At 44.3% G+C, this 1,153,433-nt stretch overlaps 1 protein-coding gene, 1 non-coding gene and 1 pseudogene across 4 annotated transcripts; all 3 read left to right on the top strand.

The window, feature by feature from the left end:
- Nucleotides 1–12,837: 12,837 nt before the first annotated feature.
- On the top strand, nucleotides 12,838–12,912 carry Trnat-ugu (transfer RNA threonine (anticodon UGU)). The gene has a single exon. It is a non-coding gene; the product is annotated as a tRNA-Thr (tRNA).
- Nucleotides 12,913–254,770: 241,858 nt separating this feature from the next.
- LOC126094458 (semaphorin-2A-like) lies at nucleotides 254,771–1,071,396 on the top strand. Of its 3 annotated transcripts, XM_049908840.1 has the most exons (15): nucleotides 254,771–254,805; nucleotides 475,038–475,144; nucleotides 812,832–812,919; nucleotides 836,283–836,334; nucleotides 862,492–862,554; nucleotides 878,170–878,277; nucleotides 905,748–906,018; nucleotides 919,837–920,067; nucleotides 942,288–942,524; nucleotides 956,963–957,136; nucleotides 988,484–988,611; nucleotides 1,025,173–1,025,324; nucleotides 1,040,196–1,040,396; nucleotides 1,060,382–1,060,628; nucleotides 1,070,302–1,071,396. In XM_049908840.1, the coding sequence occupies exons 2-15, from the start codon at nucleotides 475,054–475,056 to the stop codon at nucleotides 1,070,377–1,070,379; spliced, it is 2,121 nt and encodes a 706-aa protein (XP_049764797.1). In that variant the 5' UTR covers nucleotides 254,771–254,805; nucleotides 475,038–475,053; the 3' UTR covers nucleotides 1,070,380–1,071,396. The 3 variants fall into 3 exon arrangements, with proteins under 3 accessions (XP_049764797.1, XP_049764796.1, XP_049764795.1); XM_049908839.1 differs by lacking the exons at nucleotides 254,771–254,805; nucleotides 475,038–475,144 and adding an exon at nucleotides 708,982–709,340; XM_049908838.1 differs by lacking the exons at nucleotides 254,771–254,805; nucleotides 475,038–475,144 and adding an exon at nucleotides 708,982–709,340 and having other exon boundaries at nucleotides 812,811–812,919.
- Nucleotides 1,071,397–1,117,614: 46,218 nt separating this feature from the next.
- Nucleotides 1,117,615–1,117,732, top strand: LOC126095808 (5S ribosomal RNA; annotated as a pseudogene).
- The last annotated feature ends 35,701 nt before the right edge of the window (nucleotides 1,117,733–1,153,433 follow it).

Below are 1,153,433 nucleotides of genomic sequence, written 5' to 3'. Positions count from 1 at the left end.
CCTATTAGAGCCTTGACACTGCACCGTCATTGAAACATAGAACAGCATCTAGCACACCTGTTATCAATGTCTTTAGTCCTACCAGAACAGTTTTTGGTACCCGTTCCCATATACAATTGTTGAAACTTTCATCTGGATTTTGAGCCCTACCATGTAAACATTTTTCTAATAATGTGTCACTAAGATCCCTATGTATAGATTTTATAACTTCCATTAAAGCAAATGACAAAGAATGTTTATGGCAGTAGGTCTCAGCTTGACCACCGCCCTCTGGTGGCCACTCCATGAATCACTGCCAGGTGGGCAGAGTGCATGACGTGGGTTGTCATCTGTGGAGGATCTATGAAAGAAGGTAGCCCATTGTGCCTTCTTCATTCCTACAAGGTGATTTTTGTCTCATGGCTTGTCCTAATACTGCAACCTGTCTATTTCTTCGTCTGAAAGCCGACCACGTCCATTTGTTTCGTTTTTACGACTTTTTGCTCCCTTAAGTTGGCTAACCTGCGAAAGCTTTCCAGAGAGTTTAGTCATTGTCTGCTGTTGTTTTGGCGCGAATGAGAACAAAACTTGACCGTGTGCCACTGGGACGCAGTGGCGCGTGCAGCCAGTTTTAAATTCCTCAAATTTTGGTACTTTCTGTGGTCCGTTTTCCGGGAATGAAACTTCGTCTCGTTCAAAAAACCACAGAAAATTTTTTAAGAGAAAAATTAAAGAAATAGATTTTTTCGCAGTTACTCACGTACAAGTCCCCTTAAAGGAGGTGTGTAGCATCAGATATCTACGCACGGGCCTCGTAGTTCCTGTGAATTACGGACCGTTGGTTAGTGGGCGCAGAGCTGGCAGCCAATGGCGTCCCACATGTCCAACAACATCGACGAGAGACACAGGGTGGAGTTTAGAATGCAGCGGAACTTACGGACAGGCTGAAGATTTTCTGGATGCTCAGTTGTAAAAGCACTGGTCGGTTCTATCAAGTGTGCTGTCTCGAGACGATGTCGTGCAGGTAGTTTTAATGATCTAGGAGGTACCGATATCAGTCGTTATTTTCTAAGCATCATCCCTAAGGTGTCCAGAATTCTGACACGAAGGTTGCTGTTAATATGAACATCAACGTCAGCACCGTGTAAATGAGGCGCCGATGAAACTGTTGGCTGCGGCGCGAGCTGAAGCCCGCGGAACAAGTAATGTAAGACACGGCACGGCGCGAGTGAAAATTTATCGCGCGCTACGCCCATGTAAATTAAACAATCTGTATCTGTCATCGGCGCTCCGCCGACGGACCGGGGGCCCCGGGGAAGGGCGCCGGCCTGCGCCGGGCCGTAATTACAGTAATCGGCGGCGCGTCCTCGCAGTTACCGACACCTACGAAACAGCCGGGCGTCGCCCACGCGCTGCGGGACCCACCGTGGGCGTAGCCGCGTCCGCGCCGTGGGCTGGCCGTACCAACCGCGTCCCGCTCGCGAACGGTTCCTTTCTCACGTGTGGAGCACCAGCCACTGCGCCTTCCGAGTTGGCAACACTGCCTTCCTCTCAAATCTGACCACCTTTGTTCTGCCTGGAAATTTATAACGACATTCTCAAACAATACATGTGTCAAACGGAAGTCAGTAGACAGCCAAAAGAAGCAGAGTTACGAAGGTGAGTCAAATGAAAACCTTAAATTTGTAATAACAAATCGAAATTTCGCGCCGTTATCCAGTAACTTGGTAAGCGCGCTACAAACAGCGTGCAGAATGGCCTGTAGGTGGCAGCATAGTGCAGATGCACATATACCGTCGCAGTATCAGTATAAAGATGGCCGCCCCACGTGCGACTTGCACCAGGGAAGAATGAGCCGTGGTAAAAATTTTGCTGTTTTGAAGAGCGCGCCGCAGCGCGTTGTGTGAAGCAGTCGACCTCCGTTTCTGGCGGTGGCGCCGCTGTGGCAATCGCAGCTTTCGTGTCTCCCTCTGCTGGGAAAGGGGAAAAGTTGCTTGTTCACGTGGATGTAAGGGGCGCTATGCGCTCGGCAGGGAGATGAGTCAGTAAGTCGACGCGAGTCTAGTCAGTTGGTCAGCCGGCTCAGTGTGGGGCAGTCAGTGTCTGTCTGTCGTTTGGATCAAGCTTTAAGCCAGAAAATGAGAGTCTTGCCACTCCGCCAGTAACAGAACTCAGCTAGTGGTCGCCCGGTCGGGGCTGAGTTTCTGTATCTGAGTCTGCGCGTTAGGCCGCCAGTCTGCTCGAGTTGCTCGGGCTCCGGTCATTGATGGTTGGATCGGTCGGCTGGTCGCTCGCGCACTGAGACACGAGATGACTTGTCCGCCTTGAGCGTCGGCGCAAGTGAGGTCCCCACGTGAGTCCAGTGGGCAGCGCTCTATAGAAAGGGGTAGTGGCTTCGCGATTCACAAGAGAGCAACAGGAGCGGAACCACGACATCGGGCAGGCCGGGGCGAGCTGCGACGCCGTGCGACGGGAGATCGGTCGGCGCGCCTTCCTGCGTCCGTTGAAGCGGCTGGCGGCGGACGGTTCGGAAGACCAATTTGGGGGGTGCTGCGTCAGGTTTCTTAGAACTTAAGTGATTGGTGATTTCTTGTTTCATTTACTTGTTAAATTCTTCTTGTTTTCTTGGTCACCAGCCGCTTTGTTTTGGGGTCGTCCCACCATTCTTCTCCGTTTGCCCATCCGCTGGAAGGTGGTTATTGTGAATTGGGTTGCCTGTTTTTTTTTTTTTTGTGGAATTGGGGAGGTTTAGACCAATCTGCGGTACGGGTTGTTTAGTAAGCCCCCCCTGGCAATCTGCCATATGTTATTATCTGCCTCTGCCATGTTTGTCTGATTCGGTGTTAACGAATTTATAGAATTAAGGTAAGGGCCGAATTCCTGAAATATGTTTTCATCTTGCCTATCATCTTGCGAGGCGGTATATGTGTAATGTAGAGCATGTTGTACACTTTATGTAAGTCTGAATTTCATGGGTTTTATTTAAATAGTCATTTTTATGAAGTTGCCACCCTTCCCCCGTAAAAGCCCTTTTAAAAACAGATTGCACTTTTGGTGGAAAATAAGTTCTTAGTGTGAGTGTTTGTACTATTTCCATCCCTCTTACGGGGTGCATAGTTAATGTGTTTGTGTGAATTGTTAAAAATTTTAGTTTAAAGTAATCTGGTGTGTTGCAGATTTGCACCAGTGTACTCTTTCAGAGGTTGTTGTGAGCGGTCGTGACTACGGCCGTGTTGAAAGGGAGCTGAAACTTCTCAGCCCGAAGGCTCCTACTGTAACACAAAATTTTTTTTTATCCTCCCTCTGAATAATGGTAACTTGATATTTCGAGGGTGCTTTTTCTGTTTATAATTTTAAAACATTTTTGAAACGCTTTAGGAATAAAATTCACATTTGTTAAATTGTAACTTGATATTTCGAGGGTGCTTTTCTGCTTACAAATTTTAAATCTGTTTTTGAAAAGTCTTTGTGAATAAAATTTCCATTCGTTGAAATTTAATTTGTTTCCATCAGTTACTCCTTCGCAACTACTTCCACGCTCACATCGTGTGTTAACGTTCCTGATGATTCGCTAGTAAATAAAGTAAATTCTTTAAGAAAAGATTTTGAAAGTAACTTTTCACGGTTCAAAGAACAGCGTTCTGTTATTCGATTCTTGCGTAGTGGAGGTGTGAAACCTATTCAAACTCATCGACGAATGAAGGTTCAGTACGGTGATGCATGTTTGTCACAGCAGCAAGCCTACGAATGGAGTAGTAAGGTCGCAAATGGTGTGACTTCAGTGGAAGATGCTCCTCGTCCAGGTCAGGCACAACGAGTTGTGACTCCACAGAACACTGCAGCTGTTGAAGCCATAGTGAAGGAAAACCGCCGAGTGACACTGAATGACATTACAGCATGTTTACAGATTAGTCATGGGCCAGCACTCCACACTCTGCACGATGTGCTCCAATTCCACAAAGTGCCTGTTAGATGGGTGCCACGGCAGCTGGCTCCTGAAATGAGAGAACGACTTGCTGATACTTGTGAAGAACTTCTTCGGCGCTTTTAACGAGAAGGTGATGGCTTCATTGCAAGAATCGTTACTGCGGACGAAACCTGAGTTCACTTCCACGAACCGGAAACGAAGAGAGCGAGCAAGGGATGGCGCCATTCCTAATCACCAACAGAACCATCAGCAGGGAAGCCTATGCTGACTCTCTTTTGGGACGAAAAAGGCGTCATTTTGGTGAGTTACATACCTAGAGGGACCACTGTCACCAGTGAATCATACACAGATCTCCTAAAAAATCATCTGCGGCCTGCAATCAAATCAAAGTGACGTGGATTGCTGTCAGCAGGTGTCCTTTTGCAACATGAAAATACAAGGCCCCACACTGCCCGTACAACAGTTGCAACAATCACAGACATGCATTTTGAGTGTCTTCCTCACCTACCATACTCACCAGACCTTGCCCCAAGTGATTTCCATTGTTTGGACCACTCAAAGACGCAGTGGGAGGAAAGAAGTTCCGTTCTGATGAACAGGTACGCCAAGCGGTGCATGAGTTGTTGCGCGGAATATCAATAGAATTTTTTTCTAAAGGAATTTATGCACTTTGTAAGCGCTGGAGGACTTGCATTGAGCGTGGGGGAGATTATGTTGAAAAGTGATACAGCTTTGTACCACTTCTGCAGAATAAATAATATTTTAAAAAAATATTTTAAGCTTTTCATTTGAGTCGCCCTCGTAGAAACTTGATTTCCACGTTTTCAATATTATATCTGCGCGTACTGACGAAAGTACGATCATACAGTATACTAAACGAAATTTGTGACTGGATTATTTCCTGGTGGGACGATACAGCAAATTGTGCGAATGCAGAGTGTGGCGGCTACCTTTTTTAAAAAGGAGGTTCGAATTAGATTAAATGTTATTCAACCCTGAGCGCTAAATTCGGTAATAATTTAGTGCTTACAGTTCTTATCGGTTGAACCACCGCTATAAGGTGGTCCAAAATGAAGTCCCCTGGAAAGTTTAAGTAACAAGCATAAGAATTATAACTGTGGCCCTAGATACGACATACACTCCTGGAAATTGAAATAAGAACACCGTGAATTCATTGTCCCAGGAAGGGGAAACTTTATTGACACATTCCTGGGGTCAGATACATCACATGATCACACTGACAGAACCACAGGCACATAGACACAGGCAACAGAGCATGCACAATGTCGGCACTAGTACAGTGTATATCCACCTTTCGCAGCAATGCAGGCTGCTATTCTCCCATGGAGACGATCGTAGAGATGCTGGATGTAGTCCTGTGGAACGGCTTGCCATGCCATTTCCACCTGGCGCCTCAGTTGGACCAGCGTTCGTGCTGGACGTGCAGACCGCGTGAGACGACGCTTCATCCAGTCCCAAACATGCTCAATGGGGGACAGATCCGGAGATCTTGCTGGCCAGGGTAGTTGACTTACACCTTCTAGAGCACGTTGGGTGGCACGGGATACATGCGGACGTGCATTGTCCTGTTGGAACAGCAAGTTCCCTTGCCGGTCTAGGAATGGTAGAACGATGGGTTCGATGACGGTTTGGATGTACCGTGCAGTATTCAGTGTCCCCTCGACGATCACCAGTGGTGTACGGCCAGTGTAGGAGATCGCTCCCCACACCATGATGCCGGGTGTTGGCCCTGTGTGCCTCGGTCGTATGCAGTCCTGATTGTGGCGCTCACCTGCACGGCGCCAAACACGCATACGACCATCATTGGCACCAAGGCAGAAGCGACTCTCATCGCTGAAGACGACACGTCTCCATTCGTCCCTCCATTCACGCCTGTCGCGACACCACTGGAGGCGGGCTGCACGATGTTGGGGCATGAGCGGAAGACGGCCTAACGGTGTGCGGGACCGTAGCCCAGCTTCATGGAGACGGTTGCGAATGGTCCTCGCCGATACCCCAGGAGCAACAGTGTCCCTAATTTGCTGGCAAGTGGCGGTGCGGTCCCCTACGGCACTGCGTAGGATCCTACGGTCTTGGCGTGCATCCGTGCGTCGCTGCGGTCCGGTCCCAGGTCGACGGGCACGTGCACCTTCCGCCGACCACTGGCGACAACATCGATGTACTGTGGAGATCTCACGCCCCACGTGTTGAGCAATTCGGCGGTACGTCCACCCGGCCTCCCGCATGCCCACTATACGCCCTCGCTCAAAGTCCGTCAACTGCACATACGGTTCACGTCCACGCTGTCGCGGCATGCTACCAGTGTTAAAGACTGCGATGGAGCTCCGTATGCCACAGCAAACTGGCTGACACTGACGGCGGCGATGCACAAATGCTGCGCAGCTAGCGCCATTCGACGGCCAACACCGCGGTTCCTGGTGTGTCCGCTGTGCCGTGCGTGTGATCATTGCTTGTACAGCCCTCTCGCAGTGTCCGGAGCAAGTATGGTGGGTCTGACACACCGGTGTCAATGTGTTCTTTTTTCCATTTCCAGGAGTGTATGATTGCAATGAAAAAGTTCCACAGTGAAGCAAGTGAACGTCAGAGACCAAAACTTTGTCTCAGCTTCAAGCAGCGACTTAATAACTGCAAATTGTGCAAAACTACCGAAAATAAATAACCACACTTTCATATGAATTCCCTCTGTAAATTAAAACATTGGTCATTTACCTTTTGCGGGTTGTTTGATCCTACTTCTTAGTCTTTCAGCATAATGCCGCACGTTGTGGCTTTAGATTATTATAATCAAATGTAATTTTTGGTCACTCTGTGTAAAACTATTTTACTGTGTTTTATGTAAGGTAAGACTCTTCTCTCCGTTACAGGACTGGATATAAAGTAATATTCACTATTGAGCGGGCAATCGTCTTGTAAATTGGCAGGTTACTGTATTTTTGGAGCGGGAGCTGCCGCTGTTTATGATTTTGAGTTCTAGTGAAGACGAGTAACGTTTTAGGGACTGGACATAAATTATGTGTAGTGCATAAGAGTATAACTACTGTCCGTAGCTCATGCAACTGCAGCGTCTTCTGCAGGAGATGTCACGAACTGACTTATAGTATGCTATTTGGTGTTATTTGATCCACTGGAGACCAGTGAGTGGTCTTAGCAAAAGAAATTTAGGCACTGAGTGTTTTTTGAGCCAATATTAAGCTAATGAAATAAAAAGAGTTCATCATTTAGTCAGTAATCATTTCATCTTCGACGAACGTCGCTGTCAGTGGCATCTAGGGCTTACCTTGTAAACCACTGGTGTCTCTGCACACCATCTCTCTAATGTCTGTCCTGTGTGGTATATTTACCGTTAATGAGTCGGCCTTAGTGCCGCTTTCATCATCACTGCAGAGGTAGACTTTTTACATAGGTTTACGTCTGTATTGTCACATTTACGATAAGGTGTGTAGCCAGTAAGACAACTTGTACGACTAAATAACCATGACAATTTTGTATACCTCATATGCATATTAGTGTAGTATAATTTTACCGCGAAGATGGGTCTCGTTTTTACAAAATTATCATGTCAACTGAAACTTTTTTGCAGGCTGGTCTCAAAATGGACACAGGTGTCCGAAACTAGTCATCATCAAGAAATGAAAAAAAAAGATACTTCTCAATGCAATCTACGACGGAGCTATAATTATTTATTTCCGTTAGTTACTAAACTAAAAACACAGTATGTTCGAATAATATTACAGGCACTACGCCTCATAGAAATAAAGATCTAACAGTGTTCGAAAAATATTAGTGATAATTTCGGTAGCTCTGGCGGAGTTGTAAATCACTCAGTCCAGAACGAATAGAATGGGCCGACTGATTAGTATAATGACCAAATCTCTTCACTGTCTCGCGACCGAGGCCGCTTGTGAACGTTGTACCGCCTAGGTCATTGCTCCGTCCCTTCGCCGCATTACATGTAAGTTTCCCGGTTATTGAATTCCCCGGAACGCGAATCTGGGTGGTGACTCGCACGTTCTTTCCAGACTACAAGACAAAATTTCTTCAAAATTATTAACAAACTGATTTTTTTTCCGCTTGGTGCTGTCCTTCTCTCAGTCAGTAATAGTTTGATATGCATTAGTGCAGCTTCACATTTGAAATTAATGTATAGTGGGAAATGGAAAAAAACCGTATGAAACTGGATCGTTACTACAGTCATCGACAAAATTAGAAGCAACTTTAGGACTGGGTTGAAGATTTCTTGGCAGATAGGACGCACTGTGTTACTTTAGATGAGGAGTCACTGACAGAACTAGAATTAACTTCAGAGAGTTTTGGCTACCTTACTACTCTAGTGATTTATTAGTGGCCTGGCAAACAATAGTAACCTCCAACTATTTGAAGATGCTGCGCTTATTATAATGATAAACAACGTGGAAAAAGCTGCACAAATATCGCGTCAGAATTTAGTAAGATAACGAAGTGGTTCATAAATTTCTTGAAAATCACAGAAATGGAAAATTGTGCAGTTCACAGAACACGGAAAAGTAGTACCCTATGACTACGATATCGGTGAGTCACAACTGGAATCAGTCGACTCATACGAAGATGGGAAACACAAAGCATCACAGGATCGTATGACTCAGAGGTGAACGTCACGGAAAAGCCGAGAAACTTGAATCGGCTGACGCCAACGATCCTAAGCAAGCCTACTCGCAAGGTTTCGTGAACCAATAATAACAGAAGAATTTAGAAATAATCTTGAGACGCTTATGTGTCGCTCTCGTGAGGAACGAAGTCAATATTAGACTGATAACAACGGGTACTTCTTCCCGTGCGCCCTCCGCAGATGGAAGGGGAAGAAGCCATAACACCGAGTACAATGCTACCCACCCTCTGTTATAAACTTTATAGTCATAGGCAGAGTATCCAGAATGAAATTTTCACTCTGCAGCGCAGTGTGCGCTGATATGAAACTTCCTGGCAGATTAAAACTGTGTGGTGGACCGAGACTCGACCACGAGACCTCTGCCTTTCGCGAGCACACTCTGCTCCAGAGTGAAAATTCTATTCTGGAAACATCCCCCAGTCCGTGGCTAAGCCATGTCCCCACAATATCCTTTCTTCCAGGGGTGCTAGTTCTGCAAGGTTCGCAGGAGAGCTGTGAAATTTGGAAGGTAGGAGACGAGGTGCTGGCAGAAGTAAAGCTGTCGTGACGACTCATAAGTCGTGCTTGGGTAGCTCCGTCGGCAGAGCACTTACTTGCCCGCGAAAAGCAAAGGTCCCGAGTTCGAGTCTCGGTCCGGCACGCCTTTTTAATCTGCCAGAAAGTTTCATATGCAGAGTATGTATGTAGATGTAGCTAGATAAGTATCCGATTGCGATATTAAGAAAATAGTAATGTAGGTTAATTCTTACAAAGAAGAAGGCAACAACCAACCGCTATTAATACTGCTATTTATTTAGGTAAATAGCGCCATAACCGGTTTCGAACTGGCAAGTTCATCATCAGACGGCTTTTCACATAATTTGCAAGATACACTTTACATAATCGTCAGTTTTCGATTTTTATTCTTGCGCTGTGGCGAAATATTCTTGGTGTGTTGGTGCCCTACGGTAGAGAACAGTGTTAGAAGTGCCCTCTGTGAACATAAGCAACCTCCAAACGATGAATAAATATGTGGGGTTAAGTGGTTATGGTACTTACGTCGAAAATTCCGCGTGACTTTGTTGCTAAGTTGCAGAATTGTATTCTTGAAATATTCCAGAATATATCCAGCACTTACGTAATTTGTACATCACCATATTGTGCAAAGGACCACACACACACACACACACACACACACACACACACACACACACAAACACACACACACACACACACAAAATGGTGATGTACAAATTACTGACGATTATGTAAAGCGTATCTTGTAGATCATGTGAACAGCCGTCTGATGATGAACTTGCCAGTTCGAAACCGGTTACGGCGCTATTTACCCTAATAAATAGCAGTATTAATAGTGGCTAGTTGCTGTCTTTTTCTTTGTAAGAATTAACGTACATTTATTGCAGACAGCCACAGTCTCACTATGTCAGTTTTAGACAAAATAGATTTAACAAAATATTCATACTGTGCTTTGATGCTCTTAGATATTAGCCGATAAATACTCGTCGGAGGTCAAATGGAACCTCGTAATAAGCTAGTGATGCTAACCACACCACTCACTTTGATGGCCAGCGGGAGTGGCCGAGCGGTTCTAGGCGCTTCAGTCTGGAACCGCGCGACCGCTACGGTCGCAGGTTCGAATCCTGCCTCGGGCATGGATGTGTGTGATGTCCTTAGGTTAGTTAGGTTTAAGTAGTTCTAAGTTGTAGGGGACTGATGACCTCAGATGTTAAGTCCCATAATGCTGAGATCCATTTGAACCATTTTGAACTACCCAGTGAAACTTCTGCAGCGTAGTCGGAACAGCCTCGGCAACATGATGGTGCGTAAACCCTTACAGTATGCTAGAAACGTAAATTACTGTAAATTGCGTTCTATATCATAGCCATCAACCTTTAAATAGTTACTACCTTGAATTCATTTTGCAACCATTAACACGCTGCCTTTCCATGGCTTATCTCTTACAACATTGCCACTAGTAACACTTTTTACGAATTTACGTTTCGTACACGTATTATTAGGGTTTACGCAGCTACCTATCAGCTCAGCTACCGTGATACTTGTTTAGTTATTGCTGACGAGCATGCGCAATGCCTGCACTCTCCATGTCGCTACCTGGCGCTTCCGCAACTGTGTCGCGACACTTTACACCTTTAGTACACAATCCCTTGAGCGCGCTTGCATCTGGCTTCGTGATGCGTAGTTTTGTGCCGATTGAGCTGTGTAGGTACGGGATGATTTTCATTCCGGTTAATTACTTAATGTCAGGTGCTTGCTAAGCCTTAAAATAGATTTCTTGGCGGTTAACAACGATTACAGATTGAAAAACTAGGTTTTCACAAGTATGTTTTTAATCCATTTTAGCAAGTGAGGGGCGTCAGCTGCTCAATTTTTAGTGTTCCGTACATGATCATACGCGGTCTTTACTTTTGATCACCTTTCCGGCACATGAGGAGGCCGCTAGCCTATCCTATACTGTTATTTATTAGTGTTTCACCTACCTGTTAGTCACTTATTAGGAATTTATCTTTATTAGTTTCCTCTTTTCTAAGTATCACAGGAGCGTTCTCTGTGATTTTGTTTCTGACGTCCGCTACTTAGCGAAAATTTGCTGATTACAAACTTGGGTCATTTCATCCTTCTTTCTTACATCTGAACATGACTTGATTGTGTATTCTCATGCCCCCTATGCGTTTTAATTTTTATTATTTTTCTTGTTACCTTAGATGGATCTTTGTCTACCAGTTTGTACAGATTCCACTTGACAATGTACTTAAACCTGCGAAACTGATCGTGCCTATAAATAAAAGACTTATATCTAAATAAGTCTTATCTTTTCAAAATGCCCCTCCGCTGTAGTCGAGCGGTTATAGGTGCTTCAGTCCGGAACCACGTGACTGTTACGGTCGCAGGTTCAAATCCTGCCTCGGGCATGGATGTGTGTGATGTCCTTATAGTTAGGTTTAAGTAGTTCTAAGTTCTAGGGGACTTATGACCGTAGATGTTAAGCCCCATAGTGCTCAGAGCCATTTCAACGATTACTTTTTTTTTTTTCAAAATGATAAATCCAGGCTGTGGCTGCACCGAGTTCAAAGTCTGCTTCTTCTGACAACGTTCGACACAAGTGGTTCCTAATAAAATTGCTTGCCCATGGAGTATCGTCTCAGTTCTGCGACTGGTTTCGTGGTTTTCTGTGAGAAACAGTTACAATTCGCAGTAATTGTCTAGGAAATCTTCTAATGAAATATATCTGAAGTTCCCCAAGGAAACGTTATAGGCCCTCTGTTTTTCTCAATCTACATAAACAATTTAGGATACTATCTGAGCAGACCTCTTTAAATTGTTTGCAGCGGATACTGTCGTTTGCCGCCTAGTAAAGTCATCAGAAAATCTCAACGAATTTCAAAATAATTTAGACGACATACCTGTACGGTGCGAAAAGTGGCAGTTGACACTAACCGAAAGAAAGTGTGTGCTCTTCGAAATGAGTATAAAAACAATACGTTAAATTTCGGTTACACGATAAATCACACATATTTAAATTTTGTCAACTAGGGACTACTATTACGTTCAGAGAATGGCATCTCGTTTTGTATTATCGTGAAATACAGGAGAGACTGATACGGATATGGTGAGCTGGAGTGGCATCATTAAAACAGAGGCATATTCCGATACGGCGAGATCTATTCACGAAACTACAATGACCATCTATTTCTTTACTACTTCCTAGAGAGGGAAAATTATGAACGTATTAATGTAATGATAATTAAACGGACACCCTTGCTGCAAACAGGCGTTGATGTACTTCATTGGGGGCATGTTGAAAATGTGTGCCCCGGCCGGGACTCGAATCCGGGATCTCCTGCTTACATGATAGACGCTCTATCCATCTAAGCCACCGAGGGAACAGAGGATTACGCGCCTGCAGGGACTTATCCCTTGCACGCTCCCCGTGAGATCCGCATTCCCATAATGTCCACAGCACTGCATTCGTAGTGCGCCTTAATAGGTAACTGTTCATTCGGAAACAGATACTACCGTCATATATAGTTAAAATATGGCTTCCCGGCCATTGACCTTCTTGTGCGAAAGCACACACTATGCCCGAACTCGTACGGGACTTGCTAGATTAATGTGCCACGAGTAATGAGTATGATGGGCAAACATCACTTAGGCGCACTTCGAATGTAGTGGTGTGGACATGTTGGGAATGCGATTCTCACGGGGAGCGTGCAAGTGATAAGTCCCTGCAGGTGCTATCCTCTGTGCCGTCGGTGGCTCAGATGGATAGAGCGTCTGCCATGTGAGCAGGAGATCCCGGGTTCGAGTCCCGGTCGGGGCACACATTTTCAACATGTCCCCAATAAAGTACATCAACGCCTGTTTGCAGCTAGGGTGTCCATTCAATTATCATTTCATTTCTAGCAAAGCTGCATGGTCATCAACGGTAACTGTTCTGTCGGGAACAGATACTACCGTCATATATAGAATTAATGTAAGAGCAATCCGAGCTCGTACGGAAATACACTCCTGGAAATTGAAATAAGAACACCGTGAATTCATTGTCCCCGGAAGGGGAAACTTTATTGACACATTCCTGGGGTCAGATACATCACATGATCACACTGACAGAACCACAGGCACATAGACACAGGCAACAGAGCATGCACAATGTCGGCACTAGTACAGTGTATATCCACCTTTCGCAGCAATGCAGGCTGCTATTCTCCCATGGAGACGATCGTAGAGATGCTGGATGTAGTCCTGTGGAACGGCTTGCCATGCCATTTCCACCTGGCGCCTCAGTTGGACCAGCGTTCGTGCTGGACGTGCAGACCGCGTGAGACGACGCTTCATCCAGTCCCAAACATGCTCAATGGGGGACAGATCCGGAGATCTTGCTGGCCAGGGTAGTTGACTTACACCTTCTAGAGCACGTTGGGTGGCACGGGATACATGCGGACGTGCATTGTCCTGTTGGAACAGCAAGTTCCCTTGCCGGTCTACGAATGGTAGAACGATGGGTTCGATGGCGGTTTGGATGTACCGTGCAGTATTCAGTGTCCCCTCGACGATCACCAGTGGTGTACGGCCAGTGTAGGAGATCGCTCCCCACACCATGATGCCGGGTGTTGGCCCTGTGTGCCTCGGTCGTATGCAGTCCTGATTGTGGCGCTCACCTGCACGGCGCCAAACACGCATACGACCATCATTGGCACCAAGGCAGAAGCGACTCTCATCGCTGAAGACGACACGTCTCCATTCGTCCCTCCATTCACGCCTGTCGCGACACCACTGGAGGCGGGCTGCACGATGTTGGGGCGTGAGCGGAAGACGGCCTAACGGTGTGCGGGACCGTAGCCCAGCTTCATGGAGACGGTTGCGAATGGTCCTCGCCGATACCCCAGGAGCAACAGTGTCCCTAATTTGCTGGCAAGTGGCGGTGCGGTCCCCTACGGCACTGCGTAGGATCCTACGGTCTTGGCGTGCATCCGTGCGTCGCTGCGGTCCGGTCCCAGGTCGACGGGCACGTGCACCTTCCGCCGACCACTGGCGACAACATCGATGTACTGTGGAGACCTCACGCCCCACGTGTTGAGCAATTCGGCGGTACGTCCACCCGGCCTCCCGCATGCCCACTATACGCCCTCGCTCAAAGTCCGTCAACTGCACACACGGTTCACGTCCACGCTGTCGCGGCATGCTACCAGTGTTAAAGACTGCGATGGAGCTCCGTATGCCACGGCAAACTGGCTGACACTGACGGCGGCGCTGCACAAATGCTGCGCAGCTAGCGCCATTCGACGGCCAACACCGCGGTTCCTGGTGTGTCCGCTGTGCCGTGCGTGTGATCATTGCTTGTACAGCCCTCTCGCAGTGTCCGGAGCAAGTATGGTGGGTCTGACACACCGGTGTCAATGTGTTCTTTTTTCCATTTCCAGGAGTGTATTTGGGTGTTCATTTTTGCCACATGCTGCTCGAGAGCAGAACGGTTGAGTCTGAAAATGGTTCAGACGTCGTGTATTCTGTTGATTCCGACAGACATAGTGAGAAATTATCGTCGTCATAAAATATGAGAAATCAACAAGCTCATAGGTAAAGATTTTGGTGTCACTTTTTCCCATGTGTTTTACAAGACTGGAACGGACGAGAAATAGTCCGAAAGTGGTTCTGTGAAACTTTTGCCTAGCACTTACAGACTATTCACGTGGGTGTACGCAATAGACTTCCCAGGTCTTTGCAAGTAGTTTCTGGACTGCGAGTTCTGGAGGGTCGGTACCGTGTAACCGAGAATCCCATCAAGCGCCGGTGAACGAGCCTCCCTGTCTGCGAAACGCGCTCCTCCAGTCGGCCGTGCAGCGCCGATACCCGCGGCCGGCAGCTTCCGCCCCCACTGCCCCCGCCCCTGGCCCACTCCGCCCCCACCGGCGCCTCCTCGCCTTTTGTGCGCCGGCCGTACGGCCGCCCTATCAGTCCCGGGTCGTAATCAGAAGCCGCCGCGGCTTTCAGACGCAGCGTCAGAGAGGCCGCTTCTGCAAAGCCTCGGCCGGCCGCGGACGGCGGCCGCTGCAGAGAGCGAGAGCGTGCTCCGTTACTACGGCCGGCCACCAACTGGATAACTCCCTCCCCCCGAATGGCGCCGCCCGCCGCAATTAAGCCCTGGCTCTCGTCCTACAGAGAGGAGCCGCTGGAACGAAGCGCCGTAGAGCGTAGGGTCTTCAGAAAGTGTCTTCCGAATTATTCGCCATTAAAATTACAACGTCATGAAGGCGGCATGCAAAAGACGTCAAAATTTACATGGATATGCAAGTACACTACTGGCCATTCAAATTGCTACACCATGATGCAATACAGATAATAAACGGGTATTCATTGGACAAATACATTACACTAGAACTGACATGTAATTACATTTTCACGTAATTTGGGTGAATAGATACTGAGAAATCAGTAACCAGAACAACCACCTCTGGCCGTAATAACAGCCTTGATACGCCTGGGCACTGAGTCAAACAGAGCTTGGATGGCGTGTACAGGTACAGCTGCCCATGCAGCTTCAACACCATACCACAGTTCATCAAGAGTAGTGACCGGCTTATTGTGACGAACCAGTTTCTCGGCCACCATTGACCACCCGTTTTCAGTTGGTGAGAGACCTGGAGAATGTGCTGGCCAGGGCAGCAGTCGAACATTTTCTGTATCCAGAAAGGTCCGTATAGGACCTGCAACATGCGGTCGTGCATTATCCTGCTGAAATGTAGGGTTTCGCAGGGATCGAAAGAAGGGTAGGACCACGCGTCGTAACACATCTGAAATGTAACGTCCACTGTTCAAAGTGCCGTCAAGGCGAACAAGAGGTGACCGAGACGTGTCACCAATGGCACCCCATACCATCACGCCGGATAATATTATAGCATGGCGATGACCAATACACGCTTCCAGTGTGCGTTCACCGCGATGTCGCCAAACACGGATGCGACCATCACGATGCCGTAAACACTAGCTGGATTCATCCGAAAAAATGACGTTTTGCCATTCGTGCACCCAGGCTCGTCGTCGAGTACACCGTCGCAGGTGCTCCTGTCTGTGATGCGTCAAGGATAACCGCAGCCATGGTCTCCGAGCTGATAGTCCATGCTGCTGCAAACGTCGTCGAACTGTTCGTGAAGATGGTTGTTGTCTTGTAAACGTCCACAGCTGTTGACTCAGGGATCGAGACGTGGCTGCACGATACGTTACAGCCTTGCGGATAAGATGCCTGTCATCTCGACTGCTAGTGATACGAGGCCGTTGGGATCCAGCACGGCGTTCCGTATTACCCTCCACAACCCACCGATTCCATATTCCGCTAACAGTCATTGGATCTCGACCAACGCGAGCAGCAATGTCGCGATACGATAAACCGCAATCGCGATAGACTACAATCCGGCCTTTATCAAAGTCGGGAACGTGATGGTACGCATTTCTCCTCCTTACACGAGGCATCACAACAACGTTACACCAGGCAGCGCCGGTCAACTGCTGTTTGCGTATGAGAAATTAGTTGGAATCTTTCCTCATGTCAGCACGTTGTAGGTGTCGCCACCGGCCAAACCTTGTGTGAATGCTCTGAAAAGCTAGTCATTTGCATGTCTCAGTATCTTCTTCCTGTCGGTTAAAATGCGCGTCTGTAGCACGTCATCTTCGTGGTGTAACAATTTTAATGGCCAGTAGTGTATTATCATCTCAGCGAAACGCACTAATAACGAAACTGCTGACCTCGAACGCTCAGAACGGCACGAAAATTTGCTTATAACACCAATCGCTCATTCCAAAAACAGCTGTATTAGCAGTTCGCATGAAAAACTGTGCGTCATACCACAAGAGTCATTTGAATGCTCACGTGTTCAAGGTCTAGGAGAGTAAGTTTGGTGACATCCAGAAACAAAATATCGTTATAACAGGACAATAAACACACATACATTGTGGTTATAATTAAATTTTCACTACTTCAGCCAGTGTACACGGAAAACTATTGATCGTAAGGGTGTACCCAACTTTATAGGAATACTGTGCGCTACAGGATTTTCGTTTCAGTAGTGCTAGTGTTACGCCTTGACGTTAGGCTCCAGTATTGGTACGTCAACGTAGAGTTGCAACACAAGCATTAGTGTTCATTACAGTTGCAGACAGTCAACATCGTTGTAGACGAGGTGAGTAATGCTTTACTCGTAAATCTGTTTTATCAAAACACCGGCCGCTGTGACCGAGCGGTTCCAGGCGCTTCAGCCCGTAACCCCGCTGCTGCTACGGTTGCAGGTTCGAATCCTGCCTCGGGCATGGATGTGCGTGATGTCCTTAGGTTAGTTTGGTTTAAGTAGTTCTAAGTCTAGGGGACTAGCATCTACCAGAGGACGATCTTGCCACTGTCGATTGGCGCTAGCAGAGAACAGCTACGTTTTGCTACGACTGTTTCTAGAATGTGCGGTTTATACTCTCAGGACATTTTTGGTGCGGTTCTGAGCGTTCGAAGTCACCCACTTCCCTTGGCAATAGGTAGGAGTAACGCCACCTATGAGGGGTCTTCGAAAACAAAGATACGAAACAACGCTGTGGGTGTAATTGAAGTCTTTATTCAGAAGTCATCATCAGAGGCCTGAGCACAACTATCCCACTGTTTCACGAGCCGAAAGGATTCCCTGTTCCCAGAATCCCTATGGGTGTGACGGGAGCCAATCCTCCACTGTGTCCTCCAACTCGTTGTCCGAACTGAAGCTCTTCGCTTTGAGACGTTTTTTTAGTGGAGTAAACACATGAAAATCGCAGTGCTACGTTTCCGGCTATACGGCGGATGTTCAAACTGCTCCTACTTGAACATGGCCATTACGTTCTATGTGACCTTGAAGATGTGTGGACCGCGCGCTACTGTGGGGCAACATCACCCTCTCCGCGAGCAGAACAGGCCATTTACTGTTGGTGGACTTGCTTAGGCCACGGAGTGTTCCACAGTACGCGTCACTGCTAACGGTTTCTTCGTGCTCCAGGAATTCGATGAGTATCGGACGTCGCACGACGAAAAAAAACGTTGAGCATCATCTTGCTAGCTTTGAATTTCTTAGGCGGAGGTAACGACACCGAATTCTCGACCATATATATTTCACTACTTTAACCCAAAGCGCCATGTGCAAGTTTCGTCCGGCTTGATTTTCGATGACGTTTGGTTCCTTTTCTTTACTATACCCCTTACACCTTACGTGTATAGGGAAATATTACGCAGGGGGTTTTCTCAGTCACAAGTGATTGTTTCTCAGATTGTGTTAGAAGGAGAAACATCTACCAGTACTTGACGCAATGTCACGGAGTGTTAGGGTTTGAGACAGCATGATATTGCGGGAATCAGTGTTCGGTGTGATTATGAATATGGGTTCAGAAAGCCCATACTTAACATATTAACAGGATGCGAACAGTCCCACGCGACCAGTGTCCGAGAGAACAAACACTGTTCGCTGTACAGGATGTTCGAAAATGTCATGTACCTTGAGGAGTGAGCTAATGCCCAGCAACACCAGTATCCACACGAACAATGCGACAACGTTTGGATCATTAAGGACTGCCACCACGGCGACAATTGTTGCAGCTTCCGGGCCCTCCAGCCGGATGTTCGATCCTCCCTCGGGCGTGTGTGTGTGTTGTTCTTAGCATAAGTTACTTTAAGTTAGTTTAAGTAGTTTGTACGTCTAGGGACCGATGACCTCAGCAATTCGGTCCCTTAGAAATTCACACACCTTTGAACATTTTTCAGCTTCACTTGATGCGGCAGCACATAAAGCCCGTAGACGGCGGTGTGGTCACCTCAACAAAAAAGTGGCACCATACTGTCGTTTCATACGAGTCCCGCGTCTGTGTTCACCCTCACAATGGACACATCCGTGTTTGGAGGTTCCGAGGAGAACGAATGTTGCCTTTTCTTTTTCTCTCATCGTCATCTGGGCCCAGAACCCTATCTTTGAGGTTATCTCTCAACAACACGCTAGATCGGATGTTACCCGTGCTGTCCTGGAGTACGTCAGTGGGAAGGCCTTAGATGGTTGCCTTGGCCGGCACATTCATCAACTTTCTGACCAACTGAAAATGTCTGGCCATGTGTCTCCCAGAGAGTGGCACGTCATCACTCCAGTTCACTACTATAGATGAATTCTGTCTTAAAGCTGAAGCAGCATGAATTGATGGACCCGTATCCTCATGCAAGCTAAGTACGACTCGATGTCCAGCCGGCTTAAAGCCATAGTTACTGCCAGAGCTGGTGGGTGAGCTGTGAACTCAATCCACACTCTGTATACCCACAAAAGAAATCATATATTCTTCCTACAAATACGGGGTGTAACGGGTGTCAGAGCAGATATTTTTATGTACCGTAGCTTAATGTGTATGCACATCAGTGTGCTGGTTGTTTCTTTCTCTGCTTCGAACGGTCTTCGGAGAAACACGTCACATAATTTACTACCAGATTTTTCGTGCACGGTCGTAACTGCACCTCTGAGAAGACTACACCTCTCAGCAGAGGCTATCTGCTTTGCGCCCCACATCTACACTACAACACCTGACCTGCAGCCCAGGGGAAAATAGGCATTAATGGTTTGCTAATGTCACGTGTACTTGGAGGTACTAATAACTTAAATAAATACTACTCTTAACAGCTCTTAACAGCTATAATTACTACTCAGAAAATGAAGTAAATACTCGGCGTAAAGTTTTTCAGTACAATGACCTCAGTCACCAGTAAAGAGGCGTGAGAAGAAAGATTCCTTAATGCCTCTGCGCTTGCTGCAATTACCCTTTGTCTTCACCACCCCGTCGAGAGCGATACCTATAACACAGCAATTTCTGAGATTCCTTACTTAATACGTCTATGAAATTTAGCACGCAGGCTTTGGCTGGATAACTGGCACCTGTCTTCAAGCGACTACTCATTCATGTGTTTCAGCGTTTCCGTAACGTTCTCTAGTGAGTCAGACCAGCCTTTGGTCACTATCTTTACATACATTCAGTATCTACACCTGCGTGTACAAATGTACTTCGCAAGCGACCGTGGAGGTTGCTCTGTACCACTGCTGGTCGTTTCCATTCCTGTTCCATTAAAGTGGCCTGCATGTTCTCCTGACAGGAACCCTGTCGAACATGCGTGGGATAGACTGAAAAGGGCTGTTTATGGACGACGTGACTCACTAACCTCTCTGAGGGATCTACCCCGAATCGCCGTTGAGGAGTGGAACAATCTGGTCCAACAGTGCCTTGATGAACCTGTGTATAGTATGCCACGAGGAATACAGGCATGCATCACTGCAGAGCGAGGGAAAAACGACTATCTATATGTCTCTCTACAAGCCCCGATTTCTCGTATCTTATCTTCGTGGTCCTTACGCGAAATGTGCGCAGGCAGCAGTAGAATCGTTTCTACAGTCCACTTCAAATACCGGTTTTCTAAATCTGGTCCCAGATGTTGTATCAAAGACACAGTCCCTTGGACTGTTTAGAGATGTCACTAAACCCTCCAAAAGATGTAAACAACCACGCATAAGCAGCGCCTATTAGACGTAGGGGTCCGACAGCCGATCAGTTCCAGCCATTCCAACAGTAAGGAGCTACACGGCTCGTGTTGTCTGTAGTTCAACCATGCCTAGACGGTCAATACCGCGGTTCGATCGCGTCCGCATTGTTACTTTGTGCCAGGAAGGACTCTCAACAAGGGAAGTGTCCAGGCGTCTCGAAGTGAACCAAAGCAATATTGTTCGGATATGGAGGAGATTTAGAGAGCTCGGAGGAAGGCTGACAGCAACGTCAACATGTTGAATACTGCTTTTCGTGCAGCCATAGAACGTCGTGCTACGGCTGCATGATGCGTAACTTCACTGCCGACTTCTATGGCGGGGTCGATCTTTACAACCGCGAAACCATTCAGTGCGGTACAGTTGGGCCCAACATCATACCGAATGGACCGCGCAGGATTGACATCACGTTCTCTTCACCATGAGTGTCGCATATGCCTTCAACCAGACAATTGTCAGAGACGTGTTTGAAGGCAACCCGGTCAGTCTGAACGCCTTAGACACACTGACCAGCGAGTGCAACAAGATGGAGGTTCCCTGCTATTTTGGAGTGGCGTTATGTGGGGACGACGTACGCCGCTGGTGGTCATGGAAGGCGCAGTAACGGCTGTACGTTATGTGAATGCCATCCTCCGACCGATAGTGCACCCATATCGGCAGCATATTGGCGAGGCATTCGTCTTTATGGACGACAATTCACGCCCCCAATGTGCACATCTTTTGAATGACTTTCTTCAAAATAACGACATCGCTCGACTAGAGTGGCCAGCATGTTCTCCTGACAGTAACCCTGTCAACCATGCCTGGCATAGACTGAAAAGGGCTGTTTATGGACGACGTGACTCACTAACCTCTCTGAGGGATCCACCCCGAATCGCCGTTGAGGAGTGGAACAATCTGGTCCAACAGTGCCTTGATGAACCTGTGTATAGTATGCCACGAGGAATACAGGCATGCATCACTGCAAGAGGACTTGCTACTGGGTATTAGAGGTACCGGTGTGTACAGAAATCTGGACTACCACATCTGAAGGTCTCGCTGTATGGTAGTACAACATTCAATGTGTGGTCTTCGTTAGCAATAGAAAGAGCGGAAATTATGTTTATGTTTATCTCTAATCCAGTTTTTTGTACTGGTTCCGGAACTCTGAGAACCGACGTGATGCAAAACTTTTTTTGGTGTTCGTATATACAGAAAATAATAGAGGTCGTAACACCCTTCCTTGTGGCACTCCTGTAGATGTCCTTGTCTGTGACGAACGCTCGCCGAAGACAACGTACTAGTTTCCGTCACTAAAGAAGTCTTCGAGCTGCTCACACATCTGGGAGCTTATTCCATATGCACGTACCTCCGTTAACAGTCTGCAGTGGGGTACTGTATCAAATGCTTTTCGAAAATTTAGAAATGTTATTTTCTACCTGTTGCCCTTCATCCCTCGTTCGCAATAATTATGTGAGAAAAGAGTAAGCTGAGTTTCGCACGAGCGATGCATTCTAAAACCGTGCTGATTCGAAGATCCCCTGTTCTACTTCAGATAGGAGCCACACACTGAAGCTGTATTCTACGACAGATCACACTAGTGTTTTGTGAGGAGTCTCTTTCTCCCTTTTGTGGACTGGGTGCATTTTCCCACTATCCTACTAATGAAGTGAAGTGTGCCACCTGCTTTAGAACTTATTTGCTCGTTCTATTTCATAGCGCTGCAGTTACTACGTCTAGTAATTTTTGTGTACTGACTGATTCCAATAACATTATGACTCATTGATGTTCTTGCCACAGAATGTCGCCTTTCTGCGTGTGTCAGAGTGCTCGATTTTACATTTCTGAACGTTGCTAACTATTCTACCGCTTAAAATCTTATCAAAGTCTTATTGAATATTCCATTATCTTTCAGTTTCAGAAAATACTCCATTACAGAGAACTGCACCTGCTGTAAATAGTCTGAGGTTATCGTTAATATTATCTGCAAGGTCTTTAATATTCAGTATGATCCCAACACACTTTCCTGTGACTCATCTGAAGTTACTTCGAGTCATGAGATGATTTTCCTTATAAGATAGCGTACTGCGTCCTCGCTGCCAATAAATCCGTACTCTAGCCAAACATTTTTTTGATATCCCTTATTATCATACTCAATATGCCTTGATTTATTTATTTTTTATTTATTTATTTATTGTTCCGTGGGACCAAATTAAGGAGATGTCTCCATGGTCATGGAACGAGTCATTACATGAAATTATAACACGATTTTAGAAACAAATAAAATGAAATATAAAAAAAACATATTCAGGTGACAAGTCGTAAGTTTAAATAAAGAAAATCAACAATGTAACACTGGAATTTGCTTAATTTTTTTGCTCTTCCATGAGCTCCTCGACAGAATAGAAGGAGTGAGCCATGAGGAAACTCTTCCGTTTAGACTTAAAAGCATTTGGGCTACTGCTAAGATTTTTGAGTTCTTGTGGTAGCTTATTGAAAATGGATGCAGCAGAATGGAGCACTCCTTTCTGCACAAGAGTCAAGGAAGTGCATTCCACATGCAGATTTGATTTCTGTCTAGTATTAACTGAGTGAAAGCTGCTAACTCTTGGGAATAAGCTAATATTGCTAACAACAAACGACATTAAAGAAAATATATACTGTGAGGGCAATGTCAGAATTCCCAGACTATTGAATAGGGGTCGACAAGAGGTTCTCGAACTTACACCACCTATAGCTCGAACAGCCCGTTTTTGAGCCAAAAATACCCTTTTTGAATCAGAATTACCCCAAAAAAATAATACCATGCGACATAAGCGTATGAAAATATGCGAAGTAGACTACTTTTCATGTTGAAGTGTCACTTATTTCAGATACTGTTCTAATGGTAAATAAATCAGCATTTAGTTTCTGAACAAGATCCTGGACATGGGCTTTCCACAACAGCTTACTATCTATCCGAACGCCTAGGAACCTGAACTGTTCCGTCTCGCTTACAATATGCCCATTCTGTCTGATCAAAATATCGGTTCTTGTTGAATTGTGAGTTAGAAACTGTAAAAACTGAGTCTTACTGTGATTTAGCATCAAATTATTTTCCACAAGCCACGAACTTATTTCATGAACTACATTATTTGATACTGTTTCAGTATTACACACAAGATCTTTCACTATCAAGCTGGTGTCATCAGCAAGCAGAAATATTTTTGAATCACCTGTAATATTAGAAGGCATATCATTTATATAAATAAGAAACAGCAGTGGCCCCAGCACCGACCCTTGGGAAATGCCCCATTGGGACTGAACATCACTACCACTCTCAATATTGCGGAGAATTACCTTCTGCTTTCTGTTCTTAAAGTAAGAGGCGAACCAATTGTAAGCTACTCTCCTTACTCCATAATGGTCCAGCTTCTGCAGTAATATTTTGTGGTCAACGCAGTCAAAAGCCTTCGTTAAATCAAAGAAAACACCTAGCGTTCGCAACCTTTTATTTAATCCGTCCAAAACCTCACAGAGAAAAGAGAATATAGCATTTTCAGTTGTTAAACCATTTCTAAAACCAAACTGAACATTTGACAGCAAATTATGTGAATTTAAATGCTCCAGTAATCTTGCATATACAACCTTCTCGATAATTTTAGCAAACACCGATGGCATAGAAATAGGTCTAAAATTGTCAACATTATCAATGTCTCCTTTTTTATAAAGTGGCTTCACTACCGAGTACTTTAATCGGTCAGGAAAGCGACCACTCCTAAAGGAAAAGTTACAGATGTGGCTAAGTACTGGACTAACATACATAGAACAGTACTTCAGTATTCTGCTAGATATCCCGTCATATCCATGAGAGTTCTTGGTCTTTAGTGATTTAATTATTAACTCAATCTCCCTCTTGTCAGTATCATGGAGGAGCATTTCAGATAACAGTCTCGGAACACTTTTCTCTAAGAGCGCTATATGATTCCCGGTTGGGACTAGGTTTCTATTTAGTTCTCCTGCTATATTCAGAAAGTGATTATTAAATACTGTACATATATGCGACTTATCTGTAACACGGACATTCCCACTACGCACTGATTCTATATCCTCGACCTCTCGCTGCAGACCAGCCATTTCCTTTACGACTGACCATATGGTTTTAATTTTACCCTATTCTATCTGCATACCACATACTTTTTGCCTTCCTAATAACATTTTTAAGCACCTTACAATACTGTTTGTAATGGGTTGGATTACTGAGTCACCTGATGGCTTTCACGGTGTCAAGGTAGCAAAGATCACATTGAGTTTCGCAAGATCTATGTTTACTTATTAATATGGAGCAGGTCATTCTTTTTTCATCCAACTGATGCAGGAGATATGATGCATTAGAAAAGTTACAAGACAGTTACGTTTGTAACAATAAATTTTATTCTTTTTACACATAAAGGTTGTTACCTCAAACTAGTTCCATTCGGGATTTACATAGCGATGCAGGCGTTGCTTCCAGTCTCGAAGCATTTCTGTAAGGCTTCGGCTAGAATGTCTCTTAGTTAATCACTTACGCTCTTCCTGGAGCAGTGGCCAATACCCGTCACAGTGGTGGGAAAGGCCTGATAATATGCCTCTAGATGTGGACAGCTATCGTCTTATCAGCCCCACCAACGTTCTGTGCAAATTGCTCGAACGTATGGTGAGCCGGCGGGTGCTTTGGCTTCCTGAGTCTGGCTCTGTCCCAGGCCAGGTTTCGAGAAGGGCACTCCACCTGGAGTCTGCCATTCTATCGACGTTTTCCAAGCGACAGCATCTTATTGCCGTCCTTTTTGACCTGATGAAGGCCTATGATACCACTCGGTGACACCACACCCTCGTTACTCTGTAAGAGTGCGGTCTCTGGGGACCGCCCCCATTTTTTTATACGGACCTTGTTTTCGCTCCATACTTTCAGAATTGGCGGCGCTGCTTCTCACAGTGGGCCCCATATCCAAGAGAATGAGGTTCCACAGGGCTCTATCATGAGTGTCTCACTCTTTTTAATTTCCGTTAATGGTCTTGCACAGGCAGTGGGTTCTTCAATATCTCCCCTCATATAAGATGACGATTTTTGTATTTCCTTCTTCTGCTCCACTTCTATTGGTGTGGCTGAACGCCAGCTGCATGGCACCGTTCTAAAGGGGCAGTCATAGGCCCTCAATCACGGATTTCAGTATTCGGCTGCCAAGACGTAAGTCATGCACTTCTGTCGTTGTCGTACTGTCCACCCCCATCTGGAACTTTAGCTCGATGACCAACTACTTAATGTAGTGGACACTTACCGATTTTAGGGGCTGGTCTTCGACGCCCGCTGAACTTGGCTCCCCATCTTCGTCAGCTTAATATTATTCGGTGCCTGAGCCTCACTGACTGGCGTGCTGATCGCCCTAGACCGCTGCACCTGCACAAAGCCCTCGTGCTGTCCCATCTGGACTACGGGGGCCTTGTGTACAGTTCAGTATTTCCCTCTGCGTTGCGACAGCTGGCCCCAATACACCACTGCGGAATTCCACTTGCGACGGGAGCTTTCTGAACGAGCCCTGTGAACAGCCTCTCATTGAAAGCAGGCGTTCCTCTATTGCGGCTCGGGTGGCAACTACTGCTTGCGAATTATACCGCCCACATTCATTGTTCGCCTCACCATCCAAATTACCGTCTCCTTTTACTTCACAACGCGATCCGTCTCACGGAATGGCGGCCCAGAACAGGATTTCCAATTGCAGTCCGTGTCCGGTTGCTTCTTACTGAACTCGACACTTTTCCTCTACCACCTTTACTGCGGGTTTACTTACTTACACCTCCAAGGGCATGCTACGGCCACAGCTTCGTCTGGACCTATCACAAGGCCCAAAAGGCTCACTTACACCTGAGGCTGTCCGCTGGCGATTTTTCTCGATTCTCGGCGAGTTTCAGTGCTCAGAAAAGGTCTGTACCAATGGCTCGATGATCGATCGATGACCACGTTGGCTTCACTTACGTTCTCGCTGGCCATACTGAACGGCGCTCCTTGCCAGACGAGACGGCCGGTATGACCGAGCGGTTCTAGGCGCTTCAGTCTGGAACCGCGCGACCGCTACGGTCGCAGGTTCGAATCCTGCCTCGGGCATGGATGTGTGTGATGTCCTTAGGTTAGTTAGATTTAAGTACTTCTAAGTTCTAGGGGTCTGATGACCTCAGATGTTAAGTCCCATAGTGCTAAGAGCCATTTGAACCATGGTGTATTCTGAGCGAAGCAGTGGGAGAGACAGAGTGTGTGCAGGGAGAGGATCAGTTCACAGTGTTTGTATACACGAAGGCTAAAATACCACACATCTACACTAGTGAAGAGTACGCAGGTATGTTGTATGTTCCCATTTTCTAAGTTCCCATTTTCATTCTGAAGATATAGTTCAACCACTTGCAGCCACGTCTGCAGGAACTGTCTTCATGACGGGCTTTGCAAATGCTACTTGCAACTGTTATCACAGTGTATCGTGTTGTTCTCCGTCGGAAACATGTAATAAACAGAAAAATAAAACAACTTTTTGCTGTTTGCAGATGTCAAACCGTAGATTGTGTAGCAGACCTAAAGCTACTAATATAAATTTCCGATAGCTTTATTTGAGGTATGTAAATAAATGCTTACAACTAGTTCGTTTCCAAGTGTAGTAGAAAACTAGAATCTTTACATATATCGTAAATAAACAAATTACAATGCCACAACTCATCGATGTATGTATGGATATGGTGTCTGTTCTTTCGGACATGTCCGAAAGATCAGACACCATATCCTTATTAGTATATAGTTCTGGCGATACCGGCCATGACTTTCTTCTTCTGTGCGGAAGCACACATATTCCGCGAACTCTTACGGGACTTGGAAGAATTTCCACGAGTAATAAGTGTGTTGGGGTGGGACACTACGAATGTAGTGTGTGGACATACAAGGTGAGAATGTGAGTCTCGCGGGAGGCGTGCGCGAGATAGTCGCTGCAGTCGCATTATCATCTGTGGCCTCGGTGCCTCAGATGGATAGAGCGTCTGCCATGTAAGCAGGAGATCCCGGGCTCGAGTCCCGGTCGGGGCACACATTTTCACCTGTCCCCGTTGATCTACATCAACGCCCGTGCGCAGCTGACGGTATTAAGATAATTCTAATTTCACTGATACATACGTCATCTCTGCGCAGTATGCAAACCAGTGTAAAATATTTGCCAGTAATTGTTCATTTTACAAATGTAAATATTTTGTATCGAAAGTTTCTTTAAAGGTCAGCATGTGCTAACGATTTTGCACAAGGAAACTAAACAAATAAACCACTGAAGGCGGTGTAAAAAGTGCTAAAACATGAAACTTCCTGACAGATTAAAACTGTGTGCCGGACCGAGACTCGGACTCGGGACCTTTGCCTTTCGCGGGCAAGGTACTGGCGGAATTAAAGCGGTGAGGACGGGGCGTGAGTCGTGCTTGGGTGGCGCAGTTCGTAGAGCACTTGCCCGCGAAAGGCAAAGGTCCCGAGTTCGAGTCTCGGTCAGGCACACAATTTTAATCTGCCAGGAAGTTTCATATCAGCGGACACTCCGCTGTAGAGTGAAAATTTCATTATGCTGAAACATGTCTGGATGAAAAGAAAACTACGAGGGTTGTTTTTCAAGTAAGGGCCGTTCGCGCGAATAGTCCCGTAGTTCGCGCGGACGCCGCAACAAGCCACCGTGCCACTTGCCGGCATCCTTCCCGTTCACACTGATGCAAGTTGCAGTTCTGTAGCTGACGTGTACGCATCGCTGTGCTGCTTTATAATGTTTACGATTATTGAATCGCCCGCCGCGTGTGAGATACGGTCAGTGATACGTTTTTTGACCGCGAGAAGCCTATCAGCTGCAGAAATTCATCGTCAGTTAACAGAAGTTTATGGCTTGAATGCAATGAGTGAAGGTAAAGTGCGTCAATGGGTTAGAGAGTTTAAAAATGGCCGTCAAAACGTCCATGACGAAGAACGCTCAGGCCGGCCCTCTGTGATCACTGATGATTTGGTGGCTGCAGTCGAAACAAAGATTCGTGAGGACAAAAGATTCACAATTTCCACTCTTTCTTTGGAATTTTCACAAGTTTCAAGATCCGTTTTGTATAAAATTGTGTCTGAAAACCTAAACTTTAAGAAACTGTGTTCTCGGTGGGTACCCAGACTCCTCACAGAGGACCACAAAGGGAAGAGATTTGCCACTTCATTGGACTTTTTGATTCGTTACGAGGAAGAAGGGGATGACATGTTGAGTCAAATTGTCACTGGAGATGAAACATGGGTATGCCATATCACTCCCGAAAGCAAGCGACAATCGATGGAATGGCGACACACAACCTCACCCGTCAAGGTCAAAGCCAAACAGACGCTGTCAAAGCGCAAGATTATGGCAACTGTGTTCTGGGACCGGCGCGGTGTTTTGCTAGTGGACTTTATGCCACGAGGAACGACAATCAACTCAGATGCCTGCTGTGCAACTCTAAAGAAGCACCGCAGAGCAATTCAAAACAAAAGGCGTGGCATGCTGACAAAAGGAGTTTTGCTCCTGCACGATAACGCACCTCACACCTCTCAAAAGACTCGGGATTTGATTGATTCTTTTGGCTGGGAAGTTTTGGACCATGCTCCATACAGCCCCGACCTTGCTCCTAGCGATTTTCACCTTTTCCGGTGCCTCAAACACCATCTTGGCGGACAGCGCTTCAATGACGACGATGAAGTGAAAGCGGCCGTGAACTCTTGGCTGTTGGAGCAGGCGGCCGAATTCTTTGAAGAGGGAATTAAAAACTTAGTTGTACGGTATGACAAGTGCCTTAATAAACAAGGCAACTATGTAGAAAAATAGGTAAAAGTGTGTTGAATCAGAAAATAAAAGTTTTTTTTACAAAAGTATTTGTATCTTTTTTTAAAAATAAAAACGGCCCTTACTTAAAAAACAACCCTCGTAGATGTGTGTTTTGCACAAGACGAAATTCCTCTCCAGCGTATGTGACGTGGCACAAGCTCCACGGCCCATGTGAGCCAGCAACGCACGCTACCGTCGTGGACGTTAGCCGGCAAGCGAGACGGCCACTTTGACGTTCTCGGTTACCGCGGCCTCGTAGGGAAGGAAGAAACCCCTTTGGCCAGGGGAGCGGCCTTGAGAATCCCGGGGACGCCCCTTGCCTCCTCGCGCTGCGCCGCGCCTCGCCGGTAATCGACTTACTGGAGGGGAAAGCCGGCCGATTGTGATCCGGCGCGCAGCCTGCACTGACGGACAGGCGGCTAGGCACCGTCTTTTGTCGGCCACGCCAGCAGCGCCGCTTTCGTGCCTCGCTGTAGCCCATTCGGCTGCCTGGCGGGGGATGCGCTCTCTGACCGTACCGTAGCTGCCAGCTGCCGTCTGGCGGAGACTGTCGGGCATTTTTCATATAAAATAGCAAACGGCCATTTATTTATTTTTATTTTGCGTATGGCAATACAGCGACAATATTTTATATGTTGTTGTTGTTGTGGTCTACCAACCGATCCCTTCTTCTGGTCAAGTTGTGCCACAAACTTCTCTTCTCCCCAATCCTATTCAATACTTCGTCATTAGTTATGTGATCTACCCATCTAATCTTCAGCTGTAGCACCACATTTCGAAAGCTTCTATTCTCTTCTTGTCCAAACTATTTACCGTCCATGTTTCACTTCCATACATGGCTACACTCCATACAAATACTTTCAGAAATGACTTCCTGACACTTATATCTATACTCGATGTTAACAAATTTCTCTTCTTCAGAAACGCTTTCCTTGCCATTGCCAGTCTACATTTTATATCCTCTCTACTTCGACCATCATCAGTTATTTTGCTCCCCAAATAGCAAAACTCCTTTACTACTTTAAGTGTCTCATTTCCTAATCTAACACCCTCAACATCACCCGACTTAATTCGACTACATTCCATTATTCTCGTTTTGTTTTTGTTGATGTTCATCTTATATCCTCCCTTCAAGACACCATCCATTCCGTTCAACTGCTCTTCCAAGTCCTTTGCTGTCTCTGACAGAATTACAATGTCATCAGCGAACCTCAAAGTTTTTATTTCTTCTCCATGGATTTTAATACCTACTCCGAATTTTTCTTTTGTTTCCTTTACTGCTTGCTCAATATACAGATTGAATAACATTGGGGAGAGGCTACAACCCTGTCTTACTCCCTTCCCAACCACTGCTTCCCTTTCATGTCCCTCGACTCTTATAACTGCCATCTGGTTTCTGTACAAATTGTAAATAGCCTTTCGCTCCCTGTATTTTACCCCTCTCACCTTTAGAATTTGAAAGAGAGTATTCCACTCAACATTTTCAAAAGCTTTCTCTAAGTCTACAAATGCTAGAAACGTAGGTTTGCCTTTCCTTAATCTTTCTTCTAAGATAAGTCGTAAGATCAGTATTGCCTCACGTGTTCCAGTATTTCTACGGAATCCAAACTGATCTTCCCCAAGATCGGCTTCTACTAGTTTTTCCATTCGTCTGTAAAGAATTCGTGTTAGTATTTTGCAGCTGTGGCTTATTAAACTGATTGTTCGGTAATTTTCACATCTGTCAACACCTGCTTTCTTTGGGATTGGAATTATTATATTCTTCTTGAAGTCTGAGGGTATTTCGCCTGTTTCATACATCTTGCTCACCAGATGGTAGAGTCTTGTCAGGACTGGCTCTCCCAAGGCCGTCAGTAGTTCCAATGGAATGTTGTCTACTCCGGGGGCCTTGTTTCGACTCAGGTCTTTCAGTGCTCTGTCAAACTCTTCACGCAGTATCGTGTCTCCCATTTCATCTTCATCTACATCCTCTTCCATTTCCATAATATTGTCCCCAAGTGCATCGCCCTTGTATAGACCTTCTATATACTCCTTCCACCTTTCCGCTTTCCCTTCTTTGCTTAGAACTGGGTTTCCATCTGAGCTCTTGATGTTCATGCAAGTGGTTCTCTTATCTCCAAAGGTCTCTTTAAATTTCCTGTGGGCAGTATCTATCTTACCCCTAGTGATACTCGCTTCTACATCCTTACATTTGTCCTCTAGCCATCCCTGCTTAGACATTTTGCACTTCCTGTCGATCTCATTTTTGAGACGTTTGTATTCCTTTTTGGCTGCTTCATTTACTGCATTTTTATATTTTCTCCTTTCATCAATTACATTCAATATTTCTTCTGTTACCCAAGGGTTTCTACTAGCCCTCGTATTTTTACCTACTTGATCCTCTGCTGCCTTCACTACTTCATCCCTCAAAGCTACCCATTCTTCTTCTACTGTATTTCTTTCCCCCATTCCTGTCAATTGTTCCCTTATGCTCTCCCTGAAACTCTGTATAACTTCTGGTTCTTTCAGTTTATCCAGGTCCCATTTCCTTAAGTTCCCACCTTTTTGCAGTTTCTTCAGTTTTAATCTACAGGTCATAACCAATATATTGTGGTCAGAGTCCACATCTGCCCCTGGAAATGTCTTACAATTTAAAACCTGGTTCCTAAATCTCTGTCTTACCATTACATAATCTATCTGATACCTTTTAGTGTCTCCAGGGTTCTTCCATGTATACAACCTTCTATCATGATTCTTAAACCAAGTGTTAGCTATGATCAAGTTGTGCTCTGTGCAAAATTCTACCAGGCGGCTTCCTCTTTCATTTCTTAGCCCCAATCCATATTCACCTACTACGTTTCCTTCTCTCCCTTTTCCTACACTCGAATTCCAGTCACCAATGACTATTAAATTTTCGTCTCCCTTCACTGTCTGAATAATTTCTTTTATTTCATCATACATTTCTTCAATTTCTTCGTCATCTGCAGAGCTAGTTGGCATATAAACTTGTACTACTGTAGTAGGTGTGGGCTTCGTATCTATCTTGGCCACAATAATGCGTTCACTATGCTGCTTGTAGTAGCTTACCCGCATTCCTATTTTCCTATTCATTATTAAAGCTACTCCTGCATTACCCCTATTTGACTTTGTGTTTATAACCCTGTAGTCACCTGACCAGAAGTCTTGTTCCTCCTGCCACCGAACTTCACTAATTCCCACTATATCTAACTTTAACCTATCCATTTCCCTTTTTAAATTTTCTAACCTACCTGCCCGATTAAGGGATCTGACATTCCATGTTCCGATCCGTAGAACGCCAGTTTTCTTTCTGCTGATAACAACATCCTCTTGAGTAGTCCCCGCCCGGAGATCCGAATGGGGGACTATTTTACCTCCGGAATATTTTACCCAAGAGGACGCCATCATCATTTAATCATACAGTAAAGCTGCATGCCCTCGGGAAAAATTACGGCCGTAGTTTCCCCTTGCTTTCAGCCGTTCGCAGTACCAGCACAGCAAGGCGGTTTTGGTTATTGTTACAAGGCCAGATCAGTCAATCATCCAGACTGTTGCCCTTGCAACTACTGAAAAGGCTGCTGCCCCTCTTCAGGAACCACACGTTTGTCTGGCCTCTCAACAGATACCCTTCCGTTGTGGTTGTACCTACGGTACGGCTATCTGTATCGCTGAGGCACGCAAGTCTCCCCACCAACGGCAAGGTCCATGGTTCATGGGGGGGATATTTTATACAAGCACAACAATATGTAAACGATATGTATACAACAAAACAATGTGTAAATAGTACATGTGTAAAAAATAAGCAATAGCACAAGAGGATAAAGTACAATTACTCAAGACAAAATAACTACACGTTAAAAGCTTGGCAAGCCTGACTACAAACTCATTCATATATTTAAAGCTCAATATCTAGATTGCACAGCCAATCCAAAGCAGAGGGTTTCACATATATAACCTCAGAGACAGGTCCGGCGTATCTTCTTAAGGGGCATTCCTCAATAATATGGCGGACGATCTGTTCTGGTGCTCCACAGTCACAGGCTGGTGAGTCGCATAGACCCCACTTGAACTTACACCCATTGCATCTTGCATGGCCCGTTCTGATACGGTTTAATTTAGTCCAGGTACATCTCTTCAGGTCAAAGCCCGGTAATTCCAGAGTAGGATCTTGGGTACCTTGTTTAATTCCAAAAGTGCTGTTATTGCTCCTTGATGTCAGATTGATGTTCTTGTGTATTAACCCATACAGGCTTCCGTGACTTCAACCGGGTCGATGGTGTTTCCTTCAAAACATCATGGATTGGTAGATTCTGACCAATTTCTTGCTGATGCTTCTTGCCTTCTCCATTGTGGAGGTTGGATATTGCTTAGAGTATGCAGCCAAGGGACTGGGGTGGATTTAATAGTACCCGTTATTATCCTCATACACTCGTTCAACTGCACGTCGATTTTCTTAGTATGAGTGCTCGAATGCCAGACAGCAGAGCAATATTCGGCAACAGGATATACCAGGGCTATTGCGGCAGTACGTAAGGTGGATGCTTCCGCTCCCCAAGTCGAGCCAGCCAGTTTTCTCAGGATGTTGTAGCGACTCTTTAGCTTTTGGCTTACGTTTTCCAGATGTTTTTTCTAAGTCAGGGAGCAGTCTATTGTTATGCCGAGGTATTTGGGGTTGAAGTTGTGTTTGACTCTTTGTTCACAGAAGTTAACATTCAGTTCCTGGTCGGCCATGTTATTGAAACTTCCTGGCAGATTAAAACTGTGTGCCCGACCGAGACTCGAACTCGGCACCTTTGTCTTTCGCGGGCAAGTGCTCTACCAACTGAGCTACCGAAGCACGACTCACGCCCGGTACTCACAGCTTTACTTCTGCCAGTACCTCGTCTCCTTTACAGGAGAGCTTCTGTAAAGTTTGGAAGGTAGGAGACGAGGTACTGGCAGAAGTAAAGCTGTGAGTACCGGGCGTGAGTCGTGCTTCGGTAGCTCAGTTGGTAGAGCACTTGCCCGCGAAAGGCAAAGGTGCCGAGTTCGAGTCTCGGTCGGGCACACAGTTTTAATCTGCCAGGAAGTTTCATATCAGCGCACACTCCGCTGCAGAGTGAAAATCTCATTCTGGCCATTTTATTGTTCAAATGGAAAGCACACACCACAGTCTTGGTTGGATTAGGGATTAGTCGCCATTTTTTGTATTAGGAATTCAGTGACTCCAGATCTTCTGTGAGTACGTTCGCTCCTTCCCCAAGTGTTTTAGTTTGTACAACTAGTGCCAAATCATCGGCGTAGCAAAATTTCCTGCTGACTGTATTTGGCAAGTCACTAATATACAAATTAAAAAGGGATGGAGCCAACACAGATCCTTGAGGAAGGCCATTTTTTATTTTATACGTTCTGCTGGTGTTGTGTCCAATGCTCACTTTGAAAGACCTGTTCGTCGGCATGTTGTTCATTAAGGTTGCCAGTTTTAAACTAGGTATGAGTCTCTTGAACTTAAGCATAAGACCCTGGAGCCACACAGTGTCGTATGCTGACGACAGATCCACAAAAGCTACACTTGACATCATCCTGTTCTGGAATCCGCTTTCTATACATGATGTTAAGGCTAAAACGTGTTCATAAACAGCTGCGCTTGTTTCTGAAACCTGCCTGATATGGCGGGGTTATTCCATCCACGATGTCCTGAATTCTATTAAGTATTAAGCGTTCCAACAAAGCATACACTCAAGAGGGTGATGGGGCGGTAGCTAGTTGGATCTTCTGGTAGCTTTCCAGGTTTAAGGATTGCTAGCGTGTGGGCTATTTCCAATTGCGGTGGGACTATTCCAGTGTTTAAAATGTTGGTGTAAAAGTTTCTTAGCCACACTTTTCCATTACGTCCGAGGTGTTTTATAAATTCTGGGAATATACCGTCCAATCCCGGCCATTATGGTGTAAGACATCTTCTAGTGTTGGTGCGCCTAAAAAATGAGAGAAGTATAAACTTGCTAAGCATGAATGGCTAGATAACAAACGTAAGGCCGTCGGCACACGGACCGTGCATCCGAACGTTGAGCGTCCAGCGTGCCGAGTTTCTGACGTCATAGCGTGGAATAGCACGTTCGGGAGTCTTTGCGAACGTGCAGAACAATACCTGGCATGTCAGATATTCTGAGCGTGCGTCTGAGCGTTGACCAATGAGATGGCACAACGCCACCTACGTCACACGCACGCCGTCTCCCTTCAGTACAGAGTTATGAGGCGCCATATTGGCATTCATTTCAAGCCTATATGTATATATGCCGTTTCTGAGCACCAGCAAATTGAGGATCACTGGAAAACCTGTTGTTAGTTGTGTGATTCGTCCCAATAACATAATGAGAAACATCATATTCGTGGCAAAAGAATTATTGCAGCTTGAGTATTATGAGAGTAGGCTATTTGAAGGCAGCGACACACTGATGATCCACCCAAAACGCATTGTTCTTCGTACAATTTGTTATAATTAAATTTCAATTAGTAACATAATTATCTACGATTAACGTTTTAAGCAAGGCGTAAGACAACATGATTAAGTACATGGAGCATGTCGTTGCTTTAGCGTAATGAGTAGCGTCTCTGTCCAATAATAAGTTATTGTTGAGGCGATGATTCGCGTCGTAACCCTTCCAAATTGTTTTCCTAACATTCGAGTTTTTATTATGTTCTGATTCTTTATTATTAGTTTAATATTATTATATGCTGTAATATTTTTTTTTTTTTTTTTTTTTTTTTTTTTTTTTTTTTTTTTTTTTTTGAAGGGTGACTTTGTTCGATTTGCTTAATCTACAGGGCAGCTTGCGCTACTTGTATAAAGATATTTTGCTCCTTTTTCTTTTACGCTTCGTAATTCACATGTTGCGAAGATTCTGCTACTGGATAGGAACAGAGATCAAGTAAGACTGACCTTGGCGTTTTACTAAAATACAGGAATGATAAAATAATGTTTATATTACGCGGAGAAGCATTCCAAATTTGTACCGCACTATTTGGAATGGAACTTTTATAAGCCTGTGTCCTTATTGATTGGACATGGTACTTTCCTTTTCGTGGACGATGGAGGAAATGTGCGTTTTAATAGAGCTAACGTGGGAATTTTACGTGCACCCGTTAAGTAAACAATGTGATTTACGAACTAGAAACATCCCTCAAACTGCCGCTGGAGTGCGTTGCGATCGCGTATACCACGTTGGGGCCCACATACCGCATGCACAAGTCGCATCGTTCCTGAGCGTTCAGGAACACGTTGAACTTGGCACGCTCAACGTTAACGTTTGACAGCACTGTCCGTGTGCCGATAGCTTAAGGCTGTACAAGGATGCATAGCTGGGAGCAAGGTACACCTCTAGAAAAAAAAGTGCATCTCTCTAGAGGTTTCTTCACTCAAGATTCATTGTTACAAAAGTGCGTATGCAGTATATGAAATGACCACATTTACAGGTCAGTAGCACAAGCGGTTGTGAGCTATCAGGTATCGACCCATGCTGGAACACCCACATTAGTACATAGGTACCCTCTATGAGCCGCAATGCAGGCGACGTCTCTGGCATCCAGTCGATCGTACAGATTGGATACTTTATGCCACGTCTGGTAGAAATATTCATGTAATTCTGTAAGACTTGCTGGTTGACGAGTAGCACGAGTCACTTCTCGTCCCATCATATCCTGCAAGTACTCGACTGGAGACAAGTCCAGAGATCCTGATGGTCAGGGAAGTTCCTGTACGTCTTGCAGAGCACGTTGAGTTTCGTGGGCAGCGTGTGGGTGAGCGTTATCTTGTTGGAACAACAAATCACCTTCATGTTGCAAGAACGGGGGTAACAACATTCAGAGTGCTGGTCAGCGTCCACCCCAGAAACACCAATAGTTGACGAGAGTTGTAGTTCATCTCACCCCATGCCATAAGGTCTGGGGTGGGGCCACTGAGTCTTGGATGACTCCACTCTACGACACTGCGATCACCAGGTCTACGCGTGCGTCGTACACACAAACGACAGTCAGTTGCATGCAGGCAGAATCTGATTTCGTCGCTGAGGACGACAGCGCGTCATTCCATCTTCCAAGTGATCCTCTGACGGTACCAGTCAAGCCGTGCATGTCGAGGCTATGATGCGAGTGGAAGATGAGCTACAGGTGTGCGTGCCCTTAGTCGCACTGCTAATGACGCGCCTGCATAATAGTTCGTGTCGACACGTCTGGACTCACAAGCCGTGTTATCTGTGCCGAGGTAGCTGTATGGTGGGCCACTGCTGCCCTTACAACACGACGACCCTGACGGCCGCCTGTGCTGCGTAAACGTCCAGAATCTCGTCTACGGGTGCCACAATTTGACCCCATTCAAACTCACTCAGTTAGCTCTAGGAAGCATGAGTGCATCTCCGTGGCATGGTTACCTACTCACTTCGCATGTCTGCAACAAATTGTGTCTTCAGGCTGTGAGTATTCCCTGTTAAAGGGTAGATACAGATGGCGCTCTTACGATGTGCATTCGGGTTCTAAGGCCTCCGATTTTTTTTCTAATTAACTACTCACCCGAAATCGATGAAACTGGCGTTACTTCTCGACGTAATCGCCCTGCAGACGTACACATTTTTCACAACGCTGACGCCATGATTCCATGGCAGCGGCGAAGGCTTCTTTAGGAGTCTGTTTTGACCACTGGAAAATCGCTGAGGCAATAGCAGCACGGCTGGTGAATGTACGGCCACGGAGAGTGTCTTTCATTGTTGGAAAAAGCCAAAAGTCACTAGGAGCCAGGTCAGGTGACTAGGGAGCATGAGGAATCACTTCAAAGTTGTTATCACGAAGAAACTGTTGCGCAACGTTAGCTCGATGTGCGGTTGCGTTGTCTTGGTGAAACAGCACACGCGCAGCCCTTCCCGGACGTTTTTGTTGCAGTGCAGGAAGGAATTTGTTCTTCAAAACATTTTCGTAGGATGCACCTGTTACCGTAGTGCCCTTTCGAACGCAATGGGTAAGGATTACGCCCTCGCTGTCCCAGAACATGGACACCATCATTTTTTCAGCACTGGCGGTTACCAGAAATTTTTTTGGTGGCGAAGAATCTGTGTGCTTCCATTGAGCTGACTGGCGCTTTGTTTCTGGATTGAAAAATGGTATCCACGTCTCATCCATTGTCACAACCGACGGAAAGAAAGTCCCATTCATGCTGTCGTTGCGCGTCAACATTGCTTGGCAACATACCACACAGGCAACCATGTGGTCGTCCGTCAGCATTCGTGGCACCCACCTGGATGACACTTTTCGCATTTTCAGGTCGTCATGCAGGATTGTGTGCACAGAACCCACAGAAATGCCAACTCTGGAGGCGATCTGTTCAACAGTCATTCGGCGATCCCCCAAAACAATTCTCTCCACTTTCTCGATCATGTCGTCAGACCGGCTTGTGCGAGCCCGAGGTTGTTTCGGTTTGTTGTCACACGATGTTCTGCCTTCATTAAACGGCCGCACCCACGAACGCACTTTCGACACATCCATAACTCCATCACCACATGTCTCCTTCAACTGTCGATAATTTCAATTGGTTTCACACCACGCAAATTCAGAAAACGAATGATTGCACGCTGTTCAAGTAAGGAAAACGTCGCCATTTTAAGTATTTAAAACAGTTCTCATTCTCGCCACTGGCGGTAAAATTCCATCTGCCATACGGTGCTGCCATCTCTGGGACGTATTGACAATGAGCGCGGCCTCATTTTAAACAATGCGCATGTTTCTATCTCTTTCCAGTCTGGAGAAAAAAAATCGGAGGCCTTAGAACTTGAATGCACCGCGTATAGCTATGCCATGTTGGTGGACGACGTTGAAACAATTATCACAAACACTACCATTTCTCAGGTGGAATATGCCGTCAACGGATCTAAATCGCTTTTTCCAGGTGTGCTATTTCTTTTTTCCGGCAGTGTAGATGCCCCATTACAAAGCAGCACTAAGCAAAAAAGGGAAATCGAACGAGCGAAAGAGTACACAGGATGCTCCATGACCAGTAGTCAATATTCAGCGATGTGACAGTATCGATCATTTGAAGCTAAAAGATTTATAGGGACACATACCTTGTTCCGAACAGGATCTGAGACAGAATACCTTTAACGTACATTTGTTTTTGGGTTAGTGGTGCGTACCGACGTGCCTTAAACACTTAACCTTTCTGGCGTTTTATTCTAGCACAACCTACCTCGTTACTGTCAATTTCTTTGCTCGAGATGCTGGCGTTAAACTACCCTGCTAAACTCGCAGTTGTTCATGGTGTATTGCTAGCCGCGGTGGCCGATCGGTTCTAGGCGCTTCAGTCCGGAACCGCGCGACTGCTACGGTCGCAGGTCCGAATCCTGCCTCGGGCGTGGATGTGTGTGATGTCCTTAGGCTAGTTATATTTAAGTAGTTCTAAGTTCTAGGAGACTGATGACCTCAGATGTTAAGTCCCATAGTGCTAAGAGCCATTTGAACCATGGTGTATTCTGAGCGAAGCAGTGGGAGATACAGAGTGTGTGCAGGGAGAGGATCAGTTCAGTGTTTGTACACACGAAGCCTAAAATACCACACATCTACACTAGTGAAGAGTACGCAGGTATGTTGTATGTTCCCATTTTCTAAGTTCCCATTTTCATTCTGAAGATATAGTTCAACCACCTGAGCAGGAATAGCAACACATTGTTGAAATGGTGCAGAGTAGTCTTTCTACAAACACACGAAGACTTTCTACTCGTATCAGTGTCCCTCAAACACATGTATGCAGAACATTACATGTTCAAAACTTGTACTCATTTCACATAAAACGTGTTCACAATCTTCACATTGGTGACAGTGTCACACAACTTGAATAGTGTCACTGTTTAAATGACGATCGTCATTTGCTCCCAGTAATACAATTCACTGATGAAGCCACTTTCACACAGAATGGAATCAACAACACACATAATAATCATCGATGATCGCAGGCAAATCCAACAAATCATGAGACTAATATGTGTGGAAAGTGGCGCTTCACTGTAGTCGCTATGGCCCCGTCGGGCTGAAACCTTATAGCGTTTAGACACCAAGTCCATGAAGCTGTGAAATGTAGGAACTGTACAACCTCAACATTCTGCACACTGCCTCAGTATGCACCTGCACTGGCACACGTTCCATACTGTGCTGAACGCCATACTATATGGGACGATCAGATGCCATACATGTCGTGAGCAGGTCTATATCTTAGTAATGTAACAAGTTGGAAATGTCGGCCTACTATTTGCCGTGGGCCACCCTGAAAAAGGACTATATAAAGGTAATGAACTTGAAGACGACATTGTAGACAGGGAAGAGGAAGTGGTTGAAAATGAGATGGGAGAAACGATACTGCGAGAAAAACTTGATAGATCATCGAAAAATCTAAGTCGAAACTGAGCCCTCGGAGTAGACGACACTTCCTCAAGCTATTGAGACAATGGCGAGTACATGACATGGCAAAACTACTCTTCATACTATGTAAGACGTAGGAGACAGGCAAAACACGCTCAGACTCCAAGAAGAAAGTAGAAATTCCAGTTCCAAAGAACTGTAATTGCTAACAAGTATGAATATTACTGCACTATATGTTTAGTATTTGATTGCTGCAAAGTGCTGATACGAGTTACTTATAGAACAATGGTTGAACTGGTACAAGCCAACCTCGACTAAGATCGATTCGGATTCTGCAGAAATATACAAACAGAAGACAGTACTGGCTCTACGACTTAGCTTAACCGAGACATAGAAGAAAGCAAACCTTGTTTCTGGCATTTGTAGATTTAGAGACAGCTTTTGACAATGTTGACTGCAGTATATTCTTTGAAATTCTGAAGGTAGCGTCAAATACGAATGCAGTGGGAGTTGGATCATCGAGAATGGACGGTGAATTAATGGAAGTGTATCGCCCGGTTGGAGGACTCACGTTACATAAGATCGACAGTCGTGTCGAGATATGCCGTCGTCCAGGCGAAAATCTGTTTCAAACAAGCAGCACCCCACGGACGCAAGGCGGTGTGGGCAGTATTATGCTATGGGGAACATTCATCTTGCCTTCCATGGAAACTGTGGTAGTAATCGGAGACACTGCGACAGATATGGACTACGTGAAATGGTTCAAATGGCTCTGAGCACTATGGGATTTAACGGCTATGGTCATCAGTCCCCTAGAACTTAGAACTACTTAAACCTAACTAACCTAAGGACAGCACACAACACCCAGCCAGGACTACGTGAACGCTGTTGCATGTACGCCCCTTCACGACTGATGTTTTGGCCGACGGCGATGTCATGTCCCAGCAGAATAACTCTCCACGTCACTACTGTGGTTTCAGGTACATATCAGTGATCTCAGCTTAGCATCTGGGACACCGTATTCGCCTTATCTCAACCAGGTAGAACACATCTGGGACAGTATCGGGTGGAAACTTAGTGAATACAAACCACAGCACAGTAATGTACGGGAAATGCGTAGCCTGTGCGTAGCATCTGGGGCACTGTGTCTCCCGAAACCTACCAGTCAGCTGCGTAATCCGTGCTACACGAAATCACTGCTGTACTGAGTTCGAAAAGTGGGCCAGCATGCTATTAGGGAGCTTGTCATAATATTTCGCCTCATCAGTGTAAAAAGCGTGAAGTTTGATACATCAGGTATTCAGGTCTAAATGGCAATAACATCCAAAAACGAAAAGCTGAGTTGCCTGTTCATGTGTGGTACCAGCTGCATACTATTTCCCCTTCTCATATAGTGGCATTCAAAACGTCTCTTCTTGAAGGTCACTCATCATGTAAATTCAGTTTCATTGTAATGAAACCTACTCATTGCGGGTGTTCTGTAAGACCAGTCGCTTACGACGATAGATAGTACAGTCGCTAATACCGAAAGCGGAGCTTTTCGTTCCTACTGGTTGCAAAGCAAGCGTGATGTGAAGGGGTCGCGCAGATGCAGTGCTCCCGGAGTAAGGAACAGTAATTGAGTAATAAATGTTGAGTAGAAGAGTTAATTAGCATTATTAACAGCATTATAAGGGGGAAGAGGGAGAAGTGTTTCTTAAGAGTAAAATTTTAATATCGTACGAGTTACGAGTCTCAGCAATTATCTAGCAGCGAACGATTAAGAGAGAAATTAAATATTGATTACAGTGACTATTACATATTTAAAGTATTATCACTGTGCAGCAGAAAGCCATTACGGCGAAGCACCGATCGCTCAAGTGCACGTAATTACGTGCAGAATGTGTAGGTGGCGTGTCGATAGTCGATAAACTTATCGTACCTGGCTGCACGTTCTCTTTAAGCCGGCCGCGGTAGCCGTGCGGTTGTAGGCGCTGCAGTCCGGATCTGCGGGACTGTTACGGTCGCAGGTTCGAATCCTGCCTCGGGCATGGATGTGTGTGATGTCCTTAGTTAGGTTTAAGTAGTTCTAAGTTCTAGGGGACTGATGACCTAAGATGTTAAGTCCCATAGTGCTCAGAGCCATTTGAACCATTTTGAACCGTTCTCTTTATCAGAAAAGAATATGTACTTCCTGTTTGCTGTAGACACACTCTGCTGTTGTAGGTACAACATGTGCATCCCAATGTACGGCTGAAAAGGTGCCGAACCTGGAAAGATACTCGATATATAAAGTACACGGGATAGTATGATTCTTGTGTCACAAGCTGCGACATGGTCGCGAATTAAACAGTGGCCCGAATATAAAATTTCCTTCATTTCACGTCTATGGTTACAATTTTTTTTTTTTTTTTGTCACCAGACTATCGGTTTCGGTCTATAATGACCATCTTCAGATCTGTTTTATAAAAGCATGTCCTAATATACTGAAGCCATAGTGGCATCGTTAAATGCTAAATGCAAACTCAGCACCAGCATCGTCAAACATATACAAATAGTAGTATATACAAGAGTCATCTTTGTTTTTAACAGCAGCGCTGCTGACAAGATGATTCCCTTATATACTATTATTTACATGTATTTGACAATGCTGGCGCTGATTTTGCGTTTTTATATATTCAGGCATGTTTTTATAAAACAGATCTGAAGATTGTCATTATAGACCGAAACCGGTAGTCTGATTTAAAAAAAATTTGTGACCATAGACTTGAATTAAGAAAAATTTATACGATTCTTATGGAAAAAGAATCACCGTGAAATTCTGACGATGTATAGACCCAATGTGCACTCCTGGAAATGGAAAAAAGAACACATTGACACCGGTGTGTCAGACCCACCATACTTGCTCCGGACACTGCGAGAGGGCTGTACAAGCAATGATCACACGCACGGCACAGCGGACACACCACGAACCGCGGTGTTGGCCGTCGAATGGCGCTAGCTGCGCAGCATTTGTGCACCGCCGCCGTCAGTGTCAGCCAGTTTGCCGTGGCATACGGAGCTCCATCGCAGTCTTTAACACTGGTAGCATGCCGCGACAGCGTGGACGTGAACCGTATGTGCAGTTGACGGACTTTGAGCGAGGGCGTATAGTGGGCATGCGGGAGGCCGGGTGGACGTACCGCCGAATTGCTCAACACGTGGGGCGTGAGGTCTCCACAGTACATCGATATTGTCGCCAGTGGTCGGCGGAAGGTGCACGTGCCCGTCGACCTGGGACCGGATCGCAGCGACGCACGGATGCACGCCAAGACCGTAGGATCCTACGCAGTGCCGTAGGGGACCGCACCGCCACTTGCCAGCAAATTAGGGACACTGTTGCTCCTGGGGTATCGGCGAGGACCATTCGCAACCGTCTCCATGAAGCTGGGCTACGGTCCCGCACACCGTTAGGCCGTCTTCCGCTCACGCCCCAACATCGTGCAGCCCGCCTCCAGTGGTGTCGCGACAGGCGTGAATGGAGGGACGAATGGAGACGTGTCGTCTTCAGCGATGAGAGTCGCTTCTGCCTTGGTGCCAATGATGGTCGTATGCGTGTTTGGCGCCGTGCAGGTGAGCGCCACAATCAGGACTGCATACGACCGAGGCACACAGGGCCAACACCCGGCGTCATGGTGTGGGGAGCGATCTTCTACACTGGCTGTACACCACTGGTGATCGTTGAGGGGACACTGAATAGTGCACGGTACATCCAAACCGTCATCGAACCCATCGTTCTACCATTCCTAGACCGGCAAGGGAACTTGCTGTTCCAACAGGACAATGCACGTCCGCATGTATCCCGTGCCACCCAACGTACTCTAGAAGGTGTAAGTCAACTACCCTGGTCAGCAAGATCTCCGGATCTGTCCCCCATTGAGCACTGGCCGTACACCACTGGTGATCGTCGAGGGGACACTGAATAGTGCACGGTACATCCAAACCGTCATCGAACCCATCGTTCTACCATTCCTAGACCGGCAAGGGAACTTGCTGTTCCAACAGGACAATGCACGTCCGCATGTATCCCGTGCCACCCAACGTGCTCTAGAAGGTGTAAGTCAACTACCCTGGCCAGCAAGAGCTCCGGATCTGTCCCCCACTGAGCATGTTTGGGACTGGATGAAGCGTCGTCTCACGCGGTCTGCACGTCCACCACGAACGCTGGTCCAACTGAGGCGCCAGGTGGAAATGGCATGGCAAGCCGTTCCACAGGACTACATCCAGAATCTCTACGATCGTCTCCATGGGAGAATAGCAGCCTGCATTGCTGCGAAAGGTGGATATACACTGTACTAGTGCCGACATTGTGCATGCTCTGTTGCCTGTGTCTATGTGCCTGTGGTTCTGTCAGTGTGATCATGTGATGTATCTGACCCCAGGAATGTGTCAATAAAGTTTCCCCTTCCTGGGACAATGAATTCACGGTGTTCTTATTTCAATTTCCAGGAGTGTAATATCGCGGTCAGCCATAGTGATGTGCTGCCAGCAATTTGACCAAGGCAGCACACACGGGGACGACTCCATACAGTCCAGATATGCCATCTTAAACGGTTTCCATCGTTTTTGAAGACTGAAAGAACGTCTGCGAAGAAAGAGATTTTCCAACGATGAGGACGTGAGCACAGCGGTTCACGAATGGCACGCTCACCAAGGAACTCAACGATTGGTACAATGTTCCGACTTTTTTCACGGAGACTTGGTGACTACGTTGAAAAATCGTGTGACGTATCTGTGTCGCTCTGACAGTAGTACTCAGTAAAAGTTAGCTGGCATAATATAATAGTGTGTAACTTACTTTCTGAAGTCCCTTCGCAGTTTGATATCAGAATATACCAAACATCGTATCAAATTATAAACAGCCGACCAGTTGCAATGGATAAAGAAATCTTTACCTAGGTTACAACAAATTTAAATTTGTCTTCTTCAGAAGATGGCAATTTTACGTTAGTATGGACTGATGTATCATCGTCGTTTTTACAAATATCTGCATAGATCCATTTGTCCAAATTAAAATATAGCCCTGAAAATAGGGTTTGTCATGTAAATGTAAATTAGTACATGGATGTTGCAGGTAAAGATTTCTTTATCCATTGCAACTGGTCGGCTGTTTATAATTTTATTACGTGGAACCGTTGCTGTTGTGCAGCTATGTTTAAAATAGTGAAACATCGTATCATTTATATTGGGTCTCACCGATATAGTAAAGACAGTTTCATGTTGAGATGGATATTCATTACAGTGTAAATTGCAGTGTATAGAGAGGAAGACAGGAATGGACACTAGTATGGTCGTATTTCTGTACCCATGTGCGTTTCAGGAGTATCAGCTCCAGAGCACACATTCCCAATAAGCATCCACCGCGTTTCCTTTCCTAAACTCTAGAAGCTTACTTCTTGATCACCTTACACTCATCTTCCTGTGGGGCTTTGACAATATGAAAAACAAATGTAAATCTTGGACTCTCTTCACATTCAGAACATAACCAGCAGCTGTTGCAGGAATGCTGTATTGGATTGGTTACATCATGATCTCTGTTGCGAATACCAGTAAATTTTCTTTATGGATTGGGATGGTGAATAGCGAAATTGATTACGAGTTAACGAAAAGTTATGATATTTTCTGGACGCTCTCGTTCCTTGCTATTCGGGGCTTGTGCACACAAATCAGGTTTCAAGTATTGCGTGTAACAAGGAAGGTAATCTAACAGTTCACAGTCAACTGTGTGTGGTGAAATGTCTGATGGCCGAAATATTGCGCCCTCTGGAGGCTGTGAACACGCAGTGAACAGGCGGACTACTCGATCGATCAACGTCCTGCAAGAGGAAAACCCTTGTCTCTATTGGTCGAATTGTCTGCCAACCCAATTCCATTGGCCTCCTTTACGTACATCATATGTACTGCCAACCATCAGGGTGTCGCCAAATTCCCTTCCGTGTCCCTTTTAAAAAATATTCCGCTACCGCCTATTTTTCACGCTGTTGTAGACATCGTGTGACGGCGATGTTCGCGCACCTTTCCTGAACTTTGCGAATCGACGGTGTAAGCCTTTCCAAGCTAACAAGGAATTTTGTATATGCCGGGCTTGCTAAGTCCCATATCATCCTTGACAGAGCCGAGAAGTCCCCTAATCTTGTCAGGTGGGTGGAAAACAACTTAAAATTCTTCCAAACGATATGTCCCCAGCGTGAGGAATAAAGGACACGGTTCTCTGCTTCTCATCGTGCACCTCCGGGGATGATCCAGACTCTATGGACAGACAAAACTGCCTCTCGGAGCATCGACTTTCCTTAAACAGCCGCCAAGCGTGCAGGTTCCTGTGTTAGACTAGCCGTGTCGGAAATAGCATACGCTCTGTGGACCTGAGTCCAGTGGCATAAAGTTTAATTTAGTGTCTCTCTCGTATTCTAGGATATGGAACATAGATAATAAACATTTTCTCTACCTAACATTGCAGCATACTGGCTATTTTCATAGATGGATTTTTAATTTTTAAGTCTTTATCCAGTTCCTTTTTCTTGTCAGTGTTTTCCATATGTTCCTATATTCGCCAATTCTGCGGAGAACATCCTTATTCCTTATCCTATCAGTTCACCTGATATTCAATATTCTTCTGTAACACCATATCCCAAACGCTTCAATTCTCTTTTGTTCTGGTTCTCCCACTGTCCATATTTCACTAGCATGAGAGCTGTGTTCCAAACTTACATTCTCAGAAATTTATTTCTAAAATTAAGACCTACATTTGATACTCGTAGACTTCTCTCCACCAGAGATTTTGCGTGTGTTAGCTTGCTTTTTATATCCTTCTTGCATTGTCTTTTATGGGTTAATTAGTTTCCGAGGTAGGAGAATTCCCTAACTTCGTCTACTTTGTGACCATTAAGTTTGATGTTAAGTTTCTCGCTGTTTTCATTTCTGGTTCTTCTCACTACTTTTCCGGTTTAGTAGTCATTATGAAGTTCATTTGAGGTGAACAGGTGCCTCTGTGGATGGTGTGGTAGCACCAAAAAACGATTGTGACGCCAATACAAAGCAACACTGAAGGGCCAAAAAGACTGGTACGCCTGGCACCGCGCAGGGACCCCGGGAGCAAGCAGAAGTCCCTCAACACGACGTGGCATGATCTCGACTAATGTCTGAAGTAGCCCTCCAGGTTACCCGTGAGGTCTAACGTACTGCTTTAAGGGTGGGAAGGCGTGCCGGACCCCGGCACGAATCCGCACGGCGGATTAGTGTCGAGGTCCGGTGTGCCGGCCAGTCTGTGGATGGTTTTTAATGCGGTATTCCATCTGCCTTACCGAATGCGGGCTGGTTCCCTTTATTCCGCCTCAGTTACACTATGTCTGCGATTGCTGCGCAAACACTTTCTCCACGTACACACACACACACACACACACACACACACACACACACACACACCATTACTCTACATGCGGGTTACACTTGTCTGGTGTGAGACGTTCCCGAGGGGAGGGGGGGGGAGGGGTTCCAATGGGGTCCGAACCGCACAACAACCCTGGTTCGGTGTGGGGTGGCGGTGGGGTGAGTGGACTTCTGTAGCCTGTCGTGGAGTTATGTCCCACGGCCACTACGGTGGGGACGAAGCCTCTCCGTCGTTTCTAGGTCCCCAGTTCAACACAATACAAACAATTTCTGAAGTAGTGCTGGAGGGAATTAACACCATGGATCCTGCAGGGCTGTCAATAAATCCGTAAGAGTACGATGGGGTAGAGATCTCTTCTGAACAGCACGTTGCAAGGCATCCCAGATATGCTCAATATTGTTCATGTTTGAAGCGTTTGGTGACCAGCGGAAGTGTTTAAACTCAGAGGAGTGCGCCTGGAGCCACTCTGTAACAATTCTGGACTTGTGGGGTGTCGCATTATCCTGCTGGAATCGCCCAAGTCAATCGGAATACACAATGCGCATGAATGGATGCACGTGATCAGACAGGATGCTTACGTACATGTCACCTGTCAGAGTCGTATCTAGACGTATGAGGGGTCCCACATCTCTTCAACTGCACATGCTCCACACCATTACAGAGCCTCGACCAGCTGAACAGTCCCCTGCTGACATGCAGGTTCATGAGGTTGTCTGAATACCTGTACACGTCCATCCGCTCGATACAATTTGAAACGAGACTCGCCCGACCAGGCAACAAGTTTCCAGTCATCAGCAGTCTAATGTCGGTGTTGATGGATCCAGGCGAGGTGTAAATCTTTGTTTCGTGCGGTCATCAAGAGTATACCTTCGGTTCCGATATCCTGATCAATGATGTTTCGTTGAATGGTTCGCACACTGACTCTTGTTGATGGCCCAGCATTAAAATCTGCAGCAATTTCCGAAAGGGTTGTATTTGTGCCATGTTGATCGATTCTCTTCAGTCGTCGTTGGTACCGTTCTTGCAGGAACTTTTTCTGGCCGCAGTGATGTCGGAGATTTGATGTTTTACCGGATTCCTAATATTCACGGTACATTCGTGAAATGGTCGTACGGGAGAATCCCCACTTCATCGCTACCTCGGAGACGCTGTGTTCTATTGCTCGTGCGCCAACTATTATACCGCGTTCAAACTCTTTTAAATCTTGATAACCTGTCATAGTAGTAGCCATAACCGATCTAACAACTGCGCCAGACAGTTGTTGTCTTGTATACGCGTCGCCGACCGCAGCGCCGTCTTCTGCTTGTTTACACATCTCTGTATTTGAATATGCATGCCTACACCAGTTTCTTTGGCGCTTCAGCGTAGCCGGCCGGAGAGGCCGAGCGATTCTAGGAGCTACAGTCTGGAACCGCGCGACCACTACGGTCGCAGGATCGAATCCTGCCTCGGGCATGGATGTGTGTGATGTCCTTAGGTTAGTTAGGTTTAAGTAGGTCTAAATTCCAGGGGACTGATGACCTCAGAAGTCCTATAGTGCTCAGAGCCATTTGAACCATTTTTTGAGCTTCAACGTATATTCCACGTACAAACTTGAATAGTCGTTCGCTTGCCATTTCGCCAATACTTTTAAAAATTCCCGTGGAATGTTATCTATCCGTTCTGCCGTATGTGATCTTAGGTCTTTAACATAACTCTATTCTGTCTCTAGTATTGGAACATGCATGCGTTCCGTATCGAATTCAATTTCTTCTTCTGTCAAGACACTAGGCATGTCCTCCCACTCATAGAAGCTTTCTACATACTCCTTCCACCTATCTGCTCTCTACTCTGGGTAGCAGTGGAATTCCCATTGCACTACTAATATTAACAGTCTTGCTTTTTTGCTGTTTTGAGCTTTCTATATGCTGAGCCCGTCATTCCGATGGTCATTTCTTTTTTGATTTCTTCACAGTTTTCTTGCGGCCGTTTCACCTTCGCTGCCTTGCACTTTCTGTTTGTTTCAGTCTTAAGTGACTTATATTGCTGTATTCCAGTCTTTCCCTGAACTTCCTTATTTCGTTGATCAGTTAATTTCTTCTGTTACCCAGGGTATGTGCGGAGTCACTTTCCTTGTACTTATGTTTCTCTCTCCTACACCTGTGATCGCCCTTTCAGAGATGTCCGCTCGTCGTCAACTGAACTGGCTACCTGGTATTCCTTATCGCACTATCCAGTCTACTTGAAAATTTTATACATGCAAGCCAACCACATACACATACTATTAATTCAGAAATTCATCTTTAGTGTAAACGGAGATGTCAAACAGAAATGGTTACAGTTTGTTGTTGAAACTTTCGTTTTCTACCAGCACCATTAATTCTCATGGGGAAGATCAAATGTTTCTGTGACTGCATAATTTGGGGCTTTCTGAGAAGAATTTATGTTGTGTTATGTAGTGGAAGCTATTTTTATTACTTTTGTTATACACTGACGGAAAATATCGCAACGCCAAGAAATAATTAATGTGGAGTAATGAAGTTTCAGGAATACGTTTGTCTAGGTAAATTTAAATGATTAACATTGCAAGATCACAGGTTAAAGTAACACGAGATAATCCATTACAAATGTGAAATTCTGGCACATTAATGACCGGTGTCATCGTCGGTGTTGTCGACCGATGATGTCCCATATGTGCTAGATTGGGGGCAGATCTTGTGGTCGGGAAGGCCCAGGCAACATGTCGACACTCTGTTGATCATGTTGGATTGCAACAGCTGTTATGTGTGCGAGCGTTATCCTGTTGGAAAACACCCCCTGGAATGCTGTCAGTGAGCGGCAGCATAACAGATCGAGTCACCATATCGAGGTAGGCGATATGTAGGATAACTACGAAAGCCTTCTTGCTGTCGTTCGAAATCACACCCCGCACCATAATTCCAGGTGTAAGTGCAGTGTGTCTAACACGCAGACAAGTTGGTTGTAGGCCCTCAACTGGCCTGACCCATACACGGCCATCACTGGCACCGATACAGAACCAGATTACATCAAAAAACACAACAGACCTCCACCCTGCTCTCCACTGAGCTCTCAAATGATACAACTAAAGTCTCAGACGGCGGTGGGTCATGAAGAGCACACTACAGGGCACCTGGCCTCGGAGCTCTGAAGTAACCGGTTTGTTAACAGTTCATTGTGCTTCTCAAATTGCTACTGCAGATGCAGTAGCATGTGACAGAACCATACGCCGTACCCGATGGTCTTTCCTCTCAGTAACGCCAAATGTCCGTCTGGAGCCCGGTCATCTTGCGACCACACATTCTCGTGGTCAAAGCCGCAAGTAGTCCTGTACAGTGGCTGCTTTCCCGCCAAGTGTTACGGCAGTGTCGCAGAAGAAACATCCAGGTTCTCGTAGCGCTATTGGTTCAAATGGCTCTGAGCACTATGGGACTTAACTTCTGAGGCCATCAGTCCACTAGAACTTAGAACTATTAAACCTAACTAAGCTAAGGACATCACACACATCCATGCCCGACGCAGGATTCGAACCTGCGACCGTGGCGATCGAGCGGTCTAGACTGTAGCGCCTAGAACCGCTCGGCCGTCCCGGCCGGCCGTAGCGCTATTACACGACCTCGTTCAAACTCAGTGAGGTGTTGGCAATGGCGTCTTTGTCGACTTAGAGACATTCTTGACTAACATCAAATCACCTCGTCTAGTCTCAAAGATAGTTAACGCCCACAAGCGTGGCAGCGTGTATTTATAACAAACCTGATTTGGATTCCCATGGTCGCGCTATTAGCGCCATTCTTATGTGACTGGAGCGAAATTTGAGTGTACATCGTCTTTCAGATGTAGAAAGAGCCTGCCAACTTTCGTTTATGTCGCACAATTGAGTTTGATGTTGAGATTTTTTCCGCCAGTGTATTTGCGACTGTTACTATATAATTAGAAATTTTACAACGCTCTTCATAAGAGAATAAATCTCTTGTTAGTATGCCTAATTTTTTAAATAGCTGCCTATATGAAGATCGAGGATGGACACAAGATTTTGTACTTACAGCACGTTCCTGTACGACGAATAATTTGTATCTATGTGTGGAACTGCCTCATAAAATTATTTCATGTAGCATCAGAGATTGGCAATATGCAAAGTAAGTTAATTTTCGAACGCTTTCATCACCAAAATCAGCAATTACACGTTGAGCAAATGTTGGTGAATTCAGCGTTAGATGATCGGTAATATGTTTATTCCAAATTCTGGTCCGCAGCTCGTGGTCTCTTGGTCGCCTTCTCGCTTCCCGAGCACGATGTCCCGGGTTCGATTCCCGATGGGGTCAAGGATTTTCACCTGCCTCGATATGACTGGGTGTTTGTGTTGTCGACATCATTTCATCATCATTCATGAAAGTGGTGAGATTGGGCTGAGCAAATGTTGGGAATTTGTACGGGCGCTGATAACCGTGCAGTTGAGCGCCTTACAAATCAATCATCATCATCATCATCATCCAAATTCTGATCAACATAAAAACCAAGGTATTTTGAACAATCAGTTTTACATATTTCGTCTAAACCACGATATATTGTGGTAGATGACGATATACACTGAAAGCCAAAACATTATGACCACAGTCCACCGTGACTTAGAATGCTGCTTGGTGGCGTTGCGGAGCAGACACGGACGGGGAATAACTCTAGCGAAGATATGGGCTGCAAATGGGGGAATACATTGAGATAAGCGACTTTGACAAAGGAAGATTATTATTACGCACATCGTGAGGACGAGTTTCTCGAAAAGGACGAAGCTGGTCGAATGTCCATATGCTACTGTGCTGAGCATTTACTGAGAGAAGAAGATGGACTTTTTTTTTCACTAGCTGCTTATACTTTATGACCCAGCGTCTAATTTCTTATGGTGGGTCGTATGTTGCCACTTAGCCGCTGTGACTGGGTCCGGAGTGACTGAAAGTAACACCACCCCGGCTCCCGTCCCCACTCACACCGTTGCCCGTGTCCCGCCACGTGGAGGCGGGCTCTATTTGTTTACATCCATTTGATATCTGCTTTTTTTGTGTGCAGCATTAGAAAAACTTATAACTAATACAAAATCAAGTAAGATACTAATAAACAAAACGAAATTAAATATTTAGAAAGAAGGAAGGGAGAGAACTTAATAGAGGATAGGTATAATATTGCCCGTCACCTGGTTGTGGGCGGCGGCCCGGGTCTTGGAATGACCCTCAAGACGCTGGCCGTCGCTCACCATGCCTTTAACATCTACCAACCTAAAAACTAACTTAACTAGAAGAGATTAGAGTACGTTAAAGCTAGAAACTAAGACTAAGACCTCCATGTCCAGCCTGCTAAACTATTTACGATATACAATAGAGACGTAACTGATTTTGTGCTTGGCTCAAAGTTGCTAATGAAAGGGTACTTGTGGTAAAAGTAATAAGGTAATGACGCTAACGGTTTGTGTTAAGCCTACAAGGCTCCTAGTAGAGCACATCAGGTGCAAGCATCTCCCGGCCCCGCCGACAACACGACCTGAACGGTGGTTTTCCCCGATCTACCATAGGTATCCGTCGGGTTGGGCTCAAAAGAGAGGGACCACAATTAAGATCCTTCCATCCAGGACGTGCGCCGCCTCTTACCAGGGGGCGTAGGTCCCTTGAAGAGGTGCTTAACTTTAAGCTTCAGATCAGAAGTAATTAGTGTAGTGGAGGTTGAGGTATAGGCTGTGTAGGTTGGTTGTACAAACAATTCACGCTGAGCCAATGAGACTTAAATGATACGTGGTGTGGCAGTTAGCACCTTCCGGCCCCGCCAGCAACACAGCCTGAACGGTAGTTTTGCCCGATCTACCATAGGTATCCGTCGGGTTGGGCTCAAAAGAGAGGGACCAGAATTAAGATCCTTCCATCCAGACTGCGCTGCCTCTTAACGGAAGGCGTAGGTCCCTTGAAGAGGTACCCAGCTTTAAGTTCTTATTAGACATATGCTGTTAACTATTTAGATATAAGGTGCAATCTGTTTTTAGGATTGTGTGTGACTTGTGCACCTCTTGTCGGTTGTTCCACTCTGTTCTTTGAATTTGACTTGGTTGACACTATGGATCATCCGCGCTGGACGCTTCAATATCTGTGTTGGTGCCCTGGTCTGTATCTGTTTCTTCTTCATCACTCGTGGTGCTAATCATATCTGTGTCCCCCTGGGCATCGTGACGTCTGTTTGGACCGACTTGCCTTCGGTAGGGTCTGTTGCGCAAGTATTCTATTTGTTGGATCTTCGAGATTTCGTCCATTAGTTTGTTGAGTTCAGTCCACCTTTCCGGGTCGCGTATTATGGCATATAGTTCGTTCTGTGTGTTCAGGCTATTTATGTGTACTGTGTGTTTTATGTTCGTGCGTTGTCCGCAGAAGAAGACAGTATGTTCAGGGGAACCTTCTTCCCCGCATGTGCATCTATTAGTCTGCTGCAGACTCACGCGGTACAGGTGCTTGGGATAAGGGCCATGTCCTGTGATGAAATGTACCATACCGCGGTTGGGATCAATATGTTTTAGTTTTAGTCTTTCCCGGATGTCAGGGAAGAAGTTGTATACACGGCGGCCCTTACCGCTGTTGGCCCACTCGCTCTGCCAGGTATCCACTCGCCATGCTCTGAGTTGGCGTGTTGTCTCGATCGGTACACCAGTGATCTGCCGAACAAAAAAGATGGACTGTGAAAATACCACTACGCGCTGGATGGTTGGACGTCCACGCCTCTTCACAGAACGTGGGGTTCGGAGGCATGTCTGTTCTGTTAAGCGGGACAGATGGTGATCTGTGGCATTTCTGCCGAAAGTGCACAATACTGGCGCACGCACAAGTCTTTCGGAGCATGATGTTCAGCGTACGTTGTTGAGCATGGAGCTCCGCAGCAGACTACCCCTGCGTGTTCACATTTCTGCCCCACTAGGTCGATGGTCGTCTCAATAAACGACGTCATGGAGGTGAACGGCGGCTCGAAACGTGCAGCGCGCCACGGATCTGGCTAGCGGGAGCAGAAGTGCGCTGTAGGAGACATTCTCTTGCGCTTGCATTGGACCTGTGGTAGTAATCAACGACACACTGACAGCTGCGAACCACCTGCATCCCTTCGCGGTTGATGTCTTCCGCGACGGCGCTGTAATCTTTCAGCAATATAATTGTCCATGCCCATCTAGGTCGCTGTCGGGCGCTTTCGGCTTGTACGGAAATCAGAGGCCCGTTATTTAAGCGAATTACATGAATGCGTGGACATCTCATGCCACATATCTCCACAAACCTACCAACAAACTGTTGGATCCCTGATTGCAGTATCAGTGATGTACGAGGGCTGTTCAGAAAGTAAGCTCCGATTGATCGCGAAATGGAAACGACTATGATAATCCGATAAAGCTTTGCACAGATGTGTTGGGCAGTGTCTCTAGTATGACCCTAGATAGCATCACGTCACTCCTCTCATTTCTGAGCTCACAATGATCGCGTAAAGTTGTCTGGAGAATAGTGTCTCCCGCCAAGTACGAGGACCTGGTGAGAAATTTCGCCTGAAGCTATACAGCCAACATTACATAACTGTCGTGCAGTTTCTTCTACAAGGCAATATTCTCAGCCGCATTCTGAAGGGGCAATGAAGATGCTCCTGCATCGTTTTCAATTGGAAATGTTTGACTACCTACAATACAGCCCGTAATTGACTCCCCCTGCGTTTCATTTCTGCTCACATGAACCGCTGGATATGAATAGAACATTTTGGCACATAAAAAGGAGCTGTAGGCCAGCGTAGAGAATTGGCGGAAAGCACTGGCGGCTGTCTTTTATGATGAGGGTATTGGAAAGTTGGTACAACGCTACGACAAATGTCTTAGTCAGAACGGCAACTACGTAGAGAAGTAGCTGGATGGTGTAGCTAACTGTTAAAAATAAAACATTTCTAATTTTCACTGTGGTTCCCATTTCGCGATCAATCGGAGCTTACTTTCTGAACAGCCCTCGTATATTGGTCCAAAGACCGACAATCAAGTAATTAAGCATGTGGTCATAATGTTTTCTCTCATCAGTGCTACACAAAATTGAATGAACTGTGGGTTCTTTCCAAGTGGTAGACCATTTCATTCATACTTCCGAAAAATTGCTCCATATTTTGTTGTAGCTCTGTTGGCTTGACTACGAGGCTTGCCTCATCAGAAAACAGCACCATTTATCCTGTATCACTGCAAGACTGAAGCTCATTTACAAACAAGAACAGGGGTGGTCCCAGAACTGAATCTTCCGGAACACCCACTGTTGGAGGTAGAACTTCAAATGGTTCAAATGGGTCTGAGCACTATGGGACTTAACATCTGAGGTCATCAGTCCCCTAGAACGTACAACTACTTAAACCTAACTAACCTAAGGACATCACACACATCCATGCCCGAGGCAGGATTAGAACCTGTGACGTAGCAGTCGAGCGGTTCCAGACTGAAGCGCCTAGAACCGCTCGGCCACCGCAGCCGGCGGAGGTAGAACTCTTAGATACCAAGCTACAAATACATGCTAGCAAAAGAGCAGCTGACTTCCGTAGAAACACACCCAGCACTGAAGAAACGGCTTCAAAGAATAATCACATTCGATCCAAATAAAGCACGGTGTTAGTTAAGGCCGAAGATGGAAAAAAAATTGGATTTTTCCGAGGTATTCGTCGTGTTATTCGGCACTGGTTAAATCGGATTTCGTAATCTCTCCTGATCAAAATCTTGCTCCATATTTTGTTGTAGCTCTGTTGGCTTGACTATGAGGCTTGCCTCATCAATAAACAGCACCATTTATCCTGTATCACTGCAAGACTGAAGCTCATTTATAAACAAGAACAGGGGTGGTCCCAGAACTGAATCTTCCGGAACACCCACTGTTGGAGGTAGAACTTCAAATGGTTCAAATGGCTCTGAGCACTATGGGTGAGGTCATCAGTCCCCTAGAACGTACAACTACTTAAACCTAACTAACCTAAGGACATCACACACATCCATGCCCGAGGCAGGATTAGAACCTGCGACCGTAGCAGTCGAGCGGTTCCAGACTGCAGCTGACTTCCGTAGAAACACACCCAGCGCTGAAGAAACGGCTTCAAAGAATAATCACATTCGATCCAAATAAAGCACGGTGTTAGTTAAGGCCGAAGATGGAAAAAAAAATTGGATTTTTCCGAGGTATTCGTCGTGTTATTCGGCACTGGTTAAATCGGATTTCGTAATCTCTCCTGATCAAAATCTTGCCCGTGCCATCGAACGTACGTCTCATGGACGTAAATCGGGGTCCCTTCGCCAGCATTCTGAATTCTAATAGCAGCCCGTGGGCGGAGGCTCATGCAGCAAGAACTTTTAAGATCGGAGCTCTTAAAACAGCGTAAGCACTCGGCCCGAACAGAACGACGTAAAAAAAAGAGAAATTATGTTGAATTAAAAGCGCTCGCTGGAGCAAGGCGGCGTGCTTTCATTTTCTCTCCGACCCCTCTCCAGTCCGGAGGCACTCGCACATAATGAGATGTAATAAATGTAAATTTTTAAGAATCCTTCGAAAGTTTCAAATGGACGCATCACGAGATAGACTGCCTCACTGATTCACGGAATTCAATTTGGAAATGTAAGTTGAAATATCATTACTGGAGAGAGACTCAATACGCTTCTTTCTCGAAGTTTGTGAAAGAATGCCGGCATTGGAAGGTGAACTCTGACGGAAAGTTTGAGAGAGAATTCTCAGTGAAAAAGAGAGACGGAGGGGAGCAAAAAAAAGCTTCGCAAGGAAATGGCAAAAGTGAGTTGTGTCGGGGCGGGGCAGCTGTCATTGGAGGAGCCGTCAATTTGTTAGCTGCAGCTGATGTGTAATTATAGGTAGGGGGCCTTCGGAGCGACGCAAAAACTGCGCCGTATTAAAGGAGATCTGAAGTTAATTAACTTGAAACCTTCTGAAAACAGGCGGCGCTTCTCAGAAGGCAATGAGAAGTATCTTTAGCTGCAGCAGTTCTTAGGCATTGGCAGCGGTGATTCATGGACAAAACCGCAAGACACTATTAATCACAGGCACGACAGCGCCGATGGCTCACTCACTTAATGGGCGGCAGTAGAACCAGAGGAAACGGGGAGGATGCCCGAATCGCCGTTTCTCTTGGTTTCTTTGCTTTTCAACAGCCAGGCAGCGGAGAACTTCGGATTCTTTCTGCTTCATACGTTGTAGCTTGTAGCAAGCTTTAGAACATCATACAAGTTAGAAGTGAGTTGTTACGTGTGACATCAAAAAAGCTTCAGTAATGAAAGAGTGTACTCAACATGTAAATTAACAAACTGAACACCGAGGGAGACGCATGTTTCTGATAAAATTCTTCAGTGCAGTAAATTCATCATCCAGAATATTACGAACACCTGTGACGTCTTACACAGTCAAAGACGGTACTGAAACGCACTACACCTGAAGGACGTAGATGATATCAGTTTCCTACATAAGAGTTAATCGATTCTTAGATATTAAGAAGAAGTGATTAGCGATCTCCCAGCTGGCCAGCTGTAGCGTCCGAGGGTTGGTTAACGGGAATGACATCTGGCTCAGAGGCGACTGTGTTCATTGTTATGCTTCTCGAAACATTCGAAGATGAATGTGGGACGGCCGGCCGGAGTGGTCGAGCGGTTCTAGGCGCTACAGTCTGGAACCGCGTGACCTCTACGGTCGCAGGTTCGAATCCTCCCTCGGGCATGGATGTGTGTGATGTCCTTAGGTTAGTTAGGTTTCAGCATTTATAAGTTCTAGGGGACTGATGACTGCAGCAGTTAAGTCCCATGGTTCTCAGAGCCATTTCAACCAATGTGGGACGTTCTTTCATAGAGATCACGAGAACAAAATGAGCGAGATCGGGGAGAAATGTAGACATTCATTTTCTTTTCGCCCAGTATGGTATTTAAATAGTACAGGAAAACGGCAGTGTTGGTACAACGTATCTACATACATACTTCACAAGCTAATGCGCAGTGCATTGCGGAGAGTACCTTGTATTCCTTTTCATGTTCCACTCGCAAATGGAGAGAGGGATCTACGCTGAATCGCCGTTGAGGAGTGGGAAAATCTGTACCATCAGTGCTTTCATGAACTTATGGATAGTATGTCATGACGATTACAGGCATGCATCAATGCAAGAGGGCGTGTTACTGGGTATTAGAGGTACCGGTGTGTACAGCAATCTGGACCATCACCTCTGAAGGTCTCGCTGTATGGTGGTACAACTCGCAATGTGTGGATTTCATGAGCAGTAAAAAGAGCGGAATAGATGTTTATGTTGATCTCTATTCCAGTTTCCTGTACAGGTTCCCGAACCGAGGTGATGCAAAACTTTTTTTGATGTGTGTATATAATGCTTCAGATGATGAGTGTGAATGACATGAAGAAGACGCGTACTGCATTATCACTAACTGACAGAACTTGAAAGAGGCCTGATTGTGGATTTCTCTTTCGCTGGATAATCGAATCTTGCAATATTCTAATATGTGGGGCATTGTGATTTGACAGCAGATCGATGTTGGACAGCACTGGAATGTGACATACTCATCAGTAGGCCAGTGGACAACGTTTGACGACTACAAAGGAGGATCGTCGAATTGTGCACCAACCGCAACTTAAGATCTGCACGCCTGCACCTTATATCAGACCACAAGTCATGAAATCCCTGCAGCATTCTCTGTCGTCCTGTACGACTGCCGTTAACACCAAAACACAAACATGTCTGTCACTGACAGAGCGAGTGTGAGACAAGATCGGATGTCAGCTTCGTCCCAGTGTTGTTGTTGTTCTTGTTGTTGTTGTTGTCTTCAGTCCAATGACTGGTTTGATGCAGTTCTCCATGCTACTCTGCTCTGTGCAAGCTTCTTCATCTCCAAGTAACTACTGCAACCTACATCCTTCTGAATCTGCTTAGGATATTCATCCCTTTGTCTCCCTCTACGACTTTTGCACTCGGTGCTTCTCTCCAGTACTAAATTAGTGATCCCTTGATGCCTCAGAACGTGTCCTACCACCCGATCCTTTATTCTACTAGACTTTGTGCCACAAATCCCTCTTCTCCCCAATTCTATTCAGTACCTCCTCATTAGTTATGTAACTAGTATTAGTATTAGTAGTAGTAGTAGTAGCTTTATTCATCCGTAGATCTCTTTTTACAAGGAAATGAGACATGGCAAAGTATTTACAAGTTTAGACCAATTTAAAAAATGGTTCAAATGGCTCTGAGCACCATGAGACTTAACATCTCAGGTCATCAGTCCCTTAGATCTTAGAACTACTTAAACCTAACTAATCTAAGGACATCACACACATCCATCCCCGTGGCAGGATTCGAACCTGCGACCGTAGCGGTCGCCCGGTTCCAGACTGAAGCGCCTAGAACCACTCGACCACAGACCAATTTAAAATAAACTATTCGTATACATATATATTTACAGACTTCTAGTTAGAGGCAATGATTAGATTTACCTCTCAGCCACTGTACACACTGTAAGCAATTGTTTCATAACACTTCACTCACTACACGCACAAACACATACTGGTGATCTCTGGGTCATTTTCTGTACAACTTCCCATTTACTATCCTGAAAAACTGATTCAGCATCACTCTACAATGAGTGAGACGTTACGCTCAGAAATAGGAAGAGGTGTTAGTTTTGTGCAGTGCATAGCTTGGGGGTAAGTTTTCTGGAAAAGGAAAAAAGAAGGGAAAAAAATACTGTGAAGGTGTTATATGGAATGTTCGATGTTTTATAATTATTATTATTATTCATTCGTATAACATTTTTTTACAAATTCCCCAAGCTGTTTTATGTAAGTAATCCTTCAATGCATAAAGTGTATTGCATAACAGGTACTTTTTAGCTGGCTTTTAAGATAAGTGTATTTTTGCAGTTTCTTTTATCTCTTTTGGTAATTAATTGTACAGTTTTATTCCTTGGTAGAAAATGCTGTTTTGAGTTTTATGTTTATTTTTTCTTGGCAAATGTAAGTTGAGTCTAGTCCCATGGTCATGGACAGAACTGTTTGGACAGTAATTACCAATGGTATTTTTGATGTTTACAACTGACTGGTAAATGTATTCACACGGAGCAGTTTAGATCCCCAGTGTTTTGAACAGTTCTTCATAATGAGCCCGACTACCATTTTTGGTTACGATTATTACGGCTCTTTTCTGTAGTTTGAATATTATGTTCATATTTCGTGCATTTGTTCCCCAAAAAAGAATTCCATAGCTAAGAATTGAGTGTACATATGAATAGTATGTAGCTAAAAGACACTGCATGTTACACACTGATGATAGGATTCTGAAGGCATAATATGCTGATGACATTCTGTTTGCAAGTACCTTTGTGTTTTCACACCACTTCAACTGAAAATCAATATTCATTTCTAGAAATTTTGCATTTGTTACACAGTTTACAGACGTGCCATCTACATTTAATTTAACATTGCCAATGACTATAATATTGCTGTCATCAGCGAAGAGAATTTTTTCACCATGAGTAACACTACTGGGAAAGTCAAATGGTCAGGAATAGTATTGCCCTAATATGCTACCTTGCGGAATCCCTATATTAATGTATTTTGGTTCTGAAAAGTGTTTTACTAAATGTTTGAATCTATTTGAAGTATGTGTTATCTCTACTCGTTGTACGCTGTCTCCTAGGTATGATCGAAACCAGTTATTAGCTACCCCTCTTATTCCCAATGCTTCTAATTTATTTAATAGAATCTTGTGGGTCAATTGTATCAAAGGCCTTAGAAAGATCCAAAAATATGCCTCATTATGGTCAAGAACATCAAGCTTTCTTGCTGTAACTTCTTTGTAATACATGAAAAATACTCATTTCCATAGTTTGCTAAGTGTTGCGGATCATTTATTACGTTATCCCCATCCCTTAGCAGTACGTTCTTTTGCGTTTCTATGCCTCTCAGCGATTCCTTTTTTATAATATCCCAAACTGCTACTAATTCTGCTGTAGCACATTTCGAAAGCTTCTATTCTCTTCTTGTCTAAACTATATACCGTCCTTCCTTCACTACACTCCATACAAATACTTTCAGAAACGACTTCCCGACTCTTAAATCTATACTCGATGTTAACAAATTTCTCTTCATCAGAAACGCTTTCCTTGCCATTGCCAGTCTACATTTTATATCCTCTCTACTTCGACAATCATCAGTTATTCTGCTCCCCAAATGGCAAAACGCGTCTACTACTTTAAGTGTCTCATTTCCTAATCTACTTCCCTCAGCATCACCTGATGAAATTCGACTGCATTCCATTATCCTCGTTTTGGTTTTGTTGATAATCATCTTACATCCTCCTTTAAAGACACTGTCCTTTCCGTTCAACTGCTCCTCCAGGTCCGTTAATGCCTCTCAGAGAATTACAATGTCATTAGCAAACCTCAAAGTTTTTATTTCTTCTCCATGGATTTTAATTCCTACTCCAAGTTTTTCCTTTTCTTCCTTTACTGCTTGATCAATATACAGTTTGAATAACATAGGATATGCTACAACCCTGTCTCACTCCCTTCTTAACCACTGCTTCCTTTTCATGCCTCTCGACTCATAACTGCCCTCTGTTTCCTGTACAAATTGTAAATAGCCTTTCGCTCCCTGTATTTGACCCCTGTCACTTTCAGAATTTGAAAGCGAGTGGAGTATTCCAGTCAACATTGTCAAAAGCTTTCTCTAAGTCTAAAAATGCTAGAAACGTAGGTTTGCCTTTCGTTAATCTGTCTTCTAAGATAACTCGAAGGGTCAGTATTGCTTCACGTGTTCCAACATTTCTACGGAATCCAAACTTCCCCAAGGTCGGCTTCCACCAGTTTTCCATTCGTCTGAAAAGAATTCGTATTAGTATTTTGCAGCCGTGACTTATTAAACTGATAGTTCGGTAATTTTCACACCTGTTAATACTTGCTTTCTTTGGGATTTTAATTATTATATTCTTCTTGAAGTCTGAGGGTATTTCGCCTGTCTCACACATCTTGCTCACCATAAGATAGAGTTTTGTCACGGCTGGCTCTCCCACGGCTATCAATAGTTCTAATGGAATGTTTTCTACTCCCGGGGCATTATTTCGACTTTGGTCTTTCAGTGATCTGTAAAAGTCTTCAAACAGTATCGTATCTCCCATTTCATCTTCATCTACATCCTCTTCCATTTCCATAATATTGCCCTAAAGTACATCGCCCTTGTATAGACCCTCTGTATGTTCCCTCCACCTTTCTGCTTTCCCTTCTTTGCTTAGAACTGATTTCCCATCTGAGCTCTCGATATTCATACAAGTGGTTCTCTTTTCTCCAAATGCCTCTTTAATTTTCGTATAGACAGTATCTATCTTACCCCTAGTGATATATGCCTCTACATCCTTACATTTGTACATGCTCAGCCATTTTGCACTTCCTCTCGATCTTATTTTGGAGACGTTTGTATTCCTTTTCGCCTGCTTCATTTACTGAATTTTTATATTTTTCCCTTTCATCAATTAAATTCAATATTTCTTCTGTTACCCAAGGATTTCTACTAGCCCTCGTCTTTTTACCTAATTGATCCTCTGTTGCCTTCACTATTTCATCTCTCAAAGCTAGCCGTTCTTCTTCTGCTGTATTTCTTTCCCCCGTTCTTGTCGGTCGTTCCCTAATGCTCTCTCTGAAACTCTCTACAACCTCTGGTTCTTTCAGTCTATCCAGTCCCCATCTCCTTAAATTCCCATCTTTTTGCAGTTTCTTCATTTTTAATCTACAGATCACAACCAACAGATTGTGGTCAGAGTCCATATCTGCCCTTGGATAAATCTTACAATTTAAAACCTGTTTCCTAAATCTCATTTATTTTCGTAAATATTAAAAAAGTTAATAATGTCGTTAACATTAATTTATTTAAAACTGCAGAATAACTGCTTCCCACGGTCAGCTTGGAAACAGTTCCTTTGATATTTTACTGAGCGTAAAAAGAAATGAAGCTTACTTTCGAAATAATTCCACTCAGAAAAGTTATCGTACTTTGAGAAAAATAAATGACTGCAGGTTCTTATGAATGTAATATGCAAATAGTAATTACACACGAAATGGCTTTTGAAATAATCCCAAATCAAACTTTAGTTTCTGTGTTTAATTTCGTCAATTTTTATGAAAGAAATCTACTTTTTCTTTTTATCCAAACTGAAGGAGGCTTTCCAAATAACATAGTCGTAATAACGGAGTTTACTTTTTATGGTTTAATGAACACTAAGCCTACACACATATATATATCTCACATTTAGTGTTCCGGCGTATCGACAAGCGCCGGCACGAAGACGAAGATCGCAAGAGCAAATAAGGCGGTGAGACGACGCCACTCATCAGCCTGCTGACAAACACCGGACCACGACAGGAGCGCCCTCTAGTGGAAGAGAATATAAGCGCCGCTCCTGCCAGCCCCGGCCACACAGTATTCGCACAGTACTACCAGAGCACTACGATAGCAGTGACGTGTGCTACATATCAACTGCTTACATAGACCTTTTCAACAGCAAAGGACTTTGATTGTTAGCATGTCGCTCATCGCTTGCGACACCGTTGTAAATTCAAAGTTAAGTGTTGTAAATCTTCTTATTTGTAATAAAAACTATTAATGTGATTTGTTTGAATTGTTGTATGGCACTCCGAGAACGCAGCATTCTTTAAGCACTCTATACGAGACGATTGGGCAGGACCCCACGTTTAGTAATACATCTCAGCGGAAGCTGTCAAGGAAAACCTAATTCCCAAAAAGACCTAATCGTAAGAGAACGAAAGTGCAAAAGAGAAGCTAAAGAACAAGACGACTTTTCACACTCGTACGTGTCCTTTTATAACATGCCAACACTATCATCTGTGTGTACTTTTTATTTGAGTACTACACTCCTGGAAATGGAAAAAAGAACACATTGACACCGGTGTGTCAGACCCACCATACTTGCTCCGGACACTGCGAGAGGCCTGTACAAGTAATGATCACACGCACGGCACAGCGGACAAACCAGGAACCGCGGTGTTGGCCGTCGAATGGCGCTAGCTGCGCAGCATTTGTGCACCGCCGCCGTCAGTGTCAGCCAGTTTGCCGTGGCATACGGAGTTCCATCGCAGTCTTTAACACTGGTAGCATGCCGCGACAGCGTGGACGTGAACCGTATGTGCAGTTGACGGACTTTGAGCGAGGGCGTATAGTGGGCATGCGGGAGGCCGGGTGGACGTACCGCCGAATTGCTCAACACGTGGGGCGTGAGGTCTCCAAAGTACATCGATGTTGTCGCCAGTGGTCGGCGGAAGGTGCACGTGCCCGTCGACCTGGGACCGGACCGCAGCGACGCACGGATGCACGCCAAGACCGTAGGATCCTACGCAGTGCCGTAGGGGACCGCACCGCCACTTCCCAGCAAATTAGGGACACTGTTGCTCCTGGGGTATCGGCGAGGCCCATTCGCAACCGTTCCATGGAGCTGGGCTACGGTCCCGCACACCGTTAGGCCCAACATCGTGCAGCTCGCCTCCAGTGGTGTCGCGACAGGCGTGAATGGAGGGACGAATGGAGACGTGTCGTCTTCAGCGATGAGAGTCGCTTCTGCCTTGGTGCCAATGATGGTCGTATGCGTGTTTGGCGCCGTGCAGGTGAGTGCCACAATCAGGACTGCATACTACCGAGGCACACAGGGCCAACACCCAGCATCATGGTGTGGGGAGCGATCTCCTTCACTGGCCGTACACTACTGGTGATCGTCGAGGGGACACTGAATAGTGCACGGTACATCCAAACCGTCATCGAACCCATCGTTCTACCATTCCTAGACCGGCAAGGGAACTTGCTGTTCCAACAGGACAATGCACGTCCGCATGCATCCCGTGCCACCCAACGTGCTCTAGAAGGTGTAAGTCAACTACCCTGGCCAGCAAGATCTCCGGATCTGTCCCCCATTGAGCATGTTTGGGACTGGATGAAGCGTCGTCTCACGCGGTCTGCACGTCCAGCACGAACGCTGGTCCAACTGAGGCGCCAGGTGGAAATGGCATGGCAAGCCGTTCCACAGGACTACGTCCAGCATCTCTACGATCGTCTCCATGGGAGAATAGCAGCCTGCATTGCTGCGAAAGGTGGATATACACTGTACTAGTGCCGACATTGTGCATGCTCTGTTGCCTGTGTCTATGTGCCTGTGGTTCTGTCAGTGTGATCATGTGATGTATCTGACCCCAGGAATGTGTCAATAAAGTTTCCCCTTCCTGGGACAATGAATTCACGGTGTTCTTATTTCAATTTCCAGGAGTGTAGTTACGCTGCATTATGTATATGTTTTAATCACTAAAGTTACGTATTATTTCAAATAAGCGTACTAGACGCTGTCATTGAGCAATAATTTTTCGAGATGTGGGGAAAATTTAAGTCCAGCTGTGACGCCGCACTCGTACTATCAAATTCTTTGTAAATTTGACTCGATTTTGTAATCAGTGACACAACACCAACCTGTGCGGTTTCGTTTCTTCCTCTCCTTCTGGGTGTTAAATATTTCTTATCAGGCAGTGTATTTTGCCTCATCAGTGTGCGAGTGTATCCTGCCTACCACGTAGAACAGGTTTGTGATACGTATGTCTTCCCAAGGTACTCATTAACTGCAAGGGAATGATATCTACTCCATGTCCCTTGTTTCGACATAGTTCTTGCCGTACTTTGTCCAATTTTCCCATAATATCGTATCCACCATCTGATCTTCATCTATTTTCCTTCAAGGACATAATAAATTTAGATTAACCAGTCACTGTGCTATGAGTATTATTTTTATTCGAAATATAGGCCGGTTTAGCTAAACAAGCATCAAGAGGTTATCTATAATAAAACGTCTTATGAATTTTGGTATATTTGTTGTATTACATATGAGTTACTTATGGGTAATACGATTTCAAGTCCTGACTTCCACGCAGTATAGTTATTTCTGGTAACGCCTGTTTATTTACTTCTTATATTCTTTCGTTGTTGTTCTAGTGTTGCGTGTTACTGTATGTTCTGAAACTTCATTAACAATGGGCCAGAAATAAAGGTAATTTCGAGTTGAAATTTCCTGACAGCAGTTATGTAGATGATCAGCTGATCTGTGTGGTTACATTAGCTTATTAACAGTTCTGTCAGCGATGTTACTGGTCTATACTGAATGGATATCTGTGGTGTTGTGTTACTTAAATCTTCTCTTCGGTCGTATCATGGTTTATCCAGGATCGTGCTAGATAATGTCAATGAAGTTCTATATGAAGTGTTTATATTTTAGGTCAGTTTGCTCGTTGAGGTTTAACTGCGGATAATTTCTTGTTTGCAAATATAGCTCGATTTCTTACAGTATATTCATTATAGGTCGTTTCGTGTTAAGTGTAAAATATTTGTAGCAATTTCCTATCGGTCTGTTGTGTGGTAATCTTTTTTAATGTGGTGTAAAAATGTGGATGGGTTGTTGACTCTTAGTCTAACATGCATTCGATGTCGAGTGGCGAAGTTCCTACCTGTCTGTCCAATGTTGAGTTTTTCGCAGTGTTTGCAGCGAATTTTGTATACACATGGGTTTGGGTATATTAGTGGTTTCCAGTTACATGACTCTATTTTTGTTTTTATATTATTTCGTGTTTGGTAAGATAAACGTATGTTGATGTTTTGCAGTAGTGCATTAATTTTGTTGGATATACTTCTCAGGTATGCGGCATATATATGTACAGTGTGAAAATTAATAATACCGGCAAACTGCAGGGACGAATATCTGACTGGTAATGGAGAAAAAATGGTCCTATGAGCATGCGACCAGTAATGCATCGTAGACAAGTTAGATGGCGCTGACGAATGGAAGTTCCTCTGCCTGTGTACCGTGTGATCCTTGTGTCTTTCAGGCTGTGCGATGGACGCAGTGCACTATAAGCAGCAGAATGGCCTGGTCTTCATGTCGGGTAACAGCTGAGATGGTGTCCGAGTGTGCCCGAGCAGACGGAAACAGTCGAGAGGCAGGTATACCAAAATATGTACCCTCACCGACACCAACCGCATCACACAACATTTGAAGCCCCTTTTGGGCGTTTATATGATCATGGGTGCTTTCAGACAGATGAAAGTGTAGAGAAATGGCTTGAAATGTTGTGTGGTGTGGTTCGTGTCTGTGGGAGTACTTGTTTTGGTGCTGCTTGTCAACCGTTTCCATTTGCTTGGCCGTACACAGACACCATCTCGGCTTCTTCCCTAATGAATACAGAACCATTCTGGTGCTTACAGTACGCTGCGCCCGTCACACACTCTGCAACACACAAGGATCACACGGCACGTGGTTACAGGAACTTTCTTTCGTCAGCGCTATCTACCATATCAACAGTACATCACTGGTCACATGTTCATAGGACCGTTTTTCCTCGATTCGCAGTCAGGGATCTGTCCCTGCAGTTTCTCTGTTTTATTAATGTTCACCTGGTGTACGTAGTTTTCTATTCTACTGGTGTATTTCCGTTCAGTGTTATCGTCAAATAATCACAGAATTATATAACAAATATACAAAAAGCTCCCTACCTACTGTACGTAAAGAAATAACTGGTTATACAAACTTTAATATCTTCTTGAAAGACATTAATTGGGCAAAAGACCCAGAGGGTTACAAATTACTTCCGGTTCCTTTACCATACCACATCGAGTATGAGAGGAGTGTTTACGCATAACATGCGTTTGAATTGCTGGTTCGCATTGTGAGATAAGTTCTAACGAGCTCGTTGAAGACTCGTCATTGGAATTTGTTCGAACTCCACGGTAGTTAATACACTACTGGCCTTTAAAATTGCTACACCAAGAAGAAATGTAGATGATAAACGGGTATTCATTTGACAAATATATTATACTAGAACTGACTTGTGATTACATTTTCACGCAATTTGGGTGCATAGATCCTGAGAAATCAGTACCCAGAAATACCACCTCTGGCCCTAATAACGGAATTGAGACGCCTGGGCATTGAGTCAGAGAGAGCTTGCATGGCGTGTACAGGTACAGCTGCCCATGCAGCTGCAACACGATAACACAGTTCATCAAGAGTAGTCACTGGCGTATTGTGACGAGACAGTTGCTCGGCCACCATTGACCAGACAATTTCAATTGGTGATTGATCTGGAGAATGTCCTGCCCAGGGCAGCAGTCGAACATTTTCTGTATCCAGAAAGGCCCGTACAGGACCTGCAACATGCGGTCGTGCATTATGCTGCTGAAATTAAGGGTTTAGCAGGGATCGAATGAAGGGTAGAGCCACGTGTCGTAACACATCTGAAATGTAAAGTCCACTGTTCAAAGTGCCGTCATTGCGAACAAGAGGTGACCGAGACGTGTAACCAATGGCACCCCATACCATCACGGCGGGTGATACGACAGTATGGCGATGACGAATACAGGCTTCCAATGTGCGTTCACCGCGATGTCGCCATCATGATGCTGTAAACAGAACCTAGATTCATCTGAAATAATAAGGTTTTGCCATTCGTGCACTCAGGTTCATCGTTGAGTACACCATCGCAGGCGCTCCTGTCTGTGATGCAGCGTCAAGGATAACCGCAGCCATGGTCTCCGAGCTGATAGTCCATGCTGCTGCAAACGTCGAACTGTTCGTGCCGATGGTTGTTGTCTTGCAAACGTCCCCATCTGTTGACTCACGGATCGAGACGTGACTGCACGATCCGTTACAGCCATGCGGATAAGATGCCTGTCATCTCGACTGCTAGTGATACGAGGCCGTTGGGATCCAGCACGGCGTTCCGTATTACCCTCCTGAACCAACCGATTCCATATTCTGCTAACAGTCATTGGATCTCGACCAACGCGAGCAGCAATGTCGCGACATGATAAACCGAAATCGCGATAGGCTACAATCCGACCTTTATCAAAGTCGGAAACGTGATGGTACGTATTTCTCCTCCTTACACGAGGCATTACAACAACGTTTCACCAGGCAATGCCTGTCAACTACTGTTTGTGTATGAGAAATCGGTTGGAAAGTTTCCTCACGTCAGCACTTTGTAGGTGCCGCCACCGGCGCCAGCCTTGTGTGGATGCTCTGAAAAGCTAATCACTTGCATAATACAGCATCTTCTTCCTGTCGGTGAAATTTCGCGTCTGTAGCACGTCATCTTCGTGGTGTAGCAATTTTAATGGCCACTAGTGTACAAAAAGTAAAGTGTTCCAAGTAACAGTAAATTACGGCGAGGCTTCGACCTGTTGCCGTGAGAGTACGAGCCTGTGCTCCCGCTGCCACGGTAGGTTTCGCCCGAGCCAGACGGTCGGACCGCTGGGGGAGATTAAGCACGTGTAGCGGGCAGGGAGCTACACGCAGGTCGCCCCGAGTACAGCTGACGGAGCAGCCACGCAGATAGCGGGCGTCCACCGCAGACGCTGCTGGGCGTGGGCGTCGCCTCTGCAGAAGGTCGCGGCCGCGGGGCGACGATATTTCACGGCCGACAACAGCCGCAATTACAGCCGACACCGCGCCGGCCGGCCGGGACCCTCAGTGGCGTCATACACGCCGGACGCGATAGCATCTGCCGCCGCCGCCCAGACCCGCTTCCAGAGCACCGCCCCGCGCGTGTATCGGCTATTTGTTCCGACATTGTATACGAGGGAGGTGGGCTGCCCCGAGGGCGGTGGGCGTGGCCGCCAGATGCTAAATCTGGCACCCCTGGCCGCAAAATGGCGAGTAAGAAACTCGTCGGATCCTTACGTCAAGGACGAGCTACCACCGCGCTGAAAATCCTGCAACAATTCAACACTGAAATATTTAAAGGTGCGTTTCCACGGCGGCGTGACAAGGTTGTGTTTCGGTGGATTACGACCGAGCCCACGAGAAAGACAGGCCGCCGTGCGTGCGTCCGTAGACGTGAACTCGTTTCGCCGCTCAGATCAGCAGACGGACTACGTTTCTACACCAGTTAACTCGTAATTGCGTATTCACAGGGTGTTTCAAAAATGACCGGTATATTTGGTACGGCAATAAAAACTAAACGAGCAGCGATAGAAATACACCGTTTGTTGCAATATGTTTGGGACAACAGTACATTTTCAGGCAGACAAACTTTCGAAATTACAGTAGTTACAATTTTCAACAACAGATGGCGCTGCGGTGTGGGAAACTCTATAGTACGATATTTTCCACATATCCACCATGCGTAGCAATAATATGGCGTAGTCTCTGAATGAAATTACCCGAAACCTTTGACAACGTGTCTGGCGGAATGGCTTCACATGCAGATGAGATGTACTGCTTCAGCCGTTCAATTGTTTCTGGATTCTGGCGGTACACCTGGTCTTTCAAGTGTCCCCACAGAAAGAAGTCACAGGGGTTCATGTCTGGCGAATAGGGAGGCCAATCCACGCCGCCTCCTGTATGTTTCGGATAGTCCAAAGCAATCACACGATCATCGAAATATTCATTCAGGAAATTAAAGACGTCGGTCGTGCGATGTGGCCGGGCACCGTCTTGCATAAACCATGAGGTGTTCGCAGTGTCGTCTAAGGCAGTTTGTACCGCCACAAATTCACGAAGAATGTCCAGATAGCATGATGCAGTAATCGTTTCGGATCTGAAAAATGGGCCAATGATTCCTTTGGAAGAAATGGCGGCCCAGACCAGTACTTTTTGAGGATGCAGGGACGATGGGACTGCAACATGGAGCTTTTCGGTTCCCCATATGCGCCAGTTCTGTTTATTGACGAAGCCGTCCAGGTAAAAATAAGCTTCGTCCGTAAACCAAATGCAGCCCATATGCATATCGCCGTCATCAATCCTGTGCACTATATCGTTAGCGAATGTCTCTCGTGCAGCAATGGTAGCGGCGCTGCGGGGTTGCCGCGTTTGAATTTTGTATGGATAGAGGTGTAAACTCAGGCGCATGAGACGATACGTGGACGTTGGCGTCATTTGGACCGCAGCTGCAACAAGGCGAACGGAAACCCGAGGCCGCTGTCGGATCACCTGCTGCACTAGCTGCGCATTGCCCTCTGTGGTTGCCGTACGCGGTCGCCCGACCTTTCCAGCACGTTCATCCGTCACGTTCCCAGTCCGTTGAAATTTTTCAAACAGATCCTTTATTGTATCGCTTTTCGGTCCTTTGGTTACATCAAACCTCCGTTGAAAACTTCGTCTTGTTGCAACAACACTGTGTTCTAGGCGGTGGAATTTCAACACCAGAAAAATCCTCTGTTCGAAGGAATAAACCATGTTGTCTACAGCACACTTGCACGTTGTGAACAGCACACGCTTACAGCAGAAAGACGACGTACAGAATGGCGCACCCACAGACTGCGTTGTCTTCTATATCTTTCACATCACTTGCAGCGCCATCTGTTGTTGAAAATTGTAACTACTGTAATTTCAAAAGTTTGTCCGCCTGAAAATGTACTGTTGTCCCAAGCATATTGCAACAAACGGTGTATTTCTATCGCTGCTCGTTTAGTTTTTATTGCCGTTTCAAATATACCGGTCATTTTTGAAACACCCTGTATCTTTTATGAAATGAGTACTGTTTAGCGGGAGAGCCTAAGTAATGTAAGTAGGTCGCTGTACCATTTAATATACAACATGCACGAGAGCCAAAAAGAAATAATAAGAGTGGAAGAACGAGAACGAAGTGCTCGGATTAAAAAGGGTATTATACAGGGATGTAGTCTTTCACCCCTACCGTTCAATCTGTCCATCGAAGAAACAATGACGGAAATAAAACAAAGGTCCAAGCGTGGAATTAAAATTCAAGGTGAAAGGATATCAGTGATAAGATTCGCTGATGCTGTTGTTATCCTTAGTGAAGGTGAAGAAGAATTATAGGATGTGCTGAATGCAATGAACCGTCTAATGACAGAAAGTGGATTCAGACTAAATCGAAGAAGGACAAACGCAATGAGAAGTAGCAGAAATGAGAACAGTTAGAAATTTAACATCAGGACTGATGGTCACGACGTAGATGAAGTTAAAGTATTCTGCTATCTAAGCAGCAAAATTGCCAATGACGCACGGAGCAAGGACATCAAAGCAAACTAGTACTGGCGAAAAGGGCATTCCTGGTCAAGGGAAATTTCCTAGTATCAAACATCGACCTTAGTGTGAGGACGAAATTGCTGAGAATGTAAGTTTAGAGCACAGCGCTCTTTGGTAGTGAAACGTGGAAGGTGGCAAAACCAGAATGGATCTAAGTATTTGAGATGTGCTGCTACAGAAGATTGGTTCAAATGGCTCTGAGCACTATGAGACTTATCATCAATGGTCATCAGTCCCCTAGAACTTAGAACTACTTAAACCTAACTAACCTAAGGACATCACACAACACCCAGTCATCACGAGGCAGAGAAAATCCCTGACCCCGCTGGGAATCGAACCCGGGAACCCGGGTGTGGGAACCGAGAACGCTACCGCACGACCACGAGCTGCGGACTACAGAAGATTGTGGACAGTTGGATGGAGTGATAAGGTAAGGAATGAGGAAGTTCTGAGCAGAGTCGCGGAAGAAACCGCTGACAAGAAGACGGGACAGGATGATTTGACATCTGTTAAGACATCAGGGAATAACTTCCATGGTAGTAGAGGGAACTGTATAGGATAGAAATTGTAGGGAAAGGTAGAGATTGCGATATATCCAGCAAATAATGCAGGACGTAGGCTGCAAGTGCTACTCTGAGACGAATAGTTTGGCACAGGAGAGGAATTCGTGGCCGGTCACATCAAACCAGTTAAGAGACTGATGACAAAAAAAAAAAAAAAAAAAAATCTAGAGCATAGATCTTAAATTACCGCATGCTGCGAAGTTGTGCCTTGTTGTATTATTAGTAATCGGAAACACTGCATAATAAAAGATTCCAGAAGAGAATATAATTCTCAAAATGGGTCTGAGCACTATGGGACTTAACGGCTGAGGTCATCAGTCCCCTAGAACTTAGAACTACTTAAACCTAACTAACCTAAGGACATCACACACATCCATGGCCGAGGCAGGATCGAACCTGCGACTGTAGCGATCGCGCGGTTCCAGACTGTAGCGCCTAGAACCGCTCGGCCACCACGACCGGCGAATATAATTCTGGTTTGCAAGTAAACAGCCAGTTATTTGTTAACAGGCGTAGAAACGCATTTCATGTGCTGAGCTGAACTAGCGAGCAAGCACAGACTTGGCTTCAGGCGTACGCGGCGGCCTGTCTTTGCCGTGGTCCTCGAGTACGTACCACGTGAATTACTACGTCTAAAGAATACCCTTCTGGCTGGTCACGTGAACGCTACAATATGGAGGACGTAACTTTTCATTCTGTAGCGGCACACAATTTTAATCTTCCGGGAAGTTTCACATCACCGAACACTCTGCTGCAGAGTGAAAATTTCATTCGAGCAACATCCCCCAGGCTGTGGCAAAGCCATGTCTCCGCAACATCCTTTCTTCAAGGAGTGCCAGTTCTGTAAGTTCCCCAGGAGAGCTTCTGTGAAGTTTGGAAGGTAGGAGACGTACTGGCAGAAGTAAAGCTGTGGGACGGGCTGTGAGTCGTGCTTTAAGTGCTCAGTTGGCGGCCCTTCCCGCCGGAAGTTCGAATCCTCCCTCGGGCATGGATTGTGTGTTCTTCTTACAAGGGAACCTCCCCATCGCACCCCCCTCAGATTTAGTTATAAGTTGGCACAGTGGATAGGCCTTGAAAAACTGAACACAGATCAATCGAGACAACAGGAAGAAGTTGTGTGGAACTATGAAAAAAAATAAGCAAAATATACCAACTGAGTAGTCCATGCGCAAGATGGGCAACATCAAGGACATTATCAGCTCAGGAGCGCCGTGGTCCCGTGGTTAGCGTGAGCAGATGCTGAACGAGAGGTCCGTGGTTCAAGTCTTTCCACGAGTGAAAAGTTTTATTTTTTATTTTCAGACAATTATTATCTGTCCGTCCGTCCGATGCAAAGTAACTGCGCCGTAGTATGGGTTCGGAAAATATTCATTGACCTTGTTATTGAAGTCGCGAGCTATATTTGCTGGATTCATATTGCCCACGGAATACGTCTCACGTATTTAATGCAGTCTCGTCGAAAGTAGCGAACAGTCAACTGCCAGCCAAGGAGCCTCGTTAGCAGGAATACTCTCTCCTTCGTGCGCTGTAGTCGACTGACGTCGAGCGTTTCGATGTTTGTTTAGGTGTAGCGTCCCCATACTACGGCGCTGTTACCTCGCATCAGACGGACGGACGGACAGATAATAATTGTCTGAAAATAAAAAATAAAACTTTTCGCTCGAGGGAAGACTTGAACCAACGACCCCTCGTTCCGCAGCTGCTCACGCTATCCACGGGACCACGGCGCACCTGAGCTCACGCGCTCCTTGATGTTGCCTATCTTGCGCATGGACTACTCAGTTTGTATATTTTGCTTATTTTTTCCATAGTTCCACACAACTTCTTCCTGTTGTCTCGTTTGATCTGTGTTCAGTTTTTCAAGGCCTATCCACTGTGCCAACTTATAACTAAATCTGAGGGGGGTGCGATGGGGAGGTTCCCTTGTTAGCGTAAGTTACTTTAAGTAGAGTGTAAGTCTAGGGACCGATGACTTCAGCAATTTGGTCCCTTAGGAATTGAGACACATTTGAAAAGTTGAACATTTAGCCGGCACGGTAGCTCAGCGTGTTCGGTCAGAGGGTTAGCTGCCCTCTGTAATAAAAAAATTAATGGATCAACGATTAACTTGAACAAGCATCGTGGGACGTCCGCCCCGAACAAATTCGGCGATCAACAACGAACTATGACATCAACAAAAAGAAAAAAAAGTTGGTAGAGCACTTGTCCGCGAAAGGCAAAAGTTCAGAGTTGGGGTCTCGGTCCGGCATACAGTTTTAATCTACCAGGAAGTTCCATTCCAATATCGATTCTGGAAATACGGTTCTAGCTGGCACATTTCCTCCTCCACGATCGATTTTCGTAGAACTGTAATCGTACAGCCGTTTTTGAAACGTGCTTGGTATTGTCAGGTTACGCCATGTTTTTAAAACATTTCGGCAAATTTGATCGGAGCAAGTTTTTGTGTAGTAAAGGAGAAGTGGAAATATTACACTGAGTATGAAGTTGACCTCCGATATTTTACTGAAGAGAAACACCCACTCTGCTGACTGAACAGGCCGGCCGGTGTGGTCGTGCGGTTCTAGGGGCTTCAGTCTGGAACCGCGTGATCGCTACGGTCGCAGGTTCGAATCCTGCCTCGGGCATGGATGTGTGTGATGTCCTTAGGTTAGTTAGATTTAAGTAGTTCTAAGTTCTAGGGGACTGATGACCACAGATGTTAAGTCCCATAGTGCTCAGAGCCATTTGAACCATTTGACTGAATAAGAAAAAGGAACAGTTGACTTCCAGAGGCTGTTTATGTAAGACAGCTGTCGATTTCCGAAATTCGTGTTTCGTCGCCTGGAAGTTGTCTCATGTAAACTCAGCAAATCAAGTAGTATGACTTAATGCAAGCGAGTGGGATGACGCGTCAAATCAATCCTGTTTGATTTTCAATCGCCAGATTGCTCCGCCATATCATAAGCGGTTCGGATGCTAGAATTGCGAGGGACTTAAACACTACTGTTTCTGTAATTGTAGATAGGTGAACCATTGATCCAGATTCTTTTTTAACAGGAAATAAAATTCGCAGGCTCTTCACAGACTCTTATGAGTCAAAAAGACATAAAGTGATTTTTGTATTTTTCATTTTATTTATTTATTTTTTCTTATTGACTGCCTCATATCAGTATCTAATTCGTAAAGCAGTGACGAAACATTTTCCGTAAGGTAATCAACTTGGTTTCCAGACTCTCGTAGCAATTTCTTGAACTCGTATACGTTCCGTCTACTGAGTTTCATGTCAGCCAGATGACGAGAGGACTTTAAAAAGTAAGTCACACATCATCATGGCAGACCAAATACACTCCTGGAAATTGAAATAAGAACACCGTGAATTCATTGTCCCAAGAAGGGGAAACTTTATTGACACATTCCTGGGGTCAGATACATCACATGATCACACTGACAGAACCACAGGCACATAGACACAGGCAACAGAGCATGCACAATGTCGGCACTAGTACAGTGTATATCCACCTTTTGCAGCAATGCAGGCTGCTATTCTCCCATGGAGACGATCGTAGAGATGCTGGATGTAGTCCTGTGGAACGGCTTGCCATGCCATTTCCACCTGGCGCCTCAGTTGGACCAGCGTTCGAGCTGGACGTGCAGACCGCGTGAGACGACGCTTCATCCAGTCCCAAACATGCTCAATGGGGGACAGATCCGGAGATCTTGCTGGCCAGGGTAGTTGACTTACACCTTCTAGAGCACGTTGGGTGGCACGGGATACATGCGGACGTGCATTGTCCTGTTGGAACAGCAAGTTCCTTTGCCGGTCTAGGAATGGTAGAACGATGGGTTCGATGACGGTTTGGATGTACCGTGCACTATTCAGTGTCCCCTCGACGTTCACCAGTGGTGTACGGCCAGTGTAGGAGATCGCTCCCCACACCATGATGCCGGGTGTTGGCCCTGTGTGCCTCGGTCGTATGCAGTCCTGATTGTGGCGCTCACCTGCACGGCGCCAAACACGCATACGACCATCATTGCCACCAAGGCAGAAGCGACTCTCATCGCTGAAGACGACACGTCTCCATTCGTCCCTCCATTCACGCCTGTCGCGACACCACTGGAGGCGGGCTGCACGATGTTGGGGCGTGAGCGGAAGACGGCCTAACGGTGTGCGGGACCGTAGCCCAGCTTCATGGAGACGGTTGCGAATGGTCCTCGCCGATACCCCAGGAGCAACAGTGTCCCTAATTTGCTGGGAAGTGGCGGTGCGGTCCCCTACGGCACTGTGTAGGATCCTACGGTCTTGGCGTGCATCCGTGCGTCGCTGCGGTCCGGTCCCAGGTCGACGGGCACGTACACCTTCCGCCGACCATTGGCGACAACATCGATGTACTGTGGAGACCTCACGCCCCACGTGTTGAGCAATTCGGCGGTACGTCCACCCGGCCTCCCGCATGCCCACTATACGCCCTCGCTCAAAGTCCGTCAACTGCACATACGGTTCACGTCCACGCTGTCGCGGCATGCTACCAGTGTTAAAGACTGCGATGGAGCTCCGTATGCCACGGCAAACTGGCTGACACTGACGGCGGCGGTGCACAAATGCTGCGCAGCTAGCGCCATTCGACGGCCAACACCGCGGTTCCTGGTGTGTCAGCTGTGCCGTGCGTGTGATCACTGCTTGTACAGCCCTCTCGCAGTGTCCGGAGCAAGTATGGTGGGTCTGACACACCGGTGTCAATGTGTTCTTTTTTCCATTTCCAGGAGTGTAGATTTTATTAAATGTTACATTACACTTGAAAGTGACACAGATACACGGCACTGTTTTTCAGTGTAGTCATAAGTCTCTCTAAGCAACGGTCGAAAGGTTCTGCCAATCATTCAGTTCCTCGAAAACAGAAATCTGCTTCTTAGCCAGGGAGCCATTCGAGAACTGCGTGAAAGTTCTCTGCGTCGGAAAATTTGCGACTGCTGCCAATCAGTTCCTTGACTGCCTGGACAATATTATCAGTGGTCGACGTCGAGGGCCTTCCTTCCTGATCAGCATTACTCGTGTCTGGCGGCCTGTGCGGTCAAATTGTTGGAACCTTTTCACTACGGCTGCAGTCAACATTGCATTTGCTCCATATACCGCAACACTTTCATTATAAATGTATGTTGAGTTTAGATATTTTTTCCACAAGAATTGTATTGTGTTGCGCACTTCAGCTTAAGAAGTTGGTTTCCAGCTGCCACTCCATTCCACTCCGACCTTGTGTTGACCCTTTATTCGTACCTTAGCAGAGTTGTGTCTTCGGGAAAACCAGAACACGTACTCTCTTCTGACAATGCGCCACTCTTGTCGAACAACGGTCTCAGCTTGGGACGAGACTGGTAACTCACTTTTGAAATCCTCTCGTATATGATTCTGATATCTTACTTCGAATATATTGCCTAACCCATAACCTTTTATTTGGTTCCGCCAGTTGTTTCGTCTTCACTAAAAGAGCAGCAGAAAGTGAACGACAACAGTATTACTTTCAATAAGAAGGTCCTTCATGGTCAGCTTTCCGTGATCAACTGAGGTGCGTCTTCGTGGCTACGTCATTTCTTCTCAACTTCCCCCGGATCACGATTGGTGGGGTGACACCTGCAGGTGCTCGAAAGCTAGAACGAAAGTGTGGCACTGTCTCGCACCCACGCCCGGTGGGAATGTAGCTTAAGGAAGTTCTACACGCGTGGGGAAAATTCAAGAAGTTTTACTCTTCTTTTTTCTTACGCCCTCGGGGATCCCGTAGCGACAGGCGAAGAACCACTTGCAGCCGCAGCCAGAGTCCCCACTCACACACAGCAATGAGCGAAGCGCGACACAGATTCCGCGACGAACTCTGCAACGACGCGGTCTCTGAGTGCGTCTTACAGAAATAATGATAACTCACCATGCGGTAATTTCTTCTTCTGCAGTCCGGTCCACACGACGTCCCCATTAAATGATGGCTCCCTAAGCACTATGGGACTTAACATCTGAGGCCATCAGAACCACTTAAACCTAACTAACCTAAGGACATCACACACATCCATGCCCGAGGTTTAATTCGAACCTGCGACCGTAGCAGCAGCGCGGTTCCGGACTGAAGCGCCTAGAACCGCTCGGCCACGGCGGGCACAACAATAATAATAGTAATACACTGAAGAGCCAAAGAAACTGGTACACCTGCCCAGTATCGTGTAGGGGCCCAGCGAGCACGCAAAAAGCCACAACACAACGTGGCATGGACTCGACTAATGTCTGAAGTAGTGCTGGAGGGAACTGACGCCATGAATCCTGCAGCGCTGTCCATAAATCCGCAAGAGTACAAGGTCGGGTGGTGATCTCTTCTGAACGGCACATTGCAAAGGCATTGCAGGTATGCTCAATCATGTTCATGTCTGAGGAGTTTGGTGGCCAGCGGAAGTGTTTAAACCCACAAGAAGGTTCCTGGAGCCACTCTTTAGCAATTCTGGACGTGTGAGGTGTCGCATTGTTCTGCTGGAATTGCCCAAGTACGTCGGAATCCACAATGGACATGAACGGATGCTGGTCATCAGGCAGGAAGCTTACTTACGTGTCACCTGTCAGCGTCGTATCCGGACGTATCAGGGCCCCCATATCACACGTTCCACACCATTGCAGAGCCTTCACCAGCTTTAAAAGCCCCCGCTGGCATGCAGGGTGCATGCATTCATGAGGTTCTCTCTATACCCGTACACGTCCATCCGCTCGATACAATTTGAAAAGAGACTCACCGACCAGGCAACATGTTTCCAGCCATCAACTGTCCAATGTCGGAGTTGACGGGCCCAAGCGAGGCGGAAAGCTTTGTGTCCTGCAGTCAAGGGTACACGAGTGGGCCTTCGGCTCCGAAGATCATATCGACGATGTTTCGTTGGATGGTTCACACGCTGACACTTGTTGACGGCCCAGCATAGAAATCTGCAGCAATTTGCGGAAAGGTGGCCCTTTTGTCACGTTGAACGATTCTCTTCAGTCGTCGTTGGTCTCGTTCTTCCACGATGTTTTTCTTGTCGCAGCGACGACGGAGATTTGATGTTTTACCGAATCCCTGATATTCACGGTACACTCGTGAAATGGTCGTACTGGAAAATCCCCACGTCATGGCCACCTTGGAGATTCGGTGTCCCATTGCCCGTGAGCCGATTACAACACCACGTTGTAACTCACTTAAATCCTAACAACTTATACCACTGTAGCAGCAGTAACCGATATAACTGCGCCAGAGACTTGTCTTATACAGGCGTCTTCTACCTGTTTACAAATGGTTCAAATGGCTCTCAGCACTATGGGACTTAACATCTACGGTCATCAGTCTCCTAGAACTTAGAACCTAACTAACCTAAGGATATCACACAACACCCAGTCGTCACGAGGCAGAGAAAATCACTGACCCCGCCGGGAATCGAACCCGGGAACCCGGGCGCGGGAAGCGAGAACGCTACCGCACGACCACGAGATGCGGGCTAGCTGTTTACATACCTGCGTATTTGTATACGCATGCCTATACCGGTTTCTTTGGCGCTTCTGTGTAATAACATGCACAACTTAACGGCTAAGGGAAAACAATGTTTTTGTTGAATTTTGTTGTTTTGTACATAATTAAGTACAGTTTAGTGCAAGAACGAAATAATGTGTAAGCTTTTGCTATTCTCCTTTCGCATTTTTTCCGAAGTGGCAGTTTTCGTGCTTTCTTATTTTTTCAGACAAATGTACAAATCCATAACACCTCTATTAGTCCACGAATTAACTTCAGGGCCGAAAATCAGACATTCTTATTTTGCAGATCCTCAACAACTTACGCTAGTTGTAAACTTCTTCGTTAAATGTTCTCGATTATTTCGTAACTTTCTCAATCAGTGATTCTGGTCTGGGTGGCCATATTTCCTACCTGACTAAATTTTCCTGGTAATTTACTTTTCTATTAGCATTTAAAATAGATTGAACAGAGTTCATGTTGACTCTACACACGAAAGCCGTTTCCCGTACAGTAAACAACCAACTCCAAAGAGGAACTGCCGTTTGTGGAAATGATTAAATTCAAATAGTAATTACCAACATGGTCACTTGACTAGAATACAAATGAGGCGCTAGGAATCATAAGGGCCTAAAGCACACCGTCATCGACCCCACATTTAAGTGACTGTCAGAGAAACCAGTCAGACAGGTTTTCGCGAATGTTCATATGTACAATGGGGGTCTACAGCAGAGATAAACCTGACTCATCATAATATCAGACGTAAGAATAAATGCTACATCCTCACAATTGTGCTTTAGGCCCTTATGGTTCTCAGCGCCTCAAACGAATTACTGTATGATAAAATTCAAAACTTAATATTCATAACTCATTCAGAAGCCCACAAAATAGGTTTTTCTATCGCTATAACTGTAACATATACTGACGTCCGATCTAATTCTACTATATAGTGAATGAACTGGCGTATTTGAGGAGTGTGCTACGGTCTAATGGGATTGATACCAAACGAACGGAGATAAACGTCTGCTGTAGTGTGCTACAACTTGGTGGCATTGACGTAAACTTGAAGTTGAATGATAAAGGCTAGCTCTGCACGCCATGAATCATGCACATTGTTTATCAAATCCGTATGTATTTGATCCATAAGGCAATGACGTCACGCCAGTTGCACCTGCGGAAAAGCTCCTTAAAACGTACACAACTGTAGATCAGTTTGCGAACCTGATACCAAGATTCTTGAAAAGAAGTAATATGTAGTGCGGTAGACTTAGTGCTGTATATTTCAGATTACTGCATCTGTGTTTCGTTTAAAAGCATTCAAGGGAAAAAAAAAACAAATAAATCTGCAAGGTCTCAAAAGTTAGGGTGTTCACACGCTCTTGTGCTCTTACTTAGCAGACGCCACTGGATGTTCTTCTGGTGGAAAAGGTGTAATAGAACCTGTTATGGCGTTAAGTCCAGCGCCTGCCCGCCAGTCGGAAACGAGAGGGCATTGAGGGCTGTGAAGAGGACGTCAGCCAATTGCACGCTGACCCTCCTCTCTCCAAGATGACAACGCTACGGCAGCTGCCTCTGTGCGAAGAGGACATAAACGCCGCACCGATTGGTCGTGTCCCAGTTCTACAGCAGCATCAAACTTAGGCACTTGAAGACCAGCGAATTAGGAATTGTATACACAGAAGAATATTTTTTATTTTGTCTGTTGCCCTTTGCTTGCGACAAATCTGTTTACCACAAAGGTAAGTATTGTCATGCACTTTTAGTAATAAAACTCATTAATACGATTTGCTTGGATTGTTGTCTAGCGACCCGAGAAGCACGTTTCCTAGACACCCCATCTTTGACAACTAGGCACGATATAACAGAACAAGTAGCATTATACGTATGCAACGGAAGCAACACCTGTTTTTCAGTATCAGCTTAACAGAAAGACATTGAAAGGTAGTTTGCTAGTTATAACTTCGATGTATTGACACTTGTTTGATACAAAAACACTGCCAGGGCCATTTTAATCTTACCTTGTAGTTTCAGCACTCACACACAATCACAGTCACTCGTAAGAGCCAACTTATGATGATTAACCCAACCCACCACAAAATAGAATTACCAAACGGATTTTCTATGACAGATTGCTCGCTCAAATATTGCACGATTTGACCACTACGAATGGTCGGTTTGCAGTCAGTCTTGTCTAACAAGCCATGGAGATTTTGGTTATCCAAAACACGCAGTTCACATACTAAATCAGAACATGACGCGTTCGTCTTTTTCACATGTTCGCATACATTTTGCGGCACTTCACGGTCGAGTTTCAACTATTACCTAAAATTTTCACATCTATTCAGAGCTGCTTATACCGACGTCCAAACATGAACATGGCTGAGGTCAGAACAGTCCTCGGGCTTCACAAAGCAAATCTCTTTGTTCACAGTACACACGCGAATGTACTCTCGAAGAGGTCATCTCCTGTAGAGCACTGTATTGATCATTGTTTGATGAATGGTGTACCTACATCTGGTCGCACACCCGTGGTTTCACTATCCTGCAACAACTCTCCACAGGTGCTCACTATAGCAGCACGCGAACACCCTACCAGCTTTGCAGAGACGCTCGTTTGCACCCGCCGGGACGTAACAATTTGTCCTTGTTCAAATTAGGTTGTGTTAATGGATTTCCCCACTTAATCGTCCGTAGGTCGCTAGAATGATTCTCCGTTCCACCCTGCTTCCATGTATATTTTCCTCCCCGCAGCACGTTCACGCAACGACTCCAGGTGACATTCCATTTCGCGGTGGGCTGTAGTCAAAAGGCTTTGGCTCGTCATTGTAGTTCAGTACAATTTTCCAGTGGGCTGGTAAGTCCATTGTCCGCTCCTGAACGAAAAAACGAGGAAGTTTACGGTGAAATAGCCCGTCGATGACGAAATCGTTAGAGACTTAGTAGAAGCGCCAATAGGGGAGAAAATCGTCCGTATCATTTTTCAAAGGAATCTCCCCAGCATTCGTCACAAGAGATTTAGGGAGAACACAGAAAACGTTGATGGCAGGATCAGGCTTTGACCACCATCCTCCCACCTGAAAGTTCAGTGTTTTCATCACTGAGAACCTTCACTTGATCCGTGGTCGACGAATTGAACCTGCGTTATTACACCTGGACTATGTGACATCTAGGAACGTCGATGGGGCGGAACTGAATCGACGTCTTTAAAATCTGATGACCAGATTCCAAGATTTTTCTAGGCTTTAACTACTACCTTGAGTTAATAAGTCATGCGCCAACCGAATTAACAGTGCTCTTTCCCCCCAGATGTTCTTCCATTTTGCCGAAAAGATGGAAATCGCATGGTGCAAGTTCTGGACTCCCGTTCTGCGTCCCCCACGTCTTTGCGGTCGTAGTCAGGCTGTTGACACCATTACCGGACGGGACATTGTATTTGGTACATACACAATTTCGAAGACGGCAAGAGCTGACAAGTGCGAGAATTATCGCACAATCAGCTTAACAGCTCATGCATCGAAGCTGCTTACAAGAATAATATGCAGAAGAATGGTAAAGAAAATTGAGAATGCGCTAGGTGACGATCAGTTTGGCTTTCGGAAAAGTAAAGAGACGAGAGAGGCAATTCTGACGTTACGGCTAATAATGGAAGCAAGGCTAAAGAAAAATCAAGACACTTTCATAGGATTTGTCGACCTGGAAAAAGCGTTCGACAATATAAAATGGTGCAAGCTGTTCGAGATTCTGAAAAAAGTAGGGGTAAGCTATAGGGAGAGACGGGTCATATACAATATGTACAACAACCAAGAGGGAATAATAAGAGTGGACGATCAAGAACGAAGTGCTCGTATTAAGAAGGGTGTAAGACAAGGCTGTAGCCTTTCGCCCCTACTCTTCAGTCTGTACATCGAGGAAGCAATGATGGAAATAGAAGAAAGGTTCAGGAGTGGAATTAAAATACAAGGTGAAAGGACATGAATGATACGATTCGCTGATTACATTGCTATCCTGAGTGAAAGTGAAGAAGAATTAAATGATCTGCTGAACGGAATGAACAGTCTAATGAGTACACAGTATGGTTTGAAAGTAAATCGGAGAAAGACGAAGGTAATGAGAAGTAGTAGAAATGAGAACAGCGAGAAACTTAACATCAGGATTGATGGTCACGAAGTTAGTGAAATTAAGGAATTCTGCTACCTAGGCAGTAAAATAACCAATGACGGACGGAGCAAGGAGGACATCAAAAGCAGACTCGCTATGGCAAAAAAGGCATTTCTGGCCAAGAGAAGTCTACTAATATCAAATACCGGCCTTAATTTGAGGAAGAAATTTCTGAGGATGTACGTCTGGAGTACGGCATTGTATGGTAGTAAAACATGGACTGTGGGAAAACCGGAACAGAAGAGAATCGAAGCATTTGAGATGTGGTGCTATAGACGATGTTGAAAATTAGGTGGACTGATAAGGTAAGGAATGAGGAGGTTCTACGCAGAATCGGAGAGGAAAGGAATATGTGGAAAACACTGATAAGGAGAAGGGACAGGATGATAGGACATCTGCTAAGACATGAGGGAATGACTTCCATGGTACTAGAGGAAGCTGTAGAGGGCAAAAACTGTAGAGGAAGACAGAGATTGGAATACGTCAAGCAAATAATTGAGGACGTAGGTTGCAAGTGCTACTCTGAGATGAAGAGGTTAGCACAGGAAAGGAATTTGTGGCGGGCCGCATCAAACCAATCAGTAGACTGATGACCCAAAAAAAAAAAAAAACACCTTCAGAATTTCACGGTAAACCTGCAATTCAGACCTTTTGCCCGCAAAAATCATACGTCAGAAAAACTTCTGCTTTGGAGTGCATTCCCATTTGCTACGTAATTTCACTAGCACATTGTGATACTTCTGTTAGCCATACCGGAGGTTTGTACAGAAAACTCAGAACACGTACTCTCTGCTGTCAATGCGCCCACTCTCGTTAGACAATGGTGTTAGAGCGGGATGATATGTAGAACTCACTTTGTGAAGCGGTTAGGGCCAGGGGATTCGGTCGCGTGGAATCGTAGTTGGCTCTAATGACTTGTCGAGGTTTCTCTCCTTTGGTTATTGTTATGAAGTAACGTTTAATTACAATTTCACCAGTAGATATTACAGGAGAAGAAGAGGATCTAGCAGTCGTTGGTATTTTACTGCAAGAAACTGATCATCAGAAAACGCTGGTGGCTGACTTGTCTTTTAAAAAACAGGGAACAGTGTGGCGAAACAAAATGAATGTCTGAACCTAAAGCTGCAGTGGCATATAACTTTTCCGAATGAAAGCTACAAATTTAGAATCGTTATTGAATCGTATAGGCCCTAAAATATCCAACGGTGACACCTCTTTTAGGCATCACTCAGCACCACTCACAGTTCTGTTCGTTTCTGTTTATCGATCATGGCGAAGAAATTTAATGAAGACTCAGTTTTTTATATTTCCATCCTGCACATAACTTTTTAACGGGTCACTTATTTCCCTATAAGAGTAATCTTTCCAGTTTGCTTTTATAACCGCAGATCGTAGGGTCTGTAATATTTCCTTGTGTGTGACTTGCTTTTACTGACGGGGACAGAAAAATTGTTCATTCTTTAGCGAGAGAAAAATAATGTAACAATTTTTTAAATCAGATACACCTGCAATTTGAGGATGATTCGCAATGGAATCGTCAGTCATAGCATTAGAAAAAGAGGTATGAACGGCTTATTTTCTAGTTCCAAACTTTATGATTATGGTTAGTTTCACGATCTAGGAAGAAAAAATACCTGTCTCGCTTTAGTTCGGTACGCAGGAGGAGGAAGGCTCCTCTGATGAGCTGACCTGGTGAAAACTCTTATTCCTTTTATAAATTTCATTTACTTCACACCTATGATCGCAAATTTTTATCTTGTCAGACTACCGGTTTCAGTCTATAACGACCATCTTCAGATCTGTTTTTTAAGAACATGTCCTGAAGATTGTCATTATAGACCAAATTGTTCAATACTCGACCATATCGCAGCTTGTGAAACTATACCTTTTATATACTGACCGTAAAAGTTAAGGACAGCAAGCTCTTGAAAAGGGTAAGAATTATACTCGCTTAATTTGTACGTACCGCGCAAGCTGCCATTTTGACATAGTCCTAGCCAGCAAGGAATTAATCTGTTTTCACTTGAGTGCTTTTGCAGCCTCGAAGAACAGTTACAATCCTTCACCTTCTCTACAGTAAAAGGCGTACAGCACAATAATAACTGTGTATACCAATTTATTTACTTGGGTGTTATTATTAAATAACGAACGGACGTGGTTACATCTGCCAAGCTCTGTTCAACACCAAAGGAGCAAAAATACCAGAATGTGACGAAACAAGGTCAACCTTAACATAGTTACTGTTTTTCTGCAGAGATCATAATGTTGTATCTAGCATCGAAACCTTCAAGTCCCATCAACATTACCGCTCATGATGAAACTTCTGCTTTAATGTTGTATCCGTATTCTACAGCTACACCTACATCCATACTCCGCAAGCCACTTGACTGTGTGTGGCGGAGGGTACTTTGAGTACCTCTATCGGTTCTCCTTTTTATTCCAGTCTCGTATTGTTCGTGGAAAGAAAGATTGTCCGTATGCCTCTGTATGGGTTCTAATCTCTCTGACTTTATCCTCCTGGTCCTTCGCGAGATATACGTAGCAGGGAGGAATATACTGCTTGACTCCTCGGTGAAGGTATGTTCTCGAAACTTAAACAAAAGCCCGTACCGAGCCACTGAGCGTCTCTCCTGCAGAGTCTTCCACTGGAGTTCATCTATCATCTCCGTAACGCTTTCACAGTTACTAAATGATCCTGTAACGAAGCGCGCTGCTCTCCGTTGGATTTTCTCTGGCACGGATCCCACACCGGTGAGCCGTATTCAAGCAGTGGGCGAAAAAGTGTACTGTAACCTACTTCCTTTATTTTCGGACTGCATTTCCTTAGGATTCTTCCAATGAATTTCAGTCTGGCATCTGCTTTACTGACGATTAATTTTATATGGTCATTCCATTTTAAATCACTCCTAATGCGTATTCCCAGATAATTTACGGAATTAACTGCTTCCAGATGCTGACCTGCTATATTGTAGCTAAATGGTGAAGGATCTTTCTTTCTATGTCTTCGCAGCAAATTACACTTGTCTACATTGAGATTCAATTGCCATTACCTGCACCATGCGTCAATTCGCTGCAGATCCTCCTGCATTTCAGCACAATTTTTCATTGTTACAAACTCTCGATATACTACAGCATCATCCGCAACAAGCCTCAGTGAACTTCCGACGTTATCCACAAGGTCATTTATGTATATTGTGAATAGCAACGGTCCCACGACACTCCCCTGCGGCACACCCGAAATCACTCTTACTTCGTAAGACTTCTCTCCATTGAGAATAACATGCTGCGTTCTCTTATCTAGGAACTCTTCAGTCCATTCACTCCTAATGCCTAATACCAGATAATTTAAGGAATTAACTGCTTCCAGTTGCTGACCTGCTATATTGTAGCTAAATGATAAAGGATCTTTCTTTCTGTATATTCGCAGCACATTACACTTGTATACACTCCTGGAAATTGAAATAAGAACACCGTGAATTCATTGTCCCAGGAAGGGGAAACTTTATTGACACATTCCTGGGGTCAGATACATCACATGATCACACTGACAGAACCACAGGCACATAGACACAGGCAACAGAGCATGCACAATGTCGGCACTAGTACAGTGTATATCCACCTTTCGCAGCAATGCAGGCTGCTATTCTCCCATGGAGACGATCGTAGAGATGCTGGATGTAGTCCTGTGGAACGGCTTGCCATGCCATTTCCACCTGGCGCCTCAGTTGGACCAGCGTTCGTGCTGGACGTGCAGACCGCGTGAGACGACGCTTCATCCAGTCCCAAACATGCTCAATGGGGGACAGATCCGGAGATCTTTCTGGCCAGGGTAGTTGACTTACACCTTCTAGAGCACGTTGGGTGGCACGGGATACATGCGGATGTGCATTGTCCTGTTGGAACAGCAAGTTCCCTTGCCGGTCTAGGAATGGTAGAACGATGGGTCCGATGACGGTTTGGATGTACCGTGCACTATTCAGTGTCCCCTCGACGATCACCAGTGGTGTACGGCCAGTGTAGGAGATCGCTCCCCACACCATGATGCCGGGTGTTGGCCCTGTGTGCCTCGGTCGTATGCAGTCCTGATTGTGGCGCTCACCTGCACGGAGCCAAACACGCATATGACCATCATTGGCACCAAGGCAGAAGCGACTCTCATCGCTGAAGACGACACGTCTCCATTCGTCCCTCCATTCACGCCTGTCGCGACACCACTGGAGGCGGGCTGCACGATGTTGGGGCGTGAGCGAAAGACGGCCTAACGGTGTGCGGGACCGTAGCCCAGCTTCATGGAGACGGTTGCGAATGGTCCTCGCCGATACCCCAGGAGCAACAGTGTCCCTAATTTGCTGGGAAGTGGCGGTGCGGTCCCCTACGGCACTGCGTAGGATCCTACGGTCTTGGCGTGCATCCGTGCGTCGCTGCGGTCCGGTCCCAGGTCGACGGGCACGTGCACCTTCCGCCTACCACTGGCGACAACATCGATGTACTGTGGAGACCTCACGCCCCACGTGTTGAGCAATTCGGCGGTACGTCCACCCGGCCTCCCGCATGCCCACTATACGCCCTCGCTCAAAGTCCGTCAACTGCACATACGGTTCACGTCCACGCTGTCGCGGCATGCTACCAGTGTTAAACACTGCGATGGAGCTCCGTATGCCACGGCAAACTGGCTGACACTGACGGCGGCGGTGCACAAATGCTGCGCAGCTAGCGCCATTCGACGGCCAACACCGCGGTTCCTGGTGTGTCCGCTGTGCCGTGCGTGTGATCATTGCTTGTACAGCCCTCTCGCAGTGTCCGGAGCAAGTATGGTGGGTCTGACACACCGGTGTCAATGTGCTCTTTTTTCCATTTCCAGGAGTGTACATTGAGATTCAATTGCCATTCCCTGCACCATGCGGCAATTCGTTGCAGATCCTCCTGCATTTCAGTAAAAATTTCCATTGTTACAACCTCTCGATATACTACAGCATCATAGTCCATATGCTCTTACTTTGTTCTTTAAACGACTGTGGGGAACTGTACCGAACGCCTTGCGAAAGTCAAGAAGCACGGCATCTACCTGGAAACCCGTATCTACCGCCCTCTGAGTCTCGTGGACGAATAACGCGAGCTGGGTTTCACACGATCGTCTTTTTCGAAACCCATGCTGATTCCTACAGAGTAGATTTCTAGTATCCAGAAATGTCACTATACTCGAACATAATACCTGTTCCAAAATTATGCAACTGATCGACGTTAGAGATATAGGTCTATAGTTCTGCACATCTGTTCGACGTCCCTTCATGAAAACGGGGATGACCTGTGCCCTTTTCCAATCTTTTGGAACGCTACGCTCTTCTAGAGACTTACGGTACACCGCTGCAAGAAGGGGGGGCAAGTTCCTTCGCGTACTCTGTGTAAAATCGAACTGGTACACCATCAGGTCCAGTGGCCACCCTATACTTCAGTATTTTTGAATACAAAAAATACGCGCCCGTGCAGCAGACAAAGGAAAACGCTATGGAGCCAAAGGATATTCGTCCCGGCGTTCACGTTGGGAGAGGGGTCCCAAGGCGAACCAACCGCCAACGCTGTGATGTTACCGCCGGCAGACTGCACCGCAACCAGAGCCAATTGCTTCCTTGTATCCGATTTGTTGCCTGTAGACACCAGGCAACGGCGTGGGATAGGCACAATGAGCACACTCCCGATACCGAAAAGACTTCTGCATCCCTGTCTGCACATAGTGCATCACGCAGTCTCCTTCTTAGTTAAACTCAACTATACCGTAGGAGAATCGGACCGCGTTATTGAACCGGGAATTTACTTTCAAAATGTTTTCCTAAAGAATTTGCTTAAACTGACACACAATATTTTTAGCGCAACGCAGTCTGACCTTCAAAAATCCCTACAAAAGAATGGCCCTGACTAACATTAACCTATACGTTTCACAAATCACTTACCTCACAAAAATCTTGGTTACTCGAACTACTGCAATACAGCGAGCGCCACTACTGCCAGCTAAATAAAAGATTCAAACTACGGAAGGCACTGATAGGCATAGTTAGCAAATGAAAGATTTTTATAGAGAACAAACAATGTATTTACCTTAATAGTCATCAAAAGTCATAATATATATATATATAGCAGTTCATGACATCCAGTCTTACAAATTTCAAAATTCCGCCATTTCTCTCCCCACATCCACCACTCCTGGCGGCTCACCTCCAACTGCGCAGCGCTACGCGCTGTTAACAGCCAACTGCCCAACACTACAATAGCAGACAACAATGCAAACTAATCACAGACTGCACACAGCACAGCCAGTGATTTTCATACAGAGCGCTACGAGGCGTTACCAATATAAAAACCTAAACAGCCTACTTACATTATTTACTAGCGATTCATCAAGAACATTAACACATTTAATCACACTAAATGAGCGTGGAAGTAGTTGCCTGGGAGTAACTGATGATAATGAAATGGCCTTTAACAAATGGGAATATTATACATAAAAGCCTTTTCATAAACAGATTTAAAATTTATAAGCTGAAAAGCACCCTAGAAATATCAAGTTAGAATTTTATTTATAGGCAGAAAGAACAATATAGACAGTGTGAGCCTTCGGGCTGAGAAGCTTGCCGCTCCCTTTCAACACGCACGTAGTCACGACCGCTCACACCAAACTCTGAAAGACTACACTGGTGCAAATCTGCAACACACACGAGTACTTTAAACTAAAAAATTTTTAACCACTCACCCAAACACGTAAACTATGCATCCCGTAAGAGGAATGGAAATGGTACAACACTCACACTAAGAAATTATTTGCCACAGAAAGTGCAATTTGTTTTTAAAAGGACTCTTACGGTGGAAGGGTGGCAACTTTATAAAAATGACTATTTAAATAATACCCATGAAATTCAGACTTACATAAAATGTACAACATGCTCCACATTACACATATATCGCCTCACAAGATGATAGGCAAGATAAAAACATATTTCAGGAATTCGGCCTTTACACCTTAATTCTATAAATTCGTTGACACCGAATCAGACAAACATGACAGAGGTAGCTATTAGCGTATGGCAGATTGACAGGGGGTTTACTGAACAACCCGAACCGCAGATTGCTCTAATCCTCCCCAACTCCACGAGGGAAAACCGGACCACCTTCCCGCGGGTGGACAAACGGAGAAGAATGGTGGGACGACCCCAAAACAAAGCGGTTGGTGACCTCACCAAGAAAACAAATAGAATTTAACAAGTAAATGAAACAACATCTCTCCAATAACTAAAGTTCTAATGAACTGCGATTTCTGGTGGCGAAGACCTGGCTCAGCAGCCCCAACGCTCTCCCGAACCGTCCGCTGCCAGCCGCTTCAACGGACGCAGGAAGGCGTGCCGATCTCCCTTCTCACGGCGTCGCAGCTCGCCCCGGCCAGCCCGATGTCGTGGTTTCACTCCTGTTGCTCTCGTGTCGACCGCGAAGCCACTACCCCTTGCTATACGGCGCGGCCCACTGGACTCACGTGGCGACCTCACATGCGCCGACGCTCAAGGCGGACAAGTCATCTCGTGTCTCAGTGCGCGAGCGACCAACCGACCGATCCAACCGCCAATGACCGTCGCCCGAGCAACTCGAGCAGACTGGCGGCCTAACGCGCAGACTCAGATGCAGGAACTCAGCCCCGACCGGGCGACCACTAGCTGAGTTCTGTTACTGGCGGAGTGGCAAGACTCTCATTTTCTGGCTTAAAGATTGATCCAAACGACAGACATACTGGCACTCCGACGACAGACAAACACTAACTGCCGCACAAATGCGAACGAGAGACAGACCAGCAAATGGTGACGCGAGATTGACCCAGACTCACTCCGACTGACCCACTGCCGAGTGTTTTTTTTTTCTTTATTGAATTTCGATTCCCCCCGAAGGGGGCGGGCTGGCAGCGGCTTAATACGCTGCTCTGCAGCCTGCAGACTCTTTAAAACGTAAGAAAGAAGATAAGAAACAATAAAAGCAGACGATAAAACGGTGACGGAAATTGTAAAAATGGCGGAAAATTGTGGAAAGTTAAAACAAAAACCAAAGGGTTGGCAAAGCTAATAAAATACACAGAAAGCAGACAAGGAACATAGTAGACAGACAATTAAAAAAAATACATTGCGACAATCTGGTTTCTGTTCGCAAGAGATATAAAAATCATACGCAGTAACAGTATCGTGGCCGTTCGCAACACTTCAGAGAATACACACAACACTGAACACTCACTGTAACACACTGCACTAAAATGTCGGCACAAAGATAACACACCATAGCCGAGGGCAGATGGGGGGGGGCAGATGGGGGGGGGGAAAACAAGGAGGGAGGAGAGGAAAAACGAAAAGGGGGGAGAACCAAAGGAGGGAGAGGACTCCTAAGGGGGGGGGGAAGGGCAGGGCAGACGCCAGAGTGAATGGGAAAGGGCACAGGAGAGAAATGGAAAAGGACTCAGGGAAGAGAAGGCGGCAGAGAGAGAGAGGGTAGGTGGGGAAAAAGAAGATGGAAGGGAGGAGAGGGAGCCCAGGAAAAGGACAAAGGAGGGGGGTGGGGATCCGAGTTGATAGGAGGGATAAATGAAAGGATAGAGGGCATCATTTGGGAGGGGGAGTTGATGGAAGCCACCTTGGGAAAGGAGATGGAAGGTAGGGGAGACACAACAGTGAAGACGTGGCAGGGGGTGGGGATGGGAGAGGAGAGGAGCAACCAGGGGGTGAGGGGGATCAAGGCGGCGAGAGGGGGATCAAGGCGGTGGGAGGTGTAGATTATGCAGATATGTTCGAGGAACAGGAGCAGATGGGGGAAAGGAATGAGGTCATAGAGGATCCACGTGGGGGACGGGAGGCGTATATGGAAGGCAAGGCGGAGTGCATGACGCTCAAAGATCTGGAGGGACTTACAGAATTTTTTTTTTTTTTTTTTTTTTTTTTGAGGGGAGTAGATACCCAGGCGGGACTGACATAACAGAGGATGGGACGGATTAAAGATCTGTAGGTGTGGAGGATGCAACCCCCATGTCCGACCAGAGAGGAGTTGGAGGAGTCGGAGGCGGTTGTGGGCTTTGGATTGGATGGAGGGGAGATGAGGGATCCAAGTGAGGTGATGGTCAATGGTGGACCAAGGTAGGTGAGGGTGGGGGTGAGGCGGACATGACGAGCGCAGACGGTAAGGGAGAAATCCAGGAGCCGGAAGGAGTGAGTGGTACGACGGTACGACGGTCTTGAAAGGATTGATTTTCAGGAGCCACTGGTTACACCATGCGGTAAAAAGGTCAAGGTGATTCTGGAGAAGGCGTTGGGACCGTTGGAGGGTAGGACACTGCCGAGCTGATAGCGCCCCTTAAATGCACGTGAACAGGCAACCTTTCCGCTTTCCCACCAGAGGGAGACACCAAAAGTTGCGATTGCCTCAGTGGCGCCACCGCCAGAAACGGAGATCGACTGCTTTACACAACGTGCTGCGGCGCGCTCTTCAAAACAGCAATTTTTTTTTACCACGGCTCAGTCATGCTTCCCGCGACGCTCTCGCACACCCCGCGGCGGGAACCTAACCTTCAGACTCCGGTTTCGGACGCAGCGAGGCCACTCAGAGGCCGCGCGGGTCAGCAGCAGTATTGCTCGGCGGGTAGAGTAGCGGTGCCTAGAGGGACGGGGCGCCGAGCCGAGACGCCAACGGCGGCGGTGCTGGGAGGCTCGGTGGCTCGGCACGGCACATTTGTCACCGCGGCCGGCCAGCAACAAGTTACGCCGGAGCTGGCCGCGGGGGCGGACACCGCGAAGCTGCTGCTGCTGCTGCGCAAAAACAGCGCCCGCCTGCCGCTGCTGTCTGCCGGCCGTCGCCGCAAACAAACCGCCGGCGTGAATCACTTTATCTGGCGCGCCATCTCGGGCTGCCGACACACACGACTACCCTCCACCTCCCCGGCGCCCGCGCCGCCTTCTGCCCCCGTATCGTAACAATCCACCGCGTTGCTCACCCTCTATTGGCAGTTACGGCACTGTGGGAGTATCGTTTCCTCCCCCCTCTACTAACCAGAGATTTATAAGAACTGCTTCCATCCAACCATCTTCCCCCTCAGCCCTGGAAACGGTTTTCGGCTGTGCCTCCGGCGTTATGGGCGCGTCGAATCAGAAATCGGGAATACGCTCAGCAGTGTTGGGAAAATTGAATCTGGACCGTAACGATCGAGCGAGGTGGCACACTGGTTTAGACGCAAACATAGGCGTCTGCAAGGTAGGGATGACGGAGCGGGGAGAGTGGGCAGTGGCCTTTTTCTGGACTCTGGGGTACACCCTTCTTATTCGTTACATAATTAACGCACATTTTTAGGTATGACCGTCTCTGATCGTACTGCACCGTAGTTCTAGCATTGTGAGTGCAATGTGTAACTTTGTTTCTCAAATCAATGCCAATATAATGAACACTAATGGCCATTAAAATTGCTGCCAGCCGTAGTGGCCGAGCGGTTCTAGGTGCTGCAGTCTGGAACCGGCAACCGCTACGGTCGCAGATTCGAATCCTGCCTCGGGCATGGATGTGTATGATGTCCTTAGGTTAGTTAGGTTTAAGTAGTTCTAAGTTCTAGAGGACTGATGACATCAGCAGGTAAGTCCCATAGTGCTTATAGCCATCTGATCCATTACAATTCCTACACCACGAAGATGACGTGATACAGACGCAAAATTTAACCGACATGAAGAACATGCTGTGATATGCAAATGATTAGCTTTTCAGAGCATTGACACAAGGTTGGCGCCGGTGGCGACACCTATAGCGTGCTGACATGAGGAAAGTTTCCTACCCATTTCTCATACACAAACAGCAGTTGACCGTCGTTCCCTGGTGAAACGTTGTTGTGATGCCTCGTGTAAGGAGGAGAAATGCGTACCATCACGTTTCCGCTTTTGATAAAAGTCGGTTTGTAGCATATCACGATTGCGGTTTATCGTATCACGACATTGCTGCTCGCGTTGGTCGAGATCCAGTGACTGTTAGCAGAATATGGAATCGGTGGGTTCAGGTGGGTAATACGGAACGCCGTGCTGGATCCCAACGGCCTCGTATCACTAGCATCTTATCCGCATGGCTGTAACAGATGGTGCAGCCGCGTCTCGATCCCTGAGTCAACAGATGGGGACGTTTGCAAGACAACAACCATCTGGACGAACAGTTCGACGACGTTTGCAGCAGCATGGACTATCAGCTCGGAGACCATGGCTGCGGTTACCCTTGGCGCTGCATCACAGACAGGAGCGCCTGCGATGGTGTAATCAACGACGAACCTGGGTGCACGAATGGCAAAACGTCATTTTTTCGGATGAATCCAGGTTCTGTTTACAGCATCATGATGGTCGCATCCGTGTTTGGCGACATCGCGGTGAAGGCACATTGGAAGCGTATATTCGTCATCGCCATACTGGCGTATCACCCGGCGTGATTGTATGGGGTGCCATTGGTTACACGTCTCGGTCACCTCTTGTTCGAACATTATGAATTGCTTCGAAGAGAACGGTCTGTTGACACGCAGGCAACACAGATTTAGAAAACATTGTTCTTGTAAAACACAACTAACTCCGAGCGCACAAAAACTGCTGACTGCTAGTTATATTTCAGATGTGTTACGACCCGTGGCTCTACCCTTCATTCGATCCCTGCGAAACCCTACATTTCAGCAGGATAATGCACGACCGCATGTTGCAGGTCATATACTGGCCTTTCTGGATACAGAAAATGTTCTACTGCTGCCCTGCCAGCACATTCTCCAGATCTCTCACCAACTGAAAACGTCTGTCAATGGTGGCCGAGCAACTGGCTCGTCACAATACGTCAGTCACTACTCTTGATGAACTGTGGCATCGTATTGAAGCTGCATGGGCATTTGTACCTGTACACGCCATCCAAACTATGACTCAATGCCCAGGCGTATCTAGGCCGTTATTACGGCCAGAGGTGGTTGTTCTGGGTACTGATTTCTCAGGATTTGTGCACCCAAATTGCGTGAAAATGTTATCACATGTCAGTTCTAGTGTAATATATTTGTGCAATGAATACCCGTTTATGATCTGCATTTCTTCTTGGTGTAATAATTTTAATGGTCAGTAGTGTATGTTTGAAAACTGACAATTCCAACGTGGTAACGCGCGGACTGAAGCACCTGTTTCCAGCGCGAGACAAGAATGGCTGCAACTGAATCACAATCATGGATACGGTTTGACTATGATGACTAAGGCCCGTCACGGTTTCCTAATATCACGTTTTGTTTTACTGTCGCAGAGCGATTGTACTTGACTCTGGAAAGCATGGTTTTGCAAAACCTTTGGTGCGTTCTATGGACCAAAATGTATCAGCCGAAAAGAGAGAGTACCATTTTCTGCGCAAGAAGAGAGGGATAAAATGAGAAACTTCAAGGTAATAAAAGTTCTACGTTCCATGAATTGATGCCTTCTCTAACTCCACGGTGTGCAGCACAGCTCAAGACATAGTCCAGTCTCCAGGGCTGCTCAGTAATGTGTCGAACAGAGAAGACGAAGTCCATCTCAGTTCAATCGTAGGATCCTAAAGAGGCAATTTAAGGATGTTTTGGGAAGTTTCCCACAATTATCCCTTCCAGTGCTGGCCCAAATTAAAGTTCAACAAAACAAAACAAAAAATTTAGCTCTGGCGACAGATTTCCTTAAACGTTAATTATGTCTGTCAACTACGGAGAATAGAATGCATGAAAATAACTCAGTAAATGCATTAACATGATGTGAGGTCTTCTAAGTAAATGAAGTGTTATAGGTAGCATCGGGGGCAGATTCGGAATCCGACCTCAATTTGTTGGTCATGAACAGTGAATTAAAACTAAATAAATTGAAAAATGATAGGAAATTAAGGAGATGGGACTTGGATAAACTGAAAGAACCAGAGGTTGTTGAGAGTACCAGAGGGAGCATAAAGTAATGATTGACTGCAAAACCGGAAAGGAATACAGCAAAAGGTAGATGGGCAGGTTTGAGAGATGAAATAACGAAGGCAGCAGAGAAGCAAATAGGTAAAAAAGACAAGACTTAATAGAAATCCTTGGATAACAGAAGAGATATTAAATTAAATTGTCGAAAGGATAGAATTTAAAAAATGTACCAAGTAAAATAGGCGAAATAGAATACAAACGACTAAAAAATGAGATTGACAGAAGTGCAAAATGGCTAAGAAGAAAGGACAAATGTAAGAATTTAGAAGCATATTTCACTAGGGGAAGGGTAGATACCACCTACAGGGAAATTAAAGATATCATTTGAGGAAAGAGAAACAGCTGTATGAATATCAAGAGCTCAGATGGAAAACCAGTCCTAAGCAAAGAAGGGAAACCTAAAAGTGGAAGTAGTATGTAGATGGTGTCTACGAGGGAGATGAACTTGAAGGCAGTATTATAGAAATGGAAGAGGACGTAGATGAGGATCAGATGAGAGGTATGGTATTGCGAACTGAAAAACCTAAATCCAAACAAGGCCCTGGGGATAGATGACATTCCATCGGAACTACTGATAGCCTTGGGAAAGCCAGCCATGACAAACCCTGCAAAGCTAATAATATTCCTACACGTATCTGCAGATCAAGTAGCAAATTATATGTTACTACAATTCTCATGATTCTAAATATAAATAAATGATGTACTGTCTTACCTATACAGAACTCACACAAAAAAATCTATCTTTGACATGAAACATCTTTATAATTAATGTAACAGTTTTCGCTCTAAAACTCACAAAATCAATGTCTCTCTGTACTAATGTCAAAGGCGTTTCTGTTGAATAAGTGAATGTATGTTCTTTTTCCTAACATGGGACATCTTTATAATATTACGATATATCATAGCATCTTTGACACTCATATGTTTGTAACCACATTGTATCCATCAAAACATTTGGTGCATGTTAGAAATCCATTCAGTAACTAATATAAAGTGTTCAGTGAGAAAAATTTACGTGCGCAAAGATAAGAACGCAGTGGGAATGTATTCACATCTAGAATGAAATTTTCACTCTACAGCGGAGTGTGCGCTGATATGAAACTTCCTGGCAGATTAAAACTGTGTGCCGGACCGTCACTCGAACTCGGAACCTTTGCCTTTCACGGGCAAGTGCTCTACCAACTGAGCTACCCAAGCACGACTCACGCCCCCTCCTCACAGCTTTATTTCCGCCAGTGCCTCATCTCCTACCTTCCAAACTTCACAGAAGCTCTCCTGCGAACCTTGCAGAACTAGCACTCCTGGAAGAACGGATATTGCGGAGCAGAGTGTGCTCCCGAAAGGTAAAGGTCCCGAGTTCAAGTCTCGGTCCGGCACACAGTTGTAACCTGCCAAGAAGTTTCATATCAGCGCACACTTCGTGCAGAGTGAAAATCTCATTCTAGAAACAACCTCCAGCCTGTGGCTAAGCCATGTCTGCGCAATATCCTTTCTTCCAGGAGTGCTAGTTCTGCAAGGTTCGCAGAAGAGCTTCTGTGATGTTTGGAAGGTAGGAGACGAGGTACTGGCGGAATTAAAGCGGGGAGGACGGGGCGTGAGTCGTGCTTGGGTAGCTCTTTTGGTAGAGCGCTTGCCCGCGAAAGGCAAAGTGCCCGAGTTCGAGTCTCGGTCCGGCACACAGTTTCAATCTGCCAGGAAGTTTTCTTATTCACATCTGTTGGACAAAAACTATGAAAATAAACACTCCAGATCGACATTTCACGTAAGCCATATCCAATGATCATCTGTTACGTGCTTATAATCTGTGGCGTGCTTATAATTATGTATTATTATATTTTAGGACAATTACTCCGTAAAAACCGCACCACATCAAAACCGTCTGAAGATGAATCGTAATGATTCGAAACCGGTAACGGTACCCTTTGAGTAAAGGAACTGAAAATAAATTTGTGGCTGGTTGCAGTGTTAATACCATCAACATTCGTCTTCAAATAAGTCACGGTCTCCAACCATGTCATCATATGACAAAATTGCACGACAAAACTCCTTCGTATGAATGAGTGGTGTCTGTTCTTTCGGGAGATCAGATACCACTAATTCATACAATTCATACGGCTAGCTGAGGCAATGGAACAGCCTTCTTCAGTGCGGGTGCTCAAATCAACTGATACCCTGTGGGAATCTCAGAGTAGCGAACGTGGAGCCCAAGGGCAGGGACTGTGGATAGGAGGCGCTCGGTACGAATGCGGATCGGCAGTGAGGCGTTCGGAGATAGGCCGCGCAGTTGTGGTAACGCTGTATCCCGGATGCATAGTAAGCAGGAGCTCCCGGGTTCGAATCCAGTCCGGTACAAATTTTCACTCATCGCCGCTCATTCCGCGTAATGTACCGCTGCAGCTGACAGCCGTGTTCCCCTTCAATTCACATAAAACTTTTTCATCTGGTGTGCAAGATATATGAGTCAGGCGAAATACCCTCACACTTCGAGAGCAGTGTGTAACTCCGATTCCAAAGACAACAGGTGCTGACAGGTGTGAACATTACCAAACTATCAGTTTAATAAGTTATGGATGCAGAATACTAACAGAAATCTTAGCAGAAGAATGGAAAAACTGATAGGATACAAACTCGGAGAGGAACAGTTTAGATTCTGGAGAAATGTAGGAACACGCGAGACTAACTGGCCCTACAACTTATCTTAGAACATGGTTATGAAAAGGTAAGCCCATGTTTATAACATTTTTAGACTTAGAGAAGTCCCGGCGGAGGTTCGAGTCCTCCCTCAGACATGGGTGTGTGTGTTTGTCCTTAGGATAATTTAGGTTAAGTAGTGTGTAAGCTTAGGGGCTGATGACCTTAGCAGTTAAGTCCCATAAGATTTCACACACATTTGAACATTTTTTTTTCTTACTTAGAAGGGGGAGGTTACCACGAGAAAAAGACTGAATAATCTACGAAAGGATAACGTTCTACGAGTCGGGGCGTGGAATGTCAGAAGCTTGAACGTGGTAGGGAAACTAGAAAATCTGAAAAGGGAAATGCAAAGGCTCAATCTAGATATAGTAGGGGTCAGTGAAGTGAAGTGGAAGGAAGACAAGGATTTCTGGTCAGATGAGTATCGGGTAATATCAACAGCAGCAGAAAATGGTACAACAGGTGTAGGATTCGTTATGAATAGGAAGGTAGGGCAGAGGGTGTGTTACTATGAACTGAAGATGGATAGAGAAAGTGTATGAGGATATTGAAAGGGTAATGCACTATGTAAAGGGAGACGAAAATCTAATAGTCATGGGCGACTGGAATGCAGCTGTAGGGGAAGGAGTAGAAGAAAAGGTTACAGGAGAATATGGGCTTGGGACAAGGAATGAAAGAGGAGAAAGACTAATTGAGATATGTAACAAGTTTCAGCTAGTAATAGCGAATATCCTGTTCAAGAATCACAAGAGGAGGAGGTATACTTGGAAAAGGCCGGGAGATACGGGAAGATTTCAATTAGATTACATCATGGTCAGACAGAGATTCCGAAATCAGATACTGGATTGTAAGGCGTACCCAGGAGCAGATATAGACTCAGATCACAATATAATAGTGATGAAGAGTAGGCTGAAGTTCAAGACATTAGTCAGGAAGAATCAATACGCAAAGAAGTGGGATACGGAAGTACTAAGGAATGACGAGATACGTTTGAAGTTCTCTAACGCTATAGATACAGCAATAAGGAATAGCGCAGTAGGCAGTACAGTTGAAGAGGAATGGACATCTCTAAAAAGGGCCATCACAGAAGTTGGGAAGGAAAACATAGGTACAACGAAGGTAGCTGCGAAGAAACCATGGGTAACAGAAGAAATACTTCAGTTGATTGATGAAAGGAGAAAGTACAAACATGTTCCGGGAAAATCAGGAATACAGAAATACAAGTCGCTGAGGAATGAAATAAATAGGAAGTGCAGGGAAGCTAATACGAAATGGCTGCAGGAAAAATGTGAAGACATCGAAAAAGATATGATTATCGGAAGGACAGACTCAGCATACAGGAAAGTCAAAACAACCTTTGGTGACATTAAAAGCAACGGTGGTAACATTAAGAGTGCAACGGGAATTCCACTGTTAAATGCAGAGGAGAGAGCAGATAGGTGGAAAAAATACATTGAAAGCTTCTATGAGGGTGAAGATTTGTCTGATGTGATAGAAGAAGAAACAGGAGTCGATTTAGAAGAGATAGGGGATCCAGTATTAGAATCGGAATTTAAAAGAGCTTTGGAGGACTTACGGTTAAATAAGGCAGAAGGGACAGATAACATTCCATCAGAATTTCTAAAATTATTGGGGGAAGTGGCAACAAAACGACTATTCACGTTGGTGTGTAGAATATATGAGTCTGGCGATATACCATCTGACTTTCGGAAAAGCATCATCCACACAACTCCGAAGACGGCAAGAGCTGACAAGTGCGAGAATTATCGCACAATCAGCTTAAGAGCTCATGCATCGAAGCTGCTTACAAGAATAATATACAGAAGAATGGAAAAAAATTGAGAATGCGCTAGGTGACGATCAGTTTGGCTTTAGGAAAAGTAAAGGGACGAGAGAGGCAATTCTGACGTTACGGCTAATAATGGAAGCAAGGCTAAAAAAAAATCAAGACACTTTCATAGGATTTGTCGACCTGGAAAAAGCGTTCGACAATATAAAATGGTGCAAGCTGTTCGAGATTCTGAAAAAAGTAGGGGTAAGCTATAGAGACGGTTCATATACAATATGTACAACAACCAAAAGGGAATAATAAGAGTGGACGATCAAGAACGAAGTGCTCGTATTAAGAAGGGTGTAAGACAAGGCTGTAGCCTTTCGCCCCTACTCTTCAATCTGTACATCGAGGAAGCAATGATGGAAATAAAAGAATGATTCAGGAGTGGAATTAAAATACAAGGTGAAAGGATATCAATGATACGATTCGCTGATGACATTGCTATCCTGAGTGAAAGTGAAGAAGAATTAAATGATCTGCTGCACGGAATGAACAGTCTAATGACTACACAGTATGGTTTGAGAGTAAATCGGAGAAAGGCGAAGGTAATGAGAGGTAGTAGAAATGAGAACAGCGAGAAACTTAACATCAGGATTGATGGTCACGAAGTCAGTAAAATAACCAGTGACGGACGGAGCAAGGAGGACATCAAAAGCAGACTCGCTGTGGCAGAAAAGGCATTTCTGGCCAAGAGAAGTCTACTAATATCAAATACCGGCCTTAATTTCAGGAAGAAATTTCTGAGGATGTACGTCTGGAGTACAGCATTGTATGGTAGTGAAACATGGACTGTGGGAAAACCGGAACAGAAGAGAATCGAAGCATTTGAGATGTGGTGCTATAGACGAATGTTGAAAATTAGGTGGACCGATAAGGTAAGGAATGAGGAGGTTCTACACAGAATCGGAGAGGAAAGGAATATGTGGAAAGCACTGATAAGGAGAAGGGACAGGATGATAGGACATCTGCTAAGACATTAGGGAATGACTTCCATGGTACTAGAGGGAGCTGTAGAGGGCAAAAACTGTAGAGGAAGACAGAGATTGGAATACGTCAAGCAAATAATTGAGGACGTAGGTTGCAAGTGCTACTCTGAGATGAAGAGGTTAGCACAGGAAAGGAATTCGTGGCGGGCCGCATCAAACCAGTCAGTAGACTGAGGACCAAAAAACTTAGAGAATGCTTTGCACAATGAATTCTGAAGATATCAGGGCTATAATACAGGGAGCGAAAGCCTACTTACAACTTGAACAGACACCAGACGGTGTTTGTGAGAGCTGAGGGCCATGAAAGGGAAGCAGCGGTTGAGAAGGGAGTGAGATAGGGTTTAACCTATCCCCGACATGCAGTAAATGTAACCAAAGAAAAATTCGGAATAGGGTATAAAGTTTATGGAGAAGAAATTAAAACTTTTAGGTTTGCCGAGACGTTGTAATTCTGTCAGAGACAGGAAAAGGACTTGGAAGAGCAGTTGAACGAAATGGAAAGTGTGTTGAAAGGAGGATATAAGATGAACATCACCAAAACCAAAACAAGGATAATGGAAGGCCGTCGAATTAAATCGCATGATGCTGAGGCAATTAGATTAGAAAACGAGACACTTAAAGTAGAAGATGAGTTTTGCTATTTGGATATCAAAATAACTTATGATGGCCGAAGTAAAGAGGATATAAAATGTAGACTGTAAATGGCGAGCAAAACGTTTCAAAGGAAGAGGAATTTGTTGGCATCGAATAAGAGGTGCGACAATAATGATACTGATTTTCTTTGCAAGATGTGACAACTCTGCACGCTCGCGTAGGCACAATGTCTTTGACCTTGGTCTATAAGCTGCTTCTAGTCCAAGCGGCACATCGATGCAACTGCTCAGTCGTGAGTTGTGCTGTAATATGTTAACACGTGTTTGTGTCTCTCGTCACGGAAATGGAACCGCATAATACTGGGCAACGGTATTCCATTTCTTTTGGCGTTAAATTGTGTGAAAACGCGACGACAACTTGCGGTAAGCTTCAGAAGGCTTTTGGAGAGGAGGTTATGCCAAGAACTCAAGTTTTTCGTTGGCATAAAATGTTTAGTGAAGGCAGAACGAATGTTGAAGATGAAGACCGCAGTGGACGACCATCAACCTCACTGTCGGATGTCAACATGGCCAGGGTGCGTGAACTCGTACGATCTGATCGAAGATTATCCGTGAAAATGACTGCAGAGGATCTGAATATCAATTAAGACTTCGTAAAACAGTTCTTCGTGTCCGTGCCAACATGACTGATAATTGGATTCTGCATCACGATAATGCACCATCCCATACTGCTCTGTCAGTACAGCAATTTTTTAATCTCCAAACAAATTTCAGTACTACCACAGCCACCTTATTCACCAGATATCGCTCCGTGCGGCTTTTTTCTATTTCCAAGAGTCAAAACGGCGGTCAAGGGACACCATTTTCAAACACAAAATGTCCAAAAAGCTGTGACAAGGGTCTTGGAGGATATTACAGAAGAGTAGTTCCAGAAATGTTACCATCAATGGCAGAAGAGCTGGAAAAAGTGTGTGCAGTCAGAAGGGAACTACTTTGAAGGAGACAACACTAAACTGGACTAAAACGGTAGGCAACAGTTTTTTTCACATCAGTCTCATTAGTCGCACCTTGTATATATGTAAATGTTACGTTTTCTGTAAGTATTTGTACAGGGTGCAGACATGTATGGAAGTTAAACATGGACGATAAGCAATTTAGACAAGAAGAGAATAGAAGCTTCTGAAATGTGGTAATATAGAAGAATGCTCAAGATTATATGGGTAGATCATGTAACTAATGAAGAGGTACGGAACATAACTAGAGAGAACAGAAATTCATAGGACACATCCTGAGACATCAACGGATCAACCACTTTTATACTGGAGGGAAATCTGCTGTTAGAAACTGTAGAGGGAGACCAAGAGACGAGGACAGTAAGCATATTCACAATGATGTACATTGTAGTAGTTGTTCGGAGATAAAAAGGCTTGCACACGGTAGAGTAGCATGGGGAGCTGCAACGTAACAGTCTCGGACTAAAGACTACCACAACACCAGCAAATAACCGTTTATATCCAATCTCCCCACTTTGAAGCATATTAATCAGCGACATTTCTGCTCCTTGTTTTTGTTGATAATCAACAGTATTCCCTCGACATTTTAGACATTTTTTGGTACAGACTTCTGATTTTCAGACTTACAGTAATATTATTGGTATGCGAACAAAAAATTTTTTACGAAATTCTAGAAATTTATTTTATAACTTGTTGCATAAGCTGGATGCAGTAATACAGTGGATGTAATTTCATGTCGTTAAATCGAAAAGGTGGAATCTACATTCGTATTGGTAATACAAGAAGTTGTACTTTCTTTACGTCAATGATACATGTGTACCTTTTAGGTATCAAAATGAACTACCTTCAAAAAATATTCAGCTGAAATTATCAATGGCTTAACATTTAATACATTTAGTATACTTAGTCTCAAATTTAGTACTTAAACTGACCGATTCAGTTGTACTAAATACGGAAGTTTTGTGACCTTTCCCCTTCTTGGATACATTCCTCAGAGCGCCCATGGACACAGGACTCGTATTTGGGAGAAGTTGGCTCTGGCTCTGAGAACTATGGGACTCAACTGCTGAGGTCATTAGTCCCCTAGAACTTAGAACTAGTTAAACCTAACTAACCTATGGACATCACAAACATCCATGCCCGAGGCAGGATTCGAACCTGCGACCGTAGCGGTCTTGCGGTTTCAGACTGCAGTGCCTTTAACCGCACGGCCACTTCGGCCGGCTGGAGAAGTAGGGTTCAGATCCCAGTATGGCCATTCTGATTCATGTTTTGCGAGATCTCTCTAAATCGCTTGAGGGGAATCCCGAAAAGCACTTTGTGGATCGAGGGGTGCCTTACATGCATACAGTATCGTGACGAATAAAAGCCGCAGCTGGTTCCCATCGGTATACTTGACCATCACGAAAGCTTCGACTTTAGTGCTTGTTCCTTATTCGGAAACGTAGCAGCATTCTCATCAGCATAGGTTTCACCGGCGTAATAGTTCTTGGTAGCCTCTTGGGTTTGCTGCCGGATCCCTGAATCAACAATTACGGGAAAACTATATCGCTAGAGTTCGGAAATTGATGCGTCTATAAGAGACAACAACGTACGCGTCTACGACTGTTAGTGTTTCAGACATATATTTTTACCGTGTTGTGTTCCATTAGTTTACACGAGAATATGATCAACAAACTGTGGAATTCAGTGCAGTCATACAAATTTGAGAGTCACATTATTCATTACTAGCGACCAGCCTAGCCTTCGCGCGGATAGCACTAAATATCAATGGCAGTTCGACCTGTCTGGCGTAACAGTAATAAATTATGTATACAAACCTTCCTCTTGAATCAGTCTGTCTGGTAGTGAATCATGTCTCAAAATCCCTACAGTAGTTCCTGAGACTAGCCTTCACATACAGACAGAAAAATGCGGACGGTTACTTTATTTTATGTGTGTAAATCCGAAGAGTAAATTTACTACAGAAGCTGATAGGATGATATGGGCAAATCTAATGTGCAGCACATGTCCACATTGGAGAAGAAGTAGCAAATTCCCGTTTCAACAAGGAAATGATTCACAGGACCAAATGCAGGAAATTACTCTGAAGTTGAAGTTTTTGCTATTTTCTCTGTGGACACCATCAGCAGATTCTATCATCGAAGGCTTCAGTATGTGCTACCTGTCTAATACGCTGCAAAGCGGCGAAGGCGACGTACTTTGGGAGGTGAGTGACAAAAATAATTACCGTTCAAGTAAAATGGTTCAGATGGCTCTGAGCACTATAGGCCTTAACATCTGAGGTCGTCAGTCCCCTAGAACTACTTAAACCTAACTAACTTAAGGACATCACACACATCCATACTGGAGGCAGGATTCGGACCTGCGACCGTAGCGGTCGCGTGGTTCCAGACTGGAGCACCTAGAACCGCTCGGCCACCCCGGACTCCATAATGACCGTTACGAAACAAACAACCCGTAGTGAATTTAACAGTGACATCAGTGCAGACTTTGAAGGCTCGTATGTTCTATGTGTCTACGTTACAACACAAAAACGTACACTGATAATGTAAAACATTATGACCATTGCCCACCGCGATGGTGGATACCACCTTGTGGCGTTGCGTGTACGTGACGGGGTAACAAAAATACAGGGTTATTACAAATGATTGAAGCGATTTCACAGCTCTACAATAACTTTATTATTTGAGATATTTTCACAATGCTTTGCACACACATACAAAAACTCAAAAAGTTTTTTTAGGCATTCACAAATGTTCGATATGTGCCCCTATAGTGATTCGGCAGACATCAAGCCGATAATCAAGTTCCTCCCACACTCGGCGCATCATGTCCCCATCAATGAGTTCGAAAGCATCGTTGATGCGAGCTCGCTGTTCTGGCACGTTTCTTGGTAGAGGAGGTTTAAACACTGAATCTTTTACATAACCCCACAGAAAGAAATCGCATGGGGTTAAGTCGGGAGAGCACCATCCTGTTGAAAGATGAAGTCGGCGCTGTCGGTCTCCAGTTGTGGCATGAGCCAATTTTCCAGCATGTCCAGATACACGTGTCCTGTAACGTTTTTTTTTTTTTTTGCTGAAGAAAAAGGGGCCGTAAACTTTAAACCGTGAGATTGCACAAAACACGTTAACTTTTCGTGAATTGCGAATTTTCTGCACGAATGCGTGAGGATTCTCTACCGCCCAGATTCGCACATTGTGTCTGTTCACTTCACCATTAAGAAAAAATGGTGCTTCATCACTGAAAACAAGTTTCGCACTGAACGCATCCTCTTCCATGAGCTGTTGCAACCGCGCCGAAAATTCAAAGCGTTTGACTTTGTCATCGGGTGTCAGGGCTTGTAGCAATTGTAAACGGTAAGGCTCATGTTTTATCCTTTTCCGTATGATTTTCCAAACCGTCGGCTGTGGTACGTTTAGCTCCCTGCTTGCTTTATTCGTCGACTTCCGCGGGCTACGCGTTCAACCGTTTCTTCGCTCACTGCAGGCCGACCCGTTGATTTCCCCTTACAGAGGCATCCAGAAGCTTTAAACTGCGCATACCATCGCCGAATGGAGTTAGCAGTTGGTGGATCTTTGTTGAACTTCGTCCTGAAGTGTCGTTGCACTGTTATGACTGACTGACGTGAGTGCATTTCGAGCACGATATCCGCTTTCTCGGCTCCTGTCGCCATTTTGTCTCACTGAGCTCTCGAGAGCTCTGGCGGCAGAAACCTGAAGTGCGGCTTCAGCCGAACAAAACTTTATGAGATTTTCTACGTATCTGTTGTGTGTCGTGACCATATGTCAATGAATGCAGCTACAGTGAATTTATGAAATCGCTTCAATCATTTGTAATAGCCCTGTATATATAAGCGGAGGAGACACTGACGGAGGGTCACGCAAACGAAGATATGGATTGCAAATCGGGCAGCCTATCGAGACAAGCGACTTTGACAAGGGGCAGGGTACTATTACGCAGAGCCTGTGAGCGAGTATCTCGAAAACAGCGAAGCTGGTCGAATGTTCACGTCTGCTGTCGTGAGCATCTATGGAACGAAATAGAAGGACTGTAACACTACCACTAGGCGTTAATGGTTGGACGTCTACGACTCTTCACAGACCGTTGGGTTCGGAGGCATGTCTGCTCTGTAAAGTAGAACAGATTATCTGTGGCATCTCTGCCGAAAGAGCACAACGCTGGTGCACGCACAAGTGTTTCGGAGCTCACCGTTCATCGTACGTTGTTGAACACGGAGATCAGCAGCAGAACTTTCCTACGAGTTCACAGTTACGCTACACTACGTCGATGGTCGTACTCAAAAACGTCGTCATCGAGGTGAACGGCGTCTCGAAACGCCACGGACGCAGGATGATGGGAGCAGTATTATGCTATGGGAGACGTTCTCCTGCGTTTGTACGGGACCTGCGGTAGTGATCGAAAACATGCTGACAGCTGCAAAACACCCCCATCCCTTCATGCTTCATGTGTTCTCCGACGGTGATGTCATAATTGTTCCTGTCTCGGGGCAAGAACCGTGCTACAGTGGTTTGAAGAGCTTTATAGTGAACTGACGTTGCTGTCTCGGCGACGAAATTTGCCCGATATAAATACTATGGAAGCCTTGTGGCTCACTACTGGGTACCATCACCACGTACGCACACCAGTGGCCCGTTGTTTACGCAAATTACATCACTTGTGATTAGACCCTTATGTCGAAAAAATGGCTCTGAGCACTATGGGACTCAACATCTTAGGTCATAAGTCCCCTAGAACTTAGAACTACTTAAACCTAACTAACCTAAGGACATCACACACATCCATGCCCGAGGCAGGATTCGAACCTGCGACCGTAGCAGTCCCGCGGTTCTGGACTGCAGCGCCAGAACCGCTAGACCACCGCGGCCGGCCCTTATGTCGCATACAACCACAAACCTACCAACAAACTGTCGGGTCCCTGACGCACAGAATCAGTGATGTATTTCGTTCCAAAGACGGACAAACAAGCTATTAAACAGCAGGTCATAATGATTTGGCTCATCAGGGTATGATTATGATTGATCATACTGCGTGCAGCTTTTGTAAATGGGGAATGTGACGTACAAGGGTCACTCCAAAATAAATGGACACTATTTTTTTTTAATCCATCTTTTATTCTACAGGGCTATCACAAATGATTGAAACGATTTCGTAAATTCACTGTAGCTCCATTCATTGACATATGGTCACGACACACTACAGATACGTAGAAAAACTCATAAAGTTTTGTTCGGCTGAATCCGCACTTCAGGTTTCTGCCGCCAGAGCGCTCGAGAGGGCAGTGAGACAAAACGGCGACAGGAGCCGAGAAAGGGTACGTCGTGCTTGAAATACACTCACATCAGTCAGTCATAACAGTGCAACGACACTTCAGGACGAAGTTCAACAAAGATCCACCAACTGCTAACTCCATTCGGCGATGGTATGCGCAGTTTAAAGTTTCTGGATGCCTCTGTAAGGGGAAATCAACGGGTCAGCCTGCAGCGAGCGAAGAAACGGTTGAACGCGTGCGGACAAGTTTCACGCGTAGCCCGCGGAAGTCGACGAATAAAGCAAGCAGGGAGCTAAACGTACCGCAGCCGACGGTTTGGAAAATCTTACGGAAAAGGCTAAAGCAGAAGCCTTACCGTTTACAATTGCTACAAGCCCTGACACCCGATGACAAAGTCAAACGCTTTGAATTTTCGGCGCGGTTGCAACAGCTCATGGAAGAGGATGCGTTCAGTGCGAAACTTGTTTTCAGTGATGAAGCAACATTTTTTCTTAATGGTGAAGTGAACAGACACAATGTGCGAATCTGGGCGGTAGAGAATCCTCACGCATTCGTGCAGCAAATTCGCAATTCACCAAAAGTTAACGTGTTTTGTGCAATCTCACGGTTTAAAGTTTACGGCCCCTTTTTCTTCTGCGAAAGAAACGTTACAGGACACGTGTATCTGGACATGCTGGAAAATTGGCGCATGCCAAAACTGGAGACCGACAGCGCCGACTTCATCTTTCAACAGGATGGTGCTCCACCGCACTTCCATCATGATGTTCGGCATTTCTTAAACAGGAGATTGGAAAACCGATGGATCGGTCGTGGTGGAGATCATGATCAGCAATTCATATTATGGCCTCCACGCTCTCCCGACTTAACCCTATGCGATTTCTTTCTGTGGGGTTATGTGAAAGATTCAGTGTTGAAACCTCCTCTACCAAGAAACGTGCCAGAACTGCGAGCTCGCATCAACGATGCTTTCGAACTCTGCTGGGGACATGCTGCGCCGAGTGTGGGAGGAACTTGATTATCGGCTTGATGTCTGACGAATCACTAAAGGGGCACATATCGAACATTTGTGAATGCCTAAAAATGTTTTTGAGTTTTTGTATGTGTGTGCAAAGCATTGTGAAAATATCTCAAATAATAAAGTTATTGTAGAGCTGTGAAATCGCTTCAATCATTTGTAATAACCCTGTACATGTTTGAAAGTTTTACAGTGTGTAGATACATCCTTTAGAAACAATTTTTTCATTTCTCCACATAATTTCAATCCCTCTCAACTGCCTTACGCCATCTTGGAACAAGTGCCTGTATACCGGCACAGTAGAATTCTGGACCAATCTGTTGGAGCCACTGTTAGGCAGCATGCACAAGGGAGTCATAATCTTCAAACCTTGTTCCACGAAGAGAGTCTTTCAGTTTCCCAACGAGAAGATAGTCACATGGAGCCCGGTCAGGACTGTAAGGCCGGTGTTCCAGTGTTGTCCATCCGAGTTTTGTGATCGCTTCCATGGTTGTTTGACTGACATGTGGCCGTGCATTGTCGTGCAACAGCAAAACACCCTGGTTTTTGCCGATGTGGTCGAACACGACTCAGTCGAGCTTGAAGTTTCTTCAGTGTCGTCACATATGCATCAGAATTTATGGTGGTTCCATCTGGCATGATGTCCACAAGCAAGAATCCTTCTGAATCGGAAAACACCGTAGCCATAACTTTTCCAGCAAAGGGTGTGGTTTTGAATTTTTTTTCTTGGGTCAATTTGCATCATGCCACTCCATCGATTGCCTCTTTGTCTCTCGTGAAAAATTATGGAGCCATGTTTCATCACATGTACAATTTTTCCAAAAAATTCGTCTCCACTATTCTCGTACTGTTCCATAAGTTGGCTGCGTACCGTTTTTCTTGTTTCTTTGTGAGCCTCTGTCAACATCCTGGGAACCCACCTGCCACAAACCTTTTTTAACGCCAACACTTTCAGTATTCTGCAAACACTTCCTTCCCCTATCCCAACGTAGCGTGACAATGCGTTCACTGTGATGTGTCTGTCAGCAGTCACCAATTCGTTAATCCTCTGCACACTGTCTGGAGTGTGTGCAGTACGAGAGCTGCCGCTGCGAGGACAATCCTCAATGTTGCCGTGCCCGCTTTCATCACGTAACCTGCTTGCCCACCGACTAACTGTACTGCGATCGACAGCAGCATCTCCATACACCTTCTTCACCCTCTTGTGGATGTTTCCCACTGTCTCGTTTTCACAGCATAGGAATTCTGTGACAGCACGTTGCTTCTGACGGAGGTCAAGTGTAGCAGCCATCTTGAAGACACGCTGTGACGGCGCCACTCAAGGGAACAGGTTGAACTAAGTTTGAAAATAAGCGGGAAGGATGTATCTACACACTGTAGAACTTTCACACATTCAGAATGAAAACTGTATTTTTACAAAGATAGTGTGCATTTCTTTTGGAGTGACCGTCGTAATTTCTTTTGGAGTGACCCTCGTAAATTGCTCTTCACTGAGTTCCTTTTTTTATGCTGCGTCAGAATTAAGGGTGAAGCTTAAACAGATTGAATGACGACAGAAACGTTGTACAAGTACGTCTTGGGCTTGTTCACATTCAAATATAATTACTCATGATTACCACATTAAAAATATGATGGTCATCGAGCACAATATGCATTTGTACGTCGATCCCACAGAAAATCGCTTATGTCTAAGACGTATATACATGCCTCCAGTTAACTAGACAGGCAAACACTTACCGCTACATTAGCTCAGTTTGACAACCGGCGAAGTGGATAGGGAAAAAAAAAAGAAAATGAAAAACACGATTCCATTCATGTATGTGAGAAGACGTGGAAGAATATATCAGCGCATTTAGCCACCTTCGTTCTCTTGCGGCCGTATATCAGACCGTGACTGATTCCTCAATACCGCATGCAATAACTCTGTCGGAGGAAACAATTACTCGGCGCGGAGTGGTCCAGCAGTGGAGGCGCTAGCCTCGCGGAGTCCGACTGCGCCGCTTGCACGTGTAAGCCGTTATAAATCAGAGCCGAAGGCTGGGAAATCTCTTTAGCCGCACTCAGGGGGGAACTTAAAGTAAATCATCGCCGCGTAATGGCTACAAGCCGGTCCGCGGACCGCGCCGCGCCGGAACTCGGCTCTTTTGCCCGCCCGGGGGCGCAACCTGCCAGTGTATAAACACGGCGAGTAATACGTGTCTACAGATATTAATTACTGCCTAACAAGGTGCCCGCGTTGAGTTTTAATTATCGGTTCGCGTCAGTGCGGCGCGATCCGCAGACTCGGCGGGCCCGCGGCGCGCGGCGACTTGACGGCGCACGCCGGACAGCCGGCGCCGAATACCTGCGCCGTAAAGCATGCGCCAGCGCTCGTCCATCGTCGCTAATTAGGGGGCCCCAGTCGGCCGCAGCTGCCATTAGAGGACGCGGGCCCCTCTAGTGGGGCCGCGGGACCGCAGAACAGCTGCCTGCCGAGGCTGAGAAAGCTTACGCGCCTGCCCTTGTGTTCAGAGAGGTTTCTCCAAACGTGGTCCGACCTGAGGAGGTGGTGCGATTGCACCGACAAGTGCCTCGTGCTCATCTATGAAAAGTTAAATCTGTGATCGAGACTCGAATCTGGGTCTCTGGATTTCACGTGCAGTTCGATGGGGAGTCCGCGAGTACTAATTACTGCCTCAAAAAAACAAAGTCAAGCTCCACCCATATAACTCGATGACCATTTTAACCCTTCTTTATACAGGATGATTTTGCTAAATGATGTCAATGATGTCACGACTTCTGCACCACTTGTTAGCAGCAGACACAGTGGCTGCGCCAAAGACTGAGACGGCGTGGAGTTTTACGATTATTTATTCAACTTTCTTTACAATTTCTCCCTCGTCGTCGGTGCCCAGTCCTTGTGGATCCCTCCGCCTGGCTGCTGCTGTGTAGATTCTCCGACAACGCGCGCCGCTGATCGCACTCAGGAGCCTCCGGCCACCAGTGCTCCGCTGAAGCCAGGATGCCCTGTGGTTGAGATGAACTCGTCGCCGCTCGGCGCCCCAGTACGGGCACGCCCACGGAGCCGCGTCGCCGTGAGGTCAGCTGCAGACGCCTGCTGCACCGGCGGCTGGGAAGCCGTCAGTCGCGATGTCCGCGAGGTTCAGTCGTGGACGGGCCACGCGCCGTTGGGCCGGGTTGCCGTGAAGTGCGGGCGTCAGTCCCCGGCGGCACCTGTGACCGAGACCGCGCTGCGGCCGGTCCTGCTGGAAGTTCTCGCTGTAGGCAGTCAGCCGTGGTGCCGGCCGAACTCAGGTCGACCTCCAGAGCTGAAGTTGACATCTGGCGGCGAACAGATGACTCCTGCGAGCTGGAACAGACTTCCGGAATCGTCACCTACGAAGACTGAACATTCGGACACGGACCATGCCCATCGTCAGATCCGAACTGCTTCCTAATGGCTTCTCTCTGTTGCTGCCTGCGCTCTACTATTTATATCCGGCAAGAGGACGTTTTTTACCCTCGGTGATAGCTTTTGTTATTACTCCTGCAGTATATTGCAGCATAACTTAGCGTGCTGGCCTCACTCCTCTTACTCACAAGGGAACCTCCCCATCGCACCCCCCTCAGATTTAGTTATAAGTTGGCACAGTGGATAGGCCTTGAAAAACCGATCACAGATCAATCGAGAAAATAGCAAGAAGTTGTGTGGAACTGTGAAAAAATAAGCAAAGTATACAAACTAAGTAGTCCATGCGCAGGATAAGCAACATAATGGCTAAAGCAAACACAGGAGCGCTGTGGTCCCGTGGTTAGCGTGAGCAGCTGCGGAACGAGAGGTCCTTGGTTCAAGACTTCCCTCGAGTGAAAAGTTAATTTTTTTTATTTTCAGACAATTATCAAAATTCAGGCACTCACACATAATCAAATTCGCTCTCCAATATTCCAGGACATGTTCAGATTTCCTTGGACCTATGCAGGATTTGATGGTCTACACACGGAAAAATTTGAAAACGTTAAAAACATATGTTTTGACAGAGCACGGGGAAAACTGTGCGACTGTGAAACTGTTGCATTCATTTGTTGCAGTTTATGTGACAAACTCTTATGTTTTCATCACTTTTTTGGGAGTGATTATCACATCCACAGGAAATCCTAAATCGGGCAAGGTAGAAGAATCTTTTTACCCATTCGCCAAGTGTACAAGTTAGGTGGGTCGACAACATATTCCTGTCATGTGACGCGCATGCCGTCACCATTGTCGTATAGAATATATCAGACGTGTTTTCCTGTGGAGGAATCAGTTGACCTATGACCTTGCGATCAAATGTTTTCGGTTCCCATTGGAGAGGCACGTCCTGTCGTCTACTAATCGCACGGTTTTGCGGTGCGGTCGCAAAACACAGACACTAAACTTATTACAGTGAACAGAGACGTCAATGAACGAACGGACAGATCATAACTTTAAAAAAAAAAAAAAAAGTAAACTTCTCACTCGAGAGAAGACTTGAACCAAGGACCTCTCGGTCCGCAGATGCTCACACTAACCACGGGACCACGGCGCACCTGCGTTCACACTAGCCATGATGCTGCCTATCTTGCGCATGGACTACTCAGTTTGTATATTTTGCTTATTTTTTCATAGTTCCACACAACTTCTTGCTGTTTTCTCGATTGATCTGTGTTCAGTTTTTCAAGGCCTATCCACTGTGCCAACTTATAACTAAATCTGAGGGCGGTGCGATGGGGAGGTTCCCTCGTCAGCACTCTTTAGGCTTCGCTCGGCACTCGGTCTGTGTGCGTCCTTGCGTCAGTCTATTGGTAGACTGCTGCTGTCAGCAAGGCTATCTGTGCTTGCCTACTTCGGAACGCCTCGGTCGCCGGCGTCCCTCTGTTTTGCCATTCTCCGCCGCGTGAAGCAACGCTTACTACATGTGGCCGCAACAATGAGGAAAACTGCAGGAAACCGAGAACATAAGGAGCAACAAATGTCATGTTGTGTACCGAGCAAGAGGTACGCAACAAACACCATGAAAGGTCGCCACTACACAAGCGCAGCCACTTTCCTGCGGCCTCTCAGTTCCGTGGAGCAGCTTCCGGATGGCGCTCACAAACGTGAGCCTCTTTCTGCTATCGTGCCAAGTCCTTCAGAGCGTCGTATACTTCTGCCAGTAGTCTTGGACAGCCATCAAGGAGAGCGTTATCAACCGCGGACTACACTGCTTCCTCCTCGTACTGGTAGACATCGAAACTATTCCGCCGACGAACACGGAACACAAAGCTGCATGGACACTTACGTAATTCCTAGCCAACTATCAAACAATTCAGTTCAGTTTGTGCAGCTATGTCACTACAGTACCCGCAAGACTACGTTTTGACCTAGACATCGCTATTTACGGAGAATTACGGCCATTAGCCAAGAGTGTCTGTATGATTACTATCATTGTAGTGATAATATCGAAAGTTACCAGGAGAGAGCAAAGTGATTTAGATATCATTGTATCTGGTATGGATATGAAGTGTCAAATATCATTTTGTAACATTCCAGTCAGATTTGTCAAGAGTTATTTCTAAATTCACAAACGCTATAAACGTAGGTTTTCCTTTCTTCAATTTATCTTCTAAGATAAGTCCTAGGATCAAATGTTCAAATGTGTGTGAAATTTTATGGGACTTAACTGCTAAGGTCATCAGTCCCTAAGCTTACACACTACTTAACCTAAATTATCCTAAGGACAAACACACACACCCATGCCCGAGGGAGGACTCGAACCTCCGCTAGGATCTAGGATCCGTATTGTCTCGCGTGTTCCTGTATTTCTCCAGAGCCCAAATTGATCATTCCCGAGGTCGACTGTTACCAGTTTCTCCAGTCTTCTGTACATAATTCTTGACTATTTCTTATAACCAAGAATTATTAAAATGATGTTTCGGTAATATTGACACCTGTCGGCACCTGCCTTCTTTGGAACAGCAATTTCTACATTCTTCTTGAAGTCTGTGAGTATTTCGCCCGCCTTTTACATACACATCGAAAAAAGTTTTGCATCGCCTCGGTTCCGAGGGTTCCTGAATCTGTACAGAAAATTGGAATAGAGATCAACATAAACATCATTTCCGCCCTCCTTATTGCTCATGAAAGCCACACATTGCGTATTGTACTACCATACTACGAGACCTTCAGAGGTGTTGGTTCAGATTACTGTACACACTGGTACCTCTAATACCGAGTACCATGTCCTCTTGCACTGATGCATGCCTGTATACTATCCACAAGATCATCGAGGCACTGTTGGTACAGATTGTCTCACTCCTCAACGGCGATTCGGCGTAGATCCCTCAGAGTGGTTGGTGGGTCACGTCGTCCATAAACAGCCCTTTTCAATCTATCCCCGGTATGTTCGATAAGGTTCATGTCTGGAGAACATGCTGGCCACTCTAGTCTAGTTATCCTGAAGGAAGTCTTTCACAAGATGTGCGCGATAGGGGCGCGAATTATCGTCCATGAAGTCGAATGCCTCACCAATATTCTTCCGATATGGTTGCACTATCGGTCGGAGGATGGCATTCACGTATCGTACAGCCGTTACGGCGCCTTCCATGACCACCAGCGGAGTACGTCGGCCCCCATGATGCCACCTCAAAACAGCAGGAAAGCCCCACCTTGCTGCACTCACTGGACAGTGTGTCTAAAGCGTTCAGCCTGACCGGGTTGCCTCCAAATACGTCTCCAACGATTGTCTGGTTGAAGGCATATGCGACACTCATCGGTGAAGAGAAGGTGATGCCAGTCCTGAGCGGTCCATTTGGCACGTTGCTGGGTCCTTGTGTACCGCGCTGAATGGTATCGTAGTTGCATAGATGGACCTCGCCATGGACGTCGGGATTGAAGTTGCGCATCATGCAGCCCATTGCGCACAGTTTGAATCGTAACACGACGTCTTGTGGCTGCACGAAAAGTATTATTCAGCGTGGTGGCGTTGTTGTTAGGGTTCCTCCGAGCCATAATCTCTAGGTGGCGCTCATTCACTGCAGTAGTAGCTCTTGGGCGGCCTGAACGAAACTTGTCAACGACAGTTCCTATCTCTCTGTATCTCCTTCACGTCCGAACAATATCGCTTTCGTTCGCTCGGAGACGCCTGCACACTTCCCTCGTTGAGATCCCTTCCTGGCACAAAGTAACAATCCGGACGCGATTGAACCGCGGTATTGACCGTCAAGGCATGGTTGAACTACAGACAACACGAGCCGTGTACCTCCTTCCTGGTGGAATGACTGGAACTGATCGGCTGTAGGATCCCCTCCGTCTAATAGGCGCTGCACATGCATGGTTATTTATGTCTTTCGGTGGGTTTAGTGACATCTCTGAACAGTCAAAGGGACTGTGTCTGTGACGCAATATCCACAGTCAAAGTCTTTCTTCAGGGGTTCTGGGTACTTGGGTGATGTAAAACTTTTTTGATGTATTTTGCGCCCCGGATGTGATAGTTTTGTCGTGGTTGGGCCTACGGAATATCTCGAAAATTCTGAATGAATGTCGTCTTCTCCTGTAGCCTTATTCCTACGTAGTTCAGTGTCCCACCAAATTCTTATCGCTGTAATATACGTCCTATCTGATGTTCGCATACCGTCCTCAAGTGTGTTTCCCTTATGTAGACCTTGTGCTTATTCCTGTCACCATTCAGCCTTCCCTTTGTACAGTTAAATGCAGTGCAATGGTGTCACTCGTACGTGCTGTCTCGCCATCAGTACGTCTTGTTCGGCACCACAAAGTCATAATGGAGAGAGTACTATCAGGAATCCCCCAGGATTCGGTATTAGGCCATATACTCTTTTATTATTTGTTAATAATCATCAGTTCTGTCCTGCATTAAACACATCAGGTGTGCTGGTGACCTCTAGTTGAATGTAAGTGCAAAATCAATAAACTTGAATTACAATACAAATTGACGACAGTATAGATGGTTTAACGTCAACCTATCCAAAACCCAAACCGTCATAGTTCGCCATACTAGGTTTAGTATCCAGTAATATCAGGAATTCCTGCCATCTTTTATCCAAAATGAGATAAATATCAACTTTTTTCACTCAGAAAAGCGCCGAAGGATAATAAAGGATGAAAAGTTAAAAATGGATTGAGCACACAGGTGTAGTGTGCAAGGAGGCATCAGCATGTATCATGCCCCACAAAAAAAGAAACTTGTATAAACACTTATACTTCCGACATTTACTGAGTATTATCACCACAGAAGTTGAAGATGGCCTTGTAAGCCGAAAACCGGTTAGCAATTAAAAAAAAGAAAACTTATACTTCCACTTGTTGATCACAGCGATGTTATCCTACAAGATCTTTCGCAGAAAAGCCCACGGCGTGTGGAACTGGTTATGAACACCTGTGCTCGATATCGTCGTAACGTTCGATTCTTTGACCATATTTCACCATCATACGCGCAGCATTTCTGACTGCTTGAAATGGTTCAAATGGCTCTGAGCACTATGGGACTCAACATCTCAGGTCGTAAGTCCCCTATAACTTAGAACTACTTAAACCTAACTAACCTAAGAACATCACACACACCCATGCCCGAGGCAGCATTCGAACCTGCGACCGTAGCAGTCCCGGGGTTCCGGACTGCAGCGCCAGAACCGCACGGCCACCGCCGCCGGCGACTGCTTGAAGCAATTGCAGATATTGCCACACCATTTTGGCTCCTCTAATGTGTTATTAACGTATATTGTCTCTCATATCTCTGTTACTCCAGACTGGGGTTCCTGTTACTGAAAAGGACTTTGAGAAAGTTGATGAGTGATGGGACATAAAGAATTTGGCTCTTGTTTGAATAACGTAACAGAAACATTCGTTACCATCAGAGCAAAATTCTTTATGTCCCAATCTGTCACTCATCCACTTTCTCGAAGTCGTTTTCAATAACCGGAACACGATTCTGGAATAATCTTCCTCATTATACCAGAGAAGTGAATAACACTTCTAGTTTCAAAAGACAGTTAATGACATCTTCTGAATCACCAATAAGTTTAACTTTGTCCTTGTACGCACTCGTTATGCCATTACATCCTTCTTTCCAACCAGATATTCCTCATTTTACAATACTCTTAGCTGGTGCAGTCTACTTAAATTTCTCTCCCTCAGAATTCACTTTATCAAAAACTATCACTTTGGTACAACTATAAATATATCTCGTATCTGCGTATAGCACTATTATTGGGTCTATTATTATTATTATTATTACTATTGTTAACAGCAGTAGTAGTACTGGTAGTACATTATTATTACTTCATGGTTAGTATTATTTATTCTCTTTGTCTGTAGATACAATCAAATCATTTTTTTATTTCTATTAAAGTTATTTTAATACTGTTTGGCATATTGGAATTACTGTTGTTTCTTAGGTAATTATGATGTAAAATTTAAAAAAAAGTATTGGATGTGTGAAACGCTACTCCGACGTGACAGAGGGCTTGAAGGTCCAAATCTGACTAGATTAAGTAAATGGATAAAATAAAACAATATAAGTGTGCGAAAAGTGATGAAAATCGGTTACTAGTGGTCTGTGTGCTTCACCTGTCAGTATTGGGAGTGACGGATTAACGGAACATTGCAAGGGGATTTTGAGTACGAATCATATGTTATGTCCTGAAAACAGAAAATCGTTGTAGAACAACAAATTTAGTTAACCACTACTGCTTCACGCGGCTATCTTAAACTGTGATTACACGTTTTGCAGTTAGCGTACAGTTTCTCTGGTGCCCGTGCACATCGTGCAGTGGAGTTTGTCCGTCGAGAACAGACTGTACCCCAGTGCTAACGAAACTACGGAGCCGAGCAGAGGTGCGGGTGCCTCTGCGTGCAAACATTCTTAATCATAATTAAGCATCTCCGGGAAACAGTGGGCTCCAGATGCAATTACGCCGGGATATTGGATATTCCGTGGCAATCGATGAACGGCGCCGCAGAACGGGTCGGTGCAGGGTGCGGGGGGAGGAGGTGGTGGGGGTTGGAAGGGGCGGCAGTAAAAATTTTTCTCCACCTTCTGTTGGAAGTTCGTTTCTGCGTCGGCCGCAAACAGTGGGCCGTGAATTTCCGGCGTAAATCTGATTTTACGCTCCGATTCTTAAAAGGAAGAAAAAGGGGTCGATCGGCGCGGACAGAAAATACCGCCATAATTAGCTGAGGGCCCGCCTGTATTTAGTGAACATCGCGAATCGAGGCCGGGGGAATTAGCTCTCTCGCCATTAGCGCAACTCGGCGATCAGATTATGGCGTGTGTGAGGCGGCTCGCCGGCTGTATCGGACGCCTCAACACGCCATTCTTACGACCCCATTTTTTTTCTTTTACGCTTGTGCCTCAAATACGTTTATCCGTACCTAACATCGCACTTCATTCCACTCTGCTTATTATGTATACAGCGTATACGTTCGGCACAGCCGCTAATATACTCCAGTTAACGTATTTCGCGTCCACCATTAGTGGTACAGGCGAAAATTTGGCAGACAATTACCGGGTTACGCTGAAGACCAAACTGAGCAGATAGCATCATGAGTGAGCGTGTGTGTGTGTGTGTGTGTGTGTGTGTGTGTGTGTGTGTGTGTAGGAGAGTGGAAGGTACATAGAGAGAGACCTCACAAAGAAAACTGCTAAATACATATTCAAGTCAAAGTTTTTCCCAATGCGAGTCGGTAATCATGACATGATTTTTAAATGGTATCCACAATTCACTTCAGGTGGATGATGCTGACGATTCTTGCCGATGCTAGGTAAGTTCTACGATACTCAGACCCTCGATGTCAACTGCCGTTTCTTCTTTTTTTTTTTTTCTTCCTTAAAATTACTTGTCCAAAAGAAATTAATGTCTATGCATTACAGACGTTCGTAGTTTTTGTAAACTAACAGGAACAGTCTCCTATTGTTGACTTTCTGGTAAAATCTACGAAAATATTTTGAAGCGATCGTGCGCGTTTGTGTGTGTGTGTGTGTGTGTTTACGGCTTACGGGCGCCCATCGGTGGGGTTGCAAGCCTCCTTACGAAAACCAATTGTAACGAATGTGTTAAAAAGGCTAAGAAAAGTTATAAAAAAGATAGGGGAAAGTCCTGCAAAATGACACTCATTCTCTCTCAGTCTCACTCACAGTCACCCGCAAAATCACACCATCTCACATCCTTCACGATTACATAAAATCTGTGAAATGTTCTAAAACTGATCATTCAAACACAAGTAATACAAGAGGGAAGCTAACATAACTACACTGGGAAACGTTACTGGATGATCATTAAAAAAAAAAAAAAAAAGAAAAAAAAAAGAAACACATCATTTGGTCTGCCATCGGAATTGTGTTGGTAAGTCATAATACAAAATCTTACAAACTGCTGCTAAGAGAAAATTGGTATGCGTAGTTGATTAGCTCATAGTAACTGTAAACCTCAATTTTGTCTGTCATAAATTATGACATTGGGAACTCTGGAAATGTGATAATAATTATGTAAACAATAAAGTTACTGCAACAGTTACGTTACCATGCGTAGTACTACGTTACGAGAATTTATTCCCATTTTCATGCACTGTGAGGATTAACATGATTTTCGAATGTGACGTCTCCCAGTGTATTTATTGCCTCTCTGTCCCTCAGGCGTCTCTTCGTGTACACAACATGTCGGGGCTCAGTTCGAAGTGGGACCCGTCACTATAGACCTATTCCAGTCAATGATATTCCAGACCGAAGACGTGTCTGGAGACACCCGACACAGGTGTGGGATACCAACCCTTCCGTCGTCCGTTGTACGGCCCGACAACCATGTATGATCGGGATTTTGACGCCAGCTGTATAGACATTGGCACGGTATCCATTAGGAGGACATCTAACAACGCTGTCAATGTCAGTCCGAATAATTGCTTGCATAATGCCCAGAGGTGAACCAACGCATTAATGACTACCTCATTTCGTGAAGTACTTTCTCTTGAATAAATCATCCAACTTTTTGAAATTGTAATCATTTGTTTGCCTGTACTTATACATCACATCTTCCGAGTCTCGTCCCATTGAGGTAATTCCTTCGTGATGCGTCGATTTGTGTGTGTGTGTGTGTGTTTGTGTGTGTGAGAGAGAGAGAGAGAGAGAGTATTAGAGTCCATTGTTGTTGTTGTGATGTTCAGTCCTGAGCCTGGTTAGATGCAGCTCTCCATGCTACTCTACCCTGTGTAAGCTTCTTCATCTCCTAGTACTTACTGCAACCTACATCCTTCTGAATCTGCTTAATGTATTCAGCCCTTGCTTCCCTCTACGATTTTTACCCTCCACGCTGCCCTCCAATGCTAAATTTGTGATCCCTTGATGCCTCAGAACATGTCTTACCAACCGGTCCCTTCTTCTTGTCAAGTTGTGCCACAAACTCCTGTTCTCCCCCATTCTATTCAATACCTCGTCATTAGTTATGTGATCTACCCATCTAATCTTCAGCATTCTTCTGTAGCACCACATTTCGAAAGCTTCTATTCTCTTCTTGTCCAAACTATTTATTGTCAATGTTTCACTTCCACACATGGCTACACTCCATACAAATACTTTCAGAAACGACTTCCTGACACTTAAATCTATACTCGATGTTAACAAATTTCTCTTCTTCAGGAACGCTGTCCTTGCCATTGCCAGTCTACACTTTATATCCTTCCTACTTCAACCATCATCAGTTATTTTGCTACCCAAATAGCAAAACTCCTTTACTACTTTAAGTGTCTCATTTCCTAATCTAATTCCCTCAGCATCACCTGATTTAATTCGACTACATTCCATTATCCTCGTTTTTTGTTGATGTTCATCTTTATCCTCCTTTCAAGACACTGTCCATTCCGTTCATCTGCTCTTCCATGGCCCGCATGTCGTGGTCGTGCGGTAGCGTTCTCGCTTCCCACGCCCGGGTTCCCGGGTTCGATTCCCGGCGGGGTCAGGGATTTTCTCTGCCTCGTGATGGCTGGGTGTTGTGTGCTGTCCTTAGGTTAGTTAGGTTTAAGTAGTTCTAAGTTCTAGGGGACTTATGACCACAGCAGTTGAGTCCCATAGTGCTCAGAGCCATTTGAACCATTTTGCTCTTCCAGGTCCATTGCTGTCTGTGACAGAATTACAATGTCATCGGTGAACCTCAAAGTTTTTATTTCTTCTCCATGGATTTTAATACCTACTCCGAATTTTTCTTTTGTTTCCTTTACTGCTTGTTCAATATGCAGATTGAATAACATCGGGAGAGTCCATATCTGTCGTTAATAGTTTTCGTCAAACCGCCGCTGAGTGGCACAAAACACAGACAGACACACACACACATACACACACACACACACACACACACACACACACACACATATAATTTCAGTCTCCTCAACAAAATTTGGCATAGCAAATCCAGAGCAACTACACTGCGCAGTACAATTAAGGGGCTATTTTTTACGAAATCACATGAAGTTTGAAATTTGTCTCAAAGGTGCCAATGATCTTCCTCTGTAATTGTGCAAAAGCATGGCACCCTGCGACGTAACACTCGGGCTCGGAGCACTTTCAAAATGTACCTGTGCAGAGACAACCACTCACTGATTCCTGGGCTCCAGGTTGACAGGCAAACCTTTCGACGTCTCGCAGATTCTTCATGCGGTCAGCAGTTGGCCATTTCAGCGCCACTCAAGTGTCGAAAGGGTTGTCTGTCACTTCAGCCACTGGGAATCAGTCTAAATGGTTCAAATGGATCTGAGCACTATGGGACTTAACTTCTGAGGTCATCAGTCCCCTAGAACTTAGAACTACTTAAACCTAACTAACCTAAGGACATCACACACATCCATGCCCGAAGCAGGATTCGAACCTGCGACCGTAGCGGTTTCGCGATTCCAGACTGTAGCGCCTAGAACCGCTCGGCCACCTCGGCCGGCAGGGAATCAGCGAATGGCTGTCTCCGTACAGAGATATTTTTAAAACACTCAACAATGGGGTACTGGTGGCACCGAGGGTGTTTCCGAAATGGATGAAAAGGAGAGTCTTATTGGACTTGTTTTACACACATACACATGACAGTGTCACTCTCTCCGATGATTACGCCACAGGAAGGTGCGAACGAGGAAGACTGAAAAGAGTGAACACCTTTTGCTGTTTCAGATCACGCTCAAATTTCGTCGAATGGTTTTGATAGGCTCCTAGTGGTCCCAACCTGTACATCAGAAGAGCAAACACTGTGGTCGCGCTAAACTACAAAGGGGTGCGATCATATCGTCGGCTTGCGGGCCCACGATGTCCATAAAGAAGGGTTCAATCGTCCGGAGGTGTCAGCAGCGTCAAAGGGTGACAAGAACATTGTCCTGTTGTTCACCTCTCTGCGAACTTTCGTTTTCGACCGCAAAATGCGTAGGAATCAGTGACCCAAGGGGTGGTTTCATTGACGTCCATTATGGCGCCCCCTGAGGCCTTATCGTGTCGATCCTGAGCGGCTGTGTGTCTGCAATGTTTTCCTCGGCGACCCATAAGAAAACCGCGTGATTTCAACGCCGGGTGTCGAGTTTCTGACCTGCATCGCAAAAACATGAAAATAAGGGGAGGGCTGTTTGTAAGGCGGTAACAAACGACCTTCCCATCGTGTCGCACGTCCACGGTGCCGTTTAGTAGAACCGAGGTGAAATTTGCCAGTTTGACATTATGAACCCACCTCACACTTCACAAGAACTTCTGGGCTCTTGTCTTTTTCTTTTTAACCTTCATGCGCTCGCGCTAGAAATAGTCATACTCGCGCTCGCGCGGGTGGTCGGCCGACCGCCCGAGAGTTTTCATCAATCTCTTGAGGTTTTCCGTTTTTAAAGGTCATATTTTCATAAAATATCGACATAGGATATCTCACACAATATTGCAAACACATTTGTAATCAAAATTATTTATTGAACAAAAAAATATACAATGGAATACAAAAAGGAAGCCAAATACCCAAATGAAATATAAAAACATTTTTTTAATTGTAATGTTTTGGGACTATATAATGTAATACTTAAGACTAGAATTATTCACTGTCTTAACTCGTCACAAGAAAAGCTAATTTTGCTTTCAAAAAAGAATTTTTGATTGAAAACGTCACAAACATTTCTGTCAGATGAAAAATGCTGATCAGTCTGTATCCATTTCATTTTCGTTTTGAGGCTGACAACAATTATTGCACGTAACTGTCGTGGTTGAAAAGCGTAGACAGACGTTTCTTCCACATTCACCGCATTCTCGCTTTGTTTTTATATTCTTTTTTGAGCCACACAAATAACATATTCCTCTCCTTGTAGGGGTTGATACAGCTGGATATACTACGTCACTCTCTCTGTAATTTTCCAAAAATACTAACAAATCTTTTGGTAAATGCTTCAATTTAGCTCTTTCTTTCAGGTTTTGGCTCATCAGTTCCAAAGATAAGGCATGTAAGAATTGTGTTCTCGTTTTTTCTTACATATTACCTGTGTGGAATTGAAAAAAGTGTAACGAATTTATTCCTGACACGCCAAGTAAGCGGAAAGATATACATGCAGGCCACCTTTGTGTTTTTCTTGATGTTGACATTCTGGAGCACATGCACTTTCACTAGAGAGTTGGAAGAGTCTATAAAATTGAGGAATTATAGAGGAATTACAAAAAGAAATACTTACATTCCGAAGTAGATGAGTAGAACAAAGTCTCGGAAGCGCTCGCAAGGCGGTAAATTGACCGTGTTTGTAACAGCCGTAAGCGCTTCCGAGGCGGTAAACTGACCGCCGAACGTATTTGAACCTCTCCTGAGAGGCAGAGAGGTGCCACATGGACGAACTTTGAGCAGCATCTGTCGGAAAAAGGTGCAACTAGAGAATACATGTCCCTCCCGCCGTCTCGTTACCTTTGTGGAGTAAGTATGGCGCGAAATTGCAAAAAGGCGGTCACTTCACCGCCCGCGCGAGCGCGAAGATTAATGTGTCAACACCTTGTTGTTTGAAGGGTTGCCTGAGGATTACGTCGAAGGGCCACGCTTCTGGATTATTACAGAGAAATAGACAGCTTTACGCCAAATTTCAGATTTCTTCGTCACAGTGAGAGACAATTACGGGATTTCGTAAAAAAGACGCTTTAATTATGTTGCGGAATGTGCTTCATTAGCTTTCTAGCCTCAGTAAACAATTACTAGTATTATAAGCTTTCTACACTGGAATGAACAAGCTGGTATGGTAATATTAAACGCCACTCAAAGCCATTTCATCAGCACGAAATTACAAATATCATGGAAGAGAGAGGAACAATATGTGATCGTTGCTCCGAGAGCCGATGATGTTAAAGATTGTCACCAGAGATTCGATAGTGCAGCCCCTCTTCGATGCCGACAAAATTCTCCCAGTGAACAACCATTAAATGAAGAGAGAAAATACAGTGTTTGTATTCACAGAAGATGTTGTTGTTGTTGTTGTTGTTGTGGTCTTCAGTCCTGAGACGGGTTTGATGTCAATTCGAGAGTAGGAAAAGGGAGAGAAGGAAACATAATAGGTGAATATGGATTGGGGGTAAGAAATGAAAGAGGAAGCCGTCTGGTAGAATTTTGCACAGAGCATAACTTAATCATAGCTAACACTTGGTTCAAGAATCATAAAACAAGGTTGTATACATGGAAGAATCCTGGAGATACTAGAAAGTATCAGATAGATTATACCAAATGGTAAGATAGAGATTTAGGAACCAGGTTCTAAATTGTAAGACATTTCCAGGGGCAGATGCGGATTCTGACCACAATCTGTTGGTTATGTAGATTAAAACTGAAGAAACTGCAAAAAGGTGGGAATTGAAGGAGATGGGATCTGGATAAACTGACTAAACCAGAGGTTGTACAGAGTTTCAGGGAGAGCATAAGGGAACATTTGACAGGAATGGGGGAAATAAATACAGTAGAAGAAGAATGGGTAGGTGTGAGGGATGAAGTAGTGATGGCAGCAGAAGATCAAGTAGGTAAAAAGACAAGGGCTAGTAGAAATCCTTGTGTAACAGAAGAAATATTGAATTTAATTGGTGAAAGGAGAAAATACAAAAACGCAGTAAATGAAGCAGGCAAAAAGAAATACAAACGTCTCAAAAATGAAATCTACAGGAAGTGCAAAATGGCTAGAGGACAAATGTAGGGATGTAGGGGCTTATCTCACTAGAGGTAAGATAGATATTGCCTACAGGAATATTAAAGAGACCTTTGGAGAAAAGAGAGCCACTTCTATGAATATCAAGAGCTCAGATGGAAACCCAGTTCTAAGCAAAGAAGGGAAAGCAGAAAGGTGGAAGGAGTATATAGAGGGCCTATACAAGGGCGATGTACTTGAGGACAATATTATGGAAATGGAAGAGGATGTAGACCGAGATAAAATGGGAGATATGATACTGCGTGAAGAATTTGACAGAGCAGTGACAGACCTGAGTCGAAACAAGGCCCCGGGAGTAGACAACATTCCATTGGAACTACTGACGGCCTTGGGAGAGCCAGTCCTGACAAAACTCTACCATCTGGTTAGCAAGATATATGAGACAGGCGAAATACCTCCAGAATTCAAGAAGAATATAATAATTCCAATCCCAAATAAAGCAGGTGTTGACAGATGTGAAAATTACCGAACTATCAGTTTAATAAGTCACAGCTGCAAAATACTAACGCGAATTCTTTACAGACGAATGGAAAAACTGGTAGAAGCCGACCACGGGGAAGATCAGTTTGGATTCCGTAGAAATGTTGGAACCCGTGAGGCAACTACAGAAGATACATGTAAGAAATTCAAACATAACAACAACTTGAATAAAATTTGTCGAACATATGTTAGGTCGGCTGTTGTAAAACATGTGTGCTATAAATAAGTTTGTGACACAACAGAAGGAAAGCCTACGGGAGAGATTGTATTCAGGCCGTGCAGAATGATGGAAACTGTGTATGATGCCCTGAGTGCTGACGTTTTTAAGGAGTCACAATGATACTGAAACAGAAGATAATGGGTTATGTAACATTTTCAGGCTGTTATCGTTCCGTTGCACAGGCATTGTTTCCATAATAGGAATTTATTGTCACTGATGTGACAATGGTCCTCGCACACCTCTCAGATGATAATATTCAACACAAGACGGACGATCAAAAGGTGACAATACTATAAAGGAGAACAGGGTTAACTTGAGATGAAGCACACACTCGAAACCACAAGGATATCGGCCGCCTCCATGTTAAGGAACTATGTGGCATTCGCCATAAGTAATTTACAAAAATCAGGGAAAACCTGAAAGTGGATGACCGAACGACGGTTCGGACTGCCGTTTCTTATTAACCTTTACTCATTCTCACGCGCCGACAAAAATATTATTTTACAACACTAGACAAGAGAAGAAACCAAAATTATAAATATGTGTTTATTAACTTCCTTTTTCACTTCTCAGCGAGAAGGGTGTGATATAGAATACCATTAACAAACGTTGGGGATTTACGTTCATTGATATCGAGAATGATTAGGGGAATTTTTATAGTCAGTGGTGACGGAATACTATCTTAGACGAGCGTTCGTATTACAAGGTGTTTCTAAAAGATTCATCCAGTATCATGAGACTACTCTGAGCCGACAAAAGCCTCGGATACCTCCTTATATCGTGTCGGACCTCCTCTACCCGGCGAAGTGTAGCAACCCAACGTAGCATGGATTTCAGAAGTCGATGGAAGTCTTGTGCAGAATCACTGAGCCATACTGCCTCTATGGCCGTCCATAATTGTCAAAATGTAGCCGGTGCAGGGTTTCATGCATGAACTGATCTATCGGTTACGTCCCACGTCGGACGATCTGGGTGGCCAAACCACCCGCTCGATTTGCCCAGAATGTTCTTCAAACCAATCGGGAACACTTGTGGCCCCGTGACATGGGGCACTATCTACCATAAGAACTCCGTCGTTGTCCGGGAACATGAAAGCCACGAATGACGACAACTGGTCCCCAAGCAGCCGAACATAACCATTCCCAGTCAATTATCGTTTCAATTGGATCAGAGGACCCAGTCCAGTCCATGTTAACACAGCCCACACCGTTATGGAGCCACAACCAAGCTCGCAAAGTGCCTCCTTGACAACTAGGACCACGTTTGGCTGTGGCCTGCGTCGCACTCGGACCTTACCATCAATTCTTACCTACTGAAATCGGGAGTCATCTTACCAGGGCACAATATGGTTACAACCCCAGGAGAGACACAGCAGGAGACGTCGTGCTACTAGCAAAGGCACTCGCGCCGGTCGTCCGGTGCCGTAGCCAATTAACACCAAATTTCGCCGCACCGTCCTAACGGATTACGTTCGACGTACGTTCCACATTGATTTCTGCGGTTATTTCAAACAGTGTTGCTTGTCTGTTAGCACTGACAACTCTACGGAAACGTCGCTGCTCTCGGTCGTTAAGTGAAGGCCGTCGGAAATTGCATTGTCGTTGGTGAGAAGTAGTATCTGAAATTTGATTTTCTCGGCACTCTCTTGATACTGTGGATCTCGGAATACTGAATTCTCTATAGATTTCAGAAAAGGAATATCCTGTGCTTTTAGCTCCATGTTTCACTCCGCGCTCAAAGTCTGTTGATTTCCGTACTGCGACCATAATCATGACTGAAACCTTTTCACATGTATCACCTGAGCGGAAACGACAGCTCGGCCAAAGCAGTGCCCTTTTATTGCTTTTGTAAACGATTCTGTCGCCATCTGGAAATGTGGATATCGCTAACCCATTACTTCTCATCTAAATGTACGTCTTCTACGTGAACTTACCTAGCAGCTTAGTGTAAATTTTAAGCTAAACAGCGGAACTCTCAGTGCACCGTTGACCTCCAAAGTCCCGCAGTATCATGATATGTGACTATCTTCTGGTGGTTGTAAAGTTGCTACAACGAAAACTGCGTATGTTCGTCTGTGAAAATGGACACGATAAGCAACATGAGCTATCAGTAAACGGAGTCTAACCTGCATAATACTGTGTGCCTGCTGTATGAATGTCAGTTTCACTGTCTTTTACGCCCTCAAATGGTTCAAATGGTTCTAAGCACTATGAGACTTAACATCTGTGGCCATCAGTCCCTTAGAACTTAGAATTACTTAAACCTAACTAACCTAAGGACATCACACACATCCATGCCCGAGGCAGGATTCGAACCTGCGACCGTAGCGGTCACGCGGTTCCAGTCTGAAGCGCCTAGAACCGCACTGCCACACCGCCCGGCTTTACGCCCTTAACAGATTGTTACTTGAAAAACTTAAAACTAAGATTTGGATGAGCTTTGGGGAGGACATCAACATGGTGGGATTGCAGGAGGTCCCCAGTAACCTTAACGGAATCCACATCTTCGTGGTGCCTTCTATTGCCATCACAAGTCCCACACAAGGTCAAGTGACTGTCCCCCATAGAATAATTGTCCCCCATAGAATAATAGTGCCCTCTCCAGCCAGCGTCTGTGGATGACGTTGCATCCGGGCACGGCCGGTGAGCTGGTGCAACAAGGAACGTGACTCACCCAGAGAGATGACATGTTACAATTAATCTACTGTCCAGTTTCGATGATCCGTCCCACAGCAGTCGTAATTAAGGCTATCTTCAGAATTTCAAGGATTGTATTCCAGTCAACACTGTCAAAAGATACCTCTAAATCTGTAAATGTTACAAATGTAGGTTTGTTTGTCTTCAGTCTATCTGCCAAGCTAAGTCGTAGGGTCAGTGCTGTCTCCCGTGTCTGTTGTATCTCTCTGGAACCCGTAATTGACACTATCATTTGATCAACATCGGAAAACTAAGAGGTCATCTGCTGCAGAACCTCATGTTTAACAATGCGCACCGAACAGTATGCTTCGAAACTTTTGGGTCTGGACTGGCAGTGTACTATGTCGTGAAACCTTCCACAGATACTCGCCTATTCTGCGTTACACAGCGGGCCTACTTCACATTTTCTGACGAGGCGTGGGCGCCCGTCACCTTGTCGCCTGCTTGTGGTTTCATCGTCCTTAACCATTTTTCATAGAAGCTCCCGACAATGATCGTAGCTAGAATGAATTCCCATTCGTCTCTGCCTGTGTTTATGTAGTTGCCTTAAAAAGTCAAGTACCCGCATGTTTTGGCTTATCATCGTGCAGTCTTGTGAAGCCAGATGAATTTTTCTGACACACCTTGCATCTAGTCCAACCTCCGTAGGTAAATGAAGTGATGGTATGGCTTTATTGGCCGTCTGGGGTTGTTCGGCCGCCAGGTGCGCGTCCCTCTATTATAGTGAGAATAACATACACACGCATTTCCGAGCGCGGAGAATCGCCGACCCGGCCGGGAATTGAATCCAGGGCTTGGGGCTTGCGATCTAGAGACAGCTACACTAATTCCTAGACCACGAGCTTCTGACACTCCTGTAGGTCCAACAGAGTTACGCAAAATTTGTTAAGTTTGGACGTGCGAGTTGACGTATCCAGTAGTTAAATAACAAGTAATATCGATACATCTAAGTATCGATCATTATTCGAACAGTATACACATTCATCAACAAAATTTAAATTGTCGTAACACTGATTAATCGATATTTAAAAGAGTATATCGAAAGCGATGTTTTTACTGTCTGTTTTTTTCTTGATTCATAGGTACTACAGTTCTCATCAGGAGATTTCTTGCCCCTTGCAGCTACTACCAATCTTCGCTATCTGACAGTTAATGTCTGACAGTGGGCCTTATTTAAGTTTATATTCAGTACTAGAAATGAGCTCCAGATTTGATCATGAATGTATCTATACTGCATATTAATGAAAGCTTGTTACTTCCGTGTGTCATTTTTAACATTGCAAATGATAGGTACAAGATGCAAAATGAACGCATTTGATGACAGCACTGTAGAGAGTGGTGAAATTATTGCTCCCTGCTCCCAAGTATGAGGCTGAATTTCACTTGTCTTACCCGCTGATTGGCTGTATCAAGAAAATATAGGCGTACTGTAAAAGGTTCACTCGGCACAAAGTCACACACATTAATGCAGCCGGCCGGCGTGGCCGAGCGGTTCTAGGCGCTACAGTGTGGAACCGCGCGACCGCTACGGTCGCAGTTTCGAATCCTACCTCGGGCATGGATGTGTGTGATGTCCTTAGGTTAGTTAGGTTTAAGTAGTTCTAAGTTCTAAGGGACTGATTACCTCAGAGGTTAAGTCCCATAGTGCTCAGAGTCATTTCAACAATTAATGCACTGATATTTAATGGATAATGGATTCTGTTGTCTGAAATGTTTAGTCGTCACTTCACATGTGTTTTGTCGGAAACTGCTTAAAAATACTTAATACGCCAAGCATCTCCTGTTTCGTCCGAAAGAGTGGCTTCGTAAGTAAACTTGTTTGTGCAAGATAATCACTAAAAGAACTGTTTCAAAACGTTTGGAAGATCAAAAGGGCAATTGTAGATCAGCTGTTGCGGAGCATGCTTTCCAGCCAGGGAACCACCATATTCGTTTCGAGGAGATGCAAGTACTAGCGGCCACAAGCGGATATTACGAAAGGCTCTACAGGGAGGCAACCGAAATCGCTAAACACCCTAATAATTTCAATCGAAAGGAGGAGGACGTGAAATTAAACGGTATATGGATGCCGGATGTGTACCACCCGTCCACTACTGGGTGATGGCACGGCGATCGACGGCAGCCGACAGCGGTCAATTGCACTGACGTTTTCAAAACACGTGACGTCACGCCGCGGCGTGGGAGCACGCGAACACGGAATTTAGCGGCAGTCAGTAGCGAGCCAGTGGGTGTGTTGGACCTTCCATCGAGCTACAGACCCCCTTGAAGATGTCTCCCGCAGACGGGGACGAAACGTTGGGACTTGAAACAGAATTCATCAACCGACCACGGCATAACAGCCCGGATAATTACAATGGACATGACATTTCCGGCCGTGAAAGTCTACATTTTAGTATCAGAAGCAGGCTGTCAGTGAAACATATTAAACAAAGAATTCTGTTGTTGCCGACAGCTAATGATTCTTGGTTTCATTAATTGGTTTTTTCTTAATAACTGATTTTATAGTGCGTTATGTGTATTTTATTGGTTACTGTTGAACACAATAAAATATTTGTCAGTTTTTAAATATTTGTTAATCATTTCTTTAACTTTGATCAATTATTTTGCTTTAAATTACTGTTGTTGTTGTGGTCTTCAGTCCTGAGACTGGTTTGATGCAGCTCTCCATGCTACTCTATCCTGTGCAAGCTTCTTCATCTCCCAGTACCTACTGCAAACTACGTCCTTCTGAATCTGCTTAGTGTATTCATCTCTTGGTCTCCCTCTACGATTTTTACCCTCCACGCTGCCCTCCAATACTAAATTGGTGATCCCTCGATGTCTCAGAACATGTCCTACCAACCGATCCCTTCTTCTAGTCAAGTTGTGCCACAAGCTCCTCCTCTCCCCAATTCTATTCAATACCTCCTCATTAGTTATGTGATCCACCCATCTAATCTTCAGCATTCTTCTGTAGCACCACATTTCGAAAGCTTCTATTCTCTTCTTGTCCAAACTATTTATCGTCTATGTCACTTCCATACATGGCTACACTCCATACAAATACTTTCAAAAATGACTTCCTGACACTTAAATCTATACTCGATGTTAACAAATTTCTCTTCTTAAGAAACGCTTGCCTTGCCATTGCCAGTCTACATTTTATATCCTCTCTACTTCGACAGTCATCAGTAATTTTGCTCCTCAAATAGCAAAACTCCTTTACTACTTTAAGTGTCTCATTTCCTAATCTAATTCCCTCAGCATCACCCGACTTAATTCGACTACATTCCATTATCCTCGTTTTGCTTTTGTTGATGTTCATCTTATACCCTCCTTTCAAGACACTGTCCATTCCGTTCAACTGCTCTTCCAAGTCCTTTGCTGTCTCTGACAGAATTACAATGTCATCGGCGAACCTCAAAGTTTTTATATCTTCTCCATGGATTTTAATACCTACTCCGAACTTTTCTTTTGTTTCCTTTATTGCTTGCTCAGTATACAGATTGAATAACATCGGGGATAGGCTACAATCCTGTCTCACTCCCTTCCCAACCACTGCTTCCCTTTCATACCCCTCGACTCTTATAACTGCCATCTGCTTTCTGTACAAATTGTAAATAGCCTTTCGATCTGCCGGCCGCGGTGGTCTTGCGGTTCTAGGCGCTGCAGTCCGGAACCGCGGGACTGCTACGGTCGCAGGTTCGAATCCTGCCTCGGGCATGTATGTGTGTGATGTCCTTAGGTTAGTTAGGTATAAGTAGTTATAAGTTCTAGGGGACTGATGACCTAAGATGTTAAGTCCCATAGTGCTCAGAGCCATTTGAACCATTTGAACCTTTCGATCTCTGTATTTTACCCCTGCCATCTTTAGAATTTGAAAGAGAGTATTCGAATCAACATTGTCAAAAGCTTTCTCTAAGTCTACAAATGCTAGAAACGTAGGTTTGACTTTCCTTAATCTTTCTTCTAAGATAAGTCGTAGGGTCAGTATTGCCTCACGTGTTCCAACATTTCTACGGAATCCAAACTGATCTTCCCCGAAGTCGGCTTCTATCAGTTTTACCATTCGTCTGTAAAGAATTCGCGTTAGTATTTTGCGGCTATGACTTATTAAACTGATAGTTCAGTAATTTTCACATCTGTCGACACCTGCTTTCTTTGGGATTGGGATTATTATATTCTTCTTGAAGTATGAGGGTATTTCGCCTGTCTCATACATCTTGCTCACCAGATGGTAGAGTTTTGTCAGGACTGGCTCTCCCAAGGTTGTCAGTAGTTCTAATGGAATGTTGTCTACTCCCGGGGCCTTGTTTCGACTCAGGTCTTTCAGTGCTCTGTCAAACTCTTCACGAAATATCATATCTCCCATTTCACCTTCATCTACATCCTCTTCCATTTCTATAATATTGTCCTCAAGTACATCGCCCTTGTATAGGCCCTCTATATACTCCTTCCACCTTTCTGCTTTCCCTTCTTTGCTTAGAACTGGGTTTCCATCTGAGCTCTTGATAATCATGCAAGTGGTTCTCCAAAGGTCTTTTTAATTTTCCTGTAGGCAGTATCTATCTTACCCCTAGTGAGATAAGCCTCTAAATCCTTACATTTGTCCTCTAGCCATCCCTGCTTAGCCATTTTGCACTTCCTGTCGATATCATTAAATTACTGTACGTATTGAAAATATTGACCGATATGTCGAGGTAATGATATTTTTGTCTATAATAACATAATATTTCATATATATCGTTGCAATATGTTTGCATATTTTCAAAAATTTCCATCCCCAGTATCCAGCGCACAAATTTCGCACCGCATGAGCTCCCTCCGTATCGTAGCCGCAGGGTGAAAAAGCATGCAAGGGTTGCGAGAGCAGAGTGCTGGCTGCTTGGAGCTCTCGTTCCTCGCCCGTCAGGAGTTCTCGACAGCCACTCCCGCAGAGTCCCGGTAACCACCAGATTAGAGCGATGCCCTTGGAGGGCGCGCGCGCCTCTACTGGAGTCGAGGATTCGTTACGCGCCGTGTGGTGGCGGCGGCGGCACTGGCAGCAGGCGTCCTCGAGGTAACGACCTGCCCTGGCTCTGCTGCGAGCCGGCGGCAGTGATTTAGCGCCGGCGGTGGCTTTTAACGAAGCGAGTTAGGCACGCCGGGGCACGACGCCGGCACCTCTGCATGCGGGCCTCGAGGCACTCGGTAGCACTCAGCTAACAAACTGGCTGCGGCTGGTCGCTACCGGGCCCTTTACCGCGTACGCTGCACCGGCGAAATTGGCAAGGATGTGAACTCTGGTTATACGTTGGCAAGGTAGAAGCCGTGGCGTAATCTCCACAGTAACTTGTAAATGGTACGCTTCTCGATTAAGCTCTCCACTGATTGCTGTTGGCCTTTTCATTTCTTTATAATATTCACATTCTATTGCCTCTAATAGATTTTCTAATGCCTTTCGAATTAGCTTCCAGTTAGTAGCGTCTCGATAATTTCTCTTCTTGTATAATCGGCAAAACCTTATTGTGTCCACGTAAATGATGAGAAAGTTTCGATTCACGTTTTTTGAATAGTTATTATGAGTTCAGATTCTCACTGATTTATTTGAAAACATCATCATTCAGCTAGCTTTCTGTCCAATCTAAAACAAATTAAACTCCTAACGGACCTTGGAAGGCCCAACGGTACCGACCGGCCGCCGTGTCCTTCTCGGCCCACAGGCGTCACTGGATACGGATATGGAGGGGCATGTGGTCAGCACACCGCTCTTCCGGCCGTATGTCAGTTTACCAGACCGAGACTTCTCAGTCAAGTAGTTCCTCAGTTTTCTGGGCTGAGTGTACCGCTGTTCAGTCGCTCATCATTAACCTGCTCGAATGTCACGTTTCCATTGTTTTTAACTATTTGGTTGGTGCATAGGTTCGTAGCGTTTGTCCGCAAGTATAACGAAAGCTTTAATCATCAATAATATATCTACATGATGATCTTCTATCCTGTGGTTCCACACACACACATCATTGTAGAGCGTGTCCTGTAGGAACCGCAGTGTCACGGAGCAGCAAATCCGTTCCACGCAAGCCAATCATTCTGCCCCGTTTGAACTTACTCACATGTTAATATTGCTCCCTTTGACGTCGACAAGTCATCTCAGCACATGGTTGCAGGTTTCTGCTTCGTTTGACGGCTCTGCACCAACGGAAGCGTGAAGTAACACTGACCTGTCCAGTCACACAAATCTGCCGCTCTCTGCAACCTTAATGACTTAACGTGATTCCACTGTTCTACACATCCCCCGATTTTGGAGAGGTGCAGGCCATTCCTTGTGCGTGCTCCAATTTTCACGAACAGTATGATACGCAATAACGTTTACGGCACAGCTCAAATACCGCCAAGCCAATACCCCCAAGCACGTTCACGAAGTCTGCTCCCTAACTAGATAGTTCAATCTAACGTTCTGAAGTGTCCAGCCAATAATGCTGTAATTTATCGCCGGCCAGGGTGGCCGAGCGATTCTAGCCGCTACAGTCTGGAACCGCGCGACCGCTATGGGCGCAGGTTCGAATCCTGCCTCGGGCATGGATGTGTGTGATGTCCTTAGGTTAGTTAGGTTTAAGTAGTTCTAAGTTCTAGGGCACTGATGACCTTAGAAGTTAAGTCCCATAGTGCTCAGAGCCATTTGAACCAATTTTTGTAATTTGTCAATTAGTGCACGACAGTTAAGAGGATGATGCACAAAACTAAATTTATTATGTATCATATTCGAGCGACCAGCGATATACCATACCTGATGGGTTTTAGGTATTCCCCTGTTCTAATACAGTTAAGAGAGATGCTTCGAATATATCGAGTGACCCACTTCCGTCCGCAACAGAAACATACCGTAACATACCTGCATCTACTACTGTAGAAAGCTAAAGTGATTTCATCCTACTGTCTGAGTACAAGCTTAGTACAATTACCGACACTACACGTGATACTGGACATACTCATTCACGTTTAAAGGCGTTTCCTCTTATAAGCTACTTACCAAGATGAATGATTTAATCAAACTTCCAGCGAAAATGGTAAGCCTCTTGCATGTGCCCGCGAGTTACATTTAAGTTACGTCCTGCCCAATTTCCAGTACTACGGAGGGGTTTAGTGTGTAACGTCCCGTCGACAACGAGGACATTAGGGACGGAACACCATCTTGAATTACGGAAGGAGGGCGAAGGAAATTGGCTTTGTCCTTTCAAAGGAACCATCCCGGTATTTGCCTGAAGCGATTTAGGAAAATCAGGAAAACCTAAGTCGGGATGGCCGATAGCGGGTTTGAACCATCGTCCTCCCGCATGCGAGCCCAATGTGCTAGCCACTGCGCCTCCTTAGTCCCAGTACTGCGGATGAAAAGTGGTATCAGTATTAAAAGTTTCGCGGAACTGGAGTGTTAATATCTATGTTTCTATTTTCAGAGAAGCGGGCTAGGTGCTGTTTCGATATCACGTTAACGTTGGATAACTACGGACAGCTACCACGTAATTAAATTTACACACTCCGATGCAGCTGTGTTGAGATTTTGTTGACTCTTGTATCTCATTTAACTGATATTCAACTGTGCTGTTTAATACAAGCATTTAATTATTGCGGTTCTGTCGGTACACAAAATGAGTTCGCGTGCTCGGCGGATATGAATCTATTTATGATGCTGCATGTGGTTTAAATGTCAAATATATTGTCGCTGGTGGGTTAATCGTGAAACGTGCGAATAATCTAGGGGTGTAGTAGCGATATGAATACTGTGTCATCCGCATAGTTGACAGACTTATATGACAATAAACCCGAGTTCCAACCTAGCCTGTATAATTATAATTCCAAGGGGACATCAAAAAGTAAGTTACAACTAGTTCTAACGTAGCCCGTTCAATTATAAATACGAGGTGGCTTTTAAAAGTAAGTTACACTTTAATATGGCAGGTCAAGTAAATTTTACTGAATGCTGCACAACTCTTAAGAGACGCATTTACATGATTCTGGTTTTCAACATCGCATCAAAGTCTCAGTAAACAACGGTAGGGACGTTCTAGCAATCGTTCAATTTCCCAACGATATCGATAATCTATGTGTGAACTTCTTTATCATTGGAAAATCTTCCTACTTACTGAAAAGACGGAAATCGTATGGTGCAAGATGAGGAGTGTATGACGTATGCTTACAAAACTCCCATCGAAAACGTTGAAGCGAAGTTTGTGTTGTGAGCGCCATGTGTCTGTTGCACAGATATGCAGCAGAACCATGGCTTTGCTGAATTTTACACGACTGTTGTTACACCACTGGCCATTAAAATTGCTGCACCACGAAGATGACGTGCTACAGACGCGAAATTTAACCGACAGGAAGAAGATGCTGTGATATGCAAATGATTAGCTTTTCAGAGCCTTCACACAAGCTTGGTGCCGTTAGCGACACCTACAACGTGCTGACACGAGGAAAGTTTCCAGCCGACTTCTCAGACACAAACAGCAGTTGACCGGCGTTGCCTGGTGAAACGTTCTTGTGATGCCTCCTGTAAGGTGGAGAAATGCGTACCATCACGTTTTCGACTTTGATAAAGGTCGGATTGTAGCCTATCGCGATTGCGGTTTATCATATCGCGACATTGCTGCTCGCGTTGGTCGAGATCCAATGACTGTTAGCAGAATATGGAATCGGTGGGTTCAGGAGGGTAATACGGAACGTCGTGCTGGATCCCAACGGTCTCGTATCACTAGCAGTCGAGATGACAGGCATCATATCCGCATGGCTGTAACGGATCGTGCAGCCACGTCTCGATCCCTGAGTCAACAGATGGGACGTTTGCAAGACAACAACCATCTGCACAAACAGTTCGACTACGTTTGCAGTAGCATGGACTATCAGCTCGGAGACCATGGCTGCGGTTACCCTTGACGGTGCATCACAGACAGGAGCGCCTGCGATGGTGTACTCAACGACGAAGCTGGGTGCACGAATGGCAAAACGTCATATTTTCGGATGAATCCACGTTCTGCTTACAGCATCTTGGTGGTCGCATCCGTGTTTGGCGACATCGCGGTGAACGCACATTGGAAGCGTATATTCGTCATCGCCATACTGGCGTATCACCCGGCGTGATTGTACGGGGCGCCATTAGATACACGTCTCGATCACCTCTTGTTCGCATTGACGGCACTTTTAACAGTGGACGTTACATTTCAGATGTGTTACGACCCGTGGCTCTACCCTTCATTCGATCCCTGCGAAACCCTACATTTCAGCAGGATAATGCAAGACCGCATGTTGCAGGACCTGTACGTGCATTTCTGCACACAGAAAATCTTCGACTGCTTCCCTGGCCAGCACATTCTCCAGATCTCTCACCAATTGAAAACGTCTGGTCAGTGGTGGCCGAGCAACTGGCTCGTCACAATACGCCAGTCACTACTACTCTTGATGAATTGTGGTATCGTGTTGAAGCAGCATGGGCAGCTGTACCTGTACACGCCGTCCATGTTCTGACTCAATGCCCAGGCGTATCAAGGCCGTTATTACGGCCAGAGGTGGAAGTTCTGGGTACTGATTTCTCAGGATCTATGCACCCAAATTGCTTGAAAACGTAATCACATGTCAGTTCTAGTGTAATATATTTGTCCAATGAATACCCGTTTATCATCTGCATTTTTTCTTGGTGTAGCAATTTTAATGGCTAGTAGTGTATTTATGGCGTTGCGCAGCGATGTCAGTGTTGCACAGTGCTGATCGGCGTTATACGCACTTTGCCACAGCTTCCGTGCACCGGTTTTCTCCGTGGAGGCGAAGAGGTTTGTGTATATTCCATTCAGAGTCTTTTTGTTGCAGGTGTAAAATGATGGACCCGTTGGTTTTTGGTTGGTTGGGGGAAGGAGACCAGACAGCGAGGTCATCGGTCTCATCGGATTAGGGAAAGGACGGGGAAGGAAGTCGGCCGTGCCCTTTGAAAGGAACCATCCCGGCATTTGCCTGGAGCGATTTAGGGAAATCACGGAAAACCTAAATCAGGATGGCCGGACACGGGATTGAACCGTCGTCCTCCCGAATGCGAGTCCAGTGTCTAACCACTGCGCCACCTCGCTCGGTCATGATGATGGACCCGTGTCTCATCGAGCATAATGATACGGCTTAGGAAATTATTGCCTTCCACGGAGTAGCGCTCAATAAAGTGCAGAGAGCCAATACACTTTGCTCTTTTTTGTGTACAGGTTACAGTGATCGTGGAACCGAGCGTGTGTGTGTGTGGTTGCCCATACTGCAGACGATCTCGGACGATGGAATGAGCACTGCCTATGAGCCCCGGATCTACGAACCGCGGCAAAAACTTGATAGTGCCTTGTGTGGCGGAGGGTACCTTCCGTACCTCTATCGGTTCTCCCTTCTATTCCAGTCTCGTATTGTTCGTGGAAAGAAGGATTGTCGGTATGCCTCTGAATGGGCTCTAATCTCTCTGATTTTATCCTCATGGTCTCTTCGCGAGATATACGTAGGAGGGAGCAATATACTGCTTGACTCTTCGGTGAAGGTATGTTCTCGAAACTTCAATAAAATCCCGTACCGAGCTACTGAGCGTCTCTCCTGCAGAGTCTTCCACTGGAGTTTATCTATCATCTCCGTAACGCTTTCGCGATTACTAAATGATCCTGTAACGAAGCGCGCTGCTCTCCGTTGGATCTTCTCTATCTCTTCTATCAACCCTATCTGGTACGGATCCCACACTGCTGAGCAATATTCAAGCAGTGGGCGAACAAGCGTACTGTAACCTACTTCCTTTGTTTTCGGACTGCATTTCCTTAGGATTCTTCCAATGAATCTCAGTCTGGCATCTGCTTTACCGACGATCAACATTATATGATCATTCCATTTTAAATCACTCCTAATGCGTACTCCCAGATAATTTATGGTATTAACTGCTTCCAGTTGCTGACCTGCTATTTTGTAGCTAAATGATAAAGGATCTATCTTTTTGTATATTCGCAGCACATTACACTTGTCTACATTGAGATTCAATTGCCATTCCTTGCACCATGCGTCAATTCGCTGCAGATCCTCCTGCATTTCAGTACAATTTTCCATTGTTACAACCTCTCGGTACACCACAGCATCATCTGCAAAAAGCCTCAGTAAACTTCCGATGTCATCCACCAGGTCATTTATGTATATTGTATTTCTAGGCGCTACAGTCTGGAACCGCGCGACCGCTACGGTCGCAGGTCCGAATCCTGCCTCGGGCATGGATGCGTGTGATGTCCTTAGGTTAGTTCGGTTTAAGTAGTTCTAAGTTCTAGGGGACTGATGACCTCAGAAGTTAAGTCCCATAGTGCTCAGAGCCATTTGAACCATTTTATAATTCTCGAAGTACCAATATCAAATACCTATTAGGCCTACTACAAGTAAAAACTTTTATGTTAGGAAATAGTTTCACATTTCATTCATACATTCCAGTTTCTCAAGCATGACATCGAAAAGTAGTACTACGTAACTTTTATATATATTTGGAATCGGCACATTCTTCCATATAATGTGTGTCATGTCCCCATTTCTTCTCCTTTTTCATTCTAACAAACGATCTTCTCATCACTAATTCTGTAACTATTCCGGTCATGTCAAAACTCTACCAGAATCACCAGTTTAGTTATCCCGCGTTTATTCTCCGATTCGGCATTATTACGTGTTCGTACAACGCGTTTTCTGCGCTATTCCGAGAATAGAACTTACGCGGCTGCTACTTAGGGGTTATACAAGTGGCCCTTAGTAGTGTAGCGTTGTAGCAAAAATTTGTCAAAATTCTTGGATATATCGAAGATTAATATGTAATATTTCTTACCTTTTAGATCTGTTAGTTGTTTATTTCCACTCTGATGGTCTGAATCTATGGATTTCAGTAATAATTATAACAACGCTGTTCATTGGCACACCCAGTCACATAAGCAAACAGCGATTGGCATTCACGCGTTCGGGTTTACTCGGCTGAGCTCGTATAGTCCGGTCCCCTTTTATCTGCGGGAAATTTTTTTTATTTCCAGATCCGACAGGGATCCCTTGGCAGAGACATCACGTACACTGTGCGCGCATTCAACATTTAACTTATTATTCTTTCAGAAATCAATTTAGAACGTGTTCTAAAATGTTCAAAAACCATCAGGGATGCTTTCAAAATCATATGAATAGTCAACAGACTAAAGTGCGCTCGATGTCACGCGGTTTCTGAAACAAGGTTTTTTTTCTCAAGAGTAAGAATGTGGCATCCACTGAAATTGCCGCCCGGAACAGGTACCACGTTACCCGTCAGTTCCCCCCCCCCCCCCCTCTCCCTCCGCCGCCTCCATACCCCTAGATCCGGGCCTGCTGCCTATTGAGATGCGGATCTGCTGAGCTACGACCGCGACAGTTAATCTGCGATTACTGCGAATCAGTTCCTCGATTGCATCGGCATTGTCCCGCTGTGAATCCACATCTACATCTGCACAGATACTCCGCAAGCCACTGTACGGTGTTTGACGTTGGGTATCCTTTACCAATACTAGTAATTTCCTTTGCAGTTCCACTCGCAAACAGAGCAAGGGAAAAACGACTGTCTATATGCCTCCGTATAAGTCCTAATTTCTAGGATCTTATCTTCATTGTCCTTACGTGTAACGTATGTTGGCGGCAGTAAATCGTGTGGCAGCCAGCTTCAATTGCTGGTTCCCTAAATTTTCTGAATAGTGTTTTTCGAAAAGGACGTCGCCTTTGTTTCAGGGATTCCCATTTGAGTTCCTGGAACACCTCCGTAACACTCAAGTTTTGTTAGAACCTACCGGTAACAAATCTAGCAGCCCGCATTACATTTCTCCGATGTCTTTCTTCAATCCGGTCTCGTATGGACCCCAAGCACTCGAACTGTACTCAAGAATACGTCGGATCAGCGTCCTACATGCGGTCTCCTATACAGTTGAACCACTCTTTCTTAAAATTCTCCCAATAAGCCGAAGTCGACCATTCGCCTTCCCTATCACAGCTTTCGCATGCTCCTACCATTTCGTATCACTCATTACCTGCCCGATAGCTCAGTGGTCAGCGTGACGGATTGCCGTCCTACGGGCCCGGGTTCGATTCCCGGCTGGGTCGGAGATTTTCTCCGCTCATGGACTGGGTGTTGCGTTCTCTTCATCATTTCATCCCCATCCGGCACGCAGGTTGCCCAGTGTCGCGTCGAATGTAATAAGAGCTGCACCAAGGCGGCCGGACCTGCCCCGCAAGGGGCCTTCCGGCCAATGACGCCAAACGCTCGTTTCCATCACCCATGTCTGTCCGGGCTTAGTCAAATTGTCGGCAGCACTTAACTACGGCTGAGTGCGACGTTTCATTTCGTCCTTATACCGCCATAATTTCACATTGAATCTGTGTGCAATTTAGATGTTTCACCCACGATAATCGTACTATTTCATGTATTTGTGCTGCGTAGTATCCTTCCATTCACCGCCCTATTTCATTAGTACTAAGAGATGTACCAGTTATTCGCGCTCCCACAGAACTGTGTCTGTAAGATATACAGTACACGTACTCTCCTCTGCAGCAGTCGCGACGCGGGTTACTTTCCAAAGTCCCTGCGTATCATTATTTTTTAGTTATTGCTCCGTATTGATGTAAATCGTATCTGCCGACTCTACTCTCTGAGATCAGTCACGTGTAAATTCTATTTGTCAGTGCTCGACGAGGTCGAGGTTGCTAACGCGTGAGGGTGCTAGACCCTGAAAGAGCGCTTCGAATCCCGGAGTGCTATAATTCTTTACTTACCGCAATCCGTGTTTCAAGGGAAGGAGTGAGGGCAACGTATCGTGCCTGATGTTCGGATTATCCACCAGTCGATGTGGGAAAAGCAGGCGCCAGGTTGAGATTCATAGGAAGAATTCTAAGAAAATGTGACTCATCGACGAAAGAAGTAGCTTACAAAACGCTTGTTCGTCCGATTCTTGAGTATTGCTCATCAGTATGGGACCCTTACCAGGTTGGATTAATAGAAGAGATAGACATGATCCAGCGAAAAGCAGCGCGATTCGTCATGGGGACATTTAGTCAGCGCGAGAGCGTTACGGAGATGCTGAACAAGCTCCAGTGGCGGACACTTCAAGAAAGGCGTTACGCAATACGGAGAGGTTTATTATCGAAATTACGAGAGAGCACATTCCGGGAAGAGATGGGCAACATATTACTACCGCCCACATATATCTCGCGTAATGATCACAACGAAAAGGTCCGAGAAATTAGAGCAAATACGGAGACTTACAAGCAGTCGTTCTTCCCACGCACAATTCGTGAATGGAACAGGGAAGGGGGGATAAGATAGTGGTACAATAAGTACCCTCCGCCACACACCGTAAGGTGGCTCGCGGAGTATAGATGTAGATGTAGATGTGGGTTAAATCTGAAACCGCTGCAGTGTTCGGAGGAGCGACAATGTAGGATGCTACTGCGGCTGGTGATATAGGGGGTGGACAATATAAGAAAACACAGAAATACAACACATCATCATGCCTAATATAGTGGATCAACAATATGGAGATCTGGTGGCTGTGGTGCCCAGGGATAAGCGACAATTCATCCTTCCGCTCACAAAACCAATCACGTTCGAAGCGAGCTGTGTGAACAGAAGTCCCGTGGTCGTGGGACAAAGCTTCACCATCCGGAAACAAACATTGCACGATGGGATGGACCTGATCAGCCATAATGTTCACATGATGCTTGCCAGTAATTCCACGTTGCAGAGTAGCAGATCCATCGAATATCATGATATGACTGGCCAAATTATCACTCTGCCCACGCCGTGTTTCATTCTTGGAACGTCAAATCGACGGAACTTCACTATGAAACGAGATCCATCCAGCCAAATGACTATCGTCCATTGTTTAATAATCCAGGCTTGATGGCTTCAGCACCACATTTTCATGTTACGGAAATTAGCATTACTGATGAGTGGGTTCGTAATTCCTGCTCGCCCTGAATTCCCAGTTTATGGAACTCTCTTCGTGTTTTTTTTTTTTTTTTTTTTTTTTTTTTTTTTTTTTTTTTTTTTTTTTTTTGTGCTGACAGTGTTGGCCAGTGCCACGTTCAGTTCTTCAGTGACTTTTGCAGCTACCGTCCTCCTATTTTCATTACAATCCCCTTCAGTGACCACTTGTCACGATCACTCAACACAAACATTGCCTGCGGTGTAATTTAGCGTATGAAGTTTTCCCCCTTTCCCTGTAGCCGCTGCAAATCTTCGACATGGTGCCTCTTCAGCTCGCTTGGTTATGAAAGCACCCACGACACTGTTGTTGTTGTGGTCTTCAGTCCTGAGAGTGGTTTGATGCAGCTCTCCATGCTACTCTATCCTGTAAAAGCTTCTTCATCTCCAAGTACGTACTGCAGCCTACATCCTTCTTAATCTGCTTAGTGTATTCATCTCTACGATTTTTACCCTCCGCGCTGCCCTCCAATACTAAATTGGTGATCCGTTGATTCCTCAGAACATGTCCTACCAACTGATCCCTTCTTCTAGTCAAGTTGTGCCACAAACTCCTCCCCAATTCTGTTCAATACCTCCTCATTATACATGTGATCTACCCATCTAATATTCAGCATTCTTCTGTAGCACCACATTTCGAAAGCTTCTATTCTCTTCTTGTCTAAATTATTTATCGTCCATGTTTCACTTCCATACATGGCTATACTCCATACGACTTCCTCACACTTAAATCAATACACGATGTTAACAAATTTATCTTCTTCAGAGCTCTTTCTTATCACGACTGACACTTGGGACTTAATGAGAACATTGCACAGGTGCCATTCCTAGTCAGATACAACGGCACAACCTGTAGGCTTGTCTAGCATCTGCCTTTATGTTCGAGCATACAGTTCTTGCAGTGTTTCCATATTTTTCCCAATCCCTGAAACTCCCAGGGAAACAGCTAAAAATTACAGCTCCTAACCACTTTCGGGATCCTTAGTATTAATACTGCATTATTCTCCATAAATTAGTTAAAATGTGGGAACTAATGTATGTGAAAGTATAAAATATCTTACGGAGGATTTCTATGAGCCCCCGACCCTCCGCTTGGCTTCGCGCCTGTAAAAAACATCATGTTGAATCCAAAAGTGCACATCACCGATTTGTCTATTAGTACAAAAATTCTGTTTTCCGTAATCAGGTACGAGTACTTATGCGGAAGTTTATCGTATGTGTCAATACTTTTTCAGACTGTATGACGGCTTCCTGCGCGACGTGTTTGTCTGCTTGCTTGGAATTTCCGGCCGGTGTGGCCGTGCGGTTCTAGGCGCTTCAGTCTGGAACCGCGCGACCGCTACGGTCGCAGGTTAGAATCCTGCCTCGGGCATGGATGTGTGTGATGTCCTTAGGTTAGTTGGCTTTAAGTAGTTCTAAGTTCTAGGGGACTGATGACCACAGATATTAAGTCCCATAGTGCTCAGAGCCATTTTGCTTGGAATTTGGATGTTTCACCAGCGGTGCGTACGCAACGTTGCTGTGTTGCTTTCTATATCGACATTTTTCCGCCCTGTTGACACATTTCATTCGCGGAACACGCTGACATTCTTCTTCGAGATATCAAATTTCGTGACAACGTAACATGCTTGTTCGGTTCTATCGCAGTCTCTCTGAGTCTGCGTACTGCCTTCGTCCCTCTGCAATTTTCAATCTCCGAACTTCACTCCAGTACCACATTGACGTTTCTCTGATGCGTCACGGCGTATCCTATCAACCAGTCATTTCTTTCGATGATTAGACATGTCAAAAACAGTTTTTAAAAGATCTGTTGTCGAGAGAGCTACTTTGGTAATAAAGGAAAAAAAAGTTTTTCATTGAGATATAACGTGAAAGGTCTGATGCTGTTTCTTGTACAGACAACTTTCACCCCCATATGTATGTTTTGTTAGGGGTATAGGTACAGATACTGTGACAATTGGTACCTTAATATCTATCCACTTCAGCGTGATAGTTGTTTTCTCTCTGTATGTAACAGTCTCCCCGCAAACGCAACACATAATTTACTACCAGATATCTTCTGCGTGGTCGTAACTATGCCACGAAGTGGACCACGCCTGTCAGTAAACACAATCCGTTTTGCGTCCACGCCTTCGTCTCCAGTAGCTATAATTATTGGTAAGCAAATAAAGTAAATACTGTTGTAACGTTGTTCAGCGCACTGTCCTCGGTCATCAATAGAAATATCTGCACTTACACTCCTAAGACCCTGCATATACAGGGTGGTCCATTGATCGTGACCGGGCCTAATATCTCACGAAATAAGCGTCAAACGAAAAAACTGAGAACGAAACTCGTCTAGCTTGAAGGGGGAAACCAGATGGCGCTATGGTTGGCCAGCTAGATAGCGCTGCCATAGGTCAAACGGATATCAACTACGTTTTTTAAATAGGAACCCCCATTTTTTATTACATATTCGTGTAGTACATAAAGAAATATGAATGTTTTAGTTGGGCCACTTTTTTCGCTTTGTGATAGTTGGCGCTGTAATAGTCACAAACATATGGCTCACAATTTTAGACAAACAGTTGGTAGCAGGTAGGTTTTTTAAATTAAAATACAGAACGCAGGTACGTTTGAACATTTTATTTCGGTTGTTGCAATGTGATACATGTACCTTTGTGAACTTATCATTTCTAACAACGCATGCTGTTACAACGTGATTACCTGTAAATACAATATTAACGCAATAAATGCTCAAAATTATGTCCGTCAACCTCAATGCATTTGCCAATAGGTGTGACGACATCTCAACAGCGAGTAGTTCGCCTTCCCTAATGTTCGCACATGCATTGACAATGCGCTGACGCATGTTGTCAGGCGTTGTCGGTGTATCACGATAGCAAATATCCTTCAACTTTCCCCACAGAAAGAAATCCGGGGACGTCAGATCCGGTGAACGTGCGGGTCATGGTATGGTGCTTCGACGACCAATACACCTGTCATGAAATATGCTATTCAATACCGCTTCAACCGCACGCGAGCTATGTGCCGGACATCCATCATGTTGGAAGTACATCGCCATTCTGTCATGCAGTGAAACATCTTGTAGTAACATCGATAGAACATTACGTAGGAAAACAGCATACATTGCACCATTTACATTGCCATCGATAAAATGGGGGCCAAGTATCCTTTCTCCCATAATGCCGCACCATGCATTAACGCGCCAAGATCGCTGATGTTCCACTTGTCGCAGCCATCGTGGATTTTCCGTTGCCCAATAGTGCATATTATGCCGGTTTACGCTACCGCTGTTGGTGAATGACGCTTCACCGCTAAATAGAACGCGTGCAAAAAATCTGCCATCGTCCTGTAATTTCTCTTGTCCCCAGTGATAGAACAGTACACGACGTTCAAACTTGTCGCCATGCAATTCCTGGTGCATAGAAATATGGTACGCGTGCAGTCGATGTTGAAGGATTCTCGTGATACCACGTTCTTATACGTTTGTGACTATTAACGTACCATCTACCACAAAGCGAAAAATGTGGTCCAACTAAAGCATTCATATTTCTTTACGTACTACACGAATATGTAATAAGAAATGGGGGTTCCTATTTAAAAAAAAAAAAAGCAGTTGATATCTGTTTGACTTATGGCAGCGCCATCTAGCGGGCCAACCATAGCGCCATCTGGTTTCCCCCTTCAAGCTAGACGAGTTTCGTTCTTTGCACTTTTTTCGTTTGATGCTTATTTCTTGAGATATTTGGCCCGGTCACTATCAATAGACCACCCTGTATAAGATAACTATTCCCATAACTAAAGTTAAGAACAGATTTTTGACATGCTTAGATACGCTATGGAGAAATTCACGGTGCGTGAATTTCAGATTTTTTTACGTTGATTTTCTAGCAGATAGAGACTTCAAAGCGATTTTCTATCGCCGTAGAGAGTGGAGTGCTGTGGTGGCTTCCTGCAGGCAGTACGTGTCGCGATGACGTCCCAACATTGGACACTAAACGTCAGACGCAACTGCTTTAAATCGGACTATAGTGTTGGTACAGCTGCAGGGATAACGCGTGCAACGGAAGCTGTGGCGGACGCGCTGTGCTACTGTTGCACACGATGTGGGCGGCGACTGTACCGCGACCACTGTGCATCGCTCATTTGTTTGCCGCTGCAGCGGTAGCCGGAAGGGGGCCAGATTGCGCTGCCAGCGTCAGAGCCGGAGCGCACGCACACTGACACGGCCGCTCTAGCCGGCGGGCAGGCGTCCTCACGCACGTGCACGCACGGCCACACGCACGACGCTCTGGCAGAGAGAGAGGCCGGCCGGTGACTCATCTGTTGCGAACGGATGTGCAGAATGAAGTGCTGCGGCCGGTCCCGCTCGATATTGCTCGAAATTGCTCATTACTGACGGAGGCGATTCTCTTGTCGGTCCCCTGCGGTTCGGTTTTGCAGCCGCAGCTACCGGTCTGTGGGTGACCTACTGCACATCAGCACAGCTCTCCCACCTGCTAGGTGGTTTTGTCACGAAGCTATTCTGCTTTCCGATACCATTACAATTACGCCTTGAGATAACCGATTTCGACCTTCTCGAACAACCAGACTCAAATCTTTGTGCTAAACTGGAGGAAAGTTCGTCGAGGTAACTGATGGTTTTCATGGACGGTCTTCACATACACTTGCATAATCGTAGGACTACTAGCCTCTTAGCCGTGGCTTCGCCAGTGCACGGGTATGTCTGTATATTGCTCACATCTCCCACTCAACTCTCTGTCCATCTCCTCTCCCCTCCTCTCTGTCCCTCTCTTCCTCCCCTCTCCCTCTCTCTCTCTCTCTCTCTCTCTCTCTCTCTCTCTTGGTTCATCTCTTCCACCACTTCTCTTTATGCATCTCCTCCTCCTCTCTCTCTGTACATCATCTCTTCCCCTTCTCTGTCCATCTCGTCTGCCTCCCTCTGTCCATCTAATCCTCCCCTCTTCCTGAACACCTCCTCCTACCCCACTCTATCTGTCCTCTATCCTCTCCATCTCCCCTCTCTTTGTACATCTCTTCCTCCTCCATCTCTATATGACCATCCCCTCCTCCCTTCTCTCTCGGTCCATATCCTTCTCCCACCTCTCTCTTAGTCCATCTCTTCCTTCACATTTCTATGTGCACCTCCTCCTCTCCTCTCTCTGTTCATCACCTCTTCCCCCTCTCTTTCCATCTCGTCTACCTCCATCTGTCTATCTACTCCTCCCCTCTTCCTGAACACCACCTCCTACCCCACTCTATCTGTCCTTTTCAGCACTCTCCTTCCCCCCCCCTCTCTTTGTGCTTCTCCTCCTCCCCCATCTGTATCTGACCACTTTCTCCTCTCTCCTCTCTTTGTCCATCTTCTTCTCCCCTCACTTTCTCAGTTCATCTCCTCCTCCACATTTCCATATGCACCTCCTCCTCTCACTGCACATCACCTCCACCCTCTCTCTCTGTCCATCTCCTTCTCCCCCTCTCCCTGTGGACCTCTGCCTCCCCTCTATATGTACATCCTCTCCTCTCCCATTTCTATCTGTCCATATGTTCCTACCCCCTCTCTGTCCACCTCCTGCTCTCCTCTCTTTGCATATTTCTTCCCCAATTTATCTGTCCATCTTGCCCCTCTCTCTGTCCAACTGCTATGTCACCTCCACACCAACGGGAGCTAGGTGGTTTTCACTCCCTGCCCCACAGTACTTCTTTCCAGACAATAAGTATGTGTACCAAGTTTAGTTGAAATCGAAGCAGTGGTTTAGGAAAAGATGTGGAACACACACACACACACACACACACACACACACACACACACACACCAAATAGAGACATAGGAAAACTCAGCTTTGAGATCACAAACGCCGTAGATAAAGGCTCTTACGCAGATGCTGCGTGCTGTGCGTTCCTGAAGGCATTCGATTCAGTTCCGCACTGTCATTTATGAATTAAGTACGAGCGTACCGAGTATTCGACCAAATTTGTGACTGAACACAATACTTCACTGCATACAGGAGAGGTAATTTCGGGAGTACCCCAAGGGACTGTTATGAAACCTTTGCTACGTAACATTTATAGTAATGATCTAGTAGATCACTTTCGGAGTGCGTTTATTCGCGGGCGATGCTGTTTTCTACAGGAAAATTGCAACGTCATAAGATTGTAGCGTAATGCAAGAAAACGTGCAGAGGATGGACGATTGATACAGAGAATAGCAATTGACCCTCAGCGTAAAAAAATGCAACGTATTGAGCATACATAGGTGAAGAGATCCAGTATGTGCGATTATGCTATTGGCGACAGATCACTGGGAACAGCAACTACCGTAAAATATCTAAAAGTAACCATCCAGAGTGACCTTAAGTGAAAGACCATGTAAAACAAATAGCAGGAAAAGTGTATGCCAATCCATTGGGAGAATCTCAAGCACCGAAGAAGTGACTTACAAAACACTCATTAAACACTCATTCGACCGATTCTTTGGTATTGTTCAGCAGTCTGAGACCCTCACCAGTTTGAATTGATAGGAGAGAGAAGAAACTACAACAAAGGGTGGTACGTTTCATCACGGGATAGTTTCGTAGGTTAATCAATCGCGGTCATATCCAGATATAAAAATTTATTGATTGGTTTATTTATACGTTTATGTAATCTGCTCTGATTAGGGCGATAACGCCGTCGCTTACATCAGACCATCGTTTCACACATGCAGTAATTTCCTTATATCACAGATGCCTAAGAAATTACAGTTCATAAAACAGTAACCTGTTCTTTCAACTTCACTCCCTCGTTACTGCACCTAACTGATACGGCACTCTATGGTCCTGTACTTAACGCTGTACGAAGCGGTTGAATTCAAAACTCGGGTATAGGTAGCAACGTAAAACCTCTTCTTCGTGTACCCATCTCGTAGTCTTCGCGTTTTATGCCAGACACAAATTGCACTTAAATTTAAGAGACGTGCAGATACATTTAAAATTTATTGCAAATGTGAGTGAAGGCATAACAAGTCAATTTCTTTACCAAACGTTTTAGCACCGCTGCCATTAATAACAGTATTTTTTGTCGCCGCACTGAATCGTACATTAAATTCTAAACGAATTCCTAGCTGAAACTTCTTAAAATGATAAAACCGTGTATCGGACCGGCACTCGAAACCGAAACCTTGTTCTTAACAGCTAAGCTACGCAGCTACGACACACGACCCACCCTCACATCACTTTGGCCAGTACCTCTTCTCTACTTTCCGAACTCCACGAAGCTCTCCCTCCCAGTTCGCTGGACGAGCACTCCTGCAAATATGGATACCGCATAGAATTTGTGTTTACTCTCGGGTGTATAAGTTTTAGTGATTATTGACTGAAAAGGAAACTTTTCCGAAGATGACACCAGTTTGGTTAATTTTGTGCCTTACTGACCTAGTGTGCTCTGTATTAAATTTTCATGTGTCCTCTGCTGGGCAGCGATTAATTCTACAATTACACTGATTTAGAACCATAATGTATTGTAATGATGATTTAAATATTAATTGTATTAGAGCGCTTAGGGCAAACTTTGAGTTTAACTTTATTTTTTCCTTCTTTACAGATCGCCGTACGACATTAATTACATCTCACCCAGGCGGCGTAAGTATGAGTTCTTTTCATGGGAATTTGAATATGCTTGTAGAAGCATAGAGCTGATAGACACTTCGCATTCCCGAGAGCACTTTATACACCACTGTTAAATGGGTCGCTTGAAATGAAGAGATCACCTGTTGTTCAACAAATTATATTTGCCAATCTACAAAATGTGATACAGAATGTCTTTATGCAAAGTATAGCGTCACTTACGTACGTCCTCACGATTTTCCATGACGTTCTGAAGAATGGGCTATGCCTGAAACGAGACAGATATTATCTCTTCAACACCAAGTGACCTGTTCACTTCAAGCGACCCGTTCAGCAGCGATAAAAGAAGTGTTCTCGGTTTTCATTACGCTCACAGGTCTCCTACGCAAGCTGCAGACGACCAGGCGAAAAGTTTCTTACAGATTAGGACACGTGATGATGAAAGTAGACTAGAGGTCATGCAGATATACAGTCATTGTTTCAGCCTTTCATCATTGTATGATTTGGGAACAAACGTAAATGTTAATTTTTTTGTATACAACAGAAAGTGTTTCCTGAAAACAGAAATACAGGGTGACAATTTTGAACTATATGAAAAAAAAGTAAATTAGTTACAAACTACGGCATGCTACACTTTATTCAACATGTACACGTCACTACAGATATTCGGATGTGGGTTATGACATATTCGATATGCCTGCCATTATTGGCGATGATGTGGCCCCGACGAATAGCGAAGTTCTGCATGACACGCTGAAGTGTCGGAACATGGATGCTGTCGATAACCTCCTGAATGACTGTTTTCAGACTCACGAGAACAAGTTGTATGCGTTCAGATCCGGACAATATGGCGGGCAATCGAGGACCATACCAGAGGCCTCTGGGTACCTCAGACCCAGAATGCGGTCCCCAAAGTGCTCCTTAAGAACATCACTCTTCTGCTTCGATGGGGTCGAGTTCCGTCTTGCATGGACCACATCTTGTCGAAAACAGGGTCTCTTAAAATGGGACGAAAAAATCTCCCAAAAACTTCACGTACCGTTCGGTAGTCACTGCGTCATAACAGAATATCGTTGCGATTATTCCCTGACTGGACACTGCACACCACACAGCCACCCGTTGACGGTGAAGAGACATCTCGATCGAGAAATGCAGATTCTCAGTCTCCCCAATGGCGCCAATTTTGCTTATTGACAAACCATCCAAATGAAAGTGGCCTTTGTCGCTAAACCAAACCGTATTAATTCCCACCATGTCCCCAGGACAACCGTGCAGTTTGAACGTCCTAACACAAACCGTTCAGAAGTTATGACATTTTATTTCATATAGTTCGACTATTTCTGCCCTGTATGTTTCTAGTGTAAACTTCTCTCAGGCCGGCCAGCATTGGAAACTCCCGTGGTAGATTTTCCAACTACGTAAGCAATTCCGTTATTTTTACGTTAATTTTATGCAGTAAATTAGGAGTCCAGTGCAACAAGTTGAAACGTCCCCTATGAAAAAATTATGAATGGCTGTCCTGGTAAACTTCTATGTTATTTGATTTTCGAACAGCTGAGCAAAACTGAACGTACTCTCTTTACTTATTCTGATCATCACTAAACTGACACACAATATTTTTAGCGCAACGTAGTCTGACTTTCAATAATCCCCACAAAAGAATGGCCCTGACTAACAATAACCTGTACCTTTCATGAATCACTTACCTCACAAAAATCCTCGTTACTCGAACTACTGCAATACAGCGAGCGCCAAAACTGTTAGCTAAATAAAAGATTCTAACTACTGGAGGCACTAACTACTGATAGTCATAGTTAGCAAATGAAAGATTTTGATAGAAAACAATGTGTTTACCTTCATAGCGTTCAAAAGTTATTATATATATATATATATATATATATATATATATATATATATATATATATATATGACATCATATTAAACAAATTTCCTTTTTCTGACGGACACTCGTCCAGATCGTCCGCTCAAAACTCTGGCATCTCCTTCCCCACATCCACCACTGCTGGTAGCTCACTTCCAACTGCCCAACACTACACAAGCGAATATTCCAACAATTAGTCCAACCAGCCACAGACTGCACACAGCGGAGTCAGCGATTTTCATATAAAGCACTACGTGGCGTTACCAACATAAAAACCTAAACAGCCTACCTACAAAGTTACCCTGTACTGAGAATTACCAGCAGAAATTTAAGTAATTACTAGTGCGTGGAAGGGAAGTGTAATAGAACCATTACATTAATGTTAAACATCAGCGATTATCGGACAGTATCAGTTGAAGTGTGGTACTTTTCAAATACCATCAGAAGATGGTTCGGCTCCTTATGGCTCGTGCCGTATATTTTTCTGGAGCGCCCTTGTCCGAGTCGACGTATTGGTGTTTATTAAGCTGTCTTGGCTTGTCTAGTTTCAGGCATGTGCTGCAACCGGTTCTTCCTGCGTGTTGTGCTCCAAACTCTCAGCTGTTCTCGTGCGTTAACAATAAAGTTTATTGCAGTCAAGTGCTCACATGAATTCTCTGGTCGCTGATTGACGTTGTTAAATAATTTACGTGAGCGCTTGACTGCAATAAACTTTATTGTTCTAAGAAGTGGGTTTGCAGCTGTTCTCTGGCACTAACATGACAAATACAAGGTGTCAATTATTGAATGAAAAAACGTAAATTAATTACAAACTACGGCGTGCACACATTTTATTATTAACATGTAAAAATCACTACAGATATTCGGATTTAGGTTATGACAGGTTCGATAAGCCTGCAACCATTGACGGTGATGTGCCGCAGACCAGTAGTGAAATTCTGCGTGACCCGCTAAAGTGTCGAAACATCGGTGCTGTCGATGACCTCCTGAATGACTGTTTTCGGCTCAGCAATGGCTTTTGGGTTGGTTTATTGATGTACAGCTTATCTTTAATATAGATCCACAAAAAGAAGTCTGAAGTGTTCACATCCGGAGAATATGGCGGCAAATCGAGGCCCATACCAGTGGTCTCTGGATATCCCAGAGCCAGAATGTGGTCCTCAAAGTGCTCCCGCAGAACGTCACACACTCTCCTGCTTCGATGGGGTCGAGTTCCATCTTGTGTTAACCACATCTTGTCGAAATCAGGGTCACTTTGGATAATGGGGATGAAATGTCCGCCCCTTGTAGCTGAGTGGTCAGCGCGACGGCATATCATGCGTAACGGCCCGGGTTCGATTCCCGGCTGGGTCGGAGATTTTCTCCGCTCAGGGACTGAGTGTTGTGTCGTCCTTCTCATCATCATTTGATCCCCATTGACACGCCAGTCACCGAAGTGGCGACAACTCGAAAGACTTGCATCAGGCGAACGGTCTATCCTAGCCACACGCCATTTCCATTTGCGTGGGGATGAAATCATCTTCCAAAATCTGCACGTGCCGCTCGGTAATCACCGTGCCATGAAGAAATATCGCACTGATTATTCCGTGACTGGACACTGCACATCACACAGCCACCCGTTGACGGTGAAGAGACTTCTCGATTGCGATTCTCAGTAACCCAAATGCGGCAATTTTATTGGCAAACCCATCCAAATGAAAGTGGGCTTCATCGCTGAACTTAATCATACTAATTCCCACAATGCCCCGCTGCCAATCGTGCAGTTTGAACGTCGTAACGCAAACCGTTCAGACGTTATGGCCTTTTTATTTTGTATATTTGAATAATTGTCACCCTGAATAAACAAGTTCTCACGTGTCACGACTATCTCTGTGTTCGAACAGTGAGGAAATCGCTATCCATAATTTGTTTCTCTCGGTCAGCCTAGTTTTTCATTCCCGCACAACAATAATAGTACCGTAACTGCTTTGTATAGCGATTCTGGTAAAAAGATGGTATCGGTCAATACAGAACATCCTGAGGTGTCAAGGAATCATCAATTTAGTAATGGAGGGAAGCGTGAAGGATAAAAATTGTGGCGGGAGGCAAAAGTCATATACAGTAGGGAAGTTCAAACACATGTAGGTTACCGCAGTTAGGTAGAGATAGAGACTCGCATAGAATAAACTAGAGTGGGAAGCCTTATTAAAGCGGTCTTCTGTCTGGAAACCAGAACTACAGTATGTTTTATTAGTACGTGCCAGACCAGTATCCAAGTTCTTGATCAGTTGGATATAAAATACGAGGTTCGACTTCAGCGGATCCAAATTGAGGCTAGAGGCAATCCTATCATCAAAACCTCAGCGCATCGAACGGGTGAAAGTGGTTTACTCAATATTTACATCCGGAAATGCGAATAACACTTGTGGTCGCAGATGTGGACACGTTACCTCGTGATAGGGGTCTCACTTCTTTTATCCGCGTGGACTTCGTGATATACACCAACGAAAAGAAAATTCATAGCGTCAAAGCAAAATTAATGCAGAGTAATGAAATTTCAGGAATACATTTATCTAGGTAACATATTTAAGTGATTAACATTACAAGATCACACATTAATGTAAGCGCGAAGAAGGCATTGCAAATGTGAAATCCTGGTACACTACTAACCAGTGTAACGGCCAGAATGTTGCATGGAAGCATGCAAACGTGCATGCATTATGTTGCACAGATACCGGATGTGAGTTTGTGGGATGGAGTTCCATGCGTGGTCGCTCAATACAGGGACAATTAATGCTGGTTTTGCCGATCATCACCCGATGATATTACATATGTGGTCGATTGGAGACAGATCTGGTGATTGAGCAGCCAAGGCAACATGTCGAAACTGTGTAGAGCACGTTGGCTTCAGCAGCGTTATGTGAGCGACCGTTATCCTGTTGGAAAGCTCATCCTCGAATACTGTTCATGAATGGCAGCATAACAGATTGACGTACAGTCAATAACGCGAGATAACCACTAGGGTACTCTTGCTGTCATACGAAATCACACCCTAGACCATAACTCCAGGTGTAGGTCCAGTGTGTCTAGCACACAGACCCGTTGGTTGAGGGTCCTCAACTGGCCTCCTCCTATCCAAGACCCGGCAGTCACTGGCATCGAAGCAGAACCATATTTCATGACAAAGCACAGCAGACCTCCACCCTGCCCTCCAATGAGCTGTCATTGGTACCACTCAAGTCACAAATGGAGATGGTTTGGGACTAGTGCAATACACGTTATAGAGTGTCTGGCTCGGAGCTGTCCCTGAAGTAACAGATTCGTAACAGTTCGTTATGTCATTGTAGTACCAACTGCTGTTGAGATTTGCTGCTGCAGATATACACTACTGGCCAATAAGATTGCTACACCACGAAGATGACGTGCTACAGACGCGAAAGGAATAAGATGCTGTGATATGCATATGATTAGCTTTTCAGAACATTCACACAATGCTGGCGCCGGTGGCGACACCTACAACGTGCTGACGTGAGGAAAGTTTCCAACCGATTTCTCACACACAAACAGCAGTTGACCGGCGTTGCCTGGTGAAACGTTCTTGTGATGCCTCGTGTGAGGAGGAGAAATGCGTACCATCACGTTTCCGACTTTGATAAAGGTCGGATTGTAACATACCGCGATTGCGGTTTATCGTATCGCAACATTGTTGCTCGCGTTGGTCGTGATCCAATGACTGTTAGCAGAATATGGAATTGGTGGGTTCAGAAGGGTAATACGGAACGCCGTGCTGGATCCCAACGGCCTCGTATTACTAGCAGTCGAGATGACAGGCTTCTTATCCTCATGGCTGTTACGGATCGTGCAACCAAGTCTCGATCCCTGAGTCAACAGATGGGGACGTTTGCAAGACAACAACCATCTGCACGAACAGTTTGACGACGTTTGCAGCAGCATGGACTATCAGCTCGGAGACCAAGGCTGCGGTTACCCTTGACGGTGCATCACAGACAGGAGCGCCTGCGATGGTGTACTCTACGACGAACCTGGGTGCACGAATGGCAACACGTCATATTTTCGGATGAATCCACGTTCTGTTTACAGCATCTTGATGGTCGCATCCGTGTTTGGCGACATCGCGGTGAAGGCACATTGGAAGCGTATATTCGTCATCGCCATACTGGCATATCACCCGGCGTGATGGTATGGGGTGCCATTGGTTACACGTCTCGGTCACCTCTTGTTAGCAGTGACGGCACTTTGAACACTGGACGTTACGTTTCAGATGTGTTACGACCCGTGGCTCTACCCTTCATTAGATCGCTGCGAAACCCTACATTTCAGCAGGATAATTCGCAACCGCATGTTGCTGGTTCTGTACGGGCTTTTCTGGATACAGAGAATGTACGACTGCTGCCCTGGCCAGCACTTTCTCCAGATCTCTCACCAATTGAAAACGTCTTGTCAATGGTGGCCGAGCAACTGGCTCGTCACAATACACCAGTCACTACTCTTGATGAACAGTGGTATCGAGTTGAAGCTGCATGGGCAGCCGTCCCTGTACACGCCATCCAAGCTCTGTTTGTCTCAGTGCCCAGGCGTCTCAAGGCCGTTATTACGGCCAGAGATGGTTGTTCTGGGTACTGATTTCTCAGGATGTATGCACCCAAATTGGGTGAAAATGTAATCACATGTCAGTTATAGTATAATATATTTGTCCAATGAATACCCGTCTATTATCTGCATTTCTTCTTAGTATAGCAATTTTAATGGCCAGTAGTGTAGTACAATGCTCCAGAGCTATACGCCGAACGCGATGGTCTTCCCTCTCGGTAGTGCCACGTCGCCGTCAGGAGTCTGGTCTTCTTGCAAGGCTATATTCCTGTCCAGTCTTTCTGCAAAATCGCAGAACATAAAGCTTCTGCAAAAGAATATCAAGCTTCTCGTAGCCCTATTACACGACCTCCTTCCACCTCAATGAGAAATTAATAACAGCGCTTTTTTAAAGGCACTCTTGACTAACATCAGCTCACTACCTCTAATATCAAAGGTAATCACTCTCACAACGGTTACAGCGTGTATTTAAAACAAACTTCGTAGTGGCGCTACTACCGCCACTCTGATGTGACTGACGTGAAATTTGTAGAAGCACGCCTGCCGACTGTCGTTTATGTCGCAAAACTCCTCAACTCCTTGTTGGTGTTGCAATTTTCTTTTCCCATCAGTATATATATATATATATATATATATATATATATATATATATATATATATATATATATATATATACTCCTGGAAATTGAAATAAGAACACCGTGAATTCATTGTCCCAGGAAGGGGAAACTTTATTGACACATTCCTGGGGTCAGATACATCACATGATCACACTGACAGAACCACAGGCACATAGACACAGGCAACAGAGCATGCACAATGTCGGCACTAGTACAGTGTATATCCACCTTTCGCAGCAATGCAGGCTGCTATTCTCCCATGGAGACGATCGTAGAGATGCTGGATGTAGTCCTGTGGAACGGCTTGCCATGCCATTTCCACCTGGCGCCTCAGTTGGACCAGCGTTCGTGCTGGACGTGCAGACCGCGTGAGACGACGCTTCATCCAGGCCCAAACATGCTCAATGGGGGACAGATCCGGAGATCTTGCTGGCCAGGGTAGTTGACTTACACCTTCTAGAGCACGTTGGGTGGCACGGGACACATGCGGACGTGCATTGTCCTGTTGGAACAGCAAGTTCCCTTGCCGGTCTAGGAATGGTAGAACGATGGGTTCGATGACGGTTTGGATGTACCGTGCACTATTCAGTGTCCCCTCGACGATCACCAGTGGTGTACGGCCAGTGTAGGAGATCGCTCCCCACACCATGATGCCGGGTGTTGGCCCTGTGTGCCTCGGTCGTATGCAGTCCTGATTGTGGCGCTCACCTGCACGGCGCCAAACACGCATACGACCATCATTGGCACCAAGGCAGAAGCGACTCTCATCGCTGAAGACGACACGTCTCCATTCGTCCCTCCATTCACGCCTGTCGCGACACCACTGGAGGCGGGCTGCACGATGTTGGGGCGTGAGCGGAAGACGGCCTAACGGTGTGCGGGACCGTAGCCCAGCTTCATGGAGACGGTTGCGAATGGTCCTCGCCGATACCCCAGGAGCAACAGTGTCCCTAATTTGCTGGGAAGTGGCGGTGCGGTCCCCTACGGCACTGCGTAGGATCCTACGGTCTTGGCGTGCATCCGTGCGTCGCTGCGGTCCGGTCCCAGGTCGACGGGCACGTGCACCTTCCGCCGACCACTGGCGACAACATCGATGTACTGTGGAGACCTCACGCCCCACGTGTTGAGCAATTCGGCGGTTCGTCCACCCGGCCTCCCGCATGCCCACTATACGCCCTCGCTCAAAGTCCGTCAACTGCACATACGGTTCACGTCCACGCTGTCGCGGCATGCTACCAGCGTTAAAGACTGCGATGGAGCTCCGTATGCCACGGCAAACTGGCTGACACTGACGGCTGCGGTGCACAAATGCTGCGCAGCTAGCGCCATTCGACGGCCAACACCGCGGTTCCTGGTGTGTCCGCTGTGCCGTGCGTGTGATCATTGCTTGTACAGCCCTCTCGCAGTGTCCGGAGCAAGTATGGTGGGTCTGACACACCGGTGTCAATGTGTTCTTTTTTCCATTTCCAGGAATATATATATATATATATATATATATATATATATATATATATATATATATATAGGGTGTTACAAAAAGGTACGGCCAAACTTTCAGGAAACATTCCTCACACACAAATAAAGAAAAGATGTTATCTGGACATGTGTCCGGAAACGCTTAATTTCCATGTTAGAGCTCATTTTAGTTTCGTCAGTTTGTACTGTACTTCATCGATTCACCGACAGTTGGCCCAATTGAAGGAAGGTAACGTTGACTTCGGTGGTTGAGTTGACATCTGTGAACGTTTGGGCAGGAATTTTAGTTTCGTCAGTTTGTACTGTACTTCCTCGATTCACCGACAGTTGGCCTAATTGAAGGAAGGTAATGTTGACTTCGGTGCTTGAGTTGACATCTGTGAACGTTTGGGCAGGAATTGTTGGTGATGTCTTGATTGGGCCCCATGTTCTTCCACCTACGCTCAATGGAGCACGTTATCATGATTTCATACGGGATACTCTACCTGTGCTACTATAACATGTGCCTTTACAAGTACGACACAACATGTGGTTCATGCACGATGGAGCTCCTTCACATTTCAGTTGAAATGTTCGTACGCTTCTCAAGAACAGATTCGGTGACCGATGGATTGTTAGAGGCGGACCAATTCCATGGCCTCCACGCTCTCCTGACCTGAACCCTCCTGACTTTCATTTATGGGGGCATTTGAAAGCTCTTGTCTACGCAACCCCGGTACCAAATGTAGAGACCCTTCGTGCTCGTATTGTGGACGGCTGTGATACAATACGCCTTTCTCCAGGGCTGCATCAGCGCATCAGGGATTCCATGCGACGGAGTGTGGATGCATGTATCCTTGCTAACGGAGGACATTTCGAACATTTCCTGTAACAAAGTGTTTGAAGTCACGCTGGTACGTTCTGTTGCTGTGTGTTTCCATTCCATGATTAATGTGATTTGAAGAGAAGTAATAAAATGAGCTCTAACATGGAAAGTAAGCGTTTCCGGATACATGTCCACATAACGTATTTTCTTCTTCGTGTGTGACGAATGTTTCCTGAAGGTTTGGCCGTACCTTTTTGTGACACCCTGTATATATATATATATATATATATATATATATATATATATATATATATATATATATAGCAGTAGCTTGCTCGTTCGAGGGTTCGCAACCGTAGTGAGATCAAATATTACTTTTATAAATTTTCGCGGAACGTCACTTGCCGAGTCCCCTGCGCTGTTCCTTTTTTGAGTGTGCAGCGCCCAGTGTTCGTAGAATGGCGGCAGACACGAGGCGGTTTCCCGGTACCGGATGTGGCGCCGACGCCCTCCTCGCATTACACGACTTCTGGGAGGTGCGCACCTGCTGGCTGGTTGGGTGGTGGCGTCGCAGCAACAGGACGCTTCGCTTCGCCGAGGACGAGCTCGACAAAGGAGGAGGCCCGGGACTGCAGTGGAGCGAGGCCGGACACGGAAGTGGCAGAGCTGGCCCGGCGTCGTACACCGAATACACACCATTGTAAGAAAATGAAACGCCTACAGCCGTCCTTATGACGTCATTTATTGTATGGGTGCCAGTTTCGGCGCTTCAGTGCCCTATCTTCAGGCCTTACTCGATGCTGAAGGGGTTAACACCATGCTTCGGCGTCAACTAAGGCCTGAAGATGGCGCATTGAAGAGCCGAAACTGGGAGCCACACAATATGTGACATCATAAGGACAGTTGTAAGCGTTTTGTTTTCTTACAGTAGTGAACGGCCGTAGTCTCCCAGATCTCAAGTCACAAGGATGGGCATATTGAATACATACCATGCCCTTCATGGCATGGGCAGACACTGGCTTCACACTCCATGAACAGACTGAAAAACACATATGTGGCTTGCCGAGAAAATGAGAGTTCTGAGCCTCCGTCTCTCAAAGGAATTTCTTTTTTTCGTAAAAGTTGGTAGCACTGCGTTCAAGGACAAGGTGTTGACAGCAAAACGCACTATCGTTTTTTTTACGCTGCTGAAAACTCCTGTTATAGTACATCGTCGAAGTGAGTGTCTACATTCCGAATACCTCCGGCTGCGAGGTGAGGAGTGTATTTCGGTTTCTTTTTGTAAAGCGAAATGTGCCGTGACATCTTTCTAGAAGTTGTAGCTTACGGAATAGTGACCGATGACATGGTCACCAAAACCGAGTAAATAATTCTTGGCGATACTCGATCGACTTTTGGCCGAGATTGACGCAACGTTTCCAGAAATCAGTAGATCTCTTCTCCATGAAATCATTACTGGCATTCGAAAACTATGTGCGAATTGGGTACCAAGACAGTTCCCAAACAGCTAAAAGCATCAACAGTATCATATTCACCGGAATTTCTTGAGTGTTTCGAACTGGAAGGTTCGTAGCAGATTGTTTTCACAGAAAACACGAAAGCTGTATTCCTGACTTATTGTCTTATGATTATAATACTACTACAGATGCTGAATCTGTAGTAAGAATAAACATGTTTCAAGGTCAGAGAGTGAGAGACAGGACATGCGCAGAGGGGAGAGAGGAAATGGACATAGAGAGCACAGAGGAGATGGACAGACACAGGGACAAGAGGAGATCGAGAGAGAGGGGTGAAGGAAGTGAGAAGCAAAGGAAGTTGGAAGGAGAAAGAGATGGATTACTTGTTCACGTAGTTCTGTAAGAGGTGGTGACTGACAAGTCGCACGAGCCATTTCTTGTCACATCATATCGCACACGTGTTCGACTGGAGACAATTCCCGTGATTGTACTAGCAAGGGAAGTTGCTGCACGTCTTGCAGAATAGGCTGAGTTTCACAGGCCGTATGTGGGTGGGCATTATCCTGTTGGAAAATACATCACCTTCCTATTGCAAGAATGGGTGTTGCATTTAGGAAGAGAAGAGGGTTCATAGAACAGACCCTGAAACAATTTACAGAACTTAGGGTCTTAAAGAACAAAATATGGTACTAAGCTTCGTGGACGCTACGAAGCCATGTAAATCCATCGCCAGAAAAACATTGTAAAGGATCCTTAAGAGGAGAGGACTAGACGGCTTTACATGACAACTAATAAAGGAAATTCTAGCAGACACAAAGGCAGGAGTAAGATTCAGAGCACTGTCGGAAGTTTGAGATCATGACCGGTGCCAAATACGACTCTACAAGGCAACCGTGAAGAATGCGGTACTATATGCGGTTGAGATGATAAAGCTAGGAAGAAATAGTGCAGAACAGTTAGCAAAAGAAAAGAGAAAAATACCGGACATTATTGCGCTTAAAATAGATTGTGGAAGATGGATGAAAAGGCAAAGCTAGAGGAGAACTGTGTCGGAGCATGAAGACAACATCAGGAGAAATCGGAGTGGACGGGCAATATTTGTGGCACACGTGATATGATGAATATGGGAAGATGAGTCACAATTGTCGATCAAGCTGAAATGGAATGAAAACTATAGAAGCAATTACACACCCACCAATAGCCTTAAACAAGAGATCGAAAACAATTAAGGATATTGGTAAAGGGAAGAGTGTCACCACTGGAGCATACAAGAGAAATAGATACTGAAGATCTCGGGAGAAGAACGGCAGAGAAGAAACGAAAGGATGAAGAGGTTGTGGGTGAAGAGGAAACTGCACTCCAAAAAGGTCGGCTACCCGTGGTCGTACACAAGCCATAACGGATAAAAAACAAGATTTACATGGCAAACCCCAACTCGATCGACAATATTTCACAGGTTTTTCATTGATATTTTCTGAGTATGTTGGTGTAAGTCACTCGCTGTCTCCATTACCCGTTAAGCACTAATGGCATTTAGTCTGATTTCTAACCTCCAATCATCTAACTATCTGCATTGAATTCAATACTGTTAGGCTTCGTCTGGGGTTTGTTTTCCCGGCAGGTCTATTTGCACGTTAACATCGATACACAGCAGTATGAATAGGTTTAGAGTTCAAAAATGGTTCAAATGGCTCTGAGCACTATGGGACTTAACATCTATGGTCATCAGTCCCCTAGAACTTAGAACTACTTAAACCTAACCAACCTAAGGACATCACACAACACCCAGTCATCACGAGGCAGAGAAGTTTAGAGTTGAAGTGTTGGCCGTTATACACCTCCTCTAGGGCTTTATCGAATACACTGGTAGAGCAGTACAACGAGGCTGTGATGAGCCGTTTGCGTAGCGACGTCAACGGCTCCACAGAGCTTTTTGCAACTGTACGGAGGAACCCACGAGGAACCGGATCTTTCCATTAGAAATGGAGGATGCCCCAGGTTTTTCACTATTGTGAAAGGGTTTTCATAGAAATTTAGCTAACTGGTGTAGCAACCCAGATAAACCATAATCACATTGACACCTGTTGTGAGCTACTGCAGATTACAGGCCCTGAAACCAAAAGTTTAGAAGATATCCCTAAAAAATTTGCGAAATTTTGTCGGGTTTTTGATTCAGCCAGTACCCTGAAGTGTGAATCATATACATGTTGCAGCAAGCCTTTCATATGGCTTCTTTTGTTTTACTTTCATTTACGTTACTGGCCATTAAAATTGCGACACCACGAAGATGACGGGCTACACGCGCGAAATTTAACCGACAGGAAGACGATGCTGTGATATGCAAATGATTGGCTTTTCAGAGCATTCACACAAGATTGGCGCCGGTGGCGACACCTACAACGTGCTGACATGAGGAAAGTTTCCAACCGATTTCTCTTACACAAACAGCAGTTGACCGGCGTTGCCTGGTGAAACGTTGTGGTGATGCCTCGTGTAAGGAGGAGAAACGCGTACCATCACGTTTCCGAAGTTGATAAAGGTCGGATTGTAGCCTATCGTGCTTGCGGTTTATCGTATCGCGACATTGCTGCTCGCGTTGGTCGAGATCCAATGACTGTTAGCAAAATACTGAATTGGTGGGTTCCGGAGGGTAATACGGAACGCCGTAGTGGATCCCAACGGCCTCGTATAACTAGCAGTCGAGATTACAGGCGTCTTATGCGCATGGCTGTAAGAGATCGTGCAGCCACGTCTCGGTCCCTGAGTCAACAGATGGGGACGTTTTCAAGACAACAACAATCTGCACAAACAGTTCGACGACGTTTGCATCAGCATGAACTATCGGCTTCGAGACCATGGCTGCGGTTACCCTTGACGCTGCATCACAGACGCTGCGATGGTGTACTCAACGACGAAGCTGGGTGCACGAATGGCAAAACGTCATTTTTTCGGATGAATCCAGGCTCTGTTTAGAGCATCATGATGGTCGCATCCATGTTTGGCGGTGAACGGACATTGAAAGCGTGTATTCGTCATCGCCATACTGGCGTATCACCCGGCGTGATGGTATGGTGTGCCATTGGTCACACGTCTCGGTCACCTCTTGTTCGCATTGACGGCACTTTGAACAGTGGACGTTACGTTTCAGATGTGTTACGACCCGTGGCTCTACCCTTCATTAGATCGCTGCGAAACCCTACATTTTAGCAGGATAATGCACGCCCGCATGTTGCAGGTCGTGTACGGGCCTTTCTGGATACAGAAAATGTTCGACTGCTGCCCCGGCCAGCACATTCTCCAGATCTCTCACCAACTGAAAACTTCTGGTCAATGGTGGCCGAGGAATTCGCCCGTCACAATACGGCAGTCACTACTCTTGATGAACTGTGGTATCGTGTTGAAACTGCATGGGCAGCTGTACCTGTACACGCCATCCAAGCTCTGTTTGACTCAATGCCCAGGCGTATCAAGGCCGTTATTACGGCCAGAGGTGGTTGCTCTGGGTACTGATTTCTCAGGATCTGTGCACCCAAATTGCGTGAAAATGTAATCACATGTCAGTTCTCGTATAATATATTTGTCCAATGGACACCCGTTTATCATCTGCATTTCTTCTTGGAGTAGCAATTTTAATGGCCAAGGAAATGAAGAACGAGAGAGAAAAACTAGCGTCAAATAAGCTGTTGATACACTAAGTACAGGTGGAATCACCTAAACCTTGCACCGCAAATACTGCGGACATGGAAGGTGCTATAGATGTGCGGTTTTCGCAGAACGGATCGGTAGACATTGGCTCGTATTGTTAGCCAATAAACAGATCGTAATAATACATAGAAACTGTATTTTCTGTGTATGTACACATTTTTTAAATGGAAAAATGCTTCTTCGTGTTAACATAATGAAACTAAGGTAAATAACAGTGCCTGTGGTGTTTGTTGCAGGATTCTAGTGCGCGGCGTTTACGAGATATCGTATTTTGAAGATATCGTATTTTGAATTGTTTCCTCACTGGCACTTGTTTCTGCCATTCAACGTGCATAGTTGCTAGGTACGATTTTGTTATGTTCGCTTAAGTGTACTTGTGTCTTCCTTGAATGAACATCACGCTGCCATTATCTAGTCTTTGCGCTGGAAATGTGAATCTCTCGTCGAGGCAGTGGCGCGCATTCGTACTTCCATAAAGCCGTGTATAACGTTCTTTGCTAAATTGCCAGACAAAATGTTAAAATAAAGGTCCGAAGATATATACTCAAAATCGTACACTGTTTGTGTACCTGCCTTGCTCAGTGGTATTCGTTTTATGCTAATCATTACTTTATTGATAATATGAAAATTTATCCATTTCAAAATAGATAAATAAATTTAAGACGTAGGACTGGAGGCAAGTGTCACATCTTGTCAACGACATTAGATTTCGAACACGACAGGAATTGCTATAGTCAGTGTATGATGGTCTGTCTCAAATAGTTGCCTAACAAACATTGTGCAGGAAATCGCATGCAGTCGAAATTAGGAGGGCAACACCTCGAAAAAGGCCGTGGCCCACAGCAAGACATCAAGTTACCATGACTCGGGCTTACTTCTTCAAGGTTATCGTGAACATGGAACCGCATGTTTATTTCAACATTCTCGGTCGCGAAGCGTGGCCTTCCCCTCTAGATCTTCATGATGGGTATGCTGTGCACACTCTACATCTATAGACGCTCCGCAAGACCCTGAACGCTGCGTGGCGGAGCGTACGCTGCACCACTACTGTACCTTTCCTGTTGCACATGCAAACAGAGTGAAGGAAAAATCACTTCTATATACCTCCGTATGAGCCCCAATTTCTGTGTCTTATCTTCGTGGTCCTTACGCCCTGTGTATGTTAGCAGCAGTAGACTTGTTCGGCAGCCAGCTTCAAATGCCGGTTCTCTAAATTTCCTCAATAGTTTTTCTCGAAAAGAACGTCGCCTTGCCTCCAGGGATTCCAGTCTGAATTCCCGATGCTTCTCCGTAACATTTACATGTTGTTCGAACCAACCGGTAACAAATCTAGCAGCCCTCCTCTGAACTGCGTCGATGTCTTCCTTCAGTTCGACCTGGTACGGATTCCAAACACTCGAGAAGTACTCAAGAATAGGTCGCATGAGCGTCCTATATCCTGTCCCCTTTACAGGTGAACCACCCTTTCCTAAAGTTCTTCCAGTAAACCGAAGTCGACCATTTGCCTCCCTCAGTACAGTTCTCACATGCTCCTTCCACTCCATGTCGCTTTGCCTCGTTACGCCCAGATATTTAAACGACTTGACTGTGTCAAGCAGGACGATGGTAATATTTATCCGAACATTACAGGATTGTTCTTCCTACCAATCCGCATTGACTTACATTTTACCACATTTAGAGCTAGCTACCATTAATCACACCAACCAGAAATTTTCGCCAAGTCGCCATGTATCTTCCTACAGTCACTCAACTTCGACACCTTACCGTGCACCACGGCATCATTAGCCAACAACCGCAGACTCTGCCCACCCTGTCCGCCAAATCATGTATGTACAGGGTGTTTCAAAAATGACCGGTATATTTGAAACGGCAATAAAAACTAAACGAGCAGCGATAGAAATACACCGTTTGTTTCAATATTCTTGGGACAACAGTACATTTTCAGGCAGACAAACTTTCGAAATTACAGTAGTTACAATTTTCAACAACAGATGGCGCTGCGGTCTGGGAAACTCTATAGTACGATATTTTCCACATATCCACCATGCGTAGCAATAATATGGCGTAGTCTCTGAATGAAATTACCCGAAACCTTTGACAACGTGTCTGGCGGAATGGCTTCACATGCAGATGAAATGTACTGCTTCAGCTGTTCAATTGTTTCTGGATTCTGGCGGTACACCTGGTCTTTCAAGTGTCCCCACAGAAAGAAGTCACAGGGGTTCATGTCTGGCGAATAGGGAGGCCAATCCACGCCGCCTCCTGTATGTTTCGGATAGCCCAAAGCAATCACACGATCATCGAAATATTCATTCAGGAAATTAAAGACGTCGGCCGTGCGATGTGGCCGGGCACCATCTTGCGTAAACCACGAGGTGTTCGCAGTGTCGTCTAAGGCAGTTTGTACCGCCACAAATTCACGAAGAATGTCCAGATAGCGTGATGCAATAATCGTTTCGGATCTGAAAAATGGGCCAATGATTCCTTTGGAAGAAATGGCGGCCCAGACCAGTACTTTTTGAGGATGCAGGGACGATGGGACCGCAACATGGGGCTTTTCGGTTCCCCATATGCGCCAGTTCTGTTTATTGACGAAGCCGTCCAGGTAAAAATAAGCTTCGTCAGTAAACCAAATGCTGCCCACATGCATGTCGCCGTCATCAATCCTGTGCACTATATCGTTAGCGAATGTCTCTCGTGCAGGAATGGTAGCGGCGCTGAGGGGTTGCCGCGTTTGAATTTTGTATGGATAGAGGTGTAAACTCTGGCGCATGAGACGATACGTGGACGTTGGCGTCATTTGGACCGCAGCTGCAACACGGCGAACGGAAACCCGAGGCCGCTGTTGGATCACCTGCTGCACTAGCTGCGCGTTGCCCTCTGTGGTTGCCGTACGCGGTCGCCCTACCTTTCCAGCACGTTCATCTGTCACGTTCCCAGTCCGTTGAAATTTTTCAAACAGATCCTTTATTGTATCGCTTTTCGGTCCTTTGGTTACATTAAACCTCCGTTGAAAACTTCGTCTTGTTGCAACAACACTGTGTTCTAGGCGGTGGAATTCCAACACCAGAAAAATCCTCTGTTCTAAGGAATAAACCATGTTGTCTACAGCACACTTGTACGTTGTGAACAGCACACGCTTACAGCAGAAAGACGACGTACAGAATGGCGCACCCACAGACTGCGTTGTCTTCTATCTCTTTCACATCACTTGCAGCGCCATCTGTTGTTGAAAATTGTAACTACTGTAATTTCGAAAGTTTGTCCGCCTGAAAATGTACTGTTGTCCCAAGCATATTGCAACAAACGGTGTATTTCTATCGCTGCTCGTTTAGTTTTTATTGCCGTTTCAAATATACCGGTCATTTTTGAAACACCCTGTATATGGAGAACAACAGCGATCACGTGACATGTCCCTGGGGCACTGCTGACGATACCCTCTTCTCTGATGAACACACACCAACGAGAAAAACGTACTGGGTTCCATTACTTACGAAGTATTCGAGCCACTCACACATCTGTGAATTATTTCCATATGCTCGTACCTTCGTTAAGAGCCTGCAATGGGGCAACGTGTCAAATGCTTTCCGGAAATCTAGAAATATGGAGTCTGCCTTTTGCCCTTCATCCGTAGTTCGCAATGTACTATGTGAGAAACGGGCAAGCTGTGTTTCGCATGAGCGATGCTTTCTAAAAGCACGCTGCTTCGAGGGCATAAGATTCTCAGTCTCAAGAAAACTTTTGTATATTCGGAGTCTCGTCTTCCAAGGTGAAAAAACAGCTGTTTTCTCAGTGCTGCACACTTGTATTGCACGTTTGGCCAACACTCGGGCACACTATCGCATCTCGACTGACCTGCTGAACACTCATTGTTAATCCGACACATAATATCTTACTATTTGCAATAGGGGGTGAAACATAACAACCTATATCTCATCAATGTCGTCACTCTAAGGAGTCTAATTATCAATGAATGGCTTCAGATGGTTTGGCTTGAATAAAAAATCGTGGATTCTCTTCCAGGTCGAACTGAGGTCATTATGAACACCTCGTATGGTGCTACACAATATTTTTGATGGTTACTTTTGTTTTTCATAGCCTGCTTAAGCATTAAGTTATTTGTTCATAAACTATAATACCATGACTTGTGATATATGTGGATCAATAAAACCACAACAGCCGGCCGGTGTGGGTGTGCGGTTCTAGGCGCATCAGTCTGGAACCGCATAACCGCTACGGTCGCAGGTTCGAATCCTGCCTCGGGCATGGATGTGTGTGATGTCCTTAGGTTAGATAGGTTTAAGTAGTTCTAAGTTCTAGGGGACTGATGGCCACAGATGTTAAGTCCCATAGTGCTCAGAGCCATTTGAACCATTTTTGAAAACCACAACAACAGCTACTACTACCTACTGTTATTATTCTTATTATTATTACTGTCCGATCCTGTCCCTTCCTGTAATATAGTGTGCCTAGGAAGTTGTTTTCTCCGACAGCTAAACAACAGAAGCAGATCTTATTAATGGAGTTTATTACAATAAACTGAATTGACAATATTTAACTTTGAAGCAATTGGCGACATGTAAATAATCAATGTCCTTCGATATGCAATTTCCATGCAAGAAATTAATATAAGGCACAAGTCTCAGCGGCGCTTATATTCCCTTGGGATAGAGGCCGCTACTGTCGTGGTGCGGTCCTAGTCAGCGTACTATTGGCTGACGTCGTCTCAAAACCTCTGCGATTACGTTCCATGCCAACGCGTCGGCGCCTGATGTTAAGCCGGAACGATTATTATTATTTTGGCAGTTATTTACAGGTCTTTGGGACGTTTATCACAACCAGTACCTAAGCCTCTTCAAATTTGTTCGTTGCCTATTCTTCTCAGGTCGATTTTTCCATTCTGCACAAGCTCTTCCTCTTTTTTTGTACGGTGGCTGCCAACATTGTACTTTTTTTCGGTAATCGATTGTCCTCTATGTCATCAAATGCCAATTCCATTTTAAACGCCATTTTTTCACCTCTTGTGGGATATTCGCGAGGCTTTCACTCGCTTCATGATCTCTGTATATGGGATTTTCTCTCGCCTTCAAAGACTTCAACTTCTTCTTAAAACATCCACTCGCATGGCCATTCTTCCATATCCCAGCATTCCGTTCCGTGCAGACTATTGTATTATACACTCCTGGAAATGGAAAAAAGAACACATTGACACCGGTGTGTCAGACCCACCATACTTGCTCCGGACACTGCGAGAGGGCTATACAAGCAATGATCACACGCACGGCACAGCGGACACACCAGGAACCGCGGTGTTGGCCGTCGAATGGCGCTAGCTGCGCAGCATTTGTGCACCGCCGCCGTCAGTGTCAGCCAGTTTGCCGTGGCATACGGAGCTCCATCGCAGTCTTTAACACTGGTAGCATGCCGCGACAGCGTGGACGTGAACCGTATGTGCAGTTGACGGACTTTGAGCGAGGGCGTATAGTGGGCATGCGGGAGGCCGGGTGGACGTACCGCCGAATTGCTCAACACGTGGGGCGTGAGGTCTCCACAGTACATCGATGTTGTCGCCAGTGGTCGGCGGAAGGTGCACGTGCCCGTCGACCTGGGACAGGACCGCAGCGACGCACGGATGCACGCCAAGACCGTAGGATCCTACGCAGTGCCGTAGGGGACCGCACCGCCACTTCCCAGCAAATTAGGGACACTGTTGCTCCTGGGGTATCGGCGAGGACCATTCGCAACCGTCTCCATGAAGCTGGGCTACGGTCCCGCACACCGTTAGGCCGTCTTCCGCTCACGCCCCAACATCGTGCAGCCCGCCTCCAGTGGTGTCGCGACAGGCGTGAATGGAGGGACGAATGGAGACGTGTCGTCTTCAGCGATGAGAGTCGCTTCTGCCTTGGTGCCAATGATGGTCGTATGCGTGTTTGGCGCCGTGCAGGTGAGCGCCACAATCAGGACTGCATACGACCGAGGCACACAGGGCCAACACCCGGCATCATGGTGTGGGGAGCGATCTCCTACACTGGCCGTACACCACTGGTGATCGTCGAGGGGACACTGAATAGTGCACGGTACATCCAAACCGTCATCGAACCCATCGTTCTACCATTCCTAGACCGGCAAGGGAACTTGCTGTTCCAACAGGACAATGCACGTCCGCATGTATCCCGTGCCACCCAACGTGCTCTAGAAGGTGTAAGTCAACTACCCTGGCCAGCAAGATCTCCGGATCTGTCCCCCATTGAGCATGTTTGGGACTGGATGAAGCGTCGTCTCACGCGGTCTGCACGTCCAGCACGAACGCTGGTCCAACTGAGGCGCCAGGTGGAAATGGCATGGCAAGCCGTTCCACAGGACTACATCCAGCATCTCTACGATCGTCTCCATGGGAGAATAGCAGCCTGCATTGCTGCGAAAGGTGGATATACACTGTACTAGTGCCGACATTGTGCATGCTCTGTTGCCTGTGTCTATGTGCGTGTGGTTCTGTCAGTGTGATCATGTGATGTATCTGACCCCAGTAATGTGTCAATAAAGTTTCCCCTTCCTGGGACAATGAATTCACGGTGTTCTTATTTCAATTTCCAGGAGTGTAGATTCGTATAACCTTTCCTGTCTTTCTCTTGATTTTATCCGATAAACGGACGGAATTCAGCTTTTTGATTCTTTAATTAGCTTATGTTGTCCTCTACCTTATTTCTTCTTTACTGAAATCCTGATCTGACATTATAACTCCCAGATATTTATATTCTCGACATGCCTCATTGTTTTTCCGTCTATGATAGTGGCTTGTTGTGTACTTCCTATAGAAAAATGTTCGTTTTGGAAAAATTTATTGTTAGTCTGGACTTCTTATAGAATCTATGATTCTAAGATTTTTATCATCATGCACTCTGTACCATAGTCGTCTTCTACAACTACGACCACTAGCACTACTACTATTATTACTACTACTACTACTACTAATATTAATAATAATATAATTTGTACAGCAAAGCAAAGTGATAATCCTATTCAGATAACAGAAACGACGAAGTTAGGTTAATCATATCTGGGAGCACACGTCTGCTGTTCACTCGTATGTGCAAACTAGCAGTTCCCTTCACTGCAACGAGTTGGAAACCTGCCCACGCGTATGCTTTTGCTCCCTCCACATTTCCGGAGTATCTGTTGCGCTGCCGCCCTTACAATACGTGTTTCTTTCTTGCTCGCCGCGGTCCGCTGCGGAAGTGGTCGGCTCCGGGGAAGCAGCAGGCGGCAGGTGTTCGTCCAGCTACAGTCCAGAGCCCACATCCGGTTACCTGTTCCCGCAGACGCCTCCGCTGTCTGCTGACGGGCCCGTGCTGCCACAAGTTTACCGAAACGGACACCCGTTTCTTAAGAATGAGCACCCAAGTGTTAAAATCTACTCGGGTGATCAGCCGAGTGGTGGCGTCGTATTGTCGCAGCGTTTCGATGAGAAAGACTGCAGTCACATAGAGCATACAATTTTCTGCTAGTTTCTGGGAAGATTGTATTTTTTTATTTATCTTCTTACTGCTTACTTAGCCTGACTAGATAACGGCTTTAATGCCTTCTTTTATATTGTACCGGGAACAACATGCACAAGAAATAATGTGTCACAAAACATTCTCAAGATTCTGTGCATACATTTGGTTCGATCGTGCTCATCAGAGAAGTTAATATGAGAATAATTGCAATTTCCAATGCGAATAATAAAACTTAACAATAACAATAATAATAATAATAATAATAATAATAATGACAATGATAAGGATACAACAATGCTAAAGCACATTATGAATAGTATTGATTACATTAGCACATATGAAGCCATGTTTAGTACTATACTACGGTTGTCATTCAGCGACATGAAATTGTTACTGCAGTTCGTGTATAGGTAATGAATCGCATCACTTCTGGATATTTGCTCTATAGTATCAGAGCTGTCCATTAATTTTTGTGCCCCGTAAGTGTAAGTATTTTACTTTTTATTTCTGAATGCGGTAATGTGACCACAAAAGGAAATGTTAGTATGAGAATCTGCGAGGTGCAATATTTATTCTTGAACATTCAATCCAATAGTTTTGTATTAAAAAACTGTGTTGTGTTCCGTCTTACACGCTTGTTTTCTGGAGCATGCCATTAATGTGTTCCTTCTTACCTGCAACATGGCGACGAGTCCTGATTGAGCGCGTCGCTCTCTTCGTGGTACCGTTTTGTGGGAAAATGATTAAATTAAAGGATAAATCCTTGTAATACTTGCACCTTCATTGCACCCTTGACATTCAATCCCAAATGTGTATTTTCTCACTCTTTTGCACGCTCTCCCACATAATCCGTCATGGCTCCGTCGTCCGACCGTCAGTGACTTCGCCTCCCTTCTGCTGGATGCTTCTACTTGCACTCAGGGGCTGACAGCAACATGTGACTTTCACGTGATCTTCAGAGAAGCGCAATACTCTTCTGAACAGTTCCTGTTCTTTACGGTACTTTTATAATCAGACAGATATATCAAAGAGACACTGAACTCAGGATCGAATTTAGATATCCATTTACATATAAGGAAATTTAATTATATGGGCATTAATAAACTATTTGGTGACATTAGATGACATCTGCGGTCTCCGGAGAATATGGTCAACTTACAGTGTCATAAGAACGGAAGAGGTAATAAAAGAAGAGAAAAGAGAAGACTTACACGGGCGCGACAAAAGATGTTAAGATAGAAGTGGTGGTAGCGAGTGAGAGAGGGGTGGGGGCAGGGGGAGGGATTTGGAAAGAGTGCGTCCTACATGGTTATATGGAAGACGTAACTATTATGATAGAAGGTGGACCATTAACAGTCTTTTGAAGTTTGAAACGGGTTCAATTTCTCTGATCTTTTGAGGGAGATCGTTCGAAGACTGTTTCCTGATACAAAATATAATTTTGAGAAGACTGCTGTGTTATACAATGTAACAGAAAAGATTATACTTTATTGAGAACTGGTATTTCTGCTGTGCTCTTCAGGCGGTAGTGTAAGAGTTGAAGACAAGAGACTAAGGTGATTCGCCTCGACAATTTTTTTATCTGAGTTACGATCCATACGCAGTGGCGGATAGCTTGTAGTTCAAGACTCTGAAGCGGAGCAGCTACCCAAAAGATACACACATCAAAAAAGTTTTGCATCACCTCGGTTCCGAGAGTTCCAGCACCTGCACAGAAAATTGGAATAGAGATCAACATAAAAATCTTTTCTGTCCGTTTTATTGCTCATGAAAACCACACATTGCATGTTGTACAACCATACAGTGAGACATTCAGAGGTAGTGGTCCAGATTGCTGTACACACCGGTACCTCTAATACGCAGTAGTACGTTCTCTTTCATTGATACATACCTGCATTCGTCGTGGCATATTATTCACAAGTTCATCATGCCACTGTTGGTCCAGATTGTCCCACTCCTCGACGGCGATTCGGCCTAGATCCCTCTGAGTGGTTAGTGAGTCACGTAGTCCATAAACAGCCCTTTTCAATCCATCCCAGACATGTTTGATAGGGTTCATGCCAGGAGAACATGTTGGCCACTCCAGTCGAGCGGTATCGTTATCCTGAAGGAAGTTATTCACAAGATGTGCATGCGGGGTGCGAATTGTCGTCCATGAAGGCGACTGTCTCGCCAGTATGCTGCCGATATGGCTGCACTATCGGTCGGAGGATGGCATTCACGTATCATACAGCCGCTTCGGCGCCTTCCATGACCACCAGCGGCGTACGTCGGCCCCACATAATGCCACCCCAAAACACCAGGGAACCTCCACTATGTTGCACTCGCTGTACAGTGTGCCTGAGGCGTTCAGCCTGATCAGGTTACCTCCAAACACATCTCCAACGATTGTCGGTTGAATGCAGATGCAACACACATCGGTGGAGGGAACGTGATGCCAATCCTGAGCAGTCCAATCGGCATGTTGTTGGGCCCATCTGTACCGCGCTGCATAGTGTAGTGGCAGCAAAGATGGACTTGCCATGGACCTCGGGAGTGAAGTTGCGCGTCATGTAGCCTATTGCGCACAGTTTGAGTCGTAACACAACGTCCTGTTGCTGCACGAGAAGCATTATTCAACATGGTGGCGTTGCTGTCAGAGTTCCTCCGAGTCATAATCCGTAGGTAGCGGTCATCCACTGCAGTAGTAGCCCTTGGCCGGCCTGAGCGAGGCTTGTCATCGACAGTTCCTGTCTCTCAGTATCTCCACCATGTCCCATCAAAATCGCTTTTGTTCACTCCCAGACGCCTTGAAACTTCCCTTGTTTAGAGCCCTTCCTGGCATAAAGTAACAATGCGGACGCATTCGAATCGCGGTATTGACAGTCTAGGCATGGTTGAACTACAGACAACACGAGCCGTGTGCCTCCTTCCTGTTGGAATGACTGGACCTGATCGGCTGTCGGACGCCCTCCGTCTAATAGTCGCTGCTCATGCATGGTTGTTTATATCTCTGAACAGCCAAAGGGACTGTGTCTGTGATGATGATGATGTTTGGTTTGCGGGGCGCTCAACTGCGTGGTCATCAGCGCCCGTACAATTACCCAATCTTTGCTCAGTCCAATTTCGCCACTTCCCTGGATGATGATGAAATGATGAGGACAACACAAACACCCAGTCATCTCGAGGCAGGTGAAAATCCCTGACCCCGCCGGGAATCGAACCCGGGACCCCGTGCTCGGGAAGCGAGAACGCTACCGCGAGACCACGAGCGGCGGACAGGACTGTGTCTGTGATACAATATCCAGAGTCAACGTCTATCTTCAGGAGTTCAGGGAACTGGTGTGATGCAGAACTTTTTTTTATGTGTATATATGGTACAAATGGCTCTGAGCACTATGCGACTTAACTTCTGAGGTCATCAGTCGCCTAGAACTTAGAACTAATTAAACCTAACTAACCTAAGGACAATACACACATCCATGCCCGAGGCAGGATTCGAACCTGCGACCGTAGCGGTCACGCGGTTCCAGACTGAAGCGCCTAGAACCGCTCGGCGACACCGGCCGGCGATGTGTGTATATGATAATGTATTTTTCAGTCATGTATAACGAAATTTAAATTATCAAAAGCATTTCCAATATTTTCCATACGGATTGAAATAACGACATTCAACCTTTTTAGAACCACTGATATCGAGTAACGTTTTTCGAACTGATAGCAGCTGGTCCTAAGGCTGCCCCTCGTGATCGTAGTTATAGCAGAGGTTTTGGGAAGTAGCTTTTATGTACTACAGCTCATATGAGTTTGTAGAAGACTAGTAGATCCTAAAGACAATCTCTCACAGGAGAAAATGTTATTGCACGAGGAGCTGGTGACATCCACATTACTTTCCACTTACAGTGGAGAGTAATCAGCAAAGTTACTGAACTTCCATGGTCGAAAAGTCGTCTGCCTTTTCCTCCGTTATGCTTTAAGGCATCATCAGTGGAAGTTTGGTATTAATATTTGGATAATGTTAAAGATACCTTTTGTCTTTCTGGCACTGGCAATTATATCCACTGTAGTAAAGGCATGATCCCCTAGTAAATGTTCCACTGCACTGCGAAATGTGAAAGGAAAAACCTGACACGTCGGAATTTTGCCCCTTGAAGTGGAATGTGACCAATGAGGTACAGTTTCGGTTTTACATCACAAGAAGAGCTTAGGTGACGCCATTTTGTATTAAGTCCTAAGGAGCTGAACTCTAAATATGGTGGTTTATTGTAGCGTACGTTGTATGAACATGAGTAGCTTCGAAGCACCAGTCCCTTGAGGATCTCTCGAAAACGCGGCGTTTTACGTACGATTTGTTCCAATAGAGTGAAAGGGAATTACATATCGATAGTTAAAGGCTTCCTCTGTTTGATGCTTTAGTGTTATAACTCTCGTGCTGTGAAAATATACCGTTGCACGATACGGCACCACGTTCTATTTAAAGTGCGTAGTTTTTGGTACAATTTGTCATAGTTCAATAGTAAATAATGTCATTTGTAGATACAGCCTTTACACTCCGTATAACTTATAATTGAAGTTAAACATCAAATAGTGACATTCCTTTTTAAATTTTATTCACATCTGTCAATCAGCAGCTCTGAAGCACGTTTTAACAATAGAAATAATCACTCAACAGGTACTCGATTTTTTACTAAATTAACTTCTTGAGTCCTTAGTAAAATTTTTTACGTCATACTGTCAAGCAGTTAAATGTAATGTAAAAACATGCGAAGATGTGGTGATCATCATATGTCCCGTAGTTTTTTAATATTTTACTTATGATATGAAGCTTTGTAACTGTTTTGTTCATGTAAGATATTTTAGATATTTAAAAGTATAAAACAAACTGTGTGTGATGTTTAGAGTGTGTTAGCCTCTGCACAAATGGACCATAAGGAAACTGTAAGCACAAATTCTTCTAAATTTCGCCATTAACTTCACAAAACGATCGACAACCAACTAAAAATCGCGTATTTCTTATATACTGCAGTCAAGTCAACGAAATGAAGCAGACTCCCATACATCGACAACATAACATAGAAATGGCATACCAAACACAAAAAACGCACTTGAAAATGAGAATCATTTCCCGAAATGCGTCGTGTGAAAAATAAAATAAAGAAAATCGTGATTGGTATCAGAAGAATAATTAAAAAAAACAATTATGTACAAATTTTAAAGACGTACTCTATCGTCCAGAGTTTGTTTGACGTGTGCTGCCGATGTAAGCTTAACTGTATGATCTTCTGAGAACGGCAATTTAATATGCCAATACTATTCAAAAAGTTACTTAAATAAAAATTCGTGAAGCTGACCACTGATTATTTATATTCTTAAAACAAATAATGACCTTTTTAGTTACAGCCTTTACACAATGTGTATCATATAAATGAGATGCTGCTGCCATGCTCACAACACTACGTATTTTACAGAATCGTAAATTCAACACAAAGGTGTCAGGTTCACCTGTATCAGCTTCCAAATTTGTTTTTACGTTTTCTAAAAGATGAGGGGTCTTTCTTATTAATTTAATAGAAATATTACCTACAATAGGCGATGTTATTTATTACAAATTACATATGTGATACAATTATTGCTCTATAGGCACGTTTCCCAAGTAGCCTGGAATCTAAAAGTGATTGCCAGTCTGAGTCCGAAAGTAAACACGCTGGATGTTTTTGCTACTATGAAACATCTTGTAAAAGATGTTTTGGTATTATGGACTACCACTTTTCTATCTTTTCGGTAAGTAAGTTTTTCAATAATGGTGAACACCTTTGAAAAACTCTCATCTTCCATCATAAGGAAATTATGAAATGAATCTCGGTCTTGAAACTTATATAAAGTACTTCAGGGTGATGATAGTCAAGATAACATCAAGAATATGAATATTATAGATGCGCAAACTGGCATTACACAATACACTTTATATTCAATATAAAAAGGAAAATATTATCGAGATACAGTTGTATCTCACATCGTTGTGGAGCATGTGTAATTTTCCTCTGTCAGTAATATTATTCGCTGTTCAGGCCATTGACGACTCCAGAATCTCTTCGCGATTTTCTCTGCTCGACGATTGGCAACAATGTTGAAGAAACTAAGCTCTAACACAAAATAGACGCACCACCAAGGAGGTACGAAAATTTGGCACAAATTGATATTCATACAGGTGGCTACGAAAAATGCAAAATTGCAAACTTTGGCGGCCAGTGGATGAATGTGTGATGCAGCAGAAAATATTACTGTGCAGCTGGCAAGTATAGTAATCAGGGGACATGTAAATGTGAGTGCACAAGGACTTTGCAAATTTCGTTGCGTGTACTCAGTTGGACGGTAACTATGCTTCGCAAGAGGCCCGTGAACAATATATGCAGCATTTGAGAGAGGACGTGTAGGTGAGCTCAAACAAGCACACGCCCATTGAAGTAACCGGAGAATCGCTCAACGTCTGAATAGGAGTGATGCCACTATTCGACGGTGTAATGAACTTTAAAGATTTAAGCATTTCTGTCGAATAATGCAACAAACATGAAAAAGTAACGTTAGAAAGGAAACCCTACTAAAATACGCAAAGGTAAGATCTGTTGTACGTGTGCGTAGATTGGACCCTAACTCCCGACCGAATGAGATACACTAAACCTTCTGAAATCAGGTTTCTCTGCTACGTAACGAGCTACTTGCTCGTAGTTCATAAGAGAGTATTGACATTAAATAAGGAAGCGACCACAGATGTCATAAAAAATGAAGAAGACAGTTTGATGGACTATTTCCAACAGATGGAAGACAAAAGAATCACAAAATCGCTTTCCACTACGATCAAAGAAGAAAATGAAATATTGATCATTCTTTAAAATATAACGTAAACAATTGTGATGCGTAAAACACACACCCACACACACACCCACCCACCCACCCACCCACACACACACACACACACACACACACACACACACACACCTTCACTCTCAGATACCCGCAGCCCACTGATCGTCCTACCACCACCATCACGGGAGACCACTGTATTATTAGGGTGGTGCAGAAGTTTGTAGCATTTTTGTTGTAATCGTTGGTATTCCGGTTGCCGTGCTTGTATTTGTGAATTTTTATTTTCTGTTAGTAGGTCACTGTTACTATTTGAGTTTACATGTTATCACTGTGTCATTTAGAGACAGTAAGTGGAGCTGTGGACGGTAGAAATTGGAGTGCCAAGTGGAGAAATCGTAACGTTTCCGACATTTTCTTGTATTTGAATTCAATAGATAGGTGATAGCAGCGGAGGCAGCCAGAAACACTTGCGTCATCTATGGGGACAATTCAGATGGGCAGAGCAAGGAAAGAAAATGGTTTTAAGGAGAACCGTTTTGACATTAGTGACTCTACATATTGCTGGAAGACCTTCCGGGTTTGATGAATATCGTTTAAACACATTAATAGACAATGACGTACATCAGTGTACTCCTGAATTGTAAGATGTGATGAACTGTGATCATTCCACCATAGTGCAACATTTGCATGCAATGGCGAAGGTTCAAAAATCGGGTGTGTTGGTATCGCATGCTCGAAGCCAAAAACACAAAAACCAGCGGGTTGGCCTATGTGCATCTCTGCTTGCTCGTCAACGATTGTCACATGAAAAATACCGACAATTTCTATCCTGTACCGTTACTGGTGACGAGAAATGGTGTATTTATGCTAGCATAAGAAAAAGAATGGCATGGAAAGTGTCTTGAAAGGAGGATATAAGACGAACATCAACAAAAGCAAAACGAGGATAATGGAATGTAGTCGAATTAAGTCGGGTGATGCTGAGGGTATCAGATTAGGAAATGAGACACTTAAAGTAGTAAATGAGTTTTGCTATTTGGGGAGCAAAATAACTGATGATGGTCGAAGTAGAGAGGATATAAAATGTAGACTGGCAATGGGAAAGAAAGCGTTTCTGAAGAAGAGAAATTTGTTAACATCGAGTATACATTTAAGTGTCAGGAAGTCGTTTCTGAAAGTATTTGTATGGAGTGTAGTAATGTATGGAAGTGAAACATGGACGATAAATAGTTTACACAAGAAGAGAATAGAAGCTTTCGAAATGTGGTGCTACAGAAGAATGCTGAAGATTAGATGGGTTGATCACATAACTTATGAGGAGGTATTGAATAGAACTGGGGAGAGGAGGAGCTTGTGGCACAACTTGACTAGAAGAAGGAATCGGTTGGTAGGACATGTTCTGAGGCATCGAGGGATCACCAATTTAGTATTGGAGGGCAGCGTGGAGGGTAAAAATCGTAGAGGGAGACCAAGAGATGAATACGCCAAGCAGATTAAGAAGGATGTAGGTTGCAGTAGGTACTGGGAGATGAAGAAGCTTGCACAGGATAGAGTAGCATGGAGAGCTGCATCCAACCAGTCTCAGGACTGAAGACCACAACAACAAGAAAAAGAAAGGAATTGGTGGGTCCGAACAATGCTGCAGTTCCCTGTACAAAGACTTGCACCCAACCACATAAGACAATTTTAATAAATATTTTTGGAACGTAATAGAAACCTTACTAGATTGACAATAAAATATGACAAAATGCTTATAAGGATAAAGTAAGACTTGTTATGCCCATGGCATCCTTCGAAGATGGTAGGTGGAGCACTCTTCTCAGATGCTGTGATGTCAACTGCTGCCAGCAAGTGACGGGCATAGCTTAAATACGAAGATGCTCCGCCTGCCTACCTCTTCCCCCCTCTACCTCTCGTCAACCAATCAGTGTAAACGGGTTCACATAATCGTCAAAACGTAAAAAAAACGAGTACAATAATAACATATAAACAGTTGTGTATAAAATATCTCTTTACAACCATGGAACTACTTAAATATTGTATGAAATATCAATTAAAGCTTTAAAATTACTGCACAGACGATGTATACTCAGTGTGCCCTCTATGGGCTAAGGTGGTACTACCACAATGGTTTCGAAGTCAACGATATTATGAAGATCTTAGTCATTGCAGCATCACATCGATATGTGAGTTGTGACTCGACTACAAGTATACAACTATGCTAGATTCAGTCTGTCCGTCTTATATTAACTTTATTTGGCACTGGAGATATATGTAATAATGGAATGATCAGCTGTAGAGTGGTATGATATTACATACATTTTTTAAAATGTCATAAAACTGATTTATTAAAAATGAAGTCATATAAGATGCCGCAATGCCGAAGACTTTCACAACATCGATGACTTTGAAACCTTTGTGGTAGTACCACCTTAGCCCATACAGGGCACACTGAGTATACATCGTCTGTACAGTTATTTTAAACCTTTAATTTATATTTTAAATAATATTTAAGTAGTTCCAAGGTTTTAAAGAGATATTTTATACATAACTATTTTTATGTTATTACTGTACTTGGTTATTTTTTTACGTTTTGACGATTATGTGAACCCGTTTTACACTGTTCCATAAAAACACAGGAGAACTGCCGGATATCAGTAACCTCCTGCCACGATATTTCGGCGCAGAGTCTTCTGGCCATCTTCCGGTGAATGCCACTGGAGTAGTACTGGCGAGTACGCGCTGAGCTCCGCTATTTAAAGCCTTCTGAGGTGACATTGCGCATGTGCTGCTCAGCGTGTGCGTTCATAACGGCTCCGTGCGCTGCGCCTCGCGCCTTCCACTGTGAAAGCCTGGCGTATCGGTGTCAGGTCGATTTCCATCTTTATGCAGATAACTACGTCGACTACGAAGTTTCTCTATAACAGGATACCAAGCAGAGTTCAGCTGATAACCGCTATCTCGATTGATGAGAGTCTCGTTGTCAGACAATCTTGTTTCCACAGATTCATTGATAATCGAGCTCCAAAAGTTTGATGTATGGGGCAAAATTTTTGTGTCGTTGTAATTCATGGAATGGTCTGTGGAAATACAATGTTCGGCGATTGCGGACTTGGTGGGTTGGAGAAGGCGAGTATGCCGTTGGTGTTCCACAATGTGTTGATGCACAGTTCGTGTTGTTTGCCCTATATATGACTTGCCGCATTCACACGGAATTTTGTAAACACCTGGTTTACGCAGGCCCAGGTCGTCTTTAACGGATCCCACCAGTGATGAAATTTTGGAAGGAGGGCGAAAGATGACTCTCACTTGATACTTTCTCAATATTCTGCCTATCTGTGAAGAAATATTCCCAATAAATGGTAGATAAACAGTCGACCTGAAGGCCTCTTCCTCTTCCTTGTTCCTTCGTTTGTAGGTCTTCATCACTCTGTTCACTTGCCTAGGTGAAAAGCCATTCTTCAAAAATACTTTTTGCAGGTGTTCCAGTTCCGCTTGAAGACTGTCGGCGTCAGAAATAGTATGGGCACGGTGGACCAAGGTTTTGAGAACGCCCATTCTTTGTGCTGGATGGTGGCAACTAGTAGCTTGTAGATACAGGTCTGTATGAGTGGGCTTTCGGTACACCGAGTGACCAAGTGTGCCATCACTCTTCCGTCGCACCAAGACGTCTAAAAATGGTAGACAACCATCTCTCTCCATCTCCATGGTAAATTTTATGTTTTCATGTATGGAGTTCATGTGACATAAAAATTCTTGGAGACGGTCCAGACCATGAGGCCACACTATAAAAGTGTCGTCAACGTACCGCCAAAATACTGTCGGTTTGAAAGTGGCAGTGTCGAGTGCTCTCTCCTCAAAATCTTCCATAAAAAGATTGGCCACCAGGGGAGACAAAGGACTCCCCATGGCGACACCATCAGATTGTTCGTAAAATGCGTTGTTAAATATAAAATATGTAGAGGAGAGAGTGTGCTCAAACAACGCTGTAATGTCTGCACCAAACATATTGCCAATGAGGTCTAGTGAGTCCACCAGAGGCACCCTTGTGAACAGTGAAACCACATCAAAACTGACCAAGAAATCACTACTTTGCAGTTGTAGTGACCGAAGTCGACTGATAAAATCACCAGAATTCTTTATGTGATGTGCACACTTGCCTATCATTGGTTTGAGCAAAGATGCCAAGAATTTTGCTAGGTCGTAGGTGGCTGATTGGTTGACGTGTGGTAGAGGGGGAAGAGGTAGGCAGGCGGAGCATCTTCGTATTTAAGCTATGCCCGTCACTTGCTGGCTCCAGTTAATATCACAGCAGCTGAGAAGAGTGCTCCACCTACCATCTTCGAAGGATGCCATGGGTATAACAAGTCTTATTTTATTCTTATAAGTATTTTGTCGTATTTTATTGTCAATCTAGTAAGGTTTCTATTACTTTGTAAATTAAATTACAGGTCTGATGATGGTCATGTGATATGACCGAAACCGGTCACCTAAGTTCTTATAGTATACGTGGTGTGATCAAGACTAAATTTGAAAACGAAATATTTTTTTTTACATAAGACAATGTCATACATCTGGTGGAACAGTGACGGTGTGGTGTGCTACGAACTGCTTTGCTAAGGTGTAGCCTTCACTGCTGACATTTATTGTCAACAAATGAGACATCTTGCAGAAGCAGTCCAAGAATATCGACCAGGAAGACTGCGTGAAGTGATACTACTGCACGATAAAGCGCGCCCGAATTCTGCTTGATTGACAAAAATAAACACTATAACGGGAGTTGGGTTGGGAAGTCATTCGGCACCCACCTCATTCACCTGATCTTGTGGCCTCAAATTTTCACCTTTTCTACTCACTATCGAACAACCTTTAAGAAACTTCCTTTCCGGATGAAAATGGCACGACGAGTTCTTTGCCTCAAAACCCCAGAATTTCTACAGTCTAACACTTAGTGCAGCGTTGAAAGACTGTTGTAAATAGTGAAGGATGATACATTGTTGATGACTAATGCCTCTGTTATGTTTATGAAACTTATGGACGAACGGTAAGAACCTACACATCAAGCGAATACTTTCACCACAGTCAACGCTTCACGTTGTAATCTCATTAACATTCAACGTTGGTAGCAGTGGAATCTGCCGGAATGTCCCGCATGTGTAGAAAAACTTAGTTGCACACTGTACACCCAAGTGTAAACGTACTGTTACAGTGATAAGTGTAAGGTTTTGCTTATTCGTGGAAGAAAAGGAGACAAGACGGCTATTATGAAAATGTAAACCTTACAGCAAATCGTTAATAACATCCTAAAAATTTCCCTCAAGTTAGCGAGGCAAATGAAATACTGATATATGCAAACGAAATCCACACAGAGCCATCTACAGCTGCAATATATTTTCCGGCCACCGATGCCAAAACAAAACGCGATACCTGTATGGCGTAAATAAACATCGGATAATTCAGTTTCATTTCGGACGAACACACAAATCCAGCGATTTATTAAACAGTAACTGAGTACCAAATTGGTCAGCAACAAATGTTTCCAGTGGAAAATGTATTAAATTCGAAGAACTATAATTTAAACAATTTTGCAGTTATGTTGTCATTCCTATGTTACAGTCATGCTGCCTGTTTCGACTGACTGCAGCAAGAAATAAATTCAGGCCTATGTGAGATATCAGCCTCGAGAAAAGTGGACTCGTGTGTTCTGAGAAGTATTTGGCAGTTTGCACATAGTTCGTTTGTTTGATGCTGCTGTCGTCTCCAAAAATCGTGAGACGCATATCAAAAATTCAAAATGGTTCAAATTGCTCTGAGCACTATGGGACTTAACATCTGAGGTCATCAGTCCCTAGAACTTAGAACTACTTAAACCTAACTAACCCAACGACATCACACACATCCATGCCCGAGGCAGGATTCGAACCTGCGGCCGTAGCGTTCGCGCGGTTCCAGACTGTAGCGCCTAGAACCGCTCTGCCACCTCGGCCGGCGCATATCAAAACGCTTCATTACAATACACTGTTAATTTTCTAATTAGTGGTTTCTTTCGATGACTAGTACAATTCTCATAAGAGGCCCAGAAGAAGTTGCATAATTCTTTGGTATTTAAAGTGGAGTTCGGCTGTTCTGCCAACGCTCATTCTCTGCTTATGCAATGACATTAACTTCTTTGCTTATGCAAAGAAGTTAGTGTCACCTTGATTTTTGTTTTACCGTAGTTGACGAACGCATATTATACGAAGCATCTTAACCCTTTTCTTAACAGAGGTCGACTTCAGAAATCTCGTTTCCCAGCTTGATTGCGCACTCAACTCCAGCTCCGCAGTTAAGTAGTCAGTGATCTGCTTACTGTGCAGAGTACCTGGATTCAATTCCTTGTACTACTTGTACTACCAGGGTTTTTTCCTTATTGGAACGACTGGTGTAGGGTGCACTCAACCACCTCACTGGAAAGGTATCCCCGCGTTGTTTTCTTCTGTTGAGTACAGGTGAGTGTAATGGACGCGTGTAGAGTTCATTGTTGTAGTTGTACTATTGATGACGAAGAGAGGAAAAGCAGAGGCTGAAAACCGGTGCTGGCACGTGGATTACTCTTCACGAATAACACCAAGGAGGCCGCGTCCGCCGCTCGTGGTCTCGCGGTAGCGTTCTCGCTTCCCGAGCACGGGGTCCCGGGTTCGATTCCCGGCGGGGTCAGGGATTTTCGCCTGCCTCGAGATGACTGGGTGTTTGTGTTGTCCTCATCATTTCATCATCATCCAGGAAAGTGGCGAAATTGGACTGAGCAAAGGTTGGGAAATTGTACGGGCGCTGATAACCGCGTTGTTGAGCGCCCCACAAACCAATCATCATCATCATCATCGAGGCCGCCAGACGTGATGTCCTCATCCTACTGAAGGATCACCATCAACAGTGAGCTGCCTATCATAAAGTGCATGATATATTTTCCGTGCCAGTTTCATTTTACGCATATTGTTCACGCCGTCTGCATGTCAGCCGTCTGCCTCCGTAGCGTAGCGGTAGCGTTACCGCCTACCATGCCAAGGGGCCCGGGTTCGATTCCCGTCTGGGTCAGGAGATTTTCTCCGCTCAGGGACTGGGTGTTGTGTTGTCCTCATCGTCATTTCATCCCCATCTCCGGCGCGCAAGTCGCCCAATGTGGCGTCGAATGCATGAACTACTTGCCCTCGGCGGCCGAACTTCCCCGAATGGGGGACTCCCGGCCCACGTTAAAAGAAATCTACTCTGTAAGAATCAGCATTGGTTTCGAAAAAAACGATAATGTGAAACCCAGCTCGCGCTATTCGTCCACGAGACTCAGAGGGACATAGACACGGATTCCTAGGTAAATGCCGTGTTTCTTGACTTCCGCAAGGCGTTCGACACAATTCCCCACAGTCGTTTAATGAAAAAAGTAAGAGCACATGGACTATCAGACCACTTGTGTGATTGGATTGAAGAGTTCCTAGATAACAGAACGCAGCACGTCATTCTCAATGGAGAGAAGTCTTCCGAAGTAAGAGTTATTAAAGGTGTGCCGCAGGGGAGTGTCGTAGGACCGTTGTTATTCACAATATACATAAATGACCTTGTGAATAACATCGGAAGTTCACTGAGGCTTTTTACGGATGATGCTATGGTATATCGAGAGGTTGTGACAATGGAAAATTGTACTGAAATGCAGGAGGATCTGCAGCGAATTGACGCATGGTGCAAGGAATGGCAACTGAATCTTAATGTAGACAAGTGTAATGTGCTGCGAATACATAAAAAGAAAGATCCCTTATCATTTAGCTACAATATAGCAGGTCAGCAGCTGGAAGCAAATTCCATAAATTATCTGGGAGTATGCATTAGGAGTGATTTAAAATGGAATGATCATATAAAGTTGATTGTCGGTAAAGCAGGTGCCAGACTGAGATTCATTGGAAGAATCCTAAGGAAATGCAATACGAAAACAAAGGAAGTAGGTTACAGTACACTTGTTCGCCCACTGCTTGAATACTGCTCAGCAGTGTGGGATCCGTACCAGATAGGGTTGATAGAAGAGATAGAGAAGATCCAGCGGTGAGCAGCGCGCTTCGTTACAGGATCATTTAGTAATCGGGAAAGCGTTACGGAGATGATAGATAATCTCCAGTGGAAGACTCTGCAGGAGAGACGCTCAGTAGCTCGGTACGAGGTTTTGTTGAAGTTTCGAGAACATACCTTCACCGAGGAGTCGAGCAGTATATTGCACCCTCCTACGTATGTTTCGCGAAAAGACCATGAGGTTAAAATCAGAGAGATTAGGGCCGACACAGAGGCATATCGACAATCCTTCTTTCCACGAACAATACGAGACTGGAACAGAAAGGAGAACCGATGGAGATACGATGTAGAACTGAGAAGCTCTGCCGGCACCACGTTTCGAACAGTTATTGCGTAAGCTTGTTTGATATCTACTAGATTGTAAGTACTCGTATATTCAAAAATATGATGGCCTAAGTTTGTTTCCAGATCCTGAAAACGCAGCGGAGAATATGACGACAAAAACTGACTCGGGTGTACGTCTGTTGATCATATTTCGAACTTGTAGAAAAATGTTTCCCAAACTTTGTTCAAAAATGGTTCAAATGGCTCTGAGCACTATGGGACTTAACATCTCAGGTCATCAGTCCCCTAGAACTTAGAACTACTTAAACCTAAATAACCTAAGGACATCACACACATCCATGCCCGAGGCAGGATTCGAACCTGCGACCGTAGCTGTCACGCGCTTCCAGACTGAAGCGCCTAGAACCGCACGACCACACCGCCCAAACTTTGTTCCGCAGAACAATGGTTCTCCGCAGAAAATGAGTAAATGCTCCGCGAAAAACTATTAATAGCATCACGTTTTTTTCCGACATGTAATTTATTTTTTATATTTAGTTATGGTTTCTGTGTCACTCCTTATGATTTAAAATTGAAACAAGCGCAGGATAAAACATTTTGATTCTCAGTGTTCTGTCAGAGGAAAAGTTTGTGAAACCCTGTTATAGACAGTCGTTCTTTCCACGCATCATTTGCAAATGGGGCAGAGGTGGAGGAAAACGATGGTGGTGTCAGGCATACCCTCCATCACAGACCGTAACGTTGCTCATGGAGTATAGATGTAGGAACTGCAGCACGTTTATTCGCCAGCTGACATAATTTTATGCTAAATTTCTTGTTGAAAAAGTTGCAAAACAGGGGCATTACCATTACACTCATAAATAGCCAATAACTTCCCACTCCCGATGCTTCAAAGAATCAACCTCCTATGTATAAAACAGTTTTCCACGCATCTCTGTCTTTCCACGGAATATCTACTGAACTATATGTCTTTCAGTGATATAATTTTGCACGTAAATGCAGTGGCAGGTGTGGATATTGTCTGGAAAATGTGGTGCGCCGGCCGCGGTGACCGAATGGTTCTAGGGCTGCAGTCCGGAACCGCGTGACTACTACGGTGGCAGGTTCGAATCCTACATCGGGCATGGATGTGTGTGATGCCCTTAGGTTTAAGTAGTTCTAAGTTCTAGGGGCCGGATGACCTCAGATGTTAAGTCCCATAGTGCTCAGAGCCATTTGAACCATTAGAGAATGTGGCGCGTATCGAGTTAACAGGAAACAAGAAATAAATTAAAACATAATTCCTAATGCTTAAGTCTTACTGACTACATAGCGAAAATGTAATTAGCGATAAAATTTTATCTTTCAATATTTTGTGGGGGGCGGGGGCTTGACTGACAAACAGTTCCGAGAAGGTTTGAAATTACGCGTAAATTTTCTTGGAAGCCGTTAAGTGCTGTCATTCTCAAACGCGGAATGAATGAATTCTGGGTAATCTGCGCGTCGTGAGTTAAGCTGCCTGATGACATGTACACAGTTTCCGACTCTAAACTTCACTTATTCTTGGAAATCTTTAACGTAAGAGTAGATTAAGATAGCATTTTAAACTTTTGAATTCGGTCAATAATTATATGAAATATTGAAAATCAAATTTAAATAATTCCCGGAAGCCATTAAGAAAGGAAACGAGTTACTTTACCGGTGTGTCTGTTGTATACGCTTATTGATGTACATAAGATATTTGGCAACATGCAAAGTTTACTTAGGTCTCTCCGTAGCGGCAGTGCTATTTGTCATACAAGCGTGCGTTTGTAAATTTGTAACGTCTCTTTCCACAGGCCAGTTGCTTAAAGATCGTACTACTATCAGGAACAATTGGACTTCACGGCACGTTTATCATCGATGACTTTAAAGGCAGAGTAATAGGCTGCTTATACAAGAGATAACCTGAGTTAGAGTAAGTCTGATAGGGCCGAGAATAACGACTATCTCAAAAGTATATTTCGGTGTAGATTCTAGGCCATTTAAAACAGCAGCCGTTTCATTCGGTCATACCATCATCTTCATGTGAAAACTTGCGTACTATAAAGTAACAGTGTAATATGTGTACAGCGTAGAGCACATACAACAAATTGCAATATCCAACATCTGTTTGATTCTACTAGTACGCAAAAGACGAATCAGAACATGTTTTGCAGTTAGCCTTTTGGTAAGCATTGTCTGTGCTCTGCACTAATGACAAGAACTCTCCACCAGAAGACGATGGTCTGAGCCATCGAAACGCATAGTGGTGCAATAAGTAAATGACAGGCGCATAAAACTGTTTCATTTACGTTTGTTACTTTCAGTACTTAATATAACGCCATCCCTTACGGGCGAAGTAATTGTTCTAGACCGTTGCACGACAGGGGTAGACAAAATTTTGGTAGATTTGCTTTCCAAACTGCAGTTACGGAACGATACTGGATACCTTCAAACGCTGGAAGTAATCGTTAACTTTTACTGTAATGCCGCATATTTCCTTCAATGTCTTTGTTACACGCCACTGCACCAGTCGTTTCTCTGGAAATTACCGATCTTCGGTTGTTCAATTTGTCCACTACCTACCACGCGCGTACTTACACCCTTCGGAAACCACCACGGCCTGTCTCTCGCTAGAGTCTGTCCTATGGGTATTTATGGTCAGGTCTGAGGTTGACTTTTAACAGCTGGACGTTATTTATTGCCGATAAACAAAACTGCACCGATGCAGCTGGTGGATCAACAACTGACTTTATGACTGTGTTCTGAGAAAACATATCCGAGAGTTTTGTTTTTTGAAACTTTCAATGGTGATCCGACAGTTTTGAATTCCGGTTTGTCTGAGACTTACTTACATTATTTTTGTCATTTTTCCTTTATCTCGCGCAGGCTAATTTATCATTTTGTTGGCAAATTTCATACTCTCACCACATTTCTATATGACTTAACGGCTTCGGGCCAGCAAAACGATGAATTTCAGCATTTCATATAATTAGTGGCCGAATTTAAAAAAATAAAAATGCTGTAATGATCTGCTCATTAACTGATATAATCTTACGTTGAAGGTTTAACACAATAAGACAACATTAAAGTTAGAAACCGTATATACGTCTTGAGATAGCGTAAGTCCTGAGAGACAATCTCCACTCATTCCAAATTAATAATATAAGTCTAGACCAAATGTGACTTAAATTCAGAGAAATAGTATCGGCAGAAATTGAGAGATTTATACCAAATAAATTAACAAACGACGGAGCTGATCCTCCTTGGTACACAAAACGGGTTAGAACACTGTTGCAGAAACAACGAAACAAACATGCCAAATGTAAACCGAAGCAAAATCCCCAAGATTGGTGATCTTTTATAAAAGCTCGAAATTTAGCGCGGACTTCAATGCGAGATGCCTATAACAGTTTCCACAACGAAACGTTGGCTTGAAACCTGGCAGAAAATCCAAAGAGATTCTGGTCGTACGTGAAGTATGTTAGCGGCAAGAAACAATCAAATCCTTCTCTGCGCGATAGCAATGGAGATACTATCGAAGACAGTGCTGCCAAAGCAGAGTCACTAAACACAGTCTTCCGAAATGCCTTCACAAAAGAAGCCTAAGTAAATATTCCAGAATTCATATCAAGAACAGCTGCCAACATGAGTAACGTAGAAGTAAATATCCTCGGAGTAGTGAAGCAACTTAAATCACTTAATAGAAGCAAGTCCTCTGGCCCAGACTGTATACCAATTAGGTTCCTTTCGGAGTATGCTGATGCATTAGCTCCATACTTACGAATCATATACAAACGTTCGCTCGACGAAAGATGCGTACCCAAAGACTGGAAAGTTGCACAGGTCACACCAATATTCAAGAAAGGTAGTATGAGTAATCCACTAAATTACAGGCCCATATAGTTAACGTCGAAGTGTAGCAGGATTTTAGAACATATATTGTGTTCGAACATTATGAATTACCTCGAAGAAAACTGTCTATTGACACACAGTCAACATGGGTTTAGAAAACATCGTTCCTGTGAAACACAACTAGCTCTTTATTTACATGAAGTGTTGAGTGCTATTGACGAGGGATTTGAGATCGATTCCGTATTTCTGGATTTCCGGAAGGCTTTTGACACTGTACCACACAAGCGGCCCATATTGAAATTGTGTGCTTATGGAATTTGGTCTCAGTTATGTGAATGGATTTGTGATTTCCTGTCAGAGAAGTCACAGTTCATAGTAACTGAAGGAAAGTCATCGAGTAAAACAGAAGTGATTTCTGGCGTTCCCCAAGGTAGTGTTTTAGGCCCTTTGCTGTTCCTTATCTGTATAAACGATTTGGGAGACAATTTGAGCAACCGTCTTCGATTGTTTGCAGATGAAGCTGTCGTTTATCGGCTAATAAAGTCACCAGAAGATCAAAACAAACTGCAAAACGATTTAGAAAAAATATGTGAATGGTGCGAAAAGTGGCAGTTGACCCTAAATAACGAAAAGTGTGAGGTGATCCACATGAGTGCTCGTTAAACGTGTTACACAATAAATCAGTCTAATCTAAAAGCCGTAAATTCAACTAAATACCTAGGTACTACAAATTCCGAACAACTTAAACTGGAACGAACACACAGAAAATGTTATGGGGGAAGGATAACCAAAGACTGCGTTTTATTGGCAGTACACTTAGAAAATGTAACAGACCTACATAGGAGACTGCCTACACTACGCTTGTCCGTCCTCTTTTAGAATACTGCTGCGCGGTGTGGGATCCTTACCAGATAGGACTGACGAAGTACATCGAAAAAGTTCAAAGAAAGGCAGCACGTTTTGTATTATCGCGAAATACGGGAGAGAGTGACACTGAAATGATATAGGATTTGGGCTGGAAATCGTTAAAAGAAAGGCGTTTTTCGTTGCGACTGAATCTTATCACGAAATTCCAATAGCCATCTTTCTCCTTCGAATGCGGACGGCCGCGGTGGTCTAGCGGTTCTGGCGCTGCAGTCCGGAACCGCGGGACTGCTACGGTCGCAGGTTCGAATCCTGCCTCGGGCATGGGTGTGTGTGATGTCCTTAGGTTAGTTAGGTTTAAGTAGTTCTAAGTTCTAGGGGACTTATGACCTAAGATGTTGAGTCCCATAGTGCTCAGAGCCATTTGAACCATTTGAACCTCCTTCGAATGCGAAAATATTTTATTGATACCGACCTACATAGGGAGGAATGATCACCACTATAAAATAAGGGAAATCAGAGCTCGTACGGAAAGATATAGGTGTTCATTCTTTCCGCGCGCTATACGAGATTGGAATAATAGAGAATTGTGAAGGTGGTTCGATGAACCCTCTGCCAGGCACTTACATGTGATTTCCAGAGTATCCATGCAGATGTAGATGTAGAATTGACGGTGTGCAAATCACCTTGACTATATTCGTCAAGTATTTGAGAATAAGATGACGTATCTATGTACAAAAGATTTTACACGTGGTCTCTCAAACATTTTCGAAATTACCTCTTGCTAACACTCCCAACAAAATACCTGAGTACGCATAGGGGTTATCAGCTTCTTGGTTTACCAGCTTTTAATTTGACTTTTTTGTTGGTCTGTGGCTGAACAACCCGAAACTAATAAAACAATATAATTACGGTTTATCGTCTTGAACCATGAAGGTTTTATATGCTTAACACCAAACATTCAACACATTAAGACAGCTGTAAAGGTATCGGGCTTTTGGAGCTGTTTCATACCTGGAAGTTCGATTGTTTAAGGACTCGGTGGGCGAAGAGTTACTGCTTAAGTCACATCAGGCGATAATTAACGCACTGTCTTGCGCCCTTTAATCAAGCAACATAATGGTATGGCAAAAAATTCTTCCATAGCTACAGTTTACTTTTTTGTTTAGTCATAATTACTTTCGAGGCCGTAGCCTCATTATGAAATGCTCGAAGCAAGTGGGAATCCAACCATACTTCTTAGTACAATTTAATATCGTTCATTCGCTGCTGCCACAGGCTAGTGTAAACTGCCCCTGCAGCATTAAGTTAAAAAATAAAAAAAAGGAAAAGATTATGAAATATAAAAGGGTTAAGTAATGAAAACACACACATCCACACACACACACACACACACACGCACACGCTACGAAGAGGATGGAGGGAGAGAGAGAGGGAGAAGAGGGAGAGAGAGAAAGAGGGAAAAGGACGGCGGGGAAAAGGAAGACTAGGACACAAGGAAGGAAAATGTACAAGAGGAAGGGTGAAATGGAGAAAGAGAGGCCGAGCACTGACCGGACGTGTCCGCAGAGAGCCAGCTGACTGACAAAAGAGCGCCTCGTTGTTGATTCGGCGCGCGGCGCGGCCTGATTGCGTTAAAGAGCGAGCTGGCGCGGCCCGGCGGGGCCTCCGTCGCCGTGACACGGCGAGTGCCGGCCACCGGCGGGCCGCTTTAACGCGCGAGTGACACTCCTGTCCTCTCTGCGGGGAACAGCTCTCTCCACGGTGTGGCAAGTAAAGGGCTTACTGGAAAGCCGATACCGAAATATACCTTACATCGATACTACGCGAAGTGAAGTGGGAATAACCGTAATAAAAACACTAATGTTATAAATATTCCACCATAGAGGTGAAGACGTTATTTAGGAAACAAAAATTATTTCTGATCAGTTGGAAACGTTGTGTGTGGTGTCACCGCCAGACACCACACTTGCTAGGTGGTAGCTTTTAAAACGGCCGCGGTCCGCTAGTATACGACGGACCCGCGTGTCGCCACTGTCAGTAATTGCAGACCGAGCGCCACCACACGGCAGGTCTAGAGAGACGTACTAGCACTCGCCCCAGTTGTACAGCCGACTTTGCAAGGAACGGTTCACTGACAACTACGCTCTCATTTGCCGAGACGATAGTTAGCATAGCCTTCAGCTACATTTGCTACGACCTAGCAAGGCGCCATTACCAGTATAGATATTGAGATTCTATTAATGTATCATCAAGAGCGATGTTCTACAAATGTGGATTAAAGTTAAGTATTCCAGAAGCTACGTACTTTTCTTTATAGCATTCATTACGTATCCTGTTTCAGACTTCACACAAGCCTGCGTGAGTTTAAGCGCGTGCCTTTCGGCTTCCTCTCATTGTGTCTAGGCTGTCTTGTCTAGACACAACATTGTGTATCAAACATTGTTATGTTACTGGGAAAATGATGAAGGACTTTTCTGTCTGCATATTGAATTATTTTCTGAGCCACCGACAAATTTCGCAGTGACAGCGACGGTCACTTTATCTTCTGTTGTTGTTCCCGGGCCGGCCGCAGTGGTCGAGCGGTTCTAGGCGCTTCAGTCGGGAACCGCGCGAGCGCTACGGTCGCAGGTTCGAATCCTGCCTCGGGCATGGATGTGTGTTATGTCCTTAGGTTAGTCAGGTTTCAGTAGTTCTAAGTTCTACGGGACTGATGACCTCAAATCTTAAGTCCCATAGTGCTCAGAGCCATTTGAACCATTTTGTTGCTCCCGTGCATGTTGTTGTTGTGGTCTTCAGTCCTGAGACTGGTTTGATGCAGCTCTCCATGCTACTCTATCCTGTGCAAGCTTCTTCATCTCCCAGTACCTACTGCAACCTACATCCTTCTTAATCTGCTTGGTGTGTTCGTCTCTTGGTCTCCCTCTACGACTTTTTCCCTCAACGCTGCCCTCCAATACTAAATTGGTGATCCCTTGATGCCTCATGACATGTCCAACCAACCAGTCCCTTCTTCTTGTCAAGCTGTGCCACAAACTTCTCTTCTCTCCAATCCAATCCCTCCTCATTAGTTATGTGATCTACCCATCTAATCTTCAGCATTCTTCTTTAAAACCAAATTTCGAAAGCTTCTATTCTCTTCTTGTCTAAACTATTTATCGTCCATGTTTCACTTCCACACATGGCTACACTCCATACAAATACTTTCAGAAACGACTTCCTGACACTTAAATCTATACTCGATGTTAACAAATTTCTCTTCTTCAGAATCGCTTTCCTTGCCATTGCCAGTCTACATTTTATATCCTCTCTACTTAGACCATCATCAGTTATTTGGCTCCCCAAATAGCAAAACTCCTTCACTAATTTAAATGTCTCATTTCCTAATCTAATACCCTCAGCACCTCCCAACTTAATTCGACTACATTCCATTATCCTCGTTTTGCTTTTGTTGATGTTCATCTTATATCCTGCCTTCAAGACACTATCCATTCCGTTCAACTGCTCTTCCAAGTCCTTTCTTCTCCATGGATTTTAATTCCTACTCCAAAAATATTTCTTTTGTGTCCTTTACTGCTTGCTCAGTATACAGATTGAATAACATCGTGGAGAGGCTACAACCCTGTCTCATTTCCTTCCCAACCACTGCTTACCTTTCATGCCCCTGCCATTTTGTTTATATACAAATTGTAAATAACCTTTCGCTCCCTGTATTTTACCCCTGCCACCTACAGAATCTGAAAGAGAGTATTCCAGTCAACATTATCAAAAGCTTTCTCTAAGTCTACAAATGCTAGAAACGTAGGTTTGCCTTTCCTTAATCTAGCTTCTAAGATAAGTCGTAGGGTCAGTATTACCTCACGTGTTCCAATATTTCTACGGAATCCAAACTGATCTTCCCCGAGGTCGGCTTCTACCACTTTTTTCCATTCGTCTGTAAAGAATTCGCGTTAGTATTTTGCACCTGTGACTTATTAAACTGACAGTTCGGTAATTTTCACATCTGTCAACACCTGCTTTCTTTGGAATTGGGATTATTATATTCTTCTTGAAGTCTGAGGGTATTTCGCCTGTCTCATACATCTTGCTCACCAGATGGTAGAGTTTTGTATGGACTGGCTCTCCCAAGGCTGTCAGTAGTTCTAATGGAATGTTATCTACTCCTCGTGCCTTGTTTCGACTGAGGTCTTTCAGTGCTCTGTCAAACTCTTCACGCAGTATCATATCTACCATTTCATCTTCATCTACATCCTCTTCCATTTCCATAACACTGTCCTCAAGCACATCGCCCTTGTGTAGACCCTCTATATACTCCTTCCACCTTTCTGCTTTCCCTTCTTTGCTTAGAACTGGGTTTCCATCGGAGCTCTTGATATTCACACAAGTGGTTCTCTTTTCTCCAAGTTCCCGTGCATACTAACTTTTTTTCGAAATAACGATGGATTGATTACGGAGGATTTCATCGGCAGACGTCTATAGGGTGTTTGACTATTATACGTACAAACGAAAGGAGCGACAACGAAACAGGCCAATAATACCAATAAGCTGTGCTCCGGAAACCAGTCATTTCCCCGCAAGCACATTTGTATTCATACAACGCTGTTAATACACTGAAGAGCCAAAGAAACTGATACACCTACCTAATACCATGTCGGGCCCCCGCGAGCACGCAGAAATGTCACAACACGACGTGGCATGGACTCGATTAATGCCTGAAGTAGTGCTGGAGGGAACTGTCACTTTAAACCCTGCGGGGCCGCTCATAAATCCGTAACAGTACAAGGGAGTGGAGACTTCTGAACAGCACGGGCATCCCAGATATGCACAATAATGTTCATCTCTGGGGAATTTGATGACCAGCCAAGTGTTTTAAACTCAGGAGAGTGTTCCTGGAGCCACTTTCTAGTAACTGTGGACGTGTGGGGTGTCGCATTGTCCTGCTTGAATGCCCAATTCCGCCGGAATGCACAATGGACATGAATGAGTGCAGGTGATCAGACAGGTTGCTTACGTACGTGTCATCTGTCAGAGTCGTATCTACACATATCGGGGGTACCATATCACTCCAACTGCGCATCGATGATGTTTCATTGAATGGTTCGCACGCTGACGCTTGTTGATGGCACAGCATTGAAATCTGCAGCAATTTGCGGGAGGGTTGCACTTCTGTCGCGCTGAACGGTTCTCTTCAGTCGTCGTTCGTCCCGTTCTTGCAGGACCTTCTTCTGACCGCAGCGATGTCGCAGATTTGATGTTTTACTGGATTCCTTATGTTCACGGTACACTTGTGAAATGGTCGTACGGGAAAATACCCACTTCATCGCTACGTCGAAGATGATCTGCCCCATCGATCGTGAACCGACTATACCACCACGTTCAAACTCTCTTCAATCTTGATAACCTGCCATTGTAGCAGCAGTAGCCGATCTAACAATTGCGGCAGACACTTGTTGTCTTACATAAGTGTTGCCGAGCGCAGCGCCATATTCTGCCTGTTTACATATCTGTGTATCTGAATACGCATGCCTACACCAGGTTCTTTTCTCTCTCTCTATTTTTTTTTTTTTCGCTTCAGTGTATACAACGCTACGTTTGCTTCGAAATACCACAAGTGACACGTAAAAATAATCTGCTTTCCACTGATTTTATTCTGGATACCTAAGTACTGGTGAATAGGGTTTCGGCAAGTATATAGGTTGTGGCTCACCAATACCCGCAACTTCCGAAACTAACAATTCGGGGACACCTATAGTTCTTTAACTTAAATGTTTGGGAATGTCAGTAACATACTTCTTGCAACCCATATTTTCACCAAAAAGAACGCCCAAAAATTTGAAGTATTGTGCCGTTTTCAAAGATTCCTGGCATACGCTACACTAACTGCTGATATAATTCGTTTGTTGTGCAGAATTGAATATACTGCGTTCTTTTTCTTTTACAAAGGAGTCTAACTGCAGAGAACCTAGTAATTTTTCGAAAAACTTTATTGACTGTTTCGTCCATTATTGTCTATCTAACCAGATTTAACACACTAATCAGCTACAATATTGTGGCTACCGACATACTAGCGATATAAACCAGTAAAGGCGATAGCAGCGTCGCCTGGCGAGGAACGACTGGTAGTCCGACACACGTACGGTGCATGTAGTATCAGTGCGCGCGCTGTCCTTGTGTAGAATGGGGAATCTGCGTTTGACCGAGGGCAGATTGTGATAGCACGGAGGCGTGGCACGAGGATTTTCTTGACACCTGTTCTGCGGTTCCATCACACTCTTGGAAATTTCCACGTGGGCATCCATGGGTCCAGTGAAGTTCGTTTAAGGCACCATGACGGCCAAAGAATGTCGTACACCTGTAGACCGCCCATCATGACGATCATGCTTCCCAACGGGAATGGCATTTTTCAACAAGATAGTGCACGGTGTCACAAGACCAGGAGTGTGATGGACTGGTTCGAGCAACATAATGGCGAGTTCCAATTGATGTGCTGCTCCCCCTCCCCATTAACTCGCTAGAGCCAGATCTGAGCCCGATTGAACACATCTGACATGTGATTGTACGTGGCATCACAACTCGTCGTCCATCCCCCCTCCCCCATCCCCCGAAATCTACGGAAATTGGAAATTTGTGGTAAGTTCCTATGGAACCAAACTGCTGAGGTCATCAGTCCCTTGGGCCGGCCAGTGTGGCAGAGCGGTTCTAGGCGCTTCAGTCTGGAACTGCGCGACCGCTACGGTAGCAGGTTCGAATCCTGCCTCGGGCATGGATGTGTGTGACGTCTTTAGGTTAGTTATGTTTAAGTAGTTCTGTTCTAGGGGACTGATGACCTGAGCTGCTCAGAACCATTTGAACCATCGGTCTCTTGGGTTACACACTACTTAAACTAACTTATGCTTAGCACAACACACACACACCCATGCCCGAGGGAGGACTCGAATCTCCGACGGAGGGAGCCGTGCGAACCGTTACAAGGCGCCTGAGACCGCACGGCTATCCCGTGGGCCGGAATTTACGGGAATTAGGAGACTTGTGGTGCCAACTCCCTCCAGCGACCTACGAAGGCCTCACTACTTCCATGCCACGACGCTTCGCCGCTGTTATCAGTGCCAAAGGTGTACTTACTGGTTATTAGGTGATGGCTGATGAATCTATAACAGTTACAACAACTGCAGAAGGTATCATCTCTCCCCCATGTATAAAAAGTGGAAGGTCAGTGGGACATTAAAGGAATAAGTTGGTCCCAAACTCAAAGTCTTTGAGCCTCCCCTGGCTTTTTAGCACAGTCACTAAAATTTTCTACACCTCGAGCATCTTCTCGGTTATTCATCACTGAAATTTGCAGACTTTTTTTTAATGTGATTCAAATCATTTGTTCGTAACACCGTTGACCGCATGAAATTTTAGCTTCATGATTTACACAGTTTGGATAGGAACAAAAGAAACCGGTGATATCAACAGGATCGTTTGTGAGTACACCTCAATATTTCTTTTCCACTGCAGGTGTATGTTCTTCCCGTCCTCAAATCTGTGAACGACTTCAACCTACTAGTTACCAAGGACATAAATTTCAAGCAAAACAATAATTTCAATTTGGTAACTTTATACACGGTGGGTTCAGAAAAACGTAAACACTCTTTGATAGTCAATATTAATGAAAAAAAATGACATACCGTTACTGTTCTTGCAAGGGAAGGGGGGGGGGGGAAGGTTATTCTATGTGTTCAAAGAGATCCTGATTAGAAGCCAAACAATGCTGATGCCGCTGAACTGTTGACCGAAATGCGGCTCTCAGTGTTGTCGCTGCTTTAACCGAAAAAGGCGCCCCTATGGTTTCTCGTAGCTCGTATAGCGTACCTGGCTTCTGTTGATAAACTTCATTTTTCAAGATTCCCCGCAGGTAGAAGTTAAGAAGTGTAATGTCTGGAGACCGTGGTAGGTACTCAATAACTGCTCTTCGACATAGCCGTCGTCCAGGTAGATTTTCATCCACGTAGGCTGTGACACCTCCGTGGTGGTGTCGTCGGTAAAATCTTTCATTTCCAAGCACCTCTCTGATGACAGGTAAAATCGATGTCTGCAGTATGTGAAAATACACCTCACCAGTTACAGTAATTTCAAAGAAGAATAGGCCAATGAACCCCGCGATGACAGACCACATGACACATTAACAACCAACAGATTAACATGTTTGCCCATGTGAACTTGAGAATTTTCAAAAGCCTAGTAAACTCAACTGTGGCGGTTTACAGTAACGTTCGGTTTGAATTGCGCCTCTTTAGACCAGATAATCATCCCTGCAAACCGTTCATCCCCGTGAAACATGCCTTCAAATCATTCGCAGTACTCCATCCCTCGATCCGGGTCGACCTCGTTCACAATGTGCAGCGATCTTGGAATGTACACTTCACACTTTGCAGCCTTCAGAATTCGTCCAACGCTTCATCGTCGCTTACCCCGCTTTCACGTGCATCCTGCTTCACAGATCGTTGAGCTGACCTAGTGAAATGTTGCAACGCAGAAGTACTGGAAGCTTTTTGAGAGACCAGCTATTTGGTTATGCAAAACATGAGCAGTACCGTCGTCTTCAAATTTATCCCGGATTCCACAAATTGTTGCACGTGTTGGTGGCTGAATTCCATACACATTATGGCATTGCCTTTGTACCTCTATCATGTTTTCGTACTTCCTGTAGCACGTCAATACTCCGTTGCGCAGCTCAAACGACAGTCTTAGTTCATTCATTGCTGCACCGTCGTCTGCTGAGAATACAATGGACTCCGTTATCGCCCAAAATTGCAACAATATGTCATTTTGCTTCAAAGATATTAAATATCAAAGAGTGTCTACATTTTTCTGGGCTTCTCTGTATTTCACCTATAGGGTTCTGCTGCATATGGCAATCGCTTGACGCGGGTGAAGAAATGAAAACTACCTCACGGTTCTTGAGTTATTACTATGGAGCGTAAATTGGTGAGTCGCAACTTGTTCATACATACTGTAGAGAGTGTCAAGAATGAAATTGTGGCCTCGCTGAAAGGCGAAACAAGATTTTTGAGCTATTCAGTATGATCAAAATGGCGTTATAAAATTTAACCCAGCCAATCAAAGATTCTGTCCCTTTCAAATCTTCATTTTCTGAAGATGTCTTTTGAATTCAGTTCCAGTTATATTTCTGTTAATTTTTTTATGTTTTTGGATAAATCGTACATGAAAAAAATAATAGAGTTACAGATAAATAGGTCATACAACAGTGTAATGGAATGTACACGGTGATCCATTTGCCTTAACCACATTCACGTAAACATAACATTGTTAAAACGTAACAAAAAATTTACTTTGACTTGCCAGTACGAGTACCAGCACACAATGCAGGTGGCTGGGATAGCGTTAACCCGTCCACTTGCTGGAGCTGACAGGAAACAACAGCAAACTCGAGGAAAATGCACAGCGGCCATGCAGTCAACCACAGTAAAAGAAATGTAATGATGACAGAGTTTGTCATCAAGGACGGCCTTTACTGTACACAACGTATCATTTATAAGTACTACACTATTGTCACACTTGTACCCGTATTGTAAATAAAACAAACTTAATTTCTGTTACATTGTCCATCGATGAATATAATTTCTGCCTTCTGTTCGTTAGTACTTCCTACTCAAACAAGCCTTCAATAGAAGACGCTTGACTGAATAATCAATGTACATTTTCCTTTCGTTTACTGTCAACTCCAGCAAATGGACAAGTTAGTTTATCGCGGTATCTGAATTGTCTGCTGCTACAGATGAGTCAGTCGGTTTCGTGTTAGTTTTTTAAGAACGTCGTGATTACGTCAACGGTTCAGTGTGGTAAGTATTAGAACAGGTCTCGAGGAGAGGAAATGGATCAAACGAAATTTGCTTGCTTGAAGTTTTATTTTGTTTCTGGACAAAACATTATCTGGAGTTGTCAAGATAAATGGGACACTTTTTGTATACAAAATAAAACTGAATACGCAGGAAAACAATATAGAAAAACACTGTTGACTGTCGACCATAGCTGCACGTCCGTTTTCGAAACGGAGAGGCAGTAACATGTACTCACTTTTGTTACTTAAAATTTATTCTGCAGGTCTTGTGAAAAGTAATAATACACTTTAAGAAGAAAAAGCGGTGTCCCAAGAAAGAATTACCAGAATGGGACAGAGATCGGTAGAAGTGATGTACATGTACGGACAAACAAATTATTACAATTACAGAAACATTGGATGATTTATTCAGGAGAAAAAGCTTCACAAATTGAACAAGTCAATAAGGCATTGATTCACCTCTGTCCCTTACGCAACCAGTTATTCGGCTTCGCATTGATTCATATAGTTATTGAATGTCCTCCTGAGGGATATAGTGCCAAACTCTGTCCACCAGCCGGCCGGTGCGGCCGCTTCAGTCTGGAACCGCGCGACCGCTACGGTCACAGGTTCGACTCCTGCCTCGGGCATGTATGTGTGTGATGTCCTTAGGTTGGTTAGGTTTAAGTAGTTCTAAGTTCTAGGGGACTGATGACCTCAGATGTTAAGTCGCATAGTGCTCAGAGCCATTTGAACCATTTTTTCTGGCCACCAGACGCGTTGGATCGTCCCCCCCCCCCCCCCGCCCTCCCTCACGACACACAAACACACACACCGAACCACTCTTTCAGGGTTATTGTGCGTTTCGGCCACCGGTTGCCTCCTACACCCCCCACCCCCCATGGAACGTCACACACCAGACGAGTGTTCAAAATGGTTCAAATGGCTCTGAGCACTATGGGACTTAACATCTGTGGTCATCAGTCCCCTAGAACTTAGAACTACTTAAACCTAACTAACCTAAGGACATCACACACATCCATGCCCGAGGCAGGATTCGAACCTGCGACCGTAGCAGTCGCGCGGTTCCGGACTGAGCGCCTAGAACCGCTAGACCACCGCGGCCGGCCCAGACGAGTGTAACCCCTATGTTTGCATGGTAGAGTGATGATCGTGTACGCGTACGTGGAGAAGACTTGTTTGTGGAGCAATCGCCGACATAGTGCATCTAAGGCGGAATAAGGAGAACCAGTCCGCATTCGCCGAGGCAGATGGAAAACCGCCTAAAAACCTTCCATAGTCTGGACGTCTCACCGGACCTCCATACGTTCCGCCGGGTGGATTCGTGCCGGGGACCAGTCGCTCCTTCCCAATCCGGAAAACCGTGCGTTACACCGCACGGCTAACCGGGCGTGCTTACCGCCCATAACAATCCGAATGTTGTCAATTGCAGAGAGGTCCGGCGACCTTGCTGTCCAAGGCAGGGATTGACAGTACGATGACAAGCAGTAGAAACTCTCCTTGTGCGAAATTTGCTGAAATGTAAGCTCAGGATGGCTTGCCAAGAAGTGCAACAAAACGAGGCGTAGAATATCGTCGACGTACCGCTGTTCTGATCGTATGACAGCCAAAGAGGTCCTGCTATGAAAAGAAATGGCAGCTCACACCATCACTCCTCATTGTAAGGCTGAATGGTGGGCGAGGGAGAGGTTGATATCCCACAACTGTCCAGGGCGTCTCCAGACATGTCTTCGCTGGTCATCGGGGCTCACCTCACAGTAGGACTCATCACTGAAGACAGTTCTACATCAGTAATTGAGATTCCAGGCCGAAGACATGTCTGGAGACGACCCGGACAGCAGTGAGACAACAACCTGACTGTCGCTCACCATTCGGCCCGACAGCCAGAAGTCATGGTCCGGAGTGGCACTTCGTTTCATGGCAGGACCCGTTTTGTTGTCATCCGCGGCATCCTTAGAGCACAGCGGCACGTTATCTACATCTACATCTACATACAAACTCCGCAATGCACCATACGGTGCGTGGCGGAGGGTACCTCGTACCACAACTAGCATCTTCCCTCCCTGTTCCACTCCCAAACAGAACGAGAGAAAAATGACAGCCTATATGCCTCTGTACGAGCCCTAATCTCTCTTATCTTATCTTTGTGGTCTTCCGGCGAAATAAAAGTTGGCGACAATAAAATTGTACTGCAGTCAGCCTCAAATGCTGGTTCTCTAAATTTCCTCAGTAGCGATTCACGAAAAGAACGCCTCCTTTCTTCTAGAGACTCCCACCCGAGTTCCTGAAGCATTTCCATAACACTCGCGTGATGATCAAACCTACCAGTAACAAATCTAGCAGCCCGCCTCTGAATTGCTTCTATGCCCTCCCTCAATCCAATCTGATAGGGATCCCAAACGCTCGAACAGTACTCAAGAATAGGTCGTATTAGTGTTTTATAAGCGGTCTCCATTACAGATGAACCACATCTTCCCAAAATTCTACCAATGAACCGAAGACGACTATCCGCCTTCCCCACAACTGCCATTACATGCTTGTCCCATTTAATATCGTTCTGCAATTTTACGCCCAAATATTTAATCGACGTGACTGTGTCAAGCGCTGCACTACTAATGGAGTATTCAAACATTACGGGATTCTTTTTCCTATTCATCTGCATTAATTTACGTTTATCTATATTTAGAATTAGCTGCCATTCTTTACACCAATCACAAATCCTGTCCAAGTCATCTTGTATCCACCTACAGTCACTCAACGACGACACCTTCCCGTACACCACAGCATCATCAGCAAACAGCCACGCCTTGCTATCCACCCTACCCAAAAGATCATTTATGTAGATAGAAAACAACAGCGGACCTACGACACTTCCCTGGAGCACTCCAGATGATACCCTCACCTCCGATGAACACTCACCATCGAGGACAACGTACTGGGTTCTAATACTTAAGAAGTCTTCGAGCCACTCACATATTTGGGAACCAATCCCATATACTCGTACCTTAGTTAGGAGTCTGCAGTCGGGCGCCGAGTCAAACGCTTTCCAGAAGTCAAGGAATATGGCATCCGTCTGATACCCTTCATCCATGGTTCGAAAGATATGTGAAAAAAGGGCGAGTTGCGTTTCGCAGGAGCGATGCTTTCTAAAGCCGTGCTGATGCATGAACAGCATCTTCTCTGTCTCAAGGAAATTCATTACATTGGAACTGAGAATAATTTCGAGAACCCTGCAACAAACTGATGTTAAGGATATTGGTCTGTAATTTTGAGGATCCGTCCTTCTACCCTTCTTATATACAGGCGTCACATGCGCTTTTTTCCAGTCGCTCGAGACGTCAACGATATTCTACGCCCAGTTTTGTTTCCCCTCGGAGCAGTCTATGATCGAAGCTGACATTTGAGCAAGATAATGCCCGCTCGCATACCAGAGAGGGTTTCTACTGCTTGTTTTCGTGCTTGTGAAACCATACCTTGCCCTGCAGGGTCGCCGCATCTCTCTCCAACTGAGAACATGGCCCTAAAACCATCTCGTGATTCTGACGATATAACGCGCCAACTGGGCAGAATTTAGCACGATATCCCTAATGACGACATTCAACAACTCTTATCACTGCCAAGCAGAACAACCACTTTCCTAAGAGCTTGTGGTGGAACTGGGCGTTATTGACTTACTCAGTTTCTGAAGTTCTTTCTCTTGAATAAATCATTCAATTCTTTTGAAATTTTGATCATTTATTTATCTGTACATGTATATCACATCTACCGATTTTCTTCCCATTCGGATAATTCCTTCGTGGAGCGTTGTTTCTTTGTCTTTGAGTGTATGTTATAATTTATAATCATAACACTCAACGGAAATACGTACCTGTAAAGTTGCCACTGCTGATCCAGCGCCCACATCATAAAGAAAGGTAGGAAATAATACGTGCTTGATTCGAGTCTAGTCTCGTATGGTGCTTTCGTTCACTGACAGCCTTTCCATATCTAGCATAAATCCCTTGCGTGGACGAATCTGTGCCAAGTGTGGCTGGCTATCCCCGGCGTTAAACGGTTAAAAGTTGAAAACTTCGGGCTTAGGCTGCAATGACAGTGGCAGCGACATCGAAGGATTCCGCCAACGACCAACATGTACGAGGGTCTAATGGCCCTGAGCACTATGAGACTTAACATCTATGGTCATCAATCCCCTAGAAGTTAGAACTACTTAAACCTAACTAACCTAAGGACATCACACAACACCCAGTCATCACGAGGCAGAGAAAATCCCTGACCCCGCCGGGAATCGAACCCGGGAACCCGGGCGCGGGATGCGAGAACGCTACCGCACGACCACGAGCTGCGGACATGTACGAGGGTCACTCCAAAATCCATCTTTCATTCTACATGTTTGAAAGTTTTACAATGTGTAGATACATCCTTTAGGAACAATATTTTCATTTCTCCACGTAATTTCCATCCCTCTCAACTGCCTTACGCCATCTTGGAACCAGTGCCTGTATACCCGCGCGGTAAAATTCTGGACCAACCTGTTGGAGCCACTGTTTGGCAGCGTGCACAACGCAGTCGCCATCTTCAAACCTTGTTCCACGAAGAGACTCTTTCAGTTTCCCAAAGAGATGACAATTACATAAAGCCAGGTCAGAACTGTAAAGCGGATGTTTCAGTGTGTTTTGTGATTGCTTCCATGGTTTTTTGACTGATATGTGGCCGTGCATTGCCGTGTAACAGCAAAACATCCTGCTTTTGCCGATGTGGCGAACACGACTCAGTCGAGCTTGAAGTCTTTTCAGTGTCGTCACGTATGCATCAGAATTTATGCTGGTTCTACTTGGCATGATGTCCACAGGCAAGAGTCCTTCGGAATCGAAAAATACCGTAGCCATAACTTTTCCAGCAGAAGGTGTGGTTTTGAATTTTTTTTTTTCTTGCGTGTATTTGCATGATGCCACTCCACTGATTGCCTCTTCTTGTGGTGAGAAATGATGGAGCCATATTTCATCGCCTGTCACAATTCTTCCAAGAAATTCATCTCCACCATTCTCCTGCTGTTCCAAAAGTTCGCTGCATACCGTTTTTCTTGTTTCTTTGTGAGCCACTGTCAACATCTTGAGAACCCACCTGTCACAAACGTTTTTTAAAGCCAACACTTTCAGTATTCTGCAAACACTTCCTTCCTCTATCCCAACGTAGCGTGACAATTCGTCCACTGTGATGCGTCTGTCAGCAGTCACCAATTCGTTCACACACTGCACATTGTCTGGAGTGTGTGCAGTACGAAGCTTGCCGCTGCGAGGACAATCCTCAATATTGCCGTGCCCGCTTTCATCAAATAAGCTGCTTGCCCACCGACTAACTGTACTGAGATCGTCAGCAGCATCTCCATACACCTTTTTCAACCTGTTGTGGATGTTTCCCACTGTCTCGTTTTCACAGCACAGGAATTCTATGACTTCACGTTGCTTCTGACGAACGTCAAGTGTAGAAGCTATCTTGTAGACAAGCTGTGACGGCGCCTCTCGCGGGAATAGGTTGAACGAAGTTTGAAAACAAGCGGGAAGGATGTATCTACTAGAGTCCTGCATGACCGAGTAAGCGAGCACAAAATACGAGATGGGGCGAGCACACCCTAACTGTATAGGCTGCCCGCACTAGTTCTAGTGACCGAGCATAGAAGCCGTGACCGAATACGTAGCACGCAACTTCAAACACATTACACGTGTCATTATCCGTGTGAGACTGCAGCCAGTACGGGCTTCTAATTTGTGGTGTGTCTCTCTCTCTCTCTCTCTCTGCAATCATGCAGTGCGAGGAAACCAATGCAGTAAGACGTAAGATTGAAATCAATGTTTACACACTGAAAAGACGGGAAGGTCTAAAAAGCCAAGTACGGAGCATATTTTTGGTTGTTGTAAACGAAAACAGTGCGTCTACTGGATACGTATCGTGCATAAACTGCTCCACATTATTGTGTTTCCAATCGGGAACCACTCTTTTAAAGAAACACAGTTGCAAGAAACCCCACAAAGATACAGCTCCTTCAGGAATACCGGCAGTAATAAAAAATAGTATTACAGCAAAGTGTGTCGCAATGTGTGCTAAAGATATGAGACCTTTTAATGCTGTTTGCGGTGAAGGTTTCAGAGAACTAGGCCAAGAATTAATACATCTAGGTGCGCATTATGGAAAAGTTAACGTGGCAGATGTCATGCCACATCCCTCTACTATAAGCAGACATGTCAAAGAACAAGCTGATGCAATACGAAACAGTATAATGCCTTCTGTTATTGCGGAAGTTATTAATAAAATATGTGCTGCGATAGTTGATATGTGGACTGATTCGCATAATCAGGTGCACTATTTGACGCTTACATCTCATTACATTAACACAGATTGGTCTCTTCTGATAACTGTTTTATTTACAACAAAATTCCCGGACGTTAGGAAGACGGGAGTAAATATTATAAAAGAAAGTGCTCTATGAATTTAGCTGTGTAACGTACCCGTTCTTGGAAACATTACTTTTGTATTAAAAGAGAGAGAGAGAGGCGTTGGATTTGTACAGTAAAGTACAGTGCAGCGAGCCGGGGCGAGGCGAGGTGAGACGTCAGCGGTGACCGGTCATGCTCGGTTATCCGCGTGCCCGGAATCCGGATATCAGACATGGGGCGAGTATGTGACCGAGCCGAGTCGTGTGGGGCCGGACACGAGCGGTTCGGTCCCCCCGTCAACAGGCGAGCCGTGACCGGTCAAACATGGAGCGTTGCAGCACTCTAGTATCTACACACTGTAAAACTTTCAAACATGTAAAATGAAAACTGTATTTTTACAAAAATAGTGTGCATTTCTTTTGGAGTGACTCTCGAATCTTATCGAGTATGCAGTAGAACGTTTCTCTCTGTCTCTGCCACTTTCTTTTCGAGTCTGACATAACTCATTCACACGCATCCGGTCTCTGTTCAGTAGTAAAACCTGCAATGCAGTCGTAGCATTTATTCCACTAAAAACTCGGGAATCAGGCCGTACGCACTGTGACCAAGCTGTCGGCCGACGTCATCTGGCGACCTCTGGCTACTACGTCTAGCGGCCGTTGTCGGAGCTACTGTGACCGCAGCCTAATACAGAGCGGCAGAGTCACGGCTCCCTGGTCCGTTCACGTGACAGAACTGGCTCGAGGAGGAGAGACGGCGAGGTTGGCACTGTACGCCGTCGCAGCGTCGGTGCACAGTAGCGGCGGCAGCAGCCCAGGTGGGGCAGAACGCGCCACGCCTATTCTGGACACGTGCCCACCAACTCCGCGTGGACGCCGACTGCAGATGTCTGGCCGGGCGCTAACGAGCTGACGCGTGGCTGACTCAGGAGAGCCGAGACCGCTCCCCACCCCACAACCACGCCTCGCACAGCGGCACACATTGAACCAGGGCCGTGTGGACATTATTCGCTGCGGCCAACAGCGATGTAGGGACTTTAACTGGCGTGCACTGTCACTCGGAATACAGCATTCACCAGCATTCTGCTCATTACTTTCCCACACTCTTTATGACAGCAGCAATATTCACTCCGTGATTTAAGAGCCTTCTCGTTGGTCAAACGTAAACCCAGGAAATGTGACTGGGATACCTATACGGTTCTACACAGAGCACGCGAAGGAAGTTGCTCCTCTTTTACCAGTGGTGTATCAGTAGCCTGCTGGAGAAGCTAAGAGAATAAAATGATTGGAAAACGTATGTACGTCATTTCTGTTTAAAGAAGGGACGTCCACGCAAACACACATGGCTATTGGACTCTGTGGGAACTTGTGACGTCATACTAGTTGCCTTACCCGACTACACCGCGAATGCTCGGCAACATCCGGGCTCAGGAGGGAAATCGGTAACTCAGTGGTTAGAATCCCACTAAAGTCCCTAACGTTGCCGATAACTCATCGAGAGCGTGAGTGTATTCAAATGCGCAGCTACGCAGGGTCAAACTGGTCTAAAATAGTAACCCGCCGGAGATGGTTGCTGCAACTCTTAAGGCCTGTAGTGTCACGTCTGTGACGCACGCTACAGAGCCCGTATATCTCGTTGGTCCCAGGACTATATCACTGACGTCACTCGCCCTAGATTTTCGCAACACATTTCATGCATGTGTGCTCTGAAATTTCTAGAGACAAAAAATATACTCTGCAGGAATCAAGATGGATTCCGCAAGCAACGATCATGTTGCTCTCTGTTTGCTGGAGTACGCCCTAAGCTACTTTTATGTCTGAAGATCTCTCTATAACGAGTGACATGCTGTGTTATAGTTACTGGAAAGTCTCTAATCCGATAATGAATCTGGTCTTATATTCCATACATTAGCATTTTGTTCCTTAGGGGTCATGCATAGGACTGCATAGAACGCCTTTCGAAGTCAAGAAACGCTGCATCAACATTGTCGCCGGTATCTACTGTCTTCTGGGTATCGTGAATGAACCGAGAGACAATTCTCTATGATTAATTGTAAAAACCTGCCTCTCTGTTTATTTACGAGACGCAAAACTGGTGCCCAGGTAGAGGCAATGGTTCTTGACTTTCGGAAGGCGTCCCGTAATGAAGAAAATACGAGTGGAAGGAATACCAGACCAGCTTTATTGGCTTGAAGTGTTTCTAGCAAATATAACACAGACCTCGTAATCTTAATGGCGGATATCTTCAGAAGTAAAAGTAACACACACCATACACCGACGGAATGCTATAATACCATTACTGTTCACATTAGGTGTGATCTACCCACAAACGAGATAGCTTACAGAATCTCGTTCGGGTAATACACTACCGGCCATTAAAATTGCTACACCAAGAAGAAATGCAGATGATAAACGGGTATTCATTGGACAAATATATTATACTAGAACTGACAAGTGATTAAATTTTCACGCAGTTTGGGTGCATAGATACTGACAAATCAGTACCCAGAACAACCACCTCTGGACGTAATACCGGCCTTGATACGCCTGGGCGTTGAGTCAAAAAGAGCTTGGATGGCGTGTGCAGGTACAGCTAACTGCCCATGCAGCTTCAACACGATACAACAGTTCATCAAGAGTTTTGACTGGCGTATTGTGACGAGCCAGTTGCTGGGCCACCATTGACCAGAAGTTTTAAATTGGTGAGAGATCTGGAGAATGTGCTGGCCGGGTCAGAAGTCGAACATTTTCTGTATCCAGAAAGGCTCGTACAGGACCTGCAACATGCAGTCGTGCATTACCCTGCTGAAACGTAGGGTTTCGCGAGGATCGATTGAGGGGTAGAGCCACGGGTCGTAACACATCTGAAATGTAACGTCCACTGTTCAAATTGCCGCCAATGCGAACAAGAGGTGACCGAGACGCGTAACCAATGGCACCCCATACCATCACGCCGGGTGATACGCCAGTATGGCGATGACGAATACACGCTTCCAATGTGCGTTCACCGCGATGTCGCCAACACGGATGGACCATCATGATGCTGTAAACAGAACCTGGATTCATCCGAAAAAATGACGTTTTGCCATTCGTGCACCCAGGTTGGTCGTTGAGTACACTATCGCAGGCGCTCCTGTCTGTGACACAGCGTCAAGGTAACCGCGGCCACGATCTCCGAGCTGATAGTCCATGCTGCTGAAAACGTCGTCGAACTGTTCGTGCAGATGGTTGTTGTCTTGCAAACGTCCCCATCTGTTGACTAGGGGGTCGAGACGTGGCTGCACGATCCGTTAGAGCCATGCGGATAAGATGCCTGTCAGCTCAACCGCTAGTGGTTCGAGGCCGTTGGGATCCAGGACGGCGTTCCGTATTGCCCTCCTGAATCCACCGATTCCATATTCCGCTAACAGTCGTTGGATCTCGACCAGCGTGAGCAGCAATGTCGCGATACGGTAAACCCCAATCGCGATAGGCTACAATCCGACCTTTGCCAACGTCGGAAACATGATGGTATGCATTTCTCCTCCTTACACGAGGCATCACAACAACGTTTCACCAGGCAACACCGGTCAACTGCTGTTTGTGTATGAGAAGTCGGTTGGAAACTTTCCTCATGTCAGCACGTTGTAGGTGTCGCCACCGGCGCCAACTTTGTGTGAATGCTCTGAAAAGCTAAATTTTGCGTCTGTAGCACGTCGTCTTCGTAATGTACCAATTGTAATGACCAGTAGTGTGAATGAAGAACAGAAGATCCACACAAGAGCAGCTCATTTCGCCACAGATTCTTTTCCTGTCTTTTTCTAGTGATAGAGGGACTTCATGGATGCACTGTACAGGTTTATTACAAATGATTTAAGCGATTTCACAGTTCTACAATAACTTTATTATTTGAGATATTTTCACAGTGCTTTGCACACACATACAAAAACTCAAAAAGTTTTTTTAGGCATTCACAAATGTTCGACATGTGCTCCTTTAGTGATTCGGCAGACATCAAGCCGATAATCAAGTTCCTCCCACACTCGGCGCAGCATGTCCCCATCTATGAGTTCGAATGCATCGTTGATGCGAGCTCGCAGTTCTGGCACGTCTTTTGGTAGAGGAGGTTTAAACACTGAATCTTTCACATAACCCCACAGAAAGAAATCGCATGGGGTTACGTCGGGTGAGCGTGGAGGCCATGACATGAATTGCTGATCATGATCTGCACCACGACCAATCCATCGGCTTTCCAATCTCCTGTTTAAGAAATGCCGAACATCATGATGGAAGTGCGGTGGAGCACCATCCTCTTGAAAGATGAATTCGGCGCTGTCGGTCTCCAGTTGTGGCATGAGCCAATTTTCCAGCATGTCCAGATACACGTGTCCTGTAACGTTTTTTTCGCAGAAGAAAAAGGGGCCGTAAACTTTAAACCGTGAGATTGCACAAAATGGAGTTAGCAGCTGGTGGATCTTTGTTGAACTTCGTCCTGAAGTGTCGTTGCACTGTTATGACTGACTGATGTGAGTGCATTTCAAGCACGAAACACGCTTTCTCGGCTCCTGTCGCCATTTCGTCTCACTGCGCTCTCGAGCGCTCTGGCGGCAGAAACTTGAAGTGCGGCTTCAGCCGAACAAAACTTTATGAGTTTTTCTACGTATCTGTAGTGTGTCGTGACCATATGTCAATGAATGGAGCTACAGTGAATTTATGAAATCGCTTCAATCATTTGTAATAGCCCCGTATTTTAGGCCACAGACGTGTGTTCCACTGACAGTATATCAAAACTTATACCATCTTAATGTTTACAGCCTCTGATGAGGTTTAAACCATCAGGTGACGAAACGTTGGTCATAGAAATATGCCGTGGACCACGGCCTAGTGCCCACATAACAAAACTTATCTAGGGTGAAAATACGGCTATAAATGCATTCAGCAGAACGTGGCTACTGCGGGCTAACAGTCTGCCGCTGGTGTCTGCAGAGAGCGCCGAGCGGGCCTGGGAGGCGTGGCGCGACTCATCAGTCAGGCCGGCGACAGCGACTTTTGTTGCTCCGCGAGCGGCGCTAACCTTGTGCATAAAACGCCGATACATCACCCGCCCCCGCGTCTGCCTATCTGGGCGGAGGGAGGCACCCACCCCGATACCTGCCGCCAAGATGTGGCCCAGCACGTGTTAAGTAAGTCTGCCGCACGTAGCCGGCCGACAAAAACGTCTTCGAGAGGTCTCACAGATCTGATAAAAGTAGACCGACGATTTCGCCCTTTCGGTCAAGTTCGGCAGAGCTCCACGTACTGAGAAGTGAACGCTTCGAATTAATGCTTAATAGATTGTGACTTTCAGTATAAAATCGCTTCTCTCCTTTTTCCACTCGAGGAGTGAGAACGTGTTCCAAGTTTCGCAATGATCGATAAGAAGGAACATTTACGCGAACTTTTTCCATTGCTGTCGGTGGTGGAGCCGTGATTGATTGTATTACTTTCACAAAAAAGAAAACGTACCGACTTCAGTCACAAATCTTGATTTTTATCTCAACACACGACGCATTTCGAGCCCTGGGGCCTCATCTTCAAGTGGCTGATCAGTCTACATCTTTTTTTTTTATTTATGTTGCTACTGCTTGTGTTAAGAGTATAAAAGATTACACTAAACCCAAGACAAAACCGAAAAATTACCAACTGTTTCCAGCAGTGGTTACATAATTTTTAAGATGTTATTATTACACATATTTTCATACATATACACACTTTCGTGTCGCAGCACGTTTCTAAATAAAATTCAGGCAAGGCAAAGGATATCCAAGTGTAAAGGTGTTATACTTCTTTTACTTGTTTCGGCTTTCTTTACAAACGTGCTATGTCGACTCATGTCGTACAAAGAAACCTTTTAATGGACGTATGTACTCTTAGCAAGATCAGTAGCAATATAATTTCAAAATGGTTCAAATGGCTCTGAGTACTATGGGACTCAACATCTTAGGTCATAAGTCCCCTAGAACTTAGAACTACTTAAACCTAACTAACCTAAGAACATCACACACACCCATGCCCGAGGCAGGATTCGAACCTGCGACCGTAGCAGTCCCGCGGCAGCAATATAATTCAAAAAGCGATAAATACTTATCAAGTACCTGGAGATAAGGCCCCAGGCCTTGTAATACATCGTGCATTGAAATAAAAATCACGATTTGCGACTGAAAGCGGTTCGTTTTCTTTTTTTTTTTTTTTAACAATTTCGCGAATCAGTCCCACACGTCACAACTAATCATTATTATACACACAACTTTTCATCGCCAGAAAAACTTTAGAGATTTTTCTCTCGAAATACATGTAGGACAGATATGGTGCAACGAGTAGATGATGACCGAGTGAGGTGGCGCAGTGGTTAGTACACTGGACTCGCATTCGGGAGGACGACGGTTCAATCCCGTCTCCGGCCATCCTGATTTAGGTTTTCCGTGATTTCCCTAAATCGCTACAGGCAAATGCCGGGATGGTTCCTTTGAAAGGGCACGGCCGATTTCCTTCCCCATCCTTCCCTACCCCGAGCTTGCGCTCCGTCTCTAATGACCTCGTTGTCGACGGGACGTTAAACACTAATCTCCTCCTCCTCCTCGAGTAGATGATCACTGTGGTTTCTGGCAAGAATTTCGCACTCCCGGAATTTCCAACGTCAGGCTCCGGCGCTCGGGTGCTGTACTTTTTATATTGCGTTTATATCAGCATCAGCATTCCCGGAATCGCTGACATCATGTAACTGTCCTGTGAAGACCAGCCCATCCACCCCCCGCCCCCTACCATTCCTCCTGCCGCAACGTATGTGCGTTGACGTCATCATGCTTTCACCAATAGCGTCGGTCGGAGCCTCGGAGCTTTGTCGTGTCGACCGCCCACCCTTCTAGCAATTTCAGTTTTTACAATTCGATTGTGTGGACGCCATCACTTCTCCACTGTCTGTACTTCACGAATGAAGAGAGTGCTTCCCCATCGCTTTCGAGCAATGTGTCTCCGTTCTAGCTTAGCGCTTTAGAGTTTGTTGGAATAAATCAGTTTTGTCCCTAAAGTATCCGAACGATATGACGGCGCATACACAGCGTTTGCCGTGAAACAGCAGAGTCTGGATGATGTCGCGACGGTGAAATTTAGATGTAATGCCGGTGTTAGTTTAGTGTTCAAAAGTACCTGAATTATTAATCAGTCATTCGCCGTCGTTCTCCATTCGAGGTCTGTGGTCTGTAGGGAGGGAATAAGGCGCTGCAGCAAGGTAGCAAGATGGCGAGGTAAGATACTTTGACAGTATAAAATAATGACGTCGTACTATAGTCTGCAAAACGTTAGCCACGTGGAATCAAATCCGAAAACTGGTAGTATTGGTTGTACAGTACAGAGATTAGCAGAACGCCAAATCTGGTAATGCACATAACATGATAAATTTGTAGGACTCCAGATTTGGAAACTGGTATGATTAAAACGAAAAAAAAAGACTGTACACTTTATCCAGATGAGTGTCTGCGTACCGTGTAAATGCAGCCTTTCTTGCAGAAAAAAGATGTGTACAGTGAATATATCTAGCTGTCCGACGTTAGGTGTAGGTCCTCACCGAACAGCACGCGAGCATGAGCTCATCACTAAGGCACAACATAGTCTGTACCCAAAAATATGTGAACATTTTGAATTATTTATCAATCATGCGCCAATATCCGTAGAGCTCCATTATTCATATGCATCTTGTTTTCCGTTCTAGGTCTATGCTCTGCAGCGAAAGGATTAGGGTGTGGGTATTTGTTATAAGAAATAAATTACTTATTATTAATCCGGTTACATGAGTTTTTGTCATACGCTGTAGTGCGGAACAGAGTTAAAAAAAAGGAGAGGTAAGACAATTTGACAGTATAAATTAAAGACGTAAGAGCATAGTCTGCAAAATGGTGGTAAATATTAACATAATATAGTTTTACGGTACGAAGTGTGTGAATTCTACAAAAATATTTCTCCTCTAGACCATTTGTTTGTGCCTGAACGTAAAAAATGGTACCCGTTTTATTATTATTAACGTCTTTTGTATGTAGCAGCAGAGAACTGGAATTTTGCTGAAACCATTTTACAAATATTGAGAATGTGCAACGCACTTCCATTAAATATTCGGGTGCTGTGAATATGCGTCGGCGACTTCGTACGTTAAGAGTATATGTTTGACATAATACATTAGACCACTCGCGTTTTTGTTGTCGGTACACACATGCATTTGTACCGAGTCGGTATTGTGAAAAGTACTGACTAGATACTTTAGCAAGCCCCAGCTTGTCAGTACGAACATTCTATCTACTGCCACATGTGTAAACCAGGGCCTATGCCGCAATTCAAGTGTTATATTAACGCAGAAGAAACGCATTTTTTTTACCACAGTACCGTCAGGTAATGTTATTTCGTGGGTCCTAGGGAAAAAGAACCAGGCCTCAAATGGAAAAGCATGATTTACAAATAGTGCAGGTACTTCAGAGCACTAAATTAATTATGGGTCTCAGCAGCGTATGATGACGTAGAGGTAAAGCCTCTTCATCCTCGAAGTACAAACAGTGAAGAAATGACGGCACTCACGCAGTCGAATTATAAAAATTACAACTACTTGATGAAAGAGGGACAGACACGTCAATGCTCCGAGACTGCGACACAGTCGGCTAAGAGCACGATGACGTCGATGCATATAGGTGTGAGAACAGTGGTAGCGTTGGCGAATGGTCGACTTCGGTTCATTGGGAGAATTTGTTAAAGGAGACGGCATATACTGTAGAATTCTAGTGGACCCATTTTTGTGTACTGCTCGAGTGTTTCGGATCCATACCAAGTCAGATTAAATAATGGCATCGAAGCAATTCAGAGACCAGAGGCGAACTGCTAAATTTGTTACCAGTAGATTCGAAAGACAGCAACGGCCTTGCCTCAGTGATAAATCCGGTTCCCGTCAGGTCACCGTAGTTAAGCGCTGTCGGACTGGGCTAGCACTTGGATGGGCGACCATCCGGTCTGCCGAGCGTTGTTGGCAAGAGGGGTGCACTCTGCCCTTGTGAGACAAACTGAGGAGCTAATTCATTGAGAAGTAGCGGCTCCAGTCGCGGAAACTGACATATGGCCGGGAGAGCGGTGCGCTGACCACATGCCCCTCCATATCCGCATCCAGTGACGCCTATGGGCTCAGGATGACACGGTGGCTGGTCGGTAACGTTGGACCTTCATGGCCTGTTCGGGAAGAGTTAAGATTCGAACAACACCGAGGTATTATGTAGATGCTCCGAGAACTCAAGTGGGAGTCTCTGCAGGGAAGACAACGTTCTTTTCGAAGAACTCTATTGATAAAATTTAGAGAACCGGCATCTAAACTGACTGCAGAACGATTCTACTGCCGTCAACAAACATTTCGTGTAAGGACCACGAAGATAAGACAGGAGAAATTAGGGCTCATACGGAGGCATATAGTTTGCCATATTTTCCTCACACCATTTGTCAGTAGAACAGAAAAAGGAAATGACTAGTTGTAGTAGTACAGCGTAACCTCCGCCACGCGCCGTACGGTGGTTCGTGGAGTGTGTATGTAGATGTAGACGTAGGTGCAGGTGGCGCCATTGGCCACAGGGCAGTGGGCCAAGAGGAGGGGGTGATCTTCACAGGCAAATATTTGGTTCTATAATACATCCTTGAATTATAACTAAAGTGTGACATTTGAATAATTAAGTACAGCCACAAACATGGTAAATTATTTGAAGTGTAAGTGTAATGTTAACGTTTTCACCGGTGAAAAGGACGAGCTGTTCGTGGCCAAACGAAAGCAACAACTAACACTACTTCACTTGTTCATTAATCTCGTCTCAGAGGCTTTCGTTTAAAACCAACAACTGATTCGATTATTTATTAGCAGGTTATTACCTCAAACAAATGTTGCGCGAAATGCGTAATTGTAGTCCTTGAAAATGGTGCTGTATCTCCGAAACTTAATGAAAGGTTTCCTTCTGAAGAACTCCATCTGTTCTGAACAGGAGTGCCTTGCAGTATTTCAGAACATTGTATTGATGTACTCTTTCAGAATGTTATCGTGTTTAAGTTCTTTAATTCTTTTGTTTTTTGTGCTGACTGGTTTCATACCAAGTGGTTCAAATGGTCTCTCGATATATGAGCAATATAAATAAAGATGTAAACATAATACGTTTGTTTGCGTGCCATCTCCCGCAGCAGCTGTTAACATTTGTTACTACAGGTTATTCGTCTTGAGCTGACTACAACCTAATTAAAAAGAATTAAATCAGACGCGTTCCGTTTCTATTTATAAAGCATCTTCCGTGGTTCTTCCGTAAATTGGATACGTGCGTTTGTACATTTTTGATTGTTTTAGGTTAAAAACAGCGTATTGTTTACAAAGCTGGTCTTCAAGTTACTTGCGGTCTTTCTTTACGTATTCTGTTCCTTCCCTCCTTGCTAGCAGCAGTTGGTGTCGAAAGGCTTCATTTCACATCCGCACTCGGCAGTTTTTGGCATTCTGCAGTATTTCGTGTGCTGCCCTATTTACAATTCCCTTTCTTAAGTTGTTTTTTATTCTGCACTGTCACAGTGTTTATGTCTGTTACTTTGTTTTCGCTCACGTTGTGAGTTTGCCGACCTGTGAGACGATTTTTTTTTGTGTATGTGTGTGTGTACGTGTGTGTGTGTGTGTGTGTGTGTGTGTGTGTGTGTGAGAGAGAGAGAGAGAGAGAGAGAGTGTTCGAGTCCCGGTCCGGCACAAATTTTTACTGTCGTCATTCCATTATACAGCTGACTGATGTATTTCATGACGGCTGTTGTCGTCGCATGGTTCTGAGCACTATGGGACTTAACATCTGAAGTCATCAGTCCCCTAGAACTTAGAACTACTTAAACCTAACTAACCTAAGGACGTCACACTCATCCATGCCCGAGGCAGGATTCGAACCTGCGACCGTAGCGGTCGCCCGGTTCCAGCCTGAAGCGCCTAGAACCGCTCGGCCACAGAGGCCGACAGCACTCTCATGGTCATCCGACGCACCCTTACTGCAAATCTGTACATCAATCTGGTGACTCGACCTGTTGTGCAACAGTTCTTGAACAACATTCCAGTGGGGAGTTTTCCAACAGGATAACGCTCGCCCAGCGTTGTTCTAACCCAACATGCTCTACAGAGAGTCGACATGTTGTCTTGGCGTGATCGATCACCAGATCTGTCTCCAGTAGAGCAAATATGGGGCATCATCAGATGACAGTTCTAGTGTAATTGACAACCATCATTAACCGTCAATATATTGATCGACTAAGTTCAACAGGCATGGAACGTCATCAGCCAAACTGACATCCGGCACCTGTACAACACAACACATGCACGTCTGCATGTTTGCATTCAACTTTCTGGCCGTTACACCGGTTATTAATGTAGACCTACGAGCATTTCACATTTGCAATGGCTTACCTCGCACTTACATTAACCTATGACCTTAAGATGTTAATCTCTTGAATATGTTACCTAGACAAAAGTGTTTTAGATATTTCATTTATCTCTACATTGATTATTGTTTGGTGTTGAGATTTTTCTCCGTCAATATTTACAGAGTGAAGAAAAAATGCCGCATTTGGAGGTTGGTATGCGATTCCTCATTTAATTTCAAGACAACACTTTATCGAGTAAATTCAGATCGGCATTTTTAAAATATATGTGTGAGAACGAAGAGCTGGCAACACTGTCACATCGTGCAGCGCATCGGAGTGTACTGACCAACGTTAAACAACCTACACTATTCTACCAGCTGTTGCAGTTCAGTGAGTAGAGTTCGACGTCTGGCACATTAAATCCACATAAACCGTGGACCCATGGTTCGAATCCTCGTCAAGTTCCTTTTTTTTCTTTTTTAGCCGTCCCTTCCCTAGTTCTCGTCGTTTATAAGCATGACAGCGTATTCTCGCATGACAATAGCCTATCACGTGACAGTGGGATCTATTAAATTGCATGCACCTGTTTACCAACTGCGCAGTGCACAACCATAACTGGTCCTGTCAAGTTCATGTAAAGCAGATTCCTCATGAATTACACACACGGTGAATACGTTGATACGTTTTTGGTGCTCGTTGCATTCGATAACCACGCAGCTGTTGCTGCTCGTGCGAATGCACGGTAAAATTCTGGACCAACCTGTTGGAGCCACTGTTTGGCAGCGTGCACAATGGAGTCATCATCTTCAAACCTTGTTCCACGAAAAGAGTCTTTCAGTTTCCCAAAGAGATGATAGTCACCTGGAGCCAGGTGAGGACTGTAAGGCGGGTGTTTCAGTTGTCCATTCGAGTTTTGTGATCGATTCCACGGTTTTTTGACTGACATGTGGCCGTGCATTGTCGTGCAATAGCAAAACATCCTGCTTTTGCCGATGTGGTCGAACACTACTCAGTCGAGCTGGAAATTTCTTCAGTGTCGTCACGTATGCATCAGAATTTATGCTGGTTCTACTTGGCATGATGTCCACAAGCAAGAGTCCTTCGGAATCGAAAAATACCGTAGCCATAACTTTTCCAGCAGAAGGTGTGGTTTTGAATTTTTTTTCTTGGGTGAATTTGCATGATGCCACTCCATTGATTGCCTCTTCGTCTCTGGTGAAAAATGATGGGGCCATGTTTCATCACCTGGCAAAAAATTCTTCCAAGAAATTCAATTCCATCATTCTCGTATTGTTCCAACAGTTTGCTGCATACTGTTTTTCTTGTTTCTTTGTGAGCCACTGTCAACATCCTGGGAACCCACATGGCACAACCCTTTTTTAACGCAAACACTTTTAGTATTCTGCAAACACTTCCTTCCCCTATCCCAACGTAGCGTGACAATATTTCACTGTGATGCGTCTGTCAAAAGTCAGCAATTCGTTAACTCTCTGCACATTGTCTGGAGTGTGTGCAGTACGACGCCTGCCGCTGCGAGGACAATCCTCAATATTGCCGTGCCCGCTTTCATCTCGTAACTTGCTAGCCCACCGACCAACTGTACTACGATCGACAGCAGCATCTCCATACACCTTTTTCAACATGTTGTGGATGTTTCCACTGTCTCGTTTTCACAGCACAGGAATTCTGTGACAGCATGTTGCTTCTGACGAACGTGAAGTGTAGCAGCCATCTTGAAGACATGCTGTGACGTCGCCACTCAAAGGGGACAGGTTGAACGAAGTTTAAAAACAAGCAGGACGGATGTATCTACACACTGTAAAACTTTCACACATGCAGAATGAAAACTGTATTTTTACAAAAATAGTGTGCATTTCTTTTGGAGTGACCCTAGTACATTGAACAGTAGGGGCGAAAGACTACATCCCTGTCTTACACCCCCTTTCAATACGAGCACTTCCATTTTCGTTTCCAAATCTTATTTTTTCGGTCTTGGTTCTTGTACTTATTTTTTACTATCGTCTTTCCCTATAGCTTACCCCTATTTTTTCTTAGAATTTCGAACATTTTGCAGCCGGCCGGTGTGGCCGTGCGGTTCTAAGCGCGTCAGTTTGGAACCGCGTGACCGCTACGGTCGCAGGTTCGAATCCTGCCTCGGGCATGGATGTGTGTGATGTCCTTAGGTTAGTTAGGTTTAAGTAGTTCTAAGTTCAAGGGGACTGATGACCTCAGTAGTTAAGTCCCATAGTGCTCAGAGCCATTTGAACCATTTCGAACATTTTGCACCATTTGACATTGTCGAACTCTTTCTCCTGGTCGACAAGTCCTAGGAACGTGTCTTTTTTTGTCTTCGCAGTGTTACACGGTGATCAAAGCTGCCGTCACGAGTTGCTTGCTCACAAGAAGTGGAACTCGTAGTACGCGCGGTTTCGGCTTTCTTCCTTCCCTGCTGCGCGGACGCCCTGCTGAGCTCCGCCAGGTGCGCACCGGCAGGTGGCGTACAGTACGAGGAAACGGGACCCGCCAAATTCCCGTCACTAACAGCCTGTTAGCGGCCTCTTTCATCTACAGCTAGACCCCCACCTTTGCCTTCTCCACAGCCGCGCAACTGTCGCCGCTGATTCATAGCACGATGTCTTCAGTAGAGGACGGCTCTCTGGCGCATTGTGTCTGCCTAAGGTCGTGTTTCTTTCTTTCTCAGCAAATGGTAAGGAACATCCATCAAGTAGCCCAACAAACCTAAGCAAAGGCTGTTTCAGGTTTTGGCTCTGTGTACAGTGATGTGATGTATTCTGTAGATACTTCACGAATACCTTCGAACATGAAATATTGTACCTTAATATTATTTCATCCTGTTGTCCACTCCGAAGTAAAATTTCAATTGATCCCCAGTGAGTATTTACTTTTAAGTTCCAAATAATCTGCCTTTGAACAAAATGTCGGAACAAATATAAGGTAGCATGGAAGATGTTTCTGAGGAACGAGTACAAACCGCTATGAAATTTGAGTTTGGATTTATCATCTGAAATGGACGAGACATTGATCTTGTCTTGGACAAGTTTCGTAGAATCTTTGTTGTTAACAGTATGATGATGGCTTAGGTTTGGCCGACCGTTGAGGACGAGCGGTTGTAGGCGGTTCAGTCCGGATCCCCGCTGGTGCTACGGTCGCAGGTTCGAATCCTGCCTCGGGCATGGATGTGTGTGATGTCCTTAGGTTAGTTAGATTTAAGTAGTTCTAAGTTTAGAGGACTGATGACTCAAATGTTAAGCCCTCTAGTGATTAGAGCCATTTGAGCTTAGGTTTGATAAGAAACCATAGGCGATAACAGATTTTTTGAAACAAAAACTTATTTGTAAGATGAAATGTCATCGTGCTTAAAACTTTTCCCTTTAATGTATTTCAATTCTTTTTTTGAGAAACAGAGCGTTATCAAATTCTGCTTCGTAATTTGTCACAGTGCTAATACGATATTTGTTTGGCGAAATCTTTGGATCTTGTGAAACAAATAGAAATCGGTTTGTATCACTTACGAGGAACATGGAGGATGGGGCTTCGGTCTAGGTCGTGCACTTTTGCCGACTTAGAAGCAGCCACATATTTTGTGGGTTATTTTATTAGGGAAGGAGGGGGAGAGCATCAAAATTCACTGGGATTTAGTTTATAATTGAAATAAATATACAGTCATGGAAATAAGTATTCATACAGTAGGTGGTGACAAACTACGATGGTGTGTTAGGATAGTAAATCACCCACAGCGCCGATACGAATATGTACGATGATGTAGCATCAGATAAACATGTTGGTAATGAAGCTTCCCGTATGCCATGAATCTATTCTGGGAAAATAAAATATGTTTCACTCCGCATGGTCTATGACAGGGCAAAATGTATTCATACAGCGGACTACTTTCAACCAAACAAACGGCTGACGCAGCCCCGGAGTGCATGCCACACTTCTGTAGTCGTGTGGCGGCCGTGAAGCAACGTGTCGGACGTGGGTACCGTGGAACAGCAGAATGGGCCGCAAGGGGAAGGAAACGACCATTGAGGAACGAAACATCCTTGTCGCCCAATACTTTCAACACAAGTCGTATCCCGAAATTGCGAACATCATAGGACGAAGCCGAGCGACTGTGCGATCTATCATTAAGCGATATAACGACAGACATGTAGTAATAAACAGTGAACGACACGGTCGTCCACAGAAGCTTACAACAAGAGAGACCAGGATGCTACTAAGAATCAACAAGAAAAACCAGAAAACGACAGCGTCGGCACTATCTGCATATGTACATGACCACTTCCGAAAGTTCATCACTCCAAGGGCAGTTCGTACCATTCTCAGTGTTTCGGGCAACAGACAAAAAATGGTTCTAAGCACTATGGGACTTAACATCTGAGGCCATCAGTCCCCTAGAACTTAGAACTACTTAAACCTAACTAACTAAGAACATCACACACATCCATGCCTGAGGCTGGATTCGAACCTGCGACCGTAGCAGTCACGCGGTTCCGGACTGAAGCGCCTAGAACCGATCGGCCACCGCGGGTGCCTCGGGTTACAGAGCCAGGGTCCCGAGACGAAAGCACTACATCAGCAAAAAGAACAGGAAGTGGCGGATGGAATTCGCGAAACAGTATGTATCCAAGACAGCAGACTTCTGGGATACTGTATTGTTTAGTGATGAAAGCAAATATGATATCGTGCACAATGATGGTAGGATCTCGGTCTGGAGAAGACCGAATACAGACCTCGACCGAAACAACATTCAACCCACGGTGAAGCACGGAGGTGGTGGAGTGACGTTATGGGGCTGTATGTCAGCCTCCGGTGTCGGAAAATTAGTGTTTGTGGGACGTACCATGGACAGATTTGTGTATATGAACATTCTCAAACAGAACTTACAACGGAGTGTTGACGCCTTGGGTCTTCCTAGAAATTATTACTTCCAACAGGACAATGATCCCAAACATACGGCGCAAATTGTCCGGCTGTGGTTGCTCTACAACACTCCACACTCTCTTAAAACACCAGCTCAGAGTCCGGACCTGAATCCTATCGAACACTTGTGGAGTGAGCTGGAAACACGAGTGAGAAAACACATCCGTAGTAAGGCCTCTTTGAAAGAGGCTTTGCTTCGAGAATGGGAAGGTATCACGTCGGAAACTACAAGAAAATTGGTCCATTCCATGCCACGGAGGTTGCGAGAAGTAATACATCGGAAGGGTATGCATACGAAGTATTAAACATGTTCTGGCTTTGTTAGAAGTGTCATTTTCTGTTGGTGTATGAATGGTTAATTCCCAGCGCAGTAGAGAACTTGGCAGACGTTTTTTTTTATTTAGTTTTGTAAAGGCTTGTTCATTCTCTTTCTATATACCAGCATAGCTGCATCGGCGACTGGCCAATGTGTATACTGCATATCCAATTAGTGTTTTTGTTTCGTATTGTCAATAAAGACAATTTACTTTTCCACGCTCTAGTGTATGAATACTTATTTCCATTATTGTTTAAACAAACGCGCGACTCCCACGCACACTCTGCGCCTTCATTCACTCACACATTCGTCAAGAAGTTGCCTGGCTTCTCAACATCCTCACTTCCGTGAGTACCATAGCACAATATTGCCACAGATGCTGTCCAAAACTGTCATTAAATTTTGAACGTATTTCAGCATTTCACCGGCACAATATCAGTATCAATTTGTGGATGTGAAAAAAAAGAAACGAGAAAATTGTAAAAGACTACTGAATTCTGCCTTAAAATGTTCTTCAGAAAGGAAAATACATGATACTATTAATAAGAAACTACCACAGCGGTATTGATACACATGTTTTACGTCACGACCAGTTCCGTTCGAAAGACCACTGCCAGCAGTCTTCCTAACAAATCTGCCAATATTGTGAGAACTCCATGGACATTTGTTAGGAAGACTGTTGACACTGCAGTTTGATGATGTTCTTTCGGACAAAATTGATCCAGTCATAATAAATGTGTATCAGTACATCTGTGGTGGTTTCTTATTAATATTAACAAAAATCAGCTGCGGAGCTAAAGATGATAAAAAAAATGAATTTTGCCGTCATCCAATAGTTGTGTCACATGTTCAGATGAATGACATAGTAAGCAACAGTTGTGATGTACAAAAGTGGCTTAAATCGCTAGAAATCCAGGAGGTCCAAGGGACTGCTAAAATTCTACAAAGAATTCTACAGAGAATTACAGTGAGGTGACAAAAGTCATGCGAGGGTGACACGTACTTAGAGTAGAGGTAGTATCGCGTACACAAGGTGTAAAAGGGCAGTGCATTGGCGGAGCCGTCATTTGTACTCGAGTGATTCACGTGAAAAGGTTTCTGACATTATGGCCACACGGCGGAATTAACAGCCTTTCAGCGCAAAACTTGTCAAGGATTAAATATTCCGAGATCCATAGTGTCAAATGTGTGACCAGAATACCACGTTTTAGGCATTACAACGCAGTGGTCGACGGCCTCCATTTAACGACCGAGCGCAGAGACCTTTGCGTAGAGTTACCAGTGCTAACGGACAGGTAACACTGCGCGATATAACCGCAGAAATCAATGTCGGACGTACGACGAATGTGCTACGAAATTTGGAGTTAATGGGCTATGATAGCAGACGACAGACGCGTGTGCCTTTGCTAATAGCACGACACTGCCTGCAGCTAGGATTACCATCCGTCCAGATATATCGGGGGCATCACCGTTATGGATCTTCTTGTCCCGATATCCCGGCAAGACCCAGTTATGTCCCGATTTTGCAAAACACTGTTACGAGCTTGGCTCAAGTAAAGAAGTAACTCCATCTGTTGTTAGTACTAGATGTAAATACAGCCTCGGTTAGTTTTATTTTTCAAAAAGTTTATGCTGACAATTTCGTCTCACAGATGGCGCTCCTGATAATTCAAGCAGCTTCTACATCGAGCGCCATCTTTCGAGAAAATACCTGACTTCTCCAGTAGTACGAGGCTGGAACTGTTTAAGGAGCAGCAGGCAGAAGAATCGGGCAATTCCCATTTGAATAGGGATCTGATAAGACGATTCTTTCTACACGTAATACGAACAACGAGTGCAAGTTAGTAATGTTTGAAACGTTTACTATGAGTATATTGGGCGTGAAATGTATAGTGACGTGTACGTCGATAATTATAGTGTTATTGTAGACTGTTTACCGTTTAATAAACTTTCCTTATCGTAGCTTACGAAAATGCCAAAGATGGAAAGAGAAAGTGTCACTTTCCGGATTATTACACAAAAGAATGTTTTTTTTTTTAAGAAAGGACGTATGGATCAGGAATCGTTGTCCGAAATTTGTAGCTGTTTCACCTCAGTAACTCAAGGAGGTAAGGCAGATGTGAAGCATCACATTTCTGCGTAGAATCATACAAACAGATTCGCGGTAGCATCAACATCAAAGCCTATTTCTATATTGATGATGAAAGAAGATACTCAGGAAGAATTGCTCTTTGCTCTACAGAACTAACAACAGCTTATACATTGAAAAGCGGCATCAGTCCTTAAAATCTCTTGACTGCACCGTAAAACTGAATGCCGCAATGTACCCTGTCTCCAAAGACGGTGCAAGGCTCTCTGCAGCCAGGACCAAACCTGCGAGGATCGTTAAAAATATTCTCGAGCCACGCTCGGTGTCAAAATGCATAAAACAATTGCAAGAAGTTTCATTTTACACATTGGAACAGATGCGTCAAACCACAAGGCTAAAAAGATGTTCCCTGTAGTTGTTCAAACTATATCGAAACTGATGGTATCCAATGGAAGCTGTAGAAGACGGATTCGCTGAATAACGATACAACGGAGGCAACTGCAAAATTTTGTCTAGGCATTTAAGACAACTGCAAATTCCATTAAATAAGTTAGTCGCTTTTTATGGAGACAATACCAATATCAAATTCGGGGGTCTTCATCGACGCGGCCAGCGGAAGGTGGTTCACCAAATTACAGAAAAACTAGGAAAGAACGTCGAAGGAATTGGATGCCCAGCCCATTTTCTCAATAATACTATACCAAGAGCTGCTGAAGTCTTAACTGTCGATATTGAAATAATCGACATGAAAACATTATTTTTCAACGTGCACGGTAAAGACAGAGAAGCTAAAAGATTTCTGCTTATACGTTGATGTCAATCATCAGACTCTTCTAACTCACTCAAAAGCAGGATGGCTGTCGTTAATGCCCGCAGGTGAGAGAATTCTTAAGCTTTGTATTCCGTTAAAACAATTTCTTTCAGTCGAAGTCAGGCAACCTGAAATAATTTAAGATTTTTTCAGCTGTCCGATCTGTGAAATCTACTTCATGTTTCCGCAGTCATACTTGGCTCTGTTTGAAAAAAAGGGTGGAGAAGAATAAAGTCTCGATAATTGAAATCAATTCAAAGATGTCTTAATTGAAAGGAAGACTACCAGTTTTATTGGCACGCAAACCAAAATGAATTTGAACAAATTAAATAATGAGAACGCTAACCAAGAAATAATTAATTTGATTTCGAAATTTGAGGAAGACAAAATGGCTTTCTATACCACAGCATTTGATTAGATAGAAGAATGAGCTGTTTCTTCCAATAAAAATCAAGTACTTAATTAGATGACTCCATCTGAAACCCAGATTGGGTGATGACTGAAAACACTATTGTATACCTTACCAAATATGGTGTAAAAATATCAGGCGACAATTGTTTTCGGGAATATATGTGTCTGAAGAGCTTTTTAGGAACTAAGCGTGACTCAGAAGAATGGAAGTCTAAACACTCTATGGAAGAAAGTGGATTTATTTTCTTAAGAAAACCGAAAATACTGAAGGCAAATGCCAACTGCTAAAATTAAGCGAATATTCGTTTCCTATTCCGGCAAGCAACGCCACAGTGGAAAGAGTAGTTTCGCTGATATCGGCACAGTGGATTGATGAAAGAAATCGACTGCTGCCAGGGACTGTGCAATCAGTCTTACAGTGCCACGTTTAACTACAAGCTGACTTGCATGGAGTTTTATTAATATGTAAAAGGGAAAAAGACTATCTGGGAAAGGTGAAGTCTTCCGAAAAATATGGTGCACCAACTACTTCTGCCGCAACAAGTTCCAAGCAATTGTGTTCAAAATAAAAAGTAATTACACGAGGATCACTCCAAAAGAAATGCACACAACTATTTTAAAAATCCATCTTTTATTCTACATGTTTGAAAGTTTTACAGTGTGTAGATACATCCTTTAGGAGCAATTTTTCATTCCTCCACATAATTTCCATCCCTCTCAACTGCCTTAAGCCATCTTGGAAGCAGCGCCTGTATACCCGCACGGTAAAATGCTGGACCAACCTCTTGGAGCTACTGTTTGACATCGTGCACAATTGAGTCTTCATCTTCAAACCTTGTTCCACGAAGAGAGTCTTTCAGTTCCCCAAAGAGATGATAGTCACATGGAGCCAGGTCTGAACTGTAAGGCGGGTGTTTCAGTGTTGTCTATCCGAGTTTGGTGATAGCTTCCATGGTTTTTTGACTTACATGTGGCCGTGCACTGTCGTGAAACAGCAAAACATCCTGCTTTTGCTTATGTGGTCGAACGCGACTCAGTCGACATTGAAGTTTCTTCAGTGTCGTCACATATGCATCAGAATTTATGGTGGTTCCATTTGGCATGATGTCCACAAGTAAGTCTTTCGGAATCGAAACATACTGTAGCCATAACTTTTCCAGCAGAAGGTGTGGTTTTGAAAAAAAAAAATTTTTTTTCTTCTTGGGTGAATTTGCATGATGCTACTCCACTGATTGCCTCTTCCTGTGGTGAAAAATGATGGAGTCATATTTCATCGCCTGTCACAATTCTTCCAAGAAATTCATCTCCACCATTCTCGTACTGTTCCAAAAGTTCGCTGCATACCGTTTTTCTTGTTTCTTTGTGAGCCACTGTCAACATCTTGAGAACCCACCTGTCACAAACCTTTTTTAAAGCCAACACTTTCAGTATTCTGCAAACATTTCCTTCCTCTATCCCAACGTAGCGTGACAATTCGTTCACTGTGATTCGTCTGTCAGCAGTCACCAATTCGTTAACTCTCTGCACAATTGTCTGGACCGTGTGCAGTACGAGGCCTGCCGCTGCGAGGACAATCCTCAATATTGCCGTGCCCGCTTTCATCAAATAAGCTGCTTCCCCACCGACTAACTGTACTGAGATTGACAGCGGCATCTCCATACACCTTTTTCAACCTCTAGTGGATGTTTCCCACTATCTCGTTTTCACAGCACAGGAATTCTGTGACAGCCCTTTGCTTCTGACGAACGTCAAGTGTAGCAGCCATTTTGAAGACATGATGTGACGGCGCCTCTCACGGGAATAGGTTGAACGAAGTTTGAAAACAAGCGGGAAGGATGTATCTACACACTGTAAAACTTTCAGACATGCAGAATGAAAACTGTATTTTTATAAAAATAGTGTGCATTTCTTTTGGAGTGACCCTCGTATTAAATAAAATTTTTGCTTCATTTCTACACCCGAGCTGGAAATGGAAATCCTATTGCAGTGCCTCTCCCGGGCTTGTGACCATATCGGTTGGCTCCTGGTCCGATGCGTCCCGATGTCGGTTGGTAAGAGCTGACGGTAGGCGTCGAGTGTGGCACAGACCCTGCGAATCCATGGGCCCGAGTAATCAACAAGACAGTGTGCGTGCAAGTGGTGGCTACATAATGGTGTAGGCTGTGTTTACGTGGAATGGACTGGGTTCTGGTTATGTTCAGTTATACTTGGTGACCATTTGCAGCCATTCATGGACTTCACGTTCCCGAACAAGGATAGAATTTTTATGGATGCCACTGCTCCATTTGTCAACGGGCTACAGTTGTTCGCGGTGGATTTGAAGAACATTCTGGACAATTTGAGTGATGATTTGGCCACACAGATGACCTGACACGAATCCCGTCTAACATTTATGGGACATAACCGAGAGGTCACTTCATGCTGTAAACTCCCAACAGATAAAATATTTATACCATTCACACCAAGTGTAACCTCCCCACAGACAATTTCCGTAACCTACCAATAATAAAATGTGACTAATCTCTCAATAAAATTGTGACTCACATATATAACCTATCATTAATTAACTGACTGTGAACGTAAACTGGTAAATCTGGACGTCAGCAATGCAGCGTCATGGCCCTGAAAAGTCATTCTGAATAAATTGAAAATTCTTACCTCAACGAAGTCGCCAGATAACACGTAACAGGGTGTTTCAAAAATGATCGGTATATTTGAATGGGCAATAAAAACTAAACGAGCAGCGATAGAAATACACCGTTTGTTGCAATATGCTTGGGACAACAGTATATTTTCAGGCAGACAAACTTTCGAAATTACAGTAGTTACAATTTTCAACAACAGATGGTGCTGCGGTCTGGGAAACTCTATAGTACGATATTTTCCACATATCCACCATGCGTAGCAATAATATGGCGTAGTCTCTGAATGAAATTACCCGAAGCCTTTGACAACGTGTCTGGCGGAATGGCTTCACATGCAGATGAGATGTACTGCTTCAGCTGTTCAATTGTTTCTGGATTATGGCGGTACACCTGGTCTTTCAAGTGTCCCCACAGAAAGAAGTCACAGGGGTTCATGTCTGGCGAATAGGGAGGCCAATCCACGCCGCCTCCTGTATGTTTCGGATAGCCCAAAGCAATCACACGATCATCGAAATATTCATTCAGGAAATTAAAGACGTCGGCCGTGCGATGTGGCCGGGCACCATCTTGCGTAAACCACGAGGTGTTCGCAGTGTCGTCTAAGGCAGTTTGTACCGCCACAAATTCACGAAGAATGTCCAGATAGCGTGATGCAGTAATCGTTTCGGATCTGAAAAATGGGACAATGATTCCTTTGGAAGAAATGGCGGCCCAGACCAGTACTTTTTGAGGTTGCAGGGACGATGGGACTGCAACATGGGGCTTTTCGGTTCCCCATATGCGCCAGTTCTGTTTATTGACGAAGCCGTCCTGGTACAAATAAGCTTCGTCAGTAAACCAAATGCTGCCCACATGCATATCGCCGTCATCAATCCTGTGTACTATATCGTTAGCGAATGTCTCTCGTGCAGCAATGGTAGCGGCGCTGAGGGGTTGCCGCGTTTGAATTTTGTATGGATAGAGGTGTAAACTCTGGCGCATGAGACGATACGTGGACGTTGGCGTCATTTGGACCGCAGTTGCAACACGGCGAACGGAAACCCGAGGCCGCTGTTGGATCACCTGCTGCACTAGCTGCGCGTTGCCCTCTGTGGTTGCCGTACGCGGTCGCCCTACCTTTCCAGCACGTTCATCCGTCACGTTCCCAGTCCGTTGAAATTTTTCAAACAGATCCTTTATTGTATCGCTTTTCGGTCCTTTGGTTACATTAAACCTCCGTTGAAAACTTCGTCTTGCTGCAACAACACTGTGTTCTAGGCGGTGGAATTCCAACACCAGAAAAATCCTCTGTTCTAAGGAATAAACCATGTTGTCTACAGCACACTTGCACGTTGTGAACAGCACACGCTTACAGCAGAAAGACGACGTACAGAATGGCGCACCCACAGACTGCGTAGTCTTCTGTATCTTTCACATCACTTGCAGCGCCATCTGTTGTTGAAAATTGTAACTACTGTAATTTCGAAAGTGTGTCCGCCTGAAAATGTACTGTTGTCCCAAGCATATTGCAACAAACGGTGTATTTCTATCGCTGCTCGTTTAGTTTTTATTGCCGTTTCAAATATACCGGTCATTCTTGAAACACCCTGTATCTGCTCCTATAAAAACATTTTCTGGCACAGCCCAGTGCAACGCTGGCCGCTAAATTTGTCATGTATAAAGAGAAACAACTGATTTTTCTTTACGATAATTGGGATTACCATGGATTGCAGAAATTAGTAAATTCTTTAAATTCAAATGAATGATTGTCAGAAAAGTTAATTTTATAAAGAAGATTATTATTAAAAGATTTTTTAAAACATTTACATGGGACTTGATATAACAATAGTACATATTTTGTTGTAACAAACTACATATGCGCGCGGCTGTTTTTACCTTACACTAATCGCCCAGGCACCGCCATCGCTCCCCACGACCGGCCTCGCGAACTCCATACACACGACAGCTAGCGACTACTTACTCCTCCTGCAACTGACACTGCACTTCCTGCAGCCAACACTGATCTCTGGTACGAGATTCTCTTGTATCTTACATATCGCAGGCAGCGCGTGAGCAATCCATCGAAATTACATTTGCTCGAGTGCGCTAGCAATAAATTCCTGAGTCATGGACCTCTTACAATGCACAAAACCTTGCACTGGCAACACTACAGAGGGAGCATGGTTCAATTTCTGTGTAGGGGACTTCCAACGACTTGCTGAATACACGCCACGTCCAGTGGCTTCAGTACGCCAGGCAAAAGGGTGCCTGACACGATGTCTGGAGGTGTCCCGTGACTTCTGTCACCTCAGCATAACTTCACGTATGACCAGAATTCCCTACAGATTCCTTGAGCGGATATGTGACTGTAAAACAGCACAGGCGCCTCCCAGGTATAAAAAAAAAAGGATGTAGATTTGATCAAGTGGACTACCGTACCATCTCTACATCTACATACATACTCCGCAATCCATCATACGGTGCTTGGCGGAGGGTACCTCGTACCACAACTAGCACCTTCTCTCCCTGTTCCACTCTCAAACAGAACGAGGGAAAAATGACTGTCTATATGCCTCTGTACGAGCCCTAATCTCTCTTAGCTTATCTCTGTGGTCTTCCCGCGAAATATAAGTTGGCGGCAGTAAAATTGTACAGCAGTCAGCCTCAAATGCTAGTTCTCTAAATTTCCTCAGTAGCGATTCACGAAAAGAACGTCTCCTTTCCTCCAGACACTCCCACCCGAGTTCCTGAAGCATTTCCGTAACACTCGTGTGATGATCAAACCTCATCATCATCATCATCATCATCATCATTTAAGACTGTTTATGCCTTTCAGCGTTCAGTCTGGAGCATAGCCCCCCTTATACAGTTCCTCCATGATCCCCTATTCAGTGCTAACATTGGTGCCTCTTCTGATGTTAAACCTATTAATTCAAAATCATTCTTAACCGAATCCAGGTACCTTCTCCTCGGTCTGTCCCGACTCCTCCTACCCTCTACTGCTGAATCCATGAGTCTCTTGGGTAACCTTGCTTCTCCCATGCGTGTAACATGACCCCACCATCTAAGCCTGTTCGCCGTGACTGCTACATCTATAGAGTTCATTCCCAGTTTTTCTTTGATTTCCTCATTGTGGACACCCTCCTGCCATTGTTCCCATCTACTAGTACCTGCAATCATCCTAGCTACTTTTAATATCCGTAACCTCAATCTTGTTGATAAGGTAACCTGAATCCACCCAGCTTTCGCTCCCATACAACAAAGTTGGTCGAAAGATTGAACGGTGCACAGATCAAACTTACCAGTAAAAAATCTAGCAGCCCGCCTCTGAATTGCTTCTATGTCCTCCCTCAATCCGACCTGATAGGGATCGCAAACGCTCGAGCAGTACTCAAGAATAGGTCGTATTAGTGTTTTATAAGCGGTCTCCTTTACATGTGAACCACAACTTCCCAAAATTCTACCAATGAACCGAAAATGACTATCCGCCTTCCCCACAACTGCCATTACATGCTTGTCCCACTTCATATCGCTCTGCAATGTTACGCCCGAATATTTAATCGACGTGACTGTGTCAAGCGCTACACTACTAATGGTGTATTCAAACATTACGGGATTCTTTTTCCTATTCATCTGCATTAATTTACATTTATCTATGTTTAGAGTTAGCTGCCATTCTTTACAGCAATCACAAATCCTGTCCAAGTCATGTTGTATCCTCCTACAGTCACTCAACGACGATACCTTCCCGTACACGACAGCGTCATCAGCAAACAGCCGCACATTGCTATCCACCCTATCCAAAAGATCATTTATGTAGATAGAAAACAACAGCGGACCTACGACACTTCCCTGGGGCACTCCAGATGATACCCTCACCTCCGATGAACACTCACCATCGTACTGGGCTCTATTACTTAAGAAGTCTTCGAGCCACTCACATATTTGGGAACCAATCCCATATACTCGTACTTTAGGAATCTGCAGTGGGGCACCGAGTCAAACGCTTTCCGGAAGTAAAGGAATATGGCATCCGTCTGATACCGTTCATCCATGGTTCGAAAGATATGTGAAAAAAGGGCGAGTTGCGTTTCGCAGGAGCGATGCTTTCTAAAGCCGTGCTGATGCATGGACAGCAACTTCTCTGTCTCAAGGAAATTCATTACATTCGAACTGGATATATGTTCGAGAACCCTGCAACAAACTGATGTTAAGGATATTGGTCTGTAATTTTGAGGATCTCACATCCGTGTGTAGGAAAAACCGAATGAGGGCTAGCCAAGCAAAGGGCGCTGGGCTGTTGCCTCTAGTACTCCAGTCACTGCGTCACCTCGTTTAGTCTGTCCGGCAGTGTGTCGTTCTGTCGGGATACCTCATCTGCGGACAGAGGCAGCGACTCCAGCTGCGGCTGGTGCATCTGTTTTTTGCTACAGCCGGACTCCTCCAGAAACGGGGAATTCCAAAGAGGCGGGCAGCGAGGGCGCCAGTATATATTGGAGCGCTCAGACTAGACCGCCTGCAGGGGCAGCGGCAGCCACAGCCGGGCCGCTTATCGCGATGCCTGCAGCCTGTTGACTGTGCCGCACACCGCCGTACGCTCCCGTCCACTGATGCGTGGCTCCAGTAGCACAGCCGTCTCAACCATTCCTCACCGCTCCCTCGCGTCGTCACGCTCACACGAACAAACAGGTTATGTCAAGGGCGAAGCATTCGTTCAGTGTATAATAAGTGAATCTTCGCGCTCTTTGGAAACCATAAACGAGACTTGCGAATAGTCACTGGACGGCTCACTACCTGCTGCACATCTACGGCACCTTTGATCAGTTGTGTACGGAAATCATTCCCAGGTGAAGCAAAGAATTCACAAACCTACATTATGAAGGCTACAGTTTCTTACTTGGCACCCACCTACAGTATCACCGCTACAACTTGTAAGGTGTCTCTTACGTGAGAAAGACATTTTTACCAGTTTTAACACACTAATGTCTCTTATTGATGTATTCACGATCGTTAGGAAGTGCTGTAGTCCGTAGCCGGCCATGAATCGGAGAGCATTTGCCACGTTGGCTGGTTGGGTGACGAAGCGACCATATGTCGCGCGTAGTGGGGTGGGGCTCGGCGCTGGACCGTAGCAACAAGAGTCAGCCTGGGAAGTATACATGACGGGAAGTACCGCCATCTTGGCGACACATAGTCACCGATTTTGTTTATTTATATCTAATAATCAAAGTCATTTATGACAACATGAAAACTAGCAGGAGCCTTTGGATGTTTAAAACTATGTATCATAATTTTGCCTCGTTAAAATTCACACCCATTCATTAACAAATACATATCTTAGTAAGTACGAACTTGACCGGAAATCTAAGAACTGTGACGAAACTAGTAAGAGATACTGCCAAAATCGGCAGTCGGCGTTAAGAGCTCTTCCTGTCTTCAAATGGTTCAAATGGCTCTGAGCACAATGGGACTTAACATCTGTGGTCATCAGTCGCTAGAACTTAGAACTACTTAAACCCAACTAACCTAAGGACATCACACACATCCATGCCCGAGGCAGGAGTCGAACCTGCGATCGTAGCGGTCGCGCGGTTCCGGACTGAGCGCCTAGAACCGCTAGACCACCGCGGCCGGCTCTTCCTGTCTTGTTCGATGGTAGCCATGCTCTCGGTTACTAGTAGTTTGTGACATGAGTGTTTCATTATTGATCTAATAGGAATAAAGTGATATTACGGCATTATGAATGTTTATTTCGAGTAAATTGATACCCCAAAGTTGATCGACAGCAATTTCAGATAATTAGCTTCCACCGACAGAGACATCCAATGCGCCAATGAAGAATCTTCCCGACACGACATTTACGAGAGCTTCACCGCGCACAGGTAGGAGGAAATCCGACTAGACGACCCACCAAGGCGGATCAAGGAAGGTCCGACTTACACTCGCAAATTCCGGGTGGAAATGCTGTGTGTGCTGTACGTCACATGTACCACCCTCTACGGACTCGCGGCTAAGCTGAGTAATAACAGTATCAGTTTACAAGCGAAGGGATCTTGCAAACTCAATCGACGTGCCCAATCTACTCCTATGGGGTGTTCGGAAGTCACCGATACAAATTTCTAGAATTTGCAGAGTGAGTACATAAAAAGTAATTGGAAATTTGTGGTAAGGTCCTATGGGATCAAACTGCTGAGGTCATCGCTCTCCAGGCGTACACACTACTTAATCTAACTTACACTAACTTACGCTAAGGACAACTTACACACCCATGCCCAACGGAGGACTCGAACCTCCGGCGGGAGCGGCCGCGCAATCCGTGACGTGGTGCATTAAACCGCGCCGCCACTCCGCACGGCAACAGGGTAGTCAGGGTGGGACGAGCGAGTGCTTACATCGGACTGGCTGATGTCATTTGATGTGTATCCCGCCTCTCTGACCTGATTCGAACCTCTTTCACGTGTCTGTGGGTGTTACAGGTGGCATGGAGTGTTGGAGTAGTATGGGTGTAGTTTTTGACCATCCAGAACATAACCACAAGGTTCTGGGAGCAACGTGCACTGCACGCGCAATTGCTCGTGTATTCGTTGGCGGGTTCTCTTCAACAAGATCCAGTACGGCCTCTTCCAAGTCGGGAGTGCGTCGTCTTCTTTGGAGCACCACAGTCGTGCCTGATCAAGGTACATCTCTCTCGAAACTGTTGTTTAATTGTGGCGAAAAGGGTATGCGATGCAGTCGGAAGTTGTGGATAACGATCTTGATAAAGACGACGAGCAGCTCTTCCATTACTGGGAACTTCGCCGTACAGAAATATCATGTCGGTGTATTCTGCAAATGCGTACTCAACCATGTTGCTCTAACACTCACAGACACGTGAATGAGACTCGAATCAGATCACAGGGATAGGACAGACGTCGAATGACGTCAGACAACCCGAAGTAACACCCTTCCCCCTACATGACTACCCTTTTGCAAACCTACCTAGGAAACACGTTTTCAAAGGGCTGTAGCACGGTAACGGTACATTTCCGGATATGGTTCACTAGTTACGATATTATGTACTCACACCCTTCTACAACTCCTAGAAGTTTGTAACAGAAATTTACGAGCACCCTGTGTATTCTTCAATCCATCTTACGGAGTGTCGTGTAGGGTAGTTGGTGTACCACTGCCAATCCCCCCATTCTTGTTCCAGTCTCGAACGGTGCCCTGAAAGAACGACAGTTCCTGGCTTCAGTCTCTCAAATTTTATCTTCATGTTAGAAGAGACTTGCACAAGATACACTACTGGCCATTAAAATTGCTACACCACGAAGATGGCGTGTACAGAGGCGAAATTTAACCTTCAGGAAGAAGATGCTGTGATATGCAAATGATTAGCTTTTCAGAGTATTCACACAAGTTTGGCGCCGGTTGCGACACCTACAAAGTGCTGACATGAGGAAAGTTTCCAACCGATTTCTCATACACAAACAGCAGTTGACCGGCGTTGCCTGGTGAAACGTTGCTGTGATGCCTCGTGTACGGAGGAAAAATGCGTACCATCACGTTTCCGACTTTGATAAAGGTCGGATTGCAGTCTATCGTGATTGAGGTTTATCGTATCGCGTCATTGCTGCTCGCGTTGGTCGAAATCCTATGACTGTTAGCAGAATATGGAATCGGTGGGTTCAGGAGGGTAATAAGGAACACCGTGCTGGATCCCAACGGCCTCGCATCACTAGCAGTCGAGATGACAGGCATCTTATCCGCATGGCTGTAACGGATCGTGCAGCCACGTCTCGATCCCTGAGCCAACAGATGGGGACGTTTGCAAGACAACAACCATCTGCACGAACAGTTCGAGGAGATTTGCATCAGCATGGACTATCAGCACGGAGACCATGGCCGCGGTTACCCTTAACGCTGCATCACAACCAGGAGCGCCTGCGATGGTGTACTCAACGGCGAACCTGGGTGTATGAATAGCGAAACGTTATTTTTTCGGATGAATCCAGGTTCTGTTTACAGCATCATGATGGTCACATTCGTGTTTGGCGACATGGCGGTGAACGCACATTGCAAGCGTGTATTCGTTATCGCCATACTGGCGTATCACCCGGCGTGATGTTATGGGGTGCCATTGGTTACACGTCTCGGTCACCTCATGTACGCATTGACGGCACTTTGAACAGTGAACGTTACATTTCAGATGTGTTACGACCCATGGCTCTACCCTTCATTCGATCCCTGCGAAAACCTACATTTCAGCAGGATAATGCACGACCGCAAGTTGCAGGTCCTGTACGGGCCTTTCTGGATACTGAAAATGTTCGACTGCTACCCTGGCCAGCACATTCTGCAGATCTCTCACCAATTGAAAACGTATGGTCAATGGTGGCCGAGCAACTGGCTCATCACAATACGCAAGTCACTACTCTTAATGAACTGTGGTATCGTGTTGAAGCTGCATGGGCAGCTGTACCTGTATACGCCACCAAGCTCTGTTTGACTCAATGCCCAGGCGTGTCAAAGATGTTATTACGGCCAGAGGCGGTTGTTCTGGGTACTGATTTCTCAGGATCTATACACCCAAATTGCGTGAAAATGTAATCTCATGCCCGTTCTAGTTCAATATATTTGTCCAATGAATATCCGTTTAACATCTGCATTTCTTCTTGGTGTAGCAATTTTAATGGCCAGTAGTGTAGAATAGACTGGCGAGTTGCAATAAACTAGTCTTCGGACGGGAAACCGCCACCACCACAACAACAGCAACAACAACAACAACAGCAACAACAAGAAGAAAAGATGAGGAAGCAGTGTACTGATTACTCTTCTACTAATGTACGCTCTCGGAATTTGTATAGAAGATCACGCCGTTAGACACAGCTTCTGTCTTGTAGCTCCTGTCACAGGAAATGGATGAGTATCATCGCCATGCTTTCGCGCTAAAGGAATCCGTGAGGAAAAGCGCTGCTGTTCTTTGGATGTCTGCTGCCACAGCCCAATAACGGCAAAGATCATCACACGTGTCACACTGATTTCTACAGTTATTTCACGTAGTTTTGCTTGTATGTTAGCACTGACAACTCGACGCAAACACCGCTTCGCTTGGTCGTTAAGTGAACGACATCGGCCACTGCGTTGTCCGTGCTGAGAGGTAATGCCTGAAATTTCGTATTCTCGCAACACTCTTGACACTGTGGATCTCGGAATACTGAATTTCCTAACGACCTCCCAAACGGAATGTGCCATTCGTCCAGCTCCAACTACCATTCCGCATTCAAAGTCTTTTAATTCCCGTGGTGCGGCCGTAACCATAGCGGAAACCTTTCCATGCTAATCGCTTGAGTATAAATGAGTAGCCCAGATGCAAAAGCCGCTAAATGCATTTTTTGTCGATTCTGAGATGAGCACACTGCTGTGTAAATTTTTTCATCTCCTAAACTCGGGAATAGGTTTCAGCTGCGAATGCCGCTATAAACCGTTAAAAATGGATGTTTTGTTGCAAAAGCCGCTAATGCACATTCTCTTCGGGTGCAAAGGTCACTAAATGTCCAATGTTTGCAAAACCCGCCAAGTTCAACAGACATGGAGGTAGTTGTTTCATGTCCGATGAAAATCACGCCAACTGATATCAGACTTACCAATCTACCGTAGACACTCAAAGCTATATTTCAGTTTGTTAGGATTGGAACAGGTACTTTTCTTATTCAGAGTTAGGGTGGCTGCGCTGTAGCGAACGCGTACCCAACGATGAAGCTCTGGCTGCTGATGCGTTGTCGAAATATACACCGGTAAAGCACAGTTCAGCTGGTCAACAGCGAATCTGTTGACGTATTAACGTGATTTGAAAAAAAATTAGTGATTTTGCGGGCAGTTTAAATGGAGAAGATGGTACAAACGAAGAGGGACTAATCGAAATAATAGGAATTCAGCAAGAAATCGAACCCGTAGTAATAGTTGGAAAATGACGAGAATGATGGTCCCTCCCGGGAAAGGAAGCGGCGTTGTGCTCAGTGGAAAAGAAATGTTTCCAAAACAGAAAGATACGAACATGAAATGTTTTAGTAAGGTAATGTTATGCAATGAAAACTCCGTTGACACTATTTGTTATCACATACGCAGAAGACTTCGCGAAAGTGACTGGCAACTGGCATTTCTAGAATCAAAAAGCCAAAAAAAATATTTTCTCGAAAAACAAAAACAAAAAGATTTGTCTAGTTTGTGGAGAACCCTTCTATAATTTTGAAGCTGGAGAGGGGAAGAGCATCCTGAAGAGGAGGAAAAAATTTCAGTAAAAGAAACGGCCCAACACAAATCACAACAGTTGTAGAACTTTCAAAAGCCAAACTCGGAGACGACAAAAAGCTTTTGGAGCTCCAGTGTGGTGAAGACTGAGTGACCAACGACAAACTGAAATTCTACACTGAGATGTCAGACGAGCTGGAAGGCATCCCCTAGAGGCGCTACTACCGCTTCCAACCCTCAGAACGAGGAAGAAGCCGGAAGCGATTTTGAGTTGATGGACGGTGATGAGGTCGTTGCCATTTAAAACCAATTTCAGCTAAATTCGTTTTCTAGAATTTTTTGTCGCTGATTTAACTAAGATGCAACTTCCGTCGAATTTATCATTTCCTAAAATTTTATCGATGTTTTACTACGATGCAATTTGGAGCTTATATCATTTTCTACAATATCTTGTGATGTTCAAAGCACGATCGTGTATTTAAAACAAACGCCTAATGATGAATAGTCATTTCTGTTCTCGTTTTGATGTTAAAGAAGTCAGTGTTTCCTGGTAAAAAATGTCACCTTTGTATTTTTATATGCCAATTTTGTTGAACTTTCAGACTTCGCTTTCAAATAAAACGTATTTTGTTTACATTCGCAGTAATTCCATCCTTCTGTCATTCTTAACACATCACCGAATAGCGGGTTTTGCAACCGAAAGTTTGTTTCATAACTGGATCGTAGCGTTAGCAAAACCTGCTAACTGCACAAGTCGGGTGCAAAAACCGTTACGTCAATATTTCACTTAAGATTTTAACGTATAAAACATAATCGCGGATCTCAGCCATTAATACAGAGTAATTAATTATCCTTTTATTTGTTTTCAAAAAAAGGAATGAAGTCTTCAACTTTAATAACTTGTCTGGAGTGAGATTTTCGCTATTATCTGTTTCAGTTGTCATGCAGTTAGCGGCATTTTAATCTCGGCTACTCAAATGTCAGCTCCGCCAATGCGCAGCCCTTTTATACGTTGTATGCGCGATACTGCTGCCATCTGTATATAAGCATATCGATATCCCATGATTTTAGTTATCTCAGTTTCTAATCCCCGATTTCTGTGGTATTGTTCCATCATTTCGTTTCATATAAAAAAGACAACAGACATATAATGAATACCGAGACGTGCTTCTAGGATCGTACCGTAGATCACGGAAGATGCTGGGATTGTTGCACCCAACGAAGTAGTACATCAAACTCCAGGGATTCTTGAACGTGTGACGCAGTCGATAGTGCGTCGCCATACAGTGTGCCACGGTGAAAATGGTCGACAATTTCATCAATGGCTGTAAAGGTATAATTCCGCATTTCTTAGGTAGTGTATTGCTCAGGGGCAGAAATTGGGACTCATCTGACCAGGCCATTGTTGTCCAGTAGTCTATGGTCCACCTGATACGGTCACGAGTCCGGGAGAGGCGCTGGTACGACGATAGAGTACGTCTACGGTCTGAGTACTGATGCATTATGCTTTGTTTTGTGTTTTATGTTTTGAGGATTGCACACAGCAAGCTATTCGCAGTTTCCATGGTATTTTCAATGAAACAATGGTAATTGGAGCAAAAAAACGAATAAATCATATTAAATTTCTGCTCTGTAACGAGTTATCTGAGACCACGAGGTCATTGCACCAAAATAATCAGAAAATGTCGCGGAAGAACTTCCGAAATTTTGCAGGTGGAGATCTGGTTCACCCTGTTTTTCTATATGTCCATCTACACCCATACTCTGAGAAACCATTGTGAAGCGCACGGCAGAGGGTACTTCCCACTGCATCGAGTTATTAGGGCTTCTTCCCTTTCATTTACCGTAAGGAGGGCGGGAAGAATGACTGAATGTTTATATGCCTCAGCGCATGTCCTCAGAATTCCTACAGGAGCGACAGGTAGGAAGTTGCCGTATATTCCTAGGTTCATAATTTAAAGCCGATCCTTACAACATTGTAATTAGTCTTTCTATGGACAGTTTGGGGCTATTTTCAAGCCTCCGGCAGTTCAATTTCTTCAGTATGCTTGTGGCACTGTACCAAGGATCAAACGAAACTGTGACCATTCGTGCTGCCCTTCTCTGTATATGTTCAATATCCCCTGTTAGTCTCTTTTGGTATGGATCCCACACACTTGAGCAATATTCTAGCATGGGTCGCACAAATGATTCTTTATCAATTTCCTTTGTAGAATAATCACATTTCTATAGTCACGTGCCATCTAACCGAAGCCTTCCACCTGCTTTATCTGCGACAGCCTATGTGATCGCCCCATTTCGTATCCCTACAAAGTTTACACCCATCGATTTGTATGTGTTGACCTGTTCCAACTGTGACCCGTGGGTACTGTAATCATAGAATACCTTTTTTCATTTTGTGAAGTCCACAATTTGACATTTCCGTACATTTTAAGCGAGTTGCAAATCTTTGCACAACTTGAAATCTTACAAGATCCGGCTGATGGTTCGTTGCGCACTGTGTTATCTCAGTTGCCTCGGAGTGCCGCGTGAGCAGTACTATGTCACTATACTGATATGCACCTCAATTGGTGGTACCAGCTTATAGAAAAAAAAATACTTTAAACCCGCCAGCCCACTACTGCTAATCGAAACAGAGCTTCAGTCTTCTTGACAACTGAGACGATTTGCAACAGTGGCCGAAACAGTGGACTAAATAACGAAATGACTAAGCGTTCACGTAGCCGGAGAAGTTGTACTGAAGATGAAAACGGCCGCTGATGCCTACACTCGCACGGATTTGTGATATGCTCGTGACTATTACATGGTAGCTATTACAGCGGGAGGCACAGACTCAGTGGTTACGCGCATGTGCACGTATGCAGTTCGTTTCTGTAAAGCCGACGGCGCGCGGACGTAACCGTTGCTCGTCCAATGCGCTGCTAACCGCTGAGAAACGGTGCGACTCGTGCATACGGTACGTCGGTGTGGTATACGGTACAGGGGCAGTTGAAGGCTGTAACTGGCTCGCAAATCGCACTATTTACGACATGGACTGGCGCAAAATTCCTATGGTAGCTCTATTAAAACGCATATTTCCTCCCTTGACCATATACTAGTCATCTTGTTCTGTCTGTAGTACACATAAATGAAAACTTCAATATCTACTAACATGCTCTATTAAAACGAACATTGGGCCGGCCGGTGTAGTCGAGCGGTTCTAGGCGCTTCAGTCCGGAACCGCGCGACCACTACGATCGTAGGTTCGAATCCTTAAAAAATGGTTCAAATGGCTCTGAGCACTATGGGACTCAACTTCTGAGGTCATCAGTCCCCTAGAACTTAGAACTACTTAAACCTAACTAACCTAAGGACATCACACACATCCATGTCCAATGCAGGATACGAACCTGCGACCGTAGCGGTCTCGCGGTTCCAGACTGTAGCGCCTAGAACCGCACGGCCACTCCGGCAGGCTTCGAATCCTCTCTCGGGCATAGATGTGTGTGATGTCCTTAGGTTAGCTAGGTTAAAGTAGTTCTAGGGGACTGATGACCTCAGATGTTAAGTCCCATAGTGCTTAGGGCCATTTGAACCATTTTTGAAAACGATTATTTCCTCGCCTGTCCATGTACTAGTCATGTTGCTTTGTCTCTACAACACATTAATAAGAACTTCAGTATCTATTAACATGTCATAAGGCAAAAGGAAAGTCAGTAAGGACATCGGCATGTAAAAGTTGCATTATAGATAGTGGGATGCAAATTTACAACATTTCTCCACGTAAGATAAAAAATATTTAATCATCCTCACTTTTCAGTGAAACCTAGACGCCATAACTGTTCCTACTCAGTAGCAGAATCATCACAACACGCGAAACACAAAACTTGGAACGGGAAAGTGCCAAATATTTTACTGCAAATAGTGAAATAAAGCCGGTCGAACAAACTCACACCACAGAAAGAGCGCACTTATATTTACATATCATCGAAGTTATAGAATATTCTCCTGTTCAACTAATAAGAAAGTATCAGAACTATTAGAGAAAGCGAAGGTCAGGAAAAAAAATTAGTTCCAAACAACGCATCTCGTGTTCCAGTGCTTACCTGCGTCTTTACACATTACGCTACATCGACCATAAATAATTTATAACGTTTTGTTCATCTTACTACTTCCTGAAAGCTTTAATTATAACAAACTGCACTAAGAATAATGCGTTTCTGATAGATCCTCAACATTCCATTGCCTTGAAAGGGCATACTTTCATATTACACAAGTTACAATAATTCTTTAAACATCAATATGACTTTTCCCGTCATTTTATTGCATCAAATCGCACAACTACTTACGGATTTTCAGGAGATCCGAAATTTGCTGGTGCTTAGAAACACTATATATACACACACACCTGGGCTTCACCTCAAAGCCAAAATGGCGTCTCGCGACTCTGTCCGGCCGGCCGGAGTGGCCGAGCGGTTCTAGTCGCTATGTTCTGGAACCGCGAGACCGCTGCGATCGCAGGTTCGAATCCTGCCTCGGGCATGGATGTGTGTGGTGTTCTTAGGTTAGTTAGATTTAAGTAGTTCTAAGTTCTGGGACTGATGACCTCAGAAGTTAAGTCCCATAGTGCTCAGAGCCATTTTGACTCTGTACGTGAGAAACATCCGACGTGTTTGGCGTTGCTCCAACTCGTTGGTCAACTTTCAGAGGCACGTTCAGAGTATCTGACATGCTAGATATAATGCTGCTCGTTCGGAAAGACACCCCAAACGTGCTTTTTTCACGCTATGACGTCAGAAACTCGGCAGGCTCAACGCTCAGCGTTCGAGCGCGCGATTCGTGTACCGACGGCGTAAGGCATACGCGGTACACTTCGTCGAACTCTGTGGCGACCTAAGATGTGGTGTACTAACCCAGTGCGCGCTGATGGCGAAGATTACAGATGTGTCCGAGTCGAGTCTTCCGGTAGATAGTGCACTTCTCTCAAAAGGGATGGCCCTCCTGCCGAAATTAGGAGCTCAAGACGCAGTTTCATATTCTACTTCCCTCTAACCTTCTATTGAGCTCTTTCCAGAAGTGCAAAGGAAGAAACGTCTGATCACAATCATTTCTGAAGGAAAGCCGGGATGTGCGCAAGGTTCAGATATAGGTTCCCGGCGGGAAATTTGATTAGGTGTCTAGCTCTGTGTTTCTGCTGCTAGTCTGACGCGCGGCGATTTCCCGTGGGTTTCCCATCGCAGAGTTCCAGCCTTAAGCGAACACTGGGAGCATTGCAGAGCAAGCAGCGAGAAGGGGGATTGTCACACCTAGCAAAAAAATTCGCATTCGTCCGCAAACAAAGTTCAAATGGGTCAAATAAGACGGATTCCTTTAAGCCGTATCATTTCTGCACAAACCAAAAATCGCCATCCATAAGACATAATGGTAAATCAGGTCCAGACGTAATCTATTACACAGATTCCAAACAGAAATTAGAAGAATATGCAGCACTTTCAGCGCCCAAGAACGCTCTAATGAAGTCCAGTCTACTCCATCATAAGTGCAGGTTTAAAACTGCGTTACAGGAAATAGGAAATTTATAGTCCAGTTAATTCTTGTGATTATTATGTATTACCTACGTGGATCAGAAAACTTAGGCAAATAAAAGGAAAAAGTAGTAGAAAATGGAGCCGTCTCAAGCTACCAGAATAAAAAAAAAATTTTAAAATAGCTAATATTAAGTACAGCATATTATATGTAGGAATCAAAAGAATATACACCACAGGCCATTAAAATTGCTACACCACGAAAATGACGTGCTACAAACGCGAAATTTAACCGACGGGATGAAGACGCTGTGATATGCAAATGATTAGCTTCTCAGAGCATTCACACAAGGTTGGCGCCGGTGGAGACACCTACAACGTGCTGACATGAGGGAAGTTTCCAACCGATTTCTCATACACAAACAGCAGTTGACCGGCGTTGCCTGGTGAAACGTTGTTGTGATGCCTCGTGTAAGTAAGAAGAATGCGTACCATCACGTTTCCGACTTTGATAAAGGTCGGATTGTACCCTATCTCGGTGTATCGTATCGCGACATTGCTGTTCGCATTGGTCGAGATCCAATCACTGTTAGCAGAATATGGAATCGGTGGATTCAGGAAGGTAATACGGAATGCCGTGCTGGATCCCAATGGTCTCGTATCGCTAGCAGTCGAGATGACAGGCTTCTTATCCGCATGGCTGTAACGGATCGTGCAGCCACGTCTCGATCCCTGAGTCAACAGATGGGGAAGTTTGCAAGACAACAACCATCTGCACGAACAGTTCGACGTTTGCAGCAGCGGGGACTATCAGCTCGGAGACCACGGCTGCGGTTAGCCTTGAAGCTGCATCACAGACAGGAGCACCTGCGATGGTGTACTCAACGACGAACCTGGGTGCACGAATGGCAAAATGTCATTTTTTCGGATGAATCCAGGTTCTGTTCACAGCATCATGATGGTCACATCCGTGTTTGGCGACATCGTGGTGAACGCGCATTGGAAGTGTGTAATCGTCATCGCCATACTGATTAGGCCGCAGCTCGTGGTCGTGCGGTAGCGTTCTCGCTTCCCACGCCCGGGTTCCCGGGTTCGATTCCCGGCGGGGTCAGGGATTTTCTCTGCCTCGTGATGCCTGGGTGTTGTGTGATGTCCTTAGGTTAGTTAGGTTCTAAGTTCTAGGGGACTGATGACCATAGCTGTTAAGTCCCATAGTGCTCAGAGCGATTCGATCGCCATACTGACATATCATACGGCGTGATGGTATGGGGTGCCATTGGTTACACGTCTCGGTCACCTCTTGTTCGCATTGACGGCACTTTGAACAGTGAACGTTAGATTTCAGATGTATAACGACCCTTGGCTCTACCCTTCATTCGATCCCTGCGAAACCCTACATTTCAGCAGGATAATGCGCGACCGTATGTTGCAAGTCCTGTACGGGCCTTTCTGGATACAGAAAATGTTCGACTGCTGCCCTGGCCAGCTCATTCTGCAGATCTCTCACGAACTGAAAACGTTTGGTCAATGGTGGCCAAGCAACTGGCTCGTCACAATAAACCAGCCACTACTCTTGATGAAATGTGGTATCGTATCGAAGCTGCATGGGCAGCTGTGCCTGTACACGCCATCCAAGCTCTGTTTGACTCAATGCCCATGCGTATCAAGGCCGTTATTACAGCCAGAGGTGGTTGTTCTGGGCACTGATTTCTCAGGATCTAAGCACCCGAACTGCGTGAGAATGTAATCACATTTCAGTTCCAGTATAAATTATTTGTCCAATGAATACCCGTTTATCATCTGCATTTCTTCTTGGTGTAGCAATTTTAATGGCCAGTAGTGTAAATGAAAGGTGCAGAAGGATAAGATTAGCACATGAGAGATTACGATGCGCCACTGTCTGAGTAACTGACGGGGAAAGAATAGCCCCACAATCGGCTTATTACTGTACACTGATGTGACAACGTGACGGGGTGCCTCCTATTACTGTATTGGACGTCCTTTCGCCCGGAGTTGTGGAGCAACTCAAGAAGTCGCTGGGAGTCCTCTGCACAAATGTTGAGCCGTGCTGTCTCTACATGATTATAAAACTGCCGTCCGTCAGTGCAGGATGTATTTCGCACTAACTGACCTCTCGATTATGTCCCATAAATGTATGACAGGAAGCATGTCGGGCGATCTGGATGATACGCTTAAACTGATCAGAATGTTCTTCTAACCAATGGCGAACAACTGTTGCCCTGAGACATGGCGCACTGTCATCCATAACACACAGCCATTTCGACCTCAATGATCTGTTCAGTTGCATCAGAGGACCCAGTCCATTCCATGTAAACGCAGCCCACACACCTATGGAGCCAGCACCACCTTGCACGGTTGCTTGTTGACAACTGGGGTCCATGGCTTCGTGGGTTCTGTGCCACACTCGAACCATACCATCACCTGTTACCAAGTGAAATCTGGACTCAAATGACCATGCCACGATTTTCCAGCGGTCTAGGGTCCAAGAGAGGCACTGCAGGTGAGATCACGGTGTTAGCAAAGCCATTTGCTTCGGTCGTCTCCTGCCATTGCCTATTAACGCTCAATTTCGCAGCGCTGTCCTATCGCAGACGTTTGTCGTACTTCTCACATTGATTCCTGTGGTTATTTCCTGCAGTGCTGCTTGTCTGTTACCACTGACAACTCTACGCAAACGCAGCTGCTCTTGATCGTTAAGTCAAAGCCGTCGGTCACTGCGTTGTCCGTGCCGAGAGATAATGCCTAATATTTGGCTTTCTAGGAACATTCTAGACACTGTGGAACTCGGAATATTGACCAAGTCCGAAATGGGATGTCCGACGCATCGATCTGCATTTACCATTCCGCGTTCAAAGTCTGTTAATCCCCGTCGTGCGGCCATAATCACGTCGGAAACATTTTCACATGAATCGCCTGAATACAAATAACAGCTCCGCCAGTGCACTGTCCCTCCCCTTTTATAGCTTGTGTGTGCGCTGCTACCGCCATCTGTATATGTGTATGTCTCTGTCCCATGAGTCATTGTATGTATAACTCATCTTCAGTAATGGCCCTACGTTTTTCTTTACAGACGCTGCAATACGAGGGCCTGCACTTCCGCTAAAGGTACGTACTACTTAAATCTACATCTAGGATAAAATTAATATTATAGCCTGATGAGACAAAATACTATCGCCACCTGTTTTGAAGCGTATTGGTCCACGAAATACGGTGGTGATTCTACGTCTCATGGATTCGACACAAGTCCTTGGTAGGTTTTCGGCGGTGTGTAGTACCACACGTCTACGCACAGATCACGCAGTTGCCGTACGTTACAGTCCTGTGGTTTATGGACTTAGCTGGCGTTCGCAAGCGTCCAAGATGTATCGATCGGGGGAATCTGGTGGCCAAGACTTCGACGTGAGTGTACTATCATGCTCTTAAAACCGCTGTAGCACAAGTATGGCCTTCTTATAACGATAATTACCATGTTGGAAGACGCCATCGCCGTTGGCGAAGACATCTGGCATGCAGGTGGTCTGCAGTAATGTCCATCTAGTCCATGGCTGTCATGGTGCCTTCGATTACTACCACAGGTCCCGCGGAAGCTAGGTGAATGTTCCACATAGCATAGTACTGAGCCCATCAGCTTGCATCAGTGGCACCTTTTTCGAGCTGCCGCCATCCAATCTTAATTAATCCAAGTCCACTGGCATCATAGCTGACTATCATATTGGGTCACCCTGGAAATTCTTAGGGATCGTCTGCTGCGCCCATGTTCACCAGTGTGCGCTGAACTATGCTTCGAAATACTTCTGTTTGTACCTGCACTGTTCTCCGTCGTGAGCTACTGACCAGACCGCCACCTATCCTGCTTTAAAGAGCGAAAACGTTCGATCTCCAGATTTGTGAAGAGACGTGGACGGCCTACAATTTACCGCCTACTCTTAGTTTCACCATCCTTCAAACACTTTCCAGCAGGAAGCGAAAAGCCGACCGTTTTACCCTTTCCGTGGTGCTCATTCCCAAGCGCCGGGCCATAACAATCTGCTCTTTGTCTCAAAGTCGCTTACGTCAGCGGATTTCCCCACTTGCTGCCCACGTAATTGCTAGAATAATCCCCATTCGTCACTTCTGCACTTTCCTCACCGCGTCATGTTCCCGCAGCGTCACCAGGTGCTGTTTAATCTGGCGGTGTGCAGTGGTCGTGTTATGGCACATCATTACATGTAGTGTTGCCTACTGATATTCATCAGAGATAAAATATCTACATCAAATTCTGGTGAAACACTGGCGGGATCAAAATAATTATACTACCTTGTCTATAAATACACTCCTGGAAATGGAAAAAAGAACACATTGACACCGGTGTGTCAGACCCACCATACTTGCTCCAGACACTGCGAGAGGGCTGTACAAGCAATGATCACACGCACGGCACAGCGGACACACCAGGAACCGCGGTGTTGGCCGTCGAATGGCGCTAGCTGCGCAGCATTTGTGCACCGCCGCCGTCAGTGTCAGCCAGTTTGCCGTGGCATACGGAGCTCCATCGCAGTCTTTAACACTGGTAGCATGCCGCGACAGTGTGGACATGAACCGTATGTGCAGTTGACGGACTTTGAGCGAGGGCGTATAGTGGGCATGCGGGAGGCCGGGTGGACGTACCGCCGAATTGCTCAACACGTGGGGCGTGAGGTCTCCACAGTACATCGATGTGTCGCCAGTGGTCGGCGGAAGGTGCACGTGCCCGTCGACCTGGGACCGGACCGCAGCGACGCACGGATGCACGCCAAGACCGTAGGATCCTACGCAGTGCCGTAGGGGACCGCACCGCCACTTCCCAGCAAATTAGGGACACTGTTGCTCCTGGGGTATCGGCGAGGACCATTCGCAACCGTCTCCATGAAGCTGGGCTACGGTCCCGCACACCGTTAGGCCGTCTTCCGCTCACGCCCCAACATCGTGCAGCCCCGCCCCAACATCGTGCAGCCCGCCTCCAGTGGTGTCGCGACAGGCGTGAATGGAGGGACGAATGGAGACGTGTCGTCTTCAGCGATGAGAGTCGCTTCTGCCTTGGTGCCAATGATGGTCGTATGCGTGTTTGGCACCGTGCAGGTGAGCACCACAATCAGGACTGCATACGACCGAGGCACACAGGGCCAACACCCGGCATCATGGTGTGGGGAGCGATCTCCTACACTGGCCGTACACCACTGGTGATCGTCGAGGGGACACTGAATAGTGCACGGTACATCCAAACCGTCATCGAACCCATCGTTCTACCATTCCTAGACCGGCAAGGGAACTTGCTGTTCCAACAGGACAATGCACGTCCGCATGTATCCCGTGCCACCCAACGTGCTCTAGAAGGTGTAAGCCAACTACCCTGGCCAGCGAGATCTCCGGATCTGTCCCCCATTGAGCACGTTTGGGACTGGATGAAGCGTCGTCTCACGCGGTCTGCACGTCCAGCACGAACGCTGGTCCAACTGAGGCGCCAGGTGGAAATGGCATGGCAAGCCGTTCCACAGGACTACATCCAGCATCTCTACGATCGTCTCCATGGGAGAATAGCAGCCTGCATTGCTGCGAAAGGTGGATATACACTGTACTAGTGCCGACATTGTGCATGCTCTGTTGCCTGTGTCTATGTGCCTGTGGTTCTGTCAGTGTGATCATGTGATGTATCTGACCCCAGGAATGTGTCAATAAAGTTTCCCCTTCCTGGGAGAATGAATTCACGGTGTTCTTATTTCAATTTCCAGGAGTGTAAATGCGGTTACTAAGTTCCCATGTCTTATGTGAGGCCGTTTTATCAAGAAAAACGTAGTGGAAGGATAGTTACATGATTCGATCTTTTGGAAATGAGGAGAAGCATGTGCTGCCTGCGATATGTAAGCTATAAGAGAGTCTGAGACCAAAGAGCAGTGTTGACTGCAGTACGAACTGTGTAGCAGTAGCAGTATGTTGTTGCTAGCGAGCAGTCGCCTGTCTGCGCTAGTCAGTCCTGTCTGGTGTATCATGTTGGCTGGGCCGGTCGCGGTGCAGCGATGCCGGAGCCTGAGTATTATTGTATAAGGTTAAAAGCAGCCTCGCGCATATCTAATAATGTTATGTAAAGTCCTATGTAAATCTTTTAAAAATGTCCTAATAATAATCTTCGTGATTTAAAAAAAATATTATTGGGTTAATGATTCTAATTTTTGTGTAACCTCAGAACAAAATTAGATCCCATTTATAACCTCCCTACAGAAATTCATTCACATTTAACCTCCACACAAAATTTGTTTCCCATTTAATGTAAGCTCGAAACAGAAAAATTCCTAAACCTCGTAATAAAAAATAAATTTAGTAACCTGGTAGAATTTGGACGGCAGCAGCGCTGCGTCATGGCCCTGTAAGATTATTCTGAATAAAAAAAAGAAAAATTCTTACCTCAATAAAAACGGCGAATATATCTGCTCTTATATAAAATTTTTCCGGGACAGCTCTGTGCAATGCTGGCCGATAGATTTGTGATTTATGAAAGGAAGCAACTGATTTTTCTTTTGCAACAATAGGAATGATCATGGATTGAAGAAATTAGTAAATTCTTTAAATTGAAATGAATGTTTTTTTAGAAATTACGTTATATCACGAAGATTATTATTAGGACATTTACATGGGACTTTACATAACATTACTAGATATGCGCGAGGCTGCTTTTTACCTTATATAATAATACTCAGGCTCCCGCATCGCTGCACCACGACCGGCCCAGCCAACATGATACACCAGACAGGACAGACTAGCGCAGACAGGCGACTGCTCGCTAGGAACAACTTACTGCTACTGCTACACAGTTCCTACTGCAGTCAACACTGCTCTTTGGTCTCAGATTCTCTTGTAGCTTACATATCGCAGGCAGCACATACCTCTTACAGCATCTATGTTGCATTTTAGAGAAGATGCGATTGTTCCTCTGGGAAATTAGTCTCTGAAGTAACTAGCTACCCAGCTTTAAAACTTTCTCATCTCTCCAGACAAAGTAATGTCGATGTATTACTGTGGTTCTGATAACTTTTTGTTCTGTTACGGACTCCAGAAAACGTTTAGTTATTCATAAATATTGACCACTAAAACATGAAATTCATTATGCACTTCCGCGGTATATGGATCTATAGCGGATGGCAACACATAGCAATAGAAATATGTATCACTGTGCAACACACTATTAGTTATCCGTAAGCCTCTGAATGTTATGCAGTACATGTGAAACAGTTTTGACCCCTACTTTTGTACTAATGAGATTATGGTGTGACGACTATTTGGCAACAAAAATATGAATTTATATATATAGAACTGCAAGTTACTTTCAATTCAAGATTTTTTGTTCGAACCACAAACTCAAAGATAATAATCTCTGTATGGAAACAAATCACACGTGGTAGTTCATCTTTTTTTTTTTTCACAGACGTAAGACAACTGGGAGAACATGAATCGTCAAACGCAAAAATGTTACCAGTAGATGGATGAAATTTAATGTTCGCTCTAAAGTTAACTTGACCTAGTATATACGTTCTGTAACAAAAGTGCCTGAGAAGCGAACCAAACTACAATTTAACTATAGCTGGTCGAAGCTGTTTACCTTGCAGCTGATTAATCTCTCCTTAAGTAGCACGAACTTCAGTGGAAACTGCTTATCCCTGACATAAAGTGTCTACTCTAACAACAGTTCAAAGGCAGTACGCTCAGTAAAATCTCCTGACACCCAAAGGCACCAGAGTACTCCTTACTCCCACCCCCCCTCAGAGCGTGCCAACTCATTTTCTAAGAACCCTAAGCCAACCAAGTGTGCCCACAGCGCTTAGCCCGAACATTCATTGCCGTCTAGTAATCAACAGTGTTTCCCCGTATTCCAAGAAGAATCGCAGCTGTATTATGCGCTTCTGGGGGTCCAACCCCTTGTTAATAAACCATTCCCAAGTAAGTACAGGTGATCCCATTGTTTTGCTTATCCCCTGTACGTTCTACGAATATATGCCGTTTGAAGGCTAGAGAAGGCAGAAAATCCAGCAAAAACGCGTTGTTATTGATACAATATGTAATAAAATGACGGGAAACGTCAGACTGCATTGTTCTTGACAAGATTTGTTCTAATCGTTAAGTGTAATGTAGTAACGTAGTGTATTGGATAGAGACGAGTAGTTACGAAGTAACGTGTGGCTTGCTGAATTCTCGCTATTTCCAATTTTTTTATCCTCTTCGCCTTTTCTAAAAGGGTCGGGGACGTTTTTATTAATTTAATAGAAGTATATTCAATATTGTGGAAATATAGCGCGGGCTCTCTCAGGAGTCAGTTTGTTCGATTTTGTGGAAATGCCAAGGAGCATGCACCAACAAATTGCAAGATTGCTTTCTATGTCACTGCACGATTCGATCGCAATTCAGTATTTATATATTCATCCAAAAAATATTCTTCAATAAATACCGTTCTATAGTTTTGCACACACGCAGGCGCACACACACACACACACACACACACACACACACACACACACTTACATGTTCAACAGTAATAGTGCAGTAAATAAATGATTTTTTTCTGGCTTTATGTACAAGAGATTGCACTGCTTGCAGTAGGATATTTTGTGACTTCCAGTTTCAAGTCTTTTATTTCACATTTTCTGAAAACTGTGTAACATAATGGAAAGAGTGACCAAGTAAGAATGAACTTTGAGTTCCACTACAGACTGAGGGAAATTATTATATAGTTTTTATCTTATGTTGAAAAGTTTTGTAAATTTGTATCGTACTATTTTCAACGGAACGCTTAGGAGATGGTACTCTTACAGACTGAAGAGGGAACTTTCCTTTCTGTCTTATAACATATCCGTCTATATTGAAGTTTTTGTTTAGGGAGTGAGCAAAAAGTAACCGGAATTTCTTAATTTCGCAGACTCTTTACAACAGATTTTCAAAACGTTTTTTTATATCTTGTTTGTACACATTTTCTTGATATCTGTTTGCATTTTCAGCTGTTTTGAATATTTAGTTTGTTATTGAAACTTCCCGGCAGATTAAAACTATGTGCCCGACCGAGACTCGAACTCGGGACCTTTGCCTTTCGCGGGCAAGTGCTCTACCATCTTTTTTTTTTCTTATTGTTCATTATTGATCGTTGTGTTTGGTCGTTGCGGACGTCGCAGGACATCCTGTTCAAGTTCGGTGGTTGATCCTTCCACTCAGTTTTTTTATTACAGAGGCCAACCGGCTCTCTGACCGAACAAGTCTCATTTTGTTCGTTTTCATTCGATGTATGTGCTCTGGGCGGACGTCGCAAGACACCCGTTTCAGTTCGTCGTTGATCGATTAACTCGGTTCTTTATTACAGAGGGTAGCTAACCCTCTGACCGAACACGCTGAGTTACCATGCCGGCACCATCTGAGCTATCGAAGCGCGACTTACGCCCGGTACTCACAGCTTTACTTCTGCCAGTACCTCGTCTCCTACCTTGCAAACTTTACAGAAGCTCTTCTGTTTGTTATTGATAGCCGAAAAGGTTCTGAAATTGTCGAGTTTCGACCAAAAACGACTTCGCGAAGACATCACCCAGGAATTGCAGAATGAAGTCGACAAAGATCCAGAACTTCTAAAGAAGGTTATAACAGGTGACGAAACATGGATCTACGGGTATGACGTTGAAACTAAGGCCCAATCGTCCCAGTGGACCCTAGATCGAAAAAAAATCCTCACCCGCCGGAGGTTCGAGTCCTCCCTCGGGAATGAGTGTGTGTGTTGATCTTAGCATAAGTTAGTTTGAGTTATTTTAAATAGTGTGTAAGTCTAGGGACCGATGACGTCAGCAGTTTGGTCCCTTAGGGATTCACACACATTTGAACATTTGAAAAAGTTCGACAACTTCGATCACATGTGGAAGTTCTTCTCACTGTTTTCTTCTATTAATAAGGGATACTGCATCATGAGCTTCTGCCTCATGGTCGTAATGTCGATAAGGAATTCTACCTGCTTTAAGCAATCCGAAGAAAAAGACCAGAAATGTGGCAAAACCGCAAGTGGGAACTGCATCACAATAATGCTCCCTCTCACGCCTCGGCGCTTGTTCGCGATTTTTTAGCAAAAAACAAAACCGTTATGTTGCCTCAGCCACCGGACGTGGCCTTCTGCGATTCCTTCCAATTCCCGAGGCCGAAGAGAACCATGACAGTACGTCGTTTTGCCACCATTTATGAGACAGAAACAGAATCGCTGAAGGAGCTGAACACCAAACGAAAAGCGAGTTCCACAAGCGCCTCCAAGATTGGAAAAAGAGCTGGCACAAGTGAGTTACATATAAGGGGCATTCCTTTAAAGGGTACAAAGTTGATGATGATGATGAATAAATATACTTTAAGAAAACGAAAAATTACCGTTAGTTTTTGATTTCAGCTCGTACAAGTACTATAGACAGGACAACGTGATTGGCATTTGACGAGGGAGGAAATGTGTGATTTAGCAGAACTAATGTAGGAAATATACTCCCGTCGATTTCTGTAAAAAAAAACTGTGTGATTTGCGAGTCAGATACAGCCGACAACTTGTGTATATTTCTATTGTCTATTGTCAAACCACAATTTATGAAAGATGTTTACATTTTATTAATAGGATTAAGTAGAAATAATTAATATTTGTCATTTTGGAAATAATTCTGGTAGCAGGGAGAGACCGCACATTGACAATTTTAAAAAGGGTGGCAGAAACTGCGTATGGATACATTTTAAGAACGGGAAAGACCGCGCATTGATACATTTTGTAATGGTAGCAGGGATTGTCTGCACCAGAAAGCATTGTTGGCAGGAGAGACCGCACTTTAGCGTTCGTAGGAAGTCAGTAGTAAGCGAGATGTGAAGCGAGTCGCTAGCAGGTCTGAAGCGAGAGGTTGAGAGGAGCGGTGTGCCTGCCAGCCACCAGCTATGATTTACAAGAGATTATAAACAGATGTACAGAGACATCAGCTAACTATTATCATAAGAGGAGCTAGTATTACAGAATTTTATTTTTTTTAGAAACTCATGACTACTGAAGGTATGTTTGTGCAATGCTAGTTGGAATATTATTGTAAAAAGTAAGTCCCATTTGAACGTTTGTAAAATCATTTCATTACCAACAGTAAATATTTGAAGAATCGTTTTCAGAATATAATTAATTTTTGCCAGCAATATTGCATTACTGATTATAATCCATCCCAAAAACCATCAACGTAAAACTTTGCAAAATTTTATTGTTGTCAAGAAAAAGTTTAACTACAAATTACGTAACTTCAGTCAAATTAATTAAAGAATAACGTCAGCTTTTGTAATAAATACAGCCACTTATTTTGACAGCCCACCAGCAGCTAATACAGTATAGTAAAACAGAGTAAGTATATTCATGTCGCAGTTCCATGTAGCAGTCAGATGGCGATCCAGTAACAGTAAAAAAGGTAATGAACAGTTTTGGGCTATTGCAGGTAACGACTGAGGGCCACGACGACGACACATTATATGTTTCGTCGAAATAATCAGCAAATCACTTTTAATAAGCAGCATTTAAATTTGTATGCGAAGACTGCACTTATTATTATTGAGAAAGAGAATTAATTTCAAAGGGAAGATTTCATTTGTAGCAGTCAGATGGCGGTCCAGTAAGAGTAAAAAAGGTAAGGAACAGTTTTGGGTTATTGCAGGTAACGACTGAGGGCCACGACGACGACACATTCTATGTTTCGTCGAAATAATCAGCAAATCACTTTTAATAAGCAGCATTTAAATTTGTATGCGAAGATTGCACTTATTGTTATTGAGAAAGAGAATTAATTTCAAAGGGAAGATTTCATTTGTTGTTATTAAGCAAGAGATAGAAATCCTAAGGGAAGGTTTCATAGGTTATTGAGGAAGGGAAGGTTGCGTAACAAAAGAGATATAGAAGAGACGGGAAGGTTTCAAACTCTCTATCGCTGCGGTCGCAAATAAAGTTAACCAGCAAGTCCCATATGAGTCGGGCGCCTTGCTTGAGCGGTTGTTGTTAACGTCCCCGTCTATATCTGCGTCAGTTCCCTCCTCTCGTGTGAGGACGGCTGTGACCAATGTGCGAGGTGCGAGGCTGAAGCGAAAACATAATAGCCGTACGTACACAACTGTACTCAACAGAGGGTGATATGCTTTTCGCCGGAGGAGAAATCTATCAGGCAACAAAAAACGCCGAGGAATACGTAACGTAAAGTTTACTTCGTGTTAACCTACGTTGAAAGGAATATAGCGATGAGTTAGTGGAAGATTCTAAGCAGTTCTGAGAACTGCGAGGTCACCACGCGGCACGCTTCCGGAAGCGACTGTACCGCGCCGCGCCGGCCCGTATGGAATCCGGACCGATCGGCCTTTCCACCAGTCGCTCGGTTATTTTCGCCGCAAGAGCGAAAAAGCCCGGCGCCGAACAATGGCCAATAAGAAACGGCGGCGGAGTGAAAAGCAGTTAAAGTTTTCAGTAAAATATTATATCACATTCGGCGGCCGCGGGGCTGCCCCGTTAAGATCGCATCTCGGCCTCCGCCTCCGCCGCCCCCGCACCGCCGCCCCCCCGGCGAGTCTCGTTCTTGCGCGGATGTTCGGCATTAAAACTCAGCAGGCTGAAAACTTGTTTCGCGTCCGGCGGTCTCGAAACCCACACTTTTTCCTTTTTTGTTCACAGTCGTTTAGAGCTCGTCTGTACGGACTACGTGTTTTTAGAACTGGCTGTTTTATAGGCTTGCTGTTGAAATAAGGTCGTACTGTTCGCAACGAATCAGCGACGAGGTTGCTTTCGTTTTTCAACGCACCGCCAAGTGCTGTACCTTGCTGGACTCATTTGACGATGTGAACTGCAGGTTAATAAAAGTAACAGCTTGGCAGACTCGGAAGATTCGAAGCGAAAGAACAAGTTTTCCGACAAGGTCGTTATCGCATTGCAGGCAGTGCCAAAGTTGTCAGCTACCGTCCTACATAACTTACTTCTCGGCAGTATCGCTGCACCACTCTGCGTTGAGAGGGAACACTCGTAAAACAGTTCAAGAAGGTTGGGTTGATTTGACGGAGGAGACCAAACTGCGAGGTCATCGGTCTCAGCAAATTAGGGAAGGAAGTCGGCCGTGCCCTTTGAAAGGAACCATCTCAGCATTTGCCTGAAGCGATTTAGGGAAATCATGGAAAACCTTAATCAGGGTGGCCGCTCGCGGGATTGAACCGTCGTCCTCCCGAATGCGATGCCAGTGTGCTAACCACTGGGCCACCTCGTTCGGTGCAGCACAAGAAAACCTGGATCATCCTGAATTGCACATTCTCCAGGACACACAACCGCCTGGCCAGGGCCGTATCTAGGATTTGTAAGCCGCTAGGTTCAACCTGTGTTGCTTATCTTGCCAGGAGGAAATGCGTGATAGAAAATGGTTCAAATGTCTCTGAGCACTATGGGACTTAACTTCTGAGGTCATCAGTCCCCTAGAACTTAGAACTACTAAAACCTAACTAACCTAAGGACATCACACACATCCATGCCCGAGGCAGGATTCGAACCTGCGACAGTAGCGGTCGCGCGGTTCCAGACTGAAGCGCCTAGAACCACTCGGCCACACAGGCCGGTCTATTTCGTACAATTAGGCAAAACAATTTCTCAAATAATATCCTTCCACAAATATTTTCAATAATTCGTTTTTCTGCAGGATTGAAACTGTAGAAATCGAAGTTCGCCGTACCAACATCGACTTGTCCGATGAAGTGACATTTTGTTTGTTAGGTTCTGGTTCAGCTATGGCTTTGGGCAACAGCACACTTGCCCCCCCCCCCCCACACACACACACACACAACACTGGAAGGAAGATTTAATTTCCCGGTGGTTTACCATTGCCTTTCTCTGACCGTAATGGGAATGATGATGGTGAAAACGACACAATAACACCAAGTCATCTCAGTCACGAAGTACACGCTAAGATTGGGAAGGATATCGGCGTGTCTTTTAAATAAATAAATAGAACCATCCAGTCATTTGCCTCAAGCGATTTAGGAAAACGAAGCAAGCCAAAACCTGATTAGCGGTGTGCCATTGTGGGCTAAGCCGAGTTTTGGTTCCTTTTTTCTGGTCCATACAACTCGAACGCTTACTGACAGAGGAGACCCTCACTGAAGAATTACAACACCTAGGAAAAGTATTGCGCAGGATTCGGGCCTCACAACGGGAAAATGTTCGGGCGTTGCATTCAAAATAAATAAGTCTGCAGGAGAAGTTTGAGACTGTGAGAGGAGAAGAAAAGCTGAGAATTGTTTATCTGCCTTACGCTAGCGCAGTCTCCAGACAGATAAGAGCCAGTAGGGAAGGTCCTAGGAAGACGATGATGATGAGGTCCCATACTCCGAGGAGCGTAGGGGACGACCCGGGAGACCCGCACCGCCGTACTAGGCAAGGTCCTAGCGGAGGTGGTTTACCATTGCCTTTCTCTGACCGTAATGGGAATGATGATGGTGAAAACGACACAGTAACACCAAGTCATCTCGAGGCAGGAAAAATCCCTGATCCCGCCGGGAATCGAATCCAGGACCCCGTGCACGGGAACCGAGAACGCTACCGCAAGACCACGAGCTGCGGGCCGGTCAAAGGAAGAGGTGGGCGATTCGTTGCAGGTTCATTTAGTGGGCGTGAAAGTCTCACGGAGACAGCGAACTGTAATGGAAGACGTTACAAGACAGGCGTTCTGCGTCACACTGACGTTTACTGTAAAATTTCCAGGATACTTCGGTAGAAGAGTGAACCGATTTTCAAGGTGACAAGTCATGGGATAGCGACACGAGGTGCATTCAAGTTCTAAGGCCTCCGATTTTTTTTCTCCAGACTGGAAAGAGATAGAAACATGCGCATTGTTTTAAAATGAGGCCACGTTCATTGTCAATACGTCCCAGAGATGGCAGCACCGTACAGCAGATGGAATTTCACAGCCAGCGACGAGAATGAGAACTGTTTTAAATACTTAAAATCGCGACGTTTTCCTTACTTGAACAGCGTGCTATCATTCGTTTTCTGAATTTGAGTGGTGTGAAACCAATTGAAATTCATCGACAGTTGAAGGAGACATGTGGTGATGGAGTTATGGATGTGTCGAAAGTGCGTTCGTGGGTGCGACAGTTTAATGAGGGCAGAACATCGTGTGACAACAAACCGAAACAACCTCGGGCTCGCACAAGCCGGTCTGACGACATGATCGAGAAAGTGGAGAGAATTGTTTTGGGGGATCGCCGAATGACTGTTGAACAGATCGCCTCCAGAGTTGGCATTTCTGTGGGTTCTGTGCACACAATCCTGCATGACGACCTGAAAATGCGAAAAGTGTCATCCAGGTGGGTGCCACGAATGCTGATGGACGACCACACGGCTGCCCGTGTGGCATGGTGCCAAGCAATGTTGACGCGCAACGACAGCATGAATGGGACTTTCTTTTCGTCGGTTGTGACAATGAATGAGACGTGGATGCCATTTTTCAATCCAGAAACAAAGCGCCAGTCAGCTCAATGGAAGCACACAGATTCACCGCCACCAAAAAAATTTCGGGTAACCGCCAGTGCTGAAAAAATGATGGTGTCCATGTTCTGGGACAGCGAGGGCGTAATCCTTACCCATTGCGTTCCAAAGGGCATTACGGTAACAGGTGCATCCTACGAAAATGTTTTGAAGAACAAATTCCTTCCTGCACTGCAACAAAAACGTCCGGGAAGGGCTGCGCGTGTGCTGTTTCACCAAGACAACCCACCCGCACATCGAGCTAACGTTACGCAACAGTTTCTTCGTGATAACAACTTTGAATTGATTCCTCATGCTCCCTACTCACCTGATCTGGCTCCTAGTGACTTTTGGCTTTTTCCAACAATGAAAGACACTCTCCGTGGCCGCACATTCACCAGCCGTGCTGCTATTGCCTCAGCGATTTTCCAGTGGTCAAAACAGGCTCCTAAAGAAGCCTTCGCCGCTGCCATGGAATCATGGCATCCGCGTTGTCAAAAATGTGTACGTCTGCAGGGCGATTACGTCGAGAAGTAACGCCAGTTTCATCGATTTCGGGTGAGTAGTTAATTAGAAAAAAAATAGGAGGCCTTAGAACTTGAATGCACCTCGTACAGACGACAGTGGTATCGCATACACATGGCAGTGCATTGGCGAAGCTGTCTTTTTACTCAGGTGAGTCACGTGAAAAGTTCTCCGGCGTCACTATCGCCGTACGACGGGAATTAACAAACTTTGAGCACGAAATGGTAGTTGGAGCTAGACGCGTGGGACATCCCCTTCGGAAAATCGTTAGGGAACGTAATATTCCGAGATCCACAGCGTCAAATGTGTTCCGAGAATACCAGACGTTTGGTATCGCGTCTCAGCACGGACGACGCAGTGACCGACGTCCATACTTAACGACCGAGAGCAGTGGCGTTTGCGTATAGGTGTCAGTGCTAACAGACAAGCAAAGTTGCTTAAAATAACAGCAGAAATCAATGTGGGACGCACGACGAACGTATCCTCTAGAACAGAGGGGCGAAATTTGGCGTTAATGGGCTATGGCAGCAGACGAGCGACGCGAGTGCCTATGCTAACGGTACGACATCGCCTGCAGCGCCTCTCCTGGGCTCGTGACCATTCGGTTGGACCCTAAACGACTGGAAAACTGTGGCCTGGTCAGGTCAGTCCCGCTTTCAGTTGGTAAGAGCTCATGGTAGGGTTCGAATGTGGCACAGGCCCCACGAAGCCATGGACCAAGGTTGTCAACAAGACACTGTGCAAGCTGATGGTGGGTGCGTAGTGATGTGGACTGTGTTTACATGAAATGGACTGGGTCCTCTGTTCCAACTGAACCGATCATTGAGTGGAACTGCTTATGTTCAGCTATCTGGAGACAATTCGCAGCCATTTATGGGCCTCTTGCCCCAAACAACGATGGAATATTTATGGATGACAATGCGCCCATCTGAGGGCCACAATTGTTCGCGATTGGTTTGAAGAACATTCTGGACAATTCGAGTGAGTGATTTGATCACCGAAATCGACCTACATAAGACTCATACATTTATGGGACGTAATCTAGAGGGCAGCAACCGTTTTGGAAATGTTGACGTCTAGTGACGCAAGCTGGCTCAATATTTATGCAGAGGCGTTCCAGCGACTTGTTGAGTGCCACGTCAAGTTGCTACATTACGACGGGCAAAAGGGGGTCCGACGCGATGTTAAGAGGCATCAGGTGATGCTTGTCGCCTGAGTGTATTGTTTCCTCCTCCGTATGTCTCACAGGAAGGCCGTAAAACTGAAATAAGAGACTGGAGTTCAGACGGAAGCAACAATCGTTCTACTCACGGGTGATTAGCAACCGGAACAGGAAATGAGGTAAGTGTCAGAGGTACACAACTTCATGGTGGCTTGTGGAGTACCGATGAACAAGTACATTGAGAGAGCGATAGACTCTTGCAGAAATACAGCATCCAGTATATTTTGCTCTCATCAACAAAGGCAAAAATTCTTTCTAAAGATGATCTAGGTTTCCTAAAAAAGGGGGATGTGTACAGCATTCGGTCGTCCGTCCGGGACCTGATTCCGCAACTTGTCGATTTCCAGATACCTGCTTTGTCAATAGACCGCCAAGACCGACTAGAAAACGTAATGAACCACCAGGGAAGTTTCAATTTAAGGAACGCTTTGGAACCAGCACTCATTTATTAAGACGGTGCTCGCCCGCCATCTCATCCATCAGAACTGAATAGCGCGAAGAGAATGTGTATTTCACTGAATAACTGTGCGGGCTCCGGAAGACAAACTAGCATCGCTACATCTACCTCTAAACTCCGCATACCACCTCATGATGCGTGGCGGAGAGTACTTTCTGTACCAATGTCACTTCACCCTGTTTGTGTTCCAGTCGCGAATGGTCCGTGGGAAGAACGATTGTTGGTAAGGTTCTGTGTGGGCTCGACTCTCTTTCATTTAATCTTCGTGGTCTTTGCGTGAGATATTGGTAGGAGGAAACACTATATTGGCTGACTCTTCAAAGAAAAACGCTCTCGAATCCTGAACAGTAAACGTTTTCGTGATGCGTTACAGCTCTCTTGGAGCGTCTTCCTCTGGAGTTGGCTGAGCATCTTCATGGCGCTTTCTCGTTCACTGAATTTGTAACGAAACGTGTTGCTCCTCTTTGGACCTCCTCTGTTTCCTGTATCAACTCCGCGGATTGGCGAGCAATATTCAAATAAGGTCGGACGAGTGTTCTGTAAGTTACTTCCTTCGGTGATGGACTAAATTTGTTCCTGAGGATTCATGCAATGAGTCTCAGTCCGGCATCTGCCTTACCCGCTATCAATTTTATGTGGTTCAAAATGGTTCAAATGGCTCTGAGCACAATGGGACTTAACTCTGAGGTCATCATTCCCCTAGAACTTATAACTACTTAAACCTAACTAACCTAAGGACATCACACACATCCATGCCGGATGGAGGATTCGAACCTGCGACCGTAGCCATCGCGCGGTTCCATAGTGGCTAGAACCGCTCGCCCACCCCAGCCGGTTTTTATGTGGTCGTTCCAGTTTAAAGTGCTCTGCACATACGCTCCTAGATATTTTATGTAAATAACTCCTTCCAGTGACTATTCTGCATTCGTGTAATCATACAATACAATGCATTTCAGTCTATGTATTCGACATGCACTGTGTGATCAAAAGTATCCAGACACCCTCAAAAACACACGTTTTCATATTAGGTGCATTTTGCTGCCATCTACTGCGTGGTACTCCATATCACCGACCTCAGTAGTCGTTAGACATCGTGAGAGAGCAGAATGGGGCGCTCCGAGGAGCTCACTGACTTGGAACGTAGTCAGGTGATTGAAGTTCACTTGTGTCATACGTCTGTTCGCGAGATTTCCACATTCCTAGGTCTACTGTTTCTGATGTGATAGTGAAGTGGAAACGTAAAGGGACACGTACAGCACAAAAGCGTACAGGCAGGCCGACGTTGTCTGTTGACTGAGAGAGACCGCGCGACAGTTGAAGAGGATCGTAATGGGTAATAGGCAGACATCTATCCAGACCATCACACAGGAATTCCAAACTACATCAGGATCCACTGCAAGAACTATGACAGTTAGGCGGGAGGTGAGATAACTTGTATTTCGTGATCGAGAGGCTGCTCATAAGCCACACATCATGCCAGTAAATGCCAAACGACGTCTCGCTTGGTGTAATGAGCGTAAAAATTGGACGATTGAACATTGTAAAAACGCTGTGTGGAGTTAGGAATCACGGTACACAATCTTTCAACACGATCGAGCACTTGTTCATAATGCACGGCCTGTAGCGGAGTGGTTACACGGCAATAACATCCCTGTAATGGGCTGGCCTGCACGGAGTCGTGACCTGAATCCTATAGAACACCTTTGACATGTTTTGGAGCCCTACTTCGTGCCAGGCCTCACCGACCGACATCGATACCTCTCCCCAGTGCAGCACTCCGTGAAGAATGGGCTGCCATTCTCCAAGAAACCTTCCAGCACCTGACTGAACGTATGCCAGCGAGAGTGGAAGCTGTCGTCCAGGCTAAGGGTGGGCCAACACAATACTGAATTCCAACATTACCGATGGAGGGCGCCACGAACTTATAAGTCATTTTCAGCCAGGTGTTCATTTGTTTATTGTGAAGACCAACTGGCACTTCCTGCACCAAGCGCCGATTCTCTGCAGGTTTTCCTGCATTAACAAATTTCTAGCGTAGCGACTTTATCGGTGAAAAGTCCCTTAAAACTTTCGACCGTATCTACTAGGCCGTTTATACGTATTGTGAAAAATAATGGTCCCATAACAGTGCGCTGGGGCACGCCCGAAATTTCTTTTACGTCTGAAGACTTCTCTCCGTTGATCACGGTAGCCTCTTCGGTCCAATGACACGGCTGACCGCATATACCATACGCTCGTACTTTTGTTCATTAGACAGCAGTGTGGAACTGCATCAAATGGTTTTAGCATAGTCAGTCTCGGCCATAGGAGACTCCAACAATACTTCACACTATTATTGCAGTCCAGACAGCGAACAGGCCTATGCATCGTAAAACAGCTCGCAGCACCTGAAGAAGTAAGTCGCTCTCCGAAATATCGTTAGCGCAGTAAAACTGAATCAAGACCTCGGCTGCAAACTAGAAAACCATCATTAATCAATCACACACCGCGGAAACCTGAGGTATGACAGACCAAATCTGGATGGCCCGATGGGTACGTGGACCGCTGACCTCAAGCATGCGATTCCAGTGTCTTACCAACGCGCCTTCTCGTTCGGCCACAACTCTGGACGTGGCAGTGAGAGTTCACACCTGCAAGTCAGTGCCCAGGACGAAAACTGGACCCTCCTGCACGGATCGTGACCAGGGAGCAGACCACGTCCGTAGTCTAGAGGTCTGCGGCTGCTGCGCTTCCATTTGCGTTTTATGATGAGAACTGGCCGAGCACGTGTGAAACGCAAATGGTTTCCGTTCCGCTGCCCACGGCCACCACCAGTGTGGGTTCTGCTCCGCTGCACCTTTCTTCTCCGGATGCCGTTGTTATTATTTTGCGGACCGTCACCGCACCTCTGACGGGCTGTGGTTGTGCGGTCAGTGCGTAGCTATAAATTTAATAATATTAATTTTCCGAATCTCAGTGAAGTTTCTTCTTCACGACCAAACTAGCGTCTGCGGCTTGTTCTTAGGTGTACCAATGCCAATTCGTTACCATCGTCTCGACCAGCGCGTGCTGTATTTGTACTGTAGGGATTCCGACGGCTCTGCCTACTTCTCTTAAACCAAACAATAGTAAATTAATTCCAATTTCTGTTGGGGAATTACAACCTAAATTCCGCAAGTGTCACCTCTCGTATCATTTTCTCTACTTATTAGCCTACACATGGTGTAACTAAATTCCATGTTGTAACCTGTTGTAGCCGGCCGCGGTGGCCGTGCGGTTCTGGAGCTGCCGTCCGGAACCGCGGAACTGCTACGGTCGCAGGTTCGAATCCTGCCTCGGGCATGGGTGTGTGTGATGTCCTTAGGTTAGTTAGGTTTAAGTAGTTCTAAGTTCTAGGGGACTTATGAGCTAAGATTTTGAGTCCCATAGTGCTCAGAGCCATTTGAATCATTTTTTGTAACCTGTTGTAACCGGGACCGGAACGGTCGCGGGGTGGTCGAGAAAGCGCGGCGGGACCAAACGGAGAGCGACCCGCGAATAAACAAACGAACGAACAAACGGACACGAAACAACGACGAACGATGAAGAGAGTCCTTACGACGACAACACGCAAGAAGCAACGGAATGACAGAGACAACCAAACGAATCCAAGAATTCCACTAGTAACGAAAACAAAGCACGGTAAACACGCTGTCTGTTGTCCAGGCGATGCGTCAAGACCCACGCAACGATTAGACTCGCTGGCTGAGCTTTTTTTTTCCTTTATTTATTTTCAATTCCCCCCGAAGGGGGCGGGCTGGCAGCAGCTTAGTACGCTGCTCTACAGCCTACAGACTTTTATTTTAAAAACGGAAGAAGAAAAGAAACAAGAAAAACAGGCGATAAAACTGCGACAGAAAGTGTAAAATGGTGGAAAATTGGGGAAAGTTAAAACAGAAAGCAAAAGGGGTTGGCAATGTTAATAAAAGACACAGGAATAAGACAAGTAACATAGTACACACACAATTAAAAAAAACACGGCGACAGTCTGGTTTCTGTTTGCAAGAGATAAAAGCACACCCAGCGACAGTATGATGGCCGTTCGCAACACTTCCCAAAAAACACAACATGGAACACTCACTGTAAAACACTGCACGAAAAGGGCGGCACAAAGATGACACTCCTGAGCCACAGGTAGATGGGGGGGAGGACCTGGGGGAGGGGGAAGAACAAGGAGGGAGGAAGGAAAAAAAACGAAAAGGGGGGGGGAAACCAAGGTGGGAGAGGACTAATAAAGGGGGAGAGAGGCAGGACAGGTGCGAGAGGGAATGAGAGGAGGCAGAGGAGGGAAATACAAAAGGACTTGGGGGAGAGAAGGGGGCAGAGAGAGGGGAGGTGGGGAAAAAAGAGGATGGAAGGGGGGAGAGGGAGCCCGGGAAGAGGACAGAGGAAAGGAGGGGGAGTGATGATCAGGGTTGATAGGAGGGATAAATGGAGGGAGAGAGGGCATCATCCAGGAGAGGGAGTTGATGGAAGCGACCTTGGGAAAGGAGATGATGGAGGGTAGGGGGGACTCAACAGTGAAGACGTGGCAGGGGGCAGGGATGGGTGAGGAGAGGAGCAACCAGGGGGTGAGGGGGATCCAGGCAGCGGGAGGTGTAGAGGGTGCGGATATGTTCCAGGAATAGGAGCAGATGGGGGAAAGGAATGAGATCATAGAGGATCTGCGTGGGGGACGGGAGGCGTATACGGAAGGCGAGGTGGAGTGCACGACGCCTGGCTCAGCTTTTTTTTCCCTTTATTGTTATTTTCATACCTAAACAAATCAGGTAGGCTGTCAGCGGCATGCTACGCCGCTCTTCAGCCATAGTGTTGACAATAACAGAACAGAGAATGGAGAATCAGAATGAACATAGCGATGGGCAAAAAATAGTGGTCACAGATACACAAAAAACACAGAGCCGTTCACACTCGACGATAACGACACTGAAAACACGTTGACACGGCGCACAGAACACTGATGAATCCGACACAAGTGAACGTAGAAGCGTGACACTAAAAACACAAAACGACGTCACACACACGTGAAACTGAAGGCTATGATCTCTGGCGCGCGAAAGTTCACAGATCGTGTAAGAGTCCGGGGATCTGACAAGGGGGAGGAAAGATGAGTGGGAGGGAGAGGGGTGAGCAAGAATGCCAATGGCGGAGGAGACGGAGGAAATAACGGAGGAAGAACTCGAGGGGAAGCCCGGGGGAGGAGTGGGGAGAAATGGAGGAGGGAGGGAAGGGGGGAGAGAAGGGAGGGAGGGTGCCCAAAGGAGCAAACACAGGAAGAGGGAGGGAGGATCAAACTTGGTAGGAGGGGTAGATGGAGGGGAGGAGGACATCATCAGGGAGGGGGAGCTGGTGGAAGTCACCTTGGGAGAGGGTATGGTGGGTGGAGAGATGGAGACCGGATGGGACATGGGAATACAGGCGCGGCAGCGGACGGGGGTGGGAGGTGATGGGTGAGACAAGGGGGTGGGGAGGATCGAGTTTACGAAAGGTCTACAGGATCCAAATCCTTTCAAGGAAAAGGAGGAGGAGGGGGAACGGAATGAGGTCGTACAGGATCCGCGTGGGGGAGGGGAGACGGATGCGATAGGCGAGGCGGAGAGCATGGCGTTCAAGGATCTGAAGGGATTTATAAAAGGTAGGGGGAGTGTAGATCCAGGCTGGATGGGCGTAACAAAGGATGGGGAGGATGAGGGATTTGCAGGTGTGGAGTATGGTGGAGGGATCCAGACCCCACGTACGGCCGGAGAGGAGCTTGAGGAGACGGAGTTGGGAGCGTGGCTCGGCTTGGATTGTCCGGAGATGGGGGGTCCAGGAGAGGCAACGGTCGAGGGTGACGCCAAGGTACTTAAGAGTGGGAGTGAGGGTGATAGGGCGGCTGTAGATGGTGAGATAGAAATCAAGGAGGCGGAAGAAAGGGGTGGTTTTGCCTACAATGATCGCCTGGGTTTTGGAGGGATTGACCTTGAGCAACCACTGGTTGAACCAAGCAGTGAACCGGTCAAGATGGGATTGGAGAAGGTGTTGGGAGCGCTGCAGGGTGGGGGCAAGGGCAAGGAAGGCGTTGTCATCACCAAACTGGAGAAGGTGGACGGGGGGTGACGGCGGCGGCATGTCCGCCGTATATAAAAAGTACAGAAGGGGGGAGAGGACGGAGTCTTGGGGCACACCGGTGGAGGGAAAAAAGGTGTAGGAGTCCATGTTATGGATGGTGACGTAGGAAGGACGGTGGGAGAGAAAGGAGCCGATCAGACGGACGTAGTTAAGGGGAAGGGCGAAGGTTTGGAGCTTGAAGAGGAGACCGGAAGGCCACACGCGGTCATAGGCACGTTCGAGATCCAGGGAGAGGAAGATTGCGGAGCGACGGGAATTGAGCTGTTCGGAATGGAGATGAGTGAGGTGGAGGAGAACGTCGTCGGAAGAGAAGGACGGCTGGAAGCCACACTGGGTAACGAGAAGGAGGCAGTTTTGGCGGAGATGCTGGTGGATGCGGCGGGTGAGGATGGATTCCAGGACCTTGCTGAAGACCGAGGTAAGGCTGATGGGATGGTAGGAGGAGACGGCGGACGGCGGTTTACCAGGTTTAAGGAACATCAGGATATGGGAGGTTTTCCACAGGTCGGGGTAGTAACTGGTGGACAGGACTACATTGTAGAGCCTGGCCAGGGTGGAAAGGAAAGAGACAGGAGCTTCATGAAGGTGACGGTAGATGATACGATAGTGACCAGGAGCAGTGTTGCGTTTCGTGCGGAATGTAGCAATGAGATCCTGTGTAGTGGTAGGGGCATTGAGTACTGTGTGTGCAATTTTGTCCAAGTATGGGAAACCAGGTGCGAGGGGAGGGACAGAGGGGTCAATTCAATCGCGGACATCAGGGAAGAGGGAGTAATCAATCTGAGGATCATCGGGGATGGAAAAGACATCGGAGAGGTAGGAGGCAAAGTGATTGGCCTTACTAAGGGCGTTTCTTAGCCGTGAGTAAATTTCGAATGTGTCGCTGGAGTTGCCGGTGGCGTCGAAGTGTGTCCGGGTCAAGCGTGTGGAGGAAGGCACGGTAGAGACGGCGGGATTCACGGAGAAGGAGGACGGCCTGTGGGGGTAAGGTAGGACGGTGGGGGTGGATGGCGACAGTAGAGACGTGGGCCTCCACAGCCTCACACAAGGTCTGCTGGAGAAAGGAGGCGGCATGGGTTACATCGTCAGGGTGGTGGTAGGTGAAGGGGTGGCTATCGACCTGGGTGGAGAGGGTATCCCGGTAGGCATTCCAGTTGGCATGGGAATAATAGTCATGGACGTACTTTGGGGCAGGGTCATTGCGAGGGTCGGGGCGGGGGCGACGACCGTCTGAAACGGTAAGGAGAACAGGGAGATGGTCGCTACCAATAGGTTCCAGAACATCCACCGTTATGTGGCCAAGGAGGTTAGGGGAGGAAAGGATAACATCAGGAGTGGAGTTGGAATCGGGACGGGTGTGCTGGGGGATGGGGATGAGGTCGCCTTGAAGGGAGGGGAGGAACCGATGCCACCGCCGTAACTGGATGGCGGAACGACTGTGGATGTTGAGATCGGCGGCGATCACGTAGGAGGAGAAGGTATGGTCAATGTGGGAGAGGAAGTGGAAGGGAATAGGGGCGGTAGGGCAGACATAGATGGTGGCGCAGGGCCAGGGAAGAAGAGACTAAGGATCAGGTGTTCGGTGGGGTCAGGAAGGAGGGGTTGGAGCCGAAGTGGGATCTGGCGGTAACTCCGCCACGCGCAGTCGGGAGGGGATTACCGGAGCGGTGAAGGAGGTAGGGCGAAGTGTGGACGGTGTGGTGGGGTTGGAGGAAGGTTTCATTGAGGAGGAAGGCATCCACGCAGTGGGTGGCAAGGGTGTGCAGGTAGAGGTTCTTGTTGGCGGGAAGGGAGCGGATGTTGTTGAAAAGGATACGGTGCTGTCGCTCCATGACAGGAATTTAGACAAGGGTGTCAAGAGGGGAGAAGGTGAAATGGGCCTGGTTGTTGGAGTAGGTGGCGTACATTTTTAAGTGGAAAACGGAATGGGCAGCGAGGGATATCTGTTGGAGGGTGTGGGGGCGCTGGAACGGGTGAACATTTTGGAGGACGATGGTGAGGAATCTGATGACGTCCTCAGTGGTAGGGGGTTGGCGAAAGGAATTGCCGGGAGGGGTGGGGGCGTACAGAGGGCGGACAGGAACGGTGAGTTCAGGAGTGGTAGGAGGGGGTCGGGCCTTACATTTCTGGGAGTAGGTAGGATGAGTGGGGTTACAGGTATTACAGGGGGGGGGGGGGGCACTGGAGATTGGGACGCTGCCGTAAGAAATGGGCTTGCTCCTGGCTGAGCGAGAGGCAGGCGCATAAATACTCTATCGGGGGCGCCGCTATTGGCCGCTGCAACCACGTGTTCCACTGTGGCGCCCTTACACTGAATGCGGGCCAGTACGTGCGCGCCGCAACAGCTTACGGCGAGATGGTGCAGAGACCTCTATGGGTCTTCGACTTCCATGACGTCTGGCGGGGATTGAAATTCCGCGGCGCGCGGTACCAGATTTCATTTACAGACTTTGAGGACAAGTTCCTTACACCAAACCAAGGAAAAAATGTCTAGTAAACATGGGCTCTAAAAACTGTACCTTAAGAGCTCTGAGCCCTTCTTCATTTTCGCTACTGTGGAACACAGGTCTCCTATTGAACAACTGCACATAGCTCTTATAATGTGCATTTTAGAGTCCATGCTTACTAGATATATTTTCCCCATGTTTTGGTGTAAGGAACTTGTGCTCCAAGCCTGTAAAGAGAATTTAAATACTGTATTTTCTGCTGTATTAATTTTATTCAATCAAATAAAATTTTTCTAATTTAAACCAAATGTTATCAAAAGAACAGAAGAAGAAAAAATCGAGGGAAAGAATTTAACCTGAAAATGACTTTCAGTCTACACGTCTGTGCAAAACTTAAGGAAAAAGGTACCACCCACATGATGTGCCACTGCCAAGTAACATAGCTTGACGGATTTCGGACGATACATAGAAAGTACTGCTACAGCACAGTGCAGAAGTTACATGAAAGAATTACGCAATGAGACGAAGAGGACTGACAGTTTTATTCAAAGATAATAATCACACTTTATGATGGTTCATATTTCAAAAGGCGAGACACAGTTCTTAATACGGTGCGTGATTATGACGGACGGCAATGCATAGTCTGCAACGTGCTTCCGTGCCGGCCACAAGGCTGGTAAAGAGCGCTTGTGGTAGGGCGTTGCATTCCTTCACCATCACTGTTGACTGCTGCTGGATGGTCGTTGGTGCATGTGGAAGTACTGCAATACGTCTCTCCGACTCACAACTCTGCCCAGCTAATCGCGCGGTGTAACACGCTGCTTCCCGAGCGGGAGGCCGTGCCGGTCCCCAGCACGAATCCGCCCGGTGGATTAGTGTTGGATGGTTTTTAAGGCGGTTTTCCATCTACCTCGGCGAATGCGGGCTGGTTGCCCTTATTCCGCCTCAGTTACACTATTTCGGCGACTGCCGCGCAAACACTGTCTCCATGTACGCGTACACTGTCAGTTCTTTACCACGCAAACATTTGGGGTTAAACTCGTCTGGTATGAGACGTTCCTGGAGGGTGGAGGGGTCCACAGGGGGCCGAACCGCACAATAACCCTGGGTTCAGTGTGGGGCGGCGGTGAGGTGGGTGAACTGCTGTGGCTTGTTGTAGGGTTGTGAACTACTGAGGGCTACGGCGGGACGAAGCCTCTCCGTCGTTTCTAAGTCCCCGATTTACTACACAATACACACACACACACACACACACACACACACACAAAATGTGGGTCATTTTTGACCCACACACATTGTAACGAAATTTGATATCAGTAACACAAATTTTCAGACACTCAATAGTTTCTGGGAGTGCCTTGACACTATTCATGAGATGTTTTGAGCCAAAAAGAACGCAAAATGCGAAGAATTCGGAGGTCAGGCGATGCTTTATATCGGTGCGGCTTTCCGTTTTATACGGACTGGCCACATGCAGACATACGGAGTGACACTGGGAAGCTACAGAGTAATATATTGTATGGTGGGATAGCTGGTCCCACCTTCCGCTCCGCCCCCCCCCCCCGTCCGCAGTATCCCTCCATCCCTCCCCTCCCCCCTCCACACCAACACTGTCTGGGGCACTTCTAATAGTTCTCGTACACAGCAGCAGAGGACAGGCACGTCGGCCTTGCGGAACATTACGACTGACCAACTTCTTCAACTCCGTGAAATCGGCAGAGGAACTGAAACAAAAATGAACAAGTCTAGCTGGCACTCGTCGGAGGTTACTCAAAGAGGTCCCTCCTGCAACGCGAATTGGAAACGAAGCGTTGTATGCAACATACTCGCAAATCAGGCGACAATCTTCTCACAGCATACGAGGGGAAAATGAAAAAAAAAATCCTTATTCTGAGTGACATGCATGCTGGGTCAGATGGCTGAGAATACTGAGAAGAAACTTACAGAAACTGTGAAGTTTTATAATGAAAGTAAGGGTGGAGTCGATACAGTTGACCAGATGGATAGACGCTACAGTGCCCGAGCTGGCACCCACCGATGGCCTGTGCATGTCTTTTACAGCATTTTTAACTTTGCCGTGATCAACACTGACACAATTTTTAAGTTACTTACCTCTAAGATTTCTCACCGAGCCCTTATCCTCAGTGTAGCAGATGATCTTGCTGCCCTCTACAAACTGCAAAGATGAGCCAATCTCCCCCTGCAGCTACTCTATGCTGGCGCTGGCTAATATGGAAATAGAAGGTGTTATCAAATTCAGGTTTCCTTCATACAACAAAGGGGAATAAAACATCAAACATTTGCTTCAAGTGCCATAAATATGTGTGTAAAAGCTGCCAAGCAAAAACTGTTGCTGAAAAAAACTGTGAGCCCATCCCAGCTTAGGCAACTATGTCCAGTCTGTGTTCCTATATATATTTCCAAATATTTATAATTATAGACGGAAGTATTTTGTTCATATGTTTTAGTTCCTCGATTACAAGAAGCAATAAAACACGCAAAGCATTTTAGTCACCTGCTGTGTTTTAGAATCTTTCACAAATACTCGGTACTTAATGTGTCTGTAAAAACACTATTAGCACCCACATAGACAATATGTTTCGATTGTGTTTCAACCTTTTTATAAAGAAAAACGTTGTAATATTGCTTTAATTACTTATTTTAACGATGACTGATGAAAGACTGTGGAATTTCTTCTGTAAAATTAAAAATAAAAAAAGTTTGTTTCTGAAAATTTATATTTGACAGTGTACTATTTATTTCAGAGACCAAATCATCCTTTGGTTACGCTTAAGAGTCTTCCTGAACATACTGTCAACATGGTGACACGCAAATTACCACCCGAATAAGAATAAAACGGTGGTTTCCTACTTTGGGTCAAAAATGACCCACGTGGTAATAGTAAGGCTACGGTAAAATCCGGTACTTCTAGTGTTAAGTCAGGGAAACGGGCAGGCCATTACATTCGCCGAATATCCTCTCATTGCAAGAGCTTCTCCGCCTGTACTATTCGATGCCACAATTGCAAAAAGTCTTTTGCGGAAGTAGTAGAGACTTTAATTTTGGAAAAATGATGGTAACGACGTTGACTGAAACTGTTTGATTGTGTCAGACAACCTGCTTTTATTGATGCCATAGCTCACGTGAATTCATGTTAAACCGGAAAAAAACAAAGCTCAATGTTAAGGAAGTTGTACAGTCTACATACTGTTTCACAATACATTCGCAGTAAATGTTTAAAGATGTCTCCATCGAGTTCAATGCATTTAGCTGCACGTGTACGAAAAGATTTTGCTGCTCGTTTCAGTTTCACAGGGTTGTTCTTCATTTCGTCTGCTGGACACATAATGCGAGCGAATAATGCCTCACGTGTATTGACTTTGTCCTCAAATACTGTGCCAACAATGACCAAACGTTTCTACATTCTTAATGGATAGCAAATAAATTTAGTTGTAAAATAATGTTTGCTTCTCTGAATGTTCTAGAAAACTATTGCAGATACACGTCTGGGACATGTTTTATTAGATTCACCAGACCAATAACAATAAAATAAATAGAAATCGTGCTTTACTTTCATCTCGTACAGTTATACGATGGCTTCATATTAGCGAAGCTGCTAAATTTCAAGCAAAACCTTTTTTTGCCGTAACTCCGTAACTAAACATTTCCTGAACTATGTTTGTATGAACTTTTTCCTTTAGTTTTATTTGTAGTATAACATACACTACTGGCCATTAAGATTGCTACACCATGAAGATGACGTGCAATTGACGCGAAATTTAACCGACAGGAAGAAGATGCTGTGATATGCAGATCATTAGCTTTTCAGAGCATTCACTCAACGTTGGCGCCGGTGGCGACACCTACAACGTGCTGACAGGAGGAAAGTTTCCAACCGATTTCTCATACACAAACAGAAGCTGACCGGCGTTGCCTGGTGAAACGTTGTTGTGATGCCTCGTGTAAGGAGGAGAAATGCGTACCATCACGTTTCCGACATTAATAAAGGTCGGATTGTAGCCTATCGCGACTACGGTTTATCGTATCGCGACACTGCTGCTCACGTTGGTCGAGATCCAATGACTGTTAGCAGAATATTGAATCGGTGGGTTCAGGAAGGTAATACGGTACGCCGTGCTGGATCCCAACGGCCTCGTATCACTAGCAGTCGAGATGACAGGCACCTTATCTGCATAGCTCTAACGTATCGTGCAGCCACGTCTAGATCCCTGAGTCAACAGATGGGGAAGTTTGCAAGACAACAACCACCAGCACGAACAGTTCGACGACGTTTGCAGCAGCATGGACTATCAGCTCGGAGACCATGGCTGCGGTTACCCTTGACGCTGCATCACAGAGAGGAGCGCCTGCGATGGTGTACACGAATTGCAAAACGCCATTTTTTCGGATGAATCCAGGTTCTTTTTACATCATAATGATGGTTGCATCCGTGTTTGGCGACATCGCGGTGAACGCATATTGGAAGCGTGTATTCGTCATCGCCACACTGGCGTATCACCCGGTGAGATGGTATGGGGTGCCATTGGTTACACGTCTCGGTCACCTCTTGTTCGTATTGACGGCACTTTGAACAGTGGACGTTATATTTCAGATGTGTTGCGACCCGTGACTCTACCCTTCATTCGATCCCTGCGAAACCCTACATTTCAGCAGGATAATGCACGACCGCATGTTGCAGGTCCTGTACGAGCCTTTCTGGATACAGAAAATGTTCGACTGCTGCCCTGGCCAGCACATTCTCCAGATCTCTCACCAATTCAAAACGTCTGGTCAACGGTGGCCGAGGAACTGTCTCGTCACAATACGCTAGTCACTACTCTTGATGATCTGTGGTATCGTGTTGAAGCTGCATGGACAGCTGTACCTGTACACGCCATCCAAGCTCTGACTCAATGCCTAGGCGTATCAAGACCGTTATTACGGCCAGAGGTGTTTGTTCTGGGTACTGATTTCTCAGGATCTATGCACCCAAATTGCGTGAAAATGTAATTACATGTCAGTTGTAGTATAAGATATTCGTCCAGTGAATACCCGTTTATCATCTGCATTTCTTCTTGGTGTAGCAATTTCAATGGCCAGTAATGTATTAAAATATTTGCATACCTTGGTGAGTCACCCTGTACAGACGCTTAGCTGCTGTGGATGCAGGAGGTGATAGGGACGGTCTCGGCCACTGGCTGTAACTCTGGAAGGCACGGCTTGTGCCGTGCTGTGTTTTGCCTCGTGGCCTCCGCCTGCCCACGACGCCTTGTTGTGCGACTGGCTACAGCCAGCTGTGACTCGCCGCTGACGGGCTGGCTGGCGCTGTCTTGTAGTCAGCCGCGCCACAGGAACGTGTCCGCTCTCCGGACAAAGGCATACCGCCTACCTGCCGACGTGGCCAATTGTTTTTAACCGCCCACCTGCGTTCCTTCCCATCCCTCTCGCCAGATACGATCACGACTTCTCCAAACCAAACATTCTGTTCGCGGCAGCTTTTCGTCTCTGACAGACTGCTCTCTTTTGTCGTAAGAGACAGTATTGAATTCTTTGGTGTCACTTTTACGTGCTGCACGCCTGAAGAAGAAGAAGAAAAAAAAAAAAAGAACGTGAAGTACCCAGAAGATATGGTGGAATGTCTATGTGACTTCTAACACGTACACTCTATCGGTTCATACATGAATGATTGAAGTTGCGGTTCTGTGCAACATGTAGGACAACCACTAGAGTGCGGTAGTGCTCTTCGCGTTTAGTGTTGTTACCAGGCCCGGTAGAGTATATAAGGGCGTGAACAGCCTCGGATGTTAAGCGATCACTGTGCAGGACGTGAGGATGTAAGGCGCTGGCTGCGGTGACCGAGCGGTTCTAGGCGCTTCAGTCCGCAACTGCGCGACTGCTACGGTCGCAGGTTCGAGTCCTGCCTCGGGCATGGATGTGTGTGACGTCCTTCCGTTAGTTAGGTTTAAGTAGTTCTACCTTCTAGGGAATTGATGACCCCAGATGTTAAGTCCCGCCCGCATCTCGTGGGCGTGCGGTAGCGTTCTCGCTTCCCACGCCCGGGTTCCCGGGTTCGATTCCCGGCGGGGTCAGGGATTTTCTCTGCCTCGTGATGGCTGGGTGTTGTGTGATGTCCTTAGGTTAGTTAGGTTTAAGTAGTTCTAAGTTCTAGGGGACTGATAACCTAAGATGTTAAGTCCCATAGTGCTCAGAGCCATTTGAACCATTTGTTAAGTCCCATAGAGCTCAGAGCATATTTGAACCATTTTTTTCTTGTAAGGCACCGATATCAGCACCTGGCAGAGTTTCAAAGGGGTCTCATTGTGGTTGTCCATTTGGCAAGCTGGTCGAATCGTGCAATATCCAGATTTGTTCAAATGGTTCAAATGGCTCTGAGCGGTATGGGACTTAACATCTGAGGTCATCAGTGCCCTGGAACTTTGAACTACTTAAACCTACCTAACCTAAGGACATCACACACATCCATGCCCGAGGCAGGATTCGAACCTGCGACCGCTGTTCCAGAACAGATTTGTAGGTTATTCGGACGTGACTATGTCCGATGTTGGACGCTATGGGACCACGAGGGCAGGTATACTCGCCACCTATGTTCCGGTCGGTCACGTCTGATACACATAAGAGCGGATCGCCGTATTGTGCCCTAAGCACATCTTAACAACCCCACATCCGCGTCAACCATCCGCGAGTCTACCATCATGGTGCGGGTAGCCACTTGATCTCAGGTAAAGGCTTGTCCTGATTGTGGGAACAGTGACGGCACAACGGCATAGCATGGACATCCTCCATCTTCATGTGTTACCGCTCATGCGAATGTATTATGTCTTTTTCAACAAGACAGTCCTAGTCCACGCATGCACTTGTCTCTATAAACTGTCTGAATTATGTTGAGATCCCCAAATTTTTCCTCGACAGAACAAATGTGAGACCAGTTCGGACTTCAGCTCCATCCAGGATATCAAGGTCCCGTTACAACAGTTATGCTTGCCTCACGAGAGGATACAAGGTGTTTATGACAATCTTCCCAACCGAATCAGTGCTTGCATCCAAGCCACAGAGGGTGCGACGTCGTACCGAGAAATGGGCTCATACTGCCAAGTTCTTTGTAAATTTCACCTGCTTTTGTAACTACAGAAATAGCATGACATATTCTCTCAGCCCATGAAATTCCATTTCGTTGCGCCCTCCCTTTGCGTGTGCTTGGCTTTTATTCTCAGGCAGTGCATGCACAAGTCTCTGATAACCTCCATGTTGACTGGACTTACACTTAACATTTGCTTTCAGCTTTCTTTCTCAACTACGCATGTTTCACCTATTTGTATTAGGAGTTCATAGTGACCCGCAATTTCAAAGGTGCCTTTAATCTTCTTGCAGGTGCCACCCAATTTCCCCTAGTGATGCATAATTATATAGCCTTGGATTAGTCCTCTATTAATTCCTCATTGTCCATTTTGCATTTTCTGACAATATCATTTTAAGACGTCTGCCTTTCCTTTAGCCTGCTTCGTTCGCAGACTGCAGGCAAAAGAAATAAAATCTGTGAGGTTTGCCGATGGCACTGTAATTCTGTCTGAGAATGCAGAGGACTTACAAGAGCAGTTAAATGTAGTGTCTTGCAAAATGGTTGTCAAACGAACAACAATGGTAAAACAAGGCTAAAGGAATGTAGTCGAATCACATCAAGTTATGCTGAGGGAATTAGATTAGGAAATGGGACAGCAAAAGTCGATCATCAGTTTCACTACTTGGACCGCAAAATTATTGGTGATGGCAGAAGTGGAGAGGACATAAAACGAATACTAGCAACGGTAAGAATAACATTTTTGGAAAGAGGAATTTGTTAATAAAGAATATCAATACAAATGGTCAGAAGGTTTTTTTGAATGTTTTTGTCTGAAGTGCAGCCGTTTACGAAAGTGAAAAACGGACGATTAACAGTTTAGACACGAAGCGAGCAGAAGCGTTTGAAATGTTGTGCTACAGAAGAATGCTGAAGATTAGATACGTATAGATGTAAGGAATCTAAATGAGTAAACACGAAATTTAAGGCACAACTTGCCTAAAAGAAGGATTTGGTTGATAGGACACATCCTGAGCCATCAATGAATAGTGGGAGGTAATTGTAGAGGAAGGCAAAGGACTGAATACAGTAAGCAGTTTCAGACGGATGTAGGCTGCAGTAGCTGTGCTGAGTTGAAGGGGCCCGCACCGGATAGACTGACGTAGACAGCTGCATCATATCAGACATCGGACTGAAGACCGCCACAACAACAATGGCCTGTAAAGGAAATAATACTTCTAATAATACACACACCGCAAATACTTTACTTCAACCATTTGCTTTCGCTAAGCAGTATATTATAACAACATTTGCAGGTTAACTCACAATTTACGTTGCGAACTCTTATATTTACCCCTGATGCAATGCAGAGCATTGGTACTGGGCTTTGAAGAAAATAGAAGTAAAGTGCAATATTTGAAGTGGGACAAATAATGTGCTAGTGAGAGCACTATTGTGACAGTCATGTGCTTATTGTGACAGTCATGTGCTTATTCTACTAGCTCTTCTACCTTTCTTGTTCAGACATTCAGTTACGCCACTTTTATGCTTAATAGCGCGTATGAGATTCGAACAAAAATTATGGAATTTCGTTATTCTCAAAAGCTATTAATCTCGTTGTCTTCAGAGTACTACCCACGAGACATAACACAGAGTCCGCCAGAAAAATGTATACACTTTTTGTCAGACTCTATCGAGATATCGATATTGTCGTTCGATTTGAGTTACGAGTGTGTTGTAGTATGGTCTTTGGCTCAACAGATATTAGTACTTTCATCTCGATATTGAGAAAACAAGATGGCTGGAGCACGCTTGACATTCGAGCAACGAAAATGTGTTGTGAAGTGGTTTTTCAAGTTTGATAATGCCGCTGAAGTGCGACGTCAGTGGAGGCGGGAGTTTGAAACACAACTGCCAATCTGCCTAACAATTAAACGTATCACTGACAAGTTTGCATTGCATGGTACGATTTGTGGTATTCACAACGGAAGATCAAAAAGACAGCGTACAGCTACTAGTCCTCGTGTTGGAAACATTTGTTAATTCTCCACAGAAGTCTGCTACGCAATGTGCTTACATTCCACGATTACTGCACGCGATTAATGATGACGATCCTGAACGCCGAATGCAATTTTGCGAATGGTGTCAGAAAATGATAACTGATGACGAACAATTTGTGACGAAGGTAGTCTGAAGTGACGAGGCACAATTTAAACTTAATGGAACCGTGAATCGGCATAACAGTGTGTACTGGCACCGGAAAATCCGCATCTTTATGTGGATAAAGCTGTCAATCTACCAGGGGCTCATGTGTGGTGTGGAGTATCATCTACAGGCTTAGTAGAAACCTTTACTTTGGTGGTACTGTCACTGGAAATGTTACTCACATCAATTTTGCCAGGTATACGTACGCTTTATGGAGCTGATGAAGAGGTCTTTTACCAACAGGACGGGGCGCCAGCACACTACCACCTAGCCGTATGAGCTTTCCTGGATGACAGTTTTCCGGGGCATTGGACTGGACGAAGGGAGCCCATTGAGATCCCTCCACGGTCGCCATATCTAGCACCTATGAACTTTTAATTGCGGGGAACTGCGAAAGATAACGTCTGTCGACGTAAGCCATTCACGCTGGGGGATCTTCGCCAGGAGATTATAGCGGCATGTGCAGCGATCTCCACTGCAACATTGACTGACGTAGTAACGGCGACCACTCGTCATTCTGTTATATGTATAGCCGTCAACGGTAAACATTTTGAACATTTAAAGTAACCATGTGCTAAACTGAAGGTCGTACAACATGTGCGATCAATTATAAAGTGTAAAATAAACACTTAAGTAATACTTCTCGTTCTTTAAAGTGCGTATACATTTTTCTGGTGGACTCTGTACATTCGTGTCAGCGTTTCTCCAACCGCGTAAGCACATAATATGTTTTATGTAATGCAGTTTACTGGTTAGAGTTTATCTCGTTCAGCGTTTTTTTTCTCTCTCTCTCTCTCTTCCTGTAGACAGAATGTCCATATTTCAGGTTTCGGGAGTAGGAGGAAGTCACAGGGGGTCATATCCGGTGAATAGAGTGGCTGTGTACGTTAAAGCGGAACACATGTTTAATAACGAGCTTTCGACACCTTCTTCTGTTGCTTCGATTCTAATGTCATGCGCTAGAATAAACTTCCGAACTACACACCGAAAGTGGAGTCATAAAGATTAAACAAATGGACTTGCAGTCAGAAGAGTAGGGTTCCAACCCCAGACTACTCATCCCGATTTCAGCTTTGCAAGGTTTTCACAAAATTTAAGGCAATTCCTTTAACAAGGACGCTACCAAGTTTCCTATCCAGCCTTAACGAGTCCGAATTTCTGCTCCGTCTCTCTTGACCTAGTTGATGACGGAGACATTACCTTTCAAAATTCCGTTTCTCTTATTTTCCGAACTTCATCTCCAATTTAACATCCCCATTGTTCGGTCAGCGCCGGCAGCGGTGGTCTTGCGGTTCTAGGCGCTCCAGTCCGGAACGGCGGGACTGCTACGGTCGCAGGTTCGAATCCTGCCTCGGGCATGGATGTGTGTGATGTCTTTAGGTTGGTTAGGTTTAAGTAGTTCTAAGTTCTAGGGGACTGATGACCTAAGATGTTAAGTCCCATAGTGCTCAGAGCCATTTGAACCATTTTTTTTGTTCGGTCAGCTTGTTGGTGGTGAAGTGGGCGTATACCTCCGGCATCCGTTCAAGATAGGCAGAAGTCATGGGAGTGTTGCCTACAAAACGACGCAGGCATTAAGAGCGAAACAACACCATGAACAGCAGAACTAGTGTTTCAAAGAAGTTAAGACATCTGTTATATTCCTGTTAGCAGTTAAGTTAGTAGGGCTATCCGGAAACAATCCCTCGTTTTGACGTAGCACGAGGAATAGTGGAAGAGACAGAACAGGTGCCGTATTGACTCTCACAGGCCGGCCGATGTGGCCGAGCGGTTCTAGGTGCTTCAGTCCGGAACCGCGCTGCTGCTACGGTCGCAGGTTCCAATCGTGCGTCGGGCATGGGTGTGTGTGATGTCCTTAGGTTAGTTAGGTTTAAGTAGTTCTAAGTTCTAGGGGACGTATGACCTCAGATGTTAAGTCCCATAGTGCTTAGAGCAATTTGAACCGTTTTGACTCACGCAGTAGGTCAGTGTGCTTACAGCTGGGGAACGACAAGACAGCATTTCTCAAATTTATGGCACTAGAACGATGGACAACATTGTCTTGCAAACAATAGAAAATAGTTTCAACCGAGCCGTTTGCGAGGTAACTGCCATCGTGTGACTACGAGTGACCACTGACTTCAGTATGAAATAGTGGCCAGCATGAAATAATTGCCCTAAATTTTACGATTTAGCTTCCATCTAACTAAATACAAATATCATGCTTACCTTTGCAAGAAATACAGTACTGCTTCAGAGCTTTACGTGTTACAGTCTACTGCACTATCGAGCCTGCTAAACAAGGTGTTCCGCATGTCGTGATTGCATTTAATGCAAGCGTGCATTCGCCTCTGATGTGAGTTACGAATTCTTTCATACACGCCTAGGTCATCTCGTGAATTTTGAAAGTCCGCACAGGTTCACTGCTGCAGTTCTTCAACGGTACCAGCAAAGTTGTTGTATACTACACGCACGCTCAGGAAAAACAAAACATCTTGAACGACTGAAGAGATAGGACGTTCATATGCACAGGACATTTACATTAAGATGTCCTGTAGAAATGAAAAGCATTTAGACCATGTCAGCCCGCGTGTTCGAGGTCAACATCGATATCATGGCGCAACATTACCTACAGATAAAAATGTGCCTGCGGCCCTCGTTGCCACTATAAAGTGGAGGTAATGGATTAGTGTCATACGAGCAGACGTGCAGGGTGCCTTGCAGACGTTTGCGCGAACCATACCGTCATATCGGCGAGTTTGAAAGAGGACACACATTGGTATGAGAGAATGTGGTACACCTTTTGTATCCCGCCTGGAAGGCGGCGTGTGGGTAGGAACGGGAAAAGGTAATAGAAGCCGGTACTGCAATGAAAGTGGTTTACTGGTGCAAAAACAAGGTGATAAACGATTACATAACTTTGTACGTAGGTGCGATGCTGAAGCGAAGTGTCCTGGCTGGCTGCACCTGATGAAATGGGCTGAAGCAGTCACGGAGCTCGTAGACCTGGACAGCACCTGCTAGAGGGCGCTCTCGTCGGTGTCTCGTATTAGTGTCAGCCTAGCAGAGCGCACCTTCGTTGTGGCATCGTAGCTATCGATACCACAGCGCCCATCCGGGAAACTGCTGCTCGTGTGGGACGAAGTGTTTCGGCAGTGCGACAGATGTGTGCAGAATGGTTCACGGAAGGCCGTGGAACACGACGAGGCGGGTCAGGTCGCACCACCCAGACCAGCTCCCGAGAAGACACCACATCCAAATGACACTGCACGACAGATATGCGTCCTTCACGGCTCTGGCTCCGCAGTGGAACACTGTAACACGTCGTACACTATCAGGGGTGACAGTCCGTCGCCGTTTATTACGGCATGGGTTGCTTACGCGTAGTCCACTTCCCTGCCTACCTTTGACGAACGCGCAGAAACAAGCTAGACGGCAATGGTGTATGGAACGGCATCACTGGGGACAGGAATGGCATCAGACAGTGTTTTCGGACGAACCCAGGTTCTGTTTGTTTGAAAATGGTGGCCGCATATTGGTTCGCAAAAACAGACATAATGTCTTATGGGATAACAGCAATCAGTGATTTTATAATGTTACTTAAAATCCATCTTGATTGCAAAAAAATTTTTTTATTATTCATATGACCGGTTTCGGTTCATCGAAATATACATCCACAAAAATAAAGATCCGGATTTAACCCTCAACGAACAAAACGAATTCAATCATAACGCCTATTTTAGAATTTATGACGACCTACTAAGATGACAACTGTTGCGTGTGGAGATCCAGGCCGAGGGATGAGAGATGGTGCGAGGTGGAGAAGCCGGAAGACGCGTGCAGCGCCTGGCGTCGTTGACGGGGCCCTCCTGTGCGGCCCTCTTGCCCCCGGCGATGGACATCAGAAGACTGAGCGCACTGCGGCACAACACCAAAATGGCGGGAACCACGGAAGCAGACCGTAGAGGAAAACAAGTTCACACCAGCACCATAGATATATAAATCGCCCTATGCTTTTAGATCGTATAAAAATGATAATTTTACTGTTTTTTAATCCTGACACGTACAGATTTTAACTTTGACATCTACATATTTTAACCAAATATTTTTAATATAAAAAAGATCTACTGAATACAGTATGTACAAATGGAATGTAACAAATGTACCAGACGCCACCTGTCGGTAATAGTGTTATAATTAATATAAATGACGTGCACTCTGCCAACCAATTTTATGTGACGTAGCATGTGAAAGTTGCTGGATTTGGACGGGTTACTCCTGTAACTGAAATATCAGGTACGTTCTGGTACATTTGATGTTGATTAGATAGGATGAAAAACATTTGCTTCCGTGAAATAGTAAATTAGTATAATTATTTTTACAGATCTGAAGATGGTTCTAAATGAACCGAAACCGGTCATATGAATAATAAAAAAATTTTTTTTGCAATCAAGACGGATTTTAAGTAACGTATTGGTTCGCCGCAGGCAAGAGAAGCGGCATCACAGTGACTGCATTCGCACAAGACATACAGCTCCAACTCTACACCTTATGGTGTCGGGTGCTATTGGGTACAACCACAAATCACTGTTTGTCCGTGTCCATGTCACTGTGGCCAGTGTGACCTACGTAAGTGACACCTGCAACCCCTAGCCATACCCTTTCTGAACAACACCCCAGACGCCATTTTTCAGCAAGGCAATGCACGACCACGCGTTGCTGCACGCAAACGTGCCATCTCGGTGTCACAGGATATCAGCCTTTTGCACTGACTCGTCAGATCACCGGACTTGTCGCCAATCGAAAATGTGTGGGATATGGTGGAACGACAAGTGCAGCGTGTGGCCCAAAGCCAGCCACCACAGATGAACTTTGGAACCAGGTGAATACAGCTTGAATGGCTATACCACAGGACGCCATTTGCGCCATATACGTGTCGATGCCGTCACGCAAGGAACAACTTATCCCTGTGCCTACTAGGCAACAGGGCACATGCTGAACCGAGGTGACTGACATACTAATCATTTCTGTAGAACGTACTGATTTACGTGTCCCGTGAATATGAAAGTGCTTTCTCTAGTCGTTCAAGGTGTTCTGTTTTTTCTGAACATGAATGTACTTAACTTTTGTGATTACCTCAGAAAAATTTTCTGTCCAGCAGGTGGAACACGGTAGTGCAGGTTCCCCAGTTGTAGTACTTCTAAGACATCATAAAAGTTCAGAGGATTGAGTTCAGGTGATCTTGGAGGCTAAGGTACAGTCACTGCTCGACCTGTCGCTCTTGCACTACAATGCCACGTCAGATGTCATCTCACATCAGCAGCAAAATGTGCCGGAGGCCGATCATGGATCTGTCACAGTCCTCAACCATGAGCCATGTCTAAAAGTTGATACCGAATAGATGAGGACCTAATCGAAAAGTTTACATGTCCAACACATTTGTATCAACTCGACCAACATTTCTGAGATCATTAGTCCTGATTACCACCAGATATTAGCTATCCCCCCCCCCCCCGTCTCCCTCCCTATCTCCGAACATTATCAACTTTAGCGCCTGTCTGAACTTTAGAATGAAAAAGAAACTAACGAGTCAGTAGCTACACCTTTTTTATAGAATTATGAAGCAATTCTCAGTACATCGCTATCTCCTGCAACTCCTTTCCAGAGAAGGAAATAACTGTCCACATTGACAGTAGTCACTTGCTACGAAACGCGCTTCCTCTGTACCACTCCTCTGCCCAGCAACGCTTACTTCATCCACACGCTGCAGCCCCGCTTAAAGTGAAGCACGTTAAATGTATGCACTACAGGTAGTCCTACTATTTATAAATTACCTCACTGTTGGACTCCTTACTTCGCAAATAGCAGAAATTGGATTACTTCAGGCTACCAATGCTTTGTGTCTAACGAGTAGCACTAATAATGATAATAATAATAATTCCAGACCGCCAACGCACGCGGAGATCGTGAAAATAATAAAATCACTGAAAAATAATAGAGCACCTAAAGAAGATGGACTGATTACGCAAATCTGGAAATTAGACCACGAACGCATCATACCCAAAATACACAGGATCATCAGAAACATCTGGGAAACAGAAAAGGTATTAGAAAAATGTAAGTCAGCGATAATACATCCCCTCCACAAGAAAGGAGACAAAACATACCCTAACAACTACAGAGGAATTTCACGGATTCCTGCGACGTACAGACTTCTATCAAAAGCCCTGTTCAATCGTCTAGAGCCTGAAATAGATCCACAGATAGAAGAATACCAAAGAGGGTTCAGAAAGAGAAATCGTGCAGTGTACATATCTGGTGCTTGAGAACAATGTTAACACCACAATAACATTCGTCGACTTCAAGAAGGCCTACGACTCCATCGACGGAGAAACACTCTTTTATACTCTGGAAGAAACAAAGGTGGGCAATAAAACCCGAAAACTAATCCAAGAAACATTAACAAATACAGCATCCAAAGTGATGTTTATGGGAGAGATCTCGAAACCATTCGAAATCAACACAGGAGTGAGGCAGGGAGATGCCCTAGCACCCTTTCTATTTAACTCGGTTTTGGAGAAAATAATGAGGATGTAAGCAAAGGAGTCAGTGAGGCAAAAATGGGGAGACACAATGATAGAACTGTCAACATAAAGTGTCTGGCCTTTGTCGATGCAGTGTAATAGTCACTGCACAGTTACCGTTGTATTGTACTGTCAGTTAGCTAATTTACTGTTCCGAAATGAATAATGAAGCAATTTATGGTCTATTGCTGGAGCTGAAATTTTCGTGATATATTTAAGCATATGTGAGGTATATGTGTAAGTTTTACTGTCCTAGTTGCATGTTACAAAGTAAAAAGCAAGTGTATTGTGTGCACTGTGTGACGAAAGTCATGGGATACCTCCTAATTTCGTGTCGGACCTCCTTTTTCCCGGCGTAGTGCGGGAGCTCGACATGGCATGGAATCAACAAGTCGTTGGAAGACCCTTGCAGGAATATTGAGACATGCTGCCTCCATAGGCGTCCACAATAGTAAAAACATTGCCTGTGCAGGATCTTGCGCACGAATAGACTTTTCCACTATGTTCCATAAATGTTCGACTGGATTCACGTCGGGCGATGTGGGTGGCCAAACCATCCACTCAAATTGTCTGGAATGTTTTTCAAAACAATCGCCAACAATTGTGGCCCGGTGACACGGTGCACAGTCATCCACAAAAGTCGTTGGAAGACCCTTGCAGGAATATTGAGACATGCTGCCTCCATAGGCGTCCACAATAGTAAAAACATTGCCTGTGCAGGATCTTGTGCACGAATTGACTTTTCCACTATGTTCCATAAATGTTCGACTGGATTCACGTCGGGCGATGTGGGTGGCCAAACCATCCACTCAAATTGTCTGGAATGTTTTTCAAAACAATCGCCAACAATTGTGGCCCGGTGACACGGTGCACAGTCATCCACAAAAGTCATTGGAAGCAAAAATGGTTCATATGGCTCTGAGCACTATGGGACTCAACTGCTGAGGTCATTAGTCCCCTAGAACTTAGAACTAGTTAAACCTAACTAACCTAAGGACATCACAAACATCCATGCCCGAGGCAGGATTCGAACCTGCGACCGTAGCGGTGGTGCGGTTCCAGACTGCAGCGCCTTTAACCGCACGGCCACTTCGGTCGGCTCATAGGAAGACCCTTGCTGGAATATTGAGACATGCTGCCTCCATAGGCGTCCACAATAGTAAAAGTATTGCCTGTGCAGGATCTTGCGCACGAATTGACTTTTCCACTATGTTCCATAAATGTTCGACTGGATTCACGTCGGGCGATGTGGGTGGCCAAACCATCCACTCAAATTGTCTGGAATGTTTTTCAAAACAATCGCCAACAATTGTGGCCCGGTGACACGGTGCACAGTCATCCACAAAAATTCCATCGTTGTTTAGGAACATGAAGTCCATGAATGGCTAGAAACTGTCTCCAGGTAGCCGGACATAACCGTTGCCACTCAACCATCGGTTCAGTTGGACCAGAGGACCCAGCCCTTTCCATGTAAGCACAGGCCACACCACTATACAGCCACCAGTAGTTTGGGCGGTGCCTCGTTGGCAGCTAGGGTCCGTGGCTTCGCAGGGTCTGCGCTACACTCGAACCCTACCATCAGTTCTTACCAACTGAAATCGGGACTCATCTGATCACGCCACGGTTTTCCGGTCGTCTAGAGTCCAACCGATAAGACAACTACCCAGTACAGTGGTTCCAGGCGATATCGTGCTGTTAGCAAGGGCACTCGCGTCGGTCATCTGCTGCCGTAGCCTATTATCACCAAATCACGCCCCACTGTCGTAACGGGTACGTTCATCGTAAGGCCCACATTGTTTTCTTCGGTTATTTCGGGCAGTGTTGCTTGTCTGTTAACACTGACAAATATACGCAAACGTCGCTGCTCTCGGTCGTTAGGTGAAGACCGTCAGCCACTGCGTTGTACGTGGTGAGAGATAATGGCTGAAATTTGGTATTCTCGAAACACTCTCGACACTGTGGTTCTAGGAATATTGAATTACCTAACGATTTCCGTTGTGGAATTCCCATGTGTCTGGCATCAACTACCAGTCCGCGTTCAAAGTCTGTTGATTCCTGTCGTGCAGCCAAAACCATGTCGGAAACCTCTTCACAAGAATTACCTGAGGACAAATGGTAGCTCCGCCAATACTCTGGCCTTTTATTACACTTCGTGTACGCTATACTACCGCCATCTATACAGGGTGGTCCATTGATAGTGACCGGGCCAAATATCTCACAAAACAGGCATTAAACGAAAAAACTACAAAGAACGAAACTCGTCTATCTTGAAGGGGGAAACCAGATGGCGCTATGGTTGGCCCGCTACATGGCGCTGCCATAGCTCAAACGGATATCAACTGCGTTTTTTTTAAATATGAACCACCATTTTTACTACACATTCGTGTAGTACATAAAGAACTATGAAGGTTTTAATTGAACCACTTTTATGGCTTTGTGATAGATGGCGCTGCAATAGTCTCAAACGTATAAGTACGTGGTATCACTAACATTCCGCCAGTGCGGACGGTATTTGCTTCGTGATACACTACCCGTGTTAAAATGGACCGTTTACCAATTGCGGAAAAAAGTTGATATCGTGTTGATGTATGGCTATTGTGATCAAAACGCCCAACGGGCGTGTGCTATGTATGCTGCTGACGACATCATCCAAGTGCCCGGACCGTTCGCCGGATAGTTACTTCATTTAAGGAAACAGGGAGTGTTCAGCCACATTTGGAACGTCAACCACGAACTGCAACAAATGATGATGCCCAAGTAGGTGTTTCAGCTGTTGTTGCGGGTAATCCGCACATCAGTAGCAGACAAATTGCGCGAGAATTGGGAATCTCAAAAAAGTCAGTGTTGAGAATGCTACATCAACATCGATTGCACCCTTACCATATTTCTATGCACCAGGAATTGCATGGCGACGAGTTTGAACGTCGTGTACAGTTCTGCCACTAGGTACAAGAGAAATGACGCGACGATAGCAGATTTTTTGCACTCGTTCTATTTAGCGACGAAGCGTCAACAGCGGTCACGTAAACCGGCATAATATGCACTATTCGGCAACGGAAAATCCATGATGGCTGCGACAAGTGGAACATCAGCGACCTTGGTGGGTTAATGTATGGTGCGGCATTATGGGAATGCGGCATCATGTGAAGAAGGATTATTAGCCGAATTTTATCGATGGCAATCTAAATGGTGCAATGTATGCTGATTTCCTACGTAATATTCTACCGAATTTACTATAAGATGTTTTACTGCATGACAGAATGGCGATGTACTTCCAACATGATGGATGTCCGGCAGATTGCTCGCGTGCAGTTGAAGCGGTATTGAATAGCATATCTCATGACAGGTGGATTGATCGTTGAAACACCATACCATGGCCCACACGTTCACCGGATATAACGTCCCCGGATTTCTTTCTGTAGGGAAAGTTGAAGGATATTTGCTATCGTGATCCACCGACAACGCCTGACAATATGTGTCGGCGCATTGTCAATGCATGTGCGAACATTACGGAAGGCGAACTAGTCGCTGTTGAGAGGAATGTCGTTACACGTATTGCCAAATACATTGAGGTTCATGGACATCATTTTGAGCATTTAATGTATTAATGTGGTATTTACAGATAATCACGCTCTAACAGCATGCGTTCTCAGAAATGATAAGTTCACACAGGTACATGTATCACATTGAAACAACCGAAATAAAATGTTCAAGCGTACCTGCGTTCTGTATTTTAATTTAAAAAACTTACCTGTTACCAACTGTTCTTCTAAAATTGTGAGTCATATGTTTGTGACTATTACAGTGCCGTCAATTATAAGCGGAAAAAGTGGTCCAACTAAAAGCTTCATATTTCTTTACGTAGTCACGAATATGTAATAAAAAATTGGGGTTCCTATTTAAAAAACGCAGGTGATATCCGTTTGACCTATGGCAGCGCAATCTATCGGGCCAACCATAGCGCCATCTGGTTTACCCCTTCAAGCTAGACAGGTTTGGTTGTTTGTAGTTTTTTCGTTTGACGCTTATTTCGTGACATATTTGGCCCGGTCACGATCAATGGACCACCCTGTATATGTGCATATCGTTATTCCATGGCTTGCTACCTCGGTGTACATTCGTTTCACACGCTGTAACTTTCAGCACACTATGTCATGATTTGACGCATAACCCTCAGGGGTAGTTATTGCCAGGTTGGGATCCACTCAACTAGGGCAGTATTTCATACTGAAGTGAGAGGCGGCTTGTACCATATTATCTCGCAACTGTCTCGTTTACGGACTGTTGTTACTGCACCGTTATTGCGTATATTAAGGTATACTTTCATCTGCCTCAATTTTCACTATTAATTATGTATGTTTGTATGAATGTATATTAACTGGGGACCTAGAAACGACGGAGAGGCTCCGTCCCCGCCGCAGCCGCAGTGGTCCACAACCCCACGACGACTACCGCAGTCGACTTCACCTCTCAGCCGCCCCACACCGAACCCAGGGTTATTGTGCGGTTCGGCCCCCGGTGGACCCCCCCCCCCCAGGGAACGTCTCACACGAGACGAGTATATGTAACCCCTATGTCTGCGTGGTAGAGTAATGGTGGTTTACACGTACGTGGAGAACTTGTTTGCGCAGCAATCGCCGACATAGTGTAACTGAGGCGGAATAGCGGGAACCAGCATGCATTCGCCGAAGCAGATGGAAAACCGCCTAAAAACCATCCACAGACTGGCCGGTTCACCGGAGTTCGACACAAATCCGCCGGGCGGATTCGTGCCGGGGACCAGGCGCTCCTTCCCGCCCGGAAAGCCGTGCATTAGACCGCAGGGCCAACCGGGTGGGCACTATTATTTATGATGCAATCTGTTTACAATGCAGCCATATTTCTATTTACAGCCTCAGTAATCGATGCTGCGAACAGGAGATGAATTAAATTAAATTAAAGTACGTCGTTTATAACTGTGATACCGTTGACAGTGTCCAGTTCCAAGAAAGGTGCCACTTGACGTTCCTTGGTGTGCGCAAAGGGGAAACTGAGACGCGACTTTGCAGCGGGCGATCGGAAACGTAATTGCTTCCCTCGAGGCGGAAGCGTAGTCGAGCTCGCCGTTGTTTGGCAGCGGAATCACACAAAGCGAGTGACGTCGCCGCCGCTGCCGTTCACAGCAAATAAGGCCGGGCCCAGGAATCGCGTCTCGCGTTGCAGCCCGTCCGCCGTCCGCCGGCCGCCGGAAGAAAGCAATAAACGACGAGCGCCGAAGAGTGGCCGCGCTGGCGGGCCGCCGGGTGTCCCGTATCGCCGCGGCAGGGCTTCACCCACCTGATGGCGGACGGCTGCGCTTCTCCCGCCGAGCACAATGCCGCGCCGGCGCCGAGGAACGCAATTTAACGGCGCTGCCCTCGCACACAATTCCGGCGACACGCGAGCCGCACAGGACAATGGCCGGCCTCGCCTCGCTACAGCCCGCCTCCACCTGCCGTCGTTGAGACGACGCTCAGGCAATCTGGCCGCCCGCCGAGGGCGGTCTGCGAGCGCTGTGGCCTCGTTGGTGACCTCCATCCGTCGCCACGAATTAGCTATGGCCACGAATCTGTTCTGTCCCCACCTTACATCTACAGGACTAGTCGGCTATCCGCTCTATTTGGCAGACGGTTCAAGGTACCAATTTCGGACTATTCCTCTGCTATTCCACTCTCTAAAAGCACTTTGGAAAAATGAATACCTAAATAAGCTCACGAGGCAAGAATTTAGTCACTCCAATGGGCACGCACAGATAAAGCATTAAGCCTTTACAAGCGGGGCAATCATCGAGTCGCTTAACCGCGCGCGCATTTTGTGTACGTGAGCATAAGAAAGTAGCGATCACTGACAATGTTTCAAGAGGATGTTGTTGTACAGAGTGATTCAAAAAGAATACCACAACTTTAGGAATTTAAAACTCTGCAACGACAAAAGGCAGAGCTAAGCACTCTCTGTCGGCGAATTAAGGGAGCTATAAAGTTTCATTTAGTTGTACATTTGTTCGCTTGAGGCGCTGTTGACTAGGCGTCAGCGTCAGTTGATGCTAAGATGGTGACCGCTTAACAGAAAGCTTTTTGTGTTATTGAGTACGGCAGAAGTGAATCGACGACAGTTGTTCAGCGTGCATTTCGAACGAAGTATGGTGTTAAACCTCCTGATAGGTGGTGTATTAAACGTTGGTATAAACAGTTTACAGAGAATGGGTGTTTGTGCAAAGGGAAAAGTTCTGGACGGCCGAGAACGAGTGATGAAAATGTAGCACGCATCCAGCAAGCATTTGTTCGCAGCCCAGGAAAATCGACTCGCAGAGCTAGCAGAGAGCTGCAAATTCCACAATCAACTGTATGGAGAGTCCTACGAAAAAGGTTAGTTATGAAACCTTATCGTCTGAAATTGGTTCAACTACCCGAGGCGATGGATCGGCCGCCAGGCAGCCCGTGACAGAGCACTTCATCACTGGCCTCCAAGAAGCCCTGATCTTACCCCCTGCGATTTTTTCTTATGGGGGTATGTTAAGGATATGGTGTTTCGGCCACCTCTCCCAGCCACCATTGATGATTTGAAACGAGAAATAACAGCAGCTATCCAAACTGTTACGCCTGATATGCTACAGAGAGTGTGGAACGAGTTGGAGTATCGGGTTGATATTGCTCGAGTGTCTGGAGGGAGCCATATTGAACATCTTTGAACTTGTTTTTGAGTGAAAAAAAACCTTTTTAAATACTCTTTGTAATGATGTATAACAGAAGGTTATATTATGTTTCTTTCATTAAATACACATTTTTAAAGTTGTGGTATTCTTTTTGAATCACTCTGTATATTGCCGGCCGGTGTGGCCGAGCGGTTCTAGGCGCTTCAGTCTGGAACCGCGCGACCGCTACGGTCGCAGGTTCGAATCCTGCCTCGGGTATGGATGTTTGTGATGTCCTTAGGTTACTTAGGTTTAAGTAGTTCTAAGTTCTAGGGGACTGATGACCTCAGAAGTTAAGTTCCATAGTGCTCAGAGCCATTTTAACCATTTTGTATAAGTATTCGTCTTCTGCCCATTTTGCTAATGCTTCTCCATTTGCATCATTGTCTTTATACTTCCACTGTTCATGATGACTATTGAAATCCCCAACGTATACAGAAGGATGTGGTTAAGTTTGAAGAACGTGGGCTGGCCAAGGTGTAGCAGGTGGCTTATCAATATTGGAGACGGTAATGTTTCCGATTTTTGTGACAACATTATGAATGTATTCGTTGGTGGATATAGAAATTAGGAAAGCGTTTTCAATATCTTGTTTGACATATGTGGCTACTCCATAAGACCTATGATAGGTCTCTCCCAACAGACCATAGTTTGGTATTTTGCCCCTTTTATTTAGCTGACAGCCCAAAAAGCTACAGACCAATTGCCCTACCGTCTGTAATTTACAAATTACTGGAGAGGCTTATATACAGAGTGGGTCGCGTAAGACGTAACACCCCCATTATTCCATTGGCGATTGCACGTATCGACAAATGGTGTTCAGCGAATCATAGTCGACTATGGGGCACATACTTTGGTACATGCACAATAATCACAACGTTTATATTGACCGAAATAATGAAGCAAGTACATGTTTTTCAAGTGGGACGCTATACTCTTTTTACCATCATTCGAACGCTCTGGAAAAGACGCGTATATAGTGCTGTAACGCATGTTGCTATAGTGATTCAAACTTTACTTAAAAGAGGGCGGATGAGAATTTACATACGTAGCGTAGGCCGTGCATGCTGCATAGAGCACGGCAACTCGGCCTGCGGGTCGCGCGAGGCGTGTTTACGGTCTGCAGCCGCTTCCGACCGCCTCCACCTTCAATCGTACAGTATTTCCTCAGCCAGCCGTGCCACGTGCCGGCCCACTTGAATGGTCACAGCGAGCGACACGGCTCCCTGGAGCAGGGAGCGCTCCGCGGCTCACAACGGAGCCGACGAGCTCGAACAGCCTGATTTAAACATTCTGAATTGTCAGACGTTGGCTTTCAGTCAACATCTGCTTAATGAGTATTCTATTGATATCCTTATTTTTCAAGACAATGACAGCAAAGTACATCGAGTTGGAAGAATACGTGTGTGGTTATTTGAACACTCCCGTACCCTATTATATCTAGATTTGCCTGAAAAATCAGCTGACTTGAACCCCACAGAAACTGTGTGGTACATGTTAGAGCCGGGGGTAAAACGCTGACAGCAGATCCCGCAGCTAGGTGCAACTGAGAAACCAAACCCTCTGCGAGTGGCTTAACATGAATGCGCAGTACATGCAAAACATTGTGGGCTCACTTCCTAACCATTTATCAACTACAGGGGCGGAATTACATGGTGTGAAATGAAGTTTGTGATGATATTTCTATGGGTGACTAATTTTTTGTGCATTGAGCTTATTTCAGTGCGGATTCTGATTGCCCTTTTTTTGTTATAATGTCATTTCGCCGTATATTGTGGAAGTCAACAAAATATTTTCCTAATCGGAGGGGAAAGTTGGTGACTGCAGTGAAAAGCGTTTCAAATGATTGCCACCCAAACTGACCTTCCCTATACGTCACTCTCTGTTTCCCATTTCGCGATATTACAAAACGAGTTGCATTCGTTAACCTTTTTCGACGTCCTCCGTCAAACCTATCTGATAAGGATAAGGATCGCATACGGCGCAGCAGAACTCCAGAAGAGGCTTTTATCCACACAAGTGTCTTTTATCCACACAGTGGATGTTACTGCAAATATCTGCATCATCGCAGTCCACTAGCTCAAGCGATTTAATACGTGGACTGAATGAGAGCCATTCCGAAACTAACGCTTAACATTTAATTTCATAGGAACTACAGCAGATATAGAAAGCACTATAACGCATTTAAAGGGAGCAGTGTATCAGCTACGTACTGTCATTTTCCCCACATTGTCACACCGCCATCTGATATGCACTTTGGCCAGCGATGAACAAATGCCTCCATGACGCTCTCGTAGAAACCTGAACCATCTGAGGCAAACCATTGTCTTACGGCTTTGACGACAGCATGTTGGCCACGTGGTCTATCTTCCGTCGTGGTTGTGGTAGGACAGTTCAACCAAAGTTGGCAGTGCGTTCCACAGTAACAAAACTGTAGTGGGGCTTGGCGTCATCGTGTTGTAAACAGAAGATTATCTTTTCTTGTGGACTGCCTTTGGAAATTACGACATTCAACCTACTTATTGTCGACTTGTAGTGTTGTGAATGAACAGTTGTTGTAGGCTCCAAGGCATCCAAAAGATTCACACCCTTCACAAGTCGCTCTGTGTTGAACCACTTCCTCTGTCTTTGGATTTCAGTTCGTAGTGGTCTCGTCCCCGGTGACAAACACGAAAGTGGAAATGCGGCCAAAGATCATCAACTGACGGTTCCAAAGTAAAACGTTGCCACAGTATGGCACTATTCCCTCTCGACTCTTGATTCTTATTTTCAATAAAATTTTATTTTGTATTTTTATTATGTAAAACTATTATTACGAGACACTTGTTTAATTTGAAGATTCATGGTGAGATCGATGAATGATGGTAGTATAAACTGTATATAAAGATAAAATGTGCTTGGCTAAAAACATTTACGATTTTGCATTTCATTTTTTAGTCGGACGTACTTGCTATGTAATTTCTTAACCTCAAATCTTATGGTATTTTTCGGTATCTTTTACGCTGAAACATTTTTAGAAGTAAGAAAAGGAAAAATTAAAAATTAAATTAAACTCTGTACGTAGGGAGCCCTCTTAACACTGCTGGCCGCAATTTACATCTATTTAAATCTCAATATTGACCTTATCTTTTAGTATTTGACTCACCTACTTCAGGAGCAAGAGTGATGACGGCGTGCCAGAGGTAAAATATTGCTTGTACATTTTAATGTTCACTATAAACCATGCGTTTGCTGTCAAAAAGGACATTAAATTGCTCTTGCTCTACTTTTCTATGTAGTCGAATATTTTGATCATAGGACGACCTGATGATGGTGCTGTGTTCCGAAACCGGTAGCCAGTAGGCAAAATAAATAAATTTCTAGACATAAAAATATATAATTTCAACACGTATTGGTCATCGTGCCACCGATAATATGTCGAGAATATGCCCGATAATGGTGCTCAGAAAACTGTCACCTTTAGTCTTGTACTGGTCTAGTAGATCACGGCGATATTCTTTTCTCTGATGTATGCATCTACGCGACACTGCTCGCTACACTTAACCGATAACCAAAGATTGTACTATCTTATCTAAAGTATTAAAACCGTCATTCAGCTGTGCAGAAAATTCCTGGGTCGTAACCTATCGATCGTTTACGGATGAGCTGATCGAGCTGGTGTTCATTGCGATTGATGGCTGCGCAGGGTCGACAACGGCGTGGTCTGACGTGGACATTGTTCCCATCGCTATTAGACCACGTACCCACCGCCTCAAGTTACGTCCACTGTATAGTCTCCATAAGCCTTTTGCAACAGCCGATGGAGTTAGAATGGCGCAGTTTACTGACGATGAGAAATTCAGTGACACATGCCTACATCGATACGTTCTATCTCGGAGGTTCAAATTCGACACAAAAAATAGCATGCTTTGGTTTCGGAATGATTCTCGTACGTGGGATTATTCATTTATTTACACACTAGCACAGCTCCCGCTGCTTCGCTCTAGTAAACTGTATGATCTCTACAGACCTTTTTTAAATTTTTCTTTTGATGCAATTTTTATGTTTGCCACACGCTGCAACAGCTTCTAATCTCTTCCCGATAATTAAGATCATCGAAGCATCGTCTTTTTCGAATGTACTTCTGACCCAAAAGTGATTCTTGAAGCTGAAGTCGGGGGTTTTGTCAATCCTGCGTTTTGAGTTTTTGTGGCCATATTTCCAAAGAAACTTTCATCCTCTGGCACATTTCTTTATTTCTAACCAAGTGAAATACCAGTTTTCATTCATACATTTAGTTTACAAACATTTCAACGTAACGAAATATTTTCTTCAAAATTTTCATCCCCTGTTTCACTGCCTTAGGGATTGCATCCCGGAAACATTGAAACAAGTTTTTTTTTTATTTCTAAATGAGAAGTCAAATACCAGTTTTTACGTATTTACCTTTCAAGATGCTTCAGTAGTTCTTAGATAAAGATTTATTTAAAATGAACTTCATAACCTCTTATTGGCAGAATTTCCAGAAATGCTGACTTATGTATTTTTTTTACTTATGACTGGGAAACCAAATACCAGCTATCGTAGTTGATGCCCTCTTAGTGGTTTAGTTTCCAAAAGTGCTGGAACATGCATATTTTTTATTTCTGACTGAGAAATCAAATTCCAGTTTTTGTAGTTTTACATTCCTAAATCAAATAATGACAACATATCTCAAAATGGTCCATCTTCCCCTGTCTCATCTCCTTAGCAGATGAATTTAGAACAATCCCTTCCTGAACGATGCCTGCAGTACAAGACCAACACTCTCTCCAATCTTCAAGTCTCTGTCCTTGGGCTGTCCTTTGGGCTGGGCGATGACGAGTCAGTGTGTAAGTCAGGCCCTATTTCATCCCCTTAAGGGCTGAATTTCTATAAACAGTGAAACACGTATTTTTTATTTGTAACCGAGAAGTTAAATACCAATTTTCATAGATGTAGCTTGAAAAATGAATCCACCACCCTCCCTCCACCCCCCACAACGGTTAATTTAAAAAAAAATTCGAAACGCCTATTTATTTACTTTAGACCGAGAAACCAAATACCAAGTAGTTCTAGCTTCAGAAATGCCTTAACAGCGACAAATTTTCAAAAATCCTTTCATTTCCTGTTGCACTCCCTTAGGAGCGAAGCCCCTAAACGTTTCCAACAGTATAAGATCAACACCCTCTCCAAATGACAACTTTCTGTCTTTAGCCGATGATGAGTCAGTTACTGAGTCAATTACGACATTTTCCTTTCGTATATAGAGATTTATTTCTGGATTTGTTGAAACTGGTACCTCGTTGTATTGTCAAAAGAAAGTATGGAATCTATGTACGAGACAGGGATCTTCATACCACAGTTATTAAGTAACACAGTGTAGATCAAGTTATTTTATTTTTTACGCTTCATAAGTAATTAGTTCCAACGTTCTCCGTCATGAGATCTGTCAAAATCAAATAGTATTTACTTCTGCAGTTTGAGATAATAGTAATACACAAATATAAGGATCATAGAAAAGTAATGGTACAGAACACGCCGACACAACGGAAAACATCTTACACTGTGTGTCTCTTTTCAATGCCGTACTTAGGTTGCACCAGGTTCGTTTAAAGGTTAAAGTTATGTTTGCAGCTTGTATTTCACAAAGCCACTAGGTGCAGCATGTGCGACTTGAAATGTCTGTGTATTTATTGAACATGATGCATCAATAAACTCGTGACATCATAACAGCAACAATAAATTAATCACGTGATGTTACATTGAATGCCCCAGCCATGAGTTATCACACTCCGCCATATGTCGATGCCAGTGGATCGCCCAGTCATTTTTGTCTATTTTTTAAAATTGACTTAGAAATAGTGTCGTCCATCAATACGCCCTAAAAGGATGTGTGTTTCGACTACATTACAATAGCCGTTTTTAAATTATTTAATGTTATCAATAAACGTCTAGAAACGTGCCTGCAAAATCCGTGGAATATGGTCCAGTACACCTGCCGAACGAAACGCGCAGCAATATTGGTTGAAAACAGCAGTCGTCTATAGAACAGCGGCAACAATGGGGTGTTTCCGTAGATACGTTTACAAAATCGCGTTACATGACTGGTTGCGCAAGACGTGCGGAGCAGCTACACCAAGGCCACTTCTGACAGGGAGCTTCTTTCGCCGTACGGACTTTTGCTTGTAAGTATTAGCTCCAGTGTATGAGTCATCGGTATTCTACCAAACTGATCGCTATACGACCCTTAAATAGTAATTATACAACTGTAAGTTAGCAGCTTCCTGCAGTACGCGAGTAGTACTTATTACACACTGAAGTCAGTGCAGCGGCTTTACCCCCACTCCCTCATTTGTACGGTATGCAGTTTGTTCACATAATTAGTAATTAATCCCCATCCTTCTCCAATTCGAGCTTGTGTTCCGTCTCTAATGACTTCGTCGTCGACAGGACCTTAAGCATTAGGCTTCCTTTCTTCTGTCTAGCACATTTACCACCACGAGCGAGGTGACACAATAGATTACGGTGCTGGCCTCATATTCGCGAGGATCAGCGTTCATGAACGACGCGGCGATGTTATGCACAGGATACAGAGTGTTCAAAATCAGAAACAAGCTATGATATGAATCTGGAAGTTGACAGTGGTGTTGTTGTCATATTGGAGGTACATCTAATATTACCTTCCTACGAAGGAAATTAATTTTACGTTTAATGTCTTTTTGGCATCCAAATGATTACATACAGGGTAGTACCTCAATCGTGAAGGAAATCGACGGTAGACTTGTTTCAAAACTTGAACTGATCTTCCGTCATCCTTCTCAGTTTTCCGCTATGTTAGTACCTCCTTTGCGTCTCCATTTCTGACTGTCTCTCGCTTCCTTCTTAATCCTTTTAATGTATCTATAGTATGTACGAAGCTGTTTTCGGCTGAGAAAAAGAAAATGCAGTGCTTTACGTTCTGGGCAACCCTTGTATATATTCCACTGAAGGTGGGTATAGACTAGACCAATGAAGGCCAGAGTTCGAGACAACCGCTTCGTTGGCCGAGATTTGCCTAGTGTGTACGGGAGGCAAATCGGAGGCAGCGAAGCGGTTGGTTTCGGTTTGAAAGCCCAAAAAACTCAGAACACACATCGTGACTCTGGCTATGCAGGCCGGCCGCGGTGATCTCGCGGTTCTAGGCGCTCAGTCCGGAACCGCGCGACTGCTACGGTCGCAGGTTCGAATCCTGCCTCGGGCATGGAAGTGTGTGATGTCCTTAGGTTACTTAGGTTTAAGTAGTTCTAAGTTCTAGGGGACTGATGACCACAGCTGTTAAGTCCCATAGTGCTCAGAGCCATTTGAACCATTTTTTGGCTATGCATCCCTTGCTTGTGTTTTGTATGATGCAGTACACCAATCCGAATGTGACGAATATGCCACAGCATGTTCTGGGATCGTCTGCCACCATAGCTGAGTGGTCAACGCGAGTGACGGCTGCGTGGAGGAATCGAGTTCGATTCCCGCTACTGTCAGGTACTTTTCCTCGGTGGGAGGACTGCTTTTTATAAGTCCCGCCTTTCGTAATGCATATTATATCCAGTTTCTTTTCTTTAATTTTATCACATTCGCTTATTTCCTTTGCTCTGCCCTCTTCTCAGAACCTCCTCATTTTTTACCCTATCCATCCAAATTTTCTATCCTCCACCACACCAGTGATCTTGAAAGTCTCCAGCCTTTCTTTCCCTCATATCGTTGTTCAGATTGTCACTGTGAACTCTCCTTTTCTTCCAAAAAGCCTCTTTCACGGTTTTAACTTATGTGCTGAACTTAACAGTCGCTGATTTCTAAGTATTTAAAATTTTGCACGTGTTCTAATCTTTCTCCGTTCAGAAATATCTTTACACTTTTACACCTTGCTAGAGTCACTGCCTTCGTTCTGTTTGTACTGTTCCATTCCGTATTTCTTTACTTTCAATGATATACAATATCTACTACAATTCTCTTTAATCCGTTACTAGAACGAGCATGTCGCCTACAAACTTCAAATTCCATGTTCTTCTCCTTCCAGTTTTTACCCCACTGTTTTGTATTGGGCAGAGCTGAAGTACAAATTCCAATGGAAGGAGACAGACGGCAGCTCCATTTCCAGCTGTTACTTTCTCCTCTCAATCTCGCTGCGACTTTTTGATTTAAACATGAGTTGATAAGTCATCTGTTTTTCGAATTCACTCTCTTTTTCAATACTATAGCAGTAAACCTACCCCAAGCCACATTACCAACGCCTTTTCCAACCCTGTGAAATTACCTTCACTTCTTAATATACGTCTCTCCCCAAATTCGTATGAGTCCTATTGGATTTCTTGTGCCTCCCTTCTAAAACCAAGCTGTTCATCAGCCAAACTCTCCATCTTTACCTTTCCTAGTCTTTTATCCATGATCTTTAACATAGGTTTGGCCACATGTGAAATGATGCTAATCCTCCTGTGTTCGCTATATTTCTTGGTTCTCTGTTTCTTCGGATAACCATTACCACTATCAAAAAGTACCCTAGCCATTCGCCACTTCCATAGATTTTTTTTGCATAAGCTCTGTACTTCCCTCAGTCTTTCTTGGTTCAAACACTTCAGTTCTGTAAGTCGGGTGATGTTGAGGGTATTAGATTAGGAAATGAGACACTTAAAGTAGTAAAGGAGTTTTGCGATTTGGGGAGCAAAATAACTGATGATGGTCGAAGTAGAGAGGATATAAAATGTAGACTGGCAATGGGAAGGAAAGCGTTTCTGAAGAAGAGAAATTTGTTAACATCGAGTGTAGATTTAAGTGTCAGGAAGTCATTTCTGAAAGTATTTGTGTGGAGTGTAGCCATGTATGGAAATGAAACATGGACGATAAATAGTTTAGACAAGAAGAGAATAGAAGCTTTCGAAATGTGGTGCTACAGAAGAATGCTGAAGATCAGATAGGTAGATCACATAACTAATGATGAGGTGATGAATATAATTGGGGAGAAGAGGAGCTTGTGGCACAACTTTACTAGAAGAAGGGATCGGTTGGTAGGACATGTTCTGAGGCATCAAGGGATCACCAATTTAGTATTGGAGGGCAGTGTGGAGGGTAAAAATCGTAGGGGGAGACCAAGAGATGAATACACCAAGCAGATTCAGAAGGATGTAGGTTGCAGTAGGTACTGGGAGATGAAGAAGCTTGCACAGGATAGAGTAGCATGGAGAGCTGCATCAAACCAGTCTCAAGACTGAAGACCACAACAACAAAAACAATCGTACCTGTACCTATAACTTCTTGGGTAATAGGGCGCCCAGAAGGCTCGTTAAAACGCAGCTCCTCGCGAATATGAGACCAGCTCCGTAATCTATTGCTTCACATCGTTCGGTACATTTGTAAGTAGGCTGTTTAGGTTTTTGTGTTGGTAACGCCACGTAGCGCTCTGTATGAAAATCACTGACTGTGCTGTGAGCGGTCTGTGGCTGGTTGGACTCATTGTTGGGATATTCGCTACTGTAGTGTCGGGCAGTTGGATGGGAACAGCACATAGCGTTGCGCAGTTGGAGGTGAGCCGCCAGCAGTGATGCATGTGGAGAGAGAGATGCCAGGGTTTTGAGTGGTCACTCACTATAAGCGGACGACCTGGACGTATGTCCGCCAGAAAAAGGAAATTTGTAAAGATGGATGTCATGAATTGATAGATATACAGGGCTATTACAAATGATTGAAGCGATTTCATAAATTCACTGTAGCTCCATTCATTGACATATGGTCACGACACACTACAGATACGTAGAAAAACTCATAAAGTTTTGTCCGGCTGAAGCCGCACTTCAGGTTTCTGCCGCCAGAGCGCTCGAGAGCGCAGTGAGACAAAATGGCGACAGGAGCCGAGAAAGCGTATGTCGTGCTTGAAATGCACTCACATCAGTCAGTCATAACAGTGCATCGACACTTCAGGACGAAGTTCAACAAAGCTCCACCAACTGCTAACTCCATTCGGCGATGGTATGCGCAGTTTAAAGCTTCTAAATGCCTCCGTAAGGGGAAATCAACGGGTCGGCCTGCAGTGAGCGAAGAAACGGTTGAACGCGTGCGGGCAAGTTTCACGCGTAGCCCGCGGAAGTCGACGAATAAAGCAAGCAGGGAGCTAAACGTACCACAGCCGACGGTTTGGAAAATCTTACGCAAAAGGCTAAAGCAGAAGCCTTACCGTTTACAATTGCTACAAGCCCTGACACCCGATGACAAAGTCAAACGCTTTGAATTTTCGGCGCAGTTGCAACAGCTCATGGAAGAGGATGCGTTCAGTGCGAAACTTGTTTTCAGTGATGAAGCAACATTTTTTCGTAATGGTGAAGTGAACAGACGCAATGTGCGAATCTGGGCGGTAGAGAATCCTCACGCATTCGTGCATCAAATTCGCAATTCACCAAACGTTAACGTGTTTTGTGCAATCTGACGGTTTAAAGTTTACGGCCCCTTTTTCTTCTGCGAAAAAAACGTTACAGGACACGTGTATCTGGACATGCTGGAAAATTGGCTCATGCCACAACTGGAGACCGACAGCGCCGACTTCACCTTTCAACAGCATGGTGCTCCACCGCACTTCCATCATGATGTTCGGCATTTCTTAAACAGGAGATTGGAAAACCGATGGATCGGTCGTGGTGGAGATCATGATCAGCAATTCATGTCATGGCCTCCACGCTCTCCCGACTTAACCCCATGTGATTTCTTTCTGTGGGGTTATGTGAAAGATTCATTGTTTAAACCTCCTCTACCAAGAAACGTGCCAGAACTGCGAGCTCGCATCAACGATGCTTTCGAACTCATTGATGGGGACATGCTGCGCCGAGTGTGGGAGGAACTTGATTATCGGCTTGATGCCTGCCGAATCACTAAAGGGGCACATATCGAACATTTGTGAAAGCCTAAAAAAACCTTTTGAGTTTTTGTATGTATGTGCAAAGCATTGTGAAAATATCTCAAATAATAAAGTTATTGTAGAGCTGTGAAATCGCTTCAGTCATTTGTAATAACCCTGTATATATGATGACTTTTGAAAGCTATTAAGGTAAATACATTGTTTGTTCTCTAAATCTTTCATTTGATATCTATGCCTATCAGTAGTTAGTGCCTTCAGTAGTTAGAATCTTTTATTTAGCTGGCAGTATTGGCGCTCGCTTTATTGCAGTTCCAGTAACGAATATTTTTGTGAGGTAACTGATTCTTGAAAGGTATAGGTTATTGTTAGTCAGAGCCGTTCTTTTGTAGGGATTATTGAAAGTCAGATTGCGTTGCGCTAAAAAAAAAAAAATATTGTGTGTCAGTTTACTGTCGATCAGAATAAGTAAAGAGAGAAATGTCTGAGTACGTTCAGTTTTGCTCAGCTGTTTGAAAATCAAGTAACGTAAGAGGTTTTCCAGCACTGCCTTTTTTAAAAATATTTCTAAGGGGACGTTTCACATTCCTTAAGCGGTAATGTGTGAAATGGAATGAAGAAATGCTAATGTTTAACGTCGCGTCGATGATGAAGTCATTAGAGACGGAGCACAAGCTCGAATTGGAGAAGGATGAGGAAGGAAATCGGGCTTGTTCTTTTGTAAGGAAACATCCCCGCATTTGCCATAAGTGGTTCAGGGAAAAGTAACTCTGTTTGGCTGCATGCGGTTCTCATTCTCCGTCCTCCCAAACGAGGGTCCTGTGTCTTACCACTGCCTTGGCCGCTCTCTGTGGTACAGGTGTCAGAAATAGTATTCGAGTGCGCCGAGTACTGTTTTCTATCTGCTTTCGTGTAAATTCTGTTTGCGCTGTACGTGAACCACATCTGACGTCGGCACCGCCTGTCATTCTTTGGCAGGAGAGGCGGCAACGGCAAATATCTGTGAAATATCTGTGTCGGCACCAGCGTCGTCTGATGTGTCCATTTAAGTGTAGCAGTGTACAACGTTATCGGCGCCAGCTGCGCTTATCGCTGGCTGTAGTTACTGTCACAGGTGGCGGCATCATCTGATGTCCCTATCTGTTACACTGTTGTCGAAAATGTATTCACTAGGACTGTCTCTGTATCCACCCGCTCCCATTCGTACAGTGTGTCGGTCTTTTTGCTTCTCAGCCCGAGTGGTGCTCTGATACCGGCGGCACCTGTTGTGCAGGTGGCCTTCCAAACTCCACTATCCTGTTACAGACTCCATATCTGCTCTTCTAGTTTCTGTGTTGAACTGTTGCCTCCATTACTATATCGCAGAAACGGAATATTGATTGAAAAATCAGTTATTAGGTGGTAGCAGTTAAGAGAAAAAGTATTGGTTAAATGTTCTGATAAGTGTAGTTCCATGAAGTCGCACTTATCAACGGTTCAGTAGCCACGTTTTCTCCTGCTCTGGATACTGTGATTATTAATTGCTGCATACTGTCGCGGAATTGGAAATACAGGGTTATTACAAATGATTGAAGCGATTTCACAGCTCTACAATAACTTTATTATTTGAGATATTTTCACAATGCTTTGCACACACATACAAAAACTCAAAAAGTTTTTTTAGGCTTTCACAAATGTTCGATATGTGCCCCTTTAGTGATTCGGCAGACATCGAGCCGATAATCAAGTTCCTCCCACACTCGGCGCAGCATGTCCCCATCAATGAGTTCGAAAGCATCGTTGATGCGAGCTCGCAGTTCTGGCACGTTTCTTGGTAGAGGAGGTTTAAGCACTGAATCTTTCACATAACCCCACAGAAAGAAATCGCATGGGGTTAAGTCGGGAGAGCGTGGAGGCCATGACATGAATTGCTGATCATGATCTCCACCACGACCGATCCGTCGGTTTTCCAATCTCCTGTATAAGAAATGCCGAACATCATGATGGAAGTGCGGTGGAGCACCATCCTGTTGAAAGATGAAGTCGGCGCTGTCGGTCTCCAGTTGTGGCATGAGCCAATTTTCCGCGGGCTACGCGTGAAACTTGCACGCACGCGTTCAACCGTTTCTTCGCTCACTGCAGGCCGACCTGGTGATTTCCCCTTACAGAGGCATCCAGAAGCTTTAAACTGCGCATACCATCGCCGAATGGAGTTAGCAGTTGGTAGATCTTTGTTGAACTTCGTCCTGAAGTGTCGTTGCACTGTTATGACCGACTGATGTGAGTGCATTTCAAGCACGACATACGCTTTCTCGGCTCCTGTCGCCATTTTGTCTCACTGCGCTCTCGAGCGCTCTGACGGCAGAAACCTGAAGTGCGGCTTCAGCCGAACAAAACTTTATGAGTTTTTCTACGTATCTGTAGTGTGTCGTGACCATATGTCAATGAATGGAGCTACAATGAATTTATGAAATCGCTTCAATCATTTGTAATAGCCCTGTACGTTCGAGATGCGCTTGGGTTGCGTTCCCAGTACCACCGACGACAGTCGCCGGACACCGCCACCAGAGGTCGTCCGATAACATCGGCCGACAACTTCGTCACAACACGTTGTCACACAATAGGTCTAAATACTCTACTGATTTATTTTGCCTTTTGCTTTATTTAATGTTACATCGTTGAGCTTCTGTAAATGTTGTTTGATTGGATCGATAACACAAAATTGTACACTCCTTTCCTTGTACAAACTTTGATGTCATGATTTGATTCTATGCAAAGTGGTGTATCTGTCATTTAAATTCTTTGTCCCACTTGGAAGGAAAAAACTTACTGTATATAATTGTAATTTTGTGTGAATATTTTTTGGTAGAAATGTCAATATGTGCAAATGTTCTGTTTTATTTAAAATGTTTGTTTACTGTTATGTAAATTGCTGATCCTCACTTAGGGTTCTTAGTTATTCTGTGTGTAAAAGTTGTTGTGGTTCCCCTCGGGAACGGAACTGAGTAGCGGGCGCAAATTGTGGTTGGCCTAAGTAGGAAAGGTGGAACAAGAGTCAGTCGGGGACGAGCTACCAAACTGTGCACTGCCATGTTACAGTTGTGTATTGTACTGCTTCCGAGAGAGGCTTTTTCTGCCGCTTGCCAATGCCTCGGATGGATGGATAAATAGCTGGAACTATTCTGGAATTTGTATCTATCATCGCCACCAAGAAATGACAGAGTCCAGCAATTCTACCTGCAATTCCACCTACCAACATGCAATCGCTACCTCATTGCGCAATCACTGTAAGGAGCACTATAGTAATGTACAGTGAAGGATCAGCTTAATGGATGTGTTAATATGCTCAAATATAAGGTAATTTGTAACTGAATTTATATACCTACCTTGATTTTTCTCCGTATCATAACACCTCTCAGGTTCCTCTCCGTTTGAACTAAAGTGATTTCCGAGTGTCCTTACCGAAAGAACATTAAAGCCCAGTGTTTTGCTAATTAATGCCTCTTGAACATAGTAAAAAGAAAGTTAAAGTTAATGTGGCAAGAGAGTGAGTTAAAGTTAATGATGCTTGCTGAAAATAATTTTCCTAGTAAAACTGCTTATTAATGTTTTGTTGCCAACTTCAAATTAAAAGTTCTTAAGACTGAGGCTTATAAAGTTTTGCTTAGTAAATGATCACATTACTGCCTGTTGTAAATAGCAGAAGGTGAGTCAGTATCTTCATATATGTTAATTTTGTCTCTCACTGTAGTAAAAGTGGAAAACTGCAGTTGTGAAACGTTATATACTCATGTTTGCTAAGTGTTTGTCTCTCTTGTGTATTAGAAGTGCATATTAATAGTATAACAGTATCCACAGTGTGTCTATTGTGTTAATGCTCGGTAACAAGTAACGGAAAGACCACTGATTATGAAAACCATAATTTCTTTATTCAAATGATAGTGACAAGCAACCTGTTAGTGGATTCCAATTAACTTTCATTTTAAATAGTAAAGTATTTAACTGAGAGAGACTTAACCTATATCCAATTAATGATTCTGCAGTGAACAGTAATAATAACGTTATAAAGTCCATTCAGTTTGTGTAAGCCCTGAAAATAATAGTGTGTTTCGGTATCTGTTATAATTTTGCAAATAGTTTGTGCTGCTCTAACTGTTAGTTTCAACCTTACTGTAAACATATGTATGTATCAGAGTTCACTGCACTCGCGTGTGACAAAGTATAGGTTGTGTTTATCCATTAAAGTTACTAATAACTATATTCTTGAACGAGAATGTTAATCATTCTCTTGCCTAGTTAGGCTGGCGACCGTTTTTTCTTTATCCGTTAAACGTGCAGATAGGCAAAATTTTGTTTGTTACTGTTCAAATATTTACGTAATTCTGACTTTCATTTCCGATAAGCCACCTCCGTTAGGTATAACGCGGTCAACATAACAAAATTCCTCTCAGAAGGTAACACTGCTCTGTTGCTTTGTACCATAATTACTTTAACAAGATAGTTTTATTTCACGACCCGCCTACAACTTGTAAGGTTATGGTACACCAGTAGCAGAAAGGAGTGTTATAACGTCCGATCTCCTTCGGCAGTTTTTGGGGGATCAAGGGGGTTTGGTTAGAATGTAGAGGTTAGATTTTAACCTTCTTGGGCGGAATGGTTGAAAAGACCACTCTGTGCTGCATTGCGACTTTTTCTAGGTATTAAAAACAGGTCGCATGCACGCAAATGGGTTGTATCTGTGTCGGAAGGAGCGTGGCGAGTACTGTACAACATTTTCTCAGTTATTGCAACCAGATAAGTTTAGCGAATATATGAGATGAAGATGAAACTTTCTGTAACATACCTGAGGTAATTCATGGAGACACTGAAAAACAAGATTACAAACTCTCAGTACAAATGTAAATAAATTCAACAATGTCGACGTATAGCTATCAACCTTCAGTGACTGTCAGTCAGCATACGCATAGAGAACGAGCATAATTTTTAGAATAAGATACTCAAAACAGGACATTTCTAAACCACCCCATATATCAGAATCACCATTCCACTGCCATAGCAGTAGTAATAATTTGTAGACAGCTAACGTCTACTTACCTTAACCCAAAAAACATCCACTACAGTAACTTCAAGCATGAGATTCACAACCCTTCTCACATGAACAAAACGTTATTTGAAGTTACAATTTGCGCCTAAAATTTCAAGTAAAGATTTTTAGCGCTTTGCCTACTTGTGGTTACCCATAAGGCTGTGATTTCATTCTATAGATTCCTAACTATATCCCGATTATGATATTTTTCGTCCTCAGAATGCCACTAACTTCTCCTTCCTTGTACCAAATACATCAGTTCACCACATTCCCTGTTTCGTGTTTGAGAACATTGGCCGATTCCAACAAGAACATAAACTGATTTGAATTTCGCGAAATTTCGTCCGAAGTCTGTACGTTCGGGCGGTGAGATCGGATGCATTGAGACCGGGCATGTATGGAGTACTGAGTTGAAATGATCGGCCGACGTCGGTCATCGACGGAATCCACTGATGTCGGCGCCACTTTGACTGCTGCCTGAGTAGGCATGGCAGCGAAAACTCATATGGATTGTGGGAGACCTTTAACGGAACGGAGCAGGGTGACAGGGTCAATCAAGAAAGTCTTGAGGTTGAAGGCGGTGAGGGGAACAGTGTGGCCGTCCCCTAACATCGAACATTATCCTACACTGCATCAATAAAATAGTGAAGCACCCAGAAAGGATGACCGGATTTCAGTGCAATTTCGTACACGTAAGGCCATCTGCAGGTACGTAACATTAGAGCTACAATTGTGTATAGTGGGTAGAGCGGCAACATTCCCCAGACCATAACGGTCCCTCCTCCGGTCAGGACGTTTCCGGCAATTATTCCAGGGCATTGTACGTCGAAGGCCGTCTGTCCGATGAGCCATAAAACGTGATTCATCTGAAAATGCCACCTGTCGCCACACAGTGGCCGTCCAGTTGCGGTACGGGCGTACGAATTCCAGGCTTCTTCGCCGATGAACAGCAGTCACCGTGTGTACGTGAACCAGGCTCTGCTGGCCGTGCGGTTCTAGGCGCTACAGTCTCTGCAGGAGAGACGCTCAGTAGCTCGGTACAGGCTTTTGTTGAAGTTTCGAGAACATACCTTCATCGAAGAGTCAAGCAGTATATTCAGGGTGTATACGATCCGGGACAACCGGGAAATCCGGGAATTTTTTCATCCGGGAGAAAACCTGGAAAAACCCGGGAATTTTTCGGAATTCCGGGAATTTTTCATTGTTTTAGCTTTCAGTTAAATTTTTTTTTTTTTTTAATTTTGGCTGCAGAATTGATTCTCTAGCAAAGAATGTTATTGTACCCTGCTGCTGGAGAATGATACTGCAGCAATAAAATAGAAACGAGAGGGGAAAAAAATAAAACTTTAGTGACAAAGGAAATGTGCAATTTACAACAACAAAAAACCGTGCACGCACAAGCGTTTGCAAATAGCAAAAATATGTCAAAGGCCGTAGGGCGCAGACTGTAATTCTTCGCAACAATAAACTGCTTGCTATGAGCATGACGTCATAATTGTTCACATTAGGTTCGTTTGACCAATTGCCAGCGGTTTGTTGCGCATGCGCACTTGACTCGCGTATGCTTGCAGTACCTTCTCCCGCTACTTGAAGTTTGGCTGTTAGCTGTATCGGTAGCAGCAGCAAGCAGCCAGATGCAAACGAGAAAAATTTTTCTCGCGCGCCCTAGCTGCCAGATTCACGCTTGCACAGAGCTGTGGTGGGGAGGAGGTTAACCTCCACGTGACACGTGTTTACGTTAAGTGATTTCGCTCCTTCTCTTCGTGTACAGCTCCCAAGTCAAATGAAAACAAAGCGGATTTCTGTGGCCGGGAGCTATCAAGTGAATTAAAATGCATTCACATAATTACGGAGGGCAAAAATATATTATTAATTTCAGTTTTCTGATTTTATTTTATTTCCAAGTTAGTAGCAGTCAAGCATTAATCGCCTTGCAGAACAGTGAAGTTATTTTTGCAAGTTTGCTAAAGAAATTTAGCTTTATTAACCTTTCCGCTGAGGCAATCATTTTATTTGAAATGAAGTGTTTCATTCTACAGTATTGGCTAGTTCCAACTTTTCGCTGAATTTCAAGTGCACGTAATCATCTTCTGCCATATATGGCATTATGCCATAATAAAGAACCAAAAATGAGATCGTAGAGTACTGGTACTCCAAGAAAATTTACATCCCGAAAACCACACTGAAAAGCTTAATATCAGATGGGACCTACTTCACTGTGAATCTGGAAAAAGCCAATTCGCACTTCAAGACGAATTATGCATTGTAGTATGGTTTACGAAATTCCGATGCTCTTTGGAGTACCCTCTGATGCCCTGTTTCTTTTATGGTATAATGTAAGCTCTTTTAGTGCTTTATACAAACGAACATACGGGCTTCCTACACCACTGCAGTTGCACACGCACAATAATGCCTGTTTTCTGGCGCTCTCTGGAAACGTAAATCGAACCTATTTCTAACAGTCTTCGGATAGTATTGCGAACGGTGGTTAGAAAAGCGTTACTTTCAAAGTAAATTTCTTTTTACGCAAGATGAATTATGTTACGTGTGAGAAAGTGGGATGGATATCTAAATCACAGAGCGTTCGAAAATGAACAGTTTGAGGACCAGCTACTTACAAGAATTTCGAGCCGAGACATTTATGTCATAATTTTAAACTTACTGGCACATTTGTGTGGTGTATCTTAAAATATAACACACGCAAAAAAGATCAATATTACATGTGAAAGCTTAGCTTCTGTTGTAGCGTGTTAATCTTAGAGACTAATATTATATGTGAAAGCTTAGCTTTTCTTGTAGATATACTCTGTGTATATATGGTAGATATACTCTGTGTACATTAATTTAAACCGTTAACTTTTCCTCTTGCGTATTCGCGCAATGTAACCAGTGATCTTGCTATTGGCTGACTATAACACGTGTCCTGTGCTCTGAATAGCTGCTGCCATCGGCTGACGAGATCTCGTGGCTTGAGATATGACTCGCTTACAAAAGGACATCGCAACCTTGGTTTCAACGCTCCGCAAACTAACGCGCTTTGTTTGGTACAATTCGAATTTATACTTTCGTAATACGAAAATATGGAACGTATATGTTGCTGCAAATCAAAGGTCTTTCCAACATGTCTCTCCTTTTTTTAAAATTAAAAGTCTCTCCAAAACTTCTCTGCTCGTCTTTTCTTTTTTTTTCCGGGAAGTTCTACGCGATTGTATAAAACGTTAACCATTCAAAGAATTGATAAGTTTTACAGTTCCGAGGGAAAATCTACGAAAAACCTACTGTCACTTAGCACAGAAAAAGTGTATTTTCACCCGGGAAAAAGCGTATTTTTTAAACGGGATATCCGGGAATAATCCGGGAATTTTTTTCCTTGTCCCCGTATACACCCTGATATTGCTCCCTCCTACGTATATCTCGCGAAGGGACTGTGAGGATAGAATCAGAGAGATTAGAGCCCACACAGAGGCATACCGACAATCCTTCTGTCCGCGGACAATACGAAACTGGAATAGAAGGGAGAACCGATAGAGGTACTCAAGGTACCCTCCGCCACACGCCGTTAGGTGGCTTGCGGAGTATGGATGTAGATGTAGATGTAGAACCGAGCGACCGCTACGGTCACAGGTTCGAATCCTGCCTCGGGCATGGATGTGTGTGATGTCCATAGGTTAGTTAGGTTTAAGTAGTTCTAAGTTCTAGGAGACAGATGACCTCAGAAGTTAAGTCCCATAGTGCTCAGAGCCATTGGAACCAGGCTGTGCTGCAGAGCTCCATACAGAGTTGAACGGTTATGAGGAGACACTATTGGTGGCCCCTTGGTTCGTCTGGACAGCCATGTGCTCAACGGATGCACGTCTATCTGCCCGTACACACCTCCGCAGCCGTCGTTCACCCTTCACATTTATGGCCCACGATCCACCACAGTTGCTGCGTCGCCGGCTTTGGATAGGACCAGTTTGCCACGCACGGAATACCTTAACCACGGCGGCACGCGAACTCAGTCGTTTCGGAAATGCTTCCCCCACTGGCCTGAAAGCCAATGATGAAGCCCTTTTGGACCTCAGACAAATCGCTCCGATTCCGTATTGAGACAAAGGCTGCACTGTTTTCCGTCCCGTCCCCCCCCTCGTCCTACCGTCTTCCCCCACCCCACAACATGCTTTATATGCCCTCCACTGTTAGTGCTACCAAATCAAATGGTTCAAATGACTCTAAGCACTATGGAACTTAACATCTAAGGTCATCAGTCCCTAGACTTAGACCTACTTAAACCTAACTAACCTAAGGACAACACACACATCCATGCCCGAGGCAGGATTCCAACCTGCTACCGTAGCAACAGCGCGGTTCCGCACTGAAGTGCCTAGAACCGTTCGGCCACAGCGGCCGGCTGTTGGTGCTACCATCTGCCGTCTGTGAGTGGTTATTGCACGTTGATGCCGGCCGTTGTGGTCGAGCGGTTCTAGGCTCTTCAGTCTGGAACCGCGCGACCGATACGGTGGCAGGTCCGAATCCTGCCTCGGGCATGGATGTGTGTGATGTCCTTAGGTTAGTTAGGTCTAAGTAGTTCTAAGTTATAGGGGACTGATTACCTCAGATGTTAGGTCCCATAGTCGTCAGAGCGATTTGAACCATTTTTTTGCACGTTGATATCGAACAAAGTCGGTACTCTTATTAACGTGACTACGCTGTCTATAAAATTTAGTAAATGTATCGTCAATTCAAAGTTTGTAGCAACTTCATAGTGCATTACTAGCCACGGTCGTATTGAAGGTGGTTACCGCTCCTTCCCACGATCTTTGAACTGGCTTAACGGCTGATTCAACGTCAAAAACAAAAGCATTTTTCTCCTTGAAGAGACCTAATCTTTTCACGAAAAAAAAGGGTTTATGAAATGAAATTTGCTTCATCAAATTGCTTCCTTAATTACACACAGCGTAGTCTCGCTCTCTGTCTCTAGTAACCTTAAAGTGTAAACCATTTTTCGCTTTCGGTATGTGGTGACTTTTGTGTAAGAACACTCTGTGGAAAAAAAATATTCGAGTTTCATGGAATATTTCCACTCTTTCTCAAAAACAAAGCATAATAATAAAGTAAAGTGTCAGTAGACCCTATGGTACGAAATTCATTACTTTAACGCGAGTGAGGGTGGCGAAAATGTAGTGCCTGTCAAAAAAAAGTAATCGTCCAAAAAGGGAGAGAAATACGAAGTAGAATGTCACAGGTTGAGAGGGTATACGATGGTATTTCAGTGATAACAAAATCGAGTTAACTCTAAATGGCAGTACGAGCCCACTTATCGTGATGACGTTGCACCTTCTCTGACCTGGATGCTTGCGCTGTTCTACTGGGATGCGTGTCATAAAACCGTTTTATCCTCAGCTGATGCAAGCTGGCGCACAGCTATTTCACTGGTCCTTGGTACCCTCGATGGTGTCGACGTAAAGTGAGTCCCACAAGTGTTCTGTCGGGCACAGGTCTGAGGATGTTGTTGGCCGCCGGCCAGAGTGGCCGAGCGGTTCTGGCGCTACAGTCTGGAACCGCGCGACCGCTACGGTCGCAGGTTCGAATCCTGCCTCGTATTTTTTTTTTTTTTTTTTTTTTTTTGCCACGGGAGTATCTCATCATTACGCAGACAGTTCATAGACACACGTGCCGCGTGTGTACGAGCATTGCCGTGTTGAAAAATGGAACCACGATACTATCGCAAGGGAAGTAACACATGACGAAAGGAGGAAGGTTACGGTTTAACGTCCCGTCGACAAGACAAGAAGACGCAAGGTGTCTGTGACGTAACGTACTGCACTCAGAGCTCCTTTAATCACTATCTACGGTGGCCTGAAGTCATACTTGATGGCTCCCCCACACCGTGACGCCCGGAGTAACACCACCGTGCCCTCCAAAGAATGTGACCTCTCCCCAGGTAGCCGCCATACACGCCGACTACGGTCATCCAGGGTAGTGCAAAATCTCCAGTCATCGCTGAACGCAGTGCGTCGCCATTCGTCAGCAGGCCATGCTTCCCAGCGATGTCACCACTCCACGCAGCCGTTTTTGTAGTGGTGTTAACGGTGACCTACGCTTTGGACGCTAATTCGTAAGTCTGACCACTAGTCTTTCCGACTAATCGCGCGTGAGCACACACAGTGTTACAGCGAGTCCATTACGTGTTCTCGGATGGCAGGTGCTGATGTGAAAGAATTTAGATAAGCTTCGTGCACAATACGGTGGTCAGCCGTGGTCGACCGGAACGTTAATGACAAGTAGGCCGCCGTAACGTTCCCATGTAGCCCAGCAGCGTCCCACTTTCATATCCGAATGCCCCACAAATCTGTATACTGGGCAATTCGACCAGAATCCCACAATGAGGCCCCTTCCAAGCTCCGTCAATCAGGCTCTGTCTCACAACAGCAGCGCGGCTTCTTCGTGTTCCACCATTCATCATACATTTGACGCTCTTAACGCCTGTTATATACCCTACAACGCCTGGTAACTACACCAAAACGCGAACAACAGTAATGCAGTCTGATGATGTCGTCGTTCTGGAAGGCCCATTGGATCCACAAAAGTACGAGGGTCACTCCAAAAGAAATGCACACTATTTTTTTTTAATCCATCTTTTATTCTACATGTTTGAAACTTTTACAGTGTGCAGATACATCCTTTAGGAACAGTATTTTCATTTCTCCACTTAATTTCCATCCCTCTCAACCGCCGTACGCCATCTTGGAACCAGCGCCTGTATACCCGCACGGTAAAATTCTACACCAGCCACTGTTTGGCAGCGTGCACAATGGAGTCACCATCTTCAAACCTTGTTCCACGAAGAGTGTCTTTCAGTTTCCCAGAGAGATGATAATCATATGGAGGTAGGTCAGGAGTGTAAGGCGGGTGTTTCAGTGTTGCCCATCCGAGTTTTGTGATCGCTTCCACGGTTTTTTTTTATGACATGTCGCCGTGCATTGCCGTGCAACAGGAAAACACTCTGCTTTTGCCGATATGGTCGAACACGACTATGTCGAGCTTGAAGTTTCCTCAGTGTCGTCACATATGCAGCAGAATTTGTGGTGGGTCCACTTGGCATGATGTCCACAAGCAAGAGTCCTTCGGAATCGAAAAACACCGTAGCCATAACTTTTCCAGCTGAAGGTGTGGTTTTGAATTCTTTTTTCTTGGGTGAATTTGCATGATGCCACTCCATTGATTGCCTCTTCGTCTCTGGTAAAGAATCATGGACCCATGTTTTATCACCTGTCACAATTCTTCCAAGAAATTCATCTCCACCATTCTCGTACTGTTTCAAAAGATCGCTGCATACCGTTTTTCTTGTTTCTTTGTGAGCCACTGCCAACATCCGGGAGACCCACCTGACACAAACCTTTTTTAACCCCAACAGTTTGAGTATTCTGCAAATACTTCCTTCCCCTATCCCAACGTAACGTGACAATTCGTTCACTGTGATGCGTGTGTCAGCAGTCACCAGTTCGTTAATTCTCTGCACATTGTCTGGAGTGCGTGCAGTACGAGGCCTGCCGCTGCGAGGATAATCCTCAATATTGCCGTGCCCGCTTTCGTCACGTAACCAACTTGCCCACCGACTAACTGTACTGCGATCGCCAACAACATCTCCATACACCTTTTTCAACCTGTTGTGGATGTTTCCCACTGTCTCGTTTTCACAGCACAGGAATTCTATGACAGCACGTTGCTTCTGACAAACGTCAAGTGTAGCAGCCAACTTGAAGACATTCTGTGACGGCGCTACTCACGGCATCACGTTGAACTAAGCTTCAAAACAAGCGGAAACAATGTGTCTACACACTGTAAAACTTTCACACATGCAGAATGAAAACTGTATTTTTACAAAAATAGTGCGCATTTGTTTTGGAGTGACCCTCGTATGTATCTGTCCTACAGGACCATGTACAGTCCTCCATGCAGTTTCTTTTTCCTTGGCACGATGGCATCTACCACCAGGACCAGCAGCATGTCCCACAGGTTGCAGTGTACGTGGCCACCAAACCCCCTCTCCCCCCCTCACCTCTCTGGCCGTGCGGTTCTAGGCGCTACAGTGTGGAACCGAGCGACCGCATGGATGTGAGTGATGTCCTTAGGTTAGTTATGTTTAATTAGTTCTAAGTTCTAGGCGACTGATGACCTCAGAAGTTAAGTCGCATAGTGGTCAGAGCCATTTGAAGCATTTGAACCCCCCCCCCCCCCCCCCGGATTAAAACCTGTTCGATAATTTCTGAGACCACCTTGATTGAGCTGTTTGGCCCATTGGTGCTCAACCGTGAGGTCCTGGAGTCAGCATGGCTCCACGTCCCTACCTATACTTTTCAGAACCTGAATGACTTCTTGCACGCCCGCGTTGCACAAGATGGTTATTCAGGCTTTCGACAGCGGTTGCATTATTGCGGCTGGACCGTGTATTACGTTTTGTTACGTTGAACATCAGGTGCCACTTTAGCAACAAGTGCTGTTCATTTGAAATCCTGTAATTCCCAACGATTTTGTAGTGACGCAGCCCCCGTTGTATTCCAAGTACCTTGTCTGCGACTTTTTGCCAGGTCGTTTCGTTTTGTAACTGCACGCATAGGTAGGTGTCTGGACGGGATGAGGACTCGTGTAGCCGCATACCTGCGGTTCTCCACTTTGTTGCGGCCTTAGGAAATAAGAAGAGGCGGGGAACCGCGGGCAGGGGGAGGGGCAGGGGCAGCAGAAGGCCAGGTGCGCACAGTGGCGGCGCCGACAGGCCCGGGCCCCGCCGTGCTCTACCGGCCATCTCGATCGGCCGGCGCGCCGACCCGCGACGGAATTGGTTTGGCTCGAATGCGCTTGCGCACTCACAGCGCGTCGGAGCAGCTCTCACGGCCCGGCCGACGAAAAAGACGAGCGCCGGTCGAGAAGCATTCGGTCAGCAGGGGAGCGAGGAGGACGGAAAAAGAAAAGCTTTGTCCGCTGGGAGCGGCACGGCAGCGCCGATGGCAATCAGGGTCCGCCGGGTTCCGCGAGGAAAGAGCAAGGCGCGCCGCGGGCTTCTCCGGCTGCTGGCCTCGGCCGCGCACGTCCAGCGCTCCACTCGACAGCCAGCGACTGGACTGCAATAAGAACGACGAATTTCATTCATCTGCATCCTCATTTTGCTCCAGCTTCGTATCCTACGAGATTAGTGTAACTTGTAAAACTTTCAATCTCTCTTCGGAAGTGGGGTTATCCGTTTGTGGATTAGTGACCACAAGGGTTACGTCTTGCGATCGGAGCGTTCTATACTAGTCCCGTCGAGAGTCTTCATGCTGAAGCCGGTGAATTGCCACTAACCTACCGGCGCGATACACTGCTTTGTCGGTATGCCTGTCGGCTATTGTCAATGCCCGACCACCCGTCTTGGTTCAAATGGCTCTGAGCACTATGGGACTTAACATCTATGGTCATCAGTCCCCTAGAACCTAGAACTACTTAAACCTAACTAACCTAAGGACATCACACACATCCATGCCCGAGGCAGGATTCGAACCTGCGACCGTAGCGGTCACGTGGTTCCAGACTGTAGCGCCTAGAACCGCACGGCCACTCCGGCCGGCTAATCTTCATTTATACAGATGGCTCTAGGACCAATAACGATGTCGGGTGTTCTTTTATTGTCGGGGCACACAGTTTCAAATACTGGCTCCATGGCCATTGTTCAGTCTTCACAGCTGAGGTATTTGCCCTCTATCAGGCTGTTCTTTACATCCGCCACCGCCGACATTCTGCTTATGTCATCTGCTCTGATTCCCTGAGCGCCATCCAGAGCCTCAGTGATCCGTATTCGGTTCACCCATTCGTGCACCGTATCCAACGCTCTCTTCAGCAGCTGGCGGACGACGGTTCTCCGGTTACCTTTGCGTGGGTTCCTCGCCATGTCGGTATCCCTGGGAACGAACTGCAGATGCCGCGGCCAAGGTTTGCGGTCATCCAGCCTCGGACAGCTTCTTGTTGTGTGCCTTCATCTGATTTTAGCAGGGTCATTTGTCAGCGCATTTTATCGCTGTGGCATGCCGATTCGTCTACACTTACTGAAAACAAGCTTCGGGCCTCGAAACCTCTCCCCACGGCTTGGACGACCTCTTCAAGCCCTTCTCGGCGGGAGGAGGTCGTTTTGGTCCGGTTACGGATTGGACACTACCGGTTCAGCCATCGCCATCTGCTGACGGCTGCGCCGGCGCCGTTCTGCCCATGTGGGCAATTGCTGACGGTACGCCACAGTTTAACGTCCTCTCCGAATTTTAATACACTGCGCATTGATCTTGGCCTGCCATGTACTCTGGATGCTATTTTAGCGGATGACGCAGGAGCAGCTGCTCGCGTTCCTCGTTTTATCCACTTGACAAACCTCTCTAAGGACATTTGATTATGCTGTTTTCTTTTAATCCCTTGCCTGTTAAAGTGCCTTTTATAGTGTTGTCCTTTTTAGTTGCTGTTTTCACCTTGTGCCTCGCAGTGCATTCATAACTTAGTCTGGGCGGTAACGACCACTGTAATTGTGCGCCCTAAAACAACAAAAAAAGAAACCTACGAGATTAGTGTAACTTGTAAAACTTTTAATCTCTCTTCGGAAGTGGGATTTTCCGTTTGTGGATTAGTGACCACAAGGCAGTTGTAGCGAGACTGAATACAGTAACATCCAAACCTACCAAAAATAAAGTTAGTCCGTTTAGAAAAGCAGATAAAAATTCGCTCGACGCCTGTCTAACAGACGGTCTCCACTCCTTCCGATATGAGAACGTAAGCGTACACCAGCTGTGGTTTGAATTCAAAGAAAAAGTCTCGCCGGCACTTGAGAGATATGCTGAAGAGCCTAAGAAACTGACACACCTGCCTAATATCCTGTAGGGCCCCCGTGAGCACGCGCTTGTGCCGCAACACGACGTGGCATGGACTCAACTAATATCTGAAGTAGTGCTGGAGGGAACTGACACCACGAATACTGCAGGGCTGTCCATAAATCCGTAAGAGTACGAGGGGATGGGGATCTCTTGTGAACAACACGTTGCAAGGTATCCTTGATATGCTCAATAACGTTCATGTCTAGGGAGTTTGGTGGCCTGCGGAAGTGATCAAACTCAAAAGAGTGTTCCTGGACCCACTTTAAATTTGGAATTTTTTTCGTTGCTTCTGCAAGAGTGTTCTGACTTGTTTAGTGTACGAGGGGGGGATCAGTATCGTAGCTTATTAGTTTATATGGTATATACACTGAAGCGCCAAAGAAACTGGTACAGACATGCATATTCAAATGCATAGATACGTAAACAGGCAGAATACGGCACTGCGGTCAGCATCGCCTGTATAAGACAAGTGTCTTAGATTGGTTACTGCTGCTAGAATGGCAAGTTATCAAGATATAAGTGAGTTTCAACAGTGTTATAGTCGCCGCACGAGCGATGGGACACAGCATCTCCGAAGTAGCGACGAAGTGGGGATTTTCCCGTACGATTGAAACGTCCCCTTAGAAAAATTTATGAATTACTGTGCTGATAAACCTCTTACATTGTTTGCTTTTCAAACAGCTGAGCAAAACTGAACGTACTCAAACATTCTCTAAAGTGACACACAATACTTTTACTGCAACGCAATCTGACTTTCTTCAATCACTATAAAAGAATGGCCCTGACTAACATTAACCTATACCTTTCACAAAACACTTACCTTACAAAGATCTTCGTTACTCAAGCTACTGCAATACAGCGAGCGCCACTACTGCCAGCTAAATAAAAGATTCAAACTACTGAAGGCACTAACTACTGATAGGCATAGTTAGCAAATGAAAGAATTTGATAGAGAACAAACAATGTATTTACCTTAATAGTGTTGAAAAGTCATAATATACATAGCAGTTCATGACATCCAGTCTTACAAATTTCAAAACTCCGCCATCTCTCTCCCCACATCCACCACTGCTGGCGGCTCACCTCCAACTGCGCAACGCTACGCGCTGTTAACATCCAGCTGCCCATCACTGCAATGGCAGACAACAATGCAAACTAGCCACAGACTGCACACAGCACAGCCAGTGATTTTCATACAGAGCGCTACGTAACGTTGCCAATAAGAAAACATAAACAGCCTACTTACACAATCACTTCACGAGTGTACCGTGAATATTAGAAATCCGGTAAAACATCAAATCTCCGACATCGCTGCGGCCGAAAAAGATGCTGCAAGAATGGGACCAACGACAACAGAAGAGAATCGTTCAACGCGACAGAAGTGCTACCCTTCCACAAATTGTTGCAGATTTCAATGGTGGGCCATCAACAAGTGTCAGCGTGGGAAACATTCAACGAAACATCAGCGATATGGGCTTTCGGAGCCGAATGTCCACTCGTGTACCCTTGATGACTGCATGACACAAAGCTTTACACCTCGCATGGGCCCGTCGACATCGACTTGGATTGTTGATGACTAGAAACATCTGTTGCCTGGACGGACGAGTCTCGTTTAAAATTGTAATGAGAGGATGGACGTGTACGGGTATGGAGAAAAATGGTTCAAATGGCTCTGAGCACTATGGGACTCAACATCTTAGGTCATAAGTCCCCTAGAACTTAGAACTACTTAAACCTAACTAACCTAAGGACACCACACACACCCATGACCGAGGCAGGATTCGAACCTGCGACCGTAGCAGTCCCGCGGTTCCGGACTGCAGCGCCAGAACCGCTAGACCACCGCGGCCGGCGGTATGGAGACAACCCCATAAATCTATTGACCTTTCTTGTCAGCAGAGAAATGTTCAAGCTGGTGAAGGTTCTGTAATGGTGTGGGGCGTGTGCAGTCGGAGGGATATGGGACCCCTGAGACGTCTGAGAGGTGACACGTACGTAAGCATCCTGTCTGATCATCTGTATCCATTCATGTCCATTGTGCATTCCGACGGACTTGGAGTCTTTCCAGCAGGACAATGCGACACCCAAAATATCCATAATTGCTACAGAGTGGCTCCAGAAACACACTTCCGCTGGCCACCAAACTCCCCAGACGAACATTATTGAGCATATCAAGGATGCTTTGCAACGTGCTGTTCAGAAGAGCTCCCCATCCCGTTGTACTATTACGGATTTATAGACAGCCCTGCAGGATTCATTGTGTCATTCCCACTAGCACTACTTCAGACATTAGTCACGTCCATGCCACCTCATGTTGCGGCACTTCTGCGTGCTCGCGGGGGCTCTACACGATATTAGGCTGGTAAATGGTATTAGTAGTGGAATGTGATAGGACTGTAAATAAAATTTTAAAAGAGCTGAATGATGTTTGTGTGGATTATGAGATGAGAATCAATACAGTAAAAGCAAAGGGTATGGTGATCGGCACAGGAAGGTGACAGATAAATATTAAGATACAACAAGTTATTATTAACCAAGTAGGCCTAAATGCATTTAAATATCCCGGAAGTACCATCACTGAAGACTTTAGATGTCATTAGGATGTGAAAACTTGTATTACTATGGCCAAAGAGACATTCAGTAGAAAGAGGACATTATTATGTGTCCAACTGTGAGTAGGTGTGATGAAAAGGCTTGGAAAAAGTCTTGTTCGGAGTTTGGCACTAACACGAGAAGATCTCAAAAAGCTAGAAGCATTTGAGTTTAGGATGTGGAGCGAAAATGGAAGGGTAAAGCTGGACGGAAAGAGGAGTAACGTAACACTATTGGAAGGGGTTGTTGAGAGAAGAAAGAGGAGAAGACTGTTGCCGGTTATAATAGAAAGAAAGAAGAGTAGTGGGGACATTCTTTAAGATGGGAGTACTTGCTAACAGACGCTTGAGAAGGACTAGTTTGACAGAATATTGTGAGGGAGGAAGAGGTGCAAAATGATAGGTGACATAAAGGGAAGCGGAAATTCCACGGACCTGAAGAGTATGGCAGAAGACAGGGCACCATGGAGAGTTAAGGTGGATTCACATTTGATGGAACGTCACCGTAACGTCCGTTGCGTCAAAAGATTCTTCTGTGTAGCTCAAATAGTGGCATTCACACACGCCGCCAACGCAACGTCACCGACACGTCAGCGTCATGTCAAGGTTTCTTGGGAAGGATGTTTCGGCGGGCCATATTGCAACCTATTTGGCGAGAAACTGTTAGATAAAGTAATACGAAAGTATTCCCCACTGACTGCAACTGCGATAAGGTCTCGATATGTACTGGGAGCCAATACTAAGTTAAATTATTTTATTTTATACACTGAGGGAATACATTACAAAATAACCGTTACATGTCTTGTTCAGCGTGCTTCACTGACGATTTTTCCAGTGGAATAGCAAAAAGAAAAACCGAGAGTAAAGCTGATGCGGTATGCAGATGTTTAAAATAAGATCCATAATAAATTAACGACGAACAGCAGGAAACAGAAATATGTTGTTGTTGTGGTCTTCAGTCCTGAGACTGGTTTGATGCAGCTCTCCATGCTACTCTATCCTGTGCAAGCTTCTTCATCTCCCAGTATCTACTGCAACCTACATCCTTCTGAATCTGCTTAGTGTATTCATCTCTTGGTCTCCCTCTACGATTTTTACCCTCCTCACTGCCCTCCAATGCTAAATTTGTGATCCCTTGATGCCTCAAAACATGTCCTACCAACCGATCCCTTCTTCTAGTCAAGTTGTGCCACAAACTTCTCTTCTCCCCAATCCTATTCAATACCTCCTCATTAGTTACGTGATCTACCCACCTTATCTTCAGCATTCTTCTGTAGCACCACATTTCGAAAGCTTCTATTCTCTTCTTGTCCAAACTAGTTATCGTCCATGTTTCACTTCCATACATGGCTACACTCCATGCAAATACTTTCAGAAACGACTTCCTGACACTTAAATCTATACTCGAAGTTAACAAATTCCTTTTCTTGAGAAACGCTTTCCTTGCCATTGCCAGTCTACATTTTATATCCTCTCTACTTCGACCATCATCGGTTATTTTACTCCCTAAATAGCAAAACTCCTTTACTACTTTAAGTGTCTCATTTCCTAATCTAATTCCCTCAGCATCACCCGACTTAATTTGACTACATTCCATTATCCTCGTTTTGCTTTTGTTGATGTTCATCTTATATCCTCCTTTCAAGACACTGTCCATTCCGTTCAACTGCTCTTCCAAGTCCTTTGCTGTCTCTGACAGAATTACAATGTCATCGGCGAACCTCAAAGTTTTTATTTCTTCTCCATGAATTTTAATACCTACTCCGAATTTTTCTTTTGTTTCCTTTACTGCTTGCTCAATATACAGATTGAATAACATCGGGGAGAGGCTACAACCCTGTCTTACTCCTTTCCCAACCACTGCTTCCCTTTCATGCCCCTCGACTCTTATAACTGCCATCTGGTTTCTGTACAAACTGTAAATAGCCTTCCGCTCCCTGTATTTTACCCCTGCCACCTTCAGAATTTGAAAGAGAGTATTCCAGTTAACATTGTCAAAAGCCTTCTCTAAGTCTACAAATGCTAGAAACGTAGGTTTGCCTTTTCTTAATCTTTCTTCTAAGATAAGTCGTAAGGTCAGTATTGCCTCACGTGTGCCAACATTTCTACGGAATCCAAACTGATCTTCCCCGAGGTCGGCTTCTACCAGTTTTTCCATTCGTCTGTACAGAATTCGCGTTAGTATTTTGCAGCTGTGACTTATTAAACTGATAGTTCGGTAATTTTCACATCTGTCAACACCTGCTTTCTTTGGGATTGGAATTATTATATTCATCTTGAAGTCTGAGGGTATTTCGCCTGTCTCATACATCGTGCTCAGCAGATGGTAGAGTTTTGTCATGACTGGCTCTCCCAAAGCCGTCAGTAGTTCCAATGGAATGTTGTCTACTCCGGGGGCCTTGTTTCGACTCAGGTCTTTCAGTGCTCTGTCAAACTCTTCACGCAGTATCGTATCTCCCATTTCATCTTCATCTACATCCTCTTCCATTTCCATAATATTGTCCTCAAGTGCATCGCCCTTGTATAGACCCTCTATATACTCCTTCCACCTTTTTGCTTTCCCTTCTTTGCTTAGAACTGGGTTGCCATCTGAGCTCTTGATATTCATACAAGTGGTTCTCTTCTCTCCAAAGGTCTCTTTAATTTTCCTGTAGGCAGTATCTATCTTACCCCTAGTGAGACAAGCCTCTGCATCCTTACATTTGTCCTCTAGCCATCCCTGCTTAGCCATTTTGCACTTCCTGTCGATATCATTTTTGAGACGTTTGTATTCCTTTTTGCCTGCTTCATTTACTGCATTTTTATATTTTCTCCTTTCATCAATGAAATTCAATATTTCTTCTGTTACCCAAGGATTTATACTAGCCCTCGTCTTTTTACCTACTTGATCCTCTGCTGCCTTCACTACTTCATCCCTCAGAGCTACCCATTCTTCTTTTACTGTATTTCTTTCCCCCATTCCTGTCAATTGTTCCCTTATGCTCTCCCTGAAACTCTCTACAACCTCTGGTTCTTTCAGTTTATCCAGGTCCCATCTCCTTAAATTCCCACCTTTTTGCAGTTTCTTCAGTTTCAATCTGCAATTCATAACCAATAGATTGTGGTCAGAATCCACATCTGCCCCAGGAAATGTCTTAAAATTTAAAACCTGGTTCCTAAATCTCTGTCTTACTATTATATAATCTATCTGATACCTTTTAGTATCTCCAGGATTCTTCCAGGTATACAACCTTCTTTTATGATTCTTGAACAGAAATATATGTAAACGTAATTCAAGTACACTAAAACGGTCCATCTAGACATACCGTAGGCACATCATCAGCTTCTGTCGAGTTGATACTGACGCCTAAATCTTGAATTTCTGTTCGTGATTTTCATTTGTATCTTTCTTAACGAGCTAAAAAGCTGTTGTTTAGACATCCTAAAGTATTCGTAGATCGATGATTCCTTCTCTTCCAGTTCCTTGTATGGAGTGTGGAACTCGCCTTCACAGTCTCGATTTTTTAACATTTTTCTAACCCAGTCTCTTCTTACTCTCTGTTCCTCACTGTCAAGTGCAACAGCAATCATTGCGAACTGCTTTAAACTAAATTTCTACATTTTATGAGGATCTGCCATGAACTAAGAAAAAACGCCTCTGGTGAGTATTTTATGAACCAGCTATAATGTCCCGACATTCTTTCGACGTTGACGTGCCGTGTAGTGTGAATGTTCAGGAATTCCTCTAGCCGTCGACGATCAAAAACGTGACGGTGAAGTTCCGGCAAGTGTGAATCCGCCTTTACCATGTGGAAACCTAACACTAATGAAAATGATAATTTCATCCTCTATCACGAAGTTTCTCTCGTCCTCACTTGTCATTTCGTAGCTACTTCCGAAGCGCCGGTCCAGTAATTTCCACTGGCCTCCCATATTTGTCAGTGAATGTTACGCCCAAAGGAAGACCTAATAATTGATCAAATATAACAAGATGTGGGCGATTAGTCTGTTAATATACATACATATTGACCTAAGACTCATTCGTTCACAACTAAATACAAAGATTATGTGTTCCTAGACAAGACCTTAACCTTTGCTTGATGCAATTGCAAACTGACAGTCGCATACCAGAACTTACAAACGGAACACACATTCGTACCTCTATGGTATTTTTCAAAGACGGCAGGCTTCACGTCAGGTTGATAGGAGCCTCAGTGGAATGTGTGGGCCACAATTTCTTTTCCAACGTATGTTCGAGCTTGGGTTTTTTTATGCCACAACTTAAGTACTGTATTGTCTACATCTCCATCTACATACATCCCCCGCAAGCCACCATACGGTACATGGAAGAGAGTGCCTTGTACCACTACTAGACATTCTATTTCCTGTTCTACTCGCAAGTGGAACGACGGAAAAACAGCTGTCTGTATGCTTTAGTATGAGCCCTGATTCCTCTTCTGTAGTCTTAGTGCCCCTTAAGCGAGATGTATGTTGGTGGCAATAGAATCGCTCAGCAGTAAGTCGCAGCTGCCAGATGTATAAACTTTCTCAATAGTGTTTCGTGAAAGGAACGTCTTCCTATTTGAGTTCACAGAGAATTTCTGTAACACTCACGTGTTGACCGAATCTGTCTGTATCAAATCTTCATTGAATCCGACCTGGTAGGATCCTGCAAATTGGAACAGTACTCCAGTTTGAAGCTGACCATACGGTCTTTCGTGTTCGTTCCATTTTATGTCGCTTCGTAACGTTACGCCAAGACATCTAATCGACATGACAGTTTAAAATAGCATGTCACCAGTACTGTTTCGAGTATTACATGATTGTTTTTCCTACTCATCTACATTAACAACATTTTTTTTCACATTTAGAGCAGCTTGGCATTAATCACGCCGTAGAGGAGTCTGCCCAAATCATGCTGTATCTTCCTACAGTCACCCAACGAAGGAATTTTTCCGTAGAACACAGGTGTCTCAGCAGACAGAGGGAGATTGCTGCTCACTCAGTACGTTAGATAGTTTATGTATGTGGAGAACAAGAGCAGACCTATTACATTTCCCTGGACCACTCCCGACGGTAACCTTGTCTGCGATCAACACTCGCTGTCTAGGACAATGAAATGGATTCTGTTGCTGAAACCGATCCACTTACGTATCTCGGAACGTATTACATATCCTCGCACCTTAGTTAACAGTGGGCACTGTGGCAGTGTATCAAACACCCGCCAGCAATCTAGGGGTATGTAATTTGTCTGTTGCCCTTCATCAGTGTTTCATAGGACATAGTGCGAGAAGAGGATAAGCTAAGTTTCGCATGATGTAAGCATTCTAAACCCGTGTTGATTTGTAAGTGAATCTTTTCCCCTCAAGGTAATTTATTATATTGTAACTTAGAATATGGTCAAGACTTCTGCAAAAATACTGAATATCTTGCTACTGAAGATAACAGTGAGTTCGTTGCTCGCCATTATTTGTATGAAATTCTGTGTAATAATTACGGTGAATACAATTTAAATATTTTAGGCAAACAGTTTTCTGACACTTTTGCGTGGGTAACTTCTCCCAGAACAAGCCATTCGCCTGAGATGTGCCTGTTTCTAGCAACCGTTATTTCTTTGTCTATACCTCCTCAGATAGCTCCCGGCAGTTTCCAGCGTTGTCCTTCGAGCAGCCGATGTGACAGTAGCTGAGACATCACATGTGACATGAATTTTCCGACGGACGTTTAACCTGAAGGATAGACATAAATAAAGACACTTTCACATGTTCCGTGTAAGACCCACATAACTGAAACCAGCTACAGGGTGGCACACGAAATGTGTTACCATTTTGTTTTTGAATATAAACTTTATTGTCAATACGATCTGAAAGGAACATGTACTACAATGAAGAGCCGTCCATGGAGATTTGTTCTAACTTAGCACCTGCTCAATATGTCCACCATTTCGTTTCCTAACTTCCTTCAAACGAACACTGAAGTTAGTGATTATCCTACGGCACATGTCTTCCGTAGTTTCACTGCAAGCTTGGAGAATAAGTCTTTTGAGCTCCATTAAATCACGTGGACGTTTCGGGAAAATTTTTTCCTTTAGCTACCCCCAAAGAAAAAAGTCGCATGGATTATTGGGGGGGCCAATTTTGTTGTCATTGAAGTGATCTGGAAACCTGAGTATGTGGCCTTGCTCCATCTTGCATGAACCACTGCGTGTTGAAGGGCAAGACAGTAGCAAGAAGCTGTGGAATGAAGCTATTGCGAAGCATGCTCAAATAACGCTCGCTGTTCACAGTTTCTTCAAAGAAAAAGGGTCCAATAAGTCCGTGACTGGAAATTGCTGCCCACGTTGTAATCTTTGGAGCGTATGTTGTCGTTCATGAAGCACTTTTGGGTTTTCAGTGACCCAAAAGCGTACATTTTGTTTGTTAACCACACCATCTAAATGAAAACGAGCCTCGTCTGAAAACCAAACGTTGTTGACAGTTTCTTCCCTATCCTCCGCCCATTGAGCAAACAGTAGTCTCTGCTGCTTGTGTTCTTCAGTGAGCTTCTGTGCGCAGGTCATCTTGTATGGGTACATATGGAGGTCAATTTTAAGAATGCGTTGAACGGAGCGTCTGGATATTCCCAGTTGCACTGCTGCCTTTCTACAGGATTTCCCGGGACTTCTCTGTACAGCAACTCGTACCGCTTCAGTATTCTCCGGCGAACAAACAGGTTTAGGCTGAGGTCGCTTCGCTTCCAATACTGTTCCTTCCTGGACAAATTTATCGTACAACCTGTGGATGGTCTTCTTGAAAGGGACCCATCGTGTGTTAAACTGTTGTCGAAAACGCCTCTGAGTCACAACAAGGCTTTTCGATTCATGAAAAGGTAACACAATTGCCGATCGTTGCTGTGTCGTCAGTCTTCCATTGTCAGCCATTGCTGATTACTAGTGTCCTAGCGGCAGTATCGTGAATTACACGTCATTTCGTAACTCATTTGTTTTTCCAAGCTCTGCTGGTACTGCTGTAGAGAACCCAGCGGGATACCTAATGTGCGTCGTAAATTGTGAAAGAAACAATTGGTAACACATTTCGTGCGCCACCCTGTATTTGGGCAATGTAATGAAGTGAACTCAGAATATTTGCTCCAGTGGTGATTTAATGAAGACATGTTACACTGTAACTAAGCTGAAAAGATGTGAAGATCATGCAGAATGGCCGAAACACGTAACTGAGATTAATAAACAATCAAACAGTTCACCTCTGTTGGTGAACCAAATAGTGAGGAAACTTGAATCACCGTTCGGCCATAAGATTTACGTTTTCCGTGTTTTCAGTCAGAACAAGATAAACCAAAATAATGTGTTGCGGTTCACCAACTACCACGGAAATATCCGACAGTATGTGTAGCTTTCCACATTGCTATCTACATCTACATGGATACTCAGCAAATCACATTTAAACTCCAGGCGGAGGGTTCATCGAACCACCTTCACAACAATTGTTTATTATACCCATCTCGAATAGCGCGCGGAAATAACGAACACCTATATCTTTCCGTACGAGCACTGATTTCTCTTATTTTACCATGGTGATCGTTTCTCCCAATGTAGGCCGGTGTCAACCAAATATTTTCGCATTCGGAGGAGAAAGTTGGTGGTTGGAATTTCGTAAGAATATCCCTCCGCAACGAAAAACGCCTTTATTTTAATGATGTCCATCCGAAATCCTGTATCATTTCAGTGACACACTCTCCCGTATTTCGCGATAATACAAAACGTGGTGTCCTTCTTTGAACTTTTTCGATGTGCTCCGTCAAGCCTATCTGGTAAGGATCCCACACCGCGCAGCAGTGTTCTAAAAGAGGACGGACAAGCGTAGTGTAGGCAGTCTCCTTAGTAGATCTGTTACGTTTTCTAAGTGTACGGCCAATAAAACGCAGTCTTTAGTTAGCCTTCCCCACAACATTTTCTATGTGTTCCTTCCAATTTAAGTTGTTCGAAATTGTAATTCCTAGGTATTTAATTGAATTAACGGCCTTTAGGATTTTCCTATTTCATCTACGGTTTGAACAGTCATATCGCTATTTTTGACAGACAGAGACGTAAACCAGTTTGTTATGAAATACTCTGGAACAGGCCGCCAAGTAACCTTTATTTGCTTATTGCTTTTACAGATTTTTTTTCTTTAAAGGTAAATGGAACTCGTGTTTTTAAATGAAGGCAATACGTATACACAGCGTCGTAGTGAAGAGTCGTACAACGGCTCACAGACGAAGAACAGACCGGCTCGTCGTGTTCTGTCAGACCTGAATTTACCTCGAGCGCCCTTGTAGACGAAACTCATCCATGTAGAATGCCTGCCATTCGTAATTTAAATAAATGTAAATTGCGCGTTCAGCCGGAGAGTTTGCAGTGGATAATGTATAGGGCCGTCAAACTGTCACCAAGGATTCGCTGTCCCTTTGAAATATGTCAATGGCCTCTGGCGGAAAAACAACAGCGAAATAACATTTTTGAAATGCAGATGCGTTTGCCCTTTTCCATAAACTATGTAAAAAAAATTACATTCCAGTCACGTCAAATATGAATGATGGCTTCATTAAAATGTATTTCCGATAGGCTCATTCAATTACGGCAGCATTAACAGCGTAATATATTCCTCAAAAGGTGCGGCGCAACGTTCGCGTTTTATATCCCCTGCAGTCATTTATTCCAGATGGAACGACGCAGGTGAGGGATAAGATCTGCGCTTAGTAGGCTAACACTTCCACAGGTAGTCGTCCAAGGCGCTTTTTGCTTGACACAAGAACATCGGAGGGAAAAATCAGAAACCCTGCCAGGAAACATCATCCTGATACAGTGTATCGTTGCCTCTAGCCCGGGGCTTCCCAACCTTCCCAGCTGGCGGACCCCTTCTTCAGTCGAAAATCCATGGCGGACCCCTAGTCAGTCAAGAGTACAGTAACTTTTAAGTTTCAGAGCGAAACCCATGGGGACTGAAAGCTTCTTAATGCAAGTTCCATGTTCCGAATGACCCCCCCCCCCCCCCTTCTCCCGAAGTATCAATAGTCTTTGGTTTAGAGATGAATGAAAACAACTTGAAATTAACGATCCAATTATGAGATTTTCTGCAATGGTATGAGCTTTGCTTGTTTTTGCCACTGGATAACTAACCAAGACAGAAGCTTTTAATGAATTTTCATTAATTGTTTTTGCAAGAGTTTTCATGCAATGCTGAGAAGCAGGTAGTTCAGAACTCGTCCTTTTGAATAAATCGATGTCTCTAGCCTGGAAGCCCGGGTGAGTAGCTTCAAAATGACGGCACAATTTAACTGGAACCATTGAACTGTTCGGAAGGACAGGCGCACAAATTACACACTGAGCTTTACCCTCCTTTGTCTCCATAAAGCCCATTTCTAGCTTTCGGTGTACTTACGCTTCTTGGTTATCCCACTTCCACAGGATATTGCAACCAATGGAGGCAATACTGACCTTATGACTTATCTTAGAAGAAAGATTAAGGAAAGACAAACCTCCGTTTCTAGCATTTGTAGACTTAGAGAAAGCTTTTGACAATGTTGACTGGAATACTCTCTTTCAAATTCTAAAGGTGGCAGGGGTAAAATACAGGGAGCGAAAGGCTATTTACAATTTTTACAGAAACCAGATGGCAGTTATAAGAGTCGAGGGGCATGAAAGGGAAGCAGAGGTTGTAAAGGGAGTGAGACAGGGTTGTGGTCTCTCCCCGATGTTATTCAATCTGTATATTGAGCAAGCAGTAAAGGAAATAAAGGAAAATTTCGGAGTAGGTATTAAAATCCATGGAGAAGAAATAAAAACTTTGAGGTTCGCCGATGACATTGTAATTCTGTCAGAGACAGCAAAGGACTTGGAAGAGCAGTTGAACGGAATGGACAGTGTCTTGAAAGGAGAATATAACATGAACATCAACAAAAGCAAAACGAGGATAATGGAATGTAGTCGAATTAAGTCGGGTGATGCTGAGGGAATTAGATTAGGAAACGAGACACTTAAAGTAGTAAACGAGTTTTGCTATTTGGGGAGCAAAATAACTGATGATGGTCGAAGTAGAGAGGATATAAAATGTAGGCTGGCAATGGCAAGGAAAGCGTTTCTGAGGAAGAGAAATTTGTTAACATCGAGTATAGATTTAAGTGTCAGGAAGTAATTTCTGAAAGTATTTGTATCGAGTGTAGCCATGTATGGAAGTGAAACATGGACGGTAAATAGTTTGGACAAGAAGAGAATAGAAGCTTTCGAAATGTGGTGCTACAGAAGAATACTGAAGATTAGATGGGTAGATCACATAACTAATGAGGAAGTATTGAATAGGATTGGGGAGAAGAGAAGCTTGTGGCACAACTTGACCAGAAGAAGGGATCGGTTGGTAGGATATGTTCTGAGGCATCAAGGGATCACCAATTTAGTATTGGAGGGCAGCGTGGAGGGTAAAAATCGTAGGGGGAGACCAAGAGATGAATGCACTAAGCAGATTCAGAAGGATGTAGGTTGCAGTAGGTACTGGGAGATGAAGAAGCTTGCACAGGATAGAGTAGCATGGAGAGTTGCATCAAACCAGTCTCGGGACTGAAGACCACAACAACAACGGAGTACTTGGCAGCGTTTTCACATAGTAAATCCGGCTGTGGAGCTTCTTGTGATTGTTCTTCCTTTCGTCGTCCTCCCTCCTCATTCATTCCAACTGGAAACTCCTTGTTGTGAAAGCGATGGAGAAACTGCACCCTTCTTCAATGATCCTGACTTCAGCCACCGATCCATGCTATAAGTAATAAACTGGTCAAAAATCGACTTACGAAATAGGTAGTGCACTGACAAAGCAAGTTTAACGTTTAATGATGCCTGGGGCCGCATACGTGCCAACGAGCGCTGTGATTGGTCGACAAAGCTCGCTCCGCGCATGCGTAAAAGGTTTCAGTGCATCTAGCGCCGTGAGCCGGCGCCCAAACGACTCCCGTATTCTTGCGAAAGAGTAGATCAGAGAAGCCGCATTCTTCGGCACTAAACTGTGTATGCGTTCTCACTTAGGAGCCGCAGAGGCTGCTTGAGAATACGACCTGAAGTGAAAGTACACATGTTTTTCACACGAAAAAATAGTGATGAATTTGATTTTCACATTTTTATTCAATAATTTTACTCATAATTTTACACGATTTCGTGAAAGGTGGCCGCCGACCCCCTAGAAAGAAACGGCGGACCCCTAAGGGGTCCGCGGACCACACGTTGGGAAGCCCTGCTCTAGCCCATTCCGGCAAGGAAGAAAGCTCACATGATTCTTTAGATATGCCACATTCAGCTTAGGCTACACTTTGATGATTAGAACCCACTTAGGTCCAAAATTTCTGGTATGTTAAGTGTTACATCTACACTGCTGGAAATGGAAAAAAGAACACATTGACACCGGTGTGTCAGACCTACCATACTTGCTGCGGACACTGCGAGAGGGCTGTACAAGCAATTATCACACGCACGGCACAGCGGACACACCAGCAACCGCGGTGTTGGCCGTCGAATGGCGCTAGCTGCGCAGCATTTGTGCACCGCCGCCGTCAGTGTCAGCCAGTTTGCCGTGGCATACGGAGCTCCATCGCAGTCTTTAACACTGGTAGCATGCCGCGACAGCGTGGACGTGAACCGTATGTGCAGCTGACGGACTTTGAGCGAGGGCGTATAGTGGGCATGCGGGAGGCCGGGTGGACGTACCGCCGAATTGCTCAACATGTGGGGCGTGAGGTCTCCACAGTACATCGATGTTGTCGCCAGTGGTCGGCGGAAGGTGCACGTGCCCGTCGACCTGGGACCGGACCGTAGCGACGCACGGATGCACGCCAAGACCGTAGGATCCTACGCAGTGTCGTAGGGGACCGCACCGCCACTTCCCAGCAAATTAGGGACACTGTTGCTCCTGGGGTATCGGCGAGGACCATTCGCAACCGTCTCCATGAAGCTGAGCTACGGTCCCGCACACCGTTAGGCCGTCTTCCGCTCACGCCCCAACATCGTGCAGCCCGCCTCCAGTGGTGTCGCGACAGGCGTGAATGGAGGGACGAATAGAGACGTGTCGTCTTCAGCGACGAGAGTCGCTTCTGCCTTGGTGCCAATGATGGTCGTATGCGTGTTTGGCGCCGTGCAGGTGAGCGCCACAATCAGGACTGCATACGACCGAGGCACACAGGGCCAACACCCGGCATCATGGTGTGGGGAGCGATCTCCTACACTGGCCGTACACCACTGGTGATCGTCGAGGGGACACTGAATAGTGCACGGTACATCCAAACCGTCATCGAACCCATCGTTCTACCATTTCTAGACCGGCAAGGGAACTTGCTGTTCCAACAGGACAATGCACGTCCGCATGTATCCCGTGCCACCCAACGTGCTCTAGAAGGTGTAAGTCAACTACCCTGGCCAGCAAGATCTCCGGATCTGTTCCCCATTGAGCATGTTTGGGACTCGATGAAGCGTCGTCTCACGCGGTCTGCACGTCCAGCACGAACGCTGGTCCAACTGAGGTGCCAGGTGGAAATGGCATGGCAAGCCGTTCCACAGGACTACATCCAGCATCTCTACGATCGTCTCCATGGGAGAATAGCAGCCTGCATTGCTGCGAAAGGTGGATATACACTGTACTAGTGCCGACATTGTGCATGCTCTGTTGCCTGTGTCTATGTGCCTGTGGTTCTGTCAGTGTGATCATGTGATGTATCTGACCCCAGGAATGTGTCAATAAAGTTTCCCCTTCCTGGGACAATGAATTCACGGTGTTCTTATTTCAATTTCCAGGAGTGTACATCATACTCCGCAAGCCATCTAATGGTGTGTAGCGGAGGGTACTTTTTGTACCATTAATTGAGCCCCCCAACCCTGTTCCACTTGCGAATAGCGCGTGGGAGGAATGATTGTCGGTAAGCCTCTGTACTGGCTCTAATTTCTCGAATTTTCTCCTCGTGGTAATTACGCGAGATGTATGTGAGGGAAAGTAATATGTTGTTCGACTCTTCCCGAAAATTTCTCTTTCGAAATTTCAATAGTAAACCTCTCCGTGAAGCACAACGCCTCCCTTGTAACGTCTGCCAGTGTAGTTTGTTGAACATCCCCGTAACGCTCTCGTGCCGACTAAACGATCCCGTCACGAAACGTGCCACTCTTCGTTGGTTCTTCTCAATCTCTTATCAGTCCTATCTGGTAGGGATTCCAGACAGATGAACAATGCTCAAGAATCTGTCGAACAAGCGCCTTATAAGCCATTTCCTTCGTGGATGAGTTACATTTCCTTAAGATTTTTCCTATGATTCTGAGGCTGGCATGTGCTTTTCCCATTGTTTGTTTTATGCGGTCATTCTACTTAAGGTCGCTATGGATAGTTACTCCTAGATATTTTACGATAGATACTGTTTCCAGAGGTCTGCCATCAACAGTGTAGCTATACCGTAGAGGATTTCGCGTCCTGTGTACAGCCGCGCGGGGTAGCCGAGCGGTCTTGGGCGTCTTGCCACGGTTCGCGCAGCTCCCTCCGTCGGAGGTTCGAGTCCTCCCTCGGGCATGGGTGTGTGTGTCGTCCTTAGCGTAGGTTAGTTTAAGTTAGATTAAGTACTGTGTAAGCTTAGGGACCGATGACCTCAGCAGTTTGGCCCCATAAGACCTTACCACAAGTTTCCAAATTTCCTGTGTACGCGCAATATGTTACATTTATTTTACGTTTCATCAGTTCTTCCAAGTAATCTCCGACATTTTCTTCGGGATCTATGGGATTAAGCTGGTGTGTCATAGGGTGCCAGAGTGTCAGTAAAATCAGAACCTTGTGAGTGCAGCCCTGTGAAGGGAGCTGTCGTCGCCGGCCGGGTGGTCGAGCGGTTCTAGGCACTACAGTCTGGAACAGCGCGACCGCTACGATCGCGGGTTCGAATCCTGCCTCGGGCATGGGTGTGTGTGATGTCATTAGGTTAGTTTAGGTTCAAGTAGTTCTGAGTTCTAGGGGACTGATGACCTCAGAAGTTAAGTCCCATAGTGTTCAGAGCCATTTGAATTTTTGCACTGTCTTGCTTCAAGTCTTTTACGTTTCACACGTTCTCAAAATTTTGCAACTGCACACTCGTCATGAACGTGTGGAAAAAAGACAAAGCTTGGCAACCGAGTATCTACATTGACATCTAAATACATAGCCCTTAAGCCACCATACTGTGGATGACGGAGTGTCTGTTGAAACACCACTAGGTATTCCCTTTCCTGTTCCGCTCGCAAATGGAGCGAGGGAAAAACCGCCGTTTCTATGCCTCCGTAAGAGCCCTGATTTCTTTTATGTTGTCTTCCTGATCCTCAAGAGAAATGCGCGATGCCGGCAGTAGAATAGTTCTGCAGTTAGTTGCAAATGGTGGTTCTCTAAATTTTTTAACACTGTTTCACGAAACATCTCCGCAACACTCGCGTATTGACCAGTTCTGCCGGTAGCAAATCTAGCAGCACGCCGATGAATTGCTTCGGTTCCTTCCTTCCTTTAATCCGACTCGTTGCGGATCCCGATCGTTCGGGCAATACTCAAGAATGGGTCGCACTAGTGCTTTATTACTCGATATGCTTTATAGATGAGCTACACTTCTCTAAACTGCTTCCAATAATCCGAAGTCTGCTGTTCACCTATCCTGATACCGACCTTACGTGCTCCTTCCATTTCATATTGCTTTGGAACGTTACGCATAGATATTTCGTCCGGACTGCGCCAAGCAGCGCACCACCAATACTGCATTCGAACATTACAAAATTGTTTTTCCTACTGATCTGCATTATTCTTGATACTGGTGTAAACTTCATGGTTTCTGTTGATGGTAACCTCGATGAGTGGGGCCAAATCATGGCACGAAAATCATCCCGAAAGCATCACAGAGCAACCTCCGGCCCGAGATACGCCGTCCACCCACTTAAACATATCGTTGGGCCGTTGGTGCTTTCGACGCTTTGAACTTTTGAGAAGAGGTAACATAGAGACTCTCTTGGTGACACTACCCGTCTTAAGTCAGATACTGTCTAGTTTCTGTGCTGTCTGACCCACTGAGAACGTGCAGTTTCATGTGCCGCTGTGAGAAAAGGTCCTTTGCGTGGTACCCCTCTCCAAATCTCCACTGTATGTGAAACGCCCCCTTAGAAAAATAGTACATGACTGTACTTAAACTGACACACAATATTTTTTTTAGCGCAACGCAATCTGACTTTCAAAAATCCCTTCAAAAGAATGGCCCTGACTAACATTAACCTGTACCTTTTACAAATCACTTACCTCACAAAAATCTTCGTTACTCGAACTACTGCAATACAGCGAGCGCCACTACTGCCAGCTAAATAAAAGATTCAAACTACGGAAGGCACTAACTACTAGTAGGCATAGTTAGCAAATGAAAGATTTTAATAGAGAACAAACAATGTATTTACCTTAATAGTGTTGAAAAACCATAATATACATAGCAGTTCATAATACCCAGTATTATAAATTTCAAGACGCCGCCATCTCTCTCCCCACATCCACCACTGCTGGCGGCTCACCTCCAACTGCGCAACGCTACGTGCTGTTCACATCCAGCTGCCGCTGCCCAACACTACAATGGCAGACAACAATGCAAACTAGCCACAGACTGCACACAGCACAGCCAGTGATTTTCATATAGAGCGCTACGTAACGTTGCCAATAAGAAAACATAAACAGCCTACTTACACATGTAGTTCACTTCGTACTGTTCGCTCGAAAGCTGGTTGACATCGACTTCCGTTCAGTGATAGCGCCAGTTCCTGTTGAGTTTGAACCAGTTGTCATTGGTAAGGCGTTACACTAGTCACCGGTACTTGTCAATTATCATCTTCCTTCAAGCTCTGTTCTCACGATTGGCGCAACATTCGTCGTAGACTTGCTGGACTATCCGCGTTGATACATCAACGAATCGGGCACCTTCATTGACGTTGTGGCCATGGGCGCTTTCAAACACAACAGCTCCTTTCTGTCACATTTCCACGTCGACCCATCTCGCTGCGCTGATTCCGAACAACCGATTGACACATACAGTTCAGTTCACAGCCATGACTTGCATCAGTAGTGCCTGGTCACATGACCTCCTGTTATAGTTCGCGCAGGATAAAATGGCTCATGTGCAGTGACCAGTTTTCTTCCAAAGCACTGGGCGAATTCATTCCTTTGTTCGGAACAGGAGGCCGACAAGTGTTTGCCACCTTTCGGCGGATTGGCGATGACAGAATCGAGGCATATGCCCTGCAATCTTTTTCAAACGGTTTTACAGAAACCATCCGGTACAAAAACAACATTTTTGCGTTACTTATAGCTTTACGTGTCAGATTCATGACCCCGTGTCCATCATTTCGTTAATTGTCATAGTTATTGTGATATTTGCATGGAAGTAACACACTGCGCCAAATTCGAAAAAGTTTACGAAGAAAAATGGGGGTCGATATGATTTCGCATTTACTGCAGATTACTTAATATATTACTTCGAATCTGTCGCGAATCTCGACAAAATTTATCTGAAGTAGCACACTCATTTGCAGTCGCGCTGCGCCAGCCATGAATCCAAAACGAAATATCCGCAACATTCCTCATATTTCGTAAACGGTTTGAGATATCGAAATAAGATTTTAGCAAATGACAGCACACAAAAAGGCAAGTAATTTAGTATATGGTTATTACGGAAAATTTCATTATCTACAGTGTTAATCCGCTAATTACAGACTTATTCGACAAAAGAATTTAATTTTTAGGGGCCATCAATAGCAGGTGAAACGAGAAATGCTATGGGTTTTGGAACAACGTAAGTGAAGACAATGAACGTCTATTTTCTACTGAGGGTGTGCTTTTTTTAACAAGTTACTGACCTTACTTTTCCTGAGTTCCTCACTTAATAAACTTAATAAACCACTGTTTTAAAATTCTCTCATAATTGCATCTGCATACCGTGTGTATACTAAGCTGTGTTTTGGCAAAAGAAGCAAATTTTAACATGGCAGGCACAGAATTGTGCAAGTTTTACTCATAGTTCGCCACTCGTGACGTTTCTCTGAAAGTTACAAATGATTAACAAGCCAAGCGAAAATATATTGCTGCATTTTCCGTGGAAGTCTTTTTAGACAGTAATCAAAGCAGGGTGACAGATCATTTTAAATGTCACCATGCAATTCTGGCCATGGAGGGGCTCCACTCAGAACTTAAAAAGAATGTGAGTGTAGGTTACAGTTTAGATCGGCGCTTCCCCTCCAGGCCTCGGCATTTCCCCTACAGCGCCTGCCTGCGGCCCCCACCACAACGACTCTCCTCAAACTTGCACTGCCAGCTAAGTACAGTATAAGCCAGCTACGGCATTTTGCGTGGTTTACCAGTTCTGCACCACCTACAGCGCTCTAAATCAACTAGTGTGCTCTATTAAGGGGGTGAGCTTAGCTAACATACGTACTAAAACAAGAGAGAACTACCATCTCTGCTTTCCATACAAAGAGAACAGCAGCTAACAGATAATCTATTCTTGACACACACACACACACACACACACACACACACACACACACGAACACATACATATCGAAGCCTGCTGTCATAACTTCTTATGAAATACCATTCCAGAACATAGAGAACAATGTGGCAGAACAAATGAGTCTATAGTAAACGTTGAAACAGTGCATGATATAAAAACTTATTTTAGAGTTTTTATGATGTGAAAACCACTACCATCAGTAACAAAAGTAAGATGAAGTAAGAATTAAAATTCTCTCTCCCATTCACAAATTTAAAAATACTCACAAATTTAAAAATACTAACTCAAGTAATATGTTTTTAACTAAAGAGCAGATACGTTTTTGTGCAAAAAGCCACTAATATCTTAGAACCAATGAGAAACTTGGCTGACGTAACAGTCCGAAAGAAGTAGCAACAAGTGAACATTAGTAGTGAGTTAAATAACGATGAAACTGAGATAATAACTGAAAAACCTGTCTTTCTGTTGAGACCTGCATTTATGCTACACTGAAATTGAAGAAATGCAAAAAATTCATATTAATTGCAGATGACAAACTCTGTAAAAATACCAACTGCACTGCGCAAAACACAGTAACCTGAATAACCAAATGTGGCTTTAAGTTACAGGTTTATGTTGAAACAGTCTGATTTGATGACAGAGTGCCAGCTTGTACGTGTTTTTATCCAACAATTATTCGTGTTCTATTGTAGAACAAAAAGTAATCTACCGATTACCAAATTTAAATGAACAGAAATAAAAACAATAGATTTGGTTTTTCTCAGAGCTGAATTAGAAAAAGGAGTGCTGTAACATAATTACAACCATTGATACCAGGAGAGATACAGTGTTCTACATGTTGAACAAATAATCGGCGCTGAGAATGAATTTTTCACTCTGCACAGGAGTGTGCGTTGACATGAAACTTCCTGGCAGACTGAAACTGTGTGCCGGATTGGGACTCGAACACAGGACCTTTGCTTCCCGATAAGAATGACTATAGATTACTCTCTGCATGCAATCATTTTTATAATTTTACTTTCATTGTCTACTCACAGGGATACGTTAGAATATTTGGAGATTTGTGGTAAGATCTTATGGGACAAAACTGCTGAGATCATCAGTCCCTAAGCTTACACACTACTTAATCTAACTTTAACTTAGGCTAGGGACAACACACACACTCATGGGGATACTTTGGACGAAGAAATATGTTGGTTAACCATGCTCGGAACGAACGTTCTGAGAATTTTAACTTGAAAATGGAGCTGGATAAGCATCTGCGTGACGCTTTTGGCTTGATAAACGAATTATTGTTAGAAGAATGGAAAAACTGGCAGAAGCGGATTTCAGGGAAGATCAGTTTGAGTTCAGGAGAAATGTAGGAAAATGCGAAGCAATACTGACGCTATGACTAGGCTTCAATTACGTGTTACAGGAAGTCAGACCAATGTTTATCGTATTTGCAGATTTAGAGAAAGCTTATGATAATGGTGACTGGATTAAACTCTTTGAAATTCTGAACGCAGTGGGGATAAACTACACGGAGCGGAAGATTACATACAGCTTTTGCAGAAACCAGACGGCAGTTACAAGAGTTGAAAGACATAAAAGGGAAGCCTTAATTGGGACCAGAGTAAGACAGAAGTGCAGCCTAGCCCCGATATTATACTGTACATTGGGCAAGCAGTAAAAGAAACCTAGGGAAAATCCGGAGAACGAATTAAAGTTCGCGGGGAAGAAATAAAAATTTTGAGGATTATCAGTGACGCTGTAATTCTGTAGCAGACATCAAAGGGTTTGGAAAAACAGTTGAAAGAAATGAGTAGTGTCTTGAAAAGAGTTTATAAGATGAGCATCAACAAAAACCTAACATGGGAATCGTTGCGTAATCGAAGTGAATCGGGTGATGTCCGGCCAAAATGGCCGAGAGGTTCTAGGCGCTTCAGCCTGGAAACGCGTGACCGCTACGGTCGCAGGTTCGAATCCTGCCTCGAGCTTGGATGTGTGTGTTGTCCTTAGGTTAGTTAGGTTTAAGTAGTTCTAAGTTCTAGGTAACTGATGACCTCAGATGTTAAGTCCCATAGTGCTCAGAACCATTTGAACAATTTTTGAATCGGATGATGTCGAGGGAATCACATTGGGAAGTGAGACACTAAAAATAGATTATGAATTTTGCGATTTGGGAGCAAAATTTACGAATAATGGTAGAAGAAGAGAGGATATAAAAGATAAACTGCCTATAGCAAATAAGCATTTCTCGACAAGTCGGACTTCTTTACATGGAATATGAAATTAAAGTATAAGGAAGTCTTTTCTGAAATTACGGAGTGGTTTTAACTAAATTTCCGCTACTTGAGCCAGTGTAGACGGAAAACTATTTATGGTATGAGTACCCAACTTTACAGCAATGATGTTTAGACTGTGCGCTCCAGGATTTGTGTTGTTAGTATGGTTAGTGTAATGGCTTACCGGCACGGCTACGGTGACGTAGAGTTGAAACACAAGCACCAGCGAGCATTACGTTGGTATTCATGTGATTCATGTGAAAAGGCGTCAGTCTTGATTATGCCGCACGACCAGAATTAACAGACTTTGAACGCGGGGCCGGCCGCGGTGGTCTCGCGGTTCTAGGCGCGCAGTCCGGAACCGCGCGACTGCTACGGTCACAGGTTCGAATCCTGCCTCGGGCATGGATGTGTGTGATGTCCTTAGGTTAGTTAGGTTTAAGTAGTTCTAAGTTCTAGGGGACTGATGACCACAGCTGTTAAGTACCATAGTGCTGAGAGCCATTTGAACCATTTTTTTTTTTTTTTTTTTTTTTTTTTTGAACGCGGGATTGTTGCTGGAGAGAGACGCATGGGACATTTCATTTCGGAAATCGTTAGGAAATCCAATAGTGTCAAGACTGTGCCGAGAATGCCAAATTTCAGGCATTACCTCTCAGCATGGACAACGTAGTAGCCGACGGCCTTCACTTAAAGACCGAGAGCAGCGGCGTTTGCGTAGAATCGTGAGTGCTAACAAACAACATGGCTTGAAATAACTGCAGAAGTCAATCTGGGGCGTACGACGAATGTCCTAACGCATAGTGCGGTTAATGGCTTATGGCAGCAAACGACCGACGCAAGTACCATTTCTACCAATGTGACCTCGCCGCTCCTGGGCTCGTGACTGTATCGGCTGGGCCCTAGACGACTGGAGGATCGTGGCCAGGTCAGATGAGTCTTGTTTTCAATTGGTAAGAGCTAATGACGGGGTTCGAGTGCGGCGAAAGCCCGACGAAGCCATCGACCCCCATGCCTAACAGTGCGACATCGTCTCTCCTGGGCTCTAGACGACTCGGAAATCGTGGCCTGGGCAGATGAGTTCTCTGGTTCGATAGATGAGTTCTAGGGTTCGAGTGTCAACGCGGCACTGCGCCGTCCGAAGCACCTCATCTCGGTTCGTGCGGCTTCCCCCGTTGCAGGCTCGAATCATCCCTCGGGCATGTGTGTGTGTGTTGTCCTTAGAGTAAGGTAAGTTAGATTAAGCAGTGTGTAAGCCTAGGGACCGAGGACCTCAGCAGTTTGGTCCCATAGGAACTTACCTCAAATTCCCAAATTGTCAGCGCGGTACTGGGTTTGTTGATTAAGTAGTGTGGAAACCTAGGGACGGATGACTTCAGCAGTTTCGTCCCATTGGAACTTTCCTCAAATTTCCCAATTGTCAAAACAGCACTTTAAAAGCTGGTCGTAAAACCATAATTCCACTAAAATTAACTTTTACAATATTATTGCATAATTACCAAGTGAAGTCAGACGATACAACACATGATATAGATAATTTGAATCTACGAAATCTGAAACAGTTAATAATCGGTCGATAAAACAATACGACTGCGAGAAAGAAATTTGTTCTCAATAAAATTTACATGGTATCTTATTATGAGAACAGACTTTGTTCGGCCTGAATGTTGCGAATGTTTGGTAGTTCAGAAAACTGTTGCTGCACCAGAACTACTCCCGTAATTACAAACAAGTGATCACCTAATAAAACGTATCTGACTTTACCTGTAAAATCTGTCTGAAATCACACTATAGGACTTTTGTAAAATATTTCACTTGCATTAAACCTCTGAACTTACACGTACTGATGTTAATATCGTAGACGCACTCTGACAATCACTGCACCGACCTGAATATGAGCTACTACGATAATGGAATTTATTGCTTGCCTGTGCGCAACGTGCTCGCGATGTGTAATGGGAAACGGTATCTCATCAGTACTCAAAAATGTTACTCAGCACCCGACCCGCCTTGTGTAATGCGAGTGTGCACTCACATAAAACCATGAACGCAAATGAAAAATCGGGTACTAATCTCACCAACAAAGAAATAACTGAATCGACACTTTATAAGTTTTAACTGAGCTTCGTTATGTCATATATACAAGTTTCCACAATTCTTACACATGAACTAATTCGCAAAATGTCTCCTTAGCATTTATCACTGCAGTGAAAGGCGGAAACATATGGCTTGATTAGAAAAATCTTACAGAAAGTCTAAACCATAAGCATCGTTACAACAATCAGCATGCTCAGTAATTACAAATACAACAAACCACGTCACCTTTAAATGTGTTTCTCGTCCATATACTATTATAATCCTGTTGCTTCATAATTCTCTGTAAGCATCATATTATAAAAATTGCTCCAAATAGTGTTGCCTCCACTCCAGAGTAGGCCAGCTTCCGTCCGTTTCAAATCAAGTACATTATCACACAGCTGCTACTAGAACACTGTGACTCCACTCTGTCAAAGGAAGTCTAATATCTCTGACCAGCATAGTTCTAGAAGTGTATAACCATAAAGGCAATGTTAACAAGGCTCGAGAACATCTATCAGATTTACAGATTAACCCACATTTGTGATCCACGAAATACTCTGAATTATCATAGCCAATTGGACATCAAATTTCAATGCTTTTACACGAAATGGACTGGGTCCTCCGGGCTAACTGAACCCATCCTTTTTTTTATCTTTATTTCTACAATAATGTGAATACATCATCAACCTACCACCTAAAACATTAGTGGGTCATATTTTATTACAATACTTTGCAGCAAATCTACAATACTACAGGAAGTGTCTTTTACTGGAAACAGTTATTTTCTGCTAGAGACCATTCGCAGCCATTCATGGACCTCATGTTCCCAAGCACAAGGTGTCATGTTGGCGGGCCACAATCGTTCGTGACTGTTTTGAAGAACATTCAGGACATATCAAGTTAATGAATCTGGCCCTCCAGATCGCCAAACATGAATCGCATCAGATAGTTACGGGGCATAATCGAGAGATCAGTTCGCGCACAAAATCGTGCAGCGCCAATACTTTCGCAATTATGGGTGGTTATAGATGCGGAATGGCGCAAAATTTTTGCAGGGGGCTTGCAATGACTTGTTGAGTCCACGCCACGTCGAATTGCTGCACTAAGCCGGGCAAAAGGAGGTCCGACACGAAATTAGGAGCTGCTATCCCATGACTTTTGTCACCACGCTATACTGCACATGCAAATGGTGTAAACACGGTGCGGCCGGCCGCGGTGGTCTAGCGGTTCTAGGCGCTCAGTCCGGAGCCGCGCGACTGCTACGGTCGCAGGTTGGAATCCTGCCTCGGGCATGGATGTGTGTGATGTCCTTACGTTAGTTAGGTTTAAGTAGTTCTAAGTTCTAGGGGACTGATGACCATAGATGTTAAGTCCCATACTGCCCAGAGCCATTAAACACGGTGCTTTTGATTACTGTAGATACAAACAACAGGGGCGTGTAGTTGGCAATGAAACAAACAAATAATTGTGATAAACATAGGTCCAGAAACCAACAGTTTCACCCGATACAACGTATTACGACTGAGTACGTGAACATCTTGTAATGTAACAGGATCCAGACTGCAGATACCGAATTCAGGACAAATAAATCGCGTTAGAGGGTCATATTTTATTACAGTACTTTGCAGCAGATCTGAAATACTACAGGAAGTGTCATTTACTGGAAACAGTTATCTTCGGCTACTGGGAGATGTACTTCAGTGCGTCTCCTGATGAACGACAGTACAAGAAAGAAAATCCCAGACGTATTCCGAATGAACTGACGACCACAGTACGCTCCCGGAGTTTATCGACATTATCAACAGGGCTGGAATATACCACAGATTTAGAACGTAACCTTTGGAATCCCCTTGCTGTGTTCATCCCTTTGCCTCCCTGTACAATTTTTATCCACCACACTTTCCTCCAGTAACAAACTGACGACTCCTCGCTGCCTTGCAGTGTGTACTGCCAACTGACCGCTTCTTTTAGACAAGTTTTTGCGTAAACTTCTATTCTCCCCAGTCCAATTCAGTATCTAGACGTTAGCTACCAAATCTATGCATCCAATCTTCGGCATCCTTCTGTAGCGCCACATTTCAAAAGTTTCCCTTTTCTTATGTGAATTGCTTATCATCCACGTTCCACCTCAGTACAAGGCTACACTGGAGACAAACACAGGGTGACGATAATTAAACTTTCGTTACTTGACAGAGCCCCCACGAAAAACTAGTGATCGTAGCACAAAGAAACTTTGTGGAAGCGTTTGTAAAAATATCTGGAAGACGAATAACGAATAAACCATTGGAGGAAACACATTTAATTTCCACATGAGAGGGCAAGATTTGTTAATTGTGTGCCATGTTTACTTCCCAGATTACAAACGTTGCTCAGCGTGACGATCGTCTGCATCCAACGACAGTCCGGAAGTTTTTACGGATAGCATTTTACAACTGTTCGCGGCGCTTTTCGAACGTGGGCCGTTGAATGTTCAGCTGTCGTGACACAGCTCGTACACTGCTTGAAGATCGCACCTTGTGTCCAGCAGTCTTAGCCAAGGCAACAGTAACTTCCGAAAAATTTGTGGCGCAATTGGCCGTAGGTATCTGCCAGGCGCAATTCCCAAATCGCCAGTTAATTCGAAATTTCGAATCTAGTTCGTCAACCTCAGTTGCCTCTCCATCTTCCTTTACTCGCAAAGAGCAGCAGCACTGTCTTTTTTGTTTGTTTGTTTGTTTTAAACAGCTTTACTAGTAAAGCCCTGCTCACCTCGTCCGGTCCTGTGTTGACTCGTGTTACGTACGCTCTCTGATTATAAGATGAATCACTCTGAAGCTCGCGTTGTACGACGTCAAATCCAGAGTAGGCGGTCGCTCAAGCAGTACGACTGCGAGAAAGAAATCAGTTCTCAGTAAAAGTTAGGTATGCCATCTGACTGTGACAAATTGACGTTGTGTTAAATGTTGGCCTTAAATGTTGCGAATCTTTTTTAGTTAAGGAAACAACAGCTCGGCCAATGCACTGCGCTTTTTTATACATTGTGTGTGCTGTACTACCGCCATCGGTATATGGGCATATCGCTATCCCATGACTTTCGTCATCTTCGTGTAGGTCTACATCTACATCTACATTTATACTCCGCAAGCCACCCAACGGTTTGTGGCGGAGGGCACTTTACGTGCCACTGTCATTACCTCCCTTTCCTGTTCCAGTCGCGTATGGTTCGCGGGAAGAACGACTGCCGGAAAGCCTCCGTGAACGCTCGAATCTCTCTAATTTTACATTCGTGATCTCCTCGGGAGGTAGAAGTAGGGGGAAGCAATATATTCGATACCTCATCCAGAAACGCACCCTCTCGAAACCTGGGCAGCAAGCTACACCGCGATGCAGAGCGCCTCTCTTGCAGAGTCTGCCACTTGAGTTTTCTAGCCGGCCGCGGTGACCGAGCGGTTCTAGGCGCTTCAGACTGGAATCACGCTGCTGCTACGGTCGCAGGTTCGAATCCTGCCTCGGGCATGGATGTGTGTGGTGTCCTTAGGTTAGTTAGGTTTAAGTAGTTCTAAGTCTAGGGGACTGATGATCTCAGATGTTAAGTCCCATAGTGCTTAGAGACATTTTAACCATTTTTTTGAGTTTTGCTAAACATCTCTGTAACGCTGTCACGCTTACCAAGTAACCCTGTGACGAAACGCGCCGCTCTTCTCTGGATATTCTCTATCTCCTCTGTCAACCCGACCTGCTACGGATCCCACACTGATGAGCAATACTCAAGTACAGGTCGATCGAGTGTTTTGTAAGGCACCCCCTTTGTTGATGGACTAAATTTTCTAAGGACTCTCCCAATGAATCTCAACCTGGCACCCGCCTTACCAACAGTTAATTTTATATGATTATTCCACTTCAAATCGTTCTGTACTCATCCTCCCAGATATCTTACAGAAGTAACTGCTACCAGTGTTTGTTCCGCTATCATATAATCCTTCTTCCTATGTATTCGCAATACATTACATTTGTCTATGTTAAGGGTCAGTTGCCACTCCCTGAACCAAGTGCCTATCCGCTGCAGATTTTCCTGCGTTTCGCTGCAATTTTCTAATGCCGCAACTTCTCTGTATACTACAGCATCATCCGCGAAAAGCCGCATGGAACTTCCGACACTATATACTAGGTCATTTATATATATTGTGAAAAGCAATGGTCCCATAACACTCCCCTGTGGCACGCCAGAGGTTACTTAAACGTCTGTAGACGTCTCTCCATTGATAACAACATGCTGTGTTCTGTTTGCTAAAAACTCTTCAATCCGGCCACACAGCTGGTCTGATATTCCGTAGGCTCTTACTTTGTTTATCAGGCGACAGTGCGGAACTGTATCGAACGCCTTCCGGAAGTCAAGGAAAATGGCATCTACCTGGGAGCCTGTATCTAATATTTTCTGGTTCTCATGAACAAATAAAGCGAGTTGGGTCTCACACGATCGGCGTCGTGCGTGTAAACGCGCTATGTTGCTATAATAGTACAGGGCTATTACAAATGATTGAAGCGATTTCATAAATTCACTGTAGCTCCATTCATTGACATATGGTCACGACACACTACAGACACGTAGAAAATCTCAAAAAGTTTTGTTCGGCTGAATCCGCACTTCAGGTTTCTGCCGCCAGAGCGCTCGAGAGCGCAGTGAGACAAAATGGCGACAGGAGCCGAGAAAGCGTATGACGTGCTTGAAATGCACTCACATCAGTCAGTCATAACAAACACTTCAGGACGAAGTTCAACAAAGATCCACCAACTGCTAACTCCATTCGGCGATGGTATGCACAGTTTAAAGCTTCTGGATGCCTCTGTAAGGGGAAATCAACGCGTCGGCCTGCAGTGAACGAAGAAACGGTTGAACGCGTGCGGGCAAGTTTCACGCGTAGCCCGCGGAAGTCGACAAATAAAGCAAGCAGGGAGCTAAACGTACCACAGCCGAAGGTTTGGAAAATCTTACGGAAAAGGCTAAAGCAGAAGCCTTACCGTTTACAATTGCTACAAGCCCTGACACCCGATGACAAAGTCAAACGCTGTGAATTTTCGGCGCGGTTGCAACAGCTCATGGAAGAGGATGCGTTCAGTGCGAAACTTGTTTTCAGTGATGAAGCAACATTTTTTCTTAATGGTGAAGGGAACAGACACAATGTGCGAACCTGGGCGGTAGAGAATCCTCACGCATTCGTGCAGCAAATTCGCAATTCACCAAAAGTTAACGTGTTTTGTGCAATCTCACGGTTTAAAGTTTATGGCCCCTTTTTCTTCTGTGAAAAAAACGTTACAGGACACGTGTATCTGGACATGCTGGAAAATTGGCTCATGCCACAACTGGAGACCGACAGCGCCGACTTCATCTTTCAACAGGATGGTGCTCCACCGCAGTTCCATCATGATGTTCGGCATTTCTTAAACAGGAGATTGGATAACCGATGGATCGGTCGTGGTGGAGATCATGATCAGCAATTCATGTAATGGCCTCCACGCTCTCCCGACTTAACCCCATGCGATTTCTTTCTGTGGGGTTATGTGAAAGATTCAGTGTTTAAACCTCCTCTACCAAGAAACGTGCCAGAACTGCGAGCTCGCATCAACGATGCTTTCGAACTCATTGATGGGGACATGCTGCGCCGAGTGTGGGAGGAACTTGATTATCGGCTTGATGTCTGCCGAATCACTAAAGGGGCACATATCAAACATTTGTGAATGCCTAAAAAAACTTTTTGAGTTTTTGTATGTGTGTGCAAAGCATTGTGAAAATATCTCAAATAATAAAGTTATTGTAGGGCTGTGAAATCGCTTCAATCATTTGTAATAATCCTGTATTAATGATGATGTTTCTACAACGCCACGGACTACACTGCAGTAGATGACGTCACAACGTAGAACCGATTGGCCGATCTCAGCAGCGGACAGTACCTGCTGTATATTCAGGAAGCGTAACTGCATTTTCTCCCCTCAGCAAAGTCTCAAACTGATGACCGCGCGTCAAAAACGAAAATACAAATGAGTGGGAGGTGTACAGGCGCCGCTCTGAATTCAGGCGGTGTCGGCGGGCAGCGAGCGGAATTGCGAGATCGCAGCGCGGAACGCTCCCGTGACGGACACCCGACGCCCGCTCCCTTTATTTCGCGCGACCTCCGCGCTGCCGATCGCAGCGGGCGGCTGCCGCGCCTGCTTTAAGATGCGGCCACACATTCGATAACGGGCGATCGGCCGCCTCCAGCAATCTGGCCCCTCCGTTTCCAGCCCTGGAAGGCGCCGGCTGAGGCTGCAGCAGCAGCAGCTCATTTCACGGCGCCGCGCGCACGGCTTTCATTGAATCACGAGCCAGACGCTGCAGCAGCGGGCAGAGGGGCCGGGAGTAGGGGATTAGCGAGTGCGTCTTCCTCCGCTGTGCGGGGCGACGTGCGTGCAAACGGCGGTGTCGCCACCTCCTCTCCCACTGGTCTCATACGAGGCCACATCGTCTTCATTGCTGAGTGATACAGTGGCTGGCTGTCATCAAATGGATTTCAAATGCAAATTTACCTGTGTTGTATGGAATTCATTGAGGTCAGCGATCGTGTTATAAATTTACGTGTGCAACTTCTTCGCAATCTCCTGTCGCACAGCGTAATTGCCAGACCAGGAAGATTAAATAAAGGGAAGATGGTGTTGTCTATGCCGAGAACAGAAGTGAGGTGAAAACTCTCCGCCATCTTGTTGAATCTTGGTAGACTTCTCTGTTAAAGCCCCATGCTAGGCCTACCCTTTTAGTGTTAATGCACTGAATTGTCAGTCATTTCTGAGTGGCAGTAATGACAGTTGTGGGGAAGGCGGATAGTCGTCGCTTATAAAACACTAATACGACCTATTCTTGAGTACTGCTCGAGCGTTTGGGATCCCTATCAGATCGGATTGAAGGAGGATATAGAAGCAATTCAGAGGCGGGCTGCTAGATTTGTTACTGGTAGGTTTGATCATCACGCGTGTGTTACGGAAATGCTTCAGGAACTCGGGTGGGAGTCTCTAGAGGAAAGGAGGCGTTCTTTTCGTGAATCGCTACTGAAGAAATTTAGAGAACCAGCATTTGAGGCCGACTGCAGTACAATTTTACTGCCGCCAACTTACATTTCGAGGAAAGACCACAAAGATAAGATAAGAGAGATTAGGGCTCGTACAGAGGCATATAGGCAGTCATTTTTCCCTCGTTCTGTTTAGGAGTGGAACAGAGAGAGAAGATGCTCGTTGTGGTACGAGGTGCCCTCCGCCACGCACCGTATGGTGGATTGCGGAGTATGTATGTAGATGTAGAAGTAGAAGCGCACACGGCTAGCCGCGCGGTCTATTGCGGTGCTTCCCAAGCGGGAAGGCGTGCTGGTTCAAATGGTTCAAATGGCTCTGAGCACTATAGGACTTAACTTCTGAGGTCATCAGTCCCATAGAACTTATAACTGCTGAAACCTAAGTAACCTAAGGACATCACTCACATCCATGCCCGAGGCAGGATTCGAACCTGCGGCTTTAGCAGTCGCGCGGTTCCAGACTGTAGCGCATAGAATCGCTCGGCCACTCCAGCGTGCCGGTCCCCCGCACGAATACGCCCGACGAATTAGTGTCGAAGTCCGGTGTGCCGGCCAGCCTGTGGATGGTTTTTAAGGTTTTTAAGGCGGTTTTGCATTTGCATCTATATCTACATGGTTACTCTGCAGCTGGCCGGAGTGGCCGTGCGGTTCTAGGCGCTACAGTCTGGAGCCGAGCTACCGCTACGGTCGCAGGTTCGAATCCTGCTTCGGGCATGGATATGTGTGATGTCCTTAGCTTAGTTAGGTTTAATTAGTTCTAAGTTCTAAGCGACTGATTACCTCAGAAGTTAAGTCGCATAGTGCTCAGAGCCATTTGAACCATTTTTGTACTCTGAAACTCACATTTAAGTGCAATTTTTATACTACTTCTCTACCATTCCACTCTCGAATGGCGCGTGGAAAAACACACCTAAATCTTTCCGTTCGAGCTCTCATTTCTCTTACTTTATTATGATTATAATTTCTCCCTACATAGGTGGGTGTCAACAAAATATTTTCGCATTCGGAAGAGAAAGTTGGTGATTGAAATTTCGTAAATACTTCTCGCCGCAAAGAAAACTGCCTTTGTTTCAGTGACTGCCACCCCAACTCGCGTATCATATCAGTGACACTTTCACCACTATTGCGCGATAACACGAAACGGCCTTCCCTTCTTTGCACTTTTTCCATGTCCTCCGTCAATCCCACCTGGTAAGGATCCCACACCGCCCAGCAATATTCCAGCAGAGCACGGACAAGTGAAATGTAGGCTGTCTCTTCAGTGGGTTTGTCGCATCTTCTAAGTGTTCTGCCAACAAATTGCAGTCTTTGTTTCGCCTTCCCCACAATATTATCTATGTGGTCTTTCCAATTTAAGTTGCTCGTAATTGTAATTCCTAGATATTTAGTCGAATTAACAGCCCTTAGATTTGTGCGATTTATCGTATACCCATAATTTATCGGATTTCTTTTAGTACCCACGTGGATGACCTCGCACTTTTCTTTGTTTAGTGCCAATTGCCACTTTTCAAGCCATACAGAAATTCTCTCTAGATCATTTTGTAATTGGAATTGATCGTCTGCTGATTTTACTAGAAGGTAAATTGCAGCATCATCTGCAAACAATCGAAGGGGGCTGCTCAGATCATCACCTAGATCATTTATGTAAATTAGGAACAGCAGAGGCCCTATGACACTACCTTGTGGAACGCCAGATATCACTTCTGTTCTACTCGATGATTTACCGTCTATCACTACGAACTGCGACTTCTCTGAGACGAAACCACGAATCCAACAACTGAGACGATACTCCATAAGCACACAATTTGATTAATAGTCGCTTGTGAGGAACGGTATCAAAAGCCTTCTGGAAATCTAGGAATATGGAATCGATCTGAGATTCCTTGTCGACAGCACTCATTACTTCAAGGGAATAAAGAAAAAAATGGTTCAAATGGCTCTTAGCACTATGGGACTTAACATCTGCGGTCATCAGTCCCCTAGAACTTAGAACTACTTAAACCTAACTAACCTAAGGACATCACACACATCCATGCCCAAGGCAGAATTCGAACCTGCGAACGTAGCGGTCACGCGGCTCCAGACTGAAGTGCCTAGAACCGCACGGGCACACCGGCCGGCTAAGGGAATAAAGAGCTAACTGTGTTACACAAGAACGATATTTTCTGAATCCGTGTTGGTTATGTATCAATAAGTCATTTTCTTCGAGTTGATTCATAATGTTCGAACGCAGTATATGCTCCAAAATCCTACTGCAAATTGAGGTCAGTGATATGGGTTACTCCTATTTCCTTTTTTGAATATTGAATATTTGTGTGACCTGTGCTACTTTCCCGTCTTTAGGAATAGACCTTTCGTCAAGTGAGCGAATGCGGGCTGGTTCCCCCTATTCCGTCTCAGTTACACTTCGTCGGCGATTGCTGAGCAGCGGATGGTCCCGGCGGAGGTTCGAGTCCTCCCTCGGGCATGGGTGTGTGTGTTTGTCCTTAGGATAATTTAGTTTAAGTAGTGTGTAAGCTTAGGGACTCATGACCTTAGCAGTTAAGTCCCATAAGATTTCATACACGTTTGAGCAATTTGATTGCTGAGCAAACACCGTTTCCACGTACGCGGACACCACAATTATTCCACCACGCAAACATTGGTGTTACACTTGTCCGGTATGAGACGTTGCCGGGTGTGTCCACTGGGGGCCGAACCGTACAATAACCCTGGGTTCAGTATAGGGCGGCGGTGGGGTGGGTGGACTGCTGTGGGTTGTTGTGGGGTTGTGAACCGTTGAGGGCTACGGCGCGATGAAACCTCTGTCGTCGTTTCTAGGTCCCCGGATTAATACATACAAACATACCTACATTACCCTGAAACAATATACTTTCGTGAATGGATACTCATCACCAGACAGCTGAAAACATAATTTTTTAACGCCAGTTCTCATCCGTCGAGCGTGGTGTATATCGCAGCAAAATAGCCGATCGTGTTGTTCCTGTTTCAAGCGTTAGAGGAAAGCGGCAGGCGGGGGATGTGCGCTCTAGGCGAATGAGCGTCTCACGCATCACACACCTCTGTCACTGCCGATTTCAAGATGGCAGACTGTGTTTAGATGCAGTCACATAAACATGTGTGCCATAAGTGTATCTCCTTCCAAGTGCGAACTGCGAGCGTTAATCACTTCCCCGAAGCTGAAGGCAATAACGCAGCAGAAACCTTTCAACGAATGCAGAGAGCTTTCCAAAGCGAAACAAAACAAAGTAAGAGGCATGCTGACATGTGGACTTGCTCTGATCCATGACATTTTCGATCAAAGGCCACAGAGTCCAAACTAGCGCCGGGTGTCTTAGTTTTTCCCTGAACTGAGGAAGTGGCTAGCAGAGTAGCGCTTCCATACTGACAAGCAACATAAACTTAAGCCTCATTCCACTGGCGGAAACTTTTTACGAAGAGGGTACTGGAAAGTTACGGTGATTGTATGGAAAAGTAATCATAAGTGTCCATAACTTCCAGTAATAAAATAATTTTTGTACACTTGTCTCTCGGAGGTTGAAAAAATAGGTTTTCTGCTTTATTCCTTTTATTTACCAATATTTAGCGGCACGATGCGTTTCGGCAGCATGCTGCCGTTATCAAGGGCTTCACAGTTGCGCGTACATCAATTTTTATTGGTAGATTCCGTTAGAGTATAGAGCTGTCTGTTTGAGAGGTGTGCCAGTGATATTACGTATAGAAATTTGCCCTCGTCTCTACAACACACAGACGTACTGCATATAGAGTTAACTAGTAAATAGAACCAGTAATATAATACTGGATAATTAAGCGGAGCAAGACGCGGGCAACACGGTCAAAGGTACAACTGCTGAAAATGGCTATGATGACACGATTATTTAGAAGCTCATAAAAAAAAATAGTAAAGCAACTGCTGTACGAAAAAGGAAAGTAATTTGTTGCTTGCATACCATTCATAAGCAAACTGTATTACAAAAGAGCAAATGTTTCCAAACTGCACAACATTAACATCCGTTTCACAACACATAAGGAAGTGCAACACACAGTAATACACAGTATGAATACATAGAGAGATAAATAGTTAGTTACAAAATAGTGTGAAGTATGTGGAGAGCCCTTTACGTGCGCCAAACAAGAAGAGAGTTCCCCTAAAGATATAGCGAACAATAAATGCCTATCACAGAAAGATTTGTGCTGAATCAGCCATAGCCACTCACATTAATGACACTGACTCTCCTTTCCAGTATTCTGCAAATCGTGTCCGTATTTTTCATAAAATGGAATGGGACACCAAATGAACTTACATGAAGAACCAGAAGCACAGTAAATGCTAACAAAGTTGCTGACTGATAAGGTTGAAACCGATTATGTAAATCTATTCAAAAATGTCTTTAGTTTCGCTTGCTTATTTTCTCAATGTAAGGAGACATAGTTAACTGAGAAAAAGTGTTAACAGTACCGAATCTTACTATATAATACTTGCCACGGCATACAGATGATTATATAAAAAAAAATATTACATCCTCGGCGTCTGAAATCAGTTTTATCTTAGAAGCTGCTAATCTTTGGAATGCAAGCAAGTGAGTTGGACGTGTAAAGTGATAGCAGTGTGTCTAATTATGTTCTTTGTGTGCCAGACAAGGATACATGCAGTATCATACGAGTAAAAGCATTTAGTAAAGACATTTAGTTAGTAAAGGCATCACAGAGATGATTTGGACATACCACTTACTGAGTACACTGACAATGATCAATTTCGGTACATAACCTCGCAGGCACCCCAGCAAGTAGCTCTAATCACACTCCGAAATAATGTATAATTAAAAATTAATGTACATGTGACTCCAAAGCACCCGATGACGGCAGCGTGCTGCCGGAAAGCGCTGTGCCAATAAATACTGCTAAATAAAAATGAAGCTGAAAAATTATAACCTAAAAATAAAATTAATTATATACACTGAAATTAAATGGAAGGAGATTAAATCAACGGAGATCCAATGGCGTGAAATAACACCAGTGCATAATTCTCACTGACTGGACTCGAAGCGGAGCAGATGGAATGCGCAAGAACACTGATATAGAAGCTCAGCTGTACAGCCAGAATTATGTTCTGTATCATGTATGTGACGAAAAGCATTCAAATTCAGTGCTTAGCACGACGTATTAATGACCATCAGTGGACAAAAAATAAGAGCAATTTTTCATCGGAGCGTGTACTAACTTGATAACAGCGCAGCGAACGCCAGTCGCCTGTGTCACACGTTTTAAGGAATACCTGGAAAGACTAAGTACATGAACCGCGTCGAGGCGTCCTGCCAGACTGGTCTCTAGCCAAGCTCGTCTGGGTGCCAGAAAAGGCCTCATTGTGTTGGAACACTCTCGAGGGCAAAAACAGAGAGATGGCCGAGTTTCTTGTCTTCTCTGACAAATACATTTTGGCAGAAACACTCTGCGGGCCGCGTAAATAAAGCAAAAAATTTCTCCTCATATGATCTCTGTGCTGCCCCATTAGATGAAGATAGTAAGGGACAACAGTGGTTGCCAGGTGAACATGACACAGCTTAGCATGTATCCGTCCTTGGCAACCGCGAAACATGATTTAGAAACGAAAACGAATGCACTACTTCACTAACAAGCAAAGAAGGTAGTCCGTTTTTTCATGTTGCCTTCTGGCTTTTGCCTTGCCTTGGATGTTTATGATATGAAGAGAGGCCCGAGAAGAATGATTAAATCGTGGTAGAGCCAATTTCTCTCGAAATATATAGGGAACAGGGATGCCTAAAGTATAAAATAATGTATGATGGCTTCTGGCGAAGTTTTAGACCAGGACTCATATAACGGACTGTTAATGACACCTTCAAAGTCGAAATCGTTAGTATCACAATATTGCCTGCAGAAACCTATCTCGTAAGTAACAGCATTACTAACGTTTCACAATACTAATAAGTGCAAAATGTAGAGACAATGTTTTTGCAAATATAGCAAGCAAAAAGGTGAATATTTTATTATATGGTTAAAATTTAAAACTTTTTCATTCACCGTTTTATAAGTGCTTATACACTGAAGCGCCAATAAAACTGGTATAGGCTTGAGTAATTAAATACAAAGATACGTAAACAGGGTGGAGACGCCGCTGCGGTCGAGAACGCCTCTATAAGACATAAAGTGACTGGCGCAGTGGTTAGATCAGTTATTGCTGCTACAGTGGTAGGTTATCAGAATTTAAGTGAGACTGAACGTGGTGTTTTAGTTGGCGCACGAACAATGGGACACAGCATTCCCGAGGTAGCGATGAAGTGAGGATTTTCCCTTACGACCATTTCACTAGTGTACTGTGAATACCAGGAATACGGTAGAACATCAAATTTCCGACGTTGGTGCGGCCGGAAAAACATCCTACAAGAACGAGACCAACGAAGAATGTGGAGAATAGTTCAACGTGACGTAAGTGCAACCCTTCCGCAAATTGCTGCAGATTTTAATGCTGCGCCATCAACAAGTGTCAGCAAGTTTAACGATACATCATCTATATGGGCTTTCGGAGCCGAAGGCGCACTCCTGTCTACATCTACGTCGACATCTATGTGATTACTCTGCAGTTCACAATAAAGTGCCTGGCAGAGGGTTCAATGAACCAACTTCAAGCTGTCTCCCTTCCGTTCCACTCTCGAACGGCGAGCGAGAAAAACTTAAACTTTTTCTATGCGAGCCCTGACTTCTCTTATTTTATCGTGATGATCATATCTCCCTTTGTAGGTGGGTGCCAACAGAATGTATTCGCAATCGGAGGAGAAAACCGGTGAATGAAATTTCATGAAAAGATCCAGCCGCAAGGAAAAACGCCTTTGTTTTAATAATTGCCACTCCAATTCACATATCATGTCTGTGGCACTATCTCCTCTATTTCGCGATAATACAAAAGGAGCCGCCCTTCTTTGAACTTTTTCGATGTCATCCCTCAGTCCTACCTGACGCAGATCCCACACCGCACAGCAGTACTCCAGAATAGGGCGGACAAGCGTGGTGTAAGCAGTCCTTTTAGTAGACCTGTTGCACCTTCCAAGTGTTCTGCCAATGAATCGCAGTCTTTGGTTTGCTCTACCCACAGCATTATCTCTGTGATCTTTCCAGTTTAGGTTATTTGTAATTGTAATCCCTAAGTATTTAGTTGAATTTACAGTCTTCAGATTTGTGTGGCATTCGCGTAATTGAAATTTAGAGGATTTCTTGTAGTACCCATGTGGCGCTTCAGTCTGAAACCGCGCGACCGCTACGGTCGCAGGTTCGAATCCTGCCTCGGGCATGGATGTGTGTGATGTCCTTAGGTTAGTTAGGTTTAAGTAGTTCTAAGTTCTAGGGGACTGATGACCTCAGATGTTAAGTCCGATAGTGCTCAGAGCCATTTGAACCATTTCGTGCTGACTACGTGTCAATAAATCGCTTTCATCGAGGTAATTCATAATGTCCGAATACAGTATATGTTCCAAAACCCTACTGCAAATCGACGTTTGTGATATGGACCTGTAATTCAGTCGATTACTCCCACTTCCCTTTTTGGGTATTGGTGTGACATGAGCAATTGTCCAATCTTTAGGTACGGATATTTCTGTGAGCGAGTGGTTGTATATAATTGATAAATATGGAGCTATTTTGTCAGCATACTCTGAGAAGAACCTGACCAGTATACAGTTTGGACCGGAGGCCTAGGCTTTATTAAGTGATTTAAGCTGCTTTGTTACACGGAGGATATCTACTTCTATGTTTCTCATCTTGGCAGTTGCTCTTGATTGGAGTTGAGGAATAATCACTTCGTCTTTTTTTGGTGAAGGAGTTTCAGAAAACCGTGTTTAATAAAACTGCTTTAGTGGCACTGTCATCAGTGACTTCACCGTTGTTATCGCGCAGTGAAGGTATTGATTGCGTCTTGCCGCTGGTGTGCTTTATGTATGACCCTAATCTCTTTGGGTTTTCTGCCAGATTTCGTGACCGAATTTTGTTGTGGAAAATATTAAAAGCATCTCGCACAGAAATACGCGCTATATTTAGAACTTCTGCAGAACTTTGCCAGTATTGGGGATTTTGTGTTCTTTTAAATTTGGCATGCTTATTTTGGTGCTTGTGCAACAGCGATCTGATCTGTTTTGTGTACCATGGAGGATCAGTACCATTACTTATTAATTTGTGTGGTATATATATCTGTCAAACGCTGTCGATACTCTCTCTTTGAAATAATTCCTAACTTTTCTACGCTTACAAGATCTGATCGTAAGAAGTTAACACTGTCTCTTAAAAAGGCGTTAAGAGCATTTCTATAGCCTTTTTAAATAGATATACTTTGCGTTTCTTTTTGATGGTGGTAGGTGTTACGGTATTGAGCCTAGCAACAACTGCCTTGTGGTCACTAATCCCTGTGTTCGTCACGATACTCACTATTTGTCCATGATTATTTGTTGCTAAGGGGTCAAGTATGCTTTCGCAACCGTTTACGCTTCGAGTGGGCTCATGAACTAATTGTTCAAAATAATTTTCTGAGAAAGTACTCAGCACAATTTCCGATGACGTTTCATGCCTGCCGCCGCCTTTAAACGTATAATTTTTCCAGCATATCGAGGGTGAATTGAAGACGCCACCGACTATAATTGTATGAGTGGGGTACCTGTTCGAAATGAGACTCAAGTTTTCTTTGAACTGTTCAGCAACTACAACTTCTGAGACGGGGGGTCGGTAAAACGATCCAATTAATAGCTTAGTCCTATTGTCAGGTATAACCTCTACCAATACTATTTCGCAGGAATCACTGCACGACACAAAGCTTTAAGCCTCGCGTGGGCCCGTCAACTCCGACGTTGGACTGTTGATGTCTGGAAACATGTTGCCTTGTCGGACGAATCTCGTTTCAAATTGTATCGAGCGGATGGACATGTACTGGCATGGAGACAACCTCATGAATCCATGGAACATGCATGTCAGCAGGGGACTGTTCAAGCTGGTGGAGGCTCTGTAATGGTGTGGCGCGTGTGCAGCTGGAAGGATATGGGACCCCTGATATGTCTAGATACGACTGTGACAGGTGACACGTACGTAAGCATCCTATGATCACCTGCATCCATTGTGCGTTCAGGTGGACTAGGGCAGTTCCAGCAGGACAATGCGACACCCCACACGTCCAGAATTGCTACCGAATGGCTCCAGGAACACTCTTCTGTGTTTAAACACTTCCGCTGGCCACCAAACTCCCTACACATGAACATTATTGACCATATATGGACTGCCTTGCAACGTGGTGTTCAGAAGACATTTCCACGCTCTCATACTCTTACGGATTTATGGACAGCCCTGCAGGATTCAAGGTGCCAGGTTGTGTTGCGACACTTCTGCGTGCTCGCGGTGGCCTGACACGACATTAGCCAGGTGTGATAGTTTCTTTGGCTCTTCATTGTAGATTCATTTGTATGTTTTTAACGGTTTTCCATAGTTTGGAGAAAGAGACTTACACCGATTAGAAATTGTCTGATCAAAAGTATCCACACACCTTATAGTCGGCATTTACAGGCGTTGTGTCCGCCCTTCTCCTTTATGTAAACTTCAACTCTGCTGGGGATATTTCCAGTGGGGTGTTTCCATATCTTTCGAGGAATGGCAGACCAGACCACAGAAGGTAGTGAAGTTGGACGCTGGAGCCTGGAGCGAAATCGACATTCTAACTGATATCAAAGGTGTTCGGTTTGGTTCAGGTCGTACTCGGGGTGGCCAGTCCATTTCAGGACTATCATTGTCTACAACCTATTGCCTCACAGATGCTGCTTTACGACAGGGTGCATTGCTGTGCTGATGAAAACAATCAGCGTCTCCGAACTGTTCCTCTACAGTGTGCAGTACACATCGTTGTATGAGATGTTATTGGAAAGTTTTAAGAATAGGCTTGTCAATTGTACAATGGTGGCACTTGCATGCTACTGTGACGCATCTCCTTCAAAATAGCCCCCTTCTGATTGAACACACCGATTCCAAAGGTGTTTCCACTTTTGGAAACATTCCTGGAAATTTTTTTCCTGAAGTGTGTTAAGGATGCTCTCCGTATTTGCCTGGATGTCTTCAGTCGATTCAAATCGCTTCCCTTTCGGTGAAAATTTCAGTTTAGAAAACAGGTACAAGTCCGCAGGGGCCAAATCAGGGGAATATGGCGGTTGTGGAAGCACAGGAATTTTGATTTTGGTCAAAAAGTCAACGATGGAGAAGGCACGATGGGCCGGAGCATTATCATGGTGTAGCATCCAAGCGCTGTCTTTCCACAGTGCAGGCCTTTTCTTCTGCACTTTTTCCCGCAAACGCTCAGGACACATTTGTAGTATTCCTGGTTAATTGCCTGTCATACAGGGGTACATTCATGGCGCGCAATACGATAGAATCGAAAAAAATCACCAACATTGTCTTCAACTTCGACCGACTTTGTCGCGCTTTTTTCGGTCGTGGTGAACCTGGAGTCTTCCACTGTGAATACTGAATACTGTACTTTCGTCTCAGGATCATATCCATATACCCACGATTAGTCACCTGTAATTACCCTATCACCTGTAATTACCCTATTTAACAAATCTGGATCATTTTTTTCCGATTAATCAGTTCTCGGCACATTTGAAGTCGGAATTGTCTCTAGTTAGTTGACAACACTTTTGGGGATGAATTTTGTGGACACTCGACACATGTTCAGATCTTCAGTTAAAATTGACTGAAATGCATAGAAACTTAAATTAAGTTCATCAGCCATCTACCTAATTGTAAGTGTACGATCAGAGCGCACTAAGTCGCGAACTTTCACAAAATTTTCATTCGTTTTTGAGGTGGAAGGACAGCCTGACTTTGGTTCATCTTTGAATGATTCGGCCATTTTGAAACCAGACAAAAATATTTGACTGGCCCATACAGTTATCTCCGAAAGCTGTTTTTAAGAGGTCATAAGGCTCAGAAGCTGATTTCCGGGTTCAAAAAAAATTCATAGAAACTCTTTGCTCCGTTTTTACGTCTCTTTTCACGCAGACAGAATCCGGCAACAAGCCCTAACAGACCCGCACTCAACCAGCTGCCACGACCGACCGCGGTGGCCGAGCGGTTCTAGGAGCTTCCGTCTGGAACCGCGCGACTGCTACGGTCGCAGCTTCGAATCCTCCCTCGGGCATGTATGTGTCTGATGTCCTTAGGTTAGTTAGGTTTAAGTAGTTCTAAGTTCTAGGGGACTGATGACCTCAGATGTTAAGTCCCATAGTGCTCAGAGCCATTTGAACCATTTGGAACCACCTGCCACAACAAACTGAATAAAGGAAACGCAGTTTCCTGTCAGAGGGTGTTCAAGAACAAGGCAATGACTCACTCCCTACTCTCCATGTACCTGCTCGCAAAACCACTAAGCAGTAGCGCATCCATTCTTGAAACTTTCCAATGACAGCTCGTAAAATGCACTCCTGGAAATGGAAAAAAGAACACATTGATACCGGTGTGTCAGACCCACCATACTTGCTCCGGACACTGCGAGAGGGCTGTACAAGCAATGATCACACGCACGGCACAGCGGACACACCAGGAACCGCGGTGTTGGCCGTCGAATGGCGCTAGCTGCGCAGCATTTGTGCACCGCCGCCGTCAGTGTCAGCCAGTTTGCCGTGGCATACGGAGCTCCATCGCAGTCTTTAACACTGGTAGCATGCCGCGACAGCGTGGACGTGAACCGTATGTGCAGTTGACGGACTTTGAGCGAGGGCGTATAGTGGGCATGCGGGAGGCCGGGTGGGCGTACCGCCGAATTGCTCAACACGTGGGGCGTGAGGTCTCCACAGTACATCGATGTTGTCGCCAGTGGTCGGCGGAAGGTGCACGTGCCCGTCGACCTGGGACCGGACCGCAGCGACGCACGGATGCACGCCAAGACCGTAGGATCCTACGCAGTGCCGTAGGGGACCGCACCGCCACTTCCCAGCAAATTAGGGACACTGTTGCTCCTGGGGTATCGGCGAGGACCATTCGCAACCGTCTCCATGAAGCTGGGCTACGGTCCCGCACACCGTTAGGCCGTCTTCCGCTCACGCCCCAACATCGTGCAGCCCGCCTCCAGTGGTGTCGCGACAGGCGTGAATGGAGGGACGAATGGAGACGTGTCGTCTTCAGCGATGAGAGTCGCTTCTGCCTTGGTGCCAATGATGGTCGTATGCGTGTTTGGTGCCGTGCAGGTGAGTGCCACAATCAGGACTGCATACGACCGAGGCACACAGGGCCAACACCCGGCATCATGGTGTGGGGAGCGATCTCCTACACTGGCCGTACACCACTGGTGATCGTCGAGGGGACACTGAATAGTGCACGGTACATCCAAACCGTCATCGAACCCATCGTTCTACCATTCCTAGACCGGCAAAGGAACTTGCTGTTCCAACAGGACAATGCACGTCCGCATGTATCCCGTGCCACCCAACGTGCTCTAGAAGGTGTAAGTCAACTACCCTGGCCAGCAAGATCTCCGGATCTGTCCCACATTGAGCATGTTTGGGACTGGATGAAGCGTCGTCTCACGCGGTCTGCACGTCCAGCACGAACGCTGGTCCAACTGAGGCGCCAGGTGGAAATGACATGGCAAGCCGTTCCACAGGACTACATCCAGCATCTCTACGATCGTCTCCATGGGAGAATAGCAGCCTGCATTGCTGCGAAAGGTGGATATACACTGTACTAGTGCCGACATTGTGCATGCTCTGTTGCCTGTGTCTATGTGCCTGTGGTTCTGTCGGTGTGATCATGTGATGTATCTGACCCCAGGAATGTGTCAATAAAGTTTCCCCTTCCTGGGACAATGAATTCACGGTGTTCTTATTTCAATTTCCAGGTGTGTACGTTCACACCTTTCTTCATTTAGCGTTTTGTTAAGCGTAGTGAAGGAATCACGCAAAAACACCCCCATACAGTAGCACCATTCCACTGTACTTTACTGTTGGAGCTACACATGATGGCAGCTAACACTCTCCATGTATGCGTCTAACACAAACCCTTCCATCGGACCGACACATGACTCATGGATCCAAATCATTCGTTTCCAGTCATCCACTGTCTAGTGGCGTTGCTCTTTACGCTGTCTCAAATGTCACTTAGCACTGACTGTAGAATGTGAGCGCTGTGAGGTGCTGCTCGACCATGGTACACCACTACTTTTAACCCCCTAGGCACAGTCATTGTTCTAGCTGCACTGCTGGTAGCACTTTCGCGCTCAAGAATGACTCCTTAAACAGGTCTTTTACGGGTTTTTGCAACTACTCTCCACAATGCTGGACGGTCGCTGTCCGTTGGCAAATGAGGTGTTCGTGGTGTTGATTTAGCTGCTGCTGTTCCATCGCGTTCCACATCACTGTCACATCACCAACAGTAGACTTAGGCAGCTTTAGAAAGATTGAAATGCCTGTGATGGATTTCTTACTCAGCTGACATCCAGTGACTAGTCCACTTTCGAAGTCAGTGAGCCTTCTTGATCGAGCCATTCTGATTAGAGATGGGCAAAATTGTTCTTTTCAGAGATCGGATCAGAACTGTTCACTCCCTGAAATGAATTAGCTCTTTTTCATGACTCACCACTCATTTACAATAGAAAATAAATGGAAGGCACATTGCCCTTTAAACCTGGTTTATTCCAGTACTATACCTGTATTTTGATCTTATTTGATCCTATTTTGAAGTAACACAGATAATGAGTAAGAATTTTGTATTGTTTATTGAAATTTCCACGATATGACAAAGTTTTTGATTATTGATTTATTTTGCACTATCGTGGTTTTTTGGGTGATCGGAAAATGTTGTAACTTGAGATTTACATTAACAATATATTTGGCTATAATGTATTAAAATTTCATTAACATCATACAAATACATCGCAAGCCATATCTTTTTAAAGTGAACGTTTCCTTCCGAAGACGCCTAAAGTCGCAAAATCCGTACCAGAATAAGAAAAAAAAATATATAAATTTGACTGTAAAACGAAAGTGCTGCATATAGCCTTACGCAGAATAAAACAAGGAAAATATTGGTGTATCACATTTTGCGGTACGTTTATCGGTTCGCTCGTAATTAAAGCATAAATTCGAGTGTCCATAATAAAAATCCTATAGTAAGAGGAGTCGTCAGGAACCTAATCTGATCAGTTTAAACAAATAAAATTAAAATAAAAACAAATGATGTATACATAACATAATAATGTAATATACATAGCATTATTACTATGAAGAACAATATCCAGTAGAGACGAACTCCGATGCAGAAGCACTGAGTTGAGCAGGTCGAGCCGCGAGCTGTATTACTGCGTGAGCTAAGACCGCAGAGACCAGAGTGACACCTGAGTTGCTTTGCTCAACGCTCTGGCTAGAGATGAGAATGGTGGGGTGAGCGTTGAGCGGGCGAGTTCCGAGGGTGGGGGGAGCGGTGAACTCACCCGCTCTGAGACAAATCGTCCGTTCCCTTGCGAGCAGGTTGTTGCAAGTAGTTCCTATGTTATCCGCTAGGTGGCCCTCTGTCCCGTTGCTCACATCAACTGCCCAGAGGGCAGGACGTGCGACTGAAACGATCGCCGACAGAGTGCGATGCGAAGTTACGCTGCGCCAGACACTGCAGGCGGCAGACGACGCACAGAGACGGCACGGCATATGTGAAACACAAAATCCAATGGGGCACTGCACAATGCAGGCAGCCAAGGTAGAAGCAGGGCAGAGGCCGGTGCTGGCTGTGTTGTGTGGCGTGCACAGTGCTGTGACCAGCAGAGGCGCTGCTGATATGCTCCGTCTCTCTCTCTCTCTCTCTCTCTCTCTCTCTCTCTCTCTCTCTCTCTGCCGTGGGAAACGTTTGGAGCTACCGTTCTTTTTCTCTGAATCACTGATTGTTCACTCCTTTGAAAGATTCAACTCTATGAATCAGTTCAAGAGCACATCCCCCATCTCTAATTCTGATGTCTACTGACAACGCGATGCTCCACCGAAATGTTACAGAAAAAGCCAGACCTTTTTTCCTCACAAATTGCTTCACAACGAACTGTCGCTTATGCTCTAATGGTGTATTCGTCTTCGAACGAACTGCCGAATATGTTCTATCTCGGTTAATAAATTTCGAGAGGTAATCTATTTGCGTACTATTATTTGTTAAATCTTTCTGACCAGTCTCTTCAACTGATTATGAAATATTGTGTGTTGTGAGTTATTGCTGTTTATTTCATTATTCATAAATCCGAGTTGGCTGCTCACTCATGGTAACGTCACACGTAAAGCACACATCCACACCCGTTATTGGATTTAGACTCACGACATACGTTTTATGTTGTAGCCCCACTGTCCTGAAACTCTCGAAGACGTCTTTATTTCCATTTTGAAAGTATCCAACCAAAATCGTATCCTTTTTTATTGTGAATGTATCAATGATAAGATTGTTCTAAATTAATTATTCAGCAAACCTGCATCTGACTGCGTCTGTGAACTTGTTTCTTGCACTCCTCCATTTTGCCAGAAACGCAACATGTATTTGACTCAGCCATGAAGTTTAAGAGAATAATGCCGTTTATGCAATGGCATTAAGATAGTACTGAAAAATTAATTTTTGGCCCTGATGTTTACTTAATGAAATTATATCTTGACTTGAATAATGCCAGTTGTGCAATGGCATGAAATTAGTTATTTGAAATAACTTTGCTCTGATAATGTTAGTTATACCAAAATCGATTTCAAACTATGAACTGGACATATATATTGCACAGAGGCCTCATTTTCTTTACGTTCTTTCAATGGTGGGTAACTTTACTTTACTACTCATTTTCATATTCAGTACAAGCAAAGGATGTGGATTATGATTCAGGCTCTTAGATTTAAACACAATGTTGATCTCAGTATATATATTGTTAAAATTTTAAGTCATACACAAAACCTACCATTTCCAACAATTTTGTAGCACGAATCAGTTTCACAAAAAAATTTACAAAACGCTTATTGTGTCGAACCTTGGACATACAAATCCTAACTCTGAACATTATCTAACTAAAACCATTTCGAAATCATTATATATCTACTCTCATTTATGTGCTAAAGTTTGGTCAGGGTAACTGCGCAGCGAGTGCGACCTACCTTAAAGCTGTCACCACACGTCTGCTTCCTCCGGGCACCTAGCTGCGACTCCTCGGTCTTTTTTACTGTGCGCACCCGGCTCTCTTAACCATCAAAGATCCTCCTACTCAAAGATATTATACTCGTTCCACCTTGCGGTTGGCAACTACCGACTTTATTTTCTGGAGCTACCCTGATCAGACATTAGCACATACCTTTCAATTTTACGATCAGATTTTTTTATAAGAATTTAATTTCAAACACTGATCACGTGAGTTACCTGTTAGGTTGCCTCACTGTACTTCAGAAAACAGCGGGTAAGGATCTACCATCATAACCGTTACGGAAAACTCTACGAAATGCTCGTTGCGAAATATTGCTTTGACGGCATTACCACCGTCATGAACAGAGGTTGACTCGTCATGGCGGCTTTGTGATAGTGTGGAGCCACTTGCTGCTAACAACGCTGTTGAAGACAGCGTATTGAATCGCCAGGTGCCATAAGATACGAACGGTAACATCAGACACGAGAAGAATTTGACACAGGAAGCAGCTACAAGTCGTATGACGAGCTCTTGCGGGTGAAGCCTGCAGCAGGCCTTTATCGTTGACGACGATAGGGGGCAAGAGTGAAACGTTGTTCCTACTCCTCTCGAATGACGCGAAATGGGCTGCTGAGGTTAACGTCTCTTCCGATGGGCGGATCACCGACAACCGTGCCCTCTCTCCTTGTGACACAGCGAAGACGTCTGGAAGTGAATTCCAGCACAATGAGGCCAAGTCTGGGGTTCAGGAACTTTACACCCCAAACTCTCTTGCGCCTGTCGTCCAAATATTGCACTTGATAACTTTTTCCACCACCAGGGTTCGGATCGGCTACAAAGTGAGTACAAGATTTATTCCAAACAGAGCAGTAAGGCATTAGTTAGACCATCATAGTAACACATTCCTGGTTTCGTCATAAGAAAGAACACTAGAAAGTAAACTCGTCGATACACATAAGCCGGCCGCGGTGGTCTAGCGGTTCAGGCGCTCAGTCCGGAACCGTGCGACTGCTACGGTCGCAGGTTCGAATCCTGCCTCGGGCATGGATGTGTGTGATGTCCTTAGGTTAGTTAGGTTGAAGTAGTTCTAAGTTCTAGGGGACTGATGACCAGAGAAGTTAAGTCCCATAGTGCTCAGAGCCATTTGACCCATTTTTTTTCGATACACATAAGGCAAAATCACCATTTTTCTAAATTCATGATTGGGGCATAAATGAGACGATATTCCAAAATTTCGCAGAGTTGTTGATGAGGTATTGTCTGACTGTTTTTCTGCTTGATATGGAGATCTACACTCATGCTCATAAATTAACCATAATTGCAGAATGTGGTGCCACACAACCTGGCACTACACAAAACTAGAACTAATAGCATAGGCACATAGCGAACACACACGACACAGATCTGTAAGTCCACGGTATTGGTGATAAGTTGAGAAAACTGTCCCGAATCACATGTCGTACAAAAGTCACTATTTCCTGCGCATGTACCCCGACATCAATATGGGATATGATCACCATGTAACGTACACAGGCCGCACAACGGGTTGGCATACTCTGGATCAGGTGGTCGAGCAGGTGCTAGGGTATAGCCTCCCATTCTTGCACCAGTGTCTGTCGAAGCTCCTGAAGTGTCGTACGGGTTTGAAGATGTGCAGCGATACGTCGTCAGAGATCATCCCAGACGTGCTCGATGGGGTTTAGGTCTGGGGAACAGGCAGGCCACTCCATTCGCCTGGTATCTTCTGTTTATAGGTACTCCTCTACGATGGCAGATCGGTGGAGCCGTGCGTTGTCAACCATCAGGAGGAAAGTGGGACCCACTGCACCCCTGAAAAGGCGAACATACAAAATGACGTCCCGATACACCTGACCTGTTACAGTTCCTCTGTCGAAGGCATGCAGGGGTGTGCGTGCAGCAATCATAATCCCACCCCACCCCATCAAACCACGACCTCTATACAGCTCCCTTTCAAGGACATTAAGGGTTTGGTACCTGGTTCCTCGTTCACGCCAGATGAAAACCCGGCGAGAATCACTGTTCAGACTATACCTGGACTCGTCCGTGCACATAACCTGGGACCACTGTTCCAATGACCATGCACTGTGTCCTTGACACCACGCTTTACGGGCTCTCCTGTGACCAGGGGTCAGAGGAATGCACCTTGCAGGTCTCCCGGCGATAAACCATGTCTGTTCAGTCGTCTTTAGACTGTGTGTCTGGAGACAACTATTCCAGTGGCTGCGGTAAGGTTCCGAGCAAAGCTACCTGCAGTCATCCGTGGCCGGCTGCGGGCACTGATGGTGAGGTATCGGTCTTCTTGTGATGTTGTACACTGTGGACGTCCTGCACTGTTGCGCCTGGACACGTTTCCTGTCTGCTGGAATCGTTGCCATAAACTTGAGATCACATTTTGTGGCACACGGAGGGCTCGTGCTACGACCTGCTGTGTTTGACCTGCCTCCAGTCACCATAGTATTCTAACCGCCATTTTCAACACACAGTCACAATTAACACGTCTGAAAACGTCTGCACACTTCATTGCTGCACCGTACTCTTGACATGCACCAACACACATCTGAGTATGTGGACTGCTGGCAGCGCCACCGTGCGATGATCGCAGGTCAAATGGACCGCATGGTCATACCCCGAGGTGATTTAACCCGCAAACCGCCCACCAGAGCGTTGTTTCACTATGTATCAGCATTATCCTTAATTTATGAGCATGAGTGTACAATGGACTCCGGATACGAGGCAGTGATTAAATCGTTAACAAACATTCAAGATGTGGTTGAACGAAAAAAATTAGAAACGTGTCATTTTAGTTCTAAAGACATTTCGTTTTCACCGTTCTATGTTTAACTTGAGATAAAATTAAACTGCAAAATGATGTAAGATTCCATAGAAAATAGCGAGAGCCTTTTCAGCTTTTTCCTCAAATGACTCAAATACCAATTACTTTATCCTCTGTGAGTAACTTCAAATATTGCTAATAATACAGGTGTAAAATATTCTGACTCATTTTCAAGAAAATCAAATAAAACAGTACGTAGGAAGATCCGGAAGTTTGTATCCACAGCGTATACGAAAGAGAAGTGCTATGTACAGAAGCGTCGGATGTTTTCTTGTAATTGAAAGAGTAAGCTCTATGGTGTTCGTAGATGTTCCGTTCTATTTTTCCTCTGTAATTGTTCGCTTAGCGAAAACTGTCATCCAAATTCGAAAATTTCAGTTCATGTCTGCACTAATGCATTTACACTAACAATCGTCCCGCGTCCGGCCATCCTGATTTAGGTTTTCCGTGATTTCCGTAAATCACTCCAGGCAAATGCCGGGATGGTTCCTCTGAAAGGGCACGGCCGACTTCCTTCCCCATCCTTCCCTAATTCGATGAGACCGATGACCACGCTGTCTGGTCTCCTTCCCCAAACAACCAACCAACCAACTAACAATCGTGCGTTCCCATCTATATCTTCGCGGTTATATTCAACAATCGAACAGAAACTTCGGCCCATATATTGAGACGTCAGTGTTCTGTGGGAAGCGTGGGAAACTGATAACGGAACTTCAGATTTTTGGGTATGTCTTTCTTCTCTTTCGTTCGTTTTTCTGTGTTCTAATTGCTTTTCCTTACAGTAGAGTTTTCGTCAGCGAATGAAAATTCGCAATAGTTGTATGCCACGTTTCGAAATTGTGCTGACAAACAATGCAGACACTTAACATCACTTCTACTATGACGAATAAAGTGTACTTCAATCGTTGGACTGAGAATTTTTGCTTCAGCGGGAGACATTTTACAGAAATTTTCTACAGAGAAATCACTCCAGTTGCGAGCCTACCATTGCGACAACATTAAGATGCAATCATTAGTAGACTGCCAGTTTTCATCTTCTCATGCCCACCTACCATTAACTTGAAGTTTATCTGCGACTCACATGCCTGTCAAATGTTCATGATGCATAAGAAATCTTTGTTAGGAACATTGTACAGACCAGTTTATGTCTTTTTCCAACAGTTACAAGAAATGCATGTTGTCGAGTTGAAAAATCTGGTGTTTACATCGAGATCTTGTTTACAAATTCGAAAGAATATCATAGACTATTCATGAACTGTATTCGTGTAGTCAGTTTAGTCGTCTTTCGGAGGTTTGTAATTTGTGGTTTCATATGTTTGCCTTGCGGGCCAAGGGATGCATTGACAAACTGTGTAGTGCAAAAATGCAGGCTGTACATTACACAGTTTCATGTGCAAAGACCTTGCGAAAAATGGAAAACCAGTGATATTTCAAGATTTCTCAGCAAAACTGATGACTTGGAAGATTCTGTGTTTGCAAACATTTAATAACTACTAGTTCATACGGGCAACTTTTTTCTTTTTTTTTCAGAGAATTCTTGCAACAATTTAGGATTCCTTTGTCTGCAACTCGTTGGTTGATATGTAAGGAATGTAACGCTGGAGTGTGCGCAACAAACGGCGAATTCCTCGTCCCCATTTAACGGCAGCGGGGCACGGAATCCATCACAGGCAATATTTTAACGGTAGCAGCGCGGAGTCCTTCGTTCCCCCCTTTCGCCACCTCTCCGTATATTTTTTCCCCTTTTTTCGCTCGTTGGATTTGTTTCGGCGACGCTGAACGCCGCGCCGTTTTTCAGCTGCTAATCCAAATCCAGCGCGCACCGTCACGGCGGGGCACCCCCACGGCAGCCGGCTCGACTATTTGCTCGCCCTTTTTGTCCCTTCTTTTTTATATCGATTGGCGCAACTCGCCGGCACGCTCGTCGTTTGTTTCCAGGGCGCGCTGCGATCGGCCCGTGCGTGGCCCCCGCGGTTTCCGCGGTGCGGCTGCCGCGAGATCAGAATTAATCCCGTTAGCGCCGGTCGCGTCGCTCCACGCACGTTTTGTGTGTGTGTGTGTGTGTGTGTGTGTGTGTGTGTGTGTGTGCACGACAGAGATAGTGCAAACGAGAGCGGAAGTGCGTCCCCTCTGAATTGTCTGTTTCGTGAAATAAAGGCTGCGAGAGCTGCTGGTCGTTGCTAGCTATTTTTTGATACGTCCTGGTGGAGGCTTTTCAGTTTTTTCTGAGCTCCTCCTGCCTACTCCCCTGTTACTCCTATTTTTTGATGCAAGTGACGTGAAAAATTAATATGGCGACCCTACCTACAAATAAGGTGCTCAGGAAAGCAGTCTCTGTGACATTGAGCACTGGCAAAATAACTAACTTGTCAGCAGAATACGAGGCGTGTTTTTTTAAAGTAAGTAACATTTTGAAATTAAAAATAGGCGTGCTAAGATATCTCAATAATTTTATTTTTACATGAAAGCCTGTACCTTGATGTACTTTTCTACATAATTTCCGTCAATATTGAGGCACTTGTCATAACGTTGTGCCAGTTTTTGAATACCCTCCTCATAGAAGTCTGCCGCCTGACTTGTTAACCACTGCATCATCACTGTTTTGACTTCGTCATCGTCTTGAAGACGCTGACCGCCCAGGTGTTTCTTCAAGTGCAAGAACTGATGGTAGTCTTTGAGCGCAAGATCGGGGCTGTACGGAGGATGATATAGGGTTGCCCATCGAAAAGATGTGATGAGATCTTTGGCCTGATTTGCCACATGCGGACGGGCATTGTCTTGCAGCAAAACGATGCCCTTGCTCAACTTCCATAGATTGTTGCTTTGATTCTGGTGTGGCGTAGGCCACCCATGTTTCATCGCCCGTAACAATTTGGCTTAAGAAATCATCACCGTCGTTGTGGAAACCGCTCAAGGAAAGTCAATGCACTGTCTAAACGTTTGGTTTTGTGCACACCCGTCAACATTTTCGGTACCCACCGTGCGCACAATTTTCGGTAATTCAAGTGCTCGGTCACAATGCTATACAAAACACTTCGAGAAACATTAGGAAAGTCATCCCGCAAGGAGGAAATCGTAAAGCGTCTGTTTTCTCTCACCTTATTGTCCACTTCCTGCACCAAACTTTCATTAACGACCGAAGGACGCCCACTCCGTTGTTCATCATGCACCTTTGTGCGGCCATCTTTAAATGCTCTCACCCACTTTCTTACCGTTCCATCATTCATAATGTTTTCTCCGTAAACTGCACAGATCTCACGATAAATATCGATCGCTTTTAGGCCTTTAGCACTAAGAAATCATAGAAACAGCCCGCACTTCACAGTCGGCGGGACTCACGACTATCGGAGGAATCTTAAACACTCAGTACACAACGTAAACAAGGAAGAATCAGACTGTAATGGCGTCAGTGCGTAGATTAAGGTACAGGCTTTCATGTAAAAATAAAATTATTGAGCCATCTTAGCACGTCTTTTTTTAATTTCAAAACGGCACTTACTTAAAAAACACGCCTCGTATTTAGTTGGTAGGGTGATTAAATAAAAATTGTATGTAATATTTTGCGCAAGAACAGCAGCTACCAATGAGAGATCGGACTTTGTCACGGCGTCTTTTTAGCTAATCGTTGTCACATTCCATTGCTGCTCCAGGTGACGATAGTCACAGTTACAGACACTGGGGCCACTAACGTAACTGAGAATACTTACTCCACTTTTTCTCCACAATTCGGTAAAGACAATTTAGTTTGGACCCACCTGCACTACCCCACAAATGGCGATGTACACACAAAAAGAAAGAAAAATAAAGCACCACGAATGAATTATGGGAATTGGACGGAAGTTGGTAGATGTGATGTACATGTACATACAAGCAAATGATAAGAATTTAAAAAAAAAAACTGAAACTGGATGATTTATTCGGCGGAAACACCTTCACAGCTTGAGCAAGTCAGTAACGCATGTGTCCACCTCTGGCTCTTATGCAAGCAATTATTCGATTTGACGTTGATCGATAGAGTTCTTGGATGTCCTCCTCAAGGCTATCGTGCCAAATGGCGCGTTAGATCGTCAAAATCCGGAACTAGTTGGAGGGCCCTGCGCATAATGCTCCAGACGTTCGCAGCTGGGGAGAGATCTGGCACCCTTTGCTAGCCAACATAGGGCTTGGCAAGCGCGAACAGAAGGAGCAGTCGCTCTCACCATGTATGGGTTGGCATTATCTTGCTGAAATATAATCCCAGGATGATTTGCCATGAAGGACAACAAAACGGGCTCGCATAATATCGTCGACGTTTCGCTGTGCTGTACGGATGCCCCGGATGATAGCCAAAGAAGCCGTGCTGTGGAAAGAAATCGCGTGCAGACCATCAGGTCATCCCCGTTTTCAAGAAGGGACGTCGAACAGATGTGCAGAACTATAGACCTATATCTCTAACGTCGATCAGTTGTAGAATTTTGGAACACGTATTGTGTTCGAGTATAATGACTTTTCTGGAGACTAGAAATCTACTCTGTAGGAATCAGCATGGGTTTCGAAAAAGACGGTCATGTGAAACTCAGCTCGCGCTATTCGTCCACGAGACTCAGAGGGCCATAGACACGGGTTCACAGGTAGATGCCGTGTTTCTTGACTTCCGCAAGGCGTTCCTAGATAACAGGACGCAGCATGTTATTCTCAATGGAGAGAAGTCTTCCGAAGTAAGAGTAATTTCAGGTGTGCCGCAGGGGAGTGTCATAGGACCGTTGCTATTCACAATATACATAAATGACCTGGTGGATGACATCGGAAGTTCACTGAGGCTTTTTGCAGATGATGCTGTGGTGTATCGAGAGGTTGTAACAACGGAAAATTGTACTGAAATGCAGGAGGATCTGCAGCGAATTGACGCATGGTGCAGGGAATGGCAACTGAATCTCAATGTAGACAAGTGTAATGTGCTGCGAATACACAGAAAGATAGATCCTTTATCATTTAGCTACAAAATAGCAGGTCAGCAACTGGAAGCAGTTAATACCATAAATTATCTGGGAGTACGCATTAGGAGTGATTTAAAATGGAATGATCATATAATGTTGATTGTCGGTAAAGGAGATGCCAGACTGAGATTCATTGGAAGAATCCTAAGGAAATGCAATCCGAAAACAAAGGAAGTAGGTTACAGTACGCTTGTTCGCCCACTGCTTGAATACTGCTCAGCAGTGTGGGATCCGTACCAGATAGGGTTGATGCAAGACATAGAGAAGATCCAACGGAGAGCAGCGCGCTTCGTTACAAGATCATTTAGTAATCGCGAAAGCGTTACGGAGATGATAGATAAACTCCAGTGGAAGACTCTGCAGGAGAGACGCTCAGTAGCTCGGTACGGGCTTTTGTCAAAGTTTCGAGAACATACCTTCACCGAAGAGTCAAGCAGTATATTGCTCCCTCCTACGTATATCTCGCGAAGAGACCATGAGGATAAAATCAGAGAGATTAGAGCCCACACAGAGGCATACCGTCAATCCTTCTGTCCACGAACAATACGAGACTGGAATAGAAGGGAGAACCGATAGAGGTACTCAAGGTACCCTCCGCCACACACCGTCAGGTGGCTTGCGGAGTATGGATGTAGATGTAGATGTAGATCAGTCCTCGTTGTCGAGTCGTACAGCGGGTGACGGTCAGGTTGGTATCTCATCGCTCTAGGGTGTCTCCAGACACGCCTTCGACCTGGTATCTGATTGACGGGAGTATGATTTTCTTCACTGATGAGTGCCGCTTCGAACTTAGACCAGGTGACCAGCGAATTCGCGTCTGGAGACGCTCTGGACTGCTTGAGGATACCAATGTGACTGTCGCCCACACACCGCAAGAGTTTCTTCTGCTTGTCTTCGCTCCTGCCAAACAATACCTTGCCCAGCGAGGTGGCCAAATCTCTCTCTAATTAAGAATGTTTTGAGCATTACTGGCAGGGCCCTCCAACTACGTTGGAGTTTTGACAATATAAAGCGCCAATTGGACAGGATTTGGCACTATATTGCTCTGGAGGACATCCAACAACTCTATGAATGAAGCCGTATAATTGCTTGCATAAGGGCAAAAGGTGGACCAGTGCGTCACTGACTTACTCAAGTTGTGGAGCTCTTCGTCTTGAATTTTCTGAAATTGTCATCAGTTGCTTGTCTCTAGATGTACATCACATCAACAGATATCAGTCCCATTCGGATAATCCCTTCTTGGCGTGCCGTTACTTTTTTTGCTTATTTTCTTCTAAGAGTGTATTTCTAGTATCTACATATAAGTCCATACTGCGCATACACTGAAGAGCATGGCAATGGATACTTAGCACTGTACCAGCTATTGGGGTTTCTTCACATTTCATTCAGTCATGTATGGAAGTGACACATGGACGATAAATAGTTCCGACAAGAAGAGAATAGAAGCTTTCGAAATGTGGCGCTACAGAAGAATGCTGAAGGTTAGATGGGTAGGTCACATAACTAACGAGGAAGTATTGAATAGAATTGGGGAGAAGAGGAGTTTGTGGCACAACTTGACAAGAAGAAGGGACCGGTTGGTAGGAAATGTTCTGAGGCATCAAGGGATCACAAATTTAGCATTGGATGGCAGCGTGGGGGGTAAAAACCGTAGAGGGAGAGCAAGAGATGAATACACTAAGCAGATTCAGAAGGATGTAGATTGCAATAAGTACTGGGAGATGAAGAAGCTTTTACAGGATAGAGTACCATGGAGAGCTGCATCAAACCAGTCACAGGACTGAAGACCACAACAACAACAATGGAATGTGGGATGAATGAAAACTCCTGTGCGCGCTGTAATTAGTTTAACCTGGTCGTCGCAACACTATGCGGGCGATGCGTTGGGTTGTATATTCCTAGATTTATCACTTGAAACTAGTTCTTAAAACTTTGAAGGTAAGATGTCTCGTAACAGTTTGCGTGAATTTTCATGTGTCTGCTAGATTAGATTATTCAGCATATCGGTGACTGTCTCCTATGGAAGAAATCTGTGACCTTCCATGCTGTCCTTCTTCGTATACGTTCAGCATCCACTGTTTGTCCCATTTGGTATCGTCCCAAACCCTTGAGCAGTATTCCAGGATGAGTGCCAGGCGTTCTGTAAGCAATGTCCTTTCAGACTGGTCGCCTTTCCCTGGCGTTCTGTCAATAAATTAAAGTTTGCCACCTGTTTACCAAACGCTTAGTCTTATGTGGTTTTTCCATTTCGTAACTCTAGAAACTGTTTCACCCAAGTATTTGTATGAGACGACCAGATCCAGTCCTGATTCAATGACGTTGTAGTCAGGATACCACATTTTTTTCGTTCTGTAAAGAGAACAATATTACATCTCTGAACATTTAAGGTAAGCTGCCAATCTTCCCACCACTTTGAACTCATATCAACATCTGACTGAATTTTTATGTCATTCTTGACAATACTTCATTAGAGATAATCGAAATATCTGCGAAAATTCTGAGGTTGGTATCATACGTTCGAATCACGGAAACTTCAGTTACAGTACTCGTTCCTTAATTCGAAGTGGAGCAACGAAGTCTTTAGTGTTTGCGAATTAATCGTTATGAATGAGGTACCAGTGTACATGCCTTCGATGCTTGACGTTTCATTTAGGTAGTGACTGATATTATGCTCACAGTTCCATTGTTCTAAGAGACAAGACAAAGACAGGTTTTCTCCAACTGAATAATAAAATTCATTGTTCATCAGTGAGTGGTGACAACGAAAATGAGTCATTGACAAGCTTCGCAATGCGCAGTTACAATGCAGACGTTAGACTCCCAGTTATTCGGTACGCGGAAAGTATAAGTCATTTAATACAGAAGCCTTCAAAAAGCATGGTTCAAGAACTGCAGCGTTTCTAGTGCCCTGGAGCGCAACGAAGCCAGCATATAGTTTATTCACAATGGTCCTGAACAAGAGCTCAATAGTTCTATTGTAACGTTGTTACTTTATTTTGTGGCGTCGGCGGTGCTGATGTTCAATAAAAGCGGTTTAAAAACTGTGAGCTGTCTGGGGAAGTTAATCCTGCATTACTAAGCAACTGTTTCACCAGGTATCCTGTCTAGCTTACCAAATTCCCAACCAGACGAACATTAATTATAATCTTTTAATTGTCATACGACAACCGGTGATATATATATATATATATATATATATATATATATATATATATATATATATATATATATATATATATATATAAAAGAGAGAATTTAAATAAAAACAAATAAATCAGTTTATATTTGGAAATTTATTTTAAGATTGATCATTGAAATTTCAGCATATTAAAATTGATTCCTAACTAAACTGGTGCCTTATTTAGGATTGCGAAAATGTGAGACTGCAATCTTACGGAACAAATCAATTATGGAGCCAAGATTGGGAGACTGCATACAACACTGCATTCATAAAACAACACACAAAGAACGTTGAAACGTATGCAAGAGAAAGTTAACCACTACCAACAGATTCAAATTTTCACCCAAAGAAATTACGTTCGTAGCACAATCCTGTCCGTCATGTAATTACCACACACTGGTATACTAAATTCATATTAACTCTTTATGAAATCTTCGCGAAAAGAATAGCTGAGGGCTACTTTGATGATTACACCACATGCTTCACGTGGTCAACTTGGTTTACACAAAGAGTGTAACTCCAAAGTAATTTTGATAATTAAAATAAATTAGATCGAAAAGCAATTTACAAAAGAAAAACCTCGAACTGGTTACTAACGTCTTACTGTTAACCTGACGGGTCAAACAGTTATATAAGCACGTGGTACTGGTCTCGCAAAGTACACCCCACGTGGGTTGAACATAAAGAAAAGTTGCTATATTGAAAAATAATGTCAAGACGAGACGTTATAATCACACAAGCATTCGCATTTAAGATTGATCTTAGTTAGAGTTACTGATCAACACGTGGTTCCACTTTACTCACGAAGTAGTGACAAAGCAACTACCGGCAAATAATCTGAACTCCACACGAGAATTACACTGCGCTGCAATTTAAGATAACATTAGATATTTTAGAGCTAAACCTGAAATAAAGGTGATTAAATTTTCAGTTAGGCTGAACTTAAGAAATCCATTGTCCTGCGGACTTAGCAGACACGCGTTTAGCCGGAGATCTTACCACTTCTGACGCTCGCCCCGGAGCGACTGCTTGGTCCCTTCCTGAGGGGTGGCTCACAAATACAAACGGAAGTGGCCAGAGGGGCAGCTTCCTATACCAACATGACAACGGACGGACAGGACCATACTAAGGATAGAAACCTGTTTGCTTTTAGAAAGCGTAGCTACCTGTTCCGACGTTGGTCCTACTGTTCTCTAGCAGACAGCCTTGTCTGCTACCGTCAAGCATGCAACTAGAAATACATTTGCTCATTCATCCTCTCACACAGAAGGGAAGGGGGATGACAGTATCTTATCATATACAGTATATAAAAGAAAGCAGATGTAGGTTCCGTATGAGACTGTGTGACATGAATTACATATAAACTGTGTTTTAAAGTGTAGTAGTGTGACAGATCGTTCTTGTTTATGTGTAAAAGTAACACGTTCCACTACTCAGTCTCCTCCCAGATAGTAAGAAACGCCACAGTAAATACACTGAAGCGTCAAAGAAACTCGTATAGGCATGCGTATTTCAGTACAGAGATATGTAAACAGGCAGAATACGGCGTTGGGGCCGGCAGCGTCTATATAAGCTGACGTTGGCGAACTGAGATGGAGAATTTGACTGCATCGGAGTCGTCGTGAAGTGACTGTCGTATCGTATCGTACCAGTGAACTCCTGTATAGACCCAGACTGCGTGTGTTGGGCTTCGGTAGGTGGAGCTAGCTTCCGCTGCTCTCTGCAGCATCCCGAAAACGAAACCAGGACGTGGCGAACAAGCTATACATTGAGACGGGACTGACGAAGATACTGCAGGTGATGAAACGATTGCCGGTGCTGAAGTCAACAGTGACATCAGTGAAGACTGTGATTAGATGGGTGGCAAATCTACGTTATTCAGCTACACTATCTGTTCATAAGTATCCGCACTAGAGATGGGTCGTTCGCGAACTAACGGGTCCAAAGGAACCGTTCACCTAGATGAACGGAACGAGCGAGGAACGAATTCTAAGGAACGGTCTTTCATAGTTCACTTCGGTCGCGGCTTTCTACTTAACAGTTCCCGAGAGCGGGAAACGGTCGGCCTCGCTCCCGCAACGGAACGTCGGCCGGTCTCGTTCCAGCCTCGGTCTCGTTCCAGCCTGTCTCGGTTTCGCTCGGCCGGACTCGACGTTCTTCGCGTGGCCACTCGTCGCAGTTCCACTGCCGACTGCTCATAGTTAGTTCAGTATCGAGTTGTTGTTCGTTTCGTTCACTTAGCACGTCCATTCTAGATCTGTTTCAAACCTTTGAACTTCTGGTTCTTTTCGTATTCTATTCACCGTCCACGACCAGTAATTAAAATGTATTTTATAATTACGCAAATTGCATAAAAATTATGTGGTATGCAGTTCATAGGCCTACATCTTTTCAGGTAACAAAACGGCGTATCAGCTTACTTCACTATTTCGATAAATGGCAGAAGAAATACTTGTAAAAAGGTAAGTTTTTTGTTATTACACATGCAAAAGAAGTCGGCACATGGCACACACGAGTGGCCATTTTCCGTCTTTTTTTTTATCCAAGGTAAAACAGCGTGTTCATTGTTATGGAAGGCAGACCGACTTACAATCGAATGAGGCCCGCGCTTCGTAATCGAGTGTCTGGTGTCACATTTTGTAAAGAGAATATGATAACTTCTACAATATTATTTCAGTGCTACAGGGTGGCGCACGAAAAATCGGCCCCGAGTACTAGACTGCTCATTGTCGCTTACCAATTGTCATCTATTGTTTCGAAGTTGTTTTAATTAGTTTATTTGTTATTTCTTCACTGCCTAATTATTACATGTGTACCTATTCTGCTCGTAGCGGTCAACAAATCGTGCGTAACTGGCGAGCAGTTTGTAATCGGGGCCGGTTTTTCATGCGCCACCTTACGTTATTTCACTGCGATCAGCCACATAACGCTACAGTTGGCTAAACGAGATGTTTTGCAGAATCACGAAAATTACGAGTGTGTGAGAATTCTGTTATGAATAAAAACTCTATACTGCAGGGGGGTGGCAACTGCCCCCTCTTGGCGCCTGCCATCTACAATCACCTATCCTAGTAATTTTCAGTTTTGCATAAGAACCATATGCCAAGCGCAAATGAACGGCGAACGAGTAAAACTGGACGGTTCCCAAAAAAGAGTGATCACCAGTGAACTAGTTCCCAAGGACGAACGACTTTGCCCATCTCTGATCCGGACGGCTTTTAGTCGATATTAGTATGGGGTGTGTGCACACTTCACCTTTATCACGGGCTCGAATCTGCCTCACTTTCAGTGAGGTGCTTGCATGTCTGTGGAGGAATAGCACTACATTCTTCCTCACCAGCTGAAACCGAAGAAGGTAGTCATGTTGATCACTGGGCTCTGCAGCAATGTCGACATTCTAGCTCATCTGAAAGCTGTTCCATTGTGTTCAGGTCGGAAATCTGGCCAGACGAGTTCATTTCAGGAATGTTATTGTCTACAAACCGTTGCCTACCAGGTGCATTGTCATGCTGAAACCATCACCGTCTCCGAACTGTCCCACTGTTGTACACAGTACACAACGCTGTAAAATATGTTGATACACCTTCCACACTCTGCGTTTGCTTAAGCACCATAAGAGGACAACACCCTTACCACGCCAATCACCCCATACCATAAGGTAATCACCTTCCTCCGTACTTCACTGTAGCCACTGCACATGTAACGTTCTCCAGGCATCCATCAAATCCTAACCCTCCCTGCCGGATTGCCAAAGTGTATAGCGAGATCCATGTCTCCAAATCCCTTGTTTCCACTCATCCACCGTGGCGTCACTCTCTGTACCAAGCGTTGCTTAGCACTGTCTGAAGTAGTGTGTGGCTTATAAGGTGCTGCACGACCATTATACCCCATTACTTTTTACTTCCTATGTACAGGCACTGTGCTGGCTGCATTGCTGGCAGCACTTTGCAACTCGCAAGTGGTTCCTTCCGCTGATATTAAGCGATTTTTTACGACCATCCACCACAATTCTCGACGGTCCCATGTCGTCAGTACACGTGGTCTCTTTGGTTTTGGTTTCGCTGTGCATGTTTCTTCGCGTCTCCACTTCATAGTCACATCACCAGCAATAGACGTGGGCAGCTGTACGAGGTGCATTCAAGTTCTAAGGCCTCCGATTTTTTTTCTCCGGACTGGAAAGGGCCGCGATCATTGTCAATACGTCCCAGAGATGGCAGCACCGTACGGCAGGTGGAATTTTACTGCGAGCGGCGAGAATGAGAACTGTTTTCAATACTTAAAATGGCGACGTTTTCCTTACTTGAACAGCGTGCAATCATTCGTTTTCTGAATTTGCGTGGTGTGAAACCAATTGAAATTCATCGACAGTTGAAGGACACATGTGGTGATGGAGTTATGGATGTGTCGAAAGTGCGTTCGTGGGTATGACAGTTTAATAAAGGCAGAACATCGTGTGACAACAAACCGAAACAACCTCGGGCTCGCACAAGCCGGTCTGACGACACGATCGAGAAAGTGGAGAGAATTGTTTTGAGGGATCGCCGAATGACTGTTGAACAGATCGCCTCCAAAGTTGGCATTTCTGTGGGTTCTGTGCACACAATCCTGCATGACGACCTGAAAATGTGTAAAGTGTCATCCAGGTGGGTGCCACGAATGCTGACGGACGACCACACGGCTGCCCGTGTGGCATGTTGCCAAGCAATGTTGACATGCAACGACAGCATGAATGGGACTTTCTTTTCGTCGGTTGTGACAATGGATGAGACGTGGATGCCATTTTTCAATCCAGAAACAAAGCGCCAGTCAGCTCAATGGAAGCACACAGATTCACCGCCACCAAAAAAATTTCGGGTAACCGCCAGTGCCGAAAAAATGATGGTGTCCATGTTCTGGGACAGCGAGGGCGCAATCCTTACCCATTGCGTTCCAAAGGGCACTAAGGTAACAGGTGCATCCTATGAAAATGTTTTGAAGAACAAATTCCTTCCTGCACTGCAACAAAAACGTCCGGGAATGGTTGCGTGTGTGCTGTTTCACCAAGACAACGCACCCGCATATCGAGCTAACGTTACGCAACAGTTTCTTCGTGATAACAACTTTGAAGTGATTCCTCATGCTCCCTACTCACCTGACCTGGCTCCTAGTGACTTTTGGCTTTTTCCAACAATGAAAGACACTCTCCTTGGCCGCACATTCACCAGCCGTGCTGCTATTGCCTCAGCGATTTTCCAGTGGTCAAAACAGACTCCTAAAGAAGCCTTCGCCGCTGCCATGGTATCATGGCGTCAGCGTTGTGAAAAATGTGTACGTCTGCAGGGCGATTACGTCGAGAAGTAACGCCAGTTTCATCGATTTCGGGTGAGTAGTTAATTAGAAAAAAAATCGGAGGCCTTAGAACTTGAATGCACCTCGTAGTAGGGTTTAAATGTCCGTTGTAGATTTGTTACACAAATGGCATCCAATGAGAAGCCAACGTTCGAAATCCCTCTCTCCTGAGCGATCCGTTCTGCTTATCTTAATATCCGATTGTGCCTTATTTTCGGTCCTATGCGGTAATTAGCTGCAACTGTTCTTCACACAACACAACAAGAACGCATTAAGAAAGACAATGTTAGCACCTTCATCAGGTTGTTGACATTCAGCTCATACACTGGAGCGTCAAAGAAACTCGTATAGGCATGCGTATTCCAGTACAGAGATATGTAAACAGGCAGAATACGGCGCTGAGGCCGGCAGCGCCTATATAAGACAACAAGTGTCTGGCGCAGTTACTAGATTGGTTACTGATGCTACAATGGTAAGTTATCAGGATTTAAGTGAGTCTGAACGTGGTGTTATAGTCACCGCACGAGCGACAGGACACAGCATCTCCGAGGCAGCGAAGAAGTGGGGATTTTCCCGTACGAACATTTCACGAGTAGACCGTGAGTATCAGGAATCCGGTATAACATCAAATCTCCGACGTCGCTGCGGCCGGCAAAAGATCCTGCAAGAACGGGGCCAACGACGACTGAAGAGCATCATTCAACTCTTCCGCAAATTGCTGCAGATTTCAGTGCTGGGCCATCACAAAAGTCAACATGCGAAACATTCAGCGAGACATCGTCGATATGGGCTTTCGGCGCCGAAGGCCCACTCGTGTACCCTTGATGACTGCACAACACAAAGCTTTACGCTTCGCCTGACCCTGTCAACACCGACACTGAACTGTTGATGAATGGAAACATGTTGCCTGGTCTGATGAGTCTCGTTCAAAATTGTATCTAACGGATGGACGTGTACGGGGATGGAGACAACTTCATGAATCCTTGGAACCTGCATGTCAGCAGGGGACTCTTCAAGCTGCTACAGGCTCTGGTAATGGTGTAGGGTGAGTGCAGTTGAAGTGTTACGGGACCCCTGATATGTCTAGACACGACTCTTGACGGGTGGCACGTATATAAGCATCCTGTCTGATCACCTGCGTGCATTCATGTCCATTGTGCATTCCGACCGACTTGGGCAATTCCAGCAGGACAATTCTTAGCGACACCCCACAAGTCCTGAATTGATACAGACCCAGGAACACTCTTATGAGTTTAATCGCTTCCGCTGGCCACCAGACTCCCCAGACATGAACATGACTGAGCATATCTGGGATGCCTTGCAACGTGCTGTTCAGAAGTGATCTCCGCCCCCTCGTAGTCTTACGGATTTATGGGCGGCCCTGCAGGATTCATGTTGCCAGTTCTCTCTCACACTACTTCAGACATTACTGGAATCCGTGCCACCTCGTGTCGCGGCACTTCTGCGTGCTCTCGAGGGCCCTACAGGATATAAGGCGGGTGCACCAGTTCCTTTGGCTCTTCAGTGTATGATTAAATGACTGAAACGTCTAATAACACGTTTACCGCGTAAAGTACTAAGGTTGATTTTAGTGTTAGGACACAGAGTCTGGTGTGTTTTCTTTTATTTCATTTTATTGCATTAACGCCGCAGATGTATTTTTAGTGTTTAGTGATCTGAGTGTGGACAACCTGGTGATGGAAGCATTGTCTCTCGAAACACATTCTTGTATTGTGTGAAGTAGGGTTAAGGTGACTGAATACTGCCAGTTATTACTGATTCAGTGTAACAATCGCTTCCTCATGCCTGACAAATGGATAATATTAAACGGAATGCCTGCGACTAACTATACTGCAGTACAGAACAACCAAGTTTTTGACGGTTGACCATGGAATGGTTGGGGGAGGGGGGAGAGGAGAGGTGGGGAGGTGTTGCCTAGAGACGTTACGCGCAAGCGTGGCTCTGGTAGCATCAGATGTGCAGTTAAGCACTGAATACGTTCACGTGTTATCCAAGTGTAGTATTGAATACGTGTTGCTAGATCAAAATAGTCTTATCATTTTCCCTGGGAATTCCGCAGGTAAGTTTACACATTTCATTAAACAGTCACTCCACACTGAAAAGTAAAACACATAGGAACAGGTCATGGCCGAGCGGTTCTAGGCGCTACAGTGTGGTACCACGCGGCCGCTAGGGTCGCAGGTTCGAATCTTGCCTCGGGCATGGATATGTGTGGTGTCCGTAAGTTAGTTAGGTTTAAGTAGTTCTAAGTTCTAGGGGACTGATGACCTCAGCAGTTAAGTCCCATAGTGCTCAGAGCCATTTGAACCATTTTTTTTTTTTTTTTTTTTTTTTTTTTTTTTTTTTTTTTTTTTTTTTGGAACAGGTCATAACAATTATGTTGGAGCCAGTAACTGTCGTACGCCGCTGCAGCTGAGGTAGCAGACCGATATGACAACAGGGCACAGGACAGAATGTGAGCCCAGAATCGTGCCCTGATTGGTTGTTGCTATGGTAGCTGTCCTGTAAACAGCTAGCTGTCGACCACTATGTTGTTCTGTTGCAAGTATAGTCAGCCATTCGGATACATGATTCTTTCAGGGAAGCGCAGATAAGTATCGCATTTGCCGATCACATTCGCTTGTAAGAACAAAAGAAATATGATTATAAATGATTCATTACGTGTGTTTTATCGCAACATAATAAAGAGTAATGGAGTATTAGTTACAATTTCAACAAACCTAAACTAGTAACTTCGATTTGTCGTTGTGATTTAAGACCGCACCTATTTACGAATTAATAACAACTCATTCACAGGTGGCTCAAATATCCGGAGTCTCAGAAATTTACCCAGAAGCTTTTTTATCTTTTACCTTTTTCCTTTACCCTTCTGTCATATCAGACATACTGTGTGGAAGGAACTTTTTTGTATCACAGTGTGATACAATGATACAAAGCTTTAGCCTAATTAAATACCATACAGTTTCAGCCGAAAATCAGAAGATATGTTCTGTGAGATGTGTCGATTCGGATTAAGATTCAAAGCGTATTTTATTGTTCGTTTGGATTACAGACATGCCTAACCGCTATTGGGTTTTCGGTTATTATGTGTGACACTTCCTTGTTTACACGTGTTCTCGATAAGTTGCGATTCCTTAACTGTGTGAAATAAAGCAGTTAAATCAAATGTCGCTGACTCTTGGCTGAGTATTATTGAATAGTGGACCTTTACTACAAATCTTTAATTTATAAAAAAAATGCTTTTATTTCTGAGCAATCTGGCATACCTAGCCAAATTGGTAGTCTAACAACTTATGAGTTTCTTTTTAGGGAAGCGAAGGACATAAGCAATGAAACATTCAGTAAGGTCGCTGTACTGTCATAGTGCGTAAAGCGAATCTTTGGATGTAATTATTTAAGCGCAAGAGGAAAATTTCTTAGTTCTTTTCAGTTAATAAAAATACTGATTATGCAGATTAGTCATATTAGCTTAAACTTCGACCTTTTTCTTCTTTGGGTACCGGTATTTAATAAGCAAAATGTCTGTAAACACTTCCTTACTTCAGATCTTGCTTAAAACTTTCCTCACTCGCTAAATTGTGTAAACATCTCTCACTATTTTCGTGAAGTATTTCTTGCAATTTTCAGGTCATAAAGCCTCCATTTTCATCATTTTTCTGCAAAATTAGACAAAGTGTTTCGAATTGTGTATTGTTTTTTATATAGCTATTTTCTGCCCGTAGCTTTAATTCAGACTATCGTTCACACCTAATATTCAACAGTGGGGTGGGTGTTGGGACGAGTTGGCTCAAAAAAATTATGTTTCAACGCGTGTTTCAGCCATCTGAAGATGTGCTGTTTTGTATACTTGAGAGTTGTTATTGTTTTCCAGCAAATAACAATATCAGGAAAGTGATAAGCTACATTTAGTAAAACCATACCTTATGTCAGTTTACGAGGACGATGAATCTATAATGGATCGGGTAATTAAGGGACAGTACTTGTTGTCACAGAGGAAAGAACGGTGATGCATCAACGCTAGGCAGTCAGGATTTAATAGGGACCGACCGAAATGTGTCCCACAACGTAAGACTGGGAGGGCTCCCTCCCCCCCCCCCCCCTCTGCCCCAAGGGAGCGAACACAGAAAGCAGACGCTCTGGCAGGGAGGTGGCAGCTCTGCCTCTGGCCTGGCTCTTTGCAAATCCCAGTTCGCAACGGACCCGAGGGTCTTATTAATCACTGACAAACTCATTAACCGTAAAGGCCAGACTGACTCGCCCATTATAACCCCTGTGACAAAAATGACAGGACAATATATTCGTTTGGAAAATCCTAATTTTTTAAAATTGATAATACAAGCTATAAATAATGCGTCAAAAAAGAAAGAAACTGAGTTAAAACAAGAGCTAATGTTTTTAACATAGACATAGCAGCCTTGTCACAAAATAATGAATAAGTAAAAGTGGAATATCAGAACGGAAAAAGAGATTCAGCTTGAGTGGCTTTTGGATACAGAAGTGAAGAAAGAACTCACATACACATAATAATTAACATATTTAACCTGCTATACTACAAACTGACAAGTAGATTTCCTAGGGTTTGTACTAAATACCGCAGAAAAAAGGTAGAATAGAAATTTATGAGAAAAGGTAATATAGTAACTATAGTGAAACTGGTTGACCTAAAAACACGAATAGGGTAGTCAGAAATCCAAAAGATAGTGGATACACAAAAAACACTGCCACCATCAAATATGATACAATGCATAATGAGCTGTGTACAACTAACAGGTTCGAGTCCCAGCCTGGTACACAGTTTTAATCTGCTAGGAAGTGTCATATCAAAGCACACTTCGCTGCAGAGTGAAAATTCATTCTGGAAACCTTCTGCATTGCTCATAGCATGCATTCAACAATGGATTTCATTCGAGAAATTGGAAATAAAAATATGAATAAGAATAATACAAAATACATTCACATAAGTTATTTAGAAACTTGACTTTATTAAAGATGTGTAGAAAGAAAAAAATAAGGGAACAAATGATATTAGCGCTTAAAAGGTCCTAACGTTAAATGATAAAAACATCAAATTCTTAAGGTAGGAAAGTTTACCCGTTTATTGTTTTAGCTAAAAGAAATCACTTGGGACTTTACTAATAACAGTAGACCTTAAAAATGAGGAGTATACAGCATGAGGATTGAAAATATGAAATTAAGAATTAAAAATAATGACTGGAGAAAACGAAGACATGTGCTACTTTTCATCGAACGTTGAAAATTCTGAAAAATCAGCATTAAGCAAAAGAAATGTAAGAAAATTCAGGAAAGATGGAAACATGCTATGTTGGGACATTAGGATAACCTGTAAAGTTTTGAATTTGTTAAAAAATCAGGGAAGAGAAACAGTCAAATTAGAATATATTAGGATCTGTTTAGTATGGTTAAAAATGCAGACGTGACAACCTCAGAATTACTCTTCGCACCAAAACTGGGCTCCGTTACCTATAGAAGCAATTTAAGGTGTCAATAATAGAAAGTAAACTGAGATCATCTTATTCTGTATACTCTCGAAGGTTTTTTTTCATAGACAGTAAGTACTGGTCCACCTGTTATGTACTCAGTTATAAAAAAAATAGGTGAACAAAACCGAGTTACCAATACGATGTACAGAATGCCGTGTTCCATTTACGCGGACCTTAGATTATTGAACCTCTTTCGATAACTATGCGCTACAGTGTATCAGAGATTAACGTGTAAAACGAAGCAGGATCTCAAAAGATATTCTGAAGAGGAGGATCATGTGGAGAGTGCATTTTCACATGATCGAAAAATGAAGGTAGCTGGAGAGACCAACGTACAACTTACCCATTAATTATATCATTCCGTTCACAGCGCTAAAAAAGGATACCCTTGTTGATAAATGGCAACATGTCCTCAGATACCAGTATATATTATTAATGTAGTAGAAGTAATATTATTCTGAATATCAATAAAGAGTGACATGACGTTTTTACAGTAATCGCAAAAATTGTTCGTTTGATCTGTGTAATACCAAGTGAAGAAGAAACTGATATTGCGGCCTGTGAATGTTGTTTTGACTCTAAAATAATGCGGTGTAGTGCATTTTTGAACAGTTGACGATTATTACGTGAGCAGTGGCAGACGAAGGCAGCTTTGGTTTTTGCTGAGTATCCAGTATTATTTCTACAACTATCAGGTACTCCAGTGTATTATTTACTTAGCCAATACAGTCTTCCAATATCGGTTATCTCTTTTGAGATTTAGAAACTGCATTAGCATTGTCGAGCAATAGATATATGGTAACGTGTAAACAGGATGAACCCGAGCTCCCCTAACAAAATTTCAGAAGTTGTTCGGAGTTTTTATCTGAGTATTTCTGTTTAAGGCACCAGTCTTTTTCAGTATCACGTTACAGAGTAACAGTGCAATTATGATTTATTCAGTATGTTTCCTCATGTGACTTGGCTTTTGTGAAAATAGTTGCATGATAGAGAAAAATCTTGTCAAACGGAATCAGCAAAACGTACAACACGAAATGCAGAGTAATGTAACAACTTTACGTGCGAAAATGATTAGGCGATGTGGTTGCCGAAACAGTTCGGTATAGTGTCGTTCTGCTTCTTTTACACTGTGTTCTCTGGAACCCATACACGAGGCACACATCGGCGTAATTCCATATCAATAAACCCATCCATACTGATGTGAATTACTGATACAGTACAACTAACAGCGCCGGACCGACAAACCTGAGTGAGAAACAAGCAGTATTGAATCCCAATATGAGGGTGAAGTGTAAAGTAGATGCAAAGACTGGGGGAAAGGACTCACACGTTATGTCACTGTATTGTAACGAACCGCTAGAGGCCACGGCCCCGTCTGCCGAAATACTCACCAACTATCGCTGAACTACATCCGAAACTTTGACACTGGAGTCTGTGATCTCTCCTTTATGATCTGGTGGGACTTACGAGTCCCACTTACGAAAAAGAACTGCCCAAGTACGAGGAGGCTTCGCGTTGGAGAGTTTCATGCAGGCTTAATTATGTACACTGACTGGCCAGAACGTTATGACCACCGACGTGCTATCGACATAAACCCGTCCAGGCGATAGCAGCCTCACCTGGAGAGGAATAACTGCAAGTCAGACACACACGCGGCGCATGCACTATCAGTGAGCGTGCTGCCCGTGTGTAGAATGAAGAAGCCTCGCGATCTATCTGAGTGTGACCGAGGGCAGATTGTGATGGCCCGAAGGCTCTGCACGAGCATTTCGGAAACTGCATGTCTTGTCGCGTGTTCGAGGAGTGCTGTGGTGAGTCCCTTCGACACCTGGGGAAACCAAGGTGAAATCACAGCCAGATGTCGTGGGTTTGGGTGACCACCCCTCATACAGATGTTATACAGGGTGAGTCACCTAACATTACCGCTGGATATATTTCGTAAACCACATCAAACACTGACGAATCGATTCCACAGACAGAACGTGAGGAAAGGGGCTAGTGTAATTGGTTAATACAAACCATAAAAAAACGCACGGAAGTATGTTTTTTAACACAAACCTACGTTTTTTTTAAATGGAACCCCGTTAGTTTTGTTAGCACATCTGAACATATAAGCAAATACGTAATCAGTGCCGTTTGTTGCACTGTAAAATGTTAATTACATCCGGAGATATTGTAACCTAAAGTTGACGCTTGAGTACCACTCCTCCGCTGTTCGATCGTGTGTATCGGAGAGCACCGAATTACGTAGGGATCCAAAGGGAACGGTGATGGACCTTAGGTATGAAGAGACTTGAACAGCACATTACGTCCACATGCTAACACCTTTTTATTGATCTTTTTCACTGACGCACATGTACATTACCATGAGTGGTGAGGTACACGTTCGACGGGCGTTTCATAGGACGTGGAGGACGCATAAATTGGCCAGCTCGTTCTCCTGATCTTACACCTCTGGACTTCTTTCTGTGGGGTACGTTAAAGGAGAATGTGTACCGTGATGTGCCTACAACCCCAGAGGATATGAAACAACGTATTGTGGCAGCCTGCGGCGACATTACACCAGATGTACTGCGGCGTGTACGACATTCATTACGCCAGAGATTGCAACTGTATGCAGCAAATGATGGCCACCACATTGAACATCTATTGGCCTGACATGTCGGGACACACTCTATTCCACTCCGTAATTGAAAATGGAAACCACGTGTGTACGTGTACCTCACCTGTCATGGTAATTTACATGTGCGTCAGTGAAAAAGACCAGCGGTAACGTTAGGTGACTTACCATGTATGTCGTAGACTGGACAGACTGGTGAAATGGTACGACAGTACAGGCAGCGAACTGTGGCGGAACTGACACTCTACTTTAATGCTCCACAGAGTACAAGTGTGTCTGAACACACAGTGCACAGAATACTCCTAACGATGCGCCTCTGCAGTCGCTGACCCACGTGTGTGCCAGTATTACCACTATGACATCGGCAACTACGACTGAAACGGGCACATGACGATCGGCACTGGACGTTGGCGCAGTGGAAGAGCGTTGCTTGGTCTGATGAATCCCGATACCTTATTCATCATGCCGATAGGAGGGCGCGCATCCGTTGCCTTTCGGGCGAAAAGCTCCTCAACATCTCTACTCCGACATGGAGATAAGCTGGTGGCGGCTCCTTTATGCTGCGGGGAACAATCACGTGGGCATCCACGGCTCCAGTGGAGCTCGTTCAAGGAACCATGACGGCCAAGGAGTATCGCACACCGGTTGCAGAGTACGTACACCCCTTCATGACGATCATGGTTCAAATGATTCTGAGCACGATGGGACTTAACATCTGAGGTCATCAGTCCCCTAGAACTTAGAACTACACCCCTTCATGACGATCATGGTTCAAATGATTCTGAGCATGATGGGACTTAACATCTGAGGTCATCAGTCCCCTAGAACTTAGAACTACTTAAACCTAACTAACCTAAGGACATCACACGCATCCATGCCCGAGGCAGGATTCGAACCTGCGACCGTAGTGGTCGCGCGGTTCCTGACTGAAGGGACTAGAGCCGCTCGGCCACACCGGCCGGCCATGACGATCATGTTTCCCGACGCCAATGGCATTTTTCAGCAAGATAATGAGCCATGTCACAAGGCCAGGAGAGTGATGGAATGCTTCGAGGAACACAGTGGCCAGTTCCAGTTGTTGTGCCCCCCCCTCGAATTTACCAGATCTAAACCCGATCGAACACAGCTGGGATGTGATTGAATGTCGCGTCAGAGGTAATCGCCCCCTCCCCAGAATTTACGGAAATTACGTGAGTTGTGTTTGCAGACGTGGTTCCAAGTCCCTCCAGCGACCTTCCATGGCCTCAGTGCTTCCATAGCATGACGCGTTGCCGCTGTTATCCGTGCCATAGATGGACATACCTGCTATTAGGCAGGCTGTTCAGTGTCAAGTCCTTTTTTTTTCAAAAGATGAATTAATTTAAAAAATATATTATTCGGGTTTTCTTTCTACTAAAATTCTGTCCAACACACTATAGTGACATACGAGGATCACTCCAAAAGAAATGCACACTTTTCTTTTAAATACATCTTCTATTCTACATGTTTGAAAGTTTTACAGTGTGTAGATACATCCTTTAGAAACAATATTTTCATTTCTCCAGATAATTTCCATCCCTCTCAACTGCCTTATGCCATCTTGGAACCAGCGCCTGTGTACCCGCCCGGTAAAATTCTAAACCAATCGGTTGGACCCACTGTTTGGCAGCGTGCACAAGGGAGTCATCATCTTCAAACCTTGTTCCACGAAGAGAGTCTTTCAGTTTCCCAAAGAGATGAGAGTCACATGGAGCCAAGTCAGGACTGTAAGGCAGGTGTTTCAGTGTTGTCCATCCGAGTTTTGTGAACACTTCCATGATTTTTTGACTGACATGTGGCCGTGCATTGTCGTGCAACAGCAAAACATCCTACTTTTGCCGATGTGGTCGAACACGACTCAGTCGAGCTTGAAGTTTCTTCAGTATCGTCACATATGCATAAGAATTTATGGTGGTTCCACTTGGCATGATGTCCACAAGTAAGAGTCCTTCGGAATCGAAAAACACCGTAGCCATAACTTTTCCAGCTGAAGGCGTGGTTTTGAATTCTTTTTTCTTGGGTGAATTTGCATGATGCCACTCCATTGATTGCCTCTTCGTCTCTGGTGAAAAATGATGGAGCCATGTTTCATCACCTGTCACAATTCTTCCAAGAAATTCATCTCCACCATTCTCGTACTGTTCCAAAAGTTCGCTGCATACCGTTTTTCTTGTTTCTTTGTGAGCCACTGTCAACATCCTGGGAACTCACCTGGCACAAACCTTTTTTAACGCCAACACTTTCAGTATTCTGCAAACACTTCCTTCCCCTATCCCAACGTAGCATGACAATTCGTTCACTGTGATGCGTCCGTCAGCAGTCACCAATTCGTTAACTCTCTGTATGATTGTCTGGAGCGTGTGCAGTACGAGGCCTGCCGCTGCGAAGACAATCCTCAATATTGCCGTGCTCGCTTTCATCATGTAACCTGCTTGTCCACCGTCTATCTGTACTGCGATCGACAGCAGCATCTCCATACACCTTTTTCTACCTCTTGTGGATGTTTCCCACTGTCTCGTTTTCACAGCATAGGAATTCTATGACAGCACGTTGCTTCTGACGAAGGTCAAGTGTAGCAGCCATCTTGAAGACATGCTGTGGCGGCGCCACTCACGGGAACAGGCTGAAGTAAGTTAGGAAACAAGCGGGAAGGATGTACTTACACACTGTAAAACTTTCAAACATGCAGAATGAAAACCGTATTTTTACAAAAATAGTGGGGATTCCTTTTGGAGTGACCCTCGTACAGATGTGAGAATTGTCTAATCAAAGAAGAAAAATTCCGGCCACGAAGGGTTAAGAGAAATATGGCTTATGAAGTACTGCAGTTGCAATGAGCAGTGCAGCTCATAGCAGATCTTTACGTTTATTATTGTTTCAGCAGACGTTGGTTGGGTGTGGGATTACTCTTCTTTTTTTCCCCTTCTCTGTTAGTGGCCAGGATCAATATACGGGTACTTCGCTCTCGAAGGATGTTGTGACTGAGACGAGGGAAAAAGGAAGGCCGTGGCGGGAGAAGCGGCCGGCGGTGTCTGGCAGGAGTGATGGCGGCTCGCGCTCCCCGCGAGTATTTTTGCTCAGATTCAGGGCGCCTCGCAGCGTCTCGCTTCTCGTTAACTTATGTGACGTTCCATCCAATTTGCCCCTCAGTATTTCTTTTTTGCGAGGATTCCTCTTCCCTTTAGGAATTACTGCTGCCAGAGAGGCAGTCGTTTGCCGCGCAGCTCGTGGTCGGTCCAATCTGCTGCGCTCCCAGAGGGGAAAGTCTTAATCGCAATCCCTCGTGGCCGTGCGTCTTCATTACCGCTCGCGGTTCTCTTACCGACATCCATCAGGCGCTGCGGCGGCCGAGCTCCTGCACTCGTGTACGCGGCGGGATCTGACCTTCGCGAGGCTGCTGGTCAGCGACGAAACACGTGCGACAAGTGTGACGGAGTGCAGCTATTGTACGGCTTCAGCCGTCCTCACACGGGACGTGTTTCCCGTCGTGAAGCACGCCAAGTGGTTTGTATCCTTCGTTTCCACCGTGGTTGGTAAAGGCTTAGAGATGAGCTGGTACACCACACGGAACATAGCTTCGCGAGGCTGCTGGTCAGAGACGGAACACGTGCGAGAAGTGTGACGGAGTGCAGCTATTGTACGGCTTCAGCCGTCCTCACACGGGACGTGTTTCCCGCCGTGAAGCACGCCAAGTGGTTCGTATCCTTCGTTTCCACCGTGGTTGGTAAAGGCTTAGAGATGAGCTGGTACACCACATGGAACATAGCTTCGCGAGGCTGCTGGTCAGCGACGGAACACGTGCGACAAGTGTGGCGGAGTGCAGCTATTGTACGGCTTCAGCCATCCTCACACCGGACGTGCTTCCCGCCGTGAAGCACGCCAAGCGTGGTTTGTATCCTGCGTTTCCACCGTGGTTGGTACAGGCTTAGAAATGAGCTGGTACACCACACGGAACACAGCGTGCTCCTCATCATAATCTGCGACCGCAGCACTCATTGGCAGCGATTGTTTATTATGTCTGCCATTCACACCATACAGTTTATTTACGAAAATGGGCGCACGTAAAACTGACGCGTGAAACCCTGTTCAAACACAGTTTATCCCCTTGTTCGCATTCTAGCCACATTGTTACGTCTGGCATGGACATCAGTAAAAATTTCAATAACCATGAAAACGATACACGGCAAAAACAAGGGTTGCACCTTCAGTTAGAAAGGCCATCAGCCTTTAGCACTTTCCTACCAAATAGTGCGATAAAAACTTACATTAGCCTTCCATGTAAGGTAAAAAAATATTTCATCATACTAATTTTTTGCCGGCCAGATTCGCCGAGCGGTTCTAGGCACTAAAGTCGGGAACCGCGCGACAGCTACGGTCGCAGGCTCGAATCCTGCCTCGGGCATGGATGTGTATGATGTCTTTAGATTAGTTAGGTTTAAGTAGTTCTAAGTTCTAGGGGACTGATGACCTCAGAAGTTATGTCCCATAGTGCTCAGAGCCATTTTAACCATTTTTGTTTTTTAGTAAAACTCTAAGGGCGCTGCTTCTGCTTACTTGCAAAATTTTTGGAACGTGTGAAACGCAAAAGACTTGAAGCAAGACAGTGCAAAAATTCAAATGGCTGTGAACACTATGGGACTTAACTTCTGAGGTCATCAGTCCCCTAGAACTTAGAACTACTTAAACCTAACTAACCTAGGGACAACACCCACATCCATACCCGAGGCACGATTCGAATCTACGACCGTAGCGGTCGCGCGTTTCCAGACTGTAGTGCCTAGAACCGCTCGGCCACCCCGGCCGGCAAGACAGTGCAAAGTATCCTACTGTAGGTAGCGCAGGACATATTTTAGAGGACTGATGTAATTGGATGAATAAATAAATAGTGAAGCAGATGATAAGAGCTTACATATTCTGACAGTAGAAATGTTTTTGTAAAAATGTTAAATGAAGGCATTATGATGCGATTGTAATATCAGAAGTCGCCATTGGGTTGGAAACACTACTTTCATTAGGATGTAAAATGACGTTAGAGGATATGGAATAGCTTGCGCAAAATATTAGAGCCAATAGAGAACAAGACGGCATTTGAGTTTTGAGATCAGATAAGGACATATTTTCATTCTGCCCTAAAGTAACAGATGATATGTAAAAAGACATGTTACACTTTACGAACATCTAGATAAAATGAAGAAAGACAGATTAACATAGAAAATGCGCACATTGTTCCAAAACAGGAAAACCAAACAGAAAAACAACTGGAGTAAGATCATCAGACTAGAGTAAAAGATCTCATTCCGAGAGAATGAAAGAGTACTGGAGATGGATGAAGGAAATAATAAATAAATTGTTATCTTGACGCTGTCCTTGGCTGGCCTGACACGAAATTAAAAAATAATACGGCTTTATGACAGTATCAGGCAGTCACGCAGATAGCAGGCATGCAATTAATTGGTTCAAGTTCCTTGGCATTTTCACGAAATCAGAGAACCTCCTCCAGAACGGAGTTAAAAAATGTTTATGAAGTCTATGTCTTTGATCTTACGTTGTCCTGAACACTTTAACCAAAGATACGTGACTAACTGATATTTAATTATAACAAATCGTACGCAGAAACGCGTTTTTTGCAAATCTATAACGCACCGATTTCTTGAAATGGCACACTTTCATAGCACACAAGATGCAATACCAAAAGCATCAAATACGAAAAACCTTTAACCACCAATATGTCGTTTCCCGTCATTACATCACATCGTACACAAAATAATGCGTTTTAGATGGATCCTCATTATAAAGGTGGTTTGAAACATCACATAGTCATAGCACGTAAGTTATGACAATCATCTAAAATCGACTTCGACTGCAAACGACGTAATGCATTATGACGTCTCCTAAGTTCTGCTTGTGACGCAGAAAACAATCTTGCTTTTAATTTTCCACTTTACTCTCCAAGAAGCAAAACTCTGATGCGTCTGATTTTACCATTCACGCTTGAAGATTGCTGTAACTAACATAGAATTCCACGTTGTGACACCACATAACTCTACCAGCTCTACGTCGATGTTCGTTTTCGCGTGCCGTGTGAGGACACCAACACAGGCGATTCAAACACACCCATGAAGAAACAGTGGCATCACAGATCCCTTCTTCTTCCGACAAAGTGTAAAACACTGCCTTTAGAAAGTGACTGGGTGAATCTGAACTTACACAGCGCGTGGCCATGCCGGTGCCATCAGTAGTTGCTGGATTCCCTGCAGGCGATGTTTTTCTTTCATGGCCGTCTTTTAGGTTTATGATATTTCATTTTGTAGTTTCTTCTTTCATATATCGTCGAGAACATGAACGACGGAAATCTTACAGAGGTAGTGCTCAAGTACTTACGCCTTGTATCATAGCTTCGAGTGTTCCACCATTCGTTGCAGACAGGGTCGCTAGATCGCGCTGCCATAGGTCAAGCGGATATCAACTGCGTTTTTTTTTTAAATAGGAAGCCCCATTTGTTATTACACATTCATGTAGTACATTGAAACGCGTACGTTTCATATGTAATCATTACCAGCGATGGCGAGGCATGACAGAATCTCGGACCAGAGAGTTATTTATTGTTGCTAGTCTGCGCTTGACCGCGCGAGAGTTCAGTTGGAGAACTGTAGCGCGCGCGAGACGACAGGAGTAGCGTGTTGCGAGTCGGCAAGAGCAGTTGCTAGTTGCACTCAGTCAGTGCTAGTAGTGTGTGTGGAGTCGGCAGAGAGAATGGTTCAGTTGCTAGTAGCACTCAGTCGGATACAGTAGCGCGCGCGAGACGACAGGAGTAGCGTGTTGCGAGTCGGCAAGAGCAGTTGCTAGTTGCACTCAGTCAGTGCTAGTAGTGTGTGTGGAGTCGGCAGAGAGAATGGTTCAGTTGCTAGTAGCACTCAGTCGGATACAGTAGCGCGCGCGAGATGACAGGAGTAGCGTGTTGCGAGTCGGCAAGAGCAGTTGCTAGTTGCACTCAGTCAGTGCTAGTAGTGTGTGTGGAGTCGGCAGAGAGAATGGTTCAGTTGCTAGTAGCACTCAGTCGGATACAGTAGCGCGCGCGAGACGACAGGAGTAGCGTGTTGCGAGTCGGCAAGAGCAGTTGCTAGTTGCACTCAGTCAGTGCTAGTAGTGTGTGTGGAGCCGGCAGAGAGAATGGTTCAGTTGCTAGTAGCACTCAGTCGGATACAGTAGCGCGCGCGAGACGACAGGAGTAGCGTGTTGCGAGTCGGCAAGAGCAGTTGCTAGTTGCACTCAGTCAGTGCTAGTAGTGTGTGTGGAGTCGGCAGACAGAATGGTTCAGTTGCTAGTAGCACTCAGTGGGATACAGTAGCGTGCGCGAGACGACAGGAGTAGCGTGTTGCGAGTCGGCAAGAGCAGTTGCTAGTTGCACTCAGTCAGTGCTAGTAGTGTGTGTGGAGTCGGCAGAGAGAATGGTTCAGTTGCTAGTAGCACTCAGTCGGATACAGTAGCGCGCGCGAGACGACAGGAGTAGCGTGTTGCGAGTCGGCAAGAGCAGTTGCTAGTTGCACTCAGTCAGTGCTAGTAGTGTGTGTGGAGTCGGCAGAGAGAATGGTTCAGTTGCTAGTAGCACTCAGTCGGATACAGTAGCGCGCGCGAGACGACAGGAGTAGCGTGTTGCGAGTCGGCAAGAGCAGTTGCTAGTTGCACTCAGTCAGTGCTAGTAGTGTGTGTGGAGTCGGCAGAGAGAATGGTTCAGTTGCTAGTAGCACTCAGTCGGATACAGTAGCGTGCGCGAGACGACAGGAGTAGCGTGTTGCGAGTCGGCAAGAGCAGTTGCTAGTTGCACTCAGTCAGTGCTAGTAGTGTGTGTGGAGTCGGCAGAGAGAATGGTTCAGTTGCTAGTAGCACTCAGTCGGATACAGTAGCGCACGCAAGACGACAGGAGTAGCGTGTTGCGAGTTGGCAAGAGCAATTGCTAGTTGCACTCAGTCAGTGCTAGTAGTGTGTGTGGAGTCGGCAGAGAGAATGGTTCAGTTGCTAGTAGCACTCAGTGGGATAAAGTAGTGCGCGCGAGACGACAGGAGTAGCGTGTTGCGAGTCGGCAAGAGCAGTTGCTAGTTGCACTCAGTCAGTGCTAGTAGTGTGTGTGGAGTCGGCAGAGAGAATGGTTCAGTTGCTAGTAGCACTCAGTAGGATACAGTAGCGTGCGCGAGATGACAGGAGTAGCGTGTTGCGAGTCGGCAAGAGCAGTTGCTAGTTGCACTCAGTCAGTGCTAGTAGTGTGTGTGGAGTCGGCAGAGAGAATGGTTCAGTTGCTAGTAGCACTCAGTGGGATACAGTAGCGTGCGCGAGACGACAGGAGTAGCGTGTTGCGAGTCGGTAAGAGCAGTTGCTAGTTTCACTCAGTCAGTGCTAGTAGTGTGTGTGGAGTCAGCAGAGAGAATGGTTCAGTTGCTAGTAGCACTCAGTCGGATACAGTAGCGCGCGCGAGACGACAGGAGTAGCGTGTTGCGAGTCGGCAAGAGCAGTTGCTAGTTGCACTCAGTCAGTGCTAGTAGTGTGTGTGGAGTCGGCAGAGAGAATGGTTCAGTTGCTAGTAGCACTCAGTGGGATACAGTAGCGTGCGCGAGACGACAGGAGTAGCGTGTTGCGAGTCGGCAAGAGCAGTTGCTAGTTGCACTCAGTCAGTGCTAGTAGTGTGTGTGGAGTCGGCAGAGAGAATGGTTCAGTTGCTAGTAGCACTCAGTCGGATACAGTAGCGCGCGCGAGATGAAGGGAGTAGCGTGTTGCGAGTCGGCAAGAGCAGTTGCTAGTTGCACTCAGTCAGTGCTAGTAGTGTGTGTGGAGTCGGCAGAGAGAATGGTTCAGTTGCTAGTAGCACTCAGTCGGATACAGTAGCGCGCGCGAGACGACAGGAGTAGCGTGTTGCGAGTCGGCAAGAGCAGTTGCTAGTTGCACTCAGTCAGTGCTAGTAGTGTGTGTGGAGTCGGCAGAGAGAGTGTTTCAGTTGCTAGTAGCACTCTTTCGGATACAGTAGCGCGCGCGAGACGACAGGAGTAGCGTGTTGCGAGTCGGCAAGAGCAGTTGCTAGTTGCACTCAGTCAGTGCTAGTAGTGTGTGTGAAGTCGGCAGAGAGAATGGTTCAGTTGCTAGTAGCACTCAGTGGGATACAGTAGCGCGCGCGAGACGACAGGAGTAGCGTGTTGTGAGTCGGCAAGAGCAGTTGCTAGTTGCACTCAGTAAGTGCTAGTAGTGTGTGTGGAGTCGGCAGAGCGAATGGTTCAGTTGCTAGTAGCACTCAGTCGGATACAGTAGCGTGCGCGAGACGACAGGAGTAGCGTGTTGCGAGTCGGCAAGAGCAGTTGCTAGTTGCACTCAGTCAGTGCTAGTAGTGTGTGTGGAGTCGGCAGAGAGAATGGTTCAGTTGCTAGTAGCACTCAGTCGGATACAGTAGCGCGCGCGAGACGACAGGAGTAGCGTGTTGCGAGTCGGCAAGAGCAGTTGCTAGTTGCACTCAGTCAGTGCTAGTAGTGTGTGTGGAGTCGGCAGAGAGAATGGTTCAGTTGCTAGTAGCACTCAGTCGGATACAGTAGCGCGCGCGAGACGACAGGAGTAGCGTGTTGTGAGTCGGCAAGAGCAGTTGCTAGTTGCACTCAGTCAGTGCTAGTAGTGTGTGTGGAGTCGGCAGAGAGAATGGTTCAGTTGCTAGTAGCACTCAGTCGGATACAGTAGCGCGCGCGAGACGACAGTAGTAGCGTGTTGCGAGTCGGCAAGAGCAGTTGCTAGTTGCACTCAGTCAGTGCTAGTAGTGTGTGTGGAGTCGGCAGAGAGAGTGGTTCAGTTGCTAGTAGCACTCAGTCGGATACAGTAGCGCGCGCGAGACGACAGGAGTAGCGTGTTGCGAGTCGGCAAGAGCAGTTGCTAGTTGCACTCAGTCAGTGCTAGTAGTGTGTGTGGAGTCGGCAGAGAGAATGGTTCAGTTGCTAGTAGCACTCAGTGGGATACAGTAGCGTGCGCGAGACGACAGGAGTAGCGTGTTGTGAGTCGGCAAGAGCAGTTGCTAGTTGCACTCAGTCAGTGCTAGTAGTGTGTGTGGAGTCGGCAGAGAGAATGGTTCAGTTGCTAGTAGCACTCAGTGGGATACAGTAGCGCGCGCGAGACGACAGTAGTAGCGTGTTGCGAGTCGGCAAGAGCAGTTGCTAGTTGTACTCAGTCAGTGCTAGTAGTGTGTGTGGAGTCGGCAGAGAGAGTGGTTCAGTTGCTAGTAGCACTCAGTCGGATACAGTAGCGCGCGCGAGACGACAGGAGTAGCGTGTTGCGAGTCGGCAAGAGCAGTTGCTAGTTGCACTCAGTCAGTGCTAGTAGTGTGTGTGGAGTCGGCAGAGAGAATGGTTCAGTTGCTAGTAGCACTCAGTCGGATACAGTAGCGCGCGCGAGATGACAGGAGTAGCGTGTTGCGAGTCGGCAAGAGCAGTTGCTAGTTGCACTCAGTCAGTGCTAGTAGTGTGTGTGGAGTCGGCAGAGAGAGTGGTTCAGTTGCTAGTAGCAGTCAGTGGGATACAGTAGCGCGCGCGAGACGACAGTAGTAGCGTGTTGCGAGTCGGCAAGAGCAGTTGCTAGTTGCACTCAGTCAGTGCTAGTAGTGTGTGTGGAGTCGGCAGAGCGAATGGTTCAGTTGCTAGTAGCACTCAGTCGGATACAGTAGCGCGCGCGAGACGACAGGAGTAGCGTGTTGCGAGTCGGCAAGAGCAGTTGCTAGTTGCACTCAGTCAGTGCTAGTAGTGTGTGTGGAGTCGGCAGAGAGAATGGTTCAGTTGCTAGTAGCACTCAGTCGGATACAGTAGCGCGCGCGAGACGACAGGAGTAGCGTGTTGCGAGTCGGCAAGAGCAGTTGCTAGTTGCACTCAGTCAGTGCTAGTAGTGTGTGTGGAGTCGGCAGAGAGAGTGGTTCAGTTGCTAGTAGCAGTCAGTGGGATACAGTAGCGCGCGCGAGACGACAGTAGTAGCGTGTTGCGAGTCGGCAAGAGCAGTTGCTAGTTGCACTCAGTCAGTGCTAGTAGTGTGTGTGCAGTCGGCAGAGAGAATGGTTCAGTTGCTAGTAGCACTCAGTCGGATACAGTAGCGCGCGCGAGACGACAGTATTAGCGTGTTGCGAGTCGGCAAGAGCAGTTGCTAGTTGCACTCAGTCAGTGCTAGTAGTGTGTGTGGAGTCGGCAGAGAGAATGGTTCAGTTGCTAGTAGCACTCAGTCGGATACAGTAGCGCGCGCGAGACGACAGGAGTAGCGTGTTGCGAGTCGGCAAGAGCAGTTGCGAATGGCACTCTGTCGGCAGTAGTTGCAGCGAGTGGACGGTTGTACTGAGCGGGCGTCGACATGGGTCGGCGGCGTGCTCTCCCTCCATCTCTGGTCACGATTCAGGACGAGGTATATTGTTATCGAAGGTAATGAGGCAGCATTGCGCTCAGCCAATAACATCTGTTAATTGTAATGAATTTGTTCAAGATTTGCCCCAATAATAATTTTTATAATGTAAATCTTTTAAAGAAAATAATCATTTCAATTTAAAGAATTTTTCCACCCTTTTGAAGAAAAAGATTCATTTCAATTTAAAGAATATTTGCTATACATTTCCTCCAAGAATCAGAATTAAATATACGCCAGCATTGCACGAAGCTGTGCCAAAAATAAGAGCAGATAGACATACAGTTTTACTGAGGTAACAATTTATTCAGGTTTGATTATTTCACAGGGCCGTAGGTCAGCGCTGCTGTGCCTATAAAATTTATCAGGTTTAATTATTTGTGTTGAGATGTTACAGTCAGTGCATGGTTCATTATCTAATTAAGATTATTGTGGATTTTATGAGCAATGTTCATTCGTTAATGTTTGTGGAGAGTTTACATTTGGGCCATTATTATTCTTTAATTTTGCAAGGAGGTTACGCTTGGCTCATTTTTATTATTCAGTTTTGTGCGAAGACAACATCTGGCACATTCTTTTATAATCATTGACATTCAAAAATTATTGCGGGGAGGTTACAACGTAAAGAAATATGAATGTTTTAGTTGGACCACTTTTTTGGCTGTGTGATAGATGGCGCTGTAATAGTCGCAAACGTATAAGTACGTGATATCACGCAACATTAAGCCAATGCGGAAGGTATTTGCTTCGTGATACATTACCAGTGTTAAAATGGACAGTTTATCAATTATGGAAAATGTCGATATGATGTTGATGTATGGCTATTGTGATCAAAATGCCCAACGGGCGTGCGCTATGTATGCTGCTCGCTATCCTGGACGACATCATCCAAGTGTCTGGATAGTTACGTTATTTAAGGAAACAGGAAGTGTTCAGCCACGTGTGAAACGTCAACCACGACCTGCAACAAATGATGATGTCCAAGTAGGTGTTTTAGCTGCTATCGCGGCTAATCCGCACATCAGTAGCAGACAAACTGCGCGAAAATCGGAAATCTCAAAAACGTCGGTGTTGAGTATGCTGCATCAACATCGATTGCACCCGTACCATATTTCTATGCACCAGGAATTGCATGGCTACGACTTTGAACGTCGTGTACAGTTCTTCCACTGGGCAAAAGAGAAATTACCGGACGATGACAGCTTTTTGCACGCGTTCTATTTAGCGACGAAGCGGCATAATATGCACTATTGGGCAAGGGAAAATCCACGATATCTGCGGCAAGTGGAACATCAGCGACCTTGGCGGGCTAATGTATGGTGCGGCATTATGGGAGGAAGGATAGCTGGTTCCCATTTTATCAATGACATTCTAAATGGGCAATGTATACTGATTTCCTACGCAATGTTCTACCGATGTTACTACAAGATGTTTCACTGCATGACAGAATGGCGGCGTACTTCCAACATGATGGATGTCCGGCACATAGCTCGCTTGCGGTTGAAGCGGTACTGAATAGCATATTTCATGACAGATGGATAGGTCGTCGAAGAACCATACAATGGCCCGCATGTTCACCGGATCTGACGTCCCCGGATTTCTTTCTGTGGGGAAAGTTGCAGGACATTTACTATCGTGATCCACCGACAACGCCTGACAACATGCGTCAGAGCATTGTCAATGCATGTGCGGACATTACTTAATGCGAAATACTCGCTGTTGAGAGGAATGTCGTTACACGTATTGCCAAATGCATTGAGGTTGACGGTCATCATTTTGAGCATTTATTGCATTAATGTGGTATTTACAGGTAATCACGCTGTAACAGCACGCGTTCTCAGAAATGATAAGTTCACAAAGGTACATGTATCACATTGGAACAACCGGAATAAAACGTTCAAACGTACCTACGTTTTGTATTTTAATTGAAAAAACCTACCTGTTACCAACTGTACGTCTAAAATTGTGATCCATATGTTTGTGACTATTACAGCGCCTTCTATCACAAAGCGAACAAAGTGGTCCAACTAAAACATTCATATTTCTTTACGTACTACAGGAATATGTAATAAAAATGAGGGTTCCTATTTTAAAAAAACGCAGTTGATATCCATTCGACCTATGACAGCACCATCTAGCGGGCCAATCATAGCGTCATCTGGTTTCCCCCTTCAAGCTAGACAAGTCTCGTTCTTTGTAGTTTTTTCGTTTGACGCTTATTTCGTGAGATATTCGGCCCGCTCACGATCAATGGACCACCCTGTATATGTACCTGCAAACAAATGATTACAATTTCAGAAATATTGGATAATTTATTCAAGATAAAGAGCTTAACAAATTGAAGAACCCATTAAAGCTTGGTCCACGTCTGGCGCTTATGCATCAGTTAGTTGGATGTCTCCCTGAGGGAAATTGTGCCAAATTCTGTCCAACTAGTGCGTTAGAACGTCAGAATCCAGAGCTGAGTGGAAGGGTCCTGCCCATAACGCTCCAAACGTTCTCAGTCAGGAAGAGATCCGACGACCTTGCTGGCCAAAGTAGGGTTTGGCAGCACGAAGATTAGCAGTAGAAACTCTCGCCACGTGCGGGATGACATTATCTTGCTGAAATGTAGGCCCAGGATGGTTTACCATGAAGGCAACAAAACGGGATGTAGAATATCTTCGAAGTACGGCTGTGCTATAAGAGTCGTGGATGACAACTAAAGGGATCCATCTGTGAAAAGAAACAACACCACAGACCATCACTCATGGTTGACGGGCCACATGGTGCGCGATAGTCAGTTTGGTGTTCCACCGCTGTCAGTGGCATCATCACTGGAGACAGTTCCACTCCTCTCTATGAGTTTCCAAGCCGAGGACGGTTGCCCACCATACGGCCCGACAACCAGGAGTGCCACGTCTTTTCATAGCAGGATCCCTTTGGTTGTCATCTGAGGCATCCTTACAGCACCGCGGTACGCCGACGATATCCTACGCCCCGTTTGTTGTCCTTCATGGCAAGTCATACTGAACTTCAATTTCAGGAAGACAATACCCGCCCGCATACAGAATTTGGCATGATGTTCCTGAGGAGGACATCGAACAATTCTACTGATCGGTGCGAAGCCGAGTATAAGAGCCAGAGGCAAACGAACGCATTGATTTGCTCAATTTGTGAAGCCCTTTACCACGGATAAACCATCCAGTTTTTCTGAAACTGTAAAAAGCGGCGGTACCCAAGCACAATACTCAGCGTAAACTACTTGAGTCTGTAACATTATTTAAAAACATAACAATGATAATATGGAGTGACACGTAAAGGAGCGTGACCTCAGAAGCAGGGGAGACTAACGGTAGATTTCTGATGAAGGACGGCGCATCAGTAAAGTTAATTGAATACGGAACACTATGTGATTCACCAACGCGTTATTGACTTGCTCTATTTCTGAAGCTCCTTCTCGTGGGGCGTTTATTTTTCTTTTTTGAATGTATAACGCGACATGGCGAAGCATATAGACTACTTTTTGAAACAGCTGTACACTGTTTGACTTCTGAATGTATCAAATTTTTGAAAATGCTTTTTTTTCATTGATATGCTCTACGTAATTCGATTCAACGTAATGAATACAATGCATATACAGTCCTCAAAAGTGTTTATTAGTGCATACTTCCATACTAATATTAGTAAATATGAAACATAACTTTGTCTTTTACATTTCCACAGCTAAACCGCTTAACTGATGTCGATGAACTGTGATATGGAAATAGCTTGAACCCTGAGGAAGCACGTACGCTAGTTTAGGAAGTGAAAGAAACAAAATACAGTCGACACCTAAGATGGCTCTGAGCACTATGCGACTTAACTTCTGTGGTCATCAGTCGCCTAGAACTTAGAACTAATTACACCTAACTAACCTAAGGACATCACACACATCCATGCCCGAGGCAGGATTCGAACCTGCGACCGTAGCGGTGACGCGGTTCCAGACTGTAGCGCCTTTAACCGCCCGGCCACACCGGCCGGCCGACACCTAAGAGTTTGAAGTGGGAGTGGTACTCTCTTTTTTGAAATCAGTGAAGAAAACCACGTTAAAAATTACGAAATTTGTTACATAATGTCCATATTGTGTGATGTAATGTATAGTTACTTCATTAGCACCAGGAATAGACGTGCGCTCCTGCCGCCGCATCATGCATTGTGTAAACGGCGGGAGGGGCGAGAGGGGGGGGGGGTTGTCTCACATCACTAGTCATGCTTACCGGAACTTACTCACAACCACTCATCACAACAAAACTACTGATACGCGATCAGCCGGCCGCCGTAGTCGAGCGGTTCTAGGCGCTTCAGTCCGGAACCGCGCTGCTGCTACGGTAACAGGTTCGAATCCGGCCTCGGGCATGGGTGTGTGTAATGTCCTTAGGTTAGTTAGGTTTAAGTAGTTCTAAGGCTAGGGGACTGATGACCTCAGATGCTTAGATCCATTTGAACCACTTTCTTGATATTCGATCACAGCCGCGAATAGCAACTAGTGTATAATAAACGCTTCGCAATACGTTTTCGGCAAATTAATGTGCAAAAATGGGAGAGACGGGCTAAGAATCTTCGTTAGATCGTGGGTCTTCATCAACAATGCTCCACTGAGTTACACCCAGTGAGATTTTCTCGATCCAGCCTCATGTCATCCATGACTAATCGGTAACTTCGAAACGCTTTTATCGTCGTGAATATGATAATCCGGACCGTCAATATTTAGAATAAAAGAAATGAATGTTCGCGTTTACTGTGGAATCTGATGCTTTACTACCCAGTATTACTTGGAATCGATGGATCAGATAACCGCCCGCAAAACGCCTCGGAACGAATGCCAGAATAAAGGTCTGACGCGATGAAGCTTGCGCAGCGGGTCTAGCTGCGTCATTTACATAAACACACCCGGGCGCCCATGCATCGCCGCGTAATTTTCTGTTGGGTGAGAGGAATTCCGGTCTCGCCTTTGGCGAAATTTGATTATTCTCATATCAGGCTTCCGGATCGCAAACTTATTTTCATTTTAGGGCCCCGGACATCCATCTATCGACAAGATGTGTATAAACACACTAACAAATATATTTGGAGATTTTGCTTATGCAAGGTGTTTCAGAATCACACCGACACAAACTTAGAGGGGATGTAGAAGGTGTTTTGAGAAACAAAAAGAGGATGGGAAGCCTCGTCCTGAAAAGTCATCTAACAACGCCACAGAGCATCGAAGTTATAAGCATCGACGCCTGTACATGTATGTACGAGGGGTGTCCAAAAAGTAAGTTCCGATCGGTCGCGAAATGGGAACGACAATGAGAATCCGATGAAGTTTTGCACACATGTGTTCGACAGTGACTCTAGTATGCCTGTGGGTTTCATCACGTAACTCTTTTCAGTTATGAGCGCATGGTGAGCACATAAAGATGCGAAAAAAATTGTGTCTCCCACCAAGTTCAAGGTCCTGGTGAAAGATTTCACCTGATGTTATGCTGCCCATATTACAGAACTGTCCTACGGTTCCTACTTCGTGACACTTCTCGGTCGCAATCTGCAGGGCCAATGAAAATGCTCCTGCAGCGTTTAATGTGGGCAGTGTTTGACCACCCGCACTACAGCCTGTAATTGTCTCCCTCTGTGTTTCATCTCTGCTCACGTTAACTACTGGCTATGAAGACAACATTTTCGCACAGACAAGGAGCTATACGAGGTGCATTCAAGTTCTAAGGCTTTCGATTTTTTTCCTCCGGACTGGAAAGAGATAGAAACATGCGCGTTGTTTTAAAATGAGGCCGCGTTCATTGTCAATACGTCCCAGAGATGGCAGCACCGTATGGCAGATGGAATTTTACCACCAGCGGTGAGAATGAGAACTGTTTTAAATACTTAAAATGGCCACGTTTTCCTTACTTGAACAGCGTGCAGTCATTCGTTTTCTGAATTTGCGTGGTGTGAAACCAATTGAAATTCATCGACAGTTGAAGGATACATGTGGTGATGGAGTTATGGATGTGTCGAAAGTGCGTTCGTGGGTGCGACAGTTTAATGAAGGCAGAACATCGTGTGACAACAAACCGGAAACAACTTCGGGCTCGCACAAGCCGGTCTGACGACACGATCGAGAAAGTGGAGAGAATTGTTTTGGGGGATCGCCGAATGACTGTTGAACAGATCGCCTCCAGAGTTGGCATTTCTGTGGGTTCTGTGCACGCAATGCTGCATGACGACCTGAAAATGCGAAAAGTGTCATCCAGGTGGGTGCCACGAATGCTGACGGACGACCACACGGCTGCCCGTGTGGCATGTTGCCAAACAATGTTGACGCGCAACGACAGCACGAATGGGACTTCCTTTTCGTCGGTTGTGACAATGGATGAGACGTGGATGCCATTTTTCAAACCAGAAACAAAGCGCCAGTCAGCTGAATGGAAGAACACAGACTCACCGCCACCAAAAAAATTTCGGGTAACCGCCAGTGCTGAAAAAATGATGGTGTCCATGTTCTGGGACAGCGAGGGCGTAATCCTTACCCATTGCGTTCCAAATGGCACTACGGTAACAGGTGCATCCTACGAAAATGTTTTGAAGAACAAATTCCTTCCTGCACTGCAACAAAAACGTCTGGGAAGGGCTGCGCGTGTGCTGTTTCACCAAGACAACGCACCCGCACATCGAGCTAACGTTACGCAACAGTTTCTTCGTGATAACAACTTTGAAGTGATTCCTCGTGCTCCCTACTCACCTGACCTGGCTCCTAGTGACTTTTGGCTTTTTCCAACAATGAAAGACACTCTCCGTGGCCGCACATTCACCAGCCGTGCTGCTATTGCCTCAGCGATTTTCTAGTGGTCAAAACAGACTCCTAAAGAAGCCTTCGCCGCTGCCATGGAATCATGGCGTCAGCGTTGTGAAAAATGTGTACGTCTGCAGGGCGATTACGTCGAGAAGTAACGCCAGTTTCATCGATTTCGGGTGAGTAGTTAATTAGAAAAAAAATCGGAGGCCTTAGAACTTGAATGCACCTCGTAGATGAGCGTAGAGAATTGGCGGGAAGCACTGGTGGCTGCCATCTATGAGGAGGGTATTGGAAAGTTGGTACAACGCTACGACAATTGTCTAAGTCGGAGCGGTGACTATGTAGAGCAGTGGCTGGAAGCTGCAGCTAACTGTTGCAGATAAAATATTTCTGATTATAAGAGTAGTTTTCAATTCGTGATCAATCGGAACTTACGTTATGGAGAGCTCTCGTATATATACAATACGATTGCGTGATGATGTCAAAAACAGACTAAAGTTGTAAGCGAAAATCGTTCTGATACCTCTGTAATACATGTGCTGGTAATGTTAAGGGTGGGCAACTTTTAGAGGAAGATAAGAGAGATTAGGGCTCGTACAGAGGCATATAGGTAGTCATTTTTCCCTCGTTCTGTTTGGGAGTGGAACAGGGAGACAAGATGCTAGTTGTGGTATATGAACCCTCCGCCACGCACCGTATGGTGGATTGCGGAGTATGTATGTAGATGTAGATGTATATGCAGTAGTATGGACCAAAACAAGAAGAAATATCAAGTAAACATGGGCTCTAAAGGGCGTACCTGAGGAGCTATGACCACTAGTTCCTCTTCGCTACTGTGAAACACATCTCTACTGAACAAGTGCTAATAGCTCTTAAGGTATGCGTTTTAGAGGCTACGTTTGCCAGATATTTTTTCTTGTTTCAGTCCATACTACCACTTCTCAAAGTTGAAAACCCTACAATGTTAGTATTAACAGTGTCGGTACATACACTCCTGGAAATTGAAATAAGAACACCGTGAATTCATTGTCCCAGGAAGGGGAAACTTTATTGACACATTCCTGGGGTCAGATACATCACATGATCACACTGACAGAACCACAGGCACATAGACACAGGCAACAGAGCATGCACAATGTCGGCACTAGTACAGTGTATATCCACCTTTCGCAGCAATGCAGGCTGCTATTCTCCCATGGAGACGATCGTAGAGATGCTGGATGTAGTCCTGTGGAACGGCTTGCCATGCCATTTCCACCTGGCGCCTCAGTTGGACCAGCGTTCGTGCTGGACGTGCAGACCGCGTGAGACGACGCTTCATCCAGTCCCAAACATGCTCAATGGGGGACAGATCCGGAGATCTTGCTGGCCAGGGTAGTTGACTTACACCTTCTAGAGCACGTTGGGTGTCCCGGGATACATGCGGACGTGCATTGTCCTGTTGGAACAGCAAGTTCCCTTGCCGGTCTAGGAATGGTAGAACGATGGGTTCGATGACGGTTTGGATGTACCGTGCACTATTCAGTGTCCCCTCGACGATCACCAGTGGTGTACGACCAGTGTAGGAGATCGCTCCCCACACCATGATGCCGGGTGTTGGCCCTGTGTGCCTCGGTCGTATGCAGTCCTGATTGTGGCGCTCACCTGCACGGCGCCAAACACGCATACGACCATCATTTGCACCAAGGCAGAAGCGACTCTCATCGCTGAAGACGACACGTCTCCATTCGTCCCTCCATTCACGCCTGTCGCGACACCACTGGAGGCGGGCTGCACGATGTTGGGGCGTGAGCGGAAGACGGCCTAACGGTGTGCTGGACCGTAGCCCAGCTTCATGGAGACGGTTGCGAATGGTCCTCGCCGATACCCCAGGAGCAACAGTGTCCCTAATTTGCTGGGAAGTGGCGGTGCGGTCCCCTACGGCACTGCGTAGGATCCTACGGTCTTGGCGTGCATCCGTGCGTCGCTGCGGTCCGGTCCCAGGTCGACGGGCACGTGCACCTTCCGCCGACCACTGGCGACAACATCGATGTACTGTGGAGACCTCACGCCCCACGTGTTGAGCAATTCGGCGGTACGTCCACCCGGCCTCCCGCATGCCAACTATACGCCCTCGCTCGAAGTCCGTCAACTGCACATACGGTTCACGTCCACGCTGTCGCGGCATGCTACCAGTGTTAAAGACTGCGATGGAGCTCCGTATGCCACGGCAAACTGGCTGACACTGACGGCGGCGGTGCACAAATGCTGCGCAGCTAGCGCCATTCGACGGCCAACACCGCGGTTCCTGGTGTGTCCGCTGTGCCATGCGTGTGATCATTGCTTGCACAGCCCTCTCGCAGTGTCCGGAGCAAGTATGGTGGGTCTGACACACCGGTGTCAATGTGTCCTTTTTTTCCACTTCCAGGAGTGTATATTCCACTGTCACTGGTATCAGAGCGATTTTCGCTTACAACTTTCGACTCTTTCGTTTCAGGACTAGGATCCCTTACCTCAAACTTATATATTTATCTTTGTCCATCATCCCTGGAAGTTTGTAACACCAACACGGAATCACGAAGTTTGTAACACCATCACGGAATCACGCTGTACTCGTTTATACGAGGGCTTCTCGGAAAGTAAGGTCCGGTTGAGCGAAGTGGAAACCACAGTGAAAATCCGATGAAGCTCTGCACAGATGTGTTGAGTAGCGTTTCTAGTATGCCTGTCGATCGCGTTACGTCGCTCTTTTCAGTTCTGAGCGCACAATGAGAACGTAAAGATGCCTAGAAATCATCGTCTCCCGCCAAGTACGAGAGTCTGGTGAGAGATTTCGTTTGATGTCATGCAGCCCACATAATATAACTGCGATGCGTTTCCTTCTTCGTAACAATTCTCGGCCGCACTGTATAGGGCAATGAAGACGCTCCTGCAGCATTTTCGATGGGAAGTTTTTGATCGCACACAATACAACCGGTAGTTGGTTCCCCCTGAGTTTCATCTCTGCTCACATAAACCGCTGGCTATGAAAACATTTTGGCACCGAGAACGAGCTAGATCAGCGTAGAGTATTGGCGGCAAGCCAGGCCGCTGCTTTCTCTGAGGATGTTGGAAAGTTTGTACAACGCTACGACAAATGTCTAATTCGGAGCGGCGACTATGTAGAAACGTAGCTGGAAGGTGTAACAGACTGTTTTCACAGTGGTTCCCATTTTGCAGCCGATCGGATCGTACTTTCCGAATAGCCCTCGTATATACATGAGTAGAATTCCGTGAAGATGTTACAAACTTTCAAGGATGATGGAGAAGGATAAATGTATAAATTTGAGGTAAGGGACCCTGGTCAGTTAACTAACGAGTCGAAAGTTGTAAGCGAAAATTGTTCTGATACTTCTGACAGTTGAATACATGTACCGAAACTTTGCTGCTAACATTGCAAGTTAGGAAACTTTCAGAAATGGTAGTACGGGACCAAAAAAAGCAAAAATGTCTATTAAACATGGCCTCTAAAATGCATATCTTACGAGTTATGAGCACTTGTTCAGTAAAGGAGACGTGTTTCACGGTAGCGAAGACGAACAAGGGCTCATAGCTCCTCAGATATGCATTTTAGAGCCCATGTTGATGGGATATTTTTCCTTCTTTTGGTCCATACTACTACCCCCGAACGTTGCTTACCACTCAGTCTTAGCAACAACATTACCAGTACATGTATTCCACTACCAGAGGTATAAGAACGATTTTCACTTACAACTTTCGACTGTTCTTAACACCATCACAGAATCACCTGTACATATACATACATACATATACAGGCGCCAGTGCCTATAGCTTCGACACTCTCTTTCATCGGTGGATGATGTTTTCTGGACATGCGTTCCCATCCTCTTTTTGTTCCTAAAGATACCTTCCGAGAGACAAACAGTTACAGCTTTTCTTTTGCACTGCACGACGTTTCCTACAAACAGAAAGCGTAGTACAGTAGCTCAAGTGGAAAGGAACACTTCCTATTTAAATTTCTGCATCCTACACTGTTGGCTGTTCTGTGAAGGTGGCAGTTACGTGACTTTATTTCAGTGATTACAAAATAGAGTCCAATGTATGCACTGGGTAGCCAAGGCAGCTAGTTCATGGCGATTCGGTCAACCAAGTAAATGAATTTACTGAACATGCTGCAAATTACTACAGGGAGCCTGTGTGTAAGAATTCTCATCCAGTGTGGCGCACCGGCGTTACGATAGAAAAACGAGCCACAGAGAACAGGATTTCGTGGTCTGTTGGACTGATGATAAGTTCATATACCTACGGTCTGGGTTCGATTCCAACTCCTGTCAATGATTTTATATAGGAAGAGACAGATTCCTTTCTCTTCTGGCTACACCAAGTGAAGAAGATATAATGGCACTGTGGTCTGAAATTCACATTAAACATGATATTCCTTCACTACCAAGTAGACGTTAGGTTGAACCACAATAAAGTCTGGAGTGGCGATATGTAGAAACTCTATCACCAGTAACCTTTCTTATACTAGTTGTTTATTTGTAGTGACGAAACAAACGTTATGTAGGGTCACAGGACACTTATTCCATCTTTTATTTGAGCTTCTGAACTGGGAATGCAATTCAGACCGCCCTTAACGCGGAACTTGGTCCCTTCGTGACAATACAGCTCGGCTGCAATTTGTTGTTTGTTCAAAACTGCAGATTCCTCAACATCTCCACATGTTGCGCCTGAATGGGTTCGAATCCTGGTCCGGCACTACAGATTTCATTATGTATTATCAAGCTCTAGCATGAGAACATCTATCTGCTGGTGGATAATAATTTTGATTTTTAATGTTTTTTCATTCGTTTTCAACACTAACGATATCTGACGTTTTTGGCTCCCAGTGGGACACAGAACTATTCGCGAGATCACTGTAAGTTCAAGATGTTATTCCGAGCTGCTGGTGGAGAAAAATTCGGTAGCTGACGTCTCTTTGTGTGTAGTCAACAACGATACGTGTGGGGCTCTATTCCCAGTCAGCACTGAACTCTTCGTCATATTATTTCTAGTTCAAACATGCTCACATGTCGCTGCCGTTGCAACAAATCCATATTTAACGTTCTTTTTCTCTAGAATATTACAGCGATAGGTGCCGGTTTGGAGTCCTGGGAAGGAAAAAAATTAATGTTTCGTCTCGTTGATTCAGTTAAAACATATAGCTACTGACGAGAAAATCCGATATGTCACAGTTGATTGTGCTTCGATATCAATCCGATTAGGTTATGGGTTCGAATCCCTGTCCAACACAAAGCTTTACCTCACGGCATTTCAAGTAAGTTACTTGTGAAGAAGCAATATTTAACATCTCTCGTAGTTCGTTAACAGGGACAGTAGATGCTGGGTAGGAATTCGCGTCCGTTAAAAATATCTGCGTTGTGTAATTTAAATTTGATATTTGTTAACTGATACTGTCTAAAATCGAGGTCTATCACTCTCTGTATGCTTAATCAGGAATGACTGTTAGTTTCCGTCAGTCACGAAATGTTTGCTTAGTCTGCATGACCTGGGTTTGAATCCATATGCAGAACGAGACGGTTCGTCGTGTCATTTGAAGTTCATACATATTCTCAACTAGCTGCTCGTGAATAACTTAAATTTTTAATGTCATTTTGTGTTAAATAATAAGTACGGTATGTTACTTCCAAGAGTAAATCATGAATACTTACTACGTGCAGTACCTATCTGACGTAATAGTGAGAGTGGTCAAGTTTCAGGTATGTCATTTATTGTAATAAATGTGAGCTTACAAGCCTTAAGGACAGTCTTATCTGTGATAAGGTGTTCCCTGATATTTGTAGTATCGTGGTACTACTTTACATCTTGAGTTATTGCGATACAGAGCAGTGTTTTCTAGTGGTGACTTGTTGGAACCATTTTCAATAGTCAATCGACTGTACCAAGGAGCGATTAAAGGACCTGCTAGACAGCTGCGTTATGCCGGTTGCATGCGAATCAGGCGAAATGCAATTCAGGTCGTTCGGATACTTTTGAACACGACTGTACACTGCTGGTCGTTAAAATGTCAACACCATGAAGACAGCGTTCAAAAAACGTTAAACTTGCATTAAGTGTGCTAAATGTTTGGATAGAAAAAGGATTAGCTTTACAGTTCAAGCACACGAAATAGGTAGGGGTAAATACCCTTTACATTCTGTGCATAAGGGAATATTACGAAGAGGGATTTCTCATTGAGAAATATCGTTTGTATGTTAGATGTTTGTAATAATATCGTGTTATGGATCGCGTAAGGACGAGAATCGTCAACTAGCAACTGTCTGAATTCGTCAGTGATAGAAACGTGGCCTGTCGAAATACAGTTTATTGCTCCGCGATACTGTGGCTCGGCTCGCGTTGGTTCAGGAAGACTGCACTCAACCCCAAGCAGGATATGAACGACACTGCATGACAAGTTATCCGTACCCAAAGACTTGAAAGTTGAATAAGTCAAACCAAGAAGATAGTAGGAGTAATTCATAAAATTACAGCCCCGCATCATTAAAGTCGATATGCAGCAGGATTTTGGGACATATATTGTGTTGGAACATTATGAATTACCTCGAAGAGAACGGTCTATTGACACACAATCAACACGGTTTCAGAAAACATCGTTCTTGTGATTACACGAAGTACTGAGTGCTATTGACAAGGGATTTCAGATTGATTCCGCATTTCTAGATTTCCGTAAGGCTTTTGACACTGTACCACGCAAACGGCTTGTAGTAAAATTGCATGGTTATGGAATATCGCCTCAGTTACGAGGCCTGTCTAAGAAGTATCCGACCTTTGGCCAGAAAAAAAATCGTAATAAAAGAAGGGAAATCAGAGCTCGCACGGAAAGATATGGGTAATCGTATTTTGCGTGCTTTGCGAGATTGGAATAATAGCGAATTATTGTGAAAGTGATTAAGTACCCTCTGCCACGTACTTAAATGTGATTTGCAGAGTATCCATGTAGGTGCAGATGTAGCGCCCGATAGGACGGACATGGTGTTTGCTCACGCCCTGTAGTACTTTACAAAGACACAACTTCCTACCGAGCGAGTTGGCGCAGTGGTAGCACACTGGACTCGCATTCGGGAGGACGACGGTTCAATCCCGCGTCCGGCCATCCTGATTTAGGTTTTCCGTGATTTCCCTAAAACGCTCCAGGCAAATGCTGGGATGGTTCCTTTGAAAGGGCACGGCCGACTTCCTTCCCCATCCTTCCCTAATCCGATGAGACCGATGACCTCGCTATTTGGTCTCTTCCCCCAAAACAACCAACCCAACCAACCAACCAACCACAACTTACTGTGAGTCAGGAATGGGCGTGTTTGCAGCAGGACAAGCATCCAGACGGAGAGAGCGACGACTTGTGGAGACCACGAACGGCACGGCAACCATTGTTGAGGCTTTCTACGAAGCGAAACAAAGAGAGGTACGCCGACAATGGTGGGTACGGCAACACAGGGTACAGTAGGGACACCACATCGTATTCTCAGAAGAGTCCCAGTTCTGCGTACAGTAGGGTATCGATGTGTGGAGACTCACAGGAGAACGAACGTTATTGAATTGCATTCGTCATTATCTAACAGCCCCACGTCTGGCATAGCTGTGTGGGATGGCATTGGGAACACAACAAATCACGTCTGCTTCGTAATTTGGACACCAGCCTGTGCCCCAGGGCTGCGTGACGTAATCTGCCAACAAAGTAACACCTTGAGAAAATTTACCAGTGTTGTCTCACCTGCTTCGGTTGAGAGAGTGTTCTACTGTTGGGCTGGTCAGCAGTTCACGAAGTACCTCTCGTTCATTGAAACGTCTGGTCTTGGGTTGTGGAGACAGTGACACACGACCACACAGCAAGCAGTACTACCACAGTCTAACATAACAGTCGCGACACTCACTGCTGTAAAAGTTGTTGCCGTTTGACAGATGGAGCGACACTAGCGCTCCAAGCGGCAGGTAAGGTGAACGTCAGACGCGTTGTAATCATAATGTTTGTTTACATCCATTTCCTACGTAATTTCCGAATTATTCGAGCTATTTTCTTGCCTCCAAGAGTTTGTTTAGTATCGGAAGGCATATATGTTTCTATTAATGATTCTAAAATGAGCGCAAGTATGGACAAAAACCATGAATAGAGTGGCAAGCTACAACACATTCGTGAAGAAACACTTGTGACATTGGACAAAATTGCAGCTTACCACGTTGATATCAAAAGAATATAAACACACAGATTCACATGTAAGAAGCACAGACATATACCTCTACATGCAAAAGCGATCGACAGCTCGTTTATCGTTCTGTAGGCCTACTGTGTGTGTCATTGTTGCCTGTTGCCACAAGTACGACCTTAATCTTTATATTACTCAAAGTGAGTAAAGCAACTGCCAAATAGTGGCAGAAATATGCTGAAAACATTATAATGAGCTGATTACATTACATTTCACCAAAAACCAAATATTTGAATAATTTTCAATCTGTCTGTAGGCACTTTCCTTGTCCCGTAATAGTTTCGCTCGATCTGCACATTCTGACACTTCACACGCTTTTGTAAGACATGAACAGCTGCACTTAATCTAGCCACTTTATCGTCATAGCACGTCTGTGGTGACGATTCGCACGAATCTGGCACTGATACATGGAGAGCTGAACTGGCTGCTTCTGTGTCATACGACTGTTTTACAGCTTTAGATTGACTGTCGAATCTTTGTGGGAGTTTCCTCTTCATCGTCAGTTGAGGTGGCTTATTTAGGATGTCAAACAGTGTGGGTACTGCATTCCACACGAGTTTGTTATTGTCTACGTTCATGAACAGGTTTTCTTCGAAATGTAGCGGACAAAACCTAATATTATTATACAGGTAAACTGGGTCTTTCTTTATAAGGTCTTCTCGTCTGCTATTAACAAGCCATTTTCTGCTCCTAAAACGAAACATTCATCATTTATACACATATAGTTTGCAAGTGAATCCTGACGATACAGTTTAGTAACATGATGGTATATACCTCTCAGGATCCTTAGGAAACCTAAAAAGAGACAGCTGTGGTGTCTTCTTCCTGTTGTTGCTGCAATTTATTGCGCTACAAACGCCCCCGATGGTAAAAACCATTGTATAAATCAAAATAATCAATCACTATTCGCTTTTACGATCGCGCCGAACTCACAGTTCAACCTACCAGCCGCTTGGGGCGCTGCTGGCGCTGTAGGTAACAAAATCGAAGCGAAGTGTCGCGACTGTTATGTTAGACTGTGATACTACTGACACAGTGCTGCAGCTGCGTGGAATGATGTACCCGTGTCTGACAACCAAGCTCAGTTAGCCAGGTTAGTCATAGTTGGTGCCAGAGGTGGCCCTACTAAATTTCGCAACCTATTCATATCCAATCCGCCAAAAATGAATCGTGATGTTTCTCTTGCTCATTGTAAATGCTCAGTAATCGAAATGTCATTATTTACTGTTTTTTACTGACGCAGTTTTAATCCCCAGAGTTTTAATTGGGGAACAGGAAACTGTCAACTTTTACGCTGGCAGTGCGCTAGATAAAACGAAATAAAACTGACAGGCTTGCAGTGGCTTGTTGGGAGACGCACTCCTATCACTGACCAACAGCTACACAAGCTGCCTGTACTCGCTTTCTTAGTTTTCTATAGGGTTCCACAAGGCGAGGAGGATGACGACATAAAAGGCAGTAGGGGAAGGGAGGAGGAAGCGATTTGAGTAGTTATTTTTGACTTGGTACTACAAAATTTGATTCCACGCATATGATAGCCTGTAGATCTTAATGTGAAGATAGGTCTGACTGTCGTATCAGTGTTGCTCGTTTAGCAGCACACTAAAAACTGTAGATCCATATGAACGACAGAGTTTCGATAGAGTCGCCCAAGTTACCTTGGAACGACCGTTCATAGGACAATATCTTTCAGGAAGCAACTCGAAAAAAACATCTTGGAAAACAAACACACGAGTTAATCTCATCCAGAACCTCTGCGGTCCTATGTATAGACATATATTTAAAATATGCCGAAAACAGAGATAACAGTCGTCAAAAACGTGCAATAACGTACAATAAATAAGGTAGAACGAAAGTATCCACAGAAAACTGTATTTCAAAATACGAACAGTAAAAATGTAATCATGTGTTACAGCGTTTGTATAACTACACTACTGGCCATTAAAATCGCTACACTACGAAGGTGACGTGCTGCAGACGCGAAATTTAACCGACAGGAAGAAAATGCTGTGATATGCAAATGATTAGCTTTTCAGAGCATTCACAGAAGGTTGGCCCCGGTGGCGACATCTACAACGTGCTGACATGAGGAAAGTTTCCAACCGATTTCTCATACACAAACAGCAGTTGACCAGCGTTGCCTCGTGTAAGGAGATGAAATGCGCACCATCACGTTTCCGACTTTGATAAAGGTCGGATTGTAGCCTATCGCGATTGCGGTTTATCGTATCGCGACATTGCTCCTCGCGTTGGTCGAGATCCAATGACTGTTAGTAGAATATGGAATCGATGGGTTCACGATGGTAATACGGAACGCCGCGCTGGATCCCAACGGCCTCGTATCACTGGCAGTCTAGGTGACAGGCATCTCATCCGCATGGCTGTAACGGATCGTGCAGCCACGTCTCGGCCCTGAGTCAACAGATGGCAAAACGTCATTTTTTCGGATGAATCCAGGTTCTGTTTACAGCATCATGATGGTCGGATCCGTGTTTGGCGACATCACGCTGAACGCAAATTGAAAGCTTGTATTCGTCATCGCCATACTGGTGTATCACCAGGCGTGATAGTATGGGGTGCCATTGGCTACACGTCTCGGTCACCTCTTGTTCGCACTGACGGCACACTGAACAGTGGACGTTACATTCAGATGTGTTACGACCCGTGGCTCTACCCTTCATTCGATCCCTGCGAAACCCTTTATGTCAAGAGGATAATGCACGACCGCACGTTGCAGGTCCTGTACAGGCCCTTCTGGATACAGAAAATGTTCTACTGCTGCCCTGGGCAGCACATTCTCCAAATCTCTCACCAACTGAAAACATTTGGTCAATGGTGGCCGAGCAACGCGACTCGTACCGATCAGCTGCTAGGGTATAAGTCCTGACACAGAAGTAACACGGATACGTGAATTCACTTTATAGACTCTGTCATCTTCAAATGTGGTACTAATTTGTAGCAAGAAACATTAAATTAATAAGTGATGTAACGCAACGCGCTGGGTAGAAGAAAAATGACGCTCAGTACATTTAGTAATCATTTATAATCGTGTCTCTTACTGCATACTGCTTTTAATTATAAGCACAATGACAGTTATTAATCAGTTAATCCTCTGCTGGCACAGACAACACAACAGCTTGTCCGGCAGTTAACAGCGTCACAACTTTAGGGTCGCTCAGGGTGGCAGCAATGTGGAACAGAGAACAGTCGCCACGAAGCGTTTAAAACGGTGCCGTCTTTCAAGGATTAGCACTTGGAGGCCGGCGGCGAACTGCTCGATAGCTAGCATACTGAGGGCTAAATAGACCAGCCGCTGATAAGTTGCCGACTGTCTCTGAAGCCAACTCAAGTATCAAACAACTTCCAGGGGCAACATTTTATTTTCGACACTTTGCGTAACTACACTCCTGGAAATGGAAAAAAGAACACATTGACACCGGTGTGTCAGACCCACCATACTTGCTCCGGGCACTGCGAGAGGGCTGTACAATCAATGATCACACGCACGGCACAGCGGACACACCAGGAACCGCGGTGTTGGCCGTCGAATGGCGCTAGCTGCGCAGCATTTGTGCACCGCCGCCGTCAGTGTCAGCCAGTTTGCCGTGGCATACGGAGCTCCATCGCAGTCTTTAACACTGGTAGCATGCCGCGACAGCGTGGACGTGAACCGTATGTGCAGTTGACGGACTTTGAGCGAGGGCGTATAGTGGGCATGCGGGAGGCCGGGTGGACGTACCGCCGAATTGCTCAACACGTGGGGCGTGAGGTCTCCACAGTACATTGATGTTGTCGCCAGTGGTCGGCGGAAGGTGCACGTGCCCGTCGACCTGGGACCGGACCGCAGCGACGCACGGATGCACGCCAAGACCGTAGGATCCTACGCAGTGCCGTAGGGGACCGCACCGCCGCTTCCCAGCAAATTAGGGACACTGTTGCTCCTGGGGTATCGGCGAGGACCATTCGCAACCGTCTCCATGAAGCTGGGCTACGGTCCCGCACACCGTTAGGCCGTCTTCCGCTCACGCCCCAACATCGTGCAGCCCGCCTCCAGTGGTGTCGCGACAGGCGTGAATGGAGGGACGAATGGAGACGTGTCGTCTTCAGCGATGAGAGTCGCTTCTGCCTTGGTGCCAATGATGGTCGTATGCGTGTTTGGCGCCGTGCAGGTGAGCGCCACAATCAGGACTGCATACGACCGAGGCACACAGGGCCAACACCCGGCATCATGGTGTGGGGAGCGATCTCCTACACTGGCCGTACACCACTGGTGATCGTCGAGGGGACACTGAATAATGCACGGTATATCCAAACCGTCATCGAATCCATCGTTCTACCATTCCTAGACCGGCAAGGGAACTTGCTGTTCCAACAGGACAATGCACGTCCGCATGTATCCCGTGCCACCCAACGTGCTCTAGAAGGTGTAAGTCAACTACCCTGGCCAGCAAGATCTCCGGATCTGTCCCCCATTGAGCATGTTTGGGACTGGATGAAGCGTCGTCTCACGCGGTCTGCACGTCCAGTACGAACGCTGGTCCAACTGAGGCGCCAGGTGGAAATGGCATGGCAAGCCGTTCCACAGGACTACATCCAGCATCTCTACGATCGTCTCCATGGGAGAATAGCATCCTGCATTGCTGCGAAAGGTGGATATACACTGTACTAGTGCCGACATTGTGCAGGCTCTGTTGCCTGTGTCTATGTGCCTGTGGTTCTGTCAGTGTGATCATGTGATGTATCTGACCCCAGGAATGTGTCAATAAAGTTTCCCCTTCCTGGGACAATGAATTCACGGTGTTCTTATTTCAATTTCCAGGAGTGTATTAAACGAATGTAAAGATTTAAAACGCTGTCACAATCTACTCATTAAGAGGTATAATCTGATTTTAAACATTTAACACAATAAGAGAGGCGTAACAGTTTGAAACTGCGTGTCTGTCTTGAGCCAGTATTACTGACAGCGCGCAAACACCCGGACTTAGATCATCCAGTATTTCAGAATGAGACACTTAGCGACTTCCAACCATACTCACATGATTCCGAACCTTTACGGAACTTTTTCTCACCGACACTCCCTCACAAACCTATGAAAGAAAAAATATATTTTGCGTACTACATTTTCGCCATTCACGCAGTAAAACTTCGGCATCAGACATTACGCTTTAATTAGTTACTTCTTTACTACCGACTCTATTCACAATACAGTTTGCGGACAGTATCCGCATATACCACTAAATATACCTGCAAAATTACCAGGTGTACCGGTATGAAATGAGCGTTAAGATACAAATGTGTCGATATGGAACATTTGTTGTGAACGAGCCTTAATTTTTTGTTTGTTTGGTTGGTATGACACCTATCAAAGACATTTAGTACACATCAAGTCATGGAACAAACAACATCATATGTTTTCATCGTGTTAACAATGTCGAATTTTGTACCAGAAAGTGATGATTTGTGGAAAGCATTAATTTTTTGTTTTCATTTGAAAAAAATTGCTGCAGAGTCGCATCGAATGCTTGTCGAGGCATTTGGTGATCATGGTCTATCAGAATCAACATGCAAAAGATGGTTTCAATGGTTCAGGAATAATGATTTTGATGTAAGAAATGAAGAACGTGGAAGACCACCAAAAAAGTTCGAAGACGCCGAATTGCAAGCAATGTTGGATGAAGATGATACTTTGAGTCAGACGCAAATGGCAGCAATGCTAAATGTTGCACAACAAACAATTTCTGACCGTTTGAAAGCTATGGGAAAGATCCAAAAGTGTGGAAAATGGTAGCCACCTGAATTGAATGAAAGACAGATGGAAAACCGAAAAACCATTTGTCAAATTTGGCTTTAAGGACATCAAAGAAAATCAGTTTTGCATCGAATTGTTACTGGCGATGAAAAATGGATTTATTTTAAGAATCCTAAACGGTAGAAATCATGGGTTAATCCGGGATAACCATCAACATCGACTGCAAAACCAGATCGATTCGGCGAGAAGACAATGCTCTGTGTTTGGTGGGATCAGAAAGGTGTGGTGTGTCATGAGGTTCTAAAACCCGGTGAAACTGTGAATACTAATCGCTACAGACAACAAATGATCAATTTGAACTATGCGTTGATCGAAAAAAGACCAGAATGGGCCAGAAGACATGCCAAAGTAATTTTTTTACACGACAATGCACCTGCACGCAAAGCAAAACTGGTTCAGGATACAATCAAAACACTTGACTGGGAGCTGCTACCCCACCCGCCGTATTCACCAGACTTGGCCTCTTCGGACTACCATTTGTTTTCATCAATGGAACACGCATTGGCTGAGGAACACTTCGATTCCTACGAAGAAGCCGAAAATAGGGTGTCTGATTGGTTTGCTTCAAAAGACGGACATTTCTATTGGCGTGGTGTCCACAAATTGCCAGAAAGGTGGTAAGAATGTTTAGAAAGCAATGGTCTGTACTTTGAATAAAATGTTTTTACTTTTCAATTCAAAATTAGTGTTTCATTTTCACAAAAAAAAACGCTCATTTCATACCGGTACACCTAGTATATCATTCTACGACACTCAAGAGATATGACGTCATAGAGATTTAGATGGGTGAAAAATTCCCTTCTGCTTAAGATGGCGCGTAGTAAAACGTCAACTTCACGCATGACGTTTTAATGTATAACTTCGTTACTACTAACATTGTTTGCGATGCACTGTGCAGACACTATGTACATGTATGACTGAATGTACCAGGAAAATTACATCATTGTATGACACATAGTTCAAGAGTTATGACGCGAATAATATTGAGATACGTGAAAAGCGAGCTTTTCTTAAAAAGGAGTTCGAGTCTTTAAAGAATCCTGAGTGGGGTGTACTGGTAGTCATTAGAACGCTCATTTTATATTAGCTAAGAAGTAAATAATGTACTGACTTGGTACAAAGTACTTTGCTGTAAATGTGATCTACATGGACTGTTTTTTCTTTTTTATTGGAAAAGCCAAACTCTTCCTCTGGCACGGAAACTTCTACCTTAGGCTCATAGTGACACCAAGGACTTCATTCTACAAAGCAGCGATCGTTTCAGCCGCAAACCAGAGTAGGATTATCAAATTATTACACCGGCGCCTCGGAACAGTGGCCGGTCGAAACGCCAGCGTTAATCGGGCACTGCCATTTCCGATAGTTCAGATATTGGCCGTGGCGCATCCGATTGACATGCGTAAGCGCGTTATCGAATTTCGCAATAGAATAAACTTGCAAAATGTATTGCAGTTACCCGTTTGTGCGCGGTCGAGCGGGCCTGGGATTTGCCGTCGGGCGGCACTTGTCATAAATAATGCAATAATGTTGCCATTGAAGTGCCTAACGAATAAAACTGACGCTGTTGGGAATTACCCGCAGAGCGCACAGCTTCGCCTTTGGCTCCGGGGCCCCATGTTTGGCTCTGTTATCCCCCCCCTCCCCCCCCACCACCTTTTTTTTTGTTCCCTGCCGTTCGTTTTTAATTGCTCTGTCCACGATCGCATGATTTATTCTCTGCGCCGTTATATTTGCCATTTAAACAGCCCGGGCGTGTATTTTTCTGTTCTGCTTGAGCGCGATTGTCCGTCGCATTGTAACGTTTCTTTTAATGTGTATATAATATGAAGTGACGAGACGAGATGTGCAGAAAGCTTACAATATTCAAAACCAATAAGTTTTTAGTTTATTTTGGGTATTTCACAATAATACACCAGTGTACACGATGACGTTGAGTGGGATACTAACCGAGAAATAGTTAGGTACTGTACTACGAGGTTCCAATTTGGGTGGTGGTCGCAAGCATGATTATTTAACGTGGAACTACCTTATTGACGAAGTCAAGAAAAAAGCATATACACTCCTGGAAATTGAAATAAGAACACCGTGAATTCATTGTCCCAGGAAGGGGAAACTTTATTGACACATTCCTGGGGTCAGATACATCACATGATCACACTGACAGAACCACAGGCACATAGACACAGATAACAGAACATGCACTATGTCGGCACTAGTACAGTGTATATCCACCTTTCGCAGCAATGCAGGCTGCTATTCTCCCATGGAGACAATCGTAGAGATGCTGGATGTAGTCCTGTGGAACGGCTTGCCATGCCATTTCCACCTGGCGCCTCAGTTGGACCAGCGTTCGTGCTGGACGTGCAGACCGCGTGAGACGACGCTTCATCCAGTCCCAAACATGCTCAATGGGGGACAGATCCGGAGATCTTGCTGGCCAGGGTAGTTGACTTACACCTTCTAGAGCACGTTGGGTGGCACGGGATACATGCGGACGTGCATTGTCTTGTTGGAACAGCAAGTTCCCTTGCCGGTCTAGGAATGGTAGAACGATGGGTTCGATGACGGTTTGGATGTACCGTGCACTATTCAGTGTCCCATCGACGATCACCAGTGGTGTACGGCCAGTGTAGGAGATCGCTCCCCACACCATGATGCCGGGTGTTGGCCCTGTGTGCCTCGGTCGTATGCAGTCCTGATTGTGGCGCTCACCTGCACGGCGCCAAACACGCATACGACCATCATTGGCACCAAGGCAGAAGCGACTCTCATCGCTGAAGACGACACGTCTCCATTCGTCCCTCCATTCACGCCTGTCGCGACACCACTGGAGGCGGGCTGCACGATGTTGGGGCGTGAGTGGAAGACAGCCTAACGGTGTGCGGGACCGTAGCCCAGCTTCATGGAGACGGTTGCGAATGGTCCTCGCCGATACCCCAGGAGCAACAGTGTCCCTAATTTGCTGGGAAGTGGCGGTGCGGTCCCCTACGGCACTGCGTAGGATCCTACGGTCTTGGCGTGCATCCGTGCGTCGCTGCGGTCCGGTCCCAGGTCGACGGGCACGTGCACCTTCCGCCGACCACTGGCGACAACATCGATGTACTGTGGAGACCTCACGCCCCACGTGTTGAGCAATTCGGCGGTACGTCCACCCGGCCTCCCGCATGCCCACTATACGCCCTCGCTCAAAGTCCGTCAACTGCACATACGGTTCACGTCCACGCTGTCGCGGCATGCTACCAGTGTTAAAGACTGCGATGGAGCTCCGTATGCCACGGCAAACTGGCTGACACTGACGGCGGCGGTGCACAAATGCTGCGCAGCTAGCGCCATTCGACGGCCAACACCGCGGTTCCTGGTGTGTCTGCTGTGCCGTGCGTGTGATCATTGCTTGTACAGCCCTCTCGCAGTGTCCGGAGCAAGTATGGTGGGTCTGACACACCGGTGTCAATGTGTTCTTTTTTCCATTTCCAGGAGTGTATATTTAACATTTCAGTCTTTCCTTTTTTATTCGTTGTGCTCAACTATGGAGCACATTTTCTTTTTTTCATCCCAGTCTCTCTTCATTCGTTCACTGTTTTTCCTTTTGCGTTATTCTGCCTATTCAGAAATTTGTCGAACAGACTTCTCAAGAAATTTGCCCTTGTGAATTAGGGTTCCAAATTTCATTCTAACTTGAATGATTTCTTCGTGAACGTCAGTTTCTATTATATCTTCATTAACTTCCGCTTTGGTTTTTGTTGAAGCAAAGCATCGTCATGGCGTTTTCAAGCTAGAATCTACATTACGGATTACTTCTTTATGGCAGATGACTGAACTAGAAGCAATTGGTGTACGTTCGTGAACATGTACTACGCCATTTCGGTAGCAGGAGACGATTCGCAAATTTTATAGCTGCTCCTCTCGAAGTCTCATGAACATAAATTGACTTGTCGAACAGAGAATATCTACAGTAACTAAGTCTTCTTTTGGCATGGAAGACAAATCACACAACGAAAAAGTAGCTTCACTACACGTCGCTTTGAACTTTTTCCGTTTTATTGTCTACCGCAAAGAGCTTGGTCCATTGCAAAACTCAGTAGTTTTCAGTTGAATCCCAGCGATCTTGGAGAGAGAATTTTTAGGAAGTGTTTACTATTTCCCGGTATTCGCATTATAAGCAAGAGAAGCTTATAAACAAGATAAGTCTTACATTACCTACTTATGAGAACAGCGCGAGTCTTACGGAACTTTTCTCTGTTCTGTTAAAAATCTCGGTAATCTGCGATTGGGGTAGAAGGATATTCGCCGGCCAGAGTGGCCGAGCGGTTAAAGGCGCTACAGTCTGGAACCGCACGACCGCTATGGTCGCAGGTTCGAATCCTGCCTCGGCCATGGATGTGTGTGATGTCCTTAGGTTAGTTAGGTTTAAGCAGTTCTAAGTTCTAGGGGACTTATGACCACAGCAGTTGAGTCCCATAGTGCTCAGAGCCATTTGAACCATTTTTTTTGAAGGATATCCAGTTGTAAATAGCTCGGAGGAGATTTCCAGCTCCGCATTTGCCACACGACGAACACTTCTTGAATAAATGAGAGCCTGGAATTACGAAGCTGACTACATTAGGCCCAAAAACATATAGCAGCTAACTTAAGAATGAATGAAGATCAACATTCATTGTTCATAAGGGAAAAAATCCACAGGCACAAGTTCGAGTTGCAACAGAGACGATCACTGAGTACCCAGACAACGACATTCATACTTACAGAGAACAAACAGACGGCTCACAACCATAAGGAGACCACATATCAAACAGTTGCCTCTTGCATCTAACAAAATTATCTCACATAAGATAGGAGCGCACCAGTATGTCATCAGGAACGTCAGAAACCCGGTAATACAGAAATAAACTCCACAGATCGAAAGAGCTCATTGATGATAACACAGCAGAACAATGATAACGAGCGCAAACGGTCAAGTAATTTTTTGCCAGAAAATGGCAACTACCTAAAGTCAGTGGTAGCATAGGCATGAAAATGTGCCACTGGGAACAAGGACAGAGATGGAAATGGAAGGAGAATAACTGTTGAGTGGTACTTAAGTAAATAAATTAGTGAAAGTGAACTAGAAATTAGAATACAAATGGAAAACTTGGTTTAGTTTGGAGAGTTACATACTGGCACACAGCGGGCCAAACAGCAGAGACAATGACCGTGAAGTCAGCAAGTTCCACATAAGCGGGCGCTGTCGATTCAGCCGTCAGGGCATCGCCCGACCGGCTCACGTGTTTCTCAGTTGCCGCATGTGAGCAAAGGCCCTCACCTACATCCCAAGAGCCAATGACCGACGTTAAGAAGAATCTTCGAGAATCTTTTCAACGTGACAGAAGAGGCAATGGCCGTGAAGTCGTTCACCTCCAGTAAACTGAAGTGAATAAATACGCGAGACGCAGTGGGCCCGACAGATGTAGATGAAGACGAGAGGAAGACGAAGGCGAAGACGGAGACGAAGACGGAGACGAGCGACGAAGAAGACGAAGAAGAAGCGTAGCAGTTGTTTTAAGTTAGTTTCGGTGCTAAAGATCGTCACGCAAGAAGAGACTACATCATGCACAGACGCACCGAGTCCGCCGCTGTAATAGAATAGCAAGCAGCAGCCTCAGTACCAGAAGAAGAAGTTAAAAGGTATTTTGAAGTCTGATTTTACATACCCGGGTGACTCGTGAGGACGGGAAGGAGACGGCCTCACTTCAGCAGTCACCTGTGAGCTGGGATAAAGACCTGACAGCCGAAGACTGGCAAGCGGGAGTCCGTGGTTCGAGTCCGGGACACTGGCCTTCCCCCGCCGCGCCGCTCTGCTGGACGACGCACAACACACGCGGCCGCTTAGAGAAGAGAAACACTGGGACGCCACATTCAAGGTATCACCACCCGATGCACGACGTCGCTCGCAATAATTACACGGGCCACCTCGCGCTGCGCGTCTCCGGTCAGCTGGGCGAGACGGCGACACGAGATACACACCGCTACGCGTAATCAGACGCCGCCGCCGCCGCCGCCGCCGCTGCCGCAGCAGAAGGCTACGCAAACGACACGGCTGCCGCTCTCCGAACCAGAACGTCCAGTAAGATAACAGTTGTACGAAACTTTCAATAAAAGTTATTTTATGTAAAAATGATGTTTCATTCGACCTCATACCCGAGCCAAGGAAGAACCCACCCTGCCCACATTTTGTAAGAGAGAAAAGTTTATTTATTTAATATTTTCACCCTGACAGAATGCTTGAGAATGCTCATCCTGACAATTGACAGCATCAAAAGAGAAAACCCAGTTACATTGAGTGACAGAAGTGTCACATTTAGTAACCACAACTGTTACATTTGATGTCAGAAGCCGTAGTAGTTGTTACATTTGTGGGAGATTTTCTTCTGCGTATCATTTTATGATTAATACGAGAGACGTTTGAAACAAATAAGAGTTGAAAAGTTCAATAAGCACTCATAGTGTGGGAGATTATAGATTAGTTAGAAGAACTACAGTGAGCGAAGTGAACAATTCTTTGAGAACACTTTTGCTAACTAGGACCAAACACTATCTAGCATTGTTAATGACGGTATAGAAGTCGAATCAGTCCGTGGTCTGCGTTGTAACTAGATCTGAGTAGTTAAATTCACTAGTTCCCTCTGCCTATAGTCAAATGAAAAAGCGAGTACGTCGTTTCTGCAATCAAAAACTGTAATAAACATTAACAACTAAGAAAACATTAAATATTCGATTTCTGAATGCTTACGCAAGAAATTCTAAGTACCTGAGCAATGGAATTACTGAGATCTACGCCCACAGACTGCCGTGCATGACAATTGCCACGACTGAAAAACATTGCTTCTTAACAACAATGTCAATGTTATGACTTCTGCTCACTGGCCTTTCCATTCAGAGAATTTCGGTATACAAAATATCGTCTTCTTAATACGAAAATTCCAAATTTAGGCCATTTCAAGGTGATAACGAGTTGATTACGAATTCCGAATACTGTCAAGGACATTTTTAGAACTTTCAGGCAGCAACATCTGTTATTCTTTTCATGCAGGCTCACCGTTCAAATATAAATTATTCTTACATTAATAAATAGTAAATACACGTGCGAAACTTTAACGACTGGAAAATCTTCGATATCACTAAACGCACAAAGTGTGACGTGGATTGGTAACTCTGTTTTGGTTTTTATTATAAGTACATTTACAACGCTATTTTAATTTCTTAAAATTGAAGTACAAATTTAATTATCTGGAGTTAAGTGACGTTATTTAAGTGCAAACACTCTCATGCTCTGGGAATCTGATATCTCAAATGATGAAAATACAACAAACATTTACAAATGCAACAGAATGCTAAAGTTCAATCTCGTAAGGGCTTAAAAGTAATCGCATTGCAAAGCTATACCAAGAATTTTATCAAAAAGAGGTTCCCACAATTTAGCCGAGTCTACTGCTGTGTTCCCACATCTGCTGACGTTCAGTAGGAGACATCCTACAAAAACTACGTGTTTGTTCGCGCTATGGGGTTTGAAATCGCCTTAGGCGACAATTTCACAGTAAGGCAACCGTATCTTTAGTGTTATTTGGATAATTTCCATCATCTTTACGATTAGATCGAGACTGGTTAGGACTGGCTGTAAAATATAATTCTCGACGAGAGCCAGCAGTTGCTAACTTCGTCACACATCCGGTTTGGCAATTCAGTTCTAATTGGAATCAGTTCTTAAAGGTACAGTACTAAGTGTGAAACTCTACAGTGAACGCGGTATAACCACGAATAACTACGCTCAAGTGATCTGGTATATAAAGTTTAAGTACTAAGATCAAACAGCATGCTTACATGTAAAAGTGCTGGAAACTTTGATTAAACGAGAACTGTGCATCCCTCGCTTGCCATGAGAATAGGTCGCGCTGATTTCTGTGATAAGATGATTCGATCGTAGGTGAAATGGACGAAACTAAAATATCTGAAGCAATACCGCTTTCTTCCGAAGCGGGTCTTACACTAGACGCTTTTGAATAATTTAAGAATGATCGTTATGATTGTATGTTGGTGGCTAGATCCACGCAGTAATAGTAAATTTCTCGTATCTATTAACCCCCTTAAATTCAACGGAATAGATTTTTTAACTAGCAGGTATCCATTCTTCCCTTTTCCTCTAAGCAGTCCGCCTTTGTTGCTCACTCCATTTCGAGGACCGTCTCGTGAAATGTGAACACATTTTTGACTTGTTTGCGAGGACAACGACACGCCCGAGGAAGTCGCCGGAGATGGGAGGCGGTAGCAGGCTGCCGAAGCCGGAGACGGAGGGTGTGGTCGTGGTCGTGGTCGGGGGCGGAGGCTGGGGGCGGCGGGTGGGAGGCGGCTGTCGTCGTGGTCCCAGGGCTCGCGGCAGGGCGCGCCCTACATGATGACGCACTTGCCCTTCTCGGCCCACGGGTTGTTCTTCTTGTCCGGCGCGTGGATCAGGGGGTCACTCTTCTCGTTCTCCTCCACGTACTCGCGCATCGCCGCTATGCTCTTGGAGAGGGGCCAGCGCTCCATGGTCGCCTGGTACTTCATGTTCTCTATCTGCTTCTTGAGCGCGTCCTTGTCCATGGCTGAAGTGAATAAATACGCGAGACGCAGTGGGCCCGACAGATGTAGATGAAGACGAGAGGAAGACGAAGGCGAAGACGGAGACGAAGACGGAGACGAGCGACGAAGAAGACGAAGAAGAAGCGTAGCAGTTGTTTTAAGTTAGTTTCGGTGCTAAAGATCGTCACGCAAGAAGAGACTACATCATGCACAGACGCACCGAGTCCGCCGCTGTAATAGAATAGCAAGCAGCAGCCTCAGTACCAGAAGAAGAAGTTAAAAGGTATTTTGAAGTCTGATTTTACATACCCGGGTGACTCGTGAGGACGGGAAGGAGACGGCCTCACTTCAGCAGTCACCTGTGAGCTGGGATAAAGACCTGACAGCCGAAGACTGGCAAGCGGGAGTCCGTGGTTCGAGTCCGGGACACTGGCCTTCCCCCGCCGCGCCGCTCTGCTGGACGACGCACAACACACGCGGCCGCTTAGAGAAGAGAAACACTGGGACGCCACATTCAAGGTATCACCACCCGATGCACGACGTCGCTCGCAATAATTACACGGGCCACCTCGCGCTGCGCGTCTCCGGTCAGCTGGGCGAGACGGCGACACGAGATACACACCGCTACGCGTAATCAGACGCCGCCGCCGCCGCCGCCGCCGCTGCCGCAGCAGAAGGCTACGCAAACGACACGGCTGCCGCTCTCCGAACCAGAACGTCCAGTAAGATAACAGTTGTACGAAACTTTCAATAAAAGTTATTTTATGTAAAAATGATGTTTCATTCGACCTCATACCCGAGCCAAGGAAGAACCCACCCTGCCCACATTTTGTAAGAGAGAAAAGTTTATTTATTTAATATTTTCACCCTGACAGAATGCTTGAGAATGCTCATCCTGACAATTGACAGCATCAAAAGAGAAAACCCAGTTACATTGAGTGACAGAAGTGTCACATTTAGTAACCACAACTGTTACATTTGGTGTCAGAGAAAAACCCTTGGCTCAATATGAGGTGTGAATGACAGTCACTAACGGTCCACAGTTAGTATTGTTTAATGTGTGAAAGGATAGAGGTTTGCATAGCAGTCGTAATATTTTCTTTATTTAGAAGTGTATTCTCTCTCATAATTTTAAGAGTTTGTCGAAAATATTTAAACTTCTTTTTCATTCAGTGTGGTAAGATTGTGTAACTAACAGTTTGTAAAATGATGACACGAAATCGTACAAAGTCAGAGTCAGCACCACAAGGGGTTTCTACTGATGAAGCTATTCAGAGCTTAGTTAATCAAATAGCACAGCTTAAAAATGATAATAATGCATTATTTAAACAGTTGTGTGAGGTTAGGCAAACCAGTTCAGTCCCTCCCACCCTAGATTCCTCAGCAGCAGCCTTGGTAACTCCTTTTTCAGGTAAACCTGGCGAAGACATAACAGCCTTTTTTGATGATTTAGTAGCAGCTGCAAAGTTAGGATCATGGTCAGATGAACAGCTCTTACAAATGACAAAGTTAAGATTGCTAGGAGAGGCTAAAGCACACGTATTATACCATGAAGAATTACGGAATGCTCCAACATTTGAGGAATTGAAGAAAGGATTGCTTAAACGTTTTCAAAAACAGAACAGCTGTAGATTTTATAGGGAACAGTTAAACACTATCACTCAGAGGCAAAACGAGTCGTTAGAAAGCTTTGTAGATAGGATTAGAAAAGTTAATATTAACACCTATCAGTTGACAACTAGTGATGAAGCAAATAGAGTTATTTTACAAGAGGCAGAAAATAGAGCTCTGGATACATTTTTACGTGGGTTACCTCCTGAAACGTCCCGTCGTGTCAGGGCAGAGTTTCCTAAGAATTTAGCAGAAGCTGTATCTGTGGCGACAGCTTTTGAAGAAATTGACATTGCCACCAGATACAAGGAGAAGCGAAATGTATTTTCAGCAGGAGTACGATGTTTTAGGTGCGATCGACAAGGCCATATAGCAAAAAACTGCAGACAACCTCAATGCACTAATTGTCAAAGAATAGGTCACACATTCAAGGAATGCAGGTCTAAGAAAGTTTTTGGAAATAGAAATCAGTTAAACTCAAACGGGAATGTCGGAACCGCCGCCAGGCGTTCCCAATAAAATTTCATGCCATTAAGGCGAATGTGAAGGCGGAATGCTGGTTATCTGCTACCATAAGGGATAAAGAGGCAAGGATACTGGTGGATACAGGCGCAAACGTATCAATAGTGAGTAGTGAATGCATTGGAGAAAAGAAATATGACCCTCCAAGGTATAGATTGAGTGGAGTAGGAGGAGGTACAGTGAAGTCATTAGGATGTACATCATTGATTTTCTATATTCACGGTGTACAATTTCAAGAAGATGTAGAAGTGGTAACAAAGATAACTGACGGGTACGACGCGATCCTAGGGTTGGATTTCCTGAATAAACATCACGCTAAAATTGACCTCAGACAGCAAACTGTAGAACTTAGCGGAATAGTATTTCAGCTAGGTGACACCGCTGCAAAGGGCCCTCTGCCGCAAGATTTCCCTAACCGGAAGGCGAAATCAACTACACTGCGTGCAACGTCCTTGCAGGTTGATTCGCGGGATCAGATACCATCTGGCTCAGGAAAACTTCTCTGGATGACCGTTGACCCCGAGGTACCTATAGACACAATATGTCTAATAGAGCCACTAGAGGAAAATGAGGAATTAGATGTATCACATTGTTTTGTACGTAGAAGTGTTGTACGGGTTCAAGACGTTGAGGGAGAAAGAAAAGTACCGGTACATATTGACAATTTCGGAGTGGAGGACAAAGAGTTGCATAAGGGAATATTAGTAGCTACAGTCAGTACTTTTGAAGAAAAAGATTTCATTTGGTCAGATATTGATAATGGTCAGAAACCAGACGCCTATAAAACCGCATTACGCCAGAAGATTGAGCATTTGAAAGGAAAGGATAGAGACACGATAGAAGCAGTTTTAGTTGAGTTCCAAGATTTATTTAATGCAGAAGGTCCATTGCCAGCAACAGATATCACACAGCATAGGATCCCAACAGGAAATAGCCCCCCAGTTTATAGAAAGCCTTATAGAGTTGCGCATCACTTACAGCCAGTACTGGATGAATTTTTAGAACAGCATCTAAAAGATGGAATCATAGAATATTCTGATTCGCCTTATAATTCAAATATTGTAATTATTCCAAAGAAGTCTCCCGACGGTACGAAACGATATAGATTTTGTTGTGACTACAGACACCTTAACAAACAAACAATCTCAGATGTTTATCCTCTTCCAAACATTACAGATATCATTGACAGTTTAGGTAACAGTAAATACTTTTCAACAATCGATTTACGTAGCGGATATCATCAATTGGAAGTTGCACCTGAAGATAGGCATAAAACAGCATTTTCTACCCCTGGAGGCCACTGGCAATTTAAAAGAATGCCTTTCGGTTTGAAAAATGCACCAGCAACTTTTCAAAGACTACTCGATGGAGTATTGCGAGGACTAAAAACTCAGCAATGTTGTGTATATCTAGACGATATTATTGTATTCTCCAAAGACATTAATGAACATGCTGTGCGTCTGCGTAATGTTTTTCAGAGACTTAGAAAAGCTAAATTAACATTAAATATGGAAAAATGTAGTTTTGCATTGACAGAGGTTACATACCTAGGGCATGTCATTAGTGAAAAAGGAATTAGAACAGATCCTCGATTAATTTCGGCAGTTAAGGACTTCCCAACACCACAACGCGTTAAGGAAGTACAAAGTTTCATTGGTCTCGCATCGTATTACCGAAAATATGTTCAAAATTTTGCTGAAATTGCCCGACCCTTAACCCAATTATTGAAAAAGGGTGCAAAATTTCATTGGTCTGAAGATTGTGAATCAGCATTTCAAACCCTTAAAGATAAGTTAACACACAGTCCAGTATTAGCCTACCCAGATTATAATAAAGAATTTATTTTATCCTGTGACGCAAGTGGTCATTCAGTAGGAGTTGTTTTGAGTCAGAATATTAGTGGCGCGGAACACCCCATAGCCTACGCTTCGAGACAACTAACAACAGCAGAAAGAAATTATTCCACAACAGAGAAAGAATTGTTAAGTGTTATTTATGGTATCAAATACTTTAAATGCTACTTGTATGGTAGGAAATTCAAGGTTATTACCGACCACGCAGCTTTAAAATGGTTGCTTGGGTTAAAGGATCCATCTAGTCGTCTCACGCGTTGGGCCCTATGTCTTTCCGAAATGGATTTCGAAGTTATCCACAAACCAGGCAAAAAACACACGAATGCAGATTGTCTAAGTCGGAAAATAGCACTTTTGGAAGCAACAGGCCGAGATACTGAGGACTGGAGAAAGGCACAAGATGAGGATACAGATTGCAAAAAATACGCATCTCAAAAACAATTTTGCTTTGAAGATGGTGTATTATGCCGTAAAACAAAACTTGGACCGCGAATTGTTGTTCCCCAACACCTTAGACAAGAAATAATGGCAGAGGCCCACGATCATATCCTTGCAGGACACGGTGGACAGCGGACAACCGAAAGACGTGTAGCAGAGCGATTTTGGTGGCAAACCAGAAAGCAGGATGTTGCGCAGTACGTTCGCAATTGCATTGCGTGCGCACAACGAGCTGAACTTTCTCGTTCAAAAATACCCTTACAGAGGCTCCCCGAGGCTTCATGTCCATTTCAAATCTGCGGAGTGGATCTCTACGGGCCATTTCATAAAACACCTGCTGGTAATAAGTATGTTCTTACAATTATAGATCACTTTTCACGCTATCTAGCTATGGTGAGTCTCCCAGATCAGCAAGCAAATACAGTTGCCCAAGCTTTAGTTAACAATTGGATACTTAAATTTGGCGTACCTGAAGCTATTATCACAGATCAGGGATCTAATTTTATGTCTGAACTAATGAAACAGCTATGCCACTTACTAAAAATACGCAAATTACGCACAACTCCGTTACACCCTCAGTGCAACGGACGCACAGAAAGAGTTCATCGGACAATTGGCAAGATGCTTAGTTATTATATTAACGAACAACATTCTAATTGGGATACGTATTTACCAATAATCGTGTCGGTATACAACGCCAAAACGCATGAAGCAACTGGCATGTCACCTTATGAAGTGGTTTATGGGAGAAAAATGCCGTCCCCATTTGATGTAATCAGGCAGAAAAACGGAAAAGTCGGAGAAACAGTAAGAGATTTCAGTCGAATGATGAAAGATGTATGGAAAAAGGTTCAAAAATCTAATACAAAGGCTTTGGAACGACAGGAAAGATTAGGTAATACCCAAGCTAAATATCCAAATTACAAAATCGGTCAGTGGGTAATGCTTTCAACTCCTTACATAGCGAAAGGAAAAACGAAGAAATTTGTAACAAACTACAGAGGTCCTTATCAAATTATTGAGATCACGTCACCAGTCAACGTTAAATTGCAACTGCCCACCAGAACTACTGTTGTCCATGTCAGTCGTTTAAAACCTTTTAAGGGCGCTCCAGATGTAATTCCTTCAACAACAGTGTCTGCTTTTCCGAAGGATGGAGGAAGTTCACGAAGAGGAAAAAGAGTGGCCACGCCAGCACAACATACAGACATGGCACCATACGAGTACAATCTGCGACCAAGAGTGCGAATGTCCTAGTGGAATCTCAGTAGACTGTGGATAGTATACAAATGTAGATAATTAATAAATGATAATGGTTTATTTTTTAAGAAAAAAAAGTTGAACAGGTAGATCTTGTAGTTAACAATGTATTTCTTCTTTTCTTTATTTTTGTTTTTACTAGGTTGGTAGGTCCATAACCATGTTGTTTGCTTTTTTCAGAAAACGCCATGCAAAGCATTTCCTACACAAAACCTGTCCTACCTCAATGACTCCCTTGACAGTTCCCTTCTGAAGTCATTAGATACGTTCATAAACTCACAGCAAGACAAAGTTGATGTCAATGTTATAATGCAACATGTCTTAAAATTAAAAGGTGAACACAAAACTAAAATTATAATGCTAGGAACGGGTAGATCTGGAACCTTTGTGTTGGTGTTTCTGCTTTGTACAGTAATCTATTATTTAAAAAAAAAAAGAAAAAGCCAAATCATAATATAATACTTCATCAAATTCCTGTTAACTGGATACCACACTCTTAATTGGTGTACTTCAGTAGTTACTTTTGAGCATTAGTGTATTAATTTTGTTTATTGTACTTCACTCTTTACTAAACAGCCTTATGTTAAAGTAAACAATACTGTAGACTAGATATTCTTGCATTAGTATAGGGTAGATTAAACAGCTGTTGCTATGTAATTTTCTAAGTGAAAAATCTATTTCTGTTTATTCATTCTCATCAAGATTTGTTACACTTATTATAACCATTTATGTGTAAACTATGTGATTCATGAGCGTACAGTGCTTTTGTAAAGTGATAAGTATTTTCAGCATACTTAATGTGAAGCGTGTGTGATCTTCTAAGTCGAGAGTTTTCAGTGCTTGTGTTTTTTCCGTGTGAAGGGTGGAGGAATGTTGAGTAGTAAATTCGAGGGCGAATTTCTCCGAAGGGTGGAGGAATGTTGAGTGGTACTTAAGTAAATAAATTAGTGAAAGTGAACTAGAAATTAGAATACAAATGGAAAACTTGGTTTAGTTTGGAGAGTTACATACTGGCACACAGCGGGCCAAACAGCAGAGACAATGACCGTGAAGTCAGCAAGTTCCACATAAGCGGGCGCTGTCGATTCAGCCGTCAGGGCATCGCCCGACCGGCTCACGTGTTTCTCAGTTGCCGCATGTGAGCAAAGGCCCTCACCTACATCCCAAGAGCCAATGACCGACGTTAAGAAGAATCTTCGAGAATCTTTTCAACGTGACAGAAGAGGCAATGGCCGTGAAGTCGTTCACCTCCAGTAAACTGAAGTGAATAAATACGCGAGACGCAGTGGGCCCGACAGATGTAGATGAAGACGAGAGGAAGACGAAGGCGAAGACGGAGACGAAGACGGAGACGAGCGACGAAGAAGACGAAGAAGAAGCGTAGCAGTTGTTTTAAGTTAGTTTCGGTGCTAAAGATCGTCACGCAAGAAGAGACTACATCATGCACAGACGCACCGAGTCCGCCGCTGTAATAGAATAGCAAGCAGCAGCCTCAGTACCAGAAGAAGAAGTTAAAAGGTATTTTGAAGTCTGATTTTACATACCCGGGTGACTCGTGAGGACGGGAAGGAGACGGCCTCACTTCAGCAGTCACCTGTGAGCTGGGATAAAGACCTGACAGCCGAAGACTGGCAAGCGGGAGTCCGTGGTTCGAGTCCGGGACACTGGCCTTCCCCCGCCGCGCCGCTCTGCTGGACGACGCACAACACACGCGGCCGCTTAGAGAAGAGAAACACTGGGACGCCACATTCAAGGTATCACCACCCGATGCACGACGTCGCTCGCAATAATTACACGGGCCACCTCGCGCTGCGCGTCTCCGGTCAGCTGGGCGAGACGGCGACACGAGATACACACCGCTACGCGTAATCAGACGCCGCCGCCGCCGCCGCCGCCGCTGCCGCAGCAGAAGGCTACGCAAACGACACGGCTGCCGCTCTCCGAACCAGAACGTCCAGTAAGATAACAGTTGTACGAAACTTTCAATAAAAGTTATTTTATGTAAAAATGATGTTTCATTCGACCTCATACCCGAGCCAAGGAAGAACCCACCCTGCCCACATTTTGTAAGAGAGAAAACTTTATTTATTTAATATTTTCACCCTGACAGAATGCTTGAGAATGCTCATCCTGACAATTGACAGCATCAAAAGAGAAAACCCAGTTACATTGAGTGACAGAAGTGTCACATTTAGTAACCACAACTGTTACATTTGATGTCAGAAGCCGTAGTAGTTGTTACATAACAGTAATGCGACCCCCGCCATAATTAGATTTAATCGAATAATCCTAAAAACGTTTAGGTTACGCATTAAGTAAGGCGTTTTACAAAACAATTGTTTGACCAGTTTTAGCATATTGTTCTTCGGTGTAGGGAGTGTACTAAGTTTCATTTTAGGATGAAACGGAGGATATACTAATAACAGCTGCACTGTCATTCGCGTATTTATATAATCAACACAAGGGCGTCAAAGAAAGGCTTTATGTACTCCAGCTGTAAGAAATACGTATACTTCCTCAAACTTCCAACTTGACCGCGAGTCACTTATACAAGTTCGGCCGTGTTCTGGGGGAGTAACGACGATATTCCTTACTGCATACTATCCACGTGCGTAACACGGGAGTAGGTAAAAGATTCAGTGCACTAGGGAACATGTTCCGCAAACTGTGCGTAGGCATGTAGACACCAGGTGTAGATGTGACGAACAACAGCGACACTTCACGGAAGGTGTAGGGTACCACCTCAGAAAAACGCTGTCCCTCATTTCGATCTCAGCCTGCCATGCATGTAATAACAGAGTATTTGAGTAGACAGCATCTCACATTCAAAATTCTCGGCGCCCGTCCTTCGCTTCCGCCAGCGGAGCAGACAACCTCTTCACTGGCTGCAGGTAGTCGAGACTCGGCTGTTGAACGGAATTTCATCAAGATCCACTGGCAACGGCGCCTTATTCCTCTCCCTCCGAAGAAGGACAAGAACTTTGATTGCTTTTTTAAAATTATTACGCGAGAAGGAAGACGAGACGAGACAGAAATGAAGTTTTCATTACTAACTTTCTTCATAATCTGCGAGAAATTTCTTCTTGTATTTCGGGGCTCGACTGTGTCCTGTGTCGCGAGTTATTTCTGACACTCTACCTGTTGTGTCTAGTGAGGTGCCGGTCTGAACGCCGTGTAGTGTGATTCACGAAAAATTGATGTTCAACTTTTGCAACCTTTCCGTTAATAATTTTTAAAGACAAATGTTCTTCGTAAATACAAAACGAATTATTTAGTTGTTCGTGAAAATCTAATCTTGAACATTACTTGCACACTGAGATGAGGTTGTAGTATAGGTTGCAGGGACCACACCAAAAGCTGAGAAAATGACAAGAGAATTTATCAAATCCACCCACAACCAAGACAAACCTTATGTTTAACCATCAAATACTTTTGTTAAAGGTGGCAGGTTATTGACTTTATGAAGCAATATCGCAGTAGGAATTCAATGAGCTTCCAAACGTAAAGTCCTCTTTTTTTCAAATTCTTTTTCACTTCTTTGATAATGAACGACCCTCTTAATAATACGGCTGTCATTTATCGGCTAATCGGCCGCAGTAACAAATAAAATTCCATCCTTGTGTGACATTAGCAGTCTTGGCATTCCATTTCGTCTATTCGCTGTATGAACACCTACAGAATATGTCGTGACAAGCGAAAATTTATACCACAGAGGGAATCGAACCCGGATCTCCTACTTATTGAGAACCGTCCCCTTACCTATTACGTCATCTAAGCTTGCCCCCCAGTCTCAATTCACATTTCGAGTGTCACTGATATTTCCTGCTATTATTTCTCAACAATGTAGTTGAAGGGCTGTACCACGGGGTATATTGCAGTAGCACCACTGATTATTGGATTGCATAGAGGATTGTGGTTCATCTTGCCTAGGGGTTTGTTGCTGTAATTATATAAAACAAAATCTATATAAAATGTGAGATGACTGCATAAATTGTGTACTCTTGTGGTGAAACAAAATAAAAACATAAACATGCGTAGATAACAGTTAAAAGATGATACCTGTACCTAACGAAACAAGATCTTTATAATACAACTAGTACAACAGTAAACAAGATGGGAGCATCAGAAACCAAGATAAGCATAGTAAAATATGCTACGTATCAGAGAAAGGTAATAACTACTTGGCTAAGTTTCGGTGATGGGTTAGTCTGACATTTTTTCGTGGCATTTCGAATAACTTCATTCCGCGGCAAATCTTGTTCCTGTTGGGAGTAGAAAGGCACATTTCTCTAGGCCAGCGGAAGATATTTCTCCTTTCCCATCCCATGCTGATCATAAATGCCACGACCACAGATTGCTTGTCGTAGTGCCTAAGGCCTAATCCGTGAATGGTGTTTACGTTTACTTTTTCGTAATGTGTAGGTAAAGAAAGGCTGTTTATCCCGTGTTACATTTAATGTTTTTGAGAAGGAAAAAATAGCTAAAAATACTCTTTAAAGACTAATTTTCTTAACCAGTCATTAACGCAGCTAAAGTACTGTGCGGTGTGACTTTGAAATAGAGGACATTTGTTATCGGTGTCAGTAACAGACGACATGAAATTTACTTTGCCGATGCCGTCAGCTACGTCCGAAGCCGAATTGTTTAATCGATGTGCAAATATATTTACTGTGGAAGTCACAAGGCAGGGTGTGGCGGAGGGTAGTTTGAACCAACATTCGTGTTCCACTGGACGGGCGAAAATGACTTTTCCTATGGCGATGTACGCGCGACAGTTTCTGTCTCGTAAGTTTCTTTCATGTCCCCTGCGTGACTTACGCGATAGAAGCAGTAGAATTTTTCCACGTCCTATTTTAAATACCGCTTCTCTAAATAAACCTAAATGACGAGAATAGGTAGAGTTTCGTATGAAATGTGTCGCCCTGGATATTTCCGTGTAAGCTTAAGGAGAACGTCTCTTAAACTTTCATCTTGCTGTTCGGATCCAAGTGACGCATATCGGAATTCCCTCTGTGGCTACTATTAGCCTAATTAGAACGTTCCTAAATAGTGAATCACACTGGTGTTCTGTATGCTATTAGCTTTATTAATGGACCGTCCTTCCGCAGATATGTGTTCGCCTTTCCCTGCTTCTGAAATCACCCTCCATTTCGTGACACCGTGTATTATTATTGTTATGTGTTTAAATAATGTTACAGGCTCAAGTAGTTTACGCTGAATATTGGAATCGGGTACCGTCGCATTCTTTCGCTTGCTTTGGGAATTATTTTGAATTTATCCACATTTAAAGACATAGTTTAAAAAAATTAGACGCACCACAAAGGCATTATTCGAATGGGTCGGTAATCAGTAGATATGATGTGCATGCACAGACAAACAAATGATTACAGTTTCAAAAAAATGGCTCTGAGCACTATGGGACTTATCATCTGTGGTCATCAGTCCCCTAGAACTTAGAACTACTTAAACCTAACTAACCTAAGGACATCACACACATCCATGCCCGAGGCAGGATTCGAACCTGGGACCGTAGAAGTCGCGCGGCTCCGGACTAGGCGCCTAGAACCGCGAGACCACCGCGGCCGACGATTACAGTTTCAGAAAAACTAGATGATTTATTGGAGAGAAAGAGCTTCACAAATCTAGAAAGTCAGTAACGCGTTGGTCCACCGTTGGCTCTTAAGCAAGTTGTTGCTCAGCTTGATATTAATTATAGAGTTGTTCCATGCCCTCCTTCGGTATGTCGTGCCAAATTCTGTCCAATTGGCGCATTAGATTGTCAAAATCTCGAGTTGGTTGGAGGGCCCTACCCATAATGCTCCAAACATGCACATCTGCGGAGAGATCCAGCTACCATGCTGGCCAAGGTATGTCTGGCAGGTACAAAGACAAGCGTAGAAACTCTCGCCGAGTGCGGGCGAGCGTTATCTTGCTGAAATGTAAGCGCAGGGTGGCTTGCTGTGAATAGCAACAAAACAGGGCGTAGAATATCGTCGGCGTACCGCTGTGATGTAAGGGTGCCATGAATGACAACCAAAGGAGCCCTTCTATGAAAAGCAACGACATCCCTGACCATTGCTCCAGGTTGTCGGACAGTATGATGGGTGACAGATTTCACCACTGTCCAGAGCGTCTCCAGACACGTCTTCGCTGGACATCAGGGCTTGCAGTCTTACTGACTGGAGTACTGTCTTCAGTGATTAGTCCTGTTTCGTATTTGATATAATCTCCAACCCGTTCCGGAACTTTTGAAAGTCGAAATGAGAATGCATTGCGTGTACTGTTTTCAATATTTCGTGTGTGTCACAAAACTGGTGTCTTCTCAACTCATTCTTATTCTTTGAGCAAGTTTCTTTTCCTCCAGGAACGCCATACCTCACAAGGGTAGACTGTAGTGCAGGATCATGTAACAGACGGACATTAGGAATTTTGGTCTGTAATTAAGTCACTGTACTCTTAAAAGCTCGAGTCATGCTGAACGCCGCGGAACGGAATGTGAGAACATTCCACAATGAATTTCAAGTGGCTTCAGTCACACAGACTTCCAATGAACAAAACATAGCTCAAAGCCAATGCGAAATATTCTCAGGAAGAAAGTTTTCACGTTTACCTTTGTGGGGGAGATTGGTGTCGTCTGCTAACATCGGAAGTGAAAATATTCTGGCCGCACTCTCCCTTTGTTTCGTAGTGGAATTTTTTGTTTTTGCGTTTCTTGTGTTGTTTTTGTAACACATTGCTAAAGTTGCATGGGGATCTGAATATTTTCCCTGCGAGGTTTTTTTTTTTTTTTTTTTTTTTACACTAAAGAGTCCGAACATCCCGTACCTAAGAAATGATTAAGGTTATACAATACCTGGACAGAGAAAATGGCTACACTATGAATAAATAAGAATGTAAATAGATAAAAAGATTTTCATTTAAAAAAGCTTTTTTAACAGCGAAGTAGTCACTCCTTTGGAGCAGAAAAATACAATTAGTTTTGACGTCGCTTGATCACTAAACAGAAAACAAAAGCCATAAATACTGTTTGATGTGTTTACATTCACACAGTGCTAAAAAAAAATCAATGTTAAGCGGCCAGCTGTCGGAAATGGTTACTAGGTAAGTATGAAGTATCCAGAAGGTCATTAGGTGTGATCGAGAATAAAATATTCGTAATGTTCAATTTGTTTCAGTCCTTTATTGTTCTGGCCAGTGTTACAATAAAGGTTGAAAATGATCATCATTAACTTCGGCTTAGAGCCGGTATCGACGCACTGAGAAATGTGTGCCGTGTTGTCTGTTCGGTCACTGCAAAATTTAAGGCAACTAATTTCTTTTCTGAGACCAGCTTAGGTAAAATACACTTCGGTTTTTTTCTAACTCCAGGGAAAGAATTCTGATGGGTTACACGTCTCTGCACCCACCTGTAGCAACCCGTGTCGTGTATTACGAGCGTCAAGCAGCTGCTACAGCGCTACATGGTGTTTACTGGCTCCATGCTAACGTCGGGACTATGCACACCATGCATACCAAATCGTCGTGGTGTAATCATGTTTTGAAGAAAACAAATTTTTATTTATTTCCTATATCACGAGTGTACTTACCCACGGTTCATGCTCACTTAATAGGCCTAAGTGTTTCCGACACAAGGTTGCTCAACGAAATATGTTTGTTGTTGGCTCCATGATAGTATCTGTCAGTCTGACAATGAATTTTTGAACACTCAGAATATATTTTCTTTGGAAGTTGATGTTTTATAATGTTTGGATGAGACTTTTCTCCTATTCTTTCGCCCTCCAGTTGCGTGGAAAACTTGCCACACAGCTGTCGCCAAGAAGATCGGTAATGAATTTTGCTTTCGTCATTATTAAAGCACTATCGTTGCCAGTTCCTTAATTCTGACACCGTATTCCCGCTTTTTGTATCACGGATCTCTTCCACCGTTGTCCAATGGTCTAAGCGAACTGATGTTACGCTGACGTTCTTGAGGGTGCACGTCTTAAGTTTTACTAATTGTATTTTACCTGCTCCAGGTTTGTTGAACGCCACATAACAATTCGCACAGGAAAAATGTCAAAGTTCTGTATTCCTTACTGTGAACCAAAATCCTTCATTGACTGATAATTTCCGCTTTTAGATTTCATCTACGGCTTTGTACAACGTCAGAACGGAAAAATGCGTGGAGCAAAGGTGCCTTTTGTGATAAACTTCGAATCTATGGTCAATAGCATTCTTAAATCGCTGCTAAGCGACACAGAAACTCTTAAATACGGTTCAGATATACTAAATCGAATTCTTCTCACTTAACGTTGTCTTGAGGTGCCTAAATAATTCACTAACCTTATGTCAAACGACCCAAAAACACCTCTCCAGCATCCAGTATATAATGAAAACTATATTACTTTCTTCCGATGAAATTATTTCCGTCTCTTCCACATGAATAAGTACTTACAAAACCCGCGAAACTACTTGATTGGATTTCATCCTTCAATGAACATTTATTCGTGTTATAAGCTTTTTACATTAGAATGCACAAGCCAGTCTGGTAAACTGAACTCCACTCTGCCCCATTCGATTCACACGAAATCACAAATTATGTTAAAAATCTCACGAGAAGAAAACAGAAACAATATATGATCGTTACTCTGGGGAGTGATGCACAGCGGCGAGTTACAGCTTGTGATTAAATATTTGACGGAGTGACCCGTCTTCGGAGGCGTCACACATTTTCACCGTGATTAAAAGAGAAAAATACAATTTCTGTAGTCACTAAGATGTTATTGTGGAATTTAGTCCATTGACTAGTTTCATGAAGCTCTCCACACTACTTTATCCTGTTTAGGCCTCTTCATCTCTGTACAACTGCTGCAACCAACATCCATTTGAATACAACCCCCCCCCCCCTCTCCCCCCCACACACAAAAACACAACATCCACTTCCTTCAATACTATGCTGAGAATTTGTTGATGCCCCAGAATGTGTCCTATCAACCAATGCCGTCCTTCAGTCAAGATGATGATAAATTTCTTTTCTTCCCAGTTCAATTCAGTACCTCATTAGTTACTAGATCTAACAAACTAATCTTCAGCCGGCCGCGGTGGTCTAGCGGTTCTGGCGCTGCAGTCCGGAACCGCGGGACTGCTACGGTCGCAGGCTCGAATCCTGCCTCGGGCATGGGTGTGTGTGGTGTCCTTAGGTTAGTTAGGTTTAAGTAGTTCTAAGTTCTAGGGGACTTATGACCTAAGATGTTGAGTCCCATAGTGCTCAGAGCCATTTGAACCATTTTTGAAACTAATCTTCAGCATTCTTCTATAACACACCATTTCAAAATATTTTGTTCTCATTTGGTCTGAAATGCATATCGTCAACATTTCACGTGCATACTAGGCTACACTCCAGACAAATACCTTTAGCAAGGACTTCCTAATAAATAACTTCATATTTGATCTTACAAAGTTACCCTTTTTGAGAAACGCTTTCCATTCTATATCCAGTCAGTATTTTATGTTCTCTACTTCTTCGGCCATTATCAGTAATTTTGCTGACCAAAACAGCAAAACTCAACTACCGCTTATGGTGTCTCCTTTCATAATCTAATTCTCACAGTATCGCCATAATTAATTCGCTTAAATTCCGTAACCCTTGTTTTACTTATTTTGAAGCTCTTCTTATAATCCTTTTTCAAGACATTGTGTGTTCCATTCAAGTCCTCTTACAAGTCCTTTGCTATCTCTGACAGATGTCATCGCCAAACCTCAAAGTTTATATTTCTTCTCTCTCAACTTCAATTCCTTTACTATATTACTCCTTCGTTTCGTTCACTGGTTGCTCAATGTACGCTTGTAACTGCTGTGTAGTTTCTGTACGAGCTGTGCACTCGTATAACATTTCCCTGTCTGTGTTAACCCCCCTACCCCAATTTAAGAATAGTTTATTCCAGTCACCGTTGACAAAAGCTTTTTCTAAGTCTACAAATGCTATAAACGTATGTTTGCCTCTCTTTGTTCTGCCTTGTGACGTAAGTCGTAAGGTCAGTATTGCTTCGTGTGTTCCTACATTTCTCCAGAACCAAACTGATCTTTCCCGAAGTCGGGTTCCACCAAGTTGTATATTCGTCTGTAAATAATTCGTGTCAGTAATTTGCACATAATATTAGAAACACAAATGAAATGTGTCGTAGATACATTAGGAGGGCTATTGCGAAAAATGAGTTTCAGAAATAAGTATGTGACACTGGACGCTATTTCCAGCGTGAACACACCTGAGTTTGATGGTGAGATGTCTTTCCATTTCTTTGGCGTCATGTGTAAATCAACCTTGTTGCTATTGTGGTGGTGTTCAGAACGAGGACTGGTTTGATGTATCTCGCCACGCTAACCTCTCAACCTCTGCATAACTACTCGTACTTCAGCTAGCGTCCACCTAAACTTGCTGACTGTGGTCTAGCCTTTATCCTTCTTATTAACAAGAGTTGGATACCTATGATTTTAATTAGCTTTCTCAGCCATATTTTCGTGCGCTAGATATGTGTGTTACCTAAGCGACGCTATCTGATCAACTCCAACGACTTCTTTTGACATTTCGAAGCGCCACAACTTGAAAACATCTCGATGCTGCATCACGTGTCTGTGAGCAGTACATTGTGGCAGATTTCGATCTCTGCCCGTCCCTTCAGCTGACATCTCCCGTCTTGGCCGTTGCGGGGCTTAACGTCCGCCGTAATACAGCAAACAGGGTGAAGGCCCGGCCCCGACGACAGCTGCAGAACGCGAAGCCATGTCGGGGGTTGGGGGGTGGGGTTGGGGGGGGGGGGATTTGTGAGGCAGGCCTTTGTCGCCAGAGAGCCTCCCCTGATCCTCAGCATCTCCGGAGGGAGGGAACGGCCGGTAATTCGTTCCGTGCTTCGCCGTTGGAACGAGGGCGCGGCGAGGTCAGTGTCGTGAAAGGCTGTCACTGCAGTGGGGTGCAACCAGGCAGGCTGGCCACTGTAACAGACGTCCGCTAGGTCGCGCTACCTCGGTAGCCCTCGGGAATTCGAGCTACTCACTGGAGTAAGTTGCGATATTCATCACCACATTTTTCTTTTTTATTTTATTTTATTTTTTTTTGAGCTTTTCCTCATTACAGATGTTTATCTCCAACATAATAATTTACTTGGAAAATACAATACAAACAATAAACGTTCTTAAACTATACTCTCAAAATATTTCTCCAGGTGATTCGATCTTGCGTGTCCTCTTCCTCTGTGCCCATTCTCCTCATTGTGTGCTGTACATTTTGGAGCCAGGTGGTCACACGTCGTCCTCTTCTTCTTCTCCCCTCCGGTTCCCACTCCAGTATCAGTTTTGGTATTCTGGCTTCCTCCATTCGTCGTACATGCCCGTACCACTGTAATTTCTTCCTATCCATTACGTCATATATTCTTTCTTTTATTTCCATTCTCCTTATTACTTCGGTGTTCCGTATCTTTTCTTTCCTGGAGATTCTTGCCGATCTTCTCCAAAAGTCCATCTCTAGAGCTTGTAATTTTTTAATGTGCTTCATGTTAATTTTTCAGGTCTCCGTTCCATACAGAACCACACTCTCTAATATGGATTTGTATATTAATTTTTTAGTTCTGCTCATTACATTCCTGCTCCATAAGACTGAGTTAAGCATCCCAATGACCCTCCGTCCGCTACTAATTCTTTTATTGATTTCTGACTCTGATTTTCCCTCAATTTCTAAAATGGATCCCAAATAACAGAAAGTGTTTTCTTTTTTATATCATCATTATTCTGATTGGTATGATGTAGGGATGGGTAAAATTTTAGTAATATCGATCTACAGGGTGAAAAGTATTTAAACCGACAAACTCAGGGAGGTTGTAGCAGACATCAAAACAAATATTTTTCCTTAATGTCATTTTTTTCCTATGAGGATTATTTAAACCGGTGGAGGTCGTATTACGTTCTTCAGTTGTAGGCAACTGTTGTCCACTGTAGTAGTGCATTGTCTCTGTTTACTAATGGAGCGATACACCTGGAGTGAGTACACTGATACGGTTGGTGCGTACCACGCAGCTCACCACAACGGACGAGCTGCACAATGGGTTTATCAACAAAAATATCCTAATCATACGACCTTTGCTGCTGTGTACCAACGTCTGAGACCGAGTCATTTAGCAGATTACCTGGACAGGGACGCCGTCGCACGGTAAGAACGCCGCAATTTGAGGAAGCTGTCTTGCAGCATGTGGAGCTGGATCCTTCAACAGCACTCGTGCAATTGCACGTAACATGGGGACGAATCAGACGAATGTAAGAACAGTCCTTCGAGAGCAATTGTTACGTCCATTTCACTTACAGCGTGTCCACAACCTGGAACCAGTTGATTATCCACCCAGAGCACAGTTTTCGCAGTGGTACCTGGAACAGTGTGAAATGCATCCTACATTTCCATCCTCTGTGTTGTTTACCGATGAAGCAATGTTCGGGCTTGATGGAGTCTTCAGCATGCACAGCCCGCATCTCGTGGTCGTGCGGTAGCGTTCTCGCTTCCCACGCCCGGGTTCCCGGGTTCGATTCCCTGCGGGGTCAGGGATTTTCTCTGCCTCGTGATGGCTGGGTGTTGTGTGCTGTCCTTAGGTTAGTTAGGTTTAAGTAGTTGTAAGTTCTAGGGGACTGATGACCATAGATGTTAAGTCCCATAGTGCTCAGAGCCATTTGAACCAACATGCACAATTCGCATGTTTCGAGTGAGGATAACCCATATGCCACAGTTACTAGCGCTCATCAAGTGCGGTTCTTCGTTAATGTATGGGTCGGTGTTGTCGGGGTCTGTTTAATTGGGCCGTATCTGCTTCCTAGGCCATTAAATGGCAGGCACTATTACAATTTTCTCGCCAGAGTATTGCCAGAATTGCGGGAAGACGTGCCGCTCCCTACAAGACAACGCATGTGGTTCCAAGATGACGGGGCACAGGCACATTTCAGTCGTCGTGTGCGTCGATTCCTGGACCGACCTGTTCCCAGAAACGTGGATTGGCAGAGGCGGTCCCGTACCATGGCCTGCTCGATCCCCAGGTATGTCGCCTCTGGACTTTTTTGTGTGGGGAGAGATGTGCAACCTAGTTTACGCAACTCCTGTTGCATGGGAAGAGGATCTGGTTGCCCGGATAGTAGCAGCAGCAGGAACAATTAAGGATACTCCTGGGGTTTTTGCCCGTGTCAGACAGAACATGATCCGACGGTGTAACCTTTGTTTACGTGTCAATGGAGGCAATTTTGAAAATCTGCTGTAATTTAAATTGGGTTGTGTTAATGTGTTGTCTCTTGGTCATAAAAAAATGGAAAAGTGTTTGTTGGTTGCCGCCAGAGAAATCTTCCTCTACCGGTTTAAATACTCCTCATAGGAAAAAATGACATTAGGGAAAAAATTTGTTTTGATGTTTCCTACAACCTCCCAGAGTTTGTCAGTTTAAATAATTCTCACCCTGTATATTGTGTCGATATATACTGAAGCACCAAAGAAACTTGTATAGGCATGCGCATTGAAATACAGAGATATGCGACCAGGCACAATACGTCGCTGCGATCGGGAACACCTACATAAGACAACAAGTGTCTAGAGTAGTTGTTAGATCGGTTACTGCTGCTACAATGGCAGGTTATCAAGATTTACGTGTGTCTGAAAGTGGTGTTACAGTCGACGCACGAGCGATGGGACACAGCATCTCCGAGGTGGCAATGGAGAAGGGATTTTGCTGTAAAATCATTTCACGAGTGTACTGTGAATATCAGGACCTCGGTTAAACATCAAACCTCCGACATCGTAGCGGCCGGAGAAAGATCTTTCAAGAACGGAACCAACGACGACTGAAGAGAATCCGTTCAACCTTGACAGAAGTGTAACCCTCCCGCAAATTGCTGCACATTTCAGTGCAAGCGTCAGCGTGCGAATTATTCAACGAAAAATCATCGGCATGGTCTTTCGGAGCCCACGGCCTACTCGTGTACATTTGATGATAGCACAACAGAAAGCTTTGCGCCTCGCCTGGGCCCGTCAACACCGACATTGGACTACTGATGACTGGAAACGTTGCCTGGTCGGACGAGTCTCGTTTCAGATTGTATCGAGCGGATGGACTTGTACGGGTGTGAAGACAACGTCATGAATCCATGGACCCCGCATGTTGGCAGCGGACTGTCGAAGCTGGTGGAGGCTCTGTAATGGTGTGAGGCTATTGCAGCTGGAGTGATACGGGAGCCCTGATACGTCTAGATACGACTCTGACAGGTGACACGTACGTAAGCATCCTGCCTGATCACCTGCATCCATTCATGTCCACTGTGCAATTCAACGGACTTCGGCAGTTCCAGCAGAGTAATGCGACACCCCACACGTCCAGAATTGTTACCGAATGGCTCCAGGAACATTATTCTGAGTTTAAACACTTCCGCTGGCCGCCAAATTCCCCAGACACGAACGTTATGTGGAATGCCTTGCAACGAGCTGTTCAGAAGAGATCTCCACCCTCTCGTACTCTTACGGATTTATGGACAGCCCTGCAGGATTCGTGGTGTCAGTTCCCTCCAGCACTACCTCAGACATGAGTCGAGTCCATGCCACGTCGTGTTGCGGCACTTCTTCGTGCTCGCTGGGGCCCTACACGAAATTAGACAAGTGTACCAGTTTCTTTGGCTCTTCAGTGTAAATGAAAGATATCGACATTAACGAGATAAAAATCTCCGTATTTAGATATATTGGGGAATATCTCAATATTTACAGGAATTTAAAAAATCGATCCATGTCACAGACATGATTAACAAACATCTAAAAATTGGAAAATACTTTATTATATCCAACATTAATCACTAAAAGACACAAAACGTACTGCAAAATCACGTATTTACAAAAAAACTAATTAATGAAACCAATAATTATTATCTATAGAATGAGATTTTCACTCTGCAGCGGAGTGTGCGCTGATATGAAACTTCCTGGTAGATTAAAACTGTGTGCCCGACCGAGAATCGAACTCGGGACCATTGCCTTTCGCGGGCAAGTGCTCTACCACCTTTTTTTCTTTTTTTTAATCTCATTTTGTTCGCTTTTGTTCGTTGCATCTGCTCGGGGCGGACGTCGTAAGACATCCGTTTAAGTTCGTTGCTGATCGATTTACTCAGTTTTTTTATTACAGAGGGCAGCTGACCCTCTGACCGAACACGCTCAACTACCGTGCCGGCTACCATCTGAGCTACCGAAGCACGACTCACGCCCGGTCCTCACAGCTTTACTTCTGCCAGTATCTCGTCTCCTACCTTCCAAACTTTACAGAAGCTCTCCTGCGAACCTAGCAGAACTAGCACTCCTGAAAGAAAGGATACTGCTGAGACATGGCTTAGCCACAGCCTGGGGGATGTTTCCAGAATGAGATTTTCACTCTGCAGCGGAGTGTGTGCTGATATGAAACTTCCTGGCAGATTAAAACTGTGTGCCCGACTGAGACTCGAACTCGGGACCTTCGCCTTTCGCGGGCAAGTGCTCTACCATCTGAGCTACCGAAGCACGACTCACGCCCGGTCCTCACTGCTTTACTTCTGCCAGTATCCCGTCTCCTACCTTCCAAACTTTACAGAAGCTTCTGTAAAGTTTGGAAGGTAGGAGACGAGATACTGGCAGAAGTAAAGCTGTGAGCACGCCCGGTCCTCACTGCTTTACTTCTGCCAGTATCCCGTCTCCTACCTTCCAAACTTTACAGAAGCTTCTGTAAAGTTTGGAAGGTAGGAGACGAGATACTGGCAGAAGTAAAGCTGTGAGGACCGGGCGTGAGTCGTGCTCAGATGGTAGAGCACTTGCCCGCGAAGGGCGAAGGTCCCGCGTTCGAGTTTCGGTCGGGCACACAGTTTTAATCTGCCAGGAAGTTTCATTATCTATAGACATTAACAGAGCCGGCCGGTGTGGCCGAGTGGTTCTAGGCTCATCAGTCTGGAACCGCGCGACCGCTACGGTCGCACGTTCGACTCCTGCCCCGGGCATGGATGTGTGTGATGTCTTTAGGTTAGTTAGGTTTAAGTAGTTCTAAGTTCTAGGGGTCTGATGAACACAGATGTTAAGTCCCATAGTGCTCAGAGCCATTTTGAACATTAACAGAACTGTTTGTTTTTCCACTCCAACAGTGAGCAGCAGTCGACAGTGTGCGATATTTTTCCCACACCGGTGTTGAGCGTTATTCAGAACAATTTTGTCGAATCTCACTGTACTAGGCATCAATAGTGCATAGTACTGCCATCTAGGGAAGCTTGTGTGGAATTTTATCAGTTGTGTTGACTTAAAGGTTGTAATTATTACGGTCAAGTAGGTGCGAAATGGTTAGTTCCCCATGCACAGTCTTAGGGAGCGATGGTTGAGCTTTTAGAGGAATATCTAAGTGAAAATGAGAAGACGTTAAAGAAGAGGGATGCCTACTCACCCCAGGGAAATTTAACGACCTGGCGCCACTCATTATTCTACAGTGTTCAAAACAGAACAAGACAGTTAGATCTCGTCTAGCAGATGTACATACTGAATTCGAATTTCAGCAAACTTCCCACCAGGCACCACAGTTGCTCCTGTTCTGCATAACTACACTCCTGGAAATGGAAAAAAGAACACATTGACACCGGTGTGTCAGACCCACCATACTTGCTCCGGACACTGCGAGAGGGCTGTACAAGCAATGATCACACGCACGGCACAGCGGACACACCAGGAACCGCGGTGTTGGCCGTCGAATGGCGCTAGCTGCGCAGCATTTGTGCACCGCCGCCGTCAGTGTCAGCCAGTTTGCCGTGGCATACGGAGCTCCATCGCAGTCTTTAACACTGGTAGCATGCCACGACAGCGTGGACGTGAACCGTATGTGCAGTTGACGGACTTTGAGCGAGGGCGTATAGAGGGCATGCGGGAGGCCGGGTGGACGTACCGCCGAATTGCTCACCACGTGGGGCGTGAGGTCTCCACAGTACATCGATGTTGTCGCCAGTGGTCGGCGGAAGGTGCACGTGCCCGTCGACCTGGGACCGGACCGCAGCGACGCACGGATGCACGCCAAGACCGTAGGATCCTACGCAGTGCCGTAGGGGACCGCACCGCCACTTCCCAGCAAATTAGGGACACTGTTGCTCCTGGGGTATCGGCGAGGACCATTCGCAACCGTCTCCATGAAGCTGGGCGATGGTCCCGCACACCGTTAGGCCGTCTTCCGCTCACGCCCCAACATCGTGCAGCCCGCCTCCAGTGGTGTCGCCACAGGCGTGAATGGAGGGACGAATGGAGACGTGTCGTCTTCAGCGATGAGAGTCGCTTCTGCCTTGGTGCCAATGATGGTCGTATGCGTGTATGACGCCGTGCAGGTGAGCGCCACAATCAGGACTGCATACGACCGAGGCACACAGGGCCAACACCCGGCATCATGGTGTGGGGAGCGATCTCCTACACTGGCCATACACCACTGGTGATCGTCGAGGGGACACTGAATAGTGCACGGTACATCCAAACCGTCATCGAACCCATCGTTCTACCATTCCTAGACCGGCAAGGGAACTTGCTGTTCCAACAGGACAATGCACGTCCGCATGTATCCCGTGCCACCCAACGTGCTCTAGAAGGTGTAAGTCAACTACCCTGGCCAGCAAGATCTCCGGATCTGTCCCCCATTGAGCATGTTTGGGACTGGATGAAGCGTCGTCTCACGCGGTCTGCACGTCCAGCACGAACGCTGGTCCAACTGAGGCGCCAGGTGGAAATGGCATGGCAAGCCGTTCCACAGGACTACATCCAGCATCTCTACGATCGTCTCCATGGGAGAATAGCAGCCTGCATTGCTGCGAAAGGTGGATATACACTGTACTAGTGCCGACATTGTGCATGCTCTGTTGCCTGTGTCTATGTGCCTGTGGTTCTGTCAGTGTGATCATGTGATGTATCTGACCCCAGGAATGTGTCAATAAAGTTTCCCCTTCCTGGGACAATGAATTCACGGTGTTCTTATTTCAATTTCCAGGAGTGTATGTGGTTAACTAGTCACTGCGCATAGGAATTGTACAATGAGATGTGGCAATGATTTTGATGATTACAGTGATTCATTAGTAACGAATTTCAATGAAATGATGCTGGCAATAGTCCACCTTAAAGATTTTTAAAAAAATCACAAACCGAAAAGGCTCATATTCTACTGCTTATGTTCAAAAATGGTTCAAATGGCTCTGAGCACTATGGGACTTAACTTCTGAGGTCATCAGTCCCCTAGAACTTAGAACTGCTTAAACCTAACTAACATAAGGACATCACACACATCCATTCCCGAGGCAGGATTCTAACCTGCGACCCTAGCGGATACGCGGTTCCAAACTGAAGCGCTTCGAGCCGCACGGCCACACCGGCCGGCACTGCTTATGTCAACATATTTTAATGAAAACAGCCTTTTTGTTTTAACATGTACCCTAACTGTTGGTTATTGGCCTCATTGTTCACAAGTAGAGTCACACAATTCTCTGTGGCGTGTTCCTTGCCCAGGTGGTGGCGATTAAATAAGAGTGCAAATGACTGTGTCTGCGTTGTGGAATACAAAGGGTTAATATGACCCCCTATCAGTCTGCTTCTGTTATCTGGCACAACCAAGTTTGCTAAGGAAGCCACTCTTTCCGACTAAACAGAAGAAGCTTGTCATTTGGGCACTTGTGAGCAATTTCTGACAAAACAAGTGTGAAATGGACGACACTCAATCCAGAACTTTAAAGGATCACAGTTCCGTCCTAAATGTGAATGATCGATGTATTTCTTTAGCTCGTTTGGAATTTCTTGTGCGACTCAGCTTTCAGTCAACAATTTTTCAAATGGCTCTGAGCACTATGGGACTTAACATCTGTGGTCATCAGTCCCCTAGAACTTAGAATTACTTAAACCTAACTAACCTAAGGCCATCACACACATCCATGCCCGAGGCAGGATTCGAACCTCCGACCGTAGCGGTCACGCGGATCCAGACTGAAGTGCCTAGAACCACACGGCCACACCGGCCGGCTAACAATTTTTCATGCTTGACCAAACTGAAGGCTTGTTAGAGCCTTCTTATGGTGCACCTAAAGATCTTTGTTCAGATGACAATTGATCCATCCGGATATGCTCACAACGAATTTCCTTAGTTATGTCCACTATTGCAGCTGATATTGCAAGGGGAGAATCAAAGTGAATGCGCTTGAACCGAGAATCCCTTATTGTGACCATGGCAAGAAAAGTCTTTCTAATACTTCTGTGAATAGAGAATTTTTTGCCGGTACTCCTAAATCAGTTGAGTGCTCAATTTCTCCTCGAAGTAGGTTAGTTACAGGAATGCCTAAGTTTTCAGTCACATAGTTGGCGCCACTAACCTCTTCAGTAGCTTATTTCAAGGGAGCAAGAAGGTCAACAAGCTGCGATGTTGCAGCCATATCAGGTTTATTCCTATTTGACTGAGTTTTTGTAGCCAAGATTTATCTAAAATTGCTAACAACCTTATAAATCTCTAAAATGTTAAAGCATTGATCCCACATTGTGTTGACAATTTGTATTAAAGTTAAGACATCGGCTTCTTCTTTTTTTTTCAGACACTTCGTGCTAAGTTCTTAGCAGACCCATAGTATTAACTGATTGTTTAAAATATGTCACAATGGCCTTCATCTGCTCTCTAAGCACTGAAAACGTATCATTCTCGTTTAGTGCGCCATCGACTACTAAATTTAATAGGTGCGCCAACAAGGAATCCTCGTTTCCTAAAAACAATCTTGCCGCTGTCACTAAATTTGCACCGCGCCCAATAGTAATAGACATAATTTAATTTTTACCAATGCCAAAGTCTTCTGTAATTTGCTCCCAGCGATCTTTGATGTCCTGATGTGTGATTCATGTCCTGTGTGTGACTGAAAAGTAATGACCATCATGAAAAAGTATTCGGTACAATTTCCATGTAAATTTTTTTTCATTCGTAACCTAATTATCTTTATATATTTGACATAATAATTTAGAAAGTACCTGTTTATTAAACAAAACTTACCTCGGACAGTCTGACCGCAGACAGATTTATATTTTGAAGCACTTAAGGGGCAAGTTGCCAAGCAAGTGAACTGTCAATACCAAGAAACTCCTTATGAAGTTTGTGACATTCAGTATGTCACTTATAATAGAAACAAGTTTTGCTTCATTCAGGTTTTTCTTTTAAAAAAATGGCCTTTGTTGTGTTGTATCTCTCTTTTACTATCTGTGTTACCTACAATTTAGAAATAAATGTAAGTATTAGCTACAGATTAGTTGCATAAATTATTATACATTATAAGATACATCTCATTAAAATGAAATAATTAAAACTTGACTTACAAACCTTTTTTTCTGGAAGGTATCTTATAGAGCGAGCAAGCTTTACGCACCATTGTTCATTCCAACATTTTTCTAGCATGAAGATCAAGGCTTGAGTAATATCACAATACTTCTGACCATCGTCTGAAAAATTAAAATAAGTACTGAATCAGAAATATTACAAACACAAATTAGTGATACTAAAACTATCGATATTTTTAAAGGTGGGCATAGACCTCACTAAAATTTAGTATTTGCCACTGTGAATTGTTAATTTTAGGCGAACGATAATGAAATAAGGTAGAAACATTATTACCCGAAATAACCTGTACAGGTAATTTTTATGTTACAACTGAATTTCAATTAGGAATAAAAGATAAAATGTTTTCAGCACATACAGATTTAAATTCGTCTATACGTCGCCCTCAATTTATCGTCAAAGCTCTCTCTGCCTCAGAACTGACTGTGATTTCATGTGAATCATTATTACAGCACGGCGTAGCCTAAAAACAAAAGATACAGATAGAAAACGTTATTCCATAGCCTAACAATTTATAAATACAGTAATAATAGGAAATAGTCGTTGTCGCTTCGGAAGCCTCATTATTATTACGATCTTCATGTGTGAGGCGGGGAGAGTGAAAAAGGCAAAGTGATTTGTTACGTAGTCTTAATTCAGAAGTATAGTATTTAGTACTTTGTGTCAGAAGATGACAATATAGCTCGATACGCACAGTAAAGTAACACCGAATCTTCGTTGTGAAAATCTGGGCTGTTAGCGTAAATTATGTATTAACACTAATTTTGTATGACCATTACGTAATACTTGCATCGTCAACAGTGGAATCATCCATGTGGCTCACCACTGAAATATCTGAAGTTGCACGGTAGGCATCATCTTCAGCAAACCCATCTGCTGTTTGAAGATGTTGATGGAGTTGGCACTGTCGACACCGATTTTGTTTATTCGCTAATTGCAAGTAGGCAAAATGATGTCTAAGTTTTACTTTAGTAGCTAAGTTGGTTGTGTTACCACAAGTTTTATAAATTTTATCACGTCGATTGCAGAAAACAGATTCGTTGTTGCCTAGTTTTGAAAAGAATGTGCAGACGGCAGACGTAGTTGTTTTGGAAACTGAAATCAGCTCGAAACCAAACCGAACACTGTTATTAAAACGATAACATTTTTTGCACACAGTCACAGACATACATGTAACAGCGTGGGGACCGTCCCACAATGCACTGACACTGTATTCAGTTCCCCTGTGTACGTCGCGATAACTATCTTACAGTGGCAAAGCACCTAAACACCTAAAGACGTAGCTAGTAAAGGGGCGCCAGGTTGCGTCATTCTTCAGTAGATGTTCTGAGTACTCCGTGAATAGCTTCGCCGTATCGTCAATAGATGGCATGCGCTACGCCATACATACGCTATTCTGATTTGCGCCTTTCTTGGGAATATTGTTCGTCGGAGACGTGCCTGACAAAGGACGAGACAGCAGAAGCGAAACGGCTAATAAGAGAGAACTCTCGGCTTCTTGTTAGTGAAACACTTCTGATACGTGAGCTGAGCATGAAATACTCAACCTACCATAAACAATTTCAGACAACAGATGCCATTTTCCATTAAATACCAGTGTAGAAATGTACGTGATTTTTGTGCCGAGTGCACGTTATTTTAACAGTGCGTCGTATCTTTTCTTGAGTAAGAGGGGAAGCGCACATACCGTCTTCATAGTTGGGAGCAGGCAGTGACAATTTCCACCATTCTCCTACAGGGTTGGGTTGGTATTGGAGAAGGAGACCAGGCAGCGAGGTCATCGGTCTCATCGGATTAGGTAAGTATGGGGAAGGAAGTCGGCCGTGCCCTTTCGGAGGAACCATCCCGGCATTTGCCTTGAGTGATTTAGGGAAATCACGGAAAACCTAAATCAGGATGGCCGGACGCGGGATTGAACCGTCGTCCTCCCGAATACGAGTCCAGTGTCTAACCACTGCGCCACCTCGCTCGGACCTCCATTCTACTACAGAGGTGTCACGAAATATGTGATTTTGCACCTTGTACGTACCATTTGCAATGGTGGAAACGACACACGGAAGTAGCAAGTTTTCGTTAATATGCAGCATAGATACGGTCAAGTTCAACTCTGGTACTCATTTGTAGCACTGAATATGAAATTAAATTGAACCCACTGTAAGACTCTTATTGTCAGTTCGCAAAAGTTGGCAGCAGTTCGAATGGGCAAGTAATCCGTTGATGAGAACTATAGTTCCTATGAATAAAAAAAAAGAAGACAATGAAAATATATCTTTCGAGATTTAATATTAAATATCGTTTAACTGATTTATTGAAAATTTTGGTATCGGAGATATGTACCTATTTCATTTCGTAGAAATATTGATATTTCGATATTTTTTGTACATGTCTAGTTGATGGTGCTCGTCGTGACATGTGTCCTACAACTACATCCATAATCTGCAAACCCCTGTGATTTACATTGTTGAAGCCACTTAGCACTAAACAACATGTCAGTATTTCTTTCCTTTCCAACCAGATTTGGAGCGCAGTAAGAATGACCGCTTAAATGCAACTGTGCTTCTTCCCAGTATCTTTGTAACGAACTGGAATCCACCAAGTGCTTCACCTACGACTGAGTCTGTGTGATGATTCCATTCACCAAAACGTCGTCTTTGATAGCAACTTAAGTTTCAAAATAACGCAGCGTGATGACCCAAACATTTTATTCAAAATCAAAAATTGTTCAAATGGCTCTGAGCACTATGGGACTTAACATCGGAGGTTATCAGTCCCCTAGAACTTAGAATTACTTAAACCTAACTAATCTAAGGACACCACACACATCCATGCCCGAGGCAGGATTCGAACCTGCGACCGTAGCGGTCGCGCGGTTCCAAACTGAAGCGCCTAGAACCGCTCGGGCACTCCGGCCGGCTATTCAAAATCAATAGACCCCACACGCTCGATCTATTAAAGAATCGAGACCCCATGTACAAACTGCTACAAACGCCTATTTACTTTTCAGATGAGTTAATGTATGGTTGAAGACACGAAAACATTATCATGTTGGTTTTTATTACTTACGAATTACTCACCCACAGAAAATGTCAAAACCAAAACGATTTTTCTCCCATATTTTGTGTGGGTGTAAACGAGGAAAGGCCTTACTCGGTATGTCCTCACACACTACGCAATATTCTAACACCGGACGCGCAGCTGCTATGTAAGCCGTCAGCGTTGCAGTTCACATCTACATCTATGTGATTACTCTGCTATTCACAATAAAGAGCCTCTCGAACGGCACGCGGGAAAAACGAGCACTTAACTTTTTCTGTGTGAGCCCTGATTTCTCATATTTTATCGTGATGATCATTTCTCCCTGTATAGGTGGGTGCCAACAGAATGTTTTCGCAATCAGAGGAGAAAACTTGTGGTTAAAATTTCATGAGAAGATCCCGTCGCAAAGAAAATCGCCTTTGTTTCAATGATTGCCACTCCAAATCACGTATCATGTCTGTGACACTATCTCTCCTATTTCGCGATAATACAAAACGAGCTGCCCTTCTTTGTACTTTTTCGATGTCATCCGTCAGTCGCACCTGATGCGCATCGCACACCGCACAGCAATACTCCAGAATAAGGCGGACAAGCGTAGTGTAAGTAATCTCTTTGGTAGACCTGTTGCACCTTCCAAGTGTTCTGCCAATGAATCGCAGTCTTTGGTTTGCTCTACCCACAATATTATCTATGTGATCGTTGCCATTTAGTTTATTTGTAATTGTAATCCCCAAGTATTTAGTTGAATTCACAGCCCTCAGATTTGTGTCACTTATCTCGTAATCAAAATTTCGCTGATTTCTTTTAGTACTCATGTGAATAACTGCACACTTTTCTTTATTCTGCGTCAATTGCCACTTTTCGCACCATACAGATATCTTACTTAAATTATTTTGCAAGTCGTTTTAATCATATGATGACTTTACAAGACGGTAATTGACAGCATCATCTGCAAACAATCTAAGACGGCTACTCAGATTTTCTCCTAGGTTGTTAATATAGATCAGGAACAATTGAGGGCATATAACACTTCATACATCTACATCTACATGATTACTCTGCAATTCACATTTAAGTGCTTGGCAGAGGGTTCATCGAACCACAATCATACTATCTCTCTACCATTCCACTCCCGAACAACGCGCGGGAGAAACGAACACCTAAACCTTTCTGTTCGAGCTCTGATTTCTCTTGTTTTATTTTGATGATCATTCCTACCTATGTAGGTTGGGCTCAACAAAATATTTTCGCATTCGGAAGAGAAAGTTGGTGACTGAAATTTCGTAAATAGATCTCGCCGCGACGAAAAACTTCTTTGCTTTCATGACTTCCATCCCAACTCGCGTATCATATCTGCCACTCTCTCCCCTATTACGTGATAATACAAAACGAGCTGCCCTTTTTTGCATCCTTTCGATGTCCTCCGTCAATCCCACCTGGTAAGGATCCCACACCGCGCAGCAATATTCTAACAGAGGACGAACGAGTGTAGTGTAAGCTGTCTCTTTAGTGGACTTGTTGCATCTTCTAAGTGTCCTGCCAATGAAACGCAACCTTTGGCTCGCCTTCCTTGGGGAACTCCGGAGATTACTTCTGATTTACTCGATGACTTTCCGTCTTTTACTACGAACTGTAACCTTCCTGACAGGAAATCACGAATACAGTCGCACAACTGAGGCGATACTCCGTAGGAACGCAGTTTGGTTAGAAGACGATTGTGAGGAACGGTGTCGAAAGTCTTCTGGAAATCTAAAAATATGGAATCAATTTGACATCCCCTGTCGATAGCACTTATTACTTCATGAGTATAAAGAGCTAGTTGTGTTTCACAAGAACGATATTTTCTGAATCCGTGCTGACTATATGTCAATAAATCGTTTTCTTCGAGGTGCTTCATAATGTTCGAATACAGTATATGTTCTAAAACCCTACTGAAAATCGACGTTAGTGATATAGGCCTATAATTCCTCAGTATCCTGGCACTGAACAGAAGTTTACCAAGTGTTTCGCCTACGACTCAGCCTATGTGATTACTCCATTTCAGATCCTCACTATTTGTCAGATTCAGGTATTTGTATAAGTTGACTAATACCAATTGTGACTTTTCTGCATTTTATGAAGTGCAGAATTTAACATTTCTGTACATTTAAAGGAAGTTGCCAAGACACTCTTAGGAAAAATAAATCCCTCGCCGCACCACTAATGAATTATCTGAATGGGACGGGAGTCGGTAGATGTGATGTAGGTGTACGTACAAATAAATTATTACAATTTGTGAGAAAGTGGTTGACTTATTGCAGAGAAGGAGGTTTACGAGATGAGCAAGTCAATAACGCGTTGGTTCACGTCGGCCCTTATGTAAGCTGTTATTCACTTTGGGCAGTGATTGGTAAAGTTGTTGAATGTCCTCCTAAGGGATATCCTACCACATTCTGTCCCGCATCGTTGGATCGTTAAAGGTCCCAAGCTGGTTGGAGGGCCTTGCCCTTAATGCTCCAAATGTTCTCAACTGGGGAGAGATCTGACGACTTTGCTGGACGAGGTAGGGTTCGCAAACACGAATACAAGCAGTAGAATCTCTCGCCTCATATGGGCGCGCATTATCTTGGTAAAATGTAAGCTTAGGATGGCTTGCCGTGAAGGGGAAGGATACGGAGCGTAGAATATTTTCGAAGTACTTCTGTGCTATAAAGGCGCCGCGAATGACACCCAATGGGGCCTGCTATGAAATTAAATGAAACGGCATTCTAGACTACCTAGGCAGGCGACAGCCATGTTGGTATCCCACCACTGTCTGGGGCGTCTACAGACACGTCTTGGCCGGTCATCAGGGCTTAGTTCGAAGCAGGACTCATCAGTGGAGACAATTCTACTCCAGCCGATGAGCATCCAGGCCTAATGTGCCCGACAACAGCTGCAAACGGGCTTGTTGGTCTACAGGCATCGATGGTAGTCGGCGCAGGGGTCCCCATGATCTCAGTCCCCTTTCTGTAAGCCGCCTAATAAAGGTCCTTGTGGTCATTGAAGCGCCAGCTGCACTTCAGGTCGATGGTAATGATGAATCCTGGCTGTGAGAGCCTCTCTGACGACAACTCGCTCCTCACATTCTGCCGCCTCTCCCGTTCACCCGCTTCCTTCTTGCGCTGTGTTCGGCCACGGTTCACCCATTGCTGTCGACAATGTCGAATTGTGGCATCACTCCAAATGTCAAGCGAGCCGCTGATTACCCAACCGGCTCCTTTGAGCCCAACTACGCGTCCTCTCTCCAATGGTGACGTCTGCGTATACAGCTCATGCGCCAATCTGCGAGGCATAGTTATTGCCCATCTGGGTACACAGAATGAAACTGGCAAAGACTTTCTGCCCTGGTATCGACGTGTCACCTATTTACTGTCCTTGCCAGTTGCACGGTGAAATTGCGGTGTAGCATCACGAATTCATCCATCGGTCGGCGAAGTTTACCATTTCACATTTTCGGTCTACACCTGTATGAATATCAATTTGTGATCAATTTGGTGCGTCGTTTTCTTTATTTTTTTTCTTTTTTTCCTACAATGTATCTCCGCCACTTCGAAATCTTATCAAAAACTAATTGTATATTTGTGCAGTTTTTTTTTTCAAATAATAATAATGATTTCATGTGGCTCTATGGCCTGGTGCAAGATTTTCAATTGGACATCACTTCGGCGACTTGCTGTGCCCCTAACGTACCTCAGTTATCAACTGGGGAAAAGGCACCAACAGTTAGCGTGCAGTCCTATCCACCTGTTGTTTCTAGGGAAGTTTTAATCTGTGTGAAATCGTATGGGTCTTAACTGCTAAGGTCATCAGTCCCTAAGCTTACACATTACTTAACCTAAATTATCCTAAGGACAAGCACACACACCCATGCCCGAGGGAGGACTCGAACCTCCGCCGGGATCAGCCGCACAGTCCATGACTGCAGCGCCCCAGACCGCTCGGCTAATCCCGCGCGGCAGCGAAGTTTTACATCACCGTGATTATACCTCATTATACATGACTGTGTCATTAGCAAGAGGACTGCGGTTGCTATTAATACTGCCTGTCAGTACTTTAGTATACAAAGTGCACAACAAGGTTCGCAACACACGTCCATAGGTCACGTCAGAAGTTACTTCTCCTGTGTCGCTGACTCTCCATCCAACATAACACGCTGAGTGCTCCTAACCAAGAAACCCTCAGTCCAGTCACGAGTTCATTCGCTGCTCCATATGATTATACTTTTGTTGATACATGTTGGTATGGCACAGAGTCTAGTACTTTTTGGAAGACAAGATAAACGGCGTCAACATTATTAGCTTAGCCAGCGGCTTTAAGGTCATGTGAGAAAAGTGCGAGTTAGGTATTGTCCATGCCTTCTTCTTCATCTCAGATCGGCTTACACCTAAAGTTCTCGACTATTAGTTCGATATGTTGAAGTCTGTCTTCCATTATAGTTTTTCTCTTGTAGGTCATCTTTTCGTACAATGGATGTTACTCCCTGATGTCGCAACACATGTATCCGATACAAACTTCTAGTCAGTGTTATCCACATAATCCACGCTGATTTGCGGAGAACCATGTCAGTTTTTATCGTATCAGTGGACTTAATTTCCAGCATCCTTCTGTAACTTCACATCTCAGACGCTTTTCCATCAATCGCTTAGCTGAATCCTATTCTCCAGTCGAATATTCTTAGCTTTCCCAAATTAAGTCCTGTATTTTCTACAAGTAGATTTCTTCTAGCGAAGCATGCTCTTCTTTCCTTTACGATTCTGCTTCTTTCATCCTCCTTCAATCGTCCGCCATGCTTTATTTTGCTTCCAAGACATAAGCATTCCTTCACAACTTCATTGCTAAGTTTACTGCTGATCTCATTTCCACTACTCTTGTCTTTCTTTGGCTTACTCTCAGTCCATAGCGTGAGCTCATTACACTTCTGCAGGTCCTGCAACTCTGCCTCTGCAGATGGCAATGTCATGAGTAAATCGTATCGTTGATATTCCTTCACCCTGAATTTTTAAGCCACTCCTGAATCTTTCTTTTATTTCCGTAATTGATTCTTTGCTGTACAGTTTAGGTAACAGAGTAGAAAGCATGTATTCTCTACGTAACACTTTTTTTATTCCGAGCATTTCTCTCTTTTATTCTCATTGTTCTCTCTTGGTTCTTTCTATACAGTTTATTACCCTCCTTAAGCTTCTACCTATTTTTTTTAAGGATTTCAAACATTTGGAATCATTTCACGTTGCCGAATGCTTTTTGTAGGTCGGCATATTCTATGAAGGTGTGATGAATTTCCTTATGTCTTGCGTCTGTTGTAATGCACAACATAAGAGTGAGAGATATGGAAGTGATACGATCTTCAAATTTATTCTATATGCTAACGGTAAAATTCCGGACGTGGGTTCGTCAACAAAACCCCTGGAAACCTATCGGCGTAATGGTGAAATACCTTGTATTTTCGAATTATCATTTGATTTACGTTTGTAAAACTACTCGCCACATTCAAAGTATGAAATATTATGTTGCCTCATCTTTTCGTTTTTATGTGTGCAGGGCTGCGGCAGATACGATGGCTTCGTACCTGGCGATAGGCGTCCTGCTGGTAGTATCAGCTGGTTGCGTGTGTTCGAGCAGCCTGCTTCGTTCCTCCAGCGAAGAAGGTGAGTACCGCGGCAGGTAAATGCGATGGCAAGGTGGAAGCAATATGTCCATGTTTTTTTAAAGAGTGAAACCTTTCCTTTACAATGTTAATCGCACTCTGCAATATTGGTAACATCTTAAGTGTATGTGAAGATGAACGTCAGTGCCCTTCTCCTAAGTAACATCGTATGAACGTTAAAGTGAAGTGTACAAGGTAAATATATTTCAGCTCTTACTCAGAATCACAAAAGGTCATTATTTTCGCCTTGCGTCTCTTATTACTGCAGTATTTTCCTACACATCATCAAGTTCTGGTCCATGAACTTTAGAGTACCTAGAGTTTTAAAACTTATACGAGAAACTGGCCTTCTTGTTGGAGAAGCTGGGCAACTAGTTTGTCAACCGTCGTTTTTCTTTCCTTTGTAGAATTATAGCTTCAATAGTTAGCCTCGGTCGTACTTGAAACACGGTAGGTAAGGTGTAAGAGTGGGTTTGTCAATAAAACATTTTACTCCTTTTTTCTTAAACCAGCTAAATTCCTGGTGTAACGCTGTGACTTGTTAATCCCACTCTTCCACTAGATAGAATAACTATTCACATCTACCTATAGGGTGAAATAAAACTAATTTTATTTACCGTTTAAATTTCCAAAAGTTTAAGTATTGTATACAGAGGGATTACATTAAATTAATATACAACCAACATGTTGGAAAGGGTGTAGTATTACTTAACAAAGAAGACTCAGATTAAACTTATGTCTTAAGGCAGTTAACGACGCCATCTGGGCGAACATAAAAAGGTTTATATACAAGAATGAAATGGCCAGGAGTGCTTTGGGTAAATCCTTTCAGAACTATAGGTAGCATCCAATGTGTCTGAATGTAAGTTACTAGGATAAATAGGAAATGAAATCGATCAACGATAGACTGGAGTGAAAGACACAATTATGACTGTAATTAAAACGAAATGGAAGTGGCCGGAACATGTAGCCAGGTAAATGTACTGGATGGACCAGTGGAGGTTTGACACTATAGCACGAGCTGAAAAACGACCAAAACGATGACGTAATGGAATGTGCGTAGATGACAGCAGAATATATGCAGGGGGAACATGGATGCAAAGTATATCAAAGTTTAGGGGAGGCTTATATCCAACAGTGGATGTCACATGACTGATAACAATCTAAATTATCAAGTACCAGTTACCTCTTGTTCTTTTAGTGATCTTCAGTTAGAGACTGCTTGGATGTAGCTTTCCAATCTACTCTATCCTGTTCAAACCTGTTTTTACTGTTGTCGGGTGTCCAGCCGGCTGCAATTGTTTCCGTGACACGATATTTCGACAGCGAACCTTGGCCTCATCTTCAGATGATACCTGAAGAATGAGCGTCTTTGCTAAATCCACCTCCTTTGCACTCTTATCGCCGAGTTTATATAAAGGAGGCGCGATGTAGGAAAAACATTCATTCTACAGGTATAACCTGAACATGATTGGAAGGTACACAGCCGAAATATTGTGTTACGGAAACGACTGCACCCGACTGGGCATCCGACAACAGTACAAGCAGTTTACTCGTCGGCAAAGCCTAAAATCACATATATTTTCAAGCTACTTATTCTCTTATATCTGCTGCAGCCTACATCCATTTGAATCTACTGGTTATAATCAACTCTTGGTGTCCTCATAATGTTTTCAACGCTCCCCCCTCCCCCCTCCCGCGCCCCACCAGCACAAACACATTTCTCCTCACAATCAAAATAGCTACTCCTTCATGTCTCGTGTAACATCCTATCAATATATACTTTCTTTTGGTGAAATTGTGTCTTAAATTTCTAATTTCCTCCAAATAAAGTACCAGTTCCTAGTAACATTCAGCATTCTTATGCAGCATCTTCTTTCAGAAACTTCTATTCTCTTCTTGTCTGAACTGTTTATCGTTCACGTTTCACATACGTGCAAGGTTACACTCCAGACAAATATTGTGAGAACAGGCTTTTCAACATCTAAATTAACGTTCGAAGTTAATAGATTTCTCTCTTTTAGAAACGCTTTTCTCACTATTGCTAGTCGGCATTTTGTATCGCCCCCCAGTATTTCGGCCTTCGTCAGTTATTTTGGAGTCAAATAATCAAAACCCATGAATTTCTTTTAGCGTCCCATTTCCCCATCTAATTCCCTCGACGTCGGTATATTTAATTAAACTACTTTGCATTACCCTTGTTTTACTTTCTTGATATTCACAAAGTATCTTTCTTCCAAATTCACTAGAACAATAACCCCCCACCCCACAAGTGCAATGGATAATAAATTTATCTTCAACCCGCCCTTGAGCAGGAAACACAAATTTATCCGAGAGAGTGGCATGTGAAACTGAAGTCATCTCTGCTGTTCTTCGTCATCTGCGACTTAAGTTAAACTTGAAAGTCATTGAGTCTCTCAACAGTCTGCCTAATGACCGCAAATATTATGGTTTCGACGCTGATTTCGGTAAGTCTTTCACGTCAGCCCTTCCCCTCTCAGCTCCTATAGGTGCCAAGGGTATTTCACAGCAACAATATTTGTCACCAGTTAGTAAATCATTTGAGATTTGAGTAACATCTTTTTTTTTTAAATCTTTATTCAACCAATAAGATCATACATGATAACCCACCACCTCATACATTAGTGGGTCTTAAAGATCTACAGTACAGTCAATGATATTTAGCAGCATTTACTAATTCTAAGTTTTAACCTTCTTACATGCTACAGGATGTGAGATATTAGTTACTCTATGGGTAAGAACTATAGTCTCTTTACACTTTGGTTTACGTTAACAGAGATGTTCGAGAGTCTTCTCCCCCCTCCCCTCTCCCCCATCCCCTCCCAATCCCAATCCGTACTATGCTGCTCTTCAATCCGCCGGTGTGCTTAAGATGTCTTACTCAACTGCCTCACCACTCACAACAGCTACAGTGACACTAACGCACGTACACAGCATACAGAGGGCGATTCCTTTTACAGATTTCCAGCCCTTTTAGAGGGTTACCAGGTGCCCATGTTCGGAAATGTACTGTCTGGATATAAGTTAAGATTGAAGATGGGATCACTTTCAAATCTCCCGCTTCTTGCTACACATACAAAAGGAGCTGAAGGTGCCGTCATCATATGACGCCACATACCAATTTCGTCCGCCTACAACAATGGCTGTGACAGACTGGTAGGTCTACAACTAGACGGATCGACAATGGTTCTTCACAGACGCGCCGCACTCACAACTTTTGAAGAGGACGTCCTTCTTCAGGCAGAAGAGAGACCGACGACGAGTACCCGGAACATTGCCCATGAAGGGGGCTCCTCCATACGGCACAGGTCAGTGCCCATTTTGCTGCTGCGAGCCTACCATAAAGCGAGATATCTGAAAGTGATCTGATCTTCTAACTTATTTATATCGAAACGATATCTTTTCGAACAAGAGTTCACTATCAGAATTTTATCTTCTAAGTCCCCTCTACATCCCTTCAAGTCTGTGACAGGAAACGTATACACAATACACACAGTTTTAATTTTAACGTTGGCACAATGGAGAACATAGTTCCAGAAATAAATTAAAAATACAGGGTTATTACAAATGATTGAAGCGATTTCGCAGCTCTACAATAACTTTATTATTTGAGATATTTTCACAATGCTTTGCACACACATACAAAAACTCAAAAAGTTTTTTTTAGGCATTCACAAATGTTCGATATGTGCCCCTTTAGTGATTCGGCAGACATCGAGCCGATAATCAAGTTCCTCCCACACTCGGCGCAGCATGTCCCCATCAATGAGTTCGAAAGCATCGTTGATGCGAGCTCGCAGCTCTGGCACGTTTCTTGGTAGAGGAGGTTTAAACACTGAATCTTTCGCATAACCCCACAGAAAGAAATCGCATGGGGTTAAGTCGGGAGAGTGTGGAGGCCATGACATGAATTGTTGATCATGATCTCCACCACGACCGATCCATCGGTTTTCCAATCTCCTGTTTAAGAAATGCTTCTGCTTTAGCCTTTTCCGTAAGATTATCCAAACCGTCGGCTGTGGTACGTTTAGCTCCCTGCTTGCTTTATTCGTCGACTTCCGCGGCTACGCGTGAAACTTGCCCGCACGCGTTCAACCGTTTCTTCGCTCACTGCAGGCCTACCCGTTGATTTCCCCTTACAGAGGCATCCAGAAGCTTTAAACTGCGCATACCATCGCCGAATGGAGTTAGCAGTTGGTGGATCTTTGTTGAACTTCGTCCTGAAGTGTCGTTGCACTGTTATGACTGACTGATGTGAGTGCATTTCAAGCACGACATGCGCTTTCTCGGCTCCTGTCGCCATTTTGTCTCACTGCGCTCTCGAGCGCTGTGGCGGCAGAAACCTGAAGTGCGGCTTCAGCCGAACAATATGAGTTTTTCTACGTATCTGTAGTGTGTCGTGACCATATGTCAATGAATGGAGCTACAGTGCATTTATGAAATCGCTTCAATCATTTGTAATAGCCCTGTAGTTGAAATCCCCGAGCCAACAAATGTTCTTGGTAGATTCTGCATGTTTGTCAGGGAAAAGTGGGAATGCTTAAGCCCTTTCCTTTTATTCCAAACTGGGTATCGCTCAGCCCCGCTACCAGTTCGTCCGCCATTGTTCGAAAAGAACCACGACTCTTATAAGAGCCTGGATGTAAAACAGTCCTCTCTATTTCTTTGGAGTGCAGAATGAGATAAATCTACCTCAACTCAGGTAAATTTCATATTTATCCCTGGGACAGTGGACGACACTGTCTCAGCAATAAATTATAATTTGGTCAAATCTCACACTTGGGATCGAGGCTGACGGGAGTCTTCCCTTGATCATCAGGCAAATCGACTCGCAAATGTTCCCACCTGGGGCTCTCTCTGCTCCACTCCCAGCCACCTGAAACATGTGTGGCTGATGGTAACAATGTTCCGCAACAGAAAAAGGAAGATTAGCCTTTAACGTCCCGTCGAGAGCGGGTTCATTACATACGGCACACAACTTCGAATTAAGACAGGGGGAAGAAAATCGGCCGCGCCATTTCCAAAAGAGCCAACCAGGCGTTTGCTGAGATCTTTTAGAGAAATCAGAGAAAGGTTTGAACCGTCGTTCTCCCGAACGCGAATCGAGTGTTGTATACATTGCGCATGTGTGGGGAACGAAAGACTTGGAAATGAAACGGCATACGCACACTGCACATGTCGGGCAAATCATCGGCTTTACTCTGTACGCATAAACAAATAGACGCCAGCTGACTAGGATTTTTTAAAATTTTTTGTGTGTGTGTGGGGGGGGGGGGAGGGGGGGGATGTTCCAGAATTAATTTGTAAATAGTTCCTATTCTCCTTTTCTGACCAAGATTTGTCGGAGGTTTTTCTTTGGTTGTGAGGCACCTCTGGTCTACAGCCAAGTCGCTGACAATACAATGGGCTATCATATTCTAACAGCCCACAAAGAATGAACGCTTGTAATGATAATACGCAATACCCATATACATTTAGAATTCTTGACTGGGATAACGGAGAACAATGTCCCAGATACGCTTAAAAAGTACGTAAGCCTGCAAGCTTTCATGGCAGTTGTCATTGGTGGCAAAATTTACTAAGCCAAGTCATATTCCTGTTCAAACTAGTACTAGTTCAATGCTGGACTTTTCGACCCATCAACTACGATTTAATTGTAGTGTACCCAGCCACCTAGGACGCCAGTGGATTCCTGAAGAAGTTTCTAAGAGAAGAAATTGGAAAAGAATGTTTTGCGGCCTAACGCTTCAACACATTTTACTACCAAATTAAAAACAGTAGCAATCCCCGGTTCTGACCATGGCCTTCGAGGGCTTTTTCCTCGGTTACCAGGCGAATGCTGGAAATGGGAGCCCCTCCCATATATTTCGAAACAACAACAACTCTGCATCATTCCTTGTTTGCTGGGATTTTACTGCAAAGAAGTGAGTTCTAAAACAGCTCACCGTTTAGGAATGAAAGTGGCGGAAAAAACTTCAGGTGGATGCACATACTTATCCTTCTCAGCATGCAGTTTATTCTAATAAACAATGGATGTAGGAGACGGGCCAATAAAAAAAACGCAGACACAAGTCAAAGGAGTCGTACGTCGTATACATGAAAAGATTCCTGAAAATAATTGCATTCATACGTGTTATTAGTCGAAATTACAAACTGTATCAAACATTTTAATTAATTTGATTGTTTGAATTGTACACTGAATGCAGAACGAAATCCATTCTCATTATGGTGAGCACCTATGATCACACGGCTGCGCCGTGTTTGCATATAATGAAATGTTTCGACGTTGCGGTCTGCTTCATGTGAAAGGCGAGTTTATTTTCCGATATTCAAATATTTATAAAATCACTGCTGCAGTTTAGAGTCTGTGGCTTATGTAACAATTTTTGCCTTTTATATTTATTTTGAGAGTTTCATCATTTTTCATCTTATAAAGTATAGCGTGCCAGACTTTACAACTCGTTAATTTACCTAATATCATATTTAAAATCTCAACATTACTGAAAATTACGTTGAAGGTGTTAGTGTTTGTCATAACGTTGTTCTAGGTCATTGCACTGCTATTGGTCCAGCGTAATGACCTGCTGGAACCTTGAAACAGAGAAGTACTTGCTTACGAATCTAGCGTTAAAATAGTTGGAAAGTCAAATACATAATCATGAGAAAGAGTATGGAAGAAATACTCTGGCGTTGCTACGACAGTGGTGAAACCGTATCAGGCAACGGAGAAAAGGCGACTTTTGGATACAAAGAACTATAACGTGATATAGATTCAGTTTGCGATCTAAGTTCGGAAATGAGACTGAACTAAAAGCATCAGTTCCTTTGTAGTAATCGAATACCAGTCACGATCTGAATTTATAAAAACATTTGTGTTTAGTATGACGCGTTTCGGACTATCTGTCCGTCCTCCGTCATAAATCCACGATGTATTGCACACAATCTTAAGTTGGGTGTACGTATTTTATACTAATATTCCAATAAATTTCGCTTCTGTTGAAAATTATGAAGCTGAGAGGTTATTCATCGATGGCTGTTCTTCATTTTCTTGATCTGCGCATCCATGGTTCATCGAAATTCAGTTCCCTGCTGTGCCATTCTTCGTTATACATTATATGTCACCTATAACAATCTCCAAGAATTTATTCCCATTGCACTGCTGTGATGGTCAACACCGACGCATTCTCGTATTTTCTCTGGCTTCTGCGCATGTTGTTAACGTTGTGCTATGTTACGTTATACGCAATTCGAAACACGCTTTATACAGTAGTGACATTCGAGAAAAGAGTCACTGAAACAGACACTCCCAAGTAATTTAAGTATTATTCCCATGCCACGTACAGCTTGAAAACTGTATGAGAAAAGTCTGACCTGACCACATCCACCCGAAATCTGTACAACTGTACAGGGTGACTCTTTTAACATTTAAAATCAACCGAGGCGACATACATGACTCTAAGACAAGTAATTTAATATAAGACACGTGGGGTCGCAAATGTCGCCAAATACTCTAACACTGAATGACAAATTTTAAACACGTGACGTCACCAGATGACGTACCTCGCCGCAAGTGGAGGTGTTGAGCTTTTCGAGTCTTCCCTCGACGATAGGCGGCAGTGCTACACAGAGTACGCGAAAGAACTTGCCCCCCTTCTAACAGCCGTGTATCGCAAGTCTCTAGAGGAACAGAAGGTTCCAAATGATTGGAAAAGAGCACAGGTAGTCCCAGTCTTCAAGAAGGGTCGTCGAGCAGATGCGCAAAACTATAAACCTATATCTCTGACGTCGATCTGTTGTAGAATTTTAGAACATGTGTTTTGCTCGAGTATCATGTCGTTTTTGGAAACTCAGAATCTACTATGTAGGAATCAACATGGATTCCGGAAACAGCGATCGTGTGAAACCCAACTCGCTTTATTTGTTCATGAGACCCAGAAAATATTAGATACAGGCTCCCAGGTAGATGCTATTTTTCTTGACTTCCGGAAGGCGTTCGATACAGTTCCGCACTGTCGCCTGATAAACAAAGTAAGAGCCTACGGAATATCAGACCAGCTGTGTGGCTGGATTGAAGAGTTTTTAGCAAACAGAACACAGCATGTTGTTATCAACGGAGAGACGTCTACAGAGATTAAAGTAACCTCTGGCGTGCCACAGGGGAGTGTTATGGGACCATTGCTTTTCACAATATATATAAATGACCTAGTAGATAGTGTCGCAAGTTCCATGCGGCTTTTCGCGGATGATGCTGTAGTATACAGAGAAGTTGCAGCATTAGAAAATTGTAGCGAAATGCAGGAAGATCTGCAGCGGATAGGCACTTGGTGCAGGGAGTGGCAACTGACCCTTAACATAGACAAATGTAATGTATTGCGAATACATAGAAAGAAGGATCCTTTATTGTATGATTATATGATACCGGAACAAACACTGGTAGCAGTTACTTCTGTAAAATATCTGGGAGTATGCGTGCGGAACGATTTGAAGTGGAATGATCATATAAAATTAATTGTTGGTAAGGCGGGTACCAGGTTGAGATTCATTGGGAAAGTCCTTAGAAAATGTAGTCCATCAACAAAGGAGGTGCCTTACAAAACACTCGTTCGACCTATACTTGAGTATTGCTCATCAGTGTGGGATCCGTACCAGATCGGGTTGACGGAGGAGATAGAGAAGATCCAAAGAAGAGCGGCGCGTTTCGTCACAGGGTTATTTGGTAACCGTGATAGCGTTACGGAGATGTTTAACAAACTCAAGTGGCAGACTCTGCAAGAGAGGCGCTCTGCATCGCGGTGTAGCTTGCTCGCCAGGTTTCGAGAGAGTGCGTTTCTGGATGAGGTATCGAATATATTGCTTCCCCCTACTTATACCTCCCGAGGAGATCACGAATGTAAAATTAGAGAGATTAGAGCGCGCACAGAGGCTTTCAGACAGTCGTTCTTCCCGTGAACCATACGCGACTGGAACAGGAAAGGGAGATAATGACAGTGGCACGTAAAGTGCCCTCCGCCACACACCGTTGGGTGGCTTGCGGAGTATAAATGTAGATGTAGATGTAGACACTCTGCTGCGCTACTCTGTTTTCGTTCCTGCATTATCCGAAGTAATACGGTAGTGCTCGTGGCAGTGGTAATACAAAACTACGGTGAACCGGTATAAATTTGGCGAGATTGCAGACATACATCTATATTATGGTGCAGCTAATATCAATGTACAAGGGTTGGAACTTAAATAGTGGCAACACTGCTGTGGAGACACTATGCACTGGAATCTACCATTATCGCTGATAGCACACGTTGTTAACACACCTACCTCACCTCCGAGTAAATGGACTCGCCCGTCCCAAGTCACCGGCGTGCGCACAGCGGAGGGAAACACAGTCACTTGTGAGCGAGTGGTGTAACGTAACGGTGTCACTGTGTTTTTGAAACAGGAGTTGGATCAAGACTGAATGCGCCAGGAGTCGTGCAGCACGACAGTGTCATCAAGGTCTTCTAGAAGCGTGCGGAGTCTGCATTGCCGTACAGAACAGTGGCACGTTGGGTAAAAGTCTTCAACGAAGGTCGGCAAACTGTGGCAGCCATGCATCGGGCAGGTCGTCCTAGCGCTTCTGAAGAAGATGTGCATGCTGTTGCCGCGTTAGTGGCCAGCGATCAAAGCCATACGATTCGTGAGCTCGCCCAGGAAACCGGATTAGCTCATACGACTGTGCTTCACATCCTGAAGGAAGGCCTGGGCATGCGAAAAATTGCATCACGATGGGTTCCGCATGACTCGACGGAAATGCAGAAATGAATGCGTTACAACGCTGCTCAGACGCACCTGGACCGCTATGAGCGCGAAGGAGAGGCTTTCTTACACCGTATCGTAACACTGGATGAGACACGGGCCACATGGTACGAGCCAAAACTGAAACGCCAATCCAACGAATGGCATCATTATGGGTCGCCGCGAAAATCGAAAGTGCGTCTTGGCCCCAGTATGGTGAAAGTTATGGTGATTCTCGTGTACGACTGTGATGGTGCTATCCTAACGCATTACGTTCCTCCACGGCAGACCGTCAGCGCACAGTATTAGTGTTCGTATTTGGAGCAACCGCTGCGACGAGTTTTGCGAAAGAAGCGGCGACACTTTCTGCGCAACCCACCCATCAATTTGCACGACAATGAGCGGGCGCATACAGCGCAAGCTGTGGCTACTGTGTTCCGTCGATGGGACTGGGAAGTACTGTACCATCCACCTTACTCCCCGGATTTAGGTCCTTGTGACTTTTAATCAATTACGCAAAATGACAGTCACAATCGCATTATTTATTTTGCCGCCAAACGGTTTCAACTCGCAATGGGGGTCATCTTCAGGGCAATTTACACCATTTGGTCGCTCGCTGGAGTCGTCACCCTGTCTGTAACTACACTCCTGGAAATTGAAATAAGAACACCGTGAATTCATTGTCCCAGGAAGGGGAAACTTTATTGACACATTCCTGGGGTCAGATACATCACATGATCACACTGACAGAACCACAGGCACATAGACATAGACACAGGCAACAGAACATGCACAATGTCGGCACTAGTACAATGTATATCCACCTTTCACAGCAATGCAGGCTGCTATTCTCCCATGGAGACGATCGTAGAGATGCTGGATGTAGTCCTGTGGAACGGCTTGCCATGCCATTTCCACCTGGCGCTTCAGTTGGACCAGCGTTCGTGCTGGACGTGCAGACCGCGTGAGACGACGCTTCATCCAGTCCCAAACATGCTCAATGGGGGAGAGATCCGGAGATCTTGCTGGTCAGGGTAGTTGACTTACACCTTCTAGAGCACGTTGGGTGGCACGGGATACATGCGGACGTGCATTGTCCTGTTGGAACAGCAAGTTCCCTTGCCGGTCTAGGAATGGTAGAACGATAGGTTCGATGACGGTTTGGATGTACCGTGCACTATTCAGTGTCCCCTCGTCGATGACCAGTGGTGTACGGCCAGTGTAGGAGATCGCTCCCCACACCATGATGCCGGGTGTTGGCCCTGTGTGCCTCGGTCGTATGCAGTCCTGATTGTGGCGCTCACCTGCCCGGCGCCAAACACGCATACGACCATCATTGGCACCAAGGCAGAAGCGACTCTCATCGCTGAAGACGACACGTCTCCATTCGTCCCTCCATTCACGCCTGTCGCGACACCACTGGAGGCGGGCTGCACGATGTTGGGGCGTGAGCGGAAGACGGCCTAACGGTGTGCGGGACCGTAGCCCAGCTTCATGGAGACGGTTGCGAATGGTCCTCGCCCATACCCCATTCGCACCATCAACAGAACAGGCTCTTCTAACGGTGTACTACGCCTTCCACATCGCTGGCAACGGGTTCTACACAACGCTGGTGACTACCTTGAAGGGCAGTAACAGGTGCAAACATGTAACACTTTTGTATCGGTTGTGAGTAAAAAGTTGCCACTATTTAAGTACCAACACTCTTATTTCTCGCAAGACGTATTTACTCAGAAAGTTTCCCACGGTGTGTTTTATCTTTTCATGTATCGTTTGCTGCTGTGGCTCATCGAATGCGTGAAACAGGGACCCTGCACGTAAGAGAACACTGAAAGCAAAAAGTTTGTTGAAGGAAGTTTACACATTTGTCGGACATGCTGTATTCTGAAGTCAAGATCGATTATCATATAAGATCAAACAAATGAAATGATTTCTGCTTTGTTTCTATTTGCGAGCACTACCGTATCACATCGGATAATGCAGGAACGAAAACATCATGTCGCACTGGAGCGATGTCTAGCTCTGTCCTCACCGGTAATGATGGGTCGGCAAGCCCAATCACAGCATGTGCGGCGAGGTCACCTGCGGCCCCCTTTGTCTTGTATTAAATCAGCTGCGTCGCTTCGGCGGTTTTTAAACGTTAATGAGAGCCCCCCTATATAAAGGCAAGTCATCATTTAACGTTTTTATGAAAAATTACGAACCGTGTTTGGTCGATTCACTTGAAATTTTTACACAACGCTTTAACAAGCATTCGGACGAACACTGGCTATGTATGTTTTAGTATATATAATACAAAAGTATATACATATATAGTGTGACTGAGCGGTTCTAGACGCTTCAACCTGGAACCGCGCGACTGCTACGGTGGCATGTTTGAATCCTGCCTCGGGTATGGGTATGTGTGATGTCCTTAGGTTAGTTAGGTTTAAGTAATTACAAGTTCTGGGGGACTGATGGCCTCAGATATTAGGTCACATAGTGCTCAGAGGCGTTTGAACCATTTTTGAAAATCTTGATTTCAATAGTCTCGAAAAGTTCTTGTCTTATTTGCTTTAAATATCTGCACACTACTCTCATAAACATTCGAAAAGACATAGTCAATATATGTATAATACGAAACGTTGTTCAACATTATTGCTAGAAATCTCGAAAAGTTCTTCGTCGATTTACTTCAAATTTTACATAATATGTGAGTAGGCATATAATTCATAATTGAGAAACATTTCTTGCAAAAATTTCATTTACTTCAATTTTATACGCCAAGAAACGAGAAAGAGCAGTTTTTGTTTTAAAATCGACTGCGAGAAAGAAAATATCGTGCTATGAAGCGCTGATTAATTTTGTTTCTCGCGTGTAAAACATTAAGCAAATTGTTTCTTACATACATCTTTTTTCTCGTTATATATAATTTTAAACACGAATAGTATACACGACAAAATGTTTCTGGATTTCATCTTCTCTTTTGCAGAAAAGAAGGACGTTGTATTTAAAGCTAATGGGCTTATGATTAGAATTCCACAACAGAATCTGAATCTTCGTCTGAGACTTTGTAATCTTACCCATTCGCAGATTAAAGGCCGGAGAAATATTGTGACTGAAGCTACAATACTCGTAGATTCAGCAGCAACAGAGGTCTCTCTCACAGCTCATATACTAATGATTCCAACGGCTTTACACATTCAGCTGCTTCAGTTCCCAGTCAAGGTTTCATCTGCGTAACAATACACAAGGTGCAAGGTCAGAGACTGAGAAGTAGAGATGGTCAAAAGGGGCGGGGGGGGGGAGGGGGGTGTAGGAAATGGACTTAGAGCAAGGGAAGGAGGAAACGCACAAAGAGATGAGGGGAAGACGAGACAGGGGAGAGGGGACTTTCAGAGTTTCTCTTCAAAATGACATATTTATATCTGTACGATGTTTGGTTCTTGTGCACTAAATAACTGAAAGTGTTCCCGGACTTTATGCACATCCTGTATCTTGATATCCTTCCGCATTTAGCGTTTTCTAAAGGACAATGAGAGACGACGTGCTAACCACCAAAAACATCGCCGTAACGCTAAACCAGCTTCTTCATACTTCACTGCTGACATCACATGACGGCACGTAACTATCTCCAGGTATTCGCCAAACCCATACCTTCCCATTCGATTATCACAGGCTACAGAGTGATTGAAGACCCCAAATCATCCGTTTCCAGTCTTCCGCTGTCCAGTGGCGTCGCGTTTTACACCACTTCAAGCGTCGTTTGGTGTTGACTACAACAATGTGTGGCGTATGAGGAGCTGCTCGGCCGTTTTATTCCATTCTTTTAACACCCTACGCACAGTCATTATACACTACTGGCCATTAAAATTGCTACACCACGAAAATGACGTGCTACAGACCGCGAAATTTAGCCGACAGGAAGAAGATGCTGTGATATGCAAATGATTAGCTTTTCAGAGCATTCACACAAGGTTGGCGCCGGTGGCGACACCTACAACTTGCTGACATGAGGAAAGTTTCCACCGATCTGTCATACACAAACAGCAGTTGACCGGCGTTGCCTGGTGAAACGTTGTTGTGATGCCTTGTGTAAGGAGGAGAAATGCGTACCATCACGTTTCAGACTTTCATAAAGGTCGGATTGAAGCCTATCGCGATTGAGGTTTATCGTATAGCGACATTTCTGCTCGCGTTGGTTGAGATCCAATGACTGTTAGCAGAATATGGAATCGGTGGGTTCAGGAGGGTAATACGGAACACCGTGCTGGATCCCAACGGTCTCGTATCAATAGCAGTCAAGATGACAGGCATCTTATCCACGTGGCTGTAACGGATCGTGCAGCTACGTCTCGATACCTGAGTCAACAGATGGGGACGTTTGCAAGATGACAACCATCTGCACGAACAGTTCGTCGACGTTTGCAGCAGCATGGACTATCAGCTCGGAGACCATGGCTGCGGTACCCTTGACGGTGTACCACAGAAAGGAGCGCCTGCGATGGTGTACTCAACGACGAGCCTGGGTGCACGAATGGCAAAAAGTAATTTTTTCGGATGAATCCAGGTTCTGTTTACAGCAACATGATGGTCGCATCCGTGTTTCGCGACATCGCGGTAAAAGCACATTGGAAGCATGTATTAGTCATCGTCATACTGGCGTATCACCCGGCGTGATAGTATGGGATGCCATTGGTTACACGTCTCGGTCACCTCTTGTTCGCATAGACGGCACTTTGAACAGTGGACGTACATTTCAGATGTGTTGCGACCCATGGCTCTACCCTTCATTCGATCCCTGCGAAACCGTACATTTCAGCAGGATAATGCACGACCGCATGTTGCAGGTCATGTACGGGCCTTTCTGGATACAGAAAATGTTCGACTGCTGCCCTGGCCAGCACATTCTCCAGATCTCTCACCAATTGAAAACGTCTGGTCAATGGTGGCCGAGCAACTGGCTCGTCACAATACGCCAGTCACTACCCTTGATGAACTGTGTGGTGTCGTGTTGAAGCTGCATGGGCAGCTGTACCTTTACACGCCGTCCAAGCTCTGTTTGAGTCAATGCGCAGGGGTATCAAGGCCGTTATTACGGCCAGAGGTGGTTGTTCTGGTGGTTTCTCTGGATCTATGCACCCGAATTGCGTGAAAATGTAATCACATGTCAGTTCTAGTATAATATATTTGGCCAATGAATACCCGTTTATCACCTGCATTTCTTCTTGGTGTAGCAATTGTAATGGCCAGTAGTGTACTAGCTGCACTGCTGGCGACACTTTGGAGGTCACGAGCGATTTTTCCGCTGATTTCACGCGATCTTTTACAACTGCCCTTCGCAGTACTCTGTCCACCACTGTATGAGGTCCGTCTGGTCTTGGTTTGGTTGTGACTGTTCCTTCGCCTTTCTGTTTCACAATCATATGGCTTGGTTAGCTTCGGAAGGGGTGCAATGACCTAGTCTGCTGTTACTGCCTCTCTATCTTAAGGGGCTCCGGAAAGGCTCAAAATCATGAAAAGTTCAATTTTTACTTTTTTGCGTTTTCTGAATCTGCAGACTATTACCTTTTCATAGATATATAATTTATTCATTTCCGAAGACTACAACTATTTTTAAATTTTTTTTGAAATGTGTTCTACATGGGCGTGACCCACTGTGGCGCTGTTAAACTGCTGTCAAGTGGTGTTATTATTAACGTCCGTGTTCATCAGGTACATTTTAGTGATGTGAGATAAAGTATGTGTTGTGGCTAACCTGTGATGGTTCAATATATATCGCTGGTGTGATTGTCGATTGTTTCATGTTTATTTACTCTGTCGTTATCTCGAAAATATTCGTAATTAATTCTGTTTCTTGAGTCTCTGTTTTGTTGAAGTATAATAATGAGTAAAAGTAAAGTTATTAGAAATCCTCTGAAGGCTTTTAAGAAAAGGAGAAATGTTGGAAAGCCAAAGGTATTTAGAAATATGGGAATGAAGATAGGTTCTAACATGGTACGAGCGATGCTTGCTTTAGACAAGGAACGCCTTCGGGCTGCAGACAGGGCTGTAAAGAGTCCAGAAATACAAGCAAGAGTAAACAGGAGGAGGAACAAGAGGAAGCTGGAAGAGGAGTTTGCAGAGGATGAAGATAATCCATCCTATGGACCTGGAATGCACTAAAAAGTTAATCCAATCTTTGTCGCTCGATTCCCAAAACTTTTATTTTCTCATACTAATTACATGTTTTCTAAGGATCTTCCAAACATATTTGTTTCAAACTTTCAGTAAATGTTACACAGTAACTTCTGCATAATATAACACAGCCTTTTTGCAAAAAAACTGTATATTTTTGAATATATAAATAAAAAATTGCAAAAAAATGTTGTGAATTTTCATTACAATTGAAAAAAATCATATTTAATAACTGAACTAAAATTTTGTAAAATACCTGTGTTAAGTTGTAGCCCATATTCCAATAAATAATTTGTAAAAAGTTCAACTTCCTACCTCAAATACTTTGTGAGGAAACATGTAATTTATAAGCGTTATTTTAACATTGCAAGTATAGGGCGTTCCGGAGCCCCTTAACACCATCTACTGCTGTCCAGAGCGAGCAGAGCCTTCTTTTAAGACCGTGACTGATATTTTCCCGGCAAGCTTACCTACCTCCGAGGAGCCGCATTTCGCAGAGGCAGTTGGCACTGCGAAGCGCAGCCGCTCTGCCGCGACCCGCATTAAAATGCCTAATCCCGGCGCCGCGCCGGTACCTGCTCCGCTAGAGCGGCGGTCCCGCAGGACGGCGGCGGTAATGCAGCCGCAGGCACTCCGGCCGGCGAGCCGTGAGAGCGTGTCGGGTTTCCTGCCGCACGCACACGCGGCCACACGCACACCGACACGCACAGCGGCCGGATCGCGTTGCGCACTCGATGCTCGCAGCCCGCCTGCCGCCGGCGCTACCGCGGTGTGAAATGGCAGACGACTCACGCACCTCTCAAGTGGTTGCCTGCAAATGTGTCAAGTGCCAACAGCACTCCGAGTGCTCTGCGCATTATATTCCCCAGCCAATATATACAGAGTGCGCCAGAAGCTGTTCCGCCACTGTATTCTCGCTGTTACTACTGTCCGCATACCACTCTGTCATAGTCACGATTGGTCGTTATGGGAATTCCACCAACTGCGCCTGTTCTGTAAAAGACATTCTGCCAGTTGGAGTCAGAGATTATCGTAGTGTGGTCGAAAGAGAGACGGTTTACTCACCCTCCGAAATCCAAAAGCAGCATCTGTGAGGCAATGGTTTGGGGATAATAACAGTCCTGAAATGGACACTCCCGGCTACAGCCCCGCCCTGAACTCAAATGAAATACCTTTGGGATGAGTCGAATGTCGAGTTGGCCCCTGACCACAGCCTCTAACATCACTACCTTCGCAGGTTTCGGCTCTTGACTCTGCCAGTCCTCCACAGACTTTCAGACAACACTGAAAGTGACGGGCTTTCAAGTCCTTTTTTTTTTTCAAAAAATGAATTAATTAAGAAAAATATTATTCGGGTTTTCTTTCTACTAAAATTGTGTCCAACACACTATAGTGACATTCGAGGTGTCACTCCAAAAGAAATGCTCACAATTCTCTTTTTTTTTTTTGAAATCCATCATTTATTCTACATGTTTGAAAGTTTTACAGTGTGTAGATACATCCTTTAGGAACAATAAAATGGTTCAAATGGCTCTGAGCACTATGAAACTCAACATCTTGGGTCATAAGTCCCCTAGAACTTAGAACTACTTAAACCTAACTAACCTAAGGACATGACACACACCCATGCCCGAGGCAGGATTCGAACCTGTGACCGTAGCAGTCCCGCGGTTCCGGACTGCAGCGCCAGAAACGCTAGACCACCGCGGCCGGCTTAGGAACAATATTTTCACTTCTCCACATAATTTCCATCCCTCTCAACTGCCTTACGCCATCTTGGATCCAGCACCTGTATACCCGCACGGTAAAATTCTGGACCAACATGTTGGAGCCACTGTCCGGCAGCGTGCGCAAGGGAGTCATCATCTTTAAACTTTGTTCCACGAAGAGAGTCTTTCAGTTTCCCAAAGAGATGATAGTCACATGGAGCCCGGTCAGGACTGTAAGGCGGGTGTTCAGTGTTGTCCATCCGAGTTTTGTGAACGCTTCCATGGTTTTTTGACTGACATGTGGCCATGCATTGTCGTGTAACAGCAAAACATCCTGCTTTTGCCGATGTGGTCGAACACGACTATATCGAGCTTGAAGTTTCTTCAGTGTCGTCACATATGCATCAGAATTTATGGTGGTTGCACTTGGGATGATGTCCACAAGCAAGAGTCCTCCGGAATCACCGTAGCCATAACTTTTCCAGCAGAAGGTGTGGTTCTGAATCTTTTTTTTCTTGGGTGAATTTGCATGATGCCATTCCACTGATTGCCTCTTTGTCTCTGGTGAAAAATGACGGAGCCATGTTTCATTACCTGCCACATTTCTTCCAAGAAATTCATCTCCACCATTCTCGTACTGTTCCAAAAGTTTGCTGCATACCGTTTTTCTTGTTTCTTTGTGGGCCACTGTCAACATCCTGGGAGCCCACCTGGCACAAACCTTTTTTAACGCCAACACTTTCAGTATTCTGCAAACACTTCCTTCCCCTATCCCAGCGTAGCGTGACAATTCGTTCACTGTGATGCCTCTGTCAGCAGTCACCAATCCGTTAACTCTCTGCACAATTGTCTGGAGTGTGTGCAGTACGAGGCCTACCGCTGCGAGGACAATCCTCAACATGGCCGTGCCCGCTTTCATCACGTAACCTTCTTTCCCACCGACTAACTGTACTGCGATCGACAGCAGCATCTCCATCCACCATTTTCAACCTCTTGTGGATGTTTCCCACTGCCTAGTTTTCACAGAACAGGAATTCTATAACAGCATGTTGCTTCTGACGAACGTCAAGTGTAGCAGCCATCTTGAAGACATGCTGTGGCGGCGCCACTGACGGGAACAGGTTGAACTAAGTTTGAAAACAAGCGGGAAGGATGTACCGGCTGATCAACAAGTCAGTATAAATTTGAAAACTTAATAAACCACGGAATAATGTAGATAGAGAGGTAAAAATTGACACACATGCTTGGAATGACATGGGGTTTTATTAGAACCAACCATATTGCTAGACGCGTGAAAGATCTCTTGCCCGCGTCGTTTGGTGATGATCGTGTGCTCAGGCGCCACTTTCGTGATGCTTGGCCTCCCAGGTCCCCAGACTTCAGTCCGTGCGATTATTGGCTTTGGGGTTACCTGAAGTCGCCAGTGTATCGTGATCGACCTACATCTCTAGGGATGCTAAAAGACAACATCCGACGCCAATGCCTCACCATAACTCCGGACATCCTTTACAGTGCTGTTCACAACATTATTCCTCGACTACAGCTATTTTTGAGGAATGATGGTGGACATATTGAGCATTTCCTATAAAGAACATCATCTTTGCTTTGTCTTACTTTGTTATGCTAATTATTGCTATACTGATCAGATGAAGCGCCTATCTGTTTTTTTTGAAATTCTGTATTTTTTTGGTTCTAATAAAACCCCATGTCATTCCAAGCATGTGTGTCAGTTTGTACCTCTCTATCTACATTATTTCGTGGTTTATTCAGTTCTCAAATTTATACTGACTTTTTGATTACCCGGTATCTACACGCTGTAAAACTCTCACACGCGCAGCATGAATACTGTATTTTTACAAAATTAGTGTGCATTTCTTTTGGATTGACCCTCGTATATGCTGGATCCTTCCGGCGGCTATTTCTTTTTCAATTTCTTCGCATTTTCCTGTAACAAATTCACCACCGGAAATAGTTAATTATCTCAAAATACCCGGTTTAGGGTTGTTTCCCTAAAGGTTTGGGATCGCTTATAGTGGAAGTTAGTGGGAGGAAGAAAGTGAAAGAAGAAATTGTTACTGGAAATGCGTTGTAAATTTGCTGCTGCGAATTGAGTCTGTTTACTCCAGCACTGGCCGATGGAGACTGCTGAAACCTCTGTCGCTCGCTTTTGTGTCGCTTTCGGGTGTCGCATTACCCGCCGCTGCGGCTAAAGGCCATTGGAGAGGCGAACAGCTCGGCCGCGGGAGCAGGTGTGAACTCGGTCGCTCCTTTGTGGGCTGGCCGGGACGTTTAGCAGTGGCACAAAGAGCAGAGGGCCAGAGCCGGTGCCGCGCGGGCAAACTGGCACTTCGCGCCGCCACCTCCCGGCGGGCCGAGTCGTTCTTTTATGTTCCGGAGAACCAGTCCGGGTGTGAACGTAAATGTCGAGGCCTAACTCTGAGTGACGGCGCGGGACGCGTGGCCAGACACCGAAGGTTGATAAAAACAAACAATAGCGCTGCGACGACCACCTCCTCGCGACTGGAATGCTTTGGCGGAAGATACGCGTTGAGTTTCAGGTCGCCGTTCCACAAAACATCGTTCTCCGGGGCGTTGTGCCTCGTCTCCCTTTAAATATCATTTTCTCCTATGAAGTGAGATTTGAAAAACAGTTGATTGTTGCAGCTGATTGTGTTTGAAAATCGTAAATAATTAACTTCTGTCTATTTTTATTTTTGACCACAATGACGCAGTTGATAATGAATACTAACAGTCGGGCACTAAAGGCTACATACACCCTAAAAATAACACTTGCAGTCAAAATCAATCAAGAAAATATTATGTACTCACTTTCTGTGACATAAACAGACATGGTAGGAACTGAAAACCGACATATACCAACATGACCTTGTGGATGACATCAGAAGCTCACTGAGGCTTTTTGCAGATGCTGCTGTGGTGTATCGAGAGGTTGTAACAATGGAAAATTGTACTGAAATGCAGGAGTATCTGCAGCGAATTGACGCATGGTGCAGAGAATGGCAATTGAATCTCAATGTAGACAAGTGTAATGTGCTGCGAATACATAGAAAGATTGATCCCTTATCATTTAGCTACAAAATAGCAGGTCCATCAATTATCTGGGAGTACGCATTAGGAGTGATTTAAAATGGAATGATCATATAAAGTTGATCGTCAGTAAATCAGATGCCAGACTGAGATTCATTGGAAGAATCCTAAGGAAATGAAATCCGAAAACAAAGGAAGTAGGTTACAGTACGCTTGTTCGCCCACTGCTTGAATACTGCTGAGCAGTGTGGGATCCGTGCCATATAGGATTGATAGAAGAGATATCGAGGATCCAACGGAGAGTAGCGCGCTTCGTTAGAGGATCATTTAGTAATCGCGAAAGCTTTACGGAGATGATAGATAAACTTCAGTGGAAGACTCTGCAGGAGGGACGCTCAGGAGCTCGGTACGGGCTTTTGTTGAAGTTTCGAGAACATACCTTCACCAAAGAGTCAAGCAGTAAATTGCTCCCTCCTACGTTCATCTCGCGAAGAGACCATGAGGATAAAATCAGAGAGATTAGAGCCCACACAGAGGCATATCGACAATCCTTCTTTCCACGAACAATACGAGACTCGAATAGAAGGGAGAACCGATAGAGGTACTCAAGGTACCCTCCGCCACACACCGTCAGGTGGCTTGCGGAGTATGGATGTAGATGTAGATGTAGATGTAGATGTACTATGCAGTATTGGAACATGTAAAACTGCGTTTTCCGTTCCCTTTCTGCCGTTGCGATTTTAATGGCCAGATGGGTATACGCGGAATTCGCGGCTGGACGGCATCAGAGTTCCCCGAGCGTTGACGGGGCCGTTCGCGTTTCACAATGCCACGTCAGGCGGAAGGCCGAGACAGATTTGGGGACGGGGTGGGCTGTTAGCGTTGCCCAGGTAGCAGCACCACCAGGAGAGCCCGCGCTTCTTTCACCGTCCGGCGCCCAGAGTCGACATCAAAGGAGCCTGTCTCGCTGCTGGGCCCTTCTCGCCTCTCCGTCCCCCCCCCCCCCCCCCCATCCCCCTCCTCAGCTGGTCTCGCGGAGGCGGCGGCAGAGAGCTCCGAACGTCTCTGAAATACGACGCGGCGCGCAGCCGGGGCGCACGCGACGGAACCAGACCCTTCCGACTCGTCGATTTTATCTCAGGCGGATTTCTCCCCCTTAAAATACGGCGCCTCCCGCCCGCACGTGTCTAGTCCGCCGCCCGAACAGGTATTGCCTGTAAAGCAACGAGGTAAACGTATATTTCTCGCGGCTGACTCCTTTTATTCGGGGTCGCCATAGAATCGGTGGGAATATGCACGCACGAGGAAGTCCTCGCCCGGACCGTCATTGTTGGCCGCTTTCCCCTTTCTTGTTGAGCTCTTCCACGGCATTCCCATACCTTCGTGCTGTTTTATTAGTCCCTGTCGGCATTGCCGCCGCTGCTCCGTGCCCGTAGAATACACTCTCGTTTTCGGGAAGTGTCAATAAATTTTCTTGTTATACTCTGCTCGATGGAACTCTCGTACGTTTCCTCTAGAATAGCTCCGGGTTGTCGGTTTTTCCCTGTTCCATTCAAGTTCTCTCTCGCTCACGCTCATCCTCGCAAGCACACACGCATACACACACACACACACACACACACACACACACACAACACTCACTGACGGCTGCTAATGGACTCCAGTGTCTCACAAGCCTAAGTAGACCATGAATTCATTTATAGTTGTTCCGAAATTATCGCCAAATCTCTTTACTATGAGAAACGCCAAAATATTTTAAAGCTACCGTAATTTTTTGTCAGTTTGGGGTTAAGTCCCCATTCAGTAAAATTTTTCCTTTTTCTGCGATTTTCGTAAATCTGTTTAAGGGTATATCGAGACGATTGCGTTGCAAAGCTAACGGACTGGCCCTCTCCTTGTTTCTCCCACGACAAACTAGTGCTACGTTTATAACTGTGTGAGTCAGGCCTTCGATGGGGCGTTAAACGCTGAAGTTCTTCCCTCTATTACCTTCTTTCAGTCCTCAGACTGATAGGCACATGCCTTGATTTATATATGCCTTGCGAAAGGTACTGCTCCGCAACTTTGAAAGATATACTTTGGCTGAAACACCTGCACACACTTATTTTAAGAGCTAGGGATCTTCACTGTAGCCTCCCAATATATATATATATATATATATATATATATATATATATATATATATATATATATATATATAATAGAGCAGTGTACATGGCTACACAACTAGGAGAAAGGATGATCTTCACTACTCAAGGTTAAATCTAACTTTGACTCAGAAGGGGGTAAATTATGCTGCCACAAAAGCCTTAGGTCACTTACCTAATAGCAACAAAAGTCTGACAGATAGTCATATAGTATTTAAAAGGAAATTAAAAGAATTTCTGAATGGCAACTCCTACTACTCATTAGAAGGATTTTTGGATATAAAAAATGGGTAATTTCCCCACCCCTCACCAAAAAAAAAAAAAACATTAAGTGTCATGTAATATTTTGTGTAATGTAATATCTTATATAAACATATTTTATTAACCTGACACTTTCCACATCATTACGAAGTGTTGTATTCATGATCTATGAACAAGTACTAATCTAATCTAATCTGGGTGGCGCCATACTGGTTTTCGTCAAACTCGTATTTGATGTGTTTTATACTACAACTTATGCCGTATGAATATATGCTGTTCTGATATACTAGCATATTGAGGATCTCTCGAAAAGGTACAGTTCGTTGCAGCTGAAGGTCAGGTTATGACTTATCGGCATTTAATGCTTTCAGGCGATCTATGATGCAGGACAAGGACAAAACAGCACATGTTCATTGAGGTGTAGTAGACATAGACGTGGCATTACGAAATGAAAAATTCTGGTTCTCGTTCTCCCGTCTGCAAAATTTTTATTATTCGTTTTCGTGTTTCCGAAAGATGCTGTAAATTTCGGTATTAATTTGATAGAAGTATGTTCTATAATACTCGGTGTTATGTACATATAAGAACACTCTCCCAGCAGTGAGTTGTTATTGTCAATAATTTACAAACTAACCATGAAACACGGAAATGCGAGTGGGTTATGCGATAAAACAAACTACCACTCAGAATAATAAACGTAGAAACGACTGACAAGTGTAAAAAAGGATGAAAAATGACTTAGTCTCAGCCGTCTATAAAGTTAAAAATTCAGAAGTTAGTTGTTTTAGGAGAATTCTTTGCGAAATAAGAATGTCTTCGATTAAATTACGTAAGGAGACGAAATATATCCTTGCACTGGTACAGGAATGTTCGTTTTTTCTCGTTGTTTCAGTTACTTTCGAATGTGAAGGAAGATTACTTTTCTAGTAGTGAATTGTAATTTTTCGCGCAAGTTAGAATATATGTCACAACCAGCACATTTATTTACGGTTGGGGGAGTTTCTCTTTAAGTACCGTAATACATAGCGCTGTGATATGAGTATAAAGTTTGCAAACTTTCACTTTCAAGTGAATAAAAGACAGGAAAAAGTTCCAAAATTATAATAAATGCACAAGCAGAAGATGTAAAGAGATGCTGCTTTTATTCGTCTCTTAGAACGATTGCCGCAATCACGACGATACCTTGACAACACTGACACCTATCTGAGCCTTTGAAAAATCCAACGTATAGGAGCGGATCCACAGTGCCTCTCGTAACGTATATGTAAATAAAGGCAAGTGTGATAGACACCTTATGGTTACTCTGGGCCGCTGGAATGGGAATGGAACACTTTTGCGGAGAGACATTTTTGCGGAGCCTGGGGCTCTTGCATGGAAAATGGGCTTTTCGCAGGTAGTACACAGGAACACAAAGAATTTCCTATCTAGGAACGTGATTGTGCCACAGCGTGATACGTAGTTTAGCCCGACATCTAGGTTAGGCAGGACTGTGTGAGTGTGGATGTGAGTTGGTAGAGCTAACGAAGGTGAAAGATAAAAACTACTTGAAGCGTCTTGGGCGTCCCAGATATTTCAACACATTCTATTTCCGCAAAAGTGTCGCTCCGAACAATCGTCACAAATTTCGCTGGGAGTTGCAACACCGAAGACCAGACATTTCGGATTGTTTTACGTAGATGTTAAGCTGCGAATGTCTTCGTCTCTAGAAGGTAGGGGAAGTAACGTTCTTTAACTCGCTACTTTTTCCACCATTGTGTGTGTTCTTCATGTTTCTCGGCTTTGCAAACGCCATTTATCTTCTTACAGATATTTTCTGCGAGTTAATTTTGATGATGTTTAATATGTTAATATTTGCCATGTTATTGGCAGAGAGTAACAGCGAGTACATTACTTTTCACTATAAACAAATGCGACATTTAACTCCAGTATACTTTATTCTCATGTCGAATATGCCGGCTGAGTAGAGCCACGCGTTGGCAACGGAGGGAAACACGTTGAAATAGCTGGAAAGATAGAGTGAGTCAGGGAGAGAGAGTGGGGGGAGGGAGGGAGAAAGAGTTACAGAGCTTTTTGAACCCCGTGCAGAAGTTTAACATAGTGGCACAACAGAACTGTTTAAGGAGAGCCCTTGACCAGAAAGTGATCTGTTGGTCACAAAAAAATTCAGAACGTTTCGTTCCAGCTGACACTGCAAATTACTTTAATTGTTGTGAAGAGCGATAGTAGCGTAAATTTTTATTGCTTTTGGTCTGATACTCTAATAATACTGAAATTTGGACCACCCAGTTTATCGTCTTGGGGTTCTTCGATAGTATTTGTGTAGTCAGTTACATTACTGGTTGTTTTCAAATAAATTTTTATTTCGAAGCTGGCAACAATATAAGGAGCTACTGCATGCGACAAGCCGATATAGGGACTTAATAATTTTAGTTGCGACTCAAGATTAAATATATTTATAGCTGATATGTTGTCTCGACGCTAAACGCTTTTGATTTTTACTAATATTTGTAATAGCTGTTTCCCTCCTTTATTGCTAAAATTATCGACGCCATGGTGACTACGCTTGCAGCAGAACTCTGGCGTACAAACTAACAGATATGAGGACGATTTGTTTTCAGAGGTCAATTCCCAGCTCGCCTTGTAAACGCCTGGGCAGTTCCCAGCCGAAATGCACTTCCAGGAAGTGATGATGATCCTGCTCGGTCCATGAAATTCAGACAAAGGCTAAAGGTATGGAACAGGTTTCATCTGTAGTATTAGACGAGAACACAGGCCTAATATGTCTTTACCTTTTGCATTACATGCTGTCGCAACTGCGTATCCGAACACGTCTAATACGGGTATATCGACTCCAATCTTCAAGTGGTTTCTGCGCCATTATCCTCCTCGCGCCCCCCTTTTTCCGAATTTTGAAGAATAAATTGAAATACGCAGCCTACGGTTTTACGATTTCTCATTGTTAAACCTTTACATTGTCTCCGAGGCGGCATCTACAAGATCATTTGGTAAGGCATTTCCTCCGGAGCGAGGAGATTTGGATCAGAACCCGTCTCGTTCATTCGCTTTTGACACATTCGAACTTTCTGAACTGAGACATTTGGTTATAGACGTAGGTGGATGTTCAAGTAGAGAAGTATCCATTGTTTAACTTATCATTATTCCCCTCGCCGTGCGGTCGTCCTCTTGGTTTTGGGGACGCCTCAGCCTATTTCTGGCATCGGGTGGAAATTGGTGATTGGTGGGGGGGGGGGGAGGGGAGGAGGAGGGGGGAAGCACTCGTGTAGCCTGGAGGTGATGGCTCTGTCTTTCCATAATATGTCTAAGTGATGCGTACTCAGAACCTACCAGGCTGGCCTGGCCTTTGGTAAAAGGTATTCCCTTGAAGACAGGTGTAGTCCAGCATCTGTTGAGAGGCGAGAAGGCCTGGCAGGGACTGACATTTTCGAGAGTAGTGCTGGTAGAGGGATCAGGAAGTGACCAACGGAAACGCCTGCATTGAGCTCCTGAGGCTGATTAACTGTAAGGCCTAAGTCTTCTTCTGCCTTTCACATATTAATCCTATCGACCTATTCTTACCCGTTCCATCTTTCAACTTGTTGCCCTATGTCCCCCATTCGCTTTGGTCTTCTTTGAAATCTTTGTTTCTTCCATTCACTCCACACGTTCATTTAGGTTTTGTTAACGTTCTACTACTGTGTCCTTTACTGCGGAACTATTCGTTCCTTGTCGAATGTTTTTATTAGAAATCCTGTCCAACTTATTGCAACGTTTAACTGTTCGTAGAATTTTTATTTCGGCTGTATCAAGCTGGCTGGAACCTTCTTGTATTGCTGTATTGTTTGCAAAGGCACTCACGTCGATCGTCTACCCGCGTAGCTCATTATCGCCATATTTCACCGCACTATTCTAAAAGATAGGTTCATCGTAGGTCCCGCGTTGAGTTCGGTAGTTACTTCACGCGGTGTTGCTTGTATGTTACCATTGACAGCTCTACGCGAACGTCGCTGCTCTCGGTCGTTAAGTGAAGGCCGTCAGCTACTGCGTTGTCCGTCGTACCTGCAGTTTGGTATTCCTGGTACATTCTTGAGAGTATGTTGTGCACAAACTGACCAATCGATTATGACCCATAGGTGGTCGATAGGTTTCATATCTGGCGTTCTGCGTGGCCAAATCATGTGCTCAAACTGGCGAGAATGTTTTTCGAACCGCTGGCGAAATTTGTGGTCCAGTGACATGTTTGGGAACCTGAAGACCATGAATGGCTTAAAATGGCCTCCACGAAGCCGAACATAACCATTTCTAGTCAGTGATCGCTCCCATGTAAATACAGCCCACACCATTATGGAACCATCACCAGGTTGCACAGCTTGTTGCTGACAATCTGGGTCCATGGCTTCATGGGGATTGCGCCACACTCGAATCCTACCTTAGCTCTTACCAACTGAAGTCGGGTCTCATCTCAGCAGGCCTCGGTTTTCCAGTCGTCTAGGTCCCAAACGATGCGGGCAGGAGCCGAGGGGAAGGGCTGCAGGCGTTGTTGGTCTGTTACCAAAGGCACTCGGGTTGGTTGTCTTCAACCGTAGCCCATTAACGCCAAATTTCGCCGTTCTGTGCTAACAGGGACATTTCTCACGCGTCCCACATTGATTTCTGCGGTTGTTTCACGCGGTGTTGCTTGTCTATTAACACAACGCCGCTGCTCTCGGTCGTTAAGTGAAGGCCGTCGGCCACTGAGTTGGCCGTCTTGAGAGGTAATGCCTGGAACGTGGTATTCTCGGCACACAACTGACACTGCGTATCTCGGAATACTGAATTCGCTCACAATTTATGAAATGGAATGTCCCATGCGTCTAGCTCCAACTATCATTCCGCGTTCAAAGTCTGTTAAATCGCGTCGTGCGACCATAAGCACGTCGGTAATCTGAAACTTCCTGGCAGATTAAAATTGTGTGCGGACGGAGACTCGAACGCCGGCCTAAGTGGCCGAGCGGTTCCAGGCGCTTCAGCCAGGAACCGCGCTACCGCTACGGTCGCAGGTTCGAATCCTGCCTCGGGCATGGATGTGTGTGATGTCCTTAGGTTAGTTAGGTTTAAGTAGTTCTAAGTTCTAGGGGGTTGCTAGTCCCCCATCGGGCGCCTCCCCGGGTGGCGGATTGGGGAATGCTCTCCAGATATGGGGGGTACCGGGGAAATAAAATACCCGGGGTGGACCAAAACTAGCACGGGTAGGGAAGACTCGTTAAGCCATGGTGAAGGCAAATCCCTAGGGGTAGAGTACCCCAAAATCAAGACTCCTGGTCCTCCAGGTTGGGGGTTGTGCATAGGGCTACCAACCCACTCATGTAAAACAATGGCCGGTCAGGACACTCAAGGTATGCCTCGGAAACAGGACAGAATTTACTGGAACAGAAATTGGCAAAGTTACAAGGATTTCTCTTTTGGTTCGTGGAATGTCAGAAGTCTATACCGCCCAGGAAGCGCACAAATACTAATAAACGAACTAGGAAAATACAAGGTACAACTGGTAGCGCTCCAAGAAATAAGATGGCAGGGAACGGGATCAATGAAAATAGGAGACGGGACAATAATGTATGGAGACTGCGGTCAGCGCCATGAATTTGGAACGGGCTTTTACATTCATAAAACAGCAATTGACACAATAAAGGAATTCAAATCAATTAATAACCGAATATCACACATTACAATTCAGGCTCAGTGGTTTGATATTACATTTATAAATGTTCATGCACCCACAGAAGATAAGGAAGATGACGTGAAAGAAGAATTTTATAGTCAACTGGAACAGACATATAATTCAATAAGTAGACATAATGTAACAATAGTGTTAGGAGACTTTAATGCCAAAGTAGGAAAAGAAGAAATCTACAAACCAACCATTGGGAATTACAGCTTACATGATGAAAGTTCAGAGAATGGTGTGCGACTCATAAACTTTGCAGTGGTAAATGGTCTCACATTAAGCAGCACAAAATTCCAACACAAACGCATTCATTTAGGGACATGGATATCACCAGATGGAAAAGTAGTGAACCAGATTGACCATGTCGCCATCCAAAGACGATTTCAAAACAGTATTAAAGACGTTAGAACTTTTAGGGGAGCAGATTGTGAGACAGATCATATGTTAATCATAGCTCAAATGAAAATAAAGCTAAAAAAGAAACAAAGTACAAATAGGGTTGAAATTAAAAGGTACGATGTAGAAAATCTGGCTGAAGAAAAAATAAAAGAAAACTTTAGGAAAGAAATGGAAATTAACCTATCGGAATCTAGACTGACACATAGTGACCAGCAAGACGTGGAAAGTAGATGGAGACACCTCAGAAACAGTATTCAAGATGTAGCTTCCAAAACTATAGGTAAAAGAAAACGAACTAACAAAATCTGGTTTAATATAAAGTGCCAAGAAAGAGTACTGGAGAGGCAAAATGCGAGGAAGGCATGGTTACAAGACATGGACAATATTACACTAAAGGAGATATACTATAAATCCGCAAGGAAACACAACGAACTCTAAGACAAGAGAAGAGAAAACACTACAACAACATGGTAAGAGAAGCGGAGGATGATTTCAAGCATCACAGAGCAAGGCAGATGTACCAGAATATAAAAAAGTCCTTGGGAAAATTCACTAAAAGGGAACAGTTTATAAAGGACCGTAATGGGAAAATACTTACAAACAAGAATGACATACAAGAAACATGGAAGACATACTTTACACAGCTGCTCAACTGCAATGATCCACAATATTACTTTACATTTGAAGAACCAGATACAGTTGATATACAAGTCACCACACCATCAGTAAATGAACTAAGACAAACAATAAAGAAATTAAAGAACAACAAGGCCTGTGGGGAAGACCAGGTATATGCTGAGCTTTTAAAAAATGGAGGACCACAATTGGAAATAGAACTACATTCCTTAATTGAAACAATTTGGGAGACAGAAAACATACCGGCCGATTGGAAAACTGCAATTATATGCCCCATCTTTAAGAAGAATGATCCCCTTGTCTGTGATAACTACAGAGGAATTGCCCTACTCGATGTCACGTATAAAATTTTGTCGATGTGTATACTACACAGACTGATTCCCATAACCGAAGAACTGATTGGGGACTACCAATGTGGTTTCCGCACTAACAGATCCACTTTGGATCACTTATTCACATTGAGACAAATAACTGAGAAGGCATGGGAATTTAATGTAGATATCCATATTCTATTTATAGACTTCAAGAAGGCTTATGATAGCATACACCGACAGACACTCTTAAACACCATGAAAGAATTTGAAATACCATTAAAATTAATCAAATTAGTTAAAATGTGTTTGGAAGAAACCATATGCAAAGTTAAGACACCTGCAGGAGAGACTGAAAATTTTAAGGTGTACACTGGACTGAGACAAGGGGATGCCATCTCACCTATTCTATTTAATATTATCTTAGAGAAGATTGATAGAGAATTCACCAAAACTAATCCACAAGGGATCCAACTGTAGGGACAGAACATTACTAGACTTGCTTATGCAGATGATGTAGCCTTAATAAGCACTTCAAAAGCTGAATTAATCAGGATGATGCAAAATTATTACAAAATAGCTGAGAAAGCTGGACTTCATGTGAATGAAGAAAAGACAGAATATCTAGTCATAAGTAAAAAACTCCAAAAGAATACACCACTGACCGTAAATGGTCTCAATTTCAAGGCAGTTGACCACTTCAAGTACTTAGGGAGTCTTTTTAGCAGAGACAATAGAGCAGAAATAGAAATAGACGCCCGTCTAGCAGCAGCTAATAGAACTTTTTACAGCTGTATCAAAATTTTAAGGATGAGATCACTTAGTACTGAATTCAAAATCCGTTTTTATCAGTCAACTATTGTACCAGTAGCATTATATGGATGTGAAGCTATTACATTCAGGAAAAAAGATGAAGAAAAACTGTTGATATTTGAAAGAAAAATACTAAGAAAAATATTTGGACCAATCTCCGATGAAAATGTCATGGAGTGGAGGATAAGGAAAAATGAAGAACTACGGGAGCTGTACAAACATAGTACCATTGTGGAAATGTTAAAGAAGAGAAGACTGAACTGGGCTGGTCATGTAGCAAGGATGCCGGAGAACAGACTACCCAAAGTAGCATCCACTAAGAAATTAGAAGGAAAGAGAAGAAGAGGAAGACCTCGAATTAGGTGGATGGAGAATATCCGGGAAGATGCAGCTAGGATGGGCATCAACTCTGATTGGACAACAATTTCCCTGGATAGAAATAATTGGAAGAGGCTCGTAGAGCAGGTGTATGGTCGATAAGGCCTTAGCCACGTGTAAAGTAAAAGTAAAAGTAAGTTCTAGGGGACTGATGACCTCAGTAGTTAAGTCCCATAGTGCTTAGAGCCATTTCGAGATTCGAACTTGGGAACTTCGCCTTTCGCGGGCAAGTTCTCTACCATCTGAGCTACCAAAGCAAGACACAAGCCCCGTCCTCAAAGCTTTACTTCTGCCGGTACCTCGTCTCCGACCTTCGAAACTTTACAGAAGCTCTCCTGCGAACCTCGCAGATATAGCACTCCTGAAAGAGGGGATATTGCGGAGACATGGCTTAGCCACGGCCTGGGGGCTGTTTCCAGAATGAGATTTTCACTCTGCAGCGGAGTGTGCGCTGACATGAAACTTCCTGGCAGATTAAAACTGCGTGTCGGACTGAGACTCGAAAGAAAGCTCTTTCAGGAGTGCTAGTTCTGCAAGGTTCGCAGGAGTGCTTCTGTAAAGTTCGGAAGGTAGGAGACAAGGCACTGGCAGAAGTAAAGCTGTGAGGAGGGGGCATAAGTCGTGCTTCGGTAGCTCAGATGGTAGAGCACTTGCCCGCGAAAGGCAAAGGTCCGAGTTCGAGTCCCGTACGCCATACAATTTTAATCTGCCAGGAAGTTTCATATCAGCGCACACTCTGCTGCAGAGTGAAAATCTCATTCTGGAAACATCCCCCAGGCTGTCTCCCAGGTAATCTTTCCACATGAATGACGTGAGTACAAATGACAGCTCTGGCAATGCAACGCCCTTTTAATACTATGTATACGTGATACCGTCTGTATACGTGCATAACACTATCCGTGAGTTTTGTCACTTCAGTGTACTATGTCACACACAAGATGTTGTTGTTGTTGTTGTTGTGGTCTTCATCCTGAGACTGGTTTGATGCTGCTTTCCATGCTAGTCTATCCTGTGCAAGCCTCTTCATCTCCCAGTACCTACATCCTTCTGAATCTGCTTAGTGTATTCATCTCTTGGTCTCCCCCTACGATTTTTACCCTCCACGCTGCCCTCCAATACTAAATTCGTGATCCCTTGATGCCACAGAACATGTCCTACCAACAGATCCCTTCTTCTAGTCAAGTTGTGCCACAAAGTTCTCTTCTCCCCCATCCTATTCAATACTTCCTCATTAGTTATGTGATCTACCCATCTAATCTTCAGCATTCTTCTGTAGCACCACATTTCGAAAGCTTCTATTCTCTTCTTGTCCAAACTATTTATCGTCCACGTTTCAGTTCAATACATGGCTACACTCCATACAAATACTTTCAGAAATGACTTCCTGACACTTAAATGTATACTCGACGTTAACCAATTTCTGTTTTTCAGAAACGCTTTCCTTGCCATTGCCAGTCTACATTTTATATCCTCTCTACTTCGACCATCATCAGTTATTTTCTACCCCAATAGGAAAACTCCTTTACTACTTTAAGTGTGTCATTTCCTAATCTAATTCCCTCAGCATCACCCGACTTAATACGACTACATTCCATTATCCTCGTTTTGCTTTTGTTGATACTCATCTTATACCCTCCTTTCAAGACACTGTCCATTCCGTTCAACTGCTCTTCCATGTCCTTTGCTGTCTCTGACAGAATTACAATGTCATTAGGCGAACCTCAAAGTTTTTATTTCTTCTCCATGGATTTTAATACCTACTCCGAATTTTTCTTTTGTTTCCTTCACTGCTTGCTCAATATACAGATTGAATAACATCGGGGAGAGGCTACAACCCTGTCTTACTCCCTTCCCAACCACTGCTTCCCTTTCATGTCACTCGACTCTTATAACTGCCATCGGGTTTCTGTACAAATTGTAAATAGCCTTTCGCTCCCTGTATTTTACCCCTGACTCCTTTAGAATTTGAAAGAGAGTATTCCAGTCAACGTTGTCAAAAGCTTTCTCTAAGTCTACAAATGCTATAAATGTAGGTTTGCCCTTCCTTAATCTAGCTTCTAAGATGAGTCGTATGGTCAGTATTGCCTCACGTGTTCCAACATTTCTACGGAAGCCAAACTGATCTTCTCCGAGGTCGGCTTCTACTAGTTTTTCCATTCTTCTGTAAAGCATTCGCGTTAGTACTTTGCAGCTGTGACTTATTAAACTGATAGTTCGGTAATTTTCACATCTGTCAACACCTGCTTTCTTGGGGATTGGACAAGATATCAAGTACATTTTCTCTGGCGCCTCAGCAAATATTTGCAGTTTCGTTTTTGTTATATGAAGCTGGAAGCAGCCCAGACAAGAACTACCCATCATATGTGCGGTACTGACGGCATCTTCGTCGGACAAATTCAGCACTTCGCGCACCGCTCACAGTTACGAGAGGGCCGGCACTTCTGAATCTCCCGCCAGCGCGCAGCCGGATGAGTTGGCCCTTCCAAGCTCGCCCTTCCACCGTTCGCGCTCTCCAGCGCGGAGTGCCACCAGAGGACGCTAAATTCACACGACCTCACTTTCTCAGACTTGATTGGTTGGCGCGTGTTTTCAAGCAGCCGAAATTCAGACTTTCGATTCCAGAGTGAGTGCAGCTATACAGAAGTGGTCCATTGATCGTGACCGGGCCAAATATCTCACGAAATAAGCGTCAAACGAAAAAACTACAAGAACCACCCTTGTCTAGCTTGAAGGAGGAAACCAGATGGCGCTGTGGGTGGCCCGCTAGATGGCGCTGCCATAGGTCAAACGGATATCAACTGCGTTTTTTTAAATAGGAACCCCCATTTTTATTACGTATTCGTGTAGTACGTAAAGAATGTTTTAGTTGGACCACTTTTTCGCTTTGTGACAGATGGCGCTGTAATAGTCACAAACATATGGCTCACAGTTTTAGACGAACAGTTGGTAACGGATAGGTTTTTTAAATTAAATTACAGAACGTAGGTACGTTTGAACATTTTATTTCGGTTGTTCCAATGTGACACACGTACCTTTGTGAGCTTATCATTTCCGACAACGCATGCTCTTACAGCGTGATTACCTGTAAATACCACATAATGCAATAAATGCTCAAAATGATGTCTGTCAACCTCAATGCATTTGGCAATACGTGTAACGACATTCCTCTCAACAGCGAGTATTTCACATTCCGTAATGTTCGCACATGCATTGACGATGCTCTGACGCATGTTGTCAGGCGTTGTCGGTGGATCACGATAGCAAATAATCTTCCACTTTCCCCACAGAAAGAAATCCGGGGACGTCAGATCCGGTGAACGTGCTTCGACGACCGATCCACCTGTCATGAAATATGCTATTCAATACCGCTTCAACTGCACGCGAGCTATGTGCCGGACATCCATCATGTTTGAAGTACATCGCCATTCTGTCATGCAGTGAAACATCTTGTAGTAACATCGGTAGAACATTACGTAGCAAATCAGCACACACTGCATCATTTAGATTGCCATCGATAAAATGGGGGCCAATTATCCTTCCTCCCATAATGCCGCACCATACATTAACCCGCAAAGGTAGTTGATGTTCCACTTGTCGCAGGCATCGTGGATTTTACGTTGCTCAATAGTGCATATGATGCCGGTTTACGTTACCGCTGTTGTTGAATGACGCTTCGTCGCTAAATACAACGCGTGCAAAAAATCTGTCATCGTCCCCTAATTTCTCTTGTGCCCAGTGGCAGAACTGTACACGACGTTCAAATCCTGGTGCAAGGAAATATGGTACGGGTGCAATCGATGTTGATGTAGCGTTCTCAACACCGACGTTTTTGAGATTCCCGATTCTCGTGCAATTTGTCTGCTATTGATGTGAGGATTACCCGCGACAGCAGCTAAAACACCTACTTGGGCATCACCATTTGTTGCAGGTCTTGTCTGACGTTTCACATGTGGCCGAACACTTTCTGTTTCCTTAAATAACGTAACTATCCGGTGAACGGACCGGACACTTGGAAGATGTCGTTCAGGATACTGAGCAGCATACACAGCACACGCCCGTTGGGCATTTTGATCATAGTAGCCATACATCAACACGATATCGGCCTTTTACGCAATTGGTAAACGGTCCATTTTAACGCGGGTAACGTATCACGAAGCAAATACCTTCCGCACTTGCGGAATGTTACGTAATACCACGAACTTACACGTTTGTGACTATTACAGCGCCATCTATCACAAAGCGAAAAAAGTGGTCTAACTAAAACATTCATATAAAAAAAAACGCAGTTGATATCCGTTTGACCTATGGCAGCTCCATCTAGCGGGCCAACCATAGCGCCATCTGGTTTCCCCCTTCAAGCTAGACGAGTTTCGTTCTTTGTAGTTTCTTCGTTCGTACTGATTGTGTTTTTATGGAACAATCAGTACGCCGGGAGAGCTTTAAACATCACATCAAGCAACTATACGGGGAGGAAGTGATGGAATGTATTCGAAGATTCGACAAGTTACGTGAAAGAAGAGCGAGGCTGCTGAGCTCATTGATATTCTTATTAAGTTGCAGAGAGAAAGGCATTATTCTAACATTTGCCAAAATTGTGCATTTCATAAATACCACTGCTGCAAACAACATCAAACGTAAAGCAAGCATGGCTTTGGTGAGAGAAAGGATTCGTTTCACTCGGCGTGAATTGGATTCTGTGTGAAAGGACATGTTCCACATACATTTGGAATTGGCAGCAAGACTATCTTCTCTGTCGTGGGACTGGGTGGATGGTGTGACATGGACTAAAGCAAACTGGAGCCATGATAAAGCTGTGACGAGGCAAACTGCCAAGATTGACAGACTTTCTAAACAGATGCAGCTGGAAGTTCCAACTCGACGATCTGTTGTTAATTTGACAGAGAAAACCTTAGATGACGCGACTATGTCTGTGCTAGCAAAAGGACTGAATTTTGCTCCCACACCTGTTTCACCGCCACTAGTGGATTTCATCAGTGCCATCGAAGAAGCTGTACGCCGTCTTGATACAGATGAAACGGAGGAAGTTCGTCGAGAGTCTTGCCGTGTATTGACCAGGGGTGCATCAATGAAGAATAACATCTCGCCTATGGAGAGGATAGCCCTCCGTAACTTACGAGCAGATGTGGATACAGTAGTCTTAAAATCTGACAAAGGAAACGTTACTGTCCTCATACCAAGGGATGACTATATTAATAAGATCAATGTTTTATTATGTGATTCAACGTATCTCAAAATCGATAAGGATCCCACGAGCCGAGTGGTGCGAAAAACAGCAGAACTTTTATCAAATAGTTCTGTACCGAAAGAGGTCATCAAGAGACTGAAACCCAACAGTTCAGTTCCACTTAGGCTATATGGACTGCCTAAGATCCACAAGGAAAATGTGTCATTGCGTCGAATTGTAACACTGGAGCAGCCACCTACGACCTAGCAAAATTCTTGGCATCTTTGCTCAAACCAATGATAGGCAAGTGTGCACATCACATAAAGAATTCCGGTGATTTTATCAGTCGGCTTCAGTCACTACAACTGCAAAGTAATGACTTATTGGTCAGTCTTGATGTGGTTTCATTGTTCACAAGGGTGCCTCTGGTGGACTCACTACACCTCATTGGCAATATGTTTGGTGCAGACATTACTGCGTTGTTTGAGCACACTCTCTCCTCTACATATTTTATATTTAACAACGAATTTTACGAACAATCTGACGGTGTCGCCATGGGGAGTCCTTTGTCTCCCCTGGTGGCCAATCATTTTATGGAGGATTTTGAGGAGAGAGCACTCGACTCTGCCACTTTTAAACTGACAGTATTTTGGCGATACGTTGACGACACTTTTATAGAGTGGCCTCATGGTCTGGACCGTCTCCAAGAATTTTTATGTCACATGAACTCGATACATGAAAACATAAAGTTTACCATGGAGATAGAGAAAGATGGTTGTCTGCCATTTTAGACGTCTTGGTGCGACGGAAGAGTGATGGCACACTTGGTCACTCGGTGTACAGAAAGCCCACTCATACAGACCTGTATCTACAAGCTACTAGTTGCCACCATCCAGCACAAAGAATGGGCGTTCTCTAAACCTTGATCCACCGTGCCCATACTATCTCTGACGCCGACAGTCTTCAAGCGGAACTGGAACACCTGCAAAAGGTATCTTTGAAGAATGGCTTTTCACCTAGGCAAGTGAACAGAGTGATGAAAACCGACAAACGAGGGAACAAGGAAGAGGAAGAGGCCTTATGGTCGACTGTTTATCTACCATTTATTGGAAATATTTCATCACAGATAGGCAGAATATTGAGAAAGTATCAAGTGAGAGTCATCTTTCGCCCTCCTTCCAAAATTTCGTCACTGGTGGGATCCCTTAACGACGACCTGGGCCTGCGTAAACCAGGTGTTTACAAAATTCCGTGTGAATGCGGCAAGTCATATATAGGGCAAACAGCACGAACTGTGCAGGAACGCATTGTGAAACACCAATGGCATACTCGCCTTCTCCAACCCACCAAGTCCGCTATCGCCGAACATTGTGTTTCCACAGACCATTCCATGAACTACAACGACACAAAAATTTTGGCCCATACATCAAACTTTTGGTGCTCGATTATCAATGAATCTGTGGAAACAAGATTGTCTGCCAACGAGAATATCATCAATCGAGATAACGGTTATCAGCTAAACTCTGCTTGGAATCCTGTTATAGAGAAACTTCGTAGTCGACGTAGTTATCTGCATGAAGATGGAAATCGACCTGATACCGATACGCCAGGCTTTCACAGTGGAGGGCGCGAGGCGCAGCGCACGGAGCCGTTATGAACGCGCACGCTGAGCAGCGCATGCGCAATGTCACCTGAGTATGGCTTTAAATAGCGGAGCTCAGCGCGTACTCACCCCTCCAAAACCCAGGCAATCATCATAGGCCGCACCACTCGCTCCTTTCGCCTCCATGATTTCTACCTCACCCTTTATGGTCGTCCTATCCAGCTCACCCCCACCCTGAAATACCTTGGCCTCACCCTCGACCGACACCTCACCTGGACCCATCATCTCCAGACCATCCAGCAGAAAGCCCATTCCCGCCTCCGCCTTCTGAAACTCCTGCTTGGCTGGACATGGGGATTGCATCCTTCTGCCATCCTCTACACCTATAACTCCCTCATCCGTCCTATCCTCTGTTATGCCAGCGTTGCCTGCATCTCCGCCCCCACCCGCTTTTACAAGGCCCTCCAAATCCTTGAACGCCATGCGCTCCACCTTGCCTTCCGTATCCGCCTTCCTTCCCCCACACGGCTCCTGTATGAACTGATCCCCTTCCCCCACCTCCTCCTGTTCCTCCAACATCTCCGCATCCTTTACATTGTCCGCAGGCTTGATCCCCCCCCCCCCCACCCTCTGGTTTCCTCCTTCCTCTCCACCCCACGCCTGTTGCCGCACCTCTATCGCTGTATCCCTCCCTCTCTCCACCTCCACACCCTCCATCTCCTTTATCAGGGCAATTTCCAACGCCTCCCCCTCCCGGATGATGAACTTCGCCATGACATCTACCCTTCCTTCCAACTATAACCTGGCCTTGTTCGCCCCCCCCCTCCCCAGGGCTCCCTTTTTTCCTCTTCCCTCCTTCTCCCAGAGCGGATTTTCCTCCTTCCCCCTCCCCTGAAACCCTGCACCCCATACTTGCCTCTTTCCTCCCCACATCCCTCCCTACCTGGCCCTCTTCAGCGCGCCCCCCACTCATCTCCCCCATCTCTTCCCCTCCCTCCCTTCTTCCAGTCTCCCTCATCTCCTTGCGGCTGGAAGATCCTCTGTTTTGATCATCGTCAGTGTGCCACATCAGTGTCGTGTTTAGTGCTGTTTCTCCTGTGCGTCAAGAGGTGTGATTTTAATTGTGTATTGCCTTGAGGTCCACCGTCAGTGTCTGTTATGTGCTACACCATCCGTCGATACCTTTCATGCTCCAGTCATACTGTGCCTTGTGTTCTTTTAATTGTCGCTGTGTGTGGCTTTTCGTGTGTGCTACTTTTAAACAGTTTTAACAGTTATTTTATCTCCATTTTACGGTCACCCCGTTTTTTTGGTCTATTGCCTTCCATGATGTTCCCCCTTTTTTATATCTATGTTCACCATATTCTCTCCTTTGTTCTTTTTAAATGTCTTCTATTGTTTGTTCTACGTCTTTCGGCTGAAGAGCATCGCATATGCTGCTGCCAGCCCGCCCCGATGGGGAATTGAAATACAATTAAAAAAAAAAAAGCGTACTCGCCGTACTACTGCAGTGGCACTCACCTGAAGATTGCCAGAAGACTCTGCGCCGAAATATCGTGGGAGGACGTTACTGATATCCGGCAGTTCTCCCGTGTTTTTATGGAACACGTTACTACCACTTTATACACTCCTGGAAATTGAAATAAGAACACCGTGAATTCATTGTCCCAGGAAGGGGAAACTTTATTGACACATTCCTGGGGTCAGATACATCACATGATCACACTGACAGAACCACAGGCACATAGACACAGGCAACAGAACATGTACAATGTCGGCACTAGTACAGTGTATATCCACCTTTCGCAGCAATGCAGGCTGCTATTCTGCCATGGAGACGATCGTAGAGATGCTGGATGTAGTCCTGTGGAACGGCTTGCCATGCCATTTCCACCTGGCGCCTCAGTTGGACCAGCGTTCGTGCTGGACGTGCAGACCGCGTGAGACGACGCTTCATCCAGTCCCAAACATGCTCAATGGGGAACAGATCCGGAGATCTTGCTGGCCAGGGTAGTTGACTTACACCTTCTAGAGCACGTTGGGTGGCACGGGATACATGCGGACGTGCATTGTCCTGTTGGAACAGCAAGTTCCCTTGCCGGTCTAGGAATGGTAGAACCGTAGCCCAGCTTCATGGAGACGGTTGCGAATGGTCCTCGCCGATACCCCAGGAGCAACAGTGTCCCTAATTTTCTGGGAAGTGGCGGTGCGGTCCCCTACGGCACTGCGTAGGATCCTACGGTCTTGGCGTGCATCCGTGCGTCGCTGCGGTCCGGTCCCAGGTCGACGGGCACGTGCACCTTCCGCCGACCACTGGCGACAACATCGATGTACTGTGGAGACCTCACGCCCCACGTGTTGAGCAATTCGGCGGTACGTCCACCCGGCCTCCCGCATGCCCACTATACGCCCTCGCTCAAAGTCCGTCAACTGCACATACGGTTCACGTCCACGCTGTCGCGGCATGCTACCAGTGTTAAAGACTGCGATGGAGCTCCGTATGCCACGGCAAACTGGCTGACACTGACGGCGGCGGTGCACAAATGCTGCGCAGCTAGCGCCATTCGACGGCCAACACCGCGGTTCCTGGTGTGTCCGCTGTGCCGTGCGTGTGATCATTGCTTGTACAGCCCTCTCGCAGTGTCCGGAGCAAGTATGGTGGGTCTGACACACCGGTGTCAATGTGTTCTTTTTTCCATTTCCAGGAGTGTATAACTCATCACCACAGACGAACCTACAGCGCTTTAAACTTACGTATACCTCAGTTATTAAGTGTAGATAGTATAAACGAACTTATTAATGTGTTATTTTTTGTAGATCTTTGATTGTCTTTATTAGCCATCTCAGCTACCGTGTTTCACGCGATGTCCAGTGTCGACGAAAAGCATCGGTTTGTTTTCCATTACAAACAAAATGATTTTTGAAACGGAATTTTACATGCCCTTTCGATAGAGCGGACCCAAATTGTTCTACTGCGACATTCGTTTTATCGTAATGTATTAACATGGGCAGTAAAATGTGAATAATAACCAGTACCCCAGCATCGGCTGTCGCTGACTGCTGCCGCCATGCAGCAACGCTGTCAATCACCGGTGACGAGTTGGTTGTTCTTCATATTTCACTGCCCATGTCAATACGAGTACATATCAATAAAACGAATGACGTACTAGAATAGTTTGCGCTGCTCTATCGAAAGGGAATGTAAAATTCCGCTTAAAAAATAATTTTGTTTGTAATGGAAAACAATCCGACGCTTTCCGTTGACACTGGAGAAGCGAAACTGCCAGTATCTGTCGAAATGGCAGAGAAAACGCGCCCGACGATTCTGACGAGAGACACCCGTTACATACTTATACCTCTGTAATTTAATATGTACAACTTTATCTTCGTTAAGATTTACATACGTAGTTCCCGGGGTTATAGAAGTGCTGTACTTGGTTCTAAATCTGATCTTCAGTTACACTTTCGTTTCGTATTAAATAGTTCACATGGAACTCCAATGTCTTATTTTATTTACTGACACCTTAGAACTCGAATCCCTTCCATTTTAAGTTTAAAATGTGGATTCATTTTTGTAGTTCGTCTGCAGAGTTTGCCATTAATACAATTTCGTCAGCATAGAGTAGTATGTCAACATATCTATTCTTGTTTGCATGGATCGTTTTTGACGCTCTATCTTTCCATATATGGATCACATCGGATGGCATGGCGAAAGCGTAGGCAATAAAGTACACCCTTGTCTTACACTCTGATGGACTAAAATCTACTCCCCTCTGTAATTGTGGACGTCAGGTACATTGTAAGTTCGATTGAAGCAGATTTTAAAGTGATTTGGGTACCCATGTTTCGTCGTTACAATAACTTCGTGCAACTTCTTGGTGCGCACTAGAGATGGGCAAACTCGTTCATCCTTGGGAACTAGTTCACTGGTGATCGCTCTTTTTTGGGAACCGTTCATTTTTACTCGTTCACCGTTCATTTGTGCTTGTTATAGGGTTCTTATGAAAAATTAGTAGCATAGGTGACTGAAGATGGAAGGCGCCAAATGGGGGCACTCCCCCCCTGGAGAACATAGTTTTTCTTAAAAATAGAATTTACACACACTTTTAATTTTCGTGAGTCTGCAAAACCTCTCGTCTATCCAACTGTAGCGTTATGTCGCTGACCGCAGTGAAATAATACGAGATGCATTCAAGTTCTAAGGCCTCCGATTTTTTTTCTCCAGACTGGAAAGAGATAGAAACATGCGCATTGTTTTAAAATGAGGCCGCGTTCATTGTCAATACGTCCCAGAGATGGCAGCACCGTACGGCAGATGGAATTTTACCACCAGCGGCGAGAATGAGAACTGTTTTAAATACTTAAAATGGTGACGTTTTCCTTACTTGAACAGCACGCAATCATTCGTTTTCTGAATTTGCGTGGTGTGAAACCAATTGAAATTCATCGACAGTTGAAGGAGACATGTGGTGATGGAGTTATGGATGTGTCGAAAGTGCGTGAGTAATGCATGTGTCGAAAGTGCGTTCGTGGGTGCGACAGTTTAATGAAGGCAGAACATCGTGTGACAACAAACCGAAACAACCTCGGGCTCGCCCAAGCAGGTCTGACGACATGATCGAGAAAGTGGAGAGAATTGTTTTGGGGGATCGCCGAATGACTGTTGAACAGATCGCCTCCAGAGTTGGCATTTCTGTGGGTTCTGTGCACACAATCCTGCATGACGACCTGAAAATGCGAAAAGTGTCATCCAGGTGGGTGCCACAAATGCTGACAGACGACTACACTGCTGCCCGTGTGGCATGTTGCCAAGCAATGTTGACGTGCAATGACAGCATGAATGGGACTTTCTTTTCGTCGGTTGTGACAATGGATGAGACGTGGATGCTATTTTTCAATCCAGAAACAAAGCGCCAGTCAGCTCAATGGAAGCACACAGATTCACCACCACCAAAAAAATTTCGGGTAACCGCCAGTGCTGAAAAAATGATGGTGTCCATGTTCTGGGACAGCGAGGGAGTAATCCTTGCCCATTGCGTTCCAAAGGGCACTACAGTAACAAGTGCATACTACGAAAATGTTTTGAAGAACAAATTCCTTCCTGAACTGCAACAAAAACGTCCGGGAAGGGCTGCGCGTGTGCTGTTTCACCAAGACAACCCATCCGCACATCGAGCTAACGTTACGCAACAGTTTCTTCGTGATAACAACTTTGAAGTGATTCCTCATGCTCCCTACTCACCTGACCTGGCTCCTAGTGACTTTTGGCTTTTTCCAACAATGAAAGACACTCTCCGTGGCCGCACATTCACCAGCCGTGCTGCTATTGTCTCAGCGATTTTCCAGTGGTCAAAACAGACTCCTAAAAAAAGCCTTCGCCGCTGCCATGGAATCATGGCGTCAGCGTTGTGAAAAATGTGTACGTCTGCAGGGCGATTACGTCGAGAAGTAACGCCAGTTTCATCGATTTCGGGTGAGTAGTTAATTAGAAAAAAAATCGGAGGCCTTAGAACTTGAATGCACCTCGTATAAGGTGGCGCACGAAAAACCGGCCCCGAGTACAGACTGTTCGCCAGTTACGCACGACTTGTTGACTACTACGAGCAGAATAGATAAACATGTAATAATTAGGCAGTGAAGAAGTAACCAAAAAGCTAAAGCAAACAACTACTTCGAAACAATAGATGATGATTGGTGGGTGACAATGAGCAGTCTAGTACTCGGGGCCGATTTTTCTTGCGCCACCCTGAACCACTGAAATAATATTGTAGACGTTATCATATTCTCTTACAAAATGTGACACCAGGCACTCGATTATGGAGCGTGGGCTTCACTAGCTGCGCGGGATTAGCCGAGCGGTCTTGGGCGCTGCAAGTCATGGACTGTGCGGTTGGTCCCGGCGGAGGTTCGAGTCCTGCCTCGGGCATGGGTGTGTGCGTTTGTCCTTAGGATAATTTAGGTTAAGTAGTGTGTAAGCTTAGGGACTGATGACCTTAGCAGTTAAGTCCCATAAGATTTCACATGCAAGTGAACATTTTGCTTCACTCGCTTGTAAGTCGGTCTGCCTTCCATGACAATGAACACGCCCTTTTACCTTGGATCAAAAAAGGACGGAAAATGGCCGCTTAGGTGTGCCGTGCCGAGTTCCTCTGCATGTGTAATAAGTATTGCTTCTGCTGTTTGTCGAAATAGTGAAGTAACCTAATATGCCATTTTGTTACCTGAAAAAATATGTACCACATAATTTTTATGTAATTTACGTAATTATAAAATACATTTTAATTACCGATCATGTACGCTGAATAGAATACGAAAAGAACCAGAACTACAGAGTTAAAAAACGGTTTGAAACTGATCTAGAATGGGCGTGCGCACCGAACGAAACGAACAACTCGATACCGAACTATGAGCAGTCGACAGTGGAACTGCGACGAGTGGCTATGCGAAGAAGGAGTTCGTCTGAGCGAGACCGAGACAGACGGGAACGGGACAGAGGCTGGAACGAGATCGGCCGACGAGCCGTTGCGGAAACGAGACCGACCCTTTCCCGTTCCCGGGAATTATAAGTAGAAATCTGCGACCGAAGTGAACTTCGAAAGACCGTTCCTTAGAATTGGCTCCTCGCTCGTTCCGTTCATCTTGGTGAACCGTTCCTTTGGACCCGTTAGTTCGCGAACGACCATCTCTAGTGCGCACGCCGCGCGGGGTATCCCCGCGGTCTAGGGCGCCTTACCACGGTTCACCCGCCCCCTCTCCCTTTCCCTTCGGAGGTTCGAGTCCTCCATCGCGCATGGGTGTGTGTTGCCCTTAGTGTAAATTAGATGAAGTCATTCTTGAATTTCTCCCGGCGTATTTGATAATCAAAATATCCACGGGTGTACTACCGGTCTACAGTGCCCAACGGGCACAATATTTCGGCGATCATACATGTCGCCATCATCAGGTGAACGGACGGACTGAGCTCCTGTGAACGTGCCGGCACGGATCGATGCCGTGAACACCAGAGGCACACTCGACTGATATATCCGAGCAAGTCGGCGGTCGCTGAACATTGTTTGTCGGAAAATCACCCTATGGAGTATGAACGCACGAGGATTCTGGTACAGACGTCGAGATACTGGGACAGCGTTGTTAGAGAGGCCATCGAAATTCGCACCAATGACGACCTCATAAACCGTGACTGTGGCTATAATCTTAGCAAGGCTTGGGAACCAGCGATTGGGTTAATCAAGAGTAAATGAAGCAAACGTATAGTTGTGACGACCACGGCGGACAGAGCCATCACACCAACGTCATCTCAGACGCCGTCGCAATCTGTTCCACTGCGCGACCGTGGCGCAGGGCGCGGACGGCGGAGTGAGCACGCCGCGGGCGGAGGGTATTTAAATCGGCCGCCGCCGCGACCGAACCCAGTTCCCCCTGAGCAGCCATAGCGTACGGATCTCCGTGCCGGCACGTTCATAGGAGCTCAGTCCGTCAGTTCACCTGATGATGGCGGCATGTATGATCGCCAAAATACAGGGTGATTCAAAAAGAATACCACAACTTTAAAAATGTGTATTTAATGAAAGAAACATAATATAACCTTCTGTTATACATCATTACAGAGAGTATTTAAAAAGGTTTTTTTTCACTCAAAAACAAGTTCAGAGACGTTCAATATGGCCCCCTCCAGACACTCGAGCAATATCAACCCGATACTCCAACTCGTTCCACATTCTCTGTAGCATATCAGGCGTAACAGTTTGGATAGCTGCTGTTATTTCTCGTTTCAAATCATCAATGGTGGCTGGGAGAGGTGGCAGAAACACCATTCCTTAACATACCCCCATAAGAAAAAATCGCAAGGGGTAAGATCAGGGCTTCTTGGAGGCCAGTGATGAAGTGCTCTGTCACGGGCTGCCTGGCGGCCGATCCATCGCCTCGGGTAGTTGACGTTCAGGTAGTTACGGACAGATAAGTGCCAATGTGGTGGCGCTCCATCCTGCTGAAATATGAATTGTTGTGCTTCTTGTTCGAGCTGAAGGAACAGCCAATTCTCTAACATCTCCAGATACTGTAGTCCAGTTACAGTAGCACCTTCGAAGAAAAAAGGGACCAAAAACTTTATTGGCTGAAATGGCACAGAAAACGTTCACCTTAGGTGAGTCACGTTCATACTGAGTTGTTTCCCGCGGATTCTCAGTGCCCCACTTCTGCCGTACTCAATAACACAAAAAGCTTTCTGTTGAGCGGTCGCCATCTTAGCATCAACTGACGCTGACGCCTAGTCAACAGCGCCTCAAGCGAACAAATGTAGAACTAAATGAAACTTTATAGCTCCCTTAATTCGCCGACAGATAGTGCTTAGCTCTGCCTTTTGTCGTTGCAGAGTTTTAAATTCCTAAAGTTGTGGTATTCTTTTTGAATCACCCTGTATTGTGCCCGTTGGACACTGTAGACCGGCAGTACACCCGTGGATATTTTGATTAGATGGAGTCAGATTAAGTAGTGTGTAACCCTAGGGACCGATGACATCAGCAGTTTGGGCCCATAGGAACTTACCACTACAACCACGTTGGTGCGCACGGAAGAAGGTAGGAGTCCAGTCTGCAGCCCTCGCGTCTGCAGGACACATGGGTTGTGCCGTCTGGGGCGGTGGTTATGTTATAGCGTTTAACGTTTCCAAGAACTAGAGCTAGTGATACTTTGTGATAAAGTCACTTTTGCCGTGTGGAAAGCCTACAAGAATTCGGGAGTGTGTTCCCGAGTGTGGGTGTAGACTTAACGCATAGCAATTTTTCGATTTTCCTGGCGGACGTCGCAATTTAGTGTGCGAACACAGGCCTAGTTGCAAAAGTCCTCTAGTCAGAGAGTGGCGCCAGCAGCGTACAAAGCTCGTGTTCAGCGAAAGAGACGGCCTTTGTGAGGTAAAAGTGAAGCCACGTTCGTGGAAACTTCAAGTATTGTTTTTTTGCGTCACTTGCTACTTGTCAACTTTGAACTGTTATTCTATTCTGCCTCTGGGGAGGTACCACGACTTCTCGGAAGACTAGGCGAAAGGAACGTTCCAGGGGGTTCGGAACACTTGTGCGGAGTGACACTTCTGTGAGCAGATATTTCTGCAGAGGCTGGGATTCTTCCTGCGATAACCAGTTTGTCGCAGGTAGTCTATGGTTTGGTGAAGCCAACAAATGTAAAGGCAAGAAACCTAGTTGTGGTGAAAACGTGATTTGTAAGTTAGCCGGAGGTCCAGGTTAGGGTGGAAAGTGACAGTCTGGTTATGAGTTGGTAAAGCAGACGAATGGGAAATCAGAAACCTACTTGAGGATGTAATATTTCTGGCTAAGTCAGCCAGCTCCAAGAAGCTGTTCCCAGAGGAGTGGAGATGCAAGAAGTATATAGATGACGAAATGTGGTGCGAGGTACCTGTGACAGATATTAGATTCGGTACCATTCCCGTAAGAAAGACCGCCTGCATAATGCTGCTGCTCTGTGATTGGCTGCTGTGTTCGGAGCAAGGGCGCCAAAACGTTAAAGTATAGTTATTATTATTAGTTAAACTACTCATTGGAATGACTTCACTTTTTAATATAAATATCTCTCAACAGCTGACTATCAATCAGTCATTTTAGAATTATTAAAAACAATTTAAATCAAAAACAAAAGACTGACGAAATTGCAGACGAAACACTTCGGAAGCGTTCGGGTCACGCCTTTTCCGGTATGGCGCGCGAAGTGTTTCGGGCTGTTCGGCACTCTGGATTAGGCAGTCGAGAAGAACAGATATGTTGTCTGTCGTAGTGTGTGTTTCCAATTTTTATTTAAGTTCCTGTTCGTCACTCTGGATTAGGCAGTCGAGATGTACAGTTATATTATCTGTGGCAGCATGTGTTTGCCAGTATTCGGTATTAAAAGATTCACTCCGGTAGTCATAAGGCACAGACACGTGCCACAAATAATGTAAAGATACATTTTCGTAAACATTGTGTTTGATCATGTACTTTGCTGTATAAGAAGGTGTTGTATTAAGATCATTTAGTCTTCTCGTATGGATATATTAAAATGCGCGAGTGGCATCCCAAAGAAGTGATACATTATTTCAGAACAGAACCTCGCTAAAAGTCAGTTTCAGCCTCAAGATATAGAACCGACGACCTGCGTGCTGTTTTCTGCGCTGGGACATCAAGTTGAAGACAGCAGGTTAGTGAACTATAACAGAACCGCCGACCGGGGTAGTCGAACGGTTCTAGGCGCTACAGTCTGGAACCGCGCGACCGCTATGGTCGCAGGTTCGAATCCAGCCTCGGGCATGGGTGTGTGTGATGTCCTTAGGTTAGTTAGGGTTAAATAGTTCTAAGTCTAGGGGTCTGATGACCTCAGAAGTTAAGTCCGATAGTGCCCAGAGCCATTTGAACCATTATAACAGAACCTTCGTATTCCACACAGTGCAGTGGAAACAACTAGGCGCCTCATGTGTACTGCATGCACAGAACAAATGTGCTCAGTGACACGTCATCTGCAGTAATGCATTGAACAGATCATTTTCACAAAAATAGTAGCAAAAGAAAACAGCATATTATATTGGTTCAAGTATATGGATGACATCCATTGCTTAACGGATGAACCACAAACAAAAATTGCAAAACTACATACTGACATCAACAAGATACATAAAAATATAATATTCACAACTGAAGGAGAACAGAACAACCAAATTAACTTTCTGGATGTAACAATAAAAAACAAAACAACAGGCTTATGTTTGAAATTTACTGTAAACCCACGACAACGGACATTATCTTTCCCCAATCCTCGAACCACCCACACTCACAAAAGCAAGCAGCACTTTGACACATGGTCCATAGACTCAATACAGTGCCACTCACCAAAGGAAGCTACCAAAAAGAACTGCACATAATAATGAAGGTAATACCAAATAATGGTTGCAATAATAACATAGTTATGAAGCTAAAATACAAAATTAAAAGTAAAATAAAAGCAGAAAGCACCAAACCACAAACAACAACACAGCATAATCAAACACAAACACGCAGTCCCATAACAATCAATTCATTCTTCCTTTCTTTCCGTAAGGTGTCTCGTGCTCAGCTGAAATGCAAACACATTCCATCACCGCCCAAGTGTCGCTCCACACAACTGTCACAAATTCCCTTTAAAGTGCCAGTATTACCATCGTATGATACAAAGTGATAGGCATGTTACGAGATCGGTGCGAATTTCAGTACAGCACCTAACTGCCGAGGAACTGCTTCGTGTAGAATGACAGGGGGTATACTCACTACCCGATGGAGGAAAGAAGCAAAAATTATGGGACTATCAGTTTTACGCACAAGTTGGGAGTGTCGCCTGTATAGCTAGCTGATATTTGTGAAGTGGAAATAATTACAGTACGTCGCGTTGACGACGCCCGTGTATTGCGCCCCTTTTCCCCCCGTCCCTGTTTAGGGCAGCTAATAAAGCCAGAAGGGTACAATATTGAGAGCGAGTAACTGCTGACAACTGCGCCGCTCCTAAAACTTTTATTGGCGAGCGACAGCTCGGAAACGCCGCGCCTCATAATAGCTAATTTATATCTCGGCGCCGACGCCGGTACTGCCGCTGAATTGTTAAAAAGAGAGCGGCGCGGCAGAGGGGTGGGCGGAAGTGCTCATAAAGTTTTTGGGGGCGGCCGGATACAGCCGCTCGTTCGGTGCTTTGCCGCGGCCGTTGGCTCGTGCTGTCCTGCCGTTTGGGCCGGCGTGGGGAATGTGCGAGGCGCTGTTAGGTGTTGGCAGCGGCTGTAGGGGACCGGCGGCGGAGACACCGTGGCACAAAGAGGGGGACGCGCGGACCGTCCTTAACGGAGGTCATTGGGTCTGGTCCGGGCTGTCAGCCCGCCGTCTCCACGGCACACTTAGCGCCGCCCTTAACTGCGCCTAACGACTGTTTTACTGTCGCCATAGCTGCTGTGACAGCACTCGACAAAGCAGGCGTTCTACAGTAACTGCCTGTCAAGATGATTTCCTACCCTCGCACAATGGGTCTTCTCCAATGACGCTCCACGAATTAGACTCAATGACGAGTAAACTGCACGTTCCTTTGGTCTTTTGCTAAAAATAAACGCGCATTTAAGACGAACACGTCTATTGTATTCACAGAGAAACTATATAATTTATTTAATAGATGTTACTTCATTTAGTCGTGCTTAGACATTCCTCATTCCCCAAGGTTAACGGTGAATTCGGAAGTTTTGCATCAGAGTTTCGTTGGTTGCCCCTTTCGTAGAGAAGCTCCTTATAACAAGAGTCCTACCAACAAATCGCTCTCTACGAATTGCTATTTCCAATGCAGAATTTCCGTGCTGTTCTGTTTCATACAGCTCGAATGCCATAACAGAAATCAAATGGCTGTGAGCACTATGGGACTTAACATCTGTGGTCACCAGTCCCCTAGAACTTAGAACTACTTAAACCTAACTAACCTAAGGACATCACACACATCCATGCCCGAGGCAAGATTCGAACCTGCGACCGTAGCAGCAGCGCGGTTGCGGACTGAGCGCCTAGAACCTCTCGGCCACCGCGGCCGGCATAACAGAAATAGATTTCAACAAAGGTTGCACACGCAAATATACAGTGTCTTCCGCAATTTCTATCACGGGCTTTTAGAGACTTAGTATGCAAAGTTTTGATACGGAACCCATATCTGGAAATAAAGAGTTTTGATGGAAAATGAGTTTGAAGATGTGATGATATTCAAATCTGGTGCTTCACTATACACACGGTGTAGAGACGATGATCTCTGGGATGTGTGCTCTACATGGATCCCATGGCACCGGTAGTGTTACGAGTATTCGTCGGTTTCTCTGCACGTCCTCTTCAAAGTCGAGAGTGCGGCGCACCCGTGGCGCAACACAGTCAACCCTCCAAGTTGAAGTACCATCGTAGTACCATTGTAGTACCATCGTCATCTTCACTCCAAGCATTGCGCCTCTTATTGTTCTGCCCGTTATGGTACCCATCGCTTCCTCGGCCTCCCTTTACTTCTTCTCCCACCTAACTTAAATGTTATAATCTGGAGAAGCAGTCTTCCTTCAGTGATAGTTACGAAGCTGATAGATAAACTCCAGTGGAAGACTCTGCAAGAGAGACGCTCAGTAGCTCGGTACGGGCTTTTGTTGAAGTTTCGAGAACGTACCTTCACCGAGGAGTCAAGCAGTATATTGCTCCCTCCTACGTATATCTGGCGAAGAGACCATGAGGATAAAATCAGAGAGATTAGAGCCCATACAGAGGCGTACCGACAATCTTTCTTTCCACGAACAATACGAGACTGGAATAGAAGGGAGAACCGATAGAGGTACTGAAAGTACCCTCCGCCACATACCGTCAGGTGGCTTGCGGAGTATGAGTGTAGATGTAGATAAGTTCATTCCAGTTTCTAAAAATGGTTCAAATGGCTCTGAGCACTATGGGACTTAACATCTGTGGTCATCAGTCCCCTAGAACTTAGAACTACTTAAACCTAACTAACCTAAGAATATCACACACATCCAAGCCCGAGGCAGGATTCGAACCTGCGACCGTTGCGGTCGCGCGGTTCCAGACTGTAGCGCCTAGAACAGCTCGGCCATTCTGTCCGGCATTTTCCTGTTTCTCCTATTGCCTTGCATTTTTTTAGTGATGTTAAATATATTCAGTTCTTCCCAGTTTCCGATTTTCATTATCTGTCGGCTTCTGCGCCTCGCAGGTTGAAATGGTGCCCTACTATCCAACTATACTTTCGAAGCCCTCGTAAGACAGCCAGGTGAATTTTTCGTTGCTTCTAGTTCCCTAAACAGCTTCGGGTCATGGCCATTGTTGTAGTCTATGGTAATGGTATATGATGCCATAATCACACCAGGGTATGACGACGGCGCCCGCTTCACAATTTGCACGCTTTGCAGGAGACTTCAGAGTTTGTTTGTTTAACATCCAAACGGTAATTACCGATTATGGGTTCTTATCAAAACTTCATGTACTAAGTCCCGTTTGTAACCGCTACAGGCCTGTAATAAATGTAAACTCCGGTCATAAGCAGTGGCGGACCCATCGGCTCCGATCGATCGCCGTGCCATCCTCCGGCAACGCCGTCATTGCATGCGGTGTGGAAGAGCGAGCGTCAGCCCACCCCTCTCCCGGCAGTTGTCAGTTTTCGTGAGCTGTAGCCGCTACTACTCGGTCAAGTAGCTCTTCACTAGGCGTCACGATGCTCAGTGCGCCCTGTTCCAGTCTTCCTGCCATGGAAAAATCACTGGCAGTGCTGGGAATAGAAGCTGGGTCCTACACAAAGCAGTGAACCGCGCTTATCACTCAGCGACGGAGGCGGACAGAAGACTATAATACACTCCTGGAAATGGAAAAAAGAACACATTGACACCGGTTTGTCAGACCCACCATACTTCCTCCGGACACTGCGAGAGGGCTGTACAAGCAATGATCACACGCACGGCACAGCGGACACACCAGGAACCGCGGTGTTGGCCGTCGAATGGCGCTAGCTGCGCAGCATTTGTGCACCGCCGCCGTCAGTGTCAGCCAGTTTGCCGTGGCATACGGAGCTCCATCGCAGTCTTTAACACTGGTAGCATGCCGCGACAGCGTGGACGTGAACCGTATGTGCAGTTGACGGACTTTAAGCGAGGGCGTATAGTGGGCATGCGGGAGGCCGGGTGGACGTACCGCCGAATTGCTCAACACGTGGGGCGTGAGGTCTCCACAATACATCGATGTCGTCGCCAGTGGTCGGCGGAAGGTGCACGTGCCCGTCGACCTGGGACCGGACCGCAGCGACGCACGGATGCACGCCAAGACCGTAGGATCCTACGCAGTGCCGTAGGGGACCGCACCGCCACTTCCCAGCAAATTAGGGACACTGTTGCTCCTGGGGTATCGGCGAGGACCATTCGCAACCGTCTCCATGAAGCTGGGCTACGGTCCCGCACACCGTTAGGCCGTCTTCCGCTCACGCCCCAACATCGTGCAGCCCGCCTCCAGTGGTGTCGCGACAGGCGTGAATGGAGGGACGAATGGAGACGTGTCGTCTTCAGCGATGAGAGTCGCTTCTGCCTTGGTGCCAATGATGGTCGTATGCGTGTTTGGCGCCGTGCAGGTGAGCGCCACAATCAGGACTGCATACGACCGAGGCACACAGGGCCAACACCCGGCATCATGGTGTGGGGAGCGATCTCCTACACTGGCCGTACACCACTGGTGATCGTCGAGGGGACACTGAATAGTGCACGGTACATCCAAACCGTCATCGAACCCATCGTTCTACCATTCCTAGACCGGCAAGGGAACTTGCTGTTCCAACAGGACAATGCACGTCCGCATGTATCCCGTGCCACCCAACGTGCTCTAGAAGGTGTAAGTCAACTACCCTGGCCAGCAAGATCTCCGGATCTGTCCCCCATTGAGCATGTTTGGGACTGGATGAAGCGTCGTCTCACGCGGTCTGCACGTCCAGCACGAACGCTGGTCCAACTGAGGCGCCAGGTGGAAATGGCATGGCAAGCCGTTCCACAGGACTACATCCAGCATCTGTACGATCGTCTCCATGGGAGAATAGCAGCCTGCATTGCTGCGAAAGGTGGATATACACTGTACTAGTGCCGACATTGTGCATGCTCTGTTGCCTGTGTCTATGTGCCTGTGGTTCTGTCAGTGTGATCATGTGATGTATCTGACCCCAGGAATGTGTCAATAAAGTTTCCCCTTCCTGGGACAATGAATTCACGGTGTTCTTATTTCAATTTCCAGGAGTGTAGGAATTGTGCAAAATACAAAATTTAAAGAAATATCAAATGTCTCGGGCTTTCCATCGATCTCTCGTAGCTGAATGTCCAGTTCTCTGAGAGACTGACTACCTCAGGAGATAACTGCGATGGATGACTCCTCCCCCTCCCCCACACCTCTAACCCCTCCCTCCCCCCGCCTCACCCACACACTTACACAATTTTAAGTTATATCTGGGACAATGGATTGCGTTATACCAAAAGTAAAAATAGCTCGAGTCCAAATTTCCAATCAGTGATGCCAGTAATGCCAGGGTTGGATTTCACTCCCAGATATTTTCTGCTGGTTAGGCCTGCGCTCCGCTCCTATTTTTCTGGAATGTGGGTGAAAAGAAACTTTTACACCTCGCCTTGGCTTTCATGGGCAGGGACTGAAAGAACTGAACACACAATTATTCATAATCATTGTAATTATATTTGGCTCTGAGCAATGTGCGACTTAACTTCTGAGGTCATCAGTCGCCTAGAACTTAGAACTAATTAAACCTAAATAACCTAACGACATCACACACATCCATGCCCGTGGCAGGATTAGAACCTGCGACCGTAGCGGTCGCTCGGGTCCAGACTGAAGCGCCTAGAACCGCACGGCCACTCCGGCCGGCAATTATATTTCAAACCAGAATTCTCGCGGAGGCAGGCTCTCATGATGGACACTATGGTTCGCACTTCGGCGCCGCAGTCACAAGCAAGAAACATTTAACCAGCTCCATTCGAGTACAGCAGAGGCACTCCTTCTTTCTCCACGCTGGCCGAAGTGGCCGTGCGGTTAAAGGCGCTGCAGTCTGGAGCCGCAAGACCGCTACGGTCGCAGGTTCGAATCCTGCCTCGGGCATGGATGTTTGTGATGTCCTTAGGTTAGTTAGGTTTAAGTAGTTCTAAGTTCTAGGGGACTTCTGACCTCAGCAGTTGAGTCCCATAGTGCTCAGAGCCATTTTGAACCTTTCTCCACGGCGTACCGTGTTACGTCTGGTCCAGGTGTAATGAGGGGGGTTGAAGTCAGGCTGTTTTGCACGAGCGTCACATATATTGATGAGCTCATCAGGATATTGTAGACAGAGTTCTTATCTCCGTGGCTTCATTACGTGTGAGAGATGTTCTAGGAAGTCAATGCACTACTCCACACTACGGCCGTCATGACGGCTGCAGTGTTTGGATTCCGCTTCAGATTTATCGATCTTACGTGTTTGCTAGGATTATCTCAAAATTACTGTTCTTTTTTTGTTTCCAACCATATTTTAGAGACGCTATTTTTCAGAAGGAATGAAGAAATTACAAATTTGTTGTATCTCTTCTTTATGTTCTAGAAATGTTTTCATGCGTATATATACTTGTTTTGTAAATGAAACCGCCTTTTCCTGCTGCCACTTAATTTATTTATCCCAGACTCGTTTCGCCTTTTTCTTGTTCTAAGGCATCATCAGTATGTTCTATAACGATACAGTTTTGTTACTTTTAGATTATTAAACGGTTCACGTCGCGATTATTTATGTAAAAAAGTAATTACTTACGATTTGCTGATCTGGGTTTCCTCTCATCTGATCTGGAGGTCGCACTACCGCTTCATTACTCCCCTATAAACACAACTTTGCGTTCTGACCGTATTCACACTGTTCACCGTGTTTCTCCTTCTTTTTTGTGGGGTACTATTGTTCTTTTGCCACTCGATATAACTATTTCGTCGGACACAGTTTTTAACAGCACAAATATTGCTACTCCATTACGTGTTTCCTCCTGTTTGGCGTGTTTACCTACACGTTGTCAACCTAACGATGTATGTGTTCAAGTCTAACTTCTGTTCATGATTCAAATGCACATTGATAAAGCTCACAACAGAACGAAATTACTTCCAGTTCAATAATGAATTTTATTACAAGATGATGGATTACTAATTTGGTTCCCAGTTTCAGGAGCCTTAGCAAATATTTTTGTAAACCACATAGAATAGATCATTTTCACAAAAATAGTAGCAAAAGAATACAACATACTATATTGGTTCAAGTATATGTATGACATCCATTGCTTAATAGATGAATCACAAACAAAAATTGAAAAACTACATAGTGATATCAACAAGATACATAAAAATATGAAATTCACAATTAAAAGAGAACGGAATAACCAAATTAACTTTCTTTATATAACAATCAAAAAACAAAATAGGCATATGTTTAAGTTTAGTGTAAACCCACAACAACGGACATTATCATTCCCCAATCCTCGAACCACCCGCACTCACAAAAGCAAGCAGCACTTCGACACATGCTCCATAGACTCAACACAGTGCCACTAGATATAATAATGCAGGTAACACAAAATAGTGGTTACAATAATAACATAGTCATAAAGCTAAACAACAAAATTAAAAGTAAAATAAAAGCAAAAAACACCAAACCACAGACAACAACACAACAGAACCAAGCATAAACACGCAGTCCCATAACAACGACACAGGATAATCAGAAAAAGATGAAAGAAAACACAAGATGGTACACAATGACAGAAACACAAACTCACGCATAAAATCACCAAGAGTTTCAAAAGACAGAGAATAAACATACCGTACACAACAGACAATTCTGTAGAAAAATACACCCCAAAGCTGACAAAAAACGCAGACGTATACCAGAAAGCATGTATATACCAACTACAGTGTAACAGCTGTGAAGGCAGATACATAGGAGAAACAGGTAGAACATTTGACATCAGTTACAAAGAACACATGACAGCCTGGAAACACGGGACAAACCACTCCACATTTGCAGAACACCTAAGAGAGCATGATCAAACCAACCACTAGAGAAGATGACATGAAAATAATTAGAATCAACAAAAGAACACGTCCTAATCTTGCAAGAAAATTACCACATACAGAAAACCAAAGCAGAAAGGTAAACCCTGTTGAATGATCAAGTACATAGGCCAAGCAATTCATTATTTACGCTAACAGATGAAATAATAGAATAATAGATTAATATAATACACTATAGGCCATTAAAATTGCTACACCAAGAAGAAATGCAGATGATAAACGGGTATTCATTGGACAAATCTATTATACTAGAACTGACATGTGATTACATTTTCACGCAATTTGGATGCATAGAGCCTGAGAAATCAGTACCCAGAACAACCACCTCTGGCCGTAATAACGGCCGTGATACGCCTGGGCATTGAGTCAAACAGAGCTTGGATGGCATGTATAGGTACAGCTGCCCATGCAGCTTCGACACGATACCACAGTTCATCAAGAGCAGTGATTGGCGTATTGTGACGAGCCTGTTGCTCGGCCACCATTGACCAGACGTTTTCAATTGGTGAAAGATCTGGAGAATGTGCTGGCCAGGACAGCAGTCGAACATTTTCTGTCTCCAGAAAGGCCCGTACAGGACATGCAACATGCGGTCGTGCATTATCCTGCCGAAATGTAAGGTTTCGCAGGAATCGAACGAAGGGTAGAGCCACGGGTCGTAACACATCTGAAACGTAACGTCCACTGTTCAAAGTGCCGTCAATGCGAACAAGAGGTGACCGAGACGTGTAACCAATGGCACCCCATATCATGACGCCGGGTGATAAGCTAGTATGGCGATGACAAATACACGCTTCCAATGTGCGTTCACCGCGATGTCACCAAACACGGATGCGACCATCATGATGCTGTAAACAGAACTTGTATTCATCCGAAAAAATGACGTTTTACCATTCGTGCACCCATATTCGTCGTTGAGTACACCATCGCAGGCGCTCCTGTCTGTGATGCAGCGTCAAGGGTAACCGCAACCATGGCCTCCGAGCTGATAGTCCATGCTGCTGCAAACGTCGTTGAACTGTTCGTGCAGATGGTTGTTGTCTTGCAAACGTCCCCATCTGTTGACTCAGGGATCGAGACGTGGCTGCACGATCCGTTACAGTTCTGTGGATAAGATGCCTGTCATCTCGACTGCTAGTGTTACGAGGCCATTGGGATCCAGCACGGCGTTCCGTATTACCCTCCTGAAACCCGCAATCGCGACAGGCTACAGTCCGACCTTTATCAAAGTCGGAAACGTGATGGTACGCATTTCTCCTCCTTACACGAGGCATCACAAGAACGTTTCACCAGGCAACGCCGATTAACTGCTGTTTGTGTATGAGAAATCGGTTGGAAACTTTCCTCATGGCAGCTCGTTGTAGGTGTCACCACCGGCGGCAACCTTTTGTGAATGCTCTGGAAAGGTTATCATTGGCATATCACAGCATCTTCCTCCTGTCGGTTAAATTTCGCGTCTGTAGCACGTCATCTTCATGGTGTAGCAATTTTAATGGCCAGTAGTGTAATACCATCCAATATAATAATAATATCACCCAACATCTTTACACTCACTAATCCATGAACCCCTCCACAGAATATTGAAAAGTGAAATCAGCTGTCACCAAAGCTTTCAACCAATCGCTAACAGCTTGTACATTCGTATCAACACCATACAATTCAAAACACTTTTCAGTTCTCTCTCTCTCTCTCTCTCATACACATACACGGTACAAACAACATGAATGGAAGTTTGTCTTGAACATATACTTCGTTAGGTTGGCATCAAATACGTAAACTCGGCTAAGAAGAGAAAACACGTAATGGAGTCGCAATATTTACGTTGTCAAAAGCAGTGTCCGACGAAATAGTTATACCAAGTGGCAAAAGAACAATAGTACACCACAAAAAAGAAGGAGAAACATGGTGAACAGTGTGAATGTCAGAACGCAAAGTTGTGATTATAGGTCAGTAATAAAGTGGTAGTGCGACCTGCACACCAGATGAGAGGAAACGCAAATCAGCAAATCGTAAGTAATTACTTTTTTACATAAAAAATCGCGACGTAAACTGTTTAATAATCTAAAAATAACAAAACTGTATCGTTGTAGAACATACTGACCATGCCTTAGAACAAGAAAAAGGCGAAACGCATCTGGGACAAATAAATTAAGCGGCAGCAGGGAAAGGAGGTTTTATTTACAAACAAGTATTTCTATGCTTGCTGCGAGCATGGCCACGCAAAGAAACTTGTTTTCATGCGAACTGGCCACACCTACTATTGAAAGGCCCTCGTAATCTATGCAACACGTTCCACTTTCTTTTATTTATTATTTGAATATATAATGTATTAAAAATAAATGTCACTAATCTACTTCCCTCTTGTAGCGAACTGGCATGTAACTTCCAACAACTTCCACCACCCTTTTTTCGTTTCTTCGACTTGAAGCCACGACTTGGAAGTACCCAATTCTCGAACGCTGTTTCCTGTAAAGAAGGACGAAGACTGCCGCTCTTTCGCCGCATGACAGTGTACAGTTGAATATTTTTGCTTCGGTTAGAATAAAGGGTTAAGCACTTATAGAGCAAATAGAATACATATGAATAGTGTTTAGATGAGTCGACACAACGCTTCACACCATCGCAAAATGAACACATCGTTGTGATGACGTAGTGTTTCACAGCTTTCGGTGTTTCTTTTAAGGATTGCAGGAAATATTACGGCTGCTATCATATTCTACGCTGATACGTTATTTACCGGAAAACTGTAGCAGACCGGGATTCAAACTAGGGCCTGCATTGTTCCCGGCGGTGCTCTAGCGTGCCTCTCGGGCTGACTGCAATCTGGCGTCGATACTATGGTTCTAAATACATCTTCTCTTTGTCGAGAGTCTGAATGCCAATACCATTGACTCGCCAGACTGGACGCAAGCGATAAACAGCGACTGATTACATAGGACTGACATGCGTGACGTAACTAACGCTCTATTCATTGGGAACCGGCGCATCCGCCGTGTCAAAGTGATGCTCTGGGCTATATCGCATTAGCTTGGGTGAAGGCCCTCTGCTATTCATAGTCTGCCTCAGATGTTTCACTGATAAGTACACGCGTTTCCACAAAGGAAAGGTCACAAAAAAGGCAACATTAACTGAAAAAGGAACGTTTGAATTGACACTGAACTCAGCCAAAGCGCTTTTTCTTTTCTTGAGCTACTCTCTTCTACCGTCATGCCATCTTTATCAGGTGGATTTAATTCTATTTTCCATCATGAGTTGCCGGCCGCAGTGGCCGAGCGGTTCTAGGCGCTACAGTCTGGAACCCCGCGACCGCTACGGTCGCAGGTTCGAATCCTGCCTCGGGCATGGATGTGTGTGCTGTTCTTAGGTTAGTTAGGTTTAAGTAGTTCTAAGTTCTAGGGGACTGATGACCTCAGATGTTAAGTCCCATAGTGCTCAGAGCCATTTGAACCAATCCATCATGAGTTACGTTTTTGGAATTCGCATGTGATCAGTATATGGAATCTAGAAATAAGACGAGAAGGCTGGTTGCCATCTACCGTTTGTAACAGTGTGGAGTCGGGCAGCGGTTAATACACTAGACTCGCATTCAGGAGGACGCCGGTTCAAACACGCGTCCGGCCATCCTGATCCCTTGTTACAAATGTACCAAGAAACCGCAGTGGTTGACGTAAAACAGAGTGAAATTCACCTGACTATATATCACAGAGAACTGTTTAGTTGTAAAGACAATCGGTCGCCAATGAACAAACGTGGAACCTATAAGGTCAGTTGCAAAGAGATTCCTTCATACTTCATAGGAAAAGCAGTCATATCAGTACGCACAGTACTTCAAGAGCACCACAGACGCTAAGTGTAGAAAACAGGCTTCACATTTGCGGAACACTGTGTGGCAGTCAGCCACAGTTCTGTAATACACGTAGAAATACTGCACTGTAGGTACAATGAACAGAAACTGAGTCTGCTTGAAATGCTGAAGATCAAGAGCCTCCACAAGAACAATAATTTATACTGCCAAAACGGGTAGTGAAAAATCTGACAGGCCAAATCTCCTTTGTTAAAAAGAGCCCCAAATAAATTGATTTATCAGGAAATTATTTTAGTATGGCATGGTAATAAATGTAATACTTCATATACATGATAATAACAGTTAATTCCTTCGATGGTTGTGTAGTCTTAGCATTGTTTATGTTTTTACCAGTATTGAGGATTAGTATGTTTGCCAGTAACGCTAGACAAAAGGCTAGTAACTCATGACCTAGGTCACAAAATAATAAAGCATCAGTAAACAGTGGTAAAACTGTTTTCTTTCCCTGAAATGGACGTACATAACGAGTGACGCCAGAAAAAAACCAACGTTATTCGTATGCGATATGCTCATTCCAAACATTCAAAAAACCGTTCGTTATGGACAAAGTACTGTTTCACTTGCTGAGGTATAGTTAAAACACAACATCAGTTTCTGTATTGTTATACTCATGATCATCGTGCACGAGCCGACTTCTGTGTGACCGATTGCGGTCGTATTGATGGATGAACTTGTCACCTTATGCACCGAACAAAGGCCTACCTGAAAACTGACGATATCATACTATGTAGTCAGTTATAAACAAGTAAAGTCAACCTCGACATATACAGCCTGAAGCCTGATTGAAAACACTTTCATGGATCGATGGCTAATGGTAACGGTTTCCGACATCTCGTGAGATGAGTATGTTACTTTGCAACTTCAAGTGGGAGTCATCAACGAAGAGGACGATCCTCCGATGATGTGCATTTCTATGTACATGTTGGTGCGGATGCTAGAAATGCTCCGTCCTATTGCAGGCGGTGAGTGGCACGCATGTTGCCCACGTTTCCCCACACATACAACCTTCCTACACCATTCTGTGAGCAATACGAGATGAAATCCTGAGGTTTTGGGATCTAATTTGGGTCAACTTGAGCCTTCGATACCGCCCGTCGGCTTTGATCGGTGACGTAGCACTATTGTGATGAGTGATGTTCTTCATCAGTTAGAGAGTAAATATTGTCCTTTATTGTCCTAGTAATGATTACAATTTACACGAACTTGGAGTTGTACGTTTTCCTTTCGGATATAAATTGTTTTCGTGGCGCGCCATTTGTGTTGAGAGATCGATGCTCACTTTGCGTTGTTATAGTGGTGTTAATCTATTAATACGTCAATCCTTTGCTTAATTTCGATACGGTATCTCGCTGACTGCCGCGATTTTTGGCGACGTGTACGCATGTCACCTTTTGGCTTTTTTTTTACTGCTACCGGTTTTTGGCTTTTTGTTTTGGTTTCTGCATTTTAAGTTAAACTGTATAGGTCAGATGATGTTTGTGACATTGTGTTTCGTTAGCTCTCACATTGGTATCGCCTTCTTAAACCTCAGAAATCTTCAGAATTCTTCGATACTGTCAGGTATTGTTAATTTGATTTTATCAGTTTAGATGTTCGTAAAAAATTATATTCACTAAAATTTCATGCGCACTTATTTTTAATTTATGTGTGTAGAATAAATTTTGCAGGATTAACATAAAATCCTGATGTTTTAAATTTACCAACTTTAGCTAACTATTATTTCTTTGTGAACATTTGGCGGGTACTTGTGGGGTAATGGAAAAGCGTCATGTGTGTGATGCGGTAGAAAGCTGACGCTTCAGTTGTAACTGATAGTTCATGGAAGCGAATGACTGTTACATTTTATTATTCCAATGTTTGAAGAGTTAAAATACAAATGTTCAAAGTGGGAAATATTTCTGTCATTTGATAGTTAGTGTTGCACCAGATTTTCAGAATTCTAGCATCAGTGGATGTTCTTTGGACAAAGCAGTCCTGCGGTGTTACCATGCTTCAATAAAAAGACAATGAAGCTCATTTCGAGACAATCAGCTAAATGAAAACTACATTTTAATAAAATGAATACACCTTTACACGATCCAGAATGATAAACGTCCGTTCCTCGGCAAAGTCATTGCATCTACAGTACTGAATCGGTATACTGCAGCTGCTATCGGTTTTAGCTTTACGTATTGTAAATTGAAGGTGGAGAGGGGAAGAACGGAAAGGAAAGGGGAAGGATCACTGCTGTCAGCTGCACAGGGACATTACGCGGAATCGGCGGCGACGAGTGGAAATGTGTACCGAAGTCAGGACCTCCTGCTTACTGGGCACGTGCGGTATCCACTGCGACATCCGGGACACCGTGTTCTCACAACTGCGCGGACTATCCCGGATGGCCTAGCCGCCGATTCCCACTCCAACGAGCGCAACCTATCCGCAGCCCTGTCCATTTCCTCCACATTCGCTCTTCCGAGATTCCCACAGGAGGTCGGACGCATCTATGTATCCGCACTGAAAAAGGTGGATTCATCCCCAGCTAGGCCTATCAAATTATATGCGATTCCCTGTAATTTCCCAGTGCAGCTGACAGCAGTCATCCTTCCCCTTTGCTTTTCTTTCTTCCCCTCTCCATCTTCACTTTACATCTAATGTATTACATGTCCGAAAGAACAGACAGCAGACGTTCATACAACTTCATTTATTGGTATCGGCTTTTCAAGTTAAGCTATTTAGGCCAAGTGAAGTTTCCGATAAGCGTTTCTATAGTTATAGGGATGTTTGGCTCTGTGTATTGGTATCCATTTTGGATTATTGTGTTGTATCTGCTTTTGAAGATGAGCTATGTAGGCAAACGATGTTTTCGAGTAACATTGGTTCGAAAAGATTTTGTGTTTCGCGTCTTTCAACCATTGTATTGAGTTTCTCTTGTTGTTTAGTATATTTTGTTGTCGTGATTTTGCGGTTGCTATTTTAGTTTGTCCCCGCCCAAATACTCAAATTTCCCGCGGCTGTCCCGTTAACTTCAATATTTATTATTAAGAATTCGTACGATTTTGTTTATATTTGGGCGCCATGGGAACAGGGAATGTCATTGGTGGACATCTTGAAATCATGTTTGTGTTGCATTTAGGGCTTTGTTATAACATAATTTGTCGAAGTGTACGGACAATATTAAAAACTATGATTTAGCCTCAAATTTGGCGTCAGGCATGTGTGCGGATGTTAAATGTGTCCTTACCGTGTGCATCCTATAAAGGCATTAAAACAAAATTTTTAGTTTACTTCTAGAAGGTATAATGCCAGAAGGAAATATAGTGGCTGTCTTTGAAACGAAACTTTTTTTATCCTGTTTTTCAGAGCGCCTATGCTAGCTTGCCGAGTTACGTTGTAACAAATCCAAACCATCTGATGGAGACATTGTAAGATCCGGTTATGGCGAGGTGCGGTGCGGTTCGTGACTGAAAGATAAAGGAAAACTGTGAATCTACATTAGCTTCGGACTTGTGCCGTTAATGAATAGGGAACTTGTTGAAAGTGGCTGCGTTACTTACTTAAGGTGTCCAGATCATTAGCGTTTTGTAGTGTTGCCAACAATTTACGAAGGCAAGGACACAAATGAAACGGCGTACCTAGAAACAAAAATAATACTTTTTATTGTCTGTTATAAATTACTGTATATTACTGATGTACTGAGTCGAAGGGGTGCCTTGAAAGAATTGCTCAGTGACCAGCTTTCTCCAGACAGAACCGTGGAAACTTGTTATACTGTATTAAGAACATCATTAGTTATCACATAAAATAAAAGTAGCTCCTCCAGAAATGATAACTAAGGTATTCCCGTTAGTGTTGTATCCCTGTCGTCGAATTATGTTACTTCTTTGCGAGACATGCATTTCTGCTGTTACCCAATATTACGGTGTTTGATGACTACTGAATAGTCACGAGCGAATCTCGACCGACTTTGAATATTGTTTGAAAAAGAGATGATGTAGGACCTTGATTTTCCCAATATTTGTGTCTGCAGAGAAAGCGATTAGTTTGCATATGATAAGGTTAAATAACTTATAGTCTCTGACAATACATAATAAGGATATGGAGTCGTAAGGTAGATTATATACATAAGGATACTTGGATTAAAGATTAACGAACAAAGACAGGGCTACTGCGGAATAACTGAAAAGAGGGCAGCAACCCACCGAAAATTGGAATTGGGGAAGACAGATCAGAAGAAGAGAAAGGTTTGTGCAAATAGAGATTGCACAACATGCGATATCGTAAATATGAGGCTGCAAGGGCCCCACGCTGCTTCAATAGAAAGTGTTTCCTGCTGTCAAACATAAGACTCCACTTGATGTATGGAAATTAAACGTAGGTGGTGCGAAACTGGAAAAAATAGAAATGTTACAACACAAAGTGTAATTAGAAGTTAAATGCACATGTAATGTATGAAGTTAAGAAGGGTTATGCAGAACTGGCGACGGTGAGAGTTAGAAGGTAAACAGATTATGGAACAAGCATATAGAATAGTGATTAGTTGAACTGGGGATAAGTGGATAGCTTATAGTATGAAACAGACTTTATGAAAGAAGTATACAGCACACAACAACCTGCAGAGTACAAGTACAAACGTTGCATGGCCTAAGCCTCGGGGCCAAAGAAAAAATGAAGTTAAGCACCTAAGTATACAGGGTGAGTCACCTAACGTTACCGCTGGATATATTTCGTAAACCACATCAAATACTGACGAACCGATTCCACAGACCGAACGTGAGGAGAGGAGCTAGTGTAATTGTTTAATACAAACCATACAAAAATGCACAGAAGTATGTTTTTTAACACAAACCTACGTTTTTTAAAATGGAACCACGTTAGTTTTGTTAGCACATCTGAACATATAAACAAATACGTAATCAGTGCCGTTTGTTGCATTGTAAAATGTTAATTACATCCGGAGATATTGTAACCTAAAGTTGACGCTTGAAACCTCCGACGTTCAGTTGCGTGTTGTAACAAACACTTCATTGCAGGGGCCCAAACAGCAGCAACATACATCGCGTTTCTACAGAATGATCTGCCAACGTTGCTCTAAAATGTCCCACTGGAAACGCGTCGACTTATGTAGTGTCAGCATGATGGTGCACCTGCACATTCCGCAATTAACACTAGGCTGACCCTTGACAGGATGTTCGACGGGCGTTTCATAGGACGTGGAGGACGCATAAATTGGCCAGCCCGTTCTCCTGATCTTACACCTCTGGACTTCTTTCTGTGTGGTACGGTAAAGGAGAATGTGTACCGTGATGTGCCTACAACCCCAGAGGATATGAAACAACGTACTGTGGCAGCCTGCGGCGACATAACACCAGATGTACTGCGGCGTGTGCGACATTCATTACGCCAGAGATTGCAATTGTGTGCAGCAAATGATGGGCACCACATTGAACATCTATTGGCCTGACATGTCGGGACACACTCTATTGCACTCCGTAATTGAAAACGGAAACCACGTGTGTACGTGTACCTCACCCCTCATGGTAATGTACATGTGCGTCAGTGAAAAAGACCAATAAAAAGGTGTTAGCATGCGGACGTAATGTGCTGTTCCAGTCTCTTCTGTACCTAAGGTCCATCACCGTTCCCTTTGGATCCCAACGTAATTCGGTGCTCTCCGATACACACGATCGAACAGCGGAGGAGTGGTACTCAAGCTTCAACTTTAGGTTACAATATCTCCGGATGTAATTAACATTTTACAATGCAACAAACGGCACTGATTACGTATTTGTTTATATGTTCAGATGTGCTAACAAAACTAACGGGGTTCCATTTAAAAAAACGTAGGTTTGTGTTAAAAAACATACTTCCGTGCATTTTTTTATGGTTTGTATTAACCAATTACACTAGCCGCTCTCCTCATGTTCGGTCTATGGAATCGATTCGTCAGCATTTGATGTGGTTTACGAAATATATCCAGCGGTAATATTAGGTGACTCACCTTGTATTCTTCCAAATTCGCATTTCTCCGTAAGTCCAACCTGTGGTTTAGTCCCGTATCTCACCTACTGTTGGGGAGCTTTCATTGGTGTGATCATGATTGTTATCTGGTATGAACACACCAGCTGAGAGTATAGCAGTTGATTATACATTTATTTCGATACTATCTCCTACGATGCCCGTACAGTATAACTACTCTCGTTAGAAGCAGACCTAATTTTACGCTCACTGTCGAAACGTACACACTGGAGTTCTGCGGAAACTCTCGTGATACGCACGCCGGCGCCGCTGGATTACGCAGACGTCAAGATCACTCGCTGCACCCTCTGCCGTGCCTCCTAATGGACTAACTTGATCCCCACCTCTCCCTCGCAAACAAAGTCGTTCCCCAGCATCAAGATTCACCCCTCAGCCAGCTTACGAAGCTGTCTCCGGCAGTCTCTTCAGCTGTGACCACTGGCTGAGGAAAATGCGTGGGCGGCCGAGGGTCAGGCAGCCACTCGCCTCAGCACGCGTGCCGCCAGCAGGATTACGGCTAGGGTCACACCCAGCGGCCAAGAGGTACAGTGACTGGAAACCGAAGGGCAAGCTGCGCTCGTCGTGGGGGAAGTGGCCTTGACCGGAATAACGCTACAACTGACGGACAGGACGAATGAGGAGCAGTTGCTCACCTATCAGGCTGGTGCAGCGCGCGTTTCTGGCTTCAGCTTCACTGCTTATTTCTTTATATTTCGTATATAGATTTATTGTGTTTACTGAAAAACGGTAAACTCTTCATTCCAGATTCTTGAGGAATCGAACTACCATGGATAAAACAGTTCAATTTTCGGAAAAGCTAGTGTTTCACCCATCTCAGTGTTTATGACGTCATGTGTCCTCAATTGTGTATCGCACAATGATATAATTTTGCAGGCATCGAAAGCGGCGTATCTGGATACAGTCTACAAAATGTGCTGAGAATGGTGTAAGCGGTATAGAAGCAATAAATTAAAACTTCATGTCTCATGCTGAAGATTTTCAGCACGAAAAGTGAAAATGTGATACGTGATAAACATTGTTCACTTCATTATTTTATGGATTGGTGTAGCGAGAAAAAGTTTCCAAAGGGTGTGAAATTATCTGTAGAGTTCGTTGGAAGGCTCTGAGAACTCTCATTCTGAAATACTGGATGTATATAATCTGGGTAATTTGCGCGCTGTGAGTTACACTGTCTCAATACATATATACAGTTTCTAACTTTAATATTTGATTTATTTTGTTAAAATTAGAGTAAGAGTGTATTTCTTAATAAGGGGATTATGATAGCATTTTACATTTTCAAATTCTGTCAACAATTATACGAAATATTTAATAGCAAATTTTTGTTTCCCCTGGAAACCGTTACATGGGCAGCCCGCGCACAACTTGTGAACTGCGAAGAGCCCTCTCTTCATTATGTGAACTGCGGAAAGGGTAAACTTGGGATGTTTGACCTGCGGACAGAGAATTAGTGAGCCAGTTAGCGTTACGTGGGAGATACCACGAAGAGGTTGGCTGGATTGTCTCCAAGATAGTTGACGGAAACAGAGGGAGATAAACGTGTCGAAAACGGAATTGGTAAATTTTGCTTTGCAGGGTTCTGTTTCAACAAGTGCTTCCACGTCTTTCCACACACAGCCACCAGGGACAACTGCCATGGAATCATCAGTGAAGCACTCTGTCACCTCATCTGGACACAGGAAAGGTAGCCGGAGGAACGTTATAAGCAAGCTCTCTGGCGTATTGGGAGATACCTTATACGTTTGCGACATGCCTAGCTCCCGTACCGTCTGTCACCAAGATTCAGCAAGGCAAAACCAACAGCCCCTGATACTGAATTTGACCGAACCTGTTCACTGCTTCATGAATGGCAATCTCAAACTCGGTGAAAACATTTTCTTGTGGATGTCGTAGCCATGAGAATTTTGCGCAACATGCTGTAAAGCTGTCGTGTATGAACATGAACTTTTAACATCGAGGAGAACGAATACGAATGGCACGTAGACACTTCTTTTCAGACCATGAATGGTAATTGTGTGAAGTACCGTGAATAACTCCTGAATGTACTACACGCATTATTTGCGACCTCTCACTCAGTACCTTCAAATTAGTAATGACGTCGTTCAGATCGTCGTTCGTCATCAAAAACTATTCGTTACAATTCATCTTCAGGGTGAGGAGCTTAGTACGGTCGTGCGTTTCTTGTTTTATTCGGAGGAATTTTGGGTTGACTACAGTTGGTGCACGATGTATGTTGCACCGAATGCGGCTTTCGTCTTCCCGTGTGACAGTTGCAATGTCACCATTCTTCACCATCTCCTGATGTATCAACTCACCCGACCTGCACAAAATATCTTTGAGTGCTTTTTTCTTTTCAATGGGGTGCTCAGCTTCCGTCGGTTCAGTTCTTGGCATGTTGATTTTTCGTGATTATGATTGACTTTGCTGGCTCTAACTTCATAGACACTCGACAACTTCAAGTGGGCGTTACAGGTTTTGCTTAGTACAAGAACAACTCAGTATACTATCCTTCAATTCCTTGTGAGGCCTAAACTTGAATCTGAGGCAGAAAAGATTGCTTTCTTTGCGGTATCGATGGGCGATGATTCCACATATAGGACGTGATGAAGTGGGACTGTGAAACTCCCACATGAGTAGTGAGTAAATGAAAGTGAATAAAACTGAGTGGATGAGCAGAACGACGTTTCACAAGTTTCGACAGCGAGAGCCTATGGGCGATTATAAGATTAGCCTATAAGCCGGCTCGGTCCGCAGTTCACGTGGAAACATAATGAGGTAGAACCCGGTGAACACAGTTCACATGCAACCAGCCAGCGATTGAGACCGGATGATCGTTTTGGCAGTTTAGTAATAAAGTGAAAAATAAGCGCTGCTGCCCTGGCGTGTCTGGACACCACATCACCACTTTTCTAAAAGGCTCGTTACGGGAGGGCCGGTGTAACATTAGGCAGCAGCTCCTTGTCAAGTAGTTCGAGCTCCTTGCGAAGCAGTTAGACAGAGAGAGGGGGACTCACCTCCTTCAATCTGCATGCAGACTATCAATGAGTGTGGGGCGGTCGAAGCGGAGTCAGCAGTCACAGGCAGTTACAATAAGAAGAAAGGAAGAGTAGACTTTAACGTCACGTCGACGGCAAAGTTGTTAGATATGGATCACATACTCGGATTGGGGAAGGAAATCTGCCGGTCACTTTCAAAGAAACCATCACGGGATTTCCCTTAATGTACGCAAGGAAACCCTGGAAAACCTAAATGTGGATACCGGGACTGGGATTTTAACCTACCGAATACGTGCCCAGTGTATTACCGTTGCGTCACTTAACTCGGTTTTACTATACAAGTATGGTGAGTCGCTCTTGTGATGACAAACTGGAGGATTTCTATCAGTCAGTAATGGCAGTAACAATCTGAATTACTGAGACATGGTGGTGAACCAAAACATTACGATCCCTGCACAACGCATGATTCAGTGCAACCTATTGCCGTTGCAGGTACATAACGCGACGAGGAAAGTATTTAAGTGGAGAAGAGAAGAATAGGAAATCATTCTACGGACTGCAAAAGGGGGAACCTGCTGACTTAAGCGGCTTTGTTAAAGGGCAGATTGTTATAGCTTTGACCCTCGGAAAGGCCTTCTCAGAAATGGCAATGTTACATGGGTGTTCATCTCGTAATTTCCGGAAAGCGTTTGACTCGGTGCCCGACTGCAGACTCCTAACTAAGGTACGAGCATATGGGATTGGTTCCCAAATATGTGAGTGGCTCGAAGACTTCTTAAGTAATGGAACGCAGTACGTTGTCTTCGATGGTGAGTGTTCATCGGAGGTGAGGGTATCATCTGGAGTGTCCCAGGGAAGTGTGGTAGGTCCGCTGTTGTTTTATATCTACATAAATGATTCTTTGGATAGGGTTGATAGCAACGTGCGACTGTTTGCTGATGATGCTGTGGTGTACGGGAAGGTGTCGTCGTTGAGTGACTGTAGGAGGATACAAGATGACTTGGACAGGATTTGGGATTGGTGTAAAGAATGGCAGCTAACTCTAAATATAGATAAATGTAAATTAATGCAGATGAATAGGAAAAAGAATACCGTAATGTTTGAATACTCCATTAGTATTGTAGCGCTTGACACAGTCACGTCGATTAAATATTTGGGCGTAACATTTCAGAGCGATTTGAAGAGGGACAAGCACGTAATGGCCGTTGTGGGGAAGGCGGATAGTCTTCTTCGGTTCATTGGTAGAATTTTGGGAAGATGTGGTTCATTAGTAAAGGAGACCGCTTATAAAATACTAATACGACCTATTCTTGAGTACTGCTCGAGCGTTTGAGATCCCTATCAGGTCGGATTGAGGGAGGACATAGAAGCAATTCAGAGGCGGGCTGCTAGATTTGTTACTGGTAGGTTTGATCATCACGCGAGTGTTACGGAAATACTTCAGGAACTCGTGTGGGAGTCTATGGAGGAAAGGAGGCGTTCTTTTCGTGAATCGCCACTGAGGAAATTTAGAGAACCAGCATTTAAGGCTGACTGCAGCACAATTTTACTGCCGCCAACTTATATTTCTCGGAAAGACCACAAATATAAATATAAGAGAGATTAGGGCTCGTACAGAGGCATATTTTCCTCTCGTTCTGTTTGGGAGTGGAACAGGGAGAGAAGGTGCTAGTTGTGATACGAGGTACCCTCCCCCACGCACCGTATGGTGGATTGCGGAGTATGTATGTAGATGTAGATGTACTGTTATCAGCATCTACGGAAAGTGGAAGAATGAGTTGGACTTAGAGGCCTCATCAGAGAATGTTGAGGTTGGAATGTTGCGCGGCGGCCGGGGTGGCCGAGCAGTTCTAGGCGCTACAGTCTGGAACCGCGCGATCGCTACGGTCGTAGGTTCGAATTCTGCCTCGGGCATGGGTGTGTGTGATGTCCGTAGGTTAGGTAGGTTTAAGTAGTTCTAAGTTCTAGGGGATTGATGACCTCAGAAGTCAAGTCCCATAGTGCTCAGAGCCATTTGAACCATTTGAATGTTGCGCGCTCTGTGGGCGGCGATCTGTGGCAGATACAACGACAGAGTACAACGCCGGTGTGGCACAAGTATTTTAGACCACGCCGTTCAGCGCACATTGCTGAACACCGGGCTCCATAACAGACCATACCTAGGCTTCCACATGTTGACCAAATGATATCATTACTTACGACTGCAACGGCACAGGATTATCGAGATACGACCGTGGATCAGTAGAAAAGTGTTGCCTGGTCGGGTGAATCATGACTCTTGTGACTCCAGGTCGTTGGTCGTGTTTGCGTACGCTGATAGGCGCGCGGCTGTTCGAAACATGCCGAACGATGTATTCAGGCCTGTGGGTGGAGTATTGTAATATGGGGGACATTCACCTGGACTTGGATGGGAACTGTGGTAGTAATCCAGGGCACCAGGACAGCTGCAGAGTACGAGAACATTAGTGCGAATCATCTGCATCCCTTCATGGTTGATGTCTTCCCCGACGGCGAAAGTATCTTCTCGTTGTCCTTGTCACAAGGCCAGAATCGTGCGACAATGGTTTACGTTCTATGACAGCGAACTCATGTTGATGTCTTGGATAAAATTCGCCTGCGTTTTACTCGATGTAGCATACCTAGATCGCTGTCCGGCTCCAGCTCTGTGTCCACAAATGTTGGCTCGTAATGTACGCGAACTGCGTGACGTTTGCGTAGACATCTGATGCCTCATACCGATACCTCGGGAAACCTACTGAAGACTTGTTGGTCGAATCCATGCAACGTAGAATCACTGTTGTATTGGGTTTCAAAGGGGCACCAACACTATATCAAGCACATTTTCATGATGTTGTGGCTCTCATATATACTGGGTGAACCAGAACGCCATGGACCAAAACTAGGAAACAACGTCTAGTAAACAAGTGCTCTAATATATTACATCCTGTATTAGACCATCTCCTCCTCGCCCCTCTCTCTGTCCACCTTTCGTCTTGCCCTTCTCTGTCCATTTGCTCCTCCCTTCCCTCTGTCCATCCCCTCCCGTCTCCTCTCTCTGTCCATCTCCTCCTTTCCGGTCTCTCTGTCCCTCTCCTCTACTTCTTTTCCTTCCATTCCTCCTCCCCCCTCTATGTCCATCACCTCCATCCCCCTGTGTCTGTGTCCATGTCCTCCTTCCTCGTATGTGTCTGTTCATCTCCTCTTCGCCCCTTCTCACGGCACGATATCACTCCCACCCCAGTAGGAGGTTGCTGGTTCCTGCTCCCACAGGATTTCTTTCCGGAAAGTAGGTAATTTGTGTACCGAGTTTGGATGAAAGCGATCGAGGGGCTTAGGAGGAGCTTTTTACCAGTGGATTTGCTAGCATATGAGCATTTCATATATATTACACACATTTCACACATAATTATACACGTATTTCACCTGTATCTCTGGCGAATTACGCTCTAAAGTTCCGTTTTCACGCAGTTCAATGTTTATGACATTATATCCCTCTGAAGGATGAGTCGTACAATGATGTAATTATGTAGGTTGTAACGGAACCTATTAAAGGCTTTACTTAACCGAAGTATGCGATACCCATCAAATTCAACCAGTTTAACGAGTATTTATGATTATAAACAGTCAACCCATTAAATTATACTGAATAACTGAACAACACAAAAGTTAATATCACTTGATCACTGATACAGCAAATGTCATCATGTAAAAACACTTAGTTCATCTTAAATGGTTCAAATGGCTCTGAGCACTATAGGACTCAACTGCTGAGGTCATTAGTCACCTAGAACTTAGAACTAGTTAAACCTAACTAACCTAAGGACATCACACACATCCATGCCCGAGGCAGGATTCGAACCTGCGACCGTAGCGGTCTCGCGGTTCCAGACTGCAGCGCCAGAACCACGCGGCCACTTCGGCCGGCTCATCTTAAATAATTAATAAGAAATACGAAAAATAGTGGCTAACTTACGTATTTTGGATCTCCTTAAATAAAAATCAGCCAGTGAAACCTATTTGTTCACTAGAACCGTTTTCACTCAGTATTCACGTAAACACTCCTATTTTAGACGAAAACCAATGTAATTCTTAATAATTCATGTTTTTTACTTATTTATGCAAATTAGAGAAGTCAATTGACAAACTTCTGAAAAACGGCCTTTTTGTAACACAGAATTATTCTGTCAAGTCAACAAATCTGTCTGTCATTTGAATAACCTGTTAAATTATATCACCCGATATAAATTAATAACTTTTCTGCACAAACTACGATAACAGATGCACATGTGACTTGTAAACTATATCTCTTTTTAGTAGTTCTTTGACAAGGTTATAAATATAAGCAGCAAGAAGGGTCGGGAGCGGAGTCGGAATGTCACTTTGGTAAAGTGTATGTGTGTTATTGTTCGAGGTGGTTAATCAAGCCAAAGAACATGTAAAAGAAGTGCTACTTTGTGTTGTGTCATTGTCTTTGGTGGACAGTGGAATTAAGATGGCCACCAGAGTAATAAATATTTGAAGTCTAAATATTTGTTGGTTTCGCTCATTATTTATCATCAAAAGCACATCAAAAACACGGGACCTCATCTTTTTACCCCTAGACAACCAGATTTAGAGCCAGCATTGGCATCGAGACACAGCAGCGAACCAGCAAGCAGCAGCGATTATCACAATGCATTTTAATGGCGCCAACCTAACATCAAGTGCAACAAGCTCCGTAAATGGGAGTGAAATAGTGCGATTATAGCAATATCTACGACTAGGCGACCATTATAAGGTACAACTAGCTGTATGTTTAGATTGTGTCTTCAATATGTGTTTGGAATAGAGTGAGTAGTAAAAAAGTAATTAATTAAATCGCCATGCCTGTTGCGGCAATTTTACTACATGAGCAGCGAAAATGTGAGCGTTTAACTTTTTTTCCTTTCATCATTTTGTCTGGGGGCTATCAGCGAGAAAATGTCTCGTAAAGGTTTGAAATTATATGACACGTTAGTTCGAAGTCACTACGTGCTGGACACGCACTTGGGAGGACGACGGTTCAAACCCACGCCATGCCTCCTGATTTAAGTTTTCCGTGCTTTCCCTAAATCGCTTTAGGCAAAGTCTGGGATGGTGGGGCACGGCCGACTTCCTTCCCCATCCTTCCTTAATCCTATGGAACCGATGCCCTCGCTGTTTGGTCCCTTCCCCCAAATCAATCAACTAACCAATCACTAAGTGCATTCTCAAATACTGGGTGAATATAAATTGGCTATTTCAGCTTCGTGAGCTACGCTTCTTTCTGACCTTCACCACTTATCACTTTGAGAGGTATGTGGTTATTACCTCCACAGTGTGATTGAAATCGATCCAGTGGTTTAGGAGAAGATGTAGAACATACATACAGGGCTATTACAAATGATTGAAGCGATTTCATAAATTCACTGTAGCTCCATTCATTGACATATGGTCACGACACACTACAGATACGTAGAAAAACTCATAAATTTTTGTTCGGCTGAAGCCGCACTTCAGGTTTCTGCCGCCAGAGCGCTCGAGAGCGCAGTGAGACAAAATGGCGACAGGAGCCGAGAAAGCGTATGTCGTGCTTGAAATGCACTCACATCAGTCAGTCATAACAGTGCAACGACACTTCAGGACGAAGTTCAACAAAGATCCACCAACTGCTAACTCCATTCGGCGATGGTATGCGCAGTTTAAAGCTGGGGAAATCAACGGGTCGGCCTGCAGTGAGCGAAGAAACGGTTGAACGCGTGCGGGCAAGTTTCACGCGTAGCCCGCGGAAGTCGACGAATAAAGCAAGTAGGGAGCTAGACGTACCACAGCCGACGGCTTGGAAAATCTTACGGAAAAGGCTAAAGCAGAAGCCTTACCGTTTACAATTGCTACAAGCCCTGACACCCGATGACAAAGTCAAACGCTTTGAATTTTCGGCGCGGTTGCAACAGCTCATGGAAGAGGATGCGTTCAGTGCGAAACTTGTTTTCAGTGATGAAGCAACATTTTTTCTTAATGGTGAAGTGAACAGACACAATGTGCGAATCTGGGCGGTAGGGAATCCTCACGCATTCGTGCAGCAAATTCGCAATTCACCAAAAGTTAACGTGTTTTGTGCAATCTCACGGTTTAAAGTTTACGGCCCCTTTTTCTTCTGCGAAAAAAACGTTACAGGACACGTGTATCTGGACATGCTGGAAAATTGGCTCATGCCACAACTGGAGACCGACAGCGCCGACTTCATCTTTCAACAGGATGGTTGTCCACCGCACTTCCATCATGATGTTCGGCATTTCTTAAACAGGAGATTGGAAAACCGATGGATCTGTCGTGGTGGAGATCATGATCAGCAATTCATGTCATGGCCTCCTCGCTCTCCCGACTAACCCCATGCGATTTCTTTCTGTGGGGTTATGTGAAAGATTCAGTGTTTAAACCTCCTCTACCAAGAAACGTGCCAGAACTGCGAGTTCGCATCAACGATGCTTTCGAATTCATTGATGGGAACATGCTGCGCCGAGTGTGGGAGGAACTTGATTATCGGCTTGATATCTGCCGAATCACTAAAGGGGCACATATCGAACATTTGTGAATGCCTAAAAAAACTTTTTGAGTTTTTGTACGTGTGTGCAAAGCATTGTGAAAATATCTCAAATAATAAAGTTATTGTAGAGCTGTGAAATCGCTTCAATCATTTGTAATAACCCTGTACATACATACATTTTCATAATATGTATGGATGATGTCCTGAGACATTCTGAGTATCAGTAGTAACACAGAAGTTTCAACTAATAGGAAAAAGTTAAAATTCACCTATCCTTTTATTTGTGAATTAGTAGGTAAACGATTAAATGTTGTTAGTCCTCAGGTTGCTGCGTCGCTATGACTTCGGTCTGGAATCCTAAGGTGGTACGGACGACGGTTTATGTCTCCCGGACACCTCTGGAGAAGGAAGCGCGTAACAGAGGGCAGCCCGCATCTCGTGGTCGTGCGGTAGCGTTCTCGCTTCCCACGCCCGGGTTCCCGGGTTCGATTCCCGGCGGGGTCAGGGATTTTCTCTGCCTCGTGATGGCTGGGTGTTGTGTGCTGTCCTTAGGTTAGTTAGGTTTAAGTAGTTCTAAGTTCTAGGGGACTTATGACCACAGCAGTTGAGTCCCATAGTGCTCAGAGTCAACAGTGGGCAGCATCGCAGTCACTGTTTCCACAGTCATGGCGCAATCACTAATGCAGCGCGCTCCCGTAAACAGCTGTCTGACCGCCCTGCTTACGGCGGCCGATGGCCTGAGGACATGATTTATGCAACGGCGGTCGTCTGCATCGCATCTGCTTCTGCTTCTGTTGTTGCGATACTGCGTTTAAGTATTGACGGTGATGGTACTGATACAACCCAAGAAGTTGAGGCTTCGTAGAGGCTGCCTTTATTGTACAAGAAAGCCAGCTTAAGTATTAAAAGTATCTGAGGTGACGGGAACAACAAAGACTGTCTTATAATTCTCAGGGCGTATTTCACGAGGTCAGGGGAACAGATATGAGACGACATTGACGCTGTGTAAACTTATCGGTAAGTTTACTGCTGGTCATCAAAAGTGCAACATCACGAAGCATATGAAATTTCGGAATTTTACTTCTTCTGCGTTTACTACATAGGTGGAAGAATACATGATTAAATTAGTTGGAGATTTGGGAGTATACATCCTGCCAGATTTAGTACACAGAGCAGCCGCCTCTGGCAGCGATGAAGCCTCTATCCTGCTGGTTACTGAAGTGAGCTGAACTTTGATGACAGACACCGGTACGTCGTTTCATGCTGCTTCAACTTTATTCCAGGACTCATTACCCGTTGTTGTGAGCCAGCCTCTCGGAAACCCATAACCAGATGTTTTCGGAGGGCGGAGAAACTCGAGAACGTGCTGGACAGGTCAAGAGTAGAACGTCCTCTGTATCGAGACAGGTCAGGATCTCATGGCCAACATGTGGTCTAGCGTTATTTTGTTCAGAGGTCTGTGTTTTTTCTTTGGTTTTTCGCTTGCGGCGCATTTTTCATGGTGAGTTGTTTTTAATCTCTTACCCGATGCGTGTGTATGTCGAGCTTCTAAGAGTCGAAGCTGGCGACTATAAATCCCTGTGTTCAGTCACCACTACCCATGTCTGCCACACATTGGAAAGCCATTCGTTTTGTTCTTTTTTCTTTCCGCCGAGGCAGCTTTTTACTTATCTAAAATAAAAGAAGTTCTGTAAAATGGAAATATAAATAAATTGCTTCATAATTTATAAAGAATAACCGAAAACAGGACACATGACATATATCAGAACAACCACATTGATAACTGCAAGTGAATACCTCAGTATTTGTCTTCGGTAGGGGAACTCGGGGCAGAACGGGATACTTAATGTTTAACAATTTCTATAAAATAAGGGAACACAAGGAAACACTTCTTAAAGTGATAAAAAAACACCTTGTAGTGTAACCTAATGTACCTTATTTTAAAATCACTTAAAACAATACATTTTGCATTTTTTACAATTTTTCAAAGAAAGTCTTGCATATTTCCCGTTCCGCCCCACCCACGGGGCAGAATGGGATAAGGGTATTTTTATTGCATAAACGTTGCATTTGAATTAAGAATATAGTATTAAACTATGACAAAATGTTGTATAACAGGCAGTTCAAACTAAGGAATGTGTAATTTAAATAATTAAAAAGTCATTCTTCAAAATAAGAAAATATTTTAATGTCATTCTGAAAAATGTACAACCAAAAATGTACCAAGTCATTAACTACTAGCCCTTTCGACAACAGTCACAAATCAGTATTTCCTCTTCATCTTCACTGTCTATGCCAGCACATGAATTGTGTGCTCACTCTGGCATGCGACACAGCCCTCATTAGAAACGGAGTAGAAGTCCCCACAGTAGAGGCACTCAGCATCCTCTCTCTCTGACTCTCTCTTATCCATCATCTTCTACCTTTTATTTTTCTTAAGGTCTTTGAGTCCTCTGCTTTGGTTTTTTGGGTGTACAGTTTGATATTTTTGCCTTAAGTTGTATTGCACCTGACGTCTCTGTCCTGACATTGTTTATATTTGTCCACCCTCCTCCTTTCTGTAGGCCTACTTTACGTGCGACAGCATTCTGCAGTTCCTTCATGTAAGGAGAATCTGTTAATACGACGGTTTTTCCTTTTCGTCTTCTAGTCCGCCGAGTATTTTGACAGATTAGTGGGATTGGAATGACAGTGTCGGGTGATAACTGGAAAGCTGAGTTGTTCGGCGAACACAGCTGGCTGGGAGGGTCTGGCATCCATGAACATCCAGGCTGGGTTTGTTTTGTACTTGAATCAAAATATGACGGGGCAGAATGGGACACCATCCCATTCTGCCCCGTCCTGTTCCGCCCCAAGAGGTTAACAACTTTTATGGAGTGTAATAACCGACGTATTTAAACGCATTAAATAACTAAAGTATAACAAATGCCATGCACTTTAAGGGAATGTGTCATTTTATGGTATACAATTAACAATTAACAGCTTACCGGGCGTTGAAATTCACCAAACGTTAGAACAACGCAAGCGGTAACGTGACGGACAACAATTCACTTTGATCTCGCACTTCAAACTAAATCAGAATGGCTGCCCTCACTTCCCTTCTATTCGGAGAAATAGTTACATGCCCATATAACAGGTTGCAACACTGTCCAGTCGAGAAAAGAGCAACTTCCCATTGTGCCGCGCTATCCCGTTCTGCCCTGAGTTCCCCTGTATTGACTCCTAGACACCATACTTGATGTGCATCATTTTTCGTTTCAAGACAGTTAGACATTTGTTGGTTGGCATTGGAATTATAATGGCTAACAGTGAAATGAAATCAAAACCAAAATTGGTATAATAATTGTGTCATGTCAGTTGAAAATTTGTGCCAGACAAGGACCATAAAATCGATTTTTGGTGATACTATTTCATATTGTTGCAGCAAAATTGACTTCATTCTCAACGATCAATTGCCACGCAGGATTAGCCAAGCAGTGTAAGGTGCTGTTGCCATGGACTGTGCAGCTGGTCCTGGTGGAGGTTCGAGTCCTCCCTCGGACATGGGTGTGTGTGTTTGTCCTTAGGATAATTTAGGTTAAGTAGTGTGTAAGCTTAGGGCCTGATGACCTTAGCAGTTAAGTCCCATAAGATTTCACACACATTTTTTGTACGATCAGTTCATTACATATCAGAGAATTAAATCCTATACATACATAAAAATTCCTAAGCAACTGAATAGATTTTAATGAAATTTGGGACATATACTGCTTATTGTATGGGAGGCAGTGCTGTGGGGATTAGAACCGTCTAGCTGCCATAGGAGTTGCGATATGCTTGAGAAGGACTTGTAACCCCTGACATCTAGACTGCCTGTCATGATATGGATGATATGGATGTTATGCAGGTAGTATCAGAACGTGTTGCAGGGAGTGGATAGAGGTGGCTGTTTAGGGAGAAGGAAAGGATGAGAGCAGTGGAGAAAAGTGGTAGACGGAAATGGACAGACAGAGAGAGGGAGAAGGAGATGGACAGATGGAAAGGTGAGGAGGAAATGGACAGAGATCACGAGAGGAGAAATAGATACAGAGGGAGGTGAAGAAGTGTGCATTATATGTGTCATATGCATACATGGGCGAAGCTGTGTGTAAAAGACTAGTTAGTTCATAAAATTAATGCCACGGACCAGTAGCCCAGGAAATGAGGAATAATTTAGTGTATTGTCCTTTCTACAAATGTGAATGTAACGTAATTGATTCTTAAAATGCTTCGTAGCAAATTGGCTCAAATGGTTCAAATGGCTCTGAGCACTATGGGACTTAACATCTGAGGTCATCAGTCCCCTAGAACTTAGAACTACTTAAACCTAACTAACCTAAGGACATCACCCACATCCATACCTCGGTCACTGTGGCAGGTCGTAGCAAATTGTATTCAAAATTTGTCCTGAGTAATTAATACTGAAGCAACGAGTACAACACGTAAAGACTAATTGTCAGGCCACGTGAGAATCCAGGGAATTGTTTTAGAGAAACTATTTTGTGATTCACGTTAGTGAATGTTTTGAACGATAACATTCACCTGTAACCTGATATTAGCTGGGAACAAGTCAGTATCGTCGCAAACTGTGACGGCGGATATTTCAGCGTTGAGTTCGCCCCGGAAATCGGGACCCTGTTTGCACGCCTATCTTCCCCCGCACGGGCATTATCGGCAATCTGTATTTGCTTGCTTAACCGAGCGATTTTGGAAGTGCGTTTTAATTCGGGGCGTTTTGTTTTATCGCCGCCCGTCCGCTCGAGTGCGCAGCAATAACACGCGTGCCCGGCGATCAGCGCGACGCCAGGGAACCAATGTCCCGGAAATTCCGGTCTTTTGGCGCACGATTTCGGGAATGGCCTGCAATCCAACATGCGTGTTCACCACTCCACCCGCAGAGAGGCCGCTGTGTGCGACTTTATAAAGCGAGAAACGCCACGCTTTACTGGTAAATCAGAAAACGAGATAGCGGTTGGTTGAAGCGGGTACGCCCTGTGCTTTAGTTACGCGAATCCGTGAAATGTAGTGTATTAAATAAAATTTCACGGAGAAGCAGAAAGCTAAGTGACTGAGAAGTACACAGGACAAAAAATTACTTAACCCCGGAGGCTCGCGCTAATGCCGTGTAGCACCGCCTGCAGACTCGACACTATTCTCCGTTCGACGACTAAAAGTGTGGAGCTCTGCCCACTCGTCTCTTATAGGGTGCCTAAAGGATGCTGCTTTCTCGGATAGCTGTACAACAATTCAAGCAAATCATATTAATGGTTTTTATTACAATAAAGTAGACTGACAAGATTTAACTTTGGTTTACAAGAACGTGTCGCAAGTGATTGACGACATGCAAACAATCATGCCAGTTATCACACAAGGTTCAATGGATCACTAATAACGGCGGTTCTAGTGTCTCTCTTCTAGACCGTGGTTTCTACTGTCCGGGTCTGTTAGTGCGCGGCTGGTCCCGGCGGAGATTCGAGTCCTCCCTCGGGCATGGATATATGTGTTTGTCCTTAGGATAATTTAGGCTACATAGTGTGTGATCTTAGGAACTGATGACCGTAGCAGTTAAGTCCCATAAGATTTCACGCACATTTGAACATAAGATTTCACACACATTTTTTTGCTAGTGCGCGTCTTCTACTCTCCGCCGAGGCGCCTTATATTCTCTTCGGAGACGTCTCAGAGCCTTCTCTGCTCCTGCGTTCTTTATCTTCGAGCCCGCGCTTTCGTTACGCCCGAACAAAATGAATCCACAAGTCGCACCAGATATGCAGCATCCAGCTGGAACCACTCACCGATAATTAGATAACTGTAGATCTGCCAAACCGTATGAATGTTATAAGAACGTAGGTTTCCGCGGGCGGTGTCATAGTGATTCAAATTCTTCAGGGTATTATGCCGCGTCATTGCTAAAAACTAACAACAATAATAAACTAAAACCGACGTTTCGGCCGACTTGCAACAGCCTTCCTCAGGGCACGACTGGTTTTGCATGGGGATAGGTGCTACTATTTATTACAGACTATCGGTGTCTGATGTCACTGTTGTGAAACTTTTAATTGGCCCTCTAATATGATTGGCTAGTCATGACATAAGGTAAGATGGAAGGAAAGAGGCTATTCATAGCTGTCAATTTCGTCAACGATTGGTAGCTGTCCGCCAATCAGCGTTCGGCTTCTGGTCGGCAAGTTTTCCTCGTGGTGTGCGCGGAAGTGGACTGACAGTTGCTCTGCAGCTGTTTGTGCAGATACGTCCGCGTCCCATGTAGCTTCTGCCCCGCGTCGGTTTTATTGTTGTTAGTTTTTAGCAATGACGCGGCATAATACCCAGAAGATTTTTAATCACGTAGGGATGCTCGTTGCTATTTTTTATCTGCAGTCCCAAATACTCTCAGATATTTTCTTCGGAAATAAGTTAGTATGAGTTAGCGGCCCGGCCTAAGAGCAATAGTGCCACTGAGTATCCCCGGGACCACGAACGCATGTTGTGAACGCATCAGTTGTCATCTCGGAAGACGGGAATGTACACTGCACACTCATCATAAAGATGTAAAATAAAGGGCACCGAGGAGAATGGATTTAAGCTCCTGGTTCAAGTTCACAATAACCTAAATCTGTTGGTTCAAGTAATTATTCGGAAGAGAACCGCAAATCACAGAACCACTGGCGACGTGAAGTACACGCTTTCGTTGAAATGGCTCTGAGCACTAGGGGACTCAAATTCTGAGGTCATCAGTCCCCTAGAACTTAGAACTACTTAAACCTAACTAACCTAAGGACATCACACACATCCATGCCCGAGGCAGGATTCGAACCTGCGACCGTAGCGGTCTCGCGGTTCCGGACTGTAGCGCCTAGAACCGCTCGGCCACTCTGGCCGGCGAAGTAGACGCATTATTGGGCCGTTGCTCCACTCTACGATTTGCATCATATGTAAAGAACCAAAACGCGACTTGTCGGACCATCCTACACACCTCCACCCACTTACTGCCCAGTTTCTGTATTGCTTACACCAGTGAAGGTGCGTAAATACCCGCCGCTGTGAGCAGTGCCCTTTCGCGACCTACCCAACTCCAAAAATCCATTTCATGGAATTCCCTTTAAAATTTCCGTTCTGAAACTGGTTGTAATGGACCTGCATTTGTTGTGTACAACTTCAACTTCGTATACAGGACAAGAAGAGGTGGGTTACCGAGTGGTGCGGCAAGTGTCGTCGTAGCAAAACTGGGCAGGAGCAGAAATGATTAGTTCAAATGGCTCTAAGCACTATGGGACTTAACACCTGAGGTCATAAGTCCTCTAAACTTAGAACTACTTAAAGCTAACTAACCTAAGGACATTACACACATCCATGCCCGAGGCAGGATTCGAACCTGCGTCCGTAGCAGCAGCGCGGTTCGGGACTGAAGCGCCTAGAACCTCTAGCCACAGCGGCCGGCGAAATGATTAGTGAATAAGTAACAAAGCAAATACAAGATTTACTTAACTCGTATTTCTACAAACGGACGAAGATTCAATACAAACAATACAGCAAGAAGTGAAGTCCAACTATTACAACAGCCACAATGATGGGGTGAGAGCCACAACTAGGCGGCGTCGGTGTAGCTCCATGTAGCGATGTGGCTCCGAGCGCGGGAGGGCCGAGCCGCTGCCGTCGGTTCTCCTAGCCCAGGGCTTCACAACATACGTGCTCGCGGAGCAAGCTGTGAGCAGCAAGGCGCGAGCACGGAGCAGCGCGAGCACGCTACCCCCACTACCGGACCAGAGCGGAGAGTGGGGAGAGTCACGTGTGGCACACAACAGCTGCCGCCAGTAAATGTAAATCTGCGGCCACGTGCAGGGATATCACTCACGAATTATTACTGCGACAAATGAAACAAATTTCCCGGGTTCGATTCCCGGCGGGGTCAGGAATTTTCTCTGCCTCGTGATGACTGGGTGTTGTGTGATGTCCTTAGGTTAGTTAGGTTTAAGTAGTTCTAAGTTTTAGGGGACTGATGACCATAGATGTTAAGTCCCATAGTGCTCAGAGCCATTTGAACCATTTTGAGGAGCTCTCTATGAACACCTCTAATAAATATGGCAAGCTGCGCTGTTCCAGTTATGTCAACACTTTCGTCCAGAGCTAGACAATACGCCATAAAATCTTTACAGATATTTGCAAGCTGGCTCTGGACGTCGTCTGCCATGTCGTGTATGCGACGCATAATGGTCATGTTAGATAATGGCACAATCCGAAACTGTTCAACTTGAGATGGACTCAAATGGTCCGCTGCAACTACCAAACATACTTTTATTAAATCGCCATAGTGAAGGGGCGCAGGGATTTTGCTAAAAGCAAAGCAATTTTGTAACTCACTCTGAGAGCTGCCTCAGTTGATTTTTGTTCGTCGTCCAGATCTTCTTCGGATAGCTTTCTTTTAAGTTTAATAACTTCCTGTGCACGATCTGGTCCATCACATTTTCCACTTCCGTAGTCATTCGCGTGGTACGACATATAATATCGCTGCAAATTAAATTTCCTAAAAGAATTCAGCGTTTTGTGACATATTAAACATTTTGCAACACCATCTTTTTCTGTAAACAGATACAATTCCTCCCAATGGGGGTTGAACTGCGAAAGCATGGTTGGGATTACACAACGGCGACTTGACATGATTCTTAACCAGCGAAGTGACTGCTAAAGCTGATAGTAGTACTCTAAACGTTACACAGTCGGCGCGAATTCAATAGGCACGCTGCGGTCCTATTCAAACGTGCGCGCGCATTTCCCCTCCCTCCCTACTCCGCGACCTTGCACCTGCTCGCGAGCACGTGCCTGAGCAGACGTGAGTACTCGCGCTCAAAACCGGCCAGTTGTTAAGCCCTGTCCTAGCCTATACTGTGTCGGCAGTGGGCGCTCGAGGTGTGTGGTTCCCCGGGTGCACTTCATTGGGTCCGCGACTGCTCTCGACGTCAGACGGAAACTAGAAATTCCGTTGCTATGACGCCCGTGGGGTGTTCGATACGTGAACCACACTAACTGGAATTAAGACACACACACATTTACATCTATGTCTCTATTCTGTAAGCCTGTGTACAGTGTGCGGCGATGGAAAATTGGAAATTTGTGGTAAGTTCTGTGGGACCAAACTGCTGAGGTCATCGGTCCCTAGGCTTATACGCTACTTAATCTAACTTAAACTAACTTACGTTAAGGACAACACATACACCCATGTCCAAGGGAGGACTAACCTCCGACGGCGGGAGCCGCGCGATACGTGGCAAGCCGCCTTAGATCGCACCGCTGCCCCGTGCGGCTGTGCGGCAGTGGCTAAGTTACCTATTTAACTCACTATTGTCATGCGGGAAGAAATACTGTCTACAGATCTGTGTATAGACCAATACTGCTTTAACTTTACCTACGTGGTCATTACTCGAGATTTCCGTTAAAAGAAGGCATACGTTTTGTGACCAGTTTTGTTACGTGGGCTCTTGGACTAAAAACGTGTCGAGGACTAATGGAAATGGGAGCGATGGAAGAGATGGAATTTCACTGAAAACTGTGCTTATTAATCACCAAAAATACTGACACATTATAGCAGCTACATATTATGTTCTTAACTGAGACAATTTTGATGTAATATAAACTTATTCGTTTATGAGTTTCTTGTCTTCTATAATCGTCTCTACTTGTAATAATTCTCTGACAGTTCATGGTGTTCATTATTACTGTGGATGAAACTGAAGCTGGTTTCAGCGTTTGGCCGATTACATAAAGGTCGTGAAATAAATAAATTTTGCTATTCTGCTCCTATGCAAAATAAATTGCGCCAATGACATGTGAGTGCTGGGGTGTTCGAATGGTATCTGTTGACAACACACCAGCTTGTTATGCATTCCATAGTATTTTGCCACAGTATTTTGCCAGTATACTGCCAATCAATATCGATTACCACCATGAAGGGTATCCGCTTGTCGGCTGCTCTCTGTCATTCGTCTTTTCGCAGCTACACAACTCTCTGCTGTCGATATCCATCGGCAGTTAATCTCTGCATATGGGGAAGGGTGTATGAGTATTCAAATGGGCATGAGGCCTGGGTCCATCATTCGACTCCTGACACAAACGTCAGAGCCTGGTTCAGAAGAAACCGCCAAAAAAGGCAAAGATCACACGTTCTGGAGGGAAAGTTATGGCAGCCCTATTTTGGGACTGTCGTGGGTTATTACTCTTTAAGTACCTGCCTCGCCCGCAATGATGCAGAGATGTGCTGTAATGTCTTGAGCAATCTGCGAGCTGCTATCAAAATAAAAGTTTCTGGACTTTTGTCTCACTAAGATCTACTCCTTCATGCATCTCGAATGACACAAGTGGAGCTCGGAAGATACAACTGGGAAGTATTCTCGCATCCTCCACATTCACCAGATTTTGTCTCAAGTGATTTTCACATGTCCCCCTCCCCCTCCCCCGACTCTCAGACCATCTTGGAGGTATACGCTTTAGCACCGATGATGAAGTTACAGCAACGGTGGAAAGCTGGCTATGAGCAGAGACAGAATGCGACACCAAAAACGCTTGGAAAAACCTGGCAACTATGTAGAAAATTTACAGAAGCACTGTATAATTTCAATAAAATTATTTCGTTATCATAAACTGTGTATAACTTTTTTATGTAAAGCAAGGAAACGAACTTACTGGATGCCTCTCGTAATTGCATACTGCGTCACGATTTCCATATGTAGAGTATAAAGGCTAATACTTCAGTGCTTTTAGACGCTCAGATAGGGTCTTGTCACGTTTCAACATGTCTGTCGCATATGCACTGAGGAGAAAAAAAAAAGGTCATGGGATAGCGATATGCACATGTACCGATAGCGGTAGCGTCGCTTCATAAAAGGACACAGTGCATTGACAAAGCTGTTATTTGTACTCAGGTCACACATGTGAAACGATTTCCGACGTGATTATGGCCGCACGACGGGAGTTAACAAGTTCTGAAGGCGAAATGGTAGTTGTAGCTAGGCGTATGTGTGCTGAGAATATCACATTCCAGGCATTACCTCCAACGACGGCCAACGCAATGGGCGACGGCCTTCACTTAACAACCGAGAGCAGCGGCGTTGCGTAGAGTTGTCAGTGTTAATAGATAAGCAACACTGATTGAAACAACCGCAGAAATCGCCCGCATCTCGTGGTCGTGCGGTAGCGTTCTCGCTTCCCACGCCCGGGTTCCCGGGTTCGATTCCCGGCGGGGTCAGGGATTTTCTCTGCCTCGTGATGGCTGGGTGTTGTGTGCTGTCCTTAGGTTAGTTAGGTTTAACGAGTTCTAAGTTCTAGGGGACTTATGACCACAGCAGTTGAGTCCCATAGTGCTCAAAGCCCTTTGAACCATTTGAACCAACCGCAGAAATCAATTGGGACGTGTCGTGAACGTCTCTGTTAGCAAAGTACGGCTAAATTTGGCGTTAATGGGCTACGTTGGCAGACAATTAATCCGAGTGCCTTTGCTAACAGATCAAGCCTACGGTACTTCTGGGCTCCTGACTTATTCAAATGGCTCTGAGCACTATGGGACTTATCTGAGGTCATCAGTCCCCTATAAATTAGAACTACTTAAACCTAACTAACCTAAGGACATCACATACATCCATACCCGAGGCAGGATTCGATACTGCGACCGTAGCGGTCGCGCGGTCCCAGATTGAAGCGCCTAGAAGCGCTCGGCTGCAGCGGCCGGCTCCTTACGTTATTGTCTGGGGGCGTAGACGACTGGAAAAGCGAGGCCTGGTCAGTTGAGTCCCGATTTCAGTAGGTAAAGGGCTAAGGCAGAATTCGAGTTGAGGCGTAGCGCCGTATACCGATCCTGCCTTGGAGGCGGTTAAGTGAGAGATGTATCTCAGAGCTGGATAGTGACAGATAGTGACGCGAGACTAGACGCGCACGTAGTTTATGATCAGCCGATAGAGGACAGTATTGGATAGGGGACTGTGTTGCTTTCGATTGTGCCCACTAGAGTGCACTAAAGTAATAGAATGTTTTTCATAAACTGCTCTAGTATTTTCATAAAGTGTTATTTTGTCTTTTTGTGTATGTAAAATATTATAAATGTGTTTTAGCAGTATCAATGATGCGTAAGTGTGGTTTAAGGTTAACATGAAGATAATTGTTTAACGAGTTATGTAGTGGGATTTAGAACCGCTCGGCTGCAGCGGCTGCGGCTACATTTCGAAGAAGTATGGATATGGACAAAGGGAATTTTTGTAGAATAGATTTGTAAAGTAAGTTTATGGTAAAGGGAAAGTTAATTCAGGTATAAATAACAATAGTAAATAACTTTATGCGTAAGCAAAACTTCAGCATGTTAGATAATTACGTCGGTAAAAAGTGGAGTCGTTAGGTTTACTATTTTGCGATTGGTTATTGATGAAAAGCGCTGATTGACGCGGGAGAATATTGTTTTGCTATTGGCTGTTGTGTAAACTGACCAATGGTAAAGCAATATTCCTCGCGCGCCTTCATCGGCTGGTAGAGAAGACTTAGAGTATTCTAGAGGAGAGTCGGAGCCTAGCCATGAAACAGTTCGGACGTGTGTAATAGTAATTCCGATGGTAAATTATAAGTTGCGGGTGTAGCAGTGATTCATACATCAAAAGTGTTGTGAAGTGACGGCATAATCATCCTGATGGGTGTGTAGAAATTTCGGAATTTTTAAGTGAATTTTGTGACGAGAAAAGACATATATTCCGCGTGACGTACTGAGCAGGTCGGTGGCTAAAAACTGTGACTGCATTTGGTACCGACAGACTTAATATTTGGGGAGCATTATCAATCAAAAACAATCAGTATTTTTGTAGCTATTACGTTTTCGGGAAATACAACACCATAAACTTGCTAACGTGAGTGAATGGGATTGTTAGTGACTGCTTGGCAGTGACACTTGTTCACCTGAGTTTCTGAATATATTAACTGAGGACAAAATTTCCACCCTTTCATTTCTCCCGAAACGTAGATTAGTCACTTTAATTGCAGCCTGGTTCACGTCGAAGTACAGTAGGTTTCGCTCGGTTTCCCTACTGATCATATGCTGAGACAATGTTCACAGGTAGGCGCAGGTTCGTCGTTATGGGACGGAAAGAACCGCGCCGCCGCAGAGTGTGTGGCAATCCCCACGAAGCCATGGAACCACGTTGTTGACAAGGCACTGTGCAAGCTGGTGCTGGCTCCCTAATGGTGTGGGCTGTATTTACGTGGAATGGACTAAGTGCCGTGGTCCAACTGAAGCGATCACTGGCTAGAGGTGGTTATGTTCGGCTACGTGGAGACCATTTTCAGCCATTCATGATCTTCATGTTCCCAAACACGTCACTGGACCACAACTGTTCGCGATTGGCTTGAAAAACATTCTGGCCAGTTTTAACAAAAAATTTGGCCTCACAGCCGCGCGAATAGCCGAGTGGTCCATGACGCCTTGTCACGGTTCGCGCGGCTTCCCCCGTTGGAGGTTCGAGTCCTCCTATCGGCATGGGTGTGTGTGTTGTCCTTAGCGTAAGTTAGTTTAATTTGTGTGCAAGCCTAGGGACTGATGACGTCAGCAGTTTGGTACCATAGAGCCTTACCACAAATTCCCAAAAAATTTGGCCACCCAGGATGCCGGACATGAAACATATCGAGCATGTATGGGACATAATCGACAGGTCAGTTTGTGCACAACATACTGCAGGGACAACACTTTGTCAGTCATGGCTGACTACAGAGGCAGCATGGCTCAATATTTCTGCAGGGGACTTCTAACAACTTGTTGAGTCCACTCTACATTGAGTTTGCTGCACTACGTCGGACGAAAGCATGTCTGACACGGTATTAGCAGGTATCCCACGACTTTTGTCACCTCAGTGTACAGAGTGGGTAAATTAAGACTGGCCCGGAGCGTATTTCATATAGCTTAAGAAACGTAACCCAAGTTATTAGTTCCGTATCTGAGGCGAGTGCTGTAAGTCGTGTTGTCTGTCTTAAGCTGCATGCAATATTTTCCGGACCAGTACATAGATTTGGAATCAGACCTGCTTAATATCTTTATCATGTGTACAAGTATGCCCTGCGACAACAGATCCTTCTCTCACAGAGCCTGTTATAAAACGAATGTATCCTGCAGCTAAAACTAATTTGGATTACACGATTAATAACCGCACGTGGTGCTACTAGTAACGACTGCGCGGCGTAATTACTTATTTCAGGGACGGTGAGATAAGCGAATACTTAGTGCGAGAAAATGCGTCGGACGCTACCAGCTGTTTTACCTATCTCGCGTGTGGAGGCACATTAAGAAAGCAAGAAAAGGGGCTATCGGGAGAGGAGAGAAGATGGAGGAAGAAAGCAAAGGAGAGATCACTGTGTAGCGCGGAAATTTTCGTCCGGGAAACGGAACTGAAAGAAAGAGGAAGGCGCGAGGGGGTTCCGGTAGCGGCAGCGCAACGGACATTGCGAGCTGGGGCTGAGAGGGCGGAGGAAAGGGGGAGGGGAGGCGCGAAATAAATTGGACCCGGCGGAGCGGCCGAGAAGGGGTTGCTGCTTAGCAGGGAACGCGGCCGAGGTGATGGCCCCTGCGGGAATAACGCGTATTACCTAGGGCTAGGTTCACGTGCCCCCAGGGCAGGCCGCCGCACACGCTCACCTCTGCCTGTATCTGCGATCGCTAGGACTAGCTACAGCTCAAATCCGCGGGGATTTGTCGTCGCGGGAAACTACAGCCAGCAAAGTGAAGTTAAATTATGAAAGCTGCATTCGCGATGCAACAAGTGCGACCAGAGCGAGGTCCTACCTGGCGCTGGAACACCTGGAACCAGCCGACAAAGCCACTCATGAATCTAGAGCAGATGTGAACAGGAAGAAGGAAGACTCGTTTCATTTAAAGGCGGATTCTGCAAGTGTCCTAGCATTGTTAAGCTTCGAAGATGCTACTCCAGGCAGGTGTAAAATGAATGTGCGCAACGGAAATACTGAATGCGAAAATGAAGATCTGGCCCTGTTTGACTACTCCCTGAAGCATATCTTAGGAACTCTTAATGGTGATTATCTCCTTCTTTCTCTTTAACATATAAGTTACAACATAAACATAAATGAATGACTAAGAGAACTAGTAACTACCACATACACTACTGGCCATTAAAATTTCTACACCAAGAACAAATGCAGATGATAAACGGGTATTCATTGGACAAATATATTATACTAGAACTGACATGTGATTATATTTTCACGCAGTTTGGGTGCATAGATCCTGACAAATCAGTACCCAGAACAACCATCTCTAGCCGTAATAACGGCCTTGATACGCCTGGGCATTGTGTCAAACAGACCTTGCAAACGTCCCCATCTGTTGACTCAGGGATCGACATGTGGCTGAACGATCCGTTACAGCCATGCGGATAAGATGCCTGTCATCTCGACTGCTAGTGATACGAGGGCGTTGGGATCCAGCACGGTGTTCCGTATTACCCTCCTGAACCCACCGATTCCATATTCTGCTAACAGTCATTGGATCTCGACCAACGCGAGCAGAAATGGCTCGATACGATAAACCACAATCGCAATAGGCTACAATCCGACCTTTATCAAAGTCGGAAACGTGATGGTACGCATTTCTCCTCCTTGTACGAGGCATCACAACAACGTTTCACCAGGCAACGTCGGTCAACTGCTGTTTGTATATGAGAAATCGGTTGGAAACATTCCTCATGTCAGCACGTTGTAGGTGTCGTCACCGGCGCCAACCTTGTGTGAATGCTCTGAAAAGCTAATCATTTGCATATCACAGCATCTTCTTCCTGTCCGTTACATTTAGCGTCTGTAGCACGTCATCTTCGTAGGGTAGCAATTTTAATGGCCAGTAGTGTAATAAATGCTGTTTCCGCTTATACATTTATTGTTGATTAAAACCCTTTTATATTACAAAGGTTTATATATCAATGTCCAATGGACATAAAAAGATACAAATGAATTTCCTAACTAATGCGATTTATCAGTTGCCCAAATCTGCCACTTTCTATGGCTACGCGAACTAATAGAAATAACACGAGACGACTGACATCATCTACGTACCAAACACTAGAAGACACTACATTCAAAGATGATCTCCAGTGGTGTGCAACCTGAGTGGGAATAAGATTTACGTGATCACAGCTATATATCTTTATAGCCCTAATAATCTGAAGCATTTAGCAATATCACCGTATGTACTGCGTCCGGAGCGTCGGAGTGATGTTTCTCGTACACGTCTGTGACGACGGAAGAACTCCAGCCACAATGTATAAAAAAACTTCATTCAGAACTCACAGCCACAAGGACGGAGTTCAGATAACATCTCAACGTGAGTATGGGCAGAAGAAGTGCTCTCAATCACTGAACGCTGCTTAGTCAACTACGGCTCCCTACCCAGACGCGAAGTCCAGTATCGTATAAGTTCGCAGTAGTACAGTACCTAACCGTTCTAACTATAAAATCACCAGAGAGCAAAGACAGCCATTCCGTCTGGACCAACAAAAGCTGATACTGAGCGACCGTCAAACCTGGGCGCTCAAAACGGAAGGAGCTCTTGTCTCCACCATTGGCTTTCCAGCAAAGCTCAGCTCCCCTCCCTCGTAACTCAGAAGGCAAATCATATTTCCGAAACCACGGAATATTCTCCCTCTCTACAGATTCTTCCGAACGCCGACCAACGATTTTTTAGTCTTTTGTCGTCCAGCGCGGAAAGTTCGCGAGGAAATACCTATACTCATACAATGGTACGCTTCTCAGAGCAAAAAATTCTCAGAAATAACCCAGCCTGCGATTTCCGAAGTAACACTTCCTCGTTCCTCTCTGCTCCGTCCAAGATTTTCAGAGTTTCCGAAGTATTATCCAGGTGTCCTCCTGGCCCTACTGCAACACCGGCCGGCTGCCGCTGTATTGTGCTTCCGCTCAGGTGCCCAGACCGTACGTCTTGGCACTTCCTGTGTGAAGCAGCACCAACACACCCGTGCGGGCGTTTCCACCCAGGACTTGAGATACGCCTGCCGTTTCGTTTCCACTGGTGTTCCAACCTCTACTAGTATAGGCTATCACTCATTACGCCGTTTTCATAATAAAGACACTCCGTCACCTTTCATGCAATAAGCATTAACAACTATTTACAATAAGTTCGTTACAATGTCAGTCTTCTTTAAATATTCATATCTAACATATACAACTTATCAAATGATACCTAATTGCAATTGTAAATAATGGTAAAGTTTGTAGATGAGTGCTTGTAAGGTGCAAAATTATAGCCACCTTACAAGCTTAATAGCTTATCGAGCACCCTGAATCTCAAAACCATATACAAGCGTAGAAGAGCGGCTCTTTTTTTCTTACGCAAAGCATCCTTTATCAGAATATCAATCATATGAAAATTCCCTCAACGTTCCAGTCGGCAATTTTTGTTTCATTTTACTGCTTCAAGCGCAGCGCTTTACACCAGTACAATTAGTTTCCATAATGATACACACAGGTCTCTGATCTGACTCTCACTCTCTCTCTTTCTTTGACTTTGGGAGGCCCAATTGCACTGGCCGACCGCCGTGTCATCCTTAGCCGATAGGCGTCACTGGATGTGGCTATGCTCGCATCTCGTGGTCGTGCGGTAGCGTTCTCGCTTCCCACGCCCGGGTTCCCGGGTTCGATTCCCGGCGGGGTCAGGGATTTTCTCTGCCTCGTGATGGCTGGGTGTTGTGTGCTGTCCTTAGGTTAGTTAGGTGTAAGTAGTTCTAAGTTCTAGAGGACTTATGACCACAGCAGTTGAGTCCCATAGTGCTCGGAGCCATTTGAACCATTTGATGTGGCTATGGGGGGTAGGTGGTCAGCACACCGCTCTCCCGGCCGCTACTTCTCAGTCAAGTAGCTCCTCAATTGGTCTCACAAGGGCTGAGCGCAGCCTGCTTGCCAACAGCATTCGGCAGCCCGGTCGGTCACCCATCCAAAAGGTAGGAAAGCCCGACAGCGCTTAACTTCGGTGATCCGACGGGAACCGACGTTACCACTGATGCAAGGCCTTAGGCACTCTGATCTGGGCACATTACGAAGTATAAAACAAATGAAAATATAATTAGCCAACAAAATACATTAGTCTGGCTGCACCATTACGATGAAAGCCACATATTTTAGCATAAAGCCCATTTAATATATGTAAGTAACGAAATATATGTTAAGAAAGATCTACATTTTTAAGTTCTCTTGCAAATACGGATAAAATGGCAAATATATGTCGCAACGGACCTGTCCATGGGACAAGGACCTAACCTAAGAAAAATAATCTTCTTGTATGACTGTACCAAGCGTATTCCAAAATTAAGGCCCAGTGGCCTATATTTAACTGGTCGGATGCTTGAATGAAGTACCATGCATGCAGTGCTCCCTATCGACTTCTTAGGAAACTACTACAGTGTTGGTTTGATTCAGTAACCATTTTCCAGTCGGTGACAGCAGATGGCAATGGCCAAGAGAATTATAGATCATACCAGTTTTGAAACGCGGCGTGATTAGGTTTTTGCTGGCGAAATGATCTTGAGCTGCTGAAATCTATCGTGAGGCATGCCTAGTGTATGAACCTGAAATAATGATTGACAAACAAGTTGTAAAATGGTGTCGAGAATTTCAAAACGGCCGCACAAATGTCGCAATGAACAGCGGGGTGACAGGCCCAGTATTCGGACCGACGACATCGCTAGTCAAGTGAGCCAAAAACTTCGAAAGATCTGCGATTGACCATCAGTGGTGGAAAGAATTCCAAAACGTTACTTGAAAACAGTGTCACTGAATAGGTTGGAAATCACAAACTGTATGCGACGTGGGCTCCAAAAATACTCATTCATCAGCACAAAGGGCAAAGAATACGTAGTGCACGACAGCTTTTGGAGCGCTATAGGTAAGATGGAGATGGCTTGTTTTCCCACATTGTTCTGGACGACGAGACGTGGATATCGCACACCAACGAAGAATCGAAACATTTAATGCAGTGGCGCCATTCAAGTTCACTCAAGCCGAAAATGTTTAAGCAATCTCCGTTCTCGAATTGAAAAATGATGGATACTGCTTTTTGGGACGAAAAGGGCGTCCTCTTCCTTGATTTCATGGACCGTGGGTCAACAATTACAGCTGACGTATACTGTGAAACGCTAACCAAGCTGAGATGAACGATCCGAAATCGACGCCGCAGAAACTGTCATCTGGTATAGTTCTCCTTCACAATTATGCATGCCATCGCACCACTGCCAAAACTAAGGTGAAGATTCGAGATTTTCGTTGGGAACTTTCTGAGCACCCTCCGCACAGTCCCGACCTTGTACAGTGGACAACGATTTCAGAATGACGATGACCTCAAGACTGACGTTACCAACTGGTTCAACACCCAGCAGGTAGACTTCTATGCAGAGGGGTTAAAGAAGCTGGTACAGCGTTACAGAAAATTTACAGATATGGACGGCGATTACGTGAAAAAGTAAAGTGGTATGTAGTAAAATACTATGGTCAATAAAAAACATTTCTCATCAGCTTATTTTTTATGACCAAACGGACCTTAGTTTTGGTCTACGCCTCGTACTTATCACATACTGTTAGAATATGTACGATGTCATCGTCACTGAGCGTCTATCACTGGCCGGAGAGAGAATTATTTCAGGAGTTGTTTCGTTGTAGCTATGCATATGTAATTTACTCTTACTTTGTCAATAGTAACAATCTGTTTTCTCCTGAGAGCCGAGATCAGAAACCAAGGGCGGAGTGGCATCTGCTGTTGAATCACCCAATACCCCCCACCTATACTGGCGGAGGGTGTGAGGGCACGAACATAGACATTACGTTAATGTCAGCAAATATTACTGGATTTATTAAAAACTGGATGGTCAGAGACAGGGTCACCACAAGTGCCCATAACCTAATTACTTTCACGCTCTCGGACAGGGAGTGCCGCTGGGACATAGGGTGGGAAGTGCAGCTTAACTACAGTAGAACTGACTGGGGGCGCCTTGCAAGAGAGACTGACGTCCCGATATGGCCGAAAGGTGACGAAGACGGCAACAGATACGCCGAATAACTGGTGAATGCACTCACCAGAGCGGTGACGGCAGCTATACTAACCAGCAGGAGAACCATAGCGGCCTCTCCGTCGGCATGGTCTGCGGAACTAGGGCAGATGCGTCAGTCTGTTAGGAGGGCGTGGAGCTACCATCAGCGAATTTCGTCTGGGAAGAAAAACAACGTTGGTTGCGAATCTATAAAGATGCCAAGGAGCAGTTCCAGAAGGAGCTGAGGACAGTTAGGCTCCAGAGTTGGGAAAAATATGTGCAGAGCCAATTGGCTATCGATTCTTGGGGTATTCCCTACAAGATAGTAAGAGAGAAAATCCGGTCGCCAAAGGTGCTCTCAACGGTCAGGGATGGGAACCGGATGACAGGATCTTGGCAGGAAACTGCTGAGGTGGTCCTCCGATCCATGCTCCCTGACGATGAAGAAAAAGTAGATACAGAAGACCCAAAAGAAGTTACGTCCTATAGACCAATGGACCTGCTGGGCAAATTGCTAGAGCGATTGCTGGCTGACAGACTGACGGCACACCGAGTGCTGTATGGGATGAGCGGCAGGCAATTCGGCTTTCGGACAGGGCGATCTGCGTCTGACGCCGTTGTCGTGGCAGCCGAGATCTGTGGGTCGTCCCCACACAAATACATAGTTGGCACCATGGTTGACATCAGTGGCGCCTTTGACAACCTATGGCGGCCTTCGCTCTTCTCCTGCTTGCGGGAGAAAGTGTGTCCAGGACCGTTATATGGCTGTCTCAGGAGCTATTGTATGGAAAGGGAGGTCTCGCTATCGTCCCCTAGCGGGAGAGTTGGCAAAAAGATTACGAAGGGATGTCCACAGGGCTGGGGCCGCTCTTTTGGGACATAAATATGGAGCCTCTCCTGGACAGCAGTGAAGATGTGCTAGAGGCGATAGCCTACGCGGACGACCTCCTCCTGTTGGTGAGCGGCCGTAGCCGCGAAGATCAGGAACCAAAGATTGAAAGGCAATGATCTATACTGACACATTGGTGCCAAAATACAAAAATGAAAATAGCGCCCATATTATATAAGGGCCAATTGCCCAGAAATCCAACGGTGCAGATGAGGGTTCACCAGTTATTCGGCGTCGTGAGGCACGATACTTGGGAGTCATTATAGATGAAAGATGGAACTTCGCCCAACACGCTGGAGTGGTGGCGTCACTTCAAGGTCTCTAGAAGCACTGAATTATATTACGATCGGGCACAGGAGATTTCACCTACCCCTAGACCTGATCAAATTATATCATAACACCATTCTCACCTCCATCGTAGGTTACGGGACTGGAGTCTGAACGCACAGACTCACAAGGGTCGTGCCTGGCATGGCCGTGAGGAGGGTGCAGCGCAACATGCTTCTACTTTCGACTGGAGCTTACCCTACATCTCCTGGAGGGAAGGGGGGGGGGGGGCGCTACTGATTCTCATGGGGCTGTGTTCCCTAGACATAAACATCAGGGAACAGGCAGCCTGGTACTGGGTCAAAAGAGGGGAAAATGAAAAAACTGAACATATTCTGGGGGTGCAGGTAGGGGATAAATTTGCAGTCAGAAGAAGAGGATAAGAGCTGTGGCAAGAACTTTGCGATAAAGATGAGACGGGAGCTGCTGCTAACATCAAGGAACGGCTCCAACTTACACACTTTAAACCAAATAAAGGATTTAATATAATCCATTATGGAGTCGAGGTAGCAGTTGTCGTTATACTGGTTATCACTGTTAGCATTCAACCGCGATGGCATAGAAGACAACGTAGAAATATTGCATCTAGAAAAGAAAGGCAGGAAACTTGATTTACTAGAGGAATTCGAGATAGCTATCCATGAAAAGAGACAAAGCAATATTCTAAATGCACAAGATAATTTTAAAGAAATGAGATATTTTAGCTGGTTTTTAGAATTATTTTAGGGTAGGTATGCGACTTTAAACTTGTAGCATATCACTGACGGAGTTGCGAGAGGCTAACGATGGCAGACCAATGCAATAAGGAAATCAGGCGCCCAATAGCATAGCGTTACCGTCAAGCACACGGCTGTAACCACGCCTCAACACCTAGGCACGTCAGTCCACAACAGCTCCCGAGCCGGCACAGTGCGACAGCATATTTGGTAGCTATGGGACGGCCATCAACTTGTGTCAACAACTTCAATGTAAGACGAGGACCCACAGTCCAATATACTTTTAATTCTGTTTTACTCTAAGGACTTTCCAACTATTTGTGATGGTATTTTGTCTTTTTAGTCCGTTTAATTTCATGACATAGATTTTACGACCTGATGATGGGAGCATTGTCTCTTGAAACGCGTTGTTAAAATATATGTATAAGAATCGCGGTTGAATGCTAACAGTGATAACCAAATAAAGGATTGCTGCACTTGCTTATGAGGCATGGACCATACCCAGCATATCTTTGCCGTTTGGGGAAGAGTGCTACCCCCTCGTGTGACTGTGGTGCTAAAATAGGTACTCTGGTCCACGTAATCTACGAGTGTCCCCATTTCGATGACATTGCCACCTAATTAAGACGTCAATTACCAAGAAGAGACACTTATGACCTACTCAGAAATCCATCTACATTCAGAATCGTTGACCGTCTTGCCAGCGGGGTATCAGCAAAAGTCTTGCAGGAATACCGTACGGAGAATCAATGATTCGTACAACATAAATGACATTCCCCGCACCTGTCCCTTTCCGCCAGGGCGCGGACTGGCCGATCGCCGTGACGGTCTGAATCCGCCACGTCCTGGAACAGGTGGAAGGTGCGAAATAATCCCGAACTTGACCCATAGCACACAAAGGATGACTAATAGTAGTTCGGTAGTTTTAAGTAGAATGCAGTTTTTTAAACAACACTAATAGTACCTGCAGTGACTATCAATTAAGGCCAACCCAGTGCCAGGGCACGCCCACTGGGGTTAGCTCGGTGGGCACGGCCAAAGATAGTAGGTTTATGGATCTACTGGCACCCCTGTAATTTGCAGGATTTAGCTTGCTAGGGTAGTAAAAAACAGTAGTTGAGTAGACACTAACACTTGCCCATAGCGTAACTTAAATCATGATATCCTGTAGTAAGTAAGAAAGTGGGAAATTGGGAATGGTAATGGTAATAAATGCTGCTAAGTAAACAATAGTATTGTAGATAATTAAGACCTACTAATGTGTAAGGGGTGGGTTATCATGTATGAATTTATTTGTTGAATAAAGATTTAAAAAAAAACTGTATCATAAAATTGCATTTTTTTATGATTCCTCAGTGTGTCGTTGCCTTGAAATGGCATACTTTCATAATACGTAAGTTACAATCATTCTTTAACCACCAACATAACGTTTCCCGTCCTCTTGTTGGAACAAATCATACCATTAAAGACGGGTTTTCGAAAAATCCTGTTTTATGATGCTTATATACGGCGTGCATACATATGGGCTTCAACTGAATGTCACTATGGCGTCTCGCGACTCTGTACTGAGGAGACCGAGCGAGGTGACGCAATGGTTAGTATACTGGACTCGCTTTCGGGAGTACGTTGGTTTTCGGTGATTTCCCTAAATCGCTCAGGCAAATGCCTGGATGGTTCATTTGTAAGGGCACGGCCGACTTCCTTCCCCATCCTTAAACAGATGCGATGGCCTCGCTGTTTGGTGCCAACCCCCAAATCAACCAACCAACCAATTGAGAGATGGCGTGGATGTGATGTAGGTGGCTTTCTTCCAACTCACTGGTCAACGTTCGGTCTCTTCAGTACACGGTCGCGAGACGCCATACTGATATTTAATTTAGTTGAAGCCCATATGTATACATGCCGTAAAATGGAAATGAGCGAGCGGCATTGTGGGCCGGGAGTCCCTCTCGGGGAAGTTCGGCCGCCGAGGGCAAGTACTTATTGCATTCGTCGCCATATTGGGCGACTTGCGCGGCAGAGATGGGGATGAAATGATGATGAGGACAACACAACACCCAGTTCCTGAGCGGAGAAAATCTCCTGCCCTAGCCGGGAATCGAACCCGGGCCCCTTGTCGTGGCATTCCGCCGCGCTGACCACTTTTTTTATTTTTTATTTTTTAAATGTGGTAAAAAAATACAGTTGGACGCGAACAGGCGACTATAAGCTTAGAATGCACGACGGTTACCTCTTCTTTTTCCAACTTCTTTTTTTTATTAAAGTAAAAAAAAATGAGGTTAAGGTGGTTTGAAGCTCAGACTGAGACTTCAACGCAACTCATTTTTTTTTCAATGTCAGACTTACCACCTTTGCTGACATACATTTTGTTACACTACCGCATAAATAGTGTCTACAATGTCCAAATGTTCACAAACAGTGGCTAGTTAGAAAATTAATTAAGGAAATGAATAAAACTGAAAATTTCCATATGAAAAAGACATGAAGACATCGCGGATAGTACAAATACAAAAGAAACATGCTCCTCTAGCAATGAAATGAAATTCGTGTTGGGGGCGACACCTGCTCACGACCCGACGTTCGATAGAGCAAGAGAGCCATCTATCGACCCGTTCTCCAGACGTTGGTGTAGGACTGGGTCGCTTTCTCGAAATTAACTGAGGGTCCGTAAGTGTGATAGATGTCTTACTCGGCTTCTTCGTCTATCTCATCTCTCAGCCGTCACACCCCATCTGGCCGGCGGGTCGGTAAATGTAAGTAGCAGGTAATTAGCGAAGTCTTACCTATATTTCTTATGCTGTTGCAGCTTCGTGTGTCCATCCAGGAGAAAATACCAAAAATCCATTTTGTCCTTTTCCGATTCGTTATAGACGTAGCCCACAACCATTTCCCGTACCCATGTCACTGCATTGGCTTTTTGAACCGGAAAATAAGATTCTTGGGGAAAAAAAAGTGTTGATTGGCGACTCCATGTTGTCCTGTGCACTACGACCAGATAACAGGTATACTTGAAAAAAGAGACAGCATTGGTCGTATATTTTTTACTATCGCAAAATCGATTTTCTGTCACTGAGTGACCATCTTCAGTGCTAGAAGTTAAAAATTTTTCACATTACGATCAGAGAGTATAACATAGAAATCACAATTACATCTGCATATGAACGTAACGCTTGTTAGAAACAAACCTATATTGTATAACTTGAATTAGGATGCACTGTTGTCACTAAGCTTACGGCAATCACATAGACTGAGGTCGCTGTTTACCTGCACTTGTTCAGCAGACCTCGGTGTGACGGGGCTTGACACGCCCTCTAAGGCGTTGTATGTAAGGGATAACAAGTAACTGACTATGAATTTTTTTTTTTTTTTTTTTTTTCCTTTATTGAATTTCAATTCCCCCCGAAGGGGGCGGGCTGGCAGCAGCTTAGGACGCCGCTCTGCAGCCTACAGATTTTCTGACAAAGAGTAGGAGAATAAATAATAATAAAAAACAGGCGATAAAATCGGGGACTTAGTGAGTAACAAGGTGAAAAGAAAATGGGGAAATTAAAACAAACAACAGAGGGATGATGAAGCGAATAAAAATACATACGGAGCAGACAGGGGAAACAATAGACAATTAAAAAAACACGGCGACAGTCTGGATTCTGTTCGAAAAGTATATAAAATGCACACCCAGCGACAGCATGGTTTCTGTTCGCAACACAACACCAAATAGTCACTAGAACACAGCACTAAAAGTCGGCAAAGGTGACACCACAGTCGAGAGCAGGTGGGGGGAAACTGGACAGGAGATGGGAAAACAAAAAGGGGGGGGGAAAGGAGAGTAAAAGCGAAGGGGGGGGGGGACCGGGAAAGGAGCTGATGGAGGATGAGGACCCATAAGAGGGGTGGGGGGCAGACGCGACAGGGAGGGGGGTAGGCAGAGGAGGGGAATACAAAAGGACTGGGGGGCAGAAGGGAGGTAGGGAGAGGTGTAGTGGGGAGGAAACAGGACGGAAGGGGGGGGGGAAGAGGGAGCCCAGGGAAAGGACAGAGGAAAGGAGGGGGAGGGAGGATCAGAGTTGATAGGAAGGATAAATGGAGGGAGAGAGGGCATCATCCGGGAGGGGGAGTTGACGGAAGCCACCTTGGGAAAGGAGATGGAGGGTGTAGAGATGGAGGGTAGGGGGGACACAACGGTGAAGACGGGGCAGGGGGCGAGGATGGGAGAGGAGAGGAGCATCCAGGGGGTGAGGGGGTTCAAGACGGCGGGAGGTGTAGAGGATGCGGATATGTTCGAGGAAGAGGAGCAGATGGGGGAAAGGAATGAGATCATAGAGGATCCGCGTGGGGGACGGGAGGCGGATACGGAAGGCGAGGCGGAGTGCATGACGCTCAAGGATCTGGAGGGACTGATAGAATTTGGGGGGGGCAGATATCCAGGCAGGACTGGCATAACAGAGGATGGGACGGATTAAGGATTTGTAGGTGTGGAGGATGGTAGAGGGGTGCAACCCCCATGTCCGGCCAGAGAGGAGTTTGAGGAGGCGGAGGCGGTTGTGGGCTTTGGATTGGATGGATCGGAGATGAGGGATCCAGGTGAGGTGACGGTCAATGGTGAGGCCAAGGTAGGTGAGGGTGGGGGTGAGACGGACAGGACGTGCGCAGACAGTAAGGGAGAAATCCAGGAGCCGGAAGGAGCGAGTGGTACGACCTACGATGATTGCCTGGGTCTTGGAAGGATTGAGTTTCAGGAGCCATTGGTTACACCATGCAGCAAAAAGGTCAAGGTGATTCTGGAGAAGGCGTTGGGACCGTTGGAGGGTAGGAGCGAGGGCGAGGAATGCGGTGTCATCAGCATATTGCAAGAGGTGCACTAGAGGGGGGGGTTGGGGCATATCTGCTGTGTACAGGAGGTAGAGGAGAGGGGAGAGGACAGAGCCCTGGGGCACACCGGCAGAGGGGTAGAAGGTGCGGGAATTGGCATGATGGATGGTAACGTAGGAGGGGCGGCGGGAGAGGAAGGAGGCCACCAGACGGATGTAGTTGATAGGAAGGGCGTAGGTTTGGAGTTTAAACAGGAGACCGGGATGCCAGACACGGTCGTAGGCCTTTTCAAGGTCAAGTGAGACAAAAATGGCGGAGCGATGGGAGTTAAGCTGGAGGGAGAGGAGATGAGTGAGGCGGAGGAGTTGGTCATCAGCAGAGAAGGAAGGTCGAAAGCCACATTGGGTGTTTGGGAGGAGGTGGTTTTGGTGGAGGTGGAGATGGATGCGCCGGGAAAGGATGGATTCCAAGAGCTTGCTGAACACTGACGTGAGACAGATAGGACGATAGGAAGAGGCATCAGATGGAGGCTTATTGGGTTTGGAGAACATCAGGATACGGGAGGTTTTCCACAGGTCGGGATAGAAGCCAGTGGCAAGGATGACATTGTAGAGGGCGGCAAGGAGGGAAAGGAAGGAGGGAGGGCAGTGTTTGAGGTGGCGGTAGGTAACGCAGTCGTGGCCGGGAGCAGTGTTGCGTTTAGTGTGGAGTGTGAGGCTGATGTCCTGTGTAGTGATGGGAGTGTTAAGTGCAGATGGTGGGGTGTGGCCCAAGTACTGGAAGCTAGGAGCAAGGGGAGGAACAGAGGTATTCGTACGGTCCATGACATCAGGGAAGAGGGAATAATCAAAGTGGGGATCATCTGGGATGGAAAAAACATCAGAGAGGTGGGAGGCAAAGTGGTTGGCCTTACTGAGGTTGTCAGGAAAGGGACGGTCATTAAGGAGGAGAGGGTACTGGGGGGTGGGGCGGTTCCCAGTAAGGCGGTGGAAAGCAGACCAATACTTGGAAGAGTTGATGGGGAGCGTGGTGTTGAGGTGTGTACATGTCTGGCGCCAGGCTCGGCGTTTCTTCGCAACAAGCAGGTTGCGGATGTGTCGCTGTAATTGCCGGTGGCGGGTAAGTGTATCCCGGTCACGAGTGCGGAGAAAAGAGCGGTAGAGGCGGCGGGACTCCCGAAGGAGAAGGACGGCCTGTGGAGGCAGGGCGGGGCGGTGAGGGTGGATGGCTTTGGTGGGGATATGGGTGGCGACGGCGTCAGACAAGGTCTGGTGCAGGAAGGCAGCAGTGCGAGAGATGTCAGCAGGAGACTGGAGGGTAAGGTCGTGGCTGTCAACCTGGGTGTGAATGGAATCCCGGTAGGCATCCCAGTTGGCACGGGAGTAATCATGGACAAGTTTAGGAGGGACGTCAGGGCGAGGAGCGTGGCGGGGATGGCGACCGTTAGAGATAGTGAGGAGGACAGGAGCATGGTCACTGCCAATGAGGTCAAGGACATCCGCGGTGATGCGCCCAAGGAGGTTGGGAGAGGCAAGGACTACATCAGGAGTGGTGTTGGATTCGGGCCGGGTGTGCTGGGGCAGGGGAACCAGGTCTCCCTGGAGAGTGGTGAGAAACTGATGCCACCGCCAGAGGTCGGCAGGATCACGGCTGTGGATATTGAGGTCGGCGGCAATCACGTAGGTGGAGAAGGTGCGGTCAATGTGGGCCAGGAAATCATACGGGATGGGGGTGCGAGGGCGGACATAAATGGTGGCACAGGTGATGGTAAGGGCGGGGAAGAAGAGGCTGAGGGTGAGATGCTCGGCAGGATTGTTAAGGAGAGGTTGGGGCCGGACAGGGAGGTGCTTGAGGTGGCCTATAGCAACTCCGCCACGTGCCAGAGGGTACGGGTTATCGGTACGATGTAGGGTGTAAGGGGCAGTGGAGACGGAGATACGGGGCTGAAGGAAGGTTTCATTGAGGACGAAGGCATCCACGCGGTGCTGACGTAGGGTGTGGAGGAAGAGGAGTTTGTGGGTGGGCAGGGAGCGAATGTTGTGGTACAGGATACGGTACGGTTGTTGTACCATGGGAGTGGAGAGTTAGACGAGGGTGGTGAGGGGGGTGAAGGTGAAGTGGGCCTGGTTGTGGGAGTAAGTGGCATAGGTGGTAAGATGGAAGATGGAACGGGCAGCGAGGGCGATTTGGGAAAGAGTGTGGGAGCGCTGGAAGGGGTGGATGTTTTGGAGCACAATGGTGGTGAAACGGATGATGTCCTCAGCAGTAGGGGGAGGGCGGAGCGAGTTGTTGGGGTGGATGGGGTCATCAACAGGACGGACAGGGACGGTGAGCTCGGGGGTTACTGGTGGAGGTTTCGCTTTACACTTCGAGGAGTAGGTAGGATGTGGTTCATTACAAGTGTTGCAGGAGGGGGGAGAGGTGAGGTTGGGGCAATGCTTGAGGAAGTGGGAGGCTTTGCAGTGGGGACAAGTAGGGGGGTTCTTGCAGGCAGAGGTAACGTGGTCATTGTAGGTGAGACAGCGTTGGCAGCGGTAGGATTGGACTGGGGAACGGGAGGGGTCCACCTTATGGCGCTGATTGTAGATGAGGGCTCCCTCGGTGAGGAGGCGGTCAATGGAGGAGGAGGATTCAGTGAATATCCGCATGAGAAAAGTCGGCCCGGCATCATTGAAGATGCGACGGGCCGAGCGGATTTCGATGTCGGGCCGGGAGTTGAGTTCCGCCAACACCTCAGCCTCCGTGATCACGGGGCTAAGCTTCGTGACCACAGCGGTGAAGGTCGGCGGACGTCGGGGAGGTTGAGGCTGGCGGGGAGAGGACGGGGTGTGGTAGGGGGTGAGGGTTGCACGTTGGCCAAATTGGATACGAGGGATGCGGGAGAGGAGGTCGGTGTGGAAGGAAGCATTGGGGGATTTTATGAGGACCGAGTCCTTGCGAGGAATCAGTTGGGAGATGGGAGCATTGGGGCAGTATTTCCGGATGGCGAGAGTGAGGGAGCGGGCATCAAGGAATTGAGGGTCAGGATTGGAGAGGACAAAGGTGTGGGTGGCAGGCGTGGCGGGGTTGGGGGTCGGGGCCGCGTCCATGGGAGTGGGTGGGTCACGGGGATTGGGAGTTTTTTTGGAGGAGACTTCGGGGGAAGGGTCAGCATTCGGGCGCTTGGAAGGTTTCGTGGACACCACTGGGTGGGGAGGGGGCAGGGGGACGGGTTGCAGGGGGAGATGGCGGGGGGCAGGACCACCCTGAGCAGCGGAAGACGCAGACGGTGGGGGCGTGGGTGTCACTGAGACTGTGGAACGGCGAGCAGAGATCCGTGCTGGCTTGGAGCCTGTCGGAGGCGGTGCGGGGAGCGGCGGAAAGTCTGTAGCTGTCGATGGGGCGACAGTGATAGGGGAAGAGGAGTTGGGGGTGGGTACAGCCGAAAGTGGCGCAGGGGTGGGGTGGACAGGGAGAGAAGGAAGGACGGGAAGTGGGGTGGAGGATGAGCTCCATGTGATGGTGGTTGGAGCAGCGGAGGGAGAGGTGAAAATGATAGTGGTAGTGGTGGTGGGTTGGGACATGGTGGCGGCGCGCGAGAAGGGCGGCGGCGGCGACCAGACGGCGGCGGCGGTGACCAGACGGCGGCGGCGGCAGGCGGCGACCAGGCGGCGGCGGCAGGCGGCGACCAGGCGGCGGCGGCGGCGGCGGCGAGCACCGGCAGGCGGCGAGCACCGGCAGGCGGCGAGCACCGGCAGGCGGCAGGCGGCAGCGGCGACCAGGCGGCGGCGAGCACCGGCAGGCGGCGAGCACCGGCAGGCGGCGACGGCGGCGGCGGCGGCGGCGGCGGCGGTGAGGACCGGCAGGCGGCGACCGGCAGGCGGCGGCGGCGGCGGCGGCGGCGGCGGCGGCGGCGGCGAGGAGGAGGACCGGCCGGCGAGCAGTAGTGACGGCAAGCAGACGACACGGCAAGGAAACGGTGGGGATCTTCCACCTCGAAGTTGCACCCTGAGTGTAGCCCAGGCAGTGAAACTTTGATGAAGAAGAGAGGGAATCCAACCCTCGAATGGCGCTGACTATGAATTGCTTGTTATCCCTTATATACAACGCCTCAGTCATAGTCATTACGAGAACACGTACAATGGCCGCTATTTCAACTATCTCAACATAGACACACATGTTTTCAGTTTGTTTTAATAACAGTACTAATTTCGGTTTTTAGAAGATGCATCTTTCTTTTTTGTTCTGTAATTTGCAGAACTCATGGACGCCTACTGAACATAATTTTACTACAGTCGACATCTCGTAGGCGTTGACACAAAGTAATACAAACCGGTTATCACTTTACGTAATTATTTTTAATGTATGTTAACAATTCCTTTGTTATTTTAATAATTGCTGGATATCGTGCATAGTCTATGTTTAATTTCTCTAAAGTACGATGTATATTTTGGTATAAGTGACACTATTACTTGTCCTTCCTCATGATGGTTTCTCGATGATTGATGTATACTACTTGTTCGCACCTTATATTTTCACGGCATTTTAATTATTAAGTAACGGCAGTTTCGTGCTGTTATTATTTTTATATATTTGACTCCTTGGTATTAACGTTTGTTACATAAATTACGAACGTTGTATTTCTGACTTCCCACGCCAGATGGTGGGTATTATGTTTTTTAAAAAAACCTGTGTTACACCTCATTTTATGTTATTCATTTATTATTCTTTTACATTATCTTTTGCTTTTTCTATGTTCTGCACTCTAACAACTTATCATCGATCTATTTTATGTTTTATAGTTTATAAAAAACAATACGCCAATGTATTTTAGATATTTCCTTCCCCCTGCGTCTGCCATATGTTGTACGTATATTTTAAATTTGAATTACTACACCATTCACAAAAGTACAAGAGTTGTTTAGTGTTAATAATTCGAAAAACCAGTAATACTATGTCTTCACGTGACACATGTCACATAGAGGGAGTGTCAAGCCCCATCACACCGAGGTCTGCTGAACAAGTGCAGGTAAGCAGCGACCTCAGTCTATGTGATTGCCGTAAGCTTAGTGACAACAGTGCATCCTAATTTAAGTTATACAATATAGGTTTGTTTCTAACAAGTGTTACGTTCATATGCAGATGTAATTGTGATTTCTATGCTATACTCTCTGATCGTAATGTGAAAAATTTTTAACTTCTAGCACTGGAGATGGTCACTCAGTGACAGAAAATCGATTTTGCGATAGTAAAAAATATACGACCAATGCTGTCTCTTTTTTTAAAAAAAAAAGTGTGTCTGATGAAATTGTGTGAGGGGCGGAGCGTAACAGGAACGCCAATATCTGGTTCAAATGGCTCTGAACACTCTGGGACTTAACATCTGAGGTCATCAGTCCCCTAGAACTTAGAACTACTTAAACCTAACCAACCTAAGGACATCACACACATCCATGCCCGAGGCAGGATTCGAACCTGCGACTGTAGCAGTCCCGCGCTTCCGGACTGCAGCGCCTAGAACCGCAAGGCCACCGCCAATATCTGTCGTGCCAGGTACCACACCGTAGCCGTCCCACAACATGCTATCAGTGTCCACTGTTGCGCAGCCCAAATATAGTGGAGTGTCTGCCAAATGAATCGCGTGCCGTCGTTGATTCGTTGTGAACTTCCTATTTACCACCACATACCATGTTGAGCGTAACGACGTTGGGCGGTAAACGTTCCATATAACGCGCCATATCTGTCGCCAGTTCTTGTCTGGGTACTTCTTTTCCAGGGTATTCCTGGGGCACCGGCGCAGTAAGAGTTGGTATACATCTCGCGTCGTCGGTAGTCGTGTCGTTGGGAAGGATTCTCTGACATAGCTAAAAAAAAAAAAAAAAATCTTTGGTGAAATACAGCCTACATTGACTGGGGGGCAGCATTGAAGTGGGCGCTAGTACATAGGCCAACGCAGCCGAGATATTGCGAAATTGACCACGCCACTGTCGTAAAATCGTACTGACGAATAACGCCTGTGCCTTTTCATATACGTTCAAAAATGGTTCAAATGGCTCTGAGCACTATGGGACTTAACATCTGTGGTCATCAGTCCCCTCGAACTTAGAACTACTTCAACCTAACTAACCTAAGGACATCACACACATCCATGCCCGAGGCAGGATTCGAACCTGCGACCGTAGCAGTCGCGCGGTTCCGGACTGAGCGCCTTAACCGCGAGACCACCGCGGCCGGCCATATACGTTCACCAGACCAAGTCCACCCTCTCCAGGTGTAGCGTAAGCGTTGTGTATTGGATCTTAAACAGGTGTCCCACACTCACGTATGTTCCGAAAGTTGCTTGTATCCGTGATGCCATTGTGCGCGTTAAAGGCAGGACATGAGTGAGTCTCTGTGCTAGGTATACGTTAACATAGGGACCACTCAGCTACCGGGGTCGGACATACACGCCGTCTATAAGCATCATAAAACTGAGGATCAATATGCCATGCTAGATAGTGCTCTGCACTGTGGAAATACTCTGAACCGTGCTTTTTCCACGCTATGACGTCAGAACGTGGTACGCTCAACGTTCGATTGCACGGTCCATGGGCCGACGGCTTACGGCACCCTGAGCGTCATTGTGTGGCAAAGTGCTTCAGCCTTCTCTCCACCAGACGCACCTACGTGACGTTTTTCAATTGTTTCTCGACCAGACCGAGACCTTTTCATCTTACCCTCTTAAGACGAGGTACAAGGAAATCGAGGCCCTGCCTCTGGAGTGACAGAGAGGTGTTGCTCAACGAACAAGCCTAGACCCTCCTTCCGAAGGGGAAAGGCCACCCGGTGAGGCGCCGATCACGCGGTCTGCCTTTGACGGAAGTTGGCTCTCGGAGCTCGCCTCACAGCGTTCTCGGCGTGCCGTGCTGTCACTGCCAACGGGCGACCGCCGCGGAAAGCGGAGAGACGCAGCGAGTGGCAGAGAGAGAGGGAGGGGGGAGGGGGAGGCTGGGAACGGAGGACAGGGAAATACACAAGGCGCACGCCGCCCCGGTTTGGACAGCTTAATTATAGCTGGAAAACAGATGGCGTGCGACAGGCGACAATTGCGCGTGGCACGTCTGTACGAGCTCTCCTAGGGTCAGCACTTTGGGACGCGAGCCGACGTAGTTCGGTCAGCAACAGTGCTGTGGTCGCAGGCGGCGTGTAGGAAACAGGTGTGTCTGGGTTTTGGCTATCCCACCCCGCTCTCTTCAAAAATGGTTCAACTGGCTCTGAGCACTATGGGACTTAACATCTGAGGTCATCAGTCCCCTAGAACTTAGAACTACTTAAACCTAACTAACCTAAGGACATCACACACATCCATGCCCGAGGCAGGATTCGAACCTGCGACCGTAGCGGCCGCGCGGTTCCGGACTGAAGCGCCTAGAACCGCCTGGCCACAGCGCCGGCTCCGCTCTCTTCCACTGCTCTTGCAATCCCAAGCGTCGAAAATGAAAGGAGCTTGCCCCAGTTTGCGGGTGCAGTACTGTACCCTCCCAACAGTAAAAATATGTATAATAACCTTCACATTTAGTGCAACTTCCCAACAGATAAATTTCGTAACCTACCAACAGAGAAAATAATAAGTATAACATTCACATTCATTCAGCCTAACCTAGCAACAGATAAATTCCGTAACCTGCCAAAAATACAATGTGACTAATCTCTCAATTAAAAATGTGACGAGACTAATCTCTCAATAAAAAGTGTGACTCATTTTTAACCTTTCAATTATTGACTGTGAGTTTAAACTGGTAAATTTTCGACGTCAGCAGTGCTGCGTCATGGCCCTGAAAGATCATACTGAATAAATTGAAAATTCTTACCTCAGTCAAGTCGCCGGATAACGCGTATATATCTGCTCCTACATGAAACTAAACTTTTCTGGCACAGCCCTGTGCAATGCTGGCCGATAGGTTTGTCATATATAAAAAGAAACAACTGATTTTTCATTACAATAATCGGGATGACCAGGGATTGAAGAAATTAGTAAATTATTTTAATTGAGATGAATGATTGTCAAAAGTTACTTTTTATGAGAAAGATTATTATTAAGACATTTTTGCGCGAGGGTGCTTTTACCTTATACTACAATGCTCAGGCTCCGCCATCGCTCCCCACGACCGGCCCAGCCAACTCCACACACACGACTGCTAGCAACTACTTACTCCTACTGCTACAGACACTGCTCTTACTGCATACAACACTGCTCTCTGGTCTGAGATTCTCTTATAGCTTACATATCGCAGACAGCGCGTGAGTAATCCATCGAAATTACATCTGCAAGAGTGCGCTAACAACAAATTCCTTAATCATGGACCTCTTACAGTACATATTAACAGGGCGTAGAGATTTTAAATTAATTATCTGTCCAGTACCCCAGCGTGTAACCTTTTAAGACGTCGTCAACGTTTCTACTTGCAGAAGGCACCTCATCTGTTTGTATAATGCGGTAGGTGGGAGGACATCACAATACTAAAAAGAATATATTCTGAAAGTGGAATCTACGAAATACAATATTTATCCGAGCGCAGAAGAGAGAAGAATACCATCTCAAATGAAGAGTGTAAAGAAGAGAATACCAGAACGGGCGACACGATGGAACTTAACAAGTAAATCAGACCCATCAAAGGAAAACTCCAGGCGAAAATTGGAACGATAAAAGCAAAGAACATTGAGGTAAGAGGGGCAGAATATGTAGAAGATGTACATGAGAAAGAACTGGACACTTGTTAATGTGGATTCACAACCAGAGCCAATTATTTTGGAGAATGAAGTCAAACGCGCACTAGAAATTATTTCAGAATACAAGACTAGCGGACAAGATCGAATTCCAACAGAATTGATCAAAATCATTGGAAAGAATGCATTGAATGTTTTGGATTCAATATGTCAGAAAATATGGAGAACTCGACAGTGGCCAAAAGACTGGAAGAATTCAGTATTAATTCCACTTCCAAAGAGCGTAATTTATAAAGACTATCTCTATGCAGAGGAATGCCGGGCTAGATAAGGAGGAAACGAGTCTTTAAAAATCTGGCATGAATATAAATAGCCTTACATGTGCAGATGATACCATACTGGTGATAGAAGGCGGCCGGAGTGGCCGAGCGGTTCTAGGCGCTACAGTCTGGATCCGCGCGACCGCTACGGTCGCAGGTTCGAATCCTGCCGTGGGCATGGATGTGTGTGATGTCCTTAGGTTAGTTAGGTTTAACTAGTTCTAAGTTCTAGGGGACTGATGACCTCAGATGTTAAATCCCATAGTGCTCAGAGCCATTTTCTTTTATGACAGGAAGTGAAAAAGAGTTAAAGATCCGCTTACTGAAGGCGAGAGAAGAAACTGCGAAGATTGGTCTAATGCCGAATGTCAAGGTACCGAAAATTATGGCAACTACACCTATCACTTAATGGCCTTTAGAAGGAGAAACAGTGGCGGTAGTTTCTGTGCTCAGTTATCTCGGCTACCAATTTTCTGCTGGTGGTGACTGTAGCCACAACATCATGAGACGCTTGTTACTTGGTAGGAAGGTAATATCCAATCCTGACAATGTTTTAAAAAGTAGACATAAATTTAACAACAAAGATCTATATAGTAAGGGATATGGTGTTTCCAGTTATGATCTACGGATGTGACACCTGGACTATAAGGAAGGCTGGACGGCGTAGAATAGACACCTTTGAATTTTCATTTTGGAAGAAACCCGTTATAGGTCCGTTGACAGCAAATACAACGAAAACGTCGGTATTGCAGCAGATAAAACCGGATTACTTCTTTGAAGATAAGAGCAAGGCGCCAGTAAATGTGTGTATGTACAGGGTGATTCCGTGATGATGCTACAGACTTTCTAGGATGATGAAGAAGAATAAAAATTTATCAGTTACGGAAACGAACGAGTCGAGAGTTAAACGAAAACCGTTCTGATACATCTGACAGTGGAGCATATGTACTGATACTGTTGTTGCTAAGATTGTAGGGTAGGCAACTTTCAGGGGTGGTAGTGTGGGCCAAAACAAGAAAAAAGTCCAGCAAACATAGGCTCTAAACTTCATACCGGGAGAGCCATGAGCACTTGTTCATCTTCCCTAGCGTGAACACAACTCCTGTATTGAACAAGTGCTCATAGCTCTCCCGGTATGAAGTTTTGAGTCCGTGCTTACTAGACATTTTGACTTGTTTTGGACCATACTACCACCCCCGAAAGTTGTCTACCGTACAATGTTAGCAACAACAGTACCGGTATATATATTCCAATGTCAGGGGTATGAGAATGGTTTTCACGTATAACTTTCGATTAGTTCGTTTCCGGTAACAGGGTTCCTTTCCTGAGATCGATACATTTATCTTTCTTCTTGACAGTATCACCCTGTACAGACATACATTTATAGGCGGCAGCACCTGTAACTTTGACGCTCTGTGGCGTCCTTGGATGACGTCTCCGGACATGGGTTAGTATGTAAACCCTAATGTACTAAGTCCCCTTTACAACCGCTACAAGTGTGTAGCAACATATATATATATATATATATATATATATATATATATATATATATATATATATATATATATATATATATATATATATAACGACAGTTATTGAACTATATGAAATAAAATCGTCATGACTTCTGAACGGTTGGCTTTAGGACGTTGGAACGAAACGGTCGGCTGCAGGGCATGATGGGAATTAGTATGCGCATTGTTAATTGTCGCTTTTGGGGGACTGAGAATCCCCATTTTGTCTCTTCATCCTCAATGGGTGACCGTGTGGCGTGCAATGTCCAGTCACGGAATAATTCCTTGATGGCATGGGGACTACCGAACGGTACGTGAAGGTTTTGCAATATGATTTCATCCCCATTACCCAAAGTGACCCTGATTTCGACAAGATGTAGTTCATGCAAGACGGAGCTCTACGCCGTAGAAGCAGGAGTGTGTCTGATGTCCTGGAAGAGCACTTTGGGGACCACATTGTGGCTCTGAGTACCCAGAAGCTGAATCTGAACACAAGGTGTTCAGCAATAACCCCAAAACCACTGCTGAGCTGAAAACAGCCATTCAGGACGTCATCGACAGCATCGATTTTCCGACATTTCATCGTATCATGCAGAATTTCTCTATTCGTCTGTGCCACATTATCGACAATTATTGCAGGCGTATAGAACACATCAAAACCTAAAATCCGAGTATTGGTCCACTGAGAACAGATCAGGGTGACAGAGGGGAAGAGGCCGGTGAACCTCACCACATGGCTGGCGGGATGCTTCGCGGTTGTAGCGCGAGTTACTAGCGAACGAAACCACGGTCGTACGCAAGTGACATTGCTGCGTTATGTTCAAGATAATGAACAGCTGAACTGCTACTAACTGCAAAGCTGTGAACGGCTGTAGCAAGATGCGTGCGCGACGTTGATGAATCTGCAGCTGCTGGTCCGGTCCGAAGCTCAAACTAAATGGGGTGGGCGTGTCTTCTACTAGACTTCTTATAGTGCGGTCGGCGCCACACTCGTATAAGCTTCCGACTTCAAGAAGTTACAGCCGTTTGCAACTACGTGGGAGGACGGGGGCCATAGCCTTCCTGCAAAGATACAGGGGTTTTAATGTTTAGCTATACTAACGCTCTTCGAAGTTATTTTAAAATATTACGTGCCAACTCATGTGCAACGTTTGTTCTACACTTGTATCTAGACAAAAGACTAAAAGAAAATAGAAAATAAACAAAAATAAAATAAAATAGAGAGACAGGGGCTGACCACGTCTTTTTCCAGACTGAGATTTTTCAATCTGACTTAGGTCGAACTAACTGAAAGGCACACAATACCCCTTAACACCCAAGAACAACAAGAAAGGTTGTTTAAAATCCGAATACTTTGTTAAGGTTGCCACCATTCTGAGTGGTTTATCAACTGCTATCAAAATGATGGCCGCCGAAATCCGTTTCCAAATTTCAGTTTCTCGATGTGTTTGGAATCGTTAACATGAAGTTTCTTTTCTCTCTGAAATTTCGTTAGTAAGTTAAATAGTTACTGAATTTTCAAGGAACTCGAAATAAAATTGATACGTAAATTCCTAATCGACTTCTTTTTTGTTAGCGACCGCCTACGCACTTGTCTCGTCGCCCGTTGTATTATAGGGTCAGTGATCATTGAGCCGCTCATGATTCTGAAAACCTCCGGGTCTGACGTTACCAAGCCAGGTCACAAGTAGCAGAATGAAAAAAATAAATTCTTTCTCACAATGCATCAGAATTTTTCTATCGACAGCAACAGTGAAAATTGTTTGGAAATGAAAGCACAGCCTCCTATGATCCGTTGTCAGATAAACGTGGTTGATGACTGTTAGCAGAGGTGTGCGCGTCTAAGAGAAGTGCTGCTCACATCCGACCATGAACAGCCAGTGTCTTATTCGCGTCTCAAGTCTCTTATTCGCGTATTATAACCACATTAACCTTATGTCTGTTGAAGTTGGGCCTCGTAATTTACACTCTGTAGGCTAAAAAGTAGATGTCCATCATCGCCACGCAATTCTGATACGCTCTGTTTTGTAATTTTCTGTCGCATTTATGGGAACGGATTTTGTGAAATTTTCTACAGAATACTTTATCAACATTCTGAAGCCAAAAGCAGCAGTGTCAAAGTTTATGCATATGGCATATTCCTGATTCGTAGTGATATAGCCCGTTTAACGAACAGACGTTACTTCACCATAGTGTTACATCATGTTAACGTGCTACCATTGAAAATGTAGTAATCTTTGCATTGTGGACATATGTTTAAGAGATTTTATACCGAGCGTTATTTGTGTCGTATGTGATGTACAAATAGGAGTCAGACCATAGGGCGAACATTCCAGTAGATGGAATGTCTTAGAATAGCCTTTGTGTCGCTTTGTGGGAGTTTTCGGTAACTGCGTAAGTGATCTCCGTTAGTGAAGCGAAAGGAGTGAACCAGACCGTACGGCAGCTGCTGGTCCTATGGTAGCAGGGTGGAATGTACGTGTGGCCACGAATGCGCACACGTCACCCTCTTTAGCCTTTGCTGATATGAACAACGCATCTACCGTATTCCATGACATTGCATACGCAAGCCAGTACCATGGCTCTCCGTACCGTATGCGTAGTAACAGTGACTGAAAAAAAAATTATTATATGTCACTTGTAATGCAAATAGACGGAATCGTAATATTGACCTCTACACATTAGATTGTACGTTACATACACTTACAAGGTATCACTAAAACTGCCCAATTAGAAACCAAACAACAAAAATCCGTAAAGCGGTAAACGCGTCTCGCAACTACAGTATGTTGCCGTTGAAGAAGTCATAAGAAGTTTCAGTTAGGAAATTTCGTGTTTCGAAGGGTTGTTTCATTCGATTTCTCCAAATTTCAGTGGAGAACACCGAAATAAAACGTATGTCTCAAACTTTCCAGTTCTTTTTTGTTATTAAATAGTGTTCTCATCATAAAACGCATCTGTTCCTGTGGCTACCACACCCAAAATTTAACTCTCGTCACTATATCGTAAACACACCTTATGAAACGTACCCTTAGAACAATTTATACACGACTGTGCTGATAAACCTCTTACACTATTTGCTTTTCAAACAGCTGAGCAAAACTGAACGTACTCAAACATTCACTAAAGTGACACACAATATTTTTAGCGCAACGCAATCTGACTATCAAAGATCCCTGCAAAAGAATGGCCCTGAGTAACATTAAACTATACCTTTCAGAAATCACTTACCTCACAAAAATCTTCATTACTCGAACTACTGCAATACAGCGAGCGCCATTACTGCCAGCTAAATAAAAGATTCAAACTACGGAAGGCACTAACTACTGATAGGGATAGTTAGCAAATGAAAGATTTTAATAGAGAACGAACAATGTATTTACCTTAATATCATCACAAGTCATAATATATGTAATTTCAAAACTCCGCCATCTCTCTCCTCACATCCATCACTGCTGGCGGCTCACCTCTAACTGCGCAACGCTACGCGCTGTTCACATCCAGCTGCCGCTGCCTAACACTACAATGGCAGACAACAATGCAAACTAGCCACAGACTGCACACAGCACAGCCAGTGATTTTCATACAGAGAGCGCTACGTGGCGGCGGCGTTACCAATATAAGAACCTAAACAGCCTACTTACATAAAGAAAACATAAACAGCCTACTTACAACCTTTCTGGAGAGAAAAAAGAGTTGAATTTTATCACCTATCGACTTCAAGATCGTTGCCCACTATCAACTGATGTGGACTGCTGGACGATGGAAAATGGCACATTGCCGGAGAGGACGACACGACATCCACCGCAATACCAGCAATTTTGAAAAGGAAACGGAAAACCTGAGCAAAAGCGACCAGACGGGGATGTTAACAGGGCCCCTTCCGAGCACAACCCCAGATTTTGATCAACTGCATCTTTCCACTGTACATGTTTCCAGCACAAATGGTAAATTAGGTCAGCTCGTTAAAGAAAATTCTTAGAACTTGAAAAAAATTACTCGAATGATTATTACTAAACTCTCAAAAATATTTTATCATTATTACTGTATTATTGTTGGAAGCGCGAGAATAGATGCTCTTTTAAATTATGTTTTCTTAATAATTTTGTTTTTTCAGTGTGTCATGATTCTCTAGTAATCGAAATCTGTTTTCATTGTATACTAAACGAAACCTCACTCTCCTGTGATCTATGGTCATCTAACTGTCGTTGAAGATTATTAGGTGCTACGTGAGAAACATGTAGTTACAGTATACCACCATAATTACCCGATCAGAAACCACACAGGAACAATCCTTAATGATGAGGGCGGATAATACTCACCTTGCTTTATCGTTGAAGGAGCAATTGGTCCTTAAGTTTTTTGTTTGAATATATTTTTCTTTTGTTTGATTACTTACACTGACCTCCTATGTGCTGAATATATTTTTCTTTTGTTTGATTACTTACACTGACCTGCTGTGTGCTGACATACGTTTTCACAGCAACCCACCCATTTCTTAATAGTTCTGTTGTCCGCTGCTTTACGCAATTCTTCGTGCGCTATACACTTAGCGAAATGGAGAAATTAACTATTATTTTCAAAGTTATTCGCGTTTTCCTGCTACCTGACTGGTTAACATTTTCACTTTATTTATCATTTCGTCAGCTGAGCTATCGAATTATTAGTCTCGTTTATTACAGATTTTGTGTTTAGATTATATTTATATTGGCTCAATGTGGGCCGTCAGTGAACATATGTCTTATACCATTAGTTCATTCAAATTTGTATTGGCTTAAGCATTTCTCTTCGTGGATTGTAATTTTTTTAGGTTTTTAATCATCTCAGATCATAGGGCAGTTCGCATCTGGTTTTGCTAATGAATTTTGAGCTTAAATACGTATCTCTTAAAAAGAACACAGAACATACTATCGAAATATCGACTGTATAACGTCTGTCTTGTTTGAATATACATTTATCATTTCAGATTTGTTCACTGCTGCACTCATACAGAACAGAAATTTTTTACGGAACACTTTCGTGGTTCAACGGAAACTTAGTTGCCTACTTTGTCACATTCCCCACTTAGGTAATCTCTTGATTGAACAAAACTGTTCCCCTAAATTCCTTCTGCTGAAAGCAGGGAGGATCCCTTCAAGTATCAGCATTTACTTATCACCTCATTCTTGTTCTACAGAGCTTACGTTCCATCACTGTTGACAACAAATCATAAAATCTAACGTTTCACGCAGGCTCGCATCTGAACTATAAACGCAGCAGTTAACATTCTGGTTTCGCATTCTGCATAAGAGAGAACCAAAACAGGGTCTGGTCATTCCAATAGAAGTTTACTGTTATTTTCGCATTTTAATAGAGGTTAAGAGAAGAGTTTTGCCGTAATCGAGGCCACTGACGGGTTCCTTGTGCCACTATTTCCGATACGATCATGCCAATGAACACATTGTCGATGGGAACTCGGAGTATAAGGTTCACGTTCAGCCTCGCATGATACAATGAGCAGAAATCGAGTAAACTGCAAGTTACTATGCCCTCATGAGGGCGTGCTGTTCACCACGGGCCGGCCGGAATGGCGGAGCGGTTCTAGGCGCTACAGTTCTGAACCGCGCGACCGCTACGGTCGCAGGTTCCAATCCTGCCTCGGGCATGGATGTGTGTGATGTCCTTTGGTTAGTAGTTTTAAGTTCTAGGGGACTGATGACCTCAGAAGTTAGGTCCCATAGTGCTCAGAGCCATTTGAACCATTTTTTTGTTCACCACGGGTAGGTAACGAAACTATGGTTCAGCCAGTTCTCGGGTTCATACTGTCAATATGCGATTATAACTGCAGCCAGTGACTGATTATAGGCGGGCTATAATCATTCATTTCCACAACCGGCAGCACTACGTACGCCGAGCAGGCAGTGAACACACAGCAACGCGCTGGAGTCACAATCTGCGCCATGTCACGTGGCGCGATCCCATTGTCCTCCGGAGTGGGATAATGCTGCCCACACAGCGACAACAGTCCAGTGCCGTAATGAGTGTGCGTACCTACATGTTGACAACCTATGCTGGAAGCTTGTTCACCGACTTCTCAACTTGTTACGAACTTGCAACTAGTGTTTCTGCTCAAATAAAGGGAATGGAAGCATTGTTTCTAATAGACTGTTAGCAGACTAGATTATCTTAGGCAACAGAAGATTTACAGACGAACTGCGACCTTGGTCGCGGATTTGTTTAGCTACTACGCTCAGCCAACTTAAATAGGAGAAGCCACAAGAGCACTGCTATATTTCTCGAAGACCCTTAATCTCAAATTGATAGTGACAGGTTTCGCAATAAAATTTAAGGAACATATTTCGTCATGCAGTTTAGATCACACGTAAGGATTATGATAAAAAAATTACGGGATTTCCATCAGAAGGAACGGGCACCCAGGGCAAGATGGCTGACTTTATTTCTGGTGGAGATTCGAGGATGCCAAAAAGGCAAGGAACAGAGATGTATCGAGGCAGATTCTTGGGGAGACCAAAGTTCATCAAATGTTCTAGTGCCAAAGAGGAAGAATTCAGGGTTATACAAAGTGCGTATACTCCACGGTGGTGTGGTCAGTGTGTGTGTCTGTCATGCTTGGTTACCTACAGTGGAGTAATTTGGCCAAGTACTTCTTCTGAAAGGATGTCGTTTCCATCTTGGATAAACATGGTATCGTAAAATTCAGTGTTGGCGTCATTTAAAGAAATATACTGACTAGGGTGACTGTTTGCGTAGCACTCACATCAACCACTTACCCGAGTTGTGGACTCCCTTAGATATTGAGATATCCGAGGACCGTATCCCACATCTTCCTTCCCAAGTAATCAGAATGGGGAAAGACCACTACATGCATTACGACTTGGTAGGCGTGGTTAAAAATGTTATACGGAACATTGTACCATATACAGCAATCTCTTGTGCGGCATTATTTTCTGTTTCCTTCTACGGCAGAAATTTGTATACCACGGCTTTGATATACTTTTTTTTGTTTCATTTTCTATCACTTGGCGAAGCAGACAATTGTTTCGTAAACGATACTACAACTATTTAACTAGACGAAAGAGCTGTATGTCAGTTTTCAGATTATGTGTTAGAATAGTACATATAGGTGGAATATAAATTTCTGCCATCACTTTGAGCAGAATCTTCTCTGCTCAATTACGAACGACGAATACGTTCTAAAATTTTCGTTCGAAACCGAACGGTATGTTCTGTCATTCACATCCCAACATATTTCAATTACTGGAAGCTGTGAGAGTGGTACAAAAAACCAGTTACGGAAAAACACATCGCGAATTTGATGAACGTGAGACGAAATAAGAAAACAATGACAAGGAGGAATTTCTACGGCAGAAAATGATCCAATTAACACAAAGCAAAAAAAGTAGACTACAGTATATCAGAGCCGTAGCATACAAATTTCTGTCGTAGAAGAAAACGGAAAATGATGCCGTACGAGAGACTGTAGTTAACAGATTTGTCGTAAATGGTATAATATTCCGTATAATATTTTTAATCACGCCTACCAAGTCGTAGTGCTTTAGTTCTCGTTCCCCATTCTGATTATGTGGGAAGGAAAATCTGCGATATGGTACTCGGATGTCTCAATATCCAAGGGAGTCCGCAAATCGGGTGACTGGTAAATATCACTGGTATACGCAAACAGAATGTATTTTGTGTTTCTCCTGCAACTAGTCAGTATCGATTTTTTCGTGGAGTAGGAGGATTGGAACAGGATCCACTCAGCTCGTTGATACCACTTGAGGATCTACTTGAATGGAAGGCAGCGGCTCCAAATATTTGAAACACTAAGAACGGCCCGTAGAACAGCGTGCTGACACCGTGCGTGATCCGCTTAGCGCGTTATACTTAAGGTTGGTGCGAATAACCACATCGGCTGTTGTTAAGGAAATGTTCTGACTTACACAACCGCTTATGCCTTCACCAATAATCTACGGGTGCACTGTAATACAACAGATCACCCATTGATTATTGTAATACAGTATGTCAGAGACGTACATTCAGATAAGTAGCTATCACTAAAAATTCAACGTTCAAGTAACTTCTTACGTATGTCTGTGTTACATCGTTCTACAGATCACATAATTAAGTTCAGTGGATGGTAACAGGTAGCGGGTAGCATTTTCTTAACGCCAGCTGAAGTGCTGATTTATGTGTAACTGAAAATATGTCTTCCGTTACGCCATCTATATTCTGCAACCCGACATATGGTGATTTCAGGAGAAGCGCTAAGAACTAAACTCAACATAGTTTAGGAATGTGCTGTAAAATCAAAGCTATTATCAACCTAGAGGTTTGTTTGAATACCAAAGTGCTTCACTAGGCATGATCATATTAAGGTTGTGACAGGTTGGCAGATTATCGATGCGCATTTCAAATTCATCGTTCACACTTAAACATCGATGATCAATAATTAATCTCAAAACATCGATGTCAAATGATGAAATTGTGGAATGGTGTAAAACGAAACATACAAATAAATGTGATGTCATATTTATTAAGTAATAAATACACCAACAACTAACTTTACTTTTACCATTCGTTTTTGTCTACAGACAAAAAATAACGTTATGAAAGAAGTTTTGCGTTGCTGACACAGATCATATCCTACTATTGAGAACTATCTTTCAGAAGCTGACTATGTGGTTATACAACGTAAATATTTACCAAAGGAATGCAGAACGTTGTCGTTAATAATTCAAACATTTTAAGCAGGGTAGATTTTTCTGACTGGTGGGAAATCACTTAACGTGTTGCGCAAGGCCCAATCTTAGGGCCACTATAGTTTCTCAAGTATGGAAATTAGTAACAGAACAGATGATAAATATTGTTCTTGAAACGTTATTGAGTTGTTTGCTGCGAATTGTCTCACTCTTAATTTCAAAATAGATTCAGTTCTACACTTGTAGAGGTACTAAACCAATGATAAGTGTAACACATGGTGAGGAAACAAAAACTAAGTGGGAATTTCATATCATTAGGAATTGAAACTGCAACAAATATATTTTGGAACTCCTAAATCTACTTAGTTTAGCTACATTTGCACTTCGAATCATTGCAAATCCTAGAGGAAGACAAATCAGTAGAGCGTCATATTTTGTGTATTTTCGTGCAGTGGTGTTCTGCGATAAATCATTTTCAAGAAAGAAAGTCTTCATTGCATAGAAACGTGCTGCAAGAATATGTGGGCTCACGACAATCATCTTGTAGACATCTGTTCGAGGAGTTAAACATTTGTCCACAACATTACAGTAGATTGTGCCGGCTAGAGTGGCCGAGCGGTTCTAGGCGCTACAGTCTTTAACCGCGCGACCACTACGGTCGCAGTTTCGAATCTTGCCTCGGGCATGGGTGTGTGTGATGTCCTTAGTTTAGTTAGGTTTAAGTAGTACTAAGTACTAGGGGACTGATGACCTCAGACGTTAAGTCCCATAGTGCTCAGAGCCATTTGAAACTTTTTTTTTTTTTGAAGATTGTTGTAATTAATGCGTCATAGTTCGAAAGGAGCAATGGTGTACATAATGACAACACCAGATGAAAAACTGACATTCATTACTCCACATTAAGGTTATCTTTAGCACAGAAATGGGGCATAATGCCGCCACCAAAATTTTTCATCGCTTACTTTATAAGTATAAAAAGAAACTGAAAAATTTCTCCTTGGAAAGTCCTTCTGTTCCTGGTAAGAGTTTCCATTTTTGCAGTCTGATTAGTTTGTAGAAAGAACTAACTCAAATCTGTGGAAAAATGATTCTTTGCGTTTGGACTACACTTCCTGTGGATTCATCTAGTGAATCTCAGTCTTGCATCTGCCTTACCGGCTATTAGTTTTATATGGTCATTCCACTTGAAATCGCTCCGTACGCACACGCTTGTCACCTAACAATCCCTGCTCCAAGCGTCGATCATCCGCAGATCTTCCTGCATTTCGCTACAATACATAAAGGTCTCATCACTGTTCTGCAATCCCTTCTGGAAGATGGAAATGATGGTATGGCATTGTAGGCCGGGGGAAGTGCGGCCGCCAAGTGCAAGTCTTATTTCAGTCGACGCCACATCGGGTGACTTGCCTGCCGGTGATGAGGATGAAATGATGATGAGGACAACACAACACGCAGTCCCCGAGGGGAGAAAATCTCCAAGCCGTCCGGGAATCGAACCCGGGTCCGCTGGATGGGAGGTGAGCGCGTTACCACCCAGCTAAGCAGATGGCATAACTGCTTGATATTCCCTTCTACGTACACAGTCTGACATTATTAGTACCACGCAGTGTTCAATTTATCGGTCATTAAGGTAGCCTTCGTCTTGATAAAGAGCCGTATATCGCTGTCGTTTTTAAGTTGTTGTAATTCTCACAACTGCAAGAGACCGACAATTAGCACATGGCCGTAATTGTCGCAAGTGACTTACATCACTCCGGCGACGCCAATTACGCGTTGCCTCCCTGACATGGGGGTCACCGTGGGTCACTGCCGGCATTCTGTCACGCCGCCGCTGTCTGTCCCATGAGAGCTGCTCATCATCGTTGGGTGTCCAACTTTACTCCTAAATCACTCTTACTCCGTTTAGTGAAGCATCCAGTTATCCTGCGCTACGCTGCTGTGCACTAGCGAGCAGGACTAGGACTTGTGGTTGTATTGCATTACAAGCATTTAAGAATCCACTTTTCTATTTCGAGCCAACGACATAAGAGAGCGCGCTGTAAAGTACTGCCTCCAAATTTTTGATGCGAAAACTATTAAAACTCTTTAAATAAAACAAACGCTATTAACGTCCTACATCTTTATTCTTCATATCTACATACACTAATGGCCATTAAAATTACTACACCAAGAACAAATGCAGATGATAAATGGGTATTCATTGGAAAAATATATTACACTAGAACTGACATGTGATTACATTTTCACGCAATTTGGGTGCATAGATCCTGAGAAATCAGTACCCAGAACAACCACCTCTGGCCGTAATAACGGCCTTGATACGCCTGGGCATTGAGTCAAACAGAGCTTGGATGGCATGTACAGATCCAGCTGTCCATGCAGCTTCAACACGATGCCACAGTTCATAAAGAGTAGTGACTGGCGTATTGTGACGAGCCAGCTGCTCGGCCGCCATTGACCAGACGTTTTCAGTTGTCAAGAGATCTGGAAGATGTGCTGGCCAGGGAAGCAGTCGAACATTTTCTGTATCCAGAAAGGCCCGTACAGGACCTGCAACATGCGGTCGTGCATTATCCTGCCGAAATGTAGGGTTTCGCAAGGATCGGATGAAGCGTAGAGCCACGGGTCGTAAGACATCTGAAATGTAACGCCCACTATTGAAAGTGCCGTCTGTCCGAACAAGAGGCGACCAAGACGTATAACCAATGGCACCCCATACCATCACGCCGGGTGATACGCCAGTGTGGCGACGACGAATACACGCTTCCAATGTGCGTTCACCGTGATGTCACCAAACACGGATGCGACCATCATAATACTGTAAAACAGAACCGGAATACATCTGAAAAAATGATGTTTTGCCATTCGTGCACCCAGGTTCGTCGTTGAGTACACCACCGCAGGTGCTCCTGCCTGTGATGCAGCGTCAAGGATAACCGCAGCCACGGTCTCCGAGCTGATAGTCCATGCTGCTGCAAACGTCGTCGAACTGTTCGTGCAGTTGGTTGTTGTCTTGCAAATGTCCCCATCTCTTAACTCAGGGATCGAGACGTGCACGATCCGTTACAGCCATGCGGATAAGATGCCTGTCACTTCGACTGCTAGTGATACGAGGCCGTTGGGATACAGCACGACTTTCCGTATTACCCTCCTGAACTCACCGGGTCCATATTCTGCCAACAGTCATTGGATCTCGACCAACGCGAGCAGCAATGTCGCGATACGATAAACCGCAATCGCGATAGGCTACAATACGACCTTTATCAAAGTCGGAAACGTGATGGTACGCATTTCTCCACTACAAAGTCGGAAACGTGATGGTACGCATTTCTCCTCTACACGAGGCATCACAACAACGTTTCACCAGGCAACGCCGGTCAACTGCTGTTTGTGTATGAGGAATCGGTTGGAAACTTTCCTCATGTCAGCACGTTGTAGATGTCGCCACCAGCGCCAACCTTGTGTGAATGCTCTGAAAGGCTAATCATTTGCGTATCATAGCATCTTCTTCGTGTCAGTTAAATTTCGCGTCTGTAGCACGTCATCTTCGTGGTGTAGCAATTTTAATGGCGAGTGGTGTATCTGCAGCCCTCTGCTGCTAGAGGGCTCCGAATTGTAGCGTGTCACCGTGTCAGTGCGTCAGAAGCAGCGTGCTGTGACCGAGATTCGAATTCGAAGAGTTCGTCCAGACATGTAGCGGCCTTTCCTTCGGCATGACGATGCCAGACAACACACGTGCGCTGCGACATCTGTGATAATTCGAAGCCTTGGGCTCCTTGTCCCGACTTGACCGCAGCCGTTTCCCAAACTAACAGAACACCTTCGATGGCTTCACTTGGATAGTGATGAAGCGGTGCAACCAGAGGTGAGGCTGAGGCTCCGTCAACAAAGTCAGACATTCTACAGTAACGATATGAAGAATATGCAGACACGAATAACAGAAATGTAGAATGTTAATAGCGTTTGTTTTATTCAAAAATCTGCAACACTTTTCACACAAAATATTTCGTGCAAATACTTTACAGCAAACCCTCGAAAGTACATAAAGTTTTGTAGGGCAACAATAAAGAAAAAAATGGTTCAAATGGCTCTGAGCACTATGGGACTTAACTTCTGAGGTCATCAGTCCCCTAGAACTTAGAACTACTTAAACCTAACTAACCTAAGGACATCACACACAGCCATGCCCGAGGCAGGATTCGAACCTGCGACCGTAGCGGTCGCGCGGTTCCAGACTGTAGCGCCTAGAACCGCTCGGCCACCCCGGCCGGCTGTGTAGAGCAACAGCCAGAGCGATATTTTGCGACGCGAGGATGTCACGCGATTCGGACTGAATCCGCGCACAGTACTGAAACCAGTTGGTGTGGTAAGCCTATTAACGTGAGTTTACTTTACCGAGAATTTTTTAGTCGTCCTTTGCAGGCGTGCATTCCATTGATGCACAATAGCCAGGATGAAATGAAGATGTTTCGGTTCGGTAATCAATGTGTTTAACATTTTGGACATCAGTGTACGTTTGAGGACACGCTTTGAACATCAGACACTTTTGCATTACATTAAATCTACTTTGTAGCTGTTTCTATAACGACTTTTCGCCGACGAAGGTCATATTGAAGACAAAACTGTTCTGAGAAAGAAACAAAGTGAGAAGCTCTCATAGCTAAACTGCTGAAATTAAGTTTTGCACCACCTGCGTATCTCCACATGTCTGTGGGCTTAGATTTAAGGGGAGCATTGGATGAAAGAAAAAAGAAAAAAAGAAAGAAAGCAAGCAAGGAAGAAAGCACGTAGCTGTTGGAAAAATACCGGTGGCGCTCGTAGTTTTATGCTTACACCGTTAATGACATTTTATCATACCACAGATAATAGAACATTAATTCATTAAATGAAAGTAACATTTAGAAAAATCTCTTTTTTCCATGTTGCAAAACGACCGACCGCCACAGTATTGTTGTAACTTCGTCTCCAAGTAAGACTCAGCAAGTCTGTTTGATTTAGTCCTGGTGGCACGCGACGGTAACTAAAAAAACGTATCTCGCTGCAGCACCGGACGTACATAGATTCTCATCTTGTCTACATAAGAAAATCTGGGTTACTTCGACGACAGGTTACGGTACTGAACTAGAAATAAAAACGAATAGCCGGCCGGTTTGGCCGAGCGGTTCTAGGCACTTCAGTCTGGAACTGCGCGACCGCTACGGTCGCAGGTTCGAATCCTGCCTCTGGCATGGATGTGTGTGATGTCCTTAGGTTAGTTAGGTTTAAGTAATTCTAAGTTCTAGGGGACTGATGACCTCAGATGTTAAGTCCCATAGTGCTCAGAGCCATTTGAACCATTTGAACCAAAAACAAATATATTGTTTGTGTTTCTGTATTTATAGTGATTTGATGCTGAATTTTCCATGCGCATTATCATATTAAAGACTAAGTCATCAGTTGAGAATCCAATCGTTTATGCGTACAATAAGAGCAATTACAGGAGCAGCAGGAATTCATACCGCTCTTTAGACATCCCAGCTCATAAAATCAGCACTGGGAAACTGACTCGCAGCAGCGATAAAATACTTTTATCGACGTGGCTATGAATCATATTCAGAGATATGTAAAATCTCTCTGTAAAATTTCTCAATAAAAATTCATAGATTTAAGCATAATTTTAATGGATATTACAAGCCGTAACCAGCATCAAGGGAACCTTTAAAAAACGGTATCTCTGTGATTCATGAAAGGCCTATTTCATTTTTGATAACTGATACATCCCCTTAGAAAATTTTTTATAAATGACAGTGGTGGAAAACCTCTACGTTATTTGATTTTCAAACAGCTGAGCAAAGCTGAACGTACTCAGACATTTCTCTCTTTACTTATTCTGATCATCACTAAACTGACATACAATATTTTTTTTGGCGCAACGCAATCTGACTTTCAATAATCCTTACAACAGAATGGCCCTGACTAACAATAACCTACACCTTTCATGAATCACTTACCTCACAAAAATCTTCGTTGCTCAAACTACTGCAATACAGCGTGCGCCAATACTGCCAGCTGAATAAACGATTCTAACTTGAATGGTTCAAATGGCTCTGAGCAGTATGGGACTCAACATCTTAGGTCATAAGTCCCCTAGAACTTATAACCACTTAAACCTAACTAACCGAAGGACATCACACACACCCATGCCCGAGGCAGGATTCGAACCTGCGACCGCAGCAGTCCCGCGGTTCCGGACTGCAGCGCCAGAACCGCTAGAGATTCTAACTACTGAAGACACTAACTACTGACTGGCATAGTTAGCAAATGAAAGATTTTGATATAGAACGAACAATGTACTTACCTTAATAATGTTCAAAAGTCATTCATGATATCCAGTATTACAAATTTACTCTTCCTGGCGGACACACGTCCAGATCGTCCGCACTTAAAATTCTGTCATCTCTCTCCCCACATCCACCACTGATGGCGGCTCATCTCCAACTGCGCAACGCTGCGCGCTGTTCACATCCAACTGCCCAGCAGTACAATAGCAAATATTCCAACAATGCCAACCAGCCGCAGACTGCATACAACAGTCAGTGATTTTCATACAGAGCGCTACGTGGCGTTACCAACATAAAAACCTAAGCAGCCTACTTACATAACTAAATAAGACCTGCACAAGCCCAGTTATTCCTTTTCTGTTCTCTGCCAAACCTCGTCCTGATTTCTCAGAAATCCAGAAATGAGCGTCTGTGGAGGTGTCCAGCTGCTTGCAGTAAACAGTAGTGCGATAAAGATACTCGGGAAAATTGGAATGCGATTCACTGACAGAAATGATCGTTATTCTCTCTTCTTGGTGCGAAAATTTGCAATTGACCCTAAAAAACCCAAAGTGTGAGGTCATCCACATGAGTGCTAAAAGGAATCCGTTAAACTTAGGTTACACGATAAATCAATCAAATCTCAAAGCCGTAAATTCAAATAAATGCCTAGAAATACCATTACGAACAACTTAAACTGGAAGGAACAGGTAGAAAATGTTGTGGCCAAGGTTAACCAAAGACTGCGTTTTATTGGCAGGACACTTAGAAAGTGTAACATATCTACTAAATGGTGGATATTTTGTTGACGCCTACATAGGGAGAAACGATCACCAAGATAAAATAAGTGAAATCAGAGCTCGTACGGAAAGATGCAGGTGTTCGTTCTTCCCGCGCGCTATACGACATTGTAATAATAGTGAAACGTGAAGGTGGTTCGTGGACCCTCTGCCAGACACTTAAATGTGATTTGCAGAGTATCCATGTCGATGTAGATGAAACTCTGTTGGCTAGATTAAAAAAAGAGAAAAAAATACCAGTGGATGCCCACTGCTTTAAAGAAAAAGAAAAACCCTGCATTCGGGCCTATGGAACGACGCAGTGCTGACTCACCACCGTGTCATCCTTTGCCGAATGTAGTGACAACTTGGTATGTGGACCGTTTTACTCGGGATACGATGTTTTAAACAGGACTAAAAACAGGTATCACAATCATTTTACTAGCTCGTCATACACGGAACAACACGCACATCCATGATCAATATAGTCAACTGGCAGTCCAAAAAATGGCTCTGAGCACTATGGGACTCAACTGCTGAGGTCATTAGTCCCATAGAACTTAGAACTAGTTAAACCTAACTAACCTAAGGACATCACAAACATCCATGCCCGAGGCAGGATTCGAACCTGCGACCGTAGCGGTCTTGCGGTTCCAGACTGCAGCGCCTTTAACCGCATGGCCACTTCGGCCGGCTCAACTGGCAGTCCTCACGGACCTCTAGTACTAGGCGCCATGTCTGTAGAACTGTAGAAGTTTACATCGGAGTTGGTGTCCCAGAACCTTTAGGAAAGCTACCTGTTTTCAACGAGCGGCCCAGCCTCACTAGTAGCGGCTACTATTTTTTTTTTAAAGGGCGCTCAACTACTAAGGTCATTAGTGCCCAGTAACAAACGTTAGTGCACTAATAGCGTAGAAAAACGCAAGTGGGCAACATCAGAAAGTACTTACAAAGACGCAGAGCAACAAAATAAAAGAGTTAGATGTTTTTGGACATGTCCGTCAGTATAAGAAAACGAAGGACACGAGCAGCTGCTCGAGCGTCAGCAGCTAAAAGTTCCTGTAAGGTAGACGGCAGGCATGAGAGTGAATAAAAAGGGGACAGGACAATAAAACATGGTGCACCGTCAATGGATGACCTCAGGGGCACTGCGGGGCGGGGTCACCGGGCAACAGGTAGCGGTGGCTAAATCGGCAATGCACAATCCGCAACCTGGCCATAATGACCTCCTCTCGCCTATTTTCATGGGGAGAGGACCAAGCTTGCCGCAATGATGAAACGCGCCGACAAAGAACCCCACTAATATCAGTTGATGGGACACAAAAGGAAGCTGTCCGAGGCAGGAGGACAGCAGCCTTGGCCGCAGCATCAGCAGCTTCATTTCCAGGCACACCAACGTGGCCAGGAATCCACAAAAAAAAGGCACGAGCGCCGGTATCAGCTAGCGACTGAAGGAACCGTTGAATCCGTTGCACGAGAGGGTGGTCCGAATATGGGTCACAGAGACTTTGAATGGCGCTCAAAGAATCAGAGCAGATGGCATAGGGAGAATGACGATGGCGGCAGATATACTGAACAGCCTGACAGAGAGCAAAAAGCTCAGCTGTAAAGCTTAAACACTGGTCAAGGAGCCGGTATTGAAAAGTATCATCTCCAACGACAAAGGCACATCCGACGCCAGCAGTAGTCTTGGAGCCATCTGTGTAAATAAAGACGTTATGAGCGAGCCTCGAACGAATTTCGACAAACTCCGAGCGGTATATCGAATCCGCGGTCCTCTCCTTTTGGAGCGAGCTGAGTTCAAGGTGAACGCGAACCTGAGCCTGGAGCCAAGGTGGCGTCGGGCTCTCACCCACTCGAAAAGTCGTAGGGAGGGTAAAATCAAGTTGCTCAAACAGGCGACGAAAGCGAACTCCAGGAGGTTACAGGGCAGAGACATACAGCCCGTATTGGCGGTCGAGAGAGTCGTCAAAGAAAGAGAAATAAGACGGGTGGTCAGGCGTTGACATCAGTCGGCAGGCGTACCGACAAAGCAACATATCGCGCCGGTAGTTTAGCGGTAATTCAGCACCTTCGGCATACAGACTCTCAACAGGGCTTCTGTAGAATGCTCCAGTCGCCAGACGTAACCCCCGATGGTGGATATGGTTCAAATGGCTCTGAGCACTATGGGACTTAACAGCTATGGTCATCAGTCCCCCAGAACTTAGAACTACTTAAACCTAACTAACCTAAGGACAGCACACAACACCCAGCCATCACGAGGCAGAGAAAATCCCTGACCCCGCCGGGAATCGAACCCGGGCGTGGGAAGCGAGAACGCTACCGCACGACCACGAGATGCGGGCGATGGTGGATAGAGTTCAGACGGCGTAAGATGGACGGCCGGGCAGAAGAGTAGACAAAGCTCCCATAATCCAGCTTTGATCGGACAATGGACCGATATAAGCGAAGCAGGACCATTCGATCGGCTCCTCATGACGTACCGCTGAGAACACGGAGGACATTTAGGGATCGGGTACAACGAGCAGCCAAGTAAGACACATGTGTAAACCAGCAAAGTTTCCTGTAACTTGTTTGGTTGAAACTACAATAGCAGTTAGGAAGTATGATCGTCTCCGCTACACTTCATACACATCTCCACTCAGGCAACACTAAATGTTTTACTGCAGTAGTACTACTGCTTGAAGGTATCTCTGTCACTCGCCACATTACTTAGTTTCTTTCTTTATTTCTTGTGATTTGTATTCTGCATTTAAGTGCGCAAATAACGGCCGAGTTTATTCTGTGCATACAGGGTGTCCCAGGAGGAACGTTCACTATTATTCAGGGATATGACAGGAACGCTCATTTGTAGCAAAAAACTTCATATGAACAAATGCCCTATTCCGGATTGTTTCCGAGATAGAACGCATTTAAATTACGTGTGTGTGTGTCGGTTAGCGACGTGCACGAATGTGTCTTACCCACCCAACTCCTTCAATGCTTTATTCCAGCCCAGTCTACGTCATTACTTTCAACCTCTTCGCTCAAGATGTCTTTCTGCCTTCAAACTAGCCCGTTGAACTCGTAGTAGTCCACATTATTGTGAGTGAAATAGTGCGAGGGATTGGGAGTGTATCAGCGAGAACCATAGGTTAACCGTGTTTGTACACGTGCTGACTAAACACCAGATTTCTACACTAATGAAGATTATGCAGGTGTGGTGTATGTTTACCGCTTCTGCGATGGTAGTACTTCTGCTGCTGAGAAACACAAGCATAAACCATCAAATAATGCAAGTACCGTCCATAAATAACTCTATAAACTGTCGAGCTGATAGAAAGTTTACCCTTATATTTGTAGTGAAAAAAGGAAGGAAACATGTTTTTGTTGTAGGTGATAAGCTGTAAAAATGTACATCATCTGACACAGACAACACAAGACAGCAGTTATTTTTATGCACGGTAAAATGTTTTTGTTCGTTATGATTTACATCGTAAAGGAAGGGAGAGTGATCTACATGGAAGGCAGTGTAGCTAGGAACACATGCCATTTGCTGTTTCGTGTTTCAGTCTAGTGACCAATTTAAGATTCAAGTTACGTTGTGCAAGACGCGACAGTTGGCTGCGACTGCGACGCTGCCCCCTCCTCTTTTCCCACCCTGGCAGACGGCGGCACGGCCGCAAGACGACTGGAGTCGTCGCCATTTCCCAAGCTGCGGCCGGCGGCGGCGGATTCAAATACATAAGAAAAATAAGAATTCCGATTTTCTTGCTGTAAAAAATACTGTATGTTAATGCAACAAAGTTACATCGGCTCCCAGAGTTAGTTTTTCGATACAGATTCTCCTTTTACTTTAAAAAATTGAAAAGTATCTCTTCCGGTTTTGCGTGTTTTTTTCGCTGTATATTACTTCTCTATCAATTGTGAGGAAAGTAAAAGGCACAAAAAATTGATGTTTGCGTATCTTACAGTTTCACATCACAGCTTGATAATGAGGTGTCTATTTTTCCGATATTCGTCACAGTTATCCTGATACTTAATTTACAAGTAACCTACTGCATAAAATTTGAATTGTGTACAGTGAAAAATGTGATCGCTGGCTACTTTACGTATGGTTTACGTTAGGTCATACATCGTTGCCGATGAAAAGAAGCTAACATATTGAAATTATTTTTAAAGTTGAGATCAGAATGATATCGAACTTCGTTACCGAGATTTGGGCTCATATATCTCCGGGAGCGTCGCGACTAGCCGCCAGTTCTATCGACGCGCAACGAGAATCGTGTGGTCATCACACGATAGAGAATGCATTTGTTTTGTTTCGCTGACACATTTGGACCTAATGAAACCATTTTATGTCATATTTCTCCGGTATGAGTTACTAATATTTCTCCATATGCTCTTGACAATTTCATTTAAAATGCCACGAAATGTAGGTTTCTTAAACCCAAGTGATCAAGCAGAACCCATTTTCGTGGTTTTGCTGAGGCATCTGAACCTGTTCCAAGCTTTCTTTCTCGTTTATTTCTCTGATACGAGTCCCGAATATTCCTCCATCTGTTTTTGCACATTTCACCTAAAATTCCAATGAAAGATAAGTTTATTAACAATAACCGCACGCTTGCGTCATTGCATTGTTTCAAGTTCCTGACAACAAGATAGGGTTACACCTTAAACATCTCTAGAATTTTCATTCTGAACGTCTACAGTATACACTGGCAGAAATGTGGAAGAAATAATGTCCGTGCTTGTTCACAAAATTTCCCCAAATTATACTTGTCAGTTTCTCCCATGCAGAAACTTTTGGAACAAGCTAAGGCAACTTTCATAGCCGACTGACTCTTTATTCCCATCCAAATGAACTTCCATATTCTTATATTCTGACAGCATACATCGTTATGGATGACATGAACATTTAATCTTGCCAAGCTGCACTCAAAAGATGACTCCAGGATTTACAAAAGACGAATTTCAATTGTGAACTGTGTCAGACCAGAAGGGCCTTGTAAAACAGTAGTGCACTTTTGGCACAATTTTTTTGAGCACCATCTTCTACCAATGAATTGAAGCGAATTTGACAAATTACTTATTGCAGCATACTGTTTGCGCAATCTGTTGAGAAACGCCTTCCTCAAAAACGAGCATCTATTGATTACAGAAAGCTGTACAACAATCTGGTGGTGGTTTTTCACAACTAGAAGGTATCATCAAGACACCAATCTACCGTTTACTTTCAAAGTGAAGGTATTGTAAAATGTAACTTTCTCGTTCTTTAGATTGTTCATTTTATAATGTACTTGACGTTTTCAATTTTTATCGTCACAAAAAAGAGTAATGCGAAAATTGACCTTCAAGTTCATTTTCATCAATCTAATTCTACATCTGCATGGATTATACTGATTTTCATAACAGGCCTGAAAAATTTGCATTAATGGGAAAATATTATATATTTCACTCACCTGCCAGTTTCAACTGTGCACCAATTTCTTCGCAAATTCTGTCTCTGAACATAGTGTCTCTATATTTAGGGTTCTTCAAATCGTAAAGGCAAGGATGTCGCGAGACCAGCTCACAGAGCATCACATCCTGTGGGTGGCTCATTTCAGTTTTCCTTGACTGGCTCGACATCTTTCTGGCAGCCGTACGTCCTTGTGTCGTGCGACTCCCGTCGCAACACTGTGCTCACCGGTGCAGTGCTGCGGCAGCTGTCGCAACAGCCGCGCGTCGCACCCCAAACTCGAACTGCGCATGCGCCAGCAAGCAACTTCTGACGTCACGTAGCGACCCGTCGCAGTCGCTAGTGTGCGTCGCGTCTTGGACAACGTACCTTCAGATGAAGGAACGCGCTCTGGAAACCACCATGAGAAGTTTCCGACATATTCTACTGTTTTGTTACTGAGAGACATTTTGTTGTTTTTCGTGTAGCGTTTGTAAATATTACCAGTTCTACATCTTTAACTCCTGTACAATATATATTTGCCGTTTGGAGAATTTCTTACTTCTTAAATTACAGAGTTTTATGGTGAGAAAAATTCTGTATATTTATAAAACTACTTACTTTATGTGTAGACTTCATCATCATCTTGTACATTGAAATGAATTACCTTCTACTACGGAACAAGTGATATTCGTAAATGAACTATTGTTATTAGTTATTTTGTTATCATCACAATTTTCCCTGTCCTGAAAAAGAAAATTTGCGTTAGTTGCCAATAGCTTATATTTCAAATTGTTTTTAACATGTTACTGGTTTTTAATAATATACCTTCTTAATTTGATTTCACTTCCTGATTGTTGGTGTGTAACAGAGTAATAATGGAACATATAGAATGCCAAATGGAGTCCGCAGCTCGTGGTCGTGCGGTAGCGTTCTCGCCCGGGTTCCCGGGTTCGATCCCCGGTGGGGTCAGGGATTTTCTCTGCCTCGTGATGACTGGGTGTTGTGTGATGTCCTTACGTTAGTTAGGTTTAAGTAGTTCTAAGTTCTAGGGGACTGATGACCATAGATGTTAAGTCCCATAGTGCTCAGAGCCATTTGAACAATTGGAGCCAAATGCAGTACTAACGAGATATTCTCGGGTGGAACAATTTTAAATATGAATTGATTATTTGTAGCTAGGTACATGACTATATTGTTTCTTGGAACAGGTTTTCACATTTGGAAAAACCTTTCGTTTCCGGAGTAATTTTTCCAATTTTAGAAACAAAGACTGCAGTGCACATAAAGTAAATGGAAATGAGCGTTTGGCGTTCGACGCCACATTGGGCGACCTGTGCGCCGGAAGGGGATAAAATGATAATGAAGACAACACAACACCGCGTCCCTGAGCGGAGAAAATCTCCGACCCAGCCGGGAATTGAACCCGGGCCCATTAGACGGCAATCCGTCACGCTGACCACTTTTTTTCCGTTTTCGTTCGTTGCATCTGCTCGTGGCGGACGTCGCAAGACACCCGTTTCAGTTCGTTGTTGATCCATTAACGAAAACGAAAGGTTTTTTTTTTATTACAGAAGGCAGCTAATCTTCTGACCGAACACGCTGAGCTATCGTGCCGGCTACCACTCAGCTATCGGGACGGGCAGCACACGTAAAGTGAATGCTATGAATAAAAAAAAAAAAAAAAAAAAAATGGTTCAAATGGCTCTGAGCACTATCGGACTTAACATCTATGGTCATCAGTCCCCTAGAACGTAGAACTGCTTAGACCTAAATAACCTAAGGACATCACACAATACCCAGTCATCACGAGGCAGAGAAAATCCCTGACCCCGCCGGGAATCCAACCCGGGAACCCGGGCGTGGGAAGCGAGAAAGCTACCGCACGACCACGAGCGGCGGACTATCAATCCAAATTGGAATAAGAAAATACATTATGCTTTTATTACAGGACTGGATAGAGGCGAAACTAAAAAGAGTTCCAAATATAACACTCTGCAACTGTTCCATTTTTTTCAGCATGGTACAACTTGTTTCAGAAATTGAGCCTGATTTTCAACTGCAGTGGGAGTATTGTACGTGATATCTGTGTTGTGCTGTCAGATCTTCTTAAAATGATTTTCTAAGACTATGTTTTGTAATGATCCTAAGAAACGTACATCCAACACTTCTTGGCTTAGTTGTAAAACACTTGTCTTGATCGCCAAAAGAATTATATTTATCATCACATGAGGCGCTTTGTAACATACCTCTGGCCGGGAAACGTAACATGAAAGACAAGGTACTAAAAATGGTAACTGCAACAACTTAATAACAGTGGAGAAAATACATACTAAACTGAAATTTAGATACTGTACAGAAAAAAATAATTACTAACAGAAGGATCAAGGCTGTAGCTCCATCGGCCGACGTTTTTGGACTTCGAACACAGAAAAGCGAAACATACAGAATTAGTCCAATGTATACATTTCAGTATAAAAGTTAATAAAAACATAATGATGTTTCTAACAGGTGTTCGTCGTATGACTACGTCGGAAGTCATAAGCATTATTTCCACTAACGCCACCCACCACTGGCGTTTTCCTTGTACGAGTACATCGTCGAGCTGTCTGTGTCAGGTGGGCACTGATGGTGATATGGAGTAGTAAGTGACAAGATATTCTGTATTGACTTCAATAGATACGTCCCCCATTACTACATTGTTACGATATACTCATTTTAATAACTAGTCTTATGACCTATACTTCATGCCCCAGATCACGAAACGTTTCGTGGGATGATAAATAAAAGTATTTTGTCCATCAATACAGGTATTGTACAATTTTGTGCAAAAACGGTCGCCTATCACCTCAAAGACTTGTTGTCTCAACTGATTGGTTTTCTTAGCTTAGTTAAGGCGTAATATATGTCACAATCTTTAGAGACATGTTCAAATATAATGTACAGTTATTGTTCTTTCTCCATATAAATAGTTTTAAGTTGGTAGCGCACTTGCCCACGAAAGACGAAGGTCCCGAGTTCGTTTCTCGGTCTGGTACACAGTTTTATTTGCCATGAAGTTTCGTATCAGCGCACGCTCCATGAAAAGTGGAAGAATTCATGCTAGCTTTAAGTCCATGCTATAACAGCTATTTCCGAAAGCTATTAAGTCTAGACTATGTTTATAGATAGAAAAACGAACTATCCATTGAAGATGACATATGATGTGTTGACATGTGTATGGCTGAAAGGAAAATTAAATGTAAGCATGGTATGTCCGTGCGTGCTACTACAACTCCACAACCTCCCGTGCAGGCACATTGGGATTACGAAAAGTCGTAGACGTCTACCCCCATCCACGAAGAAGGTTTCGGTTTGGAACTGCAGGAACTGAGTTCGAAGATATGGGAGTCATGGGAGGGCATCAGATCAGTTGACTGCTCTGGAAGGTCTATGAAGCAGGTGGGAAGCGAGGGCCGCAGTGGAAAAAATTAATCAGAATATTCCCTCTAAGATTGTTTGAGAATGTTGAAGAAAGCGGTAGAATGTTTGAGAATGTTATAGAACCTTCCAGAATGTTCGAGAAAGTTCTAGAATTTTCCAGAATGTTCCAAGATGTCATACGATATTCAATTGTCCTGTTGTGGTGGGGATACGTTTCAGGCCAGAACGCTACATATAGGCGACTGCGAGACGCCTGCACCGGTATACTACTGAAAATCGATTAGAACGGATCAAGGAAAAATTACAGTGGTAGAGAGTGAATGGTGAACAGTATATTTTTGTTGAGGACTTCAGTCCGAAGACTGGTTTGATGTAGCTCTCCACGCTGTTTTATCCCGTGCAGCCCTCTTCGTATCCGAATAACTATTGCAACTTACATCCTTCTGAAACTGCTTACTGCCTCATTCAAAAAAATGGTTCAAATGGCTCTGAGCACTATAGGACTTAACATCTGAGGTCATCAGTCCCCTAGAACTTAGAACTACTTAAACCTAACTAACCTAAGGACATCACACACATCCATGCCCGAGGCAGGATTCGAACCTGCGACCGTAGCGGTCACGTGGTTCCAGATTCAAGCGCCTAGAACCGCACGGCCACACCGACCGACTACTGCCTCGTTAATTACGTGATCTACCGTTCTAATCTCTAGCTTCCTTCTGTAGAAGGATGCTTCAATTATTTTCTCTTCCAAGCTGTTTATCGTCCAAATGTCCGCAGACGAGTGGAAACGGCCGGCCGGCTTGGGTTCGATTCTCCGCTCGTGGACTGGGTGTTGTATTGTCCTCGTTATCACCAACACCCAAGTCCCCCAAATTGGCGCCATGTGAACTAAGACTTGCAACCCTGCGGCTGCAGTTTCCCGGATGGGCTCTCCCAGCCATGAATACCAGACGAACATTTCATTTCATTTCATGTTCCATGTTCCACCATACGTGGCTACACTTCCTGACACTGAGATCTGTATTCGATGTTAACAAATTTCTCTTCTACAAAAGAGCTTTTCTTGTCATTGCAAGTCCACATTTTACATACTCTATACTACAGCGATCATCACGTATGTTGCTGAACAGTATATTAAGTGGAATTTAGTGTGCTGGGTAATTAATATGACATTTAAGAGGATGGTGAAACGCGCAACAGGAACATCCTGCCAGTGCAGGAAAAGAAGGAAACAGAAAGAACAGTGAAGAAATGATACAAATTAGTAGGGAGAAGCTCGTTTAGCTTCACAGTGGGAGGGACTAAAATCAGAGCAGAGCATCGAGTGAAACACTCAGCAAGCAGACAAAGAGAAATATCTGAGGAAACAAGACTACGAAATGAAAAAAAAATGGCTCTGAGCACTATGGGACTCTACTGCTGAGGTCATTAGTCCCCTAGAACTTAGAACTAGTTAAACCTAACTAACCTAAGGACATCACAAACATCAATGCCCGAGGCAGGATTCGAACCTGCGACCGTAGCGGTCTTGCGGTTCCAGACTGCAGCGCCTTTAACCGCACGGCCACTTCGGCCGGCACTACGAAATGAGGTAAGTACGGTTACAAAGAGTGCAGTTCGCGAAAGACAACGACTGCAAGTGCATGAACATGCTCTATAGAGAAATGAGTAAGTGAATGACAGGTTATTTTACTTCAGGCTAGGTTTTTGTTGAATAGTTAAATGGAGTTACTGGTAGCTAAGAGTGTTTCTGAGCATTCGAGTGTGTTTTGAGAGCGAAGTACTACGTTACGATGTTTTTGAATTTTCATTCTTGTGGCGTTCTCGGAAGTTCGGAAGTGACCTAGGGTGTTCTCAGAAAACAAAGGAAGTTTTCAGCTTGTAAATTAATAACGTGTTGCTTACGGTACCATTTGCCTCTGCGTACGCACCGCCGGACTCGGCGGTTTGTCCGCGCTGAGCAGGGGCAGCGCGCGCGTCGCTCCCACTTTGGGCTGCCGTTAGCAGTTCCTCTCCGGCTCTGACGATTCTCGGGGAAAGCTGCCTGGAGAGCTGGCTCAGCGGCCGACCGCAAGTTGCGAGAGGGATCCTCCGGCCGCCCTGTAATTAGGATGCATCGCCGGCTGGACGCGGGGACCTCTGCGGCTATCAGTTCTCCTCGGCGCAGCCGCCGTCTGCGTCCCGCCTGCCGGACAGACAATGGGGCCCCCACCTAAACTTCCGCACCGCTGTCAGAGGCTGCTGGCGAACCGCCGGCGCGCTCTGCCCGGGAGCAGATCTGCAGGTGCAAACTGTGCCGCATTGTTTGCGAAATCCGAGTGAGTTTTCTGCGGAGCGGAAACATTTGTCAGCAACAAACAGTAGCGAACTGCGAAACTGCGGCGACAGCTGTGAGGGCTTCGAAGTAGTAGCCGCTTGTAATTGGACGGAACTTTGCTCGGAAACGAGAAGCAAATTATTCGCCACGAATGGGGAAAATCATAGCGGCATGTCCAGATTCTGATAGAATTCGACTGTTGCCTTTTGCGTCCAACAAATAACATTTGCCTAGTCGCTACGGTAGTGGACATGCAGAACCAAGCTTGAGAAATGGAGTTGCTTGGAAAAGAATGGAATACCTCACGAACGCGCTGGTAAAGAATGGTACTTTTCCTGGACGTACACAGTAAATCACAAACGTCGTGGAGAGATCGTAGTAGTATACAAGCGTTTGCAAAATCCAAGGACTTTTTACCCTTCAGCCGGCTGGGGTGGCCGAGCGGTTCTAGGCGCTACAGTCTGGAACCGCGCGACCGCTGCGGTCGCAGGTTCGAATCCTGCCTCGGGCATGAATGTATGTGATGTCCTTAGGTTAGTTAGGTTTAGGTAGTTCTAAGTTCTAGGGGACTGATGACCTCAGAAGTCCCATAGTGCTCACAGCCATCTGAACTTTTTTTTTTTTTTTACCCTTCGCTGAAATGTCAATGACAGTATAGGAAAAATACACCATATGTTTAAAGTTGACCAAAGTTGTTCTCCAGTAGCTAGAAAAGGCGAGGGTGAACAAGATGTTGTGTAGTTGTGGACAGGTCTTCGCGTATGCTGTTGGAAGAGATCAGTGGAAAAAAAACAAGCAGAGGCATCTGCCATAAAAGGGGAACGTGCGGGTCGTATAGAACACGCTTTTCAGTTCGGGAATCTATACGATTTAATTTGATAAGACCTAAGGTAGCCAAGACACCAACTGGTACTCTGATACGCTGTACGGAGCTTCACTAGAGGTTACTACATATGAAATACTTCATTCGGGAAGATGAAGGCGTTGATCTTAATGGTATCTGCAGAACCACCATCCATCGGGGAACATAATGCGCCGGTCAAACAGAGACACACGAGGAGGGTCCTTTTAAACAGAGACAGGGGAAGGGGGGGGGGGGGGGTGCAGCAAGATTAGACTCGCGGGCCCTACCCTGGGACAAGTACCTTAGCGTTCAACCTCAGAGGGTTCAACCTTCATAGGGTTTCGCAGGGATCGAATGAAGGGTAGAGCCACGGGTCGCAACACTTCTGAAATGTAACGTCCACTGTTCAAAGTGCCGTCAATGCGGACAAGAGGTGACCGAGACGTGTAACCAATGGCACCCCATACCATCACTCCAGGTGATACGCCAGTATGGCGATGACGAATACACGCTCCAATGTGTGTTCACCGCGATGTCGCCAAGCTCGGATGCGACCATCATGATGCTGTAAACAGAACCTGGATTCATCCGGAAAAATGACGTTTTGCCATTCGTGCACGCAGGTTCGTCGTTGAGTACATCATCACAGGCGCTCCTGTCTGTGATGCAGCGTCAAGGGTAACCGCAGCCATGGTCTCCGAGCTGATAGTCCATGCTGCTGTAAACGTCGTCGAACTGTTCGTGCAGATGGTTGCTGTCTTGCAAATGTCCCCATCTGTTAACTCAGGGATCGATACGTGGTTGCACGATCCGTTACAGCCATGCGGATAAGATGCCTGTCATCTCGACTGCTAGTGATACGAGGCCGGAGGGATCCAGCACGGCGTTCCGTATTACCCTCCTCAACCCACCGATTCCGTATTCTGCTAACAGTGATTGGATCTCGACCAACGCGAGCAGCAGAGTCACGATACGATAAACCGCAATCGCGATAGGCTACAATCCGACCTTTATCAAAGTCGGAAACGTGATGGTACGCATTTCTCCTCCTTACACGAGGCATCACAACAACGTTCACCAGGCAACGCCGGTCAACTGCTGTTTGTGCATGAGAAATCGGTTCGAGTCTTTCCTCATGTCAGCACGTTGTAGATGTCGCCACCGGCGCCAACCTTGTGTGAATGCTCTGAAAAGGTAATCATTTGCATATCACAGCAGCTTCTTCCTGTCGGTTAAATTTCGCGTCTGTAGCACGTCATCTTCGTGGTGTAACAATTTTAATGGCCAGATACGTGATGATAGTTCAGCACCCAGTGATGGCAGAACTACTGGTGACCCAGAAAAAGTCCAGGAATGTAACAGAAGCAGAGCAAAATAAGAGACGACAATGCATTACAGATAAAGCTGTAAACAAATTCCTGAAATGAGATGCTGACACCGGAGCGTTGGTATTACTTGGTGTAGCCCCCTGTGCTTCCGGCCGCAGCTGGCTCCCGCAGTGCCGGCCGCCGTTATCAATAGTTTGGGGAGGGTAGGGCCATTGTGTCGCTCACTGAGCAAGCAGTGACAAGCCGATTAGCGGCGGCTGTTTGCCCGGCCACGAAGCTGTACACAGGGCCGGCTCGCTTCCAGAGCGCCGCAAGGCCGACCGCTGGCGTCTAGTCGTGCGTTCCACTTAACGCGTGTTTCTCTAGTATTAGCTGCGCAATTCCTGCTCCGTTACTCGCCCGGAAACTGTTTCGGCCTGCGCGGATAAGAGAAATGCCGTCCGTCAGGGATCCGCGGATATTAAAATTTTGCCAACGACTTTAATCCGCTAGGTACACCATAACTCTGGCTGAAGGCTTGTGCTTGACCTGAATTTTCCTCTGCTGAAGGGGGGTTTAGCACTTGTAAGGAGTGACTTTTCTACGGAGAGACATTTCCGCGGAGAATGGAGCTCTCGCTGGGATAAGCCGCTTTTCGCAGGTAGTCTGCTTGTGAGCTGGCGATGTCAACGAATGCGAAAGCAAAAACCCTGACGTGGTAACGGACTAATCTTCCACTCAGCGCGAGGTCTATGTTACGTTGGAAAGTGACTACCGGCCGGTGTGGCCTAGCGGTTCTAGGCACTACAGTCTGGAACCACGCGACCGTTACGGTCGCTGGTTCGAATCCTGCCTTGGTCATGGATGTGTGTGATGTCCTTAGGTTAGTTAGGTTTAAGTAGTTCTAAGTTCTAGGGTTCTGATGACCTCAGAAGTTCAGTTCCATAGTGCTCAGAGCCATTTGAACCATTTGGAATGTGACTGTTTTCTTGTGACTTGTCGAGGTCAATGAAAATGGAAGCATACGACCTGGTCGCTGTGGCTGATCTGGAGCCTTACTTCAGGTCTTGATTAAAGTGGTAGTGACAATTTGGTTGCGAGTTGAGGAAAATTACGAATGCGAAAGCAGAAAAAAGCCATACTTGTCTTGTCTTCAGAAATGCCAATAAATTGCATCTCGGCACAAGTGTGCCTCTGCACAAACACTGCTGATATTGCACCTCGTTATCCCCATTTCACAGACTAAGAACGTAAAAGCCAATCATGACCAGATTTTAATACAACATAGATTAGATTACATTTACTTTCATTACAATTGATCCGTATGTCCTCCAGGATGTAGAACATGTCAGAAAAGCAATAATACACGACAAATATTTACAACTAAATCAAATAAGCTAATGTACCATCTACAGGTCCTAAGTGGAATGATCGTTTTTTTTAATGAAGACTGTATGAAAGGATCATTTTGCAACACTCATTTACTAAGATCGCATCAATGCACTGAATTTAAAATTTAAAAAAAAATGTTTTTATTTATTTATAAGGTAATAAACATATAATAGAACTACTACAATACGTATTTACAATGAACACATTACTACACTGAAATGGTGCAGAAGTTAGATTGTCATATATCCTGGGTGATCAAAAAGTCAGTATAAATTTGAAAACTGAATAAATCACAGAATAATGTAGATAGAGAGGTACAAATTGACACACATGCTTGGAATGACATGGGGTTTTATTAGAAAAAAAATGTCGGTCGATCACGATACACTTGCGACTTCAGGTAACCCCAAAGCCAATAATCTCACGGACTGAGGTCTAGGGACCTGGGAGGCCAAGGATGACGAAAGTGGCGGCTGAGCACACGATCATCACCAAATACGCGCGCAAGAGATCTTTCACGCGTCTAGCAATACTTTTTTTTTGGATCTAAGAAAACCCCATGTCATTCCAAGCATATGTGTCAATTTTTACTTCTCTATCTACATTATTCCGTGGTTTATTAAGTTTTCAAATTTATACTGACTTTTTGATCACCCGGTATATAGTCAATTGGTTCTCTTGAGAAATTCATCAATGGAGTAGCAGTTGGCCATCAATAAATCCTTTAGTCTTCAATTAAACTGAATTTCACTGATTATTAAGCTTTTTATGGTTGCTGGTAAGTTATTGAAAACATGTGTTCCTGAATAATGTACACCTTTTTGTACAAGAGGAAGTGACTTTAAATCAAAATTTCAAACATGGCTGAAACAGCAACTGTTGAAATTGTTCACGGTAAATGATGACAGCCAAAACAGTTTCAGGATAAAGATTTATTAAAATTCTTGACCGCGGGTTCGGTATATATAAATATACCTTCATCAGAAGTAAAATATCCTGAACAGGAAGACACTTTCATTAGCAAAAACTTAGCATCGGAAATGAGAAAGAAAAAACACTATAGCTTAAGTAACCGTAAAATTACCAGAGTATTACAGGCGCAAAAACTTTTAGTCACTTACTAAAATTACATCCTGCAAAGGGAGATAAATTGTTAGGAAAAAAACAGATTGGAAAATTTTCACCCTTAGGAGATAACAGGGTGAAAAAGAATGAGGGTAATTTTATTTCTATTCCATTTTTGGGGAACGTATCATATAAGGTAAGAAGACTCCTACAGAAACAATACGGTTACAGAGTTGCCTTTTCCGTAAATAATAGCCTGAAACAAAGAGTGACTCATACTATTGGAGCACGGGAAGAACTTGGCACTAAATCCGGAGTTTACAAAATTTTTTGTAACGACTGCCCAAACTATTACATTGGACAGACAGGTAGACCCATTAAAGTAAGGTATAAAGACCACATGCTAGGTAAAAATGGGGAAAACGTATATAATTCCACGTTTGCCGAACATCTATGGCTCTTACAGCATACGCCACGTAAACTGGATGACTAAAAATTGCTTCATGAAGCGAGTAAGGGTTACAAACTGGACCTGCTCGAAGGATTAGAGATTTTCAAGCATCTGTCTCAAAAAGATGGTTTTGTTCTTAATGAACAGGTGCAGCTTAGAAACAAAATTTTTTTTACACAGTTTCAAACCCCTCCTTGCTTTAATGTAATATAGTCTGGCTGACTAGAAGTTAGTTTTCTTGCCTGTTGATGCCGGGCCGGCCGCGGTGGTCTAGCGGTTTTGGCGCTGCAGTCCGGAACCGCGGGACTGCTACGGTCGCAGGTTCGAATCCTGCCTCGGGCGTGGGTGTGTGTGATGTCCTTAGGTTAGTTAGGTTTAAGTAGTTCTAAGTTCTAAGGGACTTCTGACCTAAGATGTTGAGTCCCATAGTGCTCAGAGCCATTTTTTTTGTTGATGCCGGTGAAATGCGCTTTTCCTGTCTTGTTGGGATTTTACGTATTTTTGATGTTTGCTGTTTGTGATTTTCGATGTGTATGTGTGGTTAATTGACTGTTATGTTTTCATTCACAACGACAGATGGTTTCGTTTTACTTTAACATTTTGGTTGTTTTCGCTAGTATGTATTATACCGTTTACGTTACGCGAGATTCTCGCGCACAACACTAGTTCCCTCTCTCGTTAGATGTGTTCCATAGCACAAGCTTCATCTGGTTGGTTTCATATTTTCTATTTTACGTAGATGTTTTTAAATGGTTCTGATACGTTTTATTTATTAAGACAGAATGTTTGAATTAGCACAACTTTTAATAATTTTGATGCGCATGTGTGTGTATCCATGGATTTTTATGTACGCGAGTGTCTGGTACATACCACAAGTGCCCTCTCTCGGCGAAACTATCTGCCCTAGACCTTTCACACTCTCGTCACGATAGTTCATAGGCGAAGTACTGATGCTAAGCTTTGTTCGCATCGACCCTCTGTCCATAATCATGTTTTAGAAATGGAGATGCTGTTTTAACTACTGACGACGCCTTTGGAAAAATTGTTTTATTAATCTCCATTGCAGGATGTAATTTTAGTAACTTAACCTCTGAGGTCATCAGTCCCCTAGAACTTAGAACTACTTAAACCTAACCAACCTAAGGATATCACACACCCACGCCCGAGGCAGGATTCGAACCTGCGACCGTAGCGGTCGCGCGGTTCCAGATTTAGTAAGTGACTAAAAGTTTTTGCGCCTCTAATACTCTGGTAATTTTACGGTCACTTAAGCTATAGTGTTTTTTCTTTCTCATTTTCGATGCTAAGTTTTTGCTAATGAAAGTGTCTTCCTGTTCAGGATATTTTACTTCTGAGAAGGTATGTTTATATATACCGAAACCGTGGTCAAGAATTTTAATAAATCTTTATCCTGCAACTGTTTTGCCTGTCATCATTTACCGTGAAGTGACTTTAAATCCTTGTAAAGATTATTCTTATTTCTAGTATTGATCCCATGAATTCTGTTGGTTTGAAAAAGTAATACATTTTTAATGAAAAATTTCATTAAGGAATAAATATATTAGGAAGAAGTAGTTAGTATCCCTAGTTCCCTAAACAGACCTCTGTTCGTAGTCATATTCTTGATATGTTGTATAAGTTACATAGTTTTGGCGTAATTACTGAGACAATTTTGTGAATTTTTAGAAGTTGTTAAGTCAAATGAAGACGTCACAAGTTGCCATATGTTACATACTGACACAGTTAGTGTAGTTCATACATCAAATGTACTTGGATTCACCGTAACCATTATTTGTAACTGTAAACATGGTTTTTTCGTGCGTGTCGCAACCCACCCATGCAGTCCCATGGGGGTGGTACTATATGGTAGCCCTCCCTCCTCTATCCATGACAAAGGTTTTGGTTTGGAACCGCAGAGGGTGGGTTTGAAGATTGTTTGTCAAAAGAGGGCACCGCACCAGTAGAATTCTTATGGGAAGTCTGTGTAGCAGCTTGGAATCGGGTGCCAAAGTGGGCGAGACTGGCCAGAGTGTTCCTTCTAAAATGTTCGAGAATGCTGGAGAAAGTTGTAGAATGTTCCAGAATGTTATAGAAGTTTCTAGAAGGTTATAGAACATTCCAGAATGTTACAGAATACTCCGTAAGGTTTCCACAATTTTCTAAAACGTTCCAGCATAATACAGAAACTTCCATACGTTTTGCGGAGTGTGCTAGGATATTCTACAGTTTGCCAGGATGTACGAGACTGTTCTCGAATGTTATATTGTCCTGTTACATTCCAGTTCAGAAGGTATAAGGGTGTTTCAGAAGTGATGGTCAGTATATGCGCTACTTTGAAACACAACTCTAATAATGAACAAGTGCTCATAAATTTTGAGATGTGTATTTTAGAGCACATGTTAACTGGACATTTTATCTTGTTTTGGTACATACTACCACTTCCCAAAATATGGAAAGCAAAGAGCTTGCATTAGGCGAGCTTTGTTTCACAGTATCGAAAATCAAGGGTTACTCATAGCTCTTAAGATGTGCGTTTAAGAGCTCATGTTTTTTGTTTCGAATGATCATTCCTGTCATATCCTGCATATAGAAGATGACGAGGCGCAAGTCATAGCAAGTGAAATAAATTTAAGTTAAATTGAGTTGCTTCAGGTAATGAACAGTGTATTAAGTCGAATTTTGGTGTGTAAGATAATCAATATTGGCATTTAGCACGATGTTAAGATGTGAATGGGAATATATTGCGAGCGGCGAATTTTAAAGGAAGGAAACAGAAAGAACACCGAATAAAAAAAATAGATGAGGAGCGAGGAGAATATTTAGCTTCACAACGGAAGAGACTGAATGGGCTGAGAGATGAAATTAGAGAAGAGGACCCAGTGAGACATTCAGCAAGCAGACACAGAGAAACTATCGAAGAAATAAGGTTACAAACTAAACAAATCAGAGTTACATTCAGTCAAGTTCCTGAAAGAAACGGTCGCCGGCGCACGAACAAAACATTACTGAACGATAAGTGCAGAACAGAAGAAGCAGAGATTACAGTTCGCCAGGTGAAGCATTCCGTAATGATCCCACTAAAGAGTAGAGCTAACTTGAACGTGTTCTCAAATAATGTGGAATGTTTTCAAAAAACGAATGAAAGTAAAGACCAAGAAAATTGGGTCCCTCTTAATAAATATTAGATAATGTTAACGTGTTGCAAAATGGCTCTGAGCACTAAGGGACTTAACTACTAAGGTCATCAGTCCCCTAGAACTTAGAACTACTTAAACTTAACTATCCGAAGGACATCACACACATCCATGCCCGAGGCAGGATTCGAACCTGCGACCGTAGTGGTCACGCGGTTGCAGACTGTAGCGCCTAGAACCGCTCGGCCATCCCGGCCGGCAACGTGTTGTACTTCTAAATTTCGTGTTGTAGAAAATATTGTAAGTGGGCTGTTTAGGTTTTTATGTTGGTAACGCCACGTAGCACTCTGTATGAAAATCACTGACTGTGCTGTGTGCTGTCTGTGGCTGATTGGCATTGTTGGAATATTCGCTATTGTAGTGTTGGGCAGTTGGATGCCGGCCCCGGTGGCCGAGCGGTTCTAGGCGCTATAGACTGGAACCGCGCGACCGCTACGTCGCAGGTTCGAAACCTGCCTCGGGCATGGATGTGTGTGATGTTCTTAGTTTGGTTAGGTTTAAGTAGTTCTACGTTCTAGGGGACTGATGACCTCCGAAGTTAAGTCTCATAGTGCTCAGACCCATTTGGCAGTTGGCTGTGAACAGCGCGTAGCGTTGTGCAGTTGGAGGTGAGCCGCCAGCAGTGGTGGATGTGGAGAGAGACGTGCCAGAGTTTTGAGAACGGACGATCTCGACGTGTGTCCGCCAGAAAAAGGAAATTTGTAAAAATGGATGTCATGAATTGATATATGAACGCTATTAAGGTAAATACATTGTTCGTTCTCTATCAACATCTTTAATTTGGTAACTATGCCTATCAGTAGTTAGAATCTTTTATTTAGCTGGCATTATTGGCGCTCGCTGTAATGCAGTAGTTCGAGTAACGAAGATTTTTGTGAGGTAAGTGATTCATGAAAGGTATAGGTTATTGTTAGTCAGGGCCACTCTTTTGTGGGGATTATTGAACGTCAGATTGCGTTGCGCTAAAAATATTTTGTGTCAGAATGAGATTTTCACTCTGCAGCGGAGTGTGCGCTGATATGAAACTTCCTGTCAGATTAAAACTGTGTGCCGGACCCAAACTCGAACTCGGGACCTTTGCCTTTCGCGCGCAAGTGCTCTACCATCTGAGCTACCCAAGCACGACTCACGCCCTTGCGAAGGAGAGCTTCTGCAAAGTTTGGAAGGTAGGAGACGAGGTACTGGCAGAAGTAAAGTTGTGAGGACGGGGCGTGAGTCGTGCTTGGGTAGCTCAGATGGTTGCGGGCACGGTAGCTCAGCGTGTTCGGTCAGAGGGTTAGCTGCCCTCTATCATAAAAAAACTGAGCTAATCGATCAACAACAAACTTCAGCGGATGTCTTACGATGTCCGCCCCGAGCAGATGCAACGAACAAAAGCAAACGAAATGAAATTTTTTTTAAAAAAAGAAAAGAAAACAGGTGGTAGAGTACTTGCCGCGAAAGGCAAAGGTCCCGAGTTCGAGTTTGGGTCCAGCACACAGCTTTAATCTGCCAGGAAGTTTTTATTGTGTATCAGTTTAGTGATGATCAGAATAAGTAAAGAGAGAAATGTCTGAGTACGTTCAGTTTTGCTCAGCTGTTTGAAAAACAAATAACGTAACAGGTTTACCAGCACAGTAATACTTAATTTACCAAAGGGGACGTTTCAATACATTTAACAGAAATTTTGAGAGAATCACTGGAGTTATATCATACATTTTTTACGACTTATATGAAACATGAAGTTGGGAAGGAAAACATAGGTACAAAGAAGGTAGCTGCGAAGAAAGCATGGGTAACAGAAGAAATGCTTCAGTTGATTGATGAAAGGAGGAAGTGCAAACATGTTCCGGGAAAATCAGGAATACAGAAATACAAGTCGCTGAGGAATGAAATAAATAGGAAGTGCAGGGAAGCTAAGACGAAATGGCTGCAAGAAAAATGTGAAGACATCGAAAAAGATACGATTGTCGGAAGGACAGACTCAGCATACAGGAAACTCAAAACAACCTTTGGTGACATTAAAAGCAACGGTGGTAACATTAAGAGTGCAACGGGAATTCCACTGTTAAATGCAGAGGAGAGAGCAGATAGGTGGAAAGAATACATTGAAAGCCTCTTTGAGGGTGAAGATTTGACTGATGTGATAGAAGAAGAAACGGGAGCCGATTTAGAAGAGATAGGGGATCCAGTATTAGAATCGGAATTTAAAAGAGCTTTGGAGGACTTACGGTCAAATAAGGCAGAAGGGATAGATAACATTCCATCAGAATTTCTAAAATCATTAGGGGAAGTGGCAACAAAACGACTATTCACGTTGGTGTGTAGAATATATGAGTCTGGCGATATACCATCTGACTTTCGGAAAAGCATCATCCACACAATTCCGAAGACGGCAAGAGCTGACAAGTGCGAGAATTATCGTACAATCAGCTTAACAGCTCATGCATCGAAGTTGCTTACAAGAATAATATACAGAAGAATGGAAAAGAAAATTGAGAATGCGCTAGGTGACGATCAGTTTGGCTTTAGGAAAAGCAAAGGTGCGAGAGAGGCAATTTTGACGTTACGGCTAATAATGGAAGCAAGGCTAAAGAAAAATCAAGACACTTTCATAGGATTTGTCGACCTGGAAAAAGCGTTCGACAATATAAAATGGTGCAAGCTGTTCGAGATTCTGAAAAAAGTAGGGGTACGCTGTAGGGAGAGACGGGTCATATACAATATGTACAACAACCAAGAGGGAATAATAAGAGTGGACGATCAAGAACGAAGTGCTCGTATTAAGAAGGGTGTAAGACAAGGCTGTAGCCTTTCGCCCCTACTCTTCAATCTGTACATCGAGGAAGCAATGATGGAAATAAAAGAAAGGTTCAGGAGTGGAATTAAAATACAAGGCGAAAGGATATCAATGATACGATTCGCTGATGACATTGCTATCCTGAGTGAAAGTGAAGAAGAATTAAATGATCTGCTGAACGGAATGAACAGTCTAATGAGTACACAGTATGGTTTGAGAGTAAATCGGAGAAAGACGAAGGTAATGAGAAGTAGTAGAAATGAGAACAGCGAGAAACTTAACATCAGGATTGATGGTCACGAAGTCAATGAAGTTAAGGAATTCTGCTACCTAGGCAGTAAAATAACCAATGACGGACAGAGCAAGGAGGACATCAAAAGCAGACTCGCTATGGAAAAAAAGGCATTTCTGGCCAAGAGAAGTCTACTATATCAAATACCGGCTTTAATTTGAGGAAGAAATTTCTGAGAATGTACGTCTGGAGTACAGCATTGTATGGTAGTGAAACATGGACTGTGGGAAAACCGGAACGGAAGAGAATCGAAGCATTTGAGATGTGGTGCTATAGACGAATGTTGAAAATTAGGTGGACTGATAAGGTAAGGAATGAGGAGGTTCTACGCAGAATCGGAGAGGTAAGGAATATGTGGAAAACACTGATAAGGAGAAGGAACAGGATGATAGGACATCTGCTAAGACATGAGGGAATGACTTCCATGGTACTAGAGGGAGCTGTAGAGGGCAAAAACTGTAGAGGAAGACAGAGATTAGAATACGTCAAGCAAATAATTGAGGACGTAGGTTGCAAGTGCTACTCTGAGATGAAGAGGTTAGCACAGGAAAGGAATTCGTGGAGGGCCGCATCAAACCAGTCAGTAGACTGATGACAAAAAAAAAAAAATGAAACATAAACAGCAGTCACAACGCGGAACGAAGGTTCCAGACTGTGGGGTGACCTAGAACAGCCTTCGTGTGTCTTTCTGGCAGCTTTTGGTTACTGCGCATCGGCCTCTGTTACTGCAAACGGAAGAGGTTGGTTGGTTGTAAGGCCGCTTCTGGTACAGTGCAAACAGGATGTGCATGTAATTGCGCGGAAAACCAGGAGGCAAAACATGATGCCACCTTTAACCCACGCGTATATCAAATAAGCATCTGCAGTCTCCAGGACATTGCCGATTCTAGCGCAGACGGTGACACTCCATCTCATATGGGGTATAACAGCGACCTACAAGAACAGTAATAATAGTCATCGATCGTATGTGGTCCAAACAGACGACAATCGTAATATTGACGCTTTCTTTCAACTTACAACCACAAAATAATTATTATTTGGATTTCCACAGAAATATTTACGGATATTCGCAGATATTCCTGTGGATATCTGTATGAGCGTTGGACGTTATTGTCGCCAAGAGTACTGTAAGATCTTGCACTTAACCTACATATAACTTGTCAGCTGTGATACGGAACAGTAAAAAATTATTAGTCGCCTAGCTGGAATCTGGCTTTGTAGAGCCACTTTCTAGTTCAATGTGGTAGGCTTTGCTTGTTCGTAATGCTAGCGCGGAAAATGAACATTTCCTTGCAACAGCCGCGACAACAGCACACCCACGGTGTGAGCTAGAAAGGTGGAGAGGGGATAGGGGTTGGCTGAAGGAGGGGGTAAATGGAGGGGGAGCAAGGGGGTGCAGTTTATATTAGTTTCGTGGAGGAAGGAGCGGTGGTGGGAGTGAAGGACAATTTGTTCCAAAACTGTGTTTACTGATCACCAAACATACCAATGCTATCATTTTGTAATCGTACCTTGCGGTTATAACTAAAGTGCAGCAACCCATGAAGGTTCATTGTGGGCTGTAACTATCGTATGGCAGCGAAATATGGTAGATATGGAGATATGGCAATGCGTTAATGCGAAAACGATTTATGCTGGAAAAAAATGGTTCCAATTGTGGCCACCAGACACAAATATGATGCTGTACACTGTTTGTATGACGGTATGAAATCGACGCTATCATTTGGCAAGCCGTAATATGAGTGAACATATGACTATCGAGAAGAGAGAACGTGTGCTATTTGTGAAACTGTTTAATGGCAGCAATTATAGTGCTGCATCGACTGAAAGGAATGAAGAGATTAAATGGTTTAAAGAAGATGATAATGAAATTCGCAAACACGGGTGAGTTTGGTGTGACACCTGGAAGAGAAAGGGGTCCTATCCCAATGGAAGTCACTGACGCAGTCACGGTCCTGTAACAGACCACGCAGCACCTTATAGTGCTCGTACAATATCACCCTGAATGTTCCTTCCCACGGTCAACAGTACGGAAAGTTTTGCAGTCTGTTTTACCCTGGTACCTGTACAAGCTCCAGAGGTGCAGCAAACAGAAGCCTCATGATCCGCAGCAACGTTCTGAATTTGCTCATCGGTTCCTGGCATGAATCGAAGAAGATGACATGTGGGCGGGCAATATTCTGTGGAGTGACGAGGCGTATTTTACACTACAGGGTGCAGTGAATATACAAAACTGACGAATTTGGAGTATTGTTTAACCGCGTGTTCTGCTTGACAAGCCATCGCACTCGTCCTAGGTGATTGTGTGGTGTGGATTCACAAGCACTTTTATTCTTGGTCCGTTCTTCTTTGAAGAGAATGCACCCCAGGACCCGTCGTATCCCGACGTCTATACGTTATGAGGACCTCCGAGTACAGCATGTGATGCCTAATTTGGAAGAGCGTAACCGTGTGGAGACTACTGGTTTCATGCAAGATGGGCAACTCCTCATGTTGCTGACCCTGCGAAATACACTATGTGATCAAAAGCATCCGGACATCCCCAGAAACATACGAATTTCATATTAGGTCCATTGTAATGCCACCTTATGTCAGGTACTCCATATCAGAAACCTCCGCGGAACTCACGGACTTCCAATGTGGTCATATGATTGGGTGTCACTTGTGTCATACGTCTGTACCCTACATTTCCACACTCCTAAACATCCCTAGGTCCACTGTTAACGATGTGATAGTGAAGTGGAAACGTGAAGGGACACGTACAGCACAAAAGCGTACAGGCCGACCTCGTCTGTTGACTGACAGAGACCGCCGACAGCTTAAGTGAGTCGCAGTGTGTAATGGGCAGACATCTGTCCAGACCATCACACAGGAATTCCAGACTGCACCACGATCCACTGAAGTTCTCTGACATTTAGGCGGGAGGTGAGAAAACTTGGATTTCATGGTCAAGGGGCTGGTCATAAGCCACACATCACGCCGCTAAATGCTAAACGACGTCTCTGCGTAACATGGGATCTTTACCTGATACGACTGATGGAGAAAATTGAGAAAGTTCCAAGAAGAGCAGCTGGTTTTGTATTATCGCGAAACAGGGGAGAAAATGTTACAGATGTGAAGCGAGTTGGATGGCAATCATTAAAACATAGGCATTTTTCATTGCATCGATATATTTCCTCGAAATTTGAGTCACTAACACTCCCCTCAAAATGCCAAGCAGTGTTTTTCCAATCCCACCTACACAGAAAAAAAGACCATCCTCATAAAATAAGACAAAACACAACTCGCACGGAAAGATTTGTGTACTCATTTTTCCCATGTTTTATTAGAGAGCGGGACGGCAGAGAAATAGTCGAAAAGTGTTTCTGTGAACCTGCTTCCAAACACTTTCTTATTTTTCTGAAATGCGGATTCTCACGTTGAAGTGGTGAAGGGAGAGATTTCACCTCCTGTACTGTCTATGACACACATTTTGGTTGCAGTCTTGACCGTGCGGAGCAGTGGTCGTCAAACTCTTTTGCTTAAGAGCCAACATTGATATCGTAGGGCAACACCTCGGACCGCATACGAAAGGGGGAGGGGGGAGTGTAAAGTGGACACTCAAAAAGAAATTCAATTTTCACCAAACCATGATTGTTGATAGAAGCTTACCACTTACATATTTTGAATCTATGTACTGTAAGGTATCACACAAAATATTTTTAAGTGAAAAAGAAAATAATCTATCGGAACTACATGCATTCTTGTGAAGAATGTGGATACTTTGTCCAGTGCCATTGGAACAGGATATGTTTTTTTCTGGTTTCCGGACATATCTTCCAGGCATTTCGTTCCCGTATTACCTCAAAGGATACCAAAGGCTGCAGCTGACTGTTTTCAATTTTCCTTTTTTACTAGGTGAAACAGAACAGGGACGGTTTTAAAACAAAACATAATTTAATTAATGCAAAAATCTCACTAAGGGATAGAACGGCGGATGATAGCTTTATATGTAAAAGGCTTTAGAAGTCAGTTTTATCTCTTGTATTGCGCATGGTTTTGGGTTATTTGGGTGAAAGCTTTGGGCACTATTTTCGTACGCCTTACCGGCATTAGTGATCTACAGAATAAGCTAACAAACTGAAATAAATAACAAGGAATTACATTTGTAGTTACAAAATGGTGCAAATGGCTCTGAGCACTATGGGACTTAACATCTGTTGTCATCAGTCCCCTACAACTTAGAACTACTTAAACCTAACTAACCTAAGGACATCACACACATCCATGCCCGAGGCAGGATTCGAACCTGCGACCGTAGCAGTCGCGCGGTGCTGGACTGAGCGCCTAGAACCGCTAGACCACCGCGGCCGGCTTGTAGTTACAAAATACGTTGTTGAAACATTGATATTGTAAAAAGAAAGGGAACAAGAATAGTATAAATGACTTAACTTGCATCCGACGACGCAAAAACAAAAAGGTTTGTAGTAAAAAGGGGACAAGCTTCCCCTGTCAGTCTCGCTGACAACTGTTGCCAAGTATATTAGAACCAGACGGACCACTTCTCTGCAGGCAGCAGCGCCGTTCAAGTCAAAAAATATGCAGTGAGCAAGTTTCCGTCGTGGTCACTTTACTGCACCTTCCCCTATCGATCTTACTATAATTGGTAGCCTACATGAATGAGTATGTTATATTAATTAATAGCGGTAATTGTAAGATGAGACACGATCACAAATGTCTACTAAATGTTTTGAAAGTTATTTTTCTTTTACTCTTTCCATTGTATTATATAAAAAAATGGTTCAAATGGTTCTGAGCACTATGGGACTTAACATCTGAGGTCATCAATCCCCTAGAACTTAGAACTACGTAAACCTAAGTAACCTAAGGACACCACACAGCCGGCCGCGGTGTCCAAGCGGTTCTAGGCGCGTCAGTCCGGAACCGCACGACTACCACGGTCGCAGGTTCGAATCCTGCCTCGGGTATGGATGATTGTGATGTCCTTGGGTTAGTTAGTTTAATTAGTTCTAAGTTCTAGGGGACTGATGATCTCTGATGTTAAGTCCCATAGTGCTCAGAGCCATTTGAACCATTTTTGACACCACACACATCTATGCCCCAGGCAGGATTCGAATATGCGACCCTAGCAGTCGCGCGGTTCCGCACTGAGGCCCCTAGAACCGATCGGTCACCGCGGTCGGCTTGTATTACAACAGTTTTAATTTGATTTCATATTACTTGCCACAAACACGACGTTTGAAGATGACCATCTTTATAACGGGCATTTACGAACCCATGTTACTGTCGTTTGATATTTATACCATAGCAGCTGATCGTTGCTAGCTGCACAAGCTCTTGAATTGTCAGCATTGGAAAACAAACAATAATATCTTCCCCGTCTCAATTCTGTTAACACCGCAGTGGCCGCTACATATAATTCTGCCACAGACATAAGCGATAAACTTACTTGGCTCACTGCCAGATACACCAACGTCAATTAAAATTGAGCACATCTTAAAATATTACTGTCTATCTCAGTATTTTTATTGCTGAGCAAGAGAAAAAAAGACTCTAAAGAAACTCGTGACGTTAGCTGAGGTTTTTGGTTTCTGTTGTTCGTTGCCAGAAGCGCTTTATTATAAAATTCGGCTGAGCACTGCGGACCTCACGTCCGCTTGCTTCGGGCCGCATGCCGTCCAGGGGCCGCAGCTTGACGGCCACTGGCGTAGGCCAGTCGGATTCGTTCCTACTTGCAGGGAGCCCCAGACTGATTAAAAAAAACTAAACTCCGCCTGAACAGACCATGAAGACCCACAGGAAGCGACCGGCCGCCGTGTCATCCCCAGCCCACATGCGTCACTGGATGTGGATATAGAGGGGCATGGGGTCAGCACACCGCTCTCCCGGCCGTATGTCAGTTTACGAGGCCGGAACCGCTGCTTCTCAATCAAGTGGCTTCTCAGTTTGCTCGCAAGGCTTGAGTGAACCCCGCTTGCCAACAGCCATCGGCAGACCAGATGGTCACCCATCCAAGTGGTAGCCCAGCCCGACAGCGCTTAAACTTCGGTGATTTGACGGTAACCGGTGTGACCGCTGCGGCAAGGTCGTTGTCACAGGAATGATTAATTAAGATAACAATTTTTGAAGTAATACTGGAACGAAAGCCATCTTTTTAAGCAGTCTAACAAAAAATATTTAGTCAAGATCGCAACAATTATTTATTTATTCTGGTAACCTGTTTCAGACAAACAGGACCATCTACAGATGACTGACGCCTTGATGACTTGTGGAAACGGTACTCGAAACTGCTGTACGTACCAAAAGGTACCAGAGACCGGTTATCGGAATAAATAGTAGCTGCGATCTAGACTGACTGTTTTGATTAATTAAGAGACTGAAGAGGTGGACAGACGCTACACCATACAAAGGAGAAAGGTTATCATTTAAACTTTGATATATTGACATTCGGGACCTTACACATTGTCGAGAGCAGTGTACTAAACGGTCGTAATATCAGCGTGGCGGAAAACTACCGTTATTTTGTGGGCTAAATTCTACTTATGAACTAACGATGATAAAGGGGAATGAATTTGAGAAATATTAGAGAGCGGACTGAAAACACGGGAGAACAGATGGGGTAGCACAAAGGGGAGGTGGTTGTGATGTCTCGTTACCACATGGAGATACCGATGGTGGTTCGCAAAAGGCAACACAAAGTAGTTTCTCCTGCTGCATTAACCCGGTGGAACTTTGCTGCAGGCTTCGTTATGCATCTCTGTCCAAAATAATGAAGATCGAAGCTCTAGGCGGCAAGTGCCAGAAGTCGAATCTGACATTCCGTGGCGTCTTCCCAGTGTACCATCTAACAGTGCCCTCTGATGTCCGATGAGAAAGTCGGCTCCTTCGGCCGCGCTCCGGCGACTTGCGATCTCACAGAATCGCTCATCAGTAAGCTTCTGTTCTCGAGAAATAGGTCTCCTGCCAACTGCTGAGAAGGCCAGCGGCCAAGTCCTGTCTGTTGGGGAATAGTAAGCAGAGGTTTCTTAAAGGTTTCCCATCCTGCTGTGATGATAAACGACACAAGGGCGGACGTCTTTCGTATCAACGCCTTTCTTTGAAGAAGAGGGAGCCGGTGGAATTTTGATTCTAATGGTTGTCGCTGTTCAGGTGAAAATACTAATTTCTTTTATAATGAGCGTATGAGAGAACAGATTCCCGGTTGCTAGTCTCGAATATGTAAAGAAGCTAATTGTCACTGTCTCCTTTCTCTCTGATTTTACTTCGAGGGGTTTCATTGCATATAAAGTTATGCAGACGTCGAAATGAAATTGATACAAACATCTGATGCGCACTGGAGTGTTAGCTGCAAAGGAGAGATACACATTCTCCATATGGACAAGATTTTAATTAATTGGCCTCGCCCAAGTGCTCGACACGTGATGAGGCTGCCGTAGGTGTAGTGTTACAACTTTAAATGTGAGTAGCAATCATAGATGTAGATGTCGATGCAGTGCGTCCAAGGGACGGGAAATGTCGGTAAATCATCGATGATGATTTAGATTTCATCGTCAACTTCTAAGTATAGATGATCGATAGTAATCGAATACAAAACATCGATGTTTCTCAGATTGGTGTTACGTGATTAATTTGAAGAATGGCGTGAAAGGCAACACATAAATGTGTATACACTATTGGCCATTAAAATTGCTACACCACGAAGATGACGTGCCACAGACGCGAAAATTAACCGACAGGAATACGATACTGTAATATGCAAATGAGTAGCTTTTCAGAGCATTCACACAAGGTTGGCGCCGGTGGCGACACCTACAACGTGCTGACATGACGAAAGATACCAACCGAATTCTCATACACAAACAGCAGTTGACCGGCGTTGCCTCGTGAAACGTTGTTGTGATGCCTCGTGTAAGGAGGAGAAATGCGTACCATCACGTTTCCGACTTTGATAAAGGTCGGATTGTAGCCTATCGCGATTGCGGTTTATCGTGTCGTGACATTGCTGCTCGCGTTGGTCCAGATCCAATGACTGTTAGCAGAATATGGAATCGGTGGGTTCAGGGGTGTAATACGGAACGCCGTGCTGGATCCCAACATCACTAGCAGTCGAAATGACAGGCATCTTATCCGCATGGCTGTAACGGATCGTGCAGCCACGTCTCGATCCCTGAGTCAACAGATGGGGACGTTTGCAAGACAACAATCATCTGCACGAACAGTTCGACGACATTTGCAGCAGCATGGACTATCAGCTCGGAGACCATGGCTGCGGTTACCCTCGACGCTGCATCAGACAGGAGCGGTCACCTCCTGTTCGCATTGACGGCACTTTGAAAAGTGGACGTTACATTTCAGATGTGTTACGACCCGTGGCTCTACCTTTCATTCGATCCCTGCGAAACGCCTCATTTCAGCAGGATAATGCACGACTAACGTTGCAGGTCCTGTACGGGACTTTCTGGATACAGAAAATGTTCGACTGCTGCCCCGGCCAGCACATTCTCCAGATCTCTCACCAACTGAAAACGTCTGGTCAATGGTGGCCGAGCAACTGGCTCGTCACAATACGCCAGCCACTACTCTTGATGAATTGTGGTATCGTGTTGAAGCTGCATGGGCAGCTGTACCTGTTCACGCCATCCAATTGACGCAATGGCCAGACGTATCAAGGCCGTTATTACGGCCAGAGGTGGTTGTTCTGGGTACTGATTTCTCAGGATCTATGCACCCAAATTGCGTGAAAATGTAATCGCATGTCAGTTCTAGTATAATATATTTGTCCAATGAATACCCGTTTATCATCTGCATGTCTTCTTGGTGTAACAATTTTAATGGCCAGTAGTATATTTCAGAAATGGAATGTCCGATGCATTTAGGTCCAACTACCATTCTAGGTTCAAAGTCTCTTAATTCCCATCGTGCAGCCATATCGCGTCGGAAACCTTCTCGCAAGAATCGCATGAGTACAAATGGCAGCTTCGCCAATGTATTGACCGTTTATATCTTGTGTACACGGTATTACCACCATCCTTATATGTGCATATTTGTATCCCACGCCTTTTGTCACCTCAGTGTAATTCGCAGTGGTGATGTTATGGGACATGCTCAAGAATAGCTACGTTTAAATGACGAAAAAATTATGGGAAATTGTAGCACGTAGTCTATTTCTTTTTTTTTTTGTACAACATCGAAGGTCGATATTTTATCTTTAATATCGATGTTAATACGTTCCAAAGGAGTGCATATATTTAAACTCTGAACATCTCAAATGTCGACCATTGTTGAATGTGCCTAACAGGGATAGCGTTTTTCTCACCCTTGCAGACATCGACTTGTGGGCGTGTCACAGGAAGAGCAGTGCACGGTGCGGCGCGGAGTGTTGTGGTGACGGGCGGCAGCTGCTGCGGCCCGCGGCGGTCACCGCCATTGTAAATGCGCCTGGCGCCGACACGCGGCTGTCGCAAGCCGATTACCGCCGCTGCAAAGCCACGCATTGTGGCCTGCGCTGTTGTACATGCAAGCCTCTGTACTTCAATTACAAAGAGCGCCGCAGCGCCGCGCAGCGGAAGAAACGCTCACCAGCGACAGCGACCGACTGAGCAGTCAGCCGGCACTCACCGCACCGAATAAAGTGGTTCTGCTGGCGCTGTTCCGAAACAAACGTTTTTATACGGCGGTTATCAATAGCAAGCAGATATTTTAATGAACTACATGGGTACACAGGAGGTTCGAAAATACATAAATTTATTCCAGGGCGGGTTCAAATGTCACATCATAATGAAATTGTTTTGTACACACGAACAAGACAGGAAAGTATATAAGTCAACATAACAAAATTAAGCTTAGAGATTAATCAACGAAATGGCTACTACACTTAACAACACTTTCCATTTTGCGTGTGTATCAGAGATTCATAAAGTACAGCTGTAACCCACATCATAAACAAAAATAATTATTGAAACAAAAATGAATTTTTATTGTAACATGTTTTCATATTGACTAGACTGCATGAAATACTGTATGTCAGCTCAGCACAGATTGCTGACCCTATACAGCTAATTCTGAAAATACACTCCTGGAAATTGAAATAAGAACACCGTGAATTCATTGTCCCAGGAAGGGGAAACTTTATTGACACATTCCTGGGGTCAGATACATCACATGATCACACTGACAGAACCACAGGCACATAGACACAGGCAACAGAACATGCACAATGTCGGCACTAGTACAGTGTATATCCACCTTTCGCAGCAATGCAGGCTGCTATTCTCCCATGGAGACGATCGTAGAGATGCTGGATGTAGTCCTGTGGAACGGCTTGTCATGCCATTTCCACCTGGCGCCTCAGATGGACCAGCGTTCGTGCTGGACGTGCAGACCGCGTGAGACGACGCTTCATCCAGTCCCAAACATGCTCAATGGGGGACAGATCCGGAGATCTTGCTGGCCAGGGTAGTTGACTTACACCTTCTAGAGCACGTTGGGTGGCACGGGATACATGCGGACGTGCATTGTCCTGTTGGAACAGCAAGTTCCCTTGCCGGTCTAGGAATGGTAGAACGATGGGTTCGATGACGGTTTGGATGTACCGTGCACTATTCAGTGTCCCCTCGACTATCACCAGTGGTGTACGGCCAGTGTAGGAGATCGCTCCCCACACCATGATGCCGGGTGTTGGCCCTGTGTGCCTCGGTCGTATGCAGTCCTGATTGTGGCGCTCACCTGCACGGCGCCAAACACGCATACGACCATCATTGGCACCAACGCAGAAGCGACTCTCATCGCTGAAGACGACACGTCTCCATTCGTCCCTCCATTCACGCCTGTCGCGACACCACTGGAGGCGGGCTGCACGATGTTGGGGCGTGAGCGGAAGACGGCCTAACGGTGTGCGGGACCGTAGCCCAGCTTCATGGAGACGGTTGCGAATGGTCCTCGCCGATACCCCAGGAGCAACAGTGTCCCTAATTTGCTGGGAAGTGGCGGTGCGGTCCCCTACGGCACTGCGTAGGATCCTACGGTCTTTGCGTGCATCCGTGCGTCGCTGCGGTCCGGTCCCAGGTCGACGGGCACGTGCACCTTCCGCCGACCAATGGCGACAACATCGATGTACTGTGGAGACCTCACGCCCCACGTGTTGAGCAATTCGGCGGTACGTCCACCCGGCCTCCCGCATGCCCACTATACGCCCTCGCTCAAAGTCCGTCAACTGCACATACGGTTCACGTCCACGCTGTCGCGGCATGCTACCAGTGTTAAAGACTGCGATGGAGCTCCGTATGCCACGGCAAACTGGCTGACACTGACGGCGGCGGTGCACAAATGCTGCGCAGCTAGCGCCATTCGACGGCCAACACCGCGGTTCCTGGTGTGTCCGCTGTGCCGTGCGTGTGATCATTGCTTGTACAGCCCTCTCGCAGTGTCCGAAGCAAGTATGGTGGGTCTGACACACCGGTGTCAATGTGTTCTTTTTTCCATTTCCAGGAGTGTATATGATTGTGTGGCCGGCCGGTGTGGCCCAGCGGTTCTAGGCGCTTCATTATGGAACCGCGCGACCGCTACAGACGCAGGTTCGAATCCTCCCTCGGACATGGATGTGTGTGATGTCCTTAGGTCAGTTAGGTTTAAGTAGTTCTAAGTTCTAGGGGACTGATTACCTGAGATGTTAAGTCCCATAGTGCTCAGAGCCATTTTTTTTAAATATGATTGTGAATTTTTGACAGTTACGGAAATACTTATGAGATTTATGGCGAAAAATGTGGCGCGCATGCTATACATAATTGTTATGTGATGAATTATTCGTGCATCAGTTAAATACTCCACGTTTTTCGCTATAAATCTTACAAGTCTTTTCATAGATGGTAAAAATTCACAACTAAAAATTTTTAGAACTATCTGTATGGGCTTAGCAATTTTCTGCTTATTCGTCTTATTCGTGTGAAATTTTTCGTCGATTTCAAACATCCTGACGAGATTACTGCTGAGAAATATGGTAAATTTTAGGTTTATTTCAGTTTCTTTTCACCTGAGGCAACCAATACATGGCTTCCACCTAGCTCACCCGCAGGCTTACCAGCAAGCGGTCCTCCAGTGAACCATTCGCGGATGGAACAGGAAAAGAGGGAAACACCAGTGGTAACCCATGCCATATGCCACAAAAGAAGGAGAGTTAATACTGCACTGTCGTACAGTTCTGAGCTATGTTGAAACTTTCAAGTCTCTAACTCATCGGGAAGCTTGCAAAATTTGTGCCGAACAGGCAGACGTAAAAGGAAGCCCCTTAAAAAACACGTTAAAAGGGACTAAAATTTAAAGTTAACAGAGCAGAGCCTCATAATATCGCTGACCTTCATCACTCTAACCTTATGAGAACATTAAATTAAGTCACATACCTCTGTTTGCTATGCCATTAAATTGTATACTGCTGATATCATAAGTTAGAAATTTTGTCATTACTTGTACTAAGTGGCGCTAGTTAAATTAGGTTTTTAATGCTAGATTTTGACGCTATCTCATCAGGAAAAGATAATAATTTTCAAACATAGCTTTACATCTACCATTCTTATCTGTGCACTTTGCAGTAGAGTGTGTTATTATGATCACAGACGTAAACATAATTATTGGCCTCTGAATGGTTTTTCTCTCGTGAATTGTTCAATTTAATGTAGCAGACGTAGCTAACTGTACAGGATCTGCGACGTAATTATACTGATGTAAGTTTAATGTTACGGAAGTACCGATATTTACGTGGTCCCGACATATTAGCCGGCCACGGTGGCCTAGGGTTTCCAGGCGCTTCAGTCCGGTACCGCGCGACTGCTACTGCCGCAGGTTCGAATCCTGCCTCGGGCATGAATGTGTGTGATGTCCTTAGGTTAGTTAGGTTTACGTAGTTCTAAGTTCTAGGGGACTGATGACCTCAGATGTTAGGTCCCATAGTGCTCAGAGACATTTGAACCATTTTTGAACTCGACATATCTCCCCCCTTTTTTTGGTGTAGTTTGTCATTTACAACTGCACTTTACGAATGTCGGATGCACTTGCAAACTTGAAAGTAGTGGAAGTACTACAAGTTATTGCTCTATTATGATGATTGATCTTCAAGTCTAGTTTTATCATGTAGACTTTAATGTCTTCCTATCTTGTTCGTGCCAACAGAACACCGTAACTACCACCTGTGAGCGAAACCGACTGCGGAATAAGATGTATTTTCAGCCTGTGTACCACGACCGTTTGCGGAACAAAAGAGAAACCACCATAACGCTGTTGTGTTTTTTCAGATTGATACCCGCATCACTACTCCAGCGTCAGATCCACACTCCTTGTATGATCTTTGTTTTGCCTGAGTAAGAGCATTTTGAGTTTCTCTCCGGTATTCGGTTGGGTAGAGATGTCGAGATGCAGCTGTGTGTCGGCTGGCCTACTTCTTGCCTTCTTATGGTAGTCTTGATGATTTCAGGACCAGAGGCGATTTAGCCAGACAACACACAAAGCGTGGGCTCCTCGCTGTCAGCTGACGCAAAGTCCACAATTCAGAAACGGTCGAGGAAGCGTCCAATACTCCCCCTACCCGAATTCCTTGTCTTTCAGTTAGATAAGCGCGTACATATACTTGGGCAGACGAATCCTGTGCGCTATGAAAACGACTTATGCGTGTGCGCTTTCATTCTCGCTTTAACCCTTTGTTTGAAACGGCTCCTCCAAAAATTTGCTTTTTTGTGAGCACTTTGACTACGAACAGACTTAGATTGTTCCGTGGCAAGAAAACCAAAGAGATGCAAGTACGCATCCGAATAAAATTGTGAAATGGACAGGTTGTACTTATTGGAGTGTGTTTCCTACAAAGTTAAAATGTCACCGTTAGCTTAAAATTATCTTCTGAATGAAAGAATTTGCATTTGATCTCGTTATCATATACATCGTTTTTTAAAAACCTTTTTTCGTCTTCCTTCTTTCAACAGGATATATATAAGATTTCACATTAAAAAAAAATTGTAATAGAAGTGTAACTGCTCTTCAGTTTAGCACTGATAGTTCTGTAATATGGTGTACTGCAACGGAATGTCAGGTGGAGTGGCCAAGAGAGAATGATAGGTCTCCTGCTAGTTGAAAAGTTCAGGTACTGACGGTAACGGCAGTCTTGGGCAAGTTGCGGAATTCGTGTTTAGTAGGTAAAAATCGCTACGGTCGCAGGTTCGAATCTTGCCTCGGGCATGGATATGTGTGATATCCTTTGGTTAGTTAGGTTTAAGTAGTTCTAAGTTCTAGGTTACTGATGACCTCAGATGTTAAGTCCCATAGTGCTCAGAGCCATTTGAACCATTTGTCCGAGACCCGCAGCCGCACTGTGTTGTTATTAGAGGGAAATCTACATACTGACATAATTCCATATAAAAGTACATAAAAATATAAAATTCATAATTGAAAGAGAACAGAACAACCAAATTAACTTTCTGGGTATAACAATTAAAAGACAAAACAATAAGGAGATGTTTGAAATTTACCGTGAGCCCACAGCAAGACATTATCATTCCCCCAATCCTCGAACTTCCCACACTCACAAAAGCAAAGAGGACTTCGACACATGTTCCATAGACTCAACACAGTGCCACTCACCAAAGAAAACTACCAAAAAGAAATTGACATAATAATGCAGATAGTATAAAATAACAGTTACAAAAGTAAGATGATCACAAAGCTACACAACAAAATTAAAATAGAAATAAAAGATAAAAGCACCAAACTACAGACAACAACATAACAGAACCAAACACAAACACTCAGTATCGTAACAACCGCACAGAATAATCATCAAAATACGAAAGCAAACACAATATGGTACATAATGACATACAAACTCAAACTCACATATAAAACCACCAATATTTTCAAAAGATAGGGAATGAAGATACTATATTCAACAGACAATTCTATTCAAAAATACACCCCAAAACTGACGAAAACAGATTCATATACCAAAAAGCAAGCAGGTATATATGAACTACAGCATAAAACTCGTGATGGCGGATACTTAGGACAAACAGTTAGAACATCTGATGTCAGATACAAAGAATACATGAGAACCTGGAAGTATGGGACAAACTACGCCACATTTGCAGAACACCTAAGTGAACACAACCACAAACAAACCAGTAGAGAAGAAGAAATGAAAATAATTAGAATAAACAATAAAAAACACCTCCTAACCCTGTAAGAAAATTACCACATACGGAAAACCAAAGCAGAAAAGAACACCCTGCTAAATGATCATGTACACATGTGCCAAACAGTTCATTGTTTCCACTAATAGATAAAATAATAGAATAACACTCCCAAAAGAGTATTATTATCATAATAATAATAATAATAATAACACCCAACACCTTTTCACTCACTTATCCATGAAGCCCTCCACAGAACATTTAAACCAAAACTCAAATCAGCTGACCATCGAAGCTTTCAGCTATTAGATTCATATTTACTTCTCAACTCAAACCACCAACCACTCCACCCTTCCCCCCCTCCCCCCCTCTCTCTCTCTCGCTCTCTCTCTCTCTCTCTCTCTCTCTCTCTCACACACACACACACACACACACACACACACACACACACACACAAACAACACACACACACACACACACACACACACACACACACACATACATACATACATACAAGATAGAAATTTAAAAAAACCCATACACACTCTCTAGCTCTCTCTCTCTCTCTCTCTCTTACACACACACACACACACACACACACACACACACACACACACGAGCGCGCGCGTGCACATACACACACACACAGTTACAAATACACACAAAGAAACAAACATCATGAACAGACTTTAGTTTTCAACATATAGTTCGTTAGGTTGGCAACATGTAAGTAAACAAAGAAAACAGGAGGAAACACATAATGAACTCACAATATTTACCTATTTGAAAGCACAATGTTCCAACAAATAGCTGTAACGGGTGGCAAAATAATAATAGCGCACCACAAAGAAGAAGGAGAAACATGGTGAAAAGTATGAAAGAAAAAGTTCGGAATACAAAATTGCGCTTATGTTTCGGAAATGAAGTGGTAGTGCGACCTTCTGACCAGATGGGAGGAAGCGCCGATGCCAACAAACTGCAAGTAATTACTTATGTACACAAAAAAATAAACACGCGAAGTGAACTGTTTGATAATCTAAATATAACAAAACTGTATCGTTCTAGAGCCCATTGAAGATGCCTTAGAGTAAGAAAAAGGCGAAACGCGTCTGGGAAAAACAAGTTACAGCAAAAAAGGTGGTTTTATTTACAAAACAAATATTTCTGTATTTGTGGGCTTACTGCGGAGGATGACCATGCAAACAAACTTGTTATTCATTTTCTTTTTTTCGTAGAGTATTATCAATCAGGGCAGAGCTACAGCCATTGGTGGAAGCAATTTGTATGATGGTTTGTAGTTGTGTTTGAAAGGCTGATTTGGGTAATGGAACAGACATGAGGCGATGCACCATTGAATGGAAAGCTGCACGTTTGTGGCTGTGTGGATGCTGGGAGCTTGCTGGGATTAATGTATCAGTAGCTCGTATGTTTCTTCTGTCACTCGAAGATAGTCTGAGGAGACAAAAGCCGGTTCTTGAGAAAATGAATAGAATTTGGCACAACATTAGGAAGTGTTTTCCTCTTTAATATTATTATCACGTTCTGCCAGGCACCGGCGGAAAATTCAGTAAATGTTATAATGTGTTCTACCAAGTACAGTTAATCGTCATTTACACGAAATTATTGAAACAGAAGCTATCGCCCACGCAACATATTTGATTTAACAGAGAGTTACATCGGAAAATTGCTCCTAAATACGTCAACATTAAATCAAAGTGTACTTCGTCAGTTGCAATGAAAGCTATCAAGGCCAGCTAGAGAAAGCGGATAAGAGAAAAAAAAAGTGAAATTGGCACAGAAACCGTGATACGTTCTAACTTAAACTTGTATGCTAAACTTTGACTAAACAGAATCTAGTCTTAACTGAACTGTAAATGGTCTGAATACAACCTGTCTTTATATTAAATGCGCAACTGAAGTAAAACTATCATCTGGCCCTAATCAAAATTTCCACTTACCTCGCGTTTTGACAGACTCCGCAGAGGCAAAGATTGTGCCATGACAATACCAAAGACTGTTTAAACAGTAACGTAACTTGCTCTCTCTCTCTCTCTCTCTCTCTCTCTCTCTGACATGCACATCGATAACGTACTAAAATAAAAAAAATGACATGATTACCTTAAGTATGGCTACGAACGATGGAGATTTTGACGAGATTAGTAACCTGAGTTTTTCATTCATGTCACGTGTTTCCTCGCCACTTGTCTATAAGTATTCAAAGTGAGTTGTATATTTCTAAAGACGAGTATATATTTGGTACAATGTGGTCTGCTGTATTTTCTTCCACGAAATCAAAAAATTCATTCGTGAAAGTGGTTGTTCTGGATTAGCGCGGACTATGTTACTCTGCATCATAGATAATTGTTGAAAGATTACTTTCAGTATTGCGTAATAAACGGATAAAGGGAGTGGAAGTGCTTTCCCTCAGTTGACAATTGGACATATTCAGTCATCTTGGAGTCTCTGTCCACAACGTCTCTGTCGCAAATTATAAGCTTGTTTGCTAGCCACATCCGTGGTCTAGAGGAAAGCGTCACAGGCTACTAACATAAGGTCCCGGGTTAGACTGCCAGTGACCAGCACAGATGTTTATGCGGAAAGGTCTACAACGAAATCTACTCAGCCTTGTGAGGTTAAATACGACAAAATTCAGGAAGAGAACTAACACGCAAGTCGCTGAAGTGGCGCCAATGATACAATGCATGCTGCAGCACACTTCAGCAATTTGTATTTATCATTAAAATAATTACACACTCTCACTTTCCGTGAACTACGGGACCTTTTTACATGCTGATTAAATGCAAATTTGAGCTGTTGCGTATTTTTATCAAATTAAGTATAAGGACTGAAATAACAGAACTCATACAATCCTACTCGTCGTATGAAAATAGGTAGAAGTATTGTTAGTTTAGCCTTTTGCCGTTTCTCGGTACCAACTGGAGTAAAAAAGGGATTTGCCATAATATTTCCAATGTTGTGTGGTGCGTGCCCTCGTAGTACTGTTTCGTCAATTGGTATTACATCTTCCACATGCACGACTGTTGTATACCATTATATGAACGTTCATTTCTGTGACAAGCGTGACCGCGGAGAACCAAACAAGATTTTATTACATCTACTGCAGAATCAAGTATTGAGCTCAGTGCTTTACGGTCAAAGACTTGGACCCCAAAACAAGCGAAGCAACTGCGTGTCAATATGAAATTACTCGTCACCGATGAAAGCAGTAAGAAAGTCAGATCTCTCTGTTTCTGAGAGTCATTCCTCACAAGGAACGTACGAGTATTCTCCGCTATCTACAATGAAGAAGATTTAAAAATACCTTAGTGGCAGTATGTAGCATAGCTCTCAACGTCTGTATAAATAAATCTGTTCCTAGTGCCAGAAACAGCCATCGACTCAATTCAGTGATAATTCTAGTAATTGAGGAATGTAGATCTGTTGACATTAAATGGACTATTCGAACATATTTGCCATCCACAGCTTTGAGAACACCAGGAAAATTAATCTCTGTTCACTATTTTATTTGACATCCACTTATTCACAAACGGAGACAGAATCAATGTCACTTCAAATATATTAAAAAAAAAACAAAAACAGCTGTTTCGGACTTTTCTCTAAATGTCTAGTCTGTAACGTACTGAACGTAAATAAGTAGGTGACAACATTTTACTCAATAGCATTTGTGAGTCAAATGTGAGTGCTTCGTGGTGAGATCTAAATATGATCATGAAAAATATGGATAATGCGAGCAGCTCCTTATAATGCTCAGACGTTATTATACCTCATGTAAAAATATGACTTCTTAAACAAATAAATATGACAAAATCGTTGCAGAATTAAAACTCGCACGAAATGAAGAGTGGGAGATCTGTTTCTTTCAGACAAAAGCGATTTTTAATTAAAAAACTAAATTTAGAAGCGTTCTCACATTTGCATAAAACGATATTTAAAGCAACGAAGTCGGAAGTGCAACTGTTCTCATTCCTAGCAGCACCAGCATACAGCTTGAAGATGCTAAAAAGTCAACATTAGCTACATCAGACAGTAATTTGCCGTGATAGAAAGAACCGTACTGCTCTCAGTGATTTGTGGATTTCAGCAGACGATGGCTTATCAAAAGCTCAATTACAAGCAAAATTTATTTCCTTATCTTTCCCTAATGATGCTTATATAACTTCAGGGACGTACACTTCTTTCTACTACGACTTATGCTCCATATGTACAGAGAAACTCCTTCTTTTGGCAGTAAGAGGACACTGCTGCTGCTGAAGTCCGCGTCATTTACGACGTCGGCCGAGTTTAGGTTCGTTCTGCGCATCTGACGTCACAAAACACAGTGAGCCAATGAACAGAGAACGACGCTGCCAGAGCTCGACTGCAGTGCAGAGCACAGACGAGTGTCTTCATTTCTAGAAACGTTCAGTCATAAATAAAGTAATTGAACAAAAGCAATGTATTGATGGCAGACTTTCTTTTATAGAAAGTTTGGAAAAAGCATTCTTTATACCAGTTGCTTCATATTCTATTAATTAATTAAACCAAACATGCAATAAGCCTCCTAATTGAGGCGATAGCAAGGAAAGGTGCTTCTATCATTCTCACTAACCGCTTTTTCGCAATAAAGAACAACGGTAATTGTTTATTTCCTATTGTACTTCGACGAAACGTGAGTAATTCATAGTCATACCAACAGTGTTTGTCGGTATTTTACGTGATATATTTAAGTCCTCAGGGAGACCTATTGAGTGACGAGCTGCGTTAGTGTAATGGTTAAAGTGAATGGCTGCTAAGTGAAAATTCGTTTGAATGTAATTTTTCGAAATTTCTAGTGGCAACTAAAATCGACCATACGGAAAGTATATGCTATGGACATTTACCTCTGCAAACTCTTCAAAATTTCGTGCAATGATTTACTACATCTAATGCTGCACAATAACTGGGTTGAACATCGAAACAAAATTAAGTCATTTATGGGGGAAGGTATCAGTCAAGAAGATGTGTAAAAATCAAATTTTTGGGCCAAATAGTTTTCGTGAAATCGAATGATAAAGTGTGTCAAAGCAGTCGAAACATCATGTGTCTGCATAGGCGAGCAGTGCAGTGATGGAAAAATAGCGCACAGCGCGAAATGCGGGGCGGTCGTCTCTGTAGCAGCGAAAGGGTTAATGCGGCCGTGGTGGCTTTACTTCATAAACTGCGCGCACCCCCCCTAAACGTAAATTAGCGAACTATACTATGGCGCTGCTTCTCTTGGCGCGTACAACTGTCAACGCAGCAATCTCCCGCGTCTGGGCGGGCATGCGCGAACCGCCAACATAAAAGAATTGAACTATAGTAGTATGCAGGCCGCGCAGCACTCTAGAAGTCCTGGTTTGAGAGACCAACAAGTGCTCCAATACAGAGCGCTGCATAAAGACGCCTGCAACCTACAGCAGTCCGATTTGGAGTCCTATAATGGACCACCGAGCCGGCCAGAGTGGCCGAGCGGTTCTAGGCGCTACAGTCTGGAACCGCGCGACCGCTACGGTCGCAGGTTCGAATCCTGCCTCGGGCATGGATGTGTGTGATGTCCTTAGGTTACTTAGGTTTAAGTAGTTCTAAGTTCTAGGGGACTGATGACCACAGCAGTTAAGTCCCATAGTGCTCAGAGCCATTTGAACCATTTGGACCACCGAACAACACACGTTATATTGAGCTTCTAAGAAGAAACTCGTAAAACCTTATTCAACGAAGTGTATGGTAGTCAGAGTTTTCAAGCTTTTATTGCGTGAATAACACCCTTTACTGTGCATATATACGTTCGCTAAGAGCTCCATATGTTCTATGTATGAACATAACAGGAATTTATGCTCGGAAATTTATACTGCAGCCTACAGTCTCTAAGAAACGTTTTCTACAAGAGTCTCAGAAACAATGCTAAGCATAGAGAAAACCACACAGATCTCAGATCGACTTTATGGCTTGATGGTTCCTAAATTCAATTTGTACAGGACCTGCGATTTCCTTCTAGCGTCTAACATGAATTTCACTTATTGCATACCTCTATTCACATCGAAAATGTCGAGTCGCACCTGAAAAAGGCATTCGATCAGTGCTATAATCAGGACTAAAGAAAATGCCTTAGTTAGGAACATTCACCTAACTTTGATACCCGTTTGCAAAATTCGTCAAGCAAATCGACGCACAACACACTAGATGAAGAGTCAGCCACAGACATACTTGTGTTCCCCAGGGAAGTGTATGAGGCCACAGCACTTCTTTCTGGTTTTATGTTAATGGCTTACATGATAATATTAATTTCATCGCAGCGTTCTATGTTAATAAAAGCAAGAGTCTTATACAACAAATATTGTAGTTACGTGCAGGTCGAGCTCAATGGCATGTTGATTTTATTGAAAGAAACGGAAAGTTGTGCTGATGAAATGTTAATGACATTGAAGAATATTTAAAATTCGTTTAATTTAAAACAGCCCTTCATATCAAAAATTTCTGTTTTATTTTATTTCCGTTTAGAAATATATAGCCATCATCAGCCAGGTCTGTCTTGCTAAACAAGTATATCAAACATAAAAGTGTGCGGTCACCGTCAGAATACTGGCCGTATACTATGATTAGTTTCTGTTTATGATACGGTTTTATAATGAAATACATCTTTTGACGTTGCTTATCACCGCTATAAGCTAGTTTAGTTAGAAAGACGTATCTGATTTTTATTTATTTATTTATTGTTCCGTGGGACCAAATTAAGGAGAAGTCTCCATGGTCATGGAGCGAGTCAATACATGAAATTATAACACGATATTAGAAACAGATAAAATGAAATATAAAAAAAAAACATATTCAGGTGACAAGTCGTAAGTTTAAATGAAGACAATCAACAATGTAACACTGGAATTTGCTTAATTTTTTAGCTCTTCCAGGAGCTCCTCGACAGAATAGAAGGAGTGAGCCATGAGGAAACTCTTTAGTTTAGACTTAAAAGAGTTTGGGCTACTGCTAAGATTTTTGAGTTCTTGTGGTAGCTTATTGAAAACGGATGCAGCAGAATACTGCACTCCTTTCTGCACAAGAGTCAAGGAAGTGCATTCTACATGCAGATTTGATTTCTGCCTAGTACTAACTGAGTGAAAGCTGCTAACTCTTGGGAATAGGCTAATATTGCTAACAACAAACGACATTAAAGAAAATATATACTGTGAGGGCAATGTCAGAATTCCCAGATTTTTGAATAGGGGTCGACAAGAGGTTCTCGAACTTACACCACATATAGCTCGAACAGCCCGTTTTTGAGCCAAAAATACCCTTTTTGAATCAGAAGAATTACCCCAAAAAATAATACCATACGACATAAGCGTATGAAAATATGCGAAGTAGACTACTTTTCGTGTTGAAGTGTCACTTATTTCAGATACTGTTCTAATGGTAAATAAAGAAGCATTTAGCTTCTGAACAAGATCTTGGACATGGGCTTTCCACAACAGCTTACTATCTATCCGAACGCCTAGGAATTTGAACTGTTCCGTCTCGCTTATAATATGCCCATTCTGTCTGATCAAAATATCGGTTCGTGTTGAATTGTGAGTTAGAAACTGTAAAAACTGAGTCTTACTGTGATTTAGCATTAAATTATTTTCCAAAAGCCACGAACTTATTTCATGAACTACATTATTTGTTACTGTTTCAATATTACACACAAGATCCTTCACTATCAAGCTGGTGTCATCAGCAAACAGAAATATTTTTGAATCACCTGTAATACTAGAAGCCATATCATTTATATAAATAAGAAACAGCAGTGGCCCCAGCACCGACCCTTGGGGAACGCCTCACTTAACAGTGCCCCATTGGGACTGAACGTCACTACCACTCTCAATATTGCGGAGAATTACCCTCTGCTTTCTGTTCTTAAAGTAAGAGGCGAACCAATTGTAAGCTATTCCCCTTACTTCATAATGGTCCAACTTCTGCAGTAATATTTTGTGGTCAACACAGTCAAAATCCTTCGTTAAATCAAAGAAAACACCTAGCGTTCGCAACCTTTTATTTAATCCATCCAAAACCTCACAGAGAAAAGAGAATATAGCATTTTCAGTTGTTAAACCATTTCTAAAACCAAACTGAACATTTGACAGCAAATTATGTGAATTTAAATGCTCCAGTAACCTTGTATATACAACCTTCTCGATAACTTTAGCAAACACCGATGGCATAGAAATAGGTCTAAAATTGTCAACATTATCAATGTCTCCCTTTTTATAAAGTGGCTTCACTACCGAGTACTTTAATCGGTCAGGAAACCGACCACTCCTAAAGGAAAAGTTACAGATATGGCTGAGAACTGGGCTAACATACATAGAACAATACTTCAGTATTCTGCTAGATACCCCGTCATATCCATGAGCGTTCTTGGTCTTTAGTGTATTAATTATTAACTCAGTTTCCCTCTTGTCAGTATCATGGAGGAGCATTTCAGGTAACAGTCTCGGAACACTTTTTTCTAAGAGCGCTATATGATTCCCTGTTGGGACTAGGTTTCAATTTAGTTCACCTAGTTTAGATCGTGATCATATAGAACGAAACAGGTATTTTCGATGGATGACTCTTCTATACTCCACAAGTTATACAGTTATGCACTTTACGAACGTAAAACGTTTGGCTACATTGATGAGTTACAAATTGATTCGATCAACACATGAAAATATCTTGGATTAACATTTCATAAAGCTACCAAGTTGAACGATCAAATAGGCTCCATCGTTGTAAACGAAATGACATGATTCATTTCATCGGTAGGGTACTGGTAAACTGCAGTTTGTCTATGAAACGGAATATTTACAAAAGCTTGTATGGTCAGTCAAGTGGGATCCATAAAAATTAAAACCAACGGGGATCATGGAGCGTACACAAAGAACAGACTACATTGTCGCAGGATTATTGGAATGCCTGGACAGCGTAACGGAAAGTCTGAGAAAGCCCAGCTCTTAAACGTTGGTGACAGTAGACTTGTGTCTCGGAAAAACTACACAGGAAAAAAAAAAGAACGCGGATTTTCATGACGCTACATGTGTATGATCTACGACTCCTGCACGTTCTCCCCCCCCCCTCCCCCACATGGTGGGCAAAGATATGATTAGTATTTTAGTGTGATTTAAAGAGACAGGATGGAGATGTGCTTTCCGACATCTTACTGCATTAATCTGTTTTCAGAGAGCCTTCCCATTCCTACCTGTGGACTGAATTTGAGACAGCAAGGGTTTCGACGCATCTCGACCAAAGTATCACCTCAGAAACTTGTATACAAAAAATATTATTCCATAAACCTTTTTTGATGCGGATTATTTAGAAGCAAATTTGGAAATACAGCTGTAAGAAATGTAAACGGATACCCTAAGACCGTTATTATTTCACGAAGTGTAGACGTGAGAGAAGGCAGCATCTGTTCTGTGGTATTGTCAAGCTCGCTAGTTTTTATTCGATGAACGTGAAATGACGAGACTGGCTTCGGCAGCTGTGCAGCGGCCAGTGCAATCAAGACTCGATTACGACTCAGAGGAACGGCCGATATCCGAAACAGAAAAATGGAAGCGTTGTAGCAAGTCCATGTGTTGCTACAGTGGTGTGTGTTTGTGTTGTGTGTGTGTGTGAGTGTGTGTGTGTGTGTGTGCGTGTGCGTGCGTAAGGGCGCGCGCACACCGGGGAGAGAGAGAGAGAGAGAGAGAGAGAGAGAGAGAGAGAGAGAGAGAAAGGGGCGGGGCACACATGCGTACGAAAATGCGGAAATAAAGTTGCGCGTTAGCTCTACGAGAGAAACTGTACTAGAAATACGTATGTAATTGCAGAATAATTCTGACTCTGGGAGGTGAAAAAACTTTTTCAATTAACGTTGCAAGCACTCTCGTGAAGACAGAGCGGATTTGACAAGCAGAATCGGTAGCAGTAATTTCACCGGAGTTCGGCGTAGCCTTATCTGGAACGGAGGAATGCAATTACCATGCGACTGTATTGATCAATGGCGCTCTGTCGAAATTCAGATTGTCTTATAAGTTTTGACGGGAGCGAACGCAGAGAACTCGGCCGCCGGTGTTACTCCATGACGAACAAATTTCTCTTGCGTGAGTGAGTGTGCGCGTGTGTTAGAGACATTGTTTTTCGTTTTCCGCACCAATCTGATGCAAGAAAATTACAACGTACCTTCCATTCATGTGTTGAACTGTGAATTACGGTTTTTATCTGGAAGCACGGAACAGTAATTATCGGTTGACGAAGTGTACAGAACTACATATTCTGTGATGGAATATTAAATAACGGAACGTACAAACATTAACTTTTATGGCATATCGCGCCTATTTCGATCAGATCACAGAAGATATTACACGTATGCCGCGGATGACTCTGCAGCTAGGATGATGCTTGTGGAGGGCCTAGAGTTTGTTGTAGTGTGGCACAAAATCATTCAATATATCAATGCATCCAAATCTCTGAAGTGCAGATGATGATAATTGTGGTGTCACCGCCAGACACCACACTTGCTAGGTGGTAGCTTAAATCGGCCGCGGTCCATTAGTACATGTCGGACCCGCGTGTCGTCGCCATCAGTACTTGCAGACCTAGCGCCACCACATGGCAGGTCTAGAAAGACGGACTAGCACTCGCCCCAGTTGTACGGACGACATTGCTAGCGACTAGACGTACGAGGCCTTCCTCTCATTTGCCGAGAGACAGTTAGAATAGCCTTCAGCTAAGTCCATAGCTACGACCTAGCAAGGCGCAGTTAACCATATCTGGAGAGAGTCTTACTTGTATTCACCATGGAGATGTACCACACAGGAGAATAAAGTTGAGTATACGAGAAGCTCCGTTCTTTTCTTTATAGCATTTATGAAGTATCCTGTTTCAGACTTAACGCAGGACGGCGTGAGTTGACGCGTGCTCTATTCGGCCCCTTCTAAATAACACTGTGTCGGCACTTCTGTCGACACATAACAATAATCACGATGAGAATGGTGTGGCATAACAATTACTTCACTGATTTTGATGCCGTGATTTGGTCGCTGAGAGGAGTTTATCATTCGTTCCGTCATGAGGAATTACTATTTGCCGCAGCTGCTGTTTGGTAAGATTAAATTTTTCTAGGTGTTTCCATGAGCTGAACTTAAATTCTTCGTGCTAAAAATCGTAAATCTCTGTATCATAAACGTCAGCTTTCGGTATTTCTTTTCCAACTTCATTTCAGCTACAGTATTTTTCTCGTATTCTTTTTACTACGTTAAAACGACTGCGTTGAGACACTGCGGAAACCGCCTAGACTCTTGCTATCAAAGGACTTTCGGCTCCTGTGCTAAGAGAATGCTACCAGCAACTAGAAGTGCCGAGCAGCTTTTTAAGCCAAAAATAAAATTTCAACGTTATCGCAGCAGCTCATCCTGCAGTATTTTCCTACTAAGTAATCTACAAAAGGAGTAAAAGAGAAGTATTTTGAGGGCAGAGAAAAGCTGAAAACAGGTTTTACTGAATCAACCGCACCATCTGACGCTTCTTGAGTGATGACGCTCGGCCAACTCCCTCAAACAAGGGTCCAGCCACATGAAAGTGACCGTCGCCTATGTTCGACGTCAGCGTGCAATGACCACTCACAGAAGGCAGGTGGCAGCACTAGCAGTGGAGGGCATATGAAGCACGTCCGGGGACACTGAAAATACACAACCGGCCATTAAAATTGCTACACCAAGAAGAAATGCAGATGATAAACGGGTATTCATTGGACAAATATATTACACTAGAACTGACATGCGATTACATTTTCACGCAATTTGGGTGCATAGATCCTCAGAAATCAGTACCCAGAAAAACCACCTCTGGCCGTAATATCGGCCTTGATACGCCTGGGCATTGAGTCAAACAGAGCTTGGATGGGGTGTACAGGTGCAGCTGCCCATGCAGCTTCAACACGATACCACAGTTCATCAAGAGTAGTGACTGGCGTATTGTGACGAGCTAGTTGCTCGGCCACCATTGACCAAACGTTTTCGATTGGTGAGAGATCTGGAGAATGTGCTGGCCAGGGCAGCAGTCGAACATTTTCTGTATCCAGAAAGGCCCGTACAGGACCTGCAACATGCGGTCGTCATTATCCTGCTGAAATGTAGGGTTTCGCAGGGATCGAATGTAGGGTACAGACACAGGTCGTAACACATCTGAAATGTAACGCCAAGTGTTCAAAGTGCCGTCAGTGCGAACAAGAGGTGACCGAGACGTGTAACCAATGGCACCCCATACTATCATGCCGGGTGATACGCCAGTATGGCGATGACGAAAACGCGCTTCCAATGTGCTTTCACCGCGATGTCGCCAAACACGGATGAGACCATCAAGATGCTGTAAACAGAACCTGGGTTCATCCGAAAAAATGACGTTTTGCCATTCGTGTACCCAGGTTCGTCATTGAGTACACCATCGCAGGCGCTCCTGTCTGTGATGCAGCGTCAAGGGTAGCCGCAGCCATGGTCTCCGAGCTGATAGTCCATGCTTCTGCAAACGTCGTCGGACTGTTCGTGCAGATGGTTGTTGTCTTGCAAACGTCCCCATCTGTTGGGTCAGGGATCGAGACGTGGCTGCACGATCCGCTACAGCCATGCGGATAAGATGCCTGTCATTTCGATTGCTATTGATGTTGGGATCCAGCACGGCGTTCCGTATTACACTCCTGAACCCATCGATTCCATATTCTGCTAACAGTCATTTGATCTCGACCAAAGCGAGCAGCCGTGTCACGATACGATAAACCGCAATCGTGATAGGCGACAATCCGACCTTTATCAAAGTCGGAAACGTGAAGGTACGCATTTCTCCTCCTTACACGAGGCATCACAACAACGTTTCACCAGGCAATGCCGGTCAACTGCTGTTTGTGTATGAGAAATCGGTTGGAAACTTTCGTCATGTCAGCACGTTGTAGGTGTCGCCACCAGCGCCAACCTAGTCTGAATGCTCTGAAAAGCTAATGATTTGCATATCACAGCATCTTCTTCCTGTCGGTTAAATTTCGCGTCTGTAGCACGTCATCTTCGTGGTGTAGCAATTTTAATGGCCAGTAATATAGTTCAGTCGCCGTCGTAATGCGGAAAATATTTATCTGACGTCTAAAAGGCCGTGATCATTGGCTTTCGGGTCATGGGTGGAAGCATTTCTGAAACGCCTCAATGTATAAAGTATTCTAGCGACGCCGTGGTTAGAATAAATACACTGTGAATCGCAAAATAGTCGTATCCAAAACCAGCGCTTAGGCCACTGTGGTGTTCCTCGGGCCATAGATGACGGGGGTGAACGACGGCTGGGAGATTGGTACAGCCGAATAGACGCGCAGCTGTTGAGCAACTCATCACCCAGAGGCACTAAGGGGTTACCAACAGTCCTCAACGACCGTTCACCGAACGTTGTTGCGCATGGACCTTTGCAGCAGGGGCCCGGTTCACGCATCCATGTTGACTGCTGTTCATCGGCGAAGAAGGCTGTAATTTGCACGCCAGTTCCGCTATTGGACGTCTACTGAATGGTGACAGGTGGCCTTATGCTCTACCGGACAGGTGGTCTTTGGCGTGAACAGCGTGAAACAACTGAAAATAAACACAGGAGAAACCGTTATGGTCTGGTTATGTGTTCGTGGCATTATATATAATTATATTTCATTCACATTCTAGCGTAACCTACCAACAGAAAAAATGCGTAACCTATCAATAATAAAATGTGACTAATCTCTTAATAAAAAAATGTGCCTCACTTATAACATTTCAATAATTGACTGTGAATTTAAACTGGTAAATTGTGGACGTCGGCAGCGCTGCGTCATGGAGCTGAAAGATCATACTGAATAAATTGAAAATTCTTACCTCAATAAGGTTGCCGGATAACGCATATATATCTGCTCCTGTATGAAATTTTTCTGGCACAGCACAGTGCAATGCTGGCCGATAGATTTGTCATGTATAAAAGGAAACAACTGATTTTTCTTTACAATATTCGGGATGACCATGGATTGGTGAAATTAGTAAATTCTTTAAATTGATATGAATGATAGTCAAAAGTTAATTTTTTATAAGAAAGATTATTATTAAGAGATTTTTTTAAACATTTACATGGGGCTTTACCTAACAATAGTACATATGCGCGAGGCTGCTTTTACCTTACGCTACAGTGCTCAGGCACCGCCATCGCGCCACACGACCGGCCCAGCCAACTCGATACACCAGACTGGTCGCTACTACACTACAACTGCTACACAGTTCCTACTGCTGACAACACTGCTCTCTGGTCTGAGATTCTCTTATAGCTTACATATAGCAGGCAGCGCGTGAGCAATCCATCGAAATTACATCTGCTCGAGTGCGCTAGCAACAAATTCCTTAATCATGGATCTCTTACAAGCTACGAACGAAAGCCGCGATTAGAGGACAATGAAACATACCAATAATCCCAATGCACATTGGTCATAAAACCAATGGCTCCCCCGATATGATGTATGCACAAGTGCTGTCATGCCAGTGTTACAACACTGTTAATGTCGGTTACGGTTGGATTCTTTTTAAGTGGGTATATTTAAAAGCTTTGGTGTATTCCAGCCCTGTTAATAGGATCTATGAATTCCAGGAACAAATTGTGGATGGTTTAATGCATTCGGAACACGCCTGGGTTTTTTGAATGTGTAAAGTCATAAATGAGGATCTGTGCTGAAGCTTTCCTTCAAATGCGGTGGCCGTGTCAAACATCTGTTGTTATGTGTTTGTCCTCAAGTTGCATATCTGCAATTTGGATCCTCGGGGACTCCGTTGGTGTACACATTCGTAATACATTGTATCGAGGAAACTATCGGTTTCAGGACCTTTGTTGACCATGATTATGTCCTTGCTTCAATGTTCTCCGCTCGCGTCTTCAGTTTGGTCCTATAATACTCATACACCCGTCAGTCCAAAACTGTCAAAACTTAGTTAATAAAAAAAAGAGAAAAGTTAACAAGCTGGTCTTTATGTTTCAGATGTTGTGTGTTGTCTTCTCCTGCTTGACTTCAACGCACAGAACTTTCATACAGCCCTGTAAAACTGCCACGAAAATCCTTCTTTGGGATGCTGTTCAATTCGCTGTTCACATTCGCTTTAATATCGTTTATGTTGTCAAGGTGTTGACCCTTCATGCAAATTTCTGCACATGGTTCATTTTGTGGTAGATTCGGCTTGATAACAATTTTTTCCAGAAAAGAATTGTCCCCCTTTAGCATGTGAACCAAGTCGCGACAGGCGTCCGCGTGGCGCAGTTTTTGTTGGGAACAAACTTTGCTCATACCCTTCCGATCTTCAGAACTCTCTGGAAAATGTCTTGAACACTTGATGTAGAGATGTTGCTCTATTGCAGTTTGTGACACAACGACGCTGACACACTGCGGCCACAAATCCATTACATAACGTTATCTGCTTACGACAGACTGGTCGAACATCTGTTGCTTACAGTTGTTTCTTCAAGCTGCCATCGTAGTTACTACGCTGACGTCGCTTATAGGCGAGGAATAAAATCAGTCTCGGAAATCTTAGATGGACGAACGGTTTTTTCTTGTGCAGTCATCCACAGCAAATATCTGGAAGATGAAAATTTGTGAACTTCGAAGTTGCCGTAGTGATGATTACTAGCAGGTGCTCGTATCTAATACTTACTAACTAGGTAACGTGATATTAACTAACTTCTGACATTTTGGCGCACTACTTACTGCTTCATTTACATTGCTCAATATTTGCAAGCAACTCAAACCATTATAAGAAGTCAGGTGGTGCTACGGTTACACACTGAATTATCTAAAAACGACACGGACAGTTTTCTTTCCCATCATTTCCCCGCCAAATTTTGTTGTCACTTGGATGTTAAATCCTAATCTTCCTTGTGTTCTTCAGTTCATCCCGTTAAACATACCAGTAAAATGCAGTACGCGTACTTTTGTGTAAGAGATAGGAGAAAACGAATCTATGTATGTATAAAGATGAGTTCGTTTACTCTAATTTCAGTCGTTGCCATCTTTATGTACTGTGCAAGTAATCTACATTTTAATTAGAGCCGGCCGGTGTGGCCAAGCGGTTAAAGGCGCTACAGTCTGGAACCGCGTGACCGCTACGGTCGCAGGTTCGAATCCTGCCTCGGGCATGGATGTGTGTGATGTCCTTAGGTTAGTTAGGTTTAAGTAGTTCTAAGTTCTAGGGGACTGATGACCTTAGAAGTTAAGTCCCATAGTGCTCAGAGCCATTTTTTAAAATTAGAGTTGTACACAGTTTAACACAATAAACAGTAGCATAAAAAGCAATGCATCTAATTACTGAGGATAATTTTCAGATATTTGCAAGTAAAAGAAGTTAGGCCGAATTGCTTTGGTTCTCAGAAACAAAGTGAACGACGTTCTTGGTGCAGAAGCCTGGGAAACTTGAGAGCGGGAACGATTTATTTATTTCTCGTTCAGCTACAGGCAAAGCGTGATACACTTACAAACATCAACATAAAAATTTAAATTAACATTAACAATGATTTACAATAAAATTTTCAGGGTTTCCAGCCACAAAAGTGCTTGGTCACTTATCACATGTATGTCCATCAGATTTCCTCCCTTAAGTCCGTGTACGTCGCACTCAACTATATGCTGCATGGTTTGACTCTCTCCGCACTCACAATTGGGGTCCTGGGAGAAACCCCACTTTTTCAACAAATATCCGCACCGACCAACACCTGTTCACAGACGATTTAGAGTTACCCACACTCTACGTTGGAGTTGGAAGCCTGGAACTCGTTGAGATGGGTCCAGGCTTCCAGCGGGAACGATGTCATATAGAGATATACGTATTAAGCAACTATTTGTACTACTCAGATAAGAAATTGTCGAGGAAAAGCTTGAAAGTTCTCTTTAAATAATAAAAATATGACTGATGTACTCTGTTTTGAATAATAAGAAGTGTGCAGAAGTAATAATGAATCGTAATAGATTCCTGAGCTGTCGTAATGTGAAGACAAAGCTGCATTGTAATAATAATTAATTGTCGTGATGAAAAGGGAAGTATTTCATACTGCAAAAGTTATCAATCTGACAGCAAACATTTTGAACAGTGTAAACTGTCTGAAGAATGAACTTTGACATAAAACCTATAATAATTAGTTTTGAAAAACTGATCAGAAAAACTGTCTCTGAATGACATAAGTTGGCCCTGATTGAATAAATAAAAAAAGTAGCGAAATATTTAGTCCTTACCTCTATTCTGCGCAAATCTGGATAGCGCGTTGAGTACTGCTCTGAGTGGTGCGCGGCTATGCTAAAGCTGCAAATTAACGTATCCACACAGATGAGGTGCAATGAGTACTCTGTTAGTTGCAAATCGAAGTATTACCCCAACACACTTGGTTCCTTCTCCATTTAAAAAGAAAAAAAAACCAACCATGGTGAATTAAAAATTTGTAAGAGAAAGGAAGGTAAAAAATGAAATTGGGCATAAATGACAACAATCAGTTTTTTGTGTATTGTGAACGAGTGCTCATGGCTGATTTCAAATTTAATGAACGTCCTAACATCCAAATAATGCACTAGCGATAGTGAAAAAAAGTAACATCAGCGTAATATTTACCTCTGTCATTCCACTTCTGGTATACACTTAGTTCCATTAAACTTATTCCTTCACAAATCAGTTTCCGTTACAATCTTGATATAATCATGTTCATTAAACACATTAGTAAATTGAGACTTTACATTTGAAATATAACATTACAATTGCTTCCTCGCTCCAACACAGCTTAACAGTATCTGACGCTACGCCTCCGCGCACGCCAAAGATAGTAACCTCACCTCTGCGATACAGCTTTACAACATCGCTGCTCGCTCGCAATCAGGTACCAAAATTATACATGACACCGGTCAAGCTTAGTGAACTTAAGGACTTGCTCATGAGTAGATTGGTTTAGTGGCATTGGGAAGCACTGAGTTACTACCCCGAGGAAGGTGTGAGAGAAACCATGACTGCCAGCTTTCTTGAAGGGCTACGTTATTCTGACCTCATTTGCCTATCGATGTACGCAACAAACAATCTCATTACAGGAAGATGATTGCAATTATACGAGTTGTGTATCTGAATATGAAGCAACCGATTGTCTACAAATTATGTGAAATGTGCACGGCCGTAATACGATGACCATATTAAGATTTAAAATCTTTGTAGCTCATGAAATAGTGTAGATAACTGAGGTTTTTAGCTGTCTTCATACCGAATCACTACATCTTTCTTCAAGTGAATGTCCTGTCATGCAAATATTGTACAAGATAGCGGAAATAATTGAAAAAAAATTATTTATTGTATGGCTTTACCAGTGCAAGTGCGGTACTGACATCGTAAATTTACATAACAACATATAAATACAAATATACATATACACACATACATTATAATATAAACAGAACGAACACCAGCCGGCCGTGGTGGCCGAGCGGTTAAAGGCGCTACAGTCTGGAACCCCGCGGCCGCTACGGTCGCAGGTTCGAATCCTGCCTCGGGCATGGATGTGTGTGATGTCCTTAGGTTAGTTAGGTTTAAGTAGTTCTAAGTTCTAGGGGACTGATGACCTTAGAAGTTAAGTGCCATAGTGCTCAGAGCCATTTTTGAACAAACACCAGTCATTATTAAATCTGAGCAAAGTTGAAATGTAATCACAGCTACAATTCGTCAAAAAGTTATGTCCAAATGTGACAGCCATTTAATGGTGGCAGGGCTGGCCTCCACGAAGTGTCTCCAGTCACCACAGAATCTTCGCAGTGGGCAATCTTGCACTAGATGTTGTAATGTTTGTTCATCAGTTTCACTTTCACACACTGGGTTATCATTGGCTCCACATTTGTACAGCATGGATTTAGTTCTCGCGTGTTCAGTTCTCACTCGGTTAAGCTTGCACCAGATTTTACGAGGAAGCTGCATTCCTGGGAGTTGTTGGCTGGGTTCCTCTATATTGTGTCGGTTAATGTCACTATTGTTCCACTTGGTTTTCCAGGATTTGTGGCAGTCATACGTATTTCCTTGGGCAAGTTACCTGTCTTCTCATGCTGGCGCTCTTGATTTAAGGCGATATCGACAGCGGTCATCTAGTACTTGGTGTATCGGTAGTACTCTTGCCTTATCTGCATGATTTATTTTTTGCCCTTCCTGAATTGTTGCCTGCTGTCTACGGATTTCAGGCGGAGTGTACTGTCCCCGTTATTTTCCTCATGGCTTCATTGATCTGGGCGTCAATCTTCTTTACATGGGCACTCCTACTCCACACAGGGGCACAGCACTCTGCCACGGAATAGACGTGTGATATTGCTGCAACACGTACTGTATTTGCATCCGCTCCCCATGTGGTACCTGCTAATCTCTGGATGATGTTACTTCGGATTTTCGATTTCTGGCTAGTTAGTTCCAGATGTTTCTTGAAGGTAAGTGACCTGTCAAGAGTTATGCCTAAATATTTGGGAAATTTATCAGGATGTAATACCGAAGTATAAAATCATATCGAAAAAATTGCAGAGGAAATTAGGATAATAAAACCAAAGTTCCGTGTGCACATTCAAAGGATGAGTAGTAGCAGACTAACCAAAAAAATTGTTCAGTATTTTACAAAATTAAGAAGCAAACCTAAGTAGCTTACGAATGTCCATGAAGACTTAGAAATGAGAACTGATATAAATTTAAAAAAATATCAAGACAGAATAAAATACAGATACTACAAAATTAAGTGGTGCGGAGGTTCACACTACAAAATAGTTTCATGAGAGCGCAAATCGACAGCAGAAGAGAGGAAAGAAAAATATTGAACGGATAAAATATAGTAATGGGGAAAGTGTAAAACTGTTGACCTGTAACAAAAGAAGAAGATCTGGATGTTAGTTAAACACAGTGTTGAATACTGGTGTGCGGGAGACCAGATGTACCTCAGGTTCAACCTGAGTATCGTGCACCAAGGATGTGTCGCACCGTCACCGCCGAGACACGACATATAACGATCGTGCTGGACACAGGATGCGGACGTTCATAGCAGTCCAGAGAACCATTACCCTAGGCCTTCATCTGTTGCTGACACACTGCGACAGCCATTTTTATTTTTGTTTGTACTGGGAGCTGTGATTCTCGCTATTTTCATTCGTTCTCCCACCTTCTGTATTCTGCCCGGAAGCATTGAATTTGTACCATTTTGCGAATGCTGCGTTTTTAGCCAAAGTATTCGCTATCATACACTGACGGAAAAAATGCAACACCCCAAAGGATTGTGCTCACTGGTACCAGGGTGTAATAGGTGCAGGCTGAGGCGTTGTAGTGTTAGTGATTCATTTGTCACGGTCATCGCCTTTCAGATGGCACTCTGTTTTGACTACGTAGGCAGTAACTGTGCTGAGTTTAGAGGTGAACAGTATTTGCAATATTCAGTCTAGGGTTCAGCCATGCTCCACCGGCGAGATCGCATTGTGGGCCTGCGGGAAGCTGGCGGAACGTATCGACGGATTGCTGCAAATGTTGGGCACAACGTAGTGTGTCGTTGCTCTCAAAAGTGGTCTGTGGCACATTCCCACTCCTGTAGATCAGGTTCTGGATGTCCGTGTAATATAGACGCAAGTCAAGATCTATGCATTGCGCGAGCAGCGATGGCCGACCGAACGTCGTCCAACGACGAAATCGGAGCACATGTTGCACCTCCTGTGTTACCAGGGATCAACGGGAACCGTCTTCCTGCGACAGGATTAAGATCTCATGTGCCTCTGGTCAGGCTACTACCGACATTATATACCAACAAGCGCGGCTAACCTGGTATCATGAAAGTGTTGACTGGAATGTCGAATGGCGTTTGTTTGTCTTGACTAATGAGAGTAGATTCTGTCTGCATTCGAACTGTTCCGGCGTAAAAGTTAAGCGCCGGCACCACGGTCAGGAACGGTAGAGCAGAGAGGGCTGTGAACAAGACGTCAGCCAATAGTACGCTGACCGACCCCTCTCTAGGACGACACCGTGACAGCAGTGGCCTCTAGGCGAAGTGAACAGAAGCGCCGCGCAGCCTGGCCGCGCCCAAGTTGAAGCCTAGCCGTTCTACAAGCTCTACAACAGCGGCTTAGGAACTGTATTGTTTCACTTGTATTACGAGTTGTGTATACTGAAGAGATTTTCTTACTTTGTCTGCCGCCCATTGCTTGCTACACACCATTGTATATTCCCCAAGTTTTGTCATTTATCTTTTTGTAATAAAAATTCATTAATACGATTTGCTTGAATTGTCGTCTAGCTTTCCGAGATAGCAGGTTTCCGGGGTCCATTACTTACAACTCGCGGTCACATTTCGTTTGTCTGCAGGCATGGTGTTGGGGTCCATCAGTTACAACTCGCGGTCACATTTCGTTTGTCTGCAGGGTAAAGTAACCAGTGACTGCTATATTGCACGGGATATAACCGCCGTGCTACTGCCACTTTTTCTACAAGAATGTAATGTCCTTCTTCAGCAGGACAATGCGCGTCCATGTACGGCCGTTGACGCAACGAGCTTTTCCTAGCGCACAGAAACTGTTCCGGCCAGCAAGATCACCATATAGCTCACCAATTGAACACCTATGGGACATGATGAAGCGGGAAATTACTCATTCTCCAGGACCTGCAAGACACTTTTTCGAATTGCAACAACTGGAGAAAGATGCTTGCGGCAATCTATCGCAGAATGCGAATCTGCACTTTTATGATCTTTTGCATGCGAGAATACATCCTTGCGTTGCCTCCAGAAGAGGTTACACTATGTATTGATGCCACTGTTTTGGCAACCATTACTGTGACATTTTTACTTTTCATTTGGTCGTAATTTGGTAGCATATACGTACTCCCGCGAAGATGAACTACCTGTCACCTCACTTTTCAATTAAATGACCACGTCCTTGGAGGTTTTGATTTTTTTTCCCGATAATATATTTATGCGATCCAATTTTTCACTTCTTCTGACATCACATCTCCAGTGTTTCCGACAATCGTAACTACATTTAACGACGATTTCACTGCAAAAGCAAAAGAATTGCAGTATAAAAACGAAAAGTAATAATTTCAAAGGAGAGCAATAGAACAATTCAAAAGAAGAAGCATAAGTAGGTATTAGGCAGCAAGTGTGACGTAAATATGGTGATTATAAAATCAAAAATAAATTCTTGCTATTCTGGTGTTAGACAGGCGTAGATATTTTGCTCTTATGACACAAGTTATACAGTGTAGTGTTGTCTAAAACATACACACAATAAGCAGGAACTAAGTACACTATGCTACACAAATACTTACTTGCTACCACTAGCGTAACACAATTGCTGCCTGCGACTGTTAATACCCACTGTCCATTGTCAGGAGCCGAGGTAAACAGCTACTCGAACAATTACAGTCCCTACGGGCAATGCCGTTGAAACAAACAGGATTGAATATTAGGACTACTCGACAGTTATTGTTACAACGTGAAATTACCAGCCTTTGCTGCAGCATACGTTTACGACACAGCAAAGAAGATATCTTTACCGTTGCTTGTGGTAGTTTTAGTAAATAATGATGACGAGCATCGAATATTCTAAAATTCCTCTGTAGGTTTCATAATTCCTTTATATTACTGTTTCTCATTAGAAGACTGTCTTGCAACCATTGCTGGTGACGCATTATCCATAAACAGCAGCACATTAAATATTTGAAACAACGACTTCTGAAAAACATGATGTACTTCCTTTTTCGTATTACTTGCCTATGTGTGGATCTCCCTCTTTATTTTAGAATCTAAAATAATTTTAAAGGTTGGGTTTTCCAGGGTGGTCTGTTGTTAGGCACTTAATGACTTGACACGCTGTCATATTTTTGTCATACCGCGCATTCTTTATTTGTTCCATGTACTGACATTACACGTTTTGCCACTTCACTGTCACCTGGTCTCATACGTTTTCATTCTCAAAATGAGCTAGGGAAAAGCAACACGAAGAACAACTGAGAAGTGGTACTAATGTAACATATTTAGATATGTGTGAGAGTCTCACTTATTTCCAACTTGTATTTCTGAACGGAAACTTGCGATGCCTGGTAATAGTGAAGTGGGAGAAAGTGTGGAAACTACTGTGAATAATTACAAGCGCCGAAACATCCCAAATGCGGACGAGATGATAAAAAAACATGACCTGCTGTCGATTATCTGGAGAACCTGCTCATTCCCTACATCAGTCCACTTACTTTTCGACATGCTTCTGTTACATCTCATTCAAACGCTTCGATTTTTTCCGGTTTTCCAACAGCCATGATTCACTACAATAAAGTACTTGCTCCAAACATACTTTCACAGAAATTTCTGCTTCAAATTAAGGCCAATGTTTAGTACTAGTAGACTTCTTTTGACTAGGAATGTCCTCTTTGCCTACGCTAGTCTGCTTTTTACTTCCTCCTTGCTTCGTCCGCCAGGAGTTCTTTTGCTTCCAAGGTAGCAGAATTCGTTCTTTTCGTCTAATTCGCGGTCCTCAGTTTTGATGCTAAGCATAGCGCTAATATCATTTCTGCTATTCCTCATAATTTTCGTGTTTCTTCAGTTCATTCTAACTCCATATTCTCTGCTCAGTTGACTGTTCGTTTCATTGAATAGGTCCTGTAATTCTTCCTCGCATTCACTGAAGACCATAGTGTCATCAGCGAATCTTATCATTGATATTCCTTCACCCTGAATGTCAACTCCACTCCTTTAGGTTCCTTTCGTAGTATGCTGATGCATTAGCTCCATACTTAACAATCATATACAACCATTCGCTCGACGAAAGATCCGTACCCAAAGACTGGAAAGTTGCACAGGTCACACCAATATTCAAGAAAGGTAGTAGGAGTAATCCACTAAATTACAGGCCCATATCGTTAACGTTGATATGCAGCAGGATTTTGGAACATATATTGTGTTCAAACATTATGAATTACATCGAAGAAAACTGTCTATTGACACACAGTCAACATGGGTTTAGAAAACATCGTTCCTGCTTAACACAACTAGCTCTTTATTCAGATGAAGTGTTGAGTGCTATTAACAAGGGATTTCAGATCGATTCCGTATTTCTGGACTTCCGGAAGGCTTTCGACACTGTACCACACAAGCGGCTTGTAGTGAAATGCGTGCTAATGGAATATCGTCTCAGTTATGTGACTGAATTTGTGATTTCCTGTCAGAGACGTCACAGTTCGTAGTAACTGACGGAAAGTCATCAAGTAAAACAGCAGTGATTTCTGGCGTTCCCCAAGGTAATGTTATAGGCCCTTTGCAGTTCCTTATCTATATAAACGATTTGGGAGACAATCTGAGCAGCCGTCTTAGGTTGTTTGCAGATGACGCTGTCGTTTATCGACTAATAAAGTCAACAGAAGATCAAAACAAATTGCAAAACGATTTAGAAAAGATATCTGAATGGTGCGAAAATTGGAAGTTGACCCTAAATAACAAAAAATGTGAGGTCATCCACATGAGTGCTAAAAGGAATTCGTTAAACTTCGGTTACGCGATAAATATGTCTAATCTAAAAGCAGTAAATTCAACTAAATACTTAGGTATTACAATTACGAACAACTTAAATTGGAAGGAAGACATGGAAAAAGTTATGGGGAAGGCTAACCAAAGACTGCGTTTTATTGGCAGGGCGCTTAGAAAATGTAACAGATCTACTAAGGAAACTGCCTACACTACGCTTGTCCGTCCTCTTTTAGAATAATGTTGCGCGGTGTGGGATCCTTATCAGATAGGACTGACGGGGTATATCGAAAAAGTTCAAAGAAAGGCAGCACGTTTTGTATTATCGCGAAATATAGGAGAGAGTGTCAGAGAAATGATACAGGGTTTTGGCTGGACATCATTAAAAGAAAGGCGTTTTTCGTTGCGACGGAATCTTCTCACGAAATTCTAATCACCGACTTCATCCTCAGAATGCGAAAATACGTATTTTGTTGACATCGATCTACATAGGGAGGAACGATCACCACCATAAAATAAGGAAAATCAGAGCTCGTACGTAAAGATATAGGTGTTCGTTCTTTTCGCTCGCTATACGAGATTGGAATAATACAGAACTGTGATGGTGGTTCGATGAACCCTCTGCCAGGCACTTAAATGTGATTGGCAGAGTATCGATGTAGATGTGGATGTAGATGTAGCCTGTCTTTTACTTCTGTGACTGCTTCTTCGATGTAGATATTGAACAATATAGGCGAAAGGCAAAATCCTTGTCTTACACTGTTCTTAATCCGAGCAGTTCGTTATTAGTCTTTCAGTCTTATTGTTCCCTCTTGATTCTTGAACATATAGTATATCACCAATCTTTCCTTATACTTTACTACTTTTTTCTTAGAATTACGAACATCTTGCACCATGTTATGTTCTCGACCATTCGCTATATTTAAAATTTCGTGTCTCTATCTCACTAAGGAGTTAGTTTACAATGAATTGCAAAATTTGATAGTACATACAAGAAAACGATCTAATAAAAACGTGTTAAAAAGTCGATAGTCGAGGCACACTCCAATGAGCAGCGAACAAAAACAGGCCGAAAAAGTAAGACTCACAGCCAGACAGAACAGAGCACGGTGATACACTGTGGTCGGCTAAACAGTACGACGCAGCGCGATACTCAGATAACTTTTATCTCAACTGACTCAGGCCGTGGAAACCTACGCAATTATATTCTAGCAATCGTGGAATCCCTCGATGATAGAAACACACTCTCTGGTCGCAGAGCCATCCGAGAACAGCTGTGTGAACGTCCTCATCGTTGCAAAATTCCTATTCCCCCGGATGCTCTTTGAACTTGCCGAAATTATGGAAAACCGACTGCGCAAGGTCTGGACTGCATAGCAGTTTCTTCCAAGCTTACCATCGACAATGTTGCGGCAAAGGTTCTGTTGTGCACGTCGTGTGGGTTGCTTCATTTTCGCGCAGCACAGAACTGCGACTGGTGAATTTTCCATACCTCTTGTACTTTATGACGCTCTGCATCGATGTGAGTGTTTATTTATTTTTTGCAAATTTAAATGCCTCTTACCCGGTATTTCAAAACATGTCATACATATTGCATTTTTAATTTCTCATTTTTTTGGTAGTTTTTTGTTTTTTTTTTCTGCAGCACAGAGTAATACTTTTTTAAAATGGCAGTAATTTGAGGTTGAAATATAAATAAAATTTTCATGTTTTAAGAAGAATGTAGAAGGATGATAGGATACACGAGAGACTTGTTAGTACGGCACCGACTGTGACTGGCGACGAATTTCTCGGAATGGCTTCTTCGGGATGTTGAGCGCCAGATAGTTTATAGTTAGTAGCAGAGAAATGGTATTGCTATTTCTATGTATTAACATTAAGTATTCATCCAAGTACAACAATGGGTGCTTTCTTCCCTAGATTGCCAGCAGCTTACACTACATTTACTCTTGTATTCGCTATTCATAACTATTATTTGACTGACATGCACAATTTGTTAGAGCGTTTTGGCACGTTATGTCTGATTCATAATTATAGGTGGCTTATTTACTGTTACTTCTCATCTTCCTCCTCCTCCTGTCCCTCTTTAGTGTCACTGTCGGCACTGTCATTGTGGGTGTTGCTGCCTACCCTCTGGAGATTGTTGTTACATTGCATACGAGCACGTCTTTTGCGTCGTGTCCGCAGATACTCTTAAGACTGTCTGCTAATGCATTTAATTTGTCCCATTGTTCTCGGTCTCTTATTGCTGTGTGTATCTGTATGTCTGTTTCTGAGTAGCCTAAGTGTAGTGTATGTCTGTTGTTCGCGTACCCCGCATGTGAATGTAGGTGTCTCTCTCAGACCCGCGCGGTTTAAGTGCATGGGGTAAGGTCCGTGTCCAGAAATGTACCATACCGCGGCTGGGATCTATAAGTTTCATTCTCAACCGCTCCCTTATGTTAGGGAGGAATTCGTGCAGTCTACGTCCACTACCGCTTACATCCCCGTGTCCTTGCCACGTATCTAAATGCCAAATTTTGATAGCCGAAGTGGGACACTTCTCTGTCCTCGTGACTATTGCTTTGTTATTGACCAGGTTGAGACTGTGTACCCAAGTGCTACTTGCGAAGCTAAGTACTGATTAGAACAGCGCACAGTGATATGTCCGTATCACTGGTAGAAGTAGTCTGTACTATTCTGAGTTTAGCTTGGTTCAAATGGTTCAAATGGCTCTGAGCACTATGGGACTTAACATGTGACGTCATAAGCCCCCTAGAACGTAGAACTACTTAAACCTAACTAACCTAAGGACATCACACACATCCATGCCCGAGGCAGGATTCGAACCTGCGACCGTAGCGGTCACGCGGTTCCAGACTGAAGCGCTTAGAACCGCACGGCCACACCGGGCGGCTTGAGTTTAGCCTCACGAACTGATTCAGTTTATCATCTTTATGTACCCCAGGACAGCGTGTTACATGTGCTCACTTGTTGTTTGTGTTCCCTATTTTAACTGAAGGATTCCTTTGGGATGATGCTTTCAGTAATGTGTATTGTATTTTGGTTTTGGCTATACTGAGTTTGTTGTAGCGACACCGTTGTGTAGTTGTTTAAAGTATTTCACTGGCATTCTCTTCTAGCTGGGCTCTGCTGCTTGTAGTGACTACAACCAACAGGTCATCGGCGTAGGCAACAATTGCTCCTGACTTGTCATCTCCATCTAGAAGTTATATGAAGGTTTCGATTGTTAAGTCCCAAAAGATGGGGCCGCAGATCTACCCTTCAGGACAGCGTTTGGTAATTAAAATAATTACTTTCCGGCTGTCGATCTTCCCGTGAACTACTCGGCTTTTACAGTAGTCTAGGGAGCTGTTGTACAGTGTCTGAGGTACGTAAAGACGTCTTAACAAACGGAACATTGCGGGCCACTAGAGGTTATCGAATGCCCCGGCAGTGTCAATCATTTTTCAGTGGTGTGTTTTTGTGTTGTAGTATTAACTACGTGTAGGGTGTGATTGATGGCATCATCTGTGGATTTGCCGGTTCTCGGACTCTAAATGTATGCTCACGCTCATGAAGTACTTTGATCGAGGGCATAAAATCTACCTTGTATCCCACGAGATAACAGCATAGTTAAACAAACTGGAATGGCTGCAGGGTCTCCATGTATTCGATTAAAGCGCGCAACAACGTCCTGGGCATTGAGATTCCTGACGCTCTTGCTGTGACGTCAGGTACACACGGGTATACACATATTACTGGGAAGGATCAACACTGAAGCTCCAAAGAAACTGGTATCGGCATGTGTATTCAAATACACAGACATGTGAACAGGCAGAATATGACTCGGCGGTCAGCAACGCCTATATAAGACAACAAGTGTTTGGCGCAGGTTTTAGATCGGTTACTGCTATTACAATGAGAGATTATCAAGATTTAAGTGAGTTTGACCGCGGTGTTAAAGTCGGCGCACGAGCGATGGAACACAGCATCTCCGAAGCAGCAATGAAATGAGGATTTTCCCCTACGACCATTTCACGAGTGTACCGTGAATATTAGGAATTCGGAAAAAGATCAAATCTCCGATATCGATGCGGCCGGAAAAAGTTCGTGCAAGAACTGGTCCAATGGCGACTGAAGAGAATCGTTCAACGTGAAAGAAGTGCAACCCTTCCGCAAATTGCTGCAGATTTCAATGCTGAACCATCAAGACGTGTCAGCGTGCGAACCCTTCAACGAAACATCATCGATATGAGCAACCGCAGCCGAAGGTCCACTCGAGTACCCTTGAAGACTGCACGAGACAAGGGTTTACGCCTCGCCTGGGCCCGTCAACACCGACATTGGACTGTTGATGACAGGAAACATGTTGCCTGGCCGGACGAGCCTCGTTTCATATTGCATCGAGCGGATGGACGTGTACTGGTATGGAGACAACCTCATGTATCTGTGGACCCTGCATATCAGCAGGGGTCTGTTCAAGCCGGTGGAGGCTCTGTAATGGTGTTGGGCGTGTACAGTTGGATTGATGTGGGACCCCTGAAACGTCTAGATACGACTCTGACAGGTGACACGTATGCAAGTATCCTGTCTGATCACCTGCATCCATTGTCCATTGTTCATTCCGACGGACTTGGGCAATTCCAGCAGGACAGTGCGACACTCCACACGTCCAAAATTGCTACAGAGTGGCACCAGGAAGGTTCTTCTGAGTCCAAACACTTTCTCTGGCCACCAAACTCCCCAGACACGAACATTATTGAGCATACCTGGGATGCCTTTCAATGTGCTGTCCAGAAGAGACAGCCCTGCAGGCTTCATTGGGTCAAATCCCTCCAGCACTCCTTTAGACATTAGTTGAGCCCATGCATTAGTTGAGAGCATGCCACCTCGTGTTGCGGCACTTCTGTTACCTCGCGAGGGTTCTACACGATGTTAGGCTGGTATACCAGTTTCCTTCGCCCTTCAGTGTATTACCAATTTACAGGGAGAGGGTTCGAACTGATTGGGACAAAGAATGGAATGCTTCAAAGACAGCGGAAGAAAATTACTATGCACAAAAAACACCACTGCTACCAGCCCGACATTTGTATCATGGCATTACGTGTTCACGGAAATTTGCCGTTACCATAGCGCGGTTAAACAACACTGTCGTTATGCACAGCACCTACACCGCATACTTATAATACCATGTTCATTTTGTGACTGGCGAATTGGAAGGCAAAAATCACATATATTTTGGTTGCATCAACCTTTGGGACCTCGCATCGAAGATGCTAAGGAATGTTTTGAGCAAGAGACACCATTTACCAACGCCTCCGTAAACATTATTCACAACGACAGCGTCCGTCAACGTTATTTACAACGACAGACATTACAGTGCATAAAGAACTTTACTCCTTTGTAATGCAAGCAAAAGGAGAGACAGGAACGAACTCACGTAAACTTAACAACCTCGTGTAATTTCAGTTTGTTATTTCAAGGTGCTTTTGTCTTTGTTGTATTGCGTCATCTTTGATGTCTGTTTTTATCAATTTGCATTTTTCAAATAATTTATAGGAATGCAGCCGGGTTACTTCGTCGACAACCACCCATATTTCGACAGGAACACACCCCGCCTTTTTCAAGGCAAAACAGCGGAAACAAAGCGCTTTGCAAGCCACCTCGGTTTTGGGAGAAATTCCGTAAAGATAAAACACACACAAGGCACTCAGTCTCTCTCTCTCTCTCTCTCTCTCACACACACACACAGACTGTGAATACTAGCGCCATCACAAACAAAAGATAACCTACGTCAGAAGTTATCGATAATGAAATTAATAATCTGCCGGCTGCATTCCCGTAAGTCATTTGAAAATTGTATACGCCGGGAGAAACTGAGTTCTCACAACTTGCTTTTTATATCTGTACCACTTGTATGTCATGATTTACTCCGCCGGTACGTTTCATTGGATGCAATGATATAAATAACTTACTTTACGTAATGACATTGTATTAATAATTTCGGATTGGTCTGCGTTGTGAGTCCTGGCAAATGAAGTACGTCAGCGAACATTTCAACTCACTGATTTGTTTGAATGTGACATGGTGGCTGATCCCATACGTGAATGAGTACTGCACAGGATAACGAATCTGTGTGTGCCGGGGTCTAGGGGAAGGAAGACGGCAAAAGCTTGGGGGGCATGCGAGCGAGAAGCCCAAAGCCAAAGACATCCGCAGCGGTGAACCAATCTGCTGCCTTCTCACCAAAGAGCACCGACGACCTCTGATCGGGTCGGGCCCCGGCGCTCTTTTCCCCAGAGGGGAGCCGGGCACGTCGAGCGTGTCCTGCGTCGGGCGAGCTGGATTAAGTAACATCTTGCCATTAAAAAAGGAGCGAAGGAAAGGAAGAGGATGATGCAGAGGCGCGGCCGCGAGGAGGGTGCGCTGGGGGAGGCCCGACAGGCAGAAAGGAGCACAATTAATCTCTTCTGCATTGCCAACCTCGCCCGTACTCGCCGCCGTCCCTGAAATAAATTGCCAAGTAATATTCTCATATAATTTTTTTGCCTCGTCCCTCTTCACTGCGGCTCAGACCCTGGCCGTGCCCTGCGACCTGTGGGGGCGGGGTTCAGGGGCACTGGGGGGAGATGGAGGCGGCGGGGGCGGCCGTAGTGGGTGTTTGTATGGCAACGTGGAGGGCGGAGGGTTGTGTAGTAGAGTGTGAGCAGTGTCGCAACGTCATAAAAAGGGGAACAATGTATTACGTTAACAAAGCTTCTTTGCCTTGAAATGTAATATAGACGGGGCCATATACACCCAGAGGCCAGATTTAGTTGTCTCGTTTCGCTACCGTGTTGTAGAAGGCTGCCTGGGACGAGGGAGTTAGAAACAGCGTTTTACGACAGATCCGATATTAAAACTCGCTCGGCTCTAGAGTAAAGTGAAACTGGATCTGGTTATGAATTTTCAACTTAGACCGGCGTTTAAATATTTCAAAATTGTTTAAATGCGGCCAAACTGGAGAAATTAATATGTCAGAAGAGGATGCCAGGAGGAAGACAATCAAAAAAAGAAAAAAAGTTCATATCCTCAATTTCAGTACAATAATAACGAATAGCGGCTTGTTGTGGTCGTCGTATCACTGAACGGTGCTCTAAAATATACCATTTTTATTATTGCTGTAATCCTACGTAGGTATGTTCTCAACGGTCTATCGCATTAAACCCAAACACATTTAATCGGAGACGTTGTTGGCAAAAATTTCGAATAAAGTTCTTGACTGATTGTTTTCAAATTTTTAAACGACACTTCAAAAGCTTTCAGACTGATACAGGCTATATATATATACACTCCTGGAAATTGAAATAAGAACACCGTGAATTCATTCTCCCAGGAAGGGGAAACTTTATTGACACATTCCTGGGGTCAGATACATCACATGATCACACTGACAGAACCACAGGCAACAGAGCATGCACAATGTCGGCACTAGTACAGTGTATATCCACCTTTCGCAGCAATGCAGGCTGCTATTCTCCCATGGAGACGATCGTAGAGATGCTGGATGTAGTCCTGTGGAACGGCTTGCCATGCCATTTCCACCTGGCGCCTCAGTTGGACCAGCGTTCGTGCTGGACGTGCAGACCGCGTGAGACGACGCTTCATCCAGTCCCAAACATGCTCAATGGGGGACAGATCCGGAGATCTTGCTGGCCAGGGTAGTTGACTTACACCTTCTAGAGCACGTTGGGTGGCAGGGGATACATGCGGACGTGCATTGTCCTGTTGGAACAGCAAGTTCCCTTGCCGGTCTAGGAATGGTAGAACGATGGGTTCGATGACGGTTTGGATGTACCGTGCACTATTCAGTGTCCCCTCGACGATCACCAGTGGTGTACGGCCAGTGTAGGAGATCGCTCCCCACACCATGATGCCGGGTGTTGGCCCTGTGTGCCTCGGTCGTATGCAGTCCTGATTGTGGCGCTCACCTGCACGGCGCCAAACACGCATACGACCATCATTGGCACCAAGGCAGAAGCGACTCTCATCGCTGAAGACGACACGTCTCCATTCGTCCCTCCATTCACGCCTGTCGCGACACCACTGGAGGCGGGCTACACGATGTTGGGGCGTGAGCGGAAGACGGCCTAACGGTGTGCGGGACCGTAGCCCAGCTTCATGGAGACGGTAGCGAATGGTCCTCGCCGATACCCCAGGAGCAACAGTGTCCCTAATTTGCTGGGAAGTGGCGGTGCGGTCCCCTACGGCACTGCGTAGGATACTACGGTCTTGGCGTGCAGCCCGCATCTCGTGGTCGTGCGGTAGCGTTCTCGCTTCCCACGCCCGGGTTCCCGGGTTCGATTCCCGGCGGGGTCAGGGATTTTCTCTGCCTCGTGATGGCTGGGTGTTGTGTGCTGTCCTTAGGTTAGTTAGGTTTAAGTAGTTCTAAGTTCTAGGGGACTTATGACCACAGCAGTTGAGTCCCATAGTGCTCAGAGCCATTTGAACCATCTTGGCGTGCATCCGTGCGTCGCTGCGGTCCGGTCCCAGGTCGACGGGCACGTGCACCTTCCGCCGACTACTGGCGACAACATCGATGTACTGTGGAGACCTCACGCCCCACGTGTTGAGCAATTCGGCGGTACGTCCACCCGGCCTCCCGCATGCCCACTATACGCCCTCGCTCAAAGTCCGTCAACTGCACATACGGTTCACGTCCACGCTGTCGCGGCATGCTACCAGTGTTAAAGACTGCGATGGAGCTCCGTATGCCACGGCAAACTGGCTGACACTGACGGCGGCGGTGCACAAATGCTGCGCACCTAGCGCCATTCGACGGCCAACACCGCGGTTCCTGGTGTGTCCGCTGTGCCGTGCGTGTGATCATTGCTTGTACAGCCCTCTCGCAGTCTCCGGAGCAAGTATGGTGGGTCTGACACACCGGTGTCAATGTGTTCTTTTTTCCATTTCCAGGAGTGTATTTTAAAGAACAATTTACAGGTATTCTGTAAAACCCATCTAGAAGCAATCAAATGCTGTGCTGTGAATATGTACGCTTTCGTTGCGTTTCTTGTTTGTTTTAACTACAAGAGCAGTGCATTTGCTTCAGTAGACACAATGTTTCGCCCGTACATATTGTTCCTGCGTATACACAGAGTTTATTTATTATTTATTTATTTATTTATTTAACCTGATCAGATTAGGGCCATCAGGCCCTTCTCTTACATCAGACCAGTGTTCCACACATGCAGCATTTCACACATCAGAGTTACATCATGACCATAGTTTAAATGAGAAAATTAGCTTACTCTAGTGACAATATGAATAAAGAGTAGTGACTAAGACCTAATAAACTAAATTCGGCAGTATTTTTACAACAGGTGCTATACATACAGATTATGATAAAAGCAATAATAATAACAGTAAAAAAAATCAAATAATAATGACAAACATGAGAAGGATTGGCAATAGAAATGAAGGTTTGTGCAGATGTACATAATATCTTGGTGTGTAAAGTAGATGTTTACTAGTATAACGAGTTTTGGGGAAGGGAGATTTAAGGAGGGGGAAAGAGGGAAACAATGAGGTGAAGTGCATTCATGTACAGAGAAATTAAGTAGATATGTCATTAACTGTTTTTTGGAACCGGACATGTTTTTAAGTTCTCTAACATAACGAGGGAGGTTATTCCTTAGTCGGGTTCCTGCTACTGTAAAGGACTTGGAGAAGGTGACTGAGCGATGCAGTGGAACAGAAAGGATATTATTGTAATGGGAACGTGTGTTTCTGTCATGTTGTTCCGACCTGAGCGTTAGGGACGAGGAGAGATATGGGGGATAGTGTACATTTATAAGGCAGTAGATGACACAGAGTGTATGGAAATCTCTGCGTTTGTCTGTACGCAGCCAGGACAATTTTGCATATGCTGGTGAAATGTGATCAAAAAGTCCAACGTCACAGATATATCGGACGCAGGCATTCATGACCAGTTCTAGACGTCGCGAATTTTCCTGAGAGAGGCCTTGTAGGATAATATCACTGTAGTCAATGGTTGGGAGTATAAGCGTTTGTACTACTTTCTTTTTCAGATCGAAAAGGAAGAGTTTTTTATATTTTTGTAAGATATGAAGAGATGCTGATGCTTTTTTGCACACTGCAGTTACGTGCTCTGTCCAATTTAGGGTTTCATCTATTATTACTCCCAAACTCTTTGCTGAGGGAGAGAAGTTAATATTTGTTCCATTTAGGATAAGAGATGGTACGGATTCCCGATGTTTGGGGCTAATGAGCTTAGAGTGACCAACAAGTACCGCTTGGGTTTTAGATCGGTTTAGTTTAAGACCTATGTCCTGTGCCCATTTTGACAGTGCATCGAGGTCAGTATTGAAATTTTCAATAGCTTTCTTGAGATTGCTTGCTTTCGCACTTAGATACAACTGAAGGTCATCAGCATACATATGATATTTGCAATAGGTCAGAACCGATGACACATCATTGACATACAGAGAGAAGAGTATAGGACCTAATACTGAGCCTTGGGGAACGCCTGACACTACCTGCCGCCATTGTGATTTTATATTCCCAGACAGGACGCGTTGCTGACGAGACGTCATGTATGAGCGAAACCATTGCACTGCACTTGGTGAGAAATTTAGACCTTTAAGTTTGGCTAGTAAGATGTCGAAGTCGACAGTATCAAATGCTTTGCTGAAATCTAAGAAGCAAATGATAGTCGCTTCTTGTCTATCCATGGCAAGTTTCAGGTCATCTGTCACCTTTATCAGTGCGGATGTTGTGCTTCGATGTTTACGGAAACCAGATTGGTATTCGTCTAGTAGGTTGTTAGTAGTTAGGTAGTTGGTGAGCTGGTCATGAACTATATATTCTAAGGCCTTTGATAGTGCAGGAAGAAGGCAGATGGGGCGGTAGTCAGAGGGTGCTGTGGCGATGTCCTTTTTAGGCAGTGGCTTCATTTGTCCCAGTTTCCAGGCCTCAGGGAAAACACTTGTGATTAATGAATCGTTGAAAATGTGTGTTATAGTGGGCAGTAGTTGGTCAATAAGTTTTACCATCTGGATAGTGATGCCATCATGTCCAGTAGATACTGATCTAATCCGCATTATGGCTTTCTTGACAGTACTGCAAGTGACGTGCTGTAGATAGAATTTTTCTTTGCTGCAGTTGTTCATCCCCACGAAGTAATCAATGATTCTCTGTTTTTTATGCGGTTCAATTTTGGTTGGTAATGTGAAGAAACTGTTTAGTTCTTCAGCTGGGACCATGGGATTTTCTGCAACTTTTATTTTGCCTAAACCGAGAGTTCGGAGATTTTTCCACAGGATAGCTGGTCTACATCTATTGTCAGGTTCACTCAAATGAAACCTGGTCAGTGCGTCTACCTTTGCCTTACACGTAAAGTGACACCAGGTAGCTGCGGGTATCGTGGCGCCATCTATTGGTAGAGAGACTGACGCGTGCGCACCGTTTGATGTTGCATAGCGCCAGTGTGGTTTCATGCCGAAGACAAGGTGGCCACACAAGTTATCGTCCGCTACCGAATATTCAGGCGAGTAAGCAGGAACAACGAGGACTGATTCGGTTTTTGGCGGTGGAGGGAGTTGGAGGCCGTGAAATGTATCGACGGATGAAGGCTGTGTACGGTGAGTACAGTCTGAATCGTTCCAAGTGTTGTGGAATGGGCTCAGTCGATTCCTTCAGGGGCCCGAGTTACTGAAAGACGATGCTCGTCCTGGACAGGCTCATCGTGTCATCACACCGGAAATGGTTGCGGTATTGAATACTTTAGAGTCAGACAACCGCAGAATCAGCGTGGACGAGATCCATCGGTTACTGGGTATTAGCGTGGCACCGCCCACACCATAAAGCATCAACACTTGAACTTTCGAAAAATCTGAGCGCAGTGTGTTTCCCACCAACTGACCGCTGAACAGCGAAAAACTGTTTAAGTCATCATGAGGAGGAATACGGCTTTCTGTCGCGTATTGTCACATGCGACGAAAGATGGTGTCACCATTTTGAACAGGAAAGCAAGCGTCAGAGCAAGCAATGGAAACACGCGACTTCAGCACCTCCAGAAAAATTAAAGGCCGTGCACACCCAGTTCTGGTAAGGTCATGGTGCCCTTCTTTTTTGACGACAAGGGACCACTGCTTGTCGAGTTCCTGCAACGGGGAACCACAATCAATGCCCAGCGTTATCAAGCCGCTTTACAGGACCTTAGACGAGCCAGCAAGTCGAAGCGCAGAGGCATGTTGTCCAGTGGCGTTATCCTCCTGCGTGATAAGGCCCACCCACATACGACCAATGCGGTGAAGACGACATTGCGGCAGTTTCGGTGGGAAACGGTGGAACATCCAACGTATAGTCCCGACCTTGCACCGTGTGACTTTCAGGTGTTTTCACCTCTAAACCAAGCTATTCGCGATCATCGATTCGCAACGGACGACGAAGTGTGTGACTGGGTCCAGGCCTGGATTCGACAGCAGCCTACTACCTTCTTCAAGGATGGAATCGACCGGCTAGTGTCGCAATGGGATAAATGTGCCAATAGTTATGGCGACTATTTTTGAGTATGTGTACTGTGTATAACTACATTTTTGAGTCAATAAAATCGTTACTGTTACTTTGCAAAAAAAATGGTTCAAATGGCTCTGAGCTCTATGGGACTCAACATCTTAGGTCATAAGTCCCCTAGAACTTAGAACTACTTGAACCTAACTAACCTAAGGACATCACACACACCCATGCCCGAGGCAGGATTCGAACCTGCGACCGTAGCAGTCCCGCGGTTCCGGACTGCAGCGCCAGAACCGCTAGACCACCGCGGCCGGCGTTACTTTGCACTAGTGACCAGGTTTCATTTGAATGCCCCTCAAACAATTATTTACAATCTGACACAGTGATGTAGAGGAAGTCGAGACGAACAGTTTGATACAGGACACTTCTGTTGTATCAAATCGGGAAACTTTTGCAAGCTGACCTACAAAAACCACCTGAGCTACAGAGCATGTGCGTCACGCTAGATATTCTGTACGCTCTCGTTCTCTTCTCGCAAGCTATTTGTCCAAGAGAAAAAATGAATGGGGCCATTTCTTTATAGGAACTACAACGTAGTTTAATTTTCTGCTGGGATACGTTTTCGCTAGAGGCATCAGTTTTCGAGTGATTAAAGAAAAGTACAGAAATGACATTCAGACGCATCTCCACACCAACACTGTGTTTTTAGAATTTAGAGTAGTTTATTTTTCTTGTATCGATGATAACGAAACTTTCTGTTCCTTAGACTATTGGTTTCGGTCAGCAATGACTATCTTCAAATCTTATGTTTAACATGTATAAAACAGTAAAGCCATAGTGGCATCGTCACAGAATATACAAAGAATCGGCTAAGCATCGATTTTAGATTTTGTCACTGTACTCCCTCCCATCACTATAGAAAAGTTTGCGACTACACGAGTTATATCCCACATTCGACCTCTTTCGGTCTTCACTGAAGGGCTGTTTAGCCACCGACGTTGTCGTTTATTCCGTTAACATTATTAATTTAAACTTTCCTGTGAGGATAATGAAAGAATAAAGATCCTCGCAAATGTTATGTAAAAATTTATTAAGTTTACAATTCGATCTCTATTTATCCCTTACAGGCAAAGTAATTTCGAAGTAAGAAAGCCAGACAAAAAAAAAAAAAAAAAAACATTTAACTATTAATTTTGTACTGTTCAAATTCGGCAAAACTGTGACGTAAAATTCTACAGAAACGTCAGTTTTACAATTTGTAAGTGCACGAGTAAACCGGTGACGTAATAGCCCTTATCTATGAAGAAAAGGAAAGGTTGAAAGTGGGAAATAATTTTTGTAGTTTCAGATTTTTGTACAGTGGTAAGAGGGAATACCATGAACAACATACTAAAAATCCTGACTGGGGGGAGGGGGGGGGTATTTTTGGTTGAAGGTGCATTTTAAGGTCACTTTTGTAACTTTTCCTTGAAGAACTAGAAAATCACGACTCCCATATCCCAGCACAAAATTAAACTATATTAAATCTCGTACAAAATTATACACACAGAAAGATCTGTATGTTACGAAAATGGTATTTCTAACTTAGCGGCTAATGATTCAAATACTACCACGCAATCTGAATCGTCCCAAACTTCGCAATGCTATCTGTCCGCAGATTAAAATTATGCAAAGTAATGTCATTGAATCTGTCATCCGCATAAATCCAGCGGCTTGGTAAGCCTCCCTTATAACCCTTTACCAATTATACCAACCGATTTAGTTTTAGCAAATAAAAGTTTAGTCTGCAGTAACAATAAGGAAGGCTCAAGGTCGGAAATACAGACAGGATGGAACGATTTATGATGAGAGTGTTTTCACAATAGTCAAATAGTATGTGAATTTTCGGTCTCAGTTTAGAAAACTGCTTTACACTCAAATCAAACAAAATCTAAAAAAAAGGAAAATCGTACATTCTGAGGTTTTGTAATTGTACTGGGTACGAAAAATTTACAGAAACCTTAAAATAATAAAAAGCACTAACGAAAACAAGGAGTTTTTTCTTACATTTTCTAAACGATTTAATATAATTTCAAGTTCCATTCCTTCAGAGTGGGTGAAGACTTCAGCAAGAGCAGAAACATGCGGCTGACACAGTACCTAATGAAAGCCTACATTAGAAGGTATATGCAATCCCGGAACATGTTCAGAATTTGCAAGGTATTGCTGGATTCGCTAGAATTTATAAATGTAGTCAGAAATTGTAACGACCATCTGTGTCCGATTTATCTACTGCAAGTAGAGCAATTCTAATTTGTACCAAGTTAGCGTTCTGGGCAGCGAGATACTGACATCTACCAACTAAAACCTCATAAAAAACCTGTGGAATACGCGAACTCTGCAGAGGAGCACGTTTCTTGTTTCAGTGTCACGTTTTAACAGGTTTTACGTCGAAAAGTGTGAAAGAAGGGAACGTTGCGTCCGAGATTTTCCAGCCTTCCGGTTTTCATACACAGGCTGTTTCAAAACTGTCTCATCCATATGTCTGAAAGTATTACCCAAAGGCTACTATCAGGAATAAGGTGTTTTTCACCCTGACACCCAGTGTCAATCAGGACTGATCTGCTGAACTTGGCAAATAACATTATTTTTATTATGTAAATAGCTGTCACCGAATTGTTCACAAATATCGATTTGCAGTCTCAAATTGAGGCATTGCAATGTTTAGAGGTCTGCGTGGACGGGAGACGCTTTATCTGTATCTGCATCATCGTCTTCAACCGCAAGTCTTCTGTCCGCATCCGAGGATAATAAAATTTTGGAAATAGTTTTAACCCGTTCGGAAACCGGATCTCTCATGGTAGGTTCTCATATTACCTCAGGTTTCGTCTGTTGAAAATAGAACTCTTAATTTACATTCCGCTGGTATAGAAAGTAGTGGCCGATCATGACCACATTTTAATAAAACGTAACTTGTCATATTCTTGATAAGATCTGTAAATTACAATTTTCTGTCGTAATAACTGACACACAGTCTGTGATACTTACTGTAGAAAATTTCTCCTACATTGGAAAGTCAAATGAAGCCGTGTTACGAGTTGTGGTTTCATATCGCATCCTGTTAAATATTAGTCATATAGTTCGTTTATCAAATGAAAAGTCATTCACCACAACGTAAAATCATATCAGTATGCTACACTTGTCAGTGTAATGAGAGCTGCAATAAGTACTTGTAAATATTCGCCAGAGAAACCTTCTGGGGTCTGTAATATTGTACTGAACATGACTGATGTCGAATGTGAGAAAAAACAGGCACAAAACCATGAAGCAAAAGATTCCAGCTGATGAAACATTCTAGAACAGCCTTCATATGTTTTATTGTCGATCGCATGTAATGCAAACGTATAAAAATCGTAATAATTATATTGTCCTTTAACTTTTAACCTTAAAGTAATTCCTAATGGACGTATTTGTAGATATACCACCGGTATTTGCTTCGCTGAGAGTTTTTATGTTACTGCAAATATCTGCCACGTCGCAGGCTTCTGGCTCCATTATTTTTTGTGTTGTGTGTGTTTGCCACACAGTCTCATCTCCTGCTGTTACGTTCTCGAGGTCCAAAATTTAGCGCCCCCTCTCAGCCTGTATTTATCATTACTTCATTTTTGTAATTTGACGTTGCCTTTCTTGTTACCAAAACGCTGCAACACCTAAAAGGAAGCAAAGTAGGTTAGGGTTTCACGTGTAATCGGTGACTCGATTGTCAGGGACAAAGAGCAAGTCCACGTATGTGTTGAAGTCAATAACTAAGGCAACACTTTTTTTCTCGGCCAAGTTCAGTTGAAAAAAAATGGGAAATTCGTTGCGTGCAAAGTTTCACGAAGGTGGAGGCGCTATCCGTAGCCTTGGAACTGGCGTCTGCAACGTAGATGCATTCTAAGCAGAGAGCTGTCATTCGGAGGAAAACCAAAGCATCGGAGGTGTTCATAGGCGTTTGCAGAATGCCTATGGAGCCCTAGCAGTGAGAAAAAGCACGATGAGTCGTTTACCGAGGTGTCTGTCACCATCGCAACAAGATCAAGCAAACATGTCCGACCACCCTCGTGCCGGCCGGCTGCACACAACTGTGACTCCAGCAATGTTGGAGCGTGCGGACACTCCCATTCGAGTTGATCACAATCGACCACCTCGCTGCATATCTGGACGTCTCTCTTGGTAGTGCAGACACTCTCGCCCATCAGTCGGGGTACTCAAAGGTATGTGCCTGGGGTTCCTCGCCGCGTGACAGAAGACCATAAACAGCAACTACTGACCACCTGTGCGCAATTGCTTGCGCGATACGAGGGTGATCGTGCCAATTTTTTGGTCGAACATTGTCACACACGATAAAAAAAAATGTAAATGTCGTGTGACTAGGGCCTCCAGTCGGGTATACTGTTCGCCGGGTGCAAGTCTTTCGATTTGATGCCACTTCGATGACTTGCGCGTCGATGGGGATGAAATGATGATGATGATGAGAACAAAACAACACCAAGTCCCTGAGCGGAGAAAATCTCAGACCCAGCCGAGAATCGAACCTGGGCCCTTAAGATTTTGCATTCTGTCGCGCTGACCACTCTTTTATTTTTTTGGCATTTTGTTCGTTGTTGATCGTTGTGTTCTGTCGTTGCGGACGTCGCATGACATCCGTTCAAGTTCGTTGTTGATCCTTTCATTCATTTTTTTATTACAGAGTCTAACCAGCTCTCTGACCGAGCACGCTGAGTTACCGTGCCGGCACCACTCAGCTACCCGGGGGGGGGGGGGGGGGGGGGCGTCACAGACGATGAAACATGGATTCATCACTTCGAACCGGACACAAAACGGCAGTCCGTGGAGTGGTGGCAGCAGGCCACCTCTCCTCCGGTAAAGAAGTTCAAAGCCGTACCCTCAGCCCGTAACATGGCGACCGTCTTCTGGGACTCTGAAGGTGTTATGCTGTTTGATATCTTCCCTCATGGTGCAACCATCAAATCTGAAGCCTATTGTGCTACCTTTAGGAAACTGAAGAAACGATTTTAGAGTGTTTGCCGTGACAGAAATGCTAACGAACTTCTCGTTGTCCATGACAACGAAAAATCTCAGACAAGTCTGTGCATCCGAGAGGAGCTCACAAAACTTCATTGACTGGACTGTTCTTCTTCGTCCACGCTACAGCCCTGATCTCGCACCTTCCGACTTCTATCCATTTGGCTCAATCAAGGATGCACTCCGCGGAAAGCAGTACGTGGATGAAGGGGAGGTTACTAATGCAGCATGACGTAGGCTCCGATGTCTATCAGTAAAGTGGTACCATGTATGGTGGCGTAAGGCAATCGTATTGAACGGAAATTATGTTGAAAAGTAGGGTTTTGTAGCCAGAAGAGTGGGAAGTAATGTGTTATACTGGAATCCTGAATAAAACCAACCTGCTTTCAAAAAAAGTGTTGCGTTACTTTTCGAACGCCCCTCGTATGACAATAAAGGCAAAGAAGATCCATGACAAAGGTTCCATTCCGACGTTCACTTTCTTTGATTCACGGAAACCACATGAATCTCCACGTTCGGGCGGAGACTGAATTCCGTTCAACCGAATGCAACTCCCTTGTTTTATCACTAAACCACATCACTCGCTATATTTATAAAGTGTACACTAGAAGTCCGTGTGCAGCGTAAATTCGGTGCTGCACAAGAAAGGTTTCTTGAAACATTCCATTTTGTAAGTCAGTCTACTTTCGAAGTTTGCTCTTTATTTGGCGTCGTAGTATTTGATATTGCATAAATGTAATAGTCGAACTACACTACTGGCCACTAAAATTGCTACAACAAGAAGAAATGCAGATGATAAACGGGTTGGGTATTCATTGGACAAATATATTATACTAGAACTGTCATGTGATTACATTTTCACGCAGTTTGGGTACATAGATCCTGAGAAATCAGTACCCAGAACAACCACCTCTGGCCGTAATAACGGCCTTGATATGCCTGGGCATTGAGTCAAACAGAGCTTAGATGGCGTGTACAGGTACAGCTGCCCATGCAGCTTCAACACGATACCATAGTTCATCAAGAGTAGTGACTGGCGTATTGTGCCGAACCAGTTGCTCGCCCACCATTGACCAGACGTTTTCAATTGGTGAAAGATCTGGAGAACGTGCTGGCCAGGACAACAGTCGAACATTTTCTGTATCCAGAAAGACCCCTACAGGACCTGCCAATGCGGGCGTGCATTATCCTGCTGAAATGTAGGGTTTCGCAGGGATCGAATGAAGGGTAGAGCCACGGATCGTAACACATCTGAAATGAAACGTCCACCGTTCAATGTACCGTTAGTGCGAACAAGAGGTGACCGAGACGTGTAACCAGTGGCACCCCATACCATCATGCCAGGTGATACGCCAGTATGGCGATGACGAATACACGCTTCCAATGTGAGTTCGCCGTGATGTCGCCAAACACGGTTGCGACCATCATGATACTGTAAATAAAACCTGGATTCATCCGAAAAAATGACGTTTTGCCATTCGTGCACCGAGGTTCGTCGTTGATTACACCATCGCAGGCGCTCCTGTCTGTGATTCAGCGTCAAAGGTAACTGCAGCCATGGTCCCCAAGCTGATAGTCCATGCTGCTGCAAACGTCATCGAACTGTTCGTGCAGATGGTTGTTGTCTTGCAAACGTCCCCATGTGTTGACTCAGGGATCGAGACGTGGCTGCACGATCCGTCACAGCCATGCGGATAAGATGCCTGTCATCTCGACTACTAGTGATACGAGGCCGTTGGGATCCAGCACGGCGTTCCGTATTACCTTCCTGAACACACCGATTCCATTTTCTGCTAACATTCATTGGATCTCGACCAACACGAGCAGAAATGTCGCGATACGATAAACCGCAATCGCGATAGGCTACAATCCGACCTTTATCAAAGTCGGAAACGTGATGGTACGCATTTCTCCTCTACACGAGGCATCATAACAACGTTTCACCAGGCAACGCCGTTCAACTGTTGTTTGTGTATGAGAAATCGGTTGGAAACTTCCCTCATGTCAGCACGTTGCAGGTGTCGCCACCGGCACCAACATTGTGTGAATGCTCTGAAAAGCTAATCATTTGCATATCACAGCATCTTCTTCCTTTCGGTTACATTTGTAGCACGTCATCTTCGTGGTGTAGAAATTTTAATGGCCAGTAGTGTAATAGATATGGTTTCATTTATAGTCTGACAACACAACTGCAGAACTAGCATGTACATCTTGCCGGACTAGCTGTGTTTGTAAAATTCTAACGGACATTTCGGTTCATCCAGTTAAATATCTGTCTTCCACCATCCATCCCCGTCATTTCTGCCAACATCTCTATCTCCGTTTCTACGCGCGAGTGGCTGTATACACCATGTTGTCATAATTAATATCGAAAACTGACAAAGGTGAGAAAGTCGATAATAAAAGCGGAACCTTCAAATGAACATGGGTTCGCAAACGGGTCGTTTTCGAAATAATTACGAATGCGTGGTTAGGAACCTAGTTACCACTAATGTATGAACCAATGACTACGAATGTACTCTAAATGTGAACTTTTCGATGAAGCCTGTATCTAACTGGGTTCAATTTTGCCATCGCCATTAGTTTTGGAATATGGCATATGCACGATGGGGCTCCGGCTTACTTTTTTTTTGTAGGATGCCATCTTGAGCGTCAGTATGGTCCAAGGTGGAGAGGTCGAGCATGGGATGTACCTTGGTTCCCACGTTTGCGTGCCCTCTATGCTGTCTGCAGTCATTACAAAGATCAAGTAAAGTGCACTCTCGTTATACGGTTAAAGAATGGGATCATCGGACTGTACGATCGTATCAAAATCTACGACATAAACCGTTGCTGTCTGACGTAATTCCCAACTCACTGCAGAGACAGAGCAGTATTGCATCCTTTGTGAGGAGGACACGTGTAACGTCTCCTGTAACAGGTACGAATGTACAACGAACTGCAACATGTAACGAGCTCAACCAGTATCGGTTTTCTTGTAAGTTGTGGTGAAATTTGATCCCAATTAGGCGGAGATTTAATCGAGAAGATGTATTTCCAATACATAAAGGTCAGTATTTTATACTGAAGTGATTGCTGGTTGGTAGCAGCACCGGGTCGTTTGTGAACCCATGTTTACTTAAACTTTTTTCCTTGTATAATCTTATTTTTCTTTCAGGCGTCTTACTTTTCACTATTAACTACTATACACTCTTTATGCGCGAACTGTAAGCTGAATGATTTTTCAAAATATAAAGACCTGGAATTTTTTTCTTGTGCGTTTAGTTTCTTCGAAACTTTTCTACCGAGTTTTATTCGTTTGTAATACCTTTCAGAAGATTCTACTGGTTTCTGCTAGTATTACTCGACTAAACGTGGATGTAACTGGCGTTAGGACTGTCATTAGTTCGATTACTAATCCCGATAACTATGGACACAACTCTAATATTAATCGTTTTGAATTATTTGTACTATTAACCTTCCTCCAACGAACTATCCTGGCCCTAAAAGGTAATATTACAGCAACAGTATATTATATGCAAGTAGCAAGCCATAAATTTACTAAATTTGACCAAAATTGTACTAGCTATTCCTTAGTACCAAAATATTTTCGTGACTCTTTTTGCAGTGCAACGTCTTCCGACCCTTATTACTAGACACCTGGTTATATGTATCATAAAAACCTTAAGAAATTTATGCAAATATGCATGAAAAATGCTTAAAAATGCATGAAAAGTGTCGAAATATGCAGGATCAAATAATGAAAAAACATGGTAGTTCCTATATGCATTATATCTCAAAGTCGAACCTGTGCATATCAGTTACGAGGAAGAGTGCCGGACACGTGAAAAATCGGTACATTTAGAACGCTGATATTTTCTGAAAGCCTCTACACTATCGAAGTCGTTTACTACCCCTCTAATGGCCTCGAAATGTTCATTGTAAAACAACACAGCTTCGACCCACGTACCCCAACGAGTTTGCAACTGGTTCGGGAGTTAAAGGCTCATTTGGTAGTTTCTTTTTGTAGGTCTTGATGCGAGCAGGGGCCTTTAGAAACACTTCCTTAGTTTATTTACATTCACAAACGTGGAACGTACTTCTTCAGCAAGGTGATGTACTCCATGAGCAAAGCAAGTCACATGAATCAAATTGGAATAAAATAAACGGAGGGCTTTTCTTGCTTTGATCATATAGGGGCAGCATCTGAAACCAACACAAACACCCTTTCAGCTGCAGAAGATTCTGGAAATATTTCTCTAAAACCCTCATTGACAAATCTGGCGATCGTACAATGATTTACTTCTTCAAGTTCTTTGCAGGCCGCTGAATAGGAAGAAGGAGGCTCTTCTTTTAAAGCACCAACAATTAAATTTGCAATGTAACGGGCACAAACGTCTGTAGTTTTGTCAACTGAAATCCAGATAATGCTGTCCTTGAGTTCATTGCGTATATCTTCCAGAACATTTATGTAAATTGTCGGTATTTAATTAATTGATTCATCTGGTATATTCTGATTTAAGCAATTTTGCACAGGAAGCCTTTGAGGATAGGATTTGAAAGTTTGTGAACAGGAATATTACTTACAATGAATGCTTCAAATAGATCCATGTTAAACCGACGTTGTTGGTGATCTTTGGACAAATGCCTGCTACTGCAACTTGCTGTTGTCAGAAGTTGTCGTGGTCCTTTCTTCTGCATTTCTGCGATATGAAGACTTGTGTTGAGATGTAGGTCTATTTGAAACTTTCTTTTTCCACATAATGTTTTTCTCGCAAACTCGACAATGTAAAACAATTCCGTCATATGTAAACGTTCTGAGGCATGGCGCACAACACGTTACGCACTACACGTAAACACGTTCAACTGCGTACAAATAAACGGAAAGCTAAACTGAAACAATGGGCGTGCGCCTAAAAACTTGCGTAGTTTAATTTAATTGTTGCCGACGCGTACGGTATGACAGCGGAGGGAAGTAACGGGGGCGCAGGCGCATTGACTCTGCCTGTTCCTGTTCCTCTTCGGTAATGATTTCGCTAGGCAGTAGCCTCTCGGTTAGCGACTGCACGCAATTCTAGGTCGCAGTCAATCTGGTCAATCTGTGAGACATCAAAACTAGATCGAGCTAGAGACCGACAGTTTAAATTTTTAAAAAAATTGTAAGCATACAGCGAAAATATTCATTGTCATTAGCTTTTAGTTAAATTATGCAACATGCAAAGGCATATAATCCGGTCTCTACTTATTAGAAGTATTAGGGGTATGGGGAATATGATACACTCAAAAGTTTTTCCTCACATTGTTAGTTATACAGTATGTGTATCATGTCTAGATGAAAATATACCAAGCGTTCAGAAGATATGCTTCATATGTGACCTTTACCACTACCACTTTCCTCAAACTCAGTAAATTGCATCAGTGAGCGTCTCACGAGATAAGAATCATTAATTAAATCAGTATAAATTACCTCAGATAGATTCATTGTACTTTAACTACTCACGAGATAAGAATCATTAATTAAATCAGTATAAATTACCTCAGATAGATTCATTGTACTGTAACTACTCCTGTAACGAAAGCACATCATCTGCGCGTGCCATTACGTCGAGAAGCGAATTGGCTGACGCCCAGAGTTTGGGTTTTGCGTTGAGCAGGTGGCTGGCTGGCTGGGCGGTGTGGCTATGGCCGCGCGCCGCCGCCGTTAATCCCCGCCGCATCCCTGCGCCGCCTCCGTCGCCCGAACCGCCGACTTCCACTCGCGCCACGCTCCACGCCAGTCCCGTAATCTACCAACAGTGAACGATGCCACCAGATACGCGGACAAAAAAATGCAATTAGGCTAATGCTGTGCCCGGCTTGTTCACAGTATCGGAATATAATTAGTCCCCGGCCGCGCCGCTGCTCGCTCCGTGGCGCTTTTGTCTCTTCCGGCGCTTTTCCCACCTATTTCTCTCCGCTGTTTTCCATCCCTGTAAACCTGAACTCCGCGTGCGCTTTATTAAAGCCGCGCCCTGCCTTCTGCCCTCATCCAGCAGCAGTCGAAATGGCAAGCTTCAAGTTTTTAATTAACTGTGCCGTACGGACGTTGTTGTTTGGCGGATCTTTTCAGAGAAGTTAATGCTAGTCGGAAGTACCGGCAGTTTGCTTTCTGTTGAAATTAGACTGAGCGATTACTTACGTTCGACTAATTATTTTTATTTGGCAAATTCTTTTACCAGTCAACAGATCTGTTCGCAGCGCCTTTAGTGACTAACGGTGCGTGCAAATTCACTTTCGGAAGCCTTACCACTTATGATTACGTGATGTAAAAACTACGGAAAAATTAAAGTAAACTGTATCGGGAAGAATTTTAAAATACTGCTTATATTTGTAGTGTGTGTTTCAATTTCTCAATTCAGCTGTGTTTTCCGTAGGATGTCTACATAAATCGATTAAAGCTAGTCACGAATGTTAAAAAATGGTTCAAATGGCTCTGAGTACTATGGGACTTAACCCCTAGAACTTAAAACTACTTAAACCTAACTAACCTAAGGACATCACACACATCCATGCCCGAGGCAGGATTCGGATCTGCGGCCGTAGCGGTCGCGCGATTCCAGACTGAAGCGCCCAGAACCGCTCGGCCACACCGGCCGGCACGAATGTTAAAAAGATAGCTTGTTTTTAGTGACGGAAAGTGTCCAGTGACATTTTTAGAGTACTTACCATAGATAACCGCGTAATCATGCTGAGAATCTTTTTAATGAGCACGGAATGCGATAAAAGAAAAGAGAACTGCAATTTCCATGAACTTACCTAACTAGAAACACGAGAACTGTGTATTACTAAAAGGCTCCGCGTACCGCAAGAGTTTCACTTTCTTCTTTTTTTTTTGATGCATTCTCTATTGTGGTTTTGTGTGATATTTTCTCCATACCTGTGTAGCTACGGAACGCTATTTTTAGTTACAGTACACAGTCCAATATCCTATTACGAACTTTTTCTGCGTCTTTCAGGACGCCAAAAATAAATGTAGAAGATGAGGCAGGTAATACAGGTCACTCAAGATACATCAGCAGTGCATAAATATGTCAGGATGCGCATTCCCGTACTCTAAAGAAGACAACGAGGCGATTTTTGTGACGTACGCAACGAATTTTTAAAGGGACTTTTTTTCTTGCGGGATTGAAAAAAATCTTCGAAGAGGACTTCAGAGACGTAACATGTATGTAACTTCATCAAAGAGTAACGAGATAAAAGCGCCGCAAAGCACTGTCCCGCAATTGGAAGAAGAATCTGACAAACGTCTGCCTGTTGTACTAAACGTGAGCAAACACAATTACGACTCGTTCTTCATTGCTATGGCTGTCACAACAAGTGCTAAAACTATTTACCTTGAGCACTGGTATATGCTGTAAAGACATTGTGCACAGACAATACTACACTTTGAATTTCATCTGGACTTGTCGCAGCTCAGGTGTGCGTTATGCGACATTTCATGTCTTCGCGAGTCGTTAATGTTCCCATGTAGACTTTCTGTTTCCCAACTGACCGATCCAATTATCAGTACACGGCCCTGTTAAATAGATATGTGATTATCTGTGCGGGATAAGCGGGACATCCGTCATGTTGGTACCCCATGCATTGGCTTATGGCCACTGCGATGTCTTCCAGTAACCGCCATTCACCTTGGCACATGTCCAGTCCACCGCACCTCATTCTCTCTACCATAACAACCACGTTTTCTACTAGAGTCTGTCGTAGACCCATTTAGATATTTCCCTTCTCCTCCTAAAAATCCCCAACATGCATCTCTCCAGATCTTGGTGATTGTGCAACAATAAACTTCAGCTAGCACGTGTTAGGATGGCGAGTCAACTGTTACATGTGACGTAAACGTCATACGACATTGTTGGCTGGGATACCCTACAGGATGGGTTCATTCCCCTGGCGGAAAGTGTTCTTCGTCCGCACACATACTGTACTACCAGGTGTACCGGTATGAAATGAGCGTTAAGATACAAATGTGTCGATAGGGAACATTTATTGTGAACGAGCCTTAATTTTGTTTTGTTTTGTTGATATGACATCTGTCAAAGATATTTAGTATACATCAGGTCATGGAACAAACAACATCATTTGTTTTTATCGTGTTAACAATGTTGAGTTTTGTACCAGAAAGTGATGGTTTGCGGAAAGCATTAATTTTTTGTTTTCATTTGAAAATGGTGCTGCAGAGTCACATCGTATGCTTGTCGAGGCATATGGTGATCATGCTCTATCTGAAGCAACATGCAAAAGATGGTTTCAACGGTTCAGAAATAATGATTTTGATGTAATAAATGAAGAACGTGGAAGACCACCAAAAAAGTTCGAAGACGCCGAATTTCAAGCGATATTGCATGAGGATGATACTTTGAGTCAGAAGCAAATGGCAGCAATGCTAAATGTTGCACAACAATTTCTGACCGTTTGAAAGCTATGGGAAAGATCCGAAAGTGTGGAAAATGGGTGCCACATGAATTGAATGAAAGAGAGATGGAAAACCGAAAAACCATCTGTCAAATCTTGCTTCAAACACATGTAAGAAAACCAGTTTTGCATCGAATTGTTACTGGCGGTGAAAAATTGATTTATTTTAAGAATCCCGAACGGGAAAAATCATGGGTTAATCCGGGACAACCATCAACATCGACTGCAAAACCAGATCGATTCGCAAGAAGACAATGTTCTGTGTTTGGTGGGATCAGAAAGGTGTGGTGTATAATGAGCTTCTAAAACCCGGTGAAACTGTGAATACTAATCGCTACAGACAACAAATGATCAATTTGAACTATGCATTGATCCAAAAAAGACCAGAATGGGCCAGAAGACGTGGCAAAGTAATTTTTTTACACGAAATGCACCTGCACACAGAGCAAAACTGGTTCAGGATACAATCAAAACACTTGACTGGGAGCTGCTACCCCACCCGCCGTATTCACCAGACTTGGCCCCTTCCGACTACCATTTGTTTTCAGCAATGGGACGCGCATTGGCTGAGGAACACTTCGATTCCTACGAAGAAGTCGAAAATTGAGTGTCTGGATGGTTTGCCTCAAAAGACGAACATTTCTATTGGCGTGGTGTCCACAAATTGCCAGAAAGGTGGTCAAAATGTATAGAAAGCAATGGTCAGTACTTTGAATAAAATGTTTTTACTTTTCAATTCAAAATTAGTATTTCATTTTCACAAAAAGAATGCTCATTTCATACCGGTATACCTGGTATATATCGGCCCCTTTCCTTGCGGATGTCTGAGAAGTGTCTTGTACGTGTATTTGCGAAAGTGAGTGTAATTCATACGTGTAAACACGAGTCCTGTATACAGTGTAGTGTACCGCTATTTTTGTAAGAGAGGACGAAAGACGGTGCCGACACACAGCCTACACCTCTCGAACAGCACCAAGGGGGACTCCGATTTTACCGTCCCTTTCCAACGGACGGATCAAGAAAAGTGTCAGATGTCCTCACTTCAAGATATATTGTGGAGAGTTTTGGAATTTGATCCAGGACAGTCGTGCAAAGACTAGTTCTCAGGAACTTTAAGGCACCACCTCTACTTCCGTTGCCGGCCAAATATTGGTAGTGAAATTTTCATCCACCACCAGGTCTGGAATCGGCGTACTCCCCGAATCAATCGCCGCGTCATAAGTGTGTGCTACCTCGGCTACGGAGTACTCTATAGTTACTTTTCTGAAAGTTGATATATAACAAAACGAAGCAACTAATGACAGATGACAGTTACGATATCACTGGGCTTAAACAATCAAACGAAGAAAAATGTGTGTGACGAAGCTTGTATTGGTTCTGATAATTACGTAACCATTCAACTTTAGTTCTTGTTATATTAAAATCGCCGGCCGGAGTGGCCGAGCGGTTCTAGGCGCTACGTCTGGAACCGCGCGACCGCTACGGTCGCAGGTTCGAATCCTGCCTCGGGCATGGATGTGTGTGATGTCCTTAGGTTAGTTAGGTTTACGTAGTTCTAAGTTCTAGGGGACTGATGACCTCAGAAGTTAAGTCCCATAGTGCTCAGAGCCATTTGAACCGTTTATATTAAAATCAACTAGGCGTCTTACGAGGCAAGGAATAACTGGAGGAACTATGCCCTTTCTTTCTGCACCCTATTAGCTTGGCCAGACAGGGGAATCTACAATTTAACGCGAACTACGAGTCAAAGGGCCCCCTGGCATACCTCTCATACACACAAGTCATTGCCAGAGGCGAAAGGAGTAATAAGAGAAAATCAAAACAACAGAACCACATGGGACTTGAACTCAAAATCTTCGGATTTGTTGTCTGACATCCAGCTAAGTGTCAAGACACTTTCACTTTGTGTTTAACTGATTCAAATACGACGTAGAGTTATTTAAATAACACAGTTTTCTGTTGTCAGTTATAGGATTACAGGCGACCGGAGCAGCCCAGATTCTTTGAGATAGGTCACGGAATAGATAGATGGACGAAAGAGATTTTCGAATACAGCATTTTATAAACCACACTCAGCTCTTCTGCCCTTAGACATCCTTGCTATCTATTATAGAAATGGAGTATCAGCACCGGCGTCTAAAGTTTATAAGGGCGCATATTTCTCTATGATTGTCGGCAGAGCAATGCTGCTAGAAGCCCCGGGGCGTTCTTTGGTCGTCGTAGAACGAACGCCCCTGCATACTTCTCCCAGTGTTGTTAAGAAACATTCTCCGCCCTTATTCTATTTACTTTGCTGGTGGAATGCCGAGATGCCAGTACCATGGCACGAATTCTTGGAATTCGGATTCCTCTCTTGCTCAGACTGAAACAAAGCTACGTCGCTGGAGGAAATATATCCCGACATCGTGCCGTCTGTTCCAGTGACTGGCATAGAAGGCGGTGCAGACGCCTGGTTGTTCGCCCAAGACGGATGACCTCTTCCCAAGAATGCGTGACGAATAGTGATGCTAGCTGAAGTTAGGGCACAAGTGTCTTTTACTTCCACAATGAACGCGTGAGGACAGAATGAATATTTACACATACGCAGTTAGTAGCTGTTCACTCAATGGAAACAAATTTAGCGATACTTTCACTTTACGTATTTTCAAGTCTTTAACTTCTACAGCACGCCAGAACAACATATCAGAAATACCGCGCCCAATTGACATATAACAACTACACCCTCTATGCTGCTGTCAATACGAAAAGCGGTTAATGAAACCATTGCTCTTAAGGTTTGGAAAGGCAACATTTGTTCTGAAGACGTGTGAGAAAACGAAAATTCCTCACTGTACAGCGTTGGGGAAAGTTGCGTTTGGGTATCAGTAACAATCCAGGGCCAAAGACATATTCTACTTTTTATATGCTGTACCAGCAGGACCAGTAAACCCAACAAGCTATAGTTAGAAAAAGAGATGTAAAAGGACAACGTATAAAACATATTACGGAGTTGTTCATCTGTAATGTTTCACAGACAAACCCGTGATACCAGACAAAGGTATCCCCCAAACGACTAATCTTGTCTGTTGTACTCAATCACTTTGTTTCTACTGGAACTGAAAATATCCTTCGATTAAGAAAAAAGTAGCTAAAAGTGAAGACTATTCTAGCACTAAATATTTTTGCAGAAAATGAAAAGATCGTCATTTATAAAGGCGATATAAAAGTTTCCTATAGAGGGAAGGTCGGACAACTACACTCATCTAAGAACCAATCTTAAATATATAATAACAATAACAGTGACGGTGAACAAATGATTTGACTTCCATAAAGTGATGTATTTATTGAACTCGCCTTTGTCTTTTACTCGTGTCGGAGAAAATCAATCGTGCTAACGAATATTGTGTAAGATACACTATGTGTGTGTGTATATGTGAATTGAACAGGGGACCTAGAAACGACGAAGAGGCTTCGCCCCGCCGTAGCCCTGAGTGGTTCACAACTCCCAACTCTACAACAGACCACAGTAGTCCCGGGTTCGATTCCCGGCGGGGTCAGGGATTTTCTCTGCCTCGTGATGGCTGGGTGTTGTGTGCTGTCCTTATGTTAGTTAGGTTTAAGTAGTTCTAAGTTCTAGGGGACTGATGACCATAGATGTTAAGTCCCATAGTGCTCAGAGCCATTTGAACAATTTTTGAACCACAGTAGTCCACCTACCCCACTGCCGCCCCACAGTGGACCCCCCCCCCCCTCCCCCCGGGGGAACGTCTCATACAAGCCGAGTGTAACCCCAAACCCCTTGGTATAGTAATTATGGTGTACGCGTAAGTGGAGACAGTGTTTGCGCAGCAATCGCCGACATAGTGTAACCGAGGCGGAATAAGGGGAACCAGACCGCATTCGCCGAGGCAGATGGAAAACCGCCGTAAAAACCATCTACAGATCCACAGGCTGGCCTGCACACCGGACCTCGACACTAATCCGCCGGGCGGATTCGTGCCGGGGACCGGCACGCCTTCCCGCTCGGGGAGCAACGCGTTAGATCGCGTTTTCACAGAAGGGACTGGTGGTCAGGGGCTCGTAATGTTACCCAATATCCAGACTGTAATAATACTTGGAAAGTGTATTTTTTGTGCAAACATACATCTTTTAAATGGAACAAAGGTTATTGACATTAACAAACTTGAAGTAGAGTAAATTAGAATGTCAGTGATATTTGCTCCAGGGTTCTAGGGATAGTCGGTACGAGATATCGTACTTTTAAACGTTTCCAACCTGTGTGGTTGCTAGCACTAATGTTATTATGTTTGCCTACAGTGTGCATGTGTGTTCCTTGAGTGTATTGCGACTTGCTAGTCAGTGTGTGACAGTCCAAGCAGTATATCGTGAGTGGACTAAGGGATTTACCAATGCAGAAAAAAGCTTAGATGCTTATGGTGTATGGAGAGTGCAGAATGAATTCAGTTCGTTCTTGTACGATGTATGAGGCAAGATATTTCAATAGACATCAACCATCTTGGCAGTTATTTATCAACCCCCTCAACCAGTTACGTGAAGGTGGTAGTGTAACAACTAGACAACGTAAAGAGAAGGAAACAAGCGACGACAGGAGAGGGGTAAATTAATGTTCTTCCTGCTGTTACAGTTTATCCGCACGTTAGCTCCCGCGCAGTCGCACGAGGAAGTGGCATGAGTCAGAAAACTGTCCCACGCATTGTCCGTCGAAATGGTTCCATCCCTATCTCATCTCTCTCCAAAAGATCAGCGTGGAAACGATTATGAGAATCCTGTTAACTACTGTAAATGGTCATTAAGACATGATACTCCAGATGCATCACGGAACCTGTTTAATGATGGAGCCACATTTATTAGTCATAGCTAAATCACCTAAATATGCATTATTGGTCTGTTGACAGTGCCTGTTGGCTTCATCAGGAATAACTTCAGCGTCCTTGGAGTGCAAACGTGTGATGTGAGATAGTGAACCATGTGCTCATAGGCCCTTTTTTCATAGACGGAACACTGGAACGCTTACAGATCATCTTCCAGGGATGCTAGAAGACGTTCCTCTGTGGAATACCACAGGTATCCTCCATGGGACGATGTGAGACCTTTTCAAACGACTCGCTCTAGTCTCCTGCAACAAATACCACTGAATTCCAATGTACTCTACTTTTAATCTGTTAATGTCAATAGGCATTCTTCCATATAAAAACTGTATGTTTGCACAAGAAATACACTTCCTATATTAGTATCTGTTTATTGGCTAACAGCAAGAACCCCTGACTATCAATCCATTCCGTGAAAACTGAACATCAATTCCATTTCCGCTTTATTTGCGATGCAAGTTTTAGGTGATTTACTCTGTATACTTGCAAAGAAGAAAATCAACATCATGAGCATAAGTAAACATTATCAATAGACTCGAGAATGAAATGGCCTCTACTATACTTTTACACAGCTTACGGTAGAGGAGGAGTATGTTTTGCTCTTATTGTAAATGACACCAGTTTTATGATGACATCATAATGGCGCCCTTAGATATCTCTGTTTCGAGGTAGTGACCATGTGGCCCGACAGACGATGGTAAATCTTTTTTCGAATTCCAGTCCGTCGCTTTCTTGGGGGATGAGAGCACTCAGCGACAAGCACATTCACTACTGGCCATTAGAATTGCTACACCACGAAGATGACGTGCTACAGACGCGAAATTTAACCCACAGGAAGAACATATTATGATATGCAAATGATTAACTTTTCAGAGCATTCACGCAAGGTTGGAGCCGGTGGCGACACCTACAACGTGCAAACATGAGGAAAGTTTCCAACCGATTTCTCATAGACAAACAGCAGTTGACCGGCGTTGCCTGGTGAAATGTTGTTGTGATGCCTCGTGTAAGGAGGAGAAATGCGTACCATCACGTTTCCGACTTTGATAAAGGTCGGATTTTAGGCAATCGCGCGACTGCGGTTTATCGTATCGCGACAATGCTGCTCGTGTTGGTCGAGATCCAATGACTGTTAGCAGAATATGGAATCGGTGGGTTCAGGAGGGTAATACGGAACGCCGTGCTGGATCCCAACAGCCTCGTATCACTAGCAGTCGAGATGACAGGCATCTTATCCGTATGGCTGTAACGGATCGTGCAGCCACCTCTCGATCCCTCAGTCAACAGATGGGGACGTTTGCAAGACAAAAACCATCTGCACGAACTGTTCGACGACGTTTGGAGCAGCACGGACTATCAGCTCGGAGACCATGGCTGCGGTTACCCTTGACGCTACATGACAGACAGGAGCGCCTACGATGGTGTACTCAACGACAAACGTCGTTTTTTCGGATCAATCTAGGTTGTGTTTACAGCATCATGATGGTTGCATCCGTGTTTGGCGACATCGCGGTGAACGCACATTGGAAGCGTGTATTCGTCATCGCCATACTGGCGTATCACCCGAAGTGATGATGTGGGGTGCCATTGGTTACACGTCTCGGTGACCTCTTGTTCGCATTGACGGCACTTTTAACAGTGGACGTTACATTTCAGATGTGTTACGACCCGTGACTCTACCCTTCATTCAATCGCTGCGAATCCGTACATTTCGGCAGGATAATGCACGACTGCATGTTGCTGGTCCTGTACGGGCCTTTCTGGATATAGAAAATGTTCGACTGATGGCCTGGCCAGCACATTCTCCAGATCTCTCTCCAATTGAAAACGTCTGGTTAATGGCGGCCGAGCAACTGGCTCGTCACAATACGCCAGTCACTACTCTTGATGAACTGTGGTATCGTGTTGAAGCTGCATGGGCAGCTGTACCTGTAAACACCGTCCAAGCTCTGTTTGACTCAATGTCCAGGCGTATCAAGGCCGTTATTATGGCCAAAGATGGTTGTTCTGGGTACTGATTTCTCAGGATCTGTGCACCCGGGAGCATACAGACTGGATCGTTTTCCAATGGAAACGTGTCACTTCGTGTGATGAATCAAGTTTGTTGTCACATCAGGTCGATGATCGTGTCCGGGTACGCATTCATCCTGGCGAATGGCTGCTCGAAAATTGCATCGCCCCTCGGATGCAGGTCGATGGAGACAGTATTATGCTACGGAGACGTTCGCCTGTTCTTCCATAAGAATTGTGCTAGTAATCGAAAGTACCCCAACTGTGGGACACGTGAACATTGTTGCGAACCATCTCCATCGCTTCATGCTTGATTTCTTCTCCGACGGCGATGGTATCTCAGCAGAATAATTCTACGTGTCTCTAGGCCAGAAACGTGCTACAATCTTTTAAAAAGCTTGGTGGTAAAACAATCATGTCTTGGCCACCAGATTCTCCCGATTTGAACCAGATGGAATGCCACCTTCACGCCAGTAAACCACCTGAACATAATTCATGGTACGTAATGAGTAATTTACGAGTAATTTTCTCTTGAGACATACCAAGGGCTTGTGGAATTCGTGCATGTAGAACCGCTACTGTATTGCTTTCCAAAAGGTGAGCCTCACTGTACCCCACAGAGGTCATAATTGGTCAGACAGACGATGCTCATTCCGATTTAGACTTACAGTCTGTTGCTTGTGTGGCGTATGAGAATAATGAGCGACATGTACACAGAAATGCTCTCAGTGCACTGATGTATTTACTTCGTCTGTGCAAAAATGTTCAAATGTGTGTGAAATCTTATGGGAGGTCATCAGTCCCTAAGCTTACACACTACTTAACCTAAATCATCCTAAGGACAAACACACACCCATGCCCGAGGGAGGACTCGAACCTCCGCCGGGACCAGCCGCACAGTCCATGACTGCAGCGCCTGCCTCGGCTAATCCCGCGCCGCTCCTCTATGCAAGCGACATTAAATATGAGCTACGTGCTTCACATTTAGCAGGGATTTCAACACAATCCTGCAAATGCCTTTACTTTAACGTCATCTCATTCGGTTTTGCTACATGCAGCGAGGGGATATGATGCTGATGCATACGTCGGTAATATCGCCGACGTCCTAGATAACTATTAGTATCGGCACTACGTTTCACCCTTTCAACGTTGTCCTCAACATACCAGATCAGTATATTCACACATCGCAGGCACCAACACTAAATACACTGAAGCGCTAAAGAAACTAAAACAGGCAGAATACGGCACCGCGGTCGGCAACGCCTATATAAAACAGCAAGTGTCTGGCTACAATAGCAGGATATCAAGATTTAAGTGTCATATTCGGCGCACGAGCGATGGGACCCAGCATCTCGAGTTAGCGATGAAGTGGGGATATCTCCGTACGCCGGCCGGTGTGGCCGTGCGGTTCTAAGCGCTTCAGTTTGGAACCGCGTGACCGCTACGGTCGCAGGTTCGAATCCTGCCTCGGGCATGGATGTGTGTGATGTCCTTAGGTTAGTTAGGTTTAAGTAGTTCTAAGTTCTAGGGGACTGATGAGTTCCGTAGTTAAGTCCCATAGTGCTCAGAGGCATTTGAACCATTTTTGAACCTTCACCACTATGGGGACTAACCTACTGTTATACATTGTGCATGTTGTTTATGATGATTGAATTATATCTACCTCTACAACGTTAGACTAGGGTACTACTTTTGGTATGTGACTGTGATTAGTCTACCTGCAGCGTTACAGGTGTGTCAGTAGAAACAACCTAATTTTCCAGAATGAGATTTTGACTCTGCAGCGGAGTGTGCGCTGATATGAAACTCCCTGGCAGATTAAAACTGTGTGCCGGACCGAGACTCGAACTCAGGACCTTTGCCTTTCGCGGGCAAGTGCTCTACCAACTGAGCTACCCAAGCAGGACTCACGCCCCGTCCTCACAGCTTTACTTCTGCCAGTATCTCGTCTCCTACCTTCCAAACTTTACAGAAGCTCTCCTGCGAACCCTGCAGAACTAGCACTCCTGAAAGAAAGGATATTGCGGAGACATGGCTTAGCCACAGCCTGGGGTATGTTTCCAGAATGAGATTTTCACTCTGCAGCGGAGTGTGCGCTGATATGAAACTCCCTGGCAGATTAAAATTGTGTGCCGGACCGAGAGTCGAACTCGGGACGTTTGCCTTTCACGTCCCCGAGGTCGAGTCTCGGTCCGGCACACAGTTTTAATCTGCCAGGAAGTTTCAAACCTAATTTTGCTGGCCTTTCCCACCGAGCTAACCCCAGTGAGAGAGCCCCTGGCACTGGGCTGGCCGATGACCTTTTCGCTGCAGTTCTATACTAGTCTTTCTATACTAGTCTGTCTATACTAGTCTTCTATACTAGTCTCTACGACGCTGCTCGTTTGCGTACCCATATTTACTGGGTTGTTTCTACTTTTACTATAGTCCACTTTCACTTCTGTCATCTTCCACTGTATTATGATACATGCCGAATACGCAGGCCACCAAAAAATATACCTTTATTTGGGAGGCTCATACCGTGCAACAAGCGACACGGGAAGTAAACAGTTATAAAGCAGCCATAGTTTCTATCCAGCGATGTGTTTAATCTGTAAGAAGTAAGGACGGCCGAAATTGCCCTTGACAGCTCTCGAGCCGCACAAAGTTAGTTAGACGCCGCCTCTGCAGCAGCGCTTTTATTTGCGATGAAAGCGGAGTGGGTCGCTCCTTTTCGGGAGGCGCCGCTCGGAAGAGAGCGCCGTGCGCCCTGCGGTCGCCCGCGGCTGCCAACTGCCTGCCTGCCAATGCAGTTTCCGCGCCCTTTGGTGTGGCTGGCTGCTGCGCGCTGGGCCCGGCCCTTTGAGGACCCGCCTGCAGAGTGGGGAGGCCGTCCTCACGCAGGTGCCAAGGCGCCGCTCCGCCTCACAACGCGCCCAAATCGATCAATAATAACTGCCGCTACCGCCGCGCGGCCGTCGCCCGCCTGCAGAGACAAAGCTGATTGCGGAGACGTGACTTACACGGCGCGCCACTCCGGTTCAAAGGCCTGCTCGCGCCCTACGAGAACTGACGCAATCGCTGCTTGCTTCCGACTTCGTCTTTGGAGACCCGGTCCACATGCAGTTGTTTCCCTCCTCTGGAGAAAAAGTCACCCTCTTCACCGTCACAGCCACACTTCGCTTCGCTCCCAGTAGTCCAATAACTTCTAGTTTTCACACTGATACGACCGGCGGACGTCAAGTTTTAACTGTCACTTCATAAAGTGAGGTTACGTTTTTTTAATGTTTTGTTTGCTTCCAGTTTTAGGTCTACGGTTATGCTACACACTGAAGCTTCCGCGCCTTTGTACAGTATGACGCCTCTAGAAGAGTCGCGCCTCGGTGATTTCTTTATGTTCCTGAGTTGGTGACATGGACTTGCAGGCAAACATGAATTAGTTACGAAACTTTTTTCTTCAGAGTGATAGTAAAAACTTGGCACTCTAAAGCGGCCACTTCCAGTCCTCTGAGAGGCTCGTCCTCTCCCCATCGAGTCCTCCTCGTGGACTGACGACCGGTATGGCGGCCATCCTGTATATGGTTTGTAGGTTGTTTACCACATCCCTCTAGGTAAACACCGGGTTGGTGTCAACACCACGCCTCCGTTCTCAGTTATAAGAATTGCAACACCTTGAGAAACTGTCACCACTGATGATGTGAAATACATTACACGCAGATAGAAGGGGGACAAGGATTCCTCCCCCACTGGGGGGGGGGGGAGGGGGGGTACCTGCCATTAGCTTCGAAATGCCTTTGAGAATGGCGACCCCATTATAATAATAGCCTATGTGGCGTGGTTAGTTCTCTGCGAACTTCGGTGTCATACTAGTCGCAACAATATTGCCCATGTACAATATGTTACAAAACCATGCTCACGAACTGCGAGGGGTTATAGAGGATATATTGAGAAAGAAATTGAGGACAGGAACCCATGTCCAGGAACGTCATCCAACGACGCTGCAGGGCGTTGCCGCAACGCAACAGAGAATCGCATTCATAGAAGGCAAGGCCTGTCTGCAGAGCAGCTAGCTCTATCTTCACCAGTGTCGATCGTGGCAATCAGTCACGATCACTGAATAAAAAGCAACATAGCGAGACGTGCCGTCTATGTTCCTTCAGCGTAAAAAGCCACGTTTCCTTCCTGTCGAATGGGTGGCCAAGCAGCAGGCGCTTCGTAGCGCCGTTGGACGACGTTTCCGAACACGGGTTCCTACTCTTAATCTGTTCCGCAAGACACCCTCTGCAACCCCTTCAAGTCTGTCGGTATCGTTTCGTAACATCCTGTTTAATGCACTGGCCAGTAAGGACGGAAGTTGAAACTTGATGATTACCTTCGTTCCATCCTGTTCCTTTTCTCATCTTTTGCAACATGAATCTATTGTATTGAAATTGCAAAAGTTGACGTGCTACATGTTTACAGAAAATCAGTAAATTGTTGTACAACAAATTTTAATATCTGTCTAGGATGCTTACAGGGTGTTTCACAATTACTATTACAGTGTTCTAGGGGCTGTTGAGCGGACTTAGTAGATATAGCTTACCCATGTCTGGAAATGTACCATTTGGATATAAAATAAGATTGGCGATCAGATCACTTTCAAATCTCCCGCTTATCGGGACGTACACAAGCTGAGAGGAGGGTGCAGTTGTCAGTTCCTTTTTTAATTATGACACCACATACCATTTGCGGCAGACCACAACAACGGCTGCGAGAAACTGGTATGTTCGCAGTGTGACTGTGGCGCTCCAAGGACGCACAGCATTCTTGACTTTGAGGACGACGTCCTTTAGTCACGTAGGAAAGAACACGACGGCGAGTGTCAGAAAGAAGCGGGAGTGTTCCGATCTTTATTTCTATCCAAACAGTCTATTTCGGATATGGATTCCATATCAAAACTATATCTACTAAGCTCCCTCTACAACACCTAGAGGCATGTTGAAGGAATTGTGAAACATCCTTTAAAATATTTTTAATGACGTGACCGGTTTCCATTCTGTGGTAATATCTTCAGATCTATAGAGATAAGAAAAATAACGAACACTTAGCCTAAGATATACAGTGCTGCACCTACATCACATCTACAAGCAAATGTATCAGAACATACCTGATTGTTTCTGCTACAGGAGTATCCATCTGGTTCTATTTACGTAGTGTTACAAAACTATATCCACATGGTTCGAGGGGTTGTAGAGGGTGTCTTAAGCAACAAATTGGGGATAGGAACCCATGTCCGGTAACGTCAGCCTACGACGACAAGAGCATCGAACTCACAGGTGCCGGCGCCTGCCGCTAGGCTACCCCTTTGGCAGCAAACGTGACATCGTACGCTGACGGACCGCAGGCAGAACGTCTCTCAACGTTGTTTGTTACTTGGTGATCGCGACTAGATCCCACGAACGCCAGTGGACAATCTGGAGCTAGCTGCTGCGCATACAGGCCTTGTCTCCTACGCATGCGATGCTCTGTTGCCTTGATGGATGACGGTTTCGGACACTGGTTAACATTCGCAGTTTATTTTTCTCCTGGGAATGTTCTAAATTCTTCAATGTTTTTCGGTGCACAGGAGAAAAATAGACTGCGGGTGGAAACTCGTATCCCAGACTATCATCCACCGAGGCAGCGGAGTATCACATTCAAAGGAGACAAGGCGTGTCTACGTAGCAACTGAGTGCGTCTTCTCAATGGCGATCGTGGGATTCAGTAGCGATTACTGAACAACAAACAACATTGCGAGACGTTCCAGCGTACAAGGTCATATTTGCTGCCAGAGGGGTGTCCTAGTGGCAAGTGCCGGCGCCTGTAACTTTGACGCTCTGCAGTGTTGCTTCTGGACTCGTGTTCCTATCCGCAATTTGTTCCTCAAGAAACCCTCTACAAACTTCGAAGTTTGTGGGTATCGTTTTCTAACAGACTGTAAATGCGTAGTACACCATATGATCCAAAGTATCCAGACACCCCCAGAAACATACGTTTTTCATATTAGGTGCATTGTACTGCCATCTACTGCCAGGTACTCCATGTCAGCGACCTCAGTAGTCATTAGACATCGTGAGAGAGCAGATGATTGGGTCTCACTTGCGTCATACGTCTGTACGCGAGATTTTCACACTCCCAAACATCCCTAGGTCCACTGTTTCTGATGTGATAGTGAAGTGGAAACGTGAAGGGACACGTACAGCACAAAAGCGTACAGGCAGGCTGACCCTGTCTGCTGACTGACAGAGACCGCCGACAGTTGAAGAGGGTCGTAATGTCAATAGGCAGACATTTATCCAGACCATCAGACAGGAATTCCAGACTGCATCAGGATCCACTGCAAATACTATGTCAGTTAGGCGGGAGGTGAGAAAACTTGGATTTCATGGTCGAGCGGCTGCTCATAAACCACACATCACGCCGGTAAATACCAAACGACGCCTCGCTTGTTGTAAGGAGCGTAAACGCTGGACGATTCAACAGTGGAAAATCATTGTGTGGAGTGACGAATCACGGTACACAACGTGGCGATCCGATGGCAGAGTGTGGGCGTGGCGAATGCCTGATGAACGTCGTCTGCTAGCGTGTAGTGTAAACAGTAAAATTCGGAGGCGGTGGTGTTACGGTGTGATCGTGTTTTTCATGGAGGGGTTTGCACTCCCAGTTGCTTTGCACTACCACACCACAGGCCTACATTGATGTTTTAAGCACCTTCTTGCTTCCCACTGTTGAAGAGCAATATGGGGATGGCGATTGCATCTTTCAACACGATCGAGCCCCTGTTCATAGTGCACGGCCTGTGGCGGAGTGATTACACGGCAATAACATCACTGTAATGGACTGGCCTGCAGAGTCCTGACCTGAATCCTTCATAACACCTTTGGGGTGTTTTGGAACGCCCACTTCATGCCAGGCGTCACCGACCGACTTCGATACCTCTCCTCACTGCAGCACTCCGGGAAGAATGGGCTGCCATTCCCCAAGAATTCTTCCAGCACCTGATTGAACGTATGCCTGCGAGAGTGGAAGCTGTCATCAAGGCTAAGGTTGGGCCAACACTATACTGAATTCCAGCATTACCGATGGAGGGCGCCACGAACTTGTAAGTCATTTTCAGCCAGGTGTCCGGATACTTTTATCACATTGTGTACGTCGTAGAACAATATAGTAATGAGGCAGCTTTCACATTTTTAATATAAGTCCGTAATGCACTGTTCAGTTTTTAAGCAGTCATACTACCTAAAGCAGTTGATCTACGGGTCTCTATACACAACGCGGATGCTACAAAAACACTAAATTGTTCTGAGACGTAACACGTTGAAAGCATACCACTTATTGCAAATTTAAAGCTGGTTATTCATTAATAATCCGAGTTCATCTTGAAATTTACCCCGATATACTGAATAAGATTCTTGATAACGCAATCTTACTGAAAGAGTAGTACTTTGCAGGTGGTGAAACTTTCGTAAGCGCAACAGCGGGTTTTAATATGAAGGATTCAGGCTAAACCAGATTTGTAAGTTGATTACCAAAACGAAACAATGAACTTTCACCGTATAATCTACGTCTTGTAGATTCTGCTTGTGCAGAACACATATGTTTGCCATTTATAACCCATACAGCCCGGAAACCTATTAATCTAAGAGCTAGTGTGGTGGAGAAAGTGAGTTCCGGAGACTCTACTACTGCACGCCTCGAAGTACCGCAGTCACCGTCGAAATGGACAAAACTTACGGAAGACAATAGCATGAGCGTTGCATGAGTACACATGATTGCTCCTGTGCAGTATGTGAGCGGAGCACGTTTTCTTGAACCAATATTGAGGATGCATGTATGTAGCTGAGGGACACGTGGTCGGAATTATAGATTAATGTCAAGTATGCGAAGAGGTAAATTTACGAATTCCAGAAGCAATGTAAACTTAATATAATGGTCAAGAGAGGCGGCAGCATCAGTTACGCTTGATGGTTGATTACACTGGATCATTTTCAAAACCACCGTAGGCTGTTAGTTGTATTATGCGAGATAGCTTTAGTGCACCATGTATTACAGGGTGAGTCTGTGATGATCTTACGAACTTTCAGGTAGAGAAGGGAAAACGTTTCTCGAGAGGAACTAGTGTGAACCAAAACAAGAAGTAAGTCTAATAAGCATGGGCTCTAAGATTCACATCTCAAGAGCTATAAGCATTTTTTTCAGAAGAAGTTTCACAGTAGCGAAGATGAACAAGTGTTCATAGTTCTTTAAAGGCTGCACTGTAAACAGGTAAGACACACTGGTGAACCTCATTATTATTCGCACAAATTAAGCTCACACTCGGCGTAGTGGCTGATGAGAGCGACTGTAAGAGAGTCAACTAAGTTTGTTAGATTAGTATGCTTGCGTATTAAAACTGTTGGTAAATTACGTACGTAGCGTTGGTGATGTGTGTGTCATATTTAAAAGTTGTTTCGTGATATTTGGGGACCTGTGTGTGGAGGAACCCCACACCCACGTCGAACATCTATGTATATGGTCTTGCACAGCACATCCTGCTTCCAGGCACACCTTGTACAAGTTACGTACTTACTACCAGTATTTACATGACCTGTTGTTATACATATAACAACAGGTGCAATATGGAAGCGTAACGATGTTCACCAATGTGTTTTACCTGCTTACTGTTTTTCCTTTTTTTATTATATTATTTCTTTCTATTATATTATATTATATTATTTTTATTATATTCGCCGATACTGGCCACTGATGTTATATACAGGATGATTCCGTGATGATCATTTAGAGATTACAGTGAGGCTGTGGACCCCATCCCCCTATATGAAGATACTAATCCCAGATATACCTCCTCACACATAGAGAATGCCAAGATAATATTATGAAGTTGTAGATTTGCCTTTGTGAGTAAGCGAGAACCGTTATAAATCACTTGAAACTACGATCGCTAAGAGAGGGAGGTGGGGAGGGGGGCCTGAGAAGATTTAACAGAATGACTTATGCAGTGAATTATTGCCTAATGAAGTGCTGCATGTGAAATCCGATTCGTAACGCTGACAGTAAAGTTCTGTTTCTCGTTCTTATATGTCGTAAAATTATAGAGAAATGAGAAGGAGGCATTCGTCGACAGTAACGGAGAGCATTTGCGAAACGCGATGGAATATGGAAAGCGTCACAGCTGTGCAGCGTTTCGTTCCGCGAATCACTCGAAATCTACTCTGCAGGTGTGGGGAGGTGTAGCGCGGCGGCCGACTCACCTGCTACGTTGCATTTTTAAAATTCAAATTCTGGGGAAGTAGCGAACCGCCGCGTAGTAAAGCAGCGCTCGGCGCGGGCTGTTTTAAGGCGCCCATAAAACTCGCGGCCCGGGCGCACGTATCCCGCCCGCCGGACTCCTTTATTTACTTTTCTTCTCCAGTTCGCCCGATTCGGCCGCCGCCGCCGCAGCTCGGGCGCCGTCGGCAAGCTCCACTTGTTTCTCGGTCCGCGGAACAAGTGACGCGCAGTCGTACGCTGGCAGTCGCGGCGCGCGCAACAGTGAGCAGCCGTGCCCGAGCGGCGAGCAACCCTCCGCTCGCCGCGCAGCCCACGTAGTCGGTGTGCGCCATGGAGGAGCCTCCAGCCAGCTGCGCGTAACGTTAGCTGCGAGCGTCACGCGTTACACTCGTCACAGTAACTTCAAAATGCATAGTCCGGCGGCGGCGATCTTCCTGCTCGTTTTCACGGGAGTAATTGTGTCGTTGGCAGCAGTGGCACTTAAGGACCACCACCACCAGCCGCGGGCCTCTGCTGGATCTGGCGGTGGCGGTGGTTGTCGTGGAGGGGACAGCGGGGGTGGCAAGGAGAAAGTACCCCGGAGGACGAGATACCGTACAGGTAAATTTGGGGACTTCGCTTCGTACCAAGATATGCTCTCTGGCTAAACAGCGAATGGCTTAAACTGTGTGGGATAAAAGTGTTTGTACTAATAGAATGTCGTAGTTTGATCTTGTCTTAAGGGCACTTACGAGTCTGCCATCATAATGTTACTAGTTAACGTAATATTCCGTCTTGGACGCTTTTTTGATTTCTTTTTTTTGTCTTTTTTTTGTTCCACTAAGGACTTATGACTTATACATGGAATCTGATGACGTACTTCATATCGACGTTCTTTTAATGCGATTCTGATGATGACTAAGCAAAAAGTCTAAAAAAAAAAAATAGAAAAGTGACCAAGACGGAAATTACACCTCTACATCATTACATTGTTTTCCTGTTAGTTGTAGGTGATGTTCTGTAAGATTACAGAACATTTATCTGTGTGGTGAGTGTACGCATGTTGCAACAATCAGGAAACTTACTTTTTGCTAAAAATACTTAGTAAACGTGCTCTAGAGGTGTTGCGACTGTATCTTATACAGTTCCACAAATATATTGTAACATAAGACGTTTGACAACATAGTGTTGTATTTATATTAGAGCGATAACGACCAGTGTGAATAACTTTTTACTTCGGCAGGAAAAGGGGCTCGCCATGTCACAAAGCCGCTTCCAAAGAGTAAATGATAAGAGTCTTTAAAGTCGCTGAAAAATATGCTTTTTAAACTGGTTTAAGAAAATTTTAACTTAAGAAACTCTGTAACTACATTAGAAGAAAATATATTATTGACAAGACTATTACAGACGTAAACGAACATAAACAAATAACACGAACGGCCTATAAAGATGCCAGAAACTGATTTAGAAGCAGTTTCGCATGTCAGCACGTCTCCGTCATTTAAAGGAGTGTAAAATAAAGATGGAGACTGAATTTCTGAAGAGTATTCATTTGGAAGGTACAAATGGAGTCATACCGAACTGTTAGACGCGAATGATGGAGAAACGATGTGAAATTTGACTACAATAATATTTATTGAAGCTTAAGTACTGTTAATGTGAACTAATTTGTTGTACAATTCACGTCGACTTTTAATTTCTAAACAGACTGCTTACTCCTAGCTGTACTAACATTTATTGCAGAATGAGAGGCAGCATTTTCTCCAACAGCGATAAAGTTACGTATTCTTTCCATACGAAATCCATGGCCCCATAACTGTCGCGATAATGGATAATTTATGAAGTTCACTGCTTTAAACAACTAAATGTATGATTTCATTCAAAGTTATTTGATTATTCGTCATGTTGACGTACAGAAGTCCTTAAAATTTCATAATTACGAGACAAGTTTCAAAATAACGTCTCCGAATAAATTTAATCGTTTTCCGTCTGTCAACATCACCTAAATTTTACAATCACTTGTGCATTGTTATCTGAATATTATTGGTACACAGCGTGAAGAAAAGAGCGCAATTTCGAAAACTAGTCTTACACATTGTTAATAGGCCGTAATATTTTTTTACCAAATCATCTCCACATGTTTTTTGATTTATTGTTTTATTTGTCCTATACAGACAAGAGGCTTGCAGTACCTTCTCACACTGTACTTGGACTGACGCTTAGCAAATACGGATGAAACTTCTGTAATAATTTGTTTTATCGGTATGAAGATTAATTCTCTATTAATACCCACGAAGAAAGTAAAATGTAACACATTATTAAAATGAGGAATACGCATCGATAAGTTAGGTTGTTCCTCAAATAAGGCAGTAAATACTGTGAACGTATTACCCTAGCAGTTCTGTGTGACAGCCAGAGATCCGAATCACTTCCAGTCACGTTCTGCTCTTAGTATTGTTTCTCAGATTTTCTGTCCCCCACTTTGAAGGGAACATGAATGAGGTGATAAAACTAATTCCATTAACTTTCACTGCGCAATTAACAGATCCTATGTTTATGAGTCCCGTACATCAATTGACATAAAATCTCCTTTTTTGAGCACATTCTACATGACCATGAATACAGTTTTTGAAGGAGTAGTACTATTACTAGCGGAAAGCAGCGTATAAGATAATGCGACTTGAGCTTTTCGGTATAACTATTCGACGGCGGTGGTTCCACTGTGCTTTATCGGGTGACCAGACTTATGTTTCGCAGTTGTTCCGTCGCTACATTTAAAACGTTTAGTAATCTTTGCAAATTTCCGACGTAAAAATATCAGATCATGCTAGTTTGCAAAGTTACTGTCAGTCATCTTTTAGGAATGTGGCAGTCTTCTAGGAATGTGTCAGTCTGACATCACTAACTAATTTTTTAACAGTCCTCGGTAAGAATAACTAAAAAGCTGTTGGAAGTTGATGGCACGGAAATGCGTAAAAAAATATATGGATATATTCAAATTAGATATTACTAGCAATGTGCCCCAGCTTCGCAAGAGTAGCGCTAAGTATCGACAGCGGGACGGATTGTCTGGCGAAGTGGCGATAAATTGTATACGCAAACATTCCTTGTGAATCAGTCTATTAGCGAAAACCCTACAGTCCTTAATTAACTTTCATTTTCAGACAGAAAAACGCGGCAGGGGACTTTAATTTATAATATACAGTACAGTCATATAAATGAACCACAGACTGATTTCGACGTCAATATGCAATAACTACTCACTGACGACAGGTGGCTACAATAGCGTAGTATACACCACTGGCCATTAAAATTACTACACCATGAAGATGACGCGCTACAGACGCGAAATTTAACCGACAGGAAGAAGATGCTGTGATGCGCAAATGATTAGCTTTTCAGAGCATTCACACAAGGTTGGCGCCGGTGGCGATACCTACAACGTGCTGACATGAGGAAAATTTCCAACCAATTTCTCATACGCAAACAGCAGTTGACCGGCGTTGCCTGGTGAAACGTTGTTGTGATGCCTCGCGTAAGGAGGAGAAATGCGTACCATCACGTTTCCGACTTTGATAAAGGTCGATTGTAGCGTATGGCGATTGCGGTTTATCGTATCGCGACATTGCTTCTCGAATTGGTCGAGATCCAATGGCTGTTAGCAGAATATGGAATCGGTGGGTCCAGGAGGGTAATACGGAACGAATCCAGGTTCAGTTTACAGCATCATGATCGTCGCATCCGTGTTTGGCGACATTGCGGTGAACGCACATTTGAAGCGCGTATTCGCCATACTGGCGTATCAACCGGCGCGATGGTATGGGGTGCCATTGCTGACACGTCTCGGTCACCTCTTGTTCGCACTGACGGCACTTTGAACAGTGGACGTTACATTTCATATGTGTTACGACCCGGGGCTCTATCCTTCATTCGATCCCTGCGAAACCGTACATTTCAGCAGGATCATGCACGACCGCATGTTGCAGGTCCTGTACGGGCCTTTCTGGATACAGAAAATGTTCGACTGATGCCCTGGCCAGCACATTCTCAAGATCTCTCTCCAATTGAAAACGTCTGGTCAATGGTGGCCGAGCAACTGGCTCGTCACAATACGCCAGTCACTACTCTTGATGAACTGTGGTATCTTGTTGAAGCTGCATGGGCAGCTGTACCTGTACACGACATCCAAGCTCTGTTTGACTGAATGGGCAGGTGTATCAAGGCCGCTATTACGGCCAGAGGTGGTTGTTCTGGGTACTGATTTCTCAGGATATATGCACCCAAATTGCGAGAAACTGTAATCACATGTCAGTTCTGGTATAATATATTTGTGCAATGAATACCCGTGCATTTCTTCTTGGTGTAGCAATTTGAATGGCGAGTAGTGTATAATGGGTGTCGGAGGGACACGGGCAACAATGCAGTTGCTGTCGTATGGCGAAAACGGAGCGATTTATCTGACGTTCAGAAGGACATGATCATTGGTTTTCGGGTCAAGGGTGGAAGCACTTCCGAAACGGCAAAGTTCGTAAACTGTTCGCGAGCCGCCGTGGTTAAGGTATACCGTGCGTGGCACAATTCAAAACTGGCGTCGAGGCAACTGCGGTGTACCGCGGCCCATAGAGGACGGGGGTTAACAATGGCTCCGGAAATTTGTACTGACGAACAGAGGTTCAGCTGTTGAGCAACTGACCGCAGCAACTGACCAACATTGTCTCCTCAATGACCGTTCGGCGAACGTTGCTGCGTATGGGTCTCCGCAGCAGGCACCTGCTTCATTCACCCATGCTGACTGCTTTTCATTGGCAACGAAGACAGGAATTTGCACGCCAATATCGCAACTGGATATCCACTGAGTGGCGACAAGTAGCGTTTCCAGATGATTCACGTTTTACCCCCCATCGGGCAGATGGCCTTTGCCGTGTACGGCCCTGCAACTGTAGTCAAGGCTCCAGCCCTCGGAGGGAGCGGTATGTCTGGAGAATGTTTCCGTGGCATTCCCTGGGTGATGTCGTCATTCTGGAAGGCTCAGTGGGTCAGTATAAGTACGCGTCTATCCTTGGTAACCATGTCCAACCCTGCATGCTGTTTCTTCCTCGGAACGATGGCATCTACCACCGTGACAAAGCAAAGTGTCACTCAGCTCGCAGTGCACGTGTGTGGTTTGAAGAGCACCAGGATGTGGTTTACCGTACTCTCCTGGCCGCTAGGCTCCCAAGATTTAAACCCAAGCGACAATCTGTGGGACCATCTCCGTCGGGCAGTTCCTCAACCGGGAATCCTAGCGCATGGCTCCACATCCCTGTTAGTATCTTCGAGAATCTCACTGAGTATCTTCCTGCACGTCTGCGCTACAAAAGGTGGCTATTCAGGCTTCTGACAAATGACACATTCATATGACTGGACCGTTTATGTATAGATTCTGGTCAAGTTCCGCCGCATTCGGAAGATAGGGCGGCTGTTTGCTTTACTGCTTTTCCCGCCAGATACCGCCTCCTCTGTAGATGATTAGCTCACAGCGAAAAAAATGGTTCAAACAGCTCTGAGCACTATGGGACTTAACATCTGAGGTCTTCAGTCCCCTAGACTTAGAACTACTTAAACCTAACTAACCTAAGGACATCACACACATCCATGCCCGAGGCAGGATTCGAACTTGCGACCGTAGCGGTCGCGCGGTTCCAGGCTGAAGCGCCTAGAACCTCTCGGCCACAGCGGCCGGTAGCTCATAGCGCCCAGCGTTGCTACGCGATGTCACTCCTAACGCGAATTAAATATGGAACAAATGGCACTGAATATAATACACACTTCTCATTACTATAACTGTAAATTATATACACAGACCTTCCCGTGCGGTAGCGTTCTCGCTTCCCACGCCCGGGTTCCCGGGTTCGATTCCCGGCGGGGTCAGGGATTTTCTCTGCCTCGTGATGGCTGGGTGTTGTGTGCTGTCCTTAGGTTAGTTAGGTTTAAGTAGTTCTAAGTTCTAGGGGACTGATGACCATAGATGTTAAGTCCCATAGTGCTCAGAGCCATTACACAGACCTTCCTCTAGAATCAGTCTGTCTACTAGTGAAAACCTTATGAAAAGTCCTACAGTCGTGCCTGAGATCAGTATTGACACGTACACATAACACCGCGGTGTGGAGGTTTAATTTAGTAATATGTATAGACGACACAGTATATAGCGGAAGTATACCGCCAGAAGGAGACCTTGAATCACGATGTTAGCGTACACATGAGTTTCCACTTTTATGTCATTGCCTGCGAGATGCCTCATTTGGTGGGTCCTGCTGTAAGGCAACTGTGAGTAGTGGGTCTGATGACGGACGGAGGAGAAAAAAAGGAAGAAATTATTGTGGAGATGGCGACTAGAAAAGCTAGGGCAGTGTATGATGGAGCATGAGAAAATAAAGAGATCGATTGACATGAGCCGGCCGCGGTGGTCTAGCGGTTCTGGCGCTGCAGTCCGGATCCGCGGGACTGCTACGGTCGCAGGTTCGAATCCTGCCTCGGGCATGTGTGTGTGTGATGTCCTTAGGTTAGTTAGGTTTAAGTAGTTCTAAGTTCTAGGGGACTTATGACCTAAGATGTTGAGCCCCATAGTGCTCAGAGCCATTTGAACCATTTTTGATTCACATGAACAAAGTAGTGGACAATAGTTTAATCATACTTGATACTATGTCGTCAGTAATAAAGTTTACGCATTGGGAGTGACATTATTCCTATGATTGCCATAAGGCGTAATGAAATGAAGCTCGAAAAAAAAAAACTACACCCATAACTCTCGTTAAGAAATGAGTGTGGTTTTGAAAGTGATGCCCTTTCTTTACTATTCGTGGCCGATGGGAACAAAAACGTCGTATGGCAATGGCATCGCGCTATGATTCTCATACGTAGACACGCACGAAGTGTGAACACTGAAGCTCATTAAAAACCGTACCCGTCTTTGCCGTCAAGCAATGGGTACCGCTTTTAATGAGTTTCGCTCTGTTCTCATTTTGTTCCTGGCGATAGGAAAAATCAGTCGTGGCTGTGATGCCACATGATGGTTCAAATGGCTCTGAGCACTATGCGACTTAACTTCTGAGGTCATCAGTCGCCTAGAACTTAGAACTACTTAAACCTAACTAACCTAAGGACATCCCACATATCCATGCCCGAGGCAGGATTCGAACCTGCGACCGTAGCGGTCGCGCCGTTCCAGACTGTAGCGCCTAGAACCGCTCGACCACCCTGGCCGGCGATGCCACATGATCTTTCGTTGTTTACCATTGTAATAGGACCCCGCAGATTACATTCTTTTATTGACGCTTTGTATTATCTATGAACGTTTTCCAAATCTGAAGTTTTATGTTACCTAATGATCTGTGCGGCAGAAACTCGCAGTAAACTTGTAAGTTACAAGTAAGCTCACAATAAAATAGTTTCATTGAAAGCTACATAAGGATGTAAAGAACTTCCTGCACGCATTGTGAAGATTATAGTAGTAGTCACCAGAAATAGAACATTATTTTAGGACTAACTTTAATTTTGTAATAACTATTTCCTTAAAACCTGAGTATATTTTACAGATATGAATAAAAGTACCCACAGGTGATGTGATAAATGTGCCGAAACATATTTGGGCACTAAAAATATTGTTGTATGTGCAACTGGCGGATCTGAACTTTTATAACGAAAAAATATTGTTGAACCAGCAGCCTACCCCAGTGAATATGAGGTGCATCAAATATTTACAAACTGCGTGGCACTGCCTATTTAAAAGTTACAAAAGAATCCGATTATAGTGTTTATCTTGAGCCAGTGTAGCCAAAAGTCCATTCATCCTCACGAAACTGCTCAATCTCTGTGATGATCATTTAGTGGCTTTGAAACTTCCCCTTAGAAAAATTAATGAATTACTGTGCTGATAAACCTCTTACATTATTTGCTTTTCAAACAGCTGAGCAAAACTGAACGTACTCAGACATTATTCTCTTTGCTTATTTTGATCAACACTAAACTGACACACAATATTTTTAGCGCAATGCAATCTGACTTTCAAAAATCCCTACAAAAGAATGGCTCTGACTAACATTAACCTATACCTTTCACAAATCACTTACCTCACAAAAATCTTCGTTACTCGAACTACTGCAATACAGCGAGCGCCACTACTGCCAGCTAAATAAAAGATTCAAACCACTGAAGGCACTTACTACTGATAGGCATAGTTAGCAAAGAAAAGATTTTGATAGAGAACAAACAATGTATTTACCTTAATAGTGTTCAAAGGTCATAATATATATAGCAGTTCATGACATCCAGTGTTACACATTTAATGTCTCTGATCGACACACGTCCAGATCATCCGCTCTCAAAATTCCGCCATCGCTCTCCCCACATCTACCACTGCTGGCGGCTCACCTCCAACTGCGCAACGCTACGCGCTGTTCACATCCAGCTGTCCAACACTACAATGGCAGACAACAATGCAAACTAGCCACAGACTGCACACAGCAGAGCCAGTGATTTTCATACAGAGCGCTACGTGGCGTTACCAATAAGAAAACCTAAACAGCCTACTTACAGCTTCATACGGACATTAGCAGCTAATAAACACACCTACAGGGAAAGTAAGAATGAGGTCTGAATGGGATTACGCCAAAAGGTTTTAAACACTTGCGGCAGATGTAGAGAGTTGATCAGTTGCTAGTTTTTGATGACACTGTGTGTTCACAGCTGAGCAGTAAGCACTACACGGGTGAACGGATGCCGATAGATGCAAACACTGGGAGTCTTGTGGTCAATCACCGTCTGCTCTGCTAGCGGATGGAATGGTGGTCGTGGGGGGAGGGGGGGGGGGAGGGTTGCTGGCGCTAGAGTAGAGCCGCGCGCACAAACTACGACGAGCACCAATTACGCTAAGAGCGTCCGGTGCGGCGGCCGGCCGCTGCTGGCCGCTGCCGTATCGACCGATAAGCGCGCACCGCCGCCGCGCTCTCCTAGTCTGCCCGACGTGTTGCGCGCCGCAGGGGAGACCCGAGCGACGAGGCTGTCTTCGGGAGTGCAGCAGACACCTGCACTGGCGACGTAATGTGCAACAGGGGAATGTTTACAAAATGTCGAAGTTGGGAGTTAAACCACCGATGTCAAAGACGAACTGGTTTGGGCTATCTTTGGAAACCGCATACAGTCTTATAGGTAGCGAGGGAAATACAATCGGTAACAACTATAGCAGCGAGGTAGTACAGAATGAGGTACAGCACCCACTTCAGGCAACACCAAGTGCCATAATTCAGAAGAGTATGCTCGTCACATACAAAGAAGAACGACGGATGCCACTACGTTCGTTGCCTACACGTTCACCTGTCACGTTACTCATGGAACATGTTTGGGATATAGCTGTTCGATAGCTTTTTCGTCACAGCATGGACTATTGCGTGAACCATATAACAGAGATTTCTTGGGAACATATCCAGTTTCTCTTTGATGTAACTTTCTTTCGAAGAACGGCCAGCCTTGCGTGTCTTAGGAACTGTTGTTACATGTGAAGTAACACAAGTACACTACTGGCCATTAAAATTGATACACCAAGAAGAAATGCAGATGATAAACAGGTATTCATTGGGCAAATATATTATACTAGAACTGACATGTGATTACATTTTCACGCAATTTGGGTGCAGAACCGGAGAAATCAGTACCCAGAACAAACACCACTGGCCGTAATAACGACCTTGATACGCATTGTGTCAAACAAAGCTTGGATGGCATGTACAGGTAGAGCTGCCCATGCAGCTTCAACACGATACCACAGTTCATCAAATGTAGTGACTGGCGTATTGTGACGAGCCAGTTTCTCGGCCACCATTGACCAGATGTTTTCAATTGGTGAGGGAACTGGAGAATGTGCTGGCCAGGGCAGCAGTCGAACATTTTCTGTATCCAGAAAGGCCCGTACAGGACCTGCAACATGCAGTCGTGCATTATCCTGCTGAAATTTTGGGTTTCGCAAGGATCGAATGAAGGATAGAGCCACGGGTCGTAACACATCTGAAATGCGAACAAGAGGTGACCGAGACGTGTAACCAATGGCACCTCATACTATCACGCCGGGTGATACTCCAGTATGGCGATGACGAATACACGCTTCCAATGCACGTTCACCGCGATGTCGCCAAACACGGATGCGACCATCATGATGCTGTAAACAGATCCTGGATTCATTCGAAAAAATGACGTTTTGCCATTCGTGCACCCAGGTTCGTCGTAGAGTGCACCATCGCAGGCGCTCCCCTCTGTGATGCAGGGTCAAGGGTAACCGCAGCCATGGTCTCCGAGCTGATAGTCCATGCTGCTGGAAACGTCGTCGAACTGTTCGTGCAGATAGTTGTTGTTTTGCAAACGTCCCCATCTGTTGACTCAGGGATCGAGATGTGGCTGCACGATCCGTTACAGCCATGCGAATAAGATGCCTGTCATCTCGACTGGTAGTGATACGAGGCCGTTGGGATCCAGCACGGCGTTCCACATTACCCTCCTGAACACACCGATTCCATATTCTGCTAACATTCATTGGATCTCGACCAACGCGAGCAGCAATGTTGCGATACGATAATCCGCAATCGCGATAGGTGACAATCCGACCTTTATCAAAGTCGTAAACGTGACGGTACGCATTTCTCCTGCTTTCGCGAGGCATAACAACAACTTTTCACTAGGCAACGCCGGTCAACTGCTGTTTGTGTATGAGAAGTCGGTTGGAAACTTTCCTCATGTCAGCACGTTGTAGGTGTCATCACCGGCGCCAACCTTGTGTGAATGCTCTGAAAGGCTAATCATTTGCATATCACAGCGTCTTCTTCCTGTCGGTTAAATTTCTCGTCTGTAGCACGTCATCTTCGTGGTGTAGCAATTTTAATGACCAGTAGTGTATTAATTACGCGTCGCCAGTACAGATTCACTTCTGGTAGTACATCTCTCCGACCTTCCAAACTTCGCACACATGTTCTCCTGCATTCCTTGTTGGGTTAACACGACGCTGCGCAATGGAAGATTCGTACTAGAATATAAGTCTTGGTAGTTGGTCAATATTAGCTACCCGCCCTGGCTTCGCACATATACGAGTAGCACAGAATCAGCTACAGCGAGCCAAATTATCTGGTGTAACGATAGGGTGATTTTGTTTAGATGCCACTGCGTACAGTTCTGGATAAACGTCAGAGATCAATATTGGCCAACTGAACATCATCATTTTCACATAACTTAAAACGATATACTCAGCGTGTATCAGGAAAGTTCTCAGGAGACACAAATAGTATTTGTTCCGTATTTAATTGGGGTTTGGAGTGACACCTCATAGCAATGACGTGAGCTGCGAGCTATTGCACTGTCCATTCCGCCTGACTGCAGCGACAGTTCTGTCCGAGATACGAGTATAGCCACTTACTAGCCAGTGAATGCCTGGCTTGAGCTACATTTGAGAACATTCCGTTCTGATCAGTTTAATATCTGATACTTCCCGCACTGCCGACGGTTTAGAAAGTCGGCGGTAGTCCGAACTGACATCCTGGCAGCGGTAGCTCGTGCCGACGTTTCGCTGTAGTCGGGCGGTTTACACCTACCATTGGGAGACGGTAATGGTATCGTTTTCACTTCATTATAGTTCTTCCTCTTTGAACGAAATATTTATAAATTGTATGCATAAATATTCCTCGTGAATTAGTGTATCTATTACTGACAACCGTATCAAAACTCCTACAATAGGTCCTGAGGTTATACCAATATATAGCCAATTGCGACGGGGGACTTTTGTAAAAGTGTGAATTAAAGATAGATAAAAGAGAAAGCTACAGGAATGCAGCCAGGTAACGTCCTCAATAACCACTGATATTTCGAGAGGTGTACACCCCCGTCGTTTTCGAGGCATAAATGAAACGAGGGAATTAACCGCTTGCACTCTCGTACTTAAGTGAACATTCGATAAGCCACAATAAGGTCTTGTTTCACATGGTTGCTAAACAATTCCTCGCAAAGTGGCTGGAGGCAATCCCACAACACTTTGGTAGCTGACTACACGATTCTTACTATGGTCGTGAATGTCTGAGACATGTATCGAAAACTTCTTCTGGTTTATAGGAACTTGTAATAATTCTTGTTTCACCAGTTGTCAATGACCTTAAAAAAGGTTACGTTATTCCATTGACAAAAGTCTATAATAACTTCTATATCGCGCTAGATACGGAAGTTACGCTCAGTAACCATACTGCAACCTACTCCCCTCTTTGTGTACAACCATTTGCCAAAATGGTGTTCCGATATCTCAGATTATTTACGAGATACAAGGGTGTTATGAATATTTCGTTCTCGCTTTATCGGATGGGTGTGTAAGGGGAACGGACTGCGCTATATACGATCCATTTTCTCTAGAATGGAGTTAGGTATAGATTCCATCCCAAGTTTAAAGAATAGTTCAGTAGGTTGAACACATTTGGTACTCAGACTTAACGTGCACCAAAAGCAAATTCTTAGCAACTTTTCATTGCAGACTTATTCGATTTTCTTGCAGTAGCTTGCTTAATTTTGAAATATCACAACTTTCTTTCTTCTTTCTTTTGCTGGTGCCTTGTCTCGCGGTTCCGCAGGGTCGGCACGGTTAGGAACGGATTTGGCAAGGTTGGGTGGTCGGATGCCCTTCTTGCCGCCACCCCGTACCCCCCTGGGACGGAATTAGTGTACCCCAGCTGTCTGCATTTAGTGTAATCCATGGAATGGTGCTAACGTGTTCAGATGTCTGCGAGTCGTGTAACTGAGGCGGAACTTGGGGACCAGCACGGTATTCACCGAGCGGGATGTGGAAAACCACCTAAAAACCACATCCAGGCTGGCCGACACACCGGCCGACGCCGGCAATCCGCCGGGCGGTTTCGATCCGGGGCCGGCGCGCCTACCCGACTCCAGGAAGCAGCGCCTTAGCGCTCTCGGCTAATCTGGCGCGTTTTGAAATATCACAACTATGAGGAATAAATAATAGATAAGCAATTTATCATGAAGGTGACGAATAAAGTTACGAGATGCATGCGAATCAAATTTTTTGCCGAGTAGTTTCTTTAAAATCGATTGTGAAAGATTTCAGATTGTCCGGCTTGTGCGTCTGCCTTCCACACAGTCAGGCGACCCTGGCTGCTACCGCTCCCAGGTCCCACTGTATCTGGGAGCGAAGCAGTGCTGCGCCAGCTGCCCGACGTGCAGATCGCGCTCTGCTGTGTTGTGCAGCTTCACTATAGCCCGGGACTAACACTGGCTTGATAAGTTGTTTCATGCCCTGCTGAGAATTCTGTAACGTCTCAGGAGACTGAAACGAAAAATTACTGGACTTACAGGCTCAGGATTTGTGTTGCTGTCCTTGACAGACTTTCGCTGTTACTTGACTGTGTTCACGAATGAACTTGTGGCGCTAAGTTGTACTGAAAAACCTACATACACGTTAGGTACAATGTTGACCATCAAACTTACAACCCCAGGAACGAAATACGAGGGCTGTTCAGAAAGTAAGCTCCGATTGATCGCGAAATGGGAACCACAGAGAAAATTAGAAATGTTTTATTTTTAACAGTTAGCTACACCATCCAGCTACTTCTCTACGTAGTTGCCGTTCTGACTAAGACATTTGTCGTAGCGTTGTACCAACTTTCCAATACCCTCATCATAAAAGACAGCCGCCAGTGCTTTCCGCCAATTCTCTACGCTGGCCGGCAGCTCGTTTTCTGTGCCAAAATGTTGTATTCATAGCCAGCGGTTCATGTGAGCAGAAATGAAACGCAGGGGGAGTCAATTACGGGCTGTATTGTGGGTAGTCAAACATTTCCAATTGAAAACGATGCAGGAGCATCTTCATTGCCCCTTCAGAATGCGGCTGAGAATATTGCCTTGTAGAAGAAACTGCACGACAGTTATGTAATGTTGGCTGTATAGCTTCAGGCGAAATTTCTCACCAGGTTCTCGTACTTGGCGGGAGACACTATTCTCTAGACAACTTTACGCGATCACTGTGAGCTCAGAAATGAGAGGAGTGACGTGATGCTATCTAGGGTCATACTAGAGACACTGCCCAACACATCTGTGCAAAGCTTTATCGGATTATCATAGTCGTTTCCATTTCGCGATCAATCGGAGCTTACTTTCTGAACAACCCTCGTAAAATAAAATTTAATATGTGTTGCGTAAACAGTACTGCAGGCGGAACTCATTATTATATTTGTGGGTGATTTTGGTGTGTGCAGTATGCGAAATTTAGTACACAGATCTCCTAGCTCCGACAGCTACAACAGCTCGAACCCAGCTGAGTGTCGAGTCGAACAGAGTTTAGTTGACAGATATGGGAATGCCGTTATATTCTGCTTCAACTCACTGGCCAAGTAGTGGGTAGCAAGAAGTGAGTGCTATTCTTCAGCTACATGGACCATCGGTTATCGTGTTGTATACCCAATGGCATCGCATACCATAAAATCTATGTGATGACGGTGAATGCTATCTTGCCTCCACGCACAGATATGGCCATCACCAATATGCAGAACTGAGACTTGCCTGGAAAGACTATGTGGTGCCTCTCCTGTGTACAGTGTTTTCATTACACGCGTCACTGCCGGTTGCCTCTCTCTTCTATCACGTCAAGGCAAGCCCCAACAAAGAACCATGCTAGCAGTCTATGGTATTCCATATATCGACTCTCTATCCGTGTTGCTGCAAAAAGCCCATTTCGTGGCTGAAATTACATGACGTGGGTATACTATCTCGCACGGCCGAGCAAACAATGTGTTTCCCCCTCGGGCGCTAGTCACGTGGTGCCACTGAGATCCTACATAATATCTTTGAGTATGGCCCTCCTGAACCCATCTGTTCCACATTCGCATGTTAGTCCTGCGATTCCGACCAAAGTGAATTGCGATATCGAAGAACGATAAACTGCAGTCTCACTGGACCACAATCCCGCCACAGTCGAACACAAACACGTTTTGGGAGACGTTTCTCTTCTTACGCGAATTTCAGAACGAGAAAACCACTGCACAATCCTTACTTATGAACAGAATGAAGATGGCGTTACTTTTGCCTAAATTGTGCCAATGCACTGAAACGCTAATCATTTTTATTCCGAACCACTTCATAGACTTCATGACCGTTTCATGATTGTTACGTACTGCAATCATGGTTTTGCAATTTTAATGGCCAGAAGTGTACACTGCTGTGGTAAACCTTGTCATGGACCTTCGGCGAGGTCACATATTTGTAGCTTTGTAATCTGACTACGACTTACCATCAGCATCCAGACGAACTCTGTCGTTCTTATGAGGTGTCTTCCCGAGCGGTCTGGAGTAATGCCACAAGGAATATTTCATTTGTCACATTTATTCATCCACGTTAGACAATGTTTGCTGTAGTTTAATATGTCTGAGACAAATTCATCAGATTCATGACACTTTCACTCACTTCGAATGAAGGAGGAACATTAGACTTTAACGTCTCGCCAACGATGAGGTTGTCAGAGAGCTCAGATTGGAGAAGGAAACCTTCCGTTCCCTTTTTTAGCGACCATCTTGACATCTAAATTACACGACTGAAGAAGACCTCTGGAAACCTAACATGGCAGGACAGCAATTTGGACTACCATGTTCCTGAAAACGAATGAAGTGTCCTAGTAGTGTGCTGCGTTGCTATCCGTTAAACTGACACACTTTACGCTAATCCGCTGAAGAAAAATAATGATATTTTGAAATTTTCACTAGTATCTTGCTGGATGAGTTCACAATCCGTGCAGTGGGACCTTGTGTTAAAACGTGTCTATGTTCTCTTGTTAGCTTCGTAAACCCAAATCAGTTGCGTCAGAATGTTTGATAGGGAGCTTTTGTCGTCTCTGCTTTCTGCATACGTTACGACAGTGACAGGATTCCATTATTTTAACGGGAACGTTTGTAGTCGATAAACACACACGGAACAGAATACCCATGTATATCAAATGGATCAAATGGAGGAAGGAAGCGCCCGAATGCGCACTCACGAGGTATTAGTAACGAATAACGAATTAATGCACTGTGGAGCGGAGTGTATTGCTTTTACGCAGGTTAGTCTAAATGACACGACGGGTCGCCGCGGAAAATTGAGCACGCAAGCGCTCATTCCACGAAATCGCCGTGGACACGGAAAATTACTACCTCACGTTCAGTCTGCCATTTCGGGGCTTTCTGCGCCAACAAGCAGGAACTTCGCGTTCAGACCTCCACGACCAGGAAGTTTGGAAGCCATGACGTGCCTCGCATTTACAAGATGAATAAACAGTAAGGGAGTTAACTGCGTGTAGTTCGATGGTCAAAGAGACGCTTACGTATAAGTAGAAGTGTCAGGCAAAGCGATTTTTCTGTTTTTCTTTCTACATGCCATGAATGACATCGAGGCCTTGAGGCGCTACAAAATCTATAAATCTGAGATAATGTCTTATTTAAATGTCGCTGAGATATATTTTACTGAATTCGAGGATTAAGTTATATAACCCTCAAGTAATTTTCGCAGACTGTGGGCAGTGGCAGAAATTGTTGATGACGAAATCGAACTGGTTGGAACCTGAGATTGAGGTAGGGAGACATTTCCGTGTCCTGAGTTATTGAAGCGACATAGTAAATCTGAAAGATAGTAGGAAAAAAAAAACCAGATGCCTTGTCGAGGATCATGGGAATAATGTCAAGCTAAATCGACAGTAAAAATCTTATAGTATCTAATTTTATCGTCGTATCTGTGTACCGTCCGTTAATCCTCCTGAATGAGTCGTGAGTGGAACCTACCAGTCAGATTTTAAGAGCGAGTAGTTCCCCAGTGACGATCGATGTTTCCATCTGTTGCAGAGAATGTTCTGAATATCATGTCGGAACGCAGAAACTTACACAAGCACTACGAGCAGGAGCAGGAAATGGCCAACGAGAATGCCTGCATTGTAACCTTAGTCTGATTGGCTGAAAAACGAATATGCTGAATACTTTCGTGGAGTGATATGAAGCTCGTGAAATTAGCCCTCGTGGGGTTGACGTGGCAAGTCGTGAGCCCACTGGTGCGGAGTTTGTGCTTATCATTTCTGAAATCTTGAGTTAGTGACCCTTCATGGTCAACGAACATACTTGTACAGCTCGGAAAGCCTACAGAGCATTCGAGAATGCGTTCCCGTGTGCCGGCATAGAATCCGACTTAAACACTTCCCGTTTCTCTCTGCGAGTCTTGTGGAATAGTGAGAGGGAAATGTTCTGTAATGAAAGACCTCAGAGAAATTCGTGGAGGCATTAGTTATCTGGAGGTGGTGTTAGATAAAAGTGACAGACTTGTCTAGGATTAATTGAGACCAATAAACTTCATTTGTTTGTGTGCAGTTTGAGAGCGATGCTTCATTTGTTGCTTTTCCTGTTAACTTTATCCGCGTGCTGTTTAGTTGCGATTATCGAGGTTGTTGCTCGTAACCAGTTGAAGGTGGTGTGTTGCGTCCTGTCACAGGTCAAACCACCAGATTGGGATGAAGGTGCGGCCCGTGTGACGCCATCAAGACGTTGATTACATTGTCGGCTGAGGTCTGCTAAATTCCCTTTAAACAAGTGAGAGGGAGAAAGTCTCTGAAGATATTTAGCAGAGATGACGGAATGGAGTGGAGAAGTTCGCTGGCTTCATAGGAAGTGAATAAGAGAGCGAACACTTATGGCTACAATTTAAGAACATCTTATTTATAAATAGTTCAACCTTATTCAGAGAGGTGCCTTACAGTGGTTTTCTATCTCAACACATCAACAATTACACTCTTCTACTCTATATGTTACCAGCTTTCCAGCATCTCGCAGACAATGAGTTCTACCTTTCAGCATCAGATACGAATCCGTTGCTTGCACCTCGTATCGACAGCCCACGATTAAACACTCGAACAAAGATAGGAGATGAGAGCAGGGCAGCACTCGTTTCTTGGTATAATCTAGTACACAGAAAATACTAAATGTCACTCGCTACGACTCACATTATTCACACTAGGAGACAAGTGTAAGGAAGTACTTGTTTCTCTGTATATTCTGACACACAGAAAATACTAAGTGTCACTTGTCATGACTCACGCAATTAGACATCTTAATTACACTACGAGACAAGTGCATGAAAGCACTTATCCTTCAGTACATACTGATACATTAAAAATTGTATTAGTCGTTGGCACTACTAGAGACGAACTCTACAGGGCTTGTTCTTTTCTGAAGGCAGAAAATTGAAGGTAATGATACTTACCGGAAATCAGTTGCCTTCCTTCTGATGTGTTCACTTGCATTTTCTACTGCAGCAACATCGAAGTATAATTCTATAGTGACTCAGAGGCTCGGCTGCAGTACTGCTCTCGACTGTTTCTTGGTCCCTTTATACCCCATACCAACCAACCCTGGCAGTGACTGTGGATGAGTTTATCTACCAGCGTTGCTTTTCCTGACTGCTGCGAAAGGTCTTTTTAATGACTGAAATCTTTCCAGAACCATCCAGAAGTTTCTCAAACAGACCGGAACGCTCCACTTCGGTTTGCTAACACTTCCATGTTTTACCTTGGCCAGCCGGCCAGATATCTAAAGGCTTGTTGTGGTAGGGCAATGGCCGTGGTTATGCCCGCAATACTTCCGCTTCTACTAAGTTTGCTTCATTTTCAGGTCATCGTGTCTTGTTTCCAGAAGACTGTTCCTGTGCATGGTGTTAATACTACCACTTAATCAAGTTTTCTTTCTTTCCATAGTGACCGTGATACTTCTTACATTAACGATATATATAACAGACGAAACAGCTCTTACATTAATAAAAACTGACTGCCATGAGACCTTTTATGTTATTAAAGCTTGAGAGCATATTGAGAAAACTTCACAGCCGAGTCACTTCTTACATTGACAAAACTTGACAGCCACGAGAGGTGTATAGAACTGTTAGTGGTGAACATATTCCAATCCAATGGTAGGATCTAGGAACATCTGCTGAGAGTAATTAGCTACAGGGCTCTTACTTCTAAAGTTTAAGTTTGTCTCGCGGGTTAAAGCGAGGCTGGCGACACTTATTTATGATTTGGTAATGCAGCAGCGCATACAAATTATCCTGATCCGGCAATAACCGTTTCCAAAGAAATCGGCGGAGCAGTACGCCACATGACTTGTCTCGCGCGATGCACCCTTCCAAGAGCGCTTGGAATGGGACCTCGACCGCGGCCGCGACTGTGGCTTCACAGAACTCCAGGAATGCTCCGAGGCACGGACGTAACGAATGTTTATCTTTGACGTCGCAAAATACACAGCCACACATATTTGTCTTTGTATATGATGATCGCCTAAGAGCCGAAAAGCGGTCAGCCATAGAATTAAAAAAAAAAAAAATGTAGAACACTACACAACTCACGTGCGATCTTCATTCATAACAAATAAAATATACTGACATGAACCAACGGAACAGACAGTTCACGCTGTTATGTTTCTACCTATATGTCAGAAGTGTCTTGATAATCATGCTCAAATTACATGCAAGTTTATACAAAACGTCCAGTTCGTCAGATGAATCAACTATCATACAAATATTAATGTTTGTAAATGTATCAACCCTTGAAGAACACATCGACAGAGGCATAGCGGTAGTTAAGTGGTTGGACTGGTACTAGGAAGAAGCGGAGCTAAAATCGCCGTCCGACAGTCTCGATTTACGTTTATCACTGTCTCACTGAATATCTTCAGTGCGGATGGTTCCCTAAAACATACCGCGGTTGTTTCCCTCTTCAACTGAGATAGTGCAGGTTCGAACCCTGCCTACGGCATGGATGTCCTTAGGTTAGTTAGGTTTGAGCAGTTCTAAGTCTAGGGGACTGATGACCTCAGAGTTAAATCCCATAGTGCTTAGAGCCATTTGAACCATTTTTTGAGCTAACTCTCTGTCTCCAATGCCCTCTACACTGATGAAACGTTGAACGATAACGTCCTATCTAAGTACTTTCTTTGTCTAGATATAGTACGTTGTAATGTTTAATACTGGTTTTAAGCATTACTTTGTTTTTGTTTTTTTTAATCGAGAATTCTTTTATTTTACAGGTGAGCATTCTGAGACAAACGGCAGTTTCTCCGCACCTTGTCACGGTAAGCAAAACAGACCACGGAACTCGGTCAATAAATCATTTCAGTTCTAATCATTTGGTCAGCAAATGGCGAACTTTTCGAGCGCCATACATTAAAAATGTCATCCACTTCTAATGAACTCCCTAATTGTTCCCATGAATCAACAATCCGATCGATCCATCCACCGGCTATCACGAGCCAAGGGTTACAGGCACTGACTGGAATTGTGAACTGTTCATTTCCATGTTAGTGCAGAAACTAATCTTTAGACCCAAATAAGAGACTGGCATTCTTATCCGTAGTAACAGTCTTCAGATCAATTTGTCTTTCTTTAAATAGACTCCTGGAGATATATACTGCAACACGGAGAAGTAATTATTGAACCAAAGTGAAAGCTATATCAGACACGACTTACAGGTACGAAATTAGGCGATTACAGATATGAGTGTCGATGTTGCAGTCTTGCGCGCTCGTTGTTCACAGTGGCCCAGGGAAGAGCGAAATGTTGTGTCCCAGGTACAAAGTACCCAGTGGAAAGTGGAATTGATTAAAACTTAGAAGATTTAGTCTGAAAACAAGGTGAAACGTAACTCAGCGTAATCACTCGTGTCCAGGTCCGTAGCCAAAGTTCATCTCCCGTAAACACTATCACAGTGCCAACGTCGCGACTGAGAGGAGACCTGCCCCGAACTCCAGGAGGCCCACCAGAGGACTCCCCTTCCGGGCCGCGATTAATCACGTGGGGCTGCATCCTGATTGGCTCCGTCGACTCCAGCGGTATGACCGCTGCATCTCTTGTGGCGCACCCAATGTAAGCACTTGGAAGTATGCCGCGCTGCTGCCACTGGAGCGTTGGTGAAGGTGCTCCAGAAGGCGGTGACCGCCTCTTATATGCGGTGACCACGCTGTATGGACGCACGGCACAATACGAAATTTATAAGGGTTATCGTCTGCAGACTGACTTGCACAGATGCTGTACCTCCCCCGACACTACTTAAGCGTTTAATATAATTTTATTGTAACGGCGGTTTGTAAAGTCAGTTAATATCTCCAGGTAAGTTTGGAAGTAGGAGATGGATACTGACAGAAGTAAAGCTGTGAGTACCGGGCGTGAGTCGTGCTTCGGTAGCTCAGATGGTAGAGCACTTGCCCGCGAAAGGCGAAGGTCCCGAGTTCGAGTCTCGGTCCGGCACACAGTTTTAATCTGCCAGGAAGTTTCATATCAGCGCACACTCCGCTGCAGAGTGAAAATCTCATTCTGGAAACATCCCCCAGGCTGTGGCTAAGCCATGTCTCCGCAGTATCCTTTCTTTCAGGAGTGCTAGTTCTGCAAGGTTCGCAGGAGAGCTTCTGTAAAGTTTGGAAGGTAGGAGACGGATACTGACAGAAGTAAAGCTGTGAGTACCGGGTGTGAGTCGTGCTTCGGTAGCTCAGATGGTAGAGCACCTGCCCTCGAAAGGCAAAGGTCCCGAGTTCGAGTCTCGGTCAGGCACACAGTTTTAATCTGCCAGGAAGTTTCATATCAGCGCACACTCCGCTGCAGAGTGAAAATCTCATTCTGGAAACATCCCCCAGGCTGTGGCTAAGCCATGTCTCCGCAGTATCCTTTCTTTCAGGAGTGCTAGTTCTGCAAGGTTCGCAGGAGAGCTTCTGTAAAGTTTGGAAGGTAGGAGACGGATACTGGCAGAAGTAAAACTGGGTACCGGACGTGAGTCGTGCTTCGGTAGCTCAGATGGTAGAGCACTTGCCCGCGGAAGGCAAAGGTCCCGTGTTCGAGTATCGGTCGGGCACACAGTTTTAATCTGCCAGGAAGTTTCTCTCCAAGAAAGTTGCGGGAGCCAGGCCTGCCGTACTGAGGCCTAACGCCTGCAGCGTCGGCAACCAACATTACTTCAGTGCCTTTAAGATGCCTATTTCACAGGGGATTTCCAGAAGACCTAATGCTGTGCTCCAACCATCGACTAGAAGGCGCCCAAGCGCCGCTAGAGGTGGTATTTAAGGCAGCGTTTGGGCCAGAGCAGACAGGTTCACTCGAAGTGAGTTTCCTGGGCCAGGCGCCGATTCCGCATCGAGCCCATCAGTCAGGCTTCTCACTCGAGAGCCACCTCCACGATGTCACTGCCGTTCACATTTGACTTTGATACCCCAGAAGCTGCCAGCTGTGAACTCAAGAGATCGTGGTATCTTCGCTAAAGAAGACGTATACTTTGTCGTCGTGACAAACTTGCGGACTTGCACAATTATTCCTGTTCAGCTTTCAAATGGTTAAAACCGGGCTTAGACAGTTTTGCTCCCTTCAGGACTTACATTTCGTCCATTCCGTTTGTACTGAGCATCGCATCAGACTTCGAATTTTAGAGAGTGTACATTCAATGAACTTAGCCTCAGTGACAATTTAACCTGCCTTCAGCAGGGAGAAGTATTACTGTTCTGTTTCAAGAAGCGACTTCTTTCAGATTGTGATACAAAAACTTTCTCAATTATTGCTACCTGGGTATTTTTCTGCTGCTCTCAGCTGACATATCAAGACTCTCTTTGCATGTATGTGTTGAGTATTTTATTTGTACTTCGCAGTAAACGCGACTTTATTTAAATACAGAACCGTGAGTTGTTGTCTCAGATTTCTGATGGACCCCAGTATTCTACGCACTTATGGCAGGAAAGACTGTTGTCTGCGGCACCACGGAAGTGCCTGTTCCAATCATCGTAAGAATTACGCCGTGGTGCATCCGTCCATCTCCACATCCTCACGAAGAACGGCGAACTGCTGTCCACATGCTTCCTCCTGTACGCCGTTCTCACAGTACCTTATTTAAAACTGCGTGTCTCTTTATTTATTTGCTCCGTCTCATTACACAGTAAACGACGACCAGCTGCACTCTCGAAACGCCATCGAGATTCATGTTCCTTTAATTAAATTGTAAATGTGTCAATCGGGAAGACAACAATACACAGTCTCAGTGGCAGTTAGGATGAACCTGAATAAAGATATTACCTCTACAATGAAAGAAGTACAATTGTCATTAACCTGAACCTTAGTTAGAGCCCTACAGTGCTTTACAAGGCATGGCCCTGCTGCAGACGGTATACCATTGCCTCCTCCCCCTCCCCCCCCCCCCTTTCAGTTGACTTATCCGTTATCCATCCAGTTATACGGGGACCTATAGTTTACGTGGATACTGAAGCAAAGCGTAGCTCTACGTTTTCATATTAACAGAAATTAAAGAGGAGAAAGGATTGGTAAGAGAAAGATACCCAATAATCATTTTCCGCCCCTCTTGGCATCGCTAAGATCCAAAAAATACTTAGGACAAAACTAAGAATAAGGTATGGTCCCATATTCTCTCAGCAGTTAGTAACGGAAAGAAACTGCAGTCTGTAACATACATTCAGTCTGTAAAATAAACCATTGATAACTGAAATAAAAATCTGATTTTATTCTGAAAAGAATAATTCGCTCATTGCGCCTCGTAATATTAATTCTTCAACTGTCTTTTAAATATTGTTAGTGGCAATAGTCTTACCTTGACCCAAAATTAGACAGGTCAGTCCAAAACTGATATATTACTAAGATCGAAAAATACATATTACAGTTAGTCACCTATTTTCCGTGACAGTGTAGGGTTGTGGTTGCCGATTCCTACAAGAGGACCACAAGGTAATCGGTTGTGTGGTATTATTCCCCCCAAAATAATTCGATACAACTCTCGAAATTTCTCGAGAAAATCGAGTTTGAAAATTTTCGACCGCCTTTAATAAAATAAAGCAAGGTCGATTTTTCTCGACAGGCAGTGTGGCTGCGGTGTAGAATGCTCACCTGGCAAGTAGGAGTTTCGGGTTCGATTCCTGGCGGATGCAAAATTTAAACGGAGGTGCCTGTCCTGTTTCGAGTCCCAGACGCTACTTCTCAGTCAAGTAGCTCCTCAACTAGCCTCACAATGGCTGAATTCACCCCGCTTGCCAACAGCGCTCGGCAGACCTATACGTTCACCCAACCAACTGCCAGCCGAGTCCGACAGAGCTTAACTTTGGCGGTCTGACGGGAACCACTGCGGCAAGGACTTACTGAGAGGTAAAATCTTACATGAAAGGCTAAACACATTAAGGCCGTTTTTGAAATTAGAAACTGTGTATATGTTTACAAGCAGCATAACTCGGGGCATGAGCGGCTTCCAGCAAACGTTAACCATAATTTTCGAAACTTTAAGTTTCAACTTTTTCAGTCCTACACTATTAAAACTGACATAATTAGGCTTTTATGTCTTTAACCATAAAGATTTTACAATTTTAGCGTCAAATATGTAGCATATTAACTAATTTTAAATTTATTACTTACTTATCGTATCGATATACATACACAATTCACAGTAACACATACATAATAAATTATAAAAAGAATATGTAAGAGCTCTGGTCTCAACTGACCTTACGCAGTGATGTCAAGAGAGTCTATCCATTGCAGTGTTGTGGGAAAGCGTTGATGACATCCATCCATCCATTCTGCAATGAAACCTCTCTTGGGACATTTCTCTACAGTGTGGTCAGTGGTCTGCTCTGAAGTTTCACAGTCATACATTTGGGAGTCTGAGAGTCCTCACCTGTACGCGAAGAGTTTAGTTCTTCCGTTCCCTCACCGGATTGTATTCACTTGACACTGTGTTCTTCTAAGCAGTTGCAAGCCTAATATATGTCCACGGTCTTCGAGGCCATGGCGACGTATCCTTGTATTGTTTTCCAATGTCTTCTTCAACACAACTTATGTCTTGAGTTGTGGGATCTCATGTGTTGTCCAAAATGGTTTATTTGACTTAAAACGCATTCTGCGAGGACTGAGCACGATTTCCTGGATAGGCGGCCTTTGGGAAATCTCTAAATGATTAATCTTTCCCCATTCACGGATCACTGCTGCTTACCAACTCAGACGCGGTGGAGCAATGTTACTAAGGACGGTGAGGTAGAGGAGTTAGTTGCTCTCAAAGTGCCCGAAGTAATTATCATGGTATCGTTCAGCTGAACTTTACTGCTCTTGCACCAAACTGGTGCACAGTACTCAGCCACAGAACGTACAAGAGAGAAGGCCGCTGTATCAGTTTGAGCCTCTCATCAAGTCCAACTAGTTTCCGGACGATGTTGTTCCTGGTATTTTTTTCCTGCAGTTGACTTGGGGTGAGTCCTGAATGACAGTGAACAATCCAGTGTGATTTCGAGATACGTAGGGTAAGATTTGTTCTCAGCCGTTTTCGTACAGAAGGTGACTTTTAGCGACTGGTTTGCTAAGCCATTATTGAGGTGTAACGCTGTCACTTTATAGTTTTTGTTGGGCATAGATAACATCAAAGATGGTCCACCCCAGACAAAGGACTGCATTACCAGGACTGCTAAGAGTCTACACAAATGGAACTCGAATCACATTTCGTATCTCTCCCTGCTGTAACGAATTGCAACAACTTTCCAATGACACTCTTAAGAGCCAGATACCTACAAAAGTTTGTCTAGGAGTTCCGCAGCTAAGTAGAGAAGGAGTATCAAGGTTCAAATGGCTCTGAGCACTATAGGACTTACCTTCTGAGGTCATCAGTCCCCCAGAACTTATCACTACTTAAACCTAACTAACCTCACACACATCCATGCCCGAGGCAGGATTCGAACCTGCGACCATAGCGGTCGCGCGGTTCCAGACTGTAGCGCCTAGAACCGCTCGGCCACTCCGGCCGGCGAGTATCAAGGGATAAATGTGATTTGTAAAGCAATGAGACGTTTGAGGTTGTTGTATACATATGAGTTTGACTTTTGAAGGAATCAGGGATGCAGTGGTTACCGGTAAGACTATAGATAGAGTCAGTAGTATGGGCGTTGTGCTATGAACAGTCTGTCAGTACTGGTCGGCTACTATTAATAGATCAAAGGGAATATCCGCAAGAGAACACCGTGAGTAATGAAAAGATATTATGATACATAATTCCACTTCAGGCTCTGCGGGACAGAACCTACAAGAACTGCACGTAATTTACTTATCACTGGTGGAGCAATATGCCGTTATCTGTTGTCATAAAGCCCTGGCTGCTGAGCATAAGACCCAGAAGGTGCTGAAAAATTCTGTTACGTGCTCTAAATCATAGACAGCTTCCTGCCTACACGTATGTAACGCTGGCCCATCTCGACGCGTTTTTCGTTGGAATCCAACGGTCACGGAGAAAATATGGTGGGATCGACAACGGGGAAAAGCGCGAGATTAAAGAGTTGCCTCCTGTGTAAAACGAAAAGGGAGGTTCCGGGCAGGTTGTCGCCGCTTTCATATCCCTGTACGTGGGCTGCCGCGCCGCCAGCTCGTCCCACCAGGCCGTGTGTAACAGCCTGCAGGCGGCCGCGCCACGGGGAGACTCGAGAAGAGGCGGCGAGGCTCTCGACGAACCATATGAATTTTTTAACGTTTGCAGCCGCCGCTGAAGCTGCCCGTCTGTTTGCTGAGGCTCAGATTTAGATGTCAGCGGCAGCACGGAATGAGCGCCATATTGAAGAGGAGGGAGAAAATTTCTCGTCAAGTTTGGATGTAAAACTTGCCTCTCGTTCAGATCCGTGCAGAATAGAATGAGTAATTCGGCGCTGTGGACGCCGAGTCTGAGCTACACGTGTGGAGCACGACGGGAAATCTGCGTTCTCTGATTAGAAGCAAATTTTTCCGTTTTCCGTTTTGTTGCCGGCGTACATTGGTGGCGTTGATTAATTCGCTTTTGCGGAGGGTACATCCGACAAGCTGGTTACCGGAGTTGCCCGGTTCCTCATATATCCCAATCTTCTACTAGAAATTCAATTTGTCTATAGCGTAAATCAGTTCCTTCCAGAATTTACTGCCGATATTTTTTTATTTCCAAAAATAGTGTCCAGAAACTTAAACTCAATTCATTTAGTTCGTTTAAAATAGGACTTAAATGCCGTTTTCAGGTGCACAGGGCAACTGTAAATGATTCATTCGTTTTCAGGGTTTTGTATTTTCCAAAGTCTTATACGAACAAATCTGATTGATGCAGGAATAGACATGTAAACTCACCGAGTTTGCACTGTGCCCACCAGTTGGCGTTACGAGTGCAGTTCCTTCACAAAACGGCGACAAACCAAGAAAAAGAGTTTTTGTTTATTGGAGTATGCGAGATGTTTATCTGTTCCGACTGTGCAGCGCACATTTAGGAGAATTACGGAAAAGTGCAGTCATCTAAACAGAGCATTGCGGGTGGTTCTTGACAGTTTAGGTTTACTGGTTTTAAATATATGTGTGTGTGTGTTCACACACTTCGTAGTTATAATGTATGGATCAAAATAAGAGGAAAATATTAAATAAACTTTCTTCTGAAACTGCTTTATTTCAGAGTTTTCGATGCATGATGTCAATTGTAGTATGCATTACGTTATGGGCTAGTACAGGATTATTGGCTCCATATCGATTGCTGTTGCTTTGTCAACGGTGCCCCTGCACATTTCAGTCGGTATGCAAGAGAGTGTCTCAAAGTTGCCTATCCCCATAAGTGGATTAGTGGCGCAGGACCAATTGCTTGGCCCGCCAGATGTCCAGATCTTAACCCCTTGACTTCTATCTTTGGGGCCGTCTCAGTGAGCTCGTGTATGGTATTGCAGCTGAGAATGTAGCACAACTGCAGCAGCGAATTATTGCTGCGCAACTGTGTAGAATGAGATAAACGAAGCCTGCTACATTCCGAGGACGGAAAGAAGTCGAACACGTCTGTCTTCGTCTACATGCATATCACTTTGAACATGTCCAGGGGTAAACGTAAAATACGTATTTTGTAGAATTTCGGGTCCCATCGTGTCGTTGTTTTCTGAGAAATTAATTTTATGTTGCACTACTGGTCGCCACTCTGCTGTATAACTTTTAAATAAAGCAATTTCATACCAAACTTTATTTAACCTTTTACTTTTATTTTGATGCATACGTTACATCCACGAAGTGTGTACAGATAGTTTTGAATCACCGTGTGTAGTCAACGGTCCGTGCTAGCCACGAACTTGAAATACCACAGCAAATTGTGTGGAATGTTTCGTGACAGCGGTCACATATCAGACCGTACTGTCTAGAGCTCGTATAACAATTAAAACTAGAATATTGTGGCCAACGCATTCGGTTTTGCATCACAGTGCAGGGAGCACTTGAGCCTGTACGCTTTGGCTCGATGCAGTGACTTTCTCCTGGAGGTACATCAAGAATCGTGTTTACGTTCCCCCACTACTAAGAACACCGGAAAATCTCAGAGAACGTATCAATGCTTTTCTGGTGACCACTGATAGGATGTTGCTACTTAAGGTATGGAACGAACTTGATTACAGCTTGGACGTATGTCATATGCTTAGAGGGGCACTCATAGAATATTTTAGAATCCAAAATGCAAATTTTATGAGTTTACCGTTCTGTCCACGAGTGAGTCATATTTGTACAAACGAATGTTTCATTTAGACAAGTATTGTACTTACATGTTATCCACTTGTGACAAATACACTGCTGGCCATTAAAATTGCTACACCCTGAAGAAATGCAAATGATAAACGGGTATTCATTGGACAAATATATTATACTGACACGTTCACATTTTCACGCAATTTGGGTACACAGATCCTGAGAAATCAGTACCCAGAACAACCATCTCTGGCCATAATAACGGCCTTGATACGCCTGGGCATTGAGTCAAACAGAGCTTGGATGGCGTGTACAGGTACAGCTGCCCATGCAGCTTCAACACGATAACACAGTTCATCAAGAGTAGTGGCTGGCGTATTGTGACGAGCCAGTTGCTCGGCCACCATTGACTAGACGTTTTCAATTGGTGAGAGATGTGGAGAATGTGCTGGCCAGCGCAGCATTCGAACATTTTCTGTGTTCAGAAAGGCCCGTACAGGATCTGCAACATGCGGTCGTGCATTATCCTGCTGAAATGTAGGGTTTCGCAGGGATCGAATGAAGGGTAGAGCCACGGGTCGTACCACATCTGAAATGTAACGTCCACTGTTCAAAGTGCCGTCAATGCGAACAAGAGGTGACCGAGACGTGTAACCAATGGCACCCCATACCATCACGCCGGGTGATACGCCAGTATGGCGATGACGAATACACGCTTCCAATGTGCGTTCACCGCGATGTCTCCAAACACGGATGCGACCATCATGATGCTGTACACAGAACCTGGATTCATCCGAAAAAATGACGTTTTGCCATTCGTGCACCCAGGTTCGTTGTTGAGTACACCATCGCAGGCGCTCCTGCCTGTGATGCAGCGTCAAGGGTAACTGCAGTCATGGTCTCCGAACTGATGGTCCATGCTGCTGCAAACGTCGTTGAACTGCTGGTGCAGATGGTTGATGTCTTGCAAACGTCCCCATCTGTTGACTCACGGATCGAGAGGTGGCTGCACGATCCGTTACAGCCATGTGGATAAGATTCCTGTCATCTCGACTGCTAGTGATACGAGGCCGTTGGTATCCAGCACGGCGTTTCGTATTACCCTCCTGAACCCACCGATTCCATATTCTGCTAAGAGTCTTTGGATCTCGACCAACGCGAGCAGCAATGTCGCGATACGATAAACCGCAATCGCGATAGGCTACAATCCGACCTTTATCAAAGTCGGAAACGTGATGGTACGCATTTCTCCTCCTTACACGAGGCATCACAACAACGTTTCACCAGGCAACGCTGGTCAACTGGTGTTTGTGTATGAGTAATCGGTTGGAAACTTTCGTCATGTCAGCACGTTGTAGGTGTCGCCACCGGCGCCAACCTTGTGTGAGTGCTCTGAAAAGCTGATTATTTACATATCACAGCATCTTCTTCCTTTCAATTAAATTTCGCGTCTGTAGTATGTCATCTTCGTGGTGTAGCATTTTTAATGGCCAGTAGTGTACATTCACTCATGGTGAGGCTGTTACTTTCTCCAGCCTGTAACTCATACTTGCACTAAGGCTGGTTGCAATGGCTACAGGTAACCCGGTATTTCCAACGCCTTCCGTCGTACAGTATATGTCATTCTGACACGTTTACTTGGGTATTGCAACTATTGAATAATGATTCCACTCCTTTGATTGAGAACTACGACACAAACTCCGTAGCGTCCCCTCGTTTTAAGTCGACGGCATTAATATTATGGCCCACCTGAAGATGTCAGTACATCCTTACCAAAAATCTCGGATGAAGGAAGGAGGAATGATTATCGTTTAACGTCTGGTCGACAAGGAGATCATTAGAGACGGACCACAAGGTGTGATTGTTTCAAAAATGAGGGAGGAAATCGGTCGTGCCCTTGCAAACGAAACCATCCCAGCATTTGCCTGAAATCACGCAAAATCCAAATCTAAATCGCTGGACGAGGATTTGAACCGTCGCTCTCACGAATGCGATTCCAGTGTGCTAACCACTGAGCCACCGTGCTTGTTAAAACGAAGAAAGAGCTACTTGTGTGTGTTTTGTATTAGCTTTAGAGGATGTGGCCAGCTACTTTGCAGGAACTCCCTTCATTAATCTCGAAGCACTGGGCGCGTGTGTGTATGTATGTATGTGTGTGTGTGTGTGTGTGTGTGTGAGAGAGAGAGAGAGAGAGAGAGAGAGAGAGAGAGAGAGAGAGAGTCGCATCAGACATTCGCTTGATTTTATAAATATCCTTCATTATCAAATAACGAAGAAGCCAAAACGAGCACGATTAATAATACATCGCGTCCGCTTTAGCCTTTCATACAATTGCGATTCCTGATAGAATGGAAGCATAGTTCTCGTGAATTAGTTGCTGGTGGAATATTTCAGTATATGCAGAGCAGCGCTTAGTTCAGTTAAAATTAAAGTGGTGAATATGTATCGGACTTTCTGTTGTGAAACCCACAAAAGATGCTCGATAATGTTCGCTGGCTGGCTTATTGTTGTTTACTCTGCACTAGCTTCTTCGGACTCATCTTTCTTGACATGGACGAACGTCTGTCACACGGCATGAAGCTGGCTTTCTAACAACTTCATACAAACTGCATTAAGCACAAGAGAGTTTGGGGTTTTGGAAAAGGTTGTCAGGTTGACTCGAGGGGCATTTGAACGCAGCTATTACCGTACACACTGAAGCACGTTTTCGAAACCTGTGCGAGAGTCTTCTACTGCCGTTCTCTCCTGAATACTGAAGTTAGTAGTAGATTAGTAGAGTGCCTCTTGGAGGGATGAATGTGTGGCGTGCAACGAGTCCTTTTACGTGAAAGAATTAATTTAAAATATCGTACCTATCGATTTCTAAACTCTATTCAATACACACAATACTATAATTGTAATCTGTCTCAACAGCCAATTACCTTAGTGTCACCATCCGTTACTTTCGTCGCAATACGTGTTTCATTAATTTTGGAAATTTGTGTAAGTGCTATGGGACCAAACTGCTGAGGTCATCAGTCCCTAAGCTTACACACCATTTAATCTAACTTCACCTAACTTAACGCTAAGGAAAACACACACACACTCATGCCCGAGGGAGGACTCGAACCTGCGACGGGGGCAGCCACTCGATCCGTGACAAGGTGCCTTAGACAGCGCCTCGTTTTATCAATGACACGTTATTTGGGTCGACACCAATGTTGTAAATAAGTGTGAGAAAGCTGCTTCTAAAATCTGAGTGTGAGAAAACGGACACCAAATGTGGACTTTAGACAGCCCAGCGCCAGGGGTACACAAGACACACACCCACTGTTTTCGGCATTACGTAGAAACTAAAAGGTGTCCCAAAAAGAACGGCGAATTTGAAGTTGCTATTTATTTATTTGAGAAAAGCAAACAAAACACACTGCTCTCTTCAGGAGATGTTGAGGTTTAAACGTGAAGCGTAATATCGGGCATATGACACCTCCCCCCCCCCCCCCCCTCCTACTAGCCTTAAACGCGATCGCTCGGTCTATGAAATTAAGCGTCACCCGCTCATACATTTCCCCATCAACTTCGTCTAGGGAACGTCGAATTTCTTGTTTGAGTTCTATCATATTACGAGATTCGTTCTGGTAAATCGTGACTTAGAGCACCCAACAGGAAAAGGCCACAAGAGGTCAGGTCACAAGATCTAGGTTGGTAGACTTGGTCTCCTCGTAACGAGATGAGTCAGTCCGAGAACTTTTCATGGAACAAAGTAGTTGTGTCTCCTGAAGTGTGCTAAGTTGCGCCGTCTTGTTCGAACCTTGAATTCCCTATGTAGTGGCCGAAGGAAAGCAGTGAGAATCGCGCAATAAAGAACTTCATTCATTGTGACACCTCCTTCCTTAAACATCTTCAAAAACGTAAGGACCGATCAAGCCCCAATCCAAATCACACACCGAACGGTAACTCGCTGAGGATGCATGTCTTTTTTGTGAACTACTCTTGCGTTCTCTGATTCCCCTGTTTGGCAGTTACAATTGTCGAAAAGCCGTTGAAATGGAAGTGAGATTCATCTGAGAAAATGATGTGCTTTGTGAAACCATCGTTCTCTTGTTCCCTTTCGAGGAACCACTGCACAAATTGCTTTCGTTTTCTACGACCTGCTTGATTAAGTTATCTCTGAAGTCTGTACGGTGGAAGTGCAAATGTTTTGGTGGGAATCTATTGCATTGTTGCTGAGACCCATGTGCATTTTGTGAATACTAAGGCGACATTATTTCCTCTGATTCACAGTAACAGAATAACGCACAGCAACAGCATTTGCCTCCCTCCGGCCAATTCGAGTGCGTGCAGGGCACTTTTGATCTTTGCTGCTGAACAGGTTTTTTAAAATTTCTTGATCAGCTTACGAACAATGGATTAATTTGGTGCACTGTTGTGTCCAAGAATAGCACGGAGTTTTCGGGCCATTTCCGTGAAGCTTTCACCGTTCTTGTAATAAGTTTTCACAATCAAGACGCTCTGTTCCGTACTGCTACCATGCCGATACTCCACAAACACTGAATGAAAAACAAAAGCACAGTATCAAAACATAACCTCAATTATCACTGATAACAAAATATTGAAAAACGATGGTGCCAACAACAATAAATAAAAATAATGTGCTTTGAAATTCGGTGTTCTCTTTGAGTCACACACTATAAAACTGCCGGCGTCTCGCCGGCGTCTCGTTGTTGAAAAAGCAGTCGCTCAGTTGCTCTTACCCATTTCAAGCTTCGCCGTGCATGGAAGTTCGCGTCAGCGCTAACACGTGAGCTGCTTTTCTTCGTGAAGTGAACCTGTGTCTGTTGATTTCCTTGTACCATACTCCGTCATCTCAATTGTGTCTAGACCTTCGTTAAATTACTCCTTGGCGGGATTAGCTGTAGAAGGGCAATGTGTTCTTTCTGTGCCTCCTTTAAAATGGCTTTGTGCTGAAATACTTTTTTTCGTTTAAATTTGTAGGCGAACTTTTCCCATAGTTAGGTGCCAGCTTTAATATAATTAACGCGATTCTGATAGGCCAGTTTCCACGGGAATCTCACTCCTAAAGCCATTAATATACTCTATCCGTTGCACAAAGCCATTGTAATAAAAAGTACAGGACACAAACTTCTCCTACAAACGGGCAAATGGGACCTGATTGCTTGTGTAAGGTATAAGTTATGGTCACTCTAGTTGCATGTGAATTAATTTGACCAGTACAACATCTTCCGGAATACTATTTCTCCATCACCTTCTCTCAGTGTCATCTAGTCTGTAGAGTCCACTGAGTGTCAACTCTTCATTGCTAATGGGAACGTTATCTAAGCCACTGTGTACCTCAAAAGAGACATGCAGAAAATTGTTTGAAAAAAAAAAAAGTTCAAATGTGTGTGAAATCTTATGGGACTTAACTGCTAAGATCATCAGTCCCTAAGCTTACACACTACTTAGCCTAAATTATCCTAAGGACAAACACACACACCCATGCCCGAAGGAGGACTCGAACCTCCGCCGGGACCAGCCGCAAAAAAATTGTTTGAATTTTAGGTTTCGCACTTACAATAGTGTTATGTTGATGACCCATTCGCCTTTCGCTTTGAATTGTTTAATAGTTTTGTACTGTATCTCACTCTCTCCAATACTTCCATATTACATTGTTTCTTATGCAATTTTATGGATTACGATTTTCTTTTTCGTCCAAGACTTTTGTTGTCTCTTGCCATAGTAGCTACAGTCGTCCCTACCAAAATACGTTCTCTTTGAAAGAAGGGCTCTCAAATTAAAACTGGCACGAATTGCAGCAGTGAATTAAACTAAATTCCACTTCAACACAGAGACTTCTTACACAGAGACTTCTTACATTCACAGTGAAAAGATGTTGGATGCAGACACTTCCAAATGTCGATAATTGGCAGCGAAGGAAAGACGTAGTTGTTTCAAATTTAAGAGCTTAATGATCAAACAGCAACTAAGAGAGCTCGACAAGAAGGAAAAACAAAAGGAGCGTTAAGATCAGCGATGATGAACAGGAATTTACCAAGATGGAAAACATCAAAGAGAAAGACACTGAATATGACGGAGGGAAAGGTGAAAGAAGAAAAAGAAGAACAAGATTGGGAGATGTACCACCCCGAAAAGAATACTGCTTCCCAATTTACAAAGACTGAAAGGAAGTGGCGCGGAGTAAAATAAATAAATAAATGAAAAATAAAAAAGGAACAGTGTGTTCTATCCTGAGTAAAGGTACCGAAAGGTAGCACAGATCCCTAATAGGGTCATCAAAAGTATTCTTTCACATGAATACTTCTGTTCATTTCTTCAAAAATGGTTTTGACCCGGTTATTTAATATATTAATGTTGTTTTATGCATACCGAACTGTGTGGCCACTGTGCAGTTAAAGAATGTCGAGACAAACCACAACCAGTCAGGTATCAGTGTCTCAAAAATCTTGAATACGAAATTAATTAAATACACTGAAATGAAAAGAACGATGGTTATGTCATCAGTGAGTGTCGAGTGATTTTTAACGGTATCAGTCGTAACTGTTCATGTACATTATCTGATCAAAAGTATCAGGACACGTATTAGTAAGACATTGATACGGAGTGTGTCCACTGTTCGCCTTTATGGAGGATTGAACTTCGCAGGGAAGACTTTCAGTCAGGTGTGTGAATGTCTGTGGAGGAATGGCAACCCATTCTTCCTCAAGCGCCTAAACCAGAGAAGGTACTGATACAGGACGCTTGAGTTCGGAGCGAAGTCGACGTTTTAGCTTATCGCAAAGATGTTACACTGGGTTCAGGTCAGGACTCTGGGCAGGTTAGTCCAGTTCGGAAAGTTACTGTCCACTTGCAGATGCTACTTTATGACAGGGTACATTGTCGTGATGGTACAACTAACGTCTCCGAGATGTTCCACTACTATACACAATACATAATGCTGCGAAAAGTGTTCATATCCTTCCGCATTTAGTGTTTTCTTAAGCGCAATAAGAGGATCTCGCACTAACCGGGCCAAACATTGTCTTTCTGTAACACCATCTCCTCTATGCTTAACTATTGGCACTGCACATGAAATGGAGGTAGGTGGGACATGTAGCTAGTTGGATGTATAGTAGACGTTCACAGAAAATTCCTTGTTGGATGCTAAGGCATCAAAGAAGATCAAGACAACCTAGTAATAGATGGATAGATTACTTTGGAAAACAAGTGAGACCAGCAGGGATGCGAATCATAACAGTTTCTAAGGCACGGAAACGTCTGATAGAAGCGTATATCCAGCAGTGAATTCCAGGTTGACTCTCACGGTGTTAATGATAAAGTCGTACGGCGTTGTTGGCTGGGAGCCGCTAAATGTGGGAGTTGTGTCTGAAGTGTATCTGCTGTGAAGGTGAGGCCAATGGGTGTGATAATGATGAGAGAAGGGAGGAAGAGAAATCCGATGCCGACACATAGACTGCTCCTATCGAATAGCATTAAGAGAGCTGCCGAGCCCAACGTTCCCATCCAACAGGCGGACTGCCATCAACTGTGTCACATGGCTCATTACAAGTGACACTGCTGAGAGTTGTGAAATTTAATCGAGGACGTTGGCACAGAGTTTGGTGATCAGAAGCTTTACACTAACACCTCTCCCCTCCTTTTTAGCCAAATCCTGGCGGTGAAAGTTCCTTGCACCACCAAGAATCGATCCGTCCCAACTATGAATCTAGCGCCGCTACACAACCGTACGTTGGCGACCTCGAATGCGGTTTTTTTTTCCTTTTTCAGACCTCTGAACTGACTTACCCAGGCAGTTTAACTATAATTTAACGTGGACTCCGAATTCGATTCAACTCAGAATTTTTCACATTAACTAACTTTGCCTGCAGTGGAAAAAGTGCTAAGAAGGACTGCCTGAAGATCAAGATCATAAACAACTTTATGGTTTTTTAAATTTTTTTCTTTCTCTTCCCTAAAGACTTTTGCCTACGTCTCTTTTTTAAACTAAATTTAAAAAAAAGGAAAGAAGGAAGTCCTTTCTTAGAAATTGTAATATTCTTTCTGGTGTAGTAAAGACCATTAGTGCTCCAAGAGCTTTGTTCTCATTGAATTCCGACTTCCATTTCTCATTAATGCAAATGAAGGAAGATAGTTAAAAATTTTGGAACCGCTCAACGTATCTTTCGCTGCAGCTTTGTCACGTGATCAACTGATGCTGTTAAAGATGATATAGAAAGTCCAATATATTCTGAGTGGCTGTGATTATCGAGTAGTGAGTGAAATCATCACGTACTAAGCATACTGCCTGTGTCTGGTTCCTGGGAACATGTGCCAGTCTGGATAGAGAACGAGAATCAAGTTTTTGGTGGTGTGGCTCGTTCTTGTAATCCAGGGCCAGTTTCTTCGTCGTCCACGACCAAATTTCATTTCGGTCATACCAAATGTATTCATGTGCGAGGGTCTCCTGTAGCTGACACTTCCTGCAGAGAGGATCTGATGTTGTATAGCTTCTCTATTTAGCAAGCTTCCCATAGATTACATCCAACCAAGTGGATCTGGCAGGAAGAAATTTTACGAAATTCCGCTTTTGATCCAATCTGTCGATGGGTACTTCCTGTAAAACGGGTATGCTGTTGGGTGCCGAAATGATCGTTGGTACAAAAAGATGCTTGAGTTTCCTCCACTGAGTGGTAAATCTTATAATTGCTCGAGTCTAATGAAATGATAATGCAGATGATTTTTTAAAATAACTTATGATCTTGACCAAACTATAAGGAACATATATTTTACCATTCAGATAATGTCGTTTTGAACCCCTCTTTATGCCGGTAGTTAATCCACGTTGAGGACAATTGGTGAGGTCGTCGTGACGTGTTCCCGTATGCCGCAAATATAACTGTATGCTCCGCGCCACCTATGGAAATAGGTCACAGCGCTCGGGTCTCGAGTAATTGCTAGACATCACGTGCGGTGGTTGCACACGATTCTGAGCGCAGCCCACCGCAAGTTGGATGAACTGCACGCGTCTGTTTACTGTACAGTCTTGGCTGCCCCTGGCGTACATCATTATCCGCTCTGCTGGTACGGCACGGTCTCATCCTCCATTTACGACTGCTTGCCGGCGAGCAGAAAATGCGCTGAAACCACAGAGGCGGCGGGCGGCGCGGCAGTCAGCAGATTTGCGCCTTGCTGCCGACCTGTGGCTGCCGCTGGAGGCCGCCGTGTTTTCGCTCCCACACCCCCACCACCACCACCTACACCCCACCCCTCTCCACCCCCAACCCCATGCCTCCCCCCCCCCCTACCCTACGCTCTTTACACGCCAGTGAAAGCGTGGCGCGTCGAACGCGATAAATTATTTATGAGGCGCCTAATCCCGCGCCGTTACCTAAGTGGCAGTTCGGTTCGTGTTTATTCCTCTCTGCGGGCACTGTGCGTGTCTCTCTCGCCTGACGAAAATGACTGCCCGCTGCGATGTCAACGCTGTATTTTCACGTCGCACCTACGCTGTTTCTTACACGTTACCAGACGCTCTTTTGTTTTAGCTATAACCAGTAATCCCCCCTTCCCGCCCGACCCTTTCAAACAATCGACCTCCCATGTATAAATCAGCTACATACGTATGATTACCTTACAAATAGGGTTAATGTGTTAAATATTTGACTTTAAGCATGCAAAACCTTTCTCGTGGAAGACGCAAAGCGCTGCTTATGTTGGCTCTATTAGTTTCGGATTATTCACCCCAATACTAAAGAAAAAGATTATGAAAGGTTTAAAATTTCATTTAAATATTGTTGGAAGAGCTGAGAATGAGAGCGTTTAGGTACTTAGAAAAACTTTACACATAATTTTAAACGTTTCTAAAAAAATTTCTCGCTGACACCGTTCACAAAATAATGAAAGGGAAAAAAGTTTATTGTTTACAGTTTCGTTTCTTATGCAGTAAAATCTCAGCATCAGGTATGACGTTTGAATTTATTACACGGTGTCCCGCTCGAAAGAGACCCCACAAACGTGTGTAGCAATTCCGCTGAAATTGCAGGGTATAATTTGTGACGTTTGACGTGGAAACACTGCACTCTGCAATATCGTTTGACGCAACAGTGTGTTTCCACGCTTCACCGTGGCTGGAGCTCAGTGTTCAGTGTTTAATGGCAGTGTATCGCTGTTCTGTGGAAGAGTGTGTGTTTCTTGTGAAACAGTATTGGATTACTGATTCTATTAAGACATGTCAGCGAGTATTTTAAATGTTCAAATGTGTGTGAATTCCTAAGGGACCAAACTGCTGAGGTCATCGGTCCCTAGACTTACACAACACTTAAACTAACTTATGCTAAGAACAACACACACATCCATGCCCAGCGGAGGAGTCGAACCTCCGGCGGGAGGAGGCTGAGCGGAGTATTTGTTGAACGGTTTGGTGACCAGCATGTACCGTCTAAATGCAACATTCGAAAGTTAGTGAAAAAGATGCAGATTAGCGGATTGGTTTTTTGAAAAGTCTGTTGGACGTTTCTCTGAGAAATTCGGAATGTCACGGAGCACATGTCACTGAGCTGCGAAGGAGGCGGAATATATCCAGACACGTTTAAAATTGTTCAGGAGCTGAATGTAAATGACAAAGACGAATGCATTTCATTTTGCCGTTGGTTTCAGAAATTTATTGCACAGAGGCCAGAAATATTGCAATACACATGGTTCAGTGATGAGGCGTGGTTCCAGCTCACTGTTTATACAAACTCTCAGAATACACGTTTGTGGTGTAGCGAAAATCCACATGCACTGGTCGAGCAACTCTTGCATTCACAAAAGATTGTAGTGTTCTGTATACTATCAAAGCGTCGCGTCATCGAACCATTTTTTTTTTCGAGTCTACTGCGACAAGTGCAGTTTACACCGAAATGTTTCGGAAAGTTGTGAATCTGTTGGACGATGATGAAGACTTTACCGTCGCTGCCAACAGGGTGGTGCCACATGCCGTAGGTCTCGAGTGACCATGGCTGTGGTCTAATCATTTTTCCTCGGTAGAGTGCTTTCGAAACGACTGTGGCCCTCAAGGTCACCTAACTTAACACCACCTGAGTTTTTCCTCTGGAGTGGCATAAAGGCAGGGTCTACAGGAACAAATCACGCAACTTGGAAGATTTGCGAGATAACATCATCCGTGAAATCCAGGCAGTGACATCATAGGTTCTTGCAGCAACATACGAGAACCTGCAGCCTCGTGTTCAACTGAGTTTAAAAGTCGAGCGCGGTCGCTTCCAGCAACTTTTGTGTTTCTCCTATATTTACGTACCCACGAACAAGATATGACATGTTAATTTAATTTCCTGATTTTTATGCAAAGCCTTTAGGTGAAATTTAAGCAAATGCTTCTTTGTGGGGTCTCATTCAAATGGAACACCGTGTACTTTCTCACTACTAATTCTATTAACAACATACACTCCTGGAAATGGAAAAAAGAACACATTGACACCGGTGTGTCAGACCCACCATATTAGCTCCGGACACTGCGAGAGGGCTGTACAAGCAATAATCACACGCACGGCACAGCGGACACACCAGGAACCGCGGTGTTGGCCGTCGAATGGCGCTAGCTGCGCAGCACTTGTGCACCGCCGCCGTCAGTGTCAGCCAGTTTGCCGTGGCATACGGAGCTCCATCGCAGTCTTTAACACTGGTAGCATGCCGCGACAGCGTGGACGTGAACCGTATGTGCAGTTGACGGACTTTGAGCGAGGGCGTATAGTGGGCATGCGGGAGGCCGGGTGGATGTACCGCCGAATTGCTCAACACGTGGGGCGTGAGGTCTCCACAGTACATCGATGTTGTCGCCAGTGGTCGGCGGAAGGTGCACGTGCTCGTCGACCTGGGACCGGACCGCAGCGACGCACGGATGCACGCCAAGACCGTAGGATCCTACGCAGTGCCGTAGGGGACCGCACCGCCACTTCCCAGCAAATTAGGGACACTGTTGCTCCTGGGGTATCGGCGAGGACCATTCGCAACCGTCTCCATGAAGCTGGGCTACGGTCCCGCACACCGTTAGGCCGTCTTCCGCTCACGCCCCAACATCGTGCAGCCCGCCTCCAGTGGTGTCGCGACAGGCGTGAATGGAGGGACGAATGGAGACGTGTCGTCTTCAGCGATGAGAGTCGCTTCTGCCTTGGTGCCAATGATGGTCGTATGCGTGTTTGGCGCCGTGCAGGTGAGCGCCACAATCAGGACTGCATACGACCGAGGCACACAGGGCCAACACCCGGCATCATGGTGTGGGGAGCGATCTCCTACACTGGCCGTACACCACTGGTGATCGTCGAGGGGACACTGAATAGTACACGGTACATCCAAACCGTCATCGAACCCATCGTTCTACCATTCCTAGACCGGCAAGGGAACTTGCTGTTCCAACAGGACAATGCACGTCCGCATGTATCCCGTGCCACCCAACGTGCTCTAGAAGGTGTAAGTCAACTACCCTGGCCAGCAAGATCTCCGGATCTGTCCCCCATTGAGCATGTTTGGGACTGGATGAAGCGTCGTCTCACGCGGTCTGCACGTCCAGCACGAACGCTGGTCCAACTGAGGCGCCAGGTGGAAATGGCATGGCAAGCCGTTCCACAGGACTACATCCAGCATCTCTACGATCGTCTCCATGGGAGAATAGCAGCCTGCATTGCTGCGAAAGGTGGATATACACTGTACTAGTGCCGACATTGTGCATGCTCTGTTGCCTGTGTCTATGTGCCTGTGGTTCTGTCAGTGTGATCATCTGATGTATCTGACCCCAGGAATGTGTCAATAAAGTTTCCCCTTCCTGGGACAATGAATTCACGGTGTTCTTATTTCAATTTCCAGGAGTGTATTTTGCAGATAGCACCCACTTACAGCTCTGAATGTATGTGCAAAGTTGTATCATTGCACGACACAGAGTTTGGGAGATATGACGTCATAAACATTGATGTACGTGAGAAACTAGCTTTTCTTAAAGTGGAGCGCAAATTACCCAGACTATACTCCGCCAGTGTTTGGAAAGGGGAACACTTAGCGACTTCCAACACAATTTGAACATAATTTAAAATGTTTTTAAAAACTTTTTCGCACATACAATCCTCACAATAACGAAAGGGAAAAAGTTTATTGCTTGCTAAATGTTCGTTGTTCATGCTGTAAAACTTCACCATCAAAAATGACCTTTTAATTTGTTATTTCTTTACACCTACAAAATTATATCGCTGTACGACGGACAGTTGAGGAGAAACACTAACTTTTCATAAAAATTTAACTAGTTCTCAGAATCAGGTTTACAAATATTTATAGAATTACAAAAAGTGTTATATCCACAGATTAACACGCATGTGCGAACAAAAATTTTTATTAGGTGGAGCAAGGCCACCGCTTAATTTTACAAAAAGATAAACTTTCTTCGAACTCAAAAGGCTTCTTCTCCTATCAGACTTCTATAACAAGCCAAAGACTATGCCACCTTAATGAATAGAGATATTAGCAACTGAACTGAATTTACGTTCCTTTGTCGGGTTTTCTCTCGACGCTTTCCGGCTGATGCCGAGGAAGTTGACGAGCACAGAGTCCGGGGTCGATGGCCGGCGTAGCGAAGACGTGGCGCCTGGGCGTTCCTGCTGCGTCGAAGTATCTTCCGGGCGGCAGTCTACATCTACATCTACATCTACATCTACATCTACATCCATACTCCGCAAGCCACCTGACGGTGTGTGGCGGAGGGTACCTTGAGTACCTCTATCGGTTCTCCCTTCTATTCCAGTCTCGTATTGTTCGTGGAAAGAAGGATTGTCGGTATGCCTCTGTGTGGGCTCTAATCTCTCTGATTTTATCCTCATGGTCTCTTCGCGAGATATACGTAGGAGGGAGCAATATACTGCTTGACTCTTCGGTGAAGGTATGTTCTCGAAACTTCAACAAAAGCTCGTACCGAGCTACTGAGCGTCTCTCCTGCAGAGTCTTCCACTGGAGTTTATCTATCATCTCCGTAACGCTTTCGCGATTACTAAATGATCCTGTAACGAAGCGCGCTGCTCTCCGTTGGATCTTCTCTATATCTTCTATCAACCCTATCTGGTACGGATCCCACACTGCTGAGCAGTATTCAAGCGAACAAGCGGACTGTAACCTACTTCCTTTGTTTTCGAATTGCATTTCCTTAGGATTCTTCCAATGAATCTGTCTGGTATCTGCTTTACCGACGATCAACATTATATGCTCATTCCATTTTAAATCACTCCTAATGCGTACTCCCAGATAATTTATGGTATTAACTGCTTCCAGTTGCTGACCTGCTATTTTGTAGCTAAATGATAAAGGATCTATCTTTCTGTGTATTCGCAGCACATTACACTTGTCTACATTGAGATTCAATTGCCATTCCCTGCACCATGCGTCAATTCGCTGCAGATCCTCCTGCATTTCAGTACAATTTTCCAATGTTACGACCTCTCGATACACCACAGCATCATCTGCAGAAAGCCTCAGTGAACTTTTGATGTCATCCACCAGGTCATTTATGTATATTGTGAATAGCAACGGTCCTATGACACTCCCCTGCGGCACACCTGAAATCACTCTTACTTCGGAAGACTTCTCTCCATTGAGAATGACATGCTGCGTCCTGTTATCTAGGAACTCCTCAATCCAATCACACAATTGGTCTGATAGTCCATATGCTCTTACTTTGTTCATTAAACGACTGTGGGAAACTGTATCGAAGCCTTGCGGAAGTCAAGAAACACGGCATCTACCTGTGAACCCGTGTCTATGGTCCTCTGAGTCTCGTGGACGAATAGCGCGAGCTGAGTTTCACATGACCGTCTTTTTCGAAACCCATGCTGATTCCTACAGAGTAGATTTCTAGTCTCCAGAAAAGTCATTATACTCGAACACAATACGTGTTCCAAAATTCTACAACTGATCGACGTTAAAGATATGGGTCTATAGTTCTGCACATCTGTTCGACGTCCCTTCTTGAAAACGGGGATGACTTGTGCCCTTTTCCAATCCTTTGGAACGCTACGCTCTTCTAGAGACCTACGGTACACCGCTGCAAGAAGGGGGGCACGTTCCTTCGCGTACTCTGTGTAAAATCGAACTGGTATCCCATCAGGTCCAGAGACCTTTCCTCTTTTGAGCGATTTTAATTGTTTCTCTATCCCTCTGTCGTCTATTTCGATATCTACCATTTTGTCATCTGTGCGACAATCTAGAGAAGGAACTACAGTGCAGTCTTCCTCTGTGAAACAACTTTGGAAAAAGACATTTAGTATTTCGGCCTTTAGTCTGTCATCCTCTGTTTCAGTACCATTTTGGTCACAGAGTGTCTGGACATTTTGTTTTGATCCACCTACCGCTTTGACATAAGACCAAAATTTCTTAGGATTTTCTGCCAAGTCAGTACATAGAACTTTACTTTCGAATTCATTGAACGCCTCTCGCATAGCCCTCCTCACACTACATTTCGCTTCGCGTAATTTTTGTTTGTCTGCAAGGCTTTGGCTATGTTTATGTTTGCTGTGAAGTTCCCTTTGCTTCCGCAGCAGTTTTCTAACTCTGTTGTTGAACCATGGTGGCTCTTTTCCATCTCTTACGATCTTGCTTGGCACATACTCATCTAACGCACAATGTACGATGGTTTTGAACTTTGTCCACTGATCCTCAACACTATCTGTACTTGAGACAAAACTTTTGTGTTGAGCCAACAGGTACTCTGAAATCTGCTTTTTGTCACTTTTTCTAAACAGAAAAATCTTCCTACCCTTTTTAATATTTCTATTTACTGCTGAAATCATCGATGCCGTAACCGCTTTATGATCGCTGATTCCCTGTTCTGCGTTAACTTTTTTCAAATAGTTCGGGTCTGTTTGTCACCAGTCCGCGGCGGGTCGAAAGACGCCTGCTTCCCTTTCCTCTGGCTCCAGTCTTCCTCCGCTCATACCGGAGTGATGATTGACGGCCGTTGGCGATCCCTGACTGGTGGATGGCGATATCATAGTGTGACCATCCGCGCCGGAAAAAGTCTCGTGCGCGTGCGTAGTTCGCGCCTGATTGAATTTTTGGAGTGAACGCCTCTAGCACCCGCTGGCGGAACGCGCCGGCACTAAGTATGACGTACGATTTACATGCTAAGTGCAAAATATTTAACACATTAACTAATTTTTGAACTAATTAGGCGTTTGAACCTTTTTGAACATGAGAGTTCAGTTCTTGAAAGAAATGGGGGGGGGGGGGGGGGGGGGAAGGGGCAAAGGTGTTACTAGTAATCTCCTGTAGTCTCCGAAGTGATCACATTGTGGTTGTATTCATATGTAATGGAACTTCAAATATTAAAAGAATTAATTTTAATAATGGTTACAGTGAACAGATTGCATGGTGTAAATACTACAGCTCCCATACAGACATCAAAATGTAATCTGCTTGCCGGACTAGTACGGCTCCGCACTCGAGAAAATAAAAAAAGTATTATTCACAAACCGATCTCGAGTCCTACCCAGCCGCACAGACAGACGCATGAATGCAGTCTCATTTTGAACAGTTAATGGATTCTGACAGTGTACTCGTAGTAGCATGTGAACCCAGAACCAAGTGTCGCGAAATTTCGAAACTATTTCCCCATTCACCGTGAAATGAATCTAAGTCTCCCCTTCTCTCAAGCTCAGATCTTGGGTGCACTCTCGCTGCCAGTTCACCTGAAGCTGCTTACTGCATCATGAGACATTGTGCGGGTCCTTAGCACTGAAGAACTACATGAACAATAGCCAGCGACATACATAACTTACATTTTTAAATGTATTATTTACTTCATAGAATATGTTGGGTTAGCGTGTAATATGGTTCAAATGGCTCTGAGCACTATTGGACTCAACAGCCATGGTCATCAGTCCCCTAGAACTTAGAACTACCTAAACCTAACTAACCTAAGGACATCACACAACACCCAGTCATCACGAGGCAGAGAAAGCGTGTAATAACATTTTATTCCACTACGTGGGGAAAAATTCCGCTTAATAAAAGACACCGTTTGAGTAGTTTAATTTTCCTCAATCATGTTTCAGCTCATTATGTGCTATCATCTTTGAGATTTTATTTATTTTCTTTCTCACAGTCGCTATCACTTACGTCTGTTGGTTGCCTTATAGCTACCAAACATTCTAGAACTTGTCATGGGTTTTGATGCTGTGATCTCCCTTCTCTTGATTATGGCGTGTTGAAACATTTCATTTCATTTCGTATTGTCGTTTTTAGTTGTTACACGTGCGTTTAATTTCTTTCATTAGCAAACACGAGGTTTCCATCGTCATTTCAGTAATTTACGCACTGACACTTGTTATGGACCATGACTTTTGAACCATTATCTGAACTATATAATGAACATTACCCAAAAAATTATTATGGGTATGTCTCTTCACTATGAATAGGTCTCTCTGTGTGAAAACTGAAATAAAATTTATGGATGATTCAGCTGCCCCTACTGATGCGTTTTATGCAACCCACAACGCCTTCAAATACCATCTGCAACGTTTTCATATTCTCTCGTTTGTGCAAACTATTGGTCCTACAGAATAAATGAACTCGACCTTTATGTAGAAGACGCAATGAAGTTAAATTTAGGACTGGCTAGAGGCCATAGTTTCTGATTTATCCAAGGAAAACATAGAAAAATGACATTCAAACGCGTTTTTCTTGAATAACTCGAAAATCGTTGTCTCCAGCAAAAACGTATCCCAGTGCAAAATCTAACTACATCAAATTTCCTACGAAAAGGTCCTGCCCCTTTTTTCTGTAGGACCAACAGTCTCCATGTAGTGAGTGAGAGAATATGAAAATCTCATATGTGGTGTTGAAGGCGTTGTGGATTGCATAAAGCTTATCGGTAGGGCATGTGAATCGCACTGTATGCATTGAACCCGAGCAAGTGAATAAGGTGCTTTTACTCTTTACGTCACAAAGCGAGAAGAGGTAACCACCATTCGAGACAGAGCTGACAGTTCCCTACTGCTGCAGATGCTGATTTATGCTGCCTCAAAATTGCTTGTAAATTAGTACACATTAAAAAGCAAAGTTGATTGCATTATCAAAATTCAAAATTTAATGCTCTGAATAGGATAAAATTTCGTGACACACACCACAGTACTCCGTCACGCAGTGACATATTGGCTGGGAAATACTGATCTATATGTGCTCAGTGCTGAAAGATGGCTTTTTCTATTCTACTCGACGTACGTGGAACACAGTTGATGATCACTCGCGCTGGATGTCTTGGAGAGACCGGCGCTACAAAGAGGCGATTCCTGGGCTCGATGACGGTGGAGTTCGCGAAATGTACGGCAGGCCAGAGACGAAATCCAGACCAGCGAAAGTCGTCATAAGCGCGTGCACGCAGTCCACGGAGCGATCCGAACCGAAATCCGTAAACACGGGCAACGTCAATCACTCAGCTATCAACCGCCCGTATCGAAGAATTGAGGTGATAACGCGAACTTCCAGACAAGTGTGGAGCTGCAGAACTTATGGGCACACTCGCGTCAGTGGAGGAGCCCGCGTGGTACGCCCGCGACGGCGGCACTACCCGCGAGAGAGAGTTACAGCTGTCGTATGAAGCCCAAATACCTCTGATATGTCCTCCATATCGATAGTCGGGCTGAGCGGTGTAATGGCACATTCTCCTTACATTTCCTCAACAGTACTTGTCGATACATTTTTCGAATTTTTGGCAGTTCAGTATTACCAGTTGCATTTCTGAAAACTTTCATGTAATTTTACACACAGTCCGTTATATTTGAATTACAAATTATTTGCACTCTTAAAATTTCTATTATTAATTACGCAATACTGTATTTACTATTTTTATTTCCGGATTCATTCATGAAACAATAAACGAAATTAATAATGTAGCAAAAACTTGAAGTAATTCATTTGTTAATAAAAATAGGGAACCCGTTGAAATACTGTTATTTCCTCTGATGTGATCGGAAGTGTTTTTGTATAATAGGTGCGAACAATGTAATTTCGTCTTTGTTAATGTGAAAAATCACAATGATATAATACAATGTGAGAAAATCAATGGAAAATATAGTTACGTAAAAAAATAACAATCTTCCAATTTATCTAGTTCAAACCAACCGTGAGGACGTGATTTCAGATTTTCAGCTTCAAGAAGAAATTGAGCCATCTCAACATGACAAGCTAAGTAAACTTGAAAGTTTATTGTGATCTTCGCTCCTCTCAAATCTTCATACTTGGACTGGGCACTGTTTAATGTGGACAGTAGATGGAAGAAAGAAGGAGAGGGGAGATTACACTGTTGGAAATTAAATGGACAGGTAAAACTGCGTCTTCCGAGAAGAGTGAATGAGAACACAGATGCATCTGAATGAGTTAAACACTAACGAATGCATGAGAGTCTTAAAGAAACTTCATTGACAATGGTAGATTCACCTACATACCGTAAATACACTCTGTTTTAGAACAAAACATTACTGAAACGAGCCGGCCGGTGTGGCCAAGCGGTTAAAGGCGCTACAGTCTGGTACCGCGTGGCCGCTACGGTCGCAGGTTCGAATCCTGCCTCGGGCATGGATGTGTGTGATGTCCTTAGGTTGGTTAGGTTTAAGTAGTTGTAAGTTCTAGGGGACTGATGACCTTAGAAGTTAAGTCCCATAGTGCTCAGAGCCATTTGAACCATATTTACTGAAACGAACTTAAATCACGATCTCAAAAACAGCACTAAGACAGCTAAATTATCATCATTTTTAATTGAAAGGAATAGCCGTCAGAGGTTGGTAGTATTCTAATTGTCAGACAGTAGTCCACGTCATTTCGTGGGTGGATATTCCTTAAACGGTATCTGGAGACCTTTGTTATCAATATAAAGAAAAATAACCTTTGTCTACATTATTGTGCCATAAGTTCGTCATAATGCACAGCAGACCATAACAAAACAGAGCAAGTAAATACCAAAGATATTTGTGGTAGCTTGTAACACGTAGAACAATAGTGCAGTAAAATAGAATCCCATCGAATGAACTCACTAAAAGTTCAGTTTTGCGTCTGTGATGTATTACTTCTAGTGCTATGAAAATAGTATATTATGATACACACGTAATTCTAAATAGTGCTGTAGTTTTCTGTTCAAAAGCGCTAACGTTTAGTTTTCTCCCGGAAAAATAACCAGTTCATGCGAGACCCTTACAAGGTGAAATATATGATGTCCTTTCGGCACAGGTATTTCAGATCCATATCATTCCATTGAAACTCTTATAAGACGAAAACCCACCTATCTCCACAACCCATCGCACCTGCACTGGCTCACGAAATGAACCTATGTTAATCGTATACGAAACTTCTTGGACTATTTGAAACAGTAGATGATTTGCAGTAAATGTGTTTGCTCCACGAGGTCTAACCATAAATACACTCCCGGAAATTGAAATAAGAACACCGTGAATTCATTGTCCCAGGAAGGGGAAACTTTATTGACACATTCCTGGGGTCAGATACATCACATGATCACACTGACAGAACCACAGGCACATAGACACAGGCAACAGAACATGCACAATGTCGGCACTAGTACAGTGTATATCCACCTTTCGCAGCAATGCAGGCTGCTATTCTCCCATGGAGACGATCGTAGAGATGCTGGATGTAGTCCTGTGGAACAGCTTGCCATGCCATTTCCACCTGGCGCCTCAGTTGGACCAGCGTTCGTGCTGGACGTGCAGACCGCGTGAGACGACGCTTCATCCAGTCCCAAACATGCTCAATGGGGGACAGATCCGGAGATCTTGCTGGCCAGGGTAGTTGACTTACACCTTCTAGAGCACGTTGGGTGGTACGGGATACATGCGGACGTGCATTGTCCTGTTGGAACAGCAAGTTCCCTTGCCGGTCTAGGAATGGTAGAACGATGGGTTCGATGACGGTTTGGATGTACCGTGCACTATTCAGTGTCCCCTCGACGATCACCAGTGGTGTACGGCCAGTGTAGGAGATCGCTCCCCACACCATGATGCCGGGTGTTGGCCCTGTGTGCCTCGGTCGTATGCAGTCCTGATTGTGGCGCTCACCTGCACGGCGCCAAACACGCATACGACCATCATTGGCACCAAGGCAGAAGCGACTCTCATCGCTGAAGACGACACGTCTCCATTCGTCCCTCCATTCACGCCTGTCGCGACACCACTGGAGGCGGGCTGCACGATGTTGGGGCGTGAGCGGAAGACGGCCTAACGGTGTGCGGGACCGTAGCCCAGCTTCATGGAGACGGTTGCGAATGGTCCTCGCCGATACCCCAGGAGCAACAGTGTCCCTAATTTGCTGGGAAGTGGCGGTGCGGTCCCCTACGGCACTGCGTAGGATCCTACGGTCTTGGCGTGCATCCGTGCGTCGCTGCGGTCCGGTCCCAGGTCGACGGGCACGTGCACCTTCCGCCGACCACTGGCGACAACATCGATGTACTGTGGAGACCTCACGCCCCACGTGTTGAGCAATTCGGCGGTACGTCCACCCGGCCTCCCGCATGCCCACTATACGCCCTCGCTCAAAGTCCGTCAACTGCACATACGGTTCACGTCCACGCTGTCGCGGCATGCTACCAGTGTTAAAGACTGCGATGGAGCTCCGTATGCCACGGCAAACTGGCTGACACTGACGGCGGCGGTGCACAAATGCTGCGCAGCTAGCGCCATTCGACGGCCAACACCGCGGTTCCTGGTGTGTCCGCTGTGCCGTGCGTGTGATCATTGCTTGTACAGCCCTCTCGCAGTGTCCGGAGCAAGTATGGTGGGTCTGACACACCGGTGTCAATGTGTTCTTTTTTCCATTTCCAGGAGTGTATGCCTGATCTTGTATGGCGTACTTGAAGAACTTCCTCGCCGATTTGAGGCCATTATCGAAGGTAAAGTCGGTGTCAGATGGGATTAGCTTAACGTGTCCTGGAGGGGGCGGGGAAGGGTAGGGGAGAGGCCAGCAGCATTTTTCTTTGTCTGGTTTGCTTACTTCTGTGTTGTGTCACTCTCGTGTTAGCGCAGCACGCCGTACATGCAACTTATACTAATAGATTGAACCTAAGTAAAGGGAAGCGTCAGTGCGGTGCACGCTGGTGGGGTAAAATAGCGTGAATAGGCGCCCCGGCGCGCTAGCGTCCACTTCTAATTTACCGCCGCAAAAGCCAGGAGAGCGCAGGGCGCGATTCGCGTGCCAGCGGCCGCTGCAGCCACGCCCCGGCTCGGATTTACCACCGCTCAATGAGGATGGATGGCGGCTGCTAATAAAAATCTAAATACCGGCGATTTATGCGGGCCGGGTGGCGCAATCCCGCGCGGGGAGCGGCCGGGCGAGCGGGGGCGGCAATCCCATCCCCTCCCGCGCGGTAATGCCTGCGCCCGGCACGGACAGGTAGCCCGCGCAGACCCGACGCCGGGACACTAAATCAAATTTATCGCCACCGCGGCGACGGAGTAATTCCAGAAACCAATAGGCGGGGGCGCCGGCCGCTCTTGTGCTCGCAGGCCGCGTTCGCGTCGCAAATCAGACGCGCCGGCACGCTGCCGAATCAGCTGCCTATTGGAAGTGTTACCCGTGTTCCCACTGGCGACAGCAGTCGTCCTCTTAGTTCTGAAAACGCACTTACACCTCATATGTGGAAATTAGATCACCACCACCTTGGCTCGACTGAACACTTCCGAACATCCTATACTTCCCGTGAACTCCACTATAGCGTCTCCACTAATTCTCTCATAATCAAAAATCATGGTGTGCTTCCGCGCTATATCAACACGTCCCACCCGCTCAACCCTTGCACACACTCCGTATTCTCTTCCAGCACAAAGAGCCACCCCCACTTCCCGACAGCGATATCACACCCTGACATCTACAGCCCCCCACCCGCTTTCGTCCCCATCCCTCTCTTTCTCTCCTCCTCTTGACCTTGTCCTTATCCTAATCGCTATACTATTTATCACTACTGCCCCGATTCCCCTGTCTCCCATTACCCATCCACCCACGTTGCACTTACAACCTAATCCACGTGATTCATATATCTCCACAAAAATTTAACCAGAGCACCAATCCACCTCCTCTCACCTCATTACTCACACTAAATGCAGGTCTCTGCTACAAACTGGGACTGAAGTTTAATACAGCGCATTGCTTGTTTTTATTTTCTCGCAAGTCATTATAACTGGTTTAAGGCCAGACAGCGTTTCTCTATGTGTTATTAAAAATATCTACTATGAAAAGCGTCTTTTAATATATTTTAAAAATACACTACTGGCCATTAAAATTGCTACACCACGAAGATGACGTGCTGCAGACGCGAAATTTAACCGACAGGAAGAAGATGCTGTGATATGCGAATGATTGCTTTTCAGAGCATTCACACAAGCTTGGCGCCGGTAGCGACCCCTACAACGTGCGGGCATGAGGACAGTTTTCAACCGATTTCCCATACACAAACAGCAGTTGACCGGCATTGCCTGCCGAAACGCTGGATGCCTCGTGTAAGGTGGAGAAATGCGTGCCATCACGTTTCCGACTTTGATAAAGGTCGGATTGTAGCCAATCGCGATTGCGGTTTATCGTATCGCGACATTGCTGCTCGCGTTGCTCGAGATCCAATGACTGTTAGCAGAATAGGGAGTAGGTTGGTTGAGGAGGGCACTTGGTGCATAAGACGGCGATACGAGTTTAAAGCTCAAACGCTACTTACTACCAGACGTTCTTGCCGCACCCCATTCGTGACTCAAACATGGTAGAAGCTAAATGACAGTGGAACATGAACTACCTTTCGCCACTCACCGTAAGCTGACTTGGAGCGTGTAGCTACAGATGTTTTGGATGGCAGAGATGGCCATACAACATACTGTACTTTCAAATTACTTTCATTCTCTGAAAATGTAACCAACACGGAAGGCGTATCGAAAACATAAACTGCCTACAAAGAATCAGTCTAATAAACATTTTTCTCATTAGACTTATTTCATTCACTCGCCTCAAAAGGGGCGAACATGGGCGAGCAATGGCACAATACTCCACTCTTCAGGCAGTTCAAAGGATACAAATAAGGACAAAAAAATTGAAGTATGAACTACATACAAATACACTACTAGCCATTAAAATTGCTACACCAAGAAGAAATACAAATGACAAACGGGTATTCATTGGACAGATACATTATACTAGAACCGACATGTGATTACATTTTCACGCAATTTGGGTGCGTAGATCCTGAGATATCAGTACCCAGAACAACCGCCTCTGGCCGTAATAACGGCCTTGGTACGCCTGGGCATTGAGTCAAACTGAGCTTGGATGGCGTGTACAGGTACAGCTGCCCATGCAGCATCAACACGATACCACAGTTCATCAGGAGTAGTGATTGATGTGTTGTAACGAGCCAGTTGCTCGGCCACCATTGATCAGACGTTTTCAATTGGTGAGAGATGTGGAATATGTGCTGGCCAGGGCAGCAGTCGAACATTTTCTGTATCCAGAAAGGCCCCTACAGAATCTGCAACATGCGGTTGTGCATTATCCTGCTGAAATGTAGGGTTTCGCAGGGGTCGAATGAAGGGTATAGCCACGGGTCGTAACACATCTGAAATGTAACGTCCACTGTTCAAAGTGCCGTCAATGCGAACAAGAGATGACCGAGGCGTGTAACCAGTGGCATCCCATACCATCACGCCGGGTGATACGCCAGTATGTCGATGACGAATACACACTTCCAATGTGCGTTCACCGCGATGTCGCCAAACACGGATGCGACCAACATGATGCCGTAAACTGAACCTCAATTCACCCAAAAAAATGACGTTTTGCCATTCTTGCACCCAGGTTCGTTGTTGAGTACACCACCGCAGGCGCTGCTGTCTGTTATGCAGCGTCAAGGGTAACCGCAGCCATGGTCTCCAAGCTGATAGTCAATGCTGCTGCAAAAGTCGTCGAGCTGTTCGTGCAGATGGTTGTTTTGTTGCAAACGTCCCCATCTGTTGACTCAGGCATCGAGAGGTGGCTGCACGATCCTTCACAGCCATGCGGATAAGATGCCTCTCATCTCGACTGCTAGTGATAAGAGGCCGTTGGGACCCAGCACGGCGTTCCGTATCACCCTCCTGAACCCAGTCATTGGATCTCGTCCAACGCGAGCAGCAATGTCGCGATACGATAAACTGCAATCGCGATAGGCTACAATCCTCCTTACACGAGGCATCACAACACCGTTTCAACAGGCAACGCCGGTCAACTTCTGTTTGTTTATGAGAAATCGGATGGAAACTTTCCTCATGTCAGCACGTTGTAGATGTCGTCACCTGTGCCAACCGTGTGTGAATGCTCTGAAAAGCTAATCATTTGCATATCCCAGCATCTTCTTACGGTCGGTTAAATTTTGCGTCTGTAGCACGTCATCTTCGTGGTGTAGCAATTTTAATGGCCAGTAGTGTATAAAGTGTGGGATCCTGCCCACTCGTATAATATAGGGTGCCTAAGAAGTTCCTTTTCTCGGATAGCTAAACTACATACAAGCAAATCATATTAATGGAGTTTATTACTGTAGGCTCGTCTTCTAGTGCGGCTCTTCTAGAGCGTCCTTTAGTGTGACTCTTCTAGTATGCCGAGGCTGGCAGGTGCGGCGGTTATATTCTCTTCAGATAGAGGGCGCTCCTGTCGTGGTACGGTCCCAGTCAGCAGGCTATTGGCTGGCGTCGTCTCACAGCGTTCTCGGCGGTTACCTTCCATGCCGACGTGCCGGAGCTTGATTTTACACAAGAACATAAAGTAGGAATGGATTCGTCACTAACTGGTACACAGTCTTTCTGTTTACATCTCTATGTAATTTGTATAATGTAAGAGGTGGTGTGTCACTCATTGGCTCGTAAACTGTGTAAGTGATGATTTAAGTATTCCGTATTGTGTAAGACGCGTGTCTCCCTTCTCTCCCTCGTCCCTTCCTCCCTCCCTCCTCCCCCCCCAGCTTCCCCTACCCACTACCTTCTTTCCTCCCCCTCCCATCTCCTCTGCCACTGGCATCTACTCACTCTCCTCTCCCTCCTCTCCCCCCTCTTTTGGCAGGTCCCCGGACTCGCAGACATATAGTGAGCTTTCGCGCGCCAGAGATCATCGCCTAGTGTTTGTGTGTGTTGTCGTGTTCGTGCTCAAGTGTTCCATTGTTACTCGTTTGTGCTCCAACGTTCGCGTGTGCCATCTGTCATCTCTGTGCGTGTCCACGTGTCTGAACATTTTTATTTTGGACTCTGCGCCCGTGAACGGCTTCGTGTGTTTTAATTTTGAATGTCTACGTTTGTATATCCACCCTGTCTGTTCTGCGATTGTCTTCTTTTGTATCACTAGTTTTATCTGTGGCCGAAGAGTGGCGTAATGTGCCGCTGCTGGCCTACCTGTATCAGGTGTGAAATTAACAATAAAGGAAAAAAAAATGAGACGCGTGGTGTGGAGCGTTAATTTCTTCAAAGAACGTGAAGAGTGGTAGAGAGAGTATAAAAATTTTAAAAAAATATGTATATTTTACATGCGGAGAAATAAATATAATTTCGAATAATTAACGGACTGCGGCAAGGGAGTACTACTGAGCACCGCACAGTGCACGCTTACATTAGTTGTGTCTTTCATGGGACTTATTAATTGCCAGACATTGCAATGATTAGCATTTAGTACGTAATCTAGCGGAGAGCTAAAATTGTTGAGCAAGACAGAGATTCGAATAATTTACGCTGTAAATACACTCCTGGAAATGGAAAAAAGAACACATTGACACCGGTGTGTCAGACCCACCATACTTGCTCCGGACACTGCGAGAGGGCTGTACAAGCAATGATCACACGTACGGCACAGCGGACACACCAGGAACCGCGGCGTTGGCCGTCGAATGGCGCTAGCTGCGCAGCATTTGTGCACCGCCGCCGTCAGTGTCAGCCAGTTTGCCGTGGCATACGGAGCTCCATCGCAGTCTTTAACACTGGTAGCATGCCGCGACAGCGTGGACGTGAACCGTATGTGCAGTTGACGGACTTTGAGCGAGGGCGTATAGTGGGCATGCGGGAGACCGGGTGGACGTACCGCCGAATTGCTCAACACGTGGGGCGTGAGGTCTCCACAGTACATCGATGTTGTCGCCAGTGGTCGGCGGAAGGTGCACGTGCCCGTCGACCTGGGACCGGACCGCAGCGACGCACGGATGCACGCCAAGACCGTAGGATCCTACGCAGTGCCGTAGGGGACCGCACCGCCACTTCCCAGCAAATTAGGGACACTGTTGCTCCTGGGGTATCGGCGAGGACCATTCGCAACCGTCTCCATGAAGCTGGGCTACGGTCCCGCACACCGTTAGGCCGTCTTCCGCTCACGCCCCAACATCGTGCAGCCCGCCTCCAGTGGTGTCGCGACAGGCGTGAATGGAGGGACGAATGGAGACGTGTCGTCTTCAGCGATGAGAGTCGCTTCTGCCTTGGTGCCAATGATGGTCGTATGCGTGTTTGGCGCCGTGCAGGTGAGCGCCACAATCAGGACTGCATACGATCGAGGCACACTGGGCCAACACCCGGCATCATGGTGTGGGGAGCGATCTCTACACTGGCCGTACACCACTGGTGATCGTCGAGGGGACACTGAATAGTGCACGGTACATCCAAACCGTCATCGAACCCATCGTTCTACCATTCCTAGACCGGCAAGGGAACTTGCTGTTCCAACAGGACAATGCACGTCCGCATGTATCCCGTGCCACCCAACGTGCTCTAGAAGGTGTAAGTCAACTACCCTGGCCAGCAAGATCTCCGGATCTGTCCCCCATTGAGCATGTTTGGGACTGGATGAAGCGTCGTCTCACGCGGTCTGCACGTCCAGCACGAACGCTGGTCCAACTGAGGCGCCAGGTGGAAATGGCATGGCAAGCCGTTCCACAGGACTACATCCAGCATCTCTACGATCGTCTCCATGGGAGAATAGCAGCCTGCATTGCTGCGAAAGGTGGATATACACTGTACTAGTGCCGACATTGTGCATGCTCTGTTGCCTGTGTCTATGTGCCTGTGGTTCTGTCAGTGTGATCATGTGATGTATCTGACCCCAGGAATGTGTCAATAAAGTTTCCCCTTCCTGGGACAATGAATTCACGGTGTTCTTATTTCAATTTCCAGGAGTGTAGTTGCGAGCACTGGATGCGGCTGCTTGTCTCTGATAAGAGTTTGGTTTAATATGCGTGCCCATCTCGACACACTGTGCCAGTCAGAACACTAATATCACTTTCCCCTCTAAAAGAAGAAAATAGCACGTAAAGTAATTCTGGCGCAAAAGGCAAAAAAGGGAATAAAGCTTAATTTGGTTTTCGTTGGCCTGCACGAAATAACAATAAAAAATTGTCTTTTAACAGGTGTGTTACAATGTGCTCTTTGCGACATAGCTGTAACAAGTACATCCTTACGAAAAAATCACAGCAGCCTAATTTATCGCTTACGTTTCTGACATTTTAATTTAGTTTTTTAGCAATTCTGGAAGCCACACAGGTTGAGTGACAGTGACACGTTGCAAGACATATTATGCCTCATAATTCTTTGGAAACCGATGCGACTGCATTACGAGAAATGTCATTCCGCGTGTAGTGGCGGATACCGTAAATCAGACGCTATTGCAGAGCTGCTCTGGACGTGCGCGCGTGAATTTCGGCTGCAGTGTTTTCGACGTTCGCCCGTCCTCTCTGACCGTTATATACGCGCCCCAATCAATTCCGATTGCCTGTCACTGGTGTACGTGACAACAACAGGCTCCATCTGCTACCCACCGGCATCATTATAGTTAGCTGCTCGTTGTATCACTGAATGGGTCTGTTACGCTCAGTAGCACTGGCGATTTCAATGATTACGATCCAGGCGATCAAATGTCGTTTTTGGAGACTCATCTGCTCGTAATGCTGTAGACTACGCTCTGTTTCTCGTAAATTATGAAAACATGTATCACTTTGTTCATCAAAATTGAGATAGTGTGGAGCAGAAATCGAATTAAACATTCACTGAAATCCGCAATCTTCTCATATGATGTGAAATACCATAGATGAAAGCAGAACGATGAATTCATTACATGTAGATTTTCGGATGTTTTCAATTCATTACTGCACCGACATTTGCTGAGATGATAACGTAGGATATCTACTATATAGACCTGTGACTGTACTGAGAAGTTATTGTAAATTGAACACCACACACTGTGTCCTGAGGGAACCATCCCGTCACAAAAGTAATTTCGAGTGTGCCTCAAGGAAATGTAATACGACCAGTGTTGAATATGATTTACAAACTGATTCAGGACATCCCTGGCGTCCCTTTGAGGGAGGGTGATAACATATCGTTTCCGAACTATATTTTTGCAGTTCGGGAGCGACGTCTTGGTGTCCAACACTTCGAGGCAACATGTACTTGTGTTCAAATGATTCAAATGGCTCTAAGCACTATGGGACTTAACATCTGAGGTCATCAGTCTCCTAGACTTAGAACCACTTAAACCTAACTAACCTAAGGACATCACACACATCCGCCGCGCGGGATTAGCCGAGCGGTCTGAGGCGCTGCAGTCATGGACCGTGCGGCTGGTCCCGGCGGAGGTTCGATTCCTCCCTCTGGCATGGGTGTGTGTGTTCGTCCTTAGGATAATTTAGGTTAAGTAGTGTGTAAGCTTAGGGACTGATGACCTTATCAGTTAAGTCCCATAAGATTTCACACACATTTGAACATCACACACATCCATGCCCGAGACAGGATTCGAACCCGCGACCGTAGTAGCAGCTCGGTTCCGGACTGAAGCGCCTAAAACCACTCGGACACAGCGGCCGGCCGTAGTTGTGTGGTCGTTGTGACACTTCTGAATCTTCATTATGGCTCACCAGTTGTTATTTTAGACATTCATGTAATGATGTAAAATTATTATATGCAGTGTATTAGAAGTTAATACGCTTCGTCATCAAGCACCTTTGCTCGTAAATCGCCGTGTCACGGATTGTACGGCAGGTTCGAGTCCTCCCTCAGGTATGTGTGTTTGCGTTGTTCTTAGCATAAGTTAGTTTAAGTCAGTTTAAGTAGTGTGTAAGTCTAGGGACCTGTGACTTCAGCAGTTTGGTCCCTTAGAAATGCACAGACATTTCAACATTTCATTATATCGAGACGTTGGTGCATATGGACGTGCCGCAATACGCCTCCTTAACGCATTTCATATGTGCTCCATGGGAGTTAAGTCGAGGGAACAACAAGCCAGTCCATTTGCTGAATATCCTCTCGTTCCAAGAGCTCCTGCTCCTGCTCCACCATCACCACTACCACCACCACGACCAGGTCCACCACCTGCGGTGTTGGATTTGGTAGCGTGTTGTTATCTACTTAAAATGAAGTCAGGACCGAATGCACCCCTGAATAGACATACATGGGGAAAGAGTACAGTGTCACAATGACGTTGACTGGTGAGTATACAGTGTTCAAAGATTTAGAGGTCAATGCACCCATAGATGATTACGCCTAACCACATCATAACACCTGGATTACCAAAACGATCATGCTCGACAGTGTTCCTGGGTGCATTACATGTTCCCACATCTCGCCATATGAGAGTACGTCCAGTCATTACGAAACAAGCTGTGATCTTTTAAGGTTATATATCAATACGAAAAACAGGAACATAGTAAATTACTATCTATTACATTATGCTCAAGTATTAAAATTCTAAGAATGTGTAGAATACAACTGAGTACCGGCACAGACTACTGTGTAATATAGACCAAATAACTAACGAATGTGCTGAACAAAAGAAAAGGATGGGGGAGGGAGGGGCAAAGGTGAGGTAGAATTCAGTTGGATGTAGGTACGGAACAGTTATACTATTTATAAGCTCATTATCTCATGGTGTGAATAATATTAACTGGCTATTGCTACTTTAACAAGCCTGAATAATGGAACTGTAAACTGACCATCAAGGGTTAAGTCAAGATTCCGTGATTAGTGTTTATTGATAGCCAGAATTTCATGTAGTTTTAGTTTCTTGTTTTTATGCGCTTTTATGTAGAACGTCACAGGTAACGTCGTAAGAATGACATATTCCATAAATGTGATCATCGAGTGTTGTCAATGTAACGCGGGAGAACATGTCTTCGTTATAAAAAATACGATACTCGTATGTTCCACTATTTTTTATGCTAACTATTCATCCTCTTATGTTGTATTAATATTTGGGGACCTGACGATGATTTATGGCCAGACTTAATCGAAAGTAGCAAAAATTATTATATGACAGCGTCTGGCGGTTTTAAGATGCTGTTTCATAGATAACTGACAATACGTAATTCTGTAAAGTAGTGTAAACTGCGTGTGGAAGTTACAAATCCTGGAAAATGGAAATTTCCAACGACCAACACATTTTGGAATCGCATAGAGATTGGAGCCATGCAATATTTTATGCCACAACTTTCCTGCGTATGTTTTTCATGAAAGTTATGAGAACTCAAATTAGACGAACTGCATTTTGTGGACAAATAATATGCCACAGGGGTATGTACATTGTTTTCTTGATTAGAAAAATGTGTTCGACAGAGTGGGCTCGAATATCCTCCTGAAGACCTAAAAGGTATTGGATTAGACTCCACACAAGAGAGAGAGAGCGGTAGTAAGGATGAGCCAAGTGGAAATATTGCACGAGATGTTAGACACGGGCTTTTTTTTTTGTCATCAACGCATTTCTATAGATGATTTATTCGTAAGTTCTTCGGAGGTTGCAGAAGATGAATGCGCAAAAACTGCAGGACATACAGGAAAACGGCACGTACAGTATCAGTGGATAGAGCATTTCTTCAAGATTCGATTCGTAAAAGGCGTATGGCGTAGTTACAGAGCGCACCATTCTGGGGCAGATGTGTGCACACGTCACCCGCTCCTGTATTGTCGCATCGAATTAGTTCGCACCTGCGCGTAAGCAGCTCAATAAACGGATTTCCAAAGCGGACTGCTGTCGTTACATGTACACGCAAATCGCACGGACATATTTATCTTCCACGAACGGTAACCATGTCGAGTTCCTGTAATTCTCTGTCCACTGATATGTGTCTATTTTCTGCTTGTCCTGTAGTTTCTATGTAGTCTCCTTATGAAACCCCCGAGGTACTTACGAATAACCTTGTATTTATGCTGACAAACTAACAGGTAAGGCAAAACATGAAAAAGCAACAGACGTAGAAGTAGAAGGAGAATGGACAAGGACAATTAAGTACGGAGATAATCAAGAGTGTTGGGTGAATCAGACGAGTTTATGATGGAGAGGACCGTGAAAGTGGGAAACGAGTACGGAATAAGATTGATCTAAGAAAGACCAAAGTGAAGAGGATCATGAAACATGAAGGAAACAAAGTGAAGCAAGTAAAATCCTTTAGTTACTGAGGATGTTTAGTGTCAGAAAACGGAAACTGTGTGGTAGGAAAAAGGACATAGAGTAACTATGGGTTAAAGAGCTTTTCAAAAGATGAACGATTTGTCAACGAAAAGCATTTCGATAGAATTAAAATATGTGTGCTCTAAGTATTTCATGTAAGGTGCAGTACTCTATGGTAGCGAATCATCGGCAGTCAAAAAAGGAAGAGGAAAAGTACACTACTGGCCATTAAAATTGCTACAACAAGAAGAAATGCAGATGATAAACGGGTATTCCTTGAACAAATACATTATACTAGAACTGACATGTGATTACATTTTCACGCAATTTCGGTGCATAGATCCTGAGAAATCGGTACCCAGAACAACCACCTGTGGCCGTAATAATGGCCATGATACGCCTGGGCATTGAGTCAAACAGAGCTTGGACGGCTTGTACAGGTACAGCTGCCCATGCAGCTTCAACACGATACCACAGTTGATCAAGAGTAGTGGCTGGCGTATTGTGATGAGCCAGTTGCTCGGCCAACATTCACCAGACGTTTTCAGTTGGTGAGAGATCTGGAGAATGTGCTGGCCAGGGCAGCAGTCGAACATTTTCTGGATCCAGAAAGGCCCGTACAGGACCTGCAACATGCGGTCGTGCATTATCCTGCTGACATGTAGGGTTTCGCAGGGATCGAATGAAGGGTAGAGCCACGGGTCGTAACACATCTGAATGTAACGTCCACTGTTCAGAGTGCCGTCAGTGCGAACAAGAGGTGACCGAGACGTGTAGCCAATGCCACCCCATACTATCACGCCTGGTGATACACCAGTATGGCGATGACGAATACACACTTCCAATGTGCGTTCACCGCGATGTCGCCAAACACGGATGCGACCATCATGATGCCGTAAACAGAACCTGGATTCATCTGAAAAAATGACGTTTTGCCATTATGCACCCAGGTTAGTTGTTGAGTACACCATCGCAGGCGCTGCTGTCTGTGATGCAGCGTCAAGGGTAACCGCAGCCATGGTCTCCGAGCTGATAGTCCATGCTGCTGCAAGCGTCGTCGAACTGTTCGTGCAGATGGTTGTTGTCTTGCAAACGTCCCCATCTGCTAACTCAGAGATCGAGACGTGGCTGCACGATCCGTTACAGCCATGCGGATAAGATGCCTGTCATCTCGACTGCTAGTGATACGAGGCCGTTGGGATCCAGCACGGCGTTCCGTATTACCTTCCTGAACCCACCGATTCCATATTCTGCTAACAGTCATTGGATCTTGACCAAAGCGAGCAACAATGTCGCGAAACGATAAACCGCAATCGCGACAGGCTACAATCCGACCTTCATGAAAGTCGGAAACGTGATGGTACGCATTTCTCCTCTTTACACGAGGCATCACAACAACGTTTCACCAGGCAACGCCGGTCAACTGCTGTTTGTGAATGAGAAATCGGTTAGAAACTTTCCTCATGTCAGCACGTTGTAGGTGTCGCCACCGGCGGAAACCTTGTGTGATTTCTCTGAAAAGCTGATCATTTGCATATCATAGCATCTTTTTCCTGTCGGTTAAATTTCGCGTCTGTAGCCCGTCATCTTCGTGATGTAGCAATTTTAATGGCCAGTAGTGTACTTCGATGGGTTTAAAGTGTGCTTGTCGAGCAAATAAAAAAAAAGTTATGTGGAATGACAAAATGGGGAATGAGAAACCGTATACCTGCGAATAGGAGAGGGACGAAAACAAGTCGAAACTGTAAGAATGTGAAAACATCTTTGCTGAGACTTATACTGCGAAGGAACTGCTTAGAACGACGAGCCATTGCAGGAAAGATGATAGGAAAGACATGGAGAGGAGTAGGAAGTCCTTGAATGTTGGATGGCATTAAAAATAGACGAAGCTAACAGCAGGTTAATGAAGAAACACAGGACAGGAGAAGGTGGCGAGCGTCCAGTCGGTATCTGCAGAAATCAGATATAACAAGAAAAAGGAGATGTCAGGTTTTTGACTGTTATTGTTTGTAGCCCTTTTCTGCTACGTCTGATAAGAAGCAATAGTAATGATCTCTCAGAGAAGTGTTACGGTATAGGGCAAGCTGGCAGGCGGTGCAGTAACGGAGCCTCGGAAAGGTCTGCGTTGCAAACGGCGCCGTGTCTTTCGCTGTTGACACTGGTCGGCGGTCGCAGGAGGGAGGGGACGCAGGGATGAGTTGGCGGGTGGGCTGGCGGGGGTGGGGAAGGAGTGGGAGTGGGCTGGGGTACCTTGTTTACTCGTCGTGTCGCGCTGCCGCCATTACTGGCAACGGCGGAAGGGCCGCGCGCCACTTAGCGGACCCCGTATATATGTGTGTGTGTGTGTGTGTGTGTGTTCCACCCCCTGCCCCACCCCCCTCTCGCTACCACGCCACCCTGTATTAGGCTTTTAGCTGGCGGAAACTGCCAGTCCCCACGGTGTCCACCCGCAATCTCGGACACGCTTTCTGCCGCTCGCGGTCGAACCATAACCGGGCAAAATGGCAGTGCAGAGTGTAACAGTTGCCCGGAAGAGTTTAGAGGTGCTAGATTGGGCACCTGGGATGACACTTTTATGTCGAATGGCTACATCCACGTCCAACAGCAAGTTTCTTCGAGGCAGGAAACCAGCATAGGGGTGTTTCTAAGCTTTAAGTACGAGACAGGTCATATGGCGGAGGGAAGTGAGCTTTGTCGCGTCCCGGCACAGCCTCACTATACCAGAATGAAGTAAGCGCGAACTGCGTAGCGCAATCGGGACGTTAACGACAATGGGTTAATTATAAATTTGCTGTCAACCTTTATATTGGAGATGAGGGGAGAGAATCTCCTTGGTGTGAAGCAAATAAGTTTCCTGAAAATAGGTTACAGAGCTGCAACAGGCAGAAAAGATTGGTTAGTTTCTATCAAGTTTATTCTCACATATACTTTTGTGAGGTGTTGAACCATAAACCCTTTAGTAAGATTCAGTCTATTTATTCGGACTCGCTACTTCAAAGCTAATTGCCGGTACATATAAGAAACAAGTACAAATCAATCACTTGTTCTTGGTTAGCACTGAAATCTCTGTGAGTGATTGAGACAAAGACTGGCAGCCTCTGTTCAACACTATTCCAATTAAACTCTAAAAATCCTACTTGACCTGCAGTTCCTGAGTGTCCACCAGAGTATGTCACCATCTTCTTATAGTTGAAGTCTTTATCAGCTGTATCGGATATTGTGGGCCTACTCGGCCCCGCTGGCGTCTCGCTGCGGAATCTCCAAACTGCCGGCACTGGTTCTGAATCTGCATCTGAATCTCTGCTTTTAGCTATTCCGCCGCCTGGCCCTTTATTTCGTTTCTCATGTACTTGGGTGCAGAGGAGTTAATTTGTTTCACACGGCCCTTTCATTTCTAAGTGATCAGATTGCACAAGAATGCCTATGGGGAAACATGACACTCTCTTTTCTAATTGGTCGGCTTGCGCAAGAATGCCTTTGATTCCACACGACACTTTCGTTTCTAGCTGCACGCAACTTAATTTGATTCCACACGAGTCTTTTCTGCACGTGACCGACACTCTTTCTTGCTGTATTACCGTCCTGGGGTTTGCATCTTCCGTTGCGCAAGTTTGATTCATGCTGCTTCCTCTGGCAGGAAGTCAAACACTAAATTATTTGATCAACAAGCCATAGTTGGCAGCGTCCGCCACTTATCTTGTCCCTATGTCCTGGTGGACTATTTCTTAATGTCGACTGGCTGTTTCCCAATGGAGCCTGGACTCTTATTATGGTCACAAAAGCAAGAATAAAAATTAAAATTTTCTACAGTCACAACAGCTGGCCCTCGCACTAGACCCGTCATATGACGGAAGACTGAAAACGCTCCATCACTAAGAGGCTACTTTAAAAGCTATTCAATATTATCCATGTATAAAAATTACCCAGCCCATGAAAATTTCAGCCCTCCCCTTCTGAGCTTTTTTCATTTTTTGGCTATGTAGTTTCTGTGTTACTAGACGTATGTTGACATTATCAATTGCGAACCGGCTGCTGTGGCCGAGCGGTTCTTGGCGCTTCAGTCCGGAACCGCGCGACCGCTAGTGTCGCAGGTTCGAATCCTGCCTCGGGCATGGATGTGTGTGATGTCCTTAGGTTAGTTAGGTTTAAGCAGTTCTAAGTCTAGGGGACTGATGACCTCAGATGTTAAGTCCCATAGTGCTTAGAGCCATTTGATCAACTGCAGACACATTTGCGTTGATTTTTGGTTTGTCTCCAGACTGTCGACCAATAATCAAAAGAAATATAACCATTATATTAATATTACGGATGCTGTTGAATTCCGTAACTGTTTCTTTAAGCTACCAGTCACGAAAGTGATTGTAATAACCTGAAGAACGACACTAACCCGAAACCTGTCGGTCTTTAAATAGATCTATTCCGGCGTAAAAGTCAAGCGCCGGCACCACGGTCCGGAACAGTAGAGCAGAGAGGGCTCTGAAAAAGACGTCAGCCAATAGTACTCTGACCGAGCCCTCTCTAGGACGACACCTAATCAGCAGCTGCCTCTAGGCGAAGAGAACATCAGCGCCGCATCGCATGGCCGCGTCACAGTTGAAGACTAGCCGTTCTACGAGATCTACAGCAGCGACTGTAATTTTCACTTGTATTAGGACTTAGGACAACGGGGGAATTTTACAGTTGAAGCGGCCTTCAAATCCAGACATACAGGAGTGCTCGGGGTTGATATGATTCTCTTGAAGGATAATCCCCCCCCCCCCCCTAAATGTTGCCAGGGTTGTTTCGACTATACTGTACAAGTTTCGCTGAAAAGCCCTTACGTAGCCTCCATACAGTTCCGATCTCTCCTCGTGTGATTTATGTGGAGCCCTGAGGAAAGACGTTTGTGGCTGTCGATTTGCTCGGGACGTAAAGGTGCACGCCTGGGAGGTATCATACTTTTCCATGAACGCTTTACTATTTTTTCTCACGGAGGGAGAGATGTACTAACAGCTATGGTGATTACTTCTGAAATATTAAACAGTTTACTTTAGTTATTTTCCGTCGTCTCCTTTTAATTTGACTGCCCCTTGTATTTCTGGAGGTATGACGTCATAAATAGTGAAACTCATGGAAAATTCTTAAAACGAAACTATCGAAGCTCTTTTATGCATGGGAATTAGATCCTTTAAGGGGGGTAGGACGTCAAACGGGCCGGCTTGGAGCAGGAGATGCACCACAAGACATTTCAATTTCCAGTGTCTATACTTTTACAAATAATTTCATAAAACTTTGTCAGCATGACCAGGAAGGAGTCAGAATTCACACTCATAGCAGTGGAAATTCTAAAACATAACGAAGTAATTTTTTTTAAGTGTGAAATTTCATCATTTTTTTCACTTACTAAAGGCAGCATTTGTTGCTATAGGTATACTTTTCTTCATAAGTAAGAGAGATTCTTCGATGAATTTTGCGCAGCATACAAACCATACTTAAAGGAGTGTGAAACTCTAGAATCATCAAATCTATTAAAAACTGTGGTAGAAATTGAGGTAATTAACTATAAAATTTGTATTTTTTCTAAACATGAAGTTTAAAATATAACAGTTCACTCGTTTTTTCATAAATTAAATAAATTCTAGAGTTTCATATACCTGTGAGTATGGTATGTACGCTGTGCAAAATTCATCGAAGTATCTATCTAACTTATGAAGAAAAGTATACCTATAGCAACAAATGCAGCCATTAGTAAGTGAAAAAATGATGAAATATTGCACGTAAAAAATTTTATTTTGCTATGTTTTCGAACTTCCTACTGCAATGGGTGTGAATACTCAATCTTTCCTGGTGATGCTGACAAAGTTTTATGAATTTAAAAAATGGTTCAAATGGCTCTGAGCACTATGGGACTTAACTGCTGAGGTCATGAGTCCCCTGGAACTTAGAACTACTTAAACCTAACTAACCTAAGGACATCACACACATCCATGCCCGAAGCAGGATTCGAACCTGCGGCCGTAGCGGTCGCGCGGTTCCAGACTGTAGCGCCTAGAACCGCTCGGCCACACCGGCCGGCTTTATGAATTTATTTGTAAAAGTATAGACACTATAAATTAAAATGTCCTGAGATGCCTCTCCTGCTCCAAGTCGGCCCGTTTGAGGTCCTACCCCCCTTAAAGAAACTGGAATTGGGGCATTATGATTACTGGTAATTAATTGAATTAGCTCCCGAATTGAAGAAGAGGCGCAACAAATATATATATATTTTTTACATATAAAATACATCAACATCGCCAGAGGAACAGTATGTTTGCAGCATTCTGAAGCGGAAGCGATGTTTTGCTTTGTTACTAACAACAATAATAAAGTTTTTTCATACTTTTGATGATTTTGAATAGTGGTACAGACACACAGGCTTACAATGTGGCACGCAGAATAAAAGTAATGTGAGATAGAGCCAAATTGTATATAAATACAATTAAAATATTTAGGTTTAGTCCTTCCACACGTTTCTTCAGTTCCAGAGTTTCACTGTACCACTTCTTTCACATTACGATGTTAACAAAGATTTAATGAAATGGGGGAAAATTTTTTCAAGCTAACTAATGAAAAGTTTAGTACTCTAAAAATAGGACTGCAGAGATATGTGGATTCTTCATTGTTTCACATGATTTGTTGCAACAACCTCATCTTGAAGAGGCAACTGCGTTAAAGCTTTACAGCGTCGTCAGTAACTGATGAATTCAAAATACGAAACCAAGAATGTAAAGTTTTTGATAGCTACACATACCTGTGGAAATGGAATCCCATGAGTCAGCTACGTTCGGCATATTTAAGGACTAGCACTCGATCGTGAATCACGGTGTGGAGAAGCATAAGTGGCACGAATGTAGTTATCGCTGCAGAAACAACTAAGGACTTCATTCGAGGTCTCCTGCCTCCCTACTGGAGGTGCGTGTTCGAATCCCAACACCGACGTTGTTATTAACTTCCAGTTTATCAGTATTTTTTTTATAGTTTGTGCTTTTTCTCAGTGATTAACGGAATAGACATGTGAATATGGTGATAAAAATAAATGGATGCACATCAAAAATACAAGCTGAGATAACTGAATAGCTGCGCAGCCGAAACCAAACATATAAAGAAATTAAAACCGAGGAAAATGAGAAAAATACAGTAGCGAGTGGTATAAAAAGTAAGTCGAGTCAGATACTAAGCCCTGTGGGTATGGAGGTATAGCAATAGTTCGCATGAGGCAGGGATCAGGAAAGAGTTAAAGTCCTTGTAAACTAAACATCCCGGCATTCACCTTAAGTGGGTTATAGAAACCTCAATACATGAGTCGTGGATTGTGATGGATGAGACATAACAGAACAAGTTTAAATCTGAATCGGTATGGAGTTCTTCAAACCTCTTATGAAGCCTTTATCCCGTAAAATGTCTTTTGTCCTTGTGAACCATGTGATGTGGGGCACATCCTATTCTCTTTCTCAGCCTCTTTGTATATGTATCTTAGTTTGACTGTGTAGTGCAGGAAATGGAACTGCATTTGAGGACTGCAGCATAAACAGGCCTACCTCATTTGAAGACACCAGCTGACCTTAACTCCCCCCCCCCCCCCCCCCCCCCCTCCTGCCGCATCACCGCTCCGGGCCACCACAGCCCCTTATACTTCCCTTGATGGGATATATATCACGCTTCTAAATCGCCTATGTATCGCTAACCCTCCGACCTATGATTAACGTTGCCGGGTAATGGCCAACGCGCCGTTACAGGAGTATACGTATAGCTTGGCTTTGGTATGCATGTGTTTGAATGCTTAGTAAGTGGGCTTGCTCCGTAATGGAGCATGTTGCTCCCGTATTCAGCTGCTAAGCACAACTCCGAGCCCCCCCCCCCCTCCCCCCACATCCACAGCCACTGTCGCAGTGGGGGAGACGTTATTGCCGTTGCTTTACTAATGTATGGAACCGATCGTATAAACTGGCGCCTGTCTGAAACGAGAGATCGAACTCGAGCCGTTCTCGAGGTACAGCTTTTATTACTATTGTATTCAGTATTAAATAATTTAGAATGTTCATTAATTCTTTAAGAGACGAAATGTTCTATCCTACATAAAAATGAAATACGTCAGTATGTACTCTTTGGGAATGGTAATCAACAAAATTGCTCATTTTATTATTTACTTCTAAGACCCCTGTCAATTATGGGGTTGTAAACATCGATATAAATTATCAGCAGCACAATATATGTGCTGAAAAAGTTTTAACTTAATTAGCAATATCAACATTATTTGTAAACAAACGCCTTCAAGAGGAAGACAATTTCCGAAGGACTGGAGTTCACAATCAACTTAGACCAGGCGTGTAAAACAACATTTGCTGCCACTGCGGTAAGAGAGTCAGATTGACGGTTTTCTTCATCTTCAGAGTTGGTTTTGTGTTCAGCTAGCGTTTGTCACCTGTGAATTTACGCTTTTGATATTTCCTGATGCAAACGACGGTAAGTCAGTAACATTTACTACGTTATAATGCACGAAATCGGTACAGGAGTCGTATGAAGCATATACACAACTTGTTTTATTCCGCGCCGTACGTGTAAATAAACAGACTATCGTGACTTAAGTTACTAGTTACATCGAATTTTACTGCTTATATGCTGTGAAACGCGTGTTTTAGTGAAAAATGAACATTGCAGGTAATACTGTTTCACAAATTATCTAGAAATTGTTATCCGCTAAGTTACTCAATTGTTTGCTGATATCTGAAGCCTCCCACCTTAGAAACATAAAAACGATATTCACATTTATCAGAGAAACTACTGTGAATGTATTAATGCTTATAAAATCGATTATTTATAGTATTTAAGGTAGTAAACAGAATTTGAGGCCAGTGGTATATATGGCTACCAGTGTAGCTTAAGGGGTTAAACACCAAGGATAAAAATATTTGTGAAAGTCCATTCTGCCTTAGCACCAATGAGAGTTTCGAGTGTTAAATTCCAAATTCTCAAATAAAGTATTTATTTCCGAGTGAGTTAGTACTAGTTTTGCAGAATTGTTGAACACCGTAGGGTAGAACTACTTAATCATAATAAACACTGCTCCAGTGATATGAAGAGAAAAGGCAGACTGAACAATGGAAATCGAAATTGATATTTAGCGTGTTCCTACTTGGAGGGAAAAATAACTGACGACGATATAAGTAAAGAGTATCTAAAGCACAAACTAGCAGTAGTACGGACAGCGTTTCTGAAAAAAAAAGAACAGGAAATGAAACTTCCTGGCATGTTAAAACTGTCTGCCGGACCGAGACTCGAACTCGGGACCTTTGCCTTTCGCGGGCAAGTGCGTGGGTAGCTCAGTTGGTAGAGCACTTGCCCGCGAAAGGCAAAGGTCCCGAGCTCGAGTCTCGGTTCGGCACACAGTTTTAACCTGCCAGGAAGTTTCATATCAGCGCACACTCCGCTGCAGAATGAAAATCTCATTATGGAAAAACGAGAAATGATAGCGTGAATGTAAAATTCAGTGTTAGCAAGTCTTTTCAAAAAGTCTGGAGTGGAACTTGGACGATAAAAAGCACATAGACAAGAAGAGAATAGAAGTTTTTAAAATGTGTTGCTATGGATTACTCTGAAGATTAGATCGGAAGATCGGATTTCTGATGAAAAGGTACTGAATTGAATGGGGAAGAAAAGAAATTTATGACAGCACTCGATTAAAAGAAGTCATTCCCATTCTCCTCTACAATCGAAATAGTGCCCAGCATACAGTCACTGGTATCCGTAGACTTCTTCATAACACAGCGATCGATTATCCTTTGCAAGTGTTCTGATTTCACCATTTAGAAGAAGGTATTGATGGTTTGACAGGACAAATACGTAGGCCTGAAGGGATAGTTAATTTGGTAATTGAGGAAAGTGTGAGGGGTAAAAATAGTAGACGGAAATTACTTAATCGAACAGTAATGGGTCTCTTCGCCAATTTATGCACAGTATGCTACATTTATTTACGTTCAACGTCTAGTGCCAGACTCGAAATAATCAGTCTTCCAGCATTTCTGGCGTTGCAGCCATCCTGTAGACAGCCGCCTCTTTTGCAGACAGCCTCATGTTGCTTCCCAAGTTATGCACCATATAGTGTAAGTACATTGTGTTGTGTACGCCTTTGCACTCAGTGGTAAGAAGATGTGGCCTATATAGTTGTGCGGCAACTGTCATCGTTGGAGAGCTGGACAGGAGCAGAAACGATTAGCGAATAAGTTAATCGCAGCAGACAGAAGATTTACACTACTGACCGTTAAAACTGCTACACCAAGGAGAAATGCAGATGATAAACGGGTATACATTGGACAAATATATTACTCTAGAACTGACATGTGATTAAATTTTCACGCTATTTGTATGCATAGATCCTGAGAAATCAGTACCCAGAACAACCACCTCTGGCCGTAATAACGGCCTTGATACGCCTGGACATTAAGTTAAACAGAGCTTGGATGGTGTGTACAGGTACAGCTGCCCATGCAGCTTCAACACGATACCACAGCTCATCAAGAGTAGTGACTGGCGTATTGTGACGAGCCAGTTGCTCGGCCACCATTGACCAGACGTTTTCAGTTGGTGAGAGATCTAGAGAATGTGCTGGCCAGGGCAGCAGTGAAACATTTTCTGTATCCAGAAACGCCCGTACAGGACCTGCAACATGCGGTCGTGCATTATCTTGCTGAAATGTAGGGTTTCGCAGGGATCGAATGAAGGGTATAGCCACGGATCGTAACACATCTGAAATGTGACGTCCACTGTTCAAAGTGTCGCCAATGCTAACAAGAGGTGACCGAGACGTGTAACCAATGGCACATCATACCATCACGCGGGTAATACGCCAGTATGGCAATGACAAATACACGCTTCCAATGTGCGTTCACCGCCATGTCGCCAAACACGGGTGCGACCATCATGATGCTGTAAACAGAACCTGGATTCACCCGAAAAAATGATGTTTAGCCATTCGTGCACCCAGGTTCGTCGTTGAGTACACCAACGCAGGCGCTCCCGTCTGTGATGCAGCGTCAAGGGTAACCGCAGCCATGGTCTCCGAGCTGATAGTCCATGCTGCTGCAAACGTCGTCGAACTGTTCGTGCAGATGGTTGTTGTCTTGCAAACGACCCCATCTGCTGACTCAGGGATCGAGAGGTGGCTGCACGATCCGTTACAGCCATGCGGATAAGATGCTTGCCATCTATACTGCTGGGATCCAGCACGGCGTTCCGTATTACCTTCCTGAACCTACCGATTCCGTATCCTGCTAACAGTCATTGGATCTCGACCAACGCGAGCAGCAGTGTCACGATAAGATAAACAGCAATCGCGATAGGCTACAATCCGTCCTTTATCGAAGTCGGAAACGTGATGGTACGCATTTCTCCTCCTTACACGAGGCGTCACAACAACGTTTAACCAGGCAACGCTGGTCAACTGGTGTTTGTGTATGAGAAATTGGTTGGAAACTTTCCTCATGTCAGCGCGTTGCAGGTGTCGCCACCGGCGCCAACCTTGTGTGAATGCTCTGAAAAGCTAATCATTTGCATATTACAGCATCTTCTTCCTGTTGGTTAAATTTCGCGTCTGTAGCACGTCATCTTCGTGGTGTAGCAATTTTAATGGCCAGTACTGTATATAAACTGTATTACTCCAAGGATACGAAGACTCATTACAAATAACGCAACAGGACACAGTCTATCTATGAACGTCAGAAGGAAGACAGTCCGAGTGCAAGTGGACTGAGTGACTGTGCGTGCCGTCCTTTACTACGGCGGCACGGGGCCCTCGTCTTACAGAGACACTCCAGACATAGCTCAGTGAGCCCACATCATTGCGTCTGCCAGGTCGCATGCGGCTGCTATCGATGTCGGACGGAAACTTTCAGTTCTGTTGATATCACATATTGTATACAGAAACAGCATATAACACTCCCTTCGGCTACTCCCAAAAATATGAAATCTCAGATTCTCTTGTCCATAGACAAGAGCACATTCCCCCTCCCAAATGTATGGGCAATGAAACAGCCGGCTGGGGTGGTCGCGCGGTTCTAGACGCTACAATCTGGAACCGCGCGACCGCTACGGTCGCAGGTTCGAATCCTGCCTCAGGCATGGATGTGTGTGGAGTACTTAGGTTAGTTAGGTTTCAGTAGTTCTAAGTTAGGGGACTGATGACCTCCGCTGTTAAGTCCCTTAGTGCTCAGAGCCATTTGAAAGAGATAAACAAGAAATTGTGCTTTGCTTAAGGCCCACTCCTCAGTATGTTTATTAACAGAGCAATCACAAATGCAAATACTGAGATTTCGTAAAGGAAAGACACCTCATTGCTTCGCTGGTGCTGTTCCGGCTTGTTTTAAGGTAAATATTTGGCGTGAAGCGATTCATCGTGGTACTTGCTGTATCTACGGTCTGACGGCTGCATCAGCGAAGTGCGTGCTGTGGAGAGAGAGGCTCTACCTGTGGGGAGGCTGGATCCCGCGGCGGATATGAGGCAGGCGGGGGCGGCGCTGACGCAGGCGTGTAGTGGAGGTTGGAGGCGGCCTAAGTGCTGGCGCCTCGAGTGGCCGCGCTCTTGCGTGGGCGGGGGCGGCGCGGCGCCCGCCGAGAGGTGGGAATAATGGCGGCGCACTCCGGCGGCGGCTGTCACCCGCAGCAATTATCACGCGCCGGCTCTGCTGCGGACAGCCGACGCACTGCCGCGCCGATCCCACCGAGCTTCGATGACCGCCACAAATCGGAGTGCTTACAGGTGTCAAAGTAAATAACTTCAGCACCGTAATAAATAACTTTACCACCAAATACGATGTTGTCACTAAGCAATGGTATTAGGACATATGCTGTTTTCAGTATAAGGACGCCAGACAAAATACACTGTCTGATCAAAAGCATGCGGACATCCCTGTGTAATGATTACTAGGTGCTAGATGTTACGAGAGGCGGACAGTCAGTATAAATGTGGGCCGGGAGTATTTTGAAACATTCCCTATGAAACATTCCCTTAGAAAAATTAAGAATTACTGAGCTGATAAACCTCTTACGTTATTTGATTTTCAAACAGCTGAGCATAACTGAACGTACTCGGACATTCCTTTCTTTACTTTTTCTGATCAACGCTAAACTGCCACACAATATTTTTAGCGCAACGCAGTCTGACTTTCAATAATCCCTACAAAAGAATAGCCCTGACTAACAATAACCTATACCTTTCATGAATCACTTACCTCACAAAAATCTTCGTTACTCGAACTACTGCAATACAGCGAGCGCCAATACTGCCAGCTAAATAAAAGATTCTAATTACTGAAAGCACTAACTACTGATACTCATAGTTAGCAATTGAAAGATTTTGTATATATATATATATATATATATATATATATATATATATATATATATATATATATATATCAGTTCGTGACATCCAGTCTTACAAATTTACTCTTTCTGATGGACACAGGTCCAGATCATCCGCTCTCAAAACTCCGCCATCTCTCTCTCCACATCCACCACTGCTGGCGGCTCACCTCCAACTGCGCAACGCTACGCGCTGTTCACATCCAACTGCCCAACACACAATAGCGAATATTCCAACAATGCAAATCAGCCGCAGACTGCACACAACACAGTCAGTGATTTTCATACAGAGCGCTACGTGGCATTACCAACATAGAAACCTGAACAGCCTACTTACAATTTTTTTGTCAGTAGGGCAGCAGTAACAGCACAAAGAGTCTGTCACGAGAACTCAGTGAAAATAATTTCTGCCGATCCATCTACCAAGGGATGTTAGTATTAGATGATATGTCACCTGACGACTGGGATGTGGACCCGCAGTACTGTAAGAAAGTAGCCATCCCTCTAGTCAATGGAACTTCTTCCAGTATGAGGAAAGGTCATTTTCAAGAATGCCTACATAACGGAGCCTTATAAGACGTCGGGATGACAGTTCAGTTAACTGATTGTTTATCACATCACACCACACACAGACGTAGAAGCGGCTTTGAAAATTTGTCTCCACAAAGACAAAAATGGCTCTGAGCACTATGGGACTTAACATCTGTGGTCATCAGTCCCCTAGAACTTAGAACTACTTAAACCTAACTAACCTAAGGACATGACACAACACCCAGTCATCACGAGGCAGAGAAATCCACAAAGACATATGAGTTTTCTTTCGATAAATAAACTCATAGCACGTTAGTAGAGATTCGTGCTGCTGTAAAAAGAGCGATGCGCGAAGCATACAACCACTATCACCGTCATACCTCAGCAAAAGATCTTGCAGAACACCCAAGGAAATTCTGGTCTTACGTAAAATCGGTAAGCGGGTCGAAGGCTTCCATCCAGTCACACACTGATCAGTCTGGCCTGGCAACGGAAGACAGCAAAACGAAAACTGAAATTTTAAATTTAGCTTTGAGGAATCTTCACGCAGGAGGATCGTACAAACATACCGCCGTTTGAGGCTCGTACAGATTCCCGTATGGAGGACATAGTGATAGACATCCCTGGGGTTGTGAAGCAGCTGAATGGGTTGAAAATAAATAGATCGCCGGGTCTTGATAGGATTCCAATTCGGTTTTACAGAGAGTACTCTACTGCATTGGCTCCTTACTTAGCTTGCATTTATCGCGAATCTCTTGCCCAACGTAAAGTCCCGAGCGACTGGAAAAAAGCGCAGGTGACGCCTGTATATAAGAAGGGTAGAAGGACGGATCCTCAAAATTATAGACCAATATCCTTAACATCGGTTTGTTGCAGGATTCTCGAACATATTCTCAGTTCGAATATAATGAATTTCCTTGAGACAGAGAAGTTGCTGTCCATGCATCACACACGGCTTTAGAAAGCATCGCTCCTGCGAAACTCAACTCGCCCTTTTTTTCACATGATATCTTGCGAACCATGGATGAAGGGTATCAGACGGATGCCATATTCCTTGACTTCCGGAAAGCGTTTGACTCGGTGCCCCACTGCAGACTCCTAACTAAGGTACGAGAATATGGGATTGGTTCCCAAATATGTGAGTGGCTCGAAGACTTCTTAAGTAATGGAACCTAGTACGTTGTCCTCGATGGTGAGTGTTCATCAGAGGTGAGGGTATCATCTGGAGTGCCCCAGGGAAGTGTGGTAGGTCCGCTGTTGTTTTCTATCTACATAAATGATCTTTTGGATAGGGTGGGTAGCAATGTGAGTCTGTTTGCTGATGATGCTGTGGTGTACGGGAAGGTGTCGTTCTTGAGTGACTGTAGGAGTATACAAGATGACTTGGACATGATTTGTGATTGGTGTAAAGAATGGCAGCTAACTCTAAATATAGATAAACGTAAATTAATGCAGATAAATGGGAAAAAGAATCCCGTAATGTTTGAATACTCCATTAGTAGTGTAGCGCTTGACACAGTCACGTCGATGAAATATTTGGGCGTAACATTGCAGAGCGATATCAAGTGGGACAAGCATGTAATGGCAGTTGTGGGGAAGGCGGATAGTCGTCTTCGGTTCATTGGTAGAATTTTGGGAAGATGTGGTTCATCTGTAAAGGAGACCGCTTATAAAACACTAATACAACCTATTGTTGAGTACTGCTCGAGCGTTTGGGATCCCTATCAGGTCGGATTGAGGGAGGACATAGAAGCAGTTCAGAGGCGGGCTGCTAGATTTGTTACTGGTAGGTTTTATCAATACGCGAGTGTTGCGGAAATGCCTCAGGAACTCGGGTGGGAGTCTCTGGAGGAAAGGAGGCGTTGTTTTCGTGAATCGCTAATGAGGAAACTTAGAGAACCAGCATTTGAGGCTGACTGCAGTACAATTTTACTGCCGCCAACTTATATTTCGTGGAAAGACCACAAAGATAAGATAAGAGAGATTAGGGCTTGTACAGAGGCATATAGGCAGTCATTTTTCTCTCGTTCTGTTTGGTAGTGGAACAGGGAGAGAAGATGCTAGTGGTGGTACGAGGTACCCTCCGCGACGCACCGTATGGAGGATTGCGGAGTATGTATGTAGATATAGATGTAGAATACAAACAAGCAAAATGATAATTTCTTTGTGACCAACAGTATTTCTGTAACAACTTAAAACTGCGTTTTTTACTGTCAAACAATCAATACCCTATTCGAAAAGGTCAAATCAGAACACCTGCAAATGTTGTACGTAACAGTTTATTCTAATTATTCGGCATCTACGCTTCCTAATGTATTTACTATTTTTTCATAAATATACAGAATATTAGAGTACTGAGTACTGATATTGCGATAATTGGTATCTTACTGTGTGGCCAATTCAGCGTGTTAGTTGCTTTTCCTCTCTGTCTGACAGGCCTCCTGCGAACACATCACATAATTTACTTCCTGATGTTATCTGCAAAACCGTACCTGCGCCGTATAGTGGAATACGCCTGTCAGTATCGACGTTCCAATTTGTGTCCACGAGTCCATAGCTGCCCTATCATCCAGGAGAGAATAAATATTAATAGCTTGCTTGTGTCACTCGTTCTTGGAAACACCAAGTAACACAAAAACATGCAACTTGTAGTAGCTGCAATTACGAGGGCAGTTCAATAAGTAATGCAACATATTTTTTTTCTGAAACAGGGGTTGTTTTATTCAGCATTGAAATACACCAGGTTACTCCCCAATCTTTTAGCTACACAACACTATTTTTCAACGTAATCTCCATTCAATGCTACGGCCTTACGCCACCTTGAAATGAGGGCCTGTATGCCTGCACGGTACCATTCCACTGGTCGATGTCGGAGCCAACGTCGTACTGCATGAATAACTTCTTCATCATCCGCGTAGTGCCTCCCACGGATTGCGTCCTTCACTGGGCCAAACATATGGAAATCCGACGGTGCGAGATCGGGGCTGACGTGCAAGCAATTCCGCACAGATGGTTCTCCTTTGCTCTTTATGGTGTTCGGTTAGACAACGAGGGACCCAGCGGGAACAAACCTTTGAATATCCCAACTGGTGAACAATTGTGACAGCACTACCAACAGAGATGTCAAGTTGAGCACTGAGTTGTTTGATGGTGATCCGTCGATCATCTCGAACGAGTGTGTTCGCACGCTCCGCCATTGCAGGAGTCACAGCTGTGCACGGCCGGCTCGCACGCGGGAGATCAGACAGTCTTGCTTGACCTTGCGGCGATGATGACACACGCTTTGCCCAACGACTCACCGTGCTTTTGTCCACTGCCAGATCACCGTAGACATTCTGCAAGCGCCTATGAATATCTGAGATGCCCTGGTTTTCCGCCAAAAGAAACTCGATCACTGCCCGTTGTTTGCAACGCACATCCGTTATACAGACGCCGTTTTAACAGCTCCGTACAGCGCTGCCACCTGTCGGAAGTCAATGAAACTATACGAGACGAAGCGGGAATGTTTGAAAATATTCCACAAGAAATTTCCGGTTTTTTCAACCAAAATTGGCCGAGAAAAAAAATGTTTTGCGTTACTTATTGAACCGCCCTCGTATTAGTTTGCAAATGAAATAAACACAGAGTTAGCGTTGTTCAGACACTGTCCTCGGTCATCAGTAGAAATATCTGCACATATGTCCCTAACACCATGTATATAGAATGTGTTTCAAAGTGATTGCGACGAACATCTTGTGGTGTCACCGCACTTGCTAGGTGGTAGCCTTTAAATCGGCTGCGGTCCGTTAGTATACGTCGGACCCGCGTGTCGCCACTATCAGTGATTGCAGACCGAGCGCCGTCGACAAGTTATGAGCCATTTTTCGCACAATCCAATATTTACAAGACTATCGCTAGTTTTCTACAGTTCAAAACTAGTAAGTCAGAAGAACTTAGCACTAATTCATAAGTAAAATGTCTTGAACAAGTAGTGCTCTACAGCTTTTACTTATTCATTTATTGCCGGACTACCATCGATCGCAATCTTATCAGCAGTGAAATCTGCATTACAGAAGACAAAACCTCCCTCAGATTATATTTGTCTCTAGTGTACAGTGTTTCTTATTAATGTGACTAATAGTTTTTCATGTAATTTACCTTTCGTTATATATTGGTTTTTGAGCACATGCCAAAACCATTTGCCAGTAAGTCACATAATTACCTCATTATACCACAGATTTGATTAACATATTAATTATGTACCGACCATTGTCGATATGTTTATCTTCAAAGTTATTGATTTAGTTTTTTATTTCATACTTTACATAATTTCATTTAGAAATTGTGTTATCTTTGTTAAAAGATTACTAAACAAAGGAATTTATTTTAGCATTAAAGGCTTACAAGAAAGTTTGTGAACTTTTCATTATTTTTTGTAAGTTCGTTACGTTTGTTCAAAATAATGTCAGGGTGGTCACAAAAGTGAAAACTTCTGCCTTCCGAAATATTCAGCAGGCTGTCTAGGAGTGGTAGGCACTGTGTTATGTTACTCACTGTGTGTTTTTGTTATTTCAGGTGTGAGCTAAATGCACACTAGTTCGGAAAACAAGTACTTATATTATTTCCACATACCATACATGACGCTAACAGGTTACTTCGAGGTGGTAACCTTACAAGTAACACAAGTTTTATTTCAGTTTCTCATTATTTTCGACGTATTAAGAAACTTTCTTCTTTTTTTATCGGAAATTTTAATGGTTACACACGCATGTATATTTATTTGCCCATAAAACGAGGTTTCAGTAGCTATGTAGCGTGTTATTACGACTGCATGAGGTTTATTTGTTTCATTGTGCGTTTTCTTGAAGGATGGCGGGGGAAATTCAAAATGTTATTAATATTCAGAATATTCGATATATATATATATATATATATATATATATATATATATATATATATATATGTGTGTGTGTGTGTGTGTGTGTGTGTGTGTGTGTGCGCGTGTGGGTAGCTGTCGTGGAGGCAGTGACAGACTGTGACAGAAAGGGTGGGAGACTATAATAATAGTGTGTGCGTTTATGTGTGTGTATGGGGGGGGGGGGGGGGGGGGGAAAGGGAGTGGCTATTTATACAATTCTTCTATAGTAGGAAATAGAATTTTACTGCATATTGACCTATTCATTTTGAACGTTTTTTCCTTGGTCCACTGATTTTAGTAAATAATAATTCTCTACTCTAATGTTAATTTTTGGTGCAAGCTACCCCTAATTTTAAGAACATTCAGTACCATGTCTACCTTTGTTTGGTGATGTTTCCGCGCCAGCAGATATTCCGAGAACGTTCACTGGGAGTTATTACTTTTTCATTTTTTTAGACGTTCTGTATATCTGGTCCTAAAGCTCCAATACGGTTGGTTCACATACATAGAGTGACAGAAATTGCAGTGGTTGGAAGGCAGGAAGAGGGAGAAAGGGACAGTACGAGTGAACACTATTTTTCCTACTTGCTAGTGTCACTGTAAATTGGACTGCAATATAAATGGTAGCGATTATGGTTACTCTTTATTTAAAGAATTGTTCTGTATAGATGTGAGTACCAGAAAGTGAAAGTGCATTCGAGTCTCGGCTCCCAAGAGGAAAAAGAGAGACGCTGTGCGATTTGGCAAGCGCTCCGCGCAGCTGCAAGAAGGCGCGAAGGAACGGAGGAAGAGATGGGGAAAGGAGGCAGGGCGGATTTGGCGATAATTAACGATAATCGATAACTAGGACATGACGCGCCATCGGCAGGCAATTGAGAGCGGGTTATTGGCTGTGAGAACCGCCAGAGGCAAAAGCCGCGCAGGTGGTCCATGTGGGTGTGACGTGACACGGGATTACTCCCTTTCTTCTTACCTCTCCTTTTCCCACACTTTTCCGAATCGCTTTTCAGCGTGGCGGTGTGCGAGTTGATTAATGGGCGGCATGCTGACTGCTCACTCGACACGGAACCTATTCACGGGTATGCGGAGCGACGCGGCCCTCCATCACAACGTACGTTCTACTGTCCCTTGCGACACATGTAACCCTTGACCCGGAAATGAGTCTGTTCTTCCATAACGATTTTATATTTAAACGCTTTCGCTGGAAACTTAATGCTGCGGTTTTCTATTCTTCCTACGTACATTAAGGCCAAAAAAAAAGCTCTTCCCATCTTACAGTTTAATTTGTTACACTACACATTTACTCTTCGGTCTATGTGACCCGGGTATTTAAAATTTAGCAACATGTACAAATACAGGTGGTAAATTTTTTTTGTTAAGTATCTGAAATACATGCACAATGGTTTTTTAATAACGACGCAGATCTTCGATAGTTTACTGTTGAATTGTATGAAGTGACATAACTATACAGTTCGCATCTTTGGTTCAAATTATCAAATCACTAGCTACCTGGAGAATGAAATTCAGAAAACAACGTTAAGTAAATGAAAATAATCACTATCATGTAACTGACGCGACAGGGAAGTTGCCGGGAGGCACGAATGTTGTGTGTTTCATACTGAACTGGCGTTTGGCAATGATGGGAACACATCGTGCCGTAAGTAATATGGTTAGAAGTAATGTAAATACCGTACATGATGGGTGTATGTGTGTGTGTGTGTGTGTGTGTGTGTGTTTGTGTGTGTGTGTGTGTGTGTGATTCAATATGCATCGGACGCCGACTGAGGTGGCACACAGAGCTGAAAAAAATAAGAAAAAATAAGCTTGTGTTACAGCACTCTTGTGAAGCTTAGTACGAGCTATGATGCATTGTTGAAACTCACTTCCGCAATTCTTTGTCGTGGACCCTCTATGGCAGACTTATTCGCCGTACAATGCAAAGTATCGTGTCCACATTTGGGTTTGATTCAATGGAAGCAGACAGTTGGAAGCTGAGTCATCTGCAGCGCTGCTGAAAGAACGTACTGTTCGTAAACGAAGGAAAGTTACTGAAGTAATTTGTCGGAAGACGTCTTACTTGTAGCATCAAGAATAGCACACTACATCACACCATATCCTAATTTGGTCGCCCTTTCTGCAGCCTCAAGGCACTGCTCCTCCCTCGACTCATAGCGGTTGTTCGATAGACGGCATGGCATCGTTCTCACAACTTGTTACTTCATCATGATGCAGACAATATGTACGAAATATTTATGTATTACATACACAACCGTTCCTCTTGAATCAGTGCATCTATTAGTGAAAACCGGATCGGAATTCCTACACCAGTTCTTAAGATTAGCCTGCACGTAGTGATGGATGCGAGGAGGCGACTTGAATTTGTATTGCCGAGTTTATCGTTACTAGTGACATCTCATCAGGTACACATATCAAAAGAAGTTTTTACATCACCTCGGTTCCGAGAGTTCCGGAACCTGTACAAAAAATTGAAATAGAGATCAACATAAACATTTTTTCCGTCCTTTTTATTGCTTTGACAAACCACCATACAACGAGACCTTCAGAGGTGATGGTCCATATTGCTGTACCTCTAATACGCAGTAACACGACCTCTTGCACTGATGCATGCTTATATTCGTCGTAGCATACTATCCACAAGTACATCAAGGCACTGTTGGTCCATATTATCCCATTCCTCAACGGCGATTCGGAGTTGATCCCTCAAGAGTGGTTGGTGGATCACGTCGTCCATAATCTATCCCAGGCATGCTCGACAGGGATTCACAAGATGTGTACGATGCGGGCGCGAATTGTGGTCCATGAAGACGAATGCCTCGCAAATATGGTATCGGAATGGTTCCACTATCGGTCGGAGGCTGGCATTCACATATCGTACAGCCGTTACGGCGCCTTTCATGACCACCAGCGGAGTACGTCGGCCCCACATACTGAAACCCAAAACTTCAGCGAATCTCCACCTTGCTGCACTCGCTGGACAGTGTGTCTAAGGCGTTCCGCCTGCCCGGGTTGCCTCCAAACATGTCTCCGACGACATGCCTGGTTGAAGGAATATGCGACACTCATTGGTGATGAGAACGTGAGCGCTCCATTCGGCATGTTGTTGGGCCCATCTGTACCGCGCTGTATGGTGTCGTGGTTGCAAAGATGGACCTCGCCATGGACGTCGGGAGTGAATTTGCGCATCTTGCAGCCTATTGCGCACAGTTTGAGTCGTAACAAGACGTCCTGTGGTTGCACGACAAGCATTATCCAACATGGTGACGTTGCTATCAGGGTTCCTCCGAGCCATAATCCGTAGATAGCGGTCATCAAATGGTTCAAATGGCTCTGAGCACTATGGGACTTAACATCTATGGTCATCAGTCCCCTAGAACTTAGAATTACTTAAACCTAACTAACCTAAGGACAGCACACAACACCCAGCCATCATGAGGCAGAGAAAATCCCTGACCCCGCATAGCGGTCATCCACTGCAGTAGTAGCTCTTGGGAGGCTTGAGCGAGGCCATGTCCGAACAACATCGCTTTGGTTCACTCCGAGACGCTTGGCCACTTTCCTTGTTGAGAACCCTTCCTGGCACAAAGTAACAATGCGGGCGCTATTGAACCGCGGTATTGACCGTCTAGGCATGGTTGAACTACAGACAACACGAATCACGTACCTCCTTCCTGGTGGAATGACTGGAACTTTCAAAAATGGTTCAAATGGCTCTGAGCACTATGGGACTCAACTTCTGAGGTCATTAGTCCCCTAGAACTTAGAACTAGTTAAACCTAACTAACCTAAGGACATCACACACATCCATGCCCGAGGCAGGATTCGAACCTGCGACCGTAGCGGCCTCTCGGTTCCAGACTGCAGCGCCTAGAACCGCACGGCCGGCTTGACTGGAACTGATCAGCTGTCGGACCCCTCCGTCTAATAGGCGCTGCTCATGCATGGTTGTTTACATCTTTAGGCGGGTTTAGTGACATCTCTGAAGAGGGTCTGTGTCTATGATACAATACCCACAGTCAACGTCTATCTTCAGGAGTTCTGGGAACCGGATGATGCAAAACATTTTTTTGATGTGTGTATATGCTGTAGAGGGTTCATGTATCTAACGCAGTAGTTTCTTTGTGGCTACCATGACAAAATTATTTCTCTCTGATTAATGATTGCAAGCAATAGTAACTGCATCTGACAGTGCAGAGAAAATTTATAAAGAAGAAAAATACACCGATGACGGCAAAATCAAAAGGCACTTCAGACATTGATACCTCACATGGCAGTGTGCAAGGGCTTCAGTTAAAGGACAAAAATACCATGTAGAATTCAGAAACTTTTCCATAAACGAGAGAAACATTTTGGAACTGCTTGTCCAACAATATACGCTGTACAAAATTGTTAAGGCTTTCGTGGCCACTTGTTGACAAACTGCCTATTGGCTTCTGTCTCGGGTTCTTCGGCCGACGCTCATACGTCATACGTCAGAAAAATCATTATATGAACGTCGGCCGAAGAACCCGAGACAGAAGCCAATAGGCAGTTTGTCAATATACGCTGTATCCAGAGTAGGTGACACAAAACTCCCTTTTCAGGCTCTTTTGAACAACAATCTTCAAGAGTACTGTGGTAGAATTAACTAATATTGAGGGTTCAAAAGTTCGTGGCCACATGTGGGAAGAATTCCATCAAATTACATGTTGGTTCGTTATTGCTGGTTGCTGTGTGTAAAGAGTATGTTGAATCACCAAGCAGTCCATGGGATACAGAGACAGGTAGAGCCATCTTATCTGCCGTAATGTCACAGAAACGATTCTGCCGCGTCTCACGTGTGTTATGCTTTGATGACAAGTCTGACCGAAGAGCAAATGACGAGTTAGCATCCATTAGAGTTCTGTGAAAAAAATGTGTACAAATACTGCCGAAATTATATTATGATACCACAAATGTAACTGTGGGAGAGCAAGCAACGCAAATAGAATTTATGTGTACTATGTCCTTAAATATCAATCGGGCATTATAATCCGAAAGAGAACATGTGCATAGCTTTTTTAAGACAAGGAGCAGGGTCAAAGACATTTTATCTTTAATTTCGTGATATGCTTGTACTTGTCTTTCTCATTCTACGTATAAATCTTTAACATGGCTATATACAGCAACTGTCTTGGAGAGAATGAAAAAATAAGCCAACCGGTTGGGTGACACAGCTATGCTGGAACCCTTGACCTAGGTTTTGATAGTTACAAAATTATATTCTTCACAAGGAGGTGCAATGCTTTTTACATATTATGTTGAAACGTTACGTTATAATAAATTCGTTTGGTTCTTGTCAATTAAAAAACCACCTCAGAAACAATAAAATAACAAATCATGGCCTTCAGTGAATATCAGTGTAAACTTCACGAATAAAATGATGAAAGATATTTTCTTTGTGTATGTGTTTTAATAAGCTGGTAACTAATGAGTCAATGAAACGATTGGTTACTGCTTATTTCTAACAACTTTTTTATATTTGACTTGTTCTCAGTCAATACGTGTACACGTCATAAGCCATGCTCCAACTCAAATCAGTTTCCTGTCTTTGCTTTCTCTGCTGTCATAGTCCAACATCTACTTTCACATTCACTAATCTCACTAATCTTGAATGTCACGTGTCTTTTCCGGGTTCTGTGTTGAGTAGTGTGTGTGTGTGTGTGTGTGTGTGTGTGTGTGTGTGTGTGTTAGAAGGAATGATGAAGCATTGCCCGGTACATTTTGAGTGCTGCCCACAACCCCTTCTCAGAAAAGAAAGCTAACTATACACAGTGAAGGTAGATCTTGTTAGAAAACATCTAAATCTACATCTACATGGATATTCCGCAAATCGCACAAAGGGTCCCTCGAACCACCTTCCAATAATTCTCTATTATTCGAATAGCGAACAGCACGCGGAAAAAAACGAACACTTCCAGTGCAAGCTCTGATTTCCCTCTGCAGGTCGGCTTCAAAAAAATATTTTCGCACTCGGAGGAGAAAGTTGGTGATTGAAATTTCGTGAGAAGATTCCGCCACAACGCCTTTGTTTTAATTATGTCCGCCCCAAATCTTGTATCATGTCAGTGATACTAGCCCACATTTCGCGATAATACAGAACGTGCTGCTCTTCTCTGAACTTTCTGGATGTACTCCGTTAATCCCATCTGGTAAGGACCCCGAACCGCACAGGAATACTCCAGAAGAGGACGGACAAGCGTAGTGTATGGAGTCTTAGACAGGGCGGAAAGCCAGTGGTCCTGCACAAAAGAGGCAAAGTCTACAACAAAAACTATGGGTTTGCTTTTCTGTGATTCCTTGTAAGGAATAAGACAATAAATTGTGGACGCCACTCATATTTTATGTACCAACAAAGTGAGAAAAGTCAGAAGAGTCCGAGATTGTAAAAGAATAAAAATAAAATCATCTTTCATCAAGACAGTGTGTTTCCAGGGTGATTGGTACACGTATTATTTTTCCATTTATTAACCAGGCACAGGTCCATTTTGCATTATTTTAGGTGTTGTATGGCCCTAGTCTGTGTATTTTAACAACGGAATGATTGAGGTTTACGTATTTTGGTTCTCTGTGGAAAATGTGAGTGCGGGTGACAGAGAGTGTAGCAGGGTGGCTGAGTACTGTATTTTTACAATCTTTTGGTGCATGATTTTCTAAAAAATTAACCACATTCGTCTCTAGTAAGAACACTGATGGCCTCACTCGTGAGAGCCCCACATGTCATAAATATCGTCATCTCGAACCTGATAATGCCACATTCGAGTATATTGCGTAGAGATCACGGCAATACGATACGAGAGATTAGAGGGTGGCTTCAGAGGCATGAATACATTTTTAACTAGGTCAATACGTGAATTAAATAGAACAAAAAACGTACATAACTGTGAAGGACAATCAAACAACTTAAAATCGGAGATGGTAAAATAGTATAAATTAAAATCGAGTGAAAGTCCAAATGCGTAATAGGTATTTATTGTGTATACAATCTATGACGACCGGTTTCGTACCCTGGAGAATTATCTTCAGGTAATATAAAACTAATACTTCATGTGACAATAATTCCAAGGTACAAGTGCGCGTAAAAACATGTCACTTCTTGGTAAAACCTTGGATGAAACGTAAGATGGGCATCCGATCTGAACCATGCATAATCAGTAACACATCTCCAAAACGCAGCAAGAAGAGAAGCCGCACACCACATGACAATCCACGTGTGGTACGATAAAACCGTCAAAATCCATGGAAGAAACAAAGAATTAAAAGCCGGCCGATGTGGCCGAGCGGTTCTAGGCGCTTCAGTCTGGAACCACGCGATGTCCTTAGGTTAGTTAGGTTTAAGTAGTTCTAAGTTCTAGGGGACTGATGACCTCAGATGTTAAGTCCCATAGTGCTCAGGGCCATTTGAACCATTTTTTTTGTTCGAGCCGCTGACCACCAATCCATTCTGCAAAAACCGCACATCAATATTACTTTCGATTTCCGCACTACAGGGTGTTTAAAAAAGAATATACGTATTGCGAATGCATATTTTTATTAAACCTTGAGACATACAAATATGAAACTTTACACACATATTTACGAACCTCTCAACTTCAGATTACAGATGTTCAGTATGTCTTCCGTCAGCGACGCGAACAATATCACATCGATACTTAAATTCCTCCCATACTCGGGCAAGCATGTTCTTCGTCACTGATGTTACGGCAGTACGGATCCGGTTCTTCAGCTCTTCCAGGTTCTGTGGGAGTGGTGGTACATAAACGTTGTCTTTAACGAAACCCCACAGGAAGAAGTCAAGAGGGTGTCAAATCCGGTGACCGTGGAGCCCAGCTGAGACATGCTAAGTCGCCAGCTCCTTGACGACCAATCCAACGGTTCGATAGAGTTTCATTCAGATATTCACACACGTAGCGACTTCAGTGAGGGGGTGCCCCGTCTTGTTGAAAACTGAAGTTGTGTTCGTGCAGCCTCGGAAACAACCATCTTTGTAACATAGCGAGATACTGCTGACCGTTAACCGTGTTTCCATCAAAGAAGAATGGGCCGTAAACAGATGATCGGGATATCGCACAAAACTCATTGACTTTGGGCGATTCTCGTACATGTTCAATGGCTGCATGTGGCTTCTGTAGGACCCAGATTAGAACATTGTGTTTGTTTACCCGACCGCTAACATCGGAAGTCGCTTCATCATTGAACACGATGCGTTGTGCAAAAGTGTTATCATTGTGAAAAGCATCAAGAATCTCGTTACAAAATGCCACACGTTTGGGTTTGTCATCAGGACGCAGTGCTTTTAACAGCTGTAACTTGTACGGCTTCATAACCAACCGACATCTCAAAACACACCAAATTGTTGTTGTAGGCAGTTTAACTCTCGACTGGCACGACGAGTTGATTTTGAAGAACTATGCTGGAAAGCAGATTGAGTTCTTGCAACATTTTCTTCAGGAACACGAGAGCGGCCAGGACTCTTTCCTTTACATACACATCCTGTACCTAGAAACTACCGATACCCGCTGCGAATGTTCCACCCATTCGGAGGATCAATTTGGTACCTCAACCTGAAACGTCTTTACACTGTAATCACGGAATTGCACTTCGCCAACTCCAGAACACAAAATAATTTCTGCTGCGGAGTAGCCATTTTCAACAAATGACGGTTACCGAGCAAAACAGAAGATAACTGACATCTAGCGGCTATTAATATAAACTAGACTATGTATTCGTTTCTCCAATAACCGAGCCGAGGCACAGCGATTGGTAGTTTGGACAAAATAATACTTTGTAATACATTTATTCTTTTTTAAATACCCTGTATATGAATCACTCTGTATATGTAGCGCCATATATAAATCGAGGAAGGAAATAAAATTCGTGTATTTGTGTTTAAAGGCGGGCTTCTTACGAAAGAAGGTATTTTTATAGGGACCTTTTTATCACGGTCAAGTTCAATGATGTTTATTATGTCTGGGTCTTTTACAACGATGGGTTGCACCATTACTGTTTTTAAATGAGTGCCAGTCTACATCCTGTTCTAGTTGCTACCATTTTCCTCAAGGAGCGAGAAAAATAGAGGAGGAAGCTGTACGCCGCGTTCCAAGGCAGCCTCGTTTCGTTTCGCCACAACGCGAACGCGCATCCCGGCCGGCACAGACACTTTGCCCCCGTCATCAGCCCTGCTGGAAATTACCAACTTCATCAGGCGCTACAACCGCGCCGTATAATCTGGGGCCGCCAATATTGCAAGCGAGCGTCGGAGGGCGATCGGAGCGCCATTAGCGGCGGCCGCCGGTACCACGCTGCCGTCCGGCCGCCCTTAATGGCGACCCTCGGTGCTAACGACGCCAGATGCTATCTCCCGGCGCGGCTCGCTGCCCGCCTGTGTTTTCAGGCATTTTCGCACCTGTTTGCCCCCGCCTCTGGCGTCCTCCCGTGAGTGTTGGGGGCACTGACTCCTGAACGCCCTGCGCGCGCCCTGTGCAGCAACATGCCGAATAACGACAGCTCCACTCACGAAACACCACGTTCCAACACTATGTGTACGATCCTAAAATTACGCTCCGCGTGCGCTTTTGCCACGAGCTGCCGAAGGTGACAGCTTCAATGATGAAAATAAGCTCAATGGACAAAACATTACTCATCCCGCACTGTAATTATGAGCGCTGTAGAAGGTGTTTAACTGGTACGAAAGCAGTCACGTGACCCTTCACCGGTGGTGTAAAACGGTGTGTGGCGGATGGTACTTGTGTCTCTATCTGATTTCCCCTTCCCTTTTCCTTACGCGAATGGCGAGTGGGAATGATAATTCTCGGTAAATCTGTGTATTAGCTGTTCAAAATGTGTGTGAAATCTTATGGGACTTAACTGCTAAGGTCATCAGTCCCGAGGCTTACACACTACTTAACCTAAATTATCCTAAGGACCAACACACACACCCATGCCCGAAGGAGGACTCGAACCTCCGCCGGGACCAGCCGCACAGTCCATGACTGCAGCGCCCTAGACCGCTCGGCTAATCCCGCACGGCGTGTATTAGCTCTAATTTCTCGAATTTTCTTGTTGCGGTCATTTCACGAAACGTCTGCGGAGGGGAGGGGGGGTGAGCTGTCCTTCCTACTACTTGTTTTATGTGGCCAATTCACTGTAAGGCGCTTCGGATGGTTATTGCTAGATACTTTACTGTAGATACGGTTGCCAGCAGTTTGTCATGAATGGTGTAGTACAGTAGTGGATTTCTTCTCCTGTGCATAGCAGTACTTTACACTTATTTACATTCTGGGTCAATTAACAGTCGCTACAACATTCATCAGTTCTCCACAGGTCTCTTTGGAATCGCTGTAGCGTTCGGGCGTTGCTACTTTCTTGTAGGCAACCGTATCGTCTGCCAATAGCCATATCGAGCTTCCAACGTTTTTCTTCCACACCTTGTTGTTTTGCGTGGCACTATCACAGCATAGGCCTACATTAATGCTTTAACCACTTTCTTGCTTCCCACTGTTGCAGAGCAATTCGGGGATGGCGACTGCATTTTTGAACACGATCGAACACCTGTTCATAATGTACTGCCTGTGGCGGAGTGGTTACACGACAATAACATCCCTTTAATGGACTGGTCTGCACAGAGTCATGACTTGAACCCTATAGAACACCTTTGGGATGTTTTGGAACGACGCGACATCGATACCTCTCCTCAGTGCAGCACTCCGTGAAGAATAGGATGCCAATCCCCAAGAAACCTTCCAGTACCTCATTGAACGTATGCCTGCGAGAGTGGAAGCTGTCATCAAGGCTAATGGTGGACAAACATCATACTGAATTCCAGCATTACCAATGGAGGGCGCCACTAACTTTTAAGTCATTTTGAGCCAGGTGTCCGCATACTTTTGATCACATAGTGTATATCTAAGAATCAAGGCAACATTTACATCTACATCTACATCTACATCCACCTGCCGGTGTGAGGCGGAGGGTACTTTCAGTATCTCTATCGGTTCTCTGTTCTATTCCCGCCTCGTATTGTTCGTGGAAAGAAAGTCTTTCGGTATGCCTCTGTGTGGGCTCTAATCTCTCTGATTTTATCCTCATAGTCTCTTCGCGAGATATACGTAGGAGGGAGCAATATACCGCTTGACTCCTCTGTGAAGGTAACTTCATTAAAAGCCCGTACCGAGCTACTGAGCGTCTCTCTTGCAGAGCCTTCCACTGGCGTTTATCTATCATCTCCATAACGCTTTCACGATTACTAAATGATCCTATAACGACGCGCGCTCCTCTTCGTTGGATCTTCTCTATCTCTTCTATCAACCCTATCCCACACCGGTGAGCAGTATTCAAGCAGTGGGCGAACGAGTGTACTGTAACCTACTTCCTTTGTTTTCGGATTGCATTTCCTTAGGATTCTTCCAATGCATCTCAGTCTGGCATCTGGTTTACCGACGATTAATTTTATATGGTCATTCCATTTTAAATCACTCCTAATGCCTACTCCCAGATAATTTATAGAATTAACTGCTTCCAGTTGCTGACCTGCTATATTGTAGTTACGGAGTGGCCGTGCGGTTCTGGGCGCTGCAGTCTGGAGCCGAGCGCCCGCAACGGTCGCAGGTTCGAATCCTGCCTCGGGCATGGATGTGTGTGCTGTCCTTAGGTTAGTTAGGTTTAATCAGTTCTAAGTTCTAGGCGACTGATGACCTCAGAAGTTAAGTCGCATAGTGCTCAGAGCCATTTGAACCATTTTTATATTATAGTTAAATGATAAAGGATCTTTCTTCCTATGTATTCGCAGCACATTACACTTGTCTACATTGAGATTCAATTGCCATTCCATGCACCATGCGTCAATTCGTTGCAGATCCTCCTGCATTTCAGTTCAATTTTCCATTGTTACAACCTCTTGATATACTACAGCATCATCCGCAAAAAGCCTCAGTGAACTTCTGGTGTTGTCCACAAGGTCATTTCTGTATATTGTGAATAGCAACGGTCCTACGACACTCCCCTGCGGCACACCTCAAATCACTCTTACTTCGGAAGACTTCTCTCCATTGAGAATGACATGCTGCGTTCTGATCTAGGAGCCGGCCGGAGTGGCCGCTGCGCTTCTAGGCGCTACAGTCTGGAGCCGAGCGACCGTTACGGTCGCAGGTGCGAATACTGCCTCGGGCATGGTTGTGTGTGACGTCCTTAAGTTAGTTAGGTTTAAGTAGTTCCGAATCCTGCCTCGGGCATGGATATGTGTGATGTCCTTAGGTTAGTTAGGTTTAATTAGTTCCAAGTTCTAGGCGACTGATGACCTCAGAAGTTAAGTCGCATAGTGCTCAGAGCCATTTGAACCATTTTGTTATCTAGGAACTCTTCACTGCAATCACACAATTGGTCTGATAGTCCATATGCACTTACTTTGTTTATTAAACGACTGTCGGGGACTGTATCAAACGCCTTGCGGAAGTCAAGAAACACGGCATCTACCTGGGAACCCGTGTCTATGGTCCTCTGAGTCTCGTGGACGAATAGCGCGAGCCGGGTTTCACACGATCGTCTTTTTCGAAACCCATGCTGATTCCTACAGAGTAGATTTCCGGTCTCCAGAAAAGTCATTATACTCGAACATAATACGTGTTCCAAAATTCTACAACTGGTCGACGTTAGAGATATAGGTCTATAGTTCTGCACATCTGTTCGACGTCTCTTCTTGAAAACGGGGATGACCTGTGTATCCTCGGGATAGCTTACAAATAATTTGCTACTCTCAATTCATCGGCTGTACTGCTTCCAGCAGACTGAGTGCGAACGCCAGTGGAGTGTCGGAGCGATTATGATGGAACGATCGGCAAATGCCGACGTCGCGCCGCAGCGGGGAGAAATATCGGCAGGCCGGCTGGCTGGGCGGCAATAAGGCGTCCTGCTCAGTATTCCGCGGCCGCGCCTCGATATTCTCTGCGACCTCGTCGCGCGGCGCCGCAGGTCTGCACGTATGTAGCGTCGCTCCGGAAGGACGGCCAGAGCCTGAATAATGGACGGCGCGCCCCACTCGCCGGGGCAGCGAATCCGGCGGCTGGCGCTGCGCCCCTAGACAGGTTACTTCCGCTGTCAGAGCGTACTGAAGGAAACGGACAAACTGCTCACTATATCACTACACTACTGGGCATGAAGTTAGCAACACCAAGAGTGACAGTAAAGAATAGAATTTTGTGGTGTCACCGCCAGACACCACACTTGCTAGGTAGTAGCCTTTAAATCGGCCGCGGTCCGTTAGTATACGTCGGACTCGCGTGTCGCCACTGTCAGTGATTGCAGACCGAGCGCCGCCACACGGCAGGTCTAGAGACACTTCCTAGCACTCGCCCCAGTTGTACAACCGACTTTGCTAGCGAAGCTACACTGACAAATACGCTCTCATTTGCCGAGACGATAGTTAGCATAACCTTCAACTACGTCGTTTGCTACGACCTAGCAAGGCGCCATGACCAGTTATATTGAGATTAAATAATGTATCAACAAGAGCAATGTTCACCAATTGTGGATTAAAGTTAAGCATTCCAAGAGCTTCGTATTTTATTTATTAGACTCAACTCCTTTAACTGTTCCAGACCTCACGCCAGTCTGCGTGAGCTTAAACGCGTGCATTTCGGCCTCCTGTAGCTACACGGTGTTGGCTCTTCTGCCAACACATCAAATTTTACTTATTATGCGTATGTAATAGGTAGAATGAATCAGTATATGGGGGGTGTACAGCAAGCGAAATTTAGTCCACAGAGCTATGACCACTGGCAGCAACAGTGGTTGTAACCCAGCTGGGCATAGAGTCCATTTTGCTTCATTCGTGTGCCACACCTCCTTAACTGTAAAGGCTGGCGAGTAGTGAAGAAATGGTTCAAATGGCTCTGAGCACTGTGGGACTTAACTTCTGAGGTCATCAGTCACCTAGAACTTAGAACTACTTAAACCTAACTAACCTAAGGACGTCACACACAACCATGCCCGAGGCAGGGTTCGAACCTGCGACCGTAGCGGTCACATGGTTGCAAACTGTAGCGCTCGGCCACTCCGGCCGGCGCGAATAGTGATGTGCCCCTCTCTCAACAACCCGCTGCCACATGTTTTCCTTGGGTGGAAGATCTAGCCAGGGTAACAGTCGAACGTTGTCACTATCGAGGTAGTCAAGGCAGCATAGGCAACATGTGGTGTTGCGTAGTCTTATTGAAAGATAACGCCATCGAGGCCTCCAAGTCAGGGCACAACTACCAGCCTTAACGTATCACAAATGTAGCTCAAGACTATTGTCTGTGCAAACTGGCGGTGATGGTGTACGAACCCAACAACATCCCAGTTCAGGTGTTCGACCCGTTCGACGATGACGAGTACAATATGGCAACGTTTGTTCTCATCGGAGCACCAGACGCGGTTACGCCCATCGTGCTGCAGTACTCAAAACTGGGACTCGCGAGGAAAGCCGACGTGGTGCCATTCGCATGTCAAGTTTTGTCTTTGGAAGCACTGCTGTCGAAGCTCTCCTACGACGTCAATGGAAGCCGCTACAGTGGTATCCACGCTGAGACTCCGTGCCGCACAGAGTGAAGTTCGTAGGGTATTCGTCTTGTTGCAAACTATCCCATTTGCTGAGTAACATTACGTGACATGGCTGTAATACCGTGCACAATCAAGCGAACAATGTACCCTCTTGGGGTATAGCCGCATGGGAGCATAGGGATCCCGCATGGCGTTGAGTATGCGACCCCTGAATGCATCGATTCAGTATTCCCATGACAGTCGTGATATCCCACCCCATACGAGTTGTAATATCTTTTTATTTTTCTTTTGCCTTTTAAAGATCAGAAACGGAGCGAGTACGTGAGTAATGTTCGGGTTGCATACTTCACAAATCGAGGCGCCGCTGTTACATCAGAGCTAACGAGCTTCCTTCGTACCTGCTGTATGACGGGTCTGAGAACTGTGTTGCAACAGTCGCTTCATACTAGTCGACTCGTTCACTCTGAATGAAGCGCATAGGACTGTAGGGCTGGTCGTGACTTATTGCTGCTAAGGAAGCTGGGTACACCGTCTTGCTGCTGTAAAGTAGCCCTAACAAAACTAAATGCCCGCATCTCGTGGTCGTGCGGTAGCGTTCTCGCTTCCCACGCCCGGGTTCCCGGGTTCGATTCCCGGCGGGGTCAGGGATTTTCTCTGCCTCGTAATGGCTGGGTGTTGTGTGCTGTCCTTAGGTTAGTTAGGTTTAAGTAGTTCTAAGTTCTAGGGGACTTATGACCACAGCAGTTGAGTCCCATAGTGCTCAGAGCCATTTGAACCATTTGAAAACTAAATGACGGGTTGTCGATTCTCAGATGGCCTTTAACGAAGCTGTTTCTTCTGATACCGTAGGGGGTGTAAGGCAAAAATTAATTGATACAAAGTACACAACTGCAAATGTGCTCCGCTAGAGAAGGAGTGATATCTGGAATACGTTTCATGATATAGTCCACGCTTCAGATTAAAAAAACATACAAATTCCGCCAAGCGCAAACAAAATGGGTTTAGTCTTGTTTATTCCATTTCCACCATGGGAAAACAAATGTGCTACTTCAAACGAAAGCTGGGCGCAGAGCAACGCCATTGTTATATTCCTGCGACAACAAGCGCGCTGTTTCTGTATTCATTTGGTGATGGTAACTAGTGTTTGTGGGCTAACAGAGGGTTGTGCAGCTTATCATTCATTTCTGCAATTTATTTTAATAATTAATCACCATTTAGAGAATGCAGCTCACCTTCACGTCATATTTTCTGGTATTGTCGTTACAGACTCGGTACGGCCTCGAAAGTGTGTATCCGTCAAAATAATCGTTCGACATTCTCTGTATAGATATTAAATACTGAAAAAGATTACAGCAGTCATCGGAAAAGTATTACCTATATAAATGTGCGTATAAACACAACAATTTTCACTGCTAATCAGTCAGTCGTTACATTGGTATATAACTTGCTTATGTCATTAAGGCATGTCCGACATTGTGTGACATTTTAACTAGCACTTCAGAATGTTTTCAAAGCCGAAATCATGATTGTGTGAAGTAAATGAATAGTAATTTACAGTTTAATGGCAGAAATTTCTTCCAAAACGGTTGCGTAGCTACATGTACATCTACATAGAAACTCCGCAAGCAACTACTTGACCGTTTGTCATTTCCCCTAGTATTCACTCGCAAAGAGCGAAGGAAAAATGAGCGTTTGTACGCCTCCGTATGAGCCCTAATTTCTCGTATCATATCTTCGTGGTCCTTACGCGGCACGTACAATGGCGGCGGTAGAATCGTTCGCCAGTCAGATTCAGATACCGGTTCTCCAAATTTTCTCAACAGTGTTTCTCGAAAAGACAGTCGCCTTACATTCAGGGATTCCCATTTGAGTTCCAGAAGCCTTTCAGTAACACTTATTTGTTTTTCGAACCAACCGGTAACAAATATAGCCCCAAACATTCGAGCAGTACTCAAGAATGGTTTATCCCAGCGTCCTATATGCGGTCTGCTTTACAAGTGACTCACTCATTTTTATCCTATACAATGGCGTGACAGCACTACAACATCCTGTATCAAAACATCTGCTCGCTACTCATCAGCAAATGTCTTTTGATGCATACCCTGTCCCAACACAACATCCATAGCTTCATCCTCAATGGAACATTCCTCCAACCCTCTCACCCCATCCAAACCCCTCCCTGTATCCTCCAATATACGGACAATCCCTTTCCACTGGCCAGAAGTGGAGTTGCACGTGGCTACTACAATAACACCCCTGTTTGCCCACCCTAGTACCGCACTCCCGCCAAACACCTAATGCTTACAGTGTTCTTAAAACACTAACCGTTATCCGTGCCACAATCTACATCCAACTTAAATCACCCAATTCCCTGTCACTTGCTCACCCACGCCGACTGTCCTTTTGCACGAATATTATTGCCACTGATCTAAACATCCATAGCAGCTCAGGGCGTTTCACTATGTTTTGATGGTTTCAAATATGAATAACGTACGCTGAAAGCAAGATACAGCGACGGTATCCATTCATCGCGATTCGGCGTATTCTTCATTACCACCCAAATGCGCTTGTGTCGAATGGCCGCCTTGTCCGCCTTACCTCTAGAGTCATTTGAAGGGGGGAGTGTACTCCGACTGGCCGAGAACCTTGCCGCAGTTAGATGGTCGAATCCACGATCAAACTTCGACAATTCCTTCAGCAGTTACGAAAGATGTGTTCAAAAATTGGGTGAAACGCCTCAACTATTGTGTAGCCGCGAATGGTCGTCATTTGTCCAATATAGTATTTCACAAGCAAACTTGAAACTCGATTAAATGTTCGACTTTTTTCGGGATTAGTTTGTGGTTGTTAAAATTCGAAATGGTCAAAACATTGTGAAACAACCTGATAATGTAAAGCTGTCACCAACTCGAAGCTTGATTTTGGTGGTAAGTTCCTATGGGTCCAAACTGCTGAGGTCATCAGTCCTAAGGTTAAACACTACTTAATCTAACTTAAACTAACGTACGCTAAGGACAACACACACACACACCCATGCCCACGGGAGGATTCGAACCTTCGACAGGGGGAGCTGCACGTACCGTGGCATGGCGCCCAAGACCGTGCAGCCACCCCGCGCGGCCGAAGGTTGATTTCAGTACCACAGTTATTTAATGGGCGTTTACCTTTTGGAAGTAGTAGGCCGTTGCATATCTTCAAACTGCAGTTTTTTAATAGAGGCTCCGAACATTTTTTCGCATAAAATACACTGCCAGAGATGAAAGAAATGATGAATGGTAAAAATCCTAAAACTTAGCAGGAATCGAATCCGAGACCTTAGGAGCCATAATTTGGCACATTACTACTGTGCCACCTTCGTTGCACTTTCTAGATAAATCGCAGGGTATTATGGAATACTAAATCGCTCCGTTTAACAAAATAACATAGTTGCTTCTCTACCTCAGTAGACAAAATTGTTAAGAGCACTTTCCATATTGCAAAACATTGATATTTTCCTGTACTACTCTTATCATTTATCGGAAACATGAAAGATGGTCAGTTCTCTGCGAACATCTCTACACACTGCACCTAAATTGCTAGCGATGCCCTCGTTCGATTTCCCCAGTGTTTTATAAAGTATGTTCTTCAATTGTCTCCAGAGGTTACCTGGGAGAATTCAATGAGACACTTGTAGGTTATATATATATATATATATATATATATATATATATATATATATATATATATATATATGGTTCAAATGCAAATGGCTCTGAGCACTATGGGACTTAATTTCTGAGGTCATCAGGCCCCTAGAACTTAGGACTACTTCAACCTAACTAACCTAAGGACATCACACACATCCATGCCCGAGGCAGGATTCGAACCTGCGACCGTAGCGGTCGCGCGGTTCCAGACTGCAGCGCCTGGAACCGCTCGGTCACAATGGCCGGCAGAGGTTTGTCCCCTTAGTTTTAGGAGAGGTTTGTCCCCTTAGTTTTAGGAGTCAAAGTGTCTCTGAATGTGGCTCGGGAAATGGTTTCTGACTTCAGTTTGGATTTTAAATCACGCTTGAAATTACCTCGAAAATTTCGGTTTCACTCTGAAACACTGTTCAGTGACGCAGCGAGTTTCATATAAAAGCAACACACAACCGGTAAAGAATCGAGAAACGCCACGTCAAGCCGACCGGCTGTATCAGCGCAACTGCCGCATGGCTGCTGCGAAACAGATTCCGAGTGCGGCGCGCGGCGGTTTCCGAGCGACGGTGCCCTGCCGGCGGGAGCCAATACTGCGGTACAGAAGCGGCGCTTTTATTATTCAAGCCGCGGCGCGGGGAGTATCTCTGCCGCGTCACCGACACCCCCAGGCGGAACGGATCTGCTCTCCTCCCGCGGCCCCCGCCCCAGCCTTTGCCACCGGCCCAGGCGGAATACGGTGTCGAGCGAATTCGCCGCAAGAGCGGGCGGGCGAGCGAGTCGAGGTCGCCGATCCGTTCGGCAGGCGTCGAAGGCAAGCCGTGCGGCAGGCGGCAGCGAATTTCGCCGACCCGCCGCTGCCACCATCGCCTCGCTCGCTGCATATTGCGTGCCAGACGCGGCAAAATTGTTAGCAGAAACCGGAAAACGAGTCGGCTGAGCGGCGGGCGACAGGAGGCCGAACGCGGCGAGATCTGCTCGGCGCCGCGTATCGGATATCGGGAAACGATAATCCCTCGCAGCGGCTCTTACCTTTATCTTCTCCCTCTCTCGCAATTTTCGTCCGGGCACGCGTTTCGCGCGCCACTGTTTTGTATCGCGCCCACTGCACCGGAATCGCGTTCTGAGCCCGCTCCACTGTTGGTACTATAACGTTCGTGTAGTGCATCCGGCAGTTGCCGAGAACTGCCGATAGTTCCAGAGAACCTCAGTGCGCCCATTTCAGTATAGCTGGATCCCAAATCAGCCGACAGTGCCGTAGATCGCTTTTCCCGTCACTGTGTCATTCTTACAGCGAGCGTAACAGCAGTCAACTGCGTGTAGAATGAACAATTGTAGCACACGATAAAATATGGAGATAAGTTACAAATTACACTCCTGGAAATGGAAAAAAGAACACATTGACACCGGTGTGTCAGACCCACCATACTTGCTCCGGACACTGCGAGAGGGCTGTACAAGCAATGATCACACGCACGGCACAGCGGACACACCAGGAACCGCGGTGTTGGCCATCGAATGGCGCTAGCTGCGCAGCATTTGTGCACCGCCGCCGTCAGTGTCAGCCAGTTTGCCGTGGCATACGGAGCTCCATCGCACTCTTTAACACTGGTAGCATGTCGCGACAGCGTGGACGTGAACCGTATGTGCAGTTGACGGACTTTGAGCGAGGGCGTATAGTGGGCATGTGGGAGGCCGGGTGGACGTACCGCCGAATTGCTCAACACGTGGGGCGTGAGGTCTCCACAGTACATCAATGTTGTCGCCAGTGGTCGGCGGAAGGTGCACGTGCCTGTCACCTGGGACCGGACCGCAGCGACGCACGGATGCACGCCAAGACCGTAGGATCCTAGGCAGTGCCGTAGGGGACCGCACCGCCACTTCCCAGCAAATTAGGGACACTGTTGCTCCTGGGGTATCGGCAAGGACCATTCGCAACCGTCTCCATGAAGCTGGGCTACGGTCCCGCACACCGTTAGGCCGTCTTCCGCTCACGCCCCAACATCGTGCAGCCCGCCTCCAGTGGTGTCGCGACAGGCGTGAATGGAGGGACGAATGGAGACGTGTCGCCTTCAGCGATGAGAGTCGCTTCTGCCTTGGTGCCAATGATGGTCGTATGCGTGTTTGGCGCCGTGCAGGTGAGCGCCACAATCAGGACTGCATATGACCGAGGCACACAGGGCCAACACCCGGCATCATGGTGTGGGGAGCGATCTCCTACACTGGCCGTACACCACTGGTGATTGTCGAGGGGACACTGAATAGTGCACGGTACATCCAAACCGTCATCGAACCCATCGTTCTACCATTCCTAGACCGGCAAGGGAACTTGCTGTTCCAACAGGACAATGCACGTCCGCATGTATCCCGTACCACCCAACGTGCTCTAGAAGCTGTAAGTGAACTACCCTGGCCAGCAAGATCTCCGGATCTGTCCCCCATTGAGCATGTTTGGGACTGGATGAAGCGTCGTCTCACGCGGTCTGCACGTCCAGCACTAACGCTGGTCCAACTGAGGCGCCAGGTGGAAATGGCATGGCAAGCCGTTCCACAGGACTACATCCAGCATCTCTACGATCGTCTCCATGGGAGAATAGCAGCCTGCATTGCTGCGAAAGGTGGATATACACTGTACTAGTGCCGACATTGTGCATGCTCTGTTGCCTGTGTCTATGTGCCTGTGGTTCTGTCATTGTGATCATGTGATGTATCTGACCCCAGGAATGTGTCAATAAAGTTTCCCCTTCCTGGGACAATGAATTCACGGTGTTCTTATTTCAATTTCCTGCAGTGTAGTTACATTATTACAGCAAAACACAATTATTATTTCAGTTTAAAAAGTTTCAGATGGTTCAGATGGCTCTGAGCACTATGGGAGTTAACTTCTGAGGTCATCAGGCCCCTAGAACTTAGAACTATTTAAATCTAACTAACCTAAGGAAATCACACACATCCATGCCCGAGGCAGGATTCGAACCTGCGACCGTAGCGGTCGCGCGGTTACGGACTGTAGTGCCTAGAACTGCTCGGCCACTCCGGCTGGCTGGCCGCGGTGGTCTAGCGGTTCTGGCGCTGTAGTCCGGAACCGCGGGACTGCTACAGTCGCAGGTTCGAATCCTGCCTTGGGCATGGCTGTGTGTGATGTCCTTAGGTAAGTTAGGTTTAAGTAGTTCTAAATTCTAGGGGACTTATGACCTAAGATGTTGAGTCCCATAGTGCTCAGAGCCATTTGAACCATTTGAACCACTCCGGCTGGCCTACAAAGTTTCAGTCGAGTTTTAGTTTAATTAAACAGACGCTGCTGCCGATCCGACTTTTCAACTTAATCCTGCTGACATGTGTGGATAACAATACACAATATCTTCAATAATACCTCTCCCTTGCAGCAGCAGTGCATATCTGTAGTGTGGGACGCAAAATATGATTTTTTTCTTCTACAAACGCTTTAACAAAGAAGTTGGTTATCAACGATGGAGGATCCATGGTGCACTAAAAATAAATAACAACGGATGATGAATTACCTTAGAGTTATTCAGATTCATTCATCGTCGTTCAGTAAGTGAAGGACTCGATTCGTGAGTCAGCAGTCTAACCAATAACATGTATATATTAATATGCATATTCCTCGTTAGCATATCTGGACAAATATGGGAACTATGATAAAATCGACTTGTATAAAACAATCACTGGGAGACAGATTCACACTACCGATTTAACATCACCTTTGACAAGGTTTATAGTTATTATAGCACAGATAAATTAATGAAGCATACATTACCCAAAACATACGTCGAAATAATGATGGATACTGCACAATATGTGCCATTTCTACCATTTGATGCCCTCTATGTAAGGCTGGCATTAGATAAGATTGGCAAAAATCTCATTAAACATGTCTGTTGCAACAAGCAACCTTCCGAGGTAAATAGAAGGGTATTTTAGTGTATTACAGAGAGTATTACTTGTTGTTATCATTCAGCGAGTGGTATATATGTTTTGTTCTTTATGCTGAATCCGTCAGCAACATTTTATTCTTCTTCGGAAATTAATTATAACCTACATATAATTCGTGTTTTAAGCAAACAGTGAGGCAGTGTGTGTTATTAATGGGTGCAGGAGCACGGTCTGTAAGCATTTCTCATTATGGTACTTAACACAAAAATTTCTGTGCTCTTCGCAAACAATAAGTCAAAGCAACCAATCCTATGGATGATAGTAAATTTAATTAAAGGCATGTTTTCACTTAGTTGAAACGTATGGAAAATTTCCTAATTTGACGCACTTCGACGGAAATAAATAAGATAAAAGGCTGTAGCATTTTAATTTTGAATTTATGAAGCGAAATTTGACCGTAAGTTGTTAATTTCCTTCACTGAAAGAATTTCGCTGAGGCATTTCATTTCACACAGGATGTCCCTGGAGTAATTATCTGTATTCCGGGATATGATAGGAACTATCGTCCGAATCAAAGAAGTCTAGTAAAAATGGACTCTAAAATGCATACTTTAAGAGCTATGAGCACTACTCCATTTTCGATATAGTGAAACAAATCACTTCTACCGCAAGATTTTTGCTTTCCATATTTTGAGACGTGATAATTTGGACCAAAACATGGGACATGCGCTCTAAAACGCAAACCTTAAGACATATGAGGACTTATCCATCTCCTCTACAGCGAAGCATATCTCTTCTACTCAACAAGTGCTCATAGCTCTTAAGGTATGCATTTTCGAACCCACGTATACTAAACTTCTTTCTTTCGGATGATCGTCCTGCCAGAACCCTGAATTTTGATCATTTCTCCCGGGAAACCCTGTATATCGTGTCAAAAGTGGCTAAAATCTTGCGCAATAAAGTTCTTTTGACGTCGAGTCAATGGTATCGATGCTAGAATAAAATCAAAATGGATAACAGCGTCGTCGGAGAGCAAATACATCCATATGCCGACGTATACCTCTCTACCAGCTGGATGCGTAATGACTACGTGGTATGAACAATTCCTCTATGATGGCAGCCACTTCAAACACTGTTTGCTACCATACCCTTGTTGATTTGATGATGATGTTTTCGTCTGCCGAAGAACAAGATTTTTTTCAGCAGTTCTCAAACCGCATTTTTTTTTTCATGATAGCATTGTCGAGTTCGATTATGCAACATTGAGTGTTGAACTTTATTCTGCTACTAGTATGAAACAGCGTGGCATGGTGTTAATTCTGAGAAAATAAAATTCATGAGTTATACTTGGACAACTGCGTTATAAATATGATTTATTTAGGTAGACTGTAATTTGTGTCTGATGTAGTAAGATCATTAAGTTTATTTTTTGTGCGTTACGTTTTTTACCCCTGAGGGTAGAGCAGGTCCCAGAATGTATTTTCGCTTTGTAGTGGAGTGTTAACTTACGTGAAATTTCCGGCAGACTGAAACTGAAAGTCCGACCAGAACTGGAACCTGTGACCTTTGTCATCCGTGGGCGAGCTTTCTAATGTCTGAGCTACCCATGCACGACTCATGAGCCGCCCCCACAGATTTACTCCCGTAGGAGTCACGTACTGGCTGAAGTAAAGTCGTGAGTTGTGTTTGGATAGCTCAGTCGGTAGAGCACTTGCCTGCAGAAGGCAAAGATTACAGTTTATAGTCTCGGTCTGGCACGCAGCTTTAAGCTGGCAGAAAGTTACGGTCGAACGGATTGTTTGGAATCCGACCAATAGTAAAACTCGCTTCTTTTCAATCTCATACCAGGCTACTTGCTAGTCGGGCAGAGGCGTACCAGTAGGGATCACTGGAAGGGGATTAGCTGTTGAGACATTTGCCTTTTAGCGATGAGGAACATCAGAAAACGTTGTTTGGAACCAGCTGACTGAAACTACTTTTAATTAATTTCTGTGACAGTACTTTTCATGTTCCCAGACAAAACAGAAAAAAAGCGTCCGTGTAAAAGGATTTTGAAGTTATGGCCTGCATGGCGCAAATAGTGTGCATGGAGGACAGAAACGAAACGGAAAACGCTGCTGGGCTAGCTCTAGACGCAATTTCTTGTACTAATTTTTAGCAAAGTAATTTGACTTCAGTGCCATCATCCAAATAATGAAGAAGGTCATATCTGTTCTGTTCCAGGACACCTATCGGAGTTTTCCTGCGGGAAGCTGTACTACAGGACATTCATGCTCGACTCGAAGAGGGATTCTCTATACGTTGGCGCAATGTGAGTACACATCGTAACTGTGTGAATGGCACAGGTTACGCATGATACATTTTTTTTTTCGTTCATTACTTCCATTTATAATTGCAAGACTAGCTGATATGCTGTTTGCCAGCCTGTTCGTAACATATTCCTGAATGTGTCTGCCACTCTATTTTTACAGTGGATTGATATTCTATAAGCCATCGTTTTCGTGTCTACTTTAAGGAAGGGGTAAATTCTTAGATGGCACATTCACTAAGCTCACGGACGGTTATTCCAGCCATTTACCACCACTGACAGAACGGAAGGATGATGAAAGTTTAACTTGCTATCCACGAGGATATCGTTGTATACAGAGCACAATTTCAGGTGGCTTATCGATGGTGAAGGAACTCGGCTATGTCAATTTCAAAGGTACCAATCCGACAGTTATTTTAACCGATGTAGGTAACCACGGAAAATTAAACTCTTAATGGCCAGTAGAGGATTCGAAACCCTCTCTTCCACAATGGGAATCCGGTTTAATGAAGTTATAGTATACTTTAAAAAATGATAACTTTTTAAAATATTCGTAAACAATAGTATATGTATCATGGGGTGAAGTAAGTATTGACTTTTATAGACCATATTTATTAAAATACATTGCCTAGTACCACACTGCCCTCATGGCAGCCAGCAACTGTTCTTAAGTATAGGACCATTACCGAGTAGGATTAACAGAAGAGAAAGAGAAGATCCAACGAATAGTTTTTCGTTTCGTCATGGGATCGTACAGTAAGCACGAGAAAATTGCGGAGAGGCTCAAGAAATTCCAGTGGCAGTCGCTACAGGAGAGGCGTCGTATATTTCAGAGAAGACTAATGTCGAGACTCCGAGAGCGTGCGTACAAAGGCGAGCCGGGCAGCATATTTCTTCAATACACACATGCCCCACGAAATGACAACGACGAAAATAATCTGAGAGATTAGAGCTTATACTGAAGTTCATCGACAGTCATTGTTCCCACCCGCCATTGGCGAATGTTACACGGATAGGAGAATATAACAGTGGAACCAGAGGTAACAAGTAACAAGAAAACGGAATTCGTGGTTATAGATAAGATTGGAGGTGGAGCCAAGACTGACAAAATGTGGCTATTGAGCAACTCGAGGATGTAACAGATTTTAGCTATGTCGGTAGTAGTGTGGAGGAGAACAATAGATGACTGAAAGAAATCAAAGAAGAGTAACATTGGTCTGAGGTTCCTTACAAAATAAGAAAAACCTTCTACAGAACAAGCACATCAGGTTCTACACTAAGAAAAGATGTGTAAAGACCTCATTTGGAGTGTTCTGACATAGAGATGTGAAACCTGCCCTTAGACAGAGCTTTTAATGAGACAATGCCATGTGCACGGACGTGGTCTTTTACTACCACATAATTCACCTTAATAATAATATTTATAATTTTACTTGAAAATACAGCTCTCCGGTTGCACAGGTAAAAAATTTTCAACTTTACCTAGGTTTCAACTGCTCTAAGGCAGCCTTCATCAGAAGAAAAAAAAATTACATTACCTGTAACAGAGTTTTGGAATAATATAAAAATTATTAAATTAAACATATGTAATAAAATTACATCATAGCTAACTGCTACGGTACAGTAGACAAAGAAAGCATACTTACATAGAGTAAATAGTTATGAAATGGTTTAGAGCAACAGTGCTCACGTTAAAGATAAAAATATATTTGTACATTATAAAATTTTCCTAGGAATGCACAACTTGACAAAGACGCGCCGCTAAGGGTCGCGTGTGCGGCCGGCACTGTAAGCAGCATCAGACTGACAGGCGCGCGCGCCGTCGATGTTAGAAAGTCGGCACCTTGTCTCGCGCCATCTAGTATTGAATGCTTGTACTTTACAGTGACAACAACTGTCAGAAGCATTGGAACAGGAGTGCACGTAATGTGCTGATTACATTATGTCAGGTAGTATGTAACAGATCGAAAGTTGAACAAAATATTATACTGTAAAACAGGGAGAGAGAGAACAATATTTAAGGCTACAGTACGGGAAGCATAATAGCAATATTCCACGTTAAGTGATTTTAAGAAAGGGCTTTACGCCATCAAAGAAATTTTTATCACGTAATAGTAACTGCTCATTGAGGATTAAATGGTCGTTACGGGAAAAATGTTTGAAAATTTCCAACTGTTCAAGAATATCAAGTCTGAAGCCTTTCTTTTTCGTATGTAAGATACTAATATCATGAACATCTTTAGGTTTGTGTCCTGTGATAAGAAGGTGGTCAGCGAATGACGAATTATGTACGTTCGTACCTTTATTCCCTAATAGATGCTCTTTATATCTAATCGAAAAAGCTCGTCCAGTCTGTCCTGAGCAAGTGTCACAGGTGATTTTATAAACGCCTGAGCTTTGCAGAGGCGACCGTCTTGGTTTTAAATTATGGATAAGATTATTTTTGAGAGAGTTGTTGGTAGAGAAAACTATGTTGCAGCCATATTTATTTTTAAGGAGACGTTGCAATCTGTAGGTTATTGGCCCTACATACGGTAAAGAGAAGTATTTCGTCAAATCGCTAGGCTCGTCAATAGTGGTCCCAAGCGTGGTAATTCTGTTATTGGTTTTCTGTTTGAAGACATCATCTACTATATTTGGTTCAAAATGGTTCAAATGGCTCTGAGCACTATGCGACTTAACTTCTAAGGTCATTAGTCGCCTAGAACTTAGAACTAATTAAACCTAACTAACCTAAGGACATCACATACATCCATGCCCGAGGCAGGATTCGAACCTGCGACCGTAGCGGTCGAGCGGTTCCAGACTGTAGCGCCTTTAACCGCTTGGCCACCACGGCCGGCTATTTGGTTCGTAACCATTATTAACTGCAATGGTTTTAATTAGATTCAATTCGGTTTTTAAATTTTCAGAGGACAATTGCTCTATGAACAGCAGAGTGAAAAAATGCTTTTTTGTGAGATCGTGGGTGTGTGGAACAGGCTGGCACAATTTGGTTAGAAAGAGAATCCTTCAGTTTTTTAATAGGATTTTAAATAAAAAAATTCAAATTGCTCTCAGCACTATGGGACTCAACTTCTGAGGTCATTTGTCCCCTAGAACGTAGAACTAGTTAAACCTAACTAACCTAAGAACATCACACACATCCATGCCCGAGGCAGGATTCGAACCTGCGACCGTAGCGGTCTCGCGGTTCCAGACTGCAGCGCCTAGAACCGCACGGCCACTTCGGCCGGCTTTAAATAAAACTGATATAATTTTTACTAAAGGTGAAATCTCTTTGTTAAGAAAAGGTTTAAAATAAAATGTCAAACTAAACTTATCTGATCAACACGTAATAGAAAATATTATCGTTGAACGCAAAACTGGTCTAAATAGTGTAAAAATCGAAAGATCGCAACAGACCAGAATTGCTCATTATGTATGTAATTTGCTTAGTAGAAATGTAGTTCGCCCTGAAAATGTCAATTATGACAAAAAATTAATCTACTCTATTAATGTTAGAGATAATGATGCTCTCATAACAAAATCAGAAAAGGTAATTCTCTTATTATTGCTACAAAAGATGAATATGTAGCAAAAACTTTAGAATTTTTTGAGGAAAATAATATTTCTGAGCTAAGGTAGATCCTACCCCACTTTTACAAAAAGAAATTAGATCCGCGGTCAATGATGCAAATTCCTTACTTAAGCCATTCCAGAAAAAACAGCTGATTAACATGAACCCCCAGCCGCCTAAGCTTCGGTCCCAATTTAAGGTCCACAAAATAAATCACCCTATTCGGCCTATTTCTAACAGCGCTTACCACGATCTAGCAAAATTCCTTCATTATAAATTAAAAAAGGTCTTATGTTTTTCGAAATAATTACTCTATAGCTAATAGACAGAGTCTTATCAACAAAATAAAAGACATACACTGCGACGAAAGCAAAAAGATGTTCTCATTTGATATTAAAAACCTTTATACCAATGTGCCTGTACTAACGACTTTAGATATCATAGAGAATAACTTACGTTTGTTCAAAAAAGAACTCTCTGATGAACAGATCACTGATTTCATTAACCTAATGCAGATCGTAACAAAGTACAATTATTTCGAATTCAATGGACAGCTGTACCAACAACCTGATGGTCTTGCTATGGGCAATCCCTTAGCTGGGGCATCCTAGCAGACATTTTTATCAACTCTCTGGAAGAGACATTTTTCAAAAATTTTTCCACTACCACCTTAGGAATTGTTTCATATTCTAGTTACGTCGATGACATTTTAATCGTCTATAACGGAACGAACGATGGCATTAACCACCTGTTCGAGATCTTTAACAAACTACATGAAAACATCACCTTCACATGTGAACTTGAAAACAGCTCCCGTCAGTTACATTATTTAGACTTAACTTTGACAATAGTGAATGACATAATCTCCTTCAATATTTTTCGTAAGGATTCTCTTTCTAACCAAATTGTGCCAGCCTCTTCCACACACCCACGATCTCACAGAAAAGCATTTTTTCACTCTGCTGTTCATAGAGCAATTGTCCTCTGAAAATTTAAAAACCGAATTGAATCTAATTAAAACCATTGCAGTTAATAATGGTTACGAACCAAATATAGTAGATGACCAATAACAGAATTACCACGCCTGGGACCACTATTGACGAGCCTAGCGATTTGACGAAATACTTCTCTTTACCGTATGTAGGGCCAATAACCTACAGATTGCAACGTCTCCTTAAAAATAAATATGGCTGCAACATAGTTTTCTCTACCAACAACTCTCTCAAAAATAATCTTATCCATAATTTAAAACCAAGACGGTCGCCTCTGCAAAAGTCAGGCGTTTATAAAGTCACCTGTGACACTTGCTCTGCTTATTATATAGGACAGACTGGACGAGCTTTTTCGATTAGATATAAAGAGCATCTATTAGGGAAAAAAGGTACGAACGTACATAATTCGTCATTCGCTGACCACCTTCTTATCACAGGACACAAACCTAAAGATGTTCATGATATTAGTATCTTACATACGAAAAAGAAAGGCTTCAGACTTGATATTCTTGAACAGTTGGAAATTTTCAAACATTTTTCCCGTAACGACCATTTAATCCTCAATGAGCAGTTACTATTACGTGATAAAAATTTCTTTGATGGCGTAAAGCCCTTTCTTAAAATCACTTAACGTGGAATATTGCTATTATGCTTCCCGTACTGTAGCCTTAAATATTGTTCTCTCTCTCCCTGTTTTACAGTATAATATTTTGTTCAACTTTCGATCTGTTACATACTACCTGACATAATGTAATCAGCACATTACGTGCACTCCTGTTCCAATGCTTCTGACAGTTGTTGTCACTGTAAATTACAAGCATTCAATACTAGATGGCGCGATACAAGGTGCCGACTTTCTAACATCGACGGCGCGCGCGCCTGTCAGTCTGATGCTGTTTACAGTGCCGGCCGCACATGCGACCCTTAGCGGCGCGTCTTAATCTAGTTGCGCATTCCTAGGAAAATTTTATAATTTACAAATATATTTTTATCTTTAACGTGAGCACTGTTGCTCTAAACCATTTCATAACTATTTACTCTATGTAAGTATGCTTTCTTTGTCTACTGTACCGTAGCAGTTAGCTATGATGTAATTTTATTACATATGTTTAATTTAATAATTTTTATATTATTCCAAAACTCTGTTATAGGTAATGTAAAATTTTTTTACTTCTGATGAAGGCTGCCTTAGAGCAGTTGAAACCTAGGTAAAGTTGAAAATTTTTTACCTGTGCAACCGAAGAGCTGTATTTTCAAGTAATATTATAAATTTCGTCTACGGTTGCTGCATTATCGGCCATGTTCAAAATTATAATAATAATATTATAATGATATACTTTTGCTTCATTACTTTAGTAGCAGTATTCACTTTTCAGGCCGTAACATTAACTAACCAAGCAAATAAATAACATAAATAAATAAATGATTCAGTTGGAATTGTATGTATACTATATGGCAGGAATTATTACGTATCTTCTATTTGTTCATACGTGTGATATTTCAAACATCTAGTTGTTTCAGTGTATTATATGTGTTGTGTTTCAACAATACCAATCAGCATCTAAACAGTAGCTTGTATTCGTACATGTAGTATGTACATAGCTAAGGTATCATTTCATAAACGTGGTTTAATGTTTTCAAATACCGATTTGAAGATTCCCTTTTTTATGGTAACAATATCATCCACATCTGTTCACTACTACATTAAATATCTTACGATTTCTGAAGGTGACACTAACGCAGTGACGAATCTGGTCGCGTAATTAATACAGCATACTGTATTAATATTTATACGGCTGGTGGTGTTCCTTATTCCTACAAGGAAATACGGAAAAAGCTCGCCTCGCAGCTGCGGAAATGTGGTTCTAGAGGAGAATTACGAGAACAAGCTGGGCTGATAGAAAAACAAATGAGACGTTCTACAGGAAATAGCAGAGTAGAAACAAGTACTAAAAATTACAGGCCAATGCAAAGCAAAGCTTATTGGACACTTAATTAGATGCGATATTCTGCTACAAGACGTTTTTAGAAGGCAAGGTATCAGGAAACAAAACGAATGGACTACTGCGAACATCCTAACTAAAAAATATGGTCTGTGAGATGGTATGTTCTTCATACGTGGAGATGACGAGGACTGCTGATGAGAGAAAGCTGTGGTGCACAGAGAAGGCTTAGCCTTTTGAAAGATGGGGCCAAAGTTATCCTCCGCCACACACAGCAAGGTGACTTGTGGAGTACAGATGTAGATGTAGTTCGGTGTATCAAATGTTTATCGCGGAGGCGAGGCGTTCCCTAATCGGAACCCTACTGCGACGACATAGAGCGAACAGGTTGACTAGGCGGAGGAGGTGATGAAAGCGAGGCCCATTTGTAGGAGGCGGCCAGGCCCTTATCGGAGGCGCGAGGGGGAGGCGGCGGGAGTGAAGACGCCATTGTCTGCCCCCCACCTGATAACGTCTCATTGTCTGCCGCGACGCCCGCCGCCCTCTGCAGAGTCACCGCCGGTGATCGATGGCCGGCGTTTAACCCGCAGCCGCTCAGCCGTCCGCCCGCCTTGCACCGGCGGACCGCACTGGCGCTGCACAGATTTTCCCTCCCTTCTGCGTCGGTCGCGATCTGCAACGACCACTCTAACTCTATCGGCCATTTGCCCCAGCCCTCGAATGTTATATTTGCTAACAACTTTTTGTCTTTTCGGGGGCTTATACTTACGTGTTTAGTACAGACACTTGTTACACGGAAGGCAATCCCCATTTAGCCTGTACCAGTAAACATCGTCTCCCACCTCATATTCTTTTGAGTCCAACTGCCATGTATACACTTGTTACTGAAGTTTTGCCGAATAAACAACGAACATTTAGTAAGCAATAAACTTTTTCCCTTTAATTGTTTTATGGAGCTGTAAACGAAAAAAGTTAGAAGTAGCTAAGAGTGTCCTCAACACTAGATGAGTATAATCTCATTAATTTGCGTTCCGTTTTAAGAAAAGCCAATTCTCACACATCTCTATTTTTACGTCATATCTCACGAAATAATTCAGACAGTTTTTTTGCATAGGCAGCTAAAATGTACTAAGCGATAAACTTTTTGCCATCCATTATTTTGTGCGAGGTGTCAGCGAGAAAAAAATTCAGAATTACGTGTAAAGTTTGTTCAAGTCGCTAAGCGATCTCATTCTCAAATACCGGAAGAATGTAATGTTGGTCGTTGCTTCGCTGTGAGCAAGCTGTCTCAAGACATACAGGGCGTTCGAGAATTTCCCTTACAAACTTCTAGGACTTTTAGAGGGGAGTGAGTACATAATATTTTGAAGAGGAACGCATATCTGGAAACGTACCGTTTACGTGCTAAAGCCGTTTGGAAACACGTTTGTTAGCTTGGTTTTCCAAAGCATAGTCATAGTGGGGTGCTTTCGTCAGCCTGGATGATACCATTTCGTGTCTATCCTACGTTCCTCACCTGGTTTGAGTCTCACTCAGATGTCTGTGCGTGTTAAAGGTGGTATGGAGTGTTGGAGGAGATATGGATGTAGTTATTGGTCATCCACAACATAACAGACGGTGTTGGGAACAACAGTCATCGCACACGCAACTGCTTGTGTACTCGTTGATGGGTTCTCTTCAGTGTGGCTCTGAGCACTATGGGACTTAGCATCTAAGGTCATCAGTCCCCTAGAACTTAGAACCACTTAAACCTAACTAACCTAAGGACATCACACACATCCATGCCGCCCGAGGCAGGATTCGAAACTGCGACCGTAGGGGTCGCGCGGTTCCAGACTGAAGCGCCTAGAACCGCTCGGCCACAGCTGCCGGCTAGTGTTTTTATGTGAATCCTTTAATCTAATATTATACCTCTTAATGTTTAGGTTATGACACCATTTTAAATTTTTAAATTAGGTCAGTAAGTATATAAAATACTGAAAATCAAATTTTTGTTACCCCTGGAACCCGCTAGACGGACAACCTACAGCTTGAACAGTGTGACGATCTAGTTGCGTAGTAACATAGACTACGATCACACAGAACACGTTCTCGAGCTGACAGCCTGATGGTACATCAAACACACATGTTCCTCTCTTGGGGTAATCACTCCCTCGGATGTATAACTATAATGTATTTGGAGGTGATAAAAGTAATCTCTCTCATCATTACGTCATTATACACGGATACACTGACGGGGAAAAAAAAATCGGAACACCAAGAGGGAGTTATACGACATAAACGAAAGTTGGTTGCCGTATTTCAACATCTGAAAGATGATCCGCATTAAAATTTGTCAAAAGTCCCATGAGCGTGGCGCTATTAGGCTATTAGGATGGAATCAGGTTTTCTTTAAATACACGCTTTGACGCTTTCCTTGCCATTGCCAGTCTACATTTTATATCCTCTCTACTTCGACCATCATCAGTTATTTTGCTCCCCAAATAGAAAAACTTCTGTACTACATTAAGCGTCTCATTTCATAATCTAATTCCCTCAGCATCACTCGACTTAATTCGACTACATTCCATTTTCCTCGTTTTGCTTTTGTTGATGTTCATCTTATATCTTCCTTTTAAGACTCTATCCATTCCTCGTCCTTTGCTGTCTCTGAGAGAATTACAATGTCAACAGCGAACCTCAAAGTTTTTATTTCTTCTCCATGGATTTTAATACCTACTCCGAATTTTTCTTTTGTTTCCTTTACTGCTTGCTCAATATATAGATTATATAACATCGGGGTGAGGCTACAACCCTGTCTCACTCCCTTCCCAACCACTGCTTCCCTTTCATGTCCCTCGACTCTTATAACTGCCATCTGGTTTCTGTACAAATTGTAAATAGCCTTTTGCTCCCTGTAATTTACCCCTGCCACCTTTAGAATTTGAAAGAGAATATTCCAGTCAACATTGTCAAATGCTTTCTCTAAGTCTACAAATGCTAGAAACGTAGGTTTGCCTTTCCTTAATCTTTCTGCTAAGATAAGTCTTAAGGTCAGTATTGCCTCACGCGTTCCAACATTTCTACGGAATCCAAACTGATCTTCCCCGAGGTTGGCTTCTACCAGTTTTTCCATTCGTCTGTAAAGAATTCGCATTATTATTTTGCAGCCATGGCTTATTAAACTGATAGTTCGGTAATTTTCACATCTGTCAACACCTGCTTTCTTTGGGATTGGAATTATTCTATTCTTCTTGAAGTCTGAGGGTATTTCGCGTGTCTCTTACATCTTGCTCACCAGATGGTAGAGTTTTGTCAGGAGTGGCTCTCCCAAGGCCATCAGTAGTTCTAATGGAATGTTGTCTACTCCCGGGGCCTTGTTTCGACCCAGATCTTTCAGTGCTCTGTCAAACTCTTCACGCAGTATCATATCTCCCATTTCATCTTCATCTACACTCTCTTCCATTTCCAAAATATTGTCCTCAAGTACATCGTCCTTGTGTAGACCCTCTATATACTCCTTCCACCTTTCTGCTCTCCCTTCTTTGCTTAGAACTGTGTTTCCATCTGAGCTCTTGATATTCATACAAGTGGTTCTCTTTTCTCAAAGGTCTCTTTAACTTTCCTGTATGCAGTATCTATGGCTCTGAGCACTATGGGACTCAACTGCTGAGGTCATTAATCCCCTAGAACTTAGAACTAGTTAAACCTAACTAACCTAAGGACATCACACACATCCATGCCCGAGGCAGGATTCGAATCTGCGACCGGAGCGGTCTGGCAGTATCTATCTTACCCCTAGTGAGATAAGCCTCTACATCCTTACATTTGTCCTCTAGCCATCCCTGATTATCCATTTTGCACATCCTGTTGATCTCATGTTTGAGACGTTTGTATTCCTTTTTGCCTGCTTCATTTATTGCATTTTTATATTTTCTCCTTTCATCAACTAAATTCAGTATTACTTCTGTTACCCAAAGATTTCTACTAGCCCTCGTCTTTTTACCTACTTGATCCTCTGCTGCCTTCACTACTTCATCCCTCAAAGCTACCCATTCTTCTTCTGCTGTATTTCTTTCCCCCATTCCTGACAATTGTTCCCCTATGCTCTCCCTGAATCTCTGTACAACATCCGGTTTAGTCAGTTTATCCAGGTCTCATCTCCTCAAATTCCCACCTTTTTGCAGTTTCTTCAGTTTTAATCTACAGTTCATAACCAATAGATTGTGGCCAGAGTCCACATCTGTCCCTGAAAATGTCTTACGATTTAAAACCTGGTTCCTAAATCTCTGTTTACCATTATATAATCTATCTGATACTTTCTCGTATCTCCAGGATTCTTCCATGTATACAACCTTCTTTTATGATTCTTGAACCCAAGTTTTAGCTATGATTAAGTTATGCTCTACGCAAAATTCTACCAGACGGCTTCCTCTTTCATTTCTTACACCCAATCCATATTCACCTACTATGTTTCCTTCTCTCCCTTTTCCTGCTCTCGAATTCCAGTCACCCATGACTATTAAATTTTCGTCTCCCTTCACTACCTGAATTATTTCTTTTATCTCCTCATATATTTCATCAATTTCTTCATCATCTGCAGAGCTAATTGGCATATAAACTTGTACTATTGTACTAGGCATGGGCTTCGTGTCTATCTTGGCCACAATAATGCGTTCACTATGCTGTTTGTAGTAGCTTACCCGCACTCCTATTTTTTTATTCATTATTGAACCTACTCCTGCATTACCCCTGTTTGATTTTGTATTTATAACCCTGTATTCACCTGACCAAAATCTTGTTCCTCCTGCCACCGAACTTCACTAATTCCCACTACATCTAACTTTAACCTATTCATTTCCCTTTTTAAATTTTCTGACCTACCTGCCTGAGTAAGGGATTTGACATTCCACGCTCAAATCCGTAGAACGCCAGTTTTCTTTCTCCTGATAACGACGTCCTCTTCAGTAGTCCCCGCCCGGAGATCCGAATGGGGGACTATTTTACCTCCAGAATATTTTGCCCAAGAGGACGCCATCATCATTTAACCATACAGTAAAGCTGCATGTCCTCGGGAAAAATTACGACTGTAGTTTCCCCTTGCTTTCAGCCGTTCGCAGTACCAAATGGCTCTGAACACTATGGGACTTAACATCTATGGTCATCAGTCGTTCGCAGTACCAGCACAGCAAGGCCGTTTTGGTTAGTTTTACAAGACCAGATCAGTCAATATCCACACTGTTGCCCCCGCATCTACTGAAAAGGCTGCTGCCCCTCTTCAGGTACCACACGTTTGTCTGGTCTCAACAGATACCCCTCCGTTGTGGTTGCACCTACGATACGGCCATCCGTATTGCTCAGGCATGCAAGCCTCTCCACCTACGGTAAGGTCCATGGTTCATGGGGGGATTTAAAAACAAGGTAACTGAACACAACAGGCACATTACAAAGAGCAACATTTTCCTCGTTCAGTTGTTAAATTTGTTTTTTCATCACGATCGCGATTTTGGCCTATTACGCAATTCTCAAGTGCTAGCTTAACAACAAAAATTGTTTAAACATCATCTCAGATTTAAGAACACAATCTATTCTCAAAGTATTAGCTCTCCCTATCTCATTATGAATGCTTTTAAGAGGACACTGTTCAAAAAATGGTTCAAATGGCTCTGAGCACTATGGGACTTAACATCTATGGTCATCAGTCCCCTAGAACTTAGAACTACTTAAACCTAACTAACCTAAGGACATCACACAAAACCCAGTCATCACGAGGCAGAGAAAATCCCTAACCCTGCCTGGAATCGAACCCGGGAACCAGGGCGTGGGAAGCGAGAACGCTACCGCACGACCACGAGCTGCGGACAAGGACACTGATCTCATGCCTGTCATCTTTACACGTTCCATATGACAAACATGAAAGATAAGACAGTGTCCTCTTGAAAGGATTGATGCACTGACGCACTTCGTAGTGATGACGGAAGAGCTATTTTTAAAAAATTGAGAACAGAATATGTTCTAAAGTTTAACTTGTAATTAAGGAATTTACATTTTTGCAGCTATCGCTTAAGAATGGCATAGTAGGCTGCCGCGATGAATAAACATATTTAACAACTGACCAGGGGGAAAATGCTGTCCTTTCTAAAGTACTGTAGGGCTGTGAACGCAAGTACAGAGAAAATAATACAATAGATACCTTTCATATGGATTTCGCAAAAAGTGGGAACGCGTAGTAATGACTTGATATTTAATAAATAGATGACAACAGAGAAAAAATTTCAACAAGTGTTACCTTGAAAGGGAGAAATATTTTATCGTATGGTTAGTGTCCTTTAACTTCCTTATCTATCGTATTTTTTTTCTGGAACCATGTAATTTTCTAAACAAAATTTGACAGCTCGTGAGAAAGGCAGTAATGATTCTTCTTATTCCTTTGAAATACTTCGTTACTGATTGGAGAAATTAACTAAATAAGTCATTTACAGCTGGGTGCTACACAATGGGAAAAGTGAGTAATGTGCTATAAATATATATAAAAAATATTGAACTTTGTGTATACAAGAAGCAACATGCGGCAAAAATTTGAGCGAAAAGTTGAGATTCCTTGCAATAATATGAACAAAAAACTTGTAATATGTCGTTTCAGAGTCTTATGGAATGTGATTATCGCTGTCATTAAGACGAGCGAAAGGAATGTCACTGGATTTTCCTTGTAGATCACACCCAGATTGTGCACAGGCCGGGATTTTGGTCCTACTTCAGCATTGGCTTAAAAGAAGTTGGTTTCGTCTAACTGGAGCATAGTTTGCTTTAGGTTTCACTAGTACGCCGAGTGCTACTCCGCGGGTGACCGAACTGTTTGAGGCTTTCCTGCTGCATTAGGGAATTTTCGCTGAACATTATATGGTGCTAGATGTCCTATTAGCGCAGAGCATAACAGTGCAAGTAAACATCACCAATATGATTCTTTAATTTTTAGGCAAAAGCCAATCGCGTTGCACATTATCGTGGCTTGACGAGAACGTCGAAAAATAATTCTGGGGTTCCTCCGAAATCAACGTTGGAAGCTCTAGAACGCGTTGCGAGTTTTACAGATTTTCTGCTGCGGGCGGTTTTAGTGTACGGGTGAGGGTATATTGCAACCTTATTCTCACAATTGGCGAATGTGCCTGTCCTGTGTAGGGGTACGTTGCGAAATGACACTAAAAAAGGCTGCAAATTGTAAAGAACGTTGCTCTGGGCAAAACACTACATCCTGTGTCAGTTAAAAGATCAATTAGGGCTACGAGAACCTGGCGTCTACAGCATCGGTTACGAGTGTGGGATGCTATAAATCGGCCAGACGCCGCGCCGCTATACAACTCGCTGCGCTGTTCGGAACAAGTGATATATGTTCGCCTCGTTCAAACCGTCAATTCCGCAGTGGCAAAGCACAGCATCAACGAAGGCCACATGTTTGGTTTTTGAACAGACAGAGGTGTTGTCCCCACTGCCGAGCCAACGTGTTCTGGTATTCGGTAACCAGAGGCAGTGGAAATAAAGATTTACAACAATCCTGTCAAATGGGACAGCATTTCTCTGGTGAAATCTGCATAGTCAGTAGCGTTAGCAAAAATACATCAAGAACGGCCTGATTTAAAAGCGGCGGAGGTGGCGAGCAGAATGGACTCGAATCCTGTGCCCCCCCCCCCCCTTCTACCCACCCTTCTCCGCTCACACCATCGGCCTCAACATTTCCGCAGGCACGCGACTGACCCACCCGTTATGTATTCGGCAGAGGATTATGCGGTCCAGCGAGTATAAAAGAATGGACAAGTCATGAACCCAACGCTAGGCGTGCAGAATGCAAGCAGGACATTTGTCGAAACGTTGCGACAACACGACGCCACAACTAGGCTGATAACCTGAGAAGATTTCGGCAATGAAATTCGCGAAAAGAGGGTGCATTCTCATAAATGACAGACATGTGCGATAATGTGCTTCCGCGGGCACTGCCAATTTCAGTAAAACATTTCTGAGTATCTGGCCGCCTCGTCATGTTATTTACAAAACCAACGCTTCGACTACTTCGGTCGTGTCATTCCTCAGGGTGTGTATTTACGTTTTATTGAAAATGCCAGACCCCTAACAGAACAGGTTTAATTCATACATCGCCGGCCGATGTGGCCGAGCGGTTCTAGGCGCTTCAGTCTGGCACCGCACGACCGCTACGGTCGCAGGTTGGAACCCTGCTCGGGCATGGATGTGTGTGACGTCCTTAGGTTAGTTAGGTTTAAGTAGTTCTAAGTTCAATTTGATGACCTCAGATGTTAAGTCCCATAGTGCTCAGAGCAATTTGAACCCTTTAATTCATACTTCCTTTCTGTTTAAAATGGTTCAAATGGCTCTAAGCACTATGGGACTTAACATCTGAGGTCAGCTGTCCCCTAGACTTAGAACTACTTAAACCTAACTAACCTAAGGACACCACACACATCCATACCCGAGGCAAGATTCGAACCTGCGACCGTAGCAGCAACGCTGTTCTGGACTGAAGTGCCTAGAATCGCTCGACCTTCCTGTTTAGAACGTAATAATTTTGCATATGAATGGTTTTGGTAAGCGGTAGAGATTTCGCGCTACAGAAGAATGTTGGAAATTAAATGGACTGACAAGATAAGAAATGAGGATATACTCCGCAGAATCGACGAAGAAAGAAACATATGGAAAACACTGACAAAAAAAGGAACGAGACGATACATTTGTTGAGACATCAGGGAATGACCTGTGCGGTACTAGAGGAAGCTGTAGAGTATAAAAAGTGTGGGAGAAGACAGAGATTGGAATACATCCAACAAATCATTGAGGACCTGGTTGCAGGTTCTGCTCTGAGACCACGTGAGGAGGTTAGCGCAGGAGAGGAACTCGTGGCGGGCCGCATCAAACCAGTCATAAGGCTGCAGCTACTTGCACGGCTCACTGCCAGAACCATGCCGTCCGACCAAAGCAGTATCCCAAATATCCCAGAGATTTCCAACTATTCCTTAGGATTTCTGAGGGCATATTTCCTAACAGACTTCAATATCTTATAGTGACAACCATCTGTAAAACTGGAGATTAACAAAATATCACTAATTACTCATTCAAAAGTATTCGAGAATGTGGCCGATGATAGAATACTGACTCATTTAACTGAGCGGTACTTGTTCACAAGTTCTCTGTTTGGCTTTCGTAAAGGATTCGCCACACAGAAAGCAATGTAAGAAAAATGGTTCTAGTAGGATCTGCGCTCTGAGGGCTCCGTACAAATTAATGATTTTCGATCGATCCAGGGAATCTATTATCTCGACTATTTTTGTCTTTTATCGCCACTGATACTGGCAAGATATCGGTCCCAGATATTCCAAGACTTTCGAGAATGTTTTAATTTTGATGCTTGAAGTCTGACAACAAATGACATAAAAGTTTTTTGCGTGTGATATGCTTGCAGATTAACAGTTTTAGGACTTTTTCCTTTACTTTTAGTGTGAAAACTTGCTGCATGTCAAATTTCATGTGTCTAGGGCGACGGGAAGTATCCTATGCCCTTTGATGAGTGATTTTCTGAGTATCAAAATATGTTACATACATGCCCATATCTTTTGATTGAACTAACTTAAAAACATACATTTACTACACAGCCAAGGGACTATAGCTCTTAGTATGTGGCATAAATTTGTATTTGAATCGTCCACTCGTCCCTGAGAAAAAGGGTTTTTAACATACAGTCAGACGGAAAACAGAGTGATCCTCTAAGTGTTACATTTGTATCGATTGAGATACAGAACCCTAAAAATAAGTGCTTACAGTGCTAAACAAGGCCTCATTGACTGACTGTATCACAGGCATGAAACAAACCTGATTGGCAGAGCATAGCATGTGGGGTGTCACTGTATCTGTACAGACCCACTCTTGTTTTAATTTACACAAATCGTCTTCCAATAACTATAAAGTTAGCTCCAGAAACAGTAACTTTTGGGCCTCTCTACGCCAAGTGGTGTAATTTCGGATAGAGTTCCAGCGTGGCCGTCACGGATGTTGCTGAAATTTAGTCCGAATATTCACATATGTTTCCAATGACCATTGTGAAAGTTTCACAATCGTTAATTCAATACTTCTGCAGAGACTGTCATTTGTTTGACCCTATAGCGCAGCTATAGACAGTGCACCCGTGAGTCTTCGGCAACTTTGAGATATAACATCTCCGATATTACTTGGACATCTTATACAGTTTTTGCCTCTCTTAAGCGAAACAATAAAAGAAAAAAATTCCTGGGCGATTTGCATATGGACAATTAGAAGGTAAATCGTCCGAAAAAATTGATGCTCGAAAAAATGTGAAGTTTAGCTTTTTATATCTCCGAAAGTAATTGCAGAACACACCTGAAACCTTACAGTTACTCAATAGTTTACAAATAGAGGGCAAATTCGAAGCTTTTTCAAAAAGAGGCATAAAACGGATGCTTTTGTCTCACTTTTACAGGAAAGAGTCTTCTGCAAACTGCTTTAAATCGTTTTCACTGGAAACACCTTTTTCTAAACTACTTGAAAAGCTATATTTTGCTTTGCAATGCAAGCATATAAGGCTCCAAAAAACAATGATATGGTATAGCGAAATCGTCCAAAAGAATAGACGCTTGAAAAAATGTGAAATCTAGCTTTTTATATTCTGAGAGTAACTGCGGGATACATCCAAAACTTCGCACATAATAACTTAATAATATGTGATCTTAGAAAATAAAATTTCATTTTCCTATTGTTTTCCAGTACATTACATACTGCGGGCAAAAATGACGATTTTTATTTAAAAAAATGCCAGAATGGTTATTTGTGACCCACTGTTACAAGAAAGAACCTTCTGAAAACTCTTTTAAATCGTTTACATTAGAAAGATTGTGTTCTAAACCACCCAAAAAGCTGTATTCGGTTTTGCAATTCAAGCATATAAGGCGCTAATAAACAACTAGTCGGTCAAAAAAACCGACGCTTGAAAAAATGTGAAGTTCATCTTTTTGTATCTAGGAAAGTGACTACGGGATAAATTTGAGACTATGGGCATACTAACATATCATTACAAACAAGGTCCTAGAATATAAAATTTTATTCTCCTACTGCTTTCGAATAATTTACCAACTGAGGGCAAATTTGACAATTTTTCTAAAATTGCCAAAATTAGCTATTTTTGACCCACTTTTACAAATAAGAGTCTTCTGAAATATCTCTTAAATAGTTTACATTACAAATGTCATGCTCTAAAACACCTAAAAAACTGTGTTTGGTTTTCCAGTGCAAGCACATAGGACCCTAAAATTGAACGACAACGTGGAGTTCTATTGAAAATGGGCCAATTTTCGCTGGTACTTAAATTAAATCTGACATATTTTATCACGTACAATTGTTCAGTACTCTCTTGGAAGACAATATCAAATACCTGACGACTAGGAAATGCACTTGAGTGAGAAAAATTGCTCGTAAGTAGTCTTTTTTGTTTTTGGTTTTTTAGACATCTCTACAGCATTCAACTCTACAAAATTCTTTTTATGATAACTTAAATGGAATAAGTCATCCAATATAAAGAACAGTTATCTCTTTTTTGAGGCACTAATAATTTGAGGCAATCAGATTTGAAAAGAGTTCTTTTTTGTTCTTGTCGTATAAAAATTTCTTCTCAAGCAATCTCATCAGTGACATCATCTGGCCTGCAGTACAGTTTTCCTCATGACCTTCTACAGCAAATGAAGGAAATATGTAAGAAATTCATGCATACTGAAGCAAATATAACATTAGGACCCTAAAAGGGACCTCTTGTAGCTTTGGCCTCTGACGCTTATAAAAATATATCATCAGCTTGGGATCGTCGGTAAAGAAACCCTTATCAGGATTGGGAACCTCTTAAGAACCTCGACCGTGACTGCCGTTGGACAGCTAGGACTGCTGAGTTTCTCATTTTAAAAGGGGCAGGAAGTGGTTAAGTCACCACGGACCATACCAACACATTTCTGTAATTTCTCATGTGTACTCTTAATATTCCACGTAAACCGCAAACTATGGCAACACACAGTGCGCTATACCTTAAATCAGGATTAAACTAGCACATCAGTAGCATTACACAAAAAAGACATACTAATCATTCTCTCTAATATGAATTCATTCCAAAAATTAGAAAGACTGCTATGAACTTCACCAAATTTACACAATGTCACAGTGGTGTAAAACTTGTAACTTATTTATAGATGCCTGTTTCAGCTGTTTGAATAATTTTACTGTCATGATCTCCACCGCCTTTGTAATACGCAGTTAGATGGTGAACTTTATTACGTTTGATTGTGTAGTTATAGCAGAAAGACTGAAATACATTACAGTAAGTCGTGACAAAGACATTCTTGTTAGAAGTTTTGCGAGTTATTCGCGCTTTATCTCACTTCCTAGTCGTCAAGACTTTTGATATTGCATTCTCCAGACAGTACAAAACAATTTAAAAACATGATAAAATATGTCAGATGTAATGTGAGTACCAGCGGAATATGGACCCATATTCAATGCACCCCCACTTGTTGTTTTCTAGGGCCTTGTATGCTCGGATTGGAAAACCAAATATAGTTGTTTAGGTGTTTAGAGCATGGTATTTCTAATTAGAACAATTTAAAAGAGTTTTCAGAAGACTCTTTCTTGTATATGTGGATTTGTTATAGCCATTTTCGCGATTTATTTAGAGAAATCGTTGTTTTTGCCCTCAGCTTGTAAACTATTGGAAAACAGTAGGAGAATAAAATTTTATATTCTAATACCTTGCATTGGTAAGTTATCAGCAAAGTATCAGCTTTATCACGCAGTTACTTCCTGAGATATAAAAAAGGCTAAACCTCACCTTTTTCAATCGTCTATTTTTTCTTTTTCGGACGACTTCGCTTCACCTTGTCGTCGTTTTTTAGCGCCTTACATGTACGCACTGCGAAACCAAATATAGTTTTTTTAGGTGGTTTAGAACATCATATTTCCAATAAAAACTATTTAAAACTGTTCGCAGAAGACTTTTTTCTGTAAGTGAACCAGAAGCAGCCCTCATTGTAAGCTATTGGAGAGCACCAGGAGGATGAGATTTTATATTCTAAAACCTTGCATTAGTAAGTTTGCTTCAGATTATCGATAAGCAAATCGCTCAGAATATCTTTTCTTATTATTTCAGTTACGAGAGCGGTAAAAGTTCTACTAAATGTCTTAGTTTTGTTTCTTTCAAGAAAATATCACAGGGGGTATTATGTCTCAAAGTTGCCGAAAACTTACGGGTGCACTATTGACAGCTGAGCAGCTACGGAAAAATATCTTTGTTGTGAGATCTTTTGGTTCTCTCAGTTCATCAGAGATGCTGTCTCTCTCTCTCTCTGTGTGTGTGTTCGATAAAATGTTATTACGATGTCAGTATTCTTATATCGTGACATATTAGATGACTCGGAATTGTGAGCTACTGAAATCAAGGTACGGTGAACATATACAACCGAATTATTTATCTGTCCATCAATTTGGTTGGATTTAACACCCCACATAGTGTCGCATAAGTTGGTAATGATGATTCTGCTACTCTCCAGAAACACAACTGTCTCTACAGCAAATACATGAGAGAAAAACTCTTCTCTCGTCAGTTAGTTCAACATATTTGTTGGCTCGATAATTCATTATTTTTTGCAGGTCGTGGTATTAGCCGTACTCGCAAAGGCTTGACCGCGATTGTAGTTGTTTCTCCATCACTCCGGTAGATGGCAGAGCCTCCACATGTGCCAGCGAGCCCTCTGGCACTCGTTTGTGGAAATTACTGCATCCAGTTCCAGGTGTTTCGTGGGTTAAAGTGATACAAAAAGATTACATTTGTATGAATCGACAACGAATTCGCACAGAGAATATGGCATGCTAGTAAAACTGTTTTGAAACTCTGTCATCGCCTGTTGCAGAAAGCCAGCGGAGGTAGACGAATGTATCACGGCTAGACAAAACTGCCGAAAGAACTAGCCTTTATTTCTAGTGAAACGTCGTCCATTCATTTCTCTCCCAGGAAGAGGTACTTGAGAACTAATATAATTTTTTTACTCTGTCTTAGTGAAGGGCATCCTGCAATATTAATACATCGTGAATAATTAACCGTTAGTGAACACCAGAATACTATGTTTGTCTAATGAATTCTATACAGTGAACTAATCGGTATATATTCCAGTAACATTTTCAACTTTGGATTCTTTTTGCCTCCAAACCAGTCTTATTTTCAAATTACTAGATTTAGAAAACAAAACTATTTACAAAGCCAAGTTTTCATGTTGTTTCATTACAATTAGAATCTGTATTCATTAGACTATTCAATTACTTGTCAGTTATCCATTTACAGCTTCAAAGTCTAAGGTCCGAAAATTAAACATGTTTTTATATAAGCACAAACGAAGTTTCAACCTCTTTTTGTTGCTCGCAAGATTATGCATCCAGATCAACAATTTTTGGAATGTGACAAACCAGATTTTTGCTAACAACCTCAGAAAATAGTTTACAGCGCTTACTAGGATATAGTCCTGTCCATTCTAAAGTATTATTTTCTTCCGCTTTGATCAGCACCGAACAGTGTTTATAAAGACGTAACACTGACACAGTGACGAGCTTTATAATTCATTAAGCAAATCATAAAGATGCACTCAAGATATTCTTGGATACGTAAATCCGTATTTGGCAGCACGAAAATGATTACTTGTATAATTACATTACTACATCGTTCTAACAGTCAAAGAACTAATTACTATTTGGACATACCTATCATCGAAAGAGAACTGCGAAAGAATTAGGAAATTTGACTACTGCGAAACCATTTACCGATTCGTTCTTAAGATACTATTGCAAGGTGGCACAGGAAAAAAAAAAAAAAGTTCAAATGGCTCTGAGGACTATGGGACTTAACATCTATGGTCATCAGTCCCCTAGGACTTAGAACTACTTAAACCTAACTAATCAAAGGAGATCACACAACACCTAGTCATTACGAGACAGAGAAAATCCCTGACTTCACCGGGAATCGAACCCGGGAAGAGGAGCAGCTGGAATTCTATTACTGTGCTCACGACCAGACAGTAATAAAAGATTGATAAACATTGAACAATGGCAATATGAAATAGCCTTCACTGTAGAACCAAGTAGATCTGATAGGTATCCCTCAACGACAGCTGTCAGAATGATTATTTAAAACTGTAATGAGACAACGTAAAAACTTGGCTTTGTAAATTGTTTTCTAAATCTCGTAATTTTAAAATGAAGCTGGTTTGGCGGCAAAAAGAATGTTACTGGAATATATATCGATAGAAAGAAATATTCCAGTTTCCGTAACAGCTGATATTGCCTATAAAATCCAGCCACTACGCGACTTTTCACAGTTAATTTATTAAATTTCGACCAGGCTGTCGAAAACGAGCCAAAACATTCGCACCAAATTCTTAATAAAATAGCATGAACCATTTTAGAAGCGTAAAACCTTCATCTGTGTCCCATATATTTGAAAAGTCACGTCCACCATTAAGAAGCGGGCTCAAAAAATGTAAATTATGTAAACAATATAACCACTTTCACGATGTAAACCCACATAAACCGTAATAACGACAGATATGAGTGAAAGATCAATCAGTTCATCCACGCCTTCAAGAAAATGCAGTGCGACAATTTTCAGAAATCAGGCGCTCCGTAATCGCCTGGCTCTCACGTTGATGTTACCCTCCCTCTGTGAAGTTTTTAGTAAGATACAGCATGTGGTTTTATGATTTCCGAATGCCAAAAGTCGTAGTGGCGGAAGCTACATCTCGCGCGTCTTTCATAGAGTGCAACACAAAGATACATACATTTCATTACCAAACCATACACATGCACGAACACATCCCTCAAAAAGCATAAGAAGACACAATGACAAATAAGATATCGTGAGTGGCTGTTAACAAGAAAATATGTGACATTTGTACAACCACATCAAAGTTCAACCAACGATACATATTGCTGTACATACAAAATGAAAGTACGCACATCCTTCAAAAAGAAAATGAAGTCTTTGCCTACAGTGAGGTACGAGGTATAAAGTCACTTAGCTGTGCTTGCTGAACGTCTTGCAGCGATGTCTGCTGTTAGATGGCGTTGGTGGTAGTGACGGTGTAGCATATTCATAAATACCCAAGTACTTCCATTATCTTCCAATCGGTTTGATGAATGTCTGCTTCTGCTGGTTGCATGCTGGCTGAAAGCCGCCACAATCGTCTTTCGTTTTCGTTCGAACGTCCAAAACACATTTGATCCACCTGAAGGAGCTGCTTTTGTTCTCACAGAACATTATACGGATGTCAGAAGTTTATTTGTTCGCATATCTCCCTCAGTGAGCTAGCAACAACAATCACGTCTCAGCCCACGCACTCTTTGTCAGAGGGTCTACCGTTCAAATTGACCATCGATATTATTGTGATCTCTGACTCGCTTAGCAATTTTGCGTACATATTACATTTACTTAAAAAACAACAAAGATTTACATAAAAGGAAAACACAGTACATAAGTGAATGAATGTGTTAGTAACTACGAATATGTTGAGCAGCATAAACAGTTGAATAACTAGATGTCTTAATAATCAACACATTAACTCATAAAAAACCTATTATGTACATGTCGTGTCTGTCCAAAGCAATAACGTCAAAGATAAAAAAGAATGGATCGTGACACTATAATGCAGTAATGTAAAAGAAAAGTTAATACTCACTATCAACAATATATTCACACTGGACGTATAATAAATAATTCTCCGTAAGTAAGTTGTGATAGACAATGCCAGAAAAACAGATTTTCCTGATAGTCCTCACGTTGTGTTCTGTTGTTCACAGGGATCGCGTCTTCAGACTGAACCTCAACAACATCAGTCAGTCGCTGTGCGATGTAAGTATAGACACGTTTTGTTACCATTCTCAGATTTTGATGCCTTTCTCTTTCTTTAGAGAAATAACACGCAAAAAAAAGCACTATAGTACATAAACGGGGTAGAGAAATATTATTACGGGCCATTAGCGTAGCAGCAGTTTCACTGTACACTGACTAGCTTGATTGATGAAATAAAATAATTTTTCAGTTCAGTGACTAACAAATCAGCCGGCCGCGGTTGCTGAGCAGTTCTAGGGGCTTCAGTCCGTAGCCGCCTGACTGCTACGGACGCAGGTTCGAATCCTGCCTCGGGCATGGATGTGTGTGATGTCCTTAGGTTAGTTAGGTTTAAGTAGTTCTAGGTTCTAGGGGACTGATGACCTCAGATGTTAAGTCCCGTAGTGCTCAGAGTCAATTGAACCATTTTTGAACTAACAAATCACCATCACTGATTTCACTCTGGGGCTAATATTCAGAGGTCATTTCAGAATAAAAAGTCACTATAGCAACACAAAAAATCTGGGAGTCTGCCAGGAGAGCATATTATTTTAATTAATTATTAATTGCTCTTTTTATTTGGACAAAAACTATTTTGTTTTGCAGCGAAACGCAAGTAATAATGACTATAGGCATGTCATTCTACTGTAATGTACCATTTGTACAAAATGTCACATTTGCAATTTGCTTACCACGACGTATTAGATATGCAATTACACTGACGGAAAAGAAAATCGCAGCACCAAAAAATAATTAACGTATGGTAACGAAATTTCGGGAATGCATTTGTCTAGGTAACATATTTGGCTGGTTAAAATACAAGATCACAGGTTAATTTAAGTGCGAGATAAGCCATTGCAAATATGAAATGCTGGGACTTTCTTAACCGGTGTAGCGGTCAGAATGTTCAATGTAGGAATGCAATCGTGCATGTATCGTGTTGCACACGTGCCGGATGTCAGTTTGTGGAATGAAGCTCCATGCCTGTTCTACTTGGTAAGTCGAAACAGATGATTCAAGTAGCACTAAGGACTATGGGACTTAACATCTGAGGTCATCAGTCCCCTAGACTTAGAACTACGTAACCCTAGCTGACCTAGGGACATCACACACACATCCATGCCGAGGCAGGATTCGAGCCTGCGACCGTAGCGGTCGCGCGGTCCCAGCCTGAAGGGCCTAGAACCGCTCGGCCGGCAGTCAAAACAGGGAGGGTTAATGCTGCTTGTGGATGATGCTGGAGTTGTAATCCGATGACGTCAGATATGTGCTAAGTTGAAGACAGTTTTGGTGATCGAGCGGGCCAAACCAACATGTTGACACGCTGTAGAACAAGTTGGGTTACAACAGCGGTATGTGGTCGAGCGTTATCCTGTTGGAAAACACCCCTCATATGCTGTTCATGAATGTCAGCACAAGAGTCGAATCACCAGACTGACGCAAAAATTTGCAGTTATGTTGCATGAAAAAACCACAAGAGTAGTGCTGCTGCCATACGAAATCGCACCTCAGACCGTAACGCCTGGTGTAGGTCCTTTATGTAAAGTACGCAAACAGGTTGGTTGCAGGCCCTGAACTAGTCTCCTCCTAATAAACACACGGCCATTACTGGTACCGACGCAGAACCGGCTTTCATCAGAAAACACAAAAGACCACCGCTCTGCCCTCCAGTGAGCTCTTGCATGACACCACTGAAGTCGCAAGCGGTAGTGGCTTGGGGTCAATGGAATGCCCGCTAGAGGGCAACTGGCTCTGGGCTGTCCTTGATATAACCAATTTGTAACAGACCGTTGTGTCACTGTGGCGCCAACTGCTGCTCAGATTGCTTCTGTAACCGAAGTACAATGCGCCAGACTCACACACGTAACATCATAGTCTTTCTTCTCTATAGTGCCACGTGGTTGTCCGGAGCTTCTTGACACCATACATTCTCGTGACCACGACTGCCATCAATCATACAGGGTGAGTCACCTAACGTTACCGCTGGATATATTTCGTAAACCACATCAAATACTGACGAACCGATTCCATAGACCGAACGTGAGGAGAGGGGCTAGTGTAATTGTTTAATACAAACCATGCAAAAATGCACGGAAATATGTTTTTTAACACAAACCTACGGTTTTTTAAATGGAACCATGTTAGTTTTGTTAGCACATCTGAACATACGAGGGCAGTTCAATAAGTAATGCAACACATTTTTTTCTGAAATAGGGGTTGTTTTATTCAGCATTGAAATACACCAGGTTATTCCCCAATCTTTTAGCTACACAACACTATTTTTCAACGTAATCTCCATTCAATGCTACGGCCTTACGCCACCTTGAAATGAGGGCCTGTATTCCTGCACGGTACCATTCCACTGGTCGATGTCGGAGCCAACGTCGTACTACATCAATAACTTCTTCATCATCCGCGTAGTGCCTCCCACGGATTGCGTCCTTCATTGGGCCAGACATATGGAAATCCGACGGTGCGAGATCGGGGCTGTAGGGTGCATGAGGAAGAACAGTCCACTCAAGTTTTGTGAGCTCCTCTCGGGTGCGAAGACTTGTGTGAGGTCTTGCGTTGTCATAAAGAAGGAGAAGTTCGTTCAGATTTTTGTGCCTACGAACACGCTGAAGTCGTTTCTTCAATTTCTGAAGAGTAGCACAATACACTTCAGAGTTGATCGTTTGACCATGGGGAAGGACATCGAACAGAAAAACCCCTTCAGCGTCCCAGAAGACTGTAACCATGACTTTACCGGCTGAGGGTATGGCTTTAAACTTTTTCTTGGTAGGGGAGTGGGTGTGGCGCCACTCCATTGATTGCCGTTTTGTTTCAGGTTCGAAGTGATGAACCCATGTTTCATCGCCTGTAACAATCTTTGACAAGAAATTGTCACCCTCAGCCACATGACGAGCAAGCAATTCCGCACAGATGGTTCTCCTTTGCTCTTTATGGTGTTCGGTTAGACAACGAGGGACCCAGCGGGAACAAACCTTTGAATATCCCAACTGGTGAACAATTGTGAGAGCACTACCAACAGAGATGTCAAGTTGAGCACTGAGTTGTTTGATGGTGATCCGTCGATCATCTCGAACAAGTGTGTTCGCACGCTCCGCCATTGCAGGAGTCACAGCTGTGCACGGCCGGCCCGCACGCGGGAGATCAGACAGTCTTGCTTGACCTTGCGGCGATGATGACACACGCTTTGCCCAACGACTCACCGTGCTTTTGTCCTCTGCCAGATCACCGTAGACATTCTGCAAGCGCCTATGAATATCTGAGATGCCCTGGTTTTCCGCCAAAAGAAACTCGATCACTGCCCGTTGTTTGCAACGCACATCCGTTACAGACGCCATTTTAACAGCTCCGTACAGCGCTGCCACCTGTTGGAAGTCAATGAAACTATACGAGACGAAGCGGGAATGTTTGAAAATATTCCACAAGAAATTTCCGGTTTTTTCAACCAAAATTGGCCGAGAAAAAAAATGTGTTGCATTACTTATTGAACTGCCCTCGTATAAACAAATACGTAATCAGTGCCGTTTGTTGCACTGTAAAATGTTAATTATATCCGGAGATATTGTAACCTAAAGTAGACGCTTGAGTACCACTCCTCCGCTGTTCGATCGTGTGTATCGGAGAGCACCGAATTACGTAGGGGTCCAAAGGGAACGGTGATGGACCTTAGGTACAGAAGTATGTGGTATCAGCATGATGGTGCACCTGCACATTCCGCAATCAACACTAGGCTGACCCTTGACAGGATGTTCGACGGGCGTTTCATAGGACGTGGAGGACGCATAAATTGGCCAGCCCGTTCTCTTGATCTTACACCTCTGGACTTCTTTCTGTGGGGTACATTAAAGGAGAATGTGTACCGTGATGTGCCTACAACCCCAGAGGATGTGAAACAACGTATTGTGGCAGCCTGCGGCGACATTACACCAGATGTACTGCGGCGTGTACGACATTCATTACGCCAGAGATTGCAATTGTGTGCAGCAAATGATGGCCACCACATTGAACATCTATTGGCCTGACATGTCGGGACACACTCTATTCCACTCCGTAATTGAAAACGGAAACCACGAGTGTACGTGTACCTCTCCCCTCATGGTAATGTACATGTGCGTCAGTGAAAAAGACCAATAAAAAGGTGTTAGCATGGATCCCTACGTAATTCGGTGCTCTCCGATACACACGATCGAACAGCAGAGGAGTGGTACTCAAGCGTCAACTTTATGTTACAATATCTCCGGACGTAATTAACATTTTACAATGCAACAAACGGCACTGATTACGTATTTGTTTATATGTTCAGATGTGCTAACAAAACTAACGGGGTTCCATTTAAAAAAACGTAGGTTTGTGTTAAAAACATATTTCCGTGCATTTTTGTATGGTTTGTATTAAACAATTACACTAGCCCCTCTCCTCACGTTCGGTCTGTGGAATCGATTCGTCAGTATTTGATGTGGTTTCGTATATCCAGCTGTAATGTTAGGTGACTCACCCTGTATACTGTGACTAGATTCCGGCCAAGTCTTTCTGCAGTTTCGCAGGAGGAACATCCCACTTCTCGTTCAAACTCAGTGAGTTGTTGTTAATGGCGTCTTTGTCGTCTTAAAAGCATTGTTGACCAACATCTACTCACCACGTCCAGTCTTAAAGATAACTAGCGCTCACAGCCGTTACAGCATGTGTTTAAAGAGAACCCGATCTGCGTTTTCATAGTGCCACTACTAGCCCCTGCTCAAAGCGACTGACGCGAAATGTGAATAGATATCAACTTTCAGATGTATATACGCGCCTGTCAAGTTTCGTTTATGTCGCACAACTCCTTCTTGGTGCTGCGATTTTTTTTTCCGTCAGTGTATTTCGTCTACAGCAGCTCATGTTGCAGACGATATGAGGTTGTATTGAAGTGTATCATGGTCGTAGGTACCTGTGAGTCGCATGTGTAGAATCAATACTTTCAATTGCTTAATATAAACTTTTAATGAGAATTCTGCCTCCCCGAAAGTATGTAAAATGCATGCCGTGTTTCAGACTTCATGGATGCAACCCTACTTGCAGCTATGAATACCGATATGAGAGAAAAGTAAAGAACAAAATGGTAGTGGGAAAATTGACGCACCTGTAAGGAGGCTTAACTTGATATCTTCTGAGAAGTTCGTTTTTACTGAGGTAAAGGGCTACCAGTATAAGACTCTCGTTCTCCACGGGGAAACAAATTATTTGGAGGGGAGGTAGTACATCGCAGATATGTATGAGAAGATAAGTCCCGAAGCGGGATGGAATAGAGGAATAAGTTGGTGTAGAATCAGTTTGACAGAGCACTCATTGAAATACACTGAAAAACAGCAGCAGAAGTGGACGACATACGCTGCAAGTTACTGAAATCTCTGGAAGGCGTAGGAGGTGCAAAATTATTTTACCAGGTGTTAGAAATCTTTGAAACCATACACTTAGAATAGGATTGCCTGAATAGCGTCATTATCGCAATACCGAATATGGCACGAGCCTGTAGCAATCGAATAACCGTTATGACATCTCACTGTAACTGCTAATTTAAATAACGTATCAAGTCGCACAAAAAAGAAGTGAGACTGACCACATTACCGAGGAACTGTTTGTCGTTCCTTACTAATACGAGACTGTTTTTCTTTTTTTCGTGAGTATGGGGGAGGATTGAATTTTGTTCACAAACTGTGAAAAGTTGCGTAAAAATTGATCAGCCATACAAGAAAGTGATTGATGCAGCCTAATAGTGCACTGCACTTCCTATAAATGGATCAGTGAGGATATATGCATTTTTCATCATCAACATTTGTGTGCTTAATAAGTGTGGGACACCAGACACCTTGGAACAGGGATTTCATCGTTGTCTGAAAACGAACGTGCATTCATGTACACATTAATCAAAGGTTGTTTTGGAGGTGGCGATATGCATATCCTGATTGGAAATAAAGAACAATGGATTGAGTACTTTGATTTTCTCTAAGTTAAGAACCGTCTACGCGAAATGGATTTATTCACTCGGATAACCGACATTAATTACAAGTTCAATTGTTCATGGAGCTGAATAACTTAAATCCGGCATGGCTTTTACATTCAGAGTGCTTTACGCTGCATATACTGGGGTCAGGAGAAAGAATTAGGTGGTCTGCTTTTGCGGTTAATTGACAGAACACTGTGGGGAAAGTGCAGCCAGTCTACACAGGAGACTGCTTACAAGTCACTCGTATGTCCCGTCTTAGAATAACGCTCAAGTGTGTGGGAGACAAATCATTTAGGATTAACACGGGATACTGAACATTTAGATCAAATGGTTCAAATGGCTCTGAGCACTATGGGACTTAACATCTGTGGTCATCAGTCCCCTAGGACTTAGAACTACTTAAACCTAACTAACCTAAGGACATCACACACATCCATGCCCGAGGCAGGATTCGAACCTGCGACCGTAGCAGTCGCGCGGTTCCGGACTGAGCGCCTAGAACCGCTGAGACTGAACATTTAGTAAGATGGGCGGCACGAATGGTCTCATATTTGTTTGAGTTACGGGACAGCGTCATAGAAATATTGAAAAATGTAAATGGCAGACTTTTGAAAATGAATGCAAATTATTTCGCAAAAACCTACTTAGAAAATTTCAAGAACCAGTACTGAGTGAAGAATTTAGAGATATTCTTCAGACTCCCTGAATCGCTTCCGTAGGGACCATGAAAACAAAACAGACATTTAGACAGGCATTCTCCTCGCACTCCATATGTGACTGGAACGGAGAAAACCCTAACATGTGATACGATGCTAAGCACCCTCTGCCACGGAGTTCTCAGTGTTTTGCAGAGTATGTGTGTAGGCTTGGACATGGATGTAGAAGATGCATGTCATTCCGTCGTTCCGCGTCCTTAATGTAGGAGGTCACAGGTCTTTCAATATGATATCAACATTTCTCTTCCACAGACCGCAAGAGAATTCGGAAGAGTTTCAGCATCCGACCACAAGATGGAATCGTAAACATTTTTCGTTGCTTGGCTTCCAAATAAGGTGATCTTTCCGATTTCCTCTTCTGGTTAGCGAAGACGGCGTTTCATGTGCCACAGATGTGACTCCACAATTGGTGATATTCCCTGACATTGCCAGCGATTGTTTTATTGCTTCCTTCCTCTGGAATTCGATTCGATGGTGGGTCCCGTAAATATCGTGGCGACTCTCAACAGCACACAGAAAAATTTCCACCAGCCGCTTCTGGTGTCATGGGAACGCAGCTGCAAGCAAGACGCCAAACGTACAGTCTTTTCGCAAAACACGTTCCTAATGGTCATACCGCCCCTAGTCTAAACCAATTGGCTGAGCGGTGAAGCTCCGCTAAGAGACTTCCACTGGTTGGAGCATCTCCTTGTCATAGGGCTAGCGGAAGGCTTGCAGCTTGTAACCTCCCCGCAGTGTATAAACAATGAGAGCCAAGCGTAGCCTCGCCACAAAAAATAATAATAATTAAGTGAATTTTTCTAATATTGTAAGCTCTGAACAAAATTGGCTCCGATTTATTGTATGTGTGCAGAAATGCATTCACATTTAATGTTCCCACAAAACTCTTCTCTCATCCAACATCAAGTTCGAAACATAAAAATTCCTAAACAGCAAAATAATGAAAAAGTTCAGCAACCTGATAAATTTTATGAGGACAGCAGCGCTGACCTTCGGCCTTGTATTCTGGATAAAAAAAGCAAAAATTCGTACCTTAATAAAACTGCAATTATATCTGCTCTTAAGTTGCAATTTTTCGACACAGCTTCGTGCAATGCTGGCGTATATTTTTTTTTTTTTTTTGATTATTGGATGCAATGATAATGGATTGGAAATTCTTTAAATTGAAATGAATGCTTTTCTTTAAAAGAGTTGCTTTATATTGTAAAAATTATTATTGGGGCATTTCTTTGAACAAATTAAATTACAATTAACATACATTATTAAATATGCGCAAGGCTGCTTCTTTACCTTCTACAACAATACTCATCCTCCAGAGTCCTGACCAGAGTCGCGAGCAGAGCACACAGCCGACGCGTGCCGACTCCCGCCGACTAGCACGGACTAGCACGGACTGAAGACTACTGTCGACTGGCAACTACTACTGTCGACTCGCGCGGTCAAGCGCAGACTAGCAACAGCTAACGATAAACTACTCTCTGGTCAGAGATTCTGTCATGCCTCGCCCATCGCCGGCAATGTATACGTCTTTCAAGCTATCCACAACTCACACGGGCAGTGCGTAATTAATGCCAGTCCTATCCTGGCACCTCACTCACGACCTTACGAGGTTGTCTGAAACTAACAAAATACGTTCAGTTGGTAGTGGTGTTCTTCAAAAGAGGACGCCATTTCAGTCCACGTACTTTGTTATTCGTTTTTTGCAGTTGTTTAAAACGCTTTCGGTTTTTGTTTTCCTTGAAGTCCACGGTTGTTGCCTTCCGGTGGAGGGCAACAATATCTCTGTAGTAGATGGTACGTCCATTGTGAAAAGTATTGTCTTTGGGTCGTCTATGACAAAAATGTAGTTGTATGTTTATGGCCGCCGCCCGGGATTAGCCGAGCGGTCTAGAGCGCTGTAGTCATGGACTGTGCGGCTGGTCCTGGCCGAGGTTCGAGTCCTCCCTCAGCATGGGTGTGTGTGTTTGTCCTTAGGATAATTTAGGTTAAGTAGTGTGTAAGCTTTGGGACTGATGACCTTAGCACTTAAGTCCCATAAGATTTCACAAACATTTGAACATTTTTTTGTTTATGGCCCCAAACAATGAAGTGATATTAATACCTAATTCGGTTTTATTGTTCATTAGGGCATTACACTAGACGTTTCGGGATTTCACTCGTCACCTGTATCTTGTTATGCTTTCTTTTAACACTAATCACTTGAGTACAGCATCAAATAAAGTAAAACTATCCTAATGAAGTTCTTGTAGTTGCCTTTTTCCAGCAGTAATTTAGAAAAGCCCTTTTATTTCGTTTCATAGTATACATATGTGTTCTGTGTTTAATTTAATTTTAATAAGACATCAGATGGTCGACAAAAGGCCGAAACCTATAGCGCAATGCCCAAATGACCAAAAACACTTACAAATTAATAATATTATGTGACTGATGGCGATCACTAACGTACAGCTACATTCTCGTCCACTGTCACAGAGCTGATAGAGTTTGATGAAAACTGTCACAAGACTGAGAAATACTGTGATACTGGACAACAAATACACTGATGATCCAAAACATTTTTACCGCCGGCTTAGTAGAATGTTTGTCCACCTCTGGAGCGAAATGCAGTAACGATTCTGCGTGGCGAGTATTCGGCAAGTTGTTGGTAGGTTTCTGGAGGTGTGTGGCACCAGATGTCTAAACACAGTTGACGCATTTCGGGCAGTGATTTGTGGACGCTGAGAGTCCCAGATGTGTTCTACCAAGGTCATATCAGGTAAATTCTGTGACCAAGACATCCACTCAAGCTCACTATCAAGCTCTTTAAACCACTGTAGCGTATGGTGACCTTGACAGACGTAAAACTATCTTGCTGGTAGATGCCAGATGCCATCTCCGCCGATAAGACATCAGGCATGAAGGGATGCAGATGGTCTGCAATAATATTCACTTAATCCACAGCCGTCGTGGTAACTTCAATTCCTACTACAGTTTCCACGGAAGTCCATGTGAATGTCCCCCACTGCATTGCTGCGCTCACCGACTTGCGACCGCGGCGCGGTGCATGTTCCGAGTAGCCGTTCGCCTAGTTGACGGCGTATCTGGACATGAACATCGGGGGTGTAACAAGATGCGTGATGCATCGTATCACACGTTCAGAGGTTTCTACTGATCTACCAGCAAATCTCGATGGTCCCGTGTCCATTACAGTCATAAACCAACGATGTCGTAGAGTCAACACAGAAATACCTATAGGGCTCGTCTGTTGCGGAGCACCATGTTCAACGGTGTATGTGTAACGGTGTGCTACGAAACACGTTTGCATGCACCAGAACTGTGTCCTGTCGTCAGATCTGCCCCAGATCGCCGTTTATACCACTACACAGAGCGGTTAAGCGTTTGAGCTTCACATTCTGTGATGAGGCGTGGATGTCCGACACCCTCTCGCCTACTCGTATTTTCGCCGTTTGTCAGCCAAATTCCTCAGATGCTCCTAGCAGCACGCCGATCAGCTTCGCCTTAACAGACATGCTGTTTCATAGGCCCCGGGCCATAACAGTCTGCCCTTTGTCAAAGTCCCTTCCGACAGTGGATTTTCCCACTTGCGCCCCGTGGCGTCGCTAGATTGACCCGAACGCTTGCAGCTACGCTTAGCTTACGCAGGCACTGCCAATCCAATCCTGGCTTCTCACTCGTGTCCTTCTTGGTTTCCAGTACAATATTAACCAAATATGGTCAGTTATTGGCGGTCTTCTTCGAACCAGGACTCGATTTCAGTCTTCTTCGTTGCTTCCAGTGGTTCAAAACACTTCTCTGCATCGTCTACGTACTTTCCTTATTACATACATACCTGAAACGCCACCAGGCGAAACTTAGGATGTTTTCGGTCTTAAGTATATTTCTTTAATGTACAAAACTCAGCCTCAGGTGTTGTATTGACAATATTTCCGAGCAATACTTTTAACCTGTAACGTGTTGTCACTAGAGCTATGAATGTCTGAGAAGCTCGCGTCTGACGACCAAAACTAATACATCCAAGACAATGCGACCTTTACCTGGGTGTTCTGCACGTAATGATAATGGTCGCTATGTTCCCGGCAGGCGATGTCTGCAATTCAAATGTGTGTGAAATATTATGGGACTTAACTGCTAAGGTCATCAGTCCTGAAGCTTACACGCTACTTAACCTAAATTATCCTAAGGACAAACACACACACCCACGCCCGAGGGAGGACTCGAACCTCCGCCAGGACCAGCAGCACAGTCCATGACTGCAGCGCCTGAGACCGCTCGCCTAATCCCGCGTGGCGCGATGTCTGCACCTGCTAAATATTTCCTTATTAATGTGAGTAGTCTAGTTTTTCTTCAGTACCTTTTAAGAACAAAAGAAACTGGCACTGAACAAAGGCCAATATTCATGAGTAGTAGCACGCCAGATATCTTTTATGAGAGGCTTGAGTTCAGGTTGACAAGCTGCAAGACTGAAATGACGAGGAAGTCGTCGACAGTTTAAATTACAGGCTATTTTAATGTGGGATATGTAAAGATGATGGAGGGGCTGCCGCAAAGTTGTCAGTAGAGCAAGTATGCGTTGACGCCATTTCTCGCAACACAAAAATGTCATGGGGAAATCCATTTGGAGGAATGAGTACCATGTTAATGAATTCTTCCGTCGCTTCTAGGTAGAACAAAATAATGATAAATGAAAAACACAATATTGTGTTTGTTCTACAGGATTAATTTATTTAGTTAACTGGTTTTCAGCTTATAGGGCCATCATCAGACTTAAACAACTTACTCATCTGCACTGAGGCAGACAGTAAATCTCGTCTTTGAAGATGAGACATATTGTTACGTCTTATCCAGCGTTGTTTACAAATACATTAATCTTTTTTACAACGATAGACAGTTAAAGTCTGATATGGCCTTGTAACCAGAAAACTGGTTAATAAATAAATCAATCCTGCCAGAACATACACATTATTGCGGTTTCCATTTATGACTGAATACCACTTTCGTGTGTTGCTGCTCCTCGCCTGCCCACAGCTTTCACTAACAACTGGAACCCAATGTGGGGGATGCCATACCGTGTGGCCTTGGAACCATATGACGCGGTCCTACTTGCAGGTGTGTGTCAAACAGTTATTGTGAACACTGATTAATCGAAACCAATAATATGGATGTACTACCTCACGATATTATTTCACTTGACATCCCGTGGGAGCTATCGGAAACACTCGGTGAGGCTACAGTAACAACTACAGTGGTGTTCAAATAATTTACGGGTTTGTTGCCGGGTGACGTCGTCGACCACCGCCGATATTTCAGCAGGAGCACACCCAGCCATTCTCAAGGCACAACTAGCAGGCAGTTGTGCCTTGAGAATGGCAGGGTGTGCTCTTGCCGAAATATCGGCGGTGGTCGACGACGTCACCCGGCAGCAAACCCGTAAATTATTTGAACATTCAATTCTCCGGGAAAAGTTAAGGTCTCACAACTACAGTGCTGACTAAGCAAAGCACATCGCACAGTGAATGATATCAATACAGTTGTGGATATATTAGCAAGTGATTCACCATTTCTTGGTGAAATATCACGATAAAGCTCACGATAAGCCGACCGATGCTCCCTCATTTCCAGAGCAATAATATTGTGGTCGACTGATATTTGGTCAGGAATGGCAGTACTACAGTCACAACAGTGGGAAGAACCCAGATCCAACTCCTCAACTGCGATATACTGTGCAGTCAATATTTACAAAAGTAGCAGGGAATAATATTAACCACCCTCCAGTCGCACCCTTTCTACCTCTCTTCTTTAAACTGCCCATCGATTTTGGTCAGCTTCCCGGAATAATGGCGTCAGCTGTTCGTTTGACAATACTCTTCTTGCCACTTGCCCCTCCCCACGCTTTTGTTGCAGATGCTTCACTATCTATTTATCGCTTGCGCCTTGTCCCACGGTTACGCAGGGTCGGCCATGGTTAATCGGATTTGGCATGTTAATTTTAAGGGGTGGCCGGATGCCCTTCCTGCCGCCACCATGTACCCTCCAGGACGGAATGAGTGTACCCCAACTGTCTGTGTCTAGTGGAACCCATGAAATAGTGTGAATGTGTTTAGATGTCTGCGTGCTGTGTAACCGAGGCGGAACCTGGGGACCAGCCCGGTATTCATCTAGCTGGATGTGAAAAGCCGCCTAAAAACCACATCCACGCTGGCCGGCACACCGGCTTTCGTCGTCAATCCGCCGGGCCGTCTATCCGGGGCCGGCGCGCCTACCCGAGTCCAGGAAGCAGCGCGTTAGCGCACACGGCTACCGTGGCGGGTCGTTGCGGATGCTTTACTGATCATAAACAATCTAGTCAGTACGTGCCTTGTTGTTGTACGGAGTGCTACTTGCGACGGAGGTTTAAGCACTGTAATCTGGAGGGAAGAGTGCGCCAGTATAAATATAAAGTTTACATCAAGCTTCAACCAAAATATAAGTTACAAAAATGTGATCAATGAAGCTTCTATCACCCTGTTTACATGGAACTCCCAAAACTGGATTACCTAATACTGCTTCTAGGTGGTCGTTAAGCACTTCAAAATCGATTCTAAATTTCCATTTCCGCAACCGATTTTCGCTCCTTTGCAGATGCAACCGGTTTTGAAACGTACTTTGGCTGTCAAGTTTCGTCTTGTTTTTCAAAATTTTCGGCTGTTATGGACAGAGTGGCTTTTCGTACAGTGAAGAATAAGTAGAAATGTTAGACTGAAGCTGTTTACACCTCGTCTGATCGAAGAGAAATAGCGATTGCGCTGACTAAATCATAAATTGTAACAGCTGTTTTCCAGACGCCATATTTATCAGGACTAGCAAATCCGCTTCAAACCATAACATGTAAACACGGCAGCGGAAAACGGTTTCCGAAATTCGATTTTCGTGTTAGGGAAGATGTGCTGCATGTAAACGTAGTATATGAGGTTGAGATTAGCCAGAGACAGAAATGTCAATGAGGAACAACAGCGTAACACGATGGCACATTACCTAGCTGTAGCATCTCTCCGTATTGTCCCGACGACGGTTGTCCACAAGATCCTCTGTGATAGACACAGATGCTACGTGTTGACTGCTTCAGGACACCGACAGAAGTGATGCCAATGACTCTGCTGTGTCCTGTTTAAAAACTCGCTCCCAACAAGAAAACGACAAAATGTCAGGGCAGGATTTATTTTCTATTGCCGCCATAAACGGCTGTTCGTACAAAAAGCTCTTCCTGCCTTACTACTGAGTTCCGGATGAACGATCTGTCAGGTTGTCATTACCTAGTTCGTGCTAATCGGCAACTACCTCCCACGAATGTATCTCTGCGCTTCAAACGAAGGAGCTCTTTAATGGTCACCGCCATCTTGGCGACCATCAGTAATTACAATTTACAAGGCACTGTCTTAAAATTAACCAAGCCCAGAATTACTTCCGTACAGAGAAAGAATAATATTAAACACTTTTTGTTTCACTTTCGTCTCAGGCACACACAGAAAAACGGTGGGCAGGTATTTTAATGCTAAATTTACAGCTCCAGTCTCCAATAAAATAAAAGAAGTATCACAATCGGTTACTGCTTTTAGCTACTTTTGAGATCACATACAATTCGGAGCAGACGGTGTCATCGTGATGTGCAAAGGCGTCCTAGAGAATCATTTCTTCGGGTATGTTGCTGCATAATGCACCCGAGGACAGTAATCACAACTATACCTTATAGCGCATCCTTTGCCATTATCATCGTCCGAATTGAGCCGAGAGTGGACAAGAGACGACATCTTGCATCCAGCCTACACAGTATATTTAATTTGAGCCGCTGGATCATCAGCTGTGAAGAAGTGTCGGGAAACCGATGACAAAGATCCGATATCGTGTAATTGTTGGCTGAATTGCCTATCAATCACTGTAATGGCGTCGATCATGCACTACGTAGAACAGTGCGAGGTGTAATTACTATCGAGTGTATTGCAGTGTTCACTGTGATCCAGCGATATGAGGTCCGTCAGCTAAGCGCTTGATCCCACAGTATTGAATCTGGGTCACCAGACCCGGGCTTAACTGCGGGTTGACTGGGAACGCCAGTCGCAAGGCAACGCTCACTGTCTGATACGCTTAGGTCAGACCAGAACGTTAATGCTTTGGGGTTAATCTGTTATTAGTTATGGGCCATTCATGGTGCACTGGGGATACATTTAAATGCGATTGTGACTCTGTAGTAGTGGTACTGGCTCTTACAACGGACTAATACTCAACACGACATCCGACTATCCCCTTTCCAGTTATTAACTCAACTCTTATGTCCTGTTGCTGCATTCTAACACCTCATCTTCATTTCGGCATCCCGTAAAAGACGAGAAAACGTTGACTGTTGGTAAAGGGATCTGGGGCTCAGTAGGTTACGTTCTCGTACAATGGCTTACATTAGTGTCTTTCGTATAGCTTATTTCTCATTATGCTCATCTACTACCATTTTCTTTATTAAATTTTTTCTTCTTGGCTCCCCGGCAATAATTTACTGAACTACAGAAGTTATCATGTCCATTATAATTATCCGGGTTGTTATGCCGTGGTCGGTTGATAAATTCTGTGTCGATTCCCAACGTTTCGTCTCCGACTGCGGGAGACATCTTCAAGGGCGTCCGCAGCTCGATGGAAGGTCCAACACACCCACTGGCTCGCTACTGACTGCCGCTAAATTCCATGTCCGCGCGCTCCCACGCCGCGGCGTGACGTCACGTGTTTTGAAAACGTCAGTGCAATTGGCCGCTGTCCGTCGCCGTCGATCGCCTTTGCCATCACCCAGTAGTGGACGGGTGCTACACATCTTCTTTAGCACCGGCATCCATATACCGTTTAATTTCACGCCCTCCTCCATTCAGTTGAAATTATTTGTGTGTTTAGCGATTTCGATTGCCTCCCTGTAGAGCCTATCTTAATATCCGCTTGTGGCCGCTAGTACTTGCGTCTCCTCGAAACGAATATTGTGGTTCCCTGGCTGGAAAGCATGCTCCGCAACAGCTGATCGTTCCGTTTCTCCTCTTCTACAATTTCCCTTGTGCTCTTCCAAACGTTTAGAAACAGTTCTTTCAGTGGTACTCACATAAACATCACCACAGCTGCATGGGATCCTATACACTCCAGCATTTTCCAGTGGTTTGCGAGTGTCCTTGGCGGGCTTAAGGTATTCCTGTATCTTCCTGTTGGGCTTGAAATTACGGTAATATTCCGCTTCGTCAAGATCTTCCCTATTCTTTCCGTTACATTTTTAACAAACGGCAGGAAAACCTTAGATTTTGCAGTAGCTTGTACGTCAGTATGATTTCTGCGTGGCTGCCTCAACGCACGTTTTATTTCGGCGGACGAATATCCGTTCTTCATTAGTGCATTGTGGAGATGTTCCATCTCAGTGTCGAGCAACCCAGGTTCACAAATATTTCTAGCTCTATCCGCTAACGTCTTGATAAAACCCCGCTTCTGTTGTGGGTGGTGGTTCGAATCCCGGTGCAAATAACGGTCCGTGTGCGTGGGTTTCTGCAGAAACGCTTTCCTTGCCATTGCCAGGCAGCATTTTAAGTCCTCTCTACCTCGACCATCATCAGTTATTTTGCTGCCCAAATAGCAGAACTTTTCTGCTACTTTAAGTGTCCTCTTTCCTAAACTAATTTCTTCAGATTCACCTGATTTAATTCGACTACATTCCGTTATCGTTGTTTTACTTTTGTTGATATACATCTTATATTCCCCTTTCAGAATCATATCCATTCCGCTCAACAGCTCTTCCAAGTCCTCCGCCGTGTCTGAGAGAACGTCATCCGGAAAACTCAAAGTTTTTATTTCGTCTACGTAAACATCAATTCCTACTCCAAATTTTTCTTTGGTTTCGTTTACTGCTACAACCCTGTCTCACTCCCTTCTCAACTCCTACTTCTCTTTTATGCCCCTCAAGTCTTATAACTGCCATATAGTTCCTGTACAAGTTCCAAATAGCCTTTCGCTCCCTATATTTTACCCCTCCTACTTCCAGAATTTCAAATAGAGTATTCCAGTCAACATAGTCAAAAACTTCCTCTGAGTCTACAAATGCTACAAACGTAGGTTTGCCTTCTCTTAACCTATCTGCTAAAAGAAGCCGTAGAGTCAGTATTGCCTCGCATGTTCCTACATTTCTCCGGAATCCTAACTGATTTTCCTCGAGGGCGGCTTCTACCAGTTTTTCCATTCTGCTGTAAAGAATTCGTCTTAGTATTTTTCAACCATGACTTATTAAGCTGATAGTTGGCTAATATTCACAACTGGCAGCACCAGCATTTTTGGAATTGGAATTATTATGTTCTTCTTAAAGTCTGACGGTATGTCGCCAGTCTCATACAGATCTTGTACATCTTGCACACCAGATGGAAGGGTTTTGTAATGGCTAGTTCCCCAAGGTTATCAGTAGTTCTGACGTTATGTGGTCTGCTCCAGGGGCCTTGTTCCGACTTAGGTCTTTCAGTGCCCTGTCAAATTTTTCTCGGAATATCGTATCTCCCATCTACTCTTCATCTACACCCTCTTCCATTTCTACAATATTACCCTCAAGTACATCACCCTTGTATACTCCTTCCACATTTCAGCTTTACGTTCTTGGCTTAGGACTGACTTTCCATTTCGACCCCTTGGTATTCATAGAGCTGCTTTTACTTTCTCCAAAGATCTCTCTAATTTTCCTCCAGTGATATATGCTTCTGAATCCTTACATTTGTCCTTTAGCCATTCCTGCTTAGCCATTTTGCACCTTCTGTCTACCCCAATTTTATGACGTTTGTGTTCCCTTTTGCCTGCTTCATTTACAGCATTTTTATATTTTCAGTTAAATTCAGTATCTCCTGTGTTATCCAAGGATTTCTGTTAGGCCATGTCTTTTTACCTGATTGATCGTCTGCTGCTTCCTCTATTTCATTTCTCAAAGCTACCAACTCATCTTCTACTGCAATCCTTTCCCCTGCTCTTGTCTGTCGTTGCTTAATGCTACCTCTAAAACTCTGAACAGCTTCTGGTTCTTTCAACTTACCCGGGTCCCGTTTCCTCAGTTTCCTACCTTTTAGCAAGTTCTTCAGTTTTAATGTACAGCCCATAACCAATAAATTTTGGTTATAGTCCACATCAGCAGCTCTAAATATCTTACAATTTTAAATCTGGGGACTGATTATCCAATTCAAGTGGAAGTAAAACACAGAAAACTTTAAAAAAATCATTTTATTGTAAGAGTCCCATAAGAAGTTCTGTAAACAGCACCACAACAGCTAACAACACTAAAAACAGTTCAAAATACGTATTTTTCTGCGTTTGGTTGTCATTTGCAATCCACCATTTTGTAATAACGAATAAGTGTATCTCGGTCGACAGTACAATGTAATGAGGATATTCCAGCCACTCGAGGACAATGACCTTTTCTAAACAAAGTGTTATGGCTGTGGAACCATATGCGACGGGATTATTGTTACCACGGCTGCGGCGCGACTGAACTCAGTAACTGGAAAGATGGATGATACTGGATGAGCTATTCCCTCCTGACAGAACTGAAGAGTTGAGTACTGGGAAAATATTCAACTGACTGTTCTGTGGACTCTTAAGAGGAAAATATAAGTTTCTTAGTTGAAATTCTATTATGGAGTCGGTTTTCTGTTGTAGTGAAGCTTACCCTTATTCTTGCGTATCATACAATGCGTAATGGAGGGTACCTTCAGTGCTGTTAAAGGTTGCGAAATTCATGTCTACAACTGTCTAACGTTATTACAATTTTAGCTCGTCGATAGCGAAACTTTGGATATTAGTATTTCATGTGGTTTAGTTGTGGTACTACAAAAAATAACTTGTATATACCAGTTCCTTGGTGTTTTTCTTTCGCTGATGCTCTTTGTGGAAATGACTGGAGTGTGTTTCTTGTTCTGCATGTCACGTGTAAACCTTGTTTCTTTAGTATGTTTGATATGCTGTGTGTTGGTTTGGGTTTGTATGTCAAAGCGTACCATTTCTTTTGTGAACCATATCATGAGCGTGCCTGCTCTGTGTGTGCTGTAGTGCCTTTGTTGGTTGTGGGGTTTTGTGGTGCTTGTGTCCTCTGCTCGTTGTCATTGTTGTTTAGTTGTTTTGTAATTTTGTGGCTGAGTCTGTATATTAAGTGGGTGTTATACCCATTGTTTTGACTATGACCTGCACTGTTTCTAATTCTTTTTCACACTTTTCTCTGCTGAGCGAAATTTTATTTAGTCTGGGTATGATACGTTGGCGAACTACTGGTTTCTGGTTTTGTGAGTAGTTTGATGTCGTGTGTATAATTGTGTCTGTTGCTGTTGGCTTTCTATAGATGTTAAATTTATGCTTATTGCTATATCTCTTTATTGATCTACTCTAGCAGTGCATTTGTTTCTGTGTTCTTTTTCCATAGTGTATTGAATATTTTATGTGTATTGTTTACATCTGTTTGAAGTTTATTTCTTTTCTCAGCTGCTTCATGCATTGCACGGATTCCATTATTTTCTCTCGCTATATTAAACTGAAACAGTTAAAGCATATTAATTTTTGGCAAACGACTGTGTAGAATTTCCCTGTATAGGAAGTATCCTTAGAATTCTGAAAGATGGTCTGGATGACAGAAATTGTCCTCGTAATACGGGAAAGTGTTTTCGGTGGTAGTAATTATTCTCGTTATACCGTCATAGACGCATTGTATCTTCATGTGTGATATAATTATAGGTCCTTTCGTTAGCTGTTAGATCTCTGAAAAAATGAGTGACGTATATGTTAGACGTGATGGTTTGGTGGGAAAAAGATCGACCAATAACTCGTGTTGTACACCGCTCCTGTTTTTAATTTTGTCAGAGGCTCTTGATGTAATATTTTCAGAACTCAAAAATTGACATTTCTGCGTGTTTACGTACGCTAATAATTGCAGCCATGTATCATAATAAAAAAAGGAGTATTTTAGGATCAGCCTCTGCAGCATGCGCAGACTGCAACAGCCAGTCGGAGTACCGCAGATGTTACTGCCACGTCAGTCTGAAATGCTAAAGGTTTTTCCGGGCCTCTTTTCGAAGAGGTTTATTCTCGATTAAAACACGTTCACTACACGCCAAACTGTCCGAGAAAGAGGCTGTAGTATCACGTGATGATCGCAGCCTACCCATGTACTGTCAAACTTGTTTCCATTTGATGGAACACACTGTATCTGAAACAGTTCGGCGTTACTGAAGGTGGGAGAACCACGTACATCTGACAGTGGTGAATGCAAGTACCTTGATGATACCCGAAAATGCGTGTAGTGTCAAATAGGTAAGTGTGGCAGGAAGTGAACGCTTACCACCGACAGTAGTTGCAGTTATGAGGTCGCTTACTTGCACTTGGTAACTATACGGCTTTGTCACTGGGCAAATTAGGGCTAGGCAACAGGCATGGCAAAAATAAGTAGCAACACAAATTAGCAATGGTTTACAATGACTTACTGAAAGAAATTGTACATTGGAGTATGAAGAAAATTTGTAGTAAGTTCCTATGGAACCAAACTGCTGAGGTCATTGGTCCCAAGGCTCACACACTACTTAACCTAACTTAAAATAACTTACGCTAAGAACAACACACACACCCACGTCTGAGGGAGGACTCGAACCTCCGACAGGGGGAGCCACGCGAACCGTGGCAAGGCGCCCTAGACCAGGCGGTGGAGTATGAAGATTGTGTGTGGCAACGTTCACTTGCAGTGCTCTGCTTTAAGCACTGGTATAGTCCTAAAAACCTAAACCCAATGAGCAATGACTTACATCACTTGCATAATGTCCAGTTTGTCTCTCCTTGGTGGCGGCTGTATATTGCCCTATACTGAGCGAGTGCACTGCCGGTAAGTACTGTACAACTGCTGACAGGAGCCGTATATCTGCTTTTATCCACGTTTAGTTTGGGCATGTACATTTGGCAACTATTTGTATGACGTCACACGGATGTGTAACATAGTCTTTGTGATGTGCGCCCTCTTATGGAGCCGACCCTTAAGCAAGTTCTGCCTAAGTCGTAGGCAGTTCGACAGTCTTCTATGTCTTCCACGCCACGTGTTTTCTGGAGGGCACAGCAGTATTTATCGGTAGAATCACAGGAGCGACAGAGAATATGCAACGAAGAGCTGCTCGCCTCCTCACAGGTCAGGAAGTTGGTGATTGAAATCCCGATCGGACAGTCTACATTTTTTAGGTTCTTTCAGGAAATCGCTTATAGCCGACTCCTACTTGCTCCCCTTTAGAGAACACGACGATTTGATATTCCACACGCCCAATCCTAGCTTGTGTTCTATCTTATAGTCGAATATCTGTCTATATGGCCATCTTCCGCAGCAGCTATTACATATCAGGTATTATCGTTTTTACCATCTTAAATATACTGCAGCTTAATAGTGTTTTGCGTCAGAAACATTCAGTTTTATTTACAAGGCATTCACTGTGGTCATTCTGGAAATATGACATGCATAGTACATTTATAAGTTTTACTGTTTGTATATCAAACACCGCTTATCTTTATAAATATGACGTGCAGTTTACTTACAGTGCCTTATCCCGTGTTGTTTACGTGTTCTGATTTCCTTAAAGTCTAAAGAAACCTGGCTGCACGTTCACCTACTGTGGGCCGGAAAAGCCGAAAAATCGCGAAAGATGAACGTACAACAAAGTTTTGCTTCGTGTTTTAACTTCTCTGACAACGAAGGAAAAAGCAGTAAATTTCAGAACATGTAAGGAAAGAAAAACGCGAAGTGCGGGGAGTGAGGAGGAGTATGGAAATTTATCGAGGAACAACTTCTAACAATACCACCACTTGCAAAGTAGGTTAGAAATTAGATTAATAATGTTGCTCACGCGGTATATGTTCGCTTTATCGGTCAACAACAAAGTTATTAACTGTGGACGGTATCGTCAGAATGGAAATAATGAAGTCACTGTAAAAAAGTCATTAATTTTGGCACTTATCTTGAATGGATTCCCACGTAGATTTCGTGGAAGTTGTTATGGCTTATCTTGTTGATTCTAGGGTGATTCCACTTTGACTGCTAGAAGAACCAGATCTGTATTTTGGCAATATTTGAAGACCTAACAATTGCGTTTTTCAGGAAATTCTTAATGATCAAACAATCCCAGATCAGAACAATGGTATGGTAGAAATAATTTTTGACTTGGTGTTCACGATCCAAATTTTTATTAAACTTCTTGTAAATTCACATATAGTTCTTCTTAATTGTCACATTATCAAGAAAACAGTTTTGTATCAATCTTCATATATTTAATTTCCACTTTAACCAGATACAAGACTTGACTGTTCTTTTACAAAGCGAAACAACAACTTAACTTCTGAAAAGTGAAACAAAGACTGCTCTGTGCGCATTCGCGCCAGAACGGTTACAAGTAAGTCAAAGATTATGACAGTATCACAGAAATGAATACACACAAGAACCATATCACTGTAATATATCGATACATCGGAGTACCTATATATTAATAAAACCAAATGTAAATATTGTCACAAAAAAGTCTGTTACTTCACAGAAAAGTAGTACGATATTACTGGTATCGAGAACTGGGGTTGGAGTGCCGTAATGGTCACGTAAATAAAGAACCATTACAAACTCCTCACACTGTACGGTGACTTGCGGAATGTTTCAGGAAGAAATAGATAACTTACAGTGCTACTTGCAGCAGCTGACAAAAATGTAATAATTCAGAGGTTTCAGAAGCATACAATCCGGAGGAACATGGAAGGAATGATATCTGAACGCGCGGACAGAATGGAAATGAGAGTATTTGGTTGCTTTTGACAATTTATCGGTCTCGTAGTTTTCCATCCCCACTCTGGACCTCGTGGCCCTGCTTTCGTATGCATATCCGTAATAAAAATTCCAGCTCTCCGTGGAGGAATGAGCGTCGGCGTGGGACGAGGGCGTGACTACCGTCTGGTGGCGCACAGTGGGAGAAGGGGGCTTTGGGAAACCGGTGGGTGTGAGTGTGTGTTTGTGTGTGTGTGTGTGTGTGTTTGGAAGGGGAAACACACTGCTTACTCCTTTCTTCCCGGAAAGCTGCTGGAGGGTGGGTGGAGAGAAGAAAGTGGCGAAGGACGGGAGGGCACGGAAGGGCTGTTGGCTGAAGGGCGGCCGGTAGTGTCGGGTCAGACGGCGGAGGCCGTATCGTTTGGCTCTTCGGCAATCGCTCGTCCCAACACCACTAGTGCGGATTGGGAAAAAAGCACCCTCCGCCCGACCCCGGGCCGGCTATAGTGTTACGGCGCTAGCGGAAGCCTCGGCGCCCCTGTAAAAGGACCGTCTACGCCGCCCGGTGCTGGAAGGGGGTGAGTTATGAGGCCAGTGGATATATGGCGGGCGGCGGGATTTTCGGCGTGCGCCGCAAGAGTTAACACCGGGACCGCACGGGGCGAGGGCGCGGGGCCGTCCAGCGGCGGCGAACGTTCGCTTCCTCCCCTCAAATAGCACCGCCTGGCCTTTTCGCAGGTGCTGCCCTCCCTGGATCAGTGCCTATTTCCTGGCGCACGCTATCTCACACTGCGGACGAGCACTTTCTGCCAGCATAACTACTCCTTATCTTTAAGTGTTCTTCAAGTATGGCTAGAGCAGGGAAAGGCTCAGAACAGTCTCTTTTTTTGGGAAGGGGGGGGGGGGGGGAATTCTACCTAATGAAGGTCACCATTTGATTTGTCTTAACAAAATGTGTTTCAGCGCTTTCTGTACTACCTTCAGAGGGTTGGGTTGTTTTGGGGCAGGAGACCAGACAGCGAGGTCATCGGTCTCATCGGATTATGGAAGGACGGGGAAGGAAGTGGGCCGTGCCCTTTGAAAGGAACCATACCGGCATTTGCCTGGAGCGATTTAGGGAAATCACAGCTTCAGAGGGTTATACTTATTAATATTACAAGAATTACCCGCAATGCCACGCTTCTTTATAGAATCGATCTCTCATGTATAAAAAAGCATCAAATGTCTCATTACCTTTCAAATGAATTAATGCGTTAAATAATTCATTTTAATAATATAAAACATTTAAGACTGAAGACGAAAACCGTAATTATGTTAGCTGTATTAGTTTCGAGTCGTTTACCTCTAGATTGATGAAGAAGTCATTATTAAACAATGGACAAGCCTAGTCTGGGTAATTTTCATTCCGTTTTCATAAAAGCTGGCTTGTCATACATCTCATTGTTTATGACATGTCTTTTAAACTATATATCGTGCAATGATATAATTTCGCGGGGACATTCTGTGTCATTACTGGTTACAGTCTGGAAAAATACACTCCTGGAAATTGAAATAAGAACACCGTGAATTCATTGTCCCAAGAAGGGGAAACTTTATTCACACATTCCTGGGGTCAGATACATCACATGATCACACTGACAGAACCACAGGCTCATAGACACAGGCAACAGAGCATGCACAATGTCGGCACTAGTACAGTGTATATCCACCTTTCGCAGCACTGAAGGCTGCTATTCTCCCATGGAGACGATCGTAGAGATGCTGGATGTAGTCCTGTGGAACGGCTTGCCATGCCATTTCCACCTGGCGCCTCAGTTGGACCAGCGTTCGTGCTGGACGTGCAGACCGCGTGAGACGACGCTTCATCCAGTCCCAAACATGCTCAATGGGGGACAGATACGGAGATCTTGCTGGCCAGGGTAGTTCACTTACACCTTCTAGAGCACGTTGGGTGGCACGGGATACATGCGGACGTGCATTGTCCTGTTGGAACAGCAAGTTCCCTTGCCGGTCCAGGAATGGTAGAACGATGGGTTCGATGACGGTTTGGATGTACCGTGCACTATTCACTGTCCCCTCGACGATCACCAGTGGTGTACGGCCAGTGTAGGACATCGCTCCCCACACCATGATGCCGGGTGTTGGCCCTGTGTGCCTCGGTCGTATGCAGTCCTGATTGTGGCGCTCACCTGCACGGCGCCAAACACGCATACGACCATCATTGGCACCAAGGCAGAAGCGACTCTCATCGCTGAAGACGACACGTCTCCATTCGTCCCTCCATTCACGCCTGTCGCGACACCACTGGAGGCGGGCTGCACGATGTTGGGGCGTGAGCGGAAGACGGCCTAACGGTGTGCGGGACCGTAGCCCAGCTTCATGGAGACGGTTGCGAATGGTCCTCGCCGATACCCCAGGAGCAACAGTGTCCCTAATTTGCTGGGAAGTGGCGGTGCGGTCCCCTACGGCACTGCGTAGGATCCTACGGTCTTGGCGTGCATCCGTGCGTCGCTGCGGTCCGGTCCCAGGTCGACGGGCACATGCACCTTCCGCAGACCACTGGCGACAACATCGAAGTACTGTGGAGACCTCACGCCCCACGTGTTGAGCAATTCGGCGGTACGTCCACCCGGCCTCCCGCATGCCCACTATACGCCCTCGCTCAAAGTCCGTCAACTGCACATACGGTTCACGTCCACGCTGTCGCGGCATGCTACCAGTGTTAAAGACTGCGATGGAGCTCCGTATGCCACGGCAAACTGGCTGACACTGACGGCGGCGGTGCACAAATGCTGCGCAGCTAGCGCCCTTCGACGGCCAACACCGCGGTTCCTGGTGTGTCCGCTGTGCCGTGCGTGTGATCATAGCTTGTACAGCCCTCTCGCAGTGTCCGGAGCAAGTATGGTGGGTCTGACACACCGGTGTCAATGTGTTCTTTTTTCCATTTCCAGGAGTGTATCTGTTGCGAATAAAATTACTTGTGAAGAAATAGTGAACTTATCCTGATGCTGAAGTTTTACTCTAGGAACAGCGAAAATGTAGCAACCACAATTTTTTTAATTTCATTATTTTTATGTGTATAGAGGATGCTTACCAGAGGGGAAATGCTTCGGAAAAGTTTGTAATTACGTGCAAAGTTTGTTGGAAGTCGTTAAGTGCTTTCAGTTCTCACTCCCACCTCTCTCTCTCTCTCTCTCTCTCTCTCTCTCTCTCTCTCTCTGTGTGTGTGTGTGTGTGTGTGTGTGTGTGTGTGTGTGTGTGTGCGCGCACGCGCGCCGACCGGGGTGGCCGAGTGGTTCTAGGCGCTAAAGTCTGGAACCGCGCGACCGCTACGGTCGCAGGTTCCAATCCTGCCTCGGGCATGGCTGTGTGTGATGTCCTTAGGTTAGTTAAGTTTAAGTAGTTCTAAGTTCTAGGGGACTGATGACCTCAGAAGTTAAGTCCCATAGTGCTCAGAGCCATTTGAACCATTTTGTGTGTGTGTGTGTGTGTGTGTGTGTGTGTGTGTGTGTGTGAAAGAGAGAGAGAGAGCGAGTGAGATTGTACCCTAAGCCCCACACGGTACAATGCTACCCTTGTTGTCAGGGATACACTTTGCTTCGTCAAGATCGTCAATTGCCCGTTGTAATGTTTTTTTATTTTAAAGGACTATAGGTCACAATAAATTGTATTCCTTTTTTTTTCAGAAAGATTCTTTGGTGATGGAAGCGAGTCATGTGGCGAACTGCGTCTCCAAAGGCAAATCTGAGGTAAGTAAGAGCAACGGGCGTAGAACTTCGTAGCGTAACACTCTGTTATTGATTGTATGTTTGTACTCACGGCTTTTATTCTAGTAGGACTCTTAATTGATTTTGGTAGTGTTAATGTTGATGTGTGCTACAGCTTCCAGGATCTGAGATACACGACTTGGCCTCAGTGGTACCATGAGTGGAGTATGTACAGTCCTAGCTGGTCTGCTGGACTTGTGAATGATATTAGGCTATGATTTCCCTTTCCATAAGAAAAGAAAACTTCCTACCACTGCACTGGAGCAGAAATCGAAACAATGGAGCGACGACGTTGTTGACACATTGACCTCTCCATCAGGGGAATCATATTCAAACTTCGTCTCACTTTTCTGATTTAGGTTTCCAATTGTTGCCCTAAATGTGAAATATCCCACCTCCCTAGTCTCTCGGTTGGAATCTCTCCCCCCTCGGAGCTAGACTCACGAAAACGTCGCATACTCTCTGCGGAGACTGAAGGGTACGGAAAAGAGCTAATATCGTGTCGTAGTCAGACATGTTCATATGACTCGGTTCCTTTAGATCTCCCTCTGTAAACCAGTCAGATACTCGGTGGGCAACAAGTGCCGCCCCAGCACACAGTTTTTAGTTTCTAACCCATTTTCGTCGCAGCATGGCAAACAATAAGAGATATCATCCGATTCGTCATTTTCGTTACATTTCTTCAAAAGTGCTTACAATGACACCGCTAGTGTTTGTGCATTGTCGATTTGTACGATGTAAATAACTATTTCATACACATCAGTGGAAAATAATGTAGGGGTATCCTTGGCAGATTAAAATTGTGTGCCAGACTGTGACTCGAACGTGACACCTTGCCTTTCGCAGGAATACTTTTACTGACTGTGAGGTATCCAGGCCCGATTCACGATCAGTCTTCACAGATTTCTTCCAGAAACAGTCCTCCAAGCTATATCTTTGCAAAAGCCTTTCTTCCAGAATTGCTAGTCCACCCAGGTAAACCCGTGAATAAGAGTTTTAGGACGTATCTGGATAGCTAAATCAGAAAGACAAGGACCTAGGTTCCAGCACCGGTCCCCACATATTTTTAATCTACCGAAAAGTTCAAAAACTGCTGTAGAGTGAAGTATCCATACGTTTGACAGTGTGTTCTCATTGGCCACCAAGCTTGTGTCGTTTCCTGTCAGTACTACTACAGAAGTCATAGTAGTGTGAATGTAAGATACAAGGCGTGTGATGCGTTCTGCGCAAAGAGGGCCGGAGGATAAGTTGAGGCATTACCGGTGTGGTGTCTGTCTCTGTCCTACGCCACACGCCCAGCCGCTAGGGGATGGTGGTTCTCGCTGACACTACCGGTTTTCGGTTATATCGGTTTTCCCAACGCCAGTGTAACCTGGGTATTAAAACCGCTCAGGACAACCGGTTTCTGAAATAACCGATTTTCGGTTTTTTATTCCCATTATTTCCTGTAATAAATGTGGAAATCAAACAAAAATTCAAAAATATTTACTGCCTCAGTATCAAGATAGATAGAATCAAATTACTAAATAGGCAAATTTAGTTCCTTCCACGGTTCGCTGCTTTTCACGAAAAGTGATAAGTTGTTGAACACTAGAAAAGATCACCATTATTTTCCAATCGATTCTAATTTGTTTGAAACTATTTGGGCGTCAGGAATTGTCACTGCTAAAGGGTGAAAACAGACGCTGAAGAACTTTAAATCTCGTGTTAATTTGCCCGTTGTCTACAAGCAAATAAAGGCGTATTACGTAATGTTACACAGGCAATGGATAATCTACTTTCAATTTTTATTGTTAACTATGAATGAATGAAGGAGTTTTGCTATTTGGGGAGCAAAATAACTGATGATGGTCGAAGTAGAGAGGATATAAAATGTAGACTGGCAATGGCAAGGAAAGCGTTTCTGAAGAAGAGAAATTTGTTAACATCGAGTATAGATTTAAGTGTCAGGAAGTCATTTCTGAAAGTATTTGTATGGAGTGTAGCCATGTATGGAAGTGAAACATGGACGGTAAATAGTTTGGACAAGAAGAGAATAGAATCTTTCGAAATGTGGTGCTACAGAAGAATGCTGAAGATTAGATGGGTAGATCACATAACTAATGAGGAAGTATTGAATAGGATTGGGGAGAAGAGAAGTTTGTGGCACAACTTGACCAGAAGAAGGGATCGGTTGGTAGGACATGTTCTGAGGCATCAAGGGATCACCAATTTAATATTGGAGGGCAGCGTGGAGGGTAAAAATCGTAGGGGGAGACCAAGAGATGAATACACTAAGCAGATTCAGAAGGATGTAGGTTGCAGTAGATACTGGGAGATGAAGAAGCTTGCACAGGATAGAGTAGCATGGAGAGCTGCATCAAACCAGTCTCAGGACTGAAGACCACAACAACAACAACAACAACAACATGAATGAATTGTTAAGTTATAAGTTTTCTTCTTTGTTGTAGCTCCTCCTGTTCATGGCCTTTTAACCCTGCGGCGCATGGTGTCCACTACAGTGGACAGCTGTTAATGGTCGCTTCTTTGGCATTTTCAATCAGTCCTGAGGCTGCAAATGCACACAGTTCACTGCAGTGGGCACTCCCTACTGGTGTTGTGTCCTGCATGCATTTGCAGCCTCATGACTGATTGGAAACGCCAGAGAATTGACCATTAAAAGTTGTCCACTGTAGTGAAATTCACGCACCACAGGGTTAAAGGAACTGGAGCACAGTACTTTACTAGTACCGTACTTCATAAGTACTTCCAAACTAGGGATGTTGCCGCTGTATAATACAACTAATATCCGACGATGACAGCGCGAAACAACCATGTAGAGCTCGTGGGACAGGTCTTGTACACTGTATGTACAGGCGTACTCTTTTATAACCCACGTCACTTGGTAACAGCGGTGCTTTACCGGTTCTTATGCCATGTGACTGTTTCCCGTTTTTGTCGGCAATGCTATTAAAATAGCATTGATTACTTTTCCCAGTTTGTGTAATAACGCAAGAGAAATTTTAACAATAAAATTACTCGTTTGTTAAAGATTTATTTAAAAAACCAAAAGTTTTAGCCCTGCTGATATGGCTAATTGATGTTTCAGCTTTTTATCCGATTATTAGTGAAAATAAAAAAAGAGAAAACAGCTGTTACAAATGGGACAAAACAGATAGAAAAACACCGCTGATTCAGAATTAAAATACCGGTGTCGGTTTTAACAGACCTGTTTCTCCCATCACTGCCAACCGCAGCCTGCCGTGGTAACTGGCAACGCTGGGGTAAGTGTCTCAGTGGTTCACTCTTTTCGTTTCCCATTCTTTGGAAAAAAATCATACGCTCGAAAAATTATCTCTGCCTTTCCTTGACGTAGTAGATGTCCTGTCCGCTTTATGTCATCCAAGATGAAGGCGACAGTGGCTACAGACACTCGCCATATCTAAACTAATGTAAAAATCAGCGGTAAATATTCTACGCGAGCGCGTAGTATTACGCTGCAGACACTTGCGGCAGAATGACGCTATTGGCAGAGCATAAGGTGGCATACCGACTGCCCCTTACCAGTGCGCGTCCTCCCGCTACCCACAATCTTAATTGGTCACCACGTGTGCTGGGTGTTTCACAGTTCCTGTTATAGGCTTCTAGTTGTAGAGTGCAATTAGTAGTGTAAGTTTTGAGGAAACCATGTCCGGTTTTGAGGAAGCCATGTCCGGAAATGTACCGTTTGGATATAAATTAAGTTTGAAGATGGTATCACTTTGTCCGCAGCTGGTGGTCGTGCGGTAGCGTTCTTGCTTCCCGCGCCCGGGTTCCCGGATTCGATTCCCGGCGGGATCAGGGAGTTTCTCTGCGTCGTGATTACTGGGTGTTGTGTGATGTCCTTAGGTTAGTTATGTTTAACAAGTTCTAAGTTCTAGATGACCTCAGATGTTAAGTCCCATACTGCTCAGAGCCATTTTTGAGACTGGGGCCCCGTGGCAGCCAAGCATGAACCCGCCAAAGAGCAGCGAGCCCTCTGGGGGGGGGGGGGGGGGGGAATTATTGATAACTTATTTAGTCAGTATTAGAATCTTGCAAAATTGTGATACTAGAAATGATCCTCCGAAAATAATTTAGTTTCGTCGCTGAAACAGAACCCAATCATCTGGTTTTTGCCCCTATGAAAATTTCACTTTACGCCTCAGGGGGTAATTACCACCAGGTTGGGAACCAGTGGTGTAGTGCATACCTTCTTACGTGGCATTTTGGATTTACTCTACCATATATGAAACGTATCATACGGGATGGAGTTACCTGTCTGGGACGCACCACCACATCAAAAGTCATTTATTGTTATTACTTAAACCAAGTACTGGCTTCAACCTAGTTCACATATTACCCTCGATGTTTCGCAATTTCAGTTACAGGATTCTTAGGGTTGTAGAGGGAACGTAGGACACACAGTTCGGACAGTGAACGGTGTCCGTAAATGTACTGTTTGAAAGTAAAATAAAGTTCAAGATCGCTTTCATAGCACCCTCCTCACGGTACGCACACAGCTGGGACACTGAGTTCTGAGCTGTGTGCGCTACCGAAATCATTTCCCGTGATGATCCTGCTGATCGCTGCATGATGGGTATCGGCGAGGCATGGTTTCGGACTATGGTCCGCAGACCTTAGTGTAAGTCCATTGTACAACACAGACAACAGTCCTAATTGCGAAAGTACCAGTTTCTTGAAGCCGTTGTTGTAGGCGGACAAAAATGTTACGTGATGAACTGAGGCGATCCAGAAAACGATCTCGATGCATGTGTTGTGCAACTCTACAATTACGTACAGTACCGTAAAGCAGGAGATTTGAAAGTAATCCGATCTTGATATCTATAATTGGACATGGGTTCCTTAGCAGTATTTCCCCTCTATAATCCCTAGAAGCCTGTTTAATAGGAATTGTGAAACACTCTGTAGACGGTAGCAGTATAAAAAGAGGCGGGGAATAAGGTTTTGTCAATAGAGAAGCAGAAAACATCAGAATGGGTCAATTATGAGAACTCAGTAACGCTCTTGATGGACTAGCCATTGGACCTCGCCTAAATAACACATGTATCACTGACATTTCTGCCGTCCTAAAGATGCCGACGTCGATTGTTGAGATGTGAGTGTGAAGGGGAAACGCAAAGGAACAGTCGCAGCTAAACAAGAGCAGGCAGACAGCATCTACAGAGGGGTACAGCCTGTCGCGCACTTCGGAGGGTGGTTTTAAAAAACCGCATGAAATCAGCGGAAAGAATCACTTTTGAGTTCCAATGTGCTATCAGCAGTGAAGATAAAAAAATGTGCGTAAAAAGTTAAAAAGAATGGGCTACAATGGTCGAACAGTTCCTCATATGTCGGAGCACAGCGTTATGTGATAGACTGAGGTGATCCGGAAACTGTTCTCGATGCTTGAACTGTACCATTACGTATCGTACCGTGAAGCAGGCGATTTGAAAGTGGTACCATGGTTCAAATGATTCAAATGGCTCTGAGCACTATGGAACTTAACATCTATGGTCATCAGTCCCCTAGAACTTAGAACTACTTACACCTAACTAACCTAAGGACATCACACACATCGATGCCCGAGGCAGGATTCGAACCTGCGACCGTAGCGGTCGCGTGGTTCCAGACTGAAGCGCCTAGAACCGCTCGGCCACACCGGCCGGCGGCCCCAGTCTTTGCAGCATCTTTTCCCTTCCTTGTTGCATGTCTGTACTCTTGCTGCTCTTTTTCCCCTATTTTGGGGAACATGTCTGGACTGTTTTTGGAAATCTATTCTGTATTTTCGGCAGTCAGTATCAGAATACTCTCTGCTGTTCCTCCTTTCTTTCTTCGTTCCTCTTCTTCTATCCTTCATCCGTTTTGACGTTTGAAGTTCATCTTTTGCTTCCTCCCTGTGCGCTCCTGAAGGCCGGCTCACTCGTCTGACGTGTAACTGTGACTATGTAATGCGTAATTCCCAGCCCCAGATATGGTTCGCACTTACCCGCTGGTACACGCCAGGCCCAGAAGGGTGACTGCCTGGGCTGCTACCTTCCCCAATTTGCCGATTGGTCACTCTTTCAGGTGTTCGGGAGGTGTGATCTGAGGTGTGAACAATCACCATGACCTAGGGCGGGTGAGCCACCTCTTGAAGGGGAGCCCCATTTGGGAGGACAGCGTCATCAGAGATGGCGCCAATCGTGGGGGATTTTCTCGCAATTAGCCAATCACCTTCTCAGTCAACGGTTACGGAACGTAAACGGATTCAGAGGACCTCCCAGCTGCACCACGGTTCCTCGCGGTTTCACCTACTGAAGACGGTCAGTCCTTCGATACGGTAAATCCGTTTATTATTCAGGAAGGTGTTGATGCAGTTGCTGGCCCTGTGAAACTTTCTCTAGTTTAGGCTATGGCACTTTGCTTTTGGAGACTGCTTCTGATTCTAAAGCACAACAACTTCTTGCAGCTTCGCTCCTTCATGGCTATCCTGTTCATGCCGAGGCCCATCGAATGCTGAATTTTTCCGTGGTGTTATCTGCACTAGGCTGCTCGATGGTGTGACCGAGGCAGAAATCCAAATGCACCTCTCTGATCAGGGTGTCATTGCCGTATATCGGGTGATGAAAAAAGTAGATGGCACCTTAGTGCCAACACGCACTCCCTTTCTCACTTTTGATACTGTGGTACTTCTGTCAGAGATCAAAGCAACTTACGAAGTTATTACAGTCAGACTGTTTATTCCGAAGCCGATGCACTGCTACCCGTATCAACGTTACAATCACACTCGAGAGTCCTGTCGGCACCCAACCAAATTTGTAAACTGTAGTAGGGATTGTCCGCACCCTTCTCCCTGCTACATCAACTGCAATGGCGACCATGCCGCCTTCACCCGCGATTGTCCCATGTATCTCAATGAGCGGGCTGTCCAGGAGATCCAGGTGAAGGAAAAAGTGCCTTACCCGGTCACTGACAAATTGTAGGATAGTCGGAAACCCAGCATTCTACCATCTGGCACTTACAGTACTGTTCTTTCTACATCTTGCCCTACGAAGCACGTGGCCACACAGACATGCAACCTCAAATTTAGCAACGTGGTTGTGAAATCACCCAGCGTAGCGTTCCCATTTCCTCTTCCAGCTGTGCAACACGTCACCAAACTCTCGCCTCACGGGGGGAAGTCACCAGATACACAACCGACAGGGCGGAAAGGACAGAAGGAATAATCCCTTGAAGACTTCCTACATCCCTCCAGCCAACCAACACCTGCCTCTTTCTCTGCTAACCAGAATGACTCCAAGAGGTCAAACAAAGGCAAACGGTCGTCTCCTTCGCCGATTCGAAGATCCTCTTCGACGGTGTCACCACGTGATACCCTTGCCCGGCCGCCCCCGTGTCATCGTCTCGCACCACCAACCGTATTTCCGCCCTGGACTCCGCAAGTGGACAGCAGAAGAACGCCGACGCTTCTGTAGACCTCATGGAGCAGGGTCCTCCTGCCTCTGTGCCTTGTAGCAGCGAGTCTTCGAAGACTGGCACTCGGCAGCCGCCGAGGTGACAACCTTCATTTTTCTTCGTCATGACTCTCCTCCAATGGAACATTCACGGCCTTCGATCCAACAAAGAGTAGTTATGGCTGCTCTTAGAATCGCAGCTTCCACTTGTTCTCTGCCTTCAGGAAACAATATTGCGTTCTCGCGACCGCTTTGAGCTCTCGCGTTTCTTCCAGGTCCGTTTTGATCTTCCCCCGAAGTCGGCATTTCATCCCATGGGGAAGTCATGCTGCTCGTATGGGGTGATGTTCATAGTCATCTATCTGACTTCCCGTCCTCAAGCTGTTGCAGTTCGCCTTTTCCCTCCTCACTTGACCTTTCTCCTTTATACCGTTTACACCCTCCTTCATACGATGTCACCAGAGCAGTCTTCCCCTTTCTGTTGCTTAATGATTTTTATCAGCACTATCCCCTTTAGGGGTCTCCCAAAAGCTGTCCGAGAGGTGGCCTTTTGGCTGACCTTCTTAATCAACTTACCCTCTTATGCCTTAACAAAGGAGCACCCACGTTTCTTTCAGACTCCGCACACACCTATTCCCACTTGGACCTATCCTTCTGCACTGCCCAGCTTGCTCAAGGGGTCTGTTCTCTCTGACACATACTCGAGCGACCATTTCCCGTGTGCTATCCGTTTGCTCACTCCTACTCTACCTCCTTGCATACCCAAATGGCAGCTTACTAAGGCCAACAGGAGATTTTACTCCTCCCTCGCGATCTTCGACGAACAACATTTCCCCAGTTGTGATGCCCAGGTGTAATATCTTACATACGTTATCCTCACCGCCGCAGAGCGTTCCATTCCTATCACTTCTTCTGTAACACGCCTTTTCACGTGCTCTAGGCGTTAATAACCGTCATCCTACTACGGCAAACAGCATTCATTACAAACATGCGTACGCAATGTCGTGGCGTTCTTCGGGATAGCATAAAAGCTGGATTTCATTCACTTGTCCTCTTAGCAGTTCACTCCCTCTTCCGCCGTGTGGGCCAACCTCCGGCGGCTCTCTGGGACCAAGATCCAGTCCCCAATTTCAGGCCGGGCAGTAGAGGACGATGTCGTTGTTGACCCTAATGCTATCACCAACACCTTGAGCCACCATTTTGTGAATATTCGAGCTCCTCCCACTATCACCCTGCCTTCGTCCATTGGATTCTCCGAATCTTGAGTGCTAAAATGCCGCCTTTACTATGAGGGAGCTAGATCATGTTCTCACTTCATCCTGATCCTCCGCCCCAGAGCCAGACGCTGTTCACATTCACATGTTGCAGCACCCTTCTCTTGCGGGCAACCACTTTCTGCTTCATACATACAAACGCATCTGGGCAGAAGGCACGTTTCCCAGACGCTGGCGTGAAGCCACTGTCATACCCATATCTCAGCCGAGTTGGGCAAACGCCTTCCTTCTAACTACCAACCCATGGCAGGTATGGTGGCTCGAGTCCCGCAATTTACTGACCACTGCACAGTGTGGACTTCAAGCGCTCCGTTCTGCAGTTGACCATCTCGTCACTTTGTCCACTCATGTCATGAATTGTATTCTGTGGAAATCACAGACTATAGGCATGTTTTTCGATTTGAACAAAGCCTACGACACTTGCGGGAAGACGGATATCCTCTGTACTCTCTACACATGGGCTTGCGTGACCGCCTGCCCCGTTTCCTTCAGGATTTTTTAAAAGGTCGAGTTTTCAGGGTACGTGTGGATTCTGCCTTGTCGGACGCCTTCATCCCGAAAACAGTGTGCCTCAGGGTTCCGTCCGGAGCGTCGTCCTCTTTGCTGTCACTGTTAACCCTATTCCGCCGGGCATCTCCGGCTCCCTATTCGTAGACGATTTTGCTATCTGATGCAGTTCTCCATGGACTTGAAGGCGTCTTCAGCGATGTCTCGATCATCTTTAGTCTTGGAGCATCGACAGTGGCTTTCGTTTTTCCACTGACAAAGCCGTTTCTAAGAATTTCCGGCGGTGCAATTGATTTCTTCCACCGTCTTTACATCTTGGGCCTGTTGTTCTTCCGTTCGTTGCAACTACGAAATCACTGGGGCTCATGGTCGATAGTAAACTCTCTTGGTCCTTCCACGTGTCTTACCTGGCAACCTGCTGTACGCGGTCCCTCAAATTTCCTACGTGTCCCCAATACTACTTCCTAGGGTGCCGATCTAACCACCCTCTTCCGTTTGTACCACTCATTTGTCGGTTCTAAACTAGACTATGTATCGTCCACATCCTACTGTGCTGTGCTGCCTGTGGTTTGGAACGCTGCCTATACACGAGCAACAATGCTGTGAGCAATACCAAACGCCTGGGCTACACTAGTCAACATGTCATTCTTCTTCCAGTTTGTCGGTGATATTTCCCCGTGTGAAGTCATCCAAATGCTGACTCGGGGTCATCTTGTAATGAAGAACAACACCACACTGCACCATAACTCCTCGCTGACTCACATACGCAGTTTTTTCCGGTTCCTCCGAGTGCCTTGTGTTGTAGGACCAACCTTATTTGGAACAGTAGTCACGCTGATTTCACGTCAATGGATGCACTGCTTTCTGTGCACGACTGAGAGACCTCTGGCAGTATGCTCCACCACATTTATTCATTTCCACAGGGCGTTGATATGCTATGTTAATTTGTCTATCCCTTTCTTAAGTTTCACGAAGGAGCTTAATAAGACAAACAGAGAATTTTATTTGCGTCGTAGATATATTTGGCGTATAATGAGGAACATTTCCATACCAATACATTCATGTGCATATCACAGTTAAGTCATACCGGGATACCTTTGCCATGCGATGTATTGTTTTAACGCCCAGTCAAAAATTTCCTTTAGTAATTGCAGCAGAGAAAAATGTCTCGTGAAGACACACTACTCTTCACAGTTTTGGTATTCGTGGCTATTTTGATATACACTCCTGGAAATGGAAAAAAAGAACACATTGACACCGGTGTGTCAGACCCACCATACTTGCTCCGGACACTGCGAGAGGGCTGTACAAGCAATGATCACACGCACGGCACAGCGGACACACCAGCAACCGCGGTGTTGGCCGTCGAATGGCGCTAGCTGCGCAGCATTTGTGCACCGCCGCCGTCAGTGTCAGCCAGTTTGCCGTGGCATACGGAGCTCCATCGCAGTCTTTAACACTGGTAGCATGCCGCGACAGCGTGGACGTGAACCGTATGTGCAGTTGACGGACTTTGAGCGAGGGCGTATAGTGGGCATGCGGGAGGCCGGGTGGACGTACCGCCGAATTGCTCAACACGTGGGGCGTGAGGTCTCCACAGTGCATCGATGTTGTCGCCAGTGGTCGGCGGAAGGTGCACGTGCCCGTCGACCTGGGACCGGACCGCAGCGAAGCACGGATGCACGCCAAGACCGTAGGATCCTACGCAGTGCCGTAGGGGACCGCACCGCCACTTCCCAGCAAATTAGGGACACTGTTGCTCCTGGGATATCGGCGAGGACCATTCGCAACCGTCTCCATGAAGCTGGGCTACGGTCCCGCACACCGTTAGGCCGTCTTCCGCTCACGCCCCAACATCGTGCAGCCCGCCTCCTGTGGTGTCGCGACAGGCGTGAATGGAGGGACGAATGGAGACGTGTCGTCTTCAGCGATGAGAGTCGCTTCTGCCTTGGTGCCATTGATGGTCGTATGCGTGTTTGGCGCCGTGCAGGTGAGCGCCACAATCAGGACTGCATACGACCGTGGCACACAGGGCCAACACCCGGCATCATGGTGTGAGGAGCGAACTCCTACACTGGCCGTACACCACTGGTGATCGTCGAGGGGACACTGAATAGTGCACGGTACATCCAAACCGTCATCGAACCCATCGTTCTACCATTCCTAGACCGGCAAGGGAACTTGCTGTTCCAACAGGACACTGCACGTCCGCATGTATTCCGTGCCACCCAACGTGCTCTAGAAGGTGTAAGTCAACTACCCTGGCCAGCAAGATCTCCGGATCTGTCCCCCATTGAGCATGTTTGGGACTGGATGAAGCGTCGTCTCACACGGTCTGCACGTCCAGCACGAACGCTGGTCCAACTGAGGCGCCAGGTGGAAATGGCATGGCAAGCCGTTCCACAGGACTACATCCAGCATCTCTACGATCGTCTCCATGAGAGAATAGCAGCCTGCATTGCTGCGAAAGGTGGATATACACTGTACTAGTGCCGACATTGTGCATGCTCTGTTGCCTGTGTCTATGTGCCTGTGGTTCTGTCAGTGTGATCATGTGATGTATCTGACCCCAGGAATGTGTCAATAAAGTTTCCCCTTCCTGGGACAATGAATTCACGGTGTTCTTATTTCAATTTCCAGGAGTGTACATAGTTTGCACCAAAAAAAAATTTCTTAACTTCTCTTATTTTAATACTTCTCTGAGGTCCTTTTACGCTACCATTAATAAAAATAAAACGTGCTTGTCAGGAAGTGGCATTTATAAATATGCTTCGTGCTAGCGAGTACAATGTTATTCATTCTTTTATGACAGATACCACTCCAAATGCTGTCTGCCCACCGATGACGAAAAGGAAACTATAACTCTAATTCCGTCACTGACATAATGTTTTAATAATCACACGAATATATCGGTAAATAAATCATTTCGTCACTTTCCCTAATCGCATTTCGGCACGAATATATCATTACAATTATTGTCAGCATTATTGTTGTTTCCGAAGAAACATGCTTCGTTGTAGCGAAAACATATTTGGTGGATGATAAAAACAGTTGACGAGAGTCGACCGTGAAATGGTCATACTCCTAGCCTGCCACTTTATATGCTTAACATCACAGTACGACATATAGCACCCCCGACTGTGTTGAACAGGCTTGTAAAAACTTGAAACGCGATTTCTCGAAAACGCATGAGAAGCGCGCTGTACTACAGGAGTATTTGCCTAAACTAGGTACTAGAATTTTGAAAAAAAAAAAGCAAAATCGACGATGCGTTGGGTGTACCCTTCGGCGTCCGAACTGCATACCAAACTGAGCACCAAGTGACCTGCGACCTACCACGGTGAGTGAAAAATCGGCGCCAGGACGCAGGAATTGCGTCGCAGAGGTCAGTGTGTGCGTGCGTGTGTGTGTAAGCGTGTGTGTATGTGTGTGTGCGTGCGTGCGTGTGTGGAAGGGGGGGGGGGGGGAGTGCAAGGGAGAGATGTAGGGAGGCCGTGGCACTGGACGCAGTTTAATTACTCACGACTAGTTTCCCTCATAATTGACCTCTGCACTGTACGGGACAGTCGCCTGCTTAATTGAAAGCTGTCGATTTTTAATCTAATCTGTCATGTTCATATCTGTCTGCTCGAGAAGCGTTTAGCAACGTTACAGCTTGTTATCTGATAACTGCTGTTCGACGGTGTGTATCGTGTCGCATTTGTACTGAGCTACCAGTTTTCAAAGTGTTTCTTCGCGATGCATCGGTGTGATTCATTGTGATGAGCTTGAAAACTTCGTTTAAAAGGAACTACCATAAGTGAATGTTCTCGATTATTAAAAGTTTAGTTCATAAATGACAGTCATATTTACTCCCTTTATTAATTTAGTGAAATAAAGTGAAGAATAACCAGCAGGCAATGCAAACGCATTGACGGAAACTTCACCTCACGGAATAAGTTGAGATTACAAAAATGAAAGTAATCAGTGACACCGTCATTAGGGGTCTTGGAGAGGCTCCAAAATTATTTAACAATAACACACAGCTATTGCTGGGCGAGGATCTAAAACTACGTTAATTTTTCCAACTATTTTCGTATGAGAATCCAGTGTTTTTCCGCATACTTTATGATGAAATTTCCTCGGGGCGCCTCGAATCATCGTTTTGTGTTTTCATCCTCGTCATGCTCAAGACAAGATGAAGAGTCGACAAAAATGTCGGAACGGTTTTCATTCACCACCAAGTATTTTTCGAGTACAGCATCACATAATCAAAAAAAAGCTTTTCTGAAGAGTTATACGGAGAAAGCATTTGGCAATGTTGACTGGAATACAGTCTTTGAAATTCTGAACGTAGAAGGTGTAAAATACAGGGAGCGTAATATTTTTTACAGCGTGTACAGAAACCAGACTGGTTTTGTAAGAGTGAAAGAGCACGAAAGGAAAGCACTGGTTTAGAAGGGAGTGAGACGGGGTTGCAGCCTAACCCTGATGTGATTCAGTACGAACATGAAGCAAGTGGTGAAGGAAACGAAAGAAAAATTTGGAGAAGGGATGAAGGTTCGGAGAGAAGAAACTAAAACTTAGAAGTTTGTCGACGATATTATAGTTCTGTCAGAGACGGCGAAGGATTTGGAAGAACAACTGAATGGGTGGACAGTGTCTTCAAAGGAGGACGTAAAAGGAACATCAGCAGAAAGAAGACAGGAGTAATGGAATGTAACCGAATTAAACAAGACGATAGTGAGGTTAGGAAAGGAGACACGAAAAGCAGTAGACGAGTTTCGCTACGTGTGCAGCAAAATAAATGATGATGGATAAAGCAGAGGATCTGCTGGGTGATTATCATTGAAATGAAGCTACTTATGGAGATATGGAGATGCAGGGTGGGATATAATCATCGTATGTCCGTGAAACTTGGTAGATATGCTAATGCTTTAATGCGGAGCCAACTGCCGCTAGAAAATAGTAAGTTCCAGCTTTGGCCACCAGGTGCAAATCTGGCGCCGCACAGCTTTTTGCCGACATCTCCGGTGCCCATATTGAACAAATTGTGGAAACGTTGGTTAGTAATCAAATCAAAATTATGCCTTTCTGACTTGGCTGAAATTTTCTACCGATGTTCCGTTCCTGGTCCATTACATATGGGAGCACATCTATACGCCTTTCTTGCATTCACAGAACAAATTTGCTACTCCGTGGCCAAAATGGGAAACAACTTTTTTTCAGCGTAAATCGGTTTCGCAACAACGCATTAGAATATCTACCAACTTTCGCTCCCCTACTATAATTACAGCCCACACAGTATCTCTGTGAGTAGCTGCACTTTAATTATAGCCACCTGGTACACTGCAAACTTATTACAGCTAGGAAAGCACTTGTGAGAAAGAGGAATTTGTTAACATTTAAAGTTTAATTTAAGTGTTACTTACTCTTTTCTGACGGTGTTAGTATGGAGTGTAAAATTGAAAGAATGTCAAACGTAGACTGTTGGACAATAAGCAGTTCAGACAAGAAGATAATACAAACTTTTGAAATGTGGTGCTAGAGAAGAAACTGAAGACCTGGTGGGTATATCGACTAACTAATGAGGAGGTATAGGATTGAAACAAGGAGAAAAGAAATGTATGGCAAAGTTTGACTAAAAGAAACGATCAGTTGATAGGACACATACTGAGGCATCAAGGATTCGTCAGTTTGATTTTGGAAGCAATTGTGTGTGTATGGATGAGGTGGGGGGGGGGGCGGGGAGGGAGGCTAAAAATTATAGAGGGAGACCGACAGATGAATATAGTAAGGAGGTTCAAACGGATATATGAGTCAATTGCAGTAGTGATTCGGAGATAAAGAGGCTTGCTCAGGATAGGATAGTGTAGAAGGCTGCATGAAACCAGTTTTCGGACTGAAGACCACAACAACGCACAGTATATCTCTGAAATACAATAGGCCTCCTTCACCGTACATAACAAAGTGCAAAAGTTCCATAGTTGTTGGATCAACACAATTATTTCGTTGTTGTTCTCTTACCTTATCTATGTTTCCTTGTGTATTTTACTATGGGTTGCTATAACGTTGTACTCCATTCTCTTCGCTTATTAAATTTAAATGGGCTACATCATTTCGGTTTCCTGGAAACTTCTGCCTCCCTGTGTTTGAAAGGCCGTCTCCTCGTTGTGATTTTTCATTTTCACCCGTTATTCTCTAAAATTTTCACTTGTCGTTTTATCTTGTTTTTGCAGAACTTATATACTTAAAGAGTGTAGCATTATTTTAAATTTTTCTAATCTTAGGGTTTCCCTATTTATTAGTTAGATTCAACGAGCTCAAATCTTACACATTTTTTCTCCTGCAGGTATGTCTTGATTTTGCCTTTTTTTAAAAAAAAAACTACCTTTTTGTTACAGCACTTCGACTGCCGCAATCATATACGCGTCATCCAGCCAATGGGTAACGGAAACCGTCTCTATGTGTGCGGGACCAATGCACACAGTCCGAAGGACTGGGTTATTTACGTGAGTACAGATATATTTCATACTTTACTTTCACAGAGCAATGCATGTAATTTGCCTCGAAAATCTATGACACTACTGGCAATTTAATTTTCGTCTCATCTGGAAGTCTCTCATATTCATACAAAAGCAAAAATTGTGGAGCACACTATGTAGCCTTAATCTTGATTGGTGCTGAGTGTTAATTTTATCACCGCCCAGCGTCGTGAGATCACTGTGATTCTATTATGGTGATAATTTTCTCTTTGGCAATAAGCACCGTAATTCAACATACGTGTGTCTGCGAGTACTACAAAGGAGACCTTCAGTAGTTACTTGTGTTCGATATTAAGGGTACGTTTTCGTTGTATCTGTGAACCAGCTTGGCCTGTAAATAATATTAACGGAACTAATTCCTCTGATTAATTTGTGGTATGGTTCTGGAGGTCACGCCTCCCATCTCAGCAGAGCGCTGCCCTCGTACTGAGTTGAATATAGACCAGTGCCCTACCCCAGGCCGGCCGGTGTGGCCGAGCGGTTCTAGGCGCTTCAGTCTGGAACCGCGCGACCGCTACGGTCGCAGGTTCGAATCCTGCCTCGGGCATGGATGTGTGTGATGTCCTTAGATTAGTTAGGTTTAAGTAGTTCTGAGTTCTAGGGGGCTGATGACCTCAGCAGTTAAGTCCCATAGTGCTCAGAGCCATTTGAACCATTTGAACCAAACCCCAGTTTCTGACCTCCGCTTCCGCAGTCAACATCATATAGTAGGACAATGTTAGTCGAAGTCGCAGTGAACAAGATAGTGGTCTTCACATTGTTGGATTTCAAAGCCATGGTGTATACTCACAACGCTCCAGGAGATACTACAGACACTGCAGCATACTACAGACTGGTCCTGAGCCAGATGATAAAGGATCACATACCAAAAGTAGTGTTATAGGCCCTTTGTAGTTCCTTATCTATATAAACGATTTGGGAGACAATCTGAGCAGCCGTCTTAGGTTGTTTGCAGATGACGCTGTCGTTTATCGTCTAATAAAGTCATCAGAAGATCAAAACAAATTGCAAAACGATTTAGAAAAGATATCTGAATGGTGCGAAAATTGGCAGTTGACAATAAATAACGAAAAGTGTGAGGTCATCCACATCAGTGCTAAAAGGAATCCGTTAAACTTCGGTTACACAATAAGTCAGTCAAACCTAAAGGCTGTAAATTCAACTAAATACGTAGGTATTACAATTACGAACAACTTAAATTGGAAGGAACGCGTAGAAAATGTAGTGGGGAAGGATAACTAAAGAGTGTGTTTTGTTCGCAGGACACTTAGAAAATGTAACAGCTCTATTTAGGAGACTGCCTACACTACGCTTGTCCGTCGTCTTTTAGAATACTGCTGCGTAGTGTGGGATCCTTACCAGGTAGGGTTGACGGAGTACATGGAAAAAGTTCAAAGAAGGGCAGCACATATTGTATTATCGTGAAATATGGGAGAGAGTGTCACTGAAATGACACAGGATTTGGGATGGAAATCATTAAAGCAAAGGCGTATTTCGTAGTGACGGAATCTCCTCACGAAATTCCAGTCACCAGCTCTCTCCTCCGAATGCGAAAATATTTTGTTGACACCGACCTACATAGGAAGAACCGATTACTACGATAAAATAAGGGAAATCAGAGCTCGTACGGAAAGATATAAAGGTGTTCTTTCTTTCCGCGCGCTGTACGAGATTGGACTATTAGAGAAATGTGAAGGTGGTACGATGATCCCTCTGCCAGGCACTTAAATGTGATTTGCAGAGTATCCATGTAGATGTAGATGTAGATGTAGAAAGAAGGGGAAAGGACTTTATGAGAGAAGGGAGTTTCTTCAGTATAATGTCAGGCGTTTCGTAGCCCAAACTGTGAGGAGATTTTTGACCATAAAAGGCATTTCTAGGTTACGCCCCCCAACTTACAGCCCAGAATTGGCACTGTCGGAGTGTTCCATCTTTGTTAATGCGTAAAAGGACGTCCCAGGAAGTGTTTTTTATAATGAAACTGTGGAACTGAAAGCTTTAAAGATGATTTTAAATTCCTTGAAAAAGTGTGCCCGTCACCATTTCTTGCGGAAGTGTCAACGGAGATGACGCAAGTCTCTCATTTGACGGCAAGTATATTGAAAGTAACAAAAATTTGAATTTCTAAACCAATGGAATAAGTTTTTAGAAAATGAGAGTCTTTATTGAACGTACCCAGGACGTATTGATAATAGTATGTGAAGGTACCGGTATAGTTTACGCTTGTTCTTTGTAATGTGAGAAGAGTTTAGGTGTCTATGGCTGTGGACACATTTTAGGTGTATTTAAAGCTCTTGCTAACAAAATTGCAGTTGCCTACATGTGTTACTTTCCTGAAGATGCATCGATCAAGTGCAACCTCTACTCGTTAACGATGGGATTGTTCCCTGTTTCAATTTTTTTCCTCTTTCATTCTACGTTCTCCAAATCACCATCTATTCATTTATTTATTGCCACACGTAAATAATACCATGCTCAAAGCACAGAAATCGAGAGTATTTTATCGTGTCTTGTTAGCTGCCTCTAAGCGTTTCGAGGCGGCACTTGTAAGCTTGAAATGTACGCATCTGCAAATGGTCGTCGCAAACGAGTTTTTCGTGTATAATCAATAGGTATGTCGGACAATGACACCACCGCCATCAAACTGAGCAACTGAACATCATGAATGTGGTGCCCAGGGGACAGCCGCGAAATACGAACATGCCACCCCGATGTGGTGGTAGCAGCAGAAACGCCTATTCGTAATAAAAGCTGATATTTCCGTTGTTACTGCATATCGCAGCACGCGCGGATGAGTATTCCCTACAGCGAGAGTTCCGTGTTTTCAACTGACAGCGCACTGCGGCAGCACGGCCCTGACGATGGGAACCGTCCGCAGAAACATCATGTAAATTACGTTCCGCCTATTATTTAACAGTCTGCAGTAACAACATGCCGTTTACGTATAATGATAGCAAGTTATCAGCTGCTTCTGGCCGTTCATTTGCCCGACACAGTCGACAGCAGAAATTTAGTAATACGAGGTGCATTCAAGTTCCAAGGCCTCCGATTTTTTTTTCTCCTGACTGGAAAGAAATAGAAACAGGCGCATTGTTTTAAAATGAGGCCGTGTTCATTGTCAGTACGTCCCAGAGATGGCAGCACCGTCTGGCAGATGGAATTTTACCGCCAGCGGCGAAAATGAGAACTGTTTTAAATACTTAAAATGGCGACGTTTTCCTTACTTGAACAGCGTGCAATCATTCGTTTTCTGAATTTGCATGGTGTGAAACCAATTGAAATTCATCGACAGTTGAAGGAGACATGTGGTGATGGAGTTATGGATGTGTCGAAAGTGCGTTCGTGGGTGCGACAGTTTAATGAAGGTAGAACATCGTGTGACAACAAACCGAAACAATCTCGGGCTCGCACAAGCCGATCTGACGACATGATCGAGAAAGTGGAGAGAATTGTTTTGGGGGATCGCCGAATGACTGTTAAACAGATCGCCTCCAAAGTTGGCATTTCTGTGGGTTCTGTGCACACAATCCTGCATGACGACCTGAAAATGCGAAAAGTGTCATCCAGGTGGCTGCCACGAATGCTGACGGACGACCACATGGCTGCGCGTGTGGCATGTTGCCAAGCAATGTTGACGCGTAACGACAGCATGAATGGGACTTTCTTTTCGTCGGTTGTGACAATGGATGAGACGTGGATGCCATTTTTCAATCCAGAAACAAAGCGCCAGTCAGCTCAATGGAAGCACACAGATTCACCGCCACCAAAAAAATTTCGGGTAACCACCAGTGCTGAAATAATGATGGTGTCCATGTTCTGGGACAGCGAGGGCGTAATCCTTACCCATTGCGTTCCGAAGGGCACTACGGTAACAGGTGCATCCTACGAAAATGTTTTGAAGAACAAATTCCTTCCTGCACTGCAACAAAAACGTCCGGGAAGGGCTGCGCATGTGCTGTTTCACCAAGACAACGCACCCGCACATCGAGCTAACGTTACGCAACAGTTTCTTTGTGATAACAACTTTGAAGTGATTCCTCATGCTCCCTACTCACCTAACCTGGCTCCTAGTGACTTTTGGCTTTTTCCAACAATAAAAGACACTCTCTGAGGCCGCACATTCACCAGCCGTGCTGCTATTGGTTGGTTCTGAGCACTACGGGACTTAACATCTGTGATCATCAGTCCCGTAGAACTTAGAACTACTTAAACCTAACTAACCTAAGGACATCACACACATCCATACCCGAGGCAGGATTCGAACCTGCCACCGTAGCAGTCTCGCGGTTCCGGACTGAGCACCTAGAACCGCGAGACCACCTTGGCCGGCCGATCTGCTATTGCCTCAGCGATTTTCCAGTGGTCAAAACAGACTCCTATCGTTGTGAAAAATGTGTACGTCTGCAGGGCAATTACGTCGAGAAATAACGCCAGTTTCATCGATTTCGGGTAAGTAGTTAATTAGAAAAAAAATCGGAGGCCTTAGAACTTGAATGCACCTCGTACATACACTTTTTGGCGACAGTTTATAATAAGGTAGCTTGACTATGCTAAAAGTTTTGCTTTCCAGCATTCAGCTTCGGATAGACCGTTGGTGACCGATTTAATATTGTTTTGTTCTCAAAATTTCGAAATATTAACAGTTGGTGTATTGATAGTATCTCTGTAACCCTGGATATATTTTATCAATCCAAAACTATAGAGAGAGAGAGCTAACAAAGAACAATCTTACATTTTCACTTCGTTGTTGTTTGCAAAATTAATTTACTCTGCACTCAAGTTAAAAGACTGCTATATCGGATTTGTGAAGAATTTTGCAGGTTTCTGTTGCTGTGATCTTTGGTTAGAATATTGATTTGACAGCTCCTCATGCTCGTCTGTCAAGCCTTTACATTCTATACAACTACTGCAACCAACAGCCATTGGAATTTGGAATCTGCTTATAGTGTTCAAGCTTCGGTCTACTTTTTCAATTTCTATCCCATCCCCATCGCCCCCTCCCCCCGCCCCCCAAACACACACCTTTCTTTCCATTAAGAAACTGATGATTCCTTGGTACCTCAGAATATGTTGACTCAACCAACCCCTTTTCTTCCCTTAGTTACGTTTTGCCACAAATTTCTTCTCTCCCTAGTTCGATTCAGTATCTCCTCATTAATTAGTCGATACACTCATTTATTTTTCACCATTCTTCTGTAACGTCACATTTAGAAATCTTCTGTTGTCTTTATGTCCACTTTACACGCCCGTTCCGGACTGCACTCCAAATACCCTCAGAAAAATTTCGTTGCATTTAAGTTTTTATTCGACGTTAACACATTTTTTTGATGCTTTTCTGGTTATTGATCTCCTCTCTACACCGACCATAGTCAATTATCATGCTTCTCAAATAGAAAATCTGGTTTATTGAGTTTAGTGTTTCATTTCCTATTTTAATTCCCTCACTGTTGCCTGATTTATTTCGCCTACATTTCATTACACTTGATTTACTTTTGTTGGTGTTTATCTAATAACCTGTTTTCAATACACTATTCCTTCCGCTCAGCTGCATTCCCCAGTCTTTGCCATCTCTGAGAGAATTACGATGTCATCGGCAAACATTAAAGTTTTCATTTCTTGTATCTCAGCTGTAGTTCCCTTTCCAAATTTCACCTATGCTTCATTTACTGCTTCTTCAGTATACTTATGTCAATGATGGGATACAACCGTGAAATACATGTGTTAGCATGCATTCCCATCCTCAGCACCAGTTCGTTTTGGTCATGTCAGCTGTTACTAGAACAAAGGCGGTTACTCTAATTGATCGTTTTATAGCAAACTTCGGTACCCACTGCTTTACTACTCGATATACCTGTTTGGCACATGTACGAAAATAATTTCGAAGTATTTCTATGAATGCAACGAACTATCATTTCAGAAATGGAATTTGGGCTAAACAGTGACTTATTTGATGAACTGGAGATACTTCACAAAAACATATCTGTACGATTAAACATCAGCAGTAATGGTGACAGATAAATTCTAAGAATAATCAAAAAAAAGTTGCAATTATGTGCAGGAAATTCCGAAGGAAGTGTAAATAGAAATAGAGAGGAAGGAAGATTAGGATTTGGCGTGACGCTGAGGTCATCAGGGACAGGGCACGTGCTTCGAATGCCGAAGGGCGGATATTCGAACTGCGCTCCTCCTGGGACCGGTACCTTAAACGCTGCACTCCTTTCTTTTTTCCAATGAAACATCTTTACAAGGTAGGGCTGCACAGCTGTAAAATGTGTAATAAGATACCCTTTGGTTTACGCCACCGGCTGCTGTGAAAACTTTATTACAGTGTGCCACTGGTCTCGATCTGGGTTGACTGTCATCTGTCACTAGTCACAAAGTCGTTTGAGAGTCTTCCTTTCTGATTTATTGAACATAGTTGCCTTCATGCTGGCGTGGACGGACAAACATTTTTATTTATATTGTATGTCAGCAACGCACAGATGCGTCCAGTTACGAAAAGTGCTTGAGTGACACATAAAACCCGATTTTTGCCTATTTAAGTTATTATTAAGGACCGGCCTGAGTGGCCGTGCGGTTCTGGGCGCTACTGTCTGGAGCCGAGCGACCGCTACGGTCGCAGGTTCGAATCTTGCCTCGGGCATGGATGTGTGTGATGTCCTTAGGTTAGTTAGGTTTAATTAGTTCTAAGTTCTAGGCGACTGATGACCTCAGACGTTAAGTCGCATAGTGCTCGGAGCCATTTGAACCATTTTTTTTTTTGGTTATTAAAGCAACATGTTACAACAACTTTTCACCCGTTGCCAGAAGATGGTCTACACAGCTCGACACCGGTAAGACACTGGAATGAAATTGATACGGGAGCTGTTGGTATATATGAATGCGTTTTTCAGTGACTGTTTACGTTTTGGTACTTCATCTTCCCTCTTCTGTCCTACCTTATTCTATCAAAAATCGCCGTCAACGGCATTATCTCATAGCTAAAGAAATTGTCTTCTCAGGAAAATTCATTAACTGTTTCCCAAAATATAATGTTCTTATCAGAAATTTAAAAAAAGAAAAACTGTTTTGGAAAAACGAAATTCCATTTGAAAACAAAACTCTTTCTTGGGAAAAATGTGTCTTGACTAACTGGATTATTTTGTGAAATAATAGACGTCCTTGTAAACAGAGTATCGTTTGGGAAAGTGAAATTTTCTTAAAGCCTTCCTGCAACCTGAAATCTGAAAAATGAGATTGGTCCTGGTTGTTCGCTCGATCCACCGGCAAAGAGTAGTGCTACTAATATCTCCCGTAATACTATTCTGCGTCTCTCTTGAGCTAAATAAAATGATATAATCAACCAATCAAAGTAATTGACTTACATTGTGAGCGTGACAAAGGTTTTACAAAATTGTTGATGAGAATAACCTGACTAAACGTGATTTTTAAGCGGTTCTCTGCACAATTTTAGAGGAACGCAATATTTGTGTATCTTTGCCATAGAAACACAATACACATATGGTTGCAGTACGAATTAAAACAGAACAAAAATTTACAGTAGGGTGCACATGACTTTGCTTCCTGGGCGTAATTGACAGTTGTGGAGAAATTAAGGGCTTCTGTGGCATAAAACACTGGCGCGCCAATGAAATTGGCATACACATGCGTATTCAAATACAGAAATATGTAAACAGGCAGAATACGGCGCTGCGGTCGGCTGTGCCTATATAAGACAACAAGTGTCTGGCGCAGTTGCTACATCGGTTACTGTGCTGAAATGGCAGGTTATCAAGATTTAAGTGAGTTTGAAGGTGGTGCTGTAGTCGGCGCAAGAGCGATGAGACACAGCATCTCCGAGGTAACGATGAAGTGGGTATTTTCCGGTACGACTATTTCACGAGTGTACCGTGAATGTCAGGAAACTGGTAAAACATCAGATCTCCGACATCGCTGCGGCCGGAGAAAGATCCAGCAGGAACGGGTCCAGCGACGATTGAAGAGAATTGTTCAACGTGACAGAACTGCACCCTTGCACAGATTGCTGCAGGTTTGGATGCTGGGCCATCAACAAGTGTCAGCGTGCGAACCATTCAACGAATGGGGCCGAAGGCCCACTAGTGAACCTTTCATGATTGCATAACACAAATCTTTACGCCTCGCCTGAGCCAGTGAACACCGACATTGGTATGTTGATGAGGAAACATGTTGTCTGGTCGGATGTGTCTCATTTAAAATTGCATCGAGTGGATGGACGTGTTTCGGTATGGAGACAACTTCATGAATCTACAGACCCTGCATGTCAGCAGGGTCCTGTTCAAGCTCGTGAAGGCTCTGTAATGGTGTGGGGCGTGTGCAGTTGGAGCGATATGGTACCCCTCATATGTCTAGATACGACTCTGACAGGTGACATGTTCGTAAGCATCCTGTCTGATCACCTGCATCCATTCATGTGCATTGTGCAGTCCGGCGGACTTGGGCAATTCCAGCAGGACAATGCGACACCCCACACGTTCAGAATTGCTATAGAGTGGCTCCAGGAACAACACTTGCACTGACCACCAAATTCCCCTGACATGAACGTTATTGAGCATATCTGGCATGCCTTGGAACGTGCTGTTCAGAAGAGATCACCACTCCCCCGTACTCTTACGGATTTATGGACAGCCCTGCAGGACCCAGGTGTCAGTTAGTTCCAGCACTACTCCAGACATTAGTCATGTCGTGTTGCGGCACTTCTGCGTGCTCGCGAGGGTCCTACACGACATTAGGCACGTGTACCAGTTTCTTAGGTTGTTCAGTGCAGAAATTGCTTCCTGTCCATGTATGTAAGATTCCTCATCATTATCGCCTCCTGATAGAGAATGACATCACATCGCAAAGTCCAAATGAAAAGCACTAGGCAGACTGATGAGAGTATCAACAAACTGTGGAAGGAGGGAAGAGGCAAACTGACAAAGACGGTAAATGTCGGACTCACTTAAATGTAACATCAAGAAGAGTTCCAACAAACAAACTACCGGTATCTGTTGACACAAGAATGATCACGAACTGCCTAACTCTTCTGTTGGGAAAGAATGCCACTGCACAGCTGCTGGAAGAAACTGTAGGTCGGACAATAATAAAACAGTCTAGATCTCCATGTTCGTTCAATTTTTTACATTTAATTTTTAGTGTAATGGTACATATCCACGCTTGATATCCTTACACACACACACACAGTACTTTATAGTACTAGGACTGAAGCCATGTTCAGCAAGTCGAAATCGATGATCAAAAAATGAACATGGTTTTTACTTCGTTATACCAACGGTGGTCACGGCTTTTGCAAGACACTTTATTTTCACTTATTTAAAAGGTAGTAAAATGATAGCGGTGGTGAGGAGTAAACTAATTGATAGATTAGTATACGTATTTGTAGCCTGCCTAAGTGGCCGTGCGGTTCTAGGCGCTACTGTCGCAGGTTCGAATCCTGCCTCGGGCATGGATGTGTGTGATGTCCTTAGGTTAGTTCGGTTTAATTAGTTCTAAGTTCTAGGCGACTGATGACCTCAGAAGTTAAGTCGCATAGTGCTCAGAGCCATTTTTTATACGTATTTGTACATGCGCAGGGGGACTCTACCCTGTCCATTATCGACAGCCAGTTTCAAAGACAAAATTTATGTTAGAGTCTTTGGATTTTCTCTAGATCATTCTTCGTATAAAGCGAAATGCAGTGCTGTAGTGGTTAAGAAGAGCAACTGCTATGCGGAACCAGCTTGTCTTCATGCTACCGTCGACAATCCTAATTTAGTTCTGCATGGTTTTCCTGGATCACTCGGTACTCGTTGAGGTCCCTGGCTCTCTTGAAGGATATGACGTCAGAGTCGTCCATTATTCTGTAAAGCAGCTAGTGCTCCGTCTCTAATTGCTCTGATGTGGGCGGCTCGTAAATTCAAACTCGCCTCCTCGCTGTGTAGACGGCAGAGCAGAACGCATTATCAGCTGGTAAGCGACCCTGTGAGTGCAGGATTATTGGATGCAGCAAAGTGGATTATCTGCGCCTTGAAGTGGCGGGCGCACAGTGGAGCTGCTGGCACACTTGGGGCGGGTGCGCTGCTGAGTGCCGGAGACACAGCAGCGGCTGCGGGGAGGTCCTTTTTGAGGCAGACGTTCGCGCTCTCGCTACCGCCTGTGGTTTCTGCTGAGACTGTATCATTCGGTGCTGCCATCTAATTCTTCAAAAATGGTTCAAATGGCTCTGAGCACTATGGGACTCAACTGCTGTGGTCATAAGTCCCCTAGAACTTAGAACTACTTAAACCTAACTAACCTAAGGACGTCACACACATCCATGCCCGAGGCAGGGTTCGAACCTGCGACCGTAGCGGTCGCGCGGTGCCAGACTGAAGCGCCTAGAACCGCTCGGCCACATCGGCCGGTTAATTCTTCGATTTTGACGTCTTATTGCCACTAGAAGTTCATCCTGAGTTGCTGAAGATTTGAGAGGAGTTTGCTGCTTCATTTTTTGGCAGTTAAGAAGGCGTCTAGTGAGTTCAACTACTCTTGAAGATGATGGGCTTAGTGGTTGTGTCTGCAACGAAACGACATTAAGAAACGTTGGGCACTCTGCTTTGGGCAATTAGGGTTAAACTTGTATGAAATAGAATGAGGTTTTCACTCTGCAACGGAGTGTGCGCTGATATGAAACTTCCTGGCAGATTAAAACTGCGTGCCGGACCGAGATTCAAACTCGAGACCGTTGCCTGCGCGGGCAAGTGCTCTACCAACTTTCTTTCTTTTTTTAAACCCATTATGTTCGTTTTCGTTTGTTGCTTCTGCTCGGGGCGGATGTCACAAGACATACGTTTCAGTTCGTCGATGAGCCATTAACTCAGTTTTCTTATCATAGAGGGCCGGCGAATCTCATTTTGTTCGTTGGATCTGCTCGGGGCGGACGTCGTAAGACATCCGTTTAAGTTCGTTGTTCATCGATTGACTCAGTTTCTTTACTATAGAGGGCAGCTAACCCTCTGACCGAACACGCTGAGCTACCGTGCCGGCTCACGGCTTCATGTCAGCGCACACTCCGCTGCAGAGTGAATATTTCATTCTGGAAGTATCCTCTAGGCTGTGGCTAAGCCATGTCTCCGAAATATCCTTTCTTTCAGGGGCGCTAGTTCTACAAGGTTCTCAGGAGAGCTTCTGTAAAGTTTGGAAGGTAGGAGACGTGGTACTGGCAGAAGTAAAGCTGTGAGGACGGGGCGTGAGTCGTGCTTGGGTAGCTCAGTTGGACGCCTGCACGATAGCTCAGCGTGTTCGGTCAGAGGGATAGCTGCCCTCTGTAATAAAAAAAGACTGAGTTAATGGACCAACATCTAACTGAAACGGGCGTCTTTCGACGTCCGCCTAGGGCAGATATAACGAACGAAAACGAACAAAATTAGATTACAAAAAAGCGGTCAAAAAAAAAAGAAAGAAAAGAAGAAAAGTTGGTAGAGCGCTCGCCCGCGAAAGGCAAAGGTCCCGACTTCGAGTCTCGGTCCGGCACACAGTTTTAATCTGCCAGGAAGTTTTGTGTGAAATAGATTTGGGTTTTAAAATTCAGCGCTATTCAAAACACTATATTTCTTTTTTTTATTTCTTTAGCCAAAAATGTTTGGATAACTTTGTATTATCTTGAGTGCGATTCATTATATTTTTTAAAGTACATTAATTTTAAAGATGGAATGGTACAGGTAAGCTTGCTTCTATGCGTTTGTCACGGTTACCGAATATTGTGCATCCCTTACTTGTTTTATTGGGTATCGTAATTATATACACTGTTTGAGGTCTTACATTATTCCCGATGCGTGCAGCGACATAAGTATTCAACTGTTTTAGTGTGCCGAAGAGTTAAGTGAAGGAAACGGTGGCCTACCACGACATGCAAGCAAGGAATTAGCAACGAAACGAGTGGTTATGTGCTGGAGGCATTGCACCAAAAATGAAGGCCAGTTTTGTTTTATTCACCCTGTACAACATGCCCCACGAGTATATTTCATGTCCTGAGGAGGTTATTACACATTGCTTCTCTGATGCAAGAGCAAGTTTTCATATTGATTTCTGTGTACGGGTGAAACAATAACTGAGAAATGCTACGTAATTTTTTGGGGTCCGGATGGAAATCTATCTCAGAAGAGGGATTTTAAAACATAAACATTATTTCATCAGTAAAACGCCTCTGAGTACAAAAAGTATTTCGCAATGGAAAACTGATGGTTTAGAAGTAGGAATTGATGGGACAATAAAAGAAAATGGCTCTGAGCACTATGGGACTTAAACTGCTGAGGTCATCAGTCCCCTAGAGCTTAGAACTACCTAAACCTAACTAACCTAAGGACATCACACACATCCATGCCCGAGGCAGGATTCGAACCTGCGACAGTAGCGGTCACGCGGTTCCAGACTGTAACGCCTAGAACCACTAGGCCACTCCGGCCGGCGATGGGACATTCACTCTGTTCCCTAAATTAGGGATGGATTTTAAAACGTAAACATTATTTCGTCAGTAAAACGCCTCTGAGTACAAAAAGTATTTCGCAATGGAAAAACTGGTGGTTCAGAAGTAGGAATTGATGGGACATTCACTCTGTTCCCTAAATTAAGGTCCTCTGTTCTCTATCTGTTCTCACATTTTAACAAATTTGTCATTGGTAAGCGATTTCGCTCCAACAAGAGGCTGTGGAAACTATAACAGATACTACTCACAGAAGATACGTTGGACGAGGTAAATTTAGTTAAAAAGAGATTACGTCTAAAATAAGTATTTTTCATGTTTTTAACCGTTTGCTTTCAAACTGAGAATTTTTTTCTGACTACAAACTGGTTTTTTGTAATCCGAGTGTTGATATATTGCCGCTCTGTCCTTTCTATGGAATCAGCGAGTTAAAAGTCTGACAGAATGGCAGAAAGAAACTATCTTGGTTCGACGTTCACTTCACCACACCGTGAATCTAATTGCCCGATATCTTGGTGAGACTGTCCACCGTTTCTACAGGGAATGGTGTACCACTGTCATCCACGCAACACTGCGTATGAACAGTGGTCGTGAAAGGCGCTATCTGACAGAGACTAGTTATGAAAGAGACGTCCTGTCAATGAGTATAGGTTTTAAACCCTTGCAGAAAATGCTTGTTAGTAAACGCAGATCCATCTCAATAAATTTCAGAGCGAACATTGCGAAGGGAACTGCTTGTAACGGACATCTGGTGTCGCGTTTCTCGCGAGAGCCCTTGCGCGCAATAGTACGTACACTGAGGTGGCAGTGGTCATGGGACAGCGGTATGCGTATGTACATACATACACAATATATAAAACGGCATGCATGACGAAAAAATCGTTTGTACTCATAAAAACGCTTTCGACGCGATTATGTTCGCACGGCGGGAATTAACAGACTTTGAAAGCAGAATGGTAGTTGGAGATAGACGCATGGGACATTCCGTTTCGGGAATCGTTAGGGAATGCAATATTCCGAGTTCCACAGTGTCAAGAGCGTGCCGAGAATACCAGATTTCCGGCATTACCTCTCCTTACGGACGACGCAGTGGCCTTCAGTAAACGACGGAGAGCAGTGGCATGTGCGTAGAGTTGTCAGTGCTAACAAACAAGCAATACTGTGTGAAATAACCGCGTAATCAACTTGAGACGTACGTCGAACGCACCCGTTAGAATAGAGCTGCGAAATATGGCGTTAATGGGCTACTGCAGCAGACGACCGACTCGAGTGCCTTTGCTAACGACACGACATCGACTGCAGCGCCTCGCCTGTGGTTCGTGACCGTATTGGTTGGACGTAAGCGACTGGAAAACCGTGACCTGGTCAGATGAGTCCCAATTTCAGATGGTAAGAGCTGATGGTAGTGTCCGAACGTGGCGCAGACCCGGAGAAGTCATGGACCCATGTTGTCAACAAGACATCGTGCAAGCTGGCATAATTATGTGGGCTGTGCTGGACTGGGTCGTCTGGTCTAACTGTGGAAATGGTTATGTTCGGATACTTGAAAACTATTCACCGGCATTCATGGACGTTATATTCCCAAACAACGATGGAATTTTTATGAATGACAATGCGCCATGTCACAGGGCCACAGTTGTTCGCGTTTGGTTTGAAGAACATTCTGGACAATTCGAGTGAATGATTTGTCCACCCACACCGCCTGACCTGAATCTCATGAACATTTATGGGACATAATCGAGAGGCTAGTTCGTTCACAAAACCTTGCACCGGTAACATTTTCGAAATTATGGATGGCTGTAGAGGCATCACGGTTCAGTATTTCTGTAGGGGGCTTCCATCGATTTTTTGTGTCCATGCCAAGTCAAGATACAGTACTACGCCGAGCCACAGGAGGGCCAATACAATATTAGGAAGTATCCCATGACTTTAGTTACCTCAGTGTAAAGAAAAAGGTCTTGACACATAAAATGGGGAGTACCTGACTGAATAACTGTGATCCGACGACCGTCGATTTCCTCTCTTCAAGTACACCGACAGCCCAATGAGGCAATTAACCCGCAGTGTATGAATGGTGAGGTTCTGGTTGGAGGTGGGACCTTGATATTTTTTGAGTGATTTTAGTACTGGGACCATTTATTCAGGGTACAGTGATGGCGAATCAGCATGTTAGCATGTTTATTTTAACATTCTCTGCGACCTAATTTTGTCTCTGTTGATCGTGTTGTGACTGGACGAACCCCTTTCGTTTCCCCTAACTGTGGGCTCTTTTATTGCCCTGGGAGAGAGAGAAATATTGAGACGTAGATATAGTTCGCAAAAAATCACATTAACAACTGCACCACAAGAAGGGGGTGTGGGGAGGAGAGGAGGTGAAATACGTGGACCCACGGGATTCGATGTCGGGTGAACTCCTGTACTTGACCTGTAGTGATGAAAACAAGCGAGGTGTTGCAATGATAATACGCTGGACTGGCATTCGGGAGGACGCCAGTTCAAATTCGCTTCGAGGAAGCCTGATTTAGGTTCCCCTTGGTTTTCCTAGATCGCGTAAGGCAACTGCCAGGATGGTTCCTCTGAAAAGAACACTTCCAATAGCTTTCTCCATCTTACCTATTCCGAGCTTGTGCTAACGACATTCTCGTCAACAGGACTTTAAACCTTAAACTTTCTTTCTTTTCTTTGTATAAAATCAAGGCTGTAATTTCATTTCTTATACGTTTTCATACTTGGCTATGTCACGAGTACATTCAGCATGTGCAGAACCGTAATATTTTTTTAGAGATGCAGGATATAGATAATAGTAATGTAAATATTAATCGCTCAGTCGGAGATAAAAGTAGCCACTTAGTAAAACTGGGCTAGCGGGAGCTATTTAGCATACCCCGTCAGTCCATAAACTTTGGAGACTGGATTAAAAAAAATAGAGGAACGTTAAAAGGGTTATTTTAGTGGTCTTAATGCTTCAAACATTCTACATAGTCTTCCCAGTTCAACTTGAGTACAATGCACAGAAAGCTTAAAAAACAATTCGAAACTGTCGGGAAAGACCTTATCTTGATTGTTGTTGTCTGTTTGAACGACACATTTTCTTGAATGTCGGTTATGTCGTCAAGCGTTGACTATTGAAGTAAATTTTTGCACTTACGTGGAGGGTACTTATTGATAACACCAGGTCTCAATACGCGTGATATTTTCTTTCCGCGAAAAATCTGTGCGTTTTTTGCAATTCAATCAAGCCGTGGCCCAAGTGTCAGGCATTGTTTTTTTCCCGGGAGTCAAGGTGTGCCGGACGAACTTTACACACATTTTTCTCTTTTTCAAAACGTGTTTTGACCAATTAATTTATAGATGTTGCTTCATTGCGATTTGTAATACGAGGACGTTGCACACTACGGTCGCGCGTCCTCTACTTCACACTACCTGCTCGCAAGTGACTGCTCGAATGTACATCTGTTGTTTACAGTTATTTGTTCAAACTGTCAGCGCACTTACTGCACTGGCGTCTCTTATCACCAGAAATAAAATCAGTCTCGGAACATTCTGGACCGACAGGATAATGAAAAAACAGAAAGAAAGAAATCTTTTCACGCCAATTATATACATATTTTTTAAAATCATCTAACAAGGAACGCAAGTTAGCCCAACTTAATTCCAATAGAAGTAATTCCTAGCAGCTGCTTCTCTCTATTAGTTGATATCTTGACTCAACTCTGGTCAGAACAGGTGGCGGAAAATATATTTAATTTTGTCCAGGGATGATATTGCGGATGTTAAATACGTGAAAGGAAATCTGTTTTCGTGGTTCTGAGCACTATGGGACTTAACATCTGAGGTCATCAGTCCCCTAGAACTTAGAACTACTTAAACCTAACTAACCCAAGGACATTACACACATCCATGCCCTAGGCAGGATTCGAACCTGCGACGGTAGCAGTCGCGTGGTTCCGGACTGAAGGAGGGCACCGCTCGGCCATCTGTTTTCGTCTACGCCGAGTAAAGTTAGTGACTTTCTGGACACAGACAGTGAAACCATGAGACTTTCGAAATCCTGTTGAGGTCCAGAGAACACGTAGTAACGAAGGAAAAAGTGTGTCTACAGTTATAACCATATGAAAAGCACTGTACTTGGCATTCTGAAGAATGAGCTTGACGTGAATCTACCTTTACAGGACTAATCTCTACATTTGGGACAGTGCGACCATACGACAATTCGAATACTCCTAACAGTAGACAGAAGTAGAATTGTTTGTGAGGATGAGTGCTGTATACTCCTGTGTATATGATTGTTGTTATACAGTGATGTGTGCGTTGATGAAAGCACAAGAATTGTTTAGTAAAATCGGCTGATCTTTTACTGAGCTGTAAGTGCTACAAATGCATTTGCACGAATGGCCAAAGTTTCCATCGCCCACGGTGAATGTGAAATTGAGGTACGAGTCAATTTGCTACTACTCTGGCGGCACTATTAGTTTGGTCGACTAACCTTTTTGATAGATGAATTAAGTTACAAGCGTTTCGGAGCTTTTGATGAGCTTGATGAACTGGAAGCGACACTTTAAAGCACTTACGTTCATTACAGCTTGACATTGTACCTGTACATTGGACAGCATTAACATGCTTCCAGCATGCTGATAAATTGCCTTTGATCCTGAGAGCCGGTAGGTATTAACACACTGACATTTGTACTTTACAACGAACGTTCGTTCTAGTTCGCATAATATAATCTTCGCTTCTGGAAGATTTAATTAGCGCCATCCCTGCTACATGCCGGTCCGTACTTGTCGCCTCTTACGTCTCTTGGTATAGCGTCTGGTTTAACTGGTGCGACAAACTATGCATTTATTTTATTTCACCAGCCATAAGAACCAACCAAGCTCATTAGTCATTCAACACCTGCTCTCTACATTGGGAGCAACTCAACGAAGACGCACCAGTCCGCTCCCGATAGTGACGTGCACTTGTGCCCTTCCAGCTGACTTACTATAATAACTACAAACAAATGTGATTCCAAATTCTAAAGTTAATATAATGCCAAGATCAAAACGAGATTAACATTTTCTCTGCATTCTCCCACTTCCAGTCGCATTCATATATCCCATACGACGTTACACCGCTAAGATAAGACTAGCTGAGATTATTTCTTCGGCACCATAAGAAGTCATCACCATAATTTGTCTTTAAATAGAATACCATTCACATTTAATATCCCAATGATAAACCTATCTCCAAAAAAGCGCAAGTGTTGACGATGGCTGACAAAAACAGGTATTTCTTAACTTTATTTGTTGAAATAACATTAAGATTTAAATGCGCAGCGTAACTTGTACAGGATCAGATTATAATACAATCAGATGTGCCAGAGAAGAATTAAGTGTAGGTTCATAAACTCTCAGGTTCTGTGTCTCGCCCGCAACAACACAGAACTCTAAACCATCAAATCAGACTGCTGATAAAATTGGTAAACAAGTTTCTTGTGGTGACAATTTTCGCAGCAGCTGCACGTAATTACAGTAGTTCACCAGAAAATCACCATTTGCGTGTTGCACATTAATATTTATACGTATTCCGTATGCATCCAGGCGCGTTTATCCCTTTTAACATCTTCAGTTGTGTCTTGGAATATTACATAACTTTTTTTGTTGCCACATATTGGTTTTAGATTTGCAAGAGCAATTTTTAGATCCGTAACCAATAAAAGATAACGAAAAAATTCATGTAGCATTCCAGGACACCTAGACGTCTTGTTAAAAAGATGAAACACGTCTGGCTGCATAAATAAAATATAGATTAATGTGCAGGATACAAAAGCTGTTTTTTCTTGTAAACTACTGTAATTTAAAATTAGGAAAATATAATAATCATGTTCATTCTCTAAAGCTCCGACATGTCGTCATCGCAATTTTGTATTCTGAAACTTGAAAGAAGAACTCTCTTTCTTAAGTACATTTTAATTTCACATTAACAACAATCTACCTTTTTTGTAATAAAACGTAGCCTAGACAGCAATGAGAGCAGTTCCACGTAAGTTAGCAGAAATGAATCGTACTGTTATGAACTGCTTTAATAATAACTTAATTTTCAATTACTGTTTTCTTTTGAATGCGTCCCCACAACCTCGTTTCTTCTCTTTCCCGAATCAGCCCTTACCAGACGGGTAACACCGGCATCAATATATTGTCAGAGTGACTTGAAAAAACACGGTAATTTTTTTCTTATTGCTTGCAATTAATGAAAGATCTGCACAAGTCAAGCCCTAGCCTACAAAGCAAGGAGATGATTGAGGCAGAATCCGATTATTAGCGTGATATATAAGTTAATCTGCCGGCCGGGGTGGCCGAGCGGTTCTAGGCGCTACAGTCTGGAACCGCGCGACAGCTACGGTCTCAGGTTCGAATCCTGCCTCCGGCATGGATTTGTGTGATGTCCTTAGGTTTAAGTAGTTCTAAGTTCTAGGGGACGGATGACCTTAGAAGTTAAGTCCCATAGTGCTCAGAGCCATTTGAACCATTTTTTTTTTTTTAGTTAGTCTGTGTAATATATTTACACGATTTCCTGAAAACATTTAGGTGAATGCCAGGTTGGTCGAACTCTGAAACCGAATATGCGAACAGTTGCAGAAAAAAAAACACTCTTTCACGCTATAGACGATAAGGAAGCAAATAGCATACGCGGTATTTCTCCCCTTACTGTAGGGTGAGTCTTTGGTATCTGTCTTTGGTATCTAGTATACAATTTGGAAAGCAGGTTCGCTGTTGGAAGAGTGGGGAAGTATTAAATTCCAACAAATGATAGCCGAGTACCACAGCTGAGGTCATGCTTTGAAAATCAGAGTATGTGTCAATGATAATAGTCAAAACTGGCAGCTTTTCGTAGAGTGCCATGTATCATGATTAAAATCACCATGTAACATTCAAGAAACTCCAGGTTTAAGTTGATGAACGTCTTGACTGAAAAATGGATTTTTACGGTAGAAACGGCCATGTTTCAACGTCAGATAGAAACGCCATCATTATTTTTCAGTTTACGAGAGCAATGATTTTGTCTGGACAAGAGTAAGACATCGTACCATTTTGTTATGTCAATCTATTGAGGCATTTGTGAATTCGATACAGTACGACTGCTAAGCAAAATATGTCCATATGTAGTATCATCACAAACATGTGGTTCCTCAAAGAATATTTTACTAAAAAGTATCAGATGTAACCTACGGCACTAAATAAATAGTTTTAAAGTTATGTTATTTACTGTAAGTAAACATTAATACAGCTTAAGTCCGCCTGTTTAGCTGAGTGGTAACGTACTTGGGTACCAAGCAGCGGGTCTGGGTTCGATTCCCAGCCGGGTTGAACTATTCTCCACCCTTGGCTTCAATACCGCACGGTCATTTCTTTTCATTTCAATACCGCTTAAGTCGCCGGATCATAATATCCGGGATTAAATTAGAACTGCACAATAAAATAAACGAAGTAGAAGGAAATGACACGTGAAGTTCCAGAAGATCAGCGTCTATTACTTAATAATAACGTGTGCAAGTCCAGAGTCTTCAACAGGACACGGCCATGCTACCTCAGATATTCAGCTTTTCATCTACAGTCGAGCACAGCTGACACGGTCAGAAGTCCTCCTGTGGCAGTACAGCATGACAAGACGACGAATTCGACGAAGTCCAGTCTAACGGAGTAATAACACAAACAGAATCCAACTTGTTTGAGGCAGCTGCCTGAAAAGAAAGGATTTTCGCCCCCTCTTTGGGCGGTTCATGGCTGTTGCAAGGCTATTTTCTTAGTTCCCCAGTAGCCGAGTAGCGTGGCAGACATTCACACCACTGCTTGTGGCGGGACTGTAAACATACGAAGTCTGCAGTCTCGACATGTTTTCTGCCTTCGATGAAAAAGTTGCAAGAGAGCCCACAATGTTATATAGAGCTGCAAGTGTTGTACAGAAACGAAAGTAACGTCGAATGTCCATCAAGGAAGCGTAATAGGAAGTACAATGTTCTCCGAGTTCATGAACGGATTGGTTCAGTAGTACTATAAGATTATGCGCTGATGACGCTATGTTAGCAGGAAGCTATCGTCATTGGACAATCGTAAATCAATGTGCCTGTTGTGGGGCGTCGATGGCCAAACACGGGACTCCAGATGCCCGAGCTGAATCCAGGACCCACCGCGCCATATTTCATCAGGAGGCCAAGCAAGTTCAATAGTTTCAAGGGGCAGTGCAGAGTGATACAGCAGTATTCGGTAGCATTGCTTTGTTCACATAATTTACAGTACTTCGATGGGTGCAGTATAGTGTCAGCGTGCTGCCTGCAGCACAGTTCTGTGAGTCCAGCCGGCTCAGCAACTCCTGGTATGCCGACGCCGCTGCTCTGTCATCAAGGCCGCTCAGCTGGGAGTCGGCCGTGCTCTGCTCGATCCCCGACTGCCGAGGTGTCGCTTCTTGCGCCGCGTAGCTGCCCGCGATTCCAGAGCATGTTACAGTCCCTGGTGCCCGCCGTCCTCCACCCCGTTCGGCCTGCTGTGTCTGACCATGGGACGATGGTGGATTGGTGGATGTACTGGTCACCTGTGGCCCTCGGGCCGCCACTGCTCCCAGGACAGGCCTAGGCACGAACCCTCCTGGATGCAATGCTGCAACTTGCCGGTAGTGGTGCTTGCCGGATGGCAACAACCGCCGCCGTCTCTGGCGCCACTGCAGCGCTGCCACGCGCTCCAGAGTGTACGCCTCTCCGGCCCCCAGTACGCCAGGCGGGAAGCGAACGTGGCCCGTCCTGGACCTGCTGCAGATTGATGTCACTGCCCTCCTTCAGGCAGACCGTGCACTCTCCAAGTATCTGGCTGCCGTTTCGTCCCGTGCTGGTGTTGTGTCCCCGGAGCCAGAATACAGTCCAAACAAGTACATACACTCCTGGAAATGGAAAAAAGAACACATTGACACCGGTGTGTCAGACCCACCATACTTGCTCCGGACACTGCGAGAGGGCTGTACAAGCAATGATCACACGCACGGCACAGCGGACACACCAGGAACCGCGGTGTTGGCCGTCGAATGGCGCTAGCTGCGCAGCATTTGTGCACCGCCGTATGTGCAGTTGACGGACTTTGAGCGAGGGCGTATAGTGGGCATGCGGGAGGCCGGGTGGACGTACCGCCGAATTGCTCAACACGTGGGGCGTGAGGTCTCCACAGTACATCGATGTTGTCGCCAGTGGTCGGCGGAAGGTGCACATGACCGCAGCGACGCACGGATGCACGCCAAGACCGTAGGATCCTACGCAGTGCCGTAGGGGACCGCACCGCCACTTCCCAGCAAATTAGGGACACTGTTGCTCCTGGGGTATCGGCGAGGACCATTCGCAACCGTCTCCATGAAGCTGGGCTACGGTTCCGCACACCGTTAGGCCGTCTTCCGCTCACGCCCCAACATCGTGCAGCCCGCCTCCAGTGGTGTCGCGACAGGCGTGAATGGAGGGACGAATGGAGACGTGTCGTCTTCAGCGATGAGAGTCGCTTCTGCCTTGGTGCCAATGATGGTCGTATGCGTGTTTGGCGCCGTGCAGGTGAGCGCCACAATCAGGACTGCATACGACCGAGGCACACAGGGCCAACACCCGGCATGATGGTGTGGGGAGCGATCTCCTACACTGGCCGTACACCACTGGTGATCGTCGAGGGGTCACTGAATAGTGCACGGTACATCCAAACCGTCATCGAACCCATCGTTTTACCATTCCTAGACCGGCAAGGGAACTTGCTGTTCCAACAGGACAATGCACGTCCGCATGTATCCCGTGCCACCCAACGTGCTCTAGAAGGTGTAAGTCAACTACCCTGGCCAGCAAGATCTCCGGATCTGTCCCCCATTGAGCATGTTTGGGACTGGATGAAGTGTCGTCTCACGCGGTCTGCACGTCCAGCACGAACGCTGGTCCAACTGAGGCGCCAGGTGGAAATGGCATGGCAAGCCGTTCCACAGGACTACATCCAGCATGTCTACGATCGTCTCCATGGGAGAATAGCAGCCTGCATTGCTGCGAAAGGTGGATATACACTGTACTAGTGCCGACATTGTGCATGCTCTGTTGCCTGTGTCTATGTGCCTGTGGTTCTGTCAGTGTGATCATGTGATGTATCTGACCCCAGGAATGTGTCAATAAAGTTTCCCCTTCCTGGGACGATGAATTCACGGTGTTCTTATTTCAATTTCCAGGAGTGTAGAAACAAAGTAAAGGTTTACACGGAATATTTACAACATCGCTGCCAGACTGGCCCCTATACGTGTAGACCAGCACAGGTACAACCCGACTCTCGACCGACCTGGCACATCTCTCAAGCTAAAAGTGCCTGACTATTTATACTGCTTTTCCCGTCGCTTTGGACGTAGTGTCAGAGAAAGACAGAAACTATGGCAGGGGCAAATTCCCATATGTCAGCCACTTACACATCGCCACTCCCGGCTCTGGCCTACTGCCTCGCCTCATACATCGCAATAACTTAAAGCAGCGCTGCAGTTCCCAGCCTCGCTGTTGCTTCACTTCAAACAAATCGTATCTGCAATACGCCGCTGCAGCTCCACGTCATGTTTACTCTGCCTGGCCTACTGGCTGCTGACACCACACACTGCCAGCGGCCCCAGATTTCATCGCCCAACAGCGCCTTTTCTGAATTTTTTAACAGAATTCTCCTTTCCTACGACTACGACTAATACTAGCACAGCACGCCGAAACACTTGGGATGACGAATGGCAGCTCTCTTTGAAAGTGTTTAAATGTACCATAGTGACTACAACAAAGGGAAAGAGCCCAGTAGCATCTGATTACAAGATTAGCAGTGAACATCTTCATTACGTCACATCGCTTAAGGATTTAGAGGTTATACTGCTAAGCAGTATGAAGTGTGAGTACCGCACAAAAAGAGTAATAGGGAAAGTGAGTAGGAGACTTAGATTTGCTGCAAGGGCTCTGATTCCCAGGCTGCAGACAGTCCCCAAGCACACACGGCAGCTTCATCAGTACAGCACTGGACATCACGTTGCTGCCCAGCTGTTCGACTGACAAAGGCTTGTCTGTGGATGGGTTTAAATACAGCTGCTCAACACTGACTACATAGAAGAATGGCGTTTCTGTGTCACAGCGGGTCGTCATGTGGCAGTTGGTCAAACCAGAGTGGCTTCCCAAACGTTGGCCCCAGGGCATTGACACGCGGAAGTCTGATGATATGGGAGCCGCGGCTTCTGCTAGGATGCCGAGTGCCAAGGCTGGCGACTAGCGACAGTCGTTATCCATCTCTTGATGCACTGTTCTCGGCTCCTAGCTTTGCTACTGTCCTTCCAGTTACTTTACGTAGGTCGAGCCACACCTGACACTGCGCTATGACTTCCAGCCACGCATGTGCCGCAGAAAGCCAGGCGAACTCGTGGACGCAGACCCAGCGTGGACCACGCAGAACACTGGCTGCCCTTGCAGCACAACGGATGTGCGCCTGATCTGCTTGGTGATAACTCGGCTGTGGTGGATTAGAGAGAGGGAGAATAAGCTTGCTGAAAGTTACCGAAGATGACCGACACTCCTTCATCTAATTAAACAGCAGCCTGCGTGGCATTAATAGCGTAACTCACACGGACAAGCACAGTCCGCGAAGTTGCAGTGTGCGCAGGTCCGATGCTCTTCCTCTACGACTTGCTCTCCATTGTGACGTTGCTGACGACCATGTTTCCTAATCCGCGTGGAAGGGGTCATGTGACTGTAGACTCACAATCCACGCACGCTCATCCGCATGAATGCAAGTGACAACAAACCGCAATAGCTAGTAATGGGGAACGTCTGCACTCACACAGCTTCCTCATGTGTATTCTTCGTCTTGCTGCTGTTGCTGCCTTCTTTAAACGAGACGGATGGCACCATCCCTGTCTTTCTCTCCATGATGGCATAGCTACTAACTGGGTTACCAACATCATCATTACTCCTATGGCATTGGGATAATTGCGCGGACCACTTCAGGCCTTTTGTGTTGTTAAAGGAGAGAGGGATATCGTATCATCACCCAGCAGCGGAGAAGACAGAGATGTTTGATGTATCATTGGATCAGCGTAAGACGTACTACTGGTAGTAAGAGCCCAAGAGAGCGAGTTGCGGAGTCCATCACAGGCAGTAACGTCTCTGGGCAAATTCACTGGCGTCAAGCAGCCTGTAAAATCCATCACATTGTACACCAAAGAGATAATGACACAAAATGGAGCTGTTCAGAATGCTGTCTGCTTGCATTTTGAGCTCGATTTCTTTTTAGGTGGTTCTTGGCGTGCTGTAATGTATTTCTGGCTCGCAACTTCTGTGAAGTCGATCAAATCCATCTGTGGACAGATACGAAATCTGAGTGGAACCTTTATGTTCTGCAGCTCATCCATTGAAGATTAGCGTTTGTGGACTCATCTGGAGCATCACCTTGCGGTACTCACAATCTGTTGATTTTGGACATGAATACGAGCACCAGTCTGCTGAATTTTCGTTTTGCGCACGTAACGGACAGTGCTTGTTTGTGCAGTATGGTATGCATAAAAGATAACACAAGACTGCATGTTGCCTGTTCAAATGTTACTATGTTTGTGAATACCTAAGGGACCAAACTGCTGAGGTCATCGGTCCCTAGGCATACGCACTACTTAAACTAACTTATGCTAAGAACAGGACACACAACCATGCTCTAGGGAGGACTCGAAACTCCAGCGGGAGGGACCGCGCAATCGGTGACATAGCGCCTAAAACCGCACGGCCACTCCGCGCCATGTTGCCTGTGGTATGTTAACCTACCTAGATACAGAACGCATTCGGCTGTTGCCCTGTCCACCACCTACTCCAGATCTCTTACGAGATTTGCACACCACCACTAACCAACGTCTCAGATTTATGGACTGTGACTTCGACGACGGAAGAACGTCGTATCCATATCTGTCATACAAACGAAGATCCACTTGATATGCAGCCGGGCTAGAGTCATTGTTGCTGGCAGAGGTAGCAGCTCTGTGTGTTAAATTGCTCTCCTCAAAATAACCTACAAACTTAATAATATGGTTTCCTACTTTACTACACTTAATATTCACAATATGTAAAATTTCATTGTTTGCTGTCGTTCGGAGTATTGCAAGTTAATGGCTAGCAGTGCATGTAAATACAGAATTGTTTTTTTTTTTAAACAGTTTTCTACAAAAAAAGAGAACCTGCATCTTTGCTTTATTTTAAATCGATTTACTTGATATTTACAGGGTGTTTCAAAAATGACCGGTATATTTGAAATGGCAATACAAACTAAACGAGCAGCGATAGAAATACAACGTTTGTTGCAATATGCTTGGGACAACAGTACATTTTCAGGCGGACAAACTTTCGAAATTACAGTAGTTTCAATTTTCAACAACAGATGGCGCTGCAAGTGATGTAAAAGATATAGAAGACAACGCAGTCTGTGGGTGCGCCATTCTGTACGTCGTCTTTCTGCTGTAAGCGTGGCTGTTCACAACGTGCAAGTGTGCTGTAGACAACATGGTTTATTCCTTAGAACAGAGGATTTTTCTGGTGTTGGAATTCCACCGCCTAGAACACAGTGTTGTTGCAACAAGACGAAGTTTTCAACGGAGGTTCAATGTAACCAAAGGACCGAAAAGCGATACAATAAAGGATCTGTTTGAAAAATTTCAACGGACTGGGAACGTGACAGATGAACGTGCCGGAAAGGTAGGGCGACTGCGTACGGCAACCACAGAGGGCAACGCGCAGCTAGTGCAGCAGGTGATCCGACAGCGGCCTCGGGTTTCCGTTCGCCGTGTTGCAGCTGCGGTCCAAATGACGCCAACGTCCACGTATCGTCTCATACGCCAGAGTTTACACCTCTATCCATACAAAATTCGAACGCGGCAACCCCTCAGCGCCGCTACCATTGCTGCACGAGAGACATTCGCTAACGATATAGTGCACAGGATTGATGACGGCGATATGCATGTGGGCAGCATTTGGTTTACTGACGAAGCTTATTTTTACCTGGACGGCTTCGTCAATAAACAGAGCTGGCGCATATGGGGAACCGAAAAGCCCCATGTTGCAGTCCCATCGTCCCTGCATCCTCAAAAAGTACTGGTCTGCGCCGCCATGTCTTCCAAAGGAATCATTGGCCCATTTTTCAGATCCGAAACGATTACTGCATCACGCTATCTGGACATTCTTCGTGAATTTGTGGCGGTACAAACTGCCTTAGACGACACTGCGAACACCTCGTGGTTTATGCAAGATGGTGCCCGGCCACATCGCACGGCCGACGTCTTTAATTTCCTGAATGAATGTTTCGATGATCGTGTGATTGCTTTGGGCTATCCGAAACATACAGGAAGCGGCGTGGATTGGCCTCCCTATTCGCCAGACATGAACCCCTGTGACTTCTTTCTGTGGGGACACTTGAAAGACCAGGTGTACCGCCAGAATCCAGAAACAATTGAACAGCTGAAGCAGTACATCTCATCTGCATGTGAAGCCATTCCGCCAGACACGTTGTCAAAGGTTTCGGGTAATTTCATTCAGAGACTACGCCATATTATTGCTACGCATGGTGGATATGTGGAAAATATCTTACTATAGAGTTTCCCAGACCGCAGCGCCATCTGTTGTTGAAAATTGTAACTACTGTAATTTCGAAAGTTTGTCTGCCTGAAAATGTACTGTTGTCCCAAGCATATTGCAACAAACGGTGTATTTCTATCGCTGCTCGTTTAGTTTTTATTGCCGTTTCAAATATACCGGTCGTTTTTGAAACACCCTGTACCTGGTTGTTGGAAGACTCTGCTAGACAAAGAAAGCTGTAAACTGACTGGGCATATGAAAAACATTCAATTTCTGACAGATCTATAATTCTCTACCATAGGAAGAGAACGTAATACGAAAATCTACGTCCGAGAGCCAGCTTTTTCAGGCAGTTGATTTCGCTCGTTGCAGGCGAACCTGACTCACCTGTCGCGGCGTGACTACGTGCCCGGCGTGGGCACGGGCGTGGCCAAGTGCCCGTACGACCCGGCGGACAACTCGACGGCGGTGTGGGTGGAGCGCGGCAACCCGGGCGGCCTGCCGGGCCTCTACAGCGGCACCAACGCCGAGTTCACCAAGGCCGACACCGTCATCTTCCGCACAGACCTGCACAACCTCACCACCGGCCGCCGCGAGTTCTCCTTCAAGAGGACTCTCAAGTACGACTCCAAGTGGCTCGACAGTGAGTACCACCCATTTTCAACACGCACTTTTTCTCAGTCGTTCTCATGTGTGGCTGTGCACAATTTCCTTCTCATCTTCCTACGTTTCCTCTGCTTCATCACTATCATTGGCGCATATGAATATGTGATGTGTCCACCCTTCGCCTTCGTGATGGTTCGGATTCTTATGAGAACAGTTTCAATCAGTTGTCTCAATGTCCATAGAGGATTCTCAACAGTCAAAACCAGAGAACGTAGTGATGGGCTCTGGAGCCTGGAGCGAAGTCGATATTCTAACTGATCACTCGGGTGTTCCATTGTCATCAGGTTGGCACTACTGGACAGGCCAGTCCATTTCAGGGAAGTCAATGTTCACAAACCATGGTTCAATATTTTCCTTGGATTAGCAAGACCTGTCATAGAATCCATTCGTGACAAATTAAACTCAGCGAGATTGCTGGTGGAGACATGCACATCCGTCGTATCTCACTGTAGGGACATGAAATACACTGACCTGCGTATTCCAGATGATGGTACCCCCTCAGCACAGTAGAAGCGCTCATCGTAGATTCGCCGGATTCAGTGTTTGGAAGAATGGCTGCAACGGTGTAGGATGATGTGAAGTATTACAGCAGTTAGTGATCGAATAACAGCACGCACGTTTTCTGAAGGGAAGCCATATTTAACTGTAGCAATTTTCTTTGAGCTGCAGATTGAAATTTCCACTATGCAGCTGTTACGAAACTTCTTGGCAGATGAAAACTGTGTGTCGGACCGAGACTCCAATTCGGAACCTTTGCCTTTCGCGGGCAAGTGCTCTACCGACTGAGCTACCTAAGCACGACTGACGAGGTACTGGCGAAAGTAAAGTTGTGAGGACGGATCGTGGGACGTGGTCGGGTAGCTCAGTCGGCAGTCGGTTAGCTCTCGGCCACTCCATGTCGCGTTTTCGGATCTGTTGTTGTTCACCGCGCCACCGCGGTAGTGATAAATGTCGTAGTTGCGTTCCTGACACCCGATGGCTCTTTCGTATCGGAAAGCCACGATCAAGCTGCAGTTCGACGCAACGTTCTCTGCACCCAAGGCCCACGAAGTAGAGAGATTTTTACATGGTACATGTTGGCTCGAAAGAGCTGCTGGGTATCCACTTCTCTGTCGTCTCCAGCGTTGTGTTTCTTAATTTCACTGACGATGTGGCCTGTGACAAGCTTCTCAGACGCTCAACGGAAGGTTACAGACTCTGCCACTCTGACGGAAACGTGGGTGTGGTAACACTTGAACGTACTGGACTGGGAACACAACATGTGCGAGTGTTTGAACTGCCATTTGAAGTTCCAGCGGAGTGGTCACCCTTGCTCTTGACCCACTGGTACAGTCCTCAGCCATACGGCCGAAAAAATGGAAGACCTTTGAAACTTACTCTGTCCTTAACTGGGTGCGAGAAGTCCGTACTGAACTGCACCACCGTATACCTTCGTATCTCACGATCGCGATCAGATCCGACCGTCGATAGCAACCGCTATGCAGATTACGTATGCTGCGGCAGCGAGATGGTAGACCCCAGCTGTCTAGGACGACCCTTCTGTGTTGATACAAGCCGTCTTCAAGCGCCGATGCCTCTGTTGCCCTCTCGTCGAGCTCAGGCGGAACGCATGCACCGCTGCAACGAAAAGGCGATATTACGGTGGAACTTGAAGAACAGGGTGCCACATCTACCCTCTGCCCTACGCCGGGCACAGAGGTGAGAGAGTGTAAACAGAAATCGCCGAAGCGCCATAAGAAACGGCGCATAACGATAAAGGTACGTCTCCTAGGTGTGCGAGTGCGGGCGAGGACAACTGGCGATGTTAGTGGAGAATGATCTTCCCTCCACTATATCGTTCAAGACAGGAAAAGGCGCAAGAGGCAGCTCATTACGGAGGTCGAGAAGGAGGATGGACGACGAGATGAAACGGAAATACGAGGGTTGTTTTTTAAGTAAGGGCCGTTCGCGCGTATAGTCCCGTAGTTCGCGCGGACGCCGCAACAAGCCACCGCGCCACTTGCCGGCATCCTTCCCGTTCACACTGATGCAAGTTGCAGCTCTGTAGCTGACGTTTACGCATCGCTGTGCTACTTTATAATGTTTACGATTATTGAATCGCCCGCCGCGTGTGAGATACGGTCAGTGATACGTTTTTTTACCGCGAGAAGCCTATCAGCTGCAGAAATTCATCGTCAGTTAACAGAAGTTTATGGCTTGAATGCAATGAGTGAAGGTAAAGTGCGTCAATGGGTTAGAGAATTTAAAAATGGCCGTCAAAGCGTCCATGACGAAGAACGCTCAGGCCGGCCCTCTGTGATCACTGATGATTTGGTGACTGCAGTCGAGACAAAGATTCGTGAGGACAGAAGATTCACAATTTCCACTCTTTCTTTGGAAATTCCACAAGTTTCAAGATCGGTTTTGTACAAAATTGTGTCTGAAAACCTAAACTTTAAGAAACTGTGTTCTCGGTGGGTACCCAGACTCCTCACAGAGGACCACAAAGGAAAGAGATTTGCCACTTCATTGGACTTTTTGATTCGTTACGAGGAAGAAGGAGATGACATGTTGAGTCAAATTGTCACAGGAGATGAAACATGGGTATCCCATATCACTCCCGAAAGCAAGCGACAATCGATGGAATGGCAACACACAACCTCACCCGTCAAGGTCAAAGCCAAACAGACGCTGTCAAAGCGCAAGATTATGTGTTCTGCGACCGGCGCGGTGTTTTGCTAGTGGACTTTATGCCACGAGGAACGACAATCAACTCAGATGCCTACTGTGCAACTCTAAAGAAGCTCTGCAGAGCTATTCAAGACAAAAGGCGTGGCATGCTGACAAAAGGAGTTTTGCTCCTGCACGATAACGCTAGGCCCCACACCTCTCAAAAGACTCGAGATTTCATTGATTCTTTTGGCTGGGAAGTTTTGGACCATGCACCATACAGCCCCGTCCTAGCTCCTAGTGATTTTCACCTTTTACGGTACCTGAAACACCATCTTGGCGGGCAGCAATTCAGTGACGACGATGAAGTGAAAGCGGCCGTGAACTCTTGGCTGTCGGAGCAGGCGGCCGAATTCTTTGAAGAGGGAATTAAAAACTTAGTTGTACGGTATGACAAGTGCTTAAATAAACACGGCAATTATGTAGAAAAATAGGTAAAAGTGTGTAGAATAAGAAAATAAAAGTTTTTTTACATAAGTATTTGTATCTTTTTAAAAAAATAAAAACGGCGCTTACTTAAAAAACAACCCTCGTAGTTATCGTCCGAACGTTCGCACAATCATATACACTACTCTACGAGCGAGAGTGCAACATGGATGTAGGCGTCAGGGAAGTCCTATCCGACCTACATGTCTCTCGGAGCCCATAAGATGATGCTACTCTCTTGTCGGAGGTGACTTTGGAAGAACTGCGGGAGGCTATGTTTTGCGGTGCTCGCAACAAAACGCCAGGCGCTGATGGATTAACTCTTGAATTTTATCTTTGATCCTATGGGCCCAATATGGCTAGGTCAGAATGTATAGAGATCTCCTGGACCCCGATTTTCAAGTGCCATCTGAATTCACTGAGGGCCTCTTGATTCCGGTGCCCAAACCTGGAGGAGGCTGTGGCCCGCTTGATTTTCACCCATTGACAATGCTAAACACAGACTACTACACCCATCCTCCGTGAGAGGCTCAAATCTGCGATAATGGCGGCAATTCGCCCTTATCAAACCTGCATCGGGGGCAGCGCTACGTTGTTACGACTTTGAGCACCTACAGAGGTAAGGTGGCGCTGATTCAGATACGCCATCTCCACAACACTCTTTCGATTGCGACGAACATGGTTTCCTTGGTGCAGTTATGGACCACATCGTAATCCCGCGCGTGGCGATATCTGTTGTGTTTCGTTTGATACGTGGTGCGGTCACGAAGATTACGATAAACGGCTGTCGGTCCGCCCCCGTCCGTGTCAGCAAGTCCGTGAGCCAAGGCTGTGTTATTCGCCACTGCCCTCGAACCCGCTCTTCACGAACTGCGGCGACGCTTGGAAGTTCTTAACCTCCGCTCCGTGACCTTGCGATGTGGCGCGTATGCCAATGATGTGATGCTCTTAGCACAGACTGGTGACGAAATACGTACGGCAACAGTATGGGGCGGTGCTGGTAGTGTGATCAACCTACGGAATTCACGCTACGTGTGGGTCGGACGAGGCATACCTGTAGAACTGGCTGTACACCTGACAAAAATCCCAATGCTCAAATGTTTAGGGATATCGTGCCATCGACAAATACAACGTACGGCAGCCTTTCTGTATCGTAAGGTCTTACAACCACTCATCACACAGGCTCGGCTCAACAATTTTAGATTGTTGGACATTCTGCACCGAACTCAGTACGTCAATGTGTATATGGCTTCTCGATTTAACTATAAATAAATAAATGTCGTGTGACTAGGGCCCCCCGTCGCTTAGACCGTTCGCCGGGCGCAAGTCTTTAGATCTGACGCCACTTCGGCGACTTGCGCGTCGATGGGGATGAAATGATGATGATTAGGACAACACAACACCAAGTTCCTGAGCAGTGAAAATCTCCGACCCGGCCGGGAATCAGACCCGGACCCTTAGGATTGACATACTGTCGCGCTGACCACTCAGCTACCGGAGGTGGACGATTTAACCATTACGCCCACGTATTATCGATGGTTTCCCGGATGTAGGCATTGTTCGGACACGTGGTGAATACTGACGCAGTTTTTAAGATCCGTTTTTGTTACTGTTACTTTACCATCCCACAAAGCACAGAGCACTCGCTTTGTACCTTCGCTCAATGCGGTTACTCTGGCATTCTTCCAAGCATCATGACAGCAAAGGTGGTCCCACACACGCTGTGGCCACAGTTACGTGCGGGACATTTGTCGCCTCCAATATCTCATATTAGGACGCTCCTGGAACACAGCTATATGTTGGGAGTTATACCGGAGACACGGAACCCGACAGCAAAGATTGATTATAATGTTCTTCGACGCTGAAATCCGGCTAACGACATTGCACGACACCCCATTGTTGACTGGACCCGGGTTTGGTGAGCCACCCACGCTTTGGCGAGCCATCAACGCGCCCTCCCTGGCCACTTTCGTATGGTCGACGTCGTATGTGGTCACTGACGAGAAATGTCCGACCTAACAGACTATCCCATGTGTTCCCGTTATACGACGGTAGATACGGACGAACACAGACTAAGTGGTGGCCCCGCACACGAATGCTGGAAACTGATCCGCCAAATACTGGCTGTCCTCTTACGCCACCCCTTTGCTCTGACTGTGGCCCTGGACCTCTCTCATCCCGACGCCGTCTATTTCCCGGTGACCCGGATGAGTGTGATCAATTGGGTACAAGAATTGGCGATACACTACATGTACCGCAACGGCGAAAAGGAAGTCTTCGATTTGTGGCATTACATGATGGACGAGTTCATGGTCTTACCGAACATAACGCAACATCGGAACCTTTCTGCTAACTAGGCTGGGGTGTGCTGGGTGTGAGAAGAAGTTGAACTGCAGACGCGCTGTTTCCACGGTCCCCATACGGTAACAGGAACAATCTCTGACGGTGGGCAGCGATATCGTGCACTCCGACGGCTGACGACTGGTGATGTCCGTTGAAATGACGACCGCCTCTTACTGTTCGCCCGCTTCGATAAGGTGATCCCAGCAGGCAAGATGGCTCTTTTCGGTTCAGATTATCGTCACAATTTTTGGCATATGGCCCCCTTGTATTTGTTGATTAAAAAAAAAATGACAGCTCACTTCGGTGGTAGGAGGAGGGAAACATCATGGCCAAGCCTCTGAATTTGACCCCTACCCGCCTTGCCTCCTCCGCCCTGCCACTGACTGTACTCCTCAATTTCAAATTAAAAATAAAGAAAAAAAAATTTTGAAAGATGAACTTGGTAGGTTGCGGCCCTCGTGGAGTATCGACGTCACATGTGGGGCGTACTAGAAATGTTTCTTTGTGTTGTTTCTTCAGCGAAACTAAATGTGAAAAAAAGTCGGTAGAGACTGGCGTTTATTGAGACGCAAGTCGTCGAAGTGAAAAAAAAAGGGATAGCGTCTTAAAAGAGAAAATGGCAATGTGACCGCTCGCGATAAGCGGAGGGGGAAAACAAAAGAAGGTCAGTAGAGCACTTTCCCGTGAAAAGTAAAGGTCTCATGTTCGAGTTTCAGTCCAGCACACAGTTTTAATCTTCCCTGCTGGTTTACAAAACATGTTTACACCATACGCAGATTACAACGGTCTTACGCTCGCGTACCGCGCCAAAGTAATGACAGTTATATTTAACAAACTCTAAAAAATGCCACAGTTCAACTGATATAATTGCAAATTCTACCGTTATCAGCGAAATCTACACCCGGCACGCCACCACTCACATGCGCCGTCCCTTCGCGACTACCATTTGGCCACCTTGACACACGTTAGGAAAGTGCTTCCTTTCGTTTTGAGCCAATGAGAACCCTCCGTTTTGTTGCCTATACGTAGGTTGCCTTCTGTGGTCGACCAATGGCCGTCTTCTTACTTGCGTGACGTAATGCCACGTCACCAGGGACGTTATGCAGGACGTTCATTGTCCCCCTGTTTACCTACCGCTGTCTCTCAATCTAGTGGTAACATATTGCCCAACACTGCACCGTCTTAGACACACCCTATTAATAAAATCATTATAATTGCCTCAGTGCGTTGCCTTTTGACAGTGTGCATTGTTATGCTGATAAGAATGGTTGTCCTCTCCGAACTGTTCCTGTACTATACCAAAAACATAGTGCTATAAAATGTGTTGATATACTTCTTTATTTAGCTTTTTCTTAACTGTAATAAAGGAACCACCTCCTAACAATGAGAAACACACACCCATACCATAACACTACCTCCTCCGTACTTCACAGTTGGCACTACACGTGATGGCAGGTAACGCTGTCCAGGCGTTCGACAAACCCAAACACTTCCATTGGATTGTCACAGGGATAACGTGATTTTTTACTCCAAATCCAGTAGCCTCGCTCGTTCCACCGCCTCCAGCGTCGCTTAACACTGAGCACAGAACAGTGTGACTTACGACAAGGGGCTCCACCGTAGTACCCCATTATTTTCAACTCTCTACGCACAATAATCCTGCTAGCTGAAGTGCTGGTAGCACTTTGGAACTGACGAGTGGCTCCTTCCGCAAATTTCCTGCGACTTTTACAGCCGCAATTCTCGACGAACCCCCTTCGTCAGGGCTTGAGGTGTGCCTGGTCTTGGGTTTTCTGGTGTTATTTCTACGTGTCTTCACTTCACAAGCATATCACCCACAGTCGACATGGGCTGAAATGTCCCTGACGGATTTCTTGCTCATGTGACATTCAATAACTAGTCTACGTAACAAATGACAGAATTCTCTAAATCGACTCGTTCTGCTGATAGTGCTTGTCTACTGAATATACAATACCTTAAACTTCCTGGCAGATTAAAACTGTGTGCTGGACCGAGACTCGAACTCTGGACCTTTGCCTTTCGCGGGAAAGTTTTCTACCACCTGAGCTACCCAAGCACGACTCACGCCCCGTCCTCACAGCTTTAATTCCACCAGTACCTCGTCTCCTACCTTCCAAACTTCACAGAAGCTCTTCTTCTGTGAACCCGCAGTTTTAATCTGACAGGAAATTTCATATCAGCGCACCTCTCGCCTACTTTTATGCATCTAGTAATCAGTTCCGCATTACAAAGATACATAGAGCTGTCCAGATTCTTTTTATCAGATAGTGAATGTGTTGACATGATACTTATCAGAGAAAACTACTTCGACTAATGCTCTATTGCATTTGATGCTGTTATAGAGCGGTGTAGGCGGTGGGGGAACTCAAAACTCCAGGGTGAGTTAAAAAGTAAATTAGATTTTTTATAATTTTGGTTCATTGGATACTGATATTGCAGTTAAAGTCATTGCTCCACAGCGCTAACCAGTCTTCTAAATTCTTCCTCGAGGAAACCTTCTTACGTTACTCACATCCACCCCCGCTACATCAAAATCCCACCAGAGCACTGTTATCGTCAGCTTATCTGCAGGACTTTGACTTCTGTTTCTGTACACTAAGACGGGTGTTTCCTCAACATGCTGTGCCACTTGCTCTGTGGTTCGAAGTGACGGATCCACGTCTCTCAACGGTTGGTATGCGACCGAGAAAGTCATCGTCTTCTTCTTCAGAACGCCTTAAATGTGATTTCTTTATTTCTAAACAGTTCTTTTTGTGGCTGTTACTTGATACGATACCCAATGAACACAAACTTTGTGGTAGTTGAGAGATTCAGGAACGATTAAAATACTGAAATGTCGCTAACGTTTATCTCGTACCCAATGTCATCAGTCCTGCCACAGCATTGCCCACTCAGCTGCCTTGACATTCCTGTTTCTTCGCCAAGTGAATGAGCTATCCGAATGCTCTTAATCGCAGACAGATACACATCCAAAACTTCTTGGCAGATTAAAATTGTGTGCCGGACTGGAGCTAGAATCTGGGGCATTTGTCTTTCGCGGCCATATACTCTGCCGACTGAGCTACCTAAGCATGAGTCACGACTGACCTCTTTCAGAAACATACCCCACAAAGCGAAGTCGTGTGCCATCAGTATTCCTTCTTACAGGAGCACTAGTCCCGTGAAGTGTACAGGAGAACTTCTCTGCATTTGGAAGATGGGAGATGAGATACTGGCGGAAGTAGAGGTGTGAGGACGGATCATCAGTCGTGCTAGCATAGCTCAGTTGACAGAGCAATTGCCCACGAAAGGAACACGTCCCATCTTCGAGTCCCGGTCCGGCACACAGTTTCAATTTGCCAGGAAATTCCATATCAGCGCATCTCCTGTGCAGAGTGAAATTTCGTTCCAGACACATGTCCGCTTTTAAAACTATTAATCCCCTCGCGACTTTTTCGTTCAGTAAATCAGGGATCACCGTACCGCAACTTTAAATAATCTCAACTGTCTCATCAGAGTGCAGCAAACCAATCACTACTCTCATTTTCTCCTCGGTGCATCCGGAGAACGGGACGCTCATAATAAAATGATCAGAAATCGCCACAAATTGATCTATTAACAGACCTTACACAGCTAACTGATAAGAACAATAATGAGGTTAAAGGTATGCCATCGTTGTATCAGTGCTGTCAGATGTTTTTACTTACGGATTTGCCGTCGTTCAATTCATTTCCTTCAGTCCGATGAGCACTAGTTACTATTCTTCTGATACGCACTATTTTGAATCATTCGACCAACCATCGCATCATTCATACTGAAGCATCATTTGGGTTCACAAGTGGTGTTTATTTCAGTGTCACCTCTTCCATGGCGTGAAAACTTTTCTGTTTCACGTCGCTCTTCACTCTAACGAGGAGAAAAGTCACAAGGATTCACATCCGGAGCGTAGGATGGGTTTAAACCGATATCATTTTGTTTTTGGCCCACATCTGCCTCATATTTAATGTCCTGCTGGTGGGAAAGTTGTGATGTATTGAGGAGTCTACAATTTTATCCTCACGAAGCTGAACAATTTTTGAGTCGTGTCCCACGTAATTGGTTTAGAACTTCATGGTAGTATCAGTTAGTTATGGTGCGGTGGTGAACAAATTCGTATAGGACTATTACTTCTGTGTCAACAAAACAAACTGACATTGCTAAATGTAAACTTTCACAGCTGGAATTGTCACAATTAATGAATTGTTCTGGGCTGTTATGCCGTGGTCGAATGGATTTCATCTTAAAACCCGACGTTTCGTTCCCATCTGCGGAGGACATTTATAAGGGGGATCGTAGCTTTCTTGAATGTCCGACACTTTGTTAGTAGTGACTTACATTGCTTTCACATTGGTTTTTGTCTGTTGTGCTTTCTTCGGCTGTGGTGGTAAAGCAGTCTACCATTGGTTCGAATGGTCATTGGTTTCGCTGCATACCCATAGCACGACATAACGTCACACGTAATGACAAAGCGGTTGTCCATTGGAACGGCGAGGAAGAGAATGCACGGAAAACAATAACTAGTTATGTGACAGAAACGCGTTACGATTTTGTGAAGTATCTTTCATGGAGTTGTGTGGCGAAAATATTGTAAAGGAAGATAAAGATGAGAATATGCAGGGTATTTCACACTTCTCCTTACAGGCTTCTAGAAGTTGTTCAGGGGCTTAGTAGACAAAGTTTTGATAAGACACCCTCGTTCGGAAATTAACCATTTTGATGCACAATAACTTTGAAAATCGGATCTTTTTCTAATTTCCCACTTCATCGAACGCACACAGGGGGGACAATGAGCTCTGACCGGTGTGCTCTACTGTAGTCCACGGTACGTACAGTGTTCCAGTACTCGTCGTCGGCTTCTCTTCTGCATGGAGAAGGACTTTCTCTTGAAGAGACGAGAGTGCGGCGAACCCGTGCAGCAGTTTCTTGCACTCGTTATTTAGTCGCACGAAAATGGTATGTGGCGTCATAATTACAGCAGGGACCGACGACATCGTATTCTTCTAGGTTTTTGTGTGTACCATGATCCGCGAATGCTTATTTTTATACCAAAATGGTACATGGATACCTTATTAAAACTGTATCTACTAAGTCCCCTCGACAATACCAAGAAGCTCGTACTCGAAATTGTGAAACATCCTGAATAAAACAAATAGACGATCCTGTGTCTAAGAGCTAACATGAAATGAGGAGAATACACACTGATTTAAACAACTATGTACTGAGTCGAGTGATGGGGGTGAGTGTTCAGTCCGTCGTAGTTCCTTCTCGAACGCCACGTGCTGTATTACCGGTTCTATAGGTACACGTGGAGCAGTGTTTAATGTGGCTGGCTGCACGGCAGCGAAACTGTCCCCCGCCACTGCAGTCTGTCGTAAGAAAGTTGTTTCAACCCGTAGTTCAGCACAGGAGAGGACATAGCCTCCATTAGCACAGTCTGGTCTTGCCGAAATGGGTGCTTGCCTTACTGCTTCATGTCCTCACCCGGCCATCACCTTCCTCTCATACTTGCACGTGCGTTTCAAACTTGGCCTCTCACTTAATCACAGTGACTATGATCCAGATGACAATAGAAATTAAGGGCAGTCAGGTGTATTACAAGCAACCTAAATAAGAGTCATAGACGTATAACAGATGTATGGGATGAAACGTTCAGATACAGAGGCAAGTGTCTCAGTTGATTATATAGCTGTAAAACGAGCGGAAAAGTGAAGTCAGTCTGTTCAACTTGTACAGCTTTCCCTGACCGGGAGTCATAGTAATGTCAATAGGAGAAAATCGCACACAGTTAATGCTGAAATATACGAGAAATGCAGGTGAGTGAGCAAGAGAGTCTGTCAAATGATGTTAAGGTGGCAGTAGAATCTTCAGCATTACCTGACCGGAAACATGGACGAATCCCAAGTTCAGTTGCTGTCAGACATCAGGCAATCATCGTCATGTTTGTTAATCAAGTTGTCAAGCTGAACGCGCTACAAGATGCTTAAATGGTATGATCATTGAAATCCGGCAGCTTCTGATTCATCAGTAGTGTTGTATGGTTTGGGGGTAGACTGGACCTGTTGCGTAAACGTGTGTCCACTTCTTCACGAAAGTCTTAAAAGCGAGCAAGAAAGTGCCACCAGTAGTTGTGTGAGCTACTAGAAACCTTGGCTCCCATAGAACGCTGTCAACAGACAGATGTGGTGGTACTTTTCAAGGATAACTTAACTGTGTCTTTTGAACAGTTTGGGGAGACAACTCTGGGATTTTAAGGTGTCAGGCATTGGAGGTTCCTTGTGTGTGTGTATGTGTGTTTTTGTGTTTTGCAAGTGTAGCCCTGTGTGTGACAGCATTCAGCTTTCTAATTGTTGTATACACCATGTGCACTTGCTGTCAAACATACAAATATAGGAGGAATGGAACTCTCCTACCACCGAAGTAGTTGCTATTACTGAGGTTGCTTGTTTGCATGCAGTAGCTACAGAGATTCGTCACGTGGTCAAATAGGTTTAGGCTACAGGTATGACAAAAACAGATGGCATCACAGATTTGCAACAATTTACGATAATTTATTGATACATTTTATAACAGTTAATTGAAATATGAAAATTCTGTATAATTCGAAGTTTACTTACAGTGAGAAATCTTTAAGTACTGTTATGGTCCTAAATCTAATGAACAATGATTAACTTCACTTGTATAATGTTTGGCGGCAGCTGTAAAGGAGTCCTGAGATACCCACTGAAGTGCCGTCCTAATACTACCTGATGATTGTCCGGCTATTGTCTTGATGTACTACATGCTGAGTGGAGTCGTGTGTCTGCTTATATTCACGTCTGGCAGATAGCTGTCGACTTGGAAACCTTTAGTGTGACGTAAGGCGGATGTGTAACATACTCCTTCTCATGTGCGCTTTCTCTGCAGTCTAACCTTTACTTTGTTATTCCTCAGTTGTAGCTAGCTTGGCGCTGTTCTGTGTAAACTGTGTTCCGTGTCCTCTGGGGGGACACAGCATTATCAGTGCTTGATTTTAATGGAAATTGTCATCCTAGAAATAATTAGTGATATATTCGACTTACAAAATTCGCGGGAGAATATACCTTTACCTGTGTTTCATCATTATCTACATAATATACCTCGGTCGCTATCATATGAAAGTCGGAATTGGTATGCAAATATTCCCCATTCATTATCTGCTGAAGGTTTTTGGCATTAAGCGCTTTATTGTCATTATTGTAAGTAATTCTAAAATTTTATCTCCTGTCCTTGAGGGTGTTACGCCACAAACAAACCGACCAGACACTTTACCGTGAATGATGGGTGATCATTAGAACCGAAACAGTATGTAGCATAGGTACGCGGAGGCAATAAAGCAGTGAGTGACAGTGTTTGGTTCTGAGTGACTCTAAGAATGCTGTGCTGCACATCGATATGAAGAGGGATGTTCCGCGCAGGTGAATATAGTAATATCTATCTTTTGATTTGCAGCTCCTTGTATTGGCAGTGTTTGCAGTTAAATTTTTTACGATTTGACGTCCGCCAGTTACGGACGTGCTTGCCACACTAAAATAATCACGAAAACATCGCAAAAAACTAAATTACACTCTAGAAGATAGGTTAACTCTCAGAAAAAAACTTTCTCATCAACATCGTTTGGTTGCAGATGACAAGCTACCTGTAATAATTTACACAAAAGTGGTCCAGAAAATTCGTGCTCACCAAATGTAAAGGTATTTACAAAAATAAACGATCTGTTGTTTGAACTAAAAATGCACATAATTTTATAATTATGTAACAAAAATGTTCACATTGCAGAATAAATAATAACGAAAACCCACTGATGATGGCACAGTGGTGCCGAAACATGTTTGGTTACTGAGAAAAACGGTGTTTTGCGTAACTGGCGGACCTCAAATCCCAAAAATGAATACAGTAATGTCGCATTATGAATGTAATTGTGTCAGGACATTAGCCAATTGTTTAACAAATTTAGCAATGACGGTATAATGTCAGACTCATCAATTCCACTCTTCCATACACAAGAGAGAAAGTCCAGTTATTTTTGGACTTCGCATTTAGGTTTATCTGGATCATAAAAATATAGCAAAAGAAACTTATAAATCATTGATTTCAGAGGCACTGAGTCATTCTCAGCAACACAGTCGCGACACCTGTTATTATCTGCGCATTTGTCAAATATTATGTTTTGGAATTTATGTATCAGCATTTGCTGCGGCTCATGCCTGAGTTTGTGCACTGATCGGTTCTTAGCTATCCTTTTTTGTGTGTTTACCTGCAGAGCCGAACTTCGTTGGCTCGTTCGACGTGGGCGAGCACGTGCTGTTCTTCTTCCGGGAGCCGGCCGTGGAGTACATCAACTGCGGCAAGAGCGTCTACTCGCGCGTGGCGCGCGTCTGCAAGCGCGACACCGGCGGCAAGAACATCCTCTCGCAGAACTGGGCCACCTTCCTCAAGGCGCGCCTCAACTGCTCCCTGCCCGGCGAGTTCCCCTTCTACTTCAACGAGATACGTGAGTAACTCTTTTAGCGACTACTTTCAGCAGAAAATTGTATTGCTCCTGGACAGCCACAGTCCACTCAACTTGCTTTCATATGTGTGCTAGAGTGAGTACGAGTCCCGCGTTGCGGGTTGCATACTTCACAAATCGAGACGCCTGTGTTATATCAGTGCTAACGGGCTTCCCTCGTTCGTCGTCGACTCGTTCTTTCTTACTGAATCGTGCAGCAGTGTAAGGCTAACCGTGACTTACTGTTAGTGTGGAGGATGAGTACATGATCTAGCTGCTGTAGAGTAGCACTGACAAGGCGAAAAGACTGATTGTTAACGAAGCCGTGTTTTGTGAGATTGTGGTGGATGTAGGACGATAATTAATTGATGCAAGGTACCCAACTGCAAATGTGTTCCATTAGACCAGGAGCGATATGTGGAATAAGTTTTATGCTACAGCTCACGCTTCAGACGAAAATCATGCAAATTTCGTTCAGTTCAAATAGAATGGTTATATTCTTGTTTATTATACTTAACACAACGAGAAAATAAGTGCAGCGTTAAACTGGCCACAAGCAATGTTACTGTTATATCCGTGCGACAAAATGCGCGCTATTTTTGTATTCATTTGGTCATAGTATCTTGCGTTTATGGACTAACAGCGAGTTGTGTAGCTTATCTTCGTTTCTCTAATTTATTTTAATGACTTATCACCATTTATAGATTGCACTTCATCATGATGTTATGTTTTCTATTGCTGTCGTTACAGACTCTGTAACGCCTCAAAAGTGATTATGTGTCAACGTAATTGTTAGACATTCTCTGAATAGATATTAAATATTAAAATAAATATACAACAGTTTTCGAAAAAAAATTATCTGTGTAAATGCATGTACAAACAGAACAGTATTTACTGAAACCCGATCAGTCATTATGTTGGTATATAATAACTGTCATGCCTGGTGGTCGCTTCCGTCATTGCGCCAGGCCGTACAGTTTGCGACATTTCAACTTTCGATTGAGAATGGTTATAAAGCGAAATCGTGATTGTGTGAAATATTTGCACTTTATTAGAGCAAATTTCTTTCAAAGCGGTTGCGGGAGCCGGCCGGTGTGGCCGAGCGGTACTAGGCGCTTCAGTCTGGAACCGCGCGACCGCTACGGTCGCAGTTTCGAATCCGGCCTCGGGCTTCGATGTTTATGATGTCAGGTTGGTTAGGTTTAAGTGGTTCTAAGTTCTAGGGGACTGATGACATCAGCTGTTAAGACCCATAGTGCTCAGAGCCATTTCTCGGTTGTAGGAATACCACGAGTCCGCTGCTATACTTAGGCACTAGTGTACTCGCACTCCTTTCTGAGCCAGTCGAGTCCACTGTAGCCAAAACCGGACTCAGGTGACGAGTCGGCTGCTGCGGAGAATCGCGAGAGGACATCACAGTGCGGGTATATGGATGTCATTCCAGATCTCTAATGAGTACCGGGTTTCTCCCCTGGGGGTAAACGCGGTCGGAGCGAGGAACCCGTAACCCACTCCACCTCCCAGTGCCGTTACGTATAGAAGGGCTTCGCTCTACGTGAACTCAGGTCGCTAGTCAGGACACGAGCCTTACCTTTTACCTTCTGTCCAGGGAGTAGGACAAGCTGTTTGAGAATGGTCCATTACAGAGCGTTGTTTCTTTTCAGCCAAATACCAGTGAGGTGACTGAGTGGCTGGGACCTATCCGGTATAAACGGGAGAGATGACCGTACACCCACAACCGAGAGAAACCTCGCAAAATCCTCGGTAGGTACGGGGGAGGAGTGTGTGTATGAGGAGATGGTGCATGGGGAGGGGGTTGAAATTGATTTACTTATCACTGCCATTTCATTACTTTCATAGCAATTGAAGAACTATATACGAGGTGCATTCAAGTTCTAAGGCCTCTGATGTTTTTTTCTCCGGACTGGCAAGAGATAGAAACATGCGCATTGTTTTAAAATGAGGCCGCGTTCATTGTCACTACGTCAAAGAGATGGCAGCACCGTCCGGCAGATGGAATTTTACCGCCAGCGACGAGAATGAGAACTGTTTTAAATACTTAAAATGGCGACGTTTTCCTTACTTGAACAGCGTGCAATCATTTGTTTTCTGAATTTGCGTGGTGTGAAACCAATTGAAATTCATCGACAGTTGAAGGAGACATGTGGTGATGGAGTTATGGATGTGTCGAAAGTGTGTTCGTGGGTGCGACAGTGTGACAACAAACCGAAACAACCTCGGGCTCGCACAAGCCGGTCTGACGACATGGTCGAGAAAGTGGAGAGAATTGTTTTGGGGGATCGCCGAATGACTGTTGAACAGATCGCCTCCAGAGTTGGCATTTCTGTGGGTTCTGTGCACACAATCCTGCATGACGACCTGAAAATGCGAAAAGTGTCATCCAGGTGGGTGCCACGAATGCTGACGGACGACCCACATGGCTGCCCGTGTGGCATGTTGCCAAGCAATGTTGACACGCAACGACAGCATGAATGGGACTTTCTTTTCGTCGGTTGTGACAATGGATGAGATGTGGATGCCATTTTCCAATCCAGAAACAAAGCGCCAGTCAGCTCAATGGAAGCACACAGATTCACCGCCACCAAAAAAATTTCGGGTAACCACCAGTGCTGAAAAAATTATGGTGTCCATGTTCTGGGACAGCGAGGGCGTAATCCTTACCCATTGCGTTCCAAAGGGCACTACATTAACACGTGCATCCTACGAAAATGTTTTGAAGAACATATTCCTTCCTGCACTGCAACAAAAACGTCCGGGAAGGGCTGCGCGTGTGCTGTTTCACCAAGACTACGCACCCGCACATCGAGCTAACGTTACGCAACAGTTTCTTCGTGATAACAACTTTGAAGTGATTCCTCATGCTCCCTACTCACCTGACCTGGCTCCTAGTGACTTTTGGCTTTTTGCAACATTGAAAGACACTCTCCGTGGCCGCACATTCACCAGCCGTGCTGCTATTGCCTCAGCGATTTTCCAGTGGTCAAAACAGACTGCTATAGAAGCCTTCGCCGCTGTCATGGAATCATGGCGTCAGCGTTGTGAAAAATGTGTACGTCTGCAGGGCGATTACGTCGAGAAGTAACGCCAGTTTCATCGATTTCGGGTGAGTAGTTAATTTAAAAAAAAAAAACAAACTCGGAGGCCTTAGAACTTGAATGCACCTCGTACTTCACTTCATGATTGTCACAGTACTAGTCTTGGCACAAGCAGGACAATGTCATGAGTGGAAACTTCATTTTGAAGCCCGTGTACTGGACTTTCAATAGCGTATTTTATCCGCCAGTGTGCATTTCGAAGCAAAATTTCTTCTTCAGGGAGTCAGCTTGCTATCGCAGATAGGCTTCCTCTCGCTTTTACGTCTTAGTGCAGCTCATTCGACAGTCAACTGAATCCTTGACAGTGAAGCTATACTTCGAAATATAAGAGACTATAGACAGGCTGTATTTTGAATTTTTCCATTCTATACATTTCCAATTTTGGGAGTTGGCATACGAGCCATTAGTACTTTAAATAAAACATTTGTCCATTTTTCCAATTTTTTAGGGAAAACAAATTAGTTTGCAATCAGTTTGTTTGAACGAACGAACTATTTCCATTTTGGATGATAGTGAGTATTTTGTACATTTGTTCATGAACTCCTTTATATATAATCGTCTATAATTCACTATTTTTATTACTTTTTAGACCAATTTTTGTCTTCTGCCACGCTTTACCCGAACTGCAGTGCTAACAAATCTTTAACCTCAACGATACCAGAAAAAAATTTTTGACTTTCGCTTTCATATCAGAAGCTCGGGCATTTAAAAGTAATGAAACCGAAACACATGGCGTATTTGATCGAATTTTCCAGTCCAAGTTGGTATGACAACGCATAATAGCGAATAAAAATGTTTGTAATGGCTCACTTACCTTGCTTACATTTTGCAAACTGTCAGTATACACTAATCGTCATAAAAAGAACTGCACTCAGAAGGAACTGACCAACTGGCTGGGTATTTTGCACATTGTCAGCTATGCCAACGATTACGTCTGCACGGTCGGCGCGCTTTCGGGCAGCACGGGTAGGACATGACGGGGTGTCAAACGGCTGTTTCGGTCATTGCGACAGCGGGTAGCGTCACCAGAACATCACCTGCACGACCACTAAGCCCAGATGACACGTTAGGCTGCGGGTTGCCCAGCTAGATGAGTTCGAGGGGAACCGCATCGTAGGTCTGCGGGGGCTGTGTGATCCTACGAAGGAGGGAGGACCGACGGATTGTCGCGTGCAGATTCAACGGCAACCATAGGAGCCGTTGAGCGGGCTGTCCTGCCTTCTGCCTGTAAATGTGGCAGGTGGCTGCTTGACACAGGGCTCGCCGCGCGCCAGCCCTTACGAACCCTGCCACTCACTCCTCCACAGCATAGCACCGACCCGCCTGGAGTTGACAACGACGGATACAGAACCCTGCAGGCTGGCAGCAGGTCATCTTTAGCCACGAGTCATACTTCCATCTGTGCGGGTCTGCGTCCGAAGGCGCAGTGGAGAGCGCCTCGTGAAGCGGTTTCTGGTCTTAAAAAAAAAAAAAGGTTCAAATGGCTCTGAGCACTATGGGACTTAACTTCTGAGGTCATCAGTCCCCTAGAACTTAAAACTACTTAAACCTAACTAACCTAAGGACACCACACGCATCCATGCCCGAGGCAGGATTCGAACCTGCGACCGTAGCAATCGCGCGGTGCCGGACTGAAGTGTCTAGAACGGCTTGGCCACCAAGACCGGCTGGGCGCTAGTACTCACAGCCATGAGCACCTGGCACCACGCACGATTTGTGGCCGTGTAATGCAGTAACTGTTGGTACTTCAGAGTTGAAAGTGCAGTCATTTTGTATGTGTGGTATCATCTACATGCCTGCGGACAATTATCGGAAGTCTCATTGTTCTTCTGGGTGAAACTCTTTTTACGACAATCAGTCTGTGACGTAGTATACTGTAAATGGATTGATAAAAGATGTACTCACCAAGCGGCGAGAGGAGAACACACACATATCAAGTATTACAGTTTGCAAGCTTTCGGAGCTGGTGGCTCCTTTTTCTGGCCGAATGGTTGAAGGGCGAGGGAAGAGGGGTAAAGTTAAAGGACTGGTGACGTTTAAGAAACAGGGTTCAGTTCGGGAAAGTCCCCACAACCCCGGGTCAGGGGAGACTTACTGGCAAGTGGTGAAGGGAAAGAGCTGGTGAAGTTTAGGAAACAGGGTACAGTTTGGAAAAGTCGCCCGGAACTCCGGGTCACGGGAAATTACCGGTAAGTCTCCCCTGATGTGGGGTTCTGGGCGACTTTTCCAAACTCTGCCGCGTCTCCTAAACCTCATCAGCTCTTTCCTTTCACCCCTCTTCCTTCCCCTTCATTCATTCTGCCAGAAGGAGCCACTGCCTCCGAAAGCTTGCAAACGGTAATGCCTTTTGTACTCCTGCCGCCAGCTGATGAGCAGATTTTTTTATCTACTCAGTTACATTATATTAGTGTATGAGGCAAGAGCTTCGTAAGTTACATCGAACGCCGGCCGCAGTGGCCGAGCGTTTCTAGGCGCTTCAGTCTGGAACCGCGTGACCGCTACGGTCCAGGTTCGAATCCTGCCTCGGGCATGGATGTGTGTGATGTCCTTAGGTTAGTTAGGTTTAAGTAGTTATATGTTCTAGGGAACTGATGACCTCAGATGTTAAGTTACATAGTGCTCAGAGCCATTTGAACCATTTGAACATCGAATACTCCAGAGTTTATGCTTCCTCGGATATGCTACACGTAGGTGTGGAGGATATCTAGATGAACAGAATACATCCACACCGTATCTTGTAATCCATAGCAACATGTCTCACATTTCGTGTTTTGTTTGTAGAATTTATAGAAAGTAAAATATGAAGGCGACACAACGCTCTTTCGCTGCTGCCACTAATGCCGGATTATTCTTAGGCTACTAATTTACAGTGTGTCTGAAAAATACCTTTGGAATGAGCCATTCCGTATCCGGTATCAGCTGCAGACTTTTTAATTATCAGGGAAAACTTGCAGCGGCGCTTCGGTGAACAGCGTCAGTGCTCGCAACCCCTGTGTTCCGCAAACAAAGAGGGCTGGCTGCTGCGCCGCCGCGCGCCTCTGCTGGAAACAAAAATTCCGCTGATGTGGGCCACTTCCGGTCCCCTTCAGCGGTCCTCCATATCCTCCACTCTATTATACTCCGGAGGGGGCTGTTTTTTCCCGGAAATATGTTCTGTCCCTCTCCTTACATTCGCGCAATGCACATCCCAAGCGCCGTTCCCCCTTCCCTGCGCTCGCCCGTCACCACTCATTCACTCCGTTCACCCCTCCCACTTACACACGCACACACACACACACACACACACACACACACACACACACACACAGAGTCACACCTCGTCATGCTCAGTGTTCGTATCCCCTGCACCGTCTTTTACACTCCAGCGCCATTCCCGCCTCGCGGACTGAACAAAGGCGTTCTCATTCACGTAACAAACGCTACGCTCTGTGGTTGTCTGCCGCGACATGAGTAATTCTTAATTAGCCCCGCAGGTCGTATACAACGAGTAGAGACTTGTTCAACAGCACTTGCGACAGACTGTGATATACCGTCAGACTTTATTTCTCGGTAATTCAGGTTACTATGCAAGAATTCTATCAGTCTTCCTGTAAAAATGATTCGCACATTGTCCAGCAGTAGACAGATTCATTGAATATGTGTAGATAGAAATGACATATGAATAATTTGGTAAATTTTCAACAGTTCACTAGCTGAGCTCTCAGTGCGTGTGGCTGCCACTCTCAGGACTCGGCTTCTACCTTTGATTTTTTCCTTCGTGGGTGCACTGGAACGATGTAGCCTAATAGGACCTGTACTGTTTTCCGTAAACAAGAAGCGACCAAAAACGTTTCGTTCGAGGGCGTTGCTGCAGCGTATATGCAACGTAGCGCGACTCCGATGCGGGTGTGTAAGCACCGACATAGGCAAGAGATTAGTGTGGTATTCGTTTCATTTCGATCTGCCTGCGGTGAAAGAGGACATGTGAGCTATGACGACGTTATTACCTTACGCGTCCTAAGAGGACCAACGTGCTGTTATTCTTTTGTTTCCTTCAGAAGGACAAACAAGGTAGACATATTTCGGAGAATGAATAATGTGTGTGGGCAGCATTTCTGTCAAGAAACACCATTGTTGAATCTTGCGCCAAGTTTATAACGCACGTCCCCATGTCGAAAATGTCGTAACGGAGAAGTTACGCTAGATCAAATGGGAGATACTCGAGCACCTGCAGAATAGTCCTGACGTCTCACGTGTTCGGTCCCGTAGAAAAGGTCTTGAAGGGGCGACGATTCCTGTCGGACGATGATGTGTAGCAGGTGGTTACGGACTTCTTCACACAGCAGGACACGGTGTTTTGCCAGACTGATATTTTCAAAGTACTGCGTCGGTAGGATGACTGCCTCAATGCTCACGGTGATTTTGGCGATTTTGCCTGATTGGCATACCGATTTTGGATTGTACGTCCATCGAATGGAAACTTTTTATCGCCCTTTATATAAACAATAGAATCAGCAGCACTGACGATGCAGATTTATACTTGCAGTTATGATGGTTGGACGATCGTAGGATGTTGCAGAAAACCTGGAAAAGTGTTCCACCTGTTGCAATGAATTCCAGTCTCTTCAGATGAGGCTAATGTAAGAAATGCTTCTAACAAAGGGAAATAACCCGTTAGTATCTTCTTACAAGATAATCGGTGAAAATCTTAACATGTCACATCATATAGGCAGGAAGGCCATTCTGAGAGTTGTGAGCAACCAATTGTTAAAATTCTGTTTCCAAGAATGACACAAAAACTGCTGAAAGATAGTAATTTACAGGCTTTACATCACATTTTGGCAAGTTGTGACGTCATTAGAATCTATCACGTCACCACAAGCAATAATTCCCAAAATTGCCGATATCAGTGTTTCAGTTGGACAGCGTGCTGTCATTGAATCCCTCTAAAAGAGGAAAACTGTGCTGCTGGAATTCATCTCAAATTTCAACGTGTCTATGGAGATGTCTACATGGGCGTTAGCAAGGTTATGAATGGATGACATATTTCAAAGCTGGACACACGCGTATACAAGATGAGTCTCGTAGCGATTGCCCTCGAACTGCCTGCACTGAACGCAACAGGGAAAAAGTTGATGAGCTAGTTAGCGAAGACAGGCGTGTCATAGAGAATGAAATCGCTGCAAAACATGCGGTAGGACACAGTACAGTACAAGAAATGATTAAAATCTGAGACAAACTTCAGACAAGAATCGTCACCTAAAACCTTCGTTAGAGGTTACAAAATGAAGATGATATTTTTTGATGGGCATTGCGACAGCCAATGAAAGTTGGTTCAATCATTGCTCCTATCATAACGAGTTTGAAACAAACTGTTTTTTCTTTTTTTTTGAAAAAATGAGTTTCGGCCAGTTTTGAAATAAAAAATTTAAAATAGTAGTCTGAGTACGACCGCCACGCCACGGCTAGAAACAGCAAAAGCAGCGCCCCGGATGGAGGGAAGCATTAATACGAGATTCGCCCTACAGAGAGAGAGAGAGAATTCTCAACGCCAAAGTGAAGGTGTTAAACCTGGACAAAACATAAATGCTGCTCCCTATATTCAGATACTTTTGAAGCTCCGTTGTGCACTGGAAAAGAGATCATGCAAGAATATAACGCCCGTCCTCACACTGCTCGTGTGACTGTGGAGAACAGGACATTTGGGTGAGAAGGCTCTTCCACATTCTCCCTACAGTCCTTACTTACCACGCTCAGCCTGTTATCTTTCCTGTTCTGTTATGGAACAGATGCGAAGCTGACGCTATGGGACGGTGGAGGATTTCCTGTAAGCGGAGCGTTATGTGTTTTCGGGAAGATGGCACGTTGTATCGTACAGTATCTTCAGATTTACAGAACGTCGGGAAATTGCGTGCAAAAAGGTTGAGACTATGTTAAAAAATAAGAGATAGTATATAGATTAGGATTATGTGCTTGATTTGTCTAAAAAATAAAGATTAAAAATTTAAAAAATTACTGCTCGTTATTTTCAGTATGGTCGTTTTATTTGCGGCTAACAGTAAAAAGCCATGTCCAGTGGAACGATGACTTAAGGTTTCTGTGGAAGGAAATCGCATACAGGAGGCTAGTGAGACCAATCCTAAAGTACTGTACCAGCATTAGGAGTCCTTATAATGTAAGCGTAACACCAGACATCGAAAAAATTCAGAGACGTCGTCGTGGGAATCCCTAGAAGAAAGAGGACCTCCCGTCTGGCGCTGGAGAAAAGAATGATAGAAATTAGGACACGCACTTAGGCATTCTGACAGTCATTTTACCGTCGCTTAATGCGCGGATGGAGCAGGTAAGGGATTGGAAAATATTGGCACTGTGTACCATCCGCTATGGACTGTACAGAGGCTCGAGGAGTATTAATGTGAATGTAAATTTAGCTGCACTCGGTCAATTAAGGAGATACCACGCAGAGCGGCTGTTAAAACTGGGAAGGAGGCAACAGTAGGGAGAGTGGAGTGCTGGCTGCATGCCACACCATACAGCATCCAAATAACAGCAAAGGGCCGAGCTGCCAATACTTCTTCCCGCTTATCATCGGTGGGTGGAAGAGGAATGAGAGAAAAATGTGATACAGCTTCTAAACTACGCCTCATGAACTCGGTGACTGTCGGAGTACATAATATGTAAGTGCAGAGAGCTCAGCCATCTGAGGCATTAACTTTTTTTTTTTTTTTTTTTTTTTTTTTTTTTTTTTTTTTTTTTTTTTTTTTTTTGAGACCAGATGGGTGTACGGCTGTTAATGTCACTTGGTACACCTGCTACTTGTGCCTGGACTTTGCGAAAATGACCAGTGTCCACTGTTTCTCAAGCAATACATGTACCTACAGATGCGGCTGGATGACTCGGTATGGAATACAACCTAACTACTGTCTATGGCTCTATGTTCTGTAAATGTGGTAGTAAGTGTAATCTTTGTTAATAGTAGAAATAGTTATGATGATGGGATATAATCGTCCGTATTATATCGTTAGTTACCAATGTATAGAAAAAAGAACTGCTGTTGATGGTACTAATTTGCATAAGAATGATTACAGCTTGTGTTTAAATTATAAGTAATGGCCTACATGGTAGTAAATCTACATTGTCTAGGGTGTTGGTTGCATTCACCGCTTTGATAAAGCGACTGCAGCCAATTTACGATGCGTGCGCAAATAGTGATGTGGCAAACTACTACAAATCACTGTAGCTGAGACGAATTGTTTGCAATAAAACTGCAAGTTTAGTTAATCAGATTTCGTAAGAAATCGACACTGGTGCATATTGCGAGCCTGAACTGCTATTAACATCAAAATTCTTCACCAAGTGTGCGTAAAATAAACATCAGTGCCGCAGAATAGCTTTTGTAGATAACATTATTATGCTTCAAAATTCTGATTGCTAATGCTCGGAGTTAACGAATGTTCAGCAGACCGAGAGTACATACAAGTCCCGACTGTTCGTTTTACCGCAAAATAAACACAAATCCTTATTGTAGCTGACACAAATAATTATAAGCCCCGAATTAACCACCAACTGGAAATAAACAGAAGTCCAAAGTGTTCGTCAAGCCACAAATAAACACGAGTCCCCATTGTGGCTAACTCTTTAAAAGCTCTAACACTCTACCGGCGTCCACAACTGGCAGTATTACAAGTTCTCAGAAACGCACGCGAGAAATAGGCAAATTCCACGAAGCCACCGAATAAAGTCCTACTTGTGGCTCAGTGGCAAAGTGTTTTAAGTGGCGAGGGCCCGCACGCGAACAGTGGTAACTCTGGAAGGAGTCGTGCGGCCGATACGCAACGCAGAATGTCGCAGTACTGCTTATGGAGTTGTTGTAATCTGTGTCTCCACCCTAACGTCAAACTGGCGCTTAAATACCGTCCGCCGGTTAACTATTTGTTGTCAGACTGAACGTTTCCGTATCCTTGATGCTAGGCTAAAACAGGGGGATGCACGTTTTTGTGCTGGTCAATTCAAGATACTACGATAAGTTGTGCGATGAGTAGCTCGGCTACAACCAATATAAATATAATAAACATGATTGCACAGTTTGACTAAATTATCAATATTTCCTAAAAATGTATTACTGACAGATATTGTAACAGACCCCGGAATGAGATTTTCACTCTGCAGGGGAGTGTGCGCCGATGTGAAACTTCCTAGCAGATTAAAACTGTGTGCCGGACCGAGACTCGAAGTCGGGGCTTTTGCCTTTCGCGGGCATGTGCTCTACCAACGGAGCTACCCAAGCACGACTCACGCCCCGTCCTCACAGCTTTACATCTGCCAGTACCTCGTCTCCTACCTTCCAAACTTTACAGAAGCTCTCCTGCGAGCACTGCGAAAGGCAAATGTCCCGAGTTCGAGTCTCGGTCCGGCACACAGTTTTAATCTGCTAGGAAGTTTCATTGTAGCAGGTCACTGTGATGGGAAATTACCATCCCTTTCCGCTAATGTAATACGCTTCCTTGTAACTTTAATAGAATTACAATTCCGGACGATTTAAATTACTGAAACGTTAATTGACTGAAAAAAACCAAAACTTTTTGTAAAACATATAGCCTACAAATACTGTGTTGTCTGTGTAACAGTATCCTAGCAACTGTCAGATTACTTCTTTGATAAATTAAACAGACTTTTTGATGAAATCTGAGTAAAATGAATTTTCTAGACGCAGTATGATGTTGGCGATAAGAGAAACTGTAGCAAAAGCTGCGTCTCATCAAGCTCTTTAATTTGACATTTTGATCGTAACTATATCAGGCTTGTTTAAAGAGTAAATAAGTTTCCAAGATTTGTTCGTTAACATCCCACCTTAATGAAACTCAATAAATTTTCATGGTACAGACACACATATATATAAAAAACAGACACCGTCCGAACAGGCCTAGATGGCCCAACGGCCGCCGTGTCATCTTCGGCCCTTTGGCGTCGCCGGACGGAGCGGCATGTATCCAGCACACTGCTCTCCCGGCTGTTGTCAGTTTTCGCGACCGGTGCCGCTATTTCTCAGTCAAGTAGCTCCTCAATTTGTCAACAGCACTCTGCAGACTCGGACTGTGACCCATCCAGTTGCTAGTCCAGCTCGACAGCGCTTAACTCCGGTGATGTCAAGAGAACCGGTGTTAATACTGCAACAAGGCCGTTGGCTACAGGTGAAAATATGGTGTTAAAAACACGTATACAAAATTTTAGCATATTTAGAAGATATAAAAAGAAACACTTTCTCAATGTTGACTGGAATACTCTTTCAAATCCTGAAGGTGGCAGGGTTAAAATACAGGGAGCGAAAGGCTATTTACAATTTGTACAGAAACCAGATGGCAGTTATAAGAGTCGAGGGGCAAGAAAGGGAAGCAGTGGTTCGGAAGGGAATGAGACAGGGTTGTAGCTTCTCCCCGGTGTTATTCAATCTTTATATTGGGCAAGCAGTGAAGGAAACAAAAGAAAAATTCGGAGTAGGTATTAAAATCCATGGAGAAGAAATAAAAACTTTGAGGTTCGCCGATGACACTGTAATTCGATCAGAGACAGCAAAGGACGTGGAAGGGCAATTGAACGGAATGGATAGTGTCTTGAAAGGAGGATATAAGATGAACATCAACAAAAGCAAAACAAGGATAATGGAATGTTGTCGAATTAAGTCGGGTAATGCTGAGAGAATTAGATTAGGGAATTAGACAAAGTAGTAAAGGAGTTTTGCTATTTGGGGAGCAAAATAACTGATGATGGTCGAAGTAGAGAGGATATAAAATGTAAACTGGCAATAGCAAGCATTGACACCACCATACTTGCTCCGGACACTGCGAGAGGGCTGTACAAGCAATGATCACACGCACGGCACAGCGGACACACCAGGAACCGCGGTGTTGGCCGTCGAATGGCGCTAGCTGCGCAGCATTTGTGCACCGCCGCCGTCAGTGTCAGCCAGTTTGCCGTGGCATACGGAGCTCCATCGCAGTCTTTAACACTGGTAGCATGCCGCGACAGCGTGGACGTGAACCGTATGTGCAGTTGACGGACTTTGAGCGAGGGCGTATAGTGGGCATGCGGGAGGCCGGGTGGACGTACCGCCGAATTGCTCAACACGTGGGGCGTGAGGTCTCCACAGTACATCGATGTTGTCGCCAGTGGTCGGCGGAAGGTGCACGTGCCCGTCGACCTGGGACCGGACCGCAGCGACGCACGGATGCACGCCAAGACCGTAGGATCCTACGCAGTGCCGTAGGGGACCGCACCGCCACTTCCCAGCAAATTAGGGACACTGTTGCTCCTGGGGTATCGGCGAGGACCATTCGCAACCGTCTCCATGAAGCTGGGCTACGGTCCCGCACACCGTTAGGCCGTCTTCCGCTCACGCCCCAACATCGTGCAGCCCGCCTCCAGTGGTGTCGCGACAGGCGTGAATGGAGGGACGAATGGAGACGTGTCGTCTTCAGCGATGAGAGTCGCTTCTGCCTTGGTGCCAATGATGGTCGTATGCGTGTTTGGCGCCGTGCAGGTGAGCGCCACAATCAGGACTGCATACGACCGAGGCACACAGGTCCAACACCCGGCATCATGGTGTGGGGAGCGATCTCCTACACTGGCCGTACACCACTGGTGATCGTCGAGGGGACACTGAATAGTGCACAGTACATCCAAACCGTCATCGAACCCATCGTTCTACCATTCCTAGACCGGCAAGGGAACTTGCTGTTCCAACAGGACAATGCACGTCCGCATGTATCCCGTGCCACCCAACGTGCTCTAGAAGGTGTAAGTCAACTACCCTGGCCAGCAAGATCTCCGGATCTGTCCCCCATTGAGCATGTTTGGCACTGGATGAAGCGTCGTCTCACGCGGTCTGCACGTCCAACACGAACGCTGGTCCAACTGAGGCGCCAGGTGGAAATGGCATGGCAAGCCGTTCCACAGGACTACATCCAGCATCTCTACGATCGTCTCCATGGGAGAATAGCAGCCTGCATTGCTGCGAAAGGTGGATATACACTGTACTAGTGCCGACATTGTGCATGCTCTGTTGCCTGTGTCTATGTGCCTGTGGTTCTGTCAGTGTGATCATGTGATGTATCTGACCCCAGGAATGTGTCAATAAAGTTTCCCCTTCCTGGGACAATGAATTCACGGTGTTCTTATTTCAATTTCCAGGAGTGTATTAAATACGGTTCCACACTAAGGTTCACATGAGAGTAATGCATCACAGAATGTAAAATGACCGTTGTTGCATTATACATATTCGTTGTTGACAGAAATAAAATGAAACCAGCCCAGCCAGATTTTGCAAGACATTTCCATTCTAAGAATAACTCTTCAACTAACGCCAAACCCTCCCTTCTTTTTTCACTGCATCTCGCAAGATTATGGGACACGACCTGGGTCGCCCTTGATGATGCTTATAAGGCATTGTATTATATAATTTTCAATTCGATAGTTGCAGGTCTGCAGTTGTAATGAATATTTTGAAAGATTTAATGATGCCTACAGCTGCCACTCTCTTTATTTTGTATACGATTGTAGGCGATTTTCAAATATCTAAAACGGAAGCATTATACATTGCATACATTACAGACACTTGTGATTTTGATGTAGGAACAAGTCATATCTGTAAATATACTAGGCGCATTATAACTTAATTTATGGATGATTTTTGGTAGTAAATTATGCCTTGTATGTCGTTGCTCCCATGACTCAATGTTATGCTCATAAAATAAATCCCAGATATTTTACGCTAATTTAGGAGCACGTTACTTTCGAGCAGTTGTTGCAAAGCTCTTATGTATAAAGGCCATGTTCTAACGCTCTTAACGCTAGGACGATTATAATTATTTTACAGAAATTTGTTACTCAACCCGCATATGCTTTTGTTCGCAATTATATTTAATTATCCTTCATTATTGGTGAAAATATGACTGTAGTTAATTTCTTTAAGATAATTTATAAATATTTGTTGTTTTATTGTGGGGGCACGTCAGTTTTGAATAGTTGGTGCAAAGATCTTATATATTAAATCTGTCACAGTAGTCTAAGGAAACAGTACTGAAAACTACGAGAGTCGAGTAAAAACTGCTTTGTGGTAGCGTGATGTCTCGCATTACAGTCATATTTATTAATGAGTGTACCGATAATTGTACATTATATGGTTCTGTAATGCTTCGTCGTAGAAATGGTAGAAAGTTTTCTTGGAATTTCCCATCTCGCAAGTCTTTTTGCTAATTTAAAACTGTGTCTGACTGATCTTTTAGATGGACGTAAATTTCAATTTCTTCCATTACATCCACGATTTTTCTTTCAGTAACTAATGTAATATTTGAAGTGATCCATCTATGTTAGGTATTTTGTGGTTGTTGTCTTTTAAGTGTGCAGGAAATGTGGATGGCTTACAGTCGCTTATTGTCGTGTGTCCTTTAAATCGTGTACTAGCTATTCTTCCTGTTTGTCCAATATAAAATTTTGGGCATTCTTCACAGTTAATTTTGTAGATTCCTGATTGCGAAAACAGTCGTGATTTACGTGGTTTGTGTCTCAATAATTGCTGTAATTCTATTCTATAATTTTGTATTTTTGAAACATCGAGTAATTTTGTTGGAAATGATACCTAAATACGGCCACACTAGAACTTTATTTTTCTGTGGTTCATTTTTGTCTCTGGTTAAAGTTATTTCATCTATAGCACTGGCATGTGTTTGATTAGGTTTCTTTTTGAATAATGTCTACTAAGATTTTGACATAACCATTGCTTATAGCTACATTTCGGAGAAGCTCTAGTTCTTTCTCATTATTTTTTCTTTTTTCAGTGGTAAGTTGTTTAGTCTATGTAACACAGAATGAAAATATGCGAACTTGTGTGCTCTCGGGTGGCATGCCTGCTGTCGTTGGTTTACGAAAAATATCAAATATGTGTACAGATTTTTAGATTTAAATTTTTAAAACCAGAAATTTTATTCTCTTTTTTTCCTCTTTCCATAGTGACATTGTAATTCAAAGGACTTGGAAGAGCAGTTGAACAGAATGGACAGTGTCTTGAAAGGAGTACATAAGATGAACATCAACAAAAGCAAAACGAGGATAATGGAATGCAGTCGAATTAAGTCGAGTGATGCTGAGGGAATTATGTTAGGAAGTTAGACACTTAAAGTAGTAAAGGAGTTTTGCTATTTGGGGAGCAAAATAAGTGATGATAGTCGAAGTAGAGAGGATATAAAATGTAGACTGGCAATGGCAAGGAAAGCGTTTCTGAAGAAGAGAAATTTGTTAACATCGAGTATAGATTTAAGTGTCAGGCAGTCGTTTCTGAAAGTATTTGTATGGAGTGTAGCCATGCATGGAAGTGAAACATGGACAATAAATAGTTTGGACAAGAAGAGAATAGAAGCTTTCGAAATGTGGTGCTACAGAAGAATGTTGAAGATTAGATGGGTAGATCACATAACTGATGAGGAGGTACTGAATAGAATGGGGGAGAAGAGAAATTTGTGGCACAACTTGACTATAAGAAGGGATCGGCTGGTAGGACATATTCTGAGGCATGAAGACATCACCAATTTAGTATTGGAGGGCAGCGTGGAGGGTAAAAATCGTAGAGGGAGACCAAGAGATGAATACACTAAGCAGATTCAGAAGGATGTAGGCTGCAGTAGGCACTGGGAGATGAAGAAGCTTGCACAGGATAGAGTAGCCTGGATAGCTGGATCAAACCAGTGTCAGGACTGAAGACCACAACAACAACAAGATGGACAACCACATTTATGTTACACTGTTATTTGTGGATGTAAACTGTTGAATTGTGAATGCAATACGTTACACGTATCTGTTGTGCCATCGAATAGGATTACAATATCATCGACATATCTATAGTAATACAGGATTTTTCTTGGCTGTGTGAGTGGTCTTGTTAAAAAATTTTCCTTTGTCTGATTTTACATGCGTGAGGGCGAAGGGGCTGCCAGCGCCACCCCCCCTCCCTCCTCCCCACTCTCCTTGCCCCCTCCGCCCAAAATGCATCATTCGGTTCTGTGCTGGCTACCAATAAAGAAATGAGACATCTGACTGTCACCATCAGTTTCAGAAAGAATCAGCAGGGTAAAGAAGTTAGTGATTCATTAGGAGCACCGGATCCAAGAAGGGCAGTGAAATCTGCAGCTAAGAAAAGGAAAAGCTATGAAGATGTGCATCTTGTGTAGAGAAGAAAGACAGAAAAATTCAAATTACTTGCTATAAGTGCACCAAACACGTGTGCTCTGTACTTTCTGCTGCTGTTTGTGCATCCTACGCAAATTTGCTGTAAGAATTATTTTATAAAAGCACTTGGTGAGGAACTAGAATAAACTACTCTGACTAAAAAACAAAAAACCCCAAGAAGGAAATGTGCAACATAAACCAAAGTCGCTAGGCCTGTTTCAACATCTGAAAGATGAGGACTATTCAGATTTCGTGCGGATCGCATAAATGACACCACTGTGAGTATGCAAATCAGATTTGATTTAAATATACGCTGTAACGGTCGTATGCGTTAGTTACATTTAAGACTGGACGTGGTGAGTTGACGTTAGTCAAGAAAGCCTTTAATGTGACAAAGGCGCCATTAACATTAAGTTTTAACGAGGTCGTGTAAGAGGGCTACGAGAAGCTGGATGTTCCTTCTGCGACACTGAAAAAATATTTGGCACATGATTGCTGGCAGGAGTCATTACCGAGAGGAAACGCCATCGTGTTTGGCGTATGGCTCTGTCAACCCTACTGCAACTACAGCAGCAATTTTAGCAGCACTCGACTCTACATTGAGACGATGAATTATTAAAAATCATTTATTTGAAGGATAGGTCCGAACCATATCCTCCGTAGCGTGCATTCCACTGACCCCAAACCACAGTCATTTGCGACTTTAGTCGTGTCAAGCGAGAGCTCATTGGACGACATGATGGAGGTCTGTTGTGTTTTCTGATGAAAGGTGGTTCTGCCTCGGTGCCGGTCATGGCCATGTGTTGTACTAATTAGGAAGAGGCCAACTGAGGCTCCACAACCAACCTGTCTGCATACCTGACACACTGAACGTACTGCTGGAGTTACGGTGTGGGGTGCGATTTCCTACGCCACCTGGAGCACTCTCGTGACCATTCCACACACTCTCACTGCAAATTTGTACGTCAGTCTGGTGTGATTCGACCTGTTGTGCTGCCATTCATGAACAGCATTCCGGGGGGTGGTTTCCAACAGGATAACTCTCGCCCACATAGAAGTGTTGTAACCTATCCTGCTCAACAGAGTGTCGACATGTTGCCGTGGCCTACTCGATCAGTCTCCAGTCGAGCACATATGGGACATCATCGGACGACATCACGAGCGTCATCTACACCAACATTAACCGCCCCTGTATTACTGATTAAGTGCAACTGGTGTGCAACACCGGCCCAAAAGCTGACATATGTCACCTGTACAAAACAATGCATGCACGTTTGCATGCTTGCGTTCAACATTTGGTGGTTGCGCCGGTTATTATTTTAGCAACACTTCACATTTGCAATGGCTTATCTCGCGCTCACATTAACCTGTGCTCTTGCAATGCTAATTACTTAAATATGTTACCTAAGCAAATGTATTTCCAAAGTTTCATCACTCTATATTAATTATTTTTTGTTGCTGCGATTTTTTCCCGTCGGTGTATATATCCTTCGAAAGCCACCAGAAAAGTAAAAAAAAAACGTGTTTCTTGAAAATGTATACTTTAAATGACTAAAATTATTTGAAAAAGTATTTATACGTCAAAGGTAGTCCACGTCATAAGCAGTTTATGTAATGTCGATTTATATTGATTTTAACACCATGGACCTGAAACGCTCGAATGGCAGGAAATGGTATACAGATTTTCTGGTAATGAGTAGGGCCCGAATTTTAATTACCTAAAAAACAGTGAAATATGCATGCATTTATGACCTAAAACTTACATAAATATGACCTTAAAAATAAAATGACTTAATAGAAGTTTATTTAGAGCATTCTTGTTTGTTTATTCAATTTTTTATTCACCATAAAGTAATACAAAATTCACTTCTCAAAATATTGTAAGTATAGTTCTTTCTTTCTGTAGGGTTTGTGGCTAACTTGCACCTATTTTTTGAATGTGTCAATGTTTTATTTTCTATACACAAAGTACAGTGAAAAGATCATCTATCGAAACAGTAAAACAATGTTTTTATTTTTACATAGTATTTAAAACGTTTCACATTATTTAATACCGTCTGTCAATCTTCAGTATCTGCACAGTTGCACTGGATGACAAGGTGCACTTTCGGGTTTTCCTTTGTCAAAGATCTATGGTTGTCGCTGAGGATAGTTTTGTACCTGGAAAAGCTCCTCTCCACTTCACAAGACGTCACTGGAGCGTATTTGAAGGCAGCCAGGTCACAGGAGATCAGCTTTGTTTCAGTATCTTCGAATGTTGCGGCATTCCCTGAAAGACTGTCACTAATTTTGCACAGTGTAGAATATCCAGGATTCCGTTGGAGAACACTTTGCAATTTGGTTTTCACTTTGTCAGCCACATGACCACGAGCTCGACCCAACTCACTCTGCACAATACTCAGGGCCTCACATAGCTGAGTGCCAACAGCTTCCAGTCGTTTGATGGCTTTTGACATCACTGAAAAATTGGCGTTGATGTATGCCAAGTTTCGAGACAATGTATCTGTAAAAACTTCTTTGACAATTTTGATAGCATTTGACTCATCGCTATCAAGCTCACAGAAGATTGTCTTTATTTGGGTGTAGTTGGTGCAGTAATACTCAGCAGCATTAAGCCAACAACCCCATCGTGCAAGAACAGGTTTAGGTGGGAGGGGCGTTGAAGGTGCTTGTTCCTTGAATTTCTGCACACGTAGCGGAGCCTTCACATAGATTTTCTTACCACAGGAAATTAATTTGTCCACGCCAGGGTAATTTGATCGCACCTCTTCGGCAACTCTGTGCAACGCATGTGCAAGGCAAGTGGCGTACACCATACTGGGGTAGAGAATCCGAAGCCCTTTGGCTGCTTTAGCCATATATGAAGCACCATCTGTTACAAGCAGCAAAACGTTTTCTCTTTTTACACCATTCGGCCACAGTAGCTTCAGAGAGTTGTCAAACAAAACAGAAATCGTTGAATTGTTTACTCTATCGGGAGTTTCACACGTTAGTAGGAACATATCTCCAGGGCCATCAACTTTTAGAACACCAACAACAACATTTTCAGTATATCGCCCACTAATATCCGTAGTTTCATCTATCGACAGCCAGATCTTTTGCTCAGCAATAGTAATTCGTAGTTTGTCGAGCCCATCATTGTAGCATACGGATAAATAGTTCTTTCTCAGTGTAGATTCATCTGGAAATGGATGTGTTGTGTACTTCTCCAAGAACCGCCTGAAGTGTGGATTCTTCAGCTTTTCCAATGGGATGTTGCAGGACACCATCATCTCACACAAATCTTTGCAGAATGATTGCACGGTTGACGATTGACCTGTCTGTTCAAATAACAGCGTTTGACTGCTGTTATTTTCAGCACTTCGTTTCACACAGCTGCTGTGTTTAGAGGTATTACAGTGTTGTTGCACATTAAAGCGCTTTTCTGCACTAACTTTAACTTCACACAGTTTACAAAATAATATTTTCCCATCACTACTAAAGAACTCTTCTCCAGATTCTCGAACATATCCTCGTAACTTCACGCTGTCGGAGCACTTTGCTTTAGGTATGTTGAACAAGGCAAAGGCTGTATCCAAACTGGTTACTGGGAACACCTGTGCGACTGCGATGATTATTACGGCAGAAGCCGCCTTTGTTGGCTCTGAGAGCGTATTGTCAACTCTGCGCAACAATGTCTTATGTTCGCGAAACGACTGTTGTGGTACACCGATTTTCTGCGTCAGTCCTGAGAAATAGAGCTGTGTACTAATTTATCTGTTTATCTTTAATAACAGCACGTTAGATATTGTCTCGTGAGCAACATATTCATTTTCTTATTTGTGTGTCCCGTAAGATACGAGAAAAACGGTATATGCATTTTTGGCAGAAGTTGACGGAAATATGACCTATTATATTAAAAGTTAGCCGCAATATGACCTATTATTAAAATTTGTTGAAATATGACTTTATTTGCGCAATCAAAATACATTTTTCGACACTAAAATGCCTAAATTTGTGTATAAATTGTTCTAAAATTCACCCTATAGTTCAGAATGGAATATGACTTGCCATTAAAATCGGCCGCGAGGGATTAGCCGAGCGGTCTAAGGCGGAGGTTCGAATCCTCCTCGGGCATAGGTGTGTGTGTTTGTCCTTAGGATAATTTAGGTTAAGTAGTGTGTAAGTTTAGGGACTGATGACCTTAGCAGTTAAGTCCCATAAGAATTCACACACATTTGAACATTAAAATCCGGGCCCTAGTAATGAGAGAGGAGGAGGAGATTAGTGTTTAACGTCCCGTCGACAACGAGGTCATTAGAGACGGAGCGCAAGCTCGGGTGAGGGAAGGATGGGGAAGGAAATCGGCCGTGCCCTTTCAAAGGAACCATCCCGGCATTTGCCTGAAGCGATTTAGGGAAATCACGGAAAACCTAAATCAGGATGGCCGGAGACGGGATTGAACCGTCGTCCTCCCGAATGCGAGTCCAGTGTGCTAACCACTGCGCCACCTCGCTCGGTCTAGTAATGAGAGTACTTCTTCCTATATTGCATTTTTGGCGCGATACAGTGAAGAAAGTAACACGACCTGAATACTGGTCTCACACGTGCTGAGATGGCCAGTACGGCAGGAGTTGCGGTCACGCTGAAATTCGCTATTACTCCGTGGTCGCCTTTCAGCTGGCCCGCGCCTGACGAATCGGCTCTGCGCCGACAGCTGCGAGCGGCCGTGTCACGCCCTCCTTCCATTGTCGGGCGCGCCTAGCGCTCGTGAGTGCTCGCCACGTCACAGACCGCTCATCAAGTTGTCACGATGTGATTTTTATTACAGTGACGTGGATGTTAAAGGAACTGATGGGGAAAGCCCAAGAGAACTCATTGTCCTGCTCCGCGTGTTCCGTACTGAAACCTCGCTGTCTTTTATTTTTGCAGAGGCCGTATACCGCACCCCGGACGATCCGAGCCGCTTCCACGCCGTCTTCACGACGTCCAGCACGGGCCTGATCGGATCGGCCATCTGCTCGTACACGCTGCAGGACGTGCAGCAGGCGTTCCGCGGCCGCTTCAAGGAGCAGGCGACCAGCAGCTCCGCCTGGCTGCCCGTCCTCTCCAGCAGGGTGCCCGAGCCGAGGCCCGGAGAGTGCGTCAACGACACACAGACCCTGCCCGGTGAGTCACCCCACTGAATCAATCTCCTGCTTACAGCAGCTTCTCTTTATACGGGCTTTCCTGCGCCTGTATCTACTTGTGTCCTCTAGTAATGAATCCCGAGTCGCCTCCACTCCCCTTGTACAGGGTGGTCCATTGATAGTGACCGGGCCAAATATCTCACGAAATAAGCGTCAAACGAAAAAACTACAAAGAACGAAACTCGTCTAGCTAGAAGGGGGGAACCAGATGGTGCTACGGTTTGCCCGCTAGATGGCGCTGCCATAGGTCAAACGGATTTCAACTGAGTTTTTTTAAAATAGGAACCCCCATTTTTTATTACATATTCGTGTAGTATGTAAAGAAATATGAATGTTTTAGTTGGACCACTTTTTTCGCTTTGTGATAGATGGCGCTGTAATAGTCACAAACATATGGCTCACAATTTTAGACGAACAGTTGGTAACAGGTTGGTTTTTTTAAATTAAAATACAGACCGTAGGTACGTTTGAACATTTTATTTCGGTTGTTCCAGTGTGGTCATGTACCTTTGTGAACTTATCATTTCTGAGAACGCATGCTGTTACAGCGTGATTACCTGTAAATACCACATTAATGCAATAAATGCCCAAAATGATGTCCGTCAACCTCAAAGCATTTGACATTTCCTCTCAACAGCGAGTAGTTTGTGTAATGTTCGCACATGCACTGAAAATGCACTGACGCATGTTGTCAGGCGTTGTCGGTGGATCAAGATAGCAAATAATCTTCAACTTTCCCCACAGAAAGAAATTCGGGGACGTCAGATCCGGTGAACCAATCCACCTGTCATGAAATATGCTATTCAGTACCGCTTCAACCGCACGCGAGCTATGTGCCGGACATCCATCATGTTGGAAGTACATCGCCATTCTGTCATGCACTGAAACATCTTGTAGTAACGTCAGTAGAACATTACGTAGGAAATCAGCATACATTGCACCATTTAGATTGCCATCGATAAAATTGGGGCCAATTATCCTTCCTTCCATAATGCCGCACCGTACGTTAACCCTCCAAGGTCATTGATGTTCCATTTGTCGCAGTCATCGTGGATTTTCCGTTGCCCAATAATGCATATTATGACGTTTTACGTTACCGCTGCTGCTGAATGACGCTTCGTAGCTAAATAGAACGCGTGCAAAAAATCTGTCATCGTCCCGTAATTTCTCTTGTGCCCTGTGGCAGAGCTGTACACGACGTTCAAAGTCATCGCCATGCAATTCCTGGTGCATAAAAATGTGGTGCGGTTCCAATCGATGTTGATGTAGCATTCTCTACACCGACGTTATTGAGATTCCCGATTCCCGCGCAATTTGTCTGCTACTGATGAGCGGATTAGCCGCGACAGCAGCTAAAACACCTACTTGGGCATCATCATTTGTTGCAGGTCGTGGCTGACGTTACATATGTGGCTGAACACTTCCTGTTTCCTTAAATAACGTAACTATCCATCGAACAGTCTGGACACTTGGATGATGTCGTCTAGGATACCGAGCAGCATACATAGCACACGCCCGTTGGGCATTTTGATCACAATAGCCATACATCAACACGATATCGGCCTTTTCCGCAATTGCTAAACGGTCCATTTTAAAACGGGTAATGTATCACGAAGCAAATACCGACCGCACTGGCGGAATGTTACGTGATACCACGTACTTATGCGTTTGTGACTACTACAGCGCCATCTATCATAAAGCGAAAAAGAGGTCCAACTAAAACATTCATATTTCTTTACGTACTACACGAATATGTAATAAAAATGAGGGTTCCTGTTTAAATAAACGCAGTTGATATCCGTTTGACCTATGGCAGCGCCATCTAGCGGGCCAACCTTAGCGCCCTCTGGTTTCCCCCTTCAAGCTAGACGAGTTTCGTTCTTTGTAGTTTTTTCGTTTGATGCTTATTTCGTGAGATATTTGGCCCGGTCCTTATCAAAGGACCACCCTCTATTTTTTCCTCACTGCGTCATGCGCCCGTAGTGCCAGAAAACGGCATTCAATGTGGCTATGGGGCAGTGTTTACAAATAATGTTCTGACTTGTCAGCGTATGTAGATTGACAAAACAAAGGCATTGTTTCCTTGCATTTGTGTGACATCGAACGTCATGCAACACTTATGAAAACACAGAGCCATTATATGCTATATGCGATGGGAAAATAACCATTTTTTCTCCTCCAGAAACTAACCAATTCACCTTTTATTATGACCTATCAAGGTATGTGACTGCTTTAATCACAACAATTTTGGAAACATAACCTGATGTTTTCTCCAACTAGTGATGTGCTTGACAGATTGTTAACATCATATTGTAATGAAATGAATCTTGCGAAAGCAATGTTGGAAAATACACTGATAGCTGCTAAGGGTATGGTTTGTGTTACCATATTCAGACTAATCACTAGGTCACATTATGTTACCATAGTTTTGTGGCCTGATGATCGTATTGCAGATCGATACCTGTAACGTAGTCAGTAGAATCGCTTAGCAGCTATCATTTAGTTTTCAGACGTGAGCTCCATAAAATGTGACACGCTTCGTAATGTAGTTCAGTTTACTGATGATATGAATATTGTGATGAATCTCAATGGACATGCAAGAAAAGAGTTATTGACAAGTTTCCTGCTGTTTAGCATCTCGTGTCGTTGCACGTCTTGGAGAGAAACAAAGCAGTATATTAACATCATCTGCACTCAAAAATTTCCCTTGGAATTGATTTTTTGATGGACTGATTTTTTTTAAAAAAAAAAAGACGAACTATTGCGAGTAGGACTCGCGTTCTGTGGGTTCTGTACAGTTTTAATTATGCATACCCATCGCGCAATACATTTAAAGGATCACTTTTTCCAAACTCCGTATTTCTCTTCCACTGCCACTCATAAGTTTGAAATTCGGCTCAAAGGCGCCCACAAGCTTCCTCCCTAGTGCTGCAAAAGAGCAGCCCTACGACGTCACCCTCGGGATCGGCGACAATTCAGACAGCGCGAAAAAAATGCCAGAGCTCAATTCGCGTGAGGTGTAAGCTGGATTAATGATGTCATATCGTCACCGAATGCCACTGTGATTCTACCCAACGGCACCGTGGACGTGTCACAGAATGGGAAGTTCGTCACACCTTCTCTTATCCACATTTCGCCCCTTTGTCTTACACCTCTGCGATGGAGGTGAGAACCGTGACGCCCAGCGACGAAGTTACGCGATTTTCTATTGGCAGCCGAGGATAACATTTCAGACGCCATGGCTCTGAGAATCAACAAGAAATAAAATGGCAAAGTGTCCCGCTAAGACCACTCAGTTTGGCAACACCTTCACTGCTACCCACTCACCTTTGTTGAGGACCTTGAAAATGTACTTGTTCAGACAGAACCCATGGCGAGGGTCCTTGGCGCCTGCAGGCAATCTACGCTGCTGCTCCTGAGCCTGCTACTAGGGCATCCAGAATCGGATGGGTGTTGAAGGGGCTGCCATATGCATGTGCCTACAACTTCGTCACACGCTATTTTTGTTCAGCTACGGCTTAAAGTTCTCACGAAAGGCAGGTGGGTGGCACTGAGGGGAGGGAGTTGTCGAAGTGGCCGGTCTTAGAAGGAAGTTTTGCCGTTTTATTCACAAATGTGTCAGTGTCACACCCTTCTGTGATCCCGTCATAAGAGTGAGCGAAGCAAGACTGACAGAGCATAAGCATCCTTTGGCGCTTTGGGTCATGTTCAGATTTCATGGAATGGCTTTGGTACGGACTCTGAGGATAGAGGATGCGAAAACCTTTGAGCAGGTTGAACTTGAGTTTTTGGTCCTTGAGTGCTAAGCCACTGGGCACATATTAAACAATTTATTAAACAACCTATTAAACCACAACAAGGACAATTTCGACACTGGTACTTCTACAATATTTAAACAAAAGGTGCTGCATGATGCACTGCAAGATACAACAAGTTAAACCACAGTGAAAGAAATAGTTATTTGTTTTATGCAAGCAGACAATAAACAATTCTGCACGCAGATTTATTTCAGCATGCCAACTTGTGACATGCTTACTAGAACTTCAATAAATATCCTTTACTTATTAATAAATGGTGCTCCTCGCATGAGCAGTTAAATCAAATAAAGATTTGATATATTATTATTGTTGTTAAAAAGCAAGAAATAACTAGAGCTACTTTGATATAGAACTGCGCTAGACATTTTTATTTTAAAATATTTTTTTACGAAAAAGGAAAACGTTATTGCACTTCATTAAAAATAAAATATATTACAAGACAAACACACACCCATACACACACTCCAACTGTCACTTCTGTTGACATAGGATTTAAAGAAGGCAATTTACACAAATATCAGTTGTCAACACACAGTGAAAGGCAACATGCTGAATCAGGCGCTCAGGACACATTCTTACATGTCAGCTAACGGCATTTGACGAGAAAACCAACCAGTTTTGACAATTAAACCTTCAAGACACAACTGAGGCAGATTCTGCATTCAGATTCAATTTAATGAGAAATGCACAAAATTTTAAACTTTAACCGTCAGATAAACAACAAGCAGGCAAGCAAGGAAAGACAATGCCGGCCGCGGTGGCCGTGCGGTTCTGGCGCTGCAGTCCGGAACCGCGGGACTGCTACGCTCGCAGGTTCGAATCCTGCCTCGGGCATGGGTGTGTGTGATGTCCTTAGGTTAGTTAGGTTTAAGTAGTTCTAAGTTCTAGGGGACTTATGACCTAAGATGTTGAGTCCCATAGTGCTCAGAGCCATTTTTTGAAGGAAAGACTATAAATCTAAATAGTCAGGACGCGATATAAAAGACCGCTATGCACATTCAAAGAAATCTTACGACTTGCACTGCTAAGCAGCACAGTAAGTGATTTTAAACAAGGAAGCACTATTACTTGGATAGCAATTCACGTATTCGATCCGGACGCCTGTTTTGGTCCGCCAAGACTGACAGTACTCACTGCCATGTACAACAAAATGGCGTCGCCATAGGCATACACGAACACACCACATTTAAATGACACCTGACAAGGTTCTACAACAGCAAAAAACACATGGTGCTAACATATTATTTAACAAATCGCTTAACAGCACGCACTTTGGCACTGTGGTCTCATAATACCGTTGAATCAACAAGTTCCAAGTATAGCTTCCGGCCGAGCCTCAGCAATTCTTTAATTCACAAACGTATGTCAGCAAACACCGCTCTAATCTCGAGTATGCCATTCGCACTACTATTGACGAACTCGACGCTTCAACAAACATCCGGAGCAAACTTAACCGCTCCTGACTATTAACATTAAACAGGATAGAGCGAGCTCACCAGAGGTATGTTAGTAGAGAAGTCCGGCGAAACGCAGCGTACGGTGTGGGTATACAGTTCCCGTGCAGCTGGCTGGCAAAATCCCCTTTCGCATACCGCAGGATCCGAACTTCTCGCACCACCGAGTTTTCCACAGCAGAAGCCCACAACCACGCCGGCAGCCGCCGCTCGTGTTACACGCTATGGGCCTTTCTCCACTGTAGCCGTCCCATTTGAGTACACTGTAGTTCACAAGACTTTGTGCAAACATGACATCATTTTGTAGTTCTCGCACTTAGCGAAGACCACAGGAACTACTATCGACACTCATTAACATTCGATGATGGGTGCTTGGGAAACACCATACTGGGTTCTGTAATTTAGTATCGTAACTTGCGTGTTATGAAAGTACGCCGTTTCAAGGCAATGACACATTGAAGATTTATAAAAACACGTCACTCTTGGTACGATTTGTTATACACTCCTGGAAATGGAAAAAAGAACACATTGACACCGGTGTGTCAGACCCACCATACTTGCTCCGGACACTGCGAGAGGGCTGTACAAGCAATGATCACACGCACGGCACAGCGGACACACCAGGAACCGGGGTGTTGGCCGTCGAATGGCGCTAGCTGCGCAGCATTTGTGCACCGCCGCCGTCAGTGTCAGCCAGTTTGCCGTGGCATACGGAGCTCCATCGCAGTCTTTAACACTGGTAGCATGCCGCGACAGCGTGGACGTGAACCGTATGTGCAGTTGACGGACTTTGAGCGAGGGCGTATAGTGGGCATGCGGGAGGCCGGGTGGACGTACCGCCGAATTGCTCAACACGTGGGGCGTGAGGTCTCCACAGTACATCGATGTTGTCGCCAGTGGTCGGCGGAAGGTGCACGTGCCCGTCGACCTGGGACCGGACCGCAGCGACGCACGGATGCACGCCAAGACCGTAAGATCCTACGCAGTGCCGTAGGGGACCGCACCGCCACTTCCCAGCAAATTAGGGACACTGTTGCTCCTGGGGTATCGGCGAGGACCATTCGCAACCGTCTCCATGAAGCTGGGCTACGGTTCCGCACACCGTTAGGCCGTCTTCCGCTCACGCCCCAACATCGTGCAGCCCGCCTCCAGTGGTGTCGCGACAGGCGTAAATGGAGGAACGAATGGAGACGTGTCGTCTTCAGCGATGAGAGTCGCTTCTGCCTTGGTGCCAATGATGGTCGTATGCGTGTTTGGCGCCGTGCAGGTGAGCGCCACAATCAGGACTGCATACGACCGAGGCACACAGGGCCAACACCCGGCATCATGTTGTGGGGAGCGATCTCCTACACTGGCCGTACACCACTGGTGATCGTCGAGGGGACACTGAATAGTGCACGGTACATCCAAACCGTCATCGAACCCATCGTTCTACCATTCCTAGACCGGCAAGGGAACTTGCTGTTCCAACAGGACAATGCACGTCCGCATGTATCCCGTGCTACCCAACGTGCTCTAGAAGGTGTAAGTCAACTACCCTGGCCAGCAAGATCTCCGGATCTGTCCCCCATTGAGCATGTTTGGGACTGGATGAAGCGTCGTCTCACGCGGTCTGCACGTCCAGCATGAATGCTGGTCCAACTGAGGCGCCAGGTGGAAATGGCATGGCAAGCCGTTCCACAGGACTACATCCAGAATCTCTACGATCGTCTCCATGGGAGAATAGCAGCCTGCATTGCTGCGAAAGGTGGATATACACTGTACTAGTGCCGACATTGTGCATGCTCTGTTGCCTGTGTCTATGTGCCTGTGGTTCTGTCAGTGTGATCATGTGATGTATCTGACCCCAGGAATGTGTCAATAAAGTTTCCCCTTCCTGGGACAATGAATTCACGGTGTTCTTATTTCAATTTCCAGGAGTGTACGAGGGTGAGTCAAATGAAAACCGTAAATTGGTAATAACAACTCGAAATATCGCGCCGTTATCCTGTAAGTTGGTAAGCTGCTACAAAGAGCGTGCAGAATGGCCTGTAGGTGGTAGCATAGTGCAGATGCACACATACCGTCCTAGTATCAGTATAAAGATGGTCGCCCCACTTGCGATTTGCACCGGGGAGGAACAGCGTTATGTTATTCGGTTTTTGCGTAGTGAAGGTGTGAAACCTGTTGAAATTCATCGAAAATGAAGGTTCAGTACGGTGATGCATGTTTGTCACAGCAGCAAGCCTACGAATGGAGTAGCAAGTTAGCAAATGGTGTGACTTCAGTGGAAGATGCTCCTCGTCCAGGTCAGGCACAACGAGTTGTGACTCCACAGAACATTGCAGCAGTTGAAGCCATAGTGAAGGAAAACCGCCGAGTGACACTGAATGACATTGCAGCGTGTTTACAGTCATGGGTCAGCACGCCACTGTGTGTATGATGTGCTCCAGTTTCACAAAGTGTCTGCAAGATGGGTGCCACGGCAGCTGACTCCTGAAATGAGAGAACGACGTGTTGATGCTCGTGAAGAACTTCTTCGGCGCTTTGAACGAGAAGATGATGGCTACCTTGCAAGAATTGTTACTGGGGACGAAACCTGGATTCACTTCCACCAACCGAATACGAAGAGAGCGAGCAAGGAATGACGCCATTCCTCATCACCAAAACCAAAGAAGTTTCGAACAGACTCATCAGCAGGGAAGGTTATTCTGACTCTCTTTTGGGACGAAAAAGGCGTGATTTTGGAGCATTACATGCCTAGAGGGACCAATGTCACCAGTACGTCATACACAGATCTCCTAAAAAATCATCTGCGGCCTGCAATCAAATCAAAGCGACGTGGATTGCTGTCAGCAGGTGTCCTTTTGCAACGTGACAGTGCAAGGCCCCACACTGCACGTACAACAGTTGCAACAATCACAGACCTGCATTTTGAGTGTCTTCCTCATCCACCGCACTCACTAGACCGTGCCCCAAGTGATTTCCATATGTTTGAACCACTCAGAGACGCAATGGGAGAAAACAAATTCCGTTCTGATGAAGAGGTACGCCACGCAGCGCTTGAGTGGTTGCGAGGACTACCAAAAGAATTTTTTTCTAAAGGAATTTATGCACTTAGTAAGCGGTGGAGGACTTGCATTGAGCGTGGGGGAGATTATGTTGAAAAGTGATACAGCTTTGTACCACTTCTGCGCAATAAATAATATTTAAAAAAATATTTAAGGTATTCATTTGACTCACCCTCGTACTTAAACGTCACATGATGACTTATTGGCTGTTGAAGCCTTCGTGAGGTCTAAGTTACAGTACAAAGGGAGGAATTCCTCTAGTTCACCGTTGTGTAGTGATAATACTGTAGTGTAGAAATGAAGGTGGTTCGTGCCCTGCCATATCCGTATATTCTTTCTGCAGTATTCGATGGTATGTACAGAGTGTGCGCACTCTCTCTCTCTCTCTCAGGAGTGAGTTGACATTGTCAATATTTGCAAATTAAGCATGAAACACGCAAATGCAAAGAAATGTGTTGATTCATTCTAGATAAAAAGCACAGAAAAGACTAACACATTTGCAAAAACGTTAAAAGGTACCTTAGTCATGTACGAAGTGTATAAAAGACAATTTACGAGCTAGATCCTCCAGGACACTTCTTCTCCAAACAAACATCTGCAATCAAAGTACATCTTTGACAAACAAAATTATGCTTTCAGTCATTTCATTCCAAGAGATTTTACAAATACCGACTCGTTCTGGAGGAATCCTCAACGTTTTGGTGTTTTGAAACAGCGTTTCTTCGTTCGATGTAAAATAAGCGAGCTGCTCCTTTAATTAGTAGCTGCTAGGTTGGCAGCCCACCCCTTTCTAATTACAGACCAACTCCTGAAACTAGTTCTCAGAATTTCTGAAAAGATGCTTATTTTATTGAGACACGTTAATGAACACTGTTGAATATATCCTTTATTGGATTCAACGCTGGCTGGTTTCAGCCTTTTTTTTATTATTCCTTGTTAATCAATGAGTCGCTTCACTGTCTGGGTTGACGAAGGCATATTAGAAAAAGAAGTACAACACTTCTCGATAGGTTTCGGAGTGAGTTCTTGGTAACACTTTAATTTCTTCCTTATCCACAGCCGAGTTCACAAGGAAGCAGAGCTTTACCCATCTATAAACGACGTAGCTTCGAGGTTAACGTATCCTGCAGTGAAGAAAAAGCGTAATATTCTGTTCTTTCTACTTGAGATGAATGTTATCGTTTATAACGTCATGTTCACCGTGCATGTCGTTACCCAGACGATCACGAAAGACGACAGACCACTCTTTCATCTTCGATACAGCATGTAACATCAAAATAACGTCATGTTTGTACGAAGTGTTGTGAACTGCATTGTACCTGTCGCATTTCCGCCTTGCGCGCCACTATTTGGACTTTGGGATAGGAAAAACGGACCGGTTACAACCGATACAGGTATTTTAGTTCTGAATAATCGGTATATTTAATTTATTTTTTGTCTGTGTTATAGTAGGTATTTAAATTTTTTAATTTTTTATAAATAACTAGGTGAAAAAACGGGTATATGAATTTGCGATAGCAGTAGTGCTAAAATTTTTGATCTTTAAATTAATCATTTTTTTAAGGTAATATTTTTTCGTGAACTTTCCATGACTATAAAACACTGGATGATTATAGAAAATGGGAAACGCTATTAGTGCTATTTTAGTAACAACGCCGACAGTCAGAAACGAGCAACAAACACGAGACTAAAGAATCGGCACAGCAGCGCTGAGGCAGTAGTGCACCTGCTGTAGTGTGGCGTGCAGAAACATAGGGTATTTTAATTCCTTTCGACGATGCCGTAAATAAAGGGTGTTTAAAAAATGACCGGTATATTTGAAACGGCAATAAAAACTAAACGAGCAGCGATAGAAATACACCGTTTGTTGCAATATGCTTGGGACAACAGTACATTTTCAGGCAGACAAACTTTCGAAATTACAGTAGTTACAATTTTCAACAACAGATGGCGCTGCGGTCTGGGAAACTCTATAGTACGATATTTTCCACATATCCACCATGCGTAGCAATAATATGGCGTAGTCTCTGAATGAAATTACCCGAAACCTTCACATGCAGATGAGATGTACTGCATCAGCTGTTCAATTGTTTCTGGATTCTGGCGGTACACCTGGTCTTTCAAGTGTCCCCACAGAAAGAAGTCACAGGGGTTCATGTCTGGCGAATAGGGAGGCCAATCCACGCCGCCTCCTGTATGTTTCGGATAGCCCAAAGCAATCACACGATCATCGAAATATTCAGTCAGGAAATTAAAGACGTCGGCCATGCGATGTGGCCGGGCACCATCTTGCATAAACCACGAGGTGTTCGCAGTGTCGTCTAAGGCAGTTTGTACCGCCACAAATTCACGAAGAATGTCCAGATAGCGTGATGCAGTAATCGTTTTGGATCTGAAAAATGGGCCAATGATTCCTTTGGAAGAAATGGCGGCCCAGACCAGTACTTTTTGAGGATACAGGGACGATGGGACTGCAACGTGGGGCTTTTCGGTTCCCCATATGCGCCAGTTCTGTTTATTGACGAAGCCGTCCAGGTAAAAATAAGCTTCGTCAGTAAACCAAATGCTGCCCACATGCATATCGCCGTCATCAATCCTGTGCACTATATCGTTAGCGAATGTCTCTCGTGCAGCAATGGTAGCGGCGCTGAGGGGTTGCCGCGTTTGAATTTTGTATGGATAGAGGTGTAAACTCTGGCTCATGAGACGATACGTGGACGTTGGCGTCATTTGAACCGCAGCTGCAACACGGCGAACGGAAACCCGAGGCCGCTGTTGGATCACCTGCTGCACTAGCTGCGCGTTGCCCTCTGTGGTTGCTGTACGCGGTCGCCCTACCTTTCCAGCATGTTCATCCGTCACGTTCCCAGTCCGTTGAAATTTTTCAAACAGATCCTTTATTGTATCGCTTTTCGGTTCTTTGGTTACATTAAACTTCCGTTGAAAATTTCGTCTTGTTGCAACAACACTGTGTTCTAGGCGGTGGAATTCCAACACCAGAAAAATCCTCTGTTCTAAGGAATAAACCATGTTGTCTACAGCACACTTGCACGTTGTGAACAGCATACGCTTACAGCAGAAAGACAACGTACAGAATGGCGCACCCACAGACTGCGTTGTCTTCTATATCTTTCACATCACTTGCAGCGCCATCTGTTGTTGAAAATTGTAACTACTGTAATTTCGAAAGTTTGTCCGCCTGCAAATGTACTGTTGTCCCAAGCATATTGCAACAAACGGTGTATTTCTATCGCTGCTCGTTTAGTTTTTATTGCCGTTTCAAATATACCGGTCATTTTTGAAACACCCTGTATGATTCCTGCAAATCTGTGCATTATAGGAGGTTTTGTTATTCCACTAGTGACCATTCTCGAAAATGCATTAAGAATTCTCAATTGTAAACAAAGTGAAGCCAAATCGTACGACAAAAGTTTCGAAGCAACCTTAAAGACACAAGTACAAAAGTATTACCGAACTCTCTGCTGTACAGTTTTATGCTATTATATCCATTAGCAGAATATGGAATCGGTGGGTTCAAGAGGGTAATACGGAACGCCGTGCTGGATCCCACCGGCCTCGTATCACTAGCAGTCGAGATGACAGGCATCTTATCCTCATGGCTGCAACGGATCGTGCAGCCACGTCTCGATCCCTAAGTCAACAGATGGGGACGTTTGCAAGACAACAACCATCTGTACGAACAGTTGGACGACGTTTGCAGCAGCATGGACTATCAGCTCGGAGACCATGGCTGCGGTTACCCTTGACGCTGCATCACAGACAGGAGCGCCTGCGATGGTGTACTCAACGACGAATCTGGGTGCACGAATGGCAAAACGTCATTTTTTTGTACGAATCCAGGTTCTGCTTACAGCATCATGATGGTCGCATCCGTGTTTGCCGACATCGCGGTGAATGCACATTGGGAGCGTGTATTCGTCATCGCCATACTGGCGTATCACCCGGCGTGATGGTATGGGGTGCCATTGGTTACACGTCTCGGCCACCTCTTGTTCGCATTGACGGTACTTCGAACAGTGGACGTTACATTTCCGATGTGTTACGACCCGTGGCTCTACGCTTCATTCGATCCCTGCGAAACCCTACATTTCAGTAGGATAATGCACGGCCTCATGTTGCAGGTCCTGTACGGGGCTTTCTGGATACAGAAAATGTTCGACTGCTGCGCTGGCCAGCACATTCTCCAGATCTCTCACCAGTTGCAAACGTCTGGTCAATGGTGGCCGAGCGACTGGCTCGTCACAATACGCCAGTCACTACTCTTGATGAACTGTGGTATCGTGTTGAAGCTGCAAGGGGCAGCTGTACCTGTACACGCCATCCAAGCTCTGTGTGACTCAATGCCCAGGCATATCAATGCCGTTATTACGGCCAGAGGTGGTTGTTCTGTGTCCTGATTTCTGAGTATCTATGCACCCAAATGGGGTGAAAATGTAATCACATGTCCTAGTATAATACACTCCTGGAAATTGAAATAAGAACACCGTGAATTATTGTCCCAGGAAGGGGAAACTTTATTGACACATTCCTGGGGTCAGATACGTCACATGATCACACTGACAGAACCACAGGCACATAGACACAGGCAACAGAGCATGCACAATGTCGGCACTAGTACAGTGTATATCCACCTTTCGCAGCAATGCAGGCTGCTATTCTCCCATGGAGACGATCGTAGAGATGCTGGATGTAGTCCTGTGGAACGGCTTGCCATGCCATTTCCACCTGGCGCCTCAGTTGGAGCAGCGTTCGTGCTGGACGTGCAGACCGCGTGAGACGACGCTTCATCCAGTCCCAAACATGCTCAATGGGGGACAGATCCGGAGATCTTGCTGGCCAGGGTAGTTGACTTACACCTTCTAGAGCACGTTGGGTGGCACGGGATACATGCGGACGTGCATTGTCCTGTTGGAACAGCAAGTTCCCTTGCCGGTCTAGGAATGGTAGAACGATGAGTTCGATGACGGTTTGGATGTACCGTGCACTATTCAGTGTCCCCTCGACGATCACCAGTGGTGTACGGCCAGTGTAGGAGATCGCTCCCCACACCATGATGCCGGGTGTTGGCCCTGTGTGCCTCGGTCGTATGCAGTCCTGATTGTGGCGCTCACCTGCAGGGCGCCAAACACGCATACGACCATCATTGGCACCAAGGCAGAAGCGACTCTCATCACTGAAGACGACACGTCTCCATTCGTCCCTCCATTCACGCCTGTCGCTACACCACTGGAGGCGGGCTGCACGATGTTGGGGCGTGAGCGGAAGACGGCCTAACGGTGTGCGGGACCGTAGCCCAGCTTCATGGAGACGGTTGCGAATGGTCCTCGCCGATACTCCAGGAGCAACAGTGTCCCTAATTTGCTGGGAAGTGGCGGTGCGGTCCCCTACGGCACTGCGTAGGATCCTACGGTCTTGGCGTGCATCCGTGCGTCGCTGCGGTCCGGTCCCAGGTCGACGGGCACGTGCACCTTCCGCCGACCACTGGCGACAACATCGATGTACTGTGGAGACCTCACGCCCCACGTGTTGAGCAATTCGGCGGTACGTCCACCCGGCCTCCCGCATGCCCACTATACGCCCTCGCTCAAAGTCCGTCAACTGCACATACGGTTCACGTCCACGCTGTCGCGGCATGCTACCAGTGTTAAAGACTGCGATGGAGCTCCGTATGCCACGGCAAACTGGCTGACACTGACGGCGGCGGTGCACAAATGCTGCACAGCTAGCGCCATTCGACGGCCAACACCGCGGTTTCTGGTGTGTCCGCTGTGCCGTGCGTGTAATCATTGCTTGTACAGCCCTCTCGCAGTGTCCGGAGCAAGTATGGTGGGTCTGACACACCGGTGTCAATGTGTTCTTTTTTCCATTTCCAGGAGTGTATATTTGTCCAATGAATACCCATTTATCATGTGCATTTCTTCTTGGTGTACAAATTTTAATGGCCAGTAGTGTATTACTGTACCTAATGAGGACCCGATGATGGATACCAGTAGTTAGTAAAGATTTGTTTCCTCAGTATTTCTTTGTGATTCTGAAATAATTGTCTTTTTAATTATTTTGCTTGTTTTCGTGCAGACACGGTGCTCAACTTCATCCGATCGCACCCGCTGATGGACTCTGCCGTGGGCCACGAGTACGGCAAGCCGGTGTTCTACAAGAGGGACGAGGTGTTCACCACCGTCGTCGTGGACCGACTCAAGGCTGAGCTGGCGCCAGCCGGCGTCTACAGCGTCTTCTACGCGGGCACCAGTGAGTACACAGCAGTCCGCTGCGCCACCAGGGGGACTTTCGTAAGGCAGTGAGGGCGTCTCCGACCCGGTTTACAGCGCAGCGAACATTGGAAGGCAATTAAACACTGGAGACGTCACCATTAGTTACTATTTCACATTTTAATTGCTGCTCTATCTCAGATACATTCTGATGCGAATAAACGTTTAGAAGGTTTCGGGGGTTTTGTTATTGCTTGCTTATTCTTGAAATGAGAATACTGTTCGAGGAGAAATGACAAGTTTAATGTCACAATATTTCTCAAGAAATTACAGCTTTTCACACAGTTTTCAACTCGCCAACATAAAAACAGTGCAATGGATAATGCATCTTGCCAACATCATGAACTGAAATAAGTTTATACACAACAATGTTAAATATTAACTCTCTGAAAGAACATTAATCTTAAGCTCAATATTATGAAAGTTTAATTGGAAGTTTCTCTACATTACTCCTAAGTACAACAATATGAAAGTTTAGTTGGACGTTTCTTTACAAAATTGCTCCTACACATACATTATGATGTTGGTCAGTACTACGAAAATCGTCCGATTCCGGTTCAAAGTTTGGTACTATTTAGGATGACAATCAAGTCTATGGTGGATGGTTAGTCAAGTGACAAATTTGAGCGCAAGATCACCCAAGGCCGCTCGAGTTTACAGTAGGCGCAAGTTGGTGAACCAACTAAGTTTACGCCTCTGTACGCGGCATTTACCTTAAGCTGCGACATGCTGCTGTCTGCAAGGCCGCTCTCTCCCACTGAAATTCTTACAAAACTAATCTGGCCTTTGCTGAACTTTCCAGCAGAAACTTTCCCTATGTTTCTCGTTATGCGAGAAAACATGTACTCAGTCCTAGTCTTATTATGTGGCGATATATACGCGCATGGTTGGAGCAGCGTGCAGGACCTCGAACGTGCCTATGACCGCGTATGGCATTCCGGCCTCCTCTTCAAGCTCCAAACCTTCGCCCTTCCCATTAACTACGTCCGTCTGATCGGCTCCTTTCCCTCCCGCCGTCCTTCCTATGTCACCGTCCATAACACAGATTCCTACACCTTTTTCCCCTCTGCCAGTGTGCCCCAAGGATCCGTCCTCTCCCCCCTTCTGTACCTTTTGTACACGGCGGACATGCCGCAACCGTCACCACCCATCCATCTTCTCCAGTTTGCCGATGGCACCGCCTTCCTTGCCCTTGCCCCCACCCTGCAGCGCTCCCAACACCTTCTCCAATCCCATTTTGACCGGTTCACCGCTTGGTGCAACCAGTGGTTGCTCAAGGTCAATCCCTCCAAAACCCAGGCGATCATTGTAGGCAAAACCACCCATTCGTTCCGTCTCCTTGATTTCTATCTCACCATCTATGGCCGTCCTATCGCCCTCACTCCCACCCTTAAGTACCTTGGCGTCACCCTCGACCGTCGCCTCTCCTGGACTCCCCACCTCCGGACAATCCAAGCCAAGGCACGCTCCCGCCTCAGTCTCCTCAAGCTCCTCTCCGGCCGTACGTGGGGTCTGGACCCCTCCACCATCCTCCACACCTATAAATCCCTCATCCGCCCTATCCTTTGTTATGCCCATCCGGCTTGGATCTCCGCCCCCCCTCCCTTTTACAAATCCCTCCAAATCCTTGAACGCCATGCTCTCCGCCTCGCCTATCGCATCCGTCTCCTCTCCCCCACGCGGATCCTCTACGATCTCATCCCCTTCCCCCAGCTTCTCCTCTTCCTTGAAAGGATACGGATCCTGTACACCTCCCGCAAACTCGATCCTCCTCACCCGCTCGTCTCCCCGCTCCTCTCCCACCCCCGCCCGTTGCCGCGCCTGTATTCCCACGTCCCACCCGGTCTCCATCTCTCCACCCTCCTTACCCTCTCCCGAGGTGGCTTCCGCCAGCTCCCCCTCCCTGATGATGTCCTCCTCCCTTCCATTTACCCCTCCTATCAACTTTGATCCTCCCCCCCCACTCCCTGTTTCCTTTCCTTTAGGCACCCTCCCTCCCTTCTCTTTCCTTTTTCCCCCGTCCCCTGTCCTCCACCCCTCTTCCCCCGGGATTCCCCTCCCCCACTCTCCCCTGCCCATGGCATCTCTACTCTCCCCTCTCCCTCTCGCACTCCCCCTCCTCCTCCTCCTCCTCCTCTCTTGGCAGGTCCCCGGACTCGCACACGCTCTGTGAACATTCGCGCGCCGGAGATCGTCGCCATCAGTGTCTCGTGTGTGTGCCTTCGTCTGTGTTTAGTGTTCTTTCGTCGTCACGCCTCCTCTGTTCACGTGTTCCGTCGCAGCCGTCCGTGTTTTGTGCGCCGTGTCAACTAGTGTCAGTGATGTTTTTTCGTCAAGCGTGAACAACTCTGTGTTTTTTTGTTTTTTGGTGTCTACATTGTTATGCCCACCATTTTTGATTGTATTCTCTGTGTCCCCTCTATTTTATTGTAAATCTCAAGACTGAAGAGCGGCGTACTCAGCTGCTGACAGCCCACCTTATGTAAGGTGTTAAAAATTACAATAAAGAAAAAAAAAGCAGCGTGCATGTTATAGTGCCCTCTCAGTTCTCGCAAGAACAATTAAGTAATTTGGCTGGTTCGTTTCTCCATAGTTGGAGCTAAACGTTGCTACAGCTAATTTTAGCTGAAGTGCAGCCACTGTGACTGCAGTATCCACACCAATTTCTTCTCTGCGTCGTACAGAACGTTAAGCACTCCGTTCTGCACTTGACGCCAGTTCAGAGAAGAGTCCACCACCAAAATTTCTCTCTTGTCCCCTCGTGGCAGAACTGCCTCCCTCCACTTGGGTTTCTTTTTTACATCACGGCTTTTCTCGAACATTAAGAGCGTTCCCCTTATTTTGTAGAAACAGCCTGTACCAATCGCAACGTCCCTTCTATCAAAGTGCGTCGAAACTTTAGTACTTTTCTCCTTCCTAGAGAGTTTCCGCCAATCGGACGTTTTGTGCCTGTTCTAGATGCCTAAAGTACATTGACCTTTCCGTGTGTCGCACTCGCTGGACGAAAATGTGTCACTGGCTTTTGTTCGTCTCCTGTTGGAATTTGGAAACGCAGTTTTCTAAAGCTTCTTCTCTGCCCTTGTACCGATGCCCTCGCTACAGGCGGCCCTCCAGCTTGAATCAACAGGCCCGGTTTCGCTGTCCTCTTTCCTGTCACCCTTTTAATCGGTCGCCTGTGTAACTCCCGCAGCGCTGTTTTGCTACGCCGTTGTGGAGCTGGCTTTTCAAAAGTAAAAGCGACCCGACTCGCTTTCCCTGTTTTACCGTCCGCTCAAAGACATGCATTGTATAGGAATGGTGTGCCAATTACTGTCGATTGACTGTCATCCCTTTTTTCATTACATATTGATAGGCAAATGTTCTCATAACTGTTGATTTACTTTAGGTGTCATCTTCACCTTCTCACTGAGATTTGTAGAGGTCTCATGTAAGGTGTGAATCTGACCATTTATTCTGCCACCTTACACGTTCACACGAGAGAGAACGGAAGAGGATACGTAATAACGAGGTAACGAGTGTGACTCAAGAACGCTGCGTTATTTTGTATTGGCGCTAATCATCGGCACACAGGGTACAGCACTGTACATTGTGCCCCGGGAAGCATAGACTCTAAAATTCATATCTTACGATCTATGAGCACTTAATCATTTGTGGTAATGTGAGACAAATCTCTTCTCCTGCAAGCTCTTTGCCTTCCACAGTAAGGGACTATGTAGTATGGACCAAAACAAGAACATTATGTGTATTAAACATGGGCTCTGTTATGCGTATCGCAAGAACTACGAACATTTGTTATGGAGAAGAGATACGTTTTACAGTATCGAAGGTGAAGAAGTGCTCATAGCTCTTAAGATATGCATTTTACAGCCTATGTTTCACCGAATTTTTCGCTCCGAATGATCGGGTCTGTCATATCCCTGACTGCCGATCATTCCTCCTGGGACACCCTGTAATCCGTGGTATAAAGCTTTGATATTCAAAGAGAATTACCTTTCATGGCGAGTGGAATGTTTCTGATAAAGCAAGCAAAATAGCGTAAGAAGGGAAGAATTTAGGTGTCCAAATTTATGCATAAACCGGAAATGCGTAAAGGTAGTGCACTTTAATACTGGATTGCAGCTCCAGTTTTCCTTAGCATTACTTACTTTGCACATATGTCGGTTTGAAGCTTTCTGCCGTCTTTCAATACAACCGAGGTCGAAATTTAAAAGCAGAACACTTATTACTGACGATCAACGTAACCTCAAGAAATACCAGCACTCATACTCTGGTCGTTAGCGACTGTAGCTATTTACGTTAGTGGTTGTTAGACTTTTCAGTAACTGCTGCAACTCTGATACTTCCTGATGTCTGCAGTGACATATGCCAGGTGCTTCTAGAATTTTATTAAAGTACTTTAAATGAAGATAATGACAATAAAGAAGGGCTAATGAAATATGAAACATATACGACCTGTCACGTAGTCTACCTGATAATATCGACTATACAGTTTTAGGTCACATAGGTTGTTTCCTAATAAGCCAGCTTTATTTATCAGCAAAGAGCTCTAACACAGAACTACTATATGAACCGTGTAATTACAGATCCATGAACGTCAGCAAAGAGAATGATCAGGTGCTTCCTATATTTTTAATTTTAGTCAGCCTTATACATATTCTCTCTTGTTTACCTTAAAAGAAATTTATTGTACTATTAGCGAACAAAAATATAAAGTTTGTGCTTTCTCACTCCGTTCCAGACTGATGCAAGCATAGAATGAACTTACTGCCTTTCCACGTCCCCAGTACTCCTGTGGTTTTCTACCGATGGTTTTTTTTTCGGCATTATTGCTATTGCTGTCACGGATCCCTAGGGAATCTACTTTCTTTTGTCCGCAACATTCCGTTCTCATCTGACCAATCTGTCGCTCACGCATCTGAAATCAACAAGTAAAGCAGACGAGACGGAAGACGAAAGTTTTCTATTGTGCAAGCTCCGAATTGGAGAGGAAGAGAACTTCTTTGAAGGTTTGCTAAAAGACCGACAGCACGACCGAATGCTGTTGGATCGCGCTTGCCTACCGTTTGTACCAGAGAGAATCCTCGTTCGCTCTTGCTCGTTCGGTCTTATTAACTTCGGTTACGCATCTTGTGCGGAAATGTCTGTAGCTGTCAGACCGAGTCACGCCGGCAGACCGAGTCACGAAACACATGTTTCGGAATGCAGTCTATGTTATTTTCTGCGTTAACCTCGAATTTGCGCCTTCCTTAATAATATAACCACACAGAAAAAACATCTTAATCAATTAATAAAGTATCTGATATGGCAATAATCTGTGCAATAAGATTGGTGTTTTGTTTTATTTTTTTAGCAGAGATTTGTTAGGAAAGAAAAGAATTCATTATTGAAGAACTATGAAAGTTAATGCGAAGCCTGGTCAAGCGTCTCATTTCTCTCTTTCGTGCGAAGCAGTCAGACCAAGTTCTTTTAAGTAACCTGGCTATACCAGACGTGTATATTCGAGGGCAGTTTTTCTTGCAGCACTAGAAAGAACAAACATAAAGCCTTTTACCGGAGGCCAGTAGGTATCTTGCAACAATTCAACTGTAGAAGCCTAACATTTAAAAACCGTACTCCTTGAGTTACAAAGCAAAACTTCTATCGACTAAGAAGTGCGCACAGTGATTCGTTATTATGTGGGCGAAAAAAACCAAACCTGCAGGCAGTCACCGTGATGTTTGTTTACTTTCTGTATGCCAGTGGTGTACAACAATGTTAACAAGTTTTCAGGACGTATCAAGTGATATTCGCAATCAGGCAAGTGATGGACGGCTGTATGTAGTCAACGACAAACCTCTGTAAAAAAGTGACGGAATTATTACAAAAAAACCAATGACCCACTTCTACAGAATTAATGGAACGTCATTCATTTTTTACACACAGTCCTTCTTCTTCTACATGTCTACATTTCCTGCATTAAGCTTTATGCTTACGCCACCTTCACAAACAGACGTTCAGAACCAGACTTTAGCCCTGTCTCTTCTTCCATTTGGTCAATAATTATAAAAATTGTCCGCCCTTGTACGTATTTGTGCCAGATTCAGTTGCATCCAGTAACAGTTCTTGACGCAGAGTTTCGTTTCGTATATGATCGTCTCTAAAGCAGACGCTTGACCTTCTCATGTACTTCATTTGAGCGCTCTATATTCTACTCAGTGTTCTTTTTCTGGGAAACTAACCTCAGTACTTTTTATAACCGCTGGGAGAGCGATAGCTCTACAAAATTTCATTCCCTTGTCACGACTGGTCTCTTCTTTTGCATACAACGGATAGTAGTGCCTGTGTCTGTTAATTGTGGTCTTCAGTCGGAAGTTTGCTTCTATGCAGCTCTCTCCTCTATAAAGATAGCTGTATGTCCTCCTAATATATAACACCTGTAGTTTCCCCATTCCTCGCAATCGTTTACAAGGCCATGTTGACTAATGTTACAAAACCCAATTAGTCAATCACCCAGTCCGTTGCCCTTGCAACTGCTGAAGACTGTTGCTCCTCTTCAGGAATAATGTTTTATGTTTTAGTCTTGTCTCTCCACATATATATCCATGATGTGGTAGCGCCTGTCATACGGCCCTCTGTATAGTTACGACACACAAGCCACTCTATCATGGCAACGCCCATGGATCTCGATGTGTGGTGGGAGAGGAGAGGGCCGTGATTGGTGTTTCACACATATTTCAAAATTTCGCTAATTTCATTTAATATGTTGATCACTATCGTGGCCAACTCGACATCCCAGATAGTGTAAGGATGTCACTTGGCCAGGAACTGACTTATAAAACGATTTGTGTTCTTTTTTGATTTTTATCACCCCAGAACGTCTTTTCTTTAGAAACCCTGACATTTTCTGTACACACATATTTTAACTGGTGCCTATTGTAAATATTGTAAATCTTCACCCGTTTCCTGGAAGACCAACTGTAGTATCAATTTTACATTAGGTTATTTTTGTTTACTTTTAATAAGTGTAGATGGTTGATGCTAATGGGGCTTTTACCACACAAAGTTGTAAGTTAAAATGTCGTCGGTATTTATATGTCTATTATCCTGTATTTCTCCCTATCTACAAATGATTTTCACTAGTGTTAACACCTGGTATGGCCATTAAGTGACCAGAGTTTTTTTTGTTAACCTTATAAAAACGTCGACAAAATCTATAAAAGGTATGTGTCATTGCTGGTAAAATTACATTCTTTCAAGATTATTTGTTAAAAGGAAATGTGTTGTCTGTAGATGGTCTCTCCTTGTCAAAGCCACTCTGCTTTTCTCCTATAAAAGTTCCCAAGTTGTTTTAGATCTCTTCGTTATTATTTTTGCACTCAGTTTCATTGATTTTTCGAAGCTTATTACTTCAGCTCTTTTAATCGTTTGCTAGGACTGATTTATTTTGAGGAACAATTGTACCTGGTGCCCTAGGGCTTTCCCGTAGTCATTACCGCTGCGGTTCTCCACATGCTGCCTGCAACGGTCCTTCTCTGCTGCACGGGAATCTAGAATCCGTTCATTTTGAGGCTTTCTAGTTTCTTCTTGAAGCTATTGACATGTTTGTGTATTTCTGTAGCTTCCCTGAACAAGCGGGTGTAATAGCTCTTCTCTACCGCAAGAACTTCCATGTCGGCGACTTTCACTATGTGGTTGGTCTCGCATAGCGCGTCCCCCGCCTCAATCAATTTCTCTACATGCCCCAACCTACAGTGCCGCTTATTTTCAGTGATCCTGGTGTTGATTGATCGTCCAGTCATTCCAACCTAGACTTCTCCACAAAATGTTTAAATGTGTGTGAATTCCTAAGGGACCAAACTGCTGAGGTCGTCGGTCCCTAGTCTTACACACTACTTAAACTAACTTATGCTAAGAAAAACACATACATCCATGCCCGAGGGAGGAATTGAACCTCCGGTGGGAGAGGCTGGGCGGTCCATGCATGGCGCCTCAAACCGCGCGTCCACTCCGCGCGGCAGACTTCTCCACATATGCATGGTATACGGTATATTCCCGATACTGCAAGTGGGTCGCTTTTCTCTTTTGCCGACCTGAGACAGTCTTTAATCTTCTTTATCGGTTTATAAGTAGTCTTTACGCAGTGTTTGCGCAATATACGCCTGAATCTGACCTTCACCGTGGGAAGTTTGCCAGAAAGGCCGTACCTTGAAACGTCCCCTTAAAACAATTATACACGACTGTGCTTAAACTGACACACAATATTTTTTTTAGCGCAACGCAATCTGACTTTCAAAAATCCCTACAAAAGAATGGCCCTGACTAACATTAACCTATACCTTTCACAACTCACTTACCTCAGAAAAATCTTTGTTACTTGAACTACTGCAATACAGCGAGCACCACTACTGCCAGCTAAATAAAAGATCCAAACTACTGAAGGCACTAACTACTGATAGGCATAGTTAGCAAATGAAAGATTTTTGTAGAGAACAAACATTGTATTTACCTTAATAGTCATAATATATATATCAGTTCATAACATCCACTCTTACAAATATCAAAACTCCGCCATTTCTCTCCCCACATCCACCACTGCTGGCGGCTCACCTCCAACTGCGCAATGCTACGCGCTGTTCACATCCAGCTGCCGCTGCCCAACACTACAATGGCAGACAACAATGCAAACTAGCCACAGACTGCACACAGCACAGCCAGTGATTTTCATACAGAGCGCTACGTAACGTTGCCAATAAGAATACATAAACAGCCTACTTACAACCTGACATTTCTTTTTCCGATACTTCATCGAGTGATACTTCTTATGTCATTGGTGGAGTACCTGTTGGTCCTCAGAAAGCTGTCTAGGTGTTGGATCTCTCGTCTGATGTGCTGCAGCCACACATCGGTCTTGCTCGCGTTACGAACCCCTTAACCATGCCTCTTTTCTGCAGGTATCGATCCCTGTGTGTTGATTTTCGATACGGGCTTTGTCCCAGGTTTTCACCATCCCTCGTGATCAATTTATCTAGAAATATATTTTTTTTTTTTTCAGACGACTATCTGCAACATATACATACTTGGAGGAATGAGTGGTAACATACTGTGCTATCTTACAAGATATTTATTCACCACCGGTTTCGACAATGGACTATTTTCACAGTGGAAAAATATCTACTGTAGCAACTTCGCATGTCATACATGCTATTTAATCAGAAAAGTGTATACCTCTGCTGACTTGAAAACATCAAAATGATACTTAACGAAATAATGCCGGCTCAAGCAAGCAGAAAACATTAAAAACAGGAAAACATGTAACAGCAGCAAGTGCAAGGCACCGTTGCTCAGGCACAATTCCCAGTAGGTTAACACACAACTGCAGTTACACATTTTCCTGTTTTCAATGTTTTCTGGTTGGTTAAGCCAGGATTATGGCGTTAAGTATCGTTTTAATGTTTTCAAGTCAGCAGTGGTGTATACTTCTCTGGTTAAATAACACTATGGCATGTGAAGTTGTCACAATAGATATTTTTGCGCTGTGAAGATGGTCCATGATCGAAACTGGTAGTGAATAAAGATATTGTAAGACAGCACAGTGCGCTATGATGCATTTCTCGAAGTTATCAAGAATTGGTAGCTGTTGTCCTTTTCTATCTCCAATGGTAAATTTTATGTTGACACGGAGGCTGTTCAAGTGTCTTAGGAAGTCACCGAACAATTCCTCATCGTGACTTCACACAACGGAGGTATCATCGACGTGTCTGTACCAAACCTTAGGTTCATAAAGTGCCAAGTCAAGGGCCTGTCCTTCGAAATGTTCCATGAAAAAATTGGCCACCACTGGAGTAAATGGAGTACCCTTGGCGACACTTTCCAGCTGTTCGTAGAAGTTGCCGTTCCACATGGAATAGCTCGTGACGAGACGCGCAAAAGAGCTTCGTGACGTCTTGCGGGAAAATGGAACCAATATACTCCAGAGAATCAGTGAATGGCACTTTGGTAAACGAAGAAACAACATCAAAGATGACCAGGATGTCGTTTGGTCCAAGTTTTACTTTCTTCAGCTCCGCATTGAAATGTCTTGAGTCCTTCATGTATGTGTCAGTGTTTCCTACGCTTGGCTGGAGCAGAGAGGCCAACTGTTTCGCCAGTTTATACGTCGGTGAGTGAGGAGCGCAAACAGTCGGTCTTAATGGAACACTATTCTTACGGATCTTTTGGTAATACAAACAGCCGAGATGGTAGGGCTCCGCCGACAGAAAAGATGCCTTCATTAGCCGTTTCTCATTCAATGTGATCCGATGCCTAGGATCTGCTCCTAGTTTTCGCTATGTCGTCCGATCTAACAGGTCACAGACCTACTTCTCATAATCTTCGGTCTTCATTACGACGATTCCAGTTCTCTTCTCGGCAGGCAATGCCAATGTATCCTTGTCGGTGTTAAGACTTTTGTTAGCTTGTAACTCTTCTTTTATCAGGTTGCAAGCTGGTGGGATTCTCCGGCGCCGTATTTTGGCGGTTTCCGTGCGTATTCCCTCAACTCTTTCACATGGAGGGGTACGAAAGACTGCCTCGATATCAGCAATTATATCCCGTATAGTTATAGTTCTCGGGATGATAGAGAAGTTCCCTCCTTTTTGAAGGAAAGACTGTTCGTCTTTGGTCAGTCGTCGTTCGGTGACATGTCGGGAATCGACTTGTACATCTCCTTCCCGCATCTTGTAAAATTTTTCTTCTGTCTCTCAATGCAGCGGTCGAGTTGGTTCTGCTTGTTCCTGCGAGTCTTGCTATCGGTCTTGGTCCAATCATCCGCAGCTTATTCGTCGATAAAAAATGTATGAAATTTGCTCATCCGCTCTTTCCTAGTATCAAAGGTTCGCTAACAGAGAGAGTTACGGAGATTCGTCGGACGACAGGCCGCTCCACTCTATCAAGGCAACCGTCGCTGCTAAGGCCATCCCACAACTTCCACATCGCCGGGAATGGGCTGTACACATTGAACTTTGAAGGACATTAGAACTTTGAAACATGTATATATATTTTTATAGGTTTTAAACGAATATGAACGTCGGCACCCCTGTTGTACGTTTCGAATAGGTGAGAGTGCATGGATGTGTTGTTGACATTTTACTTCCAGTACTATCAGAAACCTTACGTCTGATCCATTTTCGCTTTACGCGACACATGGCAAAGTAAAGGAAATGCTGTTTTCTCATATTTATAACTCTTGCGATATTGCTGACAGAAGTAGAAATATTCTGAATATGGTCGCCTGAAAACAACTAGAATTTTCCACATCGCCGAGCCCTAAACACCTTGCACCTGTTCAATATTGCCTCCTGCTGCACATCTTATATTAGAAACAAATGTTTACGTAATGTAACACAAAACATAAATTATTATTGAATAGAGAGATCGCGACAATGGGAAACGTAGATTATGTGGTTCAAAAATGATTCAAATGGCTCTGAGCACTATGCGACTTAACTTCTGAGGTCATCAGTCACCTAGAACTTAGAACTAATTAAACGTAACTAACCTAAGGACATCACACACATCCATGCCCGAGGCAGGATTCGAACCTGCGACCGTAGCGGTCACGCGGTTCCATACTGAAGCGCCTAGAACCCCACGGCCACATCGGCCGGCTGTAGATTATGTGGTGAACTGTTTAACATATTCTGAGTAATTATTTTTGTTGTCAGTTGGAAGGTAAACCCACACTAAATCAAAAATTTTAATGCAACTGACAATAAACATGTGTGATCAATAACGTAGTACAGATTCAGTTTCTTTTCGATACTAGAACGAATTTCTGCCAGGCCTAGAAAAGTGCCTCATGACATTAAAACACTCCATCAATGACGGAAACAGTAAAACTAACTAATAATTCTAAAATAAGTTTTTTGGGTTAATAGTTTTTCCCAGGAGCTGCATTAACAGTCGTTTAGAAATTAAGCGCCTTTTATGTTGCAGTTTTAACACTCATTATCCCAGACGCATTTCGGCTGTTACCAAAGGCTTTGACGTTAGAGGTCTAGAAGGATTTGAGCGTTTTGCTACCATGTGATCATAGGTCCCCCTTATGAGCATTTTCGGCATATTATCGTTGACGTTTTTCGTATCTTTTTCTTAAATTAGAGTTTCGTGTTCTCTATTCTACGCTATATGATTTAAAGACTACACACGAGGTCTGGGTGCCAGTTCACATGATCATCCGGAGGAATATTATCATTTCGAAGCCGATAATTTTTTCATAAATTGTTAGTGTAGGAATTTTACTTACTCTTTTCAGCTATAAGGGCTACATATTTTTTCTTGTACTTTCGTCACCCGTATCTGCGAAATGTTACACTACTGGCCATTAAAATTGCTACGCCAAGAAGAAATGCAGGTGATAAACGGGTATTCATTGGACAAATATAATATATTAGAACTAACATGTGATTACATTTTCACGCAATGTGGGTGCATAGATCCTGAGAAATCAGTACCCGGAACAACCACCTCTGGCCGTAATAACGGCCTTGATAAGCCTGGGCATTGAGTCAAACAGAGCTTGGATGGCGTGTACAGGTACAGCTGCCCATGCAGCTTCAACACGATACCACAGTTTATCAAAAGTAGTGACTGGGGCATTGTGACGAGGCAGTTGCTCGGCCACCATTGACCACACGTTTCCAATTAGTGACAGATCTGTACTGGCCAGGGCAGCAGTCGAACATTTTCTGTATCCAGAAAGGCCCGTACAAGACCTACAACATGAGGCCGTGCATTATCCTGCTGAAATGTAGGGTTTCGCAGGGATCGATTGAAGGGTAGAGCTACGGGTCGTAACACACCTGAAATGTAACGTCCACTGTTCAAAGTACCGTCAATGCGAACAAGAGGTGGCCGAGACGTGTAAACAATGACACCCCATACCATCATGCCGGGTGATACGCCAGTATGGCGATGACGAATACACGCTTCCAATGTACGTTCACCGCGATGTCGCCAAACACGGATGCGACCATCATGATGCCGTAAGCAGAACCTGGATTCATCCGAAAAAATGACGTTTTGCCATTCGTGCATCCAGGTTCGTCGTTGAGTACACCATCTCCGGCGCTCCTGTCTGTGATGTAGCGTCAAGGGTAACCGCAGCCATGGTCTCCGAGCTGATAGTCCATGCTGCTGCAAACGTCTTCGAACTGTTCGTGCAGATGGTTGTTGTCTTGCAAACGTCCCCATCTGTTGACTCAGGGATCGAGACGTGGCTGCACGATCCGTTACAGCCATGCGGATAAGATGCCTGTCATCTCGACTGCTAGTGATACGAGGCCGGTGGGATCCAGCACGGCTTTCCGTATTACCCTCCTGAACCCACCGTTTCCATATTCTGCTAACAGTCATTGGATCTCGACCAACGCTAGCAGCAATGTCGCGATACGATAAACCGCAATCGCGATAGGCTACAATCTGACCTTTATCAAAGTCGGAAACGATACGCATTTCTCCTCCTTACACGAGGCATCACAACAACGTTTCATCAGGCAACACCGGTCAACTGCTATTTGTGTATGAGAAATCGGTTGGAAACTTTCCTCATGTCAGCACGTTGTAGGTGTCGCCACCGGCGCCAACCTTGTGTGAATGCTCTGAAAAGCTAATAATTTGCATATCACAGAATCTTCTTCCTGTAGGTTAAATTTCGTGTATGTAGCAAGTCATCTTCGTGGTGTAGCAATTTTAATGGCCAGTAGCGTATTTTTGTTCTTAGTCTTAGTCTCGAAGATTATTTTTAGGTGTTCGTATTCGCCATGGATTGTGCTATTTTTTACAGGATCCATTATAATAAATAAGTGTTGTCCTAAATAGCACAGCTGATGAAGTCATCTAAAAAATCTGCGTACTACTTCAACTATCCTGACATTTGTCTTAACGCTGGAGGGATCCAGCGGGGACTACAGTCCATTTTCTGGTCCAGTGAAGGAAACCAGACAGCGAGTTTCTCGAATTTCCTTCTTTTCCATTCAGTGATACATAGCGTGCATGTGGATATGTACATTAGACAAGATTCCATTGTATGACACTTTACCATGTTTTTGTGATAGCAAGATGCTTTACGTAGTTCTTATGAACACTGTGTTATTGCGCAGCGACCAGCGGGACACACAATTGACGTCATTCGAAAAGAAACTGCCACCAAACGCAAAATTCTGTGTCGCTCCAACGATTGCAGTTCTTGTCACATATGCTGTCACCGGCAGTAGTCGACAGGTGACATGTGTGTTGCTAGCAAATGTTATTTCGCTCCGATAAAGCTCTGCGCTAGCCTTTGTGAGGGTGATATATAACTCGATGGAACTGCGCTGTAAATCAAAGCGATCACTGTGGACGAATGACATGATATATTCTGCCAGTAGTATCTTTTACATGCCATTTGTACTGTACATAACATCATATACTACTACAAGAATTGGTACCTGCTTTTTGAATTATAGGTGTTAACAAAACTCATGTTTCAACGTTTCCACTTGGTGCGGGAATATAAGTGGTATAGTAGCAACGTAAACTCACAGAGCTGAGGAAATAGTGGAAAGTTCTACAACGCAGTTGCTTTTCAGGAGGGAATAATACACCATAATTTCATCATGGTTTGTATAATTATTTCTTACGTCACTTTTTTCGTTGACGAACTCCAGCCTCCCAGTATCTTAGCAGCAAAATGAATGCTCCAGGTTGCTTTTCCAGAGATTGAAAAATTCGCCCTTTACCCATATTATCATAGCATTTCGGAGTGCAGTCAATTATCATTCCATTGTACTGCATCACGTGACTAGAGTACCTAATAGTTCCTTTTGAATTTAATTCAGATTGGTGAAAACTTACCGTTTGTTATGATTTTAGAATCAGTAGGTAGTCTTTACATAAGATCAAAATTTTATCATGGCTTCACAAGATGTTTTTGTAGACTGTATCTGATAGTCACGTAATAACAAATATCACATGCTGCTTTCTATTGTCACGTTTACAAGCAGCACATGGATAATTTGATTCCGAAATTTTAACACTTCGACACGGGCAACGTCTTGTAGACTGCCTTCACAACATAACAGATGTGAAATCGCTAGTTGTGCTACGTTTGAAGCAGTTTGAAAGCACAGCATCGAAGATACGTCCTGATTACTTTGAAACTTTGTTTTGAGGCATCTTCTCGGAAGGAAGTAAATTCGATTGCGCATGACTGTTGTCATCATAACTCGAACTATTGGCTAGAGAGAAGAATAAATTCTTAAATATCAGTAACTACATTCCAACGTAGATTACGTCCATGGTCGCCGAAGTGGCAGGTGATGAACAACAACACACATTTAACATGTGGATAAAATAAAACAAATGTTAACCTTATCAGACGACATCGCTCTTCTCTCTTAAAGTAAAAAGGGCGTAGCGGAATAATTATGTAGAATGAACAGACGTCATACAGCCGAATTCACAGAACAACAAATAAAAATGAATGCACTAGGTAATGGTAGAGTAGCGAGTCACTGATATGTAGTAATGAGTACTGGGGAAGATGAAAGTATAGGAGTTATAGTAATTACTAAGAAGCAACATTAGGTAACTGGATATAGCAAGGGAGAAATAATATGTGTGTAAGATGTTGGCCCAGAATTCAAGAAGCTGCATAGTTAATTATACGCGATTCCTCGAATTAAATCATCAGACAACGCAGAAAATGAAGAGGTATTAACAATGTGGACTGAGCTCAAGTGGCCGGCCGGTGTGGCCGTGCGGTTAAAGGCGCTTCAGTCTAGAACCGCGTGATCGCTATGGTCGCAGGTTCGAATGCTGCCTCGGGCATGGATGTGTGTGATGTCCTTAGGTTAGTTAGGTTTAAGTAGTTCTAAGTTCTAGGGGACTGATGACAACAGATGTTAAGTCCCATAGTGCTCAGAGCCATTTGAACCATTTGAGCTCAAGTACACATTCCAGTCACATTATTAGTGAGACCACCGCCTATGTTCGACGTCAATCTGCAATAAACACCGATAGACGACAAGTGGCAGCAAAAGCTCTGGAGGATATGTTAAGCGTGATCGTTGGTTTCCGGGCGTTGGAATCACTTCCGAAACGGGTGAGTGTGTAAACAGCACGCATGCTGCCGTGATTAAAGTATACCCTGGGTGGCAAAATGGTTTTATCCAAAACTGGCGCCGAGGCAAGTGTGGTGTCCCACGGCCCATAGGTGTGAGGGGTGAACGATGGTTGTGGGAAAGTGTACGGATGAGCAGAAGTGCAGCTGTTGAACTACTGACCGCCCCGATGAACAAGGGCTACCTAGTGTTTCCTCAACGACTGGCCGCTGTATATGGGTTTCTGCAGGACGCCCTTGTTCATGCACCCATGCTGACTGATGTGTTCATAGACGACGAAGGCTGGAATTTTCACACCAGTACCGCAACTGGGCGTTCAAACAATAGCGAAAGGAGATTTTTCCAGTTGACAGACGGCCATTGCCGTGTAGGGAATGAAACGCCTGAAGCTAAGCGCCGGCCAACATCGCCGGAAAGGCCCCAGCTGGAGGAGGGAGCGTTACGGACTGGGGAATGTTTCTGTCGTGTCACCGCCAGACACCACACTTGCTAGGTGGTAACCTTTAAATCGGCCGCGGTCCGTTAGTATACGTCGGACCCGCGTGTCGCCACTATCAGTAATTGCAGACCGAGCGCCGCCACATGGCAGGTCTAGTCTAGAGACTCCCTAGCACTCGCCCAGTTGCACAGCCGACTTTGCTAGCGATGGTTCACTGCCTACATACGCTCTCATTTGCAGAGACGATAGTTAGCATAGCCTTCAGCTACGTCATTTGCTACGACCTAGCAAGGCGCCATATTCAGTACTTAGAATGAATTCTGAACAGACAATATTGTGAATCACTTACCGTCAAGAGCGACGTTCATCATTAATGGATTAAAGTTAAGTATCAAACTAATTACGTCCGCTTTCTGAATACTCATTGCTTGTCATGTTTCAGACCTCACGTCAGTATGGTTCTTCCCTCCTCACGCCAGCCTGCGTGAGCTGAAACGCGTGCATTTTGGCCTCCTCTCGTAACACGGTGTTGGCTCTTCTGCCAACACAGCAATTTCTGTGGTATTTCCTGAACGATCTCGTCGTTCAGGAATGCAAAGTTAATCAGCACAAGTATGCAGCTACGCTTGGGGTGCATTTTCACTCCCACGTGATTTTTGTTTTTCCTCGGCACAGTGGCATCTACCAGCAGAGCAAAGCAACGTGTCACACAGCTCGCAGCATACGTATGCGGTTCGAAGAGCACCGGAATGAGCGTAGTCTCTTGGCCTTTAAACTCCAGAGATTTGAACCCAGTCGAGAATCTGTAGGTCCACCTTGAGTGGGCTGTTCTTGCGATGGATCGTCAGCCGAAAAACCTAGCCCAGCTGGCCACGGCACAGGAGTCGTCATAGTTGCACATTCCTCTCCGTATATTCCGGTACCTCAATAACACTCTTCCTGCATGTCTCGCAGGTGTCTGCGCTGCAAAAGGTGGTTATTCGGAATTTTGATAGGTGGTCACATTAATGTGGCTGAGAGGTGCAGTATTCGGGTAGTGGTTATTATTCAGGAAGACGACAGCCTAGTCTTGATAGTGCTGTGCGTAAAAATTTGTAGCTGCCATTGTGCTTCTTGCCTAGTCAAACTATAGGAAAAAAAGTCCGTACGCATGAACCATGGACCTTACCGTTGGTGGGGAGGCTTGCGTGCCTCAGCGATACAGCTAGCCGCACCGTAGGTGCAACCACAACGGAGGGGTGTCTGTTGAGAGGCCAGACAAACCTGTGGTTCCTGAAGAGGGGCAGCAACCTTTTCAGTAGTTGCTGGGGCAACAGTCTGGATGATTCCAGAATGAGATTTTCACTCTGCAGCGGAGTGTGCGCTGATATGAAACTTTCTGGCCGATTAAAACTGTGTGCCCGACCGAGACTCGAACTCGGGACCTTTGCCTTTCGCGGGCAAGTGCTCTACCATCTGAGCTACCGATGCATGACACACGCCCGGTACTCACAGCTTTACTTCTGCCAGTATCTCGTCTCCTACCTTCCAAACTTTACAGAAGCTCTCCTTCGAACCTTGCAGAACTAGCACTCCTGAAAGAAAGGATAAAGCGGAGACATGGCTTAGCCACAGCCTTGGGGATGTTTCCAGAATGAGAGGTGCAGTATTCGGGTAGTGGTTTGGAAGGTAGGAGACGAGATACTGGCAGAAGTAAAGCTGTGAGTACCGGGCGTGAGTCGTGCATCGGTAGCTCAGATGGTAGAGCACTTGCCCGCGAAAGGCAAAGGTCCCGCGTTCGAGTCTCGGTCGAGCAAACAGTTTTAATCTGCCAGAAAGTTTCAGTCTGGATGATTGACTGATCTGGCCCTGTAGCACTATCCAAAACGGCCTTGCTGTGATGGTATTGCGAACGGCTGAAAGCAAGGGGAAACTACAGTCGTAATTTTTCCCGAGGACATGCAGCTTTACTGTATGGAGTAGCATGGAGAGCTGCATCAAACCAGTCTCAGGACTGAAGACCACAACAACAACAATGAAAAAGGTGGGACAGAAGATTTTATTTTTTCAACTCGTTCATACGCTTGTAAATATTGGAAAATAAGGTTTTGAGAACAAAATTTACGTTAGATAAACTTTCTGCAATCATTAAACTTTGAAAATTTCCGAGTTTTTTTCAGTTTTTTCAAAAACTCTGTTTCTTGCGTTCCTATCGCTTCGGCGTCTCGGCCCTTTCTGCAAGAGCACAAAATGATTACAGATTTGATAACTACAACTTTTTTCAGCACCCAGTACCAAGGGCGCTGTACTTCGTCAAAAAATTATGATTTTTCAAACTTTGTGCAAGAAGGTAAAATAGGAAGTTTTTGGATTCTTCTATTTCAGATTCTGTTTGTATAGTAGAAATATATTTTATCTTATACTTTAGAATTGAGTATCTCACTTTGTGTCATATACAGCATTACTGACATTACATGCAATACCTACTAACATATAAGAAGACTAACTGCTTACATGTGCCCCACAAATTTTATACAGAGTCCGCCAGAAAAATGTATACACTCTTTGTTAGGTTCTATCGAGATATCGATATTGTCGTACGATTTGAGTTTGTCTTGTAGTATGGTCTTTGGCTCAACAGATGTTAGTACTTTCTTCTCGGTATTGAGAAAATAGGGTGGCTGGGGCACGCTTGACATTCGAGCAACGAAAATGTATTGTCAAGTGGTTTTTCAAGTTTGATAATGCTGTTGAAGTGGAACGTCAGTGGAGGCGTGAGTTTGAAACAAAACCGCCAACCCGCCTAACAATTAAACACATCACTGACAATTTTGAATTGCATGGAACGATTTGTGATCAAAAGACAGCGTACAGCTACTAGTCCTGCTTCGTCGGCTCTCGTGTTGGAAACGTTTCTTAATTCTCCACGGAAGTCTGTTATGCAATGTGCAAATGAAGTAGAGGTTAAGTGTACAGGTTTACGAAGGATTCTGAAAGCTGCAAAATGGAAAGTTTTCATTCCACAGTTACTGCACGCGATTAATCATGACGATCCTAATCGCCGAATCCAATTTTGCGAATGGTATCAGCAAATGGTAATTGATGACGTAGAATTTGTGACGAAGGTTGTGTGTAGTGACGAGGCACAATTTAAGCTTAATGGAATAGTGAATCGACATAACAGTGTGTACTGGGCACCGGAAAATCCGCATGTTTTTGTGGATAAAGCGGTCAATCTACCAGGGGTTCATGTGTTGTATGGACTATCATTTAGGGGCTTAGTAGGACCCTTTGTCTTTGATGCTACTGTCACTGGAGAAGTGTACCTGAAAGTGTTACACAGATCAATTCTGGCAGGTATACGTGCGCTTTATGGAGCTGATGAATAGGCCTTCAATCAACAGTCTGGGGCGCCACCACACTACCACCTAGCCGTACGGGCTTTCCTGGATGACAATTTTCCAGGGCATTGAATTGGACGAAGAGGGGGGACTGAGTTCCTTCTACGGTCGCCAGATCTAACACATATGGACCTTGAGTTGGGGGGAACTGTATACAGCCGCCAACGGTGAACATTTTGAACATTTAAAGTAAGCATGTGCAAAACTGAAGATTGTACAACATTTGTGATCAATTATTAGATGTAAAATAAACACATAAATAATACTTTTCGTTCCTTAAAGTATGTATACATTTTTCTGGCGGGCTCTGTAGTTCCTAAAGCCAGGAAGAGGAAGTGCAGAAGACAATAAGTGGTTTTGACTGCATCCTACGACTGTACAATGGTCATATGCTTTCCACCCACGCCTTTGTGGGTATGATACAACAACCGCTTTTTTCGGCCAAGGAAAAACGATGTCTTGCAGCATTATAAAGAAACACGAATGCCTAAACTCAGCTAGCGGCACTTTCAAGAAACAAGAAGCCACCCATGCAAAAGTTTGGAAAATCGTAATTTTTTGACGAAGTGTAATGTCCTTGGTATTGGTTGCAGAAAAAAATGGTAGTAAGTCAAATTTCTAGATAATTGTTTGATTTCATAAAAAAAGGATCGACATACCAAAGTGCTAGGAGCACAAGCAATTGATATTTTTTTTAAATAGAAAAAAAAACTAAATTTCTTAAGTTTATTGACTACAGAAAGTTTATATAACATAATTTTTGTTGCCAGAAGTGGGTTTTCCGATCTTTCCAGCCATGTGAACAAATTAAAGAAAAATACAATCGCCTATCACAAATTTTGTAAGGTACATTTACTATTTGACTGAGCTCTTCAGGCCATCTGTTGACAACCGTGTTCACTACAAAAGGAGGAGTCTCTGTATTGAGATACCACGCTTTGTGCGAATTCTGAACTATAAGTGCTTCACAACAGCTCGTTGTATGATGCCGTTCTGCGCTGAGTTCCATGATGCTCTTGTCTGCTATCTGCAACTTCTTTGGCCCAGTGCTGTAGAGTAAGAAACCGACGATTGCGGTTGAGAAGGAAAAGTTGATATTCTGATACTGATCCACATTTCTGTGTGGCTGAATTCTCAGGCAGGTAATAAATAAAAGAAAGTAACGGGAAGCGACTGAAGTATTGTGTTGCCTGAATGAACATGCAAACCAACTTCGGTTGTAAAAATTATTGTGATTTGATTGGAGGTGAGGAGAGTGGCGATGCACAACCGACAACTGCGTCTCTGTTAGTGCCAAAGAGACTCAAGATGGCAGATTTAAAACTTTGATGGCGTGCAATAGGCTTCCCTCCAGTCGTGCACCCTTTACGGGAAGTAGCTGCTGTCAAGACATCGGTTGACACTACTTCCACGTCGACTAATAGCTTCCCTTTGTTTCTGCCAGAATAAATAACAAAAGCGATAAAAGCTAAGACTAAACTGTACGGTTGTTTAATAACAGTCACTCCGTCTTCAGGCCACGAGTGGCCTACCGGGACCATCCGACCGCCGTGTCATCCTCAGTAGAGGATGCGAATAGGAGGGACGTGGGGTCAGCATACCGCTCTCCCGGTCGTTATGATGGTATTCTTGACCGAAGCCGCTACTATTCGGTCGGGTAGCTCCTCAATTGGCATCACGAGGCTGAGTGCACCCCGAAAACGGCCTGGATGGTCACCCAACCAAGTGCCGACCACGCCCGACAGCGCTTAACTTCGGCGATCTCACGGAAACCGGTGTATCTACTGCGGCAAGGCCGTTGCCTGTTTAATAACAGTCACGCACACAAAACTATTTTAATGCCAACAGTGTCTGGAGAAAGTGGGCAACGGCAAAAACTGAGGATATTTACACGTTTTTGCAGCAACAGTTCACTTGTGCCATGTGGAGAAGCCAAAAACCAGACTATTGGTCAGAAGCATCAATGCTTCTGTCTAACTTTCCTACAACAGTTGTGAACCCAAATATATTCAAAGTAATTTCGTCGAACTTGCGCCTCAACGGCAATAAAATGTATATTCGTGGTAATCGTCCAGAACGTGACCCACTGTGCAAAATTGTCTATTTTTTTCACCATCTGAATAGTTTTTACTCTTTTTCGTTTGCGCTCTGTGCGTAATTTGCGGTTGATGAAGAATGTGTGGTGTTCGAGGACGAATACATTTTAGTGTGTATATGAAAAGCAAACAAGACAAGTGTTGCATAAAGCTGTTTGTTGTTTCCGATGCTTCGACTGGAAACGTACTCAGGACTGAGATTTCTGCTGGGAAAGGGGCACAGGAGTGCGGTGTTATCGCTCTTGTGTAAATATTACTAAACTTTGACAAAGTTTAAACGATATACACGGCTCGCTGTTGTACATCCCCTGCTGTGTTTGATTGTCCGTGGGAGCGACAGACGAAGAAAGCAGGCACTCGCATGCCTAACAGAAATGATCTACCTCCATGTGTGGTTGTAAATTCAAAAATAAAAAAAATAAAGATTACATTTGAGTGAAGGGAACATCTACTCTTACTTTTTATTGTACTAAAATAATCTTTTGTCACAAAGTAACTGTGGGAAACTGTAATCGTGATGGAAGATTGCACACCTAAATGTTTGACGCAACTGGTAGGAGAAAACGCTGCATATTAACCAAACCCCGCGCCTCCTCTCTGTATCCTCCTATATTATGAGCACGGGATTCTCCTCCCATAACGCTACGGAGCTGTTCCTAGCACAGCTGAGAAATGGCAACATCGTCACAAACATTTGGCAATACTGTGACAGTGCAATCACTTCCGCGTATGGTACTGAATTGACTCACCTATCCATTTGAATGACTCGTGCTATATAATCATCATGTAATCTAAGACACTGAGTCAGAAAATTCAATTTTTTGTATAAGAAATGCTGTTCTTCACATAAGTGACAACTTTTATAATCTGTCACGATGAATTATGAGGCTGAGCGACAAACACCATGATTTAGAGTGGCGTGTTGTTAGCAGTGTGTCCGTAGCCCGTTGGTAGCGCCCCTGTCTCGTGTCGCAACGGCATAATAAGTCGTCAGTTCTAACTGTGGTAGGGGCCAGCGTGTGCAAGTTTCTTTCTGATTTACTTTATTGGGCTGCGAATTTCCAGAAAAAAATTCTGTAATGAAATCAGGAGAAAACCTTTACACATCAAATACTCTTGGTAGCTCGACACAGTAAATTGTATTACGGTACATTGATAATTCTTACTTATGGACCGTCTGACAGCAACTGAATAAAACACAATTTTAGTGTCATACGCTTTTCGCCTTTATTTTCTGCAAGCCATCATTGTATTGTATACGTGTGTGTAAACGCCTTCCGATGCCCACTCAAGGAAGACAACGATACACAGTCTAGCTTCAATATTATAAATACGCCACAGTTTGTGGATGAACTCTGACTTTGGTTCATAATCATATTTAGCAGTGCTGTACCCACTGGTGTTAAACTCGTTTTCAACAAATGATTCCCACAGCTACAGGAACACTACTTGTGACACCTCTTAGACAAAATACTTACGCAGTGCTATCAGACGAAAAGATCAACCTGACACAAACTGTGGGAAGTTTGTTTTACAACCTTCGTACCTGGATAAAGAGCTTTTCCTATTTGAGATATCTGTGAACGTTGCTGCATAAGACGATTTAAGAAGAAACTAAATTCCTTCAGCTATGACAATGTTTAAAGAAATCGTCTTAACGGCACTAGATCTTGGTTTGTGAATCGTTTACCGGCCGTACTCTGCCGCAATTCGCTGGTTGGAAGGCAAAAAGCTTACTGACAAATTTCACACGAGGAAAAGAGGGACGCAATCTCTCCCACTGGAAGGTCATGTTGTTTTATTTAAATGATTACAAAATCAGGTAAAACAAACAGTGAGGTGGTCAGTATAAGCACATTACTGTTGTCAGTATGATGTTGCACCACCCAGGGCCTGTAATGATAAAGGGCCCGTATAGGTCAGTCATATTGTATACATAAGTGGAAGAGAGAGCACCATTGAATTCTACAATCCGTATGCATTGCATACACACAGAAATTACTGTTACAGTGTACTTATGGAGCCCAGTGAGTGAATTGCATATTTTTCGATGAGAAAGAACACTGGGAAACAGTCTTCGTTACATTAGGTTACTTAAACTGGTGTCACTCTGAGTTAGAATTTATGGTCAGTGTAAGGACAATGAGTCGGATGCGGGTTTTGCAACTGTGAAATACTTTCCTACATTATAGAAGCGAATATTAAATTTGAACTAATATTCCGAGAATTTTGAACTTGGATAGCTTAGAATGAAAATCTTTCTGTTTATTGCAAAGGAATACAATTGATTTTCTAAAACATTCTCTGCCATACTCAACTTGAAACAGGTCACGTCGACCAAATCATATGGAAGAACTGACAGCGACGTATTTCGGAAGGCAGTAAGATCCCTTGGCTTTTTGTTTGGCAGTATTCGACAGCCATTTCTAGCGGCAAGTAAATGAAGAAAGGCAGCGCGTTTTTGTTATCAAGTAACCTCTTCATCAATTACTTTAGTTTTAATGTAATCTACGAGTAATTGCTGATGTTTGATATTAACATGAAAATGATTCCGTAGACAGGGAAAGAACCTGTTCTTGGGCAACTACTTCCATAATGACCAAAAGGCATTAAATGATCTTCAAGCACATGTGTTCCAGCAGCGGTATGAAGAAAATGATAGTAATAATGATGGCAATAATCGAATTATCCGGTAACTTCACACTTCACAGTGGATTTTCTCAAACTAAGATATTTCCTGAATTAGTGAAAATTTCAAAATGGCTTCACATCGAGGCTATGATGCCTAGAAGAGTCTTTACATAGTGCTGACGTGAGAATAGCATAATCTCCGCGTCAGAAGCTTCCTTCTACTTAACCATTTAATAGACTCGCATTTTTTCCACCTTGACTAATTTTGTAAGCTAAGCACATCATCCGTTACAACACACTCCTGGGCCTGGGAAATGTGGTCTGGTGGAACGAACTATCAAGAATGCAATGCGTGGGTACAGGCATTTACTTTTAAGAGGCACAAAGAGATTTACTTTACCACTGGTAACCTCAAGAGAAAGACGCTATAATCCAGAATCCGCATTAAACATCACGTTCCTTCATTCCCAACTGGACAGAGCCGGTTTGCTTTGGGAAATGACGTAGGCGGAGGTCACTGTAAACAGAAATACTGTCGCCAGTAAACTTACTTCCATTACAAAATTTTATTTTATTTGATGAACCGATAGCCATTTAAAGGAACTTACTTGTACTTGATTGAACTAGAGACGTTGAAATATTTGGTGCTGGACTGTGATTCGAATTCGTATCTCCTCTTTCGAGGAACTGAATCTCTCGGAACAGGGCAGTTCAATCATTTCGTTCCTTTTTCCAAGACTGCAATCTTCTCTAGGTCACCTCCAAAGGTAAGTATGTGGGTCTGATTCCTGATCCAGTACAAAAATATTCATAACTTCATTTCAAGCCCTATCACGTGCGCACCGACCTGTTAGTGAAAATTAACGTGTATTTTTAATGTCTGTTCATCTGTTGCCAACAATTTCTGGTCAAACACGCACACATCTTACTGTTGGTGAGTAAGCAATTGATAATTAAGCTATATTCGTGGACGATAAAGAAGAACGATAGGAGTGCGGTTCGACTGTCGCTCAGGCACAAAAATTTGTATCCTTATTTTAGATTCAAACACCTAACAGCTGGTAAGAAAAACCGATACGTAACATTTGATTTTACTTAGTTAACAATCCGATTACGTGTTGGGTTCGTACCTCCGTCACTGAACTTCACATCATGCACTTCAACTTTAAATGCATACACACTTTGTTACTTCCAAATGGAGGTATATCAGACGTCTTTCGTGGTTAATTAACAGGGATGAAAGGGTCTTGATAGGAGTCCCGGTTTATTACAAAAACTGTCGTCTTTTATTTTCAAGTTTAGATTTGATTACTGATATTGGCGAAAATTTCGGTAATTCATGATTCTTCGCGGCTAGTCAGGAATATGATTGACAAGATTAGATTGGATTAATACTTGTTCCATAGATCATGAATACGACACTTCGTAATGATGTGGAATGTGTTATTTTAATGAAAGATTTCTTTACATACCGGTATTCAATTTCTTTACAACAACTTTTTACCCTCACTCTCATTCTTCTTTATGATTATTTCTCTCTCTCTCTCTTTCTCTCTCTCTCTCTCTCTCTATTTCTCTCTCTCTCTCTTTCTCTCTCACACACTCACACACACACTTTTTTTTTATTTGTTTGGTGTGGTCGACTATCGGCGAGGCACGAAAATATCCGTGAATGAGTTTCTTAGGTTTGAGTACAGTTACGAAAGAAATATAAAAACAACTATGAGAGTTACTGATTTATGATGCTTAGTTTGCAGTCAGTTCTGAGTATTATTAGTAACTACGCTCCAGTCCCTAAATCTGGTTACATAAATGCGAATCAGACGCATTACGTATTCCAGGCCGTCGCAGCCGCGTCTTTGAAAGGCCAGCTGTGGTCACTTCCCAGCCCGCTGTAGGATCACATCGGTTCGTCTTCTTCCTGCTAGTACTGTAACTGAGATTTGGCAACAAGGCAAGGTATATTTGGCAACTCTGTGATCGACGAGTTACTTCCTGGTGTGCACGGAATTAAGCCTCAAAGTTCACTTGATTTTTCCTGTCATTTCCATTGATTAATCTGAGTTATTATCGCTTCAGGTGTAACAAAATATTGTAAATTTACAGTTTTCAGCCCAGGAAAGTCGTTGCATGTGAAAATCGCAACTAAACTCGTCCTTTAAATAGCGGTTTACGATGTCTAGACACTATTGGTCTCGTAAAGGAAATGGGCAACCCATACCTCTTTGCTAGCTCTGTGGTGACGTGCTGACCTCTGAAAAAGCATCTGTTCTGGTTCGCGGTTCCAGTCTCGCTGAATGTAACGTTTTTATCCCTTCTGTGAAAGACCTACAAGCAGTCAGATCGAATATCGATCAGGAAATCGCAAGAAAATACTTTCAGCTCATAGTGCAATGGTGAAAAACTTACAATGCTGCACAACAGGTAACGTCTCGTTCCGCTGCTGACAAGCAGATTTTGGGTCTCTAGGAATACATAACTTTATTTATGTAATGCCACATTTGCATACCTGTTGAGTATGACACAGCATACCAATTAAACACAGACCCAATCGAAATCTAATGAGTAGTATTTTACTAATTCGTGCCGATAGAGGTACACTTGTGTACAGATACTCAGTTTTATTAAAACAGTCTTTCGTCGTAAGGTTATCGTGGGTAGTTTTATTTCATTTCTTTTAATACAGTGCACAATATTCGTAAGGTTTCTTTTAGTGTTGTTAAAGCAATACTAAACATGAGAGAGAAATTAATCATCAACGATATATGCGAATTCTCTGATGTGATCTATAACAGTCTGATATTGCACATGCAGTTTATTGATTAGATGCATGTAGAAAACTTATTCTGAGTGAAAGCTGTCAAACAAGGTTTGAAGAAGAATAAAATGCCACTACCAGACGACAGCTAATGTAAAAAATACTTTTCTGACTATTTTGGCACGATGCGCTCTCCCCGTACATAATACAAAAGCTTCGAGATGCATCTGCTGCCTGGCCATCTATTAAACCTGAAAAGAACAAAATGTCGCAGAAGTGAGCCCTTTTTCCACATGCGGCTATTTTGTGTTGAGAAGTGAAGGTAATTATGTTCAAAGTTCCATTAAATTGGTAACTTCAGTAGACAGCAGAATTGCGTTGTAAAAAATGTCGCAGCGAATGAAATGGAACTCGCGACACCGTATCTACGGTGCGTGACACTTCCCGTGACGCTACTACCTGTCATCTAGCTGCAGCACCTCCAGAAGTCAACAATAGTACCTCCAGAATTTCCGCATTCCACAGTCCTGTGAGATAATGCATATGGCCGGATCTAGACTTCTGAGAGACAGACAGTTATAGCTGTTCTTTTGCACTGCACGACGTTTTCAACAAACAGATAGCGCAATAGAGTAGCTCAAATGGAAAGGAACACTTCCTCTTTTAATTTCTGCATCCTACACTGTTGGCAGTTCTGTGTAGGTGGTAGTTACATGATTTTATTTCCGTGATTACAAAATAGAGTCGAATGTATGCCCTGGGTAGCCGAGGCAGCTAGTTCATGGCGATTCAGTCAGCCAAGTAAATGAATGTACTGAACATGCTGCAGACCACTACAGGGAGCCTGTGTGTCAGAATTCTCATCGAGTGTGCCGCAACGGTTTTATGAAAGAAAAATGAGTCATACAGAAGATGATTTGGTGGTCTGTTGGTTTGATAGTAATTTCCTATGATGATGGTCTGGGTTCGATTCCGATTTCGGCCCATGTTTTTTAATAGGGAGAGACAGATTCTATTCTCTTCTGGCTACGCCAAGTGAAGAAGGTATAATGGCATTGTGGTCTGAAATTCACATTAAACATGATATTCCTTCTCTACCAAGTAGTCGTTAGATTGCACCACAATAAAGTCAGGAGAGGAGAAATGTGGAAACTCTGTCACCAGTAACCTTTCTTATACTAGTTATTTAGTTATAGTGACGAAACAAACGCTATGTAGGGTCACATGACCCTTATTCCATCTTTTATTTGAACTTCTGTATGTCGATAAAATTGGTTCTGAACTTGGAATGCAACTCATACCGCCCTTAACGCGGAATTTGTTCCCTTCGTGACAATACAACTCAACTACAATTTGTTGTTTGTTCAAAACTGCAGATTCCTCAACATCTCCACATATTGCGCGTGAATGGGTTCGAACGCTGGTCCGGCACTAAAGTTTTCATTATGTATTATCAAGCTCAGGCATGAGAACACCTATCAGCTGATGGATAATAATTTTGATTTTTAGCCGGCCGGTGTGGCCGAGTGGTTCTAGGCGCTTCAGTCTGGAACCGCGCGATCGCTCCGGTCGCAGGTTCGAATCCTGCCTCGGGCATGGATGTGTGTGGTGTCCTTAGGTTAGTTAGGTTTAAGTAGTTCTAAGTTCTAGGGGACTGATGACCTCAGATGTTGAGTCCTTGAGTCCCATAGTGCTCAGAGCCATTTGAACCATTTTTTTGATTTTTAATGCATTTTCATTCATTGTCAACACTAACGATATCTGACGTTTTTGACTCCCAGTGAGACACAGAACTATTTGAGAGATCACTCTAAGTTCATGGATGTTATTCCGAGGTGCTGGTGGAGAAAAATTCTGTAGCTGACGTCTCTTTGTGTGTGGTCAACAACGGTACGTGTGGGGTTCAATTCCCAGTCAACATTGAACTCTTCGTTGTATTATTTCTAGTTCAAACATGCTCACATGTCGCTGCTGATGTAACAAACCCATATTTAACGTTCGTTTTCTCTAATAAATAATAGCGATAGGTTCCGGGTTGGAGTCCTGGGAAGGAAAAAATTAATGTTTCGTCTCGTCATTTCAGTTAAAACATCCAGCTATTTCCAAGAAAATCCGATATGTCACAGTTGACTGTGCTTCGATAACAATCCGATTAAGTTCTGGGTTCGAATCCCTGTCCAACAAAAAGCTTTACATCACGGCATTTCAAGTAAGTCACTTGTGAAGAAGCAAAATGTAAGATCTCTCGTAGTTAGATAACAGGGACAATAGATGCTGGGTAGGAATTCGCGTCCGTTATAAATGTTTATGTTATGTAATTTAAAGTTGATATTTGCTAACTGATACTGTCTAAAATCGAGGTATATCACTCTCTGTATGCCTAGTCAGGAATGACTGTTAGTTTCCGTCAGTCACGAAATCTTAGTCTGTATGACCTGGGTTTGAATCCAAATGCAGAACGAGACGCTTCGCCGTGTCATTTAAAGTTCATACATATTCTCAACTAGCTGCTCGTGAATAACTTAAAATTTTAATCTCATTTTGTGTTAAATAACAAGTACGGTATGTTACTTTGAAGAGAAAATCATGAATACGACGAACTTACTACGTGCATTACCTATCTGACGTAATAATGAGAGTGGTAACATTTCAGGTATGTCATTTATTGCAATAAATGTGAGCTTACAAGCCTTAAGGACAGTCTTATCTGTGATAAGGCGTTCCCTGATATTTGCAGTATCGTTGTATTACTTTACATCTTGAGTTATTGCGATACAGAGCAGAGTTTTCTAATAGTGACTTGTTGGAGCCATTTTCATTAGTCAAACGACTATACCAAGGAGCGATTAGAGGACCTGCTAGACAGCTGCGTTATGTGGGTTGCATGCGAATCAGGCAAAATGCAATTCAGGTCGTCCGGATACTTTTGAGCACGACTGTACGTATGTATGTATTTATTGAACTGGGGACCTAGAAACGACGGAGAGGCTCTGTTTCCCTCAGCGGTACACAACCCCACAACAGGCTACAGCAGTACACTCTCCCCACCGCCTCCCTACACCGAACCTAGGGTTATTATGCGGTTCGGTCCCCAGAAGCCCCCCCCCCCCCTCCCCCACCCGCCCGGGAACGTCTCATTCCAGACGAGCTTAACCCCAATGTTTCCGTGGTATAGTAATTACGGTGTACGTGTACGTGGATACAGTGTTTGCTCAGTAATCGCTGAGACATTGTAACTGAGGCGGAATATGGGTTCAAATGGCTCTGAGCACTATGGGACTTCACTTCTAAGGTCATCAGTCCCCTAGAACTTAGAACTACTTAAACCTAACTAACCTAAGGACATCACACACATCCATGCGAACCTGCGACCGTAGCGGTCACGCGGTTCCAGACTGTAGCGCCTTTAACCGCTTGGCCACCCCGCCCGGCGCGGAATATGGGGAACCAGCCTGCATTCGCCGAGCAGATGGAAAACCGCCTTAAAAGCCATCCACAGGCCTGCACACGGGACCTCGACACTAATGCGTCGAGCGGATTCGTGCCGGGGACGGCGCGCCTTCCCGCTCGGGAAGCAGTGCGTTAGACCGCACGGCTAGCCGGGCGGGAATCACATACTGACTTATTAAAAACGCTTCTTGCATGTATTTAGAATAGACGCTTACATTTTCTTCATTTTTGGTGTAAGATACGACACCGCAGCTTAGTTCACATCTACAGCTCTACTTGTTTTTCTATACCAGTACACTGATTCTAATCAGTTTTGTATTAGTGCACTTATGTAATAATTCTCATATTCAGTATATTAGAGTCTGTACGTTTTCCAAGTTGACCTAGATGGTTATCATATACCTTTTTTTTTTTTTAAATTCTTGTTGTGCCAATGCCGACTCTTGCGTTTGCAGGCACTGGGTCCGTGTACAAGGTCGCCCAGTGGTTCGATCCAGCTACCGGGGAATCCTCGTCAAGTCTCGTCGACGTCTTCGACGTGACACCAGGAGAAGCGATCCACGTCATGGATATCTCACCACAGGTACGACATCACAGCAGACACAGTGGTAAGGAACTGCAAAACAGTAGCTGGCTTCAAATTTCAGCTGAGGCAGTCTGGTTTCACAGTTCTGCTGTGCACTTAACATAACTGTAGTCCTGTTCAAGAGTTAAATTTCAGAAATTCCCAATTCTGGATACAAGGATGTGGTTTGTAATACAATGCAATTTCATTCGATTTGGTAGTGGTAGTCATAGTAGTAGTAGTATTCGAGTAGGAAAACACGAAGTCTGTTGTTACTGAAAAACACAAAACGGTGCTTTTCCTGACTGTATTTGCCACTTTCAGATTTATAATACGTAGGATAATACTGTGCAACGCTTTGCGCTGCGGAATTAACTAGCACCAATATTTCCCTAGTGCCACGTTTACGTAGATGGCTCTACACCAAAATGCAGACAACCGTGCAAGTTGATAAATGTCTACATGGACCTGTATGTCATGTAGACTTGCAGGTATTCATTTTATCCTGAAATGTTACGTGTGTGCATTTCAAATGGTTCAAATGGCTCTGAGCACTATGGGACTTAACTGCTGTGGTCATCAGTCCCCTAGAACTTAGAACTACTTAAACCTAAGGACATCACACACAACTAGGATTCGAACCTGCGACCGCAGCGGTCGCGCGGTTCCAGACTGTAGCGCCTGGAACCACTCGGCCACTCCGGCCGGCTGTGCATTTCAGTAACGGTCTCCTGACTTAGGCGTTTTTGTTGTACGTTGGACGTTTATATAATCAATTGCACAAATGGTTCAAATGGCTCTAAGCACTATGGGACTTATCATTTGAGGTCATCAGTCCCCTAGAATAAGAACTACTTAAACCTAACTAACCTAAGGACAGCACACACATCCATGGCCGAGGCAGGATTCAAACCTGCAACCGTAGCAGCAGCGCGGTCCCGGACTGAAGGCCTAGAACCGCTCGGCCACAGCGGTCGGCTCATTTGCACATCCTTCCTCTCCCACCCCTGAGTTTTCAGTATACTGATAGTTGATAAAACTGAACAATGTGAAGTGGGTACAAGCAGTACAAATATAGATATTTGAGTAGTTATTGCTCTATATCTACATAAGAATGATGGTTGTTGTGCAGTTTAGGAGCGAAATATTTATAAAATTTGTTTCGCTAATTAGTGGATGGCAGACCTTTAATAGGATAACAATGTAAACGAAAAATCGAAGAAGCTGCCATTATTAATAGAAAGGAAATTTTTCATTATTGAGTCGACCGTCCACCACGGAATGAGTATTTGTATCAGACGAGAAACCCCATTACCTAATCAACAGTTACAAATTCCTTGTTGCTGAAGTAAGATTGCGTGGAACTCCCGCCAATTATTACAGCCGTCACGTAGAGTGAGAAAATAGGTTACTGTTGGTCTATATGGCGTGTTCAATCTATGAACTGACATCGTATATAATAAGAAGTGATTTATAAACATACATTCCATGTATTTTTTGCTTCAATGCAGATAAAAAAAGTGAAAGGGGGGTAGTATATTGGAGTTAGTTGAATTTTACAGAGAACTTAATCTAGGTCTCCCAGTCTCTTCCTACAATTGTGGCGGTTACAACAAACACTTCAGGTTGCACAGCTTCGTATATTACTCGTGGCCAAAGAGAATGTCAACCATTCAACCGAAAATCAGGTTCAGGACACATGTCTCAATCATCAACGTTGATTACATCACGATGTCGCTTAGCGATATGTTCATAACGTCATATTGTAAGTAACTGCTACCAAAGAGAGAAGTGCAGAGCATTTGCATGCAGTGTGATTTGAGTCATCCTAGCAGCGATACAGTTCGATAGTATCTCTGAAGCTGATTTGCTCTTGGGTGGCCGATATATCCTAAGGCGCGGAGTTACATGCGAAGGTGTGCACTAAACACTGAAATTTTATATTCGTAAACTGGTCGTGCTCTGTCAAAGGGGTAAAGAAAGTTCAGATTCAAGATATTTCTGCTGCGTACCCAGCACCCTGTCTTCAACGAGATGAAGAAAATTAAGCACAAAGAAGAGAGACTGGGGGATGGTGACAGGAAAAACCAAGAGAGGGAGTTTGGTGACACAATGTGAGAAGTGCATATTGAAACAGAAAGGGGATCTTAAAGAGAAGGAGCAACAGTGAGTCTGATGAGAGAGAGAGAGAGAGAGAGAGAGAGAGAGAGAGAGAGCGAGCGGGTGCATATCACGTAGTCTTGCTTCAGTTACCAACCTGATTTCTGAAACCAAACTCGGTGCCATGACACGTATATTTTTTCTATTAAAGAAAAATGTGTGTGAAATCTTATGGGACTTAACTGATGAGGTCATCCGCCCCTAAGCTTACACACTACTTATCTAAATTATCCTAAGTACAAACACACACATCCATGCCCGAGAGAGGACTCGAACCTCCGCCGCGACCAGCCGCACAGCCCATGACTGCAGCGCCTTAGACCGCTCGGCTGATCCCGCGCGGCTTCTACTCAAAAAATGGTTCAAATGGCTCTGAGCACTATGCGACTTAACTTCTGAGGTCATTAGTCGCCTAGAACTTAGAACTAGTTAAACCTAACCAACCTAAGGACATCACACACATCCATGCCCGAGGCAGGATTCGAACCTGCGACCGGAGCGGTCGCTCGGCTCCAGACTGTAGCGCCTAGAACCGCACGGCCACTCCGACCGGCTTCTATTAAAAGGATATGCGTAGTGACGCATAAGGATAATTACTTTTTAACACCTATTTAAAGTTGGCAATCTCAGAACGGGCTCTGTGTTAACTACGGAGGCGACGTCGCTATTGGAGCACACCGGAAAGGACGACGAGTTTTGGTCTCTCTTTGTTTTGGGGAGACGAACCTTACGTGTGACCCCGTTGTTTACGCGACAAGGCGTCCGTAATACCGCATGTTTACCTTTGCCGATGTGTCCCCTACCGTGGAGCGCGGGCAAATCCCCTCCGCACAGCTGTGCATGTGTTCTCCCCCGTCATCCCTTCACTTCCATCCCTTTTTTGTTTCTCCCCGAAAGTAGAGCGGAAGCCGGAAGGTGCTGCGTACGGAGGCGGGTTTTACGGCTGTTTACAATGGCCACCGTCTCCTCGGCTTTACGTTTTCCTGTTACGGCAGCCAGACGCAGGGACCTGAGCTCTGGGTCACGCCCGGTCGACGTCGTAAAGGTGTGCGGTACCCTGTCTGACCTCGCCTGCAGTCAGAGCTTGCGATTTCTCGACAATATCTTGTGTTTGGTCAACGACGCTGCTACCTAGGCCAGCGCGAAAGTCCCGTAACAGGGAAATGACTACACCGATGAAAAGCAATCTTTGCACCTATGTGGGGAGAATTAATGAAATTTCTAAGTTATTTAAATCCAGCTATGTCTCTAGTACGATCTAGTCATTACAGTTTGGTTACTTTGCATAAACTACAGTCCACCAACCGTTTGTATTTGCCTACAATTTTGTTCATCTGCCTCCTAGAGTCTTGAGACTGTCCTTTTAGTAAAACTACCATTTCTTATCTTTTAACTTAAAATTAACTCTAATTGAAAAGCACCGACATCCACAAAAGAAATATATGAGGCGAAATCACGTGTCGCGTTTCATTAACTGTCGTTATCATTATAAAGATTGATTAGATCTTGTACAGAGCAAAGTGGAGCATTGGATGCCACGCTGGACTCGCATTCGGGAGGACGACGGTTCAAACCCGCGTCCGGACATCCACATTTAGGTCTTCCGTGCTTTCCCTAAATCTCTCCAGATAAATGCCGGTGTGATTCATTTGAAAGAATATGGCCGATTTCCTTCTCTATCCTTCAAACATTCCGAGCGTGTGCTCCGTCTCTAATGACCTCGATGTCGGCGGAATGTGAGACCCTGATCTCCCTCTGAGTTAGCTTATATCACTGTACCCCAGGAGAACAAATGGTCCTGCATGGGAAAAGCGCCGTTTCACATTATTATACGGCGAACTGTGCATTAGTATAATCATCAGAAACGCGCCTAGCTTCCATAACTGTCGTATAAGGTTACCCATTTTACAGTATTTTACCGTGATGTATAACTAATCGATATGGAAAACAGATTATTCGTTCCTTTTCCTGAGAGTTTTCTAGCTGAGAAAAAGAAACGCAGTAAAAATGGAATAATACGGAACCTCTGACCTCTCTGTACCAAGTTAATTAAGTGGTTCCATTCTGATGAAGAGGTAAGCCACGCAGTGCATGAATGGTTGCGTGGACTACCAAAAGAATATTTTTTTTAAATATTATTTATTGTGCAGAAGTGGTACAAAACTGTATCAAACATAATCTCCCTCACGCTCAGTGCAAGTCCAGCGCTTACAAAGTGCATAAATTCCTTTAGAAAAAATTCTTTTGGTAGTCCACGCAACGATTCATGCACTGCGTGGCGTACCTCTTCATCACAATGGAACTTCTTTTCACCCATTGCGTCTTTGAGTGGTCCAAACATATGGAAATCTGTCTGAAAACAATTACTTCTGCTCCGTAAATCATACCGTACCTTTACCTTCACTTTAGAAATTAGTCCACAACAATTATTTTCAGACATTTATTCAAAGATGAAAATTAGTGCCCGTAAATACTTCAAATGTTTTTCTAATAGGTTTAGTCGGAGTGACCAGACACCAGGAACGGGCCCCTTTATAAGTGAATGTTTAGGAATAAAATTACAAGGTGAACAGAATTTTATGTTTAACAGAATAATTATTCAAAAAAATTTAATTCTGAGTTACTGGTTCACGCTTCTACAACTCTAATTATACAGTTCGTAGCCTGTTGACCGTTGTTGTTGAGTGTGGCGGTCAGTAATGGCGACTACACTACTCATGGCGTACAAGTTTCTTCAAGTATGAACTAATTAATTCTTATTGGCTTTATTCTAATATCCGTAACGTAGCCCAACAACTTGTGCCATAGCCGAAATAGTTCAGCAACCGCCATTCGAGGCTATTGTGCAACAGTTTCCAGGCAACGCATCGCCCCCTCCGCCCGAGTGTGGCGTCTTTCATTGCTGCCTACTGACTGTGTCCTCTCGTTCCCGCTCGCTCTACAGGTAGCGCGCCAAAAATCCAAGCCACAATAATTCCGAACAGTACAAAAGCACTCCATCTTTTACATAACATATATCCTACACATTATCCCCAAGCGTGTACCGTTTTATACAAATGACAACTTGTACAAATATATAAAATTACATACACTAATATTTTCATTTCATTGGTCCACGCCGGCCGGAGTGGCCAGACGGTTGTAGGCGCTACAGTCTGGAACCGCGCGACAGCTACGGTCGAAGGTTCGAATCCTGCTTCGGGCATGGATATGTGTGACGTCCTTAGGTTAGTTAGGTTTAAGTAGTTCTAAGTTCTAGGGGACTGATGACCTCAGATGTTAAGTCCCATAGCGCTCAGAGCCATTTGAACTATTTTTTTTGAACCATTGATCCACGACAAAATATTATTTATTAAATCACACATTTCACGTATTTCCTCACATAAATTACATATATACATTAGTAAAACTCTCTGACATCACATACATCACACATTGGATATAGTCCTTGCATATCACAGTTATCTTACGACAAACTTTAAATGTAATTTTTTTTTATAAATTAGATGACTGATTGAATAATAGTGTTACAAACTGAACTACATTTATATCTGCACGCTTATATCTACAGTATGAATTATATAAATGGACGATAGATTCACGCGAAGTGAGAAAAATGCAAATAAAACTTACATAAATGTGAAGGAGAAACTATTCGAAAGATATAGAACTGCTCGTGGGAGTCAGTGAACCATTACCGAGGGTGACGTGTTAGACTTGGCGCTCCCAATTGCAAGTAAGGTGAACATTACTGATTTTTGGGTTCTTCGACGTCGTTAAACAGATGCAGGAAGTTATACAAAAGTCTTAAAATTACGAAGTTTACCTCAAGTAAATGTGAAGAGATGTCATTACTATGAAATATTACAGAGAAATTCGTAGCTAATATGAAGATGAAGCTTCTTGCTATACCCGAAAATGCTTAATATAGAAGCAAGACGTACTTCATTATTTCGAGTGGAAAAAAGACAGAGTCGCTTGTGCAGTCGATGGATGCTATGACACATTCGTATACCACAGTTACAGTGATACGTACGAGGGTGAGTCAAATAAAAACCTTGAATTTGTAATAACAAATCGAAATTTCGCACCGTTATCCTGTAAGTTGGTAAGCGTGCAATAAACAGCGTGCAGAATGGCCTGTAGGTTACACCATAGTACAGATGCACACATACCGTCGTAGTATCAGTATAAACATGGCCGCCCCACTTGCAACTTGCACCAGGGAAGAACAGCGTTCCGTTATTCGGTTTTTGCGTAGTGAAGGTGTGAAACCTATCGAAATTCATCGACGAATGAGAGTTCAGTACGGTGATGTATGTTTGTCACAGCAGCAAGTATACGAATGGAGTAGGAGGTTCGCAAATGGTGTGACTTCAGTGGAAGATGTTCCTCGTCCAGGCCAGACACAACGAGTTGTGACTCCACTGAACACTGCAGAAGTTGAAGCCATACTGAAGGAAAGCCGCCGAGTGACACTGAATGACGTTGCAGCATGTTTATAAAATAGTCATGCGTCAGCACACCACATTGTGCATGATGTGCTCCTGTTTCACAAAGTATCTGCAAGATGGGTGCCACGGCAGCTGACTCCTGAAATGAGACAACGACGTGTTGATGCTTGTGAAGAACTTCTTCGGCGCTTTGAACGAGAAGGTGATGGCTTCCTTGCAAGAATTGTTATTGGAGACGAAACCTGAGTTCACATTCACCAACCGGAAATGAAGAGAGCGAGCAAGGAATGGCGCCATTCCTCATCACCAAAACCAAAGAAGTTTCGAACAGAACCACCAGCAGGGAAGGTTATGCTGACTCTCTTTTGGGACGAAAAAGGCGTCATTTTGGAGCATTACATGCCTAGAGGGACCACTGTCACCAGTGCATCATACACAGATCTCCTAAAAAATTATCTGCGGCCTGCAATCAAATCAAAACGACGTTGATTGCTGTCAGCAGGTGTCCTTTTGCAACATGACAATGCAAGGCACCACACTGTCCGTACAACAGTTGCAACAATCACAGACCTGCATTTTGAGTGTCTTCCTCATCCACCATACTCCCCAGACCTCGCCCCAAGTGATTTCCATATGTTTGGACAACTCAAAGACGCAATGGGTGGAAAGAAGTTCCATTGTGATGAAGAGGTACGCCACGCAGTGCATGAGTGGTAGCGTGGACTGCGAAAAGAATTTTTTCTAAAGGAATTTATGCACTTTGTAAGCACTGGACTTGCATTGAGCGTGGGGGAGATTATGTTGAAAAGTGATACAGCTTGGTACCACTTCTGCACAATAAATAATATTTACAAAAATATTTAAAGTTTTCATTTGACTCACCGTCGTATTAGTAGATTACTGTTTCCATAGCTTTAAATCTGTCTTCAGGAGCATCAAGGCAAATTAGGACCAAAATTAAAAAAAAAATGTCGGTTTACTTGCAAAAATCTTACAATCAGCGTGGCATAATCCGGAAAAATGGAAGAGAATAATATTAAATGTTACATCCGAAACGCCTTCTAATCATTACCAGAAAATAATCCATCGTTTTAGTTGGACTCTTGGCCTGGACGTGACGACATCTCGTCTTTGAGAGGACGACGAAAAGACTTAATATAATTCGGATTCCACCCGGAACCAATTCAACCTCTCGATATAAAATTTTTTCAAAAATCTGAAGCATTTTTCAGAAAATCGCCAGGAAATATAATTTCCGTTAGCTCATGGGAACAATGGCAGGAGGGTGTTCACAATAAGGAAATGAAAGAAAAACTGGGAATGAACTCTATAGATGTAGCAGTCAGGGCGAGCAGGCTTAGATGGTGAGGTCATGTTACACGCATGGGAGAAGCAAGGTTACCTAAGAGGCTCATGAGTTCAGCAGTATATATAATAATAATGTCGTGTGACGAGGGCCTCCCGTCGGGTAGACCGCTCGCCTGGTGCAAGTCTTTCGATTTGACGCCACTTCGGCGACTTGCGCGTCGGGTTCAGCATTAGAGGGTAGGAGGAGTCGGGGTAGACCAAGAAGAAGGTACCTGGATTCGGTTAAGAATGATTTTGAAGTAATTGGCTTAACATCAGAAGAGGCACCAGTGTTAGCACTGAATAGGGGATCATGGAGGAATTTTATAAGGGGGACTATGCTCCAGACTGAACGCCGAAAGGCATAATCAGTCTTAAAAGATGATGATGTTGATCTTAGCTCATTGTCATTTCAGGTTTATGAGCGGAACAGTACTGTTAAACTACAGTAATTTCTGCATTGTCAGTTTCCTTCACATTTTACGAATTTGATCGAATATGTCTGGTATATAGCAAAATATGCAGAACAACGACCATCCTACCTTTGTCGGAATAAAATTACTAATTACTGTGAAGTATCTAAATGTACTAACTTTTTCTGGTGTGATTGGTATAAGGAAAATATTTGTTTTCGTCATTCAACAGACACTTCGAAATTTTGTGAGGCAAGGGGCTGCTTGATTGTTATCAGAATATACATTATTCAAACGTCCACTTTGATGTGTATCTCGCTGCCACTGAAAAAGAATAATACAGGTGTCCCGATAGGACGCATGCCGCAGCACACACCCAATGAAAGTAGCACAGAATAGTGAATAGTAAAAGATATACCACTCAGCTTTGGTAACGCTGGTTACAGCAATTGTTGAATGCAGGTTTAGCATGTCTGTCCTGCGTTGACTACAGCTACATGAACTCAAACGGAATAATATTCTCCGAACTAAAGTCGGAAGACACTTTATCTGCTGTCTTGATGTGCTATTCGAACAACAGTTCCAAACTGACAGCACTCAGTTCAATCTCTAGGCAGGTGGTCTCTGTCCGTACACGATAAATCTATTCATTGTTGTATTTCTGCTGGGGACTAAACCGCTGTCTATCTATCGGCCACTGTTTTTGTCCCACTCGACAACTTGGAGACACAACAAAAGTTCTGCAGGAACTCCCTAGGAAGCCACGGACTGACTTACAACTTGCAGCTTGCAACTTCTGCTCGAGCACGGTTACTTCAGCGCGCGTCTCTCGTGCTGGTATTCGCTCCAGGGGGCGTGATCCTCGCGGGCGTCGTGATGGGTTTGCGCGCAGCGATGTTCCTGCTGCGGACGATCATCCACGGTGCTTCTGGTTCCAACTGGTATCTCAGTATACCACAGGAACTGTTATAAAATATTTAATATTGACAAATTAAAGTCCGATTGAAGATAGTCGTCTGTAATGTAACATCATTCTCTGCCTCGATTTCCTTTCCTCTGCTAGTCACATATGCAACAGTTTAACTGTCGATATGAACTGCAATTGATTCAGAAAATTAATGATTTGAGATATTTATGTATGATTTAGGTACTTAAAATTCACGTGTCTGCACTTTGGACTTGGGGCTACGCGGCGCTACATGTTCTGGTCACGGCTGCGTCTTAGTCTGGGAACCAGCTGCCACCTTTAATGAACAAAAGTAGGAAAGCTACCATTCTTTGCTATAGTTTATTTACTATTGCTAGTAAACGGAGTGTCCCTCAGTTTACGTATTTGAGGCGTGTGAGCCGGCCGCTGTGACCGAGAGTTTCTAGGCGCTTCGCTCCGGAGCTGCGCTGTTGCCTCGGGCATGTATGTGTGTGATGTCCTTAGGTTAGTTAGGTTTAGGTAGTTCTAAGTTCTAGGGAGGAAACAAAAGAAAAATTTGGTGTAGGTATTAAAATCCATGGAGAAGAAATAAAAACTTTGAGGTTCGCCGATGACATTGTAATTCTGTCAGAGACAGCAAAGGACTTCGAAGAGCAGTTTAACGGAATGGATGGTGTCTTGAAGGGAGGATATAAGATGAACATCAACAAAAGCAAAACGAGGATAATGGAATGTAGTCGAATTAAGTCGGGTGATGCTGAGGGTATTAGATTAGGAAATAAGACACTTAAAGTAGTAAAGGAGTTTTGCTATTTGGGGAGCAAAATAACTGATGATGGTCGAAGTAGAGAGGATATAAAATGTAGACTGGCAATGGCAAGGAAAGCGTTTCTGAAGAAGAGAAATTTGTTAACATCAAGTATAGATTTAAGTGTCAGAAAGTCATTTCTGAAAGTATTTGTATGGAGTGTAGCCATGTATGGAAGTGAAACATGGACGGTAAATAGTTTGGACAAGAAGAGAATAGAAGCTTTTGAAATGTGGTGCTACAGAAGAATGCTGAAGATTAGATGGGTAGATCACATAACTAATGAGGAAGTATTGAATAGGATTGGGGAGAAGAGAAGTTTGTGGCACAACTTGACCAGAAGAAGGGATCGGTTGGTAGGACATGTTCTGAGGCATCAAGGGATCACCAATTTAGTATTGGAAGGCAGCGTGGAGGGTAAAAATCGTAGGGGGAGACCAAGAGATGAATACACTAAGCAGATTCAGAAGGATGTAGGTTGCAGTAGGTACTGGGAGATGAAGAAACTTGCACAGGATAGAGTAGCATGGAGAGCTGCATCAAACCAGTCTCAGGACTGAAGACGACAACAACAACAAGTTATAGGGGACTGATAGCGTCAGAAGTTAAGTCCCATAGTGCTCAGAGCTATTTGAACCATTTTGGGGTGCGTGTAGCCGCGACAGCCTCCCACACTAGCATAATAATAATAAAAGAAATATGAAGAAAGCTGAGATTTTGTTTATACATTTGTTACGTTGTAAACAAGCGGAAAAAAGTACTCATCTGACTTTGTTGTGGGGTACTACGTGTCAGCTTCAAGTGTAAACATGTGAAAAATATGCCTGGGTAAAATGATGTTATCAAAGCTGAAATTTGGCTAAGTGATAGTTAACTTTAAAGAGTTTAACGAGAAAATAGTACACTGAGTTCTGTGCGATGGAAAAGTGCTCGGCGCTATGCGCGCAGGCGCGTTTTCTTTTATTTTTCACTAGTCTGTCCCCGGTAGCTGAGTGCTCAGCGCGCCTGACTGTCAGTCCTAAGAGCCCGGGTTCGATTCCCGGCTGGGTCGGAGATTTTCTCCGCTCAGGGACTGGATGTTGTGTTGTCCTGATCCTTTCATTTCATCCCCATCGACGCGTAAGCCGTCGAAGTGGCGTCAAATCGTAAGACTTGCACCAGGCGAGCGGTCTACCCGACGGGAGGCCCTCGTCACACGCCATTTATTTATTTATTTTCACTACAACGGCTGAGGAGTATACGTTATCTTGCAACATTTTTAAAAAAATACTGAACACAATAAGCAAAAAATTACATTTAAATAAGGAAATATTTGCAGAGATTAGAAGAATTCTAACCTGCAGTACTTTGTGCTCTTCTTCGATGGTAATATCCTTAAGCGAAGATGGTAGCTGTTCATCGCGTAACCATTTAAAGAAAAAGTTGTTGTTTTCTTCTTTCCCGTCGTAATCTGTCGGGTGCAGTTCAGTCGCAAGAGCAAGATGCGCGTGGGCATGAATATTAGCGATGCACTCATTCGAAGCAAATGCTGCTGCAGTTCGATTTTGCAAGGTGGCAGTGCTGACTTGTCAATATTTTTTGTTGGCAGACGATCTATGTCGTCGTTTTGGAAGACGTACGTTATCAAAAACATAGCGACTCATGCTTCCTTAACAATGCTATTTTTATTTTAATCGTGTAGTCGACAAACATATTCTTCAATTGCTTAAAACGTACTCTCCAACACTCCGTCAGATACGTCACTTAGTTTACTAAAATTATCGAGGTACTCTGCGGAGTTTTGCGGTAATTGCTAAGAAAAGGCTCTTTCATTTCCTGAAAAATGGAATGATTATAGTCGCATCCAGTAAAGGCATGGCGGCAGAATAAACAAAAACATTCAACGCTAGACTTTTCGAAGGAGCACTGGTCTTCTCGAGTTTAACAGCCACAATTAATTCGGAGCAGAGGAGACGCTTGTGTGAGGAAAAGCGAGAGAGAGAGAGAGAGAGAGAGAGAGAGAGAGAGAGAGAGAGAAACGCGAACGCAGCTAACGGCCAGATGCGCCGTCCAAAGCGGACGCGGGTTTCCCTCATGGTCCATAGGCATAGCGATGCGCCGTATCTTTCAGTCGTCGGCTGAGCACTTCCCCAACGCAAAAAATGCAGCGAATTGTTTTTTTTTTTCATTAAACTGTTATAGTTAACTGTCACTTAGCCAAATTTCAGTTTTTGTAGCATCATTTTACTTGGGCATATTTTTCGCACGTTTATGCTTGAAACTCACGTACAAAGTCAGATGACTAATTTTTCCCGTTCTTTTACAACATAAAACGTGTCAACAAAGTCTCGGCTTCCTTCATACTTTTTATCATTATTGTTATGGGAGGCTGCCGCGGCCAAACCTACTACTTATATGCCGGCCAGAATGGCCGAGCGGTTCTAGGCGCTACAGTCTGGAACCGCGCGACCGCTACGGTCGCAGGTTCGAATCCTGCCTCGGGCATGGATGTGTGTGATGTCCTTAGGTTAGATAGGTTTAAGTAGTTCTAAGTTCTAGGGGACTGATGACCTCAGCAGTTAAGTCCCATAGTGCTCAGAGCCACTTGAACCATTTTTGAACCTCGTTCAATGCGGTTAACAGTTCCTGGGCGGTCACTGGTGGAAGTGGACGTCCTGAAATAGGTTTCCACAACGCGTCCCAAACGTACTTGATGGGATTTAAATGAGTCCGAATATCCTCTGATTCCAAAACCACCTCTGCCAGCGCTGTTCGATGAGTTCGCGCATTGTTGTCAATAAAAATTAAGGCAGGGCAGAATGCACGTGCACCCCTGAAATGACGCAAACGGTGAGGGAGTACAGTGTCACAATGGCGTCGACTATTGAGTGTATCGTGTTGGAAGATTTGGAGGTCAGCACATCCATGCAACATATGCCTCGGCACATCATACGGCCTGGACCACCAAAACGATCGTCTTCTACATTTTCTCCTGGGCGCGTTACGTGCCCCCATGTGGCGGGAGGTGGGAACATGTAATGTCTCTGGAAAACCGTCAAACATGATCGCATTGGTGATCCAGTTGTTACGGTGTGCAGAGGCACAACGTTACTTGTACGTATTGAGCTCCAAACCTCTGAACACGGTACATTCACTGGTCAACGTTATTGTCACACTATATCCCTACCCTATATGCGTCTTTTCAAAGTGCTCTCGTTAATGGCCTCATTTTTTGGGACAACGCCCGACCACATAGAACTGCCCAGATGGAGGAGCTTTTGGAACGAGAGGATATTCTGTGAGTGGCCTGGCGTGCCCGTTTCCCCTACTTAAATCCTATCAAGATCGTGTGGGATGCGTCATTGACACGTACGAGGTGCATTCAAGTTCTAAGGCCTCCGAATTTTTTTCTAATTAACTACTCTCCCGAAATCGATGAAACTGGCGTTACTTCTCGACGTAATCGCCCTGCAGACGTACACATTTTTCACAACGCTGACGCCATGATTCCATGGCAGCGGCGAAGGCTTCTTTAGGAGTCTGTTTTGACCACTGGAAAATCGCTGAGGCAATAGCAGCACGGCTGGTGAATGTGCGGCCACGGAGAGTGTCTTTCATTGTTGGAAAAAGCCAAAAGTCACTAGGAGCCAGGTCAGGTGAGTAGGGAGCATGAGGAATCACTTCAAAGTTGTTATCACGAAGAAACTGTTGCGTAACGTTAGCTCGATGTGCGGGTGCGTTGTCTTGGTGAAACAGCACACGCGCAGCCCTTCCTGGACGTTTTTGTTGCAGTGCAGGAAGGAATTTGTTCATCAAAACATTTTCGTAGGATGAACCTGTTGCTGTAGTTCCCTTTGGAACGCAATGGGTAAGGATTACGCCCTCGCTGTCCCAGAACATGGACACCATCATTTTTTCAGCACTGGCGGTTACCCGAAAATTTTTGGTGGCGGTGAATCTGTGTGCTTCCATTGAGCTGACTGGCGCTTTGTTTCTGGATTGAAAAATGGCATCCACGTCTCATCCATTGTCACAACCGACGAAAAAAAGTCCCATTCATGCTGTCGTTGCACGTCAACATTGCTTGGCAACATGCCACACGGGCAGCCATGTGATCGTCCGTCAGCATTCGTGGCACCCACCTGGATGACACTTTTCGCATTTTCAGGTCGTCATGAAGGATTGTGTGCACAGAACCCATCGAAATGCCAACTCTGGAGGCGATCTGTTCAACAGTCATTCGGCGATCCCCCAAAACAATTCTCTCCACTTTCTCGATCATGTCGTCAGACCGGCTTGTGCGAGCCCAAGGTTGTTTCGGTTTGTTGTCACACGATGTTCTGCCTTCATTAAACTGTCGCACCCGCGAACGCACTTTCGACACATCCATAACTCCATCACCACATGTCTCCTTCAACTGTCGATGAATTTCTATTGGTTTCACACCACGCAAATACAGAAAACGAATGATTGCACGCTGTTCAAGCAAGGAAAACGTCGCCATTTTAAAAAGTATTTAAAACAGTTCTCATTCTCGCCGCTGGCGGTAAAATTCCATCTGCCGTACAGTGCTGCCATCTCTGGGACGTATTGACAATGAACGCGGCCTCATTTTAAAACAATGCGCATGTTTCTATCTCTTTCCGGTCCGGAGAAAAAAAATCGAAGGCCTTGGAACTTGAATGCACCTCGTATTGCAGTACGTCCATTTCCGTCAACGGCCATCAATCAGTTATCAAACATGTTGGTGGACGAATGGACCACCCTGCCACAAGAACCCATCATCAATCTTGTGACGAGCATTGGAGCATGTTGTAGAGCAGATACTGCCACTCCTGGTGATCACAGTCCAATTAAGAACCAAGTCCCGCCTTTTACAATGTTCATGAAAAAAAACATAAATCGCGGTCACTTCAGTGAAGTATTTGTCATTGAATAAGAGTGCCATTTCTCTTCGTCTCATTGCCTGTTTCTTTCAGTTATCTTCTGTACTATACTCAAGCAGTTCTTTCTGTGTATGATCCAAGTTCCATCGAGCCATCTTTCTTGGCAGTGACACGGCGTGCAAAAATTTAGCGCACCAGTGTATAATGTGAACAGTAGTCACTCTCTAGCACTTCGTTGTGGTACACCCGAAGTTAGTTATACGTCGTAAGTAGTATCTGTGTGACATCTCGGGACCTTCCACAGTTGGAAAATCAGAATCGTGTCGTCTTTCTTTCTTTCTTCCATCTTTCCTTCTTTCCTTCTCCTGAATTCCTTACTAACGGCTTATATTACGTCTGTTAACGTATAATGTAACGACAATGAAACTGGTCGGGACGGTCATATAGACAACTTAATGCTGTTTTCAGAAAGATCGACTAAGTCTTGCGAAAGCTTTTCACCGACCGAAGGTAGTATGATAAACATTTTGGAACATGGAAGACGATACTCCTGAAAGATGCATGAATATGATGTACCGCATCAGCGGGACAAAATACTGTAAGGAATGTCGAAGAAGATGGAAGACTTATCAGTGTCAGAAAGAAAATATGTAACAAAAGAGTCAGCGGTCACTGAACGATACATGGCACGAAGGAATAAGATAAGAATCATGGAGCATGTTTCCAATCTTTGTGGAGACAAGGATGACGAAAATCTACATCACTAGTTATCTGGTTATCAGATTGCTAAGAAATCTGCGTCACTAGACAGTAAGCACAGAAAGAGGTAAACAAAAAGTTGTCATCAGTAACGGATATCAAACGTCGTTAGTTGTAGTGTCCATAAGCCACTTTTTTTTTTACTAACTTACTATGAATAAATAAATGGAGTGAAACTGAGTCACTGTATGGGTCAGTGATATATTCTTTAGTAGCTCAATTGATAGATTCGATTCATACCACTGACATGTCACTAATGTTAGCAGTAACGTAACGATTCTGGTACGGAATTGAAAAACCAGCAGTACTGAGTGGTACTTCGTTAACCTTTGAAAACATCTTCTATCTTCCATGGTTTTGGAAGATGACGTGGACGTCAATCTGCTAAGGATTTCGCTGCGAAACCTTAAATACGTTTTGGTTCCATTTTGACCAACTAGGGAGCACTTCAAATTTGACATTTCGCTTCTGAAAATGTCTATTCCTGCTACTTCTTCTGTTCTTATGGTATGTATTTCTAAAGATTTTTTTAAATTCTTGGATGCCACTTGTTGTTAATTTTTTTCCCACTGATAAATAAAGGTCTGTTTTGTCAACTTACTGTTGTTCATCTTGTACAAATGTAAAAAAAGTCAGTCATATTTCCATTACTGTTTGTTTTCTTCTGTATTGCATTATTGCTACTTAATTTTCAGTGTTATTTGCTTCTTATTTGATCAAATATATTCATCACAAACCTTCTGTCTAATATTTCAAGTTTGCATGATTCATAAATCAGTACTAGGCATTCATTTGTGTAGAAGCAGTTTGGCCTTACAACCATGTTGTAATGCATTATTTTCACATTTCTAGATACACAGTTTTTATTGTATATAATGTTCATTATTCAACAAGCCCTTCCCATTTCCTACATCCTTTCATTTGTTTCTCTAAGCCACTTTTTTGAATTATCTCTCTCAGATAAATTAACTTTTGGACCATTTCTACTTCATCAATCAGCAGAAATTCTTCAAGCTGCTATACTCCCTATCTGTTCCTAAGAATTAGGTTGCATATCTGCTTCTTCTAGATTCTCAGGTAATTTACAAAACTGTCTGTAAATTCCAGGCAATTTACTTCCAGATACTGTTTCTTACTTTTCACTGTCGTTTGTGATATTTGATGTTCTTTTACTTTTTCATTCAAGTTTCTTGCTAACACATAACTGAAGAGGACCAAAGATAAGCCAATGCTATGCCTAACAAAAGTATTTATTTTAAAGTACTTCGAATACCTTCTAGAAATCTACAAATAGTATTATAATAATGTCTGCAGTCTTGAGTGATCGGTGACAGATTATAGATTTCACATTGAATATGTAATCTGAGATGTATACACTTTATCTAAGGCCCCTATGATATTCATTTCATTGCCAATTGGCAGGTTTCTCAGTTCTGTTCAGCAAAAATTTTATATGCTGTTATCAGGATAGATATCTGTCTATAGTTATTCAGAACTTTTTTGCCACACGTCTTATGAAGAAGATGTATTAAGAAGATTTACATTATTTTGATAATTCTTCTGCTTTACTGTTTGCTGAAATTTTATAATTTTTGTTTGTGACCATTTCAGAAGTTCAGCTGTTATACAATTTTCCCCAGTGGCTTCATAATTTTCCAGAGTTTTAATTGTTTCTCTCATTTTTCAGTGGTTAACAGCATATGTTCTTTTCGATTCTCAAAAAAAAAAAAGAAAAAAAAAAAAGAAAAATGGGGCATTATAATATATGACTTTGTTCAGAGTACTTAAAAATTTTGCTAAAATATCTGCAAATATTTCACAGTTATTATTTTTATTTAACCTATATCTGCCTCTCCCGTAATTTTTATATTACTGTTTTTCCTGTTTACTTTCTCGCTCAAATTTATCTGTAATAAAAATGAACCTGAATTCAAAAGAAAGGAAAATGAGGGAGAATATATATATTTAAATTTTATCTCTGTGAAGTCTAGCAACTTCAGTATCATTGTGGTTTAAAGATAAGGCATTAAACTAAACTGAACTACATTCAGGAAATGTGCCACTGTCTCACTCTACCCCAGATGTCACTCACTCACTTCCCCCTCCAACACCTAGTGGACAGAGTAACCATTGCAAACAGTGTCTGAAACATGATGGCACAATAGTACTTCATTTGAGGCTTGTCTTGTGATCTTATCGTTACTAGAGGCACTGGAAAGCAGCCATTTATTGCCTCCTTGCAGCTTAAATCACTTCATTTATTTGTTTATTGCTGTCTGAAAAACTGCCCTCTTACATGCATAAAGCAAGTTTTACAATAGAGTCTGTACAATGAAAAATGTCTGCATAATAGTTTTTTAAAATCTTAACTCTAATAATGCAGTAAGGAATGTTTTAGTTTATACAGTATTACTTTATAATAAGCATATATGGTGAATTACCTAAAATTTGTACCACAGATATTGCAGAAATGAAATTTGCTGTTGATGTGCAGTTTTCACAGAATTGATTCATAGTCAGGAGATTGCATTGTTAGGCAATAAGCAGATGGTAATAAAATTTACAGTCTTTTACTAACATACAATTTTTTAAAATGGAACTACATCTATTGACATTAACAAACTAAAAGAAGGGTACATTAGGATGTCAGTGGTGCTTGTTATAAAATTTTAGTGGAAGTCATTTATGAGATATCATATTTTGGAAAGTTTCCACACTGGGTATTGTTTAAGTGCATGTGAATTGCTAATTAACTAGTGTGTGACAGTCCAAGGAGTAGGTTGTGAGTGGACGATGGATTTAGGAGTGCAGAAAATGCCAACTTGCTCATTGTGTATGGAGAGTGTTGGAGGAATGCAGTTCCTTCTTGTACAGTGTATGCAGCAAGATATCCCAATAGAGATCAACCATCTTAACAATTATTTATCCACCTCTTTAATTAATTATGTGAAAGTGGTAGTGTAACTCCTAGACAATGTAACAGAAGGAAACAAGTGACCACAGAAGAAGGGTAAATAATGTTCTTGCTGCTGTTACAGTTGATCCTCACGTTAGCTGAGACACAATTGCATGAGGAAGTGGTATGAGTCAGGCAAGTGTCCTATACACTCTCCAAAGTCATGTTTTCACCCCTATCACATCTCTCTCCATCAACAGCTGCTTGGAGACAATTATGAAAATCGTGTTAACTTCTGTACATCAGCATTAAGACAGGATACTCTAGATGTATCATGTATATTGTGATGAAGACACATTTACCAGTCATGGCCAGGTAAACCACCGAAACATGAACTATTGGTCTGTTGACTATCCCTGCTGGCAGCGTCAGATGAAATATCGACATCTATGGAATGTAAATGTGTGGTGTGGTATAGTGAACCATGTGTTTATAGGCCTTTTTTCATAAATGGAGCTCTGAATATGCACAAGTATTACATCCTCCTAACAGTCCATCTTCCACAGATACTGGGAGATGTGTCTCTGCAGACTAGGAGGAACTTGCGGTACCAACATTCTGGCTGCCCAGTCCACAGAGCACAAAGTAGTACAGCATGTCTTCACAAATTGTTTCCAAATCGTTGGATTGGAGCCTGTATATTGGCCAGCCTATTCCCTGGATTTGACACCTGTAGACTTTTTTTCTGTGGGAAAATCTGAAAGACACTGCTGAAAGAACATACCAACTACACCCGATGGTATACGCCAACATATTACTGCAGCTTGCTTGCATATCTCCACTGCAATGCTAGCTTGTGTGCAGTAATTGTTCCATATCAGACTTCAAGCATGTATTGGGTGGTCATTTTGGATACAACCTGTGATGGTCAGTTGACTCTTTACTGATCAAAATCCACATAACTAATGTATGCACTTTGTTGTTCTTTAGTGTGTGCTACCACAGGTATTGTACAAGGGCTAGTGTGGGAAGTTTTCAAAATAAGATGTATTGTAAAAGACTCTCCCTAGAATCTTGCAACACACATCACTGAAATTCTGATTTACCCTACTTTCAGTTTGTTAATGTCAATAGGCATTGTTACATTTACAAAATGCATGTTTGCACAAAAACTACAATTTATAAGTACTATGACAAACTCTTGATTGGCTGAGTATCAATCCATCTGTGAAACCCACACATCAATAGCACTATCTATTTCCGCAATAATTCCAGTGCATGTATTACGTGATAAGCTGCATAAATAGATCATGATTCATGTGAACCATTAAATCAAAATAATTACTTAATCAAAAAAAGCAATGACTATTAAAATGCTTCTAATGTTTTCAACATTGTTAATTTCTTTTGGTTCCCTTCAGTTTGCCAGTTTTGCCTGCACCAAGCGGGAATATATATTCACTTACAGCCATCCAGCTGTGAATCATCTTATTTTATTCTGTACACTCTATTTTTATGCTAAGCTCTAAGGTATGAGTAGCTCGGTCATTGTGTGGCTTGGTATGTTTCGAGTCATCACAGCTGCATATAACTGCCACCAATAAACTTCAGCATGTTAAAAGCTATTCAATATTTTGAGAGATTGAGACAAAAGTGTTCAGCAAACTTGGGCTCTAAAACTTTCAGAGCTGTGAGCAGTTATTTGCCTTTACTGCTGTGAATCACATCTCTGATACTGCAAGTTCTTAGTTACAGTATGCAGGAAACAAATGAGGATACCTTTCTCTGTTATTGTTGATGGATACAGCACATTGTTAGTGTTATTACTATAAACTGTATTCATAATTCTGGGTAACAGAAGCACATAAATTACTGTTTACAGAGCCAGTTTATGTTTTAATAAGTTTGTGAAAGGCTGTTGCATTATAGATTTAGTGTTGCACTAACTGGCACCATGGAAGACTGTTATTCCACATGGGAACTGTTTTGATGGTTCCTTCCATTTTCTATATCAAACAGAAGATCATGGTTTTGTATTTCCATGCGTAATAATAGGCTTCCATTGCACTGGTAAAGGCATTTAACAAACTTATTATAATACATCCTGGTTTCATTGGAACTGATACATGCAAACAACTTACCTAGAACTGTGAATAAACTATACACTAACAACGCTAACAGATGTTTACTGCATGCTGTATCCATGGACACAACAGAGGATTGTCTCCTCATTTGTTTACTGCAGTTTGTAGATGATCCATATAGCAAAGAGCCTCCAGTAGAAAGATGTGTTTCACAGTAGCAGAGATGAAAATTTGCTCGTAACTGTTAAGGTAAGCATGTCAGAGCCCATGTACTGGACAATATTTCTTTTTTCATTTATATTACCACCTCTAAAAATATGGAATACTATTTTAATACCTGTATTTGATACTACTTACCCAAGTAACTTTTAATATCATAGTTAGAGTAAATGTCCACTTGTTGAGTGGCTCAGCAGAACATGAAGTTATCCAATTCTCTGTGGATGAACATCATGTCTTATTACTAGTTACCAAAGTCTTAATATTAAACTGAATTATCATCATGATTTTTATTATCCAACAAATATAACACTTTCCTTATCACACAGTGTTTCTGTTCTAATTGTTACCTTGTTGAAATCTATCTGTTGTACAATTCTATAACATATTCTAAGCTCAAACTTGAAGATGTATCTTGAACAGGATGATCTCTTCCGTACCAGCCAGTACAGATTCCAAAAACATTGTTTCATACTCTCCTCACATGACATTTTGAAAGCCATAGCTCCAGAAAATAGGTGGATACAGCATTTACTGAATTCCAAATCATTCAGGTCAATACCAAACCAACATATAAAAGCAGAGTCCCTGTTTTGTAGAGCATTAAACAAAATTTGTGAAATTTGTGACTTTATTGAGTATTCCTTGGTAGGGAGGCTGTAGCTTGCTTCCTTGTGTGGAGATTATAGATATAAATAGAAGGAACTTCAAGAGTGGCACAGGGGAGTGCATTGGAACCCTTGTTGTTCATGTTCTATATTAATTAACTGTTAATAAAAGAAACAAATTTACGACTTATGGATCCACAGTCATTATGAATAATTTATGAATAAAACCATCTACATTGCTAAACAAAAGTCTTTATTACCACATTTCAGGATCTGCCACCATCTTATATCTGTGATTAAGATGAAAGGAACATGAAGAGTGACAGACAGGAATTTGTTATATAACATCAAACTACAAAATTCTGAACAGGTTATAAATAACTTAAAAGTTCACTCACCAAAAATTGCTTGACTTAAGAAACTAAGTTCAGTGTCAGTACTAAAACCTGTACTTAAACAGGGTATCAACTAGGTTAAAAAAATTATACTCGTAAGAAGGGAATCATATTTTACATTACAAATATACAGAGTCATATTTTAGAATACGATTGCACACTTAACACATTAAATTTTCAGATGGGGACATGTAGTCCATTTGGAGTCCACCTAAACTTGACAAAAAGTATTCACTGGCTCTGTTAACGATATCTGTATCACAGCCACATGAAATTGTAGTATTAGATGCATTTCACATTAACAGAAATTTGCGATTATAAAAGTAGTCCCTGCTCTTAAAATTATTGGTGTATAACAAGTAAAAATGGTACTTTATGAACTAAAACTTACCCAAAAATACGCTAAAGTATGTCGAATTGTAAAATATATTATAAAAAAACTGTTTGATATTAAATTCAAATATTCTGGAAGGGACTTATAAGTCGAAAAGAAAAACTGAATAGTAACAAACTGTGATGTCTATGAGTTTGTAGAAGTGGGCTACAGAGTGGTGTGACAATGTCATCGTAGAAAAGCTACACAGGAATGGAAATGATTAATGAAGAAGATGACAAAACGAACAGAAAATTTACTTTACTTGTGTTTGTCCAAGTGTACGAGGACTCGTCACAAATACTGCAGTAACAAATGGAGTCAAGCTATCATTGTCAACAAGGATGTGGCTCTCCGTACTAAAGTACGAACGATGGAGCTGGATCCACGACTAGGCAGCATCTGCGTAGCTTCACGTAGCGAAGAGGCTCCAGATGTGAGGGGGCTGAGTGGGTTGCCACCAGCCACGCTGTACTGCGCTGACAGAGGGCGCTCTTACTCCAGAGCCGAGCAAGGTGTGGCTGTGCGGGCGCGCGCTGCTGGGTTCGCCGGATCCCGCACGAACGCTATTAGCATTTGACGGAAACTTGCAATTCTGTTGTCAACTGTATGACGCCTGCTGGATGGTATCGATGTGTGATACAGCAAAATTAAAGTAAAATTTGAAAGCTACATCCCCCACACTAGCACCATCTGTCGCCCCTAATTAGGTATGGATTTGTTATTGACGCTCAAATTGTTTCGCAAGTTCAAAGTATCTGGTGAACGAATCTCTTAAAATATGTGTTTTGCCTCCTTAAATTCTTGGACTTAGTTGTGTAACAAACACCTGTCACTCCTTAGGTTCCTTTCATTTTACGAGGGTCACTCCCGAAGAAATGCACACTATGTTTTTAAAATCCATCTTTTATTCTACATGTTTGAAAGTTTTACAGTGTGTATATACACCTTCTAGGAACAATATTTTCATTTCTCCACATACACTCCTGGAAATTGAAATAAGAACACCGTGAATTCATTGTCCCAGGAAGGGGAAACTTTATTGACACATTCCTGGGGTCAGATACATCACATGATCACATTGACAGAACCACAGGCACATAGACACAGGCAACAGAGCATGCACAATGTCGGCACTAGTACAGTGTATATCCACCTTTCGCAGCAATGCAGGCTGCTATTCTCCCATGGAGACGATCGTAGAGATGCTGGATGTAGTCCTGTGGAACGGCTTGCCATGCCATTTCCACCTGGCGCCTCAGTTGGACCAGCTTTCGTGCTGGACGTGTAGACCGCGTGAGACGACGCTTCATCCAGTCCCAAACATGCTCAATGGGGGACAGATCCGGAGATCTTGCTGGCCAGGGTAGTTGACTTACACCTTCTAGAGCACGTTGGGTGGCACGGGATACATGCGGACGTGCATTGTCCTGTTGGAACAGCAAGTTCCCTTGCCGGTCTAGGAATGGTAGAACGATGGGTTCGATGACGGTTTGGATGTACCGTGCACTATTCAGTGTCCCCTCGACGATCACCAGTGGTGTACGGCCAGTGTAGGAGATCGCTCCCCACACCATGATGCCGGGTGTTGGCCCTGTGTGCCTCGGTCGTATGCAGTCCTGATTGTGGCGCTCACCTGCACAGCGCCAAACACGCATACGACCATCATTGGCACCAAGGCAGAAGCGACTCTCATCGCTGAATACGACACGTCTCCATTCGTCCCTCCATTCACGCCTGTCGCGACACCACTGGAGGCGGGCTGCACGATGTTGGGGCGTGAGCGGAAGACGGCCTAACGGTGTGCGGGACCGTAGCCCAGCTTCATGGAGACGGTTGCGAATGGTCCTCGCCGATACCCCAGGAGCAACAGTGTCCCTAATTTGCTGGGAAGGGGAGGTGCGGTCCCCTACGGCACTGCGTAGGATCCTACGGTCTTGGCGTGCATCCGTGCGTCGCTGCGGTCCGGTCCCAGGTCGACGGGCACGTGCACCTTCCGCCGACCACTGGCGACAACATCGATGTACTGCGGAGACCTCACGCCCCACGTGTTGAGCAATTCGGCGGTACGTCCACCCGGTCTCCCGCATGCCCACTATACGCCCTCGCTCAAAGTCCGTCAACTGCACATACGGTTCACGTCCACGCTGTCGCGGCATGCTACCAGTGTTAAAGACTGCGATGGAGCTCCGTATGCCACGGCAAACTGGCTGACTCTGACGGCGGCGGTGCACAAATGCTGCGCAGCTAGCGCCATTCGACGGCCAACACCGCGGTTCCTGGTGTGTCTGCTGTGCCGTGCGTGTGATCATTGCATGTACAGCCCTCTCGCAGTGTCCGGAGCAAGTATGGTGGGTCTGACACACCGGTGTCAATGTGTTCTTTTTTCCATTTCCAGGAGTGTAATTTCCATCCTTCTCAACTGCCTTATGCCATTTTGGAACCAGCGCCTGTATACCCGCACTGTAAAATTCTGGACCAACCTGTTGGAGCCACTGTTTGGCAGCGTGCTCAAGAGAGTCATCATCTTTAAACTTTGTTCCACGAAAAGAGTCTTTTAGTTTCCCAAAGAGATGATAGTCACATGGAGCCAGGTCAGGACTGTATGGCGGGTGTTTCAGTGATGTCCATCCGAGTTTTGTGATCGCTTCCATGGTTTTTTGACTCATATGTGGCCGTGCAGTGTCATGCAATAACAAAACATCCTGCTTTTGCCGATGTGGTCGAACAGGACTCAGTCGAGCTTGAAATTTCTTCAGTGTCGTCACATATGCATCAAAATCTGTGGTGGTTCCACTTGGCATGATGTCCACAAGCAAGAGTCCTTCGGAATCGAAAAACACCGTAGCCATAACTTTTCCAGTAGAAGGTGTGGTTTTGAATCTTTTTTCGTGGGTGAATTTGCATGATGCCACTCCATTGATTGCCTCTTCGTCTCTGGTGAAATATGATGGAGCCATGTTTCATCACCTGTCACTATTCTTCCAAGAAATTCATCTCCATCATTCTCGTACTGTTCCAAAAGTTCGCTGCATACCGTTTTTCATGTTTCTTTGCGAGCCACTGTCAACATCCTGGGAACCCACCTGGCACAAACCTTTTTTAACGCCAACACTTTCAGTATTCTGCACACACTTCTTCCCCTATCCCAACGTTGCATGACCATTCGTTCACTGTGCTGCGTCTGTCAGCAGTCACCAATTCGTTAACTCTCTGCACATTGTCTGGAGTGTGTGCAGTACGAGGCCTGCTGCTGCGAGGACAATCCTCAATATTGCCGTGCCCGCTTTCATGATGTAACGTGCTTGCCCACCGACTAACTGTTCTGCGATCGACAGCAGCATCTCCATACATCTTTTTCAACCTTTTGTGGATGTTTCCCACTGTCTCGTTTTCACAGCACAGGAATTATATGACAGCATGTTGCTTCTGACGAAGGTCAAGTGTAGTAGCCATCTTGAGGACATTCTGTGACGGCGCTACTCACGGGAACAGGTTGAACTAAGTTTGAAAACTTTCACACATGCAGAATGAAAACTGTATTTTTACAAAAATATTGTGCATTGCTTTTGGAGTGACCCTCGTAATTGTCGATATATGATGATGGTTGATGCCGGAACGTCGTAATAAATAGACAGCTTGTGTAGTGATCTAGTGGTTTTACTTATAAAATATTAATGAACCGGTAGACAACATTGTATTTTGAACTTTTGGAAAGGAAATTAACGCCAGCATGTGTTAAAATGCTAACTATCCTTTGCCACGCATTCTAAAGTGGTTTTCAGAATATGCTCGTTGATGTACAGGTATAGAAAATGCATCCAGCCGTCGTTGTTTCTGTTACCTGCGTATCGTATCGCGACACTTACTCCCTCACGAGCGGCACTACCGGCGTCAATTCACACCTCCCTCATCATTGGGATCTTCGACTCACCCCCTCTCCTCTGTTAGCATCAAGTTTTCCCACGGTGTACTGCTCTTTCATGAGGAACGTAGTCGGTCGTTTTCCGCGAGGTAGGCTGGGCTGGGGTGAGGCGGTAGCGCAACCACCACAGCTTCTGGTGGGCTATGAGACAATCAGCGCCCGCCGAGACACGGCGTCGGGCGGTCGTCCACGGCGCTGTCGCACGCAGTTTCCGCTCGGCCCCAATCTCGCAGCGCAGTGTACCGTCCGTGACTCGGAAATCAAACGGCACTGCGGTAATTGGCTCCGGAACGAAATCGTGCCAGGAAATTACTTCAGAACAGCAAGAAGCACTCTATTTCAGCCAGCGAAGCGCGTAACTGGTTTCTCTTCGCAACTTCGTTTCCTCACTCGAAGACAGTATCAAATGACCGCTGGTAAACACCAAGCAGACAGCACTTTTCTTTACGTTACCTGTCGATTGCTTAGTTCCTTCTAGTACTGCCGAGAGTGTAACTTCCCTGAAATAAGTCTGATAGAACGAAATATTTTACGTTACTATGACCGTGTTCAGAATATTATCTCAATCGACTCGCTTTTTCCAGAACGAGGTTTTTTTAAATTTTCTATAGAAAAATACTTTTTTTTGGTGGGGACCCCAGTCTTGTGAATGGTTCAGTGCGGAACGACACGATTTCCTCTCTCATGACAACCTATTCATCTCTGACCCACCCTTAGACCCTACACCCTTAATTATTTCTGAGATGTTACTTCAGTCTCTGTCCTCCCCTGCAATTTCTACCCTCTGAAGCTCCCTCTAGTACGACGGAATTTACCCCTGATATCTTAACACATGTGCATTCAGTCCGCCTCTTGTTGTTGTTTGGTTCGTGGGGCGCTCAACTGCTCGGTCATCAGCGCCCGTACAAAGTTCCAATTTTTACAGAGTCCAATTTTTTTCCGCAGTCCAATCGAGCCACTGTCACGAATGATGATGATGATGATAAAATGATGAGGACAACACAAACACCCAGTCCCCAGGCAGAGAAAATCCCCCACCCGGCCGGAAATCGAACCCGGGTCCCCGTGATCGTTCCCTCTCGATGTCTGTGTTTCCGCATGTTTTTATCTTCAACGAATCTGCGGAGAAAACTTCGCATTCCTTATTTTATCAGTCTACAAATTCAAATCTTCGTTTTATAGTACCATATCTCAAACACTTCGATTCTCTTCATTTCCGCTATCCCTCACTGCACGATTCATCACCATACAATGCTATGCTCCAAGTGTACATTCTCATAAATTTTTTCTTTGATACAAGAGGACTTCTCTTACCCAGGAGCGTCTTCTGTACTTGTGCTAAGCTACTTTTTATGTTCTCCTTGCTTCGTCCACCATGTGTTATTTTGTTCCCAAAGTAGCAGAACTGTTTGTCTACTTCGTAAGCACTACTTTTGATGTTAAGTTTACCTCTAATGTCATTTCTGCTTCTCTTCACCATTGTCGTCTTTCTTCAGCTTACGTTTAGCCCGTATTCTCTACCCGTTAGACTGTTCATTCAACACTCCCTGTAATATGGGGAGCTCCAGTGTTAGGTGGGTCGTGGAGCCCCTCAGGAACATAGCGGCTAGGGCGGGGGGCCTTGTCCGGGATGTGGAAGAGGCTCTTTCGCCGGCTATCGAGCGTGCGGGGTGCAGCCAGCTTCAGATTGTTCCACATGTCAGTACCAACGGGGTACCGAGTCGTCGGGGTTCCGAGGAAATCCTTGAGTTCTTTCGACGGCTGGTTAAATTGGCGAAGGCGGCCTCCATCTCTCGTTGAGTAGAAGCCAAGCTGACAATTTGCAGCATCGTACCCATGGTGGACCGCGATCCTCTGGTTTGGAGTGGAGTGGAGAATCTAAACCAGTGACTACGTCGACTTTGTGACGAAAATGCTTGTAGATTCCTCGACCTACGCTATGGGGTGGAAGGTTGTGGTACGCCCCTCGATAGAATGGCTTTGAGCATTGTGGGACTTAACATCTGAGGTCATCAGTCTCCTAGAACTTAGAACTACTTAAACCTAACTAACCTAAGGACATCGCACACATCCACGCCCGAGGCAGGATTCGAACCTGCGACCGTTGCGGTCGCGCGGTTCCAGACTAAAGCGCCGAGAACCGCTCGGTCACCTAAGGCCGGCCCCTCGATAGAACAGGAGTGCACTACACACAGGAAGCAGCTACATGGGTAGAATAGTACTTGTGGCGTGCACATGGGTGTTTGTTAGATTAGGTTCAAAAATGGTTCAAATGGCTCTGAGCACTATGGGACTTAACATCTATGGTCATCAGTCCCCTAGAACTTAGAACTACTTAAACCTAACTAACCTAAGGACAGCACACAACACCCAGCCATCACGAGGCAGAGAAAATCCCTGACCCCGCCGGGAATCGAACCCGGGAACCCGGGCGTGGGAAGCGAGAACGCTACCGCACGACCACGAGATGCGGGCGTTAGATTAGGTTCCTCCCCACGGGAAACAAACAGTTGACCTGAAAAATTACCAGCTCATGATACTGATATGGGTGTGCCAACTGTAAAAATTGTTAGTATGCCTAAACAGGTCATTCAAAAGTATTTAAATATGGTAAATCTCATGTTAGTAAATTGTTGAAGTGACTGTAGCAAGATCCCCGAGTTACTCTCCGATATAAACAGTAGTAATGCCAATTTTGATACCGGACATAAATAGCAGCGAAATTTTGAACTCGGATTGGAAAATGCTTAGGAAGGATAGGACTGATGCTATGGGAGGTGGTGTGTTCATTGCAGTTTAAAGCTGTTTAAACGCAGTTGAGATCGATACAGGGCCGGACTGTGAAATAGTCCTGATAAAGCGTCAATCAGAGAAGGAGTTACCATTGTATTAGGATGTTTTTATAGAGCACTAGCATCCGCAACAAACGTCGCAGAACGTTTCAGGGAGAGTCTTGAGTACATAGGAAATAAATATCCAAATTATCCAATAGTTATAGGTGGAGACTTCAATCTGGCGTTCATTGAGTAGGAAAATTACATGTTTATCACAGGGAGCAGAAGCAAAATTTCGTGTGAAGTTATTCTAGGAGAGCTCTCAACATACAACCTTGAGCAATTTTTTAGAAAATCAACTCGAGATGGGAACATATTAGATGTCTTGGCAACAAACAGACCTAATCTTTTTGAGGAAATTCATCTAGAAGAAGGTATTAGCGACCATAATGTCGTTGTGGCTTCTATGGAAGTGGCAAAAAAAAAAAAAAAAAAAGAAACAGCGTAGGGTTTTCTTGATTGGGAAAGCAAATAAAAATGTCATTAATGAATATCTTCATAGTCAGCTCCAAGCATTCACTACGGGACACAAAGATATTGAGCCTCTTTGGCCTGAATTTAAAGGTATTATCCACCACATGCTAGAGAAATATGTGCCTAGCAAAAATACGGGGAGGGAAAGCATCCACCTTGGTTCAACAAACATACAAGGAAAGGTAAAGGAACCACTTGGTGCCATGATATCAGAATTCGGGGATAAAGCAAACTTTGATAGCTCAAAACTATCCTGAGCACAATGAGCTGGGGCGTGTCGTGGTGCAAAAAACTCCTCTTGGACAGTTACCGCGACGCTTTGTCTTCACATCCTCCCGTAACCTCATCATGGGTCTCTATATTATGCTCTTGTAAAGGTTTGCGTCTTAGAGACCTACTCTCTTAGTGCCACGCCATAGCAGTCCCAAAGAACACTCAAGCTTCTCCGATAGTGCTTGGGCCTTCGCTTTTTTTCAGTGGTGCCGAATCTGTGGTATCTGCGCCAAGTAACGAGGATGATATTCCGTCAGTGCGCTGTAGTATGGGGATGGAATCGATTAGTCACCTTGATAAGGGGCAGAGCATAGTCACTGATTATTTACTAAGATGGTATCTGTTCTTTCGGACATGTCCGAAAGAACAGGTACCATCGGTGACCAAGCAGCTCGTTAGAATGAAATTACAATGAAATGAACACCCTTAGTTGCTTTGACGTATGTCAACGCCTGTAAGCAGCTAAGTGTGTTCATTTCATTGTAATTTCATAGTCACTGAGCCGCACGGTAGCAGAGGCTGCCAACAAACCTGCTCATGTGGACGTTAGGTTCTCAGCCCCTGTAAAGTAAGCACGCACCGCGGCTGGAAGGCAGTCTGCATACTAACACGTACATTTCGCGCTGCACTGCGACGTGCACCCAACTCAGACTGCAGACCTAAACCATGGGATTCTTGGACGTTCGCGTTGCGACAGGCATCAGCGCAAGTTTCTCAAGACCTTGTTCAGAGTAAGAGTTACCCTAATCTGTAACCCTGTAAACCGAATGAGGTAGCACTGTTTTAAACAGACCGGCATTGTATTCGGGAGGTTGAAGGTCCAGTCTTCATCCAACCCTCCTGATTTAGGTTTCTCGTGGTTTCCCTAAATTACTTCAGCATCCTGATTCAGGTTTACCGTCGTTTCCCTAAATTACTTCAGTCAACTGCCGGAATGGTTGCTACTATAAGCCACCTGCCTCTCCCATCCTTGTTATAGTTGACCTTTATAAACTTAAAAGTCTGTATAACCGAATTACTTTATGATTGTTGTTCTCAAAATGTAATACTAATGCATATCTAATACCCCTGTAAGAGAGATCTACAGATGAATAACTATCATACTACTACTACTACTGCATCTGCGGCGGGCCTGTTTCGGCAGTTTTCCAAGAAGCGAACACAAAGGATCCAGCACGAGGTATATGAACTGCGTTGAATGTACGAAGTATAACATGAAATTTAACTGATATTAGTGTAATTTAATATGCCAGTTTACAATGTAAAATATTGTATATTAAGTCTGCCATTAACCACTTCTATGGCGGAATGATTAACACCAATGAGCAATAAATCACTCAATAAAAGGAAGTGCTTAAGCACCGTTGTAGTACTGTAATGCCTATTTCGCCCAGGACTTCGATTTCTCTTTGGATACAATTTGTAATATTTGTATACCGTTTACAACGGTGTTGAAACCCGCTTTGGCTTCCAACTTGCTGGGTGAAGTCGTGCATTGTCTTCTCACTGGTAGCGCCGTTCGTGCACGTGTTCCGCTACAGTACGAACTCTGAGACTGTCTAGCGACAATTCTGTGAGTAATGAACAATTTGCGTTTATATCTAGTGGGACACAAAAGAATCCACAACTTTCCAGTGCTTGTTTTGCTCATAGTGACACACCAAGCATTCTTGCACGGTAATTAGTCCGTTAAACAAGATACGTGTATTGGCCTAACAAGGTGCAACATTCCGCTGATGTCCCGTTTCGGTGGGCTTTTTTGGTTGGTATGAGCATTCACGGAACGTTCGTTATGTCGTGGTAGATGTTGAAAACTAATCGATACGGCTACTGCTCTTCACATTTTGCAATATCGTCCCGATTATGATTCGCCGAACCTGGAGGACCAGGACCACCACTTCTGTTGTGATTGCCGGTCTTGACAAACACATGTTCATGCACTTCGTAATTCGTCATTCAGACTAGTTTCATCACATTGTAAGCGGCTTCGCAACCCAACCACAGTGTGATACAATGGTGCGTTGTTGGAACACATTTCCATCAAATGAGCGTGGATTAATGTTGCGTTGTTTCAATTCAAATGTTGGAATCTAATTACCCCATTTTATCGTTGGGGTATCTCACTTTGTTTTGGTTTTTGTAGCTGCGTGCTGCGTTACTGTGAGGAATTCAGTGTGAAACAGGAGTGCTTGGTTGGTTGATTTGGGAGAGGGGACCAAACAGTGAGGTCTTCAGTTCCATCGGATTAGGGAAGGATGGGGAAGGAAATCGGCCGTGCCCTTTCAAAGGAACCGTCCCGGCATTTGCCTTAAGCGAAAAACCTAAATAAGGACGGCAGGACGCGGGTTTGAACCGTAGTACCCCCGAATGTGAGTCCAGTGAGATAACCACTGTACCGCCTCGCTCGGTAATGTGTAGCAGGACTGCACCTATGCACCTGAAAAAAGAATTACTTAACTTTACTTTTCAGATACGATAATTAAGACTTTGGCCAACCATCGTACGTGCTGGTCTCTAGACAGATGGTAGCTGGTGCATCATCCTAGAGCTTGTGGTTCCTATGGTCGTTAAGAAATATACTGCCGGAAAAAAGGACACTCTTATAGAAACTTCCTGGCAGATTAAAACTGTGTGCCCGACCGAGACTCGAACTCGGGACCTTTGCCTTTCGCGGGCAAGTGCTCTGCTTTTGGTAGAGCACTTGCCCGCGAAAGGCAAAGGTCCCGAGTACGAGTCTCGGTCGGGCACACAGTTTTAATCTGCGAGGAAGTTTCATAGCAGCGCACACTCCGCTGCAGAGTGAAAATCTCATTCTGGAAACCCTTTTAGAAGTTTTCAGTTCACTTATGAGTTACTATACAACAGTGCACATGGAGTACTTGAAATGATTACATTTACAAATCACTAGCGCAAGCTGTTCTGAGATATCAGGTATCGAACCATGCTAAACATCCCATATTAACATGTGCTGTAGCCTCCACGGGCGGCAGTGTAAGCGCTGGTTCTGGCGTCCTGTCGTACAGATGGCGAATAATGGCCTGGGATACGTTATGCCACGCCTGCTTGACCGGTTCACGTAGTTCTGGAAGAATGTTTGGTTGACGAGTCCCACGCGTCTCATCTGTTCCAGTATATCCCACACATACTCTATTGGAGACGAGTCTGGAGATGGTGCTGACCAGGGAAATTGTCGCACGTCTTGCTGAGCCCGTTGAGTTTCGCGGTTAGTGTGTGGTCGAGCATTATCCTGTTGGAACAACACATCACCTTCTTCGTCAGGTTACCTCCATTCGGAGGCTGTTGCACTCAGCGACCGTTATTTTTATTTGAAAATAATAGATTTCAGCTATCAGTCGTCCTTTGGAATTTTCATTGGCAGATCTAGATTTCAGCTAGAAACTAGCAATTCTCAATGCACTATCCGTTTTTGGGCAATACATGTAATGCTTGTTGGTTGGGCTTTGTACACAGTTGATTGAATACTCAGTGAATATTCAGTGAACTGTGTACAAAGCCAGACGAACAAGCATGACATGTATTGACCAAAAACGGATAGTGCATTAAGAATGGCTAGTTTCTAGCTGAAATCTAGATCTGCCAATAAAAATTCCGAAGGACAACTGATAGCTGAAATCTATTATTTACACATCACCTTCTTGTTGCAAGAACGGCAAAAGAACGGGTCTAACAACTTTCTGCACATACCGAGCGCTGGTTAGCGTCCGCTTCAGAAACACCTAAGGTGAACGTAGCACTCCAGACTCTAAGGCCTGGGGTTGGGAAAGTGTGTCTTGGAATGCACTCCAAGAGACAGCGCTCAGCAGATCTACGTTGTACGTGCAAACGAGCACTATTTTCGTGCAAGTAGAATCAAGTATTATCGCTGAAGACCACGGTGCGCCGTTCCATCCCTCAAGTGAAGCTCTGATGGCACCAGTCGAGCTGTGCATGTCGATGCTGTGACGTGAGCGGAAGACGGCCAAGAGGTGTGCGTGCCCATACTCTCACTGCTAATAGTTTCCAACAGTTTGTGTTGACAAGTCTGAGCTCACAAGCCTCTCTTATCTGTGCTGTGGTAGTCGTACGATCTGCCACTGCTGCCCTTACAATACGATGAGCCTGACGGGCGTCTGTGATGCGTGGACATCCAGAACCTCCTCTGTGAGTGTGGGAATGATCACGTGACCACTGATACCAGCATCCACGTCCACCTAGTGTGACTGAACCGTGAATTTAGACTTTAAAAAATCTTTTCTTAAAGAATTTACTTTATTTACTAGCGATTCATCAAGGACATTAACATATTTAATCACACTAGGTGAGCGTGGAACTAGTTGCCAGGAAGTAACTGATGGAAGATGAAATTACTTTTAACAAATGTGAATTTTATTCCTAAAAGCTTTCTCAAAAACAGAGTTACAATTATAAGCAGAAAAGCACCTTCCAAATATCAAGTTACAATTTTATTTAGAGGCAGAAAGAATAATATTAACAGTACGAGCTTTGGGGCTGAGAAGCTTGCCGGTTCCCTTTCAACACGGCCGTAGTCATGACCGCTCACAACAACCTCTGAAAGAGTACACTGGTGCAGATCTGCAACACACCAGATTACTTTAAACTAAAAGGTTTTTAACAATTCACACAAACACGTAAACTATGCACCCCGTAAGACGGATGGAAATGGTAGAACACTCAAATTATTTGCCACCGAAAGAGCAATTTTTTTTAAAAAGGTCTCTTACGGTGGAAGGGTGGCAATCTTATAACCTAAAATGACTATTTAAATAAAACCCATAAAATGCAGACTTACATAAAATGTACAACATGCTTTACATTACACATATACTGTGGTGTCACCGCCAGACACCAAACTTGCTACGTGGTAGCCTTTAAATCGGCCGCGGTCCGTTAATATACGTCGGACCCGCGTGTCGCCACTATCAGTGATTGCAGAAACGAGCTCCGCCACACGGCAGGTCTAGAGAGACTTCCTAGCACTCGCCCCAGTTGTACAACCGACTTTGCTAGCGATGGTTCACTGACAAAATACGCTCTCATTTGCCGAGACGATAGTTAGCATAGCCTTCAGCTACGTCATTTGCTACGACCTAGCAAGGCGTCATTATCATTTGCTATTTATCTTGTGATGCATGTACCGTCAAGAGCTATGTTCACCAATTATGGATTAAAGTTAAGTATTCCAACAGCTACGACCTTTTTTGCTAAAGTCTAACTTCCTTAAATGCTCCAGACCTCACGCCAGCCTGCGTGAGCTTAAACGCGTGCCTTTCGGCTTCCTCAGAGTGGCTTGGTTGTCTTGCCAAGTCACAACATATACCACCTCGCAAGACAGGCAAGATAAAAACATATTTAAAGAATTCAACCTTTAAGCAATAAATTCGTTAACACCGAATCCGACAAACATGACAGAGGCAGCTGTTAACGTACGGCAGATCGACAGACAGACACTAACTGCCTAACAAATGTGGACGAGAGACAGACGAGCAAGCTGGGGACGAGAGACTGACCAAGAAAACAAGTAGAATTTAACAAGTACATGAACAGCATATCTCCAGTCACTTAACTTCTAATAAACTGCGATTCCTGGCGAAAACCTGGCGCAGCAGCCCCAAAACGCTCTCCCGATCCGTCCGCTGCCAGCCGCTTCAACGGACGCAGGAAGGCGCGCCGATCTCCCATCTCACGGCGTCGCAGCTCGTCCCGGCCAGACCGCTGTCGTGGGTTGACTCCTGTTGCTCTCTTGTCGGCCTCGAAGCCACTACGCCTCGCTATACGGCGCGGTCCACTGGACTCACGTGGCGACCTCACATGCGCCGACGCTCCAGGCGGTCTAGTCGTGTCCCAGTGCGCGACCGACCAACCGATCGATCCAACTGCCAATGCCCATTGTCTGAGCAAACTCGTGCAGACTGGCGGTCTAACACATACTAGCACTCCGGACGACCGACAGACACTAACCGCCTCACCAATGCGGACCAGAGACAGACCCAGACTAACTTGGCTGACCAACTTACCAGACTCGCCCAGACTGACTGACCAACTGCTTCCAACTGACTGACTCAGACTCCCTCTAGTCTGACAGACTAACTAACTGCCGAGCTGATAGCGCCCCTTAAATGCACGTGAACAGGCAGTCTTTCCGCCTTCCCACCAGAGGGAGACACCAAAGCTGCGATTGTCACAGCGGCGCCACCGCCAGAAATGGAGGGCGATTGCTTCACACAACGCGCTGCGGCGCGCTCTTCAAAACAGCAACTTTTACCACGGCTCAGTTCTCTGAAAGGGCCATCCAGCCACCTGGGAGATCACAATTTGACCCCTTTGAAACGCGCTCATAGCTGTAGGTAGCAGGATTGCCTTTTTAGTAGCTTGGTTACCTGCTTGCTTCACCCGTTTCCACTACACAGAGGCTTCGTGCTGTGGGCATTCCCTATTACGGAGGAGACAAAACTGGCATTCTGGTAGCTACTCCACTATGCTATCCACTATATCTCAGGTGGCATATGAAGTCACTGGGTCCGACGTCGTCTTTCCAGATGTACTATTTTTTTCGTGCATTGTATTTGCTTATGCCCATCACGACGTGCTCTGCACTTGATACATCAGTGCTTGAGATAGCATGCATATGCTCATCTTTCAGACACTTTGCAGCCGGCACCGACCCATAGATCCCGTAGGCCTAACTCTGCTGCTATGTACTCTTGTAGTCCTACCCTACAGCTTCCTCGTTGTCTGTGTTGCAGCACGCGTCGCTGTACGTGGCGACGGACGAGCGCGTGCGGCAGCTGCTGCTGGCCGACTGCGGCCGTCGCCATTCCAACTGCCTGCAGTGCGTCACCGACCCATACTGCGGCTGGGACCGCCGAGACGGCGTCTGCAGACTGTACGCCCCTGGGTGAGTCACGGCATCTCTCCACTTTTTATTGTAGGATCACAGGAAAGTATTATTGATTACCCAGTTTCGACTATCACAAAGATTCATCTTTAGATCCATCAGACAAAAAAAAAAAAGTCTTGCTTGGAAACGAACCGGGAACAACTCATGGTTGACGACAGCATGGTCTGTTGTACTCTTCACCCTCAAGCTTTCATTCAGTACTACTCGGTTCCATCTCCGGTTTGTTTTCCAGCAGCGTTATTTGTATGCTGATAGTGATATATAGCGGAGTGCATAGATTTACTGATGGCAATTTGGCCGACATGCACCCCGTGTATGGATTCATTGAATGCAATGGAAACATGTTACAACGACATATTGCTGAGCAACTGCAATCACATCATAGTACTATTCCATTTGCATATGTTTTGTGTTATAGGTCTAGCTGATTGCATAGAACGGGTTTTTCACTGTTGTGAAGACATTTTCACACACAAATGTAATGGGGATAATGAACCGAATAAATAATAATACCTGTTGGCTTTCGTCTCTGGATCTGCTTCCGAAATTTGCTTGATAATTTTTCCAAAATTTCACCAGCACCAGGAAATCATTAAAGAAACGGCGACTGAAGATCCCTAGACGAAAGCCAACAGGCAAAGCGACAAAATGTGGGCACGAGGGCTTCAACAATTTTATAAACCGTAATTACATGAATACTCTTTAATGGTCTTGCGGTCATCATTTTTTCCTTATACCGAAATACTCGGGAAGCATCCACGAACAACCCCCGAAAGTTTGTCGGTGGAGGGGGGGCTTCATATTGAATACAGGGTAATTTTGATAAATGTGGACAATTTGCACGAAACGATTCGTTGGACGAGCATTGTTATTTAGCCATGAGCTGAAGTGATCCTAATTTATTGTGAGATGTAGGCTGACGAAGGTGAGCAGTAGCCCCCTGGACGGAGCCAGTTTATGGTGCTGATCCGAAGTCAGGTCTGTAACAGTAGGGAGCTGTAGATCTGGTCGCAGGTTTTTCAATATTGCTTCACCCAGGACGTCCAGTTGATGGTGGGGGTTAGTTGGGACGTGGGTCATCTCTTCAGAACCTCTGGTCATGACTTCTTGCCGTTCTTCAATGTCATAGAGTCATATTCCTCTTGGGTTGTTGCGCCAACCGCAATGTTTCACAGTTAGGTCGCCACGCATTAGGATCTTGTTAAATCGGTCAAAAAGACTCGTGAGATCTTGTTCGTCGAACTGACGTTGCGAGCTTAAGTATGCAGACACCATCGTGACAGTGTCATGAAAAGTGTAGACATTCACTGCTGTTGCCTCAAGAGACGTGAATTGAGGAAGTGTTTGTGGTACGTGCGTGATGGCTTTGTGAAGAAATATGGCCTTGCCACCACCCGGTCATTGCCTCCGTCTGTCCTGTAACAAACCATGTTCAGAAGCTCAAATTTTTGAATTGGTCGCAATGGAGTTTCCGTCCAAAACAGGATGTCCACCTTGTATCGAATGAGAAAATGTTCCTGTTCATGCTAACATCATTGGCATTAAATGTGCAAAGTGTGGGGCCTTGTAGCTACGAAGGTCTATGGGCCATTATTGGGGGCAGAGATCCTCATAGCACTTTCTGAGAGGATGAGTAGTTTTTAGAGAGTGCCCCCTGCATCTTTAAATTTCTAGTAAGTGTCCTTACGGATGGTAAAAACGCCCTTCTGGTTCAGTGATGTTCTGAATTCCGATATTCTTGAGAACATCTGAACGATGTGGCTAGTGTCGGACGATTCCTGTGCTGAAGGTGTGGTGGTAGGTGAGTTGCGGCCGCTAGTTCGTGCTGAAGATCGACCAGTATGTTCTGCTGATGTTATCCTCTTCGGCAATGCAGGAAAGTGGTTATGATTGTCCCCTTTTGGTGGCAGAGGAGCAGTAGCTGGTTGTTGTTGGCGTGCTTGAGCTGCTTGTTCTTCTGCAGTGTACGTCCTGAGCGCCTGTTGAATAGTGGGACACCCCCTCCATGTGGTGGAATGGATGCCTCCGCAGTTCACACACTTAGGCTTCTGCGTTGTTGGCTTAGTGCAGGATTTGGACGGCTGGTGGCAGGCACATTTGACGCATCTGAGCGGTACTGAGCCATAGTTGGCTGTACGGACGACGCGTTAGCAACACTTGTGGTTGTGGTGGTCCATCCTTCGGACGATATTTTTCGACCTGGATCGTGGTGTACATGATTTGGCGAACGTCATATATCGAGTCGTTAGTTGGTCCAGGTGGAAGTGTAACGCGGTAGACAAGGTTGCGCTTTTAGCTTGTTGGTTCGTTCATCACGTGACTTGAATTGATGAACGGAAACCACGATGAATCCCACGGTTTGATGGTCCCTTTTAACTCCCTCAGCGGTTATGTTAGCTGACAAGTACTTAAAAACAACTTTCATTCATTTCTCTGTTGGTGAACGTTGAGTGAAAAACACAATTTTGGAAGTCCTGAAGGAATCGTAGTCCAGCACATTGATTTGCCAGAGTATCAGACTGATACTTGATTGTATCGCACTTGAATATCACCTTGATAGGTCCAATAACGCGTCTCGTCAATTCCGAGTTCAGTGTCAGGTAGCGCTCTGTCTACTGAACTATGATCGGAGATATTTTATTGGTTTGTGTAGATGGTTATTGTGACGTTGGAGGTGCAGATACTTGAGACGTTGTATCGCCAGTAGGGGGGCTGGCGACTTCCATTAGTTCCATATCCGTCTGCAGTGGTGTGAATTGGTTTGACATTGGAAGTGAGGTTTTGTCGCTTAGATACGTATTCTAGCTGTTGGGGATTTTTACTTTTCCAGGCGGCTTTCTTCCGGCGGAAAAATTGGAAAGATTGTTTTATTTCGGTCGTCCCGGTGACCCTCGTCGTCCGTCGACTGGTGGGCAGCGGGCGAGTCTAATACCGGTGTGTGGTTCTGCAGTGCCTCCTCCCCAGAAGAGTCTGCGTCGTCACGTTCAGGTGCAGTTTTCCTGCGATGGGCGACCCTGTCTCTGGCGGGCTGGTCATGTCGTTGGCGGTCTTCAATAGTGTTTTTTCTGTCGTCCGTGGGAGGTGGGATGTTCACAGAGAATGGGTCATAGGTTGTAAGAATTGGTCCTGCCCACAGGACCGTAGCTTGCCTTGTCAAAAATCGGGACCTTGGCCCAAGAGGACGTGAGATTGTCGCGTTCGAGTGGGACGTGGTCCTCTTTCATCCCCCACTCTTGCAGTACCTGCGTTCGTCGAGTCCTCTCTCTGATTTGCCTCGGCTGTCCGCGATCTGCTGTCTCTTTGCCGCGACATTCCACACTCGACTGACAGCGGAACGTAGTGAGGACCACTGGTCTCTAAGCAACACCAAGCGATGCATACGTTCAGATGTGCCATCCTGCGACCTAACAGCGTCACAGAGAGCTCAAATGCGGTCTTACACTGCCTGCACATCCAGGAATGGGCTCCGCATGCAAGATTTCTTTCAGGTGTTTCCACAGGTAGAAGTCTAAAGACTTGACGTTGGTCGATGAAGCAGTTCATGTGACTGGATCATTTCATCCGATCCAAAGCCCAGGGTAAACGCTGTCGAGATGCCTCTGCAGGGAAATGCAGAAATGAACTGGAGCACCGTCACGTAGTATCATTATTCGTTGAAATAACAGAGGCACGTCTTCCAGCAGGAGAGGCAGGGTCATCCACAGCAAGTGCAGATATGCCCCATCCGTCAGTTGTTGCAGAAGACAGACTGCTACCATGAGGTTATCGCAAATAATCCTGACCCACACATTGAGGCTGGACCAGTGGTGATGGCTCACTGCCACCAAACCATGAAAATTTTCTGTAGCTGAGAGACGGGGGTGGTGAAGGTTGATGTGGTGGCGTATACAGCGAATCAGCGACTAAACAGTGATCATGGATCCAAGTCTGTAGATAATAAAGCCTGCGCGTGTTGTGATACGAGCAGTGGCAGTTGCATGGAAAATATCGCACATGATCGTCTGCCTTACCCTATTCTGGCGGACCACCTGCCTGGTGCACAGAGAGCTTAAATGCGGTCTTACACTGCCTGCACATCCAAGAATGGGCTCCGCATGCAAGATTTCTTTCAGGTGTTTCCACAGGTAGAAGTCTAAAGACTTGACGTCGGTCGATGAAGCAGTTCATGTGACTGGATCCTTTCACCCGATCCAAAGCCCAGGGTAAACGCTGTCGAGATGCCTCTGCAGGGAATAGCCTACAGTGTTCAGTACCAGATCCTCCAAGCCCTGTGTATAAACCAGGCAGGCCCACCTTTCATGGTCACCCATTCAAGTAAACTAGCCTCCCCCACACAAATAACGAAACACTGTTGAAAACAATTTATGGTACGGTTGCTGTCAGCGGGGATACTTTTCCCGGTCCATTCATGCTGCCACTCGCCTATTGCCATTTGCCTGTCCATACGTAATGGTCACGTCGGTCAATTCCTTGTTGGTCCGTCGTTTCTCAGCGCTGCGCTACACGACACACTTCTGCACCAAAGTGAGTTGGCAACAGCACTGAATCGAACGCCCACTTGTATCATTATTTGAGTTATTTGAGTGCGCTGCAGTCATTGACAACATTACTGCAGTCTTGAGAGTGAAGCTAAAACACAAGTAAGACAGAACATTCCCACTAGCCTGGTGTGCTCACATGTGTGCTTTCGATCACTGGAATTTTCATGGTCAAAGATCTTCTATCTCCACTATCAAGTGGATGTACGACCCTCGGAACGCATTTCTGGCGGTACCTCCATATGAAATGTCATTGCTGATTATCCTCTCAGGGATCGCTTCTTGCTGTTTATTTCTATTTAGCAAAATTGTCCTGTATATAGGATGTAGCAGCTCGACACCGACAAACTTCGAGGGTTTATAGAGGATTTTACTACAGTAGCGGACAGCAGCGGTGTTGTCGTGAAAGGAGTGGACACCTTTGAGCCATCTAACGTCTTGAATGTTATCAAACAGGCACATTACTAGAATATGCCGGTTGTGGGCCGTTGGCGTATAAACTTTCATTTGCTGCCATAGGGATGGCCTAGATTAAGCATCTTCCATGTAACTTCAAAGTGCAGTATCGTCGTTGGCTGACTTACCGAGCACCGGTTCGTGTCGGCAACTTATTCCTCTAGAAATCCTCTGCAACCCCTGTAAGTTTATCGGTTTTGGATTTTACACCCTGCGTGCTGAAGCATACACTATAGCTGAAAAGATGAAGTAAACAAACTGGTCACGTGATGTAAAACGTTATAGACGACAGCAGTTTACCGCCAGATTATTACCTCACACACAAAATAACGTGTGGACGATATAAAGGAAGGACACGGATAAAATCCATCGTGTAACGGATATCACTGCACATATTTTTATAATTGGTACCTGAGTATGCACACACATCAGTCTGTTGGTTGTTCTTTCCCTGCGTCGAATAGCCTTCCGACAAAAACGTCACAAACGTTACGACCTGATGTCTCCTGCATGAACATAACTGCACCACTAAGTGGACTATGATGCCATTCTAGACTAACCAATTAGTATACAAGAGTGCAAACTTCAACGTCTTCAGGAGAAAGTAAGCGTTAATGTCTTGCTGTTGCAACATGTTCTTGGAGATACTACCCAACCTAAAAGAATACTAGGTGTAATAGCTATAATTATTAGTCTGCAAATGATGTAAATACTGACCTCAAATGAAGTAAATACTGACCTCAATCAGCAGTAGAAATATCTGCAATTATAACCGTTACACCCGTTGTATGCCGTGGACAGATTGTCTTTTATCGAAATTGTCCAATACTCAGGGAATGGGTGTAGGGAACCAGATGCAGAAATTTTACATCGGCGGTCTTGGCAATGTCGTAGGGGAAGTGGTTTGCTATTGTGTTCCCCCGACTTGCTATAGACTGTCAAGTGTGTATCTGTGCTGTGTGGATGACTGAAGAGTGTTTATAAAGTGTGGTGCCGGGTTTGTTCACTTGAAGAACAGGGAGAGGGCGAAACGCGTTGCCAGCACATAGCCTACTCAAAGGGGACCGCCGAGCTTGACTTCTCTGTCAGACTGACGGATCACCACCAAGAGCGTCAAATGGCCCCACTTGATGCGACGCTGAAGAAATGTTTGCAATTTAATCCAGCACGCTGGCGCGATAACACAGGTGATAGCAACTTTACGCCACCACTTCTCCTTCCCTTGCTAGTCAATACTGGCAGTGGAAGTTTTCCATCAACAAGATTCGAACTGGCTCACTTGAGAGTCGAGCACCACCGCACAGGCGTACGTTAGCGAACTATTAACTTCGTAGTATCATATTTGCGTTTCGTTGTTCTTACATCACGCGTCTATCATATTGTTTCATCTACAGACGTAAAATTCAGTTTCCTCCTTTTTTCCTCGCAGAGGCTTTTATGAACTAAGATTTTTACAAAATCCAGCCTTTCCCATGAGTTACATTGCCAATATGCGACATTTTTGTACTCACTGTGGTGCCTCAACCATTAAGCACTCTCTTCGCTGTCTCTCGGTTTTATGTCTTCGTATCCTTAGCGAAAAGTCCTTATGCGACTAGGAACATTCTGTTTTACATCTTCCATGTCTGGCCCATTTGTTGCAGCATTTCAATACCATCTTCGTCTGTATATCAGGGTGTTATGTCTTCCAACGATTCAGCAGGACAGGCAATCATGTGACCAGAAAATTGAAGTGTGTGTATGTGTGTGCGCGCGGCGCGTGTGCGTGCATGTGTTTGTGTGTAATGCTGTGTACATCTCTTCAAATTAAGAGACTCCTTCTTGTTATCCCCAGAAATATTATCTTCTTTTAAAACAGTCAACAGCCATAGTATGACGCATTGTTTTCGATGTCACAACTACCCAAGAAACTTCCACCATAACTAAAAACGGCAACATTTCGCATTCACCGTAAGCTACACGAAATTGTAGTAAACGTTAACAGTCGTCTGACGATGGACGTCTCGAACCTAGTCAGTAACGGCACTTTTTGTTTTTCATAAACAGCATTATGAGCAGTCGCTGGCCGCCGTTTTTACGTTTTATAGGAATTAACACGAGCACGACATATTGGACAAACGACCAGCACTCAAGACTGTCATCCTCTTCAGGAAGATAGATCATTAGCTGTTGCTGAGAGACGGTTGGTGTCCCTCCGACTCAGTTTTGAATAAGACTATTTGAGTGGGAGAAACGTAAGCAGTCTAATAAATTTGAGGAAAGCATTCAGTCTCTGCTACTAATATTTCGTCCGTGTATCTCCTGTCCATCCTTGTCGTGAACCAAGAAACTATCTCTTTGCTTACTCAGAAGATGGGTGGAAGATACGCAGCCAAAATATTACTAGTAGAGACTGAATTTGCTCAGCAGTTTGGCCGAAATATGTTAGACAGTTCACTGCACGGTGAATAACTTAAAACGCACGGAAAACAACTACTTGACCATAGTGCAAGATGTATGGTACTCATGTGACCATTGGTACTGCACGGGGATGAAGACACTTACGCACAAAGTCACGGAATATTAAAGTGAGGTTCGATTCCCGGCGGGGTCAGGAATTTTCTCTGCCTCGTGATGACTGGGTGTTGTGTGATGTCCTTAGGTTAGTTAGGTTTAAGTAGTTCTAAGTTCTAGGGGACTGATGACCATAGATGTTAAGTGCTCAGAGCCATTTGAACCATTAAAGTGAGGTGACTTGTAATCTAAACGGCATGAAGAGACATATTAACTTTAACTGTAAGTAACGAAATTTTGAAACAAGTACATTACCTGAGGGAAAATGTCTTACTTCGTGAACTTTGGCAATTTCTTTAATATGTGTTTATTGTGGCAAATATTTTGAAATTTAGAATCATGGTATGTAGTCGAATTAAATCAGGCGATGTTGATCAGAAATTACTTGAAGAACATCCTTCCAGTGAAGCAACTGCGGAAGCAGGGCACGAACTCATTAGCTCTATAAGAAATATAAAAATGTGTCAATGGATTATAACCATAGACAACTTGGATCTAAAAAGAGATAGTCATAAATCTTGGAGACTCCTGAAACAGCTAAATAATGATCGATCTACGACCGCGGTACACCATAACATTACAGCCAATAAAATAGCGCATCAGTTACTGCTGAACGGGAAGGCAACACACAAATCCAAAAAGTCAAAATTGCAAAGAGAAGAGCAAGAGGAGAGCAATCTCCTTACAACACCATTCAGCATGGAAGAATTACATAAGGATGTTAAATACCGTAAGAATGGAAAATCAGTTGGCTTAGATGATATACGAACAGACCAAATTAAACACTTTGGCATAACAACAAAGAAATGGATTCTGCAACTCTTTAATAATGGTGTGAGCAGATGTCAAATCCCAAAGATATGGCGGAAGAGCTGAGTGATTGCCTTGCTGAAATCTAGTAAAGAAGGGAACAATCCAAAGAATTTTAGACCAGTTTCATTACTCTGCCGTCTATATAAAGTGCTGAAAAGAATGATCTCAAATCGCCTGCTAATACCTCAACAAGCTGGATTTCATTCTGGTGAAAGCTACGCTGGACAACTGTTGAGTCTTATGCAGTTCATAGAAGATGGGTTTGAAGCTCGTAAGGTGACCGGGGTGGTATCTGTCGACTTGTCAGCGGCCTATGACAGTGTCAGCCACCAGCTACTACTACTCAAGGTACACAATATTACCAAGGACTTTAGCCTAAGTAGTTTCATGACAGGAATTCTGCAAAACCACAGGTTCTTCGTGGACTTTCAAGGGCAGCGCAGTCGACGGAGACGACAGAAAAACGCTTTCCCCAAGGAAGCGTGTTGGCTGCAATCCTATCCAACATGTATACAAACGACCAGCCTACAGCCCCCAACACTAGGAGTTTCTTATATGCTGATGACTTTGCTCTTGCCACTCAGAGCTCAGACTTTGAATCAGCGGAGTGCGTGCTCACGAATGCCCTTGCAGATCTATCAAGATACTGTAGCACACATCAGCTTAAAATGAGCTCTTCAGAGACTCAAGTGTGCACTTTTCGTTTGAGAAATAGGAAATCTGCTCGTAAGTTGACGATAGTACGGTCAAGAGTTGAGTTACAACGTTGGTGGACTGCAAAATACCTAGAAGTGACGCTGGATAGATCTCTTACTTTCAAGAGAGATGGTATGAACTGCAAGTTGAAAATTTCCACCATGAACAATCTGTTAAGAAAACTGGCTGGATCACAGTGGGGCAATCAATCTGAAACCATCCGAACCTCTGCACTTGCATTAGCCTATTCTGCAGCAGAGTACGCTAGTTCTATTTGGTATAATTCATCACATGCCAAACAGGTAGCTCTCAACGACACATGCAGAATTATAACAGATTGTTTGAAATCTACTCCTGTCGAATGGATTCACTACGTTGCAGGAATAACATCACTTCCCATTCAAAGAACAAACCCATCCCCTGTACGGGCATAGACCGCATACGCAGCGATTGAAGTCAAGGAAGAGTTTCCTTAGAACATCAAGGCTGAAAATGTCAGGGTGCAACTTTGGAGGGGTAAGACTTCCCTCCCCTCTGGTTGGAAAAGTGTTCCTGAAACTCTATCTCCAGGACATGAGGAGGAATGGATGTCCTAGAAATCTTTGAATAGGCTGAGATCAGGAGTGTGTAGCTCAAGGTCTAATCTGTAAGATGGGGCTGCAGTACATAAAACAATATTAATTGTGACTATGGAGAAGACCAGACTGTCCAACACATGCTTCAGTGTCGGCTGTGTCCAGCCTCGTGTATTCCAAAAGACCTTCATCAAGTGACAGAAAATGGACTGGAATGTAGCCAAATTTTCGTCAAATACTATATGACATGTCAACTGTGCACCAATGTATGTTTCTGACACTATAATATTAGGAAATGCGACACTAAAAGAGATAGAAGAGTTTTTCTATTTGTTGACTATGGCCGAAGTAGAAAGGATATAAAATGCAGACTGGCAATAGCAAGAAAAGCATCTCTGAGGAACAGAAATTTTTTGTAATCGAGTAGAAATTTAAATGCTAGGAAGTATTTCCTATACGTATTTGTATGGCGTGTATCCTCGTACGAAAGTAAAACAACGAAGAGAAGAGGACGATAGAAGCTTCTGAAATATGGTACCACAGAAGAATGCTGAAGAGTAGGTGGGTAGATCGAATAACTAAGAAGGAGATACTGAATCGTTGGCAAAGGGCGCAAGTTTGAGGGGATGAAAATTATAAGAGGAAGGCTTGAACACAGTAAACAGGTTGACGCAGAGACGAAGAGGCTTGCACAGAACAGACTAACATGGAGAACTGCACTGCCGTTCTTTGGACTGAAAACCCTAATAACAACATGAAGTTGACATAGTAGGGTAACTGAAAATGAAAGTATGACATTCTACAGCTCTGAGACAATAGAACGTATAGAAAGATGCTTTTCATACCTAGCTCCTACTGTGTAAAGGCTGAGCTACGCGTACTTGCGCGAAAGAGTAACGCCACGCGTGCAGCGACGCTTCAGAGGATTTCCTCGCCCGCGGTGACGTGGCTTGGCGTCCGCAGCAGACGTAAACAACTTTATTGTGCAGGCCGGCACGTCCGCACGGGCGAGCGTATCAGGAATTTCTGATCTCATGAATAAATTTTCATATGAATGGCTGACAGTAAAAGGCGCTGGGCGCGTCAAGCGCTGGACGCGTCTTTGTCTCAGCGCTCGTAAAAAAATGGGAGTGAAGTGCGCCTGGATGAAAGCTGGACGCGTCCCGCTGGCGTTACGCTGACGTCTACTTCAGAGCCCTCTGCGGAAGTCGCTGGCGTGTTGAAAGCAACCTCACGATGTTTATTTCTGTTGTAGGCGGCGCTTAACTGTCGTAGCAGCGGACAGCAATGAATACAGTGAGTTTCCGAAACGAATATTCTCTTTGATGTGCTTTAATAACGACAACACGAATAACGAAAAACAGGAATTTTTGCCCCATAATACTCTTCAGCATAAAATGAGAAAGACTATTACTAGTATTATACCTTCTCCGACGCTGTAAACAAACAGTAGCACATTTTCCATTCAGAACGATTCACAGGAAGCTGGAACCACACCTCTTACGTATTGCTTTGTCCGAGAACAGAGCATCATTGTTGCTGTTCTAGACATAAAACTTTAAAGACGTTACCTCAGTGTATGTCGGCGTATACTCACTATTTTCCTAACCAAAATTTCATCTCTTCACCCACCATATGTCTCGAAGCTAACATTCCTGTGTTTCATAGTGCTGGGTAAAGTAATAATCTCGAGTAAAATTGAGGCACTATTGATGGCATTGTTGACCGGAGGATCTCAAAAAATCTATCAAGTTCTGTCGTGACGAATGTCTTCTTTCTTCATGTCGTTTTAAACCTATTGTTCGCGGACTTTGACTCACTCCAATGGAAGGATCAGTACCAAATGTAATATGCTCTCAATGCAAGTATTGAGAACACGAAAAAGTACAACTGTGCATCAGATATAGCAGTACGTATTACAGACCTTACTGCTCTTTTGATAGTGTCAGGACAAAGCTTTTTTTGTCGTATATGCTTTTTGTCATTTGTAATGCCGTCTGTTTTCTACGGCTATCATTTCTTTCTAGTTGCTTGTTATATTATTTATTTTATTTATTTTTGACAAAAATGTATTAATAGTGGATATTCTTAACAAAATCCGCCAGGTTAGCCGAGCGCGCTAACGCGCTGCTTCCTGGACTCGGGTAGGTGCGCCGGCCCCGGATCGATTCCGCCCGGCGGATGAATGACGAGGGCCGGTGTGCCGGCCAGCCTGGATGTGGTTATTAGGCGATTTTCCACATCCCCCTAGGTGAATTCTGGGCTGGTCCCCACGTCCCGCCTCAGTTATGCGGTTCGCAGACATCTGAACACTTTCGCACTATTCCATGGATTACACTGGACACAGACAGTTGGGGTACACTAATTCCTTCCCGGGGTGGGGGGGTACAGAGTGGCAGCAGGAAGGGCATCCGTGCCACCTCTTCAACAAACATTGCCACATCCGATTAACCATGCCGACCCTGCGTATCCACGGGAAAAACGGCACAAGCAAAACAAAAAAAGAAAGAAAGTGGATATTCTTAACAAAGGTCGAATGGTAAATTCTCCACACTCCTGACAATTGGAAGAATAAGAATATTGTTGTGCTAACATTGAAAAATGTCTAAATTTATCTTCTCGAGAACATCTATACTTACAAATACGTAAAACAATATTTCCAGGATAGTAAACAGTGCATTTTCTGCTTATTCTTTGTATCTTGTTTTCCTTCTAAATGCCAAATAAAATCGAAGAATTTTTTCTCATTAGATGATTCTGACATTTTTACTGTCGAAACTATTTTCATTGAAAAACGCTTATCTTTTTTTACGTTGTTTTGTATCTATTATGTAAGCTTTTTCTTCGCTCAAGTGTTGCAAAAGGCAAATACCGATACGTTTCTGCTTGCGGCTGTTTCGTCTGTCTTGTGGGAGCATATTAGAAGGAAAAATAAAACATGCGCAGGTGAAACCTTCGCAGTATGTCATGAAAAGAAAGGCAACAACAAGTATTGAGGAGACACAAAAGCCACTACTATAATTATAGTGAGCTGTATGAGAGTAGATTAACTTCCATTGCCAGCCGATAGTCTCTGTTTCTGTGCAAGCGCAGATCGTAGAACTCCACACCCAGATGGCTGGTGTTTTACAGGCAAGCACATGACGCGCGTCCACAACGAGAAATCGATTTTCACCAGAAAGTCGCTTACGTAAAACCGGCTTTATATGAGGTTCACTCCAAAAGAAATGCACACTATTTTTGTAAAAATACAGTTTTCATTCTGCATTTGTAAAAGTTTTACAGTGTGTAGACACATCCTTCCCGCTTGTTTTCAAACTTAGTTCAACCTGTTCCCGTGAGTGGCGCCGTCACCGCATGTCTTCAAGATGGCTGCTACACTTGACGTTCGTCAGAAGCAATGTGCTGTCATAGAATACATGTGCTGTGAAAACGAGACAGTGGGAAACATCCACAAGAGGTTGAAAAAAGTGTTTGGAGATGCTGCTGTCGATCGCAGTACAGTTAGTCGGTGGGCAAGTAGGTTACATGATGAAAGCGGGCACGGCAATATTGAGGACTGTCATCGCAGCGGCAGGCCTCGTGCTGCACACACTCCAGACAATGTGCAGAGAGTTAACGAATTGGTGATTGCTGACAGACGCATCACAGTGAACGAATGGTCACGCAACTTTGAAACAGGGGAAGGAAGTGTGTGCAGAATACTGAAAGTGTTGGCGTTAAAAAAGGTTTGTACCAGGTGGGTTCCCAGGATGTTGACAGTGGCTCTCAAAGAAACAAGAAAACTGGAATGCAGAGAACTTTTGGAACAGTTCGAGAATGGTGGAGATGAATTTCTTGGAAGAATTGTGACACGTGATGCAACATGGCTCCATCATTTTTCACCAGAGACGAAGAGGCAATCAATGGAGTGGCATCATGCAAATTCACCCAAGAAAAAATAATTCAAAACCACACTTTTTGCTGGTAAAGTTATGGCTACGGTGTTTTTCGATTCCGAAGGACTCTTTCTTGTGGACATCATGCCAAGTGGAACCACCATAAATTCTGATGCACATGTGACGACACTGAAGAAACTTCAAGCTCGGCTGAGACGTGTTCGACCGCATCGGCAAAAGCAGGATGTTTTGCTGTTGCACGACAATGCACGGCCACACGTCAGTCAAAAAACCATGGAATCGATCACAAAACTCGGATGGACAACACTGAAACACCCGCCTTACAGTCCTGACCTGGCTCCATGTGACTATCATCTCTTTGGGAAGCTGAAAGACTCTCTTCGTGGCCGGCCGGAGTGACCGAGCGGTTCTAGGCGCTTCAGTCTGGAACCGTACGACCTCTACGGTCGCAGGTTCGAATCCTGCCTCGGGCATGGATGTGTGTGTCGTCCTTAGGTTAGTTAGGTTTAAGTAGTTCTAAGTTCTAGGTGACTGATGACCTCAGATGTTAGTCCCATAGGGCTCAGAGCTATTTGAACCATTTGAACCCCACTCTCTTCGTGGAACAAGATTTGGGGATGATGACTCCCTTGTGCACGCTACCAAACAGTGGCTCCAACAGATTGGTGCAGAATTTTACCGTGCGGGTATACAGGCGCTGGATCCAAGATGGCGTAAGGCAGTTGAGAGACATGGAAATTATGTGCAGAAATGAAAATATTGTTCCTAAAGAATGTATCTACGCACTGTTTCAAACATGTAGAATAAAAGATGGATTAAAAAAATAGTGTGCATTTGTTTTGGAGTGACCCTGGTACTATCTTGGAGACAGCGCTGTCTGAAAGGGCATCGGGCCACAAAGTTAGATAATGAAATAAAATTTGCCAAATCTTGACAAAGACGGAGCCCGTACTAGACGGAATAATCGCTAGAGAAAAGACGGAGGAAAGAAAGCTTCAAGTCTTCAGTTCAAATGGCTCTGAGCACTATGGGACTCAATTTCTGAGGTCACCAGTCCCCTAGAACTTAGAACTAGTTAAACCTACGGACATCACACACATCCATGCCCGAGGCAGGATTCGAACCTGCGGCCGTAGTGGTCGCGTGGCTCCAGACTGTAGCGTCTAGAACCGCTCGGCCATTCTGGCCGGCCAAGTCTCCGGCTGACTCATTCTGTGTCCAGTTTGCTTACCTTAAGACGTCTCGTATCCTCTTGTGCCTCTTATAGCTTTTGATAAGCTGTACTTCTAAGATGAATACCGTAGGTAGCTGATGTGCCGTGTTGCCTTTTTTTCCCAGACTGCTGCAGGACGTGACGAACAGATCGCGCGGCCCGTGCGAGACGAGCGTGCCCAAGAAGCGGCTGACGGTGACGTGGGGCCAGAGCGTCCACCTGGGCTGCCTCAGCCAGCAGCAGGCGGCTCCGCAGGTGCTCGCCGGCCGCGCCGTCTCCTGGCTGCACTACAGCGACGCCCGGGGCCGCTACCACATACGCTTCAGGTGAGCGAAGCGCTGCACTGTGCGAGCACGGCTAGAGGCTCAGTGAACTGTGGTATCTCACTACGATGTGGCACGAGCAGGTTTCACAATTTTAGTGTACTTTAGCGATGAAAAATATGGCATCATCCTGGCCATAAGGGGGAGGAGTCACATCTCACCTCGACAAAAAAAAACAAAAAAAAAGAAATATAAATAGTTAATATTTTTTGTTTCTTTGCATGTATACGTATGAGCAGCTCTAGTATACATTGAAATCCCCATTCATAAGGTGGAGACCAGCTGCGCCACTTTGATTTCTGTGCTGTAGCTGCGTTCTGCGCTATTGTACGAGTATTGTGGGGCTTTCAGTGTTCACCAGGATTCCACACATACCTGGAAATAAACAAAAAATTAATTATGTACCTTAATTTTCTTGAGCTAATAATTAAAGCGTTCACTGCTTATACGAGATTGTCTTAAGGTATGTCTTGTTTTAAATTTTAGAGCTGACCACCTATGGTCATGCAACAACTTCAGTTCTTCTTCTGTCTCTGTCGTTTCCTATTTTTGCAGTACTCCTTAATCTTCTCTTTCTTCTCTCCATGTCACTCCTAACATCTTATATTTTTGTCTCGAACAGTTCTAAAATATTGTATTTTAGTCTTAAATAAGTTTCTTTGCATAATTTAAAATTTTTTCCGTATTTTGTAATTCATGACTCTGTTGACTTATTTTTCGAGAAATACACGAATATTCGTTTTCTTTGCCTGTTTCCACTGATTCGGTAGCAGAGTCCAGAGAAGACTAACCTTAGATTTGCCAGTACCAGTACTTACGATATTTTCCGTGTATTCTTGCAGATATTCTCATTACTTCTGACTTTCCAACCACATGAGGTGTTATTCAATGATATCCATTATTAACAGGGCTAACCGTGACCAATACATGATTAAAAATTCAGTTCACAATTATGTTTATTGGAATAAACGTAACCTTTTTCCCTCAACACTTCATAGGGCTAGCAGATTATATCACACATATTGCTTTTTCTGTTAATCCGTATTTCAAGTTTCTATATTTGTCCAGTATATATTCACATGCATAAATGTACAGGCTATTCAGGTTAAACGTACAGTAATATAAAACATAATACCTCGAAACATAGTTGAGATACATGGTCCAGTCACTTAAATGTGACCACCGCCTTTGTTCTGTGTCATTGTTCAATAGCCACTCACATGCGGCAGGTGGAAACACTAGCAGTTGAGGGTATAGAAAGAGTGTCGGGGGAACGCGGAAAACAGTGCAGTCGTTGTGGTATTGCACAAACGGAGTGATTTATCTGATGTCCAGCATCGGCTGAGTGATATATCTGATGTCCAGCATCGACTGTCGGGCCGAAGGTGGAAGCATTTCCGAAACAGCTAAGTTTGTAAACTATTTCGCGCGCCGCCATGGTTAAAGTATACCGTGCATGGGAAAACTACGCTATCCAAAACCCGTGCGGAGGTAACTGTGGTGTACCACAGGTCACGAACTGCTACCAGTTGGTGTTATTCCAACTTACGTAATAAAGAAATGAGCAAGTACCTTCAGGATACCGGGAGATTACTTTCGATTTATGTACAGTAGTCGTTTTTAGTATCACAACATATATTATGCGACTTTTATTTCTAGAGAAAAGTTAAAAACTTTGTCAAGAGCCTTCAGACTTGATCGTATTTTATTAACAACTAACGAGAAATTTGTTCTAGTGAATATGCTATTAAGATACATTGAGTCATATAGCGTCAATTGTCGTCACCGATATTTACGAAAATGTTGTGTTAGGCATGATTTCCATCCAAATTGTCAGAAGAAAGAGAAATATTTCAAAATGTCAATGAATTTTGTTTTTCTTTAGAAGCTCTAAAGATTCTCTATGTATGCGGAAATAATGGATTCATTCGATGGAGCCTATGGCGTTTTAATTTATGTTTTCCGTGGCTGTTTGAAAAATACCATCCTGCAGCATGTACTGTGGAAAGCACATCCGACGGTTGATCGTACATTACCCTCACATTCTGGCATATTGTAACTCATTGTATCACTGAATTAAGTCATTTACGCGCTTATTTATTAATGTTTGACTTTGTCTTTCCAAGTCCGTCCGTCGTGCTTGAAAAGTGTGTCTGCGGATAAAAGAGTCCAGGTGCAAAGCAGTTCATCGTATCTTACCCGATTACAAGTATAAGGGATTTTGGAAATAAGGACAGTCATACATTTTAAGGGAAATTTTATGCGTTTGGTCGCTTACTTGTCGATCATTGTAAAGATAACATTTGTTGTGATAGTATTACTTGTGGACGATTATAAACATAACATTTGTTGTGATAGTAAAAAATAGCTAAAAACTAAATAACATTGGGAATTCGATAAAAGTTCCTTACAAACACACGTGTCTTTTCACCATATTACCTTTCAAATGTGATATGTATAAGACTAGTGTTGAAAAAATAATGAAAACACATGAACTGGAATCGCTCCAGCAATCCACTGACGCTTAAACGCTAACCACATGACCGCTGCCATCTCATGCAGGCGGTCCTAACGCACCGTTGCAACACTGCTGCATAAAGCTTCTCTTCCGATTTTCCATAAATCGCCTGAGTAGTACGCTTTACTACTTGCATAGTATGTTGTCCTAATGGACTACTAAAATGTACGAAATTTGAAGTAAATCCGGCATCCGAACGCCGTGGCCTGCCCTAGTAAGGATAATAAGTGTTCTTTGTAGTGTTAAAGGTGATCTAAGTTTCTGAAAGCCGAATGCATGTCACATTCTATGCGAATGCGGCAGGTCATAACTGCGATAGACTATCAGAACGGTGGAGGATATATGCAAGGAACATCAGTGGCAAACACGAATAAAATTACCGAGCAAATGATACGTTGCTGAGTGCTGCCTCGAATATAGTCACTAAATGGAAAACCATGAGACCAGTAGCGTGGTGCAAGACGCCAGGTTTGTGGAACAGCATGATTAAGGACTCTATCTAAACTGAGACGTCATAAAACCTAATAAACAGGGACTGCGATTTAGATTTAAATAACGCTTTGGGTGCGGCACTCAATTTATTAAAATTCCTCCAGCCATCACATCCACCGAAGTTCGTAAACGCTGAGGGCATTTAACATCCGCGGAATATCAGTGCGAACTCTGAAGAGCAGAGGAGCTTCAAGGGGCATGTCGGCCGTCGGGAATAGCGTCGTGAGACAAACAGTGAGACCACAGACAGGTTGGAAAGGGTCGACGTGCGACAGCAATCGCACAACTTGAGCGTACGGGCCGCTAGACGCCGCCGCGAGCACTAAGAGTGCATTTCGATCGCAGGTAGCACACTGGACTCGCATTCGGGAGGACGACGGTTCAATCCCGTCTCCGGCCATCCTGATTTAGGTTTTCCGTGATTTCCCTAAGTCGCTTCAGGCAAATGCCGGGATGGTTCCTTTGAAAGGGCACGGCCGATTTCCTTCCCCATCCTTCCCTCACCCGAGCTTCCGCTCCGTCTCTAATGACCTCGTTGTCGACGGGACGTTAAACACTAATCTCCTCCTCCTCCTCTTCGATCGCAGGCGCGCGTGTTGCGTACGGGCCGCGAGGTTCCGCCACGAACGCAACCGTATGTTAAGTGCCGACGGAGTTCGGCCAGCTCTCATTTTGTTGGCATCTCATTTTTGCTTAGTTGCTTAGCTCTTATTCGTTTATGGCTCATGTTATTGTGCTCTCTTTCAGCCATTCTGATTGTTTTGATTTACTCCCAATTGAGAAGTGCTCATTTTGGCATTTCACTTTTGCATATTTCTCATTTTGCTAATAATATGCTCCTTAGATTTTTATCGGTTGAACTGATTAACACAGTCACATCTACTGTTTGTTCATTTCAGCCTGTTCATATTTTGATGTTCTTTATATACTGTAACAATTATCGGAAGCATTTCTTCCCTTAAACTTGTGTAAAGTATTCTCGATGTAGGATTTGTTCTGTGACACAGGTGTAAGGTTTTGAATATAAATTATATACGAAACTGTGCTTTAAAAGGAATTTACTTTTTCAGTTTGTACTACATCAGACGACAATTTTGTGATATGAAGGAGAAATTTGAGGGGCGAACCCATGGAAATAGTCTTAAGTGAAACCCTTTAAAAATAAAAATTTGTGTGACACTGAAAGACGTGATACTGTAAGCACCGAAAATTTATATATATAAAATTGTATACGTCACAGAGTCCAGGCTGCGAGTACACGTAACAGCAGAACTCGCAGCATCTGATGAAGATTGTTGGGTCCGTCATCAAAATACTGTGCATCAAATAGAAGCAACGATTCGGCAGAAAATCCGGAAGCTCACTAGTCGCGCCTGAGAGTTCACATTCTTCGATAGCACCAAACTTGAGGTGTTTTCAGTTTCTTATTATCCTGATAATTCAAGTTTCACTTGCGTAACACTATGATCGAGGACCTGACGTTCTGAAACTTCTTCCTCAATTCCATGTCAATATCTTTTACGAATAGAGCTGTCCTTTCTATTGACTACAACTTTTTTGGCTTGTACCAATCTACTTCTGATATCTGACCTACTGCAGCATTTTTATGTAATATTGCTTCCTAAATGTCATTCTTTCAGTATTGTGTAGTTCACAGTTTTGATGTTAAGCATGACGTTAATGTCAGTTGTATAGCTCGTCATCGCACCTTCGTTGTTTATCTGTTTATCACGAAGCGGTACTCCGTGCTAAGCATGTTGTCCATTACTTCCACCTGATCTTCCTTACAACCGACCAAATAAACTGTGTCCTCTGCAAACCTCGGCATTGGAATCTGTTCCTCTCGAACTTTTTTTCGTCTGTGCATACTTCAATTCACTTCTTTTATAGCTTTTGGACATACAAAGCAAAGTCACATGGTGATAAGCTGCAAACACAACGTTACGACATTTTTAACACAAATTTGTCTTTCTTGAAGTTCTACTTACAAGTGGAAGACAAAAACTGGAACATGTTTACTTCAGTTAGGAAACAGCTTTGGTATAATAGCTGTGTAGATGCGGAAGGACTGGCAAAATATAGGAAGAGGAACTTGACGCCATCAGATCAGCTGGAATACTGATGATACAAAGAGAGGGAAATGATACGAAGAGAGAGAGAAAGTGCGAGTGTGAGAAAGGGGTGAGGATTCGTTGTTTCTTTTGTTATTGGGTTTACGTTTCATCAGCCTCCGCCTGGTTTGATGTGAGCCGTCACGACTTGCTCTCCTGCTACAACCTCTTCACCTCATAGTAGCATCAAGATCGCACTTGCTCTACATCTACATGGATGCTCTGCAAATCACATTGAAGTGCCTGGCAGAGGGTTCATCGAACCACCTTCACAATTCTCTATTATTCCAATCTCGTATAGGACATGGAAAGACTGAACACCTATATCTTTCTGTAGGAACTCTGATTTCTCTTCTTTTATCGTGGTGATCGTTCCTCCCTATGTAGGTCGGTGTCAAAAAAATATTTTCGCATTCGGAGGAGTAGGTTGGTGACTGGAATTTCGAGAGAAGATTCCGTCGCAACGAAAAACGACTTTCTTTTAATGATTTCCAGCCCAAATCCTGTATAATTTCTGTGACATTCTCTCCCATATTTCGCGATAATACAAAACGTCCTGCCTTTCTTTGAACTTTTTCGATGTACTCCGTCAGCCCTGCCTGGTAAGGATCCGACACCGCGCAGCAGTATTCTAAAAAGAGGACGGACAAGCGTAGTGTAGGTAGTCTCCTAAGTAGGTCTGTTACATTTTCTAAGTGCCCTGCCAATAAAACGCAGTCTTTGGTTAGCCTTCCCCACAACATTTTCTATGTGTTCCTTCCAACTTAAATTCTTTGTAGTTGTAATACCTAGGTATTTATTTGAATTTACGGCTTTTAGATTAGACTGATTTATCGCGTAACCGAAGTTTAACGAATTCCTTTTAGCACTCATGTGGATGACCTCACAATTTTCGTTATTTAGGGTCAATTGCCGCTTTTCGCACCATTCAGATATCTTTTCTAAATCGTTTTGCAGTTTGTTTTGATCTTCTGATGACTTTATTAGTCGATAAACGACAGCGTCATTTGCAAACAACCGAAGACGGTTGCTCGGATTGTCTCCCAAATTGTTTATATAGATAAGGAACAGCAAAGGGCCTATAACACTACCTTGGGGAAAGCCAGAAATCACTTCTGTTTTACTCGATGAGTTTCCGTCAGTTACTACGATCTGTGACGTCTCTGACAGGAAATCACAGATCCAGTCACATAACTGAGACGATATCCCATAAGCACGCAATTTCACTTCAAGCCACTTGTGTGGTACAGTGTCAAAAGCCTTCCGGAAATCCAGAAATACGGAATCAATCTGAAATCCTTTCTCAATAGCACTGAACATTTCATGTGAATTAAGAGCTGGTTGTGTTTCACGAGGAACGATGTTTTCTAAACCCGTGTTGACTGTGTGTCAATAGACCGTTTTCTTCGAGGTGATTCATAATGTTCGAACACAATATATGTTCTAAAATCCTGCTGCATATCGACGCTAACGATATGGGACTGTAATTTAGTGGATTACTCCTTCTACCTTTCTTGAATATTGATGTGACCTGTGCGAGTTGCCAGTCTTTGGATACGGATCTTTCGTCGAGCGAGCGGTTGTATATGATTGTTAAGTATGGGGCTACTGCATCAGCATACTCCGAAAGGAACCTAATTGGTATACAGTTTGGACCGGAAGACTTGCTTTTGTTGCTCCATTATTTGTAGATATACTTCAATCTCTGCCTTTCCCTAGAGATTTTATCACACACGGCTCTCTCTACTATCATGGAAGTATTTCCCTGATGACTTAGCCCATGTGCTACCAACCTGCCACTTCATCTAGTCAGTGTTTCTGACACACTCCCATTCTCGCAGATTCTGAAGCGGACCTCGTCATTTGTTGTCAGTCCACCGAATTTTCAGCATCCTTCGGCAGCACCACATCTCAGACGGCTCGACTCTCTTCTCTTCCGGTTTCCCAGAGTCCTGAGGCTAGCGCAGCAAAAGTGGGCGGGGGTAGGTTGTCGTGGGTGTTATCGCCGTGTCGGCACCGCAGCGCCTCGGCAGATGAGCGGCGCGGGCGGGCGTGTGTCCCAGATGGGCGCGCGACAAGCCGTGATGAATGGGCGGGTCCGGGCCGGCTTCCCGGCTGCAGGCGGCCCCCAGCACCTGTTGCTCCGCCAGCGCCGCCTCGCAAGTAACCAGCAGCACATCTGGCCGGCGGCTCTTCTTCCGCGCCGCTCCTCCTAATGGAATGGCAGATGACGCAGCCGCAGTGCTTACTGGCTTTCTGTCGTTTCTAAATAAACCGTAAGATTCGCAGGCTTGGTCATACACTGCTGGCTATTAAAATGGCTACACCACGAAGACGACGTGCTACAGACGCGAAATTTAACCGACAGGAAGAAGATGCTGTGATAGGCAAATGATTAGCTTTCCAGAGCATTCACACAAGGTGGCGACACGTACAACGTGCTGACATGGGGAAAGTTTCCAAACGATTTCTCATACACAAACAACAGTTGACCGGCGTTGCCTGGTGAAACGTTGCTGTAAAGCTTGGTGTAAGGAGGAGAAATGCGTACCATCACGTTTCCGACTTTGATAAAGCTCGAATTGGTCGATATCCAATGACTGTTAGCGGAATATGGAATCGGTGGGTTCAGGAGGGTAATACGGAACGCCGTGCTGGATCCCAACGGCCTCGTATCACCAGCAGTCGGGATGACAGGCATCTTATCCGCATGGCTGTAACAGATCGTGCAGCCATGTCTCGATCCCTGAGTCAACAGATGGGGACGTTTGCAAGACAACAACCGTCCGCACGAACAGTTCGACGACGTTTGCAGCAGCATGGGCTATCAGCTCGGAGACCATGGCTGTAGTTGCCCTTGACGCTGCATCGCAGACAGGAGCGCCTGCGATGGTGTACTCAACGACGAACCTGGGTGCACGAATGGCAAAACGTCATTTTTTCGGATGAATCCAGGTTCTGTTTACAGCGTCATGATGGTCGCATCCGTGTTTGGCGACATCGCGGTGAACGCACATTGGAAGTGTGTATTCGTCATCGCCATACTGGCGTATCACCCGGCGTGATGATATGTGGTGCCATTGGTTACACTTCTCGGTCACCTCTTGTTCGCATTGACGTCACTTTGAACAGTGGAAGTTACATTTCAGATGTGTTACGACCGGTGGCTCTACCCTTCATTCGGTCCCTGCGAAACCCTACATTTCAGCAGGACAATGAACGACCACATATTGCAGGTCCTGTACGGGCTTTTCTGGATACAGAAAGAGTTCGACTGCTGCCCTGGCCAGCACATTCTCCAGATCTCTCACCAAGTGAAAACGTCTGGTCAGTGGTGGCCGAGCAACTGGCTCGTCACAATACGTCAGTCACTACTCTTGATCAACAGTGGTATCGTGTTGAAGCGGCATGGACAGCTGTACCTGTACACGTGATCCAAGCTGTTTGACTCAATGCCCAGGCGTATCAAAGCCGTTATAACGGCCAGAGGTGGTTGTTCTGGGTACTGATTCCTCAGGATCTATGCACCCAAATTCCACTCTAATGAAATTTTTCTTCGTATCTTTCTCCGTTTTCGAGGTACAGAGGTCAAAATTATCCTACTTGCACACGAAAAATACGCACTTAAAATCTGTCATTTGCAAAAAACGTAGTTTTTAAGGTGATTTAGCTCGGAGAAAGATGCTGTAAAATGTCTTCGTTATCATTTGGAAACCGTATGTTGCAGTTCTGAAGCACATGCAAAATTTTTTGCACGTAAAATTTGCTCTTAGGTATAAGCTTTACTGGCCGATACATTTCGTTTCACACGAGTTACACGTTCTCCTACAGCAGGGAAAGGAATGGAATAAAAAATAAAAAGGAGAATGTGAATACGTTCTTGTTTATTTAAGAGAATCTGATTGAAAAATGGGGTACCAGCTGCGTCATTCTACCTTCCTCAGCACTTGTAAGGGCGGTAGGATGTCAAACGGTCCGACTTGAAGCAGGAGAGGCACCACACTTCATTTTAATTTCCACTGTCTATACATTAGGAATAAATTCATAACACTTTGTCAGCATGACCAGGAAGGATGCAGTGTTCACACTCATAGCATTTCACATGTAAAAAATTACTTTCTTATATTTTTTAACTTCACAGCCATATTATCGCTGATCGCAATGTCAGCCTCGCCCGCTATTTAGAATCGCTATAGTGGGTTAGTTTACACAAAGACTTAGAGTCCGGGGTCCATTTCAATAACGTATTTCTAGATGTGTGGCCGCGTCGTATGTGATAAAATTACCAATATTTCTGCTGCTGTTGCAGGCAGACGCCATCATGATGTACTTTCTTCCTAGCTTCCTATTACACACTATTTACATAAATAAGTGGAATGTACTTTCTAGAATATGCCTTGTTGAGCAGTCGTTGACAGTAAGGTTTCTTACCACATATACAATTATTCTTAAGTATCGTATTCTTGTCAATTGATTATCGAAATCAAAGTGGGAACAGTCGGCCATTCAATCGTAGATAGTGCCCTTCAACAAAATTCTTGGTCACCTCGATGAAAGTACTCTGCGGTAGCAGTCTAAGCCGTGCTGGTTTGTCACATGACGACTGAAGCACACAGCTCGAAGTATTCTATTGAAACGGACTGTGTTTGCTGAGACCTACAGTCAACACAGTATCGGTACAGTGCGTTCCCTTCCAGAACGTTTGCCACAGTCTGCGCAACGTGCTCCGTACAGGCCTTTAGACTTATCCTCTGTACTGTCCTCTCCCATTCTTCGATGGAAGCCCCTGAGCGTTCCTGAAGAGTCTTAGTGGAAACGAGCCCACTATAGCGATTCTACAAGCTATGAATAGCGGGCGAGGGTGGCACTGCGATAAGCGATAATATGGTGAGAAGTCATAATGAGGATAACGCTCAAGTTGTTTTGAACAGTTTATACAGGGTGTTTCTGTGAGAGCGTGCAAAAATGTAACAGGACACAGAGAATGCCGCAATGAACAAACTGAGGTAGGGAACCTGGGGTCGGAGAAGCCAGCTTAGGGAGATACCGAAGTGAACTTGTCTACCGCTTCGTCTAGCATTACTGTTTTCCAGCTTATTGACAACTAACACGCGTACAACTTTACACGCACTGTGGTGTTTATTTACATGCACATTCTTTATTTGCTGCAAGGAAACAAGGGGAACGAGCCTGATTACCAAAGAATTATGATGCAGGTTTTGCTTACTTTACTTGTCCTTAAGGTGGCTCTGTTGTATCGTATTTACATTTTCCCGTTACGGAACGTACCAAGAATCAACGACAGATCTATTCATTACACAGTGCTGTTCAGAGACGTACAGTACAATACGACGGAGCAGTAACGGTACAGCTTCGCAGAACTCACTGGCATACACCTTGTGTATGGGGAAGTACGCTGAAATTCTCTCGCTGCGGAAAGGCTGAGCAGGGAACGATTTCCTAACAGGCATCTTCCGTCGTGACTAATGTTTATTCCTCTCGACCGACGAATGCGGGAGACTGTACAATAGGAAAGACGAAAGGAGGGACCTGGCAACATAAGGACCACTCGCACATCCGATTTCGAAGAGAAGATGCTGGGATGTGTTTCAGCGGACCCCCACTGCAAGTACTCGTCGTATTGCACATATTGTAAGCTAGAGCACAGATGGTACGTTCATTGCGTAACTAGTATAGATAAAAGGTACACCGTATTGTGATTTTATTCTTATTACCTACTTAAGCTGGCTTCTCCGACACCGGGTTTCCTACCAGAAATTGTTCATTGGAGTATTTTCTATGCAATGTTAAATTTTTGCACGCTCTTACGGAAACACTATGTCGAGTAACATAAGCGAATCTCTTTATGTTGTTCTGTCTGTCCGTTGTTGTGTCCTTGGTTATTTAATTTTTCTACTTTCAGTGCTGTTCTCCCATTGACTCCTGCTTTGTGTGCTTTCAGTCTCTACTGTGCCCTTCCCTTTCCTTGGTCTCGTAGTGCTAATCTTACAAATTGGAGCAGGGAACTGTCTGTATTTCACAGTGTCTGTGTAGTTCGATGCAAAATTCCATCCAACGTGCATGCATGTCCGGAGAAACAGGAACTGCTGGCGACTGACAGCCGTATTAAGTTATGAATACAGTTGTACGTTGGCTATATTTACTTTACTTATTTACACGTCTAGTTCCCTAGGACCAAATTGACGAGGAAATTTCCAAGGTCATGGAACGTGAAATTTCAACCAAGCCAGTGTCATCAGCAAGCAGAAATATTTTAGAATTACCTGTAATACTAGAGGACATATCTTTTATACAAATAAGGAACATGAGACGCCCCAACTCTGATCCCTGCCCCCCCCCCCCTCCCCTCCCACCAACATTTGACTGTGCCCCACTCAGATCCCACATCACAGTCATTCTCAATACTGAGAATAATGAATTTTTGCCGTCAGTTGTTAAACGTAGATGTGAACTAATTGTGAGCTACTCGCCATATTCCATAATGGTTCAACTTCTGTAGTAATACTTTGTGATCACCACAATCAGACGCCTTAGTTAAATAAAAAAAATATGCCTAGCGTTCCAAAGATTTTATTTAATCCATCTGGTACCTCACAGAGGAAATAGAATATAGCATTTTCAGCCACTAAACCACTTCTAAAGCCGAACTGCAAATTTGATCGCAAATTATGTGATATAGACTTATTAGTAAAAATCCTCATCTCAAATATATTTCTTTTGATACTTTTTACTTCTTATCTTATGAACACCATGCATGTTCGAAGGAACTTCACATCGAACTAGACAGACACTGTAAAATACAGACTCTGCACCACTGTATTTCATGTCAAACCAAGGCAATCTCACAAACAAAAACAATGTCTCTCCCTGTTCAGTCATCATAAAATCTGTATGCTTGCATTTTGGAACGTAGACACTAGGACATACGCAAGTTTGGGTCTAGGCCGTGAGTCGTGCACGGTTAGCCAAATCTGTTATGGCGACCGCTTGCGTAAAGCGGGATATCCAGGTTCGAGTTCGGATACGGCATCAATCTTAGTATGTTACTTGAAAAACGTATAGTAGACGTACAGTTGCATTCGCTGTTTGCGAATTCAGAATGCAGTTCACAACTTACAAATTAGAATAGAAGTTTAAACTGTAGTTGATATTTCCTTCCCTTTGGAGCTGTTCTCTGATTCCCTAAAAACGTCCACTTATTACCATAATTTGAAATTACAAGTGTAAACTGCAGGCGGTTTCATTCGAGAGATGTTTTTGTACCCTTTAATATGCTTTCGAGTCTGTTGTAACGTGTGAAGGTAACTGAAATTTATTCCGCTTGTTATGGATTCATCGCATATTTGAATAAACAATTATCCCAGCGGCATTCGTTTTAACGTTTGTTGGTTTGCGGAAATGGATTTATCAAATTTATGGAAAAATATTTACATTTAGGATGACGTTACGGCTATAAATGTACTTCGTGGCTTTTACATATTGTCTGACATTGTTCACTGCTAGATTAGCGATCTAAAGGTGCGAGGTGCCAGCCCAAATAGTCTGAATATTTGTCTAGTTCTTAAGAAAGCTTTTACCACAAGTAAACATTTATAGATTGATTTGATACGTACGATTTTGCACCGATGCACGGGTTTCATGTCAAAGTGTAGGTCTCTCATAAATTACTAGGCTCTAATTTTTCACATTTTGGAATCTTACGATGACATACCCTCTTCAATAAAAACCGGACTGGGCTAAAATTAACGTTGAAGGTTTTTCATAATAATCAGCCGCTACAGAGACCAGGGGCATCGGCAGAGTAAGCTCCGAGACGGCTCATATGAAAGGCATGTAGCCGAATTCCCTCTTCATCCTTTTCAAACTGGAGCTAGCGCTCGACATTTAATGATATCAACCGCAACAGGACTTTAAATTCCACAATTTCTTTCCCTCAAGTACTCGTATTCTTCAAAATTAGATTGAAAATTTGCCCCCGCCCATCCTGCTTTAAATTATCCATGGTTTTTTTTTCATTTCAGTTAAAAATTCGGGTCTGAGAGGCCGTTGGTCGATGTATGTATCAAATTGTTCACTGAATTTTGGTCGCTGTTTTCGGACGACATCTTCGGAAGCTTGCTACGTTTTCTTCCTGTGCATCCCATCCTGTCACCGAATCTATGTTGACGATTCTTCCTCCCTGAGGCATTTAATAAATGAAGATTTAGGGCATTTGCCTATTTATCTCTGAAGACGTTACCCCCAGATGGGGTTGAACTGTCAGTGAATATCATTATACGTCGACCACGGCCTCTCAGCTTGGAAGTTTTAACTGAAGCATATACCAGCTATAAAAGGCCTCATTGTGTTGTACTGTCAAATAGTATTCAGAAAGGTACTGATATAGGGAGACATGAGAACTGGAGCAGTTCTATATTTTTAATACGTTTCCATTTGAGTGCAGCACCGTCTGCTAAACTACTCTCACTGACGTATTCAGACACGTTAGAAAATTGATTGCGAGCTTTTTGATTCACAGAAAGCAGTATTTTGTCCTGAACGTTTTGTCTCCCACGTGATTTCAAACATATTCCATGGAAACAAGATGGAGCCTCTGTTGTTGACACGGTGCGGCAGATCGTCACTAAACCGTAATTCGTTGCAGATACAAATGACTGACTTGTTCGAATGGTATATACGATAAATATAGTATTATATGATTTAATTAGGTCTTAACAAATTGTCAGCGTGGGCAAAGATCGCATTGTGGAGTAATGATACATTATACGCGTCAGCGCATCAGTAAAAAAAAAAAAAAAAAAAAAAAAAAAAAAAAAAAAAAAAAAACTTGACCGACATTTGATTAAACTATACAAATGAATCATTGACGCCGTATCATATAAATACGCCCCTCGGGATTAGCCGAGCGGTCTGGGGCGTCGCAGTCATGGACTGTGCGGCTGATCCCAGGGGAGGTTCGAGTCCTCCCTCCGGCATGGGTGTGTGTGTTTGTCCTTAGGATAATTTAGGTTAAGTAGTGTGTAAGCTTAGGGACTGATGACCTTAGCAGTTAAGTCCCATACGATTTCACACACATTTTGAACATTTTCATATAAATATAGGACAATTCAAAATGAACACAGCGGTCATAAACGGCTACAACTACTTCATACATAGCAACACGCCGATAAGAATCACAAGAATTTCGATCGTTGTTCAATCGCAGTGAATCAAAAGGCGAGACTTTTGCGGTAACGCATAAGTGTAACGCTCCAAGTCATAGTTCAATATGGCAAGTATCGTTCAGAAAGCATCCTACGCGTTCGAATTTAACACTCGTCGTTCCATCGTCACAAAGCAGAAAAGTTATCATTAGCGATACAATGAATCGCCCCCAAATGCCAACAAAATTCGGCGGTTTGAACAAACAGGATGTCTGTGCACAGAGAAAACTACCGATTGGCCACGTGTATTATCACAAAACGTAGGACTTCGTCTTCCGTTTGTATCTCGTTCAAGAAACTCGACGTAGAATACTACTAGGGAGCTACAAGTATCACAGATAATGGTTTCGCTTGTTCTCAAAACAAAGCTCAATATGAAACCGCACGTAATTCAAATTTTGCTGGAAATGTAACAGGAAGACTACGTCGAACATACGGATTACGCTACAGCAATGCTGGAAGTCATTGAGGAAGATACGTTTGCTGCAATTCTCATTTTTAGCGATGAGGCAAACTACCACGTATGTGGCAATGTTAACCGCCACAGCATTCGAATGTGGGGAACAGAAAAGGCTTGGTGTGTAATTGAACGTCACCGTGACTCGCCGAAAGTCGGATGCAATTAAACAGCGGCGTGACTCACCGAAATTTAACGAGTTTTATGCCATGTCAGCCCAAAAATTGTACCGTTCATTTTTCTTCATCGAGCTAAGTGTTTCGGCAAACTTGGTCTTGCTTGAGCAATGGATGTTGCCACAGCGTGGTACGAATTCCATGGATTACATCTTTCAGCGCCGGCCGCGGTGGCCGTGCGGTTCTAGGCACTACAGCCTGGAACTGCGGGACTGCTTCGGTCGCAGGTTCGAATCCTGCCTCAGGCATGGATGTGTGTGATGTCCTTAGGTTAGTTAGGTTTAAGTAGTTCTAAGTTCTAGGGGACTGATGACCTAAGATATTAAGTCCCATAGTGCTGAGAGCCATTTGAACCATTTGAACATCTTTCAGCAAGAAGAAACCTTAACCACATTAGCTTACACTTTTAAATCAACTTCATCCTAACTGTTGGCTAGGTCGTACTGGACGTGTCGATGCTGTGTTGCGCTTTTGAAACATGTAGGTCTCCGGACCTGACACCCAGTGTTTATTTTAATGAGGATATATGTAAAAGACAGTTACAGTCTCGTGCGTATAAGAATAAAATGTGTGTAACTATAAAACAAAAAAGAATTAATAAATTGAAAACCAAACAAAATTAAGAATTACAAAATATAAATAAAACAACAAAGAAATAAAAGAAAAAACGAAAGAAAGAAAAGAAAAAGCTTTCCAAAGGGATGTGGCCTTGATGTCAAGATGTTATGATTTAAGTATCTTTGAATCTGCCAGATAAGTCGAAAAGCTAGTTTACTAATCTTACATCCCTTACTCTGTCCAGAACATATTCGCCTTTTTGTGCTATGGAGGAACAGTTTTCATTATGAAACTTCCTGGCAGATTAAAACTGTGTGCCCGACCGAGACTCGAACTCGGGACCTTTGCCTTTCGCGGGCAGTTTTAATCTGCCAGGAAGTTTCATATCAGCGCACACTCCGCTGCAGGGTGAAAATCTCATTCTGGAGTTTTCATTATGATAGATATATCGCTATGCATTATCTCAGCCGCTGATAATCGGTTCATTCATTTTGAATTGCCCTGTACATCTGACTAACACAGAATGGCAATATTAATTGGGACCGTCAAAAACTGTGAGTAAACGAAGTTAAAGGTTTCAATTGATTGGTAATAAACAGGAAAGATGTTGCTGATAAAACCGCTTGCACGGTACTGCTTGAGTCCGTGGTCTCCATATAAGGGGAACGCTGGTCCTATACGAAAAAGTGCAGAGACAATGGTATCGAGCCAGTTTGTATATGGAGAGAATGTGACAGTAATTCAGCAAGTGAAGCCTTGGCAGACACGAAGTAAAATGAGTGATTTTCGGGAAAACCTATTTAATTTCCAGAGATGGATATTCATGAAATCTTATATGAATATTCTTCAGATTTGAAAGTATCTTATTTGGATCGTAAATACAGACTAACAATAGTTCATGCACTGGCATATAAGCAGTTTATTGTGAAAATTTTTCTGGGTTTCCTTGCGTCACCAAAAAAAATGGTTCAAATGGCTCTGAGCACTATCGGACTTAACATCTGTGGTCATCAGTCCCCTAGAACTTAGAACTACTTAAACCTAACTAACCTAAGGACATCACACACACATCCATGCCTGAGGCAGGATTCGAACCTGCGACCGTAGCGGTCACGCGGTTCCACTCTGAAGCGTCTAGAACCGTACGGCCACACCGGCCGGCTTGCGTCACCAACTTACAGTAAAAACGCGAGCTTTCGACGATAACCCCGTCCTTCTTCTTCTGGGGCAAATGACTGCTTGTAATACCTTACAAATAGTATGATAGTTCTGCTACTGGTCGACCTACTGCAATCTAACGTCATGCTACCAGAAATTGTGTCATGTCTGAGGTGCTTGTGGCGTCAACACTCCTGTCGTATGTCGTCGTGGGAAATATCGTGTTTTTGTTTATTTTACTTATCCGTGGCTAACAACAAAATTAGGGTACGGATCGACTCGCGCAGCTTGCTGCTTTTCGTAGGTTAGAGAACAATTAAAAATTATCTTAAAATTCACCTTTTACTGAGAAAAGTTCCGATTAAACAGTTGCCATGCTATTATAATGCTCAAGAGGAATCAACTGTCTTAGATAGATTTGGTCACAATCTTCACTTGCTCTAATGAAAACTAAGTTTCCTAGACCATTCTACAAGATAGTTCACTTATCTCTAGTGAGTTAGTTTGAGCAGCTGCCTTGGAAACTTTATGGAAAATGCAGTGAGGTACGTCACTGCCGTGTAAGTTGAAGAATATTGGAGCGAGAAGAGAGCTGTTAATGTTCTTCTCTCCTCAATACTGACCATGAGACAACAGGCTGTTCTTCATTGTTACTACCACAAGTCGATACAAGCTGTCATACCCCTGACATCATATCCACGAATAGCGCTAAAGGCAATGCAGTACACCGCTTAACAAAAATACTGAAGTACGCAGATTGGGAGGAGGAAACGGAATGAAATATCATGGCTTGAGAAGGTATGTGCTGTAATCGCAGTGATTAAAAAGTCGAGTCAAATTTACAAAGTCGATTTATGTCTCGCAAAAACCTATTTAATAATTTCGAGGGATGGTTATGCAGGAAATATTGTATGAGCCCTCTTATCAGTGGGAAGTACCTGGACTGATGCACGGATTTGATTGTAGAGCGTGTCATAAAGCGGATGCACCCTCTCCGGAGGCGAGTTGGCAAACAACAGTTGTAGCTGTTCCTTGATATCCTGTATACTGAGCCGGCCGGAGTGACCGAGCGGTTCTAGGTGCTACAGTCTGGAACCGCGCGACCGCTACGGTCGCAGGTTCGAATCCTGCCTCGGGCATGGATGTGTGTGATGTCCTTAGGTTAGTTGGGTTTAAGTAGTTCCAAGTTATAGGGGACCGATGACCTCAGAAGTTAAGTCCCATAGTGCTCAGAGCCATTTGAACCTGGATACTGATACTCGGGCGGAGTTGACGTCCGAGATGTTCCTGGGCGTGTTGCATCAGGAACGAACGTGGGGATCTTGCTGGCCATGGGAATGCCTCAACATCACGCAGACTGTTCATAGAGACGCTTGCTGTGCGTGGACGAGCGTTATTCTGTTAAAAAATGGCACCAAGATAACGTTGCAAGAGAGCTAACACATCTGGAAGCAGGATGTGACGTACGGCTGTGGCGCTATCAGCCGTGACGTAGAGTCATGACCGATGGCTCCGTATACCATGACATTAGGGTAACGCCGCTGTGCGTCTTCAAAACACTGGAAGAATCGAAACTCTTCTCTGGTCGCTGTTATACTCTGCGACGATGGTTATCCAGGGTAATGCAGAACCGCGATTCAGTTGAACACAATGCGGAATAGTTCATCGGCAGTCCATGCATCCTGTTCACGGCAGCGTTCCAGACGCAGCCGTTCGTGTTGTAGTGCTAACGACAGCCTACGCATTGGACGACACTGCTCTAATCCAACTACTGTTAGCCTTCGATCAACGGTGCGGGATGACAAAGGATGACGCAGGGAGTCCTTTACTTCATCTCGTACGGCAGTCGCAGGTGTGAAGGGGTTACGATGTGCTTGGTGCGCAATATGACGATGCTCCACCGTGCAGCCACACTTGGTCCACCATGACCTTGACGACGAATAAATCTCTCCTCCCGTTCCCATGCTGTCAAACATCGGACAGCTGTCATATCTGAATCCACCACAAATTGGATATTTCACGATTTGACCAGACTGCGAAATGGAAACGAAATGGAAACCCACAATGACGCCGCTTTCAAACTGAGTCAGATGCTGATAACACTTACAGGAATACGCCGCATCTCACTTTCCATCATAGTAATCACTCAACATACGACGCTGTACAAGCCCCATGTACACGTTAACAGACCTGGCAACAACTCTAAACACGAACTAGTCACTCTCGTGCTCGTTCTACCTGTCACAGATAATTATGACGGTAATAGTTCACATAACTGCCTGCGATGTGTATGTGTACTGAGTTACACTGACGTACGACCATGTCCAGAATGAGATTTTCACTCTACAGCAGAGTGTGCGCTGATATGAAACTTCCTGGCAGATTAAAACTGTGTGCCGGACCGAGACTCGAACTCGGGACCTTTGCCTTTCGCGGACAAGTGCTCTGTCATCTGAGGACGGGGCGTGAGTCGTGCCTGGGTAGCTCAGATGGTAGAGCACATGCCCGCGAAATGCAAAGGTCCCGAGTTCTAGTCTCGGTCGGGCACACAATTTTAATCTGCCAGGAAGTTTCATACGACCATGTGTTCTGAACGCCTCACTTGTGTCGGGCAGTGCACAAAGCAGTGAAAGTACCGATACCCGTTTTACAACAGATGTCACAGAGGTTTTGATCATTTGAAACGAACTGTGGAAGGCGATCCCTCACAGAAGAAAGATGAAATAAGGTTTGATGAACTTATGTGTGGAACTACATGGTTGCCATGCAGTTCCATTTACAATATGTAGCACCCAGTGGGCGAGACCTTTCCATTCATTGACAAAGGGCTGTGCTGTTCTCCATGACGGCAGCGGTACGCATTTGAGATCGTTACTCTTTCAGGTATCGCAGTACTTCCCCACCTCTGGAGAGGTGATCAGAACAAGATGCCTCCTCTTTTGGAAGAAGTATGTAGGAATACGAAAGCTCATGCGGTCGCAATATGATAGTGACCCAGCCCACACTACACCAAGAGTCCATAGCGTGTAACGGCCTGGAGTCTACATTGCACGGATAAAGGGTTATTTATTATGGAAATCATGAATTTCTCAATACGTGTTCATTAAATTTCACGTGTTGTATATTCTCCCTCGAATAGTTTCTCATAATTTGCTCCGATTGTTGAAAATCTGCTTGTAGGTCCTGACTTCGATGAGACATTCTCCACCAGTGAGCCTTCCTCTATTTTAGAGGGAGAGTTGGAGGGAACACCAGTAACTGCCCCCGTGTAACTGTCGTGTTCTTGCTGTACAGTAAGCCCGAGAAGTACATCGAGACGTCGGAGCACGGGCTGGTGATAATCGCGGTGACGGAGGCGGACGCGGGCCGCTACGACTGCTGGCTGGGCGGGGCGCTGCTCTGCTCCTACAACGTCACCGTCGACACCCACCGCTGCTCGCCGCCCGGCAAGTCGCACGACTACCAGAAGATCTACTCCGACTGGTGCCACGAGTTCGAGAAGTACAAGACCGCCATGAAGTCCTGGGAGCGCAAGCAGGCGGTGAGCATTTACTGGCACTTCGTCGATAAGGGTCAGACTGTGCTGTGTTAACAACTGCATGGGCGTTTAAATTGACTGTGATCTAGGTTTTACAAATTAGTATCGAACCAATCGGATCACCGAAGCTATCACAGATATAAGGGACGGTCAAATGTAAACGAAACAGATAAAAACAGTAAGTAAACTCTGTTATAGCGTGACCGCTACGGTCGCAGGTTCGAATCCTGCCTCGGGCATGGATGTGTGTGATGTCCTTAGGTTAGTTAGGTTTAAGTAGTTCTAAGTTCTAGGGGACTGATGACCTTAGAAGATAAGTCCCATAGTGCTCAGAGCCATTTTTGAACTCTGTTATAGTCGTGGTCTTCAGTCCAGAGTCTGGTTTGATGCAGCTCTCCATGTTACTCTATCCTTTGCAAGCTTCTTCATCTCTCAGTACCTACTGCAACCTATATGCTCCTGAATCTGTTTAGTGTATTCATCTCTTGGTCTCCCTCTATGATTTTTACCCACCACACTGCCCTCCAATGCTAAATTGGTGATCCCTTGATGCCTCAGAATATGCCCTACCAACCGATCCCTTCTTCTAGTCAAGTTGTGCCACAAATTTCTCTTCTCTCCAATTGTATTCAATAACTCCTCATCATATATGTGATCTACCCATCTAATCTTCAGCATTCTTCTGTAGCACCATATTTCTAAAGCTTCTATTCTCTTCTTGTGTAAACTATTTATGGTCCACGTTTCACTTCCATACATGGCTACACTCCATACAAATACTTTCAGAAACGACTTCCTAACACTTAAATCTATACTCTATGTTAACAAATTTCTCTTCTTCAGCAACACTTTCCTTGCCATTGCCAGTCTGCATTTTATATCCTCTCTACTTCGACCATCATCAGTTATTTTGCTCCCCAAATAGCAAATCTCCTTTACTACTTTAAATGTCTCATTTCCTAATCTAATTCCCTCAGCATCACCCGACTTAATTCGACTACATTCCATTATCCTCGATTTGCTTTTGTTGATGTTCATCCTATGTACTCCTTTCAAGACACTGTCCATTCCGTTCAACTGCTCTTCCAGGTCCTTAGCTGTCTCTGACAGAATTACAATGTTTTCGGCGAACCTCAAAGTTTTAATTTCTTCTCCATGGATTTTAATACATACTCCGAATTTTTCTTTTGTTTACTTCACTGCTTGCTCAATATACTGAATGAATAACATCGGGGATAGGCTACAACCCTTGCTCACTCCCTAACCAACCACTGCTCCCCTTTCATGTCACTCGACTCTTATAACTGCCGTCTGGTTTCTGTACAAATTGTAAATAGCCTTTCTCTCCCTGTATTTTACCCCTGCCACCTTCATAATTCGAAAGAGAGTATTCCACTCAACATTGTCAAAAGCATTCTCTAAGTCTACAAATGCTAGAAATGTAGGTTTGCCTTTCCTTAATCTTTCTTCTAAGATAAGTCGTAGGGTCAGTATTGCCTCACGTGTTCCAACTCTTCTACGGAATCCAAACTGATCTTCCCCAAGGTCGGCTTCTTCTCGTACCAGTTTCTCCATTCGTCTGTAAAGAATTCGAGTTAGTATTTTTCAGCCGTGGCTTATTAAACTGACAGTTCGGTAATTTTCACATCTGTCAACACCTGCTTTTTTGGTGTTGGAATTATTATATTCTTCTTGAAGTCTGAGGGTATTTCGCCTGTCTCATACATCTTGCTCACTAGATGGTAGAGTTTTGTCAGGGCTGGCTCTCCCAAGGCTGTCATTAGTTCTAATGGGATTTTGCCTACTCCAGGGGCCTTGTTTCGACTTTGGTCTTTCAGTGCTCTGTCAAACTCTTCACGCAGTATCATATCTCCTATTTGATCTTCATCTACATTCTCTTACATGTCTATAATATTGTCCTGAAGAACATCGCCATTCTATAGACCCTCTATATACTCCTTCAACCTTTCTGCTTTCCCTTCTTTGCTTAGTACTGGGTTTCCATCTGAGCTCTTGATATTCATGCAAGTCGTTCTCTTTTCTCCAAAGGTCTCTTTAATTTTCCTGTAGGCAGTATCTATCTTACCTCTAGTGATATGCGCCTCTACAGCCTTACATTTGTCCTCTAGCCAACCCTTCTTAGTCATTTTGCACTTCCTGACGATCTCATTTTTGAGACGTTTGTGTTCCTTTTTGCCTGCTTCATTTACTGCATTGTTGTATTTTCTCCTTTCATCAGTTAAATTCAATATCCCTTCTGTTACACAAGGGTTTCTATTAGCCCTCGTCTTTTTACCTACTTGATCCTCTGCTACTTTCACTATTTCGTCTCTCAAAGCCACCCATTCTTCTTCTACTGTATTTCTTTTGCCCATTCTTGTCAATCGTTCCCTAATGCTCTCCCTGAAGCTCTCTACAACCTCTGGTTCTTTCAGTTTATCCAGGTCCCATCTCCTCAATTTCCCACCTTTTTGCAGTTTCTTCAGATTTAATCTACAGTTCATAACCAATAGATTGTGGTCAGAGTCCACATCTGCCGCTGGAAATGTCTTGCAATTTAAAACCTGGTTCCCGAATCTCTGTCTTACCATTATATATAATCTATTTGATACCTTCTCCAGGATTCTTCCATGTATACAACCTTCTTTCATGATTCTTGAACCAGGTGTTAGCTATGATTAAGTTATGCTCTGTGCAAAATTCTACCAGGCGGCTTCCTCTTTCATTCCTTACTCCCATTCCATATTCACCTACTACGTTTCCTTCTTTCCCTTTTCCTACTGTCGAGTTCCAGTCACCCATGACTATTAAATTTTCGCCTCCTTTCACTATCTGAATAATTTCTTTTGTCTCATGATACATTTCAAACAACTCTATTGTTTCAAAAGTAATCGGTACAACTGTCAATATATTTATCTCACAGTGAGACCAGAAGGTCAGTGACTTAATGGAAAACGTTTGCGGTTGCTTACAGGACCCTGAGTGTACACAGGTATGCACCCCATCATCCGAAACATATCGACGCCCATGAATGTATTTCTTCAGGGCTCCAAAAATATGGTAACTCAGTGGGCGAGACTGGAACTGTATGAACGATGTGTGAAAGTTTCACAGCGAAACTTTTGCAGCGTAAGTGAAACAAACTTGGCAATATCTGAGCCCGCGACCTCATAGTTCTAATCTCTCCCCACGCGAGTCTCATATTTTCGGAGCCCTGGAGAAAGACATTCACGACCTTCGTTTTGCTTCGGACGAATAGGTGCACGCTTGCGTTCAGTCACCGTTCTTTGGGCAACCACAAACGTTTTCCATGAAAACATTGACCGTCTTGTCTCACAATGCGATACAACTATAATAGTTTTAAAATAACAAACGGTTCACGTACTTTTTTCCATCTACTCTGTTTTAGTTTCAGTGCCTCTTATATATCTGAACAGTCAGAGAAGCAGTCAAAATCTAACTTCTGTCTGCTAAAATGAGACAAAAAAAAAAGAAAAATAAAATAAAAGTATGGTCACCACTCTAAAAGGCAAATGCGGTGTCGCAAGAAACCAATGGATTGTAACACGAAGTTTGTCTCACGTTCCCAGCATTTTACCATAGTTTGCAACCTCTCTGGCACTTTTTTTTCCAAATGTGTGAAAGAAATTAGTTGTTCAGAATACGTTGTGGGAGTGAACAGTGATCAATGTTGTTACAAATATTTTCTATCAAAAACAGTCTTGATGACAAATTACTTATTCCGGTGACCGGTTTCAACCACAACTGTGATTTACCACCAGAAGTAGATTCTTACTCATCGGTTTGAAGATGACCACAGTAGTGGTCGAAACCGGTCACCGAAATAATTTGTGATCAAGACTGTTTCTGATATTAAAAATTAGTTGTTCCTCTAAGAATTCACCATTCCTATGTAACTTTAAATGTGAATTCCACCTATGAGGGAACGGTGATTTAGAAGTAATGCCATTGTAGACGTTCAGTGTCTCGAAGACTCATAGGTTGGAGCAAGTCTACTTCACTATCTCTGTAAGGGTCCTGGACACTAAAGTACTGTTGCGGTCATATCAAACTTCAGATTGATGTCTACCTTGCCTAATTTAATATTGTTGTGTATAAATAATATTTACTTGAGTTCAATGAGTACTCCGCCTTATATTTTGGCTAATGCACTAGTTGGTATTAGTAGTCGATGTGCGTGTACCTGACTGTATGATTTGCTTCAAAACAGTATTCTACAGTGGAAGCACTTTCGCTGTCACTGAACTATATCGAATTCTCCGTTCTACGGAGGATTCGTTTCAACAGGTACTTAAACACCATTTTTTCCGATCTGTTACGTCTTCTAGGCGGAGGTTATAGCTCCTCTTGCTGTTGACAACTTGCACCAGTTACTCAAAACGTTATGAAGTCTGCCCACCTCAATGATGCATGCAACCTGCCGACACTGCTCGCGCGTGGCACACTATGGAAAGTAGCTAAACAGAGCAGAGAAAATTATGGGATAATTTGGCGACGATACGCTTGGCAAATGAAGAAATCCACTGACATAAGCGGCTTTGACAAAGGGCAGATTGTTATGGTGCGGTGCTTGGGGACGAGCAACATGTAAACTACGGAGATGGTCAGCTGTTCGCGTGGTACTATCATCATCACCTACGGGTAGTGGTTGAAGCGTCCAGCGCTCATTGTTGGCTCCTCAGTAGACGACACGTACGATTTCCCACGGGATTATCGAGACTGGACGATGAATCAATGGTAGATCACCTGGTAGAATGAATCATATTTCTTGCTATACCAGTTACATGGTGGCATCCAGATACCCCATCATGCAGGTTAACGGCTGCTCCAAAAATGCACCATGCCATGCACAATGGCCAGTTTCGGCAGTGTTATTCCACTGGGGATATTCTAATGCGTGTCCATGGAACGTGTGGTAGTATATAAGCGACCATGACATCTCTGGACCACGTGAGTATTATTGTGAACCACCTGGATCCCTTCATGCTTGATGTCTTCCATACTGCGATGGCATGTTCGATCAGGTTAACTATCCTTGTCAGAAGCCCAGAATCGAGCTATAGTTGTTTCAGAAGCAACACAGTGAACCCATATTGAGGCATTGCCATCAGTTTTGCTTGCTCTGGACCTGATCGAACACATCTCAGACGCTACCAGGCGCCTGCTCTGCAACCTCAATGCACCGGCCCGTAATTTACGGGAATTATGTGACCTGTGCTTAGCCATCATTTAGCTACAAAATAGCAGGTCAGCAACTGGAAGCAGTTAATACCATAAATTATCTGGGAGTACGCATTAGGAGTGATTTAAAATGGAATGATCATATAATGTTGATTGTTGGTAAAGCAGATGCCAGACTGAGATTCATTGGAAGAATCCTAAGGAAATGCAATCCGAAAACAAAGGAAGTAGGTTACAGTACGCTTGTTCGCCCACTGCTTGAATACTGCTCAGCAGTGTGGGATCCGTACCAGATAGGGTTGATACAAGACATAGAGAAGATCCAACGGAGAGCAGCGCGCTTCGTTACAGGATCATTTAGTAATCGCGAAAGCGTTACGGAGATGATAGATAAACTCCAGTGGAAGACTCTGCAGGAGAGACGCTTAGTAGCTCGGTACGGGCTTTTGTCAAAGTTTCGAGAACATACCTTCACCGAAGAGTCAAGCAGTATATTGCTCCCTCCTACGTATATCTCGCGAAGAGACCATGAGTATAAAATCAGAAAGATTAGAGCCGACACAGAGGCATACCGACAATCCTTCTTTCCACGAACAATACGAGACTGGAATAGAAGGGAGAACCGATAGAGGTACTGAAGGTACCCTCCGCCACACACCGTCAGGTGGCTTGCGGAGTATGGATGTAGATGTAGATGTAGAAATATCTCTAGACTTATCGCATGAATGCCACAAAGAACAGCTAACTGACTGAGCTCTCAAAGAGTGGACCAACACGCTACTAAGCGGATGTTCACAATGTTTTGGCTTATCAGTATGTTTCTGTAGCTTCTTAGGTCGTGTACCTACACGCCTGCCATTTGCGTAAGTTTTACATATTTTTGTTCGGCATGGGATTGTGACTCTCAGCACGTGTCCCTACTGGCGAAGCCGCCTTTCCTCGTTTGTCTCTACAGTGGAATGTGTACCAGATATCTGCCAGATACAGTCACTGGTGACACAGTCACTAGGCAAGCACATGCAAGCACATGCACATGGACACGTTTTTAAATTTGAACTGCTGTTGCTACCAGTCACTTCAACACAGAGCTAGTGAGTGGGCGTTCATCTAGTATATCATACCCTTCAGGTAAATTGTCATTTGTTTGTCGCATAACAGCATGGTGAGCTGTCGTCATTGCAGCCATGGTTTTTGATTCTAGTTCGTTGATCTCTATTGATGCCTCAACATTTCATAAATAAGACCCAAGTTATTTTAAGGCTTCTACATCCCTCAGAACTGTATCCCGATGGCAGTCTTTTTTCCCAAAGATACTTTTTGTGATGTACCATCACCGTCCGAATTGACTTAAGTGATTCGTGCTTCTTCTCGAATAGTTGCTGTGTACTACACTCCTGGAAATTGAAATAAGAACACCGTGAATTCATTGTCCCAGGAAGGGGAAACTTTATTGACACATTCCTGGGGTCAGATACATCACATCATCACACTGACAGAACACAGGCACATAGACACAGGCAACAGAGCATGCACAATGTCGGCACTAGTACAGTGTATATCCACCTTTCGCAGCAATGCAGGCTGCTATTCTCCCATGGAGACGATCGTAGAGATGCTGGATGTAGTCCTGTGGAACGGCTTGCCATGCCATTTCCACCTGGCGCCTCAGTTGGACCAGCGTTCGTGCTGGACGTGCAGACCGCGTGAGACGACGCTTCATCCAGTCCCAAACATGCTCAATGGGGGACAGATCCGGAGATCTTGCTGGCCAGGGTAGTTGACTTACACCTTCTAGAGCACGTTGGGTGGCACGGGATACATGCGGACGTGCATTGTCCTGTTGGAACAGCAAGTTCCCTTGCCGGTCTAGGAATGGTAGAACGATGCGTTCGATGACGGTTTGGATGTACCGTGCACTATTCAGTGTCCCCTCGACGATCACCAGTGGTGTACGGCCAGTGTAGGAGATCGCTCCCCACACCATGATGCCGGGTGTTGGCCCTGTGTGCCTCGGTCGTATGCAGTCCTGATTGTGGCGCTCACCTGCACGGCGCCAAACACGCATACGACCATCATTGGCACCAAGGCAGAAGCGACTCTCATCGCTGAAGACGACACGTCTCCATTCGTCCCTCCATTCACGCCTGTCGCGACACCACTGGAGGCGGGCTGCACGATGTTGGGGCGTGAGCGGAAGACGGCCTAACGGTGTGCGGGACCGTAGCCCAGCTTCATGGAGACGGTTGCGAATGGTCCTCGCCGATACCCCAGGAGCAACAGTGTCCCTAATTTGCTGGGAAGTGGCGGTGCGGTCCCCTACGGCACTGCGTAGGATCCTAAGGTCTTGGCGTGCATCTGTGCGTCGCTGCGGTCCGGTTCCAGGTCGACGGGCACGTGCACCTTCCGCCGACCACTGGCGACAACATCGATGTACTGTGGAGACCTCACGCCCCACGTGTTGAGCAATTCGGCGGTACGTCCACCCGGCCTCCCGCATGCCCACTATACGCCCTCGCTCAAAGTCCGTCAACTGCACATACGGTTCATGTCCACGCTGTCGCGGCATGCTACCAGTGTTAAAGACTGCGATGGAGCTCCGTATGCCACGGCAAACTGGCTGACACTGACGGCGGCGGTGCACAAATGCTGCGCAGCTAGCGCCATTCGACGGCCAACACCGCGGTTCCTGGTGTGTCCGCTGTGCCGTGCGTGTGATCATTGCTTGTACAGCCCCCTCGCAGTGTCCGGAGCAAGTATGGTGGGTCTGACACACCGGTGTCAATGTGTTCTTTTTTCCATTTCCAGGAGTGTATTTCTGGTGAAAGTAACGACCATGACACATCAGTCTTGAGCGAGATCCAGGTGTGTTCTCTTACATTATCGTGTGATGGTGTCAGCGCCAAAAATGATCAATTACACTGTCCCTTGATAATTTCAGCTGTCATTGGGAACATGCTCGATATTTAAATGCAGTCACTTAATGCAATTTTTTTTATGTACCTGTACAGATTGTTTGTCCTGTTGAGGAGCTGATGTGCTGCGGCCAGAGATAGAGTAACCAGACTACAACGTAGTCAAAGGCTTTTACATATCTAGGAATTCAGTGTGGGATAGTGTGCTGTTCCTTCGACATTTTCAACGAGTTAACAGGCATTCAAGATAGCGTTAGTTGTAAAATTTTTAATGAAACCGCAATGGTTTTCAGGAGAGCTGGATGATGGTATGTCTATTTTCTGTCAAGATGGTTTTCAATTACGACTACGTTGTGTGAGGAATAGAACTGGAAGGTAGGTGGCACATTCGGCTGCTTCAACATAGTGCTTCGAGAAGGCAATGGTTACGTATGCAGCTAGTCACTATAACATTCATGAAAATGCTTACATTACCAAAGAACTTAATAGGTCAAGCCATCACTTCGCTGTGCAATTCCTTCAGTGTTAAAAGACTGAAGGTATGGCATCCAGAAGAATAGACTGCAATTCATTGATGTTATTGGCTGCTCTCTTTGGTGCAGCACTGATGGCAGACTGGTTTATTTGCTATGCCACTTTTGATATTTCCACGTTAGAAAATTTATTACTGAAAATATCATTAGAATATTTTCTATCACTAAACCGCATCTTGGTGATAGCAGTCAGAAAGAGTGCAAGAAACTGAGCACAGAGCACTACAACGTTCCACTGCTTTTCTTGTTCGTTCTCTCTCCCTCTCTCTCACTGTGTTCGCACCCCAACCTTTCCTAAAACAGAAATCTCACTACTTTGTTACATCACTTTTCGCTCTCTCTCACTTCCCGTCACAGGTATTCATATGAGAGATAAATATGGACAAACATTAGAAACGTAATTTAGCGTTGGTTTGTAGATGAACGGGTCGTATAAAGAGGAGTTAAGTGTACCTTCAGTACAACCTGTCTAGTCGTAATGTGTATCTTGTTAGGCTATATGATATCCAAAAGTACACCAAAGTTGCGTTATTGATTCCCATCCCGGCAGAGGTTCGAGTCCTCCCTCGGGCATGGGTGTGTGTGTTTGTCCTTAGTATAATTTAGATTAAATAGTGTGTAAGCTTAGGAACTGATGACCTTAGCAGTTAAGTCCCATAAGATTTCACACACATTTGAACATTTGATCCCCACAGGCAGAAATATGATAAACATGCATCAGGCCATATGAAAAAGATATGAATTTTCTTTTAAACTTCTCACTAATGGCGCCTACCGTTATTAGGTTAGCACAATAGATGTCAGTGAATGAAGTTTAGCACTCGTCAGCCCACCTGTTGTTTTAAAATATAACGGAAGATGAAACTCGCCTTAAGGGACACAAACAATCATAGTTCCTACAGAGAATCAGCGTATGAAACATTAGACTATTATTCAGATACCTGCGCAAATAATATTGTTTTAGATAATACATACCACTAATTCTCTGTTCCGTATGATATATGAGTAATAAGAATACTTGTTTTGCAGCAATGCCTGGCGCGACAGAATGAAAGCAACCAAAACGCACATCCAAACGAGATCTATCACGGTTCACTGATAAGGTAACGTGGCAACGCTAAGTGAGGCACATGGCTGGAGAATGTGGCTCCCATCTACTCAGCGAGCGCCTCATTCTTGGCCGCCTCAGAAGAGTGGATCGATGGCCCCGGAGACCGTGCACAGTATTCACGCGAACTCGCAGCTCTTCCTAAACTGACAGCTGTTGGTGGCAAGTTGGACCAGCGGCTGCAAGTGCTCTGAGCTGTGGACATTGTACGCTCAAATGGTGTTTGTTTGCTGATATGTCAGTACATTGACTGATGGGTAACTTACTGTCGTAGGTAGCACTTGGGACCTGGACACAAACTGATTTAGGTTTTCTAGAAAATGATTTATGAGTAAGGACAATAACGGTGTTTCTTAATGTGTATCTTGTTGGGGAACATGACATCCAAAAGTTTACCGTTGATGAACGTTACTTATCTCTTAGCCCCTGTAAAAAGTTCCCCAAAGGAAAGTCTTGTGGGATGTTACCTTTCCAGCATGTCTGCTAACATCATCCACTGTATAACAGCCAGTGTTTGTGTGGCAGAAAGTAGAATTTATTTGTGCTGTGAATGTAACACACTGTAGACTTAGCAGTTGCAAGAATAATAAATTACTGTTGCTGTCTGACAAGAAGCAGATATCTGACTTACAGTGGCAAAAAATGACGTATGTTCCTTTAATGACGCTAACTGACAATGTCAAATTGAAAAAAAAAATGTTTTGTTCAGATCACAGGTAAACAGAATGAACTTCACATGTTAACATTGCTTTTTCTTAATTTTTGAATTTCGTTTAGGAAATGAAAAGAAATTATAATTTCTTTGGGGAAACTCTTGTTTATAGTCTTACATGAGGTCTGTGTCCACTTAACCACAGTGCTAGCCACAAAAGACAATTTCGAAGTTTGACACTTGAATGAATGACTGTTTGTATATAAATGGTACAGTGCTAAAAATGAACTGTGTCTGTTTGGTGTTCCTGAATATTTGTGAATGTATTTGATGAACTTCCCCACCCATAAAGATATTTAATGGATCTGTGATATTTTTCTATCATCCTTCATTGTTTTAAAAAGGAAGAAAGAGGAATAAATATTTCAGTGAATGTAGATTAAGACAAGTATAAAATTTGTATGAATGTGACAGAGAATCCATGGTTTACAATGTAAGAAACAATATTCTGCTAAATGCTTACCTCAGATAACTTCCCTGCTGTTCAGAATTTTTCCACATCATAACTAATTTAAAAGGTGGAATTATGCTGCAAAAGATAATACCTGTCACCTGCATTAATGTTTACTGCCTGTCTCAGACTGGTTCTTGAAACGTACTGAGTGGATTATGAGCCACAAAAAGTGGTGCTACAGATGTAATCTTGGCTTCAGAAGCCATTGGAGGACCTGAAAACTGTTTTCACTCTGTGCACATGAAATATTATGAGAAAATCGCAAATAACTACACTAATAATTATCTTTTATGCAATGAAAGTAATGCATGATTCTGACTACTATGAGGCATATCTGTTATGTAGTATACTCAAAATTTTAAAACTCAGCAGTAACAGGATATATATGTCATTAGCAATAAGAGATGAAGATATATTGTTGTTAAATATATTCTTAAGCTCTATGGATAAAAAATCAGCTATTTGTCTTCCGGAAATTGAAATAAGCTACAATTTGTCCATATTGTCCATTTATTTTTGCTTTACTATGAAGTGAGAACAATAGAACCAGTCTTCATGAGTTGCCTCACAAATTTGGTTTTATTTTCTTTGTGGTTGATTGTTACAGGAAAATGATAAATTATTAACTGCTTTGTTAATTGTAAACTACGTTTACATGTTTACTAAGAATTGCCCTAACTGTGGAAATATTTACAGATGTTGCATGATGCAAAAATTGTCTTTTCTTTTCAACATTGTGCCAGTAATTCGCCTTTATTTGTAAAAACTTTTGAAAATGTAATAAAATGTAAGCTTTGTCCATTCTCAAACATTTCCAGTTTTATTCAGGTAGGTACAACAAATATTCTCATGCATAAATCAGGAAGCATTCTACTGCTTTCTAAAGCTGTGTTAAAGTCCATTCACAGTTTGTTGACCATCATAGTAACAGCAGACTCTTAACATTTTCAGAGTACAAAAACTTTAATGCATTTGCAATCTGAAACATTTCAGGCCTCCAGTTACACTGAACTTCTTGGTAAGTAAAATCCTGTATTGAATAGTTTTAAATGCTGTCACATCTAGAACTTTTTGTGAAAATTGAAGCATATGAAATTCTATGAGTTTTGAAGTATGAAATCCATTCAGATGTTATGTGTCTGTCATATGTAACAACGAAGTTTGACATTAACTTTTTCCATATTATCAGGCTACAAAGAAATTTTTCAATGTTTCTGTACAGTCTTCCTGTTATTTATTTTTTAAAACATTCAAATTTCTATAAATACTACACAGTACTACACTAACATTTCTGTTATGTGTCAGTTCTGGGCATGTCTGCATTATGTTAGTATGAATTGCAGATCTGTGTTGCATTCCTTTATTCATACAAAAATGCAGATATCAGCTGAGTACATATTATACACCTAACAAAGTATAAATAATTGTCTAGATCCAGGCTGAGAATGTACATGAAGTGATAAAAATGTGGATAAATACTGTATACAAGTCCAGAAGAAATCATGCTCTTAAAATTGAGGAAGGAGAGGAATAATTGCAAATTCTTTTGTGACTGTTGTTGTCTTCAGCCTGAAGATGAATCTGCCCGTACTAATTATCTTCTGGAAACCTCTTCATCTCTGCGTTCTTATTGCAACTGACAGCTGCTGAATATTTTTTGGGGTAACCAAGCCTTGAGCTCCAATTACTGTTTTTATTATCCATATTTCCCTCCACAACTAAATTAACTATTCATTTACTCCATAAATTAACTATTCATTTATCCTAGATGATGTGTTCTAACAACACATCCTTTATTTAGTCAAGTTGTACCATGAATTTCCTTTATTCCTAATTCAGTTCAGTCATCATTTCACTTATCTGTCTGTGTAGCCTTGAGTATTATTTTCTAGCACAACATTTAAATAACTTTTATTCTTTTCTTGTTGGTACTGTTAGTCACATCTGTTTCAATTTTGTATTTTTCTAAAATACAGACAAATACTGTTAGTAATGATGTTGCAATTTAGACTTTACTATTTATTCTTGTGCAAGAAAAAATGATGAACTTCCAATATGTTACCTAAATTACTTTGCTAGTATAGATTTCCAAATCCTTAAACATGTTATGTTAAAATATGACTCTTGTTGAGCAAAGGTTTTCTTGATATTATCTCTGCTTCCACCATTGTTAGTCTGCATTCTATACTTCCCCAAAATATGGCAGAATCCCCAAATAGGAAGCCACATCTCGTTCCCTAATCTAATTCCTTCATCTCTCAATTTAATTTGACAACATTGCATTACTCTTGTTTTAGTATTTCGATGTTCATCTTCTAACCCCTTTTCAGTGCAATTCCTTCATCACCCAATTTAATTTGACAACATTGCATTACTCTCGTTTTAGTATTTTGATGTTCATCTTCTAACCCCTTTTCAGTGCTTGATCCACTCCATTAAACTGATCTTTCAAGTCCTGGCCCATTTATGACTGATTTACAGTGTTAATGGCAAACTGCAGAACTTTTATTGGTGCTTCCTGAACATTTATATTCTCTCCAAATTCCCTTCAGTCTGCTTTACTGATTACTCATTATACAATTGAGTACTTTGGAAGACAGTATACAACTGTATCTCATTGACGTTGCAATTCCTGCTTATCTATCATATGCATTGAAACTTTTAATTGCAACTAGTTTTTGTACGGATGGTAGGTTACTTTTGCTCCCTGCATTTTACAAATAAAAATTTCAGCATTTCAAAGAAAGTGCACCTGGCATCACTATCAAAAACTTTTTCTGAATCTACAGATGCTATACGTTTCGATTGGCATTTAATGGATTTAGCTTCTAAGATATGTCATACTGTTACTATTGCATTTTGTGGTCCTACATTTCTTAGGAGCCCAAATTGATATTCCCTGTGGATGCCTTTTACCAGTATTTCTTTCCTTCAGTAAATATAACTTTATGAAATCAATATTTTCAAGAACATGAAGTATAGATTTCTGACGCCAACAGTTGTGTGTCTTCAACAGTGACAGTGAAGTGTTTTGAATCTCAAATGTGGTCTGCAAACAATTAAGGTTAAATAAAGCATAAATAGTAGATATGAGATTGCTTCCTTGGACTGTAGAACATGCCTCAAGGTAACTGTTGTATTACCTAGAGAAGTGAACAGAGCTACTAATATCAGACCATTTCTGTTGGTATTAATCTCTTTTGTGAAACTGACAAAACAAAGCTGACTGAGATAAATGGCAGGACTATATCTTAAAACATATATATAACTTAGTTATTATTGCTTAGTGCTGGTTGCAAGGGCACAGTAGGGATGCAACATTAAACCTGATGAGAGTGTGATATTCTCCATAAGCAATTGCATTTGTAGTATCTTTCATACAGCTTTCCTTCATTGATTTATTAAAAAGCATAAAATTCATAGGGTTCCATTAGTTTTGTTATGTGTGGGTTCACAACCTCATTGTAATTTCTGAATGTTAAAACCATTTAAATGTCTGTCTTGTCTGTCAAATTCTTTAAAGAGGTGAAATATACTGCATCATATGTGACATTTTATCACTGGCCATTTGTGGCCTGTGGTCATTTTCAAATGCAGTGTGCCAATGAAGTGTGTGCCATATTTGCAAACAGGTTATTGGTGTGTGGACACAGAGATTTGTTCCCTAAATCTCACCACAACACATACTTAAAGAAAATTGGCTAATATAGTCACATGCTGAATAGAGGAACACATTTTGTTACATTTCAAATAGCTGAGCTATTGTTGACGAACAGCTAGGTTCTTGCTTGATGTATTTTGCAACACTTATAATTTCTTTCACATCCAAGACATAAATTCTGCCTTTGATGTTATTGGACAGTAAAGCCAGTAGTGGAAGCATTTCCTCACTAGAGTTCTGAGAAAGACCCATGACTAAAAGATGTGATTACATTATTTAAAAAGTAATTCCTCATAAATGGCTGTTCACAAGAGTATGGCTGATAATTAACAAGGTGTGTTCTAGGCAGTAGGGAGTGCAGTCTGGACTGGTTGTGTGTCAGGCTAGATGGAAGATATATTCATTGGTGACTGAGAAGCATCAGCATTATTTTTGTCATTTCATGAATATCAGTCACCTGATTCATAACCTTGTAATATTAAATACACCAAAGGAAGATGTATGGTGATACGCTTGAGCTGTACGGCGAATACTCAAGCTGCTCCCACTTAATCTTCGCCGTTACACTTTGTGTGACGTTGGGGAAGAGTGGATGGCCTTGGAGCAGAATCACTCCCTCTGTGACCAGGCCAGGCCGTTTGCTCATGTCTATGAAATGTCCACACCAAACGCCACTGTTAATTATTTGTCTGTGCCCATGGAATTCGATGAGTATCGGATCTCGGACGTCGAAAAAGACAGTGAGCATCACCTTGCCTTCTGTCCGCCCCGATAGCTGAGTGGTCAGCGTGATGGATTGCCGTCCTACGGGCCCGGGTTCGATTCCCGACTGTTTCGGGGATGTTCTCCGCTTAGGGACTGGGTGTTGTGTTGTCTTCATCATAATTTCATCCTCATCCAGCGCGCAGGTCGCCCAATGTGGCGTTGAATGTAATAAGACCTGCACCAAGGCGGCCGGACCTGCCCCGTAAGGGGCCTCCCGGCAAATGACGCCAAACGCTCATTTCCATTTTACCTGGTCTTTTGAGTGCAGAATCCTGCATTTTTTAGGGGAAGATGATTAAGAGACCGGCTTATTGCATCATAAAAACCTTAAAATATGCATGAAAAATAATTAAAAATGCATGAAAAGTGTCGAAATATGTAAGATCAAATAATAATAAAACATGGTAGTTACTGCGTGCATTATACCTTAGAATCGAACCTGTGCATATCAGACACGAGGAAGAGAGCCGGCCACGTGAAAAATCGGTACATTTAGTACGCTGATATCATTTTCTGTATACGTTCTTGTAGGGATTAGGAAGGAGGGCTTTCTGGGATTATTTTCTAAAAATTTTCAAAATGGGGACGCAAATCGTGTCAAGAATTGTTCCTTCTTTGCTTTTGTTGTCGGTAACAAGTGGATGCGATGCGTGTGAGTCACAGCGAAACAATCGATATGTACAGAACCAACTTCGAGATATAGCGCACGCTCAAAAACTCTGTAGTATTGCATCCAAAATTAAAAACAACATACAATCAAGATTTTTTTTCAGCAGCTTTAAGTTTTAATTAATACTATTGGACCAAAGCATGATTTACAATTTGTTTTACATTTTTCTGCTATCGCATATATAAACTACCAAATACTGTTTCAAATGGTCAGTAGTAAGATTGTGTCTTCGATTACTCAAAACATTTTGATAAGCTGAAAAGTACCGTTCTACATCAACTGAGGCAACTGGGCAGTATTTGAATTTGGGTGCTATATTGTTACTTATTGTTTCTGGTAAAAGTTCAGCTGCCCTATTAATAAAACTATCAATTTGGCACAAGGGTTCAAAGCCTAGGTCACTGGTTAAAAAACTTTTCTTTGAGTTTTCTTGGGAATACTTCCAGCAATGAGGAATTCAGTAGAATAATTTTATTAATTAATGAATATATTCATTCGACGCCAAACCTTGACTTTCAAGCTTTTTAATACTTGCAGGTATATGGGACAAATGAGTGCTAATGACAGCAATGTGTTTTTTAATAACGGAATCATTAAAAGCTTCCGGGTATTGGCAAACTGCCAAAGCCTCTGCACTACCGATGTCGTTTACTACCCCTCCAATGGCCTCGAAATGTTTATTGTAAAACAACACAGCTTTGACCCACGTAGCCCAACGAGTTACCACTAGATCCGGAAGTACAGGCACATTTGGAAGCTTTCCTTTGTAGGTCTTGATGCAAGCAGGAGCTTTTAAAACACTTTATTTGCGAATGAAATCAGTTTATTTACATTCACAGACGTGGAATGTAGTTCTTCAGTAAGGCGATTTACTCCAGGAGCAAAGCACGTGACATGAATCAAATTAGGACAAAATACTCGGAGGGCTTTCCCTGCTTTGATCACATAGGGAGTAGCATCTGAAATAAGCAAAAACATCCTTTCATCTGCAGAAGATTCTAGAAATATTTTTCTAACACCCTCATTCACAAATCTGGCGATCGTAGAATGATTTACTTTTTCAAATTATCTGGAGTACGCTAAATAGGAAGAAGAAGGCTCTTTTTTTAAGGCACCAACAATTGAATTTGCAATGTAACGGCCACAAGTGTCTGCAGTTTCGTCAACTGAAATCCAGATAATGCTTTCCTTGAGATCACTTCATATTTCTTCCAGAACATTTACGTAAATCGTCGGTATGTAATTTTTACGCAATGTTGATTCCTCTGGTATATGTTGATTTAAGCAATATTTGCGCAGGAAGCTTTTGATGATACGGTTTGTAAGTTTGTCAAAAGGAATATTGCTTGCAATGAATGCTCCACATAGATCCGTGTTAAACAGACTTTTCTGGTCACCTTTGGACAAATCCCTGCTACTGCAACTTGCTGATGTCAGAAGTTGTTTCTGCGGTCTTTTCTTCTGCGTTCCTGGGTTATGAAGACTTGTCTTGACATGCTGGTGTATTTGAAACTTTTTTTGCACGAAATGTTTTTCTCCCAAACTCGACAATATAAAACAATTACGTCATATGTAGTTGTTCCAGGATGGTCAGCTGTCCACGAAACGACGTCTCTTTTTTTCGGGCGGCATGACGCACCATACATTACACACTACACGTCGTAAAGACAATCAACTGCGTACAAGTAAATAGAAAGCTAAACTGAAACAATGGACGTGCAACTAAGAGCTTACGTAGTTTACTTTAATTGTTGCTTACGAGCGCGATATGACAGCCGAGTGGATTGACTGGGGGCGCGGGCGCATGAGCATTGACTCTGTCTGCCTGTTCCTGATCCTCTTTTGTAATAATTTCGCTAGGCAATAGCCTCTCCGTTAGCGATTGCACGCAGTTCTAGGTCGTAGTCAATCTGTGAGACATCAAATCTAGATCGAGCTACAGACCACCTGTCTAAATTTTCAAAATATTGTAAGCATAAAGCGAAAATATGCATCGCCGCCAGTTTTTAGTTAAAATATGCAATAACCAGTAAAAAGGAGACATGCATGCAAATGCATATGCAACATACAAATGCATATAATCCGGTCCCTTGGATGACGCATTCGCGTCCCCGGATATCTCACTACATTATCCCAGAGCGGCATATGCAAACTTCAGACGATTTGGTTGTTATGACGTTTCATACCTTTTCGCTTAAACACTCCTTATAACTGAGAAGGATCTAAATCTGGATCACCGAAGAGGGAACTGAACCCCAGAACTACAAACAAGCCGGCCGCGATGGACGAGCGGTTCTAGGCGCTTCAGTCCGGAACCGGGCGACTGCTACGGTCGCAGGTTCGAATCCTGCCTCGGGCATGGATGTTATGATGTCCTCAGGTTAGTTAGGTTTAAGTAGTTCTCAGTTCTAGGAGACTGATGACCTCAGATGTTGAGTCCCATAGTGCTCAGAGCCATTTGAACTCCCAACACGAATCAAAACACCAGCTCGTTCAGCTGAACGAAGCACGTCGACCGAACGTACACAACAAAAATGTACACACCGCCACAGATCTCTAGAGCGTTGCTTCGCAGTCTGTACTGCGGTGAATGGTGGAGGCAGAGGCGCCGGAACATAGTGCGGCGTAGCGGGACACTTTGGGTCTGTAGCGAGAAGACTGGCCGTGGTCAACGTTGGTCTGTGTACCCGGCCTGTGATGTCGGCTTGGAGCAGGAGGCTACTATCACTACTGCGAACCTTGCTCTCTGAATACTACGTCACAATTCGCCTTCCGTATGCTGTAGTTATCAATTAGTTGATGACATGACTGTTTACGTAGCTTAACCTGTGACGTAACTTTACAAGACTATAAGGCGCTTACATCAATATTTGTCTCTTTGAGCTCCAAAGAATCGAATCTTTATTTATCAGCTACCGTTGAGCTTCAGTAAGAACCGAGCGAGGTCGCGCACTGGTCTTGCGTTCGGGAGGACGACGGTTCAAACACGTGTTTGGCCATCCTGATTTCCTTGATTTCCCTAAGTCGCTTAAAGCAAATGCCAGGACGGTTCCTTCGAAAGACCACGGCCGATTTTCTTCCCTATCCTTCCCTTCTCCGAGCTTGTGGTCCGTCTCTAATGACCTCGTTGTCGACGGGACGTTAAACAGACATCTCCTCCTCTACCTTCAGTAAAAGCTTCTCGATATGTGTACCAATGACTTATTAACGCTTTCCAGCTGGTTTGGATTGAAACTTAGAAAATTTTAATTGCATAGAGATATTTGACGATATCTAAGAGAAGTCGAAGGTCGCTCCGAGTGACTGTAATCACATGCCTTTATAGCACGAGTGTGACTATTAAACATGCCTTTGATAAGCAGTTATTCATCGATCTATCTTTGCAAATTACTGTAAATATCAACAATATTAATGACTGTAAAGTGCATTCTTTTAATTTTGAAATACTGATCTTATGTACTAACAAAATTGTGTCTTATACTATATAAAGGTCATTCTGAATACAACGTCTCCCATTAATTTTCAATTACACCAGTGAACCTGTCTTACAACTTAGACGACAGCTTTGCAGTCTGCGAAATGTTGGCTGTGTGGTCCTTCTTTCACAAGCTCAAAGTGACTGAAGTTTGAAAGTGTTAAAGCAGGACTGTAAAATGGATGTGATGGAACAGTACATCCAAGTTGTTGTTGTTGTTGTTGTTGATGTCTTCAGTCCTGAGACTCGTTTGATACAGCTCTCCATGCTACTCTATCCTGTGCAAGCCTCTTCATCTCCCAGTACCTACTGCAGCCTACATCCTTCTGAATCTGCTTAGTGTATTCATCTCTTGGTCTCCCTCTATGATTTTTACCTTCCACGCTGCTCTCCAGTACTAAACTGGTTATCCCTTGATGCCTCAGAATATGTCCTACCCACCGATCCCTTCTTTTAATCAACTTTTGCCACAAACTCCTCCCCAATTCAATACCTCCTCATTAGTTATGTGATCTACCAATCTAAACTTCAGCATTCTTCTGTAGCACCACATTTCGAAAGCTTCTATTCTCTTCTTGTCTAAACTATTTATCGTCCCTGTTTCACTTCCATACATGGCTACACTCCATACAAATACTTTCAGAAACGACTTCCTGACACTTAAATCTACACTCGATGTTAACAACTTTCTCTTCTTCAGAAACGCTTTCCTTGCCATTGCCAGTCTACATTTTATATCCTCTCTACTTTGACCATCATCAGTTATTTTGCTCCCCATATAGCAGAACTCCTTTACTACTTTAAGTGTTTCACTTCCTAATCTAATTCCCTCAGCATCACCACGCTTAATTCGACTACTGCTCTTCCAGGTCCCTTGCTGTCTCTGACAGAATTACAATATCATCGGCGAACCTCAAAGTTTTTATTTCTTTTCCATGGATTTTAGTACCTACTCCGAATTTTTCTTTTGTTTCCTTTACTGCATGCTCAATATACAGATTAAATTGCATCGGGGAGAGGCTACAACCCTGTCTCACTCTCTTCCCAACCACTGCTTCCCTTCCATGTCCCTCGACTCTTATAACTGCCACCTGCTTTCTGTACAAATTGTAAATAGCCTTTCGCTCCCTGTGTTTTACCCCTGACACCTTCAGAATTTGAAAGAGAGTATTCCAGTCAACATTGTCAAGAGCTTTCTCTAAGTCTTCAAATGCTAGAAACGTAAGTTTGCCTTTCCTTCATCTTTCTTCTAAGTTAAGTCGTAGGGTGGAGAATATAGAGGGTCTATACAAGGGCGATGTACTTGAGGACAATACTATGGAAATGGAAAAGGATGTAGATGAAGATGAAATGGGAAATATGATACTGCGTGAAGAGTTTGACAGAGCACTGAAAGACCTGAGTCGAAACAGGGCCCCGGGAGTAGATAACATTCCATTATAACTACTGACACCCTTGGGAGAGCCAGTCCTGACAAAACTCTACCATCTGGTGAGCAAGACGTATGAGACAGGCTAATTACCATAAGACATCAAGAAGAATATAATAATTCCAGTCCCAAAGAAAGCAGGTCTTGACAGATGTGAAAATTACCGAACTATCAGTGTAATAAGTCACGGCTGCAAAATACTAACGCGAATTCTTTACAGACGAATGGAAAAACTAGTAGAAGCCGACCTCGGGGAAGATCAGTTTGGATTCCGTAGAAATATTGGAACACGTGAGGCAATACTGACCCTACACCTTATCTTAGAAGCTAGATTAAGGAAAGGCAAACCTACGTTTCTAGCATATGTGGACTTGGAGAAGGTTTTTGGCAACGTTGACTGGAATATTCTCTTTCAAATTCAGACGGTGGCAGGGGTAAAATACAGGGAGCGAAAGGCTATTTACAATTTGTATAGAAACCAAATGGCAGTTATAAGAGTTGAGGGGCATGAAAGGGAAGTAGTGGTTGGGAAGGGAGTGAGACAGGGTTGTAGTCCATCCCCGATGTTATTCAATCTGTATATTGAGCAAGCAGTGAAGGATACAAAAGAAAAATTCAGACTAGGTATTAAAATCCATGAAGAAGAAATAAAAACTTTGAGGTTCGCCGATAACGTTGTAATTCTGTCAGAGACAGTAAAGGACTTGGAAGAGTAGTTGAACGGAATGGATAGTGTCTTGAAAGGATGATATAAGATGAACATCAACAAAAGCAAAACGAGGATAATGGAATGTAGTCGAATTAAGTCGGGTGATGATGAGAGAATTAGATTAGGAAATGAGACACTTAAAGTAGTAAAGGAGTTTTGCTATTTGGGGAGCAAAGTAACTGATGATGGTCGAAGTGGAGAGGATATAAAATGTAGACTGGCAATGGCAAGGAAAGCGTTTCTGAAGAAGAGAAAGTTGTTAACATCGAGTATTGATTTAAGTGTCAGGAAGTCGTTTCTGAAAGTATTTGTATGGAGTGTAGCCATGTATGGAAGTGAAACAGGGACGATAAATAGTTTAGACAAGAAGAGAATAGCAGCTTTCGAAATGTGGTGCTACAGAAGAATGCTGAAGATTAGATGGGTAGATCATATAACTAATGAGGAGGTATTGAACTGGGGAGAAGAGGAGTTTGTGGCACATCTTGACTAAAAGAAGGGATCGGTGTGTAGGACATGTTCTGAGGCATCAAGGGATCACTAATTTAGTACTGTAGGGCAGCGTGGAGGGTAAAAATCGTAGAGGGAGACCAAGAGATGAATACACTAAGCAGATTCAGATAGATGCAGGTTGCAGCAGGTACTGGGAGATGAAGAAGCTTGCACAGGATAGAGTAGCATGGAGAGCTGCATCAAACCAGTCTCAGGACTGAAGACCACAACAACAACAAGTCGTAGGGTCAGTATTGCGTCACGTGTTCCAACATTTCTACGGAATCCAAACTGATCCCCCGGAGATCGGCCTCTACCAGTTTTTCCATTCGTCTGTAAAGAAATCGCGTTATTATTTTGCAGCTGTGACTTATTAAACTGATAGTTCGGTAATTTTCAAATCTGTCAACACCTCCTTTCTTTGGTATTGGAATTATTATATTATTCTTGAAGTCTGAGGGAATTTCGCCTGTCTCATACATCTTGCTCATCAGATGGTAGAGTTTTGTCAGGACTAGCTCTCCCAAGGCTGTCAGTAGTTCTAATGGAATGTTGTCTACTCCCGTGGCCTTGTTTCGACTTTGGTCTTTCAGTGCTCTGTCAAACTCTTCACGCTGTATCATATCTCCCATGTCATCTTCATCTACCTCCTCTTTCATTTCCATAATATTGTCCTCAAGAACATCGCCCCTGTATAGACCCTCTATATACTCCTTCCACCTTTCTGCTTCCCCTTGTTTGCTTAGAACTGGGTTTCCATCTGAGCTCTTAATATTCATGCAAATGGTTCTCTTTTCTCCAAAGATCTCTTTAATTTTCGTGTAGGCAGTATGTATCTTACCCCTCACGAGATAAGCCTCTACATCCTTACATTTGTCCTCTAGCCATCCCTGCTTAGCCATTTTGCACTTCATGTCGATCTCATTTTTGAGACGTTTGTATTCCTTTTTGTCTGCTTCACTTGCTGCGTTTTTGTATTTTCTCCTTTCATCAATTAAACTCAGTATCTCTTCTGTTACCCAAGGATTTCTACTAGCCCTCGTGTTTTTACCTACTTGATCCTCTGCTGCCTTCACTATTTCTTCCCTCAAAGCTACCGATTCCTCTTCTACTGTATTTCTTTCCCCCATTCCTGTCAATGGTTCCCTTATACTCTCCCTGAAACTCTGTACAACCTCTGGTTCTTTCAGTTTATCCAGGTCCCATCTCCTTAAATTCCCACCTTTTTGCAGATTCTTCAGTTTCAATCTACAGTGCATAACCAATAGACTGTGGTCCGAGTCCACATCTACCCCTGGAAATGTCTTACAGTTTAAAGTCTGGTTCCTAAATCTCTGTCTTACCATTATATAATCTATCTGAAACCTGTCAGTATCCCCAGGCTTCTTCCATGTATACAACCTTCTTTCATGATTCTTGAACCAAGTGTTGGCTATGATTAAGTTATGATCTGAGCAAAATTCTACCAGGCGGCTTCCTCTTTCATTTCTTAGCCCCAATCCATGTTCACCTACTACGTTTCCTTCTCTTCCTTTACCTACTGTCGAATTCCAGTAACCCATGACTATTAAATTTTCATCTCCCTTCACTTCCTGAATAATTTCTTTTATCATACATTTCATCAACTTCTTTATCATCCGTAGAGCTACTTGGCATATAAACTTGTACTACTGTAGTAGGCGTGGGCTTCGTGTCTATCTTGGGCACAATAATGCGTTCACTATGCTGTTTGTAGTAGCTTACCCGCACTCCTATTTTTTTATTCATTATTAAACCTACTCCTGCATTACCCCTATTTCGTTTTGTATTTATAACCCTGTATTCACCTGACCAAAAGTCTTATTTCTCCTGCCACCGAACTTCATTAATTCCCACTATATCTAACTTTAACATATCCATTTTCCTTTTTAAATTTTCTGACCTACATTCCACGCTCCGATCCGTAGAATGCCAGTTTTTTCTCCTGATAACGATGTCCTGTTGAGTAGTCCTCGTCCGGAGATCCGAATGGGGGACTATTATACCTCCAGAATATTTCACCCAAGAGGACGCCATGATCATTTAATCATACGGTAAAGCTGCATGCCCTCGGGAAAAATTACGGCTGTAGTTTCCCCTTGCTTTCAGCCGTTCGCAGTACCAAAACAGCAAGGCAGTTTTGATTAGTGATACAGGGCCACATCAGTCAATCATCTAATCTGTTGCCAGCAACTACTGAAAGGGCTGCTGTCCCTCTTCAGAAACCACACGTTTGTCTGGCCTCTCAACAGGTACCCCTCCGTTGTGGTTGCACCTACGGTACGGCTATCTGTATCGTTGAGGCAGGGAAGCCTCCCCACCTACAGCAAGGTGGGCTCTGAGCACTATGGGACTTAACATCTGTGGTCATCAGTCCCCTAGAACTTAGAACTACTTAAACCTAACTAACCTAAGGACATCACACACATCCATGCCCGAGGCAGGATTCGAACCTGCGACCGTAGCAGCCCTGTGGTTCCGGACTGCGCGCCTAGAACCACTAGACCACCGCGGCCGGCAACAGCAAGGTCCATGGTTCATGGGGGGGGGGGGGAGAAGTACATCCATATTCGACAATATTGTGTTACAAAAAGAAGTTTACCTTCTTCTCTGCCCCGAATTATGGATCTTGAGCTCTCAGCCTAGTCGGTGTCGTAGCGTTCTGAATTAAGATTGCTTTAGGTTCCAAGACGTCCAAAACTACCGCTTCCTTGCTATTCCAGACTATGCACAAATCACCCCAGATAACTGTTTGCTGATCTTCTTCTTTCCAGGAGAATTCGCGCGTCACCACGCCACGAAAATTCATTTGGATTCCGAGTCATAGTGGTGACACCACATCTCGTCTCCAGTGACGATGGGGTTCAGAATGTTGTCATCTTCAGCTTCGTATTGGTCCAGTACGTACCGACAAATATAAATTCGATGAGTGTTTTCTCTTCTGTAAGCAACTGCTGGATTCACTTGTCCGCACGCTGCGAAAACTAAGGATTCGTAAGTTCTTGTTAGTTGGTTGATTCTGGGAGGGAGGGGTGGGGGGGAGGGGAGAGAACCAAACAGTGAGGTCATCAGTCAGTCCCATTGGATTGGGAAGGAAGTCAGACGTGCCGTTTCAAACGAACCATCCTGGCGTTTGCCTGAAGCGATATAGAATAAGGCTAAATCAGAATGGTCGGAGGCAGGTTTTGAACTGTAGTGCTCCCGAATGCGAGTCCATTGTGCTAACTACTACTCCACCACGCTCGGTTAACTTCTTGTATAAGGAGTTACAGCTTACTTTCAAATGCGCATACAATTCCTTAGGTGCAACCTGCCTATTATCACGGATGAGTTCTCGAGGTGTTCTGCATTATGAGGAATGGCAGCTGACCAGGGTAAAATGGGACGCTGCTTGACATGCACGTCCTTTTCACCAATGCTGAACTGTTGTGTTAACAGAATTACATTACGGACGTCTGCTGCATCGTCTCCATCCACATTTAGCAACCATCGGTGCTTTTCAATTGGCAAAAGTGTCCATCAGTGAGGAATTCAAAAACATATCTCTGTTATATAAGCATCTCGATGTCAGACGCCGTTTTGAAACCGTACGTTGTTTTTGGTGTCTGTGACAAGACAACAAAACCATCAGCACATTATCGGGAAGATTACAAACTTATTGTAGTACAGCACTAACAGAACTCGCACTCGGACACCCACAGTTAAAAAAATTGTGTCATAAGTTTAGGAATGGCCCGATAATGATGCAAAATTGCAGAAATGCTGCAAGCTAGTGAAAAAAAAAAATTTCCAGTGAGTGACAGTGTGTACAGTGATGATTACTTTTATGCTGTTAGTACACATAATTGTATTAATTTGCGGATGTAGACCTACTGAAGTTTCTAAGTAAGGGAGATTGTTGTACCTCGGAACACTTCTCACCATGTCGCCTCTTAACCGGCCGCAAAACAGAAGCTTAATATATTTTCTGATTCAGTTTTCAAAGACAACATTCAATTTTTGCATGCTGCAGCATTTTTCCGAAATTGGAAAGTAATGTTATTGAAAACGTGAAAAAATTTTCGTTGGTAGAAGATTGTCACCTAGGAACAAATATTCTACTGAAATGTTGAAGTGTTGCCACCGAGGAAATTTTGTAGCTACTGTATTTAATAGTGTAATTGTGCGTTATTTCTCTATTACACACCAATATTCACTAAATGAAATCATATTAAGCAGAAGCTTTATTGAAAACCAGTTACAAGTTAAAAACAGGTTGGAACAGAAAATATTCCAACATAACAAAAATTTCAATTTTAAATACCGATAAAATTGTTCAGACATTAAAGGACCTCAGTTCATTAGCACGAATGACGTTTTCCATGGCAGAAGACCTTCTTCAGTTTCAAGGCACAAGACTGCACGCAACTGACGAAGTGTAATTTAATCGTCCATGTGTTCTTCAACTTGTTTTAAAAATATTCATAATTTTACTCACCATATAATTATGTAACTCAAGAACTGATAATGTATTCCAAACCGTTTTCATATATTATGCAGCACTCAAATGTGAAGAACTTGAAATATCTGTTAATACTGCCTGAAACACAATCTAGTATCCCACACCAACAGAAGCAGAAAATACTGGAAAGTGCTTATGGCTGCCTGGCTGCCGATAGTGCACATTCCTTCATGCCATTCTAAAATTGATCACTGTATTGAAACAGCGACCAGAAAGCATGATGTATTCCTAGGCACACTGTCCTCTACCAGGTACTCTCCCCTACTCATTAATTTTGGTACTGTGATATAGCATTTGTCAATGTTTGCAGTGATAGTTTTGGCACAGCTACAGAGTGTTTAGTGAATAACAAATTTGTTGTTGACAATATTTGTAATTTATTGATGTAGAAGTAAGGAATCCAGCTTGGAAATGCAACCTAATGAATCACATTTTTAATATGGCTGCTATTTTGGTTTACAGCTTCTTCAAGTGTCACACATGCATTTGTGACGACTCTCCTACACAAATCTTCTGGAATGACGCGGTTTAACTCCACAATGATGGCCCTAAGTTGCACTGCATTTTTGGGTTTTCTATGGTACACCTTCTCTTTAACGAACCTGCAAAAAAAGAAGTCACCAGGATTAATGTGTGGGCTGTGGGGCGACTACATTCCTCCCTCTGCATAATGTTCTGGAAATCTGTTTGACAATAACCTGAGGCCAAGTCTTTCGTGCAGCAAATCACGCACAACGTTGGCAGTGCTGCATCCTGCATGAACCATTGTTTCTGCAATGGAAGACATGAGGCCACGAGTTGAGGAAAGAACTGGTTTCGCAGCATGTGTAAATGAACACTTTCTCCTCGTAGGTGTCTTCTGTGTGGATTATTTACAGAGGTTCACATGGCCTGAATCGAACGTTCTGTTTGTTCACAACACTATTGAAGTAAAAATAAGCATCGTCAGAAAACCACAGTCATCTTGTATGGACACAAGCGAAGGTCGGATTGAATAATTCTTTGTACAGATCTGCGTGAAATTCCCAACTCGGCACTGGGCTCTTGTTTATTTAGTCGGTCTACGAGTCAAAACCACTCGAACTGCTTCACTGTTTTGCGGCGAACGTAGGATACTTGCATGTGGCCAATGACACTCCATAACAGATTCAGTACCTTCAAATTTTTTATGTAGTCTGCGTATTGTCTGTGGGCTTGGAGCCCACCGTGTGACGAAATGAGCACTAAACCTTCTCTGTGTCAATGTAAGGCCGTTCGTCGCCGCGAGCAGTAACACAATCTTCGTCTTTTGTGCGACGGTCAATCGCCCTTTGTCCGCCATCGTGGCAGACTGAAATGGCGGACTCACAACGGAAGCGATGAACTCGCAACGACATCTAGCGTAATTCCCATGAACTACACGAGGTTTAGCGCACAATTCGAAAGCCATTGCCCCAATAGTATACTTGTAGGATCAAAATTCAATCGGCTGACTTATCGTGCGCCACACTGTATGTAAAGGGTATAGAGGTAAACGTGAAGACAAACGTTGTCCAGACAGTGCTGTACCCTTCAATATTGGTACTGTGATATAGCACTTGTCAGTTTTTGCAGGTAGAGATTCAGCAAACCCTGGTGCAGAGTAAAGAGGTCAACTTGAAGATCAACACTGTACGGACAGTGTTGTATTATCCGCATTAGTGTGTACATATAACACAACGGGACAGAGGCTGTATCGTTCCAATCCATGGTAATAGTATGTCTTCGCGGTAACAGAGGCAAAGTGAACTGTTGTGGTTAACATAATCCTCGTAACTTGGTTTTTTTTGTTGTAATTATCACTTTTTGCAAACTTTAAAGCGGTTAAACAGAAACTAACCTTCGTTGTGTAATCAATACCCTGCAACCATTTTAGCCAATCTGCTCGGAAATGGAAACATATTTACACCTGAATGTCATTGTGTATGGTGTCTATCCTGTGTATGATCAGAAGAGATCTACATATTTGTTACTTTTCGTATTCTAAGATTTTTTAACGCACTGCAAATGTCTATTGTGAGAGACTATTCATCAGTTTGCTATAATTCCAGTATCTTATATCACCTACATAAAGGAAGAGACATGATCCGTGACTCCTGAAGAAATCGGTAGTAGTCTTGTTTCTTACGGTGGTGGCACTATGGTCAAATTGTAATAGTACTTTGCAACTAGTTTTCGTGAAATCCCAAAATGATTCACGCTCGAATCTTCGTGTTCACATAACTACAATTCATGCTCCACATCAGACACATGAAACCTATTACAACCGAATTAATAAGAAGGCTGAAATAGTCTTCACTCTGTGACGCAACTCTAAACTCTTTCTACTAAAGTCGACGGCACTGTCATTCCTATATTATGGTTGCTTATTTCGCAAAACAAATGTAATATATATTACGAATTAACAGGAAAAGTTAGTTGAAACTATAGTTTTCTGCAACAGCTATTTACAAATGCAGCACACAAAAGGCGAATATAAAAGAAATAAGGAGAAGAATGAGAAAAGTAAAAACAGAACGTGTTTTTAATGTTTTGCCTGGAATCGTTAAACATGAATACCATATAATCCAGAAATATTAGAAAGTAGAACTGATTTTTTCACTAATGTGAGTAATTAAAATCTCCTTGATACTGAGAGACAAAAAGGTGTGTCTAAAATAGATCCCCCTTTGGAGTCACAAAGACAAACCAACAAAGTAGCACCACATCATAGCAAAAAAAAAAAAATATATATATATATATATATATATATATATATATATATATATATATATATGAGCATGCCATTTTCATGAAAACTCATACAAAGTAGTAATTCTTTTCCAAGGAACAAATATGAGAATCAGCTTTTACACAAATAATAAAACGAAAGACAAAACCATCATAACATTTAAAGTAATACAAATGAAAACATGGATGCTGTTCGTTTAAAAAACTTAAGCAAATTCGCTTGTAAGTGTAGCGGAAGATTAAATTTTCACAATTTCCTTGAACAACCACACAACTGCACTCCCAATATTCCACATTAATTAGCTCTCAGTCAAATATGCAACATTAATTCCTTTATACAAACAGCACTAACTTCAGCAGTACTTTCACAACGTAGAAGCAAAGTATAACGGCGACGGCAGCCATGATTTTCCGAAGCAAACAAACAAGTCAGTTGGGAACATGGTGGATGCTGCACTGTTTTTGAGCATTACATGCAGGAAAAGCATTTGTGCCACGCTTATAAATGCAGAAAAACGGAGCAGCTACCACCAGAACAGGAAGTAAGTGTATCTAACTGGTAATATGTTATAAATATACAACTCGCCAAGTGTAGCAGACTAAGAAAACTGGTATGTTGCACAGCACAACTGAATTATGAAAATATTTTTAACGATGTGCTGATTGGAGATATGTATCTATTATACAAAATGAAGATAGACGAAAGCACGAAACATGTATTGATATAAATAAAACAGTGGCTGGTTGCTATATTTCTTAACAAAGTATATTTTGTCTATCTAGGATAGACAAAAAGAACTTCTGTTAATAAGTTCTAGGCGTCACTTGTTTACAAAACTGGTCATTATTACAAGAGGAGATAAGTAGAATAAAGTGATGATTAAGTATATTATTTGTTCCAACTTAAAGCCAAGATTTATAAGGAATAATCACACTAAGTGAGAAGTGGACAGCAAGAAAAACGAGAAAGAAGAAACAGAAGTTGCTGGATATGTGGTGTTGCACGCATTGGTCACAAATTATAGGACATACGTATAATGTGCAAAAAAACAGTGCTGCTCAACAGAACTTATGACAGTGTGCTAAAAAAATTTTTGGAAGAAATATTACAGATGACACCGTGAAAGGTATCGATAAAATACCTGATTTCTGTGTGAACTAATACGACTGTAGCTGTAGCATTTCGTACTTTTAGCTGCCACAATTTTTTTTAAATATTAAGTTTTTCACACAGAAGGTATATAAGATGCATTATCCTGTTTTTGAATGCTGTTTCTCCTGTACGTAAGACCCACTGTTCGCATTCACACTGCACCTTCTTCTAGATCGTAGTTACATAGTTTCACAAATGAAGAAATATTGAGTCGTTGAATTAGGGTCATACATTTTCGCGTTGCCTCGCAAATTTGTTATGGGATTAGTTAGGACTTCAGGAAGATGTATTAGCTGCAGGTATAGCTGTATCCCATTCAGGCAGCCCATTAATTGCGGTGATGGACGTTCGCGCTGGAGCACTGGACATATGCTGCGGTCTACCCCTCATCTTGCATGCACGTCATCGGCGTAGTTAATGCCTCTGATTGCACTTTACTCACGGTGCATTGACCTGCGCAGCTACGCTGATGACCGGCATGATGGCTATCAGAGGCCGTGACTAAAGCAACCGCAGTGAAAGATGACTACAGCTCCTGAATGTCCAAGACAGCACCTACAACGATAATGACAATTAGTGGGATTATCTTTGCCGGTGGAAAGAAGATTACGGGGCTAGAATGGATGTTTGACTTCCCAGTGGAGTATGCGTACTTTGTCTACTTCCTCGTAGTTTAAGAACGTACCGTGGATAAGACTTTGAGTCATGAACTTTGCCTTTCGTGGGTAGTGCTCATACCGACTGAGCTATCCACGGACGACTTACCCTTCAACATTACCTCCGCCTGTACGCTATAAACCTTTCCTCTGTTTCCGAATTGAACTGACTACACGAAACATGAGACTCCAGAAAATGTTCTGATCATGTGCCTCTTTTGCACAAAATATTGACCCTAATTAAACAGGGACATGAAAACTGTTTGAATGGCTCCATCATCACGATTATGCATGGTACGGACACATATCTATTTTGATCGGCTGTGAATATGTTGTGTTGTAGAACAAAATAAGAGACACAGATTTTTAAATACGTGCCCTTACGACTATTAAGGAGGTGAAACAATTCCTCTGAAAAAAAAATCTGAGTATAATATTTCTGAATGAACATTGTTCTGACGGTAACACATATAAAAAAACAAATAAAATTGGCTTTTAATTATGTGCATTCTGCTCGAACAGTCCATGTGTTTACTGCCGGTTCATAGTGTCCAACGGTCAGTATACCCGTGGACTGTTCGAGCAACAAATACGCCGAGAGAAACTGAAGAATCACATGTGCATCCTGATTTGTCGAAAGAGTTATTTTTCTCGTAAGTCCCTCCCATCACTATTTGTATTTCATTTCATCAATTGATTAATAGCAAACTATAGCACCATTAATGCTAAATTCAATCATATACGACGAAGTGGTATTCCAATGACACATTTCAGAGAAATAAGGTAGAAATATCTCTGTACCGCTGCATGTATGTCCGATATGTGGCTCCTTCAATGCCAGTTGTCATGTCGAATAGTTTAATACTCTTTCCCAGATAAATATATTCTAAATGAACACACATATAGTATGAAGTATGACATATCTTGTATTTGTGTCTTCTTTTTACATTTGGAAGTTTTCTCCTAGGATCTGATTATGTTATATTTGAAATTATTTGTACATTATTGTTGTAACATAATTGGAAATCTGGGCCATAATGACGAAGTGTAGAATTGTTAGGGTCAAAAAAGTGCTGAATGCACTTTGAGTTTGAACGCAGGCACATAGGACAAATGCAATTGCGGAAACTCACACTACTTAAGGTTTGAAGAAGGAAGTGCAATTTCAAATCCCATTCTAAGTGGAGAACATTATGAAGAAACACCATCTTCATAAAGATGCATCTTGATCACAAAAATTTTACAATTCGCTCTTACTGGCTGCGGCTATTGTAATTTTCAAATCTGTTAGAAGTAAAACACAGTGTTGTAACCAGGTTTTTTCAATTAGTTTAAGCAAAATCTATAACAGACTTGCTCGTACACAAGAAAAATAAACAATATTTGTATGGTTAACTGCCAGACATACCATAAATAATCTGAAGTAGGTATCAAGGGAAAGATCTAGAGATGTAACTACACTCCTGGAAATTGAAATAAGAACACCGTGAATTCATTGTCCCAGGAAGGGGAAACTTTATTGACACATTCCTGGGGTCAGATACATCACATGATCACACTGACAGAACCACAGGCACATAGACACAGGCAACAGAGCATGCACAATGTCGGCACTAGTACAGTGTATATCCACCTTTCGCAGCAATGCAGGCTGCTATTCTCCCATGGAGACGATCGTAGAGATGCTGGATGTAGTCCTGTGGAACGGCTTGCCATGCCATTTCCACCTGGCGCCTCAGTTGGACCAGCGTTCGTGCTGGACGTGCAGACCGCGTGAGACGACGCTTCATCCAGTCCCAAACATGCTCAATGGGGGACAGATCCGGAGATCTTGCTGGCCAGGGTAGTTGACTTACACCTTCTAGAGCACGTTGGGTGGCACGGGATACATGCGGACGTGCATTGTCCTGTTGGAACAGCAAGTTCCCTTGCCGGTCTAGGAATGGTAGAACGATGGGTTCGATGACGGTTTGGATGTACCGTGCACTATTCAGTGTCCCCTCGACGATCACCAGTGGTGTACGGCCAGTGTAGGAGATCGCTCCCCACACCATGATGCCGGGTGTTGGCCCTGTGTGCCTCGGTCGTATGCAGTCCTGATTGTGGCGCTCACCTGCACGGCGCCAAACACGCATACGACCATCATTGGCACCAAGGCAGAAGCGACTCTCATCGCTGAAGACGACACGTCTCCATTCGTCCCTCCATTCACGCCTGTCGCGACACCACTGGAGGCGGGCTGCACGATGTTGGGGCGTGAGCGGAAGACGGCCTAACGGTGTGCGGGACCGTAGCCCAGCTTCATGGAGACGGTTGCGAATGGTCCTCGCCGATACCCCAGGAGCAACAGTGTCCCTAATTTGCTGGGAAGTGGCGGTGCGGTCCCCTACGGCACTGCGTAGGATCCTACGGTCTTGGCGTGCATCCGTGCGTCGCTGCGGTCCGGTCCCAGGTCGACGGGCACGTGCACCTTCCGCCGACCACTGGCGACAACATCGATGTACTGTGGAGACCTCACGCCCCACGTGTTGAGCAATTCGGCGGTACGTCCACCCGGCCTCCCGCATGCCCACTATACGCCCTCGCTCAAAGTCCGTCAACTGCACATACGGTTCACGTCCACGCTGTCGCGGCATGCTACCAGTGTTAAAGACTGCGACGGAGCTCCGTATGCCACGGCAAACTGGCTGACACTGACGGCGGCGGTGCACAAATGCTGCGCAGCTAGCGCCATTCGACGGCCAACACCGCGGTTCCTGGTGTGTCCGCTGTGCCGTGCGTGTGATCATTGCTTGTACAGCCCTCTCGCAGTGTCCGGAGCAAGTATGGTGGGTCTGACACACCGGTGTCAATGTGTTCTTTTTTCCATTTCCAGGAGTGTATATGCTGCTCAGGGCGTGGATGCGTCTGGTAATTACAAAATAACTAAGGTCAGCAGAGGGCACTATAGATAGGGTACTGTAAATTTAGTAATTAAAATGAGGCATGTGTAGTGAGTAATTAAAATTACACTACTGGCCGTTAAAATTGCTACACCATGAAGATGACGAGCTAGAGACGCGAAATTTAGCCGACAGGAAGAAGATGCTGTGATATGCAAATAATTAGGTTTTCAGAGCATTCACACAAGGTTGGCTCCGGTGGCGACACTTACAACGTGCTGACTTGTGGAAAGTTTCCAACAGATTTCTCATACACAAACAGCAGTTGACCGGCGTTGCTTGGTGAAACGTTGTTGTGAAGCCTCGTGTAAGGAGGAGAAATGCGAGCCATCACGTTTCCGACTTTGATAAAGGTCGGATTGTAACCTAACGCGATTGCGGTTCATCGTATCGCGACATTGCTTCTCGCGTAGGTCGAGATCCAATGACTGTTACCAGAGTATGGAATCGGTGGGTTCACGAGGGTAATACGGAACGCTGTGCTGGATCCCAACGGCCTCGTATCACTAGCAGTCGAGATGACAGGCATCTTATCCGCATGGCTGTAACGGATCGCCGGCCGGAGTGGCCGTGCGGTTCTGGGCGCTACAGTCTGGAACCGAGCGACCTCTACGGTCGCAGGTTCGAAACCTGCCTCGGGCATGGATGTGTGTGATGTCCTTAGGTTAGTTAGGTTTAATTAGTTCTAAGTTCTAGGCGACTAATGACCTCAGCAGTTGAGTCGCATAGTGCTCAGAGCCATTTGAACCATTTTTTTTTTTTTTTGTAACGGATCGCGCTGCCACGTCTCGATCCCTGAGTCAACAGATGGGGACGTTTGCAAGACAACAACCGTCCTCACGAACAGTTCGACGACGTTGGCATCAGCATGGACTATCAGCTCGGAGACCATGGCTGCGGTTACCCTTGACGCTGCATCGCAGACAGGAGCGCCTGCGATGGTGTACTGAACGACGAACCTGGGTGCACGAATGTCAAAACGTCATTTTTTCTGATGTATTCAGGTTCTGTTTACAGCATCATGATGGTCGCATCCGTGTTTGGCGACATCGCGGTGAACGCAAATTGGAAGGTGTATTCGTCATCACCACACTGGTGTATCACCTGGCATGATGGTATGGGATGCCATTGGTTACACGTCTCGGTCATCTCTTGTTCGGAATGACAGGGCTTGGCCCAGTGGACGTTACATTTCAGATGTGTTACGACCCGCGGCTGTACCGTTGATTCGATCCCAGCGAAACCCTTCATTTCAGCAAGATAATGCACAACCACATGTTGCAGGTCCTGTACGGGCCTTTCCGGATACAGAAAATGTTCGACTGCTGCCCTGGCCAACACATTCTCCAGATCTCTCACCAATTGAATACGTCTGGTCAATGGTGGCCGAGCAACTGGCTCGTCACAATGCGCCAGTCACTACTCTTAATGAACTGTGGTATTGTGTTGAAGCTGCATGGGCAACTGTACCTGTACACGCCATCCAAGCTCTGTTTCACTCAATGCCGAGACGTATCAAGGCCGTTATTACGTCCAGAGGTGGTTGTTCTGGGTACTGATTTCACAGGATCTATGCACCCAAATTGCGTGAAAATGTAATCACATGTCAGTTCTAGTACAATATATTTGTCCAATGAATACCCGTTTATCATCTGCATTTCTTCTTGGTGTAGCAACTTTAATGGCCAGTAGTGTACTTCACATGGCAGTGTACTTCACATACATTATGTGGAATTACATCCATGCTTATTCGGATGTATTCAGAAACCTACTATTTTGAGCAGTGTCGAGAATCACAATAGCTTGGCGTGCGGTCGTGTCCGACGCCGGCGGCGGCCACTAGACTGGGCCTTCTTTTTCAAACTCTGCCAGAGGAAAACAAGAACTTGATACAGAGAGACGCAGAGGTGTCGCCATTGAGATCCCATTCCGGACATGTTATCGACTATCAGTTTTTAATTAATAGTCACGGTTTTGTTAACTACCTGACACTTACGGTTAAGGTTCAGCTGTTTTGTCAATCTGGAAGGTTTAGATTTATAGATATATTATTTTAAGCTTTTTATTCTGGCTTTTGAACTGTTGTATGTTATTTAATTTCCCAGGTTAGGAGCTTCCCATTATTATTCTTTACACCCTTAATGCAGATTTTAAGTATAGTTCTGTCATGTGAAGTAATTGTACTCGTAATTAATAACTATGCACACTGCAGTTTTAACAATTAAATCTACGGTACTAGCTGCTCATGTATTCTAGTTATAGTGCCATCTGCCGACCTCAGTTGTTTGTATAAATACCAGGTGCAGCCATGCAATCACCACCAGTTACCATGTACCTACATATATCGATTTTGACGTGGATACCTACATCAGAATATTTTGTGGTATGTATGCCTGTTAATCATATAAATGGCTTTTATTTTTCTTATATATCACCAGACCTGAAATAGATTTTGCTTCAGCTAATGAAACTTAAATGTTTAAAAAATCGCTCTGAGCACTATGGGACTTAACTTCTAAGGTCATCAGTCCCCTAGAACTTGGAACTACTTAAACCTAACTAACCTACGGACATCACACACATCCATGCCCGAGGCAGGATTCGAACCTGCGACCTTAACGGTCGCACGGTTCCCGATTGTTTCGCCTAGAACCGTTCGGCCACCACGGCCGGCTAAATGTTTACACCAATGTTTTTTGTTGTTAACAGATCAGAAGGTGGCAGTAGCCTAAACAGGTAAACAGTGGATTGTAAAATTCATGTGATATAGATGGACCTTTACAAGTAGACTGCCACAACATAATCCCAGACTTATTTACGGGTTTTATGTGTTCAACTGATTATGAAGAACCGTAAAAGCTGATGAAAAAGCAAAACGTGACACAGACCTTGAGTATAAGCAAGAAGCCCGTTACATTTTGGCGTTCTTGTGCAAACAAATTTGAAATTATAAGACATAGGTAGAGAATTGTCACAAAGAGAGAAGATCTGTATAAATGGGAAGCACAAGTTGCTTCAGAGGAGACGAGAAATGAAAACTTATTGTGTATTTCCAAATATTTATTAAGTAAACTTCAAATATGTTTGGACAAATCAATACCGATACATGACCTGGATATCACGTGAGGGATGACTGTAATTTATCGCAACATTCATGTCTTCCGCAAAATGGATTCATAATTTTAACGTAAGGAACCCTATTATTTTAGGAAAAATCAGTAAATTCATCACTCAGGTGCAAATAGCAAACAAAGAAGAATTGAGGGGAAAAGCTTAAAAATTTATGGAGACTGTGTAACCGAAAATTGTTTTAATTGGAGAGGCCAATATGTGAAATTCTGACATCTCAGGTTTGAATTTGGAAATGCGTGCAGAAAAAACATTTCCTTCAGAGGAACATCAAATTTGGGATTGTAGCATAATCCTGAATCCCTTAACACATACTTAGAGCATACAACCAACTATATCTGCAAGCGGACATTTATTGTTTTCAAAGAGAAAGATGTCAAGGTCAAGTTCAGAACGAAAGCTGAAAAAGATTTATACAAAGCAAATATCATCCTTGTGTTCGTTTCCGTGTCCAGTTAATTGACATCGTAAATCGGAAGGAAATGGTTTAAATACGTTAATATACGTAATACGACTGAAAAATACGTCCTGTGTTTAGATTCAAGGATCGGGCAAAACGAAAAATATATAACACGTCTGGTAAGCGTAGAAGATAGGTGAATATTTTAACGATTCCTGCTGGAATGACCAGTATGATTCAACCATCAGACGTATATCCATTTCGGCTGAGGAAAAATTCTTGAAACATTTTTCAAACGTAATTGGTGTCACGTCACGTGTACTGGACTGCTGTTGAAATTGCTCGTCCATATTCTATAAAGTTTTAGTCTTCAGTTACTTATTTTAAAGTTTATTTGTGTTAATATTTGCTGTAAAAGTAACTTATTAGTGGATTTTCATTAATCTCAATCTTTCTTCCTGTGTTGTTGACTCGAGTGGTCAGTTATTCGTGAGTGTGCTTACGTCGTTCGTCCAAGCGTCACGCCTCAGTAGTGTGTTTACATTTTGCGGCGCGCAGTTGCAGCTGTAGCGATTATAAAACTAAGTACTGACAAAATTATTTGTGTACTCTTACACAGTTATTAAATTGAATAGTTTTCAGTGGTGTTTCGTGCTATTCGTCGCGAAATAACGATTTAATAAAATTGTGGATACGTTCGCTCGCTGTGGTTTTTAGAGTCTTCTATGCGTTGAGGTCGTTTAGTAAATTTCGTACTTCAGTTTTCAGCTGACGTTTCTGATTGTTTCTTGTGAAATATTTCAGTAAAATTTTCATTCAGTGTTTTAACTTCGTTGAGTGTTCCAGAGGTCGCTTGAATTTTTGGTTTTACCTAATAATTTTGTGAAGTTTTGTTGGTATTGGTATTAGTTGTGGTGTAGTAGTACTTGTATAAGTAGTTGCTTTCTTGGTAGGCAGGGAATTCGAGCCTGATATTGTTAGTTCTATAAATAGTTCTACTGGTGTAACTGAACTTCGGTAACGTAGACGTATAGTTTTTTTCAGTAACTGTAAAATTTTACCATGAGTGAGAAGTGTGGGCTCAGTCGTTGGTTTGTGAGTAGCGGGTTACGGTATGGAATTTGTTCAAAGTAGAATGAGATTTTCACTCTGCAGCGGAGCGTGCGCTGATATGAAACTTCCTGGCAGATTAAAACTGTGTGCCGGACCGAGACTCGAACTCGGAACCTTTGCCTTACGCGGGCAAGTGCTCTACCAACTGAGCTACCCGAGCACGACTCACGCCCCGTCCTCACAGCCCTACTTCTGCCAGAACATCGTCTCCTACCTTCCAAACTTTACAGAAGCTCTCCTGCGAACCACTTGCCCGCGAAAGGCAAAGGTCCCGAGTTCGAGTCTCGGTCCGGCACACAGTTTTAATTTGTTCAAAGTATTTTCGTTGAGAGGAATTCAGGGGGAAGCAAGTGGGCATTCTAGCGAGATCCTCTCCTGGGAATGGGGAATCTGTAGTAGAAATAAATTGACAGAGGGGAGCGTAGGATCTGTGCCCTTCATCTACATCTACATCTATACTCCGCGAGCCACCTTACGGTGTGTGGCGGAGGGTAGTACTTATATATATATATATATGCAGTTACAACGCGCAAAGGAGGAACTAGATAAGTTGAGGAGGGTGAAGGGTGGTGGGGAATGGGAACTGGCAGTTGGCAAGATGGCAGCTAAGAAGAGGAGGTATTCAGGCAGTTTTACTTTGCGTATATGCAATAGATTTTACCAACTATCAGAGTTGAGTGGAGAGGAGCTTCTTGTAGCTGTAGATGTAGGGAACATGCAGCAGTCCTCAGCAGTTAGGAGGCCTAGGTCATCTGCAAAATCTAACAGAAAGAAGAAGGTTCTGCTGCTAGGTAGTTCTCACGGTAGAGGTGTGGGCTAGCAGTAGCAGGCAGTGTTGGGGAGTGAGTACTGGGCATTGTGAATTCTAGTGCAGGGTTCGCTCAGGTGACTGACAGTATGGGGTAGCTATGTAGGAATTTTACGAAGGAAGATCAAGTAGTGATAGTGGGTGGAGCAGGAAATACTCTTTCTAGGGACGGGGAATATGTTGTAGGTGGTGACCTGGTAAAGACAGCTACTCAAACTGGTGGCGCTAATGTCCATTTCGTGCAGCCGTTTCAGCCTTATGATCGGCCTCAACTTATTGCGGCTGTTGGGTGTGTTAACATGGGGCTGGAGGGGACGCTGATGACAGATGGCATGAGTCACATGTCAGTGGTGCCAGTTGAGTCTATCAGTAGATCTGGTTTAACTAGGCATGGCCTGCGCCTCAATATGTATGAGAAGGGTAGGCTGGCAAAGCTTATAGGTGACAGTGTAGTGGGTGGTGGTGGTGGGATCACTCATGGAAAAAGTCCTGTGGTTGTTGTTGTTAGAGCTGCGCGTTTTTTAGCCTGAAGTGAGAGGTATACCTGATTAAAGAAAGTCCCTCTAACTAAGGGCTCACCTTCAGAGGACGTCATGTTTCCAAGTAGAGAACGAATTAGCATATTTCATCAAAATATAAGAGCTATGAGAGATAAAGTTAGCGAACTGCTTATAATGTTGACTCTGAAATTATTAGTATGTCGGAGCACCAATCAAATAATTTGACAATTCAGAGGCTTCCTTTACCAGGATACAGATTAGCTGGGTGTTTTTCAAGGAGTTCCTTGCGGGGTACGTAGAAAACAATATTCCATTTGAGTCCATAGACGTATCACGGCACTGCACTGAACAGATAATTTAATGTTGTGCAGGGGAAGTTGAATTTAGTGAAACTAAAGTTATAATTGTTGTTGTTTACAGGCCCCCTAACTCCGACTTCCGAGCATTTCTGCTCAAGGTAGAGAGGATTTTTGATTCACTTTGTAGGGAGTACCAGAATTTAGTTATACGTGGTGACTCCAATATAAATTTTGTATATGATAGTGCAAGAAAAGGATGCTAGTAGATTTCCTAAATTCATATGATCTGTAGCACAGTGTATTTTTTTCCATTTAGGGTGTTCGGGAACAGTAGCACAGCTGTAGACAATATTTTTATTCATTCCTCATTACTAGATGGGCATTCTGTTAGTAAAAGAGTGAATGGCCTTTCAGACCATGATGCACTAATTTTAACACTCAAAGGCTTTTGTATTCAAACAAATGTCAGGTGTAATTACAAACTATGTAGGAAAGGTAATCCAACAGACATATAGAGTTTTTTAAATCTTGTCAAGGAACAAGAATGGCAGGATGTTCATAGTGCCAATAACATAGGTGATGAATATAATGCTTTCCTTAACACATTTCTCATGCTCTTTGAGAGTTGTTTTCCATTAGAAAGTTTTAACCGAGGTACTAGCAATAATAGGCAGCCTGGGTGGCTGACTAGTGGGATAAGGCTATCATGTAGAACAAAGTGGGAATTGTATCAAAATGTTTAAAATAGTCTCAATCAAGTAACAGCAGCCCATTACAAACAGTATTGTAAGGGGCTTAAAAATGTTATTAGGGAGGCAAAGAGTATGTGGTATGCAAATAGAATAGCTAATTCACAGGATAAAATTAAACCCATATGGTCGGTTGTAAAGGAAGTGTCTGGTCAGCAGCACAAGGTCGACGATATCGAGTCAGCTCGAAGTAAAAATATTTCTGTTACTGATAAATTAGATATATGTACAGTATTTAACATTCATTTTCTGAGCACTGCTGGTGAATTAAATAAAAATTTAGTTTCTACAGGGATTCATAAAACTCACTTGGCAAATGCCTTTCCGAGACTGATGTCTGAAATACTCCTCTGTGATACAGACATGGGGGAGATTGAGTCAATAATTAAATCGCTGAAGACAAAGGATTCTCATGGATATTATGGAGTGTCTAGCAGAATATTAAAGTACTGTGCTGCACTTGCTAGCCCTGTATTTAGCTAATATTTGCAGTTGTTCCTTCAGGAATTGTCAGTTTTCTGAACGATTAAAGCACTCAGTAGTAAAGCCGCTTATTAACAGGGAGAAAGGGATAATGTAGACAATTTAGACATATTTCTATGCCATCACTGTTTGCTAAAGTCATAGAAAAGCCTGTTCATGTAAGGATAATTCATCATTTTATATCACACAATTTGCTATCAAATGTACAGTTCGGCTTTAGAAGTCGTTTAACAACTGAAGGTGCTATATTCTCTTTTCTCTGTGAGGTACTCAGTGGGTTAAACAAAAGGTTTCGAAAGCTAAGCATATTTTTTGATTTAACTAAGGCATTTGATTATGTTTATCACAAAATATTGCTCCATAAGTTGGGCCATTACGCAATATAGGGAGTAGCTCACAATTGATTCACCTCTTAATTTAGTAACAGATAGCAAAAGGTCATTATTACAATGTTGAGAATGGCGGTGATGTGGGATCTGAGGATCTGAGTGGGCTATGGTCTAGTGACTGGTGCCCCACGGACCAGTGTTGGGGCCACTCCTTTTTCCTTATATATATATATATATATATATATATATATATATATATATATATATATATATATATATATAATATGCGCTCTAGTATTACAGGTAACTCTAAAGTATTTCTGTTTGCTGATGACACTAGCTTGGTGGTAAAGGGTGTTGTGTGCAACATTGGCTCGGTTTCAAATAGTGCAGTTCATGAACTAAGTTCATGGCCTGTAGAAAATAACCTAATGCTAAATCACAATAAGGTCAGTTTTTAGTTTCTAACACACTTCAACAAAACGTGGCGTTTTAATTTCACAGTATGGGCATATGATTAGTGAAACTGAACAGTTCAAATTTCTAGGTGTTCAGATAGATAGTAAACTGTCATGGAAAGTCTACCTTCAGGATCTTGTTAAAAGGCTAAATGCTACCATCTTTACTATTCTAACGGTATCTGAAGTGAGAGATCGTTCGACACGAAAATTAGTCTCCTTTGCTTATTTTCATTCGCTTGTGTTGTACGGTATTCTATTTTGGGGTAACTCTTCCCATTCTAAAAGGATACTTTTGGCTCAGAAATGGGCGGTTCGGGCAATAATTGGTGTAAGTTCGCAAAACTTCTTGTTCACGGGTCTGGGTATTTTGACTTTGGCCTCTCGACATATATATTCCTTGCTGTCATTTCTTGTTAACAATATTAGCTTATTCCCAAGAATAAGGAGCTTTCACTCAGTTATTACTTGGCAGAAATCAAACCTGCATTTGGATCGGACTTCGTTACCTCTTGTGCAGAAAGGTGTGCAGTATACTGCTGCCTCCATTTAAAATAAGCTACCACTCCAATTCAAAAATCTTAGTAGTAATCCTCCCGCTTTCAAATCGAAACTGAAAGGATTCCTCATGGGTCACTCCTTCTGTTCTGTCGAAGACTTCCATGAAAAATTAAGCTGCTTCATGTTGTCTTGGTGATTGCGTTTACTTAAACTTACGGTCTGACTTTTCTCGGGTTCATAAACATTTTATTTTCATCTGTTATTACTTTTTTGTTGTAATTTCATGTACTGACATGTTCCATGACCTTGGAGATTTGCTCCTCAATTTAGTCCTATGAAACTTGACGTGTAAATAAATAAATAAATAAATAAATAAATAAACACTGTAAGTCGTCTATTCACAATACACACGAAGTACACAATTGGCCACCAAAATTGCTACACCATAAAGGTGTGCTACAGACGCGAAATTTAAGTGACAGGAGGAAGATGCTGTTATACGCAAATGATTATCTTTTGAGAGCATTCACACAAGGTTGGCGTCGGTGGCGACACCTACAACGTGCTGACCTGAGGAAAGTTTCCAACCGATTTCTCATACACAAACGGCAGTTGACCGGCGTTGCCTGGTGAAACGTTGTGATGATGCCTCGTGCAAGGAGGAAAAATGAGTACCATCACGTTTCCGACTTTGATAAAGGTCGGATTGTAGCCTATCGCGATTGCGGTTTATCGTATTGCGACATTGCTGCTCGCGTTGGTCGATATCCAATGACTGTTAGCAGAATATGGAATCGGTGGGTTCAGGACGGTAATACGGAACGCCGTGCTGGATCCCAACGGCCTCGTATCACTAGCAGTCGAGATGACAGGCATCTTATCCGCATGGCTGTAACGGATCGTGCAACCACGTCTCGATCCCTGAGTCAACAGATGGGGACGTTTGCAAGACATCAACCATCTGCATGAACACTTCGACGACGTTTGCAGCAGCATGGACTATCAGCTCGGAGATGGTGGCGGCGGTTACCCTTGACGCTGCATCACAGACAGGAGTACCTGCGATGGTATACTCAACGACGATCCTGGGTGCCCGAATGGCAAAACGTCATTTGTCCGGATGAATCCAGGTTCTGTTTACAGCATCATGATGGTCGCATCCGTGTTTGGCGACATCGCAGTGAACGCACATTGGAAGCGTGTATTCGTCATCGCCATACTGGCGTATCACCCGTCGTGATGGTATGGGATGTCATTGATTACACGTCTCGGTCACTTCTTGTTCGCATTGACGACACTTTGAAGAATGGACGTTACATTTCAGATGTGTTACGACCCGTGGCTCTACCCTTCATTCGATCCCTGCGAAACCCTACATTTCAGCAGGATAATGCACGACCGCATGTTGCAGGTCTTGTACGGACCTTCCTGGATACAGAAAATGTTCGACTGCTGCCCTGGCCAGCACATTCTCCAGATCTTTCACCAATTGAAAACGTCTGGTCAATGGTGGCCGAGCAACTGGCTCGTCACAATACGCGTCACTACTCTTGATGAACTATGGCATCGTGTTGAAGCTGCATGGGCTGCTGTACCTGTACACGCGATCCAAGCTCTGTTTGACTCAATGCCCAGGCGTATCAAGGCTTTTATTACGGCCAGAGGTGGTTGTTCTGGGTACTGATTTTTCAGGATCTATGCACCCAAATTGAGTGAAAATGTAATCACATGTCAGTTCTTGTTATAATATATTTGTCCAATGAATACCCGTTTATCATCTGCATTTCTTCTTGGTGTAGCAATTTTAATGGCCAGTAGTGTACATCCGCTACGTCGAACATAATCATGAACAGTATGAAGACTCGTAGTGTCGACAATGCTGATTTACATTGCAAGCTGTAAATATATAGAAAGAATTCAAGATATTACTCCTGATACCAGATTCATACTTCCACTGAAGGCAGAAGTCACTATAAAGTTCGTGCTCAGCTCGAGTGCAGTTGCATGGATGAATACAAGAACAGATGTGCCGGTCAAATGTTGTGATGATTTCAGGAAAGAGCTGGAGGAAAACAAATCAAAGAAGCTTCAGTGGAATTCCTGATTATTAGTAAGAAAATGATCAATGACAAACAATAAATTTACATTTGTCTCATGATGGACCACGTGGTTCACAAGTCCACCGTATATGAATATCGGAACAAAACGAATCTCTTGTGTACACCAGAATATTTTAAGCAATATTAAATCAGTGAAAGTGTGACGAAACCAGTACGCTAACTTCGCAGACGGACAAGTAAATAGCGATACTGCACCGCGACCATGGAACACTACATATCTTTTTGAAAAACGAAAGTTAATTTTGAACACGACTGCAGATACGTGTATACACTAGAAAGCTGTGCAAAGGAAATGCTACACCAAGCAGCTGGAGGGTGCCACGTCTCACCGTAATCCTCGTAGACTGAAGCACGAGAACAGCCATCGGTACGTAACCTCAGTTCAAATACGCTTCGTACGTAAGCCAGCTGCAAAGAGTGCTGAGACGCAGGAAACAAGAGTGCTAGGTAGCAAGGCGGAACAGAAACAGAATGGTGTATCTCCCATTAAATGGATACTCGTAACACTTGACCCTCCCCCGTAGGCTTCCTATTGGCCGCCTTATTCTATCTGCAGAGTATCACCTAGGGACAGAGCTTTATTTTACCAGCTTAAGACTGTGGTATGCTTATCAACTGATAACCTGGATACAGAATAACTGTCCGCAGCTCGTGGTCGTGCGGTAGCGTTCTCGCTTCCCGCGCCCGGGTTCCCGTGTTCGATTCCCGGCGGGGTCAAGGTTTTTCTCTGCCTCGTGATGACTGGGTGTTGTGTGCTGTCCTTAGGTTAGTTAGGTTTAAGTAGTTCTAAGTTCTATGGGACTGATGACCATAGCTATTAAGTCCCATTGTGCTCAGGACCATTTGAACCATTTTCGAACAGAATAACTTTGCAAATGCTTAGCGACTCTGAACTTGTTTAAAATGAATAATTTCGAAGGTGACTATTTAATGAAAGTTTCCTCTGTCCTCATTTTCCAAACTTCCTTCCTTCCAGGAGTGATGGTCCTTAAAATAATGTGAAGTTTTTGTTATTGGGAATGGAAGCTATTCTCTTACTACTTTTCTTCTACTAACTTGTGTTTATTGTTTTAATTTATTTGATATAGATTTCTAAGCAATGACAGCTTTATTAATTATTGTCATAGTCGCAAAGTCTGGGATCGTAGCTGCGTGGAATGATTATTGATTTCCATTCTCTCCATAAATAAAAGCAGCTGCTTGCGGAAAATTCATATGCAACGTAACGGCAGCTTCAGTCGTAGTTAATTACAAGCGAAACTCCCCATCTCTCCCCCCTCAGATTTAGTGGTGAGGGGGCCATGTGGACAGACCGTCAAAAACGGAACACAGATCAAGCATGATAACAGTAAGAAGGTGTACTGCAAAGCAAAATAGAACCGGTGAACGGTCCAACGACAAGAAGTGTTGGAACCTCCCGTTGGAAAAATTTATGAATGATTGTGCTGATAAACCCCGTATGTTACTTGATTTTCAAACAGCTGAGCAAACCTGAACGCCCACAGACATTTCTCTCTTTTCTTATTCAGATCATCAATAAACTGACACACAATGTTTTTAGCACAACGCAATCTGACTTTCAATAATCCCTGCAAAATAAAGGCTCTGACTAACAATAACCTATACCTTTCATGAATCACTTACCTCACAAAAATCTTCTTTACTCGAACTACTGCAATACAGCGAGCGCCAATACTGCCAGCTAAATAAAAGATTCTAACTACTGAAGTCACTGATAGGCATAGTTAGCAAATGAAAGATTTTGATAGAGAACAAACAATGTACTTACCTTAATAGTGTTCCAAAGTCATGATATGTATATCAGTTCATGACATCCATTCTCACAAATTTACTGTCTCTGATGGACACATGTCCAGATCATCCGCTCTCAAAAGTCCGCCATCTCTCTCTCCACATCCACCACTGCTGGCGGCTCACCTCCAACTGTGCAACGCTACGCGCTGTTCACATCTAACTGCCCAACACTACAATAGCGAATATTACAACAATGCCAACCAGCCACAGACTGCACACAGCTCAGCCAGTGATTTTCATACAGAGCGCTACGTGGCGTTACCAATATAAAAACCTAAACAGCCTACTTACAGTGTAATATAGAGCGGCTTAATTGTTCAAAGTCATCGCGGCCATGTGGGCACTGTATTCGACTGCGAAGTGGACGACCCGTGCTAAAACCTTCCCCACGCATTTTTTTTTTTCACTGTTCACTGTTTCCAAATTTGTGTGTCGTGGTGTAACGTACGTTTGCAACAGCGAGATGTTATAACCAATGAATACTATGACAACTGCCAAGGCCGCAGAAAGAGAACAAACATTTCAGTGACCAGATAGACAGTACATAATGTTGTAAAAAAGAATAAAAATAAATAGCATGAGAGACACTTGATTCTGCGCAACTACTCTATTAGTAGCCCAAAGGAAGTAGCTTTCGAATGGGAACCGGAAATGTTTGATGATAAGGGGACAAGTCAACCGAACCTTCCACCAGAAAACACGTCTGGTATGTCATGTACGGAATTAGTGACAGTAGGTATGTCATGTGACAAGAATCTCTTATCGACGCAACTAACTTGTACGGCTGGTAAGTGAGTGAGATATGCCTCCCTGCCCCATTTAGGTGTTCGTATGAACGTGAATGTGATCACTCCCAAGGAAATGGTTAAAACATAATTGTTTGTCACGTAAGCCGCAACAAATGGACGCAACATTTTGAAACGTCCCCTTTGAACAATAATACAAGACTGTGCTTAAACTGACACACAATATTTTTAGCACAACGCAATCTGACTTTCAAAAATCCCTACAAAAGAATGGATCTGACTAACATTAACCTATACCTTTCACAAATCACTTACCTCACAAAAATCTTCATTACTCGAACTACTGCAATACAGCGAGCGCCACTACTGCCAGCTAAATAACAGATTCAAACTACGGAAGGCACTAACTACTAGTAGGCATAGTTAGCAAATGAAAGATTTTAATAGAGAACAAACAATGTATTTACCTTAATAGTCATCAAAAGTCATAATATATACAGCAGCTCATGACATCCACTTTTACAAATTTCAAAACTCCGCCATTTCTCTCCCCACATCCACCACTGCTGGCGGCTCACCTCCAACTGCGCAACGCTACGCGCTGTACACGTCCAGCTGCCCAACACTACAATGGCAGACAACAATGCAAACTAGCCACAGACTGCACACAGCACAGCCAGTGATTTTCGTACAGAGCGCTACGTAACGTTGCCAATAAGAAAACATAAACAGCCTACTTACATAGCCAGTGATTTTCATACAGAGCGCTACGTAACGTTGCCAATAAGAAAACATAAGCAGCCTACTTACAATTTTCACTAACACACAGTTTCTCTGTGCTCCGTCAAAACATTTGTTTTTAACATTTTTGAAGTTGCGTTCGGTTTTGAAAGTTTTGGCTCTTGAGTTCCTTTGTTGTAACATAGTTCACATTGGTTTATTTATTGTTTTCGTTTCTGTGAGACGTCTATATGGTATCTCGCCTGCTCTCACTATTCGTCATATTTACTTGCGACGGAAAGGCGTTCTTACCACATGCCTCATATTCTATAACCAATGAATACTATGATAACTGCCAAGGCCACAGAAAGAGAACAAACATTTCAGTGACCAGATAGACAGTACATAATGTTGTAAAAAAGAATAAAAATAAATAGCATGAGAGAGTCCGGTTTAGAGTTTAACACCGTGACCAGACAACCACGACGACGCGACTGCCAATTACCTTCGTTATTGCAGTTGTTAAGCTTGGATCTTTCACTGTTTTTATTTTGCCTTTTTTTCACAGCTTAGCACACCTTCTCACTGTTTTCATGCTTGATCTATGTTCAATTTTTGACGCGCTATCCACTGGGCTACCTTACCACTAAACGTTAGAAACCGGTAGCATATACCAATAAGGAAAGCATATAATGGAGGTAAAGTAGTTACATACTAGAAATTTTACTATCAAAAACAAATTATTTCACAGCTAATGCAATGCGGTTTTAGGGAAGCAAGAAGACTGTCAGTGAAGTTTGGAAAGTGGGAGAGTCATACAGCCGGAAGTGACACTGCGAGAGCGGGTCGTGAGCCGTGGATAGTTTCAAAATTACGGAGTTTCCTTTCTCCTCAGTCAAGACTTGTTCTGTACTGTTCTTAACCGGCCGCTGTGCCCAAGCGGTTCTAGGCGCTTCAGTCCTGAACCGCGCTGCTGCTACGGTCGCAGGTTCGAATCCTGCCTCGGGCATGGATGTGTGTGATGTCCTTAGGTTAGTTAAGTTTAAGTAGTTCTACGTCTAGGGGACTGATGACCTCAGATGTTAAGTCCCTTAGTGCTTCGAACCATCCGAATTTTTGTATTGTTCTTAAGAGTAATACTGTGGTCTTAAACGAATTAACGTTACGAACATGTCGGACATTCTTTTCTGGTCTTTGACCGCCTTGTCACTAAGCGGACATTAAATCCTAATGTTCCACCCTTCTTTCTGCATCGACCACTTTTCAGAATTCGCCTCTATTGTCCCCTAAGCGTAACCACTTTATTTCCACACGTCTTATATTCTCTCCTTCAGGATAATAGGCTTAATGGTTGTCTCACGATTTTCACGCGATATCTGCCATAGGGTTGTCAGTGGTGCAGGAAGGAAGCTAAGCACATTAGTTGTATGAAAGTGACAAAGGAGAGGGATAGAACTCAGTATCATTCCGAATGAAAGATAGCTGGAGATGGACCATAAAGATTCAGAAAATAATGAGGAAAACTTCGGACATCGTCTTGCTTGAGGAACCATCCCAGTAGTCGTCTCAAGCTCTTTTGGGAAATACATGGCTTTAAATCAGACTAACAAACAGCGAAATGACACCGCTGTACGACATACGATTACAGCCTTGTAACCACTTGAACGGGATCTCGGCAATTCTTCGTTACATATGCGTAGTCTGTACTTCAGCCGCTTGAAAATAAAGTCGGATGAGTCCATATTGCCCGTGGCTTTAGTGGGGAACGTTCTTCACACGCCTACAAAGTTCAGCTTTACCTGGCTGAGAAAATATCTCCACCTCCACCTGTTAACTTGTTTGCACTTCCAGGCTAGGATATGAAACTCGAATGTTTTCAGTGATAGTTTGAGTTTGGAGTGTAAGTCGCTATGGTTGACCAAAGGTTATAACTGATGGCGTGGCGGACATGTGAAGGTTTGGGATGTGTGATACCAGGTCAAATGTGTTCTTCATTTCCAGTCTTCACTTTGTAATTTTCTGCGGTAACGTTGTTAGTATACGTTGCCACACGATTGCTCTTCTTGAGTTTTATGACAGACGTCATACTGCGGTTAAAACAAAAATAAGTGAAGGGAAATGCGAGTTGCTGCCGCTAGAAGAAACCTGACGGAGTTTCTTGTCACTGCTCGGTAGTGAAGGTATATCCACCGATTATTGCACAGACTGTGCTACACAGTCCAGTCACATTAATGTGACCACAGCCTATGCTCGACGTCAACGTGCAGTAACCACTCAGAGACGGTAGGTGGCTGCACTAGCAGTGGAGGGTATGAAAAGCGTGCCAGGGGGGTGCAGACAACAGTGCACCCTTTCACGTTTTGCGGAAACGGAGTGATTTACCTGATGTCCAAATTGAGATGATCTGTGGCCTCTGGGTGAAGGATGGAAGCATTTCCGAAACGGCTGCGATTTTAAACTATTGGCGTGCTGCCGTGGTTAAAGTATATCATACATGGCAAAATGACGCTGTCCAAAACCAGCGCCGAAGCACTGTGATGCATCATGGTGTGGGGCAGCAGGTGGAATAATTGTTAAATGTTTTGCATTTATGCTGTTTGCCGTTCTCTCCAGACGCTTATCAGCGCACCACTTGTGCTGGGAGTCGCGTCGCGTCGGTATCGTTGATATAAACAGCCTAGGATGCAGGAATAAGTTACTCGGGATACGTGTAACCATGAAATCGTTTTCGAATGAAGTGTTAATTTTGGGATCACGTTAAGGATCTATCTTTAGTTTGCGTATGTCGTATTTTCTCGTGCCGCCGCAGGACAGACATTCTATCATTATTAGCCTGGCGTTTGATGAACATTATCATCAAATTATGGCGAGCATTCACTTAAAAATTTAATTTGAACAGTTATAGTTGCATCAGCGCATTAGACTCTGAACTGCTCTGGTAGTTGGATTGTGTGGATTCGTTTTGGTCTGTGACTTTCAGAATATAGTGAACATTTTAAAGAGAATGGTTTTTGATTATGAATCCCAGACAATCTCCTAATTCCACAGAGCTATAAGCTGTAGCTATAAATGTATTTCTCAGATGAAGTGGGAACTAGGAATTCTAATTACAGGCTTCACATTTTGCTAATCACTTTCTGGTTGCCAAAGATTGTAGCTAGAGAGCCAGTGTTGAGAACAGCAAACAGCATAAATACAAAAAATTTAACAATTATTCCACCCGCCATCCCACAATGGGTGATAGGTGGCAGGAATGAACGTTTGCTACTGAGATATGTCCGGGCGAATAGACGTGCCACTACTGAGCAACTGACCACACAGATGAACCGAGGGGCTACCAACAGGGTCTCCTCAACAGTTGTTTAGGGAACGTTGCTGCGTATTGGCCGCCCCATCAGGTGCCTATTTTATGCAACCATTCTGCCTGTTGTTCATCAGCTTCGAAGGCTGAAGAAAGGTTTGACGTCAAGCCAAGGATTGACTTTTCCAGACTGTCAGAAGGAATTTGTCTTTTCAAATGACACATCCAGGCCAGCATTAGGCTGTGTTTTGAATCAGATCGCGGATTGTGAAGAACATTAAGTGGTTTTCACTTCATGACAGCTCAGTAAAATGGAGAAGAATATTACAATGCAAAGAAGGAAATGCTCATCTCTGTGTTACCTGTATGAGAAAAGATTCAAGATAGTAACTGATCATGCAGCTGACAAGTTGGTCATGCTGTGGAAGCCAGGTAAGAATCACTGAAATGCAGATGGGTTGGACAGGAGTGGAAGCACGGAGATACGGCCTTGCTGGGTGGCAAGTGGTGCAAACCGCTGATGCTGACTACAAAAATGGTTCAAATGGCTCTGAGCACTATGGGACTTAACTTCTAAGGTCATCAGTCCCCTAGAACTTAGAACTACTTAAACCTAACTAACCTAAGGACATCACACACATCCATGCCCGAGGCAGGATTCGAACCTGCGACCGTAGCGGTCGCGCTGTTCCAGACTGTAGCGCCTTTAACCGCTTGGCCACCCCGGCCAGTGATGCTGACTACAGGCTATACATGTGTTGTGTACATAGTTCCGCGTAGTCAGCACGTACACAACTTTCCTACTAGAGCGCGCCCCGCTAAGCACAACAGCGCAGGCACAGCGCTCGTCCGTCTCTGCACTACGAGATGGCGCTGCCATAGAGACGGACCAAATTCTGTTTCCGCCGATCCGTGTATTAATATGTAATGCAGCCAATGAGATTGCTGCTAATGTAGAACCTTTTCTCCTCACGGATCACACTCGCGCAGTGATACATGAACGCGCAAGGTGTTATAACAAACATACAGACCTCCGATTAGTCAGTCTGCATTTGTCTGCATCAGTCTGTACCAGTCTGCATTAGTCTGTACCAGTGTGTACGAGTTCTACATTTGTCTGTACCAGTCTATAGTCAAGTTTCAGTCTGTGCCTAATAAGATTACCATATTCCTGTACATAGCCATGAAGATAAATGTATAGAAACTTTTGTCAAGTATCAGAGATATATGTGAGAATAACATTAACCTACCAATACCAAGAGAGGAGGAGGAGATGTATTGTTTAACGTCCCGTCGACAACGAGGTCATTAGAGACGGAGCGCAAGCTCGGGTTAGGGAAGGATGGGGAAGGAAATCGGCCGTGCCCTTTCAATGGATCCATCCCGGCATTTGCCTGAAGCGATTTAGGGAAATCACGGAAAACCTAAATCAGGATGGCCGGAGACGGGATTAAAAAAAATGGCTCTGAGCACTATGGGACTCAACTGCTGTGGTCATAAGCCCCCTAGAACTTAGAACTACTTAAACCTAACTAACCTAAGGACATCACACACATCCATGCCCGAGGCATGCGACCGTAGCGGTCGTGCGGTTCCAGACTGTAGCGCCTTTAACCGCTCGGCCACTCCGGCCGGCTGGAGACGGGATTGAACCGTCGTCCTCCCGAATGCGAGTCCAGTGTGCTAACCACTGCGCCACCTCGCTCGGTACCAATACCAAAGGAACTTCAGATTGTCAATTGTAAATAGCATCCAGAACCAAGTTAAGTAATTTTTATGCTTGTTATTAGTTTAATAAATGTATGTGAAAATTAATCAAGTTCTGTTTAAAGTTGGTCACCGTCAATCTGCTACTCTAAGCGTGCAAGTGGCATTTCTATCGTCTGACCAAACGGCAGAAGATAAACACGCCACGATAAGACCACGAGACATATTGCTGACACTTGCCTACTTCGTTAGAGCGACAAGCCACATAATCTGATGGTGTGTGTACTGAAGGTCTTACAATACGCACACCACAACGTGACAGAGCCACAGTTCAGAATGTGTGACAGCTTGTTATGTAAATCAAGTAGGTTGGGGCTTTGGGTTGTATTACCAGCTATGTACAAGAAGGAGGTGTTGAAGGAAGCACATGATCATATGCTACCCAGGGATTGAGGCTGTAGGACAGTGAACCAGAGGGTAGCGGAAAAGTACTGGTGGAAGCGATGAAAGGAAGGCATAGCCCAATATGTGGGAAGTTTTATACAATGTGCACCTTGAGATAACAGGAGCCACAGCCAAGTGCCAATACAAAGGTTGCAAGAAAAAATGCAGTCGTATTAAATGATGGGGACCGATGTTTTAGGTGCGTGTAACCAGATTCCAGTGCACAATAGGTATTGATCACTTCCCTCGATACGTGAAAATGGTTGGCATAACAAATTAGCAAGCCACTACACTGGCCGATGCCTTGATCTAAAGGTGCTTGCTCTAGTTTGATGTGCCTGAAACAACGCTCACAGAGTAACAAGGAACCCCTTGAGTGCGGGGTCGCACAAGCTAATGACGTATATGGCATTCGACGCCCCACATATTGTGTATCCAATGGTGAGCACAGCATGAGGCTACCGGGCATAGTTAAACTGTTTAGTCGACGAGTAACTCACGATAATGCTACTGTGCTAGTGCTGTTGATACAAAGCATAACAATGGCAACGATAAACAAAGCAAACATTGCATTATATCTACAACAACAGTTGCCGAAGTTGAAATTTCGTCAGAAGGGGGTCCAAGGAATTTGCAGAGCGAGAAAGAAGTGGCAGATGAAAAGTTAGGGTTTCTGCAAGGTCTGCCGGCCGTTGTGGCCGAGCGGTTCTAGGCGCTTCAGTCCGGAACCGCGGTGCTGCTACCGTCGCAGGTTCTAATCCTGCCTCGGACATGGATGTGTGTGATGTCCTTAGATTAGTTAGGTTTAAGTAGTTCTAAGTCTAGGGGACTGATGACATCAGATGTTAAGTCCCATAGAGCTTAGAGTCATTTTGCAAGGTCAGTCAGTGGAAAGTGTGGTGCTGTATACGCTCGACTGTGTGGACAATGTACATGAGGAGAACAGTGATCACGGTAGGTGTTTAACAAGAGAAAGTAATGCTGGAATAAGTGTCAAGCCATGTAGTTCATCATCTTTATCGGACAGTAAAATGTAATAAAGGACAATCGTTGTACAAGAAGTGGTACTTAACATAGTTACATACATGGAAGATAGTCCGCATCATAGTAAAAGAACAAATATGAACAGATCTCGAGTACGTCCGCAGCAATGCGACCGTGTACTGCGTAATGCAAAGCTACGGACATTCAAGGGAGGAAAGATGCACTTGTTATAAAAACTGGTGTTTACGTGTTTCAGGGATGTTCGATATAATATACAGGATGTGTATTGTAGTGACTGCTTACGTCTTCCGATTGTGTAGCACTGTTTCAAGTTATGCAGCCATCCACTGCTTCACTTGAAATCACTGTAATATACAGGGCTATTACAAATGACTGAAGCGATTTCATAAATTCACTGTAGCTCCATTCATTGACATATGGTCACGACACACTACAGATACGTAGAAAAACTCATAAAGTTTTGTTCGGCTGAAGCCGCACTTCAGGTTTCTGCCGCCAGAGCGCTCGAGAGCGCAGTGAGACAAAATGGCGACAGGAGCCGAGAAAGCGTATGTCGTGCTTGAAATGCACTCGCATCAGTCAGTCATAACAGTGCAACGACACTTCAGGACGAAGTTCAACAAAGATCCACCAACTGCTAACTCCATTCGGCGATGGTATGCGCAGTTTAAAGCTTCTGGTGCCTCTGTAAGGGGAAATCAACGGGTCGGCCTGCATTGAGCGAAGAAACGGTTGAACACGTGCGGGCAAGTTTCATGCGTAGCCCGCGGAAGTCGACGAATAAAGCAAGCAGGGAGCTAAACGTACCACAGCCGACGGTTTGGAAAATCTTACGGAAAAGGCTAAAGCAGAAGTCTTACCGTTTCGAACTCATTGATGGGGACATGCTGTGCCGAGTGTGGGAGGAACTTGATTATCGGCTTGATGTCTGCCGAATCACTAAAGGGGCACATATCGAACATTTCTGAATGCCTAAAAAAACTTTTTGAGTTTTTGTATGTGTGTGCAAAGCATTGTGCAAATATCTCAAATAATAAAGTTATTGTAGAGCTGTGAATCACTTGAATCATTTGTAATAACCCTGTATGTAGCAAGCAACTTTATATGCATAACGTAGCAGTTTCTTGCAACCTTTGCATTGGCACTAGGCTATGGCTCATGTCAGCTCATGGTGCACATTGTATTAAACTTCCCACATATTGGGCTATGCCTTCCTTCCACCGCTTCCACCCATACTTTTCCGCTACCCTCTGGTCCATTGTCTTACAACCTCAATCCTTGGGTAGCATGTGATCATGTGCTTCCTTCGGTACCTCCTTCATGAGCATATCTGGTAAAACAACTCAAAGCCCCAACCTATTTGATTTACATAACAAGCTGTCACACATGCTAAACTGTGGCTGTGTCACGTATTGCCTACAGTCAGCATCAGCGGTTAGCACCGCTTGCCACCCAGTAAGGCCGTATCTCAGTGTTTGCACTCCTGATCAACCCATCTGCATTTCAGTGATTCTTACCTGGCTTCTGCAGCATGACCATCTTGGTCAGTTACTATCTTGAATTTTTCCCCATACAGGTAACACAGAGAATACGTAATTCCATATATCAAGATGAGAATTTCCTTCATTGCGTTGTAATATTCTTCTCCATTTTACTGAGCTGTCATGAAGTAGAAACCACAGAATGTTCTTCACAATCCGCGATCTGATTCAGAACACACCGTAATGGACGTACTGGTGTGTCACTTGAAAAGACAAATTCCTTCTGACAGTCTAGAAAAGTCAAGCCTTGGCTTGACGTCAAAGCTTTCTTCAGTCTTTCTAGTGCAGCTTGATATTCTTCTGTCCTCTTGAACTTCAGACTCTCTTTTAATAGTCGAATGGTCGTGCAATGCTTGCAAACCCCTTCACAAATTTTCTACAATATTTGGAAGTCCTAGAAATGACTAGAGCTCTTTGTTCTTTTTAGGTACCAGAAAATCCAGTACCGCTAATATTAGTTTAGGGTCTGTCTTTACACCTTCTTTACTAATTACACGCCTCAAGTAACCCACTTTCTCTAAAGGAAAATGGCACTATCCCGTGCTCAACATAAGATGTACTATCCCGATCTTCTGGAAACTTCTTTCAACCATTTATCTGCTCCTCCTTATCCCTCAAAAACACAACCATAATGTCAGAAAAAATCTATACACAAGAATAATAAATTTATAGTAATGAAATGCCAACGGCCTTGCCGCAGTGGTAACACCGGTTCCCGTCAGATCACCGAAGCTAAGCACTGTCGGGCTGGGCTAGCACTTGGATGAGTGACCATCCGGTCTGCCGAGAGCTGTTGGCAAGCGGATCACTCAGCCCTTGTGAGGCAAACTGAGGAGCTACTTGATTGAGAAGTAGCGGCTCTGGTCTCGGAAACTGACGTACGGCCGGGAGAGCGGTGTGCTGACCACATGCTCCTCCTTATCCGCGTCCAGTGACGCCTGTGGCGTGAGGATGACACGGCGGCCGGTCGGTACCTTTGGGCCTTCATGGCCTGTTTGGGAGGAGTTTAGATTTTTAGAGTAATGAAATAATTAGCCCAACTGGTTAGCCATGCGATCCAATGCACTGGCTTTAAGGGCGGAAAGGCGTGCCGGTCCCCGGCACGAATCCGTCGGCGCATTAGTGTCGAGGTCCGGTGTGCCGGCCAGTCTGTTGATGGTTTTTAAGGCGGTTTTCCATCTGACTGCGTGCTGGTTCCCCCTATTCCACCTCAGTTACACAATGTCGCCGATTGCCGCGCAAGCACTGTCTCCACGTACACGTCCACCATAATTCCTCTACCACGCAAACATTGGGGCTACACTCGTCTGGTGTGAGACTTTTCCGGGGGTCCACTGGGGGCTGAACCGCACAATAACCGTGGGTTCGGTGTTGGGCGGCGGTGAGGTGGGTGGACTGCTGCAGCCTGTTGTGGGGTAGTGTACCACTGCGGGCTACGGCGGGGACGAAGCCTGTCCGTCGTTTCTAGGTCCCCAGTTCAATAAAATACAATGTAACAGTACAATGAAATAATTCATGTTACTAGGTAACATATTTAAGTGATTAACGTGTCAAGAACACAGGATAAAGTAAGCACAAGAAAAGTCATTGCAAATGCGAAATGCTAGTACATTAATAGCCAGCATAACCACCAGAATGTTGAACGGAAGCATGCAAACGTACATGCATTGTGTTGTTATGGTGCCGGATATCAGTTTGTGGGATGGAGTTCCATGCCTGTTGCACTTGGTCGGTCTGTGGGATGGTTACTGCTGGCTGTGGATGACGCTGGAGTTGTCTTCCAATGACATCCTGTACATGCCTCGTTGGAGACTGATCTGGTGATTGACCAGGCCAAGGCAACACATCGACAGCCCGTAGAGCTTGTTGGGCTGCGACAGTCGTATGTCAGTGAGTGTTATTCTGTTGGAAAACACCGCCTGGAATGCTGTTTATGAGTAGCAGCACAACAGGTCGAATCACCAGACTGATGTACAAATTTGTAGTTGGAATGTGTGGAATAGCCAAGAGAATACAAGTGCTGTTATACGAAATGGCAACCCAGACCATAACTCCAGGTGTAGGTCCACTGAGTCAGAGGCTGCAAAGGATTTCATGATAAAACACAAAAGACCTCCACTCCAACCTCCAATGAGCTTTCGCTCATGGGAGGCGCGCCGCCAACGCCGAGCCAGACGGTTACGTAACCACCGTCTAGACCAGGGGCGGGCAAACGTTGCACGCGGCTCATGAGCACACAGCGCTGCACGTGTGCTGCTCGCGTGCAATCGTCGACAGGGGCAGTGGCGACAGCGGGCAGGGTGCGGCAGTCTGCGGCAGGGTAGTACCAGGCTAAGCTGCGGACGTTGAAGCGAAGCGATCACTACGTAGTGAACGTTGTATTTCAAGAACCGGAAAATGCAGAGTGAATCAAGGAAACGGAGAATTGGAGATTTGCTATCTTTTAAAAAGGAATGGGAGAATCATTTTTTTCTCTGTGCAAAAACGCGAAAATTGGAAATGTATAATATATGACAGTATTCTGGCTGGTAAGCGGAAGTTTAATATTGAACGCCATTATAATAAATTTCAGTATGTTGCAGTTCTTGGTGCAATAAAAGAGGAATTTCTCAAGCGATTTGGGGATATATCTTACTTATGCAAGGTTTTGAATAGTTCTCGAGACAATCTGCTGTTTCTGTAGATGATATTCATCCCAGTTTGCAAATGGAATTAATAGATCTACAGCGTAATTCTCGTCTGAGAGACAAGTTCCTTTTGGCAAGACGTGTAATAGATGTTTATCACGACTTTCCACAGCAAGAGTTTCCTCGTCTCCATCGTGAAGCCATGAACATAATGTCAATGTTTCGCTCGACATACGTTTGCGAGAGATTTGTTTCTGTTATGAAAGTCTCGGTTAAGAGCAAACATCAGTAATGAAAATTTAAGTAACTGTTTGCGTTTGTCTGTATGTAGAAATTTTGTTCCACTCCACCTGTGATAATTAAATAAAACGTATCGTAGGTAATAGATACTCTTTCAAACCACGATTACTTTCAAGCACTCCTACTAACCTTATTCCTTCATTCAATAAAGCAGGCCAGGAAACAAAACGCATTACAGAGGAAGAAGCGGAGAGACGGTATGGTGGGGAGGGGAGAGAAGCGGGTGGCCAGCTTGCCCCTGTGTGCGCGCACAACAGCTGTTAACTGCACACGTGCATGTGCACCGCACACGTGCAGAATTCCTGCCCGCCCCTGGTCTAGACGATAAGCGGGCAGCCTGGCTGCTGGAGGCCCAGCATGGGGAAGTATGCTTTATAAATTTTTTCAAACTGTTGCATCCTTGAGCCCCCGGTTCGAGATGTACCCTTGTCCGGTTAGTGGCTGACGCTTCAGATCTTTATTTATGAAAATATACAGTACGATCAGATACAAATTTTACATACTCACATACACCTTTACCTTTAATCCAAATATATACAGATTCATTAGGATTGACTTTTCTTTTATTACGTGTATACAACACAAGTGGAGACGTAGAGTCATAAGCAGATTTACCAAAGTCTTTATTAGCAATTTCAAACATATGGTAGGTACGATATGCAATAACGTCTCTATCATGAAAACTTTCAAGTCCAGGAACACTAGACACTCCACTACCACCTCTCACTATGGCGACAGTGAACCATCCATTTCCATGTGAAAATGTGTCGTTTATATCCAGGCTAAAATTAAGAGAACATCCAAGAAATACACAGGGTCCGTCGACGAGAGCGTGGGCTGCAACACTCTTGACTGGAATGCGGTTCTTCTTGTCCCCAGATGTTGTAAAGACTTTGGTAAATCTGCTTATGACTCTACATCTCCACTTGTGTTGTATACACGTAATAAAAGAAAAGTCAATCCTAATGAATCTGTATATATTTGGATTAAAGGTAAAGGTGTATGTGAATATGTAAAATTTGTATCTGATTGTACTGTATATTTTCATAAATAAAGATCTGTAGCGTCAGCCACTAACCGGACAAGGGTACATCTCGAACCGGGGGCTCAAGGATGCAACAGTTTGAAAAAATTTATAAAGCGTAGTTCCCCATGAAGTCGCAAATGGTGATTATTCGAGGACAGTGGGATGCGCGCTACATGGCGTCAGGCTCGGCTCGGAGCTCTCCTTGAAGTAACCGATTTTGTAACAGTTGGTTGTGTCACAGTGGTGTCAACTGCTGCTCGAATTGCTGCTGTGGATTCAGTACAATGGGCTACAACCGTATACCGAACACGACGGTATTTCCCTCTCGGTAGTGTGACAAGGCCGTCCAGAGCGCGTTCTTCTTGCGACCGAATCTTCCCATGACCACCGCTACCACCATTCATATATAGAGGCTACAGTCCAGCGAAGTTTCTCTGCAATATCGCGGAAGGAAGATTTAGTTTCTCGCAGCCCTGTGACACTACCTCGTTCAGACTCAGTGAGCTGTGGATAATTCCGTCTTCGTCTTCTTAAAGGTGTTTTGACTAACATCAACTCGTCATGTCGAATTTCAAACGTAACTAACGCCCACGATTGTTACGTCGCGTATTTAAAGCAAACCTGATTTGAATTCCCATAGTGGCGAAATTCAAATAGATATCATCTTCCAGATATTGAAACACACCTAGCAAGCTTCGTTTATTTCGCACAACTCCTTCTTGGTGTTGGAATTTTTTTTCGTCAGTGTATATCACGGAGGTAAACCAAGCAATTCCAAGGATTTAAGCTCCGTAGCATCCCATCCAACAGCTGCTGAAATATTGCTGGTGTATTCCTTGATCCAAATGGCGTCCTTCGGTGTTGCTAATGAATCCAGCCAACAGAGAGCATTGTATTTGGCCATTCCTTCAGAACCACCTCTAACTGACGGCACCCACTGTAAATTCATGGCAGCGAAATGCCGGTAATATCCCAAGTTATCGATGGTCTCCGTGATACTGGGTATGGGATATGCGTCGATTACCATCTCAATATTAAGATGGCGGAACATATAATTCTTATAAACGTATCTTGACGGTTTGGGCATGACCGCAATGGCAGCGCCTCTTGGACTAGTACCCTCTCGTGTCATTACATCGCTATCTGTTGGTTTATGAAATCCTCCATAATTGGCCGTAAATGTTGAGGTCTTCGGAATTCAGTGTTACATCATCAATATCACTGGCAATCCACACTGAGGATAAAAAGATCCTTAAACTCCAGTAGTAACTTCTACATTGCTGTCCTCTCTCCCTCGCGCAGATGCTCAACCTTTTTTTATAATGCAGTTTTAGCAACGGCCCAGTGCTGACCATAATTCACGTTCGATGTGTGCTGATTATTCTCCTCCAAGATTGTCAGTGTCACTTCATCGGCGCCAAATTTATCCAGACCTACGGGCACCACTTTCCCGCTATCATTTTCCTGTACGCGTACAATGTCCCTCTTGACAAAACAACGTAATGTACCAAATACATCGTTCTCCTTTAGCGTCACTATCACACATAATTTGTCAGTAGGCAACTTTGGCTCTACATTCACCCAAAGCATCTTTCAGCGTCCTCCAGCACAACATTTTGTGAATCAGGCTTTAGTGTTCTTGTACACGGTTTAACTGGTTTGTCTCATAAGACAGACGCATCTTTTGACGGTACTTCACTGGTGACATCTCCTAACTGGAATGTTGTCCCGTTAAGTTACACCACACATCGCCGAATGTCAATTTTGGCATGATGTTCTTACGAAAAGTCTGATCCCAGGGTCATTCAGTAACTTCACTTAAATGAAGCACTATATCCACATGTTGTTCAAACTGAACGGCCCCAACCTGGAAATTCACTTCTCCTTACCATAATGACCTCGCATCACTGTCGCCCACATTCCAGCGTAGTGAACTGTATTTCTTCCGAGAAGGGACTGATAACAATAACTGCATATATAGTTTTCTTTTCAAGTACTTGGAAATTTTTTGTAGAATTAGTTTTTGTAGTGCAACACTTTAATTACATAGACATTAAGATGTGAATAGACATTTCCCTTTTCTGCATTGTTGTTTTTACTGTAATATTTTTTCTGCTTGAGCTTTGTCATGTTTAGGTATAAATTATAGCTTTTGCTGCTGCTGTTTGCCAGGCATAGTGTTACTGAATTTGACTTTGTGTTACTCTTCTAAGCTAGTTTTACTACTGATTTATTTTTCTTGTTTGGTGCACAGTGCCTTATATTAGTTGTAGTACTGCAATTGCTTTGCCTATTTAGAATTTTTTGTCATTGCTGTTCGTGTTAATTGTTTTGTGCTGCTGCATTGCCTCGTCCCTTAGTTTAGCATCTGAGCTCAGTAGATTTAAGTTAGCTTAAGAGGGGGTAGCCTATAAGAGAATGAGTTGCGATGAATTTGAAGAAATGCACTGAGAGGTTATACGAGAAAAATACAGAAAGCATGCTTGAATAGGATTTTTTTGATGGAAGCAAAGGTTGAAATAAGACGAACGATCTATGGAATGAAGTTTTGGGTTGGACTGCAGTACCAAATGTTACACTGAAAACAAACCCTGTCCTTTCCTTTTGTGTTATCCCACTATGTGTTTGTGTACCCTTGTGTATTTGTTTTCTTCCTGTCTCTGTGTAGTTTCATAGAATTTTTTCTTCTTTTAATATTAAGCTACATTCACTATGATGAGGAATACTTTTCTCCTCAAATATAATTGGCATTAATAATATGTTATTTACCTTGTAAATATGCTTAGACATTATTTATTCTGTTTTGTTTTAATGCTCATGTGTGAAGTTGATGTTTCAAAAGTTATTCTGATCTTTTATGTATTTACGTATGTCATAATTCCTGTAACACTGATGTATCTGTTTATTTCTATTCTGTTGTAAAGCCTGTACTACAAATGTTATCTGTATTGTTATGTTTTTAATGATGTATTTTGTACCTTTGTTATTGTATTCTCATGTTATAAAATTGTAATTGACACCAGTTCATCAAATTAAGTAACTTGTAAGTTACATTTCACTGCACACGTTTCTGTTGGTCATAGTATATGGACAATATGTGGGAAGTAGTGACGGTTAGTGTCTGCACGTGTGTTAATAATTCAGCAAGAGACTGGATAACAGCATTGCTGGTTCTAAGGACAATTTCAAAAACTTCGTGAGTGCGCAAGTGGTGGTTTATGGACTTGCTATATTGTCCGCAAGACTCTTCGCTGGTGATTGTGCACCTGCACAGTTGCAACAGATGGCTGCTGGCCGTCTCTACATGGACTACAGTGGGTATGCATCTTTGATGACTCACCAATATCATTATTTCTACAAGGACTGCAGTGGGTCTGCACCTCTGGTGGCCCACCAATACCGTAATCTCTACCAGGACTACAGTGGGTCTGCTCTGTGATGACCTACCTACCAATATTCTTCAAAACTTCGACTGACTCTGCTGTGGGTTTGCTCTGTTGTGGCCCATTACCTGTCTGCATGTCAAGAGTCGGCACTGTCTTTCCGTTGGAAGGACAACACTACTTCTTCAAGACTGCATGGAAATCCACAACTTTTGTGTGCAATTTCTTTTACTAATGAGACTTTGTGAAAAAAAAACTGTAATTACTGTTATGATGAATGATCAGGACTATCGTTATGGACTGTGAGAAAATTTTAGCTTTTGACCAACATTGTATAAATAAGGTGTGCATTTGATATCTTTGTTATTGTAATTATCAAAAATTTTTTCAAATCATTATTGGCCACTGCCCAAAACAATTTGTAAAATTTTTTGTGAGGAGCATGGGGGCTATGTAAGTAGGCTGTTTATATTTTCTCATTGGCAACGTTACGTAGCGCTCTATATGAAAATCACTGGCTGTGCTGTGTGCAGTCTGTGGCTAGTTTGCATTGTTGTCTGCCATTGTAGTGTTGGGCAGCGGCAGCTGGATGTGAACAGCGCGTAGCGTTGCGCAGTTGGAGGTGAGCCGCCAGCAGTGGTGAATGTGGGAAATGAGATGGCGGATTTTTGAGTACAGAATGAATATTATGAACTGCTATGTATATTATGATTTTTCAACACTATTAAGGTAAATACATTGTTTGTTCTCTATTAAAATCTTTCATTTGCTAACTATGTCTATCAGTAGTTAGCGCCTTCCCTAGTTTGAATCTTTTATTTAGCTGGCAGTAGTGGCGCTCGTTGTATTGCAGTAGTTCGAGTAACTCAGATTTTTGTGAGGTAAGTGATTTGTGAAAGGTATAGGTTAATGTTAGTCAGGGCCATTCTTTTGTAGGGATTTTTGAAAGTCAGATTGCGTTGCGCTAAAAATATTGTGTGTCAGTTTAAGCACAGTCGTGTACAATTCTTCAAAAGGGGACGTTTCACTCTACTTGTCATTGACACATCCACCCCTGCGTTCAACAAAAACCTACGCGTCCTGCCATTTACAATCCCTATTATCGCACACTCCACCTCTGCATAGATATTCGCTACATCAAAATTTATTGGGACCATCATTCTGCGGACTGGAGATTCTCTCTTGCATTTAACGCTTGCCCATTTTCTCCTGTCTATCTCTATGTTTACTTCCACCATTCTGTAGACTGTATCCATACTTTCTATCCTTCTGAGACTACCTACACTTCCTCTGGACGTGCTCCGTTCCTCTACACCTATAGCATTCGCATTAGTGGAGAATATTCCGCCTTATCACGTACCTCTGTTTCCACATGAATCTCCTCAAATTCTGTTGCCAAACTGAGAGCAGCATATATATTTTTCTGGACGCCTGTCGAACCGTGTCTCGAGATATCGAGTGATACACTCATCAGGAAGGCGTTGAGCTCCCTTTGCTTGGCTTTCTGTAGCACAATCATATTAGTATCGTCCCTCTTCCCTAACTCATATGTTTGCACAATACTCCAAAAAGATGTCGGACAAGCGTAGTGTAGGCAGTTTCTTTAGTAGATCTGTTACATTTTCTAAGTGTTCTGTCAATAGAACGCAGTCTTTGGTTTGCCTCGCCCACAACATTTTCTGTGTGTTATTTCCAGTTTGAGTTATACGTAATTGTAATTCACAATATTTATCTGAATTTGCGGCCTTTACATTTGACTCATTTATTGTGTAACCGAAGTTTAATAGTTCCCTTTCACCACTCTTGTTGAAGACCTCACACTTTTTATTATTTAGGGTTAATTGCCAATTTTCGCACCATTAAGATATCTTTTCCAATTCATTTTGCAATTTGTTTTGACCTTTCGATGACTGTATTAGACGATGAACGACAGAATCATCTGTAAACAACCTAAGACGGTTGCTCAGATTGTCTCCTAAATCGTTTGTATAGATAAGGAATAGCAGAGGGCCTATAAAACCACATTGGGGACCGCCAGAAATCTGTTCTGTTTTACTCAATGACTTTCCGTCAGTTACTACTAACTGTGATCTCTCTGACAGGAAATCACGAATCTAGTCGCATAACTGAGATGGTATTCCATAAGCACACAATTCCACTACAAGCCGCTTGTATTGTCATTGTCAGTAGCTTTCTGGAAATCGATAAATACAGAATCGATTTGAAATCCATTGTCAATAGCACTCAACACTTCGTGTAAGTAAAGAGCTAGTTGCGTTTCACAAGAACTATGTTTCCTAAATCCGTGTTGACTGTGTGTCAATAGACCATTCTCTTCGAGGCAATTAATAACGTTCGAACACAATATATGCTCCAAAATACTGCTGCATACCGACGTCAATGATATGGGCCTGTAATTTAGTGGATTACTCCTACTACCTTTCTTGAATATTGGTGTGACCTGTGCAACATTCCAGTCTTTGGAAATTTTGGAAATTTGTGGTAAGTTTCTATGGGATCAAACTGCTGAGGTCATCGGTCCCTAGGCTTACACACTATTTAGTCTAACGTAAACTAACTTACGCAAAGGACAACACACACACCCATGCCCGAGGGAGGACTCAAACCTCCGACGGGGGTTGTCGCGTGAACCGTGGCAAGGCGCCCAAGACCGCACGGTTACCGCACGGCCCAGTCTTTGGATACGGATCTTTTGTTGAACGAGCGGTTGTTCATTATTGTTAAATATGGAGCTATTGCATCAGCATACTCTGAAAGGAACCTAATTTAAGTTTGCCATGCTTTTCTCGTTGTTTCTACAACATTGTTCTGACCAGGTTTTTTTAAAGGGGATCATAAACGTCGTTTGTAAATATATTTGGTATAAATCTCTAAATTGCGTCGATACTATTTATTTGAATTCAAGCCACATCTGCTCTACATTTACATTGTTAATTTGAAAGCACTGAAGGTTATCTCTCAGGAAGGCGTCAAGTCAATTTTTCTCTGCTTTATTGAATAGGTGTACTTTTCGTTTATGTTTCGAGGATTTGGGGGTCACAATATTGAATCTCGCTATCACAACCAGTGTTCACTAATCCCTGTATCCGCTTTAATGCTCGTTATCAGGTCGGGATTATTTGTTGCTAAGAGGTCAGGTGGGTTTTCACAACCTTTTGCTATTCGCGTGGGCTCATGAACTAACTGCTCGAAATAATTTCCAGAGAATAAGTTCAGCGCAATTTCGTATGACGTTTTATGTGTATTTCCGGAATTAAACACGTATTTTCGCCTACATGTTGAAGGTAAATTAAAGTCACCACCAATTATAATTGTATGAGTCTTGTACGTGATTGAAATTAAACTCAAGTTTTCTTTGAACGTTTCAGCAGTTGTATCATCTGAGTTGGGAGGTTGCAAGAAGAATCCAATTATAATTTTATTCCGGTTACCAAGAACGAATTCTGCCTATACTAAATCACAGGAACTATCTACGTCAATTTCGATGCAAGATAACCTACTTCTAACAACAACAAACATGCCAACACGAAATGTTTTTAGCCTCTCTTTTCTGAACACCATTAGATCCTTCGAGAAAATTTCGGCTGAACTTATCGCCGGCCTAAGTCAGCTGTCAATGCCTATAATGATTTGAGCATCAGTGATTTATAATAGCGCTTGGAGCTCTGCTGCTTTCCAAACACAGCTATGACAGTTCACAATTGTTATACCGATGGTTCCTGGATCTTCGTTCTTCCCGTGTTCGACTTGCACCCTTTGACACTACAACCCTTTTTGTGTTTCCCCAAAACCTCCTATTATGGAAAACCGCCCAGTCCACGCCACACAGCCTCTTCTACCCGTGTAGCCGCCCCCTGTGTGTAGTGGCCTCCTGAGTTATTGCGCAGAACCAGAAACCCAACCACCTTATGGCGAAAATTGAGGAATACGCAGCCTACACTGTTGCAGAACCGTCTGAGCCTCTGATTCAGACCCTCCACTTGGCACTGTACCCGAGATCCGCAATCGGTCCCGTCGTCTGATGCAAATAGTGAGCTCTGCTTTCAAGTGGCAAGCAAGACTGGCAGCCTTTGCCGCTTCTGTTAGCTGCTCGAAACCAGAGAGAATCTCTTCCAATCCAAAGCGACACACATCATTGGCGCCGACGTGAGCCACCACCTGCAGCTGGATGCACCCTGTGCTCTCCATGGTATCCAGAAGGACTCGTTCGACATATGGATTGTCTCCTCCCAGTATGCACTTCGAATGCACACTGGCTTTCTTCCCCTTCTTGCCAGCCTGTCCCTAAGGGGCCCAATAATCCACCTAAAATTGGAGCGCCTAACGACCAGTAATCTCATCGACTGTGACAGGCCAGTTCTTGCAAGCTGAGAGGTTTCGTCTGAGATAACACACGCGACTGCATCTGGCTGAGAAATAGTGTCAGCCACAGACAGCACGTGGAACTCGTTCATGAGACTAACTGGGGAGGGCTTATGTAGGCCCTCTGGGGAGTCCTTCGCCGCCTGCCATGCCCTGATGCGAACTCTCACTCGAACACAGGTGGAGAGCCTACTTCAGTGCGAGCAGTAGCTGGGATGGTCACCAGTGTAGACCGATCGACAGACGTACTGCACATCCATTTGATACACACGACCGTCCCACAACAGTGATGCCCATCCACTGCAGCTTCAAGCTGTATAACCGAAGCCATCACAACCTGGAGCTGAGAGCAAAGTGTCACAAACTTGGCTCGCGTCTGCACACAGCAGTCGCAGTCCCTATCCATACCGAAGGCCGAGGTAAACTACACTACACAGATAAACTCATGATATTCGACATGCGCTATTGAACTCTACTGTAGACATGGAGGAAAACTCAAGAACTGTGTCTAATAAGTTAAATTAATACGTAGAAAGTCAAAAACTGAACTACCAATGCACTCAGTTGAGATTAAATACTTTGCTCCTGGTTAGGAACTTATAACATGTCACAAAATCGTTTACTTTCTGACACAAACGAAAACGCTAGAACTGTCTCCATTAAATATTAAATTACCACTCGAAAAACTAAATTACCAAGGCACTCAATTCGTTCCTGGTTAGGAACTCGTAAAATGTCACAAAATCGGTAACTTACCTGTTGCAGCTTGTGTCTTGGCTGGCTGCTGATGACCTCCGTCGTATCTTTTCGCGATTCTGCACTTAGCTCCAGAAAAAAATCTCGCACTGTTTTGCATCCTATATCGTTGTAGGTGGTCTTGCTCCAATTGACCAACGACTTTGCCCTTTCCATCGTCTCCACATACGTAACTTAAGTTTTCGCGTCTTGTACCAGTCTTCACTTTGTCAATTATAACAACCGATTATCCGACCCCTAACAGCAGTCTGATGATGTTGTTAGGTTCAGTTTTACCTCATATAATACAGAGGCACATCTATATTGCGTGCATCACTTACTCTTCCCCATTTGAAAGTTTATGACCATTGGATGAGAAGCTCTATATGCTAAAGGACTTCATTAGGAATAACAGAGGGAACGTATGTTGAGCTGTGTCGCTTATAGAATGTTTGTGAGCTATAAATAGCACTCACAGCCATTACATTGAATGATGTCAGAGAGAAATTCACTGGCAACCATGCAGATTGTGCCAGCTACAGCTCCCACAACAGTTACAACACATTCCTGCAGTGGAGCAAGACACACAGAAAAGCATGTGGCTCTCCCTGGGACATACCAAAATTGTTTAAATCAATAATACAGGTCCCACCCTACCCTATCGCAGCGGCAGTGGCTTATTTGAATAGCAGAAGTGAGGCGCAAATGGGATGGGGGAAATTGTTGATAGCATAAGTTATTTCAACTTAGGACAAGTGCATTTTTCGATTTCCCACCATTTTAGACTTAGGACAATTGGATTCTTGAATTGTATACTTAGAACAAGTGATCTGGCGACCATGAAGGCCAGTCCATCTCTGATTTTGTACTTAATACAAGTGATCTGGCAAGTATGCAGGCTGTCCCAGTATGCCTAGACCCACAATCTTGGGTTATGGTGTCACAGGACAGGGTAAAAGCCAGCAGGGAAAGTTGAATATGTTTACCATCTAGGATCTTACAAATCTCCCCTTGGATTTTGTAATGAACAAGTGATGCGTCATCCACGCAGGTTGTCCTAGTATCCCCAGGTGCAGCACCGTGGATCGCCATCTTGGATTCTGACATTGAAGGGATGGAGAAAACCGAGTACGACAAGTAGTGTATGACTGCCATGCTGGATTTTATACTTAGGACAATTGGGCAAAGCTCCGTCATCCCAGATTTTTTAACTTCTCGCCCTTTTCCAATTTTCCATCGTTTTCTACGTAGAACGAGTGAATTACATTCACTAAGGCGTCAGAAGGGATGGTGGAGGGGGCGGAGAAAAAATCTGGCAACAGTGAACTATATTTTCAGGTGATATAATCGATTACGTCATGGGAAATCTCTCCACAATGGCGACCAGTTCTGAGCTGCTGACGCCATGCCAATATTGTGGAGCTATAAATTAGTGGGTTTTGGATTAAAGTTTTGATTATGAAGAAGCAATACGTCGGAACGGAATAATATGTTATATAATTATAAAAAAACCTCAGCAGTTTGCAGCATCTCCAGATTTAAATTACAATGAATCGATCGTCAGTGTTTCTCTTGTCATAACTATAATTTTGGGAAAATAGTAATACAGGGCTATTGCAAATGATTGAAGTGATTTCATAAATTCACTGTAGCTCCATTCATTGACGTATGGTCACGACACGCTACAGATACGTAGAAAAACTCATAAAGTTTTGTTTGGCTGAAGCCGCACTTCAGGTTTCTGCCGTCAGAGCGCTCGAGAGCCCAGTGAGACAAAATGGCGACAGCAGCCGAGAAAGCGTATGTCGTGCTTGAAATGCACTCACATCAGTCAGTCATAACAGTGCAACGACACTTCAGGACGAAGTTCAACAAAGATCCACCAACTGCTAACTCCATTCGGCGATGGTATGCGCAGTTTAAAGCTTCTGGATGCCTCTGTAAGGGGAAATCAACGGGTCGGCCTGCAGTGAGCAAAGAAACGATTGAACGCGTGCGGGCAAGTTTCACGCGTAGCCCGCGGAAAATTGGCTCATGCCACAACTGGAGACCGACAGCGCCGACTTCATCTTTCAACAGGATGGTGCTCCACCGCACTTCCATCACGATGTTCGGCATTTCTTAAACAGGAGATTGGAAAACCGATGGATCGGTCGTGGTGGAGATCATGATCAGCAATTCATGTCATGGCCTCCACGCTCTCCCGACTTAACGCCATGCGATTTCTTTCTGTGGGGTTATGTGAAAGATTCAGTGTTTAAACCTCCTCTACCAAGAAACGTGCCAGAACTGCGAGCTCGCATCAACGATGCTTTCGAACTCATTGATAGGGACATGCTGCGCCGAGTGTGGGAGGAACTTGATTATCGGCTTGATGTCTGCCGAATCACTAAAGGGGCACATATCGAACATTTGTGAATGCCTAAAAAAACTTTTTGAGTTTTTGTACGTGTGTGCAAAGCATTTTGAAAATATCTCAAATAATAAAGTTATTGTAGAGCTGTGAAATCGCTTCAATCATTTGTAATAACCCTCTATGTTGACACTGCGAGCAAATCGTGGACTCTTCTAACAGTCATCCTTTTTAGAAGAGGGATATTTAGACAGCGATATATCAGAGTTTCAGAGGAATCCTCGGAAGAATTACGTGTAAACGGTAGGTACTGACGAACGCCTTGTGATGTCGAACATTTTGTCTGGTACGCTAAAGCGCGGAGAGGAAGACAAGGTTTAATATTTTCCGTCCGCCCGGCGAGGGAAATTTACGGAAGACTGCAACAGCAGGCGCGCTCCACTTTTTGTGTATTCATCTCTGCTGCTGGTGTGCATTCGCTCGTCGCTCTTTGGGCGGGCGGCTGACGCAGCTGAAGGGGTTCTCCTCTCCGGCGGTAAGCCGAAATTAAAACTGTCATTCCCACAAAGAAGAGGCGCGCCGCGCCGGGCCGGGCCGCCGATCCGCTGCCGCCGCGCCGCCGCGGACTTACCGAGCCCCGCGCCCGCAGTACACTCTCCCCGTGCCCCGTGCGTGTGCAGCCCAGTTTGTTTGCTGACCTACATGGAGGGCATTTCTCCTATACAACTAATTTACTACACGGTGATTAACAAAAATCCCGAAAACTCTTCTTCGAAAATTCAACGCAGAGAGACTGTAGAAGTGTAAAATATATCGGCAACATTAATAATGGTTTTCCGGCGGTCAGATGCCAGTAATTTTGTGGAAGTATCTTGTTTTAAATATAAATAATAGACTGTCACCTTCACGGTTTTTGCTGTTGTGATCTTCAGCCACATAACTGACTTGATCTTTATCCTCACGCTACTCTGTTCCCACTTCTTGCAGCGGTGTACCGTAGGTCTCTAGAAGAGCGTAGCGTTTCAAAGGATTGGAAAAGGGCACAGGTCATCCCCGTCTTCAAGCAGGGACGTCGAACAGATGAGCAGAACTATAGACCTATATCTCTAACGTCGATCAGTTGTAGAATTTTGGAGCACGTATTATGTTCGAGCATAATGACTTTTCTGGAGACTAGAAATCTACTCTGTAGGAATCTGCATGGGTTTCGAAAAAGACGATCGTGTGAAACCCAGCTCGCGCTGTTCGTCCACGAGACTCAAAGGGCCATAGACACGGATTCCCAGCTAGATGCCGTGTTTCTTGACTTCCGAAAGGCGTTCGATACAGTTCGCCACAGTCGTTTAATGAACAAAGTAAGAGCATATGGACTATCAGACCAATTGTGTGATTGTATTGAAGAGTTCATAGAAAACAGAACGCAGCATGTCATTCTCAATGACGAGAAGTCTTCTGAAGTAAGAGTGATTTCAGGTGTGCCGCAGGGGAGTGTCGTAGGACCGTTGCTATTCACAATATACATAAATGACCTTGTGGATAATATCGGAAGTTCACTGAGGCTTTTTGCGGCTGATGCTCTGGTATATCGAGAGGTTGTAACAATGGAAAATTGTACTGAAATACAGGAGGATCTGCAGCGAATTGTCGCGTGGTGCAGGGAATGACAATTGAACTTCAATGTAAACAAGTGTAATGTGCTGCGAATACATAGAAAGAAAGATCCCTTATCATTTAGCTACAATATAGCAGGTCAGCAGCTGGAAGCAAATTCCATAAATTATCTGGGAGTATGCATTAGGAGTGATTTAAAATGGAATGATCATATAAAGTTGATCGTCGGTAAAGCAGGTGCCAGACTGAGATTCATTGGAAGAATCCTAAGGAAATGCAATCCTAAAACAAAGGAAGTAGGTTACAGTACACTTGTTCGCCCACTGCTTGAATACTGCTCACCAGTGTGGGATCCGTACCAGATAGGGTTGATAGGATAGAGAAGATTCAACGGAGAGCAGTAATTGCGAAAGCGTTACGGAGATGATAGATAAACTCCAGTGGAAGACTCAGCAGAAGAGACGCTCAGTACCTCGGTACGGGCTTTTGTTGAAGTTTCGAGAACATACCTTCACCGAGGAGTCAAGCAGTATATTGCTCCCGCCTACGTATATCTCGCGAAGAGACCATGAGGATAAAATCAGAGAGATTAGAGCCCACACAGAGGCATACCGACAATCCTTCTTTCCACGAACAATACGAGACTGGAATAGAAGGGAGAACCGATAGAGGTACTCAAGGTTCCCTCCGCCATACACCGTCAGGTGGCTTACTGAGTATGGATGTAGATGTAGATGCGAGAGTATTCATCTCCGTATAGCAGCTCCATGCTACATCTATTTGAACCTTATTGTTGTAGCCAAATCTTGCCCTCTATTTACAAGCCTTACTTCCCCTTGTTCCCTTAACTACCAAACTCACTATCCCATGATATCAAACGAAGTGTCCTACAAAACTTCCCACTCTTTTAGTCAAGCTGTGTCGTGAATATCTTCTCTTCCCGATTCGATTCAGCATCTTTTCACTAATATCCGATCCCGCTGACCTTTAACATTCTTTGTAGCACCACTTTTCAAAAACTTATGTTCTTGTCTGAAATGTTAATCGCCAATATTCTGCTTCCTTATAAGACTACACTCCAGATCAACCCTGATAAAAGACTTGTTAACACTTTGTTTTTCATCTTAAGACATTTTCCTTATGCAGAAAATATTTTCTTGATGTTGAATGCCTGCATTCTGTTTGCGCTTTATTTCTGTCATCGTTCGTTATTTTGCTGCCCAAACAGTACGGTCTACTACAGTACTTTTAGTCTCTGATTTCGTAATTTATTTCCGTTGGCATTTAATTCAACTATACTCCATTACCTTCTTTTATCGATTGTTGATGCTCATTTTAGAGCTTATTTTCAAGACGTTGTCGACTACGTTCAGATTACGTTATAAATTTTTTGCCGACAGAATGACACTGTGACCGGCGAATCTTAAAATTTGTATTTCTTCTCCTTGAATTTATTTCATTTTCAACTTCCTGTTTGGTACCTTGAACAGAAAATGAAGCGAGAAACGACCTACTCATCTGCAAATTTAACGTACAGTTACAGTGAAATAGCCTGTTTCTCGCATTAGGTTTTGCTGATGTGTGCCACCATCCTAACGAAAAAACTGACAACCATTGTAAATAACATCAAAATTAATTTAAACGTAAACGACTGTATGAAGATGAACGTATCGGTTCTAAACCGCTAACGGCGCTATTTGTGTAAAGCAGTAGCGTCATTAACAGTGACTAATTGTTGTTTTCTTCTTTACAAGAATCAACTTGTATGAGTAAACATGTTTGTTTCCCATTTAACCACGCTTACGATGAAAGTTTACGTTAAATACTATAGGCTAAGTGATTAACACCTGCACTTTATACTAATGTAGTTCCCTAAAATACCTGCATGAATTCTTGCGATCTTTGAATACTGAATAAAGCCAAAAATACTGAGCCGGCATTTTCACATGGAGATTCGAAGCCTGTTTTTCTTTATCAGCTTCAGGTTTAAAATGAAATTTTTCCGATGCTTTTTGCGGTAATAAGGCACAGGTACATTCTTGGACCGATCTTGATATTATGAAAAAATCTTTAACGTGTCAGATGTTCTGGTGTGGATGACCTCAGGTATTGAGGGAATCAGTTATTCGCGAAATATAAATTCCAGAATGAGATACTCACCCTCCTTTCTTTCAGGAGTGCTCTTTCTGCAAGGTTCGCAGAAGAGCTACTGTAAAGTTTGGAAGGTAGGAGACGATGTACTGGCAGAAGTAAAGTTGTGAGGACTGGGCGTGAGTCGTGCTTGGGTAGCTCAGTTGGTAGATCACTTGCCCGCGAAAGGCAAAGGTCCCGAGTTCGAGTCTCGGTCCGGCACACAGCTTTAATCTGCCAGGAAGTTTAGAAATATAAATTGTTTGCAACTGACTAAATTTTCTTTTCCACAGTTTTAAAAGGCTTTACGGTTGAAGCACCATGCGTTTGACGAGATGCCTCTGGGAATTAGACGCGACGGAGTGCGAGGTTGATGGGTGAACGCTCTTATTCGCACACGGTGGGTAAATTAAAAGCGGCCCGCAAAATATACTGTCTGATGACAAGTATCTGGGCACCCGTATGTACTGCGGAATTGACCACTAGTGTCACGGGAGACGGACCCACCAGTATTAAAGGAGGCGGGGAATATTCCGTTACCAGTAGAGAAGCAGTAACAGCGTATTGCGACAGTCACAACAGCTCAGTGACTTCGAACGTGGACTAGTCACTGGATGTCACAGTGACGTGACTGACAAGTGGAAACGCGGAGGAAGAACCACAGTTAAACCAACACCAGACAGCTCTTTTGTACTGATGGACGCGGACTGTCTAGAACTGTGGAGGGTAGTTGTGCAGAATATCTTGGAACCAGCGGAAGGAAACACTCGTAAGTTGCAAACTGCTGCCAGCAGTTCAGGTAATACATCACTGCGCGTAAAGAATGGGTAAAATAATGAGTAAAATAGTCAAGTAATTCCTCAAAAACCGCAGATTTCTGCAGCACATACTAAGCGACACTTTAGAGTTAATGTAAAGGGCGCCGCCGCTGGACAAAGGATAGCTGGGAACGTGTGATTTGGAGTGACGAATCCCATTCTGTCCTGTGGCAATCCAATGGAATTTTTAGTGGTCGGCTAATACGGGAGGGAAAATAAAACTGACGAAAGTAATTTTAATTTTATGCACCTTAAGATTGGCAACCCAATCGAGCTCATCTGTACATGGATCGGATGTTGTAAGTAGGATTGCTTATATTAAGCTGCGGGAAATACGCCATCTGATCAAAACTGTCTAGGCATCTATTAGTGAACATTAATATGGGGTACATGGTCCACTCCGCTTTATGACGGCTTCAACCTTCAACTCTGCTGAGAACTGTGACACCCCAAGAAACCCGAAAACCCAAATAAGAATGTCATGATAATTTAAAGTAGGGAACAGTGTTATCCTGACAGGTACTACAACTTTGACAATAATATAACACCTTAAAGTTTTGATGAACACCAATTTCAGTAATTACTGAGTATGTCATGATATAAAACTAGAAAGAAAGAAAGGTCATTTTTAATTACCTATCAAACATCTTAGTAATAACTGCAAATCAGTACGACGAAAGTTAAGTCCAAAGTAATATGTCGCACAGAGATAACATTTATTGTGAAAGAGAGTTGTAAACGCGGCGAAAAAGAAATTCAATGCGTTTACAATGCTCGATCATGGAAAAGTTAGTCGCTTGCTAGCTTGCTAGCTATCAAGTCGAGAGAGAGCAGCGTTTGTTATAGTACTACAAACGGAACGCTACGAGACTGTCTTTTTTTTTCAAAAAAAGTAATATTGTGTGATAGAGATGCTCGGACTTTGTTTTCAGTTATTCTGACTTGAGAAGTTGAACTGAAGTGATATTCTGATAGTGTACGACGAGTTAATGAACTTTAAATATTGGAGATATTATTCTTGGAGTCGACCATCATCAACGTGACCAGTTACAACGAAGAATGGACATAGTATTGAAGTCTGCAATACCTGATTAGCCTGGAGTAGGAAACATTAATGCGAACACACGAAGATAATACAAATACGCCGATTGTAAGAGTTGTCGTAACTGTCACGATCACCAAATTGAAAGGAATCGTAATTGATCTGATCCATCGGTATGCGTGTGGTATGATGATTATAAACTAATTGCTAAAAGGAACAATAAAATTGTTCGTCAGTAATGGAAATCCCACGTGTTAGCTCCATCATTAATTGAACTGTGCGATAGTTGATAATCGAAATTAATTAACTGTGACCATTCCAATTGAAAGAGTGAATTGATGAACATTGAGCATTGAAAAGAGTATTTTGCCGAAATAATATCACGAAGCACGAAAGCAAGATAGCATTATAGATTACCTCTAGATTTGCATCGTGCCGTAGTGAACAATTCTGGCTAGCAACGTAACAACAACTACTGATACTGAACCGCAAATGAATTTTTTCTAGCTTCAGTGATGTGAAACGACGCCTGTGATGAATGATTCACTCAATACTACAATAAATAACTAACCGGGCATAACAAATTATCATAAAACCGTAATAGACAACTAAAATCATCAGTTCACATCGCTGAGAAGACTGTGCGCACTCGCAAACAGACTTTCATACATTACGCGAGGGACAATTTTCTTTAGAGATTTTCAGGTGCTGTTCCACGTTATCCGACGGGGGCAACCATCACTGAGCGTCGCGTCTCCATTCCACCGACCCAGCTGTGGCAGTAGCGGCTGAACATCAACAGCGACAACAAAAAGGGGAGAGGGGACGTCACAACACATTCAGTGAACTGTCTGTACAAGAATGGCAGCCCATTTTTATTCAGGAGGCGAAACAAGAGAAGCTTATAACTCATCCTAAGGTGTTCAACTGGGATGAGATCGAGACTCTGGACGGATCAGTCCATTATAAGAATGTCCACAAACCATTGTCCCAAATGTGTTCCTTCTTGACAGGGTGCATTGTTAAGCTGGACGGATCAGTCCATTATAAGAATGTCCACAAACCATTGTCTCAAATGTGTTCCTTTTTGACAGGGTGGATTGTTAAGCCGATACAAACCATTATCGTCTAGATACCGTTCCTCTACTACACACAGTACACAGTGACGTGAAAAGTGTTCACAACCTTCTGCATTTACCGTTTTCTTACGCGCAGGAACGGGACCAGGTCGTTAGTGACAACAGTAGTTCGTTGACTAGGGAGCGGTTTACACACCAGCGTTGCTGGACCACTACAGAATGTCAATGGAGAGGGCTCTAATTGAATAATCGAGCACATTTACCTATCTTCAGAGAAGCGTTCGTGTAGAACATACTAAGAATTTCCAATCTCTGACGCCCGCATCTCGTGGTCGTGCGGTAGCGTTCTCGCTTCCCACGCCCGGGTTCCCGGGTTCGATTCCCGGCGGGGTCAGGGATTTTCTCTACCTCGTGATGGCTGGGTGTTGTGTGCTGTCCTTAGGTTAGTTAGGTTTAAGTAGTTCTAAGTTCTAGGGGACTGATGACCATAGATGTTAAGTCCCATAGTGCTCAGAACCATTTGAACCATTTTTTCCAATCTCTGAATGAAGTCTCTCGTCAACTCGACAGTAAACCGTGTTTCTACCCGCGCTGGTTCTCGGACACCTAACTAACTATGAGGTCGGCGGACTGGCCCCGAGCGCTGTCGTCGGCGTCCTTCCTCCCAGCGCCGGAGAGGGTGCTGGTGTCGTGTAGGGGGGATGTGTGGCGCCTGATTAGCATATACAGCCACTCTGGCGCCACCCGTCGGGATCCGCAGATACTGACGTTCGCGCCGGTGGGCTTTTGACGGTCAGCACTATGACACCACACTAACTATTAAAAACACCCCCATACCTCAAGACCATCTCTTCCGTATTTCACTGTGGGCATTACACGCAATGGCACATAACCTTGTCCATGCATTCGCCACACCCAAACTCTTCCATTGGATTGCCACAGGACAGAATGGGATTCGTCATTCCAAATCACACGTTCCCAACTATCCTTTGTCCAGCGGCGGCGCCCTTTGCATTAACTCTAAAGTGTCGCTTAGTATGTACTGCAGAAATCTGCGGTTTTTGAGAAATTACTTGACCATTTTACCCATTATTTTACCCATTCTTTACGCACAGTCTTGTATTAGCCGAACTGCTGGCAGCAGTTTGCAACTTAAGAGTGTTTCCTTCCGCTGGTTCCAAAATATTCTGCACAACCGCCCTCCACAGTTCTAGACAGTCCTTGTCCATCAGTACAAAAGAGCTGTCTGGTGTTGATTTAACTGTGGTTCTTCCTCCGCGTTTCCACTTGTCAATCACGTCACCAGCAGACGACTTCGGCAACTTTAGAACTGGTGCTCATGTGACATCCAGTGAGTAGTCCACGTTCGAAGTCACTGAGCTGTTGTGACTGTCGCAATACGCTGTTACTGTTTCTCTACTGGTAACGGAATATAGCCCCGCCTCCTTTAATACTGGTGGGTCCGTCTCCCGTGACACTAGTGGTCAATTCCGCAGTACATACGGGTGCCCAGATATTGTCATCAGACAGTATATTTTGCGGGCCGCTTTTATTTTACACACCGTGTGCGGATAAGAGCGTTCACCCATCAACCTCGCACTCCGTCGCGTCTAATTCCCAGAGGCATCTCGTCAAACGCATGGTGCTTCAACCGTAAAGCCTTTTAAAGCTGTGGAAAAGAAAATTTAGGCAGTTGCAAGCAATTTATATTTCGAAACTTCCTGGCAGATTAAAGCTGTGTGCCGGACCGAGACTCGAACTCGGGACCTTTGCCTTTCGCGGGCAAGTGATCCACCAACTGAGCTACCCAAGCACGACTCTCGCCCAGTCCTCACAACTTTACGTCTGCCAGTACCTCGTCTCCTACCTTCCAAACTTTACAGTAGCTCTCCTGCGAACCTTGCAGGACTAGCACTCCTGAAAGAAAGGAGAGTGAGTATCTCATTCTGGAATTTATATTTCGCGAATAACTGATTCCTTCAATACCTGAGGTCTTCCACACCAGAACATCTGACACGTTAAAGATTTTTTCATAATATCAAGATCGGTCCAAGAATGTACCTGTGCCTTATTACCGCAAGAAGCATCGGAAAAATTTCATTTTCAAACCTGAAGCTGATAAAGAAAAACAGGCTCTCGTAGCATTCCGTTTGTAGTACTATAACAAACGCTGCTCTCTCTCGACTTGATAGCTAGCAAGCTAGCAAGCGACTAACTTTTCCATGATCGAGCATTGTAGACGCATTGAATTTCTTTTTCGCCGCGTTTACAACTCTCTTTCACAATAAATGTTATCTCTGTGCGACATATTACTTTGGACTTAACTTTCGTCGTACTGATTTGCAGTTATTACTAAGATGTTTGATAGATAATTAAAAATGACCTTTCTTTCTTTCTAGTTTTATATCATGACATACTCAGTAATTACTGAAATTGGTGTTCATCAAAACTTTAAGGTGTTATATTATTGTCAAATTTGTAGTACCTGTCAGGATAACACTGTTCCCTACTTTAAATTATCATGACATTCTTATTTGGGTTTTCGGGTTTCTTGGGGTGTTGCAGTTCCCAGCAGAGTTGATGGTTGAAGCCGTCATAAAGCGGAGTGGAGCATGTACCCCATATTAATGTTCACTAATAGATGCCAAGACAGTTTTGATCAGATGGCGTATTTCACGCAGCTTAATATAAGCAACCCAACTTACAACATCCGATCCATGTACAGATGAGCTCGATTGGGTTGCCAATCTTAAGTTGCATGAAATTAAAATCACTTGCAATAGTTTTATTTTCCCTCCTGTATTAGCCGACCACTAAAATTTTTTCAGACATTAGTCCACGCAAAGCAGTTACGTCTATGTCTTTAAAGATTGTCAGGGGGCCCACATCACAGTAGTTTTTTATTTATTCGTTCGGCATGTACAAGGCAAATATTACAGTGTCATTACAGTCCACCAGGAAATTACAACACTACACAATGCTACTTATAGTTTTGAGCCAATCTATGGCTAGGTCAGGCAGTTAATGTATGTCCTTCAGTTCACCACTATATCCTACCACTTCACACACCAGTAGGTGGTCCATTGTCTGGATTTCACCACATTGACACACGGCACTCTCCGCAAGTCCCCACTTATTCATTAGATGTTTGCATCTTCCCACGCTTCTTCTAAGGCGATTTAAGGCAACCCAGAGCTTCCGAGGGAGATCAAAACCATTTATCTTCTTGCTGGGGTCATCGATAAGCTTTTGGTTCTTGTGTGTCCCTTTGCGCCATGATTCCGCCTAGGCTAGCTTTGGGTCGAAGTCCTGCAATTCTCTGCCAGTCTTTCAAAAGGGGGACCTAGATTTTAGCCTGTTGATGGGTGATACGTCTTGGTGTATAGGGAGTTCTGGATTGTGTACGATCTTCCTATATAGTCTTGAGGTCGCCATGGAGCGCCTTATATCAGGGCTTATATGTTGGCAAGGAGTGGGAGCCAGTCATATGGGGTAGCCCTAAGTGTGCCTGAGATAATTTTCATCGTCTCTTTCAATTGGGTGTCTACTTTATTTACATACGCACTTTTCGCCCAGGCTGGTGAACAACATTCAGCTACGCTGTACACGAGGGCTAATGCTGACGTCCTTAGTGTATTAGCTCCGCACCCCCATGATTTTCCGGCCAGTTTAGACATAATGGCATTTCGAGATTTTAATTTCTGTTTGGTGTCTTCCAGATGGGAGCTAAACGTTAGTGTGCGGTTTAATTTTGCTCCCAGATATTTGGGCTTATCTTCATGTCTGATATGCCGGTCATTCAGGGAAAGCTGTAGTTTCCTGCTTGAAGCTCTGTTATTAAGGTGCAGTATGGTACTGGTCGTTTTATTGGGGTTGGGATGCAAATGCCACTTAAGGTAGTAGGTGTTCAGCGCTTTAAGGTCCGCATTCAATGTTTTTTCAATACCTTGAAATTTTTGCTTTGGTATGCGACGGCCAGATCATCCGCATACGCAAATTTACGCGACCTGGTGCTCGGCATATCAGATATGTATAAATTAAAAAGGGTCGGCGCCAGGGCTGATCCCTGCGGCAGGCCATTGTTTATGACCATGCTTTTGCTGCTCTTTCCATGGAGATAGACCTTGATCTTCCTGCCTGTCAGCATATTTTTTAGTAATGTGTACGTCTGATTGCATTTGATCATTCGGGTAAGCTTGAGCAGCAGTCCTTCGGTCCAGGCAGTGTCATAGGCTGATGTAAGATCTATTAATACCAGGCCCGTTTTCAGCTTGTTCTGGTAGCCTTTCTCTATATATGTTGTAAGGGACAAAACTTGTTCACAGCAGTTCCTTCCCACACGGAACCCTGCTTGATAGTAGCTCACAGTATTAAAACCAAACAAGTCTTTGAGGTGCGGGCCCCAAGGCTAGCCTCCCCTTAAATGTGGGTCTGCGCTATTCCGTGAGCTTCTCATTTATTCCAAGCTCTAGCAGCGTGCTCGGTCAGCAGCGGCGCAGCGCGCCGGCTCATTGGCGATTCCGGCCACGTGTCGCCGTCCGATTGCGGCGCGGCGGTCGCTGCAGAGCCACGTGTAGCGCGCGGCCCGCCGTGCCGTCGCTGCCGCTGCCACTGCCGCTGCGGCCGGCGTTGCCGCGGCGGCTCACACAGGCCGGGCCCGGGCTGGCCCGCGCTGGGATTAGATTATAGAGACAGACGCCAGCCGGCAGAGAGGCGGAGGCCTCGCCTCGGACGCGCCCGCGTGATTTGATTTCACGTCCCGCCCGCCGCGACGTGCCCGCCTCCCGCCTTCCGGCTCCCGCGCACCCTTCTCAGGAGACCCTTCTGTTCCGCCGGGCGACGTCCGCTAGAACCCTTTTAGGCCCTCTTCGCATCTTTCTTCGTAGGACGACACCAGCAGGAGACACTGGCACACACCAGAACATAAGGCGGGAGCTTAAGAAAATCGCCAGAAGGAAGCAATGCGAAAAGAAGTAAGGTTCTGAAGTAATAAGGAATGACGACGTGCATTTGAAGCTTGTGTCAGTAGACATTGTGGACCTAGCCACTGCCTGAATTGTAAATAAAAGTCATCAGCAGTGACAGCCGAAAGCAAAAGGAATCACCCACGTTCCACCAACAGCCCGCATCTCGTGGTCGTGCGGTAGCGTTCTCGCTTCCCACGCCCGGGTTCCCGGGTTCGATTTCCGGCGGGGTCAGGGATTTTCTCTGCCTCGTGATGGCTGGGTGTTGTGTGCTGTCCTTAGGTTAGTTAGGTTTAAGTAGTTCTAAGTTCTAGGGGACTGATGACCATAGATGTTAAGTCCCATAGTGCTCAGAGCCATTTGAACCATTTTTTTCCACCAACAGCCTTGACGAAGAGCGCGAAGTGGTGGATACACGTTTAGGGCACCGATAATCTACGGGATGAGGTTGCAGAACGCAATGAAGACTACTGCATCAAGGCTCAAAAATGGCTCTGAGCACTATGGGACTCAACTGCTGTGGTCATCAGTCCCCTAGAACTTAGAACTACTTAAACCTAACTAACCTAAGGACATCACACACACCCATGCCCGAGGCAGGATTCGAACCTGCGACCGTAGCAGCAGCGCGGCTCCGGAATGGAGCGCCTAGAATCGCACGGCCACCGCGGCCGGCACTGCATCAAGGACACATTAATATACTAAAAAAGGACGCGTTATGAAGGAATTATCCGAATAGCATACAAATCGATAGGTCTGACGTACATGTACAGACAAACAAATAATTACAACTTCAGAATAATTTGGTGATTTATTCAAGGTATAGAGCTTCACAAATTGAGGAACTCATCAATGTGTTGCTCATCCTCTGGTCTTATGTGAGCAGTTATTCGACTCCGCTTTGATTGACAGATTTCTTGGACCTCCTACTGAGGGATATCGTGCCAAATTCTGTCCAGTTGGCGCGTTAGATTGCGAAAATACCAAGCTAGTAGGAGGTTCCTGACCATAATGCTCCAAACTTTTCAGTTTGGGGAGAGATCCGGCAGCCTTTCTGGTTAAGCTAGGGCTTGGAAAGCGCGGAGACAAGGCGTAGAAACTCTCGCCGCGTGTGTCCGGGAATTATCTTGCTGGCCCAGGATGACCTGTCATCAAGGGCAACATAATGGGTCATAGAATATGACCCATTACACTCTGCAGCGGAGTGTGCGCTATATGAAACTTCCTGGCAGATTAAAAGTGTGTGCCGGACAGAGACTCGACCTCGGGACCTTTGCCTTTCGCGGTCAAGTGCTGTACCATCTGAGCTATCCGAGCACGACTCACGCACCATCCTCACAGCTTTACACATTTATAATCTGCCAGGAAGTTTCATGTCAGCGCACACTCCGCTGCAGAGCGAAAATCTCTTTCTGGAAACATCCCCCAGGCTGTGGCTAAGCCATGTCTCCGCAATATCCTTTCTTTCAGGAGTACTAGTTCTGCAAGGTCCGCAGGAGAGCTTCTGTAAAGTTTGGAAGGTAGGAGGCGAGGTACTGGCAGAACTAAAGCTGTGAGGACGGTACGTGAGTCGTGCTTGGGTAGCTCAGTTGGTAGAGCACTTGCCCGCAAAAGGCAAAGATCCCGAGTTCGAGTCTTGGTCCGGCACAGAGTTTTAATCTACCAGGAAGTTTCACAATTAAGGAGGAACTGAATGTTACACTCGTTTACAGAAGGTACAGATCTCTTTCTCAGAAAGCATTCTAAGGTCGAACAAGAGATTCACGAAACTGAATGGTAGGTACATGTGTCGTCCTGCGGTGAAATGTTATGGCGAAAGTACGTGGATCCGATTTTTATAGATTGCAAGTTTTATCTCTGTGATCACAAGGGGAGAACACTTACTAATTTACCACTGATAATGACGAGCAAAATTTAATAAAGTCAGAAAACATGGAACACAGCGTGCGAGGTGGCGCAGTGGTTTGCACACTGGACTCGCATTCGGGACCACGAAGGTTCAACCCGATGTCTGGCCATTCTGATTTAGGTTTTCCGTGATTTTCCTAAATCGATTCCGGCAAATGCTAGTATGGTACTTTTGAAAGAGCACGGCTGACTTTCTTCCCCATTTTCCCCTAATCCGATGAGACCGATGACCTCGCTGTTTCGTTCCCCTCCCCAAAATCAACCAACCAACCCAACATTGAACATGAATAATAGGAAAATAAAGAGTTACTGCTCGATAACAAGAACAAAATGAAGAGTCACTTCTAAAGGGGAAATACTGCTACAAAAGATCCACCTGTATGAAGGTTAAATCCGAGTATAGGTTTAATCACAGCAACCGGCAACAAGTATGGTCTAAGAAGGTTTATTTGGATCAAAACACAACCGGTTTCAGATTTTTTACAAATCCATCTTAAGATAGTTGTTACACTTTTCGATTTTTTTTCTTACTGGGGCCTCGTTTTGTATTACTCATTAAGCGGCTGCGTTTTTATTGTGATTTTTAAAATTAGCACAACTGTGTACGTGCACTATGCTGTTCAGTTCGTTAAAAAAACACTGTACATCGCACCAGTCTCTACTAATAGCAGCATACACGATAAAGATTTACAAAGCGTGGCCCAGCTTCATATGAGTAACGAAAACAATAACCGATACAAAACGATGCCCCAGCAAGAAAACAAAACGAAACGTGTAACAACCGTCTGAAGATGGATTTGTAAGAAACATCCGGAACTGGTCGTGGTTTGATCAAAATAAACCTTGTTGAACCATAATTGCAGCCGGTTGCTGTTTCAGTTATAAGACTTACTGTATTACAGCCACGATTCTGAACATGTCAGTTTTCGACAAAATTGCGATAATCACGGAAGTAGGATTATCTCACAGCGTCTGTGGCTGTCGAGTCACAGGAGGCAGGGGTCCGTGGTGAACGATGGTAGCACGTATGCGATATGAAGTTTTCCCGGCGTATTTCCAATTTGAACAGTTCTCGGGTATCCGACCGGGTAGAGTCGTAATTTCTCCACAATATTTCGGCAGACGGACACGCTGCCATCTTCAGGTGATGCCTGACGAATGCTGTGCTGTTCCTCTAGGCGCCCTATATATACTAGCCGTTACTCCCTCCACCGTTCCTCTCCTGGTGTCTTCGGTGCGGTCGGTGCGGCGGCTACTGGAGGTGAAGCGACGCCTGGGTCTGAACTGGGGTCTGCAGTCTCCCTGCTGACGCCGTCGGGGGCGGTCCTCGATCTCTGGGACCGCATCTTTCTCTCCAGGCTGAGTGCAGCGTTCCAAGCCTGACTAAGTTGAGGGCCGCTGTCTTTATTAATTAGATCGTCCTATAGTCGAATTTCGATGGCCTCTTTAGTAACGCAGTCCCAGAAGTAGGAGAATTGACAAAGTATTTTTGTTTTTTCATAGTCCATAGTACGGCCAGTCTTTATACAACGGTCAGCCACGGCTGATTTAGTGGCCTGGCGTAATTCGGTATGGCGCTTCGACCGGTAAATATGCTTGTGCTAACTGTCCGCGGGCGTGGAGTCTCTTCGTTTGCTTTCCGGCGGTCAAGTTGTGGCAAGACAGTCACCAAAAGGCTGTACTATGGTGTACAGCCGACTTCTGCAGTGGTACCACACTGGCATACTGCAGTAAGCATCCCCCACACTGAGATAATTTTCCTGATCTATGTTCCCTGTGGTGTGAGCAGATGATGACTTGTGACGTGGTTGCTGTGTATATAGTAGAAGCATGTGGTTTTGTGTAGTATGATTGTTGACGGTCCGTTGTTGCACAGCAAAGAATATAGCGAGTGATCTGCTGCACTGTAGTTCATCTACTCGCTGTTACAGCTGGAATAGCCGACGGCGATCGCTGTCAGGTAAACCTGACGGCGGCGGATAGCTCTTGAACAGGTGACTCTTGAAAGGACCAATGCCTGTATGAGTGTCCCATTATTCTGCGGGCATATAATGCGTTGATTTGCGTATATTATCCGTCCCCACGGAGACGTGCAACACAAGTACCGATGCATTTCCGGTCACTATAACCATTCCATTCAACGTGGGCTCAGGAGCGCACTCTCTCCAATAGGCAAGCCATGCCTGTTTCCGTTGCTCAAGTGAGTATAGAATTACAACAGGAATAACATTACTCAATTTTTCTTTTTTTTTATTTAAAAAAGAATTCATTTTAATGCTTTGCGTTCTCCAAAATAACAGCCCTAGATTTTAAACGCTAGCAGTTCCGCTGTTTTTATTAACCGAAAGCCAGGATATTCCGAATTTGATTCTGCAAGGAGACGTCGGAGTTTATTAATAATTGATGATCCGATTCGACTAGGTTCAAAAATGGTTCAAATGGCTCTGAGCACTATGGGACTTAACTGCTGTGGTCATCAGTCCCCTAGAACTTAGAACTACTTAAACCTAACTAACCCAAGGACATCACACACATCCATGCCCGAGGCAGGATTCGAACCTGCGACGGTAGCGGTCTCGCGGTTCCAGACTGTAGTGCCTAGAACCGCTCGGCCACCCCGGCCGGCAATTCGTCTAGGTCATTATATCGACGTGAAATATAGGAGGTTTAGCAGTCTGGAAAATGTTGAGCTTAAAGCTCTCAACCTTCCGTTTAAAATCCGTAAATACTCGTCAACTGTTGACAGTTCTAACTGAAGCTCTAGTTTACCGCTGTTATATGTCGACACTTAAGGAACCACTTCGTTCCTTTCTGTACATCGGGTACGATTGAATTATTATTGTGTTTTAATTCTTATCATCTGAATTATTTATTTTTATTTATTTATTTAATCTGGTCTGATTAGGATCATCAGGCCGTATTTTACATCACACCAGGATTTCACACATCAGTACTTTTGTTACACCACAGTTACCTAAGAAATAACAATTTTAAAATGACAAATACTATTAAAACGATATGAGTGCCTATAGTGACAATGTGAGTAAATGGTGCTGAGTATGAACTAATAAAATTAATACTGTTAATAATGACAGTACTTGCATCAGTGCTCCTGCTGCCACTAACAGCGATAATAATAATAATAATAATCACAATAATAACAATGCTGATACTGGCAGATATTAAAAAGTGTTTACACGTGTGCCAAATAGATGTTTTGTAATATCACGAGTTCTGGGGAAGGAAAATTTAAGGAAACTGCTCCAGCTAAGACCACTGGGTAATGAGGAAGATCTGGCTACAGAGGGATGTTGTACAAGGGTAACGAGTGTGTACAGAAGAATGCTGAAGATTAGATGGGTAGATCTCATAACTAATGAGGAGGTATTGAATAGAACTGGAGACAAGAGAAATTTGTGGCACAACTTGACTAGAAGAAGAGATCGGTTGGTAGGGCATATTCTGAGGCATCAAGGAATCACCAATTTAGTATTGAGGGGCAGCGTGGAGGGTAAAAATCGTAGAGGGAGACCAAGAGATGAATACACTAAGCAGATTCAGAAGGATGTAGATTGCAGTATGTACTGGGAGATGAAGAAGCTTGCACAGGATAGAGTAGCATGGAGAGCTGCATCAAACCTGTCTCAAGACTGAAGACCACAACAACTTTGTTGCTTTAGTAGATTTGTCGTTAACTGTCTCCTGAAGCTGGAGATGTTATTCATTTCTCTGATATCATGCGGGAGGTGATTCTACAGTCGGGTTCCTGCTATTGAGAAGGACTTCGAGAAAGTGAGTGAACGATGAAGTGAGAAAGAAATGAATTTTCTCTGATAGGAATGGGTGTTTCTACCATGTTGTTCAGAAAAGAGGGTTAAGGTGGACGAGAAATTTGGGGACGATGTACGTTGATACGACAGTTGAGAAGACAGAAGGTATGCAAATCTTTCCGCTTGGCTGCATGCAGCCAGATTAGGTGCGCATTTGATGGTGAAATGTTATCAAAGAGTCCTGAGAAAGGCCTTGCAGGATATCAACTCTTGTTTACTTCAAGAGGAATAGTTTTTTTATATTTTTGTTGCACATGGAAAAATGCTGACGCCTTATGGCCAACAGCAGATACATGCTCACTTCAATTTAGATTTTCATCCATTATTACTCCCAGACTCCTTACTGAAGGAGAGAAGTTGACATTTGCCCCATGTATGGTTAAAGACGGTGGGATTCCCGATATTTGGGGCTAATGAGACTTGAATGAATTAAAACCGCTTGGGCGTTGGAAGGGTTGAGCTTTAACCCTATTATGTTGGGACATCGCAGTTGCTACTTCAGTGGCCACAGTTGCAGTTCCCAGCTGTCTGTAGAGGCATGTATTCAATGGAGACAAGGGAAGCACTGCTTGTCTAGAATACAATGGAGACAAAGGCGATACTAATGGAAACATTAACGTTTAGTAGTATTACTTACATTGGTTGAGAGATCTGGTATTGTACAATACTTCTGGATTGGCGCTGCTGATTTTTGATACTTCTCAGCAAAATTAGTTACGCCTATCTGCTACACGCCGGCCATCTAGTTTAGCAGCGAGGTGACGGCGGGCTTTAATGTGAGGGTGGAGAAGCTGAAAGTTGTTAATTTACCTTCTGGTGCTAATGTAAACGTACTCGTGGTTAAGATAAATGATTAAGAACACATTATGTATGTAGTTGTATATTATCGCAATGCCACAAATGAACTAAACGGTTTATAGAAGCCATCGCATAGGTACGAGTATGTTGCTGTTGACCGGAAGGGAAGCAGCAGAGATCTCTGTGTTTTGTTTCGCTGAGTGACAGCGTCATGCAATGCAAGCAGGGCAGCACCAAGATGACTGTGGGACTCTGTGTGCAGTTTCCAAGAGAAGAAGAACATGTAATTATGAAGGCATTCCCGGTGTAATAATTAATAATATTCTTCTCGGGTGTGCAGCCGGATCATAACGTCATCTTGAGACAATATTTCAGCGGTCCAACTGGCCGCCATCTTCAGGTGAGAGTGCTCGCACACGATTTCGCCGGAACTGACTTCTCAGCGCAAGCAGCGGCCCCTACATAGGCTGCTGAAGGCCCACAATGCGTGCGTGAGGAAGTGCCGTAACTGCCCTCTAGCGCAAGTAAACATACCGCGCCACCAGTGGTGGAAACAGGCGAAATCGAGATAATCGAGGTATCTCTATCAAAAATTAAAAATTATTCTGACGATCGAAACACAGACCGTTGTTTTTTAATGTCTGATAACACCGGGTTCCAAGTCTTACTTAAAAGGTAACCCTTCTCTCTATTAATAAGATTATCAGATAAACGAATCTCTATAGATTCTTTTAAAACACAGTCCCAATAGCACTTTCTCGCGCACTCCTTGTGGGCCTTCTGCGGTCTATATAGGGGCCGCCGGTTGCGCTGAGAAGTCAGTTCCGACGAAATCGTGTACCAGCACTCTCACCTGAAGATGGCGACCTGTTGGACCGCTGAAATATTGTGTCAAGATGACGTTATGATCCGGCTGCACACCCGAGAAGAATATTATCAATAAGAAGAACATGTTACAACTGGGTAGACCTGCAACTGAATCATGCATCGTATCTAGAAATCGTGCTTATGAAGTCTCAATATGCTTCTTTACAACAGCAACAATTGGCAACCGGCACGCCTACCGGGTTGCTCTAATATGCAACAGCTGAATACATACACTTTTTTTTACCTTTTACGTTTTCTTAGTGAATATAACAAAAAGCTGAAGCATCATTTTAAACATTTTTCCGTGTTTATGGGAATGTAAAATCTAATACACAATTAGTTGCTTCCAACACGCTCATAAACAAGCAAGGGAGGAGGTAAGTGTACCGGGCTTGATATAGGTCTTCTCGTAGATCTTCTCGGTGCTTCGCTATGCCACGACTTTTATCGAAGTCAACGGAAAATGTTTAAAATTAAGGGACATGCTCAGAGTGATGATGGGGCTACAGTTATGGCTGATCATTTGAAAGGATTGCAGTGAAGAGTGGCAAATACGGTTTTTTTCTGCAGCGTTCGTTCAACATTTTCTCGAAGACTGAATTCAGTGATATCGCAAGTCGTTCAAATACCAAAAAAATGTAAGATCACTTCAATGTATGGCTACTTTTTTCCCACGTAACCGACGGAACCTGGGAACTAGATGAGAAAGTGAAGAACGACTGCCTAAAACGTCTCATCTCATTAGATGTAAACGTTGTATCCCGGTAAAATGATTTCACTTTTCAAGAAGACGTTTGATCCAGTTAAGTAGGGTGAAGAAGCTCCCTCTACTGCAGCTCATGGACATAAACTCACGATGCTAGATGCCAGTTTGTTTCTTTGTAGATAGTTTTGCAGATATTTTCCCTCTCACTGACGCTTTATTTCATGTAGTGCAAGTCGGAGCTCACAGCATTGTCCAATACGTAACAAGAATTAACGGTTTCCACGAAATGTTTAAAACCAAACCTTATGCTTTTGAAAGAATATGGGAAACAGTCATGCATGGCCATTATATCAATGAAATCTTAATTACATGTCCAAGGCATGATGCTGCGTCTATCTGGAAACAAACGTTGCAAAAATGTACTGTGAAATTTTGGGCACAGTGATGGCGCAGTTATAAGATAGATTAAATTATTTCGGCTCTGTTATTTTTGAACTTTCAAATGCACACAATTTTTTACTGGAAATTTTGCACACAGTCGCTAAAAGCTTGCTAGGGATCATTTTTTATTATTTCCTCCTCGTAGTTGCGTTTACTTCAAGAGAAATACGTCATAGATACGTTGGTGTTTGAGAGATTTTACCGTCAGATGGACTCCAGTCTGCACTCTGAGAAAGTGTGAAAGTCTTCGTACTTTTTTTGATTATCCCTGCTTTCAGTGGTTCACTTGAGAGACGCTCTTTAGCCTATATAAAAAAAACTATGTGTGAAGTTCACAAACTCAGGAACGGCTTACAGACTTAGTCGTGTTATCATCTGAAATGGATCTCCTGCGGCAGGTAATGTCTGAACGTTGGCAATCAGAGAGTTCTCCAAAAAAAGTCATTTTATATTTCAAAATGTTGTCACCAGAGTTGGGTGTTACTACGGTAGCTCTCTTGCAAGCAGTTAGCTAGCAACCACATTCGCAACTAGTCACAGGTGAGTTAGCTGAGACAGCAGCTTTCTATCTTAGAGAATCAAAGAAATATCTGTTACTTGAGTCTGGCTGGTGAGAAATGGAGACGTGGAGGTCATGCGCGCCGACTACGTGTGTGCACCGGAGTTCGAGAACGTACCAACAAAATTTTTAGTTTGATAAAAATATAGAATAAATATTTCTCAGTTACCTTTTTCAAAAAGTAATGAGCTATTAAAACACTGTGATGGAATTCAAAATTTCTGACTTCTAATACATAGCTGTTTCAGACGTCTTTGTGCAAAGGCAATCAAGCAAGACACTCCCCCGGTCCTTGTCTTTCTCTGGTCAAGTCAAAGGCACACCATAGAATAACAGTCGCACTATACTGTGAATGGAATTCCATCTTTTCAGCCTGCTTTCATGTTTCGTTACAAGCGACAAGGTACGATACACCGACTCCATTCGTCAACAATTGTTTTAAAATATCTGCTTGCCGAAGTTGAGCAGTAATAAAGAATAATACGAGATACAAGGAATTCGACTGTTACATACTGCTTCAACATTTTTAAGCATAACAGCAGTGATATTTAAGACCTGGGTGAAACTGTTTCCACTTAATTTGGGTTGTTGTCTTTCGTTTGTTGAGACAATTGCTTTGAAGGAAGCGGGAGTTGGTATTGTAGACTGATAGGGTGTAACCGCATTAATAGCTAGTAAAAAGAAGAGGGTTTACTGACGGGATGCGTGGAGCAAAAGCTCTTCGCCGGACAAAATTTTTCGCAGTTTTCAGACCTTATGCGATTACTGTACGCATGTGGAAAGCTGAAACACAATACTGAGTATTCTGAAACACAATACAGTATACTGATTCTAAGAATACTTTCAAATTTGAACAGTTTCCTCGTCGCTACGGGCAAATTCGTCATACGTCTGAGGTCAGCATCACAGCTGGATATTACTAACACCGATAATAGCGAA

The sequence above is a fragment of the Schistocerca cancellata genome, chromosome 8 (genome assembly GCF_023864275.1).
Source record: "Schistocerca cancellata isolate TAMUIC-IGC-003103 chromosome 8, iqSchCanc2.1, whole genome shotgun sequence".
Lineage (NCBI taxonomy): Eukaryota > Metazoa > Arthropoda > Insecta > Orthoptera > Acrididae > Schistocerca > Schistocerca cancellata.
This window is presented reverse-complemented; position numbering and strand designations above follow the sequence as displayed.

Excerpts from the sequence above, each read along its gene's own strand:
- LOC126094458 (XM_049908838.1), top strand. The coding sequence starts at position 709,148 with ATGCATAGTCCGGCGGCGGCGATCTTCCTGCTCGTTTTCACGGGAGTA. Across the intron at positions 836,335-862,491 it reads TCAGTCAGTCGCTGTGCGAT|AAAGATTCTTTGGTGATGGA; the intron begins GTAAGTATAGAC and ends TTTTTTTTTCAG. Across the intron at positions 878,278-905,747 it reads CGAAGGACTGGGTTATTTAC|GCGAACCTGACTCACCTGTC; the intron begins GTGAGTACAGAT and ends CGCTCGTTGCAG.